At 32.9% G+C, this 985,184-nt stretch overlaps 15 protein-coding genes and 3 long non-coding RNA genes across 31 annotated transcripts; 12 read left to right on the forward strand and 6 right to left on the reverse strand.

Moving 5' to 3' along the window:
• Positions 1–57,881: 57,881 nt before the first annotated feature.
• Positions 57,882–61,229, forward strand: LOC126879879 (WW domain-binding protein 4). Its single transcript, XM_050643207.1, has 2 exons — positions 57,882–58,532; positions 60,817–61,229. Exons 1-2 carry the CDS (start codon positions 58,008–58,010, stop codon positions 61,168–61,170), a joined length of 879 nt encoding a protein of 292 aa, XP_050499164.1. The 5' UTR covers positions 57,882–58,007; the 3' UTR covers positions 61,171–61,229.
• Positions 61,230–66,595: 5,366 nt separating this feature from the next.
• LOC126879880 (sorting nexin-27) lies at positions 66,596–174,548 on the reverse strand. Of its 4 annotated transcripts, none has more exons than XM_050643208.1 (8): positions 174,273–174,548; positions 108,434–108,536; positions 103,461–103,677; positions 102,090–102,283; positions 101,487–101,637; positions 98,694–98,854; positions 94,967–95,335; positions 66,596–91,185 (listed from the first exon to the last, which is right to left on the reverse strand). In XM_050643208.1, the coding sequence occupies exons 1-8, from the start codon at positions 174,527–174,529 to the stop codon at positions 91,117–91,119; spliced, it is 1,521 nt and encodes a 506-aa protein (XP_050499165.1). In that variant the 5' UTR covers positions 174,530–174,548; the 3' UTR covers positions 66,596–91,116. The 4 variants fall into 4 exon arrangements, with proteins under 4 accessions (XP_050499165.1, XP_050499166.1, XP_050499168.1 ...); XM_050643209.1 differs by lacking the exon at positions 174,273–174,548 and adding an exon at positions 117,902–118,120; XM_050643211.1 differs by lacking the exon at positions 174,273–174,548 and adding an exon at positions 117,392–117,865.
• A 6,058-nt stretch (positions 174,549–180,606) lies between these two features.
• On the reverse strand, positions 180,607–181,631 carry LOC126879881 (DNA repair protein complementing XP-A cells homolog). Its single transcript, XM_050643212.1, has one exon. The coding sequence runs from the start codon at positions 181,528–181,530 to the stop codon at positions 180,736–180,738; it is 795 nt and encodes a 264-aa protein (XP_050499169.1). The 5' UTR covers positions 181,531–181,631; the 3' UTR covers positions 180,607–180,735.
• A 9,008-nt stretch (positions 181,632–190,639) lies between these two features.
• Positions 190,640–217,735, forward strand: LOC126879882 (zinc finger protein 83-like). Of its 3 annotated transcripts, none has more exons than XM_050643213.1 (3): positions 190,640–190,902; positions 191,641–192,307; positions 213,419–217,735. In XM_050643213.1, the coding sequence occupies exons 2-3, from the start codon at positions 191,653–191,655 to the stop codon at positions 215,332–215,334; spliced, it is 2,571 nt and encodes an 856-aa protein (XP_050499170.1). In that variant the 5' UTR covers positions 190,640–190,902; positions 191,641–191,652; the 3' UTR covers positions 215,335–217,735. The 3 variants fall into 3 exon arrangements, with proteins under 3 accessions (XP_050499170.1, XP_050499171.1, XP_050499172.1); XM_050643214.1 differs by lacking the exon at positions 213,419–217,735 and adding an exon at positions 194,694–195,110 and having other exon boundaries at positions 190,653–190,902; XM_050643215.1 differs by lacking the exon at positions 213,419–217,735 and adding an exon at positions 201,041–201,470 and having other exon boundaries at positions 190,657–190,902.
• LOC126879883 (uncharacterized) lies at positions 195,040–198,085 on the forward strand. Its single transcript, XM_050643216.1, has 2 exons — positions 195,040–197,017; positions 197,103–198,085. The coding sequence occupies exons 1-2, from the start codon at positions 195,040–195,042 to the stop codon at positions 197,318–197,320; spliced, it is 2,196 nt and encodes a 731-aa protein (XP_050499173.1). The 3' UTR covers positions 197,321–198,085.
• Positions 217,736–226,004: 8,269 nt separating the features above from the next.
• On the forward strand, positions 226,005–248,699 carry LOC126880983 (zinc finger protein 665-like). Its single transcript, XM_050645065.1, has 3 exons — positions 226,005–226,060; positions 226,127–226,590; positions 246,943–248,699. Exons 1-3 carry the CDS (start codon positions 226,005–226,007, stop codon positions 248,697–248,699), a joined length of 2,277 nt encoding a protein of 758 aa, XP_050501022.1.
• Positions 248,700–267,890: 19,191 nt separating this feature from the next.
• LOC126880984 (zinc finger protein 208-like) lies at positions 267,891–292,891 on the forward strand. The gene is made up of 6 exons (XM_050645066.1): positions 267,891–267,915; positions 268,008–269,471; positions 274,668–276,131; positions 285,734–287,197; positions 290,967–291,284; positions 291,996–292,891. Exons 1-6 carry the CDS (start codon positions 267,891–267,893, stop codon positions 292,889–292,891), a joined length of 5,631 nt encoding a protein of 1,876 aa, XP_050501023.1.
• Positions 292,892–302,493: 9,602 nt separating this feature from the next.
• On the forward strand, positions 302,494–324,066 carry LOC126879884 (zinc finger protein 260-like). The gene is made up of 5 exons (XM_050643217.1): positions 302,494–303,177; positions 312,398–312,733; positions 315,421–315,588; positions 317,858–318,314; positions 323,548–324,066. The coding sequence occupies exons 1-5, from the start codon at positions 302,601–302,603 to the stop codon at positions 323,987–323,989; spliced, it is 1,980 nt and encodes a 659-aa protein (XP_050499174.1). The 5' UTR covers positions 302,494–302,600; the 3' UTR covers positions 323,990–324,066.
• Positions 324,067–327,431: 3,365 nt separating this feature from the next.
• On the forward strand, positions 327,432–349,837 carry LOC126880635 (33 kDa inner dynein arm light chain, axonemal). Its single transcript, XM_050644655.1, has 5 exons — positions 327,432–327,654; positions 333,893–334,090; positions 341,591–341,771; positions 342,226–342,443; positions 349,753–349,837. Exons 1-5 carry the CDS (start codon positions 327,556–327,558, stop codon positions 349,786–349,788), a joined length of 732 nt encoding a protein of 243 aa, XP_050500612.1. The 5' UTR covers positions 327,432–327,555; the 3' UTR covers positions 349,789–349,837.
• On the reverse strand, positions 349,811–856,674 carry LOC126880627 (protein lap4-like). Of its 7 annotated transcripts, none has more exons than XM_050644639.1 (23): positions 856,336–856,674; positions 847,572–847,689; positions 736,982–737,271; positions 729,679–730,387; positions 715,261–715,367; positions 646,221–646,397; positions 643,604–643,705; positions 618,450–618,629; positions 554,937–555,036; positions 498,215–499,098; positions 473,446–473,997; positions 420,607–420,717; positions 415,713–415,892; positions 409,534–409,735; positions 408,712–408,902; positions 406,160–406,288; positions 398,491–398,631; positions 375,633–377,255; positions 373,617–373,719; positions 370,682–370,841; positions 367,596–367,899; positions 358,503–358,688; positions 349,811–351,133 (listed from the first exon to the last, which is right to left on the reverse strand). In XM_050644639.1, exons 1-23 carry the CDS (start codon positions 856,495–856,497, stop codon positions 350,897–350,899), a joined length of 6,948 nt encoding a protein of 2,315 aa, XP_050500596.1. In that variant the 5' UTR covers positions 856,498–856,674; the 3' UTR covers positions 349,811–350,896. The 7 variants fall into 7 exon arrangements, 6 of the variants coding, with proteins under 6 accessions (XP_050500596.1, XP_050500599.1, XP_050500595.1 ...); XM_050644642.1 differs by having other exon boundaries at positions 473,746–473,997; positions 715,261–715,448; XM_050644638.1 differs by having other exon boundaries at positions 715,261–715,448.
• On the forward strand, positions 643,337–653,001 carry LOC126880637 (uncharacterized). The gene is made up of 2 exons (XR_007696660.1): positions 643,337–643,497; positions 652,857–653,001. It is a non-coding gene; the product is annotated as an uncharacterized LOC126880637 (long non-coding RNA).
• LOC126880639 (uncharacterized) lies at positions 783,046–783,551 on the reverse strand. Its single transcript, XR_007696662.1, has 2 exons — positions 783,173–783,551; positions 783,046–783,109 (listed from the first exon to the last, which is right to left on the reverse strand). It is a non-coding gene; the product is annotated as an uncharacterized LOC126880639 (long non-coding RNA).
• On the forward strand, positions 783,587–784,813 carry LOC126880638 (uncharacterized). Its single transcript, XR_007696661.1, has 2 exons — positions 783,587–784,686; positions 784,750–784,813. It is a non-coding gene; the product is annotated as an uncharacterized LOC126880638 (long non-coding RNA).
• Positions 856,675–860,323: 3,649 nt separating the features above from the next.
• Positions 860,324–892,446, forward strand: LOC126880630 (leucine-rich repeat protein soc-2 homolog). Its single transcript, XM_050644650.1, has 4 exons — positions 860,324–861,481; positions 865,014–865,186; positions 870,742–870,977; positions 874,818–892,446. The coding sequence occupies exons 1-4, from the start codon at positions 860,646–860,648 to the stop codon at positions 875,277–875,279; spliced, it is 1,707 nt and encodes a 568-aa protein (XP_050500607.1). The 5' UTR covers positions 860,324–860,645; the 3' UTR covers positions 875,280–892,446.
• A 6,385-nt stretch (positions 892,447–898,831) lies between these two features.
• Positions 898,832–908,479, reverse strand: LOC126880634 (uncharacterized). Of its 2 annotated transcripts, XM_050644654.1 has the most exons (3): positions 908,426–908,479; positions 906,227–906,394; positions 898,832–899,520 (listed from the first exon to the last, which is right to left on the reverse strand). In XM_050644654.1, exons 2-3 carry the CDS (start codon positions 906,362–906,364, stop codon positions 898,906–898,908), a joined length of 753 nt encoding a protein of 250 aa, XP_050500611.1. In that variant the 5' UTR covers positions 906,365–906,394; positions 908,426–908,479; the 3' UTR covers positions 898,832–898,905. The 2 variants fall into 2 exon arrangements, with proteins under 2 accessions (XP_050500611.1, XP_050500610.1); XM_050644653.1 differs by lacking the exon at positions 908,426–908,479 and having other exon boundaries at positions 906,227–906,436.
• Positions 908,480–908,564: 85 nt separating this feature from the next.
• On the forward strand, positions 908,565–932,124 carry LOC126880632 (histone-lysine N-methyltransferase PRDM9-like). Its single transcript, XM_050644652.1, has 3 exons — positions 908,565–909,540; positions 911,780–912,109; positions 931,799–932,124. The coding sequence occupies exons 1-3, from the start codon at positions 908,991–908,993 to the stop codon at positions 931,972–931,974; spliced, it is 1,056 nt and encodes a 351-aa protein (XP_050500609.1). The 5' UTR covers positions 908,565–908,990; the 3' UTR covers positions 931,975–932,124.
• Positions 922,190–937,723, reverse strand: LOC126880631 (myelin expression factor 2-like). Its single transcript, XM_050644651.1, has 6 exons — positions 937,597–937,723; positions 932,970–933,584; positions 930,398–930,800; positions 925,051–925,263; positions 924,801–924,982; positions 922,190–922,646 (listed from the first exon to the last, which is right to left on the reverse strand). Exons 2-6 carry the CDS (start codon positions 933,573–933,575, stop codon positions 922,452–922,454), a joined length of 1,599 nt encoding a protein of 532 aa, XP_050500608.1. The 5' UTR covers positions 933,576–933,584; positions 937,597–937,723; the 3' UTR covers positions 922,190–922,451.
• Positions 937,724–940,658: 2,935 nt separating this feature from the next.
• Positions 940,659–958,113, forward strand: LOC126880636 (ras-related C3 botulinum toxin substrate 1). Of its 2 annotated transcripts, XR_007696659.1 has the most exons (5): positions 940,659–940,815; positions 940,887–941,017; positions 949,329–949,561; positions 949,823–957,286; positions 957,768–958,113. XR_007696659.1 is itself a non-coding variant. In XM_050644656.1 (4 exons), exons 2-4 carry the CDS (start codon positions 940,902–940,904, stop codon positions 950,059–950,061), a joined length of 588 nt encoding a protein of 195 aa, XP_050500613.1. In that variant the 5' UTR covers positions 940,659–940,815; positions 940,887–940,901; the 3' UTR covers positions 950,062–958,113. The 2 variants fall into 2 exon arrangements, 1 of the variants encoding a protein (XP_050500613.1); XM_050644656.1 differs by having other exon boundaries at positions 949,823–958,113.
• Positions 958,114–985,184: the final 27,071 nt, after the last annotated feature.

Here is a 985,184-nt window from a genome sequence, read left to right on the forward strand (position 1 = left end):
GTACTACAGGGAGGGTGGAGCCGCAAGGTGTGGCTACCGTGTTACCCTCATCTGGAGAAAGAGTCGTTTTAATCAAAAATCTTTGTTAACAGGTATTTTTAAAGCAGGTGCTAGTTCCTTTCTTGGTGCTTATGTTGTGGTTGGAGTGGTATTTTAAGTATCAATTGGCATGAGTTGGCTTTCTCTAAACTTTGGTTGTATATCCTATGTGTTCATCTGTAATTAGCACATCCAGAAAAATATTTGAATTATTGTTTTCCTGTTCCATGGTGAATTGATGGATTCTTTTTTATTGTTGATGTTCACCAAATAAAAATTCAATATCTATATGTCATCGTCAGTTAATTATTCGCTTGTTAATCAAATACCCGAATATTTTTTGTTTGCAGAAAAACGCAATTTTTTTCGAAATGTCATTAAAAAACATTGTTTTATCTGCAACGCGTAACAGTAATTTGTATAATGGCGCTAATCTAATATAGTTTTGTAATTAGCGGGATATATGCAAATGCACAAATCAAAAAGTTTCGTAATCATTGTCCATGCAATTTTAATTGGTAGCAGCCTATTAAAAAGTTAGCTCAATATGCACATGCATCCGTGCGTACACACTTGCATTACAACCAGTATTGTATAACTCCCACATGTAGTTATTCGCTGTTTCTGTTTGCGTGTGCGAATTGGCAGTTTATTTTCGGGACATTTTGTTACTATTTATTTTCATGCAAAAAAAAGTTAATCACCGAACAGCACAATATTTCTTTGCTGTAGAGAATTCCATCACTCTCTAATAGTCCTTGGGCCTACCACAGAAAAATTATTACCTCTTTCGTAAGACTATTTTTATTCGGTTATTCATGTCGAGTCGAGCAACTTTTCTCTTTCGGAAAATTTTCGGGAGGGAGCGTTTCGTAAATATAGAAGTTTCTAAACGGTGCGTTCTGATGAAGAGAAGGTATGGTAATTAATCTGCTTCTTTGGCCCTTAAAACTATATTTAACTTTGTAACGGTACGAGAGCCACTGTCGCTTCACCCTGTATACTCAATCCGTTAAAATCATGTTTGTGTTTCAGTGTATTACCTAATTCGTTTCTCACAGTGTTGGATTGATCTTGTGTTCTCATGGATATTCATATCTCTTTTATCTGAGGGACCTCGATATGTTTTGTACCGCCAAAAGAATCGGACTCGTAAATCTTTTACTAATGTATTTTTGGCGACTGTGGAACTGGAAAATGTTTATCTTATAGAGATAAGTAGCTCTGAGTTGTTTATGTAAAATAACAAGCTCGCACGTGCAATATTGCAAACGTTGCGAAAAGCTTGGGAAAGTATTAAGCTGAGATATGGTTATCAGGATTTCATTTGGTTTTAATCCTATTTGCTAGAGAAAGAGTTACTGCCTTTGAAGGCGTGGTTGAAATTTGCTTAAATCTTTTCTATTGGTTTTGAAATGAAGAGTGAAAATTGACTAATTTTTTGATTTGTAAAACCGGACATGGTTGAGTAGGATAGAAGGATGGGGAGATGGAGTGAGTTTTGGGGTTGTGAGAGAGTTTAGGAGAGATTTGAGATCAGTTTTGGTAGTCTAGACTAAGAAGCTGGTGCCTTTCCGTCAGCAGGCTCTTTGCCTAGCTGACGGAGAAAATTGTTGCTAATAGTTCAATGGAGATAGTTGTTTGTATTTAGTTCAGTTGAGTTTTTGTTCCGGAGCCAAAGTAGGCTTAAGTGGCTGCTGTGGTCGTAGAGTATAATTTCTCGACCGTATTTTGTGTTTCTAGTGATGGATTAAACTGATCCATTGGTTTTATTTTGTCGAAAAGTTCTTCAATTAAGTTTAATCAATAACAATAATAATAATAGTATTCAAGTATAGTATACAATAAACGAACAATGGAATTTCATCTCTAATATAATTAATAGCTGTACTTTATCTGTCAAAATGAGTGTCGTTATGTGCCGTGACAACAAATGTGACGTAACATCAGGACACTGTTTAACACCTTAACTGCCGCATGGATGGACTATAGATCACCCACGGAGAAAGAACACAACAAGGTACTTGCGCTATTTTTAATTTTTGAACTCTTACGTTTCCTCGCCAATTGGTAAAATGATTATAGACTTTTTTTAATAACAACTTTACTAAATTTTTAATTGAATTATGTTTAATTATTAGATTTTCTTTACCAATCTCTATCCTTCTTATAAAGTAATCACGCATGAAAGTAGCTTACGGTAAGTACAGATATTTCAAGTAAGCGGCATTCTTAGGTTAATATTTTTTTATAAGTAAGCATATATTATATTTTCTTTTTTAACTATGGCGCCCCCCGAGCATTTGAATTTCTATTTTATTGAACATCTATTAAGAATCCACACCCCTAGGTCTCTGAAGACTTAAAGCTACCGAGGTACATCAAAAAGTTAAGTAGCACCTAGTATATTTTGATATTTTGTTTAATTTGGCATTTAACGTGTTAGTGTTAATAATAATGGTGTTATACTGATAGCTTCTCTTCGTGGGACTTTTATACAAATGGCGCCCTGGTGCCCATCCACTAGTGTTAAAACTTCAGTTACATTATATTTCACATTTAAATTACATTATTCATAATCGGTGACTAAACCATAACAGCTTGTTTACAATATACCAATAATGTTACGCCATACTCGCGTCCAATAACAAAACACGAATCCCCGTATCTTTGTACTTATTCTGTATTTATACCCATCAAACTATAACAACAACACGTATGGTTCAATGTCGTGTTTACTTATTGCCTTGACTTACTTGGTTAGGTTAATATGAGTTAAAACAATAATAAAGTTATTCAAAATTAGGCGTGGAATATATTTTATATTAATTACACAGAGTGTCATAATATCAATATAAACTAGAGTACCCTTAAAAATTTGTCGGACAATATTACCAGTAAATTGTAAATATTTATATCAAACAATCCTGCAAAAAAATTTTATGACTCCATAGTGCGCCCCTATTAGAGGGGGGCGCACGCCCTAACGTTCGATAATCGGACAACAACGTTCGATAGCCAACGTTCGATAATCGACCAGGGTCCTGAAAGAAGAAGAAGACTCGTGTGTTTACAGAGAACATTATAACCAGTATTGTGTTATCCCACATGTAGTTATTCGTTACTGCTGTTTCTGTTTGCGTGTGCGAATTGGCAGTTTATTTTCGGAACATTTTGTTACTACATATTTATTTTCATCCAAAAAAAGTTAATCACCGAACAACGCCATATCTCTTTGCTGTCGAAAATTTCATCACTTTGTACTTTCCTGTATACAGTTGGTACAGTATAAATCCGATCCTTGGTTTAAAATTTTTTTCAGACGTATTCCTGTTTAATACCTGCACGTGTAAATAATAGTTATGTGTAGAATAACTTGATTTTATATAACTTGATTTTTCTGCCGTGATTCCATCTTCTTCTTGAGATTTTTCAATTTTTAATTTCTTTATTGCGGTTTCTATTTCGTACTTTAAGATTTGTAGTTCTTTTTGTCACACATTTCTCCTTGATTAACGTCTTTATGGTCACTATGGAACATCATTCACAATATTTTTTACATGTCGCTGCTATGCCCTCTAAATTGATGATGATCATTAAAGTTATCTTTAATGATCTGCGTTTGTAGCTTAAACATTTTATGTCTCATTTCATTTTCTTTCAGTTGAAGGATATTATGTTGTGTTAAATTTTTTACATACTTGGTAAGCTAAATCGTCAAGAAAATATACTCTGAGAAATATCCTATAAAAATTGAAAGATAATTAATGAAACGTAAATGTTTTTAAAATATTAAAATTAATTAAGTATACATAATGTAATTAAAGGTTCTTGTTTCTGCGCGATAACCCTATGTATCTAAAACAGTATAATTCTATTTTATTTTAGCTAATTTTCGAAGTTATCTACACTTCTAATCTTAATAAGTATCGTTTGCACTAAAAATTTGGGAGCGATTTTAAACAACACAGCACCATCTGGACTAATTCAAAGCAGATGATCACGTACATGTCCAGGATCGAACTGGACTATTTTTAGGGCAAATATTTGAAATGTTTTGAAAGGAGGGTAACAGCGACTTCAAAATAAGGAATTTAATATTTAATATTTTATAAAAATAAAAATACATGTCCTGGAGCAAAAAAAAACTAAATACGATATTTTAGTATAAGTTAATTAGCACTTAATTTTTGCTTATTTTAGCATAAATTGTAGTATTATGTTTAGTGTATGTTTCTCTGGTTCGTATTCATAAAATTTGCTGACCAATTCATAATTCGGTGAAGGCATTCAAAACGCCAAAAACAAAATCTCACAATTGTAGATAAGTCAACAGTCAATTTAATTACTCCAAAAGAGATTGAATGAAGAATGTACAATGGAAGATATAGATTCATAAATATGTGCCAGATCTACTTCAATATGAAACTTGCCCTAGATGTGATACGATCTGCTCTTTTGTATAACTATGACACATGAGTGTTAAAAAATGAAAACATTACAAAGAATGCGCCAAAATCTCCACACAAAATTTTGTGCATTCGCCAAATTTTTTAATAGATTAACCTTATTTTAAAAATCTGGCGAATACGCTGGGTATCAAATGTTTGAAGATTATAATATAATATATATTATATACTCGATCGTAAAAAAGGATGTGGGTGAAAAATAGGTCGATTTCAGGATATAATTCAGGAATTTTTGAAACCTATCAGGTGTTGTAAAGGACGATGCCAGGAATAACTTCTACTAAAAAGTAACCAAAAATATTGTGCGCTTTTTTTACTGCGATTTTCATTTGTTAAATTTGCAATTTTTAATGATTTTTAATTTTGCAGCTTGGGATATTGATTTTAGAGAAAAACTTTTTAACAGAAAGTTGTAATAAATTAAAAAACCTACAATTTGAGGTATGGTAAGTTTAATTTTATTTATTGGTTATTGCAAAACAGCCTGCGAAAAGTCCAAAATGGCCGTTTTTTACAATTGCTTTATTTATTGTACAAATAATTTTTTTTATTTTTTAAAGCTTTAAAATGAAGATCTATTAATTCTAAACATAAAAAAAATGGTAAAGCCAGATTAACGAATTTGTTGCTTAGATATTATAAATTGTTTATCTCAAGAGGTCAAAAATGTCGAAGGCTATAACTTTTTGAAAAAAAAATCGTAGAGAATTAATGAAACATCCAATCTCCTTCTATAGAGTTATATTTTCATATTCTGATGTAAATAAATGCGTAAAACATTTTTAAACTTCTAATTTTTGGGTTTGAAAATAAGGGGGCAAATATCGTTATAAACATTTAGAGCTGAAGCGGCCCTGTACATCCTATGAGTTTTTAACTTCAGATTATTGTTGCTGAAGATGAAACAAAGATTTATAAAAAAATAAAAAATTTCTACGACCAACTGAAGCCGAGATAATTTTTGAGTTTGAAAATAAGGGGGCAAATTTCGTTATAAACATTTAGAGCTGAAGCGGCTCTGTACATCCTATGAGTTTCTAACTTACAGATTACTGTTGCTGAAGACGAAACGAAGATTTATAAAAAAAAATAAAAAATTTCTACAACCAACTGAAGCCGAGATAATTGTTTTTTTTTTTTTCTTAAATCGTAGTGCCATTATTTATAACAATTAAAAAATTATTTTACAGTCATTGACTAAAGAAAGACTTATATTATCTTAAAATAAAAATTATTATAAAATATAATTACATTTAATTATTAAAAATTATTTTTAAAATCGTGCTTTTGCGAGCTTCCGAATTTTGCAAATCACCCGGCTCGCTTTAAATCCGCGCGCTCGGAAAATTTTTACGTAACTAGTATTAAATTTTGTCAGAAAACAATTTAATAATATTACCATTATAATATACAGTCTATTTACCACTGTATTTGTTTTTCTTGATAAACTTTTATATGTGAAATTTCATTTCTGAAGAAATAATATCACAAAAATGATACATATATAATGAAATATATAACTATATTTTTAATTTTTTCGTTGTTATATAAATATAATAATAATGTTACTTCTTACTATAATATACAATATAAAAATGTTTCTTCTTGTAGTGACTAGTCGTTTTGGATTTCACATATAAAAGTTTATCAAGAAAAACAAATACAGTGGTAAATAGACTGTATATTATAATAATATTATTAAATATATATTAAATTGTTTTCTGTCAAAATTTAATAAAAGTTACGTAAAAATTTTCCTAGCGCGCGAATTTGAAGCGAGTCGGGCGATTTGCAAAATTCGGCCGTTTGCAAAAACACCGATTTTAAAAATAATTTTTAATAATTAAATGTAATTATATTTTATAATAGTTTTTATTTTAAGATAGTATAAGTCTTTCTTTAGTCAATGACTGTAAAATAACTTCTTAATTGTTATAAATAAAGGCACTCCGATTTAAGAAAAAAAACAATTATCTCGGCTTCATTTGGTTGTAGAAATTTTTTATCTTTTTATAAATCTTCGTTTCGTCAGCAATAATAATCTGTAAGTTAGAAACTCGTAGGATGTACAGGGCCGCTTCAGCTCTAAATGTTTATAACGAAATCTGTCCCCTTATTTTCAAACCCAAAAATTATCTCGGCTTCAGTTGGTCGTAGAAATTTTTTATTTTTTATAAATCTTTATTTTCATCTTTAGCAACAATAATCTGTAAGTTAAAAACTCATAGGATGTACAGGGCCGCTTCAACTCTAAATGTTTATAACGAAATTTGCCCCCTTATTTTCAAACCCAAAAATTAGAGGTTTAAAAATATTTTACGCATTTATTTACATCAGAATATGAAAATATAACTCTTTAGAAGGAGATTGGATGTTTCACCAACTCTCTAAGATTTTTTTTTCAAAAAGTTATAGCCTTCAACATTTGACCTCTTGGGATAAACAATTTATAATATCTAAGCAACAAATTCGTTAATCTGGCTTTACAATTTTTTATGTTTGGAATTGAAAGATCTTCATTTTAAAGCTTTAAAAAATAAAAAAAAAATTATTTGTACAATAAATAATGCAATTGTAAAAAACGGCCATTTTGGAACTTTCGCAGGCTGTTTTGCAATAACCAATTAACGAAATTAAATTTACCATACCTCAAATTGTAGGTTTTGTAATTTACTCCAACTTTCTATTCAAAAGTTTTTCTCTAAAATCAATATCCTAAGCTGCAAAATTAAAAATCATTAAAAATTGCAAATTTAGCAAATGAAAATCGCAATAAAAAAAGCGCACAATATTTTTGGTTACATTTTAGTAGAAGGTATTCCTGGCATCGTCCTTTACAACACCTGATAGGTTTCAAAATTACCTGAATTATATCTCGTTTTTTCATCCAGAGCCTGGGGTACTAGGAATTCTTTCAGATAGGAATTCTTTAAAAAGTTATATTATATACCCGATGTGCACTTCTTGCTTTTTAGGAGTAAAAACTACCCTTATGATAAAAAATCAACAAAACAACAATAAATTCTTTATCAACTCAAATCTTGTTTGATTAAATTAATTGGAACAATAATACATTATAAGTTCGAAACGGCAGCAAGAGTTCAAATTTTGAGAGTTTGCTGATTCTAGCAGAAATGGGAGCCTGTAACAGCCTGGGCCCAAAAAACGCCGAAGACTAGATCCTTCTGGGCCTAGTCTGAGGTCTAAGTTTGAAAAGCTCATAAATGGACCCTGTTCCTATCTCCCATAATCATAACCATAATAACGTTGAGTTCTTGAGTTACCGTGATGAATAGTCTTACCTTGCTTCAAAAGAAGCTACATACAAAAGTAGAAAAACGAGTTGAGATAGATAAAGAAGGAAACAAAAAGGTGTGAAAATTTGGAAAGCTAGTATTTTTTTAATGAATAGTACTTTACACTCTCTCTTAAATAATCGTCAACATCATGGCATCAATCTGCACTAACATTTTTGTTTTGCAATTGGCTGTGTGATTTGGCTTCTTCTATTATATATTACATTTCCAATATTTCTCCATTCGTTCCTGTTTTTGCTTGTATTTATCTATTCTCTATTTTCCATCTTCTTAAGCCCAATATCAGCCTTAGTATTGTTACTTGTGCTTGTCTTAATTTTAATATCTATGTAATTTGAGCGATCGATCAATAACTTTTACGAACAATAACAGCTAATTTTATTAATTTTTTTTAATTCTACTGATAGATTTATAATGTATTGTTATATTTCTATTTGATATGAAAATTAAATTTTGATAATTATAAACAGAATTCAATTTAATATAAAATATTTTCAATTTTCTCAACCACGGGCATATAAATTTAGAACAACCTGTATACAACAAATTGTTATATTTAATTTTAAGAAGTGATTAGGAAAAGCATACGAAACTCGGGACAATGCGCTTAGAATAAACAAAGTGAATGGCGCGTACCATTATCGTTGTTCGCGGAAGGTTCGATCATTAACCTATGCTAAATAAGACTCATTTGAAATAGATAATAGTTCATTATCGTTTTCGCGGAAGGTTCGATCATTAGCCTATGCTAAATAAGACTCAGTTGAAGTAGATAATAGGTCATTAAATTTTGTAAATAGTAGAAAGTAATTTTAGAATGGGAATTAACTATTTTTTTTGGAAATCCATTAAGCATATTTAGAAAGATTAAAAATTGGTTTTGAGGAATACTGCGAATGAGAGTTGGTGGTGGAAGGTTGATTTGTGAATCTGGAAGGGATATTTAGAAAGTAGGGGAATGAATGACAAATAGAGATCAGAATGTTTTGAGCTGTCGAGAAGTGAAGTCGAGTAGTAGACGGTAGTGTACGGAGAGTGAGAAAGCCGGTGTAGTTCCGTGAGTGTGGAGATCTATCGTGGAACGAGAGGTAGGCCAGGTTGAGAGTAAAGAACCTCCTTGAGCCAAGAGTGTCCCGGTAGCTGATTGCAGTTTCGAAAAAGGTAGAAACACGGCATCACGACAGAAGCAGGAACGGGAGCTATACGAGCTAGTTTTCAAAGGAGAACATTACTGGAAGCCAGGACGAGGTTTTGATCGCAGCCAAGGATAGCAGGAAACGGGTCTTGTGTGAAGACATTCTCAGTTCACCAGAAAAAGGTCAGTCTCATTTGTTTGGACATGAATGTATGGGTTTTTCGTATTAAATACCACATTTAAAATTTAAGAACATAATCAATAATATCAGAAAAGCTTCATCAAACTTAAATAGAATTGTTGCTAATAAATCCTAATAGTTAAATGTTAATAAAAACTTTCAATTGGAAACCAAAAGGAAATAAGATTCCCATGTGTAAATGTTATGTTTAAGAATAATAAGATATAGCAAATATTAAGCAGTGATTTCCATTTAAATAAAATAAACAATATTTTGATTATAATTGTAATCCATATGTGTGTATTATTTTACTCTTTTCTTTCCTATCCCGATTAGGAACCATTGAGAAATACTTAGAAGCCACGTAAGTAAGTAATTAATTTTATAAAAAGCCCTGAGATTGAAAACATATTGATATGTGATCTGGTAAATTAATGAGATTATTATAAATGCATTGATTAAATTAAATGACATATAAGAATATTATCTCATATCAATAATCAAGATCACTTCAACTGTCGTCCAACGTGGAAAGCATTGTAAAGTATTTCTAGTGGCAAATTTGAAGGATAGAAAGAGTAAAGCCGGTATTTGAAAATTTATATGCCTGTGGTAAAAAGTGAGATACTTACATTTGATAACATAAAATTTTAGATCTCTTTAGGTACAAATTTTACATAACTGATTTAATATTTTATTTTTACGATATTTACATTTGATATATTTATTGACAATTTATAATATTTAGGTGAGAAAAAGTCGTCTTGGTAACATACTAGTAAAATTTCATATTTGGCGGGGACAGTACTTCTTGAAAACAAATGTCTGTGACAAGAAGCCAAAGCAAAGACAACAAAAAACAAAAAGAACATTCAAATCAAGAGAATAATTCAGACCAAGAAGATATTTTAGACACGACAATCATGGCATCAGAACAGCAAGAATTATCAGGAATAGATAAATTATTACAAATGATGCAACTCCATTCACAAAGAATGGAGCAGAAAATGGATGAAATACAACAAAAACTGGATGACAATCAAAAAGAAATCAAAAGCAAAATAAAGGAAATAACGAATTGCCAGAAAAAGGAAATAGAAAATTTGGAAAATAAGTTGAAAAATGCTATTCAAGTAGACAGAGAAGAAGTGGAAAAAAGAATCACAGAAATAGAAAAACAAGTCACTGAAAACCCGACGCAACAAAATGTAGGAGAAAGAAGAGAAATGGTTATACATAGCACAGATGAAGTGAAGATAAGGTTTGGCGGGGATGTAAGAAGATTACACCCAGTGCCGTTCATAAATAGCCTAAAAGAAGAAGTTAACTTAACAAATTTAATTTACAAAATACCTAGGGTAAATTTAGTGGGCTCAAACAAACGGACATTGGCAACTATAAATGAAGGCATACGAGTAATGGTACGACTGGGTAAGGAGATGTATGCACTACAATGTGTAATAATGCCAAACATGTCACATGACATGATAGTAGGAGTTGACGAATTGGCAGAAAAACATGTAGTGATAGAGTTTAAAAATAATACGATGAATCTAACAGAAGAAAAAGAAGAAGAACAGGACAAGGAACAGGAGAAACAAAATACGGACGAATCAGGTAAAGAACAAACAGTGGAAATGAATTTGGCAACGAAGCAAGGACAAAGAAGAAAAGGGAGAAAAAGTCAGAAAAAGACAAAAGAAAATGAAACCTGTGGCTCATCAAAAGAAGAGTTGAGCCCAGAAGAAGAAAAATTGAGAGTATCAAAAGCAAAAGAAAACGGGGATTCCTCAAAAGAAGAGATGAGCTCAGGAGAAGAAGAAATAAAGCTAACAAATGAAAGCGAAAAAGATATGATCGAAACAGTGGCATTTGAAGAGGAGGCATATGAAAACGAGGATGCAGAATGCACGGTAAAAGTATGTGAAAAATCTGAGGAAAAAGACAGAAGATTGAAATGGGAAAAAGGGAAAGACAACATAATAGCCGACACTCTAACACAGGATGAGGACACTGAAAATAAGGAAACAATTACTCTACAGATGGGACTAATTAGAGTAATACAAGAAGAAGGGGTATAAGACGTAAATTAAAGTAAGGAAATATACAGGGAGTTGGTTTTGCCTCGAGAAAATTTATTTAAAAATGCAGATAAATTTTATCGAATGCAAGGCGGGGATTTGTTATATTTCTATTTGATATGAAAATTAAATTTTGATAATTATAAACAGAATTCAATTTAATATAAAATATTTTCAATTTTCTCAACCACGGGCATATAAATTTAAAACAACCTGTATACAACAAATTGTTATATTTAATTTTAAGAAGTGATTAGGAAAAGCATACGAAACTCGGGACAATGCGCTTAGAATAAACAAAGTGAATGGCGCGTACCATTATCGTTGTTCGCGGAAGGTTCGATCATTAGCCTATGCTAAATAAGACTCATTTGAAATAGATAATAGTTCATTATCGTTTTCGCGGAAGGTGCGATCATTAGCCTATGCTAAATAAGACTCAGCTGAAGTAGATAATAGGTCATTAAATTTTGTAAATAGTAGAAAGTAATTTTAGAATGGGAATTAACTATTTTTTTTGGAAATCCATTAAGCATATTTAGAAAGATTAAAAATTGGTTTTGAGGAATACTGCGAATGAGAGTTGGTGGTGGAAGGTTGATTTGTGAATCTGGAAGGGATATTTAGAAAGTAGGGGAATGAATGACAAATAGAGATCAGAATGTTTTGAGCTGTCGAGAAGTGAAGTCGAGTAGTAGACGGTAGTGTACGGAGAGTGAGAAAGCCGGTGTAGTTCCGTGAGTGTGGAGATCTATCGTGGAACGAGAGGTAGGCCAGGTTGAGAGTAAAGAACCTCCTTGAGCCAAGAGTGTCCCGGTAGCTGATTGCAGTTTCGAAAAAGGTAGAAACACGGCATCACGACAGAAGCAGGAACGGGAGCTATACGAGCTAGTTTTCAAAGGAGAACATTACTGGAAGCCAGGACGAGGTTTTGATCGCAGCCAAGGATAGCAGGAAACGGGTCTTGTGTGAAGACATTCTCAGTTCACCAGAAAAAGGTCAGTCTCATTTGTTTGGACATGAATGTATGGGTTTTTCGTATTAAATACCACATTTAAAATTTAAGAACATAATCAATAATATCAGAAAAGCTTCATCAAACTTAAATAGAATTGTTGCTAATAAATCCTAATAGTTAAATGTTAATAAAAACTTTCAATTGGAAACCAAAAGGAAATAAGATTCCCATGTGTAAATGTTATGTTTAAGAATAATAAGATATAGCAAATATTAAGCAGTGATTGCCATTTAAATAAAATAAACAATATTTTGATTATAATTGTAATCCATATGTGTGTATTATTTTACTCTTTTCTTTCCTATCCCGATTAGGAACCATTGAGAAATACTTAGAAGCCACGTAAGTAAGTAATTAATTTTATAAAAAGCCCTGAGGTTGAAAACATATTGATATGTGATCTGGTAAATTAATGAGATTATTATAAATGCATTGATTAAATTAAATGACATATAAGAATATTATCTCATATCAATAATAAAGAACACATCAGTATATATGTGAAAACTTATTGAAACATAACATTGTGTACATGCATTTATAAATAAATATTTGAATCAATAGTTATCTGGTTCCCCCATTTCGTTTTCGGTGTTCCCTGTGGTCTGTATGATACTTGTATCTGTTTCCTGATTTTCTTAAGAACTGCTTCTGGTTTGCTCCTTTCTATATGGGTCATCCATCCGAATCTCTGTGCCTTTATAGATCTGACGATGTCTTCTCCTTTCAAAAGTTCTCTTACTTCGTAGTTCATCAGTTTTCTTAATTCATCATTAGCTAAGTTTAGTGGACCTGCTATTCTCTGAATGATTTTTCTCTCTAGAATCCTTAATCTTTCCTCATATTTATCTCTCAAGCACATTACTTCAGAACCATATGTGATTACTGGTCTAATTGCTGCTTTGTTAATTCTCAGTTTAGTATTCTGAATAAGCTTCTTGTCCATGAGGAAATTGTTGTATTTTCAGTAGGTTCTGTTTCCTACCAGGATTATTTCATTGATTACTATGCTTCTATCGTTAGTTCCATTAACTGGAACCCCAAGAGATTTAAAGTGTTCTACCTGTTTAAACTCATAGTCGCCAATATTTAACAATTTTAACCTTGTCGCATTTAATGTATTTTTTCTTGAGCATAGTAGGTATTTTATTTTATTTTGATTTATTAACAAACTCCTCTTGAATGCTCCCTTACACAAATTAGCAAATTCTTCCTTTAAACTGTTTATAGGTTTCTGCCAATCAATGCTATGTCGTCAGCGTACGCCACAAGTTGCTACGTCGATGTTATAATAATGGTACTTTTTTTCGGTACCTCTTGTTGTTCCCTCTATAGTGACATTTTAAATACGCAGGCTATCTAAAAAGTACGTTACGTTTTAGAGAAGAAAACAAATAAGTACAAAAAAAATTATATTATGTATACTTGAAAGAGATACTCAAATGCTAGTTTTCTACATTATCTTCCAACAAATTCAGGTACTTATCATAGCGGTGAACTAGCTTTGAAATATCATTTTCATAGAATTCTTCCACCTGAGACTTCACCCAGGTGTTTAACGCCGTCTCGAAGCTCCACCGCATCCTTATCAAAGCGCTATGTTGCAAGCCAGGTCTTCATTGCCTAAACAGGTGGTAGTACCTAGGTGCAAGATTCGGTGCAAGATACGGCGGATGAAGAAACACCTCCCACTTGAATGGAAGGGATAAGTTGATCAGTCACAATACTTGTCCGTCCACTTTGTTCTTCATCGTGGAGATTGGTTCGGTCATTTTTTAATTTAATGCACCATTGTTTGTTGTTTTTAGCCAACAAGAACCGTATTACCAATCGCACCTCACAACTGGCGGGTTTGTCGATCGCTGCACATATTTCAAATAGCTTATTTAAAATAAGAGAAGAGACAGTAGAGAGATTTTAGACCCTCTACTTTTTTATGTACGTTAAACGTAAAACGTTATACTTGTCATGCGCATTGAGAAATAAATAAGGGATAACGTGTTTACTTAAAATAGTTTTTGAAACCTTTCAGAAACTTCGCAAACAGATTAACGTTAATTGACATTTGGCATACGTGACCTATAAAACGGCAATTGTGAGCTATAACTTATTTTATTGAATTATATGCCATAATGGAAGAAAATGTATTAAGACGTTCATCAAAGACAATTTACCACTTTAGGAACACAAAACATCCATCCTAAGTTTAACAAGACAATTCAGTCAAGTGTAATATTTCTCAAGAAATGGTGTAATTTAGAATTATTCTACCAGTGTTGCCAAGCAGATTATATTCAATTATATAATATGTTTATTACCTGATAGATTTTAAGAAAAACAAATTTTGATTACAATTGTATACATCGTTACTATATTTTTTATTCTAGTTGACTTTGGTTCAGCTCATATGACTTTTTTTCGTTTTTTATGATTTAGATATATGACATTTGGCAGTCTTACAAATACGTAATCCCTTAATAACGTGAACCTTATTTCTACCTAAATAAGGGGATACCTTATCCTTTAATAAAGTAATACGTTATTTTTCAGTTATTGCGCATGAGCAGAATAACGTATAACGTTTAACGTTGCTGAAATAGGGGGCTTAAAAACTCTCTAGTAACCAGTAACTTCGCTCTAGCACGGCTGGACAGCTACTGGACGGAGGAACGCCACGATTCTAAGATAACCACGCTAGCCTCGTCTCAAGCGGCTACATATTAAAAAGTAGCGAAATTTGTGGATAGCTCTGGTAGTATTGCCCTTAAATATAAAACCATGTTCTTCTTCTTGTGCCACTCCTATCGGAGATTGGAGATCATCAAAGCTATCCTGACCTTGTTTACAGCTGAACAAAAAAGTTCATTAGTGGTGCAGCCAAACCACTGTCTCAAATTCCGCAACCATGACATTTTTCTACAGCCTGGATTCCGTTTTCCTTCTATTTTTCCTTGCAATATATTCTGAAGTAATGCGTAGTTATGTCCTCTCATTAGGTGACCCAGATATTCGAGTTTTCTTCGTTTTATCGTTAACACAATTTCTGGGTATTTTCCTATCCTTCAAAATAGGTACTTCAAGGTTTATGACTCTTTCAACCCAACTTATCTTCAGCATTCGACGGTAGCACCACATCTCGAAACTTTCAATATTTTTTATGTTGTTCTGTTTGAGAGTCCAGGCCTCTACACCGTATAATAGCGTGTAAAATACGTAGTCTCTTAGCATTCTTAATCGTAGAGGGATGCTTATATCGCTGTTGTAGAAGAATTTTCTCATCTTTATGAAGGTGGCCCTGGCAATTTCGATACGTCTTTTTATTTCATTGTTTTGGTCTCCAGTTTCGTTTATTAAAGTTCCCAAGTATTTGTAACTTGATACTTTTTCAATTTGAATGCCCTTTATACTAATATGTGCTGGTTGGGTCATGTTTTTACTGAAGACCATATACTTGGTTTTTTTTGATATTGATGTTTATGCCATAATGGTTGCAAGCAATATTTATGTTTGTAAATAATCGTTGTAATTCTTCTACTGTTCTTGCAACTAGTACAGTGTCGTCTGCGTATCGAATATTATTTACAACCTCTCCATTGATTACGATTTTTTCATTTGCTTGCAAAAGAGCTGTCTAGCAGATGCTTTCACTATATACATTAAATAGCAGTGGTGACAAAATGCATCCCTGTCGTACTGCTCTATGTATTTCTACTGCTTGTGATGTCTCATTTTCTATTTTGATGTTAGCTTTCTGATTCCAATATAAATTGAGAATTATTCGCAGATCTTTATTATCTATGTCTATTCTTTCAAGAATGTCTCTTAGTTTGTCGTATCGTTTATCGTGGCGTGTCAAATGCTTTTTCAAAATCGATAGAACATGCATGTACTTCTTGATTAACGTCTAGGCATCTTTGTGTAAGAACATTCAAACCGAAGAGAGCTTCTCGAGTACCTAGTCCTTTTCTGAACCCCATGTGTGTATTACTAATATCTGACTCCAACTTTTGATAAACTCGGTTGTGGATGATTTTTAGAAATATCTTTAGTAGATGGCTCATTAAAGATATTGTTCGATGTTTTCAACATTCTTTTGCATTGGATTTCTTTGGCAGTGTAACGAATTTAGGCAGCAGCCACTCTTGAGGTATAAAACCCTGAAAATATCCTATTTGTTTTTTATCCATCGGTTTGTAAAATAAAACCTATCTCTACTGGGGCAGTTCAACACTGTGTTAGAAGTGTACTACGTAGATATCTCCAAAATAGGCGATTCGATTTTACAATCTTTTGGCTGCTGCGATGCAGTCGAAGTTTAATTTTAATTTTAACGGTGTTTTGTGTCCTTAAGGAGTTCTTTGTAGTTAAATTTACATAATTACTTATTAAATGAGTCTTCGAGTGTCCTTTGAACAGACGAAATCGTGCTTTATCTTTCTGATATGTTCAGCTTAGTCGCAGAAGTGTCCTTGAGGCCTCGCTCAAGATGTCTTTTGTCATGTCTATTTCTTTGATACTGAGTTTCGCAAAATACATACGGAGAATTTGAACTTTATTTCAATTAAAATTTATTATGTAAAACGGACAAAAAAATAAAAGAAAGGGTTTAAAGCTTTAAGTAATTAATAAAAGAATCCAAAAGGAAAGAATTTTCCTGTAGCTGGCTGTATACCATTGATCACAAAAATTTTTATTGAAAATCTTTTATAAAAGGTATACCGGGTGGTGAATTGGAAAGCGGGCCATAGGAAACTCAATGTAAAATTCTAAACTGTTGAATTCTTCCTTCCCTAATTATTTTACATCAAAAGTCATAAGAAACTATTTGTAGAGAATTGAAATCTGTATTGAAAACAACTGTTAATATTGTTCTACGAACAATAATTATTCAAAATTTTGTAAAAATATAATACATTTTTCAGAGTAATACGCCAAAGTTAGGCCACACGCAATACCATAATGTGTATAAGGTTGCATTTGTTGACAATAAATTTATTATATTAACAATTTGAACTGTCAATTTTTTTATTTATTTTATCACTTACTGTTTAAAACACAATAAAGTTGATAAGATACCTTTAGTTAAGAAGTATTAATAATAAAGATATCTTCTTCAGTCAATAATGTGCTCACTGTCAGTTAAATAGTAACGTGTGGCCTAACATGCCCACACATACCTACTGCGGTAAATACATTATACTTTTTCAAAATTTTGGAATGTGTTTAAATCGTAGAACAATTGTAACTTCTGTTTCTAATACAGATTTCAATCCTCTACAAATAACTTCTCATGACTTTTGATGTAACATAATTAGGGAAGCAGAAATTCAACAGTTTAGAATTTTACATTGAGTATCCTATGGCCCGTTTTCCGATTCACCACCCTGTATAACTTCAATAAATCCCTTGAAGGGTTTACATCAAATTACAGAACGTTTTCGATGTGAAAATATGGTTATCAGTGCTAGCACAGGTTGATCACATGCTGAGCCAAAAAAAACTTGGGTATAAACCCTTCAAATGTTATGAAAATACGTTAAATTTACATTATTAATTATAATTCTAAACTTCCAATTCCAAAATGAACAAACCGGCATATTTATGTTTCGTGGACCTTAAGAAAGCTTTTGACAGGGTCACATTTAAGGACGCTATCCATTTGTTATACCCTAGAGAAGTACCTCTAGGAATAATTAAAATGATCGAAAACATCTACCAGAAAAACACAATAAAAGTAAAAGTGGACGATGAATTAACTGACCCAATTGAAGCCGGAAATGGGATAAGACAGGGAGGGGGATTCCTTGAGTCCTTTATTGTTCAACCTGATCATGGACGAAATAGTAAAATAAAGTAAGAACTAAAAAAGGATACCAAATGGGAGAAAAACAACTTAAAATAATCTGCTATGCGGAAGATGCAATACTAATCTCTCAAAGTGAAGATGATTAACAACTTATGCTGCACCAGTTTAACATAATTGCCAGACAATTTAACTTATTAATTTCCTCACAAAAGACAAAATGCATGGTTATAACAGCAGATCCTATAAGATGTAAATTGGAGCTGGAAGGTCAGATAATAGAACAAGTGATGGAGTTTAAATACCTAGGCATCACACTATCTAGCTACGGAAGGCCCGAAACAGAAGTGGAAGATCAAGTGAATAGAGCAAACAGAGCCGCAGGTTGCCTGAATGACACAATATGGAGAAATATAAATATCGGAAAAGAAATGAAAGGCAGAATTTAAAAAACTGTCATCAGACCAATAATGACATATGCGGCAGAAACACGACCCGACACAGAGAGGACAAAAAGATTGCTGGAAACAGCGGAGATGAAAGCCCTTCGAAAAATCGATGGTAAGACTCTATGGGACAGAGCGAGAAATACAGATATACGACGGAGATGCAAGGTGGATAACATTAATAACTGGGTAAGAAACAGAAGAATAGAATGGAATGACCACATAAGCCGAATGACAACAAACAGTATAGTCAGGACAACGAGAGACGGTTCCCCAATAGGAAGACGATCAGTGGGAAGGCCACGAAAACGATGGAACGACAACTTACTATAGGCACATTGAAAAAACAGACAGTGTCATGTCTATACAAAAAAAGAAGAAGAAGAAGAAGAATTATAATTCCAAACGAATTATGAAATTGTCATAGATATGACCCTTAAGCATTGCATTACTACCCACATATCACGTGGGTTACTGATCAGATGGATATGTCTTTACATTACGGATGATTGGTCAGTTGATGAAAGGTCAGTTGGTCGCCCAAGAAAGAGATGTAAGGACGCAGTAGCCAGTGATCTACGCAAAATGGGAGTACAGCAATGGGAAATAGCTGCTCAGGACCGACAACAATGGAGGGAAATAGTAAACGCGGCCAAGACTCACATAGAGTTGTAGAGCCAAATGATGATGATGATGATTACGGATGATTGAAGAGTTCGCAACCCACGTGGTGTGTGGGGAGTCATACGATGCCTAACGGCCATATCTCTGAGAATTTCATACATCGTTTGAAATTATAATTAATAATGTAAATTTAACATATTTTCATAACATTTAAGGCGTTTAAATCCAAGTATTTTTAATGGATCAGCATGTGATTAATCTGTACTAACAATGGTAATGATATTTTTATATTGAAAACGTTCTGTGATTTGATGTAGCCCTTGAAGGGTTTTTAATAAAATTGTATACAAAAATACGAGATCCTTTGTCTTCTTCTTCTTCTTCTTCTTCCTTCTTGTATGTAGGCTTTAAAGCCTGTTTCTTCTTCAATATTAGCCTCCTAAATTATTTAAATTATCGCAATATCTTTTTTTGGTCTGCCAATACTTTTTCGTCCATTTGCTGACTTATCTCGTGCTATTCGTACTATCCTATCCTCTGCGATTCTACTAATGTGTTCGTTCCACTTCTATTTCCGTTCTGTCACCCATCCATTTATAATAATGTATTCTACATGGCATGATCTTCTTATGTTTTCGCTTCTCTCCCGATCCAACAGAATTTTCCTTGATATTCGTTGAAGTATTTTCATCTGTTGTTTCTAGTAGTCGTCTCGTTTTAGATGTGTCAGGTCTTGTCCCCGTCGTGTATGTCAATATATATCTAATTGCTGCTTTATAGATTCTTGCTTTTGTGTCTTGTCTTAGGTGTTTGTTGTTCCAGATTGTGTCATTAAGAGATCCCGCCGCTTTACTTGCTTTTAAGCTTTGTTGTCGTACTTCCCCTTCAACATCTCCGTAACTGGGTATATCTATTCCCAGATATCTACACCTTGCTTCCTGCTTTATTATTTTCCCATCAATTTAAAATTTAGATAGTTTAGTATTTAGATGTTGTCATACATTTGGTTTTTTCTACTGATGTTGTCATATTGTATTTATTGGCTGTTGTATTGAAGATGTGTGTTAATCTTTGGAGATCGTCTTCTGTCTCGGCGATTAATGCGGGGTCATCTGCATAACATAATATTTGGATTTCTTTGTTCTCCATTCTGTAACCATGACATTTACTTACTGCTTCTATTTTCTTATTTACTGCTTCTTATTTCGTCCATTATTATATTAAAGAGCAGTGGGCTTAACTAGTCACCTTAACGAGATCCTTTTATAAATGGTATATTAGTCCAAGTAATGAAGCTTAAAATAGGACAAAACCTCGCAATTTTTACAGAATGGATCGATTTGCTTGAAAATGTGAGAATAAGTAGTGAATAGTCCAAGCATCAAAATCTATATGATGCCAAAAGGCGCTTTTACCATGGGGGTGGTTGCCACCCCATGTCGGGGGTGAAAATTTTTTATTATATTTTGACCGCAAAAGTTGGTAAAAACATTCATTCTAAGCAAAAAATGTTCTATACATTTTTTTGATAAAATTAATAGTTTTCTATTTATTCGCTATCGAAAGTGTTAGTTTTATATTAAAAAAATTAATGTTTTTAATCAGTTTTCTGCAAATAACTCAAAAAGTTTTTGTTTTATCAAAACAACTTTGCTTAAAAAAATGTACCTTTTGAAAAATCAACAAAACCGTGTTTTTAAATTTTCTTTAAGACCAATAGTAATCGAGCTATACTTTAATATATGTTAGGTCTTCTTCGGCAAATGCTAAATATTGTAGTTTCAAAGTCAAAAGACGGGAAAACTATGCATTTTTCGAGGATCACTTGTTTAAAGTAATTTGAAGTATTTAAAAATATCTATCTTCAGAAATAAAAAAAAAGTCTTTAGCTCAAAAATTAGGTGGCTTATAATGAAAAGAATGTCAGACCCTATATTTTCAGCAAAAAAGTGATCGAACGCAAACCCCTAATCACCACCCTCATTAAAATTAGTCATTGGCCTTATTTCTTCTTCTTTACTTATGTATTATTAATAGGTTCTAGAAGTTTAACTGGTTTAGAATGATTAGTTTTTAAAAAAATGGAGTCAAAAGCAAATATCGAATTTTTGAAGTTTGGTAAAAAATTCCTTTTTCTTCAGAATAGAAAGATTATCATCAGAGATACAAAAAAATATTTAAATATAAAATTGTAGCTTATTTAATTCACAAGAACTTGGTTTGCAAAAATTTTCTCTACGGTAAAAATTGAGTGAGCTATTGACAATTAAAACTTGTAATAACATGCAAAAATCACCTTTATCAACCCTTTCAAAGTCACCGCTTCTTGCGACTGAGGATTTTAAAAGGAATTTTAAAGTATTAACAGTCTTATAGATCTTGTAAAAACCTACCAAATTATTTTTGAACAAACTTTCTAAGATAAAAATTAAAAAGGTTACGGTTAAAAAATCAATATATTTTTTTCAAAAAAAAAAGAAATCCAATTGGAAGCATAATAATGTAAGTTAGCTTTGCTTTTAGTCATTGGCCCTAATAATTCTTCTTTATTTATGTATTGTTAATAGATTTTAAAAGTTTGACTGGCTTAGAATAATTAGTTTTTAAAAAACTAGAGTTAAAAGCGAATAACGACTTTATGTAGTTTGGTAAAAAATGCCATTTTCTGCAAAATAGAAAGATTAGCATCAGATATACGAAAAAAAGTTTTAATATGAAATTGTAGGTTATTTAATTCCCAAGAACTTGGTTTGAAAAAATTTTTTCTGTGGCAAAAATTGAGTGAATGGTAAATGAGTATATATCGAAAAACATTGATTTTTTGTATATAAAACTAACACTTTCGATAGCGAATAAATCGAAAAGTATTAATTTTATCAAAAAAATGTATAAAACATTTTTTGCTTAGAATGAATGTTTTTATCAACTTTTGCAGTCAAAATATAATAAAAAATTTCCACCCTTAAGATGGGGTGGCAACCGACCCCCATGGTAAAAGCGCATTTCGGCATCATATAGATTTTGATCCTTGAACTATCCACTACTTATTCTCAAATTTTCAAGCAAATCGATCCATTCTGTAAAAATTGCGAGGCGAAATGCTTCGGTTCCTGGACTATATTTAAAATTACCTAAATAAGGGTTACATTAAATCATTCACAATGGATCAATAATAATAATGGAATAAATAATTTTACAAATGATCTCGTATTTTTGTGATTCATGGTATACAGCCTGCTACAGGAATTTTAATTTCCTCGTGGATTTTTGAAAACTGTGCACCTTTTATAAAGGATTATTACTGAAATCTGTTTATATTATATTATAGATATTATATTATACTATACCTGATTCGTAAACTTAGTAATTGTAATAAAGGCCAACATACTTGTGCAGATATTTCTCCCCATTTATTCTTTCGTATTATACTGGCTTTTTGCCTTATATAAACTTCAATTTTTACACTAACTTTATATTCTATTTTTATCGATCCAATTACAGGTTTCGGCTTCCAAGCCAGTAACACTGGATCGAATAACATATCGCAGCTTGACAAGACTCTCCCGCACCGTTCCATTTAAATCCAGCAAGCTGGCTGTAGCCTGGATTCAATTTTCTCTCTGTTATGTCCATTGTCGTCAGCGTGAATGTTGTACTAAAACCTAACACATCCTGTGTTATATTAAATTTCCGAATGGTCAGTTATTGCAACTAGTCTCTCGTGCAACACAGAATTGGAACGAGCGCCATCTGGCGGTGTAACGATTGCGGTTGAAATGTCATCTGCTGCAGAAGGGACGCGAGCGATTGTGACGTTACCGACTAAGCGAACTGTGAAGCGACTGTGGTTTTCGGAACAATTGATGATGTTAGTTTAGACTTTGGCCAGACGAAAAATTAAAAGGTCAGCTCGTGAAAAGTTACTTGTTTAAATAGTCGGATAATCTAAAAATCGTATTATATACCATCGACGGACAAAATAATAGAGATTTATTAAAAATAAGATAAAAGAGGCTTTTATTACAAGATAATTAAATAAAGTATTAAATATGCTACATGTCTAGAAAAAGGTGGTTAATTTTAACGTTTTAAACGAATCTTTTATTTTGACAAATAATATTAAATATATTTTTGTAAACCATAAAAATAACCTAAAAGATTCTCCATAAGAAAATTAATTGCCTGTAGCTGGCCGTAATCACAGAAAATTAGTAAAACCCTTATACAGTGCATTCATAAATGTGGAAACGATCTATTATCTCATGACTTAATTATTTTCAGAGTTAAAGCTCTGACAGGTCAATTTTTATTTTTAAATTTTGATTTTTTGCCGTATATCCCATAATAGTGACGTCATCGATTTGAGCGTGATGACGTCATCGATGATTTTTTTAAATGGGAATAGGGGTCGTGCGGTAGCTCATTGAAAGGTGATTTAATTCTCTATTCAGTAATATAAACACTAATATCATTACTTATATAGGGTGGCCAAAAAATAATTTTTGAATTAAATTAATTGACGCAAAAACAAGAATGTATGTAATTTATAATTTATTTAATTCAAAATACATTTTACTGGTGCCAGAAAATAAAAAAAAATATTTCATAAATAAACATTACTTTTCGCTTAAATTAAATGTCAAATAGCCACACACCTGCCTCTTAGCAGTTTGAACATTTAGTTTAAGCGAAAAGCAATGTTTATTTGTGAAATAAACATTTTTTTTTCTGTAAAGTAAATGATGGTTTTGATTCAGAGGGATGCACAATCGCCGGACAGCTGTTTTCACCGTTTCAGGCTTTTTCAACAGCGCTAGCGTGCACTCCTTTGAATCAAAAAACAGCTCAACCATCAATTTAAGGGGAATTTGAAAGATCATTCAAATTCTTTCAAATTTTTTTTCTTTTCTAATAGCAGTTAAATGTATTTTGAGTTAAATAAATTGCATATATTTTTCTTTTGGTTGCAATTCAGTCAATACAAAAATTATTTTTTGACCACCCTGTATAAATAATGACGTTAATGTTAATATTACTGAATAGAGAATTAAATAACCTTTGAAATGAGCTACAGCACGACCTCTATTCCCATTTAAAAAAATCATCGATGACGTCATCGCGCCCAAATCAATGACGTTACTATTATGGGATATACGTCAAAAAATCATAATTTAAAAATAAAAATCTACCTGTCAGAGATTTCACTCTGAAGTTAATTAACTCATGAGATAATATACCGTTTCCACACTTTATTAATGCACTGTATATTGGGATATATTACAAAATATGAATCAAAAACAAATAGTGGTTTTAAATAGAGTTTTAAGCATCAACATACATATTTATAAATAAAAAATTCTTATAAAGAAACTAACCTAAAACTATACCTGTTTGAACTCCTTTGTTGTGCTATGTGTTTTTTACTAATATTGTCACCAACATGATTATATCCAATTCATAAATAGCTTACAAACAGTATTGCATTTTACCATGAGCAAGACCAAATGCAATACTTAGAAATGTGCTGGCAAATGTACTTGTATGCACGTCAAAAGTGAAGAAAGAAAGAGAGGCTGTGTTTATTTTAATCTTATATTTTTTGAAGTTATACTTCTTTACGGGCGTAATGACGGTGAAATTTTATATGGTAAAACCTAGCGACCGGGCGCATGCGCATTATAACTTTGTTCTGATTGGATGTTCAAATGACATGACAAAAATTATCCAATATGGCAGCTGTGGCACAGCTGTGGGACTGTGGTTTGGTTATAATGTATGGTTGTTGCGTTTTAAAATTTGTAGGAAGAGAAACAACAAACAAAAAGTTAGTTAATGGTTATACTGCCTTTTTAAATAGTTTTCATATTATATTTTTGGACTTATTTACATAGAAGAGATGATTGTTGCATGCCAATGTGAAAGCTCATCAAACTGTGACTAGTATCTATGAGTGCCGCAGATCTCGCTTATTCAAAGCTAAAGAATCTTTCACTGGTAAGTGTTTTATAAATAGTTGATCAAATTTTGTTATGATATTTGAACATAGCCACTTTGCACGACGCAAGTGATTGCGAAATTTATTAGTCGTTATACGATCTCCGATACCTACCTTGAACCTACCAAAATACATAAGTAGTATGTAATACTTTTATTTACATAATTTGATTACCATCAAAATTTCTATCAATATTCACCTAATATATTGTTTTCTTACTCTATGTTTTGTTGTATTTTTTCAATTCTAAATCATTTCAATTCAAAATCAAAATAATTTGATTTACACAAGTTAAAAATGTCAAAAGGTTAATCTGTTTAGTTAGACGATCTTCGCACATAATGACAAGCTGTCTCTGTGGCGAATTTTTAATGCGAGTGAATCCCAATACAACGCAAATACCAGCCGCGTGGTAAGTTGGTTCGAATCCCAATAGAAACTTTTATTTTTTTTTATTTTTTTTTATACATTTTATGATTGTAAGTATATTTATTATATAATTTTATTTTCAGAAAATACGTATTTAGTTAAAAAAATTTCCGACAATTAATGTTCAGAAATCATTTGTGGCATTTTTAATGTGTTTGTGTGTGTTTTATTTTTTTATTATTTTAATTTTTGGCACTGTTTTAATAAAAATGTTTGAGAAGTAGTAAGTATAAATTAATTTAATATTTAAATAAAATATAAATAAAAAGTATATTAATTTCGTTTATAATCATATAATCATATAATAGAAGTATAACTTCTTACGTGCGTACAAAGTACACACACATTCTTTTTTTGTTTGTGTTGTTTACTGCCCTTGGTTTGGAACCTATAGCCACGTAATTACTATCACCAGCCCCAAGGAGTAACGTGTAGTGAATGTGCTGAGTAAAGATCTTGATACTTAGTAATGTCGACTTCATTGTCTTTACAACGAGACACTTATTGAATCCGAACGTCTACGGTCCCTCAGGCGAGTACTGATTCCACAAGGATGGAAATTATTTTCATTTTTTAGATTTTTTAATCAAGAAAAATTTCCCAACCCAGTCGGGATTTGAACTCACGACCTTTACATCCAAAGGTAGGCTAAATAACAGAATTTTGTGTATAAAACGAAGTTTATTTCTGAATGTAACTCAATAAAATAAGTTAAATTATTTCTCAAATTTATTTTATATAACTAAAGATAATTATACAGGGTGTCCCGAAAAGACTGGTCATAAATTATACCACACATTCTGGGATCAAAAATAGTTCGATTGAACCTAACTTACCTTAGTACAAATGTGCTCATAAAAAAAGTTACAGCCCTTTGAATTTACAAAATGAAAATCGATTTTTTTCAATATATCGAACACTATTAGAGATTTTTTATTGAATTTGGACATGTATCATTCTTATGGCCGGAACATCTCAAAACAAAATTATAGTGAAGTTTGTCCACCCCATAAAAATTTTATGGGGGTTTTGTTCCCTTAAACCCCCCCATACTTTTGTATACGTTCCAATTAATTCAATATTGTGGTACCATTAGTTAAACACAACGTTTTTAAAAAAAAATTGCCTCTTAGTATTTTTCGATAAGCCAGTTTTTATCGAGATTCGGCTTCTTTTTTAATATATTTACATAAAAATTTTATGGGGGTTTTGTTCATTTAAACCCCCCAAATGTTTGTGTACGTTCCAATTAAACTATTATTGTGGTACCATTAGTTAAACACAGTGGTTTTAAAACTTTTTTGCCTCTTAGTCTTTTTTTGACAAGTCACCTTTTATCGAGATGTGGCTTATTTTTCAAAATATACCTAAAAATGTAAATTAGAAATAAATTTTCAGATTATTAACAGGTCTCTATAATCGTACTTAACCATATACAAATATGTGGTGGATTAAACAAACATTCAAAATATGTCGATGAACACTGGTTTATCGAAAAAGTACTAAGAGGCAAAAAAGTTTTAAAAACATTGTGTTTAACTAATAGCTCCACAATAATAATTTAATTGGAACGTACACAAAAGTTTGGGGGGTTTAAAGGAACAAAACCCCCATAAAATTTTTAAGATGTTGCTGCCATAAGAATGCCACATTTCCATTCTTAATAAAAAATCTGTAAGAGTTTTCGATATAGGAAAAAAATCGATTTTCATTTTGTAACTTCAAAGGGCTGTAACTTCTTTTGTGTGCACTATTGTATATATGTAAGTGAGGTTCAATCAACATATTTTTGACCCCAGAATCTGTGGTATAATTTATGACCAATCTTTTCGGGACACCCTGTATATTATTTACAATTTCGATAATAACTTATTTACTAACCAACGTCCTTGTGTATGACTTGTACAGAAATTAGTTCTACATAAATATGATTATGTGATTTAGTCCGTGCTGTACTCTCATGTAATATTCGCATTGTAGGTCACCTTGATTCAATATGGCGCACCATCAAGAGAAATCCGTCACAGTATATATCAAAGGATATAAAGGATCTATCCTGATTTATGTTCGTTTAATGTCCTCGAATTCTAGACAGATATCAACTGACGTTTGTATGTATACCGCAAGTAATCATATTTGGTAGATCACTGAAGTATATTCCCTGTTATGTCGCCAGAAATTAATCATTGTGTATACGAGGGTCATTTACAATGAATTCACATTTAGTTGAGGGTTATAAGATTGATTATATTATCGGTATTGACCGACATAGTTATAGTACATATACGGAGTGCAATTAGAATGAAAACATGTATTGTTTCGGAAAAATTCAAACAAGCTTATATTTTCTAAAATGTATTTTGTTAGTTTATATACTTGTTAAAGTAAAAAGTTCTACTCGCAGATTTGGCCTATAACCAGTTGTCCTAGGTGAGCGACGGGAAACAACGCGACGCGACGCGATGCGATGCGATACGTGTGGCTTACGTATAGTCGGTTCGCTAAACTCAGACCCAACTGGCTAGATATTTTAGTCGATAATTTTTTTGTTTTTTGCCAATTTTGCAAAAATTGGCAAAATTACTAACTATTTAGTGATTATTAACTATTTAGTAATTATTTTTTGTCAATTTTATCAAAATTGGGAAAATTACCCACTAAAATATCTAGAAAGTTGCGTCTGAGTTTAGCGAACAGACTATGGCGTCGCTTTCTATCGCTCAATCTAGGACAAACGTGATGATGTCAATTCATTCCTATTCTTAAGTACGGGGAAGTATACGGCAGTGTTACTAGAAAATTCATATTAAATACTTAGCTTTAAAAAATTCCATAAACGAAGAAGAAAGACAACAAATATCATATATTTAGAGCGAAATAAATTTGGAGAGTTTCATCATTTATATTCGAAATTAATAAATAATCCAAGTTGGTTTAAAATGTGTTGTGGCTTATTACCATGCACTTTCGATTATATTATTGCAGCTAATAAACCCAGTATTCAACTGTCAATAAGTAATTTTCAAAGACCAATTTCTATTGAGGCGACGCTATTACTGGCTTTAAGGTATGTTAATGAAAAACACTGGTAAATACTGTATAGTTACTGGTACTATATTAGTTTTTATTTATTTAATAAACTATTGACTAGCATAACTTGAATTGAAAAAGCAACTTGCACTTGACACTGCAAGCTTGACACTGCGTCGTGTCTCGTCGCGAACAAAACAAGTTCGCACTTCGTCGCGTCTTGTCGTAGACTGATTAACCCGAAAACGTAAACCGCACACAAAATACAACAATTACGTGATATTTTCGCGTTGCGACGCGTTGTTTCGCATTGTCGCGTTTGTCGTTCACCTAGGACAACGGGTAATTGTTTATTAATTGTTTAAACAATAACAATTGTTTTGTATAAATAATTTTAAAAATATCGTTAAATTCATCATTTAACTTTGATCAAATATGTTTCTATTTTGTTTTTGATTATGCTGAATCCGAATGTGGCATTGCAATTTCAAAATTCTTATACAGAAGCTCTTATACAGTATGTCTGCGTAGCTAGTAACCACTATGGAGAACTTTTTATTATCAATTTTACGAAAAAAATTTATTCTTCATAAAATGCTCTGCATACTCAAAAATCTAAAACTCAAGCATCAGATATCAAATTTTATCAATTTTATACGAGTTAAGTCAAAAATATGAAATTCGTTAAAGAGTAAAGTACCTTTATATTCCAGAATATCAAAAAATGATATTAAGAAAAATTGTTTGAAATTAAAAACTATGTTTTAATATACAATACCATTATTCTAATTGAAAAAAAAAATTCAATTGTTTCTCAAATTACGGATACCCATCATGATTTTATTACAATTATGAGAACTATTTTATTATCACTTTTACGAAAAAAAGTTACTCTTCATAAAATGCTATCCCTGGTCTAAAATCTAAGATACAACGATAAGATATCAAAATTTTTTAATTTTATACGAGATATGTAAAAAATATGAATTTTTCTTAAGAGTTAAGTGCCTTTAATATTCACAATATTTTAATTAGAAGAATGTAATTGAACACTTAAACAAAATTTTTAATTCCAAACAACTTTTCTTAATAACAATTTTCGATATTGTGAAATGTAAAGGTACTTTACTCTTGAGTAAAATGCATATTTTTAACATATCTCGTATAAAACTAATTAAATTTGATATTTGCTGACTGCATCTTAGGTTATATTAGATGCAGAGTATTTTATAAACAATAACTTTTTTTCGTAAAACTGATAATAAAAAAGTTATCAATAGGTTCCAAGTTACGCAGACATACTGTATAAGAGCTAAAAAAACTTTTTTGCTGAACAATTATTGTTGAAGCTTATTATTAAATGTATTTTGGGTAAGTTTTACAAAAAAAATGATCATTTTGTATAAACATTTTTTAAGCTAGTAATTTTCGGGTTTTGTATTACATTTTTGTTATCTTTCTTAATTTTCTCAAAAAGAAATGGTGTATTTCATTTCTAAAATAAAATAATTTAGTGCATTTTAAATACTACATCCTAAGCTTTAAAAAAGCACTTATAAAACTGTAATAGATCTGTTCAGACTTGAGTAATACCGTCTTAAATTGGTGGTAATTCTATAAAACTACGAAGATTTCAAAAATTACATTTTTTGAGACGTCATATCATTTGAATTAAATTTTTGAGATTTTTTTTTTAATGAAACATCATTTAGTAAGATGCTTGAAAGGTAAGTTGTGCAAAATTGAGAGTTTTATAAGAAAAATTGTATTAGTTACACATTTTTAAATCATTTTTAAACAAAATTCATGTAATGCTCACTTTCCGCCCACACCGTACTTACGCCCATACATTTTATTTCTTTTTATTGTAATCGTAGGATAGCTTAATTATTCTTCTTTCATGTTCAATTTGTAAAATTTTATTTGATCCATTAGTTAAAGAATTACATTAAAATAACTCAACCGTGCACTTGCCGTACGCTAGTTTACAGTGCGCCAATGTTTGTGAGATGCGTGACTTTAGCGTTATAAATAAAAAATTATAGAAGATACAGATATAATTTTAGAAAATTCTTTATATAAGGTTTATTTTGTAAAATTTTCTGAATTTTTCAATGGTCAAGTCAGTTTTTTTCTAAAGTTGATATTTTCGGAGTTATTTAAAAAAACATCTAATTTCGTAGTTCATTTGTTTAATAAAAAATGAAGCCCCCACTTCTCGAGTAGAACTTTTTGATATTTTATTTATTAAACATTTCTTAATGAAATTACAAAAGGTTCTGTCTTGTTTGATTTTTTCCGAAGTGAAAATCTATATACACTCCCCTAATATATTGTATATTAATTTTACATCACAAAACTTTCATCTTTAAATTTTAAATCTTTAGTACCCTTCTAAAGAGCTACACTGAGAAAAAAACAACTATTGATTAAATTGTGTGTGACTATTAGAGACTATGACTATCACCAAAAATTTTGATATCAGGAAAACTTTATTTATTTTTGTTCTGAAGCTATTTTCTTGTGGCATTTTTGTAATTGATTATTTTTAGTAAAATTGTAGGCTTATTTACCATTAAAAATAATTTATTACTTGATTTATTAGTTTCTATTGTGATATTTTTCAAAGTAATTTTAAAAGCAATATCGTAAAATTGTATATCGTTGGTATTCCAGACAATTCCAATACCAATTACTTGAAAAATTCTTCCGAAATTGCCTGCCCAACACGAACATATTTCTGTTTTCCCTCTCGGAATTAGCTCTGATAAGTTGATAGCTCAGAAACGCTGATAATTCCGTTCATATCCCACAAAACCAACAATTTTCTCGCCCCTTCTTAACAAAAGTTATGGAACTCGTGAATTCCACCCACAAACTGATTGTATCAATTTACTGCATCGCAATTTCACGGTTGAATCCTAAACATTATGCCGATTTTGGCTCCTCACTAACAGGGAAACACCCTTCCTGTACCACACGGGCGTAGAATGAAAGCTTAAATTAGCTCTATAATCCCGTTTTCTCTATATGCACATGAGTATTTGAACTGAGAGGTAAACTACAATATAATTAAGCCAAGGTCTACAAAGATGCTCTGATGAGAATAGGGAATGTAAAATTGGTGAGTAGTTAGAGGATACCTCAAGAAACAAAAGTGGTATGACGCCAACTTTCGTTTATTGAATTTTAGGGATGAAATCCACCCTTTTTTTTTTAATTTTTGTTATATATTTGAAAGTGCAGTCACTGAAGGTTTCTAGCTCCGATTTTGTTGAACCTCCATAGATTTTCATGAAAATTGGTGAGTAGTTAGAGTATACCTCAAGAAACAAAAAGGGCATGTTGCCAACTTGCGCTTTTTTCATTTTAGGGGTTAAATCTACCCTTGTTTTAAATTATTTTTTATATTTCTGAAAATGCAGTCACTGAAGATTTCTACCTCCGATTTAGTTGAACCTCCATCGACTTCCATGAAAATTGGTGACTGGTTAGTAGATACTTCAAGAAACAAAAGTGATATGATGCCAACTTGCCCTTTTTGCATTTTAGGGGTGAAATCCACCCTTTTTTTAATGGTAAAAATGGAGATTTTCGCGTTCTGGCGAAAGTAATGTCGTTTAGTTGAATAAAATAAATATTTTTTAACCTTTATATGCATGATTTATAATTTTTGTTAATTTTTCAGCCCTTTTAGCAACCACCCCTGTAATCAAAAATCATGAGAAAATATTTTTCATTGAATATTTTCGCCGGCAAACGAATAAAATTTCACGTAATATATTGTTGCCATTAATGTTTGGCAAAAAACCACAATAACTCACAAATAAAAGCAGTAGGTATGTGGAATACTTGGAATAGATAGTGTGAATATTGCTATGAAATTAACAAAAAAAAACGTTATCTTTGAAACTACTTGGCATAACATTGCAAAACCTTATATTTTAAGAAAGCAAATATCTAGAAAAATCCAAAAATGTGAAAATATACAGGGTGTTCCATTAAAAAAAATAAATTTGTTTCAACCTTTCAATACAGGTGGCCCTGTATATTTGGAAATATTTTTAAATTCTAATCATATCTATGCCCCAATTTCATCTAAATAAATTTTTTTCGTGTCTCTTACTACAAACGAGTAACTGGACTTCTCCGCGCCCTTTATACACACAAAATCTTTGCTACAAAAATTTTTCCAAAAAAAAGTTATTGGTTCTTTTATAATAACTCTGTTAACTTTTATGATATCAGGTTTATCTGACAATTATTTTAAAGATAATTGCAAGGGCTATAACATCGTATTAAACTTAATATTCTAAATGGATTATTTTTTAAAATACAAAGGATTAGAAGGCCCCGGTAACATGGTACTCACAATCAAATTTAGGCTTTAAACGTTTCTATCGCTGTTATTTTTTATCATACAAAAATTAAAAGATAACTAAAAGCTTTAGCTAACAGAAAACTAAAATTTATTTTGCTATAATTTTTTACGTATAATAATATCGAGTATTTTTAGAGTTATTATCAAAAGAAAATGAAATTTACGAAAATTTTAAAAATTCTGATTTTTTTTTCAAAAATATGAATTCTAAACCAGTCAAAATTTTTCAGGCCATTACACGTGTTAAAATAAAGAAAGTTTTATAGGGATTACCATAAATTTAGTTTTTGTTGAAATGACGTATGTTTTATTTTTCATTTTTTTCTAAAAAATTCGAAAGGGTCCTGTTATTTTCATCATAACTTCCTTAATTTTAATGCTATCGACTTTTTCTATATATTTTTTGATAGCCATGTCTAAGTACTTTAAAAAATATTTAGTAGCTATATTTAATAAAGTGCATCGTTTTGCTGTTGTTTAAGCTTGAATACTTAGATTTGAGTACTCGCCAAAAAAAAAATATACATTCAATTACCTATAACTCCCTTTGTGTATGTACTAAAAAGTTTTTATAATAAGGTGTTTATTTGATTTTTTATTAGATTCAATTTTGGTAATAACCACTTTTCTGCAAAAACTTACCATTTTTGAGTTATCAACGAAAAATTATGTTAAAACAAGCTTTTTTTCATGAAAAATCAAAATCTTTGATCTTCAATAACTCAAAAACTATTGATTTATTTGAATAACTTTATATAACAAATTTTACTTAAAATTGGACCCTCTATCGATTTCTGGTGGTATTTTTAATAAAATAATTTCCACCTTTAGCGGAGTTTAAATACGCTAGAGAAATAATTATGCCTCTAAAAAAGTCGATTACAAAATTCTTTTTCTATTCTCATACTATAATAATATATCAATTATGATTTCACTACCTGTATCATATTAAACTTCATTATGATACAGATTTTCATTACGATGCAGATTTTTAACCAATAGAATCGCGATATGGCATTCGCGATGGAGATGGCACACGCGCAGTGACCAATGGCGAGTCAAATACATACGCTTTGACAGTTGTTCTCAATATGTAAACAAACTGACAAACTACTTAATTTATGTGCGTTACAAAATTAATACATTTGAATATATTTTTTGTTGTGAATGATCATAAAAGAGATCGTGTATACAACTTGCATTTAATTATCATTATGAAGCTCGTACTCTATATGAAACTCGCCGCTAGGCGGCTCGTTTCGTATCCCTCATACTCGCTTCAAAATGCCCATTATTAAAATTAAATGCTCGTTGCATAATATACTACACTCTGGGCCAAAATTAACGGGCCACCTTAAAAATAGGTCATTTTTGATGTCTTATTTCTCCTAAACCTGTTGTCTGATTTAAGTGATTTTTTAATATGTTATAGCCTTATTCCTTGACAATATCGTTATAATAATATTGTTGCTAAACAGGTAGATTTTTATTGTATACCGGGTGTACGAATCAAACTGTGTTTTTTTCTTAAAGTTTGCATCACCCTGTGGAATATTCTAGCATTTGTAGAATAGTGAAATTAAAACCTAACTATAGCCTCATGCTTTCCCAACATTTTGTTTTTTGATTGATTCGCTTATGTTGGATAATAAAAAAGTTAGGTGCTTTAACAACTAGACATGTTTTTTATCAATACAGGGTGTTTTTAAAAAATTTTGGAAAATTTTAAGGGGTAATTCAGCATGAAAAAATAATGACAGTTTACTTTATAAACTTATGTCCGCAAATGCTGCGTTTCCGAGATAGGGGGTGTTGAAATTTTTTTGACAAACTGACGATTTATTTATTACTTTAAAACCGGTCGAGGTATGCAAATGCAATTTAGTGGGTTTTTTGACGTAGTTGTTGCATATTTTTTGACATACAATTAAGAATTTAATTTTCACCATTGGTGCCCATACGGGTAATATGATCTCTCATATTACCCGTATGGGCGCCAATGGTGAATATTAAATGCTTAATTGTATGCCAAAAAAATGTGCAATAACTACATCTTAAAACCCACCAAATTTCATGTGCATGTCTCAACCGGTTTTAAAGTAATAATTAACTCACCTACAAAATTAACCGCCCACCTTGTATTTCTTTCAATTTGCAGAAATTGATAACCTTGGACCACATTTTATGAAGGATACGGTGAAAACTACCTCCGCGGAAGAGAAATAATAATTTTTTTGAAAAAAGTCGTTTGTTACAGCAAAAATCCAATGAAAAAAATCTTCGAAGAAAATTCAAATTAACAATATTTTGGAAATAAAAGTCTAATTGAAAAAAATTGGGTATCAATAATGAGTGTTGCCGCCTCTAGCCCTTAGAACTTCTTGGAGCCGGTTTGGCAATCCATTCATGATATCCTGGATATCAGATTGGGGGATATTTTGCCACTCCTCTACCGCAGCTGTCTTCAGATCTTCAAGGGATGCAGGGGCTGGTACTCTCGCTCTTACCCGTCTTTTGAGGTTGTCCCAGATATGCTCAATTGGGTTAAGATCGGGACTGTGTGCTGGCCATGGTAGAACTTGAATCCCGACTTCATTAAGGTACTCACGGGTAGATCTTGCTGTATGGCAACGTGCATTGTCATGCATTAGTCTGAAGTTATCACCAATGAATGGTGCAAAAGGCATGACATGGTCTTGGAGAACTTCTTGCACGTATACTTGGGCATTCACACTGCCTCTACCGAACACAACAAGATCAGTACGCGCTTCGTAAGAAATACCTCCCCAAATCATTATTGACCCTCCTCGGTAAGCCACTGTTTCGGTTATAGTGCATGGAGCAAACCTTTCATTTTGACGCCTATAAACACGTTGGCGTCCATCTGGACCTTTTAGGGCTATTCTGCTCTCATCTGAGAACAGTATATTCTTCCATTCCGCCATAGTCCAATTAGCATATTCTCGCGCAAAATGAAGTCTAGTCCTACGGTGTTGTGGGAGCAGTTGTGGTGCGTGAGCTGGACGGAAAGCCCTCAAGTTTATTTCTGACAGTCTTCTTCTAATCGTTTGTCTACTCACACTGACGTTTCTCACCTCAAAAAGAGACCTACGAGCTTCAGGAGCGGTGCAAAAGCGATTTCTCAATACTGTGGTGGCAATGAAGCGGTCATCTCGAACTGAAGTGCATCGTTGTCGGCCTTGACCTGGCCTGCGGTTGTACGATCCTGTCTCCCGAAATCGTCTGATGGCATTTTGTACCGTAGTTCTGGATAAATCAAGCGTACGGGCGATATGACGTTGACTGTAACCAGCATCAACTAAAGCCACTGCCCTAGCAGCATCTGTTGGAGCGAGTGGCATTTTTAAAATCACAAACAAATTTTAATAAGCACTAAAATTTTAACTTAAACAATATTCGCTCACAATGTTATGAAATTACAGGGATTGTTCAAGAATTGTTGTTAACACGGAAACAGATTTGCAACAATGTCGTAAAACGACTATATGTCAAAAATCTTTCAATGACACAAATTTAGGAAACAAACTGTCACATACAATGTAAACAAAACAATAATAAAGGTGACGGGGTTAATTTTGCTGGTGAGTTAAATCGTCTGTATTAATGAAAACCATGGCTAGTTGTTAAACTACCTAACTTTTTTATTATCCAACATAAGTAAATGAATCAAAAAACAGAATGCTGAGAAAACATGGAGCTATAGTTAGGTTTTAATTTCAATATTTTATAAATGCTAGAATATTCCACAGGGTGATGCAAACTTTAAGAAAAAAACACTGTTTGATTGGTACACCCGGTATACAATAAAAATTTACCTGTTTAGCAACAATATTATTATAGCGATATTGTCAAGGAATTAGGCTATAATATATTTAAAAAATCACTTAAATCGGACAACAGGTTTAAGAGATATAAGACATCAAAAATGACCCATTTTTAAGGTGGCCCGTTAATTTTGGCCCAGAGTGTATTATGACAGAAATTTAAATAACAAAATAGTTTATAATTTTATATTGGGTCCTATAAATAATGAAAATGTTTTTATTAAAAAGTTCTTTTTTATAAAAGTGTAATTATTATTGACCTTGTGCTTTACTCGCAAAAATCTACAGGATGAGCAACTCTACAAATTCAATTGAAATTAAACGACCGCATGAATTTATTTTTATTAATTTTATTATGTTAGAAAAATATTCCTAGACTTTTCCGATGAAATATTTTAAGAGATTTTAAATTTTAAGTATTATAAGAAATATTTTAAGAGGAAATGAAGACAAATATCTCGTTTTTTATTTTGTAGTTAATTTCGTTGATATAAATTTATGTAAATTAATCATATTTTTGTAAATTTTGCTTACATTAATTAACATGATGTATCACAACATTTTTTAAACATGTATATCACAGCTTAATCGTAGGATACGCCACTGTTAATTTAATAAAAACATTCTTGGGGTGTTGCGGGAATTAAGTATTTATGTAATCAAACGTTGGGGCTCCCGGGCTATTAGTATTCCTGAAGAATTTCAATTTCCTTCTTCCGAGCAGGTCACTGCAGTTGAGCTGCTATTGGTTTTGATGAAAATTCCTTAAATATTTCTTGTGATATTGCCGGCGATATGTATCTTGTGGGATCAAGCAACATTTTGTGGCATTTCGATTCAAAGTATCGCAATAAGTAAATACCAGAATATGCATTCGTCTACATTGTTCAGAATAATGGACATTATTATAATATGTATTTTATTATTATAATATGTATGTTATTTGTATTCTATTGGATTTTTGTGTATTGTATATATCAAATATGTACAGGATGATTCATTAAGAATGTCCAATCTCTGAATTGTAGATTCTAGACCTCAAAATATTAAGATTAAACCCAAATCACTTAAATAAAATGTGCATCCTTATTAAGTTACAGGCTGTTTTATTTAAAAATTTAATAACTATTTTTACCCAGTACTTTAAAACTATTTGACTTATTTATCCTTGTGATACTTTGCTACCGTACCCACTACTAAACTGTGATAAACAAACGTTTCTGGTTAATACCAGAGGCGTGCGACAGGGGACAGAGAATGGTTTACCATTCCCAAATTCTTCGCCACTGGCGGAATTGCTATTTTAGCACAATTTTTCGATTTTCCAATACTTTCTATGTAAATAATATACTCTTCATTCGTAACAATAAAGTCATTAGTTTTAGAGATATTTGAAGTTGAAAATGAAACGGCACAGCTCTTTTGATTAATGTATTGCGCTCTTTCATTTTTAACTTCAAATATCTCGAAAACTAATGATTCTATCGTTACGACTGAAGAGTATATTATTTACATAGAAAGTATTGAAGAATCTAAAAATTATGTTAAAATATCAATTCCGTCAGTGGCCTAGAATTTAAGAAGGGTCAACCATTTACTTTCCCCTGTAAGTACGCCTCTGGTAGTAGCCAGAAACGTTTATTTAACATAAATTAGTAGGATGTACAGTACCTGCACTTGTTGGCAAATATTATAAGGATGTTTCAAATACTTTTAAAGTACTAGGTACAAATAATTTTTAAATCAAACAACCATATTACATAAATATTAATTAAGTATTTTTATCCAGTACTTTAAAAGTATTTGACATATCCTTATAATACTTGGCAGAGAGTGTAGGTATGGTACACTCTGCTAAAATATGTTAAATAAACCTTTCTGGATACTACCGGAGGTGTACGACAGGGGAAAGTGAATGTTTTACCCTCCCCACATTCTACGCGACTGACGGAATTACTATTTTAGTAATACAGATTGTACAGTAATACAGCAGACTGACAGATTTTTGAAATAACACTCTTTTGCATGTACTTAACTTACCTTACCTTAATCTGACAATTTCGAGTATTTTTAAAGATAGATTTTTTCGGGCCCCCCTTAACGAACTTTCCTGTGTTAAGAGCCAATATATGGTAGAGGTACATCTGCAGGGTATACCAGGATTCTCCCCATATGATAATCTGACGCGCTTGAGTAACTGCAAAAATCCCTGCTTGGGCTCCCCTACCATTAATTATAAAGTGATATTTACTGTCTAATTTGTTGAAAAATGATTTGAAAGAAATTACAAATATCAATTTTAATTTTAATTCCTCTGGCTTTAGGGTAAATTCTTATTATCGAAAGATCTAATAAAATCTATCAAAGAAACTTTCTTTATTTTCCCTTCGGCTCAGATATTTACTTTTAACCGCATTAAAATGGTGCAGATGCCTTTAATGAATTCTTCTAACCGAAAAAAGACAAATGTTATTTTTCCGTTGTTCTTTCCGGTTCTTTTCATTTAGCATTCTGGATTAATTAAAACTGAAAATGATTAATTCCGAATGTAAATGGAACCTCGAAGGCATTTTAAAAAGTCCTTATTAATATCCTTGTTTTAGTACTTGCGTGGGAACACGTCTGAAAGGGCTAAAAGAAAATTGCCGAAGGGCATCTTTTTGTATTCTGTCGTTACCAAAGGTAATGGGCAGTAAGTGTAGCCGGTGTCATTTTATATAAGGGGTACGCGGAAGAAATGTATGTATTAAATATATACGGAGTGTTTCAGTTAAAAAAACTTATCTAGCGAGCAACAACAGGTGTAGAAGAACTGATAAATGTCGTGTGGAAGTAGGATCGAACCAAGGCTCGATGCTTAGTCCTTATTTATTCTCATTAGTTTTGGATATATTTGGATAATATTGGACACGCTTTACCAAAGAATTGGAACACTATTTGTATGGAGCGGAAAGACAATTTTGAAAAATATTAAAAAGTAGGAAAAGCCCATTAACGAATTTAGAAGTTTAAATAAAATATAAGCAGAAAAATGGACCGCCTTTATACAAAAAACTGTATGAGAAAGATATTGTAACACCTGAAGAATAGGAATAAACTGTTTATTTTGTAATTTTGTTTAAATTTAATTTCAAATTTCTTAAAAATATTTTCAATATTTCGAATTAATTGCTATCCGTTGTAGTTAATCGTAGACAGTACCACTTTCTGTCAACTTGTTCCGCTTCTGCTAAGAATTTAGTTGTGTTTTATCAATTCCTGGTGTCTTTAAGTATGCTAAATTTAGATTTGTTTCTTTGCTCTAATGAGTTTTGTTTTTTCTTGTAGAAAAAACACCAATCAGGTTAGAGGGTGAGCCCTATATTCGTTAAGGCCGTTAAGTAGCCTAATCCAGTCTCTGGATATATTTTGAGGATTACCTGCTACCGGTATTAGAATTATATTCTGGATGGAGTGACGAGTGCCTCCATATTATTTCTGGTTTCTTGCCGTATTGAAGATATTTTGTATGGTTTCTTCCCGTATGGAGGACATTTGGTAGGAGTTTGGTTTGGGATATGGATTTTATGGCTTCTACCTGGCTTCGAGCCCGATTTTTTTATGTGTGGTTGTGTCCACGTGTCATGGAGCATCGCAGATATATCCGAGTTAAGTACAACATAGTGTGTTAATTATTTTTCGAGCCTGTTGGGATATAATCTGAGTTTTAATTACAAGTTTTTTTAATATATGCTATTCTGTGTGCGTTAACATATATGGTAACTTTTTATTGAGGTCATTTTTATCGAGTGCCCAGGCAAAAAATTATCATATAATTTTTTGTCTGGTTGTTATAAGCAATTCAAAGGTTCAATATAGATTTGTACCAATCAACCTTGTAATTACCTTGTTAATATATTGAAAGATTAATTATTTAACACTTTTTATACATTTCGTTTTCCATTCAGGAATTTATATACTTATAGTCAAAAGGATATTTTTATTTCTCAATAAATATAGTGTTAATTTTCTAAGAAGGTATTTGTTTTTTTTTATCTGGCCCCTGGACGTATTTGTTCAATAGGGATCCAGGAACCATAAATATTCTTTTTGAGTTTTGGTTTAGAGTAGAGATTTAGTCAATTTTAAGTACCTTGATGGTATTCTCGGGGTACAATTTTTTTTAATAATTGAATACCTGGCGTCCTTGAAGAATATTTATTGGTGAATGGATTCTTTTGAACCTCTTAAGGAAGAAGCAATTTCCCTAAGAGTATACTCCCCTTGGAGATGTAAGAGTACTCAGTAAACTTTAAGTTTTATAGCCGGAGCTTTTAAATTGTCCAGTTTTGAGTAGTAAATTTCTTCTTTCGTAACAGAAATTTTTTATTCCGTAAGAAAACAGGAAATGAAGATAAATCGAACATAGACACAGAACTAGAAATCACAAAAGAAGAAATAAGGAATAACATACGCAAATTAAAAACAACAGAAAAGCCCCAGGACCCGATGGGATACCAAATGAATTCCTAAAACACGAAGTAAAAAACGTTAATCTAAAACATAGAGATTCTCTTTCAAGAAATAATATGTAGCCAACGTGTACCAGACCAGTGGAAGGCGAGTATAACAATGCCAATAAACAAGAGAGGAAACAGCAAAGAACCTACCAACTACCGTACCATCACCTTGCTGAGCACAACTCTGAAACTTTTATCAAAAATAGTTGCCAATAAAATTAATGAATAAACAATTAGTGAGGAACAAGGTTTTCGGAAAAATAGGTCCACAATAGACGCCATATTCATAGCCAGACAAATTGCTGAGAAAGCACTGGAATATAATAAACCTGCATTTATGTCTTTATAGATCTGACTAAAGCCTTCGATTGTGTAAGATTAGAAAATGTCCTAAGATTGCTAAAGGATAAAAATCAGAGCCCAACAAGATGATAAGGATAATTAAAGGCATTAATACGAAGAACAAAACCAAAATGAAAGTCAAGAATTAACTATCACCGTAAGTAGAAATCAACTCGGAAATCCGACAAGGTTATAGCTTGAGCCCATTACTTTTTAATTTAATAATGGACAAAATCATAGAAAACATTAAAAGTACAGGAAAAATATAAATGATGACAGAAAAACAATTAAAAATCCTTTGTTATGCTGACGACGCAATCTTAATCTCCGATAACGAGGACAACCTACAGCGAATGGCACAGACTTTCTGGAGTGACGAATAGGCTAATGCTGGTTATTATGCAAAACAAATTCAAAGCGGACTGTATGGATATTATAACAAAAAAATTCTTACCTTATTTAACTGGTAGGTGTTGATGTCTTCAGTTATTACTAAGGTGAGAAAGGAAGGATAGAGGGTTAATTTATTTTTTAGTATAACTGAAACCGACGTTATGGCAACACTTATTAACTACTAACAACCTTTAAACTACGTATACGAAACGACGACTTAACAACGAATGTGTTCTTACTATGAATATGAGACTACAACTATTTACTACCAATATCTAAAGGTAATTAACGAAAAACCGAAAAATTTAGTACAGGATCTGGACAAATAAATAGACCATGTACTTCGAATAACATAAATATAATGAGGCTAAAACACTTTCAATACAGTGGCGAAGAACTAGGTACAGCATGAAAATATCAACAGCTAAGACCAAATCCCTGGTAGTGTCAAGAAGTAGAATTAACAACGAAGAGTAGAATTATCAACAAACTAATTGAACAAGTCTCGAGATTCTAATATCTGGAAGTCGAAATATGTAGTTATGGAAATGTTAAAGAGAGCGTCCGAAAGCAAGCAAATAAATAAAAATAAAGTCAGGTTGTCTGAGGGATGTCATCTGGAGAAATAAAGGTATGAGGCTGGAACGGAAAGTACGCATATACAAATCATGTGTAAGACCGATCATGACATAGGCGATAGAAACAAGATGTGACACAGCAGAAAGCAAGAGGATACTGAGAACATCAGAAATGAAAACGTTGAGGTCAATAACTGGGAAAACACTGAGAGAGAGAATACCGAACGACAGAATAAGAGATCTATGTAACATACAAGACAGTACGGTGGGGAAGACAGAGACGAGAGTGGAATCATCATGTGACAAGAATGGACAGAGAGAGAATATCCGGACAAGAGACCAAGAGAAAGGCCCTTTAAAAGGTGGCGAGACAGGTGTCAGTCAACATCACAGCTACGAATACAAGTTCAAAATCAGTTAAGAACAGGTCAAGAGGCCTAATATACGAAGAAGAAGAAGTTTTGGATAAGATAACAACATACTCTGGACGTGAACTCTCTACTGACTTGGATGTTTCAAAACGTAGAGACTGACATGCGGTATGTCATACCGTTGTCTATTCTCATTTGGTTTAAATATGAATTTGTCTTATATCGCTGTACCTGCTTTTTACATCAATTACGGAATGATTCTTCACATTTCTGTAGACTAAAATACTGCTCCAAATAAAATAAACTTTATTTTTTCAAGAAAATTATGAGCGCATGCATAATATTTAAAAAATGGTGGAGGTTCTTACAAAATCCTTTAGAACTGAATTAAAAAAACTAGCATTGGTAATTAAAAAATAGTAAAATAATCTTGAAAGCACTTAAAAGTAGAAAAACTGGATGAACTTGCTGCCATACTAATAGCGAAAGAATACTGAATGGGTAGCTTTTAACTCTAGAAACGTAAAAACTGATATGCGGTACGTGATACCGCAATAAAACTACGTCAACATAGATCAAAAACTAAACCATACTAATAAAACTGCAGAAGTTAGGAGCAGATATTATTAGACACCACCCTGATTTTTACATCAATTGCGGAATGATTGTTCACATTGCTGTAGAATAAAATACTGCTCCAAATAAAATAGACGTTATCTTCTTCTTCTTCTTCTTCTTCAGCCTGTGTTCGTCCACTGCTGGACATAGGCCTCTTCCATTTGCTTCCATCGATTTCTACTCTTGGCAATTCTCATCCACTGTTTGCCCGCGACTTGTTTAATATCATCTGCCCACCTCTTCTGCGGTCTGCCTACTCCTCGCCTGTTCTCTCTTGGTCTCCAGTTTGTTAGTCTCTGTGTCCATTTTTCGGGATTATCTCGGGCAACATGTCCGACCCATTGCCACTTGAGCCTTGCTATACGTTCTGCGACATCAGTAATCTTTGTTCTTTCACGAATGTCGATATTTCGACTTTTGTCTCTCAAACTAATCCCTAGCATGGCCCTCTCCATCGCTCTTTGAGTTGTACTGAGCTGCTCTAAGGTTTTCTTTGTAAAGGCCATGGTCTCCAGTCCATATGTAGTTACAGGCAAGATACATTTGTCATAAACTCTACGTTTTAAACACATTGGTATATCTCTATTCTTCAAGATAAAGCTTAACTTGCCGAAAGCTACCCAAGACAATTGTATGCGTCTTTTTATTTCGGCTATTTGGTTTTCTTTGCCGATTTTGATGGTATGTCCAAGATATATATAGTGGTCTACATTTTCAAGACTGACGTTGTCAATAACAAGATTAGTTTGTACATTACTCATTATTTTTGTTTTCTGAAGATTCATTTTGAGACCTATTTTATTTGACTGCTGGTTTAGTTCCTTCATCATTTGCTCCAGTTCCTTGATATCTGTACTGAATAATACTATGTCGTCCGCAAACCTCAAATGACTCAAACGTACACCATCAATGTTTAGACCTTTTTCCTCCCAGTCGAGCTGTTTGAATACATTTTCCAATGCTAAGGTAAAAAGTTTTGGTGAAATAGTATCACCTTGTCTAATACCTTTACCAAGGCGTATTTTTTCGGTTTTTTGGTCTTCATTGATTTTGATGTGGAATGTGGCCTGTTCATAAATGTTTTTAATGAGTGTAGTGTACCGTGAGTCTATTCGAGTATCCCTGAGGGCTGACAAAAAGGACCAGGTTGCAATACTATCCAAAGCCTTGTGAAAGTCAATAAATGCCATATGTAAGGGTACATTATATTCTGTAGTTTTTTCTACCAGTGTTCTAATGGTTTGTAAGTGATCGTTAGTACCAAACCCTTTTCGAAATCCCGCCTGTTCAACCGGTTGATATAAATCAAGTTTTTGTGTTATGCGGTTGGTTATTATTCTTGTTAGCAATTTGTATAAATGTGACAACAAACTTATAGGCCTGTAGTTTTCAATATTAGTAGTGTCTCCTTTCTTGTGTAAAAGTATTATTTCGGCGTTTTCCCACAGATTGGGTATTCTTTTCTCTATTAGACACCTATTCAGCAAGACTTCCACAACCTCTACAACGGTGTTGCCACCCATTTTTAACATTTCAGACGTTATATGATCCTCGCCAGGAGCTTTTTTATTCTTCATTTGCTGTAAGGCATGTCTAATTTCCGAAGAAGTTATTTTAGGGAGAGTTTCCGAGCCGACGTTTAGAATTGTTCTATGGTCTGTTCCGGGGTTCTGTATAGTGGATGTATAAAGATTCTTGTAGAACGTTTGTATTTCCTTGATTATTTGAGTTTTTCCGTCACCGTATTCCCCTGTTGGTTTTTGATTTTAGTTATCTTCGATTTTCCTTTAGTTAAATTTGATTTCAATACTCTCATGTTTCTATTGTCTTCGATGGTTTGCAATATTTGTTTTGTTTTATAAGCCCCCAAGTCTGACCTTATGCTCTTTTTAACTTTATTGTTGATAGCCTTATATTCTGGTAATTCTTTAGATGTTCTTCTTCTTTCTTCCATTAAATCCAGTGTTGTTTGTTTAAGTTTCGTTTTTCTCGGATTTTTATTTTTACCACAGATCTTTTTTGTAGTTGATGTTATGTCATTCGTTAATTTTTCTGTTATTTCATTTATATCTTTCGTGTTGAATACTGGTAAAGGTCATAGTTTCTTTTTTAGTTCACTTTGATATTCCTCTAGACGTTATCTACTCTATCTCATATTATGCATACGTTTTTAGTTTGTGAAAACCGTCATTACATGTAGCAGTGCGTGAAGGATTTAAAGTGTGCGTGAAGGAACAATGTATTTTAAATGGGGTTTACTTTTTCGCACACTTTCATAACGAGCGATCCACAATTATTGGGATCAAGCTAGCCGTGCAAAAAATTACTTACCTAAGTATGTCTTGTTTTAATCTGAATTTATATCATTGGTTTATCAATTAATTTTGATTAATATTATAAAACATAAAAATTCAGACAGAACCTTTAACACAGAACTTTATTCAAAAATAAAAAGAATTAACAAAACAATAATAAATAAAATAATACAATATGCTGTATATTTATGTCCACCACCAACATCTCTACATAACCTAACTTTTTTGTTAAGTTGACGTACACTGCAAATGTGAGGTAAACTGGAAAGTATATCTGAATTAAGAATCGACATGCACTGTATAGCTATCTCTGTCGTTATAATCAAATATCCTTAACTCGCGTTGTCATGGTGATGACATTTGAGCAATAAATTACAACAAAAGTTTTGACAGATTTGTGGTTTGAAAGAAGTTAGAATTTTTAAATGTCAAAGTTCCATAAATTGTAGAATAGGAATGAATTCCAGTGACGAAGAGTTACAGTTTTTTTATTTGTTTATCGTAAATAAAATATTGTATGAAACTGTGCGTGAAGTACTTTTGCGAACTTACGCGATGTATAGCACTCGCGTTGCTGTCGCTCGTGCTCTAAATATCGTATGTATAAGTTTTTAGTTTGTGAAAACTGTCATTATAGATATAGTCAATGTGGTGAGACCGCTCCCGTCTGAAAAAAATTTCTGATTCGGTTTCTTTGTGGATTCCTATTCAAAAATGTCCCCTTTAAACAAATCTGAAGGGTGCCTGGCGGAATTTTTGGGCAGAAATTGTTTAAACAATTTTTTTAAACAAATATAAAAGATCATATTTTTTTGCTCTGGAACATATATTTTTAGATTTTTTGAGTCAATCTAAACAAGAAACGTATCTTGTAATTTTTCTCAGAAATTGATAGTTTTGGAGTTATAGACGATTTAATATCTGAAAAATGCGAAAATGCGCATTTTCGAGGCTTAAAAACTCATATTTAAATTAATATTTTTGACGTTGTCAGATACTCAGATTGAAGACCGAACATTCAGCTTCAAGATTCTGAAGAGTGATCATGTCTAACTTTAATTTATACCGTTGTTTTTTAATAGCGAAATATGCGTGTTTATGCGATTTTTTGCCGGTGCGGCGCGCTCCATTTCAAAAATCTCATATTTTCCTCCGAAAAATATTTTTTCTAGGTTCTTTGTGATATTCTAAATAAAATAACTTTCTTGCCATTTTTCTCAAAAGTTAATAGTCTTTAAGTTATAAGCGATTTAAAATCCGAAAAATGACAAAAAACGCATTTTCGGATTTTAAATCGCTTATAACTTTAAAACTATTAACTTTTGAGAAAATGTCAAGAACCTTATTTTATTTAGAATGTCCCAAAGAATCTAGAAAAAATATTTTTCGGAGGAAAATATGAGATTTTTGAAACGGAGCGCGCTGCACCGGAAAAAAAATCGGATAAACAAGCATATTTAACAATTAAAAAACAACGGCGGTATAAATTAAAGTTAGACGCGATCACTCCTCAGAATCTTGAAGCTGAATATTTATTCTTAAATTTAAGTTTCTGGCAACCTCAAAAATACTAATTTGAATATGAGTTTTTAAGCCTCGAAAATGCGTATTTTCGCATTTTTCAGATTTTAAATCGTCTATAACTCGAAAACTATCAATTTCTGAGAAAATTTACAAGATACCTTTCTTGTTCAGAATGACCCGCAAAACCCAAAAATATATGTTCCGAAGCAAGAAAACATGATCTTTTGTATTTGTTTAAAAAAATTGTTTAAACAATTTCTGCCCAAAAATTCCGCCCGGCACCCTTCAGATTTGTTTAAAGGGGACATTTTTGAATAGGAATCCACAAAAAAACCGAATCAGAAATTTTTCCAGACGGGAGCGGTCTCACCACATGGACTAATATCAGTGCGTGAAGGATTTAAAGTGTGCGTGAAGTATCATTTTAAATGGGATTTACTTTTTCGCACTGTTTGTAACTTTCGCGTTGTCATGGTGACAATCCTTAACTTTCGCGTTGTCATGGTGATGACAATATGAGCAATGAATTACAACAAAAGTTTTGACAGTTTTTTGGTTTGAAAGTAGTTAGAATTTTTAAATGTCAAAGTTCTATAAATTGTAGAATAGAAATGAATTTTAGTGACGAAGAGTTACAGCTTTTTTATTTTTTTATCGTAAATAAAATATTGTATGAAACTTACGCGATTTATTCGCTCCGTTGTTCGCTCGTAAATAACTATTATTTTTCAAAAAAATTATGAACGCATGCATAATATCTAAAAAATGGTGGAGGCTCTTACAAAATCCTTTAGAACTGAATTACAAAAAAACTAGCATTGGTAACTAAAAAATAGTAAAATAATCTTGAAAGCACTTAAAAGTAGAAAAACTGGATGAATTTGCTGCCATACTAATAGCGAAAGAATACTGAATGGACTGCTTTTAACTATAGAAACGTAAACACTAATATGAGGTACATGATACCGCAATAAAACTTTACGTCAACGTAGGTCAAAGACTAAACCATACTAAAACTGTAGAAGTTGGGAGTAGGTATAAATACACACCACTTGAAGGTACACCTATGGTTTTCTAGGAATCTTTTACAAAACAAGTTTTACAACAAAATATATTTTCGGCGGGGTATGGCATACCGCATATCAGTGATTAAAGAGTTAACTAGAAAAACCTCTAGGTATCTAACATTGTTTGGTTAATTTTTCCTTCAAGTACGCCGCCAATGTTTTGGTAGATTCCTATGGAAGAACACATAAAAACGCACAGTATAGTGCGTATCTCGAAACAATTACATCGTTTCTCCAATTCCTAAAAATACTTTCAGAAAGACCCAAATCAAGTTCCGTGTGCCTACCGACATAAAATATGAACAAAGAGCATTTTGAGCATTAAAGAGATTTTGTTTCGGGAATACAACGTAGATGAGGGTCGTAGCAAGCTGTGCTGGTTAAATATGAAACGATACCCTTTATTAAATAAACCAATGCGAAGGGTTGAGATTTCAAACTTTTTATTGGGGGGATTTTGTCTCTTCAATAAATAAAGTGGTTTGATGTGCCTTTTAACAATGGCTTTCATGTAGTTGTTTGTATCTTTATCTAAGCCATTTAGATACACGTACGAAATTGTATGACATACCAATACTTTATTATATGTATACATACTATTGTGTTTTCAATTTATCAATCAAAGGCAAAATGAAAATTAAATTAAAATTTTTTTAAATAACGAGGGCACATAAATTTAATACACCCTGTATATTGATCTGTAAATATTTATTAGAATTTAGTTTGGATGTAAGTGGATTTCTTTTTTAATGAACTTTCCGATGAACCATTAAAGACTTTTGTGAATAATTAAAGTGAATAGGACGATGTATTTAGATTTAAAATGGAAAAAGATTGTTTATTACGGGAACTATAGAATCCACAGGTAGAGGTAATTATCATTTTCTAGAAAAATGGTTTAAAAGAAAGTTTGGAATTTTAATATCTTTGTTTCAACCCGAGTAAATATTGTAGGGTTCCCCGAAAGTAAGTAGGATGGTCGGAATAATTTTGAAAATGACTGTTTGTTTGTCGAATGGAAAAGAGAAATGTTTCTGATTCTTGGCAAGTTGGAAGGGGAAAAGTGGTTTGAATGTTGAGTGAGTTTGAAAAAGAAGTTATTATGTTATTGGCATCGCTGAGGAGTAGTTTGACGTTTTCGTGGATAGATAGTTAGCAAGTACCAGTGGCTGTTTGATAGTGGAGAATAGTGTTGAAAAGTGGAACGAGAGACAGATCAAATTGAGACGAAATACCTCTTTGATTTTGTATTATTGTGAGAAGGAGAGCAGAGAATTTTTGGAGTTTTGTTTGAATCGAGTACGTGTCAAAAGAGGCCCGGCTTGTTGGAGAATTGGTGCTGGTATGCTGATAGTTTTGAAGCTGGAGAACGGAGAGGGCTTTGATGAGTAGCCTTTAACATAATCAACGAGGGAGAGCTGTTTTGGGTCACGAGAAGACATCAGAGTGAGTGAAGCAAAAGGTCAGTCAACTTATGTGAAAGATATTTTTATGTTCGGAAACTAAAATTTTGAGTAAAAAGCGTAGGAATTAAAATTCTAATATTTCAGAAAGTAAATAGGGAGTATAGCTAATCTTGCGAATACATAATTTGGTTTTGTTTATTTTGTTGTACCAAAGTCATCGGGAACAAACCGATAAATTGTTTTTTTTTACTAGAATAAATTTAAATGGTAGAAATTTCATTCGGACATCTGTGTCCACAGGTTTTAGATTTGATAGATCTTTAGAGTATCGATTTTGATAAATAAAAGACAATTCTGTATGTTTATTTTATATTTTGCTTTATTTCTTTTCCCTATTTTATCCCGATTAGGATCAACTAATAGATACTGAACCCACGAGAGAAGATAAGTATAACTTAAGATAATTTAGACATTTTCTTGATATTATAAAAAGGCACCCTGAGATTTTTTATTCATTTTTTTATGTATGATTTGCGACAATTAAATAATTAATCAAATAAATAATAATTAATATAAAATTAATAAGAAGCAGATCATAACAATACATATTTATACATGTCCCTGTAAGTTGTATCCATATGGAAAACTTTTTTATTATTAATTTTACGAAAAAAAGTTATTTTTATAAAAAGTTCTGCATGGTTCAAAACCTAAGATTCAACCATCAGATATCAAATTTTATTAATGTTATACGAGGTATGTCAAAAAGTTTGAATTTTACTCAAGAGTAAAGTAGCTTTATTTTTCACAATATTGAAAATTGTTATTATAAAAAGTTGTTTGGAATTAAAAACTATATTCTAATATGCAATTACATCTTACATCCTTCTAATTGAAAAAAAAAATTGAAAAATTATGGATAACAAACATTATTTTCAGTTATTTCAATACTGATAACTCTTTTATTATTAATTTTACGAAAAAAAAAGTGATACTTAATAAAAAGTTTTGGATGGTCTAAAACCTAAAATACAACCATCTTATATCAAATTTGTTCAATTTTATATGAGGTATGTCAAAAAAGATAAATTTAGATCAAAAGTAAAGTACCTTTATAGTTCAGAATATTTCAATTAGAAGGATGTAATATGCTAATAAAATCTTTCTGAATTTTTTGTTTACCATGATCCAATAATAAGTTCGGATGTCCACCGCAAAATCCATTTTTTTTTCGAGGTGTCTTTAAAAATTTGCCACCGTTGGCTTATTTTTTAATATTTTTTCTAGATTTTTTTGAGTATTCTTTGAATTATACTGAATACGCTTATTTAATTTAAAAATAAAATAACTTTATCATACTTTCAAAAAAATCACAAAAATGTGCTTGAAATGTTGATTTCAACCCCTACGACCCCCCACCCCCCCTTAAGGATAGCTATGACACGATTTTGATAGGCAACCCATGCTGGTCGTGTTTGTCTATGTATGAAATTTAATAAAAAAAATGTTTCATCGGCAAGCAGATGGGTACATTTTGACCTCCTATTCGGATCCTAGACTATTAGTCTAAGAGCTAGTGAACCCTCCGACTAACGGTCGTCCTGTAAGGCTAAAAATTTTTCTAGTGATAATTCATAGCACACCAAGGCTAAAAACCATGACCTGGCAGGCCTCAGCGGTGCACGTGTATCTACCAGGTGAATCGAAAAGTGCAAATTTAGGGGGTAAAATAAACTTTCTCCTGTAAGGTTTAAATTTAAGTATGTGTTTGAGTAAGTCATTTAGAAGAAATGTGTACAATGACAGGCGATTGTGAAGAGCATAAGACCTTGCCAGGCGAGGGGAAAGATTAGGGGTTTTTCCTAAAAATATTCTTTTTGCATCGAACAAATTTTTTTTAAGTTGAGTTTGCATAAATTCATTATCTCGAGAATTGGCAAATTTCAAGAGAAATCCTCATACGGGTCGATTTTTATTTTTGAATTAAGACTTTTTGGCATATATATAATACTAGTGACGTCATCCATATGGGCGTGATGACGTAATCGATGATTTTTTTAAATAAGAGTAGGGGTTGTGTGATAGCTCATTTGAAAGGTTATTTAATTCTCTATTCAGTAATATAAACATTAACATAATTATTTATACAGGGTGTACAAAAAAAATTTTTCTTCTATTTGTCAAATTTAATCAAACTTAATTTAATAAAAAAAAATTTTTTGTACACCCTGTATAACTAATTATGTCAATGTTTATATTAGTGATTAGAAAATTCAATATCCTTTCAAATGAGCTATCACACAACCCCTACTCTCATTTAAAAAAATCATCGATTACGTCATCACGCTCAGATGGATGACGTCACTAGTATTATATATATGCCAAAAAGTCCTAATTTAAAAATAAAAATCGACCTGTCTGAGGATTTCTCTTGAAATTTGCCCATTCTCGAGATAATGAATTTATGCAAACTTAAATGTTCTCACTTATACTACAGTGTCGCACCTGCTTGATTAGCAATTAAAAAAACAAAGGGGTTTTCGACATTTTATTGCAAAAAACTCTTCGGGATTTCATCAATCAAAGAATATCTACGTATCTTGGCAACATTGAAATTTTTAGATAAATGTCCGATTTAGGGTTAAAAATGGCCGATTTCGCAATTTTCTAAATTTTCAATCGCTTATATAACAAAAACTATTAACTTAAGAGAAAAATCACTAAAGACGTTTTCTGTTTGGAATGTTTCAAAAAACCTAAAAAAGAATTGTTCGATGCAAAAAGAATAATTTTAAGAAAAACCCCTAATCTTTTCCCTCGCCTGGCAAGGTCTTATGCTCTTCAGAATCGCCTGTCATTGTACACATTTCTTCTGAATGACTTACTCAAACACATACTTAAATTTAAACCTTACAGGAGAAAGTTTATTTTACCCCCTAAATTTGCACTTTTCGATTCACCTGGTAGATACACGTGCACCACTGAGGCCTGCCAGGTCATGGATTTTAGCCTTGGTGTGCTATGAATTATCACTAGAAAAATTTCTAGCCTTACAGGACGACCGTTAGTCGGAGGGTTCACTAGCTCTTAGACTATATATCGTTAATTTCCAACACGGAATTATGTAATTGAACATGAATTTCTGATAAGTAACATAGTAACATCCAAGTCGTTACGGTAGTTTTTAAAATTTAATCAATTTTTAACGGCACGACCAGTGCCTTTGAGAGATATGCAGACGCTTATACCGTAACTAAAAGTGGCCTTAAGCATAGCTAATACTCTTGTAGACATATCCGGACTAGCAGAGAAATAGAAAGCACCGTCCTAAAATTATTCGCATTATATTTGTTTAATACACCTAATAACTACCAATATCCAGATAAATTAATACGGCAGGATCAAAGGCCATTACCATCTGCATTTAAATTGGCCCTCTGGCCATCCTTTATCTGCTGGATACGAAGTCATATTAACCCCGTATTTAGTTGAGGTAACTAACTACAGTTACAGCCCGAGAAGTAAATTGGACATTATGTATGACAGGTCGAGCGAAGTCAGTTTGTCTTGGATTATAGCAGGATGATAGTTAGCCAATGGATTCTCCGATATGCTGACTTGACCCCTTCTCGAGTGGTCGATATGATATTAGAACATGTTTGTAAATAGACCAGTCAGTTATAGTTTATAACGCAAAATTAATTTTTCTAGTAAAATAATTTGAATTGACACATTTTAAAAAAAAGTAAGTTTTCAATCTAATAGCACATAAAATAACATTAAAAATATTACTCTACATCCACCAGATTAAATACAATGGGAACCTTCTCTGCATAATTTGCAAAATTTGCAAGCCATAGGGTATGGTAAAATTCCCTCATCTTCCTTAGTCTCAGCATCCGTTATGGCTTGCAAATTTTAGAAGCCTCGGAGGTGTAACCAGAGAAGGTTCCCATTGTTTTTAATCTGGTGGGATGTAGAGTAATATTTTTAATGTTATTTTATGTGCTATTAGATTGAAAACTTAGTCTTTTGCTAGCAGTTGCCGCTAGGGCATCCCTGCCATTTCGTTCGTTGCAATCCGTAACTGCACGCAGGGGTTTGTCCTGGTTGGGTGAGAGAGAGCAGCATATGTGCCTCCTGATGAGAGACTAATAAGTTTCGAAACCGGTAGAGGTACTTGCTGCACTCTCTGATTGAACTAGAATATGATGCGGCTGTAGTTTCGTGTTGCAGCGAAATTGAAAACGGTTATATTTTAATTATACAGGATAGATTATAATACATAGTGAGTTTTATGTATGGAAACACTCAATTATCTCGGAAAGGGTTTGCACGTTTTTTATAGGTTTTGATGGGTACCTAAGAGTTTTCTAATGCGGCCGATATTATAGTGCTAATTACATTGTTATCAGAGTTTCCGTCTTTCTGGAAATCTAATGAACTTTCTTATTTTAAATAAAATACCCTGTATATTTTTTGCTTTTTGAAGTCCTCAAGAAATACTGATTATTTTTCATGTGATATTCCCTATACCTACCTAAATGCCATAATTTAGGAGTTATTGCTACATTTATTTAAAAAAAATTAAACAAATTATAAAAATCAATTTTGTCGGCCCTGGTAAACATTATTTTAGGTTGTTTGGATCGTTGTGAACAAAAAAGATCTTTTGTAATTTTTCTCCAAGATTATTCACATCCGAGTTATAAACAATTTAAAACTGAAAAAATCAAATATTGACGATTTTCAAGGTTCAAAAACACAAATTAAAAAATATTATTTTTGAAACTGCAAAGTACCCAAATTCAAGTTCAAGCCTTATTACCGATAAGGAATTTTAGCTTGTTTCATTTTAAAACATTGTTTTTTACTTGTTAATGCAGCTCGATTGCCCGTCCTCTCATATGCACTTCGTTAACATTTATTAAAAAGCAATGTTTTAGAATAAAAGTAGCCAAAAAATCTTATGGCATGCTATTAGAGGAATAGTTGAGCTTGAATTTAGGTGCTTCATAATTTCAAAAATTATATTTTTGAAGTTATACTTCTTTAGGCGCAATTGAGGGTGAAATTTTATTAATCTGCGCGCATGCGCACACAGACAGTATGGAGTTCGTTACTAAATGTTTTAATTTATGTATGTATCAGTCCAGAAAAGGTGTGGAAATAATATATATTATTTCCAATGTGTGTGTTTTTAAATATATTTTTCTACAAACGTGTTAAAAATGCAATTTATAGCCCTCCATAGGAGTGTTAAAAATGCTACTTTAAAGCACCAGTGCTTTAAAATTTTTAAGGCACTGCAGTTAAAAGTGAATTGTCAAATAATTGTGAAACGTCAAAATATTTATATTTCATTTATTAACATTAATATTAATAATACAACTTGCGCAATTTGGAAAAGGTGGTTTAAAAGGATTTTTAAAATTTAATTTGAACTGTATTATTGCATTTTTAACACGTTTGTAGAAAAAAAAAACTATTAAAAGTTGTTAGAATATACAAAAATAAAAGTAGATTCTGATGTTATTCTATAGTTGTTATGATTTGCGTATTGACAGTATAGGCAGTTTTGATGTAACGTCAAGAAAAATATAAAAATAGAATGTCAGTCAAGTTCAAGTAAAAGCTTTTGTAGGTATTGTCCTGTAATTGAGAATGAATAAATTATAATTGTTGATATATAAGACGTTTGTAGAAAAAATATTGTATGATATACGCGTTAAAAAGTACATTTTTTACATCTTTCACATACGTGCCTTCAAATTGTACTTTTAATATTTATATCATAAATAACTATTATAATTTTTGTGTATTTGAACTTGTCTACCTCGGGAATAAGATAATAAGTAATATTTAAAGTATGTATTTTATAATCAACTTCACTTCACGTCTGTTTGTCACTATGTCTGAGAAGTCTTGTAGCCCGAATAAAGAAAAGGGTATAGCTCAGTGGTAGAGCGTTGGACTGGAGATCAAGAGGTCCCCGGTTCGAATCCTTGTGTTTTCTAATCTTTTTTTAATTTTTGGTATTGTTTTAATAAAACTTTTTGGAAAGTAGTAAGTAAAAATTAATTTAATATTTAAATAAAATACAAATAAACTGTCCGAAAGTATATTTATTTCAATGAAATCATATTTAGAAGTCTAACTTCTTACGTGCGTACAAAGTAGATACACACACATTCTTTTTTACTTGTGTTTTTAAACCTTGAAAATCGTCATTATTCTATTTTTTCAGTTTTAAATTGTTTATTATTCGAGAACGATTAACTTTAGAGAAAATTACAGAACATCTTTTTTGTTCCCAACGATCCAAAGAACGTAAAGTAATGTCTACCCGAGCAGAAAAAATTGATTTTTATAATTTGTTGAATTTTTCTTTTTTTAATAAATGTAGCAATAACTCCGAAAGTATGGCATTTAGGTATAGGGAATATCCAATGAAAAATAATCAGTATTTCTTAAGGACTTTAAAACGCAAAAAATATACAAGGTATTCCATTTGAAATAAGAAAGTTCGTTAGATTTACAGAAAAACAGAAGATCTGACAACAATGTAATTAGCTTTATTGAGTATACAATATAATGAACCAAAAATGGTACCGACCTAAAGACACATTAAAAAATTTGCCAACACAAAACACATGGATAAAACCATGATACTATAAATAACTTTATTTATAGTATCATGGATAAAACTATTGATTACGTGAGATCAGCATACCAAACTACCTACCTACCAAACATAAATATTTGCTCGTTAATAGAGAACGAAAACAAAAAGAAGCGTTTTTAACGTTTTAATTTTTAAAATAAAAAAAGAATGTGTGTGTACTTTGTACGCACGTAAGAAGTTATACTTCTATTATATGATTTAAACGAAATTAATATACTTTTTATTTATATTTTGTTTAAATATTAAACTAATTTATACTTACTACTTCTCAAACATTTTTATTAGAACAGTGCCAAAAATTAAAATAATAAAAGAATAAAACACACACAAACACATTAAACAGCCACAAATGATGTCTGAACATTAATATTGTCGAAAAATTTTTTAACTAAATACGTATTTTCTGAAAATACAATTATATAATAAATATACTTACAATCATAAAATGTATTAAAAAAAAACAAAAAAGAAAGTTTCTATTGGGACTCGAACCAGCGCTGATAAGAGCGGTTGGTATTGGAATTCATTCGCCTTCTCCGCTTAGCCACGGACACTATGTGTCATTATTTACGAAGATCGACTAACTAAACGGATTAAACTTGTGATATTTTGATATTTTGAAAATTGATCAAATTATTTTAATTTTGAATTGAAATGATTTAGAATTGAAAAAATACAACAAAACATAGAGTAAAAAAACAATATATTAGGTGAATATTGATAGAAATTTTGATGGTAATCAAATTATATAAATAAAAGTATTACATACTATGTATTTTGGCAGATCAAATAGGTAGGTTTATACCCATGATACATTAACAATTATTACGTACCTGTTGCTTTTAAAAACTATTTAAAAGTCACTACAATATTATAAACTTTTTTGTTTCTGTCCTCACAACAATAAAACTAATATATTATACATTTGTTTACCTTTACCTTTACCTCCAAACCACAGCTGCCATATCGGATAATTTTTGACATGTCATTTGAGCATCCAATCAGAACAAAGTTATAATGCGCATGCGCCGGGCTGATAGGTTTTAACATATAAAAAAATCACCCTCTATCGCCGGTAAAGAAGTATAACTTCAAAAAGATTGCTACATTTACAAAATAAAATTTTGTCAAAATGTGTTTAGTTTAAATAGAAAAATAGTATTTTAAAATGGCGCATGGCGTTTCAAAATTTCCCCATTTATATAATTTGCTCAAATATTATTATGACCAGACCTGTACATTATACTGTAAAAAGAAGAGGGAATTTGTGACTAACTTAACGCTGAAGAATGATAGCTGTCATTGTCACTGTCATCAAGGTCAACATTGCTCAAAAATAAATATTTTTATTTTTATTGATGTAATTAAAAATATTGTGTAAAAAGTTCTTTAATTCCAAGTTCTTATTTTTATAAAATGGCAGATTATTGGAAATCAAACGAAAGAAAATACTGCCAGTTTTGTAAATGCTGGTTCGCAGATAATAAACCTAGCAGGGACTTCCATGAAAAGGGTAGGAGACACCAAGAAAACGTGAAGAAAGGTTTAAAACAAATTACAAAAGCTAGTGCAAAGGCTCATAAAGAAGCTGAAAATGTGGACTGCGCAATTAAAAAAATGGAGCAAGCTGCTATGGCAGCTTATCGGAGAGATGTCGAAAGCAATTCCAGTGCTGATCTAACATCTATGGCAATCAGCAAAAAGTTAAAAGATGATAACCTGCAACTAAGTAATACTCAGAATAAAGTTTGGTATGAAGCTAAGTCAGAAGATGGTAACTGCTATTACTGGAACACGTTGACTAATGAATCTGTTTGGGAGCCACCTAAAGAAGGTTATTTAAGCATACAAGAACAAGAAGAACAAAAGTATGGAGAAACCTCAAAACAGTTGAAGCTTGTGGAGAAGCAAAAGAAAATTGATGGATTAAAATTAATGCAGGTACACCTTCATACATTCATACACTATACATGTAATACCTTCTTCTTCTTTTTGTGTGCATATAACTATTTGTTTTTTTGATGTGCCTCCAGTAAGTTGTTATATCATTTTTGTGGTCAACATCTTCCTATTGTATGTATGTATCCTTTCCATTCTATTCTTCTGTTTCTTAACCAGTTAGTTCTAAATGTTCTCCACCTTGCATTTCAGTTATATATCTGTACTTTTAGCTCTGTCCCATAGCGTCTTACTCTCTAGTGTCTCTTTTTGTCCTCTCTGTGTCAGGTCATGTTTATGCTGCCTATATTATTGGTTGATGACTGTTTTGTAAAGCCTGCTTTTCATTTATTTCCTCATAATGTTTCATTCAGGTAAACTACGGCTTGCCACAACCAAAGTTCATCACACCAACCACAAATCTTTTCAGCGCAGCAGTGTGCAAAGTACAGATTGACATGATGGTAGACAACATCTGAAACGGATAGGCACTACATGAGGAAGAACCTAGGACTCTGTTTACTCTATTCACTTAATCTTCCACTTCTATTTTGAGCTTTCTGTAGCTATAGTTTATTTTTTAACCAGGAGGAGTAAACTAAAAAGACAGATTCACACCCAAGAATGTCACTAGAATAATAACCAAATTCATCTTCTTTTTTGGTTGATCTAGTCGGCCCTCAACGGTAATCCATAAATATTATATTAAATTGATATGTCGCTAAAGAGTTCCAAAAACAACTGCTTTTTATATAAAAGCAGACTAACAATCTAAAAATTAAAGGAATAACACAGAAAACACAAAAATCGTCGATATAACTTAATTAACCTAAGAAATGTCACTAGTGTCAAAATTTGATAAATGTCATTAGTGTCAAAATTTTATAACACTGGAGTAAACTTGCCTGCAGTTGGACCAATTACAAACAAGCAATACAGTGCGGTAAATTTGAATCACTCCTCTTGGTTAAAAAACAAACCATAGATATTGTGATGCCTACACTAAATTTACAATCAAGATGCAGTAGAAATAAACAAACCAAGACACATTAAATGCTACTAGGAGCACTCCCAAGTCATAATTTACAATGTATATACATTGTAAATATCAAATCATGATCAAAATCATGATTTTTAAAGTTTATGCATTGTAAATTATGATTCGGGAGTGTTCCTAGTAGCATTTAAAGGTTTGTTTATTTCTACTGCATGTTTATTGTAAATTTAGTATAGATATTTAAACTTAGTAATTTATATCTTATTAGATTTGCTGTTATAACCATTCATTTAATCTTTTTTGGGAAAATTATCACCTTGGCTGCATTTAGAGATATTTATTAACTTATGTTGAGTGAGTGAAACATCAAAATGTTTCTGTATGAATTTTAGTCTGCAACTACAACTCTTGTTCTCTCTGCAATATTCATAAAGAAACTACTAGAAGTGTTTTGATGTATGTATTTAGTAAAATAACGAACTGGAGATATTATCATAAGGAAATATATAACTATTTTAATGCAAAATAATTTTGGCTTATTTCTATGATATTTTAAAAGAGGACTAGGACTTAGGGTAAAGTTCCTTATCTTCTTCTTCGTCTAGCCATTCACATCCACATCTGAACATAAGCCTCTTCAAGTCTTCCTTTCCATTGTTTTTTATTGTGCGCTACTTGTAGCCAATTTTTCCCTGCAGTCCGTTTCAGATCATCTGTCCATATCATAGGAGGTCTGCCTCTGGGTCTTTTGTGTTGGCATGGTCTCTAGGTTAGAATTGTTCTGCGCCATTTGTTTAGGTCACTCCTAGCCACATGTCCAGCGTATTCCCATTTAAATTTTAATGATTTTTGTACCACATCAGTGGCTTTGGTTTTCTGTCTTATCGATGTGTTTGTTTTTCTGTCCTAAGTAATATGCCTAGCATTGCTCTTTCCATCGCATGTTGAGTGACTCCATATTCTTTTTTGTGATTGTCCGTGTTTGTGCCCAATACGTTAATATCGGAATAATGCATGCATCAAAAACTTTAGATCTAAGATGTAGCTGAATTTGTTGATTTCAGAAATTTCCTAATAATTAACTTGAAATACAAAAGTTTGGAGTTATTTGCCTATGGAACCCAGGTATTGATAGAATATAAGTATTTGCCACAGACTCTGATTAAATTTATTCAAAGTATTCAATTGCAGATTTCTGTAATCCTGTGGTTTTCCATATTGACAACAGATTTTCTAACAGACAAACTTTCTCAGTACCTTATTAATCCATTCACTTTTTATTTTTTTCAGGTACGAAAGGAGGAGGAAGAAGAAGAAAGAGCCAGGTTAGAAAGAGAAAAACTGAAAGAAAGAAGAGTAGCAGACAGTCCCCCACCAGTCTATGGACCTATTCTAGAACCCGTAAAGACTGATGCTTATGGCCTGTGGCAACAAGTGAAGAAAACAGAGCATGTAGATCTGCAGTTACCTCCACAACCAGAGTACATTGAGTGTCCAGTGACCTATGAGCCTGAAGAAGTTAAAAAAGAGTTTAAAGAAAAGACCATAGAGAGTCTAAATGAAGGTGGTTCTGCATTTTTTAAGAAAAGGAAAATTTTTTCTGGGGGTAAAAGGAATGTTAGGCAAAGGTTGGATGATGATTAGTAAAGGACTTCAATTCAGATGTAAAATATTATGTAATTTAAATAAATAATTGTTTTAAATATTGTACTTTCTTATTAGTGGGAATTGAAAAGAACCAAAATTACTATCTACAGAACATTGATTAGACCCGTAGTAACCTATGGTTGTGAAACCTGGGTAATGACGTAAAAAGATGGAGCCATTCATTCTCGAAGGATATTCTCGAAGTATATAGCCCGGTGGTAGAGAATCAGGAGAAACAACGAGGTTAATAAATTGAACCAAGGGTATAGTCCAAGAGGCAGCGCTGAAAAATCTCTTTGAATTTACTAAAGCTAGATTTTTCACGGTTGATTACTGTGATTGTGTAGAGAAACATACTGCGGTTGATCAAGCGAAACGTAGAACAGGGGTTACTGAGAGGGTATCAAAGTTGCTTTCCTACGAAGGTAATTATTTCCATTTACTAAGGCTGAAAATCAGTACACACATTCTAAATTAAATATAAATATAAGTTATTATAGTCGGTCAGCTGTATGACGGGACAGAGCCGGTCAGTCGGCCCCAGTGAATGTACAGGGTTATTCACTATATTTTGACCCCCTTGTAAACTGCTTTATTTACAGAATTAGAAAAAAATGTATATTACAAAAGTTATTCGATTTTTAATTTATGATTTTTTGACATATATATCGTACTAGTGACGTCATCGATTTGGACGTGATGACATAATCGACTATTTTTTTAAATAGGAATAGGGTCGAGTGCTAGCTCATTTGAAGGTTATTCAATTCCCTATTCAGTAATATAAACATTAACATGATTAATTATACAGGGTGTCCAAAAAAAATTGTTTTAATTAAATTAATTGTTTAATTAATAATTAAAAAAAAATTTTGGACACCCTGTATCTTAATGTTTATAGTACTGTATTCGCTGTGAGTTTCGACGGTAGCGCTCTCTCGCGGTTTGAAACTTATACTTTTCTGATAAAATTTATGTATGTGAAATATACAAAACGAGAAAAATAGATACTTATCTAGAAAGACACAAATTATGAACTGAAATATTATTGTAACCTGATTACTAAATGAATACACAGAATTAATAGTAAAATTAATTATGTTTTTTTATTTTATTCATTATAATTTTAATATTTAATATATAAGTTCGTGCGACTGGATGACTGCTTACGCAAGAGACCATTGAGAAAAAGAATACGTTTAAATGAATTATTTAACATTTTAAATGTTACCTCGGTTTATTTTTGTGTGCTTACTGATTTGCTTATTAAAATTTGTAATTTGTATGAATTGTAATTTGTTTGAATTCTATCATAATGGATATTAAACATTATACTGGATTCAAGTCTTATTTCCCATGATATCCAATTTCAATCAGCAACACCAAACAAGGAAAGGATTTAGTAGATGCAGGACATGTACGCAATGTTTCCGAATATAATAAATGCATCCAGTACTGTTATATTCAGTATTTTTACATGAATCAATACAACAGCTGCAATATCTTGTTTTCTTTTTTGAAAAATCCATATTATCCGCCATTTCAGTTTATGAAGTTTATCAAATGCACAAAACAAAACTGCCACTAACACAGCGTTGCCACATTTTATTTAGAAAATCTACTGTAAGTTTAGCTTACTAAAATCTACTTATCAAAAACTAAAATATACTATAAAACTTTATTAATATATTTGTATATAATTTAGGACTTTTTATAATAAAAATAACAGCTGACTAACTAGAAATTTTTTTTATTTAGCTAATGCCTCGACAACTAATGGGCATTGGCATGGTGATGGTACAGTGGATTTTACCAATTAGGTAGCTAGTGTAAAGTCGACTTTGCACTACATGATTTATCATGTGATTTGTCATATGATTTTTCCCATGACGAGTCGCATGACAATGCTTATAACAAAACAATGCAAAATCATATGACAAATCACACAGTGTAAACATGTAAATTTCACTCCATGACCAAATCATATGATAAATCATGTAATGTAAAGTCGACTTTATGTGTAGTGTGTGTGTTGAGTAAGTATCTTGTTACTTTGCAAAGTCGATGTCATTGTCTTTGCAGAGACGCTAATTGTATCCGAACGTCTGCGGTCCCCCCGGTGGGTACCGATCCCACAAGGATAGAAACTATTTTCATTTATTAATTTATAATAAACGAAAAATTCTCTACCCTGCTGAGATTCGAACTCGCGAGCAGTCGGTCCTTTCGGTCCAAAGGTAGGCGCTCTTACCACTGAGCCACAGAGGGAGTTTAACTAGAAATTAATATGACTGTTTGTAAACAAAAACAAAACTTTTTTATATTTTAACTGGGGAACAAAATGACCAACTATTATTAATTTTTATCAGTTTTATATTTAATATTTGTATATAATATTTTGTCATCCGCTGATTTTAACATCTGCATGTCTGGATCATATTTTTCAAACAATTATTTCGCATTTTATATTAGAAACACGCAAACACAATATTTGTTGTTTTGCAAAGTTACATATATTATAATTAGGCCCGGTCTTTTCACCTCCGAATAAATATTTATTAGGAACTTTATCCGGCAGATTACATGTAAATATGTCAAATAAACCTCCGAATAACTTTTATCCGGAGGTGAAAAGACCGGGCCTTAGATATTTTAGTTTTCCATCGTTAGCTTCTAACAGGCTCACCGAATGCCAGAACTCTTCAATAACACCTGAAATAGGTACTGATTGCACTGCTATACTTGAAATCTGCAAGTTTGTTACACCAGAATCCAGTTTCATTTCTGTTTAATATTCATCATCTATGTCCTGGGGCTAGATTCCGTGCACTGTAGATATCTACATTTCGCTTTCTATCGATGTCAATTGTCGTGAAAATATTTGAATTTTTAGCTTTAATTGAATTATTTTCTAGTTTTGCTAGTTGATGCTGAAGTGGCACTTAGTAAAACAAGAAAATATTTGAATTAAAACTAAAAATTCAAATATATTGACATTGATAGAAAGCGGTCGGCGGTGTTAGCGATTGTACACAGAATCCCACCCCTGAATCTTATTTTCGGTAATGACATTGGGAAATTGTAACAAAATGTCTAAAAATTAATTTAGAAATGGGGTAAATACTATTAAAAAGCAAATTTTATTTTTGTCATAAGAAAATGTTGAAATATACCAAAAATCTATTAAAAAATATTGCCTACTAGAATTTTTTAAAAAATATCAAAAATTTACCAAAAAAGTAGAAACCTACTAAATGTGGCAACGCTGCACTAACAGCGCTGGCGATAACCGTCAAATCTCATCTCCTCTACCCATGGCGCGCCATTTAAATTTATCAGATAAATGCACAAAACTGCCACTAACAGCGCTGGCGAAAGCTGTCAAATCCCCTCTACCCATCGGCTCATGGCCAATAGAGAATTTAATAACCTTTCAAATGAGCTAGCACACGACCCCTATTCTCATTTAAAAAATAGTCGATTACATCATCACGCCCAGATGGATGACGTCACTAGTACGATATATATGTCAAAAAATCGAACAACTTTTGTATTTTACATTTTTTTCTAATTCTGTAAATAAAGCAGTTTACAAGGTGGTCAAAATATAGTGAATAACCCTGTACATTCACTGGGGCCGACCGACCGGCTCTGTCCCGTCATACAGCTGACCGACTATAATAACTTTTATTTATATTTAATTTAGAATGTGTGTACTGATTTTCATCCTTAGTAAATGGATTTAATTACTTTCGTAGGAAAGCAACTTTGATACCCTCTCAGTAGCCCCTGTTCTACGTTTCGCTTGACCGACCGCAGTATGTTTCTCTACACACTCACAGTAATTAACTGTGAAAAATCTAGCTTTAGTAAATTCAAAGAGATTTTTCAGCGCTGCCTCTCCGTCTAGTATGATATTGTAAGATTTGAAAAGTCAAAGACAGCTGGGACATGTTGAGAGACAAGAGGATACAAAAACAACAAAGCAAATATTACAATGGAAACCGGTAGGAATGCCCAGAACAAGATGGTTGTGTACAGGAATTATATTAGCATCCCAAAAGCAATTCATATCGATTTAATTTTTAAAGGTCTAAAATCAAACATTACTATTTGTTGTAAAATAACTAGGTGACACAGATTTTCCAATATAATGCACTAGTTTCAAGAACGCTTTTGTCAGTTATTTTGATATGAATATTTCATGGTCGAATCGTGTCAGCAATCATAATAAAAACAATTGCGAGTTTATTTATAGATACGGAGAAAGTATTACAGATCATTCATTCGTTAATCGATCTTTAGTCATTCAATATTGAGACATCAAGTTAGTGAGAAGATAGAAGTTGCACACTAACTCGTTACTGATATATTTATCATCATCAGTAGCTCAACAACCCTTTTTGGAAAATGCTTGTTCTAGGATTTTCCTCCATTCTGTTCTGTTCCTTGCTTTGTTCTTCCAGTGGGTAATCTCAAGTGTTTTCAGATCTTGTTCCATGTATCTAAGTTTGGGTCTTCCCTTTGACCTCCCTACTGGTGCTTGTTTCATTATATGTTTTGGTGTTTCGGTCTCCAACATCCGTTCAACATGGCCCATCCAGCGCACACGTCCGATTTTTATGGATGTTATGAACGTCGGGTTCGTTGTATGCTGTGTATAGTTCAAAATTATATCTTCTGCGCCATACGTCACTTTCTTTCACCCCCTTACTGATATATTTAGCTGTGATTAAATAAATATAGTATGAGTAAATAGTGTCTTCAAGTTAATCAACCCCAGTCCAGGGTAGTTCACTCTTTTTTTATTATTATATGGCGATCCTGCCAGGATGACGTGGAAAATAACTTAAGAACTATGAATATAAGAGAAGAGCACAAGACAGATCTAAATGGAAGCATAGCTAGACAGGCAAAGCCCATCCAGGGTTATGATGCCAAAAAAATTCTTTATTAGTAGCTTGTTTTTCACAGAATGATTGGCTTTAGTAATAAATATTTTGTTACAATCATTATGCTTGTCAAAGAATTATGCTTCACAAGATGTTTTAACAATAGCATCTTTGTATTATAATTTATCATTTCTCTTTAGATTGTCCTCTATTTCTTTCAAAAATTCTTTATATTAAGTGATTTTTATTTTACACAGAACATACTGCTCTAAATTTACTTTGGAAAAATTAAAAAATTGTGTTGAATCTTCAAGAAAATATACATGCATGTATGCGTCTTGTAGTTTATCCTAAAGGACATCTTCAGATTGAAACATTATTGTTTATTTTTAGCAAAGATTTGTTATAATTTTGATGTCTTGATCATCACAATGATTACTAGTATTTCCAAAGTGTCCGATTATTGCATTTACATCAAATATTGCCTCTTGAATGTAAGTTATATGAAAAGAAGAAATAAAACACATAAGTATTTTCGTAACATATTTATTTTTTAATTTCGTGCATAACAGCCAAATATTAATATTTTTTTATTATTTCTCGAATAATACTTAAATTTTTCAAAATATTAACACAAATATATACCTATTCATTTGTCAGCAACACCGATAATATGATATTAAGAAGAAAAATCAGTTCAAATGGGACGTAAGTATATGGTACAACTAGGAAACATGTAAAAACAATAACCATGCTTACTGACTTAAAAATACCAAAATCTAAAAAAATGTTTGTATTTTACATATATATCGAGCTCAAAATTCAAGTAGTGGATCATTCTCATAATTTTATAATTGTATCAGCTTATGGTACAATAACCACTCAAGTCTTAAATCATTTTATTTGCAAGGTTATGTATTTTGTGTATCAATAACAATGAACTGTCAACACCGATGGAATGGCCCCATCCCATTCAAACAGTGAAGCGAGATTGCGGCCAACATACAAGTGAGAGGTCCTAGAGAGAGACAGAGCTTGTCAGGGAAAATTTGACTTCTTCATTGGTTGGATATTATCATAATGACCAGAGTTGCCAGATGTGATTTTATAAATCCCCCACTTAGAAACTGAAATTCCCTCAAATTGAAGCTCAAACCTCTTATATTTAAATTTTTGCCGCATTTTAATAAATTAGTAGTCAAATGTAGAGAACAGTAAACCAAAATTATACTACTTATCAACAGAAGGCCCTGGAAATAATTCATAGGTCCTATCGTCTTCGATTATATGAGGGTATAATTATACAGTTCTACGTATATACGCAAATTTAATTTACCATGACCCCTTAAAATATCTCATAATTGTCCCTCCCCAACCATTTCTGCTTAGAAAAACTCCTCTAGACGCTTTCAAATTACTCCAAAATTATGGAAAAATACCCCAAGCTGGCAACGCTGACTACCACTATAAATTTTTTGTTTACGAAAGATGGCCATTATCTTCCCTCCTTCCCTGACTAGCGCTATCTCATCCTGGCGTCATTAAATTCACTTCTTGCCCATTCCATCAGTGTTGACAGTTCATTGATCAATAATCAGAATATTTGGATTCGAAACAAAAAGATATTGATTCCTTAGTTTTGTATGGTCTGTACGCGATAAGTGCAGCCAAAACTACAACAGATACAGAAAACCTGATGACAGATTCGGATTCAGCATTAAAAGTTTTGAGGGAAAAATTATAAAACTGGACAATTTTGGTTTCAGTTATGGGAAAACTAGGAAACACGCATTAGTCTTTGGAAATATAGGGCTCAAATAAACTAATATGTTCCCTACTTACTAACAGCAACTGGTTATGTGCGGACATGTAAGTAAAAAATGTGTTATTTGTCGCGCCTCTAACTAGAATATGAATAGGCCTTAACCTTAAATGAACTAAGACAATCTTAAAACCTATCCGCTGGGAGCGTTAACTATAGGTTTGTTCCACTCGATACAAAAACCTTCTTGAATCGTTACGCGCATGCGCAATAACTAATAATTCAAGAACGGCTTTGTATCGAGTTGGAACAAACCTTATGATTATAGGTCACGTGGTACACTGGGACGTCGTGGGGGACAATCTTATGTGTATGCTTTATGTGTGATTTACAAAAATAAGAGATTATTTAAAATTTTACTATTAATTGTGTGCTAATGTATCTATACATTATTAGAAATTTGCTATAAACACTGTACATGGTTGAAAGTGTCTGATAGAATACATAAATATAGAAAAATACAACGGGATTTTAACACGTTGAACGCCACGCGAATCATATACAATTTACGCTTATTTTACTTACAGCGCCGCGCGAATCACACTTGCTTCGCAGTGACTGTTATTGGCTCCGTGCGTCTCCCCTCTATTTACAGAAAATTACAGTCACGTGACACGCTGTCAGTTTTGTAAGGACGTTTTAGTATTGACTTTTATGGGACTGTTTTGTTAAATTTGAATATTTTATTTTCTAGTGATAATAAACGAATACAAATTGTTAGAATTCATTAGTTATTCTTTTATAATGTCATTTATAGTTCAACAAAAATATTTTTTGTCGTTAATAAAGATTTATTGACATAATTTGCGATAGTGAGGATATATAGGACATACCGTATCCGTACTTTTTGGGGTCAATTCGGATTTATCAGAGCTAAAAAGTGTATGTAATATGTACAAAACTTATAAAAACGTAAATAATATTATTATATCATGTGTACATTGCCACATCCTTTGTATATATAGAAAAAGTTAACCTCACTTCATCCTTATAACAGCGTTAATTAATTTTATTCTTTGATCTAATTTTTCTTGGGAACGAGGAAAATAAGGTGTTTCACATCACTAGTTTTTCATGTATTTTTACAGTGAACAACACAACAAATAACGTGATATGGCATTTTTTAATGTCCCATTTAAACATACAATAAAGCGTCCTTACAAAGATTCAAGCAACCACCACCATGAGCAGGTCGGTCGATTTTGCTTTGACACTTTGTTAACGCTCGGAGCGATTACTGTATGAACCACGGCGTATGGAACTCTTTAATATTGTATACATTACGGCGTCCTACGTGTCAAGGCTGACAGCCGAAGTGTGACGTCACTACTGTCGTATTGTTATCATCTTTTTGTAAACAAAGGTTGAAAAGTCAGTGTTTGTTCAATATCAAGCCTTTTTAATTCCTATAAACTGGAAATTTTGTTTCTTCTGTTGCTTTTCTGCTTAACTGTAGTGTTTTTAAGACAATGCCACCATAATTCGATCTTAAATTTCTATAAAATATAGTTTTTTAGTGATATTCTCAACCAAAGGTTAGGAACGTTTGTGAACCATTGTATATTGTATAATAAAATTGGTAATGTGCTTTCCCTCGTTCTGTAAACAGTATAGGAAAGAGGGATATGTAGATTCTTTGTGTTTCCAAAGGATCTGGTTGAAAAGAAGAGGTGGATTTCATTACTAAGGTAAGAGAATATAGTGAAGAAAAATAACTGAATATACCGCCCGTGGGGGGACGCTTACAAATTATGCCACCATGAGAAGTAGTTTCGACATGTCATATCCCCTCCATTTCAACTCTCTCATCGGATAGGGAAAATCTTAGATTTCAAAGAAACAAACCTTAAATAAAAACCTGAATTCTACCAATGGTTTTGGTAAATCAATAAAATAGAACACGCACACCACCTAAAAATCTTCCAAATGTTGGAATTCTTTACATATGCTACTTTCTGCACATAAAATAACTGTTCTCTTGTTGAGTATTCCTTTCCACTTCGTGATGTTTGCATCTTACTTTTATAATTAAAATATTGTACTTCTTTAATAAACTCAATTCGATACACTAGTTCCAAAGAGTAACAATTCTGAATTTTAGTGATTTGTAGGTAACCCAGCTAGCAAGATAACGTTACATTAACGTTAAATTTAGGTTTTTTTGTATTGTTACGTAACATCTATCACAAAATGACGTTACTGATACGAAATTTTAATACGTATATTATACGTATGAATTTATTCGTTTCTGAAACGTGGCTCTTTGGTAGGTTTTAATGCGTATGAATTTATTCGTCTCTAACACGTGGCTTTTTGGTAGGTATAGACACGTATAAGATCTCGTTTGAGATTGCAGTCTAGTCCTTATATGAAAGTGTGCAGTTTACGAATGAAGATTACTTCAAGGGTATGTTTATGTATTGTAATATAAAGTAGCTAATAATAATTTTGTCTCTTTCTCTCATATAAAAGTCAAATATATAATAAATGTTTATTTCAAATATTTAATAAATGTGTCAGCATCATGTATGTGGTTTTATTTACACAATAATTTAAAGTCCTATTTATAAATATCATTTATACCAAAAATTCTCCTAAAAACTGACGTTTTTGTGACGTTAAAAAGGTTACGTAGAAATAACGTAAAATTGTTACGTAACATCGCTGTGACTTTTATACGTATATTTTAGGTAAAATTTGATGTAACTTTTGTCATAACTTCTCCCAAAATGTTGACGTTTGTTTGACGTTATATATACGAACACTGTTAGCTGGGAAGGTAAGTATTGGAATAACCTTTAAATAACCAATATTTACGAGTTCCAAAGGATAACAGCTCTATAATAACGTTCTGTGAAGATGTCACACATATATCTTGTCATAAAACAGTAATTATTTTAGTTCCAAAGTGTAACAATTCGAGTTGTTACCCTGTTTTTGGAATTGGTGTATCGTTATGTCAAAAAAATATCATTTTTAGATGTTTCCAGTGTTCCCTCTTAAAATACTATTGTTTCTAGGTGATAAATTGGACTAAATATTATGTCACTTTTCCTACTATTATGATAACTATTTAAAAATATGAGCTGTAATGAGTCTACTACAAAAAATGCAATCAGAATATAGAGTAGTTGATTAGTGTTTGGAATATCGACGCAAACACAAAAAAACTACTTTGAAGTTAAGTAGGTGGTAACAAGCAATTATGTCATAAGAATAGTATACAGTGCGTTTACTTTTTAATTACATATATGTACCTAGATTGAAGGAAGCGCTAAAATTGGCAACATTGCTTATTATTTCACTATTCGCGGTGTGCAAGTACTTGGAAGGGATACGCGAAACGATCGTGCGCGAATAGCGGAGAAATATTGCAACTTTCTTAAATAATTCATGTCAATTGAAATTGTCAAATTGACGTACATTTCATAACTACTGTCATTGAAGGACAAAAATTATATATTGCTCCACAATATTGATATAATATGCAATTATTATATAAAGGTAAATTTAATTAGTTTTATTTTGCTGCATTTTAATAACTAATTTTATTTACTACATACAATTGTTTACGTTTTAATAACGTAACCTAAATCTTATTTTTTCTTCTTATTATTTTTTTTTGGACTATGGCCTTGACAATTATCCAGTGACCAGGACCATATGATTGGCCAATATAATTAAGAGTGCGAATAAAAGTGCAGAGCGTAGAAACCAGGTGTTGCTTTTCCGAACTTGCACGGTCCCAATAGTATCGATGCGTAATCGTCCGTCGGCATATTCAAACAAATACTTTTCACAGATTCGAACAAATAAATTAGTTCTGAAATTACTAATTTACAAGGAGTAGGTAACGTATACGATTGTTAAATTACCGGCAAGTGGTTAAATAAAGCGGCTTCTTAAATTCCTTAAACATTTATTACCAAACATTTAAAATTGTATTTTAACTGTTAAAGATGTTCAAAATTTATCTACTTATTAAAATATATCTTATTAAAATCAGTTTATCAATTTTTCTCTTTTCTCGATTATTGTTGACTATACAACTGTTGCAATTTAAGTGGCGTTCCATATCAAATTAATGTTGGCTGTGTTCACCCAAATTCTAGAAAAACTCGGTCTCATAATGGCGCATTATTTTTCTTTTCTAGTTATATACAGTGAGCACGTAAAGGTTGGCATAAATTCATTTTCTCGAGAATGGACGATTTTGGAAAAAACTCCCGAAACAGGTCAATTTTTATTTTTAAATTGCGACTTTTTGACATATGTGTCATATAAGTGACGTCACCCAACTGGCCGTGATGACGTCATCTATAACTTTTTTAAATGAGAATAGGGATCGTGTGATAGCTCATTTGAAAGGTAATTCAATTCTTTATTCAGTAATATAAACATTAACATAATTATTTATACAGGGTGTCAAAAAAAATTTTTTTAATTCAATTTATTGACATAAAAAGAAGAATGTGTGTAATTTATTAACTCAAAATACATTTTACTGCTATCAGAAAACAGGAAATAATGTTTATTTAACAAATAAATATCGTTTTTTGCTTAAATTCAATAATAAAGCCGCCACTCACATTCCTCTTGACAGTTTGAACATTTAATTTAAGGAAGAAGCAATGATTATTTTTCAAATGAACATTTTTTTCTGTTTTCTAAGAACAGTAAAATGTATTTTGGGCTACATAAATTACATGCATTCTTCTTTTTATGTCAATAAATTTAATTTAAAAAAAAATTTTTAGACACCCTGTATAAATAGTTATGTGTATGTATGTAAATGTTTGTATTACTGAATAGAGAATTAAATTACCTTTCAAATGAGCTATCACACGACTCCTATTCCCATTTAAAAAAATTATCGATGACGTCATCACGCCCAGATGGATGACGTCACTAGTATGATATATTTGCCAAAAAGTCGTAATTTAAAAATAAAAATTGACCTGTTTCGGGATTTTTTTCCCAAATCGTCCATTCTCGAGAAAATGAATTTATTCCAACCTTTACGTGCTCACTGTATATATATTTAATAAGGTATGTAGAACAGGCAGTGCTGTGAAAATTTACAGCAATCGTGTATCAGATCTTTGTCCTTCGCACTTATTATTTGTACGAAAGAACTAATTGATAATTTCAATTTGTGTCGCCTTAAATCCTCTTTACACGTATGAGCAGGAGACTACGCATTTCAAGGAAATTCCGATAACTTGTACAATCTGGCAACCATGTGCATATCCGCTTAGTTAATCTTCAAGACGTTTTTTACAATTTTGTTAATAGCTACAGCACAATTCCACATAGCATCGCTATCGATATAGGAAAAGAAGGGTGTAACTCTATGTCCCAAAACGTCATAGTAGAAATAGTTGTATAAAGCGCCATAACATAATTACTGATTATACATAAATTCATTATCAGCATAGTTTTTGTTTCTGCGGTTTTAACGTCAGTTTTAAATTGTTTGTGCAGTGTTGTCACTGTGAGCCTTATTCGACATACTGATGCTTGTTACCACTTCCCTTAACTAATGAAATATTGATTATTTATTAACAGATACTAATGCAAAATAAAACGAACACTACAAAAAGTACTTAACATTTTTCATCATGCATTTATTTTTCGTTTTGATCTAGAGAGTTTGAAGATTCTGGCATAAATGGATTTCACTGCTATTGTTACCAATAGAATAAAATAAAATTAGGTATATTCGTAATAACAGGAACAACAGAATAATTTCTCAAGTTAATATATTGACAAGTTAAAAAATCTATAGCCGTAGGAACAAGACTTACATTGAACTACAACTTTACTAATAAAACATATTTTCCAGTTATTTACTTCTTGAACATGAATGGAGATTCTATAGTGGTTGAGTTATTAGCAGAAAACAATTAACTAATTGAGAAAAAAATATATGTAAATTGAGCAAACTGTATGTGTAACAGTTATTTAAAATCTCTTATCCCTTCTCAGAATATCCCGTATTCGTTTTAATTGATAACGATTATAAATTAATTCATTGGCATCAAAAATCCAAAATTAATTGCTTAATCTTGGTATTTTTTATTTTTCTTTTAAGTTTTTCTTAATCCTGTCACTACCTGTTACGTATTCATTTATTTAGTTTTCCATTGTCTTGCCAGGTTACTTATTTCCTTTTTTGCTGCCCATTTCGGATCATTTTTGTGCCCTTTCTTTCTAGCACTTTATGTTAGTGTTTATTATAGATTCCTCTTAAATTTCATGCCTTTAAGTTTTTTATTGAGATCCTAAATCTAAGTAAAACGCAAGTTAAGTGTATTGTTTAAAATATTTCTTTTGAATTTTTCTGTTCCACTTACTTTATTCTCTTGCTAGTTTACTGATTTTTTTATGTATTTTCCTTTTTTGCAGCATATTTTAAATGTATCAATGTTTTTATCCCTCTTTATGTCATTATTTCTATTGTATACATTCTTTTGATCATTTTTCAAATGCATCTATTTTATTTTTAATATGGTTTTAGGAAAATTTACTATTTCTGTTGAGAATAAGCCACAATTTTACTTTAAAATTTTATTTAACGTTTCGATTTCTTCCATTTCGGAAATCGTTCTCAAAATACAAAGAAGATTTTAGGACGTTTCCTCAACAGAATTTTTAATTTTCACATTTCCTTAATGTTAATTCAACAAGAAATTCCGATCCAAATGCCTCCTGCATGGTTAAAATGTTTTCTCTTTCTTTTTTTTTCGTAATAATAAATCATGCTTTCTTACTGAATCAGTCTCAAGTGTTGGCAACCCTGCTTAGGTACTGGATTTTTTTGAGTTCGTCCGACGAGAGCCAAAACATTTCTTTTGTTTTGAGCAATGGCATTGAGCATGAACTCTAGAATTGGCCTAAGGAGCTTTCGACCAAGTTTATCACTCCCTTTTCAATTAACAGACATCAAGCGCTGTATTAAACAGCAGGCCTCTGTAGACCCTTCCTTGATTATCTGATTAGCATAAGGGAGGTCATCATTACAATTAAGTACATTGAGTTAAGTACATGGAATTGCAAGTCCATTTCATTATTTTTTACTGTTTCAAGTCGGAATTATTAATTTCATCAAACGTTATTCTTTTGCATTGTTTACGTACTGTATTTGGCATACCAAATTTGTTCTAGTCATCCTGTATATTGTTCGTCTATACTTTGATGTTCCACATGTAACTTACTTGAGTTAAATTCTGTAAGTTACTGGTCACTCCTTTTCCTAATTTCATATTCACTCTTGTAACGATATGATACCACGGCAAGCGATGAGCTGGTCTACCGAGACGACCGTAGGAGTGTCCGTGTTGGCGAATTCCTTCTTCATAACACCGCTGGGGGAAACTGAAGGAGAAATGGCATCGAGAGCATATTTAAGACGAGCCAGGAGAACGAGAAAATCAGTTGTTACTAACGTGTTGAATTAGCAGTAGCTCGATTGGCAGAGATGCACCGTATTTGAGGTGGAACTGTTCCTAGGCGGACACCACCTAGTGACGTGGCGTCCACCGTAACCGTTACCGCAGTAGGAGGTAGTAGCGAGGAACGAGTGACTGCGTGTCGCTGTTCAACCGTGCCGCATTAAAGTGAAATGCGGTGTTTCCGTGTCGGGATATATGGCTATGTTGATTTAACGTAGTGAGATTGTTATTGTATATATTGTATTTTTTATCGTATCATTTTAATATTACTATTATGTTGGGATGGCAATAAGAAGTATAATATTGCTTTTCATTTGCAGAAGATAGAAATATATTTTGATTTATTCAGTTTAAACTGTATATAATTATCTTAAATATATTTACTTTATTTTTTAACCTGTGTTTTACCGAGTCTGTCGTCTTGAAAGAGCTATCCGTTACACTCTTACTTTGTTTTGTCTTTGTAAGATGTTTCAAATCAATTACATTTTGGTGCCTCCTACAGATACTGTTTTATTTTTGTGCTGCTTCTTCTTAGGCAATTTTTGTTGCAATATTATTGTTTAGCATTTCGAGTTTTGGTTTTGACCTTACCTTTCGATTTGCCCTGTCGATTGTGGCTAGTTTGTTCATATTTACCTTAGTTAGGGTCGAGGTTTGACAACCATATGTTACGATAGGAAGGGTACACTGGTTGAGCATTTTATTCCTTAAGTACTGAACTATTTTGCGGTCCTTAAGTATCCATCTGAGTTTTCCAAATCCTGCCCGTGCTGGTCTTGCTCTTCTAGTGATTTCCGCACTTTGGTTGTCTTTGTCAAGTTTCAGAATTTGTTATATTATAGTTAGATTTGTTATACGTTTGTTATATTATATAAGTTATATTCATGTCATTTTTACGCCGACGTATTATATCTAAATTATTATTATTATTATTTTTGTTACTTTTCTTCTATTTAGTGCTTGTGAAAGCATAAATATTTTTAGGGTTTAATATGAGGCCCTCCAATATGAGTGTCTCGAGTATCGACATTTTTTGTAAAGTAACTAAAAATTTTGGTTACTGGTTTATTGAAAATATTTTTTATTTATTACGCTTTACAACGTAATATTTAAAATTTCATTTTTAGGGTTTAATATGAGGCCCTCTAATATGAGTGTCTCGAGTATCGACATTTTTTGTAAAGTAACTAAAAATTTTGATTACTGGTTTATTGAAAATATTTTTTATTTATTACGCTTTACAACGTAATATTTAACATTTCATTTTAACATTTCTTGTATACATTTGCAAGGTTTGTTCCTACGACATCTGTAACACAATTCATAAAAATTATATATTATTCACTAATCTTTTACACATCACTAAGAAACATTTTAAGCTATCTTACCGTATGTTCTTCTTTATGGTATATTTAATTTGTTAATTTTTTTTAAGAAGTGTCGGTCGACTGCGCAAGAGATGGGGTGATAATATTCCATACAGACAACCCGCCAATCAACAAGCAAGATGGCTTATATAAGGGAAGAAGTTTTTCTTGAGTGCCAAAGGTTTTGGGAAAGTAATTCCCTATGTTTCGAACAACCTTTTTAAAAATCGTCTTTTCGTGCACTGCTACATTCAATATAATATGTATAGCATTTTCTTTCGCCACAATTAGGCCTGGACCACGCGTACCAAAAAAAAAGTTGATTAATAGCAAGCTAAAAATTTGTTAATAGCTTAACGGTGCCTAGTCGGACAAACTTTGATGTACGGGAACTAACACTGGAACAGGGGAAGTTTTAAATGTGAACAGGTTAAAAATTTGGAACGTTAAACTACGAAAACGTCCCATGTATTTTGTCGGACAGAACTTAAAATTGATTTATTACCATTTCATTAAACCCTCATGCAAAAATCAGACTGCTATTTATCACCAACATAATTCCTGTCAATCGACATGTTACACGTGACGGACTTGTTAAAATGACAAGTTGGTGATAAATACCAGTCTGATTTTTGCATGAGAGTTTAATGAAAGGGTAACAAATCAATAGGAAGTTTTGTCCGACAAAATACATGGAACGTTTTCGTAGCGTGACGTTCCAAATTTTTAACCTGTTCCACAATTAAATCTTTCCCTGTTCCAGTGTTCCCATTTAATCAAAGTTTGTCCGACTAGACCACATTAAGCTATTAACAAATTTTCAGCTTGCTATTAATTAACTTTTTTTGGTACGCGGGATCCAGGCCTAAAAAGACACTGTATAAGAGTCACTATCTAAAATCGTCACAACGGTAGTCATTAACACCGTCAAAATTACAATTTATTAAAAAGCAACCAAAAAATTTAATCAATACCGCTATTCATCGCTGCTCATTTGTTTCGAACACTTGACATATGACGTATACATATAATATATCTACGTCATACGTTTTTGGTATATCCCAATTATATAATATATTATATACCAATGACATATGACGTAGATATCTCAAGTGTTCGAAACAAATGAGCAGCTATGAATAGCCCTATCGAGAAAACATACTTAAGATAGCTCAAGATGATTTTTTTTTATAATATTTAACACAATCAAAAATATTTTAATTACAAAAATGGTATAAAGTCCACTCGAGGTTAGGCCTAATCGACTAATTTTGAGATTCAATCTTGATAGAGATATTTGGATGATATATGCAGAGTCAAAATCTTATACTTATATCTGGTAATCGGATGAATTTAAGAACAGTAACATTACATTTTCATAATTTCGTTATTCCCTGTATTCTCTACTATAACGTGCAAAAAGGATCTAACGTGCAAAAAGGTCACATTAACTTTAGTTTAAACCAAACCCATCTTTTAGTGCGTCATTAATTTTTAACGTCGTATAGGATTTTAAGAATGTCGCAAAACATCGCATGACATTTTACTGAGCCAGAATATTTATAATTATATTTAACTATAATGCAAGCCAATAAAAAGAGAAAGAAGAAGATATTATTTATATTTATATAAATATTTACATACATATATGCCTGAATATTAATTTAAAATATTTTAATGAAAAAATAAGTAAATATAAAATAAAATTGTCAATATAAAATGTCGAAATATACTAACTCCGAATGACAATAATTGTAGTTTTACCACTTAACATAGTATGCCCCTACCCGTCAACGAATACATAGTTTTCTGCGTTCTATGTATAATAATGACGGACGTACGTTTTTTTCTGTCACTTGCAACTTAATGCGTTAGAGAGAATTCGATAACTATGACGCACTGAAGGGTTTGGTATGAACTATACCACTGCTTTGGTCGGCTGTATACAAATATCGTCCCTACCATTTCCAACTATCGAATGTGAAAAGTGGTACTTTTCAGGAGAGCAAAATAACTCTTTTTTAGAGACTCCTAAATCAGCGCATTGACAAATGGGAAAATTTTTATATTTTTTGTATGTAATGTTTAATCCTTGTTAGATTGATAACAAATTTAAACTGCTTATCATTTTTTTCTTTCCAAAAAATCACATTCGTTACTTTGCTTTTTGTATTAATCAAAAATTTGTTTCGATCCGGTGATTCAAAGTAGCGAATGTATAATAGCGAATAACTGTATATGTAATCAAATAATGAAAATCCGTTAAAGTGAAATCATAAACTGCCTCACAAGAATTTCTTGGAAGCGATACTGAAATAAAATTCGCACTAATTGTAAACACGTGCATTTATTCTTCTCAGCAGTTTAGCATTTTCGACAGTTTACAGATTATAATTTAATAACTGTTGAATAAATTACAACACAAACTAACGAATGTGACACATTCGACATTTAGCGTTGTACAAATATACCTTTAGTTATATTTATACAAAACAAAATATCGAATATAACCATTTTCGTCAGTTTGCAGTCAACCAAATGAAAAAATGATCATATTCGATGGTTTAAACAGCATATTACCCGCGCTCCTAATGAAGCTGCAATAACGAGAATTTGCCACAAGATGTATCGTATCACATATAATGCGAGGGCAAGGTATGAAATCTGAAAAACCCGATTTTTCACATTCGGTGGTTGGAAATGGTAGGGACGATATAAACGAAAATATATATGTGGTAATATAGTCAAATAAATTGTAATAAGATTTTGGCTCCTTCAATAAAAACAAATGGCAGTGAATTGGGGAGTTACAAAAGAGTGCGACGTCCAAATGAAATTTAGACGAAATTTTAGTTTTTGATTACATTCAATGTATATTTTTCTAAAGTCGATTGAAATTGGTTAAAATATAATTAATTCTATGTCTTATATACAATCTACACATTTTCTTTTCTAGTATAAATAAATTCCTTCACTATAACAGTTAAAAGTTTTTAACTTTGGGATTTTTTCAAATGGTTTAAAATATTACTATTTTTAAGTAAACTACTATTACTTATTTAATATTTAACTAATATTTGAAACAACTAAATATCAATAGAACAACAAATGTTATTTTGATTTCTTTTGAACAGTAAAGTAGGAAGTTGCAAAGGAAGTAGATTTGGTCCAATTAGCCATTATTAAACACATTAATAAGCCGTTTAAAAACTCACTTTTAGTACCTAATAACAGTAACAATTTATACACGAAAAAACTTAATGAACAATAATACAGTAGAGCGTCGATAATCCGAACGTTCGCTAATCCGAACGCAAAAAAAAAATTATAAAATTAAAAATATAATCGCGGACCGAATTTTTGGATTTAATATGACAATATGGGCAAAATATGACCGCGGATTTTTGTTTTGTTTATGCAGGAAATACATACAATATATTTGTTTATTATGCAGGTGTTTTATTCCTTGTAACTAAAACGTATGTATGTACTATGTTTATGAGTTTTGTATGTATTTTAAACATAATATGTTCGATAATCCGAACTACCCCTGTACCAATTAGTTCGGATTATCGACGCTCTACTGTAATTAAAAATATATTTACAAGATTTGACTGAAAAGACAATATGCAATTCAGCAAATTTGTCGTTCTTCTCAAACTATTTTCACATTTTCGTCACTTAAAGACTTGAATGTGAATCCTTGTTGAAAATCTGCAATATATACACTGCATCGTCGCTTGACCTTACAAAACAGTGTCAGACTAGTCTTCTTCTTCTTCAGCTTTTCAGAGGTCGCTGTTTATTATTCTTCTTCTCCACTCATTTCTGTCGATCGTCTTCTTCACCTAAACATTTCTCCCCTAAGTCCTCCTACACACGATCCTTCAATTTTCTCGTCCGTTTTCTTCTACCTCTGTTTCTCACAACTGCTACCCTAACAACACAAAACATTCCAGGAATGTACTATCAAAGTTCTATTAACGTTTGAATGTCCTGGACATTCAAGGAACATTCGGTGAACATCTGATTAAATTATTGGTGGAATGTTACCACAAGACATTTTGTGAACATACCACCAATGTCCTATATTTTAAGAGAGCCTATTTACTATTCAATTTGCGTTCATTTTCAAATTTGCGCGTGTGTATCTATGTATTAGGCAATCCAAACCACGTGACTTCTGGTTCGGTTTGGATTTGGCATACAAAAAGTTACAGAGGTCGAGGTTATGTTTGTAATATCTATTTTTCATTGTTTATCGTCGTATTTTGTCTATTTTTGATTCATTTGGATTTCGTTTGCTGTATTTTGTGAACTTTATAAATTTTACCACAACGCAAAATGATTATTTAAGGAAATTATTATTGGAAGCTCCAGATGTTGGAGAAATGTAAAGGAAACAATTTTTATTTACTGTTCATTTTTCCCTGATATTTATCAATATTGATGAATTTTGCAAGCAATAACATTATTTCTTTTATTGTTTTAGATATTTATTGAAGCTGAAAATAATTGGGGATTTAGATCCATATACAATTCAGTCAGAACTGGATTTTACAGTAAAGTGCATTCCACCAAATTACAATTATAGATTTTTATACATATCTGGTGGAGTTTCACAGTTACTACTCTAAGCAGCAGATGAAAGCATACAAAAGCTTTCAGGCACATAAATATTTTACAGCTAGATTTGTTTTTAAAGTTGAAAGTCAGAAGCAATAACTTCATAAGTACCTACAAGAATATTGAGGAAATCCAGCTCCTCGATACTACTGGGCAAACTAGAAGATTGAAGAGGACAAAGCCTTTTGAACTAGTTTGAGTGATAGGTGATAGTGAAAAGCAGAACATAGTGCTTGTGTGTATGTTAGAATAGTGCACGATCTTGTTAGATTAGATAAGAGACGCTATGGGGTAAGCTCTTCACTTTAAGGAGCAGTAGTAATATAGGTTGAATTAAAATTGCTCATTGGTCAGTTATGACCAGCTTGTAATTGTAATGTACAATTCAATACAATGAATCATCATCGTAGTGATGATTATGGAAAACAAATATATGACAAGATTTTGTGCAATAAAAATGTTTATATTTATCAAAGATGTATTATTTGGTATGGCCACATATACTTCTGGTATATCGTCGGTAATGTGACAATACCTCCTATCTGCTTTTTCATGAATTTTGTAGGAGACGAAAAACCATTTTTAGGGTCATCTCCTGTTTTCACATGTAAATTTTGACATGTTTTGTAGTAAATAGATAGTTGAATTTACTACAAAACCTGTCAAAAAACATCATATGAAAATAGGAGGTGACTGTAAAAAAGTTTTTAGTCTCTCTTACAAAACTCATGAAAAAACAAATCGGGGGTATTATGTCACATCAGCGACTATATCCAGGGAATGTATAAAAAATATACTGTGAATGTCCAAAGAACATTTGTAGACATTCATGGAATGTTCCAACAAGACATTCAAGGAATGTTTAAAATGCTGACAGAGGACTTTCCTGGGACATTTAGGAAACATTCTTGTGCTTTTGAGGACATCCAGGAATGTTTTCAATATCCTGTGTGTACATTCTAGGAACATACATGGAATGTTTGGTGTTATTAGGGTAACAGATATATCCTTCGCCGTGTTAACGTGAAATTCTGGTGGTTATAAAGCGATTCATCGTTTTCAAAGTTTTAATTTAAACAGAGCGAAACATTTTAGTTAGCACACTGGCAAACTCGCTTTGTTGTAAATAAGTCTGACGAGTACTAGTGGTACTACTACTACTACTACACGTACAAGGAAATTAAACGGAGTTAGTCGTATGGTGAAAGGTTTCTTTTCTTTTAACTCATGCATAGGTCTTTCATACTCCACTACTAATTTGGTCGATCTTGTCGGGAATCTTCCTCGTAATCTTAGAACTTTGAATATGTGTGTCTATCTAGACAATCTAAAACGTTGCAACAGATGAAAAATTAAGAGGGAGATATATGTTCAGCAGTGGACAAGCGAATATTGAATGATGATCTCTTCTAAAAACAAAAACAGTTTCTTACAATGAAATATGTTTATTCAACAAACAAGTTCATATTGATATTAGTCTCTGTTCACGTATTATCATGTCTTAAGGCTACGCCCCCTGACCAACGAAGGCATGGTAAGTTCCTATTGGTCAACAATATTGTTTTTAAGACAAAATTAATCCACTGTTTGGCTGGTACAGTTCAATCTCTTCAAATGTGAATTCAATAATGTGAATTAGTCTAAAATGGTATTTTGTTAATTATACGTTTTGTGGTATATGGTTCTCCTGTTGTAAAAAATAGACTTGGCAACGTAGCGCTAATCAACTTCTATCATAACATGTGGTTATGTAGCAACCTATGCTAATCATAATTATGTAAAGTAATGTTTAATATAAAACCTATGGTAGAGTAACTAGTGATGTTTTATTTACATTTCTAGTACATTCCAAATACCTAAAACCGTTGTTTTAGTAATATTAAAGCAATATTAATTGTAAAAAGATCAATCAAGTATAAGTTATTTGATGGAAAACGAGTTTAAATATTTTATATAAAATTGATATGTCTTCGTGGTGCTTATGGGAAATTACTTTTTGCGTGTGATGTCTTCCAGCTATACACTATGGCATTCTTACATTATTCAACAAAGAAAAAATCCCAAAGTCAGTTAAACGTTTCAAATCTCTAATAATAAGGATTTTTATACAAAAAAAAAAATACATCTGTTCAAAAAACATATTAATAGAAGAATGTATCATTTCCCTTCAAAAAATTTCAGAAAATCTGAAAAAATAACTCCTTATTACTATAAAGGAAAGAAATTACTAAATTAGTGAAAGCTAGTTTCTCTACCTAAAAATTAATAAATTAATATTGTTATAAAAATTATAAATATTTTTCTCCCTGTTCTATTTCAAATGATCCAGTCTTTGTTCAAAATTCCTTTCACTATTTACTACTATTCTTTTTCTCATGAGCATCTTTCAGTGCGTCACAGTTTTTCGATTTCTTTATAACGCATTAAATTGTATGTAACAGAAAAAAAGGCACGTCGGTGATTACAGACATTTATAACATTTATTTTAGTTGTCGATAGATGGCGCTATATTCGAAAAAAAAATATTTACGAGTTATATAATATATCTACGAATATAATCTGTACAATTTATAATTTTAATAGAAGAATGTATCATTTCCCTTCAAAAAATTTCAGAAAATCTGAAAAAATAACTCCTTATTACTATAAAGGAAAGAAATTACTAAATTAGTGAAAGCTAGTTTCTCTACCTAAAAATTAATAAATTAATATTGTTATAAAAATTATAAATATTTTTCTCCCTGTTCTATTTCAAATGATCCAGTCTTTGTTCAAAATTCCTTTCACTATTTACTACTATTCTTTTTCTCAAAAATACTACTATTCTTATCTCTTACAGATCAAAGAAAATACCATTTTATAAATGCAATAAACACAATTTATTTGTTTTTATGCCAAATTGCAAATAAAATGTGACAACTGTCAGATTTAACTAAAATGTCATGTTAGAATAAATGTTATAAATGTGTATTATCACGGACGTACCTTTTTTTCTATCATTTGTGACGCACTGAAAAATGCTCATGAAAAGGACCATAAGACATCATCAGCATACATTAAATATCAAGAAATGGTTACTGTTTCTTTATCCAACAGAAATAATAGGCTAACGTCACTTAATTGACATTAAATAAAGTATACCTTGGTACTTCTTTTTTAAGTGTCGTCTCCCAATCTGAGGTTGGATATCATCATCACTATCTTTACTCTATCTACTGCTGCTCTGACGAGTTCTATAGAACTGCATTTTAACCAGTCCCTTAAATTATTCAACCATGACAATCTCCTTCCTATACGCCTTCTTCCTGTGACACGATTATGCCACCTTACTGTTTTCAGCTCCCGGACTAACAGGCGCCGAAAGTGTTTACCAAGAACCTTTTTTTTTATACAATGCACCTGTGGTTGATTGATTTATGAGGGACCCTAATTTAAAGAAAGATCTCGATCGAGTTTGTTTACAAACCTTTTTCTAATAATTGTTCTTTTGTTATTGTACTAGAAAAATCGATTTTACGTGCTTTAAGTTATTATGTAAATACTCGATTATTCTGGATCATTCTTTTGTATTCGAGATGATTAAGCATTGTATAAATAAGAGGGATTTTGAAATTAGCAGTTAGTTGTGAATTTGAATACGTCGGTGTACTTTGGTATGTATCGGGCGCGGTATATTTTTGAATTTGTAATTATGTAGATAAAGTATTAGATTTAGTGTAATAAATAAATTAGATATCGTAGTTTGTAAAATAAAAGATATAAATTCAATGTTTTTCATTTGTTTAGAAGTAAGTTAATAAAAAATAAATAAAGTCAACTAAAATTAAACTTTATGCATAAAAACATAAATATGTAATAGTAAAATCAACCGCGTAATGTCAGTTTTGTAACATTCCTCTTATATTTCTCGATATTATCAGTCTGAGCATTTCATATCGCTGTCCCCTCATTAAGTGTCCTAGATATTGTAACTTGCTTATTTTTATTGTGTTTATTATTTCGTATTCTTTGTCTATTTCGTGCAATACTTCCCTGTTCGTTTTGGTCTGTATCCATGCTATTCTAAGCAACCTTCTATAACACCACATTTCAAATATCATATATCTGGATATATATTTAGGTAAACTAGTTAATATTGAAATTTTAATTTTTATTGCATTCTAACAAAACAGTTTAATACATTTCACATATTTATAGTGTCAGATGTTTAAATTTTTTATATAAAAATCCCATATAATATAAATAACAGATCTAATAGCAGAAAATACTACATTTGAAAAATGTATTTATTGGTTAAATATTGAATATGAGATGAGTTAAACCAAATTGTGAAATATTTGACGAAAAAACCCTGTTTTTAGGAACTATTATAACGTAAAACAAATCTATCACGCAATTTAAAAATTCCCTGTGAGCATAAAAGTATTTTTTACAAAACTAAGCAATAATAAGTTTTTATACCAGAAGAAATATGTAGTTGTAGAAATTCTTATTTTTCCTCATGTTATAGTGAGTGATGAATTTCGTCATTGACTAGATTTTTGAGATTTGTCCAATAAACGTCAAATTTTAACGTATTATGTGATTTTTTTAAATAATTACCAAAAATGGCAAACTTTGTAACGTTATCAACGTCAGATGTTTATTAATTTATATTTAAATAATGATTTTATTCCAATTTCTATGGAATTTATTAATTTCTTAACTTTCTGTTTTGTTTTACAACTGTTTCTTCAAAAAATAGTTGGCGTCCTTCTCTTTTTCATCAGCTAAATATTCTATTCTTATCTTACCCGTATTCCAAGACAACTAAATAATTACAACCCTTGAATTCCCTTCTGTCCATCATGTCACTCATTTATTTCTTCTATAATCTCTTCAGGTGAGTACTGTTATTGTTACTAACTAACCCTAACCAATATTCTTCATTGTATTTCTATATTCCCTATTTTTGGACTTTACTTCTTATATATAACCTTTTCCAGCCCACGTGTCGTTTTTAACTTTGTTAAAACTTTATGCAGTTAGGATCTTTAATTAAATTTAACTAATTGTTTTAATAATAATTCTATTCACTTGATCCTTACCAATTTGCTATTTTATTTTAATATTTTTTTCTAATAGTTGTAATTTTGGAAAATATGGCAAGGGTGCTTTAAAAACGTTTGATGTCTCTGTTGTAAAAACAACAGTTAAATTAATTCGCATTTTTGTAAATCTCTCTTGTAAATCTGTTGGGACAATCTGTATTGTGTTTGAAAGATTTAATTCTCTTTGAAATAACGGACATATGGTTGCTGCTTTGGCGTCTTCGCTGGTCGCAAGGGTATAAACATGTGTGGATGCCATGGATACGCTCTTGTTAAGTGACATTCTTACCCGTAAACAAAATATTGCAGTTTTATAATAAAAACTGGGTAGTCTCTCGTCAGCCTCTCTACGGCGAGGTGTTAAGTGTGTGCTCCTCTTTTCGTCGTGAAAATACGTTACGCTCTCGCAATAATTACCCCTCTCGCTAATTGTCAACACGGAAATTTGTATAATAGACTCTTTCTCTCTCTTTCGCTACTAACACAATTTATCGTTAAGCTGCTTATTTGTCAAACTCGTTGTTGTTAGTAAATGTTTTTGTCGCTTATCACTTTTATTTCTCGTGTGCACAACCCTTCATATCGTGTTAATTAGTAACTATAAAACCCGACCAAATAAATTCTCAGAACCATTCGCCCTAAAAGTTCACTAGTTTGTTAATATCGAAGGACTCTATTGCTTTGGGACATATGCATGTGGTCCTAAAATATTCACCTATGTCCAATTAGGCAAAACGTAATAATTAAACCCTTTTCGCCACTGTTGGGGTGAGATTCAATAAAAACTCAGAACAGTCTCTCTAATATAGAATTTATTGTCCTAGTATTTCTTTTTAGATCACTATCAAGAAAATAGATATAATAGTGCACATGTAAGAACAAGAAATGTCAAAAATCTATTGGGAAACTGTGTTCAATAAGGTCTACAAACAAATACATGTCTTGCAATGATATAACAGCAGTCCTTTACAATCTAGGTTTACGGGAAGATAATGATGGTGAGATGATTTTGTAGAAAATATTGATGCGCCAGTAAATAGAAATGTTAATGATGTGCAACGAGGTTTAAACTTTAAGAGACATTTTATTTCACAATATTTTGCATGAGAATGAGAATTCATTGTGGAATACTTGTATTATGTTTGATATTTTCTTTTGTGTATAATTTCTCAAAATGTTATCATGATCGAGGTTTGGATTTTGGCTTGTTAAAGAATACTTTTCCATTCAAATATACATAGTTCAAAGTTCCTCCATTTTTGAAGTTATACTTCTTTAGGCACGAGGGTGAATTTTTACATTCACTGGCGCATGCGCACACCGACAGTATGGTATTAGTCGCTACATCTTTTAAGTTATGTAGCGCAAATAAGGTGTGCGTGAAAAGAATATATTATTAGTGTTTTTAGTAAATATTATTGTGTTTCAATTTATCAATCAAAGATAGAATAAATTTTTTTATTTTTTTAATATAAAGCGGGCACATAAATTTGATACACCCTGTATATTGATTTGTAAATATTTATTAGAAGTTAGCTTTCACGCAAGGTGGTTTCTCCTTAATGAGTTTTTCCATGAAATATTAAAAACATTTTGTAAATAAAAAGTGAAACGAACATTTATTTAGGATTATAATTTTAAAAAGATTGTTTACGGGAAAGGAAAACCACAGGTAGATGTAATTATTAGTTTTTAGAAAAATAGAGGCAAAGAGAATTAGAATTTTAAATATGTTTGTTTAATGACAGGTAATTTCCGAAAAGTCATAAGTTTTGAGTAGAAGTATTGTTTGATAGAATGAATGGATTTTTCGGATAAAACAGAGGAAGGTGAAGAGAGAAATGTTTCTGATTGGCTTGGCAATTTGGAAAGGGGAAAGTTTTGTTGGAATGTTGAGACAGTTTGGAAAAGAAAAGATTATTGTGTTACCGGCATTCGAGAAGAGCAGTCAAAAGTTTTCGTGGGTAGTTCAGAAGCAAGTACTAGTGGTTGTTTTTTGATAGTGAGAGTAGCTGAAAGTGGAACGAGAGACAAATCAAATCGAGAAGAAATATCTCTTTGATTCTGTAAAGTCCAAGAGAGTAAGTTACAAGAATTATCGTTATTAAAATTATTTGTGACACCAAGTAAAAAAGATACTTGTGTCTGAGGTGATTATTGTTGAGAGAAAGAGAGGAGAGAGTTTTGGAGTTTATTGAACGAGTACTGGCAAAAAGAGGCCTGGCTTGTGTTTTGGAGAAATAGTTGCTGGTATCCTGCTGGATTGTTTGCTGAGAACGGAGAGGGCTTTGATTGGTAGCCTAACATAATCAACAAGGAGGAGCTGTTTGGGTCAAGAGAAGACATCATTGTGTGTGAATCAAAAAGGTCAGTCAATAACCTATGTGATAGATTTTCTTTATAATCAGAAGTTAAAATTTTACGTAAAAGCATATGCATTTAAGATTCCAACATTTCAAAAATTTAATAGGAAGTATAAGTAATTTGCGAATACCAAATTTGTTTGTTTAGCTTGTTTTTTATTAATCGTATCAAGAACAAAGCGATAAATATTTGTTTGAATTAGATTAATTTATATGGTAAAAGTTTCTTTTGGACAGTTATGCCCACAGAATTTAATTGATAAATTTACAGAACATTGCTTTTGATAATAAAGGTAATTGTATGTTTTTATGTATGATTTTTCTATTTATTTCCTTTTCCTATTTTATCCCGATAAGGATCAACTAAGAGATACTGAAACCACGAGAGAAGATAAGTATAACATAAGATAATTTAGACATTTTTTTATATTATAAAAAGGCACCCTGAGATTCTTTCTTAATTTTTATGTATGATTTGCGTTAATTAAATAATTGATCAAGTAAATAATAATCTATATAAAAGTAATAGAAAGCAGATCATAACAATATATTTATTATAATTTTTATGTCTGTGGATTTGTCTTCCTCCTTATAAGTATTATTGAAAATGTTTATTTTCAATTAATGTATCTGTCACCGTGACTGTAATTATGTCCGAGAAATGATCGACTGAATACAAAAGCGGTGGTAGCTGATCGGTAGAGCATTCGCCTAGGGATCGAGAGGTCCCCTGTTCGAATCCTGACAAAGTTATATCCTTTTTTTTAATTTTTGGTATTCTTTTCGTTCTTTCTAAAATTAGTTTAATATTTAAATACAATACAAAAAAACTGTTTAAAGTAGATAGGTATATTGATTTCGTTGAACTCATAATACGAAGTTAGATTATATTATAATAGAAGTATAACTTCTTACGTGCGTACAAAGTACACACACATTCTTTTTTTTTTATTTTTAAAATTGCATTGTGTTATCCTATTTGTTCCTTGTATTGGAGAGAATAGACATAAAAGTTTTCGTTCTTCGTTGTTACCAGTGTCAAAATTACATTGAAGTTGCCAGTAAGTTCACCTTAGTTACCTTAAACCTATATAATGTTTCGATTTCTTTATTTGCAACCACCTATAATTTAAGTAATTAGTTGCTCCTATGAATTTTACGCATTTATCTCTATCTATCTCTAAGCGAGGTTCCTACAGCCTCTGCCGCTTCTCGCATTTCGACCGCTATCGTTTTCTGTCCATCCATTCGTCTTCTTTGATGGCTCTATCTCTCATTATGTGCCGTGCATTTTCTTCCCAGGCAACTGAAGGACTTCCCCTTCTTCTTCTTTGTTATGGTATGTAATTTAAAGCTTTTTTGGCCATCTATCTTCATTCATTCGTTTCACGTGACCTTAGTTGCCTCGTTTCAATTCTATCTACACTGATTGTCGCGCAGATTAGTCGCTTTCCGATAAGATACGAAATTAATGAAATCAGACCTAGTTACAGCTTTTTAACCTTACCAAAATGAAACGAAAAGACAACGAGAAAATCAAACCATTCAAATTTAACTATAATAAATATTTATAAATAAATTCAAGTAAGTTCAAGTCTAGTTTGGACCATTGGTCCTTCGGAGCCGGATCAATGTTACGAATTAAGCATTGGACTACTTATTGATTTACTACATATAAAGGTTGGGTTGTGTCGTTGTGTTTTCGTTTCATTTTGGTAAGGTTAAAAAGCGGCTTAATTAAGTTCGTAACAATGTCTAATGGTATTATTTTTCTATCAAATTTTATGAGTAATTAATATCATATCATTTCCATACAATTCATATTTCTTCTGGTAAGTAAACTTTACTTACGTTGAGTGTGAGCATTCTAACAAAATAGAATAAAAAATTCCATAAACTTTCCAAAAGCGTTCGATCGAGTCCAGTAAATCTCATATAAATAATTTGTCGTGTCACAAAGAACACCAAAAAAAATATGCAAAAACTGTAAAAAGGTATATAAAAATCAAAAACCACGCTATTTACCTAATAAATACACCATATTGTACATACATAGTATTGCGACAGAGAAGAGTTTCTCGTAAATATATTGCAACTGCACCGACGATATATATGTACACAAAACAGCGCTTTTAAAGCTAGAGAACATTTAAAAAAATAAACAAGAATATTATAATAATAATAATACAAATCACAATAATAGTTTTTCAAGGAAGTACAACTCCTAAAAAAATTCTTTAGACTCTATTTTCTTACTTATAAAATAATTGATGATGTTTTAGTCTACCAGTTAAAGGAGAAATTTTTTATGTGATTATGGCGGGCATCAATCGCCCGTGTCCAACCATTTGCTTTCCTCCATGATCCTTTCGAAACAGTCCATCAAGTACAGATACTAAAAAAATGAAATAGACATATAAAATCTTCATTTAATTTTAACATTTATTTATTGAACTAATAAAAGGGAAGAATCCTAGTGTTTGGCGGCATAAGATACTTCAAATAAACTTACGTAGTGAAGTGACAATTAAAATGGTACACATTTAATATTTAAAAAAAAATTAACTTTTGAAAACAATTTCATCACAACGTTTTCGATCTTATCAGATCATCATCATTGAAAACATAGTTGGATATTAAAACTAACTACTTGTATATCTGTCACTAACTTTGTTACGACATGTAATGATACAAGGCCTCTGTTAAATCCATACTGTGTACTATTTTTTTTTATAGGTAAATTACAAATTTGATTCTAAAAACCATTCTAGTCTGGCTTTAATTAATATTTCGAACATTGTACTTAAACAAGACATTAAATCAATCGGCCGATATGATTGGGAGTATAACAGACCCATACACAATCTCTTCATAGACTTTCGACAGGCATGTGATAGCGTAGAAAGAAGCCAAGTATGGAATGCCATGGCGCAGTTCTCAATACCAAAGAAACTCATTCGGATGACTAAAGTATGTATGGAGGGTGGAATATCAAAAGTACGTGTAAATAATAAACTTTCTGACAGCTTTGAAATCAAGAGTGGACTCAAACAGGGCCATGCGTTATCTCCACTACTTTTTAACCTTGTATTAGAGAAAGCCATGAGGTCGGCCGAAATAAGGACAGAACTGCTATCGGTTCAAGGTCCCAAGTTATTACTAGCTTACTCAGATGACATTGATCTCATTGGAGACTCCATCCTATCCACAAAAGCCATTTTCAACAAGGTGGAAGGAGCAACAAGCGAAGTAGGGCTGAGGATTAATAAAGAAAAGACGAAATATATAAGAATAAATACAACGACACGAACAGACAGGATAGGACAAAATGTGACAGGTGGCAGGTGAGTTGCCTGCCACCTCTTATAACAGAATGACCTAATTACCTTTTGACCCACTTACAACGTGTGGGAGTCATATGTTGCCATAGGGCTATATCCTTAGGAATTTTATCCATCCTTTGGATTTTACGATGTTATCTTTTATATAAGACTTTTATCTGTTTTTTGAAAGGCTTTGACCTTTGTATTTTTTGGTTGGCTCACCATGTTCTTGTAACACAGATGATGCTCTTGTTACAGAGCGAAAACGTTTTGTTCATATGTTTGTAGCCATTTAGGGCTTTTTAAACTAATATACCTTTTATCAAGAAGAAAATTTTTTTATTAAATTTCACTTGTAATTAATGGTATACAGCCAACTACAGGAAGTTTTTCCTTGTGGATCTTCAGTAATAATAATTGACTTATGCTCCTTCTCAAATATGCCCGGAACATTAATAAAAAAATTAATATATTTAAAAATTTCGAAAAACGTCGATTTTTTTCTGCTTTCTTTGCTTATAATTTTAAAACGATTCGTTTTGGAACAAAGTCGTAGAGAAATAAAATAAAGATAATTGAATTTTGTATGATATACGACTGGTCAAAAATGTCTTAACGTATTACCTTTTCTGCAATATAGCAATAAATACAAAATAAGGGGGCAAAATACGCCTGCTGTTATTCAATGTTTTTGACGATATTCTTCTTTAGCGGCGAATCGATTGAGGGTAAAATTGTACATGAACCACGCGCCTGCGCACACTGACAGTATGTAGTTCATTGCTAATCTTTCAAGATAGGTATGTATGTATCTGTAACCGTGCAAATAAGTCATTAAAAGAATATATGAGTGGCTTTAGGAAATGTATTATTTATTATAATTCTTGTGTTTTTGGATTTGTGTTTCCCTGTAGTAAAATAATAAAATATGTAGGCATAACATTTTTACAGTTTGTCGCCGTGTTGTGTAATTATATCCGAAACTTACGTGTCAATTCAAGTGGCTCGATGGCGTAGTTGGCAGAGCGGTGGGACAGAGAACGGAAGCACACGGAAGGTCGCGGGTTCTAATCCTGGACGATTCATACTTTTTTTTATTTTTCGTTATTTTAATAAAAAAAATTTGAAAGTGATAGATAAGAAAGTTAGTTTAATTTTTAAATAAAATACAAATAACCTGTTAAGTATATTTACTTCGTTTAAATTACCTATATAATAGAGGAATATCTTCTTACGTGCGTACAAAGTACACACACATTCTTTTTTAACCACTTTGGTGGCACTTAGAATCTTAGTAATTCGCTTAGGAAATTCTTTGTAACATACTTAAACCGTGTACCGAATTTGCAATCTAAATGTTTTTAAAAAAGTTAAAATTTTTTAAAATCTTTCTGAACAAAAAGTAGACCATTTAGAAGTTGTCTAATTTTTTTACATATATAGAGGTGCTCTACCTATCTAATACACTTTACAAAATTAAAATCGGATTATTTAAGGGGCCTCAGCAATGTTTTAAACTTATAAACAATTTTTTGGCTTATAAACAAATAGCTTTGTTTAATAATAAAAAAATTAATTTTAAGCAATGCAAATAATTAAAACCGGTATAATTTGACTTAAACTTTCAAATGCTTCAGCAGAATTGCTATTTTATTTTTTAATCAAAAGTTACTCGCGTTCAAAAATTACAATTTTTCGAATTTTTGAAAGTTTCACTGCGTTTATCTCGAAAACTATGCATCCTACGAAAAAGCTTAAAAGAACATTTTTTGCTTAGAATTGCCCAAGAAATACAAAAAAATGTTTTATTTTGCGAAAAATCGATATTATGTAATGCCTCAAGTTCTTTGTTTATAACAATCTTATCGACATCCGGATCAACTGTTACCCAAAAAAATCGTGTTCTACGGGTCAAAAAATACATAAAAATCTTGGGTAAGTCCATCTAAATAAAGGAGCCCGTAGCACCCCCTCCTGGCCACAGGACTAATTTGTTTATAAGCCAAAAAATTGTTTATAACTTTAAAACATTGCTGAGGCTGCTTAAACAATCCGATTTCAATTCTGTAAAGTGCATTAGATAGGTGGAGTGCTTCTTTATATGTAAAAAAATTGACAAATCTTTGTATGTTCTAGTATTTGTTGTGCAAGATTTTAAAATATTTTAATTTTTAAAAAAAAAGTTTAGATTGCTAAATCATTATTCAAAATCTAGTCAATTTTAATGAAATTTGATGTACGGTTTTATCACATTACAAAAATTTTCTAAGCGAATTAGGAAGGTTCCAAGTGTAACATAAATGATGGAAAATCATTGAATAAGGACAGGCTTGTTTTGCCCCCTTATTTTATATTTATTGCTATTTTGCAGAAAGGGTGATAAATTAAGACATGTTTAACCAATCGCATCAGATAGAAAATTTAATTATCTTTGTTTTATTCCTATACGACTTTGTTCCAAAATTAATCGTTTTAAAGTTATAAGCAAAAAAAGTAGAAAAAAAAACAAAATTTTTTGAAATTTTTAAATATTTAATTTTTTTTATTAATGTTCCGGGCATATTTGAGAAGGAGCATAAATCAATTATTATTAACGAAGTTATCACCTAACTTTATCCGCAAAAATCTGAATGCCACCTCTCACATTAACCTAAAAACAGATCCTTACTGGTCTATAACTGCATCTGAGCAAGTAACAATGGTTTGAAGTGGGGAAATTTGACAAATGACAAAAAAAATCCTCTTTTTTTAAAATCCTATTCGTGTATGCCTACTTTTAGGGAATCTAAAGAGTTCAATATATTCTCATCTAATCAAGCATCATTTAAATTGCATAATAAAAGAAGTACTTACGTATGGCGTGAATATTTTTAACCACTTCGGCGTTTTGTCGGGCCTATTATACTTTAGACAGAAAGCCATTCCTTCTTCATCGATCTCCCATTGTCGCAGGGAATCCCACTGCAACAATATCACTTGACTTTCCAGCGTCCCGTCCTCTCGACACGCGTGCAATTTGATTCCCATGGTACCGATCGACAGTACCACGTGGCCGTCTTTTCTAGAGTCGCATGCGCAATGCGGGAACACTACCTCGCCGTACCCGGGAAGTTCTCTGGCGAGTTTGAGATATTCGGCGGCACGAGTTTTGTCCTGAAGGGCTTTGAGCTGGTAGAGGCGTTCGCCGGCGTGGATGCAGCCTCTATTTACTTCATCTACTGCCTAAAAAGTATAACAAATTATTTTAGTTAAATATATTTCAAGGAGTCTCAAATCTTGGATGTAAGAGCACTAACATTAGCAGAAATAGGAAGCTATCATAAATTGTTATTGTCAGAGAAATGTAGAATCAGAGGATGAGTTTGATATTCATCAACAGGAGTTTCGTACTTGAAGATCGTGTACAGATTCCATGTTCGTCACAAAGCAAATTACTGAGAAATAACTAGAGTATAATAAACCAGCATTTCTATGTCTGATTGATTTGAAAAAAGCATTTGACAGAGTGGGATTCAAAGATGTAATCCATCTTCTGTATAATAGAGAAGTTCCCCTCGATATCATTAAAACTATTTGAAAACATCTAGGAAACAACAAAATGGAAGTCAGAATAGATGGACTATTTACAGAACCTATATATATAGGCAGGGGGACTCATTGAACACATTCCCTTCAATTGAATCGGGGATGAAATCATCAAAAGCGTCAACCAAGGAAGAGGATACTTACAGAATTCGAATCAAAAAAGTAAAAATACTCTGTTAGGCACACGACGCAATATTGACAGCCCAAGATGAAGCTAGTCTGCAAACGTTAATCCACAGATTTACCATAAGAGCAAAAGAATTCAATATGACAATCTCATCTCAGAACACTAAAAAAATAGTAATCAGCAAAGAACCAATTAAATGTAGAATCAAAACGACTGACAGGATGCCTTAGTAACACTATACCGGGTGGTGAATCGTCAAACGGGCCATAGGAAACTCAATGGAAAATTCCAAACTGTTGAATTCCTGCTTCCCTTATTATTTTACATCAAAAGACATGAGAAACTATTTATAGAGAATTGAAATATCTCACAATAAAACACTGAAAAACGTTTGTTTTCTATACTTCCACAAAATTTATTACAACTATGTTATTACTACAGCTGTTTCGGCAAAGTGCCTTTGTCAAGTGATATATTTTACAATGTGTTTGCCTTTTTAAGTCTTTAACTGAAGAGGTTGAGGAGTGGGGAGCTGTTTGTCTCGAGTTGGTCATTCAGAATTATATCTGTATTTTTCAATTTATTAATTTCCATTTATTCTAAAAGTGATAGCTTAAGGCCTTTATTTTGAATATGTAGAATTTGAAACTCTTCATTGAAAGAATGATTATGATCTAGAAGGTAAAGTGCGTATGTAGAAGTGTCTGTTTTTCTATTGTTGAAAGCCCTTTTGTGTTCTGCTATCCGTTTGTCAAAAGTTCTGCCAGTTTGACCGATGTAAGTTTTCGGACAGTCACCACAAGTTAGTTTGTACACACCACTCTGTAGTTGCTTTCTCTTTCGGCTTTTATTGTTTTTAATATGTTTGCTTAAGTTGTTGTTAGTTCTGAAAGCTGGTGTTATTCCTTTCTTTTTTATGTATCTGGCTATTTTTGTTGTTATTTTGCCAGTATAATATGCCAATAGTAGTGTTACCTTTGTCTGCTTTTGTAAATAGTATGTTATAATCGCCAGATACATAAAAAAGAAAGGAATAACACCAGCTTTCAGAACTAACAACAACTTAAGCAAACATATTAAAAACAATAAAAGCCGAAAGAGAAAGCAACTACAGAGTGGTGTGTACAAACTAACTTGTGGTGACTGTCCGAAAACTTACATCGGTCAAACTGGCAGAACTTTTGACAAACGGATAGCAGAACACAAAAGGGCTTTCAACAATAGAAAAACAGACACTTCTACATACGCACTTTACCTTCTAGATCATAATCATTCTTTCAATGAAGAGTTTCAAATTCTACATATTCAAAATAAAGGCCTTAAGCTATCACTTTTAGAATCAATGGAAATTAATAAATTGAAAAATACAGATATAATTCTGAATGACCAACTCGAGACAAACAGCTCCCCACTCCTCAACCTCTTCAGTTAAAGACTTAAAAAGGCAAACACATTGTAAAATATATCACTTGACAAAGGCAATTTGCCGAAACAGCTGTAGTAATAACATAGTTGTAATAAATTTTGTGGAAGTATAGAAAACAAACGTTTTTCAGTGTTTTATTGTGAGATAAAATGAACTTCCATCAAGTAACGGTCGAATCCATCAATTATTCAAGAATTGAAATATCTATTAAAAATACATGTTACCTTTGTTCCACGAATTAACCACATTCCAAAATTTTACAAAAATGTAATACATTTGCCAGAGTATTATTAATCAAATCGTGAGTGATTTGACCTCTAAAAATCATCCGAACAAGCTGAATTTTACTAAGAACATCAATTTTGGGAGAGCAAAAAGATGCAAAAAAAGTTTGCCACTCCAGGGCTTCCCCCTAAAACCTCCTATAAGAATCGTAAAAAATGGCAAAAATCACGCAATTTTTATTTATTTGACAGCTGTAAAGAAACTGACTTCATTGGCGACAAAATGCAAAAATTGAATATAAAAGCTGCCCTTTTCACCTTTAAAACGCATTTTGATTTTTGTCGATAGGACACTTTCATAAAAAGATATCGAATGTTTACCGTCGCGTCGGCGTCGAGTTGATACACATTTTATTTAAAAAATTGATTTCGAGTGCGTAAATGTGTATTATCTCGACGGTAAAAATTATTGGAGTGTCCGATCGACAAAAATCAAAATGCGTTTTAAAGGTGCAGCTAAAAGGGCAGCTTTCATATTAAATTTTTTGCATTTGGTCGCAAATCAAGTCAGTTTTTATACAGCTGTCAAATAAATAAAAATTGCGTGAATTTGCCATTTTTACGATTCTTATGGGAGGTTTTAGAGGGAAGCCCTGGAGTAGGAGTGGCAAACTTTTTTTGCATCTTTTTGGGCACCCAAAATTGATGTTCTCAGTAAAATTCAGTTTCTTCGTATGATTTTGAGAGGTCAAATCACTCACGATTTGATTAATAATACTCTGGCAAATATATTACATTTTTGTAAAATTTTGGAATGTGGTTAATTCGTGGAACAAATGTAACATGTATTTTTAATAGATATTTCAATTCTCTATAAATAGTTTCTCATGACTTTTCATGTAAAATGATTAGGGAAGCAGGAATTCAACAATTTAGAACTTACCATTGATTTTCCTACGGCCCGTTTGACGATTCACCACCCTGTATGGAGAAACCGACATATTAACACTGAGATGTAGTCAGGAATTTATAAAGCCAGTGTAAGGCCAATAATGACATACGCAGGAACTGGATGCAAGCCGCACAAGACAGAGACAGATGAAAAGAGCTGAGGGAGACCTATGTCCAGCAGTGGACGCGTACGGGTTCATGATGATGATCACCGACCTCGCAATTTTTCATTTAATACTGATTGATAAATAAAGATAATTTAGTTACCTGCCAGAATATGTAGGAAATAGCCTGTGCATCGCTCATTAACGTATATTCCTTATCGACGGAAAACAACCATCTTCTAATGCTTAAACACGTACTTGTGGCGGTACTATAATTCTGTATATATAAATTATGGGGGTATTCATTCGGTTGCAACTTTCTCTCTAATAAAAACAAAAACAAAGTCAATAAAAATAACGCCCAAATAAACATGGATCAAATAAGTAGCTCATTCTAAAATATTGCGTCACCACAGAAATGTTACAGAATGAAGGAACGGCCTTTATCAATACACTTCTTCTTCTTCCTCAGATTTTCCCTAAGGGGGCGCTGTTTCTTATTCCTGTTCGCCACACACTTCTGTGCATCTTCTGTTGGGCCATATGACGCGTCGGACACGCTAAATATGTCAAATTTATGAAAATAATAAATTTATTACCACATGGATAATTTTAACGGTATCTACCATAAAACCTTTTTATAATAATGTGGTAACCTTGTCGGACAAATTTCACGGGGCATATGCGCAGTCGGATGAGCCGAAGATGTCAATTTCCTGGAATTTTTTTATTTATTACCACAGATGTTATTGTTATTTTGTACTGTTTTTTTACATGTGTAATGCATATTGGATCACTTGTCGGACAAAAATAATGGGGCGTTTTGGTACAATTTAAAAAAAAGTAATTTTTATACATTCATATTATATTACGTATTTTTCGGCTCATATTACCCGTATGCGCGCCAATGGTGAAAATTTTGGGTACAGCTCAACGCCATGCCCTTTTAAATGTTGTACTTAGAGTGTGTACCAATTTTCAGCTAAATCGAGTCAAAAATAACCGAGAAAAACTGTTTTAAAATTTTTTTTGATAATACCTCCTCGTCCATAGCCTAAAAGAATTTAAGTTTTCTGTTCTTTGCCCCAACATTTTTGTCATACAATTCCATTTTTTGTTTAAGAATATAATTACTTGTAACCTACTACTTTTGTCGGAAAAATGGTTGTGAAGATAAGGGATGCACGAACCAAGCATAGTTTAAAAGTATAGTTTACTAATAAAAATTAAAGTTTTTCTCCGATTGTCGATTTGCCCCAATATTTTTGTCCGACACTTAGATTTTTTTATTTAGAATATACTTAATTACTTATAACCTCCTACTTTCGTCGGAATTTTTTTTTAATTCGAGAAAAAAACTACAGAACGATGTTTGTCATTGTTCAAGGAGCATGTACACACATTTCCAGATCACAATTTTTCCAAAATTTTCCCTGATGTCGGAAAAATTTTTTGGAAAATTTTGGGTACAGCTCTACATCATGCTCTTTTAAATGTCGTACTTAGTGTGTGTACCAATTTTCAGCTAATTCGATTTAAAAATAACCAAGAAAAACTGTATTAAATTTTTTTTGACAATACCTCCCCGTCGATAGCCTAAAAAAATTAAGTTTTCTGTTCGTTTGCCCCAACATTTTTGTCAGACAATTACTTTTTTTGTTTAAGAATATAATAACTTGTAACCTACTACTTTTGTCGGAAAAATGGTTGTGAAGATAAGGGATGCACGAACCCTGCATAGTTTAAAAGTATAGTTTACTAATAAAAATTAAAGTTTTTCTCCGATTGTCGATTTGCCCCAATATTTTTGTCCGACACTTAGATTTTTTTATTTAGAATATAATTACTTATAACCTCCTATTTTTGTCGGAAAAATGGTTGTAAATAAAAAAAATTCAGGAAATTGACATCTTGGCGCATCCGACTGCGCATATGCCCCGTGAAAATTGTCCGACAAGGTTACCACATTATTGTAAAAAGGTTTTATGGTAGATTCAGTTAAAATTTTCCATGTGGTAATAAATTTATTTTTTTCATAAATTTGACATATTTAGCGTGTCCGACGCGTCATATGACCCAATATTTTTGTCCGACAAAATTGTTTTCGCAGTTTATATGATAAAAACCATTGATTAAAATAAAATGACCAATGTGGTTATAAATTTTTTTCTTGCATAAAAATTGACAACTTCGTCACCGCTTGACAGATAAACGCCTCACTACCATAATGCGCCAAGCTCCAAATTTGTCCGACTCCACCCAAATAACAAGTACAAACGTTTCAACGGTGTGGTCATAAATAATAATTTTATATGTGGGCCCAAGACCTATAATGCTGTATAACCTTTTCATCCCCTAGAGTGTTTCCAACTCTTCCTACAGCTTTGCAGACGATCTTTCCTTAGCAGTAGCTGCAGCCCTCTTTAATTTCCTCTTTGCTACCTTATATGTATCCTTATCTTCAAAGATAAACAACCCAAGGGTGATGCGGAGTGATTTTGTAGATCAGAGGTTCTCAATCTGTGGTACATGTACCACTGGTGGTACTTTTCATTATTTGAGTTGGTACACAAAACGCAAAAACAGCTAAAATCAGCACCACTATTATAGTTAATTAGATCACTTAGCTAGATAGGTATTTCAGTTAGGTGGTACCAAAAATAATAAAAATTATTTCGTGGTACATGACTCAAAAAGATTGAGTACCGCTGTTGTAGATTAATACGCAAGGAGGATAGGCACAGCAAATTGATAAAAGTTGGCAACTGATAGGAACTACTCATAATAACGTCAAGGTTCCACTAGAGTTGTAGTACCACTGATTCCGCAGTGAAAATCGAAACTATAAAATAAACCTATTTTAAACTAAAATTTTGGTTAATTTCCAGTACAAATACTCCATTGTATTAAGATGTCTATTGTAAAATAACATAATCTCTATAATTTAGTTACTTACCAAAGTTATATTCGACTATTTCAAATAAATAAAAATAACATGAAACTTTTTTGCTCATTCCAATTTTTCTAATTACTGCATCATATACTTCATCGGCATTTGAAGTCTTTTTTAGGGATACTGTTACGACTTCCCTATCGGGTAATAATACCTACAAAAATAACAAGTTCAATTTTCAATTTCAAAAAAATTATACAGTAATATCCGTACAAAAATAATACAAATACAGTAAGATTCTCGGTGGTACTAGATGAAGCAATAAAGAAAGCTAAGAGAAGAATGAGAAAACTAACATTAGGATACTGGTAAATGAAACAGACTCTAACTAACAGAGCTACTATTTGCAGACAACATGGTATTAATAGCAGAAAACAGAGAAGACCTACAGAACAATCTTGAAATCCTAGAAGAAGAACTATCAAACATAAATATGAAAATACATACATACAGAGAAAACAAAAACAATGACAATTTCAAATAAGAGGAAGACACACACAATAGAAGAAGAAGAAGGAGTAATAATTGAATCAAATGGTAAACAAGACATGGAAATAAACGAAGGAAATAAATAAATATATATGTCATCTGGAAGGATATACATACTTTAAGATCGACTGGACTCGTACTGTTTTCATCATCTTGGTCAGTTAGGAACTCTTGCATGATATCAGACTCAGCTATAACTCTTACGGCACAAACTCTCTCCAAATACTGCTCTAAGCCACGACGACGAGCATCTAGTTGTTGCTCGCTCATGGTGAAGGGCCATTTTCCTGGTAGTTTGGGAAACGTAAAACCTGTAAGTGGAAAAATAACATAATTCATATAATTATTTTTTATTCTGCAAGCTTTAGCTTGTTACAATTGGTCTTGTTCTTCTTCAGCTATTCTCGACCTTTTCGATATAGTGTAGCATTTTATTTTTCTTGAATTTTGATTAGACCTGTACTCAGCCGCATTATTTCTTGAGTTTTTATATCATTGAGTTGTGACGGAACCGAAAAGCTTTTATTGATTTAACGGGTTTACCAAAATATTTTTGATGTATGTATGTAGTAGTATGTATATATTTTTAGAGTATTGAATAAATACATTTTTTTAAGTCTACTATATTTTACAGCATATGGGTGTAAACATGTCAGCTTTAACAGTGTTGCTTATTTAATCTTCTGATAAGTTTTTTAAGATTTATAGTCATTTACAAGTCTCAGGACAAGACTGATTCGCGCTCTATGATTTTGCAGTTCATAGAATTCAGTATTTCATGTTTTCTTTGTGTGAAACTGTTATCTAATTGATAGCTATCTGTTATCCACCTATTATTTTTCTCTGCTAGTCATATACTTACCCCATCATAATAAAACTTCCGGCTCTGAGCAAGGATGCCTTAGTATCTTTCTTGAATACGATCGGATAATTACCACCTAAAGGTACCACGTAAGGATAATTATCGTATTGATCTTCTCTTTTTAGCCCTTACGACTTTTCTGACATTCGGTTATACTTAAATGGCACCCCACGTTGGGCGCCACTTAAAGGCTTTTAAATGCCTCATTGCTCAGAGTCAGGAGCTCTATTAGGGGGGTGAGAATATGATTAATAGAAAAATACTAGATAAATGACAGATAGGTAACAATTAGATAACAGTACAAATACCTTTGCCACATCGATTGTAAATATAATCACAGGTTCTGAGATGTTTACTGTTTGTTTTATGATGTATGTTATATATTTTTTGTCACAGACGATACCATGGGCGCCCATACCCATGGGCAGGGGGGGCTAGTTTTTGAGTACCTTAAACTATATATGGTTATCCAAAGTATACCAAATATAATGTGCAACATCTTCATGTTTGCCCCACCCTAAAAATTTTTATATGGGCGCCTGTGGACGATACGACTAGGTACTATAGATACATTCTACAAATGAAGAAAAAATACTAGGAAATAGGAACAAAAATTTTATATTTACCTAAAAATTCCTTTTTGAGATCATTATGCAATTTTGCAAACTCTCTGTATCGCCTAGAACAAAGATGACGCCCCGCCATGTATATATTAAACGAGACGTATCGTTCTCCGCTTCGTTCATTATGGTGATAATCGGGAATACTTATTGGTAAAGATCTTTTTTCGCTATAATCATAATATACTTGGTTATCGTCTGTAGGTTCCAAACGTTCAGCCTCCTAAAAACCAGAAAAAACAATTTATTTTTAAATTTGCTGCGATCTACATCGTTTTTTAATAAATACCATGGTTATAGTTCAGCTCAACACGCCTTAAAGGCTTAGACTGCCAGCATTGTTATTACCCTTAGCTATTCTTTTTATGACTTCTTGGTTCTCTTCATTTCTGTATGTTAGTTTTACGTATAAGTAATGGAATTGCCCATCATCGTCATCATTCTCTTTGCCTTACCCTATGCGGGGTCGGCTTTCCTAATTGCATTTCTCCATACAATTCTATCTTAGGTCATATCAATATTAATCCCCTTTGCCAACATGTCCTGCCTAATCATCTTCCCCCACGTCTTCTTTGGTCTTCCTCTTCTACTCCTTCCAGGAATCTGCACTTCAGCAATTCTTCGTATTGGGTGATTAGCGTCTCAACGTTGAACATGACCAAACCATCTCAACCTATGCTCTTTCATTTTGGCATCAATTGGTGCCACACCTAGACTGCCCCTAATACACTTATTTTTAATTTTATCCTTTTTTGTCACTCCACTCATCCATCTAAGCATTCTCATTTCCGCCACATGCGTTCGTTGTTCCTCTTTCCTTTTCACTGCCCAACATTCAATTGCGTACATCATAGCCGGTCTTATGGCTGTTTTATAGAATTTTCCCTTTAACTTCATTGGAATTTTGCTGTCACATAGCACACCACTCGCTTCCTTCCACTTCATCCATCCAGCCCTAATTCTACTGCATGCATCTCCATCTATTTCTCCATTACTCTGTAATACCGATCCCAGGTACTTAAAACTATTGCTTTTTACAATCAGTTCACCATCCAAAGATACCATTTTATTTGTAGTAACTCCATCTTTAAATAAACATTGCAAATACTCTGTCTTTGTCCTACTAAGTTTTAAACCTTTTTCCTCCAGAGCTTGTCTCCACTCTTCCAGTTTTTGTTCTAAGTCTCTTTCACTATTTCCTACTAACACGACATCATCAGCATATATTAGGCACCATGGAATGTTACCCTGTACTTTCGCTGTTATCTGGTCCAAAACTAATGAGAATACATACGGACTAAGCACCGAGCCTTGGTGCAATCCTACTTTCACATGAAATTTATCAGTCTCTCCCACATCTGTCCTAACACTAGTCGTTACTCCCTCATATATATCCCTCAGAATCTTTACATATTCACCAGGGACTCCTTTCTTATTAAGTGCCCACCACAGAATCTCTCGAGGAACTCTTATCATATGCTTTCTCAAGATAAATGAATGCCATGTATTCCAAGTAATGGAATTGCCCAATAGTTTGAAAATTATAATCCTTAATTGGGTAAATATAAGTAGTAAGTTCGTGTAACCTTCTGGCTAAGGTCTAAGTTGTTTTTGTTAGCATCTAGATGGAATCACAGAGAACCCTACGATCTGACAGGGCGACTGTGAGCGATCCAGAACCTTCCATGGATGAGCCACAGTGACACTCCCATCTTACAACGATGTGCAAAGGAGGAAGGTCCAGTAGAACCTCCATAGCTGCTTTTGATGTGCCCCTCAGTCCCTATGATTCGAAGCAAACAAGTCTTTGCACCTTACTCAGTTTGAAGAAGGCACTTTTTTGCTTCTAGAATCATCATTTTTGATCACCATACCACTGATTCATATGTACTTGTTGGTTTTACCGCCATATTATGAATCCTGCATTACATGACTGGTTTTAAACCTCATAGTTATACTTCCATAGGTGCGTCTGGTTACCATTAACGTAGTCACCGCTCTCTTGATTTATTTGCTGATTCCATGTGAGCCTCGAATCTAATATTAGCGCAAGGTAATTTAATTCACTCATCAGATTCAGGTTGGCACCATTCGGGCTTAGAAGACCTAATCCTCTAAACTCTAAAGGATTTTGGACTTCTGGTGGATGTTACATTTTAAATTCATTCTGTAACCACAGTCACAGTTGGCTAAGATAACCAGGTCAGCCGCGTAGCCTGGGGTATGATGTATGTCGTTGCTAAGTCTAACTATCAGCGCATCCATGACCGTTTCCACAAGAAAGAAGATAAAACTCCCCCTGTTGACAACCTCTGGCTACCTGTACTGACACTTTATGCCCAGTAACGTTGTGTATATCACACTGCTCCTCAGAATGTAGTCTGTGGCTTATTTCATCCATTCCTTTTAGATGAATCGTCCTTGTGATTACCTGGTAGGAGGAAGTCACAAGGGAGGTGTTGTCGAATGCTCCCCTATATCTAAAAATACATCTAGCGTCATTTCTTGGTTTTTCAGAACGTACTCCACCGTTTGTAGGAGATGGTTCAATGCCGTTTCTGTAAAAAATCCTGCTATACGCATCTTGTCCCCGATGTTTCGGATGTCTAACTAATGCATTCTTCCTAATGTGCTCAGGGACTTTTTCCTAATCGGTTCTGCCAGATTTGAGTAAAAAACCTGACCTTATGAGCCTCCATGCTTTTGGTATGTACTCCAGTCTTAAGATAGCCCGTAGTATCATACATATTTTTTTGTACAGCATACTGGATACAGAAGTTCGGAGCCTTAAGAGCAAAGAGACTGGATATAATAGAAGTTTAGACGTTCTCTTTGCAATATATAAAACGTTGGGGTAAACGTTGTTAAATTTTCATTGAGTAAATACATACTCACGAGGCGCGAAAAACTTGAATTGGAATAGCTCTACGGATTTTGTCTTGACACTAACATTAAACACTGAATGAAGACCAACGAACTGTCAATACTGATGGAATGGCCCCGTCCCATTCAAACAGTGAAGCGAGATTGGCGCCAAGATACAAGAGAGAGGTCCTAGAGAGACAGAGAATTTGTCAGGTAAAATTTGCTATAACTACCACCAGAGTTGCCAGATGTGACTTTATAAAATCCCCACTTAGAAACTGAAATTCCCGCAAATCACCCAAATTTAAATTTTTGTCGCATTTTAATAAATTAGTACTCAAATGTAGAAAACAGTCATCATCCAGCCTCAAAAGTCCACTGCTGAACATAGGCCTCCTCCCCTCGTTTCCAACCCCATCTATCCTGCGCCGCCCTCATCCAGTTTTTATTTACCTTTCTTAAGTCGTCAGTCCATCTTGTAGGCGGTCGACCGACGCTTCTCTTGTCTTCTCTTGGCCTCCATTCCAATAACCTCTTCGTCCATCGCCCATCTGTCATTCTGGCTACGTGTCCTGCCCATCTCCACTTCAACCTGGCTATCCTCTCGATGACGTCAGTCACCTTTGTTCTTCTCCTGATTTCTTCGTTTCTGATTTTGTCTCGCAGAGTTATTCCTAACATTGACCGCTCCATTCTTCTCTGCGTGACTCTTAGTTTGGTAGCCGAGGCTTTAGTTAAGGTAAGTGTTTCTGATCCGTACGTCAAGACTGGGAGGACGCACTGATCGAATACCTTTCTCTTTAGACATGTGGGTAACTCACTTTTAAAAGTTTCTCTCAGTTTTCCAAATGCTGCCCACCCAAGACCGATTCTTCTCTTCAGCTCATGAGTCTGGTTATCCCTGCCAATCGTAATTTCATGTCCCAGGTATTTATATCTATCTACGAGTTCTATTTCCTTCCCACCAATACTGATGTTCTGGTTGGGTACCAAATTTGTCATTATTTTTGTTTTTGAGATGTTTGTATTTAAACCAACATTTTCTGTAGCTACAACGAGTTCTTGTACCATCTCTCTTGCCATACCTAGATCCTCAGCTACTATGACTATATCATCGGCGAAACGTAAGTTGTTTAGGTATTCTCCATCTATTTTTATTCCCTTTGTCATCCAATCCAAACTCTTGAAAGCATGTTCTAAGACCGTATTAAAAAGTTTAGGTGACATTGGGTCTCCTTGTCTAACCCCCCGTTCTATTTTTATGCGATTACTGTTAGTATGTAAGTTGACAGTGGTTGTTGCCTGTAAGTATATTTTGTGTAATAATTTTGTATACCTATAATCTAGCCTGCATTCTTTAAGCGCCTGTAATATTTTGCTAAGTTCAACTGTATCAAAGGCTTTATGAAAATCGATAAAAACTAGAACTAGGGGTTTATTGTATTCCACTACTTTCTCTATCAGGATTTTTATACTTTGTAGATGGTCATTTGTTCCGTAATTTTTTCGGAATCCTGCCTGTTCTCTTGGTTGATAAGTCTCTAACTTTCTTTCCATTCTCTTAACTATTATTCGCGTAAATAACTTATATAGTAGAAAACAGTAAACCAAAATTATACTACTTATCAACAGAGGGCCCTGAAAGTAATTCATAGGTCCTATCTTCTTCGATTATATGAGAGTATAATATACAGTTCTATGTGTACATTCGCAAATGTAATTTCCCATGACCCCTTAAAATTTTCCATAATTTTTCCCCCAAAAAATCTTTCAACCATTTCTGCTTGGAGAAGTTCCCCTATACGCTTTCAAATTACCCCAAAATTGTGGGGAAATACCCCAATCTGGCAACCCTGACGTACCTGACTAGCACTATCAATTTGTTTGTTTAGGAAAGATGGCGATTATCTTCCCTCCTTTACCTGATTATCTTCTATCTCATCCTGGCCCCATTAAACTCACTTCATGGCGATTCCATCAGTATTGACAGTTCATTACTGAATACTCACCAATCTGAGACAAGAAACAATATATGACGAGACTATCCATCGTTTTGATTACACTTTCTATTTTAAGAATAGTCTTATTAGGATTTTGGACAATATTGTTCTTACCTGTTGCGTGACGGATATGACAGTTAAGGTTAATACATCTCCTCCTGATTTTATAAGATCAACGACTTGTTTATGGGTTGCACCTTCCACATTAACACCATTGCTGCAATAAAATAAAATAAATAAATAATCAAATCAATTTTGACTGAAATAATGAAGGAATGATTAAATAATCCATTCTACATGGCATGTAAAGTACTTAAATAATGTAATGGTTTATGAAAATAAAAAAGACCAAATATATGAAAACAAAAAAAAAGAAATATATGTATAAACAAACATACATTTGGGAGATGTACCGATAGAAAGAGTTGATATATACAAATACCTGGTAAACAGGATTTCAGAAAATAATGATCACAGAAACAAGGGCCAGGATAGAAATAGCAAGAAATGCGTTTATAAAAATTAAAACAATTCTCTGCAACAAAGACCTTAGATTAGAACTGAGAGTAAGAGCTTTGAGATGCTATGTGATGCTATAAGAACACATAAATAAGCTAGTCATTTGAAACGTGGTGTTACAGAAGGATGTTTAGAATAGCATGGACACAGAAGAAAACGAACACGGAAGTATTGCGAGAAATAAGCAAAGAATATGAAATAATAAATACAATAAAAATAAGAAAGTTCAATATCAAAGGTGCCATGGTTGAAAATTTTAAAGGACTGGTTTAAATGCAGTTGAATAGAATTCTTCAGAGCAGCGGTATGTAAAGGTAGTGATGATATCGTCACTGATTTACAAAAAGGTGCCAAGTGACATTTTATTCAAAAGAGGGGTTATGTGCAAAAATGATAGGTACGAAGGTTCTACCTATTTTGTAAAAAGGGGTGAAGTGTATTACTTATTGTTATTGAGATAAGTTGAGTTGAGTCTCATAATTTTCTGGTGCCAAGTAACATTTTTTTTAAACTGGTTGTGTAAAAAATGAGCTAAGTTCCACTTAGTAAAAATATAAAAATGTTACTTGGCCCCTTTTTGCAAATCAGCGACGATATAAAACCTACGATTGGGAGACGGTACATAAATAAGAAAAGATTTTAATAACAAAATGATCAACATAAATGATAAATTTCAATTGTGTTCAAAAAACCAATGTCAGCATACATAGCAAATATAAACATTTCGCTATAACAATAAAAACATACAAAAAAATATTTAAAACCTTGGACCGCTAAAATAAACAAAGTCAAAGGATTGATATGATAACGTATGGAAAATAGTAGTATTAAAAGTCAAATGAGCAATCTGTAAAAGCCATATTATAAAGAAATTAGGCTTTGTTTTGTTGATGATATTGGTATTCAAAACCAATCATCATTTAGGAACATAAAAGTAATTCACTTAGAAAATCCATTTAGACGACAAACTGAAGTGAGTTTTTTCATTCGCTAATGGATAACATTGTTCTGAAACGATAAATCTCTAAAGTAAACGAAAAAAAATCGATTACAAAAAGGGAGTTAACACTACAGAATGGAACTAATAAAAAGGAACGATTCAGTCCAGCTCTAACAATACCCTCTCAACTCATTATTTGGGCACTTCTTTGGGAACTCCAAAAGTGCCGAGGTTTGAGTTTGCGAGTACAACATTTTTAACATCTAACAACAAAAGCAAACAACAGAAATATACAGAAGCATTGTTTAGGCAATACGTAAAGTATCCTTAACAATAGTAACCTATACTTATTGTACGGTTATAGAGTATATTCCCATAGGTAAGCTGGTTAAGAGTAGATAACGATTTTTCATATGTAATTTAAAGTATTATCTGCATAAATGGCACAAAGAATATTTGCTACGAGAGGTATATGGTTCAAAATGCATACAGTATCACGACTAATAAGTTATGTTCACATACATGTAGAGTACTTACAGTTTTATTCCTTGATGACGTGTCACATCAGAGCTCTGATTGAATTCCATAATCCATTTGGTTCATTTGTAAGGCACTCACTAATACGCTAAATAAATCATCGTCGATAATACTGAGCAGATTGAATTATCTGAGCGGTATAAAACGATAGCAAAAAAAGCCGGTAAAATGCGGCCTTTTTACGAATAGCGGGAGCGTCGATAGATTAGAGATGATTCTCGTTAGGAAGCTTTTGACGATCTGCCCCGGCGAGGGGTTCAAATGCGAGTCTCAACAATAACCTGGAGTTTCCAGAAAGGTTACATAAATACTACTTGAATTTTAAGTAATCAGTAGTACAGGGGCGTAACTAATTATTTTAGTGAGCCGTGTATAATATATTTATTGTACATATTGCCGGGGGCGACAGGCGAGAGAGATGGCCTATATCACCTCGAAGAGAGGGGATTGGCAAAGATGTGCACAACGATAAGAAATGTTTGAAGAAATTAGAGTTTATATACACAAGGGGTAACAACGATAAAATGGAGGAAACGATAAGTTTTCCCCCTAGGGATAGATTTTAATCTTCCAGGGGAATCACAGCGATTTTCGTAATACCACGAAGAAAATCACCGTGAGTAGTGTGAATCTTGACAGTACGAACTAGACCATCCTTACCAGGCAATACATCTATTACCCTGGCAGTTGGCCATAAGAGTGGAGGAGTACCATCCTCCTTCAACAGAACCAAATCCCCGATCTTGACAGGGTCAGTAGGGTCGGTCCATTTATTTCTTTGCTGCAGGAGGCAAAGATAGTCTTTTTTCCACAATTTCCAAAATTGCTGTTGAATTTTACTAATACGCTGAAAAAGATTCAACCTATTTTCAGGTATCTCTGAAACACTTGGTTCAGGGGGCGCGGTTAAACTTCTTTGAACTAGGAAGTGAGCTGGAGATAGGAAAGCGAAGTCATTGGCGTCAGACGACATCCTAGTGATGGGTCTCGAATTTAGAATAGCCTCGATTTGGCATAATACTGTGTTAAACACTTCAAAGGTGAAGTGGGAATTTCCTATAATTCGATAGAGGTGATACTTCACACTCTTTATTCCTACCTCATGGAGGCCGAATTGATGGGGGTTGCGGGGAACACCCATCTTGAAAGTTATGGAGTTTTGAGTACAGAATTCCTTAATCTGTTCCGAATTATTTTGATTTAAGAAAAAATCATAGAATTCGCGCATTTCATTTTTTGCCCCATGGAAATTTGTGGCATTGTCGCTCCAAATAATACTGGGCGTGGATCTTCTGGCAATAAACCTTTTCAGAGTAAGAATATAGGCTTCTGCGCTTAATCCTGTGACGAGTTCGATATGAACACATTTAGTGCTCATGCAAATGAAATAGGCTACGTATGCTTTGTAAAGCGGTGCCTTCCTCAAATGTGAGGACTTAATTAAGAAGAACCCCCCATAGTCCACTGAGACGACTTGGAAGGGTCTAGTGGGGAGTACACGATCGGGATGCATATCTGCCATCTGTTGAACAGAATTGGGTGTCATGAATCGGAAACAGTTTACACACTTACGAATTAAGCGTTTAATCTGTCTTAATCCGTCAATTGGCCAGTACTTCATTTTGACATACGAAAGTACTGTTTGCGCGCCTGAATGTAATAACTTATGATGAGCTTGAGTCAAGATTAGTTCTACAACTCGACATTTAGAAGGAAGTAGAATGGGGTGTTTTTGATTATACGATATGGGGGCGTGTCGGAGACGTCCTCCCACACGAATCAGCCCATCATTATGTTGTAGGAAGGGGTTGAGTTTACGAATGGCTTTATTGGTCACGAGTTTAGCATTTTTCAATTCAAGAATCTCTTTTTTAAAGTAGATACTTTGGATATACCTGATGATCGCGTGATCAGCGATCTCCATTTCGGGTGGCGTCAATATATCCGTATCTCGTGGAGAGTTATTTATTTTCTTTTTAATATTACTGATGAATCTAAAAAGATAAGCGACGATTCTTTGAATTTTACGAAAAGAAGAAGATTTAGCGAATAGATTTTCAAAGGTGTCGTTGAGTTCGTGATTTGTTGCTATGTTTGAGACAACTAACTTCCTTAATTCAGGAAGATCATCCTGAAAATGAGGAATTTGATGAAGAGAAAAATCGATGGGATTGTCTCTAATAAAGCTAGGTCCGCATAACCAGTCTTCGGTGGTCTGGGGATTATCAAAGACATTTATCCCTCTGGAAGCGGGGTCAGCGATGTTTTCGTGACTTCTGACGAAATGGAAATCACAAGGAAAAGTTTCCAACAAGGAATTGACCTTTTGAATTCTGTTTTGTACAAAAATGTTCCAAATGTGTTTTTTAGAAAGTATCCAAGACAAGGCAATTGTAGAGTCAGCAAAGAGATGAGATGAAGATATACTCAAATTTTTCTTGAAGATGTGAAAAAGTCTATGAGCCAGAGTGACTCCCAACACTATTCCACAAAGTTCCAATTTGGGGATGGTGAGTTTATTTTTTAGCGGAGAAATTTTGTTTTTAGAAGCGATAAGCCGCGACGATACAGAAAAGTCTGAGTATGTCGCTTTGAGATACACACAAGTGCTGTATATTTTTTCCGATGCGTCGGTGAAAATAATTAATTGAACATCAACAACTTTCTTTTGTAAAAGTAAGCATCGAGGTACCTTGACCTCTTCTATAGTTTTGAATGTCGATAAGAGGTTTTGCCAATTTTTCATAATGATGGGTGAGTCAATGGGTTGATCCCAGTCCAATTTCTGGGACCATATTTCCTGTATCAAGAGCTTAGCGTTCACAAGGACAGGGGATAACCATCCTAGCGGGTCATACAAAGTAGCAATGTAGGAGAGAATAGTACGTTTAGTAACAACATTAGCCAATTTGAAGATAGGAGTTTTAAACGAAAAGTGGTCGCGTTCTGAATCCCAGAATATGCCTAAGACTTTATCAGATCCCGTGAAGTTAAGACTGACTTCAGAGACGGGATTTAAATTGTGTTGAGACAGAAATTCTGAAGAACTGCAGTTCCACTTGTGGAGGAGGAAACCATGGGTTTCTAGCAAAGAAGTTAATTGTTCGAAAAGACAACTTAATTCATGAAGACTGTCAGCACCGCTGATCAGGTCATCCATATAGATAGATTCTTGCAGAACACTAGTAGCAAGTTCGTGGGTATGTTTGTTGTTGTCAGCGATGTGCTTGATAACTCTTTGAGCGATAAATGGGCTACTTGGGAGCCCGAAGGGTAATCTTTGAAATTGATAGCACCGTAAAGGCTGCTGAATATTGTCCCTAAAGAGAAAATTTAACAGAAATGTTTCAGTGGGACAAATGGCGATTTGTAGGAACATAGCCTTGATGTCGCCTACTAGTGCGAATTTAAACTGACGAAACTTAGCGAGAATGTCAAAAAGTTCATGTTGGACGACATAACCTTTGTCTATGACGTCACTGAGGGAGATTCCCGTAGACGATTTATTGTTTGGATCGAAAACTATACGAGTGGAAGTAGTAGAGTTGGATTTGAAAACGGGAAAGTGAGGGAGAAAGTAATTAGGTTTACCTGAGTCATTTAGCATTTTTAACGGCACTTGAATTATTTGTCCGTTATTGAGATATTCCGATATAATGTCCTGATATTTTTCCAATAAATCAGGGTTGAGTTGAAAACGTTTCTCGAGACTGAGAAAACGTCTTTTTGCCGAGAGAAACGAATTTCCCATGTCTATATCTTCGATAGGGAGTTTGAGATTGAGTGTGGACTCATATCGTCCATTGGGGAGAACATTAACATGTTTTACAAAATTAATTTCAGCGGGGTGATCATTAATGAGATCGGTGTTCTGAGGAGCGGCTTCTTCCAGCTCCCAGAATTTTTGTAAATGATCGGATAGTTCCTCGTTGGACACTACCGGCTCATTTACGGCGGAAGGAGTGTTATGAGAACAACAAGTAACGAGAGAGTTTGAATAAAATTCCAAAGCCTTTTTAGTATTTTTCGACTTAAGAGCAAAGTCTGGAACTGACCCTGATATCGTGTACCCGAGTAGAGTGCGTTGAAGAACGGGAAGACCTTTTCCCAAACGAATTATTTCAGGTTGAATGATATCGTTATACAGGTCTGCACCGAGCAGGATACCAATTGGGGATGTTACATGGAACATCGGATCACCTAATGGTATCTCTGAGGGTATGTTTAGTTTGCTCGCCGAAATAGAAATTTGAGGAAGCGGATTTGTTATCTTTGGGAGTACAGAGCACGAGATGTCAAAAGGAACGTCGTTAGCGACAGCGAAAATTGTTGTATCTACAATAGATTGAGACGAGGATGAGGTGGAGTTAATTCCATTGATCCGTAATTTTCCATCTCTAGTGGTGAGTGACAGTTCCTTTACGAGGTCAGCACTAATAAATGAAACCTGTGAGGCCGAGTCTAAAAGTGCCTTTGCGAAGACCCTCTTGCCGCTAGGAGCGACAAGATAGACCTGGAGTGTGCTTAATAACACCAAATGATTATCAAGCGAGGCTGCAGATAGAGCCATTGAATGTGGAGTCGAATTTTGAAGATTAACTTCCGTTTCAGGAGCTCTAACATGTGAGGGCCCCTGTTGTGAATTACCCTGTGTATGGGAGTTATTTGAGATAGCGGTTTTATTATGATTATTTGAGTTGTGTTGGCCAACAGCCGCGGAAGGGTTACTATGACCCGTTTTGTCGAAATGGAGCAACGTGTGATGACGAGATTTACAAACTATGCAAGAGAATTTGGATTTACACTGATCGAGCATGTGAGACCCAAGACAATTAATACAAAATTTATTTTGTTTGACAAAACTAAAACGTTCTTTAGAATTCAACTGCTTGAACTGAGGACAAGAGTAGATCGAGTGAGAGTCGTTGCAATAGGAACATTTCTTAGGACCTAAGCGAGGCGAAAGGTTACTGGTAGAAGTGTCTGAGGCTAGGTGTAAAGAGTGTCTGGAAGTAGTAGTCGATTTTGGTTTTGATTGAGATTGAATATTCTCAAGATGAACAACGCGTGTCTCGATTTCCCCTAGAAAATGGACAAAATCAGGGGTAGCTTGGCTACCACCGGATTGGAACTCAAGAGCCCTAATGGTAGGTGCGTCGAGTTTCTGAGTAGCGATATGTATGAGAAGTAAATGCAAGAGATCTGAAGGGGGCCTATTCAAGTTCAATAGGGCCTTGAAATTATTTGACATGACCGTATGAAAATTTCTTAATTGTGAGTGATTTGCGTTTCCAGAAATAGGAGGCGCATCAAGAATTTGAGAGATGAGAGTTTTGATAAGCGATTTAGAGTTGGCGTACCTTTGTGTCAGGTTATCCCGGGCTATTTTGTAATTGTCACCTGTGAGTGGGATATGCTCGAGAAGCGTCAAAGGCTCGGAAGTTAGAAAACTTTTGAGGTAAATGAGTTTTTCCAGATCACTTAATGTAGTATCAGATCCTATTATTGTATCAAAGGTCTCAATGAATGAATTGTATTCAGTAACTAAGCCACTAAATGGTTTTAACTGAATACGAGGGAGGTTTACTGTTCGTTGCCTAGCCATAGACTGTGAGGTTAGAGAAGAATTAGGGTCAAATTGGAGGGAGGGGGTAGCAGTCACATTAGAACTTTCAATGACCTCTAACCTTTCTTCCAATAGAGAAATTGTATCCAAATATTTATCAAAAACCACAGAGGAATCAGTAGAGGGGGTAGGTTCCTCGGGGATCGTCTCCAGCACATTTTGAGCATCGCGGAAAAGTCCGTAAGAATGTTTGAGTTGTGAAATTATTTCACGAATTTTATATTTGTTTAGAGAATTAAGAGTTGTGGGAACCGAATCAGCCAACTTGGTTATATCAAGTTTTGCGGTGAGCCTCTGTCGGTTATATTTTGATCGGTCAGCCATGTTGCGAGAATGTGAGATTAGATAGATTATTTGCAAATGTCTAAACCTATAAATCGATGCGAAAATGAGAGAATATGTACAATATATTATATATTACACGTTTAATAGTGTGAGATTGGCTTAATAGTATCACCCTGTATGAGCGCAGATTAGTATATGAAATGCAAAACTATAAAATTTCAAAATATATGCAATTTTCCAAAATGGGTATTTTTCAGCAAGTGTGAGACACCCTTAACAAGTATTTAAATTAATTAAATTGAAGGAAAAAACAATTATTTATTTTCTATAGTTTTCTAGAAGTGTAAAATGAGCTTAAGCGAAGCTAAATGTAGCAAAAACTTACAATTTATGCAAGAAAACAAAATTATTTTTAATAATTTTTGTAACCTGTGAACCAGGCTTAATCGGATTCAAAATTATAAATTTAATTTAAATCAAAAGGTTGAACAAACAATGTTAAAATTATAACACCCGTACTATCAGCCAAGAAATGAGTACACTTTTTGTATACTATAAACAGAAAAATATATTTACGAAAATAAAATAATGTAATATATGCAAATATTTTTTCATACAAACAAAACGACTCCTTTATTTGAACAAAGCAAGTAGTTTCTGAAATTGCACGTGTAGACCGGGCTTAACAACCTACCAGCTATTGTAGAGACGTGCTGGGTTAAATACTGAGAATTTGAGTGCAGAAAGAGAGGAATATTTTATTTTTGTGCCGGGGCGGCGTGGCTTGGAAATTTCCAAATGCAACAGAAAGACACTATAAATGAAAAACCGTTATTCTCAGAATAGAGATTATCAAAATATGCAAATACGAAGGACCTTGAGGATTTAATTAATAAATAATTAATATGATACGGCTCGATGGAACAGAAATGTTTAGGCAATACGTAAAGTATCCTTAACAATAGTAACCTATACTTATTGTACGGTTATAGAGTATATTCCCATAGGTAAGCTGGTTAAGAGTAGATAACGATTTTTCATATGTAATTTAAAGTATTATCTGCATAAATGGCACAAAGAATATTTGCTACGAGAGGTATATGGTTCAAAATGCATACAGTATCACGACTAATAAGTTATGTTCACATACATGTAGAGTACTTACAGTTTTATTCCTTGATGACGTGTCACATCAGAGCTCTGATTGAATTCCATAATCCATTTGGTTCATTTGTAAGGCACTCACTAATACGCTAAATAAATCATCGTCGATAATACTGAGCAGATTGAATTATCTGAGCGGTATAAAACGATAGCAAAAAAAGCCGGTAAAATGCGGCCTTTTTACGAATAGCGGGAGCGTCGATAGATTAGAGATGATTCTCGTTAGGAAGCTTTTGACGATCTGCCCCGGCGAGGGGTTCAAATGCGAGTCTCAACAATAACCTGGAGTTTCCAGAAAGGTTACATAAATACTACTTGAATTTTAAGTAATCAGTAGTACAGGGGCGTAACTAATTATTTTAGTGAGCCGTGTATAATATATTTATTGTACAAGCATGTTATTTTATTGTACTTTCGTGATACTGGTATAAATATCTAACATGTTGTTTCGCTAAAAGATGTTGCAACTATGAAACATATAAAACTATAGCGTTATTGGAATTATTCTCACCAAAAGAAATTTTCAGGTTTGGAATGTGGCGAATTAATCAACTGAGAGTGACCCAACATATTCGCGTCAATGTCTAAACGAAAATGCATACAACAACTGTTCTAAAATACTCGTTTGCGTCGTTCGATAATTTGTCACTGTGCCAATTCTTAAAATTGCGTGCTTCTTCAAACTTGGTGACTTTCAAGAGAATAATTACATTCTCGTGTTAGAGATACTGTCGTAGTAGAATAAAAATGCCCTTAGATTGTGATTTATATAGACGCAGCCGCCAAAATTTAGTAAGAAAAACATGTTATTAATGTAACTCGTGATAATTCCCTAATTTTTGTTATTCGCTGGGTTGAACCGATGACCTTAACTAATTTTAATGATATACAGGGAGGATAACACTTGGCAACCCAAATACCATTTATATTTAGATATTCCAAAAAGTTGTGAAACAACAGGTATTTTGATACTTTTTTAAGGTGACTTCTCCATTACTGAAGACTGTCTACAGCTATAGTCTATAGCTCTCTATCTTGAGCTGTTCTTAGTATCGAATGTTTATCCATGCCTATCCAGTCTTTTACATTCTTCAGCCAGGAGCATTTTCCTCTTCCTGGACCTTTTTCCTTTCACTTTCCCTTCCATTATGAGTCGTAGAAAGTTGTATTTTTCTCCTCTGTAAATATCTCCAAATAACTCGTTTTTCTACTATTATATTCTAGTATTACGACGGTACTACTCAATTAGTACCAAGACAAATAATTATTGTAGAATTTTTGGGCAATGAAGTTCCCCAAAACATAATAATTAACTTATGTAACTTCGTAGTTGATCCTTACGTGCATCCAGTGGTGCAATGCTACAAATGTCTTATGTACGGACACAGCTCGAGATTATGTAAATCCAAGGAGAGTAAATGTAAAAAATGTACAGACACTTCTCATACAGAAGAAAATTGTAGTGAAAATAATCTATGCATATATTGTAAAACTAACGAGCACACCTCGTTGTCAAGAAAGTGTCCAATATACGAGAAACAGAGAAAAATCAAGACAATAATGGCAACAGAAAATATAAATTTCAAAGAAGCAGAGCAACTACATAACAACCCGAACTACGCAAAAATAACTACAACTACTATTAATAGATTTGCTATTTTAAATAACATTACTAATTTTCCAAGCTTACCTAACCCAATTAACAATACCTCTAATTTCACATTAAATAAACCGGCAAAAAGATTTAGTAACACAACAAATACAGCTAATAAACGTAAAGCAACTTCTCCTCCAATTCTACCCCATTCCTCTGCTTCAACTAGCAAAAGACCCACCCCTAAATCTAATCCGATAATCCCTAATCCTTACAGGGACGAATTTATTGATTATAAAGAGAAACTTATATTACTTGTGACATCTCATATAAACCAACTCATAGATACTACTAATCAATCTCAACCCATATGCAATTTAGAAAATGAATTAAGAAAACTTATTTCTAATAATCTAGAAGATACAGGTACTAACACAGAAACGAATAATATAGGGACTAGTCTTAATGACAGCAGTCACTAACTTCCAAATGGATAAACACAATCAACCTAGTCAATCATTATTAAATATTTTACAATGGAATTGTAGATCTTTAGTTAGCAATAGGGATAATCTTGTAAATTATATTAATAATTTTCATGTAGATATTATTATTTTATCCGAAACTTGGTTGAAAAGCCAAATGGATTTTAAATTAAAAGGATATAATTTTGTTTCAAAATGTCGTGACAGCGGATATGGTGGTGTAGGTATTTTCATATTAAAGAGCATTGATTATCAAATAATAAATATTAACTATAATTTTAATAGTGCAATAGAAGTGTGTGCAGTCTTACTTAATAAAATTAATATATCTTTTGTGTCTATATATAGACCACCTGACATCAGAGTAGATAAAACAGATTGGATACATTTATTCAAACAATTTGATTTTAATAAAACAGTTTTTTGTGGTGATTTTAATGCCCACCATTGCATGTGGGGTCCGATCCCGGATGACCGTAATGGTAGAACTTTAGTTGAAAGTATGGCTTTTCTCGAACTAGTCTTTCAAAATGACGGAACACCTACTAGAATGGGTCCAAGTGGGAATCAGTCTGCCGTTGATTTGACTATCACATCAGCTACATTAACAAACCATATAAACTGGTCAGTTCACTCTGACACACTGGGATCCGATCATTTTCCTATTAAAATAGAACTTAAAATTAATCCTTCTTCTTTTCTTATTAATCCATCAACCAAATGGAATGAATCCCGCGCTGACTGGAACCTGTTCCATACATATTTAGAGAATCAACTTTCTACCTTTTCAACAACCGATGATCTTTCAAACGATGAGCAGACAGCTCAACTTTTTCAAACTATTTCCATTGTCGCCTCTAAATCTATGCCCATAAAGAAACCCTTTACTCCTTCAACCCCAAGGCCCTATTGGTGGGATGAGGAATGTACACATATAATAAAAAAACGATCAGAAGCTTTAAAAGCATACTGAATGCAAAGTAACTATAATAATTACATAATTTATAAAAACATTGCAGCCCAAACCAGACGGTTATTTAAAATGAAAAAAAAATGCAGCTGGATTCATTTTTTAAATAGCTTGAACAAAAGTACTCCTCTCTCAAAAATTTGGAGAACTGTAAGATCATTTTCCAACAATAATCAATACAACAAGAAACCACAACTTTCTGAAGATCTCATTAATAAGTTACTAGATCAACTTGCACCTTCATCTGCCCCAGGTAATATTGATGATAATAACATAGACATTTTTCGTTTTAATACTAACATAGATCACATGTCAAAACCTTTTACTTTTTCAGAACTAGAGTTTGCTCTTAAAAAAAGCAGAAATACAGCACCTGGTTTAGACGGTTTTACCTATAAAATATTGGACAAATTGCCATTAAATGCTAAACACATTATCTTACAAATCTTTAATAATTGGTGGTTGAAACAAGAATATTGCGACACTTTAAAAAATATAGTCATATGTCCTATACTTAAATTCAACAAAAATCCAGAACTTCCATCATCTTATAGGCCCATCTCCTTATTATCATGTGTAACAAAATCTTTTGAAAGACTAATAAAATTGAGAGTAGAACATCTTTTAGAAAGTAAAGCAGTTTTTCCCTATTCACAGTATGGATTTCGTAGAGGTCGAGGCACAATTGATGCTCTCATACATTTAGTTTCGGATATTCAACTTTGCTTCTCAAAAAACGAATTTATGATATTTTATGTTTGTTTATAGATTTAAAGGGTGCGTATGACGTGGTTGATTTGGATATATTATATTCAAAATTGGTGGCATGTGGTATCGATAAAAGATTATCTGTAAATATATTAAATTTGTATGTTAACAGAAAAATATATTTACGTGACCATAATAATGTATTACACGGTCCAAGAATATTATATAACGGTCTTCCACAAGGCTCAATTCTAAGCCCTTTATTATTTAATGTTTACACTGCAGATCTGTATGACCTGATAGATGACAAATGTAAAATAATACAGTATGCCGATGATATATGTTTATATACCAGCCATAAATCCTACGATGATTGTATGTTTAATCTAAAACGTAACTTTAGGAATATAGATAGGTGGGTTAAAAACATGGGATTTAGCATATCACAAGATAAGTATTCGATTGTATGTTTTACAAGACGTAGACAAAAAATCAGAGGCAAATGCAATATAGGTGATTATGCTTTTCCATTAGCAGAAGAGTATAAGTATCTGGGCATGATCCTAGATAAAAAACTCTTGTGGTCTAGCCATACAAAATATGTGAAACAAAAGTCAGAGCGTGGAATTAACCTTCTGCGTTTCGTTTCCAAAAAAAGTTGGGGTGCAGACCAATATATTTCCTTAATGTTTTATAGATCCTACATACGATCCATTCTAGATTATGGCTGTATTCTTTATGGTTCTACTTGCAAAACAAATCTTTTAACACTAGACAGAATACAATATAAATCTATAAAAATCTGTCTAGGAGCTATGATGTCCTCACCAAGTCATGCAGTTCTAGCAGAAGCTCAAGAACCACCTTTATACATACGTAGGCAAATATTAGCAAACAAATGTCTAATAAAATACAGAACGTTTAATACAACTATGGTTCACAAAAGTACTTTCGACAGAAAATTTAACAAATTCTTACTGGAGGATAAAAAATTCGCCTCCTCTTACAGAATCTTTTATCGATATGAATCTTTACCAACCTTATATTTCACAGCTACCAAAATTTCCTTTTTTCGAACATGACTTTGAAGTTCTGATAGACAAACCAACCATTATAATGCCATCTTATTCAGACTTGCCAACTTTAACAAATCTTATATTTAAATCCATACTAAACAAATTAGTGAAACATTTAACAGTAATTTATACAGATGGATCAAAAACAGATGAAAGTACTGGTTTCGCATTTTTTGTTTCGAACAACAATTATGAAAAATACCGAATTCCGGATTGCTGTTCTATTTTTACAGCCGAGGCTGCTGCCATACAGAAAGCACTAACTTGGTGTGCTTCTAATCATTGCGAGAACGTTGTAGTAGTCTCAGACTCTCAGGCAGTACTACAAGCTATTTGTAGCCATCCATTAGATAATTTCCAAAACTCCATTATTCTTGATATCAAAAAAACATTACATAATCTAAAATCCACTAAAAAAACAGTTACTTTACTGTGGGTTAAAGGACATAGTGGAGTGGTTGGAAACGAAATAGTGGATGGAATGGCAAAAAATACATCCGAGATACCAGAAATCACAAACATTTTCAACTTCAAAGACCTATTTTCTGTTATTAGAAGTGTTGGCAGGGAAAGATGGAGGTCCAAATACGAAGATGTTTAGCAGACATCAAGAAATCATTACTTTTCTATTCACCCATTATTACCCAAATGTATACCTCATTTTAACTACAATTATAACAAAGTACATTCCTCATTAATAACCCGGCTAAAACTTAACCATGGCCTTTTTCCAGAGCATCTACATAGGATTGAAATCTATGAAACTCCCTTCTGTTCGTGCAACCATGAGTCCATCGGGGATCTGAACCATGTATTCTTTGATTGTCGTAATCATAGGGATCAGACTCGAAATTTATATTTAGGTTTAATTAACCTTAACATTAGCCTTCCAGTTAGCATCAGCAATCTTTTATCTTATTCTGACAAATCTATATTTAATATCTTAATCAAGTTTATAAATGATTCTAAGATAATTTTTTTTTTTTTTTATTTTTAATTAATGGCTTTGACGGAGCCAATTAGCCAGACTATTTGTGTTTTTTGTATGGTATTACAATAACAATTTTAAGTTAATATCTAAGCCTACTTATTATCTAAATTTACAGAGTGTTATACTATATTAATGGATACATTTTTCAATTTTGTGTGATATTTTTACAATTTTATAATTTTATTATCTAAGCCTATTTAAAATTTAAATTTACAGGACGTTACATATTCGTAAAGACATTGTAACGTCTGCTTATTTTTTGGAAAAAGAATTTCGTTTAAATTGACAGGTAAAGGACAATTTAGATCAATTAACTTTTCATACATTACTTTAATATTTTGTCTGTACAGTCCACACTCCAATATGAGGTGCTGTAGATCTCCCATTCCACCACAGGCGCAATATGGGTTATCACTGATACCTATGCTGTGTTTGTATGCTGGAGTTAGTGCGTGATTTGACCTCATTCTGTTTATTGTTTTTATAAATAGCCTATTTGATTCTTGTTTAAACCATCTCTCATTGGGAATTAGTGGCTGGCAATTTCTAAAATTTATTCCCGTTGTACTTTGGTTATATACACGTTGCCAATTTTGTTTGCAATGGTTTTTACTGATATTATCTATATCGGTTACTGGTAGAAGTATGTTGCTTATGTTTTGTTTGGTTAAAGCTGCAGATTTAGCTAATTTGTCGACTTCTTCATTTCCTAATATTCCAGAATGTCCTTTCACCCAACAAATAATAATTGAACTGCCCGAGGAAGTAAAATCATAATATAGACTCTTAATTCTATCTCAATGTGGTTTAGATTTTTTGTCGATTGGATAGAAGTGAGTTTGTCCACAATACTTCTACAATCGGTGAAAATGATATAATTGTCCATACCAACAGAGGCTATATATTTTAACGCAAGTAATAAAGCTGATAATTCGGCAGTATATATTGAAGCTTCATTAGGCAATCGGCATGATTCTTTGTATTCAGAATTCCAGTGATATATTGCACATCTGGTTTTATTTTGAATTTTGGAGCCGTCAGTAAAAATATATTGAAACATAGGCCACCTGTCTTTAATTATTTTGTTGATAATATTACCTGGAAGGTTTGAATCCATGTAGTTTGTTTGTATTACCTTGGAAAAGAGAGTTTCAGGAGGTTTAGTGTAAATTAAATGTATTTTATTTTTGTACATTTGGTTTTCATTCATTGTCAACTTCCTGTAGCTTTCAACGTATATGGGGGTTTTTTTAGTACACCAATATTTATGGCTTAAATCTAATATATTCAAGTTACGAATAGTCCTTAAGTAGCTGACGTTTTTTGAGATAGCTCTAGCTACAAACTTAGCTAAAAGATAAAAATTTAAACGTATCTATAACAAAATTCTGTGGCAAAAAGACTCTTTGTCTAATGCCATATCTCTTTCTCTCCACACACACACACACACACACACACACACACACACACACACACACACACACTCGTTTTTCTGTTTTTTACAGTAATTAGGAGTTCTCTCTCAGTTCCCATTTTTCTCAGCACCTGGTTATTGGTCACGTGCTCTGTCCACGAGATCTTCAACATCATTCGAAAAACCCACATCTCAAAGGCTTCTATACGCCTCATACTTGTAATTGCGAGGGTCCATGTTTCCACTCTGTATAGCAATATGGAATAAATGAATGTTTTTACAAATTGGTATCGGATATCCAACGATACAGTAAAGTTTATTAGGAATTTTTTCATTCTTTGAAAAGCACACCTACCCCCCTCTGTGGCTCAGTGGTAAGAGCGCCTACCTTTGGATCGAAAGGTCCGAATGGTCGTGAGTTCGAATCTCACCAGGGTCAGAAATTTTTCGTCTATTATAAATTAATAAATGAAGATAGTTTCTGTCCTTGTGGGATCGGTACTCACCGGAGGGACCGCAGACGTTCGGATACAATTAGCGTCTCTTTGCAAAGACAATGACGTCGACTTTGCAAAGTAACAAGACACTTACTCAACACACACACTACACATTACTCCCCTGAGTTAGTGATAAGTTATAGTATAAACAAGCTGAAAATGCGAGCATTATCATAACGAAAACTTTGTTTATTTACGTATTTTAATTCGTAATATGGAAAATTGCTATTATAAAAAGTAGTTTAGAATTAATAATTATGTTTTAATGTGCAATTATATCATTCTAATTTAAATGTTATGAACTATAAAGGTAGTTTACTCTTGATCTAAATTTATATTTTTATATACCTCGTATAAAATTAATAAAACTTTATATAATATGTTGGTTGCATCATAAATCTTAGAACATGAATAGCTTTTTATGAAGAATAACTTTTCTTCGTCAAATTAAAAATAAAAGAGTTATAAATGAAAATGTTGGTATCCATAATTTGAGAAAAATCTTCAAATATTTTTTTCCATTAGAATTGCACATATCAGATCATAATTTTTTATACCAAACAATTTTATTTCATATACTGTCGGTTCGCTAAACTCAGACACAACTGGCAAGTGATTTTAGTCAATAATTTTGCCAATTTGGCAAAAAAAATAATTACTAATTAGTAATTAATTACTAAATAATTAGTAATTTTGCCAATCTTGGCAAAATTCGCAAAAAAACAAAAAAGTTACCTACTAAAATCACTAGCACTAGCCAGTTGTGTCGAGTTTAGCGAACCGCCTATACAAGGTGTCCAGAAACTCTACCGACAAAGAAGACAGGAGATTCCTCAGATAATTTTAAGAGAATTTAACCACATTCACCTAGTCCGAAAATGCTTCCTAAGGGAGCTAGAGCTCTTTGAAGGTGGCGTCTTGTAATTAGTTTTTCTTAAATACCTCCAGACCGCTTTTAGTTAGAAAAAACGAAAATTGGTACACATATTTATCTTCCAGAGATAACTCGATTCCATCTATGGTGACTTTGGGTGGTGGTTTTGGGTGAGGCAACGGTTATTTTATCGCATAACTTTTTTGTCTTTAACTTTTAAGCCCTTTTGATACTGGATTATTAAATTGTGAGGTATTCTAGTGCTAAAAGGTACTCTTGCTTTAAGTCGGTAGGCCACACCGTTTTCTAGAAAAATCGATTTGAAAATTTTTCGTTTCCTGAATTTGAAAAAAATTTTGAAAATTAAAAAAAACGGTGTATTTTACCAACTTCAAGCAAGAGTAACTTTTAATACTAGAATACCTCATAATTTAATAATCTAGTGTCAAAAATCCTTAAAAATTAAAGACAAAAAAGGTATGCGATAAAATAACCGTCGATCTACCCAAAACGGACGCATATGACCGGTACTAGAAATTCACAATTAATAAAATCGATTCATCTCTGGAATATAAATAAATGTACCAATTTTGGTTTTTCTAAATAGTTTTTTTTTATTGAAATTTTTTTTGATATTCAAACAACGAAAAATTTTCAAATCGATTTTTCTAGAAAACGGTGTATCCTATCGACTTAAAGTAAGAGTACCTTTTAGTACTATAATATCTTTCATTTTAATAATCCAGACTCAAAAGTGCTTAAAAATTGAAAACAAAAAAGTTATGCGATAATATAACTGATGCCCTACCCAAACGGACGCCTATGACCGGTACTAGAAATTTGAAATTAATGAAATCGATTTATCCCTGGAAGATAAATATGTGTACCAATTTTCGTTCTTCTAAATCTAAATAGAAGCGTTCTGGAGATATTTAAGAAAAACTAATTCCCAGACGCCATCTTCAAATAGCTCTAGCTCCTTTAGGAAGCATTTTCGGACTAGATGAATTGGGTTAAATTGTCTTAAAATTATCTGACTAACCTCCTGTCTTCGTTTGTCGGTAGAGTTTCTGAACACCTTGTATTTGAATTTCATAACAAATGGAACAGTCCATTTATCATAAAGGGTAGGCCGTATACTCGTAAATATATACCTACTTAATAAATTATTGCTTTTAAAATATACTCAAATTGTATTTTTGAACATCTTATTTATTTTATATAATAATTAAATTCACTATCAAATGTCATTCATGTTTTATTAATACTTAATTTAAAATTTAGTTTGACATTCACGAAGTGTCAAACTCAAATGTAAATAAACTATGCTTTGCTGAACAAATTGAGATTAAATAAATTGATTTTTTTATAGTCACACAAAAATACGACAGCGCTTGTTCAATTCTGGAAGAGAAATGTCAAACATTTGTAAAACTACTAGATAATTATTACTAGTCTACTCGTAACTTATTGAGTTTGATGTTTAGCTTTTTGAAAAGTAGCCTACTTCCTAATCAACCATTTGAGCTGACGTTTAGTGCGTCGGTAGGAAATAACCGGATTCTGACGTTATTACATAGATTGTATGAGCTAATTTGATGCGCTAATCCAAGATCCCACAAATAACTTAGTAGAACAACGATTATAAAAACAAATTAAAACTTTTAATTAAAAACATAAGAAATAATAACTGACAAAATAGAAATTGCAAATGAATTAAATACGCATTACAGTACATTAGGACAAAAGTATGGACAAAAAATACCCATTTGTAATAATACATCGTAATGATACATATCAGACATCTTATCATGTAGGTACCTACCTCAGCCACAAAGTGTAAATAAAAATAATATACCAAACAACACAGCAAAATATCTTCGTGCGACTCAATTCTTATTGTGTGAAAAGGACAAGTGCGTCAAAACTACCGCACGAGAAACCCCTCGCACGTTCAAAATTCTTATAATGTGAAACATCCCTTAGGTTATAATCAACATCGACAATAGAAAAGGCGTTCGAATGTTAACAATGGACCGTGATAGTCGTGACGTCAAAACGTCAAAAAAAGTTTTCCAAACACGTTGTGTCTAGGTACACGCTAAAATGTACGCAAATAAAAAAGTTAAACTTCATCAAGCTAGTGACTATTTAGCGTGGGCAGTGACTGTATATTTTGAAACACGCTATTTTGTTTTGTTTGGTGTTTGTTTGATAGAAAAATATTTGTTATGACGTTTAATTATACCTAACGTATTTATTTGCGTACACGTTAGCGTACACCTACACACAACATGTTTGGAAAAAATTTGACGTTTTGACGTCACACTATCACGGTCCATTATGATAAAAAATATATAAAAAGTTATTATGCTTTATGGTATACAACACCAACAGAACACCCTAAAATCTTACGAAAAATGTGTAGGAAAAGCATAAAATTGATGGATAATAAAAAAATATAATAACAATAATAAAAAGTACTGATTTACTGTATTTAATTAAACGACGCAGAACTACGAAGAGAATCTTGAAATAAGTAATAGTAGATGATTCGATATTAGGGTCGATCTGCACCGATCTATTAATGGATATTTAAAATTTATTGGATATATAATTTAGTATGTTAAAAATTATAAAAACAGGGGTGCCCGATCTAATTTTGTTCTGACTATGTATAATTAATTAATAATTAAAAATGACTTTTTATAAATTAAAAAACATTTCGATCCGGGCAGATATATTTTGTATCGTTCACAGTTTTTTAGGATCATTCTAAACAAAAAAGGGGCTTTTGTAATTTTTCTCTTAAGTTGATCGTTTTTTAATTATAAACAATTTAAGCCTGACAAAAGACAGAAAGCTGACGATTTTCAATGGTCAAAAACACAAGTAAAAGATATTATTTTTGTAATCATCAAGTTCTAAATTCACGTTCAAACCTTTTCTATCAGGTTCCGATAAGAATTTTTGCCATGTTTTATTCTAAAATATATTTTTTTATTTGTTAATGAGGAAGGTTGCCTATGGGAAGACGGGCGATCGGGCTAATATTCTAAAAACAATGTTTTAAAATGAAAAGGTCCAAAATACTTATCAAGAACTGATAGAATAAGGTTTGAACTTGAATTTAGGTACTTCGCTATTCCAATAATGATATTTTTTACTTACGATTTGGAGCCTTGAAAATCATCATCTTACTTTCTTTTTCAGTTTTAAATTGTTTATAACTCGAAAATGATCAACTTAAGGTGATACAGTAGCGATCAACAGGTAGCAAAAACGCGTTCCAAGATTGCGGCTGTAATTTTGAATATTTTTTCGAGATATTTGGCACACGTATTCGTAATATAATACAGAGCCCAATTTGAAAAATATATTAATATGTGGAAATTACTCTGTAATTAAATACAATATTAAAAAAACAAGCCTGTACCGCCATTAAGAAAAACAAAAAAATACACTTTCTTCAAATAAACTTTTTTATCCGATGCCTAGATTTTGTGTCATTTTGGAACTAATAAAATTTTTTATTTCATTAGTAGTTCCAAAATGACACAAAATCTAGGCATTGGATAAAAAAGTTTATTTGAAGAAAATGTATTTTTTTGTTCTTCTTAATGGCGGTACAGGCTCGTTTTTTTAATATTGTATTTAATTACAGAGTAATTTCCACATATTAATATATTTTTCAAATTGGGCTCTGTACCGCCATTCTTTATTATATTACGAATACGTGTGCCAAATATCTCGAAAAAATATTCAAAATTACAGCCGCAATCTTGGAACGCGTTTTCGCTACCTGTTGATCGCTACTGTTTCCTCTTAAGAGAACAATTACAAATGACATATTTGTTTAGAATGATCCAAAAATCTAAAATAATATCTGCCCGGCCGATTTTTTTTATTTATAAAAAAGTCATTTTTTGATTATTATAGTCAGAACAAAAAATCCCTAGTTTTTTTATAATTATTGTTAATATACTAGATTACATATCCAATAATTTTTATCCATTAAACACATCGGTGCAGATCGACCTTATATCGTATCTTGACTATTGTATTCCTAAAACGGCATTCACCTTGTATATCTATATATTTATTATTTAATATATTTCAATTGTCTCAGTCCGATAAGCTTTTATTTAACTGTTTTTCTATGGGCATGATAGTTCATATACGTATATTATGTATCATGTGTAAATATTAACAAAAAGATACGAGCAAACAATAATATTATTGTTCATCATCCTAATTAAACAAAGATATACAAAACTTATTTGAAATCGTTGAAAAGTTGTTTATGTTTGTGCTTATACGAGAATGTCCGATATAGACCCCAGTGCAAATAGCAAAAAAACAATAAAAAATTAATAGCAGGATGAGACCAATTCCAAATGAAAGTGCACATATTAGATAACATGTGGAACCTTTTTCACCAAATCTGGATGAGGGGAGCATGGATTGGGGGAGCGCTTTTAGAGGTGAAAACGGGTAATTACGATTTGCGGCAAAACGGCACATCCTATCGAAAAAAGTTAAATCGCAAAGTTGTAGGCTATAAGAAGATCTACAACTTTTGTAAAAAAGCATTTTTTTCATAACCTCAAAATATCCGAGAAAATTGGAAAAGTCGATGTTTTTGATTTTATTTTTTTTCTCACTGAAAAAAATTTTTTTTTTACCAAATATGGTGGAAACTTACCTCTTTATGTCCCAAATACGCTGTAATTTTTTTGTATAAAAATATTTTTTAAAACTCTTGTTTTTTATGTTTAAGGGAAAATGTATGCATTTTTTCAATTGAAAAATCTCCCGAAATTTTTTTAACTTTTTTAAAGAAGTTGGCATTTTTTTTGTTTATTGAAACCTCTATTTTCTGATGGTGTAAAAAAATCTATACGTTACTGTGGAAAATTTTGTCACAAAAGGCAAAAATCGGAAATTTATTTTCAAGCCCTCACCATTTTCAGATTCTCAGACGTAATGTAAGTTGCATAGCGAGTAGGTGCAGCCCAGCCAGAACCTTCGTTGGTAAGTCGTTGGTTCCTGCTCGCTATGCAACTTATATTACGTCTGAGAATCTGAAAATGGTGAGACGTTGAAAATAAATTTCCGATTTTTGCCTTTTGTGACAAAATTTTCCACAGTAACGTATATATTTTTTACACCATCAGAAAATAGAGGATTCAATAAACAAAAAAAATGCCAACTTCTTTAAAAAAGCTAAAAAAATTTCGGGAGATTTTTCAATTGAAAAAATGTTCACATTTTCCCTTAAACATAAAAAACAAGAGTTTTAAAAAATATTTTTATACAGAAAAATTACAGCGTGTTTGGGACAGAAAGAGGTAAGTTTCCACCATATTTGGTAAAAAAAAATTTTTTTTCAGTGAGAAAAAAAAATAAAATCAAAAACATCGAATTTTCCGATTTTCTCGGATATTTTGAGGTTATGTGAAAAATGTTTATTTACAAAAGTTGTAGATCTTTTTATTGCCTACAACTTTGCGATTTAACTTTTTTCGATAGGATGTGCCGTTTTGCCGCAAATCGTAATTAACCGTTTTCACCCCTAAAAACGCTCCCCCAACCCATGTTCCCCTCATCCAGATTTAGTGAAAAATGTTCCACATGTTATCTAATATGTGTACTTTCATTTGGAATTGGTCTCATCCTGCAATTAATTTTTTATTTTTTTGGTCCATTTTAGAGCTATCTGCACTGGTCTAATAACCAAGTAGCCTTACAAAAAACGCAAGTATTTTAACAAAAAACAAGTATCTATTTTTCCAGATTGTCAAAAAATTGATATTCTGGCTGTATTTAATTTAAAATACAGTACTTATCGACTTGCAATTTTTTGCATTGTGTTCGGGATGACGTCGGGAAAAAGTCTACAATAGAAAAATTGATGGAAATGCATGATTGTATTTTAAAGTACATAAAATGCATCCAAAGTGCATGAAATCTTTGGGACCGTATATAATTTCATGAAAACATGTCAAAATCAGTATATTAAGAGCCAGATTTTAATTACTCGGATGTTTTTGAGGTCGCTGAACACGAATACGACAACAGAACCGACCCTAGGAGCACGTGGTGTACAGGATTACTGCTAAGGGACGTCATCTTCTGAAGTTTCGGGGGTTTCGGCACTAAATTAATGTAAACAGATTACTCGGGGATTTTTGGAGTTGCTGAACACGAATAGATCATTCGACATTCTTTAATAAAAACGTTTGACACAAATTACTTGGATTATTTTATTCATAGGAGATTCTGACCAATAGAAAGCTACACAAATAAAAATTACAGCGATTATTTTTTAAACTAAAAAGGGGTAGTTCCCTCGGTTGGCTGTATACCTTATAGTTAAACAAACTGGAACATGAAGTAAAAACCACTTCTATGTAAAAGGTATATTTACTAAAAAATTTTAAAAGTGACTACTTAGTAGTCATCGTTGACCTAAGATGGTTGATTGGGTCATCGGGTAGAGTTTCACCATGTTCCTAGAGGTTTAATCCCTGAACATCGGCGTTTAGCCTTTTTAATTTTATTTTAACAATGTAGATTTATTTATAATCACAACCATTGTTTGGTTCTGGGGCTATTTTGCAAGTATCCAAATTCACTGATGATGGACCGATAGGTTTGAAAACGTTCTGATGAACACATTTTATTGAATTCATTGGGATTTTTAAAATTTTTAAGTATGCCTTTTACATAGAAGTGGTTTTTACTTCATGTTCCAGTTTGTTCGATTTATTTTTTGATGATTTTAACTTCCAATCGTATAGTAAGATATTTGATCACGTGTTTAATTCTGTCCAATCAGATTAAAATTATACTGAGAATTATCTACTGTAGAAAATTACCGATAGAATTTTTTTAAGTAGATTGTTTCTGTTTAATGGCAACCAGTTTCCTAGTTTTGACAACTGTCACATTTAAGAAAATATCCATAATATACGTATTAAGAAATAATCTTACGAATATCACACAACAGTAAGAATTAATAAGAAAATAATGCTTCATTTTTACTCAAATTAGTTGTCATTGGGCAATAGCCACTCGAGCTCTGCGGGCTCTCGTGTCTATTGCCAGACAACAAATTTTCGAAAAACTGTCGCATTATTTTCAATTTATTCTCACTGTCTTGTGATATTATACCCGATAATTTTTGATAATATCCCGTCGTCAAGCATTACGTCAGATGCCCTTCGTTACTACGCAAAAATGAACATTCAGTGACATTAATGACAATTAATGTTTTACAACTTGTCACACAGAACACCAAGAAACAGGTTTAGCAAATATTCAGGTGAAGATATCAATAAAATATTAGTTAAAATTATTTAAAAAAGACAGTTTTATTCATAAAATAATCTCAGCGAATTACACTCGATCTCTAAAATTATTATCGACTTGTTGTCCTCGTGACACTTTTGGCAATTTCTATAAATTAATCTTAGATCTTTAATCTTAGATAATTTTAGAGCTCTCGTGCAATTACTACTGATTATTTTATTCATAGGAGATTCTGACCAATAGAAAGCTACAGAAATCTAACTTAAATTGATAATTTTTGATAATTTCCCGTCGTCAAGTATATTACGTTAGATGCCCTTTGTTGCTACGAAAAAATACATTCAGTGACATTAATGATAATTAATGTTTTAAAAATTATAAAAGTGATGACTTTTAACCGTAAAATATTTATAACAACTGTGTGTTTAATTGTACTAATTTGTACTTACATAAATAAATTACAATAAAATTATGGTTTTGAACAGTTTTATTCATGAAATAATCCCAACAAATTGCAGTCGATCTCTAAAATTAATATACAATTTTTACCCTCGTGACACTTTGACATAATTTCACTCGCCTTTGGCTCGTGAAATTAATTAAAACTGTCAAAGTGTCACTCGGAAAAAATTCAATAATTTTAGAGCTCTTGTGCAATTACTACTGATAATTTTTTATTATTTCATTCATAGGAGGTTCTGACCAATAGAAAGCTACAGAAATCAAAATTAAACTGATAATTTTTGATAATTTCCCGTCGTCAAGTATATAACGTCAGATGCCCTTCGTTGCTACGAAAAAATACATTCAGTAACATTAATGACAATTCATGTTTTAAAATTTTTAAAAGTGATGACTTTCAACCGTCAAATATTTATTACAACTGTGTGTTTAATTGTACTAATTTGTACTTACATAAATAAATTACAATAAAATTTTGGTTTTGGAACAGTTTTATTCATGAAATAATCGCAACAAATTGCACTCGATCTCTAAAATTAATATACAATTTTTACCCTCGTGACACTGACATAATTTCACTCCCCTTCGGGTCGTGAAATTAAAACTGTCAAAGTGTCACTCGGGAAAATTCAATAATTTTAGAGCTCTTGTGCAATTACTACTGATAATTTCCCGTCGTCAAGTATATTACGTCAGATGCCCTTCGTTGCGATGAAAAAATACATTCAGTGACATTAATGACAATTAATGTTTTAAAAATTATAAAAGTGATGACTTTCAACCGTCAAATATTTATAACAAATGTGTGTTTAATTGTACTAATTTGCACTTACATAAATAAATTACAATAAAATTTTGGTTTTGAACAGTTTTATTCATGAAATAATCGCAACAAATTGCACTCAATCTCTAAAATTAATATAGAATTTTGGAGCTCTTGTGCAATTACTACTGATATTTTTTAAGGATTAGAGATCTAAAGTCTACAAAAACGATAACCCATAATACTCTGGTCGGCACATCCCTCCCTTTCCAGTGGTTGTGGGCGACTAAAATCCGAGCTAAAAATTTCTAATTGATAACAGGTGTGGTGATCTTATTGTCTTCAATCAACGAATTACTTCAAAACCTTTTAGAAATATCAAATATTTCAATACACAGAGTGTCGAAAATATCTTGACCTCTGTTAGAATCATGTGTAAGACCTATAATGACATACGGGATTTAATCGAAAGCCCTCATAGCAGAAACAAAAAGGATCCTTAGCACTTCAATAATGAGAACCTTGAGCTTGAGATCAAGAGCTGAGAAAACACTAATAGGCAGGACACCAAATAACGAAACAACAGATCTCTAACATCCAGGATACTTTACGACGGAAAAGACAAAGCAGAAGACAAAGGCACCAGACTACCTGAAACACTTTTTAAAAGGCAATATTATAGCTGGCAGCCTCCACAAATACGACTAAAGCCTTAAAATTTGACGAGAAAGAAGAAGAAAAATAAACAATAAAAGGACAAAACGCAGAATGAATTTATGTATTTTTTTCGACACAATTTGCAAAATGTTCGTTATTTAAAAGATAATTCACTTGGACAATGACCGACCCATGTAAAGAGAGAATATTTCAGTGACACTTTATTAAACCAAATTAAAAATCAGAGGCAATAAACGTCCAATAAAAATGAATTAACTAATTATAAAACAGAATGATAAACTTGAGGGTCAGTCGTATAAACATAATACAGTGGACTCTCTCTATAACGAATACGGATATTACGAGGTTTCGCTTATAACGAGATACACTAGATGTCCCATGAAATTCCTATTGATCTATAACACCCTTATAACTAGGCATATTTGGTTATAACGAGGAAAAATGAAATCGAAGAATATGTTTCTTTACCTGTTTTTTAGCGCATTAATGGTTATAAATAAATACGCCAACTGCCTGTCATGCCCAACATATGTGTTATTATTGAGGCCAGTGCTGTAATAAACTTCGCCGCCTGTAATAAACATATTTCTATTTATCTATCGACCGACATTGAATATTGTAGGAAGTTTACAATTGTTCAGGTCGACCATCGACACCTAATAAACTACATAAGAGGCATCAAAACATTTCATATAACGAGGTAATTAGTCCGCCACTGGTAGGCCCACGGCTTGATTGACCATTCTCATCCATCCGTTCTTTACCATTGTTTTCATCCTCCAATTTGTGATGTTGAGTCTTTTTAGATCATCTTATACATCCATTTTCTACCTTGTTCTGGATCGACCTCTTCTCTGACGTTCTCCAATTGTACTTGACAGTAGCATTTCGATAGTCTACCCTATGGCATCCTCCGTATGTATTTTAGCCATCCTAGTCATTGGCATCTTATTACGACTAGTATGCTGAGCTACCCATATCTGATCTTCTGCTCTCTGATCTTCATTTGTTCTTCGGATCCAAACGCTGTTCCTCATTTTTTCCAAATATTTTCGTTGGTACTTTTCGTTCCCATATCTGTACTATTGTTGCTTTTTATTTAATGTTCACGTCTCTGATGCATCTGTTACTATTGGGGCCGTGCAAGTTCGGAAAAGCGACACCTGGGCCTAGATTCCGTGCACTGTAGATATCTACATGTCGCTTTCTATCGATATTTGAATATCAAATATTTGAATTTTTAGCTTTAATTGAATTATTTTCTAGTTTTGCTAGGTTATACTCTAATTGATAAACTAGAGCAAAACTAGAAAATAATTTAATTAAAGCTAAAAATTCATATATTTTGATATTCAAATATCGATAGAAAGCGACATGTAGATATCTACAGTGCACGGAATCTAGGCCCTGGTTTCATAGCTCGGCACCATTTTTTGCACTTTTAATTATATTGGCCAATCATATTGGTCCTGGTTACTGGAATGGACATTGTCAAGGCCATAGCCCAAAAAAATTGTAAGAAGAAAAGTAATATTAAGGTTATGATATTAAAGGGTAAAGAATTGTATGTAGTAAATAAAATTAATTATTAAAATGCACTACTACAAGCAAAATACAATTAGTTAAATTTATTTTTATATAATAATTATTGCATATCATATTAATGTTGTGGAGCAACATATAATTTTTCTTCTTCATTGACAGTAGATATGAAATATACGTCAATTTGACAATTTCAATTGACAATGGATTATTTAAGAAAGTTGCAAGATTTCTCCGCTATTCGCGAACGATTGTTTCTCGTATTCCCTCCAAGTACTTGCACACGGCGAATAGGCATAATAACCGTTCCGTATATTCTTAATTTGGCATCTCTTGATATGGATTTATGTCTCTACTAAATTTAAAATCAAGATGCAGTAGAAATAAACAAACAAAATCAACACAAATTATAATTTACAATGTATATACATTGTATATATCTGATGATACAATGATCTTCTAAAAAAATTGCGTGATATATTTCAAATGATACCCAGGGCCGCCGAGAGGAATGAGCGGGCCCCGGCAAGAAGTGGAGAACGGGTCCCCGACAAAAAATGAAGAGCGAAAAAATTTTTATAGAACTAAAATTATCAATAGAAAAAATATGTAATAAGAAACATTTTAACTATAAATTTTATTAAATTTTGATATTTATAATAGTGAAAATAGTTATAATACAGGTGCTTTTCGAGTTTTCTGATTGGAAAAGATGTCTATAACTTTCGAAAAATCGCATGATTTTACCAAATCATTCTCAATGCACAAAGTTGATATAGACCAGTAAGGATCTGCGAAAAAACGTCTATTTTGGATGTGAGAGGTGGCATTCGGATTTTTGCAGATAAAGTTAGGTGACACATTCAGTAATAATAATTGACTTATGCTCATTCTCAAATATGCCCGGAACATTAATAAAAAAATTAAAATATTTAAAAATTTCGAAAAACATCGACTTTTTTTTTGCTTTCTTTGCTTATAACTTTAAAACGATTCGTTTTGGAACAAAGTCGTAGAGAAATAAAATAAAAATAATTGAATTTTGTATGATATACGACTGGTAAAAAATGTCTTAAGGCTTAAGGTATTACCTTTTCTGCAATATAGCAATAAATACAAAATAAGGGGGCAAAATAAGTCTGTTGTTATTCAATATTTTTTAACCACTTTGGTGGCACTTAGAACCTTAGTAATTCGCTTAAGAAATTTTTTGTAACATACTTAAATCGTGTACCAAATTTCATTAAAATCGACCTAATAAATTTGCAATCTAAATGTTTTTAAAAGTTCAAATTTTTTAAAATCTTTCTGAACAAAAAGTAGACCATTTAGAAGTTGGCTAATTTTTTTACATATAAAGAGGTGCTCTACCTATCTAATACACTTTACAGAATTAAAATCGGATTATTTAAGGGGCCCCAGCAATGTTTTAAATTTATAAACAATTTTTTGGCTTATAAACAAATAGCTTTGTTTAATAATAAAAAAATTAATTTTTAGCAATGCAAATAATTAAAACCGGTATAATTTGACTTAAACTTTCAAATGCTGTCAGCAGAATTGCTATTTTATTTTTTAATCAAACGTTATTCGCGTTCAAGAATTGCAATTTCTTGATTTTTTTGAAAGTTCCACCGCGTTTATCTCGAAAACTATGCATCCTACGAAAAAACTTGTAAGAACATTTTTTGCTTCCCAAGAAATCGATTTTATGTAATTCCTCAAGTTCTTTGTTTATAACAATCTTATCGACATCCGGATCAACTGTTACCCAAAAAATTCGTGTTCTACAGGTCAAAATACATAAAAAGAATGTGTGTGTACTTTGTACGCACGTAAGAAGTTATACTTCTACTACATATTATGTGATTTTTAAGACTATACCAAAAATTCAAAAAAAATAAAAGAATAAAACGCACACAAACACATTGAAAAATGCCACAAAGAAAAAATTATTTCTGGACGATAATAATTGTTGGCAAAAATTTTAAATACGCATTTGCTGAAAAAAAAAATTATATAACAAATATACTTACAATCATAATATGCATAAAAAAATAAAAAAATAAAACTTGCATCGGGAATTGAACCCTTGAATTTCGTGCCGCTTTGACTCGTAATCGAAGCGTAGACTCACTCGTCCAATCGCACATTATTTATCATGTGGAAAAATACGGTAACTGAACGTTTTACTGTTTGACAATTGTTTTGAAAATTATGTAGTTTAAATTTTGTGGAAGAAAATATAAAAATATAACAAAACAGTAAGAAAACAATATATTAGATGAAGATTGGTAGAACTTTTGTTGGTAATCAAATTAAGTATGTAAATCAAAGCATTACATACCTACTAGATAAATAAATCTACGCCAAAAAATCATAATTTAAAAATAAAAATCGAACCTAATTTGGGATTTCTCTCTAAAATCCGCATTCTTGAGAAAATAAATGTATGTATTTCAACCTAATCCAAATGTATAATTACAATATGATTATAATAAAAACTAGGTACTTACCAAATTAGAATGAGTTTTCCTTGTCCAAAATAGTCCAAAAGTCCAAAAATATAGGTATATGAAAACTATTTAAAAAGGCAGTATAACTATTAACTAACTTTTGTTTGTTGTTTCTTTTCACACAAATTTTAAAACGCAACAACCATAAATAATCTAACTACAGCTGTGCCACAGCCACCATATTGAATAATTTTTGACATGTCATTTGAACATCCAATCAGAACAAAGTTATAATGCGCATGCGCCCGGTCGCTAGGTTTTCCCATATAAAAATTTACCCTCTATCGCCGGTAAAGAAGTATAACTTCAAAAAAACTTGGGTAAGTCCATCTAACTAAAGGAGCCCGTAGCACCCCCTCCTGGCCACAGCACTAATTTGTTTATAAGCCAAAAAATTGTTTATAACTTTAAAACATTTCTGAGGCTGCTTAAATAATCCGATTTCAATTGTGTAAAGTGCATTAGATAGGTGGAGTACTTCTTCATATGTAAAAAAATTGACAAATCTTTGTATATTCTAGTTTTTATTGTGCAAGATTTTAAAAAATTGTTATTTTTTTAAGAAAGTTTAGATTGCAAAATTATTATGCAAAATCTAGTAAGTAAATTTTAATGAAATTTGGTGTACGGTTTTAGCACATTACAAAAATTTTCTAAGCGAATTAGGAAAGTTCCAAGTGTAACCTAAGTGATGGAAAATCATTGAATAAGGACAGGCTTGTTTTGCCCCCTTATTTTATATTTACTGCTATTTTGAAGCAGGGGTGATAAATTAAGACATTTTTAACCAATCGCATCTGATAGAAAATTTAATTATCTTTGTTTTATTCCTTTAAGACTTTGAAAATGAATAGTTTTTAAGTTATAAGCAAAAAAAGTAGAAAAAAAAACGAAATTTTTTGAATTTTTTAAATATTTTATTTTTTTATTAATGTTCCGGGCATATTTGAGAAGGAGCTTAAATATTTTATTTTTTTATTAATGTTCCGGGCATATTTGAGAAAGAGCATAAATCAATTATTATTAACGAAGTTATCACCTAACTTAATCCGCAAAAATCTGAATGCCACCTCTCACATCCACCTAAAAACAGATCCTTACTGGTCTAATAGGCGAGTTAACCAATCCTGTTTCATTGTAGATATCACAGCATTCTTTATTAGTCCAGAAAGCCACTGCGCATCCGCTAGGAAAAATATTCTAATTCGGATTTTTTGCACAATCTTACTCAAAAAGGACCCCTTTTAACAAATTTGCATGTTGCCAGGACCAAAAGTTGGTCAAAAATTTTTAAACGTTTTTTTTTTTGTTTTTTTCCTAAAATTATTTTTTTTGCATGCAAAAAAGTTATTTTAGGTTTTTTGGATCATTCCAAACAGAAAAGGTATTTAGTGACTTTTCTCTAAAGTTGATAGGTTTTGACATATAAGCGATTAAAAATTGAAAAATTGCGAAATCGGCCATTTTTAACCCTCAAAAACTATGTGAAAAACTTAAAATTTGAATGTTGCCAAGGTAGGTAGATATTCTTTAAACATCGATTGATGAAATCCCGAAGAGTTTTTTGCAATACAATGTCAAAAACCCCTTTGTTTTTTAATTGCCAATCAAGCGTGCGCGACACTATTTTCCGTATTAAATATAAATGAATAAATTCGTTATTTCGTAAACCGGTGACTTTAAGGAAAAATCCCAAAACAGGTCGGTTTTTATTTTTAAGTTATGATATTGTGGCATATATAGTATACTAGTGACGTCATCCATCTCGGCGTGATGACGTAATCGATGATTTTTTTAAATGAGAATATGGGTCGTGTGCTGGCTCATTTGAAAGGTTCTTCAATTCTCTATTCAGTAATATAAACATGTACATAATTATTTATACAGGGTGTCCAAAATTTTTTTATTAAATTAAATCATTTGGCAAATTAACAAAAAAATTAAATTATTGGACACCCTGTATAAATAATTATGTAAATGTTTACATTACTGAATAGAGAATTGAAGAACCTTTCAAATGAGCTAGCACACGACCCCTATTCTCATTTAAAAAAATCATCGATTACGTTATCACGCCCAGATGGATGACGTCACTAGTATACCATATATGTCACAATATCATAACTTAAAAATAAAAATCGACCTGTTTTGGGATTTTCCCTTAAAGTCGCCGGTTTACGAAATAACGAATTTATTCCTTTCATTTGCACCATACTGCATACACATGCAACGGTGGAAAATAGTGTCGCGCACGCTTGATTAACAATTAAGAAACAAAGGAGTTTTGAATATTGTATTGCAAAAAACTCTTCGGGATTTTATCAATCGATGTTTAAACAATATCTACCTACCTTGGTAACATCAAAATTTTCAGTTTTTCACATAGTTTTGGAGGGTTAAAAATGGCCGATTTCGCAATTTTTCAATTTTTAATCGCTTATATGTCAAAAACTATCAACTTTAGAGAAAAGTCACTAAATAACTTTTCTGTTTGGAATGATCCAAAAAACCGAAAAAAATTTTGTTCCATGCAAAAAAAATAATTTTAGGAAAAAAACAAAAAAAAACGTTTAAAAAATTTTTGACCAACTTTTGGTCCTGGCAACATGCAAATTTGTTAAAAGGGGTCCTTTTTGAGTAAGATTGTGCAAAAAATCCGAATTAGAATATTTTTCCTAGCGGATGCGCAGTGGCTTTCTGGACTATATGCGGGAAAGAAAACTAAAGGATTTTTTCGCTTCTGCGACTGTCACCAGCAATGTGCAAAATATTCTTAACGCAATAACGACGTTAGGAAATAATGAATCTAATTTGAGATGTTTAATTTTATTAAGTAAATCTATTGGAGAAATTGCAGGGAAAGATTCAAGGAAGGCGCAGCATAGGTAGAGGAAAAATGTCCTGGCAGAGAAATCTCAGAGAATGGTTTGGATCCAGCTCAACTGAACTTTTTTGGGCTGTAGTATCAAAAGTTAGAATAGCATGATGATTGCCAACCTTCGTCGCGGAGATGGCACGTAAAGAAGAAGATTGGAGAAAGTTGAGATTTACAATTATTATTATCCTTGTATATCGCTCTCAAATGAAAAATTTCATCTATCAATTCTTCACTGATGTCTTCTTTATAAAACTCGCGCAATATATCAATTTTTTCTTAATATTCTCGTCATCGTCATCTCGGAATATCCACAAAATGTTAAATAGCGAATGAATTTCATTTTCCGCTTTAAATATTCTGGTTAAATTGCCTATTATTTGACAAAATTAAATAGTTCACAGCGAAATATTGCGTCGGGCTCAAAATTATCAGTCGCATCACTACTGGGCCCAGGCAATCATCAAAAAATCTCACTGGCTTCTTGCGCCGTTTTTCTTTATTTTATGTAAATTCTGGATTTACTCCATAATTGCTGGTAACTAATTTAGATTCTTCAACAATGGAAGAGACCTGATCCCTTTAGATTCTGACCCTTTATATTCTTCAATCAATTTCTGATTTTTTGTAAATCGTCTAGAAGCCCTGATACATTTTTAATCTCCATATCCATAGTTATCTGACTGCACTGCAGCATTTGACTTCTGTGATTTATTGCTGTTAAATTTTTACAGCAAATCAACTAAAGGTCATGTTAAATATAGCCAAGGATTAATTAAACGTATTATAGACATTAGGTGAAGAGCAAAAAAAACGGGAAAAATTACGTCTTTGTCTGGTCGACGCCGGGCCCCTTACATCTCCGGACCCCGGTAAAATGTACTGGCTGTACCGCTCTCTCGGCGGCCCTGATGATACCATACTCCATGCAACCTTTAGAGGTTTTGAACTATTTGTGCCAAAATGACCTAATTTCTTTATACCCAAATGTAGTTGTAAACTAAGAATTTGACAGTCCCTGTCTCCGTAGCTACTGGGCAAAGACGTTTTTCAAAATTAAAAACTATTTCCGAAGCTCCACAAGACCAACGAAACTAAAAAATTTAGCACTTATTTCAATTTGTTCTTACTAGTTGTCAAGAGTTCTTACTAGTTGCTACACCTATCTATCATAAGGTTGCATGGAGTATGGTATCATCAGGGCCGCCGAGAGAGCGGTACAGCCGGTACATTTTACCGGGGCCCGGCGATGTAAGGGGCCCGGCGTCGACCAGACCAAAGACGTAATTTTTCCCGTTTTTTTTGCTCTTCACCTAATGTCTATAATACGTTTAATTAATCCTTGGCTATATTTAACATGACCTTTAGTTGATTTGCTGTAAAAATTGGAGTCCGGTTCTGGCATTGTTTAGAACAGTAGCATCGAAGTTACACTCGTAATAAATTGGCTATTTTTAGCGAAAACAAAGTCATTTAATTAAAGTGATTAACACCAGTGTTTAAGTGAACAAACAGGCTTCTGATTACCTAAGTAAGTTCTGAAAATTAATCGACTATTTAATTAATTTCCGTATATTGTCCATTTTTACGATAAGGATATACCATTTATTTACATCTATATTTTATTTAATTCGAGAACAAAAACAAGTCCTGATAAGAACTGTCGCTGACAGGGCAAACGCCAAAATACAGAGGCGGCTCCAGAATTATTCGAAATAAAGAAAAGTGAGAAAGAAGCAAGGTAAGCTAGCTCTCGTACGGGTTGGGGCTGGATTGAGCAGGTCTTTAACACGAACTGTACGGGAGACGCGGAACTTGTGGAAACTCTCACTAAGAAGAAATGGAGGAATTTATAAAGGAACTGCGGGAAAAACTAGATAGAATGGAAGATAGAGGAATGAGAATAGAAGAAAAATTAGATGGGATCCAAAGTGAGCTGGAACAACTAAAAAATACGAATCAGGAACTTAAAAATGAAAATGAACTTCTCAAACAAGAGCTGCATCAACATAAAAATAGAATAGAACAAATAGAAAGGGATATGAAGAGAAAAAACCTGATAATACACGGCATTGAAGAAACAAGCGATGAGGACACACAAATACTGGTAAACAAAGTACAAGACATCATCAACAAAATGGAAATACCTTGCAAAGCCAACCAAGAGGTCACAGAAATTAGAAGAATAGGAGACAAAACTAGAAATCCTGAAAGACCAGTCCTGGTAGAGCTAAGAAGTGGGAATACAAGAACGGAAATTCTTAAAGCTTCATGGAAATTAAAAGGCTCGAAATGGTTTGTTAACGAAGACTATCCAAAAACCGTAATCGAACAACGCAAAACACTTATAAAACACATGAAAGAGGCAAGGATGAAAGGGTACAACGCAAAGATAAAATATAATAAGTTAATAATTAACGGAGACGAGTACGATATAGACCAGGTCAAAAGATGGAACAGCGATTCCGAAGATTTGAGAGATGATAATATGACAGAAACTACAAAGAATAAAACTGGAACGAGAACAGTGAGTGAAAGATCACCAAACGGAGACACAGAACTAGATCCAAGAGAAAAAATAAAGAAAGTAAACGAAAATCAAACATTAAAAAACTAGAATTGGAACGGAAACACATTATGACGACAATGGCACGAAAAATGGACAAGGCAATGATACAAAAGGATATGAGAACAAGCAAGATTAGCAAAAAGAAAGAAAGAAAGGGTAATACAAAAAAGAAAAAAAGAGAGGGAGGTGTTATAAGAATAGCGTCATGGAATATAAGAACATTACTTAGAGCAGGAAAACTGGAAGAAATTACATCAGTGCTGATACAGTATAAGGTGGAAATAGCAGCACTGCAGGAAATTAGATGGAAAGGGAAAGGACAAATAGATCAACAGAATAGTACCTTCATATACTCAGGGGAAGAAAAGCAAGGACAACATGGGGTAGGATTCATAGTAATTGGAAATATGAGAGACAAAATAATGGAAGTCAGACTAATAAACAAAAGAATAGCTTACCTAAGGATTGAAGCTAAACAGGCAAACATATCCCTACTAAATGTTTATGCACCGACAGAAAATGCGAAAGAGGAGGAAAAAGATCATTTCTACGACACTATGGAAGAAGAGCTAGAAAAAATACCAAAAGAAGATGTGATATTAATATTGGGCGATTTTAATGCACAAATAGGAAAGGAGGATTATATACAGCAAATAGCAGGCAAACATACAATACATGAGAAAACGAATGACAACGGGCACAGAATATGCAATATGGCGACAGGAAATAATATGTCTATCAGCAGTACAATGTTCAAGCATCAAAGAAAACACAAAGTCACATGGGTTTCTCCAGACCAAAAAACAGAGTCACAAATAGACCACATATTAATATCGAAAAGAAGACAATCAAGTATAATGGATGTGAGAAGCTACAGAGGTGCATGCGGAGACTCAGACCATTTCCTGGTGGTAGCAAAGCTGAGACAAAAGATGAAAGTAATGAGAAGGCAGAAAGAGAGGAACAAGAGGTGGAATATCGAAAAATTGAAGGAAGCAAAAGAGATACAAAAGTATGAACATGAAATAGGTAAAAGAATTGCCGCACTGAATAAGGAAAGAGATGATGTCGAAGAAATATGGGGTGATATTAAAAAAGCAATTAACCACACGGCTGAGACTACATTAGGGACGAAGCAAATTACAAGAAAGAAGGACTGGTTCAATACAGAATGTAAAGAAGCAGTTGAAGAAAAAGTAAAAGCACGAAATCAGTGGATGCGGACTCACAAAAATGAACATAGAGACATGTACGAGCAAAAAAGAAAGGCAAGCAACAAAGTAATAAGAGAACAAAAGAGAAAATTCATGGATAGTCAGTTGGAGGAAATTGAGGCGGAAAGTAAGACTCAGAACACCAAGAAATTCTACACAAAAATCAGAGAACAGAACAGAGGTTTCAAACCAAAAGTAAATGGAGTTAAAAATAAACAAGGGCAAATAGTAACACAAGATCAACCATATATGAAAGTCTGGATGGAACACTTCAAGGAGTTACTGGCAGAAAATGAAACAGAAGAGATTACAGAAATGGAGGAAGAGTGGGAAAATAATGGAATGAAGGAGCCAACACTCGAAGAAGTAATTGAAATAATTAAAAATAACAAAAACGGAAGAGCACCCGGAAAAGATAACATAAACAGCGAACTCATAAAACTAGGAGGGAAACCGTTGCATAGGGAAATACACAAACTGATAGTAAACATCTGGAAAGAAGAAAAAATGCCAAAAGAATGGCAAACAGGCCAAATAATAACGATACATAAAAAGGGAAACCAACAAGAATGTCAAAATTACAGGGGAATAACATTACTGAGTACAGTATATAAGGTATTGTCAACCATAATACAAAGAAGATTACAAGAAGCAGCAGAGAATAAGATTGGTCAATATCAGTGTGGATTCAGGAAAGGAAAATCCACAATAGATGCGATATACATACTAAAACAAATAATGGAGAAGGCGAACGAAGCTAACATAAACTTAGAAATACTTTTCGTAGATTTTAAACAAGCTTTTGATTCCATCAAACGAAACCAACTATTGGAAATATTAAAAATGCTACAGGTACCGCTTAAATTAAGAAAACTTATAAAAATGACGATGAGCCATACCAGAGCGAGTGTAAAAACGCAAATAGGGGAAACAGAAGAGTTTGAAACAAACAAAGGAGTGAGGCAGGGTGATGGTTTATCCACAACACTATTCAACATTGCAATAGAATATATTACCAGAAAAATGAACAAAGGTACACTCAGAAATAGAGGAGGTCAAATTGTAGCATATGCCGATGACGTTGTGATAATGGCAAAGAGAAGAGATATATTAACGCAAATGGTAGAGGAACTCATTCAAGAAGGAAAAACAGTGGGTCTGAGTATTAACGAAAACAAAACAAAAATTTTAAGATTAGGGAAAAATCCTACTAATAGAGGGGTTAAAGTGGGAAGATACAAATTTGAAGAAGTAAGTAAATATAAGTACCTGGGAGTCATGCTGTCAAGTGATGGAACAAGAGAAAACGAAATAAAAGAGAAAACATTGGCAATAAATAGAGCATTCCAAGCCAACAAAAAAATGATAAAAAGCAAAATATTAACAAAAACTACTAAATTAAGGCTCTATGAAACGTTAATTAGACCGACATTAATGTATGGAGCAGAAGTGATGACAATGACCAAGACAGACGAAGAAAATTTGAGAAGAACTGAGAGAAAAATAATTCGGGCAATATTAGGACCAATAAAAACAGCAGAGGGTGAATACAGGAGTCGAAGAAATAACGAAATAAATGAGGAATTGAAGGGACAAGATATAGTCAGGAGAATAAAGAGACAAAGATTGAGATGGCTTGGGCATGTATGGAGAGCAGGAGAAGAAGCGATAATAAACATAGTGACAAAGTGGTCTCCGGCCGGAAGGAGACGAAGAGGAAGACCGAGGTCCAAATGGCTGGAAGAGGTGAAGCGAGATCTAGAGGGCATGGGTATTAGAAATGCAGAGGAAAAAGCAAGAGACAGAAGGAGCTGGAACCGGATATGTAATGCAGTTTAAGAAAGAGAAGAACGGAGGACTGATCCACCTCGAAAACATGGATCTAGAGAGCCTGTAAAGGCGGCGCTACCCCCACGGGGGTGTTTTAGCCACTATATATATATTATACACATTAGGTGAAGAGCAAAAAAAACGGGAAAAATTACGTCTTTGGTCTGGTCGACGCCGGGCCCCTTACATCGCCGGGCCCCGGTAAAATGTACCGGCTGTACCGCTCTCTCGGCGGCCCTGATGATACCATACTCCATGCAACCTTTAGAGGTTTTGAACTATTTGTGCCAAAATGACCTAATTTCTTTATACCCAAATGTAGTTGTAAACTAAGAATTTGACAGTCCCTGTCTCCGTAGCTACTGGGCAAAGACGTTTTTCAAAATTAAAAACTATTTCCGAAGCTCCACAAGACCAACGAAACTAAAAAATTTAGCACTTATTTCAATTTGTTCTTACTAGTTGTCAAGAGTTCTTACTAGTTGCTACACCTATCTATCCCTACTAGACTACACCAATCTGATTGACGAGTTTGTCAAAATTAAAGTCAGAAGAGTAAAATTATATTTTTTGTAAATGTTACCTACTTAAGAGCATAGGCGCAAAATTTGCTTGCAATGCTTTTTAAATACATACATTTTTTTTCGAATCCTGAAAAAACTAATAAATATCTTTGAAAAATTTACAAAACATTACATTATTACATTACATTATTACCGAGGGCCGAATGTCCCTTAGAATAAACGAAAAGTTTCTTTTGAATAAGATATTTGAAATTAAAAATTACACTCAATTTTCTCTTTTTTTCTTAACCCGGTAACCTATTCAAATAAACATTGTATAGCTTTTCAGGAACTTCGAAAAAAAAATGAACGCATTTAAAAAGAATTGCAAACAAATTCATATATCAAACATATTTCATCTCATTTAAAGTATGTTTTGTTTTTAAAATAAAAGTTTTCATTCATTTTGTGTAGTTAGTTTCTTGTAATAAAAATAAAAGTCAAGTTTCAATAATATTTAAGGGGCGGCATTTCGAAGACTTGCATCATATTGAAAATATTTACCACACGGCTCTGTCCCAAATCATGATGTGCAAAGTTTATATATTGTAAATTATGATTCGGAGTGCTCCTAGTAGCATTTAACGTGTCTTGGTTTGTTTATTTCTACTGCATCTTGATTGTAAATTTAGTATAGTAACCTATTTAATGCATAAACACACTTGTTCGCTTTCATTACATAGTCTATTTTGGAATTATTCTATATTTGGTTGTCGTGTTATAATAATAATTGTTCCTATTAGCATTTGCAAAATGTTTTTTATTTAAAAGGTAATTCGCTTGGACAATGACCGACCCATGTAAATAGAAAATATTTCAGTGACCTGTTATTAAACCATATTAAAAAAACAAAGGCAATAAACCTTCCAATAAAAATGAATTAACAACTAATTATAAACCAGAATTTAAACTTGGGTCAGTGCTCTAAACGTACCTCAAATAAAAAATTATTTTTAGCAACTTATGATGTATTCACTGCTATATTTAATTAAAATATAAAACAGCTAATACAACAGCGTATTTCAAGGTGTTCAAGTCAATACCTCTACCTCACATACAATGTTAGTATTCAAGTTTTGTAGCTTTGCGATTTTAAAAAATCGTTGATGGAAGGAAATGCATACTTGACGCAGGTGAATGTTCTAGGTAATAGAATAGGTAATAGAATTGTTAGAATCGAAGAGTGGCTATTAGACCAAGACACGGAACAGTAAGTTCGAGTGTGTTAGTGTTTGGCAGCCATTAATAGCAGACTACCGCGCGTTTTGAGAAGAAAATGGAAAAAAGTGAATAAGCATTATTTTTGCGAAAAAAAAAACATCACTCAAACCAAGACTTAAGCTTGATAAATATTATGGGAACTCTGCACCATCTATTTCGATGGTAAAGAACATCCTAAACAATTTACTCCAGGCTGTGGGTGAAAAATAGGTCGATTTCAGGATATAATTCAGGAATTTTTGAAACCTATCAGGTGTTGTAAAGGACGATGCCAGGAATAACTTCTACTAAAATGTGACCAAAAATATTGTGAGCTTTTTTTTATTGCGATTTTCATTTATTAAATTTGCAATTTTTAAAGATTTTTAATTTTGCAGCTTAGGATATTGATTCTAGAGAAAAACTTTTTAATAGAAAGTTGTAGTAAATTATAAAACCTACAATTTGAGCTACAGTAAGTTTAATTTCGTTAATTGGTTATTGCAAAACAGCCTGCGAAAGGTCCAAAGTGGCCGTTTTTTACAATTGCGTTATTTATTGTACAAATAATTTTTTTTATTTTTTAAAGCTTTAAAATGAAGATCTTTCAATTCCAAACATAAAAAAATTGTAAGGCCGGATTAACGAATTTGTTGCTTAAATATTATAAATTGTTTATCCCAAGAGGACAAATGTCGAAGGCTATAACTTTTTGAAAAAAAAGAATGTGTGTGTACTTTGTACGCACGTAAGAAGTTATACTTCTATTATATGATTATATGATTATAAACGAAATTAATATACTTTTTATTTATATTTTATTTAAATATTAAATTAATTTATACTTACTACTTCTCAAACATTTTTATTAAAACAGTGCCAAAAATTAAAATAATAAAAAAATAAAACACACACAAACACACTAAAAATGCCACAAATGATTTCTGAACATTAATTGTCGGAAAAATTTTTAACTAAATACGTATTTTCTGAAAATAAAATTATATAATAAATATACTTAGGTCAATCATACAATCCTACAATCATAAAATGTATAAAAAAAAAATAAAAAAATAAAAGTTTCTATTGGGATTCGAACCAACTTACCACGCGGCTGGTATTTGCGTTGTATTGGGATTCTCTCGCATTAAAACTGCGCCACAGAGACAGCTTGTCATTATGTGCGAAGATCGTCTAACTAAACAGATTAACCTTTTGACATTTTTAACTTATGTAAATTAAATTATTTTGATTTTGAATTGAAATGATTTAGAATTGAAAAAATACAACAAAACATAGAGTAAGAAGACAATATATTATGTAAATATAAATATAAATTATGTAAATAAAAGTATTACATACTACTTATGTATTTTGGTAGGTTCAAGGTAGGTATCGGAGCCCGTATAACGACTAATAAATTTCGCAATCACTTGCGTCGTGCAAAGTGGCTATGTTCAAATATCATAACAAAATTTGATCAACTATTTATAAAACACTTACCAGTGAAAGATTCTTTAGCTTTGAATAAGCGAGATCTGCGGCACTCATACTAGGCACAGTTTGATGAGCTTTCACATTGGCATGAAACAATCATCTCTTCTATGTAAATAAGTCCAAAAATATAATATGAAAACTATTTAAAAAGGCAGTATAACCATTAACTAACTTTTTGTTTGTTGTTTCTCTTCCTACAAATTTTAAAACGCAACAAGCATACATTATAACCAAACGCAGTCCCACAGCTGCCATATTGGATAATTTTTGTCATGTCATTTGAACATCCAATCAGAACAAAGTTATAATGCGCATGCGCCCGGTCGCTAGGTTTTCCCATATAAAATTTCACCGTCATTACGCCCGTAAAGAAGTATAACTTCAAAAATCGTAAAGAGTTGGTGAAACATCCAATCTCCTTCTAAAGAGTTATATTTTTATATTCTGATATAAATAAATGCGTAAAACATTTTTAAATCTCTAATTTTTTTGTTTGAAAATAAGGGGGCATATTTCGTTATAAACATTTAGAGCTGAAGCGGCCCTGTACATCCTGAGTTTCTAACTTACAGATTATTGTTGCTGAAGACGAAACGAAGATTTATAAAAAAATAAAAATTTTCTACAACCAACTGAAGCCGAGATAATTGTTTCTTTTTTCTTAAATCGTAGTGCCTTTATTTATAAAAATTAAGAAATTATTTTACAGTCATTGATTAAAGGAAGACTTATATTATCTTAAAATAAAAATTATTATAAAATATAGTTACATTTAATTATTAAAAATTATTTTAAAGTCGGTGCTTTTGCGAGAGGCCAAATTTAGAAATCATGCTCATTGCTGAAATGCTTCAAATCCGCGCGCTGGGAAAATTTTTACTTAACTTGTATTAAATTTTGACCGAAAACAATTTAATAATATTACCATTATAATATACAACCTATTTACCACTGTATTTGTTTTTCTTGATAAACTTTTATATGTGAAATCTTATTTCTGAAGAAATAATATTACAAAAATGATACATATATATGAAATATATAACTATATTTTTAATTTTTTCATTGTTATATAAATATAATAATAATAATAATAATCTTTTAGTGACTATCCGTTTTGGATGTTGGCGACCATCATGGCAATCTGTACTTGCACACTAAATCGGTACTGCTGCTCTAAAAAGATTTGTAGTTGTTGTGTTGAACGACGTACGTAAATTTTCTAGCAAGGTAATCCTTCGCCTTCCTGGTTCTGTTTCCAAATGGGGTTTGCCAAATTGCCATGATGGTCGCCAACATCCAAAACGGATAGTCACTACAAGAAGAGAAAGTTTTATATTGTATAATAAGAAGTAACATTATTATTATTATATTTATATATCAATGAAAAAATTAAAAATATAGTTATATATTTCATCTATATGTATCATTTTTATAATATTATTTCTTCAGACATGAGACTTCACATATAAAAGTTTATCAAGAAAAACAAATACAGTGGTAAATAGACTGTACATTATAATGGTAATATTATTAAATTGTTTTCGGTCAAAATTTAATATAAGTTACGTAAAAATTTTCCGAGCGCGCGAATTTGAAGCGAGCCGGGCGATTTGCAAAATTCGGCCGCTCGCAAAAGCACCGATTTTAAAAATAATTTTTAATAATTAAATGTAACTATATTTTATATTAGTTTTTATTTTAAGATAATATAAGTCTTTCTTTAGTCAATGACTGTAAAATAATTTCTTAATTGTTATAAATAAAGGCACTACGATTTAAGAAAAAAGAAACAATTATCTCAGCTTCATTTGGTTGTAATTTTTTTTTTATTTTTTTATAAATCTTCGTTTCGTCTTCAGCAACAATAATCTGTAAGTTAGGAACTCATAGGATGTACAGGGCCGCTTCAGCTCTAAATGTTTATAACGAAACTTGCCCCCTTATTTTCAAACCCAAAAATTAGAGGTTTAAAAATGTTTTACGCGTTTATTTACATCAGAATATGAAAACATAACTCTTTAGAAGGAGATTGGATGTTTCACCAACTCTCTACGATTTTTTTTTTTCAAAAAGTTATAGCCTTCGACATTTGACCTCTTGGGATAAACAATTTATAATATCTAAGCAACAAATTCGTTAATCCGGCCTTGCAATTTTTTTATGTTTGGAATTGAAAGATCTTCATTTTAAAGCTTTAAAAATAAAAAAAGTTATTTGTACAATAAATAACGCAATTGTAAAAAACGGCCATTTTGGAATTTTCGCAGGCTGTTTTGCAATAACCAATAAACGAAATTAAACTTACCATAGCTCAAATTGTAGGTTTTTTAATTTGCTACAACTTTTTATTAAAATTTTTTTCTCTAAAATCAATATCCTAAGCTGAAAAATTAAAAAATCTTTAAAAATTGCAAATTTAACAAATGAAAATCGCAATAAAAAAAAAGCTCACAATATTTTTAGTCACATTTTAGTAGAAATTATTCCTGGCATCGTCCTTTACAACACCTGGTTTCAAAAATTCCTGAATTATATCACGTTTTTTCACCCACAGCCTGGGGTAATTGAAACAACTCAGGGTATGATTTTAGCCGATCGGAGATTGAAAGTGAGAGATTGTGACGCCATCGGCATCTTACATGACTCTGTCACAGTATAAATAGGGACAGTAGAACCACTCTCCGAAAAATTGGAAGTAAAATCTGTGGTCGCGCATGGCGACCGCGCAATGTTGGCAGTCGCTTTTGCCCCACTCTCGCATTGCAAGTCGCATAGAAACGTACGGATTTTAACATAGTCTAAGAGCTAGTGAACCTTCCGACTAACGGTCCTCCTGTAAGGCTAGAAATTTTTCTAGTAATAATTCATAGCACACCAAGGCTAAAAACCATGACCTGGCAGGCATCAGCGGTGCACGTGTATCTACCAGGTGAATCGAAAAGTGCAAATTTAGGGGGTAAAATAAACTTTCTCCTGTAAGGTTTAAATTTAAGTATGTGTTTGAGTAAGCTATTTAGAAGAAATGTGTACAATGACAGGCGATTCTGAAGAGCATAAGACCTTGCCAGGCGAGGGGAAAGATTAGGGGTTTTTCCTAAAATTATTCTTTTTGCATCGAACAAATTTTTTTTAGGTTTCTTGAATCATTCCAAACAGAAAAGGTCTTTAGTGATTTTTCTCTTAAGTTAATAGTTTTTGTTATATAAGCGATTGAAAATTTTGAAAATTGCGAAATCGGCCATTTTTAACCCTAAATCGGCATTTATCTAAAAATTGTAAAGTTGCCAAGGTAGGTAGATATTTTTTAAACATTGATTGATGAAATCCCAAAGAGTTTCTTGCAATACAATATCGGAAACGCCTTTGTTGTTTAATTGCTTATCAAGCAGGCGCGACATTGTAGTATAAGTGATGACGTTTGAGTTGGCATAAATTCATTATCTCGAGAATGGGCAAATTTTAAGAGAAATCCTCAGACAGGTCGATTTTTATTTTTAAATTAGGACTTTTTGGCATATATAATACTAGTGACGTCATCCATCTGTGCGTGATGACGTAATCGATGATTTTTTTAAATGAGAGTAGGGGTTGTGTGATAGCTCATTTGAAAGGTTATTATTTAATTCTCTATTCACTAATATAAACATTAACATAATTTTTTATACAGGGTGTACAAAAAATTTTTTTTATTAAATTAACTTTGATTAAATTTGACAAATAGAAGAAAACATTTTTTTGTACACCCTGTATAAATAATTATGTTAACGTTTATATTACTGAATAGAGAATTAAATAACCTTTCAAATGAGCTATCACACAACCCCTACTATTATTTAAAAAAATCATCGATTACGTCATCACGCCCAGATGGATGACGTCACTAGTATTATATTTATGCCAAAAAGTCCTAATTCAAAAATAAAAATCGACTTGTTTGAGGATTTCTCTTGAAATTTGCCCATTCTCGAGATAATCAATTTATGCAAACTCAAACGTCCTCACTTATACTACAGTGTCGCGCCCGCTTGATTAGCAATTAAAAAAACAAAGGGGTTTTCGATATTTTATTGCAAAAAACTCTTCGGGATTTCATCAATCAATGTTTAAAGAATATCTATGTACCTTGGCAACATTGAAATTTTTAGATAAATGTCCGATTTAGGGTTAAAAATGGCCGATTTCGCATATTTCAAAATTTTCAATCGCTTATATAACAAAAACTATTAACTTAAGAGAAAAATCACTAAAGACCTTCTCTGTTTGGAATGATTCAAAAAACCTAAAAAAAATTGTTCGATGCAAAAAGAATAATTTTAGGAAAAACCCCTAATCTTTCCCCTCGCCTGGCAAGGTCTTATGCTCTTCAGAATCGCCTGTCATTGTACACATTTCTTCTAAACGACTTACACAAAGACATACTTAAATTTCAACCTTACAGGAGAAAGTTTATTTTACCTCCTAAATTTGCACTTTTCGATTCACCTGGTAGATACACGAGCACGGCCGATGCCTGCCAGGTCATGGTTTTTAGCCTTAGGGCCGGTTGTTCGAACGCTAATCAACAATGATCATTATTAAATATTTAATTACTGTCACCAAAACTGTCAATGTCAACTTTGTTTGGGTCGCTGAAAACATAATTAATTACAATTATGAGATTTATTATTAATTATGTTAATAATTATTGTTATATTAATTGATTATAGTCTCAGAATTGTAATTAATTATGTTTTAACAATTGACATTGACAGTAATTAATTATTTGATAATGATCATTGTTGATTAGCGTTCGAACAACCGGCCCTTAGTGTGCTATAAATTATCACTAGAAAAATTTCTAGCCTTACAGAACGACCTTTAGTCGGAGGGTTCACTAGCTCTTAGACTAAGAGGGAAAACCCGCATGCACCACTGGTGAATTACCAATTGCGTACTGCCGGTATTACTTCTTGAGATCAAAGCACCGACAGAGGAGTGATTTTACTGTGGAATCTCTATATACTGTGACTCTGTGGTTTCAATTTTGAATGATCACTTGGGTATAGGTAAACTTTCTGCCAGGTGAGTGCCGCGTTTGCTCACAATCGACCACAAACGCAGCCGTGTGTCAATTTCGCAGGAATGTTGTGTGAATATGGATGCGTTGTGTGCCGCTTCGTAACCATCCAAACCGGAGACCACCGGAGACCAAACATCAGTCAAAACAGTGAGTTTCTCGGGTTGAATCGGCGCCAAGGAATGCAAAGGTGGGTTTGTCAGCCAATAAAGTCATGGTGATCGTAAGAAAAAAGTTCTTGTCCACCAAGACATGGCAAGGGTGCACAAATGTGCAGTTTCCATAGCAAAAATCTACGAATTAACTACGAATTGCTCCCTCGTCCGCCCATTCTCCAGATTTTGCTCCGAGTGACTATTTCTTGTTCTCAAACTTGAAAAAATAGCTCGATGGAAAGAGATTTGACTCCAACGATAAAATCATCTCGTAAACAATTACTGGACGATAGACATTTATTAATATGATAAAAAGTGCCCGTTTTTCACGTCAAATTATATTGCGGTTACTTATCTGTTAGATAAACGCAATGTCAAAGAAATCAAATGGTTTAAATAATCTGTTAATTGTACAATCTGTGGCGGCATGAATAATAGCCATTTTTGGAAAGAAATAAAACTATTAAATTTAAAAATTTTAATTTTTTAATTAAGGTAATACAGCTTAAATTAATATATAATCACGGCTATTATCTGAGGTTTCCGTTTGCTATGACAGCATCTGGCAGTACATCTTAGATATTAGGTCGCTTATATTTTTATATTGTCTCGGAAATTCGGTTATGTTGAATATAATATGTCCCAGACAAAAAGTGCAGAATTTCGACAATTATGCAGAATATTAGAGACCCCATCAGGGCTAAGTTTAAATTATGCCATTTTTAGTTTATAAAGGGTGGGCCAAAGAAAACAATCCGCCTCGATATTTGGCAGTATTTATTAGATTTTAAGGAAATGAAGAAACAGGTCGATTTTTGTTCTAAGGGGGACACATGTTTACGATACATACATTTGTCATTTGTTAACCCCCTCCCTTCCGCTTCCCCAACTTCTTATTTTTAAATAGGGGATATACTATGTGCGGCACATTATTAGAAAGATTACTCTTCATTTAGATGGAGTATTGAACAAAGAAATAATACTTCTCCAGGTATAGACAATGTCTCATATTCGCTGTTGTACAACTTACCGATTGAACATAAAATTTCACTACTAAACATTTTCAACAATATTTGGACAGATACCAATACCAAATAGTTGGAAAGAATACCTGATAATTCCTATTAAAAACCCTGGAAAACCAGACCGTGATCCAAGTTCTTACCGACCTATCTCCTTGTCTTCATGTCTTTTAAAAACATTCGAAAGAATAACTAAAAATAGATTTGAACATTGGTTTGAACACGATGGTATACTTCCAAGATCCCAATATGGTTTTCGCAAGTCTAGGTCCACTCAAGATGCAACTGCAGCTCTAGTTACGTCAATTCAGCTTAACTTTACGAGAAATAAGTCTACAGCAGCTGCGTTCCTTGACATTTCCGCTGCTTTTGATAATGTTAATTTAGACATTCTTTACAAAAAAATGTTGTATATTGGAGTCCCTAGTTCATTTGGTCTCTTTTTAAAATCTTTATATTCCAACAGATTAACTTATTTAAAAATTAATCATGATGAATTTTCATATCCTCGACTAACTAATATTGGATTGCCACAGGGGAGTATTTTAAGCCTGATTTTACACATCTTGTACAACATAGATCTTGAAGTTAGTATACCTAACCATACAAAAATTCTTCAATATGCTGATGATGTTGTTTTATATACAGAAGGAAAATTGTTAAGTAGATGTGAGGATAATTTAAAAGTCGCATTAGTAATCTAAATCAGTGCTATGAAGAAGTAGGATTATCAATTTCTGACACAAAAACTGAAGTGTGTTACTTTACAAAAAAGCATAGAGTTCCACAAGGCAATCTTAATGTTGGAAAATTTAATTTTCCTATTAAAAGTTGTGTTAAGTATCTTGGTACCTATCTAGACAGGAAATTGTCATGGAAAGATCACATTCATCATATCGTTAAAAAATCAGAAAACTCAATAAATATTTTAAGAGCATTCTGTAAAACAAATTGGGGAGCAGACCCAAATATCGCTTTGATGTTTTACCGTAACATGATCAGGCCCATTTTCGACTATAGCTGTCATTTATTTGGATCAGCGACCAATACACTTTTAAATAAACTTGAAATTCAAAGAAATAAATGCTTGAGATTATGCCTAGGTTATTTAAAATCCACTTCAGTTCAAATAATGGAAAATGAAGCAGTGGAACCTCCATTGCATTTACGCCGCTAATTTCTCAGTGATAAATTTACAACTCGAATTCTGTCCAAAAAATGTAAATATCTTCAAGATCTACATGAGCTATCAGTTTTAGACCTACTCATAGGTACTGGAGAACAAAAAAATCTATATCTTTGGTAGAAAGTTATCTAAGTATGGTAAAGTACAGTGAAGTTATCTATAAAAGCCAAATTCCGTCTTACTACAATGAAATGACAAAAACATTATTTTCTAACAAGGTTAAAACATGTTATTTAAACCTACCTATTTAGCGTACCTATTGAATGCTCAATATACACAGCAGAAATGATAGCAGTAATGTTTGCTGTTCAGTATGTACTACTGAATCCAACTAGTAATTATGTTATATTTACTCACAGTAAAAGCGTGGTGGACAGATTGAGAAACATTCAATCAGTCAAACATATAAACCACATTGAATTGAATATTCTTAAAACTCTGTTTGAAACTATACAATTGGGAGTAAATGTAACAATTGCTTGGATTAAGGGCCATTCGGGAATAAAAGGCGATGAAATAGTTGACAATTTTGCTAAATCAGCTTATATGATCGGAGAAAAAATAAACAAAAATTTAATTCCAGCTTCAAATATCGATACTTTTAGCAGACAAAAACTTAAATATAATTGGCAATTGTATTACAGAGAATATAATACTGGCTCAAAGTTTGCTCATTGTAACCCTAGGATATTCTCAAGAAGATGGTTTTACACAGCATATAATAGACATTTTATAAAGACCATTAATCGGCTGAGAGCCAATCATGCTCTTACGCCATCTTACATGCATAGAATCGGCTTGTCAGATACTCCTAATTGTACTTGTGGCAAAATCGGAGATCTAACACATGTCATATTAGAATGTCATTTACAAATAAATAATATAAACGAATTTATAAGGAATTAAAAGATTTAAAATGTTTGTTCCCAATAAACCTTAATACTTTAATATTTACAAATGATATGGAAATTCTGCATCTCATTTATAAACATGTTAAATTATGTAAATACAAGTTGTAAATGTAATATGTACCTACTAACTAGGCATAATTTGTTATGTGGTTTGAAAAAAAAAGAAAAAAAAAATAATATATAAAAAACACATTAATGACAAAACATATAGTCCTGTCGCCAGGGGGGGTACAACGGCCTCGTTAATTCAGATGGACTTACCCAAGTTTTTTTGTGTATTTTGACCCGTAGAACACGAATTTTTTGGGTAACAGTTGATCCGGATGTCGATAAGATTGTTATAGACCAAGAACTTGAGGAATCAAATAACAGCGATTTTTGGCAAAACAAAACAATATTTTGTATTTTTTGGGTCATTTTAAGCAAAAAATATTTCTACAAGTTTTTTAGTAGGATGCACAGTTTTCGGGATAAACGCGGTTGAACTTTCAAAAAATCGAAAAACTGCAATTTTTAAACCCGAATAACTTTTGATTAAAAAGTAAAACAGCAATTCTGCTTAGCGCCTTTGAAAGTTCAAGTCAAATTATGTCGGTTTTGATTATTTGCATTGCTAAAAATTTATTGTGTTATTGTTAAACAAAGCTACAAACAACTAGTGCGTGAGTGATGTTTCTATGATTTCTCATTTAAAATCGAACGAGTAGGTAGAATAGGTACTAGTGCAATCAAGACTATTTCTACGTTACATGCGTTAAAACGCATGTAAAAGCACGGGAAACCCTACGTGTTTATAGCTTTGTTAAACAATAAAAAAAATAAATTTTTACCAATGCAAATAATCAAAACCGATATAATTTGACTTAAACTTTCAAATGCGGTAAGCAGACTTGCTATTTTATTTTTTAATCAAAAGTTATTCGGGTTCAAAAATTGCAATTTTTCGATTTTTTTAAAGTTCAACCGCGTTTATCTCGAAAACTGTGCATCCTACGAAAAAACTTGTAGAAATATTTTTTACTTAAAATGGCCCAAAAAATACAAAATATTGTTTTGTTTTGCCAAAAATCGCTGTTATTTGATTCCTCAAGTTCTTGGTCTATAACAATCTTATCGACATCTGGATCAACTGTTACCCAAAAAATTCGTGTTCTACGGGTCAAAATACATAAAAAAAACTTGAGTAAGTCCATCTGAATTAACGAGGCCGTTGTACCCCCCCTGGCGACAGGACTAATAAATATGACAGGAAAAATTCCATGTTTATACTAGGCAATGGGTATGGGACCTATGGGTATGTTTATACTAGACAATGACAATCGTCTTCGTGAACACAAACTCAAGTTTAAAAAGGAAACTTTTTTGACAACAACTAGACAATTTTTTCTCTGTAATCGAGTGTTCTCGATATGGAATAGTTGCTCCATAGTTGAACATTTAATTTGTACTAAACACTTGCTACTACCTATGTTTTGTATATTTATTTAGTTAGTTAGTTTGCTTAATATGTAACTATTGTAATGTAACCATTTAATTGCACACGATATAACATTGTAGTCAAATGGGCTTATTTGTTTTGCGACCCCTGCTTAAATTTATTATAAAATAAATAAATAAATGTTACGTTACTTTTTTAATAGGTGTTGTACTTCAAATGAATTGACGGTTTTTTGCAAAGACGGTGCAAATATCGAAAAAAAAAATTGTGAACGATCGTTATGGCTGAATATACCATGTAATGCCTTTCTAATGATGTGTTGCACATGGTATATTCCCTATTTAAAAATAAGGGGTTGTTGAAGTGAAACTGAGGTGGTTGACAAATGACAGATGTATGTAGAAATATACTTTATTGTCACTGAAAATTATACAATTTTATGGACAAAGCTTAACATAGATTCACGAAAAAGATATACATAACAATAACAAATACAATTTTATAAAATTAGATAAATCGTCAATAAAAAAAACATAAACAAGTTAAAAAAGTGAAGTAAAAAAACAAAAACCAATATATTGCAAAATTACTATAAATTGCAAAATTGAACATACAACATAATATAATAAAACACAAACAAAGGAACTAATAAGTTTAAGCTGCTGTATGTGACACCCAAATATATATAAATACACTTTAGTTACTTGTACATTACTGTGATTTCTTAGTTAGTCATTAAGAAACTCTTCTACTGAATAATATGGTCTTTTAGATAAATGAGCTTTTGTCATTTTACGGAACTTGAGAAAGGATGTTGCAGATTTGAGTTGTAAAGGGAGATGGTTGTATAGTTTTTTTTGCGGAATATAATATAGATTTCTTTACTAACTCAGAAGACGGTATCGGTAAATACACATCAAAAGTTGAATTTCTGGTGGAGTAGTCATGATGAGGCCTTGCTGGAAAGACATGCATGTGTTTACGAATTAAGCAAACAGTTTCTAAAATATACAAAGATGGAAGAGTTAAAATTTCGTGATCTTTAAAGTAACTTCTGCAATGGGTTGTTCTTCTGAGGCCAAACAGATATCTTATTGCTCTTTTTTGTAATTTGAAAATAACATCAAATTGGGCAGCTGTACTAGACCCCCAAAAAGGAAGACCATATCGAAGATGAGACTCGAATAAAGAAAAATATGTTATTTTAGAAGATGCTAAATTGAGTTCCTTCGAAACAGATCTTATGGCATAGCAGGCCGAGGCGAGTTTCTTACTTAACAAATCGATATGAAGGGACCATTTGAGGTTGCTGTCTAAAAGAATACCAAGAAATTTTACAGAATCAACGGTAGAGATCTGGCTGCTATTCACAAGCAGGGGTTGAAGAGCACCTTTATATGATAATGCTACCGTTTTATCCACGTTAAAGGAGAGTAAATTAGAGTCAGACCAGGTTTTTATCGTAAGAAGATCAGAAGTTATAGTTGCATGAAGAGTTGCAATAGTTGAGTTGCTCCAAGTGATACTGGTATCATCAGCAAAAAGAAAAATTGACAAACAATTGAGAACAAAAATTGACCTGTTTTGTCATTTCCTTAAAATCTAATAAATACTGCCAAATACCGAGGTGAACTGCTTTCTTTGGCCCACCCCGTATAATGCTTTCACTTATTATATAAATTACCCCGCACAAACCTTATGGAAATTAGTTCCGAGTGGATTTCGTTCATACTTTGGGAAAATACTCTTTGAAGCATCCTGATAAAAAGTTCTCATGGGCACAACTCAATCGTATGAAGGATTTTCAAGATATAGAGTGAGGCACACACTCGGAAAATTATAAGTTTTGCTGGGTATTCCAATTCCCTGAGTTACTGGTTATCTGGCAATATGTAGAAGTTTGGATCAAGGAAAAGTACTAGTAGTCTAGGATTTTTTCCTGGCTATCCAATGGAGACCTTTACTTTGACCTTGACCTTCAACGGACGTCATCTTCTAGAGTTTCGAGGGTTTTCGGCATTAAATTGATATAAACAGATTATTTATTGGTTTTTGGGATCGCTAAACACGAATATGCCATCAGAACTGACCTCCGGAGGACGTGGTGGCCAGGGCCACTGCAAAGGACGTCATCTTCTAGAGTTTCGATTGTTTTCGGCATTTAATTGATGCAGATGAATTACTGGAGGGTTTCTTGAGGTCGCTAAACACGAATATGCCACCAGAACCGACTTCCGGAGCAGCTGGTCTCCAAGGTCAATGAAAGTCGCTCCTAGAGTTTCAAGGGTTTTTGGTACTACATTAATGCAAACGGATTAGTTATAGGTTTTTAGGGTTGCTGAACACGAATACGTGATCAGCACAGATACAGGAGCACCTGATGCCTAAGACAGGTTATCTTCTGGAGTTAAAAACCGAAGAGTAATCCATTTGATTCCTCCGAAACTCCAGAAGATGACCTCTCTTAGGCACCAGGTGCTCCTTTGTCTGTGCTGATCACGTACAGTGGCGTGCTGGCCATATAAATGAAACGGTGCAATCACCGAGAGGCTGCGACCTCTCGAGGCGGGCCAAATAAGTTTTTTTTTCACAAAAATTTCTAAATCTGATGTAACAACAATTTTTTTAAAATTCCGAATCGAATGATGTTTACAAAATATTTCACAAAAATTTAAATCTTTTTTGATTGTAAAATTCAGTTTAAGTAAATGAATAAGACTCTATGTACATAAATAATTGCTACAGATAAATAAGCATTTATTAACCCCCTCAGTGACACAAGTATCTTGTGAAAGAAGCTTTTCAACGTTGAAATACATAAAAAATAGTTTAAGAAGTACTTTAACACAAAATCACTTAGAAAGATTTGTGCTAATGGCTATAGAAAAAGACACTTTGTATGAGCTTAAAAATAATGAAACGATCGCAGAATTTGCCCAAAAATCTTCTTTAAGGGCGTAGGCGCAAAATTTCGCGACAATGCGTTTTAAATACATTTTTTTAGAATCCTGAGAAAACTAATAAGTATTGTTGACAAATTAAACGCAGATTGAAAGATTGCATTATTACAGAGGGCCGAAAGTCCCTGCACACTTCTATAATGTTTATTTTAATAAGTTTACAAGGGTAAAAAAGAGAAAATTTAGTGTGATTTTTAATTTTTAATATCTCATTCAAAAGAAACTTTTTGGTTATTCTAAGGGACCTTAGGCCCTCGGTAATGCAATCTTTCATTCTTCGTTTAAACTTTTCAAAAATAGGTATGAATACTTATTAGTTTCCTCAGGATTCGAAAAAAAATAAATGCTTTTAAAACACATTGGCGCGAAAGTTTGCGCCTACGCCCTTAATGCGGAAATTATTGAATGAGAGTTAATTATTTTATGAAATAATTGCAAAATAATGTTTAGATTAATGCGTTGTATTAACATTTAAATATTGTTAAATTAAAGTATTTGTACTGTACTTGTATTTGTACTCTCTCGTATAATTATTATTATTGATTTACTAAAATTCAACTTCATACATAATTATTGAAAAATTCTCAAAATTTTATTTTATTTTCATCTTTTAATCACATTAAATTTATATATATTTATTCAGGAAATTATGGTTTCTGCCTTACTGCAAACAACATTGGCATATATGTAAGAATATTTATTATTTGTAAGATTGCTTATTCTTAAATAATAAAACAGCAAATTTTAAACAATTTCATTGAATTTGAAGTTTAATGTTTGACTTAAAAATAGGTAATTTATATTTTTGTATTTTTGTTTTATAAATAACGATTAAAATATCCTGAAAATAGAAGGTAAAATGAGGATGGGAGGCCGCTTTTCTATAAAATCACCGGGCCGCTTGAAAAGTTCCAGCACGCCACTGATCACGTACAGTAGGAAAAATGAAAGAATACCCATGAACGAACATATAAAACACGCTGTATTTTCCTGTCGCCGTGTCACACAAAAAATTGGCCAGCGCAAGTACATGTAATAATTATTGTTACATGTACTTTCACTGGACAATTTTCTTTGTGACACGGTGACAGGAAAATACAGCGTGTTTTATATGTTCGTTCATGGGTATTCTTTCATTTTTCCGACTGTATTCGTGTTCAGTAACCTCAAAAACCTATAACTAATCCGTTTGCATTAATCTAGTACCAAAGACCCTCGAAACTCCAGGAGCGCCTTTCATTGACCTTGGAGACAAGGTGCTCCGGGAGTCGGTTCTGGTTGCATATTCGTGTTTAGCGACTTCAAAAAACCCTCCAGTAATTCATTTGCATCAATTAAATGCCGAAAACCATCGAAACTCTAGAAGATGACGTCTCTTGCAGTGGCCCTGGTCAGCACGTCCTCCGGAGATCAATTCTGATGGCATATTCGTGTTTAGCGATCCCAAAAACCCATGAGTAATCTGTTTATATCAATTGAATGCCGAAAACCCTCGAAACTCTAGAAGATGACGTCCGTGGAAGGTCAAGGTCGTCAAAGTAAAGGTCGCCATTGGATAGCCAGGAAAAAATCCTAGACTACTAGTACTTTTCCTTGATCCAAACTTCTACATGTTGCCAGATAACCAGTAACTCAGGAAATTGGAATACCCAGTAAATCTTATAATTTTCCGAGTTTGTGCCTCTATATCTTGAAAATCCTTCATACGATTGAGTTGTGCCCATGAGAACGTTTTATCAGGATGCTTCAAAGATTATTTTCTCAAAGTATGAACGAAATCCACTGGGACCTAATTTCCATAAGGTTCGTGCGGGGTACTTTGTCTTATATTATTGTTTATCTCTTTAACCTATTTTTCTGTATACAATACAATGAACTATAACTATCTAACATAGTTTTGTAAAAAAAACTTTACCTTGAAATTCCTACTCGATTTTGATAACTGATCTCGTGTCCATAACAACAACAAACAAATTAATGATGGTTTGATAAATAAATGAAATGTAATCCAAATTGATCCAATTGAAATTTACAAAAGTATTTATGGCTATGTTAAAGGGCTGCTTAAACGTGAATTTTTTAAATTGTTCGGCAGTCAAAATTCAACGGTTTATAGGGCGAGAAGACAATGCCAAGAGTATTCCGTAAACTAATTTACTGAAAACGTGAAGACCTAATGTTGTGGCACAACAGAACAGAATTAATATATTGGTAGAGCCAGATCCAGACAAAATTGGTTTCCTTTGGAGAGATAAATACAATTCGGTGTATCCAGAGTGTCCAGAAATCGAATACTTACTTACTTAGTCCTAAGCCTTTCTACCGTTAGGTGTAAGGCTAACAGAAATGGAATAAAACACCGAAAAAGAAGACAGTCTCCCTCAGGCACAGCTCGAAAAAAATTCCTTCATGTTGTCGAGCTTCAAGACGAAAATTTTTTATGAGACTGTATGATCATCAGTATAATAGATGATGAGAAATAGTCAAGGGCAAAAAATAAAAAGTTTGTAGGTAATCAATTGTCGTGAGAGATCATCTAAAAATATCAAAAGGAGTAAGGGAGCTAGGTTGGACTAGCGAGTTGGACAAAACCGGGTAGGTTGATAAAACCGTGTACCCCTTAATTCTTCTAACTGTCTGCTGCTATCTATTAGACAATGTTAAAATTAGTGTCCCTTTACCACCAACAGTCGTGTGTATTCATTTCTACCTTATTTGATTTCTTTTCAATAGCTCACTCAATTTTTGCTGTAGAAAAAATTTTTGCAAACCAAGTTCTTAGGAATTAAGTAAGCTACAATTTCATTTTTAAACAATTTTTCGTATCTCTGATGCTAATCTTTCTATTCTGAAGAAAAGAGCATTTTTTACCAAACTCCAAAAATTCGTTATTCGCTTTTAACTCCATTTTTTTTAAACTAATCATTATAAGCCGGTCAAACTTCTAGAACCTATTAATAACACATAAATAAAGAAGACCAAATAAGATCAATGACTAATATTAATTAAGGTGGTGATTAGGGGGTTGCTTCCGATCACTTTTTCACTGAAAAAAATAGAGACTGACATTCTTTTCATTATAAGTCACTTAATTTTTGAGCTCTACTTTTTTTTATTTTTGGAGAAAGATATTTGTAAATACTTTAAATTAGTTTGAACAAGTTATCCTCGAAAAATGCATAGTTTTCCCGTCTTTTGACTTTGAAACTACAATTTTTAGCATTTGACGAAGAAGAGCTAACATAAAATAAAGTATAGCTCGATTACTATTGGTCTTAAAGAAAATAAAAAAAGGTTGTTTATTTTTTGAAAAGGTACCTTTTTGTTAAGCAAAGTTGTTTTGATAAAACGAAAACTTTTTGAGTTATTAGCAAAAAACTGATTAAAAACATTGATTTTTTCGATTTAAAACTAAGGTACCTTTTTGTTAAGCAAAGTTGTTTTGATAAAACGAAAACTTTTTGAGTTATTAGCAAAAAACTGATTAAAAACATTGATTTTTTCGATTTAAAACTAACACTTTCGATAGCGATTAAGTCGGAAATCATTAATTTTATCAAAAAAATGTATAGAACGTTTTTTGCTTAGAATGAATGTTTTTATCAACTTTTGTTGTCAAAATATAATAAAAAATTTCCACCCCCGAAGTGGGGTGGCAACCACCCCAGGGTAAAAGCGTTTTTCGGCATCATATAGATTTTGATCCTTGGACTATCTACTACTTATTCTCAAATTTTCAAGCAAATCGATCCATTCTGTAAAAATTGCGAGGTTTTGTCCTATTTTAAGCTTCATTACTTGGACTAATCGTGCTTTGGGGAACGTGTAAAGCCTTTGGTCCCTATTACTCCCTGTTACGTAAGTAGTCAATAATACTAAAACCTGAGACAAAACCGGTTATATTATTGGAATAGTACAACCGGTTATAACAACAGAAGCCTGCCCAAAAAAAAAGGAAAAATGACACTGTGTTGTACATCATATCCTGTATAATAATTATTTCCTGAAATTTTGCAAAGTTGTAAATTATCGCAATAGATCTATAGTTTTGTTTGGAAGCTGTCTATTGTAGCATTTTATTACATATTTACTATTTTGAATGGCAATAAACCACAAGGTCGGATGAAAATGCGTTTATTTTCATTTATAAGAATTAATTTTTGTTTTCTTTTTCTGCAATGAAACTTGAGTCAATTGGGGAGTTTAGCGTGTCATAGAGTGCGTCAATTGACGCACGAGAATTGTTGCTGCGTGGTCGTTCCGTAGTATTATTAATTTAATATTAATAACGTTTAAAAACATGATAATTTATATTCTAGAATATTACAGGCAGCTGTGAGGCAGCTCCCATAGGAAAAATGTTTCTAATTTGGTTTCTTTGCGGTTTCCTGTCCATAAATGTCCATTTAAACAAATCTGAAGGGTGCCTGGCGAAATTTTTGGGCAGAAATTGTTTAAATAATTTTAAAAAATTCCAAAATTCACCTTTCTCTCCCCCAAAAAAACATTTTTTTAGGTTTTCTGGGCCATTATAAACGATTTAAAATCTGAAAATGCGAAAATGTGCATTTTTAAGGCTTGAAAACTCATAATATAATATAAATTATTATTTTTGAGGTTGCCAAATGCCTAAATTGAAGTTTATAACACTCAATTCCAAGATTCTGAAAAGTAATCGGGGCTTGTTTAATGTTTTGTTGACTGTTAATTATTACGCTCATCGCATAAATAAAAAACGCACCATATATAGTTAAGCGCACCGCGGCAGCTTAAAAATCGAGTGAAAGCGCATAATTAACAATTAAAAAACAAGGGTCTAAATTGAAATAAGTTCCGATTACTCTTCCGAATCTTGAAAAATGTTTAAACTTCAATTTAAGCACTTGGCAACCTCAAAAATAATAATTTATATATAAGTTTTCAAACCTCCATAATGGGTATCTGTGTATCTTTATGTTTTTATACAGTTTGCAGGTGCACCAAAAGTAGTTGGATGGTATTTCGCGAAATATTCAACCATTCAAATGTTGAATTTTGTTCTTATTATATTTTGTATGTTTTTAGTATGAAGTGAACTTTTTACATGTAACTTTTATTATTGATTTTACACTATAGGTACTTAATTTATGTTTTGAAACCTAACTGATATTGTATTGTAATTTAACTGTTAATGGGGTTATCCCGTGTTTTAAATAAATAAATAAATAAATAAATTTAGCAATTTTCTGGGGATTCTATTCTCATGCATGCGGACCACGTGCCCTGTCCACTGTAATCTCTGCAGTTTAGTGTATTGTGCTAGAGTTGGTCCGCTATATTGCTCATATATTTCTCTATTATACCTAATTCGCCAGTTGTTATTTTCACTTATTGGGCCCAGTATCCTACGTAATATTTTTCTTTCAAACACATCTAATGCATTGGCAGATTTCTGTGTCACCACCCATGTTTCACAGCCATAACTTACTATGGGCCTGATTATTGTTTTATAGAAACGGAGTTTTGTTTTCCGGTGTGCATCTCGCGATTTGAATATGTGGCCCATCGCGAAATAGGCTTTATTTGCCAGCACAAGTCTTCTATTTATTTCCAGTTCTTCTTCATTGCTTGTGACCAGATCCATTCCTAGGTACGTGAATCTATTAACATGTTCTATATGTTAACATGTTAACATTTATCATGATATCCTAGTTAAATTATAGAATCAGTCTAAATATCATCAGTCCATCTTTTCAGCGGCTAGACTATAATCTCTGAAACTACTGAACCGATTCCAAAAGATGTTTGTTGAGTTATACTCTAATTTTTTTATGATTAATAACTTATAATTACTTTGATTATTTTGAGTATTTATTTTTAATTTGTTGTTACAGATTACTACTGCATATGGCATATACCTTAGTTCTTGTATTGAACATTGAGTTCTTGTTTTTTTTTTTGGAGAAAAATTTCTCCATTGTGTTTGAAATTTTTCTGATGGGGGGTAACATATAAATGTCACATGTTTGTTATTTTTCTTTAAATAATTATTTCCCAGTCAGCACACAAGTCAAATATTTGGGACTAACCCTTGACAAAAGATTAACATGGAAGCCGCACATTCAAGTCAAGAAAACCCAGATGAACATCAAAATAAACTGCTCCTGTATAAAACTATGATAAAACTAATTTGGACCTATGGTGTTCAACTCTGGGGCTACTCAAAGCCATCAAATATCAAGATAATAATAGTCCATTCAAAAATATTGAGGATGATATTCAACGCACCCTGGTATGTTTTCTTCTTCTTCTTCTTCTTTTATATAGGCAGTATTGCCTGTTTTTCTTCAATTGTGCCTTTCATTCTGCCCCTAAGTTGTCATTTCATCTTTTCCTTGGGTGTCCTCTACTTCTTCTGCCTAACAGTGACTTGTCCTTGCCTATTCTTACTATCCTTGATTCAGACATCCTGCTTATGTGTTCATTCCACTCTTCTTTTCTGTTCTTTATCCAGGTATTTATATTGTCTACCCCTCATATGCGTCTGATTTCCTCACTTCTTACCCTATCCTGTAGTCGTCGTCCTTTTCCAGCAATCCTTCTTAAGAGCATACAGTAGCATGTCATCAATATAACTTCGGGAGATAGTATCATACCTCTTTTCGTAAGGTCTGTGAAACTTTGGCAACAGTGAAAATATTTGACATTACCTATCTAAGATCAATATTTTGACAATTATACTCATAGGCGGACTAAATGGAAGTAATAGAAAACAATTTTATTATTAGTAAATATTTATAAAAATAAAACAAAATGGGTGAAAATTTTATGTTAACATAGGTATTTGCACGAAATAATAATAATAATCATTTCGTTGTGAAGCGAAACAAGAGCCGTTTTATTTTATTTAGTTCATAGAGCGCCAAAATCACTCTACTAGTTTTAACCCTTTTTTTTTAAATAGAACTTTAAATGAACTTATCCCAGTTTGATAATATTTTTAGAATAAAAAATCCTAAAACTTTTTATACTTGCATTAGAATTCGAAATATTTTTACGTAAAATATACTTACCTACCTACATATAACTAAAACTCACAATTAACAATAATCTCTTTTTTTCCAATAGGCCAACAACTTAGTTCTATTACACAGAAATATAATAAATTAACTATAAATAAACACTACTTTCCTATGATACGACAATAACGAATTCTTAAAGTAATATACTACTGCACTAAACAGATATCGATAAAGATTCACAAAATTAAATTCCAACAGAGGGCGCTCAAAATTTCAAAGATGGACGACAACTCTAGGAAAACAATTCATTTTGTCATTTGAATTCACAGTTCTAAAACGTTAAATTAAAATCATTTACAGGAGTGTTTCGCCAAAGTAAACACTAAGTTTTGCAACTAAGACATCTTATAAGTTAAAGACGACTCAAAATTATGTTTAATCTGTATGTACTCATTAAAATTTGATGCTAACTACTGATTTGTTTTTGCCTTTTTTTCATAAAAAAATCTGCCCCCCCCCCTGATAATCACACAGCGTTCTAAAAATTATTAATCTATATTAGGATTTCTAATTTTGCTTTTAATTTAATTAATAGGTGCACTACAGTTTATTTTACACCAACAGATAACAATTTTTCATTAAATAAAAACTGGAAACTAAGTAGGTGAATTTATTTTATAATAATTGTGTTCTGGAGATTACGAAGTGGTCGGGATATTTTACAGAACAAATGTACATTCTATGTACAGAATATATACAGTAGAACCCCGGTTATCCGTGCTCCTCGGGACCAGAGGTGGCACAGATAATTGAAAAGCACGGATAATCCGAACATGTATTTCTTATGTATAATACATATGTGCGTATACACATACATATGTACCTACCATAAAAATATAACAGAAAAAATAAATCTTTCATTATGAGTTTCTATTTCGTCATTTAGAGTTTCCGTCAAGTGATTTACGATGACGCTATTTTGATAAAACCTCAAAAATGCAACTTGAGTAATAGAAAATCATAGCACGGATAATCCGCAGCACGGATTATCCACACCCGGATAATCGGGGTTCTACTGTACTACATTTTATTTAATTTTGCAGTCGCTTGAACATTAAAAAATACTATGTTTAATACAAACATTAAATTAACAAAATGTGTGATTTGGCATTGGTTAATTTAGGTCATTAAGTAGAATATAATAGGAATGAATACTGAGGAACACTGCAATAGTTTTTTTAAGTCGAAATTATTGTTAATTACAACATAAACTGACCGCAAATATGTACACAAATTAATGGCAAAGTCAATGTTTTCCTTGAGTTGATGCTTTTCAAATTCGCCACCAGGCATCGCCCACTTTGCAGTTCCTCGCCAATAACAGAACAGATAAGAGAAAATCTGACGCAGGTTTGTCAAAATGACAGTGACAATAGGTCCAAAATGACACAAAATCTAGGCATAAGATAAAAAAGTTTATTTGAAGAAAGTGTATTTTTTGTTCTTCTTAATGGCGGTACAGGCTCGTTTTTTAATATTGCATTTAATTACAGAGTACATAATTTCCACATACTTTTGGGCATTTGTTTCCAATCTTAGGTTTTATATGGTTCTTGATAAATAAAATAAAAATAAAATATAAATGTTGATATACAGTATGTCCCTGTAAGTTGTATCCATATGGAAAACTTTTTTATTATTCATTTTACGAAAAAAAGTTATTCTTCATAAAAAGCTCTGCATGGTCCAAAACCTAAGTTTCAACCATCAGACATAAAATTTTATGAATATTATACGAGGTATGTCAAAAAGTTTGAATTTCACTCAAGAGTAAAGTAGCTTTATTTTTCACAATATTGAAAATTGCTATTATGAAAAGTTGTTTGGAATTAAAAACTATATTCTAATATGCAATTACCTCCTTCTAATTGAAATTTTTTTTTTGAAAAATTATGGATAACAACATTATTTTCAGTTATATCAATTCTGATAACTCTTTTATTATTAATTTTACGAAAAAAAAGTGATTCTAATAAAAAGTTCTGCATCTGAAACCTAAAATACAACCATCTTATGTCAAATTTTATCAATTTTATACAAGGTATGTAAAAAAATATGAATTTGGCTCAAGAGTAAAATACCTTTATTTTTCACAATATCGAAAATTGTTATTATAAAAAGTTATTAAGAATTAAAAACCATGTTTCAGTATGTCATTACATCCTTCTAACTGAAATATTTTGAACTATAAAGGTACTTTACTTTTGATCTAAATTTATCTTTTTTGACATACCTCGTACAAAATTTACATAAGATGGTTGTATTTTAGGTTTAAGAGTATTTTAGATCATGCAGAACTTTTTATTAAGAATCACTTTTTTCGTAAAATTAATAATAAAAGAGTTATTAGAATTAAAATTAGTGAAAATAATGTTAGTTATTATCCATAATTTTTCAAAAATAAAAATTTTCAATTAGAAGGGTGTAATTGCATATTAGAATATAGTTTTTAATTCCAAACAACTTTTCATAATAGTAATTTTCAATATTGTGAAAAATAAAGCTACTTTAACTCTTGAGTGAAATTCAAACTTTTTGATATACCTCGTATAATATTCATAAAATTTGATATCTGATGGTTGAATCTTAGGTTTTGGACCATGCAGAGCTTTTTATGAAGAATAACTTTTTTTCGTAAAATTAATAATAAAAAAGTTTTCCATATGGATACAACTTACAGGGACATACTGTATATTTAATCTCCTAAACATTTTTTGGATGCATGTCTTTACAAGATTTTTCTTGTTTATGCAGATTGTAAATCAATAGGTAATGTGCCTACCTTTGAAGTTGAGATATACAGGGTGATGGTAAATGGGTAAGTGTTGTTTTTACCCACATGAAATTTTTGTAACAACTCTAGTGGCGCCTGTGTGCGCTGCACACATTACACACGTGGATGGGGCCCTGCACTTGAGAAGACTAGAGCTAGTCAAAGTCGACACAATTGGCTCCAAGGTTAGTTGGAATTTTATTGTTATAACAACAAATATTATTTGTTTATAAAAGAACATTTAAATATTGTTAAATATTTATGGATTAAGTATATAGATAAACACAAACGAATCATAAAAATATTAAGTATGTGACCAAATAACAATTAAAATTATCATAGTTGTTGTTTATTTTTAAACTAATTGTAATTTTTTAATCACACTATGATTAGGGGATGACATTATTTGGGGGGTGGCATTGTGAAGACTTGCATGTTACTGTTAGCATATATTGGGACTTTGAGAATGGGTTTTAAAAAAATATTGAAAAATGATTATATTTTAACATAAAGGTAAATTTAGATTTGTGTTTGTAGCAATTTGTAGACACTTCCATAAATTTGCATAACAAACTGATCTGTCATACGTCAACAAATAAACCATTAAAAATCAATAGGGTCACAGGACATTAGCAAAATACAATAAAAAAATAGAAAACAAATTTGTATGTCTAAAAGTACTCACACTTCTAAAATTCGGTCTCCTTTCCTTATTCCAGCCTGTTCCGCAGCACCCCTATCTAGCACTGCACTAACATGTTGAAGGGGGGCGTACAGTTCCCCATTGATACTTCTCAACTGTCCACCTTCACTAACTTGGCCCCTCACGTTAAAACCGAAACCTGTCTCAGTTTTATTAATTGTTACGACACGAGGGCCGTTTGAGCCTTTCATATTTTCGATACGATTCCTGTTGTTAACAGCCGCATCCAAATCAGCCATACTTTTTTTGACGTTTAGAATCAGGCGTACCAAACGCCATAGTTTATATTTATAAAAACACTGGATGGTGTAGAGATGGGTTGTCCTGCTATCTTAATTTATTCACGGAACTGTTCGCTATTTTTTAAGCTCGTACATATTTATTTTTGATTACAGTATTATTTATTCTATAACTGGATAAGTAGTGATTATTAAGTAAAAGATATTGCTATTATCAAACAAAATCGGATTACTACGATGTTAAATCTTTCCTTTACTGTCGTACGAAGTTGAGTCGTGGACTCTCACAGACGCCAAATGCAAGCAAATTGAAGGTTTCGAAATGTGAGTTTATTGTCGAATTCTGAAGATATCTTATACTGACCACGTTAGTAATCATGGTGTTTATTAAGAATACAAAAAGAAAAATATGTTAACTACAATAAAAACAGCCAAAATCGGTCACATTATGAGGAACTGAGAGAGATATCTGAAAAATCTACGTATTACCTGCGTGGTTCAACACAACAACCACAAATATTTTCAGAGCAGCAATGTGCAAAGTACAGGTTGCCATGATGGTCACCAACATCTTAAACGGATAGAGACTATAAGAAGAAGTATTATCAATGATATAGCAGATAAATTTGGTTACAGGATTTATAAAAAGCAATTGAAATATTTTTTTTGTAAGGCATTTATTAACAATCAGAATTACATATTCTATGAGTTAATTTGATAACAAGTACAATAATAACTTATATCAACTATGATATTGTACACTAATATGGCGTTATGAGGTACATCACCCAGCGGTTTCACCTCAGTTTCAGCGAAGATCTATGGGCCATAATATTCGCAATCTTCTGTTGTTTAGTGGCTGCAGTAGTGGTAATATTAATTGGTTGGGGTGGTCTTCCAATTTCTCGTGGTGTCTGTTGGGTCTTTCTTGAATTACTGTGCTGACTTACGGGATGTTTAGGTCTCTATGAAGGGTTTGTTTGGTTTAGGTCTCTATGGAAATGTACCACGGGGCATTTGCGATGGTGCGTAGAATTTTTGATTGAGTTCTTTGGATAATTTTTGAATTTGATTTACTGGCACAACTCCATTTATAAATGAGCAGTTTGTTCTCAATTGAGAGTCGAGATTTTCGACCTATAGGCCAATTAATTTCTTTTACTCTCAACTCAATTTGTTTCTTCTTCTTTAAAATGTGTTGTTTCCAGTTTAATTTAGAATCAAGATGAAGCCCCAGGTATTTGACGATATTCTGTTGAGGTATGTTGACTTGATTAAAGCTAATATTTGGGCATTGGCCTTTCCTTAGTGTGAAAGTTACATGTGTTGACTTAGTTTCATTAGCTTTTATCTTCCATTTCTTTAACCACTGTCCAATTTGGTCTAGGTGTTCTTGAAGTTTTAATACTGCAGCTGTTGGATCCTCTTCAGTTGCAAATATTGCTGTGTCATCAGCGAAAGTTCCAATGGTGGTTTGTGGAGAGGTTGGTAAATCGGATGTGTACAGTATATGAAGAAATGGACCCAGTATATTACCTTGTGGGACTCCTGATTGAATTTTGTTACGGTTTGATAGTTCATCCTCCAATTTAGTTTCAAATTCTCTGTGATTTAGATATGATTTTAATAAGTCAAAGCATGTTATTTATAGTATATCATGAGTCAAAGTATTTGTTGGGTTGAGATTTTTTGATTTTATAAAGTAATCCTGGATGCCATACCTTTTCAAATGCTTGGCTGATGTCCAGAAAGGCTGCTGTGCAATTGAAATATATCATAAACTTTAGTAGGTATATAATTTTAATTTGTCGAGAATGTTTAGAAATTGTAAATATTTGTGTTGTCGGTTCTGACCCTCGTCTAAAAAGTTTGTCCATGTCTGGTCTAACAATAACGTGAAATTCACCTAAAAATACTGGCCAAACCTAGCATTTGATCCTTTTTTGCGTAATTTTAGATTTAAGAAGAATATTATTTCATTTTTAGAAACGTTGTGTGAGCTGTTTCAAATTATGTATTTGATCTGTTTACTTGGATCTAGCTGGTCTGTAAAGGCCGCGTCTCACCATCAAATAATTTGATCAAACAGTTTGAGCAAACTTGACGTACTTGAGGAAGTACGTCAAAGTGACGTCACCATTGCAGTTTTTTTGAAATTATAAAAATCTGTGCTCTCACTATCAGTCTAGTTTGATCAAATTTTTTGTATTGAGTTGTCTAACTTGTTTGTACTTTATTTAAAATTAAAATTTTTCATTGTTATCCACAATGAACACTCAGGATGTGACGTCACTAACTGTCACTTTCAGTTTGCTCAAACCAGTTTGATCAAATTATTTGATGGTGGGACGCGGTCTTAATGTGGCATACCAGATATTTAAACTTTTTTTTTATTTAATTTAAAAGTATTTTGCAATCTGTTGAGTGTCAACAATAAACAAAAGTAATGACATTCACTAAGGACAAGAAAGATTTTTCCCACTGGTAAAATCAAAGAACAATTTTTATAAAGTTGTGTAGAAAATAATTACATTTTATAACTACTAACTAATTAGTTTTTACTCTAAATGGTAAGTCCAGTGGTTTGAACCTCTTTAACCTTCACTGTTCTTGGGAATTGTCTAGGAGGTTAAGTGCAAACTGGTTTTCATGATCCTCCAACTTGTCAATGTATGCAGCGCTACGTTTTGTGATGACTTCTTGTACTATATCCATTTTAAGGTATCGATGAATAATTCTGTTGTTGATGTACCAAGGTGCATTAGTGATGATTCTGAGGGTTTTTGATTGGAAGCGTTGGATGATTTCGATGTTGGAGTGACTGGCTGTTCCCCATAGTTCCAACCCATATATGTCCAGATTGACATAAGTATTGCCTTATAGAGCAGCAATGTATTATCCAGAAATAGTCTTGATGAACGTCCCATTAACCAATACCATATTTCTGAATTGGAGACCTAGTTGCTTTCTCTTGGTCCAGATATGTTTCCTCCATGTGAGACTTCTGTCCAAATTAATACCAAGATATATTTACCTCGTTGGCTGATGGTAATTGGTGATTGTTTAAAGTTACAGGAGAACAAGTTCCTCTTCGTGTTGTAAATGTAACATGAATAGATTTTCCTTTATTGACTTTAATTTTTTATTCCAAAAACCAATCTTGTACTCTGTCTAGATACGCTTGAAGGAGATGCGAGGCATAAATAGGGTCAGTGTGTGAGGCTAGGATTGCAGTAACCTGAGATAGATATTTAAACTGAGTAACTATTTGTAGAAAAGCATTGCGATAAGGTTGACGACTAAATAGACATTTTGTCTTTAAAGCGTGTTCATTTTAGAGCTAGCAAAAGCATTTTCGCAATCGATTAAAGTAACAATAATATCTTTACGTTTAGGTAAAATCATGGATAATATAGGAAGTTGAAAGGTAACACAGGCCCTGTTAACTTTCTTTTATACTCTAAACTCAAGAAATAGCAGACTATACGCCAGGGCCGTAACTACGATGTTGGGGCCCCTGGGGAAAACGTGATCTGGGGGCCCGATACCCCCGGTAGGAAGGGTAAACCCTCACTCCCCAGAGGAAGGGTAAACCCTCAATCTTTCATCTGGAATCATCTGGAAAACGTTTTACGAAGTTGATTGCTTTGTTTTGAAGGCCTTGTTCGTTGGCATTTAAAATAAATAAAATCAGGTTGAACAATTCTGTACGTATCTTAAGGCCGCGTCTCACCATCAAATAATTTGATCAAACAGTTTGAGCAAACTCCGGAAGTACGTCAAAGTGACGTCACAATTGCAGTTTTTTTGAAATTCTAAAAATCTGTGCTCTCACTATTAGTCTAGTTTGATCAAATTTTTTGAATTGAGTTGTCTAACTTGTTTGTACTTTATTTAAAATTAAAATGTTTCATTATTATCCACAATGAACACTCAGGATGTGACGTCACTAACTGTCACTTTCAGTTTGCCCCAACCAGTTTGATCAAATTATTTGATGGTGGGACGCGGCCTTTACACTGCTTTCATTCCTTGAAAGCGAGTGTCTAGCTGATGGAATCATATTGTCTCGATCATTGAGTAAAACACGGTTACTCTAAAGTATGACTTGGGATCTTGAAGTCTTTTATCTTCGCACAGTTCATCGAAATATTTTTTCATCTTCTGCATTCTCTTTGGAGCGAACCCTAATAGTATTCCCAACGTTGACACATATTTGAAGCCACTTCAAAGAAGGTTTCAAATTGTCCTCTCATTTCAGATAGTTTTAAGAGGCTCTCTTTAACTACACTGTAAGCTGTTAAAAGATCCAAAGATTTTGATTGCAGTGTTTTCGAGACTATGTTGAGGATTTTAAGGATTTTATTTTGCACAACTATAGTTAGTAACAAAACAAATTTGAATGGTTCTATTTTCTATTTTTCAGTTGTGCTGCTTATAGTCTCTTTCATTTCTTTTGTTACTTGTCAGAACTAGACTTGAAAGGCACTTCAAAACATCGCAATGTTTGTATTTCAATGTATTGACTGCATCAAATCTTCAGCCCAGCGTGTTGAATTGAGAGGTTTTAGAGTCACTTTCGAGAAACATCTTTCAGGTTGGTATGAGGACTTCAGTGCCTCCCAACGAAAGGTTTGAAGAAAGATAAGAAAGAAAGATATGAAGGTTTATTTAGAAAAAATGCAGTAAGAGGTAAACCAGATTGCTGAGAAGATACAGGAAATTGAAAAAGTGGAAGAAAATTCTAGAATGCGTTGAAGCTCGATATGGAAAAAGTGGAAGAAAAATTGAAAAAGATAGGATAATGTCAAAAAGGAGGAGACTGTTAGAAAGTAATTGTATACAGCTCTAATGAGAGCAGAATTCAATTTGGCAGAGATTTAATTTAGAAAACGATAGCCGATACCTTTCATTAAAATCTTAAAAAACAAATTCCAATATATGCTGAACTTCAAAGACTGCAAAGAAATTATAAGAAGTCATCTAAAATACGGAGCTGCTTTGTGGTTTGAAAGCAAAGAAAATAAGGTGACTTTATGAAGAGATTTTGAGACAAAATTTTTTATAATGGTGTAGGTGAAACAGGTTAAAATCGATCTTTGAAGTTGTTAAAATTAATATGCCGTGTACCTATTTATTACAATCAGACAACTCGAAGTAGAGCTTGACTGAAAGTACTTAAAAAGATTATTTGTGTTGGCTTCATTATTAAAGACATTACTCGGTGTTTTTTGTCAATTAGGATGCTGTATCTTTACGGTGTCACGATTTTCTTTGGGAAGTGGAACAATCTTCGTGACCAGCGAAAAAATAACAAATCCTAAAGTAACACCCATCTCTAAGAGATCAAACAGATTAGGAAACAAAAAGCCCCAAAAAGTTACTAGAATATAAAGAATTTTAAAAATTTGGAAATGGATATTCTGGTCTAGTTCAAGCAGTCCAAAGTAAAAATAAAATTAACTTAGATAATGGACAAGAGTAACATTTATTTTTTAGTCTGTCAAGACTTTGATTATAACATTCTTTCATTATGTCTGCAAACACTTCACATCTGTGGAAATCAAGATCTGACAACTGCTAATTACATTAATTATGATTACAAAAGATCATAAAAAATGTTTAAAATGCTTTGTTCTTCAACGCCCTGTGTATCTTAAAAACGGATGGCGTTACGAAAATTTTTTACTAAGCAAACCCCAATTATTTTTCAGTTTTTTTTTCCTATCCTAGAGACAGTTTTACCATTTTGTGAAAAACCTTGTATAACTTTGGCAAAGATACTGTATTGTAAATGTAGTAAGAACTCCCAATTATGGCATTTACTTTAAGGAGCATTATATAAAAAATAATCAGTAGGTATCTCTTAAGGACTTCAAAACACAAAATATACAGGGTGTTCCATTTGAAAAATGAAAGTTCATTAGATTTCCAGAAAAACGGAAGATCCGACAACAATGTAGATACCACCACAATATCGACCACATCGTAAAGCCCTTACACACCAAAATATATAAAAATCATGCAAGCCGTTTACAAGATAATTGAGGCACTCCATATTTAAAATTCACTCGGTATATTTTGTAAATGTATTTATTAAAATAAAATAGATATACAATAAATAATTATGATTCAAAATAACGTATACATATAAATTAAGTGCTATTAGTGTAAAAAGTATAATTCGCTAAAAAACATTAAACTAACTACATTTTTTCAAATGTTTCTTCATATGGACAAGTCAAACATTTTCTGTGATAAGTATCTTCTTCCTCATCGATAAGTGTTTCTTCACCAAATTCGTGGGTATGAGAAGCAGATTTCGTCCTATCATACAAGCTACTTCGCATACCTTTCCTTAATTCTTTGAGTTGCTTTTCATATTTCTTACTTTTCGCTAGAACTCTCTTTTCTTCCCGCAGTTCTCTTTCCTTTTCTAGATTTTCTTCTGATCCCCAAATTTCCAGAGCCCGTTTTTCAATTTGTATCAGTAAATATAGTTTCATATCTCCCCATGAAGAATTGTGTGGATTCTTTTGCTGTATAAACTTCAATTGAGGTTCCCTTTTGTCTAGATCACAATCTTTGAGCAAATATGAAGTTTTGGCTTCTGTTTTTGTAATTAATTTGTGCGTTTCTGGGTCTTTACATGCATCACAACATTTATAATCAAATTTATCGAATAACCAAGATGAAGCAAAAGTTTTATTGCACACTCCACATTCAGGACGGTCCAACTCTAAAATAGGTGCTTCTTCTTGGGCTAAAAGTAACTCCAGCTCATCAGGTTCATCGTTTTCCTCCAACAGAAAACCACCTCCAGTATCTTTATACTTGGTTGTACCTATCTTTAAGGTGGTTGTGGTGTCTTCTGAACAAACTTCACCTTTGTTGTAAGGGTGAGAAACTAATTTACTCCTCTTAAGTATTATAGCTTTTTGTCGATTTCTTTCTATCGTTTTCTTTACTATATTTGCCATTTCTCCAGAATCTTCAGACATTTTTTGGTATTGAGATTGACAAATTCAAATTACATACATTAAATTTGTACAACAAAAAGTCAAAGTGTCAAAGGCGCGAAGATAACCTAATTTTTAATTTCAATTTTTATTTGAAGGTTGATGTCATGTTGATGTTGCCACCAGTAATGCCAACTGCCAACATTGGTTTGAAAATTCTTTGATTTAATTTAAAGGGTTCTTCGAAGTATGGTTTAATTTTTAATCTACTCGGTGAAGTACAAATATCACAGAATTTGTTTAATAAGACCAATTAATAAGACTTAAACAAAACCACAAAATAAAATATGGACGAATTGTCGCAACATGAAAGATGGAGATGGAAGATTAAAACGTTTTGGATCTGTTATTTTTCCAATGTTCTGTGATTGTGATTACAAGTTGTTGACGTACGTAAATGTACAGCGTTACAGGTAAAGGTAAAGCGGTACCACCAAATAGGTCTTTTCGTGGTGCACATCCTGAATGTACCATAGATTAATAATATAGTATTACCGGATAGATAGGCAACTCACTGTAAAAATTTGGTTCCTTTCGCCACTTGCGACCGTAGTGTTAACTAATCACCATTTGGCGGGAAATTTAAATGGACAAGCATTAATTTCATCCGTTCAGCGCCTCTTGCGGGCCCTTTCGTTACTAATTAAAATATCTTCTTATAATCTCACCTATATTATTAAAATAAAATACCAGAACTTACTAAGCTTGTTAAAGTATTTTATTTAAATAATATCTAAGTAATACTCATAAATTATTCGGAATTCCCAAGTTACAAAAATATGTTATTTTTGCTGTAAAATTTAGTAAGGAAAAGGGATATAAAAAAAGTTATGACAATGTTTTTCTAAATATAGGTACGTGTATTTATTTGTTGTTTCAGATAAAACAGTTATAAACTAATTACTATTTACCTATCTATGCATTTTTCTAACTTTTCTATGATTTGTACACAACGGTACACAACAATAATAAACCATGTTCAGTTTTTTTATTAACACAACACAAAAGTTCTTTCGTTTCGTAACTAAAACAAAACTACACTTTATCAACGAAGGATAAGGAACCAACTTAAATTGAAATTACTAAGAACAAATCGTTAAAGGTAATACAATAAAAAATAAAAACTGTAAACTAATGGAAAAATTTTTCCACTAACTGTCATTACTTTTGACAGAATTGACATTGCCGAGTTAAGCCTCGTTTGATTATTTTATTTATGACATTCAGATATGGCGTTAACATAAATGATTGGTTAAAGTCTTCGTGAGCGAGATAGGCTGTCATTTCTCTTTATTAGCTGACGGTAGTGAAAGTGATGGGGGAAATTCCCCAGTTTGTTCATATAAGATTCCGGGGCATGGAATGTACTCTGAACTTAACCCGGATACAAATATATGCGCAAGCGTGTCTCCGAATAATTTGTTTCTGCACGAACAGTTTCCGGATGTTTTTTGGGTTGCCTATGCCAATTGCCTAATTCTTTATCTTTATCTACGACATAGCATCGACAATCGACACCTCCGAGACAGGAAAAGTAATTTTACATATTAAAAAAAATTGCATTTTTTTGAACATTTAAAAGTCCTACAATCTCTTCCAAATCTTCGTCATTTGAACTGAGGTTCATTATCTAAAAAGGTTCTAAAAATAAGAAACTGAAATACATAATATAATTTAAAACGCTGTGTCTAGGTACACGCTAACGTGTACGCAAATAAAAAAAGTTAGGTACACGCTTAAACGTCATCAAGTCAGTGATGTCATTATTTAGCGTGTACTATGACTGGGTTTTTTTGGTACACGCTAATTTGAGCCGCGTGTATGCTGTGGTATTAAGTATCTGGTATCGCGAGTGTCAGAGTGTGGTTAGAATTTGTCTAATCGCGTTATGTTTACATTTTAATATTGATTTGTAAAGAGTTTCCTTATTTTTTACTTGTTTAATGTTTTTTTTTTAAATTAACTATGGAGTGTGGAAAATTTAGTTTTTTTAATGAGTTTAAAAAACATTCTAAAACAGTATGAAAAAGATAAGATTAAGGTAATTAAATAAGGATTATTAAGATAAGATTAAGGGTAGCAGAAGTAATAAGATAAAATATACGGGGCGATTGATTAGTGTGATAAAGCTCAGTAGATCCGCTATAGTAATAGATAGCAATTAGAGTTAGTAACAAAAATGTTAGCAAACTTTGAGCTTCATATTACAAAATTAATAAAATTAGTTAGAATGTTACATAATATTCGCTCCGAGCGTTAACAAAGTGTCAAAGCAAAATCGACCGACCTGCTCATGGTGGCGGTTTTTTGAAATTTTATAAGGACGCTTTGTGTATGTTTAAATGAGACATTTAAAAAAATGTCGTGTCACGCTAGTGATATTATGTATTAATATAAACAGAAAATAAAAACGCACTATAAATTCTTCACTTTCCAATATTGATTATCAGTTTGATTTTGTATGCATAACCTCACTATCGCAGTTTATGTCAATAAATATTTATTAACGAAAAAGAAAATATTTTGTTGCACTATAAATTACAGTATAAATTAATAACTAATGAATTCTAACAATTGTATTCGGTTATTATCACTACAAAATAAAATATTCAAGTTTAACAAAATAATCCCATAAGACTCAATGTTAAAACGTCCTTACAAAATCTGACAGCGTATCACGTGACTGTACGTAGAGGGGAGACGCACGGAGCCAATAGTGGCAGACCAAACTTATGTTTTTTAAATGGGACACCCTATATTTCATTTTATGTTCGAAATCTTGTTAACTTCCATATCACAAAAATATAAAGGCTTATTATGTTATACAGGGTATTTACAAAGTTATAACCAATTTTCTATGAAAATCATAACAAGTTCAACTCCCTGTATAAATAAAAATAAACACCACAGCAAAAATAAACACCGATATAAACTGGTATAATTAACTTACGTATAAAAATTATTTTAGCAGTATTGTGTATATATCATGTTAACTAATATTTATTTTGCTAACCTGAATATATACTTTTATATACATACATTACAATTAAGTTTGAAACATCTGAATAGTTTTGTTTCCCTTCCCCTTCCCTTAATAAAAATATTTTTTATCAAACAAACAACAAACACTAAACATATCAAAATAGCGTGTACCAAAATATAAAGTCACTGCGCACGCTAAATAATGACGTCACTGGCTTAATGAAGTTTAATTCGCGTGTACCTAACTTTTTTATTTGCGTACACGTTAGCGTGTACCTAGACACAGCGAATTTAAAAACCTTACCTTTTACAAAATTTTTATGATAACACAACAATTTAAAATCTGTTAGGTTAGAAATAAAATCTCGAATCTCTAAGCAAAATAAATAAATTCGTCATATCAACCTCTGCACATGTGCGGACAATAAATCCTCTCTTTAATTCCAGAACCTGTTGAACGCATTCCGAATACGTTCAGGACAAGTTGTTGCGCTCCGCGAACAGAGAACTTTTTTTTCAGAGGAGGATTTTTCAACACCGCGAACAGCCAAAATTCTAATGCGCAAGCCTTCTTCCTCTGAACACGTTCAGGATGTGCACCACGAAAACACCTATTGACATATTAAGCCTAGACTCGGCATACTCACCAAAAAAGCGTAAAGCGGAAACAGCATGTAAACAGTCGATCGGTGGTCGATCTATCTCTTTTAACCAAGCGACTTTTGACATGTGCCTGACAAAGATGGCTAGACCACTCAATCCTATGTCGGCGTTACACCTCGATGCATTGAGTATTGAGTGGCACTGAGTGAAGTATATTCTCTTTACATGTCTCTGGCCATAGCCACCTTTACTTAACATAACGTAAAGTAAAGGTGGCTATGCTCTGGCTGGGTACAACCGGCGGTACTGAGCCGGTTCTTAGACATTACTACGGTTGCCTAAATCGACTAACCAATGAACATTAAGGGTGAGATTACGTCACGAGAGTTTACTGCCATTTGAATCGTAATATGATTTTTTGCGAATCCTGAGAAAACCAAGTATTTTAGAAAAATTTAAACGCAGGATGCAAGATTACATTATTACCGAGGGCGGAAAGCCCCTTAGAATAAACAAGCAGATTCTATTGAATGAAATATTTGAAATTAAATATCACACTTCTCTTTTATTTTCAGCCCTGTAACTTATTAAAATAAACATTATAGAAGTTTTCAGAGACTTTCAGTCCTCGGTAATAATGTAGTCTTTCATTCTGAGTTTAAATTTTTCAAAAATATTTATTAGTTTTCTCAGGATTCGAAAAAAATGAATACAATTAAAACGCATTGAGAATTTTGACATGCGTCAAAATTTTGCATTAACTCAATGTAAAATTCTGAACTGTTGAATTCCAGCTTACCTAATAATTATTTTACATCAAAAGACATTAGAAACTATTTGTAGAGGATTGAAATCTGTATTGGAAATAACTGTTAAAATTGGTCTACGTAATTAAACATATTCCAAAATTTTGTAAAAATGTAATAGGTACATTTTAGTTTTCAGCCTAAACTTAGGCCACACACAATGCAATAATGTTCACATTTTTTAACTGTAAATATTTTTATTTTATCATTTATTGTTTAAAAACAATACAGTTGATAAGATACCCTCAGTTGTGGAGAAAGGATTAATAATAAAGATTTTTTTATTCACTCAATGGTGTGAGCACTGTCAGTTAAATAGTAACGTGTGGCCTTACTTTTACACGCATACCTATTGGCTGTGAGTTTCGACGGTAGCGCTATCTCGCGGTTTGAAACTTATACTTTTCTGATAAAATTTATGTATGTGAAATATACAAAACGAGAAAAATAGATACTTATCTAGAAAGACACAAATTATGAACTGAAATATTATTGTAACCTGATTACTAAACGAATACACAGAATTAATAGTAAAATTAATTATGTTTTTTTATTTTATTGATTATAATTTTAATATTTAATATATAAGTTCGTGAGACTGGATGACTGCTTACGCAAGAGACCATTGAGAAAAAGAATAAGTTTATATGAATTATTTAACATTTTAAAGGTTACCTCTGTTTATTTTTGTGTGCTTACTGCTTTGATTATTAAAATTTGCAATTTGTATGAATTGTAATTTGTTTGAATTCTATCAAAATGGATATTAAACGTTATACTGGATTCAGTCTTATTTCCCATGATATCCAATTTCAATCAGCAACACCAAAAAATGAAAGGATTTAGTTGATACAGGACATGTACGCAATGTTTCCGAATATAATAACTGCATCCAGTACTGTTATATTCAATATTTTTACATGAATCAATACAACAGCTGCAATATCTTGTTTTCTTTTTTGAAAAATCCATATTACCCGCCATTTCAGTTTGTGAAGTTTATCAAATGCACAAAACAAAACTGCCAACTGCCACTAACACAGCGTTGCCACATTTTATTTAGAAAATCTACTGTAAGTTTAGCTTACTAAAATCTACTTATCAAAAACTAAAATATACTATAAAACTTTATTAATATATTTGTATATAATTTATGACTTTTTATAATAAAAATAACAGCTGACCAACTAGAAATTTTTTTTATTTAGCTAATGCCTCGACAACTAATGGGCATTGGCATGGTGATGGTACAGTGGATTTTACCAATTAGGTAGCTAGTGTTAAGTCGACTTTACATTACATGATTTATCATGTGATTTGTCATATGATTTGGTCATGGAGTAAAATTTACATGTTTACACTGTGTGATTTGTCATATGATTTTGCCATAAGCATTGTGTTTTATCATAAGCATTGTCATGCGGCTCGTCATGGGCAAAATCATATGATAAATCACGTGATAAATCATGTAGTGTAAAGTAGACTTTATGTGTAGTGTGTGTGTTGAGTAAGTGTCTTGTTACTTTGGAAAGTCGATGTCATTGTCTTTGCAGAGACGCTAATTGTATCCGAACGTTTGCGGTCCCTCCGGTGGGTACCGATCCCCCAAGGATAGAAACTATTTTCATTTATTAATTTATAATAAACGAAAAATTCTCTACCCTGGTGAAATTCAAACTCACGACCATTCGGACCTTTCGATCCAAAAGTAGGCGCTCTTACTACTGCGCCACAGAGGGAGTTTAACTAGAAATTAATATGACTGTTTGTAAACAAAAACCAAACTTTTTTATATTTTAACTGGGGAACAAAATGACCAACTATAATTAATTTTTATCAGTTTCATATTTAATATTTATATATAATATTTTGTCATCCACTGATTTTAACATCTGCATATCTGGATCACATTCTTCAAACAATTATTTCGCATTTTACATTAGAAACACGCAAACACAACATTTGTTGTTTTGCAAAGTTACATATATTATAATTAGGCCCGGTCTTTTCACCTCCGAATAAATATTTATTAGGAAGTTTATCCGGCAGATTACATGTAAATCTGTCAAATAACCTCCGAATAACTTTTATTCGGAGGTGAAAAGACCGGGCCTTAGATATTTTAGTTTTCCATCGTTAGCTTCTAACAGGCTCACCGACCACCGAATACCAGAACTCTTCAATAACACCTGAAATAGGTACTGATTGCACTGCTACTTGAAATCTGCAAGTTTGTTACACCAGAATCCAGTTTCATTTCTGTTTAATATTCATCATCTACGTCCTGGGGCTAGATTCCGTGCACTGTAGATATCTACACTTCGCTTTCTATCGATGTCAATTGTCGTGAAAATATTTGAATTTTTAGTTTTAATTGAATTATTTTCTAGTTTTGCTAGTTGATGCTGAAGTGACACTTGTAAAACAAGAAAATATTTGAATTAAAACTAAAAATTCAAATATATTGACATTGATAGAAAGCGGTCGGCGGTGTAGGTTTGTTCCAACATGAACTTTTGGACGGCCCAAAAACCGTCACGAAACTGCTTGCACCGTTTGTTGTGCGCATGTTCGTAATTGTATCGCCCAGTTATCGTCCCATGACGGTAATCATATATTTGTCATTTTTGTTGGTGACAGCTTGTGTGCTTTTAGTCGATCAAAGGCTCAAAAAATTTAAAGAATTAAATCCTAGTGCTCAAGTCAGTCCAACCAGCACATTATGCATTTGCCCGATTACTGAAATGATCATCACGAAACCGTCACCGAAAGATCACAATTCTTGTTGGAACAGTGGGAAGGACGATCCGATGACGATCATATTTTTGTTGGAACGGATTTTCTTTACTGCGCAGGATCGTTACCGTTTCCTGACGGTTCTCGGTCGTGGAACAAACCTGGTGTTAGCGATTGTACACAGAATCCCACCCCTGAATCTTATTTTCGGTAATGACATTGGGAAATTGTAACAAAATGTCTAAAAATTAATTTAGAAATGGGGTAAATACTATTAAAAAGCAAATTTTATTTTAGTCATAAGAAAATGTTGAAATATACCAAAAATCTACTAAAAAATATTGCCTACTAGAATTTTTTAAAAAATATCAAAAATCTACCAAAAAAGCAGAAATCTACTAAATGTGGCAACGTTGCACTAACAGCTGTGGCGAAAACCGTCAAATCCCCTCTCCTCTACCCATGGCGCGCCATTTAAATTTATCAGATAAATGCACAAAACTGCCACTAACAGCGCTGGAGAAAGCTGTCAAATCCCCTCTACCCATCGGCTCATGGCCAATTGTGGCAAATTTATCATATTTTTCAAAATTTTGGAAAACATTTAAATCGTAGAACAATTTTAACTTTTGATTTTAATACAGATTTTAATTCTCTACAAGTATTCTCTCATGACTTTTGATGTAAAATAATTAGGGAAGCAGGAATTCAACAATTCAGAATTTTACATTGAGTTTCCTATGGCCCTTTTTACGATTCACCACCCGGTATAAGATAAAATGTGTACTATTTGTCTAATAATAATAACACAAATAATACACATATATAAATATACAAAATAACACACATTCAATGATCGAAAATCATTTAAAAATATGGGAATGTAAACTCTTGTGACGTAAAGTCAAAAATATGTCTCCCCACCACCGTCGGACAAGACAACCGTAATAAAGTCTAATAACCGTGGGTATGACCATAGATATAACAGAATAGATTAGGCCAGTTCGAAAAATAGCGTAACGCGGAACAGTTCTGGTCGGTGGTCTATCTATCTCTCTCTACCGGCGCTTAGCTTTCTCTCTCTAGCATATGATGGCCGCCGCCTGTGTGTCACTGTCGTTCCGTTATTCCCACCTCTTGGTAGATACGCTCACACTCGCACGACAGACAAAGATAGCTAGACCACCGTACTTGATATCGGCGTTACACCCCGATGCATTGAGTGGCATATGACTAGCCTGATCTATTTTCTTTACATATCTCTGGGTATGACACACTGTCATTGACAGTATGAAGTATGACAGATGACTAGATGACAGCGATTTCGCGGTTTGCGGTTTGCCAGGGATGCCAGGTCTGGGGATTTTTCTCCAGAACTGGGGAAAATTGATAAACTTTAGGGACTGGGGAAAAACTTTTTTAAAATGACTAATATCTGGGGAAATCAAACTGGCTAAAATATGTTATTAAATTTAGTAAAAAATAGTTATTTTAGAAAGTCCAGTAATTATGTGAATATTAAATGTTTTACAACGACAAGATCGTGGTGACTGATTCCACATAGGTCACACTCAATACAGTTTGGTGAATTGTGACTACTGCGAACAATGATATTGTCTGGGGTTCCCTGACTCTGTCATGCTCTCGCTCTGTCATCTATTATGAACACCTGTGTAGGTCCGGGGTTCCCGACTTACATCTGTGAATTCCCTATGGGGTGCCTACATGGCAGGCAACACGGGTTGCATACATGTAGGAGAAGAATTGTTAAAAACTGAACTAACTAGGTTTATCCAACTCGATTCAAAACCGTTCATGAACGGTTACGAGTATGCGCAGTAACGGAAAATGTGTAACTGCGCAGAAATTTTCGTTATTGCGCATGTGCGTAACAAACCTTTAAATCTGGGGAATTCTGTTGAAAATCTGGCAACTTTTAAAACACAATTTGGGGAAATAAATTTTTTGGGCCTGGCAAGTGGCAACGCTGGGTTTGCGGTTTGGTTTTTTGTTTTTTGTTGGAGGTTGCGGTTGGAGTTGCATTATGTTGCATTTTTATATTTTTATTAGCTATTTACAACTGTAGTTGTATCAAATTTAATACTACACCGTCTGCATTTAGACAAAACATATTAATTCTACATACTACAAAGTTATGGATACCTTGAGATACAGGTTTTGGTTTTATGCATTTTAAAACAGCATATACAACAGTTGCTGGTCATAGGTAAGAAAACTAAACTGTTCAAATTTTAGACTAATCTGACGATCTTTACTAATACTTAGTTACTCTTCAAATCCTGATACACATCATGATTAAAAGCAATGGATTATTATAAAAGTCTAAAATGCTCCCCCATATGTAAGGATTTCTACAGTTTTCACTGTATTCCTACACTCACTTGTTCTCTGCAGTTTTTTTCCTGTTTTCCAGTTCCCTTCCTGCAGATTTCTTCTTTCCATTGCTTCGTCCACTCCATCTCTGAAAGATCTTTGGGGTGTGCCTCTCTTCCTTCTTCCTATGGGGCTCCACTCTGTTATCTTGTTTATCCAACATTTTTGGTCTGCTCTTCTGACTTTCTGACATGTCTGTACCAGGTTAATATCTTCTGTTCTATGTAATCTATTCTATCTGAGTTCATTCCCTTCCTTTTCTTAATCTGTATGCTATTTATTCTATCTTTTCTTGTTACTCTGCAGTTTCTCCTTAGGAATTCCATCTCTGTTGCTCTTATTTTGTTTTTGGTTTTCTTATTTATAATCCAATTTATTGTCATGGTGTTGATATTCTTCTTTTTGTTTTTATACTGATATTCTTATCTTATCCCACAGCATCGGGTTCAATGTAAAGCTCCCACAGCTCTATGTAAAATCTAAGACACCTATTGTGTATAACTGTTTAAAAAACTAGTAAACAGTATAATTACTAACTAAATTTTTATTAAATTCACATATTTTTTTCTAGAAATCATGTAAAATGGCAGAAGAAGAAAACCAGATCCAAATAAACTCTTTTTCCATCTTTGATGACGATTCAGATGACTCAAACGAATGCAATTCCCCTCAAGAATCAACAAATAATGATGTTAATGTTTTATTAAAAAACCACTTTAATTTCGAGGACTGTTTAGAATCTCCACTAAAAGATATAGAACCAGTTTCCACCAATGTTTCTCAAAATAAAATTCCAAAAGAAAATACTAACAATACTTGTAAAACTACTAATTCAGTAAGTAAAACCAGTGACCTTCAAAGCAAACATGTCAGTGATAACGATCAAGATAAAGCGAAGAAGACTGAAAACACAAATGTTACTAAGAATGATGAAAATGTAGTAAGTAAGAACCAAAATACAAATGTTACTAACAATGAACGAACTGGTGTGAGTGGCACTAAAATCATAAATATTACAAATATTACAAACATTGACCAAAATGCTGAGAACCAAAGCATTGATTTGCCAAGGTCACGTGATAAGGAAATTGTTGAAAGAAGTGTATATCCTGAGGACGTTCCAGTTGAAGAAATCAGTACACTTAATGGTTTACAAAACGAGGAAGACGTCGAAGAAGAAAGAAGTGTTGCAACTTCATCAGAAGTACAGATGGGCACAGATAATGGAGACAAGAAAAGTAAGTATAGAGATTAGCAATTGCTTATGTGTAATATCTAGACCTCGGAGGTAAACTACACTACATCATTTCGAGCAACTGTGTTTAGCATGTGTTTGCAACAAAGTTTAGAGCACCTAAAATGTTATAAAAATATGATATAGACACCCCCATCGAACAAGGTTGTAACTCATTTTTAGAGATTTTACAGAAGAGGCAAAAAACGAAAAATTAAATTTTTAAAAAGTTGTAGAGAAATGGTTAGACCCTTTTACACTGATGCGATATGATCTTTATAACATAATAAGGGATTACTGTGAGATGTATGTTTTGTAATTTTATTAACTATCTATTGAAAATCTTGAGTTTGATTAGGATACAACCTTAAGAATAAAGATTATTCTTCGTAGAAAAAGGTTGTAACTTGCCTAACAGCCATTTTACACTCTCTGTGTTAATTAGAGAGAGAGAGAGAGAGAGAGAGAGAGAGAGAGAGACATACTTTATTGATACAATGTACCAAAAGGCCATCGACCGAAGTCTTTCAGCCAATTTACACTATTAATATACATTAATACAGTATATGTTTTTTGTTAATATTAATACAATACAATAATTAAAAAAAAATATCCGTATGTGGCGGCAATCACAATATCACTGACAATTAGTTACAATATACAGATGCTGATTTAAATACGAGTTGTTTATTGTCTTGATGTGTAGCAGATTTCTTCAAAAAGAGTTCTTCCTGGACATCTACGGGCACCATCCTCTGGTATGTTCACAATGTGGGGCTCAATCAAATTTTTGTTATTGTCATTAATAAAGAGATATTTAAACAGCATATTGAGTCTCTCATTAATAGGTTCAATTCCAGTTTTCTCGTACAGCATTCTGTTGGATGGATTATGAAGTGGACTATCAGGATGACGCATTCTAGTAATTTGTCGAAGGCTAGTTGTTTCAGCCACTTTTATATTATTTTTTGCAGCACCTTTAGAATTATAGAAAATTGCAGAACCATACTCCAGCATGGGCCTGCAAATCATTTTATAAATATTGGCTGCCGTTTCAATCGTAATTCCCTCATTCTTGTATGTCAAACTTCTGAAGTGTTTTGCTCTAGTTATAATTTTCCTTTTTATAACTGCTGTGTGGTGGTTGAACTTCAATTTGTTATCTATTTCTATTCCCAAATACTTAACAGTGTGGGAGGGTTTAATAATATTGTCGCATATGTTTATAGTTGGTGAGTGATCTTGGATTCTATGGTTAAATATTATTAGTTTTGTTTTAGAAGGATTTATTGTTAATCTCCATTTATTCATCCAAGATATTGTGTCATCCATCTGCCTCTGCAATAAGTCCATTGTCTTTATTAAATTTTTTTCATATGATATCACTGCAGTGTCATCAGCAAATTGTAGCAAATTAGTATTGGTTAGTCTATTGTCACATATGTGTTAATTATTTTTCCTGTTTTACAATTAAAAGGTATGTTTTGAGTCATCGGCAATATAGATAGGAGAAAATTAGTTTTTATGAGTTATATTTAAACAAAATATCAACTCATAGTTTTCACAACTTTAATTGGAAATTATAAATTTTACAATACAAATAATATTCTATCACTATGAAGAAAACATGATATAAAATATCTCAATTTTTTCACATTTTTATTGAATATCTGTAAATATTTATATTTTAGGCATTTTCCTTTATTACTTTATACTTTTACCATTATATCTACTTCAAAATTAACATGTGTGTCCTTAAAAAGATTGAAATTTAAAATTTGCTTCTGATTTATTTCAATTACGGATTAAGGCATGCCTGATGCTTTGGCACATCGTATCATGGTTATCCATTGGTCTGAAGCATAACAACTTAATGTTTTTTCCGTTTTTATATAATGGCATGCATTGAACCACCCTCGTTTTGTGAATGTGCTATTTTAAAAAGTACATGTGTAATGTTAATATTAAACTTTTTCACTACATTTATTTATTTATTTATTTATTAACGGGGTACCACCCAATTTAATATATACACAAAATATTATAATTATCTAGTGATACAATAAATATAAAGATATACAGCCATTCCAGAAATAATGAGCCTAAATGCAAAATAATAAAGTTTTATAATAAAATGAAATTTCATTAGAAAAGGCATTAAAACATTCTAATAAAAATAAATCAAAACGTAAAATTAAAAATTTGTCTATTTATTTAGGTTTTTTGTGCACCCAAAGTTTGACAAGCTGATACTGTGCTCAAAGTCTCAAATGTAATCAAGTTGGCCCACCTGATTTCTTCTTTATTTTTTCTTAAATGTCATATGTTTTGTTTTGTTTATCAACATAACCTCAAAAACCAGCACTATCAACCTAAATTATGATGTTCAGTGATTTCAGAACTTAACAGAAAAATAAACTTTAAGAGTGATTTCGGTGTCCCATACGGAACCAAAAAGTTGGAAAAGTTAGCTTCCCGAGAGAACAAAATAAGACTAAAACGTCAAAACCTTCAAAAGTTAGGTAAGTGGAATTATCAATACACTCATATAGTTGATGTTTTTTCAAACTCGGTATTTTTATATGAAACAGTAGTTCCGTACGGGACAGTTCCGTACGGGAAATTTGTATTATGGATGCAAAAGTCACACTCTATGCCTGTTTAAATGTTTTATAGCCAAATTTTACAAGAGCCTTATAGACCTACATCATTTTAAGCTAGACCTAAACCACTTACATGTATTTATCTTTTCAGAAAATGGACAATAAAGAAAAAAAGAAAAGATATTTTGAGAAGCTACGATTGGATCCCCAGCGACTTGCTGCACATCAGGAAAAGGAGAGGCAACGTGTGAAAGCCGTAAGAGCAAAGGAGAGAGATCTTTTTAAAGATAGGCCAGATATCTTAGAAAGTAAAAGAAAATATGAAACATTAAGGAAACAAAAACAACGAGAGCGGAAAAGGCTAGCTAAATTAGGAGAAGAGTCAAATTTTCCCAGTGTAGCTTCAGAACTTGGCTCATATAAAAGGCCTCAGAGCTTAGGAAAGGCTGTAAATAGGGTTAAAAAAGTTTTACCAGATAGTCCTTCCAAGAAACAAGCTGTTGTACGGAAACTGATTTTGGAATACCCAAATTTGATATTGACCAAACCTCCTCGTAAGTGTACAACCAAACTCTCTGATGAGGTAAAGAAAACTGTCAAAGATTTTTTTATCAGGGATGATATAAGTTATCAGGCTCCAGGAAAAAGGGATACAAAATCAATTAAGGACCCTGTAACTAACAAAAGAGCTAATGTGCAAAAAAGGTTTCTTGTCATGTCAGTCAAAGAAGCCTATCAACAATTCATCCAAGAAACAGGCTTGCAACAAGTGACAAAGACCACATTTTATGATCTGCGACCAAAACATGTCCTTTTAGTAAGTGATACACCACACACGGTATGTGTGTGTAAATACCACGGAAATTTTAACTATCTTTTAGAATCCTTGCATAGTAATAAAGTATTAAACCAGGATCTTGTACCAAATGGCAAAGAACTATTAAGAAAACTTGTTTGCAGCTTAAACGAAGAAAACTGTATGTTAGGAACTTGTTCCCAATGCAAAAGTTTGGTTGAACATGAACTTGCACATGTGTTAACTGTCAGTGATTATGATGAAGGGAAAAGAATTGTCTGGAAACAATGGGTTGACATTGAAAAAAGGCCAAAACAAGTTGAGCACAGCGGTACTGTAAAAGATGTAATTTGTGAAATAAAAAAACAATTGCCTACATTTAGAGTTCATTGCTATATCAAAAATGTGCAATCAGAAGAATTTGAAGCAAGGAGACTTGAAAATAATCCAAAGTCAGGAACTCTGCAGATTGATTTTGCAGAAAACTTTTCCTTGATTTCACAGGATGAGATACAGTCCGCACATTGGTCTCATCAACAGGTAACTTTATTTACAGCTTGTGTTTGGACTGGTAGTGCAACTTCCTCATACACCATTGTGAGTGATGATTTATCACATCAAAAACTCAGCATTAAAGTTTTTCTGTATAGAATAATTGAAGATATTCTCAAGAGGTTCCCTAATCTGGAAAAACTGTCAATATTCTCTGATGGTCCCTCATCTCAATTCAAAAACAAATATACAGCTGGACTCTTGTGCTCAATGCAAAAACATTTCAAAATTGACTTTGACTGGTTGTTTTTCGCCACTTCCCATGGAAAAGGCTCTGTTGATGCGATAGGGGGCGCCATAAAGCACCGAGTATGGATCAAAATCAAATCAAGACAAAGAACAATTTCAAATCCCTTTGAGTTTTATGAATGTGCTAAAGAAGAAATAAAAGGGACACATATTATCTTTCTGCCTGAAGAAGATGTACAAAATCATGCCCAGGAAATGGAAAAAAAATGGGCAGACATAAAGTCTATTCCTGACATTCGGCAATGCCACTACTTTATGCCTTATGACTCTACGAGCATACTTGTTGCACGGACTGCAAAATCGTTAATGACTAAACACATTATTTCCAAAGAAGCGGAAGAAGACCTCTCAAGGCAATTAGATTTAAAACAGAGGCGCCTACGCTATGAGGATGTCTATTCCTCGTCTGATTCTGATGATGACAAAATGTGTACACCTACTGCACTACCAGTTGGTGAAGAGACAGTTGTAGGATCATGGGTTGGAGTGATATATGACAGCCAATGGTATCCAGGTAATTATTTATTTTATTATATATATAATAGTGTTGAATATTTTGAACCTACTGGTAACTTAGCAATTTTTGTATTTTTTTGCAGGGATTGTTGAAAATAAATCGGAGAAAGACATAACTGTCTCATTCATGGCCAGAGTGGGCCAAAGATTCTTTTGGCCATCAAAGCCTGATATCCAAACACTGCATCATGTCAATATAATGTGCAGGATCAAGGAACCGCCACACCCAGTATCAAATCGTCATTTTGAAATCAATGGAGTATCCCTATACGATGAGATTTTCAAAAAACTGAATGTTTAGTTTGCCTAGCCTACTCTTCATTATGTTTAGTAGCATTATTAAGTAGCATTAAAATTTGAAGTAGTTAGAATTACTTCATTGATAAATTTTCATTAATATTTTAGTGTAACTTATATTAATTATTCATTAATATTTAAGTTAATTGAAGGAAAACCTATTATAATAAGTTAAATAAATATATTTCACATTCATCACAGTCTATGTTTTATTTCTTAACAAATAAATGAAGGGGATGTTAGGAATATTTCACATAGGTCCCGTACGGAACCAGTAGGTGTCCCATACGGAACTGTTTATTTTAATTTATACCATTTTATTTTCAAACAGAGTATTGAACAAATAAGCATAACTACAAAAATTGAAGTCTTAGGAATCAAAGTGTATAATTACAGTAGGAAATGTTTAAAAACATCACAGAATTTTTAAGTTGATGCTTAAGTTGCACAGATAGGAGCTAAATGTTGTCCCGTACAGAACCGTGGATTGAACCAGTTTTACACTGAAACTAGTCAAGTTAAGTCTTTGAAATTAATTGAGCAAAGTAATCTGTTTGTTTTTCACCTAAGTCTATTTAATTTATAGCTTTCAATTGAATTGTTAAAAAATCTCAGCAAGTTTTGTTCAACAATGCATAGTCTAAATGTCCCGTACGGAACCTGGAATGGCTGTATAGTAAATATGTATGACAAAAATTGGCGATGTAGCTATATAGAAAAAACAAATATTAAAATAATACAAAGTAAATAACAAATATAAATCACATAAGATTACAAATTTTTTTTTTAAACACTGTCTACAAACATTTTCCGAAGCGCACAGCAACAAATCCAGGTCTATTCTATTTCCATTTAGAATGATTCTACTCAGCGGAGAATGCCTACCAAAGTTGCAGCGATGAAATTTAATTGCAAAATTTTGGGATGTTCTAGTAACTCTAGAGGGAACATTAAAGTCAATTAGAGACAGTAAATCATTGCAATTAATTTTTGAATTCAGTATTTTATGAAGAAACAAAACATCAGCATACATCCGTCTGGAAGATAGCCCAGGAAGGTTTAATTTATTTCTAATTTCTGAGTATGAATGGTCACTTAAAGGTTTGTGTAATTTAAAACTCAAGTACCTAATGAATTTATTTTGGACTTTTTCAAGCTTGGCTATATGGACTTCATAAGTGGGTGACCAAACAACTGAGCAATACTCAAGAACAGATCTAACTAGGGAAATGTAAATCAGTCTGATGGAACTAATGTTATGCAAACATCTAGAAGTTCTAATAATGAAGCCTAACATTTTAAATGCCTGGTTATTCACATAATCAAAATGAGCGCAAAAATTTAGTTTGGAATCTAATTGAACACCTAGATCTCTTACAGTTGATACAGCCTTCAGTGGTTCTTCAGCTAATTTGTAATTATAAAAGAGGTTGTTAATTCTTCTACAGAAACTAATAAAGTGACATTTTCCAACATTAATGCTCATTTGGTTCCAATTGCACCATGCCATAATTTTGTTAATATCATCTTGAAGTTTTTCACAATCTAAGACGGATTCGATAATTCTATAGATTTTTAAATCATCAGCAAATAGCAGAAATTTAGAGTTAATATGAGATTTAATGTCATTAACAAATATATTAAAAAGGAAAGGCCCTAAGTGGCTTCCTTGTGGAACACCAGATGTTACGGAAATTTCACTAGATTGAAAGTGTTTAATTTTAACAACTTGTATTCTGCTAGTTAGGTAACTACATAACCAGTTATACAGATTGCCCGTAAATCCAATAGCTTTAAGCTTGTTACACAACAATTTATGATTCACAGTGTCAAAAGCTTTGGAGAAATCTGTATAAATAGCATCCACCTGTAGTCTCCTTTCCAAAGCATCAGATATGTATTGCGTGAAAAGTAAAAGATTTGTAGAAGTTGATCTACCTGAAAGAAAACCATGTTGCTCTTCAATTAGTACATTGCATAAAGGTGTTTTAATAGAGGGAACTCTAGAGGGAACATTAAAGTCAATTAGAGACAGTAAATCATTGCAATTAATTTTTGAATTCAGTATTTTATGAAGAAACAAAACATCAGCATACATCCGTCTGGAAGATAGCCTAGGAAGGTTTAATTTATTTCTAATTTCTGAGTATGAATGGTCACTTAAAGGTTTGTGTAATTTAAAACTCAAGTACCTAATGAATTTATTTTGGACTTTTTCAAGCTTGGCTATATGGACTTCATAAGTGGGTGACCAAACAACTGAGCAATACTCAAGAACAGATCTAACTAGGGAAATGTAAATCAGTCTGATGGAACTAATGTTATGCAAACATCTAGAAGTTCTAATAATGAAGCCTAACATTTTAAATGCCTGGTTATTCACATAATCAAAATGAGCGCAAAAATTTAGTTTGGAATCTAATTGAACACCTAGATCTCTTACAGTTGATACAGCCTTCAGTGGTTCTTCAGCTAATTTGTAATTATAAAAGAGGTTGTTAATTCTTCTACAGAAACTAATAAAGTGACATTTTCCAACATTAATGCTCATTTGGTTCCAATTGCACCATGCCATAATTTTGTTAATATCATCTTGAAGTTTTTCACAATCTAAGACGGATTCGATAATTCTATAGATTTTTAAATCATCAGCAAATAGCAGAAATTTAGAGTTAATATGAGATTTAATGTCATTAACAAATATATTAAAAAGGAAAGGCCCTAAGTGGCTTCCTTGTGGAACACCAGATGTTACGGAAATTTCACTAGATTGAAAGTGTTTAATTTTAACAACTTGTATTCTGCTAGTTAGGTAACTACATAACCAGTTATACAGATTGCCCGTAAATCCAATAGCTTTAAGCTTGTTACACAACAATTTATGATTCACAGTGTCAAAAGCTTTGGAGAAATCTGTATAAATAGCATCCACCTGTAGTCTCCTTTCCAAAGCATCAGATATGTATTGCGTGAAAAGTAAAAGATTTGTAGAAGTTGATCTACCTGAAAGAAAACCATGTTGCTCTTCAATTAGTACATTGCATAAAGGTGTTTTAATAGAGTCGCATATTATACTCTCTAGAATTTTAGGAATAGAAGAAAGAATGCTTATTGGTCTGTAGTTAGCTATATTACTCCTGTCACCTGATTTATGAATAGGAACAATAAAACTAGATTTCCACAAACTTGGACAAATACCTGAATCAAGTGAATGAGAAAACAGAAAATATAAGGGACGGGTTAAAGTACATCTACAATTTTTTAATAGTATGGGTGGAATTCCATCAGGTCCAGAGCCTTTAAAAATGTCTAAATTGGCTAATTTTTCAAATATGATTTCAATAGATACATTACAAGAATTCAGACTCACTGTTTTTTCATATTCTAAGGTGGGCTGTATTAAATCATCATTTACTCTGTAAATATTTTGAAAGCATTGCGCAAAATTATTAACAATATCCGCACCATTATTAAGCACTGTGTTTCCAAGAAACATAGTGTTTGGTAGACCATTATTTTTGCGTCTGCTGTTAACAAACTTCCAAAAGTGCTTTACGTTTGAACTAATTCTAGATTCAGTTTGACTTATATAAATATCATGACATGACCTGCTTAATTCTTTGCATGTGGTTCTCAAGGAAGAGAAAAGTAGATAATCGTCCCAAGAATTTGTTTGTTTATATATCTTACGAGCAATTTTTTTCCTAAATATTAATGATTTTAGGTCATTAGTCATCCAACGAGGAAATTTGGGATTTTTTAATCTTACACGTGGTATTGAACAATGGATGCCAAACTGCAATATGGAGTAGAACAGTTCCGTGGCCTCGTTAATATCACTGCAAATACCTAAAACATTCTCCCAGGAGATACTAGCAAGATACATATTAAGAGCAACATAGTCTCCTCTCCTAAAATTGAAGGCAAAACTATCATATTGAAGCTCAGGCATATTATCTTTAATAGCTAAAGAAATAGATAACGCAGGATGATAACGATCACAAGGCAATAAATAATCATTAGCAATTTCAACTGTTACATTTTCATTATCATTAGCAAAAACCAGGTCAAGTAAAACTCCGTTGCAATTTGTGATGTGATTAAGCTGAAATAGGTTATAAAATGCAAAAGTATCAACTAAAGTATCAGTAGCAGTGTTACTATTATTACTAAAGACACCTCTTTTATCATGGTACCATTCGCTATTTGGCAGATTGTAGTCTCCTGTTAGAATGAACTTGTGTTCAGGAAAATTGTTACAGACAGATTCTATACTGATACAATGATTCTCATAGGACAGCGGTTCTCAAACTTTTTGAGTCATGTACCACCTACAGTTCTTTTAATTATTTTTGGTACCACATATACAGGGTGTAATACAGGTCATAAATTAGATCAAATATTCTGGAACCAAGAATAGTTCGATTGAACCTAACTTACCCTAGTACAAATATGCACACAAAAAAAGTTACAGCCCTCTGAAGTTACAAAATGAAAATTGATTTTTTTCGATATATCGAAAACTATTGGAGATTTTTTAATGAAAATGGACATGTGGCATTACTATGACAGGAAATTATACTGAAATTTGCACCCATAAAAATTTTATGGCGGTTTTGTTCCCTTAAACCCCCCCAAACTTTTATGTACGTTCCAATTAAATTATTATTGTGGTAACGTTAGTTAAACACAATGCTTTTGAAACTTTTTTGCCTCTTAGTATTTTTTCGATAAACCAGTTTTAATGGAGATGCGGCTTCTTTTTTAATGTGTTTACATAACAATTTTATGGAGGTTTTGTGCCTTTAAACCCCCCAAATGTTTATGTACGTTCCAATTAAACTATTATTGCAGTACCATTAGTTGAACACAGTGTTTTTAAAACTTTATTGCCTCTTAGTATTTTTCCGATAAGGTACCTTTTATCGAGATGTGGCTTCTTTTTTATTATGGTTAAAAATATACCTCAATCTGAAATTTATAAATAAATTTTCATATTATTATCGGGTCTCTATATAATAATCATACTTAACAGTATACAAATATGTGGTGGATTTGACAAATATTCATCAACTAATGATGCCACAATGATAATTTAATTGGAACGCACACAAAAGTTGAAGGGGGGGGGGGTTAATGGAACAAAACCCCCATAAAATTTTTATGGGGTGCACAAATTTCATTATAATTTTTTTTAAGATTTTCACATGTCCGTTTTCAATAAGAAAACTCAAAGGGCTGTAACTTCTTTTAGGTGCACATTTGTACTAAGGTAAGTTAGGTTAAATTGAACTATTTTTGGTCCCAGAATATGTGATTTAATTTATGACCTGTATTTTTGTTACACATTGTATTTTTATAGTGTATTATGAAGACTTACTAAGTACTACTATTTTAATTTTTTTTGTGTTTTGTGTACCACCGCAAGTAATGAAATGTACCACCAGTGGTACATGTACCACAGATTGAGAATCGCTGTCATAGGATATTAAGGCTGAATTAGGAGGAAGACAAACTGTACCAAATATATAACATTCATTCAGAGTGCAAACTTCAACAAACAGTTCCTCCAAGTGAACATGTGGTAACAGAATAGACCTCGATGAGTAACATTTTTTAACTGCAATAAGGACACCCCCTCCAATTACTTTATCACTAGTTAATGGAGAGCGGTCCTTTCGATATATATATTAAAATCTAAAAGTCCCAATTCGTCATTACTGATACCATCACACAACCACGACTCAGTAAATATAAGCACATCATAGTCAGTTGTAGCAGCACTTTCTTCAAGAGCAGTAAGCTTGGTTCTAATTCCTCTAACATTCTGATAATACACTGTTAGTTCACCAGACACAATGTGGGAGGTACTCCTGGAATTCAGTTTTTTTTCTGAATTACTATTTTTGGAACGCCACGAATGTACCTAATGGTAAGATTTTCTTCACCTTTTGAAACCCTATCTGCCAAATTAGTACGAAGTTCACTTAGGTACTTTCTCTGTAGATAGGTAGAATCGGAACTAATCTTAATATTGGATGCAGCAAGTTTATTTTTATTTTTTAAAATTGACAGTGCTACATTCTTATTTTCCAGGACTACTTTAAGCGGACGTGACATATTATTCTTGACATTACCAAGTCTAATGACTTTTTTAACTTGAATGTTGGGGTTAATCACGCTTAAAGTGTGTTTAACTTTATTCATATCTTCTTCAATTCTTGCTGGTGCTGTGCTAGAGTTGGTTTCATGAAGGTTATAAATAATAATATTATTCTCACGAAATTTACGTTCTTCAACTTCCTGGATGATGGTATCAAGATCTGTGGCTTTATTATCTCTAGGCAGCTCTAGTGAGCTAAGTTTATCAATAAGTTGTTCCACCTTTTGTTCAAGAGAACTTATTTGTTTCTTCATCATAGGAATCATTTTAATTCCATCCTCACAGGATTCGCAAAAAAGTTTAAGGACTCTTCTACCCTTCAACTCCAACACCCTGATTTCTGATGCAGTCAGATTGGCACATTGATGATGAATATTTTGACTGCAACCATCACAAACCCAATATTCACCACCACTGACATCCAACAAACATTTTGTGCATGACATATTTAAAAGTTTAGATCAAGCACTGGCCTATCTTCAAAATATATTATTTGTAGAAGTACTGATAACTTTTTATGAAGAGTACTTAAGTTTTTGTTGAACTCAATTAGGAGAATATGTGCTTCTAATTGCAAATAAATGCAATTTCTGGAACATTCACTAATAAAAATGAAAGATAACTTACAGATTAATAGGGTCTGAACTTTTACGTATTTTTTGATACAAAACGACACATTAAACACTAATAAATATCACTTAAATTGTACATCATTAACAGAGCAGAAAAATATGTGCTTTCGCCAGTAAGTATCACATTGGAATGTGAACATACAGTATGTAGCAAAAACTATTCTATATTTATTTTGTCCACCAACTATCAAAAAGTAAAAAACGTCCGTAAATCATGTTTTTATTTTTATTTCGATAAATTGACTTATGATGAGATGCACTGTATGTTTGATTACTTTATCAATTAAACATATGTGCAACAAAGTCGTAACTCATTTAAAAACCTTGTTAATCATTAAGTATAAAAAAAAGGAAATATTTAACATAGGGAGTATCTAGTGTTACTACCTTTTTCACGTTAAAATGGTACACGTATGTTAAAATACAACTTTTTTCAATGGAGTATTAGCCAAACTATTTAGAATTGAACTATGTTGTTTATATTGACGTGTGCACAATTTTTTGCTGAATTTACCTGTGTTGAAATCTGAAAATAGATTATCTTGAGTTACAACCTTGTTCGATGGGGGTGTCGATATATCCTATTATTATTGTTTGAAAGAAAGTATGACCATATTTTAATAATAATATATATACTTATATAACCAATTTGTATAATCCAACTAATAAAATAATTGGATTAATGGAACTTATTCAAAACAACACCATGTCGACATAATGTAGTTTACCTCCGAGGTCCAGATATATAAATGTATTACCCCAGAAAACGAACCCAAAAAAGCACTTGAATTTTTTTTTATAATTGACCTTTTTTGACAAATGCGACTCACCTGAAAAAATTGCACTGTAAATTAAAAAAATATTTTCGGTTCTATGAGTAGTACAAACTTCAATTTTTTTTAAATATGTGTTTTTTCTTAAGCTCTCAGAGGGTGTAGTTTGTTTTTTTGTATTGGATGCAAATGGGATAAACAAATAGAATTTTAGACATAAAAGGCAAATATCGAAAACTATTTTTAAATTCATATATTTGATCATTCAACCATATCTTGTCAAAAATATATCAAAAATAGAATTGTTTAGAAATTTACTCGACCGATCAGGTCCAACTTTTGGAAATAAGTAACAACATCAAAACTGGTATTGGGAAATATATCGTAAATATTTTTATTCTTTATTCTTAATTATAAGCAATTAAAAAAATGCTTACTTTCGGGTTTAATTTGCAATAACTTTTTTGTTTATGTATATATTATATTTTTAAGGCTATGGGTACATAATTCGCAAATATTTTACGTGTATCCCTACTTTTTCTGTCTTTACACAGCAAATTACGTGTAGTAAAATTCACACTGGTATGGATATGTAAACATTACTAGAATGTCATTCTACTTGAAAATGTCATCATTAATTTAAAGAGATGGGTTTTGAATGTTCTTGGATAACTGTTATTTTTATAATTGCAAATTATTAATTCAGTTAATAAATGTGATAATTTTTTCACTAACTATGCATTCAGTGATTGTAATAATTTATTTGTACAACAAAGACTAATACTCAATCGAGAAAAGAGGAAAAGTGTTAAAGTGATTTTTTAATAATATATTGTTATGGAACGCTTACAATTTTGAACATCTTTAACAACAAAATACTTGGATCACAGAATATATTATCCTGATGTATTCTCTGCTTGGATCTTCCACAAATAATACACAATAAATATCTTTTTGTTAAGTTCACGTCTTAAATCAATTATTTATCAAATACACTATATATCAATAATATTTAATCAATAACTCAACATATTCCCGATACAATGTCAAATATTTAAAATTGTCAGTGTCTGACTGACAATATATGCTGACAATATTATATTCGGCTGAGTGCGTTGTAAGACAAAGATAGATTTGGAAAATATTACCACGGCATTGTGTTTATTTTTTTCGAATCCTGAAAAAACCAATAAATATTTTTAAAAAGTTTAAACGCAGAATGAAAGACTAAATTATTACCGAGGGCCGAAAGTCCCTTAGAATAAATAAAAAGTTTATTTTGAATGATATATTTGAAATTAAAAATCACACTAAATTTTCTCTTAGTTTTTCACCCCTGTAACTTATTAAAATAAACATAGAAGTTCTCAGAGACTTTCGGCCCTCGCTAATAACGTGATCTTTCATTCTGCGTTTACATTTTTCAAAAATACTTATTAGTTTTCTCAAGATTCGAAAAAAATGAATCCCCATTTGAATAGCATTGCAGCCGAAAATACGTACCGATCCTCTTAATAGAGATAATATTTTTAATTTAGAAAATCTCATTTTAAAGAGCAAATCTTTTCAATATGTATATAATCTTTTCGATCCCACAATACATAGTTTTTTCACAATATCAAAATTAATGAAAAAAGTCAGTGTAAATTTTGATACCCATAAGATGGTACATCTTTTCTATCCACTTCACTCAGATGTTCTATTTTTACATACTTCGTTTCCTGGGGTATATGTTCGCAAATGCTTTGTTTTCCAAGATATGGGGTGTTAAAGTTTTTCTTACAAATTGATGATGCACAAACTGGTTGATATACGCAAATCAAAGTACCCCGCACAAACCTTATGGAAATTAGGTCCCAGTGGATTTCTTTCATTCTTTGGGAAAATACTCTTTGAAGCATCCTGATAATAAGTTCTCATGGGCACAACTCAATCGTATGAAGGATTTTCAAGATATAGAGGCACAAACTCGGAAAATTATAAGATTTACTGGGTATTCCAATTCCCTGAGTTACTGGTTATCTAGCAATATGTAGAAGTTTGGATCAAGGAAAAGTACTAGTAGTCTAGGATTTTTGTCTGGCTATCCAATGGCGACCTTTACTTTGACCTTGACCTTCAACGGACGTCATCTTCTAGAGGTTCGAGGGTTTTCGGCATTAAATTGATATAAACAGATTACTCATGGGTTTTTGGGATCGCTAAACACGAATATGCCATCAGAATTGACCTCCGGAGGACGTGGTGGCCAGGGCCACTGCAAGGGACATCATCTTCTAGAGTTTCGATGGTTTTCGGCATTTAATTGATGCAGATGAATTACTGGAGGGTTTCTTGAGGTCGCTAAACACGAATATGCCACCAGAACCGACTCCTGGAGCACCTGGTTTCCAAGGTCAATGAAAGGGGTTCCTGGAGTTTCGAGGGTCTTTGGTACTACATTAATGCAAACGGATTAGTTATAGGTTTTTGGGGTTGCTGAACACGAATACGTGATACAAGAGCACCTGGTGCCTAAGACAGGTTATCTTCTGGAGTTTCAGAGGAATCAAATGGATTACTCTTAGATTTTTAACTCCAGAAGATAACCTGTCTTAGGCACCTGGTGCTCTTGTGTCTGTGCTGATCACATATTCGTGTTCAGCAGCCCCAAAAACCTATAACTAATCCGTTTGCATTAATGTAGTACCAAAGACCCTCGAAACTCCAGGAGCGCCTTTCATTGACCTTGGAAACCAGGTGCTCCGGGAGTCGGTTCTGGTGGCATATTCGTGTTTAGCGACCTCAAAAACTCTCCAGTAATTCATTTGCATCAATTAAATGCCAAAAACATCGAAGCTCTAGAAGATGACGTCCCTTGCAGTGGCCCTGGCCACTATGTCCTCCGGAGGTCAATTCTGATGGCATATTCGTGTTTAGCGATCCCAAAGAGACCATGAGTAATCTGTTTATATCACTTTAATGCCGAAAACCCTCGAAACTCTAGAAGATGACGTCCGTTGAAGGTCAAGGTCAAAGTAAAGGTCGCCATTAGATAGCCAGGAAAAAATCCTAGACTACTAGTACTTTTCCTTGATCCAAACCTCTACATGTTGCCAGATAACCAGTAACTCAGGGAATTGGAATACCCAGTACCTAAATCTTATAATTTTCTGAGTTTGTGCCTCTATATCTTGAAAATCCTTCATACGATTGAGTTGTGCCCATGAGAACTTTTTATCAGGATGCTTCAATGAGTATTTTCCCCAAGTATGAACGAAATCCACTGGGACCTAATTTCCATAAGGTTTGTGCAGGGTACTTTGGTGGGTTTTAAAAGATTGCGCATTTTTAACATACTCTTCATTCATCATAATCTCATTTTTTTAAACAAAAAGAATGATATGTACATTACTAAGATACTTCATCCTTCTGCTTATATTTGAACGAAGGATCCTGAGAGGCATATTCGGTGGTATCTGTGAAAATGGTATTTGGAGGAGGAGGTACAACTACGAGGTATACCACAGATATAAACATATATTTGGTGGTAAAGACATAGTATCTCTTATAAGAATAGGAAGACTAAGATGGGCAGGACATCTAGCAAGATCACAGCATAACAACCCTCCTAGCTCTTCCATTTCCTGGCTAAATTAACTGTATCACCCTCTGCCTCACAGATTACTCATCAATCGTCGTTTGTCTTTTAATTTTAGAATGTAGGTCCTAAACAATCCTTTTTTATTTAACTTGTTCACTGCCGTCTCGGTCACTATGACCAAGAAATGTTTTTTCATTTTCATGCCAGAGACACATTTCCACGAATTTCTTAATATGGGTGACCTAAATTTCTTTCTTTCATAAGACTTTATTATCCGTGAAAATCTACTTCTGAGCAGCTTGAACCAAAGAATGAAAATTTTTTGCCATCTGCAATATACCACTTGACCTGAACGTAAAAAACTATACAAAACAGTCTGGCAGCGAACGAGTTAAAAGTATTTTGCAATCTATTGAGTATCAACAATAAACAAAAATAGTGACATCAGCTAAAGCCAAGAAAGATTTTACCAATTATTGGTAAAATCAAGTGCCTACAATCATTATAAAGTTATATAGGAAATATATGCAGGGTGAGGCTGATAACTGGCCTGTTAGAAATATCTCGAGAACTAAAGGCAACAGAATCATGAAAATTGCAATACAGGGGTTTTGAAGGATGATCTATTAAATGAAAATATTTTCATCACCGGAAGTTGCTTATCGTTTTTTTAAATGGGACACCCTGTATATTTTTAATTTTTGAATTCTCTTCGATGTCTTCTTTCTTAAAATATGAGGAGTTGTAATGTTATACAGGGTATTTTAAAAGATAATTACGTTTTTTTATTAATTTCGTAGCAATATTCACACCCTGTAGAATTGTAACAGTTTGACAACTAAAACTCTACTTACGTTCAAATGATTTTTAATATAGTCTACTATTGTTAAGAATCATTAGTATAGCTAAATTTTTAATTTTAGTATACAGGGTTGGTCGAAATTCGGAATGAGTATTTTCTAAGTTTTCTTAAATGGAACACCCTGTATTTTAGTATTGTAATGAAATGATATTTTATGGTACTTTTTTATTTCTTAAGCATTCCCTATACCTAACTGCTTTAATTTGTGCTTAATTGTTAGTCGCACCAACAATCTTAACTACGTAGGTATTTTGATAGCTAAACCATTATTGGTAATTTTAAGGATCAGTCTGGATTAACATGTATTTGTTTCTGAAAAATTATTTGTAATTGAATATTTTCACGGCCAACCTAATAAAATTTTACATATTTTTTGTTGAAATTAATGTTTAGTTTTAATCACCAATAACTCACAAATTAAAGCAGTTAGGTATAGGGAATACTTATAAAATAAAAAAGTACTATGAAATATGATTTCATTACAATACTAAAATACAGGGTGTTCTATTTAAGAAAACTCAGAAAATATTCATTCCGAGTTTCGACCAACCCTGTATACTAAAACTTCAAAATAAGCTATACTAATAATTCTTAACAATAATAGACTATATTAAAAATCACTTGAACGTAAGCAGAGATTTTAATGTCAAACTGTTACAATTCTACAGGGTGTGAATGTGGCTACGAAATTAATAAAAAAACGTAAATATCTTTTAAAATACCCTGTATAGTATTAAAAAATCTCATATTTTAAGAAAGAAGATATTAAGGAGAATCCAAAAATGTAAAAATATACAGGGTGTAACATTTTAATAAACCAAGTTATAAGCAACTTCCGGTATAACCGGAAGTTGCAAAGAGATGAAAATATTTTCATTTAATAGATTATCCCTCAAAACCCTTTTATTCCAATTTTCATGATTCTGTTACCTTTAGTTCTCGAGATATTTCTAATAGGCCAGTTATCTGCCTCACCCTATATACATGTTATGCTGGCCACTCACTTACGGATAACGAAGAGGATATGGCATGCAGGCCAAGACTGAAGGCCGTTATCGAAAACCGACACACACTAGAATCAGTTCGTTATCTGACGACCTTTTTCTTCAGGTAAAGATCTGTAGGGAATCGTAACTCTTGCCACACACAGTGCAATTATCGACGAGAAAGCATGTCCCTCTCACGAAAAAAAGCGTGTGCGTTTGTGCTAGAAAGCCGGAAGAAAAAGAAAAGAGCGTACTGGGTTAAAGATTGGCTCATGAAAAGAAACAGGTTATCTTTATCTCACATGGCATTTATGGCAGAATTAAAACTTTCCTGTACGGAAGATTATAAAAGATATTTAAAAATGGATGAAACATGTTTTAAAAAGCTATTAAAACTAGTGACACCTTTAATAAAGAAACAAAACACTCGAATGAGAAGTGCCATTAGTGCGGAAGAGAGACTAACTGCAACATTAAGGTTTTTACCTTTCTCTCTTAAATTCCGATTCGCGTAACATTTATCTTTAACCTTCCATAGGCAAGGATGTGATTGATAAATATCAATAAATTGACGTAAAAATTCAGAATTCTTTGCGTTCTTGTTTGCCATTTTCTCTTTAAAAATCCGATTTGCCGATCGATGCCAGTTAAGTTAACGATCTGCAGTCCAGATGTCACACACTTGCAGTTTTGTGAAGCGATCGCGCCAAGGTCTGAATGACAACTGCGTGTGGGTGGTAGTTTTGACCTTCGGTTAAGGGCTTGTCAGGCGCCAGGCCTCTTCGTTATCCGTAAGTGAGTGGCCAGCATTATAACTACTAACTAGTGTGGTAGGCTAGTATTAAGAGGAAACAGTAGCGATCAACAGGTAGCGAAAACGCGTTCCAAGATTGCGGCTGTAATTTTGAATATTTTTTTGAGATATTTGGCACACGTATTCGTAATATAATAAAGAATGGCGGTACAGAGCCCAATTTGAAAAATATATTATTATGTGGAAATTTCTCTGTAATTAAATACAATATTAAAAAAACGAGCCTGTACCGCCATTAAGAAGAACAAAAAAATACACTTTCTTCAAATAAACTTTTTTAACCGATGTCTAGATTTTGTGTCATTTTGGAACTACTAAAATTTTTTATTTCATTAGTAGTTCCAAAATAAAATGACACAAAATCTAGGCATAGGATAAAAAAGTTTATTTGAAGAAAGTGTATTTTTTTATCTTCTTAATGGCAGTTCAGGCTCGTTTTTTTAATATTGTTTTTAATTACAGAGTAATTTCCACATATTAATATATTTTTCAAACTGGGCTCTGTACCGCCATTCTTTATTATATTACGAATACGTGTGCTAAATATCTCGAAAAAGTATTCAAAATTACAGCCGCAATCTTGGAACGCGTTTTGGCTACCTGTTGATCGCTACTGTATCACCTTAAACCATAAATAAATAGATAAGAAAAATACCAATTGTGAATAATTGAAGAGTTGTAGGTATGTCAGCGGTTAACAATACCACATTATTAATTGATATACCCCTGTAAGATGATTTTCAATCTTTATGAGTCTTAATTGGTTATTTTACTACCCAAAATATTTTCAAAATATAATAGTATGGTATAACTAGACCCAAACCCAGACATCCAAAGTGAAAGTTATCCTCCAACACCAAATTATTCTATATGGTCCACATAATGTTCAGAAAAAAGTCACACCATTTTGAAGCGTCGGGTTTGGGGGGGAGAGGGGAGAGAAATCGGTAAATTCGTAGTTTTTTACGTGTTCGTCAATATTTCTAAAACTATGCAGTTTAGCATGAACAACCTTCTATACAAAAATATTCTACATAAAATTTGAAATAAAAAAGTCCCTATGCATAATCCTTCTAAAATGAACGGTTTCAAAGTTGCGGAGATAGTATATTATACTTGGTCCAAAAAAAGGCCCAACCCAGACATCCAAAGTAAAAGTTTTCCTCCAACACAAAATTGTTCTATATGGTCCACATATTGTTCAGTAAAAAGTTACACCAATTTGAGCTCCGGTTTGGGGGGGGAGATGGGGGGAGAAGTCGGTAAATTAGTAGTTGTTTTACGTTTTTCGTCAATATTTCTATAACTAGATTTAGATCTGCTTTAGCGTAAATTATGTTCTTTACTCAAATTTTCTACATATAATTTAAAACAAAAAAGGTCCAATATATAATTGTTATAAAATCAACGGTTCCAGAGTTACGGAGGGTGAAAAGTGTAGGTTTTCAATACTTTTTATATTTTTTTGGGCAATTTATAATATCATTACTGATGAAAGAAATTTTTTTGTAAATAAAATTTACTATTTCAGTGGCCGATGGTATGTTAGTGATAAGCCCTTGAAGAAACGTTAACCTCACCAACCAAAATCATCATCAATTGTCCAAATAATATAAAAAGAATCGAAAACCTTCATTTTTCACCCTTCGTAACTCTGGAACCGTTGATTTTATAACAGTTATGTATAGAACATTGTTTACGCTAAAACATAGTTTTAGAACTATTGACGAATAACGTAAAAAAACTACTAATTTATTGACTTCTCTTCCATCTCCCCCCCCCCCCCTCCCAAACCGGACGCTCAAAATGATGTAACTTTTTACTGAACAATATGTGGACCATATAGAACAATTTGGTGTTGGAGGAAAACTTTTACTTTGGATGTCTGGGTTAGGCGTTTTTTTGGACCAATGACACTATACTACCTCCGTAACTTTGGAACCGTTCATTTTAGAAGGATTATGTATAGGACCTTTTTTATTTCAAATTTAATGTAGAACATTTTTGTATAAAAGGTGGTGGTTCATGCTAAACCGCATAGTTTTAGAAATATTGACGAAAAACCTAAAAACAACGAATTTACCGACTTCTCCCCCCTCTCCCCCCAAACCCGACACTCAAAATGGTGTGACTTTTTTCTGAACATTATGTGGACCATATAGAACAATTTGGTGTTGGAGGATAACTTTCACTTTGGATGTCTGGGTTATGCCATTATTTGGATCAATTTTATCATATTATAATACTACTACCTACTTTCTATGTCACTTTTAGTGTATTATTTTTTAGCATTGAAACGCATTACTGTAAGAAGAAAATATCTCAAAAACTTTCGTGGCAAAGGAAAATTACACAGTTGTAATTTTTGTGGAGCATCGTTCGTCAAAGAAGATGAATGGACTAAACACTTGAAAACACACCAAACGACAGTTTCAACTAAATTATTTCTCTCGACTAAATTAAAGAATCTTGTTGATCGCAGACTATTAGAGAAACATGGCAACTGCGATTCTTTTCATAAACTGTTGTACGTAAATTTGTCTGACGCCATTTTTACAACTAAACCTTTTGCGACAGTAAGGTCGTATGTTAAGAAAACTAAAAACGGTAAACTCTTTTTATGTTCAATCTGCCATAAACCGTTTAAAGCTTTGAAGAGCGTAAAGAGACACTTTACAGTTCATTCTTTAGAAAAGATTTTCCGTTGTCCCATCTGTTCCCAACGTTTTTCTCGCAATGATACGTTAAAAATTCATTTGAAGGTGCATTTTGCGGAAAATCAATACAAGTGTAGTATTTGCCCAAAAGTTTTTATACGTGTGGACTATCTTAAGACTCATGTGAAGACACATGACAAATCAAAAGGGGTTCTTTGTAAAATATGTAAGAAGTCGTATTCACCTAATAGTCTGAGGCTTCACATGAAAGTACATACTGAAGAAAAGCAATTTAAATGTGACTTGTGCGATAAAACTTTTAGATATAAAAATCATCTTAAAACACACGCAGTTGTTCATTCTAAGGAGAAAAATTTCGAATGTAATATATGCTCTACACGATTTACTTTAAAGCCATCTTTACGCAAACATCTAATTCTACATACTGGTGAAAAGAAAGTTAAGTGTCCAGTCTGTAGTAGAGCATTTTTTAATAAAGGTGATATGAAAAATCATTTGGGAACCCACGAGAAGAATTTTACCTGTCACTTATGCTCCAAACGTTTTAGTCTTAAAATACATTTGGTTCGGCATTTGGTTGTGCATAATGGTGAGAGAAATTATAAATGCGATATTTGTGACAAAACATTTTTTCATAAAGAGACCTTAGTGAAGCACGCTTCTCTTCCTCATAAAACTTATAAGTGTTTGGTATGCTCCAAGGACTACTCGAATAACAAACAATTAAAAGAGCACGTTAACAGTATACACGGAGGAAAACAATTTAAATGTGACATTTGTCCTGCTGCATTTGCCTCTAACCAAACATTGGGTTATCATTTAGCGTGGCATAAGGGAGAAAAGCATCAGTGTAATATTTGTATGAAATACTTCAAATTTGAAAAGGGGTTGAAATCACATTTGACACTACATACAGACCAAAAACCTTTTAAATGCTCTTATTGTTCAAAATCATATGGTTGTGCTTCAAGTTTAAACAACCATGAAAAAATTCACACAGTTAAAAAAGTTTACTGTAAAGTTTGTAACAAAGGCTTTCCACACACTTATAAATTAAACAGGCACCACGAAGAAGTTCACGAGAAGAGAAAAGATTATCAATGTACGATTTGCTCAAAAGCCTTTCCTCAGAAAAAGAATGTTCAATATCATATGTTAACGCATACTGGGGAGAGACCTCACCAATGTGATATATGTTTACATACGTTTCAGCTCAAAGGTAATTTGAGAATACATATTTCTAGTGTACACGAAAAGAAGAAATATAAATGTGACAAATGTTCAAAAGAGCTAAGTTGTCGTTCAACTCTAATTAAGCATATGCTATTGCATTCTGAGAATAAACCTCACAAGTGCAGTTTGTGTCCAAAATCTTTTATTCAGAAAATACTTCTGACCTACCATATTATGTCAGAGCATACAGGAGAAAAAAACTTCAAATGTTCAACTTGTACTAAATCATTTATCTCCGTGTATAAGTTAAGAAGACACATGAATACACATACGAAAGAAAACAAGAAGAAATAGATGAATAGGAGGTTGATACTTAAGTATGTAGTTCTAATTAACTAATTTTTAGTTTACTTCAGAAATACTTCATATCTAAATACTGCTTGAAATCACATTTGACAATACATAACAAGTGGGATGAAAAGTTCGTATACTGACACTTAGATGGCACTACTGGTATTAAATGCATATGATTTTTATTCAGCTCTAACCTTTGAAAGATTCATGTATAAAGACAGCTGTCGAACTATTAGTTTATGAGATATAGTATTATGAGTGAAGCAACTTGTGGATAGTTTTAAAAAATGGATAAAAAGGATTTCGTGTCTTAAGAAAGCATTGTTTTTGGCGAAAAAAAAATACTGTTGAAGCCAAATCTTGGCTTATAGTCGAGGAAATGAAGCTGAAAAAATGGCAAAACCTCGCAATTTTTTACTTATCCTAAAATAATAATTTTAATTCAATATCCTATACTTCATATTCAATATTATGCTTAAGGGCGTTGATTATTTTTACGGGTGTGAACTACCCCTTATTGTCAAAAATTATATAAAAACATTGTAAACTTTAATAGTGGTAAAATTTGGTTTTGATTGGTTAAATAATGATTGTTTTATACTTTAGGATATAATATCATAATATTTCAACCCTTAAAAACCATCCTTAATAACATTACAGTTTTTATAATTAGTATTTTAATAGATCTATACAGAAAAAAAGCAGAATTAAAGAATTACAAAAACATTTATTTACACAAAAATAAGAATTTACAAATACAAATACAAATACTTTTTTAGTTATCTTCCAGTATACGAACCGGTTCTGTGGTATTATACATACATTAAAAATTATCCATAAGCGGACTATCCGAATTTTTCGAAAAAAAAAATCGTTTTATAAACATAGCTCTTTCATTTTTGGCGATAAGAAGATTTTTCAAAAATGACTGTAGGATTTTTGAAGAGTTATAAGACTGTGTAAACTAAACTCCGTAAGATCCCTCAGTTTTTAATTAGGGTGGGTTTAAAGGGCTCGAATAAGGGGGTGTTTGCTCGTAAATAGAGGTTTTAAATAGCTATATCTCGCTAACTGTTCACTGCAATGAAAATCTATGCACAAGGAAATTTTAGTTATTAAAAAAGCTACAATTTAGTATTCCATCATTTTTTTCGTATCTCCAGTATTTTCGAAAATATTTTGAAGTAAAAGGTGAAAAATGGTAAATTCCAAAAAATTAAGTTTTCTTTAAACTCCAATTTTTCTAAAATTAGGCCTTTTAAATAAGTCAAACTTTTTGGATGTATTGATAATACAAATATAAAAGTAATTACAGAAAGGTGAAGACAAATTTTTAATTAGGAGGGTAGTTAGGGGGTTGTTTTCATTGATTTTTTCATAGAGAAAAGCAGGTACCGACCTTTTTTTGATCGCTTAATTTTCAGGCTAGAAACTTTTTGTTATTATTTTTTGAAAGGCCTAACTATATACATACTTGAAAAAGGATTATTGAAGTTTTCCTCGAAAGATGCAAAGTTTTTCCGTTATTTTACTTTGAATATTTCAAATTATGCATTTGACGAAAAAAGCTAACATTTAACATGCCGTATCTCGGTTTGTATTGGTCTTAAAAATATTACAGAAAAAGAATTTGGTTTGTGTTACTAAAAGATACAATTCTGATATCTACGTTTTTTTGATTAAATGCATATTTTTCGAGATATTCTCAAAAAAACCCTCTAAAAAAGTCGATTTTTCATCGAAAAACTGTTACTTTCAAGCGCGAATAACTCGAAAAATATTAGTTTTACGAAGAAAATGTAAAAAACATTTTTTCTTAGAATTACTTTTTACATCGATTTACATGGTTAAAATGTAAAAATTCCCGCCCCCGAGATGGGGTGGAAACCACCCCCAAGGTTTTAGCGTACAGCGGCATGATACAGAAAATGATCCTTGGACTATTCCCTACCTTCTGTGAAAATTTCAAGTAAATCGATGCTGGACGAAAAAATTGCGAGCCAAAATGCTTCATTTCCTCGACTATTAATAAACATTTGGACAATACACCAGGAAAATCAACCGTTGAGAAATGGTTTGCGAGGTGCGAGGCGAAATGAGCACCGAGGACGATGCACGCACTGGGCGCCCTAAAGAGACTGTTACCGACCAAAACATACAAAAGTCCACAAAATAATTTTGGATGACCGTAAAGTGAAGTTGTTCGAGATAGCTGAGCCTCTAAAACCGAATTATTGCATCGATATAGTACCGGGTGATCAGTTAAGGGTAGCGAGCGGCCATATCTCATAAGATATTGGTCGTATAGAATTGAGAAAAAAAAAAATCATGATAAAAGTCGCCAAGAGAAATTGCTGGAAATTATTTTCGAGTTTATCAAACGTCCGCTAGAGGGCGTAACAACCAACACAAAGTAGAAAAATGGGATTTTTATAGAATTTTGTCCAATGAAAGTTTATCGATGATATCATTTTCATATTAACAGACCATTTCCCTACATTTTTTGTCTAAAACGTTTTGTTCTATCTATCAAAATAAAGCGGTGGGGGAAGTTCAATTGTTTTTTTAAACAAACCAAGATTTCTTCCGTTTCTTTTGACCGATTTTAGAAAACTTAGGCTCATATGAAAGAGCATAATTTGCACTACAAAACTCTTATTTGGTTTTTAATTTTTGACGTTTTCTGTCGCCGCTAGATGGCGTTAACTGAAATGGTAGCAAATTTTTGAGTTTTTTTCAAAAAAAACAAATGTAATGATATATTAATTTTTATATATTTTAAAAGAGGATAAATTTCTCTATAATTTAATGAAAATAATTTATTATCTACCTTTTTTTGAACCGTTGATATTGACCAAAATATAATTTTATTACATTAAAAAATGGCACGCCACTGTTTTTTATCAAAATAAAAATCAGTTTTGTAATCTCTTATTAGTTGCTAACAAAAAGAACCTCTTGACTTTTTTTCGTTAGACAAATGGTTTTGGATTGAAAAAATAAAATAGGTTTACATACTGATAATTATAAGGTTCAAAATTATTTTTAAATATTACATCTCACAATAATAAAATCATTACCTATTATTTTTATCATTAATAATTATTTAATTAGCGAGACAATGCATTAGTTCATAATTTATTAATAATAATTATTATTATTTCATAAATTAAATTAAAAATCAAACTTAACTAACATCGCATTTAAGCGAAGCAGGCCATGATCTACGAAACTGAAAATAAAATGAAAGAAAACACCAAATTGTCAATCACGCTGATATTTATTTTGACAGTTCCTGCCATTGACATCTAATTTAATGTTATGTAAAAAGTATTTTTACAACAAATCATGCCTTTTACGAATGAAGAAGCCTTTGATATGTTGAGAATTTATTTTCAATGTTTTGAAAATGCGGCGATTGCTTCTAGGCAGTATGCACTGCGTTATCCCCTCCGTAGACGGCATTCGAGAATGGTTTTTCGTCGTTTAGCCTTACGTTTAAGGCAACATGGCCAAGTGCAACCAACTCCAACTTTGAGAAGAAATCGTAGAGTAAGAAGAGAAGATAACATTATAAATGTGTTGGCTTATATTCATGCAGACCCCCATTTAAGCATAAGAGAGATCTCCAGATATTTAGGAATATCCTATGGCTCAGTGCAAAAAATATTAATGGATTTTAAAATGCATCCGTATCACGTCGTGATTCATCAATCCTTAAAAGAGACTGACTTTGAACGTAGGCTCGATTACAGCTACTGGCTTAGAGACTTCATTAGGGAAAACCGTCTTATTTTGTCACAAATATTATGGACAGATGAAGCATCGTTTAGCAGTAATGGCAAGGTAAATCTGCATAACATGCATTACTGGTCGGACACTAATCCACACTGGTTACGTGAAGATTATCAGCAGGGTCGATGGAGCGTTAACGTCTGGTGCGGTGTTATTAATGGTACTATTATCGGTCCGCACATATTTAATGGCAATCTAACCGGTGACATGTATTTGAACTTTTTATTGAACGATTTACCAGGACTCTTAGAAAACGTGCCTTTAGAAGTAAGAAGAAACATGTGGTTTCAACAAGACGGATGCCCGGCACATTATTCTCGAAATGTGCAAGATTTTATGAACAGGCATTTTCCTAACCGTTGGATTGGTAGAGGCAGCCTATTTTTCTGGCCACCACGGTCCCCTGATTTAACCTGCCTTGATTTTTATCTATGGGGCCGAATAAAGGATTTAGTGTATAAAACTCGACCAACTACTCGAGAAGACATGATAGTCCGAATTCAAAACGCGATAAATATTATACCAAGAGCGGAAATTGAGGCAGCTGTCAACTCCACCCAGAAGAGATTGGACCAGTGCATTCAAAATAACGGACAACATTTTGAACATTTACGACAAAATTATTAATTTAGTTTTAACGTTTATTTTTAAAGTTCTGTGTTCTAGTTTTTAGTGTTACTGCTCTTGCTGTTGTTGGACAGTTTTATTAAGATTTTTTTCCAAATATGTAAATTAGTATGTTTCGAGATATGGGCGCCCCATGTAAACATATCTTATTTTTTCAATCCAAAACCGTTTGTCTAACGAAAAAAAGTCAAGAGGTTCTTTTTGTTAGCAACTCATAAGAGATTATGAAACTGATTTTTATTTTGATAAAAAACAGTGGCGTGACATTTTTTAATGTAATAAAATTATATTTTGGTCAATATCAACGGTTCAAAAAAAGGTAGATAATAAATTATTTTCATTAAATTATAGAGAAATTTATCCTCTTTTAAAATATATAAAAATTAATATATCATTACATTTGTTTTTTTTGAAAAAAGCTCAAAAATTTGCTACCATTATACCAAATAAGCGTTTTGTAGTGCAAATTATGCTCTTTTATATGAGCCTAAGTTTGCTAAAATCGGTCAAAAGAAACGGAAGAAATCTTGGTTTGTTTAAAAAAACAATTGAACTTCTCCCACCGCTTTATTTTGATAGATAGAACAAAACGTTTTAGACAAAAAATGTAGGGAAATGGTCTGTTAATATGAAAATGATATCATCGATAAACTTTCATTAGACAAAATTCTATGAAAATCGCATTTTTCTACTATGTGTTGGTTGTTACGCCCTCTAGCGGACGTTTGACAAACTCGAAAATAATTTCCAGCAATTTCTCTTGGCGACTTTTATCATGATTTTTTTTTCTCAATTCTATACGACCAATATCTTATGAGATATGGCCGCTCGCTACCCTTAACTGATCACCCGGTACAATGGATCAAACATGGCTCCATCATTCCACACCGGATTCCAATCGACAGTCTGCCGAGTGGACTGCACGTGATGAACTGACTCCAAAGCGTGGAAAGACACAATAGTCGGCTGACAAGATTATGGCATCAGTATTTTAAGATGTGAATGGTATAATATTCATCGACTATCTTGAAAAGGAAAAAACCATTAACAGCGACTATTACCTTGCGTTATTAGAGCATTTGAAGGACAAAATCGCGAAAAACCAGCCCCATTTGAAGAAAAAGAAAGTGCTATTTCATCAATACAACGCACCGTGTCACGAATCACTGAAAACAAATGCAAAATTTCATGAATTTGGCTTCTAATTGCTTCCGTAGCCACCGTATTCACCAGATATGGCTCTCAGCGACTTCCACCTGTTCGCTGACTGAAAAAAAAAATAGCACCAATAAAGAGGTAATCGCCGAAACTGAGGCTTATTTTCAGGCTTAAGACAAATTGTATTATAAAAGTGGTATTGAAAAGTTGTATGACTGTTATAATCATCCTCGAAGGTAACTACATATACTGAATAATAAAATCAAATTTGATCAAAAAATATTTCTTTCTAGGTTAGCCTACGAACTTTTCAGCTCACCGATTACAGACCAAAAATCTTTTAAATGCTCTTATTGTTCAAAAAGTTTAAACTACCGTGAAAAATTCATACGAGTGAAAAAGTTTATTGTAAAGTTTGTAACAAAGGCTTCCCATACACTTCTTAATTAAACAAACACCACAGAGAAGTTCATGAGAAGAGAAAAGATTATAAATGTACGATTTGCTCAAAAGCCTTTTCTCAGTAAAAGAATCTTCAATATCATATATTAACACATACTGGAGAACGACCTCACAAATGTGATATGTTTACATACGTTTCCGGTCAAAAGTACTTTGGTATTGCATATTGCTAGTGTACACGAAAAGAAGAAATTTAAATGTGATAAATGTCCAAAAGACCTAGGTTCTTACAGAGCTCTAACTAGCCATATGCTCTTGCATTCTGAGAATAAACCTCACAAGTGCAGTTTGTGTCCAAAATCGTATGCTCAGAAAACACTTCACCCATCATATTATGTCAACACATACATGAGAAAAAAACTTCAATTATACTAAATCATTTATCACCGTGTATTGGGACCATGCAAGTTCGGCAAAGCGACACCTGGTTTCTACGCTCAGCAACATTTTTCCCACTTTTAATAATTGTATTGGCCAATTTTATTAGTCCTGGTTCCTGGATAATTGTCAAGGCCATCATCCAAAAAAATGATCAGAAGAAAAAATAAGATTCAGGTTATGTTTTTAAAACGTAAACAATTGTATGTAGTAAATAAAATTAGTTATTAAAATGCAGTACTGCAAGCAAAATACAATTATTAATTAAATTTACCTTTATACAGGGTGCGCCAAACCTCTGGTTTTCTTTGATTACGGCTAAACTATGAGATATACAAAAAAATGTTTATAACAAAACTAATGTGTACCAAAGAAGTCTATATTCTAAAATTATTTTTGATTATACAGGGTGAGTCAGAACGACGGTATGAACTAAAGTTTTATTTTTTTAAATGGAACACCCTGTATATTAAATCATTTTTGAATATATTATTTAAAAATATGAAAAATTTGTATAAGGTCTTATAGGCCTGAAGTTAATAATTTTCGAAATATTTACATTTTTATTGAAAAAAATGGTAATATTTATAGGGTTGTGGATTATGTTTCCAAGGAAATAAAAATTTAAGTGATAGGTCAAAATTTTTAAAATATAGTGTTATTTTTAAATAATTTAATATTTTTTACTTTTAGCCATAAAATATACAGTGTGATCACTATTTGCAAATACAAAATTTTCTAACTTTTTTTAAATGGGACACCCTGTATATTAGTTTTGCATTTTGTAGTAAATATTACAACCTTTCTTTTGGTATAAGGTTGTATGTACCTAGCATATTTCGTTTTGTAGATATTTTAAAAAAACTATAGATTTTACGTTTTTGCGGATTTTTTAATTAAAAATTTTTTTGCAAAAAAAAAATAATTTTAATCTGGTTTTAGAAACATACACTAAAATATAAAATATGAAAATAAAAACGTAATTAAAGATTAAAATAAATCGTATGCTAGTACAATTCAATTGAATTTAATAACTTTAAATTATTTTACAAAAAAATATTTTATCATATTAATGAATGCATAAATTAGTTACTAAATTAAATAAACAACCAAATTTTAAATCAACCGTAGTAATTTTTGTACTACAGCAACTTTTCTGTACCAAATTAATTGTTAGTTAAATTGTATTAAGTTAAACTTTTAATTTACCTTTTAAATTTACTTACATACATCTTGAGAATATAAAAATTATTATAAAGTATGCTTTGAAACAAATGTCAGCCAAATTATTTATTAATATAAATAGTATTTACTGGTGTCACAAAAGCTGGTAATACTTTTGTAGTTGAAATTTCTGTAACAATTTTTTATATTTTAAATTTTAATTTTTTAACCGAAAAATTTTTGGATATGACATTTGTTTTGGGCGAAACCATTAGAAATTATTACCAGCTTTTGTGACACGAGTAGGTACATATATACTATTTACTTCTTAATATACTTCCATAACGTTCATTTGTTTCAAAGCATACTTTATACGTTCTCAAGATGTAGGTAAATTAAAAAGTTATTAACTGATCTTACTCGTAAATACAATATAACTAACAATTAATTTGGTACAGGAAAGTTGCAGCGGTAGAAGAATTACTACGGTTGATTTAAAATTTGGTTGTTTATTTAATTTAGTAACTAATTTATGCATTCATTAATATGGTAAAATATTTTTTGTAAAATAATTTAAAGTTATTAAATTCAATTGAATTGTACTAGCATACGATTTATTTTAATCTTTAATTACGTTTTTATTTTCATATTTTATATTTTAGTGTATGTTTCTAAAACCAGATTATAATTATTTTTTTTGCAAAAAAATTTTTAAATAAAAAATCCGCAAAAACGTAAAATCTATAGTTTTTTTTAAATATCTACAAAACGAAACATGCTAGGTACATACAACCTTATACCAAAAGAAAGGTTGTAATATTTACTACAAAACGCAAAACCAATATACAGGGTGTCCCATTTAAAAAAAATGAGAAAATTTTGTATTTGCAAATAGTGATCACACTGTATATTTTATGGCTAAAAGTAAAAAATATTAAATTATTTAAAAATAACACTATATTTTAAAAACTTTGACCTATCACCTAAATTTTTATTTCCTTGGAAACATAATCCACAACCCTATAAATATAACCATTTTTCTCAATAAAAATGTAAATATTTCGAAAATTATTAACTTCAGGCCTATAAGACCTTATACAAATTTTTCATATTTTTAAATAATATATTCAAAAATGATTTAATATACAGGGTGTTCCATTTAAAATATAAAACTTTGGTTCATACCGTCGTTCTGACTCACCCTGTATAATTGAAAATAATTCTAAATTATAGACCTCTTTGATACACATTAGTTTTGTTATAAACATTTTTTATCTGATATAAAAACTATATCTGATAGTTTAGCCGTAATCAAAGAAAACCAGAGGTTTGGCGCACCCTGTATAATAATTGCATATCATATCAATATTGTGGAGCAACATATAATTTTTCTTCTTCAATGACAGTAGGTATGAAATATACGTCAATTTCACAATTTCAATTGACAATATGAATTATTTAAGAAAGTTGCAATATTTCTTCGCTATTCGCGCACGATCGTTTCTCGTATCCCCTCCAAGTACTTGCACACCTTGAATAAGTTAAGAAGACATATTAATACACATACGAAAGAAAAAAGAAGAAATAGATGAATAGGAGGTTAATAGTTGAGTAGTTCTAATTAACTAATTCTAAGTTTTAAAAACCAGAGACAATTGCTGCTCACCATCATTTGACTTTAACTGTAAATATTATTGAAAATTATTTTTGATACTTTATTATAATTATTACTTAATACTTTGACTGACAGTGCGTCAAATGTATAAGCAAGTGTTGTGAAACTATATGTATTTTGTAAACGTCTATAGACTTTGTGTCACATTACATCAATGGAAATTAGACGTATATAGACGTTCTGTCCGTCAACGTATTAAGCCGCCATGCCGCCTATTTGTTTTCTTAGTCTGTGCGGACGATTCCATTTGGCTTTTTATTGCATACAGGGCCGGCCCGTCCATATAGGCGAACTAGGCGGCCGCCTAGGGCGCAAAATCCGCCTAGGGCGCAAAATTAGGGACGTAGTACTTTCTCATGTAGTAGTTGTGTAACTCGCAGAGACAGAAAAATCACTGGGTAATGAAAGGTGAAGGATATTTTATTTTAGTTGTCTTATAAAATAAGAAAACGCAAAACTATAACTTAACGTTAACATTAATTACTCGTTTTGGCAACCTCGCTGAGCGTAAGCCTACTTAGTGGCGCAGTGGTCGCGGCAACCCCACACTCTTCACTTCAGTCAAGCCAGCAGTCATAGCGTGAACAGAATAAGAGTACTAGTCTGTCATTAGGGCGCTGCGTGTTATGCATTTTCACTTTTCAGTTTAGTGTAGTAGTGCAGTGTTGTTGACTTTGTTTGTGCATTGATTGACAGTAGTAGTAGTTGTTAATTTACGATAACAAAACTGCAAAAGGAAGTTTGAATTAACAAGTAAGTAGCTTATACTCTTCATATTTATAATTTTTTTCAGTCATCATATCATATAGGCCATTGTCATATTGTTGTTGTATATAGGCCTAAATCAAATCAAAATTGAGATTGTTTAATTATCATAACTTAAAGAAAACCCCTTGTGAACACTTGCCTCTGTTTCGCCTACGATGCCGATGTGATTGATTAGGAACTGGCTGCTGAGTGCTGGTCATGCTGGCTGCTGTTCTGGGATTTGGGCGAACTGAGTGGTTGTTTAATTTATTTAATATTACACAATATGAATGTTGAATGAATTATTAGTTTTGAAATCCACCTGGACATTTCTAATTTTGCTTCCAAATATTTATCAAAACAAATTATTTTTTGTTGAAAACAGTATAACTTGACTTTTTAAGCAAGAATGACCATTGGATTTTTTTGTAAAATTTTTTAACTTCTAATTTCTATCAAATTGATTTCAAAATTAGGCCTACTTTAAATGTATTTATAAATAATATTAAAATAATAGGCTATTAATGTAATTTTATTTAAGAGAAGTCCTTGCTTCTTGGGGGTGTAATCCTAATTTCATATCTTGAGTAAAGACATTCAAAATTTTTTCATTTTTTCAAAATGAAGTTAGCTTAATCCAATCATTGTTTTCTTTCCAGATATGATGTCAGGAAAACACTCGGGCTCTTGGTTTAAGAAAAGAAGACAGGAAAGAGAGGAGTCAGCAAAAAAAGCTAAAGGGTCTTTTGAAAAATATTTAATTAAACCAAATGACACAACTCTTAGGGAGGAAAGTTATAATGAATCACCTTCCACCTCTGGAAAAACCAACCAGCTCCTACCTCAAGAATATGCTACAGAGAAAACAGATACTGAATCACCTTCTACTTCTGGGGGAATCATCCAGATCCAACCTCAAGAATGTCCTAGGAGGATAACAGCTATTGAACCGCCATCTACTTCTGCAGAAAACAACGAACGTCAACTGCAAGAATTTCAAAATAATTTCGTTGAAATGGACGTTGACGTTACAGATAATGCAGTGGAATTACTGCCGGAAAATTCAATCTCACCCAAAGTTACGCTTGATTATGCTGATCCAGCGTCTTGGGACACTCTAAATATTAATCGCCAAACTTTACGAACCATTTTAGTAGAGCATGGACCTGACCAAGTAAAAGGAAAATTTCCGAAGGGTGTGAATAACAGAAAATTTTCTGACTTTCATTATAGAAGGAGGCTTCCAAATGGTGAATATGTGTACCGAGACTATCTTCAATACTCAAAATCTACCGACAAAGTTTTCTGTTTTTGTTGTAAGGTGTTTGGCGGCATAAATGTCTCTTCTTCATTAGGCAAAAGTGGTTGTAATGACTGGCACAATATGTCGGCCCTCCTTGAAACGCACGAAACATCAAATGATCACCTTCAAAACTTTGAAAAATGGAAAACACTGAAAAAAGCACTTAAAAAAAATTTAACTGTTGACAATGTTTATGAACAAAAAATAAAACAAGAGGAAATTTACTGGCAGAAAATTCTAGAACGGCTGTTTGCTCTCGTCAAAACTCTTGGGTCCCAAAACTTGTCATTTCGCGGCACGACAGAAAAATTAGATGTTAATGACAACGGAAATTTTTTAAAATTTATTGAATATTTGGCCATGTTTGACCCAATAATGAATGAGCATCTAAGAAAAATCAAAAGTGATGTCAACAGGCACACTCATTACTTAGGGAAAAATATACAAAATGAGATGATTCAAACTTTAGCTAATGCAATAAATGCAGATATATTGTCCTCAGTACATACGGCTAAATATTTTTCTATTATTTTAGACTGCACACCAGATGTTAGTCACGTAGAGCAAATGACAATTATTATTCGATTTGTTGAACTACCAAAGTCATCTCTGGCATCCTCAACAGAAGTATCTAGTTATCATCAAGTACTTGTAAAAGAACACTTTTTGGGATTTGTGCCTCTCACTGAAAGTACCAGTGGTGAGTATATGACGGAAGTAGTTTTAGAAAAGTTAAAAGAGATTTCTTTGCCTGTAGAGAATATTCGTGGGCAAGGTTATGACAACGGAAGCAACATGAGAGGAAAAGAAAGTGGAGTTCAAAAGAGAATTTTAGATGTCAACCCACGTGCATTTTATGTTCCATGCTGCTCACACACTTTGAACCTTGTTGTGAACGATGCAGCTTCGTGCTGTGTAGAGGTTACTACTTTTTTCGATGTGGTTCAACGAACATATGTGTTTTTTTCGGCATCAACTCGACGATGGGATGTTTTGCGCCGTCATGTTCCAGCTTTGACATTAAAACCCTTAAGTGATACAAGATGGTCCAGTCGAATTGATGCACTAACGCCTCTGCGGTACCACTTGTCTCATGTGTGTGATGCTTTGGAGGAGATTTCTGAGGACACTTCTCTAAAAGGATCAAGTGGCAGTATTGCGAAGGTAGAAGCACTTGGATTACTTAAACACCTCTCAGACTTCAAGTTTATTGTTGCCCTTGTTACATGGCACAATATTTTATTTCAGGTAAACCTAACCAGTAAGATACTACAAGAAAAGGATTTGAGTCTCCAGAAAGCAGTTAGTCACCTGAAAAAAACCGAAGAGTTTTTGGTTACAGCCAGAAGTGATGTACAGTTTCAGAGAGTTCTGGTTGATGCTAAGGAAGTAGCAGAAGAAGTTGGAATAGAACCAATTTTTGAGAGGGAGAAGGTCCGAATAAGAAAAAAGAAGAAAATGTTTGATTATGAATCAACAGATGAATCAGCAAATGTTGCCAGTGACCCGTCAGAAAGTTTCAAGATTCAATTTTATTTTGCTCTTTTAGACACGGCTGCTAATGCGGTAAAAGAAAGATTTTCCCAGTTAAATACAGTATCTGGTGTCTTTGGATTTTTATACAACATTACTGATCTTAAAAACAAGACTACATCTGAGGTTAAGTCGATGTGCAACAACTTAGAAAAATCATTAGGAATTCAAAAAGATGGACGTTTAATTGAATCTGATATTGATGCTGTAGGACTGTGTTCTGAATTGAAAGCAATTTCTCATCATCTCATCGACTCTATATCAAGCCCTGAAGAAGTCCTAAACTACATTTACCAACACAACCTTGAGAATGGATTTCCTAACATATGTGTAGCACTTCGTATTTTGCTTACGATGCCACTTTCTGTAGCTAGTGCAGAACGGAGTTTTTCCAAACTTAAATTAATTAAAACCTATCTCCGCAGTACAATGTGCCAGGAGAGACTTGTAGGTCTGGCGACAATATCTATTGAAAGTGAGAGAGCAAGACAAGTAGACTTAAAAGTTCTCATTCAAGAATTTGCTAAGCAGAAAGCAAGAAAAGTGCCCTTAGGACTTTAGTTTTTAGCCAAGAAATACTGTTAATTTCTAATCTGTATTTAAAAGTGACTTTCAGTCCGAAGTTAATAGAACAGTAATCCAATAGCAAACAATATTGCAATATGTTAGTCAGTGTATTGTTTAAGACAGTGTTATAAAAGATTTGTAGACTAACTTTGAGTCTCCGTTTTTTATGATGAAAATTATATGTACAGAATTCAACTTTGACCCATTAAACCCATATGCCTTTGGTTAAAGTACGTCTTATGTAATTACATTTGCTTTTTATGAAATTAAAGTTTGTGTTATGTAAAATAGCAGTTATTTTATTTATATATCCCAGTCATTAATCAAAGGTTTATTAAATTAAATTAAATTATTAACATAACACAGAGTTGAAATACCGTGTCCCGGTAAAGTGCTAGTTGAACTTTTTCAACTGTAATGAGGGCGCAAAATTTGTTTTCGCCTAGGGCGCCGCAAACCCTAGGGCCGGCCCTGATTGCATAATGAGCTTTTTACTTTATTATATTTTTAACACATTATTTTAATTGAAAACACTTAATTTATATTCTTTATTTTTAATTTTTTACACAATAAAACATATTATAGTATTACATTTTGCACAATTTATTTTAAAAGTAATGACAGTTTGTTCTATAAACGTATGCCTTGAATTTTTAATGTAATGACAGTTTGTTCTATAAACGTATATGTACGTTGAATTTGTATTTCAAATTGCCAATTTATTGATTGCTCTAAGACCGGTTGAGCTAGGAAACTGAAATTTGGTGTGTTTTAAGAGGTTGTTATTGTGCATTTTGAAGTTATACTTCTTTAGGCGCGATTGAGTGTGAATTTTTATTATTCTGCGCGCATGCTCACACAGACTGTGTGGAGTTCGTTGCTAAATGATTTAAGTTATGTACCTATGTATCAGTCCAAAAATTGTGTGTTAAGAATATATTAGTGTTTTCAGTAAATATATTTATTATAATTTTTGTGTCTTTGGATTTGTCTTCCTCGGGAGTAAGATAATACGTATTATTAAAACATTATTTTATATGTATACTACTTCTCTTCATCTAGTTGTTACCGTGATTTGTCATAATGTCCGAGAAACCGTCAAAACAATGTCTTCATGGGTCATTGGTAGAGCGTTCGACTAGGGATCGAGAGTCCCCGAGTTCATATGCGGACAATTATTGCTGTATTTTTTTATTTTTTTAATTTTTGGATTTTTGAAAAGTGATAAGTATTAAAATAAGTTTAATATTTAAACTCTTTTTTTGACGAATTTTTTTAAAGAAAAAAATAGTATGCCACTGAGATATTTCGAATTAAAAGTTATTTTTAAATTCCACGTCTAATTTTTGATAAAAAACCTTTCTTGTCTTTTTTTCATATGGTGCACCGTTTTTATGCAGAAAAATAATAAAATATCTTTACGCGTATTTTTAATTTTTTAATACATTACCAAGAACCATCCAATATTATAATACTAAACTAGAACAATAACAGAAAATATTACTAATAAGATTTTAACTAGGTGCAGAGCTACAACAAATGTTAAAAATGGCCTCCTTTAGAGGTGACAGAATAAATTTTATATTCATCATTGGCGAGCGTACGGGTAATGGTCTGAATTTTTTTTAAGAAAAAAATAGTACACCACTGAGATATGTCAAATTAAAAATCATTTTTGAATTGTTTGTTCAATTTACGACAACAAAATCCTTCTTGACTTTTTTTATATGCGGCGCCGTTTTTATGCAAAATAATAAAACATCTTAACGTTTACAAAGTATTTGGACCAAGTTTCTATGCATATAAATGGAAACTACCTCGAATACTTTGTAAGCGTTAAGATGTTTTATTTTTTTGTTTAAAAACTGCGCCTCGTATGAAAAAAAGGCAGGAATGATTTTTTGTCGTAAATTGAACGAGAAATTCAAAAATGATTTTTAGTTTGACGTATCTCAGTGGCGTACTATTTGTTTCTTAAAAAAATTCAGACCAACCAATTCGCGCGCCAATGATGAATATAAAATTCTTCTGTTAGCTGTAAAGGAGATCATTTTGAACATTTCTTGTAGCTCTGCACCTAGAGATCCTATTAGTAATATTTTCTGATATTGTTCTAGTTTAGTATTATTGTATTGGATAGTTCTCGTTAATGTATTGTAGCGGAAGAGAAATCTTGGCCGATCCCCGTATAACAGTAAACACCTCGAGAATGACGTAATCGGATGTGCTAGGCCTCGCCGGAGAATTCTGGAAGGTACGTCACGTAGGCGGAACAAGCCGATAGCTCGAGATGGGAGTCGATTGTTCCAGAATAACAACTGGGTATAAATACGGGCATATTTTGTGAATAAGTTTAGTCTTAAGCTAAAGTTTGTAAAGTAAACTTGTATAAATAAATAATAAAGTCGTATATAAATTACGAACCGCTAGTTTTATTGTAATTAGAAGTAATTACACTAATCACGCTACAGTTGGTGTCGGTGTTCGGTTAACTTAGTGCGATATAAATAAGTGAATTACAGAGAGACTTTAAAAGACTTTTGAACTTTATTCGTCGGGAATAACCGGAGTGCGTTAATTGTTCGGTATTCGGAAAGACTTTAAAATACTTTTGGACTTTATTCGTCGGGAATAGTTAAAGTGCGTTGATTGTTCGGTATTCGGAAAGACTGTTAAAAGACATTTTGGAAAGTACGTGTGTGCCGACCAAAGATGTTGCTACAAGAACTTACAGTAAAACAGCTCCGTGAACAGCTCGAGGAACGGGATCTGGACAGCAGTGGGCTCAAGATAGTCCTACAAGCACGACTCGAGGATGTCCTCACGAAGAACGGAGAAGACCCAAAGACGTTCCACTTCCAGTCAGCAGAACAAGTAATCTTATCGAAATTAAAAACTGTTTCTGAAACGATCGATGAAACTTCTAGAAGAAGCGACGAGAAACTTGAAGAAGTTAGTAGAAGAAGCGACGAGAAACTTGAAGAAGTTAGTAGACAGAACAACGAGAAATTTGAAAGTGTTTCTCAAAAGATCGATGAAACTTCTAGAAGAAGCGACGAGAAACTTGAAGAAGTTAGTAGACAGAACAACGAGAAATTTGAAAGTGTTTCTCAAAAGATCGATGAAACTTCTAGAAAAAGCGACGAGAAATTTGAAAGTGTTTCTCAAGTAATTAAAGACGTTTGTAGACAGAATGACGAGAAATTTGAAGAAGTTTCTAGAACATTCGATAAGATGCAGAAAAGTGTAGAGACCGTAGAAGAAAAGATCAAACAACTAGAGAGCATGATAACCGATACAAAAGTACAACCATCAGTTAATGCAGCAGCGTTAGATCCGGTAGTGAAAGATGAACTACCGAGAGACGAAACGTCGCATAATATGAGATTCAAATTACCACCATTCGATGGAAAGTCCTCTTGGTCCATATATCTTAGACAATTTGAAGCTATTGCGACCGCCAATCATTGGACCGAACAGGAAAAGGCTGTTTCCTTGACTGCTGCTTTGCGAGGTGATGCTGCAGATATATTAAGATCAATTCCTAAGGGTCAAGAAAATTGTTACCAGACCTTGTTCACTCGTCTAGAAAAACGCTATGGAGATGCCCATCTACAACAAGTATACAAAGCACAACTGCGAAGTAGAAGTCAACGAGCAAGTGAGAATCTGCAAGAATTTGAAGCAGATGTGGCTCGTGTGGTGCGGTTGGCTTATCCAGAGGTGCCAGACAGCGTTTTAGAAGAAATTGCAGTAGATACCTTCGTCAATGGGCTGAAAGATAATGAACTACAGAAAGCTTTACGACTAGCAAGACCGAAAGTTTTAGATGAAGCACTTGCTATTGCCTTGGAACACGAAGCAGCTAGCCAAGCTTCACGAAACAATCGAGTAATAACCGTGGAAAAAGGCGATAAGAGAAAAGATGAACGTTTGGTGGAAATGGTACGGAGGGTGATTCGTGACACGATGCCGAAGAGACGCATGAAGAGGGCTGGAAGAGTTGGTTCAAATACAGATGCTTCCTCGATACGGCCATGCAGTGAAAGTTGTAATCACCGGCTTAAAGTAGATGAACAGCTTTGCCCTGTGAGACGAACTACCGTCGTTAATGAGCAATGGCAGCCACAACAGTTACAAGAAGCCCAAGAAGACGATCCATGTATAAAAAGAGTATTGGATTGGATGCGTCGAGGTGAGAGACCTAGTTGGCAAAACATTAGTGCATGTAGTCCGGAAGTCAAGGCCTACTGGAGCCAATGGAATTGCTTGATACTAAAAGATGATCTTCTGTACAGAACCTTTGAGAACGATGATGGTACAGAATCTAAGCTTCAATTGATTGTACCTAAAAGTAAAGTGTCAGAAGTATTGCGTCAGTTGCATGACGGTACATCAGGTGGACACTTTGGTATTACGAAGACTCTGCAAAAGGTTCGAGAACGGTTCTATTGGGTGAACTGTAAAGATGATGTAAGAAGATGGTGCCAGAAATGTGAACTGTGTGCATCCGGTAATGGTCCAGTTGGTAAAAAGAGAGCACCCATGAGACAGTACAATGTTGGCAGTCCTATGGAAAGAGTAGCAATCGACATTGCAGGTCCATTTCCAGAAACTGATGCTGGAAATAAATACATCCTGGTAGCCATGGATTATTTTACGAAATGGACCGAGGCCTATGCATTACCGAATCAAGAAGCTGCTACCGTTGCAGAGGTACTTGTTAAAGAATTCTTCAGCCGATTTGGTGTTCCCTTGGAGATCCACTCCGATCAAGGGCGAAACTTTGAGTCAGCTCTTTTCCAAAACGTTTGTAAATTGATTGGTGCCAATAAGACCAGAACCACACCCCTGCATCCTCAATCAGATGGAATGGTCGAGAGGATGAATCAAACGATGGGTAAACACTTGTCCAAAGTTGTATCTGAACATCAGCGAGATTGGGACCAACACATTCATTTATTCCTGATGGCCTACCGCTCGGCCGTGAATGAAACTACAGGTCAAACACCAACCTGCCTGATGTTGGGTCGTGAAGTTCGTTTGCCCTGCGACCTAGAGTTTGGCTGCAGACCTTCCGAGGAATATGTTGCAGGCGAAGAATACGTAGACCGCCTGAAGTTACGAATGAACAACATTCATGAACTTGCCCGACAACACATCCAGATAGCCAGTGACAGAATGAAAGATCAATATGATTCTCGCTGCAAGAATGAAAGCTTCGAAGTAGGTGATCTTGTCTGGCTTTATAATCCACAACGTCGTCGAGGCCTGTGTCCTAAACTGCAAAGACAATGGGAAGGTCCGTATGAAGTTAAGAAGAAAATAAATGACGTAATATACAGAATTAAGAAGTTACCAAACGGTAAACCAAAAGTTATTCACATAAATCGTCTTGCACCATATGCTGGCTCAAATGAAACAGAGGAAGCCCGAGTCCTCCAACAGGAGATGAAAGATGCACCACAGCCAAGTTTTAAGGAATTTATGTCAAATTACGCAGAAAGAAAGAGTGCTAGATTCGGCGTGACCACAGAAGTTCAGCAAGATCTGTTTGGTGTTCCAGAAAACGTCTCTCTAGCCCACTGTGTTGCACAAGACCTCGAGATGACTAAAGGAATCTCGTCCGTATTCAATAGAAAGTTCGGCCGCCTGGACGAGTTAAGGAATCAACAACCTAAAATTGGAAGAGTATTGCGATTGGAAGATGGTCCTCGATCTTTGCTGTATATAGTGACCAGGAAGTCTTATACGGACACGCCAAGCTACGAGAACATATGGCGTGCTCTAACTAATTTGAAGAAAATGGTCTGTAATTATGACATCAAAGATTTGGCTTTACCAAAAATAGGCCATGCAGTAGAAAATCTGGATTGGAAGATTGTGAGAAGCATGCTTGAAGTGGTCTTCAGAGGAACTGGTGTACAAATCACTGTGTGTTGCATGAACCCGAAGATGCCGTACCCTTCAAAGACAGTAGACTGTTATTTCTTTTTGAAGGGTGTATGCAGAGCTGGAGAGTCGTGTAGATTCCGCCATCCTGGGCCTTCATTTAGAGTTGCTGATCGAGACGCTCAGATCTTAAGAGGGGAGCAGTGTAGCGGAAGAGAAATCTTGGCCGATCCCCGTATAACAGTAAACACCTCGAGAATGACGTAATCGGATGTGCTAGGCCTCGCCGGAGAATTCTGGAAGGTACGTCACGTAGGCGGAACAAGCCGATAGCTCGAGATGGGAGTCGATTGTTCCAGAATAACAACTGGGTATAAATACGGGCATATTTTGTGAATAAGTTTAGTGTATAAGATAAATTCGTCTGTAACTTATATAAATAAAGTCGTATATAAATTACGAACCGCTAGTTTTATTGTAATTAGAAGTAATTACACTAATCACGCTACAGTATTAAGAGGATCGGTACGTATTTTCGGCTGCAATGCTATTCAAATGGGGATTCATTTTTTTCGAATCCTGAGAAAACTAATAAGTATTTTTGAAAAATTTAAACGCAGAATGAAAGATTACGTTATTAGCGAGGGCCGAAAGTCCCTGAGAACTTCTATAATGTTTATTTTAATAAGTTACAGGGGTGAAAAACTAAGAGAAAATTTAGTGTGATTTTTAATTTCAAATATATCATTCAAAATAAACTTTTTATTTATTCTAAGGGACTTTCGGCCCTCGGTAATAATTTAGTCTTTCATTCTGCGTTTAAATTTTTCAAAAAGATTTATTGGTTTTTTCAGGATTCGAAAAAAATGAACACAATGCCGTGGTAATATTTTCCAAATCTTTTGTCTTACAACGCACTCAGCGGAAATAATATTGTCAGCATATATTGTCAGTCAGACACTGACAATCAGTGACAATTTTAAATATTTGACATTGCATCGGGAATATGTAGAGGTATTGATGAAATATTATTGATATATATATATAGTGTATTTGATAAATAATTGATTTAAGACGTGAACTTAATAAAAAGTTATTTATTGTGTATTATTTGTGGAAGATTCAAGCAGAGAATACATCAGGATAATATATTCTGTGATCCAAGTATTTTGTTGTTAAAGTTGTTCAAAATTGTAAGCGTTCCATAACAATATATTATTAAAAAATCACTTTAACACTTTTCCTCTTTTCTCGATTGAGTATTAGTCTTTGTTGTACAAATAAATAATTATTACAATCACTGAATACATAGTTAGTGAAAAAATTATCACATTTATTAACTGAATTAATAATTTGCAATTATAAAAATAACATTTATCCAAGAACATTCAAAACCCATCTCTTTAAATTAATGATGACATTTTCAAGTAGAATGACATTCTAGTAATGTTTACATATCCATACCAGTGTGAATTTTACTAAACGTAATTTGCCGTGTAAAGACAGAAAAAGTAGGAATACACGTAAAATATTTGCGAATTATGTACCCATAGCCTTAAGAAATGAAAAATACGCGTCAAGATGTTTTATTTTTCTGCATAAAAACGGTACACCATATGAAAAAAAGACAAGAAAGTTTTTTATCAAAAATTAAACGTGGAATTTAGAAATAATTTTTAATTTGAGATATCTCAGTAGCGTACTATTTTTTTCTTTAAAAAAATTCAGACTATTACCAGTATGCGCGCCAATGATGAATAGAAAATTCTTAATTGTATGTCAAAAAATGCACAATAAGTATCTTCTAAAACTCACAAATTTCATTTTCATAGCTCAACTGGTCTTGGAGCAATAAATAAATTGGCAGGTTGAAATAAAAATTTCAACACCTCGTATCTCGGAAACGAATCATTTGCGGACATATGTTTATAGAGCAAACCGTCAATATTTTTTCGTGTAGAATTAGCGCTCAAAGTTTGTCATACTTATTTACTAACACCCTGTATATACCAGTACGCCTCTGATGTCGTATACATTAAAGTCAAGCGTCCACAGACCCGCATCGTACGCAACGGATTTTAGTTTGACAATCGATAATGCGATCCGTACGATGCGGATCAGTGGACGCGGTTACATAAGTTTCTGTACAAGGCAAACTAAAATCCGTTGCGTACGATGCGGGTCTGTGGACGCTTGCCTTAATTCAAAATTAAAACAAATAACACAAACTGGGCAAAGGACAAACCGATTAAAAATGTTGGGCGAGGCTACATTCTTCAAAGATTTGAGATACATTAATCATTAAAGAATGTAGGTCAAAGAATGAAGATTAATGTACCTCAAATCTTTGAAGAATATAGCTTCCCCCAAAATATTTTAATCTGTTTGTCGTTTGTCCAGTATGTGTTATTTAATTTGATTTTAATTAATGTCCACTACATTCTTGGATACCTTCCCCATCTTTCAACGAAATACCCCTGATGATACTCTAAGAGCGAAAGTACTTGGGCAAGATTTGGGACTGGCTATTAGTTTGAATTTTCTCTCGATTTTAATCGTTTTTAGGGGCCAAACGAAAGACAAAAACAACTTTGATATGTATTTTAAGAGTAAACAGTAGCGCGTCATCAATATTTTTGTTTTTCGAAAGTTTGCGAACTTTCAACAATGAGGCAACAGTGTGTCAGCAATACGATAGTGACAGTGACATCATACTATCAAAAACAAATAATTATTATACTCATAAGCGAGCTAAATGTTGCCAAGTCAGTCACGTTCGATTCCTTGTTTTAAAAAATCGATTTTTAGTAGTTCCAATGTGACACAAAATCTAGGCATGGGATAAAAAAAGTTTATTTGAAGAAAGTGTATTTTTTTGTTCTTCTTATGGGCGGTACAGGCTCATTTTTGCAATATTTTATTTAGTTATAGAGTAATCTCCAGATACTAACATATTTCTCAAATTATTGGTCTCTGAACTGCAATTCTTTATTATATTACGAATATGTGTACCAAATATTTCGACAAAATATTCAAAATTACAGCCGCAATCCTGGACCGCGTTTACCGCGCGCTACTGTTGCCTATTAAATTATGTTATGTGATTTATGGTACTCTTTTCGAATTTAAAATGTTATGCAAGTTCCCTGTCTATGATATAGAATATAGATTATTCTCAGCTATATCCTAGAAAATTCATCTAAAAATTTGAACATGGTTTGTTTATGTACAAATTTCTAATTTGCACAATATTTAAAAACAGTGGTGGATATACGGGAAGGGGAAATTCCCCCCCCCCCCCCCAGAAGATCCAAATTTAAAGAAAACAAGCTAAAAATGCGAGCATTATCATAACGAAAACTTTGTTTATTTACGTATTTTAATTCATAATATGGAAAATTGCTATTATGAAAAGTTGTTAAGAATTAAAAATTAGTTTTAATGTGCAATTATATCATTATAATTTAAATGTTGTGAACTATAACTATAAAGGTACTTTACACTTGATCGAAATTCATATTTTTTATATACCTCGTATAAAATTAATAAAATTTGACATATGATGGTTGCATCATAAATCTTAGACCATGAAGAGTTTTTAAAAGAGTTATAGATGAAAATGTTGTTGGTATCCATAATTTGAGAAAAATCTTCAAATATTCTTTTCCATTAGAAGGATGTAATTGCACATATCAGACCATAATTTTTTATTCCAAACAACATTTCATATAGTCGGTTCGCTAAACTCAGACACAACTGGCAAGTGATTTTAGTCAGTAATTTTGCCAATGTGGCAAAAAAATTAATTACTAAATAGTTAATATTTACTAAATAATTAGTAATTTTGCCAAAATTGGCAAAAAAAACAAAACAATTTCCTACTAACATCACTAGCCAGTTGTGAGTTTGGCGAACCGACTATAATAATTTTCATTTCATAACAAATGGAACAGTCCATTTATCATTAGGTGCTCCCAATAAAGGCGAGGCCGTATACTCGTATAAACCTTTTTAAAGTTGTTAATAAATTATTGCTTTTAAAATATCGCTGGTACCTATGATTAATGTGATTCCTAATACATTTCCAGTGAACATAATAACTCTTTGATAAGTGTTGGCGATACAATTCTTTTTTATATGCGTGTCCGCGAAGATTATAACATAACTCCCAAAATATTTATAACGAAAAGATTTAGTTCATAATAGATGTCGACGAAAACAAATTATTTCCCTTTCTGTTTCTGTGTCTGCCGACGAAAACAATTATTCCTGAGAAATTTTAGTAATTATAATTTTCGTGAACCCAAAAACAAAATGATGTTTTTTGCTGATACTCCTCAAAAAATTAATTTTTTCGCTAACACTTTACTAGGGATTATAATTTTCACAATCATATAATCAACAAGTTGAAAATGCGAGCATTATCATAACGAAAACTTTGTTTATTTACGTATTTAAATTCATAATATGAAAAATTACTATTAAGAAAAGTTGTTTAGAATTAAAAATTATGTTCCAATTTGCAATTATATCATTATAATTTAAATGTTGTGAACTATAAAGATACTTTACTCAAAATTCATATTTTTTATATACCTCGTATAAAATTAATAAAATTTTATATGTGATGGTTGCATCATAAATCTTAGACCATGAAGAGCTTGTTATGAAGAATAACTTCGTCAAATTAAAAATGCAAGAGTTATAAATGAAAATGATGATTTAAAATAAACCTTATTTTCGTTTTCAGCACCATCAAAACCTTAGGTTAGACGCAAATTAGCCATTCACCACACCGTGGTCAGTATCTTGAGAAATAAGCGTTATTTTAAGAGTGCTACTCGTCTATAAAGTCACATAACTTTTTTCTTATTGCATACTTTGACTTGAAATTTTCCACAAAACTTCTTCATGAATTATATTTTATTCCTGTGTTGGTGAAAATTATAAACTAAAAAGTTTGTCACTCAACTTTTTTAAGGAAACATGAAACTAACTCAATCTGACGACAAAATGTTTAAAAATTAACAACTTCCCTTTTAATTTGTTTGAATAAAGCACATTGTTATTTAAATGCTTCAAAGATGACACAGTAAAATTTTCAAAAGGAAATATTTACAGCGACCAAAGATACAGCGAGGTAAAGTCGAAAAATCATTAAAATTGATTTTTCGCATTTTTGCATAAAATTTTATTTTTCAACATGTACCACCAAAATAAACTTCACATTCAGATTCAGCGGTATCGAAAATATAAAAAATCAACAAAATTGGTCATTCATCTTAAAGTTGATTTTCGTGGTCGGTATAACGTAATTTTAGGAGTTGCTACCGCTCGCCTAAAAATGGAACAGTCTATCATTAAAGGGGAGGCCGTATACTCGTACAAACATTTGTTATTAATACATTATTGCTGATTATTCGGCTAAATGGTATACGAGAACCCGAGGGTAGAAGGAGACCTTCCTCGTCTGGATCCATCGTTGAACTGAACAAAACAAATACTCACAATCTTGTTTGTTTATTTATGTTAAATAATGGGGTCCCATCCTAGGCCAAAAAAGGTTTTATTGTTTGTTGTTGAAAACAAAACGATAAGATATCAGTTAAATGGGGGTTGCAAGCTAACATGTTTAGATATATTCGATGTCATCATCTCCTTCACTCAGTTGTCAGGTTAGGAATCTTACTATTTGTGTGTTTTTTGTTTTGAAAATTGTATCAAACTGTTTTACGCCTGTAGGATACCAGATGTACTGGTTGATTTTTTATGTGTTTCTTTCTGTGATATAGCTGTTTTTGTCTGGTTCTTCTTAATTCCATTTATGGAGTTTATTGGTATTTTTTTAAAAGGGTTGAAATTTTATAAAATATTTAAAACTATGGACATTACAAACGCTGATTTTGACGGACAAACTTTTTTAAACAAATATTAGCCGGCAAGTTTTTAATAATTTGAACAAACTTACGTTTTTTTCTCTCACTCATTACATTAAGCGCCATAACAGACGGGCGACTGTGGCCGGCCACTCTGTGGATCCACAAAAGTAGTTTACCGTGGGTTCTTATGTGGCCGGCCCACAAAATTGGTCAAAACGTGATCGAAACTAAATTTGTTTAAACTGTAAAAGTTATCTCGCTGAAAACTTAAAACATTTGAGGTATTATACCATATAACGAGTATATATATAATAGGGGTCGTTTTTTTAGTTTTCATCCCTTCATTAGGGGGTATTTTACTTTAAAAAATATCGTTATACAGGGTGTTTCATTAAGAATGTCCAATCTTTGAGTTGTAGATTCTAGACCTCAAAATATTAGGTTTTACCCCAAATCACTTAAATAAAATGTGGCTCCTTACACAGTTACAGGGTGTTTTATTTAAAAATTTAAAAACTATTTTTGCTCAGTGGTTTAAAACTTTTCGACGTATCCTTTTCATACTTGGCAAAAAGTGTAGGTACTGTATACCGTATAAAATTATGTTAAACAAACGTTTCTGGCTATTACCAGAGGCGTATGACAGGGGACAGTGAATGGTTGACCCTTCCCAAATTCTACGCCACTGGCGGAAATGCCATTTTAGCGCAATTTTTCGATTCTCCAATACTCTCTATGTAAATAACATACACTTCATTCGCAACGATAAAGTCATTAGTTTTCGAGATATTTGAAGTTAAACATGTAACGGTACAGATATTTGATTAATGTATTGTGCCGCTTAATTTTAAACTTCAAATATCTCTAAAATCAATGATTTTATCGTTAGGACTGAAGAGTATATTTTTCATTCATAATGAGAAAATCATTAGTATTCAAGATATTTGAAAATAAAAATTAAGCAGCACAATACATTAATCAAAATATCTGTGCTGTTACTTGTTTAAGTTCAAATATCTTTAAAACTAATATTTATCGTTAGGAGTATGTTATTTACATAGAGAGTATATTCTCTATTGAGGAACAACACTACTTCATCAAAACTAAAATCTATTTTCGTAACCCCAACAAATAACATGTGTTTGACATACTTCTAAACAATACGTACGAGTGCAATTATTAATTCAGACAAATGCGCGCGGCGCTCGATGCAAACTTATACGCATGTACTCAGTTGCGCACCTTTGCGCAGTTTGTCTTATATATTTTTTTATTCCTTACATTGTAGTCTTTCATATAGTGAAGGATTTAATTTGGCACAAGATGGCACAATAAACGTAATACGCTGTCAAACATTAATTTTATCAAAAATTGGATAGGTTTTTAGACTGCCGATTATATCAAAATCACCTTTCAGTGAAGCTAACTATGCTATTTTAATATTTAAAGTATGTCTTTTATCTTAAATAATTACTTTTATATTAGCTATCCACATAAATGAAGTAATAATGAAAGTAAAAGGCAGCCTCTGAGGATTTAAATTTGATGTATAAAATTATATTGAATTTTGTACTTTTGATCATTAATACATCTGGCCCTAACAAACATAAAAAATCAATTTTTGCTGAGAAGTTGCATCATGAGTAGTACAAACAAACCCCTTAATTTCGGCATTCTCAGATTAATTTTTTTTTTGTACTTACGATCACGTTTCCTTCAATTTTGAACACTGTGCGGCCACAGTCGCTCGTCTGTGATGCCAACGTCCACTCCACATAAGAACCCACGGTCAATTATCGGATACTACTTTTGTGGATCTACAGCCTAACTACTAAACTACGTTTACTACTAATCGCCTCACCCTTCTAAACTATCCACTTCGCAGCGTAGTCGCCAGGGCTAGAAAATCGGCTGTTTCAGCCACTCTGTGGATCCACAGAGTGGTCCGTATGTTTTTGCCCTTACGATTTTTTTTTCTAGGGTTCTATACTAAATTGCGCATCATAGAAAACGGGCACCCTAAAAAATGGGTACCCTAAAAAATGGGTAATTTTTGAGGTTGCGCATCTCCTAAACCTGTTGTCCGATTTAAGTGATTTTTTGAATATGTTATAGCCTTGTTCTTTGTCAATATCTAAACAGTAAATTTTCATTGTATACCGGGTGTACGAATCAAACTGTTTTTTTTTTAAGTTATACTTCTTTACGCGCGATGAGGGTGAATTTTTATATGTTAAAACCAGGCGCATACGCGCATTATAACTTTGTTCTGATTGGATGTTCAAATGACATGTCAAAAATTATCCAATATGGCAGCTGTAGGACGGCTGTGGTTTGGAGGAAAAGGTAAAGGTAAACAAATGTATAATATATTAGTTTTATTGTTGTGAGGACAGAAACAAAACAGTTTATAATATTGTAGTGACTTTTAAATAGTTTTTAAAAGCAACAGGTACGTAATAATTGTTAATGTATCATGGGTATAGTATAAACCTACCTGTTTTGATCTGCCAAAATACATAGTATGTAATAATGTAATACTTTTATTTATATAATTTGATTACCATCAATATTCACCTAATATATTGTTTTCTTACTATATGTTTTGTTGTATTTTTTTTCAATTCTAAAGTCCACTTTACATCAACAATAATTGAATAAGAAATTGACAACAAGTTATTCAAGGTCAAATTTGGCTTATACAAAACACAATTCTACATCCAATTTTGCCGTGAATAAAAAGAAAATAAAGAAATTTGACAAAATAAAACATATCCAATTGTTCTATTTCATCAAATTCCTTCATTTTCTTTTACAAACCATACATTTTGTACTCGTCAAATTTGGCCTTGAATAACTTTGTCAATTTCTTGTTCAATTTATTGTTGATGTAAAGTGCACTTAAATCATTTCAATTCAAAATTAAAATAATTTGATCAATTTTCAAAATATCACAAGTTTAATGACGTTCTACACCTTCGGCAAAGAATTAAGGATTTGCATGAAATTTTAGTATGTTATAGTTTACTTCAAAAAACTAAGACTTGATTTTTTAAAAAATGTTTTACGGTGCCGTTTAATTACTATTAAGGGTCAAAGTTAAGTTTTAACATGGGCTCTTATGGGAATTCTTAAAAAGTTAATAACTTTTGACCCAAATTTACGATTTTTAATTATTTGTGCTTAAATTAAAGGTATTTTTGTAAGGAATAACATATTAAAAAATGAGGATTGTTTACCGTACCATTATTAAATAAAAGTGAAATTACTGTTTCGAAATTTAACAAAGTTGGTAGTAGTGAGATCAGCTGCACTCATAATAATTATATCCGAAACGTACGTGTCAATCACATGACCTCGGTGGTCTAGTTGTTGAGCGTTCGGTCGGAGTTCGAAACGTCCCGGGTTCCAATCCTCTACGATTCATTTTTATTTAGTTGTTTTAATAAAAATTTTTTGAAAGTGGTAGATAAGAAAGTTAGTTTAATATTTAAATAGAATACAATTACTTCGTTAAAATTATATAATAGAAGTATAACTTCTTACGTGCGTACAAAGTACACACACATTCTTTTTTTCTCAAAGTTCGCAACACCCTGTGGAATATCCTAGCATTTATAAAATACTGAAATTAAAACTCGACTATAGCCTCAGGTTTTCTCAACATTTTGTTTTTTGATTCATTCGCTTATGTTGGATAATACAAAAGTTATGTACTTTAACAATTAGCCATGTTCTTTTTCAGTACAGGGTGTTTCTAAACAAGTGCGACAAACTTTAAGGGGTAATTCTGCATTAAAAAATAATGAGTTTGCTTTATAATCGTATGTCCGCAAATGCTTCGTTTGCGAGATACGGGATGTTGAATTTTTTACGACGTAGTTATTGCACATTTTTTGACATACAATTAAGAATTTCGTATTCACCATTGGCGTGCATATGGGTAATATGATCGGTCATATTACCCATATGCACGCCAATAGTAAATATAAAATTCTTGATTGCAAGTCAAAAAATTCGCAATAACTATTTCTTAAAACCTACCAAATTTCATTTGCATATCTCAACCGGTTTTAGGGCAATAAAGTAAATCGTCAGTTTGTAAAAAAAAATTAAAAGCACTCGTGGGAGTGCCGACAGAAGTGAAAACTTCTTATAGTATATAAATTACGAGCTCAATGCTTTTACCCCATCCTAAAAGAAGTGCTATACCTATATCATATACGATATACGCGATGCGTATGCCCTATGCTATTTATGTATACGTACACATAATGTATATATGTACAAAATTTATTTCAGCGAAGTGATGACAGTCGCAAATTCAATACTTTTTCCCCATCCAAGAAGTGCACAACGTCCCTAAAGAAATTTTCAATTCAAAAATTTATTTCGTCGAAGCGATAACGGTCGCTAATTTACTACTTTTTCCCCATTCAAAAAGTGCACAACGTCCCTCAAGAAGTTTTCACTTCAAATATTTATTTCGTCGAAGCGATGATGGTCGCTAATTTAATACTTTTTTACATCTAAAAAGTGCACAACGTCCCTAAATAAGTGTCACTTCAAATATTTATTACGTCGAAGCGATTACGGCCCTAATTCAATACTTTTCCTCCATACAAAAAATCTCTCCAAATACAAAAAAATTTCCTCCATCCAATTTCACTTAAAAAATTTATTTCGTCGAAGCGATGACGGTCGCTAATTTAATAATTTTTCCTTGTCCAAAATGTGCACAACGTCCCTCAAGAAGTTTCCACTTCAAAAATTGATTTCATCGAAGCGATGACGGTCGCTAATTTAATGCATTTTTCCATCGAAAAAGTGTACAACGTCCGTAAAGAAGTTTCACTTCAAATATTTATTTCGTCGAAGCGGTGACGGTCCATAATTCCATACTTTTTCTCCATCTAAAAAGTGCACAACGTCTCTCAAGAAGTTTTCACTTCACGAATTTATTTCATCGAAGCGATGACGGTCGATAATTTAATACTTTTTTTCCATCTAAAAAGAGCACAACGTCCCTAAAGAAGTTTTTACTTCAAATGTTTATTTCGTCGAAGCGATGACGGTCGCTTATTTATTACTTTCTCCCCATCCAAATTTAATAATTTTTCCCCATCCAAAAAGTGCACAACGTCCCTAAAGAAGTTTTCACTTCAAAAATTTATTTCGCCGAAGCGATGACGGTCGCTAATTCAATACTTTTTCCCCATCTAAAAAGTGCACAACGTCCCCAAAAGAAGTTTTCACTTTAAAAATTTATTTTGCCGAAGCGTTGACGGTCGCGATGACGTTCGCTAATTCAATACTTTTTCCCTATCTAAAAAGTGCACAACGTCCCTAAAGAAATTTTCACTTCAAAAATTTATTTCGTCGAAACGATAACGGTCGCTAATTGAATACATTTTTCCCATCCAAAAAGTGTATAACGACCCTCAAGAAGTTTTCACTTCAAAAATGTATTTCTTCGAAGCGATGATGGTCGCAATGACGGTCGCCAATTTAATACTTTTTTCCATCCAAAAAGTGCACAACGTCCCTAAAGAAGTTTTCACTTCAATACATATACGTACAAAATTTATTTCTCCGAAGAGATGACGGTCGCAAAATAAATCCTTTTTCCCTATCGAAAAATAGGTTTTACATTTATTTTAAATTTAAATACTTCTATACAATTTATGTATAGATACACATAATATAGATACGTACAAAATTTATTTCGTCGAAGAGATGACGGTCGCGAAATAAATCTTTTTTCCCCATCCTAAAAATAGGTTTTACATTTATTTTAAATTTAAATACTTCTATACGATTTATATATACATACAAATATTATATAGCATAAGCGATGACGGTCGCGAATTCAATGCTTTTTCCCCTATCCAAAAATCGCACAACGTCCCTAAAGAAGTTTTCACTTCAAAAAATTTAACATCGCGTATCTCGTAAACGAAGCATTTGTGGACATACGTTTATAAAGCAAATTGCTCCTTAAAGTTTGTCGCACTTATTTACAAACAACCTATACTGATAAAGAACATAACTAGTTGTTAATGTACATAACTTTTGTATTATCCAACATAAGAGAATGAGTCAAAAAACAGAATGTTCAGAAAACCTGAGACTATAGTCGGGATTTCATTTCAGTATTTAGAATATTCCACAGGGTGTTGCGAACTTTGAGAAAAAAAACACAGTTTGATTCGTACACCCGGTATACAATGAAAATTTACTTGTTCAGCAAAAATATTATTACAAGGATATTGACAAAGAATAACATATACAAAAAATCACTTAAATCGGACAACAGGTTAAGGAGATACGCGACATCAAAAATGACCTATTTTTTAGGGTGCCCGTTTTCTATGACGCGTAGTGTATATTATCCCTGTTAAAAGACTAAACGTATATATCATTTTTAGGATTGAAAAACGTTACCGGAAGAAGGAAAAATCTCAAAAACTTTGATGGCAAAGGAAAATTACATAGTTGTAGTTTTTGTGGAGCGTCCTTCCTCAAAGAAGATGACTGGAGTAAACACTTCAAAACACACCAAACGAAAGTTTTAAATAAATTATTTCTCTCTACTAAGTTAAATAATCTTGTTGATCATAAACTATTAGAGAAACACGGTAACTGTGATTCTTTTCGCAAACTGCTGTACGTAAATTTATCTGATGCTGTTTTTACAACTAAATCTTTTGCGGCTCTAAAGAATTATGTCAAAAAAACTAAAAGCGGTAAACTCTTTTTATGTCCAATCTGTCATAAACCTTTTGAAACCTTGGAGAGGGTAAAGAAACACTTTGCAGTTCATTGTTTAGAAGAAAAACAATACGAGTGTAGTGTGTGTCTAAAAGTTTTTACAACAGTGAAATATCTTAATGCTCATATCAAGACACATGACAGTTCACAAAAGGTTCATTGTAAAATATGTAAGAAGATGTTTGCTACACCCATCAGTCTGAGGCGTCACATGAACTTACATACTAAAGAAAAGTTTACATGTGACTTGTGCGATCGAACTTTTAGGGATATTTCTAGTTTTAAGAATCACGCGGTTGTTCATTCCAAGGAGAAAAATTTCGGATGTAATGTATGCTTTAAACGATTTACTTTAAAGCGGGGCTTACTTAAGCATCTAAAGCTACATACTGACGAAAAGAAGAATTTTACCTGTCACTTGTGCTCCAAACGTTTTAGTTTTAAAGCATATCTGGTTCGGCATTTGCTTGGACATAGAGGCGAGAACAGTTATAAATGCGATATATGCGACAAAAGATTTTTTCATAAAAAGTCTTTAGTGGAACACACTGCACGTCCTCATAAGACTTATAACTGTTTGATATGCTCCAAGGAGTTCTCGAATAATAAAGAATTGAAAGAGCATGTTAACAGTATACACGGAGGAAAACAATATAAATGTGACATTTGTTCTGCAGCATTTGACTCGAACGCAAAATTGGGTTATCATTTAGCGTGGCATAAGGGAGAAAACACACATCAATGTAATATCTGCATGAAATCCTTCCAATTTAGACGCATGTTGAAATCACATTTGACAACCCATACAGGCCAAGAACCTTTTAAATGTTCATATTGTTCAAAAGGTTTTACTCTTGCTCAAAGTTTAAAAATGCATGAGAGAATTCACACTGGTGAGAAAGCCTATTGTAAGGTTTGTAACAAAGGCTTCACACAACCGTCCCACTTGTACCAGCACCACAGAGAAGTTCACGAGAGGAGAAAAGATTATAAATGTTCGATTTGCTCTAAAGCCTTTCCTCAGAGAAAGAATCTTGACTACCATATATTAACACATACAGGCGAACGACCCCACAAATGTGATATATGTTTACAAACATTTCAATTTAAAAGCACTTTGAGAGTACATATTTCTAGTATTCATGAAAAGAAGAAGTTTAAATGTGATATATGTTCAGTAGAGCTAAGTTATCGTACAAGTCTACTTAAGCATATGTTGTTACATTCTGGAAAACCTCACAAGTGCAGCTTGTGTCCAAAATCTTATACTAGGAAAATACGTCTGACCGAGCATATGTCAAAACATACAGAAGAAAAAAACTTCAAATGTTCTACTTGTTCTAAATCATTTATCAACGAGTCCCAGATGAGGAAACATATGAATGTACATAAGAAAGAAAAAAAGAAGAAATAGGTGCGTAGAATAAAGCCAGAAACTATTCCTCCTCGCCGTCATTTGACCATTGTAACGGGTAGTTCTTTTTTGGACAACAGACTCAGTAAAACACAGGTTCAATTAAAATAAATTAAAGGTGGGATGAAAAGTTCGTAGGCTGACACATTGATGGCACTACTGGGATTAAATTCATATGATTTTTATTCAGCCCTAACCCTCAAAAGATGCGTGTATAAATTTGACAGCTGTCGAACTATTAGTTTATGAGATATAGCATTTGGAGTGAAAAAACTTTTGTTAGTCTTAAAAAAATGGATAAAAAGGAATTTCGTGTCTTAATAAAGCATTGCTTGTTGACAAAAAAAAAAGAATGTGTGTGTACTTTGTACGCACGTAAGAAGTTATACTTCTATTATATGATTTTAACGAAATTAATATACTTGAAACAGTTTATTTATATTTTATTTAAATATTAAACTAATTTTAATACGTACTACTTTTCTAATAATAAAACACTGAAAACGTTTGTTTTCTATACTTCCACAGAATTTATTATAACTAAGTGACTACAGCTGTTTCGGCAGAGTGCCTTTCTCAAGTGATATAGTTTACAATGTGTTTGCCTTTTTAAGTCTTCAACTGAAGAGTTTGAGGAGTGGGGAGCTGTTTGTCTCGAGTTGGTCATTCAGAATTATATCTGTATTTTTCAGTTTATTAATTTCCATAGATTCTAAAAAAGATAGCTTAAGGCCTTTATTTTGAATATGCAGAATTTGAAACTCTTCATTGAAAGAATGATTATGATCTAGAAGGTGAAGTGCGTATGTAGAAGTGTCTGTTTTTCTATTGTTGAATGCCCTTTTGTGTTCTGCTATCCGTTTGTCAAAAGTTCTGCCAGTTTGACCGATGTACGTTTTCGGACAGTCACCACACGTTAGTTTGTACACACCACTCTGTAGTTGCTTTCTCTTTCGGCTTTTATTGTTCTTAATATATTTGCTTAAGTTGTTGTTAGTTCTGAAAGCTGGTGTTATTCCTTTCTTTGTTATGTATCTGGCTATTTTTGTTGTTATCTTGCCAGTATATGTTTGAGAGCAGAAGGTACTGGGTTCTTTCTGTGGTGGTGGATACACTAATTTCAGGGCTTTCTTATGGAGTTTTTGGTTTAAAATTTTGTTAACTGTTTGTTCGTTATAGCCGATGTTTACTGCTATTTGTTTAATGATGTTTAGTTCTATCTCGAAGTTATTTTTTGTCATGGGAATTTCTGTCAGTCTATGTATCATGCTATGGTAGGCTGCTAATTTGTGTTGTGTAGGATGGGATGATGAATTGTGTATAGTTGTGTCAGTATGGGTAGGTTTATGATATACGGAGAACTCATGTTTGTTGTGTAGTCTGGAAATCGTTACATCTAGAAAGTTTATGGAGTTATTCTGTTCTGTTTCTATTGTAAACTCAATATTATTATGAAGTGAATTAATATATGATAGAAATTGGTCAAGTTGTCTGTTAGTTCCTGTAAAGCATACTAGTATATCATCCACGTATCTCCACCAATATAAGAACTGTTTAAATACGGGATGTTTAGAAATTGTTGTTTCAAGTTGGTTCATAAATATATCTGATAGCAATGGGCTTAGAGGATTACCCATAATAAGTCCTGCACTGTTGTTTGTGTATATTTGATTATTGAATTCAAAATAGTCTTGATTTATGCAAATTTCAAGAAGGTGTAAAATTTCAGATGCAATGATCGGATTTGTACTATTATGGTCTAAAAGATTCTTAACTAAAACAAAAGTTTCTGTAGGAGGAACACTAAGAAAAAGATTTTTTACGTCAAATGAAATTAGTCTGGAGTTGTTGGGCAATTGAAAATGTCGTATTTTATTAACTAGTTCTAGTGTATTTTTTACGGTGAATTTAGGTGAAAATTTAGTGTATTCTGTAATAATATCTGACAGTTTTTTTGAAAGTTTATATGACGGAGCTATATAAAAAGAAACTACAGGTCTTACTGGGTGGTCAGGTTTGTGTAGTTTAATAAAAGAGTATAATTTAGGAGGTCGTGGGTTCATAATGTTGAGGTATTTCTGTTCTGTTGGATTTAGTATTGATTTTGAATTTTCAATGGCTAGTTTAATTTGTTTTCGGTATTTTTCTGTGGGGTCTTTGTTTAGCTTTGTACTGTTTTGGTTAGTTAAAAATTCTATTGTTTTGTTATTATAGTCTCGTTTGTCGATAGCAATAGTAGTGTTACCTTTGTCTGCTTTTGTAAATATGTCATGTTTTATTGATTTGTTTTTAATTGAAACGGCTATTTGGTTTTCTTTGAAACAGCAATTATTGGCTTCACTACATACATCGGTAATAGATTTTGCAATGATGCTTTTTTCTATGTTTTTGGCAGTTTTGTTTAACGCTAATTCACATTCTACACCTAAATATTCTAAATTTTTTTGATTATTATATTGAGGCAAGTTGTGTTTGAATCCTTTCTCTAAAAGTTCTATTTCACTATTATTGAATTTAGTATCTGTTAGGTTTATAAATCTATTGAAAAAACTATGATTAGTGTATCCACCACCACATAAAGAACCCAGTACCTTCTGCTCTCTCACATATACTGGCAAGATAACAACAAAAATAGCCAGATACATAACAAAGAAAGGAATAACACCAGCTTTCAGAACTAACAACAACTTAAGCAAATATATTAAGAACAATAAAAGCCGAAAGAGAAAGCAACTACAGAGTGGTGTGTACAAACTAACGTGTGGTGACTGCCCGAAAACGTACATCGGTCAAACTGGCAGAACTTTTGACAAACGGATAGCAGAACACAAAAGGGCATTCAACAATAGAAAAACAGACACTTCTACATACGCACTTCACCTTCTAGATCATAATCATTCTTTCAATGAAGAGTTTCAAATTCTGCATATTCAAAATAAAGGCCTTAAGCTATCTTTTTTAGAATCTATGGAAATTAATAAACTGAAAAATACAGATATAATTCTGAATGACCAACTCGAGACAAACAGCTCCCCACTCCTCAACCTCTTCAGTTGAAGACTTAAAAAGGCAAACACATTGTAAACTATATCACTTGAGAAAGGCACTCTGCCGAAACAGCTGTAGTCACTTAGTTATAATAAATTCTGTGGAAGTATAGAAAACAAACGTTTTCAGTGTTTTATTATTAGATAAAATGAACTTCCATCAAGTAACGGTCGAATCCATAAGTTATTTACTACTTTTCAAAAAATTTTATTTAAACAGTACCAGAAATTAAAAAAATAAAAGAATAAAACACACACAAACACATTGAAAAATGCCACAAATGATTTCTGAACAATAATTGTCGGAAAATGTTTTAACTAAATACGTATTTTCTGAAAAAGATTATATAATAAATATACTTAATCATAAAGTGTATAAAAAAAAAAACCAAAAAAATTAAACTTTCTATTGGGGTTCGAACCGCTTATTTTTTCGCAGAACGATCACATCAATCACTTATTTTGTATTTGCTGTCTTTTTCTATAACAAACGTTTGTTATTTATACAAAAGGCGGCAAATACAAAATAAGTGATTGATGTGATCGTTCATGGGTATTCTTTAATTTTTCCGACTGTATGTAATTTTTGGACTCTATGTAATATTGGAAGAAATCACGATCCTCAGTAATGGAAAAACGACAGGAGAGAGAGAGAGATATGTAATTTTTATTAGGATACTGAAACATTTACAATTATTACGTACCTGTCGCTTTTAAAAACTAAAATGTCACTACAATTATAAACTTGCTTTTTTCTCTGCCATCACAACAATAAAAACTAATATACACAACATTTGTTGATCCATAATCTCGCAACAATTATTGACAGATGATTTTAACATCCAATACGATCCCGTATAACGTTTGAGCGTCTAAATATACTGTCATATATAACGATAATTGACTAATATCCTGTCGGTGTGCGCATGCGCCAGGGAATGTAAAAATTCACCCTCGTGTGTAAAGAAGTATAACTTCAAAAATACTGTAGAAGCCAAAACTTGGCTTGATAAACATTATTCGGACTCTGCACCAGGAGAATCAACCGTTGAGAAATGGTTTGCTAAGTTTAAGCTAGGCGAAATAAGCACCGAGGATAATGCATGCAGTGGACGCCCCAAAGAGACTGCTACCGACGAAAACATCAAGAAAGTCCAAAAATAATTTTGAATAACCGTAAAGTGATGTTATTCGAGATAGCTGAGACTCTAAAGATATCAAAGGAATGTGTTGGATATACAGTGGTCACCTAAGCGCCTTATAGTTTTTGAGGTTTAACACAATTTTTTTTTGTATATTTTCGCTAATTCATTTTAAGTTTGTGCTTGTAATTAGCATTATCGGTATACTTACTAATGTTTTTTTTTTAATTACTAGCTCACAATTCTACAGAAAAGGTTAAAATAATCTGATTGAAGGAATTTCCAATAACTTGATAAAATTATGAAGTGATTATTAAGTCGTTAAAGTACTATTAAATTGAATCTTCATGACAAATTTGCCACATATTTTGACTATATAAACACTGTAGTTACCCTAACACATTGATTCGCTCTTTGATTTTTGATAAAAAGGTCAAAATGTCATCCCAGACCAAACAAACTAAATTATCAAACGAAAAGCGTTTTGAAATTATTTTTCACCATAAAAACGACAAATCTAGTCGCGAAGTAGCATCCGCAGTAAACTGTAATCAATCTACAGTAATTAGAATCATTAAGAAGTATGCTGAACAAGGAAAAATCGACGACAGACCGCGTATTTGGTAAGGTGATGCAGGACTTTTTAACACCATTGTATTGTGCATGAATATTTGGGTATACAAAACCTCTGTGCAAAGTGGGTGCCGCGAGAGCTCACAATCGATCAAAAACAACAACGAATTGAGGATTTTGAGAAGTGTTTGAAGCTCTTCAATCGTAATAAAACCGAATTTTTGCATCGATATATTACAATGGATGACTAATGGCTCCATCATTCTACACCGGGGTCCAAGGGATAATGGATTTTGAGACGCGCATGGTATAATATTCATCGACTATCTTAAAAAGGGAAACATCATTACGACACCTGATATGAAAAACATTGTATCTCCACTTACAAGGTTTTTCAACTATGGCTTAAATAGCATCTATAAACGATAACCTTCAATTTGGTCTAAGAACTTTTATCCTATCTTATGTAATTATAAAGTTATTTAACAAAATAACCTCATTGTAAGTGCAAATTTTTTATCACTGGGTGGAAAAAACGTTGTAACCAATGTTACAATATTAAATTTTTTTATTATTGATGAAAATTTTTTACAAAAACATTGTAACATGGGATACAATGTTTTTCTCGAAACATTTATTGAGTAAGTTTTTATAACTGCATTGTAAGTTGTGATACAAGAAAGCAATGTAGTGGAATATTACGATGAACAACATTGTAAGTCAATGTAGTCAGGAAGTAAATTCTATATTATTAACTGCTGAGCATAGTAAGCATGCCTCAAATCGTAAAAACTCACGTAAAAATACTAGTTTAGAATTTCAAACAAAAATAATAACACTTATATCAATCACTGCTGAACTAACTTCTACTGATGAAACTCAGGAAAATCAATGGTCACAGTGGATTGCACGCTCAAGATACATCGACAGTGGAAACTTCTACATGCACCGAATATACAAGTTCACCATTAGATACGTTTGCTAAGAAAAAACAATACCCCAAGAAGAAAAATCTTGGAAGGAAGAGCAAAGGGATCCTAGTGTTTGGAAAATGAATGTCTTGAAGAAACTGAGGAACTCTGGCCGAGAATATACTGGAAAAACTGTAAAATGATCAAAAATTAGAGAACTGGGACCTGGATGTAACGATAAATGTATCAGAAAATGTAAATCGAAATTATCTGAAAATGATAGACTCAATTTATTTAATAATTTTTGGGCAATGGCTGATCATGACCAACAAAGCGAATATTTATGTAGATATGTTTTCAGACAAGAGAGGAAAGTTGCAAAGCTAAAAGAGTCCAGAAGACACTGGACATACGAATATAATTTGCAGTTGGCAAAACATCGACTTCAAGTTTGTAAGAAAACATTTTTGGACACTTTTAACATAACAGATATGTGGTTAACTACACTATTCAAAAAATTGATAGTCATGAAGGCGGAGGGCGTATAAGTATAAGTATTAAAAATTCGATTCGTGCTCATATAAACTCTGTTACTCTGTCTTTAACTTTTTCCAAATTGTATTCACTATTATAATGAATGGATGTTAGAGAATCACCCATGCGATAAACCAGCCACCAAAAGTCAGTACAAAAACATATTCAATGCTGAGTTTAATATCGGTTTTTTTGCACCGAAAAAAGATATGTGTGTTACTTGCAATCCACATAACACTAAAGCAATGAAAGACCAAATAGAAAAAGAATACTTTACATATTGTAAATAAATGTGTTGCACGTGAAACCAAAAATCGCGATAAAGAGGTTTCTAAGAAAACAGAAACGGTTGTAACTGCCTGCTTTGATTTGCAAAAAATATTAACTACGCTCCAATCAGAGGTATCATTGTTTTATTATAAAAGGAAGTTTAAAGTGTACAACTTTACTATCTTTGATCTTGGATCTGCGGAAGGTTATTTTTATGCATGGGATGAAACCACAAGTAAAAAGGGGCCTACTGAAATAAGTAGTGCGCTATTTGATTTTATTAAGGGAAAAGTTGCTGGTGGAGCATTAGAGTTTAGAATTTATTCAGATTCTTGTGGAGGACAAAATCGAAATCGAATAATATTTTTAATGTATATTTATGCAGCTAAGATCATGAATATTAATATTACACACACGTTTTTTGAGGTGGGCCACTCTCAATCTGAGGGTGATTCAATGCACGCCCTTATTGTACGAAGAAAAAAGAACCAAGTTGTTTATGTATTCTCCTTTTCATGAACATTTTTCAGTGCGTCACAAATTATAGAAAAAAAGGTAAGTCCGTGATAATACACATTTATGACATTTATTCTAACGTGACATTTTAGTTAAATCTGACAGTTGTCAAATTTTATTTTCAATTTGGAATAAAACCAAATCAATTGTGTCTATTGCATTTATAAAATGGTATTTTCTTTCATTTGTATAGTCTTATAAATTGTACAGATTATATTGATAATATTATTATTTTATTTAATAAATAATTCTTTTTTGATTATGGCGCCATCTAGCGACAACTAGAATAATCACCGAACTAGAATAATTACCGAAGTATTCCCAGACGTGCCTTTTTTTCTGTCACATACAATTTAATGCGTTAGAGAGAAATCGAAAAACTGTGACGCACTGAAAGATGATCATGAGAAAAAGAATACCACGACAGTGGTATACACTGATAAGGTGTGCTAAAGTCACAGGAAAACCATACGATTTGAAAGAACTAAGTCAAAATGACATCTTGGTCTTTAAATCAATGTTAAAGAAAATACTGAATTGGGATTTAGATATAGATAAACGCCAAGTTTTCTGGTCGAAAATACAATACGTAAAAATATATAAAGAACAACCACATATTATTAGTTTTCAGTAGGATCTTATTTCTGATCAATTATCGTTTATAAACTTAGAACACAAACCGACATCGAGCAAAAGGGCTACCAAATCCAGGAATAAAAATATACACGATTTATGGGAAGTACAAATTCCTTTAGCATATAATGGGTTACTTCCCATAACCACTTCAAAATATAAAGATCGTGTTGATTTGTGCTCTGGTAAACCTATACCAGAGCAATATTGCAGTTTTTATTTAAATCTTCCCCACTCTCAACAAACAGAATATTCGGATGATGACTCTGAATAAAAGTTTGCTAGGGGTTAATTTTGTTTATTTTTTAATAGAATATAAACTGTTTTATAATTTGTAAATGTTCATTTTGTAATAAATAAATCTAAAAATATTATTTTATTTACCTACTTCTTGTTAGTATGTATGACGTAAATTCTTAAATACTACTTGCTGAGCAAAAAAATCACGTTTCACGTAAAACCAATAAAATAAATTAATTATAATCTCTTTATTTGGATATTTACTGATTAGTTACAATTTATATGCACCTAACCAAAGAAACATACTGTGTTGAAATATCATTGTATGAACCACTTACAATGATCTTCACCTAAAATTCTGAAAAAATTTGCTATTGTAACTCGACCTAAATCAGGACCAGTAATGTTGACATCAATGTAATATGTAAAAGTGAAAAGCTGAGAAAAAGTTATAAAATATGGATTAAGAACATTACAAGAAATATAAAAGCTGACACAGTAAAAAAATAAAATGTTTTGGAAATTTCTTTAAATCGCTCTCCTGTAAACTAAGCAAAAGTGAGTTACAATGTTTTTCATATCAGGTGTCGATTAGCAGTGACCATTACTTTGCCTTATTGGAGCATTTAAAGGACGAAATCGCTAAAAAATTGCCCCATTTGAAGAAAAATAAAGTGCTATTTCATTGAGACAATGCACCGTGTCACAAATCAATGAAAGCGATGGCAAAATTTCATGAATTAGGTTTCGAATTGCTTCCGCAGCCACCGTATTCACCAGATATGGCTCTCAGAGACTACCACCTGTTCGCTGACCTCAAGAGAATGCTCGCTGAAAGACATTTAACACCAATGAAGAGGTACTCGCCGAAACTGACGCTTACTTTGAGGCTAAAGACCAATTGTATTATAAAAATGGTATTGAAAAGTTGTATGATCGCTATAATCGTTGTATCGTCCTTGAAGGTAACTTTATTGAAAAAAAGAATGTGTGTGTACTTTGTACGCACGTAAGAAGTTATACTTCTATTATATGATTTAAACGAAATTAATATATTTTTTATTTATATTTTATTTAAATATTAAACTAATTAATCAAGTATATTCAAATGGGAAATAAGCCACAATTTTACCTAAAAATGATTTTATTAACGTTTCTTTGCCCAAGTCGGGTGTCGTTGTCAAAATACAAAATAATACTAAATAAATAAAAATGTTGTTGCTTAGTAAAAAATTCTTCTAATAATTTATTTAATCTGACTCATTTATATCGGCAATTCAGACACGTATTATACATTTTAAAGTAGACCACTTTAAAATGATATTGCCAATATTGATGAGTTGCGTTCCTGGGACGACTTTACTAAAAGATAGTTCATTCGATTACATGAAATCAATCCCAACTCAAGAATATCCGCCACAAAAAATCATAGCATGTGATCTGTCTTTAAAAAGACAACCAAATGCAACGGTGGCACTGAAATTCTCGCGTTAGAGATTCCATAGTAAATCACGAGGGAAAACCAGGAAAAACCTCGTGATACTATCCCGACATCGTAAGTATTTGGGTTTATATTTAGTTTACTCTCAAAACTAATACCATAACAATCTTATATGATGACTCCATAACAATCCTACCAGCGGATAAAGGAAATGCAACTGTAATAATGGATAAAGTACAATGTGAGGACAAAATTACAGATCTAATTACAAATGGACCTTATACCAAATTAACGAAGGATCCAACGAAGACACTGGAAAACAAAATCTATAGAACTTTATTCACATTTAAAAATGACCTAACGTACTATCAAAGAAAATTAATGACACCTCATTACAGTAAGACACCACATTTTTATGGAGTACCGAAAATTCACAAAGTAAATATTCCACTTAGACCTATTTGTAGTACCATCAATTCTCCTTGTAGTGAACTATCAAAATTTTTATTAAATATTATAAAACCATTTGCAAATAATAATGACACATTTATAAAAAATACACAACATTTTTTAAACAAATTATCAAATATTGAATTTAATCCAAATAATATTTTAGTAAGTTTTGACATAAACAGTTTATTTACAAATGTGCCATTAGATAAAACTTTAAACATAATCAAAACGAAATTAGAAAATGATAATACATTAGCAACTAGGACAAGACTAAATGTATCAGCTATAATGGAGTTATTGACATTATGTACTAATAATACCTATTTTCAACTAAATAATGAATTCTATAAACAAAATTTTGGTCTCGCAATGGGCTCTTCTTTATCTCCATTATTGGCTAATATATTTATGGAGGATTTCGAAACTAATATCATCTCTAAACAAAATTTAAAACCCACAGTATGGTGGAGATATGTAGATGATGTGTTTTCTATATGGCCTCATAGATCGGAATTGTTGGATACGTTCCTGAATATTATAAACGATCAAGAAGAGACAATAAAGTTTACAATGGAAAAGGAATACAATTACACCCTACCTTTCCTCGATGTTTTGGTCTCAAAGAAGGATACTGGATATGAGACTCAAGTGTATAGAAAACCAACACACACCAACAGATATCTCAATTACAAATCAAATCATAACATCAACGTTAAAAAGGGAATCATTAAATCCTTATATGATAGAGCCAAAATTACTTGTTCTAACGAAAATTCATTTTTAGAAGAAAAACAATTGTTGACATCTGTTTTATTAAAAAATGATTATCCCATATCGTTTATAAATAAGGAATTGTCAAGATTGGATCGAATGGAACAGAACAACTTAGAACGGGATCCTACAACATTCACAAGAAATAATACGAGGAAAATGTCAATACCATATGTAAAAGGACTATCCGAGAAACTTAAAACAATAGGAAATAAATTCAACACATCAACATCATTCAAAACAACAAACACATTGAGATCTATTCTATCTAAAACTAAACCTAACAGTGAACAAGAAAGAACAAAGAATTGTATTTATAAAATACCTTGTGAATGCGAACAATTTTATATAGGTGAAACGTCAAGACCATTAGACGTTAGAGTAAATGAACATCAGTCTTATATAAAAAATAGAGAATTTGATAGATCTCAAATATGTCAACACGCATGGGATAATGAACATAGAGTTCAGTGGAGAGATTCAAGTATAGTCCTAAAAGAAGCAGATAGTAAAAAGAGGAAAATCAAAGAAGCGGCTCTAATTATGCTAAATGAAACCAATTGTGTCGCAAATTCCTCGGTAGAATGCAGTAGGATGTGGTTACCCATATTAAAGGAGGAAGTCAATAGAAAGAAAATACCACAATTAGTAAATCAGTAACATATCGAGTTAGTACATATTTAAAATTTAAAATATCAAGTCAGAATTTGGTATTAGTTTTGAGAGTAAACTAAATATAAACCCAAATACTTACGATGTCGGGATAGTATCACGAGGTTTTTCCTGGTTTTCCCTCGTGATTTACTATGGAATCTCTAACGCGAGAGTTTCAGTGCCACCGTTGCATTTGGTTGTCTTTTTAAAGACAGATCACATGCTATGATTTTTTGTGGCGGATATTCTTGAGTTGGGATTGATTTCATGTAATCGAATGAACTATCTTTTAGTAAAGTCGTCCCAGGAACGCAACTCATCAATATTGGCAATATCATTTTAAAGTGGTCTACTTTAAAATGTATAATACGTGTCTGAATTGCCGATATAAATGAGTCAGATTAAATAAATTATTAGAAGAATTTTTTACTAAGCAACAACATTTTTATTTATTTAGTATTATTTTGTATTTTGACAACGACACCCGACTTGGGCAAAGAAACGTTAATAAAATCATTTTTAGGTAAAATTGTGGCTTATTTCCCATTTGAATATACTTGATTATAAAAATGCCACAAGAAAATAGCTTCAGAACAACATTAAACTAATTTATACTTACTACTTCTCAAACATTTTTATTAAAACAGTGCCAAAAGTTAAAATAATAAAAGAACACACACAAAAACATTAAAAATGCCACAAATGATTTCTGAACATTAATTGTCGGAAATTTTTTTAACTAAATACGTATTTTCTGAAAATAAAATTATATAATAAATATACTAAAGGCTGTATGACACTATGCATTTTCTTGTATCATTTCTAATATCGTTTCTGATATGTCAAAAAAATGCATAGTGTCATACACAGATACAAGAAACGATATCAGAAACGATACAAGAATTTGTGTCAGGCACAGATTCTTGTACAAGAACTGCGCCAATTTCTGCGCAAAGAGCAAAAACGTAAAACCTGCTGGTAAAATATCTAAATGTCATAATGGCGGCTGAAAATGAGATGATATGATTTATGTCTTGATGAATTTATTTGTGTTTTTGTAGGTATCATTTATAAATCTTTTATTGATACTTAATATACCGTTTGGTATGGACTACTGTTATACTAATAACCATATATTTAGCTCCTAGTAAAGTTCAAACTATGTATAACTTTGGGTTCCATGTTGCATAATTTTTTAATAGAGGAAAATACAATAGTTCCTAATTTGGATCAAACTGAAGATAATTCTAATGCAAATATTTTAGCACAAATATCAAAACAAAATAAAAAACACAAATAATCAACAGTCAACGTAAAAATTCTGGTTAACATTAAAATGTTAAATTTATGTTTTTAAAAGTTTATAAATTTTATAAAATCCTTAAAATCAGCTGTAGACGCAGTACTACCATACCAATCAATGTAACGTGACACAGGGTGACAAACAAAATTTCGTCCAATCACGTGCCGAATTTCATACAATTTTCGATACAAGAACTTGCATAGTGTCATACAGGGCACAAATGTAGGTACAAGAAAATGTATATCAGAAACGATATCAGAAATGATATTAGAAATGATACAAGAAAATGCATAGTGTCATACAGCCTTTACAATCATAAAATGTATAAAAAAATTAAAAAATAAAAGTTTCTATTGGGGTTCGAACCAGCTTATCAGCGTGGTTGGTATTGTGGTTCATTCGCCACGGAGACAATGTGTCGTTATGTGCGAAGATCGACTAACTAAACGGATTAAACTTTTGACATTTTTTAATTAAATCAAATTATTTTGATCTTGAATTGAAATGATTTAGAATTGAAAAAATACAACAAAACATAGAGTAAGAAAACAATATATTAGGTGAATATTGATAGAAATTTTGATGGTAATCAAATTATGTAAATAAAAGTATTACATACTATGTATTTTGGTAGGTTCAAATAGGTAGGTACTGTTGGAGAACTGTATTCTCCACCCAAACTAAATTCTATTTCACCAACAACAAATTTCCGCGCCGCCTCTGTAAAAACCGTAAATAATTCCATTACGCAGTGCCTGAAAGAAATCTTCCAAGAATGTTACAGCCAAACCACACGGACCACGCTGCAGCGCTACTCTGTGGATCCACAGAGTGGCTGACGATGATTTACCGTGGGCTCTTATGTAGAGTGGCCGGCGCACCCCACACGAGCGTTTGTAGCCGGCCACAGTCGCTCGCATAAGAACCCACGGTAAACTACTTTTGTGGATCCACAGCGTAGCGCTGCAGCGTGGTCCGTGTGGTTTGAGCGTTACTCTCCGCCTTCTTTTACCCAAGCACCCCAACGGAAATATTCGTTAGCGGGATGCAAGAGCGGGGTGCAACAGGCAGTCAACTATCAACACTTCTTAAGAACGCACGCAAAAACCTTTTTCATTACGCTTGTTCGAAGAGTATTCTTAACGCGGCAATTAGCATAAAGTCGGTACATAAAGTGTAAAAATATGTGTGGTGGCGTCTTTCACGGATAGTTGTAACTCAATTGTTCACATGTAAAATTCTATTTCTTGCCCTTTTCAACTTCATTACAGTCACAGCAAAATAGAAAGTGTTTTATTTACATAACCAATTCAACAGGCCAGAATTACAGCATCTTACGGTTCATTAAAAGTTCTCCACTTAGCTATCGAAGGCTTAGCGACACATTGAACTTACTGCAAGTGCAAAACGCTGGAAAGAGACATTGGAACTACTCCAAACTCTCCATGGAGGAATGTTGAACACCGGCGTCCCTCCAGGTACCTATGAAATTTTTTATTAGATACTGATATTTTAATATTTAATGACAATTATTACGTACCTGTTGCTTTTAAAAACTATTTAAAAGTCACTACAATTATAAACTTTTTTGTTTCTGTCCTCACAACAAAAAAACTAATATATTATACAACATTTGTTTACCTTCATATTGAACAATTATTTATTATTGACAGATCATTTCAACACCCAATCAGAGCCCGTATAACGACTAATACCATACTGTCGGTGTGCGCATGCGCGCATATTAATAATAAATTCACCCTCAATCTCAATCGCGCCTAAAGAAGTATAACTTCAATAATAAAATAACATTTTATCAAAAAAAAATTCGTTCTATGTATACAGGGTGTCCCCGAAAATAGTGCATTCCTTAAAGGTATAGGTAGAAGGCACCATGTAGAGCAAAAAGTCTTATAACATTTTTGCGCATGCGCACACAGGCAGTATGGAGTTAGTTACTAAATGTTTTAATTTATGTATGTATCAGTCCAGAAAAGGCGTGGAAAGAATATATTAGTGTTTTTAAATATTATTTTTCTACAAACGTGTTAAAAATACAATTTATAGCACTCCATAGGAGCGTTAAAAATGCTACTTTAAAGCACCAGTGCTTTAAAAATTTTAAGGCACTTCAGTTAAAAGTGAATTGTCAAATTGTGAAACGTCAATATATTTATATTTCATTTATTAACATTAATATTAATAATACAACTTGCGCAATTTGAAAAAGGTGGTTTAAAAGGTTTTTTAAAATTTAATTTAAACTGTATTATTGCATTTTTAACACGTTTGTAGAAAAAAACAATTAAAATTTGTTAGAATATACAAAAATAAAAGTAGATGTTATTCTGATTTACGTATTGATAATATAGGCAGTTTTTATGTAATGTCAAGAAAAATATAAAAATGGAATGTCAGTCAAGTTCAAGTAAAAGTTTTTGTAGGTATTGTCCTGTAATTGAGAATGAATAAATTATAATTGTTGATATATAAGACGTTTGTAGAAAAAATATTGTATGATATAGGTACGCGTTAAAAAGTATATTTTTAAGGCACTTATGTGAATTGCAGAATGAGCGAAGCGAATCTTTCACACGAAACTTTCACATACGTACCTTAAAATTGTACTTTTAACATTTATATCATAAATAGGTAACTATTATTATAATTTTTGTGTATTTGGACTTGTCTACCTCGGGAATAAGATAATAAGTAATAATATTTAAAGTATTTTATAATTCACTTCGTCTGTTTGTCACTATGTCTGAGAAATCTTGTAGCCCGCATAAACAAAAGGGTATAGCTCAGTGGTAGAGCGTTGGACTGGAGATCAAGAGGACCCCGGTTCGAATCCTGGTGTTTTCTAATCTTTTTTTTAATTTTTGGTATTGTTTTAATAAAAATTTTTGGAAAGTAGTAAGTAAAAATTAATTTAATCTTTAAATAAAATGCAAATAAACTGTCCGAAAGTATATTTATTTCATTGAAATCATATTTACAAGTATAACTTCTTACGTGCGTACAAAGTACACACACATTCTTTTTTTTTTCTAAATTCAACCGTTTTGCCAAAAAACTAAACTACATTTTGGTATGCAAATTGAAATCTGACAACTGTGTATACAAAAATCTAAAAATAGACAATCACAATTCAAAAATAGTTGGGGCATGGGCCTTTAGTATTTACATTAAACCCTGTCTTCCTCCTCAACATACAAACAAATTCTTGTTTTGTTTGATTTTCAAACATGGGGTGGTATAATTATTTTAAAGGTGTACCTGTCTGACCTACATTTTTCTGGTGTCAATAATCATGTCACAAACAGTTCTTGTACAGATATAAAAGTTCACTTATACGGAGAACAATGTAATTTTTTTTTGGAAACTGTTAACTTTAGAAAAAAATGTTGTAGGACTTTTTTATTCTACATTGTGTATTATATCCATAACTTAAAGGAACGCACTATTTTCGGGGACACCCTGTATACGATCTTTCAGCCCACCTATTAGATATATTCTTGTTATTGCTTGTATTATCGTATTAGAAAAAAATTAACCTTATTTGATGTAAAAAACATAACGTCATAACATGCATCTACGTCAGGAACGAGATTTTTTCAAAAATGAATAGGTAACTATTAATTTAATTAAAATTATTTATGGCCACTTTTTGACTGGCAACCTGCTATCAATGTATTCTCCTATTCTTATATTTATATAAAAGTGTGGTTTTGATTAACTAACATATTTATGAACGTAGTGATTCTGCAGTGGGATCTTAGACTATTATTATTGTTATTACCGTTAATTGTAATTTAATCTCAAACATTCTTTTAAGGGGTTACATAGGTTTTGTGGGTAAAAAAAGTGACTTTTTAAAAAAATTATATCTCGAAAACCAAAAATTATTTTTATTTATAATTGGAACATGTAAAAGTATAGTACTTAAGGTACTCTCAAAAAAATTTTCAGCCAAAAATATTTATTTTTGTAGATTTGACTGTAATTTTTCGACATCAGCCCTTTTTTTGCGGTGGGCAGCATAACTAAGTCCAGTCTCATCTGAAATCAAAAAATCAAAAAGTTTCTTGTAGTTTATATCTCTGGCTAGTGAATGAACGAATTAATTTAATTAAAATTATTTATGGCCGCGTTTTGACTGGCAACCTGTTATCAATGTATTCTCCTATTCCTATATTTATATAAAAATGTGGTTTTGAATAACTAACATATTTATGAACGTAGTGATTCTGCAGTGAGATCTTAGACTATTATTATTCTTATTACCGTTAATTGTAATTTAATCTCACACCTTTTTCTTTTAAGGGGTTACATAGGTTTTGCGCGTAAAAAAAGTGACTTTAAAAAAATTATATCTCGAAAACCAAAAAATTATTTTTATTTATAATTGGAACATGTAAAAGTATACTACTTAAGGTACTCTCAAAAAAATTTTCAGCCAAAAATATTCATTTTTGTATATTTGACTGTAATTTTTCGACAACAGCCCTTTTTTGCGGTGGGCAGCATAACTAAGTCCAGTCTCATCTGAAATCAAAAAGTTTCTTGTAATTTATATCTCTGACTAGTGAATGAACGAAGGAATTAAAAAAAATGAAATTTGAAGATTTTACATAAGTTTAAACACATTTTCGACCCCAATTTTTCTCATTTTTTCAAAAATGACCATTTTTAAAGTAGTTTTTGAGAGTACCTTAAGTACTATACTTTTACAGGTTCCAATTATCAATAAAAATAATTTTTAGTTTTAGAGCTATAAATTTTTGAAAAAGTCACTTTTTTTACCCGCAAGACCTATGTAACCCCTTAATAGGACTATGTCCTTTCGTCTGTTACAGTCTGCTGCGATCCGAAGTTCCAGCTCTCGTACCATCATTTTTTGGGTCTTCCTATGGGTAGCTTGGTGTTGGGCTTCAGTGTCTTCGCTCATATCGCCATACGTTCAGGGTCCATCCGATCTGCGTAGTCTCTCCCACTTGCGTCGGCGTGCTCTTGTCCATCTCACTACGTCTCGAACGCCTAGCTTTCTCAATGTGTCTTCGTTTCGTATTATATCTCTGAGTGTAATCATTATTTGTATTGTGTATCATCGGTTGTTCTCATTTGTTTAGTCTTTGTTGTCTCGGCCCTTGTCTCAGCTGCGTATGTCAGTATATCCCTCAGGAAACCAGATATTCTCGCTACTTTCGTTGCCTGCTGTTTTGTTTCTGACCACAGATGCCTGTCGCTAGATATTTCCACGCCCAAGTATCTACAATCCATTACCTGTTAGTTTATATGGTCGTCCACCACTAATTTACATCTAATGTCGTCCACCACTAATTTACATCTAATTGGGTTCTTGGATATTACCATCGATTGGGTTTTCTCTGTTGATAGTCTCGTTTTTTCTCACATAAGTATGTACAATATTACATTTAATCATACTACACAAACAAACAGTTTCAGTATCTTCAGAATATATGAACATATACATAGTATAATTTACTTACCGGAATAGTCATATTCAGAAAATTATTAATTAAACTAACTCATTTGCCGAAACTAAACGAAAAACATTTTTGAAGTTATTCTTCTTTAGGCGCGATTGAGAGTAAAATTTCATAATACTGCGCGCATGCGCACACAGACAGTATGTACTTAGTTGCATTGAATTGTTCAGAATTAAAAAACGGCTCCGAACTCTTGGGAGGAAACAGATAAGAGGTAGAGCATTGGACTAGAGATAAAGAGGTCGTGGGTTCAAATCCCGGACGATTCACGTTTTTTTTTAATTTTTGGTAGTTTATTAAAAAATTTTTGAAAGTGGTAGGTAAGAAAGTTTAATATTTAAATAAAATGCAAATATAAACAGTTAAGTATATTTATTTCGTTGAAATTATATAATAGAAGTATAACTTCTTACGTGCGTACAGAGTACACACACATTCTTTTTTTTTTTTATTTACAATAGTACACTCACACACTCGTCAAAAATTGGCACCCTTAGTCAAGTGCTAAGAATATACTGACGTTTTTAATTCCAATCTCAGCCGCGACTCGGATCTGAGTCATGAGCACAAAGAGCTAAACGCTACCGACCCGGATCCGAGTCATGAGCAGTGAACATGTTAAAAACTCATTCGCACTGTTTTACGACTACCTGCTTACTTTTCTGTCTACATGATGAGCGTGCTAATAACCGGCAAAATAACGCAAAAGATGGAAAACGTAATACATTGCTAAACAAAAAGAGATGAAAATAGTGGAGGTGGAAATTATCGTTATAAACATATAAATTAACATTACATTACATAGTTTCCCACCTTTAGACGTCTATGACAGGAGTATTTTATAAAATTCTACACTGTCACAATGACAATTGTCATACTCCTCTGATACGTCTAAAGGTGGGAAACTATGTAATGTAATGTTAATTTGTACGTTTATAACGATAATTTCCACCTCCACTAGTTTCATCTAATTTATTTTCGCAATGTATTGTTTTCCATCTTTTGCGTTATTTTTCCGGTTATTAGCACGCTCATCACTGTATATAGAAGTAGTGTCCCTTAATAATTACTGTGTTAAATATGTAATTTTTAATTTAATTTCTCAAAAATTTTTATTAAACATATGGGTCGAACTAACCAAGCTTTACATTGACCATTTCAAATGACATTTTTCATTCAAGTCATTCAGAATGGTGACTAGATTATTACTATCCCGTATATTTATATGATTCTATCGCGTATCTCAATTTTTTGTCGATGGCTCTATATTATCCCCGTTAGAAGACTAAACGTATGTTATTTTTTAGGATTGAAAAACATTCCTGAAAGAAGAAAATCTCTCAAAAACTTTGAGGGCAAAGGAAAATTACACAGTTGTAATTTTTGTGGAGCGTCCTTCCTCCAAGGAGATGAATGGAGTAAACACTTGAAAACACACCAAACGACAGTTTTAACCAAATTATTTCTCTCTACTAAATTAAAGAATCTTGTTGATCGCAGACTATTAGAGAAAGATGAGAACTGCGATTCTTTTCGTAAACTGCTGTACGTAAATTTATCTGACGCCGTTTTTACAACTAAATCTTTTGCAACAGTAAAGGCTTATGCCAAGAAAACTAAAAACGGTAAAAGTATGAATGATGTTAAAGCTCATGTCAATTCAAAAAGGGTTAGTTGTAAAATATGTAAGAAGACGTACTCTTCACGTAAGGGTCTGAATGCACACATGGAAGTACATGCCAAAGAAAAGAAATTTAAATGTGACCTGTGCGATCGAACTTTTACGTATGAAAGTTATCTTAAAAAACACGCAGTTCTTCATTCTAAGGAGAAAAAGTTCGAATGTAATATATGCTTTAAACGATTTAGTTTAAAGGAATATTTACGCACTCATCTAATTCTACATACAGGCGAAAAGAAAGTTAAATGTCCCGTCTGTAGTAAAGCATTTGCTTATAAAAATAATGTGAAAAGGCATTTGAAAACCCACGAGAAGAATTTTACCTGTCACTTGTGCTCTAAACGTTTTAGTGAAAAAAGACATCTGGTTCGGCATCTGGTTGTGCATAGTGTTTCTCGCCCTGATAATACTAAGTGTATGATATGCTCCAAGGAGTTCTCGAATAACGAACAATTAAAAGAGCACTTTGACAGTTTACACGGAGCAAAACAATTTAAATGTGACATTTGTCCTGCTGCATTTGCAACAAAGACAAACTTGGGTTATCATTTAGCGTGGCATAAGGGAGAAAAAACACATCAATGTAATATCTGCAAGAAAGCCTTTCAATTTAGACACATGTTGAAATCACATTTATTAATACATAAAGGCCAAGAACCTTTTAAATGTTCATATTGTTCAAAAGCCTTTACTCATTCTGGAAGTTTAAAACTGCATGAAAAAATTCACACGGGCGAGAAAGTCTATTGTAAAGTTTGTAACAAAGGCTTCACACAACCTTCCAACTTATACGAGCACCACAGAATAGTTCACGAGAAGAGAAAAGATTATCAATGTACGATTTGTTCAAAAGCCTTTCCTCAGAAAAAGAATCTTCAATACCATATATTAACGCATACTGGGGAGAGACCCCACAAATGTGACATATGTTCACGTTCGTTTGTGACCAAAAGTTCTTTGGTAGGGCATATTTCTAGTATACATGAGAAGAGGAAACATAAATGTGACAAATGTTCAAAAGAGCTAAGTTCTCGTTCAAGTCTAATTCGGCATATGTACTCGCATTTTAAGAATAGACCTCACAAGTGCAGTTCGTGTCCAAAATCTTTTACTACGAAACAATTACTGACCTACCATAGTATGGCAACGCATACAGGAGAAAAAAACTTCAAATGTTCAACTTGTTCTAAATCGTTTATCGACGTGTCTTATTTCAGAAAACATTTGAAAATACATACGAAAGAAAAATACAAAAAATAGATGAATAGAAAGTTCATTCTTAGATAGTTGTCATTAATTAACTAATTAACCCCTTAACGTGCACACTCGACATAATTCGAGCGGCATTTTACCTTATGTCACTATAATTTTTCACGCTCGAATGCGATCGAGAATTGAAAATAATAAAGTGAAAGCAAGAAAAAAACAATTGTTTTATTCATATTTGTCATTTACATGGGATTGTAGGCTATAAAACTTACTTATTTAAGAAAAAATATACCCCTTTTTCTACTTAGGTATCACTTACAACTTATCTCTTCGTTGTGAGCCGCTTTCAGACAAATTTGTGTGTTCATATTCTGATTCGCTTATTTTTCAATATATAAATCATGCTCCTGTGCAGTAAACAAAATATGCTCCAATAAAAAAATTATCGTTCAACCATAGTTATATATTAGCATAGAGAGAGTGTCATTCAGAGCGAAGTGACGACACCATCTTTTTTATTTGGATTAATGCCGTTTCACTCTTACGCATAGTAAAGCTGCGACAGTTGTCCTCCACTTCCGTGCCTATACTCACACTAATTGTCATCTTAGTTTCTCGATACAATGTGTTAGAAAGAGATGCCGCAAACCAGTCCATGAGATCTTGTCGTCAGGAAGCGCGGAAGGTAGGCTCACTCTATGTTAGTATATACCTCTATGCGTTCAACGCATCGTCCTTCCCATTATTCCAACACAAATTGTGATTGTCCAGTGAATCACTTTTTACGTTAAAAATAAATTGATTTTTTTTTGGCCGGTCTTTTTCCAAAAAATTGTGCAGTAAGGGGTTAAAAAACATTGTCACCTGCCAACTCATTAAGTTGGTAGGCGAACGCAGACAATACGTACATGTGACCTCTTTTCGAGTAGGGACTATATGTTCCCTCTAAACTATATGTTAATTGTAAAATTCCCTCATCTTCCTATAGTCTTGGCACCCGTATGGCTTATAATTTTTAAACGCCTCGGAGGTTGTTACCAGAGAAGGTTTCCACTGTTTTTAATCTGATGGGTTGTAGAATGATATTTTAATGTCGTTTTATGTATTATTAGATTGAAAACTTAGTCTGTTTCTTAGCAGATATCGCTACGGCATCCCAGCCATTTCGTTCGTTGCAATCCAAGACTGCACGCGCCGGAGTATCCTGGTTCAATCAGAGAGAAGAGCATGTGTCTACTGACGAGGGGCAAGAAATTCACGAAACCGGTATAGACTCTTGCTGCACTCTCTGACTGAACTAGAATATAATGCTGCTGCGTGTTCGGGTTGCAACGAAATTGAAAATGTGTATACATTTTTAATGTTTAATTTAGTTACTCTATTTGGAGTACGTAGGAAATCTTCTCGTTGGAGCTTTACCACGCTGAGCAGATGGGACGTGAATTACAAATTGTAAAATTCCCTCATCTTCCTATAGTCTTGGCACCCGTATGGCTTATAATTTTTAAAAGCCTCGGAGGTTGTTACCAGAGCAGGTGCCCACTGTTTTTAATCTGATGGGATGTACAATGATATTTTAATGTCGTTTTATGTATTATTTTATGGAAGACTTAGTCTGTCCACATTCTATATTGTTTATCCTTGTTTAACTTATTGTGATTTCTATGGAAAAGCGGCTTACTTTTGCTATACTAGTTTCTGTGAGTTAAAAAGAGACCTAGTATAAAAAGTAAGTCGTGAATAATTTTATGCATGGGAAAAGTTAGAGTGGAAGTACTATACTCGCTTTATTTTTATTTTGCGCTTGATTCGTTACATTATGTTAAAGTCATACAATAAAATGTTAGAAATAACGCTTGTTTTGTTATTCTAACAATTTTTTTATATTTTGAACATGTAATACCGTTTTTTATATGTGCGGCATTAAGTGCCACAGTGTGTCCACTCATGTAACTTTACGAGACGTGGCTACCGGAGGGTTAAGTTAAATCCAACCACTGTTTGGTTCTGTAGCTATTTAGCACGTACAAAGTTAACTGAAGATGGACTGATAAGTCCGAAAACGTTTGTTCTGAACCTACTTTGGATTTTTAAATTTTAATTCCTAATTAAAGTTATACCAGTTAAAGCTTTTCAACTACATAAGGTATACAGCCAGTTCGCGGGAACCATCCCGTTTTAATAAATAATACGTTACAGGTAAACAGAGTTAACAAAAACCGTCAAGGTCACTTGCAGCGCATAAACGAATGTCTGCTATCTCTTCTCACGGTTGCAGACAAAGTGGTTTTACTGTAACTAATTCTTAATTTTAAATACCAGAGACAATTACTTTTCACTATATTAACTTCATTTAAGCATATAATTTGGACCACATATACTACACATATAAAGGTTCAAATTTAGATACGAGGCCATCTCAGTTTTTGTTCCTTTTACAAAAATGGCGGGCATTCAAAATGGCGACTATACGTATGTGACTAATAGCACGATAACTTTTGAACGAAACGTCAGATTTCAACCAAATTTGGTGTATAAGTTCTTTTTTTGACGAATAAAATCGAGGTCTTGAACCGGAAGAATCGGTTTACCAGAATTTGTGTTTTTACTGTTTTTATGTAATAATATGTTGTTTCTTTTTCAATTCTTTCACCCTGTATATATAAATTTTTCAAAAAGGTAACAACGCCATTGAAAAGAGTGTAAATATATTTTTTAGGAAATATTTTGAACTTTTCAGTTGTGTTAGTTACCATTTAATAAATGCATAACGTATGTTCACATGTACCTATGGGCGACAGATTCATTTTGAATGCCCGCCATTTTTGTAAAAGACTAAATCTGAGATGGCCTCATATCTAAATTTGAATCTTTGTATGTGTAGTATGTGTGGTCCAAATGATATGCTTTTACCATTAAATACACAATAATTCTTATATTATTATTTGCACGAATTTGCCGCACATAGGTACCTACATGTGAAGATACGTTATGCATTTTTTAAATAGTAATTAATATAACTAAAGAGTTCAAAATATTTCCTAAAAAATATTTTTACGCTCTTTTTCACGCCGGTATCAGCTTTTTGAAAAATTAATATATACAGGGTGAAAGAATTGAAAAAGAAACAACATATTTTTACATAAAAAAACAGTAAAAACACAAATTCTTCCGGTTCAAGACTTCGATATTATTCATCAAAAAAAGAACCTATATACCAAATTTGGTTGAAATCTGACATCTCGTTCAAAAGTTATCGTGCTATTAGTCACATATGTATAAGCGCCATTTTGAATGCCCGCCATTTTTGTAAACAAAAACTGAGATGGCCTCATATCTAAATTTGAACCTCTATATGTGTAGTATACGTGGTCCAAATTATATGCTTCTACCATTAAATGCACAATAATTCTTATAATATTTGCACGAATCTGCCGCATGTAGGTACAGGGTTATTCACTATTATTTGACCCCCCTGTAAACTGCTTTATTTACAGAATAAGAAAAAAATGTAAAATACAAAAGTTATTCTATTTTTAAAATATGATTTTTTACATATATAACATACTAGTGACGTCATCCATCTGGGCTTGATGACGTAATCGACTATTTTTTTAAATGAGAATAGGGCTTGTGTGCTAGCTCATTTGAAAGGTAATTCAATTTTCTATTCAGTAATATAAGCATTAAGATAATTATTTATACAGGGTGTCCAAAAAAAATTTTTTTGAATTAAATTTATTGAAACAAAAGGAAGAATGTATGTAATTTATTTAATTTAAAATACGTTTTACTGCTGTTAGAAAACAGAAATAAAAGTTTGTTGCACAAATAAACATTGATTTTTGCTTCAATTAAATGTTCAAACTGACAAGAGGCAGATGGGTGGCACCTTGAACATTGAATTTAAGTGAAAAGTAAGACATAAATGATCAATAATCATTTATGTCTAATTTCTAACAGCAGTGGAATGTATTTTGAATTAAATAAATTACATACATTCTTCTTTTTGTGTCAATTAATTTAATTAAAAAAAGGTTTTTTGGACATCCTGTCTAATTAATCATGTTAATGTTTATATTACTGAATAGGGAATTGAATAACCTTTCAAATGAGCTAGTACTCGACCCCTATTCCCATTTAAAAAAATAATCCATTACGTCATCACGCCCAAATGGATGACGTCACTAGTATGATATTTATGTCAAAAATCATAATTAAAAAATCGCATAACTTTTGTATTTTACATTTTTTTCTAATTCTGTAAATAAAGCAGTTTACAGGGTGGTCAAAATATAGTGAATAACGCTGTACATGTGAAGATACGTTTTGCGCTTAATAAATAGTAATTAACATAACTAAAAAGTTAAAAATATATCTTAAAAAATATTTTTACGCTCTTGTTAATGGCCGTATTAACTATTTCAAAACTTAATACATACAGGGTGAAATAATTGAAAGAAAAACAACATATTTTTACATAAAAACCAGGAAAAACACAACTTCTGGTAAACCGATTCTTCCGGTTCAAGACCTCGATCTTATACATAAAAAAAGAACCTATATATCAAATTTGGTTGAAATCTGAAGTCTCGTTCAAAAGTTATTGTGCTATTAGTCACATATGTATAGTCGCCCTTTTGAATCCCCGCCATTTTTGTAAAAGGCAAAATCTGAGATGGTCTCCCATCTAAATTTGAACCTTTATATATGTAGTATATGTGGTCCAAATTATATGCTTCTATATAATATTTGCACGAATCTGCTGCACTAGGGTGTGCAATGCTGATATACATGGGCTTTGTAAGGTTGTGAGGGTTGTAAGGTTTGTGAGGTTATCCCTAAACCTGGACAATACATTGCGTAAAGCATTGCATATTAAAAATATGAGTCGAACTAACTAAACTTTACATTGACAGTGTCAAACGACATTCTTCACGACATTCATCAAGGTGACTAAATAGATTATTACCATGCCGTATATTTATATGATTCTTTCGCCTATCTCAATTACGATTTTTGTCGATGACTCTATATTATCCCCGTTAGAAGACTAAACGTATGTATTATTTTTTAGGATTGAAAAACATACCTGAAAGAAGAAAATATCACAAAAACTTTCATGGCCAAGGAAAATTACACAGTTGTAATTTTTGTGGAGCGTCCTTCCTCCAAGAAGATGAATGGAGTAAACACTTAAAAACACACCAAACGACAGTTTTAACTAAATTATCTCTCTCTACTAAATTAAAGAATCTTGTTGATCACGGACTATTAGAGAAACACGGTAACTGCGAGTCTTTTCGTAAACTGTTGTACGTAAATTTATCTGACGCCATTTTTACAACTAAATCTTTTGCAACAGTAAAGGCTTATACCAAGAAAACTAAACGTGGTAAAAGTGTGAATTATCTTAAAGCTCATGTCAATTCAAAAAGAGTTAGTTGTAAAATATGTAAGAAGATGTACTCTTCACCCAAAGCTCTGAATACACACATGGAAGTACATGCTAAAGAAAAGAAATTTAAATGTGACTTGTGCGATCGAACTTTTACATATAAATGTAATCTTAACAGCCACGCAGTTCTTCATTCCAAGGAGAAAAATTTTGAATGTAATATATGCCTTAAACGATTTAGTTTAAAGCGATATTTAAGCATCCATCTAATTCTACATACAGGCGAAAAGAAAGTTAAATGCCCCGTCTGTAGTAAAGCATTTGCTTATAAAATTAATATGAAAAGTCATTTGAAAACCCACGAGAAGAATTTTACTTGCCACTTGTGCTCTAAACGTTTTAGTGTTAAAAAATATCTGGTTCGGCATTTGGTTGTGCATAGTGTTTCTCGTCCTGATAATACTAAGTGTATGATATGCTCCAAGGAATTCTCGAATAACGAACAATTAAAAGAGCACTTTGACAGTTTACACGGAGCAAAACAATTTAAATGTGACATTTGTCCTGCTGCATTTGCAACAAAGACAAACTTGGGTTATCATTTAGCGTTTCATAAGGGAGAAAAAACACATAAATGTAATATCTGCATGAAAGCCTTTCAATTTAGACGCATGTTGAAATCACATTTAGCAACACACACAGGCCAAGAACCTTTTAAATGTTCATATTGTTCAAAAGGCTTTATTCTTGCTCAAAGTTTAAAAATGCATGAGAGAATTCACACGGGTGAGAAGGTCTACTGTAAAGTTTGTAACAAAGGCTTCACACAACCTTCCCACTTATATGACCACCACAGAGTAGTTCACGAGAAGAGAAAAGATTATCAATGTACGATTTGCTCAAAAGCCTTTCCTCAGAAAAAGAGTCTTCAATACCATATATTAACGCATACTGGGGAGAGACCCCACAAATGTGACATATGTTCACGTTCGTTTGTGACCAAAAGTGCTTTGGTAGGGCATATTTCTAATATACATGAGAAGAAGAAACATAAATGTGACAAATGTTCAAAAGAGCTAAGTTCTCGTTCAAGTCTAGTTAAGCATATGTTCTTGCATTCTGATATTAGACCTCACAAGTGCAGTTCGTGTCCAAAATCTTTTACTACGAAACAATCACTGACCTACCATAATATGGCAACGCATACAGGAGAAAAAAACTTCAAATGTTCAACTTGTTCTAAATCATTTACCGACGTGTCTAATTTAAGGAAACATTTGAAAATACATACGAAAGAAAAATACAAAAAATAGATGAATAGAAAGTTCATTCTTAGATAGTTGTAATTAATTAACTAATTAACCCCTTAACGTGCACACTCGAGATAATTCAAGCGGCGTTTTACTTTGTTATTATAATTTTTCACGCTCGAATGCGATCGAGAATTAAAAATATTAAAGTAAAAGCAAGAAAAAAATAATTGTTTTATTTATATTTGTCATTTACATTTTTTTTTTATGTTTATTAGGCAATCTGTTATAACCAGGGGCGTGCGGTGAAATTTGAAACAGGGGAAGCAATTTATAAAAAAAATTGTAAAAACACCTATTTATAATGTAATTCAGTTCTTCTACCATTTTTCGAAAACTTGTCTATAACTTCCTTGTACAAACATGGATATTGTGACATTTCTTTAATCAGATTATATTCAATTGGAAAAGAAAACAAGTAAAATCCTTTATAAAACGGATACATGCTACTAGGTATACTCCCTAGGGAGTAAAAGTACCTTGTCTCCCTAGGGACGAAAAGTAGGTACGCCTTTCCTCCCTACAATCAGGTCAGGAAATGTATAGTTTCGGTAGAGGTAGGTGGAAAAAATATTAGTAACTCACTGGCAATATTTTTTATGTCAATACTCAATATCCTCAGTCTCATATAAAGCTGTTAGGTCTGAACTTAATGAAATCAAGTCAAAATATTGTCCATAAAGACGCATCAAAGATTTTGTTTGTTTTTCAGGAAAATGTGTTTTTTTAATGTATTAAAATTGCACAGCTAAAGAAAGTCTCGGTCATCAAAATTCTTAAAACCTATTTTCCATTCGTTGACATATTTGATCGAAAATCTGGTAAATTGTATAGTTGGCGGTAGCACGATTCGACATCTCCAACATTATCAGTGCGTACCTATTCGTTTCCTTTTAGGCTTAACTTAACTTCTTGCCATCATATTATTCGAGCATTTTTCAAAGTCATCTCTCTATTTTTGTTAATAATATCTTTAAATACGCTAATTTTTTTACACAGAAACCAATCTCGTTTATCTTGCATTGCAATACATTAAATAAATTATCGGAGAATGGAAATATTTCTGAAAAAAGCTAAGTTATAAAGTAAAATTCAAATAATCTTTTAAACTATCCAAAAATCCTCTCAAGCTATTTATGGTTTCTGTATCCCACATTTTCACCATTTTCCAAAACACACATATTTTATAATATATTTATATAAATAATATTTATATTTAGTATTTATAATATAAATAATTCTATGTACTTATTTATATAAATAATTCAATAAAATCCATCTTCATACTTTCAAAAAATCAGTCAACGAAGCCCGTCATTGTCAAATGCTGGTAAATCCCATTTAAATTCACCAAAAACATCTTCGTATGCAATTGACAAAACTGCTTATAAGCTAAAGATATGCCCCAAATTTGAACTCGCCGCTCACCATCTAACCCCGATGATTTTTACATAGGCTTGAGTCGCTGGAGAGAAGCAACTTAAAAATCAGATTATTATGCCGATATAACTCCGAATACCACCGTAGAAATACGATCATGGTCCGAGTACGGAAGGATGCAGCATACAGCGCTGCTTATACTAGTATGGGTACCTATTTCATTGCTTAGTTATTTACTGTATGACAAAAATAGAGTAAAATACGTTTGTCTTTTCTTATTAGGTAGGTACTTGCTGCTTGTACTACATAATTAAATATTCTCGTACGCAACTTAAAATCCTGCTTATTATGTGTTTGTTCAATTTTTTTAAAATTATCTCAGTTACTCAGATGGTACGGCATTACTACGGAAACCAAGGGAAGCAATGCTTCCCTTGCTTCCATGGACTGCACGCCCCTGGTTAAAACATATAACAATAGGCACATTTTATCTGAGAAATAATGACATGAAGAGAAATTGTGACCAGCGCCACATATCTATAGAGATAATATTAAATTACTGTATTACATAAATATATTAACTTAGCTACTGTAACAATGTTAATGTCTGTGCGGTAAATCTAATGGTGTCTGTCTCTTTAACCGTTTTGTTTCCTGACTGTTGTCTAACAAATTAATTGCAAGCACATTCGCTTGGCTTTCAAGACGTACGATGTATTTTGCACTTAACTCCACTATCACTTCACTGACGGTTTTCGTTTCCAGATCATTGTAAATATCCCTGTTAGTAACAAACCACGGAGCATCGATTATTGAACGTAACACCTTGGACTGGAATCTCTCAATTATGGATACATTCGACTTGGATGCTGTTCCCCAGAGCTGCAGACCATATGCCCATACTGATTTGAATATTGTGTTGTAGACTAGCAGTTTATTTCTTGTCGTGGGCTTAGACTTACGCCCTAGAAGCCAATAATGCTTACTAAATTTTATGCCCAGTTGTTTCCGTTTGTTCCATATATGGGTTCTCCAGGTTAATCCCCTGTCCAAGTGCATGGACAGATATGTTACAGAGGTAACTGAGGGAATTACCTTATTATTTATTGTTACTGTAGGTGATTCACCGTGACATTTTGTAAAAACAATATGGTTTGATTTTTGTTCATTCAATTTAATTCTCCAATTTTGTGCCCAAGTATTTATTTGATTTAATACTCTCTGGAGTTTTGCAGCAGCTTCGACGGGATTTTTGTGTACTGCTAGGATTGCAGTATCGTCTGCAAAGGTGGTGGTCGTTGTATCACGATTTGTGGGTAAGTCGGCTGTGTAAATCAGATACAGTTGTGGTCCCAGAACGCTTCCTTGCGGTACCCCTGATCTGATGGGATATAGTTTTGTATAGGCTGACTCAAACTTCACTCGAAAGTATCTTTCTGATAAATACGACTTAAGGAGTGTATATAGTTCCTCTGGTAAGTTCTTTTTCAGTTTATACAAGAGTCCTTGATGCCAAACTTTATCAAAAGCCTGGCTAACATCGAGGAATGCTGCTGAACAGTAATTTTTTTCTTCAAAGGTTTTATTTATAACGTTGACCACTCTGTGAACTTGTTTGACGGTACCATGCTCTTTCCTAAAGCCAAATTGGTGGTCGGGTATCATATTTCTGTCTGTTAGTATTTGTAGAAGTCTTTTTTCTATTATTTTTTCCATGATCTTAGACATTACTGGCATTAAACTAATTGGTCGATATGTAGTGAGCTCATTTGGAGGTTTTCGTGATTTTTGTATAAGGATAATTTCCGCAATTTTCCATTGGATTGGGAAGTGTTTTAGCCTTAGTACCGCATTACACAATTAAGTTAGCATTTTAATTGCTTTGGTAGGTAGATTTTTAATTACCTCACCTGTGATTAAGTCATAGCCAGGTGCTTTCTTTTTTATTAGATTATTGTTGATTATGTTTTGAACTTCTTTGGGTGAAGCGTGTAGTGTGTTTTCTCCTGTCGGGGTTTGGTTCTGTAGGAAATTGTAGATTTCTTGATCGTTATTTGTTGCAGCAGCTGGTATAGGTTTGAAAACTTCTTCTAGGTATTCGCCGAAAGTTTCTGCCTTTTCATTGTTTGTTCTGGCCCATGTTCCGTTAGATTTTCTAATTGGTGGGATATGACGATGTTGCTGTTTTAATTTTTTTGTAGCCTTCCATAGCGCATAATCGCTGGCATCTGACGGCGTTAAATTTTCTAGGTATTCTTGAACGCTGTTATTTTTCAGTTGTTTTAGTAGTTCCTTCAATTGTCGTGCTGCTCTATTGAGCCTTAACTTGTCATCTGGATGTCTAGTTTGCTTCCAAGTTCTACTCAGATACCTTTTTTCAATTATTTTTTCTCTGACATTTATTGGACAATTAATTTTTTGTTTTGTTTTTGTTGGTGGAGGTGTTGATTTCCATGCAGCTTCCTGAATCATTGTTGTGTAATTTTGGATTTCTTTTTCTAGTTCTTCTGGTGACTTAAGTGATACGTTTAGTTCAATATTTGCTTCAACCCTTTCTCTGAAAGCTTGCCAGTTGGTTTTGTAATTGTGCAACTTGGGCAGAGGCTCTTTTTCTTTAATTCCTGAATGTACAGTTGCTACTACAGGAGTATGATCAGACTCTATATCGAAATTTGATTCGATACTTAGATATCCCCTTGAGAACTCTTTTGTAACAAAGAAATCTAAACAGTCGGGAACTTTCTGCGGGTCGGATGGCCAGTATGTAGGCTGATACGTAGACAAATGGTCCAAGTGTTGTTCTGATATGATTTGATGTAGTACCCTGCCTCTTCCAGGAGCGCACAGTGTTGAACCCCAACTAGTATGTTTGGCGTTATAGTCTCCACCTGCCAGGAAACGGTTACCAAGTTGGTTAAAGAGATTACTTAAAGAATTTTTGTTAGCTCTATAATTTGGTGGGCAGTATACAGCAGCTATCGAGATTGGTCCGATCCAATCTTCTATTTCAATGGAGACTGCTTGCAGATCTGGTTGTTCAATCTTTTGTAAAATATGGTGTTTTATACCCTTTCTAATGATTATAGCTGCTCCAGCACTGGCTCTTCTTGCTGCGTCTGGATGGGCAGCATTGTACATTAAATAGTTGGATATTCTAAAACTATTTTCTGATGTTAAGTGAGATTCAGATATTAGAATTATATCTAGGTTGTGAAATTTTAAAAATGCCTCAATTTCATTCTTCCGATTTATGACCCCATTGGCGTTCGTCATTTACATGGGATTGTAAGCTATAAAACTTACTTATTTAAGAAAAAATATACCCCTTTTTCTACTTAGGTATCACTTACGACTTATCTCTTCGTTGTGAGCCGCTTTCAGACAAATTTGTGTCTTCATATTCTGATTCGCTTATTTTTCAATATATAAATCATGCTCCATCCATCCATCCAATGGCACTACAGCCCAAATCGAGCCTTGGCCTCCTTCAACAAGCTTCTCCAATCATTTCGATTTACCGCTGTTCTTTTCCATGAACGCGTTCCCAGGAAGTTCCTGGCATCCTCATCGACTTCGTCTTCCCATCTCTTTTTAGGTCTTCTGCTCAGTTTACTGCTCCTGCGCAGTAAACAAAATACGCTCCAATAAAAAAATTATCGTTCAACGCATCGTCCTTCCCATTATTCCAACAAAAATTGTGATTGTCCAGTGAATCACTTTTTACGTTAAAAATAAATTTATTTTTTTGTGGCCGGTCTTTTTCCAAAAAATGATGCAGTAAGGGGTTAAAAAACATTGTCACCTGCCAACTCGTTAAGTTGGTAGGCTAACGCAGACGATACATACATGTGACCTCTTTTCGAGTATGGACTATATGTTCCCTCTAAACTATATGTTAATTGTAAAATTCCCTCATCTTCCTATAGTCTTGGCACCCGTATGGCTTATAATTTTTAAACGCCTCGGAGGTTGTTACCAGAAAAGTTTCCACTGTTTTTAATCTGATGGGTTGTAGAATGATATTTTAATGTCGTTTTATGTATTATTAGATTGAAAACTTAGTCTGTTTCTTAGCAGATGTCGCTACGGCATCCCAGCCATTTCGTTCGTTGCAATCCAAGACTGCACGCGTCGGAATATCTTGGTTCAATCAGAGAGAAGAGCATATGTTTCTACTGACGAGGGGCAAAAAATTCACGAAACCGGTATAGACGCTTGCTGCACTCTCTGACTGAACTATAATATAATGCTGCTGCGTGTTAGGGTTGCAACGAAATTGAAAATAAAGTAAGTTATCAATCGAAGTAGCACATAAAACGACAATAAATGTCGTTCCCATGCCACAAGATTGACAACATGTGGAATAGTTTCTTTGGTTACAACCTTCCGAGATTTTCAAAATTTATAAATCAAACAGAATTTTAAATAATTCACAACGCATCTGCTCAGCGTGCTAAAAGCTCCAACAAGAAAGATTCCTTATTGCTCCTACAAGAGTAAATGAATTCAAAATGTAATAAACATTTTCAATGTCTTTGCGACACGAAAATGCAGAGCTGCATAATACTCTGGTTAAATCGGAGAGTGCAGGAAGAGTCTATACCGGTTTCGGAGATCTTTTCCTCCTCATCAGTAGTCCCATATCCTCTTCTCTCCGATTTTTCCACGTATGATACTTGGAGCCTTTCCGAATTGCAAAGAAAGAAATGTCACGGATGAACTAGAGCCATCTACCGAAAAACAAAGTAAGTTATCAATCGAAATAGCACAGAAAACGACAATAAATGTCGTTCCCATACCACCAGATTAACAACAGGTGGAATACTTTCTTTGGTTACACCTCCTGAGATTTTCAAAATTTATAAGTCACAAATTGTAAAATTCCCTCATCTTCCTATAGTGTTGCCACCCGTATGGCTTATAATTTTTAAAAGCCTTGGAGGTTGTTACCAGAGAAGATTCCCACTGTTTTTAATCTGATGGGATGTAGAATGATATTTTACGTTTTATGTATTATTGGATGAAAACTTAGTCTCTCCATATTCTATATTGTATATCCTTGTTTAACTTATTGTGATTTCTATGGAAAAGAGGCTTACTTTTGCTATACTAGTTTCTGTGAGTTAAAAAGAGACCTAGTATAAAAAGTAAATCGTGAATAATTTCATGCATGGGAAAAGTTAGAGTGGAAGTACTATACTCGCTTTTTTTTAATTTGGCGCCTGATTCGTTACATTATGTTAAAGTCATACAATAAAATGTTAAAAATAACGCTTGTTTTGTTATTCTAACAAATTTTTGATATTTTTAACATGTAATATCGTTTTTATATGTGCGGCATTAAGTGCCACAGTGTGTCCACTTATATAACTTTATGAGACATGGCTACCGAAGGGTTAGGTTAAATCCAACCACTGTTTGGTACTGGAGCTATTTAGCACGTGCAAATTTAATTGAAGATGGACTGATAAGTCCGAAAGCGTTCGTTTGCACTTTGGATTTTCAACGAAAACTTTTCGTTTATAAATTCGCAAAATCTGTGTGTTATTGCTTTGCCGCTCCTGCAATACTTAGACCAGATTTATCGATGGATCCTTATGTAGTTTTGTCTTCTAAATCCAAATCTGAAAACGGCATTTCGATATCTCTAACCGTCTTCAAGATAATCGACCTCGAAAGTCTAAAATGTGACGTCACAATCCTTTTATTTTCTGCTGACACACTAAACGTCAGCTGAAATCGTTGCTAGTAAGTAGGCTAGTTTTTTAATCTGAATTTGTTAAGCAAAGCATAGGTTATTTACATTATTTGAGTTTGACGCTTCGTGAATGTCAAACTAAATTTTAAATAAAGTATTAATAAAATATCAATGACATTTGATAGTGAATTTAATTATTATATAAAATAAATAAGATGTTCAAAAATACAATTTGAGTATATTTTGAAAGCAATAATTTATTAACAATTTTAAAAAGGTTTATACGGGTATACGGCCTCCCCTTTAATGGTAGTAATGATAAATGGACTGTTTGTTATGATATGAAAATTGTTATTAAAGTCGGTTCGCTAAACTCAGACACAACTGGCTAGTGATTTTAGTAGGTAATTTTTTTGTTTTTTGCCAATTTTTACAAAATTGGCAAGATTACTAATTATTTAGTAATTATTAACTATTTAGTAATTTATTATTTTTGCCAAATTGGTAAAATTATTGACTAAAATCACTAGCCAGTTGTGTCTGAGTTTAGCGAACCGACTATATGAAATGTTGTTTGGAATAAAAAATTATGGTCTGATATGTGCAATTACATCCTTCTAATGAAAAAGACTATTTGAAGATTTTTCTCAAATTATGGATACCAACAACTCATTTTCATTTATAACTCTTTTATTTTTAATTTGACGAAGAAAAGTTGTTCTTCATAAAAAGCTCTTCATGGTCTAAGATTTATGATGCAACCATCATATATCAAATTTTATTAATTTTATACGAGGTTATAAAAAATATGAATTTCGATCAAGATTAAAGTACCTTTATAGTTCACAACATTTAAATCAGAATGATATAATTGCACATTAAAACGTAATTTTTAATTCTAAACAACTTTTCATAATAGCAAGTTTCCATATTATGAATTAAAATACGTATATAAACAAATTTTTCGTTATGATAATGCTCGCATTTTCAGCTTGTTAAATTTTAATTCCTAATTACAGTTTTTTACAAGTTTTTTAACTACATAATATATGGTATACAGCCAGTTTGGGGGAACCATCCCGTTTTAATAAATAATAAATTACAGGTAAAAAGAGTACTGCGAGTACTGCAAAGCTGAAAAAGTAGCAGAGACAGGGAAGAAGGTCGGACTTAACACGGAATTAGAAACGGTAGAGAAATTTAACTACTTGGGCAGTATTTTGAACAACAAAGAAGAGATAGAGGAGGACGTAAAACGGAGAATAGGAATAGCTCAAAACGCATTCAATATGCTAAAGAAAATGTGGTATTCACGTCAGATGACAAGTAAAACCAAGATAAGATTATTCAGCAGCAACGTGAAGACTGTGTTACTATACGGAGCAGAAACTTAAAAAGTGTCAAGAAAATGTATCGGACAGATGCTGGTGTTCATAAATAAATGCCTAAGGAAGATTCTTAACATTTACTGGCCAAACCGCATATTAAACCAAGAGTTAGGGACAAGAACTAACCAGGAACCTATATCTACGACAATATGCAAAAGGAAATGGAGTTGGATGGGGCACACACTAAGGAGACCTGACACAGACATAGCGACGCAAGCCCTACAATACACACCACATGGCAAGAGAAGACCAGGTAGACCCGTAGAAACGTGGAAAAGAAGTGTTGACAAAGAAATTAATGCTATTGGAAAAACGTGGTCAGAAATAAAGATTAGTGCAATGAATAGGACAGAATGGAGGCAGACAATTGACACCCTATGCTCCGCATGGAATGAAGATCAGTAAGTAAGTAAGTAAACAGAGTTAACAAAAACCACCAAGGTCACGTGCAGCGCAAAAACGAATGTCTGCTATCTCTTCTCCTCACGGTTGCAGACAAAGTGGTTGTACTGTAACTAATTCTTAGTTTTAAAACCCAGAGACAATTATTGTTCACTATCTTAACTTCACCTGCGAATATTACTGAAAGTTATTTAATAATGTGAAATGTTTGGAACAGAAACACATTTGGAATCTAAATTAACGTTTATTTTTATAAACGCTGTTATACTTGTACCTTAATATACGATAGGTGTGCAACACTGATATACATGAGTTTCATAAGCGAGGATATCCCTAAACCTGGACAATACATTGCATAATAAAATATTCATATTAAAGCACTGCATATTAAAAATATGGGGCGAACTAACCAAACTTTACATTGATAAACGACATTTTTCACGATATTCATCATGGTGACTAGATTATTACTATGCCGTATATTTATATGATTCTATCTTAATTACGATTTTTGTCGATGACTATGTTATCCCCGTTGGAAGACTAAACGTATGTATTATTTTTTAGGATTGAAAAACATACCTGAAAGAAGAAAATATCTCAAAAACTTTGAGGGCAAAGGAAAATTACACAGTTGTAATTTTTGTGGAGCGTCCTTCCTCAAAGAAGATGAATGGAGTAAACACTTGAAAACACACCAAACGAAAGTTTCAACTCAATTATCTCTCTCTACTAAGTTAAAGAATCTTGTTGATCACAGACTGTTAGAGAAACATAGCAACTGCGATTATTTTCGTAAACTGTTGTATGTAAATTTATCTGACGCCATTTTTACACCGAAATCATTTGCAACAGTAAAGGCTTATGCCAAGAAAACTAAAAATGGTAAAAGTGTGAATTATCTTAAAGCTCATGTCAATTCAAAAAGGGTTAGTTGTAAAATATGTAAAAAGAAGTACTCTTCACCTAAGGGTCTGAAGGTACACATGGAAGTACATGCTAAAGAAAAGAAATTTAAATGTGACTTGTGCGATCGAACTTTTACATATAAAAGTAATCTTACAAAACACGCAGTTCTTCATTCCAAAGAGAAAAATTTCGAATGCAACATATGCTTTAAACGATTTAGTTTAAAGGGATATTTACGCACTCATCTAATTCTACATACAGGTGAAAAGAAAGTTAAATGTCCTGTCTGTAGTAAAGCATTTGTTTATAAAAATAATATGAAAAGTCATTTGAAAACCCACGAGAAGAATTTTACCTGTCAAGTGTGCTCTAAACGTTTTAGTGAAAAAAGACATCTGGTTCGGCATCTGGTTGTGCATAGTGTTTCTCGCCCTGATAATACTAAGTGTATGATATGCTCCAAGGAGTTCTCGAATAACGAACAATTGAAAGAGCACTTTGACAGTTTACACGGAGCAAAACAATTTAAATGTGACATTTGTCCTGCTGCATTTGCAACAAAGACAAACTTGGGTTATCATTTAGCGTGGCATAAGGGAGAAAAAACACATCAATGTAATATCTGCATGAAAGCCTTTCAATTTAGACACATGTTGAAATCACATTTGACAACACACACAGGCCAAGAACCTTTTAAGTGTTCATATTGTTCGAAAGGCTTTATTTTTGCTCAAAGTTTAAAAATGCATGTGAGAATTCACACGAGTGAAAAAGTCTACTGTAAAGTTTGTAACAAAGGCTTCACACAGATTTCCCAATTAAACAGGCACCGCAGAGAAGTTCACGAGAAGAGAAAAGATTATCAATGTTCGATTTGCTCAAAAGCCTTTCCTCAGAAAAAGACTCTTCAATGCCATATATTAACGCATACTGGGGAGAGACCCCACAAATGTGACATATGTTTAAGTACGTTTGTGACCAAAAGTGCTTTGGTAGGGCATATTTCTAATATACATGAGAAAAAGAAACATAAATGTGACAAATGTTCAAAAGAGCTAAGTTCTCGTTCGAATCTAGTTCAGCATATGTTCTTGCATTCTGAGAATAGACCTCACAAGTGCAGTTCGTGTCCAAAATCTTTTACTACGAAACAATCACTGGCCTACCATATGGCAACGCATACAGGAGAAAAAAACTTCAAATGTTCTACTTGTTCTAAATCATTTATCGACTGGTCTAATTTCAGAAGACATTTGAAAATGCATACGAAAGAAAAATACAAAAAATAGATGAATAGAAAGTTCAATAGTAGATAGTTTTAATTCATTAACTAATTAAAAAACATTGTCACCTGCCAACTCGTTAAGTTGGCAGGCGAATGCAGACAATACGTACATGTGACCTCTTTTCGAGTAGGTACTATATATTCCCTCTAAAACTCTAAACTATATGTTATATAAATGTAAAATTCCCTCATCTTCCTATAGTCTTGGCACCCGTATGGCTTATAATTTTTAAACGCCTCGGAGGTTGTTACCAGAGCAGGTGCCCACTGTTTTTAATCTGATGGGATGTACAATGATATTTTAAGGTCGTTTTTTGTATTATTAGATTGAACAAGCTGAAAATGCGAGCATTATCATAACGAAAACTTTGTTTATTTACTTATTTTAATTCATAATATGGAAAATTTGCTATTATGAAAAGTTATTAAGAATTAAAAATTATGTTTTAATGTGCAATTATATCATTCTAATTTAAATGTTGTGAATTATAAAGGTACTTTACTCTTGATCGAAATTAATATTTTTTATATAAAGTCCGTTCGCTAAACTCAGACTCAACTGGCTAGTGATTTAAGCTAGTAATTTTGCCAATTTGATAAAATTGCCAAAAAAATTATTACTAAATAGTTAATAATTACTAAATATTTAGTAATTTTGCAAATTTTGTCAAAATTGGCAAAAAACAAAAAAGTTACGTACTAAAATCTTTAGCCATTTGCGTCTGAGTTTAGCGAACCGACTATACCACGTATAAAATTAATAAGATTTGATATATGATGGTTGCATCATAAATCTTAGACCATGAAGAGCTCTTTTATGAAGAATTACTTTTCTTCGTCAAATTAAAAATAAAAGAGTTATAAATAAAAATGTTATTGGTATCCATAATTTGAGAAAAATCTTCAAATATTTTTTTCCATTAGAAGGATTTAATTGCACATATAAGACCATAATTTTTTATTCCAAACAACATTTCATATATTCGGTTCGCTAAACACAACTAGCTAGTGATTTTAGTCAGTAATTTTGCCAATTCGACAAAAAAATAATTACTAAATAGTTAATAATTACTAAATAATTAGTAATTTTGCCAATTTCGGCAAAATTGGCAAAAAACAAAAAAATGACCTACTAAAATCACTAGCCAGTTGTGTCTGAGTTTAGCGAACCGACTATAATAACAATTTTCACTTCATAACAAATGGAACAGTCCATTTATCATTAGGTAGTCCCATTAAAGGGGGGGCCGTATACTCGTATAAACCTTTGTAAAGTTATTAGTAAATTATTGCTTTCAAAATATACTCAAATTGTATTTTTGAACATCTTATTTATTTTATATAATAATTAAATTCACTATCAAATGTCGTTGATATTTTATTAATACTTAATTTAAAATTTAGTTTGACATTCACGGAATGTCAAAAACTGGCAACGTTGCCCTAGAAATTAGAATAACACATGTAACAAGATCCAACTTACACAACTTGAAAAACGCAATTATTTATTTTCTGTTATAAGAGTTGTACCAGTTTTTTATGACGCGAAGTGAACCATTTTATATTTAGTTTATTTAATATTTAGGAAATAGGATATAATTTAGTTTAGTTTAGATTTTATTTAGTTAATTTATTTTTATTTATTTGATACAAGTTGATTTGTGAATGAATTAGTATCCCCTTGTGATATTATACAGAACTAAAATGTGCCTTCAAAAAGATAGTACAAAACCAATATTTATGATATGGATTATTCTCTCAGTAGAAAATTCATCTGAAGATTTGAGCATGGTGTGTTTATTTACAAATTTCTAATTTTCCCGATATTTAAAAACTCATTCGCGCTGTTTTGCTACTACCTGTTTACTAGTCTATCTACATATATGAAAGTAATATTCCTTAATAAGTACCTACTGTGTTAAATAAATTTTTATTTGATTTCCCAAAACGTATTTATTAAAAATATGGGTCGAACTAACCCACGGTTCTCAGACATTTACTACGGTTGCCTATTTCGACTAACCAATGAACATTAAGACCGCCGTTACGTCACGAGAGTACAGTAATTTGAATCGTAATATGATTAATCGGTATTTTTATCTCTTTGATGTATGGACAATAGTAAAGATAGTTGTGAAATAAAGATGTTTAGTGGATTATAATACCTAATTATGGAAAACTGGTTATATTTGGGTGGTTTAGTACTTAAAATTAATCAGGACCGGTTGTTCATGTCTATCCAACGGTTAATGCAAGATTTACGGAAATCTAGGACTTCACATCTCCATTTTACACTGAAAATTTGTCGCTTATACTGAATTTCCACCAATAGGGCTTTTCATCGATTGTCATTTGTTTCGAGCTTCTGTCATGTGTCACATAATATTAATATATCTACGTCATACGTCTTTGGTTTGTATCATTGGTACATATATGCCAATAACGTATGACGTAGATATAATAGAGAGATTTTGCACCTCTTAAAATAACCGTTGATTTTGGCTCCGCTATGGTTAACTTTATTAAGCATAACGATTACGGCAACGTTAAAAAAGCAGAGTTTTTGCAGCCTGTCAAGTAGGTTTTTCGTGTCATCGTTATCGTTATTTAAACATAACCTCACTTCACAACGTTATTGTAATTTTAAGCATATACTTGAACAGTTTTTGATATTTTAATTTATAGGTCATCAAAATTAGAATCTATGTAAATGTAATTTTACTGATTTTTTTACATTCTGGCAACAAAGCAATTTAACCATTACTATAACGATAACGATAAGCACTACTTTAAACCTCCGTAAAATACGGAATCCCTTATGTTTATCCCTTAATAACGATAACGGATCATATATTCGCTACTGCGCAGACGTAGTATAACGATAACCATAACGCAATTGCAAAATAAGAGGTGCAAAATCTCTCTAATAATATTGTGACACATGACAGAAGCTCGAAACAAATGACTGTGAATGAAAAGCCCTATACTGGATTAACTATTTAATACATCCTTGGAGGTCAGCTAGGATTATGGGAATTAGAATTACTTGTATAATTTATTGTAAGAATTTAAATAACAGGTAATAAATTTGGCCACACTATAGCCTATACCTGGCATTCTAAAATTTCATTAACATTATTATTACGTTAATACATAATGAAATTTTAACGTTTTTTTTTTATTAAAAAATAGGCTTTTCTAATAGGCTATTGTGACGTTAATCAAGTCACCAAACCACAGTCGGGGTAGGCAACCGTAGTAAATGTCTAAGAACCGTGGATCGAACTAACCAAACTTTACATTGACAATAGGGCTTTTCATTCACAGTCATTTGTTTCGAGCTTCTGTCATATGTCGTATGATCTGTGTATACATATTAATATTATACACAGATTATACAACATATGACAGAAGCTCGAAACAAATGACAATCGATGAAAAGCCCTACCTATGCCAAACATTTTTCACGTCATTCATAATGGTGACTAGTTTATTACCAACCGTATATTTATATGATCCCACCGCCTATCTCACTTACGATTGTTTTCAACGGTTCTATATTATATTATTCCTGTTAGAAGACTAAACGTATATATTATTTTTTAGGATTGAAAAACATTACTGAAAGAAGAGAATGTCCCAAGAACTTTAGTGGCAAAGGAAAATTACACAATTGTAATTTTTGTGGAGCATCGTTCGTTCGAGAAGATGAATGGAATAAACACTTGAAAACACACCAAACGAAAGTTTTAAATAAATCATCTTTCTCTACTAAATTAAAGAATCTTGTTGATCACAGACTATTAGAGAAACACGGTGACTGCGATTCTTTTCGTAAACTGCTGTACGTAAATTTATCTGACGCCATTTTTGCAACTAAACCTTTTGCGACAGTAAAGGCTTATGTCAGGAATACAAAAAGCGGTAAATTCTTTTTATGTTCAATTTGTCACAAACCTTTTAAAGCTTTGTACAAGGTAAAAAGACACTTTACAGTTCATTCTCTAGAAAAGATATTCAGATGTCCCATCTGTTCCCAACGTTTTACTCGCAAATATAGCTGGAAAAATCATTTGAAACTACATTTTTCGGAAAATAATTACAAGTGTAGTATTTGCCCAAAAGTTTTTATAACTCTGAGTTATCTTAAGGCTCATTTAAAAACGCATGTCAATTCAACATTTATTTGTAAACTGTGCAATAAGACGTACGGTTCATTTAGTACTTTTAAGGTTCACATGAGTGCACATGTCAAAGAAAAGAAATTTAAATGTGACTTGTGCGATCGAGCTTTTAGATATAAACAAATGCTTAAGATACACGCACTAGTTCATTCTAAGGAAAAAAATTTCGAATGCAAAATATGCTCTACACGATTTACTTTAAAGCAATCTTTGCGCACACATCTAATTCTACATACTGGAGAAAAGAAAGTTAAATGCCCAGTCTGTAGTAGAACATTTTTTCATAAAAATGCTATGTTAAGTCATTTGGGAACCCACGAGAAGAATTTTAACTGTCACTTGTGCTCCAAACGTTTTAGTCTTAAAATACATCTGGTTCGTCATTTGGTTGTGCATAAAGGTGAGAGAAATTATAAATGCGATATTTGTGACAAAACATTTTTTCATAAAGAGACTTTAGTGAGGCACACTTCACGTCCTCATAACACTTATAAGTGTTTGATATGCTTCGAGGAGTTTTCGAATAATACACAATTGAAAGAGCACGTTAACAGTATACACGGAGGAAAACAATATAAATGTGACATTTGTCCTGCTGTATTTGAATCTAACGCAAAATTGGGTTATCATGTAGCATGGCATAAGGGAGAAAAAACGCATCAATGTAATATCTGCCTGAAATCCTTCCAATTTGGATACCTCCTGAAATCGCATTTAAGAATACATACAGGCGAAGAACCTTTTAAATGCTCATATTGTTCAAAAGCCTTTACTAGTGTTGGAAGTTTAAAATCGCATGAAAAAATTCACACAGGTGAAAAAGTCTACTGTAAAGTTTGTAACAGAGGCTTCACACAAACTTCCGTATTAAACAAGCACCACAGAGAAGTTCACGAGAAGAGAAAAGATTATCAATGTACGATTTGTTCAAAAGCCTTTCCTCAGAAAAAGAATCTTCAATACCATATATTAACGCATACTGGGGAGAGACCCCACAAATGTGACATATGTTCACGTACGTTTGTGACCAAAAGTGCTATGATGTCACATATTTCCAATGTACATGAGAAGAAGAAACATAAATGTGACAAATGTTCAAAAGAGTTGAGTTCTCATACAGGTCTAGTTAGGCATATGCTCATGCATTCTGAAAATAAACCTCACAAATGCAGTTTGTGTCCGAAATCGTATGCTCAGAAAGTACTTCTGACCCAGCATATGTTAGCACATACAGGAGAAAAAAACTTCAAATGTTCTACATGTTCTAAATCATTTATCACCGTGTATAAGTTAAGAAGACATATGAATACACATACGAAAACAAACAAAGAAACAGTAGGGGAATAGGAGATTCATTCTTAAGCAAAATTATCTTCCCTATCTTATTAAATCTTGCACGTCATCTGTTCGTATGTGTTCGTTTCTTACTTATTTGAGATGTCCTCACTTTATAGTTTGAGTTATTCTAAAATCCTAATAGTTACCTAAAATGTTGTTCTGAAGCTATTTCCTTGTGGCATTTTTATAATCAACTATAGTGGAGTCACTGAAGGTTTTCACCTCCGATTTCGTTGAACCTCCATCGATTTTCATGAAAATTGGTGAGTAATTAGAGGATACCTCAAGGAACAAAGGTGACATGATGCCAACTTGCGCTTTTACCCTGGGGGTGGATGCCATCCCTTCTCGTAGGTGAAAATTATTTTATTAAAATAATACCATAAGTCGATAGAGGTACAAATTATAAGCAAAATGTATTATATCAAGTTATTAATATAAATCAACACTTTTTGAGTTATTAAAGACCAAAGATTTTATTTTTTAGTAAAGAAATGCATACAGCCCTTTGAAGTTACAAAATTAAAATCGATTTTTTTTCATATATCGAAAACTCTCAGAGATTTTTTATTGAAAATAGACATGTGGCATTTTTATGGCAGCAACATCTTAAAAAAAAATTAAAGTGAAATTTGTGCACCCCATAAAAATTTTATGTGGGTTTTGTTCCCTTAAACCCCCCCAAAACTTTTGTATACGTTCCAATTAAATTATTATTGTGGCACCACTAGTTAAACACAATGTTTTTAAAACTTTTTTGCCTCTTAAAACTTTTTCGATAAGCCAGTGTTTATCGAGATATTTTGAATATTTGTCGAATCCGCCACAGATTTGTATATGGTTAAGTACGATTATAGAGACCTGTTAATAATCTGAAAATTTATTTATAATTTACATTTTTAGGTATATTTTGAAAAAGAAGCTACGTCTCGATAAAAGGTGACTTATGAAAAAAAGACTAAGAGGCAAAAGTTTTAAAAACACTGTGTTTAACTAATGGTACCATAATAATAGTTTAATTGGAACGTACACAAACGTTTGGGGGGTTTAAAGGAACAAAACCCCCATACAATTTTTACGTAATTATATTGAAAAAGAAGCCGCATCTCGATAAAAAATGGCTTATCGAAAAAATACTAGGAGGCAAAAAAGTTTTAAAAACGTTGTGTTTAACTAATGGTACCACAATAATGAATTAATTGGAACGTACACAAAAGTTTGGGGGGGTTTAAGGGAACAAAATCCCCATAAATTTTTGATGGGGCGGACAAATTTCACTATAATTTTGTTTTAAGATGTTCCTTCCATAAGAATGATACATATCCATTTTCAATAAAAAACCTCTAATAGTTTTCGATATATTGAAAAAAATTGATTTTCATTTTGTAACTTCAAAGAGCTGAACTTTTTTTGTGAGCACATTTGTACTAAGGTAAGTTAGGTTCAATCGAACTATTTTTGACCCCAGAATATGTGGTATAATTTATGACCAATCTTTTCGGGTATATTCAATTAACTATAACTCACTTTTACTTAACACAAAAAGTTTTGATTCATTTTAATAACTTTATATAACAAATTGTTCTTAGAATTTGTTCCTCTATCGAATTATGGGGTTATTTTCAATAAAATAATTTTCACCCCCGAGAAGGGGTGGCATCCACCCCCAGAGTAAAAGCGCAAGTTGGCACCATGTCACCTTTATTCCTTGAGATATCCTCTAACCAGTCAACAATTTTCATGCAAATCTATGGAGGTTCAACGAAATCGGAGGTAATAGCTCATATCCACCTTCAGTGACTGCACTACTATTTTCAATGGGAAATAAGCAACAATTTTACAAAAAAAAATGATTTTATTAACTTTTCGACGCCCAAGTCGGGAGTCGTTGTCAAAATACAAAATAATGTCGTTGTCGAAACGTTAATAAAATCATTTTTTTGGTAAAATTGTGGCTTATTTCCCATTGAAAATAGTTACCTAAAACTTGTCCAAAGCTCCAAAATTAAAATCTCTAAAGGCTACATTCTGAGTGTTTATTTTCCTCTTCTTCTTACGCTGCCTATCCGTTTCGGATGTTGGCGGTCAGCTTTGCTATCCTAAGTTTGTTTGCTGCTATTCAGAATAGTTCGGTTGTCGATGTATTGAACCACTTTCTCAGGTTTTGAAGCCAAGGAAATTCTTCTCCCTGGTACTCTCTTCCCAAATACCTTGCCCCGAAGATTGAGTTGCAGCAAACCATATCTCTGTTCATTATTAGCTTATTATTTTTTTTATGTTTACAGGTTTCTTTTTCTCTTTTAATATCGCTATTACATCACGCAACCATACCCTGTCAAATTCCTTAGGTAAAACCATGAATCAGATATATGCCGATGTGTTCAATCGATTGTTCTTTGATTTGTTTTATTGTAAACAGTGCGTCTGTTGCAGCTCTACCTTTTCAACAGATGCACTGAAAACGCATAATATAGCTGTTACCATTTAAAGAAAATTTTAAAAATTAAATTCTACACTACCTGCGTTCATCTTTTTACTATAATTCAAACATAAAATTGGTTTTGGATTTCTATTTCTATTTTAGACAAATATTTTATTAAATATACTTAATTATATTCTATTTTTAATTTATTATGTAAGCTAAAATATATACATATTGCCAGATGAATATGAAAAATGCATAAGTCCAAAATATTCAATTTTAGACATTTGATGACATCTGTTAGCATTATCCAAAAGCTACGGCTTTCTTGTCTTCTAATTTAGATTTTGCTAAAATTGTGCAAAATAAATCTGCATAAGTCCGTTAATTTTGACAACCATATGAAGTCCCACAAGTCCACTCTTGATAGTGGCCAATTCGGTCAAACATATCGGTGCATTTCTTATGTTTATACAATAAATAGTCTTTTCATTGTAAACGGGTGAGTACCTACAGCATAGAAGTTAAAATGACAACAATATTGTTTGATAATTAATTGATTACTAAAAACGTGAACTTAAATTGTTTAGGGACTTGTGCAATTTTCAAATTATATTTAGTTGTATACAAGTGGAGTTCTGCACAGTTAGTTTTTTTGTCTCTCCTGTAAAATCAGGTATTTTGGACTTGCGCATTTTTCACATTAAGCCGCATTTAACGAAGTGGCATCAGGTAGAATATGTTTTACCCGAGGAAAGCCCGAAATTTGAACTATTTAAATTATATTTCGGACTTGCTATCGGATATTACCGATACCTCGCGGGTACTTCGCACTTTACCCGGGTAATCCTATGTTTACTTGTTAATCTAACTTTACCCCTAACATACACTATGCGTTCTTTCTTTTTTTGTGGTGGTATTTATATTTAAGCCATATATTGTTTTTATTGTCGCTAGTACATCACCAGTTTGTTTTTTTTTATTATCGCTAGTACGTCACGCAACCAAACACTGTCGAATGCCTTGGGTAAAACCACAAAGCAGATGCTGCTAGAATCGACTCTTTCGATTCGATTAGGGTAAAACCACAAAGCGTGTATAGTCGATTCTTCTTTGATTTGTTTTATTGCAAACAGTGTGTCTATTGTAGATCTGCCTTTAAAGTTGAACTACAACAGATACATTGAAAACACATAAAGTTGTTACGATTTAAAGAAAAATCGTGTTTGGTTGTTTAATTAATCAATAGACTTTTTAATAGGGCTTTTCAACGCTTCCCATTTGTTTCTAGCTTCTGTCATATGTCCTATTTTAATATTATACACGGATTATACGAAGTATGGTATGACAGAAGGTCGAAACAAATGAGAAGCGTTGAAAAGCCATATTTGCGGCAGCTGATAACTCCTTATAGGGCTATTTATCGCTTCTCGTTTGTTTCGGACACTTGTCATATGTCGTGTAATGTATAATATTAATGCAGTATTGTAAATATTTTATATTAATTTTTAAGACTCCTGTGTCCTGTATATATTTTTTCTTTAATTATTATTACAAAACACGAAACCAGTGTCCGTCGACGCTCTTAGGGACAGATGTGTGGGCGTATCTAATCGACGGGTAGTTTAGTGAGAAGATTGTGTTTATTTTCAATCGTCCTTAAGACATAAAGATAAACAAGTAGCCGGCTTGACTAATTTTTATAGTTTTCGTTTATTGGAAAAGGTCGGTACATACTTTGAACCAATTTTAATGGGTTGGTTCTCAGGGGAAAACGGAAAAGGGAGATTAGCAGTAAGAGAATTTTATTTAGCGTGGGGGTTGTATAGGCAGTCGATTTTAACGTCAGGACATGGAGGACGTGTGTGTTATTTGGGATAATCGAAAAAGACGCTTAAAGAGACGTTTTAAGTCGGGTATTAAGACAAGCCGGTTATAATATTCATTAGACGCAATTATTTCAAAACACATCTCTTTTTGTAAGAACACGTAAAATTTTGGTCGCAATTACACAAACACTTTTACATTTCGTCAATTTAATAGTATCTATAATTTAGTTATCTATTTTATTAATTAAAACTGTTAAACATCACACGGACTTTTATTATTAGTATATCTACGTCCTACGTTATTAATATATACTCCATCTAATTTACTTACCGTTGCACGTAATCCGCGTCATAGCCCGAGACGTCACATGATACCAACACGAAATATTTAGGTGCTAGGTGTGTTCTTTTTTAGAATTACTTTGCCGAGTACACTGGCGTTACAGCCACTAAGCATATTTTATTATATACGCGTAGAAATAATATTAAAGATTTCTATTAATGTTAACTTAAAGATATACACAATAATATGTTTCATTTAATTTGTATAAATGGATTATAAAACATTTTTATGAAGCACATTTGTTCGGAATACACTGTAACTATAATCGAACGAAGGTGATATTTTGGCATAAACTGGTAACATTTATTTGACAGTTGCGGTGATGACACTTCATATTTGTTTATATTCTGTACTATAAGTATTTGTTTCATTATATTTACCTTTTTTATTATGTACTTTAACGTAAAATTATAACTTAATTCTTGTTTTCTATTTCTAAAGTTTTTATTTATTTACATTGAATATTAATTTGTTTTGCTGTATAATCCACTTCCGCAAAAATTGTTTGATGTATTTGATTTAAAATGAATTCAAGATTTTTTTGTAATTGGGCAACAATGTCAACTTAGATCCCTAACGTAAATAATGACGTGCAACGGTAAGTAAATTAGACGGACTGTACATTTATCAATTATACATACCAAAGAGGCCAAAGACATATGACGTAGATATATTAATATTATACGACATATAAGAAGGGCCCGAAACAAATGAGAAACGATAAATAGCCATCTTGTGCGTTGTTTGCCTTAGTATACAATAATTATTTTAATAAAAATTAAATTAGGTACTAGGTGTACTACTTGTATATCTTTTTACTATAATTAAAACAAAAAATTGGTTTTGGATATTTTATTTTAGACAATTATTTTATTAAATACATATATGTATACATAATATATACTATTTTTAATTTATTGTATAATTATTATGTAATTTTACAAATTAATATATTGTTAACAAAACAGTGCCCAAATTTTTATTTAAAATACCTTACTGATACCTTTATTTACCCATATATACTAAGGATTTCCACAGTTTTCACTATATTCCTTCACTCAACCGTTCTCTCGAGTTCTTTCTGTTTTGTCAGTCCCCTTCCTGCAGATTTCTTCTTTCCGTTGAATCGTCCACTTCGTGTCTGATAGATCTTCGGGTCTGCCTCTCTTATCCTTCTTCTTGTCGGGCTCCACTCTTATTCTATTTATCAAAGAATTTTGGTCTGCTCTTCTGACGTGTCCGTACCAGGTTAATCTCTGCTGTTCTATGTAGTTTTTATCGTTTATCCTCATTTTTTCTTAATCTCTATGTTATTTATTCTGTTTTCTTGTTACTCTGCAGCTTCTCCTTAGGAATTCCATCTTTGTTGCTCTTATTTTGTTTTTGGTTTCCTTATTTATTGTCCAATTTCCACACCCATATGTGAGGATACTTCTTGTCATAATGTTATAATATATTCTTCTTTTTGTATTTATACTGATGTTCTCAGCCCACAGTACCGGGTTCAATCTTCGTATGCAGTTTCTTGCTTGTCCTAGTCTATTTTTTATATCTTCAGTTGTTCTTTTGTTTGATATTATGAAACCCAAAAATACTTGTACTTACCTGTTTCTGTGATTTTTTTACCTTCGTCTATTTCCAGCTGTTTTATTTCTGTATTTCATCACATTTTTTGTAAATTCCTGTTTTTTATTACTTTATCTACCCACATGGTAGTACCTCACGTAGATATGGCGTCCCAAATTTGTAGCCCGACAAATTAAACAAACATAAAATTATACTGATAATATTGTTAGGTGTTAGGTCATAGGCTTGATAAACTTTGTGCTACATAACTTTTCGTAATACCCCGGTAAGCTACAGTCTCAGAGAATTTAGGGAGTGAGTTTTTGAAATAATATTTATTATGAAAAAAAAACTATTAATTATTGGGCGCCATCAACAAATAAAAATATACTTCCATATATGCCTATACAAAAATTACAAAAAAAACTACTTGCAATAGCATTCCATTGAATAGAAATCGGTACTTACCATTGCGGTCTGCGGTAGTCTGTATGTTTTATGACAATAAGGATCAGAGATAGATTGTGCAAAATAAAAAGACATAGGTTTAAAACATATTCAGTGTTTATTTATAAAAAAAAATGGTTAAAATGCAAAACTGAATTGGCAAGAAGTGAATAAACATATTAAGTCCTTCACGTTTTCAAAAGTTCGAAGAAAAAAGAATTAAACAGTTTGTTACATATACCTGATGATCTGCGGTTGTACTCTTGGCTGGAGCTTTGTGTAGCTCGCCTGGAACTCTAGTAGAGCGACACTTCACTAACACTTTACAGTTTCGGATCGAAAGTACTATTTCACAAATTGTTTTTATACCAAAGGTAAAATTCCATAGTCTTGTTTTATTTTTAAAAAAGTTACTGCTTAGTTTGATTATCAATGAAGCATTTCATCAATTTAATGATTAAAAAAAATTTTTGTTTAAACATTTGATCTTTAGTTAAAAGGTCGGGAAACACGTCCCGCGAAGATTGAATTAAGTTATTCTTGAAAAAGGCATACTCTACGCCACTACTAGATACACTGTTCCATTTATTTTACCGGAACAACGACACAAAAATATAACGGTATGGTATTTACGACAAATACATAGTCTGCTACTTTCACTACAGAATCTACTTAAGATTCCATCTGAGCCTAACTTTGGCACAGACAAAAAAACTGGACTTCACTGCATGTCTGATCAAACTTAACTGTCTGCCAGACCAAACTTAACTGTCTTTCTTCAGAACTTTGACTTTCTGTCCCAAGCTCTGTTCCCTCTCCTTTCAGTCACGTAATTCTCTTTTTTGACCAATAAAAAAAATATCTAAGCCTCCTACACTTATTTATTAACCAATAGGAAAAATCAAAACACATTCTAAATCCAACCTCTTTGTTAGGGAATTATACTCTTTGACCAATAGAGTCATCTAGCCACGTCAGCGATCCTTACTTAGCTCTAACATTTTGAAGAGAGGTATTGCTGAGTCCTCAATTAACACACGCGCTTTCTGACATTGATATGAGCACGTATTTGTATCTAAGTACCAGGAATACTGGAGCCAAAACGATCATTAGCTACATTGTAACTATTTTTTTTACATCACAAACGGAACACAGGGAATCGAATATATGACCGTAAAATACAATAACGTCTTTCTGTAACAAGACAGATAAACTTCAAATTCTCACGTTTAAATAAATTCCTTACATTCGCTTGGTATATGAAGCTATATTTTTATGTCTACAGGGTGAGGCAAAAATATGTTACGATAAATTTACAATTTTTGGTTTCTGCATAAGGCAAAATAATTGCGTTCTTTTGAACCGTTTCAATTTTAGTCAACAAAGGAGTGAACAAATCTGTGACAAGTTTTAGTCAGATATCTGAAAGTACCATGAATCTATAACTAAGGGGATTTCATGGGACTTTAAATATCATTCAGATTTACGAACCAACAGAAGATAAGAGCGAAGGAAGCATCTGTCTAATATCAGACAGTAACTTTTATCGAAACAACCACATTGAGAGTCCTAGACGGGAGATGGTTCTAGATAACTGGATAAGATACCAAAAGAATGTTCAGAACATCGAACAATATCACTACTGAGCCATCTGCTAAGTTTCATTATAAGGCAGTTGATGGAGAAATACAGGAGTAAAGAAACAAACGCTCATGTATTCATTGATCTTGAGAAACATGTGACGGAGTCCCTCGAGAGATTCTGTGATGGGCACTGAATAAGAAAGGAGTCCCCCGTGAATATGTAAAGATTGTGAGAGATATGTATGAGGAAGTAACAATTACTATTATAACGGGTGTGGGAGAAACTGATAAGTTTCGTGTGAAAGTAGGATTGCACCAATAAGGCTCGGTGCTTAGTCCTTATTTTTTTATTCTCATTAGTTTTAGATCAGATAACAGTGAAACTACAGCGTAACATTCCCTGATGCTTAATGTATGCTGATGATAATATGGTGTTGGTGGGAACTAGTGAAGGTAATTTAGAACAAAAACTGGAACAGTGGAGACAAAGATCTTGAGGAGAAAGGTTTAAAACTTAGTAGGACAAAGACAGAGTTTTGGAATGCTCGTTTAAAATGGAGTTACTACAGTGATGATATCTTTGGATGGTGAAATGATTGCGAAAAGTGAAAGATCGCGGTTACAGAGTAATGGGGAAATAGATGGAGATGCATTCAATAGAATTAGGATTTGATGGAAGGAAGCGAGTTGTGTGATAAAAAAATTTCAATGAAGTTGAAGTGAAAATTCTATAAAACAGCCCTAAGACCTGCTATGATGTACGGAACTGAATTTTGGATAGTTAAAAAGAAAGAGGAACAACGAATGCATGTGGCAGAAATAAGAATGCTTAGATAGATGAGTGGAGTAACAAAAAAGGATAAAATTAGGAATGAGTATATTAGGGGAGGTCTAGGGGTGACACCTATAGATGCCAAAATGTTGGAGCATAGGTTAAGATGGTTTGGTCATGTTTAACGCCGTGCTACGTTAATTGCATAATAGGTACAAAGAATTGCTGGACTGTGAGTTCCTGGAAAAAGTAGGAGAGGAAGACCAAAGAAGACCTGGGGGAGACGCTTAGGCAGGACATGCCGATAAAGAAGATTGATGTTAATATGGCCCAAGATAGAGACTTTTGGAGAAATGCAATTAGGGAAGCTGACCACGCACTTAGGGATAATGCGATAATGGCAAAGAATGATGAATTATTTATTTGACGAAGATAGAAAAAAGACCTATACGTTTTATCATAATCGCTATTTATGTAGCTTTGTAGGCCTTGAATTGGAAGGGTTTTTTTTCTAAAAATTGGATATTTTTCAAATTTTTTCTACTTATAATCGAGCTATGAGACACATAATCGATTCGTTTGAACATTTCGATTAATCATTGTCATAAGTTGTCATTGTGAATTGTCAACAGTCAACTTTACACAACTGTCAACAGTGTCAACGAAGTCATAGATGAACGAAGTTAAGATACACATAGTATTTCTTGATGAAATCAAGTTATTATTTTGTAAATATGAGACAATTTTAGCCTAATAATGCATGAGAATATATGTTTACAGTGTAACAAGCTCCCCTCGGGTCCATCTAATAGACTGGTACGGGATTCTTGTGGTCATGAGAAATGTAGGTTCTGCCTCTTGGAGGACGAAAACCATTGCAAACAATGTTTAGACGGAACCAGCTCGATAAGAAGCCAGTCTCTAAATCAAACCGAAAGCCTAAATTGTGGTACGAACGGAGATGTATATAGTGAAGTGGTTCTAAATCATACGGGCGTCATTCAGATGAATGGCAATGTCTCTAGTGCTTCGGCTGTAAACGGCGAACTTAAAACTATACCCAAGACTTCAAATAAAGTTAAAAGTGCTCAAAACAAGACTCCGGGAACTAGTTTCAGTGATAGTACATTTAATTCTCTTAAAGTTGAGAATAAGAATATTCTGGCAAATAAGATTAAGAAGCCAGATAAAACTCCAAAAAGAAGTTATAACTCACTTATTATTCCCAAACATATTTCGATTATTTCGGATCCTTTATCATATCATTGTACTTTGTGTAACAAACGTTTTACTACTAAAACTAATATTAAGTACCATACTTATTGTAATGGAGGTAAATTATTGTTTTTATTATTTTTTTAATTCATTTATTATTTAAGTTTCCTGACTTTCTTCTTATCGTTCTTTTTGTGTAGACATGGCTCTGTCTGTTCTTTTTCAATGTACCTCCAATATTATGTTCTTCATATTTAAGGAATTGTCTCTTGTAGTCCTTATCAGGGTTGGCAAAAACCAAGGTTTTTTCAAAAAAAACAAAAAACCCAGGTTTTTTGTTTTAAGGGGGGAAATAGGTTTAGGAGTCCAATTTTTCATGTTTTTTTGAAGTTATACTTCTTTACCGGCGATAGAGGGTGATTTTTTTATATGTTAAAACCTATCAGCCCGGCGCATGCGCATTATAACTTTGTTCTGATTGGATGTTCAAATGGCATGTCAAAAATTATCCCATATGGCAGCTGTGGTTTGGAGGTAAAGGTAAAGGTAAACAAATGTATAATATATTAGTTTTATTGTTGTGAGGACAGAAACAAAAAAGTTTATAATATTGTAGTGACTTTTAAATAGTTTTTAAAAGCAACAGGTACGTAATAATTGTTAATGTATCATGGGTATAAACCTACCTATTTGAACTGCCAAAATACATAGTATGTAATACTTTTATTTATATAATTTGATTACCATCAAAATTTCTATCAATATTCACCTAATATATTGTTTTTTTACTCTATGTTTTGTTGTATTTTTTCAATTCTAAATCATTTCAATTCAAAATTAAAATAATTTGATCAATTTTCAAAATATCACAAGTTTAATCCGTTTAGTTAGTCGATCTTTGTAAATAATGACACATAGTGTCCGTGGCTAAGCGGAGAAGGCGAATGAATTCCAATACCAACCGCTCTTATCAGCGCTGGTTCGAGTCCCAATAGAAACTTTCTTTTTTGTTTTTTTTTTAATACATTTTATGATTGTAAGTATATTTATTATATAATTGTATTTTCAGAAAATACGTATTTAGTTAAAAAATTTTTCGACAATTAATGTTCAGACATCATTTGTGGCTTGTTTAATGTGTTTGTGTGTGTTTTATTCTTTTATTATTTTAATTTTTGGCACTGTTCTAATAAAAGTGTTTGAGAAGTAGTAAGTATAAATTAGTTTAATATTTAAACAAAATATAAATAAAAAGTATATTAATTTCGTTTAAATCATATAATAGAACAGCGTTTCCCAACCGGTGGGTCGTGACCCACTAGTGGGTCGCGGGCGGATTCCAGGTGGGTCGCGGCGTGGCTCTTACAGTAGCTGAATATCGTACATAATATATATCATCATGGGTGGGGGATGGGTCGCGATTATGAAAAAAACATCGGAAGGTGGGTCGCCAAAAATAAAAGGTTGGGAACCACTGTAATAGAAGTATAACTTCTTACGTGCGTACAAAGTACACACACATTCTTTTTTTGAGAATTTTTTTAGGTCGAAATAAAATTTTAATTTTTTTTGCAACTTTGGGATCATTTTATACATATTCTAAAGTATATGTCCAAATTTTTTTGAGTTATTATATTTAAAAATAGAGCAGTTGTAGGCCGCAACCCATGGACGTGCGCCGCATGAACATGTCGCTTGCGTGACATGTAGAGGTTGTAATTTCCACCTAAAATTAAAAATCCAAAAATTTTTACGTTTATTATTTTTTTTTTATTTATTTATTTATTTTACGAGAAAACCCCATTATACATTATCATATACACCCTTAAATAGAGACTAGGTTACATCACGTCATATTGCAATCTAAAAATTTATGCTCCTTAACTGACTTTTAAAATAATATAAACTAATACCAAAGACCTCTAGATGATACTGATTTATAATTCTTGCATATCTATCTAAAGGAGAGTAGTAACCATAGTTTGTTCAATAGATCTGTACAATATATTGTACAATTTACTAATTTGTACAGAAATATTAATCCAGCACAAATCCTGCGATCTACCAGGGATTGTAACTTAAGTTGCTTTTCAATTACCCGTGTTGAGCTGGCCCCCCCCACTTGCAAAAATTAAAAAACAAATAGCCCTGATTTATGAGCTATTTATGAGCTCTCATATTCCGCAAACTAAAAATTTTGAGCTCGTTCCACTGAGCAGGAATTTAATACCCTAGTGGGGGGGGCTGAGTCAGCCCCCCCCACTACTTAAAAATAGGAATATTGAATCGGTTTTTGCGGCAGAATTACGAGCTATTTATGAGCTCTTGAAATTATATAGTTTTGATTTTTGAGCTCATCCCCTTCACCCCCAAACAACCCTTTAATTGATTTAACTTAAGAGAAAGATGCTGAGAAAACTTAAAATATATCGTATTGCGGATATAATTCATATAGCTTATATACTCTAAGAATAAACTATTAAATCAACAGCATTTCGATTATTGAGCTACAACCCCTTCGCAAGAAAACCACCCTATCTTCCCGGCTTAAGAGAAAGTTGTACTTAAAATTCATTAAACTAATTATTTGGCGACTACATATCATTTAATAATTTATAAGCTTCCAAATTACGCGCATTTAGATCAGTAGATTGCAATTTATTTTGTATAGTGCAGTCACTGAAGGTAAAAATCAACGATTATCTTCAATTTCGGTGAACCTTCATCGATTTTCACGAAAATTGGTCAGTAGTTAGAGGATACGTCAAGAAACAAAGGTGACATGGTACCACCTTGCGCCTTTACCCTGAGGGTGGATACCGCCCCTTCTCGGGGGTGAAAATTATTTTATAAAAAATAAATGCACAAATCAATAAAAGAACAAATTAAAAGCAAAATTTATTATATAAAGTTAATAAAATAAGTCAATACTTTTTAAGTTATTAAAGATCAAAGATTTTAATTATTTGTGAAAAAAATGCATGTTTTGAAAAGGTTTTTTGTAAATCACTGAAAAACTTTAAGTTTTTACAAAAAAGGTAATAGTAGTTTAATTCGTATAGCTTATATTCTAAGAATAAACTCTTAAATCACGCGTCTTTCGATTATAGAGCTACAACCCCTTCGCAAGAAAACTACCCCATATTCCCGGCTTAAGAGAGAGTTGTTCTTAAAATAATTTAAATTAATTATTTGGCGACTACATATCGTTTAATAATTTATGAGCTTGCAAAATATACGCATCTCAATTATTGAATTGCCATTTTCTTTCTATAGTGCAGTCACTGAAGGTAAAAATCAACTAGTACCTTCAATTTCGGTAAATCTCCATTTATTTTCACGAATTGACAATAACAACTTGGGGTTTTAGCCTGGGGTATATGTCACCCCTTCTCGGGAGTGAAAATTACTTTATTAAAAATAACCCCACAAATCGAGAGAGGGACAAAATGTAAGCAAAATTTGTTATATAATGTGATTAAAATAAATTTTTGAGTTATTAAAGATCAAAATTTTAATTTTTGGAAAGAAAATGCATGCTTTAGAGCGATTTTTCATAAATGACTCAAAAACTGTAAGTTTTTACAAAAAAGTTTTCATCACTAAAATTGAAGCTAATAAAAAATATAATAAATTGCTTACTTGAAAAACCCTTTAATGTTAATTTAAAGTAAGTTATTGGTAATTAAATGTATATTTTTTCCGCGACTGTTAAAATCTAAGGGTTCAAGCTTAAATAACGGGAAAGAGATGCATTTTATAACACTTAGGTACTAAATACTTGTCAAAGTACTTAGAAATACCTATGAAAAATAAGATGCAGAAAAAGTTGATAGTATCAAAATCCGCTCACCAATTTTCGTGAAAATGAATGGAGATTTACCGAAATCGAAGGTACTAGTTGATTTTTACCTTCAGTGACTGCACTATAGAAAGAAAATGGCAATTCAATAATTGAGATGCGTATATTTTGCAAGCTCATAAATTATTAAACGATATGTAGTCGCCAAATAATTAATTTAAATTATTTTAAGAACAACTCTCTCTTAAGCCGGGAATATGGGGTCGTTTTCTTGCGAAGGGGTTGTAGCTCTATAATCGAAAGACGCGTGATTTAAGTGTTTATTCTTAGAATATAAGCTATACGAATTAAACTACTATTAACTTTTTTGTAAACTTAAAGTTTTTCAGTGATTTACAAAAAACCTTTTCAAAACATGCATTTTTTTCACAAATAATTAAAATCTTTGATCTTTAATAACTTAAAAAGTATTGACTTATTTTATTAACTTTATATAATAAATTTTGCTTTTAATTTGTTCTTTTATTGATTTGTGCATTTATTTTTTATAAAATAATTTTCACCCCCGAGAAAGGGCGGTATCCACCCTCAGGGTAAAGGCGCAAGGTGGTACCATGTCACCTTTGTTTCTTGACGTATCCTCTAACCACTGACCAATTTTCGTGAAAATCGATGAAGGTTCACCGAAATTGAAGGTAATCGTTGATTTTTACCTTCAGTGACTGCACTATACAAAATAAATTGCAATTTACTGATCTAAATGCGCGTAATTTGGAAGCTTATAAATTATTAAATGATATGTAGTCGCCAAATAATTAGTTTAACGCATTTTAAATACAACTTTCTCTTAAGCCGGGAAGATAGGGTGGTTTTCTGGCGAAGGGGTTGTAGCTCAATAATCGAAATGCTCTTGATTTAATAGTTTATTTTTAGTATATATAAGCTATAGGAATTATATTCGCAATACGATATATTTTAAGTTTTCTCAGCATCTTTCTCTTAAGTTAAATCAATTAAAGGGTTGTTTGGGGGTGAAGGGGATGAGCTCAAAAATCGAAACTATATAATTTCAAGAGCTCATAAATAGCTCGTAATTCTGCCGCAAAAACCGATTCAATATTCCTATTTTTAAGTAGTGGGGGGGGCTGACTCAGCCCCCCCCCCCCCACTAGGGTATTAAATTCCTGCTCAGTGGAACGAGCTCAAAATTTTTAGTTTGCGGAATATGAGAGCTCATAAATCAGGGCTATTTGTTTTTTAATTTTTGCAAGTGGAGGGGGCCAGCTCAACACGGGTTTTTCAATTTCACTATACTCATGATCTACTATAATCAACTTAAGTTTATAAGAGCACACCCGCAAGAATTTATGCTGAATGCTTTCAATTGTTGCAATGTGCACTGCATGATATGGAGACCATATCACCGAAGCATACTCTAATCTAGACCTAACTAATGAACAATAAAGAATTTTGACAAGTTTCTCTTCGATATGAACGTCAAATCAGCTAAAAAAATTAAAAATTCGAAAAATTACGCAAGTTTGAAAAAAAAACATCAATTTTTACCGTTTTTTTTTTTCAGTTATTTGCCCTTAAAAATGCACTTAAAACCCATTTTTTATTCCGATTGGAGGTTCATATCGAAGACAATTTAATAACCAACAATAATCACTTTGGTTTTTTAAAATTGGTTCATTATTTTTTGAGCTAGACGTCAGTCACTCAAGCCGAAAAAAGTCGTTTTGAGAAAAACGCGTTTGAAAAAGATCTCATAGATTGCGCTGTACGCGAGCGCGCTCCTTATAATTCTCATAACTTGGGAAGGACTTCGAATTTTGCTTTGAAATTTTCAGAACACATTCTTGAATAGTAATACTATCGATTCATGCTAGTTCCAAAAATTTGAAATTTTGAAACCTCTAAACCTATTTCGCCCCTTAAACCAGGTTTATTTGATACAAAATATAATAAGTCTAAATACTTTAAAAATAAATAAATTATTTTATAAAATAATAGTAATTAACAATGAAAAAAATGATTAAGACAACTTTTATTTTTATTTACACACAAAAAATTAATATAACAAAAAAAGCATCTTCAAACGTAATAATATTCAAAATAACTAAGTTCGAAAGTAAAAAAAAATAGAATTTATTTATCTTAATTTTCTTCATTTTCGGCAGCTGTATTAAAAACTATAAGTAAAAGCACCAGTTCGGAGAGTCAATAAAAAAACCAGGTTTCTTTTTAGAAACCAGTTGGTTTAAACCAAGGTTTTATGCATGTTGGTTTAAACCTGCCAACCCTGAGTCCTTATTACTCTATTTGTTGTCATTTGGCTTATTTGATTATTCCATTCTACTCTTCTGTTCTTACCCAATTATTAATGTTCTCCACGTTTACCTGTTCCGTTCTCTGTCTTACCATCGATTTTTCAAACGGTTTTCATATCTGCTGTTTCTAGTATTCTTTTTGTCCTCACTGGGTTAGGTCATGTTTCTGCCACATATGAGCCACCTAGAGGACAAGTGGTATAACTTAAAAACGTTTTTTGATGAAATGGTGTTCTTCTAATTACAAAGGGACAAGGAACTTCAATCATTGCCATTCGGCATCCCATGTCAATTTCAACAAAATGTTGTCAAGAATCCAGAACTGACTTAATAAGTATTACTGAGAGTTTTTAGTTCGTTAACATGCAAAAATCTTTATTTATCAACAGTTAAGTTATATGCAGTTATACCACTTTTCCTCTGAGCTGCTCATATTATGTAATTATTGGTCTGATGACTGGCTTGTAAATTCTGCCTGTCGTTTCTTTTCTGATGTTTTTATTTTTCCATAATATGGTTTCATTTTGGCAACCGGCGGCTCTGTTTGTTCTATTCACTTGATCTTCCACTTCTGTTGCGAACTTTCTATAGCTAGAGAGATGCATATCTAGATATTTAAACCTGAGGTTTACTTACTTACTCTATGGCGTTACAACCCTTCGTGGGTTTTAGTTAAGCTGAGAACACAGTGGTGTGTTGCAACTTTCAAGCGGCCCAATGATTTTATGGAAAAGCGGCCTCCCATTATCATTTTACCTTCTATTATCAGAATTTTTTGTTCGTTATTTATCAAAAAAAAATAATTTATTTTTAAATCAAACATAAAATTTTGAATTTTTAAATTGACTATGTTCTTTTATTTAAGAATAAGCAATCTTACAAATAATAATAATAGATATCACATGAATTTCCTGAACAAATATATGAATTTAATGTAATTAAAAAAAATTTTTAGAATTTTTCAATTATCTAAAGTTGAATTTTAGTAAATCAATTATTCGCGATGTGCAAGTACTTGGATACGAGAAACGACCGTGCGAGAATAGCAGAGAAATATTGTAACTTTCTTAAATAATTCATTGTCAATTGAAATTGTCAAATTGACGTATATTTCATATCTACTGTCAATGAAGATGAAAAATTATATATTGCTCCACAATATTGATATGATATGCAATTATTATTAAAGGTAAATGTAATTAATTGTATTTTGCTTGCATTACTGCATTTTAATAACTAATTTTATTTACTACAAACAATTGTTTACGTATTAATAACATAACCTGAATCTTATTTTTTCTTCTTATTATTTTTTTTTGACTATGGCCTTGACAATTATCCAGCAACCAGGACCATATGATTGGCCAATATAATTAAAAGTGCGAATAAAAGTGCAGAGCGAAGAAACCAGGTGTCGCTTTTCTGAACTTGCACGGTCCCAATACAAGAGAGTACAAATTCAAGTACAGTGTAAATACTTTAATTTAACAGTATTTAAATATTAATACAACGCAATAATCTAAACATTCTTTTGCAATTATTTTATAAAATAATTAACTCTCGATCAATAATTTTCGCATTAAAGCAAATTCTTGAGCCAATTAATCGATTATTTCATCATTTTTAAGCTCATACAAAGCTTCTTTTTCTATAATAGCCATTAGCATAAACGTTTCCAAGTGATCTTGTGTTAAAGTACTTCTTAACCGATTTTTTATGTATCTCAACATTGAAAAGCTTCTCTCACAAGATACTTGTGTCACTGAAAGAGTTAATAAATGCTTATATACTATATTTAAATTTGGATAAGCACACTGATATAAGTTGTACTTATGCAAAACAGTGTAACAGCAAACTATACAATCTTTACAATTTTTAGTACCACATGGAGTAAAGTTTTCGCGGTATCACCAACATTATCATTTGTTACTTGCACAATCCTATTTTTTAATACGATTTATCATCAAAATCGACAAAAAGTCATAGCATGTGATCTGTCTTTAAAAAGACATGCTATGAATTTTTTTGTGATGGATATTCTTGAGTTAAAGTTGATTTCATGTAATCGAATGAACTATCTTTCAATAAAGTCGTCCCAGGAACAAAACCCATAAATATTGGCAATATCATTTTAAAGTCTTCTACTTTAAAATGTTTATTTATTTATTTATTAACGTGATAAACCCATTACATACAAAATACAATAAGGCAGAGCTTTCGTCGTTATAATGAAAATATAAAATATAGATACACATAAAACTACAACTAAGTATAAAACACAAACATAAAAAATAAAAAGAATATAAAATGTTTTTAAATGATGAAAACAACTGAATCAATTTAACAGTTAAATCTATTTAATTTTCTTTAATTCAACATTCAAGACGCCCGAGTTCTTGTTTAATAGAGGAAACTGAAGAACCAAACAGATCTATTAGATGACTAAACTTGTTTCCATACAAGGAAACAAGTAAAATGTATAATATATGTCTGAATTTCCGATAGAAATGAGTCAGATTAAATTAAATTATTAGAACAATTTTTTACTAAGCAACAACATTTTTGTTTAATTTGTTAATATTTTGTATTTTGACTACGACGTCCGATTTGGACATCGAAACGTTAATAAAATCATTGTTTTTGTTAAATTGTGGCTTATTTCCCATTTAGAATAGTTAATTACAAAAATGCCACAAATAAACGGCTTTAAACCAACATCATTCGATTAGAAATTAAAAAAAAAAGTTACATCTAAAATTTTTTGTAAAAAAGAACTTATTTATTTGGCTGGCCTCAAGAGGCAGCGGCCTCTCGGTGATTGCACTGATTCATTTATATGGCCAGCACACCACTGTGACAACATGCCTCCATTCCTCTCTGTCTTGCACAATCTCCATCCAATTCTCGACGCCCATAGCTTTAAGGTCTCCTGCTATTGCCACCGGAGTCAAGGTGGTCCATATGGTCTTCCAGTTGGGACTTCTTCCCATACCATTCGCCATGCCTTACTATTCTTTCGTCAGAATGTCTTCTGAAGTGTCCTGGCCATTGGGGTTTTCTGAACTTTATTTCTTTTATTACGTTAGTGTCTGGATAAAATTTCTTCGATCTTTTGTTAGTTCTATGGATTCATATGATGTAGCACACAATTAATTATCAGCCAATGTATTTTTTTATGTCTAAATCTTAATGTTTTGTTGCAGCTACTAAACCATATAAATGTGATGTATGCGGAAAGGAATTCGTTTTAAGAGCTCAATTAGATGTCCATTCTTACAAACACAAGTCTGCCAAGCCATACTCCTGTACAATATGCAAAAAATCTTTCAGCGTTAGAAGTAAACTCACAAGACATTCAGCAGTGCATTCGCAAATTAAAAGCCATATCTGCTCTATATGTGGAAATGCATACAGGAGTAAGGAGTCTCTTAAAATTCATGCCATCATACATAAAGGCGATAGGCCTTACGAATGTCAAACTTGCAACGCCAAGTTTAATAATCAGTCAAATCTGAATAAACACGCTGTGGTGCATACAAGTAAGTCAACTGCATAGAATTTGTACTGTGTGAAACAAAATTTTAAAACTATGTTGCTCGTCCTGAAGAAAAGTGACACAACTCAAAAAATGCATTACGATACCTAAACTCCACAACCTCTCAACTGAAAATCTTCAATTGTACTTTATCGACAAAAAACTATTTATAGCAGTAACTTGACGAAGAAAATGTATCTCGTATTTGTTTTATTAAGGTCCTAACTTAATGCAGAATGCATTAAAGAAAGGTTGCAAGAGTTCGGATACATAAAAAAGACCAAAATATGAAAAACGAACAAAAACAGTTGAGAGGTTCTGGAGTTTAGTTATCAGTTTAATTCTAATTATTATCTTAAATTGACTCCAAAAATCCTATACTTTTACAGGAAAAGTGTCAAGTAGGTGATAACTTTCAACTTCTTAAGATAACAGTAGTAGTGTCATTATTCATTTGGCTGTAAAATGAATATTTTTATTCTGGAACAATGACACTTTTTATGTTATGATCTTCAGTGGCGGCTCATGGCTTTAGGGACAGGGTCGGCAAGGTTTTGTCTCCTCAGATAGGTATGCCATCTAATTAAAAGGCTTCAATTTCATAGAAGATTTTTGGTTTTTGTTTTTTTTATTTTTTTTTATTTTTTTTTTGTTTTTTTTTTTGTAAACCTGTTTATAAATTAACTCTAGTCTATGTTGTTTCGAAGTAGCAAAATGGGTTATAACGTCATTGTAAAATTTATTATTGTTTTGGAGAGGTTTTAAAAGTTTTTTTCTATTGACATTTGAGACAAGTTTGACATTCTCTCTTGTTTCATGGTGTTTCAACAATACGTTTTGACTTTTTTGGGACAAGAGAAATCCCGTTCATTTGAGGCAGAATTTGCCCACATTTGAGCACAATAATTTATTAAATTCGGGAACAGTTTGTTGTACCTAATGAATTGCAGTATATAAAATTAAACATATTTTGTAACTTATCCCACCTTCCGAAAATATTTAGATCAGCATATAAAACTGTTAATCCATTTTCTTATTTTATTTGAATAAAGAATGATGGATAATTTTTAATAAACTTGTCTAATAGATATTTTGAAAATTCCTTGTAAATAATAATTGAGTTATCCTTCCGCTCAAAAAGGTCCGGAACATTGTTTAAATAATCAAAATGTCAAAAAATTAAGAAAAACTTCGATTTTTTTCTTCGTTTTTTGATTTTAACTTTCAAAGTATTCACTTCTGAGAAAAGTTACACTGACATAAAAGTTGGGTAACTAAATTTCCTACAATATAGGATTGGTTAAAAATTTTAAAAAGTGCCATCCTTGTTGCAATACAGCAATAATTGCGAAAAAAACATAATCTAGGTTTTGCAAAAAACATTAATTTTTTCAAAATGTTGAAGTACTGACAATAAAGCAGATAGCAAGTTGAATTTTTTTACATATAGAAGAAAGGTACAGTATTCTTCTATACGTAAAAATAAATTCAACTTGCTGTCTGCTTTATTTTCAGTTCTGCAACATTTTGAAAAAATTAATTTTTTTGCGAAAGCTGGATTGCAGAATTTATCTTGCAAAATTTATTGAACCGATCTTAATGAAATTCACAGTATTTTTTTATTATATGATATAGTTTTTCTGGGTAAAATTATGAAGGTCTTAAGTGTAGCATAAACGGTTGAAAAACGTAAAATGCGAATACTTGTTTTTTATGATTTTTTCGCATTTATTGCTATTTTACAACAAGGGTGACAATTTTTAAAATTATTAGCTAATCCTTTATTGTAGAAAATTTAATTACGCAACTTTTCTCGAAAATTAATACTTTTAAAGTTATAATCAAAAAATGAAAAAAAAAATCGAATTTTTCCTTTATTTTTTGACATTTTGATTATTTAAACAATGTTTCCGACCTTTTTGAGTGGGAGGATAACTCAAATATTATTATATGAGTTATTTTCAAGCAATTTCTGCAAACAAATATGAGTCACCTCTCAACGTCCAAATTAAATCTCAACGTCCAAGTACGTGTTTTGTTGCCGTTTTCAGATCACCGCTGTGCTCGGCAGATTGTTTTTCTGCCGTACTTGTCATTCAAATAAATACGGGGAATGTATAATTGGTTGCCTATCGGCTAATATTCCATAGCGTCTTATTACAAGCAAATGGTCAACTGGGTACGGCTAGCCGAAGCGGGCCCTGAATTCACACAATCGCAGTCGGGTGTATGGTTGGCTAGGATCCTTAATTTGAAAAGTCTCTTACGCACAGCGCACAGGGATCACTTAACGTAAATAAATACTTAACAAATAAACACTTAACGTATCAGATCGTTCGAATTATTTTAAAAACAATGAATAAAATTTAGTCTGTATTATCTCACAGATATTTTTTTTATTTCACAGAAACGAATATCATCAACTCTGATTAACTTATATATTTAAAAAAATCTATAATGTCGCCACTGATGATCTGACGTTTGATGGGAATGCCTTGTTATTTATCGTGAAAACCTTTGTGATACTTTTCTTCCAGATGAGTGATGTTCAATTTAGATTCCTCCATTGGATTGAACATTTTTTTAACATAGTTAAAAAAAAAGGGAGAGTTGATAGTGGAGAGTCTATAATGTCTGCCTTGTTCGAATGTTGAAGAGCAACTATTTCATACTAATAGAAATAATTTTTAGAGGAAAAAACTCATATGTGCGATCTTTGTGGAAAAAGATTTAAATTCAAGTGGGCCCTATCAGTTCATAAAAAAACACACACCCAAAGCAGACCCTTTGAATGTGACGTTTGTTTTAAGAAGTTCAATTTCAAAAAAGATCTTCAAAGACATAACCTTATACATCAGGGTAAGTATACACTATCACTATACATACTATTAATTTACCAAATATGCTAATTTACGATTACACGAGTTAGACATCTAACTTTATTACGTATTAAAATAACTAGCTAGTTATTAACTATTCAAAATGTCTGCAAATTGTCTTCATAAAAGAAAATATTCTCTAAACGTCACAAAATGAGTTTGAAATTGACAGTTTTCTTTTATAAATACGTTTGTAGATACTTTGGATGAGATTAGATTCAACTCATACCTTACCTCATTTTGTGTAAATAAAACGACCCCTTCCTAAGATATGAGCATTAACAGTGAGCCTTTGTATGATTCTTTACTGTTTACATAATCATATCATCATCAGCCGTTTTTGAGTCCATTGCTGAACATAGGCCATAGACCACTTTGTAGGAGGACATCCTCGATTACGATAAGTATTATGTCTAGGTCTCCATTATAAAAATTTCTTTGTCCATCTTCCATCTTTGAATCTGGCAACATAATCATTATTTGTTCGTTAATGTAAAAAGCTGATATCTTTCAAAATATGGGCCTAGATTGAAATTAGCAGACAAATACATTGCTTTGGCCAGAGACTAACGAGTCTTGCCTGAGTTAAGAAGAAGAAGAAGACGTTGCGTTTGATGTTTTCAAACAAAGAATAGACAAATCCTCAGTTAACGGTAGGCAGTTGGCACATTATCAAGAATTCAAGAAATAAATCATTTCAGAAGTACTAGAATCGTACCTAGAAGTACGAGAGAATAATGTATTATCAAAAACGGGCCTAGAAAAGTTGGTCGAGAACACTTCGCCGACGGAAAATTAGTCGACAACATTTGGTCGACAAACAGTTGGTCGAATGCACAATTCATCGAATGTACAATTCGTCGACGAACATTTGTTCGAATGGATTTTTCGTCGACAAACTGTTATTTATCTTTAGGATAAAGGGATTAATGGTGAGAAACGACGGATTATTGGTTTTTATTTTGTTAACTGGAATATTATATTATACATATCTGAATTTATTTTTTTTTTGGAGTTTTGTTAATTTTCTAAATCTGAATTATTTTTAAATTTAATAAAAAAATTGGCTGCGGTAGGAGAGTAGACAGCAAATATAAATCAGAGCATTTCCGGACAAGTCAAATTTGAAATAATCATTCATTTGTCACCATTATTCCCTTTGGGTTTTTGTCGACGAAAAATCCATTCGATCAAATGTTTGTCGACGAATTGTGCATTCGACCAACTGTTTGTCGACCAAATGTTGTCGACGAAGTGTTCTCGACCAACTTTCCGACACCGTATACATGAAACCCTACAGCGTATTTCAAACATGCGATGCAGTATACAAGGATACACCCATACAAACTAAATGAGAATTTTCTGACAACGTTGCCGCTCGTCACGCAGCGGCCGTGAAAGGTAGTATTAGTCAGGTACTTGTAGAGGATTATGGCTGTTAACGGCTGTGGTTGTGGAATACTAAAGGAGGATTTATTTACAATTGACAGAATGGCAAACTCGCTTGCAATATACAATCATACTGATTCTAACGTTTGAAACGGAGTTTACATACTGGAAAATGCTGAAAATTCCAGGAAAAAATAAAACATTTCATCGATAAACATGAAACTACACGAATAAACGACTTCAGGTTAGGTTTAGTTGTCCTTTCAGCCCAGCTTTTTTAACATAGTCTACTATTAGATCATCAGATTTCTATCTTCAACCACGATTCTATGCCTTATGCCTTTGAGAATATTGAAAGATGAAATCAAGGAAAGTGAAATATGTGTAAACTGTTGGGTCTTCTAGGGAAATGTGAATGAAATGTGAAGAATGAAACTTTTTTTAAACAAACTGGAATGTTAGACTTGAAAATGTTGTTCAATCAACCAAATGTGAAACCTGTCATTCTTTGTATTTCAGTTGTCTGATTATCTCGACGTATGCGAATCTCATGCTCTAGATATTTTGTAAGCTATTACTTGGTCGATCATATGGCTTTCAATTTAAATTTTATCGATGACTACAAGGTTGGTCATAAAATTTTACTTAGAGGGGTTTATTTTAAGACCAATTGTTGTGACACTTCATAGACGTTTACAGCATTTTTGTAGCTTTATCAACTGTATCTGATATTAAAATGATGTCATCCGTATATCTTAGGTGGCTCAGTTTAATGTTAGAAGACGTAAATATAGAAATTGTAAATTTCTAATCGTACAAAGGCTCCTTGATAATTGTCAATATTTGTTTAAATCGTTCAGAGGGCAAGCAATACAAATGCAGCGTGTGTTCGACGACGTTCCGTCGCCAAGACAACCTCCGGCGGCACATGAAGAACACTCACCCAGGTAAGAAGGCCCACGTCATTAAGAACATTATAACGACACGTTGCAACACCGAGAAAACAGCCACGGTAACAACTAAAACAACAACAATCGATAGTAATCGTAATATTAGTCGTAGTAAAAAAGATAGTCAAGTTCCTGTCGATAATCCGAACGCTATAAATGTCATAACGACTGCTTCCGTTGCTTGTTCCTCTGTAACAAAAAACAAGGAAGAAACGGAAGCGGTCCAGCCTCTACCTTCTGCTGCTAAATCTGATTCCAGGGCGGGACCCACTGGCGGTGCGACAGCGACCACGACCAGCGTCATCAACGGCCCGATCAAGCTCGCATTTAAAACGCCAGCTTTTAAGAGCTACTACAATATTAACAGGTAATTTTTTTTCTTATTATTAGGTTTGTTCCAACACGCAACATTCGTATGGGAATGCGCACCTTTGACAGGGTGGACAACTACACATACCTTCTAATAATTTATTTAATCTGACTCATTTATATTGGCAATTCAGACGTATATTATACATTTTAAAGTAGAAGACTTTAAAATGATATCGCCAATATTTATGAGTTGCGTTCCTGGGACGACTTTACTAAAAGATAGTTCATTCGATTACATGAAATCAATCCCAACTCAAGAATATCCGTCACAAAGAAATCATAGCATGTGATCTGTCTTTAAAAAGACAACCAAATGCAACGATGACAGTAAAATTCTCGCTTTAGAGATTCCATAGTAAATCACGAGGGAAAACCAGGAAAAAACCTCGTGATACTATCCCGACATCGTAAGTATTTGGTCTTACATTTATATAATTTACTTTCAAAAAACTAATAAAAAATTCCGGCTTTAATATGTTTAAATTATAAATAATATTAATAATACATAGATGTACAATAAGTAATACTAAAATATAAAATTTTTACTAACTTGATATGTTATTGACTTACTAATCGTGGTATTTTCTTTCTATTGACTTCCTCTTTCAGTATGGGTAACCACATCCTACTGCATTCTACCGAGGAATTTGCGACACAATTGGTTTCATTTAGCATAATTAGAGCCGCTTCTTTGATTTTTCTCTTTTTACTATCTGATTCTTTCAGGATTATACTTGTATCTCTCCACTGAACTCTACATGTTGACATATTTGAGATCTATCAAATTCTCTATTTTTAATATAAGACTGATGTTCACTTATTCTAACGTTTAATGGTCTTGATGTTTCACCTAAATAAAATTGTTCGCATTCACAAGGTAATTTTATAAATGCAATTCTTTGTTCTTTCTTGTTCATTGTTAGGTTTAGTTTTAGATAGAATAGATCTCAATGTGTTTGTTGTTTTGAATGTTGTTGAAATGTTGAATTTATTTTCTATTGTTTTAAGTTTCTCGGATAGTCCTTTTACATATGCTATTGATATGTTCCTCGTATTATTTCTTGTGAATGTTGTAGGATCCCGTTCCAAGTTGTTCTGTTCCATTCGATCCAATCTTGACAATTCCTTATTTATAAACGATAAAAGATAATCATTTTTTAATAAAACAGATTATTATACATTTTAAAGTCTTTACTTTAAAATGTATAATATCCGTCTGAATTGCCAATATAAATGAGTCAGATTAAATAAATTATTAGAAGAATTTTTGTACTTAGCAACAACATTTTTGTTTATTTTAGTAGTATTTTACACATACCTTGGTATCAACATAAACAGTCAATGGGACCACTCAAGTGAAATAAAACAACGCATAGGAAAAGCGAGATCAGCCTTCATAATGATGAAGTCTCTTTTCAGAAGTCACGATTTACCACTCGGTTCCAAAACCTCTGTAATCAGATGCTATTTATTTTCTACGTTAAAATAGGGAGTAGAGGCCTGGACACTTTCCGAAGCTTCTTTAAGAAAACTCAAAGCATTCGAGATTGAGTGTTATATTCTTTTTCTCATGATCATCTTCAGTGCGTCACAGTTTTTCGATTTCTTTCTAACGCATTAAATTGTATGTGACAGAAAAAAAGGCACGTCGGTGATTATATTTCGTCGGTGACATTTTTATAACATTTATTCTAGTTGTCGATAGATGGCGCCATAATAAAAAAATATTTTTTTTAATTAGATAATAATATTACAAATATAATCTGTATAATTTATAAGACTATACAAATCAAAGAAAATACCATTTTATAAATGCAAGAAACACATTTGATTTGTTTTTATTCCAAATTGAAAATAAAATGTGACAACTGTCAGATTTAACTAAAATGTCATGTTAGAATAAATGTCATAAATGTGTATTATCACGGACTTACCCTTTTTCCTATCATTTGTTACGCACTGAAAAATGATCATGAAAAGGACAATAGACGCATTTTAAGAATTACGTGGATGGATTATTAAGACTTTGACTCCTATGTGTATCATACATAATACACAACAGGTACTATCCCTGAGCCTATGTGTATGAATTTGACACACAAGAGTAGAACTTATTCAAGCGACAAAAAGTGGCCAGGCTGTGATAACTTATGAGGTTAAATGGGCCCAGGAATTAAAGTGTTTACACTATCAAAGAGCGCAAAGTAGAGTATCTTAACCATGTTATGAGGAATGAACAGAGATATGGCTTGTTACAACTCATTCTTCAGAGCAAGGTATTTGGAAAGAGAGAATCCGGGAGAAGAAGAACATCTTGGTTTCAAAACCTGAGAAAGTGGTTTAATACGTTGACAACCGGACTATTCAGAATAGCAGCAAGAAAAGTTAGGATAGCCAAGCTGATCGCTAACATCGGGAACGGATAAGCACCGTAAGAAGATTATTCGTATCGTCCGAAGACAATAATTGGAAAACCTAGAAAATAAAAGCCTAGTGCGCATTAGGGATGGCGGTTGTTAACAAAACACCAGTTTTCGGTTGTACATACCTTTCTTATTTACTTAGCTGGCCAAAATGATGTAACCGGTCAAAAAAACGGGTGATCGGTTTTTTTTAATCAATAGCCAATAGCCAATAGGTTAAAATTTTACATTTACATTGCACTTTAGTTTGTGATACTCCATTCGAATCGATATCAGTATTATCGATATCGATACTATCGAAAGAATATATCGATACCAAGATAGCCGATATATAAATGGCGCCGGCGTGTATTGGTTACTGCGTAGTGGGATGGAGAAGGAGGAACTGGAAGTTGGAACTAGCCCATTGGGATCGAAAATATAAATCTGTCATCAGCTGAAAATTTCTACTTAGCGCGCGCAAGTGCGAAAAATATTCCCACTTTTTCTCTGAATTCATTATTTTTTGCAGAAGTAACTTATCCGGTTTTTCACCGGTTATTGCTTTAAAAAGCAAAAACCAATTATAACTGGGACAAAAAAGGAACAGGAAAAACCGATTTTGCCAAAAAAAAACGGTTTGGGGTTCTAACCGGTAGGTTTTTCCCATTCATCCCATCCGATGAAACCGTCACTGTATCATCACGATTTTTGTTAGAACTATAATGTTTATTTTAATTTATTTAAAGTCTTATAACACAGATATTAAAACACTACGAATTTAAAACGATTATTTATTTAACGGTACAAATAAATGTATTAGATAATTGATGGATTCGACCGTTACTTGATGGAAGTTCATTTTATCTCACAATAAAACACTGAAAACTTTTGTTTTCTATTCTTCCACAAAATTTATTATTTACAACTATGTGACTACAGCTGTTTCGGCAGAGTGCCTTTCTCAAGTGATATAATTTACAATGTGTTTGCCTTTTTAAGTCTCTAACTGAAGAGGTTGAGGAGTGGGGAGCTGTTTGTCTCGAGTTGGTCATTCAGAATTATATCTGTATTTTTCAGTTTATTAATTTCCATAGATTCTAAAAATAAAGGCCTTAAGCTATCTTTTTTAGAATCTATGGAAATTAATAAACTGAAAAATACAGATATAATTCTGAATGACCAACTCGAGACAAACAGCTCCCCACTCCTCAACCTCTTCAGTTAGAGACTTAAAAAGGCAAACACATTGTAAATTATATCACTTGAGAAAGGCACTCTGCCGAAACAGCTGTAGTCACATAGTTGTAAATAATAAATTTTGTGGAAGAATAGAAAACAAAAGTTTTCAGTGTTTTATTGTGAGATAAAATGTATTAGACTAACTCCTTAAATTCTAATAGACGCGAATGTTCGACCAGAGGCGTAGCAAGGGGCTAGTAACAGAACACTCGAAAGGACGATGCCATGATCCATAACTTTTTGTTGAATTGTGTTTTGTGTACTGCGCATGAGCTTGACCGTTACGTGACGGTGTTTCGTTGTGTTGGAACAAACATATTATTATTATGTTACATTACGTTAAAATTTACTTATACGTGTACATATGATGATAAGTTTTTAGACTGTTGTATTAATATTCATTCACAAGATGTGGGGAGTGGATAAAGTGGACATGGAATTTTTGATACCTTGTAGCAGTAGTACATTTTCTCAGATTGTGTAAAATAGACGAAGAGTTCAGAAGAGTTTAACATACCAACTCAATTGATTACGATTATGGAATAAATACAGAGGACAAAGAAAAATCAGAATGCAAAATGAATTAACAGATACAGTCTCTATTAAGAGAGGACTACGCTAAGGAAACGAAAAAATCATAAGAGAATTAACAGACTTTCTTCCAATTCTTGCAATAAGGACTCCCATCGGTATAGTTTTTTTCCAGCTATTTACGTTCTCTAGTGTTTCTTGTAGAATTTCTTAGAACTGATCTACTGTTTCTCCTTTACTGTCATCTCAAGGGTGGGGGGAGGGGGTGCCTATTATGACTACTACATACAGTCGGAAAAATGCAAGAATAACCATGAACGAAAATATAAAACACGCTGTATTTTCCTGTCACCGTGTCACAAAGAAAATTGCCCAGCGCAAGTACATGTAATAATAATTATTACATGTACTTGCTCTGGCCAATTTTTTGTATGACACGGTGACAGGAAAATACAGCGTGTTTTATATGTTCGTTCATGGGTATTCTTTCATTTTTCCTACTGTATCTTCCTTGATTGCTACAGACACTCTTCTTTTTGCTCTTTGGTCTTTATTGACTCCGCTGTAGTAATGAACGTATTTTTCTATTATTTCGTTTCCTCCACCCTTCTTCTTAACTTCAGTAATTATCGCTATGTCCATCTTCCGTTGTTTTAGTTCCGGAAAAGTTTCTTTGTATTTATTGTTTATACTCTGCACAAACCGCTTTATAACAGTTCTACATGTATAAAAAGAGAGAAGAATTATTCAGCACTCTGAAAACAAGAAAGATTGACTATTTTGGACACGCTATTAGAGGACCCAAGTATGTAGTGCTGGAAACATAAAAGGCAAATTGGGCCAAGGCAGGAGAAGAACATCCTGGCTTAAGAATCTGCGAGATTGGTTTGGAGTTACAACAACTGAATTGAAATTGAAAAAAATTAGAATCGCCATATTGATTTTCAACCTCCAACAAGGATGTGGAATCTAAAAAGAACAAATTGTTAAAATTTATTATATTTACTTTTACTATTTATTTATAATATTCGTATACGTTACATCCTTTTTCAGAGATTTCGACCATATTCAACCCGTTCAACTCAAGAGCAACTACAACATGGCCGAGTCCGTAGAAATCTGCCAAAAGATCATGTCGACCGATTCTTCAATCTCCTCCAGGAACATCATCCATAAAGTCGGATCGAAACCTCAAGAAATCAGCCACAGCTTGGATCCGAATACGGGCCCCATCCATTACGAAACTTCTTTCCAAAACAAGCAGCACGCAATGATTAAGAATATTAAGTTTAAGGTTCCTATAGAGTATACCAATCAGTTTAAGAAAAATAATAAAAGTGAGGAAGCGCCTAAGGACGATACTAAACTTACTTTTACTGAGCTTAAACCTGTAGCTATGACTAGCGTTATTGTAAGCAGTACTACTAATTTAAGTGACTCGGATAATTTATATTGGAGAAGAAGGACTTCGCAAAATTTAAGTTTAAAAAAATAAAGACTGGTGGTTTAGAAGACTGTTAATTAATTTTTAATTTTTTTATATTCTTGGTTTCATAAATATTTCCATTTTTACTACAGTTGTTTTTTTAATCTGTTTAAAAATAATTTATATTAAGCAATTATTATTTCATTAATTATTGTGTTGTATTACTATTACTATTCTTAGCCTTAAGGATTATTTCACCTAGACGGCAACCCTGTAAGCTCTGCTTCAAATATCCGGCTTCGAAGGACCAAAAGATAATTGTATAAATTGTTGATTGGATTGTGTTAGGTCGCTGGTTTAATCGTCGATAATCGTAGCGGTAAATAATTGATCGATATGTGGAACAAATAAAATAATAGTCGTTCACCCTTGTTTATTCTTTCACATCTGGTGACACACTCGTCTTAAAAATGATCTCAACCCCGATATTTGGAGCAGAGCTTACAGGGTTGCCGTCAAGGCGAATTAATATTTAAGGCTAAGAATCGAAATAGTAATAGAACATTAGACTAAGTTTTCAATCTAATAGCACATAAAACAACACCAAAAAATGCTGTTCCACAGCCTACCAGACTGAAAACAATGGGAACCTTCTCTGGTAACACCTCCGTGGCTTCTACAATTTGCAAGCTATAACGGATGCTGAGACTAAGGAAGATGAGGGAATTTTATAATTTATAATTCACGTCCCATCTGCTCAGCGCGGTAAAGTTCCAACGAGAATGGTTCCCTTCGTACTCCAATTAGAGTAAACAGGTAAATCAAAAATGAATACCCATTTTCAATTTCGTTGCAACACGAAACTACAGCCGCATCATTATTCCAGTTCAATCAGAGAGTGCAGCAAGCACATCTACCGGTTTCGAAACTTATTAGTCTCTCATCAGGAGGCACATATGCTGTTCTCTCTGACCCAACTAGGACAAACCCCGGCGTGCAGTCACGGATTGAACGAACGAAATGGCAGGGATGCCCTAGCGGCAACTGCTAGCAAAAAAGTAAGTTTTCAATCTAATAGCACATAAAACAACACCAAAAAATCCTGTTCCACATCCTACCAGACTGAAAACAATGGGAACCTTCTTTGAAAACACCTCCGAGGCTTCTAGAATTTGCAAGCTATAACGGATGCTTAGACTAAAGGAGATGAGGGAATTTTACAATTTATAATTCACGTTCCATGCTCAGCGCGGGGTTTGTCCTGGTTGAGTCAGAGAGAGCAGCATATGTGCCTCCTGATGAGAGACTAATAAGTTTCGAAACCGGTAGAGGTGCTTGCTGCACTCTCTGATTGAACTGGAATAATGATGCGGCTGTAGTTTCGTGTTGCAACGAAATTGCAAGTGGTTATTAATTTTTGATTTAATAGAACATTATTAATGAAATAATAATTGCTTAATATAATTTTTTTTTTAATAGTATCCAATTACCTCGGCACAGGCATTATACCTGGAAGTATCACAGAAATGAATAGAATACATGCTTTATAAGAAAAATAACCGTAAACCCAAAAAATTTATCAATTGTTTAATGAGTCTAAACAAATTCTAAGGTACGCGGAGATGTAAATTTGATGGGAAGAACCGCAAGAGATATCACAGAACTTTATGTGGAACTTGAAGAAAATGCGAAAGAAATAGGGCTAGCCGTCGACGTAGATAAGAGTAAAGCTCTTATAAAAGCAAGGAAACAACGAAACTTGCAGAATCTGACAATAGACGAGGCTAACATTGCAGTAGCAAAACAGCTCACACACAGTCAGAAGAATGAAAGAATACCCATGAACGATCACATCAATCACTTATTTTGTATTTGCTATCTTTTTCTATAACAAACGTTTGTTATTTATAGAAAGAGACAGCAAATACAAAATAAGTGATTGATGTGATCGTTCATGGGTATCCGCTCCGAGCTTCGCTGGTATCGCCACCTACCTACAGGATTACTAGTATAACTTTTACCGGAAATTTTCTGGAAAGAAAAAGTGTTGCCTATACTCTGTGAGTTTCGCTGGTATTGCTGCTATGGCCATCTAACGGTTGACTAGTGTTTCTATTTCGGCCGGAATTTTAAAGAGGACAGTAGAAAAGCAAATAATAGTTGTTTCAAACTTATTATTTAATTCTTATCGTTTAATATTTACAACGTAAAGAAGTAATTGGATTGTAATCGATAATTAATAGCAGTAAGTACAGAATTTATTATTCATAGATTTTGCTTATCGTTTTGACGTTTATATGTTGACAACTAATATTAGAAAAAATTTATTCTACAAAAAAGTATAATAATTTAATATAATTATAGTATAATACTTCTTAAATAGTAACTTATGAATGACAGTTAACGGCATCCTACGTTTGCTGAGATTGGTCGTTATCTTCACGCATTCAAATTTTCTTTCAGGATTGGATTGTAAAATTAAAACCGTCAAAATTCGAGAGTGTGCTAACTGATCCTTTACCTCAAATTTTTCTACCGTTTTAAAATTAAAATTGTGTTTACTTACTTTTTTCTAATTGCATCAATCCATTTTTGTCGTTAAATCACCTTATGCTTAGCGACAGGAAAGTTGTAGAATACACAGTTACTATTGTAACCAGTATTTCGACACTCTTTAATACAACAACTTTCGTGAGACATTTAAAAGCTATAATATGCAACTCTTAATGCAGAACGTCAAAAAGCAAATTTCCAGTAAAGGTTTACAAACTTGTCACTACTGGCGCTCGCGAATTTTTCATTATCCCCTCTACCTACGAGCTCACAGCGTATAGGGCTTTTCATTCAGTCATTTGTTTCGAGCTTCTGTCATCTGTCACATTATATTAATTTATCTACGTCATACGTTATTGGCATATTCCAATGATACAAACCAAAGACGTATAACGTAGATATATTAATATTATGTGACACATGACAGAAGCTCGAAACAAATGACAATCGATGAAAAGCCCTATTCTTTCATTTTTCCGACTGTACCTGGGTGTACAGATAACTGAGGACGGTAGCGAGGAGAAGGAAATACGGAAACGGATAAGGACCCAAAATTTGGATCCAAAAATATCCATATGGAAGTAAAGTTTAAATATATAAAACCATCATACAACCAATAGCAACATATATGGCGTAGAAATATGGATCATGACAGAAAACAATAAATCTTATTAATCCTTCCGAAAGAAAGATATTAAGGAGGATATTTGGACCGATTTGATACAAATGGTATATTATGGAGAATAAGGTTGAACCACGAGTTATACCAATATTTTGGGCTGTATCGCCATAGGAGAGAGGAAATGATTAAACGTATTAAGTTTAAGGTTTCTATAGATAGAGTGTATTTATGTACAGGCAAAGCCCAATTACAGATGTCCACGGTATATATAGCTGCCAACAACTTCAATTTCGTCTATGTCTTGATCTAAAAATCTGAAAAAGAAGTTTATTGTTTCATAGTTACAGACTATCGATAAAACTTTTCCTTGGTAACCATTGCCATACATGACAATGCCAGTGTCATAAAATACCAACAGCGATATTTAATTTCTAACATACAATATTGCTTTATATAAGCGATGGCCACTGAAAGAATAATTCCCTCACCAAATACTTTGGTCAAATATGATAACCCCGTGTTAGTGTCTAAACATGAAGCTAAGCCAGGACCGTCTGGAGTAAGTTTTTGTGTTTATATTTATATGTTTTGTTCATAATAATATTTTTTAGCTTTTATTTTATACAAACTAGTCCGTTTTTAAACTTATATCTTCTATTTTTTGTCGTCATCTCTCGGGCGTAGCTAATTATATTTTATTTTGTTAATTTAAGTTTTATTTTGCAATTTGTTATTTTGGGTTATTTCCTTCTGTCTCAGTTCCATTATAATTTTTCAGTTTTGAACGGTTTGCTCTATTTTTATCTTGCAGTTTTTTAATTCCTCATTTCATGTATTTATTTATCTGTATTTTCTGTCTTATTTTCTTATCAATTTTCATTTTAACTGTTTCCATTATAAGTTCTTGTTTTATTTATTTGGATTTGTCTTGAATTCCGGAATGAAGCTATGTCATGAGGAGCTTTATATTAAACTTTTGTGGTTTCTGTTTTTTCTTAAAGATTAGTTTAGTTAAACTATCGATACCTTACTCACATTATCAATATCCTTCTGCTATCCTTCTCAAGAATTTCTCTTCAATCGTTCCTATCTATCACCTTCCTCAGCCAAACAGGTATTCCCACATGTCTCATACATTCAAGGAACCTTGTTTTAGGTCTTCCCCTTCTTCTCTGACTAATGAGTCTATCAAGGAGCGTTTTTCTAGCTGGGTCAGTTTCTTCCATCAACATGGAAAATAATTTGGCTAGAAGGAAATGGAATGTAACAACGGTACTGGCGAAACATCACCAACAGGCTAAGGAATCAAAGTGTAAACGAAAAAGGTCAGAAAGATCTATCCTCCTACTGGACCAGAATAGAAGAAAATATTGAAGCAATAGCAAAAGATGACATAGGGACAGATTTGTGCACGTAAAAATAATTGGTTTGACGATTAATACAAGATGTAGCAAGAGAAAAAAATGAAGCCTACAGGAAAATGCTTACCTTACGGACTAGAATAAATATAGAGAATTGCCAGACAAAGAGAAGAACACAAAAGAGGATACACAAAAGAAAGAAACGAAACCACTTGAATAAGAAACATTCAGAACATTTTATAAGAAAGCTGTCATCAACAGAAAATAATTCAAGGCAACTATAACTATTACAGAAGTCATCTTCTTCTTTAAGTTACATCTTCTATCGAAGGTTGGAAATCATCATGGCAATGCGCACCCTGTTGACTGCCGCTTTAAATAGCTCTGCACTACAGCATCCGAACCATTCCCTTAAGTTCTTAAGCCAGAATGTTCTTCGTCTTCCCACATTTCGCTTTCCTCGGATTTTGCCTTGCATAATAAAGTTGTAATAATAAGTATTTTTGCCCTCTCATTATATGTCCCAAGTACTCAAGTTTTCGTCTTTTGATAGTTAATATTATGTTCGGTTTATTTCCTATCCTTCTAGTTACTTCCACGTTTGAATTCTTTGAATCCATGATATTCGTAGGATTCTTCTGTAACACCAAAATTCAAAGGTGGCCAACCTATTCAGATGGACTTGTTTTAATGTCCACGCTTCCAAGCCATAAAGAAGAGTAGAGAACACGTAACACCGAAGCATCTTTAGGCGTAGTTATAACCTTATATCCCGACAACAAAGAAACTTTAAGTTTAATGAATGATGCACGTGCTATTAGGTCTGGATCCCGCGTATGAAAAAAAGGTTGATTAATAGCAAGCTAAAAATTTGTTAATAGCTTAAGGGTGTCTAGTCGGATAAACTTTGATATATGCCCAGATAGCACAAGTACGTTTTATGGACATACATCTGTGTACACTGGAACGTCCAATGGACGTCCCGCTAAGGTACAATGGACATCCGATGGACGTCCAACGAATGTCCAGAGTTCATAAAATTGGACGTCCATAGAACGTCCGCTACAAACGTACATTGTACGTTGTATTGGAGCTTTCAGTGTACACCTTATGTACATTCAATGTACGTCTTATGGACATTTGTAGGGCACTTTTCAGAAAGCAATCTAGTATCCATAATTTTGTGAATACATAGCAAAAAGCTTTTATAGGAAATAGTTCCTTATAATACTAAACTTATAGATACTTAAAAATATTACACAAAAGACCTTTTTTATTTCTCTTTACTATAACTTCATTATAATAGGAACTTCATTAATGCACGACTGCACTTGCACGATAAACAGAAAACACAAATATATCACAGGATGTATTTTCATAAAGACGAGATTCAGATAATGACGCCCTAGGAAGCATGCACATTAAAAAGAGGTTTAATCTCTGTTCTGTTTCTGTTCCAAACTATTTTTAGAGTCAGTACCGCTGTTGTATATTACAAGCGCGTTTGCCATTCTGTGAATTATCATAAATAAACCATCCTTCAGTATTCCACAACAATTAACAGCGATAATCCCCTAAAAGTACCTGCCTAATACTACACCTTTCACGACCGATAGCGCGAAGAGCGACAACGTTGTCAAGAAGATTCTCATTTAGTTTGTATTGGGACTTAATATAATAGTCGCGTTTTGTGTAAACTATCCATGGACCACAAATGGATGTCCAATGTACGTTGAAATCAAACGTCCAATGGACGTCCCGTAATGTACGTACATAGTACGTCCAGTTTTGGTCCATGGACGTTTGGACTTTAAATGTACATTATATGGACGTACATCGGACGTTGTGTGCTATATGGGTGGGAACACTGGAACAGGGGCAGTTTTAATTGTGGAACAGGTTAAAAATTTGGAACGGTCAGACCACGAAAACGGCACATTTATTTTGTCCGACAGAATAGACTTAAACTCTCCGAACAGAGATTAAACTTTCATGCAAAAATCAGACTGCTATTTATCACCTGTCATTTGACATATTCTACATGTTCTACTCATTAAAACGCCCATTTGGTGATAAATAGCAGTCTGATTTTTGCATAAGAGTTTAATCTCTGTTCGGAGAGTTTAAGTCTGTTCTGTCGGACAAAATACATGTGCCGTTTTCGTGGTCTGACCGTTCCAAATTTTTAACCTGTTCCACAATTAAAACTGCCCCTCTTCCAGTGTTCCCATATATCAAAGTTTGTCCGACTAGACACCCTTAATCTATTAACAAATTTTCAGCTTGCTATTATTCAACTTTTTTTTCATACGCGGGATCCAGACCTATATTTCAATACGTGTCTTAATTTCTTTGGTTTGGTCTACATTTTTGATGTTATCCATGTTCCTAAATATTTGTAGTTATCCACGCTCTCAATTACAGTATCTTCAGTCATGATCATGCATTTAGTTTTCTTTAAATGCATCTTCAGTCCGTACTCATGACAGCGTTCATTAAGGCGTTGCATTACGTTCTGTAAATCATTGTTGTTATCCCTTATTATTACTGTATCGTCTGCAAAACGTAAGTTGTTCAAGACTTCTCCATTGATAGATATACCTTCGATTGAATCTGAGAACGTTTCTTGAAATACCGCTTCACTGTAGACATTGAAGAGTAGTGGGAACAGCACGCAACCCTGACGGACTCCTCTCTGTATTTTGGTGTCCTGGTTGTCAACTCTTACCTTGGCAGTTTGATTCCAATATATATATTAGATATAATTTTCATATCACGACTCGATATTTTTGCTTTTTAATATATCTACAAGCTTTTTAATGTTGAAGTTTATCAAATGCCTTTTCAAAGTCTACAAAACATACATATCCTGATTCATGTCCATGCATAATGCAGAAGTCATAATGACGACCTATTAATAATGAAGGATATATTGAATCGATGGGTGGAATATTTTGATTGGGTACTTAATATAGAGGAAGAAGAAAAAAACCTGGAAGACGAAGAGGAAACTGAAAAAAGGAAGAGGAAACTCCAACGATTCTTGAAGTTAAGGATACAGTTAAAAAACTAGCCAGAAACAAATCACCCGAAACAAATAACCTCCCAGCGGAACTATATAACGAAGGTAGCCACGATACCATCATGACACTATACAGCAGCCCATAAAAGAAATATGGATGCAGAAATCCCCCAGCGATTGCAATACGTTGCACTATACAGAAACAAGTAGATATCTTTGAATGCTCTAACCACAGATAAATTACGCACCTAAATGGAGCGTAATTGTCATTTTAATATCAGTCAAGATATCCGGCTCGAAGGACCAAATGGACAATTCGATGTAAGTCTCAGGATCGAATTGTTTTGTAATGCTCCTTTGTCCGTTTCTTCTCGATCGACGATGGTAAATAAATGTTTGAGTGTGGAGTAAAATATGGTTTTATTGACAGCTACTGAGTATTACACTGTAGATGTTGTTCAGGTAACTTTTTATAATAGACTGCGACCCAAAATTGTTCCTTTGGCTAATTTATAATCTAGTCAAAATATACAATTCAATCAATAATCTTTTTGTAATCTTTCGAAAGCTTACAACTACAGTTTATTGAGAAAACTATTGCAACATGTACTAGGAAGTGCAATTGGAAATACCACGATTTGGCAATTTATTTACCGTTGACGTTTTGACTTAAAGAAGACCTTGGTGTGTTTGTTGACAGCGTATTTAAGCAGTTCTATTCGAGCTGCTTTACCGCTTTTCATTTTTGTGATTGTCGATTCTACTTCTTCCGAAAGGACTTCTGGTACATCTACTTGGTTACTGGTTGTTTCTTCAAGTGTTTCAGGGACTTTGTATAGACCATTTTAGAATTTAGTCGTGGGTTGTATTATTTCATTCCTGTCTGTAATCCTGGTGTTTTCATTTGTTAGAGCAACAATTTGCTTCATTCCAATGATTATTGTTCTTCTGTTTTTTTATAGTTGTCCTGTTTTTGCAAACAGTAACGAATTTTGTAATCTTTCGAAAGCTTACAACTACAGTTTATTGAGGAAACTATTGCAACATGTACTAGGAAGTGCAATTGGAAATACCACGATTTGGCAATTTATTTAGGTTGCAAAAGGTTCACTGGACTCTAATAATTAAAATATTACTCGATATATTTTCCCAATGTTTCAATTATACACGGTGAAACTATAACAGTTTAAGAAGTTAAGAATAATGTGAGATTACAAATTAAGGGATTAATTTGAGATTGAACACAAGGCATAGAATATTCTTCACTATAATGCCCAAGCATATAGCCCTCTTCATTTTCTTTGAGTGGTCTCGCCTTTCAGGCAATTCTTGAGAATTGATGGTATTCTGCCAGTGTATGTATTCGTCGCCGAAGTCATTACTGACAATACGCATTGACCTTTTGTATAATTTTGACATTTTTTGGTTTGTTGGTATATTGATTTTAAAAGCATGCCCTAACCTTCTATATGCGGCCCATTTTAGATTAATTATTCTTTGTAATTCCTGTAGTTGCTCGTCTATTTTTTGAAGTTATACTTCTTTAGGGACGAGGGTGAATTTTTACATTCCCTGGCGCATGCGCACACCGCCAGTATGGTATTAGTCACTACATCTTTATGTAGCACAAATAAGGTGTGCGTGAAAAGAATATATTATTAGTGTTTTTAGTAAATATATTTATTATAATGTTTGTGTCTTTGGATTTGTATTCCTCGGGAATAAGATATTTTATAATAATAGTAAGTATATTTAAAGTATTTTTGTATACTTCACTTGGTCTATTAAATTTGTCAGTATGTATGAGAAATCTTGTAACCTGTCAAAGCAAAGAGAATATAGCTCAGTGGTAGAGCGTGTGACCGGAGATCGAGAGGTCCCCGGTTCGAATCCATGTGTTTTCTATTTTTTTATTTTTGGTATTGTTTTAATAAAAATTTTTGGAAAGTAGTAAGTAAAAATTAGTTTAATCTTTAAATAAAATACAAATAACCTGTTGAAAGTATATTTATTTCGTTGAAATCATATAATAGAAGTCTAACTTCTTATGTACGTACAAAGTACACACACACACACATTCTTTTTTCATAATTCTATGTCCTAAACACTTTTCTTCTTCTCCTTAACGTGCCTTGTCTAGTCCATTGACGTTGGCGATTAACTCTTTCTGTCTTGATCTACTCTGAACAGTTGTTCTACTATCCCGGGGAGTCAATTCTCGAGAATGATCGTTCCCTGAGCGTACACGCTCACGAACGAATGAAATTGAACATATAGTTCTCGCAATGTTAATTCTCGAGGATATTTTTAACTACTCGCTCCGATGAACGTATTCGCTCCGGTCCGTTCTCTATAGCATTCTCTAAATCCGTTTCTTTAGGAGGTGTATATATGTATACTTTTCTTTTATGTAGGAAGATGTAGGTAGAAGAGCGACTTTAACGGCAGATGTAAAAAGAGAAACTGAAGAAATTCTAAATACAATCCTGCCACCAAAAGAATGGGAAGAAGAAGGTCAAATGTGGAGACAAGCAGTCTCGACAACTCCAGCCACAAGATTGGATGTAGTGAATTTACAAGAGCAACTAGATATGAGACTACAACAAAGACAGGTAAAATCTAGTTAACTGCTCTTTATTTTTTAATCAATAATAATTAGGATACATATTTTGTCCTTCCTTTGTAATGACTGCGAGAACTGAACTTATTTGCCAAACTACTTATTGTTGATCTCAATTTTATCAAGGTGTTACAAATAAATTTACGTGCATAGAAATCGGCCCACCTAAAAATTTGGTCATTTTTGAAGTCTCGTATTTCCTAAACCTGTTGGCTGATTTAAGTGATTTTTTTAATATGTTATAGCTTTATTCTTCAACAATATTGCTGTAATAAATGGTTCCTAAACAGGTAAGTGTTATTTTATACCGGGTGTAACAATGATAGTGTGTTTTTTCCTCAAAGTTCGGAACACCCTGTGGAATATTCTAGCGTATATAAAATATTGAAAGTAAACCTCAACTGTAGCTTTAGGCTTTCGAAACATTTTGCGTTTTGATTCATTCACTTGTGTTGGATAATAAAAAAGTTATAGTGCGGCAGATTCGTGCAAATATTATAAGAATTGCACATTTAATGATACAAGCATATAATTTGGTCCACATATACTGCACATATAAAGGTTCAAATTTAGATATGAGGCCATCTCAGATTTTGCATTTTACAAAAATGGCGGTCATTCAAAATGGGCAACTATACATATGTGACTAATAGCACGATATCTTTTGAATGAAAAGTCCGATTTCAACCAAATTTGGTACATAGGTTCTTTTTGTGATTTAGAAGATCGTTGTGAACTGGATGAATCGGTTTACCAGAAGTTGTGTTTTTCCTGGTTTTTTATGTAAAACTATTTTATATTATGTAAATAATATATTTTCAATTTTTTCACCCTGTATATATTATTTTTTCAAAATTGTAATACCACCATTGAAAAGAGCGTAAGAATATGTTTTAGAAAATATTTTGAACTTTTTAGTTATGTTAATTACCATTTAATAAATGCATAACGTATCTGCACATGTACCCATGTGTGGCAGATGCGTGCAAATATTATAAGAATTATTGTGAATTTAATAGTAGAAGCATATAATTTGGACCAAATTTACTACGCATACAAAAGTTCAAATTTAGATATGAGGCCATCTCAGATTTTGCCTTTTACAAAAATGGCGATCATTCAAAATGGTGGCTATACACATGTGACTAATAGCACGATAACTTTTGAACGAAAAGTTTGATTTTAGCCAAATTTGGCATCCAGGTTTTTTTTATGGCTAAGATCGAGGCGGAAGAATCGGTTTACCATAAGTTGTGTTTTTACTGTTTTTTATGTAAAAATATGTTGTTTTTTTTTCTCAATTTTTTCACCCTTTATATATTAATTTTTCAAAAAGGTAATACCGCCGTTGAAAAGAGTGTAAAAATATTTTTTAGGAAAGATTTTGAACTTTTTAATTATGTTAATTACCATTTAATAAATGCATAACGTATCTTCACATGTACCTTTTACCTATGTACGGCAGATTCATTTTGAATACCCGCCATTTTTGTAAAAAAAAAACAATATCTGAGATGGCCTCATATCTAAATTTGAATATTTGTGTGTGTAGTGTGTGTGGTCCAAATAATATGATTTTACCATTAAATGCACAATAATTCTTATATTATTTGCACGAATCTGCCGAACATGGGTGAATAGGTACATGTGAAAATACGTTATGCATTTATTAATTGGTAATTAACATAACTAAAGAGTTCAAAATATTTCCTAAAAAATATTTTTACGCCCTTTTCAACGCCGGTATTAACTTTTTAAAAAATTAATATACAGGGTGAAATAATTGGTAAAAAAACAACATGTTTTTACATAAAAATCAGTAAAAAACAACTTCTGGTAAATCAATTCTTCCGGTTCAAGACCTTGGTCTTACACATCAAAAAAGAACATATATACCAAATTTGGTTGAAATCGGACATTTCGTTCAAAAGTTATCGTGCTATTAGTCACATATGTATAGTTGCCATTTTAAATGCCCGCCATTTTTGTAAAAGGTAAAATCTAAGATGGCCTTATATCTAAATTTGAACCTTGATGTGTGTAGTATATGTGGTCCAAATTATATGCTTCTACCATTAAATGCACAATAATTCTTATAATATTTGCACGAATCTGCCACACATAGGTACATGTGAAGATACGTTATGCATTTATTAAATGATAATTAACATAACTAAAAAGTTTAAAATATTTTCTACAAAATATTTTTACGCTCTTTTCAATTGCGGTATTACCTTTTTGAAAAATTAATATATACAGAGGGAAAAAATTGAAAAAAAACATATTTTTACATAAACAACCAGTAAAAACACAACTTCTGGTAAACCGATTCCTCTAGTTCACCACACCCATCTTATAAATCAAAAAGAGAACCTATATACCAAATTTGGTTGAAATCGGACTTTTCGTTCAAAAATTATGGTAGTATTAAACACATATATCTAGCCGCCATTTTGAATGCCCGCCGTTTTTATAAAAGGCAAAATCTGAAATGGCCTCATATCTAAATTTAAACCTTTATATGTGTAGTATATGTGGTCCAAATTATATGCTTGTATCATTAAATGTGCAATTGTTTCACATATCGGCCGCACTATTAGGGATTTTAACAACTAGCAACGTTCTTCATCAATACAGGGTGTTTCTAAATAAGTGCGACCAACTTTAAGGGGTAATTCTGCATGAAAAAATAATGACCGTTAGGTTTATAATCATATGTTCACAAATGCTTCGTTTCAGAAATAAGGGATGTTGAATTTGTTCGTACAATCTGACGATTTATTTATTGCTCTAAAACCGCATGAGATATACAAATGAAATTTGGTAAGTTTTAAGAGGTCATTATTGCGCATTTTTTGGCATACAGTTAAGAATTTTATATTCACCATTGGCGTGCATACGGGTAATATGACCCGTATGCACGCCAATGGTGAATATAAAATTCTTAATTGTATGTCAAATATGCGCAATAATGACCTCTTAAAGCCCACCAAATTTCATTTGCAAATATCAACCGGTTTTAGAGCAGTAAATAAATTGTCAGTAGAGATTGCAATTGCTGGATCCAGCATCCAGCTGGATCCAGCGCTTTTTTTACATGCTTACGTGCTTTACGCGCTGCTTACAGCAGCGCGGATCCGTAAATATGTCAAATTCGAAATAAGTTACTTAATGTCTCCATTAGCCTCTTTATTCAAAGCCGTCAGTCGGCAACTTGCCATTCTATGACGCTAGCAGTAGCTCAGTATGCTGAAAAGCTTCTACAGCCTAAAAGTTTGCATCGATAAAGCGTTGATAGACATTGATTCTGAGATAAATTCTCTTCTGGCGAATGGTCAATGAGTTGATCGCCACTTTCTAACTGGTGAAACTGGCTATAAAAGCTCTTTGCAGATGAGAGTGGACTTTGATAACGGCCGACACAACCATGAAATTTGCCTTAGACAAACTAAATAGCCAGGACTCTAGCCTTAGTGCCGATATATCTGAAGCACTACGCAACAGAATCGCGGAACGGTGCCTTTCTGAAATTACAGGTACATTAGTGGACTTACAAAATCCAAAAAAGTATGGCGAAGGACTAAACAATCCTGGTTATTTCCTCATGCCGAAAAATAATACAATGCGACAAGATATGAAAAATTTGTTGAGTCGTATCAATAAACAAGTGATTGTGGAACTAGTGGAAAAGGACATAATGGAAGAAAATGGGCCAACTAATCCGGATGTCGTGAATTTTACTGGAACAAGAATATTGAATTGAAACGAGAAAGAGAAAACTTTTATAACCAAAAAAAACTGATTCTCAAAAAGATTACGAAAAGATTTTGGAAAAGGAAATGGCCATTTATGAAACCGAAGGAGTGAAAGGCGATCATTTGTCCATGGTCTATGACTATTTAATGATCTTAAAACCGACCAGTCTAGAGGCCGAAAGGGCTTTCTCCGCAACCAACTATATGTGCAGTTTTGTGCGCAGTAGGTTAGGCCTATGTTTTTTAAGGTCTCACTTCTAAAAAAACTAAATAATTCATGTTTCTGTTGTTTAGAAATTTAGAATTCAGGCAAAAAAACATTGAAATCGTGTTTTTATTTTGATTCCACATTTTGCTGGATCCGCGCTGGATTCAGGCCAATCTTGCAAAAATCCAGCTGGATTGAAAAGGCTGCTGGATTGCAATCCCTAATTTTCAGTTTGTAAATAAAAATCAACATCCAGTATCTCGAAAACGAAGCATTTACGGACATATGTTTATAAATGGTCATAATGGTTTATAAACGGTCATTATTTTTCATGCAGAATTTCCGCTTAAAGTTTGTCGCACTTATTTAGAAACACCCTGTATTGATGAAGAACGTTGCTAGTTGTTAAAATACCTAACTTTTTATTATCCAACATAAGCGAATGAATCAAAAAGCAAAATGTTAAGAAAGCCTAAACCTACAGTTTAGTTTTAATTTCAATATTTTATATACGCTAGAATATTTCACAGGGTGTTCCGAACTTAGAGGAAAAAACACACTATTATTGTTACACCCGGTATAAAATAAAACTTACCTGTTTAGCAATAATATTATTACAGCGATATTGTTGAAGTATAAGGCTATAAAATATTAAACAAGCTGAAAATGCGATGTCATAATGTCATAACGAAAACTTTGTATATTTAAGTATTTTAATTCATAATATGGAAAATTTCTATTATGAAAAGTAGTTTAGAATTAATAATTATGTTTTAATGTACAATTATATCATTCTAATTTAAATGTTATGAACTATAAAGGTTATGAACGATCAACTACTCTTGATCGAAATTCATATTTTTTATATACCTCGTATAAAATTAATAAAATTTTATACAAGGTGTCCCAAAAGTAGTGAAACGGTCGAATATTTCGCGAACTAAACATCGGATCGAAAAACTGAAAAATACGTTTTCAATCATTTTCAAAAATCTATCCAATGACACCAAACACCAACCTCCACTACATCCCCTGGAGGTGGGGTGGGGGGTAACTTTAAAATCTCAAATGGAAACCCCTAGATTTTCTTGCAGATTTGGATTCGTTACGTAAAAGTAAGCAACTTTTATTCAAGACATTTTTTCGAACTGTGGATAGATGGCGCTATAATTGGGAAAAACCATTTATCCTGATACCATGGGTAAATTATAGAAACGGTCTAATATCTCGAGAAATACACTTCCAAATGAGAAACCAAACAAATCTTTTTAATACTTTTCGAAAACCTATCGAATAACACTAAACATGACCCTCCAACCCACCCCCGAAGGTGGGGTGGGGGGTAACTTTAAAATATTAAATAGCAACCCCCACTTTTTATTACAGATTCGGATTTGTCATGAAAAACTAAGCAACATTTATTCGAAACATTTTTTAGAATTGTTGATAGATGGCGCTTTAATTGGAAAAATACGATTTATTAGCGCCATCTATCGGCATTTTTAAAAAATGTTTCGAACAAATGTTGCTTAATTTTTCATGACGAATTCGAATCTGCAATAAAAAGTGGGGATTGCTATTTAAGATTTTAAAGTTACCCCCCACCCCACCTCCAGGGAGTAAGTTGGAGGGTCATGTTTAGTGTTTATCGATAGGTTTTCGAAAAATATTAAAAACCTGTTTTTTGGTTTCTTATTTGGAAGTGTATTTCTCGAGATATTAGACCGTTTCTATAATTTACCTATGGTATCAGGATAAATCGTTTTTCCTAATTATAGCGCCATCTATCCACAGTTCGAAAAAATGTCTTGGATAAAAGTTACTTACTTTTACGTAACGAATCCAAATCTTCAAGAAAAACTAGGGGTTTCCATTTAAGATTTTAAAGTTACCCCCACCCCACCTCCAGGGGGTGTAGTGGGAGTTGGTGTTTGGTGTCATTGGATAGATTTTTGAAAATGATTGAACACGTATTTTTCAGTTTTTCCATCCGATGTTTAGTTCGCGAAATATTCGACCGTTCCCCTACTTTTGGGACACCCTTTATGATGGTTGCATCATAAATCTTAGAACATGAAGAGCTTTTTATGAAGAATAACTTTTATTTGCCAAATTAAAAATAAAAGAGTTATAAATGAAAATGTTCTTGGTATCCATAATCTGAGAAAAATCTTCAAATATTTTTTTCCATTAGAAGGATGTACACAGACACAATACTGGCTAGTGATTTTAGTCACTAATTTTGCTAATTCGACAAAAAAATAATTTCTAAATAGTTAATAATTATTACTAAATAATTAGTAATTTTGCCAATTTCGGCAAAATTCTCAAAAAACAAAAAAATTACCTTCTACAATCACTAGCCAGTTGTGTCGAGTTTAGCGAACGACTAGGTATACATATTTTAATTTTATAGCAAATGGAACAGTCCATTTATCATAAAGGGGAGGCCGTATTTATACTGGTATAAACCTTTTTAAAACTGTTAATAAATTATTGCTTTTAAAGTATTTATACTCAAATTGTATTTTTGAACATCTTATTTATTTTATATAATAATTAAATTCACTATCAAATGTCACCGATATTTTATTAATACTTAATTTAAAATTTAGTTTGACATTCACGAAGTGTCAAACTCAAATGTAAATAACCTATGCTTGGCAAATCGAGATTTTAAAAAAAGTAGCCTACTTCCTAATCAACCATTTGAGCTGACGTTTAGTACGTCGGTAGGAAATAACCGGATTGTGACGTCACATTTTAGACTTTGAGGTCGATTATCTCGAAGACGGTTAGATATATCGAAATGCCGTTTTCAGATTTGGATTCAGAAGGTAAAACTACATAAGAATCCATCGATACACCTGCTCTAAGTATTGCAGGAGCGGCAACGCAATAACACACAGACTTTTGCAAATTTATAAACGAAAAGTTTTCGTTGAAAAATCGCTTAAATCGGACAACAGGTTTAGGAAATACGAGACTTCAAAAAAAAACAAATTTTTAGGTGGGCCGATTTCTATGCACGTAAGTTTATGTTATGTATGATCATTATTGCTATAATTATTAACATTATTTGTTAAATAGTGCAAAAAATTGTCCTTTGCAATTATCTCAGCAAGTTATTGATGTATTTGATCTTGTGAACATTCAAATTAACCGTCTCTACATGGCCCACTAGTTTCTTAATCTAAAAATTTCTCCTAAAATAATCAGAAAATTCTATAGTAAAAGACGACATTTTCGGTTTTTATTTATAAAAAAAATTTACATAAAAATCTTTTACACGCATTTTTCATTAACTATGTCCCCCTTAGGACTTCAATCTATCAGAAACCTGTAATCTTTTTTCCGTGTGTTTCTTTTTTTAGTCTGAGCTATAAATGTATCACCTATCAGAAATTTCTCGACATTTGGAACTACTGCGTAGATCAGCGGTGAACGCTGTTTTGATTCTTCCTACCTGACGTTTGCAGTTACAATTTTATATTAAGCAAATTTTTAAAAATATTTATATTTTATTTAGGCTAGAGAAACGGGTATTTGTCCCGTGAGAAGGGAATTATATACTCAATGTTTTGACGAAATTATCAGACAAGTAACGATCAATTGCGCAGAACGAGGATTATTGTTATTAAGAGTTAGAGATGAAATGCGCATGACCATAGAAGCTTATCAAGCTTTATATTGTAGCAGTGTAGCATTTGGTAAGTTGTTCATAAATAAATTTTACTACTTTTATTTTAACTTCTGTTCTTTGAGTAAGAGAGCAAAAGATGATGTTTTGCAGGGTAAACTGCAGATGTACTGTCGGAATTAAAGGTTATTCCTAACATCATCCAATAGCTTCCAGTAAGCTTGGATTTGCAGTTCACCTAATTCGCCATCAAAGTCACCTGGCTTATCGTTGCTTCATTATAGAGGTCGCTACTAGCGAAGTCAGGCATGTTATGTTACTATAACAGCCATATAGATAAACAGCATTTCAATTCGAGCTACCACACAAGTTTTCCTGATGAGACGTGAAACATAAAAACACTTGTAGAAGAATGATGCGAGCTCGAAATAAGAAGAAATGCAATCGTCTACTTTCATATATAACACTTTCGTTCTATCACGTTTTAATCGATGAGTGTTATCTATATTATAAATTTTTTTTAGGTATGAGAAAGGCACTACAAGCGGAGCAAGGCAAGTCAGATCTATTCGAAGATGTCGAAACTTTAAAAAAGGAAAAACAAGATTTAGAGAATCAAATTACAGAACTGAAACAACGTGCCGAACAGGCTGATAGAAGAGCAGCTGAGACTAGGTTAGCTGAAGAAAGGAAACATACGGAAGAAATAGCCTTTTTAAAGAAGACTAATCAACAACTTAAGGTAAAATGTTTAACTTTATCTTTTGTCTTCAAACTCAGAGCTTCACTTGCATGAGTTAAATCATTTAAAAGGCATTGAAGATCTTCTATTTTTTCTGCTACTATCGTTGTGTCATCGGCATACCTGATGTTAATAACTATGCCGTTTACTTTAATATCCTTATTCTGCCAATACTTCTGCGAAGGCTTTTTCTACGTAAAGTTAAACAACCTTGGAAAAAGTATACGACCTTGCTTTACTCCTTTTTAATTGAGAAATCTTCCGTTTCGTTGAAATGTTGAAGACCGACATTGTTGCTGTCTGTTTCCAATACATATTTGCTATAATAAGGAACTTGCACATTTTTTTTGTTACATAATAATGTTCAGTTTTGTTTAAAAATGAGATTTCCAAAATTTCACGCTTCAAAAACTCGTAATAACTTAGAAATACATATTTAAAGTCTTCTGCGGTATAAAATAGTTCATACGACCCGTGACGTCACATAGTTGTACATTAGCTGTTATTATGGTTATATTTCGCTGTGTCTATGTACACTCTAACGTGTACGAAAAATAAAAAAGTTAGGTACACGCGAATTAAACTTGATCAAGCCAGTGACTTCATTATTTAACGTGCGCAGTGACTGTATATTTTGGTACATGCTATTTTGATATGTTTAGTGTTTGTTTGATAGAAAAATACTTGTTAAGGGAAGGGAAGCAGAACTATTTAGATGTTTTAAACTTAATTGTAATAAATCAATGTATATATAAAAGTATATATTTAGGTTAGCAAAATAAATATATGTATTTAGTTGATATGACATGTACCAAATTTTGCTAAAATAATTTTTATACGTAAGTTAATTATTATAATCAACTATTCTAAATGGGAAATAAGCCACAATTTAACTAAAAAAATGATTTTATTAACGTTTCGACGTCCAAATCGGATGTCATTGTCAAAATACAAAAATTAGTCAGATTAGATAAATTATTAGAAAAATTTTTTACTAAGCAACACCATTTTTGTTTAATTTAATAATATTTTGTATTTTGACAACGACGTCCGATTTAGACGTCGAAACGTTAATAAAATCATTTTTTGGTTAAATTGTGGCTTAGTTCCCATTTAGAATAGTTGATTACAAAAACGCCACAAGGATAATAGCTTCAGAACAAGTTAATTATTATTGTGAAAGCTTTAGGTCTTCTTTTTATTTTAATCTTTTACGGTAATACATACTATTTCATTTATAACTAAAAAAAATATATATTAATTTATAGTCTCTTATCTTTTTCGTACTGTTTTAAAATGTTCTTAAACTCATTAAAAGAACTAAATAATTGTCCACACTCCGTAGTTAATTTAAAAACAAACACTAAACAAATAGAAAATAAGAAATCACTGACACTCTAACTTTTTTATTTGCGTACACGGTAACGTATACCTAGACACAACCTTATATTTAGGTATATTCTTCTTCTCCTTCTTTAGTTTATTGGCCTCCACCTACTTGGGTATTTGGCAAGCTCATCGTCGTGGAATAAGTCAAAAATATTTATATTCTAATGACATTTATCGTATGTCATTGTAATAATATATACCAGTTTGTTAAGATTGTAGTTTTATACTGTTTTTGAAGGAAAGGAACGAAGGTTTACTATTGAAAATAAAACCATTTTGTAAAAGAAAAATTTTCTATGAATAGTTCAAACGATCAAAAACACTTGTAAAGTCACATAAATGTATTTTCTACTGACGTTTATAACGTCTAATTTAAAATTCTGTTTACTTTATTGGAAAAATGTAAATGTAAAACCAAGTGACGTCACGAAGCGTTTTGGACCACCTGTTTTAATTTGAATTTTTAATCGTCTTTAGGGGCCAAACGAAAGACAAACAAAACTTTTTCATCTTTGATACATGCTTTAAATTATGTTGTGTTGTGATTTATAACCTTTTTTTCGAATTTAAAAATTTATGCAAGTTCCCTATTCTATCCTCTATCTATTCTATATCCTCGGCAATCATAATTCTTGTAGATATTTTATCATTATTTCATGTTTTACATTATCGAATGCTTTCTCATAATCGATGAAACAGATAAAAACATCCTTTCTTTACTAAACTTTCTTACTTACTAAGCATTGCCTCAAGTTCATTTTTGAAATCCAACTGACTCCCGTCACTGAAACTCATAAATAATCTTATGTGTAGTATTGTTCTCATGAAAAGTTTTAAAAAGTGATTGATTATGCTTATTAGTCGGTGGTCCTTGCAGAATTTGCACGTGGTTTTTTGGGTAGGGTGATAAATGAAGAACGAAGCCAACTTTTTGGAATCTGGCCCTCTCGTAGATGTCTTCCAGTTTTGATGACTTTTGTGTTCTGTGATCGCTGAACAAATTAGCTCTGTATATTTTCCAAGTATTAAGTATATCGCGAGAGTCCAATATTAGTTCATCTTGGCCATTATGTGTAGTGTATACTTGTCTGTGTTGAAGATGGACTTTAAAAGATCGAGCAGACAATCTTGGAGCCTACTTAGAAAGCTAGGGGGAAGTGCCCCGCTCGTTCGAAAACCCCACTTTTTGTCCCCCGACCAAATAGCTAGCAGAATAGTGACCCTATCTAGGGCTCCACGTGACAAAGAACATACAAAATATATAAAAAAGGAACTCAACAACTTACGTCAAACAGCCGGACATAACCCAAGGTTCTCCCACGAATTCACCAACGAAGAAATAACATCAGCCCTCCGAGACATGAAAACTGGCAAGGCGCCTGGTTTTGATGGGATACATCCTGAGTTCCTACTACAATGCGGTCAAAGGACAAGAAAATGGTTGGCTGCGTTCTATTCACTGATCCTTAGAACTGGAAACATACCAAAAGCTTTTAAAAAGAGCAAAATAATTGCTGTATTAAAACCCAATAAACCCCACGATAAAGTTGAAAGCTATCGTCCTATAGCACTTCTCAGTTGCTGCTATAAACTGCTGGAACGACTTATCCTAAACCGAATAGGCCCACAAATTCTTGAAAATATCCCACTCGAACAAGCAGGTTTCATACCTAATCGAAGCTGCGCAGATCAGGTTCTAAGTCTAACTACGCATATAGAAGCAGGCTTCCAAAAGCAACAAAAGACGGCTGTAGTCTTTGTGGATTTGACAGCTGCCTACGACACAGTTTGGAAGGAGGGACTCCTCTATAAACTAACCAAACTAATCTCATGCCAAAGAATATTGCAACTAATAAACAACATGCTCTCTGATCGATACTTCCAGGTAATCCACGGTAATGACATAAGCAAACAGAGGAAATTAAATAATGGACTACCCCAAGGATCAGTCCTTGCTCCGATGCTTTTCAACTTATATATATCGGACCTACCTGACACTGATGGAAGAAAGTTTGGCTACGCTGACGACCTAGCAATAGCAGTACAACACAAACAGTTTGAAATTACTCAAAACGTGCTGACAAACGACCTCAACAAACTATATGAATACTTCACAAAATGGCGCCTGATACCCAACTTAAATAAAACTGAGGTAAGCTGTTTTCACCTCGATAACAAACAGGCAAACCAAAAATTAGAGGTCAAAATGAGAAATGTAGCACTACCCTACCAACCTTACCCAAAATATCTGGGGGTTACCTTGGACAGGACTCTCTCGTTTAAAAAACATCTACAAATAACTGCACAAAAAATAAGTAGTAGAAATAACCTTATCCAGAATCTTTGTGGTACCAACTGGGGCGCATCTGCGGACACACTACGAACATCTGTGCTAAGTTTGGTCTACTCTGTGGCAGAGTACTGTGCACCGGTCTGGCTAAATAGTCGTCATGTGAAGATAGTTGATACGCAGCTTAATATAGCAATGAGAATGATTAGTGGCTGCATCAAGACTACTCCACTATATTGGCTTCCCATCCTTAGCCATATACCTCCGCCTATCCTACGAAGACAAAAGGCCTTGATAACGGAGTATTCGAAAGTAAATAGCAACTTGCAACTACCAATCCATGAAGACATCCCGAGTTTAGCAGCAAACCGACTCCCATCCAGAAAACCACCCATAAGAACAGCCCAACAGCTAACGGCAGATGCTTTCAATGTTACCTCCAGATGGCGCACGCTGTGGACTGAGGAAGCCTCACCTGAAGTATCCAACCTTATTGACCCAGTCCAAAAGCCTGATGGCTTCGACCAGCCACGAAACATATGGAAGAGCCTAAACCGAATTAGAACGGGACATGCAGTATGCGCACACAACCTACATAAATGGGGAAAACAGCCTACCTCCAGCTGCGACTGTGGTGCTCCAGATCAAACCATCCAACACATAGTGGAGACATGTGAATTGAGGGCGTACCGAGGAGACCCAAAAGACTTTTTCAAAACTACGCCTGCAGGCCTTGAATGGATAGCTCAACTCGACTTAAAGATATAACCTTATCTGTTTGTATTATCTTATATTTTATCTGTATTTTGTCTATGTTCGTTTTTATATAAGCTTATGTTTGTATTTTTGAATTATGTACATTTTTTTTACAATTATTATTGTATTTATTCCATGTATTGAGCCATACGCTAAATAAATAAATGTGTTGAAGATACCAGCAATTTCCTTAATTTTCTTGTGGAGATTGAAGCTGTCGCCGAGTTTATATAGGTTGTCAGCCTCGGTGCAAGATGTAGTCATCCACATCTTCTGCGCCGCTATAATTTCTTTACGATAAACTAAATTATTGACAAAATTTTTAAATATATCGATAATTTATTAAATGGGGGTGGGAAATTTTTATTAAATTTTAACCATGTAAATCGATGTAAAAACTAATTCTAAGAAAAAAATGTTTTTTACACTTTCTCCGTGAAACTAATATTTTTCGAGTTGTTCGCGCTTGAAAGTAACAGTTTTTCGTCTAAAAAATCGACTTTTTTATAGGATTTTTTGAGAATAGCTCGAAAAATATGCATTTAATCGAAAAAACTGCCGATATCAAAATTGTACCTAATACAAACTAAATTCTATTTCTATAATATCTTTTGAGACCAACACAAACCGAGATACGGCATGTTAAAAGTTAGCTTTTCTCGTCAAATGCATAATTTGAAATATTCAAAGCCAAATAACGGGAAAACTTTACATTTCTCGAAGAAAACTTAAATTATCTTTTTTCAAGCATATAATTAAAACTTTCAAAAAATTATAACAAAAATTTCTAGCATAAAAATAGAGCGACTTATGATAAAAAAAGGTCGGTACCTGCTTTTCTCAACGAAAAAATCAGTGAAAATAACCCCCTAACTACCCTCCTAATTAAAATCTGGTCTTCACCTTTCTGTAATTCCTTGCATATTTGTATTGTCAATACACTCAAGAAGTTTGACCTATTTAAAATGCCTAATTTTAGAAAAATTGGAGTTTAAAAGATAAATTGATTTTTTGCAATTTCGGATTTTTCACCTTTTACTTCAAAATGTCTCCGATAAAAACTGGAGATGCGAAAAAAATGATAAAATACTAAATTGTAGATTTTTTAATAACTAAACTTACATTGTGCATAGATTTTCATTACAGGAAATAGTTAGCGAGATATAGCTATTTAAAACCTCTATTTACAAGCAAACACCCCCTTATTCGAGCCTTTTAAACCCATTTTAATTAAAAAGTAAGGGATCTAACGGAATTTAATTTAAACAGTCTTATACAGTAGAACCCCGCAAATCCGAACCCCGCAAATCCGAACCCCGCAAATCCGAACTTTCGACAAATCCGAACCAACGGAAAGTGAAAAAAATTCTAAAAATTCAAAATAAAAATTTAAAAACATGTTTATTATATGTACAGAGAACCAGAAAATTTAACAATGTAAAATTAATAGGAATTTGGACATGTGAAATTTATTAAAAATAAATACACATAGTACATACTTATAAAAACACAATCAATAAAGGAATGTGCATAATACGCATTTCCCATGGTATACTATGAACGAAAACATTGAAAAAGATAAGAAACATGAGAAACATAGTGTAATCAATATCCAGATTACAAATTAAATGAATCATTTACATGACCGAATTCCCATGTACCGTGACGAAACAAAACTACTGGCGTTAGTGATTTAATATTTCAGTGATCTAAATATTTTTCAGCTTTAGAATATTGGAGGCATAAACGTGCCGATAAAGTTTCATAAAGGGATCGGTGGCAGACCATATCTTTTAAAAATCATCTTCCTTAGTTTCTTAGGCTAACTTTCGGATAATCCGAACTTTTCGGAATCCGAACAGGCTGTCCCCCCAATTAGTTCGGATTTGCGGGGTTCTATTGTAGTTCTTAAAAAATCCTACAAAATCGTTTTTTGAAAAAACTTTTTATCACCAAAATTGAAGTAGCTATGTTTATAAAACGAATTTTTTTTTCGAAAAATTCGAATAGTCCGCTTATTTTCCGCATTTTCAAAATATATATAATACCACAGGACCGGTTCGTATACTGGAAGATGACTAAAAAACTATTTCTATGTGTATTTGTACATATTTGTAAATTCGTATTTTTGTTTAAATAAATGTTTTTGTAATTCTTTAATTCTACTTTTTTCTGCATAGATCTATCATTATCTGCTTATAAAAATTGTAATGTTATTAAGGGTGGTTTTTAAGGGTTAAAATATTATGATATTTTATCCTAAAGCATAAACCAATCATTATTTAACCAATCAAAATCAAATTTTACCCATATTAAAGGTTACAACGTTTTTATATAATGTTTGACAATAAGGGGTAGTTTACACCCCTAAGAATAATCAACGCCCTTGAACATGATATAGAATATGAAGTAAAGGGTGAGATGCTCCTAATCCCAAATTTATATATAAATCTATACAAACCGAAATTATTCTTTTAAGGATAAGTAAATTTTTTATATATAGCTCCAACAAGGGTGGTTTTAAGGGTTGAAATATTATGATAGTATATCTTAAAGCATAAAACAATTATTATGTAACTAATTAGAAGCAAATGTTGACAATATTAAAGTTTAAAATGTTATTTTATAATTTTTTACAATTAGGGGTAGTTTTCACCCTTAAAAAACCAAAAGCGTACAACGGCTCAATATAGAAAATGAACCAGAGGGTGAAATGAGCCTAATCCCAAATTTTTGTACAAATCAATGCTGGACGAAAAAATTTCGAGGTTTTGCCATTTTTTCAGCTTCATTTCATCGACTATTAATGTATCTCGATAGAACGTTGCCATCCCTATTAGTGATAAATTGTATCTATTTTTTTTTTTGTTTCAGACTCAACTAGAAGGTATCTTGGCACCCAAGAAGTAGAAACGAAATAAAAACTCCAGAGAAAATATATAGTCATTTATTAAAAACGTGGAATTGTTTTTTCCAAAGCACTTTCGTATTATATTAGTTACATGTATATAATATATTGTCCCATTCGCTATATCAACATCTGCGCAGCCGTCCTCCACATACAAGAAACATAATATAGTTAGTAATGAATAAACAATAAAATAGAAGATGGCGGCTACACAGTCTCCATTATACAATATAAAAAAAGCCTTGGAAAGTTGTTTATACATACATCGATAAATTCATCGTAATAAAAATATTTAAGATCTATAAATATTTTGTACAATAAAAATAATTTAGAAATATATTTTAAATATAATTTTAACATTTAAAAATCCCTTCCACCCTGGTGAAACAATTCATGAGAAAATACAGACTGACGAGTTCACAACACGGCAATTTTTAAAATATACAAAATGAGTTTTAATTATGGAACGGCTCAATTATCTCGGAAACGGCTTGCACGATTTTTGTGTGTAAGGGTCTTATAATGCGGCCAATATTATATTGATTATTTACATTGTCGTCAGATCTTCCGTTTTTCTGGAAATTAACGAAATTTCTTATTTCGAATAGATCACCCTGTATATTTTTTGCCTTTTGAAGTAATTAAGAAATACCAATTATATTTTCATATCATCTTATTCATCTAAATGTATTAACTTCGGCAAAGATAATTTAAATGTAGTAATAACTCCGTAATTATGACATTTAGGTATAGGGAGCATTGGATGAAAAATAATGAGTATTTCTTAATGACTTCAAAAGGCACAATATATATAGGGTATACCATTTAAAATAAGAAAGTTCCTTAGATTTCCAGAAAATCGGAAGATCTTACAACAATGTAAATACCACTATAATGTCGGTCGCATTACAAGCCGTTTACAAACAAAAATCTATAAAAATCGTACAAGATGATTCCAAGATAATTGATGCGTTCCATACATCAAACTCACTCCGTAGGAATAGAAAGTAAGTAGTGCATTTTTCAAAATTTCCAATGTTGCCAATTCTCAACTTACAGATAAAAAAATTCTACTTTTTACAAGAGATTAAAAATGTTCGCTTTTATTCACTAGTGTTTTCCCTTTTTGGATCTTTTCCGTCTTCGTCTTTTGTTCGTGGCTCCATCGGCGGATTCGAGGGTTTTCTCCTGATCCGTCGTAGGAGTGGGAGGTTCAGATACTTCGGATACTGATTCTTCCTCTTCGATATCGTTTTCGTCCTGGTCTAGTTTAAGGGACTGCGGCTTCAGAACGTCGTCGTATTTCGTTAATTCTAGTGATATGATTTTTTCTTGGATTTGTTCCACCTAAATGAAGTAAATAAAGATGAGTTAATGTGCCTATATTGAAAAGACAGTCTGCTAGAATTCTTGGAAAAATTTACTATGCAATTACAATGAATATATTATTTTATACCCCAAGTATGTAAAGTAGACTGGTTCAAAATAAATCGATTTTTTTTTCTTTAGCTCAATGATTTTTTCAACATGACTGTCCTTTTGGCTTTGCCAGTGCCATTAACTTAGGAAAAAAAAATATTTTTTCACTTTTTTGTGCTGAAAAAATAAAATCCTTAAAGTATCAGCCCTGAAACAATTTTTTAGAGGTCGCTCAAAATTTTATGCAAAAATTTTTCGATTTTTTTTTAACTAAAATAAATAAAAAACTTTTTTTTTTCTCTTTGAATAACATCAAACTACATGAAAAAATTGTCTAGGAACACCTATATTTCGAAAAAACCCAAATTCTAGACTTACAAATAATGTTCTTCAAATTATTACATGTTTCATTTTCCACTTTTACTTGTTTTGTTTTTGAAAAAAAGGGATAGTTGCCTTAAAAAAACAATAAGCATAAAATATATTAGCATGAAGTAAATTTTGATGTGGGGGGTAAGTTGAGCTTATGTATTTCCAATATTTTATTAATATAATTCAAGGAAATCGGAGGTTATACCTCATTTTTACCTTGGTAGACTAGACAGACTATTGAGCGTTATTTTTCCTTTATTTAGCTTTTTTTTATTTTTCAATTTGATGATGTACTTCTGATAAGTAGCCCGATCAAAGAACAATCTGACCCCAAAAAAAATAAAGAAAGGATGAAAATTTGGGAATAGGTAGTTGAAATTGTCTATTATTATATCAGAAAAAGTTTACAATTCTACATCCCCTCCATTTTTCAAAAATAGAGGGGAATATTGAAGGTGAAAAATAACATTCAAAATAAGTCAGGAATTGGATAAAATGACTAATTCTAAGCAACTTTTGTTCTATAGAATTTTTTCCTACGTCAATACTTTTCGAGTTATTTGCAAGTGAATATGTTCATTTTTAACAGAAAAAAAAACATGTTTTTGGACGGTTTTTCGGATATAACTCAAAAAGTAAGTATTTCAGCGAAAAAATATTAGCAAAAATACAGCTTATAAAAAACTGAAAAATATGGTGTATGCTTGAGGTCTGTAGACCCAGTAGAAGCAGAGTTGTAGCTAATGAAAAGTAGGTTCTTCTTCATAATTCCAAATCGAATATTTCAATGTGAAATAACCCAAAAACGGAGCACTTTTCGGGGTAATTCATTTCAACTTTTTTGGATTAGTGTTTTAAAAAAAGGATTATTTTTGTTTTTTAAAAAAACTTGTAACATTAAAAGTAAGTGGTAATATTGTTGGTCCCTTTTATTTTTTGGTAAAAAATCGCGAAAATCACCCCTTAATTAGCATCACAAATAAATTTTATCATTACCACTTCACAAGTTACTTTGCTTATGTATTATTTATATGATTTCTAAGTTTCATCGGTTCAAAGTGCTTATTTTTTAAAAAGCTGTAGTTAAAATGGTTTGAACGAGTAACTAATCACGAGTTTAGGCACATTTTAAACACCCATAGCATAATCAATTTTAGCATAACAAGAAAACAAAAAAAGGAAAAATATTCAGAAAAGCAAAACGTACATTTTATTACTCTTTAAGATTTTTGGTATTACTAATAATTTTTAAGTTAATTCCATGAACAATTCCATTTTTTTTTCAAAACTGAGCACTTTGAACCAATGAAACTTATAGATAATATAAACAATACATAAGTAAAATAATTTGTGAAGCGGTTACGATTAATTTTATTTGGGAAGCTAATTAGGGGGTGATTTTCGCGATTTTTGTACCAAAAAATAAAAGAGACCAACAATATTTTGAGCGTAACTCACTTATTTTTAATGTTACAAATTTTTTTAAAAAACAAAAATAAACCTTTGTTTAAACACTTTAAAAAAGTTGTAATTCATTTTCCCCGAAAAGTGCTGTTTTTTGGTTATTTCGCATTGAAATATTCGATTTGGAATTAGACGAAGAATAACCTACTTTTCATTAGCTACAACTCTGCTTATACTGGGTCTGCAGACCTCACGCGTACACCATTTTTTCCAATTGTTTATAAGCTATATTTTTACTAATAATATTTTTTTCGCTAGAGTACTTACTTTTTGAGTTATCTGCGAAAAACCGTCCATAAACATGTTTTTTTTTGTTAAAAATGAACATATTCACTCGCAAATAACTCAAAAAGTATTGACTTAGTGAAAAAACTCTATACGCTCTGAGCTTCGCTGGTGGCGCTCCTGGCGGATTACTAATTCAACTTTCACTGGTAATTTTTAAATTTATTATTTAATTGTAATCGATTTTTTTAAGATTTTGCTAATCATTTTGACGTTCTATTGATAAAATATGAATTTCTTACTTCGGATACTTTCACAATTATCGTGTAGATGGCGCTAAGAATAATTTATAATTACATATTACGGAACATTAAAAAAACTTAAATTCAGTATTTAAATCGTAAGTATATTTAAGGTAAAAATATATACCACAGCTTTGACCAACTAATATTTTTTATAATTAATGTTTTTACTTTTAATTTTAAATTAATCACTTTGACATTTATGTCAAATTTCCGGTAAACGTTTACAGACTTGCCACTACTGGCGCTCACGAATTTGTAAATATCCCCTCTACGTACGAGCTCACAGCGTATAGAACAAAAGTTGCTTAGAATTAGTCATTTTATGTCAAAAATGTTTATTTAAAAATGTCAAAAATGATTTATTACAAATGTCACTTACAAATGTTTAAATTGTGAAAATTATGGTAAAAATGGATAAAACACCTTCAAAAAGTAATTATAATTCTTACAGAAAACGAAGTTCGTCAGAAGAATCCCATCGGAAATTTTTTGCAATCCTTTCAATCCAAAAATTGAAGTTAGATGATCGAAAAAGACTATATTTGATTCCTTTTTTTTGTTAACCTATAAGATAAATTAATGTTATTTAATATACTTAATCAAAATTTAACCCTCACGCACAAGTTGTAGCCTATTTGACTAACAGCTTCAGTGAGAAACTGGGTTTATTTATTATGTATTAGTTGCTACAAATAAACTCTATTATTATTATTATTATTATTATCCAATTCCGGTCTTATTTTGAACGTATATTTTTTCACTCACGAGAATAGCTATTTGTATAACAAGGGAGGAAAGTGCTACTTTTCCTCCCGAGAATGAAGTTTACTGCCCGACGCGTAGCGGAGGGCAGTAATCATTCAAGGGAGGAAAAGGCACTTTACTCCCATGTTATACATATGGTTTTTCCACCTTCCTCAAATTAATAACAAGTCATTTTTCATTTCTACTTAATTTATTTATGTAACTAACCAACAAAATTTATTAAAACTAAAACTAGCAAGTAGGTACAATATAACTGTCAACTGTCAAATATAAGTAAAATTATTAATGTAAACATTGTTAAATCAAAATAACAATTTACTGTTTTTTACCATTTTGCAAAATACTGGGTGTTTTATAAATAAACGTTAAAATGTATAGATACTTACGTAATAGAAAATAGATATTGTACAGGGCGTCAATAAGTTATATTTCATAAATGACGTCACTTTTACTTTTCCTCCCTAGGGAGGAAAAATATTTTCCTCCCTAGGGAGGAAAAGTATAACTTTGCTCCCTACAATCAGGTCCGGAAAAGTATACTTTCGGTAGAGGTAGGTGGAAAAATATTTTTCACCCCGTATTTCCCATTTGTAAACTTTTTCTTATATAATCATAGACAATTTCAACTACCTATTTTCAAATTTTCATCCTTCCTTTATTTTTTTGGAGGTTTTCGTAAAATTTTGTGTTCCCTGATCGGGCTAAAGAAAGTATCGTTGGAATATAAGCATAATATCAATGCCATTTTCAATGAACAAAAATACATATGGAATCTAATGTTCGTACTATAGCAGCGAAGAAATTCTTGTTCATTTTTCCAAAAATTCTATGTTACTAAGCGCAAAAACAGACGAACCACTCTGCAGCGCTACTCTGTGGCGCCACAAAGTGGCTTAGACAGGCGATTTTGTAGAGCCAATAAGTCACTTTGTGGAGCCACAGAGTAGCGCTGCAGAATGGTTCGTTTGTTTCTGCGCTAAATGTCTTATTACATATATACATAATTAAATATTATACTTTATTAAATCATATGTACAGCTTTAATTGCTTTAATGTATATAAAAAATTAACTTTAACTATTAAAAAAAAGAACACCAAAAGCTGTTCTCCAAAACAAAAGCTTTAATGAAAACCTAGATCACATTTATTATTTAAAAGTCAAATAATAAAAATACCTTTTCATGAAATGAAAGGTTAAACAGAGCAAGACAATAAAACTTACTAATACCTTAACCAACACTAAGGAATAAATAGATACTTTGGTTTTGACATGAGATAACTCAGTAAAATTGTAAATAAAAATTTTGGCGATCTTAAAACCAAAATTTGGTTTTATCTCAGAATTATATTGGTACCAAACGACAAGAATTGAAATATAGTGCGACAGGGTTGCGTCTTATCGCCACTATTATTTAACCTGTGTTCGGACTATATATGACACAAGATTATGACGATTTAAACTATATGTCCCGAAAATTAATTGAATACTGCATCTTGGTTGTAAATTTAGTACAGGTATCAATATTTCGCACGATGGAACATTAGCCAAAGCCATAAGAGAAAGAAATACGTCAAGTAGAAAAGTCACTACAATGTTAAACAGCATTTCATGGGACCAATCCGTCGGCAAAGAAAACAAAAAGAGGATATATGAGACTATAGTGAAAGGTATCACTCCATGCTGCTGTGAGGTATGGCCCCTCAAAGAAAGAACACTGGCAACACTGAGAGCAACGGAAATGGATTTTTGGAGAAGAGCAGAAGGAAGATCTAGAAGAGAAAGGATTACCAAAGAACGAATTAAGGAAATAATGAGAATTAAACGAACAATCACGGATGACTCATCGACAAAAAACTTATCTGGTTCGGACATATACAAAGAATGAATGGACAACGAATACCAAAGAAAATACTAAAATGCCAACCAGAAGAAAAGGGAAAACGAGGTAGACCGAGATAAAGTCGGAGCGATGCAATAGACAAAGAGCTGGGAGAAAGAAAGATAGAAGAGGACATTAAGAATTGTTCATTTGAAATATCAGCTTTACATTTAGAAGAGGAACAATTGCTCCATAGAACCAACTATACTGTAAAATAAAAACTGCATTGGTCACATATGAATAACACAGCTGTTAGGGAAGTCAATGAGGGTGTTTGGCTCCGAATTCCATCCTACTACATAGATTTACTTGATATTTTCATAGTAAGTAGGGAATAGCTCAAGAGACAAAATCTACCCTATGCCGATGTGCACTTTTATGTAAGGGGTGGTTCCCATTCCTTCTCGGGGGTGAAAATGTTTTGGTTAAAATAGCCACGGAAGAGGCTAGAGAATCTAATTTTAAGCAAAAACTGTTCTATGATTATTTTTTGAAAACTCAATACTTTTTGAGTTATTAGCGGTTGAAAATTGGCCATTTTCATTGAAAAATGACACCTTTTCGGACGGATTTTTGCTAATAGCTTAAAAACTATGCATCTAACAAAAAAACTATATAAAATGTTGTAGTTTATAAAAAAAACAAAGAGATTCGTTCCTTCATAAATCTTCTAGTTAAAACACAAAGAGGGATATGGTAGGTAAGAAGAGTTTGTTTTTTGCTACATGCTCAAATCGGTTTATTCAACTTGAAATAACAGAGAAACTGTCGATTTTAGGTGTATAATGATCCTAATAACATTTGTAGTGCTTGAAAAGACCTTTAAAATAAGCAATACTAAATGTCGATTACATTCAAACTAAGCGAGATATTCTGCAAAGATATACTGCAAAAAAGTTGATGACTAATGTATTTTAAGAAGAAATGAGAAGTATATTTAACCTCTCATCCATCAGAATTTAAATACATCGTTTTCCTTCTACAATACTTTTTATTATAATGTTATTTATATGTTCAAAAAGTTGGACTGGATTAAAATTAATGGTTTTTGAAAGAAATAAGATCAAATTATAGAGCGCATTTAAATTTTCTTAAAAATCTTCATTTTCCTCCCTGTAACTCGAAAAAGATGAGATACGAAAAAAAGATACCACAAAAAATGTAGGGCTTTTTCATATAAAAATTTCCTTTTTATTTTTCATTACTGTATCTCTTATCATTTTCAAGTTACATGGAGAAAAAGGAAGATTTTTAAGAAAATTTAAAAATGCGCTCTATAATTTGAACTTTTTTTTCAAAAACCATTCATTTTAAACCCGTCCAAGTTTTTGAACATAGAAATAACACTATAATAAAAGGTATTGTGGAAGGAAAACGATACATTAACATTTTGGTGGATTTAATATAGATTCATTTTAAAAGTCTTTTCATGTACTACAAAAGGTATTTGTAGAATTATACACCTAAAATCGACCGTTTCTCTGTTATTTCAAGTTGAATACACCAATTTGAGAATGTACCAAAAACAAACTATTTTCACCTACCATATCTCTTTTTGTATTATAACTAGAAGATTTATGAACGCAAGTGTCTCTTTGTTTTTTTATAACCTACAAAAATGTTTAATATAGTTTTTTTTAGTTAGATGCATGTTAGATGCGTAGTTTTTAAGGTATTCGCAAAAAACCGTTCGAAAAGGTATTATGTTTCAATAAAAATGACCAATTTTCAACCACGAATATCTCAAAAAGTATTGAGTTTTCAAAAAATAATTATAGAACAGTTTTTGCTTAAAATTAGGTTCTCTAGCGAATTCCGTGGTAATTTTAACCAAAAAATTTTCCTCATCTAAAAAGGGGTGGGAATCACCCCCAAGATAAAAGCACACATCGGCATAGGGTAGACTTTGAATTAGCAGATAATTAGAGGCTAGGCCCAAATTTTCATTAAAATCCATGCAGTAGGATAGAATTTGGAGGTAATATCCTATTCTTGCTCCCATTGACTGGCGTATGTGTTAATGATGATGCTTTAGCGATCCAATTGATATTAGGTGGTTCTATAGTTTCGAAACCTGCCAAATACATATTCTGGTACTATCCAATCATAATATCTATTAACAACCTGCAAAATCAAACGCAATGTCTCTATTTATTCCCAAAAATATACCATCAACACTACAAACTACTAAAAAGAGAAAATAAACGTGTGTTAAAACTAACCAGAATGGTGCACAAAAGAGAGTCATGCTGATTTCATAAGCCATCAATTTTTGCTTTCTTATACCTCTCTCTCAATCAGCTTCTCTACGTACTCCACAGTTCTCACTCGTTTCTCGCCGTTTTCGTCGATGTATTCCTCCGTCTTTCTCGTAATCGTTTCTCCCAACACCTTCTCGCTCTCTCTAACGGTCGTGTTGCCGGGTTTCGTCCTCACGGCCAGCTTGGGGAAATCGGCACTCGAGGGACGTAACTGAACATGCATTTAGGTATAGGTTAGTGTTTATTTTATTAGTAACACACCTGGACTAGTCCAGTTATTTACGTTTTCAATACTACTAGTTAAAAGAGTATTAGTAAGCGGTGTTGCCAATGTTATACTATTGTCAGGGAATATAGTTTAATATTAAAAAAAATCATGTTTTAAGGTTAGTAATGATAACAAATGTATTGGAACCGTGCAAGTTCGGCAAAGCGACCCCTATTTCTACGCTCTGTACTTTTATTCGCACTTTTAATTATATTGGCCAATTATATTAGTCCTGGTTACTGGATAATTGTCAATGCCATAGTCCAAAAAAATAATAAGAAGAAAAAATAAGATTCAGGTTGTTATGAAAACATCAACAATTGTATGTAGTAAATAAAATTAGTTATTAAAATGCAGTACTGCAAGCAAAATACAATTACTTAAATTTACCTTTATATAATAATTGCATATCGTATCGATATTGTGGAGCAATATATAATTTTTCTGCTTCAATGACAGAAGGTATAACATATACGTCAATTTGACAATATGAATTATTTAAGACAGTAGCAATATTTCTCCGCGACTCGCGTACGGTCGTTTCTCGTTTCCCTTCCAAGTACTTGCACACCGCGAATAAACTGCTGGACAAAATTGTCCTCCTCCCTTGTATCTTTTGAACGTTTATACTTATAATAGTGAAATTTGGAGGGAGGAAATATACGGATTTAGACTTCTCAACTAGTGATAATAGGTGACGTAATAGTCATATATGACGTTATAGAGCCACATGTGACAGATAATTTTAAATGGGACCTTATAGCAAGTGATATCAAGTTAAGAGGTTTTGGAAATACGTATTCAACTATACTAATTTTGTTTGGGATGGGTTTAAGTTGATTTTGATGAATAAATTAAATAAATAAACTTGTAGTTTGGCATTTAATTACTAAATATTTAAGAACCAGTTCTTATATTCTTTTTCCTCTTTATAAGCAATTGTGCTTGTTCATTAGCGGATTGATACCTCTTATATTAGAGGAAAGTAACCAAATATGGAATAGTGCCCTAATATGGAATTCCTTGATTTCTCCGAAAATATAAGTTGGAAGCGCACTACAAGACCATCCGCTATTTCAGTCGCTCTCTTTATTATCGTATTCACACCTCTGTGTCAGATGCGCGAACGATACGTGTCTGACAGGCGCGTTTTGTTTTATCGTCTCGCAGAAAATTTCAAAGGTAAATATATTCAACGAGTATTATTGGTTATTATGCATGAATACAGACTTGTTATGCTATTGCGTATATCAATAGTACCTTTATTTTGATATTTTATGACCTTCTGTAATTAAAACATTACGACTTGAAAACATGTTGATACTAGTTTGAACTAATGTACAAATCCAAATATGGACAGTCGTTGGTGCCTAATTATGGAATAGCGGATTCAGTGTAAGTGGGCTCATTATGATTGTGCTGGTCCAGAGTTTGATACATGGATCTGTGATTTTTGCAAGTGCATTAAGTATTCTTTTATTTTTCACAACGTTTTTATTTAAATTTATTTGATCTCATATATGTTATGTTTGTTTTTGTTATTGATATATGTTGAATTATGCTTGTATTCCATATATGGGTACCTATTCCATATTTGGATACTAAAATGTTATTTTGTTTTTTTGCTTATTTTTTTTTGTTAATTAAGATATTTCATAGAATTCTTTTAATTACGATATGTAAATGTTTGACTGATTTGTCATAACATTAAACTGTTTTCATTTCTATATAGTTATTTTTTTATGTCCCCAAAACAAAATGGTATTCCATAATTGGTGCCTTTCCTCTAAGTTTTTATATTAAGTGTTAAAAATTTACTCCATCTCTTTCTTGACAGTGCTAAACTCTTGTTGTATTCGTTCAAATGTATCTGGGAAAATTACCGTACATTCTTCAACAATTTGTTGTTTCAAAGTGTCAATACTGTCGGGTGCTGTAGCGTAAACCTTAGATTTCAAGTTTTTTTTTTGTTACAAACGCCATCTGTTTATTTCAAACCATAAACACTAAGCATTTTTGTTGAACAGAATTTTTACATTAAGTGGCTAGTAACAGTGGCTATAACTCTATTGGTTGAGTATTTTTCTAACTTGATATACATTGGTATGACTTATATCTATTTACACTACTTAATCTAAACTTATTCTAAACTTTTACTTGTTGTCTATTGTCTAAAGGGCAAATCCAGTGGACTACGAATTTTTAGTCTGTTATTTTGTACACTGTTATCAAGGAGACCGATTACAAGATTGTTGGAGTGCACTTCAAGACGCTTTAGATATTTATCACTACACTGCGCGATCACTTGTTTCACTGTAGGGATTTTTAAATCACTGTAAATGACCTGGTTTGAGATAAACCAAGGGGCAGTCGCTATAGTTCTTAAAGTCTTTGACTGGAATCGTTCTAGGATCGCTATGTTGCTGTCAGATGCTGTATCCCAGAGTTGTACGCCGTATGTCCAAATAGGCTTTATGATGGAACTGTAGACCAGGAGTTTATTTTTTAATGATAGTGGTGAGTTACTTCCAACTAGCCAGTAGTGTTTTTTAAGTACAATTCCTAGTTGTTTACGTTTATTCTAGATATGTGTTTTCCAAGTTAGCCTTCTGTCTAGATGCAATCCCAAGTACTTGGCACTATCTTTTTTTGGTATTAGGTGGTTGTTGTAATATATTGATGGTGTGTCACCTTGGCATTTTGTGAAAGTTACATTGGCTGATTTTTCGTCGTTTATTTTAATTCTCCATCTACAAGACCACTTATGTGTTTTGTTTACTCTTGTTTGTGATGTGCGAGTCGCAATTTCGGGATTTTTGTCTTTCACCATAATTTCAGTGTCATCTGCAAAAGTAGCTGTTAGGTGATGGTCATGGGTTGGAAAGTCAGCTGTAAACAAAGTATAAAGTATGGGACCAAGTATACTTCCTTGGGGCACAACAGCTTTTATAGGATGAATGTCTGTTAGAAAGTCATCATATCTTATTTGAAAGTGCCTTTCTTCAAGATAAGATTTGAGCAGGATGTAGAGTGGATGAGATAGGTTTTTCTTTAGTTTATAAAGCAATCCGGGGTGCCAAACCTTGTCGAAAGCTTGACTTATATCCAAGAATACAGCATTGCAGTAGCTCTTTTCCTGAAATGTAGTTTGTATCATATCAACGACTCTGTGCCCCAGAATTTCAAGTACCCCCACAGAAAAAAGCTAATGGTGTGAGGTCCGGCGACCGAGCTGCCCATTCTATCGAACCTTGCCATCTATATCTACGTCTCATGTAGGTAACCTCTTACTTCACCATAATACTGTGCAGGAGCACCATTCTGAAAAGTTATCTCTAAGATGCCGAATTCATCTGGATTGTCTTCCAGAATTTCAAGAATTAACGGCTGAATTGCATTTTGTAACATTTCCAGACACACTTCACCGGTTATGTCAGCATTGAGAAAAACAGGCTCAACTATGTGGTTTCCCAAAATACCTGCCCAAACATTTAGTTTTTCTGTCAGATTTGTGTCACTCCAATACCTCACATTGTGTGTGTTAACAGTTCCATTGGGGGAAAAAGAACTTTCGTCACTAAAACAATTTGTTCTAATGTAATCTGACTGTTGGTTAATTTGATTGGACATATTTTCACAGAATTCTAGTCTTCGGTCGGGGCATCATCTGAAAGTTGGTTCACTAATTGGTGGTACAAATCACTAGGGTTCCGATAATTATGCATTTATAGTACTAAAATCTTTCTAAAAGACTTATTCTTATTTAGCTCAGCGGTGTGCTATTGCTTGAGATGTAAAATTCCATAAATAAGGGATCTATCTTAAGAGTTAATACCATAACCACCATTACTACCACAAAAGTTTTATGGAATGATCCTTTGTTTATATAATTTCACACAATGAACAATAGCACCCGGTTGAGCTTAGCTGAATATTAATGACACCTAGTGATCCTAATGGAACTTAGTAATTATAATAGTCTCCCATTTTATACTGCTAACGCAGCTTTGGGATTATAGCAGGGTAGTCTGATACCTCTAGGGCCTACGGTATACAAAGAAGGTAACAGGCCCAGTGCTACGCTTAAACCGCCTATTATTACCCCTAGTTTTACCCAAGGTAATCATTTTTATTCAAGCTGAGTCGATCTGAGGCCTATGACATTTAAAAATGTCTAGATGTTCTCGCCGGCGCTGGGTTTCGAACCTCGACCTACCTGCGTGGAAGTCAGACAAGCTACCGCCTGAGCTATCCGGGCCCTAACTTAGTAATTATCATCGGGGTAAATCTTTTTACGAAAATGGAAGATTACTTGTATGGAATTGTTTAAAAGGATGTATAGTGTGTTCGTTAATGTTTGGTTATAAAATTTTTTTGTGAAGTTTATGTGTTTATGTTTATGTCGATTATTTGTGAAATCTACTTTGTGACAAATAAGTTGATATTTGAACATTTTTTTTGTGAAGTTTGTGAGTTTATGACGATTATTTGTGAAATCTACTTTGATATTTGAACATTTGGCAACACCGATTAGTATTTATAGAAAAAATATAATATGTTAAGAACAATACATGACAATTATATATAAATAAAACCTGCGCATGCAACATTTTCTACTTCCAAAAAACAATAGCAGACAGACGATAATAATGATTCTGCCATGCATTGTTAGAGGCTCTTACTATACTCTAAAATATGAGCTTAAACAATGAATTAAAACAAATATAAAGTTAAGAATAGTTCATTATATCGGAATGTATTTTATTTATTATATAATTCTGACTAAAGAATACATTAGAAATGAATGGTATATTATATTAGAGTATTATAGGCCGTAATCCATAATTACTTTTTCCTGAAGGTTCATTGCTAGATACTTTTTTTTTTCGTGACCAGACATCTCGTAACGCGACAATTCGTAACCGGACAAGTGGTAACGGACATCTCATAACGGCGACAGTTCGTAACAGCGACACTTCGTAACGGCAACAGTTCTTAACTATACAAATTCGTAACGGACAATTCGTAACATCAAAATTGAATTATTATGTTTATTTTTGTTAACGTGGAAACTCACTGCTGTTACAGTTATAATTGAAATGATGTTTATCAATATAATGAATTAGTACCGGGATAAACATGTTTAACACATTTTATATTTCGTGATTCAGAATATATTAAAAGTCTTTATAGCCCAATAAATGACCGTTTTGGAGTGTAATTTCCAGGGGCAACTCCGAATTGCATGAAAATTTTGATTAGGTTCTACTTACCCTCCACTTCAAAGTTGAATTTGTGCCGTTGGTTGCTTTTACTTAAGGGGTGACATTTACCCCTTCTCGGGGGGTGAAAAACGCGTGTTTAAAATAAGACCGGAAATGGATAAATTGACTTATTTTAAGCACTTTTTGTTCTATAAAGTTTTTTACGTAAGTCAATACTTTTCGAGTTATTCGCGATTTAAAATGTTGATTTTTCGACTTTGGGTTTTTCCCAAATAACTCAGAAAGTAAATATTTTATCGAAAAAAATATGTTTGGCAAAAGTGTAGCCTATAAAAAAAACGAAAAAAATGGTGAACCAGTAAAGTCTACAAATTGAGTAGAAGCAAAGTTGTAGCTCATGAAAAATACGTTCTTATTCGTCTAATTCCAAATCGAATAATTCAACGCGAAATCACCGAAGAAAAAAGAGTTTTTCGGGAAAACCTTATTAACATTTTTAAAGTATCGAAAAAAAGCTTATTATTTGTTTTTTACAAAAGTTAAAAGCATCAAAAGTAAACGAGTTACACTGAAAAAAAAGTTGGCCCCTTTTTTTTGGTAAAAAAAAGTAAAAACCTCCCTCTATTTAGCATCCTAAATGAAATTAATTGTTTGGCTTTACCATCTATTTTAACTGTAGGTGTATTGTTTATAGAATAGAATAGAATAGAAATATGCTTTATTGTCATGAAAAATTGTACAATTTTATCGACAAAGCTTATAAAAAATCAAGAAAACAAAACAATAACAATTCAATTTACTAAAATTACATAAATCGTCAATATAATTAATCGTCAATATATGATCTCTAAGTTTGATTGTTTTGAAGTGCTTATTTTTGAAAACATTTGGTTTTAAAGTAAAAAAAAAATTTCTAAAAATTTTTGAAAAATTTCATTTTTTCAAAATAACTTAAAAAGTATTAGTGATAAGAAAAATCTTAAAGAGTAAAAAAATGTAGGTTTTGCTATTATAAATATGCTAGTTTATTTTCTTTCTCCATAAGACAAAAATTATTTAAGATATGGCTGTTCCAAATTTGCATACACTTGTGATAAGTGACCCATTCAAGTTTTCTCAATTATAACCCTTTCAAAAATAAACACTTTAAACCGGTGAGACTGACAGATCATATAAAAAATAGATAGGTAAGTAAATTGTTTGTAAAGCGGTAGCGATTAATTTCATTTGGGGAGTTAAACACGGGGAGATTTTCATGTTTTTTTACAAAAAAAAAAAAGAGGACCAACTTTATTTTGAGCGTAACTCGCTTATTTTTAATGCTAAAACTTTTATTAACAATTAAAACAAAGCTTTTTATAAACACTTTAAAAAAGTTTAAATGGGTTTTTCCCGAAAAGTGCTTAATTTTTCGGTGATTTCACCTTGAAATATTCGATTTGGAATTAGACGAATAAGAACGTATTTTTCATGAGCTACAACTTTGTTTTTATTTGATTGATAGACTTTACTGATACACAATTTTTTTGGGTTTTTTTATAAGCTAAACTTTTGCTAAGGATATTTTTTTCGATAAAATATTTACTTTTTGAGTTATTTGCGAAAAACCGTCTGAAAACGTGTTTTTTTTTGTCGAAAAATCAACATTTTCAATGGCAAATAACTCGAAAAGTATTGACTTACGTAAAAAACTCTATAGAACAAAAGTTGATTAAAATCAGTCAATTTATCCATTTCCGGTCTTATCTTGAACGTATGTTTTTTCACCCCTAAGAAGGGGTGACTGTCACCCCCCAAGTAAAAGCAACCAACGGCACAATTTCAACTTTGAAGTAAAGGGTAAGTAGAACCTAAATCTAAATTTTCATGCAATTCGGAGTTGCCCCTGAAAATTACACGGTATCACCGAATTTCCCGTTAATTTATTGGGCTATTAAACACAAACAAATATTTAAATATATACAAACTTTTAACAATATTTTTAAAAGTTTATCCCTCTTATTGTTCCTTAAATTGGCATATACCTAGACAAAGGAATATTGAAGTAATTGGTGAAATCTTTAAACCGACAACCGTCTTTAGACATTCCCAACTTTCTAAGTAAACATTTTGTAAAGAAAATATTATAATTTTAAAAATGTTTATCCCGATACTGATTCGTTAAATTGATAAACATAATTTCATTTATAACTGTAATAACAGGTAGTTTCCACGTTAACAAAAATAAACTGAATAATTCAATTTGGACGTTACGAATTTGTATAGTTACGAACTGTCGCTTTACGAAATGTCATGGAAATTTTTTTTTTGCGTATTGAGATCCAGTCCATGGATCTCCAGTTCAGTCCATCTCTAATTATGTCTGAAATACGCGACATTATTGTTTGTAAACCATCCAAGCTATCTGCAAAAACTGCTGCGGCGTCGGCATATCTAATATTGTTTAGACGCACTCCGTTGACTTTCTGCTGTAGTTCTCCCAGGCCACTGCTTGCTCCAAGATATGTTCAGAGTACATGTTAAATAACACCGGGGACAGAATGCTTCCTTGTCTCACTACTTTCTATCGAGATTGCCTTTGTCAACTGGTCATCCACTTTAATGTTGGCAGTTTGGTTGTAATATGAATTTTATATGATGAAGTCTATCATCTAAGCCCGCTTCTTTCAAGATGGTTATGAGCTTGTCATGTTTGACTCTATCAAATGTCTTTTTGTAGTAGATAAAACAAATATATACGTTATAGTAGACATCTCTGCACCTCTGCATAAGTACTTGTACAGCGAATAGAGCCTCTCGGGTATCTAAGGCATCGGGGAATCCAAATTGTGTAATTTTAAAACGTTTTAGGTGAGGGGCTCATTAGTTACTTATTAGTTATTTGATAGTTACAAATGTCTACAGAATAATAGTTAGTTATTCTTCTAGTGCTTACCCACTTGGATTATTTGCGATCATATTAGTGTCATTAATGATATCAACTGCTGATGTGAACATTTTAGTAGACGAGATTCCAATCTATTGCCTTTTTTTTTGACAAGTCACTGTGTTTTTAGTTGAATTGCACCTATTCTTCCTTTGATTTTATTCTGCAGTATTCATTGTGAGAGCTGATATTTTCCATTCCGCATCACGTGTTCAAGGTCCACTGCTTCTACCTACAGATGTGACTGATGTCAAGACTTCTGGTTCTTGGTCAATGCATTGCCCAGAATTGTTTCATTGGTGCTATGGTAGTATCTCAAGTACAGTGATAGCATATTTTCAAAGTTTTCAGATGTTTACAGGAGTCATCAGTAGAGTCTTTGTTCCTAACAGCAGATTGAAACTCATGTTACAAAATATACTTCTCATGCGATTGAATGCACTTCCAGCTATTTCTCTTCAAATATTGACTTTCTGAGAAGGTTCATATCTCTCGTTTAAAATACTTTTCAAATACATTACTTTTTCTTTTGTTTTAGTCTAATATCTCTCGTTTAACATACTTTCCAAATATGTACATTACTTGTTCTTGTGTTTTAGTTTAATATTCTTGGCATAAAACGAATTATAATACTTTTGATAATGCTTTTTATAAAAACTACAGTATAAAAGTTAGTTACTTCCACCACTTTTCACTTACCTCATTTGTTTGTGGAAGCCCGTCTGTATCACTAATTTCTGTCGTTATAGGCATGGGTACTTCCCCGGATCTAACAATATCCGTCATACTCTTGATGACCATCTGCGCTTGCATGGCATCGTGTTCGAGGGACTTGAGTCTGGCAGCTCTCCAGGCAGCTCTCTTTTCGGCTCGGAGGGCGCGTTCTTCGGCTGGTGAGAGGGGAGGATCGTCTTCGTCGGTCAAAAGTCCTTCTTCTCGAAGTTGATCTCTCAGACGTCGTTCTGCCTTTGCTGTACGTACTATACCGATAGTACTCGAAGGCCTAAAAATTAACATAAACAAAAAAGTATTAAAATACACCGTAAACACATATTTTATTATGTATAAACATTTTCAATTTCTTTGCAACACGAAAATGCAGCAGCTGCTGCATAATACTCTGGTTAAATCGGAGAGTGCAGGAAGAGTCTATACCGGTTTCGGAGGTTTTTTCCTCCTCATCAGTAGTCCCATATCCTCTTCTCTCCTATTTCCCCAGGCATCATACTTTGGGCCTTTCCGAATTGCAAAGAACGAAATGTCACGGATGTACTGGAGCCATCTACCGAAAAACAAAGTAAGTCATCAATCGAAGTAGCACAGAAAACGACAATAAATATCGTTCCCATACCACCAGATTGACAACAGGTGGAATACTGTTTTTGGTTACAACCTCCCGAGAATTTCAAAAATTATAAATCATACGTGGTAAAAATTCCAACAAGAAAGATGCCTTAGTACTCAACAAAAGAGTAAATGAATTAAAATGTATAAACATTTTTAATTTCTTTGAAACACTAAAATGCAGCAGCTGCATAATAGTCCAGGGCGCATCTGTTTTGAGATGGACGTTGAGAGGTGATTCATATTCTTTTGCAGAAAATTCTTGGAATTAACTCCTATAATAATAATTGGGTTATCCTCCCACTCAAAAATATCCGGAACAATGTTTAAATAGGTAATCAAAATGTCAAAAAATGAAGGAAAAATTCGATTATTTTCTTCGTTTTTTGATTATAACTTTCAAAGTATTCACTTTCGAGAAAAGCTGTACCGATATAAAAGTTGCGTAATTAAATTTCCTACAATATAGGATTGGTTACAAATTTTAAAAATTGTCACCCTTGTTGCAAAATAGCAATAATTGCGAAAAAAACATAAAAAAACAAGTATTTGCATTTTACGTTTTTGAACCATTTATGCTACACTTAGGACCTTCATATTTTACCCAGAAAAACTATATAATATAGTAAAACAATAGTGTAAATTACATTAATATCGCTGCAACAGATTTTGCAAAATAAATTTTGCAATCCAGCATTCGCAAAAAAAATCATTTTTTCAAAATGTTGCAGGACTGAAAATAAAGCAGATAGCAAGTTGAAATTTTAGCAGTTTTTTACGTATAGAAGAATACCGTACCTTTCATTTGCAATTTTTAAAATTAAAATCCATTAACTACCACGGCGTCAGGAATTTTTTTAAATAAACATTAAATTTTGGTGCTATGCGCAGGACAGCGGTGTTTGATTCACACAAGTTGATTTCCACCAAAATTTCTTCCAATCTTTATCTAATATATTATTTTCTTACACTATATTTTATTGTATTTTAATAATTTAATTCCACAAAAATCAAACTAATTTGATTCAGTTTCATATGTTTAAAAATAATAAACTTTTATTCTCTAACTTAAAATACATAAAGAAAGAAAGTTTTTGCCAAAAAAGTGTTATTTCAAAGGATAGAGTATGTGTTTTTATTTTGCAATAAACAATTTATTTATTTATATCGAAATGTACTAAAAATTAAAATGTATCAATCAGGGTATTGCCCAAAGGTCATTGGAATGCCCAATCAGAGCAAACGTATCCGCTGTCCTGCGCGTAGCACCAAAAAGAAATAATGTGTATTTAAAAAAATTGCTGACGCCGTAGTGGTTAACCGATTTTAATTTTGCAAATTGCAAATGAAAGGTACGGTATTCTTCTATATGTAAAAAAAAATTAAATTTGCTGTCTGCTTTATATTCAGTCCTACAAGATTTTGAAAAAGTTAATTTTTTTTTTCGAAAGCTGGATTGCAAAATTTATTTTGCAAAATCTATTTAACCGATCTTAATGAAATTCACAGTATTGTTTTCTTATATCATAAAGTTTTTCTTGGTAAAATATGAAGGTCCTAAGTTTAGCATAAATGGTTGAAAAACGTAAAATGCGAATACTTGTTTTTTATCGTTTTTTCGCAATTATTGCTATTTTGCAACAAGGGTGACAATTTTTAAAATTTTTAACGAATTCTATATTGTAGGATATTTAATTGCGCAACTTTTATGTCAGTACAACTTTTCTCAGAAATGAATACTTTCAAAGTTATAATCAAAAAACGAAGAAAAAAATCGAATTTTTCCTTTATTTTTTGACATTTTGATTATTTAAACAATGTTCCGGACCTTTCTGAGTGGGAGGATAACTCAAATATTATTCTTGAGTTATTTTCAAGCAATTTCTGCAAAAGATATGAGTCACCTCTCAACGTCCAAATGTGCTAATATTTTTACAGATGCGCCCTGGTCTAATAATACTCTGGTTAAATCGGAGAGTGTAGGAAGAGTCTATACCGGTTTCGGAGGTTTTTCCTCCTCATCAGTAGTACCATATCTTCTTCTCTCCGATTTCCCCAGGCATCATTTATAATTTTTGAAAATCTCGGGAGGTTGTAACCAAAGAAAGTATTCCACCTGCTGTCAACATGGTGGTATGGGAACGATATTTATTATCGTTTTCTGTGCTGCTTCGATTGATGACTTACTTTACATATTTTATGGCATGTATTATTATTTTCACTATTCCATATAAAAATTGAGTCCGAAAATGCTGGCTGACTACATACTGCCAGACACTTAAAAGAGATGTGCCAGAAGTAAAATCCAAATTTAATTTCTAACCAATGATAAGCTGCGACGACACGACACACCTACCAATGGGTGTGGTCTCGAGCTTATCTTGAGAATGAATGTAGTATAGTTTAGTAGCTCAGCAAAAAATTTACATAAGAGGACATACCTTGAACGTTGTGATTCAGCTGATTCTCCATCAGAATGATCCAATTCGTGTAAAGAATGTAAGGAATTAATATCGGAAGCTGAAAGTGTTGCAATTTTTCTCTCTTCTTCTGCTTTTAACTTCTCTAATTCGTCCGCACTAAGATAGCTAAAGACTTTTTCTGAAAACCAAGCAAGAAATGATTACTCTCAAATACATTGAATATAGTTTGTATATGCTTTGTATTTATAGTTTGTTAACATAATATGACAAGTTTTTGAGAAAAGGTTGTTAATGTAACTTTTATTACGAAATTTTTGTAATTTTATTCATACATAGCCTAAGAAAACTAAATTATACAATCTTCCTAGAATTTTTAAAATAATCTTTTTTGAGAACAACTTCCTGAGTGGAAATCGAAACTTCAAACATTAGTTAATCAATCCAGATAAACATAATACTTAAAGTGAAGTAGAGGTCGCACAATAGACAACACATTAAGACTACAGATCTTCCTGAGGGTTGTAAGTTTGAAATTCAAGACATTATAATATGTAGGTATATATAAAATGCATGAAAAGAAAGATGTTTATGTAGACACGGTGTTAAAAAAATTAAAAGACCGACATACATTCGAAAATTCCAGGGTAAGTCTTTGGAGCGTTTTCAAACAGGTTTACGTTCAAAATGGAAAACAACAGGAAAGCCTTGTGTGAAAGAACTAGTGTCATTCACACAAGAAACGCATTTTAAGAAACTATAATTAATGATTAAAAAAACACTCTTCCTTTGTTTAGTTAGGAGAAACGTGGATTTTTCTAAAGTTGGAATAAAACGGATTTGGCAGGACGAGAGTATAAAATCCATAAAACACACCGATACTGAGGAAAAGAGACATATTACTGCATGCGGGTGGAAAACATTGTTTTATTGATGAAGTGGATCATGTGTTTTCGTTAAAATCAAAATCGGTTGATAATCACCTACTTAACAAGCTCACTTTTACGTTTATACTTTCTTTCAGTTTTGAAAATAAACGATACCATCGTTTATATAGGTACATAGTTGGTCAGCCCAATAGGAAAATTTGTTTGATTCAAATTGAGACAGTCACCAGATGTCCCCACAATTTCTGTCAGGGTCGCAACGTCAAAATGCATAGACACCAAGTTGGATACGATCCTATTCATAACATCCCAACTCGCATACATATTAAGAAAAATAAATATACATATATGGAAGAATATATTTAGAAATTGAATTAATGATGTCATGCTACTATACATTATATACAGGGTGTCCAGAAACTCTACCGACAAACGAAGACAGGAGATTCCTCAGATAATTTTAAGACAATTTAACCAAATTCATCTAGTCCGAAAATGTTTCCTAAGGGAGCTAGAGCTCTTTGAAGATGGCGTCTTGTAATTAGTTTTTCTTAAATACCTCCAGAACGTTTCTAGTTAGAAAAACGAAAATTAGTACACATATTTATCTTCTACAGATAAATCGATTTCATCCATTGTGAATTTATAGTACCAGTCACAGGCGTCCTTTTTGGGTGAGGCAACGGTTATTTTATCTCGTAACTTTTTTGTCTTTAAGTTTTAAGCATTTTTGATACTGGATTATTAAATTGTGAGGTATTCTAGTACTAAAAGGTACTCTTGTTTTAAGTCGGTAGGACACACCGTTTTCTAGAAAAATCAATTTGAAAATTTTTCGTTTCCTGAATTTGAAAAAAAAAATTAAAAAAAAAACGGTGTATTTTACCAACTTAACGCAAGAGTACCTTTTAGTACTAGAATACCTCATAATTTAATAATCTAGTGTTAAAAATTCTTAAAAATTAAAGACAAAAAAGTTATGCGATAAAATAACCGTTGACCTACCCAAAACGCACACATATGACCGGTACTAGAAATTCGTCATTAATGAAATCGATTCATCTCTGGAATATAAATAAACGTACCAGTTTTCGTTTTTCTAAATAGAAGCGCTCTAGAGATATTTAAAAAAAACTAATTCCAAGACGCCATCTTTAAAGATCTCTAGCTCCCTTAAAACTCAATATATCCATATATTTGAATTTTTTTTTGATGTTTAAAAAACCAAAAAATTTAAAATCGATTTTTCTAGAAAACGGTGTAACCTATCGACTTAAAGTAAGAGTACCTTTTGGTACTACAATACCTTAGTTTTTAACAATCCAGACTCAAGAATGCTTACAAATTAAAAACAAAAAAGTTATGCGATAATATGACTGTAGTCCTACCCAAAACAGACGCCTATGACCGGTACTAGAAATTTGCAATGGATGAAATCAATTTAACTCTAGAAGGTAATTATGTATACCAAATTTCGTTTTTCTAAATAGAAGCGTTCTGGAGATATTTAAGAAAAACTAATTACCAGAATTAATAAAATAGATGAATTGGGTTAAATTGACTTAAAATTATTTGAGGAATCTCCTGTCTTCGTTTGTCGGTAGAGTTTCTGGACACCCTGTATATAATGTATAGTAGCATGACATCATTAATTCAATTTCTAAATATATTCTTCCATATATATTTATTTTTTTTAATCTGTATGCGAGTTGGGGTGTTATGAATAGGATCGTATCCAACTTGGTGTCTATGCATTTTGACGTTGCGACCCTGACAGAAATTGTGGGGACATCTGGTGACTGTCTCAATTTGAATCAAACAAATTTTCCTATTGGGCTGAGCAACTATCCCTACGATACTAAGAAAAGATTTAATTATATCACAACTACGAATTACGAAGAAAAATTTGATAAAAGTAAATTTTACCAAAGTAGTAAAACGATGTTGCATTGTTTTTCTCAAAACTTATGCTGTACAAGCACAAGTTGAAAAAAGTAATTATAAAAAATACTGTATATGTAGTACTTGCTTAAAACTTAAAATGTGTTGAAAAATAGTAAATACTTTACCTGGTTTAGAAGGTTTTTGGCTCTCTTCCATCGCCGATTCGAAAAATTTCTTTCTATCGCTCACCGACTGCTTGGGAGCATTGTGTTGGGGAGATTGTGGAGGCTTTAAAAATTTAAGCAATCAAACAAAATGCCAAAAAAATGCTCAAATGTATATTAATAAAGTTGAGAAATGTGTTTGATACTTCCAAAAACCAAATTATTTTATTATATTAATAAAAGAAAGTTTAAAACTTCGATCTAACACTAATACAGTACTCTGTCTAGTACCGTCTTTTCAACACTTCTAAAGACTAGAAAAAGTTATTTTAGAAATAAATTTTACACATTGAATAAAATTATTTCAGATTCTATCCATGAATGACATATAAAAGAGCATAAAATACTGATAAAGAGTCCAACATCTTCGCAAAAACAGGTATGATCTAAAAATATTGAAAATATAGGCCATGACTTTCGTTTCTCGTCTTCTTATTCTATTGAGGATGTTCCCTATTAACATAACGATTATTGGCCAGATTAATCACCTTTTCTTAAAGAATAAGTTGATGGAGGAGATCACAACACTTCCTCTCTAGTTTCTATAGGGCAACTTGTTTTGAGACTGATCCTGAAAATCGATCAGAATTACCCAAATGTACCATGAGCATTAAAGAAAATGAACGACACTTTGGTAATCACCTCTTCTATGAGGCCTCATTCTCTGAAGTAGGTACTACAAAAATTTTGTTTAACTCAGACTTTGATGACTAACCCTTTCATGACTATATACTCATATAACCTGCCAGAGTTGAGGCCATACAAGTGGTTTCACTAGTAAAAATCAGTGACTGTTAAGAACCCCTTTAAGTTCTAGAAGGAAGAGGCCTATGAATGCGACATACCTTTGATTATGAGCCCTGCAACTGTTCCTATGAGATTGGGCCAGCTACTGATGATATATCTTTACTCTGTCAAGAATACCAAGAAAAACTTAAGACATCAAGTTTTTATAATGTCACAGAAGTCAGTACCTAGGATTGAATTGTAGATGAACGAATAGTGAGTACATTTAAACAAAAGATTCTTGGTTTATCATCATATTCATTAGCATCTTGACAGATGTGTTGTTGTTCATCATCGAGCTTCAACAGCTTGCACAGTTTGATTAATGATCTTTCTCCATTGGTGGTCAACTGTTTTATTTGGCGCCTCAATATACTGTTTATTGAGAAGCATTTTTGTAATATCTATCCATCACTGGGGAGATCTACTTCATTGGCGCTGACTTTGAAACCTTCCTTGGACTAACAACCGCTTCATTTTGTGTTCGCTTTGATAGATGTGACCAAGGAACATTAAAATTCTAGAATAAACTGTACTAGAAAGATGTTGATTGGGTTTAATTTCTTCTAGAACCGAGATATTCGTGCCTCAAACCGTCCATGGATTTCGAAGTAGTCTTCTCCATGTCCACTTTTCAAAAGCGTCTTTGCGTCGTCTATCTGATGTTTTGACCGTCCAAGTCTTGCGATTCTGAAGTTTCTTGGTTATCTAACGTAAAGAATGGTTTCACTTATTCATGATACTCATCAGTACATATTCTGGAACCTTGTACTAACTTGTACAGGTTTGTAGATGGATACCATATGTTTGTTCAGGTTCAGTAGATTGGTACCATATGTTTATGGAGTTACTTGCACACTAAGTCTTGATGTATGTTTAATCTGATGATCTTCCTCCAGTAACCACCAGAGGGAAACGATACATGGTCACCTAACATAATATCTGTCACATTTTCACATGAGACGTCAGGAACAAACAATTCTATAAGATGATCTCCTATAACAACGAACGTTTATTTATTCTATTTAAACTTAGACCCAATATTTCTATATTCTTTGATAAAAAATAACTTGTAGCTTAAAGCCAAAAGCAATATCTACAACGTTTTGGAAGCATCAAATCACATGCTTCTATTAGTAATTCTTAATCTAATACTACAACTACTATTACAAGTTAAAAAGAAGAAATTACCTTTGCCACAGTACCATACTTCCCTAAATTTCCGCTAACGAATCCCAAATCCTTTTTATCAGAAAATACAAAAGAAACAGGTCTAGCGGACTGGTTGCTTTTTTTGACAGAACCAACAGGGTCTAATAAATCATTTTCACTGCGAGCAGGGTTCAATTTAGAAATCTTGGCAGGTACTGGGGGTGGAATTTTCTTGGCTTGAATTTGGGGAGGTGAAGCTAGTTTAGCGATGGGTACTGGTGGGGGAGGGACTTGAGGTCGAGCAATTCGTCTGGTTGGAGTGGTAGGTGAACGAGGTTCAGATGTTTGGGAAATTTGTTTTGTTATTTTGAATGGTGTAGGTGCTATGATTTGGGAATATTGCACTTGTTGCTTTTCGTTTGAGGGTGTATCGATTATCAAGCTAGTGACAAGTTTTCTTGCTGGAAGTGAAGACGTCCTTTCTTCCGTTTCTACCCAACTTCTTACAAATTTCCTATTGATCGATTCTGATTCGTTGTTTGGTTTTAATTGATCATCTTTTGGTTTCCTTAACATTCCTTGGTCTGAAGGGATGATAGATACTTCGATGTTGTCTGAGTCATCAGTTAGATATGATACATGTTTTTTAGAAGAAATAATCCGATCTGTTTCGGTCAAACTAGTTACAAACATTCTGTTAGTTTGTTCTATTGTTCGATCTATATTAGTAGCTGCCTGCAAAGCATCGTGTATATTTGTACAAAGTTGACTGATTTGTTTATCAGTATTTTCTATTGTTGGAGAAGACAAATCAACTGTTCTACTGACTTGTGTTTGCACTACTGTTGGAGCGGTAACACAAACCTCTACATCTCCTGGAACAGTGGTATGAGCTACGATGTCGTCTCTTAAGCTGGCTACAATTTTCTTCAGCGCTCCTATAGGTGGTTCTGTATACTCTGTAACTTCTTCTTCTTCTGTAATAGTTACATGATGTTTATTAGTTGGATTTATGGTTGTAGTTGTTGAGACTTGAACTGAAGTTTCCAGAACTTTTTCGGTTGTGGATACAATGTCGTCGTCTTCTGTAGGTAGTGGAGATTTTGGCAGGGGAGGAGGGGAAGTGGATGGTAAAGGAGGAGGTGAATCGGATTTTATGGAATAATCGTCGAAGTCCATAGGAGGGGGCGGTGGAACTTTGATAATTTGAGAATCTTCAAGCATATATGTAAGACTAGAATCAGGAGAAGGAACGATTGGTATATCAGTAAAATTAGGAACGTAATCATATCTAAATGCTTGTGGTTGTAGCTGAGGTATAGTGTTGTAGACGTTAATATGGAACTGATTCTCATTAGGTGGAACGTTGAACGAAAACGTGTTGGAATTAAAGTCACTAGTAACTACCGGTTGAGGTATCGAGTATGTTACATTGGTAGGTACATGTTGATTGTTAAAGTACATATTAGATACATTATTGTTAGGTTCACATTCAGAATAGATGGAAGGAGGTGGGATCACGTTTTGTAAAGAATCGTTATCAGTATCTTTAGTGACGGAAGCATGCTGTTCATTGTCAATAGAGTGACTTTTGCTTTCTGTTTCCACATCCACTTTAGGCTGTGTCGTTTTCGGTAGCGTAGAGACATGCATTAGCTCGTCCTGTCAGAAATCCAGATTATTTAGAAGAGCAGTATATGTTTAAGGACCTCCACCTAAGCGGTTTAGCGACAGACAAGGACAGTCGAGGTGACAGTGGCGTTCAATCATTAAAGACTAAGACTAGTTATATCAAAAATTATAAAAAAACTGAATTTTTGCTTATACTTTTCTCATGCCATTTAAAAGAACGATAGGCGGCCATTTTTGCAATGAATAAAATCTGCAATTTTTTCATAATGCTTCTAACTTTGATGTTATTTTAATTTTATTAAAAAATTGTCAAAAAAAACGACATAAAGAGTGTTTTATGACACCTCTACGACATGTAGCGTTTTATTTTTTTTTGTATTTAAAATTTTGGCAAAAACAACCCTTAGGAATAATATTACTATTCAAACATTAATTACTCTGGCGATCTGTATTAAATAGACACCAGCCACCCATTTGAGTTAATTTCTTAGTTTGTTGTCGAAATGATCGCTGATGTCAATGTACAAGTTTTTTGAGTAGTGAAAAAACCCGCACTCTGTGGTAAGTTTAATTTTTTAAATTCTTTTAAACATGCTATTAGAAGTATTTTTCCTTTCTAAAAGGTTTTTTTGCACGGCTAATCGTTGAACCAGCATTCATCTCATTAATTTCCCTATTAGCGTTTTTACTGCACTATCCGGAAGCTGTCTCATTATCGCATTCTGCATGCTGTCGGCCAAATTGTAAAATTTGGTCCAACTAGCAGAGATCGAATTTCCGAAATCAGAAAGAGGTCCTATACCTGCTTCGTTTGAGATATTGAATCTTGGATTTTACTCTTCTTCTTGGTGGTGTTGTACCTTCAGTGGAGGCTAGCGACTACACTGGCAAATCGTTTTCTGTCCAATGCGGCTCTAAAGAAAGATGTTGAAGCAAGGCCGGTCCAATCTGAAGAACAACCAACCAACCAAGAAGTTTCTGAGCAAGATAAATATATTTTTTATTATTTTGATATCTGAAGAAAATATGAGTCCCCTTCTTTATAATGATAGCTTTAATTCATGTAATTCAGTTCATACACTGCTTTATAATAATCACATCTAAAATGACATAACCCCTTTTTGTCCAGAACGACATAAGAACAATAGGTCAAAAATTCAGTTTTTGTATAATCTCATGTCACTAATGCAATTCTTTAATAATTGAGCTGTGAAAACGTACACAATATATACCAACACCTGATTTTTATACCAAAAATATATTTTCCAATAATCACATGGAGTTAAATTGTAATATTAGACATAGACAATATTTCGCCATATTTAACATCAAATATAAAATTCTGGTTTTGTTTTACAACTAGTGGCTGGACTTGTTTATGAAAAAATTAAAATATTTGCACTGGATGTAACAAAGTCATTTAAAATCGTCTGTAATTAAAATATAATGTTTGTTTTATTCTTATATGTCCGGTGCAAATATGAATACAAAAAAGGCTATTGCAGAAGTTAATTAATCTTGATCTGACATTGATAAATATGTTTATATACATAAATAACATATATGAAGCACAACACACAATTATATTATGTTATAATAATTATTATAATAATATACTAGTTGTTCAGGTATTCTTCTGATAAACAATTATACATATCCCGAGGTACTTTTGCACCTGCGGTAGATTTTACTGAAGAAAATGCACTTGTATGTCGAATTCCACAGAAAATATCCATTTTTTGACGCGAAGAACCTCGATTTTGAAATTTAAGGGTACACTCGTGAAAATCCTGCACATTCTTGGCACCTCTGTCATTTTATTGAACATCTTTAACAACTTAAATCGTTGTTTAAATGCAGTGCATTGTTTATTGGAATTTAGTATAGAAGCCTATTCAAATAAAAATGAAGCACTTTTTGTATACTTTTAAATAATGATTTGTTTTCCTCTTCATATTCATGCTACGGGTTGAGTTTTAAGTATGGAACAACTCAATTATCTCGGGAACGGTTTGCACGATTTTTATAAATTTTAGTCTGTAAGGGTCTTGTGATGCAGCCGATATTATTGAGATATGTACATTGTTGTCAGATCTTCCGTTTTTATAAAATTCAAAGAATTTCGAATAGATTATTCTGTATATTTTTACCTTTTGAAGCCCGTAAGAAATAATGATTATTTTACATGTAATGTTTCCTGTACCTAAATGCTATAGGTAATTTCTGAGTTAACACATTTAGATGAATCAACTCGTTTAATTTGAATAATCCCGTCATTAATTTTGGCCCATTCTGCAAACGTGAGAGAGATATAGCAATATGAAACTGATTTTAGAATATATCCAATAAGGTAGATACAAATGGAACTTCTGAGAAATCTTAAAATTATTGCTATATTACTTGGCTTGCTGGCTGGGTATGAAAAGTTTGTGAATGGTACAACCGAGATCGCAAAAGCCGTTAGAAAAGAAAGCCTAAGTGGAAATCCCCTGAACCTGGGAAAAAATGTTGAAAATACGTCTTTGGTTGATCCTAAAAAGTATAGGTACATGTAATCACTTCATATCAAGGTAGGATTGATGAAAAACTTTTTCAAAGCTACAGACAAGAACTGACAAGGTTTTTTGTATTTTCCTAGACTAAGTGATGCAAAAAACAAAAAAGGAATCTTTGTAGGTGCATAAATACGATATTTGATAAAAGATAACAATGTAGAACGGTTAAACTGTATACTGATTGAAAAAAAGGGATAAAACGTAGTGTGAAATGTAAAAGTGGCTACGTGAAAAAAAGTGGAAAAAAAGAACATTGGTTAAAAATTAGATTTAACCAGATATTTAAATGGCATTAATTATTTTATCATTTGGTTCTCAATCTTAATTTAGCACCTTATTGCTTCTTCTGATACTAGTACTAGTTTTTTTTGTATTTTGTAGTGATATGACCTTATTGGTGAACGAATGTAAATTCTTTCTAGATCGTTTTCATTATTCGCTATCAGAACTGTTCCATCACTTCATAAGATAAAGTTTTATATTTTTAGAATGTTTACCATACTTTGTCTATTTCTATGGTTTGCATGATTTTAGATAATATTATACTACTGGAATAGGTCTACTAATTATTCATTGATAATATTTATAAGAAATATTGTCATTAAATGAAAGCTGCAAATATTTAAGTGATGTAGCTCAGGGCCGTAACTACCATTGGGGCAACCGGGGCCAAGAGGGGCCCCGCAGTGGCCCTCGTTTGGTTGACCGTGTATAGATTTTAACGAGGAAAATAAAAATATGTATTTTAAAAGCCGATCCCAACGAAATAGTTTCAAATGACACAATTTTAAAAAGACCTTACAGATGCACCCTAGACCTCAACATAAAGTTGATGGGGCTAAGTTGGGGCCCCCATTACCACAACATAAAAATTTAAATTATTACCTAGGAAATTATTTATTTTGGCGTAATAAAACCTAAAATGCCATTGGAAGAGGAGGCCTTGGCTAAGCTGGGGCCCCCGAGACCTTTCGTAAAGATATAAATTGTTACTGAGAAAATTAGTCATTTTGGCGAAATAAAAACTAAAATGCAACCGGAATATGGGGCCCCCGTCCCAGCTATATTGTCTTAACCAATTTACCCCAGGCCACATATTGGTGCGTGAAAGTAACCACATTGTAGCCCAACAATGTACTTGCATAAAACAGATAAAACAGATGGTACTTGCAAAATTATTTAACTTAAAATAAGGTGATTTCAAAATTTTTTGTGTTGGTCAACTAAAATAGCAATATGTAGGTACAAAAAACTTCAGTCATGAAATGCATTAAAATGAGTTTTCAAGGGGTTAAATATCAAGCATTTTTCCGGACTCTCCCCCCATTCCGCTGGGGGATAAACCCCAGACACCACGGTAGGGGCCCCCAGATCACGTTTGCCCCGGGGCCCCCAACATCGTAGTTACGGCCCTGATGTAGCTATATATAAAACCAATCACATAATAGGTTATTTGATGTATTTTCTACTATTATATGAAAATATTTCTATCATGCTCTTTGTCACCAGAAGAATACCTGCACACTTTTTAGTGTTTACAAATTAAAAAGGCACATTTTGTGTTTACAAAAAATTGATGTTATACAGTACAACAATTTTTAAAAGACAAAAATTCTACCTACAGTTTTGATGATTCTTTTTTAACATTTAGAACATTTTGAGAGTGCTTTTTAAATACCCTATTAATTTGAGATACTCATGTAAATATACACATAAACATCAGTCATAACAATATGTATATATTTTCAATAAACAATGAAGAATTTTTATGTAATTGGACAGTCATTAAACAGTTAAGATATGTATGTTAAGTAGATCTTACATTTATATTTATAAATATGCAACAATGGCACCGTCATCGCATGCTCGCGGCTGGACTTCTCTCTGTATGTCCGCACTCCCACAAATAACCTACCACTACTATTGATGCGTGCTGGAGATTCGGTCGAACCAAGTATTGATCGATAAGTTTCGTTCCTTGCCTGAGTCGAATATTGATTGACAGTTTCCTTCCCACCTCTCGTCTAGGCTGAGTATTGATCGACCGTACCCACGGTTTTTGGGTATTGAATGAAGATCGTTATTTTTCTTACCATGTAAGCGTCACTTGTTTTCCTTTCACCCGCATCTCAACACCTCGATTTTATTTACAAGGATTCGTCTTTATTTTTATATAAAAATTAAAGTAGTGTATATAAAAATAGAACAAGTGTTTCTGTTTATAGACTTTTTTAATAACTGTGTTGATTCATAAAAATTCCCCAAAGAATTATCATGTCATGAAATGTTTGAGATTTTGTTAATTTTATTCTACACATAGGAAAAATTAGTTAATTTTAGCTTAATAAACAACAATATAAATTAATTTTAAGCCTAAAACTACGTAAATACTTTTTCATAATAAATTAAAATATATTTTATATAAGTAATTCTTAATTTTTGGATCAAATATAACAAACAAGGATTTTAAATATTTATAATTAAGTACTTTTTTATCATAAATTGACAGCAATTCAATTTGTATGATAATTTTGATTTGCTTATTGGTGTTATGCAGTCATAATCACATGTATACATCGTTAACTTCTATTACCCTTATTCTTCTTCTGAAGAAGCTGATGTTTCAGCGAAACATGTCAAACTGACTAATATAATCAGTGGAAGTAAAAAAATAGTGTTTTTATGGAATATTATTAATTACGAAGTAACTGTCAGCTCCACACATTGAAGAAGTTTGATCAGAAGCCTGATTAAAAGCCTTATCAAAAGGCAACAAAGAATGTAAGCAATTCAAAAAACTGCAGCGTCACTACAAATTTTCTAGCTCATAGTTGCGTCATCAAACGTGATCTCACAATTAAAAAAGTAATTTTTTAATGAACTACTTGCCTTTTATTAACAGAACTGTCTTAGCCATAGTTGAATATTTGTAAATAAAATAAAGAACTTCTATTTACAAAAATATAAATTACTAATAAAACAAGGAACTTCGTAGAAGAACCGGAGTGAAAGATATTATCGAACGTATTATAAGGCAAAAATGAGATAGGCGGGACATGTTGCAAGAATGAACGACGATAGGCGGACAAAAAAAAATTGCTTGGTGGAGACACGGGCAGACAAGCGAAGCCGAGGAAGACCTTCAATGAGATGGACCGATGCAAAAGAGCTGGCACAGAACAGATATACAGAGTGAGCCTGTAATTTGGAATAAATTCAATAGCTCAAATACTAATTCTTCTTTTGAAAAATGCTCAGACCTGTTAATTATTATTTCAAATGGAAATTTTTTTCATACAATAATAATGTATACAAGGTGTCCCAATTTAGAGATATGACGTCATCGTTGATTTTCTTAAATGGCAAAACTGTCAATATGATAGCTATTTTGATAGGGTGTGTAAAGTTATACATAACTGCAAAATATCAAATTTTTATTCCTTACCATTTACAAGATAATAACAAATAACAAAGTTATGTCTCTAATTTGGAATAAATTCAATAGTTCAAATACTAATTGTTTTTTTGAAAAATGCTCAAATGTGTCGATTAGTATTTCAAATTAACATTTTTTACATACAATAATAATGTATGCAGGCTAGGCTGTCCCAGACATATGGCGTCACCGTTGATTTTCTTTAATGGCAACACTGTCATTTTGATAGTAATTTTGATAGGGTGTGTAAAGTTATACATAACTGCAAAATATCAAATTTTTATTCCTTACCATTTACAAGATAATAACAAATAACAAAGTTATATCTGTAATTTGGAATGAATTCAATAGTTCAAATACTAATTGTTTTTTTGAAAAATGCTCAAATGTGTCGATTAGTATTTCAAATTAACATTTTTTACATACAATAATAATGTATGCAGGCCCCAATTTAGACATATAGCGTCACCGTTGATTTTCTTTAATGGCAACACTGTCATTTTGATAGCTATTTTGATAGGGTGTGTAAAGTTATACATAACTGATTTGTATTCCCTACCTACCATTTACAAGATAATAAAAAATAACATTAAATCTCGAAATTTGGACACCCTGTATACATTATTTACGTATGTAAAAAATTTCGATTTGAAATACTAATAGAAAGGTCTAAGCATTTTTCATAAATAAAAACAATTAGCTTCAGAACAACATTAAAAAACAATTAGTATTTGAACTAGTAAGTTTATTCCAAATCACAGACATAACTTTATTTTTTATTATCTTGTAAATGGTAGGAAATAAAAATTTGATATTTTGCAGTTATGTATAACTTTACACCCTGTATACATTATTATTGTATGTAAAAAAATTAGATTTGAAATACTAATCGACAGGTCTGAGTATTTTTCAAAAACACAATTGGTATTTGAACTATTGAATTTATTCCAAATTACAGACTCACCCTGTATAGTGTATATGGAAATATCTAGGGGAGGCCTATGTTCAACAACGAACAAATCAGGGCTGATTGATGATGATGATGCTGAATAAAAGAATTAGAAAAATGTACTCAAATTAAGCTACTAAAAAACAGGAAACCATGAGAACTAGAAAATAATAGTAAATACCGTTTAAAAATCTGTCTGGACAATTGTTATTATTAAAAAAAATCCTTGTTTCTTATAGTAAATATTCCTACCTAGTGGCAGTAACCATAAAACTTTTTAATTGATGCACAAAAATTGGTAAACTTTTGATATCAGTTATTAACTAAATTACTAAATATTTGAGAAGAATTTGTATATAACAATATCGTATAAATATTAGATAAAAACTAGTTCACGATGTTCCAGTAGTATACTGTATATAGTACCACATCAACACGGCTTTGTTGCCAACAAATCAAGTAATACCAATCTATTCCTTTTTACTAACGATGCATTAGAAACTATTGAACGTAAATCTCAACTTGATGTAATATACACGGATTTCAAAAAAGCTTTTGATAAAGTGGATCATGATATTATGTTAAAAAAACTAAGCAGATATGGACTATCAATAAACTTTCTTACATTAATAAAAAATTACTTAGAAAATAGAGGCATAGTAGTTAAACACAATGGGAATACATCTGGAAAATATGAAATGAATTCGGGGTTCCGCAAGGATCCAACCTAGGGCCACTACTGTTTCTACTCTTTATAAATGATTTACCTAAGGTATTTAAATATTCTATGTATCAAATGTTTGCAGATGATCTGAAATTGTACAGGCGGGTTGAAACAGTTAGAGATTGTGTCATGTTACAGAAAGACATAAACAAGGTGTATGAATGGAGTTGTCAAAATAAATTGCATTTTAATATAAATAAATGTTCTGTATTGTCAATAACGCGTTTAAAAAATCCGTGCTTATTCGATTACCTAATGAATGAACAAAGTCTACAGCGGGACTCAGAAAAAACAGATTTAGGGATAACGTACGATAGTACGTAGTTAGCAGAAAATATTATTGGAGAGTATCAGACGGGCTTCCGACGGGGAAGATCGACACTGGATCAAATATTCACAGTAAAACAGATCTTGAGCAAAGCATGGGAACACGATATTGATGTTCACAACGTGTTTGTAGACTTCAAACAGGCATACGACTCAGTCAAAAGGAACAAACTATACTATATATTGGCTGAATTGGCAATACCACACAAGTTAATAAGACTCATTAAAGCCACAATGGATGAAACTCAGGCATGTGTACGAATACAAAACCACCGGACAGACTTTTTTAACATTTCGCAGGGACTAAAACAGGGAGATGGGCTGGCCCCAACATTGTTTAACCTGGCACTGGAGTATGCGGTTAGGCAAATGCAAACTGGACGAGGAAATCTACTGATCAACCGAACGGTTCAACTGGCCGCTTATGCTGATGATATTAATATTATGAGTAGAACATCAACAGGAGCACAGGAAACATATGCAGAGTTAAAAACACAAACAAAAATGCTAGGTCTGGAAATTAACACAGAAAAAACAAAAATAATGACTCAGACGAGAAGAAATATAGTCCCAGAAAACATTATACATGAAGATGACATTGAAACGGTTGAAAAGTTTACATACCTGGGAGTAGAAATATATGCCGACGGATCAGAAGATGGAGAAATAAGGAAGAGAATAACGCAGGCAAACAGAGCTTATTTTGCCCTCTCCCATATATTTCGGTCAAAAAGTGTCCACCGAAATACAAAGATGAGAATCTATAAAACCTTAATTCGACCAATAACATGCTATGGCAGTGAAGTCTGGGTGCTGAAAGAAACATCCAAAAACAAACTCGACACATTCGAAAGGAAAGTACTTAGGAGAATACTAGGACCTGTGAGGGAAAACGGAATCTTCAGAAGTCGATACAACAACGAGCTTTATCAACTTTATAAGGAAACGCCCCTGTCAGACTTCATTAGATTACAAAGATTGCAATGGGCCGGACATGTGATAAGAATGGGAGAGGATAGGCTACCAAAACGAGCACTGAATGCTAGAATGCAAGGAAAGAGACCGGTTGGGAAGCCACGAAAGCGCTGGGAAGACACAGTAAACAGCGACGCACAAGCCCTTTTAGGAGTCCGTGTATGGAGAAGAGCAGCCACAGACAGGCAAGGGTGGAGGCAAAAAATAAAGGAGGCCAAGGCTCAATTTGGGTTGTAGTGCCGTAGAAGAAGAAGAAGAAGTACGATAGTATGTTATCATTTAGTAACCACATTAAAAATATCGCAAAATCTTCAAATAGAACATTGGGTTATATAATAAGACAGTCAAATAACTTTACTAACATAAATACGCTCAAAATATTATATTATTCTCTAGTAAGGAGCAAATTAGAATTTGGGTTACAAGTGTGGTACACAGAGTATCAAACTAATTTAGAGCGGTTAGAAAAAATACAAAATAAATTTTTGAGGTCCCTTTATTTAAGAAAATTCCGTAGGTATCCTGATTATCATACTGAACATCCAGCCTAAGAAAAGAATTTAAAATTTTATCGCTAGAGAATAGGAGGCAAATCTCTGTATTGACTTTTTTATACAAGATCATTAATAACAAAATTAATTCTACCGAATTGCTTGAATTGGTTAAATTTAACGTACCAGCCAGAAGAATGCGCTCTAGCCCTATGTTTCACATACCTCAAGTTTTTTCGACCAATAGATCACCTCTTGTAACCATGTTCCGGTTGGCAAACCACTTTAATGAATTATTTAATTTAAATTGGGCTGATTCTCCTGCTAAGTTTCGATTGAAAATAGTAACTGGAATTATTAATTTGTCCATCTAATAAATTTACAGCTTCATAATAGCTATATATTTGTTATTTTTTTTATTGATGTTTACTTTTCTTTAATTAATTACTGATGAATGTATACTCTGTACTTTGAAACTATGTATATAAGTAATATTTATTCATGTAAAAAAACTAATAGTTTGTTTGAATAATAAATAAATAACTAAATAAAATAAATACTCTGGACTAGGAGGAGTAATTCAAATTTACCTCGCCGTAATTCTTGTTTGTAATTGGTCCAACCTCAGGCTAGTTTACTCCACTGTTATGAATTGTTGACAGTAACTACATTTAGGAAATTTTGACACTACTGGCATTTCATAGGTTAATTAATATATAACGGTGATTATTTGTGTTTTCTACGTTATTCCTTTAATTTTTAAATTTTTAGTCTGCTTTTATATAAAAAAAGAATGTGTGTGTACTATGTACGCACGTAAGAAGATATTCTTCTATTATATAATAGGTAATTTAAACGAAGTAAATATACTTAAAAGGTTATTTGTATTTTATTTAAAAATCAAACTAACTTTCTTATCTACCACTTTCAAAAAAATTTTATTAAAAGAACCAAAAATAAAAAAAAATATGAATCGCCCGGGAATTGAACCCGCAACCCTCCAATCTCAGTGCTAACGCATTTCTAACTACTCCATGGAGGCACTAGAAATAGACATGTAAGTTTCGGATATAATTACACAACACGGCGACATATAGTGTAAAAATGTTATGCTTAATGTTGTTCTGAAGCTATTTTCTTGTGGCATTTTTACAATTTTAACTATTTAGAATGGGAAATAAGCCACAATATTATTAAAAAATGATTTTTATTAACGTTTCGACGTCCAAATCGGGTGCCGTTGTCAAAATACAAAATACTATTAATATAAACAAAAATGTTGTTGCTTAGTAAAAAAATTCTTCTAATAATTTATTTATGCCGATATAAATGAGTCAAATTAAATAAATTATTAGAAGAATTTTTTTACTAAGCAACAACATTTTTGTTTATATTAATAGTATTTTGTATCTTGACAACGGCACCCGATTTGGGCGTCGAAACGTTAATAAAAATCATTTTTTAATAATATTGTGGCTTATTTCCCATTCTAAATAGTTAAAAATGTTATGCTTACATAATATTTTATTAATCCAAAAACACAAAAATTATAATAAATAATACATTTCCTACAACCACTAATATATTCTTTTAATGACTTATTTGCACGGTTACAGATACATACATACCTATCTTGAAAGATTAGCAATGAATCAACTACATACTGTCAGAACTACATACTGTCAGTGTGCGCAGGCGCGCGGTAAATGTACAATTTTACCCTCAATCGATTCGCCGCTAAAGAAGAATATCTTCAAAAAAAACAGTTGTTTTTAGAACTCTTTATCGACTATTAGTATAATATAATATTTATGTATTACCATCGAAGGCCGATATGATCAACAAAAAAAAAAAGATGTATTTGGTGATTTTTTTTGGGCGTGAATCTGTGTTTTTAGTTTACTCCTCCTGGTTTAAAAACAAGGCATAGTAACAGAATATTGTTACGACAATTCTATAAGATTGCTCCTACATAGAAAAAGACCCTTGACGTGAAAGAAGAAATATTAAGTTAGAAAATATTCGAGATGTCATCGAAATATCTAGAAAACCGGGTCATATTACCCGTATGCACGCCAATGGTGAATATAAAATTCTTAATTGTATGTCAAAAAATGCGCAATAACTAAACTCTTAAAATTTCATTTTCATATACCGGAAAATTTCATTTGCGTATCTCAAAAGGTTTTAGAGCAATAAATAAATCTTGTTCTGAAGCTATTTTCTTGTGGCATTTTTGCAATTAACGAGTTTTGATGGGAAATAAGCCACAATTTTACTACAAAAATGATTTTATTAACGTTTCGACGCCCAAATCGGGTGACGTTGTCAAAATACAAAAAAAAAATGTTTTATATTAACATTAATATTTTTTGTATTTTGACAACAAAATCATTTTTTTAGTAAAATTGTGGCTTATTTCTCCCATTAAAACTAGTTAATTAATAAATAAATCGTCAGTTTGTAACAAAAAATTCAACATCCCGTATCTCGGAAACTAAGCATTTGCGGACATATGTTTACAAAACAAACGGTCATTATTTTTTCCTGCTAAATTACCCTTTATAGTTTGTAGCACTTATTTAGAAACACCCAGTATTGATGAAGAACATGGCTAGTTGTTAAAGTAGGTATCTAATTTTTTTTATTATCCAACATAACCGAATGAATCAAAAAACAGAATGTTAAGAAAACCTGAGGCTACAGTTGGGTTTTAATTTCAGTATTTTATAAATGCCAGAATTTTCCACAGGGTGTGGTGAACTTTGGGAAAAAACACAGTTTGATTGGTATACCCGGTATACAATGACAATTTACCTGTTTAGCAACAATATTATTACAGCGATATTGTTAAAGAATAAAGCTACAACATATTAAAAAAATCACTTAAATCAGACAACAGGTTTAGTAAATTCGAGACATCAAAAATGACCCATTTTGTAGGTGGCCCGTTTTTTCTGACGCGCAGTGTATATAACGACTAGTAATTTTTGCTTGTTATATTAAATTCTTCTCAAATATGCAACTACTATCTACAAAAATAACTTAATTCCATCTTATAGAATGGGTTAATTTATTGAAAAAAATATAATGTACTTAAGAATTATGAGCACCACTTTTTTATTACAATATTTTTCTTCGTTCACGAACACCCACACAAACTTAAAAGCTAAATAAAATCAAAATAAAACTTCACTCATTATCGGTAAACGTTATGGTTTTCTTTGCCGATTAATCTGCAAAAAGAAATTATAATTTTTCGTTTTTTTTTCCTTTTTAGTTTTTTTGTACACCAATTCATGCCAGACATGCTATAGGGAACCGATTGTGAAACGTAACCTCAAAGTCTAAATAAGAATTAAACTAAATGATTTTAAAAATCCACAAGAATATGAAATTCCTGTAGTTGGCTGTATATTCTAAATCACAAAAATATTTATTAAAGAATTCCTTTATAAAAGGTATATTTATTACAAAGAGCCCAGTCGGAACCATAGATACTTATATATTATCATAGACAGAGTGTCATTCAGAGCGAAGTGACGACAACATCTTTTTTATTTGGTTTAGTGCTGTTTCACTCTTACGCATAGTGAAGCTGCTACAGTTGTCCTCCCCTTCCGTGCCTATACTCACACTGAATGTCATTTTAGTTTCTCTATACAATGTGCTAGAAAGATACCGCAAACCAGTGCATGAGATCTTGTCGTCAGGAAGCGCGGAAGGTAGGCTCACTCTATGTTAATATATACCTCTATGGTCGGAACACAAGTTGGTACTAACCCATAATATTTGGAACTAACCATTGACAAAATATTAACATAGAAGTCGCACATTCAAGCCCAGAAAACTCAGATAAACATCAAAATACGACAAATAAGCTAGCTTATGGGTCTAAAATCAAAACTCACTATTGAAAAAAACTGTTCCTGTATAAATCTATGATAAAACCAAGTTGGACCTATGGTGTCCAACTCCGGGACTGCTTAAAGCCATCAAATATCAAGATAATACAGAGAGCCCAATCAAAAATATTGAGAATGATATTCAACGCGCCCTGGTATGTAAACAATAAAATCCTACACGAGGACTCAGTTACATCTTTGATAGAGGAATAAATTTGAAGAATCACAAATAACTACCTTTATGGACTGACAAGTCATCCAAATGATGAAGCAAGACTGCTAAACGCTCCTCCCGGATTTGCAAGACGACTGAAGAAACTATAGCCTTAATGCCTTAAGCCTTATAGACTTAATAAATATGGGCCCTGATTTTAATTCAAATTTCGACTCAAAACAAGTCGCAATCAATATGGCGACGTTGAAATGCGACTGTGCGAGCCTTGTGAATTTTAGTTGAACTAACTAAATTATGTCATTGAATTGCGACTTATCTAAATTAATTGCGACTCCAAGAAAGTGGTTGAAATTATAATTTCGAGTCGAAATTATTGTGACACGGACATGAGTGAATGGTCGAAAGCGAGGTTAGGTTTAGTTTAGGAGATGTGTTTTGTTTGTTTCTTGCAAGGAAAACTAAAGCAAAAGGTATTAATATAGCTGAGTTTTATGGAAATTTGCTGGTTTTGGAGGAAATATATAGAATAGTATTAAATTACAAATATAATAATTATTGAGAATGTCCACAACGTGAATTATCAACTCAATGAAAGATGTAAGGTAATAATCTGGGAAAATTAGTATAAAACACGGAAAATTATGTACCAGCTATTTTATTACTGGACATACTGGAATCAAATCTTAAGATTTCATATATTAGTAATATAGCTATGCAAAGTCCGCAGAAAGTGTGCTATGTATTTGGTTTATAAACAAATTAGCGCTCCGAAATCTTTTTTCAATTATTGTTCTGTAACTCAGAAGATTTTAATGTTAAACCAAAAACACTCACATAAAAATTCACTGTAATTTAATTCTTCACATAGATATTTTTTCCGATTTCCTTCGGCGGAAATTTTCCTCGGAAAATTTGGGTTTTCCAAACAAAATCTTTAATTTTCAACTAAAATTTTAGGGAAGTAAGTATTTATCAATAATTAAATAACTTGATGACACAAATCTTTTTTGTTATGAGTGTCTTGAAGATATGAAAATTTGTATGTACCAAGAGGACCGGAATAAGAAGGTATTGGTTCAAAGATTGAAATCCTGTTGTTTATAACTCTGTCACAAATGCCGGTCAAATTTGACCGGGTATACCTGGATGGAACCACCCCTCGCAATTAAATTTTTTTTCTTGGAAAAGGACACAGAAGCCTGACCTTTTCAACAGCATAAACTTAATTTAATTTAATCTAATATTTTCTGAGGGGTTCTATTTGTTTATAAGACAAAAAGTTGTTTCTTTATAACATTCCCGAGACCGATCAAATAGTCCAATTTCAATACTGTAAAGTACGTTGAATAGGTATAGTGCTTTTTTATACAAAAATCATAGTTATTCTGGATATCATAATCTTTCTGGTTATTATTTCGACCGAAATTTTTTAATTAACATTTTAATTATTGCTAAACTATTGGTTAGATTGTCGCCGGCCTCCTGGTATAATATAATCTACTATAAAAAATCTTTCATGTCACCAATTTATTTAATTATTGATAAATAAATTACTTCCCTAAAATTTTAATTGAAAATTGCAGTTTTTTTGGGAGAACTCGGATTTTCCGAGGAAAATTTTTGTTGAATGAAATCGGAAAAAATAACTTTGTACAGAACTAAATTACGGTGAATTTTTATTTGAGTATTTTTGGTTCAATGGAAAAATCTTACACAATTTTTTTAGAAATTTTTTGGGAGTTACAGAGCACTCATTGAAAAAAAAAAGGAGATTTAGGAGTGCTAATTTGTTTATAAATAAAATAACACACTTTCTGCGGACTTGTCATCATACCCCATATTACTAATACTAATATATTAATTGAGACAATCTTAAGATTTGATTTTAACAATAAAATAGCTGGTAAATATCTTTTCCCAAAAATGACATTTTTTCGATAATTTGCTCAGACTATCAACAAACGTTGCGGTGGTTGCATAGCTAATGAATCCAATAAACAGGAGGACCAACCCAAATTCTGAGCAGTGTCAAAATGATAACATTAATATCCTCAGTTGGAACTAATATCGAAATGAATAAGAATCGTTATAAATTGCGACCTCGAAATGAATTAGAATCAGGCCAATGATCTAATGTAAAAATATAATAGAAGGGCATAGGGCAGCTTCCCCCTCGTGCATTTAACACTCAAACTATTTACTTATAGCTTCGATGAAGCAGATTGTAAATTAAAATACGTATTATAAAAAAAATTAAAAACAACCTTTTCGGGATACATCACAGAACGTTTTTAGAATGACGAATTCCATCTTCAGTGCTGCTTACAAGGTATACATGGTTAAAGTCACTACAGTTGCTATCTAGAGTCAAGTTTCAAGTATTTACTGAAATATTTGGAATCGCAACAATTGGAGTTTTTTAGTATATTAGAGGTTATGTCCCATTGCAGTCCCGTATACATATACATGCCAGCTATAAGGGGCCAATAATACAAGCTATTCAGTTGGTTTAATATTTTAATATGGTAGTTGTTTCTATACAATGTTACAATATATTTTAACAATTATTGTCAATAGTCAAGCCATTAGTTGAGTTTAAATCGGGGAAAAAAAGCAATATATTTGATGCTATGTGACAAACAACAAAACTCACCTGTACAATAAAAAAAAATAATAAAAAAGCATGCAAAAATGTAAAATGTGAAAACCCTTAATGTATCACATAGATTACAAGATATTCGTCATTTTAATAACGTTTACCAATGCACAATGTCTACTAAAGATGAAGATATTATTGATCTTTCTAGCTTTCTTTTTTTCTTGACCTTAAATATATACAGAAAGTTGAATTTCAAAAATATATTTTCTTAGAGATTATTTAACAATGCTGTGAGTAAACGATCACCAAGAATTTATTTTAAAATTAAACTTAAAATTTATTACTTCAAGACAAAACTAATGGCTGTCAGCAAAACGGAGTTATAACCAATGAACATTACAGCTTATGGAATAAAGTTAGAAAGAGTCCACAATATTACCTATTTGGCGCCAACGTTAACGATAACTGGGATGTAAATAAAGAAATAAGAATCCGCATTGAAAAAGCCAGAGTCGCCTTCTATAAACTAAAGAAAATACTTATTAATATACACTTGGGTGCAAAAAAATAGATCCACTGAAAATTTGGTCATTTTTGATGTCTCGAATTTCCTAAACCTGTTGTCCGATTTAAGTGATTTTTTTACCATGTTATAGCCTTATTCATTATCAATATCGCTGTAATATTGTCGCTAGACAGGTAAACTGTCATTGTATACCGGGTGTACGAATCAAACTGTGTTTTTTTCTCAAAGTTCGCATCACCCTGTGGACTATTCTAGCATTTATAAAATACTGAAATTAAATCCCAACTATAGCCTCAGGTTTTCTTAACATTCTGTTTTTAGATTCATTCGCTTATGTTGGATAATAAAAAAGTTAGGTACTTTAACAACTGGCAATGTTCGTCATCAGTACAGGGTGTTTCGAAATAAGTGCGGCAAACTTTAAGGGGTAATTTTACACATGAAAAGAAAGACAGTTTGCTTTATAATCATATGTCCGCAAACGCTTCGTTTGCGAGATACGGGATGCTCAATTTTTTTTACAAACTGACGATTAAGTTATTGCTTTAAAACCAGTTGAGATATGCAAATCAATTTTGTTGAGTTTTAGGACGTAGTTATTGCATATTTTTTGACATACAATTAAGAATTTAATATTCACCATTAGCGCGCAAACGGGTATTATGACCGATCATATTACCCGTATGCACGTCAATGGTGAATATACAATTCTTAATTGTATGTCAAAAAATGTGCAATAACTACGTCTTAAAACCGACCTTTGATTTGCATATCTTAACTGGTTTTAAAGCAATAAATAAATTCGTCAGTTTGTAAACAAAAATTGAACATCCCGTATCTCGGAAACGAAGCGTTTGCGGACGTATGATTATAAAGCAAACTGTCATTCTTTTCATGTGTAAAATTACCCCTTAAAGTTTGCCGCACTTATTCAGAATCACCCTGTATTGATGACGGACATGGCCAGTTGTTAAATTACCTAACTTTTTTATTATCCAACATAAGCGAATGAATCAAAAATCAGAATGTTAAGAAAACCTGAGGCTATAGTTGGGTTTTAATTTCAGTATTTTATAAATGCTAGGATAGTCCACAGGGTGTTGCGAACTTTGAGAAAAAAACACAGTTTGATTCGTACAGCCGGTATACAATGACAGTTTACCTGTCTAGCAACAATATTATTACAGCGATATTGTTAATCAATAAGGCTATACCATGGTCAAAATCACTTAAATCGGACAACAGGTTTAGGAAATTCGAGACATCAAAAATGACCAAATTTTCAGTGAATCGATTTCTCCAGAAATAAAACTTCGAATTGTTTTAAGCAGATGTCGCTACGGCATTTATGTCGAGTTATATTGTTGTGGATGAGAAGGCAGCAGTGGATGAGAATTGCCAAGAGTAGAAATCGATGATCTCTCGATGGGAGAAACCCATGATAACATATGCATCCTTGGTATGGTGGACAAAGATGCAGCAAAGAACCGCTATAAACAAGATAAGCAGGATACAAAGACTTGCATGCTTGGGAATAATGGGAGCAATAAAAACAACACCGACGGCGGCACTGGAAACCCTGTTAGACCTACCCCCTCTTGATATATTTATCAAAGGGGAAGCGAGGATGGGAGCATACAGGCTGCAAGGAAAACCAAGGGATAAATACGAGAACCTTGGGCATAATCAGATTTGGAACTATGGTGGGGTAAGTATATCTGATACATACACTGACCACATGGTACCAAAATACACATTTAATAGGAACTTCGGAATAGAAATCAATGACCGAAGGGAATGGAACAGCATCAGTAGCAAAATCAGAGGAACGATCTGGTATACAGACGGATCAAAAACCGATGAAGGCACTGGAGCCGGTATTTTTAGTGAAACAGAGAATGTAAGACTCAGTTTCTCACTAGGAACATACACAACTGTGTTTCAAGCGGAAATGTACGCAATTCTGCAGTGTGTCGCAATGAACAACTTGAGGGCATATGAAAATAGACGGATCAATATACTCACAGACAGCCAAGCATCACTGAAGGCACTAATGAGCCCGAAAGTGACGTCAAGGCTGGTATGGGAATGCCGGCAAGAACTGGAAGAACTGGCCGAAAGAAATAGTGTAACTCTATTCTGGGTGCCAGGACACACCGGGATAGACGGTAATGAGAAAGCAGATGAGCTGGCAAGGAACGGTTCATCAACTTTATATTTTGGCCCAGAACCTGCTCTAGGAGTACCTAAAACAATAATTAGGGGACAAGTCAGGGAATGGGTCAAAAACAAACACAAAGAATACTGGGGGAACGTACCTGGTCAGTGACACGGGAGGCCCTTAATAAGGGAACCCTCAAAACGGAGAGCTGAGGAACTAATAAAATTACATAGGAGTCAGCTCCGCATAATTACAGGTCTTCTCACGGGTCACTGTGCCCTAAAAGGACACCTGAATAGAATTGGGCTGTACGAAGGGAACCTTAACTGCAGACTGTGCAATAGGGGAACTGAAACAGCACATCATGTACTGTACGAGTGTGAGGCTTTGGATCACAAAAGGCAGGCTATTTATGGACAACCAAAATTAAGTCCAGCAGAATATGCCACCCAACCCATGCTAGGGATGTACAATTTGGTACGTGGAACCAAGCTTGTGGATTGGGTGACATAAAAGGTAGGATGGTTGGCACAATAAGCCCATGAGGCTGCAGTGCCATCGGAGACATATGTCAGACGACCTCCAAAAAAAAAAAGCAGATGTCGCTACGGCATTTATGTCGAGTTATATTGTTGTGGATGAGAAGGCAGCAGTGGATGAGAATTGCCAAGAGCAGAAATCGATGGAAGCAAATTGAGGAGGCCTATGTCCAGCAGTGGACGAACACAGGCTTAAGAAGAAGATATTGCTGTGAATGCAAAAAGAAAAAGAGCTGTTAACCAAAATAAAAACAGCCAAAATCGAATAACTCGGTCACATCATTGAGGAACAGTGAAAGATATGGACTGCTGCAACTAATCTTATAGGGAAAAGTAGAAGGAAATCGAGGACCAGGAAGGCGAAGGATTTCCTAATTGAAAAATCTACGTACGCGGTTCAACACAACCACTACAAATATTTTCAGAGCAGCAGTGTGCAAAGTACAGATTGTCATGATGGTCGCCAACATCCGAAGCGGATAGGCACTACAAGAAGAAGATTTTGTTGTGATTGGGTATTAGGAGGCTTGATTTGTTTCAGTTCGTTCAGAGATAGTCATATATACACCCTTTGAAGATCTCTAATGAGAGTAAAACTAGTAAGGGCGTTTATGACGCTCTCTGGACGAACTGAAATATAGGATGTCTCTTTATGTCGTTTTACATCAAATTCTTAACTCTCATTAGCCGTATTTGCAAATGTACATATCACGGAATACAAAATATACCTCAGTTCTTGCCAACACGTCGTAGCCCAAACAGAAGCATATCAAAATTCACAGGAAAAAACACACCTTAAAAAACCATACGCTACTTTACAAAACTATCCATATTATCATTGGGGGAGAAGAACAGATCGCATAATGTGGATATCCAAGATTTCTGATAGGAGCCCAATAGGAAAGAGAAGAAGAAGTAGACCCCGAAGATCATGGAGGGATGAAGTAGACGAGACCTTAGAGACAGAGAATGGCAGAACAGAAACGACTGGAGACGTTGGTTGAAAGAAGGAAGGCGGCGACAGCTGTAAAAATCATTATATAGATAGATAGATCATTGGGGTGCTATTAGACCTGGATCCCGCGTACCAAAAAAAGTTGATTGATAGCAAGCTGAAAATTTGTTAATAGCTTAACGGTGTCTAGTCGGACAAACTTTGAAGTATGGAAACACTGAAACAGGGGAAGTTTTAATTATTGTGGAACAGGTTAAAAATTTGGAACGTCAGACTACGAAAACGTTCCATGTATTTTGTCGGAAAGAACTTCCAATTGATTTGTTACCATTTCATTAAACTCATGAAAAAAACAGACTGGTGTTTATCACCAACTGGGCATTTTAATGAGTGGAACATGAAGAATATGTCAAATGACAGGAATCATGTTGGTTAGTAATAGCAGTCTGATTTTTGCATGAGAGTTTAATGAAAGGGTAACAAATCAATTGGATATTCTGTCCGACAAAATACATGGGACGTTTTCGTAATCTGACGTTCCAAATTTTTAAACTGTTCCACAACTAAAACTTCCCCTGTCCCAGTGTTCTCGAACATCAAAGTTTGTCCGACTAGACACCCTTAAGCTATTAACAAATTTTCAGCTTGCTATTAATCAACTTTTTTTTGGTACGCGGGATCCAGGTCTATATATCAAATTGAGGATGTACGTAGTTGCAGTGAAGAACAATTACACATTAGTTCTAGAGATTGTTTATTTCTCTGTCTTTATACAATATGTTAAACTGTTGTTAGTTGTTGGGTTTAGTATTAAGGCTCTATTTACAAGCACATATTCTTATCTTAATAATCCATGTGATACTATTGTTGATATGTACAAAAACACAAAAGCACAAAAACGCCTAACATTCCCTAGGTAAACAATCAAACCCCATATAAGGTACTTACAGTGGTAGGTTGAGGTGCTAGCGTATGTTTGCTCATAACTATCGTAGTAGTTTTTAGTTCCGAATTTGGAGACTTTGGAGGAACTGAATTTTCCATCGGACCGTGTGCTAGAGTCTCTACTGCTCTTACCACGTCTAAAACCTGAAAAACAAAAAAATTGTCACATTTCCTTTTGTCACTTGTCAAGTGCAAATAAGACTTGAATAAATAGGGAAATATTATCTTGCAACCGTATTGATTGAAGAATATCTTAAACGTAGAAATAGAATAAACGCACTGAAAGCGAATGAGAACAGAGCTGAAAAATGAAGAAAAGCAGAATATTTCGCTGGTGACTGTGAAGAGTAGAACTAAAAAAAAAACGCGAAAAGTATAATTTTCAATAAGTGGGCCGAAGAATATTATTTGTATTAACAATTTAATAATATCAGCGAAAAGAATTATCCTTTGACGAAGGTCAGTGAAATTAATAATTTTTATTTGTGTGTTAATGAAAAGTGAAATATTTTTTAACTAATTGAAGCACGTAATATATTTCGCCATCTTTAACATGTCTCAGATATTGCAGCTTTCTGGTTTTGATGGTTCAAGGAAATTCAACGTAAGCACATAAAGCACATATCGCACCCTCAGTGCAAGACTGCAGTAAGTCAAAATAAGTAAGTTTCGAGATAAAGACGATTTTGTTTATTTTCGTGCTAATATCGGTGAAATAAGACACAAGTTTTAAGAAAAATTAACATTTAATTATAATTTTGCATGCTTTTCAGCCTATATTACATTAACTAAAAATAGAAATTTAAATAAAATAATATTAAGACAAACAAAATTAGGAATTTCAAAGTTACAACACTTTTGCACGGAAAAAATTGTTAATCACTACACATTTAGTATTAGAATTTCAAAGTTACAACAGTTTTGCACGGAGAAAATTGTAAAAAGTGTAGACACATTTACTTTTACAGTAAAACCTGTGTTACCGGCCACCTGCCAACATAGGCCACCTGTACTAACGGCCAGTTTAAAAGTTCCCCAAACCAATTATGTATATCTAGATTACAAAAACTGGCAATACCGGCCACCTTTATATATCGGCCAATAGTTCTTTCATTTTTAGTGGCCGTTGCTGACAGGTTTTACCGTAGTTGTTGTCCTCTTCTCGTACATCATTCTTGTGCCAAAATATTTTTATAAAAACTATGGTGGGCTTCTGGTATCATACCCAAATGGCATAAGTATACCAAATCTTTCTTTTTGGCCATTTAAATTTTTGGCTGTTCTTTGGAAGATTTCTGAGAATATATATTTTTGACGTCTCAGTATTGTCAATACACAAGTTTTAAGATAACTGTTTTTCCTTTCATGATAAAAAATACTTTTTGGTCGTAAATAATTAGTCTTAATTTATGTGGTTTTAATCCAATCTAACAAATAAATGGTCAAACGACATCGCACACATCTTATGGAAAATAAATATAATATCACACAAAGGACATACAATTTACATGAATAGATTGGTCTCGAAAATCTTTGTTTATTGTCTCAGCCGTTAATGGATTACGTAGACGCGCTGTATATTAAAATTAAACACCACAGAGATAGATATTAAAATAACAAATATCTTACTTTTTTCATTGCTTGTTATCCAATCCGTTGCAATGTTCCGTGCAAAACTGTTGTAACTCTGTTACATTAGAGTTAAAACAGTTTTGCACGGAACTTATGTTCAAAAACGCAAAATAGTTAAACTGTTATTGTTGTAATATTTAGTCCATTAAGTATTTGAAAGTTACTAAAGTTTTACAGGGGATAGATATGCATGTTTACAATCGAATTCCATGATTACTTCATTTTCATAAAATTATGAGTTACTGCAGTCTTTCACTGAGGGTGCGATATGTGTTTTATTAATTATAGTAAAGCATTCGACTGTGTAAGATATGACACAATGTAAGATACCTGGGGAAAATGGGTGTTCCAAAACACCTAGTGGCATTACTAGTATACCTCTGCGTAGAAAACTCAGCAAAAGTGAGGGCACATAGAGAACTGTCGTAGACGTTCAGGATTAGCAAGGGTGTAGGGCAGGGTTGCGTGATAAGCCCTATGCTGTTTAACATATATGGAAAAGCTATTATGCGCGAAGCAATCTCAAATTGGAAAGGGGGCATATCCATTGCCAGCGGAAGAATCAACAACTTAAGGTACGCAGATGATACAATACAACGATTGTCGAAATCGATAACATCGAAGTGGTAAATCAATTTGTGTATGTGAGCACCTTCATAACCAATTCCGGAGGGTGCACCAAAGAAGTAAAAAGGTCAGCCATGGCCACAGGAACAATGACAAAGCTCACCAAGGTATGGAAAACAACAACATCACCATAGATAGAAAGATAAGGCTTGTAAAAACAATGGTTGTCTCCATTTTTCTATATGGATCTAATGCTGGTCTTTGAAGGAGGTTGATAAATGCACTATAATAGACATGTTTAAAATGTTTTGCTGGCGAAGAATGTTGCAAATATCCTGGACCGCAGAAGAACCAACGAGTTTATTCCCGTACAGCGTCCTACGTTAAGAATAGAACATTGCGGAGATAGCCCCATGTATTTCTTATGAAAGATAGAAGCGCGCCGATGCCATGCCGTACTCGATAGAATGAATCGTATATCGGCAGTCGAGTAGCCACCCATGCCAGAGAGGTTTGGCAACACTGATCTTCATAAGCGCAATGTTCTATTCTTAACGTGGAACGCTGTATAGACAGCTGCACGTCACAAGTAGGCTTCCAAACATTGTGACTGAAAAAATCATCGTCTACTGGTCATGTGGTGCGAAAAGATGGTCTGGAGAAGATGACATTATAGGGGATGGTGCAAAGAGTGAGAGCCCGGGGAAGATCACAATATAACAAGGTATGTGGACTACATTACAAAAGAGGTTGGAGCTCCATGAAACATTGGCTTCAGAGTTGCAGATGATCGAGAAATATGGACACAGTTTGAGAGAAATCATTGAAAATTGAAGGTGGCACGATGCTCAAATTGGACGACCAACTAAGAAGAAGAATGCATTCTTCTTATGATTTCACTGTTTGTTAAATGATCAATCCATGATATTTTCAGGATTCTCCTGTATACCCAAAATTTAAATGCTTCCAGTTAGTACATTCTTTCACGGTTTTTGCTCTATATTTTAAAGAACCGCTTGGATTGACATGAAATTTGGCTTACGTATAGCTTACATGTGAAAGAAAAAAAGTGATATTGTGCCGATGTGTGCTTTTGCCCTGGGGGTGATTTTCACCCCCATTTGGGGGTGAAAAAATATATGTCCAAAATAACTCCGGAAATGGATAAACTGACTAATTTTAAGTAACTTTTGTTCTATAGAGCTTTTTCGCTAAGTCAACACTTTTTGAGTTATTTGCGAGTGAACATGTTCATTTTTCAACAAAATAACTACATTTTTAGACGGTTTTTCGCAAATAACTCAAAAAGTAAGTATTTTCTCGAAAAAAAGTTCTTAGCAAAAATATAGCCTATAAAAAAGTAAAAAAAAATAGTGTACGCGTTAGGTCTCTGGATCTCGTAGAACCAGAGTTATAGCCAATGAAAAATGGATTCAGATTCACCAAATTTCAAATAGAATATTTAGAAGTGAAATATCCAAAAAATTAAGCACTCTTTGGGGAAAATCCATTATAACTTTTTTAAAGTGATTAAAAAATGCTTTATTTTTGTTTTTATAAAAAGTTTCTAGCATTAAATGTAAGCAAGTTACTCTCAAAATAAAGTTGGTCACTTTTGTTTTGGCAAAAAAATCGGGAAGACCACCCCCTAATTAGCAACTTAAATGAAATTAATCGTTACCGCTCCACAAATTATTTGATTTATGTTGTGTTTATATGATCTGTAAGTTTCATTGATTCAAAGGGCTTATTTTTGAAAAAATTTGGTTTTAAAGTAACATTTTAAAAAAACTTTATTTTGAAAAATATGCTTTTATTTCAAAATAACTTAAAAATTGTTAGAGATACCTAAAATCTCGAAAAACAAAAAAAGTCAGGATTGCTTTTCTGAATATCATGTATTTTTTTGTTTTTCTGTTAGACAAAAATTGATTAAGATTTGGTGTTTCTAAATTTGCATACATTCGTGATCAGTGACTCGTTCAACCCCTTGTAACTACAGCCCTTTCAAAAATAAGGACTTTGAACAAATGAAACTTACAGATCATATAAACAATACATACACGAGTCAATAAACTTGTGAAGTCGTAACGATTAAGTTCATTTGAGATACTAATTAGGGGGCGATTTTCCCGATTTTTTTACCAAAAAAAAAGGGACTAACTTTATTTTGAGCGTAATTTGTTTACTTTTGATGCTAAAAATTTTTTTTATAAAACAAAAATGAAGCTTTTTTTAAACACTTTAAATAAGTTGTCATGAGTTTTCCCCGAAATATGCTTCATTTTTGGTTATTTCACGTTAAAGTATTCCATTTGGAATTTGACGAATATGAACCTATTTTTAATTAGCTATAACTCTGCTTCTACTAGGTATAGAGACGTAATGTATACACCATTTTTTTAAATTTTTTACAGGCTATATTTTTGCTAAGAATGTTTTTTCGACAAAATACTTATTATTTGAGTTATTTGCGAAAAACCGTCTAAAAGCGTGGTTATTTTGTTGAAAAAATGAACATATTCACTGGCAAATAACTCGAAAAGTATTGACTTAGTGAAAAAACTCTATAGAACAAAAGTTACTTAAAATTAGTCAGTTTATCCATTTCCGGACTTACTTTGGACGAATAATTTTTCACCCCTAACAGGGAGTGAAAACCACCTCCGGGACAAAAGCACATATCGGCACAATATCACTTTTTTTCTTTGACTTGTTAGCGATGTGTTTGCCAAATTTCATGTCAATCCAAGCGGTTCTTTAAAATTTAGAGGTTTTGCAATATTTTACCGTTAAAGAATGTACTAAGTTTCTGAATTGTCGCAGTGTTCAGGGTCTATGTCCCCATTCTATATAGTACATAGTGTCTCCATTCCATATAGCTTTTGGTCGGTTTTAAAATAACACTGGCTACTCTGCTGTTTTTGTTTTATATTTCCACAATGCATTTAATAGGAAATCTACCTACTTAATAGGTTTACTTCTCTATCTTGAAAACTCATTCGGGGACATTGGCTAATATATTAGCATATTATTGTGATCTGAACCGAGTATTCCCGCGTTATGAATCTGAGAACAAATCAGGAGTTCGCGTAGACAATGGCCTATTATCTACATACTCTATCGGAATCACAGTGAAGTACTTACACGCTCTCCAGAGGGGTATCAGAGATAAGTAAATAAACTCTTTAAATAGGAAACAACCACGATATACTTTGACACACATTTTGAAATGTGAAAAATATAAATTAGTGAAACATGTGAAGACTTATACACGAAGTTTCTCGAAAGTGGTGACCGAGAAATAGCCGATGAGCTTTTACACAACATCGATACAGCTAGACGCCAAAAATGGATAAAGACTGTCGAAAACCTTGACTTCAAAAAATCAAGCCGGCAGGCATGGTCCTTGTTGCGGAAAATTGGAGGAGCTAACCAGCTGGAATCCAGAGAGTCTAAAATGTCTCCTAACAAGGTTGCCTCCCATATAGTATCTCTATCCAGAGCTCCACGAGATCGAACACATACTACCAACGTGAAAAGAGACTTAAGGGCATTAAAACAAATGAACAGAACGAACTCCGAATATTCAGCAAGAATACTTATTTCTGAAATCACACATGCGCTGAAAGAAATGAAATCAGGTAAAGCACCTGGGTTTGATGGTATCCATCCAGAGTTCTTGATACACAGTGGTGCATACACGAAACAGTGGCTTGCAATGTTCTTTAATGATATACTTCAGTCAGGTAACATTCCTTTCTCACTTAAGCGAACAAAGATAATTGCAATTCCGAAACCGGGCAAATCAAACGATAAGCCAGAAAACTACCGCCCCATAGCTCTACTCAGCATGGTATATAAACTATTAGAAAAGCTTCTCCTCAACAGAATTAGTCACAGGATACTAGAAAATGTTCCCATTGAACAAGCTGGCTTCCGCCCTCATCGAAGCTGTACGGACCAAGTGCTGTCATTAACAACTTTTATAGAAGCTAGTTTTCAAAAGAAACAAAAGACAGCAACAGTATTTATAGATCTAACAGCAGCATATGATACTGTTTGGAGACAGGGATTAATATATAAACTGGCCCGCATTATCCCCTGCAGAAAGATAATTAACCTCATTGACAACATGCTGACCAACAGAGCCTTCCAGGTTATAATGGGAAAGGAGACGAGTAGACAGATGAAACTTAACAATGGTCTTCCACAGGGTTCTGTCCTTGCCCCTTTACTTTTCAGCCTCTATATTGCTGACATGCCTGAAACCGAATCTCGGAAGTTTGGATATGCTGACGACTGGACCCTTGCAACAAGCCACCAATCTTTAGAAACTACAGAAATCACTCTCACGAATGACTTATCCATCCTCAGCGAATACCTTAAGAAATGGAGACTACAGCCAAGTACTACAAAAACTGAAGTATCAGCTTTTCATCTAAACAACAAGTTGGCAAACAGAGAATTGCGAGTGTATTTTAATAACAAGCTGTTAAAACACAATAAATACCCGAAATACCTTGGGGTTACTCTAGACAGAACGCTCACATTCAGAGAACACCTGACGAAAACAGCAGCAAAATTGAAAACACGCAACAATATAATACAGAAACTCTGCGGCACTACATGGGGGTCCACAGCATCAACATTAAGATCCTCTGCTCTTGGCCTGATATATCCGGTGGCAGAATACTGTGCTCCAGTGTGGCTAAATAGCAGGCATACCCACCTGGTCGACACCCAACTAAACCGTACTATGCGTATGATAACAGGCACAATTAAGCCCACCCCTACAATGTGGCTACCTACCCTTAGTAATATAGCACCACCCAACCTACGCCGCGAACATGCATTGGTTAAAGAATATAACAAAATAATGGACAGTCGCCAGCTTCTAGTCCACAACGACATCCCCGATATTCTTGGAAACCGTCTCCGATCCAGGTTACCCCCTCTACAATCTGCTCAAGCGCTGCAGCAATCCAACTTTGACTTAAATACCCGATGGAGAGAAGATTGGGAAAGTAGGACAGATCCGCATTACCATAGTCTACCGGACATCATAGGGAAACCTGGCGAATTTGAACGTCCCCGTAAGATTTGGGCAGCCCTAAATCGAATTCGAACAAACTGTGGAAGATGCGCCGACTCCCTCCACAGATGGGGTAAACTCCCCTCGCCTTCTTGTGACTGCGGCGCTGCAAGACAGACGATCAGTCACATTGTTCAGGACTGCCCACGCAGAGCATACACAGGCGACCCTATAGACTTTGTAATGGCAACCGAAGGGTCAATCGAATATATAAAAAAATTGGACATCTGTTTGTGATGCATTGTATAATGCATAAATCTAACTATATTCTGTGATATACTTAAGCCATACGCTAAATAAATAAAATATAAATTAGTGGTTAAGAAAAACGAAATCTGAATATGCCATCAGATTATTTGTAATATAATTAGAACATACCTTATCCGCAGGAGAAGGTGGTTTTGCTTCTACTAAAGAAAATTCCTCTTCTTCTTGATGGATCGGCTGTAATCGCTTCTCAACTTCATCCTTTTCCAACTGAAGCAATTCAGATTTTACTTTCAAGTCCTAAAACCATAAAAAATTGAGATTAAATTAAAAACGTTGCAAGTCTAAGTTTTCAACCTAATAAAATATAAAATAATATTAAACTAAAAACTTGATTGGGACCATTTTCCGATTAAACCTCCGCGGCTTCTAAAAATGCAAGCCAATCAGAGCTGGAGCAAAAGAAGATGAGGGAATTCTATAATTTGCATTTCACACCCGATCTGTCCAGTGTGGAAAAATTCCAACGAAAATAGAACCCTACATACCCAGATAGGAGTACTATTAATAAAAATAAAAATGAATGACCATTTTCATCTCGCTGCAACACGAAGCCAAAGCCGTCTTATATTTCAGTTCGTTTAGAGAGCGCAACACGCACCCTGACCGAACGGTTTCAAAACTCATTAGTTTTGAGAATGCATACGTTGCTATCTCTAAAAAAAAACTGAAATAATGCTAAAACTGCTTCATTTTTTCTCAAATTTGTTGTCATTGGGCAATAGCCACTCGAGCCCTGCGAGCTCTCGTGTCTATTGCCAGACAACAAATTTTCGAAAAACTGTCGCATTATTGTCAATTTATTCTTACTCTCTTGTGATATTATTCGCGGTGTGCAAGTACTTGGAGGGATACGAGAAACGATCGTGCGCAAATATCGGAGAAATTTTGAAACTTTCTGAAATAATTCATATTGTCAATTGAAATTGTCAAATTGACGTATATTTCATACCTACTGTCATTGAAGAAGAAAAATTATATGTTGCTCAACAATATTGATATGATATGCAAATATTATATAAAATTAAATTTAATAGACGTCATGGAGTGTGACGTCACGGCCAACTGCGACTATATTCAGTGTTATGATCACTTTCCAAACAAGTTGAAAAGATAGGGTTTACCAAGGGTTTACCTAATCTCGAGACTTTTTAATTAGTAGGTATTAAGTTAAAATTTTGCTTCCTGTGCTATTTTCATGTTTAATTATAGTGTTTTTTAATTTCACTATCTTAATTCGGTCTCCTAAACCTTATTTCACCCATACATACATTTTATTGCTATTTATATAAAACATAATGCTTTATTATTTACACAACCTTGCAAAATTGTTGTAGTAACTATAACAATACTTACATATTGCAAAAAACGTAAATATTCTTTGTGAAAACTGAAAAAACAATAAAAAGAATGTGTGTGTACTATGTACGCACGTAAGAAGATATTCTTCTATTATATAATAGGTAATTTAAACGAAGTAAATATACTTAAAAGGTTATTTGTATTTTATTTAAAAATCAAACTAACTTTCTTATCTTCTCACTTTCAAAAAATTTTTATTAAAACAACCAATAATAAAAAAAAATATGAATCCCCCGGGAATTGAACCCGCAACCTTCCAATCTCAGTGCTAACGCATTTCTAACTACTCCATCGAGGCACTAGAAATAAACATGTAAGTTTCGGATATAAATACAGAACACGGCGACATATAGTGTAAAAATGTTATGCTTACATAATATTTTATTAATCCAAAAACACAAGAATTATAATAAATAATACATTTCCTAAAACCAGTGGTTTTAGGAAATGTATTATTTACCACTAATATATTCTTTTAATGACTTATTTGCACGGTTACAGATACATACATACCTATCTTGAAATATTAGCAATGAACTACATACTGTCAGAACTACTGTCAGTGTGCGCAGGCGCGCGGTAAATGTACAATTTTACCCTCAATCGATTCGCCGCTAAAGAAGAATATCTTCAAAAATACAAATATGCCACACTAAACAACGTTTGTTTGGAAAGGTTTGGAAAAATCTGACATATATGTCAATAAAAATTGACACTTCTACGTCATCACTCCGGCCGTCTATTACATAATTGTATTTTGCTTGCAGTACTGCATGAATAATTAATTTTATTTACTACATACAATTGTTTACCTTTTAATAACATAACATCAGTTTAATTTTTCTTCTTATAACTTTTTTGAGCTGTGGCCTTGACAATTATCCAGCAACCAGGACTAAGGCAATTGGCAAATACAATTAAAAGTGCGAAAAAAGTTGCTGAGCTAAGAAACCAGGTGGCGCTTTTCCGAACTTGCACGGTCTCAATACCCAAAAACTTTGACTTTTATCTAGCAGATGTCGTTAAATAACCCAGACCATTTCGTTAGCTGCAATACGATGCTAGACGTCTGGATTATTTCAGTTTGGTTTAGAGATAGCAACGTATGCATTCTCTGATAAAAAACTAACGAGTTTTGAAACCGTTCGGTCGGGGTGCGTGTTGCGCTCTCTAAACGATGAAATATACGACGAGTTTGGCTTCGTGTTGCAACGAGATGAAAATAGTCATTCATTTTTATTTATTATTTATAAAAACGTTGTTATTTAAAAAAATATAGAAATAATATTCTTTTTGCTCACCTGTAGGTCGTCTTCTGGTACGTCTAAAGAGCTAACGCTCTGCGAACGACTGCTAACGGACCCTCCTCTTGTCAATCTGCCCTCATGGACTGCTCTGTCTATATCACCTTTATCATATCCTTTGCAAACTACCATGTGAATCATGTTTCCGCAAGCTCTTAAAGCATTAACAGCTTCCTGATGAGTTGCACCTTCAAAAAAAAGAACACTGTAAATTTGAAAACGGATACATTCTATTGTTGGTTAATGGATACATAGGAAGATGTATATCTTTTCAACGATTATAAAATTTCGAAAATATTGTAACTATAGCGCCCACGCGACGCTCCGTACACAAGCATTCCCACTACCTACCACTTCCATTCGATGCGCGATGGAGATGTTAAACCACGACGTTAGCCACAACGTAAAGTCGAGTTCTACCAAAGTGTTGATGTAGTACCAACTCCATTGAACGAAATGTATTGACAAGGTTAAACACCTGTGCTAAAGTATTAATTTAGTAGGGGCTCCCAAACTGGGCTCTTAAAGTGTTGATTTAAGCCCAAACCGTCCTGCTGCGGCGGCCAAGTATTGATTGGTCGTCCCGTTCCGTACCAGATCGAGTATTGACCAAACAAGAATCCAGTAAAAATACACATCGTATTTTCGTTTCAATTACTTTTTCTTATGTATTGTACGAATAATTTTACTCTGTTGCCTATTTATTAAGGATACATTTTTATTTAAATTAAACTTGTGTTTTACTGAGTCTGGTATCTAATAGAGATAACCGTTACAATATCTAGTTACCTAGTGCGTGTAATATGAAGATATACGTACCTAATAATGATTTTCCATTAACTTCTAATAATCTCATGCCAGCTTTGAGTCTTCCATCTCGCCTTGCTGCCCCCACAGAGTTGATTTTCGATACGAAAATACCTTCGTCCGATCTGTCCAGAGGATTACCTCGCTGACCCTGAAGACCGCCCTTTATGTGCATGCCAAGTTTTTCGTTATCTGTTTTTTCAATAAACAATTCCTAAAAAAACAAAAGAATTATTCAGTTTTGAGAAAATAAATTTGTGTATATTTTAATTAATTTGACATCAAAGATTGAGAGAAAAAATATTATTGGCACCACAGACTGTTCTACTCTTGTGACTGATTATAAGAATTTCTTTAAACCAACCTAGATACTACCAGATAGAAACATCAAAAACCAAATCGATCATATCTTATTTGACATAAGACGTTTTACAATCTAAGCCACATATTTTTATAAACTCAAAGACCACAAAAACTAAATGTATGGTCGGCTTTATTTAGATCAGACATTTTCCGGACGATAGATTGGTAGATTAAGTAGTATTTAATACCTCCTCGTTCACCCGATTTGAATCCTACAGATTGGGGATAACTGAAAAGTAGAATTTATAAAACTAAACTAGCAAGTGCTGTAGAGCTAAAGCAAAGAATTAACGATAAATCCATACTAATTTCTAGTTTGACCCAATTTGAATGAGTAACGCTCCTTTCACACACTAAGAATTTGAAACGTGCGAGGGTTAGAAAGCACGATGGCATTCCAATAGTTGCTAGAACAATCCAATGGTACCTTTCTCATTACACGGCGCGCGGCGGTTGGAACGTTCGCTGTAATATGAAAGTTGTCATGGGAATTACACGAGCGGGACACCCTCAAAAAAGCACTTAGTTTTCGAGATACTGACCACGGAGGGGTGAATGGCTAATTTTATTCATACTTTATATTTTCGAGGGTGCTGAAAACGAAAATGAAGTTTATTTTGAATTTTATGTGGGGGAACATTGTCAAAATCGCAATTTTAACCTAAAAATAAAAAAAATGAAATCACGTTTTTTTGCGTTTACCTCGCTACACCTCTGTTCCATTTCAATATTTTTTTCTGAAATTTTTACAGTATATAGCTCTAACATTTCTGAAGACAACGGTACCTGTTTCAAGCTTTTATTCTTATCCTGATAAAGGTTATGGATTTTTCAAACGAAAAGGTGCGGATTTGTGCATTGCAAAGTTTAATCGCAAAAGTTGTGTGACGAAGTTTAAAATTTAGCTTCTTAATTGCGTTTATGTTAAAGTAGAGAGTACAAAGAAGTTTTCTAGTAAGTTTTAGATCAAAATGTTTTATAGAAAAAAAAAATAGTGCAACTTTTAATGTCGACATTAGAAATCCTCAATATAACGCTTATTTTTCGAGATACTGACCATGGGTGAAGAATGGCTAATTTTGGTATTAGATTATGTTTTTGACCGTGACAAAAACGAAAATGAAATTTGTTTTAAATTTTAGGTGGGGGAATATTGTCAAAATTGCAATTGTACCCTAAAAATAAAAAAAAATGAAATCACGTTTTTTTGCGTTTAGCTCGCTACAACTCTGGTCCGTTTTAATATTTTTTTCTAAAGTTTGTACACTATTATATCGCTCACATTTTTGAAGACAATGGTTTCTGCTTTAAGCTTCTAGTCTTATTCTAGTAAAAGTTATGAATCTTTTAAAGTACAAGGTGCACATTCGTGAATTGCAAAGTTTAATCGTGAAATTTGACTGACAAAATTTGTAATATAGATTTTAAATCAAATTCAAAAGTAAAACATGAGTAGAAGTTTTCTGGAAAGTTCTCGATCAAAATGTTTTATAGAAAACAAATGGTGTAACGTTTAACATCTATGTTATAAATCCCCAAAATAACGCTAACTTTTCGAGATACTGATCATTGGTGGTGAATGGCTAATTTTGGTCTTACTTTATGTTTTTGATGGTGCTGAAAACGAAAATCAAGTTTATTTTGAACTTTAAGTGGAGGAACATTGTCAAAATCGCAATTTTGCCCTAAAAATAAAAAAAAGTTAAACTACGTTTTTCTTAAAATTAAAAGTGGCACCATATTTTTTCTGTAACATATCTAGACCTAAAACTCCCCATAAAACTTCTTTAAACTCTATGGTTTAACATAAACGAAATCAAATAGATAAATTTTAAATTTTGTCACTTAATTTTTGCGATTTAACTCTGCAATTCACGAATCTGCACCTTTTATTTTTAAAAATTCATATCTTTTATAAAAAAATACTGAAAGACTACAGTTACTTTCATAGTCTTCAGAAAGGTGAGAAATATATGCTGTAGAAATTTTGGAAAAAAATATTAAAATGGAATAGAGTTGTAGTGAGTTAAACGTAAAAATTCGTGACTTCACTTTTTTTTTCATTTTTAGGTTAAAGTTGCGATTTTGACAATGTTTCCTCACATAAAATTCAAAATAAGCCACTTTTCCATTGTCAGCACCATCCAAAACATAAAATAAGACCAAAATTAGCCATTCACCTCCCATGGTCAGTATCTCGAAAAATAAGTGTTATTTTGGGAATGTATAACGTCTATATTAAAAGTTGCGCCATTTTTTTTCTATTAAACATTTGTAACTAAAACTTTCCAGAAAACTTCTTTATACTCTATGTTTTAACATAGACGTGATTAATAAGATAAATTTTAAATTTTGCCTCTCAACTTTTGCGATTAAACTTTGCAATTCACGAATCTGCACCTTGTACATTAAAAAATTCATAACTTTTACTAGAATAAGACAAAAAAAAGTTAAAACAGATACCGTTGTCTTCAAAAAAGTGAGCAACGTATAATGTACAAACCTTAGAAAAAAATATTAAAATCGACCAGAATTGTAGTGAGTTAAACGCAAAAAAACGTGATTTCACTTTTTTTTATTTTTATGGTAAAACTGCGATTTTGACAATATTCCCCCACCTAAAATTTGAAATAAATTTCATTTTCGTTTTCAGCACCGTCAGAAACATAATCTAAGACCAAAATTTGCCATTCACCACCCATGGTCAGTATCTCGAAAAATAACCGTTATATTGGGGATTTCTAACGTCGATAATAAAAGTTGCACTATTTTTTTCTATAAAACATTTTGATCTAAAACTTTCCAAAAAACTTCTTTGTACTCTATACTTTAACATACACGTGATTAAAAAGCTAAATTTCAAACTTCGTCGCTCAACTTTTGCGATTGAACTTTGCAATTCAGAAATCTGCACCTTTCACTTTAAAAAATTCATAACTTTTACTAGAATAAGACTGAAAGCTTGAAGTAAGTACCATTCTCTTAAGAGATATGAGAAATATATACTGTAAAAATTTCAGAAAAAATATTAAAAGGGAACAGAGTTGTAGCGAGGTAAACGCAAAAAAACGTGATTTCATTTTATTTTATTTGTAGGTTAAAATTGCGATTTTGACAATGTTTACCCACATAAAATTCAAAATAAACCTCATTTTCGTTTTCAGCACCTTCAAAAATATAAAGTACGAATAAAATTAGCCATTCACCTCTCCGTGGTCAGTAGGGGGTCACCTTGTCATCTTAGGGGTATCTCCCGCTCGCCTAAATGTTTGATACACCATTGGAATGTCATCGTGCGTTCTAGCGATCGCATAGTGTGTGAAAAGAGCGATACGGTGTCAGAAAGAAGGAGCTAAGGGTTACAAAATAATTATTGAAAGTTTTTATTTTAAAAATCTTACATTAAGCAAAAAATTTTACTCTAAAATTTTTTTGCTTTTTACTGTAAATTTTTAAAGTATGGTATTGTAGAAACATTTTCGAGTTACGTGAATATATTAATCGGTTCAGTTACTAATAGCTGCGAAAAATAATACACAGCACAGCAATATTTCCACAATTTATCTTAATCATCCTAACGAGATGGGACACGCGAACAAACAATTCACCGTACATAATTTCGATTTGAATAAAGAAAGCAACAACCCACTTCTTTGGCTATTAGTAACAGAAAAAGCAATTTTCATCATTACGATATCACAAACATAAAGTTTGCGACGTTTCCTAGATCGTAAACATCAGTTTATGGTCCATTGTGCCCTATTATTCTCCAAAACACCACGATCTTTGTCCGTTGTTAATTAATTTTAATGTTTACCGTTCACCGCAAGTGGTATAAAGGGTAATATAAGGTAAAGCAAGATTGCTGTTTTAATTACAGTGGGAAAAGCTCTGCAAAGAAGTAATGTCGTTCGAAGAGATATGTTCCAAACTTGGTTTAGTTGTACATATACGAGGTAACTTTAATCGTCTGTACTCAGGACAAACCCCTGTGTCCAACAAGTACTGTAACGAACAAGAGGTGATAAAACCAATTTTAAAATACCAGGAAATTAAACAAAATCAGATTTATGTAATAATTTTTGGGAGAAATCGGCAAATTACATATACATGATAAAAATAGTTATATTTGGTGGTATCATAAAGAACTTATTTCTTAAAGTTTATCCTTTTTAGGCATGCACGTCAAATTTTAGCTCGACGCAACCATTAGTGTATTTTTGACAACTGTATAAATTTGACATATTCGTAAAAATGACGCATATGGAGAAAAAGAGTTTGCTTTTGTCATTAACTATTACTATTTGAGAAATAAAACGGCGTAAGAAACAAAAGAAAAGCAGGACTAAGCTGGAACTAACGCTTGTTCAGACTACACTGAAAAATTATGGTTCTGTAAATTTCGCAGTGGCCGTATATCCACATTCAATGAACCATGTACTGGACGGCTCTCAGATGCAGTTAGACCGTAAAATGAACAGTTTTGAATATGAAAAAATTATTCTGTCGATGAGTGCCGCATTTACTGGCAATTGACCAAAAACATGATCATGTGACCACTTCTCAGCAGTGTTTGGATCTTATGAAATGCAACTGGTAAGTATTGAAGAAACTTGAATCCACTACTACACACTAAAGAACAGAATAAACGCAAGGCAGTAGACTGAAGCCGACAAAAGAGCTCCAAATCAGCCAAGAGTGCCTCAGTGAGACGGAATGGTTATGGCAACTGTATTTTGGAATTGCAAAAGATTAACTTTATTTGACTATCTTGAAAAATGTAAAACTATCAACAGCCAATATTATTGTGCATTATCGGACACATTGAAGCAGCAACTAAATGAGAAACTTCTCCATATGCAGAAGAAAAAATTGTTGTTTTTCCAAGACAATGTACTGGTTTACAAGAGCGTTATGACAATGACAAAAATTAATGACTTGGACTTCGAATAGTTTTCTTATCAGGCTTATTCCTACCACCCAAACTCACTTTGTCCGCATAGGGAAAATTATCGTTATACTTTCTGGCTCCCAAGCATGGAGCCTGATTTTCTTGGATTTCTGGCAGTTATAATTTCTGGCGCCCAACGTGGGGCCTGATCTTGTTTTGGTCGTTATAATGTATCATTATGTGTACTACATTGCATATTTTTGTCCTCCCATCTCTGTAGGATCCAAATACTGAAGTTTCCTAATTTTAATAGTTTTTCAATTCACATATTTTTTGATCGTTGTAACATCTACATTCCTCTATCCGTCCATTACGACTGTGCATTTTCCTACAGCACTACTTTTCAAAGTAGTTTAGTTTTTTGAATTCTCCTTATTTCCCTATCATGTAACAGTGTGAAGAAGACAGCACCGTTGCATTATGTATGTTAAGGTTGCTAAGATTACGGTTATAGTCATATTAATAAGCTAATAATTAGAATCAATTATTGATACAATAATAATTGTAAAAAAATATGAAAATTATCAAAAATAACCACAAAAAAATCTATATACCAAAAATAGTAACAGCAATTCACAAAATTAAAATACATTCAAACAGGCAGAAATAAACAATGTCTACGTTAATTATTGAAGTTATTTTACTAACTTACCCTTGGGCTAACGTATGAGATCATAAGTTGCTTGTAAAAAATAATATAACATATTAATTTTTAACAGACCCAACAAATTGAAAATAATAACTTATAACAAATAGGATGCTATTTTTTAGATAAAAATAACGCCTGTAAAGACTGGAACTACAGATTTTTTATATTTCATTGAAATTTCGGATTATATCCCATTTTTATTAAAATCAATACTAAAGTTTTATTTACCTGATATCCTTCGGGCAATGGATCGTGCCTAATTGTAAGCGAAATTTGATCTCCAGGTCTTAGAAGCTCCATAACAGCTTCTTGATGGGTAGCATGAGTGACGTCTGTGCCATTGACTTTTAAAATTCTGTCACCAACTTTGAGTTTACCACTTTTAGCAGCTATACCACCAGGAACCAACTACAATAAAAAATAATTCTTAGTAAGTTATTTCCTTGAGTCATTTTATTTTTGTAATTAATATAACTGGAATTGGAACTACTTTCTAGTAGTTGGATTGGACTTCTAATATTCTTCTTCAAGTTCCATCTTCTATCTAAGGTTGGAAATCATCATGGCTATGAGGATCCTGTTACTAAATCGCCGCTCTAATTAGTTGTGCACTACTGCATTCAAACCGTTCCCAAGTTTTGAAGCCAGGATATTCTTTGTCTGCCCACATTTCGCTTTCCTTGAATTTTGCCTTATATAAGTTGTAATAATGAGTATTTTTGCCCTCTCATCAAAAAATGTCCTAGCTGAAGACAACCTGGGTAAAAAAGAGAAAAATAGAAAGGAATGGATATCAGATGAAACTTGGAATCTGATCGAGGAAAGAAAACAACTAAAAAAAGACATATTGCAAGCAAGAACTGTAGAAGGAAGAGTGAACCGACAACAAGAATATGGAACACTAAATAAAGCAGTTAAAAGGAATGCAAGAAGAGACAACAGAAAGTGGGCTGAAGAACTGGCAAAAGAAGCAGCTGCACAACCCAACAGGACTAGAGAGCTATACCAAATTACTAGACGATTAACAAAAAATGGGCCCAACTGTTCGAACATTGTAAGATCCAAGACAGGTGAATTACTTACTACAACGAATGACCAAGTAGAGAGATGGAAAAGAGCACTTTCAGGAGATACTAGGCACGCCTAGGGATAACGCAGATGAAATTGTCGAAAACCCGCAGAATATAGACTTCCATATATCTTGCGAGTCCCCTTCCAAAACGGAGATAATAACAGCAATCAAATCTCTGAGAAATAACAGGTCCCGGGAATCGATAACATTGCTGCCGAATTACTTAAAACTGATCTGCATCTAACCGCTGAACTTTTGCTCCCCATAATCCTAGAGGTGTGGGAAACAAACCGCATCCCAGCGGGCTGGAAAAAAGGTAACATTATTAAGCTTCCAAAGAAGGGCAAACTCACACTGTGCAAAAATTGAAGAGGAATAACCTTGCTTACCGTCATAAATAAAATTTTCACGACCATCATACATAAAAGATTAACGAACAAGGTTGAATTTCGAGCCAATCAAGCAGGTTTTAGACCAGAATCCTCCTGCATAGACCACATTAATACTGTAAGGGCCGGCTGTTCCCACGCTAATCAACAATGATCACTATCAAATATTTAATTACTGTCACCAACTGTCAATGTCAACTTTGTTTGGGTTGCTGAAAACATAATTATGGATTACAATTATGAAATTAGTTAATCAATTATGTTAATAATTGTTATGTTAATTGATTAACTAATCTCATAATTATAATCAATTATGTTTTCAGCAACACAACCAAAGTTGACATTGACAGTTTTGACAGTAATTAAATATTTGATAGTGATCATTGTTGATTAGCGTTCGAACAACCGGCCCTGAGGGTAATAATGGAACAATCAGTTGAATGGAACACGGCCAAAAGCTGTGGTAATGCAGCGCTCAGTTGCTAAAGTTAATTCTCTTCTTCTTCTTCTTAAAGTGCCCTCTCCTCAGTGGAAGTTGGCTACTACAATTGCAAACTCTTCTCTGTCTTCAGCTGTTCTCATTAGCTGTTCAAAATTTAGCCCTGTCCATTGTCGGATGTTTCTGAGCCACGATAGTCTTTTCCTTCCCAGTCCTCTCTTTCTCTCGGTCCTTCCTTTCACTATAAGTTCAGCATATTGGTACTCATTATTTCTCAGTATGTGGCCTAGATATGATGTTTTTCTAACTTTCACTTCATTGAAAAGTTGTCTTTCCTTGCCTATTCTATGCAGCACTTCTTCGTTTGAGGTATGCGACGTCCATGAAATTTTGAGGATTCTCCGGTAGATCCACATTTCAAAGGCCTCCAATTTATTTACGGTTGATGTTTTAAGGTTCATGTCTCAACTGCATAGAGAAGAGTCGACCAGACGTAGCATTTTGATAAACGTAGTCGGATTTCGAGTTTTATTCGAGGATCACAAAGTATTTTTTTGATTTTTTCGAAAGATTTTCTGGCCTGTTCTATTCTCGATCTTATTTCTTGATCAGGATTTAGGCTGCTATCGATCCAACATCCCAGGTACTTAAATCTATTGACTTGTTCTAGAATGTACCCATTTATTGTGCAAGGTTGAGGTACGTTTTGATTTTTCGGATTGACATCACTTTGGTTTTTTAATGTTTATACTACTACTATCGGTTTACAGCGTTCTCCGACGCCTTCCGACTCCTAACCGCCATTCTTCTCTGTTTAACCATAGACCTGAAGAGATTTCTCTTTCCTCTAGTTCTTTTTCAATTCCCTCCCTCCAGCTTCTTCTCGGCCTTCCTCTTTTTCTTCTCCCTTGTGGTGTCCATGCCAAAATCTGTTTAGGGATCCTGTCATCTGGCATTCTCTGTACATGGCCGTACCATACCAGTTGTTTTGTTTTTATGTCATCAATTATTGTATGTGTTACTCCCATCATTTCTCGTATTCTCTCGTTCGATATCCGATCTCTTCTTGATTTGCCTGCTGCTCTTCTCCAAAAGTCCATTTCTGTTACTAGTAACATTTTCTGCGCTCTTTGTTTCAGTGGCCAAACTTCACTGCCATATGTGATTATACTTTTAAGTATGCTATTGTATATGAGCTGTTTGTTCGCTTTAGATATTGTCTGGTCCCACAGAATGCCGTTCATCATGGATATGGCTTTTCTACCCTGTATGTTTCTGTCTTTTATAGCAGCATCGAGTGTTCCATCTGGAGTTATCTTCATGCCCAGGTACTTGTATTCATCGCAGTGTTTCATTTCTACCCCATCGTCTAATGTAATGGACTGCTTTGTTCCTCCAATACACATGGTTTCAGTTTTCTTAATGTTGACTTCGAGACCCCATTTGTTATATTCTTCTATTAGCTTCCGCGTCATGTAACTTAAGTCGTCATGATCTTGAGCAATCAAAATTTGGTCATCATAGTAAACATAAAGTGTATAGTGTTGTGTCGTCATTGAGAGGGATTCCCATGCCATTAGATTTTATTTTCCACAGCTTGAGTGCTTGTTCCAGATAAATTTTAAAAAGGATAGGCCAAATACAACAGCCCTGCTTCAATCCTTTCGTGACCTTAAATCCCTCAGACATCCTTGATTCAGTTTTAATTTTTGCAGTCGTTCCATTATACAGACTTTGGACTGCTTTGATAAGACCATGTTTAATGTTGGTTTGATGTAGGGTTGACCATAGTTTGCTGGGGGGCACACTGTCATATGCTTTTTGTAAGTCTACGTATACCAGGTGAACTTCTTTATTGACGGCTGTTTTTTTCTCAATAACTTGCGTAATAGAGTACAGGTGGTCTACTGTGGACCGCCCAGCTCCAAAGCCAGCTTGCTCCTCTGCTTCGTAATATCTATAATCATTTTCTATTTTGTTCTTAATAAGTTTCCCATACATCCTACTTATTGTGCTGTTTACCGCAATTCCTCTGTAATTTTCACATTGATCCTTGCTGCCCTTTTTGTGGATTGTTGACATGATAGATAATTTCCATTCTTTTGGTAATTCGGCACCATTTAAGCAATCTTGGAAGAGTTTTCTTAGCTGTTCTTGGAGTTTGTCTGTGCCGGCTTTCACTAATTCTGCAGGGATGTCACTAGGACCAGGGGATTTTCCATTTTTCAGGGATTTGGTTATTTCTTCCATCTCTGATTTACTTATTTGTAATGGTGATGAATTTATATGTATACCTATCGTGTTTTCTTCTATGTTAACAAATTCTGGTCTTTGTTCTGTTAGTAATTTTTTGAAATATTCTTCCCATTTTTCCGTTGTTATTGGTTATATAACGTCTTTTTTCTTATTAGTTCTCATATTTTTAATTAATCTTCAACTATCTGTGCTTCTTCTACCTCCTAAGTAAGTGTTGATTTTTTGGCAGCTCTTTTCCCATGATTCGTTCTTTTTTGAGTTATCTTCTTTTTTACTTTGGCTTGGGCTTCTTTGTAAATTATTTTATCGTTGTCTGTTTTTGTTGATAGGAACGTTTGGTATTTCCGACGTTTATCTGTAATTTCCTTTTCTACTTCTTCATCCCACGAGTACGGTTTTATTCCTTTATGGTTTTCGTCACATTTCCCCAGTGCTTCTTCTGCTGCCAAATGACTGGACTTTTTGATGTGTTCGTAGTGTTCTTCGGTATTTTCAAAACTACCACTTTCTAATTTTTCGTCTAAACGTTTTTTATACAATAGCTTTACACTCTCATGGTTTAGACTGTATAGATTGAATCCAAAGGACTCTAAAGGAGTTCCTACCCGCTACCATGTTTTTTTAATGTTTATTTTCATACCAAATTGCTCACAGGTCGAGTTGGTCTTGTCTATGAGTCATTGTAGACCCAAGTCGGAATACGCAATCAACACCGTTTCATCGGCTTATATGATGCTGTTGATATTTACGCCATTTACCTTGACTCTATCCTTGGAAACATCCAGTGCCTCTTTAAATAGAAATTCGGAGTAAATATTTAACAGCAGGGGCGACAGAACACATCCTTGTCTAACTCCCCTCCTAATTTCTACTTCTGCGAATGTGGATGATAAAATTAATTGAATCAATGTAACTACAAGAAAAGAAGATGCGATAAGATTAGAAGAAAAATAAAACTTGACTTACATGTGAGATGAAAATTCCCGGTTCCTTGGATCCGAATGGAATACTGGAATGATCTGTACCTCCTATAATACTGAAACCTAAGGATCCTCCTAATTTACTTAACGTAACGTCCTGAAAATACAAAAAGGAAAATAATCAAATATGAGTCGAAAAATAAATTTGCCTATAACCTAATATTACAACCAATTATTAAAAATATTGATATCTTATTTGTTTATAATGATTTAACTATAATCATAGGGTCCTTTATTTTATATACCACGTTACACTTTATATTCTTCATTTTGCTTGTCCTACCAATTTTTAGATACGCAATACAATTCTTTATATCTTCCACCCATGATTTTGGCGTTTCACTCCTACTTTTTCCATAAATTCGACTGCCACAACGGTTTGTATTTGTGTAATTGAAACGTTAAACGTGCATTCATCATCATAATCATCATGTTGCTACAGCTCGTAAAGTGCCTCACCTTCTCAAGCTTTCCAATCAACCTTTCAAGCTTGCTTGGATTTTTCAGTGGAAACACCGATCTTCTCAGCATCCTGTGTTACCTCGTCTATCCACCTCAGCTCTGGTCTACCCGTCTTCTCATTCCCAACGGTTGCGATGTTAAACTCTTTTTTGTCGATTCCGGAGCCCAGGCTGCAGGTTCTGTCCACTGCAGACGGTTTCGCATGATTATCGTGGTAATATCTTTTCCACCAAACTTATGCTTGTAGATGTTGTGCAGTTCGAAGTTATATCTATGTCTCCATATTTCGTTCTCACAGACAGCTTTCAAAAATCAACAGAGATTCACCTGTTTTGATTCGAGTCCATGCCTCCGATCCATATGTGAGAATGGGGACAACAGTGTTCTCTACAGTTCTTGGAGATAGACGTTTGTTAAATAAGTACTTTGATAGACCAAGATAACACTTGTTTGCAATTATTAATATGACTGGTGTGTAATTATTGGGGTTAACCAATATGTATCTAGATATATAAACTCTTTGACCACTTCGAAGTTTTGGTCATTGATTCACATTGCTCTTGTGTTTGTGGTAGTTTCCATGAATATGGTTTTATTTTGATTTATATGTAAACGCATTCGTCCTTATGCTGCTACTAGCTCAATTAAGATTTCCGTGGCTCTTGCCCCGGTTCTTGTTTTCTTCTTCTTTAAGTACCGTGCCAAAATTTTAGGCGTGGGTAGCTTCTATGACAATTTGCCGATATTGTTCTCGATCTTGCGCGGCATGTAATAATTCATATGCTGATAAGCCAGTCCATTGATGAAGGTTTCGGAGCCATGAATATTTCTTCCGACCAATTTCCTCTTTTTCCGTCGATATTTCCATTGGGTATTAACTGCAGCATCCTGTATCTGCTACCTCTCATTATATGCCCCAGACATTCAAGTTGTCTTTTTTATCATCTCCATTAAGTCACCTTCGCCTTGATCTACTCTTAAGACTTTTTGTTTGAAATTTGTTGAACCCATGATATTCTGAGCATTCTACGATATGACCACACCTCGAAGGCTTCTAATTTGTTCATCATGTTAACCTTCATGATCCAGGTTTCACATCCATGTAGTAATACAGGATACACATAACATTTTAGGGACTTGATTCTTAGTTATAAGTTCAGCTGCAAATTGCTCAGAATAGATGGTTCTTGTTATAATGTTATAATGTTTAATTCATCTTTTTCTAGATTTTCCTTATTTCTGAGTATTTTATTGATTTATTGTATCCGCCGAACAAGAATTAATATATAAAAAATATAAGCAATAATATGACTTGTTACCTAAAGTATATACTCAAGAACTATACGTAGCTTAGTTTACTGAATACGGTGCCAAAAGATTAAAGTCCTAAAACTAACTATATTCTAAGTAGAACCAAATTTCAGAGTTCAGCTGGTGGCAATGATTCATCGTGTAAGTTCTTGTAATACTAATATAATATTGTATATAATACTCGTTATTTAAAAAATTACAAAAATTGCTACCTTAATAATCAATATTTTTATGAACATTTGTCTGAAGGTCTGTGAACCTTGTATGTTTATATTGACCGGGCTACACAGTAGTGACAGTGAACGTGGTGATTTTCAAATCACACCGTGATCTGTCACCGTGATTTTGGAATAACGGTGACCGTGAACACCGTTCTTTTATGTAGAGTAACAGGTAGTCACAGTAATCATAGACTAAACAACATACTGCTATTGAAAATGTTCAACTAACGCAACTAGAAGATTTGACTTATAATAATAAATTTACAATACTAATAAAAGTAATCCATTTAAAGCATTATAAAATTTTCTTGACAACGCTTCCTCTTTAAATAAAATTAAAATAACTCTAGAATTTTACTTTTTATAAACTTTAGATGTTTCTATATAAGAAAAAAATATTTAATACTTTTAGTGACATTATTTTAAATTTATTATGTCAAAAAGAAAAATATCAGTAGATAATAATATTAATATTAGTCACCGATCTCCAAATTATATTCACAGAGAATATTATAATATTTATTATAAAACACGTTTTATGAGACGGTGACAGTGAACTTGTTATCTGATACATCTGGTAACTGATCACTGTTATCGAAGTTAACAAGGAACGGTAGTTATCGGTGATTTATAAATCACGGTGACTGAATCACTGGTAGTTAAATCACGTTCCATTACTACTACATAGTGATATTCATGTATCGTTACTATGAATTATTAAGTAACATAACGTCCACAGTGTTTGCCTTCCCCATTCTGCATTTGATAGTGGAGAATGTTAAATCATTGTTTTTATAATTTTACGTATGTTGAAAGATTTTTTCCTTAGTTAACCTAATATTGTAACTACAGGACGAACCAAAAATGCAGAATTTTAAGGTAGCCAATTTTAATAGCCATCAAATAAATTTAATGTCTAGTATTACAAGAACTGTATTAAGATATAGTGAAGCAAAAGGTCGAAAGAAGGGAAAGGTGGATAGTAGTAAGGAGTCGTGTGTGGTTTTTTTGCTGTTTTACCTTACTTGCGGCTGGCTGGTAGCGGTGGATCAACTTGCCAAAAATTTGTTAAACACCAATTTGTTAAAACACAATGTCATATTAAATTCCAATTTTAGTGAAATAAGTGTCCTCTATATTAATTCCATTAAAATATTTAGTTAAACGATTAAATTAAATTTTAAATTAAAGACAATTTAAACGTATTAAAAAAAAGTTCACAAAAACAATAATACCTTCGATATAAAGTAACTACAGGCATATATACCCCGGGCTGTGGGTGAAAAAACGTGATATAATTCAGGAATTTTTGAAACCTATCAGATGTTGTAAAGGACGATGCCAGGAATAACTTCTACTAAAATGTAACCAAAAATATTGTGCGCTTTTTTTTAATTGCGATTTTCATTTGTTAAATTTGCAATTTTTATTGATTTTTAATTTTGTAGCTTAGGATATTGATTTTAGAGAAAAACTTTTTAATAGAAAGTTGTAGTATATTAAAAAACCTACAATTTGAGCTATGGTAAGTTTCATTTTGTTAATTGGTTATTGCAAAACAGCCTGCGAAAGGTCCAAAATGGCCGTTTTTTACAATTGCATTATTTATTGTACAAATAATTTTTTTTTATTTTTTATAGCTTTAAAATGAAGATCTTTCAATTACAAACATAAAAAATAATTGTAAGGCCAGATTAACGAATTTGTTGCTTAGATATTATCAATTGTTTATCCCAAGAGGTCAAATGTCGAAGGCTATAACTTTTTGAAAAAAATCGTAGAAAGTTGGTGAAACATCCAATCTCCTTCTAAAGAGTTATATTTTCATATTCTGATGTAAATAAATGCGTAAAACTTTTTTAAACCTCTAATTTTTGGATTTGAAAATAAGGGGGCAAGTTTCGTTATAAACATTTCGAGCTGAAGCGGCCCTGTACATCCTATGAGTTTTTAACTTACAGATTATTGTTGCTGAAGATGAAACAAAGATTTATAAAAAAATAAAAAATTTCTACGATCAACTGAAGCCGAGATAATTTTTGGGTTTGAAAATAAGGGGGCAAATTTCGTTATAAACATTTAGAGCTGAAGCGGCGCTGTACATCCTATGAGTTTCTAACTTACAGATTATGGTAGGGGAGCAAAGTATGCTAAATGTGCAGTCACTCGAGCGTTATGGGGACCTATTGGGTTGTGAAGAGTAGGTCCTAAAACCAAAAAAAGTTAAGTAAAATTTTCCATTTTAGTGGGCGCTTGCCATTTTTTAATTTAATTTTCCATTTCCAATAATCGTTTTTTCCGATTATAACGCCATCTATCCATAATTCGAAAAAATGTTTCGAATAAAAGTTACTTATTTTTACGTAAGGAATCCAAATCCGCAATAAAAAATGGGGGCTTCTATTTAAGATTTTAAAGTAACCCCCCACCCCACCTCCTTGGGGAGTCGTGTTTGGTGCCATTCGATAGATTTTTTAAAAGTATCGAATAAGTGTATTTTACTGTTTTTCGATCTGATGTTCATTTCGCGAAATATCGCGGGATTCGTATTTAAAATATTAAATTTACCCCCCACCCCTCTCCGTGGGAAGTCGTGTTTGGTATCATTCGATAGATTTTTAAAATATATTGAGCACATATTTTTTAGTTTTTCAATCTGTCATTTATTTCGCGACATATTCGCTTATTTCTTGTGAAACTTTGGGACTCACCCATTTCCTTACCCCCTGCTCAAATCGTCAGATTTTTGAAATATACACTCCTTTGCATGTACTTAACTTACCTTATCTTAATCTGACAATTTCGAGTATTTTTAAGGATAGATTTTTTTTTCGGGCCCCCCTTAACGAACTCCCCTGTGTTAAGAGCCAATATATGGTAGAGGTTCATCTGCAGGGTACCAGGTTTCTCCCATATGCTAATCTGACGCGCTCGAGTAACTGCAAAAATCCCCGCTTGGGCTCCCCTACCATTATTGTTGCTGAAGACAAAACGAAGATTTATAAAAAAATTAAAATGTTTTACAACAAAATGTCACAACCAACTGAAGCCGAGATAATTGTTTTTTTTTTCTTAAGTCGTAGTGCCTTTATTTATAACAATTAAGAAATTATTTTACAGTCATTGACTAAAGAAAGACTTATATTATCTAAAAATAAAAATTATTATAAAATATAGTTACATTTAATTATTAAAAATTATTTTTTAAATCGGTGCTTTTGCAAGCGGCCGAATTTTGCAAATCGCCCGGCTCGCTTCAAATCCGCGCGCTCGGAAAATTTTTACGTAACTTGTATTAAATTTTGACAGAAAACAATTTAATAATATTACCATTATAATATACAGTCTATTTACCACTGTATTTGTTTTTCTTGATAAACTTTTATATGTGAAATCCAAAAAGAATAGTCACTACAAGAAGAAAAAGTTTTATATTGTATATTATAGTAAGAAGTAACATTATTATTATATTTATATAACAATGAAAAAATTAAAAATATAGTTATATATTTCATATACATGTATCATTTTTGTAATAATATTTCTTCAGAAATGAAACTTCACATATAAAAGTTTATCAAGAAAAACAAATACAAAGTAAATAGACTGTATATTATAATGGTAATATTATTAAATTGTTTTCTGTCAAAATTTAATACAAGTTACGTAAAAATTTTCCGACCGCGCGGATTTGAAGCAAGCCGGGCGATTTGCAAAATCCGGCCGCTCGCAAAAGCACCGATTTTAAAAATAATTTTTAATATTTAAATGTAATTATATTTTATAATAATTTTTATTTTAAGATAATATAAGTCATTCTTTAGTCAATGACTGTAAAATAATTTCTTAATTGTTATAAATAAAGGCACTGCGACTTAAGAAAAAAAAACAATTATCTCGGCTTCAGTTGGTCGTAGAAATTTTTAATTTTTTTATAAATCTTTGTTTCATCTTCAGCAACAATAATCTGTAAGTTAAAAACTCATAGGATGTACAGGGCCGCTTCAGCTCTAAATGTTTATAACGAAATTTGCCCCCTTATTTTCAAACCCAAAAATTAGAGGTTTAAAAATGTTTTACGCATTTATTTACATCAGAATATGAAAGTATAAATCTTTAGAAGGAAACTAGATGTTTCACCAACTCTATAAGATTTTTTTTCAAAAAGTTATAGCCTTCGACATTTGACCTCTTGGGATAAACAATTGATAATATCTAATCAAAAAATTCGTTAATCTGGATTTACAATTTTTTTTACGTTTGGAATTGAAAGATCTTCATTTTAAAGCTTTAAAAAATAAAAAAATTATTTGTACAATAAATAATGCAATTGTAAAAAACGGCCATTTTGGACTTTTCGCAGGCTGTTTTGCAATAACCAATTAACAAAATTAAACATACCATAGCTCAAATTGTAGGTTTTTTAATTTACTACAACTTTCTATTAAAAAGTTTTTTTCTAAAATCAATATCCTAAGCTACAAAATTAAAAATCAATAAAAATTGCAAATTTAACAAATGAAAATCGCAATTAAAAAAAAAGCGCACAATATTTTTGGTTACATTTTAGTAGAAGTTATTCCTGGCATCGTCCTTTACAACACCTGATAGGTTTCAAAAATTCCTGAATTATATCCTGAAATCGACCTATTTTTCACCCACAGCCTGGGGTAATATGCATATAGGCAAAAGTGAGGGAGTCAAACAGACTTTATCTCTAAGATTATTCCAAATATGTATATGAAGGATGGTTGGCTCACTACAAGAATGATTTAGAATACGCCATAGAAAGCCAAAGGAAGAATATAAAAAAAAACGAATGACAATGCATTTGAACAAAACAAAATATCTGTGTATAGGTGAGACAAACAGTGGATTTGTTTATAGGAGATGACGGGAATGAAAAAAAAAATGAGAAGATGTAAACTAGAGATATCTCAGAGCAATAATAAATGAAGTAGAACTGATATACAATAAATGCAGGTAAGAAGATCTTCAAGGAGAATATCAGTAATTCAAATTAAACAGTATAATATGGTGGCACAAAAATATAAAGAAAGAAAACAGATTACGACAAAAAATTGACACTATGTAAATGTGACAAATCCTGCACGATATCCAAATGAGTCATATTGAGAAACTAACTCATACAATAGAATAGAAACATGCTTTACTGTCACTGAAAATTTTCACAATTTTATGGACAAGGCTTACATACCGTAAAAAAAAAATAATATAAAGAAAGTCATCATAGCAGCGAGAACCTCCAAAGAAAAAAATATCGAGCAAGAAAATAAAAAAAATTGGTGGGATCATATATGTACAGGGTGTCCCGAAAAGATTGGTCATAAATTATACCACAGATTCTGGGGTCAAAAATAGGTTGATTGAACCTCACTTACCTATATACAATAGTGCACACAAAAAAAGTTACAGCCCTTTGAAGTTACAAACTGAAAATCGATTTTTTTTTCATATATCGAAAACTCCTAGAGATTTTTTATTGAAAATGGACATATGGCACCCTTATAGTAGCAACATCTTAAAAAAAATTAAAGTGAAATTTGTGCACCCCATAAAAATTTTATGGGGGTTTTGTTCCCTTAAACCCCCCCAAACTTTTGTGTGCGTTCCAATTAAATTATTATTGTTGCACTATTAGATAAACACAATGTTTTTAAAACTTTTCTGCCTCCTAGTACTTTTTCTATAAACCAGTGTTTATCGAGATATTTTGAATATTTGTCGAATCCACCACATATCTGTATATGGTTAAGTACGATTATAGAGAGCTGTTAATAATCTGAAAATTTATTTATAATGTACATTTTTGGGTATATTTTGAAAAAGAAGCCACATCTCGATAAAAGGTGACTTATCAAAAAAAGACTAAGACGCAAAAAAAGTTTTAAAAACACTGGGTTTAACTAATGGTACCACAATAATAGTTTAATTGGAACGTACACAAACATTTGGGGGTTTAAAGGAACAAAACCCCCATAAAATTTGTATGTAAATATATTAAAAAAGAAGCCGCATCTCGATAAAAACTCGCTTATAGAAAAAATACTAAGAGGCAAAAAAGTTTTAAAAACGTTGTGTTTAACTAATGGTACCACAATAATGAATTAATTGGAACGTACACAAAAGTTTGGGGGGGCTTAAGGGAACAAAACCCTCATAAAAATAATTTTGTTTTAATATGTTCATGCGACAAGAATGCCTTATGTCCATTTTCAATAAAAAATCTCTAATAGTTTTCGATATATTGAAAAAAATCGATTTTCATTTTGTAACTTCAAAGGGCTGTAACTTTTTTTATGAGCACATTTGTATTAAGGTAAGTTAGGTTCAATCGAACTATTTTTGACCCCAGAATGTGTGGTATAATTTATGACCAATCTTTTCGGGACACCCTGTATAACGGGCTCATCATAATTGAGGCATTAACTTAGGCGGAGTTACTTTTTCGTATTTTTTCTTCTCTCCTCGTATTTCTTTTGATCATTAATGTACCGTATTCAATATAAATAAGACATTATTTCTAGTTTTGGAATTTAATATTAAAAATAAGATAAAAACTGTCTAGAATACTTTATCTGAGTGAATAGTTTATTTGTTTAAAATAGGGCACGTCAAATTAACTATAGATGTAAAAATAAAAATTACATTTTTATTCAGTTGCAATGCGAAGGCAAAACAATCTTATTTTTCACTTAGAACAGGGAGCGTAGTCCAGCACTCTGCATCGACGATTTTCGACTCTTATTGGAGTCATCATCGGAGAGGCGTAGGCCTGCTGCTCTCTGCTCGAAGCAGCGTTGCCAGGCCCAAAAAATTTATTTCCCCAAATAGTGTTTTAAAAGTCGCCAGATTTTCAACAGAATTCCCCAGATTTATCAGGTTTGTTCCAACTCGATACAAAACCGTTCTTGAATCGTTACGCGCAGGCGCAATAAAGAAAATTTATGCGCAGTTACACATTTCTCGTTACTGCGCATACTCGTAACCGTTCAAGAACTGTTTTTTTTTTAGGGAACCCCAGGGAATATCATTGTTCACGGTAGTCACAATTCAACAAACTGTATTGAGTGTGGCGTATTATGTGGAATCAGTCACCACGATCTTGTCGTTGTAAAACATTTAAAATTCACATAATTACTGGACTTTCTAAAATAACTATTTTTTACTAAATTTAATAACATATTTTAGCCAGTTTGATTTCCCCAGATATTAGTCATTTTAAAAAAGTTTTTCCCCAGTCCCAAAGTTTATCAATTTTCCCCAGTTCTGGGGAACACTCCCCAGACCTGGCATCCCTGGCTCGAAGTGACCAAACCATGAAAGTTTATCCCCACATTGCAACTGACGTGTATGGAGTAGGTGACTAGCGTCATCTGGCAACTGAAAAGTAAGGTAAAGTTTTCATCCTAATAGCAACATTAATAATATTGAAAAATATTAAAAATATTACCAAAAGATTTTTAAATGAAAACTTTTTGGTCCACTTCCCTGGTAACACCTCCATGGCTTCTAAAATTTGCAAGCCAGATGGATGCTGAAGTGAAGAAGACAAGAGGGAATTCAAAAACTTACAATTCACGACGCCGCCTGTTCAGCTGGTAAATTCCAACAGAAAATGGACCTAGTTACTGAAAGGAGTAAATAGTCCAGGGCGCATCTGTTTTGAGATGGACGTTGAGAGGTGACTCAAATTTTTTTGCAGAAATTGCTTTAAAATAAATCAAAAAATAATATTTGAGTTATCCTCCCTCTCAAAAAGGTCCGGAACATTGTTTAAATAATCAAAATGTCAAAATATTTTTTCTTAGTTTTTTTATTATAATTTTAAAAGTATTCATTTCCGAGAAAAGTTGTACTGACATAAAAGTTGCGTAATTAAATTTCCTACAATATAGAATTGGTTAAAAATTTAAAAAATAGTCACCCTTGTTGCAAAATAGCAATAATTTCGAAAAAAACCTTATAAAAACAAGTATTCGCATTTTACGTTTTTCAACCATTTATGCTACACTTAGGACCTTCGTATTTCACCCAGAAAAACTTTATGATACAGTAAAACAATACTGTGAATTTCATTAAGATCGTTTTAATAGATTTTGCAAAAAACATTTTCCAATTCAGCTTTCGCAAAAATAATTCATTTTTTTCAAAATGTTACAGGACTGAAAATAAAGCAGATAGCAAGTTGAAATTTTTTTTGCTTATAGAAGTGTACTGTACCTTTCATTTGCAATTTGCAAAATTAAAATCGATTAATTACCACGGCGTCAGGAAATTTTTTAAATAAACATTAATTTTTGGTGCTACGCGCAGTACAGCGGTGTTTGATGCACACAAGTTCATTTCCACCAAAATTTCTTCCAATCTTTATCTAATATATTATTTTCTTACTCTACATTTTGTTGTATTTTAATATTTTAATTCCACAAAAATCCATCTAATTTTATTATTGTTTCTGAAATATTGTTTAAACAATTGCATATGTTTAAAAATAATAAACTTTTATTCTCTAAGTTAAAATATATGAACAAAGAAAGTGTTTGCTAATAAAAGTGTTATTTCAAAGGACAGAGTATGTGTTTTTATTTTGCAATAAACAAATTTATTTATTTATATCAAAATGTAATAAAAATTAAAATGTATCAATCATTATCAAAGGTCATTGGAATGCCCAATCAGAGCAAACTATCCGCTGTCCTGCGCGTAGCACCAATAATTAGTTTATTTAAAAAAATTCCTGACGCCGTGGTGTTAATCGATTTTAATTTTGCAAAATTGCAAATGAAAGGTACAGTACACTTCTATACGCAAAAAAAATTCAACTTGCTATCTGCTTTATTTTCAGTCCTGTAACATTTTGAAAAAATGAATTTTTTTTGGGAAAGCTGGATTGCAAAATTTATTTTGCAAAATCTATTGAACCGATCTTAATGAAATTTACAGTATTGTTTTACTGTATCATGTAGTTTTTCTGGGTGAAACATGAAGGTCCTAAGTGTAGCATAAATGGTTGAAAAACGTAAAATGCGAATACTTGTTTTTATAAGGTTTTTTTCGAAATTATTGCTATTTTGCAACAAGGGTGACTATTTTTTAAATTTTTAACCAATACTATATTGTAGAAAATTTAATTACGCAACTTTTATGTCAGTACAACTTTTCTTGGAAATGAATACTTTTAAAGTTATAATCAAAAAACGAAGAAAAAAATCGAATTTTTCCTTAATTTTTGACATTTTGATTATTTAAACAATGTTCCGGACCTTTTTTAGAGGGAGGATAACTCAAATATTATTATTTGATTTATTTTCAAGCAATTTATGCAAAAAAATTTGAGTCACCTCTCAACGTCCAAATGTACTAATATTTTTACAGATGCGCCGTGGTCTAAAAGACCAATATAAAAATAAAATAAAAATTCCATTTTTATTCAGTTGCAATGCGAAGGCAAAACAATCTTATTTTTCACTTAGAACAGGGAGTGCAGTCCAGCACTCTGAGTCGACGATTTTCGACTCTTATTGGAGTCATCATCGGAGAGGCGTAGGCCTGCTGCTCTCTGCTCGAACCAAACCATGAAAGTTTACCCCCGCATTGCAACTGACGTGTATGAAGTAAGTGACTAGCGTCATCTGGCAACTGAAAGGTAAAGTTTTCAATCCTAATAGCAACATTAATAATATTCAAAAATATTAAAAATATTACTAAAAGATTTTTAAATGAAAACTTTTTGGTCCATTTCCCTGATAACACCTCCATGGCTTCTCAAATTTGCAAGCCAGATTCTTCGCTTCAGCATCCATCTGGCTTGCAAATTTTAGAAGCCATGGAGGTGTTACCAGGGAAATGGAGCAAAAAGTTTTCATGTAAAAATCTTTTAGTAATATTTTTAATATTTTTCAATATTATTAATGTTGCTATTAGGATGAAAACTTTACCTTACCTAACTTTAGATGTATTAATAAGATAGAGAATAGAACAGGTCAGAAACTCTTAAAAAAAATAAAAAAACTGTTAAGTGGCTCTCAAATACAACTCGAAATTCGACCACTTTTGGACCCTTAAAAATCATCCGTAAATAAATTGAAGGCCTTTGAAATGAGGATCTACCTGCGAATACTTAAGACTTGATGGAATCGTATACCTTAAAACGAAGAAGTGCTGCATAGAATAGGCAAGGAAAGAGACCTTTTCAGCACAGTGTTAGAAAAACATCATATTTAATACTGAGCCACATACTGAGACAATAAGTACCAATATGCTCAGCTCAACTAATAACGAAAGCAAAGATCGGAGGGAAAGAGAGGACTAGATAGAGGATAGAGCTAAATTTTGAACAGGTAATAAGAACAGCTGAAGACGGAGAAGAGTTTGCAATTTTAGTAGCTAACCTCCATTGAGCAGAGGGTAACAATCTAACATTAGTTTAATCTGACAATATGCTTTTTTCGTAGTATTCTAGACAGTTTTAATATTCAATGTTTTGTATGTTAGGTTTCAAAAACATTTAACTTTATTTCAATTACACATTCAATTTTAAAAAAACAATGAGAAAAACATACACAGTAAAATATAAATAGCATTCAATAACAAAACTGTTTGTTTGCAAAACTTTTATAATGAAGTAAGATTTCCAAAGTATTTTTGTATGCATTTTGTATAAAGTTGTATGACTACTTCAGTTTTATTTATGCTTTGAATAACAGAAAAATAATCAAATTATTATTGAATTTGTGTTATAGTAATACCTGTAAATATAGCTCAAACTTTAATGTTTTTTAATGTAGTATCAATATTGAACAAAAAAAAAACAGCAACGAAAAATTGAAAAATTACTTGCACCAAAGTTATGTAAAGTCAGAAAAATGAAAGAATACCCATGAACGATCACATCAATCACATATTATTCAGATTATTAATAATCTATCTCTCTCGTTTTTTATTTATGAAAAAAAAAACAGCAAATACAAAATATGTGATTGATGTGATCGTTCATGGGTATTCTTTCATTCTTCCGACTGTACGTAGAATAGCATATTTGTTTAGGGGTTTCTTGATCTGTAATTATTTATTTCTGACGTTTCGTCCATAACAACTACTGTGCAACAAACAACGATCGTAACCTTCTTTCGCTTAGGCCGGCTTCCGACAAGGAAGCTAATAGAATAGTAGTCTAGTAAAATAAAATTACACTACATGTAAATCAAAATGTAAATTCGTACAGGTTGAAACAAATTTTATATCAAAGTTTAGGTGGGTACAAAAGGTATTTTCAAGAAAGTATCCAAATCATACAAGGGGATCATTGTTTAAATAATTAAAAAGGGGTCATTTTTGCATAAAAATTACTTTTTTAACGGCTGAGGTTATTTAATTAATAATGAAGGTCTATAGGATTGTTTTCTACAAAGTTGAAGGATAAATCTTTCACATAAGACTTACTAAATTAAATTTGACCCCTATTTATTTAAATAATTATACATAAAACTTTAAAAACAAATTTGCAAAAAATTATTTTTAGCGTTTTAAATAAGCACTATAAAATATCTTATTTTACAGGAAAAATTGCGCTATGTTATCAGTATTAATTAAAAAAAAATTGGTCCAAAAATATTTAATATTTTTTGAGATATTGAATTTGTTTATTAAGTGTTACTCTATTTTCAATTGCAAAAACGCGGTTGTTGCCAAAATATTCACCTGTATTAAATCTTATTATTTTTATTTTTATGTATGTTTTCGATAAATGTATTAATAAATTCAAATTTCAATTAAACTTCCCCCTAAAATGGCATTTGAAAATTATTCAAATTTGTTTATAATTTGTTTTGTTAATAACGTCGCGGAGATTACATATTTTGAAATGCCGTTTCGATAATTGCGTTTCTGGGAATTTTTCACTAATTAACAAATTTTTTGTCTTTTTTCCTCTTCTTTTTTTTCTTGGAGTTATATTACTACGGGCCCTTTTAGGGTTAAGTTTCATTAAGAATGTCGAATCTCTAAGTTGTAGATTCTAGATCTAAAAATATTAAGATTTAACTAAAATCACTTAAATAAAATGTGACTACTTACTGAGTTACAGGGTGTTTTATTTAAAAATTGAAAAATTATTTTTACCAAGTACTTTCAAACTATTTGACGTATCTTTATTATACTTGGCAGAAAGTGTGGGTACTATACAGTCTAATAAACTGCGATAAATAAAAGTTTCTAGCTACTACCAGAGGCGTACGACAGGGAATAGTTAATGGTTGACCTTTCCCAAATTCTACGCCACTGAGGGAATTACTATTTTAGCGAAATTTTTCGATTCTTCAATACTTTCTATGTAAATAGTATACCCTTTACTGGTAACGATTAAGTCATTAGTTTTCGAGATATTGGACGTTAAAAATGAAACGGCATATTTATTTTGATTCATTATCTCTCAAACTGATGACTTTATCGATACCAATAAAGTTATTTACATATAAAGTATTGGAGAATCGAAAAATTTCGCTAAAATAGTAATTCACTCAGTGGCGTAGAATTTGGGAAGGGTCAATCATTCACTATCCCCTGTCGTACGTCTCTGGCACTAGCTATAAACGTTTATTAATCACAATTTAGTAGGGTGTATAATAGCCACACTTTCTGCCATGTATGATAAGGATACGTCAAATAGTTTTAAAGTACTTGGTAACAATAATTTTTAAATTTTTAAATAAAACACCCTATAACTCAGTAAGTAGCCACATTTTATTCATAAGATTTTAGTTAAATCTTAATATTTTTAGGTATAGAATCTACAACTCAGAGATTCGACATTCTTAATAAAATTCAACCCTAAAAGGGCCCGTAGTAATATAACTCCAAGAAAAAAAGGAAGAAGAAAAAACGACAAAAAAATTTTGTTAATTAGTAAAAAATTCCCAGGAACCCAATTATCGAAACGGCATTTCAAAATACTTAGTCCCCGCGACGTTATTAAAAAAACAAATTATAAACAAATTTGAATAATTTTCAAATGCCATTTTATAGGAGAGTTTAATTGAAATTTGAATTTATCAATACATTTATCAAAAACATACATAAAAATAAAAATAATGAGATCTTAACCAGGTGAATATTTCTTTGACAACAACCGCGTTTTTGCAATTGAAAATATAGTAACATTTAATAAACAAATTTAATATCTCAAAAAATATTAAATATTTTTCGACCAATTTTTTTTGCTTAATACTGGTAATATAGCGCAACTTAGTCTGTAAAATAAAATATTTTATAGTGCTTATTTAAAACGCTAAAAATATTTTTTTGCAAATTTGTTTTTAAAGTTTTATATACAATTATTTAAATAAATAGGGGGTCAAATTTAAATTAGTAAGTCTTATGTGGAAGATTTACCCTTCAACTTTGCAGAAAAAAATCCCATAGACCTTCATTAATAAGTGAATTACCTCAGCAGTTAAAAAAGTATTTTTTTTTTTGCAAAAATGGCCCCTTTTTAATTATTTACACAATGTTCCCCTTGTATGATTTGGATACTTTCTTGAAAATATCTTTTGTACCCACCTAAACTTTGATATAAAATTTGTTTTAACCTGTACGAATTTACATTTTGACTTTTTTTATTTTATTAGGCTATAGAGCCAGGGCTACACTTCAACTGTCTATTATTACCCTTGCTTTTTACCCAAGGTACTCATTTTATTCAGGTTGAGTCGACCTGGAGCCTTAGATGTTTTCCCGGCGCTGGGATTCGATCCCCGGCCTCTTGCGTGGAAGTCAGACATCCTACCGCCTGAGCTATCCGGGCCCCTCTTTAACGTAATTAACGATACATACACATAAATAAAAACAGGTCGTCATACAACTTCATACCAATAATCTAATGTTTCAAAACACCAAGATTTTTCTATATTAGGGTAAGGAAAGGTATACTGGTGATAAAAATGAAAAATACTAATAATATAGGAATTTGACAACTAAGCAAGAAATAAGTTTTGCTTTATTATGTTACTTATTATTTGAAGTAAATGTTAAGAGTTGATTTAACAAAAAATTAATAATAATGATAAAAAATGTCAAATTGAGATATAAACTTATATTAGGTAAGTTGGTGACACGGTAAGGTATATTGGTGATAGTGGTTAGAAAATCTGGTGAAACAATCGCAATTTAAGGAATTTAGCTTACCTTGGCTAAATCACGAATTCAATGCAGCTTTTTTATTGATAATTAATTTATTGAATGGGTTTATAAAGTTTTATAAAGAAAACAGCAATTATTCCAATAAATATGTAACCGTCTCTCACATTCAATAAGAAATGGCTCCACTGTCGACTGTCGCACAACGCAACGGTCTCTTTACTAAAAGCGGGTGCGCGCATTGCGAAATCATAATATATGTTTATCCTGCTTACACTTGTAACAACTTCCTAGCGCTGTGTCATGAATGTGCTTGCATAGTTAACTGTGTAGTAATCTGATTAAAAATTATCACCAAATTACTTGTATCACCAATATACCTTTGCTTACCCTATAAAAGAACATTTAAATGCAATTTTGGAGTACTCCAAAAATATGTCATCCGTTGACGGTCGATCTCGATTTCAAAAAAATGCCGCCTTTAGCCCGAAAAAATTAAAAATATACTCTTAGAAATAATATCGCACCTCCGCTCAAAGAGTGTAATAGTCAAAAAAGCAAAGTATCGAGAAAACGACGTTTGAAATTTGTGCTAGAACTTTTTCGGGTTTAATTCAAAAGCTATTAAAATTAGACCAATAACTATTTTAGTGAGTTACAAAGATTTTTTAAGCTCTACAAAATAGCGTATTATTTCTGCTAAAAATATAAAAAAATATTTGTTTTTTGAGTTGTGACACTATACAGATAAAATAACAAAAAAATTACTAACGATAAATACTTGAGCCATAGACGTAACACTTTTTAAGATAGGAATTTGTCTTCTTCTTAACGTGCCCTATCAAGTCCCCTTGACGTTGGCGATTAACATGGCGAAACTGTCTCTGTCTCGAGTATTCTAAATAGGTGTTCTGCTTTCTTTATTCCTGTCCACTCCCGGATATTCTTCAACCAAGAGGCCTGCTTTCTACCAATTCCTCTGCGTCCTTCGATTTTACCCATCATAATAAGTTGACGAATATTATACCGGTCTCCCCTTACTACGTGTCCAAAATAGGCCATCTTTCTATATTTGATATTATCAAGCAGCTCGCGGGTAGCATTTGCTCTCTTAAGGACTGCCACATTTGTCAGCATAGCCGTCCATGGTATTTTCAGTATACGTCTGTGCAGCCACATTTCAAAGGCCTCCAAACGGTTAATGGTGGATATTTTTAATGTCCATGCTTCGACACCATACAAGAGGACTGACCAAATGTAGCATTTAATCATGCGCTTTCGAAGTTGAAGTTGCAAGGTATCATTACAGAAGAATGACCTCATTTTTAAAATTGTCGTGCGGGCTATCTCGATTCTACATTTTCTCTCTTTATCTGAATCTAGTTGTTCAGTAATATGTCAACCAAGATATTTAAAACTAGGTACTCTTTGAATTATATGACCATCAACATATAACCGTGAATCTTGATGGGCCAAACGGCTAAATACCATGTATTTTGTTTTTGAACAGTTTATATTTAGGCCAAACTCTCTTCCCACTGTGTCAATGGCATTTAAAAGGTGTTGTAATCCATTTATATCATCACTTAAAATAACTGTATCGTCTGCATATCTGATTGTATTTATCAGAATTCCATTAACTTTCACACCCCATTCCAAATTATGCAGCGCTTCCTTAAATATTCTATCTGAATATAAATTGAATAACAGTGGGGACAGTATACAACCCTGTCTGACACCTCTTTAGGAATTTGTAGTTTTATTAAATTGTTGGTGCAATAAAACCGTTTTTAATTTTTTTTTGAGTTGTCACTGTTTAAGCGGATGTGCGATATTAGAAAGAAAGTAACGTAAGCGTATCCTAAGCACGCTAGGCAAATGTACAAGTGTGTATACTGTAATTATTGAATTAAGACAGTCCGAAGAGGAATTGTTTTTATAATATCTTTCATCTATTTAAAGTGATATTTTTGTCCACAAATACATTTTTGATATTTTTTTATTTTTCTTCAACATATTGAAATGAATTATTACATGTTAATAACAAACCATGTCACAGTAAAAATTTCGATTTCCACGAGATGATACGCCTTTTCTATTGACGTATTTTTTCGATTTTTCAAGTGCTTTTTCGGCTTCTTTTTCTGGGGTATGGTATAGACCAATGTTATCAAGACAGTATATGAGTCGTGTTTATTTTCAATGCCTATATTTATTTGTCGTCTTCAAGTCCAGATACGGTAATTAAATTTTTCCACTTTATAAACATAAAATAAATTTCTGCTTGAAATAATGTGTAATAACAATGATTAATGTGATTTACTTTTGTCCGAAATAATGGTGGCCCATTTCAGTTCTGTGCACATCTTCATTGCTTTGTCCTTGAATGCTTTTGTATCGAAATATTCCAAGTTATTGAGGTGTGACATTGTCGCCTTCTGTGATGTTTACGCCCATAAAAGTCGTGATATACATCGTTTTTTGTATAGAAATGACATAACAGCAACAATTTATACATAATTAATCATATTTTTGCAAATAGGTTGTCTATTATTTGCAACCAACCATGAGATATTTCCTACATAAAATATCTGTCAGTTGTTCTTTTCATTTACATTTCGCGCAATTTTATTTTGGCGCAAAACAAATCAAAGCAAAAATAACTTAAAAAAACAATCGCTTTTTTGTTTTCTAGATATGGATCTAGGTATGGCGACAAGTAACGTACAATAAAAAACAATGGAAAGGGAGACTTGAAGAGGCTTATGCTCAGATGTGGACGTGAATGGCCGACGAAGAAGAAGAAGACTGAGAGGAAGACCTGCTATGAGATGAAAAACGTACATAGAAAATGCTATACAGGGTGTTTCATTAATAATTGTCCATATAGTAACTGGAGAAACCTTAGCACAAAATACGAAGATTTAACCTAAAACACTTAAATAAAATGTTGTTCCTTACTGAGTTACAGGGTGTTTTATCTAAAAATTTAAAAACTATTTTTGCTTAGCATTTTAAAATTATTCCACGTATCCTTTTTATACTTGGCAGAAAGTGCAACTACTAGACATCCTACTAAATTATATTAAACAAACGTTTCCAGCTACTACCAGAGGCGTACGACAGGGGATGGTGAATAGTTGACCCTTCTCAAATTCTACACCACTGAAGGAATTAGTATTCTAGTGCCATTTTTAGATTCTCCAATACTTTCTACGTAAATAACATACTCTTCATTGGTAACGATAAAGTCATTAATTTTAGAAATATTTGAAGTTAAATATGAAACGAAACAGTATTTTTTTTATTAATTTATGATATGATTCATATGATTAAAATTTAAAAATTATTTGTACCCACTACTTTCAAACTATTTGGCGTATCCTTATCATTCTTGGCAGAAAGTGTAGGTACTGTACACCCTACTAAATTAAGACAAATAAACGTTTCTAGCTGCTACCAGAGGCGTACGACAAGCGATAGTGGCTGGTTGACTCTTCCCAAATTCTACGCCACTGAAGAAATTGCTATTTTAGTGTAATTTTTTGATTTTGCAATATTTTTTATGTAAATAATATACTCTTCATTCATAACGATAAAATGATTAGTTTTAGAGATATTTGAAATTAAAAATAAAGCGACACAATACATTAATCAAAATAACCGTGTCGTTTCATTTTTAACTTCAAAGATCTCGAAAACTAATGACTTTATCGTTACGAATGAAGAGTATATTATTTTCATAGAAAATATTGGAGAATCCAAAAATTTAACTAAAATAGCAATTTCGGGGGTGGCGTAGGATTTGGAAAGGGTCAACCGTTCACTTTCTCCCGTCGTACGCCTCTGGTAATAGCCACAAACGTTTGTTTAACATAATTTAGTAGTTTGTGTAGTACCTATACTTTCTGCCAAGTATGAAAAGGATACGTCGAATAGTTTTAAAATGCTGAGCAACAATAGTTTTTAAATATTAAGATAAAACACCCTGTAACTCAGTAAGGAACAACATTTTATTTAAGTGTTTTAGGTTAAATCTTCGTATTTTGTGCCAGTTTCTCCAGTTACTATATGGACAATTATTAATGAAACACCCTGTATATGTAGAGACCTCAGAGAAAATGACTGGGAGAATAGAATGCTGTGGAAAATTGAATAAAAACGGATTTCGCGCGCGTTTACATTCGCAGGTGGCTTCAAGCGTTGTTTGTGAGAGAACGGTTCACTTTACAGAAAAAGTACTAATAAACCTTTTTGTTCAAAATTATCTAGGCTACATTTTTTGTTTGAACCATTTTTTTCTATGACGTATTTGATGTTTTTCGTTCCCTCCCCCCTACGAGGGCGGTTTTACCGGGGAAGGAGTGGAAAATTTTCTTGCATCCTTTTTGGGGTTACTTTTTGCATTTCCATCCATGAGGACTGGACTAAACAGGGTGGTTCATGTGATCAGCAATTGTGTTTTCAAAATCTCCAAAATTCAAAGAATATTCGAGTAATAGTTCCATATTTAATTCTATATGATTTGTTTTCGGTAAAATAAGTACAAAGTGTAGTGTCATTATTACTAACACCTAGAAATTACTGTTTATTATAACCTCATTAATTTACCACTTATTAAAAGAGAACCAGTGAATCATTTTTGAATGTACATAAAAGTCCAGAATGAGAACTAGAACACGTTGGATATAAAGGAATGTGCCATTGTTTGCATAGATAGATAATTCTCATGACAGTTACAAAAAATTATTTGTTTGTTGAATGGAGTAGGTATCTAAAAGTTGAGAAATTGAAAGTTGACATATTAAAATCTGGGACTGACGGCAATGACCTTACTGCCACTTGACTTATCTGTGCAACAAACTTAAGTAAAAACAGATTATAACAAAAAAATTTGTGTTCAAATTTTACACAATTGAAGAAAATATAAGCGATTAAATTAATATCTCCTCATTCGATTTTTTATGGTCTAATCTCTATTTTAACCCTAGAACAGCACAGTTCGTTCATCTAACGTAGACTGCACAGTGGGGTCTCGAAAACCCTAATTGTCTTTTTTAGTAATAAATGTTATTTATTATTTATTTTTCCTGCGGTATGTTTTAAAAAACAATAAACAACAATATCTTATTTTCAAAATATGTTTATTTCAAAAGAAACATTTCTCATTAGATCTGATAAACGTGAAAAAACATAATCTAGTGCTTTTATTACACTTTTTTTTAAATATGGAGATATGAAAAAAAAAATTATACAAAATTCCAGTGAAATAAAACTTGTCTCTGAAAAACCCTTTAAACTAAACTAAAACATAAATGTTGTTACAAGATAACTATTTCTTAAGCTTAGCCAGGCACTTCAACTTTGATTCTGACACACATAAAATAATTGAGCTCAATGTTTTAAACAGTACGATGTTCTAAACAATTTTTCCCAGTATACTGGCGATATTTCTTGGCGAGGTATTGGGTTCTGTTTGTTCTTCTTCATTTTAGTCGTCACTTTGTTCGTTATCAGTGTCAGACTGATGTTCAGGAACATAATTATCGTCTTCATTTGATGAGTCTCCAAAATCATCTTCGATGGTCTCAGGTTCATCTTCATTCGCCCACAGGTTTTCAGCATCCCACTCTAATTCTTTTGTTGCCAGTGGACGCTAATATTTTCTCTTAGAATCGGCTCTTAGTCGGCTCTTAACTGAATTTACTTGCAAGGGATCGCCAAAAGACGCAGACATGTGCAAGTTACATTGAACGATTCATGTGCCTGGGTTTTTCAGACCCCAGTGTGCTGTTCCAGGATTAAGGAAGAGAAACAGTAACAGTAAACAGTTAAGAAATCGAATATATTTATTATTTCTCTTCTTCTTTGCAAATTTGAAGCAAAGGCAACTGATTGTCGAGATATTCTTTTCGTAGCACTTTAATTGCTACCAATAATAATCATCTTGAAATACTTCACACCCAAGAGAGCAGCATCAATACAAACGAAAATCAGAGTCAATGGACTACAAATATGGAATCTACGGAATATTTACACAGAATTATAATTTGAGAAAAGATTGCTGAGAAAACTCAAAAATAACATAATTAACGCAGCAACAGAATCACTTGGAGAGAGGAAAGTAATGAATACTAACATTTAAAAAAGAAAACCCCATGGGTTAGGAAGAAAGTGAAGATAAAATGTAACGAAAAGAAGAAAGCTTTTTTACAATACAGAACACAACAAACACAACAGGCGTACAAACACTATAAACGAAACGGATAGTTTAGTCAGACAAATTGAGAGAGCACACTGATAGAGTGACAGAGCTTCTGAAAACAGATGGAACACGACTTTCACGGAACACAAAAAGAAATATGGAGAATGATAAGAGGACAAAAGAAAAGAGATGAACGAACTAAGAAAAACTAAACACATTCAGAAGGAAACATGGACAAACTTTAGCATATCCCTATATGCTAAAGGTGACTACAATGAACCACCAACATCAAAAGTGACGACAAACGAAAAAATAAATATTGGACATCTGACCAAACAACTATTAAAACTAATTCAAAAAATAATAGAACAAAACAGAATACCACAAGAATGGAGAGTCATAAATCAAGAGAGACATAAATCTAGAAATAATGCAAATATCTGCCAAAACTTCTTCTTTTTGTATAGACATGACTCTGTTTTTTTAATGTGCCTCTAGTAAGTTGTCGTTCCATCGTTTCCGTGGTCTTCCCACTGATCGTCTTCCTATTGGGGAACCGTCTCTCGTTGTCCTGACTATCCTATTTGTTGTCATTCGGCTTATGTGGTCATTCCATTCTACTCTTCTGTTTCTTCCCAGTTATTGATTTTATACACCTTGCATCTCCGTCGTATATCTGTACTTCTAGCTCTGTCCCATAGAGTCTTACCATCGATTTTTCGAAGGGTTTTCATCTCCTCTGTTTCGAGCAATCTTTTTCTCCTCTCTGTGTCGGGTCGAGTTTATGCCGCATATGTCATTATTGGTCTGATGACTGTTTTGTAAATTCTGCCTTTCAATTCTTTTCCGATATTTTTATTTCTCCATATTGTGTCATTCAGGCAACCTGCGGCTCTGTTTGCTCTATTCACTTGATCTTCCACTTCTGTTTCGAGCCTTCCGTAGCTAGATAGTGTGATGCCTAGGTATTTAAACTCCATCACTGGTTCTACTATCTGACCTTCCAGCTTCAATTTACATCTTATTGGATCTGCTGTTCTAACCATGCATTTTGTCTTTTGTGAGGAAATTAACATGTTAAATTTTCTGGCGATTATGTTGAATTGGTGCAGCATACGTTGTAAATCGTCTTCACTTTGAGAGATTAGTATTTCATCGTCCGCATAGCAGATTATTTGAAGTTGTTTTTCTCCCATTTGGTATCCTTTGTTAGTTCTTACTTTTTTTTATTATTTCGTCCATGATCAGGTTGAACAATAAAGGACTCAAGGAATCCCCCTCCCTGTCTTATCCCATTGCCGGCTTCAATTGGGTCAGTTAATTCATCGTCCACTTTTATTTTATTGTGTTGTTCTGGTAGATGTTTTCGATCGTTTTAATTATTCCTAGAGGTACCTCTCTCGAGTATAACAAATGGATAACGTCCTTTAATGTTACCCTGTCAAATGCTTTCTTAAGGTCCACGAAACATAAATATATCTACCAAAACAACACAATAAAAGTAAAAGTAGAAGATGAACTAACTGACCCAACTAAAGCTGGCAATGGGATATGACACGGAGATTCCCTGAGTCCTCTATTGTTCACCTTGGTCATAGATGAAATAATAAAAAAAATAAGAATTTCAAAAGGATACCAAATGGAAGATCAACAATTTAAAATAATCTGCTATGCAGACGACACAATATTAATCTCTCGAAGTGAAGATGATATACAACGTATGCTGCACCAATTTGATAAATATAACCTCCAGAAAATTTAACATGTTAATTTCCTCGGAAATCTGCCAAGATGTAAATTAAAGCTGGGAGTCAGATAATAGAACAATACAGTCGGAAAAATGAAAGAATACCCATGAACGAACATATAAAACACGCTGTATTTTCCTGTCACCGGGTCACAAAGAAAATTGCCCAACGCAAGTACATGTAATAATAATTATTACATGTACTTGCGTTGGCCAATTTCTTGTGTGACACGGTGACAGAAAAATACAGCGTGCTTTATATGTTCGTTCATGGGTATTCTTTCATTTTTTCTACTGTAGATGGAGTTTAAATATCTAGACATCACACTACTTAGCTACGGAAAGCTAGAAAAAGAAGTGGAAGATCAAGTGAATAGAGCAAACAGGCTAGCAGATTGCCTGAATGAAACAATATGGAGAAATGCCGGGAAAGTAATAAAAGACAGAATTTACAAAACAGTCATAAGACTAATAATGACATACGAGGCAGAAACATGACCTGACACAGAGAGGACAAAAAGGATGCTAGAAACAGAAGAGATGAAATCTCTGACACTATGACAACTTACTGTAGGATCATTGAAAACCAGTCGTGTCTACAAAAAAAGAAGAAGAAGATGAAGATAGTTACAGATATTAGTCCGCAGATCCAACACAAGTACATATAACACGCAATGGGGACAAAATAGCTAGAGATTACACTGCCCAGCGATGGAGATGTAAAAGGAGAAGCAAGATCAAGTTAAGAAAATCAATGGATTAACAGCAGGGTGGTCCTAAATCGCTTTATATAGCGACACATTAACATTGAAATGGAGGTGAATATAGATCAGAGGAAAATGTGATGTACAGGAAATAAACGAGTGGACAACAAATAAACAAAAGAAATAAAGTAAAGTGATGACCACATTTGTCAGAATAGTAAGGAACAAATGACCAAATTGTAGAAGTATCGGCCAACAGCGAACTCAATGGGATGAAACCTTCCATGGAGACATCAATGTGCCAATTAACAAGCATAATTTTTATAGAGAAAAAGAAGAATAAATTAATAATAAAAATAACTGACGATATTTGCAATATTGGCTGCTGCTAGGACATCAAACCAAAAGTATGATAAATAAAACCATCATCAACCACTTTTATCATTACTTGGTTCTTCCAATTATGCAACAATGGGATATACCGCACATCAAATATTTGTTTAGGTAACTTAACCTATATGTACTCACGAGCATAATCGAAATTCGCCGACGCTTCAACTTCTTCTTCCTGAAATATCCGTACTCCTGCTTTTTCCTGAACAATTTCAGATGCACTTCACCAGTCGTTTCACTCTTTTTGAAAAAATTCCAAATATGATACATTTTTTTGCCTTTGCCGATCGTACGCGGATATTTTGGTGTGACTGTAAGGTAGGTTTCACTCGCACGAAATCATATGACAAGGACACAACAATTATAAATTTAAAAACAATTGATAAGAAATTTATTTAACGCTCGCTAAAATAAAGTAAACTAAAGTACTACGCGTTTTGAAAATGTATCAACGCACACAGGTAGGTGTGGGACTATGCAATTGCCATTAATTCCGCAAATATAAGATAATTGTGTGATACACTAATTAAAAAATTAAGATACAGGGAAATACTAGAAGCATCTGATTGAAAATGCGAATTGTACCAAGAAAATCAGTAATTTTTGTATAAATTAAGTCTAGTCAACAACCCACAGAAAAAATACCACTTAAACGCATCAATACACAACATTTAAATAAAACTTCTAAAACTACCAGTTAAAGGTGGCTAATTTAATGTTTACACGTTTACATGATAGTAATAAAATATTATTAAATTGTATTTTGGAAAATTTGTTCCTGTTTATAAAGAAACAAAAAGAAATGTCTGTGTATTATTGATATTAAATGTAACTGATTAGTAGTGAGTATGTTCACCTCTACTTTGGTTTTCTGCATAAGATCATTAACCTATACTAAATTTACAATCAAGATGCAGTAGAAATAAACAAACCAAGACACGTTAAATGCTACTAGGTGCACTACCGAATCATAAGTTACAATGTAGACCAGGGCGCATCTGTAAAAATATTAGTACATTTGGACGTTAAGAGGTGACTCAATTTTTTTTGCAGAAATTGCAGAAATAAATCGAATAATAATATTTGAGTTATCCTCCCTCTCAAAAAGGTCCGGAACATTGTTTAAATAATCAAAATGTCAAAAAATTAAGGAAAAATTCGATTTTTTTTTCGTTTTTTGATTATAACTTTAAAAGTATTCATTTCCGAGAAAAGTTGTACTGACCTAAAAGTTGCATAATTAAATTTCCTATAACATAGAATTGGTTAAAAATTTAAAAAATAGTCACCCTTGTTGCAAAATAGCAATAATTGCGAAAAAAAAACATACAAAAACAAGTATTCGCATTTTACGTTTTTCAACCATTTATGCTAGACTTAGGACCTTCATAGTTCACCCAGAAAAACTTTATGATACAGTAAAACAATACTGTAAATTTCATTAAGATCGGTTTAATAGATTTTGCAAAATAAATTTTACAATCCAGCTTTCGCAAAAAAAATTCATTTTTTCAAAATGTTGTGTTTCAAAACATAAAGCCGATAGCAAGTTGAAATTTTTTTGCGTATAGAAGTGTACTGTACCTTTCATTTGCAATTTTGCAAAATTAAAATAGATTAACACCACGGCGTCAGGAATTTTTTTAAATAAACATTAATTATTGGTGCTACGCGCAGGACAGCGGATAGTTTGTGTGATTGGACATTCCAATGACCTTTGATAATGATTGATACATTTTAATTTTTATTACATTTCGATATAAATAAATAAATTTGTTTATTGCAAAATAAAAACACATACTCTATCCTTTGAAATAACACTGTTATTAACAAAAACTTTCTTTGTTCAAATATTTTAATTTAGACAATAGAAGTTTATTATTTTTAAACATATGCAATTGTTTAAACAATATTTCACAAACTAATAAAATTAGTTTGATTTTTGTGGAATTAAAATATTAAAATACAACAAAATATAGAGTAAGAAAATAATATATTAGATAAAGATTGGAAGAAATTTTGGTGGAAATCAACTTGTGTGAATCGAACACCGCTGTCCTGCGCGTAACACCAAAAATTAATGTTTATTTAAAAAATTTCCTGACGCCGTGGTAATTAATCGATTTTAATTTTGAGAATTGCAAATGAAAGGTACAGTACACTTCTATAAGCAAAAAAAATTTCAACTTGCTATCTGCTTTATTTTCAGTCCTGTAATATTTTGAAAAAATGGATATTTTTTGCGAAAGCTGGATTGCAAAATTTATTTTGCAAAATCTATTGAACCGACTTAACGAAATTTACAGTATCGTTTTACTGTATCATAAAGTTTTTCTGGGTGAAATATGAAGGTCCTAAGTGCGGCATAAATGGTTGAAAAACGTAAAATGCGAATACTTGTTTTTGTATGGTTTTTTCGCAATTATTGCTATTTTGCAACTAAGGTGACTATTTTTTAAAATTTTAACCAATTCTATATTGTAGTAAATTTAATTACGCAACTTTTATGTTAGTACAACTTTTCTCGGAAATGAATACTTTTAAAGTTATAATAAAAAAACGAAGAAAAAAATCGAATTTTTCCTTCATTTTTTGACATTTTGATTATTTAAACAATGTTCCGGACCTTTTTGAGAGGGAGGATAACTCAAATATTATTGTTTGATTTATTTTCAAGCAATTTCTGCAAAAAAAAATTTGAGTCACCTCTCAACGTCCATCTCAAAACAGATGCGCCCTGGACTAATGTATATACATTGTAAATTCCAAATCATGGTTTCCAAAGTTTATACATTGTAAATTAAGTATGATTCGGGAGTGCTCCTAGTAGCATTTAACGTGTCTTGCTTTGTTTATTTCTACTGCATCTTGATTGTAAATTTAGTACATATAGTATACAATCATTCGGATCTTCATTCGAAATTTTAATAAAAACACCGTTTATTTTAAGATAAAAGGATTGTCGCAAATTAAACCTTTGTTAGCGAGATAAGGAATATGATAAAGCAGGTAAAAAAATATTTTGAAGAGAAATGCAAAGAAAGACCTTAAAAAAGATATGATCTATTTAATTTACACAAGAAATTTAAAGAAATGGCAGGACTAAGAAAACAAAATCTCTCTGGTGCACTTCTGGATAGACACAGGATTACTATAACACAGAAGATTCCTCATTTCATGAAGAAATAGGTCCAGGGATTACAAAACCAAAAATATTACACGGATTAAAATCAATGACCTAACATGCTTTATTGTAGATTAATATTGTCACGGTCCCAGGCCGGCCCTGTCAATTCCGGAAGCTTCTGGCGGCGAACTGTCTGAGACCCTTTCTGTGGGCGAGAGAAACTTGTTTATAATCGGCGTATGTAGAAGGCCATCGATAAAACTTTTTTTAATGCTCTGTAAATAATATTTACCTTTCGATGTTTCTGGAAATCAGTAGACTTCAGAAGAATCATATTATCATGCCCGCACCGTTACGGCACGTAGCGTAGTCTCCGAAAAACCTGATTTTAAAAAGAGTTGTCTGATATTATACGCTTCGGACAGTATGAATTGTTCATATTTAAAAACATTAAAATAAATATTTTTCGGAAACGAAACACTACGTGCTGGAACGGATAATATGATTCTTGCTTTAAGCAAGAATCATATTATCATGCCCGCACCGTTCCGGCACGTAGCGTTTCGTTTACTGTCCGGAGCGTATAGTATCAGACAACTCTTTGTAAAATCAGGTTTTTTTGGAGACTACGCTACGTGCCTGGACTGTGTGGGCATGATAATATGATTCTTGCTTAATTGTACACAACTATATAAATAGACATTTTTGGAATCAGAGTTTAGTTATGAATTTGAAATCGTCGGTGTACTTTGATTTGTAACGGGCGCGGAATATTTTTGAATTTGTAATTAGATAAATTAGTAGATTTGGTGTAATAAATAAATTAGATATCGTAGTTTGTAAAATAAAGGATATAAATTCAGTGTTTTTCATTTATTTAGAAGTTATTAAAAATAAATAAAGTCAACTAAAATTAAACATTAGTGCCTAAAAGATCATAGAAAAGTCAGTTCTGTAACAATATTCTACAATCAGATAATATCGATAGAAAGAAAGAACCTGAGAGTTAATTCAACCCACAAACCTGTAAACCTGTGAACTCCAAGGAAGGTTTAAAAGGTGAGAAAATATGATTAAATTGTATGGATAATAGTAAAAACAACGACCGCGCAAAAGATGGAGCGACAACCTTCCACAAAGATATCAATCCACCAATGAACAAGCAGAATTGCTTATAAAGAGGAAAAATAAGTAGAATTTCTCTTATAGTCAGGTAAGTAATTCAATAATGGATCAAAATAGATCAATAGATTAAAATTTCAGAAAAATCCAACTGTTGATAAAAATGTAAAAAATTAATAATCGGTATATCAGACCTCCACGATGTTTTCTGCACTCAAAAATGTATCTAGGCATACTCGATACTTATGAGGTATTTCCTTGTGAGATATTTACCTCCCACTTTGAAGTACATAAACTATGAGGTGGAGGATGAAGTGAATGGAATAATCTTTTCCTCATAATGTTTCAGATGTGGTCAATGGGTACAAGATCGGGCGATTAAGAGTACCAAGGCAAAAAATTGGCTTGATTGTCTTCAAAATGGGCTAACAGAAATCTTGCTGTGTGCAATCGCGCATTATCTTGTTGGAAAAGAGCTAAGGGACACAGGAAAAAAATCCAAAAATATATACTCCACAAAGACGCCTAAAAACAAAATTAAAAAATGTACTAATAGTCCAAGTAATGAAGCATAAAATAGGACAAAACCTCGCAATTTCTACAGAATGGATCTATTTGCTTGAAAATTTGAGAATAAGTAGTAGATAGTCCAAGGATCAAAATCTATATGATGCCGAAAGGCGCATTTACCATGGGGGTGGGTGCCGCCCCATCTCGGGGTGGAAATTTTTTATTATATTTTGACCGCAAAAATTGGTAAAAACATTCATTCTCAGCAAAAAACGTTCTATATATTTTTTTGATAAAATTAATAGTTTTCGATTTATTCGCTATCGAAAATGTTAGTTTTATACCGAAAAAATCATGTTTTTAATAAGTTTTCTGCTAATAACTCCAAAAGTTTTCGTTTTATCAAAACAACTTTATTTAACAAAAATGTACCTTTAGAAAAAATAAACAAGACCGTCTTTTAAATTTTCTAAAGACCGAGAGTAATCGAGCTATACTTTATTATATGCTAGCTCTTCTTCGTCGAATGCTAAATGTTGTAGTTTCAAAGTCAAAAGACGGGAAAACCATGCATTTTTCGAGGATAACTTGTTTAAGCTAATTTAAAGTATTTAAAAATATCTATCTCCAGAAATAAAAAAGTCTTTAGCTCAAAAATTAAGTGGCTTATAATGAAAAGAATGTCAGTCCCAATTTTTTTCAGCGACAAGTGTTCACAAGCAACCCCCTAATAACCACTCTAATTAAAATTAATCACTGACCTTATTTGGTCTTCTTTATTTATGTATTATTAATAGGTTCTGGAAGTTTAACCGGCTTAGAATGATTAGTTTTTAAAAAATGGAGATAAAAGCGAATAACGAATTTTTGTGGTTTGGAAAAAATGACCTTTTCTTCAGAATAGAAAGATTAGCATCAGAGATACGAAAAATATTTAAATACATAGTTGTAGCTTAGTTAATTCCCAAGAAACTGATTTGCAAAAAAATTTTCTACGATCAAAATTGAGTGAGGTATTGACAATTAAAATTTGTAATAACATGCAAAAACCACCTTTACCAACCCTTTCAATGTAACCTCTTTTTGTGACAGGATTTTAAAAGGATTTAATATTAACAGCCTTATAGATCTTGTAAAAATCTACCAAATTATTTTTACTGAACTTCCTAAGATAAAAAATAAAAAGTCACAGTTAAAAAATCAATATATTTTTTTGAAAAAAAAAAAGGAGAAATCCAGTTGGAATCATAATAATGCAAGTGGCGGTGTTTTTAGTCATTTGCCTTATTTACTCTTCTTTATTTATGTATTATTAATAGATTCTAGAAGCTTGACTGGCTTAGAATGATTAGTTTTCAAAAAAATGGAGTTCAAAGCGAATAATGAATTTTTGTATTTTGTGAAAAATGTCATTCTCTTCAGAATAGAAAGATTAGCATCAGAGATATGAAAAAATGTTTAAACATGAAATTGTAGGCTATTTAATTCTCAAGAACGTCGTGTGAAAACATTTTTTTTCTACGGCAAAAATTGAGTGAATCGTAAATGAGTATACCATCGAAAAACATTGATTTTTTAGATATAAAACTAACACTTTCGATAGCGAATAAATCGAAAACTATTAATTTTATCAAAAAAATGTATAACGTTTTTTGCTTAGAATGAATGTTTTCACCAACTTTTGCGGTCAAAATATAATAAAAAATTTCCACCCCCGAGATGGGGCGGCAACCACCCCCATGGTAAAAGCGCCTTTCGGCATCAAATAGATTTTGATCCATGAACTATCCACTACTTATTCTCAAATTTTCAAGTAAATCTATCGATTCTGTAAAAATTGCGAGGTGAAAAGCTTCGGTTCCTGGACTATAAGCCAACCTTATAGTTTTAAAAGAGTGGTGTATCACCCTATACCTTGTATGAGTATTTTGTTCAGACTAATTACTATATTTGTTTTACAGGATGGAGATAAAAATTAATGAACCTAGTCACCAAATTTGTTTTTGGTCATTTACATGTGTAGAAGTTCCCAAAACCTCAAATAAATCAAAATATAATATAATAATTTATTAAATTAAGGATTGTAATAATTATCAAGGTCTGACAATATTTTTCAGACTTTATAAAATATTCGTGTTTATCATGGACACTTTTATTATTACATTGTTCTAAGTGAAGCTAAATTTATGTACTACACAAAACAACATAATATTGTTTGTTTACATTATGATGGATCTGCCTTGCTATTTACTTTTGAGTTAATGTTTTGTTGTTCCTTTACCTTGTTTGTGATTTGTTTTCTATATTATTTCCCATGTTTCCCAAACGATATTCATAGCGTAACACGCCTTTCTGTTCCCAATTGCTGCTTCTCTCCATTTTGGAACTCTTCTTCCCTAAGATTTTTTTCCAACATCGTCTTGGCGATTCCCTTCATCCATGTTGCCGCCGGTCTTCTTTGTTTTCGCGTCTTTCTAATATTTTTTGGGAATTCTGCTTTCTTCCATTCGTCTGACAGTCTGACGTATCCGTACGATACAAGATGCTGTTTTTCTAATAGGCCTGGATCTTGCGTACCAGAAAAAAGTTTATTAATAGCAAGCTGAAATTTGTTAATAGCTTAACGGTGTCTAGTCGGACAAACTTTGATGTATGGGAAAACTGGAACAGGGGAAGTTTTAATTCTGGAACGTGATTTTAATTGTGGAACTTGTCATCCTGACAAGTTTATGATTGTGAAAATTAGCAGGTTGTTTTTAAGTTTATTCAATAGCAAACTTATATCATATATTTAAAAATGTTTGTCCGACAAATATGTTGAACATTTTAATAAGTCCGACACGTAGAACATGTCAAATGACAGGTGACAGGAATTATGTAGGTGATAAATAAAAGTTTGATTTTTGCATGAAAGTTTAATGAAAGTGTAACAAATTAATTGGAAGTTCTGGAAGAGACCAGACATGGTATATTGGACATATAACATGGTGGTAAAACCCACAATTACATTTGCATCAGTGGTATGGCGGCCAAAAGTGCAACAAAAAAGTGCCATCATCAAATTAAGCAAGGTGCAAAAAGACTTGCTTGTCTCGGGATCACGGGGGCTATGAGGGGCACACCTACGGCAGTTATGGAGGCACTACTGGATATCCCTCCTTTACATATAACAATAAGAGGTAAGGCGAGAATGGGATATTATAGACTGCGAGAAAACCTGAGCAACGTACCAGTTAAATCAGGACATAGTAGAATAACGAATGAAACTAATGATGCCGAATGGATGATGATTTCTGATCATATGACATCAAGATACAAGCCTGAAGTACCTTTTCAAGTAGACATTTGCCCACGAGACGAATGGGACAGAGGACTCTCGACCCAGACTGCAGGGTTACACCTGGTATACGGACGGGTCTAAAACTGCAACGGTTCGGGCGCAGGAATATTCTGTAGTGGTGGAAATTTCAACATTTCTATTCCACTGGGAGAATATACCTCCGTATTTTAGGCAGAGATTTTTGCAATCTTGCAGTGTGCAAGAGAAAACAAGCTGAGGGCATTCGAACTGCAGCGGATTAACATATGCACAGATAGCCAAGCAGCCATTGGGGCTCTTATAAACCCTAAGGTGAACTCTAGGCTGGTGTGGTAATATCGACAAGAACTTGACAGACTGGCACAACATAACAGTGTTATACGGGTATGGGTTCCAGGTCATCGGGGCATATACGGCAATGAAAAAGCTGATGCACTTGCCAAGAGAGCATCAGCTACAAAATACCTGGGTCCAGAGCCGGCCGTGGGAGTGCCAAAAAGCACCGTCCGCGAACGAAAAATAGCCTGGATCCGAAGCCAACACAACTCACACTGGGAGAGTGTACCCGGTCAAACACATGGCAAGATGTACATCGGACGGACATGTGCTAGTAGGGCTGAGTTACTTCTGAAAACAAGCAGGAATCAGCTCAGAGTCATAACAGGTTTCCTCACTGGACATGCGGCAGTTAAGGGTCACCTGCATACAATGGGGCTATTTCATGGAGACTTGAGCTGCAGACTCTGTAACAGAGAACCTGAAACAGTCAACCATATTTTTCATGACTGTGAGGCATTGGATCGGAGGCGGCAAACACTTTTCGGAGACATCGAAGTGACTCCAAATATATATGGCACCCACCCACTAGACCTGTACAAGCTGGTATAGGGTTCCAGAATTCTGGAATGGGTTTCATAAACGAATGGAAGATGTACAATAAGCCAAGTGGCTGCAGTACAACCCGTTCACAACAGACGGCTTCCAAGGAAAAAAAATTGGAAGTTCTGTCCGACAAAATACATGGGACGTTTTCGTAGTCTGACGTCCGAAACCTGTAACCTGTTCCAAAAATAAAACTTCCCCTGTTCCAGTGTTCCCGTACATCGAAGCTTGTCCGACTAGACACCGTTAAGCTATTAACAAATTTTCAGCTTGCTATTAATAAACTTTTTTTTGGTACGCGGGATCCAGGCCTATAAGCTTCCATGACGTGTTGTTTAAAAATATAAAAACATTTAACCTGTTAAATTTTTCATTTAATACTAATAAAATGTATTTACCTTTACCTTGGAACACATTTTCTATTACACCGTATAATACAACGTTAAGAAATTTATTTCACTGTAGCTGTGAAGCTATAAAATAATAAATATCATAGCAGGATATCTAAATGTAACGTTTATTAAATCATCTATACATTGACCTATCCCACAGAAGGTCAGTGAGTCTTTTTACGTGAAAGTAACACAATAAGGTATCCTGCAAATGAACTCCTAGCTCTAGTTCTGTCTGTCTTAAGACACCGAATGACTATTAGGCCAGTCGTTCAAGGATCGGTAATAAAAAAAGTCGAATATTGTTCTCAGAAAAAGATGATACAAGACCGGAGACATCCCAATTAAAGTAGTAATTGGCTCTTATAGTTAGGCAGATAACTGAAGTGGAAATAAAAGACACCCGAGTATACAGGAGTAGCTCAAATTTCCCTAAAAACAAAAAAACAATCAAATATCAACTAAAAACTGCGAAAAAACTGATAGGGAAACAAAGTTTAAAGGTGCGTACTGACCTGAGCATTTTTCTTCGAACTAACCGAAGAAGTAAAGCGCGATGTACCAAATTGCCCTAGTTAGTACGTGTTCACGAGCAAAATTCTGCCGAACCAAACGAGCCGATCATTTTGTTCAGCATTCGTTCAATTAAGATCAAAAGCGAGCATTTGTTCGTTGATGCTCAGTGGGTACGGGCGTGCTCCAGATTCTCTACCATCATGATCGAATGAACACTGAAAGAGAATGAACAGAACATGGGAATGCAACGAATAGAACGAACATTTCGAATAACCTGAGCATCTACTTGTTTGTGAGCTCTTGGCTCGTTCGATTCGTTTGGTTCCTTCGGAAGAAAATCCTCTAGTCAGTACGCACCTTAATATAAATTGTCTTTACGATGGCGGCACACGAAAACTATATCAGAACAAACTAGACCAGTGACTTAATCGTGCATATGTAAACTACGACACAAATTTGATACATGTCCACAAATGAGAATCCCTAAAGGGAGCTGCAATGAAGCCTTGGAAAAAGAAGAGCGAACCTAGCGACGAACAAATAAGAGCATATTATGGAGTGATGAACTCAAACAATAGAAACAAAAAAGAAAACATTTTTAGAAGAATGGTGAAGTGGAATCCTGACACGCTGGAAGCAAGTCTCTGAAGGCTTGGCAATTCATACGAAATGTAAGGAGAGAGGACGTAAATACAACAAACAATCAACATCAATATATTTAAAAAGCTACTATTCAAAAGAACTACACCAGACCTGAACATCTCCAACAAACACATAGATACCAAATGTAAACGATATCAAATCTATAGACCAGAAATTAACATCAGAGACGACCTAACGGCCAAATTTATAAAATTAATGAAAAATAAAAGAGCCTGTGGACCAAAAGCATTTTTTTTTTTTAGAAAACGAAAAAGCAACCAGATTTTGCACTGCCGAATTTTTGAAAAATACAATATCAACTTTTGTTAATATGCTGACAGAACTTGTTAATAGATACTTAAATGGAGATAATATACCTGAAGGCTGGAAAGAAAGATGGATTATAGCGATCCATAAAAAGCGGATAAGGCAGACTGCAAGAACTACCGTTGCATCTCAGTTACCAGCACTCTCAGTGAATTATACGGAGAAGTTATGAAAACCCAATAACCGAAAACAAATACGAACCACTTAAGCTGGAACAACAAGCAGGATTTCGAGGTGGACGATCTTGTATCAACCATAATATCTACACTTTAACTCAACTAAATGAAAAAATAATGGATAAATATAGAAGCACAAAAGTGATAGCAAAATAGAGAAAAATCCTTGTGCAATAGCACACCATTACAACACAACAGGCCACACATTGAATTTATCTGATATCAAGATCTTATATATTATTATAGAAAAGGTTATTTCTTGAAATGTACAGTCACGGTCACTGAAGAGTTTACACCTTCATTTTTATATTGTAATATTGAAAAATTGCATTGTCGTACGGATTTACTGAATGCCAAATTGATTGTCAAAAATTTCGCGCGTATTTAAAATAAAATAAAAACTAGGTATTTGAATAACGCACAAAACCAAGAATAATTGCCAAACTCAATAATTTTAACTCTCTTTTATTCAAAAACCCCTGTCTATAATTTCTATTTTGTTACGTTTTGTTAAATAAATTTATTTTATTTTACCCCAGGCTGTGGGTGAAAAAACGTAATATAATTCAGGAATTTTTGAAACCTATCAGGTGTTGTAAAGGACGATGCCAGGAATAACTTCCACTAAAATGTAACCAAAAATATTGTGCGCTTTTTTTATTGCGATTTTCATTTGTTAAATTTGCAATTTTTAATGATTTTTAATTTTGCAGCTTAGGATATTCGTTTTAGAGAAAAACTTTTTGATAGAAAGTTGTAGTAAATTAAAAAACCTACAATTTGAGGTACCGTAAGTTTAATTTGGTTAATTGGTTATTGCAAAACAGCCCGCGAAAGGTCCAAAATGGCCGTTTTTTACAATTGCATAATTTATTGTACAAATAATTTTGTTTTATTTTTTAAAGCTTTAAAATCAACCTTTCGATTCCAAACATTGCTTGGATATTATAAATTGTTTCTCCCAAGAGATCAAATGTCGAAGGCTATAACTTTTTGAAAAAAAATCGTAGAGAGTTGGTGAAACATCCAATCTCCTTCTAAAGAGTTATATTTTCATATTCTGATGTAAATAAATGCGTAAAACATTTTTAAACTTCTAATTTTTGGGTTTGAAAATAAGGGGGCAAATTTCGTTATAAACATTTAGAGCTGAAGCGGCCCTGTACATCCTATGAGTTTTTAACTTACAGATTATTGTTGCTGAAGATGAAACGAAGATTTATAAAAATATAAAAAATTTCTACGACCAACTGAAGCCGAGATAATTTTTGGGTTTGAAAATAAGGGGGCAAATTTCGTTATAAACATTTAGAGCTGAAGCGGCCCTGTATGTCCTATGAGTTTCTAACTTACAGATTATTGTTGCTGAAGACGAAACTAAGATTCATAAAAAAACTAAAATTTTCTACAACCGACTGAAGCCGAGATAATTGTTTTTTTTCTTTCTTAAATCGTAGTGCCTTTATTTATAACAATTAAGAAATTATTTTACAGTCATTGACTAAAGAAAGACTTTAAAATAAAAATTATTATAAAATATAATTACAGTTAATTATTAAAAATTATTTTTTAAATCGGTGCTTTTGCAAGCGGCCGAATTTTGCAAATCGCCCGGCTTGCTTCAAATCCGCGCGCTCGAAAAATTTTTACGTAACTTGTATTAAATTTTGACAGAAAACAATTTAATAATATTACCATTATAATATACAGTCTATTTACCACTGTATTTGTTTTTCTTGATAACCTTTTATATGTGAAATCCAAAAAGAATAGTCACTACAAGAAGAGAAAGTTTTATATTGTATATTGTAAGAAGTAACATTATTATTATTATATTTATATAACAATGAAAATATTAAAAATATAGTTATATATTTCATATATATATATATATGTATCATTTTTGTAATATTATTTCTTCAGAAATGAAATTCCACATATAAAAGTTTATCAAGAAAAACAAATACAGTGGTAAATAGACTGTTTATTATAATAGTAATATTATTAAATTGTTTTCTGTCAAAATTTAATACAAGTTACGTAAAAATTTTCCGACCGCGCGGATTTGAAGCGAACCGGGCGATTTGCAAAATTCGGCCGCTCGCAAAAGCACCGATTTTAAAAATAATTTTTAATAATTATATTATCTCGGCTTCAGTTGGTTGTAGAAAATTTTTATTTTTTTATAAATCTTCGTTTTGTCTTCAGCAACAATAATCTGTAAGTTAAAAACTCATAGGATGTACAGGGCCGCTTCAGCTCTAGATGTTTATAACGAAATTTGCCCCCTTTATTTTCAAACCCAAAGATTATCTCGGCTTCAGTTGGTCGTAGAAATTTTTTATTTTTTTTATAAATCTTCGTTTTATCTTCAGCAACAATAATCTGTAAGTTAAAAACTCATAGGATGTACAGGGCCGCTTCAGCTCTAAATGTTTATAACGAAATTTGCCCCCTTATTTTCAAACCCAAAAATTAGAGCTTTAAAAATGTTTTACGCATTTATTTACATCAGAATATGAAAATATAACTCTTTAGAAGGAGATTAGATGTTTCACCAACTCTCTATGATTTTTTTTTCAAAAAGTTATAGCCTTCGACATTTGACCTCTTGGGATAAACAATTTATAATATCTAAGCAACAAATTCGTTAATCTGGCTTTACAATTTTTTTTATGTTTGGAATTGAAAGATCTTCATTTTAAAGCTTACCTCAAGTACCGTACCTCAAATTGTAGGTTTTTTAATTTACTACAACTTTATATTAAAAAGTCTTTCTCTAAAATCAATATCCTAAGCTGCAAAATTAAAAATCATTAAAAATTGCAAATTTAACAAATGAAAATCGCAATAAAAAAAAGCGCACAATATTTTTGGTTACATTTTAGTAGAAGTTATTCCTGGCATCGTCTTTTACAACACCTGATAGGTTTCAAAAATTCCTGAATTATATCCTGAAATCGACCTATTTTTCACCCACAGCCTGGGGTATTTGGATTTTTTAGTTTTCAACAACCTATTCTGGGTCCTCCACTGGTAACGTCACTTTGACGTAAAAGGTGAGTTTAAATGAGTTTAAACGAGGTAATAATTAAAAAAATTGGCAAATTTTAAAGAGGGGTCTAGGAAAGTTGGTCGAGAACACTTCGCCGACGGAAAATTAGTCGACAACATTTTTGGTCGACAAACAGTTGGTCGAATGCACAATTCATCGAATGTACAATTCGTCGACGAACATTTGATCGAACGGATTTTTCGTCGACAAACTGTTATTTATCTTTAGGATAAAGGGATTAATGGTGACAAATGACGGATTATTGGTTTATATTTTGTTAACTGGAATATTGTATTACACAAATCTGATTTTATTTTTTTTGGGCTTTTGTTAATTTTCTTTTCTAAATCTTAATTATTTTTAAATTTAATGAAAAAATTGGCTGCGGTGGGAGAGTAGACAGCAAATATAAACCGATATTTTAATTAGTGATGTACCATTCTTCTTTTTGGTGTCGGCGCACTTGCGAACGGAGCATTTCCGGACCAATCAAATTTGGGGGCACTTGCTGACAAGACGAAATATGTGAGATGCTGAGGTAAATAAAATGTTAGGGAATCGAGGCATTTCCGTACAATGTTTTGGACTGCAATAATCAGTAAATATCAATAAAAAAGTAAAGAAATCGTGAGAATAAACTTCCCTTTACTTTATCCAAGGCTTAGGACTGGCAATCTATAAAATAATTTTTTTGATATGGTACAAAGAAACTAACTTTATATACAGGGTGTCCCGAAAAGATTGGTCATAAATTATACCACAGATTCTGGGGTCAAAAATAGGTTGATTAAACCTCACTTACCTATATACAATAGTGCACACAAAAAAAGTTACATCCCTTTAAAGTTACAAAATGAAAACCGATTTTTTTTAATATATCGAAAACTTCTAGAGGTTTTTTATTGAAAATGGACATGAGGAATCTTTATGGTAGCAGCATCTTAAAAAAAAATTATAGTGAAATTTGTGTACCCCATAAAAATTTTATGGGGGTTTTGTTCCCTTAAACCCCCCCAAACTTTTATGTACGTTCCATTTAAATTATTATTGTGGCACCATTAGTTAAACACAATATTTTTAAAACTTTTTTGCCTCTTAGTACTTTTTTCATAAGGCAGTGTTTATCGAGATATTTTGAATATTTGTCGAATCCACCACCTATTTGTATATGGTTAAGTATGATCTGAAAATTTATTTATAACTTAAATTTTTTGGTATATTTTGAAAAAGAAGCCACATCTCGATAAAAGTTAACTTATCAAAAAAAGACTAAGAGACAAAAAAGTTTTAAAAACACTGTGTTTAACTAATGGTACCACAATAATAGTTTAATTGGAACGTACACAAACATTTGGGGGGTTTAAAGGAACAAAACCCCCATAAATTTTTTATGTAAATATAGTAAAAAAGTAGCCGCATCTCGATAAAAACTGGCTTATCGAAAAAATACTAGGAGGCAAAAAAGTTTTAAAAACGTTGTGTTCAACTAATTGTACCACAATAATGAATTAATTGGAACATACACAAAAGTTTGGGGGGGTTCAAGGGAACAAAATCCCCATAAATTTTTTATGGGGTGGAAAAATTTCACTATAATTTGGTTTTAAGGTGAGCCTGTCATAAGAATGATACATGCCCGTTTTCAATAAAAAATCTTTGAGAGTTTTCGACATATTGAAAAAAATCGATTTTCATTTTGTAACTTCAAAGGGCTGTAACTTTTTTTATGAGCACATTTGTACTAAGGTAAGTTAAGTTCAACCGAACTATTTTTGACCCCAGAATGTGTGGTATGATTTATGACCATTCTTTTCGGGACACCCTGTATATTGGCGTATTTCCGCCATGTATTATTCCCTTTGTGTCTTTGTCGACAAAAAATCCATTCGACCAAATGTTCGTCGACGAATTGTGCATTCGACCAACTCTTTGTCGCCCAAATGTTGTCGACCAATTGTCCGTCGACGAAGTGTTCTCGACCAACTTTCCGACACCGATTAAAGAGTGTAAACTATTCGATGGTCATAACTGTACATCAACAAAAATGAAAAGTAAATTATTATAAGACATATACCAGCAATTTAAGCAACATGTATTGCAATATTGTAAAATTCTGAAAAAAAAATTTCTGGTTCTATAATAGAACTCGTTGGCCCTAACAACATATGTGAAAAACATTTTTCCGAAAAGGAGAAAAACATCATATTTGGGCACATACTTAGAAATCATAAGTACGAGTTGTTACAGCTGATTATAAAGGGTAAAATCGAAGGAAAAAAGGTCCTGGTGGACGACAAATATACTGGCTGAACCTGGTTGAAAAATAGCGACTGGACCGGGTTAAAGACACAGACGATTTTAAGAAAAGCGGAAGATAGAGACGAATGTTCCATGGTTATAGCCAACCTTCATTAATGGAAGAAGAAGAAGAAGTGTCGTCTAGGACGCTCATAAAACGACATGTGTTCTAGGCTAATTTGTTTCATATACAGCATTTCGTAAGTTATATTATTGTGAATGTAATCAACATCATCATTAACCCTTTTGAGTCCACTGCTGAAAATATACCTCCCTTAAATATTTCCATTGCATTCGATCTTGAGCAAGTGAATAGAGAGTTATTGCCACCGGCAAATAAAGGATCCTTTATTACAGGATACTTTAATAAAGGACAAATACAGGACGGGTCTAAAAGAGTGGTATTGCAAACGCAGTTAAAGAATCTTTTATTTTGACAAATGACATGAAATATTTTTGTAAATATAAAAATAACCTATAAAATTCCATTTGTCGATATAAATTAAAATAAGATAATTGAAGAGTAAAACGTTAAATTTAATTATTTTGTCATTTAAAGATGTTTAGAGAACAACATAATATATCCCATAATACTCATCGTTCAATAATATGGAAGTGCAATAAATTGGAAATACTATTTTAGGAGTTTTTAAATACTTTTGCATTATGGGTATGTGTAATTTGGAATTTCTGGAGAATATATTATAAGGGAATAGTGGATATCCATTCCTCAACTACAACTACCGAATGACACCATTCCAGAATTTTCAGACAGAAGTTGTGTTTTTATAATCCATCACAAATCCCTTCAAGAATTGTTATTGAAAGAACATTTGGTATTGTGAAGAGATTTCCCATTTTACCATATGTAATGAGATGCAAGTTACCTTTTATTCAAAGAATAATATCAGCTTGTTCAGTTTTACATATTGCAGTAGTACATAATAGAGAAAACGTTGAAATACTGGCAAATGAGTGTGCTGTTGATATTGATATAGAAACTGTGGCAGTACATTTTCAACCAGGAGCTAATCTAATGCGACTAAATTGTGTGTGTGTTTGTTTAAAATTATTGTTCGACATTTAAAGCTAGCGCTTAAACTAATTTTATTTTTATTGGACTGCAGTTTGTTAATTAATTTATAAATAAATATAAATATTATATTGGTGACTGATTTTAAGTATTTTATGATCATTAGCAGGTTTTAAATAATAAATTTATAAATATATACATACATGCTATTGGCGTTTGATCTTTTATCCATTATGGCCCTCTCTTTCTTTCTTTTCACCTCTGGATAACTAGTTATCAGGAAGTTTATCTGACAGATTAGATACTAATAGATATCTGACAGAGAAAAACTTCCCGTTAACTAGTTATCCGGAGCTGAAAAGACAGATACTAAGGATACTGTTATATAAACTTCCTAATAATTAGTTATCTGAAAATGAAAAGACCTCTAATCTGTCAGATAAACTTCCCGATATACAAAAAGATAATAGAAGAATTAAGCTTTATGCTGGTTTTTATTAATTTTTTTGGCAATGTTTAAATAAACAAATACTGATGGCATGAAATGGATCACGAACAAGGAGGAATGAAGAAGGAATTGGAGATTGTGTTTACCATTAAACGCATAAAACTGCAGTATCTGGGACACATATGATAAATCAGCACCGTTACTCCCTGCTGCAGTACATATTGCAAGGTACAGTCAAAGGTAAGCGTAAGGTAAGACCTGGTAGAGGAAGAATATCAATGGAACTGTTTCGAATCGCAGCTAGCAAGGTTACGATTGCTATATGATTTCCAACATTCGAAACGGATAAGAACCAAAAGAAGAAGATGGCATGAAAATGAAAGTGTATTAATACTTTTGATTAAAAACTTTATAGATTCTAATCTATAAAAGATTAAATTTTCAAAAATAAATACTTGAACCTTTGTTTTATTTTGTTAACCTGTTGTTATATATCTGTTGAATAGAACTCTATTTTGAATCTAGAATTTTAACAAATCCTAACTTTCATTAAAATTTATTGATCTTATATCTTCAATCTCTTATATCTTCAATAAATATTTATTTGTATAGAAAAATGTAAAATATATTGAGTTTAATAAATGAGTTACTGATATTTTAAGTTTGATCATTGTAATTAGTAACAATTTAAAATTATTTACGTAATATTCCTTTTTACAACTTCTTGTAATAACTCAAGCTTCAATAAAATGTTCTTTTCTATATTCGTTTGGGTCAAAACATCAATAATCTATATCTCAGAATATTACTTAGAGTTGTTTTTAATAAATAAAACCCAACATACAACTTTAATGATGAAAGTTTAATCAAAAATAAATCCCACAATACATAAATTATCAATCCAAAGAAGCGACAGGATAAATTCAAAATACAAGTGAAGTTAGACCTTTCTTCACATTTTTGACACGTTATGTCAAAATAAAGGAACTTTTATTAAAATAAAGGTGTCCTCTAATTTTCATTAAATACAGGCGGCCTGTATTTTATTAAAAGACAAAAATAAAAGACGCAATACTGCGCATGCTTATATGTCAAAATAAAGGATCTTTTATTACAGGTCGACTTAAAAGACGTTGGCAATAACTCTCTAATGTAAAATGTAATCTGTATATAAAATTGTTAGTTAATTTTGTAGCATGTTCTTGAAGAAGTATCAACATTGACCGGCCTAAATTGTCTAGAGTAAATGGATTACTTGGGAAAACCTTGAAGATATAATTAAATATAAGATTGTGTTTGATTACCGTACACCATAATTAAAGTGTGAAGGTATGTAGTATTAATCTAGGAAAGTGCTTATGAGAAGATTTTTCTACCTATTCTCGGATTTTTATATCTTCTTATATTACGTTTCTCGGTTATTATTACTCATTACAGCACATAATAGAAAAATATAACGATACAAAACAATGGGCAATTTGTAGTTGGCGAATTTTTTCAACGTTTGGATTCTTAACGGTTTAAAAAAATTGTTAAAAAAAATGAGTCGTTAAATCTCTGTCAAGAACTCGTATAATATGTTCAAGGAAACTAATAATAATTAGAGAGAAATGAGAAGTCCCAGATGTAAAGGAAGAATCTGAAACCTCTCGTGGAACCAATTTCTGGGTACATCTTTAATCTCTGCTTTTTACAATTTATAAGGCAAGGAGACGACGAATAAAGGAGACGGAAGGGAGTATAAATATGAAGTCACATTCCGTCTATTCGTCTTGGAAAAATTCCAACGAAAGTTAATTCAGTGTACTCAAAATATGAGTAAAATGAAAAATTAAAAAGAGCTTATGTTTCATTTCAGTTCAGGGGTGATCCACCATCCCCATACGTCAGTTTCGGCCTCTTCAGACCTCTTCAGTGGGGCTACATGAACACCTCTGAATCTAAACGAAACTAAGTTGCCTATTTAAGTAGAATTATGAATATAATTATTTGCTTGGCTCCCAAACGAAACCTCCACCTCCTGTTACGAAGTGACAGCTGTCAAATTTGTATGGTTATATTATTTAAGGAGATAGTGGCGGATGACGTCACATTTAACTACCTGCTTTAGGGATAAGAATCGTCCGGAAATGCTAGTCTTTGAAATTTTCGTTTTGGCCAGCTTAATCAGACACTTCGGTACTTAAACAAGTGAGGAGGTGTTAAACTTTAAAAGTGTTATTCTTCTTTCTCGAAACTCCTTATGCCCGTCAGGGCAGGGGTGTCATTTGGCCGTCCAGGGGGGCATTTGCCCCCCCCCCCCCTGGCCCTGAAAATGACTGAAATTTACAGAAAATACATCAATATTCATCATAACATCATATATAATGTATTGTATATATAGTGCTTGCCCCCCCAAACAAAATTTCAAATGACGCTCCTGCGTCAGGGGCGTCGGAGTTAAAATTTGTTGAGTTATAAAACAATTGTTATACACATGTTTAACACGCATATTCATAAGATTTTCTAGATATAAAAATATGTAGCAGTAAATCATTAATAGCGGAATTTACGCGTGGTATTCTTTAATGGTGATTAAACAATGCAAAATGCAACTCATACATGAAATAGCTGCATAAATATTCATTTTGTTTGTGAATTGATTTATAGAAAAACCTTGGTGTTTGTTTAAAAATCACTGTGCTAATATTTTCGGGTTTTTTTTCTTTGTAACATAATTCCGATCAGTACATACAAAATCATACAAAATAAAATTAATACAATCCAAAATGCCAAATATTCAAAAGTTAGATATACTTACCTTACGAAGATTCAGTAACGAAATGCATTTTTTAACAAAACTATATAATCTGAATTATTTATGTACTCTTCAAAATCATCTATAATCTGTATGAAAATGCATCGATAACAAATGAATAAATACATTCCAGTTTTTTAAAGACTTGGATCCACTTATGGATGTCATACTATGCCTTTTGAAAAACATTTACAGGTTTCAGGCTAAAGCTGGGAATGGGATCCAACGAAACGTGGCGTGGCACGCCAAGAGAAATAGAAGATATGTAATAGAAGAAGATAAAAACTAAAAACGGGATTCATCGCAACGTGAAATAGCGTTATTTTTCTCAAAATTTGTGATTTACGATCCTTGGGCTAGGACCGAACTCTTTATATTTATGGCAGGCCTGGATCAGCGCGAAGTCTACCGTCGTTTTGTTGGTAAATGAACACTGTTAAAAAGAAGTCAGAAGCTGATACATACTAGGTACGTAATCTCCGCCCCTTTTGGAGTGCCATGCCACACTCCAACGGATCCCGGCTTAAAAAGGAATTTATCTGCTTAGTCATCGAGCCATGATTCAACAGGTTTTTTACACGTTTCTACTTACAGCAAAATTTTGCAGATTATACAATAATTATTGCTCATTCAAAACTTGTAATAGACAAGCCACTAATGGCCGGTTTCACCAACGACAAATTATATAATAGGAAAACGATAGGAAGTAAATTCCACACTTGAACAACATTTAAAACGACATATACTTACATCGAGATCTATTTTATCTAAAACCAAACCTAATGATTAAAAAGTAAAAACAAAGGTTGTATTTTATGGATCTACCTCGTGAATGCAAAAACTTTTTCCACCTACCTCTACCGAAAGTATACTTTTCCGGACCTGATTGTAGGGAGCAAAGTTGTACTTTTCCTCCCTAGGGAGGAAAATATTTTTCCTCCCTAGGGAGGAAAAGTAAAAGTGACGTCATGGTATTTCATTCATGAAATGTAACTTATTGACGCCCTGTACAATATCTATTTTCTATTACGTAAGTTTCTATACATTTTAACGTTTATTTATAAAACACTCTGTATTTTGCAGAATGGTAAAAAACAGTAAATTGTTATTTTGATTTAACAATGTTTACATTATTAATTTGACTTATATTTGACAGTTGACAGTTATATTGTACGTACTTGTTAGTTTTAGTTCTAATAAATTTTGTTGGTTAGTTATATAAATAAATTAAGTAAAAATGAAAAAATGACTTGTTATTTGAGGAAGGTGGAAAAACCATATGTATAACATGGGAGTAAAGTGCCTTTTCCTCCCTTGAATGATTACTGCCCTCCGCTACGCGTCGGGCAGTAAACTTCATTCTCGGGAGGAAAAGTAGCACTTTCCTCCCTTGTTATACAAATAGCTATTATTTAGGTGAAACTTCGCGATTATTAAATGTTACAATAAGTGAACATCAATACTCTAACAAAAACCGAGAATTTCATAGATTTCAGATATCTAATAGAAAATGATTTGTATAATTTTGCAAAATTTGTATTTTGAAAACGATTTCGAAACTTGAAGCAAAATAGTAAAAGAGTTGATGTTGAGGTAACCGGTTTCGGGGTTTAGAAATATATACCCCATCATCAGGCCTAGTAGTGGAAACTTGAAAGGCTATATCTATACCAGTGATTTACAACACAAACAATACAATTGTTGTCAGTATAAAACCGGTATTTTCCAATACTTTATCAACTATCGAGTACCGGTCCAATCTATCAACAAAAATATTTAAAAAAATTACCAAATCGATGGCTTAGTGTGAAAACCTCGTATCTCATTTCACAGAAAATTTTACAGGTCAGACTTACTGAATTTCTGCATACTCTATCTTAAAAACAAGCATTTAACTTAACGTATTTTGATTGTGAACACATCTACACATATTTTAGGTTAGAGTATGCAGAAATTCAGTTTAAAGTTAATCCTGTAAAATTTTCTGTAAAATGAGATACGAGATTTTCACACTAAACCATCGAAATTTCTTTATAAAGATATGTTTTATTAAAATTCCTTAAATGGCTACGTCACAAAACGTTTTCCAAATAACAATTCCATCATCAGTTAAAGGGTTTTTACCCACATAGCTTGGTGACTCAAGCATGTCTTTTACCTGTAAAAAGCACAGACGATGGAACTGTTGTCACGAGAACGTTCTGTGATGTAGCCCTTTAAGGGGTTTTAATAAAAATATACCTTTTATAAAGGATTTTTGAAATTTTTTGTGATTAATGGTGTACAGCCAGCTACAGCAAGTAGCTGGCTAATTTCCTTGTGGATTTTAAAAAAGATTTATTAAAAAAAATGCATTTCTATACAGAGCTCCTCCACATCTCTTCTCGGATCATCCGGAAACCACTCAACATCTACGAGATACATTCCCATTCTAAACCAAAAAGCATCCCTTTACTATTCTCTAACCTTAATATTTACGTTATAATTCATGAATCTTACATTATAAATTGACAATATTATTGAGTGCTTTTAGATTCGAATAGCCATATGGTTCCAATATACCCAAATCATGCTACAAACGGTGCAGTAGGTGCATGTCAGATAAACAATAGCTTCATGCATAGAAAACCATACGATGCCATTAAAAACAATTTTTTGGTAAGTTGTTTAATATTAAAAATTTCAAGCTATCTCTAAAATATCTTTTGGTAGGAATGAAACAGAGTGAAGACGCGTTATCTAGAACAAGTTATGACGTATTTAGAAAAATAAAAACTATTTGATTACTGATAAATACTAAGATAAGAAAAAAAAAACTAAATCAAAATATAATACACTTTGTATATCTGATAGATGGATGAGAATCTTGGACAGTAAGGCAATCAGACAGGAGAAAGATAGACACCTCTGAAAGGTTCTGTTGGAGAAGAATGTTGCCAATTCCATGGACCGACCGGAGAACAAATAATTCTATTCTAAAAGAACTAAAGATTTGTAAGAGACTTTCCGTAAAAATCCAACTGCCACAATTGAAATATTTTGGACATGTCATGAGGTCAGACATAGACAATATAGAGAGATTCATCATTCAAAGGAAGGTAGAAATCTGAACGCTATGAGGAAGGTCTCCAACGAGATGGATTGACCAGATCATAAGAAGTTGCAAAAGATCTATGCATGATGTAATAGAAATGACCAGAGACCAGAGATCTATGGAGACGGACCATACACGACTACCATTACACTCCCTCCAAGAGGTCAAGAATGAAGAGAGATATTTTCTGAAAAAGAAGTAAAAATACAAGCAAAAATTCTACAACGATGTGTACGAAAGAAATCATATTAGAAGGAGAATCGACAAGATACAAATCGTGACAGGTAACAGAATTAGAGAAAGAGAGACAGATATAAATGTTTACAACAATATGTATATTCTAAAGAGGTCTCCTTGATTTTACCTGTGGTACGCTAATGCAGGCACTGACATTTTCGAGAATAAACGATAAAGAAAACCAAGAAACAATGGCTCTTGGAACCTGTCCGCACCGTCAGTGATAAGAAAGTGCTAACCTATTTGGGAGTTTTTCTAAGTTGGTCGCTTACGTGGACAATCAGCAGAGAAAAATCCTGTCAAGTTAGTGGTGAAACAACGTGGTTCGAAGGCTTGGTGCAGCGGAAAAGGATCGCTTAGTCACCGTAGACTATAAATTGTCTAGCTTCGTGTGGGATACGAATGGACCTGGAATAAAAAAAGCAAACAAGGAACGCACCCTAAATCTGGAAACTATGATACTGCTGCTACAGACTGTGAATATAAAGGAACAACTATGAACTACAGTCCCTGCTCAATTTATTAGACTCACCCTAGAAATATCAGTTTCTTTCATTTGAAACACCTTAAAAGTATGCTCAAAGTCGTACGAAACTGCTGAATAGGTTAAATAATAATTACTTAATAATTGTTCTACATAATTAAGTTAAAAATGGTGAAAGTTTTAGATTGAATTGTGAAAACTTGATAGATGACAATAGAATGGGCTAAAAGGGCGCAATGACTCGACTTTTTTCAACTTTAGTTTTTTAGTTAAATTAGTGATTGGTGTTCAATTTTCGTAAAATTTGCATTGGTGAGTGTTAATATTTTTCTATGTGAACGTTAGTTTTCAATTTTTTTAAGACATTATTATTTAAGACATATTTATTTTAAGACATTAATAGAAATATGTTAATTTCTAAAAGATGAATATCTTTGATTGAAATTTTTTCATATGGGTGATTGTAAAAATCTTTTTGTTGAGCAAATCTGTTGCTGCTCTTTTAGAAAATATTGCATGTTTTCAAAAAGAAATAGCAAAGACGTGCAGTGTATTTTAATCTTTAGTTCGACGGTGGAGTCAAAAACCTAAAGGGAAACATGATGTTACATCGATTTGGAGGGGTTGGTATGGCAGAAATATTTCAGTCACTCCTAGAGGGCAACGATTTTTAATAAATTTGGCTGTATAACACAGAAGAGTCACCCATAACGATATACGGAATGAATTGGAAGAATCAGAGTGTTCAGTATCGAAGTCCAATGTACGCTGAAATTTGTACAGTATGGGATTCAAATGTCATAGGCCAGTTCAGGAAATATCTAAACAACCAACTATCACCATAAATGCTCAAAAAAGCTTAGTTTGGGCCAATTTGCATTAATATTTTAGTCATATAATATTTATGCAAATTGGCCGAAACTAAGCGTTTCTTTAGCATTTGTGGTGATGGTTTTGGTTCCTTAACTGGCCTATGACATTTGAATCCCATACTGTACAAATTTCAGCGTACAGTGGACTCCGATACTGAACACTATGCTTCTTCCAATTTATTCCTTATATCGCTATGAATGACTCTTCTGTGTTTTACAGCCAAATTCATTACAAATCGTTTCCTCTGGGAGTGACTGAAATCTTTCTGCCAATACCAACCCCTCCAAATCGATGTAACATGATGTTTCCCTTTAGGTTTTTGACTCAACCTTCGAACTGAATATTAAGATACTCCGCACTTTTTTGCTATTTCTTTTTGACAACATGTGATATTTTCTAAAAGTATATTCAAATGGGAAATAAGCCACAATTTTACCTAAAAATGATTTTATTAACCTTTCGACGCCCAAGTCGGTTGTCGTTGTCAAAATACAAAATAATGAGTAAAATTGTTAATAAAATAATATAAATAATAATAATATTTAATAAAATAATATAAAATTGTCAAAATACATTATTTTGTATTTTGACAACGACACCCGACTTGGGCGTCGAAACGTTAATAAAATCATTTTTAGGTAAAATTGTGGCTTATTTCCCATTTGAATATACTTGATTATAAAAATGCCACAAGAAAATAGCTTCAGAACAACATTTTCTAAAAGAGTAGTAACAGAAGAGATTTGCTCAACAAAAAGATTGTTACAATCACCATATGAAAAAATTCCAATCGAAGATATTCATCTTTTAGAAATTAACACATTTATATTAATATCTTAAAATAAATTAAAAAAATTAAAAACTAACGTTCACACAAAACAACATTAGAACAATATTAACACTCACCACTGCAAATTTTACGAAAATTGAACACCAATCACTAATTTAACTAAAAAACTAAATTTGAAAAAAGTCGACTCATTGCACCCTTTAAGCCCATTCTATTGCCATTAATTAAGTTTTCACAATTCCATAAAAAAATTACCATTTTTAGCTTAATTATGTAGCATGATTATTAAGTAATTTTTATTTAACCCATTTAGCAGTTCTGTAACACTTTGAAGATACTTGAAGGTGCTTGAAATTAAAAAAAACTGATATTTCTCGGGTGAGTCTAATAAATTGAGCAGGGACTGTATAGTCAGGAAAACCACGATGAAGTAATTGAGTACAGTAAGCATTCGACTGCGTCAGATGGGACAAAATATGGAAATACCTGGAGAAAATGGGTGCTTCGGAACACCTAGTGGCATTGCTAGTCAACCTTTACGTAGAAACTCAGAAAATCGGCAAAAGTGAGGATACTTGAAGAACTGTCGGTGACGTTCACAGTTGGCAAGGGTGTAAAGCAGGCTGAGTGATAAGCTCCATACTGTTTAACATGGTCCAAAAATGGACGGAGCTGTTAGAACGAATAGAACGAGTGAGTTTGGAAACAGGACTGTCCATAAATAAATCAAAAACAAACATTATGATCATAGATAGAAGAAATTACAACCAGCCAGAGATTATCAGAATCAATGACATAGACGTGGTAAATCAATTTGTGTATCTGGACACCCTCTTATCATATATAATTCCGGAGCATGGACCAAAGAAGTAAAAAGGTCACGCATGGCCAGGGGAGCAATGACAGACCTCACCAAAATATGTAAAAGCCACAACATCACCGTAGATACAAAAATAATGCTTGTATAAACAACGGTCTTCTCCAGTTTTCTATATGAATCTGCATGCTGGCCTTCGAAGGAAGTTGATAAACGCATTATAAGCGTTTGAAATGTTTTGCTGGCGAACAATGTTGTGAATACCCTGGACCGCAATAAGAATAGACAGCAGCACGTTACAAGTAGGATTCGAAACAATGTGACCAAAAAAATCATCAATTACTTTGGTCATGTGGTGCGTAGAGAGGGTTTGGCGAAATCGACATTGCAGAGGATGATGCAAGGAGCGAGAGTCCCTGTAAGATAATCAACAAGGTATGTGGATAACATTACAAAATAGGTAAGTGCTCCACTAAACCTTTGCTTCAGAGTTGCAAGGGAAACAGAAACATGGAGACAGTTTAAGACAATCATTGAAAATTCAAGCATCTTATCACTGCACTTATATCTATTTTCTTTTAATAAAACATCAAAAAATTGTTTTAAACGGCAAGTACCCCCTACATGAGCAACTAAAAAAAAGTAAGAGATATTAAAAACAGCCTCTATCTGCAAAGGCCGCCTACCTCTATAATCAGTGGCTCTACCAACTTATTGTCCGTTATCCTAGTGACCACAGTTTCGGTAAAGGTACTCTTGGTAATGGTCTCGGTGACTCGCCCCGGCCCCTTCGGCGAGGGGGGCAGCTCGATAGGCGGTTCCGGTCGTTTTATCGTGACCGTCGTGACGGAATTCGCGTGACTATCATACCCGGTAGGAGTAGTCGCGGTGGGGGTGGGGGAGGTTTTGGCGGGAGGGGGCTGTTTAAGGAAATGGGGCGGTATCATCGCCTGGAACTCTTCGCTTGTGATGGGCCTCGCAAATACCTGGGTGTCATCCTCGAGGGAGGAATTCGAAGAGGTTTTCTTGTGGTTGGTTTGTGGCTTGGCGCTGGAAGCGGTTTGAGCTGTAGGATTGATTGGTGCCGTGGACGAATCGCTGGAAGTAGAGTTGATACGACGCGGCGCTGGCTTGGGTACTTCTCTCGTCGAGCTGTGGTCTATTCCGTTTGTTTTGGGCGTTTCTTGTAACACCTGGGTGGGCGTTGGAGGCTTTACTGGCTCTGGAGATTCAGAAGTCTGCAACAAAAGAGAAAATATTAATTAACTTTATTGTCAGATTTTTTTGAAAAAAAAAAAATAGAAAATTGGTAGATGTGGTTATTTAATTGCACATATTCTCATTGTTTCGAATTGCGCTATATCCCTATAACCCTTCACTCAGGGTAAAAGAGGGTAGCAGTTTTTTCTTTCAACGACCAACTGTTGCCTCTCACCTAAGCACTACGTGCATTCGAGCAAAGATGAAATACATCCACATGTTAAATATGTTGACAATGCAATTGAAGGGTTTTTATATCTTCTACAGTAGCTAGTTCCAAATACATGTACACTGGACGTTCACACTGAAGATGGTCAGTTTAGACCGAAAACGTTTTGTATTTTTTGTGATTTTCCATTATCTTTTGAATACATTTTAAAGAATTTTTAATAAATTCATACACCTACATACAACAGAAGTATTTACTTCATACTACATTGAGGTATAACCTTCTACACCTCATAATACAGGAAGAAGAGGCTATCCAGGCTGAAGAAGAGCATCCTGGCTCCGAAATCTGCGAGAGTGGACCACTGCTGATCTGTTTAGAGCTGCCGTAAACAAAGTTATTATTGCCAACATGATCGCCAACGTTCAATAATCGAACAGGGTACTGAAAGAAGAAGATCGTTTGTCGAAATTTGCCATGACTATTTTACATAAATGTAGCTGAATTTCGTTGTTGCAGCTGTAACGATTAGTTATTTACATCGTTACTAAAATATTTATTCCAATAGGAACTAGGTATGCAACCAACTTTACAGACAATTGTATTGAAAGTTGCAGTTGATCGACGACAAAATTGGTAACTTTTGGGGAATTCGGAACCTTTAAGTTGGTTTGTGTGTCGATACGGCTTCCGGCTGACGTGATTGTCATTTCAGAAGGGGCTATTCGTCACTTCAATCTCGGCTGTTGTTGAAAGCACAACCATCACACCAGTGGCCATTACAAAGAATATAAAATTTTAGTTGAAATGTTTGAATAGAATATAAGTTTACGTGGGAAGAAGTTGTTTTGTTCTTGGTTGTTAAGTGTTTTGAAAAGAAGAGGTTTTTTTTGTTTTTCAACACCTTTTTGAAGAGTAATGGGTATGTATTAAAAAAATGATGTTTTTCCTTAAATAAAAAATAACCCTTTTATTCATTTCAAATATCTTACATATATTATCTTTAAATGAATTGTTATTTGTTATTCTTCAATCATCAGATTTGCAATACTTCAATACCATCGCACTTATTTTTTCTACAGAGAAAAGAATTCTTTCTAACTATATACTTCCAGTTCAAAATCAGTTTGGAATCATTGACCATTCTCATTCTCTCCTTTATATAACTCCATAAAGTAATCTTGATTACCAGATTCATATTTACTTGTTCAAATACTTCCTTATAGTCGTTTAAAAAGGCTCTTTCCAGTCAAGGATAATCAAGGTCAATGATACTTCAAACATGTACATCAAACTCAATTTTTTACTTAGATTTTTTCTCTGTCAAGTTCTGATAAGGTGATACACCTTTTTGCAGAGGCCCTGTTTCTTTTGTGGTCAAGGCAATCAGCTGATCAAGTTTTTGTTTTTAGCCACTGGTGGAGACCAAGATTAAGTCATTTTTTTTTGGATATGGAATAGACAATCATTTTGTGTTCTTTTGGCATTGGATGGATTTTAGTTTTTTGTTTTGTGGAGATAGATAGTTTTCCCGGTGCTAGGAAGTACCTCCTTGTCGCACCTCATCGTCGTACCTTCTGGTTGGTGAGAAGTACTCCCCCTAAGGTAGGAAAAACCGGAAGATACCTTACTTGGCTCTCCCGCACCAACTTCACCGGAGTTTGGAGAAGCCACAGGCCTACTTTTTTGTAGAAACGACAGGTTTTTATTATTAAAATTTACATCTTCAATTCTTTTACACAACATATTTCAACTTTAACATTTTTTAATAACATAAATAATCTTAATAATCATATAAGTTTATTTTTCTAAAATAACGTTATCATAATCAATATTTTTCTTTCCAACAAATTTTATATGTCATTTTCATTATTGTATTTTTTTTATTTAAAATAGTCCGGAGATCATAACCTATCTGGTAAGATACTGTGCACACTATCTCGGTTATTATCACAATCTATCAGTATTGTCCGGTTTGTCATTCCGATCAGATGTGGGATTGTCAACCAATAGTGTAATTCTCCTTAATAATAAGTTTTTGTACATACATATTTAGATCAATTAACTGTCTTGGTATAATAAATTCAATACATTTCCTTTTTATACTGTAATATCTGTGTAATAGTCAGGAGCGTACTAGCCTAGTACGTCCGGTGGTTCGCTAGTTTGTATAAAATTGTATATAGGGGTTATAGGTTTTTTATTTCATTAAATTTGTTGGTTGTACATACTTATATGTTTTATTATCCTACCATTTTAATAGTATTAGTTAGGTACAGCAATATAGGTCACGTGGAGAAGAATATATTCAATTCTTCCCTGGCGCCCTTATACATTCTCAGTAATATCTTCTCGGTTAGTAGTTCCTTTTCATTTCTTTCCTTATTTTAATTTAGTTTCTAACACTCCAGTACTTCATTAGGTACCGTCTTATTTCGGGCGTGCAAATACGGCCTGATCCTCCCCTGCGCCCTACTGTTTAGTCTCTTGAAAATCCAGCTAATCTAGTTTCAGAACACTTCCATAACTAAGTAACTTTAAAGCTATATCTATTCTGGTTTACAGCGTTTCATACGTTACACAGCCTTGAATTTCCCTCTTAAACCACACAGGTGGTTGTAGGTTTGTTGGCATACACCTTTGACTTCAAATAACTCAATTTAAAAAAGTCCGACGGTGTTAAATCAGGCCGATCTAAGAGGCCAATTCAGATCACCGAAGCGAGAGAGTATACGACGACCAGGAAATGTCTCATTCAGAAATTGAATTGTTTCACGGACTGTATGACATATGGAACCGTCTTGTTGAAACTATATGTCGGTCCACATCTATATCATCCAATTACACCTCTTGACCAGCCTCATTTTCAAAGGAGTATGGTCCCATGATAAATCAATATTCCGACCATATTTTGTTCGAAATTTTTAAACTGTTGCCGCCAAACTTTCATTATTTTTAAAATATTTTTGAATAATTAAAATGCGTTGTTCTTTCGTGTAACGCTCTATTTTTACTTTACTTTTACCTGAACTGTCAGCTGTCAATCTGTTTGCTGTTCCATAGCCACCTTTACTTAACAAGCCATGAAGTTGAAACTTGGCAACATCTATTGGTAGACCGATTAATTCTGACAGTTCTCATTTGTTTTTAAATAATTTTCACTGTATTTACAGAGAAACTGAAATATTTTACAATATTTCGTGCTCCAAATTATAAAGATCATTAAAAGGTATGTTATTAAGATGATTTTAGTTCAATATAATGGTAGGGGAGCCCAAGCGGGGATTTTTGCAGTTACTCGAGCGCGTCAGATTATCATATGGGGAGAAACGTGGTACCCTGCAGATGTACCTCTGCCATATATTGGCTCTTAACACAGGGGAGTTCGTTTAGGGGGGCCCGAAAAAAAAAATCTATCCTTAAAAATACTCGAAATTGTCAGATTAAGATAAGGTAAGTTAAGTACATGCAAAATAGTGTATATTTAAAAAATCTGACGATTTGAGCGGGGCGTAAGGGAGTTGGTGAGTCACAAAGTTTCACAAGAAAAAGGCGAATATTTCGCGAAATGAACGTCAGATCGAAAAACTAAAAACTACACGTTCAATATTTTTCAAAAATCTATCGATAGATACTAAACACGACCCTCACAGAGAGGGGTGGGGGGTAAATTTTAAATTTTAAATACAAATCCCGCGATATTTAGCAAAATAAACATCAGATCGAAAAACTGCAAAATACACTTATTTAATATTTTTGAAAAATATATTAAATGGTACCAAACGCAACCCCCCATGGAGGTGGGGTGGGGGGTTACTTTAAAATCTTAAATGGGAGCCCCCATTTTTTATTGCAGATTTGAATTTTCTGCATAAAAATAAGCAACTTTTATTCGAAACATTTTTTCGAATTATGGATAGATGGCGCTATATTCGGAAAAAACGATTAATGGAAATGGAAAATTTAATTAAAAAATGGCAAGCGCCCGCTAAAATGGAAAATTTTACTTAACTTTTTTTGGTATTAGGGCGTAATAATCACAACCCAATAGGTCCCCAAAGCGCTCGAGTGACTGCACATTTAGCATACTTTGCTCCCCTACCATAATATATTTTTATATAAACTTACGTGCATATAGAAATCCGTCCACTTAAAAATTTTGTCATTTTTAATGTCTTATATTTCCTAAACCTGTTGGCAGATTTAAGTGATTTTTTTAAATATGTTATAGCCTAATTCTTTAACAATACCGCTGTAATAATATTGTTGCTAACCAGTTAAATTTTTATGCTGTACCGGACATTTATAAAATACTGAAATTAAAACCCAACTCTAGACTCCGGTTTTCTTAACATTCTGTTTTTTTGATTAATTCGCTTATATTTAACAACTAGATTTGTTCTTTATCAATTCAGGGTGTTTCTAAATAAGTGCGACCAACTTTAAGGGGAAAGGAACAAAATGCAAAATTTTGACGCCTGTATTTTAAATGTAATAATTTTTTTCGAATTCTGAGAAAACTAATAAGTATTTTTGAAAAATTTAAACGCAGAATAAAAGATTACTTTATTACCGAGAGTCAAAAGTCCCTTAGAACGAATAAAAAGTTTTTTTAATGACATATTTGAAACTAAAAATCACACTAAATTTTCTTAGTTTTTCACCCCTGTAACTTATTAAAATAAACATAGAAGTTTTCAGGGACTTTGGGCCCTTGGTCCTAACGTAATATTTCACTCTGCGTTTAAATTTTTGAAAAATACTTATTAGTTTTCTTAGGATTCGAAAAAAATGAATCCCGTTTATATTCTTGTTGTTGGTTTTTTTTTTTGTATAATAAACGTTACTTACAAGGAATTACTTTTAATATTATTTTGTACAAACTTCCAATTAATAATATTTTCTTGTTCGACTCAAAAAATACTACAAATTTACCAGAATTTGTACTTTAAAATCGTAGTTTCGAAAGCGGTAGTCCGAAAGTCAGACTACGGACGTCATCAATTGCGACGTTGCCTTTTTCTCTTCATGGCTTGTAAAGTAAAGGTGGCTATGGCTGTTCCCAATACTTTTGTGAAGGCCATTTATGAAGCACAAATGGCGGTAAATTCAAATCTTACGCGAATTTTGGGACATTCATTACATTCTACGCTTAAGGGGAAAGGCGCAAAATGTCGCCTGTCAAAATTTTTAATGTGTTTTAATGTAGTAATTTTTTTCGAATCCTAAGAAAACTAATAAATATTTTGGAAAAATTTAAACGCATAATGAAAGATTACATTATTACTGAGGGCCGAATGTCCCTGAAAACTTTTATAATGTTTATTTTAATAAGTTACAGAGGTGAAAATAAAAGAGAAAATTCAGTGTGATTTTTAATTGCAATTATTTCATTAAAAAGAAACCTTTTATTTATTCTAAGGGACTTTCGGCCCTCGGTAATAACGTAATCTTTCATTCTGCTTTTAAATTTTTCTAAAATACTTATCAGTTTTCTCAGGATTCTAAAAAAATAAATACATTTAAAACACATTAAAAATTTTGACCAGCGACTTTTTGCGCCTTTCCCCTTAATAACAATAATAGTTATAATGAAATCGCACATGAAAAACTTGAGAAAGATTTTACAAGATGAATGAAATCTAGCTGCAAATAAGATTATTTTCAAAGAGATCGACAGATTTTTAGATTTCATTGAAGAATCGTGTTTAGATTTATTTTTATCAGTGTCAGGGCAATATATCGATGAAAAGAGACTAATTTCAGCAGGAACCTGAATAAGTTGTACTCAGCATCCAATAACACGATATTTGATGAGAATCAGGAAAAGCAAATATGCCAGATAAGTGGTAGTATAATATATCTACAGGATCAAATCGATTTCTGGATATATGACATTGAAAATGCCCTCTTCGTGAAATGAACTACAAAGCATCGAGCCGTTAAATTTTAACAAAAGAAAAATAAAAATAAACAATGTCAAAAAAACAACAAATCTGAAGTGTGCTGTTCCTTACAATAATAATGCCCAAAAAAACTTTCCGTTGACTTTGAAAAAAGACTACCGACTCATAACTTAACTCCAAAATATCTTGCAGTAACTGTTGACAGAATTTCCAGTGAAAGAACACCTACAAAGTACGATAGCAAAAGTAAAAACGCGAAATATTATCATCCAAAAGCTATGTGGCACCACATGTGGCACCATATGCTTCCCAATATAGATGGCTCAATAAAAAACACGTGAAGATTGTTGGCACCCAATTAAACCAGACAATGCAAATGATCTCCGGTACAATTAGACCAACACCGAACTATTGGCTTTCAATTCTGAGTCACATCCCACCGCCGAAACTACGAGGATGTCATTCTCTTCTCAGAGAATATACGAGTAGCAAAAACTAAGCTGTTCTCTACTCATTCGACTGCCAATCCACCATGACAACCTTGATATCGAAATGAATAGACTGCGCTCCAGATATCGAGATATCCTCCATTGTTAAAGGCCACCTCCTTACATCAGAAACATTTCACCACACGCTAAACAGAATTCGCGAACTCAGTCGACTATAGGTGCTAGTGTAGTTGCATGAAAATGGCCGATATAATTGGGATAACGTATTTTGATGTATGTAATTAATATTGTTATTGATGTAACTAATTAAAAAAAAATAAATCACTTGTTAAATAACACACCCGACAAGCATTGATAGTCCGTTCTTTAACGGTAAAATATTGCAAAACCTCTAAATTTTAAAGAACCGCTTGAATTGACATGAAATTTGGCATACACATAGCTAACAAGTCAAAGAAAAAAAGTGATATTGTGCCGATATGTGCTTTTGCCCAGGGGGTGGTTGCAAAAAATATTCGTCCAAAGAAAGTCAAGAAATGGATAAACTGGCTAATTTTAATTTAAGTAACTTTTGTTCTATAGAGATTTTTCACTAAGTCAATACTTTTCGAGTTATTTGGCAGTGAATATGTTCATTTTTTCAACAAAATAACCACGCTTTTAGACGGGTTTTCGCAAATAACTCAAATAGTAAGAATTTTGTCGAAAAAACATTATTAACAAAAATATAGCCTGTAAAAATTTTAAAAAAATGTTGTATATATCACGTCTCTATACCTAGTAGAAGCAGAGTTATAGCTAATGAAAAATAGGTTCATATTCGTCAAATTCCAAATGGAATACTTTAACGTGAAATAACCAAAAATGAAGCACATTTCGGGGAAAACTCATTACAACTTATTTAAAGTGTTTAAAAAAAGCTTCATTTTTGTTTTATAAAAAAATTTCTAGCATCAAAATTAAACAAGTTACGCTCAAAATAATGTTAGTCCCTTTTGGTTTTGGTAGAAAAATCGAGAAAATCACTCCCTAATTAGTATCTTAAATGAACTTAATCGTTACGACTTCACAAGTTTCTTGACTCGTGTATATATTGTTTATATGATCTGTAAGTCTCATCGGTTGAAAGTCCTTATTATTGAAAGGGCTGTAGTTAAAAAGGGTTGAACGAGTCACTGATCACGAATGTATGCAAATTTAGAAACACCAAATCTTAATCAATTTTTGTCTAACAGAAAAACAAAAAAATACATGATATTCAGAAAAGCAAATCTGACTTTTCTTGCTTTTAGAGATTTTTGGTATCTCTAACAATTTTTAAGTTATTTTTAAATTTCCAAATTTAAATTTTTAAAAATTTTACTTTGAAACCAAATTTATTCAAAAATAAGCACTTTGAATCGATGAAATTTACCGATCATATAAACACAACATAAGTAAACTAATTTGTGGAGCGACAACGATTAATTTCATTTAAGTTGCTAATTAGGGGTGGTCTTCCCGATTTTTTTTTGCAAAAACAAAAGGGACCAACTTTATTTTGAGCGTAACTTGCTTAAATTTAATGTTAGAAACTTTTTGTAAAAACAGAAATAAAGCTTTTTTTAAACACTTCAAAATAGTTATAATGGGTTTTCCCCAAAAAGTGCTTAGTTTTTTGGATATTTCACGTCGAAATATACTATTTGAAATTTGGTGAATATGAATCTATTTTTCATTGGCTATAACTCTGGTTCTACGAGATCCACAGACCTAACGCGTACACCAATTTTTTCACTTTTTTATAGGCTACATTTTTGCTAAGAACGTCTTTTTCGACAAAATACTAACTTTTTGAGTTATTTGCAAAAAACCGTCTAAAAATGTGGTTATTTTGTTGAAAAATGAACATATTCACTAGCAAATAACTCGAAAAGTGTCGACTTGGCGAAAAAGCTCTATAGAACAAAAGTTACTTAAAATTAGTCAGTTTACCCATTTCCGGACTTATTTTAGACATATATTTTTTCACCCCCAAGAGGGGGAGAAAGTCACCCCCAGGGAAAAAACACACATCGGCACAATATCACTTTTTTTCTTTGACATGTAAGCTATACGTATGCCAAATTCCATGTCAATCCAAGCGGTTCTTTAAAATTTAGAGCAAAAACCGTGAAAGAATGGACTATGAATCGACGTTGATATAAAGGTTAACGGATGGTTTGTTTAAATTTTCATCCCAATTCCTCTAGTTCCAAATAAGCGGCAGCACCCTCGCTTGAGTTCGCGAATAAGAACAAGCAGCGTTCGTCATTCTTTAAGCAAACACCAATTGCAACAAAAATACGTAAAATTTCATTAGGTAGGCGTGAAAATATCCAATCAAAAGTAATTTTTCGAAAAAAAAATACATAATAATCGAGCTTGATCCTTAATTTATTAATATTGGATGAGATATCCAAATACATTCGTAGTTAAGGTTGTTGGTGCTTAAAATATGAATCAAACATACAAAATTCTGCCTAGTTGGCTATGACACAAAATTTGCTTAAACATTTGGCATTATACTATTTATATAGTTCCAGTTGATTTGATACCATTACTAATATTAATTTTTCTAATGAGGAACGGATTAAAATGGCTTTGTGCTAAGAGAGTATAACAAAAATGAGCTACTTACAATAAAAATTTATCATCAGCAATTCCCTTATAGACGACAACCAAAAAGAGAAACTTTTGAAAGTATACTAAAACGGTTTCAACAGACTAGATACTTAGATTGTAAGAACGATTGTACTAATATGCAGATCCTCAGTGACACTAAGGATTACATTTTTCTGTTTGCTGATTTCTGATTGCTGTTTTCTTCTGTTACAATAGTTTTTATTCGAGCATATTTATCATAATCTAAGTGATCAGTCCGTTGAAACCGTTCTAGTATATTTTTAAACGTTTCTCTTCTTAGTTGTCGTCTATCAGGAAATTTCTGATGAAAAATTCTTATTGCTAGTAGCACACTTTTGTTATATTCCACTAGCACCAAAATCTTATTAATCAGTTTCTCATAAGAAAAATACATATTAGTAATGATAACAAAGCAACTGGATCTATCAAAATAGTATAATGTCAAATTTTTAAGGAAATTTGGTATCATAGCCGACTAGGTAGAATATTGTATGTTTTTATTAATATTTTGCGCACCAACAATCTTAACTACGAATTTATTTGGATATTTCATCCAATAATAATAAATTAAGGATCAGACTAGATTATGATGTATTTTCTTTCCAAAAATTATTTTTGATTAAATATTTTCACAGCCACCTAATAAAATTTCAGGTAATTTTTCTTACAATTAATGTTTGGCTTAAAGAATCACGAATAACTTACAAATTAAAGCACTTAGGTATACGGAATGCTTAAGAAATAAAGAAGTACCATAAAATATCATTTCACGACAATACTTAAATACAGGGTGTTCCATTTAAGAAAACTCAAAAAATACTCATTCCGAGTTTCGACCCACCCTGTATTCTAAAATTAAACATTTCGCTATACTGTTAATGTTTAACAATAGTCTATATTAAAAATCGTTTGAACATAAAATAAATATTTGATGTCAAATCACTAAAATTAACTTTTAAACTACCTCGTATAATATTACAAAACCATATATTTTAAGAAAGGAAACATCGAGGAGAATCCAAAAATGTAAAAATATACAGGGTGTTCCATTAAAAAAACATAAGTTTGTGTCACCCTGTCAATACGGACGACCCTGTATATTTCAAAATATTTTTAAATTATGGTACTATGTGTGCCCCAACTTTTACCTAAATAACTTTTTTTCGTATCTCTTACGACAAACGAGTAATTGGACTGTGTCACACTAATGCCCCACCCTGTATACCTTACAGGTTTCTTCGACAACGGCAATTTGCCATGAATATTGTCGGACAGAACTTCCAATTGGTTCTTTAACCCTTTCATTAAACTCTCATGCAAAAATCAGACTGCTATTTATCATCAACATAATAATTCCTGTCACTTAACATGTTCTACCTGTCGGACTGCTATTTTTCACAATCATAAACTTGTTCGGATGACACGTTTATCATGTTCCACAAGTAAAACTTCCCCTGATCCAGTGTTCCCATACATCAAAGTTTGTCCGACTCGACACCGTTAAGCCATTGAAAAATTTTCAGCTTGCTATTAATAATGTTTTATTTGTTACGCGGGATCCAGGACTATTAAATTTAATGTCCTCATGATTTTTAAGAATTATAAAAACACTATCCCATCTTCGTTTACTCAAATTTATAATTGTAAAAACTGCATAAAAACAAAGATCTTTTAATTACTTAACCTTATGGTTATTAAAAAAATTGTTTACAACTGTAATTATAATTACTTACGTTTCTTCCCTAAATATTTTGTTAATTTACGTTCTCGAAATAGCTACTTACTTTAAAAGTAGGACAAAAAAGGTAAACAAAGAAGCACGACGTCTTAATAACTTCCGAGATTACTTGCCCCGAGCTTTTTCATTTAGTACCAGAAAATTAATTTGATATTACATTAAAAAGTAAATCCTTCCTACCTAAGAGAGACAAACAAAATTAAGTATCTTTTACGGATATAACTTTACGCTTGAATCTTCACAGATTCATCATCACCAGATAGCAGAGAACATCAAAAGACCTGCGATCCAGGAAGTGCGATTAAAGGCTAATTTATGTTAGAACGGGCCGTGTACAACAGGTTAAAGAATCGTGTGATATGAAAGATATTGAGTAGTTTATAGTACAACGGGACGGGGCGACAACGGGAACGGGCGCCTTCTACAAGCCTGGCTCGCCTCTTGTCATGACTTATGGAATGGAGACCATGACACTTACTAACCAATCTCTCAATCCTCTAAGAACAACTCAAAGAGCTATTAAGAGACTTATGAAAAATATAAGCTTAAGAGATCATATTTATGAGAAACGAAGATCTAAGAAGAACCAAAGTAAAAGATGATATCCAAGCTATCACAAAATCTAAATAGAAATGGACAGGACATGTGGCAAGAGAAAGCGAAGTGGGCCAAGAGAATAATACAATGGCGATTAAACGAATGGCTAAAAACTACTAAACAATGGCGAATAACGAGGCATAAGAAGATCGCAAAAAAGGGATCAACTACATTAAAGAAACAGCAGGAAGAAACTGGCATCAGAGAACTCAAGGCAGAACAATATGGAAAAGACAAGGGGAGACCTATGTCCAGGACTGGACCAGAGTAGGCTGCTAAAAGAGAAGAAGTTACATTCCACGATGAATGACGAACATTCAATTGAGTGTGTGAGGAAGTACCTAATTATTTACTATATCCATGCTATGGTAAACTGCCCATCGCCTTTTGATTCTTTCATCTTCAACCAAAGCTACAGCTATCGCTAGTCAATTCTATATTTTGTAAAATTCATTTTTTAAACGCACCTAATACAGTCGCAAAACCCCGTGCGGAGCCCTGTTGTTCCACGGCCGTGTCATACACGTCCCGTCCTAACATAAAAGCTGATTTACCGGGGATATAATTTATACTTCCGGTATCCCCGGAACCGTAATCCTATGTGGAAAATTCGAACAGATGCCAGGTAAAACACATACACACATACAAAACGTACATTCGGTCTCTGATTGAATATACGGTTTACTCCATCCAGCTGCAAATGTTAGAGAGGAGTATTCTGCGTAAAGTCCATTACGAACATATTTCCCCTCCAACCTTACACGAGAGGCTCACCTCTCCAGGAGTTATACCCTAGAAACCATCCGTAGACAAAATGTCCTAAAATTCAATGCTCATCTTTCGGCAATATATACGTCAGACATCTTATAAAGAAACGTCCTTTAATTTGACCCTGTCAAATGTTTTCTTAAGGCCCACGAAACATAAATATGCCGGTTTGTTGTATTCCAACGATTTCTCTTGAACTTGCCTCATTATAAATATAGCGTCAGTGCATGACCTTCCCGACCTAAAACCTTGTTGTTCTGCTGCTAATGGTATAATTTTATTCAATTTGTTTGTTATCACGTTGGTTGTTAATTTTAATGTTGTGTTTAATAAGTTAATTCCTCTGTAATTCTCCAATGCTTGATCTCCATTCTTGTGGTATTCTGTTTTGTTCTATTATTTTGAAAAGGTTAGCAACCTAATAATCGGAAAAACGAATACTGCTCAAAGAAGCAATTTAAAGCCTCGGAAAAGAATATACCTAAAGGGGACAATCACCATACACCAACCCTTAGAAAACACGCAACTCCAAGCAACGCGAGGACAATTGGACAGCATGAGTTTTCGTTGTGTTTTAATTTTCTAGCACAAAAGGCGCCAGACAATCTTGAATCTCCTGGCAATTCAAATATCACAGAAAATCTTTCCAGAAATGACACTTGTAAATGGACCTTATCAGGACCACTTGACCAAAGAACTCGAACCAAGCATACGAGTTTGCCATTTTAACATAGAAGGCATAAGCAGGGCAAAATGTCAAATCCTGCACAGACTTTTAAAAGACAACGAAGTTGACCTAGTAGCACTTCAGGAAACGCACACAGAAAACGAAGGTCAACTAAGCTCAAGAGGAAAAATCCACCGGCTATGATCTTTTGGGCGCTACCTACGATAGAGCTTACGGAGTGGCAACATATGTCCGTTCAAACATAGAAAATGCAGCATTAATCGCCACTTCTACCGAGAACAACATCCACGAGGTAACTGTGAAAATAGGCAATGTCATAATAGCTAACATATACAAACCTCCTGCTATTACCTGGCCTGTCCAAGTTCTTAATCCCTATGAACACCCAGCCATATACGTAGGGGATTTCAACAGCCACCATGAGATGTGGAAATACTCAGACACTGACAGAAATGGCACGTCCCTTGTGGAATGGGCAGAGGAACATGGTGCCCACCTTCTATTCGACGCCAAAGATAGAGGCACTTTCAGATCTGCGGCCTGGAGGAGAGAATATAACCCTGATCTCTGTTTTGTTACAGGAGATTGCAGACGAACTACTCCACAGCATTGATGCTGCCAGGCGTGAAGAATGGACCCAGACAGTAGAAAACCTAGACTTTCAGAAGTCAAGTCGACAAGCTTGGTCCTTACTACGGAAACTCGGAAGTAGCAACCCACCCGCTCGCCAAACCAACCTAGTAACTCCAGACCAAATAGCTACGCACATAGTGTCAACCTCTAGGGCACCTCAAAATCGTTTACATACAATTAAAGTAAAAAAAGACCTCAAAACCATAAAATCTAGTCTTGCACACTCAACAGAATATTCCAACCCATTTACGCATGAAGAAATATCGCAAGCCCTAAATGAAATGAAAACAGGAAAAGCGCCGGGTTTCGACGCCATTCACGCTTTCCTCAAACATAGCGGCAGATTCACTAGGCAATGGCTCGCAAAATTCTTTTCTGACATCCTTCAAACGGGCAACGTCCCCCACCAACTCAAAAATGCAAAAATCGTCGCCATTTTAAAACCAGGGAAAAGTAATAATTCACCGAAAAACTACCGCCCCATCGCACTCTTAAGTATGGTGTACAAATTGTTCGAAAGACTGTTGTATAATAGAATCAGCAAAACCATATTCCAACATTTACCAGTGGAACAGGCAGGATTTCGGCCAAACCGCAGCTGCACAGACCAGGTACTCGCCCTGACCAATTATGTGGAATCAAACTTTCAAAAGTAATTAAAAACAACCGCTGTCTTCATCGATCTATCTGCTGCTTACGACACTGTGTGGCGACAAGGGGCAATATATAAATTAATGCGAATAATCCCATGCAGAAAGACCACTGAGGTTATTAACGCCATGCTATCCAACAGATGTTTTAAAGTTATATTGGGAGACAAGACTAGTACCCAAAGAAAACTGAATAATGGACTTCCACAAGGATCCGTGCTGGCTCCCATGCTTTTCAGCCTCTACATAGCAGACATGCCAGAAACCACATCAAAAAAGTTTGGATACGCAGACGACTGGACGCTTGCCGCAAGTCATAAAGAATTCGAGGTCACTGAACGCATTCTAACAAACGATTTAAATGCCCTAGGGAATTATTTCCGCAAATGGAGATTGCAACCCAATCCAACTAAGACAGAAGTGTCCTGCTTCCATTTGAACAACAAGATGGCCAACTATCAACCTCAAATCCATTTTGAGGACAGACTCCTTAACTATAATAAACACCCAAAATACTTAAGTGTTACACTTGACAGAACGCTAAACTTTAAAGAGCATCTTACTAAGACTGCTGCAAAACTCCGAACTCGTAACAACATCCTGCAAAAGCTCTGCGGCACTACATGGGGCTCCTCAGCACCCACACTTAGATCGACAGCATTAGGACTGGTATACCCCGTAGCGGAATACTGTGCACCAGTATGGATAAACAGTCCACATACTCACCGTGTTGATGTCCAACTCAACCAAGCCATGCGAACTATATCGGGCACAATCAAGGCCACGCCCACTTACTGGTTACCAGCTTTGAGTCATATAGCTCCACCACCCATCCGCCGGGAACATGCCCTTGTCAGAGAATTTACAAAAATCAATACTGATCCTGAGCTCCGCTCCCATGTCGGAACTTCCGCCAGAGACATAAATAGGCTCCGTTCAAGACACCCGCCTCTAAAAACAGCAAAAAGGCTAGTAGATCAAAACTTTAATGTAACTGAACGGTGGAGAGAACAATGGGAGAATAACGCTGCACCAGCTAACTGGAACATGCCATGTATTACAAGCAAACCTGAGGGCTTCAACCAACCGAGACGAATTTGGACCACACTCAATAGAATAAGGACGAACTGTGGCAGATGTTCCGACTCACTTTTCAGATGGGGAAAAATACAATCACCAAATTGCGACTGCGGCGCCGAAAGGCAAACAGTAAAACACATGGTAGAGGAATGCCCGATTAGATCCTATAACGGCAACCCTTCGGATTTCCTGGTTGCTACAAAAGAGTCAATCGAATATTATAATCTAGATGTTTGTTTGTAGAATATTTTTGTATTTACTGTTGTTTTTAATTTATATATATGTATATATGAACCTGTGATGTAGCCATACGCTAAATAAAATAAATTTTCTAACAGTACTTCCAGTGTGGTCTAGTTATTTGAGAATTAGTTTAAATTATAGTATAAAAGTTAACTTTCATTAATACAAATCAGAGTCCGACCAAATAAAAAAAATCAAGCCGTTAATCGATAAAGTAAAACGCAACAGTACCGAGTTCCTTTAACTTCCACTTGTTACTCTACCTCTACTTTTCCAACTTCTCATGCTTTATTGGTCGAGCAATTAAAGTTGAGTTCAGATGCAACCACAATCGCCAATTAAAAGAACATCCTTTTTCAAACTGGAGTGGAAAGAAAAAAGAAGCGCCGGTGCTATAAGCACTTCTCCGTAATGCAGGATTGGATTCCGATAGGCCAGTATTGAAGTATTATTTGATCTTACCCTCTACTTCATTATTGGAGCCCAGAGTTGCTTTTACTTGGGAGGTAAAAAAACACCTTTTCTCATGGGGCGAAAAAACATAAGTTCAAAATAAGTGCGGAAATCACTAAGTCAATACTTTTCGGTTTTTAGACGGATTTTCGCAAATAACTCAAAAGTATTTTATCGAAAAAATATGCCTAGGAAAAATGTAGCTTATGAAAAAACGAAATAAAAATGGTGTATGTATGAATTATGTAGACCCAGTAGAAGCACAGTTGTAGCTCATGAAAAGTAGGTTCTTATTCGTCAAATTCCAAATCGAATATTTCAACGTGAAATAAAAAACCACTTTTCAAGGAAAACACATCAAAACTTGTATAATGTTTAAATATTTTATTTTTAAGTTTATTTTATTTTTTTATATTTCATTGTATTTGCTTTATTTTTATTTTTTAATTTTCTAGCTTTATTTTGTGAAAATCACCCCCTAATTAGCATTCCAAATGAAATTAATGGTTACCGCTGTACAATTTACTTTACTCATGTATTATTTATAATCTATATGTTTGACCGGTTCAAAGAGCATTTTTGAAAAAATTTGGTTTTAAAGAATTTTTTTTTAATTTTGAAAAAAAAATGCCTTTTTCAAAATAGCTTGCAAAGTATTACAAAAATCTCTAACAGTAAAAATGTAGGTTCTGCTTTTCTGAATATTCTGGATTTTATTGTTTTCTTGTAAGGCAACAATTGGTTAAGATAATATGGCTGTCTAAAGTTTGCATTCACTCGTGATTAGTTACTCGTTCAAACCCTTTCAACTACAACCCCTTCAAAAATACGCACTTTGAACCGGTGAAACTTACAGATCATATAAACAATACATAAGTAAAGTAAATTGTAAAGCGGGTAACGATTAATTTCATTTGGGATGCTAATTAGAGGGTGATTTTCACGATTCTTTTTACCAAAAATAGGACCAATTTTATTTGGAGCGTAACTGATCTTAGTTTTGATGCTAGAATCTTTTATAAAAATCAAAAATTAACCTTTTTTTAAACACTTTAAAAAACATTTGATGAGTGTTCCCCGAAAAGTGCTTCATTTTTGGTTATTTTACGTCGAAATATTCGATTTGTAGTTCAATGAATAAGAACATACTTTTCGTGAGCTACAACTCCGCTTCTACTGGGTCTACTGGCTTCATACGTACACCATTATTTTCATTTTTTAAGCTACATTTTTGCTAAGAATATTTTTTTGATAAAATACTTACTTTTTGAGTTTTTGCGAAAACCCGTTTATAAACGTGGGTTTTTGTCGAAAAATGAACATTTTCACTCTCAAATAACTCAAAAAGTAGTGACACAGTGAAAAACTCTGTAGAATAAAAGTTGCTTAGAATTACTATTTTTATCCATTTCTGAACTTATTTTGAACGTATGTTTTCACTCCCGAGAAGGGGTTGCTTTCACCCCCAAGTAAAAACAATCCTGGACTCAAGTGAAATAATGAAATAGAGGGTAAGAGGAGTCTAAATCCAATTCGGTGGTGACACTGAAAATTACACGGTATCGCCGTATTTACTGTTCCTTTACTGGCCTATAAGCACTTCTACGTAATGCCAGGTGCAGGAGTGGATTCTGAGTTGCGGAGATGAATCTCTGGATAAGTGTTGTTAATTAAAACTTCCTTTATACTTGTTGATTAGTGTTACCACATAGCCGTCGTTTCAAAGTCAAAGTACTACTTATATAATTTAAACCTGTTGATGCAATTGATCTATTTTAACCCCTGGGAAATAATGTGATGTAATAAAGTCATGTGATATAGTAATAGCTCAAAGCGCAACGGAGCAGTGACTTCTTCAAATACCAAAAAAAAAAGACATTAAGAGGAAACAGTAGCGATCAACAGGTAGCAAAAACGCGTTCCAAAATTGCGGCTGTAATTTTGAATATTTTTTCGAGATATTTGGCACACGTATTCGTAATGTAATAAAGAATGGCGGTACAGAGCCCAATTTGAAAAATATATTAATATGTGAAAATTACTCTGTAATTAAATACAACAACATTTTTGTTTATTTAGTATTATTTTGTATTTTGACAACGACACCCGACTTGGGCGTCGAAACGTTAATAAAATCATTTTTAGGTAAAATTGTGGCTTATTTCCCATTTGAATATACTTGATTATAAAAATGCCACAAGAAAATAGCTTCAGAACAACATTAAATACAATATTAAAAAAACGAGCCTGTGCCGCCATTAAGAAGAACAAAAAAATACACTTTCTTCAAATAAACTTTTTTATTCGATGCCTAGATTTTGTGTCATTTTGGAACTACTAAAATTTTTTATTTCATTAGTAGTTCCAAAATGACACAAAATCTAGGCATCGGATAAAAAAGTTTATTTGAAGAAAGTGTATTTTTTTTCTTCTTAATGGCGGTACAGGCTCGTTTTTTTAATATTGTATTTAATTACGGAGTAATTTCCACATATTAATATATTTTTCAAATTGGGCTCTGTACCGCCATTCTTTATTACATTACGAATACGTGTGCCAAATATCTCGAAAAAATATTCAAAATTACAGCCGCAATCTTGGAACGCGTTTTCGCTACCTGTTGATCGCTACTGTTTCCTCTTAATAGAAACGTTAAAATACGAGATGTGCACATGCACAATTTTTAACCATTTTGTGCAAATTTGTATAGAATTTTCTTTTTCTTAAAATAGATTTTATGATTGTTCTGGTTCGATCTTAAAACTATAGTCGTATCCGTGATGCTGACTATCAGTTATCTCAGCATCCTTTAAAGGGTCTTCCTGGTTATCTGGTTGATTTTGGTTTCAAATCACTTGCTGTTCTTGCTACTCTCTTTTTATCCATTCATTTAACATGTTGGCTCTGTCTTCCACCTTGTACAATATTCTCAATTGTACTTAAAGCGTTTTGTCTCTTGTTTCGTTATTTTATATTCTGTCTTGTAGTATATTACCAGCTATTGACCTCAAGGCTGAAATCCTTCGGATATACTGGCATGTATCCTGACGCACGATCAGGTCAAAATTTTAAGGGGAGTGAGACAGGGATACATAATTTCACCGCTGATATTCAATCTGTACTCAGAGCACATTTTTGAAGTGGCTCTAAAAGATATTGATGAAGGCATCTCAATAATTGGAGTCAAGGTCAGTAACCTGCGGTATGCGGATGATACAATAGTGTTTTCCAATACCATAGAAGGGCTGCAAAACTTAATGAACAAAATAACGGAAACAAGTGGAACATATGGACTGGATATAAACACCAGCAATGAAGCTAATGATTTTCAGCAAGAAAAACATAACTGGAGCAAATTTGTGTGTGAACCAAATGAGAATTGAACGTGTCTCACAATACTTGGAAACTATAATCAATGGGTCGTGGGACAATACGCAAGAGATTAGATCTCGCATCGGAAAGGCAAAAAGTGCATTCTTGACTATGAGCTCTGTTTTCAACTGCCATGACCTCACCCTAGAAACAAAAATACGGCTCCTTAAATGTTACGTGTACTCAGTGCTTCTACGTGGACATTGAAGGCGGAAACTATATCGAAACTCTAACCTGAGAGCATGGTATAGAAAGACCTCAAAACAACTATTCCGTATAGCAACCAACAAAATCGCTAACGTTCGGAACGGACAGGCACCCTAAGAAGAAGAATCATGACGTACATAGGCATCTTTAAGCTGTATTTGTTTGTTTCCTTACACTCTCTTTTGTACTTTTCTTCTTTTATTTTCTGGTTTTCAAAAGTGCGCTAATTCCGATTTTGTTAATCTTCACCTTTTCCGTAATTCTTGCAGATTTTATGTCCACGATTTAATGTTTCAGTATGCTAGTCTCAACTCAGATGGGTATTCTTTCTCATAGCCTTTTTTCCTTCTCAAATTATCTAGAATAATACCTTATAATATTCTTACATCTTGTTATGGTTTCTGTCGAATACACAGAGATCCCTTTTCCGCCCTTCTGATTATTGTGATAATAACAGTTATGCCGCACCAGTTACTTATGTCTCTAAACCATGAATTTTGCTTGCGAGCAGGTCCTCTGCCACCTCTATTTTGCTCAAAAAGTGACAGTGAAAGGTTTTATATATCTCATTTGTCAGAATATGGCCCAACTATACCATCTAGTTGGTAGCTTCTCGTGGAGCCAACGAAATTGTCTCATGTCTTCTTCAACTTGTTAAACGCGGTCTGACTCTTAAAGGTACGTATCCATACGTGGGTGCTCTGTGCTTGGTGTAGCAGCTCCACTTAGTGGATATGTTGGTGCTCGGCACTCACCCTCTTCGATTCAACCGGTTTGCTGTTTATATGTAGGGGAGCGCATGCCGTATCCATTTGAGCAGCTACTCCGAGCACGGAACACCCACGTATGGATACGTACCTTAAGAAGCACTTGGTAATATGGTGTGATAACTACGGGGACAGAACAAAAATAGGATTTTACTATCTACATTTATGTTTTTGGTAGTTAACGGCGTTTTTCACACTATTGAATAGTTGTAACCGGTCACAGCTTTGATATAAAACGCAAGATTGTAACTAAAGCTTATGTGTCTTCAGACCTACACGCAATAGTTAAGTACGCAAGATATTCTCAGCCTATTAATACTGTTGACATGACAAGTTGTGGATTTTGGGACCTAAAACGAGCAGAAAATGAGTACATTAACATTACAAAGCTAACTCAGCAAAGCTGTATCTATAATAATCGAAGCAGCGAATCCCGCACTTGTTAAGATAAAATCTGATCCCTGATCTTCAAGAACCGGGACAGATTAACGTCTTAAAGAAAGGGAAAACTTTTGCTGAATTTAGACAAGTTGATAAAGTCAAACTGACACCAGAGAGTAGGGTGTCAGAAAATAAAAAGATGTCCCTTCGAAGCATGATTCCATATCTACAGTCCCCAGTATACCAACTTTTCTACAAACAGTTGCTTCAGATAGGAAAACCAACGATTTCAATTCTAAACTTCTAGTTCCCGAAGTTTGGGCTACATATTGTTTGTATTTGATGAAACTCCCGCTCTGAAATCTTGCTGTCTGTATGGACTACACCCTATATTTTAAAATACACCAAAAACACAGACATTTAAACTATAAATGATAAAGTATTAGGTAAAAGATAAGATAGCTCCGACAAATATTGACAGACTTGTGAAATATCGGCTAAATACCATCCTGCGGATAAGTAAACGGTTACACTCATTAGTAATGCTTTATTAAAGAGATCAATTCAGAGCTCCAAGCACCGATTTATAATCTGATGCAAACGTTAGATTTACATCTTCCTTTTTCTACAACAGGAAAACTGGCAGTAATGATGAATGTTATAAAAGATATGGAGAAATTGAGTGATTTGCTAACGCAGGAAATTGGCGTGCAATCAGAAATAACTAACGGTTTATTACTGTCCGTAATTTCGAAAATTAAGAGCAGTTAAGGTGTTATATACAGAGTGAACCAGAAGTCTGGATGAAATGCAGCGTGACACACAATGAGATCAACAGTGACAAATTTGACGTACTTACTGGAGTCAGACAGGGATGCGTGCTTTCGCCGTTTCTATTTAACATAGCCGTACACTATGTTCTCTCCAAACTAGACTCCGACACAAAAGGGGTACAATAGACGTTAACCACACACCTATGCGATCTAGAATACGCCGACGATATCTGCCTATTAGGACAATGGTTCCAAGATGTGGCTGACCAATTGAAAACACTTCCACTGAAGTCAATAAAATAAGTTTGAAAATTACTACTAGTAAAACTAAAACCAAGCATGCTGTTTAGGGTGGCAGTGAATAAAATTAAGATAGCTATGATGGTAAGCAACGTTCTGAAAGGATATGGTACATGAAGAAGAAGAAATACATGAGAACAAATGCAAGAAACAACACGCTATTAACTTTCAATAACATGTAGATTGAAAATGTGGAAAATTTTACGTATCTTGGAAGTGTCATAACAGAAAGCGGAGGAACTAAAGCCGATATTCGTATGAGGATACGAAAGGCACAACAAGCATTCAGCATGCCCTGTTTGGAGGTTTGGCGAGTATTCTACAAGGACAAGGATCCCAATATTCCAGTTAAATGGCATGTCTGTTCTACTCTACGGATGTGAAACCTGGAAAGTGACAAAACCTTTACAGACATACAAACAAACTACAGGTCTTTGTTAATAAATGTCTACGACGAATTATTCGTATTTTCTGGCACAACATTATCAGAAACGAAGATCTATTACACTTGACCAAACAAAAGAGGGTAGAAAATGAAATTAAGTCCAGAAAGTGGGATTGGATAAGTAACACACTCACCGGTTGATCACCGGATTGGTAGATTAGGTAATATGGAATGGTCACCTCGTTCACCCGATTTGAATCTCAAAGATTATTTTTGTTGGGGATACTTGAAAAGTAGAATTTATAAAACTAAACCAGAAAGTGTTGCAGAGCTAGGCAAATAATTATCAACGAATCCATATAAATTTTTAAAGAAACATGTAGAAATGTAATAGAAGCATTCTACCATCGTATAGATAGGATATTGTCAAATTAACAACGGAACATATTTTGAACACGTGATTAGGTAGACATTAATTTAGCAACGTAGTAAACTTTTAATTACTATGTTCAAATTTAGTTGTAGGTACATGGTTTGAATCAAAAAAATTATTGAGACTATTAGGCGATTTTAGGCTTGTTGTTTTATCTTTTTTTTTTTAATATTCTTGATTACACAAAATCGAATGTATTGTATACCTACGTTAAACTGATAGTCCTGTCGCCAGGGGGGGTACAACGGCCTCCTTAATTCAGATGGACTTACCCAAGTTTTTTTATGTATTTTGACCCGTCGAACACGAATTTTTTGGGTAACAGTTGATCCGGATGTCGATAAGATTGTTATAAACAAAGAACTTGAGGAATCACATAACAGCGATTTTTTTGCAAAACAAAACATTTTTTTGTATATTTTGGGTCATTCTAAGCAAAAAATGTTTTTACAAGGTTTTCCGTAGGATGCATAGTTTTCGAGAGAAACGCGGTTGAACTTTCAAAAAATCGAAAAATTGCAATTTTTGAGCCTGAATAACTTTTGATTAAAAAATAAAATAGCAATTCTGCTTACTGCATTTGAAAGTTCAAGTCAAATTCTATCGGTTTTGATTATTTTGATTGCTAAAAATTAAGTTTTTATTTGTTAAACAAAGCCATAAACACATAGTGTTTCCCGTGCCCAATGCATGCGTTTTAATGTACGTAATCTACGTAGAAATTGTCTGTATGCGCGCCTACTCGTTGGATTTCAACTGAGAAATGCATTGAAAACATTCATTCACTATGTGTTTATAGCTTTGTTTAACAATAAAAAAATTATTTTTTAGCAATGAAAGTAATCAAAACCGATAGAATTTGACTTGAACTTTCAAATGCGGTAAGCAGAATTGCTATTTTATTTTTCAATCAAAAGTTATTCGGGTTCAAAAATTGCAGTTTTTCGATTTTTTGAAAGTTCAACCGCGTTTATGTCGAAAACTATGCATCCTACGAAAAAACTTGTAAAAACATTTTTTGCTTAGAATGATCCAAAAAATACAAAAAAATGTTTTGTTTTGCGAAAAATCGCTGTTATGTGATTCCTCAAGTTCTTTGTTTATAACAATTTTATCGACATTCGGATCGACTGTTACCCAAAAAATTCGTGTTCTACGGGTCAAAATACATAAAAAAACTTGGGTAAGTCCATCTGAATTAAGGAGGATGTTGTACCCCCACTGGCGACAGGACTATGATATTGAAGGGGAAATTTCAATAAATTACAATATACAGGGTATTGTATCTACTTAAAAAACGAAAATGACTAATGATATCAGAAAAATGCTAAATCTAGCTACAGTGAAAGCATCAAATTTCAAATACATATCCATGATATTGCAGAATAAGCGTATATGTGTAATTAAAAAATAATAATTAATCTTTTACAAAATTTTAGGTCAACCCTATAGTAAAATTGTTAAAAAAAACTTAGTTTTGTAAGAGTATTAAAATTTTATAATGTGTCTTTAAGACACCCGTAGAAAAAAAACACTCACCTTTTTATCAAGTTCCATCGATCTTCGATACCCCGCGTAACCAGGTCGGTTAGCCATGTAACTATTAGCAGCATACAGTCCCGTATACGGCTTGGGCAATCCAAACAACCTCGGACTTTGCTGAGGTCCCGGACTAGCCTCGTCGCCGTTTTTCTCCAGAGGCACTTCCCTCTCAACCACCAGTCTCACGAATCTTTCCAATCCCGTAAGCATGCTTACGGTTTGATCGTGGGAGGCCCCCGTTAAGTCGACGCCGTTTATTGATATTACTTTATCGCCTACAGAGAGCTTCGCGTCTCTATCGGCGACTCCTCCGTCGGTAATGCGTGATATGTAGATGGCGTCATTGTCAGCCTTAAAGGGTTGGGAGCCTTTGCCTCCTGCTATACTAAAACCGAGACCTTTTGAGTCTCTAATTAATGTTGTATGGACTAATACTTTTTGTAAGGGCACCTCTTCTTCCAATTGAGGAGGCAATGGAGGGGGTATTGCGCTTTTGTTCAACGTATTCGTAAGAGAAGGTGTTGGACTGTGCTTAGTTGCTACCATCGTGTTCGGAGGCTTAACCAACCTGGTAACTTCTCGGGTTACTTCTAGAATCAACACAGGACCTGATGCTTTCAAGACTTCTACTGCATCGTAGTGACTGACGTCAACGACGTTGACTCTATTGACGGTTATGACTTTATCTCCTACTCTTAATCCTGCTAGATCGGCCGGACCACCTTCGGTTACTCTGGAAATGAAGATGCCTTCGTCATCGCCCTTGAAAGGAGTTGAGCCGTGCCCGCCTGCTATCGATAGCCCTAATCCAGTTTGGGAGCGTTCAATGTGGATTTCATATTTTTCTTCTCTGAGTTCTACTGCTGCATCTGAATCACCAGCTGTAACAAAAGAAATACGTTATGAATGCTCGAAATTAAATCAGAAAATACAAATATATTTTTTATATTGCCATAACTAGAAGAATCCGGTGACTGATTTTCTGTCAGAAAACCAAAGTCACCGATGTGGTACAAAAATCATTAAAATTGAAATGGGAATACGCTGGACATGTAGCTAGGAGCGATCTAAACAAATGGCACAGAACAATTCTAACCTGGAGACCATACCAACACAAAAGACCCACAGGCAGACCTCCTATAAGATGGACAGATGATCTGAAACGATCTGCTGTGATAAATTGGCTACAAGTAGCGTACAACAAAAAACAATGGAAAGGAAGACTTGAAGAGGCTTATGTTCAGATGTGGACGTGAATGGCTAGACGAAAAAGAAGAAGAAGAATCCGAATGACTTGGGCAGCAGTAGGAACACTCAGTGATGTGTTATAAAGCAAAAAGGTGCCAATAAATCTAAAGAAAAGGGTATTCAACAGATTTTTAGTACAATTTGTGACGTTTTGGTTTGTTTACTTTTGTGGCTGTCAGTTTGTTGAATTTTTGCTGTTATTTTGTCGAATTTTTGCATTTTGAAGTTTTTTATAGTATACAAACAGTTGTTTTCACAACTAATTTTATATTGGAGTTAGAATTTTAATGATAAGTTTATGTTATTTTACGATAAATTTTGACAACGTACAAATAACCTCATTGTTGACACATTTAAGGAATGCTTGTGTTTAATGTTCCGCCAAAGTGAATAAAATAACAAAAAGAAAATATGTTATCGAATTTTTTTATAAATTGTTTATTTATTTATTAATCAATGATAATAAAAGAATTTATTAAGCTACTTCAAATGTAGCTGTAATTATGCACCAAAATTATAAAGCAAAACTTAAATTTGACATTATATTTATTTGATAACGTCAAATTTTATACTATAACCCGTGATCGGAATAATACCCACTTTCTGTCACTTACTGTTGCGTTTAGTAAATATTCGACTTATTTCGTATGCTTTAAATGATGACGCACGGGTAAAGACTCGGGGACTCAACTGTATTATTGGTGTTAATTATTGGTGTAATGAAAATTACATTTTTAGTTAATTAAAATGTTTGAGTTTCTAAGAAATCATTCTCAAAAAAGATTATTCTAAAAATTCTGGGAAGATTATACATGAGCACATACAATCTTCCCAAAATTGTTAAAATAATCTTTTTTTAGGATTTCCGGAGTGGAAATCTAAACGGTCAACATTGGATAATTAAAAATCTAATTTTCATCACACCAATAATTTCGGCTTAATGTCATATAAACGTAATACTTAAAAAAATTAAATTAATGACTTCTCCACAAAGATGAACATTAATCTTATTCCAGGTACAGTGTGTTTTATTTATGTCCTAACTTTTCCTAAGATTTTAACCAGTTTCAAATGCCTAGGTAAAAAAACGTCAATTTAGTAATAAAATGATTTTGGAAATTTAATAAAATTGTTCCATTTTTTCAGAATTACTCTAAAGCTAACAGAGATATGGAAAATATGCACGAACACGAAAATATAGTATAGTATGTTTTTTTGTGAAATTGTTCCATTTTTTTTATTTTTATACGATAAAAGATGTTGACGTTTCAAGTTAATATTATAAGTGTGAGAAGTTCCTTTTCTTAAACCCTTTCTTTAAATCGCATGCATTACAAACAAAGGCTTCAAAAAAGTTTAACTTCTCACATCCTGTAATCCTTCTTTAGAATTCTGAGGTTTTACAATATTTTACCGTGAAAGAATGGACTATTAGAGCCCATTCACATGACAGGCGCTTAACGCGCGTTTTGATAACGCGCGATTACAACTACATACATTTTACTTGCGACCGTTCACATGCTGACGCGTATTTTAATGACCTAAAACGCGCGTTAACCGCCTGTCATGTGAACGGGCTCTTAATGGTGAATATCCGTAACGTTAAAAAAACTGTTAATGTTTCTGTAATGTTAAAAAAACAATTTTGTCACATTGAGTTGCTCCTTAATTGACTTTTTAATGGGTCAAAACATTAAAAACTTCCATGGTAGAACGATAAGGACGATGTAATAAGGTGATAATTACGAAATAAATTCTATATATAGAAGTTGTTTCAAAAATAAAGTAAACTACGCATTGTTTATAAACTCTTATAGCAATTTGTATAATTATTCAATAACAAATATTTAACTCACGTTGTCCATCGCCATAAATAAGATGATTTCACTAATATATTAATGTCAATAATACTGTAAATATGTTCAAAACTCATTTGACACAAAAATTTAATGATCCAATCAAACTGGGGGGCACCTCAATAACTAAGTACCTATAGTCTATTCTCTAAACTCACAACTGGCTAGTGATTTTAGTAGGTAATTTTTTTGTTTTTGGCCAATTTTGCCAAAATTGTCAAAATTACTAACTATTTAGTGATTATTAACTATTTAGTAATTATTTTTTGCCAACTTTACCAATCAGGCAAAATTGGCTAAAAACAAAAAAATTACCTATTAAAATCACTAGCCAGTTGTGTCTGAGTTTAGCCAACCGACTATACCACTAATTTAGATCTATCTAGATAAGCTATTGAATGTTCTTTATTTAGAAATGAACTACAACGTTAAAGGTGTTTTTTGTTTCATATGGTAAATGGGTCCACAAATATGAAAAAACTGCGGAGTGCTACTACTATTTTTTTTTACAAAAGCATATTCAAAAAACGAAGCAAAAAATAGGAAAGAAAGCGATTTTGTGTTTTTTTGCGCCATAACTTTCTTCCACGGGGGCATTGCTTCACAGAAAACAAACGTCTATCCTTTTTTTCAAAATGACGTTTGGTAGAAGTCTTTGGTATTTATAGTATCCGAGATACGATTTTTCAAAGTTCACCACTCACACCATTTTTGGGTAAATGTTTCCTATTTTTTCGCAAACATTGTTGTACGAGTATAATTTTTCTCTACGCAAATGGTACCTATGGTAATTTGGTATGTACCATGCAATGGTGCCTACATCTAATAGAAAGAAAAATCAATTACATACTATTAAAATCGTATACTGTAGAATGTGTAGAACGTTCTGGGGCAAACTTTAAGAGGACCGGTACGTATTTTCGGCTGCAATGCTATTCAAATGGGGATTCGTTTTTTTCGAATCCTGAGAAAACTAATAGGTATTTTTGAAAAATGTAAACGCAGAATTAAAGATTACGTTATTAGCGAGTGCCGAAAATCCCTGATAACTTCTATAATGTTTATTTTAATAAGTTACAGGGGTGAAAAACTAAGAGAAAATTTAGTGTGATTTTTAATTTCAAATATCTCATTCAAAATAAACTTTTTATTTATTCTAAGGGACTTTCGGCCCTCGGTAATAATTTAGTCTTTCATTCAGCGTTTAAATTTTTCAAAAATAGTTATTGGTTTTTTCAGGATTTGAAAAAAATGAACACAATGTCGGTGGTAATATTTTCCAAATCTATCTTTGTCTTATAACGCACTTAGTCGAATAGAATATTGTCAGCATATTGTCAGTTAGACAGTGACAATCAGTGACAATTTTAAATATTTGACATGGCATCTGGAATCTGGAATATTTTGAGTTGTTGATTAAAAAATAATATTGATATAGAGTGTATTTGATAAATAATTGATTTAAGACGTGAACTTAATAAAAAGGTATTTATTGTGTATTATTTGTGGAAGATCCAAGCAGAGAATACATCAGGATAATATATTCTGTGATCCAAGTATTTTTTTGTTAAAGATGTTCAAAATTGTAAGCGTTCCATAGTAACAATATATTATTAAAAAATCACTTTCACACTTTTCCTCTTTTCTCGATTGAGTATTAGTTTTTGTTGTACATATATATTATTACAATCACTGAATACATAGTTAGTAAAAAAATTATCATATTTATTAACTGAGTTAATAATTTGCAAGTAATACAAACAACAGTTATCCAAGAACATTCAAAATCCATCTCTTTAAGTTAATGATGACATTTTCAAGTAAAATGACATTCTAGTAATGTTTACATATCCATACCAGTGTGAATTTTACTACACGCAATTTGCCGTGTAAAGACAGAAAAAGTAGGGATAGCCGTAAAATATTTGCGAATTATGTACCCATGGCCTTAAGCAAGATATGTTTCTTCAAAGTTTTCTGCTTTGACCGATTATGGCTAACTTTTACGGCTATTTTTAAAATTATGAATTCTAAAAGATTGTGAATGTAAAAAATAGGGTAACCAATATATGGTTCATCAAAGTGTAATGTTGATTTAGTAAGTTTAGTTTTCAAATTATTATTATTACCCTATATTTATTTTCCGCTGAAAAATAGCGCTCTCTAGAGAACTTCAATTACATATTACTAAGATAATAGGGATTTCGACCACTTATAGATTATTTTTATTAGAACTTTATGGTTCAAGCATTTACTACTCTCCAAATACATCTACAAAATTAATATAAATTAAATAATTAATTTTTTTAACATGCGTTTAATTGAACAACGTTAACACATTAAAAAGCCACAAAAAAATAATTTGCGAAGGATACAAAATATTATTGCTAATTGTTTTAACCTACATATTAAATTATATTATTCTTAATAAATTTAAAGTTAAAGATATGCATATAAGTATATAATTTACGTTTAAAAGATGTCGTTAAGATTCTTTTGTTTTTTAAAATTCATAAAAATATTTCTACCGTATAATTAAATAATAAATTAATAAATTTAGGATTGCAGGATATGATTTTTTTACAGGCACCATTTTCTAATTTCTTTTTATGTATTTAAATTGTTGGGACGTGACCTTCAGAGTTCACTTCTTGAATATGTCATTATGCGGGTATGACTCATCAGAATGGTATGAGATTGTTTTTTTATAGGTACTGGTTTTTTAAATCGACATCACAATAATAAGCAGACTCCAAACTACATTGGACATTGTACATGCATGTCTCTCCTTATTTGTTAACTTGATGGTTTAATAATATGGATGAATATTCTGAATGTGTTTGAGCTTAGCAAAGTTGCGGTCAAGATGCAGTTATTGAAGATATTTTCATATTTATTTTGTAAAAGTAGAAGACAAAATTATAAAAACAAAAAATAAGTACCTAGGATTAACTAATTATTTTAAAGTATCATTATCATCATCATCAGCCTCTCTCAATCCACTGCTGGACATAGGCCTCCCCTGTTTGTCTCCAAAGTGTTCTATATTGTGCTTTTTGTATCCAGTTTTTTGTTGTCTTTCGTAAGTCGTCTTGCCATCGTATTGGTGGTCTTCCTCTGCTACGTTTATCGGCTCTTGGTCTCCACTCAACTAGTTTGCGAGTCCATCTTCCGTCCTTCATTCTGGCAACGTGTCCAGCCCATTTCCATTTTAAAGTACATATGTAGGTATGATATTCTGAATATGTTGGAACATGAAAGGAAGCCCTAATACAATTTGCAGAAAAATGGCCAGTAGTATAGTATTAGAGAGACTGCTATTGAAATACTTGGGAAAACGTCAGGAAAAAAGTTTGAGGATAAAGAGACTTGGTGTGGTCAAACGAAGTACAAGGAAAAATAAAAGAGAAGGGAAAATTATATAAAAAGTGGCAAGAAACCAGATCCGACACAGATCTTCAAAACTATTTGGTGGCGAAAAAGGAAGCGAAAGTAGCAGTAGCAAAAGCCAAAGCAGAAGCGTATTCAAACCTATACGATCACCTTGATACCAGGGAAGGCGAAACGAAGATATATAAAATAGCCAAACAGAGAGCAAAGGAAGCAAAAGATTTTAATCAGATTAGATGTATCCGAGATGAAAATAATAAAATACTAGTTCACAACAAGGATGTCCACAAGAGATGGAGAAAGTATTTTGACAGCTTATTAAATGAAGAATTTGACAGACAACAAGGTGGCTAGCAGGTTTGTTTAATAGAATTATGTAAGTCGGACAAATGCCAGACGAATGGAGAAGCAGTATACTAGTACATACCTGTCTACAAAAATAAGGGAGATATACAACAATGTACAAACTACAGGGCTATAAAACTGCTTAGCCACACTATCAAAATATGGAAAAGAGTAATTGATAGACGGATACGTGAAGAGACCGAAATATCCGAGAATCAATTTGGCTTTATGCAGGGTAGATCAACAACAGATGCAATTTTCATTATAAGGCAGTTTATGGAAAAATACAGGAGTAAAGAAATAAACGCTCATATGGTATTCATTGATCTTGAGAAAGCATATGATAGAGTTCCTCGAGAGATTCTGTGGTGGGCACTCAATAAGAAAGGAGTCCCTGGTGAATATGTAAACATTGTGAGGGATATGTATGAGGGAGTAACGACTAGTGTTAGGACATGTGTGGGAGAGAATGATAAATTTCATGTGAAAGTAGGATTGCTCCAAGGCTCGGTGCTTAGTCCGTATTTATTCTCATTAGTTTTGGACCAGATAACAGCTAAACTACAGGGTAACATTCCATGGTGCTTAATGTATGCTGATGATGTCGTGTAGGACAAAGACAGAGTATTTGCAATGTTCATTTAAAGATGGAGTTACTACAAATAAAATGGTATCTTTGGATGGTGAACTTATTGTAAAAAGCAATAGTTTTAAGTACCTGGGATCGGTATTACAGAGTAATGGAGAAATAGATGGAGATGCATGCAGTAGAATTAGGGCTGGATGGATGAACTGGAAGGAAGCGAGTGGTGTGCTGTGTGACAGAAAAATTCCAATAAAGTTGAAGGGAAAATTCTATAAAACAGCCATAAGACCGGCTATGATGTACGGAACTGAATGTGGGGCAGTGAAAAAGAAAGAGGAACAACGAATGCATGTGGCGGAAATGAGAATGCTTAGATGGATAAGTGGAGTGACAAAAAAGGATAAAACTAAAAATGAGTATATTAGGGGAAGCCTAGGTGTGGCACCAATTGATGCCAAAATGAGAGAGCATAGGTTGAGATGGTTTGGTCACGTTCAACGTCGAGACGCTAATCACCCAATACGAAGAATTGCTGAAGTGCAGATTCCTGGAAGGAGTAGGAGAGGAAGACCAAAGAAGACTTGGGGGGAGACGATTAGGCAGGACATGTTGGTAAAGGGGATTAATATTGATATGACCCAAGATAGAATTGTATGGAAAAATGCAATTAGGAAGCCGACCCCGCATAGGGATAAGACAAAGAGAATGATGATGAGGTATGATATTCTGTACAGGATCAATATATTTTTTATTTGTACCCCATTTTGCCTATTTAAAGTAGGTACGTCTCAGCGTGTTTAAATTCAACTTTCAAAAACGCGCGTGTGTCAAAATGGCAACAGTTTTAAAACCATGGCAACATCAACAGTTTTAAATTTTAATCTGACCTGACAAGAGTACATACCTTGTACCGTCAAATAAATAAAATATGAATAAAATATTACTAAAAACTGTTTCAAAAGCTTTATTCAAATATTTGAAAATCTTATATCTTTTAAATGAATATGAAAATTGTTTATATAGCCCACACAGTCGACGGCTTGTACTGTTTTGACATTTTTTGAAGGTAAACAAGAACAAATCGTTCATCTGTATCTGTTCCCTATTGCTCTTCCATCCATTTAATGAACTTATATTTTTTTATAAGCATTTTCCGATTTTTGCGGTATTAACCTCGATTCTGCTTTACTATTTAGTAATCAATGTTAGAACTTTTTTCCCTAGAAATGGGTCAAATTGTTGACCCTGGTATTCAAAACGATAATGCTTTCAAAGAAGTTTTAAAGAAATAAAGAAGAAATAAAACAAAATTTTCTCATTTTGCCATTTTCTCATCAATTTGTGTTTCAATGTCATTACTTGGTCGTTCTTTGCAATGATCATCTGGAAATGCTGCAAAGTTCCTATCTACAGTAACTAAATCTGAATAATAGGATGGTCGTTCCAGCATTTCATAGAACAAATATATGAATTTTCCCTCTGGCCAAACCCACTTCTGGATAGGTGAATTGTCTTGAAGGACAACGGTAACTTCTTCTTTAAGTAGAGCATTTTTTTAATCAATGTTAAGAGTCTAATTTCAATAGAAGTTGAGGGCAATTCCATAGTGTGCGGTGTGTCTTCGAAGATCTCGACAGTATCCATGACTTCAGCATATCTTGTAATTGCGAAATGCCTTCCTTATCTTTCTGAATGGCCAATTAAAATAATCTTTAGGATTCAAATCCGGTCAACCAGGAGGCCATTCAGTATTACCTAATCTGCCAATCCATCGCCCGGGAAGTGTCTGATCTAAATAACGCCGAACATTTACAATAAAATGACCGGGAGCTCCATCTTGCTGAAACCATAATATCTCATTAAAATTGGTTATAAACTTGTTTTTCAGGGTAAATATGATTTTTTAATCTTTAAGTAGCATTTCATAATTATCGATTGTTGAATTTCCTTCTATAAAAAACGGAACAATTAGCTGAGTACCCATCACACCCAACCATACATTTAGTTTTGTGGTCTTTGAGTACGGTTTTTCACGTATCCAGTGTGGATATTTACCTTACTCCAATATCTTAAATTTTAGCCATTTAGATTCCCAGATTTTAGGTCGGAAAAACATATCTAGTGGACGAAGTTCTCGCCCGTTACAATTCTATTCATCATAACTTCACTAAAGTGTAATCTACGGTCGTAGTCAAGTTCATTTAATTCTTTAAGGTGATACAGTAGAAATCAACAGGTAGCAAAAACGCGTTCCAAGATTGCGGCTGTAATTTTGAATATTCTTTCGAGATATTTGGCACACGTATTCGCAATATAATAAATAATGGCGGTACAGAGCCCAATTTGAAAAATATATTAATATGTGGAAATTAGTCTGTAATTAAATACAATATTAAAAAAGCGAGCCTGTACCGCCATTAAGAAGTAATTAAGTATTTTCGATGGGAAATAAGCTACAATTTTACCAAAAAAATGAATTTATTAACGTTTCGACGCCCAAGTCGGGTGTCGTTGTCAAAATACAAAATAATTAAAACGTTAATAAATTCATTTTGTTGGTAAAATTGTGGCTTATTTCCCATCGAAAATACTTAATTATAAAAATGCCACAAGGAAATAGCTTCAGAACGCCATTAAGAAGAACAAAAAAAATAAAATTTCTTCAAATAAACTTTTTTATTCGATGCCTAGATTTTGTGTCATTTTGGAACTACTAAAATAGTTTATTTCATTAGTAGTTCCAAAATGACACAAAATCTAGGCATCGGATAAAAAAGTTTATTTGAAGAAAGTGTATTTTTTTGTTCTTCTTAATGGCGGTACAGGCTCGTTTTATTAATATTGTATTTATTTACAGAGTAATTTCCACATATTAATATATTTTTCAAATTGGGCTCTGTACCGCCATTCTTTATTATATTACGAATACGTGTGCCAAATATCTCGAAAAAATATTCAAAATTACAGCCGCAATCTTGGAACGCGTTTTCGCTACCTGTTGATCGCTACTGTTTCCTCTTAACAAATAGATTTTGTAGATTTTAAATGAATTCTTATGTAATACAATACACAATAAACGCAACACTGAAGAATGAACAACATCATGTATTTGTGGAGCTTGCGTGAGTGAGGATGTATGTGGACCTTAAACGAAACTCTGCATTAAATCTAAAGTTTTATTGTAATTTATAACAGATTTTAGTCTACCTGTTCGAATGCCATATTTAACTCATCCAGTTTCCTCAGTCCTCAAAGCACTTTACAATTTTTTGTACCCTCGCCTTCTGGATATTAGAATGGTTTGGGAAAGTATCGTTGAACAAGTTGGCTACATCATCATCGAAATAATTCGCTCTTTTTTATTAAAAACTACTTTATTGTAGAACTTTTAAAAACACATAAAACAAGTGTCAGATTTAGTTATTATTACAATTATTTATTTTACCAAAATTTTCAATAAATGTCAAACTTTTGTTAGTGTTATGAATCATTACGAACATCAAATTTTTGAAATATCCATAGTGCACAATAGACGTATCCCGGTTTTTGTAAATTTCTGTATAAAATTAATAATGGAACGTATTAATCCGTTTTTGAAACAAATAAACAAAAAGTAGAATACCTATATTTACATATATGTTCCGAGGCAGCATGTAATCCTATTATTCCCATTATAAACAAAACATCCCCATTTGTCCACTTTTCAATTTCTCCAGGAAATTTGAAATTCCGAATTAAATCCCCTTTGTGTTTCCTGTTCGCTTCCATTTCAATCTCTTTGTATGGCAAATTCAATTGTCCAATATTGACTGCTGCACGATTTTATTTAAATAGAAATAAACCAATGAGAAATACTATTAGTCCAGTCGTAAAAGAATGAAAATAAATCTGATTGGATTAGTAGACACAACTATATCCGTGCAGTGATAAAGAAGAAAGAACAGGAGGAAAAAAACAGCTGTACCAACGACAAAGGTAAGAGGGAAACATATTGTAAGTAGAAGGTAGAGAGAATAAGTCTTGATAAGAGGCGAATTAGTGAGTTAGATTGTGTGAAGCAGACTGTGGGAAAGGAGCTCCTTAAAAAAATTCGTACAAACAAAAACCTAAATTTTAGGGGAAAAGGGAAGGACCTCCTTGCTGATAGTCTGTAGATGAATTAAGGTAAAGTGCCTCGGAAGCAATGTCGACCTTATAGCGGTCATTCCGCTTTCGGAGCGCTGGATGACAGAGGAGGGTCTGGTTTAGCAGTTAGGCATTCGGCGTAGCCTCGGCAACGAGAGGGCGTTTTAATCCTCCTCGGGAACTATCACTGGGACTACAAAGAATTAACCTTTAACTACCCGCGCATCAAGTTATAACATAACATAACTACACGCGTGGCGTACTTTATACGCCACAAGGAAATACACTTAAAACAGCGGATTTGTTTTTTTTTTTTTTGAAAATAGTTATTTTCCTAACAAGTGCAGAAAGGCATTCTTTTCCGCACGCGACTGCAGTTTGTCGAACGACGCGAAGCGTGAGTTCGGCAAGCAGTCGAGTGCGGAAAAGAGACTTTCTGCAAGAGTTAGGAACAATATTTTTTCTAAGAGTCTTTAAAAAATTACCAAATCTTAATCAATTAATTTAATTAATAAGAAAATACATACACAAATTAATTCTTTGACAAGGTTGTCAAAACCAAACTTTCAATATAATTAGTTAGCATGACGACGATCTTGGTTTCCATGACGATGATCCAAAACGACTGTTATTGTCTACCGATTTGACTTTCGAATATTATGTCAAAATAATTTTATTTCATCGAATTGTCACGTTAATTTCATTAAAACAGGAACACAATAAGATATATTTGAAATAAATTAGTAAATAATATCTAAATATTAGTTTATTGCATATATTATAATTACTTTAAGGCCATATTAACATATCTAAATTAACACGCGTGCGGAAAAGTAAAAACCGCGTGCGGAAAAGTAACACGCGTGCGGAAAAGTGAAACCTTCTAAACTAAATTGCGTGCGCGAAAGTAGACATTTTTGCACGCTCGTAGAAAAATACACTTTCAAGTTGTTTGTTATAAACCTTTTTCGGCATCAGCGAATACTTAGTTCCTTCTCAGTAAGCCAATTGGGATTTATAACTGCAGTCTGATTCCATGATAAATAAAATTACTAATATTTTTTTTTAAAATGTTATTTTTTAAATGAGAAAAAGTATTCTTTATAAAAAAGAAAAATATATTTTGTGCCATAATGACTAAAAAACAATTGAAAGATGTACTTACATATATTACTACTTATATTACTATAATCGTGGCGTTATTGTCCACCACCGGAAACAACAAATAATAAACTGTAAATTACGATCTTCCCAGAATGCCGATTATAACGAAACTAAAACCAATTGTAAAGCACATTCCAGTGATAGGTTAGATAGATAAACAAGGTCAAAAATTAAATTTTTAAATATATTTACAGTAGAATTCTTATATCTGGCGTACAAAATACGCCAGCGCATGTAGTTAAAGGTTAATCCACCTAGTGTAAACATGTGATAGAATTTTGCATCTTATTCTGGTAGCCTAGATCTTAGGGTTGCTATATTCCGACATCTCTATAAGTATGATCTGTGTTGATGTAACTTTGGGTAGACAATAGTGCCCATAGACCATCAAAAGACTTTAACTAGTAAGTAATGTAGTTATAGTATTTAGTTTCTTTTTATTGCATGTTTGTTTTGCTTTATTTGCATTTCCCTCTCTTCAATAAAACGTTAGTATCTTTGGATACTATTCTCCCTCCCTCCCCTCTCTCTCTCCGTCTCTCTCTCTTTCTCTCTCTCTCTCTTTCTCTCTTTCTCTCCCTCTCTCTATCTCTCTCTTTATCTCTCTCTCTATCGCTCTCTTTCATTTTAGGACACTCTTTCTGTTTGTCCTATTGTGTAAATATTAATTTTATTTATTTTTAGTAATTTTAGAGGTTTAGCGGCATTTTGGTCTCTGTCGACTGGACTATCTGTTTTCAGCTGCCATCAAAAAAACCAAATCGTAAAGAGATACATAGTATAGATAGAGTATAGAGAGTTTATTTCCAGTGTTAATTAAGAGTTTGTTAGATATTTAATTATTTTTGTTTTGTTTGTAATAGAATAAATTATTGTTGAATACAATTTGTATTTTGTTTAAACAGAGTAAAGTTTTTAATTAAAATAGGTCGGATCAAATTCAAATAAGAAACCAAGGGAATTGTTTTCTTAAGGGAAGAATTTAAATATTGTTTGCGAAATGGTTTCCTCTGAGAGGCTAGAATGAGTTCCCCTGGGGTATATACATTATTTTGCGCATAATTTACATTATAATAATTAAGTTTTCAATAATAATATAAATCCTATTATAATTTTATGAAGTCTGTTAGGGAATTTATTTTAAGGAAGGAATTGCTGGGACCTTTGCTACGCAAAATATTATAAAGTTTTTTTGAAGTTATACTTCTTTACCGGCGATATGAGGGTGAATTTTTGTATGGTAAAACCTATGATCCCGGCGCATGCGCATTATAACTTTGTTCTGATTGGATGTTCAAATGGCATGTCAAAAATTATTCAATATGGCGGCTGTGGCACAGCTGTACGTAGTTTGATTATTTATGGTTGTTGCGTTTTGAAATTTGTGGGAAAAGAAACAAAGTGAGTTAATAGTTATACTGCCTTTTTAAATAGTTTTCATATACCTATATTTTTGGACTTTTGGACTATTTTGGACAAGGAAAACTCATTCTAATTTGGTAAGTAGTTTTTATTATAATCATATTGTAATTATACATTTGGATTAGGTTGGAATACATACATTTATTTTCTCAAGAATGGGGATTTTAGAGAGAAATCCCAAATTAGGTCCGATTTTTATTTTTAAATTATGATTTTTTGGCGTAGATTTATTTATCTAGTAGGTATGTAATGCTTTGATTTACATACTTAATTTGATTACCAACAAAAGTTCTACCAATCTTCATCTAATATATTGTTTTCTTACTGTTTTGTTATATTTTAATATTTTCTTCCACAAAATTTAAACTACATAATTTAATTATATTCAAAACAACTGTCAAACAGTAAAACGTTCAGTTACCCTATTTTTCCACATGACAAATAATGTGGAATTGGACGAGTGAGTCTAGGCTTCGATTACGAATCAAAGCGCCCCGAAATTCACGGGTTCGATTCCCGATGCAAGTTTTTAGTTTTTTTATTTTTTATGCATTTTATGATTGTAAGTATATTTGTTATATAATTTTTTTTTCAGAAAATGCGTATTTAAAATTTTTGCCAACAATTATTATCGTTCAGAAATAATTTTTTCTTTGTGGCATTTTTCAATGTGTTTGTGTGCGTTTTATTCTTTTATTTTTTTAAATTTTTGGTATTGTCTTAAAAATCACATAATATGTAGTAGAAGTATAACTTCTTACGTGCGTACAAAGTACACACACATTCTTTTCTTTTTGTAGATTTGGATAGCTACATAAAACTACTTCTTCTTCAGATTCAAATCCACTAATGGATGTTAGCGATCATATTTTCCATTAACTCTCTGTTTCTTGCAATATGTATCACATATTTTATGTCGTTAATCCCTGTCCATTGCCTTATGTTTCGGAGCCAGGACATTTTCTTGCGTCCTATTCCTCTCTTGACTTCAACTTAAAACTGCAAGTTGGTGAATTTAGAGTAAAGGTAGAATTTTAGAGTAATCATTGCATGTGGTTTTAAAGACAAATCAGATGCTATGATTTTTCTGACAGCATTCTAAAGTTAAAAGTTGATTTTATGTAACCGAGTGAACTATCTTCCAATGAAGTCGTCCCAGGAACGCAACTCTAAAATATTGACAATATCAGTTTAAAGTCATCTGCTTAATATATGCCTGAATTGTCAATATGAATGAGTTAAATGCATTAAAAAGATTTTTTAATCAAGTAGAAAAACAAAATTTAATTTTAATTTAATTAAATAAACTTATTTTAAAGTAAAATTGAGGCTTATTCACAATAAAAATAATAAATTATTTATTGAAGGCTATATACGTTTTTCTATAAATATAACAAAAACTAAAGATGCTTAACTACAAGAAATCCAAGAACGTTTCATCGAAAGTATTTTTTATCAAAACCAAATACTCTTGCTCCAATAACATTGAGTAGGTATCAATTTTATCTCGGTGTTGCTTGCAATGCTTTCATTGCAACCTACATAAAGAAAAAAAATGCCATGTGAAATTCATATACTGATAGAAACGATATCGAATAGATTATATTTCCAATAGACAAGTAAAGTATAGGTTGTTACTAATATAGAATTACACATAATATCTTCATCACTAATTACAAATGCATTCTTCTGAAATAAGATTTCCTTTAAAAAACGAAACGAAAGTTTATAAGAAAGGCTATAGCGGGATAAGATGGTAAACTCTGCACCCGGATGGATTCTTATTTAGGATAAGGCACTCGAAAGTACATATTATGTATTTAAAAACTCCCCTAGCAAAAGCTCCCTAGGTGTATGAGCGCATATCGCAAAAATGTGTTTTTTGCGAACAATCCTTTGTTTTAAAACGTTTAAATAAAATCTGAAAAAATCATGAACATACAACCCTCCACAAACACTTTGTGTGGGGATGCCGAACATTTTTTTAAATTTTGTAATTTTATAAAATTTCATTATTATTAATAAAAATTGAAAAAAGGTCTAATATGATACTAATTATAATTATTTTATTAATTTAATCCATAATAATATTTAAATGGTAATCGCCACTAGAATGGAAGGGGGGACAAAAATCGTTGTTTGTCACATTTAATGAGATTATGTGCTTACAATATGAAAAAAAATTAGCCAACATGACCCAGCTATTAGAAAAAACGAAAAAAAAAATAGGTGAAATATCGGTTTTCCTTCGCATGCAGTTGAGGTTATGTGCTAAAAACATGGGGAAAATATAAAAAAAGAGGGGTTGTCATTTTTGAGCATGTTTTGGCCTGAAAATGCAAACCTGATCCGGTATTAGAAACACCAAAAAAATTCATTAAAAATCGTTATTTACTGACATGCAGCTGAGTTTATGTGCTAAAAACATGGGTGAAACATAAAAAAAATAGGTTTTATGAATGTTGAGGATTTTCCACAGATAAAATGGTATATTTAATTCTGCTACTCAAAAGGACGGAAATGAATATCCCAAAAATAATTATTTAAAAGTTTGCCAAAAATTACCTACCTGAAATATTATGAGAAATTCAAATATTTTTCCTGAACTTTGATCCAAAAAATCGGAAATAAAAATCAGAGTGGTGATGAAAATACACGTTCATGAATTGTTTCAGATTTTTTAAAGCAAAGGATTGCTCATGAATTTTTTTTTTTTTTTTGAAAAAATACCTTTTTTGTGATAGGGGACCCGCGGAAACACCTAAGGAGTTAAAAATTTGGCTAAGGGGTTTTTTAAATACAGAGAGTCTGTAAAGTGGAATAAATTCAATATCTCAAATACTAATTGTTTTTTTGGAAAATGCTCAGACCCGTCGATTAGTATTTCAAATTGTCCTTTTTGACATTCAATAAAAATGTATACAGGGTGTCCCAATTTAGAGATATGACGTCATCGTCGATTTTCTTAAATGGCAACACTGTCATTTTGATAGCTAATTTGATAGGGTTTGTAAAGTTATACATAACTGCAAAATATCAAATTTTTATTCTCTACCATTTACAAGATAATAGAAAATAACAAAGTTATATCTGTAATTTGGAATATATTCAATAATTAAAATACTAACTGTTTTTTTGAAAAATACTCAGACCCGTCGATTAGTATATCAAATTGTCATTTTTGACATATAATAATAATGTATACAGGGTGTCCCAATTTAGAGATATGACGTCATCGTTGATTTTCTTAAATGGCAACACTATCATTTTGATAGCTATTTTGATAGCGTGTGTAAAGTTATACACATCTGAAAAATTTCAAAATTTTATTCCCTACCATTTACAAGATAATAAAAAATAACAAAGTTATGAAGAACAAGAAGTAATCAAATAATAATTGAATTTATTTATTTCAATTAAGCAAATGCTCATAACGTTGCCCATTGACAATTTGACAATAATTGAGGGCAACAATATGAGTTTTTGCTTAATTTATTGAAATAATTAAATTCAATTATTAGTTGATTACTTCTTTTTCATAACTTTGTTATTTTTTATTATCATCTAAAAATCTAAATGGTAGAGAATACAAATTTGAAATTTTGCAGTTGTGTATAACTTTACACACCCTATCAAAATATCTATCAAAATGACAGTGTTGCCATTTAAGAAAATCAACGATGACGTCATATCTCTAAATTGGGACACCCTGTATACATTATTATTATATGTCAAAAAGGACAATTTGATATACTAATCGACGGGTCTGAGCATTTTTCAAAAAAACAGTTAGTATTTTAATTATTGAATATATTCCAAATTACAGATATAACTTTGTTATTTTCTATTATCTTGTAAATGGTAGAGAATAAAAATTTGATATTTTGCAGTTATGTATAACTTTACAAACCCTATCAAATTAGCTATCAAAATGACAGTGTTGCCATTTAATAAAATCGACGATGACGTCATATCTCTAAATTGGGACACCCTGTATACATTATTATTGAATGTCAAAAAGGACAATTTGAAATACTAATCGACGGGTCTGAGCATTTTCCAAAAAAACAATTAGTATTTGAGATATTGAATTTATTCCACTTTACAGACTCTCTCTGTATGTACTTTCGAGTGCCCTATCAAAAATAAAAATCCAATGGAGTGCAGATTTTACCATCTTATCCAGCTCTATTATAGATTTCAATGTAACCTGGAGCTTTACATGATTAAAAAAACTGATTATGACTTTATGTTATTTTGTTTATCTTAATATACTATAACTTTGATTAAGATAAGACTTTTTACTTTACCTTATTTTTATGATTTGTTAGGATTAAATGTTGTATCTATCAAAAATTTAATTTCAAATACACTGAAAGAATATTGCATCGCACACATCTTATGGAAAATATAATGTCACTCAAATTCAATGAAATTTATACGATTAGATTCGTTTTAATATAACGATCAATTCTTATCCTTGCGCCAACTCTTAATTATGTTTAATTACGGCGCAAATTGCAATTAAAGTTTATCGAAATCACATTTTTGGAGTCCATAAAATGTTAGTTTACAATCATTATTGCTCTGAGTGCTATTCATAACAGCTTAAATCCCGCTGGGCCTAAGCGGATTAGTGAAACTAATCCGCTGATTTATGGAGTACCGAAAATCTGGGTATTTTAAAATATTTTTTCTCTCTCTAACTTATGTACCTACCCATTTGATTTCAGATTTATTTATATCAATTTCTGCTCTTATTTTTGAAAATAGAGAGTTGGCGCAATGATAAGATTTGATCGTTAATTTAAAGCGAATCTATTGGTATAAATTTTATTGAATTTGAGTGACATTATATTTTCCATAAGATGTGTGCGATGTCCTTTGTACTCAAAAAATATATTGCTATGTTGTAACAAGATTTTTAATAAGTCATTACAGTTGATTTGAGTTGATGGCAATTAATCAAATCTAAAACATCGAATATCTCAAAATAGGGATTTTGTCAGTTACGACTTCTATTCTTAACAGGGCAGTATGGCCTTTGTAGCTTTTTGGAAATTGTACCTAATGGTACATTGTATGCGGTGGGTTTAGAGTTTAGATACATAAATTCCAGACCATTGCGTATAAACGTCGAATATAATGCACTAGTAAAAAACACCAATCACAAATGCATATAATAATAATAGTCTCCCGTTTTATACCGCTTTCGTGGCTTTGGGATTATAGTAGGGTGGTCTGCTATATCTAGGGCCTACGGTATACAAAGAAGCTAACAAGGCCAGTGCTACGCTTCAACCGCCTATTATTACCCCTGGTTTTACCCAAGGTACTCATTTTATTCAGGCTGAGTCGACCTGGGGCCTATAGACATTTTTAAAAATGTTTAGTTGTTCTTGATGGCGCTAGGATTTGAACCCCGGCCTACCAGCACTCGAGTCAAGCACACTACCGCCTGAGCTAAGCCGGCCCTATTCACAAATGCATATACTCCTTGTAAAAGCAAAAGGCTATTTCATTTTATTCAAATATTTATCGAGCATTTGTTTATTCTAAATGATTCTTTCTAAACGGCAATTAAGACACCTCTTTATGTATAATCAAGAATGTAAATTCTAATAACTGCCTCCGGTAGCGAAAATACCTTCTTGCTGTTATCCTTCTGTTCGTCGATGTACCGTTTTTGCATGCGGTAATTTATTAAAGACATTGGAACTGTGTTTCTGAAAGTTACAGAGTTCATCTAAAGGAATTTAATAATGACTTGTTTCTCAAAGAAAAACTAGTCTCGTATGTATTTAGCGTACGCCTACAATCCACCTTTTTTGACTAAGTGACTAATTATATAGGACCAAAAAAATGTCGGTTGGATAATGCATGTAATTGATAATTATGGATCGCTAATAAGGAGGTGAAAATAATTAGATGTCAGATTTTAATTTATGATTTGCGATTGAGAATTGCATATAGAAAGAAGAATAGGTCGGTTTATTTAGCTATTAAGTTATTACAAATCATCAGTATTCACTTTTTCAACTTCTCTGATTACATTACTTTTTGATACTGTAACGGTTCAAAAATCTGTGTTTTTTTAATTCCATGTAATTTAGAAAGCAATAACTTCTATGTGACACTGTAAATCAAACATTTTTTTATGATTTTCGGAAGCCATTTTACATTTTAAAAGAGCCTACACACGTCCCATCCAAACCACCCGGCAAGACGTTAGTAGCCAAGTGCCAAGTGCTATTTTTGATTTTTTTTTTAATTGCAGCCTAGGTGCAATTTTTTTATTCCGCATACTTGTCCAGGAACCGAAGCTTTTCAACTCGCAATTTTTACAGAATGGATCGATTTGCTTGAAAATCTGAGAATAAGTAGAAGATAGTCCAAGGATCAAAATCTGTATGATGCCGAAAGGCGCTTTTAGCATGGGGGTGGTTGCCACCCCATCTCGGGGGTGGAAATTTGTTATTATATTTTGACCACAAAAGTTGATAAACACATTCATTCTAAGCAAAAAATGTTCTATAAATTTTTTTGATAGAATTAATAGTTTTCGATTTATTCGAAAAAATCAATGTTTTTCGACATACTCGTTTACGATTCACTCAATTTTTGTAGTAAATAATTTGTTTTCAAACCAAGTACTTGGGAATTAAATAACCTACAATTTCGTATTGAAACATTTTTTCGTATCTCTGATGCTAATCTTTCTCTTTCTATTCTGAAGAAAATAGCATTTTTTACCAAACTACAAAAATTAGTTATTTGCTTTTGACTCCAGTTTTTTTAAAAACTAATCATTCTAAGCCAGTCAAACTTCTAGAATCTATTAATAATACATAAATAAATAAGAATGAATAAGGCCAATGACTAGAAACACCGCTAACTTGCATTATTCTGCTAACAATTGGATGTCTCCTTTTTTTTTTCAAAAAAATATATTGATTTTTTAACCGTAACTTTTTTATTTTTTATCTTAGAAAGTTTGGTGAAAAAGAATTTTGTAGGTTTTTACTAGAGCTATAAGCCTATTAATATTAAATCTTTTTAAAATTCTCAGTCGCAAAAAGAGGTGACTTTGAAAGGGTTGGTAAAGGTGGTTTTTGCATGTTATTACCAGATTTAATTGTCAATAGCTCACTTAATTTTTGCCGTAGAAAAAATTTATACAAACCAGTTTCTTGGGAATTAAATAAGCCACAGTTTCATATTGAAACATTTTTTCGTATCTCTGATGCCAATCTTTCTATTCTGAAGGAAAGGCCATTTTTTTCCAAACTACAAAAATTCGTTACTCGCTTTTAACTCCATTTTTTTTAAACTAATTATTCTAAGCCAGTCAAACTTCTAAAACCTATTAATAATACATAAGTAAAGAAGACCAAATAAGGTCGACTAATTTTAATTAGGGTGATGATTAGGGGGCTGCTTCCGATAACTTTTTCGCTGAAAAAAATAGGGACTGACATTCTTTTCATTATAAGTCACTTAATTTTTGAGCTAGTGACTGTTTTTATTTTTGGAGATAGATATTTGTAAATACTTTAATAGTTATTTTTCTATTCTCATACTATATATACATATAATGAACTTCGAAATATCCGATAATCAATTTGGCTTTATGCAGGGCAGATCAACAACAGATGCAATTTTCATTGTAAGGCAACTGATGGAAAAATATAGAAACAAAGAGACCAACGCTCATATGGTATTCATTGATCTTGAGAAAGCATATGATAGAGTTCCTCGAGAGATTATGTGGTGGGCACTCAATAAGAAAGGAGTCCCTGGCGAATATGTAAAGATTGTGAGAGATATGTATGAGGGAGTAACGACTAGTGTTAGAACAGGTGTGGGAGAGACTGATAAATTTCATTTGAAAGTAGGATTGCACCAAGGCTCGGTGCTTAGTCCTTATTTATTCTCATTAATTTTGGACCAGATAACAGCGAAACTACAGGGTAGTATTCCATGGTGCCTAATGTATGCTGATGATGTAGTGTTGATAGGAAATAGTGAAAGAGACTTAGAACAAAAACTGGAACAGTGGAGACAAGCCCTGGAGGAAAAAGGTTTAAAACTTAGTATGACAAAAACAGAGTATTTGGAATGTTCATTTAAAGATGGAGTTACTACAAATAAAATGGTATCTTTGGATGGTGAAATGATTGTGAAAAGCAATAGTTTTAAGTACCTGGGATCGGTATTACAGAGTAATGGAGAAATAGATGCAGATGCATGCAGTAGAATTAGGGCTGGATGGATGAAGTGGAAAGAAGCGAGTGGTGTGTTGTGTGACAGAAAAATTCCAATGAAGCTGAAGGGAAAATTCTATAAAACAGCCATAAGACCGGCTATGATGCACGGAACTGAATGTTGGGCAGTGAAAAAGAAAGAGGAACAACGAATGCATGTGGCGGAAATGAGAATGCTTAGATGGATGAGTGGAGTGACAAAGAAGGATAAAATTAGAAATGAGTATATTAGGGGAAGTCTAGGTGTGGCACCAATTGATGCCAAAATGAGAGAGCATAGGTTAAGATGGTTTGGTCATGTTCAACGTCGAGACGTTAATCACCCAATACGAAGAATAGCTGAAGTGCAGAATCCTGGTAGGAGTAGGAGAGGAAGACCAAAGAAGACCTGGGCGGAGACGATAAGGCAGGACATGTTGGTAAAGGGGATTAACATTGATATGACCCAAGATAGAATTGTGTGGAGAAATGCAATTAGGGAAGCCGACCCCGCATAGGGATAAGGCAAAGAGAATGATGATGATATACATATAATGAACTTCATTATGATACAGATTTTCATTAAGATACAGATTTTTAACCAATAGAATCGCGATATGGCATTCGCGATAAAGGTGGTACACGCGCAGTGACCAGTGGCGAGTCAAATACATACGCTTCGACAGTTCTCAATATGTAAACAAACCGTCAAACTGACAAACTATTGAATTTATTTGTGTTACAAAATTAATAAATTTGAATATATTTTTTGTTGTGAATGATCATAGAAAAAATAGTGTATACAACTTGCATTTAATTATCATTATGAAGCTCGTACTCTATACGAAACTCGCCGCATACGACTCGTTTCGTAACCCTCATACTCGCTTCATAATGACCATCATTAAATGCTCGTTGTTTAATATACTATTATATATGTGTCGTTTTCATACATGTATCACTTCCAATGTTTATTACAGTTCTTTCCAGAAAATATTCGCTTTACTTGCTAGCACAAGAAGTGCTACCGTGACATTTCGAATTGCATTTTATTTTTGATTTTACACATTTCCAAGATTTGCTCGAACAGTTCTTCTTGGATCCACATCTGATGAAACCTTGTTTGGACCCGGATGACATCATTGTTTCTATATGGACATTGATCTGTTCATCAGGTACATCGATGCTATTAATAAATTTATTACGTGGGGGGGGACATGTCTCGAACTGCATGTCTGAACCGTGAGAAATAGATTTCGGCGTTTGCGCAAACTAGAAATACCCACAACCCGACGTGGGTAAAATAGATTACCCACGTCGGGTTATGGGTAATATGTTTTTGCTCAATCTCCGGTGAACGTGTTTATTTCGGCAATTGAGTACTTTCGTTTACCCACAACGCGTTCTGGGTATTTTGCTTCGGCCAATGTACGAATAAAATGCTCACTCCGCGACGTGGGCAATTCACGTTGTCCACATCGCGAAGTGAGCAAAAATTTCGGACATTGTTCGAATTCAGAGTTTGAGCGTAACATTTATATACCCACTATACAGTGCCGGATCTAGGAACCGCAAAACCCCGCGGCGCGGGGGGGCCCCGGCCTGGTCCCCCATGATTTTTCTATGATTCTGAAAAATCGATTTTATTTCTCATGTATTGAATATTTTATACTAATAGTAGACTCCCGATAGTCCCAGTACTCCGAAACTCACAGTACTTCAGAAAATCACATTCATGCTTGTAAAGCTTTCCATCGATGGAAATGTAGCAAACAAATAAATAAGTTGGTAGATTCAGAACAACAATCTTAAGATCTGTTTTGGGCACAGGTCTTAGAAAGACTTTTTGATATTACCCTTACGTTGGCTAAAAATTCACTAGCTTTTAGAGGTTCTCAAGAGCATAACGGTAACTATGAGGGAAACTTTTTATCTTTAGTACAACTGTTGGCCAAGTATGACACTGTTATGGCACAGGTTGTAAGCATGCCGAAGGGTCACACTAGATACTTAAGTCATGACATACAAAATCAAATCATTAACTGTATGTCTTCAAAATTGAAAGGAAAGCTCCTTGAAAACATCAACAAAGCAAGGTTTTTTTCACTTATTGTTGATACAACACAAGATCTTGGCAAGAAAGACCAGTTGAGCTTTGTGATTCGTTATACGAATTTCTTTGAAGAGTTGAGGCAAGACGAAGATGGTAATTTTGAAGAATATAAGAAATTAAGTATTGAGGAATCATTTCTTGGTTTCTTCCATGTAAAAGACGCAACTGCACTTGGACTTTCCACCCAAGTTGTTGACTGTTTACAAAACCTGGGCTTGGATATACACAAGTGCAGAGGACAAGGCTACGATGGTGCGTCGGTTATGAAAGGACCATACACAGGTGTGCAAAAAAGACTTCAAGAAATTGAAAAACTTGCTGTTTATGTACACTGCAATGCGCACAATTTAAATCTTGCCATCAATAATGCTGTTAAGGAAGTGAGAGCAGTGGACAGTTATTTCACAACTCTGCAATCTCTTTATGTTTTCTTCGGCCTCAGCATTAAGAGGTGGGACATTTTGTCGTCATTAACGGGTGAATCTGAAGTGACATTGAAGAAGTTGAATCCAACTAGGTGGGCATCAAGACATGATTCGATTTTAGCAGTTAAGGTAAGGTATTTGGACATTATGAAAGCTCTTACGAAGATTATACTTGAGAGTAACAAGCAAGAAGAAGTTTCTGAAGCTAAAGCACTTGCAAAATCCCTTGATAACTTTCAGTTTGTAATGCTGACAGTAGTGTTGTCCAAGATTTTTACACAGCTAAACATCACGTCTAAGTTTCTTCAAGGCAAGGAAACAGACTTAGAAAAAGCTGCCAGAGTACTTGAAAGAAGTCAAACTGAGCTCAAGAAAATGAGGGAAGATTACGAGGCCTACAAAGATGAAGCCACACTTATAGCACGTAAATGGAACGTACAACCAATGTTTTCTCAAAGCAGGCAGCGCAAAGTAAAACGACACTTTGATGAACTAGCAGAAGATTTCAGGTTTTCAAGTGGTGAAGAGGCCTTCAGAGAGCAAGTGTTTTACGCTGTTTTGGACATAGTCAATCGTCAAATTGAGGACCGCTTTTCTTCTGTTCGAGATGTTGTCCAGCTGTTTTCTGTTTTATTTCCAACAGTTCTGGTCAAGCTAACTGAAAAAGAAATCTTTGAAAAAGCTGGAGAATTGCAAAGAGTGTACGAAAAAGACATAGGACCATCGCTACCTCTTGAACTTATATCCCTTCAAAGTGGATTTAAATGTGAGCTATCAAAACTGAAAACGGTTTATGACTTAGCTTCACTTTTAATGATTGAGTTTGACACATTAGCTACAAGTTTTCCAGAAGTACAGACTGCTCTAATGTTATTTCTGACTTTGCCGGTAACAGTGGCATCTGCAGAAAGGTCGTTCTCAGTGCTAAAAAGAATTAAATGTTATCTCCGAACATCAATGGGACAAGACAGACTTAGCGATCTTGGAGTGTTGGCGATAAACCAAAGAGAAGCCTCACAACTAGACAAGCGTACGTTAGTGCAATGCTTTGCAGAAATGAAATTTAGAAGGAAAGTTTTTGCAGTGTAGTATTTTTAATTTTATCATAACCAATTATTCTAGATATTGGCTTATTTAACTTAAAATAATTTCCAAACAAACTACTAAATCAAGCAGTTTCATGTATCATCAAAATTTAAATTTGCCCCCCTCTCCTTCATACCAGGGACCCCTGTGGTAAGTCCGTATAGGGGGCCCCAAAGGACTTCTTGCAGGGGGCCCCAGAATTTGTAGATCCGGCCCTGCCACTATATACCCACTACCATGCTTTTTTTCTTCTCTATATTACAGCTTTGCCTGACGTCTGTGCTACGTTGTCTATCCCATCATGATTTTCCTTTCCTGTGATATCTTGGACTATTTTCATCTCACACGTTTCCATCAGTCTTTTTGTCCTTGTGGTGTCAGGTCGTGTTTCCGCAGAGTAAGTCAGAATGGGCCTAACTACTGTCCGTAGATATGTGTTGCACCAGATAGTGTGTTTAAGACATCCTGCTATTCTGTTGGCTAGTTGGCTTTGTTTATTTGTTGGACAACTTCCGCTTCTGTATTTCTATAACTGTGCATTAGCACTCCCAGGTAGATGATACTTTCTTGCTGGATTATTTTGCTGTCCACTTCTGCTTGCACCTTATTGAATCTATAAAAGGGAACATTGAGAAATATAGAATATATGAAACTACTAAATATTCCAGATTGATCCATTCGTGTTGTCGAGCAATTGTTGCTCAAAAAATTGCCCGTATAAGCACACCATTATATAATATTAATTAATATTATTTTCAGGTTGATATTTCCCATCTAACGTGACTTTTTGTTACTCTACAGATACTCAAGAGAATAATTAAATACCGTAATCTAACGATGTGTTAAAAACAATGTATTCCAGTAAAGCCAACGTGATTTTCCGCTAATAAAACGTTAATCACCTTTCCTTATTTGTTCCTATTAACGCTTAGACATTTAAATTAATAGTTATACAAACCGCGTCATTGAAAATATAAAAAATAAACGTTAAAATCAACATTGAACGCGCAAGTTGAAACAGTGTGTCAATGCCAGCTAAAACGTTATGATCAGAATTACCGTTTAATATTCCAGTCTTGTAAAATTTATTTCAAGTAAGACAGAGAGAGTTATCTTGCCTCAGGTGTTTTAAATGACATCATCTACACCTTCGTTTCGAAATAATGTAATAGAATTCTTGCCGACAACACCGAAAGATTGTTTATTAGATAATTTCGATAAATTGTCAAAATACGCGTGCGATAAAATCGTGTTTTTGATTTTTTCAACTGCTCCAATACATCCGATGACATCTTGCATAAAATTAAAGAGTAGGTCATATACGAAAAATATTTCGAGGACGATATCTGATGGACGTATTTATAATAATGAAGTTAAACCATACTGAATATAAATTTATACATATTAACAAACATCTTTACCTAAATTAGTAACCTTAACAGTTGCTGTAACCTCTCGATTGTCATTGTCATAAAATTTACATATTTATTAACAAGTGTTATATATGTACTAAGTAGAAGAATAAGGAAATGGAAGTCTTTAATGCAATCAAAATAAGAAAATTGGAATATCTCGGACATATTACACGTGGAGAGAGATACAACTTGCTCCAACTGGCTATGCAGGGAAAGATTCAAGGAAAAAGAAGCATAGGGAGACACAGAATATCGTGGCTGCGTAACCTGAGAGAAGATTATAGTAAGTAGTTAGTTACTCCATGAATTCTTAAGGGTCGTTTTCACGCTACGTCTTATTGTACGTTTTGTGTGTCATACAAAACGTACGACAAAACGTACGTTTTGTCCAGTGTATAATGTGGCGTGAAAATAGCAAAACGTACGTCTTGTCGAATCGAATCTATTATGGTTCTCTTCTTCTTTTGGTGCCTATTCGTTTCAAATATTGGCGATCACTCTGACTATAATAATTATTCTATTAACTGATGCTTTAAATAGATTAGTTGTTGTTGTGGAGAACCATTTCCTCAGGTTCTTTAATCATGATGTTCTTCTCCCAATTCTCTAACTTCTCTAACATGGTTCTCTAACTTCATTAAAATATTTAAGGCAAGCAGACAATAAAGAAACAACAGGAAAATATACAAAGAATGTTAAAATATGGTGATATGATGGTGAACCTGGTGATAGTGGATACAGAGATAAAGGTGAGACGGAAAGGAAAGCGAGTAGGACATTAGAAAGTAAAGTGGTGGCAGTTATAGGATCTGGATTTAGCAAAAATCTTCAATAGTAGAGTGCTGGAAGAGTTTGAGAAAAAAGATAGGGAGATGATTGGTGTGACCAACACAACAGCAAAGTTGTGGTACGAGTGCGAGAGGAAGTGCTAGGAAAAACATCTGACAGAGGTCCTACTAAGGAACAAAAAAACATGGAGGTTGAACAAAGAAACATAAGGACAAAGAAACTTGGTGGTTGAACGATAAAATGCAAAAGAAGGTTAAAGAGAAGAAAGAGGTTAAAAAGAGATATAAGAGGTCTAAAAGAGAGGAAGATAAGCATATATACAAGGTATCAAAGAAGCTAGCAAAGCGCTCTGTAGCTACTGCTAAGGAAAGACCGTATGCAAAGCTGTATGCAAAGTTAGACCTACTAAGGACAAAGAAACTTGGTGGTTGAACGATAAAGTGCAAAAGCAGGTTAAAGAGAAGAAAGAGGTTAAAAAGATATATAAGGGGTCTAAAAGAGAGGAAGATAAACATACATACAAGGTATCAAAGAAGGAAGCAAAGCGCTATGTAGCTACTGCTAAGGAAAGATCGTATGCAAAGCTGTACGCAGAGTTAAAAACAACCCGAAGGGATGAAAAGGTTATACAGCATTACGAAAGCAAGGAAAAAAGTCATCAATTAAATTAAGAGTCCAGAAGAGGGCAAAGGGCTTTGTAGATACTGTTAAGGAAAGATCGTATGCAAAGCTGTATGCAGAGTTAGAAACAACCCGAAGAGATGAAAAGGTTATACAGCATTACGAAAGCAAGGGAAAAAGTCATCAAGTAAATTAAGAGTCCAGAAGAGGGCTCCCGCTACCATATGTGCAAAGTGTGAAATGCACACGGGCGCCATTCTTTAGGGGCGTCAAAGTCCAGGGTCAAACACTAAAAAATAATTTGCAAAAAAATAAAAATTAATTTTAAAACAAAAGTTGAGAAATCAAATGGGATTAGGTATAATAAATATACACGAAAAATATTTAAATTAAGTGACAGCGATCTTTTAAAACGTTGTTTTGTTCTTGAGGAATGACTGACAGATCAGGATAAGAAAGATAGGTATAGACTCCAATGATTTGTTTAATGAAATTAAAAAGTTATTTTTATTACCTGATGATACTGACCCCCTTAAGTATTACAATATATATTTGAAAACAATTTAATCTTGTGTAATACTGAGTAATAAAACAAAATTGTGCAAGTTCCCTATTGTTCACATTCGTGTACCATTTGTTGGAATAATTAGGTATATTCTATACTTTTTATATATAGGGTGTCCCAAAAGTAGCGGAACGGTCGAATATTTCGCGAACTAAACATCGGATCGAAAAACTGAAAAATACGTGTTCAATCAATTTCAAAAATCTATCCAATGACACCAAACACCAATCCCCACTACACCCCCTGGAGGTGGGGTGGGGGGTAACTTTAAAATCACAAATGGAAATCCCCAGTTTTTCTTGCAAATTTAGATTCGTTACGTAAAAGTAGGTAACTTTTATTCAAGACGTTTTTTCGAACTGTGGATAGATGGCGCTATAATTGGGAAAAACGACTTATCCTCATACCATATGTAAATTATAGAAACGGTCTAATATCTCACGAAATACACTTCCAAATGAGAAACCAAAAAACAGATTTTTAATCTTTTTCGAAAACCTATCGAATAACACCAAACATGACCCTCCAACCCACCCCCTGGAGGTGGGGTGGGGGGTAACTTTAAAATCTTAAATAGCAACCCCCACTTTTTATTGCAGATTCGGATTCGTCATAAAAATTGAAGCAATATTTATTCGAAACATTTTTTTAAATTTGTGATAGATGGCGCTAATAAATCGTATTTTTCCAATTAAAGCGCCATCTATTAACAATTCTAAAAAATGTTTCGAATAAAAGTTGCTTAATTTTTCATGATAGATCCGAATCTGTAATAAAAAGGGGGAGTTGCTATTTAAGATTTTAAAGTTACCCCCCACCCCACCTACAGGGGGTGGGTTGGAGGGTCACGTTTGGTGTTATTCGAAAGGTTCTCGAAAAAGATTAAAAATCTGTGTTTTAGTTTCTCATTTGTAAGTGTATTTCGTGAGATACTAGACCGTTTCTATAATTTACCAATGGAATCAGGATAAATCGTTTTTCCCAATTATAGCGCCATCTATCCACAGTTCGAAAAAATGTCTTGAATAAAAGTTGTTTACTTTTACGTAACGAATTAAAATCTGCAAGAAAAACTGGGGGGCTTCTATTTAAGATTTTAAAGTTACCCCCCACCCCACCTTCAGGGGGTGTAGTGGGGGTTGGTGTTTGGTGTCATTGGATAGATTTTTGAAAATGATTGAACACGTATATTTCAGTTTTTCGATCCGATGTTTAGTTCGCGAAATATTCGACCGTTCCACTACTTTTGGGACACCTTGTATATATATTCTTATTCAATAGACGCCAAACTATTCTTACTAATATTTCCATTTTTTAACGACTTCCAAAAGGTGCATACATCTCTTAGTTTCATCATAACATGTACTTTGTACTTAGTTTTAAATGTATAGCACGATAAAATCAATAAAAGTGGATTTATAAATTCCACAGTACCTTACGCGAACTATTTCTTCGACATTTAGTGCACATTTGCTATCCATAAATAACGCTCGGTTATCTCGTCATCCTTTTTAGGACTACAGGATAATAATGAAGTGATAATTTATACCGATGAATCAAAGAGCCGGGACAGCACATGTTTAGCCTTTTATGTAATATCTACTTGTCAGATCGAGCCAGATTACATTCTGCACTACAGCTCTATACCTCTGAAACACCTGCAATTCGAAAAAATGGTTGTGAAGAGAGCCTACGAGGATTGATTGATAACTATGAGGCCTAATACAGAAATGCGCGAATCTACAATTTAGTCTCTTATGAACAATATGTACTCAAAGTTAGTTAGTGTTTTGTGCGTTTTTATAAACACTGAAAAAACTTAGTTGTGAGCAGTGAATAAACTTTTTTAATTTCAAAAGATTAACAGCAACATAAATTAGAGCTCAGCTAGATTGAACACTACTGTGCGATATCGTACTCTGGCCCTTTATTACGCTTTTAACTCACTTCACTTCGTTATTAGTCCATTAAAATGTTACATTTTTTAGGCCGTACCTTGCATTTCTTAGAGGAGTCAATTTTATTTCTTTAATGTGTAGGGGGGATCAGTAGAAGCTTAAGTTCAAGTTTTTGGGGTCGCCATCTTGGAAACGGGGTGCAAAGGGGTTTCGCGCTATATCTCGTAAACTACCAACTTTACGGAAAATCTATTCAAACATAAAATGTAGCAAATTAATTTTTCCACAATTTTGTTTCTATTACTTTTTATCGTCAAGTGACCAACAAAAAAGATATAACCAAAAATATGTAAATTTTTTTTAACAAGTTTACTTTTGGGTGTTATAACTTATTTTCAGTTCATTTTAAAATAAAATATCATTATGGCAATTTTGTAGAGGGTTTTTCAGCGAACAATTTCCACTATAAATTTGTTTAATTCTATTTATTTATATAGGTTTTACAGCGGTCCAAAAGTTAGGCTTACTTTTCTATCTATATACAGGGTGATTGATTAGTGTGAGGAAGCTCAGTAGATATGTTATAGTAAAAATTACAAAAAAAAGTTACTGACAAAAATTGTAGGCAGCTTTAAACGCCACATTTTAAAATTAGTTACAATCTTAAAGGGTGTTCCATAAGATGGTGGCAGACCAAACTTATGTTTTTTTAAATGGAACACCCTGAATTTTATTTTAAATTTGAAATCTGCTTTACTTCCACATCCAACAATGTAAAGTGTTATTATGTTATACCGGGTACTTAAAAAGTTATAGCCAATATTACCTGAAAATCGTATCAAATTTAACTCCCTGTATAATTAAAAAGGAGTACAGGAACATTGATCTATTGCAACCATAGTTTTTTAATAATTGTTAAAAATTATAAAAAATATTCATTTTCATAATATTCGTTAAATCAAATACAGGGTAAGTCAAAATGCAAGTACATTATTTTCTTGGTAATTTTAAATATAACACCCTGTATTTTATATCACTATCGAAAAGTACTAATATCGTACTTCAAATTTTATGAAGTACTCCCTATAATTATAGTGTTCAGTTTTATAGATATTTTTATTTTTCCATCAAAGTATTAATTTGGTAGATATTTTAACGTTTAGCAATAATTATTGTGAGTTGGCCATGATTGATTTGTCAGAAACTGACAGTTTGACATTATTGTTTATTAATTCAGTAACGAAATAACGACACAGAAAAGAAAACAATTTATTTTAAATAAAATTTATAAAAAATAACCGACGCAAAATTAAAAAAAAATAACACAAAAAAATAAAAAACAACAGTAATTGTAACTTATCTTACTTAAGTAAGGTGTTCAAAATGACCTCCCAAAACATCTATGCATACTTGAAAGCGGTCATTGAAAGAGTTGCTTACATTACTAAGCATTTGTAAAGCATTTGTTTTGAAATACAATTCGGATTCTATTTTTCATATCATCTCTTGTTGTTGCAGGTATTTTATATACTTCGTTCTTAACGTAACCCCAAAAAAATGAGTCCATTTTATTGAACTCTGGTGACCTTGGGGGCCACCTTACTGGTGCATCCCTTCCGATCCATCTTTCACCAAACTGATCATTAAGTTCACCACGTACTAATTCGTTGTGGTGCGCAGGAGCGCCGTCATGTAGAAACCACATTTGTTCACGTATATTAAGTGGAACCTCTTCTAATAATATCGGTAACTGATTTACGATAAAATCTAAATAAATCTCACAATTTAAATTATCTTCAAAAAAATATGGTCCTACTACATGGTTACCGACGATACCTCCCCACACATGTAGAGACCATCTTGTTTGACTATGTGTTACTATGTGGTATGGATTACTTGTTGAATAGTAGTGAAAGTTATGCCTATTAACAGAACCGTTTCGATGGAATGTAGCTTCATCACCAAATAGGACATAATCAAAAAATCTCTCTGCTCATTAATTTTTTCTAAAGCCCATTCACAAAATACTATTCGTTTCTGAAAATCATCATTATTTAATTCTTGGTGCTTTTGAATATGATAAGGGTGCATCTTGTTTTTAGATAGAATGTTTTGAACAGAGTAGTAACTAAGTTCTTGTTCATTGGAAATACTCCTTATACTTGTGTGTGGGTTTTCTGTAACTGCCATCAACACACTCATTTCGTTTCCTCTGTCACACTAGTTTTTGTTCGTTCATGTTTTTCATAATCCACTGAACCAGTGCGGTTAAATCGATCTTTCAATTTTTCAAATGTATCTTGTCTAGGTTGCCGCCTATCTGGAAGCCGTTCTTGATAAATTCTAGCTGATAGTAATGAATTTTTATTGCATTCCCCCAAAATCCAGATCATATCTACCATTTCATCAGTAGTAAAATTCATTATTGCTAATTTAAATTGAATTAATTACTGAATTACTAAATAATGATTGTTGCTAATTTACGGTGTACCGCAATACTGAATTAATAAACAATAATGTCAAACTGTCAGTTTCTGACAAATCAATCATGGCCAACTCACAATAATTATGGGTTAACGTTAAAATATCTACCAAATTAATACTTTGATGGAAAAATAAAAATATCTAGAAAACTGATAACTTTAGGTATAGGGAGTACTTCATAAAATTTGAAGTACGATATTAGTACTTTTCGATAGTGATATAAAATACAGGGTGTTATATTTAAAATTACCAAGAAAATAATGTACTTGCATTCTGACTTACCCTGTATTTGATTTAACGAATATTATGAAAACGAATAAGTTTTATAATTTTTAACAATTATTAAAAAACTATGGTTGCAATAGATCAATGTTCCTATGCTCTTTTTTAATTATACAGGGAGTTAAACTTGATACCATTTTCAGGTAATATTGGTTATAACTTTTTAAATACCCAGTATAACATAATAAAACTTTACATTGTTGTGATGTGGAAGTGAAGCAGATTTGAAATTTAAAATAAAGTACAGGGTGTTCCATTTAAAAAAACATAAGTTTGGTCTGCCACCATCTTATGGAACACCCTGTAAGATTGTAGCTAATTTTAAAATGTGGAGTTTAAAGCTGCCTACAATTTTTGTCAATAACTTTTTTTTGTAATTTTTACTATAACAGATATACTGAGCTTCCTCACACTAATCAATCACCCTGTATATTTTTTAATCATACAATTTATTATGATTTTAACATTCCTATGCTATTATTAATCTGTTTTTGACCTTTCTTCCCACTATAAAACTTATAACTCTAAGCATATATAGAAAAGGCCCAAGAAGTTGTTTGAGGACAAATTCGCCGCTTCAGAAGAAGAATGACACAACCGCAAAATGCAAAATTCTTAAGCAGAGCAAAAAAAAAACGATTTTTAATATCAAAATCATAAAGTATGATAAAAATTAGCCATTCACCACACCGTGGTCAGGATCTCGAGATAGAAGCGTTTTTTTGGGGTGTGCCGCTTGTATATGAAGTAACATAACTTTTTTCCTATTATATATTTTGACTTAAAATTTTCCAAAAAACTTCTTCATGAGCTATATTTTATTGTTGTGTTGGTTAAAATTATAAACTAAAAAGCTTGTCACTCAACTTCTTTAAGTAAACATGAAACTAACGAAATATGATGACAAAATGTTAATAAATTAACAACTCTTTTTTTAATGTGTTTAAACATTTTGGACAAATTTCATTGTTATCTACATACTTCAAAGATGATACAGTAAAATTTTTAAAAGGAAATATTTACAGCGACCAAAGATACAGCGAGGTAAATTTGAAAAATCATCAAAATTGATTTTTGGCATTTTTGTATAAAATTTATTTTTTTAACATGTTCCACCAACTCTAGATAAAAATGAAATTCATATTCGGATTCAGCGACCTCGAAAACATAAAAATAGGCCAAAATTTATAATTCACCTTAAACTTGATTTTCGTGGTTGGCATATTGGTTAATGCCGCTCGTCTAATATATAGATAGAAAAACAATATTTTTCTACGAGAATTCGAGAATCTGGTCTTGGTGAAGTTTGGAGCGCTGTAAAACCTAGATAATAAATAAAATTAAACAAGTTTATAGTGAAAATTGTTCATTGAAAAGTCCTCTACAAAATCGCTATGATGTTATTTTATTGTGAAATGAACGTAAAAAAAGTTATAACCTCCAAAAGGAAATTTCTTACAAAATTTTCTCTTATTTTTGTTTATAACTTTTTTGTTGGTCACTTTACGATAAAAAGTAATAGATATAAAATTGTAGAAAATTTAATTTGCTTCATTTTATGTGAAATTAAATTTTCTGTAGGGTAGCTAGTTTACGAGATACAGCGCGAAAGCCCTTTGCACCTCTTTTTCCAAAATGGCGGCCGGGGGACAAGGGCCTCAACCCCAAAAACTTGAGCTTAAGCTTCTACTGAACCCCCCTACACATTAAAAAAATAAAATTGACTCCTCTAAGAAATGCACACTAAATGTAACATTTCAATGGACTATATAGTTATTTGTTTTAAATTATATTTTGTTAATAAATGTTCTCTCTAAACACCGATTATTTTTTATTCTCATCTTAAGTATAACATTATAAAACCAAACACATTCTGAACCGCGTCCTTTGTCCTCTAATAATATTTTTTTCACAGTACCATGGTCCAATCCAGTTGAAAAATAAATATCTGGGTACAATAATTAATGAAAACAATGAGTACACAGAAGAGATTAAAGCAAGAATAGGACAGGCAAGAAATGCTTTCAACAAACTGAAAAAGTATTAAAAAAAAAAAAAAAAAAAAAAAAAAAAGACTAAGTTTTTCAACCTAATAAAAATATTTGTAAATTAAATATTTTTAAAAGATTTTTAATTGAAAAATTTTATTGGCCCATTTCCTGGTGACAACCTCCAAGGCTTCTACAATATGCAAGCACATGGATGCTGCAGTGAAGACTAAGGGGAAGGAATTCTACACTATGCAATTCACAACCCCCGTCTGCAGCGTGGTAAAGTTCCAGCGGAAAATGGACCTAGTTACTCTATAGGAGTAATACTAATAAAAATAAAAATGTATACCATTTTTATTCATTCAGTTGCGGTGCGAAACCAAAACTGTCTTAATTTTTACTCAGATCAGAGAGTGCAGCCAGCACTCTTATCGACGATTTCACCTCTTTTTAGAGGTTCATCAGAGACTGCATAGGCTGCTTTTCTCTGGCCCAGGTAAAAATCTTCCGACATATCCATCTCCCACCGCAACTGACGAGATGGTAGTAGGTGCCTAGCGGCATCTGCTAAATAAAAGACTAAGTTTTTCAACCTAATAAAAATATTTGTAAATTAAATATTTTTAAAAGATTTTTAATTGAAAAACTTTATTGGCCCATTTCCTGGTGACAACCTCCAAGGCTTCTACAATATGCAAGCACATGGATGCTGCAGTGAAGACTAAGGGGAAGGAATTCTACACTATGCAATTCACGCTGCAGACGGGGTCACGCTATGTGTTCTCCGTATTATTTTATGGGTTGGAGGCTTGGACATTAAAGAGAGATGTTTCGAACAGATTAGAAGTCTTCAGGTTATGGGTCTATAGAAGGATATTAAGAATAAGTTGGGTGGATAGAGTCCTGAATGTCGAGGTGTTCAGAAGAATGGGAAAAGATAAAGAGGTTTTGAATATCATAGTTAGAAAACTGTAATATCTGGGGTATATAATGAGGGGCCAGTGTTATAACTGGTTGCAATTAAAAATACAAGGAAGAATACAGGGTAGAAGAAGTCGCCGAAGAAGACGCATCTTCTGGTTAAACAACTTGAGAGCTTGGTTTAACTGCACAGCGGTATAGAAAGTGCGAATTGCGATGATGGTTGCCAACCTTCTTAGAAGACATGGCACCTGAAGAAGAAAAATGGTTCTAAAATATTTGCGCCCCCCCCTAGAGAAAAGGAAGTAATTAACGCTTTTCTCAACAATAAGTGGAAATTAAAGTAAGTTTCCACCAACTACTCAATCCCCTTTTTGTTTTCAATGTTTAAAAAGCCTTAACCCGCCGTTACACGCGTTTTCTATTGTGACGTGGTTGCACGCGTATGAGCGTCGCCCTCACCTATACCAATTTGACTTATTTCGAGGAAGAATGAATGTCAACCTGTATAAATATAAAATGGGTTGTACTCACATATCATGGAAAGTCTCGTAAACCAATTTTTTTATTAATTTAACAAAACAAAAGTAAAAATAATATGATAATAGACAACAGAGATAAGTACACAAATGAAAGGTTTTAAAAATATTGCACACATCTAAAGATAATAAATACATCTACTCAGGTTCTTCCTCCTCTATTTCCCAACAGGAATTACACTAGTAATTACATTACATTGAGTTTTTGTGTGTTCCTTACAAATTACAAATTGATCTTCTACAATTTAGCTTGTAGCATTTTGTCTGAGTTTCTCTGTTCTTCTTCTTAGGACAGTATGCACATTTATTAGATACTTGGTTCATTTCTGCAGGCTCTGCTTCATCTCGAATTCCCAAATCGTCCCTTATTTGCATTCGAAACAATACAGAGATAATTCTTATGTTCGCGGCAATTCAATATTAGTATTTTCATAATATTAATATTTTCATAACCTTCGCTGTTTTCTTCATTTTCAATTCAGCAAGCCACTGAAGTAATTGACATTCTTTACGAGAATCCATTTTACTAAAAAAGCAAATTAAAATTAATAATTGTTCTGAAGCTATTTCGTTGTGGCATTTATGTAAGTAACTATTAATATTTTGTATTTTGATAACGACGTCCGAGGTGGATTTCGAAATGTCAATAAAATCAATTTCTCAAGTTAAATTTTGGCTTATTTCCCAATTAGAATAGGTAAAATTAAAAATGGGTTCTTAACCAGTGGCGCACCTAGAATTCTCCTCTGGGGGGTTGGCTTGGGCACCGAAAGTTTTTTCTATTATTTGTGAAAGACAAGTTACATTTTCCTACTTTCTTTTATATATATTTCTATATGCTCTGGGAGGGATTTTAACCCCCAAACTCCCCTCGGTACGCCACTGTTTCTAACCTAACCTAAACAATAATATCTTAATTAAACTTACCCAAATATTAAACAAAAACCTAAAAGTTTCTTTGAAATAACAGAAACGTGATTTCACCGTGATTGCACGCGCAGTGAGGAATTCTCTCACTTGAAGAGGAATGGTCACTTCTTTCAAGTATCACAGCAAACTGACCGTCTGAAATATTCTATAATTTTGTCATACCCTCTCATGGACGATGCTAAAGGCATTCCTGGGTGCTCAAGGTTATCGTATTAGTTAAGACAATTTCATTGGTTATAAACAAATATGGTGAGGTATTCCCTCATAGCGCGTGTAATGGCGGGTTAAGGGGCTATCTTAGTGTAAAATTTAGAAATTCATATACTTTTTTGGGAATTTTTAAAATAAAAAGTACTGTACCAATTATTTTGATTATTTCATTCATAGGAGATTCTGACCAATAGAAAGCTACAGAAATCTAAATTAAATCGATAATTTTTGATAATTTCCCGTCGTCAAGTATATTACGTCAGATGCCCTTCGTTGCTACGAAAAAATACATTCAGTGACATTAATGACAATTAATGTTTTAAAAATTATAAAAGTGATGACTTTCAACCGTCAAATTAATATTTATAACAACTGTTTGTTTAATTGTACTAATTTGTACTTACATAAATAAATTACAATAAAATTTTGGTTTTGAACAGTTTTATTCATGAAATAATCGCAACAAATTGCACTCGATCTCTAAAATTAATATAGAATTTTAGAGCTCTTGTGCAATTACTACTGAAAATTTGCGTCAGCATTTACTATAAAAATAAGTACATGTAAAACAATTTTCATAAAAAAATATTGAAAATTAAACGATTTATGCGCCATCTACTGGCACCGTGAAAATAAAAACAGCTCCACTGCTGCAGTGATTGGGACTAATAGAGACCCTGAAACAAAAAATTTCAAAGTTATTATTGAAATATAAGTTATTTTCTATACCATCAACTAGGGGTTTTTGATCGGATAAAAAATGTCAATTTGGCGGTTTTTGAAACTGAAAATGTTTTAGCTAATTTTAAAAAAAAATTTCAACACTTCGTTATATTTCCAACTTTTAATATTTTTCAAAAATCCTAGTTGATGGTATAGGAAATAACTTATATTTCAATAATCACTTTGAAATTTTATGTTTCAGTATCTCTATTAGTCCAAACAAGGGCGGATCCAGGGAGGGGGCCATGGGGCCATGGCCCCCTCCGAGAATTAAAAAAAATATAAATTTAAATATTTGCAGTTCAAATGTTTTTTGTTTCAAACACATATATGTACATAACAGAGGATAAATATGTCTTCTTGACTAGAATTGAACAAACTCAGAAACTGTAGCTTCAAGAATGACATAGGATGTTTGGTAAATCAAAATGTTGATAATTTTACAGAGTGCCGATTGTTAGAACGATCTTGACAGCCATTAAAATCGTGTAAATTTCCACATTCTGTACACATACAGAATTAAAAAGAAATGAAGCGTTACTTGAGTCACCAGCGCTTAGAACAAAGGAGTTGGTTGGTACTTTGCGCATATTCAAAAGATATTGTTTTGTAAGTATTGCGTTTTATTTTTTTAATGGAAAATATGGTCACAATAAAGGGATGACAGCCCAAAAGCTTGTCACTAAATCTTTATCATCTTTCGTCAAACTCATGGGCAATGACGGAGGCATACAAACTCATGAAAAAACATCCTACCACAAGAAATTAGTTCAGGTTGGGCTGGATTTTTTACAAAGTTATCGCAACCCGCAAAAGTCAGTCATTAACCAGATAGACTCTCAGAGATGTTAAGAGATACAAGAAAATTGAGAAAGACTATGACCAAAAGTAGAGTCTATAGGGTTCTTAGGTCGACAAAATATTCCTCTAAGAGGTCATCGTGATAATGGCCTTCTGCTTCTGGACGAAGATGCTGGACCTAGCAATGAGGGGAATTATTAAGGTTTAAAGTCGCATCAGGAGATAAGACTCTTAAACAACACCTATCCACAGCATCTTCCTGAGCAACATACATTAGTAGCACCATTCAAAATAAATTGATAACATGTTGGGGAGAAATAATTGAACAAATTATGAATCTGGTTCAGAGTGCAAATTATTACTCTGTCATATTTGACGAAACGACCGACGACGTATAGCTTCCTCTAAATTTGAGATACATACACAATAACAACATTCGTGAAGACTTGGTCAGGTTCATTGACGGTTATGAGAACATAAAAATAATTAGTGAAAATCAAGAACTGCACTTGTATCCGAAGAAATGTGTAGGAGTCCGTACTGACTTTAATAATACTTTAATAACGTTAAGTTTTGAATGTCTTTATGGCCCTCAAAAGTGTGTGAAAAGTGCCTTAAAACTCGCCATTGTAACTCTAATTTTTAAAAATTACCCCCAGACCCCCTTGTACTCCTACCCAAAAAACGTTCATGGCCCCTCCCGAAAATCGGTCCTGGATCCGCCCTTGAGTCCAAATCACTGCAGCAGTGAGGCCATGTTTTTATTTTCACAGTGCCAGTAGATGGCGCATAAATCGTTTAATTTTCAATATCTTTTTATGAAAATTGTTTTACATGTAAATAATAAATTATGCTCATGCAAATTTTCAAAACAATTGATATAGTACTTTTTATTTTAGAAATTTTCAAAAAAAGTATATGAATTTCGTATTTTTACACTAGGATATCCCCTTAATACCAATAAAAGCCAATAGTGGACAAACAAGTGTAAATATTATAGATAAATATACAGGTATAAACAGGGTAGTAACTGATAGTAATTATTATAATCAAATCAAAGAGAACCAGGTTCATTTAGTTCATTTTTTGGTCTAAATCACGCAATCATTACAGTAAATATCTATTTCGATATTTAAACATTTGAAATTTCACAATATCTGTATCTTTGTATAGCTGGTATAATTCAAAGCACCCATATTCGAAGCCATATTATCATCATCTCTCATTCCAACTCTTCGTGAGTCTTGGCCGCGTTTACTATTGTCTTCCATTGGTACCCATCCTGTGCTACTATTTCCCGTGGTCTCACTTCCATCTTCTCCAGGTTTTCTATGACTGCATCTTTCTACCTTTTCCTAGGCCGTCCTGCCGATCTTCTACAGTCTGGAATTTCCCAAAACACATTACTAATCAGTATGTCGTCATCACACCGTACCACGTGGCCTGTCCATCTTGGTCTATTGGCTTTTATGTATCTCACGATGTATTCGAAGCCATAGCCCATTTTCATTTATGGCCCCAAAATCTTTCTAGGTATTTTCCTCTCAGTACAAATTTACTACGTACTTTAATTTCTATGTTATTATCATAATTAATGTCTAGACATCTATATAATTATTTATGCATTAGAACTTTTGTAATACATTTATTTTCTATTATTCTAGTTGTGAATAATTGTGTGAACCTATACATCTCATGTTCTTCAAGTTCAAGTTAACTTCAGAATTACAACTGATTGTTCAATCGTTCAGTAATTCTTTGTTGCTCTTTCATGTTATCTGCTAATGATGGGGTAGTGTCGGCCTATCAAGTAATTCCATTTATCAAAATAATTTTCTCCGATTATCTACTCTGAATAGGTAATAAATAACAGGAAACTAAATACGATTTCTCACACATCTCTATAAACTCTATAAACAGTGCAATTAGAACAAAAATAGGCATTGTTTCGGAAAAATTCAAACAAGCTTATATTTTTCTAAAACTTTTTTGCTAGTTTATATACATGTTAAAGTAAAAAGTTCTACTCGCAGATTTGGCCGCTAATTGTTTATTAATAATTGTTTAAACAATAACAATTGTTTTGTATAAATAATTTTAAAAATATCGTTAAATTCATCATTTTACTTTGATCAAATATGTTTCTATTTTGTTTTTGATTACGCTGAATCCGAATCTGACATTGCAATTTGAAAATTCTTATACAGAGGTTCTTATACAGTATGTCTGCGCAGCTAGGAACCACAATGGAAAACTTTTTTTCCACCTACCTCTACCGAAAGTATACTTTTCCGGACCTGATTGTAGGGAGCAAAGTTGTACTTTTCCTCCCTAGGGAGGAAAATATTTTTCCTCCCTAGGGAGGAAAAGTAAAAGTGACGTCATGGTATTTCATTCATGAAATATAACTTATTGACGCCCTGTACAATATCTATTTTCTATTACGAAGTATCTATACATTTTAACGTTTATTTATAAAACATCCTGTATTTTGCAGAATGGTAAAAAACAGTAAATTGTTATTTTGATTTAACAATGTTTACATTAATAATTTGACTTATATTTGACAGTTGACAGTTATATTGTACCTACTTGTTAGTTTTAGTTCTAATAAATTTTGTTTGTTAGTTACATAAATAAATTAAGTAAAAATGAAAAATGACTTGTTATTTGAGGAAGGTGGAAAAACCATATGTATAACATGGGAGTAAAGTGCCTTTTCCTCCCTTGAATGATTACTGCCCTCCGCTACGCGTCGGGCAGTAAACTTCATTCTCGGGAGGAAAAGTAACACTTTCCTCCCTTGTTATACAAATAGCTATTATTATCAATTTTACGAAAAAAAAGGTATTCTTCATAAAATGCTCTGGATAGTCAAAAATATAAAACTCAACCATCAGATATCAAATTTTATCAATTTTATACGAGTTATGTCAAAAATATGAATTTCGTTAAAGAATAAAGTACCTTTGTATTCCAAAATATCAAAAAATGCTATTATGAAAAGTTGTTTAAAATACTATAATAAAAAACTATGTTTAAATATACAATTACATTATTCTAATCGAAAAAAAATTTTTTCAATTTTTTCTCAAATTACGGATACTCATCATCATTTTATTATAATAATTATGATAACTATTTTATTATCACTTTAACGAAAAAAGTTATTATTCATAAAATGCTCTCCCTGGTCTAAAATCTGAGATACAACCATCAGATATCAAACTTTTTTAATTTTATACGAGGTATGTAAAAAATATGAATTTTTCTTAAGAGTTAAGTGCCTTTATTATTCACAATATTTTAATCAGAGGGATGTAATTGAACACTAAGACAAATTTTTTAATTCCAAACAACTTTGCTTAATAACAATTTTCGATATTGTGAAATGTAAAGGTACTTTACTCTGGAGTGAAATTCATATTTTTTGACATACCTCGTATAACATTAATTAAATGTAATATTTGATGATTGCATCTTAGATTATATACGATGCAGAGTATCTTATTAAGAATAACTTTTTTTTCGTAAAACTGATAATAAAAAAGTTATCAATAGGTTCCAAGTTACGCAGACATACTGTATGAAAAAAAAATTTTTTTGCTGAACATTTATTATTGTTGAAGCTTATTATTAAATGTATTTTAGGTAAGTTTTACAGAAAAAAGTTTTGATCACTTTGTATAAACATTTTTTAGCTGGTAATTTTCGGTTTTTGTATTACATTTTGTTATCTTTCTTAATTTTTTTAAAAATAGATAGTTTATTTCATTTCTAAAGTAAAATAATTTAGTGCATTTTAAAGACTACATCCTAAGCTTTAAAAAAGCACTTATAAAACTGTAATAGATCTGTTCAAACTTGAGTAATACCGTCTTAAAGTGGTGGTAATTCTATAAAACTACGAAGATATCAAAAATTATATTTTTTGAGACGTCATATCATGTGAATTAAATTTTTGAGATTTTTTTTTTTTGAATGAAACATCTAAATTAACACGCGTGCGGAAAAGTAAAAACCGCGTGCGGAAAAGTAACACGCGTGCGGAAAAGTAAAACGCGTGCGGAAAAGTGAAACTTTCTAAACTAAAATGCGTGCGCGAAAGTAGACATTTTTGCACGCTCGTAGAAAAAATTTTTTTTCATGTTTATTAATTGTTTAAATAAAAAAAAACGATTTTAATGGAAAACGCTTAAATTCTCTTGTTTTTGACAATGTAAAAACTTGAAACTTTTACGGATTGTATAGCTAATGATATGAACAATACATAATTTCACTTTTTACGTTAATTTTTTACGTTATGCTTCATTAATAAACAATAAAGACTAAAATTAAAAATATAAAAAAAATCAACTAAAAAGCAAAAAATAAAATAATTAAAAAAATCTAACACATTCGTTAAGAAAAGCGTGGGGCGAAAACCGTTTATTCGATGAACACGCGCCACGCTTTTCTTTCACGGATGTGTTAGATTTTTTCAATTTTTTTTTTTGCTTTTTGGTTGATTTTTTTATAATATTTTTAATTTTAGTCACTCGTAACTAAAGAAAAGAGTTTTTTAAAATTTTTTTTTCATATTTTTTTATTTACTACATACCTTCATATTTTTCACCTTAGCAAGTCCGCATTTTCTAATTTTGGAGGCGTAAAGTCGTATTTTTTCATCCGGTAGGTATAAAAAAAATGCACGTTTTCGCATTTCAACAGTTGAAAATTAACTCTATACTAAATTTACAATCAAGATGCAGTAGAAATAAACAAAGCAAGACACGATAAATGCTACTAGGAGCACTCCCAAATCATAATTTACAATGTATAAACTTTGTAAATCATGATTTGGGATTTACAATGTATATACATTGTAAATTATGCTTCGGGAGTGCTCCTAGTAGCATTTAACGTGTCTTGGTTTGTTTATTTCTACTGCATCTTGATTGTAAATTTAGTATAGACGTGATGTTACCTATGACACAGTTTTTTACTATTAAAAATTAGACATCTATTATTTCCTGAGCACATACCAGGATAGCAAAGATCTCGGTCTTAAAGACTGTTTTTCTTCTACTTTTATTGCGTTGTTATGGTATATATTTGAGATCGTTTTGATTATTCTTGGAGGAGTCTTTCTTATATTTATAATCTGAGTTGTTATTCTACTTCTGATAGGTTTTTTATTGTTGAGTTTGATTGATTTCATATACGAGCAATATTTTTATATGACCAATTTTTTGCAGTTCTTCGTCGAAACATCGAATTTTAATGTCAGGAGTAAATAACTTGCTCAAATGTCATACCATTGCCAAAAGAGCAGATCAGCACTACAATTAAATAACTGTAAAGCAGCAAGTAATTTTAAATCATATATGGAATTTTGTTTTTAGGTAATGGTGATGGGCTGGTGAATACCCTACGAAGTAAACACAACGTACAGTTTAAAATTAAATCACGAATTAAGATTCAGATTTGGATCATTAACCTACTGTCTATTTATATTAACAATTAATGAAGCCAATAAAATAATTAATATAAAAAACAAAGCATACGTTGAATAAACTAAAGTAAGGTCAGTGAGCGTGGGGAAATATTTCATAGACGATTTAATGATGACCGAAAAAATGGTGTGAAAACTTATGTAGAAATAACTACTTAAAGAAAAAAATTGAAAAATCACTGAGTAGTTCAAATACATCAATTATTGTAGATGTACTGTAACACTTTTGTTTTGAGAATAGCTTAATAAAGCTTTTATTCTGTAGTAAATGGTGTAATTCTGATGGAAGATTAAAGGGTGTAGAAAGTTTATGTGAACGAAATAAATACACAATGCCAAACGTTTTTATGACTTGCTAAATGTGGTTTAGAAAGCAGGATGATACAAAAGTTATTAAAAAGCTTTATGATTCAAAGGACTTTATCATTTGACGGTAATTTTGAGATATGCGTATAAAAGATATGAGCTTACAAAGGCTACCAAAAATAAAATGTGGCATATATTTTTAGAATTAATGATAATACTCATACTTAGATGATATAATAAGGAAATGTAGCCTCAAGGAGCTAAAAAAGCTTATATATGTGGGTATAGATAAACATACAAAGGATGTCCATTTTAGAATTTTTGCAGATGACATTGAAATTATTACGTCAACGGAAAAGGAGTTTAAGGAAAGAGGAAAATATAATAGAAATTTATGGTATAAATAACTTGTGGCGCGAGGGTTAAAAATAAATAAAGAGAAAGACTAAGGTGATCACAACAAAAAAGAAGGACATAAACTTGAATACAAAGATAAGTAATGATGATCCAAAACCTAAATCTAGAACAAGATTAGACTCAAATAATCTCGTTATCTTGCCAATAAAGGGCTAGCCAACAAATTTAACAATTATTGAATAACAAATAGGATTTAGTGCTGCAGATAATGACTTAATTTCTGTTTCTGGATTCAAAGCTACGGCTCCTCTTTTGCTAAAACATATTTCCAATGAAGATGTAAGGGATATGATTGATTCTGGGAATTACAACAACATAGAGGTCTTAAACTGCCCTTGTCATACAAAATCCGAGGAAAGAACTGCTAAGTTAGAAACTGAAGCATCAGCTGCTGTTTGTGGACCAGAATCAAGGGATGGCTTTATTCATTCAAGGTTGCAGTCTAGAAATATGCCGTTTTTTAACACAAAATCAGACTACCAATCTTAAAATGTATTATATTGTATCATAAAACAATTATTTAGATTTAAAGAACTGATAAAAAAATAAATTTTTAAAATTTTATTTTTTTTATGTTATTCCCAAAAATTTAAATTTAATATGGAACCTGACGATAGGGTCCAATACAAAAAAGATTTCTTACAGTTTTATTATACATCAAAACACAACTTTTTCGCACTAGCCCCATAAAAAATAATGTGTTCGAATTTTTCGTTCCACCCTAATGAGTAGTCTACGTTTTTCAAAATATACCTGAGACAATTATTATTAAAAATATAGAAAAGGAAATGTGAAGGAATGGGAAACAAACCATCAACGAATATATAGTATCATAATTATTGGAAGTAAGTATAGCAATGAAGTATGTAGTAAATAAAGAACAAAAAGAAAACTATAACACAGAGATATTTGACAAATATCTGCAAAAAAATCCAGGAGAGTACGAGATAACAAACAAGCTCATTAGAGAAGTAATGAAGGTAGAGCACACAATCATTGACGAATACGTAAAATTCATTGTATAATTTTAAAATAATTATGTTGTTTCTGTAACAAATATACAATTAATGAATTTTATTACATGTTTCACAATAACTCGTCATATTTTTCAAGTAATTGCGTTGGAAAACCCATTATTCTATCATATTGAAAATGTTAATCCATTTTTGATTAAAACTTTAGAACTGAGAAGAAATAGAACGTATTCAACTGTTTTAGAGTTAAAACCGAATTAATACAGTCGCAGTCACAAGTCACAATTAGTTAAAAGATGACGAATGTTTTTCAATGATAAGTACCTAATGTACCTACCTGTACAATACAAACACTTTTCGACATTTAACACTCATTAACAATAGCCAATAACATTAATTAGTCTTTATCTACTCAAATTGAAACCGCCTTTTGTGACTCACGTGTTTTCCATGTTTATTGTGCTCGAATAAAACAAAACTTACACACATGTTTACCTTGAACAGTTAAAACTCACGTAATGCTACCGAAAAATATACACAAAAGCAGCTGATCTCTACAAAACTTAAATAAAAAACACTCTCTAACCTGCATATTTGAGAATCGTATTGTTTTTGATGATGATAGATGCTTTTTTGTTGCTATTCTTAATTAAGATTGGGTGTGGGATCTTACACAAAGAAAATGTATAATCTTTTTCATTCTACAAAGGTGCAACCCTTTCTACCAGGAGATTTTCCTGCTCATTTAGAATTCGCTAGAGCTAGATGGTTACAAAATTATAAAATTCAAAATGAAAATTTGTTCAGATACATTTTTTTTGTGACGGATTTTCATTCGCTAAAAATGGAATTTTTAATGTACATAATGCGCATTATTATTCTTACGTGTTGGTGACAATACCCACGTTGTTCAAGAATTGAAGCATCAGCATAGGTTTAACATAAACGTCTGGATGGGAATAGTTGACAATTATCTACTTGGACCTGTGAAATTGCCTTCTCGTTTAAATGGTGCTGATTACTTACATTTCCTGCAAAATATTTTACCTGATTTGTTAGATGAGATGCATCTAAGTATTAGGCAAATCCATTAGGTTTCTACATGATGGTGGTGCAGCCTACTTTCGGGAATGTACGAGACTTTCTTGATAGTAAGTACGAAGTAGTTGATAATAACTACGAAAGACCATCATAGATGAGATGAACGGACGACCTTAATGGAACGGCAGGAAAGGAGTGGATGCAGATCGCCCAGAATAGAGACCATAATGGAGATTAACAGGAATGCCCATGCCCAGGAATGGGCGTTTAAGGCTGATTAGATAGATAGAACTACGAAGACAATTGGATTGGAAGAGGCGGTCAAGTTGTTTAGCCACCACAGACGCCAGATTTTATCCCTTGCGATTATTGTGTTTGGGGAGACATAAAAGCATTTGTTTATTGGTTTATTCCGTTCCGATACAAAATGGTAAACAGCTCATCGTAAGGATACAAGATGCTTGTATTCTTATACATATACACACATGTTTACCTTGAATATTTAAATCTCACGTCACGCTACCGAAAAATATACACAAACGCAGCTGATTTTTACTAAAACTAAATAAAAAAAAGCACTCTCTAACCTGAATATTTGAGAATCGTATTGTTGTTGTTGTTGACAGATGCTTTTTTGTTGTTGTTCTTGATGATCGGGTGTGGGGGAGGTTTTAGTTCTTGGGAACGGGCGAGGGATATCACTGCCGAGTTTTTCGATTTCGGTAAGGTGTCAGCTTTGATTATGAACTTATTTCCGCGCGTTTTTACGCGAATTTTAGGCAACGTGCTCATGTTGCTCGTTTGGCGCAGGTAACACTACCTTATCGATTTCCAGCAAACAATGACGCATCGTTATCGTTCAAGATAAGCGCGAGAATTTATCAATAGCCGACATAATCTTTACTCCTAAAACGGAAAAAAAAAATTCGGAAACAACCGAGTTCGCGACGTAAAAACCAGATAATCCACGACTGCGTTATTCCACCAGATCCGTCGTTATGTTACTGAGTAAGTTTTGTACGCTAAACGTAAGCGCAAACATCTCTCCGGTTAAACCACTCGAGTGCACCGCGTAGTGTTGCCAAGTCGCGCAGAATTTCTGTGATTACTAGAATTCTCTCGTTTTATAAACGAATTGAACGCGACTAAAAGTGGTTTAACCAAGGTTTTTTAATGTATTCATGCACTTATACAGTGCGCTGGAATAAGTGTTACCCCCCCCCTTAATAACTTATTTATTTCTAGCACATAAGCAAAACGCTGGGACAGGTCGATTTTTAAAATAATCAAAGTATATTATAACATCAATGTTTCGAACTTTACGCGATCCCTCTTCAGGTGCCAGGCAAAACTTTGATTTTTTTTAAATGGGAAAGTACATCATGTGATAGCTCATTTAAAAGCGCTTGAAATACTGATTACAAAAATGTATAATACTTTAATCCTTTTTAAGAGCGTAGTCGCAAAATTTCGATCGAACTGTTTATAAACGCATTAATAAGTATTTTTGAAATATTTAAACGCAGAATAAAAGATTACATTATTACCGAGGGCTGAAAGTCCCTTAGAATAAACAAAAATGTCTTTTGAATGATATATTTGAAATTAAAAATCCTACTAAATTTTCGTTTTTTTTTCACCCCTGTGACTTATTAAAATAATCATTATAGAAGATCTAAGGGACTTTTGACCCTCGATAATATTGTAATATTTCATTCTGCGTTTAAATTTTTGAAAAATACTTACTAGTTTTCTCAGGATTCAAGAAAAAATGAATACATTTCAAAATAATTCGACCGAAATTTTGCGTCTACGGTCTCAAAAAGGATTAAAGTATTATACATACATTTTTGTAATCAGTATTTCAAAAGCTTTTAAATGAGGTGTCACATGATGTACTTTCCCATTTAAAAAAAATCAAAGTTATCACTGTCACCTGAAGAGGGACAGCGTAAAGTTCGAAACATTGATCCTATAATATACTACGATTATTTTAAAAATCGACCTGTCCGAGCGTTTTGCTTATGTGCTAAAAATAAATAAGTTAGTAAGGGGGGTAATACTTATTCCAGCGCACTGTATTTATGTTTTGCAATTATTTCGTTGCAAATAAAAACTATACGGCTGCGGCTGAGTAAATATAAATAAGCACATCAAACACTAATATACTACAGACGCTCTAATCAAATATTTTTCAAATGATAAAAGTGATAAGATTCAATATCGTGTTAGGGATTATGCTAATACTAACCAGCAGATACCTATAGAATCGAAAATAGGTCACTCTTCAAACTATACTCATACTTCCACAAAAATGTTGATTTTATTAAGGGCGTAGGCGCAAAATTTGGCGCCAATATGTTTTAACTGCGTTCATTTTTTTTTTCGAATTCTGAGAAAACTAATAAGTATTTTTGAAAAATTTAAACGCAGAATGAAAGATTACATTATTAGCGAGGGCCGAAACTTCCTTACCATAACCAAAAAGTTTGTTTTGAATGAGATATTTGAAATTAAAAATCACACTAATTTTTTTCTTTTTTTATATCTGTAACTTATTAAAATAAACATTATAGAAGTTTTTTTTCCTTGGAGTTGTATGACTACGGGCCCTTCAAGGCTCATTCGCCGATTCACCAATTTTGCTCATTTATTTTACAATATATTTTTCTATACCTATCTTCTTAACATTTTCTATCCTACTTATTCTACATACTTTATAAGGAATGACCACTGGTCAGTGGGAATACCACATCAGGCAAAAACACAGGTTTATTTATATATTATAATAGATTTTAATTTCGGTCTTTACGTTAGTTACTTTATAATTTGATTTTTATATTTTTAATATGTTCTATAAATAATTGCATTAATTCTGTATTATTAATTTGTGATAATATATTATTGGGTGTGTTATATTTTTACAACTTAATTTACTTATAAACATATTCAGCCCTTTTTATATACTATGTTTTAAATCACATTAAATATAAAGATTGCTTTTTTATAAATAGTATTAAATTTCATGTTCCAAAAACACATTTAAGAATTAATAACAAACGACTGTTCTCAACTAATAAGACTGATTGTTCACCCATAAATAAGATGTTAGAAGAATGTAACCATATGATAATTAACTGTGATATAGACTTTTTTAATTCTTCTGTGAAACAAATAAAAGTTGCTTCTGAAACAAATTTCTAGTATACAAAAGTTGTCGTAAAATTTTATTTAGATGTATTTATTTGTATTTAGATGTATTTATTTGTATTTAGATGTAATTATTTGTCTAGACGTATTTGTAGTGTGTTTTTTTACATGTTCTATTCTGTTTAGGTTTAGTACTTAATATAGGAATGAGTTTTTAGCAGTAGTAAGCACTCTTTTAATGTAATAACAATTATTTTGTGTATTAAAGGAGGTTAAATAAATAAATAAATAAATAAATAAATAAATATTTATATTTATTTGCATTAGAGGGCAATTTAAAATCATATGTTCAGCATCACCTATTTCTCCACATTGACAATATGGATTGTCTCTTAAATTAATTTTATGTAGATATGTTGGAATCAATGCATGGTTAAATCTTAAACGGCATATTTGTCTCACTGCGTATTTTGGAAGAGTTGTCATTGCAAACCATGGTCTTGATGGTATTGTACATTGAATTTCTTTATAGTACATACCTTTTTTAATTTCCTCAAATTCTTTGCTCCAGATTATTTTATATATATTAGTGCTAATATTTTTAATTTCTTCAGGTGTACATTAATTTGTAGTCAATAATATGTCCCTTCTTTTAGAGCCTGCTTCGCTAAGGAATCTACGAGTTCATTACCCATAATTCCGCTGTGTCCTTTGACCCACAATAACCGTATTATAGAAGTTGTTAGGAACTTTGAGCCCTCGGTAACAATGCAATATTTCATTCTGCGTTTAAATTTTTCAAAAATACTTATTAGTTAGATACTTATTTACATAAAACATATTGGCGCGAAATTTTGCGACTACAAAAGTGAACAAATTAACGGACTCCGCAATTTTTTTATTATTTAAAAATTTTCTTTGGTATTTACACTGTTGGCAAAGGTTTACTTAAACTTATCTTCTGTGGTTATACTGAACGCAAAAAAAACGTTATTCTTATGTTAAGTTTGAGACACCTTGCAGAGAGGACAAGGTACAAGGGTGGGTATATTTTTCAAGTATGTTGTAGTCTCATGTTTTGTGAACATTTTGTTTTTTAATTTCTCTAATATCTTTAAAAATGAAGTAATTAGACGGTTTTATGCTTTAACATGTATTTTAAATGAAGCACTACTAAATTAACAATAAAAAACCACAGTTAACAAAACTTAAAAAAAAAGAAGCAAACTAACCTTAATTAATATCGTGTGTTTCCCCTCTACTTCTAATAACTGCTTCACAATAACCATAGTTTCAATATCCTGCAGGGAAACAGGAAGGGGCTGACGAAGTGTTAATTGTCTACCGACAATATCACATATGTGTTCAATAGGATTCATGTCTGGCCTGTGAGAGGGTCAATTGAATTCCTGAATATTTCACTCATTTAAATATTCAGTAACGACACGCGATACGCGAGACCTTACATTATCAAGTATTAATGTTGTTCTGAAGCTATTTCCTTGTGGCATTTTTATGATTAACTATTTAGTGGGAAATAAGCCACAATTAAATTGAAAAAATAATTTTATTAACGTTTCGAAGCCCAAATCGGGTTTCAATACAAAATACTATTAAAATAAACAAAAATGTTGTTGCTAAGTAAAAAAAATTCTTCTAATAATTTATTTAATCTGACTCATTTATATTGGCAATTCAGACGTATATTATACATTTTAAAGTAGAAGACTTTAAAATGATATCGCTAATATTTATGAGTTGCGTTCCTGGGACGACTTTACTAAAAGATAGTTCATTCGATTACATGAAATCAATCCCAACTCAAGAATATCCGTCACAAAAAAAATCATAGCATGTGATCTGTCTTTAAAAAGACAAACAAATGCAACGATGACAGTAAATTCTCGCGTTAGAGATTCCATAGTAAATCACGAGGGAAAACCAGGAAAAAACCTCGTGATACTATCCCGACATCGTAAGTATTTGGTCTTACATTTAATTTATTTCAAAAAAAAACTAATACCAAATTCTGACTTTAATATGTTTAAATTTTAAATAATATTAATAATACATAGATCTACAATAAGTAATACTAAAATATAAAATTTGTACTAACTCGATATGTTATTGACTTACTAATCGTGGTATTTTCTTTCTATTGACTTCCTCTTTCAGTATGGGTAACCACATCCTACTGCATTCTACCGAGGAATTTGCAAAACAAACACATTGAGATCTATTCTATCTAAAACTAAACCTAACAATGAACAAGAAAGAACAAAGAATTGCATTTATAAAATACCTTGTGAATGCGAACAATTTTATTTAGGTGAAACATCAAGACCATTAAACGTTAGAATAAGTGAACATCAGTCTTATATTAAAAATAGAGAATTTGATAGATCTCAAATATGTCAACACGCATGGGATAATGAACATAGAGTTCAGTGGAGAGATTCAAGTATAGTCCTGAAAGAATCAGATAGTAAAAAGAGAAAAATCAAAGAAGCGGCTCTAATTGCGCTAAATGAAACCAATTGTGTCTCAAATTCCTCGGTAGAATGCAGTAGGATGTGGTTACCCATACTGAAAGAGGAAGTCAATAGAAAGAAAATACCACGATTAGGAAAGAGGAAGTCAATAGAAAGAAAATACCACGATTAGTAAGTCAATAACATATCGAGTTAGTACAAATTTTATATTTTAGTATTACTTATTGTAGATCTATGTATTATTAATATTATTTATAATTTAAACATATTAAAGTCAGAATTTGGTATTAGTTTTTTTTGAAAGTAAATTAAATGTAAAACCAAATACTTACGATGTCGGGATAGTATCACGAGGTTTTTTCCTGGTTTTCCCTCGTGATTTACTATGGAATCTCTAACGCGAGAATTTACTGTCATCGTTGCATTTGTCTGTCTTTTTAAAGACAGATCACATGCTATGATTATTTTTGTGACGGATATTCTTGAGTTGGGATTGATTTCATGTAATCGAATGAACTATCTTTTAGTAAAGTCGTCCCAGGAACGCAACTCATAAATATTGGCGATATCATTTTAAAGTCTTCTACTTTAAAATGTATAATATACGTCTGAATTGCCAATATAAATGAGTAAGATTAAATAAATTATTAGAATTTTTTTTTACTTAGCAACAACATTTTTGTTTATTTTAATAGTATTTTGTATTTTGACAACGAAACCCGATTTGGGCTTCGAAACGTTAATAAAATTATTTTTTCAATTTAATTGTGGCTTATTTCCCACTAAATAGTTAATCAAGTATTAAGATGAAATTATTTCTTATATAAGGTGCGAAAGGAACAATGTGTGTAAAGAAACAAAATTTTTGTAATGTACCTTTCGCTATTTAACAAGCCTACACGTAAAGACACGACATCGTTCTTGCTGTCATAGCAATTCCACTCCAAAACATCACAGAGCCTCCATTAAACAATATCGTCGTTCTTATGTTGCACTGTACATACTGCTCACCTGGTCTACGAACAGCGCTTAAGCGCGTCGATCAGAACTACTGGTATTAAAAGTTAAGGGGAAACACGAAATGTTAGTTTACATTATGTTTCATCCAATTAAAGTCTTGGTAACTCATATTCTTTTATTGTTAATTTATTATTGTTTCTGTTAAAACACATGAAGAATAAAACCATCCATTTTCTTTGTTTTTAAAGATATCAGGGAAAATAAAAAAAGAAAATGTTCATAAAACATGTGACTATACAGAGAGGATCTAAATTATGGAATAAATTCATTTTCTCTAAAATGGACGACTTTGGAGAAAAATCCTGAAACAGGTCGATTTTTATTTTTAAATTACAATTGTTTGGCATATATGTCATACTAGTGACGTCATCCATCTGAGCGTGATGACGTAATCAATGAATTTTTTAAATGGGAATAGGGGTCGTGTGGCACCTCATTTGAAAGGGTGTTCAAGTCTCTATTCAGTAATATAAACGATAATATCATTATTTATACAGGGTGGCCAAAAAATAATTTTTGAATTAAATTAATTGACGCAAAAAGAAGAATGTATGTAATTTATTTAACACAAAATACATTGTACGGTTGTCAGTAAATAGAAAAAAATATTTCTTTTCTCTTAAATTAAATCACAAACAGCCTCCCACCTACCTCTTTGCGGTTTGAACATTTAATTTAAGCGAAAAGCAATGTTTATTTGCCAAATAAACATTTTTTTTTTTCTATTTTCTGACGGCGATAGAATGTATTTTGAGTTAAATAAATTGCATACATTCTTCTTTTTTCGTCAATGAATTTAATTCAAAAATTATTATTTTGGCCACCCTGTATAAATAATGATATTAATGTTTATATTACTGTATAGAGAATTGAACACCGTTTCAAATGAAGTGCCACATGACCCCTATTTTCTTTTAAAAAAATCATCGATTACGTCACCACGCTCAGATGGATGACGTCACTAGTATGAAATATATGCCAAAAAATTGTAAAAAGTCGTCCATTTTAGAGAAAATGAAGTTATTCCATAATTTAGATCCTCTCTGTATATGATTTCAATGTATCCACTCACAACTGAAGTTTATTTCGTATAGATAAAATTATTGAAACTCTCTTCGAATAATAATCTGGAGAGAGATGGTGAATTTTGTTTTCAGTAGCAGAAAATAAACTAACTACATATATAAGAGCATTAAACACTAATACGCCAATCCTTTCCAATACTCAAAATTGTACCTCTGGAATTTATGGTGATTTAACTCATATTTTAATGGAGCTTCGAGCTTCGATGAACAAATAAATAATATTGCAATGTCTGACGAAGATTTGAGGAATTTAAATATTTCTTTCCTTGTTCACATAAATGAAACGATTTTTTCATGAAACAGAAATTCTAAAATATTTTTTTAAGATCGAATTTTTTTAAGATAAAAAACTTGGCAACATCTTTTAATCTAATAAAATTCGTATCTTCTAAAAAACGCTATAAAATGCACCAAACTCTATGATAAAAACCGGTAATGTGGCCCAACCTATACCAATATGACTTTCCGTTAACCGCTCAACAGTCGATACCAAACAAGACGACTTGGCAACGTCGCAACCGCGAGCACACCAAATACCATCGCCGAAAACAAAAGAAGGAGCACTTACCTTGACTTGAAGAACAACTACGATCGCCTCCGGAGACTGAGCCTGGAGGGGTCGAAACGCCACTCGTCCTGTCACTTTCGTCTTCTTTCCTTTTAAGGGCCTGGAAATGACAAACGGAAGTTTTTATTAACAACAAAAAATAATGACTATTTCTAGTCTAGACAATATTTCATTATTAGTATGAAGATCCAAAGAGATTAGGACACAAAAAGTTTGTATGATTTAATTTTTAACTTTACAATAAATACAGCGCGCAGCGGAACAAAATAGCTAATTGAAATGATTATTGAATCGATATCTAGGGTTCGTTGACTTACAGAAGGCCTATGATACAGTACCCTTGAAATAGTCCATGTGGTGAGACCGCTCCCGTCTGGAAAAATTTCTGATTCGGTCTCTTTGTTAAGTCTTATTCAAAAATGTCCCCTTTTAACAAATCTGAAGAGTGCCGGGCGGAATTTTTGGGCAGAAATTGTTTAAACAAATACAAAAGATCACCTTTTTTTGCTCCGAAACATGTATTTTTAAGTTTTGTAGGTCATTCTAAACAAGTAAGGTATCTTGTAAACTTACTCAAAAATTTATAGTTTTCGAGTTATAGGCGATTTAACATCTGAAAAATGCGAAAATACGCATTTTCGAGGCCTAAAAACTTATATTTAAATTAGTATTTTTGAGGTTGCCAGATACTTAAATTGAAGTTTGAACATTCAGCTTCAAGATTATGAAGAGTGGTTGCGTCTAACCTTAATTTTAACCGTTGTTTTTTAATTGTTAAATATGCATGTCCATCCGATTTTTTTGCCGGTGCGGCGCGCTCTATTTCAAAAATCTCCAATTTTCCTCCGAAAAATATTTTTTCTAAATTCTTTGGAACATTCTAAATAAAATAAGTTTCTTGGCATTTTTCTCAAAAAATAACAGTTTTAAAGTTATAAACGATTTAAAATCCAAAAATGCATTTTTCGGATTTTAAATCGTTAATACTTTTAAAACTATTAGGTTACTTGTTTTATTTTAAATGTCAAGAAACTTATTTTATTTAGAATATCTCAAAGAATCTAAAAAAAATATTTTTCGGGGAAAATAGGAGATTTTTGAAATAGAACTCGCCGCACCGGCAAAAAAATCGGATAAACACGCATATTTAACAATTAAAAAACTTTAATGAAGTATCTGGCAACCTCAAAAACACTAATTTAAATATGAGTTTTTAAGCCTCGAAAATGCGTATTTTCGCATTTTTTAGATTTTAAATCGCCTATAACTCGAAAACTATCAATTTTTAAGAAAAATTACAAGACACCTTTCTAGTTTAAAATGACCGAAAAAACCTAAAAATATAATGTTTCAGAGCAAAAAACGTGATCTTTTATATTTGTTTAAAAAATTGTTTTAACAATTTCTGCCCAAAAATTCCGCCCGGCACCATTCAGATTTGTTTAAAGGGAACATTTTTGAATAGGAATCCACAAAGAAACCGACTCAGAAATTTTTTCAGACGGAAGCGGTCTCACCACATGGACTAAAAAAACTGTTTGAAATATTGACGAAGGAAGGCCTAAGTAATGCATACATCAACGCTATATCGAATATGTACATAAATGCAAAAAGTGATGTTAAAATTGGAATAAAAATTTCAGACGCATTTCCTGTCACAAAAAGCTTGAGACAAGGATGTTCTTTATCCCCAACGCTATTCAAGCTCTATATTCAGGAGGCATTAAACAACTGAAGGAGAAAATTCACAGGGATGGGAATAGATTTTGGGACCAAGTAGAGAACAAATCTTTTCTTCGCAGATGATTAAGTAATTATGTCATACGATGAGGAGGACATGGATTATATGATTCGAAAGTTAGCCGGAGAATACGAAAATTGGAGACTCACCATCAACATTAACAAAACGAAATATCTTAGAATAATGGATGAAAAAAGATTCACAACTCTCGATTAAAGATACAAAAAAATGCGAAGAATTTAAATACATAGGGACAGGGACAATGATAACGAAGAAAGGAACATCGAAACTGGACATCAGCAGAAGATACAACAGACACGAAATGTTATACAAACAATAACTTCATTACTTTGATCTCCTAAAATTAGTTTACGAACAAAAATGGCAATCTACAAGTTGGTTGTAGAACCAATTTTGACGTACAGATCTGAATGTTGGCAACTAACAATAAAAGAGACAAAAACTGGAAGTGGTAGAAATGCACTATCTATGAACAGTGTGTAGGATATCCAGAATCACTTCCCAAGTGAAGAGATAAGAAGAAGAATACAAAAGATTTACATTACCGTAGATACAATAGAATCCAAACAACTTCTATGGTACGGGCATGTATTGCGAATGGAAGACGAACGATGACCAAAACAGATTTTAAGAATAGAATAGAAGGAGAGGAAGACCAACATTAGAAAGGAAATTAGGAATCAGAGGAACAAGAGAGGTAGAGCCATAAATGAGGAGGAATGGACCGACCGGAAAAGGTGGAGATCTAAATGCGGGATGCGGCAGATGCTGTTGATATTTTTTCTATCTTTTTTTATTCTTTGGATCTACAAATTTTTAACAAAATATTGCAAATATACTCATAGCATAATACATTTACACAATAATGCAATACATACAAAGCCAATAGAGTACACAACTAACATTGATTAAAAATTCGTCTTATGGTTCTGAAAATGTTTTCTTGTTGCATGCTTTATAAATTTCTAAAATATTCAGTATATAAATTTCTAAAATATTCTCTTGTTATAATTATTAATTCTTGTTGTCAAAAATACGTAATGTCTAAATTAGGTCCCCACAGAGAGAAAGGCAAAAAATTTTCTTTATAATATAAGAAATTTGATGTTGGTTTTATGTTGGAAATTAAGTTTATGTTGGTTGTACTTTTATTCGCAGATTTTTAAATTATACAGTGCGCTGGAATAAGTGTTACCCCCCACCCCCTACTAACTTATTTATTTTTAGCACATAAGCAAAACGCTCGGACAGGTCGATTTTTAAAATAATCATAGTATATTATAGCATCAATGTTTCGAACTTTACGCGGTCCCTCTTCAAGTGACAGTGATAACTTCTATTTTTTTAAATGGGAAAGTACATCATGTGACACCTCATTTAAAAGCTTTTGAAAGACTGATTACAAAAATGTATAATACTTTAATCCTTTTTGAGACCGTAGGCTCAAAATTTCGGTCGAATTATTTTGAAATGAATTCATTTTTTTCGAATCCTGAGGAAACTAATAAGTATTTTTGAAAAATTTAAACGAGAATGAAATATTACAGTATTATCGAGGGTCAAAAGTCCCTGAGAACTTCTTTAATGATTATTTGAATAAGTCACAGAGGTGAAAAAAAAGAAAATTTAGTCGGATTTTTAATTTCAAATAAGTACATCATTCAAAAGAAATTTTTGTTTATTCTAAGGGACTTTCAGCCCTCGGTAATAATGTAATCTTTTATTCTGCCATTAAATTTTTCAAAAATACTTATTAGTTTTCTCAGGATTAGAAAAAAATGAATGCGTTTAAAAACAATTCGATCGAAAATTTGCGCTTACGCTCTTAAAAAAGATTAAAGTATTATACATTTTTATAATCAGTATATCAAACGCTTTTAAATGAGCTATCACATGATCTACTTTCCTATTTAAAAAAATCAAAGTTTTGCCTGTCACCTGAAGAGAAATAATTAAGTTAATAAGGGGGGGGGAGCGGGGGAGTAACACTTATTCCAGCGCACTGTATGTATGTTACAAGGTTTTTATTCGGATGCATTATGTTAATTTTACTATCGAGCAGTGGAAAAATGTTTTTTTTTTCACACACGAGACCAGAATTCAGTTATGGAAGCCAGATTGACAAAACTTCCTATAAAAATAAGTTGGGATACGGTATGCCAGTTATACCCTTATACTGAGCGTTAGTTTTGGTGGTGGTGGCATAATGCTATGGAGCGAAATTGTTTCGGAAGGACATACCGAATTTGTGGAGGTGATTGGGATTTCATGTGGAAGATCATGTTTTACCATTTGGCATTTTGGTATATTGGCCAACATATAGCCCGGATTTAAATACCATCGAGCATTTGTGAGACACTTTTAAATTTTGCCTTCGGAACAGATATCCTGTTCCTATGACACTGAAGAGCTAAGGATTGCAGCACAGAAAAAATGGAATGCAATTCTTCAAGCCTATATCAGAGATATAATTCAGAGCATTCCAGTCGGTTACAAGCAGTTCCCTGGAGGGAATACTCGCTATTAATTTTATTGTTTATTTAACAAAACATTAAAATATGACGTCACAAGTAATACTTAGTGTCAACCTATTTTTTGTTTCCATTCCAAAAATTTTAATGATTCATTTTTTTTAATTAGTCACTAAGAACATGTTAAATAAGATTTTCTTTCCAGAAAAAAGTTCTGGTAACATTAAACATATCATGTTATACATATTTACCATAATTCCAAAATATTCTACACTCACCGGCACAAAATTCCGCCACCCAAAATTTTTGATTAAGTTTGACAATTTATAACTTTATTATTTGTGCTCCGATTTTCAAGATTCTTGCACCAGTTTGTAGGTACGTGTATTGATATCGTTTGGTATTATTCCGGTAACAAAAAAATTGCTTGCATGTCATTATACAGGGGTGAATGGAAACGTTGTATTTTTTCCTAATTTTAAAAAATTCTGTGGAAAAATGGAATTGCTGAATTTGTTTCATAGTTCTGTCATATTACCCCGTGAGGCATCACTCAAATTTTTTTTTCAATTATTCGAGTATCTCTTTTCTTGTAAGAGCTGTACCATTTTTTGTAAATAAAAACACTGATTGACTCATAAAATAGAGAATAGATTGATAAGATTAGAATAGCCCGCATGCAGCCGAGATCTCAATCCTATTGAGCATTTATGAGATGAATTAAAAAAGCTATTCGCCGTCATCCTAGGCATCCAGAAAATTTGGTACAGTTATGTCTCTATAGAGAAATATCGGGCTATTCCCCAGGCAATGATAACACATCTTTATTCGATGCTAAACAGATTTCGAGTAGTCGTTGCTGCAATAAGTGGACATACTCGCTATTGAATTGTTTTGTTTTGTTGTTAATTTTGTTTTGTTTTGTTTAATTAAATAAACCTTCAAAGCAGTGTTTTCATTTACAGCTCTTACAAGAAAAGATATATTCGGATAATTCAAAAAACAAAACCTTAGTAATACCTCCAGGATAATACGAAAGGAGTATGAAACAAAATCAACCCTCCAATTTTTCCACAGAATAATAACAAACGACACCAATACATTTACCTACAAATTGATGCAAGAATCTTGAAAATCGGAGTACAAATAATAAAGTTATAGATTGTCAAACTTAATCAAAAATTTAGGGTGGTGGAATTTTGTGCCGGTGTGTATATTCTGGTCCATGGGTGTTTAAATAATTATTAAACTATGTACTTAGTAAGTTTTGGTGGAAAGACAAAGAGTTTGCATTGCAAATCATCGCAAGAACTGTAACAAATGCTCTTTAAAGTGTTTTTGCTTAGAGTGCCATTTAGATTTTTTTACTTGAGTTGTAGTACTACATCCACCGTTACGTGGTACCAGCTAAACGACTAGTTGATATTTATTTCAACATGAACGAACACTTTCACTTTCTAAACTGTTGTGTTTATGGCGAACGTAAAGTTAATGCGTTAGGTAATGCTTTAAAGGGAAAGGTTAACATTCTTTCAATGGCATATAAATCACAGGTTGCTAGCGGATTTTTAAACTATAAATTTGATCTAGATCACATTTTCAGATGTTTCTATCATTAACGCAAAATTTAATACATACTAATTATTAAACATTTTAAATCTTATTCGTTATCAAACAACGAATTATATATAGTCCGTCCGCTATAACTTTTCCCATGCGGTACGATTCATTTTCAATCAAATTAAGTCAAAACATAAATTCAAACGAACGTCGATGTGTATATACATTTTGTATACGTTTCACTTTCTGTACGATTCATTTTCAATCAAATTAAGTCAAAACATAAATTCAAACGAACGTCGATGTGTATATACATTTTGTATACGTTTCACTTTCTGTTTTGACTTAATTTGATTGAAAATGAATCGTACCGCATGGGCAAAGTTATAGCGGACGGACTATACCTATCTATATCTATAAGCGAGGTTCCTACAGTTTTTAGCGCTCTTTCGCATTTCGATCGCCATCATTTTCTGTCCATCCATTCGTCTTCTTTGATGGCTCTATCTCTCATTATGGCCGTACATTTTCTTCCCAGGCAACTGAAGGCCTTCCCCTTCTTCTTTTTTGTTGTTGTATGTAATTTAAAGCTTTCTTTGGCCATCTATCTTCATTCATTCGTTTCATGTGACCATACCACACTAGTTGTCTCGTTTCAATTCTATCTACACTGGAATAAACAGTATTTGTCCTCTTTCTAATATCTTCATTCCTGATGTGATCTTTTTTGGATATACCACACGCTCTCCTTAAATAATCCAATTCTACTACTCCTATTTTTTTCTATATTTTTTCGTGATCTGCCAAACTTCTGCTCCATGTCATAATAGGCTCTACCAAGGTTCGATAGATTGTCAATTTCGTTGTTCTAACATCTTTAGCCCATATAATAGTAGAGAGCTTAGAATGTTTACCGCTTTTTTGTATGCTGCGTTCTGTTTTCGACGTCTTTTTTGGTAGTGCCTTCTTTAGATATTATAGATCCGAGGTATTTATATGTTTTTGTGGTTCTAATTTTTAACTCTGGATCTTCTATTTTAAGATACTCTGTCTTTGACATATTCATATTGAGACCCCATTTTTCATATTCTTTCATGCAGTCCATGTCTACCTCATCATTCGCTATGGCTATCTGATCATCTGCGAAAAACACAGTTGTTAGACATTTAACACCGTCTATGTCTACTCCCATTCCGGATATTTGTTTCCTCCAGTGCTCTAGCGATGATTGAAGATATACTTTAAATAAGTTCGGAGATGAGACATCATCCTTGTTTAAGCCTCTTTGTTATTGGAAATCATTCAGATATAAAGTTTCCTTCTTTAACATTTCTTGCATTTTTGTATATATTTGAAATAGCATCCACATACTCTCTACTGAGACCCACTTTTGTTAATGCTTGAAACAGTTTTTTTTTCAAACAGTTTGAAAGGAACCGTATCGTATGCCTTCTTTAAATCTACAGAATATGTGGGTAGATACGATTCCTTGCCTTCCGTTTTTTGATTACCTGCTGAAGGAAGAATATATTATCAGTGCACGATCTTCCTGCACGAATTATATATACAGGATATTATTCTACGGAAGATTTACAGCGTATACAGTATATGTACACCCCTATTTGACTTTTTTAAGAATTTGAATAATCCGATCTTGTCATATTTCAGACTGTTATGTGAGCTGTTTTTTTTATAATACTGGCTCTTGGTAATTCTTATAGCTTTACCATATAGCTAATCTAATTTGTTTGAGCAGATTTACCACTTTGTCATTGTTTACATTATCAAATGCCTTCTTATAATCTATAAAATATGCGAAGATATTCTTCTGCTGATCAAGATTTTTTGGACCAATATTTATATTGTGAATAAAGCATCTCTTGGACGGACCCATACCATTTTTCAAACCAAATGGGCTTTCACATATGTTTTCATATATTATTTACTGCCATACCGTAGTTTGTATATGCGACTTTTGGTGAGATATTCATCATGGTGAAATGTACTATGAATCCATGACCTACCTCGAACAGAACAATAATTAGTTTACGTTAATTTACAATTAGCTTTTTTTAATGTTTTCATCCGTAACCCTAATATTTTATGGAAGAAAGTTGATAAGCGTTTAAATCCATTGAAAAAAATATAAAAGAACGTATTATAATACGATGCCGTGTGAAAAACCGTATAATTCAACAATGATTGCGATTAATCAACAAAAGAAAACACAATTTACCAGCATTAAAATACTCACCTATCATTCATCCATTAACTTTCCGATAGGAAAAAAATGAATCCTCGTTCACGCCGATAAGCTTAAAAAGCTCGATAACGGTTCAGATAATTGAAGTTTAAAACAATTTTTTCGCGGCAATTTCTTAGTAACGCGGTAAACAGTACAGTCCCATTAGACAGCAATTTCTTGGTTATTAATAGGGTTTCTGATAGAAAATGTACAGTTTGCTTGGAGCCTTGTTTCTACAGTTACAACGAGTAGTACGGTGTATGAAGGTAAAAATCAATTATTCGACACCCCCATCGAACAAGGTTGTAACACAAGTTAGTTACATCTTTTTTCAGATTTCAACACAGGCGAATTCAGCAAAAAATTGCGCACACATCAATATAAACGACATAGTTCAATTCTCAAAATAGTTTGGCTAATACTCCATTGAAAAAAATTGTCTTACGTGTGCCATTTTAGCGTGAAAAAGGCAGTAAAACTGGATACTTCCTTTGTTAAATATTTACTTTCTTTATACTTGACGATTAACAAGGTTTTTAAATGAGTTACAACTTTGTTGCTCGTATGTTTCATTTATAAAGTATTCAAACATATGGTGCATATCATAAGTCAATTTATCGAAATAAAAGTAAAAAAGGATTTACGGACTTTTTTTTCCTTTTTGATAGTTGCGGTGGACAAAATACGTACAGAATAGTATTTGCTACGTACTTCCATGTAGTGAAAAAGTTTAATATTAACATTACACATGTATTTTTTGAAATACCACATTCACAAAAAGAGTATGATTCAATGCATGTATTTTTTGTCAAACATTACACATGTATTTTTTGAAATAGCACATTCACAAAAAGAGTGTGATTCAATGCATGCTCTTATAGAAAAACGGAAAAACATTAAGTCGTATATGCTCCATACCAATGAATAACCATGATACGATATGCCAAAGCACCAGGCAAGCCTAAATTAGGAACTGAAATAAATCAAAAGCAAATTCTAAATTTTAACCTATTTAAGGATACACATGTTAATTTTGAAGTAGATATTAATAGTAAAAGAGTAAAGTAATAAAGTAAAATGGTTTAAAATTAAATATTTACAGATACGCAATAAAAATGCGAAAAATTTGAGATATTTTATACCATGTTTTTTTCATAGTGATAGAATATTATCATTATTGTAAAATTTATAATTTCCAATTAAAATTGTGTAAACTGTGTTTAAATATACCATAAAAACTAATTTTCTCCTAGCTATATTGCAAATAACTCAAAACATACAACCTTTTAATAGTTAAACGGGAAAAATAATTAACATGGAGAGTGTAAAATGGTTGTTAGGTGAGTTACAACCTTTTTCTACGAATACTCATGTTTAATCTCAAGGTTGTATCTTAATCAAGCTCAATATTTTCAATAGCTAATAAAATTACAAAGCATACATCTCACAGTAATCCCTTATTATGATATAATTATCACATCACATTAGTGTAAAAGAGTCTAATCATTTCGCTACAAATTTTTAAAAATGCATGTTTTAGTTTTTTGCCTCTCCTGTAAAATCGCTAAAAATGAGTTACAACCTTGTTCTATGGGGGTGTCGTATTATCTCCGATTTTGGTGAACCTCAATCGATTTTCATGAAAATTGGTGAGTGGTTAGAGAGAGGATACCTCAAGAAACAAAAGTGATATGCTGCCAATGCCCTTTTACCCTTGAGGTGGATACCACCCCTTCTCGGGGGGTGAAAATTTTGTTAATAAAAATAACCCCATAAATCCATAGAGGGATAAATTCTAACAAAACGTGTTAGATTAAATTATTAAAATAAATCAATACTTTTTGAGTTTGTGGTACTTTGTGGTACTTCTTCGAGTTTTTTGTACTTTGTTTCTTTTTGAGTTCTTGAAGATCAAAAATTTTAATTTTTCATGAAGAAAAAAATGCATGTTTAAAAAAAATTGTCATTACCAAAATTGAAGATAATAAAAAATCGAATAAATTCCTTACTTGAAAAACCTTTTAATAATAATTCAAGGTGAGTTATAGGTAATTGAATGTATTTTTTTTTCAGCGATTAGTCAAATACAGGTATTCAAGATTAAATAAATATCGGGAAAACGATGCATTTTATAACATATACATACTTACAAAACACTTGTCAAAGTACTCAAAAATATCTATCAAATGAGCTCCAGAAGAAGTTGATAGCATCAAAATTTATGCTCCAAAAAATTTTCAAAATTTATGCTCCAAAATTTTTTTCAAAAATATGTTATCATTTGTTAAATTAACCCGGTTGCATGGTTCAAAATTGAGGCTTTAAACGTTTCTATTTCGGATATTTTTTATCCTCCATTAATAATAAATAAAGTAAAATATTTGTTAAAAAAATTTGGCTCTGTATATTTTTTTACATATATCAATTTTTTTTAATTAGTATCAAAAGAAAATGAGATTTACGAAAATTTGAAAAATTCTGATTTTTTGAATCATACTGTTTTTTTAAAAATATGCATTCTAAACCGGTCAAAATTTTTGAGGTAATTATTTATGCTAAAATAAAGAAACTATTCTAAGGATTACTATAAATTTTAATTTTTGTGGAAGTGGCGTAGGTATATTTTATTTTTCACTTTTTTCTCAAAAATTCTCTTACTTTCATCATAACTTGCTTAATTTTGATGTTATCAACTTCTTCTGGAGCTCATTTGCTAGGTCTTCCTGAGTACTTTGACAAGTGTTTAGTAAGTATATTTTATAAAATGCACCATTTTCCCGTTATTCAAGCTTGAATACTTATGATTTGAGTAGGTACTCGCTGAAAAAAAAAATATATGTACCTACATTCAATTAAATATAACTCTTTGACTTAATATTAAAAGGTTTTTGTAAGGCATTTATTCGATTTTTTAGCTTCAATTTTGGTGCTAATAACTTTTTTGTAAAAACTTATAGTTTTTGAGATATTTATAAAAAACCGATTTAAAACATGCATTTTTTTTCACGAAAAATTAAAATCATTGGTCCTTAAGAACTCAAAAAGTATTGATTTATTTCAATATGTTGATATAATAAATTTTCTTAGAATTTCTCCCTCTTTCGATTTCTGGGGTTTTTTAATAAAATAATTTCAATCCCAGAGAAGAGGTGTCAACCACCCCCAGGGTAACAGTTCTAGTTTCGTTTCTTGACTAACTACTCTTTTCTTCTTCTCTAACTACTCACCAATTTGCATGAAAATCGATGAAGGCTCACCGAAATCGGAGATAACAGTTGATTTTTACCTTCATACACTGCACTATAGGGTTTTTGATATAAACTGTACAGTTTGTTTGTTTGGAGCCTTGTTTCTACAGTTAGAACGAGAGCTATAAAACGGCGTCCGATTGAGAGTGACATGTTGCGAATGCGAGAGAAAGATAATTCTGTAGATGTTTGTATTCTTAACATTATGTTTTTTATTACATACCGTTATAATAAAGTAATCATTGAAAAGAAACGAGAGTTGACATTAACATTATAATAACAGAAAGTCACTCGTACTCACAGTTTATGTTTATGGTCTTTATGGCATTCTGAAAGATATTTAACGACTGTTTAGTTTTTGATTATTGCCATTTTTAAAGAAGATGACGCATAAATAGCTTTTCATCAATATTGATTTATCATACTTTTATCACAGGAATCAGCCTACAAATTCCACGAAAGATCTTTCAAGAAGAGCCTATATTATATTGCCAATACTTATAACTAAAATCATTACCGCAAGTACAGAGTGGCTACAGCAAAGAAAGTGTGCTAGTGCATCACAAGATAAAGAAATGAATGAGACTATACCCTACAAATGATGAATTGCAAAGTTAATTTAAACAGTTTGCTTTAGAGTTGACTAACTTGCTCTCTTGGTGGCAAATGTTTGATAAAACTGACAGTAAAAATTAGTGTTTTACAAAACATTAACATGGCAAATTTCTCTCTGTTCTGGGCTTGATGAATTTAGTCATTTCCAGTTGTGTGGGTCCAATCTCTGATGTTTCGTAGCCAACTTTTTTCTTTCTTCCTATGGGGTCCGCACAAATAATCCCGGACAAAAAATCCCCACAAATTATTCCCTGACAAAAAATCCCCGGACAAAAAATCCCGGACAAATAATCCCCACAAATTTTTTTGGACAAAATATCAACACAAAAAATCCCCAAGAAACATTTGCTGCCGAATAGTTCTGTAAAAGTTTTCCCGAAATTTTACCAAATTTAGAATTCCAATTCCATGCTGAAAACTTCAAATTTTACATGACAAAGGAGTGTGAGTTTTTTCAAAAATCGTGGAAGATGTGGGGAATGAGCTAAGGCCGCGTTCTCTTGACAGGCGCTTAACGCGCGTTTTAATAACGCGCGATTACAACTACATACATTTTACTTAAGACCGTTCACATGCTAACGCGCGTTTTAGGTCATTAAAACGCGTTTTAATGACGTAAACGTTTTAGGTCATAAAGTTTTCAGAATAGAATTGGAATTCCAAATTTGGTAAAATTTCGGGAAAACTTTTAGAGAACTATTCGGCAGCAAATATTTCTCCGGGATTTTTTGTGGGGATATTTTGTCCAAAAAAAATTGTGGAGATTATATATGTCCGGGATTTTTTGTCCTAGGATTATTTGTCCGGGGATAATTTGTGGGGATTTTTTGTACGGGATTATTTGTCCGGGGATTTTTTGTCCGGGGATAATTAGTGGGGATTTTTTGTTCGGGATTATTTGTCCGGGGATTATTTGTCCTAGCTTCTCTTCCTATACCGCTTTTACCTTCAATCTTGTCTCCAAATAGTACTAATATCTGCGACGAAGGTTGGCAATCATCATTGCTATTCTAACTTTTGACACTACAGCCCGAAAGAGTTCAGTTGAGCTGCATCCAAACCATTCTGAGATTTCTCAGCCAGGACATTTTTCTCAAATAGTACCTGGTCAAAGTAGCTGCTCAAACTCCCTATGGCACATTATCCGTCCTAGCTATGACGTCTTTCTAATTTGATGGTATTGACCAGGATGACATGTGTTCATTCTGTTCAGTACTTCTGCATTCGTAGTTCTGCTGTTCCAGCTTATTCTTAACATTCGGAGGTACATCCACATTTCGAATGAATTCAATTTGTTGACGTCATACTATTTTAATGTCCAGTCCTATAGTAATAGAGACCACATAATATAACATTTTAGTGTTCTCATTCTTATTGCGACTGAATTTCACAATTTTGCCGGGTTTAAGGCTTCATGAGACGTATTTTAAGTCAATTCATTATCTAAAGAAGTGCTTCACCACAAATGACATCACTGAAATTCTAGATTTCTTATTTTAGTTCGTTTGCAGGATTTCCATATCCTTCAAAAATTTTTGATAATACATACTTAAAATAGGCCACATAGAGTCAAATGACATTAGTGACAAATAACTACCTTATATAGACAAGAAAGAGAAATATAATATCTTAATAATAGAAATTAACGAAGTAAAACTAAAATGTCTAATGTACTCTACAAGAAAACGTTAGACGAGAGAAATCAAGACAGAAAATTACAATTTTGAAAGAGTTGAACAACTTAAATACTTGAGGTAATTATGAATAGCAATTATCAATAGCATATACTGTATGTAAGCTAATGAAGGCCAAGAACTTACCAGAATACAAATCCGGAAATACAAAACTGAACATACAGAGTTACAATCAGACCATAGGTTACATACGTAGCTGAGACAATGTACCTCACAAATAAAGATAAATAAAAATTAAGAATCAAAGTTTTAAAGTTTTCAACCTAATAGATAGAAATATTTAAAAATATTAAAAAATATTCAAAATATTTCTAAAAGATATTTAATTGAAAACTTATTGGACCATTTTCCTGGTAACACCTCCATGGCTTCTAAAAATTGCAAGCCAGATGGATGCTGAAGCGAAGAAGACAAGAGGGAATTCTAAAACTTACAATAGGGATGTTCACAAAAAATTAAAAAGTCATTTCAAACATGTAAAACGATTAAGAAACACCCTAGGAATAATTGTCCAAAATTTCAACAAAATTGAAAAAGTCTTTCTATAAAAAATCTTTATTAGAAATCTAGCATTATTTTAAATTTCAAAAACGCTTCTCTATTGGCCTGACGTCACTAGTTGCATACCCCAAGCGCGCCATTCTCATAGTGTTACTGTTTACCTGTTTGACGTTTCAGGTCATTTTATTTTGTTCTCTTCTTGTTTTATCAGAGTTAAAGTGGAGTTTTATAGTGAATATGTTTAGTTTAAAGTGGATAGACTGTTTGTAAGGACATATTTTGGGTTTTACAAAAATAAACAAATAAAATGTAAGAAGGTTTTCAGAATGCCGATTCGTATAAACTACCGACTGTAGTGTAGATGTAACAATGGTGTATGATTTATTGGCATCTTGTAAAAAAATTAATCTACCACAGCTTTACTGAGTGTATATTCCATATAATTTTCCATGTCTTCTTTAAGCTAAAAAAATAAATGCTTAATACTCCACAAAAAAAAAATAGAGAAAGTTGTATGCATGCATTGAACGCATGCATATTGTATACATACATTGGCTGGTTATTACTTTACCTTGGTTAGGTGTATTAAAAATATTTTCATTCTTCTTCATGTGCCTTGTCCGTTGTGGACGTTGGCTATCATCATGGCAATTTTAATTTCATTTGAGGCGTTTCTGAATAACTCGATCGATTTTTGTCCAAATCATTGGCGTAAGTTTTTAAGTCATGAGTGTCTTTTCTTCCGGGTCCGCGTTTGCTCTCTATTTTACCTTGCGTTATCAGTTGGAGTATATGATATTTATCATGCCTCATGATATGACCGAAATATTTAAGATTTCGTTTCTTAATTGTAAAAGAGATTTCTTTTTGTTTTCCCATTCGACGCAATACCTGTACGTTGGTGTGGGTCGCCCAGGATATTTTGAAGATACGTGGGTACACCAACATCTCGAATGCCTCTAGCTTTTTCATTAATGTTTCCATTATTGTCCAGGCCTCTGCGCCATATAGCAAGACCGGAAATAATAACATTTTAGCAGCCGCATTTTTAGTGGGAGAGATATTATGTCGCAATGGGTAAAAATATTTCTCATGCATGTTGTTAAATGTTGCTGTCTTTTTCAACTCTAGATCTTATTTCGGTTGTTTCGTATTTCGAGTTGACAACTGTTCCAAGGTAAAAAATATTTTTGAACTTGGGTATTATACATTTTCATTTCAACCAATCTTTTCACTAAATTATTAATGATTTTAATATAATATAAAGTCATACCTACATCCACATGTAGTTATTTCAAGGTTTACTTTTACTGTATGTATTATTAGAATCCCGTTTTTAGGAATATCCCAGTTTAAGGAATACAAATTTGAGGTCCCGAAACTTTTTCATTTACTCTTTAAGGGGGTAGGTGCAAAATCTTGGTCCAATGCTATTTAAATTCATTCATTTTTTTCGAATCATGAGAAAACTAATAATAAGTATTTTTGAAAAATGTAAATGCAGAAAGAACAATTACATTATTACCAAGGGCCGAAAGTCTCTGGAAAACTTCTATAATGTTTATTTTATTAAGTTAGTTCTTTAAGTTAGTTATTTTAAGTTCTAGCTGCAACAAACCATTTCTTTTTCTGTTTTAAATTAGCTGGAACGGTAATAAAAATCTTGTCAGAACTGTTTTTTGATGTATTTACACACCCAGGAACAAAACACCACTTATTTGGCTTTATTTTTAATAATTAAATACGTAAAAAACTGCGCACATTTAAATACACTGAGTAAATAAGTATACAAAACTAGTCGTCGATCAAAGACGTTACGACTGCTGACGTCACAGACCGTAGCCTCGCTGCAGGGTACCGTTTTTTTAGCCTCCAAGAAAATCAACATTATGAACTCATTTATCTTAAAAAATATACATTTTTAAACAGTTTTATGATTGTTACGTTTTTATATACCTTGTAATCTATTGAATTTAACTATATTTAAAAATTAGTGAACATCCCTATTCACGACCCCGCCTGTTCAGCTGGTAAATTCCAACGGAAAATGGACCTAGTTACTCAAAGGAGTAAAACCAATATAAAATGAAATAAAATGTATACGAAAATGGACCTAGTTACTCAAAGGAGTAAAACCAATATAAAATGAAATAAAATGTATACCATTTTTATTCAGTTGCAATGCGAAGGCAAAACTGTCTTATTTTTCACTTAGAGCAGAGAGCGCAAGCCAGCACTCTAAATCAACGATTTTCGACTATTTGGAGTCATCATCAGAGAGGCGTAGGCCTGCTGCTCTCTGCCCCAAGTGACCAATCTCCGAGAGCTTATCCCCGCATTGCAACTGACGTCCATGGAGTAGGTGTCTAACGACATCTGGTAACTGCAAGTCAAAGTTTTAAATTCTCAGAAGAGTTATGGGCCCGAAAGGAATAGAAAACGGAGAAATAAGTAGAATCAACCATGACATAATGAAGGGAGAAGATATAGTTAGATTTATTAAAGCGCAGACACTGAGATGACTGAGACACAGAGAGAAGGAAAAACGACCAACTTATTAAGAAGGTCAAAAGATGATAGCCAAAACTGAAACACCAAGAGGAAGACCTAGGCCTATAGAGAGATGGGAGGACCAGGTCATGGGCAATATCAAAATCCTGAAAGTGACAAACTGGAGGGACCTATGCACAGATCGATTGCAATGACTGGAAAAAAATGTAAGGAAAGTCAAGTCATACAACAAACTTTGACAATGCATAAGAAGAATGCCGATGGAGTGATTCACCGAAATAAGCGAATCAAGGAACTCTACGTAAGAGCGGCAAACATTCCATCAGGAATGATGATGATGTTACTTTTGTGATGATTCTTGTAAAAATATTAACGCTTATTAAATAGCTCAAAAGAAGTTTTTTTTGCAATTATCTAGTCAAATAAAATTGATGGATTTGAACTTATAAAAATTCAAATTAACCGTCTTCATAACACAATAGTTTCTTAATAAAAAAATTGTTCCTAATATAATCAAAAAAGCTACAGAAAAGCTACATTTTAGAACTTTGGTCTTTGTGTAAAAAATAATTACACTTTTATAAAAAGGAACTTTTTATAATAAAACGTTTTCATTATTTATAGGACCCAATATAAAATTATAAACTATTTTGTTGTTTCAATTTCCGTCATAAAAGAATTTTGTAATCGACTATCTCTACCACCGAGCCACCATCAATTTGTAATTATTGATTTGTTGACGTACTTGAAAATGGAATCTAAATGTCATTGCATTAGTCACGTTTTTAAAATAGTTTGAAATTAAAAAAATCGATTTATCCATAATGAAAAACTTGTAACGAACGTGTAAACCGAATGGAACCAGATAGATTAGCGAACATCTGTAAAAACAACAAGCCGTATAGCAGAAGACCCGTTGGAAGGCCGCCGAAAAGGTGGAAAGACAATGTATAGTCAACAACAACTGAAACAGAATAAGAGGCAGACAAACAGGAGTAATCCTAGTCGCACGAAGAAGAAGATTTATCCATATAATAGCAGTTAAATATTGCATTGTTAGCAAGTTCTGAGCTATTCTAAAATTTCAGGTGCCTAGGTAGCATAGAACTCTGTTTAAAATGGATAACAAAATTTGCGGAGATAGTGACAAAGACGAAGCCAAGTATATAAAAAACGTTTAAAAAATAGTGCCGATCTGATAATACCTCAATAACTGTGATTTTCATTAACTATTCGCCCCTATGACTTAAAACAATCGGATACCAGTAATATTTCTTTTAATATATTTCTTCTTCTAACCTGGGGTATTAGTAGTTCTTTAACTATAACCATTTCTTGAAACTAATTATATTGTTTGTTTTCGTTGTATGTCTATTTATCTTCACATATACAACAAATATTTTCTATTGATGTGATCCATGTCACATTCTACATTGTTATTAAAGATGTGTATGCAAAATTTCTCCACCAAATTAATTTAAACATTATAATATTTACAATTCCCATGTCTTCATTCCGCACATATAACGAACACAATTAACATTTTCTCATGCAATAATAATTTCACCGTTATTCTTTTTACTCATCATAAAATCAACAAGATATACCTACTTTTTTTCTGATTAACAATGAACTTGACATTGTCCAGTTCACGTTTTTTGTTAATAACAGTACAAAGTACCTACATTTTATTGTTGACTGGGTCAGGAAAGGATTTCGAGATTCAAATATCTCACCCGACAAAAAGCACTTTAGCTCACGAACATAGAAAATTGCTAGGCACGAAGGCTTGTTTTTAACCATTACTTTTAGTTCGGGTGTAATCCAAGTGTGTAATTAAGGCCCGATTTCAGATTTAGTATTTAAGTGTGCGGTTTGATCTCTAAACATGCACAACACTTTTTTAAACGTTTTCATTAATTGGTATCTGGTATTTGCTTGTACAGGGTGTCAATCTAAATATTATGTTTCTTCATATACCATCGTATCAACCAAACACCATTAGTTCAGAGAAATAAGGAAAAAAATATTCTGTTGGTGACACAACCCCCTCCAGGCCGAAACCAAATTTTTTGAGTAGGATGGACATCTACAATAATAACATATATGTTTTCTGCAGCCGATTTTGATGATATACATAGTTATAAACAAATGAAGATCAAAAAACGGTAAATTTTCGCTTTTTTCGTCTATTGCCAAAAAGTTTCATTTTAAACAAATTTGAGAGTAAGAAATTCATAAATCGTATAAAAAACTTCAATATGGCGTTCGCTGAATATGTCTTCCTTATTGGTGGCTTAGAAAATTACAAAATAAATCATAAATTTTGAGTTTTTATAAATATTCATAACTTATGTAAAAATTAACTTAGAACCTTCTTATTACACGGAATGCTGAGACTTCTGGTGCTTAAATCATACCCTAAATTTTAAAGCAATTGGTCAAATAGGTTAAAAGTTATTTAATTTGTTTATTCCAAATTAACTTTTTTTGCAACACTATAAGTCAGAAAATGATGAAGTTACAGTAATATTTTGGATAGTTTATGAAAGAAGAAGATTTAACTATTGATTTAATTAAAAAAAAATGACTAAAAAATAATTCTAAATATTGCAAAATTATTTTGCAAGAACATGTGAATTAAAAAAAGGGGGGCTAACTTCGTCCCTAATTGTCGTAGGACAACTGTTTTTCTTTCTAAATGTGTATAAAAATTCAGTCTTTCTAAATATAAAAAAATTAATTTTCTACGGGTAACGGTTAAAAAGTTATTCCGATTGTTTATAAGTATGCAAAAAATCGACATGTTTTCGCTAAATAATTTTACACTGTTTAAAATTACGTTTTGTCAATTTGTTTTAATTAGGTTAATAGTATAAATGTTCTTCTTTCATAAACTGTCCGAAGTGTTACTGTAACCTCATAATGTTCTGACTTATAGCTTATAGTGTTGCAAAACAAATGATAAACAAATTAAATAACTTTTAAACTATTTGACCAATTGCTTTGACATTTAAAATGTAATTTAAGCACAAGAAGTCTCATCATTCCGTGTAATAAGAAGGTTCTAACTTAATTTTTACATAAGTCATGAATATTTATAAAATCTCAAAATTTATGACCTATTTTGCAATTTTCTAAGCAACAAATAAGGATAGACATATTCAGCATTCAGCTAACGCCATATTGAAGCTTTTTATATGATTAATGAGTTTCTTATTCTCAAATTTGTTTAGAATGCTTTACTTTTTAGTAGTAGACGAAAAAAGAGAAAATTTACCGTTTTTTATCTTCATTTGTTTATAACTATGGATATCATCAAAATCGGCTACAGGAAACATATAGGTTATTAATATACAGTGCTAGTCAAAAGTCCGTACCCCCCCTCGTATCTTTTGAACGGTTATACCTATAATAGTGAAATTTGGAGGGAGAAAATAAACGGACGTAAGCTTCTTAACTAGTTATGACAGGTGACGTCATAGTGACAGATGACGTTACAGAGCCACTGTGACCGATAATTTTAAATGGGACCTTATGGCAAGTGATACCTCGTATGAAAGGTATTTAAAATACCTATTCAGTCATACTAATTTTGTTTGAGTTTAAGCAAATTTTGATGAATAAATGAAATAAATATAAAATTGTAGTTCCGCATTTAATTAATAAAAATTCAAAATTCCGCCTATGATTACTTGTCAAACAGGTTGACGTTGACGTAAAAACTACTAGAGAATTAAAAAACGTCAACTTTTTTGACAAAAAATCCATAAGCGGACATTTGAATTTTTATTAATTAAATTCGAAACTACAATATTATATTTATTTAATTTATTCACCAAAATCAAAATCAACTTAAACCCAAAAAAATTAGTATGACTGAATAGGTATTTTAAATACCTTTCAAACGAGGTATCACTTGCTATAAGGTCACATTTAAAATTATCGGTCACAGTGGCTCTGTAACGTCATCTGTCACTATTACGTCACCTGTCATAACTAGTTAAGAAGCTTACGTCCATTTATTTCCTCACTCCAAATTTCACTATTATAGGTATAACCGTTCAAAAGATACGAGGGGGGGTACGGACTTTTGACTAGCACTGTAGATGTCCATACTACTCAAAAAAAATTTGGATTCGGCCTGGAGGGGGATGTGTCACGAGAAAAATCTTATTTCTCTGGACTACGTGGTAATTCGTATTATTTATGCAGAGGTTCTATATAAAAATAGTCTTCTTAATCCTGGAATATTCTTCATCGCTAAGATAGTCATCTCTTGTATTTCCTAGATTTGTTAACTCTATGCTGACATCAATAATGATAAGCTCCATGCAAATATGTTGTTAAAACATCACTGGAATAAATTATCATGAGCTGTATCTTGATGGTACGGTATTAATTAATGCATTATATTAAGGTATAATTACTCCGATGTCAATCTAGAGGGTCCAGTTCGCTGAGGCGCAGTCGATCGACAAGTTTAGTGGATTTGCGATGGACGGTTCGAGCCTCAGCCAGGTCATGAAATTAATAAAAGACCAACGTCGGTAGTATAAAATTTAATAGAATCTACGACTTGGTCTTGAATAACTGGCGTCTGATCGGCCTATGGAGGAGCGGTATGGCAAGGGATAAGGGCTTGCGGCTTGGTGATACTCCTCCGTAGATCCCTACCGAAGGGCGTTGACGCCTAATAACGGTGTATATAATTACTCCGATCACGGACTGTGCCTTCGCCTCAAGTATTGAATTAGCGGATGACCCTAAAGTTAAAGGAAGAAACTCTTCGTCAATCAAGACAGAAACTTAACCTCTAAAGGAACTTAACCACTAAACCAAACGCTTATTATTGAGGAACTTAACCTCTAAACTAAACGCTTATCCGGAGTTCAGAAAAAGATCCTGAAACAAGATAAAATAACTACTGTGACTGAGGGAAATCCAAAGAAGTCCAGAGAGGCATAAACTGGTAAAACCCGAGTCAACTTTGAGTTGCTCAAGAGCCTAGGGACTCTAACGAGCAGACCAGGTAGCGACCAGGTAGCGACCAGATAGCGACGTAGCAAAAGTATTCAAGAATTCGAGGAACCCTCAAGGAGGGTTAAAAGGGAGTTTAAGAGACTAATAGGACCCCTTTCCCTTCCGTAGACCAAAAGAGTCGGTAAAACACCAAGGAGCACTAATGAGCAGATTAAGTCATACAGCAACGACACAAAAGTATTTAAGATGACTGTAGTACAAAGACGCCATTGTGATCGTCAAATAGATCAGAATTGATCTTCAACTAACTGGAATAAGCAATGCAGAAAGCTCCTAGATAAAGTTAGAAATCACTACAGTTAAATAAAAAAAACAACGTGCAACTCAGAGGCTCTGTACATGAACTGCGCCAACGAGTATACAAAAAAAATAGTTGATCCCAATGATATGCCCAAGAGCCATAACGAGTAGTGAACTGTGGATGTGGTGAGAGTTATGGAGGTCTTATGGGAGAGAGTGGATTTGACTGTAATTGACTCCAAAAATATTACACGCCCCATGGACCTCACCTGCGCCCCTTAGAAAGGACTGGGGAAACAAGAATCGGGAACTAAAATTTAGACTTTAGGAGGAAGACTGATCTGATGTCATTATTGGTCTTCCACTGACTTTATAAATTCTTGAGTTCATTTTAGTGTTATGTCCATTTAGCCATATTTATAGTTTGGGCAGATTATCGGAGAATAGGCCATTTTTGGGAAAAGTTATTTACCAGCAATTTTATTGCTTATGAATCGAATCTTATGATTGTATAATATATTAATAATCTAGGTATGCAAAGTCTGCAGATAGTGCTACTTTTTTATAAACAAAATGACGCCCGAAAATCGTGTTTTTTTCAATTTTTGCTCTATAACTCCAAAGATATTAACTTTACACCAAAAACACCCAAACAACATTTCACCGTAATTAAATTATGCATAAAGACGTGTTTTTCCCGATTTACTTTGACGAAAATTTTCCCCGGAAAATCCGGGGTTTTCCAACAAAATCTTTAATTTTCAATTAAAATTTTAGATAAGTAATTGTTTATTAATAATTAACTTACTTACTTACTTAAGCCGTCCTCTTGTACCTTACGGTGTCGAGGTAAGTGGAGAAATGAGACGTCTCCATGCCTTTCGGTCGGTAACTAGTCTTTCTGCTTCTCTCCACCCAATATTCCTTTTTTCGCAAGCCTTTCCAATATTTGCATTCCACGTTCTTGCTGGCCTGCCTCTTCGTCGTTTGTTGTCAGATGCCGCTTTCCATACCCTCTTTACAGTTCTACCTTCACTCATTCTCGCCATATGTCCGAACCACGATAACTGTTTTGTTTCAAGTCTGTCTAAGGTCCTTCCAACACCGCGCCTTTCACGTATGTCTTCATTTCACGATCACGTCTGGTCACCCCGGATACCGCACGTAAATATCGCATTTCGCATGCTTGAATTTTACTACAGATGTTGTCGTTCACTGTCCACGTTTCACTACCGTAGAGTAGCACCGGCTCGTATACGGTTTGAAATACTTTCATTTTTGAAATTTTATTAATAATTAAATAGCTTGGTAATATACAAGCTCTTTTCGTATAGATTATAATTCCAAAAGCCGATGGAAATTGAATGAACAGTTTAGAAACAATTGAATTGTTAATTAAAAATTTACGGTCGCTATAATAACCAAAATAATTATGATGCATAAGTGTAACTATGATTTTTGTATAAAAAGACACTGTACCTATCTAATGTATTTTACAGAATTTAAATTGGACTACTTAAGCGGCCTCAGGAATATTTTAAAATTATTATCAATTTTTTGGCTTATAAACAAATAGAATATCTTGGGAAAATATGAAATTAAATTAAATTATGAAAAAAAGCGTTGGGACGCTTCTTTTAAAAGAAAAAACGTTTAATTGTGATGAGTGGTTCCTGAGATACAACCGGTCAAAGTTGACCGGCATTTACGGCAAATATATAAACAATAGGATCATAATTTTCAAACCATCACCTTTTTATTTTTGTCCTCTTTCTCCACACCAATTTGCATATCTTTAAAATACTCATAACATATATTATTATAATAAAAACTATCGATATTACGAGTGAAAATTGGCAAAAATAGCAAAATTCCAATCAAAAATTAGGTTGGAAAAAATGTAATCTAAAAGTTCAAAATCGCTATAAGGTACGTTAAAAAAATGCATTTTCTCGGCTTCCCATGGAGAAATTTTCTTCATTTTTTTTGTTCCCAAGTAACTCGAGTAGAGCCATCTAACTAACGCACTATTAAATGTCAAAGTTGCTTTTGTTTTGTTATAATAAATTAATTAGTTTATTATAACAAAAATTTTTAATTTATTTAAATAAAGATTGTTTAAATAATTATATACCTTTCAAATTAATCTATTATAACAAAACAAAAGCAAGTTTGACATTTAATAATGCGTTAGTTAGATGGCTCTACTCGAGTTACTTGGGAACAAAAAATAATGAACAAAATTGCTCCATGGGAAGCCGAGAAAATGCATTTTTTTTAACGTATACCGATTTTGAACTTTGAGATTACATTTTCTCCAACCTAATTTTTGATTGGAATTTTGCTATTTTTGGCAATTTTATATCTTTCCCGTAAATGCCAATCAACTTTGACCGGTTGTATCTCAGGAACCACTCATCACAATTAAATATTTTTTCTTTTAAAAGAAGCGTCCCGCCCTTTTTTCCAATATCGTTTTTATAATTTTATTGAATTTAATATTTCCCGAGATATAACAAAAAATTGTTTATAATTTTAAAATATTCCTGAAGTCGCTTAAATAGTCCAGTTTCAATTCTATAAAGTACCTACATTAGATAGATACAGTGTATTTTTATACAAAAATCATGTATCATAATTATTGTGGTTATTATAACGACCGTAAATTTTTAATTAACAATTCAATTGTTGCTAAACTGTTCATTCAATTTTCATCGGCTACTGGAATTATAATCTATACGAAAAGAGCTTTAACTATTACCAAGTTATTTAATTATTGATAAACAATTACTTATCTAAAATTTTAGATGAAAATTAAAGATTTTGTTAGAAAAACCCGCATTTTCCGGGGAAAATTTTCGTCGAATATCGAAATTGCGAAAAACACGTCTTTATGAAGAATTTAATTACGGTGAATTTTTATTTGGGTGTTTTTGGTGTAAAGTTAATATCTTTGGAGTTATAGAGCAAAAATTGAAGAAAACACTATTTTCGGGCGCCATTTTGTTTATAAAAAGAGTAGCACACTGTCTGCTGACTTTGCATACCTATATTATTAATATATACAATCATAAGATTCGATTCCAGCAATAAAATTGCTGGTAAATAACTTTTCCTTGTATTTTGCTAATTATAGTAATATAGTAGGCATCCTGTCAGTCTCTTTGCTTTTTGTACTCGATCTCTCACTTTTCTCTCCAGATTTCCATAGCTGGACAGTGTATTTCCAAGGTATATTATTTACAATACTTGTTCAATATTGAATCGATCGATATATGTCATCATTTCTAGTTTACATCTCGTTGGTTCTTTGGCTGTTGGCTGATTACTATAGTTTTGGTTTTCTGAGTTGGGAAGTCAACTAAAATTCTTTTACTCTTATGTTATACCTGTGAACTAGTCTTTATAGGCTAGGCAATCTCCATTTTGGGTTATCAATATTGCGTCGTCTGTGTAACAGTCTTTTTACTTCTTTGTTTCCCATTCTGTATCCTTTTCCTTTCTTGACTTTTTTGACGGCTTCATGCATAATTAAATTGAAGAGCGTAGGGCTTCATGAGTATGTTGCCTATGTCTATAAGTTCTATAAATTGTCTATTGTTGGGTTATTACTATACTGATTTATTTATTTGTGAACTATTACGCGAATTGACTTTTAATTATTATTAAATAAATAAAAGACTTACTTGAAATTGTTTAATTTATTACACTTACAATTTAACACTTAACTTTACAACAATATATCTAATTCATTTTACACTTACATACTAACTTATTTAATTCATTTGCAAATATTTATTTATCTACTTTAAAAATACATTTCAAACCCGTTCACAAAAACGTAACAATATAATATCGCGTCGAAATTAGTAACTGACTGGCCTGCGGACGAATTTCGGTTCTTTATATATACTTCGGCAGCGCTCGCCTCGAACGCCCTGGTAAGGTCTGGCCTTTTCTCGTAACGCCGAGAAGCTTCGGAAATAAATAGGCCGGGTTGTGAGCAGCATCATAAATAATGTCACACTATCTATTCTGACTTTCATTTTGTTGTTTTGGTGGATGCTTTCAATAGTTTTCATTATATCTAAGGAAACTTCTCTATTATGTAAAAGATGGATTACATCTTTTAGTCTCTCTTTCTCATACGCTTTTTTCAAGTCAATCAGACACAGAAATGCTGATATAGTATACTTTAATAAATAATAAAATGAATATATGAAATCAATCAATATTATAAATAAAATTCTTTATCAAGGATTTCAACATTACGACTGAGAACCACTTGAGGATGAAATTATTTAGAGGGAAGAAATGTTGTCTCACCTATTGACTGCTGATCAACAGTCAGCGATTTACTGAGATAACCTGATTTACAATTATCCTTCAAGTACCGTACTGGTAAAACAATTTACCACTCGTACCTTCTTAGAAGTAATTTGACCTAATATTCAATTTACATTTCACAATAGAAAGGTAGCCTCGAAACATCATTTACTTTAAACGAATTCAATTGTAACGCAAGTTCTGCTTCACCAACTTCAAATTTCACGAAAAAAAACCGCCACCCGGCTCGGGCTCGTTTACCAGCTAACTATCTCCGTTCATCTTTGCTCCAAATTAAAATTATGACAACAATCTAGTGCATTGGCAGGGACGCCAAAGAAGTCAATAACGCCAATTTCGTCTAATTCGATCTAGAAGATTGATATGCCACGCCATGCTGCTTGGATTCTTTGGTATTATTGTTTCCTGATGCTATAGATCAGGGACGTCCTTCAGGTTCTTCATAAAACAGCATTTATATTGTAGATATTTCAGGGTTTCTTAAAGCAGCTTTACATCAAGGCTATGCAAGTCTCATGCTATGCAAGTCCGTCTTGCATGGCATATCTCTTGCATAGCCTGCCCTTTTTACATTTCTGTGTAATTTTTCATACCACTTTCATTGTTGCCAACAAGAGAAATATACCAAAACATTAACTTTAGATATTTCACTGGGAAATTTCACTCCAACATTAAATATATTCAAGTATAAATCTCAAATTATTATTACTTCCAATAAATAACATTTCAATTTACACAAAAAAAGAATGTGTGTACTTTGTACGCACGTAAGAAGTTATATTTCTATTATATGATTTCAATGAAATCAATACACTTTAAACAGTTTCTCTACTACTTTCCAAAAAATTTTATTAAAACAATACCAAAAATTAAAAAAATAAAAGAATAAAACACACACAAACACATTGAAAAATGCTACAAATGATTTCTGAACAATAATTGTTGCCAAAAATTTTAGTTAAATACGAAAAAAATTATATAATAATATACTTACAATCATAAAATCTATAAAAAAAATAAAAAAATGATATAACTTGCATTGGGCTTGAACCTACTTGCCGTGTATCCCGCCGTACGAGAGTCGAAGCGATTTCAAACTGCACCACCTTCGCGTATACGTCATGTGGGAATATACACAAACTGAGCAACTTTTTGACATTTTGTTTATATGAATTTTTATTAGTTTGATTTTTGTCGAATTAAAATACAACAATATATAGAGTAAGAAAACGATACATTAGATGAAAATTTGTAGAAAGTTTGTTCGTAATCAGATTATGTAAATTAAAGCATTGCCTACTAGGGGTATAGCATAGCAAGTACTAGGTAAGTACATTATTTTTTTTACATTTTCCAAATAGGTATGAAGATAATTTTTTATTGGAATACAACTGAAACATTTAGAATTACGTACCTGTGGCTTTTCAAAACTATTTAAAAAGTCACTATAATTATAAATTTGATTTTATTTCTGTCCTCACAACAATAAAAACTAATATATTATACAAAATTTTTGTTTACCGATAACCTCCATATTGAACAATTATTGACAGATCACTTCAACACCCAATCAGAGCCCGTATAAAGACTAATACCAAACTGTCAGTGTGCGCATGCGCGCAGATCAATATAAATTCACCCTCAATCTCAATCGCGCCTAAAGAAGTATAACTTCAATAAGGTTAAGTTTTATTCTAAACTGTAAATTTTGTTATATGGGCAACATGAAAATTGACAACTTGAATCAAAATAGCACGAAAAATAGAACATGTTTTAATTTTTCGTCTAGCACAGGAATTGCATGGAAATAGCGCGTGGGCATGCGCAGTTGCATGATCTGCCTTGTATGGCTCTTGCCTAGCATGAAAATGGCATAATGTAAAACTGCCTTTATAGGCGGCGTTCATACTCGAGCGATAGCCGATAAGCGACGTGTTATCGCCACGATATATTACTAGGTAGGTTCGAAGAGAACGGACAATAAATCGCCGCGACCATGCGATGATGATGGAATCGTTCGAATCGAAAGACGTTCTTCTTCTTGTTCATCTTTTTGTGTAGACATGACTCTGTCTGTTTTTCAATGTGCCTCCAATAAGTTTTCATTCCATCATTTTCGTGGTCTTCCCACTGATCGTCTTCCTATTGGGGAACCGTCTCTCGCTGTCCTTACTACTCTATTTGTTGTCATTCGGTTTATGCGGTCGTTCCACTCTACTCTTCTGTTTTTCACGCAGTTTATTAATGTTGTCCACCTTGCATCTCTGTCGTATATCTGCACTTCTCGCTCTATCCCATAGTGTCTTACCATCGATTTTTCGAAGTGTTTTTATCTCTGCTGTTTCTAACATTCTTTTTGTCCTTTCTGTATCAGGTCGTGTTTCTACCGCGTATGTCATTATTGGTCTGACTGTTTTGTAAATTCTGCCTTTCATTTCTTTTCCGATATTTCTATTTCTCCATATTGTGTCATTCAGGCAGCCTGGCCCTACTGAGATTCATTTCGTTGTTAGGAAAAGTATTAATCTCGTGTTTGTTTTTTTTTTCAATAATTCACTGATTTTTTTTTACTCTATACGCTATACGTAATACTCACATCACCCAGTCCAGTGTATTCAGTGATTGTCAACAAATTATTTCAAAAAAAGTTATACACACAAAAGTGCTCAAAAACAGTTCCCTTATTGCGAAGATATACAGGGTGTAACGAAAATACAGGTCATAAATTAAATCACATATTCTGAGACCAAAAATAGTTCGACTGAACCTAATTTACCTTAGTACAAATATGCACATAAAAAAAGTTACAGCCCTTTGAAGTTACAAAATGAAAATCGATTTTTTCGAATATATCGAAAACTATTAGAGATTTTTTATTGAAAATGGACGTGTGGCATTCTTATGGCAGGAACATCTTAAAAAAGAATTATAGTGAAATTTGTGCACCCCATAAAAATTTTATGGGGGTTTTGTTCTCTTAAACCCCCCCCCCCAAACTTTTGTGTACGTTCCAATTAAATTATTATTGTGGTACCATTACTTAAATTCAATATTTCTAAAACTTTTTTGCCTCCTAGTATTTTTTCGATAAGGCAGTTTTTATCGAGTTGCAGCTTCTTTTTTAATATGTTTACATAAACATTTTATGGGGGTTTTCTTCCTTTAAACCCCCCAAATGTTTGTGTATGTTCCAATTAAACTTTTACTGCGGTACCATTAGTTAAACACAGTGTTTTTAAAACTTTTTTGCCTCTTTGTATTTTTTCGAGAAGGCACTTTTTATCGAGATGTGACTTCTTTTTTAATATGGTTCAAAATATACCTAAAAATGTAAATCATAAAAAAATTTTCATATGATTACAAAGTCTCCATAATCGTACTTAACCATATTTATATGTACAAATATGTGGTGGATTTGACAACTATTCAAAATATCTCGATAAAAACTGACTTTTCGAAAAAGTACTAAGAGGCAAAAATTTTTTAAAATAATGTGTTTAACTAATGGTACTACAATAATAATTAAATTGGAACGTACACAAAAGTTTGGGGGGGTTTAAAGGAACAAAACCCCCATAAAATTTTTATGGGGTGTCCAAATTTCATTTTAATTTTTCTTAACATACTACTACTATAAGAATGCCACATGTATATTTTCAATAAAAGGTCTTTAATAGTTTTCGATATATTGGAAAAAATCGATTTTCATTTTGTAACTTCAAAGGGCTGTAATTTTTTTATGTGCACATTTGTACTAAGGTAAGTTAGGTTCAATCGAACTATTTTTGGTCCCAGAATATGTGATTAAATTTATGACCTGTATTTTTGTTACACCCTGTATATGTGTAGGAACAATATCTATAGACCAGGTAATAGTCTATAAACACCTAGGTCACGAGATTCGCATAGAAAAAGATAACCAAACCGTTGAGTTTCGCCGTCGTATAGGATTGACTTGGGCAACCACGTTTTCAAATCATCTGACATACCAATGTGTCTTAAAAGATAAACTTTTAATCGGTGTGTTTTGCCAGTGTTGACTCACGAAACAAAAACGTTGACCAAGACAAGGAGAACGGTGCAAAAGATTCGTGTGGCTCAAAGGGCGATTGAACGTACTATGTTGAGCATTTCACTGCGAGAAAAGATCCCAAACAGCCACCGACTGGCTGATGCTGTAGGTAGAGAGAATAGCATCACTGTATGGAGGAACAGCATCACTGTATGTATATGTGGAACTGGGCAGGTCGCGTGGCTTGAATGACAGATAACAGATGGACAAAGCAGATACTGGAATGAAGACCAAAGAGATGATGCCCACCGAAGCAGAAGTCGTCCACCAACATTTTGGATTGACGATCTAAAACGTTGCCATAGAAACTGGATGCAAGAGGCACAAGATGGAAACAAATGGAAAATTAAGACGGAGATCTACATCCAACAATGGACAACCGAAGATTGACTGATTATGTTTCTTAGCCAGGAATGTTGTTTTTACTTTCCCCAATGATATGACCACCGCAGAAAATGTGTCTTTCCTTAACGTTGTTGGAAAGTTCTTGTTCTCTGCCTACAGTTCTAAAAAATTCATTCATTCGTGAAATGTTCAGTCCATGACCGTGATTCTGATAACCTATTTCTGTTTTCCGTAATATGTTTGCAAACCTTCTGTGTATTTTGTAGAAGACTTTCTCAAAGTCAACCAGACATATGAATACATCACAGTTAACATCTCGACACCGTTCTATGAGTGTTTGTATAGTAAATAATGCCTCTCTAATGCTAAATCCTTTTTTAACTCCCAGTTGGTTTTCTCTTATGCTATCGTCAATTTTTGTATAGCCACATTCATGCGACATCACTCGCAATAAAACTTTTAAAACATGGTTCATCAAATTTCTTCTTCTACGGCACTACAGCCCAAATTGAGCCTTGGCCTCCTTTATTTTTTACCTCCACCCTTGTTTAGCTGTGGCTGCTCTTCTACATACACGGACTCCTAAAAGGGCTTGTGCGTCGCTGTTTACTGTGTCTTCCCAGCGCTTTCTTCGCTTTCCAACCGATCTTTTTCACTGCATTCTAGCATTCAGTGCTCCTTTTGGTAGCCTATCCTCTCCCATTCTTATCACATATCCGACCCATTGCAATCTTTGTATTCTAATGAAGTCTGACAGGGGTGTTTTCTTATAAAGTTGATAAAGCTCGTTGTTGTATCGACTTCTGAAGATTCCGTTTTCCCTCACAGGTCCTAGTATTCTCCTCAGTATTTTCCTTTCGAATGTGTCGATTTTGTTTTTGGATGTTTCTGTCAGGATCCAGGCTTCTTGCCATAGCATGTTATTGGCCGAATTAAGGTTTTATAGATTCTCATCTTTGTATTTCGGTGGACACTTTTAGACCGAAATATATGGGAGAGGGCAAAGTAGGCTCCGTTTGCCTGCGTTATTCTCTTCCGTATTTCTCCATCTTCTGATCCGTCGGCATATATTTCTACTCCCAGGTATGTAAACTTTCCAACCGTTTCAATGTCATCTTCATGTATATTGTTTTGTGAGACTATATTTCTTCTCGTCTGAGTCATTATTTTTGTTTTTTCTGTGTTAATTTCAAGACCTAGCATTTTTGTTTGTGTTTTTAACTCTGCGTATGTTTCCTGTGCTCCTGTTGATGTTCTACTCATAATATTAATATCATCGGCATAAGCGGCCAGTTGAACCGTTCGATTGGTCAGTAGGTTTCCTCGTCCAGTTTGTATTTGCCTAACCGCATACTTCAGTGCCAGGTTAAACAATGTTGGGGCCAGCCCATCTCCCTGCTTTAGTCCCTGCGAAATTTTGAAAAAGTCTGTCCGGTGGTTTTGTATTCGTACACATGCCTGAGTTTCATCCATTGTGACTTTAATTAGTCTTATGGTTCATCAAACTGATCGTCCTATATTTTATCACATTTCATTGCGTTGGGTTTTTTGGGTAGCAGGATGAACTCAGATATTCGCCATTCCTTAGGAATTTTCCCGGTATAGTAAATATCGTTGAATAATTCTATTGCAGGTCCATTTCATCATCCGTTGGGGGTCTAGTACAGCTGCCCAATTTGATGTTATTTTCAAATTACAAAAAAGATATCTGTTTGGCCTCAGAAGAACAACCCATTGCAGAAGTTACTTTAAAGATCACGAAAATTTAACCCTTCCATCTTTGTATATTTTAGAAACTGTTTGCTTAATTCGTAAACACATGCATGTCTTTCCAGCAAGGCCTCATCATGACTACTCCACCAGAAATTCAACTTTTGATGTCTATTTACCGATCCCGTCTTCTGAGTTAGTAAAGAAATCTATACTATATTCCGCAAAAAAACTATACAACCATCTCCCTTTACAACTCAAATCTGCAACATCCTTTCTCAAGTTCCGTAAAATGACAAAAGCTCATTTATCTAAAAGACCATATTATTCAGTAGAAGAGTTTCTTAATGACTAACTAAGAAATCACAGTAATGTACAAGTAACTAAAGTGTATTTATCTATATTTGGGTATCACATACAGCAGCTTAAACTTATTATTTCCTTTGTTTGTGTTTTATTATATGTTGTATGTTCAATTTTGCAATTTATAGTAATTTTGCAATATATTGGTTTTGTTTTTTACTTCACTTTTTTAACTTGTTTATATTTTTTTTATTGACGATTTATCTAATTTCATAAAATTGTATTTGTTATTGTTATGTATATCTTTTTTGTGACTCTATGTTAAGCTTTGTCCATAAAATTGTATAATTTTCAGTGACAATAAAGCATATTTCTATTCTATTCTATTCTACATATTGGTTTTATTGTTTCCATTCTCTCGTTGTTTTCAAATAGCTCTTTTATAATAATACATTCTTCCCATTTATTTATTTTCTCCGCAGTTTCAATTATTAATTTGTTGTTTTTGTCCATTATGTTTCCAATACCTCTTTTTTGTATTGTTTCTTTAAGTTTTCTATGTTCGAATCAAATAATACAATAAAAAATCGGTAACGCCACTGGTTGAAGTAGTGATCATAAAGATCTCATTACAGGTTGATATCGGTCCGAATGTCTCATTAAGCCTTTTTCCTCCTCTCCACTTTTGAATGGCCTTTTTTTTTCAATGGAGATCGGAGTTAGATATAACTGTTCATTATGATTTCTATGATTTATTATCTTTTAATGAGAAGATTGTCGTCCGGTGGTACAATGGACCAACTACCTAATACCTACATATTTCCATCTAAACGATGCCGATGCTATTACTGCACCCATCTATAGGAGATTTTATTGAAGATACAACAAAGCGGAGGTATGCACGTAATTTACTTTTAATTGGATAGGTTTTACAAATTATAGACAAACCAACAACAAGATTGAAGATTACACCAAGAAATATCATTTGTTGCAGAATCGTAAAAGTAAACAATCTAGTTTCAAGAAAAATCATCAGAATACAACAAACCGGCTTATTTGTTTCGTGGACCTTAAGAAGGCGTTTGACACGGTAAAATTCAAGGACGGTATCTATTTATTGTCCGCCTTGTTGCCAATTTGATCTGGGAGGAAGCTCTCACAGGAAGAAGGCCTTTAGGACGCCCACGAATGCGATGGAGAGACAATAATATATGGTCAGATTTAAGAGCAATGATGCTACCCATTGACACAACTATCATGGACGACCGTTCGAGATGGAAGCAAGTTGTGCAGTCAGCCAAGACCCACCCTGGGTTGTAGTGCTACCAGAAGAAGAAAAAGATCCATTTATTATACACAAGAGAGCAATGTAGCGCTAGAAATAATTAAAACTATCGAAAATATCTACCAGAACAACACAATAAAAGTAAAAGTAGAAGAAGAACAAACTGACCCAATCGAAGCTGGCAGTGGGATACAGGGGGATTACCTGAGTCCTTTATTGTTCAATCTGATCATGGATAAAATTAATATAAAACACATAAAAACATATAAAAAAGTAAGAAACTAAAAAAGGATACCAAATGGGAGAAAAACAACTTAAAATAGTCTGCTATGTAGACCAAGCAATATTAATCTCTCAAAGTGAAGATAATTTACAACGTATGTATGCTGCCATTATGTGGTTCTAACTAATCTGTCATTATGTGGTTCTATCATATGGCCAGACAGGCGACAATTTATTAGATCTGGCTAATAAATCGAATAAAATATAGTTAGTAGTCTTTCGTCTTTCAGACATACTGAGTGATGTTCTATCGGATGATAAAGTCATAATAAAGGATTTTAATGGACATGTATGCCAATTAAATAGATGAGAGCAGCCAGGGACAGAGACACTTGAAGGCAGATGCTGGGGGAGGCCAAGGACCTACTTGGGCTGTAGCGCCATAGAAGAGAAAGACAAAAAAGGGAGAATTTTTTCTTCGTTTTTTGAATATATTTTTACCAAAAAACATATTTTCGTCTTTAGAAAGTAACATTTCGATAATACATTTAATTTTGAACAACTTTTCTGTAGACTTATTGTTGTAGAATAGTTTTTTGGAAAAATTCAGAAAATAAATGTATATCTTGGACCACAAGATCATAGATTTTCTTCACCCTGTATATGACCAAAAATTGTATTGAGTCTAATTTAGTTAATAAATAGTGCTTTTTCGGGGAAGGTGAAATCGTTAATGTGGTTTTCGTTAATGGGTTTTTTGAAAGGATTTACAGACAATGGTTCGAAAATATTGGAAAGTGCATGTTATTTCGTTTGTGAACATCAACAGGATTTTTGTAAATAATTCGTAGAAGGTTTAAAACGATAAACAAATTTTATTGAGTTTAGAATGTAAGGCCTTTTGTTTAGTTTTTTGAAAAAACGATAGTAATTTGATGTCTCTTAGAATTTTAACAAAATGGAAAGTTGGATACAAATTAAGTTGGTTTTTCTTAGGAAAGGAAAGTCGGATGTTTTGGGTAGAGAGTTTGTTTTTAATTGGTAGAGAAAGATCGATGGAAGGGATGAGAATGTGGAGTCGGAATTTCAGAGAGAAAAGATAGACACTGTGTGATGAATATCGAGAGAGGGCAGTCCAGTTTTTGTTGAAAAGTGAGAACTCAGTGTAAAGTGGTGAAATCGGCCTTTGCGAGCAGAATCAAGTTGAAACGAAATTGTTGACCGGTTGAGAAGTAAAATTTTCCTGTGTCCGAGGGAGATTCCTTTGTTTTGTCTAGAACGAGTAGCTGATTGGTATCTATTTGCACAAGATATCGAGCAAGGAGAAAACTGAGTGGAGAATTCGAGCGAGTCCTGGTTTTGTTTGCTTTGAAGCAGTTGGACGAGAGAGACCTTTTCGCAACGTCAAAAAAAGAGTACGTGTGGGAGAATCAAGGACAACGCAATCTAGGAAAAGAAGGAGTGAAGAAACAAAAAGGTTATCAAATCATTTGTCGAAACGGAGAGAGCTTGTTTATATCCACACCATATATGCTCATTTTTTTGTATTGAACAGTTCTATAACTCAGTTAGTCATTCCAACTTTAAGTAATCAATTCAAAAGGAGAAAAGTAGATTTTATTAAATTTAGTATGAATAAACAATAATTTATTTAAATAATTTTTTTGTTAAAACAAGGAGACATCAGAATTAAAGCTTGATTTATTAAGTAAGAAATTGTTGCAACCAATTTAGATTTTAGTATTTTTTTCCAAATCTTATTTATACGGCATATTGGATGAATAAATAATAGATTACATTTATATGATATTGAATGTGTTTAATTTCTCTGTTTTATCCTGGAAGGAGTAAGCAACTAGAGATACTAGAAGCCACAAATCAAAGGTATTGCATGGAATACAAAATTAGCCCTGAGAATAAAGTTTATTAGAAAATTTAATTTGAATTTGGTTTTGTTTTTACATAGGCAACAATTGAATTAATTCAGTAATTAATTAAATTAAGAGATAAAGTAGAGCCTTAACAGTATATGTACAAAAAGTACACATAACTCACTGATTTTTCAAAAACCCACCCCTTTAAATGGTAGCAGTCCGCGGTTTTTTCATATCTGAAGGTCCATTGACCATAGGAAACAATAAAACATCTTTAATATTGTAGCTCCTTTCTAAAGGATATAATCAACGGCAACGGTCAATTAAATAATTCTATCCAAAGGGTATTAAAGAAGCTAAAAAAAAAATCAATCATAGCAAACATCTTCCGTGCTGTGCTAGAGTTAAAAAAATAATTTCCGTTCTATCTGTGAGTACCTTCCTACTACAACCATAATCAAATTATCGGTACCATCATCGTCAGATCTAAAAATAGATACGTTACGAAAGAGAAGAAACAGAACGCGTCCATGTATGTTGACGTTTTTTATTCACTATTCTTGTTGCTTGAACTCGGAGTACTGTTGTAAAATGCAAATACCTGTATCGGTGGTTTTTATACACTAACACCAGGAAGCTGAAGATCTCGAGCTAAAAACGATGATCATCTCATCAATTCTGGTTGCGTAAGTCGACTTAAAAATATTGTATAATAATAAGCGTATGCAGAACGAACGTGATGATCCAATAAAAGTGTTTTGAAATGAGTGAGAATGTTGAGGTCAATGGTATGATTAAAAAGTGATATTTTGAAAAATGTGCATTCTACTTTGATATTAGCATAGGCGCCCATACACACGGGCAGGGGGGGGCGTGGCCCCCCTAGCTTTTCGGGAAAGAACAAAAATTAAATTTATATTGCATAAACGTATTTTTGTCAAAAAATTATTGGATAATTTTGAGAGATAAATTGGAAACAACATATTTATTAATAAAAAAATTCACATATTGGGTAATTAATAGTTTAACAGAAAATCTGTGTGTCTGTGACAGCGGTCTATATTATGGAATGTGCATAATACACATTTCGCAGTCACGGTATGCTATTAACGAAAACATTGAAAGAGATTAGAAACGTGGGAACATATATACTGTAATCGACACCCAAAATTAGAAATTAAATGAATCATTTATAATACTGCAAAGCAAATCATATCAGCAAGAAATCCGATCTCTGGCCGATAATCACTAATGAACCATTTGTCTTTGAGGGGAACTGGCACTATAAAGATAAAGTGTAAAATCTGTGAAGTGATTATATTTGTTTTCTATATTAAGTTTTGTAATAGAACCATCTTCATAAGCAGAAATAAATTCATATTGAAAAATAATTTTTAAAATTGATTGAACACAAATTTTAGTTTGCAAAAGTATTTTTTTAGTAAGTAGATTATTTTAAAGTGTACATTATGATGAACAGAATAATCTTATTTAAATAAAAAACAGATGATCTTTCATGACGAATGAGTGTTATATACAGGGTGTCCCAAAAGTAGCGGAAAGGTCGAATAATTCACGAAATGAACATCGGATCGAAAAACTGAAAAATATGTGTTAAATGTTTCTCAAAAATCTATGCGATGACACTAAACAAGTCCACCACTTCAACCCCTGGGTGTGGAGCGGAGGGTAACTTTAAAATCTTAAATGAAACCCCTAATTTTTTGTTGCAGATTTGGATTTTCCTTGTAAAAATAAGCAAATTTTAGTCGAGCCATTTTGCGAATTGTGGATAGAGAGCGCTATAATCGGAAAAAACGATATATCGTGATACCATAGCAAAATTATAGAAACGGTCTAATATCTCGAGAAATATACTTCCAAATGAAAAACTAAAAAACACGTGTTTAATATTTTTCAAACATCTATAGAATGACACCAAACAGGATTTTTCATTCCACACTCTGGAGGTGGGGGGTGAGAGTTAACTTTAAAATCTTAAATAGGAACCCCCGTTTTTTATTGCAGATTGAGTTGACTCCTCAAAAAATAAGTAACATTTAGTCGAAACTTTTTTTAGAATTGTTGATGGATGGCGCTATAATCGGAAAATGCGATTTCTTTGCGCCATCTATAAACGATTTTAAAAATGTTTGGAATATATGTGACTTATTTTTCATAAGGATTCTAAATCTGCAAAAAAAGGGGCTCCTTTTGAAGATTTTAAAGTAAAAACTTGGTTCGACACATACTCATGGTTAGTCTACTCGCTAAAGTTGAAGGCAGGGCTTTGCAAGCATTGTATTCTTTTCAAACGGGTTTTAAAGAGAGGCGCAACTTTTGTGGTACCCATGACATTTCCATTTAAAAACGATCTAGTATTTAAATATATGAATAATTTCTCACAACAGGGTTCAAACTAGGTTTTTTAGGTGGTTTAAACTACAGTAGACTCCCTATATAACGAGAACTGAAATGGTGGACTAATTATCTCGTTATAAGCGGATCTCGTTATATCAAACAACAATAATATTGGAATGTTTTGATGCCTCTTATGTAGTTTATTAGGTGTTGATCGTCAACCTGAACAGTAAACAATGAGACTTCGCCGTCATAAATTGTAAATTTCCTATAATATTCAATATCGGTCGATAAACAGGCAGAAGTTTATTACAGGTGGCCGAGGCATGGCCATTCCTATGTACAGCCGGTTCCTAAAAAAACTGATACGACTCTTAGTAAGATTTGATCATGTTGAGCAGTGTATTTGATTGACCTGACATTATATTTATTATGACAGACAAATAATAAAATAAACAAACAACAAACAACTGATTCATGAAAAAACTAATAAGTATTTTAGAAAAATTTAAACGCAGGATGAAAGATTACGTTATTACCGGGGGCGGAAAGCCCCTTAGAATAAACAAGCAGTTTCTATTGAATGAAATATTTGAAATTAAATATCACACTTTTTTTATTTTCAGCCCTGTAACTTATTAAAATAAATATTATAGAAGTTTTCAGGGACTTTCAGCCCTCGGTAATAATGTAGTCTTTCATTCTGAGTTTAAATTTTTCAAAAATATTTATTAGTTTTCTCAGGATTCGAAAAAAAAATGAATACAATTAAAATACATTGAGAATTTTGACATGCGTCACAATTTTGCATTAACTCAATTGTAAAATTCTAAACTGTTGAATTCCAACTTCCCTAATTATTTGGCATCAAAAGACATTAGAAACTACATTGAAATCTGTATTGAAAACAACTGTTAAAATTGGTCTACGTAATTAAACATATTCCAAAATTTTGTAAAAATGTAATAAATTTCAGTTTTCAGCCCAAACTTAGGCCACACACAATGCAATAATGTTCACATTTTTGAACTGTAAATATTTTTATTTTATCATCTATTGTTTAAAAACAATACAGTTGATAAGATACCCTCAGTTGCGGAGAAAGTATTAATAATAAAGATTAATAATAAAGTCTAATAACCGTGGAACAGAATAAGCTATCTGACAAATTTTAAGATTTGGCAGTGACATTGACAGTATGTAAATATTAAGTATTTATCCTTCAAAATACACTGCTCAATTTTCTACAAAATACGCGTCAAGAGTCGTATCAGTTTTTTTTGGAACCAGGTGTACAAGCAGTTGGGGTATTTATTTATTTATGACCATTACAACGCTAAAACAAGTAAAGACACGTATTCTTCGATTTCAATTTTCCTCGTTGTAACCAAATATGCCTCGTTATAGAGCGTTATAGGTCAATAGGAATATCATGGGACACCTAATGTACCTCGTTATAAGCGAAACCTCGTTATATCCGTGTTCGTTATAGAGAGAGTCTACTGTATATATTGTCATCCGAAATATACAAAATGTAATGTGCAACATCTTCACGTTTGGCCCCCCCCTAAAAATTTTTATATGGGCGCCCTTGGATATTAGAAAATATAAATTGGTACATCAGAGATGAATTAGCCCAATACAGAGCAGATCATCCACAATAATTGCTATTTTTATTAAAATATGTTTAATTTAGAAATTCAGGAGCAAAAAAGGTTGTGAAAGTGCTTCCTTGTGGCATGTCTCAGTTAAATTATGTTTATTAAGATGCCTATAGTTGAAATAGACATCTCATCTACAAGACTATTTCATCTACAATAAGGGGAGTTAGTCAACCAATGGGTTTACTGCTCTTACGGCACGGCGCCGTAAATTATCGCCCGTGTGGCCTTTCGCTAAGAAAGAAATAGAAACGATAGATAACGGTACAGACAGACGTTGAAGTAAGATGGACTGCTCTAAAAACCAAAAATAACAAAGATAAAAGAAGAAGACATCGCGTTCATGAAAAACGAAAGAAAATAAGAATGGATCAGTGATTCAGCGACCAAAAATACACCAGAGAAGACCTTAATACTATCCATTTACTCGTATTTACAGGGCTTCTAATAACTCCTGAAAAACACCTAATTTAACTATAATTTGTTAATAACAATTAAACGCACCACATTTGGGCTTCCAGACCACTTCCATTGGATTCAGCGACCCAAAAAACCTATAATACCACCATCAAATCGCGGCGAGCTAAAAGTGCCCACGGGACCCCCTATGTTGCGACTAGACTAAAAGGAGACAGCGTAATAAGAAGAAGATATTTGAAAATTATGTGTGGTGTTTTTACCGTCAGAATTATATCAAATTCTGATTATTTTGCGTGTTTCTGTATTATTTCGAACTAAACATGGTACACAACGGGGACAGAGTCTGACTACCTGTACTGAAAAAATACAGGTAGTCATGACACTACTACTCACTAACATTGTGTATATCACATGGCTCTTCAGGATACAGTCTATCTGCAACTATTTTGGTATATAATATTCCTTTCAACCAAATCGCCCTTGTAATGGCTTCATGGGAGGTGTTGTCGAATGCTCCTTCTACGCATTTTGGTTTTCCAAAACGTGTTAAATCCTAGGTAAGAGATGATGCACTGCCACTTCATATGGCCCTTAACACATGCCTTTAAACAATACTTTATTTGGACAGTGCTTATTTATTTCTTCTTCCGTGATTTTTCCCATCCGATGCTAAACCACTTCGTTACGAACTGTATCCACCCAACTTATTCGTAGGTTTCTCCGATACACCCAGATTTCAAAGGCTTCCAGTTTCTTGAGAAATGTATCCTTTAAAGTCCAACCTTCAACTACTTACAAAAGAGTTTCTCTATCTTAAAGAATGCAGCTGTGGCCTTATTTATGCGTATTCTAATTTTGCTCATGTTTCAGTTCTCATTTAGATTACAACCAAGGCAGGTGGTACTATTAGTTCTCTCCAGTTGTTCACCATAAGCTTTTGCCACTTCCGGTTGTACTGGCGTCTTACTGACAACCATCACCTTGGTCTTTAGCTTGAGTCCATATTCATCACACGTTGTGGTAATCCTATTAATCATATGTTGAAGTTCTTCGTAATTGCTTGCAATTAACATCGTGTCATCCACGTAGCTCAAATTATTAATATTGACGGTATTCATTTTGATACCACATTGAACATTATCCCTAGAACTTACTACTCTGCGTATTTGAAGTTTTTCAGAAGTGTCCCGGCCAATCCTGATGTTCGCACATTGATGCTAGTAAAGATTTTTAATAATGCGTAGGTCGTTATCATCAATACCCACTTGCTGAAGAATTGCAATAATTTCTGTATGTTTTACTCCATCAAAGGCCTTCTCAAAGTTAATGAAACACATATAAACCGGATGTCCGACATATCTGCATCTCTGTACCATAACCTGAATACTAAATAGCGTTTCTAAGGTTCCAAGGTGATTGCGGAGTCCAAACTGTGTATCACCAAGTTGTTCTTCTATTTTTTGGTACATCCAATATCCAATATACATTGTTAAGTATATCGGACATTAAAATCTTGTAGAACTATCCGATCGAAATTTATCTCAACATTTATTTGCAATTCGTTACTCTCTTTTTTGGATTCGATTTAATATTGCTTATACATCCATAAATATCGTTTAACATTTTTGTTTTTTTAATACAAAGACTAGTCCAACCTTTTTTACACCTTTTCCACCGATTTTCTATAAGACTTTCTCCTACGTTTTCTCTTCTGCTGATAATTTTGATTTATAGTTGCTGATAAACATTTCAGGCGATCGGGTCAAGGGGTTTCTTCGTGAAATTTAAACTTGTCGAAGCATAACTGTTGTAACAATTGAAAACTGTCTGAGAAATTGATATATTCAGACCGTGATCTTGAACTTTAGATTATTTTTCTCCGATTTAGATCCACGAAAGAGATATTTTTGAATAGAGAGGTAAATATTTTTTAAAGGCTATTTTTAGAAGTAATACATCACGACGTTTAGAGATATATCTAGAAAGGACGAGATATTAAGGAATTCAGAGAAGAAATTAATATACAGGGTTTTTAATGAAGCTAAACGCAACGGTTGAGTACCCGGTGATTCATGACAGATTTGTAAAATGTTCGTATTGCAGCTGAAAAAAAATGTTAGTACTGTTTCAAATTATTATTATAAGAATTTTGTCGTGCGAATAATTTCTCGTGCCGTAGTTTTGTCGCACTTGTCCTTTTCACACAATAAGAATTGAGTCGCACGAAGATATTTTGCTGTGCTGTTTGGTATATTATTTTTATTTACACTTTGTGGCTGAGGTATGTACGTGCTACGATGTCGGGTATGTATCATTACGATGTATCATTACAAATGGGTATTTTTTGTCCATACTTTTGTCCTAATGTACTGTAATGCGTATTTAATTAATTTGCAATTTCTATTTTGTCAGTTATTATTTCTTATGTTTTTAATTAAAAGCCTTAATATGTTTTTATAATCGTTGTTCTAGTAAGATATTTGTGGGATCTTGGATTAGCTCATCTAATAAGCTCATAACAATCTATGTAATAAACTATTCTAAATGGGAAATAAGCCACAATTGAACTAAAAAAAATATTTTATTAACGTTTCGACGCCCAAATCGGATGTCGAAACTCCAGTTTTCAACGAGTTGTTTACCCTATAAATCTAAATATAATTTCATAGAATAAAAGGTATATTTTATACGAAATTATAGCGTTGTGTTCACTTTATCGGCGAAGAAAGAGAAATAAGAGGAACCGAATTCATTGGGTCCATCCTATTAACACAAAAAGACACGATTTATACTTATATTTTTATATTCACACCCTCTATACTCAACAGTAATTGCAACTATGTAAAATAAAGTTTATTATAATATACTTAGCAGTTTTAATTACTGTTGTTATCAGTAACATATAATTAATCTTGCTGTACTTATAAAATGTGTTTTTTTCTTTATCACCTAATTCGTCAAATTAATTAATTCAACTTAATTCGTGCACTATTAAGTGCACGGCATACACCATTCCAAGCATTTCTCGTCAAGTTTCTACTCGTATCTTTATATATTTCTATTGTTGTGCCCTAATGAACAGGTCTCGCTTCAATTAATGTTATTAATATTTCACTATCAATCTGAGACATCATAATATAAAATAATATGCATCTACTTTAAACAGCCTTCTTCTTCTTCTTAAAGTTCCCTCTCCTATCGGAGGTTGGATATCATAATGGCTATGGTCACTTTGTTGGCTGCTGCTCTGAATAGTTGTAATGAACTACAGTTAAACCATTCTCTAAAGTTCCTCAGCCAGGAGATGCGTCTTCTTCCTATGCCTCTTCTTCCTTGGATCCTTCCTTGCATAATAATTCTCAGCAACTCATATTTTTCTCCTCTGGTAATGTGACCCAAATATTCCAGTTTTCTAGTTTTTATACTTTTCATAATTTCTAACTCCTTATTTAAACGTCGTAGCACTTCAACATTGGTAATCCTTTGAACCCACTGAATTTTCAATATTCTTCTGTAACACCACATTTCGAACGCTTCTATTCTTCTTATGTGTTGTCTCTTCAATGTCCAAGCTTCCATTCCATAAACAGCCACAAAGTGTAAATGAAAATAATGTACCAAACAACCAAAAAAACTACCTTCATGCGACTGAACGACAGTATCATATGAAAGGATGCATTAAGTTCCCTATGCTACTGGGTACGTAAAGACGGCACGGCTGTCGTCTGTTGTTGACATAAACACGACGGCTTTACCGAACGTTCCAACCACCGTCTAGTGAGAAAGACTCCATATGATTACATGCGCTACCATTGGAATGTCGTCGTGCGTTTTAACCCTCGCACGATTAAATTCTTATAATGTGAAACAAGCGTTATCTTCATTTACACGACACGTTTTACAAGACGAATCACGGAATGGAGTTTCAGAAACTATAAAAGAAGCCGAGGACGACCACCGACTAGATGCACCGACGACATAAAAATAGTGGGAAACTGGCTACAAGCGGCCCTGTGTAGAGAACACTGGAAAGAACTGAGGGGGGCCTATGTCCAGCAGTGGACGCGCTTGGCTGATTGATGATGCTGTTTATGAGAAGACGTTCTAAATTCATCATTTTAAGAACATCTTCATTCGAAGTGTGCAACATCTTGTCTTGTCGATTCGTCGATAGCATCACAATTCGAATGCTTCTAATTTGATTAGCATTATGGTTTTTAACGTCCATTTTCACAACCATGGAATAGACACATAGATGACACATAATATAGATAGATGACACATAATATTTCAGGACCTTCTTGAGAATATGCATCGACGGGTTTATGTTACATAACATAAAACTGGTTTCCGTGTCATAAAAACCTTAAGTGATATTTCCATTCTGGTTATTACCTCTTCATCAGAGTCACAATTTACATTTAACCAGCTGCCAAGGTATTTGAAATGGTTTACACGTTCTATCTCTTCTCCATTAAGAGAAAGCATACCTTGATCTACCTGTATTAATCTTTCCAACTGTCATCCACTTTGTCTTTGAAAGGTTCATTTTAAGGCCTCTCTGATAACGTACTTCACTGACTAGCTGGAGAACTTGTAAATTTTCTTCAAGAATGGCTGTATCATCACCGTATCTGATATTGTTGATTACTTCTCCGCCTAGCGTTACTCCCTCTTGTTTGTCATCTAAAGCCTCCCTAAATATATCTTCAGAGTACAGATTAAAAAGATTGGGTGACAAAACACGACCCTGTCATTCTCCACGTTTGATGGGTAGTTATTCAGTATGATGTGGTACTATGTCTGGTGGCTGAGCTATTGCGCCCTAAGTGCGGGATGTACAATAAAATACCATTCTCACTATAAATATATTTGAACTTCACAGTGTTCGTTTATACAATTAAACAACAGTCTATATGTAAACAATAACTAAGGTATTATTGCTTTATCGTGACTAATCGATTGATCTGAATGTCCCGTCACTTCTCTGGTTCGTTTATATATACAAAACTAAATAATAACATAGATAAGTTCAATAGCGGTCAATGCCGATCATTTATGTACATTACTATAAACTATATTATATTTTATTTCGTAGAAGTTGTGTTCAATGCTAAGGGTTAACGTACCATGTTACAAGTATGACTATCTCTATGACCTCTGGATAGAGGCTACTTAACCTCTATCTATAGGCTACTTAGCTTAGCAAATATAAGTATTTTAGCAGTCTTATGTGCTGCCCTCAGGAAAAGTGTATTGTTATAATATAACATTGTTATATACTCGGTCGAATTCCTTCTCTAAGTCGATGAAAAAAATGTAAACGTCCTTGCGGAACTCACAACGTTTTTTTAAGAGAACACGCATACAAAATAGTGCCTCTCTAGTTCCTAGATTATTTCTAAATCCAAATTGCTTATTACCCATTCTACTTTCACACAGAAGGAATACTCAGTTTTGCATAATTCGTAAAAGTATCTTAAGTGATTCATCAAACTGATTATTCTAAAATTGCTGCATTTGGTGGACCTGCTTTTCTTTGGCAATTTTATAAACAGTAATTCCAACCAATCATATGTAACATTCTCTGTGGCTCATTGGTAGGAGCGCCTACCTTTGGATTTGGATCGAAAGGTCCGAATGGTCGTGAGATCGAATCTCACAAGGATCAGGAATTTTTCGTTACTATAAATTAATAAATGAAGATGTTTCTGTCCTTGTGGGATCGGTACTCACCGGAGGGACCGCAGATGTTCGGATACAATTAGCGTCTCTTTGCAAAGACAATGACATCGACTTTGCAAAGTAACAAGACACTTACTCAACACACACACACACACACACACACACACACACACACACACACACACACACACACACACACACACACACTACACATGACACTAAGTACCTCATGTTGTGACTGGCTGAATGACATAAAGTTCATGCCATTAAAGAAAACCAATCATATGGTATTTTTCCTTTGTTGTAAATTTTGTTAAACAAAGTAGGTAATGTTTTTCTAATGAACTTTTTAGGCCAGCTGTAAACAATCAGGATAGCCTTGATGAATTCCAATCTCCGATAGGAATGGCACAAGAAGAAGAAGAATGTTTTTTTCGTCCAAAACTTTAACTAGCTACGCAGGGATTTGAACTGGTTTAGGTGCTCTGTTATTTTTGGCTTGCTGTATTGCTTTTCATACTTCTGATTTTAGTATACTGGGACCTCTGTCTAACGTCTAACTGATTGTCACAGGTAGTATGTGTATGTGTAGCATTTTCTCGAGAAGCATCGTCAAAAAGAGCCCTGATATATCTCCCCCATTCTTTGCACTGTTGTTCGTAATCATAAATTTTTCTAATTAACTATTTAGATGGGAAATAAGCCACAATTAAATTGAAAAAATAATTTTATTAACGTTTCGACGTCCAAATCGGGTGTCGTCAAAATACAAAATACTACTAGATTAAACAAAAATGTTGTTGCTTAGTAAAAAATTCTTCTAATAATTTATTTAATATGACTCATTTATATCAGCAATTCAGACATATATTATACATTTTAAAGTTGAAGACTTTAAAATGATATTGCCAATATTTATGAGTTGCGTTCCAATATTATTTTTTCAATTTAATTGTGGCTTATTTCCCATCTAAATAGTTAATTATAAAAATGTCACAAGGAAATAGTTTCAGAACAACACAAATTTTTCTGTCTGCATTTTTAACTACGCAAGCATTTTTCTCTTTTCTAATTCCGGAGGTAGATTTAAGTTTCTTGTGGAGGTTGAAACTTTCGTCTTTTTGGGAGGTCTTCTATTTCCTTACATGAATTCTCGAGCCAGGATTTTTGGCTGGTTTAATTTTTCTTTTTATGAGTTTGTTGATTTCACGGTATGTATTTGGTAATACTTCTATTTTTGTGTTTCCGTCGAACTTATTGAAAGGTATTATGTATTGTTTTTGCATACTTTTTGTTGTTTTTGTTTATAATATGTTTAATACTTACACTCATTATATGTATTTCAATTTGAAATGATATTTCATTTGAAGTTTTGTCTAATTTATTTATTTTTGTTATTACTCATTCGCTACTTTCTCTTGTTTTATAAATTTTTAAACTTTATGTAAATATCCCTTCTCGTTTATGTTTAAATAATCACACAATACCTTATTTAAAAAGTTTATGTTGTCCAAATATTGTATGTGAAAACGAATGCTGTCGTCCTATTGTTTGCTGATGACGCCTACACTTCAAGATTCTCTTATAATGAGTTTAAATCATTCCAATTTTAATCCAATATACCGTTAAGGCATATCCTCTTTAGATCTCGGTCTCATTATAGCTTTCTGGTTCAATTTTTAATTTTTGGCGTCTAGTAATGATGACTGGTTCTTATTTTTAACACGATGATGATATCCATTTTTGTATTAGATAGGTATTTCCTGTAATTATAAGAAAGGAAATTGCCTATATTAAGTGCAGTTTGATATTGGCTAAAATAGACGCTCTTAAACATAACAGTTACTTTATTACAGACACGAATGGAAACTAACATAACTGGGTGTCACCCATCCTAAGATGGTCTTAGAGAGTATGCTGCATTCAATATTCTCTCTTACATATCTTTGTTAATTGTCTGGGTAATTGGTGTCCATCTAATTAAGTAAAAAAATCTTTAAACACCACCCTCAATCAACTTGATAAACATAATATTTAACTAAATTAACGTCACAAGAAAACAATATCATAACCTTTCTTTTTTTAGTCCTGAATTTCTGAATGAATCATATTTTAATAAAAATAGCAACTGTGGTTGGTCTGCGCTGTATTGGGCATATTACACCTGGATCCCGTTACCAAAAAAAAGTTTATTAATAACAAGCTGAAAATTTGTTAATAGCTAAACGGTGTCTAGTCGGACAAAGTTTGATGTATGGGAACACTGGAACAGGGGAAGTTTTAATTGTGGAACAGGTTAAAAATTTGGAACGTCAGATTACGAAAACGTTCCATGTATTTTGTCGGACAGAACTTTCAATTGATTTGTTACTATTTTATTAAACTCTCATGCAAAAATCACACTGGTGTTTATCACCAACTGGGCATTTTAATGAGTAGAACACGAAGAACATGTCAAATGACAGGAATCATACTGGTTAGTAACAGCAGTCTGATTTTTGCATGCGAGTTTAATGAAAGGATAAATAACAAACCAATTGGATATTCTGTCCGACAAAATACATGGGACGTTTTCGTAATCTGACGTTCCAAATTTTTAAACTGTTCCACAATTAAAATTTCCCCTGTTCCAGTATTCTCGTACATCAAAGTTTGTCCGATTAGATACCGTTAAGATATTAACAAATTTTCAGCTTGCTTTAATCAACTTTTTTTAGGTACGTGGGATCCAGGCCTATATCTGATGTAGTAATTTATTATTGTCGAATATTACAGTAGAATGCACATTTTAAAAAATATCGACAAAAACGGTCTTTGTTTTTTCATTGTCAAAATTCGTCAGTTTAATTTTTAATTATCAAAATTGTATTGAAACACAATAAAAATATAATCGACTAATAAATTTTATTCGACGAATAACTATTCACTGATTTATTTGTTGTTGGTGAAACTAGCCCTTGCACAGATGTACCTATTTTAATTAATATGTAATTGAAATTGAGATATACATAGTATGTATTTGTACTATTGTACTTAATGGAATGAAAAATGTTTTCTCAGTTAATATAAAACTCCTGTTTAACTAAGAAGTTAAAATAAACACTACAATTTACAATAGTGCCGATATGCAAAAAAGGGGAGGTCCCCAAATGCATATCACATTGATGGTTTTGCATACGACCTACAAATTATACAAACTCATTCAATTGCTGTAATTTCATTCCATGTACTTTGAACTATTAGTACACGCATATCAATCCCCATTCTGTGTTGTATTATATTTTAAAACCTATGACTGATAGATAACGTTTAAGGGGCTATCTTAGTGTAAAAGTACGAAATTCATATACTTTTTTGGGAATTTCTTAAATAAAAAGTACTGTAAAAATTGTTTTGAAAATTAGCATGAGCATTTTTATTATAAAAAGAAGTACATGTAAAACAATTTTCATAAAAAAATATTGAAAATTAAACGATTTGTGCGCCATCTACTAGCACCGTCAAAATAAAAGCATAGCTCCACTGCTACAGCGATTGGGACTAATAGAGATGCTGAAACAAAAAATTTCAAAAGTTATTATTGAAATATAAGTTATTTTCTATACCATCAACTAGGGGTTTTTTGATCGGATAAAAAATGTCAATTTGGCGGTTTTTGAAACTGAAAATGTTTTTTTCTACGAGCGTGCAAAAATGTCTACTTTCGCGCACGCATTTTAGTTTAGAAAGTTTTACTTTTCCGCACGCGTGTTACTTTTCCGCACGCGTTTTACTTTTCCGCACGCGTTTTACTTTTCCACACGCGTGTTAATTTAGATATGTTAATATGGCCTTAAAGTAGTTATAATACATGCAATAAACTAATATTTAGATATTATTTACTAATTTATTTCAAATATATCTTATTGTGTTATTGTTTTAATGAAATTAACGCGAGAATTCGATGAAATAAAATAATTTTGACATAATATTCGAAAGTCAAATCAGTAGACAATAACAGTGGTTTTGAATCGTCGTCATGGAAACCAATATCGTCGTCATGCTAACCAATTATGCTGAAACTTTGGTTTTGACAACCTTGTCAAAGAATTAATTTGTGTATGTATTTTCACTAGTAATACCACTAGAGGTCAAATTATTTCCGGAAATTTTTTTGAGATCATGAATATTTTGAAAATTTCCCGAGTCGCAGACGAGGGAAATTTTCTAAAAATATTCATGATCAAAAAAAAATTTCCGGATATTAATTTGACTTCTCGTGGTATTCGGTAAGAAAATTCCACACCAAATTTGCATTTGAAAATCCAAAGTTGCATGAACAGATTAATAGCGCGCCATAGCTTTGTCAGCAATTATTTAGGCTTTCAAATTCGTAATTTCTACTCATTGTAGTTGCATGGGAATACCATTTCAAGATAGAAAATAGTATATTCTTCAATTTTACATAAGTTTTGAGTAACTACAAGTGATAGAAAATGAATCAAAACTAAATTATGTAAACAAATAAAAACCAGTCTGTCAAAAATGTTCTGTTATTGTAAACGTCAAAAAATTTCCACTATAATTCGCTGTTGGGTACCCCACGAGCAAAAAATTTCCGATAAAATACCTCCGTTGCCATGGTGATCTGTCAAAATAACGTATTTTGATTGGTTCAAAATTACAGGTGTGGAATTTTCATAATAATTAAATTAATTGATTTAGGGCCGGTTGTTCGAACGCTAATCAAAACTGATCATTATCAAATATTTAATTACAATTATATTTGATTAAGCGTACTTCTGACAGATGTCGCATTTTGAGGTTATGTTGACTGATTTATTTTATTATTTTGGTTTTAATTTAAAATAAAACATAATTAAACTCTTTCTGATGTTAATTTCTTGTTTTTACTTACAAATCAATAATAATAATAAGCAATTTTTAATAATTTAAGAGCTGCGGCTATATTTTAATTACTGTTTTACCTACAATCAATAACTGAGTAGTGTTTTACATGTATTTTTCATGTCGCGATTTGATTTCCATCAAGAAAATTGATTACAATAAATGATTGATTAGAATCAACTTCTTGATTAGCGTTCGAACAACCGGCCCTTAGAGTTGGTCATTTTTTAAAGACTCGTAGAAAAAATATTGTTCCTAACGCTTGCAGAAAGTCTATTTTCCGCACTCGACTGCTTGCCGAACTACCGCTTCGCGTCGTTCGGCAAACTACAGTCGCGTGCGGAAAAGTATGACTTTCTGCACTTGTTAGGAAAATAACTACAGCTAATTTAAAAAAAAATCAACACTTCGTCATTATCCCAAATTTTAATATTTTTCAAAAATCCTAATGGATGGTATAAGAAATAACTTATATTTCAATAAACACTGTGAAATTTTATGTTTCAGGAACTCTATTATTCCCAATTACTGCAGCAGTGGAGCCATGTTTTTATTTACACGGTGCCAGTAGATGGCGCATAAATCGATTAATTTTCAATATTTGTTTATGAAAATTGTTTTACATGAATTCTTTTTATAATAAATGCTCATGCAAATTTTAAAAACAATTATTGGTACAGTACTTTTTATTTTAGAAATACCAAAAAAAAGTATATGAATTTCGTACTTTTACACTAGGATAGCCCCTTAAGGCAGTTATTTTATTTACATTGACAAACATGTCTTTACACTACAGTGGCGTACCTAATTGTTCCATTTCAATTGATAATTTTTCTTCATTTTTTTAGTACCTACTTGGGTAGATTATCGCGAGTTCAACAGAAATAGGCTTTACCAAAGTCAACAATGTTTCACATTTACGGTTTCTGGTGTCAAACCGAAATAAATATTGCGAATGTGAATTAAAAATGAATTATAAAGCAAAATAGTTAAATTAATGAGCAAGTATGTCTCTTGTATAAGAGCAGAAGATAAAGATTCGGTTTAACTCGATAACAGCGAAAGTATAGGTAGTCCTTATTTGCCAAAATATAAATAAAAATCATCCTATCAGATTAAATATCTAATTCTAAAAGTATGTAATAGATTGATTTATGCTTGAGATTTTTTTTGGTGGATAATACAGAAGTCGCATTCACCAAATATACGAATACCTGCTCTTTTACAATAAATACTTTTTCTAGAAAGATATAATTAATAAAGGTTTGTAAGTCCACAACATAATGTTGACAAAAACAACTAAACTCCTTGGCAGCATGCTCACCGACAAGCCATTTAAGTCACAATGGAATGGGCAATTTTAAAAGTGTCCAAAGGAAGCTAAACAGTGGACTACCACGAGGACCTGTTTTGCACCAGAGCTAAATTCTTCTGCTACCTGAGTTGGGCTGATTCATTGGACCTCAAGGTAAAGAGTGGACTGTAACTTTTTAGAGGGTTGGAACAGCCATGGTGAGAAGACCTATTATCACTATTCTGTGTAGGTATCAACATCAACCCGTTTGGGTTGATGAAAAATACTGGCTAAATATTATGCCGTGTAATGCCGTAAAGAAAAAAATCTCACAGCATCAGCCAAGATCTCCTTTCGTTTGTAAAGAGAGTTGCTATGGATGGGACAAAAACCGTGTTCACTCAGCAGCTGGCGACAACGTAATGACCAACCACAGGCATTTGGGATGGTTAAATTTTCCTCTTACAGAAAGTGTAAAGGTAGAATTCCGCACCAAGCGACCGAGACAGGAGACCGCGACAGGCGACAGATAGGCGAGGTCTCCCCACGACTGCTCTCAATGCAATTATATCAGGGTAGTTCTGCAGCCTTCGACCGAGACCAACTATAGCCTATCGCGACCTATCTGTCGCCTGTCGCGGTCTCCTGTCTCGGTCGCTTGGTGCGGAATTCTACCTTAAGAATAATTCTGGGATATACATAATTATGTTATCACGATTAATATATTTTTTATTCTTTGTAACTGTAACTATGCTGTGTTCATTATTTTAAAAATTTAATATTGTATTTGTTTGTTTTAATAATATCCATTATAAAATCTATAATCCATTGTTTTAATAATTAATTATTAAATGTATAATAGTAAGTACATTTATCCCATACAGCTAATTTAGTGAATTTTACAAATATTGTCATAGTTTAATAAAAAACTTACTTGATTATTTACTAAATATAGGTACATGCAGTATTTATAGATTTACGTTGCAAGCAAAATCAATTACACCACTACAAAAGCCACACAAAGCAAATATAGAAATAAATAAAATGAAACATTTCGATGAAATACCAATAAAAAGCAATATATATTTAATTAAATATGCAACATGTTAACATTTAAACGTTACATACTTTTATTACATATTTGATTTGTAGGATTAAAACGTTCATAAATTTGATTTTATTTGAAATTATTTTATTAGTACTTTGAATAATATTAGTTTTGATTTTAGTAAATTATTTTCTGTAATTAACTTTCCGGGACTCATTACATGCGATGGAATTAAATTTAATACCCAGAATTGGAATATGCTGGTATTAGTTGCATATTATGCAGGTTAAAATCATTACGTAGAACTGTATAAATGTATTCAGCAGGTGAATAAAGAGGTTTACTGGGTCATTTAAGTTGGCAAAAAAATAGAAGCCAGCTACTTGATTGACTTTTACTGAATAAGTTTCGCTTTCTATTTTTTAAAGCTTTCTCAGTTCACTACAAAAAATAATGGTGTAATTTTGTAAGTAAACGACAACAATGGTGGAATTCATACTTACAAACAATTTGTAGGTTTTTTTATGTTATAAAAACTGTATGGTTACTAAACATTAAAAACACACGACTCAACAAAAAACTACAATCGTAACTGTTCATTACTTCATTGTCTGTGGTTAAATGACACTGCGTATTAAATACGTAGATCACCCAGAGACATATTAAGTCGTCTGAGAAAGCCAAATGGAGTTTAGTGATGACGGTGTAGAAAAGATTAACGCAAACCTAATAGACGCAAAAGGCAAAACACACAAAATTACTACCGCAGGAAGATATTCCAAGATTTATTAGGATTTATTAGACCTTCACCGCAAAGAAGTGAAGGAAGAGAAGGTTATGTTAGAAATAAACTTATTTAATTTTCCACATAAACATATTTCCACTTTTGTTTAGGTACTCACTTGGTGCTATTCACTATAATTCGTACAACATGACTAGAGCTTATTTGATCAAAGTATTTTGAGTATTAATATTACATTTACGTAGCATGTCCCTCAAAAAAGATATAGCTTCTGAAAACAGTGTTCCCCTAATTTTGGGGAACATTCTATTAATTTCTATTTGTGTATCATAAAATATGAGAGAACAGGAGATCATATGTTCCCCTAATTTTGGGAACATTCTATTAATTTCTATTTGTGTATCATAAAATATGAGAAAACAGGAGATCATAGGCGTAACTAGGGGATGGTTTTGGGGATTATAACCCCCCTTTTGGATGTAAGCTCTATACACTTAACACCATTATACCCCAGGCTGAGGGTGAAAAAACGTGATATAATTCAGGAATTTTTGAAACCTATCAGGTGTTGTAAAGGACGATGCCAGGAATAACTTCTACTAAAATGTAACCAAAAATATTGTGCGCTTTTTTTTATATTGCGATTTTCATTTGTTAAATTTGCAATTTTTAAAGATTTTTAATTTTGCAGCTTAGGATATTGATATATTTTAGAGAAAAACTTTTTAATAGAAAGTTGTAGTAAATTAAAAAACCTACAATTTGAGCTATGGTAAGTTTAATTTCGTTTATTGGTTATTGCAAAAGAGCCTGCGAAAGGTCCAAAATGGCCGTTTTTTACAATTGCATTATTTATTGTACAAATCATTTTTTTATATTTTTTAAAGCTTTAAAATGAAGATCTTTCAATTTCAAACATAAAAAAAGTTGTAAAACAAGATTAACGAATTTGTTGCTTAGATATTATAAATTGTTTATCCCAAGAGGTCAAATGTCGAAGGCTATAACTTTTTGAAAAAAAAATCTCCTTCTAAAGAGTTATATTTTCATATTCTGATGTAAATAAATGCATAAAACATTTTTAAACCTCTAATTTTTGGGTTTGAAAATAAGGGGGCAAATTTCGTTATAAACATTTAGAGCTGAAGCGGCCCTGTACATCCTATGAGTTTTTAACTTACAGATTATTGTTGCTGAAGACGAAACGCAGATTTATAAGAAAATAAAAAAATTCTACGACCAACTGAAGCCGAGATAATTTTTGAGTTTAAAAATAAGGGGGCAAATTTCGTTATAAACATTTAGAGATGAAGCGGCCCTGTACATCCTATGAGTTTCTAACTTACAGATTAAAGTTGCTGAAGACGAAACGAAGATTTATAAACAAATAAAAAATTGTCTACAACCAACTGAAGCCGAGATAATTGTTTTTTTTTAAATCGTAGTGCCTTTATTTATAACAATTAAGAAATTATTTTACAGTCATTGACTAAAGAAGGACTTATGTTATCTTAAAATAAAAATTATTATAAAATATAATTACATTTAATTATTAAAAATTATTTTTAAAATCGGTGCTTTTGCAAGCGGCCGAATTTTGCAAATCGCCCGGCTCGCTTCAAATCCGCGCGCTCCGGAAATTTTTACGTAATAAATTTTGACAGAAAACAATTTAATAATATCACCATTATAATATACAGTCTGTTTAATACTGTATTTGTTTTTCTTGATAAACTTTTTTATGTGAAATCTCATTTCTGAAGAAATAATATTACAAAAATGATACATATTTATATATGAAATATATAACTATATTTTTAATTTTCTCATTGGTATATAAATATAATAATAATAATGTTACTTCTTATTATACAATATAACACTTTTTCTTCTTGTAGTGACTATCCGTTTTGGATGTTGGCGAAGTTGACTACAAGAAGAAAAAGTTTTATACTGTATAATAAGAAGTAACATTATTATTATTATATTTATATAACAATGAAAAAATTAAAAATATAGTTATATATTTCATATTATATTATTATATGTATCATTTTTGTAATATTATTTCTGCAGAAATGAGATTTCACATATAAAAGTTTATCAAGAAAAGCAAATACAGTGGTAAACAGACTGTATATTATAATGGTAATATAGTGTAGGAAACAGAGGTTGAACCTTGCAAAATGGACACAAGTCCGGTTTTATTTTTTTTCTGGCATATCAAGGGGTGCTTATTATAAGACTAACTTTTTCTGAAAAAATTTCGCCCCGGAACCCCCCTTTTCACCCCTTTAAAGGGGGTAATTTATGGTTTTTGCAGAACGTAGCCCTTCCTGTACCTTTTACAAAAAATTTCTTTTATAGAAATATGAAGAGGACTATATTTTCTACGATTTATTTTCGACAGCATCTCTCGATCATCCACCGTTTAGTAAGGGTGGCGCCCCAAAGTTGACAAGTTTTTAAAAAAGATGTTTTTAAAAAAAATATATTTTTCCCTAACTGTAACGGAAATTAAAAAGAAATTCTGCGGAGATTATTCACAAATAGATGATTGATTTTTTGGTATAGGTTTCACTTAAGGGTAATTGCCCTTTTTTTAATTACAGGGTGTTACATTTTAAAAAACCCCTTTTTATACCATCTGAACCGTTTATGCTAGAGTAAAAAGACTTTCAGCGATTACCCATGTACTGGTGTTATTTACAAATTTGTATAATGCCCCCCATTTTTTCCCCGGAACCACCCAAAAAAAAAGAAGAATTAATAAATAAAGTGATTTTCTTGGAATCCTTCACACACAATGCCCTTCATTAATATGCTTCATATATCATTTTGTGCAAGTTATTATTACCCATGCATGAACACTAAAAGAGATTTCCTAGTGCAACCCCTGTAGCCAAAAACAATAAATAAAATGGGGGGTTGAAATTTTTTTTTGTTTTTTGTTTTTTGATCCTTATGGGCATATGCTTCATCAATAGTGCTTTTCAAAAATATATATGGTTATTGCAACATCCCTGCGCAAACCACCCCTATCCTTGAAAATATACTGCAGAAACTACCCCTATACCTTATCCACCATGTTTTTACGATTTTCTCATTACCTATTCATTTTTTTTAAACAAAACTTATACAAGGTTAAATACCACTATTTACTCTAAAAATTAGGTCCTATTCATTTTTTTCGTTTAAGCAACCGTTACGGCACAGTGGCGCCGTAAACCTCATATATGCTTTGACGGGCTCCAGTTCTTGTTTATTTTTTCGTCATCTGTTTGTTTTATTGATAAAGTACTTATGTAAAATAAAACAACACAGTGCAACCTACAAATCATGACCTATGCACATTTTACATTCTTTGCTCCCCAAAGCTACAGTGGTGGCCCAAAATAAATTTTTTCATATTTTCGCCACCTACACGCATTTTATTGCGTTAATGCTATCTTATAGCACAATATTCACCCCTAAGTGGTCGCTAAGCAGTGGCGGATCCAGGGAGGGGTGATGGGGGCGATCACCCCCCACCCCTCTCAAACCAAGTGATATTATATTTGTAGATTATAAAAATATTCATTTATTTTTATAGAAATACTTATATTATATTAATATTATTTTTATAAGAATGACTTTTTATGCTTTAGCGACAGTGGCGGATCCAGCATAGTTAAGAGGGGGGTGCCAATTGGTTAAATTTCTATAAAAATAAATGAATATTTTTATAATCTTTGAATATAATATCACTTGGTTTGAGAGGGGGGAGGTGATCACCCCCATCACCCATCCCTGGATCCGCCACTGCGTAGCGACCACCTAAGGGTAAATATTGTGCTGTTTAGGTAGCATTAATGCAATACAATGCATGTAGGTGGCGAAAATATGCAAAAATTTATTTTGGGCCACCACTGTGGCTTGGGGAGCAAAGAATGTAAAATGTGCATAAGTCATAATTTGTAGATTACACTGTGTTGTTTTATTTTGCATAAGTACTTTATCAATAAAACGAACAGATGACGAAAAAAAAACAAAAACTGGAGCCCGCCAAAGCATATATGAGGTTTACGGCGCCACTGTGCCGTAACGGTTGCTTATACGAAAAAATGAATAGGACATAATATTTAGAGTAAATAGTGGTCTTTAACCTTGTATAAGTTTTGTTTAAAAAGAATACATAGGTAATGAGAAAATCGTAAAAACATGCTCGCCAAGGGATAGGGGTAGTTTCTGCAGTATATTTTCAAGGATAGGGGTGGTTTTCGCAGAGATGTTGCAATAACCATATATATTTTTGAAAAGCACTATTGATGAAGCATATGCCCATATAGATCAAAAAGCAAAAAACAAAAAAAATTTTCAACCCCCCATTTTATTTATTTATTTTTTGCTTCAGGGGTTGCACTAGGAAATTGCTTTTGGTGTCCATGCATGGGTAATAATAACGTCCACAAAATGAAGTATGAAGCATATTAATAAAGGGCATTGTGTGTGAAGGATTCCAAGAAAATCAATTTATTTATTAATTCTTCTTTTTTTTTGGGGTGGTTCCGGGGAAAAAATGGGGGTGCATTATACAAATTTGTAAATAGCACCAGTACATGGGTAATCGGTGAAAGTCTTTTTACTCTAGCATAAACGGTTCAGATGGTATAAAAAGAGGTTTTTTAAAATGTAACACCCTGTAATTAAAAAAAAGGCAATTACCCTTAAGTAAAACCTATACCAAAAAATCAGTCAATTATTTGTGAATAATTGCCGCAGGATTTCTTCTTAATTTCCGTTACAGTTAGGGAAAAATATATATTTTTTAAAAACTTTTTTTTTTTAAAAATTAATTCTTCTTTTTTTTTGGGGTGGTTCCGGGGAAAAAATGGGGGTGCATTATACAAATTTGTAAATAGCACCAGTACATGGGTAATCGGTGAAAGTCTTTTTACTCTAGCATAAACGGTTCAGATGGTATAAAAAGAGGTTTTTTAAAATGTAACACCCTGTAATTAAAAAAAAGGCAATTACCCTTAAGTAAAACCTATACCAAAAAATCAGTCAATTATTTGTGAATAATTGCCGCAGGATTTCTTCTTAATTTCCGTTACAGTTAGGGAAAAATATATATTTTTTAAAAACATCTTTTTTAAAAACTTGTCAACTTTAGGGCGCCACCCCCGCTAAACGGTGGATGATAGAGAGATAGTGTTGGAAATAAATCGTAGAAAATATAGTCCTCTTCATATTTCTGTAAAAGAAATTTTTTGTAAAAATTACAGGAAGGGCTACGTTCCGCAAAAACCACAAATTACCCCCTTTAAAGGGGTGAAAAGGGAGGTTCCGGGGCGAAATTTTTTCAGAAAAAGTTAGTCTTATAATAAGCACCCCTTGATATACCAGAAAAAAAAATAAAACCGGACTTGTGTCCATTTTGCAAGGTTCAACCTTTGTTTCCTACACTAATATTATTAAATTGTTTTCTGTCAAAATTTAATACAAGTTACGTAAAAATTTTCCGAGCGCGCGGATTTGAAGCTAGTCGGGCGATTTGCAAATTCGGCCGTTCGCAAAAGCACCGATTTTAAAAATAATTTTTAATAGTTAAATGTAATTATATTTTATAATAATTGTTATTTAACATAATATAAGTCTTTCTTTAGTCAATGACTGTAAAATAATTTCTTAATTGTTATAAATAAATGCAGTAAGATTTAAGAAAAAAAAAACAATTATCTCGGCCTCAGTTGGTTGTAGAAAATTTTTATTTTTTTTTTATAAATCTTCGTTTCGTCTTCAGCAACTTTAATCTGTAAGTTAGAAACTCATAGGATGTACAGGGCCGCTTCAGCTCTAAATGTTTATAACGAAATTTGCCCCCTTATTTTCAAACCCAAAAATTATCTCGGCTTCAGTTGGTCGTAGATTTTTTTATTTTTTTATAAATCTTCAGCCGCTTCAGCTCTAAATGTTTATAACGAAATTTGCCCCCTTATTTTCAAACCCAAAAATTAGACGTTTAAAAATGATTTACGCATTTATTTACACCAGAATATGAAAATATAACTCTTTAGAAGGAGATTGGATGTTTCACCAACTCTCTACGATTTTTTTTTTCAAAAAGTTATAGCCTTCGACATTTGACCTCTTGGGATAAACAATTTATAATATCTAAGCAACAAATTCGTTAATCTGGCTTTACAACTATTTTTATGTTTGGAATTGAAAGATCTTCATTGTAAAGCTTTAAAAAATATAAAAAAATGATTTGTACAATAAATAATGCAATTGTAAAAAACGGCCATTTTGGACCTTTCTCAGGCTGTTTTGCAATAACCAATAAACGAAAATAAACTTACCATAGCTCAAATTGTAGGTTTTTTAATTTACTACAACTTTCTATTAAAAAGTTTTTCTCTAAAATCAATATCCTAAGCTGCAAACTTAAAAATCTTTAAAAATTGCAAATTTAACAAATGAAAATCGCAATTAAAAAAAAGTTCACGATATTTTTGGTCACATTTTAATAGAAGTTATTCCTGGCATCGTCCTTTACAACACCTGATAGGTTTCAAAAATTCCTGAATTATATCCTGAAATCGACCTATTTTTCACCCACAGCCTGGGGTATTATTATTATTCCATACCCCCCAGAGACCTTAAGTAGATGTACCCCCCCCCCTTAGGATCATCCTGGTTACACCTCTGCAGGAGATAACTAAAGAACTTCAGGAGCACTACATAAGACAAACAAAGGTAAGGGTCAAATTAGGCTAGATAATTTCTTAATGGTATACAATGTTTTTCCAAATAACAAAACAGTAACTAAGAAGGCGAGGCTTTGCTAACATCAAATTTATACACCAAATACAAGAACGTAGATATATCTCTGAATAAATAGTTAATGTCAAAATTAAAATAGATGCCAACCATATCGTACCACTTTAGGCACCTGAGAACAACCGAAATGTCAATTCAAGAGAAAGCTTCTACGAACCCCTACAAAGTACAATAAGCGACACCCCAGCATAGGCGTAACCAGGGGGGGGTTTTGGGGGTTGTAACCCCCCCCATTGGGATGTACTTTGAGCTCTATACGCTTAACACCATAGCCCTCAGAGACCTTCCAGTAGTTGTAACCCCCCCTTTCAGGTAGTTGTAACCCCCCCTTTCAGGTAGTTGTAACCCCCCCTTTCAGGTAGTTGTAACCCCCCCCTTAGGATCATCCTGGTTACGCCTATGCACCCCAGAAAGTGAATAAATGGCAATTATAGGTGATTAAAAACGTTTATGTTAGTTATGAAATAGTACCAATGATAAAAACTTAACAACAAGATTCATGAAAGTTTTTTGCGAATAAAGATCCATACAATATTACATATAGACTGTAGGATTTCCGACGAAGTTTAGCCACGATTTTTTTTGCCTTTGAGAGTACTGAAAGATGAAATCAGGGAGAGTAAAATATTTGAAAATTGTGAGGTTTCCAATTTTTTTAGGCAAAATTAATTTTCTTTTGAACCAGATGAGTAAGTTTCCAATAAAAATGGCTTTGAAATTTCCAGTGTTTAAAAGATTAATAAGTTTTATATCCTACCACAAAAAGAAACATACAACCAAAGACATTCGAGATTAATAGAACTGAAATCAAAGCCAACATCAGCTAATGATGGCGAAAAAATGACGACGACGAAGATTAACAATCAAGAAATAAGTTTAACATGATATCATGTTAAGCAGAAAGCTACGATATAAGTCAGTGGATGGGAGGGAATGAGATAAGCTGCCAACACAAAACACAGTCGTGTGGACCAACGTGATCTCCGACATCCGCAAAGGATAGGCGTCAACACAAAAAGATCAATATAGTATAGACCTATTCTTTCTATCTAAAAGTTTGCGCTCCGACTACACCATGACATGTTTCGTCTTCTTTACCTCATCAGTAGGTCGATTGCAAATTTGAAGAAAGAAAGGAAGGCCTCTTACCCTTATTTTCCATGAAGCAGATATGAGTACGTAGGTACTATCTACCTTGAAAGGCAGAAAATACCGCTAGAAATAGCAAAATTTCACCCTCTGTAAAACGAATTACAGTTAATTTGGTTCTAGAATATTAGAGGAATCTGAGGTTAACAGAAAATTCACAGTACATTTCTATACAGCTATGCAAAACTGTTTTTTAAAGGCAACCATTGCTCCAATTGCTAAAATTTACTGAAAGTTGAAAGACATGTAGAACATCTTCCCGGGAAATATTATATCTAGACGTGTATTCTCAATAACACATTCTTTATAAACATAGAATACTGTAGAAAAAATAGACCTTCTAAATTATAAATACACTTTACGAATAAGGTGGTATTTCATCAAAATATTTCTTTTACAATTCTTTAGTAAAGTTTATTTGGATGAGAGCCTACGGATCTTTGTCAGTTAAATGAAAGTGAGTTAAATGAAAATCAATAATTTTCCTGTAAGTATACGCAGGGTGTTTCAAAAGAGGTAACACTGTCTCTAGGATAGGTCAAAAACTGAAAAATATTTGGCTTGGTAAAAAACTTTTGTAACGCCATCTGTTTTCAAGGGCGTTGAAGAAAAAAAAATACACATTATTTACGATTTTGCCGAAACTACTGGCAACATTGTAATAAAATTCGGTAATCTGAATTAAAAAAAATAGTACGCCACTGAGATATTTCGAATTAACAATCATTTTTTCATTCCTCGTTCAATTTGTGACAAAAATCTATCTTCCCTTTTTTCATACGACACCGACGTGCCGTTTTCATGAAAAAAAATATCTTAACGCTTCCAAAGTATTCAAATCAAGTTAAAACTTATTTAGAATACATTGTTTGTAAGGGTTAATATTTTATTTTTTGTATAACAGTGCTTAGCGTCGTATGAAAAAAGGGAAGATATATTTTTTCACAAATTGAACGAGGAGTTCAAACATGATTTTTAATTTAAAATATCTCAGTGGAGTACTATTTTTTTTTACTAAGACACCGTATGCGCGCCAATGATAATATAAAATTCTTAATTGTATGTCAAAAATTCACAATAAATATCTCTTAAAACCCATTAAATTCCATTACGATGTTGCCAATTCGTCAAAATCGTAAAAAATGTGTAAATTGTTTTTCTTTAACGCCCTGCATCTTGAAAGCGGATGCCGTGCGTTAAAAAAGTTTTTTTACTAAGAAAATCCTAATTATTTTTCAGTTTTTTACCTATTCTAGAGACGGTGTTACCTTTTTTTGAAGCATCCTGTAAATAGAAAAATTCACTTTTCTCATATTTAATATTATATTGCTAATTAATTTCAATCATCCATAGTAAACTTCTAAAGAATTATTTGGAAGAGTTAGATAGAGACCTGTGCAATAATCGAAGCCACCTTGTCTTTGTCGATGGTCACCGACGTGATTCGTTTGTTCTTGAGATGGTGGGGGGTGTCGCGCCTGTGCAGTCGACTCGGTTTCGACGACGAGTCTCGTTCGTCCGACGACGAAGACACGCCCCCGACGAATCCGACTCGGCGAAGAGTCACGTGGTCCTGTGGAAGCATACCACCCTCAGAATATTGTACCAGTTAGAAAAAAACAAGCGTAGCGGTTAGTAAGAAAAAACATGTGTGTATCTCTAACGTATATATGGTTCGTACAGTATAAATACCATAGCACGCCGTCCGCGTCATAGCAAGTGACGTCACACGATACCAACACAAAATATTTAAGTGATAGGTCTCTTCCTTAATTTGCTTATTCTATAATTCATTTCTGTAATAATTATGTGATATATTTTATTTAAAATGAATTCAGGAATTTTTTGTTATATTTGGCAACAATGTCAAAGCAGATCTGTGGCGTAGATAATAACGTGCAGCGGTATTTATACTGTATCAACCATATTATATGATATTACATTGGAAATACGTTAATAATTAATATCTTTGCTGTAAGTAGGAATTATTTTAAAAAGAGATATAGTATTTTGATATAAACGAAATGCATCTTATTGATATCAATTTTTTATAAAATATTGTTTCTCATTGCTAAAATTAATTATTAATACTTTTACTCCACAATTTACTAACTATACAGTATTGGAAATCTTTTTCGGAACATAGACACTTTCAACGCAATAATAGATTCTTGATTTGCAATTAACCAGTGTAAATTTCAATATAACGTCGCGATGTTTTAAAATTAATTCATTTGTTCGACTGTAATCCCTTTACCGCTGGCTATCGCACAAACGATGCAATCCGATGAGGCACCTCAGTTCAGTGCAGTCGAACAAATCAATTAAATATGAAACATCGCGATGTTGTCTTGAAATTTACGCAAATCAAGAATTTAATTGATTGCATTGAAATTTCCTATGTTTCGAAAAAAGATTTCCAATTTCCAATACTGGATATCAGAACAAAACATTTCATATATCTCTTTTTAAAATATTTCCGTATTAGCCCCATTTTTAAATATCCCATTAAATAGTTTTAAGATTTTTTGTAACCTCCATTAATGCACTACCCTTCATGTAGTAGAATATTCTGTAATATCGAATGAGTTCGGTCAATTACTGTACAAACACATACAGTCAAGTACAAAACAAATTTAAATCAAAAGAGAAAGGAAAATATAAAATTATGCCAAAATATGCAGCCTATCCTGTGCATAAAACAAAATATACTGTGGTATTTTACGACTATCATAATACTCAAATGCAAACATAATAGCCGTGTTCGTATAGCCGAGGCAATATTCGACCTTATTGAACGTCCAATTTTGTAATGCGCAGGCGTTCTCCCTCTGGGCATACTCGGAGCATGCAGCGCGAACACGGCTAATAATAATATGTCAAAACGGCAAACAGGTGTATGTTTTCAAAAAACTTTTGATAGTGTGTAAAAAATATATTTTATATCAGCTAAGTACTTTCAACACATAACGTGCCATCATCAGAGCTTCCTAAAAGGACATATCAAGATAAAAATTTTTTCATATAAAAAATGAGTGAAAAACTTACGTCCTCTTAAAATACCTTCATAGAAGAGCAATTGCTTAACAACACAACAAAAAACATGAATACTGGGCAAAAGCCACAGATATAGGGTAATAACCCTTTACAGTGAATAGAATCACATCTAAATTCTTTTATTAAATTATAAAGACAACATGGCTGAGTCAGACCATTTTGAGCCCACGTGAACAGCAGATCAGCTGAGAAAGACTGTCATTTATTAAAATGGTAAAGATAGTCTTAAAGATAGTCAAAATAAATGACAGTCTTTCTCAGCTGATCTGCTGTTCACGTGGGCTCAAAATGGTCTGACTCAGCCATGTTGTCTTTATAATTTAATAAAAGAATTTAGATGTGATTCAGAATCACTGATTCTATTCACTGTAAAGGGTTATTACCCTATATCTGTGGCTTTTGCCCAGTATTCATGTTTTTTGTTGTGTTGTTAAGCAATTGCTCTTCTATGAAGGTATTTTAAGACGACGTAAGTTTTTCACTCATTTTTTATATGAAAAAAATTTTATCTTGATATGTCCTTTTAGGAAGCTCTGATGATGGCACGTTATGTGTTGAAAGTACTTAGCTGATATAAAATATATTTTTTACACACTATCAAAAGTTTTTTGAAAACATACACCTGTTTGCCGTTTTGACCTATTCAGAAGTGTGTACAAGTCTTGCAGTCTTTTCCAATTTCCAATTTAATAATAATATATCTTTATTGCATCCATATACCGGGTAGTGAATCGTCAAAAGGGATATAGGGAAATTCGAAATGGACTGAATGGGTTAAAAACAGATGTAGAAACTGTTCTATTCCAAAATTTTGCGAGTTTTGTTGTAAAAATTAGGCCACACGTAGTGCAGACTGTGTATAACGGGTTGCGTTCGGTCAAAATGCTTAAAAATTTTGAAAAAAGCATCCGTTCGTATAAATTTCAATGTCATCAAGAATTAAGAACTCTGGGGCTGTGCCAATTCAAGTAATATTCAGATTATCCAGAGATTCCAGAATAAAGTATTACGGAACATCGTTGATGCTCCTTGGTATATCCGAAATGTCGACCTCCACAAGGATCTTGAGATGGAAGATGTAGACAAAGTTATCAAGAAGATGGCAGGTAGTCACGAACAACGACTCCATAGTCATGTAAACATCGAGGCCATCCAGCTCCTCGATAATACTGGGCTAGAAAGAAGACTCAAACGAAGAAAACCATTTGAGTTAGTGTAAAGTGTTAGTGTAAAAGCAGAGCATAGTGTTGTATTGTGTGTTAGTTTTAGTTTTAAAATTTCATACTTGTTAAAAAAAATAAGAGGTCACCATAGGGTTAAGATCTTAGATTATGTATCATTTAGTAATATAAGTTAAAGAAGAACTGATAATTGGTCAACTGATGACCAGATTTCAGTAGTCTAAACACAACTTGTGTTTAATAAAAAAAAATCAAGAATTAAGACGATATGCTGAGAGATGAACGAAATTTTATTATGAAATATTAGAGGAGGCAAGCAGACAATTAAAAAAAAAACATTGTGGAACTTAGTTTAATTTAAAAAACAATAATTATAGAATTTGGTGGACATGAAAACCTGAGACTATTATTAAAAGCAATACCCAAACTGTCGAAAAATAAATGTCTACTAAGAAATATTTAGATACAATATTATTAGATCATTTTAATATGAGCAAAATTTAAATTTTTTAAAAGCAAAGTTTTTGGACTTGGACGGTAGGTTAAGGGGGAAGGAGCAAAATTTCGGCTGCAATGCTTTTTAAATGTATTTATTTTTTTCGAATCCTGACAAAACTAATAAATATTTTTGAAAAATTTAAACGCAGAATGAAAGATTAGTTATTACCGAGGGTCGAAAGTCCCTAAAAACTTTTATAATGTTTATTTTAATACGTTACAGAGGTGGAAACAAAAAAAGAATGTGTGTGTGTGTACTTTGTACGCACGTAAGAAGCTATACTTCTATTATATGATTTCTTAAAAATAAATATACTTTAAACAGTTAGTTTTAATTTTTTTTAAACACCAAACGAATTTTGTGCTTTTTGCTTTCAAAAAAATAAAAAAAAAAGTATAGGATTGCACTGGATTCGAACTCAAGACTATCTCTGGCCGAATGCTATACCAAATACGCTACGAGGACTGTGTCTGTATCGGTTCGGACGTACCTAATGACAATTCACGGTAACAAACAGACAAGGTGAAGGGGATTAGGCTTTGGAACTAGAAATGAAGCTGGAGATGACATGCTAGAATTAGCAACAGCATTGGATATGGCGATTGTTAACACATTCTTTAAAAAGAGAGAAACTCAACTTATTACCTACAAAAGTGGACAACATCAATCCCAAATAGACTACTTCATGATAAGGAAAGAAGACATACGTGAATGCAAGGACTGCAAGGTAATAGTTAGTGAGACAGTAAGCCAACAACATAAGCTGCTTGTTCTGGACATCGAAGTAAAAAGCGAAACTAAACAAAAATATCGGAGAGGACCACAAAAAATCAAGTGGTGGATGCTAAAAGATGAGAAGGAAGGTCTATTCAGGGAAAGAATAGTAGAAAAAATATGATGGAACATGAAAGGAAGCCCTAACACAATTTGGAGAAAAATGGCCAATATTATTAGAGAGACGGCTATTGAAATACTTGGGAAAACGTCAGGAAAGAAGTTTGAAGATAAAGAGACTTGGTGTGGTCAAATGAAGTACAAGGAAACATAAAAGAGAAGAGAAAATTATATAAAAAGTGGCAAGAAACCAGATCGGACATAGATCTTCAAAACTATATGGTCGCCAAAAAGAAAGCGAAAGTAGCAGTAGCAAAAGCTAAAGCAGAAGCGTATTCAAACCTATACGATCAACTTGATACCAGGGAAGGCGAAACGAAGATATATAAAATAGCCAAACAGAGAGCAAAGAAAGCAAAAGATTTTAATCAGATTAGATGTATCCGAGATGAAAATAATAAAATACTAGTTCACGAAAGGGATGTCAAAAAGAGATGGAGAAAGTACTTTGACAGCTTATTAAATGAAGAATTTGACAGACAGCCTGTAGAGTCAACGGAGACAGTAGCAGCAATGGTCACCAAAATAACAAACGAGGAAGTGGCTCAAGCGCTTCAAAAAATAAAGAAAGAAAATCGGTAAGACAAGATGATATTCCTGGGGAAGTATGGAGAGCATTGGGAGAGACAGGAACAAGGTGGCTAGCAGGTCTATTTAATAGAATTATGGAAGTTGGACAAATGCCAGACGAATGGAGAAGCAGTATACTGGTACCTGTTTACAAAAACAAGGGAGATATACAACAATGTACAAACTACAGGGCTATAAAACTGCTTAGCCACACCATGAAAATATGGGAAAGAGTAATTGATAGACGGATACGTGAAGAAACCGAAATATCCGAGAATCAATTTGGCTTTATGCAGGGTAGATCAACAACAGATGCAATTTTCATTATAAGGCAGTTGATGGAAAAATACAGGAGTAAAGAAACAAACGCTCATATGGTATTCATTGATCTTGAGAAAGCATATGATAGAGTTCCTCGAGAGATTCTGTGGTGGGCACTCAATAAGAAAGGAGTCCCTGGTGAATATGTAAAGATTGTGAGGGATATGTATGAGGGAGTAACGACTAGTGTTAGGACAGGTGTGGGAGAGACTGATAAATTTCATGTGAAAGTAGGATTGCATCAAGGTTCTGTGCTTAGTCCGTATTTATTCTCATTAGTTTTGGACCAGATAACAGCGAAAATACAGGGTAACATTCCATGGTGCTTAATGTATGCTGATGATGTCGTGTTAGTAGGAAATAGTGAAAGAGACTTAGAACAAAAACTGGAACAGTGGAGACAAGCTCTGGAGGAAAAAGGTTTAAAACTTAGTAGGACAAAAACAGAGTATTTGGAATGTTCATTTAAAGATGGAGCTACTACAAATAAAATGGTATCTTTGGATGGTGAAATGATTGTAAAAAGCAATAGTTTTAAGTACCTAGGATCGGTATTACAGAGTAATGGAGAAATAGATGGAGATGCATGCAGTAGAATTAGGGCTGGATGGATGAAGTGGAAAGAAGCGAGTGGTGTGTTGTGTGACAGAAAAATTCCAATGAAGCTGAAGGGAAAATTCTATAAAACAGCCATAAGACCAGCTATGATGTACGGAACTGAATGTTGGGCAGTGAAAAAGAAAGAGGAACAGCGAATGCATGTGGCGGAAATGAGAATGCTTAGATGGATGAGTGGAGTGACAAAGAAGGATAAAATTAGAAATGAGTATATTAGGGGAAGTCTAGGTGTGGCACCAATTGATGCCAAAATGAGAGAGCATAGGTTAAGATGGTTTGGTCATGTTCAACGTCGAGACGTTAACCACCCAATACGAAGAATAGCTGAAGTGCAGATTCCTGGAAGGAGTAGGAGAGGAAGACCAAAGAAGAGCTGGGGGGAGACGATAAGGCAGGACATGTTGGTAAAGGGGATTAACATTGATATGGCCCAAGATAGAATTGTGTGGAGAAATGCAATTAGGGAAGCCGACCCCGCATAGGGATAAGGCAAAGAGAATGATGAAACAGACAAGGTGAAGTATAATAAATATACAATAAAATGTTTTAATAATACTCATCTTACTCCTGAGGAAGACAAATCCAAAGACACAAAAATTATAATAAATATATTTACTAAAAACATTCTACTATACTAGAAACAAATATACTATACTAAAAACAATATATAAAGAACGCCTTAAAAAAGATGAAAAATCGAAAAGCTCCTGGGAAAGATGGAATAGCTAATGAACTTTTAAAGTACGGAGGAGATAGACTTCACAAAGAACTGAATATCCTTATAAGTAAAATAATAAATACAGGAAGAATTCCAGAAGAATGGAGAACCACTCAAATGATAGCGTTATTTAAGAAAGGTGATAGGGCAGACCCCAGTAACTATAGAGGGATAAATTTACTGAGCACTATACTGAAACTCACAACAAAAATACTTATGGAGAAAATAATGGCGTGCATAAATATATCGGATGAACAACAAGGATTTAGAAGTGGAAGATCATGTAACGATGCAGTTTTTGTGATAAGGCAAATAGCGGAGAAATAGAATATAACAAACCAGCCTTTTTCTGTTTCATAGACCTAGAGAAAGCGTTTGATAGAATCCAATTAAAAGATGTGATACACCTTCTATATGAGAAAAATTTACCACTGGATATCATAAAACTGATAGAAAACATATATGTAAGAAATAAAATAGAGATGAAAATCAATGGAATAATAACAGAACCCATAGAAACAAACACAGGAATCCGGCAAGGAGATTCACTAAGCCCTCTACTGTTTAACATAATATTTAATGCAATAATAAAACAAGTGAAGAAAAAAAGAGGGTACAAAATGGGCAATGGAGAGATAAAAATACTCTGTTACGCTGATGACACCGTGTTAGTAGCAGAGTGCGAAGACGACCTACAAAGATTATTGCACGAGTTCAACATTAACGCAAAAGAAATGAATATGAAAATATCAGTCCAAAAAACAAAAAGCTTAGTAATTGCCAAAGAACCAATAAGATGCAAATTGGAGTTAGACAATCAAATTATACAACAAGTAATGACTTTCAAATATCTGGGAATTAATCTATCAGCCGACAACAATATCGAAGAAGAGGTAAAAGACCAAATAATTAAAGCCAGTAGAACGGCCAGATGCCTAAACGACACAATTTGGAAAAACAAACACCTAAGATTGGAAACAAAGGCCCGAATATATAAGTCAGTTATTAGGCCAGTTATGACTTACACGGCCGAAACAAGACCAGATACAAGCAAAACACGAAGACATCTGGAAACCAACGAAATGAAGATCTTAAGAAGGATTGCTGGAAAAGGACTACAGGATAGGGTAAGAAGTGAGGAAATCAGACGCATATGTGGAGTAGACAATATAAATACCTGGGTAAAGAACAGAAAAGAAGAGTGGAATGAGCACATAAGCAGGATGTCTGAATCAAGGATAGTAAGAATAGCCAGGGACAAGTCACCGTTAGGCAGGAGAAGTATAGGACGCCCAAGGAAAAGATGGAATGACAACTTAGGGGCAGAATGAAAGGCACCGTTGAAGAAAAACAGGCAGTACTGCCTATATAAAAGAAGAAGAAGAAGAAGAAGAAGACTAAAAACATTAATATGTATATTCTTTTCACACCTTTTCTTGCACTGATATATTTATACATAACTAGAAAGATTTAGCAACTAAACGCCATACTGTCTGTGTGCGCATGCGCGCAGTATTATGAAAGTTTACTCTCAATCGCGCCTAAAGAAGTATAACTTCAAAAAGAGAAAATTTAGTGTGAATTTTAATTTGAAAATAAATCATTCAAAAAAATTTTTTTTCATTCTAAGGGATTTTCGGCCCTCGGTAATAATGTAATATTTCATTCTGCGTTTAAATTTTTCAAAAATATTTATTAATTTTCTCAGGATCCGAAAGAAATGAATGCATTTAAAAAACAATGGAGCCGAAATTTTGCGTGTATGCCCTTGAGGAATTCCTTAACGTCCTTAAGTTTTAAGAATTATTGTGTGATTGGACCTAACTGTAACATTAAATGGCTTCCGAGATCGGGAGGCCTAGCTCAAAACGATTATTTTATCTGGAGGAGTCTAAAATCCTAAATTTATTCTGTCCAAAACTTTATAGGTCTGGATCCCGCGTATGAAAAAAAAGTTGATTAATAGCAAGCTGAAAATGTGTTAATAGCTTAAGGGTGTCTAGTCGGATAAACTTTGATATATGGGAACACTGTAACAGGGGCAGTTTTAATTGTGGAACAGGTTAAAAATTTGGAACGGTCAGAACACGAAAATGGCACATTTATTTTGTCCGACAGAACAGACATAAACTCTCCGAACAGAGATTAAACTCTCATGCAAAAATCAGACTGCTATTTATCACCTGTCATAATTCCTGTCATTTGACATATACTACATGTTCCACTCATTAAAACGCCAATTTGGTCATAAATAGCAGTCTGATTTTTGCATGAGAGTTTAATCTCTGTTCGGAGAGTTTAAGTCTGTTCTGTCAGACAAAATACATGTGCCGTTTTCGTGGTCTGACCGTTCCAAATTTTTAACCTGTTCCACAGTTAAAACTTCCCCTGTTCCAGTGTTCCCATATATTAATGTTTGTCCGACTAGACACCCTTAAGCTAATAACAAATTTTCAGCTTGCTATTAATCAACTTTTTTTTCATACGCGGGATCCAGACCTATTACAGATATGTATTGGAGCATTAAAAATCCGAATTAATGAAAAGTGAGTTTAATATAATATTAGTTAACCTCACTCTATACAACGAATAAACTTTATTTCTTGTGTGTAAGATCAGCAAGGAACAACATCTCACCCGATATTACTACGTTATACCAATACCGAAGTGTACAAGAGTTTAGAACCTCATAAGCTATGTCACTTATTTCGATTATGCATAGAGTAAGTAATAGCTGCATTATTATTTTAATTCTAACAATGGGTGCAGTGTTTAATGGCTTATAAACTCTCCCTATTGCAATATTGCGATTCATATAGTATTATGAGTTCAAGAACTGTAAAGATTGTCGCCGCTAAAGATGTATCGATGTTGGCCTCAGTTTCTCTAATGTCTTTACTATTTCGAATGTTTCACGGTTTCACTAATTCAAAGTTAAATTATCCGTTCATCTACCTCATTATCGTCAAAAATTTCGATCTGGTACATCATACTATACATATTTCTAATAGGTGACGACAATCTTTTCATTCATTTACTCTTAAACAATATTTGTCCGAACATTTAAAACGAATCAAAAACGTCTAAGAAACATAATGTTCTTTTTTAGTTTATTTGGATTTTAAAAGTGACAGATAATGGGTACATCCGTGTAAATACGCAAAATTTGCAATTTTTTTAAAATTATTCTTACGTTCTATGTGATGCAAAAATAAGACAGCTGAATATTAAAAATACTACGATTTTATAATAATCTAAAAATTATTAAGTTTTGAAGGAATTTCTCCCTTTTATTTACTTTGAAATAGCACAAATCAAGGTTTTGTATAGGTTATATAATCTAGGTACATATATAGGTTATACATATATAAGTAACCGAGTCCTTATTAAGTAAGGGCATTAAAAAATTGGGCGAAGCACCTGTAAACTCCCAAAAAACTATGTTTTTTTTCACGGTTTTTAAGGGTTTTTTCATTTTTTTGGATGGTAAATCATATTTTTTTAGATAGATATAACCTAAAAAAATCTATCTTTCCATTTTTTACGTTTTGTATTTAAAAAAAATACGACTAGCATAATGTTAGCCCCCCAACTCACACCCCCATAAAACGTCATTTTTTCGAGATGGCTGTTGGTCTATTATTCTTTATTTTGTGTATTTGATCAAAAATATATTTCTGATTTTTTCCGGATTCTTCCGTAAGGTGCGTCACTTTAAAAAATAAAAAAACAACTGATTGTTTAGGAGTTTTGGTGAATATCTTCATATTATAGACTTCAAAATATATCAAATCAAAGTTTTTTTATAGTTTTTTATATGTATATTATTTTAAGTAACTAAGTCGTTTAGTAACATTCACAAATTAGGCAAAACACCTTTAAACAACCAAAACATCATATTTTTTCAAGGGTTTTTGCGGAGTAATGATGTTTCTTGAGATCGATATAACCTGAACATTTTTTTTAATTCTTACGTTTTATGTGTTTAAAAAATAAGACCGAGTGCTATTTTATATTTAATAATAATATTTTATTTAATATTTTAGTACTAAAGGACTCATTTACTTCACGTTAAATATAACCTACAGAAAAAGCCTTGATTTGATCTATTTGCGATCTATCAAATAAAAAAATTACACCTGAAGCCATCTCCAAAAAAAAGTTACAAGCGTTTTTCGAAAAAAAAATTACATTTTTAGGTTATGTACACTCAATCTACGGGTCCATAGAAAATACACAAGTTTTGGAAAAACCGTGTAAATTTTTTGAAATTTTTAAATTGATTACAACCTACCGAAAAAAAAATAGCTAAAAATGAAAAAATGACGTTTTGGTAGTATGGGGTGGGGTAGTATGGTTGTAAATTTACAAACCGCGTTCCTTAGATATTTTTGATGTGTTGTATAGTAGTATAATTGCATTATTCACACTGTTAGATCCAACTAAAATAACCACTAAATAATAACCAATCAGTAATCACCTCCATTAATAAATCACGACCTACAAAATTATGGTATTCCAAAGTTGAATGCAACACTTTTAAACGAAATATGTAAATCATGCAATAAACGCTGCAGAAAACGGACTATTTCCGAGTGGGTGAGAGTGAGAAAAACGCAAATATACGACCAGAGATGGGCGGTTTAACAAATGTCACGAAATCGAGGTGAACGCAAGTATATAAATCCTGACAGGTGGGAGGCTTCATAGAAATGGCATCTTGAATCTGAAACACTTGTATCAGCTCTTTAAAGTTATGCGAGTACTTTATACAAGGTGAATGTTCGAATAAATGCAATCAAACAATATTTTTAGTTTAATAATAAATATTTTAATATAATAATTTTCAGTAGTAATTGCACAAGAGCTCTGAAATTCTATATTAATTTCAGAGGTCGAGTGCAATTTGTTGCGATTATTTCATGAATAAAACTGTTCAAAACCAAAATTTTATTGTAACTTATTTATGTAAGTACCATTAAACGCACAGTTTTTATAAATATTTGACGATTGAAAGCCATCACTTTTATAATTTTTAAAACATTAATTGTCATTAATGTCACTGAATGTATTTTTTCATAGCAACGAAGGGCATCTGACGTAATATGCTTAACCACGGGAGATTATCAAAAATTATCACCTTAATTTGCATCTCTGTAGCTTTCTATTGGTCAGAATATCCTATGAATGAAATAATCAATATAATAATATAATAATAATTTTCCCCGGAAAATGCGGGTTTTTCCATCAAAATCTTTAATTTTCAATTAAAATTTTAGATAAGTAATTGTTTATCAATAATTAAATAACTTGGTTACGCAAAAGCTCTTTTCGTATAAATTGTAATTCCAGAAGCCGATGGAAATTGAATGAACAGTTTAGCAACAATTGAATTGTTAATTAAAAATTTACGGTCGCTATAATAACCACAATAATTATGATACATAAGAATAACTATGATTTTTGTATAAAAAGACACTGTACCTATCTAATGTGCTTTACAGAATTGAAATTGGACTATTTAAGCGGCCTCAAGAATATTTTAAAATTATAAACAATTTTTTGCCTTATAACCAAATAAAATATCTGGGGAAATATTAAACTAAATTAAATAATGAAAACGGTATTCAAAAAAACGCGGCAGGACGCTTCTTCTAAAAGAAAAAAACGTTTAATTGTGATGAGTGGTTCCTGAGATACAACCGGTCAAAGTTGACCGGCATTTACGGCAAAGATATAAGTAAATAATAGGATCATAATTTTCTAACCATCACCTTTTTATTTTTGTCCTCTTTCTTTGCACCAATTTTCATATCTTTAAAATATTCATAACATATATTATTATAATAAAAACTATCGATATTAGGAGTGAAAATTGCCAAAAATAGCAAAATTCCAATCAAAAATTAGGTTGTAGAAAATGTAATCTCAAAGTTCAAAATCGGTATACGTTAAAAAATGCATTTTCTCAGCTTCCCATGGAACAATTTTCTTCATTCTTTTTTGAAGTTATACTCCTTTACGCGCGATATGAGGGTGAATTTTTATATGTTAAAACCTATGATCCGGGCGCGTGCGCATTATAACTTTGTTCTGATTGGATGTTCAAATGACATGTCAAAAATTATCCAATATGGCAGCTGTAGCACAGCTGTGGTGTGGACGGTTGACGGTTTGGTTATGTAATGTATGGTTGTTGCGTGTTAAAATTTGTGGGAAGAGAAACAACAAAGGTTAGTTAATAGTTATACTGCCTTTTTGAAGTTATACTTGTTTAGGCGCGATTTCATTGAGGGTGAAATTTTAGTAATCTGCGCACACAGGCAGTATGGAGTTCGTTACTAAATGTTTTAATTTATGTATTTATCAGTCCAGAAAAGGTGTGGAAAGAATATATTAGTGTTTTTAAATATATTTTTCTACAAACGTCTTAAAAATGCAATTTATAGCACTCCATAGGAGCGTTAAAAATGCTACTTTAAAGCACCGGTGCTTTAAAAATTTTAAGGCACTGCAGTTAAAAGTGAATTGTCAAATTGTGAAACGTCAAAATATTTATATTTCATTTAGTAACATCAATAGATATTAATAATACCTATTTACGAATGTTTCTTCTAAAATTTAGAAATATATTAATTTTATAATACATTTAAGTATGTAGTAATTTTCTTTACAATTTTTACTTACCAATTTGTTTTGTTTATACCTAATATCGCCGTTGTCTAGCAAGTGTCTGCGTAGATTAGCGGTATGTGTATTTAGCTACGGACCCGTTAGTACTTGGCTCGATTCCCACATAAGGAATTTTTTTTTGTTTATTATTAATGGTTATTGACATCTTAGACTATTATTATATGGACTTATAAATGATTAAAAATACTTAAAAATAATTAAAATAATTAATCGGGATGTTGCCCAACTATTTACCGGGTTGCAAATTTATAATAATTGCCTATTTCAAAATGCACTTTCGAAATGAATATTTCTTATGCACAAATGCAATTTCAGATTTCTTATTCATTACAATAGTTCACAAAATTTCCTGACATTCTCACGAATCCAACGCACCAAACTGCATTAAAATCCGTCTTACTGCGCCAAAAATCGAGAGTAAGGCCTTTTTTGTGCTTCAATGCCTCGACTAATTCGGCCAGAGATCCAGAGGTCGTGAGTTCGAATCCAGTGCAATCCTATACTTTTTTTTATTTTTTTGAAAGCGGTAAGCACAAAATTAGTTTGGTGTTTTAAAAAAAATTAAAATAAACTGTTTAAAGTATATTTATTTTTAAGAAATCATATAATAGAAGTAGAACTTCTTACGTGCGTACAAAGTACACACACATTCTTTTTGTTCCCAAGTAACTCGAGTAGAGCCATCTAACTAATGCATTATTAAATGTAAAAGTTGCTTTTGTTTTGTTATAATAAATTAATTTATTTATAATACCAAAAATTTTTAATAAAGATTGTTTAAATAATTATAGAGCTTTCAAATGAGAATATTTGTGTTTTTAACGTTAAGAGGTAGACTTGTAGTAAGTTTATCTAAAAAAAGTCTACAACTGGAAAAATATGTAGTTTTCTTTTCTTATAAATAAATTAATCTATTATTAAAAGGTATTAAAAGGAAAAGTAGGTAGGTATTAAAAATATACTGGTCTGATACAATAACAAACGCAGAACTATGGAGAAGGACAAAATAAGAAAAAATAACAGTCACGATTAAAAGAATTACATGGAAGTGGACTGAACATACAAGGATACAAGGAAAGACCAAAATAAGATAACCAGAAAAGCACTCGACTACCAACAGACGGCGGAAGAAGAGGAGGAATACCGGATAATAGAGGTAATAATGGATCATGAAAGAATTAGCCTGAGATGAAGAGAGATCAAATAGAGAACAAGAAATAGAGAGGGATGGAAAAGACTTGTAGAGGAAATTTCGAAGGAATGAAACAGAGGAGGACGCGCTGATCCAGCCAATCAGCCATCTTTCACTTTTGGCTAAAAAACGTAAGAGCGCCCAATACTCCATAAAGAGGGAAGACAGTAGATGAGAGAGTGAGAAAATGAGAGAGAGGGAGAAAGAGAGAAAGAGATATAGAGAAATGGAGAGATTTTAAGATAAAATCTAAATTCTTTTGAACCAGAGAAAGGAGTTTAATTTCTAAATGGCTGCTTTCCCTGTATCATTCGAAGAAATCCAACACAACCGTAAACCACAATGAATATCTGGAAGCGTGGATTTTTAAACTTATATAGCAGCACCAGACATTCAAGTCTCGATCTAAAAGTTATTTATTTAATCAAATTAATGTTTACATTGATATTAAATTGATCATTAAAAAGGCTTAATGTAATTTTGCGTGTGGCAGACTTTTGAACGCCTACTAAAATCAATTTAAACTCGAAATGTACATATTAATCTAAAGAAACCATCTGCTGCGTGCCATTTCTCCGAAATAAAGTATAATAAACGACAAATACTCTGACAGGTATCATTGTTCATCATTTATACCGGACGGTACATTCCTCGAATTGTCTGTGTCAATGTTCTGACGAATAATAAAAAAGTATATCATGTTCATTAAAAAAGGTATTTACTGTTACTGCAGTGGCTCTGCAACTTTTTGTATATATATGTAGTACATACATGTTAACAATCATGTCTTATAATTTTATATTGGTGAAGTACTATTTCAATTATGTCAATTATTCGGTTTAAACTTTCATCCTTATTCATCATAATCATTAATCATAATCAACTATGCTGCAGCCCCTAAAATTAAAATCTTTTCCATTCAGTCATCGATTGACAAAATGTTGCCAAGTTTACGCACTGATTTTCCTAGTACCATTATCTACAAATCTACACCATCCATCTGTTTAAATTTTCGCATAGGTACCACTATTAGTATACTACCCTCGGACTGTGATATTAAGAGGTTTGTTATATTGTGGATCTCCTACCCATCTTTTCAGTATTCTTGTTTGTATGAGAGATATCGCGTATCCACTTGTAGTAACTTATAGTAAATAGCAATGCTGGACATTAAAATTAAAAGATACTGAACCAAAATATCGGACAATACCACACAAAAATTAAGTGGTGGATAGAATATGGTGGTTAAAAGATGAATAAGAAGATATCAGTGCCAAAATATGTAGTAAGGGTTCTCTCTTTTCCGGTTTTCCCTATTGTTACTCCCAAGTAGCTAAAGGTGGATACAGTTTCTTTATGGTGCTGTGTTTGTTATTAGATATTTCTGAGTTGTTGTGTCATCCTTCCCTATCGTCATGTATTTTGTTTTGTGCTGGTTTATCTCTAGTCCTATTCTCGTCGCTTTCTTATGTTCCTGTTCCAAATGCTTCTATAAGTGTCATCTTCGCCTTCGCTATGATGACTAGATCATCTGCATATGCTACTAGTTGAAATTGATCTGTAATAATGTTTTTGTTTGCAAAGTTTGTCCTCCTCATGATTACATTTAATATCAGATTAAATAATGTCGGAGAGATAGAATCACCTTGTTTCACTCCTTTGTTTACATTAATCTCCTAGAAGTTGTTCCGTTGAAACTGATCTTTGCTCTGGTGTTCTTTAGACTCACTGTTAGCTTGTCTTAATTTTTCTGAGATTCAAACATTATCTAGCTGCTTCATCATTTTCGTTCGATTGATTGTATCAACAGCGCTTTTGAACTCCATGAATACTAGGTGCATTTCTCTGTTGTATTCACTCGATTTTTGAATTAATTATTTACTCCACTGTATGTATGGAATTAATGGCCGACCTCCCCAGTCTGATCCCGTTCTGGTATTCTCCTAATATTCGTTCAGCGCATGATTTAAGTCTTATGTATAGTATGTTTGCTAGAATGTTATGTGTGTTGTGTAATAAAGTTATTGCTCTGTAATTCTCGCACTCCTCCCGATCTCCTTTTTTATATATAGGTACTATAATACCTGCGTTCCAATCGGGTGGTAGTATGTTTTGTTCATATTTGTTGTATTAGCTGGTTTATTTCTTTATGTAATTCTCTTCCTCCGTATTTTATTCCACGGTTATTTCATCTTCTCCTGCTGCTTTTCCGTTTTCTAGATTTTTAATATTTGTTTTTGTACGTCTTCTTTTGTGAAAATTTCTACTTCGTCGTTATGACTATGTTTCCATCATGGAACCATGAGACCATGTTTCAATCACCCTTACCTGTTGGGTATCGCTCCAAACCCTCCTTGGCTGTAGCGCACCCAGGGGGGTTAAACCCCCTGTCCCCCAGAGCATATAAAATATATATAGTAGGAAAATGTAACTTGTCTTTCACGAACGATACAAAAAAAATTTCGACGCCCAAGCCAACCCACCCAACCCCCCCATAGAATTGTCCCGTTTTTTCAAGTTTATGATTTGGTCACCCTACCCTAATGTAGTAGAATAAGTTGCTGGAACATGAAAGAAAGTCATAATACATTTAGAGATACTGCTATTGAAATATTTGGAAAAACTTCAGAAAAGAAATTTGAGAACCAAGAGACGTAATGGTGTTCACAGTGACAAACAGTGACAAGAAAATAGATAGTACAGAGATCTTCAAAACTATTAATGGTCGCCAAAAAGGAAGCTTAATCGAACAATAGCAAAAACTAAGGCAGAACTGAATGTTGATGAATAACAAAATTAAGAATTAGTATAATAGGAAAAGTGTAGGGGTGGCACCAATTGATGCCCGAATGAGAGGGTATATGTTAAGATGGTCCGATCGTGTTCAACGTCGAGACCTTAATCATCTAATACGAAAAATTACTGATTTGCAAGTTCCTGAGAGGAGTAGGAGAAGAAGACCAAAGCAAACCTGGAAGAGATGGCAAGCTGGACTTGTCGCTAAAGGAGTTTGTCGCTAGAGTTTAGCTGCAGACCTTCCGAAGATTATGTCGCAAGCGTAGAATATTTCGACCGGCTGAAGTTAAAAATGAACAACATTGATGATCTTGCCCGGCAATAGCCAGTAACATAATGAAAGATTAATATGATTCTCTATGCAAGAATGGAAGATTTGAAGTGGGTGACATTGTCTGGCTTTACAATCCACAACGTCGTCGATGCTTGTCTCCTAAACTGCAAAGAAAATGGGAAGGTTGAAAGATGGAAGAGTAACGCGATTAGAAGATAATTCTCGATCTTTGCCATATGGTCACCAGGAAGTTTTACATAGACAAGGCCAGCTTGAAGAGAACATATGGCATACTCTAACTAATTTGAAAAAAATCGTGTGTAATCATGACATCAAAAATTTGGCTTTATCAAAGATAGGCCATGCACTAGAAAATCTGGATCGCAACATTGTGAGAAGCATACTTGAAGTAATTTGCTATATGTTGCATTAACCCGAAGAAGTCGTGTCTTTCAAAGACAGTAGTGCCAGTGGCGGAGCGTCCTTAGGGGCCAGAGGAGCCGTAGGGACCAAAAAATATGTAATATATGTAAAAATGTTTAGTTACGATTCTATTGTACAATATTTTATATAAATATGCATTAAATAATTTATTTGCTCATGCATATAGTTTTTTCTCATGATACAAAAATAATATATTGCACCATCACGTAGAAGTCTTCTCTATTAATTGTCACCATGTACTGCATTGGCCGCATAGAACCGTCCGATGGGCCCGATTACGCTGGCCCTTGCTATAAACAGTACTATTTCTTTGACTAGTCGTTGCAGTACCGTAGACACCGGCTGTATTGCATTGCATGTTCTTCGCTGTCGTCAATAATCCTAGGCAGGCCGTATAATGATGTTAGGGCCCCGTTTTGTGTGGCCCTTATGTGTAGTTAATACGCTGTTTCGGTGTAATAACGTTAATTTAAAATGAACAAAGTAGACTATTTATTACAAAGTCCTTTTTATACGTTAGGGATAGAGGAAAATAATAAAATTAAACGATTAGGTGTAATAAATAAATAAAAGATTAAGTAACAAACAAACTAAGTCATTCGTTCTTCTTTTGCCATTTAATTCGTCCAATTTTGAACCTAGGCTTCCCCCAGTTTCCTCCATTCGTTTCTGTTTCCAGTGCGTTCCTCCTATCTTTTTAATGTCATCTCCCCATCTCATCTAGGGTCGTCGCCTTGCTCTCTTTCCTGTCCATGGTCTCCATTGCTGTATCGTGGTATTCCACTTATTGTCCGTTTGTCTGGCGTTATGACCTGCAAAGCTCCATTTTAGCCTCGCTATATGTTGTCCTGCGTCTTTTTTGTTTTATTTCTTACCCAGTCGTTTTGCTTTTTGTCTGTATTTTACTCCTAATATTGCTCTCTCCATAGCTCTTTGTGTTTTCATTATTTTACTTGATCAATGTTTGCTTTGGTCAAGGTCCATGTTTGGCATGCCTATGTAAGAATTGGGAGTATGCACTGGTCAAACACTCTTGTTTTGAAGTATTGTTGTAATTCGAACAACAACTAAGTCATTAATATGGAGAATAACTTTTATAGCTATCCATAAAGTCAGGTGGCTTAACCTCATAAAGTAATAAGAGGATATCCCATTACTTAGGGCATCCAAAGTAACGTTCAGTACAAAGCCTCCCCATTTGTTATGTCCTTCGATGGGGAGAGGTGGTGGTATAGCTTGAGGGTCAGATAGGTACCACTTCATTACGGAGTGTGACCGATTTGATCTTTGGACATGTGGGTCCCACTGTTCCACTGGAACACATATCTCTCGAGGCTGGGGTTGTACGAGTATGTGTGTGTGCGTGTTATTGGGTCAGCTCACTACAGCACCTGCATATATTTTTTTGAGCCATGTTTTTCATTCTTCCTTTTTCTTATTGTAATTTCGTCAAATTTATATGCGGCCCAGGCCCCACCAACTGAAATTGTCACGAGCCGCCACTGTAGACTGCTATTTCTTCTTGAGAGGTTTATGCAGAGCTGAAGAGCCCTGTATATTCTACCATCCTGGGCCTTCATATATAGTTGGTGATTGGAACGTTCAGATCTAAGAGGGGAGCAGTGTAACGAAAAAGCTAATTTCGACGTATCCCTTATATCGGTTGCAATTCAGCAGACTGATGATACATATACGAGATTCTTGTATATATAGCTATAACGAGATTACAAAAAAAATCAATTCACGGTTGTAGTTTCTAGCTCTTACCTATCCAAAAATAATGATCTACACATAAATCATGATTCAAATTGGAGACTAATAAAATTATACTAGACATATTTTTATCGGTCTAATCATGTTCAATTAACCTCTACAAATTATATGATTAAATTTTTTGTCGGCACCATCGATCAGCTGTCAAAGAGAGGAAATTACAAGATATATATATCCACTAAAAGAATCTCCACGGTATTGCAGAGTTTCGTAATTTTGATTAATCGTCGGACGTCCGGTACAAGGCTTGCATAAAATTGTTATTTACGAATAAGAAATTGTAGGTGACACGATTTAAAAACCGACCGCAAGCCGACGATTCTTCTTTCACTTTAGAGAGCGAGGTGAGTAAAATATATTACTAACCACTGACGTTTATTAAACTCCCACGCAGATGAATCGCGTTTTCGTGCTAGTTTAAATTATATGCAAATATCTTTTTCTCTCTTTTCTATTGTCCTATAATACGTCATTCGGTGAAGAAATTTTTGTTTATATGCGATTACGAATCAGCTAAAAATAATTTTGATTTTGGTAGAACCAGCCTACCACGAGTAACGGTACCAGTGATATTTGGAATATAGAGGTGGCTGGATCATAGAGAATTCGTTCCAAAACAACTGTAAAATATTTTTCTAATATAATTTCAATTATATTGGAATGGACATCGACAAAATCGAGTGAAAATACGAAACACCGTAAAAGCAAACATCGAGAATTGCCTACCAATACCCTTACTATTACATCTGCATAAATTACTAGCCAAAATCATAACCAATCGCCTAACAAATAAGCTCGACTTCTACCAACCTATCGAGTACACTGGATTCAGAAAACATTTTAGTACCATAGACCACTTGCACAACGTAAGAACACTAATAGAAAAATGTACCGAGTATAATGTTCCAATTAATATGGCGTTTGTGGATTTTCAAAAACCATTTGACTCCATAGAATTGTGGTTTGTGCTTGAATCTCTAGAAAACGCACTTAGAAGTTCAAGATACACTAATGTGATTAAAAATATATGAAAATATCACCATGCAAAAAAAGCTTGACGAAAACACAAAAACGAATCCCATCAAACTACAATGGGGAGTGAGACAAGGGGACCCCATTTCTCCCAAACTATTCACCTTGCGCTAGAAAACAGTTTTAAGAAATTTGAATGGAAGAAGGGTATACATGAGGCCATGAGAGCCAGAGTGGGCTAACTGATTTGAACATTACTTTAAATAATCAAACAAAAAGATCAGAAGCTATCAATGTCCGATTGTTTTAGTAATTGTATGTTGACCAATAATGATTCTTGGTCAACTAGTCCTGTCGCCAGAGGGGGTACACCGGCCTCCTTAATTCAGATGGACTTACCCAAGTTTTTTTATGTATTTTGACCCGTAGAACACGAATTTTTTGGGTAACAGTTGATCCGGATACTATGGAATCTCTAAAGCGAGAATTTTACTGTCATCGTTGCATTTGGTTGTCTTTTTAAAGACAGATCACATGCTATGATTTTTTTGTGACGGATATTCTTGAGTTGGGATTAATTTCATGTAATCGAATGAACTATCTTTTAGTAAAGTCGTCCCAGGAACGCAACTCATAAATATTGGCAATATCATTTTAAAGTCTTCTACTTTAAAATGTATAATATACAAATGGGTCAGATTAAATAAATTATTAGAAGAATTTTTTTACTTAGCAACAACAATTTTGTTTATTTTAGTAGTATTTTGTATTTTGACAACGAAACCCGATTTGGGCTTTGAAACGTTAATAAAATTATTTTTTAAATTTAATTGTGGCTTATTTCCCATCTAAATACTTAATCATAAAAATGCCACAAGGAAATAACTTCAGAACAACATTGCGTCAATAATTTCAAAATACCACTATGAACAGAGAGGGAGAGTAGTATTTTGAAATTATTGACGTAAGTTAAACCTTTTGAATTCCAATATCAAATATTCATTAGAGACCTTTTTATTGTAGCATAGCTCTGAAGATGGCTTTATAAGCCGAAAGCGCTCAGCTATTATTTATATATTTTACACACTTCAAAAGTACGCTTCTCCCTGTCTTTCAGTAGTCGTAAGTGTGTACAAAAACTATTTCAGTCTTTACATTTTACTTTTTTTTTTGTTGAATTCAAAATTAAAATAATATAGGCAGTACCTAATTAAAAAAATCCTCTAATCGAAGAACAAAACTGTAAAATATCTACAACGCTTTTCCAAAAGAAAAGATATTAGACGTGTCAGTGAACGAAAATAATATAATTAACTAATTGAATGGATCCTGAATGAGTCCACTATATTATGTTTCTATCTAAGACCTAATATATTGACTTGAGAACAGTTCTTTTTTAAAATGCACTCCCACCTCTAACTTATTAATTTAAGATGTTTGCGCGACGATGCGACGTTACGGTATAATATAGTAACTGTTACAAATTTGAAATATAGCCAACACAATCGAAATCATATTTTATGTAGGATTAGTAGAAATGTCATTACTATTAGTAAAAAAACCAACAAATTCCACAAAATTAGTAATGTTAGTTCCCCGAAAATGTTTCATTAGTTTAAGCATGCATGTCATTTATATGAAAATGAGATAAAGGATAAATTCGTGAATTCCCGGTAAAAAATTGCAAAATAATTACCTCAAAACCAGATATATATTTTATCTTATCAATCGATATACCGCAAGATTTTTCATCGAGGAATTATACTCATTTTAGATTAATTTAGAATTTTATTTAAAACAAAATGTCAAGAAAAATTATGTTGCGAGTGTTTTAAGGTTATTGATGCCATTTATTGAAGCAATGTATTCGCCACCGGATATCTTTTAAAAAAAAAGTAACTATAACATCTCTAAAGAAAGCTACAGGTGATTTTTTTTATAACCAAGGAAATTAAAAATCGAAAAATTACTGGGCGCTACTTTTCAACTGGAATATCAGGGGGAAATCAATAGAAAAGGCGTACCATCTCGTAACTATCAAAATTTTACTGCGTTATGGTTTCTTATTAACATTTAGGCAAAAAACCGATTTTTTTCTTTTATTGCAATATTGACAAAAACCTACGCATTGTAGAGAAAATCGTTCAACAGACGACTTTCTTGAAATAGATCGGGCAGTATCGTCGCCCCCGCTAGCGCAATTATTCCGATTCGATTTTTTTGCACAAACTTACTCAAAAAGAGGTCCTTATAACACATCCACAGGGTGCCGTGGTCGAAAAATTGTTTAAACAATTTTTTTTAAACAAATTCACAAAAATATTTTTTTACTTCTAACAAATTGCTTTTACATACATAATTTGAGACATTCTGAGCAAAAAAGGTCTCTTGTGATTTTTCTCTAAAATTGATTGTTGTCGAGTTATACGCGATTTAAAATTTGAAAAATGCGAAATGGGCAAAATATAACTCCGCAACAATCAATTTTACCGAAAAATTACAAGAGACCTTTTTTGCTCACAATGACCCAACTTACCTAAAAAAATATTGTTCGAAATGAAAAAATTATTTTTGTGAATTTGTTTAAAAAAAATTGTTTAAACAATTTTTCGACCACGGCACTCTCGGCACCCTGTGGATATGTTATACGGACCTCTTTTTGAGTAAGTTTGTGCACAAAAATCGAATCGGAATAATTTCGCTAGCGGGGGCGACCTAAACTTGCTCTTTAAAATGAGATTTTAAAACTCAATTAAAATGTGTTTTAGATACATTTGTTGTTTATTTTAATAATAAATAATATAATTATAAACAATTAAAAAAAACTGCTTACTTTCGGGATTCATTTGAAATAACATTTTAGAAAATCTAATTTTAAAGAGCAAGTATTTTCAAGAAAGTCGTCTGTTAGACGTTTTCATTACAATCCGTAATGTTTTCACAATATTGAAAAGTATGGAAAAAGTCGCTTTTTTTGCTTAATGTTAATAAACAACCATGACACAGTAAAAATTTAGATAACCACGAGCTAGTATGCTATTTCTATTGCCTTCCCACTTCCCACAGATATTCCAGTTCAAAAATAGTGCTAAGTAATTTTTAGATTTCTCAAGTGCCTTTTTGGCTTCGTTTTTTGGAGTATAAAGCAAAATGTCTATTCCAGAGAAATAAGATTTTTCCCGTGACACATCCCCCTCCAGGCCGAAACCAAATTTTTTGAGTAGTATGGACATCTATATTAATAACCTATATGTTTCCTGCAGCCGATTTTGATGATATACATAGTTATAAACAAATGAAGATCAAAAAACGGTAAATTTTCGCTTTTTTCCTCTATTACTAAAAAGTGAAGCATTCTAAACAAATTTGAGAATAAGAAACTCATAAACCATACAAAAAACTTCAATATGGCGTTCGCTAAATACGTCTATCCTTATTTGTTGCTTAGAAAATTGTAAAATTAGTCATAAATTTTGAGATTTTATAAATGTTCATAACTTATGTAAAAATTAAGTTAGAACCCTCTTATTACACGGAATGCTGAGACTTCATGTGCTTAAATTATATTTTAAATTTCAAAGCAATTGGTCAAATAGTTTAAATTTATTTAATTTGTTTATTCCAAATTCATTTTTTTGCAACACTGTAAGTCAGAAAATTATGAGGTTACAGTAATTCTTTGGACAGTTTATGAAAGACTGAATTTTTATACACATTTAGAAAGAAAAACAATTCTAGGACAATTAGGGATGAAGTTAGCCCCCCCCCCCTTTTTTAATTCACATGTTCTTGCAAAATAATTTTGCAATATTTAGAATTATTTTTTCGTCATTTTTTTTTAATTAAATTAATAGTGTAAATCTTCTTTCATAAACTATCCAAAGTATTACTGTAACTTCATCATTTTCTGACTTATAGTGTTGCAAAAAAATTAATTTGGGAAAAACAAATTAAATAACTTTTTAATTTTTACATAAGTTATGAATATTTATAAAAACTCAAAATTTATGATTTATTTTGCAATTTTCTAAGCAACCAATAAGGATAGACATATTGAGCGAACGCCATATTGAAGTTTTTTATACGGTTTATGAGTTTCTCACTTTCAAATTTGTTTAAAACTTGTACTTTTTGGTTATAGACGAAATAGCGAAAATTTACCGTTTTTTGATCTTCATTTGTTTATAACTATTTATATCATCAAAATCGGCTGCAGGAAACATATAGGTTATTAATATAGATATCCATACTACTCAAAAAATTTGGTTTCGGCCTGGAGGGGGATGTGTCACCAACAGGATATTTTTTTTCCTTATTTCTCTGAACTATAAGCTACAAGCGTTTCAAGGTTCCTAGATGCCATTTCTTGAAGCAATGTATTCACTGGATATTATTTTTGTTAAAAAAAGTAACTATAACATCTCTAAAGAAAGCTAAAGGTGAGTTGTTAAAATTTATCATTATTTTAATACCACTAATTTTCAGATTAAATATACATTAAAAACTTCCTTAATTATTCAATTATATTTTGATTTGTGCACTCACCTCATCCGTGTCTTCATCATGTTCATCATGGCTATGCTCACTTTCCTCCACTTGTCCATTACCTACTGCAGAGTCGGTCCGAGTTGGAGGAGGTTCAATTATCTATACAAAATAATAAAATTATTAATTATCTTAAGCAACCATTCGGTGTAAAGCTGGGATCCAACGGAATGTGGAGTGGCACGTGAAGAGAAATACAAAATATGTAATAGAAAAAGATAAAAACTAAAGACAAGAGTAACGCAACGTGAAATAGCGTTGAAATAGAGGGTCAACGGGTGCATGGACCCCCCTATCGTATTTTGTCTATAAGTATTTTTTATTATTTATTTTTTTTCTGTTAACTCTAAACTGTAAGTCTTCAGTACAACACTAAATTACACGAAAACCGCTTCCAAAGAATTGAAAGAATCCATAAAATCTAATAAAACACCCTTCTCTAAAAAATAATCTACAGGCGCATTTGTTTGGGTACCGGTGGAACCATAAACAACGGAAATATTTTTCTCAATTCAAAGAATAACAAAAATGATATTTTAAAACGCAAATACATTACACTGGGTATAAACCTTATCTCATGAAAAGTCACGTTTCAAATTTGCGATACCATGCGTACCATGGCGATACCATAATCCATGCGTACCTACCCATTGATGGTAGAAAAGTTAATCTTCATGGTAAAGAACGACCAGTGAGATTAATAGTCGTGAATTGTCTATCAATCCTTTTGATACCGTAGGTATCTGGGATTATATAGTGTATTTTATCCTTAGAGTAAGTGTGAGTCGTATGGCTAAATCTGGAAAATATAATATTTGAGTTTGGGATAAGTCTGGCCCCCCTATTATGAATTTCTAGATCCGCGCCTGGTTATGTATGTATAAGCGGGGGTCCTACAGCTTCTGCCGCTTCCCGCATTTCGATCGCCATCTTTTTCTATCTCTCCAGGTGTCTTCGTCAATGGCTCTGTCTTTCGTGGTTTCCATAACACCCTGTATCCATGACTTGACTGGTCTTCCTCGTTTCCTTCTATTACTTGGATTATATTCCAGAGCTCTTTTTGGCCATCTGTTGTAGTCCATCCGCTGCACGTGTCCATACCATATTAACTGTCTAGTTTCTATTCTTTCCCAAGTTTTATGTACTGTGACCGTCCCAGGCCGGCCCTGTCAATTCCGGACGCTTCTGGCGGCGAACTGTCTGAGACCCTTTCTGTGGGCGAGACAGAAGCAACTTGTTTACAATCAGCGTATCTAGAAGGCCATCGATAGATCTTTTTTTATTGTTCTGTAAATAATACTTACCTTCCGATTTTTCTGGAATTCAGTAGACTAATTTTACATAACTATATAAATAGACATTTTTGGAATTAGAGTTCAGTTGTCATTTTTAATACGTCGGGGTACTTTGATATGTATCGAGCGCGGTATTTTTGAATTTGTAATTATGTAGATAAATTATTAGATTTGGTGTAATAAATAAATTAGATATCGTAGTTGTAAAATAAAGGATATAAATTCAGTGTTTTGCATTTGTTTAGAAGTAAGTTATTAAAAATAAATAAAGTCAACTAAAACTAAATATTAGTGCCTAAAAGACCATAGAAAAGAAAAGTCAGTTTTGTAACAGTACTCTATCTGTGTTACTTGTAGTGTTAGGTATTACGTTCTGCTCTTGATATACGACAAGCTCTTCTCGGGTAGTCCATTTCAACCGTGTCAACTTTTTTCTTTCCTTTTGCTGTCATTTGCCAACATTCTGCTCCATATGTAAGAATGGGCTCTACAATAATTACTTTGTAGATTCTCATTTTAGTTTTCAAAATAACTCTGTTGGACCAAAGTGTCAAATTCAGAATTTGAACACTCTTCCTGCCTTGTTGCACTCTATAATCGATATCTTGTTCCGTTGTTCCTTTACTGCAGATGATACTTCCAAAATATTTGTATTCGTAGCACCTTTTTATTTGTCTAATTTCCAAATCCGGGTCTTCGTCTTCACTGCCTATTCGTATATATTCTGTTTTTGAATATTCATACTCATCCCCCATTTTTCGTATCCATATTTGAGCTTTCTAAGCATATAATCTGCATCTTTTTCACAGCTTGCAATTAGTACTTGATCCTCTGCAAAATAGCGTTATTTACCTCAAAATTTGTGATTTACGATCCTTGGACTATGACCGAACACTCTATTTTTGACAGGCCTGGATCGGCGCGAAGTCTCCCATCGTTTGTCGGTAAATAAACACGGTTCGAAGGAAGTCATAGGCTGATACAGACTATGAGGGGCTAATACGGTCAATGACGTGGTAATTTTATTATCGAGTGGTCTAACGACGTTGTGTTGGAATTTTTATCATTATATGAATTAACCAACTTACTAAAATTACTACCGCCAACACTGGTGTGGTATATACCCTCGATACTCGAAGGGACATCCTCCATTGGAATGGTCCGACCGAATTTATCAAAAAGAAATTTTTTTTATTAATTTCACAGTAACGTGGGACACCAACCGCACTCTCTTTTGCATATTTTCTATTTATCTTTGCCGACGTAAACTGGTGAAGAGTGCCACGCCATACTCCATCGGATCCCAGCTTAATATTACATACCTGTGGCGATTCAGGAACCTGCTTTACATGTAGATTGAGGGCCTCGGGCGTGTTTGCACTGTTGTCGTTGGAATGTTGTTCGCTTTCCTCTAGTGAATTTTGACCTTTTCCGAAAAGTTTATGGGCCTTAGCCTTTAACTCTTTCGGATGAGGAGTGTTGTGCCTGACAAATGGAGTCTGGAAAAGACAAGACAATCAAAATTTAAATATATATTTTAGGCTCATAAATGTAAAGAAAGATGAAATATTATATGAACAAATAAGTAAAGTCCTTTTCATGAGCATTTTTCAGAGCGTCACAAATGATAGAAAAAAAGGTAAGTCCGTGATAATACATATTTATAACATTTATTCAAACATGACATTTTAGTTAAATCTGACAGTTGTCACATCAATCAATTGTGTTTATTGCATTTATAAAATGGTATTTTCTTTGATTTGTATAGTCTTATAAATTGTACAGGATATATTCGTAGATATATTATATTATAATTCGTAAATAATTTTTTTTTCGATTATAGCGCCATCTATCGACAACTAGAATAAATGTTATAAATGTCTCTAATCACAGACGTGCCTTTTTTTCTGTCACATACAATTTAATGCGTTAGAAATAAATCGAAAAACTGTGACGCGCAGAAAAATGCTCATGAGAAAAAGAATACGAACAAATTGTGAAGCAGTCTCGGAAATACCTTAATAGGATTCTACCGGCTATTGGCGACTATTCTATTTAATTATTAAGACCAGCTGTATGTTTTTCTTCAAAATCTTAGAAAAAAATTTGAATATCAAAAATACTAGCATACTAAAATAAAAATCGTCAAGGAAAAACAAGACACTTTTGCACTGTCGGTTCCACAAAGTATAAATCTTGACTCATCATCATCAATAAAAAGAATATTAGCCCAGTCGTTATGATCCCAATCGACATGTCCTCATGCAAAACTTAAACGTTCCATACGATGTGCCCTCGTTAACAGTGGAGGAGTAGCAGGCATTCTGGCTCTGATTTCAAATTCCCTTAATCTGTTTCTAACCTAATTGGCACTTTACGAACCGAACATTACAGGCCACGGGCTGCTGTGGAAACATCATTTCGCAGTTGTCTAGCTGTAACATGATGTGTATGCAAAATCTGCAGATGTAAGTAACGTTCATATGTGGGGTTCGTGCACCTGGAAAGTCCTGGAACCGGTCTTCTTGTGTTTCCTCCACTTTCTCTATACCTTCTTAAAGCTCTCGAAATGCTAGATTGGTGGATTCTTATAACTTCAGCAAAATATTGCTGCGATCGTCCATCTCCAATTGAACCTACAGTTTGGACTGCCGAGAATATTCTCGAGAACGAGAATATTCTCTTGAGAGTTGCTGCGTCCTTAATCGTGCTAAACGATACATAAAAAAAATTCAAAACGGAAAATGTGAATACGGCTTTTCTAAGTAAACGTGAATCAATGAGTAATTTAACTATGGAAATAATGCTAGACAATTATTTGTTTAAGAATTTTACAAGAATGTCAAAAAGTGATTTTGAACTATTAATAAATATGATAGGGCCAAGAATAGAGAAGAAAGATCAAACATGAGAAACGCAATACCAAGCTCAACAAGATTAGCAATTGTTATTTATATATTAACAGTTTTAGTTTAATGTATTTATTCAGGGTGCACTACTCTTCCATCTGTCTCATAGTTCCAGAAGTATACCAAGTTCCACAACTCTGGATCTACTGCATTAATAAACATTATTGTGATTTCATTTGACCACGTATTCATCTTTTCTTTGTATGTTTTGACAAAACCAAATTAAATTTCAACAGAGTACAGGAAATAAAGAGGAAATACAGAGCAACATGCAGAATTTTCCACAGCAGTTCGATTTTATCGGAAACGCATCAGGCACTGCAATAGTGTTCAAATATTAGTAAGATTTTGGACACATGGCTCAGCCCAACGGCGATATTTTCATTAGATGGCTGTAATGTTGCCAGAAACATACCAAATATATGTTTTCGGCAAAATATTGCTTCAAAACTAGCCCGTCTAAATGCCCCTTTAGATGTAGACCAATCCATGACTGAGCTGACGACTCGTGAAAAATAAAATCCCACAACTTCTCATCAGTACATTGAAATGCAGAATGTAGATGACCAGGATGAGCTAATGATAGAAATATATTCTGAACCTGAGACCTCATGTTTTTCTGATTAAATCACCACAGCCATTACTTGCATTATTTGTTTACTCTGGGCTAATTAGCAAAATACAAGGAAAAGTTATTTACTAGCAATTTTATTGCTGGAATCGAATCTTATTATTGTATGTATTAATAATATAGGTATGCAAAGTCCGCAGATAGTGTGCTACTTTTTTTATAAACAAAATGGCGCCCGAAAATCGTGTTTTTTTCAATTTTTGCTCTATAACTCCAAAGATTTTAACTTTACACCAAAAACACCCAAATAAAAATTCACCGCAATTAAATTCTGCATAGAGACGTGTTTTTCCCGATTCATTTCGACGAAAATTTTTCCCGGAAAAAGCGGGTTTTTCCAACAAAATCTTTAATTTTCAACTAAAATTTTAGATAAGTAATTGTTAATCAATAATTAAATAACTTGGTAATGTAAAAGCCCGTTTCGTATAGATTATAATTCCAGAAGCCGATGGAAATTGAATGAACAGTTTAGCAACAATTGAATTGTTAATTAAAAATTTACGCTCGCTATAATAACGACAATAATTATGGTGCATAAAAATAGCTATGATTTTTTCATAAAAATACACTATACCTATCTAATGTACTTTACAGAATTAAAATTGGAATATTTAAGCGGCCTCAGGAACATTTTAAAATTATAAACAATTTTTTGACTTATAAACAAAAAGAATATCTCGGGAAATGTTAAGCTAAATTAAATTATGAAAACGGCATTCTAAAATCAGCGGCAGGTCGCTTCTTTTAAAAGAAAAAACGTTTAATTATTACGAGTGGTTCCTGAGATACAACCGGTCAAAGTTGACCGGAATTTACGGCAAAGATATAAACAATAGAATCATAATTTTCAAACCATCACCTTTTTATTTTTGTCCTCTTTCTCCACACCAATTTTCATATCTTTAAAATACTTATAACATATATTATTATAATAAAAACTATCGATAATACGTGTGAAAATTGCCAAAAATAGCAAAATTCCAATCAAAAATTAGGTTGGAGAAAATGTAACCCTCAAAGTTCAAAATCGGTATACGTTAAAAAAATGCATTTTCTCGGCTTCCCAAGGAGCAATTTCCTTCATTCTTTTTTTGTTCCCAAGGAACTCGAGTAGAGCCATCTAACTAATGCATTATTAAATGTAAAAGTGGCTTTTGTTTTCTTACATTAAATTAATTTATTTATAAGAACAGAAAACTACATATTTTTTCCAGTTGTAGGCTTTTTTTTAGATAAACTTACTACAAGTGTACCTTTTAAAGTTAAAAATATAAATATTCTCATTTGAAAGCTGTATAATTATTTAAACAATTTTTATGTAAACAAATTAAAATTTTGTGTTATAATAAATAAATTAATTTATTATAACAAAACAAAAGCAAGCTTGACATTTAATAATGCGTTAGTTCGATGGCTCTACTCGAGTTACTTGGGAACAAAAAAAGAATGAAGGAAATTGCTCCATGGGAAGCCGAGAAAATGCATTTTTTTAACGTATACAGATTTTGAACTTCGAGTGTTACATTTTCTCCAACCTAATTTTTGATTGGAATTTTGCTATTTTTGGCAATTTTCACACGTATTATCGATAGTTTTTATTATAATAATATATGTTCTGAGTAGTTTAAGGATATGAAAATTGGTGTGGAGAAAGAGAACAAAAATAAAAAGGTGATGGTTTGAAAATTATGATCCTATTGTTTATATCTTTGTCGTAAATTCCGGTCAACTTTGACCGGCTGTATCTCAGGAACTACTCATCATAATTAAACGTTTTTTCTTTTAAAAGAAGCGTCCTGCCGCTGTTTTTCGAATATCCTTTTTACAATTTAATTTAGTTTAATATTTCCCGAGATAATCTATTTGTTTATAAGCCAAAAAATTGTTTATAATTTTAAAATATTCCTGAGGCCGCTTAAATATGCCAATTTTAATGTAAAGTACATTAGATAGGTACAGTGGATTTTTATGAAAAAATCATAGTTATTCTTATGCACCATAATTATTGTCGTTATTATAGCGACCGTAAATTTTTAATTAACAATTCAATTGTTGCTAAACTGTTCATTCAATTTCCATCGGCTTCTGGAATTATAATCTATACGAAACGGGCTTTTACATTACCAAGTTATTTAATTATTGATTAACAATTACTTATCTAAAATTTTAGTTGAAAATTAAAGATTTTGTTGGAAAAACCTGCTTTTTCCGGGGAAAGTTTTCGTCGAAATGAATCGGGAAAAACACGTCTCTATGCAGAATTTAATTGCGGTGAATTTTTATTTGGGTGTTTTTGGTGTAAAGTTAAAATCTTTGGAGTTATAGAGCAAAAATTGAAAAAAACACGATTTTTGGGCGCCATTTTGTTTATAAAAAAAGTAGCACACTATCTGCGGACTTTGCATAACTATATTATTAATATATACCATCATAAGATTCGATTCTAGCAATAAAATTGCTGGTAAATAACTTTTCCCAAAAATGGCCTATTCTCCGATAATCAGCCCAAACTAGTTGTTAAGAAGAAACTTTCATTTTTTTATCAATTAAATTTTGTACTTCTCTGTTGTTTTTGTATTTTGTTTATATACAGAGAGAGTCTGTAAAGTGGAATAAATTCAATATCTCAAATACTAATTGTTTTTTTGGAAAATGCTCAGACCCGTCGATTAGTATTTCAAATTGTCCTTTTTGATATTCAATAAAAATGTATACAGGGTGTCCCAATTTAGAGATATGACGTCATCGTCGATTTTCTTAAATGGCAACACTGTCATTTTGATAGCTAATTTGATAGGGTTTGTAAAGTTATACATAACTGCAAAATATCAAATTTTTATTCTCTACCATTTACAAGATAATAGAAAATAACAAAGTTATATCTGTAATTTGGAATATATTCAATAATTAAAATACTAACTGTTTTTTTGAAAAATGCTCAGACCCGTCGATTAGTATATCAAATTGTCATTTTTGACATATAATAATAATGTATACAGGGTGTCCCAATTTAGAGATATGACGTCATCGTTGATTTTCTTAAATGGCAACACTATCATTTTGATAGCGTGTGTAAAGTTATACACATCTGAAAAATTTCAAAATTTTATTCCCTACCATTTACAAGATAATAAAAAATAACAAAGTTATGAAGAACAAGAAGTAATCAAATAATAATTGAATTTATTTATTTCAATTAAGCAAATGCTCATAACGTTGCCCATTGACAATTTGACAATAATTGAGGGCAACATTATGAGTTTTTGCTTAATTTATTGAAATAATTAAATTCAATTATTAGTTGATTACTTCTTTTTCATAACTTTGTTATTTTTTATTATCATCTAAATGGTAGAGAATACAAATTTGAAATTTTGCAGTTGTGTATAACTTTACACACCCTATCAAAATAGCTATCAAAATGACAGTGTTGCCATTTAAGAAAATCAACGATGACGTCATATCTCTAAATTGGGACACCCTGTATACATTATTATTATATGTCAAAAAGGACAATTTGATATACTAATCGACGGGTCTGAGCATTTTTCAAAAAAACAGTTAGTATTTTAATTATTGAATATATTCCAAATTACAGATATAACTTTGTTATTTTCTATTATCTTGTAAATGGTAGAGAATAAAAATTTGATATTTTGCAGTTATGTATAACTTTACAAACCCTATCAAATTAGCTATCAAAATGACAGTGTTGCCATTTAAGAAAATCGACGATGACGTCATATCTCTAAATTGGGACACCCTGTATACATTATTATTGAATGTCAAAAAGGACAATTTGAAATACTAATCGACGGGTCTGAGCATTTTCCAAAAAAACAATTAGTATTTGAGATATTGAATTTATTCCACTTTACAGACTCTCTCTGTATAAAGAACACTGTTGTTTAGTCTCATAGTTTTGTGTATAATTTCATGATTTTTAATACCATATTTCATCTTCAACAATATCCCTAAGTGCGTCATAGGGTTCATTCTCAGAAAATTCTCCATATCAAGAATATTCTCTGATTTTTTATTCTCGAGAATTTTCCAACACTAATTGCTCAAAGTAGGGATCCATCTCACTGGGGTTGATTTTATTGTTCCAGTGATTATTCTCATGGTTTGATTAAGTTGGACATCGATTTTGTTTGTATGTGTATGTTTGTATCAGACTAGGTGAAAGAGGAGTAGAGGTAATAGTAATCCAAAGACTGCAAAAATCCATTACTTATCGCATTCACCAGCACCAATACCATACAGATTTTACACCATAAAACTCAAAGTAAACTGCATAACGTGACAAAAATATCGATATCAACAAGAGATATAATTAAACGTTTGCCCCTACCTTGTATAGACTGAAACCAACTTTAGTTCATTTAAAAGCACTAATAGAGTATTAATTTCAGGTGAAGACAAAGAAAGAAGCAGCAGGAAAATTATAAATGTCTATTCATAAAATTGATCCATTACGACTTTTTAAGAAGCTACCAGAGTTGCGTTTAATTCAAAACTATAATTATGCTAATAAAAATTACACATCGCTATTAGTAATTATACTTCTTATTTATGATAGCAATTATGTCATAATACCTAGTAATTAGTGATAATTGCCTTCAAATTAAATCAAGTAATATGTTTTTTTGACTAAAATAAATGAAGATCTTGTCTTTATTTCTTTATTTAGTAAATTTCATCAGAAGTGGTTTAAATCGAAATACAGTCAATATAGGTACAGTATAGTACAATAATAAAAACAATAAATATAATAAAAAAATACTTATAGTAAAGAATAAAAACAAATCTGAAGTGTCATCACCGCAACTGTCAAATAAATGTTACCAATTTATGCCAAAATGTCACCTTTGTTCGATGGCAGTTAGAGTGTAATCCGAACAAGTGTGCTTTATAAAAACGCTTTATATTATAAAAGGATAAAGGCAGTTTTTGTTTGTATTTGATTCAGAGTTGGACCACCATCTCCATATAGCTATTTCAGCATTTATACATCCTCAGTGGAGCTATGCAGTCACAACTCTGAAACAAATATCAACAATCCTGCCTATTTAAGGGAAAACATCGCGATGCAATGTTTCCACCTTTTGAGACGCAAAACAGCGACATCTCTCGTAATACGAAAAGCCCTAGATACACAGTTTGCTACTTTTATACAATTAGAATAATTGAAATAAAAATAATAAACAATATTTAAATCCAAGACTTTTGGTTAAGAAACTGCTTTCTGGCTGCATCCTGTATCTCCGGCTTTTACAATATGTAAGCACAAGAGACGACGAATATAGAAGAAAGCAAATAAAGGACACTTTGGCCACGTACTTGCCTTCTTTTCGTCTAGGAAAAGGAGTTTTAGGTACTCAAATCTGAGTAAAGATGAAAAAGATAAATTCTATTTATACGAATTAAATTAAACAAGTTAGGGTAGAGTATGTTTCTTTAAATGTACATTAATAGAAATTTTCCAATATTATTTAAAAACATGTCTAATGGCTTGAATTACAGTGTACTCAGCTAAACGATTCTAAAAAGGAACACACTTACGACTTAAATATATCGTGTTGGTATCGTGTGACGTCACGTGCTATGACGCGGTGACAATGCCTTAAATATAAATGCTCCTTGGCTAAGGTATAGAATCCCTAAAAGAAGAGTCCCTGGTCTCCCAGGTTATTATGTAAAAATCAGCGTATTTGTCTACAGCGTCCCCAACAATCCCCGAGTGACAAAATCGAGCACTTAATATACCTCTTTAGCATGTTTATGCACTTTTGGATTCATTTTATACATTTTAAAATGCAACTATGCATTTCCACCCTTTTTTCTATCGTAGGCTTTTTCTTGACATCAGTGGCGGCTCGTGGCCTTGGAGACAGGGTCGGCTAGGTTTTTTTGTCTCCTCATATAGGTTTCTCCTCAAACTAAAAGGCTTAATTCATCATAGGAGATTTTGTTGTTTTTTGCTTTTTTTTTTATTTGATGTACTTGACATTCTCTCTTGTTTCATGGTGTTTCGACAATACGTGTTGATTCTTTTGAGACAAGGTAAATCCCGTTTTTTTTTAGGCAGAAATTGGTGGTAATAAGAAAATTGATAAACAGTTTGTTGTAATGAATTGCAGTACTTACTACATAGAATTATACATACATATTGTGCAACTTATCCCACTTTCTGAAAATATTTGGACCAGCATAATTTTTAAGTACCTAACTTGTAATAATAAATATCTTGGAAATTCTTTGGCGAACGTAACTTTTAAATTTTAAATCGTCAAAGAGGTCAAAAATTTGCAAATCTTCAAAATTCGAAAAACGAGTATCTATTTGCATATAATAGTAGGTATCCAAAATTTCAAGATATACTTACTCGTTTTTCGAGATATGTATCATGTCGTTGTCTTTTTTGGGGTGGTTCGGAAATATCAAGCGAATCCAAAACGTCACTGCGTATATATTGGAAACTACTATCATTACGAAAATCTCTGAGATTTTGCACCAGCTTTCGTATTCTATTTTTAGAATAAATAATGTCAGTTGACTGATTTTGAACAACAAGGAATATCTTGGGCAAACTCTGTCTTAAAAATATTTAAAAAAATATTGAAAGAGTCATTAGTATTTAATAAAGTTCTCAAACCGATTGCTTCACGGATCGAGGTATCGCCACTTTCAAAATCATCGCCTTCGATAATAAAATCAAAAACTTCCAAAAGCTGTTCACGAAAATCTGCTACAGATACTAAAACTATAAGAGATAATCTGCTTAGATAAAACTAACCGAGATTTAAAATTTCATCGCGTCTGACAAACTGTTCGCTTTTTTTTTTCGAAACAAATTTGTTCTAAAGCAGTAATCCGTTTAGGTGAGCTAAACTGGCAAGAAAAGTCGATATTCTTTATTTTTTTACACGTATCATGTAAAACTACGTAAACTATCATGTTTTAACTTTTGCCTGGAGACTATTCAATTCACCACTCATCACAGCAACGCCGTCATAAGATTGCCCCAGTTTGCCCTACCAATTTATTTTTGGTATAAAAAAATTTGAATCTGTTCTTTAAAACACCAAAAATATATTCTGCCTTATGCTTTTACTCACATCTCTAAAACCTAAAAACCTCTCATAAATATCGCGTATCGAACAAAATAATTGATAATAATTGTGAATGACATGATAATCAGAAGTTTCATCTACTTTCAGTGAAAAGCAAATGGTTTTCTAAATCTCAGATTCAACAACGTTATTCAAAATTTAACTATTTGATTATAATATGTATTATGTAGTTCATTCTGTATTACGAATACACTTCGAATCAGAAAGTAAATAGGTATTTCTAAAACAATTTTATTAATTCTCTATCATTACTTTGATTTTTAACAAATGCTTCGATCCATCATGTCCACTAAATGATAATTCCTGACAACTTAAAAAAATTACAATATCAATTAAACGACGTAAAACGGCGTGATTATTTTTGACAATTTCTACCGATGCATGCTTCCAAATGAAACACCGACCGGCAGATCGAAATGTGCCGTACTTGGCGCGTAACCTGCCATGCCGTATCTTCTATTGCCCACGGAGAAAAGTAATGTTCGCTTGCTCATCGACTTGTTACGTCGTCGTTGAGTTTTACGTGTAAATTGTCAAGCTACGGATGTTAGGGACGGCTAGCCGAAAAGTCAGATAAATGGCTCGGATCATTGGTTTTTTGAGAAGTCTGTTATGCGCAGGGATCACTTAACGCTCGGATTGATCAAATTATTTTAAAAACCATGAATAAAATTTAGTCTGTATTATCTGATAGATTTTTTTTATTTCAGAGATACAAATATTTAAAAAATCTATATCTATAAATGTGTGGGTCGGCACTGCCGACCCTGCCGACCCTGACCGGCCGCCACTGCTTGACATAATCCTGAATATAATGCAAAAAGTTGTTGCAAGTTTCTAGGTGGGTGATGTCTTTAAACATGGATTTATTTTGTGCTAAATGCCCTGTTCTATTTGCAGTATCCATGAGTAGAGAGTAATTAAAAACATTAGTTTATATTGAAAAAATAGAGAAATTAGAGAAAAATAAAGAAATTGCAAATCATACAAAAAGTGTGATAAAATCTAACAACTAAACGCAGTCAAAATGTATTACAAAGTGACAGCTGTCACATTTGTATGCATAGGTGGTTTAAAGAGGGGATAATGACAGATGTCGTCACATATAATAACTACCTGCTTTAGGGACAAGAATCGGCTTGATATGCTAGTTTTTGAAATTTTCGAAATTTGCAAAATAAAAACTATTGAAAAGACATAGAGCACAAAAAGTGATACACAATAACTGATTGTAGTGTATTTGTATTTTAAGAATGACTTCCGACCTGCAGATCGGTACGTCAGCCAAATGAATTTAGTTGGTCAAAATGAAATTTTTCTAGGCCGTTAATACAAACATTTTTTAACTTAGTCCAAGTAATGAAGCTTGAAATAGGACAAAACCTCGCAATTTTTACAGAATGGATCGATTTGCTTGAAAATTTGAGAATAAGTAGTGGACAGTGCAAGGATCAAAATCTATATCATGCCGAAAGGCGCTTTTACCATGGGGGTGGTTGCCACCCCATCTCGGGGGTTGAAATTTTTTATTATATTTTAATCACAAAATTTGATAAAAACGTTCATTCTAAGCAAAAAACGTTCTATACATTTTTTTGATAAAATTGATAGTTTTCGATTTATTCGCTATCGAAAGTGTTAGTTTTATATCGAAAAAATCAATGGTTTTAATCAGTTTTCTGCTAATAACTCCAAAACTTTTCGTTTTATCAAAACAACTTCACTTAACAAAAATGTACCGATTGAAAAAATAAACAAAACCGTTTTTTTAAATTTTCGTTAAGACCAATAGTAATGGAGCTATACTTAATTATATGTTGGCTCTTCTTCGTCAAATGCTAAATATTGTAGTTTCAAAGTCAAAAAACGCGAAAACTATTCATTTTTCGAGGACAACTTGTTCAAACTAATTTAAAGTACTTAAAAATATCTATCTCCAGAAATAAAAAAAGTCTCTAGCTCAAAAATCAAGGGACTTATAATGTAAAGAATGTCAGTCCCTGTTTTTTTTCAGCGAAAAAGTGATCGCAAGCAACCCCTAATCACCACCCTAATTAAAATTAGGCATTCACCTTATTTGTTCTATTTTATTTATGTATTATTAATAGGTTCTAAAGTTTGAACGGCTTAGAATGATTAGTTTTAAAAAAAAAATGGAGTTAAAAGTGAATATCGAATTTTTGTAGTTTGGAAAAAATGGCCTTTTCTTCAGAATAGCAAGATTAGCATCAAAGATACAAAAAAATTTTTACATGTGAAATTGTAGCTTATTTAATTCCCAAGAACCCGGTTTGCAAAATTTTTTTCTACGGAAAAAGTTGAGTGAGCTGTTGACAATTAAACTTGTAATAACATGCAAAAACCACCTTTACCAACCCTTTCAAAGTCACCTCTTTTTGCGACTAAGGATTTTAAAAAGATTTAGTATTAAAAGGCTTATAGACCTTGTAAAAACCTACAAAATTATTTTTTACCAAACTTTCTAAGATAAAAAATAAAAAAGTTACGGTTAAAAAATCAATATATTTTTTGAAAAAAAAAGGAGAAATTAAATTTGAAGCATAATAATGTAAGTTAGCGGTGTTTGTAATCATGGGCCTTATTCATTGTTATTTATTTATGTATTATTAATAGATTCTAGAACGAATGGCTTAACATGATTAGTTTTTAAAAAAGTAGACTTAAAGAGAATAACGAATTTTTGTAGTTTGGTAAAAAATGCCATTTTCTTAGGAATTGAAAGATCAGCACCAGAGATACGAAAAAATGTTTCAATATAAAGTTGTAGGTTATTTAATTCCCAAGAACTTCGTTTGAAAAAAATTTTTCTACGGCAAAAATTGAGCGAATCATAAATGAGTATATCGAAAAACATTGATTTTTTCTATACAAAACTAACACTTTCGATAGCGAATAAATCGAAAACTAATAATTTTATCAAAAAAATGTATAGAACATTTTTTGGTTACAATGAATGTTTTTATCAACTTTTGCGGTCAAAATATAATAAAAAATTTCCACCCCCGAGATGGGGTGGCAACCACCCCCATGGTAAAAGCGCCTTTCGGAATCATATAGATTTTGATCCTTGGACTATCGACTACTTATTCTCAAATTTTCAAGCAAATCGATCCATTCTGTAAAAATTGCGAGGTGAAAAGCTTCGGTTCCTGGCCTAACTGTGGTGTGATATTTTCATTAGATTGAGTTATATCCAGATCAGATAATAATAGACAAACATTACAAACATTGTACATGTACACGTTGAATTCAATCTCGTGTAAAAGTTCAAAAATACAAATTTCAGAAATTTCATTCATGTGTTTCCAGTGTAAACAGTAGTTCGCAAATAAATATGATTTCCATATCAAAATGGCCGATAATCAATTTGACCAGATATTGCGCCTGGAAGCCAAATTGTTGTTATGCAGCGTCAGTTCCGCAATAGCGGTATTAGGGGAATGCATATAGATTTTCACTTCGGAAAAAATCAAACAAGATAGAAATTTTTGTAATTTCATTAAGAAATGTTTATGTTGTTCTGAAGCTATTTTCTTGTGGCATTTTTACAATTTTAACTATTTAGAATGGGAAATAAGCCAATAAATAAGTCAATAGTCGAGTTAGTACATATTTTATATTTTAGTATTACTTATATACCCATGTATTATTGATATTATTTATAATTTAAACAAAATTATAGTAAAGTCAGAATTTGGTATTAATTTTGAGAGTAAATTAAATGTAAGACCAAATACTTACGATGTCGGGATAGTATCACGAGGTTTTTCCTGGTTTTCCCTCGTGATTTACTATGAGATCTCTAACGCGAGAATTTTAATGTCACCGTTGCATGTGGTTGTCTTTTTAAAGACAGATCACATGCTATGATTTTTTGTGACGGATATTCTTGAGTTGGGGTTGATTTCATGTAATCGAATGAACTATCTTTCAGTAAAGTCGTCCCAGGAACGCAACTCATAAATATTGGCAATATCATTTTAAAGTCTTCTACTTTAAAATGTATCATATGTATCTGAATTGCCGATATAAATGAGTCAAATTAAATAAATTATTAGAAGAATTTTTTTACTAAGCAACAACATTTTTGTTTATATTAATAGTATTTTGTATTTTGACAACGGCACCCGATTTGGGCGTCGAAACGTTAATAAAAATCATTTTTTAATAATATTGTGGCTTATTTCCCATTCTAAATAGTTAAGAAATGTTTAATAAACAACATATCAAAAAGTTCTACTCGAGAAGTGAGTGCTTCATTTTTTATTAAACAAAAAATGAACTGCGAAATTAGATGTTTTTTAAATAACTCCGAAAATATAAATTTTAGAAATAAACTGACTTGACCGTTGAAAAATTCAGAAAATTTCACAAAAAAAACCTTATATAAAGAATTTTCTAAAAGTAAATCTGTATCTTCAGAAAAATAAAAGCAGGCAGATATTCAGTCCGGTACGGAAGAAAAATGACGTAACTGCAAATTTTGTCAATTCCTGTTTATTGCGCAATTAACTTCTAAAATTCTATGTAAACATGATACAAAAAGACCGAACTGTAAAAATGTGCTGTGCCACTATAGGGTAGTTGCGTCGCGCGTCGTTACTGAAATACGCGTTATGTTAGACCTTGTTTCAGATACATAATGACGCAGCTGTAGATAGGGTTGAAAATGGGGCGATTAAATTAAGATAATGAAATTCGAACCAATATCGATGAAAATAAAAGCCATCGTTGTCAAAAAACAAACGCTATACCGATGCTCCTGGACGATCACTCTTCATTTAATCCCTATTTTAAATATTTGAAAATCGTTTTTTTGCTCTTTCGAAGAATTTTGCATTTTGCGGTTGCGTCATTCTTCTTCTGGACCGGCGAATTTGTCCTCAAACAACTTCTTGGGCATTTTCTATATATGCTTATACCCCAGGCTGTGGGTGAAAAAACGTGATATAATTCAGGAATTTTTGAAACCTATCAGGTGTTGTAAAGGACGATCCCAGGAATAACTTCTACTAAAATGTGACCAAAAATATTATGAGCTTTTTTTTTAATTGCGATTTTCATTTTTTAAATTTGCAATTTTTAAAGATTTTTAATTTTGCAGCTTAGGATATTGATTTTAGAGAAAAACTTTTTGATAGGAAGTTGTAGTAAATTAAAAAACCTACAATTTGAGCTATGGTAAGTTTAAGTTAGTTTATTGGTTATTACAAAACAGCATGCGAAAGGTCCAAAATGGCCGCTTTTTACAATTGCGTTATTTATTGTACAAATAATTTTTTCTTATTTTTTAAAGCTTTAAAATGAAGATCTTTCGATTCCAAACACAAAAAAAATTGCAAAGCCCGATTAACGAATTTGTTGCTTAGATATTATAAATTGTTTATCCCAAGAGGTCAAATGTCGAAGGCTATAACTTTTTGAAGAAAAATCGTAGAGAGTTGTTGTAACATCCAATATCCTTCTAAAGAGTTATGTTTTCTATTCTGATGTAAATCTGATGAAAACAATTTAATAATATTACCATTATAATATACAGTGTATTTACCACTGTATTTGTTTTTCTTGATAGACTTTTATATGTGAAATCTCATTTCTGAAGAAATAATATTACAAAAATGATACATATAACTATACATATTTTTAATTTTTGCATTGTTATATAAATATAATAATAATAATGTTTCTTCTTATTATACAATATAAAACTTTTTCTTCTTGTAGTGACTATCCGTTTTGAATGTTGGCGACCATCATGGCAATCTGGCAAACCCCATTTGGAAACTGAGAACCAGGAAGGCGAAGGATTACCTTGCTAGAAAATTTACGTACGTCGTTCAACACAACAACTACAAATCTTTTTAGAGCAGCAGTACCGATTTAGTGTGCAAATACAGATTGCCATGATGGTCGCCAACATCCAAAACGGATAGTCACTACAAGAAGAAAAAGTTTTATATTGTATAATAAGAAGTAACATTATTATTATTATATTTATATAACAATGAAAAAATTAAAAATATATATATTTCATAAATATGTATCATTTTTGTAATATTATTTCTTCAGAAATGAGATTTCACATATAAACGTTTATCAAGAAAAACAAATACAGTGGTAAATAGACTGTATATTATAATGGTAATATTATTAAATTGTTTTCGGTCAAAATTTAATACAAGTTACGTAAAAATTTTCCGAGCGCGCGGATTTGAAGCGAGCCGGGCGATTTGCAAAATTCGGACGCTCGCAAAAGCACCGATTTTAAAAATAATTTTTAATAATTAAATGTAACTATATTTTACAATTGTTTTTAATTTAAGATAATATAAGTCTTTCTTTAGTCAATGACTGTAAAATAATTTCTTAATTGTTGTAAATAAAGGCACTACGATTTAAGAAAAAAGAAACAATTATCTCGGCTTCAGTTGGTTGTAGAAAATTTTTATTTTTTTATAAATCTTCGTTTCGTCTTCAGCAACAATAATCTGTAAGTTAGAAACTCATAGGATGTACAGGGCCGCTTCAGCTCTAAATGTTTATAACGAAAATTGCCCCCTTATTTTCAAGCCCAACATTTAGCTCGGCTTCAGTTGGTCGTAGAAATTTTTCATTTTTTTATAAATCTTCGTTTCGTTTTTAGCAACAATAATCTGTAAGTTAAAAACTCATAGGATGTACAGGGCCGCTTCAGCTCTAAATGTTTATAACGAAATTTGCCCCCTTATTTTCAAACCCAAAAATTAGAAGTTTAAAAATGTTTTACGCATCTATTTACATCAGAATATGAAAACATAACTCTTTAGAAGGAGATTGGATGTTTCACCAACTCTCTACGATTTTTTTTCAAAAAGTTATAGCCTTCGACATTTGACCTTTTGGGTTAAACAATTTATAATATCTAAGCAACAAATTCGTTAATCCGGCCTTACAATTTTTTTTTATTTGGAACTGAAAGATCTTCATTTTAAAGCTTTAAAAAATAAAAAAAAATTATTTGTACAATAAATAACGCAATTGTTAAAATCGGCAATTTTGGACCTTTCGCAGGCTGTGTTGCAATAACCAATAAACGAAATTAAACTTACCATAGCTCAAATTGTAGGTTTTTTAATTTACTACAACTTTCTATTAAAAAGTTTTTCCCTAGAATCAATATCCTAAGCTGCAAAATTAAAAATCTTTAAAAATTGCAAATTTAACAAATGAAAATCGCAATAACAAAAAAAGCTCACAATATTTTTGGTCAAATTTTAGTAGAAGTTATTCCTGGCATCGTCCTTTACAACACCTGATAGGTTTCAAAAATTCCTGAATTATATCCTGAAATCGACCTATTTTTCACCCACAGCCTGGAGTATTAGGGTTCTAAGTTTTATAGTGTGGAGATAGAAACACCTTTATAGTGGAAATTGTTCGCTGAAAAACCCTCTACAAAATTGCTATAATGTTATTTTATTCTAAAATGAACTGAAAAAAAGTTACACCCTCCAAAAGGAAACTTGTTAAAAAAATTTTACTTATTTTTGTTTATATCTTTTTTGTTGGTCACTTGACGATAAAAAGTAATAGAAACAAAATTGTAGAAAATTTAATTTGCTACATTTTATGTTTTATTAGATTTTCCGTAGGGTTTGTAGTTTACGAGATATAGCACGAAACCCCTTTGCACCCCTTTTCCAAGATGGCGGCCGGGGGACAAGGGTGGCTACCCCAAAAACATGAACTTAAGCTTCTACTAATCCCCCCTACAGATTAAAAAAAATAAAATTGACTCTTCTAACAAATGCAAGGTATGGCCTAAAAAATGTAACATTTCAATGGACTAAAAAGCATTTTCAAACTGTAAAATTATTTTTATTGTAGCATAGCTCCGAAGATGGCTTTGTAAGCCGAAAGCGCTCAATTAGGAAATTAAATACCTAATTTTACACACCAGAAAAATTCTTTTCTTTCCCCATTCATTCATTTGTTATAAGTGTGTACAAAAACATATGTTTTTTTAATTTATTTTGCCTTCTTAAATCGTCGGTCGACGTATACCTATGTAGTGTTTTAATTTAGTGTCTAAAAATTTTGGAATTTTTCTCTAATTTAGAATATTGTTTGAGGGAACGTCTCCAGCGAGCAGAAAATTAAATTAACAACTAAAATGTTTTGTCGAAAAAAACTTCCCTTTGTTATATTAATTTACCTTAATTTCCTTGTCAGATTGTACGGGATTTCTTTGAACATACTGCTGGATAAATATACAGAGAATCTGAGAGAATGAATAACCCTAATCTACCTTCCGTTAAATTACTAATGTTATCTCAAGATTTTAATTAGATTAACCTTACTTAACCAACGCTCAAGTGTTTTGAGAAGCTTAATAAGGTTTACTGTGACTGGCATTATTAAAAAAGACATCAAAAAGTTGTAAAGAAACGATTTTTCCTCTAATTATTAAACTTCAAAATACTAATATTTGTCTCAATTTTTTATTCAATCGAAAAATGAGAAATATTTTTTTCACGGATGAAAGAGAGTGAGAATAAATTGAAAATAATGCGACAGTTTTTCGAAAATTTGTTGTCTGGCAATAAACACGAGAGCCCGCAGGGCTCGAGTGGCTATTGCCCAATGACAACAAATTTGAGTAAAAATGAAGCATTATTTTCTTATTTATTCTTACTGTCGTGTGATATTCGTAAGATTATTTTTTAATACGTATATTATGAATATTTTCCTAAATGTGACAGTTGTCAAAACTATTAAACTGGTTGTCATTAAACATGCCAAAATCTACTTAAAAAAATTATATCGGTAATTTTCTACAGTAGATAATTCTCAGTATAATTTTTTTCTACAACCACTATTCAAAGTGCACTTTTCTGCACGGTTTTATGTTAGCACACTTGATATTTTCTCACAGTATAAGATATTTGACATTAGTGTGCAGAAAAGTGACGTTTCTGTGCCGCAAAGTTCTTTTCTGCACAGTTGACTACCTCATTCTGATTAACGTTATATTCTGTTTACATCCGTGGACTACCGCATTCTGAGTAACGTTATATTCTGTTTACATCCGTGGTTAAACTTTAGACAAATATACAACCTATAAGACAATTATTATATTTAACTATAGCATAGAAACTAAATTATGGATGTTACAACTGTTTTATTTTACAATTTTATTCTTATTAAACATTTTATAATTATCAAATAACCAATAAGGATTTAGCAACCTGTGCAAGAGACGTCGAATGAAGTAGGTTTTGTGTAAATCCGTGACTGCATAAATATAATGTCAATAATGTGTAATAATTGTTTAAATTTAAACAAATTAAGGCAGTGCATTAATTTTTTAACTGATTTCTGTGCAATTTATTTAGGTATAAGGAATTTAAATTGATTAGTAGGTATTCATTAAATACAGTTTAAAATTTATCACATAGGTACCTATTATAATTAATCGTCGTTTGGAAATTGTGATTATTATTTTTAGGAAAAACTGTGCTTGTAGAAAAAGTATAGTGTGAAACACGTGCAGAAAGGTAATTTCTCACTCATTTGAATTGCGGCACTCGCTTGCGCTCGTACCGCAACTTTTCAAACTCGTGAGAAATTAGTACCTTTCTGCACTTGTTGCACAATATACTATAATCTGATTGGACAGAATTAAACACGTGATCAAATATCTTACTATACGATTGGAAGTTAAAATCATTAAAAAATAATCAGTGAAATTATTTTCGACCTCAAGGTTTTTTGTATTTTACTTGGTGTACTCCTCTTCCAGTTTTCTAAGCCTAATATAGTCTACAATACTCTCGTCTTCAGCTAGAATGGCTTGTTCGCCAGTGAAGGGTATTGTGTACAATGCCTCGTCTTCGATTGGGATGCCCAATGCCCATATTGCAGCACTTTCTTCTCCACAGTGAGAACGCCTTATACAGGGTGTCTAGAAACTCTACCGACAAACGAAGACAGGACGTTCCTCAGATAATTTAAGACAATTTAACCCAATTCATCTAGTCCGAAAATGTTTCCTAAGGGAGCTAGAGCTCTTTGAAGATGGCGTCTTGTAATTAGTTTTTCTTAAATAACTCCAAAACGCTTTTATTTAGAAAAATGAAAATTAGTACGCAAATTTTTCTTCCAGAGATAAATCGATTACATTTATTGTGAACTTCTAGTAGCCGTCATAGACGTCCGTTTTGGGTAGGGCAACGGTTATTTTATCGCATAACTTTTATGTCTTTAACTTTTAAACATTGTTGACACTGGATTATTAAATTATGAGGTATGCATGATAGTACTAAGAGGTACTCTAGCTGTAAGTCGGTAGAACACACCGTTTTCTAGAAAAATCGATTAAAATTTTTTTTTATCAAAAAAAATTTAAAAAAACATTTAGAAAAACGAAAACTCGTACGTTTATTTATATTCCAGAGATGAATCGATTTCATTAATTGCGAATTTCTAGTACCGGTCATATGCGTCCGTTTTGGGCAGGTTAAGGGTTATTTTATCGCATAACTTTTTGTCTTTAATTTTTAAGAATTGTTGACTTAAGATTATTAAATTACGAGGTATTCTAGTACTAAAAGTTATAGTACTCTTGTACTCTTGGTATAAGTTGGTAAAATACACCGTTCTTTTTTTAAATTTTTTTCAATTTTTTTTCAAATTCAAAAAATGAAAAATTTTTAAATTGATTTTTCTAGAAAACGGTGTGTCCTACCGATTTAAATCAAGAGTACCTTTTAATACTAGAATATCTTACAATATAATAATCTAGTATCAAAAATGCTTAAAAGTTAAAGACAAAAAAGTTATGCCATAAAATAACCGTTGCCCTACCCAAAACGGACGTTTATGACCGGTACAAGAAATTCACAATGGATGAAATTGATTTATCTCTGGAAGATAAATATCCCTAACTTTTGACGAGCAGTTTATTTTAAGAGTATAAGTGCTATGCAGCAGCCTTGCTTTAGACTTTAGACCCTTACTAATAGGAATTTGTCTAGTTGATTTGTTTTTCTTTTTAAATTCTATTTTTTATTACTTTTCCATAGAGTCATGAGAGTAAATTTATGACACTTCCCCCTGTAGTTCCTTTTTGTAGATACATATTGTTAATACGAACTTTTATCCATTTGGGTAGTAAGTCATGTCCTTTATAGAATAAGATGAAAAGATATGACTTCCTGTACTGTTATTTCATCGTCTTCATCGTATTCCACTTTATATGTTGTAATGGTGTTCGTGTATCATGGTCTTGAGGTCTTGTTTCAGTAAGAAGAAGTTACTGTTCGATCTAAGATCTTTCTTCTATTAATTCTATTCTACTCGTTTCTCTTCTGTTTGTTCTCAGGTTTTTTTTGCCGTTTTTCATGCTTCTCTTGATCTTGTTGACCTTATATATTTATAATGTTCCGTTGGTGTATGTTGACGGAAACAATTATTTGAAATAATCAAAATAAGTGTGACAAACGAACAGTAAAATATTTATTTATTTTGGTAACTCTCTCGGAAGAGGGTCTGCTTAGATCTCGGAAGAGGGTCGATTGTTAGCGAGCCGAGGGTTTGCCACATATGGTCTGATGATATGGTATGTAATTAATTTATGGGGAATTTATTTTGTTAAACTAAACACACCAAAAACCATATGGTTAGGGATGCATTTCGTTTCGTAAAACCGTGTCTTTCTTAGCATCTGGTTTGTATATTAACTGTGGCTTTTATATGGCCCATATTATTTCGTTTTGAGAAAAATTATTAAAATTAAAATTAGCAAAAATAGTAATTAAAGCGTATCGCTATATATTTATTGAGATTTTCGCATGTCCTTTCTCAGTAAATATTATTTTGGTTTAGTTACTAAATTTTTTACACAAGTCATCAGAACTTAAGAGACTTCTACTAGTTGAAGTGCAAAAAATAATATTGTAACTTAATTGAAAAAATAAACAAAAAAGTAATCCAATAATAAACTTTCGATTGTAAATATTTGCGTGTATTAAAAATGTGGATTTTGTAAATAATATTGATGGAATTCCACAGATAGCCGTTCTTTTTTTGCTCAACAAATTTTAACGATGTATTCTTTGTATTGTTATCTTTTGCTCCTTCGCCTATCTTACTTTGTTTTTCTCTCATCTAATTAGGGCCCAACGTAAATCCAAGGTTAATCTAATCCAAATGTTGTTAGTCCCAGTTAGTTGCAAACGTAATATCAAAATCCCCCAAGCTTAGCTTGTTTTATTATGTTTTAATGCTATCGCAGAAATTCTCTTTTCTGAAAGACACGTGGCATTTCCATAACAGTCAATTCAATTACTGCCAATAGCTCATAACCTACTACTGTTTAATGAGTAAAAACAAGTAACATACGGTAATGTGTGTCTGAAACAGCGCATTTATCATGCATGTTTATATTTTTCAGCGTTAACTAGGTACGTGTGACTAATATTTAAACAAACAACATGACATTCCTTTACTCGAGATAAGGCAGTTACACAGTAAAAAATTATAAATAATGGACAAAAATAGTATCTTACGAAATTTGGGAGTTTATTTCATGCTACTATACGAGTGTTTTACAATAGAAGAATGTGAATTCTTACCAGATTTGGTGTTACTATATGGACCAAGAGCTCTAGCAACGTCGAAAAAATCATTTTAAGACGGCTGATTCTTTCATATATTGTTCCCTATGCTTCCTTGAACACCGTACCGGCCATCTGGCTACTGATACAGGTTGCGTTCATTACTGCGCAGCACACTTATCGAATTTAAAATTATTGTAAAACGAAACATTTTTTTGTCATTACTTTATAAACATTATTAGAAATATGAACTGTAATTGCCAGATATTGCTGTGGTTTAAAAAGTAATGACAAAAAAATTTTGCGTCCTAAAATAATTTAAATTCAATATACAGGGTGATTGATGAGTGTGATAAAACTCAGTAGATCCGCTATAGTAATAGATAGCAATAAAAGTTAATAATAAAAATTGTGGTCAACTTTCAGCTTCACATTACGCAATTAGTTATGTTGTTACAGGGTGTTCGATAACATAGTGGCAGATAAAACTTAAGTTTTTTTAAATTGAACACCCTATATTTTATTTTATATTCGAAATCCTCGTAACTTCCCCATCACAAAAATATAAAGGTTTGTTATGTTATATAGGGCTTTTACAAAGTTATAACCAATTTTTTATGAAATTCGTAACAAGTTCAGCTCCCTGTATAAATAAAAAAGCACAACTGCGATGGTTTATTGATGCCATATTTTTTGGTTGATTGTGAAAATTTTTAAGAATTGTTGACATTGCTAATTTTCCTTATATCGAATACAAGGTGAGTCAAAACGCAAGTACATGCTTTTCTCAGAAATTTTAAATGGAACACCCTGTATTTTATATTACTATCGAAAAATATCATTACCGTACTTTAATTTTTGTATAATATTCCCTATGCCTAAATTTGTCAGTTTTCGAAATATTTTCATTTTTCAGAGCAAGTTATTAATTAGGGTGTTCTATTTAAAATTACTGTGAAAATAATGTACTTGCGTTTTGACTCACCATGTCTTCGATATAAAAATAATAAGCAATATCAACCATTTTTATAAATTTTAACAATCAACAAAAAAATATGGCACCAATAAACCATTGCTGTTGTGCTCATTTTTATTTATATAGGGCAACAATTAGAGCTACAAAGAAGCCCTGGGCGAAAGAAAGATAAACAAAAGCAAGTCTCTCCCAAAGCGAATAACTCTGTGGTATGTACCGGGTGTCCCAATAAGAATGGCTCTCGGCCATATCTCAGGAACCGTTTATAGTACAGCTTTGGGAAAAAAATTTTTATAACAAAAGCTACCTCGAGAAAAGCCTGGAAATTATTTTCATATTTGTAAGTCCACCGCTAGAGGGCGTAATTGAATGTCAAAAATTTAAAAATCAAAATTTTACAAAATTTACATAATTAAAGGGCACTGAAAATCCAATCATCGTATTCTTCGCAAAATTCTGCGAATATTTGATTTCACAAGTGTAACTCTACCTTTGCAAATAAGAGGTGGGGGTGAGTGGGAACCTTGTTATGAAAAATGGCTGTAAGTCCGGTTCTGCTAAATCGATTTTTGCAAACTTGGTCTCGTTGAAAACAGATCTTTTTCGTTAATATAAGAGTTATAATTACGAAACAGCCTAGTAAGTAATATGCCAGCTAGGGGGCGCTATTTTATGTTTTTCAGAAATCTAGTTTTCTTTGGAAAATATTAAATACAAGTATGCCCTTTTAACCCTGTATTACAAAATTAGACCAAATTATCAACAGAATATCGAAAACCGCATGTCGATACCTTTTTTCTATCTCGAGATGTCTTAAGAAACGTGTTAATTTTTAAACATAACTGATGATGTCTCCTGTAAACGAAGTTACGGAAATCAAAGTGGAAACTAGTAGTGTGCTGTGGAAAAAAATTAAAGCGTGACACTTGCGGAATGCCGACAGAAGTGAATACTTATTATAGATTCGATTATATTCGTTTGATTCAATTAGATTCCATTCGAATAGATTTAATTTTATTTAATATATATTATATCTATAATTTAGTATAAATATATAATATATACCTAATTTAATACATAATATTATATACTAGTGATTTTACCCGTTAAAATTAGGATTAATAAGATATAAAGATACATAAAGCTTTAAATTATTATTTTTCTTAATACTGTAACCGATATTTTTTAATTTAAAAATTTAATTACTGATGAAGTATAGTAAATACTTCGTGTACATTTTAATCGTAAATAATGCATGGAAGAGTTCATTTATTTTTAGATACTGTCATTAAAGGGGAGGCATTTTACACATTATACAAAAGTGACTTTTTTAAATTTGTTGATTACATTATTCCTTTCAACCTACTTATCTTCAAATTGCATTTTTAAAAATCCTATGCATTTTATATAATAATAATTAAATTCACTATCAAATTTGAAGTAAAATTTCTTTTGAAAGTTTGTTAATTCTAAAATTAATGGGTAAAATCACTAGTACAGTTGTTTGTCAAACGTAGCAAAAAGTTTAAAAATTTCGGCGATTGTAAGATTCTCAAACTCTTTCCTACGTTTGACAAACCATATATATTATGTATTAAATTGGGTACATTTTAAATATATTAAATTATGAGCATAATTAGAATAAATAAAATTAAATCCAATTAAATGGAATCGAACCAAATATAATTGAATCTATGAGAAATATTCACTTCTGTCGGCACTCCGCAAGTGTCCCGCTCTAATTTGTTTCCATAGCACACTACCTGTTTTCACTTTGATTTCCTTAACTTCGTTTACCGGTGACATTATCAGTTTGTTTACAATTTATACGTTTCTTAAGATATCTCGAGATATAAAAAAGGTATCGACATGTGGTTTTCAATATTCTGTTGATATTTTGGTCTAATTTTGTAATACAGGGTGAAAAGTGCATACTTGTATTTAATATTTTCCAAAGAAAACTAGATTTCTGAAAAACATAAAATAGCGCCCCCTAGCTGGCATATTACTTACTAGGCTGTTTCGTAATTATAACTTTTACATTAAAGAAAAAGATCTGCTTTCAACGAGACCAATTTTGCAAAAATCGATTAAGCAGAACCGGACTTACAGCCATTTTTCATAACAAGGTTCCCACTCACCCCCACCTCTTATTTGCAAAGGTAGAGTTACATTTGTGAAATAAAATATTCGCATAATTTGGCGAAGAATACGATGATCTGATTTTCAGTGCCCTTTCGTTATGTAAATTTTGTAAAATTTTGATTTTTAAATTTTTGATATTCAATTACGCCCTCTATCGGTGGACTTACAAATATGAAAATAATTTCCAGGCTTTTATCGAGGCAACTTTTGTTATAAAATTTTTTTTCCCAAAGCTGTACTATAAACGGTTCCTGAGATATGGCCGAGAGCCATTCTTATTGGGACACCCGGTACAAAGATGAAGGAAAAATGCAAGGAAAGTAAAAAAAACCTTACCTGAAGTACATGTAAAACAACACACGACAAGTGTACGAAGGAAAAAAGAAAATGTATTGAAGCTGAATAAGTACTAAGTCAAAAATTGTATTGCGAAAAATTAAGACAAATGTATAAAACAATCGTGATTCTTGATAAGTGCTTTTACCGACATGTTGAAAGATATTGATGGCAAAGAAAGATTGTTGAAAGTTGAAAGTATAAAGAAGGAACTAACAGTAACAGCTATATAAGAAATCAGATATTTCGATGCCTCAGAAGCCAATCGGTGAAGTCAATAAATGTTTAAAATGGGATAAGATGTTTGTGAAAGTAGTTGCAGAAAAATAAGGAGTCATTAAAAATAAATAAACCGTCTTTATTTATTACAATATAAGTATTATATTCATAAATACAAAATACAAACAAGGAAATTATAATATTATTATACATATAAACTGCTCGTCAAAAGTTAGGGATATAGAAAATTATGATCATTTTCACAGTAGCCCAGTAAATGAACGGGAAATACGGCAATACCGTGTAATTTTCAGGGGCAACTCCGAACTGCATGAAAATTTGGATTTAGGTTCTACTTACCCTCCACTTCAAAGTTGAAATTGTGCCGTTGGTTGCTTTTACTTGGGGGGTGACAGTCACCCCTTCTCGGGGGTGAAAAAACATACGTTCAAGATAAGACCGGAAGTGGATAAATTGACTGATTTTAAAGCAACTCTCGTTTTATTAAGTTTTTTATGTAAGTCAATACTTTCGAGTTATTTGCGATTGAACATGTTTATCTTTCAACAAAAAAACTACGTTTTCAGACGGGTTTTCGCAAATAAATCAAAAAGTAAATATTTTATCGAAAAAAATATCTTTAGCAAATGTATAGCTTATAAAAAACCGAAAAAAAATATATAACTCCTCCTCAATATCAATATCGATATCAAACTCCTCCGAAAAAACTTCTTTGAATACTTCCCATTTTGTTATTTTTTTTTTAATTTAGCTTAGTGCCTCGGCAACTAATAGCCCTTGCCATTTTTTTTAAATTTTGTAAAATATATTTATATTATTTTGATTTTTTTCAACCTATTCTAGGTACACCACTGGTAACGTCACTTTGAGGTAAAAGGTGGGTTTAAACGAGGTAAAATTTAAAAAAAATCGGCTCCTAGATACGTAAGCCTGTAAACTATTCAATGATCGTAACTGTACATATTGTGATTTCCTTCGCTTGGGCTATTTTGCCGGTTTTTAGCGCACTGATCACTGTATAGTGTATACTGATAAGATAATTAATACACTGACATACTGTTTTTGAAAAATTTTCATAAAATTCGATATGGCCCCAAAAATTGTACCGGGTGGTGAATTGGAAAGCGGGCCATAGGAAACTCAATGTAAAATTCTAAACTGTTGAATTCCTGCTTCCCTAATTATTTTACATCAAAAGTCATAAGAAACTATTTGTAGAGAATTGAAATCTGTATTGAAAACAACTGTTAATATTGTTCTACGAACAATAATTATTCAAAATTTTGTAAAAATATAATACATTTTTCAGAGTAATACGCCAAAGTTAGGCCACACGCAATACCATAATGTGTATAAGGTTGCATTTGTTGACAATAAATTTATTATATTAACAATTTGAACTGTCAATTTTTTTATTTATTTTATCAATTACTGTTTAAAACACAATAAAGTTGATAAGATACCTTTAGTTAAGGAGAAGTATTAATAATAAAGATATCTTCTTCAGTCAATAATGTGCTCACTGTCAGTTAAATAATAACGTGTGGCCTAACATGCCCACACATACCTACTGCGGTAAATACATTATACTTTTTCAAAATTTTGGAATGTGTTTAAATCGTAGAACAATTGTAACTTCTGTTTCTAATACAGATTTCAATCCTCTACAAATAACTTCTCATGACTTTTGATGTAACATAATTAGGGAAGCAGAAATTCAACAGTTTAGAATTTTACATTGAGTATCCTATGGCCCGTTTTCCGATTCACCACCCTGTATACACTTTTGAATGCATTTTATGCAATGTAAATGCAAATTCGCATTTTCACTCATTTTTCTATTGTAGACTTTTTCCTGGCGTCATCCTGAACACAATGCAAAAAGTCTCTAGGTGCTGTATTTAAAAATCGAGTTATTTTTTCCTAAATGCCCTGGTCTAGTAAAATATGTACATACATAGTACGTTCTTTAACGTTAAAATATTGCAAAACCTCTAAATTTTAAAGAACCGCTTGAATTGACTTGAAATTTGGCATACACATAGCTAACAAGTCAAAGAAAAAAAGTGATATTATACCGATATGTGCTTTCGCCCCGGGGGTGCTTTTCACCCCCTCTTGGGGGTGAAAAAGTATTCGTCCAAAGTAAGTCCGGAAATTGATAAACTGACTAATTTTAAGTAACTTTTGTTCTATAGAATTTTTTCACTAAGTCAATACTTTTCGAGTTATTTTCCAGTGAATATGTTCATTTTTTCAACAAAATAACCACGCTTTTAGACGGTTTTTTGCAAATAACTCAAATAGTAAGTATTTTGTCGAAAAAACATTCATAGCAAAAATATAGCCTGTAAAAATTTTAAAAAATGGTGTACATATCACGTTTCTATACCTAGTAGAAGCAGAGTTATAGCTAATTAAAAATAGGTTCATATTCGTCAAATTCCAAATGGAAAACTTTAACGTGAAATAACCAAAAATGAAGCACATTTCGGGGAAAACTCATTAGAACTTAGTTAAAGTGTTTAAAAAAAGCTGCATTTTTGTTTTATAAAAAAAATTTCTAGCATCAAAAGTAAACAAGCTACGCTCAAAATAAAGTTAGTCCCTTTTTTTTGGTAAAAAAATCGGGAAAATCGCCCCCTAATTAGTATCTCAAATGAACTTAATCGTTACGACTTCACAAGTTTCTTGACTCGTGTATATATTGTTTATATGATCTGTAAGTTTCATCGGTTTAAAGTCCTTATTTTTGAAAGGGCTGTAGTTAAAAGGGGTTGAACGAGTCACTGATTACGAATGTATGCAAATTTAGAAACACCAAATCTTAATCAATTTTTGTCTAACAGAAAAACAAAAAAATACATGATATTCAGAAAAGCAATGCTGACTTTTTTTGTTTTTTGAGATTTTTGGTATCTCGTAACATTTTTTAAGTTATTTTGAACAAAAACATATTTTTCAAAATTAAAATTTTTAAAAATTTTACATTAAAATCAAATTTTTTCCAAAATAAGCCCTTTGAATCGATGAAACTTACAGATCATATAAACACAACATAAGTAAAATAATTTGTGGAGCGGTAACGATTAATTTCATTTAAGTTGCTAATTAGGGGGTGGTCTTCCCGATTTTTTTTGCCAAAACAAAAGGGACCAACTTGATTTTAAGCGTAACTTGCTTAAATTTAATGCTAGAAACTTTTTATAAAAACAGAAATAAAGCTTTTTTTAAACACTTTAAAAAAGTTATAATGGGATTTCCCCAAAAAGTACTTAATTTTTTGGATATTTCACTTCGAAGTATTCTATTTGAAATTTGGTGAATATGAATCTATTTTTCATTGGCTATAACTCTGGTTTTACGAGGTCCAGAGACCTAACGCGTCCACCATTTTTTTTTTACTTTTTTACAGGCTATATTTTTGCATAAAACGTTTTTTTCGACAAAATACTTACTTTTTGAGTTATTTGCGAAAAACCGTCTAAAAATGAAGTTATTTTGTTCAAAAATGAACATATTCACTCGCAAATAACTCGAAAAGTGTTGACTTGACGAAAAAGCTCTATAGAACAAAAGTTACTTAAAATTAGTCAGTTTATCCATTTCCGGACTTATATTTTTTCACCCCACATAGGGGGTGAAAGTCACCCCCAGGGCAAAAGCACACATCGGCACAATATCACTTTTTTTCTTTGACATGTAAGCTATACGCATGCCAAATTTCATGTTAATCCAAGCGGTTTTTTTAAAATTTATAGCAAAAACCGTGAAAAAATGGACTAATACTCTTGAATGCATTTTATGCAATGTAAATGCAATTATGCATTTCCACCCATTTTTCTATTATAGACTTTTTCCTGACGTCATCCTGATCACAATGCAAAAAGTTAAAAGTCTCTAGGTGCTGTATTTAAAAATCGATTAATTTTTTCCTAAATTCCCTTGTTTAGTAAAACCGACTCGGCAGCCATCAATTTTGTGACCTAATGTATCTAGAAAAACAGAAAACAGCATCGACCTTGGCCGGTTTTTACATAAAAAAATGCACCGACGTGTCGGGCTTTGTGCTTCTCGTCTGGATTCTTACAACATCCGGTATATGAATGAAACGGTACGACAAAAATATCTCTTGGCACACAAAACAGTTTTTTTCTTGATTTCAAAGAGTTATTGGTGATTTGTTAGGCGTCTTTAAATATAGATGCAAGTTTTTCGGAAAAAGCGAAATACATTAACAACCATAGAATAATAATTCGTATTCTTCCATATTTTTTATTCAGTATTTATACTTTTTTGTTCGAAGGCCTTCACTTAATTTTTAATTTTTTCCAAGATTTTTAATTACCACTTTAGACCAGGGCGCATCTGTAAAAATATTAGTACATTTGGACGTTGAGAGGTGACTCAAATTTTTTTGCAGAAATGGCTTGAAAATAACTCAAATAATAATATTTAAAAGGTCCGGAACATTGTTTAAATAATCAAAATGTCAAAAATGAACGAAAAATTCGATTTTTTCTTCGTTTTTTGATTATAACTTTAAAAGTATTAGCTTTTTTTATTAGCTGGCCATTTTCGAGAAAAGTTGTACTGACATAAAAGTTGCGTAATTAAATTTTCTACAATATAGAATTGGTTAATAATTTAAAAAATAGTCACCCTTGTTGCAAAATAGCAATAATTGCGAAAAAACCATACAAAAACAAGTATTTGCATTTTACATTTTTCAACCATTTATGCTACACTTAGGACCTTCATATTTCACCCACAAAAACTATATGATACAGTAAAACAATACTGTAAATGTCATTAAGATCGGTTTAATAAATTCGGATAAATAAATAAATCGGATAAATAAATCTGGAATAAGCTGGTGTCTGATCGGCCTATGGAGGAGCGGTACGGCAAGGGATAAGGGCTTGCGGCTTGGTGACACTCCTCCATAGATCCCTACCGGAAGGGCGTTGACGCCTAAAAACGGTGTATATATATAATAAATTGTGCAAAATAAATTTTGCAATCCAGCTTTCGCAAAGAAAATTCATTTTTTCAAAATGTTACAGGACTGAAAATAAAGCAAGTTGAATTTTTTTTTACTTATAGAAGTGTACTGTACCTTTAATTTGCAATTTGCAAAACTAAAATCGATTAACTACCACGGCGTCAGGATTTTTTTTAAATAAACATTAATTATTTGTGCTACGTGCAGGACAGCGGATAGTTTGCTCTGATTGGGCATTCCAATGGCCTTTGATAATGATTGATACATTTTAATTTTTATTACATTTTGATATAAATAAATAAATTTGTTTATTGCAAAATAAAAACACATACTCTATCCTTTGAAATACTTTTTTTAGCAAAAACTTTCTTTGTCATATATTTTAACTTAGAGAATAAAAGTTTATTATTTTTAAACATATTACGCAATTGTTTAAACAATATTTCACAAACAATAATAAAATTAGTTTGATTTTTGTGGAATTAAAATATTAAAATATAACAAAGTATAGAGTAAGAAAATAATATATTAGATAAAGATTGGAAGAAATTTTGGTGGAAATCAACTTGTGTGAATCGAACAACGCTGTCCTGTGCGTAGCAAAAAAAATTAATGTTTATTTAAAAAATTTCTTAACGCCGTGGTAATTAATCGATTTTAATTTTGAAAATTGCAAATGAAATGTACAGTACGCTTCTATAAGAAAAAAAGAATTCAACTTGTTATCAGCTTTATTTTCAGTCCTGCAACATTTAAAAAAAATGATCTTTTTTTGCGAAAGCTGGATTGCAAAATTTATTTTGCAAAATCTATTAAATCGATCTTAATGAAATTTACAGTGTTGTTTTACTATATCATAAAGTTTTTCTGGGTAAAATATGAAGGTCCTAAGTGTAGCATAAATGGTTGAAAAACGTAAAATGCGAATACTTGTTTTTGTATGGTTTTTTTCGCAATTATTGCTATTTTGCAACAAGGGTGACTATTTTTTAAATTTTTAACCAATTCTTTATTGTAGGAAATTTAATTACCCAACTTTTATGTCAGTCCAACTTTTCTCAGAAATGAATAGTTTTAAAGTTATAATCAAAAAACCAATAAAAAAATCGAATTTTTCCTTCATATTTTGACATTTTGATTATTTAAACAATGTTCCGGACCATTTTGAGTGGGAGGATAACTCAAATATTATTATTTGAGTTATTTTCAAGCAATTTCTGCAAAAAAATTTGAGTCACCTCTCAACGTCCATCTCAAAACAGATGCGCCCTGGACTACTTCACTTATTTCTTATTTTATTTCTTTATTATGGCAGTTGATTTAAAACTTTCAGTGTTTCATCTACTGTCTACCTACAGTAATTTAATATTTCTTTAGTTTTTAAGTACTTTCTTCTTTATTTAATTATTGATTTGAGATTTTACTTTTTTTGTCTATTGTCTAAGGTTATTCGGATCTACTAAGCTACCCCAAATCGTGCAAATCTTTGCTTTGGTTTTCGGAATGCCGTGTCGGGTACTAGGAAGGTTCTCTTTAGCATACAAGTGCTATTTCATCGATGTAGAGACGTCAATAGCGATATTTATGCATGCTTCATTGATTAACATAAAGCGTTCGATACAGTAAAACGCAACAAACTGATAGAGATATTAACAAATATTGGAATAAACACCTGTGATCTAAGAATTATTATTAGTAATCTTTACTGGGAATCAAACATCTAATCGTCTATCAGTACAGAGGCAGGAGAATTCGATGATATCAAAAGCAACATGTGGTTCAACAAGGATGTACATATTATTACGTCTGCTGTTCAAAATATACTCTGAAGAAATCTTTCAAGAAGAAGTAGAGGATATTGAAGCCGCAATTCGAATTAACAAAGAATGTATCAATTACCACAAGAAAATTAAAACTTTCGAAACGAGACCGATGTTTTATCATCGAGTATTGAAGATATAAAGGGTAAAGGTACAAGGGAACAAATCCTGAACCTGAGACAACTCATTGAAAAGTCTAGAGAATTTCAAGTACCTATGATTATATGCTTCGTTGACTACTAAAAGGCATTTATTTGATTGTGTAAGCTGGATAAATCTGTGGTCAATTTTAATAGAAATGGGCGCACCAATGCACCTGGTGACACTTATTAAAAATCTGTACCAGTACAATATAGCGACAGTACGACTAGATCATAAGTTCTCAAACCAATTCAAGACCGAGAGAGGTGTTAGACAAGGATGCGTGTTGTCACCTGACTTATTTAACATTTTATGGTGAACATGTCATGAAGACGGTTTTAGAAGGATGGGCCGGTGGAGTAACAGTAGCTGGTAGGAAAATCTCCAATTTAAGATTTGCTGATGACACTACACTTATAGCAGCAAATGAGCAAGAAATGTTTGAACTCCTGCGAAGTGTTGAGTACGAAAGCAATAAAGTTGGTCTAAAAATCAATAAAGCTACGACAAAAATAATGGTGGTCGACAGATTCGACACTATTCAATTGACTAACATGTTACAAGAATATCAGATAGTAAACACCTTTGTCTATCTCGGGTCTAGTATAACTAACGATGGTAACTGTGAAGCAGAAGTTCGGAGACGTATTGGTATGGCAAAAAATGCGATGAGTCGCCTAACTAAAGTTTGGAAAGACAGATCTATCTTTCAAAATATCAAGATGAGACTGGTGAATGCCCTTGTATTCTCAATATTTCTATACGGAGCAGAGACTTGGACTCTTCGCGCATGCGAGCGCCAAAAAATTGATGCCTTTGAGATGTGGTGCTGGAGAAGAATGCTGCGCATACCTTGGACAGTTTGGAGAGATTACTTGTTTCTGGAAACGTTCCGGGGAGAAGATCAAGAGGACGATCACCAACTAGATGGTCTGACCAAATAAAGCATTCAGCTGGAAACTCATTCTGCGAAGCTCTTAGAGCAGCTGAAGATAGAGACTAATGGAGAAACATTGTTAAGAATATTGGAAGAAATCACGATCCTCAGTAATGGGGAAACGACAAGAGAGAGAGAGATTGAAGATATCGTATACTGACCGATAGAAATACAAGAAGAAAACGAGTTGTTAACCACAATAAAAACAGCCAAAATCGAATAGCTCGGTCACATCATGACGTACAGCGAAATATATGGACTACTCAGTGCCGGTTTATCCACTGGGCGCTTGGGGCGGGCGCCCAGGGGCCCGGGGCCCGAAGGGGCCCGTTCCTTTTAATTATAAAAAAATAAAGACGCTAAATAATATACATATCCTCCGAAAAAAATCTCATACGCAGATACGCCAATACACTGCAAAAGCCTATGTTCTATTGTTACATCTCTTCACGCCTATACACAGTGGCGTAGCCTAGCCCCACAGGGGCGCCCCGTGTCAGTATTTGTGGCGGGGTCCTTTTCCAAAAACTACAGAAAGTTGTCAGATTTAGCTATATCTCGAATTGTATCCAAAATAATCGCATAAACGGAGTTATTTTAGTTTCTAATAATTTCATTTTGCATTGTGGGGCTTAAATAATAATAGATATATCTCACTTTTCGGCTTTAAAATAAGTTCTTTTAAAATAGGAACAAAATAAGTTCTTTTAAAATAGTTAAAAGAAAGACAAAAATGGATATACATACATCTAATTTATAGATAAAGAATAGATTATTCTCGAAAATGCCAATACCCAAACAATAGGTACACACTCTTTCAAACGTTCAAAAGTAAAGCGATTACAAAAATTGCAATTTGGCATTATACAGTGGCCTCTAAGGCTAGCACTCCGCTTGCGATTTGTAGTCGCGGCGACAAAAAATCGCTGTCGCAGAAAATTTAGAGTCTAGAAAATTAGTCGCTGTTTTCAGAATCGCGAATTGAATGCTACAAGGGTGTGAAATCAGCTTTTAGATGTTTTTTTTACTCTAGATAAAGAAGAAATCAAGACGTCAATTAATACTTTATGCGAGAAACATAAAAACGATGTTGATGAAACCAAAGAGAACTTGCATAATGAAATTACCCATTTTGTAACGTTGTGCAAAAATTTGAATAAACATATAATTTATGAAAAATTTGATGCCATCCTGGATGTAAAGGCAACTTTTCCCAATATCTTAACTTTACTGCAAATTTATTTGACGCTTTCAGGTGAGTGGTCTTTTTCGGCTTTAAAAAGAATAAAAACATATTTAGGGTCAAATTTGGGTAAAAAAAAACCTAGACGCATTATCACTATTGTATATAGAGAATGAAGAACTGGAGAACTTGAATTCTGATATTATATGGGACTTTGCGAATGCCGAGTCAAGAAAAAATGTGATCTAATTTTTGTCTTTATATATTTTTTAGAATATGTTTTTTTGTTTGTCATGTGTTGTTTTGTGGAACTTTCTGCTTTTTATTTATGTTTTTAAGAGTATTTTTTGGATTATTTTTTACGTTTGCTATTCTTCTTGCTTGTTAAAAAAAATTACTTTATGGATTTTACAATAAACCTTTATAGTTAATGCATGTGTTTTCTTGTTAAAAAACTGACAATGAATAGCAATGAAGGGGGCGCCTAAACCTCCAGCGCCCAGGGCCCGAAGTTAGGTTAAACCGGCACTAGGACTACTGCAACTAATCTTGCAAGGAAAAGTAGAAGGAAAGCGAGGACCAGGAAGGTGAAGGATTTCCTGGCTGAAAAATCTACGTACGTAGTTCAACACAACAACCACAAGTCTTTTCAGAGCTGCAGTGTGCAAAATACAGAGTGCCATGATGGTCGCCAACATCCGAAACGGATAGGCACTACAAGAAGAAAGATAAACGTATTTAGTGTATTGTCACTAATAGTGTATTGTCATTTAGTGTATTGTCACTAATTGGTGTCTTTTTGATATTTCGTTTTGAAAAATCAGAATTACTCTATTTCTGTACATAGGTGTCCTAAGTGCTAGATCAATATACTAACTCTACTTTTATCTTTATGTATAAACCGATCAGAACAATATGTTAAAGATGATTTGGTTACTAACACCATATATCTATATATGGAGCTTCTTTCATTACATAAAACCAATGTAGGTGCGGCAATCGAAACTGTTTCGTTTTGGTATTTAACAGCAGCACTTTCTTTTTCTGTCGATATTGTACAAACATTGTGTAACGGTCATTAATGTGATAGTTGAAACCATGAATGAAGCACTCAACAAGAGTACAAGACCAATGCCAATATAGGTGTGTTCTTGATCTAATAGTGAAAATAACCGAAACGAATTTTCATCATTTGATTATAATTACTTTTGATCCCTCATGCGTTACGTTGTGTTGGATGTGACATGCGATGAGTTATAAAGTCTAGACGAAGATAGTCATAATGCCAACATGGTTGCCGAATTTTCGCGAGGAGCAGGTTTTACCTAGAAATTACACAACAATAATTATTGTGTTTGTTTATTAAATTGATAACACTAAAAACGACTTCTTAGAACTAAATTGACATCATTGTCGCACTTGTCTTGTTCCTAGTACGCGATTTTGTTTATTTTTTTATCTTTCTTATTGGCTTTTTTTCTGTAAGTGACAGCAAAGTTTATTTAATATTGTACTTTCTTTTCATTTATTGATTATATCCAGACCTGATATTGGGGATGGTGGTTTTTGATAAAACATCGGTTTTCGGTTAAACCGGTTTTTTTCTACTTACTGCTTGACTTGGCGGTTACAACCGTTCAAAAAAACCGGTTATTCCAAAAGCCGGTGTTCGGTTTTTTTAACAAATAGTTAATTTAATACCCATTCGGTTACAATTTTATATTTACATTGCATTTTAGTTTGCGATACTCCATTCTAATCGATCGGTATCAATATTATCGTTATCGATATTATTGAAAGAATATATCGATACCAAGATAATAAATGGATATAAATATAAACTGTCTAGGATGGCCTGTAGTAGGGCCTATCTAAATTCATTGCTCAAAATGTGTCCGAAATATTGTAGCTTTCGATATTTGATGGTGGTCTCAGTTAATCTTCATTCTTTTGAGGACCTCCTCATTTACGACTCGTTAGTCTACAAGATCGTAAGTATTCCCTGATACAGTAACATCTCAAATGCTTTCAATGTTCTGCATACATCTTTGTTCAAAATCCACGATTAAATACCAAAAATAGACAGAAAAGACTAGTAGCATCACCATATTTTTACTTTTATACCAAAAGCGAGGTTGTGGCTCTTAAAGGAGGCTCATCCGATTGAATGTAGATCTAGCTTTTCCAATAAGCGCTCTTGAGATATCCTGGTTGTTGGTCCATTCTTCATTCGTTATGGCGTCGTGGTAGCTGTAGATACTGTCCTTCTGTTATTTTTTTATTGCTAATTATCATGAGGGTTGGCACACTGATGAAAAGACAGTCGATTATATTCTACTCAAATCCGTGTTTATCGTCCAGCTAAACATAGGTTTGAAGAATAATAATTTATGTACTAGCTGTCTAGCTAATATATGTTTTTATATAACAATAAAACACTGAAAACGTTTGTTTTCTATACTTCCACAAAATTTATTACAACTATGTGACTACAGCGGTTTCGGCAGAGTGCCTTTCTTAAGTGATTTAGATTACTATGGGTTTGCCTTTTTAAAAGTCTTTAATTAAAGATGTTGAGGAGTGGGAAGCTGTTTGTCTCGAGTTGGTCATTCAGAATTATATCTGTATTTTCAATTTATTAACTTCCATAGATTCTAATAAAGATAGCTTAAGGCCTTTATTTTGAATATGCAGAATTTGAAACTGTTCATTAAAAGAATGATTATGATCTAGAATCTAGAAGGTGAAGTGCGTATGTAGAAGTGTCCGTTTTTTTATTGTTGAAAGCCCGCGTTTGTGTTCTGCTATTCGTTTGTCAAAGGTTCTGCCAGTTTAACCGATGAAAGTTTTCGGACAGTCACCACAAGTTAGTTTGTAAACACCACTTTGTAGTTGTTTTCTCGTTCGGCTCTTATTGTTCTTAATATATTTGCTTAAGTTGTTGTTAGATCTGAAAGCGGGTGTTATTTCTTTCTTTTTTATGTATCTGGCTATTGTTGTTGTTATCTTGCCAGTATATGTGATAGAGCAGAAGGTACTGGGTTCTTTCTGTGGTGGTGGATAGACTAATTTCAGGGCTTTCTTATGGAGTTTTTGGTAAAAAATTTTGTTAATTGTTTGTTCGTTACAGCCATTGTTTACTGGTATTTGTTTAATGATGTTCAGTTCTATCTCGGAGTTATTTTTTGACATGGGAACTTGGAACAATTCCATCTGTTGTTGATCTGCCCTGCTTAAAGCCAAATTGATTATCGGATATTTCGGTTTCTTCACGTATCCGTCTATCAATTACTCTCTCCCATATTTTCATGGTGTGGCTAAGTAGTTTTATAGCCCTGTAGTTTGTGCATTGTTATATGTCTCCCTTGTTTTTGTAGACAAGTACTAATATACTGCTTCTCCATTCGTCTGGCATTTGTCCAACTTCCATAATTTTGTTAAATAGACCTGCTAGCCAACTTATTCCTGTCTCTCCCAATGCTCTCCATACTTCCCCAGGAATATCATCTGGTCCTACTGCTTTTCCTTTCTTTATTTTTTGAAGCGCTTGAGCCACTTCCTCGTTTGTTATTCTGGTAACCATTGCTGTTACTGTCTCCGTTAACTCGACAGGCTGTCTGTCAAATTTTTCATTTAATAAACTGTCAAAATACTTTCTCCATCTCTTTTTGACATCTTTTTCGTGAATTAGTATTTTATTATTTTCATCTCGGATACATCTAATCTGATTAAAATCTCTTGCTTTCTTTGCTCTCTGTTTGGCTATTTTATATATCTTTGCTTCGCCTTCCCGGTATCAAGTTGATCGTATAGGTTTGAATACGCTTCTGCTTTAGCTTTTGCTACTGCTACTTTCGCTTCCTTTTTGGCACCCATATAGTTATGAAATCTATATCCGATCTGGTTTCTTGCCACTTTTTATATAATTTTTTTCGCTTTTTACTTCGATGTCCAGAAAAAGCAGCTTATGTTGTTGGCTTACTGTCTCACTAACTATTACCTTGCAGTCCTTGCATTCACGTATGTCTTCTTTCCTTATCATGAAGTAGTCTATTTGGGAGTGATGTTGTCCACTTTTGTAGGTAATAAGTTGAGTTTCTATCTTTTTAAAGAATGTGTTAACAATCGCTATATCCAATGCTGTTGCTAATTCTAGCATGTCATCTCCAGCTTCATTTCTAGTTCCAAAGCCTAATCCCCCATGTATTGTTTCATATCCTGTCTTGGCTTGGCCCTCAGCTATTCCTCGGTAATTTTTATAATTGTTTTTATGACCCTTTTTATGTATAGTACTCAGATATGGTGTTTTCCATTCCATAGGGATTTCGATTGTGCATACGCATTCTCGAAATAGTTGTAAGATATTCGTATAATTTGTTCGTTCCGTACTAAACAATTCTCCTAGTATATCCCCTGGACCAGGTGCTTTGTTCCTCTCCTGCTGTTTACTACATTTTTAATTTCTTCTGTTGTTAATCTTATTGACGAGCCGACTATTCGATCAATTCTATCTTGGTTTTGGTTTCCAATACCTGATATGAAAAATCTGTAATTTCTGTTGCGATATTTTTTATCTAATGATTTCTGCAAAGAACAGCCTCCTTTTGGTATATGAACATATACCAAACATAATATGAACATATCTTACATATTTAAAGTTATTTAACGGAATTACATCATTGTAAGTGTTTATTTTAAATTTTGTTGAAAAAAACACTAACAGTTAAAACATTTCTTTTATCAGTTGTTATTATAAAATTGTATAAAAACATTGTAATCTGGTATACAATATTTTCTCAAAATATTTATGATCGGTTTTCATAAATCCATTAGAACTAACCTTATGATTATAAGATTGGTCTTTGGGCGTTTTAATATTTCACTTCCTTTGTGTGGCTTAATACTAGAGATAGTCTGATAAGTAATTTCCTTTGAAATGAAAAACATGTTTTCCAAACAATTTTTTTTTATTTTATTCGATATACTTGTAGTCTCCTTTAAGCTCAATATAATGATTTCAGCGATTTTTCAACTTGTTTATGCCGTCCGAATAACACGATTCTGAAAGCTCTGCAAAATAGGTGGTTTTTCAGTTAATTATCTCTTCGTTCGAGCTGATTTTTTTACGAGCCATCTCTTCAGAATTGGGAATACTTACTCCTGCCCTATCCACCGTATTCTCCAGATTTGGCCCCGTGCGACTTCCTTTTGTTTCCAAACTTAAAAAAGTCACTCGCCGGGCACAAATTTAAGTTGAAGGAGGTCATCGTCGTCACGGAAGCCTACTTGCAGACCTTGAGAAGACGTATTTTTCAGACGAGTTAACCTTCCGATGACCAACCTTTTTTTGTTACACGGATGACCAAGTGGGGAAAAATGACCCCAGGTCAAAAATGTCAAAAATGGCAACAAAAAAATAAAGTTTTTTTTTTTTTATTTTTAATTTTTTTTTGGCATGGACTTTATGTCATTCAGCCAGTCACAACATGAGTATTAGTGTCATGTGTAGTGTGTATATTGAGTAAGTGTCTTGTTACTTTGCAAAGTCGACGTCAATAGCGTAAAACTACTTGTAATTACACATAATAGACGCTATTTTACTAAACATCAACTTCAGAATATATTTTTTATTCGTAAAATATAAGGAATTTTTTTTATTTCAAAATATGAGGATACCTAGAATGATATTAAAGTCAAATAAAAAAATAATGAGTTAAAAATTAAAAATACTTTTGAATTTATTAAAGAAAAACATACGCTGGGGTCACAATTTCCCCCGCTTGGTCATCCGAAGGTTAAAGAAGCTGAAGCGTCGCTGAGTCAAGTGTATCAAATTAAAAGGAGTATATATGTATTTAGAAATAAATCGACACTTCCAAAATTTTCATTTTCATTATGGCCACTAATTCCTTAAGATGAGCACGACCGAGTATAAGCTGAAGACAGCTTCAGTTTCACGTTTCACGTACCATGCGACACTCAAGTTTTATTAGCCTTTTCTCAAGAAAAAATAAAAAAGTGAGGTCATACAGCCAAATATGAAAAGAAACTACTGAAAACAGATTAGGAAACCCGCGATGAAGCTCAGCAAAAGCCGAAAAAGGTCCAGCAAGTGAGCTTGAGTGACGCAGTGAGAAAAAAGGTTTTAATATCTGCTCAATCAAGGTCTTAAGCGAAAAAGCAAACGAGATAAAACTATCTCTTTGCCTACAATCTATCTCTAGCCACATATTGAATAAAAAAGCTATATTTAACATATTGGGCTATCAATAATTCTAATGTGAGATAGACGTTTTGGTTGTTATAGGCATATTCAATTAATATTTTTTAATCCATATACAGGGTGTCCAGAAACTCTACCGACAAACGAAGACAGGAGATTCTTCAGATAATTTTAAAATAATTTAACCTAATTCACTTAGTCCGAAAATGCTTCCTAAGGGAGCTAGAGCTCTTTGAAGATGGCGTCCTGTAATTAGTTTTTCTTAAACACCTCCAGAACGCTTCTATTTAGAAAAACAAAAATTGGTACGCGCTACGCGCATTTATCTTCAAGATATAAATCTAATCCATCCATTGCAAATTTCTAGTACCGATCATAGGCGTCCGTTTTGGGTAGGGCAACGGTTATTTTATCGCATAACTTTTTTATCTTTAACTTTTATGTATTTCTGACACTGGATTATTAAATTGTGAAGTATTTTAGTACTAAACGGTACTCTTGTTTTAAATCGGTAGGACACACTATTTTCTAGAAAAATCGATTTGAAATTTTTTCGCTTTTTGAATTAAAAAAAATTCAAAAAAAAACTGTTTAGAAAGACGAAAACTGGTACATTTATTTATATTAGAGAGATAAATCGATTTCATTAATTGCGAATTTCTAGTATTGGTCATAGACGTCCGTTTTGGGTAGGTCAACAGTTATTTTATAGCAAAACTTTTTTGTCTTGAATTTTTGAGCATTTTTGACACTAGATTATTAAATTATGAGGTATTCGAGTAATAAAAGCTACTCTTACTTTATGTTGGTAAAATACTTCGTTTTTTGTTGAAAAGTTCTTTCAATTTTTTTCAAATTCCAAAAACGAAAACCTTTCAAATCGATGTTTCTAGAAAACGATGTGTCCTACCGACTTAAAGCAAGAGTACCTTTTAGTACTAGAATCCCACACAATTTAATAATCCGGTGTCAAAAATGCATATAAGTTAAGGACAAAAAAGTTATGCAATAAAATACCCGTTGCTCTACCCAAAACGGACGCCTATGACCGGTACTAGAAATTTGCAATGGATGAAATCGATTCATCTCTGAAAAGTAAATACGCATACCAATTTTCGTTTTTCTAAATAGAAGCGCTCTGGAGGTATTTAACAAAAACTAATTTCATGACGCCATCTTCAAAGAGCTCTAGCTCCCTTAAGAAGCATTTTCGGACTAAGTGAATTGGGTTAAATTGTCTTAAAATTATCTGAGGAATCTCCTGTCTTCGTTTGTCGGTAGAGTTTCTGGACACCCTGTATATCCCTACGATATCAAACAGCACTGTACAGTCTGGAAAACATAAAAATAAACATATTTATTGACATTCTATGGAACTTATAATAAAAATTCTTGGCCATGAAAAAAGTACAATTTGTCACTACAACAATTTATAGTTTACTTACCACTTACAAAAAAAATAATTTCTTGCGGTAAAGTATTCCAGACTTCACATACATACAAGATTTGAAGTAAATAAATGTTATCTGCTATTCAAATTTGAATATCTATCACATCAAGTCAAATACTTACGGTATATTTTGTATGTACAATCAAACTGTTTAAATATAAAACTTCTTACTGTTGGAAATGTAAACCATAGAGAGCCACCACCAAATTACTTGCAACTGACAACAAAAAGTTAAAAGAAGGTATTGGAACCGTTTTAGAAAACGATCATCACTGAGTGGATTTTTTTTTCTAAAACGGTTGTAACGGAAAAAATTAAACATCCATGCATTACGTAACAGAATTTATTACAAAAATGCATACAAAACAAAAACATGTATCATTCAGTTATCTTCAAAATGTTTACATCTACTTTGGAAGTTAAGGTACGGTCTTCTTAAGTGTAACTTTTAAATTGGTTATAACTTATTTTTCTTATTAAAGTCTTCCCTATTAAAGTCTATCATTGTTTTGATTACCATTTGATTTGAGCCAATGACCATTTTCCAGCATAATTTTCTGAGCCTGCACCGGTTTGCACCAAAATTTACCACCCTTCCTCGGGGGTAAAAATATTTTATTAAAAATAACACCGGGAATTAATACATATCCAATTTTGGGCAATTATACATACAAGTCACTATTTTTAGAGTTATTCGCAATTGAAAAAGTTAATTTTTTTAACAAAAAAACAGTTTTTTAAACGTTTTTTCCGGATTATGGCACGTTTACACGTATCCAGTAACTGGCGCCAGTCGCACTGACACCACAGCGCTGGCATGGTAGTGGCATCATGTAAACACTTTTTGCGCCAGTCCAGCGCTGTCTGGCAGCGCTGTCTCGAATAGAAAGCTGGTTTATTTTTCATGCCACTGGCACAGTATAAAGTAAAGGCGTGTTTATACGTATCCAGTAACTGGCGCCAGTCGCACTGACAAGACAGCGCTGGCATGTTAGTGGCATCATGTAAACACTTTTTTGCGCCAGTCCAGCGCTGTCTCGAATAGAAGGGTGGTATATTTTTCATGCCACTGGCATTCCAGTGAGACTGGCGCCAGTTACTGGATACGTGTAAACGTTACTTAACGTTTACACGTATCCAGTAACTGGCGCAAGTCTCACTGGAATGCGAGTGCTTGTCTAAGACAGCGCTGGATAGGTTCGTTTACACGTATCCAGTAACTGGCGCCAATCTCACTGGCACTCTTATTAAAAATCCTAATACGGCCACTGAAACCACAGGACAGCGCCAGCGACTGGAACGCTGTGTTTACACGTGTCTACAACCACTGGCACGGGGTTAGAGGGGACGCGGACGAGTGCCACTGGCACGAAAAATAGACCAGCCTTCTATTCGAGACAGCGCTGGCAGACAGCGCTGGACTGGAACAAAAAAGCGTTTACATGATGCCAGCACTGTCGTTCCAGTGCGACTGGCGCCAGTTACTGGATACATGTAAACGCGCCTTTAAGAGGGACAGTAGAACTACTCTCCGAAAAATTGGAAGTAAAATCTTTCAACGCGCATGGCGACCGCGCAAGGTTCCCAGTCGCTAGACCACCACTCTTGCATTGCTAGTCGCGTAGAAACGTACGGATTTTAACAGGGAAAACCCGCATCCATCACTGGTGAATTACCAATTGCGTACTGCCGGTATTACTTTTTGAGATCAAAGTGCCTTTTACTGACCCTCTTTATACTGTGCCAGTGAGATTGGTGCCAGTTACTGGATACGTCTAAACGTGCCATTACTCAAAAAGTATGTACATGTACTCACAAAAAATCATTGTTATAAAAATGTAGTTTACAAAAAAATAAAAAGGGTGGGTTTACTTCTCAGATGTGGTGTCTGTAATCCCAATACAAGCGGAAAATAGCTTATTGAAATTGGTTCTTCTTCGTCAAATGCCAAAATCGAAAGTTTCAACATGAAACGTGAACATATTCATGTCACTTGACATGACAATTTTCGTGAAAAATTTATAGAACATTTTTTGTAGTGCTTGAACAAATCTTTGTTTTTATTTTTTATAAAAGTCTCTAGGACCAACCATACTGGCGTAATGGCAAAAATAAGCTTGATTCGTATTTTTTTTCAGCAACAAAATCGTGAATATCACTCCCTAATTACCACAATAATTAAAAATAATTATAATCCACTTTATTAATTGTATGCTAGTACGCTCTAGCTGGCTTCTTTAAAATGCTTTAATTTTGAAAAAAAAAGATGAGTTTGAAATAAGAGGACAATTTTTGTATTTTTACAAAAAATCCTTTTTTTTTTAATAAATCGAAAACTATGAGAGTTACGCAAAATTGTGTAAAGTACAAAATTGTAGATTTCGCTTTTCTAAAAATTTCGGATTTTTTTTATATTCTTTGTAGGATAAAAAGTAAGGAAGATTTGGCCAATTAAAGTTTGCATATGGTAGTAAACGCAATTTGTTCGAGCCCTTTCAGCTTGATTCAAAAATAAGGGCGAAAAAATATTGAGCTAATTTGATCTAGCCCTTGAAAAACACCTACAAAATGTTTTTTTTTATTAAAATCTAGATAGCATAAAAACTAAGCAGGTTATGAAGAAAAAAAAGCAATTACCGTTTAATTATTTTACAGAACTCTCTTAGGATTGTTGCGAGAGACTTATAAAAAAATAAAAATAAAAATTTTTTCAAGCACTACAAAAAACTCCAATGAGTTTTCCAACGAAAGATGCATTGGTTTCTTCATATTTCACGTTGAAGTTTTCAATTTTGGCGGCGTTTGTCAAAGAAGTGCCAACTTTCAGTAATCTTTTCCTCCCCTTGTATTGGGGTATAGACACCACAAACCCATCATTATTTTTGTTTTTTTTTTATTATAAGTTACATTTTTTATAATATCTAATGATGTTTTTTATAAAATGCATACATTTTTTAGTAATGCTATTAATTAATTAGAAAAAGTGACTTTTTTGTTAAAAATAGGTGCGAGTAAGTCGAAAAATATTGACTTCCAGAAAAACATGTACCTATAGGACAAAAGTTACTTAAAATTGGTAAATATATTTCTTTTTCCGGTGGTATTTTTAATCAAAAATTGTTTACCCCCGAGAAGGGATGGCATCTCTCTAGGGTAAAAGCACCGTACGAGACCCTTTTAATATGTAGTACCTATTTACATGATTTAAGATAATTCGGTTGGTTTAGAGAAATTTATTGGGTTGGTATAAAGTGTAGTTCAGAGAAAAAGGAAAAAAATATCCTGTTGGTGACTCAACCCCCTCCAGGCCGAAACTAAATTTTTTGAGTAGTATGGACATCTATAATAATAACCTATATGTTTCCTGCAGCCGATTTTGATGATATACATAGTTATAAACAAATGAAGATAAAAAACGGTAAATTTTCGCTTTTCTCGTCTATTACCAAAAAGTTAAGCATTTTAGACAAATTTGAGAGTAACAAACTCATAAATCGTATAAAAAACTTCAATATGGCATTCGCTGAATATGTCTATCCTTATTAGTTGCTTAGAAAATTACAAAATAAATTATAAATTTTGAGTTTTTATACATATTCATAACTTATGTAAAAATTAACTTAGAACCTTCTTATTACACGGAATGCTGAGACCACTGGTAATTAAATCACACCCTAAATTTCAAAGCAATCGGTCAAATATTTTAAAAGTTATTTATTTTGTTTATCCCAAATTAATTTTTTTGCAACACTATAAGTCAAAAATGATGAAGTTACAGTAATACTTTGGATAGTTTATGAAAGAAGAAGATTTACACTATTAATTTAATTAAAAAAAAAAATGACAAAAAATTCTAAATATTGCAAAATTATTTTGCAAGAACATGTGAAATAAAAACGGGGGGGGGCTAACTTCGTCCCTAATTATCCTATGACAATTGTTTTTCTTTCTAAATGCGTATAAAAATTCAGTCTTTCTAAATGTGAAAAAATAATTTTTCTACGGGTAACGGTTAAAAAGTTATTCTAATTGTTTTTAAGTAAGCAAAAAATCGACATGTCTTTGCAAAATAATTTTACACTGTTTAAAATTACTTTTTGTCAGTTTTTTTTTTAAATTAAGTTACTATTATAAATAATCTTCTTTCATAAACTGTCCGAAGTACAGTAACTGTAACCTCATAATTTTCTGACTTAGTGTTTTGGGATAAAAAAATTAAATAACTTTTAAATTATTTGACAAATTGCTTTGAAATTTAAAATATAATTTAAGCACAAGAAGTCTCAGCATTCCGTGTAATAAGAAGGTTCAACTTAATTTTCACATAAGTTATGAACATTTATAAAATCTCAAAATTTATGATTTATTTTGCAATTTTCTAAGCAACAAATGAGGATAGACATATTCAGCGAAGGTCATATTGAAGTTTTTTATATGATTTATGAGTTTCTTATTCTTAAATTTGTTTAGAATGCTTCACTTTTAAGTAATAGACGAAAAAAGCGAAAATTTACCGTTTTTTGATCTTCATTATTTGTTTATAACTATGATGTATATCATCAAAATCAGCTGCAGGAAACATATAGGTTATTAATATACAGTGCTAGTCAAAAGTCCGTACCCCCCCTCGTATCTTTTGAACGGTTATACCTATAACGATAAAATTTATGAGCATCAAGTTAGCTAAACACCTATCACAAATCGATTCGAAAGTAGGTGGATAATTTGCCGCTAATTAGTCGTTAATTAGTTGTGAAAATACCGATTTTGTCGTTTCTTTTTTTTTTTATTTTTTTAGGTGCTTTGCTAACTTGATATAAAGTTAGCAAAGCACACCTCCGAAAAATGACTTTAGAGCGTTCGTAGGAGAATCGGAATAGGATTAGTTTTTGCCGCTAATTAGTCGCTAATTAGTTGTGAAAAAATTAATTTTCTAAATTAATTTTTTTTTTGTTTTTTTGGGTGCTTTGCTAACTTGATATAAAGTTGGCAAAGCACGCTTCCATAAAATGATTTTAGGGATTTCGTAAAAGAATGAAAATAGAATGAGAATTTGCCGCTAATTAGTCGCTAATTAGTTGTAAAGAAATTAATTTTCTAAATTAATTTTTTTTTGTTTTTTCGGGTTCTTTGCTACCTTGATATAAAGTTGGCAAGCACACCTCCGAAAAATCATTTTAGGGTTTTCGTAGAAGAATAGGAATAGAAAAAAAATTTGCCGCTAATTAGTCGTGAATTAGTTGTGAGAATACCGATTTTGTCGTTTATTTTTTATTTTTTATTTTTAGGTGCTTTGCTAACTTGATATAAGGTTAGCAAAGCACACCTGCAAAAAATGACTTTCGAGCGTTCGTAGAAGAATGGGAATAGAATGAGAATTTGCCGCTAATTAGTCGCTAATTAGTTCTGAAAAAAATAATTTTTTTAATTAATTTTTTTTTTGTTTTTTTGGGTGTTTTGCTAACTTGATATAAAGTTGGCAAAGCACGCCTCAATCAAATGATTTAAGGGTTTTCGTAAAAAAATGAGAATAGAATGAGAATTTGCCGCTAATTAGTCGCTAATTAGTTGTGAAAAAATGAATTTTCTAAATGAATTTTTTTTTCGTTTTTTTGGATGCTTTGCTAACTTGATATAAAGTTGGCAAAGCACGCCCCCATAAAATGATTTTATGGGTTTCGTAAAAGAATGAAAATATAATATGAATTTGCCGCTAATTAGTCGCTACTTAGTTGTGAAGAAATGAATTTTCTAAATTAATTTTTTTTTTGTTTGTTTGGGTGCTTCGCTAACTTGATATAAAGTTGGCGAAGCACGCCTCCCTAAAATGATTTTAGTGTTTTCGTAAAAGAATGAAAATATAATCAGAATTTGCCGCTAATTAGTTGTGAAGGTATTTCATCCATAAATTCTGTTTTTTTTTTGGTTTTTACGGTGCTTCGCTTACTCAACATTAAGTAGGCAAAGCACGCATCTTTAAAATGATTTAAGTTTTTTCGTAAAAGCATGGAAATAGGATGAGAATTTGTCGCTTATTAGTCGCTAATTAGTTGTGGACGAATTTTTTTAGCAATTTTTTTGATATTATTTTTGTTGTTTCAGGTGCTCCGCTAACTCGATGTAAAGTTAGTAAAGTACACGTTCAAAAAATGACTTCAGAGCGTTCGTAGGAGAATGGGAATAGGATTAGTTTTTGCCGCTAATTAGTCGCTAATTAGTTGTGAAAAAATTAATTTTCTAAATTAATTTTTGTTTTGTTTTTTCGGGTGCTTTGCTAACTTGATATAAAGTTGGCAAAGCACGCTTCCATAAAATGATTTTAGGTATTTTGTAAAAGAATAAAAATAGAATGAGAATTTGCCGCTAATTAGTCGCTAATTAGTTGTGAAGGAATGAATTTTCTAAATGAATTTTTTTTTTTTGGGTGTTTTGCTAACTTGATATAAAGTTGGCAAAGCACGCCTCAATAAAATGATTTAAGGGTTTTCGTAAAAAAATGAGAATAGAATGAGATTTTGCCGCTAATTAGTTGCGAAGGAACTTCATTCAGAACATTTTTTGTTTTGTTTTTTACGGTGCTTCGCTTACTCGATATAAAGTTGGTAAAGCACGCCCTGATACAATCTTTTCAGGGTTTTCGTAAAAGAATATGAATAGAATAAGAATTTGTCGCTAATTAGTCGTGCAATAGTTGTGAGAATACCAATTTTGTCGTTGTTTTTTTGTTTTTTACGGTTCTTTGCTGCCTTCATATAAAGTTTGCCCGACCGCCCGCCTTTTTACCACTCATATATAAAAGTTATTCTACAGTAGTAATTTTTAAAAATGAATAGATTTTGACTTCGATGGTCATCGACCACCAAATTCTTATTATGTGTAATTTCCAATCTAATCTCAAAGTCCCAAGGAAAAACAAAGAGTAAAATAACAAAATAGTTATAAATGAAATTTAGTGGAACGTATTTCATTATAAACAATTTACCATTTTTGACAATAAAAAGTTAAAAACTTTTATTTTCTCTGATATTGTGTTGTATTTTTAAAAAAAACACGAAATGGTTCAAAAAAAATTTTAGTTGACTGATGTTTAGTATAAGAAAATAGTTGTTTACAACAAAATAAAGTTGTAGACATTGTCTCTACTCAATATAGTAGTCATACGAGTCCTTGGAAGAACACGAATGGATGATTCTCTGAACTATTTTACGTGTAGGATTATATCTGACTATCCCGAACGGAAATTCTGGATTATTCTTTTGTACGTATCTCTGAAAATGCATGGTCAACGACACAGTGAGCCCGCTGCTCCCTGAGGACCAAGCCGGAAAAGCTAACCATTGGTTGCACCTAAGAAGAATGCATTCTTCTTAGTCGCATCGTTTCCTTGAGACAGTTTGCTTCGTCAAAGGCCTAGCTGTGAGTCTGATTTCACAGAGTTCGACAATTTATTTCTTTCCGTGTTTTCAAAGTGTCCTGCAAAATGAATCCTTTTATATTATTACGTGTGACATTACAAATCAATCACGATTAAAAAGTACATTTTCCATGGTGCAAACGATTTTTTAATCATAATGGGATCATTTTACGATAACCCTAAAATGATTTTTCGGAGGTGTGCTTGCCAACTTTGTATCAAGTTAACAAAGCACCCAAAAAAACAAAAACAAAATTAATTTAGAAAATCAATTTGTTCACAACTAATTGGCGACTAATTAGCGGCAAATTCTGATCCTATTTTCATGCTACATACTACAAAAAAACCTAAATCATTTTATGGATGCGTGCTTTGCGAACTTTATATCAAGTCAGCAAAGAACCGTCAAAAACAAAAAAACGACAAAATTGGTGTGTTCACAACTAATGCACGACTAATTAGCAAAGAATTCTTATTCCATTGCTATTCTTCTCCGGAAACCCTAGAATGATTGTATGGAGTCGTGCTTTGCCAACTTTATATCGAGTAAGCGGAGCACCGTGAAAAACAAAAAAAAAAATTTTTGTGAATAAAATTCCTTTACAAATAATTAGCGACTAATTAGCGGCAAATTCTCATTTTATTCTCATTCCGTTACGAAAACTCTGAAATCATTTTATAGCGGCGTGCTTCGCCAACTTTATATCGAGTTAGCAAAGCACCCAAAAAAACAAAAAAAGAATTAATTTAGAAAATTCATTTCTTCACAACTAATTAGCGACTAATTAGCGGCAAATTCTCATTCTATTTTCATTCTTTTACGAAATCCCTAAAATCATTTTATGGAAGCGTGCTTTGCCAACTTTATATCAAGTTAGCAAAGCACCCAAAAAAACAAAAAAACAAAATTAATTTAGAAAATTAATTTTTTCACAACTAATTAGCGACTAATTAGCGGCAAAAACTAATCCTATTCCGATTCTCCTACGAACGCTCTAAAGTCATTTTTCGGAGGTGTGCTTTGCTAACCTTATATCAAGTTAGCAAAGCACCTAAAAAAATAAAAAATAAAAATAAACGACAAAATCGGTATTCTCACAACTAATTCACGACTAATTAGCGGCAAATTTTTTTTCTATTCCTATTCTTCTACGAAAACCCTAAAATGATTTTTCGGAGGTGTGCTTGCCAACTTTATATCAAGTTAGCAAAGCACCCGAAAAAACAAAAAAAAATTAATTTAGAAAAATAATTTCTTCACAACTAAGTAGCGACTAATTAGCGGCAAATTCTGATCCTATTTCCATGCTTTTTCATAAAAACCCAAATCATTTTATGGATGCATGCTTTGCATGTCATTCGCATTTATGAAGTCAGCAAAGAACCGTCAAAAACGAAAAAACGACAAAATTGGTGTGTTCACAACTAATGCACGACTAATTAGCAAAGAATTCTTATTCCATTGCTATTCTTCTCCGGAAACCCTAGAATGATTGTATGGAGTCGTGCTTTGCCAACTTTATATCGAGTAAGCGGAGCACCGTGAAAAACAAAAAAAAAAATTTTTTGTGAATAAAATTCCTTTACAAATAATTAGCGACTAATTAGCGGCAAATTCTCATTTTATTCTCATTCCCTTACGAAAACTCTGAAATCATTTTATAGCGGCGTGCTTCGCCAACTTTATATCGAGTTAGCAAAGCACCCAAAAAAACAAAAAAAAAATTATTTCTTCACAACTAATTAGCGACTAATTAGCGGCAAATTCTCATTCTATTTTCATTCTTTTACGAAATCCCTAAAATCATTTTATGGAAGCGTGCTTTGCCAACTTTATATCAAGTTAGCAAAGCACCCAAAAAAACAAAAAAAAAATTAATTTAGAAAATTAATTTTTTCACAACTAATTAGCGACTAATTAGCGGCAAAAACTAATCCTATTCCGATTCTCCTACGAACGCTCTAAAGTCATTTTTCGGAGGTGTGCTTTGCTAACTTTATATCAAGTTAGCAAATCACCTAAAAAAATAAAAAAAAAAAGAAACGACAAAATCGGTATTTTCACAACTAATTAACGACTAATTAGCGGCAAATTATCCACCTACTTTCGAATCGATTTGTGATAGGTGTTTAGCTAACTTGATGCTTATATAAAATTTGGAGGGAGGAAATAAACGGACGTAAGCTTCTTAACTAGTCATGACAGGTGACGTAATAGTGACAGATGACGTTACAGAGCCACTGTGACCGATAATTTTAAATGGGACCTTATGGCAAGTGATATCTCGTTTAAAAGGTATTTAAAATACCTATTCAGCGATACTATTTTTTTTGGGTTTTAGTTGATTTTGATGAATAAATTAAATAAATATAATATTGTAGTCTCGCATTTATTTAATAAAAATTCAAATGTCCGCCTATGGTCTTTTTGTCAAAAAAGTTGACGTTTTTCAATTCTCTGGTAGTTTTTACGTCAACGTCAACCTTTTTGACAAGTAATCATATGCGGAATTTTGAATTTTTATTAATTAAATACGAAACTACAATTTTATATTTATTTCATTTATTCATCAAAACTAGCTTAAACTCAAACAAAATTAGTATGACTGAATAGGTATTTTCAATACCTTTTAAACGAGGTATCACTTGCCATATGGTCCCATTTAAAATGTTCTGTAATAGTGGCGCTGTAAAGTCATCTGTCATAATTACGTCACCTGTCATGACTAGTTAAGAAGCTTACGTCCGTTTATTTTCTCTCTTAAAATTTCACTATTATAGATATAACCGTTCAAAAGATACGAGGGGGGGTACGGACTTTTGACTAGCACTGTATATGTCCATACTACTCAAAAAATTTGGTTTCGGCCTGGAGGGGATGTGTCACGAGAAAAATCTTATTTCTCTGGACTAAGTGGTATTTTGTCCAAAATGTATACGAATTTTAATATCCCAGGTATCTTTGAAAAGAGAATAAGAACAGATTATAGAATGGACTATAGAACCGACAAGCTGCAGGTAAAGATGGGATAGCTATCTAAAACCAACTGATTTCTGACTCTTGCTTCTTGCCGAGTCAACTGACTTCTGAGCAATGAGAACTCATTAGCATGACTAAAGCTACGTCTCTGCAGAGTTTCAGCCAATTTAACTGAAACCATTTTTACATAAATGCTAGGATCCTTTGTAAAAAAATGTACCTTTTGTAATAATCGAGTAAGAAATGGTCATAGTCATTTTACACAACATCGGTAGTCTTTTCGAATCGTAGATATATTCTGATCGTACTGTTACATGAGAAGACCGTACTTTAGCAAAAAAACAGAAATTTAATATTTAATACTACTTATACTATTTAAAATTAGGTACAACAAAAGGCATTTTTTGCTCATCACCTTTACCTACTCATACATACTGGAACACTGGTACATATCTCTAAATGGTCTAGCGCTATACATTAAATACATAAAAATAAGTTTATACAGGATGCTGGAGAAATGGGTTTTAATGATATTTAGAACAACTGATTTGTGAATAATAGGCTGGTGGCTTTTGTCAAAAAAGGTCGATTTCATACCCACAAGCTCAAACTTGTTTCAGTCGATAGATTATAATTAATATAATGCTATGTTTAAATGTTTACCGACAATTTTTCGATGTCAACCTATTTATTTATAACAATTTTTAAACAAAATATAAAAAATTGTGGACAAGAAATTAGTGGATCCACTAAAGTTGATCAACTAAAATCGAACCGTGAAAATGCGCCTTAAATAAATTGATTTTGAAGCGAAAAAACTATTTTTTGTAATTTGTTTAAAAATTGTTATAAATAAGAGATTGGCATAGAAAATGTTTCGTAAACTTTTAAACATAACATATTGGGTTTAAAACCCATGGGCAAAAACAAATTTCAACTTGTGGGTATGACATCGACCTTTTTCGGCAAAAGCCACCTATTGCTGCTGCCGTTGGAACAATATTGCAAAAGTTTTGGCATTATTTTACTAGCAATGGTATGTATAGAGGGATATTGACAACACTAATATAATTAACATTGCATACCCGAAAAATTGATTAATGTAAAGTGAAAAATACCAAGGCACAAAATCATCTTTGTCTTTTCAAATTCGAAAAGGTGAAAACAGAACATTGCTACAAAAATCGTCAACAAGTGACACACCTCTATGTAACGTTTCACTACACTGCATATATGTAATTAATGTATGTAGGGAATGGATTCACCATAACTTAAACACCATATTAGTGGGTAGGATTTATAATTAATAATTTCATTAAATATCTATCTAGTTACCTAGAATTATAAATGTTTCATTTAATGGGTGAGAAGTATATAAGAGATAGTTGTATAAAATGTGGGATATTTTTGCTTTATTTGCGAAAAAATGGGATGATTATTAATATTTTTTTATAAAACGGATGTCAGTATCCTTATAACTATGTACCTCGTCTTAACTGAGTAGGTGGCAAAAAATCTATAGCGAGGTTATCAAACCATGGAAAAAAGGAAAATTTATAGGGAAATAATAATGCACACAGGGTACTTGACATACGAAAACAACTGAAAAAAATTAAACTAATCAAAGACAGAACCTATACCTCCGTAATTAATAATATACATAATTGTCAAATGTATAGCAATTAATGATAACTCATAGGAAATCGCGACTACGATGCTAGATTATGCTAAACCAGCATTTTCCTGGATGGATCGGTAGATGCGGAAACGAACGCCAAGATAGCCAAACATTACTCCTATGGATTTCTCAATTTGACGCATGCTTAAGAACAGAGTTTTAATTCGAAGATTCAAAAGGTCAAAATGCTTGCTCACATTATAACAATTATTGTAAATACATAATTATTTTTTGCAATTTTCTAGCTGACTTATGTTTACCACTGTATAGTCACATCTTTGTTTTAATTTTCAGTTTGTAACTTTGTGCCTTGGACATATTTTCTATTCATGATGAATTCATTGCTACTTCTACGTCTCTAATAATAGGCATGCTTGAATGTTTATAGGAAAATGTTTTAAAGAAATAATACCATATGATCAGAAATGTGAAATGTAAAAACTTCAATTCAACGTTTTTTTCCCGGAATTTGTTGATTTTAACAACTTCCGTGGCTTGCGCTGTTATATCAAGTTCTTGTTTCTAATTTATTATTAGGTATTATTTCTTTAAGAAAATATAAAACTAAGGAAACAATAGAAAAAGTGTGGACGGATGTGACGTACTCAGTCCAAATTAGTTAAGCGTGGACATTGTGCAACATAATTTAAAATTTATACAGCAAAATCAATCGATGCAATTGTGGAAAAGTAGAAAAGACCGAAGAATAAGTCAAGATTTAAAAGAATACGGAGACACAAGACAAAAGAGGAAGTGGCATGTGTGAATAAATGACCTAATCAACTAATTACATTAATAAATTACAAAAGATTAATTTAAATTTATAAGTTGGAAAAATTGTGAGTAACGCGTGAAATAATAAATTTAATAGATAAAAGTGCGCTGAAAAAGAAAAACTCTTCTCTTTTTTTTTGCAGGATAGGCGTGATACGAAAGCAACTATTAAAGTGTGACAATAAATAAATTACGTGATAAAATAAGGTAAGAAACAAAGTGATAATAAAATAAACCAGAATTTGATTCAAATAAACAAGCAGATTATATTCAAATTTTGATTAGGCGTGCTAAAGAAGGTTTTCTGATTGATCAGAAAATTACTGAACAAACAAAGCCATGGCTTAAAAGTGTGATTTGGACTTTTCTTCGTCAGGAACAACAGTTAAGATGTGCTACGCAGATGTAAAAATTAAAAAAGGCCCTGCTATGAAACTGCTGATGAAAACCTTAAAAAGTGTTATATATTCTCCAATTTGCTTTATGGAATGGAAACTTGGACACTAAAAATAGAACCTATAAAGAAGTTGGAAGCATTTAAAATGTTGGTTTCCAGGCGTTCCTGAATAGAATGCAACGGGTTATAAATTCCAAAATATTGAGACGGCTAGAAAAGGGTTGTGAGGTAATTATTAAAGTGAGAGAGTTAAACATTTAGTCCATATTACCAGAGGAGAAGTATGAAATACCCATACTTATCATGCCAGGAAAAATCAAGGTTAAAAGAACCTATTACTGCACCCTCCTTCCAGATAAGTTTTGGCCTACCTCTTAGTCTACGTGCAGCTCAATAAATAGCAGCTATTAATAGGATACAGATGACATGATGACAACTCCGAGAGGAGGAAACATCATAAGAAGAGGAGTTAGATAAGGAGGTGAAAATATCAGAAGGTAGTACACATTAACTATTTTAAAGGAACAATGTTTAATGAGAAAGACGTATTCAAATTGGGTGCTGTTTGTTAGGTGTATTAAAACAACAAAGCATAAAAGACTCGGAGCAAAAAATAATAAGCAAGAGTGTTTACACCAATGACAATAGATGAAATATACTTAGATCAACAAGTGAAAACTACAGCGACTGATTTAAATCTAATTGTTTTTTTTTTTTCATAAAAAAGATATTGATAAAAATATACGATATTGATATTTAAGAACAACTTTTGTCTAAAAAATGTTTATTTGTTAGACCAGGACTAGGGGACTCATCGAGTGCAGTAAAACTATATACACCTATCGGAATTTTAATACGCATTGTATTTTGTTCTGTTTTGAATGCTTAACTTCATTTTTAAGTCTGCAATAATCGGAAAACTATTGTAAATATCACTCTATACTTTTTATGAACGGTATATTAATCTCTAATGAAGAATTAGTATAACAACTAGAGCAATGCTACCAAAACCTATAAACAACGAGAGATATTAACATGCAACTATGTAACAAAATTCAGACAATTGATAGGCGAGTTCGGTTAGTACGGTTTTCGTAAACGATCAAAGCTCCTCTTTTCGATATAATCAAATAAAATTACAATACATGTATAGTTGCAAACAAATTATTGCAGAAACTTTATCTTAAGCTTATTACAAAATCATTTGTATTTGAGTGATCTCGTTAAGTGTCCGGCACAGGTAGAAAGTAATAAATGTTAATCTATTGTACGTTTAATTATTATACCTCCTATTCATTATGTATATCTCTCAAAACTTAACGACACTGCTCAAATACAAATGACTTTGTAGTCAGCTTAAGATAAGATTTTGTGCAATAATTTATTGGCAACTATAAATCAAAATTACATTTTGATTTGATTTTATTTTGTTAGGCTAATAACGATATCGAAAAATAGATCCGTGATCATTTTGGAAAACCTATCATGCAATTTGAGCAATCAAAAATAAGTAAGTGATAAAATGCTTTCGTCATAAATAATAAAATAGCTTACATTTCCAACAAGAAGCTTGATTTATACTTAAGTTAGTTTTATCTCTAGAAGCTACATACATTTTGGCTTATATGTAGATATATTCGACTAGTTTTCTTCTTTTATGAAATACAAAAATGGAAGCTTCTCACGAACGATTCTTTTATAATCATATTTATGTTACTTTGGCATACGTCTACTACATAGTATGGTCAAAAACGCAAAAAAAGAATATTTTTCACCTTAAATCATTTGTTGTAGAAGAACTATTAAAATCCTATGGGACCATTTATAAATTTGATACAAAACCAGTGGGACTTAGGCACCAGGTGCCTCAGCGACAATCGCCGACTTGATATTCGTGGTCAGCGACCCCAAAAACCTCCGTGTACATAATTTGCACTGATATTGTGTTGAATTTTCACAAAACTACGAGACGATATCCACCATGGACACCAAGTGCCTTGGAGACCATCGCCGATAAAATATTCGTGTTCAGCGATTCCAAAAACCTCCAAGTAACGAGTTTGCACTGATTTTGTATCGAATTTCCAGAAAACATCAAAAGCCCCGAGTAATCAGTTTGCACTGATTTTGTATCGAACTTCCATAAAACTACAGACGAGGTGTCTGTAACTTCCATGAAACTTGCTGTTCAGCGAATGCAAAAACCCCCCGAGTGGTAATTGTACAATAGAGGCATGGACATACAGGGTTATTCACTATATTTTGACCCCCCTGTAAACTACTTTATTTACAGAATTAGAAAAAAATGTAAAATACAAAAGTTATTCGATTTTTAAATGATGATTTTTTGACATATATATCGTACTAGTGACGTCATCCCTTTGGGTGTGATGACGTCATCGACTATTTTTTTAAATGATAATAGGGGTCGTGTGCTAGCTCATTTAAAAGGTTATCCAATTCCCTATTCAGTAATATTCGCGGTGTACAAGTACTTGGAAAGGATACGTGAAACGATCGTGCGCGAATAGCGGAGAAATATTGCAACTTTCTTAAATAATTCATATTGTCAATTGAAATTGTCAAATTGACGTACATTTCATATCTCCTGTCATTGAAGAAGAAAAATTATATGTTGCTCCACAATATTGATGTGATATGCAATTATTATATAAAGGTAAATTTAATTATTTGTATTTTGCTTGCAGTACTGCATTTTAATAACTAATTTTATTTACTACATACAATTGTTTACGTTTTAATAACATAACCTGAATCTGATTTTTTTTCTTATTATTTTTTGGGCTATGGCCTTGACAATTATCCAGTAACTAGGACTAATATAATTGGCCAATATAATTAAAAGTGCGAATAAAGTTGCAGAGCGTAGAAATAGGTGTCGCTTTGCCGAACTTATATGATTATTTATAAAGGACGTCCAAAAATTTTTTTTAATTAAATTAATTGACACAAAAAGAAGTATGTAGGTAATTTATTTAATTCAAAATACATTCTACTGCTGTCAGAAAACAAAAATAAATGTTTATTAAACAAATAAACATTACTTTTCACTTAAATTCAATGTTCAAGCTGCCACTCATCTGCCTCTTGGCAGTTTGAACATTGAATTTAAGCAAAAAGCAATGTTTATTTGTGCAATAAACTTTTATTTCTGTTTTCTAACAGTAGTGGAAAATATTTTGAATTAAATAAATTACATACATTCTTCTTTTTGTGTCAATTAATTTAATTAAAAAAAATGTTTGGACACCCTGTCTAAATAATTATCTTAATGTTTATATTACTGAATAGAGAATTGAAAACCTTTCAAATGAGCTAGCACACGACCCCTATTCTCATTTAAAAAATATTCGATTACGTCATCACGCCCAGATGGATGACGTCACTAGTATGATATGTCAAAAAATCATAATTTAAAAATCGAATGATATTTGTATTTTATTTGTATTTTTTTTATAATTCTGTAAATAAAGCAGTTTACAGGGGGGTCAAAATATAGTGAATAACCCTGTACACATATGAAATTTATCATTTCAAACAGATGAAATAGAGAATGTGGAAAAATCCCCTTACGAACAATTCACACATCCACCATTTCGGGTTGGGAAAAATTTTTCGAATAGAATCAAAGATCCAAACACCAGTTCTTAGAAATGTGTTTCGCCCTCTTCAACCTCTCTGGGCTTATCAATAAAGATGAGAGGTTGAATATCTTTAGACACATTCCAATCAAAAAACAACATTCGAGACCTAGACATAGAAGGTGCGTAAATCTACGGCAAGTCCGACAATGACAGTCTCAAGTTTTAATTCCCTAATTACTTAAAGTAAGTAAAATCTATGTTTAAAAACATGAGATGTAGATCCTTGAAACACACTCAGTGATCAAAAGATCCAAGGTTAATGGTTTGACGACCACTCGTACGAAATCAAACAGATGAAATAGAGAATGTGGAAAAATCCCCTTACGAACAATTCACACATCCACCATTTCGGGTTGGGAAAAATTTTTCGAATAGAATCAAAGATCCAAACACCAGTTCTTAGAAATGTGTTTCGCCCTCTTCAACCTCTCTGGGCTTATCAATAAAGATGAAAGATTAAACCATTAACCTTGGATCTTTTGATCACTGAGTGTGTTTCAAGGATCTACATCTCATGTTTTTAAACATAGATTTTACTTACTTTAAGTAATTAGGGAATTAAAACTTGAGACTGTCATTGTCGGACTTGCCGTAGATTTACGCACCTTCTATGTCTAGGTCTCGAATGTTGTTTTTTGATTGGAATGTGTCTAAAGATATTCAACCTCTCATCTTTATTGATAAGCCCAGAGAGGTTGAAGAGGGCGAAACACATTTCTAAGAACTGGTGTTTGGATCTTTGATTCTATTCGAAAAATTTTTCCCAACCCGAAATGGTGGATGTGTGAATTGTTCGTAAGGGGATTTTTCCACATTCTCTATTTCATCTGTTTGATTTCGTACGAGTGGTCGTCAAACCATTAACCTTGGATCTTTTGATCACTGAGTGTGTTTCAAGGATCTACATCTCATGTTTTTATCATTTCAGTTGTGTATGTTTTAGGTTTCTGGTTTAAATGGATATTTACAGGAGGATTATGATAATGCAGACAATATTTTAAGTCTTACCTAAAGTCCTGTTTGGCCACTGTTTATCCGCGTCTTAACCAAACACATATGCCTGTTTCACACGCGGTTTAACTGTTTCGTGAACGAGTTTTAATTGTTTTAACGGATTAACAGTTATTTTACGTCGGATTATTGTCTTACACTATTACAGAAAGAGGAAAAGCATTTGCTCATCGATAATGGAATCCAGAGAAAGGTTCGAGTTAATTGCTTCCAGAGAAAGGTACAATTGAGATGGATATGTTGCCCACGAAACATGTGTTGTCTATGGCTAACACAAGACAGAGAGTTTCGTAGTGAGACTAAACCCACAGAGAAATGTTCCCGTATTTTGTCTTCAATCGAAGAAGGCAGTGAAGAGAACTGTCGCCAGCGATGGTCGACACAAGATAGAGAAAGAGACTTCTTGCTGTATTTGTCTGTAGAACGTCTGTAGTTAGGTAGGGAGTGGGGTGAAGTTCGTAGTAGGATATTAGTAAGGGTTGGAGTAAGGAATAGTTTAAAATTGAGGATGAAAATTATTGAAATCACACAGCGAAAAATATAACATTATTTTTAAACTCATTTTACATAACATTGAGCTCATATAAAGTTTTTCAGTATTCGCTACAACGTACTGCTACTATGTAGAAGACGATGCCAAAGATTTGTCGCAACTATGGAAGGCACATTTTTTGGAATAACCCCGTATTTTCCGACATTTACAGGGTCTCGCTAACAGTTAAGGAACTATAAACTCGATTTGATAATAAAAGATTCGTTTATGATCATCATAAAAAGGGACAATGTTTTATTTCGCTAATAAATTATTAATATTGAAGAGATCATTTCTCTTTGAAAAATGGTTGTACTCAAAAATACTACTAACATTTTAAAAATACTATAAAAGGCAGTCTTTATTTAAGGCGGCTGTAGCACCGTGCTTTTTTATAAAAAAATAAATTCAAATGATGTCATTCTTTGGAATCTACTAAAAAATATTGTACGTCAAGCTAAGTGGAGAAATATTTTTGTTCGTTAAGTATTTGAAGTACATATCATGCTTATTTAATTTTTTTGTATTTTTAGTCTTAGCATTTGAAAAATCGTATTTTGACAAAAACTACTTCGACTACAAACTTTAGTACTGTAAGAGGTTTTCCAAAAGTATCAAAAGTTTAGAAATTCTTTAATTACATCAACTTGAGAGATAATCCTTTCTTGTCCTCATTGAATAAATAATTGGCAAATAATATTTCTATGGAATACAAAGAGAAATATAAAGAATTATCAGAGAACAAAGACAAGAGATGCGAAACACATTCAGAAGGAAACATGAACAGACTAGTTTCGATCCCTAGTTGCTAAACGTGACGATGATGAACAACCAACAGCAGAAGTGACAACAAACGAAGAAATAAACATTGAGGAGGGAGAGATAAAGGAAACATTAAGGAAACTAAAAATAAAAAATCATCGGTAGAGGACAGAATACGGAAAGAAATCGTAAACTACAGAGGACGAGATCTTCTTCTTCTTTTAATAGGACTATGTCCTGTTTCTTCTGTTACAGCCTCTGCTGTGATCCGGAGCTCCAACTCTCGTACCATAGTTTTTTGGGGTCTTCCTATGGGTCGCTTGGTGTTGGGCTTCTGTGTCTTCGCCCTTTTCACCATACTTTCAGGGTCCATCCGATCTACGTGGTCTCTCCACATGCGTCGTCGTGCTCTTGTCCATCTCACTACGTCTTCAACGCCTAGCTCTCTCAACGAGAGGACTAGATGTGAGGATAATTTACAACGTATGCTTCACCAATTTACTATCACCGCCAGAAAATTTAACATGTTAATTTCCCCAAAAAAGACAAAATTCATGGTTATAAATTGGGGATGGAGGGACAGATAATAGAACAAATGATGAAGTCTAGCTACGGGAAGCTCGAAACAGAAGTGGAAGATCAATGGATACAGTAAACAGCCGCAGGAACACGAAGACAGAGAGAACAAAAAGAATTCTAGAAACAGCACAGATGAAAACCCTTAAAAAATTGATGGTAAGACACTAGAGATGGTTCTATAATAAAGACACGATCAGTGGAAAGAACACGACAACGACGGAACGACAACTTACTGGAGGCACATTGAAAAACAGTCATGTCTACATAAAAAGAAAAAGCAAAAGAATAAGCAGAAGAAGAAAAAGAGTTAAAAAACAACATGACGTAATGCACTATTGCGTTATTCTGTTAACCACAGAAACCTGCTGCAGAAAGTCTACCCCATTTTTAAGCACTGCCAAGCCAATTCGTCAAAATATTGGAATCACTGCTGCAAAGTAGACGATTCTATGTCAGTCTTGAGGGGAAAAATATCATTGGTGAAGCCAAACTTGGCTCAGGGTAGCGTACTAGCACCAATACTTTTCAACCTATACACCAATGAACAACCAACGCCAGCTTTTACTAAAAATGTCTTATACGTAGATGACCGATAGATAGCTAAGACCAAATCCAAACAAAACTCAGGTCTGCGCTTTCCACCTTCAGTTGCGACTGGCACTGGCCAAAACAAAACTCTACATCACCTGAAATAACACCTTGCTAGGACACTCCAGAGATACAACTTGCTCCAACTCATTATGCAGGGAAAGATTCAAGGAAAAATAAGCATAGGGAGACGCAGAATATCGTGGCTGCGCAACCTGAGAGAATGGTACGGATGTACATCAAACGAACTTTTCAGAGCAGCCGTTTTCAAGGTCCGAATAGCTATGATGATTGCCGACCTCCGTCGCGGAGATGGCACTTGAAGAAGAAGGACACTCCGAAAAGACCAATATATCTCGCAGTCACACTAGACCCCCGATTAATATACAGGTTCCACTGTGAAAAAACTTAGTAGAAATAGTAAAAGGGGCGCCAAAACCACAGTACTAAGATCAACAGCGCAGGCGCTATGCTACTCAACGGCGCAATACGCATGCCCGGTATGGAAGAGATCGGCGCACGCCAAGAACGTAAATGTCAGTTTGAAGGACTCTTGCAGACTCATTACCAGGTGTATGAGACCCCAACCCCTCTGAATAAACTGTATAAAGGTTCAGGCCTCTCGGATCCTGACTCAGAGCGAACCACGAATTCACCGAAAGATCCAAACAAACCTACAATCTGCCACGAACCGTGTCCTACCAGACTAAAATCAAGAAAGAGTTTCCTTAGCGCTCCTATTGATGAACCTCCCCCTGTTATCCACTATCATAAACTCCACAAAGCAGGAGTTTGAACCGGTGTAGCACCGACCAATACACGTCAAACCTTAATAAATGGAGTCTACTGAACGGGAATGACGACAAGTATGACTGCGGAGCAACACAGAATATGGAACATCTACTAGCCTGTCCAAACAGCTCGCATAGACTCACCCTCGATAATTTAATTGATAGGCAACCGACTAGCAAGAGATAAGCGAGATCAGCATTCATAATAATAAAGTCTCTTTTCAGAAGTCACTATTTACCACTTGGTTCCAAAATCTCTATCATCAGATGCTATGTATTTTCTACGTAACTACTACGTAATACTATGTATTTTCTAATTTTATACGGAACAGAGGCCTGGATATTTTCCGAAGCTTCTTTAAGGAAACTAGAGACATTCGAGATGTGGTGTTACATACGCATCTTAAGAATTTCGTGGGTGGATTGTGTGATTAATGTTGAGGTCCTACGTAGAAAGGACAAGCCATTCGAGATAATTAACACCATCAAAGAGCGTAAACGTTGGCCATGTTATGAGGGAGGAATGAACAGAGATATGGTTTCTTGCAACTCATTCTTCAGGGCAAGGTATTTGGAAAGAGAGGACCATGGAGACGAAGAATATCTTAGCTTCAAAACCCGACAAAGTGGTTCAATACATCGACAACCCGACTATTCCGAATAGCAGCAAGCAAAGTTAGGATAGCCATGCTGATCGCCAACATCCGGAACAGATAGGCACCATAAGAAGAAGAAGAACCGACTAGTATTGGGCTCAGCCCAATACTGGGCTCAGAAACTATAGTTTTCCAGACACGAAAAAGTAAAAGTAAGTATTAAATTAATTTCTAAACAATGTTCGGAAAACCTGGAAGCATCGGCTGCTGTATATTAATATTAATTAAAAAATCTTGGTTTGCTAATTTGCTAGTAGTAGAAACAGTAGTTGTAGAAATGTTTATATCTTTTTATTTCGCATCTACACAACCCTGGAAAAACAACTTGTACTTAAAAAAATCATTTCTACTAATATATTGGAGAAATCTTTAAATATTTGGAGGAAAATACTGATTTATCTAAAAAAAAAAAAGAATATAAAACATTTCCGAGACTGTCGTCCACTATCACTGGGTGCTTAAAACTAAATGGTTAACCTTCACTATCACAGAAAGTTACAGAATTGTATAAAAAACGTTCTTCTTTTTATACAAAACCAATTCGATATATTTATGTCATCACAATAAAAATATATATGCGAAAAAATAACCATATAAGTATCGTCGGCGATATTTCACACTGATATTGGTCGGAGTTGGACAATTTTAGGTTATGTAAGAGGTTCAGAACCGAACTGGCCCATTTTTATACAAAAGTATACAAATTTGACGATATAATTTAACAATTATACACTTGCTTGTTTCAATTGCTGCTTCAGTTTGATATCCTTTAAGAGGACTTTTACTTCCTAAATTTTCAAAAAAGGAGGTTTTTGTTTTTTACGTAAAAATATTCTTTAATATCATATAAATACTAGCCTAAAATTTTATTTAGACATTCGAAATAGAAATGAAGTTAAGCTGCATTTATAACGGTACCTTGTCCAGCTAAAACTCGTATGTGTACAACACGGCGCCCGACACCTCACCTGGGCACCTGCAACCTGCTTTCCAAAACTTATAAGGGTAGCACGTGTGTTATATTATTGAAATTTATCGCAAATTATTGTTTTGAAAATCTGAAAAAATACCTGAATCTGTTGGTCATTTAAAGGCAGTCGAAGTATTTAAATTTGGAAAATTGCTCTAAAAAATAAATTTGGTGGCAAACATGTGGTAGAAATAGCCTCCTTGATAGCAGCCTGTGCCGTTAATGGAGGAGCTAAAATCAATCTCACCGTAATGCACCTTATGGCAATAAAAATTAGAGAAATAGTAACGAGTTGGTCGAAAAATATCGACGAAGCTGATATGGCTCAAGCCAATAGAAGGAGCAGCTAGATATTAAAAAAGGTGAAATTATTAAGAAGAAAAAACCTTTGACCAATCATTTATAGCTTTTAATGGACAATGAGGGCACAATGATAGACAAAGACGGAGTATTTGGAATGTTCGCTTAAAGATGGAGTTACTACAAATAAAATGATATCTTTGGATGGTCAAATGATTGTAAAAAGTGGGAGTTTTAAATATCTAGGATCGGTATTACAGAGTAATGGGGAAATAGAGATGCACGCAATATAATTAGGGTTGGATGGATGAAATGGAAGGAAGAGAGTGGTGTGTTATGTGACAGAAAAATTCCAATGAAACTGAAGGAAAAATTCTATAAAACAGCCATAAGACCGGCTATGATATACGAAACTAAATGCTGGGCAGTTAAAAAGAAAGAGGAACAGCGAACGCATGTGACGGAAATGAGAATGCTTAGATGGATGTGTGGATTGACAAAAAAGGATAAAATTAAGAATGGGTAAATTAGTGGAAGTCTAAGGTGGCACCAATTGATGCCAAAATGAGAGAGCCTAGGTCAAAATAGTTTGATCATGTTCAAAATCGAGACGTTAATCACCCAATACGAAGAATTGCTGAAGGTAAACTAGACTTTAACGTTAACGTTAATGGCAAGAAGCTAAATCACCTCAGATTCGCTGACGACATTGTGATTATAGCGAGCTCATTCGAGGAACTGCAAATTATGATAGAGGAACTCGCAGGCAGCTCCCAATACGTCGGTCTAAAAATGAACATGAAGAAAACAAAAATAATGACAAACACAGATGACCCCAGACGCATAACTATAAATGGCAGTGAGATAGAAAAAGTCCAGGAATATATCTACCTAGGCCAAATCCTGAAACTTGACAAAGAAAACCAAAGTGCGGAAATTAATAGGAGAGCAAGACTAGCATGGGCAGGATTTGGAAAACTTGGTTGGATACTTAAGAACCGCAAAATACCTCAATATTTGAGGACCAAAGTGTTCAACCAGTGCATCCTTCCTATCATGACATATGGGTGTCAAACCTGGACCCTAACCAAGGCAAATATGAATAAACTAGCTACAACAGAAAGAGCTATGGAAAGAGCAATGTTAGGTATACGACTGTCAGATAAAAAGAGGAGCGACTGGGTAAGATCAAAAACAAAAGTCGAGGACATAACAACAAAAGTTGCCAAACTTAAATGGAGCTTTGCAGGCCACACTGTTAGACAAAAAGACCAACGTTGGAATGCCACGATACAACATTGGAGACCTTACCAAAGTAAACGACCGAGAGGAAGACCACAGATGAGATGGGTTGATGATATTAAAAGAGTAGCCGGAACGAATTGGAAATATGTTGCTCAGGATAGAGACCGATGGAAGGAGTTGGGAGAGGCCTATGTCCAAACGTGGACGATAGAAGGCTAAGAAGAAGAAGAAACTAGACATAACAAATATAAGAGATATAACAATTAAGCCCAGGAAGGCATTTGAGTATTAGTAACAAATATTAGAAAATATATGGACCAAAAAATATGTTATCAAACTTGAAATCATTCAAGAGATCAAGCGTTAAAAAAGTTGCGAGAATAATCTGGAGTTGAACTGATAATGGGTAGAATCAGATAAATTTTAGTAATCAAGAAGAGAAAAACACATAGTTTGAGCGTGAATTGAAACAGGGTGATATTTTGTTTGTCATAAAAAGTCATCATAACTTTATAACAGTTTAAATGTAATTTGTTAAAACAGCACCTTACTTGGACGTCGAAATATATGTTATGGACGTATATTTCTTATAAAGGCACTTTCATACTACACAACCTACTATAACTTCTTAAATAACCTAATGTCCTCTTACGGTGTAATTCCTTGGAAATTCAGATTGTTGTTTGAGATCATCACAGAATGTTTAAATATCATTGCGTAGCATTAAATAGACAGACTTTTTCTTTACGTACTAAATACCAACACAACCAATTAATAAATAAAGATGGCATGATTATAGTACGCTCACATGTCAGTATTACTATACTACATTCAAAACACACCCACCGGTGGGTGTTCTTTTAATGCTAATACTTTAGATCACCCCCGTATACAAGTACTTGTTTTTCGTTCCTTCTATCTCTCAATCTCAAGGCGACGATAGCTTGGTGGTACCAAGGGGAAGGTCGAATCTCGAACCATGCATTCATCATTTATTCTTATAACTACAAGAGCAACGCAAAGATGCTATTTTAAATTTATCTATGCTATAGGTATAATACATTTGTTTTTCTTGTTTACAATACAGTTTAGTTTAAGTGATTTTGTTTTATGTTATTATTACGTGAAATTCAAATAATATTTAACTACAATCAATACATTGTGGTCCTTCGAGCCGGATACGATACAGCGACCTATGTATCACAATGTAGGGATTGTAGTTAAATATTATTTGGATTTCACGTAACAATAACACAAAATAAAATTACTTAACCCTTTCATTACTGACGAGATATGCCTAACGCGACTTAAGTGCTAACTCGATTTTTCGCTGCATTTACATTGTAGTGTTTTGGTCGAGCCTTGGAATTGCTTCATCCATAATATGAATCTAAACTGACGTTATAAAACACTTTTATCTACGTACTCAATAGAAAGACAACTCGTTTCAGTCAAAGAAAAAACAAATACTAACCTCTAGACGAATGTTCTGCATATCTGCATATGACACTTGAAGCCGTCATGCGCACCTGACAGTAGTAACGGTATGACGTCTTTAGGCGTCATCACCATTCAAAGGGTTAAACTATACTGTATTGTTGAAGAAAAACAATGAAATATACTTATAACAAAGATAAATTTAAAATAGCATCTTTGTGTTGCACTTGTAGTTATGAGAATGAATGATGAATGGTTCGAGGTTCGACCTTTCCCTTGGTACCACCAAGCTGTCGTTGCCTTGAGGTTTAGGTGTAGAGAGAACGAAAAAACCCTTCACGTGTATAGAGGGGTGCTCGAAAGTCTTAACGAGTGGCTGTGTCGTAATTTCTAACCAATGACAACCTGCAACGTCATGACACACACACACACCAATGGGTGTGACCTCATGCTTATCTTGGTTTTGTCTGTAGTATAGAGGAATAATCAAGAGAAATAACTATTAATAACACGGGTAAAAATGAAAATAGTATAAATAACTTTGGTACTATCTATTGGTACATTCTGCTTACTTCAAACACCAACCGATTCCAAGGTCTACACTCTGGCTTCCAAACTAATATCGCCAATGACCGTTTGTCAATCGTTCGCATACTCAGACCTAGAATTATAAATCTGATCCAACTCCCTCAGAGTATTCAGCATGTAGTAGCTGTTACTGCGGCTCAGATTGCCCGGCCGAGCCGTACAGCACCACCTTACCACGCTATCCTTACACCTAGTTATTACCCCCACCATATACCGCAACGTAGTATGTAAGGTACTGCTCACCTCTCGATTGTCCTTCTCTTGCGGATCGGTGAATTTGACGGAGTGTGTTCGGCTGGCTTCGTGTTCCCGCCAGTCGTCGTCGTCTTCGTCCTCGGTCGCAGCGCCATCTGTACGGGACAAGGTACTACCATTAGAAAGACCTGGCGTTAGCTCATGATCGTGATGGTGGTAAAAGCGGCCGTCGGAAGCTAGGCGGGTGCACATAGTGGGAAGAGACAGAAAAACAAGGTGCTTTACATTTACGAACACACACACAATGCAAAATAATAAAAAATATACACAATAAAACAAAATGTTAATTGAAGCCTTTCCATACCTATTAGATACAAGTAAATATTTGTTGTACTGTGTAGTAGTTTTGTTACATTTCATTTATTGTGCGATCTTGAATTTGTTACAGATATATCGCTCTGTTGGATATCTGTTAGAAAATACTATCCAAATTGCTAAGAGAGAGAGAGAGAGAGAGAGAGAGAGAGAGAGAGAGACTAAACAAATTAGAAGATTTTAGAACAGAAATCCTGACCACTTGCTATCAGCATAAGATAATCCTACGTAAATCCTAGGAAAAAAAATCTATGGAACACTGAACTCTTTGGGGATACCGATGAAACTGGTAAAGAGTTAATTAAGGTAAGATTGTCACACGAAATCATGTAGTATAAAGAAGCTTCTTATTTGATAAGTTAGAAATCAAAAGTGGTCTCACACAAGTCGACCTTTTATCTACGACTCTGTTTAATCTAGGACTGGAAATCATTCTCAGAAAAAGATCTCGCATCAATATCTTAATAAATCCTAATCTTAAAGATAAAGAATCCCTTAAATAAATCCTACAGAGCAAAAAGAAGATGGTCCATTCAAAGTGAACGATTTTACTTCTGGAAATTATTATATACAAGAAAAAGGACATGAAGAAATAAAAATGAGAGTCAGAATGGAAAGGAGAAATAAAAAATGGGACGTCTAAGATCACTGATGAAATCCAAATATGTATCCAGAAAAAAAAACATGGTGACATATGGTAGTAAAGTAATGACAATGAAAATAGCAGATGTGAATAAATTGAAAAGGCGAAAAAAAAACATGCTCAAAGGTATGTATGGTGCTAAAGAGAGGGTAGAAGGTGGACAGGGTGTCACATATCCTGCTGCTTGGTGATAATTGGTGGTAACAGAGCCTGCTGGAAATAAAACTGAGAGGCAGGTCACACTAAATCATGTAAATGGTTGAGGAGATGATATTATCGTTGTCAGATCGGTGGAAATCAATCCACACGTATGTAAAGAAGAAGACAGAGGAAGAAGTATGACCCGACTTGGGGTATGGTATGGTGTCCAGAAGAAAAGTGAGTGTGCACGGGAGAATCAAAAGACGATGAACAAGAAGAGAGAAGGATAAAGTATATTCTAGTAAAGAAACGTATGAGACGCAAAAAATAATTAGGAGGCCAATGGACGTGTTTTTAAAAATATTATTTTCGGGGGAGGGGTTGTAAAGATATTATTTATATGAAAAGGTGTACTTTATCAATACACAAATATTTTTGGGGGGAGGGGGTTGTAAAGATATTATTTATATGAAAAGGTGTACTTTATCAATACACAAATATTTTTTAAAGTTGAGTGCCTTTTCTTATACCTGTGTTAAATTTACTTGTCTCTAATAATTTTGTCTTTCAATAAACAATCACAACACAACATCAATTTCATAACACTAAGCATATCTACATTACAAAATAAAATGTTTTGCTGCTCATAATATTTTTCATCAAATATTGTTAATTCATAAAACCATTAATTTAATCAATAAATAAACAGCAAAATTTAGGTCTATACGAATACAAAATACATAAATTAATATTACAGGCTGCCTTGATTGCTTGTCACAATATTAAATAATTATTTATACCCCAGGCTGTGGGTGAAAAAACGTGATATAATTCAGGAATTTTTGAAACCTATCAGGTGTTGTAAAGGACGATGCCAGGAATAACTTCTACTAAAATGTAACCAAAAATATTGTGCGCTTTTTTTTTAGTTGCGATTTTCATTTGTTAAATTTGCAATTTTTATTGATTTTTAATTTTGTAGCTTAGGATATTGATTTTAGAGAAAAACTTTTAAATAGAAAGTTGTAGTAAATTAAAAAACCTACAATTTGAGCTATGGTAAGTTTAATTTCGTTAATTGGTTATTGCAAAACAGCCTGAGAAAAGTCCAAAATGGCCGTTTTTTACAATTGCATTATTTATTGTACAAATAATTTTTTTTATTTTTTAAAGCTTTAAAACGAAGATCTTTCAATTCCAAACATAAAAAAAATTGTAAAGCCAGATTAACGAATTTGTTGCTTAGATATTATAAATTGTTTATCCCAAGAGGTAAAATGTCGAAGGCTATACCTTTTTGAAAAAAAATCGTAGAAAGTTAGTGAAACATCCAATCTCCTTCGAAAGAGTTATGTTTTCATATTCTGATATAAATAAATGCATAAAACATTTTTAAACCTCTAATTTTTGGATTTGAAAATAAGGGGGCAAATTTCGTTATAAACATTTAGAGCTGAAGCGGCCCTGTACATCCTATGAGTTTTTAACTTACATATTATTGTTGCTGAAGATGAAATGAAGCTTTATAAAAAAATAAAAAATTTCTACGACCAACTGAAGCCGAGATAATTTTTGGGTTTGCAAATAAGGGGGCAAATTTCGTTATAAACATTTAGAGCTGAAGCGGCCCTGTATATCCTATGAGTTTCTAACTTACAGATTATTGTTGCTAAAGACGAAACGAAGATTTATAAAAAAATTTAAATTTTCTACAACCAACTTAAGCCGAGATCATTGTTTTTTTTTTCTTAAATCATTGTGCCTTTATTTATAACAATTAAGAAATTATTTTACAGTCATTGACTAAAGAAAGACTTTATTATCTTAAAATAAAAATTATTATAAAATATAATTATATTTAATTATTAAAAATTATTTTTTAAATCGGTGCTTTTGCATGCGGCCGAATTTTGCAAATCGCCCGGCTCGCTTCAAATCCGCGCGCTCGGAAAATTTTTACGTAACTTGTATTAAATGACAGAAAACAATTTAATAATATTACCATTATAATATACAGTCTATTTACCACTGTATTTGTTTTTCTTTATAAACTTTTATATGTGAAATCCAAATAGAATAGTCACTACAAGAAGAAAAAGTTTTATGTATATTATAGTAAGAAGTAACATTATTATTATTATATTTATATAACAATGAAAAAATTAAAAATATAGTTATATATTTCATATATATGTATCATTTTTGTAATATTATTTCTTCAGAAATGAAATTTCACATATAAAAGTTTATCAAGAAAAACAAATACAGTGGTAAATAGATTGTATATTATAACGGTAATATTATTAAATTGTTTTCTGTCAAAATTTAATACAAGTTACGTGAAAATTTTCCGACCGCGCGGATTTGAAGCGAGCCGGGCGATTTGCAAAATTCGGCCGCTCGCAAAAGCACCGATTTTAAAAATAATTTTTAATAATTAAATGTAATTATATTTTATAATAATTTTTATTTTAAGATAATATAAGTCTTTCTTTAGTCAATGACTGTAAAATAATTTCTTAATTGTTATAAATAAAGGCACTACGACTTAAAAAAAAACAATTATCTCGGCTTCAGTTGGTTGTAGAAAATTTTTATTTTTTTATAAATCTTTGTTTCATCTTTAGCAACAATAATCTGTAAGTTAAAAACTCATAGGATGTACAGGGCCGCTTCAGCTCTAAATGTTTATAACGAAATTTGCCCCCTTATTTTCAAACCCAAAAATTAGAGATTTAAAAATGTTTTACGCATTTATTTACATCAGAATATGAAAATATAAATCTTTCGAAGGAGATTGGATGTTTCACTAACTTTCTACGATTTTTTTTTAAAAGTTATAGCCTTCGACATTTGACCTCTTGTGATAAACAATTTATAATATCTAAGCAACAAATTCGTTAATCTGGCTTTACAATTTTTTTTATGTTTGGAATTGAAAGATCTTCATTTTAAAGCTTTAAAAAATAAAAAAAATTATTTGTACAATAAATAAAGCAATTGTAAAAAACGGCCATTTTGGACCTTTCGCAGGCTGTTTTGCAATAACCAATTAACGAAATTAAACTTACCAGAGCTCAAATTGTAGGTTTTTTAATTTACTACAACTTTCTATTAAAAAGTTTTTCTCTAAAATCAATATCCTAAGCTACAAAATTAAAAATCAATAAAAATTGCAAATTTAACAAATGAAAATCGCAATTAAAAAAAAAGCGCACAATATTTTTGGTTACATTTTAGTAGAAGTTATTCCTGGCTTCGTCCTTTACAACACCTGATAGGTTTCAAAAATTCCTGAATTATATCCTGAAATTGACCTATTTTTCACCCACAGCCTGGGGTATTATAAGAAAAATTTGACCCCCTACCATGACACCTGACTTACCGATAGTGCAGGCCAGCTTAGCACTAGGTTGCACACTAAGAGCATGTTGGGTGCATTTCTCGATATAGCAGAAGCATTCGATAATACCTCTTCGAAACAATTATTACAATGGCAATTGGGCTGAAAGGAAAAGTCAAAATAAGTTGCAGGTGGATAGACTGTATGCTGAAGAGCCGTGTGATACATGCAACGTTACTGGTGGACATCAGTACAGGTAACCTGTTGAGTAAACTACTTTGGAGTAATGTTAAACTCGAAGCTTACTTGGAATCAGCAGATGGAACGAATGATGAAGGTAGAGATAACTCCTTTAATGGTAGCCAAAGGCAATCATACAAAAATATGGGGTCGATAACAAGACATGTTATATTGCATTTATAATATTGACGGTAATAGCAACAATAACATAATGTATCAGTGGAATCTCTATATCAACCAAACCCCTGTAGAAAGAGTGAGGCACTACAAATACCTCGGCACCATAATAAATGAAGAATGGACCAACAGCCAAGAGATAAGAGCGCGCATCGGAAAAGCTAGCAAGAATGGGGAAGAACCGAGAAGTACTAACCACCATCAAATCTCGAAAGTTGGAATACTTTGGACACATTATGCGAAATAAATCCAGATATGCCCTCCTATACAAGACATCATGCAAGGAAAAATATTTGGAAAGCGAGGTCCAGGAAGAAGAAGAACATTCTGGTTCAAAAACCTCAGAACCTGGTTCAACACAACATCTGTGCAGCGTTTCTGCGTTGCTGCAGATAAAGTGAAGATTGCCATGATGATCGCCAACATTCGTCATGGATAGGCACATCAAGAAGAAGAATCAGTGGAATGGTGGCCACAGGTATAACACAAAAATGCCTCCACCAAATTGAACAAGGCATAATAACTTACTTGCTTTGGAACTACGAAATTACAGGTTCTGTCAGAAGCATATCAGCAGCAGTTATGCACCCATTACTGTTCGTCTTCCTGTGTAAATCGTTATAAGGAGGGTGGCGGGAATTGAATAGTACAGACTGAGAACTACCTGAGTCACCTCATTTATAAAATGAGTGATAACAAATAGACGATGATTTCTGATCCATATGGTACCCCGATACATGCCTAAAATACCTACCTTTCCAGGTTGACATCAACCCGCAAGAGGTATGGGACGGCGGAAAACCACAACTCAGGCTAAAGAGTTACGTATGGTGCAAGATGTCTAACACTACAGAAGGACTAGGTGAAGAAATCTACAGTAGTGGTATAAATATAAAATCTAGTCTATTTGGAAAGTCTAGGTGACACGGAACACAAGGAGAAATGCCTAGCAGGATCACGCTTTCTAACTGGACATTTGTCAGTTTAGGTACATTCACAATAAGACCGTTTCAGGAAGAGAGACTCAGATCTAAAATAGTACCATCCTGTGATGATATGACTGAAAGTACCAAGTCTCCAAAAATACTTAGTACCCATTCACTAGACACTAAAAGAGTTGGTGCAGGATTGCAGAAATCTGGAATGGATAACATTAATACACTGCAGTACCAGCGGTCTGACAACATTATTGTTTTAACGTTACAATTGGATTCATCATCATCATTGGCTCCACAACCTCTGGTAAATCTTGGAATGTTCTAGAATTACCTAACTTCCATTCCTTTCTATTCTTCGCCTTGTGTTTTCTAAAAGAGCTGGTGCAGGATTGCAGAAATCTGGAATGGATAACATTAATACACTGCAGTACCAGCGGTCTCACAACATTATTGTTTTAACGTTACAATTGGATTCATCATCATCATTGGCTCCACAACCTCTGGTAAATCTTGGAATGTTCTAGAATTACCTAACTTCCATTCCTTTCTATTCTTCGCCTTGGTTTTCTAAAAGAGCTGGTGCAAGATTGCAGAAAAATCTGGAATGGATAACATTAATACACTGCAGTACCAGCGGTCTCACATTATTGTTTTAACGTTACAATTGGATTCATTATCATCATTGGCTCTACAACCTCTGGTAAATCTTGGAATGTTCTAGAATTACCTAACTTCCATTCCTTCCTATCTTTCGCCTTGGTTTTCCAATGTAGTATTCTTAAACTCGTATGTTGTCTTCCATCTGGTACTTAAATCGTGTTCTGGGTCTGCCGCTTGTTCTCACTCCTAGTCTTTGGTTATAAATGTGATTTGACGGCTCCATCTCGTTCATTCTCTCTAAGTGGCCTGGCCACTGCAGCCTGTTTATTTTAATGGACCCACCAATACTAGGTTCACTATGAAGGCGGTAAAGCTCAAAATTATAGCGTCTACGACATAATCCGTTTTCCTGTTTTCCTGCACTGCTTTATAAATATGTTTAGTAAATATTAATTTTGTAACAAGCAACAAAGTACCTTGCATCGTGCTAAAAATTTCGTTCCATTTCACGAACAATAAAAAGTTGCAACATATTTAAAGCTTCAATTAACAATTATTATATTCAAAAGCGGGTGACACACAAAGCAAAGCAAGTGTTTCAAATTATTTATAAAAAATACATATTTGTTTTAATACACAGGATGAATCTAACAGTTGAATTATTTTGCACAATCAATTAGTCCGGGAGGTAGCGCCAAATTTTACCGGAGCATTTTGGCATGGCTGTTTTTTATATAGTTAGTTGTTCCAAAGCCTATTAACAAATGATGTGTCAGCTGGCCCAAAAACGCGGCATAAAATGAAACGTTTTGTGAAACGTGAAAATTCACGCTTTTATTATTTATACGACACAATACACAAAAGTATTATAAAAACAATTATTTTTCATTAAAAATGTATAAACATTCTCAATTTTAAAAAAAATTATTTTCAATTTTCAATTATCTTTCAAATCAAAATGAAAGTTTTAAAAACAAAAAGGATTTTCCATCCCGGGAATCGAACCCGAGCCTCCTGGGTGAAAGCCAGGTATCTTAGCCAGTAGACCATATGGATGGAGATAAATATTTGACATATAACTTCTAGGGTTTTTTCCATCTACTGAGTCGCGACAGACATATTCGTTAACAAACAAGTACTAACCCCCAAAATAACTACCTCCTAGTAAAAATTTGACACTACCTCCCAGACTAAATTACATCATACTCAATTGATTACAAAAATGTAGTGAAACATTTTAAATTTTTTATATTTTTGTGTAATAAAAGAGATATAAACTGATAAAACGTAATACTGCAAGCATTTATTTACTACAAACATGACAAAATATTTATTTATAATGCATTTATGATGTCATTAAGTTTGCTCGTCCGATGTTTCATCACTAATGCATTTTGCTTTAAAGTTTTCTTTCCTTTTACCTATATCTGCCCTAAGGGTAGAACAGAGAGTGGCACTTTAATATTTAATGTCATCACCGGTAAAATTTAACTACTAAATTAGAGCAACTTTCTAGGTGCATCGTAATGTAAAAACTAATTTAGAGTTTCTGAAAGGTTACCGGAGATGTAAAAAGTATAGCCAACAAGTATGAAAACAAGATAAACAATAAAGAATATTTAAAAGAAAACTAACATGAGTGAACTATTAAAGGCAACGGCCAAACAAGGCACGAGAAAAGATCATAGGTATTTTCTATGTTGCTAAATCAAATTTTATGTTTGTCATTCTTCTTGTTCTTTTTAACGTACCTCCAGATATTGTACTATTTGAGTATTGCAATGTTAGAATTATTAGGGTTATGATATTCTCTAAACAGCCCCTTGAAGAAATCGTTTTTAAGATATGTTTGCCTCTGGACTGATACAGAATTGCAGTGATTTGGTTGCTAAGTCCATATTTTTTGGACGGTCCTTCTTATATACTATTTGAGGAAGACGCGTGGAGGATGAGGGTACCTGAACTCATCACCTAAGCAAACCTAGTACCTAGTACAGGTATCATACAATATTGTAAAACCAGTGAAAACTAATATTTCCTGTACTTAGTCAGCAGGCAGTTTGATGATGACAGTTAACAAGGTTCAAGTAGGAATGCAACTTTTAACTATGTTTATTCTGAGGAATATGTGGCCTACGAGATGACGGGTTTGAGAACCTTCTAAAGCGTTTGAGAATCTTCCAAAACAGTGTTAATACCCAGAATCCCCAAACTGTATCTCTTACTTGTTCATTACTAGAGTATTGTTCAGTGATTTGGAGTCCAAGTTATGAGAATCACAAATATCGAATTGAATCGATTCAAAATAAATTCGTCAGATAACTGCGGTATAGATTAGGTACTAGAGGGATGCAATTGAATTCCAGTCAGGTCATGCAGATGTTTCATTTGCACCGTCTAGAGTCTACTAGAGGATCGCAGGCGATACTTTGACCTTAATTTCGTATTTAAGGTGTTAAATGGTATTATTGTTGCACCTAGTATAGATTTTTATGTTCCAGCTAGGAATTTGAGAAGATGTCCCTTGCTATCCGCTAGATCGTGCAATACACGTCATGCAGAAAATATGCCTTTAAATAGAATTGTTTCTAGTGTAAATGAGTTTCCAAATATAGACTATGGGAGTCACACTAAATGCTTTTAAAAGGACTACATATTTCACGTGAATTATTTTAATTTGATTTTAATTTTTTTTTGATGTCGTTAGTTTAATTGTAAGTAATGTAAGTTAACTTGTGTTCAATGTTTAATTTTGACTTTTAATTGTAATTGTAAAATGGAGTTTTCCGTCAATAAATATTAATTTAATTATCGGAGTTATACAGATGGTAAAAAGGTATTGGTACCAGTTGCACCAAATTTATAGTATAACTCTTTGATGATTTTTGCTCTAATAAAAAATTGAAGAAAAATCTTCTGTGTAAAAGGTATATTTATTTTAAAAAACCCCAATAAAGGGCTACAATTACAAAACAGAACGTTTTCGCTCTAAAGAGAGCATCATCAGTGTTCTTTACCTAAAATAGGCAAATACCTTTAGACAAAGAACACTGATGATGCTCTCTTTAGAGCGAAAACGTTCTATTTTTGTAATTGTAGCCCTTTATTGGGGTTTTTAAAATAAATATACCTTTTATACAGAAGATTTTTCTTCAATTTTTTGTAATTAATGGTATACAGCCAGCTACCGGAAACCTTTCCTTGTGGATTTTCTCTAATACCGTTAGGCGATCCTACGCATGTGTTCAAGTTTATGATGGCCTCTTTGGATATTATTATTTGAGTTTTTATAAGATTTAAGTAAGAGTAGTAGTAGAAAGACCTGTGCTTGCATGCTTGTGGTGCTGATCCTACTAGAATGTTACGGCCATAATTGTAAACTCTGGCTTAGTCAAACTGATCTGAGGAGTAGCAAATTATAAACTAGCTAGTCTGGAGTATGGTATTAGTGAGATGCTATAAAATATAATATGCATAGAAAATGTAGATGACTAAGTTCAACCCTGTTATAGGATTGTGGGCAGGAAGTATTCTTTTTAATTTTCTCTACTTTGCATTTCTATACTCAGTAGTTTTATATGTATTCAAATTAACTGAAGTATTCCAGCTTTCAACATACGGATATAAAGAATCCATTTTATGTCAACATGATTTTCATAACAGCTAAAGTCTATTAGACTTGGAATATTAATGGTCGTCTTGCTGATATAATGAGCAATTTTGATCATTAGTCAATAATTTACAGTACAATAAAGTATGAGCAATATACTTTATTATATTCTATGTACATAAATATAATATATGTACATAAAATTTTAAATTTTAAAAATTAAATTTGTACAAATACAAACATAAAATTTTATATATGGTATGTACATAAAGTTCCTACTGGTTTCTTGCTAATTAGACGGATACCTACCTGTCTTAAGAATTTAAATACTTAGGTATTCTAACAAAATGTATATAAAATTATAATTATTTTTTGAATTTTTGTAATTAAATTGTTATTAATTAACATGATTTTTTTAACTTTACATTGAATTCAACGTGAAACACTTTATCATAAGTATCGTACTTTTACAAAATATAAAAATGAATCATTGTAAACATCAAAACGTTATCGTACACAAAATTTATCAACTGTTGATTTACCCTGCATAGTTAATTTAAAAAAAATACACGACATAGAAATATCAGTTTTTCCTACGAGCTTTCGAAAATGTCGGTAGAAAAAAATAATTTCTCCGTTAATCTTTGTTCAAACTTAATAACCATTCTCATATTTTTCTAAAGAATAAGGCCCTATATAAGATAAAAATTTGTACAGAATTTCAACACTGTCTCTCAAACCGTTTAGGAATTATGAATTAATTTTCTCTTGATACGGCTTCTTTGGCGATTATTCTTCAAAAATGTTCCCTTTACACAAACCTGAAGGGTGCCGCGAAATTTTTGGACAGAAATTGTTTAAACAAATTCAAAACAATCCCCTATTTTGCTCCGGAAAATATTTTTTAGATTTTCTGGGATATTTTAAACAAAAATTGACAATTTATTTTATACAATGTATAATGCGCACTTAAAAGTAAAAATATCACTGAATTCGTTCCAAACAAATCCTCTCTTATATACCAGTAAGCCTCTCTTCTTGAACCTTCCAAAACAAATCCGTTCCAAACAAATTCTCTCTTATACAGTGAGCACGTAAAGGTTGGAATAAATTCATTTTCTCAAGAATGGATAATTTTGGAAAAAAATCCCGAAACAGGTCAATTTGTATTTTTAAATTACGGTTTCTTGGCATATATATCATACTAGTGACGTCACCCATCTGGGCGTGATGACGTCATCGATGATTTTTTTTAAATAAGAATAGGGGTCGTGTTGCAGCTCATTTGAAAGGTAATTCAATTCTCTATTCAGTAATATAAACATTAGTATAATTATTTATACAGGGCGTCCAAAAAATTTTTTTGGATTAAATTTATTGACATAAAAAAGAAGAATGTATGTAATTTATTTAGTTCAAAATACATTTTACTGCTCTCAGAAAACTGAAAAAAATGTTTATTTGAAAAATAATCATTGCTTTTCGCTTAAATTAAATGTTCAAACGGTCACGAGGCTGGTGGGTGGCGGCTTTAATATTGAATTTAAGCAAAAAACAATATTTATTTGCCAACCAAACATTTTTTTTTTGTTTTCTGATAGCAGTAAAATGTATTTTGAATTAAATAAATTACAAACATTCTTCTTTTTATGTAAATACATTTAATTAAAAAATATATTTTTGGACACCCTGTATAAATAATTATGTTAATGTTTATATTACTGAATAGAGAACTGAATTAATTTTCAAATGAGCTATCAAACGACCCCTATTATTATTTAAAAAAAATCATCGATGACGCCATCACGCCCAGACGGGTGACGTCACTAGTATGATATATATGCCAGTAAGTCGTAATTTTAAAATAAAAATTAACCTGTTTTGGGATTTTTTTCCAAAATCGTCCATTTTCGAGAAAATGAATGTATTCCAACCTTTACGTGCTCACTGTATACCTTGTAAACACAACTTTGCGCAAAAAATTCTACTTAGTTTGTCGCACACTTTTTTCTTTACGTCGCAGACTTTATTTTCTTCTTCTTTTAGTGAAAATTGTGTATACTCGAATCATATCTACACATTATAATCACTTCTCTTCAAAGGGAAATTGTAATTTAACTTGGAAAGGCATATATTTCTCTTGAGATTTAGTTCGCGTGTATCGGTATGCAAAATATGTTTATCCTGTTCTGAGGTTTTGAGTTAGTAACATTTTCGGAGTATTCGTTCCCATTAGAATTTCCTTTGAGCGAAAATATTTTAAATGCAACTAGAATACTGGAGTTCATAGGTCGAAGTTCAGATATCATAAATGGCATATATTACATCAAAAGCAAGAATAATAGTACAACGTTGGTATTAAATTTTGTAAAATCCAGGACATATCGACTGCCGATTCAAGTGTCTTTTGAATAAACTGGTTTACTTTGTCTATTGTAGATATTCCATAATAGTTTTCTGGGCCATAAGACTATTTTCAATAATCTGTCTGTTATTCGCTCTTGGTGCATTTATTTCGTTTTGTTTTTTTTTTTTATTTGTTCCCTTTCGAAAGATAACCGTTCAATACCGCATATTCTTCTTGTATCTTTATTTGCTGCAATTCTATAAATTTTATTTTAAAATCTGCGTAATATTCGTCTTATGACAGGAAGAAGACAAAAATTCTATCAAATCTGCAAAGGCGTATCCGGGTGCTGAAGTAGCTTCTCATCGCAATCCACTTTTGCTGAATTTAGGTTAAATTCAGCAGACACTGTGCGCAGTCCACAAAGTGTAAATCTTGACTCATCAGTAAAAATAATATTAGCCCAGTCGTTAACATCCCAATCGACATGTTCTGTTGCAAACCTTAGGGTAAGAACAGAACAAGTGGGTCGAGGTGGAGGTGTAGGTCGCGGTGGATGGTACTAGTTAAGTCGCAGTCGATGTTGACAGCACATAGCAAGGAGGTCACCTGCGCTGTCAGTCGAACTAGAACCACTATCAAGTGAATTAGTTTAATGAAATTTGAATGACAAAAAGACTGTGCTTTTGCGATGTTGTGTCAGTCAAGTGATGGTGGTGATGAAATGTCAGCTGTATATAATCAGATCCTCCTTCATATTTCAAAAATTTACTGAATTTAATTACTTTAGATATTCAAAAATTAACTGAATACAAAAAAGGGATTATATAAAAAGTATCAACTCAGATTGCGCAGGTAATGACAACTTGGCTTCGAACGGACCAATCACAGGGAAGCATCCTTGTAGGCCGCGCAGTAGACATCCATGTAAAACAAACTCATTTTATTTTCAAAAGCATCGATGTAAACCTCCTGGATGGCATCGCGCTAAACCTCCACCGCGACTTACCTGCTCTGTTCTCTTCCATTCACTACAATGTGTTTGTTTTACATGGATATGGACATCGACCGCGACCTCCACCTCCACCTCCACCGAGACCCACTTGTTCTGTTCTTGCCCTTAAACGTGCCATACGGTGTGCCTGTCGTTAACAGTGGAGCAGTAGCAGGCCTTTTGGCTCTAATTCCAAATTTCCTTAATCTGTTTCTAACCGAATTGGCACTTATTCGAGCATTACAAGCTGTGGCAAGCTCATTTCGCAGTTGTCTAGCTGTAAAATGATATGTATGTAAAGTCTGCAGATGTAAATAACGTTCACCTGCGAGGCTCGTGCACATGGGAACTGGTATTCTTGTGTATCCTCCTCTTTCTCTATACCTTTTTAAACCACTTGAAACGCTGGGTTGGTGGATTTCCATAATATCAGCAAGATATTACTGCGATCGTCCATCTCCAATTAATCCTACAATTTGGGCTACTTGTTCTGAGGTTATATTACTCATTTTTTGTAAGAACGCACCTCCTCATTGAAAAACCGAGCAGACATAATGCACAGATCAAATTCTCGGACACAAATGTCCAAAATAAATATTGTCTTTTAACAACGTTTTGTTAACTGTTTGTTCTTTCGGCAAAAACACGCTTCAACTTGTAAATGTAATGGGGTTGTAGAGGCCTAAAGGAGACGATAGACGAGTATTATAACATTCTGCTAAAAATTAAAAATTATTTGTAAACTTTTTTTCTGTTTCAGAAATTATGCGATACTTTTTGGGATTAGTGTATGATTGAGTCAGTAAAATAAAAAAAAAATGTTAGTGTGACCTATGCGTTTTTTATTAATTAAGAATTAAGGATATCTTTACATAAAAAGAAGTGTTTTTCAAACAATTTATGGTCCCTCGAGCCGGATACACACTAGTAAAGTGAAACAATTATTCAATTCTCAAATTTACTGAAATTCAGTGTCAATGAAACTCATTTCGCGTAGATTTTTTACCCACATCGTCAAAAGCTCGTAGATTAAAGAAAAAACTCTTAAAAGATCTTACCTATCGTAGGTTGGTATTCTTGTTGTGGCAACAGGAAACACGTCAGTACGGTCTTACCCGTATCCGGGTCAGTGTCAGTTTGGAAGGTGAGTAGAGATTGTGCCTGGTTTTCGCTCAGCCAAACAGCCTTCAAGCTCAACTGAAGAAGCGTATAGGGTAGATAAGGCAGTCTGTTTCCAGAAACGTCCAACACGTGGAGTCTTCGGCAGTTGCCGAGAGTGTCCGGCAACATAGTAAGTCTGTTATCTCTCAAACTCAACACGCCTAGCTCGCAGAGATTGCCTATGTCTTCGGGTACCAAAGTAAGACTATTCCTATCGACGTTCAAGTTCGTCAGTTTGATTAATTTTCCAACTTCTACGGGTAATTCGCTTAAAAAGTTCTCTGTGAGGATCAGTTCTTGTAGATTGTGGCAATAGCCTACGTTAGAATTTAAAGATGTTAGTCTATTTTGGTCTACCTTCAAGATGGTAAGTTTTTCTAACTTTCCTATGCCGTCGGGCAGAGTTTCTAATACATTTTGGGATAAATGTAAGTCAGTTAGGCTTTCCAAGCCCGCAATATCTTCTGGAAGATACTCTAGGCGATTTTCGGATAGATCTAGGCATGTTAGGTTGCTCAGTTGGCCTATTTCTGGAGGGAGACTTTGTAATTGATTGTGGTCTAACCATAGTTCTTGAAGTGCTGGCAGTTTTCCTATGTGTGATGGCTAAAAACAAAAAAAGTGTATTTTCAAATGTCTCAGTGGTTATAAAAGTTTAGATTATGAAAATATCATTATATAACAGATAGTGATGTTAAGCAGTCTAAGAACTAAATTACAGCAAATAATATTGAGTTGGAGCCAATAATTATAAGACCAGAGGTGAAAGAGGTATTAAAAAAAAAATAAAAAAAGTGTAAAGCCCCTGTTATAGATCAGGTTACAGCACGAAGACACGACCTACAGGTTCTGCCCAAGCAAATGGCAAATATTTAAGGGGCCGGGTGTATGGACTACTTCAATAAATATGCGACAATTACTACACCATTGCTCTTATACTACAAGCTAGTAAAATCATGCTGCAGATTATCTTAGACCATTTCCAGCCATACTTCTTCCATGAAATACTAGAACAGGCAGGATTTATGCCAGGAAGGGGCACCAAAGAACATATTCTGAACCTAAGATCATTGAAAAATCAAGGAAATTCAATGTAAGCACATATGTGTCTTATTGATTACAGTAAAGCATTCGAGTGTCGAGACAAAATGTGGAAATACCTGGAAAAAATTAATGCTAAAAAACAACTGTTAGTGGTATTGCTAATAAACCTCTAAGTAGAAAACTCAGCAAAAGTGAACACACATGGAGAACTATCGGAGACGGTCAAGATTGGCAAGGGTGTAAGATAGGTCGCGTGGTAAGCCCCATTCTGTTTAACATATATGGAGAAGCCATTATACGTGATGCAAACTTAAGGTACGCAGATAATACAACGTTTTTCGCCGAGTCCTTAGAAGAACTGATGGAGCTTTTAAAACGAATATAACGAGTGAGTTTGGAAGCAAGGCTGGCCATAAATAAATCAAAAACAAACAAAGATCATGATCATAGATAGAAGAAATAACAACCAGCGAGACATTGAATGACATAGAAATGGTGAATACATTTGTATCTGGACATCCTCATAAACAATGCCGGAAGTGCACCAAGACATAAAAAGCTCAGCCATGACATGGCCAAGGAAACAATGACAAAGCTCACCAAAGTATCGAAAAGCTACATCACCATGGATACAAAGATAACGCTTCTAAAAACAATGGCCTTCTCCATTTTTCTATATGGATCTGAATCCTTGTCTTTGAAGGAAGTTGATAAACGGACTATAGACGCGATTGAAATGTTTTGCTGGCGAAGAATGTTGCGAATACTTTGGACCTCAGAAAGAACCAACGAGTTTTTCATAAACAGCTGCATGTTAAAAGTATGGCTTCGAAATATTGTGACTTAAAAAATCACCGCTTACTCTGGTCATGTGGTGAGTAGAGATGGTCTGGAGATGCTGACATTGCAGGGGATGGTGCAAGGAACGAGAGACCGGAGAAGATTACCAACAAGGTATGTGGACCACATTACAAAAGAGGTCGGAGCTCCACTTAAACTTTGCTTCAAAGTTGTAGATCAGCGTTTCCCAAACTTATTTTTCCGTGGCCCGGTGATTTTTGCGTTTATCCTCCGTGACCCACTAATTTGTTTTGCATACCCTGGTGTGTGTGTACAAGAAAACATATTTAAATATTTATTACAGTTATATTTTAATAAAGAATCATTAGCTCAAACAATGTGTGTTTTGTAGTTTATTGGCACTGGTTTTTCACAACCAACTGGCCAGTTTAGCTCAAACAAAAATATAATAAAAAAAAAATAAAAATCAAATACTTTATTAATGAGAAATATCGTTTTTGGTTAAAAACTTCATTTTTGGAGGAAAAAATGATAATTTTATTCTCAGCTCTGCTCCGGTTCGACTTCCCAACGATTCCTATACTTATTTTTGAGGAAAGCCAGTGTTGAAAACCTTTCTTCTTCTTCTACGGCACTACAGCCCAAATTGAGCCTTAGCCTGCTCTTCTCCACACACGGACTCCTAAACGGGCTTGTCCGTCGCTGTTTACTGTGTCTTCCCAGCGCTTTCTTGGCTTTCCAACCGGCCTCTTTCCCTGCATTCTAGCATTTAGTGCTCTTTTTGGTAGCCTATCCTCTCCCATTCTCATCACATGTCCGGCCCATTGCAATCTTTGCATTCTAATGAAGTCTGACAGGGGTGCTTCCTTATATATATATATATATATATATATATATATATATATATATATATATATATATATATATATATATATATATATATATATATATATATATATATTTTATAATATATATATATATATTTATTTTTATTTTATTATTATTTTATTATATATATATATATTTTATAATATATATTATAATATATATATTTATATATATATTATATATATATATCTAAAGTAATTAGGGAATTAAAACTTGAGACTGTCATTTTCAGGTTGGGCGTAGATTTACGCTCCTGTTATGTCTATGTCTCGGATGTTGTTTTTTGATGGAATGTGTCTAAAGATATTCAACCTCTCATCTTTACCGATGAGCCCACGGAGGTTGAAGAGGGCGAAACACATTTCTAAGAACTGGTGTTTGGATCTTTGATTCTATTCGAAAAATTTTTCCCAGCCAGAAATAGTGGATGTGTGAGTTATTCGTAAGGGGATTTTTCCACATTCTCTATTTCATTTGTTTGATTTCGTACGAGTGGTCGTTAAACCAGTACCTGTGGATCTTTTGATCACTGAGTGTGTTTCAAGGATCTACATCTTTTGTTTTTTCATAAACATTATCTTACTTACTCTAAAGTAATTAGGGAATTAAAACTTGAGACTGTCATTTTCAGGTTGGGCGTAGATTTACGCTCCTGTTATGTCTATGTCTCGGATGTTGTTTTTTGATGGAATGTGTCTAAAGATATTCAACCTCTCATCTTTACCGATGAGCCCACGGAGGTTGAAGAGGGCGAAACACATTTCTAAGAACTGGTGTTTGGATCTTTGATTCTATTCGAAAAATTTTTCCCAGCCAGAAATAGTGGATGTGTGAGTTATTCGTAAGGGGATTTTTCCACATTCTCTATTTCATTTGTTTGATTTCGTACGAGTGGTCGTTAAACCAGTACCTGTGGATCTTTTGATCACTGAGTGTGTTTCAAGGATCTACATCTTTTGTTTTTTCATAAACATTATCTTACTTACTCTAAAGTAATTAGGGAATTAAAACTTGAGACTGTCATTTTCAGGTTGGGCGTAGATTTACGCTCCTGTTATGTCTATGTCTCGGATGTTGTTTTTTGATGGAATGTGTCTAAAGATATTCAACCTCTCATCTTTACCGATGAGCCCACGGAGGTTGAAGAGGGCGAAACACATTTCTAAGAACTGGTGTTTGGATCTTTGATTCTATTCGAAAAATTTTTCCCAGCCAGAAATAGTGGATGTGTGAGTTATTCGTAAGGGGATTTTTCCACATTCTCTATTTCATTTGTTTATATATATATATATATATATATATATATATATATATATATATATATATATATATATATATATATATATATATATATATGAAACTTAAAGCTAAAATCAATATCAACAAAAGAATTAATATTAAAATTAAACTCACCAGGCTTCCGGGTTGAACCGCGTCGTTGGTTTCTAGGCCGAGCTTTCGACGTCCTCTCTGACGTCATCTTCAGGGCTTCCGGGGTCTCAGTCTCCTGAGGCTCCAGACACTACACTCACTACTCACTACTTCACTACTCACTGCAATACTGTTGTTGCTGACGCTGGGGCGGTCATTTATACCGTGGACTGATGTGACTGACGTGGCTGTCGATGACGTGGCGGAGTGGGAATTAGCGCGAAGACTATTTGGAGTGGCGCGAAGATTTTTGACGGCTGGAATTGTATTTGTAGATGGAGCGGACGATGTTTTCTTTAGGAGGGGTCTCCAAGTCGAAGGTAAACGGATGCCGTCATCTCTTTTATTGAGACAACTTGGCCGTTTTTCGATTTCTATGGCTTCTCGGATAATCCTTTGTTTATAGAAGCGGATGGGGGCTATGGTTCTGGAGTTTTCAAAGTCAATTTTGTGACCTGTATGAAGATGGTGTTGGCCTAGGGCTGAAACTGAATCGGAATTGCGAACAGATATGGAATGTTCATAAATCCTATTTTGGATTCTACGATTGGTTTGTCCTATGTAAGATCGGGGGCAGTCTGCACAAGGAATTTCATAAACTCCGTGTTGTTCATTTGGAGTTTATGAAATTCCTTGTGCAGACTGCCCCCGATCTTACATAGGACAAACCAATCGTAGAATCCAAAATAGGATTTATGAACATTCCATATCTGTTCGCAATTCCGATTCAGTTTCAGCCCTAGGCCAACACCATCTTCATACAGGTCACAAAATTGACTTTGAAAACTCCAGAACCATAGCCCCCATCCGCTTCTATAAACAAAGGATTATCCGAGAAGCCATAGAAATCGAAAAACGGCCAAGTTGTCTCAATAAAAGAGATGACGGCATCCGTTTACCTTCGACTTGGAGACCCCTCCTAAAGAAAACATCGTCCGCTCCATCTACAAATACAATTCCAGCCGTCAAAAATCTTCGCGCCACTCCAAATAGTCTTCGCGCTAATTCCCACTCCGCCACGTCATCGACAGCCACGTCAGTCACATCAGTCCACGGTATAAATGACCGCCCCAGCGTCAGCAACAACAGTATTGCAGTGAGTAGTGAAGTAGTGAGTAGTGAGTGTAGTGTCTGGAGCCTCAGGAGACTGAGACGCCGGAAGCCCTGAAGATGACGTCAGAGAGGACGTCGAAAGCTCGGCCTAGAAACCAACGACGCGGTTCAACCCGGAAGCCTGGTGAGTTTAATTTTAATATTAATTCTTTTGTTGATATTGATTTTAGCTTTAAGTTTCATTGTATTAACCGCGGAAACCTTTCCGAACATATATATATATATATATATATATATATATATATATATATATATATATATATATATATATATATATATATATATATATATATATATATATATATATATATATATATATATATATATATATATATATATAAGTAGTGGGGTTCCTACGGTCTCCTCCGCATCCCACATTTCGCCCGCCATCGTTTTCGTCAATAGCTCTATCTGCCATAGACTGTTCTATGCCTTTCTTCCATGTTTCTGTAGGCCTTCCTCTTCTTCTTCTATTTATGGGTGTGTAATTTAATGCTCTTTTTGGCCATCTTTCCTCTGACATCCTCATAACATGGCCATACCATAGCAATTTCTTTGTTTCTATATGGCCAACCGTGGAATATAAACTATTTGTCCGTCGTCTTATTTCCTCATTTGGTACATGTTCTAATCTAGATACTCTGCATGCTCTACGTAAGTAATCCATTCCTTCCATCCTTCCTTATAAAGATGATAAAGTTCGTTGTTGTATCGACTTCTGAAGATTCCGTTTTCCCTCACAGGTCCTAGTATTCTCCTCAGTACTTTCCTTTCGAATGTGTCGAGTTTGTTTTTGGATGTTTCTTTCAGGACACAGGCTTCCCTGCCATAGCATGTTATTGGTCGAATTATAGTTTTATAGATTCTCATCTTTGTATTTCGGTGAACACTTTTAGACCGTAATATATGGGAGAGGGCAAAATAAGCTCTGTGTGCCAGCGTTATTCTCTTCTGTATTTCTCCATCTTCTGACCCGTCGGCATATATTTCTACTCCCAGGTATGTAAACTTTCCAACCGTTTCAATGTCATCTTCGTTGAAAACCCTGCCTAACACTTATAGGTCGTAACAAAAGAAATTAGAAACTATCGCTTTTTCTGCTAAAACTTGCTACTCCTGGTGGCAAGATAGCCAAAAATCTATCAGTGGTATTTTGTCAAGTATGTCTTTGAGTGCCCTGTCACACGATAGTTCAGTTATACTGACTCAATATCTATATCCGGAAGTCTTGTCTCGGATTCTACTCCCTATCCATGCTTTGTTGCTGTGGATAGGGGGAAAATATTCCTTCAGATTTGCCCCAGTCCTAGCAGGTGTTCCTTGAAATCTCATCCGGCAATGATTCACATTATACTCTTTTTGTAGTTCTTTTAGCTTTGTAATTTCCTGCTTCCGCGCGACGTGTCCACAAATTAAGTTTTTGTTGCAGCTTCCACCTTCTCTGGTACTACATTGCTACCTTGTAATGGCATATTTAAATTGTTCAAGAAATCAAAAATATACCAAACAGAGGCTACCTTGATTAACCAATTGACATCATGAAAACTGTCTTTAAATTTAAATATTGCATCCCTAGCCGTTGGTGGATGTTGTAAGAATATTGAAAGTTCTTCCTTCGATTCAATTAAAGTTTTTTTAAAGCATTCCATTTGGATAGCCAACGCACTTCGCAGTGTAAAATTAGATGTTCATGTGAAACGGCGAGGCGAGGCGACCCGGCGTTTTGCTTTCATGGCCCGGTACCGGGTCGCGACCTACCATTTGGGAAACGCTGTTGCAGATGATAGAAAAAGATGGAGACAGTTTAAGACAAATAATTGAAAATTCAAGGTGGCATGATGTCCGCATCAGACGACCGACTAGGAAAGATACTCTTATAAATGCACTTATTTGTATTAACGTGTTACTGATAAGAGTACTCACCAATTCTTCAATTTCATTATCGCCTAAATCAAGTCTTTCGAGGTTGGTCAACTTCGACAGAGAAGCGGGCAATTCCTTGAGCAGATTTTCTCTAAGTTCGAGCGACGTGAGGGACTTAAGTTGGCCGAAATCCTGAGGCAGCGACGTGAGCGACATATCGTTGAGGCCCAACACGCTGAGTGACTTGAGGTGGATGAAGGCCGGCGGAAGACGAGGTATGGGATTGGAACTGAAGTCTGCGACTCGGAGGGAACGCAGCTGGCCGATGCTTTCGGGGATGTCAGGGATATCTGAAACAAAAAAAAAATGGTTGACAAAATTTTGTTTGGTATTTCCTGATCTAGTGCAGTCACTGAAGGTTTTCACCTCCGATTTCGTTGAACCTCCATCGATTTTCATGAAAATTGTTGAGTAATTAGAGGATACCTCAAGGAACAAAGGTGACATGATGCCAACTTGCGCTTTTACCCTGGGGGTGGATGCCACCCCTTCTCGGGGGTGAAAATTATTTTATTAAAAATAATGCCATAAGTCGATACAGGGACAAATTATAAGCAAAATTTGTTATATAAAGTTATTAAAATAAATCAACACTTTTTGAGTTATTAAAGACCAAAGATTTTATTTTTTCGTAAAAAAACGCATGTTTTAAATCGGTTTTTCACGTATAATTCAAAAACTATAAGCTTTTACAAAAAAGTTATTATTACTGAAATTTAATATAATAAAAAATTGAATACATTCCTCACATAAAGAACTAATCTAATGTTAGCACAAAGTGAGTTATTGGCAATTGAATGTGTATTTTTTTCGACGAGTACTCAAATTTAAGTATTCAAGCTTAAATAACGGGAAAACGATGCAATGTATAGAATATTCCTGCTAAACATTACAAGAATCTACAGGTCGAGCAAGTCTTGTAAATTTCACGATTGCGAGCCACGTTTCACGCAACCGTATTTGCGTACTTGTGTTTCGAGTTGCGTGGTCGTGCGGAGTTATATTTACCAATTCGCGCAATCGTACTTGAGACGCTGTGTCAGGTGAGGTGTTTGAAAATTTGTGTAACTTGATTGCTTGATTCTGTGGTGTGAAGGTGGTTAAACTTTTGTTTTATTTTTTTTGTTTTGTTTGTTTTTGTTGTTGCGAATATATCGCAGAAAGTTTTTAGATGAAGTAATTGTATGATGAAGATATCACAGAAAATACAAGAGGGCAGCATACTTTGCAAAACAATTGTTACAATTTGAAATCAACAATTTGTTAAGTTGTTGTCTTGCAGGTAAAAAAAGTGACTTTTTAAAAAAAATATATCTTGGAAACTAAAAATTATTTTTATTTATAACTGAAACATGTAAAAGTATAGTACTCTCAAAAAAATTTCAGCCAAAAATATTCATTTTTGTAGAGTTGACTGCAATTTTTCGACAACAGCCTTTTTTGGAGTGAGCAGCATAACAAGTCCAGTCTCATCTGAAATCAAAGTTTCTTGTAGTTTATACCTCTGGCTAGTGAATGAACAAAGGATTTTTTTATTAGATGAGGTCATTTTTGTTTTATAAAAAAAACTACTTTAAAAATGAGAAAAATTGGGGTCAAAAATGTGTTTAAACTTATGTAAAATCTTCAAATTTCATTTTTTTTAATTCCTTCGTTCATATTCTAGCCAGAGGTATAAACTACAAGAAACTTTTTGATTTCAGATGAGACTAGTTATGCTGCCAACGCAAAAAAACTTAAACTCTACAAAAATGAATATTTTTGGCTGAAACTTTTTTTGAGACTACCTTAAGTACTATACTTTTACATGTTCCAATTATAAATAAAAATAATTTTTAGTTTTCGAGATATAATTTTTTTAAAAAGTCACTTTTTTTACCCACAAGACCTATGTAACCCCTTAAAAAAATGTTTGAAAGAATATGTTTGATGGCCAAGATGCATACATATATTTAGAAGGAAAGTTCCTGATTTCTGTAGTATAATACATAATACCGAAGAGGAAGTAGCCCTAAGCGCCGGACTCCACTTGCGATTTGTAGTTGTGAAGATTGAACACATTCTTTCAAATAGAAGTCAATCCATGATTATTTAGTCACAAATGGATTGACTTGTATTTGAAACAATGTGTTCAATCTTCCTGATTACAAATCGCAAGTGGAGTGCGGCGGTAATAACACCAAAATATTCCATATAGGTCCATAGAAGGTACACAGACATTGAAAAATTCCTGGAATATCCCCGAAAACATGTTCCCTGAACATCCCAGGAAAATCCTGTGTCAGCATTTTAAACATTACCTGAATGCCTTATTGGAACATTCCATGAATGTCCACGAATGTTCTCTGGACATTCAAAATATATTTTGTAGACATTCCCTGGATATACCAGAAATACAGTGATGAGCGCTCTAATAACCGGCAAGATAGCACAAAAGATGTATTAAGTAGTGAGATAAAAAGACATGAAACTAGTTGAGCTGGGAAATTTAGCGATATTAACTTATACATTTAGATTGTATTTATTGTGTACCACCTTCAGACGTATCAGACGAGTTTGGAAACTACCACTGTCACAGTGACAGTTTTAGTTGACATACTCCTCCGATATGTGTAAAGGTGGGATCAATATAACGTAAATTTAAAGGTTAATTTCGCTAAATTTCCCAGCTCGACTAGTTTCATTTCTTTTTATCTCACAACTAAATATGTTGCCCATATTTTGCCGGTTATTAGGGCACTTATCACTGTACATCCTTGCTGATGTGACAATACCTCCTATCTGTTTTTTCATGAGTTTTGTATGAGAGATGGAAAAACATGTTTTAAGGTCACCTCCTGTGTTCATATGTAAGTTTTGACTTGTTTTGTAGTTCATAGATAGTTTAATTTACTACAAAACAAGTCAAAAAATATCATATGAAAACAGGAGGTGACCCTAAGACAAGTTTTTAGTCTCTCTTACAAAACTCATGAAAAAACAGATAGGATGTATTATTACATCACTGACGATATGTGGCCATACCAAATAATACATCCTTGATAAATATAAACATTTTTATTGAACAAAATCTTTTCATACATTTTTTTAATGCAATTTACTGATATTCCTAAATATTTCAAAAAAATGTGTCACATTTGCTTTGTAAACCTTTCTTTTGCCTTTCGTAGCCACATATTCCGTTTCCTTCCTGGTTTTTTGTAGACCACTTCTCTCAGCTGATTCTAAAAAAATGAAATAAATGGTAATTTTTCTATCCTTTACAATTAACAATCAGAAGAAATATTATTTACAAATAATGATATGCATAATAATAATAGGTTTGTTCTAGCATCAGTTTGAAACCATCAGCGAATAGTGGACCAGCGCGAGTAGAGGGGATCGCACTGGTGACTGTATTATGTTCTTTTACTGACCAACTGTTTGCTGATGGTTTTTGACTAGTTTGACTGTTTGCTAGAACAAACCTAATAATAATAAATATTTTGTATTTTGACAATGACATCTGATGTGGAAGTCAAAACATTAATAAAATTATTTTTTCAAGTTAACTTTCACATGCGCGTCTTAAAATTGTACTTTTAATACTTATATCATAAATAACTATTAAAACTATCTTAAGAGGAAACAGTATCGATCAACAGGTAGCGAAAATGTGTTCCAAGATTGCGGCTGTAATTTTGAATATTTTTCAAGATATTTGGCACACATATTCGTAATATAATAAAGAATGGCGGTACAGAGCCCAATTTGAAAAATATATTATTATGTGGAAATTACTCTGTAATTAAATACAATATAAAAAAAACGAGCTTGTACCGCCATTAAGAAGAACAAAAAAATACACTTTCTTCAAATACAACTTTTTTATCCGATTTTGTGTTATTTTGGAACTACTAAAATTTTTTATTTCATTAGTAGTTCCAAAATTACACAAAATCTAGGCATCGGATAAAAAAGTTTATTTGAAGAAAGTGTATTTTTTGTTCTTCTTAATGGCGGTACAGGCTCGTTTTTTAAATATTGTATAATTACAGAGTAATTTCCACATATTAATATATTTTTCAAATTGGGCTTTGTACCGCCATTCTTTATTATTTTACGAATACGTGTGCCAAATGCCTCGAAAAAATATTCAAAATTACAGTGACAATCTTGGAACACGTTTTGGCTACCTGTTTATCGCTACTGTATTACCTTAAAACATTGTAATTTGCTAAACCAGTATATTTTACTCTACTACTACTCTACTAGCTACCTCATTTTCCACTGTTTCTAAAGACTTGTTTACATGGGTAGAGTTTTGAGGAGAGTAGAGTAGCGGTAGTACTCTACCAAAAATGGCTTGATACCATTCACATGAGGAGAGTACAAGTATAGTACTGATGCTAGTATAGTGAAACCGATTTTTGTATTTTTAAACACTCTTGATTATAAGTGCACCTTAAATTCTTAATTTTTTGCTTAAGCTCGTTTACTCCAAAGCCCCCTTTGCCATTCTTTCGACGATTTCATCCTCCGCAGCTTGCTGCAAACTTTTATTTCTGTAGTATACACTACCTAAATTCCATAAACACTGGTATTCGCCGTATTATAGCTCTACAAGTTTTAAAGTTTCATCTTCGGTGAACTTCATTTTCACTATTTACACAAAACACAATTCCAGCCAGAATGACAGCGCCCCCATGTACTCTCCTACCTACTCTATTCTGCCATAATTGAGCGTGTTCCATGGGTAGAGTGTGCAGCCGAGTAGACATTTTGGCAGTAGTGGTGGTCATAGTGTAGTTACTTTGCCATAGGTTGCTAGTCACTCTACTTTAACTCCAACTATACACTCTACCAGCTATTCTATTGTGCTGAGCATTTTTACAGGTAGAGTTACTCTACTCTATCAAGTACTTGCATCATTACTCTACCTGTGTAAACAAGTCTTAAATCTACTTAATCTTAATCTACTCTTAATGAAAAATGTCTAAAATCATTTACCCACCTAGTATTATTGTAGAATTTAAGACAGACCAGTGCCTTATAAATAATTTCAATATGAATATTTTTTCCTTTAATTCTCCTTTGATACCACTCCATTTTAGATTTTGGGGAACTTATTTCATTGTGTTTATAGCCCATATTTATTGAAGGAACCCAATCTGGAGATTGTTATTATCGATTAAGTCGGCTGGTTTTCCTATAAGATTAAAATGTTAACATCTTCAAAAATCGTTACTGTTGTAATTGTAACTTACCAGATATAAAATGATTACAGCAGACAGGACAGGAAAATTTTCATTTCGCTAGTAAAACCTGTACATTGTATTGCATTTAACCATTGTTGTCTCTCAGATGCCTTATTTAGTTCAGTTTAAAAGTGAACTTTATCTTGACTTTATCACAATTACTTTGCATTTCACACTTCGAAACACAACACCAATGAAGCATATTATCTTTCTAAATTAATACTTCCAGAGAAAATGTTAAATTAATCTTTGTACAACACAACATTACAGAGAAATACAACTAAAATTATCTAAAACTCATTAAGAACAGATAGAATAAGATTTATCTTTTACACCCAGTAGCCACAGCATGTTGGAACGGATTTAAATTTGGTAAATATAACTCCGCACGACCACGCAACTCGAAACACAAGTACGCAAACACGGTTGCGTGAAGCGTGGCTCGCAATCGTGAAATTTACGAGACTTGCTCGACCTGTAGATTCTTGTCTAAACATTTGCCAAAGTACTTCGGAATACCTATCAAATGAGCTTCAGAACAAAGTAATAGCGTCAAAATTAAGCAAGTTATAATGACAATAAAAGAACCGTTTCGAATTTTTTAGGAAAAAGTGAAAAATAAAACATGCGCCATTTCCACAAAAATTAAAATTTACAGTAATCCTTACAAAAACTTCTTTATATTAGCATAAGTAATGTTTTCAATAATTTTGACCGGTTTAGAACGCATATTTTTGAAAAAAAAATATAATTGAACAAAATCATAATTTTTAAAATTACTGTAATTCTCATATTCTTTTGATAATAAGTCCAAAAATACTCAATATACGTAAAATATTATATATAACCAAATTTTAGTTTTTTCTGTGCCAAATATTTTACTATTTCTATAGGGTAAAAATTAACCGAGATAGAAACGTTTAAATTTTAAATTTTGCTGTGGGAGCCGTGCAACCGGGGTCATTTAACCTTTTATTTTTAAAAAACTTAGGGGCTTAAAATATTAGGTTTAACGTGCTTAAATAGCACTTGGAATTAACTTTGAAGCAGTTTTTAGATGAACCTGATATCGTAAACACGAACGTTGTTATTAAAAAAAAACAATAACATTTTTTGGAAATATTTTAAAAGATAAATTTTTAAAAAAATTTTGGAGCATAAATTTTAACGCTATGAACATGTTCGGGGGCTCATTTAATAGATATTTTTAAGTACTTTGACAAATGTTTAATAAGTTTATGTTACAAAATGCATTAATTTCCCGTTATTTCAGCTTGAATACTTAGAGTTTTTTACTCGCCGAAAAAAATATACATTCAATTACTTATATATGTAACTCAGTTTTAGTTAACATTAAAAATTAAAAGGTTTTTGTAGTAAGGGCTTTATTTCGATTTTTATTAGCTTCAATTTTGATAATAATAACTTTTTTGTAAAAACTTACACTTTTTGAGTTATTGATGAAAAATTGGTTAAAAACATGCATTTTTCTCAAGAAAAATTAAAATTTTTGATCTTTAATAACTCAAAAAGTTCTGATTTATTTTAATAACTTTATATAACAAATTTTGCTTGAAATTTGTCCCCCTATTGAATTATGGGGTTATTTTTAATAAAATAATTTTCTTTCCCGAGAAGGGGTGGCATCCACCCCCAGGGTAAAACGCAAGTTGGCACCATGTCACCTTTGTTCCTTGAGATATCCTCTAACCACTCACTAATTTTCTTGCAAATCGATGGAGGTTCAACGAAATCGGAGGTAATAGCTCATATTCACCTTCAGTGACTCCACTAATCCGGAATTTTTAAATAGCGTTCGGGAATCCTTATTGCTTTATTTTATATTGAATATTATTCTAATATTTAATTTATTTCGAATAGAATACGTTTTGAGATAATGTAATAATTATATTTGCTTTTCTCTGATATTCTTTAAAATGATGCAGAATAACCTTGTCTGTTTTCTAATTTAATATAAAAGCTCTATATGAATTTTAATTGTTCCACGCACAAAACGTTTTACGCATGATATCCAAATGGTCATGCTCGAATGAGTACCTTTCGCACAGAAGGAACTACTTCGCTTCAAGCCTTGGAGGATCGTGAATTTCATGGAAGGGATCCATTAAAAAGGAGCAGTGACGAATTGAGTAGTCACCCTTGGGTCGGCATAGTTTACCAAATCCTAAATAACACCAATTTTAAAGGTAAGCGATTTGAGTATATCTTGTGGAACCCTATTATTTTAAAGTCAACCTTTTTAACAAGTTAGTTTTCATATTTCCTACAGTTTTCATACAAATAGTAACTTTTTTAATTCCTGGGTTTGTCGGTCTGTTATAAATAAAACACTTTATTTTTCATACACGTTTCCCCTATTTGCCGTTTTCAATAAACACTTTAATAATAATTATACAGGGTGTTCCCGAAAATAGTGCGTTCCTTAAAGGTATAGGTAGAAGGTACCATGTAGAGAAAAAAAGTCTTATAACATTTTTTTCTAAATTCAACCGTTTGGCCAAAAAACCAAAATACATTTTCGTGTGCAAATTGAAATCGGACAACTATGTATACAAAAATCTAAACATAGACAATTGTGCCAACCATCCTACCTTTTATGTCACCCAATCCACAAGCTTGGTTCCACGTACCAAATTGTACATCCCTAGCATGGGTTGGGTGGCATATTCTGCTGGACTTAATTTTGGTTGTCCATAAATAGCCTGCCTTTTGTGATCCAAAGCCTCACACTCGTACAGTACATGATGTGCTGTTTCAGTTCCCCTATTGCACAGTCTGCAGTTAAGGTTCCCTTCGTACAGCCCAATTCTATTCAGGTGTCCTTTTAGGGCACAGTGACCCGTGAGAAGACCTGTAATTATGCGGAGCTGACTCCTATGTAATTTTATTAGTTCCTCAGCTCTCCGTTTTGAGGGTTCCCTTATTAAGGGCCTCCCGTGTCGCTGACCAGGTACGTTCCCCCAGTATTCTTTGTGTTTGTTTTTGACCCATTCCCTGACTTGTCCCCTAATTATTGTTTTAGGTACTCCTAGAGCAGGTTCTGGGCCAAAATATAAAGTTGATGAACCGTTCCTTGCCAGCTCATCTGCTTTCTCATTACCGTCTCTCCCGGTGTGTCCTGGCACCCAGAATAGAGTTACACTATTTCTTTCGGCCAGTTCTTCCAGTTCTTGCCGGCATTCCCATACCAGCCTTGACGTCACTTTCGGGCTCATTAGTGCCTTCAGTGATGCTTGGCTGTCTGTGAGTATATTGATCCGTCTATTTTCATAGGCCCTCAAGTTGTTCATTGCGACACACTGCAGAATTGCGTACATTTCCGCTTGAAACACAGTTGTGTATGTTCCTAGTGAGAAACTGAGTCCTACATTCTCTGTTTCACTAAAAATACCGGCTCCAGTGCCTTCATCGGTTTTTGATCCGTCTGTATACCAGATCGATCCTCTGATTTTGCTACTGATGCTGTTCCATTCCCTTCGGTCATTGATTTCTATTCCGAAGTTCCTATTAAATGTGTATTTTGGTACCATGTGGTCAGTGTATGTATCAGATATACTTACCCCACCATAGTTCCAAATCTGATTATGGCCAAGGTTCTCGTATTTATCCCACAATAAGCCCATGAGGCTGCAGTGCCATCGGAGACATATGTCAGACGACCTCCAAAAAAAAAAAAAAAAAAAAAAAAAAAAAAAAAAAAAAAAAAAAAAAAAAAAAAAAACATAGACAATCACAATTCAAAAATAGTTGCAGCAGAATTAGCCTATAGTATTTACATTAAACCCTGTCTTCATCCTAAACAAACAAATTCTTGTTTTGTTATTTTCAAAAAATGGGGTGGCATAATTATTTCGCAGGTGTAACTGTCTGACATACATTTTTATGGTGTCAATAACCTAGATCACTAACAGTTCTTGTACAATGATGACAAATTTTTAAATTTTATGAAAATAAAAGTTCGCTTATATGGCGAACAATGTAATTTTTTTTTGGAAACGGTTAACTTTAGAGAAAAATGTTATATGCCTTTTTTGCTCTACATTGTGTATTATATACGTACCTTAAAGGAACGCACTATTTTCGGGGACACCCTGTATAAACATTACACTTATTATAGTTTTATATAAACATACATTTTATATTTACGTCTGTACTTGTTGTTTGTCTTTTGATGGACTGCGACAGTGATATTTGACCCTCAGGGCCGGTTCAGGGCCATATTTAAAGTATCTGCCAATGGTGCGTTTACAATATAAAATAAATTTATCAAATTATACAGCGTGTCTACTTAAGTTGGAAACATATGGGAAACTTTTTTGTTATTCATTTTACGAAAAAAAGTTATTCTTTATAAAAAGTTCTGCATGTTCTAAAACCTAAGATTCAATCATCAGATATCAAATTTTGTCAATATTATACGAGGTATGTCAAAAAATATGAACTAAGTTCAAGAGTAAAGTACCTTTATTTCTCTCAATATCGAAAATTCTTATTATGAAAAGTTGTTTGGAAATCAAAACTAAGATCAAATATGCAATTACATGCTTCTAATTAGAAAAAAATATTTTCCAAATTTTTCTCAAATTTATTGATACTAACTTCGTTTTTATTGTTTACACATACGATAACTCTTTTATTATTACTTTTACGAAAAAAAGGTATTCCTTATAAAAAGCTCTGTATGTCCTAAGACCGAAGATGCAACCATCAAATATCACATTTTATTAATGTTATACGAGGTATGTCAAAAAATATGAATTTCACTCAAGAGTAAAGTACCTTTATTTTTAACAATATTGAAAAAGGTTATTAAAAAAGTTGTTAAGAATTAAAAACTATGTTTCAATATGCAATTACATCCTTCTAATTGAAATATTGTGAAATATACTGGTACTATAATCTTGAGCGAATTTCATATTTTATGACACACCTCGTATACAATTAATAAAAGTTGATATATCATGGTTGTGTCTTAGGTTTTAGACCATTCAAAGCTATTTATGAAGAATAACTCTTTTTCGTAAAATGAATAATAAACGAGTTATCATATTTGTAATAATTAAAAACGATGTTGCGTATCCATAAATTTGAGAAAACATTTTTTTTTTTCAATTAGAAGCATGTAATTGCATATTTGATCTTAGTTTTTAGTTCCAAACAACTTTTTATTATAAGAATTTTCGATATTGAGAGAAATAAAGGTACTTTACCCTTGACCGAAATTCATATTTTTTGACATACCTCGTATAATATTAAGAAAATTTAATATCTGATGATTGAATCTTAGGTTTTGGGGCATGCAGAACTTTTTATAAAGAATAACTTTTTTTCGTAAAATTAATAATAAAAAAGTTTCCCATATGTTTCCAACTTAAGTAGACACGCTGTATATTGGGGAGATCCAAGTCATCCATCACTAGATTTCAATAATAATGTCATTTTGTTAACATTTAAAGGGTTTTTACCCTTGTATTTTTGGTAGCTCAGCATGTGATTTGCCTGAAACAGCACTGATGATGATCTACTTATATCGAAAACGTTCTGTGACAGATGTGGCTTTGAGGGTTTTTTTTTAATAAACAAACCTTTTATAAAGGATTTTTTCATTATTTTTTTTTAATACTTATTTAAGACTTACTTAATACATACTTAAATAAATAATTACACTTTTATAAAAAAGAACTTTTTATAATAAAACGTTCTCATTATTTATAGGACCCAATATAAAATTATAAAAATGTTTTGTTGTTTCAATTTCAATGTCATAAAATAATTTTGTAATCGACTTTAAACTCATATAAATCAAAGAAAATCTTTAACACACAACTTTAACGGAAATATTGGAAATTATTTATTCATCAAAGAATATTTCATAAAATTTTATGTATATGCTGTGCTTGGTTTTCAAAGTTAATTTGGAATTCCAGATCCACTACGAGGTGATATGGGAACATTCATAAACTACGTCGTAAAAATTTTGGAGTTTTTAATACCCTCCCCCCTTTCCGTCGTAAAGCGTCGTTTGCAGTTGACCTCTCCCCCTCATACCGACGTCGCAATTGCAACTCATGACCCCCACCTTTTAGTGATATTTTTTTAAATCCCATGTTATTCCTAGATTTTTAAAAGTTAGCTCTAAAAGTTTATTTACGAATGTATCCAAATCGGTATTACTATAGCTCATTAATATCCGCGTACTCTGTCAATTGACTGTTGACTGTACAACTAATAATTATTAGCCTTATAGGGACAAAAGACAACGCTTTTATCGGAGTTCCTATGCTTTCTTAACTGCATCATATATATCTTGATTCTTATTTTGTTTTGATTTCAATGCCATTTCTTTTATTAAGTATAAATAGATACAATGTACTAACTAAATAGAATAGAATATTTTATTTCTATTCATTCTTTTAGAATTTTTTCACACAGTGTTCAGTAAATAAGTGAACAGTTTAATATTTATTGCTTCCAGACGTTGTTCTGAAAAGAAGCGTTTGTTTAAAGACATATGACAATGTTGCATTATTTGTTATTCTGTATAAAACTGCAATATTAAGGCTGTGAGTGATAAAAACGAAATGAAAAGTATGCAATGAAAGTAATATACAAATTATTTTTCATTCTAAAATAGGGTATATTTTTTATATTCGTGAAGTTCAAACAACGTCGGATGTGCACTTATGGCCCCCTCCCAACTGTCGTATACGCCATACCGTCGTAATAAGCAAAGTCCCCCCTCCCCCTTTTCAACGACGTAGTTTATGGATGCTCCCTATATGGCATTTTGAGTAAACAAACAAGCAATTTGATTCACCCCAGTCTGTGAAACTTGCTCACTCCTAAAAATGATGTCCGGGTGCAACAATTCATTGGAGCGAGGTGTATTAATTCGTGTCATACAGGAATCACTCCACCACGCTCCAATGCTCCAGACCATCCCTTTCCCCCCTATAGCCCCTATAGATGGATTACTAAAGGAGTTGGAGATATTCGTCGGCGCAAAAGTAATGTTACGAGCTAACATTAATGCCGAAAAAGGACTAGTTAATGGAGCTATGGGTAACATTGTTGAGATTGTGTGGCCTCTATATCGCCGAGATCAAATGTATACGATATATCCACAAACAACATATCTAATCATCAAATGTCAAAAATGCTTAAAAATTAAGACAAACAAGTTATGCAATAAAATAACCGTTGACCTACCCAAAACGGATGCATATGACTGGTACCTACTAGAATGTCGCAATTGAGAAAATCGATTTATCTTTGGAAGATAAATAAGCGTACAAGTTTTCGTTTTTCTAAATAGAAGCGCTCTAGAGATATTTAAGAAAAACGAATTCCAAGACGCCATCTTTAAAGAGCTCTAGCTCCCTTAAAACTCAATATATCCATATAATAGCAGTTAAATATTGCATTGTTAACTAGTTATGAGCTATTCTAGGTAGCCTAGAAGTATGTTTAAAATTGATTACAAAATTTGCCGGACATAGTGACAAAGACCAAACCAAGTATATAAAAACGTTTTAAGAAAAACTAATTACTATACCCGTTTTTTCATAAACAACTATATTTTATGTGCTCTTTCTAAACTGTATCTTTACTGTGGTTACATTGATATCAACAGAAATCGATTAAGTTGCAATCAATGTTTACGGTATCTTTCCAACAAGTTAATTGAATTTGGTCTATTAGTGATTCTAATACAAACTTCATATAATGGAAAGTTTGTTGAGTAAAACATTAAATCTAGTTTGCCAAATGTTTACATACGTGAACTGTACGCGAATGGAGGACATAAACTTAATCGAAAATTTCCTTATTTGTTATAAAGTTCTAGTTGCAAAGTTATATCATTTTATAGGGAAATTAATACATAATTTAATTTAAGTGCGGTTCATTCCATATGATATGTAAGGCTAGACACCGAAAAGAAGAGGATGACACGAAAAAGAAGATGATACGTAAAAGACGTTTTTGATAAACTGCAGCGGGATTACGAACACTCGATGCGAGATCGCAAAACGAACCGTAGGCAAACTCGATGCGAATACGCATCGAAGCCAAAAAGTGATTATGAACTGGGTTCGAGTAGACTGTCAGAAAATCATCGGCAATTTTCGTATTTTTGAACCTATGGGATAATATTTCGAACAAATGGAATGATGTGCACGTTATATGCCAAGGAATTTCTCTCATTAACCTCAATAATTATTACAATAGAATATAAAATAAAGTTTTTATTACATATTTAATTGTTATAAACGTTTATTTTATATTCTAAGGATGGTACAGTGATAACGTGTACCTAGATATAAAAATATATGATTTTGGAACTTGAATAGAATTTGAGATTAATTATGATTTTTTACCGTTATTAAAGATTAAATGGCCAGGGAAAGATGGGATACGTTATATAAAAATATTACTAAAGGTCGTAATGGTCACTGCTAACTACTTATTCACTTCATCGAATTCTGTCTCAGAGCTTTCCTTCACATATTTTTAAAGTAGGAATAAGTATTAGAGAACTTCTGTCCGTGTAATGAGTGTAATAACACCTCACTGGGAGATTTAAACAATATATTTTTTTAATGTTCAAAACATGAGAATTATTATCAAAACCGTATAATCTAAATATCGTTTGATTAACGATTTACATTATTTTTAAATTGAAAAAATCAAAGTATGAAGTAAGTAGGTTATGTCATTATGTATTCACTTTTCTTAATTTTTATACTTGGACCGGCAAGAGAGAAAGCGTTATAGGAGATCAGCGATCTATCAGAGAGAGATAGATAGTTCGAGCTGGCAACTCGACAGGGTCGTAGGTATCGAGCAGTGCCTTCGAGTTGACTCGCATCGACAACGTAGGGAAAGAGGTTTTGTAATCACTCCCTACGGTAAACATGGCGGATACGATGCGTATCGAGTGTACGTAATCCGGGCCCTGAAATCACAAAAGATATTATAAAACGTGAGAGAAGATGACAATCTGTCAATAATATACCGCTACTATCATAATGAAGAAAAGAAGAAGACACGTAAAAAAGAAGACCATATACAAATTCGCCACTGTCGTATATTGTTGAATGAAAGAGGATGACAAGAAAAAGAAGACGATACGTAAAAAACAATAAGTTATAAAAAACGATAATTTTTCTGTATCGGGTCTTGTTTCTGATGCATATTATGTCATTAATCTTATACTGGCTTTCTGAATTCTTAACTTCACGTCAGTGTTAATATATGTCGGTTTCGCGTCGTTTATGTTATTAAAGCGTTCTGGTAATAGTCATTTGGTTTTTGTATTTGATATCTCACTTATTTGCCCAGGTCTCTGTAGCTGGAGAGTGTAATTCCAATTTATTTTATTTTCATTACTTGTTCAATACTGATGCCATCCATTTCTATTTTACATCTGATTGGTTCTTTACTGATTACTATTGTTTTAGTTTATGAAATTGCCATACCTATTGAATTTTTTTGCTCTTATGTTAAAACTGTGGACTAATCTTTGCAGACTATATTCATCTTGAGCTATCAGTATTGCGTCGTCTGCTTAACAGAGTATTTTTACTTCTTTGTTTCCTCCATCCTGTATCGTCTTCCGTTGTTGATCCATGATCAAATTGAAGAGGATAGGGCTCAATGAGTCCTGTCTTCTGCTGTCTATGTATTGTTAAATAATTTTTACGGGGAAAATTTAGAGCATTAATTTTATGTCAAAGACCACGAGATCGTAAATTTTCATCGCCCTGTATATAGCCAAAATTTGTAAATAATATGATTTAGCCGTATGCAGTGTTTCGTGGAAAGAGGAAATGTTTAGTGGTAAAGATTCTACGAACGGATTTATACAAATTAAACAATGAACTAAAATACGGTCGGATTAGAAAGTTAATGTAATCGCGGTTGGAGTAGACCATAGAATGTATCTGTTTAATTTTAGAATATGTATACGGTTTTTATAAAATGTAAGAAAATACGTAATTTTAATCCTGGAGATTTGACAAGACAGAAAATTTGTATACAACACTATTTGTTCTTAAGAAATGAAAGTAGGGATGTAATGTGTAGAGAGAATGTTTGTGATTGGCGAAGAGATTGATGGATGGAGAATAGAGTGGTTGAGTCTCAGATTGATGAGGGAAAAATATTTACTATGTAATTAAGATCGAAAGGGAGCAGTCCAGTTTGAAAAATAGTAATTTTGTGTAAAATGGTGAATTTGGTGGCCGTGTAAGCAGATTCCTGTTGAGACGAAATCGTGATCGAGTCGAGAAGTACAATCTCCTCGTGTCCGAATAGATTCCAGTTTCTGTCTGGAGCGAGTAGCCGGTTTGTATCAATTTTGCACAAGATATCGAGCTGAGAGAAAAAATCTTGGAGTTATAAAGATTGATATTGTTTGTATCGAGTCGGAGACTAAATAGAGGAGAGATTTCGAGCGAGTGCTGTTTTTTGTTTGTGAAACAGTTTGGAAGAGAAAGACCGTAGCAGCATCCGAGGAGCACGTGTGGGAGAACCGAGGACAACACAATCCATGAGAAGAAGTAAAGAAGATAAAAAAGGTTAGTCAGATTATTTGTGAAAAAGAGAGAGTTGTTGTATATTACATACCATATTTGTTTTTTGTCAGTTTAATAGTTTTTACAGAATAATTTATTCAATCATAAATTCATGGAAGAGATAAATAATCTATTTAAAAGGTAAATTAAATATTGTTTTTTTTATAACAACAAGAACAGTCTACAGAATCATTTAAATGAAAATTTGTTAAAAGAAAAAGGAGATAGTAGAATTAGATATATTTTAATAGATAAGAAATTTTGACAACAGAATAAAGTTTTGGCATACATTTTGAATCTTATATTTATGGTACAGTATATAAATATTTATAAAATGTACACATGATTTTGAGTATATTCATTTTCCCTGTTTTGTCCTGGATAAAGTAAGCAACGAGAATTACTAGAAGCCACAAACTAAAGGTGATACATTTAAATCAATTAGCCCTGAGAATACTTTTTATTGGAAAGTTTTATTAAATTTTGGTATTGTTTCCATGAGTAGCAATTAAATTAATTAATTAATTAATTGAATTAATAAATGCTGATCAATCTCATGACAGAGAAAAAATACAGAGCATAACAGTATATAGGTTTTGTAAGTTGTCCATCTATTCCGACTTCCATTTTGTTGTTTTGGTAGATTTTTGCAACAGCTGTTATGATATCTACAGGAACTTATTGCATCTTTGATTCTTACTATGAGAAATTTTTTCTTTAAGGTCCGGTTTCACCAACAACAAACAAATAAATAAACAGTTATTCGTCGAATAAAATTTATTAGTATTAGACGATTATATTTTTATTTTGTTTCAATATAAATTTTGATAATTTAAAGTAAAACTGACGAATTTACTTTCTTATAGACATTTAGTGACATTAACTTGCCAGTTTATTCGAAGAGTAAATATTTATTTATTTATTTGATAAATAAATAAAATAAATCTTATTTGACGTTAGTAAAATGGAGAAATGACAGTTTATTGCTGGAATAACTTTATTCATAGAATAAACTACAATTTGTCGTTGGTGAAACCGGTCACAATCATAAGTCAATCGGACATAGAAATGCTGGTCTATTATACTCTAATGACTTCTCTAGTGATTCTTTCTTTACGATGAATATTGCAATATAAAATATTATTTTATATAAGTTAGTGTTGTGGTTCTATGAATTACGGTTATGTATGTAATAACATTCCAGATTTCTAATTTTCAGGTCCAAACGGAAACGGAGAATTAATCATTCTCGTTTATTTGGTTTAGTAATTATTATTTCTTTTCAAAACAATCCATTTCATTTTAAATTCAGTATAAACAAACAGTGCACATTCTGTATACATTACGCGAATACCTTTATGTGTGTATTTTCCAAATTCCAAATATGTAATTACAACTAAATTCCAATAGGATAAACAAAAAGAAGGTTGTTATTATAGAAGATTTCTAAACATTTGCATGTAACGAGCATGTGTATTGGCATTGTGAACAGAGGTTTCATTGTGGAATATATCAAAATAAAACATATTCGTTAAACATTCTGAAGTAAATATTTATATTTTGATATGAATAGTGAATCCAATTAATCCATTTATGTCCACAGCTATTTTTGTCAAAATATAACCATGATTTTCTCAAAACCGCAAAAATGCATTGAAAAGATATTTAAAATTTTTGAAAAAGTAGCTTTTAATGCGTTGAAATGTGACATCAACAGCTGCTGGCAAAACTTTACGAAACTACAACGAATTTTCGCTAGCGAATGGCCAGCCAAATCTCCGGATTGGACACTCTTAGATTATCATTTTTATGGGGTTATTTATAAAGCAAAATGTGTGTTAATAGTATACAGTGTGTCAATTTGAAGAGATACCACCCTCTATAATTTGGTTTCTAAAGAAAATCTAAAAATATGCAAAAACACGTCAATTACAACCCTCTAGCGGGGGCGGACACAACCCCCAAAATCTTTAGTGGAAAAGGGGATTTTAGGAGTAGGGGATTTTACCCCTTTGGGTTAACTTTACAATTTTAAGTGGAAATCCCCATTTTTTATTGCAGATTTGGATTCCTCATGAAAGAATAAGTAACATTTGTTCGAAACATTTTTTAGAATTGTTGTTAGATGGCGCTAAGAAATCGTTACAAATTTTACTTATTTTTCTACGAGGAATCCAAATCTGCAATAAAATCTGGGGGTTTCCATTTAAGATTTTAAATTTACCCCCCACCCCACCTCCAGGGGGTAGAGTGGGGTGGGAGTCGTGTTTGGTGCCATTCGATCGGATGTTCATTTCATGAAATATTCTACCGTTCGGCTACTTTTGTGACACTCTGTATAAATAATACATTTATATAAAATATTTGTTTTATATTTCTTGCATTGTAATTTCTTTAGAGCTGATTATACTTTTATAGTTTAAAATAAAATAAAAAAGAAACTATTCTATAAAAAGATTTTAATGAATTCGCATAATTGGAAGTTTTCAATTCAAAGAGAACGGTTATATATTTCATACTTAGAGGAATTCATTTGAAGTCTTTTTTGAATAGTCTAGACTCGGATGACTTAAATCCTACTCGACTTCCATCTCATAGAATCACTGTTCTAATTTTGTATGCCTAATGGAACTAGGCCAGTTGTTGAAGGTTGATTTCCTTAATATTTGAGACAGATTAAAGAAACTTAAAATACTGGGTAGGTACCTACAATATGGCTGGAAATAAAAAATAAAGTCCAGAGTAATAAGGATTTTCTCGCGACACTCAAAGATCCAGGTAGCTGACTACTTTTTTAGTTATTGCAGACCTATAGGAAGAGAACCTACCTGTTTCCTGCCTAGAGTTCACGTCCGTTTATTAATTATTAACAATTTAGTGCAAAAAATCGCGATTTTTTCGTTTTTTTGCACTCCATTCAAAAGCTAAATAGTTGACATAAAATTACAAAATTCAGTTTTTTAGAACATTGAAAAACCTTCAAAATGCCGATTTTTTTAAAGTTAAAAAGTTAATTTGTTGCTACGCAAACTGCAAAATAAGTGAAAATCGTTATTTGTTAATAACTTTTACTAAAACTACCTTAGAACTTTAGTGTTTCACCCAAAGTTGGGTATTGGCGTACTTAACAAACCTATCGATATCGTAATATCGATAGTTTTTATTATAATAATTTATGTTATGAGTACTTTAAAGATATGAAAATTGGTGTGGAGAAAGAGGACAAAAATAAAAAGGTGATGGTTCGAAAATTATGATCCTATTATTTATATCATTGCCGTAAATGCCGGCCAACTAGTCCTGTCGCCAGGGGGGGTACAACGGCCTCCTTTATTCAGATGGACTTACCCAAGTTTTTTTCATGTATTTTGACCCGTAGAACACGAATTTTTTGGGTAACAGTTGATCCGGATGTCGATAAGATTGTTATAGACAAAGAACATGAGGAATTACATAACAGCGATTTCTCGCAAAACAAAACATTTTTTTGTATTTTTTGGGTCATTCTAAGCAAAAAATGTTCTGGAAAGTTTTTTCGTAGAATGCATAGTTTTCGAGATAAGCGTGGTTGAACTTCCAAAAAATCGAAAAATTGCAATTTTTGAACCGGAATAACTTTTGATTAAAAAATAAAATAGCAATTCTGCTTACCGCATTTGAAAGTTCAAGTCAAATTATATCGGTTTTGATTATTTGCATTGCTAAAAATTAATTTGTTTATTCTTAAACAAAGCTATAAACAGTAATAAACACCTAGTGCGTGAGTGATGTTTTCAATGATTTCTCATTTAAAATCGAACAAGTAGGTAGAGTAGGTACAAGTGCAAGCGAGGCAATATCTACGTAGGATGTATTAAAACGCATGTATTAGGTACGGGAAACACTATGTGTTTACAGCTTTGTTTACCAATAAAAAAATAAATTTTTAGCAATGCAAATAATCAAAACCGATATAATTTGACTTGAACTTTTAAATACTGTAAGCAGAATTGCTATTTTATTTTTAAATCAAAAGTTATTCGGGTTCAAAAATTGCAACTTCTCGATTTTTTTAAATTTTAACGGCGGTTATCTCGAAAACTATGCATCCTACGAAAAAACTTGTAGGAACATTTTTTGCTTAGAATGACCCAAAAAATACAAAAAAATGTTTTGTTTTGCGAGAAATCGCTGTTATGTAATTCCTCAAGTTCTTTGTCTATAACAATCTTATCGACATCCGGATCAACTGTTACCCAAAAAATTCGTATTCTACGGGTCAAAATACATGAAAAAAACTTGGGTAAGTCCATCTGAATAAAGAAGGCCGTTGTACCCCCCCTGGCGACAGGACTAAACTTTGACCGGTTGTATCTCAGGAACCACTCATCACAATTAAACGTTTTTTCTTTTAAAAGAAGTGTCCTGTCGCTTTTTTTCCAATACCGTTTTCATGATTTAATTTAATTTAATCTTTTCCGAGATATTCTATTTGTTTATAAGCCAAAAAATTGTTTATAATTTTAAAATATTCCCGAGGCCGCTTATATAGTCCAATTTCAATTCTGTAAAATGCATTAGATAGGTACAGTGTCTGTGTCTTTTTATACAAAAATCATAGTTATCCTTATGTATCATAATTATTGTGGTTATTATAGCTACCGTAAATTTTTAATTAACAATTCAATTGTTGCTAAACTGTTCATTAAATTTCCATCGGCTTCTGGAATTATAATCTATACGAAAAGAGATTTTATATTACCAATGTATTTAATTATTGATAAACAATTACTTATCTAAAATTTTAGTTGAAAATTAAAGATTTTGTTGGAAAACCCGCATTTTCCGGGGAAAATTTCCGTCGAAGTAAATCGGGAAAACACGGCTCTATGCAGAATTTAATTACGGTTAATTTTTATTTGGGTGTTTTTGGTGTAAAGTTAAAATCTTTGGAGTTATAGAACAAAAATTGAAAAAACACGATTTTTGGGCGCCATTTTATTTATAAATAAAAAAGTAGCACACTATCTGCGGACTTTGCATACCTATGGGCCATTCCATTTCAAATCACTCAATTTTGGAGCAAAAAAAAATTTTGGACCTCCGATTTGTCTGAAAATTGGTATACAGCTTCTACGGGACGTAAAAATAAGATATTTAAGGTCAAAAAATTTTCTTCTTCTTTTTTCTCAAAATGTTATTTTATGCGATTTTACAGTGATTTGGTGTTTATTTATACAAATTTGCATTTTCTCTCGTAAAGTGTCAATGGAAAACATAATATTTTAATAGAAGGGACTCAAAAATGTCATTATATGGCATTATAACAAGTTACTTTGATTCAAAACAAGCTTTTGATCAAATTTTATAGTGTAGAAAACGTTAAAATACCGTTTTTTACATTTTTCCCCATTCCCAAAATACATCATAATCGATTTGGCTGAAAATTTGCCCACAGATAGACAAAACATAGGACTTTAAGTGGTGAGAAGGATTTGAATTATATTACAATACCAAAAAAGTTACATGCAATATTATAGTCAAAAATATAGGCGTCTACTGTAAGTACAATTAACTCGAAAATATCGACCTCACGACAAAAATTGTTAAAAAGAAATTGTAATAATTGTAAATACGATTTATTTGGAACAATTTCAGTTCCTACCATTTTTGTCGAAAATTTAAAAATGGCGGAGATATTGAGCAAAACAGGTTCTCCTTTAAAATCAAGATGGCTGCTAACGTAACGGAGGAATTCATTCGTGATTTTAAATTTAGGCTACTATTGACTCCCCTAAAGATCAGAAAAATAAAATTTTGGGCAGCTCGGCATTCAAGGTCAAATGCTATCCCGACTGGACTAATATATACTTTTGAGTCTGATATTACTGCATGTAACTTTTTTGGTATTGTAATATAATTCAAATCCTTCTAACCACTTATGCCCGGTTGCACCAACAGATCTTAAGCTTAAGTCGAGCATATCATAAGAATTAATATAATATAATTATAATATATTACAATAAGAATACCATAATATAATAATAGATATAATTGATAATAAGGTAAGAATCTAAAATTATGGTGCAACGTAAGTAATACTCAAGGAGGCCCTATCTATAAGTAGAACTTAGCTAAGCTGGAGCTTAAGATCTGTTGGTGCAACCAGGCATAAAAGTCCTATCTTTTGGCTATCTGTGGGCAAATTTTCAGCCAAATCGATGATAGTGTATTTTGGGAATGGAGGAAAATGCAAAAAACGGTATTTTAACGTTTTTTACACTATAAAATTTGATCAAAAACTTGTTTTGATTCAAAATAACTTGTTATAATGCCATATAATGACATTTATGAGTCCTTTCTATTAAAATATTATGTTTTTCATCGATACTTTACGACATAAAATGCAAATTTGTTTAAATAAACACCAAATCACTGTAAAATCGCATAAAATAACATTTTGAGAAAAAAAGAAGAAGATTTTTTGACCTTAAATATCTTATTTTTACGTCCCGCAGAAGCTATATACCAATTTTCAGGCAAATCGGAGATCCAAAATTTTTTGCCTGAGTGATTTGACATGGAATGTACCCTATATGATTAATATATACAATCATAAGATTCGATTCCAGCAATAAAATTGCTGGTAAATAACTTTTCCCAAAAATGGCCTATTCTCCGATTATAATCTGCCAGACTAGTAGTATATAAAATATTCAGTAATTGGAAAAACTAATGGTGTGCATTTTCGTTGACAGCATTTTATTCAACGTTTCTAATGGACCGGCGTATTCTAATTCTATCTCCAACGTAGTGGCACTGACAGTGTTCATTGAGTCGTCGAATTTTCATTTCGAGCGATTCAACTGCAAGAGTTTCGGTCTGATGCTTTTCTGTTGACACTGTTATTAGCTCCTTTTTTCTTCTTTATCTTTTTTTTTTCAATTTTTGTATAGCAACCTTATGAAATGAAATTCCCAGCGAGAATCATGGCATGGGGATCATCAATGAGGTGATTTGGGATTAATCAAAACTGTAAAGGAATACGTTTCTCTTAGAAGTAAAAGAACATGTAACCGTGAAATAATTACCTCGGATATAAAGGTACTGGTAGGTAATTTCACAACTTGGGGAATTTGCATTATATAGAATGCAAGCGTAGAGTATGGAAACATATACCTGTGACACCTCGTGTGATATAGTATCAAAATGTTGGATATGTATATGTATATTAGATGAACCAGCGATTTAAAATTTTATATTTTAACTCCCTCTTTTCCTACTTCCAGGGGGTAGGGTGGGGGTCGTGATTGGTGCCATTCGATAGGTTTTTGAAAAATATTAAAGCCCGGTGTCATAATCAACTTAAAGTGAACATTAACTCAAGTTCACTTTAAGATTGACATTTACCCATATTAATTGCATTGATAAAGGTACCAACTTAAAATTTAAAGTCCACTTTAACTGATTATGAAACCGAGCGTAAACACGTATTTTTTGGTTTTTCATTTGGAAGTGTATTTCTCGAGTTATTAGACCGTTTCTACAATTTAGCTTTGGTATCGCGATAAATCGTTTTTCCGATTATAGCGCCATCTATCCAGAATTCGAAAAAATCGCTCGAATAAAAGTTGCTTACTTTTACGTAAGAAATCCAAATCTGCAATAAAAACTTGATTTTTGAAAGTTTAGGTTTTTTATTGTCGTGCTGCGTTCAGACTATGAGTAAGTTGATCTGCAGTTCCACGAAAATTCTAGTATAATATATTAGTATTAGAAAAAGTAATCCTTTATATTTATAAAAGGCTGATCGTTTATTCAAGGTCAGTTGCTCGCTGAAAAAAACCGACGTTCATTAGAGACTTAAGGTTACTTTGTTCGTTCAAAAAAAATGTTTATGTTTCCAGTCGAGACGAAACTGTTGTATTTTTAATAGTGAAAACAAAATACAGAAACAAAGCATCTATGGAATGAGGCACTGGTTCTCTGGACTAGCAATCTCGTGTTCCAAAAATCTGCTGGTAAAATTCTTGTTTCAGTTTAGTTGACATTACGAGAAAAAACTACGAAGGCAATTAACTGTTCACTGAGGTGACTACTTGTAAACATAGAGGATTTTTGCATGCAGACTTGACACCAAATGCATAAATGTGGTAATAACTAGAACGTTTAGATATGAGGAAAATCCAGAACTTTCCGCTGGGCTCATGACTTTACAATTTCATTTTTACTAATTTTCGGAACAATATGATTCAAATAAAGTTTCCGACAATTCTATTTTGGCTCTTCCTACAATTGATCCACAGCATTTTCTCTAAAAGCAATAACCTGTCATCATAACAAAATATTTTTCTTTGCTTAACATCTGTTACTAGCAAGATCATACACTCCCAATCTAATACGCCGTCAAACAGAGATATGTCACAAAACAATAACCTAGAATGTGACTAAACGTTATTACTTCCACCAAAGACGACTCAACATGTTTAATCACATAAATTCGTATTTTTATCAGTTCGTTTTAAGCCAAAAACTATTGGCATGAGTTTAGTTCTTGACCTACATCAGGTGGCAACCACTGAAATGATACGAACGTTAGTAGAATCGTAAACGTTAGAATTACTGTCCTATAAAATTTTATAGTTGTCTACTAGACACAAGGTATCGTCGATTTACGGCAATATAATCTATTTAATTTGTTCCAGAAATATTCGTGTCGGTTTCTTTATTATGCGTTTATTGCTTTAGTTTAATTTAATTACCCTTGCGGGGTACCTACAGGTACAATTCTAATATACAGGATTGAAACTACAAGAAATGAACATTATTTGTTGACTTACTTCTGTACAATACGTATATAAATAGACGAATCCTCGTAAGTAAAACGAGGTTGATGACAGTGGACGGAAAATAAAAAATGTTAGCGGCGTTTGGATGGGTAGGACGAAGGAAGATCTTTAGTAAATAGAAAGATCGTGGAGCGGCCAATCAATACTCGACCCAGGCTCAAGTGGTCGATCAATACTAGATCACAGGGATGGGAAAGGACGGTGGACTCTGATCAGCACTCAGGCATCGGAGTACTCGCCAGATCAATACTCTAGATCGTGGATGGACCTTAGTGCTCGTCGTTCTTCACGGAATTTTATACTTTCGGCCGATGGTCCACTTCCAGCTCGCGTCGGTGGTAGTGGTCGGTTGTTGGAGGGAGTGCGGGCGCAAACAGAGCTCGCTATTGACAGTATTTGCAAGACAACCTGAACATTTCTTTAAAACAATATAATGACGTACAAAAATATCAATTTGTTTCGCAATACCATAAACACAGAATTGTTTTTGATGCATTTTTAAATTGTATTATCATTAAATTCCTTTTTCTAGTCCTTTTTGGCGACCATACAGTTTTGTAGATATAGATTTGTACAGAAATACAAACCAACGAATGTACATATACATACTCATATAAGCGTTTATATTCGTTCATACAAACCTTAGCATCATACACTCACCGGCACAACATTCCGCCACCTAAAATTATTGATTACGTTTGACAATTTATAACTTTATTATTTGTGCTCCGATTTTCAAGATTCTTACACCAGTTTGTAGGTATACATGTACTGCTATCGTTTGGTATTATTCCGGTAATAAAAATTTTTTGCTTGCATGGCATTATACAGGGGTGAATGGAAGCGTTGTATTTTCTCTTAACTTTAAAAAATTCTGTGGAAAAATGGAATAGCTGATTTTGTTTCATAGTCCTGTCATATTATCGTGGAGTCATCACTAAAATTTTGTTTTTTGAATTACCCGAATATCTCTTTTCTTGTAAGAGCTGTACCATTTTTGTAATTAAAAACACTGATTGACTCATAAAATAGAGGTTGGATTGATAAGATTATAATGGCCCGCATGCAGCCCAGATCTCAATCCTATTGAGCATTTATGGGATGAACTAAAAACTTCGTCGTCATCCTAGGCATCCAGAAAATTTGTTACAGTTATGGCCGTGGTAGAGGAATATCGGGCTATTCCCCAGGCAAGGATAACACATCTTTATTCGATGCCAAACAGATTGCGAGCAGTCGTTGCTGCAAGAGGTGGACACACCCGCTATTGAATTGTTTTGTTTTGTTGTTAATTTTGTTTTGTTTAATTTTTAATTAAATAAACCTTCAAATCAGTGTTTTTATTTACAGCTCTTACACTTACAAGCAAAGAGATATTCGGATAACTCAGAAAATTAGGAGAAAATACAACGCTTCCATTCACCCCCGTATCTAAACAAAAAAATTTTTGTTACCGGAATAATAGCAAACGACATAAATACATGTGCCTACAAACTGATGCAAGAATCTTGAAAATCGGAGTACAAATAATAAAGTTATAGATTGTCAAACTTAATCAAAAATTTTGGGTGGCGGAATTTTGTACCGGTGAGTGTATAAAGAAAAACGTAGATATAAAAATCAGTAATCGACAGAACCTAATATGTACTATTGTGGATCAATCTATCAATCAAAGATATAATAAAAAATTTATTTTTTTATATAACACGGGCACATAAATTTGATCCACCCTGTATATTGATTTGTAAATATTTATTAGAAGTTAGCTAGCATGTAAGTGGGTTTCTCCTTTAATAATGAGCTTTTCGATGAAGAATTAAAGACTTTTGTGAATAATTAAAGTGAAAGGAAGATTTATTTAGGATTATAATGTAAAAAGATTGTTATTACGGGAAAGGTGGAATCTACAGGTAAAGGTAATTATTAGTTTCTAGAAAAATAGTTTAAAAGAAAGTTTGGAATTTTAATCTCTTTTTGTTTAACCCCTAGTAAATGTTGTAGAATTCCCCGAAAGTAATTATGATGGTAGGAATATTTTTGAAAGAATGACTGTTTGTTTTCGAATGAAAAGAGAGGAAGGTGGAGAGATAAATGTTTCTGATTGGCTAGGAAATTTAGAATGGGGAAAGAGAAGCTTGAAAGTTGAGACAGAAAAAGAAAAAATTATTATGTTATTGGCATCGCTGAAGAGCAGTCAACGTTTTCGTGGATAGTTAGATAGCAAGTACCAGTGGGTGTTTGATAGTGGAGAATAGAGCTGAAAAGTGGAACGAGAGACAGATCAAATTGAGACGAAATACCTCTTTGATTCTGTATTATTGTGAGGAGACGAGAGAATTTTTGGAGTCTGTTTGAATCGAGTACTGGTTAAAAAAAAGGCCTGGCTCGTTGGAGAATTGGTGCTGGTGTGCTGCTAGATTGAAACTTGAGAACGGAGAGGGCTTTGATGGGTAGCCTAACATAGTCAACAAGGGAGAGCTGTTTTGGGTCAAGAGAAGACGTCAGAGTGAGTGAAGCAAAAGGTCAGTCAATTTATGTGAAAGATATTTTTATGTTCGGAAACGAAAATTTTGAGTAAAAGCATATGATTTAAGACTCCAATATTTCAAAAAGTAAACAGGAAGTATGGATAATTTTGCGAATACCTAAATTTGTTTGTTTAGCTTGTTTTATCAAAGTCATCGGGAACAAACCGATAAATTGTTTTTTTTTAACTAGAATAAATTTAAGTGGTAAAAATTTCATTCGGACAGCTGTGTCCACAGGTTTTAAATTTGATCGATTTTTAGAGTATTGATTTTGATAATAAAAGACAATTCTGTATGCTTATTTTATATTTCTATTTAATTCCCTTTCCTAATATTTTTTCCCGATTAGAACCAACTAAGAGATACTGAAACCACGAGAGAAGATAAGTATAACATACTACAATTTAGATATTTTTTGTTTGTATTATAAAAAGGCACCCTGAGATTTTTTCTTAATTTTTTTGTATGATTTGCGACAATTGGATAATTGATTAAATAATTAATTGGAGTAATCAAATAAAGATTAATTGATATTAAAGTAATAAAAAGTAGATCATAACAGTACAATAAGAAGAATTGAAAATACATAAAATGAAATTGGAATACTAAGAAAAATAATAGAAACAACATTGATGGACAAAACACGTTCTGATCAATGAGATCAGAAACATGTACAGACAACAATCTGAAAAAGATTTATGTTGTCTGTACATATTTTTTAAAATGAAAAGTGTTCAAGATAAAGAGGAAGAATGAACCAGACAGATAAATAGACTAATAAAAAGAGCATAATCTGCACAATGCATAAACAAAATAATGTTTCAGAAACGACTTGTATGGATTTTAGTAAAGTTGGTGTCCTGCTTCTAATTTTCTTCGATCTTTTTAATTTTAGAATTCTTTAAAAGGTACATTTAAATATTACCTAAAAAATGATATTTCTAGAGGAAACATAACAAATAAGTCTGATGAAACATAACAAATGAGTAAACAAGCCAAATTATAAAAGGTATACCTATAACGGTTCGATATCAGAAAATCTACAACTTTCCAGTGAACTTAGTATTTACAATTACATTTTTATCTTTGATACAATTTTATGTTTTAATCCCATTTTTACATTTTTATCCTACCTCCCCTTTTAAGTAGAGCATCTTTTGTATTATAGGTCTAGGTAAAAATAGTGCGTGCTTCTTAACATTGAGTCAACCGTGATTATCTAAAAAGGATGTTTCCAGTCATAAACGAGTGAAATATTTAGAATATCTTTCTATGACTAATCTTTTACGTTTGGAATTTTAATCTTTATTGACAAGGTGGAAATGATGTACGTGTATAATAATTGCCTTTAATATACACTGTTTGTCAAAAGTATCGCTTTTTTAGATCGTGGAAAAATTATTCTACAAACATATTAAAAACACTATTGCAAATTAAACAAAACAATAACTAAACATGTAAAAAATCTACAACATAATCATAAAATACTAATAAAGCAGGAAGTAAGTAATAATATTGTTATTTTTTCTTCTCCTTTATAGATTGATTATTCATTTTTACCGAAAATTCAATTGGGGAATGAAAAGGGTGCCCTCCTACACTCTTCACATTCAAGTGTCTTATCAGAGTGACATCCGCAGATTAGGAGTACCAGGATTTCGATCATCTTTTGATGGTCGAAACACGCAGTCATATTCTTTTCGATAATCAATAAAATGGACATATACATATAAATTCATATCTGTGCGTCGTTGTTAGTGCAGTTAACGCAAAAAGAGCTTCTAGTGTTCCCAATCTGTTTCGAAATCCGATCGACAAGTACAGTCACCTCAGTGAACAGTTAATTGCCTTCATAGTTTTTTCTCGTAATGTCAAATAAGCTGAAACAAGAATTTTACCAGCAGATTCTTGGAACACGAGATTGCTAGTCCTTAGAGAACCAGTGCTTCATTCCATATTTGCTTTTGTTGGAAATCTTGGGCCCTAATAAGGAAACTTGGAGATAGTAAACCTTTCAACCAGACCAGAGATAAATATATCACGGAGTTCCACAGTTACTGTTACATCCCGCATCTCAACCTCCATCCCCTCCTACCTTACCAATCGTTTTCTTCTAGGTTAGGTTTCTTCCATTGCATCATCTATTCTTTTGTCCATGTTATATTCTCATATATGTTGTATGTTATCGACAATGACCTTTCAAATACACCCAAGCCACAGTATAAAGAGGGACAGTAAAACCTCTTCCATGTCGGCACTTTGATCTCAAGAAGTAATACCGGACGTACGCAATTTGGTAATTCACCAGTGGTGGAGGCGGGTTTTCCCTGTTAAAAGCCGTACGTTTCTATGCGACTAGCAATGCGAGAGTGGGAAAAAAGCGACTGGGAACATTGCGCGGTCGCCATGCGCGACTAAAGATTTTACTTCCAATTTTTCGGAGAGTGGTTCTACTGTCCCTCTTTATACTATGCCCAAGCCCAATGAGTAGATAATACGAGTTTTTCAGAAAGCACCGTTTTGATATTGTAGCACTTCGGCGCTGCGGTCGTTGTCCCGGGAATGCGCACTATTTACTTTTTTAAAATGTCTTCACTAATTGACTATGACTGCATGATATGCGCATGTATTCGTTTTGTTACGGTTAAAGACGTAAAAGCAGTTGAAAATGGCCTTCAGATTCGAAGTGTAGGTATGAACAAAACATGAAGTTAACGAAAAAATGTCCGAAAAAGACGCTTCACGGATTTTGTTTGCTGATTTTTTCCCTTGCGATGATACAATGAAATCTTAAGCATATTGCAAAAAAATGCACAGTGCAAGTTAAATAAAACTCGTGGCATGCTAAGTAAAGGAATCGTTTTGTTGCATCACCATGATCGTCCCCATGCGGCAAAACAAAGTTTTGAGGAAAAAAACTGTAATCAAACACATGTTGCACTGCACTGATAAGTAGCAATTATGTGGAAAAGTAGATAAAAATGTGGTGTTTCATGTAGGTATGTAAAACTAAAATTATACAATAAGTTTATTTTTATAAGTGTTTACTTAACAACCACATCCTGTATATTCATCAGAGAAAAATCATTTTTTAGATAATTGTGCCCTTTAATACTTTCCCGATAAACCTTCCAACTTAAATTTATGAAACTAACAACGTTTCATTCATTCGAAATTGAAAATATAATTACATATAAGTTTAACAAACTGATTATCAAAATTGGAGCATCCATATCAGTTTGAGATCCACTTGATAATCCCTATTTAAATAATGATAACTTAATAAAACAAAACGATATTATGGATTAATTGAAATGAAAGCCGCAGAACAGAGGCAGAGTTTATTGATTTTTTTTAAATTGAATATCGGATGCCGTTCTTTTCCCATTCGCATGATAACTAACAAATTGATGAGCATTTGGATTGCGGAATGAAATGGAGTTTGTTTTTGACAATACAATAGAGTTTAACAAAGTTTTATTTGAAATGCTGTTTTAGTATTTGTTTGGTTACAACGTTTGTGACACAATGTATTAATTGGATTGGAAATTAAATCAACTAAGAAGATAAACATTCGACAAAAGCGCAAAGCTACGTTACTCCAGCATCCATTGCTAAGCGCTTGTCCATATGAGGGCGGTTTGCCAGCGGTTAACGCCGCGGTTAGCCGACGTTTGTATCATACACATGAGAGCAGTTGACTGGCGGTCCCATTCCTCCCCTAATAACTTACAACCGCCGCGGTTTTACGACGGAGCGGTTGCATGTGTACGATTCCATTTGTTCATTGGCAACTTTAACCGCGGCGGTTAAGTTTTTCAGGTAAACCGCGACTTCGACGTTGGCAAACCTTCCTCATGTGGACAAGCTGTAAGAAAACCCAGAAAGAGGGTATTTATTTTAAATGAGACCATAAGAGTTCAACAGAATAGAAAGTAATAAAGAGGTAGTTGCATGACAAGGATGTAGTTGTTTCTTAGACGAGTCAATGTTCTTCTAAGTAAAAGGACATCGCACACATCTTATGGAAAATATAATGTCACTCAAATTCAATAAAATTTATACGAATAGATGCGTTTTAAATTAACGGTAAAATCTTATCATTGCGCCAACTCTATATTTTCAATAATAAGAGCAGAAATTGATATAAATAAATCTGAAACCAAATGGGTACGTACATAAGTTAGAGAGAGAAAAAATATTTTAAAATACCCAAATTGTCGGTACTCCATAAATCAGCGGATTAGTTTCACTAATCCGCTTAGACCCAGCGGGGTTTAAGCTCTTGTGAATAGCACCCAGAGCAATAGTAATTGTAACTGACACTTTTACTGACTCAAAAAATGTGATTTCGATAAACTTTAAATGCAATTTGCGCCGTAATTAATCATAATTAAGAGTTGGCGCAATGATAAGATTTGACCGTTAATTTAAAACGAATCTATTCGTATAAATTTTATTGAATTTGAGTGACATTATATTTTCCATAAGATATGTGCGATGTCCTTTGTCTACGTTAAAAATTATTGAATCTGTTCTTTTTGGCGTGTTTATTTGGTATTTAATGCTGTAAAGACACGTATCCACTAGGCCGGCGCTCCCTGCAACTGCTTCAATCGATACGGCATGCGCTCCTCGACATATAAACCGCCACCGATTGGAGTGCTGAGGCGGAGCGCGCACTGTTGCACGATCCGGGAGCGCCAACCTATCAAATTATTATTATTATTATTATTATTATTACACAATAATATCGAGCCAAAGCAGAGCTTATATGGCTCAAAGTACAAAAATAATTGTAGGTTTTAAACTAAATAATATAACATAAAACAAATTCTTACAAAATAAAAATTAAATTAAAGTAAATATTCAAAAGAATTGGTTTTCATAAAAGTTGTTACAACAATAGCAAATTAAAAAAGATACAAAAACTAGAAAGTAAGTATACCTAAAAATTACAAATTTTTTTTCCCATAAAAAAAAACATAAAATATATCCTTATATTTTACAACAACTATTTTAACAAAAATTGCTAACATTACACATACAATGTCCAGTTAGTTCTCATCAAACCTGTTTTTGAAACTATTTAAGCTAATAGCCCCTACGATGTCATCACTTAAACTGTTCCATTCCATCAAAAACTCGATTTACCAAAAAGTTTTGCCTTACAGTAGTTTTAAAAGGTTCCTTTTTTAATTTATAGTGATGACCTCGTAGTCTAGCATCTTCTCTGATATTAAAAAAATTCGATGTTCCCCAAAATTCTCCCCTAAGAATTCTGTAAGTAGATATTAAATCACCTCTCTCTCTTTTATGAGTCAATGGAGACAACTTAAGCTTTCTTAAGCGAGTTTCATAGCTTAATCTTGCATAATTAAAAGGTAGCTTAGTAGCTCTTCGTTGTACTCCTTCTAATAAATTAATATCTCTTTGTAAATGAGGTGACCAAACAGATACCGCAAATTCCAGGTGAGGTCTGACATAACTTTTATAGAGTTTCAAAAACAAGTCTGGAGACATTCTAGGAAAAGCTTTTGATATGAGGTATAAAGCAGAGTTAGCTTTACCGACTACTTTTGCTGTTTGAGTAGACCAACTTAACGTTTGGTTGACCGTAACGCCCAAATCATTAACTTCCTGTACCGATTTCAGAGGAACTCCATCCAAAAAATATGTTATATGTGGATTATTATATCCACATTGAACAACACAACACTTACGCGAATTTAATGGAATAGCCCATTTCATGCTCCATTCTGATAGCTGATTAAGGTCACTCTGAAGAGTATTAACAATATCGGGACAGTAATATAACTTTAAATCGTCGGCATATGAAACTGATTTTGACTGTCATCCGCACGTTAAATCAGATACGTACAACAAAAACAGAATAGGCCCTAATATTGATCCCTGAGGGACACCACTGGCTACCGCACGTGGAACACTGCAGTCATTTTCCACTTTGACCGAAAAAGTTCTTTCAGAGAGGAAGTTTTCTAACCACAATAGCAACTCACCACGCACGCCGTAATGTTCTAGCTTCAGCATTAATTTTTGTATGGGTACCTTATCAAATGCACGGGAAAAATCTATATAAATAATGTCAATCGGTTCATATCGGTCCAAAGATAAAGTCCATTCATTAAGAGAGTGAAGAAGGTTGCTAGTTACAGAACGGTTCGGCAGAAATCCGTGTTGAGAGACTGGAATAACATTATGCTCTAACCAAAACGATAATAATTTATTAGCTATTAATTTTTCCATTATTTTACCTGATGTTGGTGGAACTGTTACTGGGCGATAATTAGACGAAAGGAGTTTATTTCCACTTTTATATATCGGTGTTACTATACCAGATTTCCATGAAGCTGGTATTGAATTTGTTTGCAAAGATTTGGCCAATAAAGCTGCCATTAAGGCCGCTAAACTATCTGCACAATTATGATATAACAATGGTGAAATATTTTCCGATCCAGGAGACGCAGTAGTCTTTAAAGAACATAATACTTCTCTAACCAATTCAGTAGAGATGTCAATTGTTGATAAACTCTCCATTATTCTATCAGTAGTGGGCAAACCTGAAAACGCAGCATCCGTGTCAACTGTAAAAGCAGTGGAAAAAGTCTCAGCAAAAAACTCACAAACCTCTTCTTTTAAACATATTTCGCCATTAGATTTTTCTAATAAAGGAATACCAGTTTTTGTACAGAATTTTGATCTAACGTATTTGTAAAAAGATTTGGGACCTCTGGAGCTAACTCTGTTTTCATAATTACTTCTCGATAATCTCAACTCCTTTGTCGATCTATTGGAAAATTGTCTATCTGTAAGTATGTTTTCTTCCGATGGATTTTTTCTTACCCTTTTCCATAAAATGTTTTTTTCTTTAGTCATTGCGATCAGTCGGTTATCGATCCAAGGGCTTCTGGGATTAGTCCTAATAGTGTACTTTGAAGAACATTTATCAATACCTTTATATATAATTTCTTTATATTTATTCCAAGAATCATTACATGAACAATTATCTAAATCCGGCCAAATTACTTCTCTAAAATAGTGATTTAATTTAACATAATCTATTTTACTAAACTCTTTAACTATTTTTTCATTAATTGCTCCAGTAATGTCCAATTGAGCTTGTGTCTGAATAACTACATGGTCCGAAATACCTACTGGTGAAAGATAATGAATTTCACTGATAAGTTCTTCCTCATTAGTGATTATCAAATCTAAAATCGAAGGTGTATTACCTTGACGATATCTAGTAGGTTCTTTTACCAATTGGTTTAGATTGGTTTGAAAAAATAAATTGTAAAATGGAACACTCGGATTATCTCCAATAAGCGGAGTTTGAACTGGCCATTTTAAATCCTTAAAATTGAAATCTCTACAAATGATTAAATTTTCTTTTTCTCTACTACATTTTTCAATAAATTCACACATTGATTTGGTAAGAGTAAAAGAAATGTTTGGTTTATAGATAACAAGGAGGTGCAAAACAACTTTATTAGGAAATATAATTTTAAACATAAGAGATTCTATACCTTCCAGATTATGACTTACAGTACTTATCTTAGATTTTTTAAAGAAGGTCTCCTGAAAGTAGACACATACTCCGCCACCTACACGATCAATGCGATCTTTACGATAAATTGAATAGCCAATAAGTTTTACAAAAGAATTAGGTATTCTGGGACTTAACCAGGATTCTGTTACAGCAAAAATATGAATATCGGGATTAGAAGATGAAAATGACAAAACATCAGCGAACTTAGCATGTAAAGAAGCAATATTAGTATAAAAAATATTTATTGTTGTCAACTTTATTCGTTTTTTGCGGTGGGTTGTTGGTTAGTACTAACAATGGTTGGAATCTTATTTATATACCTTATCGTTAGATCCTTATCTAGTATTTTTCGTTTTTCCAGTTCCTCTCGCACTTTATGTAAATAGTTAATCTGATATTTAGTTAAATCATCCTTTAAAACAACTCTAGAAAATTGGGTACCTAGCAACCTCCTCTTATTTCGTAACATAAACAAAGGACTATCATTATCTAAAAATTTAACTTTTACTGGCCTAGGCTTATTATTGCTAACTTTTCCAATTCTAAAAACGGACGCAAATGAAGGATTTCGCGGTTTTATTGTATCTATAATCGTGGAAACTGTGGATACATCCTCCGCCTCCTTATCATCACCTTCTGGTTCTGGTAGATTATACAAAATTAGGTTAAACGATTTCTGATGACGAGCAATTGATTCCTGAACACATTCCTCGAACTCCATTGGGCTAGTTCTCGAAGACTGTTCCAAAACCTCAAGACGCTCCTCAATCGATGCAAATCTGTCTGACAACTTAGAAATTAGATCAGTCAATTTATTGAACTTATCTTCGAATGTACAGCAACCGTAACAGACGATTCTTAGTGACTTTGATTTTGCCCTAGTTATTCTTATAACCTCCTCCTGTGCAATATCTAGACATTGAATATGAATCGGTAAATTGCACGACATACAATTAAGCGTATTCTTATTGTCAACAATCGACAACTTACAATTTGGACATTTGTTCATCTTTATTGTGGAGCGTCTCTCCTCCGTCTCTCCTCCACCTCTCCTCCATCTCTCCTATGGCGCTACAGCCCAAGTCGGACCCTGGTCTTCCCCAGCGTTCGCCTCCAAGTATCTCTGTCCCTGGCTGCTCTCCTCAAGTCATCCACCCTCAGTATCTCTTTAGCATCGGTTCTCGTTCTCACTTCGTCTGTCGACCTCTTCCTTTGTCTTCCTACTGGCCTACGTCCCACCATAGTTCCGTTAAGCGTTCTACTAGGGCTCCTGTCATTATCGTCAGATGTAACACTGTTAGATTCAAATTTGGGACATCTTATTTATTAAAGCACCCTAAAATATGTCTGTGTAGATATTGGCATTGGATCCGACTCGGTCCGACCGTCACATGTAACACCGTTGCCGTATCCTCTATTTTTTCATACTATTACGTTACAATTTTTTGTGATATTATATTTGTGTGTGAAATGTATCATTTTTGTGTATTTTAGGTATGTTCTAATATATTATGTATATATGTATAGGTTTTTATTTGATTATTTTAAATCATTGTGACGTTTAACTTGCTAGAAACCTTGTAATATTGTGTAATGTGTTAAAAGTAAGTAGTTTTGAAACACCAATTAAGTAAAATTTATTATGTTGTTGTTTTCATCAAATTTGGAAAAATGTGAGAAATGTCCACGTCCGTCTGTCCGTCCGTCTTGTCTGTCTGTTTGCAAACTCAACTCCTCCGTCATTATACCAGGTAGAATGACAAATGAGGTGTCAAATGAAAGCTTATCCAAGGATGGTACTAAAGGTGAGAAATTTAACCTAGGCTGTCTGTCCGTCTGTCTGTCCAACTGCGTATATGATTCCTTCGTCACTATACCAGGTAGAACAACAAATGAGGTGTCAAATGAAAGCTTATAATCCAAGGATGGTACTAAAGGTGAGAAGTTTGACATAGGCTGTCTGTCCTGCTGTCCGTCCGACCGCGAATATAACTCCTCCGTCACTATAACAGGTAGAATGACAAATGAGGTGTCAAATGAAAGCTTATAATCCAAAGATGGTACTAAAGGTGAGAAATTTCTCACCTTTAGTACGATCCTTGTATTATAAGCTTTCATTTGACACCTCATTTGTCATTCTACCTGTTATAGTGACGGAGGAGTTATATTCGCGGTCAGACAGACGGACAGACAACCTAGATCTAATTTTCCACCTTTAGTACCATCCTTGTATTATAAGCTTTAATTTGACACCTCATTTGTCATTATACCTAGTATAATGACGGAGAAGTAAATGTTATTATTCTGTTATTATTGTAGGTACATTTAACATTGATTGAAATTATGAAAGAAATATATAGAAAACAGCATGGCAACACTGTACATAAAAATTCAGCCACATTCAGCTGTGCCGGCTGTGCGTTACATAGGGTGCTTTAATATCCAAGATGTCCCAAATTTGAGTAATACCTGAATCTCCAACCATGTCTCAAATAAACTGCTATATGTCTTGACGGTAGTCCAGACTATGATGCTCAATGCTTAATGATTAGAGCGCATTGAGGATTCGGGACCCAGAGGAACATCCTCAGTCCTCAAGAGTGACAGACAGACAGAAAATATTATGATGATAATAGGAAAGCATTAACATGTAACTGTTGATTCTCTATATTTTTAGGTTAGTATAACATGATAGCACATTGTAATTCGGTAAATATGTAATAATAAAATTCTATACATTTTTAAACAATCACCTTGTGTTTTGCTATATATAATCAAATATTCTCCCCAAAAATACCATTTCTTTATAAATCTTGTCACTACAGTTTAGAAAAACCCTTGTCACGTTTACCAGAAAAAGAAGAGACTATTCGAATACGATCGAACAAAAATAATTCTGACATTGCTAAATTTAAACTGAAATCTTAAAATCTTTCATTCATAAATATCAAGTCCATAAATATCGTTCGTACATCTTTCCATTTAATGAATATTTCCAAAATTTATTTCACTGGCTTTCCGTCAACGATAGAAAATTAGCTTACCGCTTGGCAGGAATTCTGGATCGGACTGAGGTATATATTTATTGAACATTAATTTAACAATAAATGTAAAAAATCTTTATGATAATTATTTCCTCCAGCGACATCTTTAACTAGAGCTTTACACCGTCTTGGCATACTTAGATGAATTTATTAATTTGGTTTTGAGATAATAAGTTCTAATCACGTGTAATAAGATCTTGAAGACCTTGGTGAGAAGGAATATTATGCAGATGAGAAGTAATTTGATTCTGGAGCAAACCCCATATTATAATATGTACCGTAGAATTAAGGTGTGGCCACTGTACAGGCCATAGTCAATTTCCTCATTCAACCTTTAATTAACCGCTCCCTATCTTTATATTTAAATAAAACAAAGTGCGTGTGAGACATCATAGAAATTTCTTATTTGTTTATAAAGTCTCTCCGAAACATTTTGTTCAAATGTCCGCCGTGGCTTCTCTGGGTGACGTGTTACCGAAATGTCCAATTTCATACACAGTCTATAACAGTGACATCCCCCACCCCATAAGCAAGTCTGAGTCTATCCTGCTATATGCTGACGATACTGCACTCCTCTCCGCAGGTATCGTTCAAGGGACGCTGAAACACCCATTTATATTTGAGGGAGCTCAAAATCAATTGATCAATGTCGTGAGGTGGTTCAATAAATGCAGAGTTACACTCAACACCACTAAAACCCGATTTACTTATTTAAACATCCCCGTAGCATTCGATACGAGGACGCAAGGAACCAGACAGTTCTTTTTGGAGAAAGGCAATTAATTCAGACCCTCGGTGTCCTATTTGGGAGTTCATTTTAGCCGAACTCTCAACTGGAAAATCAACATTAAGAGACAATTTGGATATACTTCATCTAAAACCCTCCTGCATAAATACCTACAAAACATTTATTAGGCCAGTTATCGAATACAACACGTGTCACTAAAGAAACGCCAAAGAAACGCAATTTTCAACTAAAAATGGAATGAAACTGGAAATGGAAAAATCCTGAGGAGATGTATCGGGAAACGTGCATACTATTCGTCAGTAACAGGCCACCCTCTTGCTAATCTCTCCACTATAGAGGACAGAATCTGACCTTTCACCAAAATATATATGTCCTACGCTCGATATACACCTCCAAAATCAGAGCTAAAAAGGCCCAATTTATATTTTTTTAATATTTTAAACCGCTCGTCCAAGGTGGGACAAAATAGATTGTAAGTCTTAAATTTATTTCTACAACCCTCTTGAAATGGACTCGCATGTGCAACTCATTCATCATTTTAATTGTAAAGGTTTGTTTAATTATAGTTTAGGGGAGTGCAATTAGAACGAAAAGATACAATGTTTCGGAAAAAATCAAACAAGGTTATATTTTTCTAAAACTTTTTTTGTTAGTTTATAAATATGTTAAAGTAAAAAGTTCTACTCACAAATTTCGCCGCTAATTGTTTATTGATTGTTTAAACAATAACAATTATTTTTTATAAATAATGTTAAGAATACGCGTGAATTCAACATTTTATTTTGATAAAAAATGTTTTTATTTTAGTTTTGATTATGCTGAACCCGAATCTGACATTATAATTTGCAAATTCAAAATGGCGGATTCAAAATGGCGGATTTTTTCCTAAAAATCCTTAAAATGTAGTTGTAAAATCCATTTTTTTTATAAAACGTGTTTGTTTACATATACATATGTGGATATTTTTGAGAGGTTGCTGAACCTGAATCAAATTTTGATAATTTAAATTATAAAATGGCAGATCCAAAATGGCGAATAACTTAAAAAATAGTTGTAAAATCATAATTTCTTTACAAAATGTATTTATTTCTACATATATTTATTTTTGAGAGCTTTGATGAACCTGAATTAAATGTTAACATTATAAACTATAAAATGGCGGATCCAAAATGCGGATTTTCTAAAAAGAACATAAAAAAGAACATTTTTCTAAAACATTTATTGTCTTTATTTTTAACAGGTTGTTGAATCTGAATTAAAGATTAAAAATTTAAATTTCAAAATGGTGGATCCAAAATGGCGGATATTTAAATAAAAAACAAGTAGAATGCCATCAAACAAATATGGAATTTCATTCTCAAAAAAAAGATATACAAATAATTTTCACAATAATATTAAAAATTAAAATGTATTAGAAAGAATATTAAAAAAAAACAAATTTACGATTAGAAGGATATAATTACATATTGGATCATAGTTTTTAATTCCAAACAATTTTTTCTTATAAAAATTTTCGATATTGTGAAATATAAAGGTACTTTACTCTTGAGTGAAATTCATATTTTTTGACATACCTCGTACAAAATGAACAAAATTTGATATTTTATGGTTGCATCCTATGTCATATACGATGAAGAGTATTTTATAATGAATAACTTTTTTTCGTAAAACTGATATTAAAAAAGTTATCAATAGGTTCCAAGTTACGCAGACATACTGTATAAGACCTAAAAAAAAATTTTTTTTGTTGAACATTTATTATTGTTAAAGCTTATTATTAAATGTATTTTAGGTAAATTTTACAGAAAAAAGTTTTGATCACTCTGTATATACACTTTTTCAGCTGGTAATTTTCGGTTTTTGTATTACATTTTTGTTATCTTTCTTAGTTTTCTCAAAAAGAAATTATTTGTTTCATTTTTAAACTAAAATAATTCAGTGTTTTTTAAAGATTACATCCCAAGCTTTCAAAAAATAGCAAAAAAATTGTATTATATTTATTCAGACTTGAGTAATACCGTCTTAAATTGATGGGAATTCTGTAAAACTGCGAAGTCTTCAAAAATTACATTTTTTGAGACATCGTATTATTTGAATTAAATATTTGAGACTTTTTTTGAATAAATCGTCATTAAGAACGATACTTGAAAGGTAAGTTGTGCAAATTTGAGAGTTTTATAAGTAAAATTGTATTAGTTACACATTTTTAAATCATTTATAAACAAAATTCATGTAAGGCTCATTTTCCGCCCACACCGTACTTATGTCCATACATTTTATTTCTTTTTATTAAAACCATCAGATAGTTTATTTCATCTTCTTTCATGTCCAATTTGTAAAATTTCTTTTGATCCATTAGTTAAAGAATTACATTAAAAAAACTCAACCGTGCACTTCTTCCAACGCTAGTTTACAGTGCGCCAATGTGTGTGAGAAGGGTGACTTTAGTGTTATAAATAAAAAATTACAGAAGCTAGAGATTTAATTTTAGAAAAATTTTTGTATAAGGTTTTTTTTGTAAAATTTTCTGAATTTTTCAATGGTCGAGTCAGTTTTTTTCTAAAAATTATATTTTCGGAGTTATTTAAAAAAACATCTAACTTCGCTGTTCATTTGTTTAATAAAAAATGAAGCACCCACTTCTCGAGTAGAACTTTTTGATATGTTGTTTATTAAACATTTCTTAATGAAATTACAAAAAGTTTTATCTTGTTTGATTTTTTCCGAAGTGAAAATCTAAATGCACTCCCCTAGTTAGCGGAATTAAAATTCCGCAAATTGGCATTTTTTCAAGATTTTTTTTTCTCAGAACCTTTATTAAAAATGAACATAAAACTTTTTACATATTAATATCTAACTATTAAAGAATACAAAAAATATATCTCTTTTCATTTATGCACGTACACTAATATTGTACAGGGCGTCAAAGTCGAGGCCTCGAAAAAAAGTAGTTCCGATGGCGGACAGTTAATCTCAGGATTGGGATCTCTGAAACAATAAAATTGTACGGCATTTGAAAAAGGAAGGTTTCTTACGTGACAATTTGCCACCGTTAGTAAAAAATTCCGCAAAAAAAGATTTTACGGAAATTTGAAAAATTTTTGTGAAAAAATCGTCTGTTTTTCTTCAGTTCTTCATGGTTAAAAAATATTTATTTTTTATTTTTTTGGTTATATTGTGGTAAATTGTCACGTAAGAAACCTTCCTTTTTCAAATGCAGTACGATTTTTTTGTTTCAGATACCCCATTCCTGAGATTAACTGTCCGCCACCATTTTTCGAGGCCTTGAATTTTGCGTCCTCTACAATATTAATGTAAGTGCATAAATGAAAAATGATATATTTTTTGTACTCTCTAATAGGTCTGGATCCCGCGTATGAAAAAAAAGTTGATTAATAGCAAGCTGAAAATTTGTTAATAGCTTAAGGGTGTCTAGTCGGATAAACTTTGATATATGGGAACACTGGAACAGGGGCAGTTTTAATTGTGGAACAGGCTAAAAATTTGGAACGGTTACACCACGAAAACGGCACATTTATTTTGTCCGACAGAACAGACTTAAACTCTCCGAACAGAGATTAAACTCTCATGCAAAAATCAGACTGCTATTTATCACCTGTCATAATTCCTGTCATTTGACATATTTTACATGTTCCACTCATTAAAACGCCCATTTGGTGATAAATAGCAGTTTGATTTTTGCATGAGAGTTTAATCTCTGTTCGAAGAGTTTAAGTCTGTTCTGTCGGACAAAATAAATGTGCCGTTTTCGTGGTGTGACCGTTCCAAATTTTTAACCTGTTCCACAATTAAAACTGCCCCTGTTCCAGTGTTCCCATATATCAAAGTTTATCCGACTAGACACCCTTAAGCTATTAACAAATTTTCAGCTTGCTATTAATCAACTTTTTTTTTTCATACGCGGGATCCATACCTATAAGAGCTAGATTTTAATATGTAAAATGTTTTATGTTCATTTTTGATAAAGGTTCTGAGACAAAAATTCTTGAAAAAAATGATTATTTTTGGTCTTCTAAAGTGTACTAGTACCTTGAGTCATCTAAGATCTGCCGATGACATAGTACTCATAAGCAACAATACTAAAGCCTCGGTTTCCTCGAAAGCGGCACCGACAAACTGCGACCATAACACTGCGATGAATGACGTCATAAAAAACTGTACCATGCAAAATAATAGCGGTGGTTTCCAAGGATGCGTTGAAAGTAGGGATTGCAATACAGCAGCATTTTCAATCCAGCGCGGATCCAGCAAAATGTGGAATCAAAATAAAAACACGATTTCAATGTTTTTTTGTCTGTATTCTAAATTTCTAAACAACAGAAACATGAATTATTTAGTTTTTTTGGAAGTGAGACCTTAAAAAACATAGGCCTAACCTACTGCGCACAGAACTGCACATATAGCTGGTTGCGGAGAAAGCCCTTTCGGTCTCTATACTGGTCGGTTTTAAGATCATTAAATAGTCATAGACCATGGACAAATAATCGCCTTTCACTCCTTCGGTCTCATAAATAGCCATTTCCTTTTCCAAAATCTTTTCGTAATCTTTTTGAGAATCAGTTTTTTTTGGTTATAAAAGTTTTCTCTTTCTCGTTTCAATTCAATGTTAAGTTCTTGTTCCAGTAAAATTCACGGGCTCCGGATTAGTTGGCCCACCTTCTTCCATTATGTCCTCTTGTACTGGTTCCACAATCATTTGTTTATTTATATGACTCAACAAATTTTTCATCTCTTGTCGCATTGCATTCTTTTTCGGCATGAGGAAATAACCAGGATTGTTTAGTCCTTCGCCAGACTTTTTTGGATTTTGTTTAAGTCCACTGATGTACCTGTAATTTCAGAGAGGCACCGTTCCGCAATTCTGTTGCGTAGTTCTTCAGATATATCGGCACTAAGGGTAGAGTCCTGGCTATTTAGTTTGTCTAAGGCAAATTTCATGGTTGTGTCGGCCGTTATCAAAGTCAACTCTCATCTGCAAAGAGCTTTTACAGCCAGTTTCACCGGTTAAAAAGTGGCGATCAACTCATTGATTATTGATCATTCGCCAGCAGAGAATTTATCTCAAAATCAATGTCTATCAACGCTTTATCGATGCAAACTTTTAGGCTGTAGAGTAGAAGCTTCTCAGCATACTGAGCTACTGCTAGCGTCATAGAATGGCAAGTTGCCGACTCACGGCTTTGAATAAAGAGGCTAATGAAGGCATTAAGTAACTTATTTCGAATTTGACATGTTTGCGGATCCGCGCTGCTGGATCCAGCACGGTTTTCTGGATGCAGCATGTAAAAAAAAGCGCTGGATCCAGCTGGATTGCTGGATGCTGGATCCAGCAATTGCAATCTCTAGTTGGAAGCCACCGCTTGCTGAGTTTGCACATTCCATTGCCGCAGTGAAGAACCTCTTGAATTTTTCACCGTAATCTGACGTAATTTACCGTAAACCCAGGCTTTAGGAACTGAAAATCTGAGAAAATCAGTGTAAAAATGAATTTAAATAAAACATTTCTATGGTTTGATACATCATTTATAAAACGCTTCAATAGTGTTGAATCCGAATGACTAGGACAACAGTATGAAGACTGAAGATTGTGTTAAAAAACAAAATAAATCTAAAGAAAATGGTATTCAACAGTTGTATTCTACCAGTTACGACCTATGAAATGAGGACCATACCACTAACAGAGGTGTCAGCCAATAGAGTGAGAACTGGGTAGGACACGTGGTACGGCAAAACAACGAAATGTGGACCAGAAACATTGTACATTTAGGCTATTGATTATGTACTATAGAAAGGAACTACAACGTTAACGGGGTTTTATTATTTTATATAGTCAATGAATCTTCTATATATGAAAAACCGCGGAGTGCTACCATTTAAAGGGGTGCGTTTTTGAGTAATGGGTGAATTAGTCCCTGGGCACACGTTACATTAGGCTTAGGGTGAGTTCTATGCACTTTTGTTACAAACACGTCTACATAAAAATTGTTCCTGGTTAAATTTCCTATCTAAATATAACTTTTTAAAGTCAAAGATACTTTTTTTTACAAAAATATATTCAAAAGAAAATGCACAAAGAAACCCAAAAGAAAGGAATTTTGTTTATTGTCCCATAACTTTTGTCCACGGGGATATAGGTATAGACATTGCTTCACAGAAAAAAAACTTACATATTTTGTCTTTAAAATAATGTTTGATAGCGGTCATTACGATTTACAGTTTTCGAAATATGATTTTTCAAAGTTCGCCACTCACAGCAATTTTGGGCAATTTTCCTTGTTATTTCGCAAATATTGTTCTGTAACTTTTTTCTACGTAACTTTAGGCATATGTAATGGTACATGTAAGAGGAATAGAAATCAATTACCTTTAAAATATTCTACTGTATAATGTTGTACGACTTCATTTAAAGAGGTTATCTTTTTCAAGACTTTATACTTTTAACGAGTTTTTATATTTTTTACGATTATTTTTTAAATTTTCCATTATAACTTTTTTTTCTACATTTAGGTATATATTATATAATAAAAAATATAGCTTATTCTGTTTACTTTAAAATGGTGTATTATAAAAAATTCTAGGATTATTTTTGAATAAGATATGCTTTTTCAAAATGTAAAAGTACTTGCAACGATTTTTGATTTTAGGATTATTTTTTAAATTCCCCATTATAACTTTTTTATGGGATTGTGTGTTATGATTGAAGCTTATTTTTATAGATAATACCTTGGATCCACTTGACTCGGCCGGGCAAACTTCAAAATATGGATTAATTCCAATATTTACTGTCAAAGCTCCTGCTTTCAAGCTTTGCTTGAAAAAATAGCATGTAAATGTACCAAAGGATGTACAAAAAACTGCGGTTGTAGGAAGATAGGAATTAGTTGTTCAATATTCTGCAAAGGGTGCATGTGCATGGGTACTAATTGTGGGAACTCTAAGATAACTGAGGTGTCAGAGGAAGTTATTGAAGCTAATAAAATAACGAAGAGATGGACTTAGATTTTGAAAATTTTTTAAATGTCAACGTTTAAATAATTTTAACTAAAGTGATGTTTTCTAAGACTAATGTTTATGTAATTTTTGTAAAAGAAATAATATTAAATAATACAGGTAAAAAAATATCAAAGAATCACTCGGTTTCCATTATATATTTAAATATAGATGATACACCATTTTAAAGAACAGAAAGTAAGCCCTCTTTATTGAGCAATATATAGTATATTCATGTACAAGAAAAAAAATTTATAATGACAAATTCCAAAAATAATCGTAAAAAATGTAAAAATAATATTTTTTTGTATTAGGTATTATATAATATATAATATATACTATATATAATATATTATATAATAAGATTAATATATTATATAGTATATATATATATATATATATATATATATATATATATATATATATATATATTTAAAGGTATTCAGCTAGTGAATTCAGAGGTTGAATCGGTCAATTTAGTTGGCAATTAAATAAAGAAGTCAACTACTTCATTGATATATTGAAAACGTTTCGCTTTACAATTTCGAAAGCTTCATCAGTTCACTACAAATAAAGGATGAAGTCTATAAGTATAAATAACCTTAACAAAAGTGATATAATACTTACAAAGCAATTTGTAGTATGTTTAAGATGTTAAAACAAAAATTCTACAGATACTACTCATTCTATAACAACAACTTAACGATACACTGCGGAAAAATACACCATGTATTAATGTTCATTGGCTAGTTATTTAATTCGGTGATTTGAATCTCACTGAAGCCTTCATTTGTAGTTGATCACCGTTAGACGAATTAGCGGCAAATGAGATGTTATTTTTCCCTATGCCAAATCCACCCACTAGCCGACGACACGCATGTTTGTAAGATTTATGGCTCAAGCCCTTGAGTAAGAGGTAGAATATTGACTTAACTTATACAGGGGTGTTAGAGAAATTTTTTGTTCGAAGGGTAGAATAACGTGGCAGAATTATTTGAAGCTTTAAATCTCGGAATATGGGTCAATCTTCACAGTCTTCGTCTTGCAACCCTTTCTTAGACACAGCCTCCGACTTCATTTTTCCAAGATTTTCTCGGTCGTCCTCTTCTTCTTGTTTGTCTTGGGCTTCATTCTGCAACCTTGCCATCCATGTGTTTTCTGCTCCGCAGACGTGACCGTATCATTCAGTCTTCTCTCGTCCTTATAATGCAGGGCATATTTTTCCATTGCATCTCTCCTCATCTCCTCACTTGTTACTTGGTCTTTCTTGTGAGACCACAACAATTTCCCAGTTTTCCATTTCGATTGGGAAATGCGCTTTTGGATTGATTTGTTTATGACCGAAATTTCGGAGGCATATGCCATGATGCTTCGTACAATTATTAAGTACATCACATTTTTCTTTGTTCTTTCCCTTGATGTTCTTATTCCAGATCATTATAGAGTTGTCTGATGCAAGATCTGTTGTCCCAATATATTTTTCATTTTTATTTCTGCCCCTGCAGTTCCGTTTTTCGACATTACAAAACCCAAATTTAAAATTCCGTTCCTTTTATTCCTACTTATCTATTGCCAAATCATTGACGTCTTCTTCCGATATTGCTAAGTAGTCCGTTTTTTCATATCTATTTCCAGGCCCGCCGGTATTTTTTTTTTATAACCCACATAACCCATATTCTGAGATGCAAAGATTCAAATAATTCTGCCATAATAAATCCCATCTTACATAACAAACAAATCAACACAACCCATATTCCGAGATTTAAAGCTTCAAATAATTCTGCCACGTTATTCTACCCTTCGAACAAAAAATTTCTCTAACACCCCTGTATAAGTTAAGTCAATATTCTACCTCTTACTCAAGGGCTTGAGCCATAAATCTTACAAACATGCGTGTCGTCGGCTAGTGGGTGGATTTGGCATAGGGAAAAATAACATCTCATTTGCCGCTAATTCGTCTAACGGTGATCAACTACAAATGAAGGCTTCAGTGAGATTCAAATCACCGAATTAAATAACTAGCCAATGAACATTAATACATGGTGTATTTTTCCGCAGTGTATCGTTAAGTTGTTGTTATAGAATGAGTAGTATCTGTAGAATTTTTGTTTTAACATCTTAAACATACTACAAATTGCTTTGTAAGTATTATATCACTTTTGTTAAGGTTATTTATACTTATAGACTTCATCCTTTATTTGTAGTGAACTGATGAAGCTTTCGAAATTGTAAAGCGAAACGTTTTCAATATATCAATGAAGTAGTTGACTTCTTTATTTAATTGCCAACTAAATTGACCGATTCAACCTCTGAATTCACTAGCTGAATACCTTTAAATTTAAATTAACGGTCGCATACCTTGCAATATATATATATATATATATATATATATATATATATATATATATATATATATATATATATATATATACTATATATAATATATTATATAATAATATTATTTTATTTTTATATTATATTATAAAAAATCGTTAAAAGTATAAAACCTTGAAAAACCATAATCTCTTTAAAAAAAGTCGTACAACGATATACAGTAGACCATTTTAAAGGTAATTGATTTCTATTCCTATTACGTGTACCATTGCATATACCTAAAGTTACGTAGAAAATAGTTACAGAACAATATTTGCGAAATAACAAGGAAAATTGCCCAAAATTGCTGTGAGTGGCGAACTTTGAAAAATCATATTTCGAAAACTATAAATCCTAATTACCTCTACTGAACAGCATTTTAAAGAAGAAATATGTAGATTTTTTTTCTGTAAAGCAATGTCTATACCTATATCCTCGTGGACAAAAGTTAGGGGACAAAAAACAAAATTTCTTTCTTTTGGGTTTCTTTGTGCTTTTTCTTTTGAATATATTTTTGTAAAAAAAAGTATCATTGACTTTATAAAGTGATATTTAGATAGGAAATTTAACCAGGAACAATTTTTATGTAGATATGTTTGTACTAAAAGTGCATAGAACTCACCCTAATGTAACCTGTGCCCAGGGACTAATTCACCCATTTCTCAAAAACGCACCCCTTTAAATGGTAGCACTCCGCGGTTTTTTCATATATAGATGTCCATTGACCATATGAAATAATAAAACCCCGTTAACGTTGTAGTTCCTTTTAGCTATCTTATTTTGAATATAATCAATAGCCTAAGAGACCACGCGAGCACAGTCGTAGTAAAGGAAGACCACAAAAACGATGGCTAGACGACACCAAAGCAAAAATGGGGAGAAACTGATACCAAACAGTGCAAAACAGAGAAGAATGGAGAACTCATGGGGAGGCCTTTTTCCAGGAGCAGATGCAAACAGGCTGAAGAAGAAGAAGTAGAATTAATGATCTCAGAACGGCTTTTGCTAATGTAAACATTAATCAACATACGCGAAATATTTATTTACACTAGTAAAATTAATTTCAACCTATTCCAGGATTTTTTTAATGCTTCATCATTCAAAAGGTACGGTCCTGGCTAAAGCCCGTTAAGATCATAAACTATTTCGATTTATTGGAAAAGAAAAGTCTTATTTTTAATTCTAACTGAAGTTTTGACGTTAATGGATCTGTTCTTAAGCCGGAAAGCAAAATAAATATGTTTTATTGGAACATCAAAAGAAGTCGGAAAATATATGACGCGACAAACAAAATCGAGAAAATTTTTATAACAATTTATAAACGGTAGAAATTTTTGTAATCTACTAATAGTAGATTGAATTTTGTTGTTTTTTATGTGGTTGATTACGAATACGTTGAATTTCATGGTTGAAGAACCTGAGAGAGTGGTTTGGATGCAGCTCGAAACAACTATTTAGAGCTACTGCCTCAAAAATTAAAATAGCTATGATGATTGCCAACCTCCGTAGCGGAGATGGCACCTGAAGAAGAAGAAGAATGTGGTTGATAGACAGTTACCAGCATTTATCTTTTTCTTGGTAAATATTAAAAAGAACTCCCATGGAACGTTGGAACGGCAGGACGAGTGGAATAGAAAAATGTAACAGAAAAAGATAAAAGGTAAAGACGGGATTCAACGCAACGTGAAATAGCAAATTTTTTTTCAAAATTGGTCCAAAAAGGAAATTTATAAGCTGGGAGTAAAGCTGTGAGGTAGGAAAACAAGCATGCGGATTTGTATGAAATCGTATACAGTCGGAAAAATGAAAGATTACCCATGAACGATCACATCAATCACTTATTTTGTATTTGCTGTCTTTTTCTATAACAAACGTTTGTTATTTATAGAAAAAGCCAGCAAATACAAAATAAGTGATTGATGTGATCGTTCATGGGTAATCTTTCATTTTTCCGACTGTAGCTCCTTTAAAATGGATATACAAAGGTCAGTTAAGTCAAGCGTCCACAGACCCGCATCGTACGCAACGGATTTTAGTTTGACAATCGATAATGCGATCCGTACGATGCGGATCAGTGGACGCGGTTACATAAGTTTCTGTACAAGGCAAACTAAAATCCGTTGCGTACGATGCGTCCGATGCGTACGATGCGGGTCTGTGGACGCTTGCCTTTAATCTGACTAGAGGACGAAAGATGAGACAGAGTACAAGTAAGGGAAAAAGATAAAGACCACTGTTATCTTCCATTGTATCATACATTCAATTCTATTCATATAAAATATATAAGCGAAACGATTTATATTTTAAAGGCAGTCTGAGATACCAACTTTTATCGTTCAGCAATAAACAATTAAATTATTGTGTAGAGCAAATAATTGTGTTAGTGTAGTTAATTGAAATAAGTGTAAATAAATTAAAATAAAAACTAAATAAAGTAATGTAGTAATGAAACAAAGACTTACTCACAATCATTTAATTATACTTTGACGACCGGTTTCGATCTCTACATTATTCAGATCATCTTCAGGTCGGCGTTACAAGTAGTTAAATGATGCCGTTACAAGGGATGCGTTGCCACTTAGTTGTTAACATGTTAATACGTCCATGTTAACAACTAAGTGGCAACGCATCCCTTGTAACGGCATCATTTAACTACTTGTAACGCCGACCTGAAGATGATCTGAATAATGTAGAGATCGAAACCGGTCGTCAAAGTATAATTAAATGATTGTGAGTAAGTCTTTGTTTCATTACTACATTTAATATGGACTCACATATGCAACCCATTCAATATTTAATTAAAGTAAGTTTTAAATTTATTAATAAATTAAAAAATAAAAACATTACAATATAATTCAAAATACATGTTACCTGTTCACATCGAAAATCATCCATCTCACTTAAACATCACCATTTTCCAAATTTAGCTGGGAATTTTCACAAAATATACAGACATAAAAAAGCACTCGTCTTCTCTAGAAAATGATATGGAAAATAAACCGCACGGCACACGCAACCCCCTTTTTTAAAAGGTTTTCATATAGTAATAAAATGAGTGGCAAACACCGACAAAAAACAGATGAGCTTTTTCCGGTGTTCCGGAATCATCGGAAATAAGATCTGTAGGAAATGCGATGGCTCTTCAAAACACGTCACTCAGGACCGGACTTCGATATTTCGAGTCCGAGAATAATTATTTAAAATTTTTCAAACGTGGTAAGATTGCTCTTATTGCATTTCAATGAATTTGAAGGATCATCACACACCATGAAGTCATCCATAATAGAATTTACCGAAAATGCGAAGAACAAATTGCGCCCAATCAGTTTGGATTTGTGAACGCCGTTGGTACAAGGGAGGCTTTATTTAGTGTGCAGGTGTTGTTTCAGAAATGTAGAGATGTCAGTTGTGATGTTTTTGCATGCCTGATTGACTACAAAAAGGCTTTTGATAGAGTCCGACATGAACAAATGATGGAAGTGCTGAAGAGGACAGGGATTGACGGAAGAGACCTGAAAATAATAGCTAACCTGTATTGGAATCAATCAGCAGTGCTCCGAATAGATGGAGAATATACAGATCAGATCAAAATCTTAAGGGGAGTGAGACAGGGATGCTTAATTTCACCGCTGATATTCAATCTGTACTCAGAGCACATTTTTGAAGAGGCTCTAAAAGATATTGATGAAGGCATCTCAATAAATGGAGTCAAGCTCAGTAACCTGCGATATGCAGATGATACAATAGTGTTTTCCAATACCATAGAAGGGCTGCAAAACTTAATGAATAAAATAACTGAGACCAGTAGAACATATGGACTAGATATAAACACCAGCAAAACCAAGCTAATGATCATCAGCAAGCAAAACATAACTGGCGTAAATCTGTATGTGAACCAAATGAGAATTGAACGTGTCTCACAATACAACTATTTGGGCACTATAATCAATGAGTCGTGGGACAATACTCAAGAGATTAAATGTCGCATCGGAAAGGCAAAAAGTGTATTCTTGACTATGAGCTCTGTGTTCAAGAGCCATGACATCACTCTAAAAACAAAGATAAGGCTCCTTAAATGTTACGTGTACTCAGTGCTTTTATACGGAGTAGAAACGTGGACCTTGAAGGCGGAAACTCTATCGAAACTTCAAGCTTTTGAGCTATGGCTGTACAGAAGGATCCTGAAAATACCATGGACAGACAAAGTCACCAATGAAGAAGTACTACGGAGGATGAACACAACCGCAGATTTAGTCAACATCGTGAAGGGCCGTAAGCTGCAGTACTTAGGGCATATAATGAGAAATCAAGGCAGATACCAGCTACTCCAGTGCATTTTACAAGGTAAAATTGAAGGAAAAAGGACCCCAGGACGAAGAAGAATATCCTGGCTTGCTAACCTGAGAGCATGGTATAGAAAGACCTCAACTCAACTATTCCGTATAGCAACTAACAAAGTCATCATAGCCAGAATGATCGCCAACGTTCGGAACGGACAGGCACGCTAAGAAGAAGATCACACACCAACTAGAGCAGTGGTCCCCAACCTTTTATGTCTGGCGACCCACCTTCTGATGTTCGCAATATTCGCGACCCATCCCTCATCCATGATGATAGAAAAAATAAGGAACGCGATCACTGTACCCTACTCAGCTACTGTAAGAGCCACTAGTGGGTCGCGACTCGCGACCCACCGTTTGGAAAACGCTGAACTAGAGTAATCTTTAACCCTTAACCATTGACACACCGCTCCGAAGATATATTTTGTTGTAAAACGTGTTTTATGAAAGATTTCTAGAACACCATCTGTGTAGGTACCTTCAGGTGGTGTATACAGGGTGTTTGGTAAAGAATGGGCCATAGCTAAACCTGATTCCTGAGGTTAAAATAGGTCGATTTAAGCTAACTTACCTTAGTACAAAAATTGATAATAACCGAAATACATGGTGTCAAAGTTAAACATTTATTTTATTTATTTTTGAATATTTCCTGACAGGCATGGGACAACAAAACGAACTTTGGTAAGTGGTGCTGGTACTGTACAACCTACTAAATTATGTTAAACAAACGTTTCTGGCTACTACCAGAGGCGTACGACGGGAGAACATGAATGGTTAAACCTTCCCAAATTCTACGCCACTGGCGGAACTGCTATTTTAGTGCAATTTTTTGATTCTCCAATCCTTTCTATGTAAATAACATACTCTTCATTCGTGACGATAAAGCCATTAGTTTACGAGATATTTGAAGCTAAAAACGAAGGAGCATAATACACAAATCAAAATAAGTGTGCCTTTTCATTTTTAACTTCAAATATCTCGAAAACTAATGAACTTATCGTTACGAATGAAGAGTATATTATTTGCATACAAAGTATTGGAGAATCTAAAAATTATGCTAAAATAGCAGTTTCATCAGTGGCGTAGAATTTGGGAAGGGTAAACCATTCACTTTTCCCTGTCGCACGCCTCTGGTAGTAGCCAGAAACGATTATTTAACATAATTTAGTAGGGTGTACAATGCCTACACTTTCTGCCAAGTATGACACGGATATGTCATAATATGATATTATGAAATAATATTATTATTTTAAAGTATTCATTTTTTTAAATAATTTATTCTTTATTTAAAACTTTAAGAACTATGTGTGCCCGGTACTATAAAACTATTTGACATATCCTTATGATACTTGTCAGAAAGTGTAGGTGCTGTACACCCTACTAAATTATGTTAAATAATCGTTTCTGGTTAATACCAGAGGCGTACGACAGGGAAAGTGAATGGTTGACTCTTCCCAAATTCTACGCCACTGATGAAATTGCTATTTTAGCATAATTTTTAGATTCTCCAATACTTTCTATGAAAATAATATACTCTTCATTCGTAACGATAGTCATTAGTTTTCGGGTTTTGAAGTTAAAAATAAAAAGGCACACATTTTGATTAATGTATTATGCTCCTTAGTTTTTAGCTTCAAATATCTCGAAAACTAATAGCTTTATCGTTACGAATGGAGAGTATGTTATTTACATAGAAAGTTTTGGAGAATAAAAAAATTACAATAAAATAGAAATTCCGCCAGTGGCGTAGAATTTAGGAAGGGTCAACCATTCACGTTCCCCTGTCGTACGCCTCTGGTAGTAGACAGAAACGTTTGTTTAACGAAAGAGGTTCAGCACCACTTACCAAATTTCGTGTTGTTGTCCCATGCCTGTCAGAAAATATTCAAAAATAAATAAAATAAAAGTTTAATTTTGACACCCTGTATTTTGGTTATTATCAACTTTTGTACAAAGGTAAGTTAGCTTAAATCGACCTATCGACCTCAGGAATCTAAGGTTAAGCTATGGCCCATTCTTTACCAAGCACCATGTATTTGTATATACCTGCTCCCAACTGCTGCAGTTTTAACGTGGTTTAGTCTTTGAGCTACGTTGACGTAATGTTTTCTTGCGGTATCACGTACCGCATGTTAGTGTGTACGTTTCTATAATAGTTAAAAGCAGTCCAATTTATTCTTTCGCTATTAGTATGGCAGCAAGTGCATCCAGTTGTTCTACTTTCAAGTACTTTTAACATTATTTTACTATATTTTAGTTGCCAATACTCATTTTTTATAAAGGATTTTGTAAAAACCTCCACCATTTCTTTAATATTAAACATGCGTGCATAATTTTCTTGAATAAAATAAAGTTTATTTTATATGGAGCAGTATTTTTTGATTGTTTGCATTTGTTGTTAATGCGATTTTTAGTTATTGTTAATGCATCTGATCTATAAAGTTTATGTATTAATAATGTATTTTACATCGACGTATTCATTAGGCCTAATTATTAAAAAAAAATCCTATGTGAAGCCGTAACGTCAAATAAATTCATTTTATTTTATAATGTCGTTTATTTCCATCAAAATATTTGATGAAAATACTCGGAATAATAAAAAAAAAGTAGATGTTCATACTATACAGGGTGTTTCATTAATAATTGTCCATATAGTAACTGTAGAAACCTTAGCACAAAATACGAGGATTTAACCTAAAACACTTAAATAAAATGTGGTTCCTTACTGAGTTACAGGGTGTTTTATCTAAAAATTTAAAAACTATTTTTGCTCAGCATTTTAGAACTATTCGACGTATCCTTTTTATACTTAACAGAAAGTGTGACTACTAGACACCCTACTAAATTATGATAAACAAACGTTTCTAGCTACTACCAGAGGCGTACGACATGGGATGGTGAATTGTTGACCCTTCTAAAATTCTACGCCACTGGAGGAATTACTATTTTAGTGCCATTTTTAAAATTCCCAATACTTTCTACGTAAATAATATACTCTTCATTGATAACGATAAAGTCATTAGTTTTCGAGATATTTGAAGTTAAAATAAAACGGCACAGTTATTTTGATCAATTTATGATATGATTCATATGATAAAAATTTAAAAATTATTTGTACCAAGTACTTTAAAACTATTTGGCGTATCCTTATCATACTTGGCAGAAAGTGTAGGTACTGTACACCCTACTAAATTAAGATAAATAAACGTTTCTAACTACCACTAGAGGCGTACGACAGGGGATAGTGGCTGGTTAACCCTTCCCAAATTCTACGCCACTGACGAAATTGCTATTTTAGTGTTATTTTTTGATTTTGCATTACTTTTTATGTAGAGAATACACTCTTCATTCGTAACGATAAAATTATTAGTTTTCGAGATATTTGAAATTAAAAATGAAGCGACACAATACACTGATCAAAATAACCGTGCCGTTTCATTTTTAACTTCAAATATCTTGAAAACTAATGACTTTATCGTTACGAATGAAGAGTATATTATTTTCATAGAAAGTGTTGGAGAATCCAAAAATTGAACTAAAATTGCAATTTCACCAGTGGCGTAGAATTTGGAAAGGGTCAACCATTCACTTTACCCCGTTGTACGCCTCTGGTAATAGCCAGAAACGCTTTTTTAACATAATTTAGTAGTTTGTATAGTGCCTATACTTCCTGCCAAGTATGAAAAGGATAAGTTGAATAGTTTTAAAATTATGAGCAAAAATAATTTTTAAATTTTTAGATAAAACACCCTGTAACTCAGTAAGAAACCACATTTTATTAAGTGTTTTAGGGTAAATCTTCATATTTTGTGCTACGGTTTCTCCAGTTACTATATGGACAATTATTAATAAAACACCCTGTATACACGGCCTTAAATCGTGAAAAAATGTGGTTTGTTAATTTTAGTTATATTATTATATCGTCACTGTTTTATTGTGTGGATTTTATCACGTATTGCACTCCATATTTTAACTAAACATTTATTTATGTAATTTGTGCAGTATACTCTGTATCATTGGTATGTAATAGAACGTGATATTAAAGAAAAGTAAGCAAATTTTGTAATGTCATAACACTCTTATCCCCGCTCTTTTATAAGATGATCTCAATTTACTATTTTTGGGGGAATAAGGCACAACTTTATTTTAAAATTTAGTTTATTTGACGTTTCGATTTCCGCTTCGAAAATTGTTATCAAAATAATATTTTCTTTACCGGCCATTCTTACATTTGTTAGCTTTCTGTTTTGTTTCACCATTGTTTTTTTAAAAATAGAGGGCGCTCAAGTTTTCAGTCAGCTAAATATTCTACTTAAGCTTCATTCTTCAATTTTAATTTTGATTTATTTCAGCTCTATTCCCACTTACTCTTTGTATTTTTTGAAATGGGCTTTTGACAATCTTTGGTGGCCGTCATTCTTTGAAAGACTTCGAAGAATGAGATGTCCAAAGAATCTGTACGGAAGTCTCAGAAACTACTGTCAAGACCGATATGCAAGCCTAAGCTGTCCAACAGGAAAAAAGACAAAACATATCACAAAAGGATGTCCACAAGGATCAGTTTGTGGACCTATGTTCTGGGATGTAATGCTAGAGGAACTGTTGGAACAATTGACTATAGATCCTGAAGTGCTTGGAAGCATAGCATATGCAGATGATTTGTTGTTGATCATAGATGCAAACTCAAGAAGAGAATTAGAAAATAAATCAAATGAAGTATTAATAAGAGTAAATGATTGGATGAATAAAGTAAAATTAACAATATCAGATTCAAAAACAACATATAGTTTAATAAAAGGAAATTTAGAAAGAGATCCAATTATAAAAATTAGAGGGAAAACAATAAAAAGAAAAATGGAAACAAGATATTTAGGTATTATAATAGACGAACAAAAATTATTTACAAAACACATGAATTGTGTCTGTGAAAAGGCAACAAAGATCATGCATAGCATTGCTAGTCTAGCACAGAAGGAATATAGAATTTCGTTCCGACAGATGAGAATATACCTAAGTACAATACTTGCATCAATTGTAGGGTACGGTTCAAGTGTATGGGCACATAGATTAATAAATAAAAAAAACGCAGAAAAATTAAATAGAGCTCCGAGAGGATTTCTTGTAAGAATGACGGGAGCATTTGGAACAACTGCAACACAGGCACTCACAGTTTTAACTGGAGTAATGCCAATGCATTTAGAAACACAAAAAAGAGCATGTAATTATTGGCTAAAAAAAGAAAAATATGAAAAAATAATACAAATAATAGGATTAGATATAAGAAATAAAAGAGAATTAAAAGAAATAATAAATAGAAAAAGACAAAATGAATGGGAAAATTCAACAAAATCTAGACGTTTATACAATTTTATACCAATATTAGAAAACATTCCAAATTATTTTAATCCAAAACAAGGTTTAATACACTTTTTAACAGGACATGGACCGTACCCAACATATTTGGAAAGATTTAACTTAAAAGATGATGCATATTGTGAATGTGGAGAACTAGGTACACCAGAACATATAGTGTTACATTGTGAAAATACTATAGAAAATGAAGAACACAGAGAAATGAGAAGAAGATTAGAAAGAATTGAAATAAGAGATATATTACAAAATGAAGAATATTTTGAAATATTAAACAATCTCACACAAATAATATCTAAAAAACAACAAGAAATCTATAATAATAGAAGAAGACAACCAATAATCCAACCCTGATGAAGTTGAGTAAGATAAAGTTAAAATAAATAAAATAAAATATAAATTCAAAAATAGATATTTACAATTATAATAATAATTCAATATAAAATAAATAAATAAAAATAATAATTCAATACATAATTCATAAAAATAAAAAAAAAAACTACCAACTCTCTTCTGAAAATAGAGGGACTGTCTTTATAACTTAGAAGGGAGTTGATAGTACCAAAAATATTTTAAATTGTTTATTTAAATTTGTTTGTTATACGTAATTAAGAGATTATGGCAAATTGTTATTGTAAAAATAGATTTAATAGTTGAGTAAAAAATGTAAAAATATAAAAAAAAAGAATGTGTGTGTACTTTGTACGCACGTAAGAAGTTATACTTCTATTATATGATTATATGATTATAAACGAAATTAATATACTTTTTATTTATATTTTATTTAAATATTAAATTAATTTATACTTAATACTTCTCAAACATTTTTATTAAAACAGTGCCAAAAATTAAAATAATAAAAAAATAAAACACACACAAACACATTAAAAATGCCACAAATGATTTCTGAACATTAATTGTCGGAAAAATTTTTAACTAAATACGTATTTTCTGAAAATAAAATTATATAATAAATATACTTACAATCATAAAATGTATAAAAAAAAATAAAAAAATAAAAGTTTCTATTGGGATTCGAACCAACTTACCACGCGGCTGGTATTTGCGTTGTATTGGGATTCACCCGCATTAAAACTGCACCACAGAGGCAGCTTGTCATTATGTGCGAAGATCGTCTAACTAAACAGATTAACCTTTTGACATTTTTAACTTATGTAAATCAAATTATTTTGATTTTGAATTGAAATGATTTAGAATTGAAAAAATACAACAAAACATAGGGTAAGAAGACAATATATTAGGTGAATATTGATATAAATTTTGATGGTAATCAAATTATGTAAAAAAAAGTATTACATACTACTTATGTATTTTGGTAGGTTCAAGGTAGGTATCGGAGCCCGTATAACGACTAATACATTTCGCAATCACTTGCGTCGTGCAAAGTGGCTATGTTCAAATATCATAACAAAATTTGATCAACTATTTATAAAACACTTACCAGTGAAAGATTCTTTAGCTTTGAATAAGCGAGATCTGCGGCACTCATACTAGGCACAGTTTGATGAGCTTTCACATTGGCATGCAACAATCATCTCTTCTATGTAAATAAGTCCAAAAATATAATATGAAAACTATTTAAAAAGGCAGTATAACCATTAACTAACTTTTTGTTTGTTGTTTCTCTTCCTACAAATTTTAAAACGCAACAAGCATACATTATAACCAAACACAGTCCCACAGCTGTGCCACAGCTGCCATATTGGATAATTTTTGTCATGTCATTTGAACATCCAATCAGAACAAAGTTATAATGCGCATGCGCCCGGTCGCTAGGTTTTCCCATATAAAATTTCACCGTCATTACGCCCGTAAAGAAGTATAACTTCAAAAAAAATATCTGTAATCCCATCAGGAAAAAACGACCTGGATTAGTCACTAGAGGCCAGGTCATATGTATAAATAATAAATAAAAAATAAATAAATAAATAAAAATAAATAAACTCTTTGTATACGCATGTATCCATACTCCGTATTTACCCAAAGTCGATTTTCTTCTCCACGTGCCATATAAGAATTATCCGACGTTGGCGAATATTTTTCAACCAAGAAACTTGTTTTCTTCCTACACCTCTACGGCCCTCTATTTTGCCTTTAAGGATGAGTTCCGGTATTCTACATCGATTTGCCCTCAGTATATGTCCCAGATAAGACATTTTCCGGTGTTTAACTAACAGTCCTTAGCAGTTATCTGTATTTGTTGACTCTCTTTAGTACTTCTTCATTAGTTTTTCTTGCTGTCCAAGGTATCTTCAGCGTCCGTCTATGAATCCTCATTTCCAATGCTTCTATTCTGTTCATGGTGGATACTTTTAGTGTTTATACTTCAACAACCATTTTTGTCTACTGAGGTGATTATTGTAAAGAAATAAGTTCATTTTCATAAAAGTAGTTTTAGTCGTTGCTATTCGGCGTTTTATTTCTATCTGGATCTAGTTGGTCCGTTATGACAGTTCCCAAATATTGTCATCTTGGAAACTTTTTCAACTTGTACTCCATTTAATTGAAGCTCTTCATCTGGATGTGGGTTATACGACTAAAGACTTAAAATTTGATTTTGTATGAGTTTTACAGGAAGATTACTTGATTTTTATTGCTTATTGTTGGGAACAAAACAGTGGCGGCTGGTCAGGGTCGGCAGTGCCGATCCACACATTTATGGACACATTATAGATTTTTTTAAATATATAAGTTAATCAGAGTTGATGATATTCGTTTCTGTGAAATAAAAAAAATATCTGTGAGATAATACAGACTAAATTTTATTCACTGTTTTTAAAAGAATTCGAACGATCTGATACGTTAAGTGATCCCTGTGCGTTGTGCGTAAAAGACTTTTCAAATTAAGGATCCTAGCCAGCCATACACCCGACTGCGATTGTGTGAATTCATGGCCCGCTTCGGCTAGCCGTACCCAGTTGACCATTTGCTTGTAATAAGACGCTATGGTGGAATATTAGCCGATAGGCAACCAATTATACATTCCCCGTATTTATTTGAATGACAAGTACGGCAGAAAAACAATCTGCCGAGCACAGCGGTGATCTGCAAACGGCAACAAAACACGTACTTGGACGTTGAGAGGTGACTCATATAATAAATAACTCATATAATAATATTTGAGTTATCCTCCCACTCAAAAAGGTCCGAAACATTGTTTAAATAATCAAAATGTCAAAAAATAAAGGAAAAATTCGATTTTTTTCTTCATTTTTTTATTATAACTTTAAAAGTATTCATTTTCGAGAAAAGTTGCACTGACATAAAAGTTGCGTAATTAAATTTTCTACAATAAAGGATTAGCTAAAAATTTTAAAAATTGTCACCCTTGTTGCAAAATAGCAAAAAATGCGAAAAAATCATAAAAAATAAGTATTCGCATTTTACGTTTTTCAACCGTTTATGCTACACTTAAGACCTTCATAATTTTACCCAGAAAAACTATATTATATAATAAAAAAAATACTGTGAATTTCATTAAGATCGGTTCAATAGATTTTGCAAGATAAATTTTGCAATCCAGCTTTCGCAAAAAAATTAATTTTTTCAAAATGTCGCAGAACTGAAAATGAAGCAGACAACAAGTTGAATTTATTTTTACGTATAGAAGAATACTGTACCTTTCTTCTATATGTAAAAAAATTCAACTTGCTATCTGCTTTATTGTCAGTACTGCAACATTTTGAAAAAATTAATTTTTTTTGCAAAAGCTAGATTGCAAAATTTATTTTGCAAAATGTTTTGAATCGATCTTAATGAAATTTACAGTATTGTTTTATTATATCATAAAGGTTTTCTGGTTAAAATATGAAGGTCGTAAGTGTTAGCATAAATGGTTGAAAAACGTAAAATGCGAATACTTATTTTTTATGTTTTTTTGAAAAATGAAATGAAAACAAATTGAAGCCTTTTAATTAGATGGCATACCTATCTGAGGAGACAAAACCTTGCCGACCCTGTCCCTAAAGCCACGAGCCGCCACTGGAACAAAATGCAACCTTGTCTGACTTCTCGTTGTATGGAGATTTAGTCGGTGTAGTTATCTTCAATTTTTACGATAGCAGTTTGACTTCAGTACTTTTTAATGACACGAATATCTTTGTCATATATTCCTATATTTTAGCATCTACATTAATTTTGCATACTGTATTTTATCGAATTCCTTTTCGAAGTCCACGAAGTATGCAAATATGTACATCTTTTCTTTGATCAAAATTGAAACAAAATTGTTTTAAGCATCAGATTTAAAAATATCTCGTAATTTAATTTCTTAATATTTCTAGGAGATGCTACAGGTAATGCGGAAAACATCCTCATATTCCGAAATACGATTATCACGATTTTCTGATTACCCAGTCCTGACCGTCTCTCAGTCTCACACTCTCGGCATTCCACTTGTAATTCGTGAAAGAGCTTCCGGAATTGAGGATCGCGGTGGGTTCAATACAAATCGAAAGGCCAACCCATTCTATAGCTATAGCACAGATGATTGAGCGCTTTGTCAGAGCAATAATCAGCACGCGTATATATTATTTCAGACGAACAATGCACTACACGCTGATATTTTATTGTGATATACACCGGACTCAAATAGTTGTTGAAAGAGTATAAATTGTAAGGATGTGGAGGAATGTAGGTTGTGTAAGGGAAATATATTGAAGACGTGGGATGAAATGGAGTCACGTCAATAATGAAATTCCCGGAAAATAACTATATTATATCACAACTAGTTATTTATGTACCAAGTCAGTAAAGTTACTCTTTATCGAAGGAGTCTGAAATTATGAGCAGAGCGAGCGTAAGCGAGTGAGGCGAATAACAGACGAGTTCGATATGTTGACGAGACGACACAGTTTCTATGTTGTCTTGGTACCTAAGTGTCGGTCTTCCTCTTGCTCGTTGTCCTATCGACCCTCTTCGGTCAAAAACTTTTCTGTCAATGGCATCTTCCTCTCGCCTGATTACATGACCTATCCATCTAACGCAAGGGTTCCCAAACTGGGAGGCGCGCCCCCCCTGGGGGGCGTAAGGACATGTCAGGGGGGCGTGAGACAAGTTGAACATAGAATAAATTTAGGTATTCTTTTTGAAATTCAAAATTAACCGCTTGTTAAACTGTGTCTGTTAAAGGCAGTTGATATTACTCTTGGAACGCAGAGTAAGCAAAAGTTATCTCAAATATCTCTTTCTGACAACACTGTGACAATATTACCGAAGACATACAACACCAGATAGTTGATGCAGTAAAATAATCGCCATTTTTTGCTATTTAGCTACCCTCCCACATCATTGGCTAGACCAGAGTACAGACATATCACAATATTCTGTGTTATTTAATTGTCTATGTTCGGTACATATATTGAAAACGAAAAAATAAAAGACGAACTACTCTTTTCTACAGAGTTGGAGACCATGACAAACGCTATACTATTGATGTTATGAAAGCAGTGTCAACATTTTTTGACAAATAAAAACTCTCTTGGCAAAAACTGATCGGTGTATGTACAGATGGCGCGCCTTCAATGCTCGGTTCTCGCTCAGACTTTTTGCAATTAGTAATAAAGAAAAATGCTGATGTGATTGGAATACATTGTGTCATACATCGACAAGCTTTGGCAGCAAAACCCTTTCAAATGAACTCATTGCTGTCTTAAAGTTGTGTATTAAAGTAGTGAAGTACATAAAAAAAACAGTGCGTTGAATACTCCACTGTTTAAATCTTTGTGAAGATTTAGAAAGGGATCACAAAACACTTATATTTCATACAGAAGTACGATGGCTCTCAAAAGGAAACATGCTGGCAAGATTATTTGACCTTCGAGATGAAGTAATCACCTTCTTGGAACATCAGAACAAAACGAACTAAACGTGGTCTTTAAAAAACATTGTACCCAAGTAATATTGGCTTATTTGTCAGACATCTTTGGCCCGTTGAACAGCCTAAAACTGCAGGGTGGAGACTCAAATATAGTTACTCATCGTGATGCGATCAAGATGTATATTGAGAAATTGCAACTTTGGAGGCGTAAAATATCAGCAAACCCCTGAAATTATCCAAATTTCTCTCAGTAGAGCCAATCTCAAAAGAAACACGCTTCAAGGACATTTATGAAGAATCAAGTTTGAAAATCCAAGTATCAAACCATTTGGAGAGCCTAATTGAAGAGTTCCAGAAATACTTCCCAAAGACTTGTGACGATAGTATTTACAGAATGTCAACTGAGCCATTCCATATCAACATAGACTCCCTGCCTGAATCGCTTTAAGAAGATGCTTTGCAAATAAATCCATATGATTGTTTGCATGATTCATCTGCCAAATACAACTTTGCTATAATGGACAAATCTTCATTTTGATTAAAATGAACTTTTCAAGGTCTATCTCAGTGTATCACGGGAAGTTCTTCATTTATATTTGCCTTTTTCAAGTAACTATTTGCGCGATTTTCGTGACAATTAAAACAAAGTATCAGAAGAAACTTGATGTTGGAAGTGACTTGTGCTGTGCACTTACTAAAACTCAGCCACGAATAGGAATATAAAATAAAATGCAAGCACATCCATCTCACTAACTAACCTAATCTATTTTTCTTTTATTACTAATTTTTAATTTTATGGAAACTGATATTGTTGTATTTTATGGCAGAATAAATAAATGTTTTGTTTTCAAGGTAATACTTATTTGTTTTTGTTTTGTTTCTATTTAGGCCCATACAATTTATTGTAAAGGGGGGGGGGCGCGAGAAGCTTTCATTTCACCAAAAGGGGGCTTGGTACAAAAAAGTTTGGGAACCCCTGATCTAAGGCGTGCCACCTTAATGAATTTTACAACGTCAGGTTCTCCAAAATTTCTATACAACTCAAAGTAACGCCTGCGCCACAAACCTTGTTCTTTTATGCCACCATATATTCATCTTAGAATTTTTCGCTCAAAACGTTTGAGCAGTTCTTGGTCATTCTGAGTAAGTGACCAAGTTTCTGAGCCATATGTTAGCACTGGTCTAGTAGCACTGGTCTAGAAATGATTGTAAAAAGCAATAGTTTTAAGTACCTAGGATCGGTATTACAGAGTAATGGAGAAATAGATGGAGATGCATGCAGTAGAATTAGGGCTGGATGGATGAAGTGGAAAGAAGCGAGTGGTGTGTTGTGTGACAGAAAAATTCCAATGAAGCTGAAGGGAAAATTCTATAAAACACCCATAAGACCAGCTATGATGTACGGAACTGAATGTTGGGCAGTGAAAAAGAAAGAGGAACAGCGAATGCATGTGGCGGAAATGAGAATGCTTAGATGGATGAGTGGAGTGACAATGAAGGATAAAATTAGAAATGAGTATATTAGGGGAAGTCTAGGTGTGGCACCAATTGATGCCAAAATGAGAGAGCATAGGTTAAGATGGTTTGGTCATGTTCAACGTCGAGACGTTAACCACCCAATACGAAGAATAGCTGAAGGGCAGATTCCTGGAAGGAGTAGGAGAGGAAGACCAAAGAAGACCTGGGGGGAGACGATAAGGCAGGACATGCTGGTAAAGGGGATTAACATTGATATGGCCCAAGATAGAATTGTGTGGAGAAATGCAATTAGGGAAGCCGACCCCGCATAGGGATAAGGCAAAGAGAATGATGATGATGATGTTAGCACTGGTCTTATTAGTGTTTTGTAGACAGTCAATTTAATTTTTCTAGGTATTTTTGAGGCCATCTGTTTTCTTAAGCCACAGTAGCACTTATTGGCGAGCACTATTCTTCTTTTAATTTCTTCACTGACATTGTTATCTTTAGTTAGCAGCGAGCCTAAGTATATGAAGGTGTCGACACCTTCCAGTTCTAGGTCAGCAATTATTATGCTTGTCGGGTTGCTTGACCTAGTGCAACACATATATTTAGTCTTTTGAACATTTATATTTAGCCCCATTCTCTGTGCAGACGCTCTTAACGACCGAAATGCTTCAGTCAGAGATTCTTTAGATCTACCTATGATGTCTATGTCATCTGCGTATCCGACAATTTGTACTGATTTGTTAAAGATAGTACTATTCGTATTAATTTGGGACTCTCGAATTATTTTTTCTAATGCCAGGTTAAGTAAGAGACACGATAGTCCATCACCCAGTCTTAGTCCATTTTTGCAATGGAAGGGTCTTGAGAAATCGTTCTGGTTAAAAAAAAGTCATTAATAGGGAGAAAAGCTCTTCTAGCTACCCCTAAAGTCAGGTGGCTTAACCACATGAAGTAATACAGAGGATGTCCCATTACCCAGGGCATCCAAAGTAACGTTAAGTTCAACGCCTCCCCATTCGGTATGTCCTTAGATGGGGAGGGGTGGTGGTATAGCTTGGGGGTCAGATAGGTACCACTCCATTATGGGGTGTGACCGGTTTGATCTTCGGACATGTCGGGTCCCACTTTTCCATTGGAACACACATGTCCCCCGGGGCTGGGGTTGAAACGAGCATGTGTGTGTCTGAGATGCATTGTTGGAATATTTTCCTAAGCGTCGTCCTTTGGTATTTTAGTATTTACCTTGGTTAACAGATTACGTGATTCGTTGTCGACACTCATTTCACTCATTTCAAATATTTTTAAGTTTTTTACGTCTTATTAATTCAACTGTTTTTATTTGATACATCACTTTTTTGAACGATTGTTTCATTTGTATTTATTAAATCTTTAAGCGGAGCCTTTAATCAGTGAAATCAAATTAATAATCGCTAATAGCTTTATTAATCGTTGACCTTTTCTGATTAATTTATTGATGTCAATAAGTCAAGTGATAGACTAGAAATATATTAATTTATTAATTGTTGTGATATCGCTTCTTTGATCATTGAAGGGTGTATGTGTTACACTTTTTCTTATTTTCACGTTTTAAAAGAAACGAGTGACAACTCTTTAAAAAAGAACAGTTTCGTAAGACATTGTTTTTGATGAAAAAAAAAATTGACGTAGTTGATTTAAAATACTCTATTTTTTAAAATCTTATCTTTAAAATCTTATAGGCTATAAAAAAGTTGTCATTAATTCACTGTCAAGAAATGGAATATTGATATGTACACATTATTATCCAGATTTAAGCTATGCGTATGCTATTCTCACTCACTCCAAGCAAAAAATTCATCCTGTTCTGGGGTACTCTTTCCGCGTTATCGAGCTCCTGGCATTCTGCCACGTTTGTCCATTTTTGTGTTATAATACACCGTTTGTACGGGAAATAGTGAAAGAGACTTAGAACAAAAACTGGAACAGTGGAGACAAGCTCTGGAGGAAAAAGGTTTAAAACTTAGTAGCACAAAAACAGAGGATTTGGAATGTTCATTTAAGGATGGAGTTACTACAAATAAAATGGTATCTTTGGATGGTGAAATCATTGTGAAAAGCAATAGTTTTAAGTACCTAGGATCGGTATTACAGAGTAGTGGAGAAATAGATGGAGATGCATGTAGTAGAATTGGGGCTGGATGGATGAAGTGGAAAGAAGCGAGTGGTGTGTTGTGTGACAGAAAAATTCCAATGAAGCTGAAAGGAAAATTATTCTATAAAACAGCCATAAGACGGGCTAAGATGTACGGAACTGAATGTTGGGCAGTGAAAAAGAAAGAGGAACAACGAATGAATGTGGCGGAAATGAGAATGCTTAGGTGGATGAGTGGAGTGACAAAGAAGGATAAAATTAGAAATGAGTATATTAGGGGAAGTCTAGGTGTGGCACCAATTGATGCCAAAATGAGAGAGCATAGGTTAAGATGGTTAGGTCATGTTCAACGTCGAGACGTTAATTACCCAATACGAAGAATAGCTGAAGTGCAGATTCCTGGAAGGAGTAGGAGAGGAAGACCAAAGAAGACCTGGGGGGAGACGATAAGGCAGGACACGTTGGTAAAGGGGATTAACATTGATATGACATAAGATAGAATTGTGTGGAGAAATGCAATTAGGGAAGCCGACCCCGCATAGGGATAAGGCAAAGAGAATGATGACACCGTTTGTACTGCAGCCTTTCATTGCAGCCTTATCCATGAAGTGGCGCACGTAGGGGGGTTTGGGGGTTAACCCCCAGATAAATAAAAAATATATAAAGAATAATAGGAAATTGTAACTAGTCTTTAACAAAAAATACAACCCGTCCTCTCAGAGCAAAAATTCTAGGTGCGCCACGGTACCCATTCCAGAATTTTGGAACCTTGTACCAACTTGTACAGTTTGCGGAGTCACTTGTTAGTCTCCAAAAGGCGCTTACCACCTGCAACCTAGTGCTTTGCTCTCATTCAAAACATGTTTGACTGTTGCACGTTCTGAGCCACAGAGTTTATATTTGCTGATTCTTGTCTGTTTGGCGCTGTACTTCAGTCCTATCAGAACATGTCCATCTAATATACATTTTGCCGGGTATATTCTCAGAGCAGTACCTCTTTTTACTGTACCTCTGTGGATGTTCTCTAGAAGGCTCTTCGGAATAGCACTAGTTTAAAGGAATTCTAAGTATCGTCTGGACTCAAGATCTCTAATGCCCAGTTGCACCAACAGACTGTAAATCAACTGATTTGCTAACCGTCAATTCGACGATTTAAATCAATGATCAATTGTTATTTTTCAAACGGGTTGCACCATTCAAAAAAACTGTTGGTTTACAAACCGACGATATATAAGTGGCAACATCGTACTTCATTCGATTATTTCATTCGAATCAGAGTGTCGTCTGTCAAAAAAGATTGTCGAAAGAAAGTTTTGTTTGTAGTTTGTAAGGTTATGTCAATTGAATTGTTGAACTACATTGTTTTCTTGCAATTTTGTTTGTATTATACTTATCATACTTACGATGGAAAATAAAGGAAGCCACTTCTCTAGTTTAGAGAAAGATATAATTTTAGATTTAGCAATTAAATATAAATTTATAATAGAAAATAAACAAACAGATGGTGTGACAAATAAACAAAAAGCCATTGCATGGGAAAATATTAGCTTGTTATATGTATATGGGAAAATATACCTTGTTTTAAATTCATCTTCATTATACATGATTATACTTATTATACTATACAATTCATTGCGATCTCTTACAGATCTTATATTTGATAGCATATGCATTATATCTTCCAAATAATCATAAGATGAATTTGACAACTTGATGATAAATCCAGTTTTATAAATTATAATCTATGATGATACTATATTAGATAATAGAGAGATATCGAAACCCTATTTAACATTGATCCTTTAATAAAAGTTCCTTGTTCTTCTTACTCTCTTTCTTGGCTTGCATACTTGTGCATCTGTCAGTACATTTGATTGTATTGCAGCTCGTCTTGCTCTAATGAATGCTGCAACACTGAAATGAAAACCTAAAAATGTTGACTTGATTTACCATTTGTTAATGTTTAAATGAATAATCACTGCCTCTAGTTGTTCATGGGTAAGATGTTGCAATATATTTTGAACATTGGAATTCTTTGGTACTCCTAATTTTGTAAGTTCGATTCTCAAATTAAACTGCTTGGATACTCTTATTGGACACTTTAGAAGAATATGATCTAGATACTCAATTTTTCCGCGTTCACAGTAAGATGATTATAAAAGTTCCTTTATTTTGACGTAACATGTCAAAAATGTGAAGAAAGCTCTAACTTCACTTGTATGTATTTTGAATTTATCCTGTTGTCGCTTCTTTGGATTAATAATTTATATATTATTGTGGGATTGATATTTGATTAAACTTTCATAATTAAAGTTGTATGTTGGGTTTTATTTATTAAAAAGAACTCGTAAAGTAATATTCTCAGATATAGATTATTGATGTTTTGACTTTTGACCCAAACGAATATAAAAAAGAACATTTTATTGAAGCTAGAGTTATTACAAAAAGTTGTAAAAAGGAATATTATGTAAATAATTTTAAAGTGTTACTACTTACAGTGATCAGACATAGAATATCATTAACTCATTTATTAAACTCAATATATTTTACATCTTTGTATAGAAATAAATATTTTTTATTATAGATATAAAGAGGTAATTTCAATAAATTTTAATAAAGGGTAGGATTCGTTAAAATTCTAGATTCAAAATAGAATATATAACAACAGGTTAACAAAATAAAACAAAGGCTCAAGTATTTATATTTGAAAATTTAATCTTTTTATAGATTAGAATCTATAAAGTTTTTAGTCAAAAGTATTAGGTAATACACTTTCATTTTCATGCCATCTTCTTTTGATTCCTATCTGTTTCGAATGTCGGAAATCATATTAGCAATCGTAACCTTGCTAGCTGCGATTCGAAACAGTTCCATTGATCTTCTCCCTCTACTGGGTCTTCGCTTAGCTTTGACTGTACCTTGCAATATGTACTGCATCAGGGAGTAACGGTGTTGATTTCTCATATGTGTCCCAGATACTGCAGTTTTATGCGTTTAATGGTAAACACAATCTCCAATTCCTTCTTCATTCCTCCTTGTTCGTGATCCATTTCATGCCATCAGTATTTGTTTATTTAAACATTGCCAAAAAAATTAATAAAAACCAGCATAAAGCTTAATTCTTCTATTATCTTTTTGTATATCGGGAAGTTTATCTGACAGATTAGAGGTCTTTTCATTTTCAGATAACTAATTATTAGGAAGTTTATATAACAGTATCCTTAGTATCTGTCTATTCAGCTCCGGATAACTAGTTAACGGGAAGTTTTTCTCTGTCAGATATCTATTAGTATCTAATCTGTCAGATAAACTTCCTGATAACTAGTTATCCAGAGGTGAAAAGAGAGGGTCATAATGGATCGTAATGAACATATTTTAAACTATAAAAGATCGAACACCAATAGCATGTATAATATTTATAAATTTATTATTAAAAACCTGCTAATGAACATAAAGTACTTAAACTCACGTCACCAATATAATATTTATATTAATTTATTAACAAACTGCAGTCCAATAAAAATAAAATTAATTTAAGCTAGCTTTAAATGTCAAACAATATTTTTAAACAAACACACACAATTTAGTTGCATTAGATTAGCTTCTGGTTGAAAATGTACTGCCACAGCTTCTAATATATCAATATCAACAGCACACTCATTTGCCACTATTTCAAGGTTTTCTCTATTATCTACTGCAATATTGTGTAAAACTGAACAAGCTGATATTATTCTTTGAAGAAAAGGTAACTTGCAACTCATTACATATGTTAAAATGGGAAATCTCTTCAAAATACCAAATGTTCTTTCAATAACAACTCTTGAAGGGATTTGTGATTGATTGTAAAACACAACTTCTGTCTGAATATTCTGCAATGGTGTCATGTGTCATTGGGTAGTTGTAGTTGAGGACTGGGATATCCACTATTCCCTAATAATATTATATTCTCCAGAAATTCCCCATTTTATATACCCATAATGCAAAAGTATTTAAAAACTAAAATAGTATTTTCAATTGCACTTTATTATTATTGAACGATGAGTATTATGGGATATATGATGTTCTCTAAACATCTTTAAATGACAAAATAATTAAATTTAACGTTTTACGTGGTTTTACTCTTTTTAATTATCTTATTTTAATTTTTATCAACAACTGGAATTTTATAGGTTATTGGAATAAACGTCAACGTCAAACGTCAGGTAAAAAACAGTCGATTTTTTAAATAACCGCAGAAAATCGGGTGGTTAATTTTGACAGATCAAAAACTGTCGGTTTTAATCGAATAATGGTCGGTGCAACGCATTTTAAAATAAACGGGCAATCCAAATCAAAAAATCAACCGTTTATTTGTTGGTGCAACTGGCTATAAGTATCTCAAGATCTCTATACTTAGTGATTTTTTTATGGCATAGACTTGGGTGTCATTTAGCCAGTAGTGATTTGTTGGCGATCCAAATGTCAATTGCAGCTTTGGAAACCGCTGCGCGAAAGATTTCTGCAGATGAGCAGTCAAATCATCATCTCAGGTCTTTTAGCCATGGATTCTTCTGGCGTCTTCCTACTGATCTTTTGCCCTGTACTTCACCTTCAAATATGATTCGGAGTAATTCATATCTTTCACCCCTCAACATATGAGGTAGTGATAGTGTTCAAATATCGGGACAGTGATCCGATGCCTGAAATTAAACTACATTTATGTCAGAATTCAATATTTCGATAAACGTTTATTTTTTCAACTTCTTCAGGAATTTACAAGTTACAATTAAATACAAACATAACATACATAATATGCTTCACTATTAAGATCTGATCTTGTAAAAAATGTTTCATATTCATGAATAAGACTGATGATAAAAATCAGAACGGAGTACTAAGAAACAACGGAAGCCAGATATACTGATACAAAATTTACAAGAGCAGTTTAGTTATACACAACTTCAATCAAGCATTTCCCGTTGCTGTATCAAGATTCCAATAGCTTTAATAATACACAGGACACAGGATACCTACCTTCATATGAATATCATTAATACAATCATAAACGCCTTTCAATATTAAAAATTGACTTAATAAATCATAAACGTAGAAGCAACGGATGGTTACAATTATTTATGAAATCCGAAAACACAGTTTGTACTACGCGAATGTACAGGATGTTGATTTAGATCTCTAAGCAGAGAGTGGTGCAAACGGCAAATTATTTATAACGAGACAAACAATTTTGCAACAGTCAACGAACGATAACCATTACATGCCTAGAGATATAGAGGTATATCAGCTAAACTAAGTAAGTCCGAGTCCCAAGCTATTACTACACAGTGGCGCAGAAAGGATACTTCAAACGGTATCATTTGTATTAGCAATGATACTAATATACAGTACTATATTTTTCATTGTTATTACAGTAATAAAATTTATCGCTTCAGGGGGCTTCTATATAATAATGTTTATGTCGTTTTGAATATTACAATTTATTGTTAACCTCTACCTCACCTGATTTTGTTTCCTTAAGGCGTCTTCTTGCATATTCTGATTTATATCACGCAGTTTAATGCTTATTGTGACTGTTCTCAACATAGTACGAGAACCAAACTTCTAATGGTTGATTATGAATATTATGAAAGACTCGTATCCGCTCTGAGCTCGTAGGTAGAGGGGATAATTAAAAATTCGCGAGCGCCAGTAGTGACAGGTCAGTAAACTTTAACTGGAAATTTGACGTTCTGCATTAAGAGTTGCATATAATTTTTACTAAATGTCTCATTTAAAAGGCCGAAAGTTCCTTAGAATAAACAAAAAGTTTCTTTTGAAAGAGACCCCTGTAACTGATTAAAATAAACATAAATTTTCAGGGACTTTTGACCCTCGATAATACCTAATCTAGTCTTTCATTCTGCGTTTAAATTTTTCAAATATACTTATTGGTTCTCTCAGGATTCGAAAAAAAGGAATGCATTTAAAAATAGTTGGTGCGAAATTTTGCGTTTACGCTTTTAATTAATTATTTAAGTGCAATAAATGCATATTTTAATATTTAAGAAGTATTATACTACAATTATATTAAATTATTATACTTTTTTGCAGAATAAATTTTTTTCTAATATTATCTGTCAACATAAACTTCAAACTGATAAGCAAAATCCTAAAAATAATCATAATGAATAATAAATAATTATGTACTTACTGATTGATATTAACTATCGATTAAAATCCAATCACTTCTTTACGTTGTAAATATTACACGATAAGAATTAAATAAAAGTTTGAATTATTATTATTATTTACTTTTCTCCTTTCCTCTTTTAATTTCCGGCCGAAACAGTAAGTCATCCGCTAGATGGCGATACCAGCCAAACTAACAGAGGATAGGCAACACTTTTCTCTTTTCAGCGAAATTTCCAACGAAAGTTGTACTAGTACTCCGCTAAGTAGGTGGCGATACCAGCGAAGCTAAGGGCGTATAAGGTAATTGTCGAAGCAGGTGCAATTCGATGTTAAAGTAACAGTAGATTGTAGTAGATTTTCACAGTGTCTGGATAGGCTATTCAGAGTAAGGCCACGCGAAAATCGGGTGAAAGTCAACAGAGCGTGACAGTTGCTATTTTTATATTATTCTAGCACACTTAATTTTTCAAACACTTTTAGCGAGTGATGGATTGTCCCACTGATGAATTGATAGAGAATGTCTTTTGAGAGTGCTAAATAATAACGTGAAAATGTCTGTGTGTAGGAAAAAACAGCCATTATGTTTTGTCGATATGTTACACATGGTGTAACAATGCTTTTAAGAAGCCGTGAGATTTAAAGTGGCCTAACCCACATCCCACAATTTTGTCAAAACGCTTTTATTGCATTAAATTTATCTCTTATTTAAGTGTTTTCAGATCAGAGTGGCTCAAGCATTGGTTGCGTGCGCCACTCTGCATCTGGAAAAGCTTAAATGAGGGATAATTTTGATGCAATGGGGGCGTTTTCGATTCGAGATGTGGACCTAGCGAAGAATAATAAAATTTTTATTTATTTATCGTATGGCAATTACAACAAAATTACAAACACTATAGTAATATGGGTATATGACAAACTTTAAATAGTTAAAAACAAACATCAAGTGTATTAATACATATAATCAATTGACTCTGAAGTTGCAAACAAGAAGTCTTCAGGGCTACCATTGTAGGATCTTGAGGGACACAAATATGTGTTGCTACAAACTATAATGCAGGGAAAATACAGGGAAAACGAAGTATTGGAAGACGCATCTCCTGGCTCAACAATCTGAAAAAGTGGTATAATTGCAGTTTCGTCGACTTGTTCACAGCTGCAATCTCAAAAGTGAAAATAGCTGTGATGATTACCAACATCCTTAGATGAGACGGTACCTAAAGAAGAAGGGGGCGTTTTGGTAAAAATGTGGGTTAGGCAGCTTTGTATCTCATAGGGCATAGGGCCATAATCTTCTCTTGTGGTTTAAGTGTACAAAGAGGAATAAATATCTCCATTTTATTCTCTGCAAGCCATCTGTTCTACATCTGTCGTAATTCAGGCAATGAATTGGCTTATTGTAGCAGTTCCATTAATTGCGTAGTTAAATTGCGCAGGAGTAGGTATACATTTTGATTTCTATCTCTGTATCACTACCCGCATATATCCTGCATATTCTACTATGTATTACTCTAGCTTACCATTACTAAAAAACATCATTTCGTTGAACTAAACAATTTTGAAACCAAGTTTATATACTATTGTGTTTTCAATTTTATCAATCAAAGGCAAAATAAAAATTAAATTAATTTTTTTTAAATAACGCAGGCACATAAATTTGATATACCCTGTATATTGATCTGTAAATATTTATTAGAATTTAGTTTGGATGTAAGTGGATTTCTTTTTTTATGAGCTTTCCGATGAACCATTAAAGACTTTTGTGAATAATTAAAGTGAAAAGAACGATGTATTTAGGTTTAAAATGGAAAAAGATTGTTTATTACGGGAACTATAGAATCCACAGGTAGAAGTAATTATCATTTTCTAGAAAAATGGTTTAAAAGAAAATTTGGAATTTTAATCTTTGTTTCACCCCGAGTAAATGTTGTAGAGTTCCCCGAAAGTAATTAGGATGGTCGGAATAATTTTGAAAGAATGACTGTTTGTTTATCGAATGGAAAAGAGAAATGTTTCTGATTCTTGGCAATTTGGAAGGGGAAAAGTGGTTGGAATGTTTGAGTGAGTTTGAAAAAGAAGTCAGTATGTTATTGGCATCGCTGAGGAGCAGTTCGACGTTTTCGTGGATAGATAGTTGGCAAGTACCAGTGGCTGTTTGATAGTGGAGAATAGTGCTGAAAAGTGGAACGAGAGACAGATCAAATTGAGACGAAATACCTCTTTGATTCTGTATTATTGTGAGAAGGAGAGCAGAGAATTTTTGGAGTTTTGTTTGAATCGAGTACTGGTCAAAAGAGGCCTGGCTTGTTGGAGAATTGGTGCTGGTATGTTGATAGTTTTGAAGCTGGAGAGCGGAGAGGGCTTTGATGAGTAGCCTTTAACATAGTCAACGAGGGAGAGCTGTTTTGGGTCACGAGAAGACATCAGAGTGAGTGAAGCAAAAGGTCAGTCAATTTATGTGAAAGATATTTTTATGTTCGGAAACTAAAAGTTTGAGTAAAAAGCATATGAATTAAAATTCCAATATTTCAAAAAGTAAATAGGAAATATAGGTAATCTTGCGAATACATAAATTTGTTTTGTTTAGTTTGTTTTACCAAAGTCATCGGGAACAAACCGATAAATTGTTTTGTTTTTAACTGGAATAAATTTAAGTGGTAAAAATTTCATTCGGACATCTGTGTCCACAGGTTTTAGATTTGATAGATTTTTAGAGTATCGATTTTGATAAATAAAAGACAATTCTGTATGTTTATTTTATATTTTGCTTTATTTCTTTTCCCTATTTTATCCCGATTAGGATCAACTAAGAGATACTGAACCCACGAGAGAAGATAAGTATAACGTAAGATAATTTAGACATTTTCTTGATATTATAAAAAGGCACCCTGAGATTTTTTATTCATTTTTTATGTATGATTTGCGACAATTAAATAATTAATCAAATAAATAATAATTAATATAAAATTAATAAGAAGCAGATCATAACAATACATACTAGTAATGAACAGATTTCGTCATAAAAAATATATTCTTAAAATACATATTTCAGGTGTTTTTTTCTTTGCATTGAATACTGCAGTAAAAGTTCTCAGAAAAACTTAGTAGTAGTATATGCAGAATTTGGCATATTGTGGATTGTTTAATAATTAAAAAATATCAATATTGAGTTTATTTTTCGTTTCTATCAACAAAAACGAAAAGTGTTACAATAATATATCATTTAATAACACAAAGGTTGTTGACACAAAAGTTTATCGCTTCAAACATATTTCTATAAATTAAAACTAATAACAAATTAGCTATGTTTAAATTTATAATTACCAAAAAAATCTAATTAAAAGAAATACTTCCTAACCACGGCTTAGAAACAAGAATGTTCTGTGCATGATTCTGTGCAATGAATCTGTGCCGGTGGGGGATGGCGTCTATGCGCAGTATTATAGTCGGTGTATGAGAGACAAAGTATTCTAAATAATGAAATAACACATTTTATATATTTGTTTTTTCATTATTTCGAATACTTTCTCTCTCATACACCGACTATAATACTGAGCATAGACGCCATCCCCCACCGGTACCTTTAGAATCTGTGCACTGTACTATAATTTTATAGTTTTTTAAAGGTCTTAAATATTTTGAAAACAAATTTTTGTAATTAGAGTTATGAACGAATTATGTGGTTTTGGGTGCTTCAGGTGTGGTCCAAGAGCTGTGAGACATTTTTGAGTAGGTATTTTAGGCAACCTGAAAATTTTTCAGGTGACTCTTCCATGATAGCCTAATACAAAAATGCCGGTCTGGCTGGAGGGCAGCGGTTATTTTCCCCAAAAATCCCCCCCCAAAGTTAAACAAAAGGGTAAAAATTGTTATTACAAAAAATATCATTGACGTGACTTTAAATTAAATTTAAATATTCAAATATAAAGAAAATAAACAGGCCAGGCGATTTGAGGGCGATTTTAACTCTGCAAGATACTTGCATGGGCGCCCCAGGATTATTTTCAGGGGATGCATCTGAACCTCAGAAGATTTCATCTGAATCTGTACATACTATTAACGAGTATAAAATACACAACTATACATGCATAACTATGTACATTCCTTCCGGACAGGGAGGTGCAATTGTTATTTTGACAGGGTATTTTTTGATATTAAAAATAAACATTCTAAAAAAGACAGTTTTTTTTTGGTGAAATTTTCCAACTGCCAGGTGATCAAACAAATTACGCTTGCCTATAAATGAAAAGCGCTATAGGTAAGCAGCAGTGTGAGAAAGAGCGTATACCGATAGCTGTTTGCGTCCTCTGTTGTAGCTGAGCGAGTCCGTTCGCTCCAGAAAAATCACGTGACCTAGCGATATCCATGTTGTTGTTCCTCGAAACGTTAGAGTATTTATTATAATATATTATAGTTTTTTAAGTACCTTTTTTAAGAACTTTTTCTTAATTAAAGAAAAATAATACGTACTATACAATAGATTTTGCAAATATGATAGAAAAAGACAAATTTATTATTATAAATATGTAGGTATAAAAGTATAAAACTATAAACTAAATTAATTCTGTGTCCGAATCTTGTACTTCTTCTTCAAACCCCTCAGCTGAGCTTAAATATTCATTCTCTTCTTCCTCGTCAGACTCCCCTCGAGACTCAGATTCCTCTTCTACGTGATCTGTAAATAGTTGTAATATGTATTTAGAATTAATTAAAAATTAATAAGTGATTAACTAGTTGAGTTGCTACGTATTCTCCGTCCTTTTATACGGAGTCGAAGCCTGGACAATCATGGGCGCATCTGAAGAAAGACTTGTCGTTGTTGAGATGTGGAGTTATCGAATAATGTTAAATATGTCATGGACACACGTAACAAACACGGAAACATTAATAAAGATGAAAAATGCAAAAGAAATACTCAACACTATGAAGGAAAGAAACATGAGCTACTTTGGTCATACCTACAATAATAAATAAAAAACGTGATGTGATTGGTTATATAAGGAAAAGTATTAAGCAATGGTAATTTTTCATTAATTCTAAATACATATTACAACTATTTACAGATCAGGTAGAAGAATCTGAGTCTCGAGGGAAGTCTGACGAAGGACAAGAGAATGAATATTTATTTTAGCTCATTTTTCTTTCCTTCATAGTGTTGAGTATTTCTTTTGCATTTTTCATCTTTCATCTTTTCATCTTTCTTAACGTTTCGAGGCACAACAACATGGATATCGCCAGGTCACGTGATTTTCTCGAGCGAACGGACTCGCTCAACTACAACAGAGGACGCAAATAGCTATCGGTATACGCTCTTTCTCACACTGCTGCTTACTTATAGCGGTTTTCATTTATATGCACGCGTAATTTGTTTGATCACATGGCAATTGGAAAATTTTCCCAAAAAAACCTGTCTTTTGTAGAATATTTATTTTTAAAATTAAAAAATACCCTGTCAAAATAACAATTGCACCTCCCTGTCCGTAAAAAATGTACAACGCTATGCATGTATAGTTGTATATTTTATACTCGTTAATAGTATGTACAAATTCAGATGAAATCTTCTGAAGTTCAGATGCACCCCCTGAAAATAATCCTGGGGCGCCCATGCAAGTATCTTGCAGAGTTAAAATCGCCCTCAAATTGCCTGGCCTGTTTATTTTCTGTATATTTGAATATTTAAATTTACTTTCAAGTCATATCAATGATATTTTTTGTTATAACAATTTTTACCCTTTTTTAACTTTGGGGGGATTTTTGGGGAAAATAACCGCTACCCTCCAGCCAGACCGGCATTTTTGTATTGGGCTATCATAGAAGAGTCACCTGAAAAATTTTCAGGTTGCCTAAAATACCTACTCAAAAATGTCTCACAGCTCTTATACTAGTGATGCTCCACCTATTTACTATTTAAAGTGTCTATTTTACATGATTGCTGACTTTATTACATGATTTACATTAGGTTGCATTATTATTAAGCCAAAAACCATTAAACGGATCCTAATGATTAGCATACCTTTCAGTCGTACGATAAGTTTTTCTAAATAGGCAGAATTAATAGAAGGCTGTATGTTATGCTTGATGGGTCGAAAAAATTTAAAGGAAAAACTCCATGGTTTGCGCTTTTTTTTCCCAATTATTGGTATTATTCAAACAGAAAACATCAAATGTTCAATTTGCATCTAGTCAAATATGTAAAATTGAAAAACAAAATTGACTTCTATATATGTTTTTTGAGGAACAATATCTCTCGAGTTTTAGCCGAAAATAAGGGCGCGAAAAGTAAAGATTTTCGATTTTTTTTCAGATTGTATTAAATAAAAAATTAAGCACAAGGTTTGCGACTGGCGCATATCGTGATTATTGACACAAGGCATGGCCGCCCATGCCCATGGGCAGGGGGGCCGTGCCCCCCTAGATTTTCGGGTGCTTTATACTGTAAATGGTTATTCAGAGTATACAAAATGTAATGTGCAACATCCTCACGTCTGGCCCCCCCCTAAAAATTTTTATATGGGCGCCCGTGATACAAGGTACCTACATCCTGAAGTGATTCCAGCAAAAAAAAAGACTTTTATGGAAAATATTCATTATGGTCTGCTTTGCAACAGATTTCGCCTGGGCTATAGTAGCCCAGTAAATGACCGTTTTGGAGTGTAATTTTCAGGGTCAACTCCGAATTGCATAAAAATTTGGTTTTAGGTTGTACTAACCCTACCGTTCAAAATTGGACGTATGCCGTTGGTCGCTTTTACTTGGGGGGTGAAAGTCACCCCTTCCCGGGAGTTTAAAACATAAGTTCAAGATAAGTCCGGAAGTGGATAAATTGACTAATCCTAAGTAACTTTTGTTCTATAAAGTTTTTTAATTAAGTTATTACTTTTCGAGTTATTTGCAAGTGAAAATGTGTATTTTTCAATAAAACAAAACACGTTTTCAGGCGATTTTTCACAAATAACTCAAAAGGTAAGTATTTTATCGAAAAAATATTCATAGCAAAAATGTAACTCATAAAAAAACGAAAAAAATGGTGTATTAATGAAGTCTATACACCCAGTAAAAGCAAAGTTGCAGCTCATGAAAAATACTGTCTTATTCGTCAAATTCCAAATCGAATTTTTAAACGCGAAATAATCAAAAAATAAAGGGAAAGTAATGTTTTTAAACCTTTCGAATTTCAAATCAGAATCAACAAAATATTCATATTTTTTTCATTATTGTCTGTTTTCTATCGATAATTCACTGTCTGGAAGATGTACGCACGCTACTGTGTTTTGTTAAAAATGAAAAATGAAATAAAACGCCGCCGCACCGCATCGCTTCTTGCTTTTTACCTCTAGCGCGATGTTTTCATTGTCAGCCAACTTCCTCTCGTTCCTCTCGTTTTTCTTCTTCTTATTAATAGAACATGTCGGTTATTTTTGAACACTATTTAAGTACGGATGCCTAACTGTTTATTGATAAAGCATGCCGTCAAATACTAGGCTAGCTATTTATAAAATAATTAGCGTAGTGTACATTGAACTCCTTTTTTGAAAAAGGAAGTGTTCACTTGACGCTATAGAAACGTGATTTTTCTATTATATGGGAGGGAAATGAAATAACTCGATTAACAGACTCGCAGCTGGGGTAAAATTTGTGTTTTTTTCTCTGGCGCTAAATTAAAAATCGATATACGATTACATTACAGGATAAACTTCTTTCGTTCCATGAAAAAAATATATAATCCAATAGGAGCTTGTCCGGGCTGGCAAAAATAATTATTCTCCAACAACCCTAATGCGGACATATTGATGGTATAGATATAGATGACAGGTGTAGTAACTTTGTATTTATAAATGAGTTATATCACAGCCTCCTACAGTTACTGTAGGAGGCTGTGGTTATATACACAGAGAAAACTTGAACATCTCGGGCATTATGACCATGAGAGTTAGCAAATACAGGATTCTGCAGTTAATACTCAATGGAAAGGTCGACGTCGACGGATACTGGATACTCAATGGAAAGGTCGAATAATGATTATTGGTCAACATACAATTACTAAAACAATCGGACACTGATAGCTTCTGATCATATTCTTTGATTATGTAAAGTAATGTTCTTATCAATTAGGCCACTCTGGCTCTCATGGCCTCAATTATTAATAAATTAAGTCCTGTTTAATTTAACCTGTTATTAGTTTTATCGTTGATTGAAATAATATTGAAATATTAATATTGAAATATTAATACCCGTATTAATATTTCAATCAACGGTTTTATAAACTACGTATCTTGGGCTATAATTTTACGAAGAAAGATGAAAGAATTAATAGAAAAATTTCAATGGCATGTCATTGTCAGTTTCTGGAAAACGTTCGGGTAAAAATCGTTTAACATTACACCCGCCATCTGTTTTAATACATACACATACTTGAGTTTTCCCCATCTCTCTTCTTTTCTTAGAACTCCTTACTCGGTGTGGCTTCTGGTTTACCGGTCTTGATAAATTTAATATATCCTTCCGGCTTCTTTAATTACTTGTACACAAGCCTGTATTATATTCCCGAAGAATGGAGAAAACCTTCTAGTAACACCTAGACGTAGTGTGGAGTACATTGTGATGCAGGTATTACAAACATTTTTCATATTGTTTTCGAAAAAAAAAGAAGGGCAGCAGCAAGCAGTTTTCAAATTGTCAAATATCTGGTCAAAATAATGGATCTTTCACGTATTTGAAACATGTTATTTCACTTCTGCTTTGAAACAACTGCTGTGTATATGTTGTATATTATCGGTGATATCACTGCTCCCTGAGGCACTCGTCTCCGGAGACCCTGTATCCGACAATCTGAATTTACAGTGTATCGGTGTACCCATCTTTATTAAAATAGGCCAAAGATTCAAATAGAATAGTAAATTGCATAAGGTGCCACAAGGAAATAGCTTCAGAACAATATTAATATTTATCCAGCTTACACAATCGAATGCCTTCTGGTATTAAACAAAGCATATTATTATAGGTGTGGTCGAAGCGAAGATCGGTGGAATATGCGCATTTTATCAATGAAATTCGATATTTTTAAGACATTCCAGAAGCTGCTTGTACAGATAAAATGTTTTAACAACCCATTAATCATTCAGAATTAGTCGACGGATATTAGTACAGTTAAAATAATTAAGACGATAACTGGACGATAATGATTTAATGAGTGAAATTTAAAGTTTTTTCTACTTTAATGACAAAAAAATCAAGCTCATTAGCAGAATCAAATTTTTGCACATCATATTTGAAGCATTATTTTATTTGGTTGAAAAATCTCATTTTTGTCGGCAAAAAAAATATATTAATTTGTCTGGACTAAATTACAGTTCTGTTTATCTTAAGAGGGATATGTTACTATCAACATTCACAGTGTTGCCAAACTGAATTTTGTTATTAATTATTTATATGGGAAATAAGCCACAATTAAAATGAAAAAAATAATTTTATTAACGTTTCGACGCCCAAATCGGGTGCCGTTGTCAAAATACAAAATATTACTAAAATAAACTAAAGTGTTGTTGCTAAGGAAAAAAATTCTTCTAATAATTTATTTAATCTCACTCATTTATATTGGCAATTCAGACATATATTATACATTTTAAAGTAGAAGACTTTAAAATGATATTGCCAATATTTATGAGTTGCGTTCCTGGGACGACTTACTGAAAGATAGTTCATTCGATTACATGAAATTAACCCCAACTCAAGAATATCCGTCATAAAAAATTATAGCATGTGATATGTCTTTAAAAAGACAACCAAATGCAACGACAGTAAAATTCTCGCGTTAGAGACTTCATAGTAAATCACAAGGGAAAACCAGGAAAAACCTGTGATACTATCCCGACATCGTAAGTATTTGGTCTTACATTAATTTACTCTCAAAAAATAATACCAAATTCTGACTTGTAACATGTTTAAATTATAAATAATATTAATAATACTAGATATATAAGTAATACTAAAATATAAAATATGTACTAGCTCGATATTATTGACTTACTAATCTTGGTATTTTCTTTCTATTGACTTCCTCTTTCAGTATGGGTAACCACATCCTACTGCATTCTACCGAGGAATTTGCGACACAATTGGTTTCATTTGTATAATTAGAGCCATAATTATCCCATGCGTGTTGACATATTTGAGATCTCTCAAATTCTCTATGTTTAATATAAGATTGATGTTCATTTATTCTAACGTCTAATGGTCTTGATGTCTCACCTAAATAAAATTGTTCGCATTCACAAGGTATTTTATAAATGCAATTCTTTGTTCTTTCTTGATCATTGTTAGGTTTAGTTTTAGATAGAATAGATCTCAATGTGTTTGTTGTTTTGAATGTTGTTGAAATGTTGAATTTATTTCCTATTGTTTTAAGTTTCTCGGATAGTTTTGAATTTTGAATTTTGTTATTTTGAGTGTAAACTTTCACACCGATCTCTGAGGGTACCATACTTGAAATACTCTCGACTTTTCAGTGAGTTGTCTAAGGTTCAGGATTTGCTCACGTGTACCTTTTCTCTTTACAAACTCCACTTGTTCCTGCGGTATTCGATAATGTAGGTAAGTTTTTAATCTGTTTTTAATGATATGCAACAAGTGGAATATAAATGAGGTACACCAGTCAAATGGTCATTTTCCCGAATTCCAAACAGTGACACGAAACATTTTGGGTATGTTCATAAAATCATATCTTGCGTTTTGTTTGGCTTCTGTTAGGTCTCTCCTCCGGGTAATTTGTAGGTTTTTGTTCTTTTGATAGTACTATGAGTATAGTCAGTTTATCAGATCTTTTTTCCATTTGTTTGTGTTGTTATGTTCTCTGATCACCAAATACATCTTTCAAATATTATTCCCATGTTTCTTTTTGTTTTTTCAAATCTAATTATATTTTATAAATAATAGTTTCGCTGTAAAACGAAAACTAGAGACGACTTATATTTCTCTGATGAAAGCTAACGAGCTTGAAACCGGTAAGGTTGTTGATGACGTTCTCTGAATGAATTAAAATATAAGACGTCTCTAGTTTTCGTCTTACAGCGAAACTATTATTTATTTCTATTAGTTTACTTCTAATAGAGTACGTGGGACTAGGTTTTCGTGTAGACTACTTTAACACTTTAACTACATACTTTAACACTTAGTTCCAATGTGTGTGATTCTTCTAACTTATATAAGTAAACATAATATATGGTTCTGCTCTATTACATAATATACAGGCAAGATATCAACAAAAATAGCCAAATAAATAAAAAAGAAAGGAATAACACCAGCTTTCAGACACCAAAAGCTGTAGGAAATCCTAAGAAGCAAAAACATCGACAGTCGCGACATTAACATCATATCCAGGGTGTACTGGGGACAAACAGCAAAAATCAAGGTTGATAATGAGTTAAACGAAGAAATTGAAATTCGTCGAGGTGTGCGTCAGGCTTGTGTGCTTTCTCCACTACTATTCAATATTCAATATATATAGCGAAACAATATGTCAGGAAGCGCTCCTAGAGCAAAACATTGGCATGAACATTCTTCTTCTTCTACGGCACTACAGCCCAAATTGAGCCTTGGCCTCCTTTATTTTTTGCCTCCACCCTTGCCTATCTGTGGCTGCTCTTCTCCATACACGGACTCCTAAAAGGGCTTGTGCGTCGCTGTTTACTGTGTCTTCCCAGCGCTTTCGTGGCTTCCCAACCGGTCTCTTTCCTTGCATTCTAGCATTCAGTGCTCGTTTTGGTAGCCTATCCTCTCCCATTCTTATCACATGTCAGGCCCATTGCAATCTTTGTAATCTAATGAAGTCTGACAGGGGCGTTTCCTTATAAAGTTGGTAAAGCTCGTTGTTGTATCGACTTCTGAAGATTCCATTTTACCTCACAGGTCCTAGTATTCTCCTAAGTACTTTCCTTTCGAATGTGTCGAGTTTGTTTTTGGATGTTTCGGCATGAACATTACCGGAGAGTTAATTAACAATATATGATACGCTGATGACACGCTAATAGTAACAGATAACCTAGCAAATTTACAGTATGTATTTGATGGAAAACATAAACACTCATACCAATAAGTATGGTCTAAAACTGAACATCAAAAAGACTAAATTCATGATTGTAACGAAGAAGCTATACACCAATGTGAATTTAACCATAAATAATCAGCCAGTTGAAAGAGTTACGTTCTACAAATATTTAGGGGTTTGCTTCACTGATACTAATGACCAGACAAGAGAAATCAAGAGGCGAATAGAGATAGCGAGACAATCGTTTGTCAAAATGAAAAAGTTCCTATGCAGCCGGGACATAAATATAAACTAAAAAACAAGAATGTTAAGGTGCTATGTTTTCTCCGTTCTGCTGTACGGCATGTAAGCTTGGACACTGAAAAAGATAAACATCAAAAACATTGAGGCATTCGAGATGTGGTGTTACAGGAGAATGTGGAAAATACCATGGACAGAAAGAGTAACAAATCAAGATGTTTTGCTGAAGATGGGGAAGGAATGCGAAGTCATAAAAACCATACAAACGAAAAAACTGGAATATCTAGGCTACATAATGAGAGGAGAAAAGTACTCTCTGCTAAGACTCATAATCCAAGGAAATATCTCGAGAAAGAGAAATGTGGGACGTAGGAGGATTTTCTGGTTGCGAAATTTAAGGGAGTGGTATGGGTGCAGTTCAATACAGTTGTTCAGAGCTGCAGCCAACAAAGTTAAGATTGCTGTGATGGTAGCCAACCTCCGATAGGAGACGGTACTGCAAGAAGAAGAAGAGCCAAAAGAAAAAGCTATACAGAGTGGCGTATACAAATTGACATGTGGTGACTGTCCAAAAATTTACATCGATAAAACTGACAGAACCTTTAACAAACGTATAGCGGAACACAAAAGAGCTTTTGATAACAGAAAAACAGATTCTACATACAGTGCCGGCGCTAGAGTATAAGGTGCCCGCCTGCAAACCTAGAACAGGCGCCCCCCCCCCCCCACACAGAGATACTCGTACAACCCGAGCCTCGGGAACATTATGTGTGTTCAATCAAATGGAACAGTGAGGCCCACATGCCCAAAGATCAAACCGGTTACACTGTGTAACCTGACCCCGTACCTATCTGACCCCCAAGCTGTACCACCACCCCCCACCCCTCCCCATCGCAGTACATAACGAATAAGGAGGCTTTGTACTGAACGTTACCTTAGATGCCCTGAGTAATAGAACATCCTCTGTATTACTTTGTGTGGTTGAACCACCTGATTTTAGGGGTAGCTAGAACAGCTTTTCTCCCTATTGATGACTTGATTTTGGACTTGTGTCCTAAAAATATGTGTTCCGGGCAGCGACTTAAGTCGGTGTCCCGCTATCCGTAAATTTCCCCGGTAAATAAAGTTCGGTTACAGTTTTATTGGACCCATCATCTGACAAAACAACTTCACTTTAACTTTTTTAAGAAATTGGCTAAGAGAACTAAGATTGTTTTTTTGTGTAATTTTTTCTTTTTCGGCTTTTTCTTTTTCGATTTGTGCCCCAGATAATTTTTTTGAATCCATTTTTATTTAACTAAATAAAAATAATAACTTAATTGTATATTAATAATAGTACTGAGTTGATTCTTTAACTGCAGAGTACAACTTACAAACTATTCTATATCTATTATAATCACATGAAATAATACTAAATCTAAAGAGCTCTAAACTAAATTGTTCAGCAAAATGTTTATTTTAAATATTATGTTTTTATGGGATTAATACTTAACTTGATACCTATTAATAGTTGCCCTTCTTTTATACATAGCACTTATTACGCTTTCCTACATAGCCAGGCTACCCAGATGGAATATCAAATACGACTGATTTGGGTGGATAGACGCCTGGCGAACCACCGGATGGTTAGATGGTAGTGGGAAGCCACTGCGGCTACCGTCGTTTTGTTACTCGTGGTATAAGTAGCTGGATAGTCGCCAGGCAGGTATCTACCACAAAATGAGGGGATACGGGTACAGCGGGGCGATGACGAGGCTAATCTCGTCGTACTTGGGCGGCCGGAGTTTCAGGGTTCGGATAGGACAAGTCCTGTCCGAACTCGGGAACCCGGAGGCTGAAGTACCCCAGGGAGCGGTCCTGTCACCCCTGCTGTACACGATATACACCGCTGACGTACCTAGAACACCAGGTACCCTTATGAGCCTATACGCCGACGACACAGTGATAGCGGCCAAACACAGAACTGTAGATATAGCAGTGACCAACCTGCAAACAGCACTACAAGAAATAGAGGAATGGAGTATAAAATGGAAGATAGCCATCAACTCGGAAAAGACACAAGCGGTTCTATACAAGAAAGGAAGACAACAACCAGAGGAACAGCTGACGGTACAGAACACCCCCATCGAGTGGAAAAACGAAGCTAAATACCTAGGAGTCATCATGGACAAAGGATTAACCTTCCAAAAACACGTAGAAGCCACAGTCCATAAGGCCAATATAGCGAAAGCAACACTAAGAGGACTTACAGGCAGAAAAAGCAAACTAAGACTAAAAACAAGGTTAAGATTGATAAACAGCATTATACTACCGGTATTAACATACGCATCTCTCGCATGGGGACAAACATGTAACACCCACAAAAAGAAGATTCAAGCGGTCCACAACAGCAGCTTGAGAGAAGCCGCCAGAATCCCAAGATACGTAGCAGAAAGATTCCTGTTCAGAGAACTCCAACAGGTGAGAGTCACCGAAATCATGACAGACAAGGCAAGGGTCAAATTCGCGGAACTGGAGCACCACCCAAGTCACATACTGCGAGAGATGTTAAGGTATGATGAGTTCCACCGATGGAAGCACAGAAGACCGAAACAGCAAATAGTGGAATAAAGTGAAGAAAAGTGAAAAGTGATAGTAGTCAGTTCGTAGCTCAAAAACAAGTGCCGAAGATAGCGTTACACACGAAGATCCAACACCACGATCACCTTCAAGTAAGACAATTACAGAAAATTATAGAAGGGCGCAAGCCCCCAAAAAAATATATATAAAAAATAAAAAGGCGTAAGCCCCCAAAAAAATATATAAAACAAAAAAAATCACATAAAAACTCGAGCAACAAGTCATTGGGCAGAGCCCAATAGGGCTCAGCACGATGACTTGGGGCCCAAGCAAGCAATTTTTAGTACCGCGGTTAAGTAAGTAAGACGATAAAGGTATAGAGCGCATCACGCTGAGCCTAAGATTTTTGCATTCGATTAGGGTACCACATGGAATCTTATTACCCAGGATTCCATTGTGAAGAGCATTTGGCTACGATAGTTGTGCCCTCATCGCGCTTCAGCGTGCTATGGGGGGGAAAGGGATGGCCTGGGGCATTGGAGCGAGGAGGGGTGATCCCTGTTTACACTCGGGTCAAAACACTTCGCCCCAATGAATTGTTACACCCGAATGTACTCTTTCGAGAGGGTGGACATTCTCACAGGTCGGGTTGAATCAAATTGCTTGCTTGCTTGGCAGGTATCTACCATCCGTCCATCCACCATCCTACCAAACTTCCTGCAGTGCGGGGTGCAGCATCGGATTTAGAGAAATGCAGACACATAGTAAACTAAATCACTTGAGAAAGTCACTCTGCCGAAACAGCTGCAGTAACATTAACTTATAATAAATTTTGTGTAAGTATTGACAACAAGTTTTTCAGTGTTTTATTGTTAGATAAATATAATTTTGTTGTTTTGATAATAAATTGAAGTTATTTGATTTTCGCTGGATGAAAAATAAAGAGAAAGCATCATTGGAAAATGCGAGTTTACACACCAGTGCTCCATCTTAAATAATAAGTTTAACGAATTTTACTTTATTGGTATTTTGAGGTCGTATTTAAAATTCGATCGGCCGGTGGGTGGGCGTATTGATGATTTTTTGGAGGTAAAACCGATCAAACAACCTTCTCTCATGTGTGAGTGTTTTTATTACCGAAATAATGATGTTATTTTTCTCGGGATTCATATTTTTGAACTACTTGAAAAGTTCGGCCACGATCAATGACGGCTTGTCTGGATATATTCAAGATTTATACATTATACTGAGCGTTTCTATTAGTCTGCTTTATTGTATTTGAAAAATGAAATTGACAATAATTGAAATTTCCAATAGTAAATAGTTATTTATGATATAAGTGTTAAAAGTACACGTTTAAGGCACGCATGTGAAAGTTTGCAGAAAGAGCGAAGCGAGTTCTACAATTCACATGAGTGCCTTAAAAATGTACTTTTTAACACGCATATCATACAATATTTTTTCTACAAACGTAATTACAGGAAAATATCTACAAAAACTTTTACTTAAACTTGACTGACATTCCATTTTTATATTTTTTTGACATTACATCAAAATTGCCTATACGGTCAATACGAACTGCAGTGCCATAAAAATTTTAAAGCACTAGTGCCTTAAAGTAGCATTTTTAACGCTTGTATGGAGTGCTAAAAACATTTTTAACACGGTTGTAGAAAAAATATATTAATACACGATGATATACAGTATGGTGCAAATGTTTGGAATAAATTCGTTATTTCGTAAGCCAACGACTTTAAGGAAACATCCTGAAACAGATCGATTTTTATTTTTAAATTATGATTTTTTGAGATATTTATCATACTAGTGACGTAATCGATGATTTTTTTAAATGACAATAGAGGTCGTGTGATAGCTTATGTGAAAGGTTATTCAATTCTCTATTCAGTAATATAAACATTAACATAATTATATATACAGCGTGTTCAAGAAAAAAATTTTGAATCAAATTAATTGACACAAAAAGAAGAACGTATGTAATTTATTTAATTTAAAATATATTCTAGTAGGTACTGTCAGAAAACAGAAAAAAATGTTTTTTGCTAAATAAACATTGTTTTTCGCTTAATTTCAATGTTCGAGCTGTCACCCATCTGCCCCTTGACGGTTTGAACATTTAATTTAAGCGAAAAACAATGTTTATTTGTGAAATAAACATTTTTTTCTGTTTTCTGAAAGCATTAGAATGTATTTTGAATTAAATAAATTACACACATTCTTCTTTTGTGTCAATTAATTTAAAAATTGAATTTTTAATTAAAGATAATTGAATAACCTTTCAAATGAGCTAGCACACGACCCTGATTCTCATTTAAAAAATCATTAATTACGATATCACGCCCAGATGGATGACGTCACTAGTATGATATGTATATCAAAAAATCATAATTTAAAAATAGAATTCGGCCTGTCTCAGGATTTATCATGAAAGCCGCTGGTTTACGAAATAACGAATTTATTCCAAACACTTACACCATACTTTTTACTGATATGTTCGTAAAATTTCCATACAATTGGAAATCAATGCAAAACAATATAGCCGTGGAAAAACATCACTAGATCTAAAGAAACAGATGTAAATTGAAAGTGTATAACCAAATAATATATCACGAAATGAAAGTATATCTTATATCTTCTCAGTACAAAGTACAATCTAAGAGCAGTACAGAGGCTTCTAGGGCAGTTTACCACTGAGCGACATACACGGACAGCTTGAGACTACTCGAGAGGTAGTCATATATACACCCTCTAATGAGACTGAAACACAAACCGTTTTCGGTCAAAACTGACCATCCTCAGTGGGAAACGTTAAGTGTACAGTAGTTGGAATTAACTACGTTGAAAGGTCTGAAAACCTTTTAGTTGCATTGTTAAAGTATTTAACATCAAAAATAATGCGACATCAAGTCGATGGATTTAGAATTAGATATTACATGTGGATGTAATTAATCCTTGCTCGAAAGACACGTGATGCTTTGTTGAGAGGTAACGGCCAACCTAATAACTTTGTTTATGACAGCTCGAAGAAGATTAGCGGATATCTCTTAATACCACACTCGGAAATCGGAGCCAGGATGTTCTTCTTCAGCCTGGGCCTCTTCTTCCTGCGATCTCACCCTGTATTATGAGGTGTAAAAAGTTATGTAGAAGAATGGACCATAGGAAGTCTGAACAGGTTTAAGTATATTAGAAGACAGGATAGAAGAAATGAGGAATTAAAAAGCTCCACCATGACTCCCTCAACATTTTACAGTGAAGTAAATGCAGTATTTTACTATTTTATACGAACTATTCAACTTCCGGTTTTGAAAATATTCATGTTTGAGTTTTGATATGATTTTGGCATAGAAGATTAGCGACATAACACTAGAAACAGAATAGCTAAAAGGGGCAACTACGAACTCCACCACGCTACCTAGATTTTAATTGGTTCAGTTTGATAATAGGATTAAAAGCGACTACGAACTGCCCCACGCTAACTAGGTACTTAGATAATATTTTTGTGAACATATATGCCTAGTTTTTATTTTACTTTATTGCATTAAAAAGGAACCCAATTCCCAAAGCATGAGCTAAAATTTTAAACGATTAAATAATGAAACTACATATAACAATATAATCGAATAAAGTATATTTATAAATCTACATTAACTTATATACAATAACAAAAACTACAGTTAAACAATAACAATGCTTAATTCTAATGTCTGATTAGTGATTAAAATAAGTAAGAGTGAACACTATATTTTAGATTTTAAAAGTTAGCTGCATAATAATTGCAAACTGACTTAATGAAGTCTAATTTAGTAATGTTTTGATTAACGTAATATTCATTTAACCTATTTTCAATAAAATCAACTTTTCTTTTTGCCGTTTTATCAAGTTTTTTTTTCGAATCTATGTGCAGTTCTAATTTTCACATATACTTCTGCTTGAAAATTTAACAAAATGTCTGTAAATTTAAATATGTCAGGATATGATTTATAAAAACATTCGTTAAATTTCGAGTGAAATGATTCACATGCGTTTGTAGTAAATATAAAGGCGGAGATACATATGCGCTCTGCTCGGTGTGCGAGCCGCTCGCGCGCAGCGTATTCGTCAGATTAGTACGTGTTTTCAAGTGACGCACAAACGGCACGCACACGGCGCACCACGATCTAAATTCTGTCGGTTTTTCAACAAACGCTTTGATGGTTCGCAATACGTATTTGGACGGGTTTGCGAGTGGTTTGTTGGTTTTGGCGCGCATGAGTTGAATATTTGTTAGTAATGGAATGGTCGGAACTGTCGGAAGGAAATTGATGTTTACCGTGGAAAATCATTATTGTGGGATCCTCAATAAAGAACCATTTAATTTAAAGAAACAACTTAAATCCGATCTGAACGGAAATAGAAGCTGAAATAAAAAAATGTACATGCGGACCTTTTTAAAAGATGTTAGTTCATTGTTGTACTAAAAATAACATGTATTAAAAATAAGATTTATTATTTTATTTGGGCATAAGCCACAATTCGAGTTTGAAATCAAGTTTACTTGACCTTTCGACTTTCACATCGGAAATAGTTATCAATATCAAAAAAACATTCATAAGCAGATATATATTATGTCACCGGAAAGCGAAATAGGTAACGCACGACTTGGAGAACCTATAGTTTTCTAACTTCGTGTCTGGTGAAGCAACGCAGTTGAAACAAGCGGATATATTATAATTGTGTCACCGGAAAGCGAAAAAGGTAAGGCACAACTTGGAAGACCCAATAGTTTTCTAACTTCGCTTCTGGTGAAGCAACGGAGTTGGAACAAGCAGATATATTATAATTGGGTCACCGGAAAACGAAAGAGGTAACGCACAACTTGGAAGACCCAATAGTTTTCTAACTTCGCTTCTGGTGAAGCAACGGAGTTGGAACAAGCAGATATATTATAATTGGGTCACCGGAAAGTCAAAAAGGTAACGCACAACTTGGAAGACCCAGTAGTTTTCTAATTTCGCTTCTGGTGAAGCTACTGAGTTGGAACAAACAGATATATTATAATTGGGTCACCGGAAAGCCAAAAAGGTAACGCACAACTTGGAAGACCCAATAGTTTTCTAACTTCGCTTCTGGTGAAGCAACGGAGTTGGAACAAGCAGATATATTATAATTATGTCACCGGAAAACGAAAAAGGTAACGTACAACTTGGAAGAGCCTATAGTTTCCTAACTTCGCTTCTGGTGAAGCAACGGAGTTGGAACAAGCATATATATTATAATTTGGTCACCGGAAAGCCAAAAAGGTAACGCACAACTTGGAAGACCCAATAGTTTTCTAACTTCGCTTCTGGTGAAGCAACGTAGTTGGAACAAGCATATATATTATAATTGGGTCACCGGAAAACGAAAAAGGTAAGCACAACTTGGAAGAGCCTATAGTTTCCTAACTTCGCTTCTGGTGAAGCAACGGAGTTGGAACAAGTAGATATGTTATAATTGTGTCGTCGGAAAGCGAAAAAGGTAACGCACATCTTGGAAGAGCCTATAGTTTTCTAACTTCGCTTCTGGTGAAGCAACTGAGTTGGAACAAGCAGATATATTATAATTGGGTCACCGGAAAGCGAAAAAGTTAACGCAGGGCTTGGAAGAACCTATAGTTCTCTAATTTCGTTTCTAGTGAAGCTACGCAGTTGAAACAAGCAGATACATTACAATTGTGTCACCGGAAAACGAAAAAGGTATCGCATGACTTGGAAGTACCTATAGTTCTCTAATTTTGTTTCTGGTTGTAGGAACAAGCAGATATATTATGGTAGGGGAGCAAAGTATGCTAAATGTGCAGTCACTCGAGCGCTTTGGGGACCTATTGGGTTGTGATTATTAGGTCCTAAAACCAAAAAATTTAAGTAAAATTTTCCATTTTAGTGGGGACTTCCCATTTTTTAATTTAATTTTCCATTTTCAACAATCTTTTTTCCGATTATAGCGCCATCTATCCATAATTCAAAAAAATGTTTCGAATAAAAGTTGTTTATTTTTATACCAACAATCCAAATCTGCAATAAGAAACGGGGTCTACCATTTAAGATTTTAAAGTACCTCACCTCACCTCCGTGGGGGGGTCGTGCTTGGAACCATTCGATAGATTTTTCAAAAACATTGATAAAGTTGCAGTTTTTCGATATGATGTTTATTTTGCGAAAGATCGCGGGATTTGTATTTAAAATTTTAAATTTACCCCCCACCCCTCTCCGTGGGGGGTCAAGTTTGGTATTTTTCGATAGATTTTTGAAAAATATTGAACACGTAGTTTTTAGTTTTTCAATCTGACGTTCATTTCGCGAAATATTCGCTTTTTTTGTGAAACTTTTTGACTCACCCATTTCCGTACGCCCCGCTCAAATCGTCATATTTTTGAAATATAGACTCTTTTGCATGTACTTAACTTACCTTATCTTAATCTGACAATTTCGAATATTTTAAGGATAGATTTTTTTTCGGGCCCCCCTGAACGAACTCCCCTGCGTTAAGAGCCAATATATATGGTGGAGGTACATCTGCAGGGTACCACTTTTCTCCTCATATGATAATCTGACGCGCTCGAGTAACTGCAAAAATCCCCGCTTGGGCTCCCCTACCATTATATTTGTGTTGCCAGGAAGCGAAAAAGGTAGTTCCCGAAATGTTCCGAAACTGTGGCTTATTCCACATAAAATAGTAAATTGCATAAGATGACACAAGAAAATAGTTTCAGAACAATACCAAAATAAGATGTAGTAGAAGTACAGGACAGAGACATGATTATCTACAATTACTAAACGTTCGTAAGTTTCCTCTGGATCGTCAAAATGAAAAATTTTAACGAACAATAACCGCGCCACGAACGCGCGGCGCACACACGGCGCGGATATGTATTTCCGCCTTAAGAGATGATGAATTTGAAGCCCACATGTAAGGTGGAAATGTTGAATCTTCCGTTAAATAATTTCACATATATCTTCTACAGCTTTCCTCTTTGTAGAATTACTAAAAATTTGCCAGTCAAGGTGGATGTCTGGAGCATGATTATGCTCCACCGATGCTTTTTCAAGAATAACGTAATTTTCATCACCTTCCTTTGTGTACACTTTTTGTTGACACCCTTTTTTGATAACTTTTCCATATCTAACTTTTCCATCTTTGGAGACATGGGCCTTTGAATATTTATATTCATTAATTATTAGTAAAAGTTCTTCCCTTTGACTAAACATAGTCGTTGGATTCGCCATTTAAAAGTTAAACACTAACGGACAAAACCGGACACTATACCGTAATACTTGCAACTGAAGTGAATACCTGAAAATATTTATATTCTTACTTTCAACTATAATCAAATTTGTAATTTCCGGTCATTAAGACTTAATCCAATTGATTATGCAGGGAAAGATTCAAGGAAAGAGAAACATAGGGCGACGCAGAATATCGTGGCTGCGCAACCTGAGAGAGTGGTACGGATGTACATCAAATGAACTTTTCAGAGCAGCCATCTCTAAAATACGAATAGCTATGATGATTGCCGACCTCCGCCGCGGAGATGGCACTTAAAGAAGAAGAAGAAGACTTAATCCCCAACTTTCTCGGCGATGGGGCAGCAGGTACTTGGGATTAATGGGCCCAGGTAGTTCGTGGGGCAGTTAGATAACGCCGGCTAAAAGAGACCAGTCTATATGAGAAACTAAGCAGAACATAGGTAACCAGGGGGGGGTTTGGGGGTTATAACCCCCCCCCCATTGGGATGTACTTTGAGCTCTATACGCTTAACACCATAGCCCTCAGAGACCTTCCAGTAGTTGTAACCCCCCCTTTCAAGTAGTTGTAACCCCCCCTTAGGATCATCCTGGTTACGCCTATGAAGCAGAATGTGTATTACATTATAAGATGTCACTTAAGCAAATATAGATAAATACCACTAATATTTTTCTTTTATATTCCTTAAAGGATATTCAATATTCCTTAATTACAGGATAATAATAATATACCCCCATTCTGATATGTTTTTCCGTCCGCCGATGATCTGCTTTGCTTGTGTCAGTCAGTCAGAACTGTGTTAGCTCTATCAATTTTTAGTTACCAAGGTCATATTCGTTCCATTACTGCAACATTCATGGGCTTTTTACTAACTTTATTTTTACCTAATGTGACGTACGTACGCGTTGAATGGTCTTTTTTTTGTGTAATTCGAGCGTATAGACATGCATGCATTCGTTCACTGGTGAAATACGATATTTTCGCACGTGATATTGGAAAAGAAAATACCAGATAATGGGCGTTAATAATTGTTTCGTATCTTGATTAGTTGATAACGATAACGTTTAAGTAGTTGGGTGTGTCAGATATTAAAATGTTAATGTAACTGCAATATCAACGATAGTAAACAATGTTACTGAAACTACATAAAAGAATAAATCAAAAAATTAATCTAAAATTGATATAGGTATACCTACAGAGAAAGAGGGATCGTGAATAAACAATGCAAATTCGATAGAATTTACATTAAAAATAATAAAAAAAATATTTCTATAAACTCCATGGTTTATAAAGGGTGTTTTTTATAGCTATAGAAATGTAAGTTATCAACACTTTTTTAACTGGCAGCCATTTTGACAGCTGTCAAATAATTTATGTTAAGTTCGATTTGGAATTTCAGTATGAGACTGACGCCTGAACAATGCTTCCAAATTGTGCGAATTTATTTTGAAAATCATGGTTCTGTTCGAAAAATATGTATCGCGCACTACGTCCATTTTATGGTCGCCATAATCGTCCATCAGAGCAATTAATTCGATTAACCATGGAACGTTTTCGTACCACTTTTACTCTAAATGATAATACGCATTCCTGTTACTGCTGTAGAGTGCAGCATAGAGGAAGACCCGAATCAGTAAATCCGCCCACCTTCACAGCAGTTGAATATGTGTCCATCCATTATAGAAGATTTTGCAGAAAGATCTTGGTTTGCGTGCTTACAAAATCCAACACGTGTCAGAAATGAAACTACAAGATCACCTAGTCAGGCGTAGATTCCGTGAATGGACCTAAAACGAGATTGCCGTGGATCCCAATTTTCCTAAGCGAATTTTGTTTAGTGATGAAGCTCACTTTTGGTTGAATGGCTACGTCAACTAACAAAAGTGACGTATTAATAATATATCCTCATGAGAAACCATTGCAGCCAGAAAAACTAACTGTTTGGTGTGCTTTATGGGCTAGTGGGATCATTGGTCCGTACTTCTTCAAAAACGAAGCTGGCCAAAACGTTACAGGAAACGTTTGGTAACTGCATAGTTTCACGTTTAGGTCTCGTGAACGCCACGTGAAGCCAATGTAACAAAAAAGAAGAACTTCTGTTGGAGTGAAAGTAAAGAGGACGATAAACTCCAACAGAAGGAAAAATGCAGATAACTAGTGGAACAAGAATGAAGAGAGAGTGAGGTGGCTTCTACGTTGAGAAGCCGAAGTAGGAAAATACTACTTTTTGCAGTAGTACTTGTATGGGGGGATAATGATAAGATGATGAAGTTTAGGAAAGGGGAATTAAAAGGGATAGAAGTAGAAGTATGAAGAGACAGAGGCAAACTGAATAGAGTTGGCTAGCAAGAGATGCAAGAGAACAACTTGATACTCAAGGATGGATACGGCTCGTTTACATGCCTGTCGAAGAACAGTAGCTCAAAGTAGATAATGATGACTAGAAAAGGTATATACTAGTGATGTAACGAATATTCGCATGTTTTTGCATATTCGCATTCGCATCCGCATTCGGGAAATTTGTGCGAATGTTTTGCGAATATGAAAACCAGAAAAAAAATAATTTTGAGATAATATTAGGTTAATAAAATAAAAATCTATTCACTTCTCATCTTTTTTATTAAGAAAAGGTAACTTAACCTCAAACATGCAGCTACTCTCAATTGGAAATATGCAGGAGACAACAGCAGACAAAGAGACGGAAGATGGAATGAAGCGATAACTGACTGGTTATCCTTGGAGACCTTGGGACAACAAAAGAGGAAGGGGCAGACCACAGACGAGATGGTCGAATGTCCGAAAAAGATACGCAGGGACCAGATCGACAGCATTAGCACTGAACCGAGAAGAGTGGAAAAATAAGCGACAATACGTTCCAACGTTCAACTTTGGACAAGTGAAGGGCAATAGATAGATAGAACTTAACCTTGTATAATCACATTATCAGCCTTCACTTTTTTTTATTAAATAGTATTATGTAATAAAGCTTCAGATTGATTTACACTAAATATCAATTAACTTTTCATTATAAATTTAGGAAAAATTACAAAAATAGAAACAAATTAAAAAAAACTGAATATTCGCATTCGCATTCTCATTCGCGAATGTCGGTAACAGATATTCGCATCACTAGTATATACTAAGATAAGAATAAGTTCTGAAAATAAATAAAGGAGAATTAAAGAAGAACAAATTAAATTATGTTAAATGTTAACTTAAAATGTTATGTTATGTTAAAATGTTAAATTATGTAAATACAAGTTGTAAACGTAATATAATAGGCATAATTTGTTAATGTGGTTTGAAAAAATTAAAAAAAAATGATATATAAAAAAACACATAATAAAATAATAACAAAAAAATAATAAATAAAAAAAAAAGAAAAAAAAAATAGAAACAAAAATAAAAAAGAAAAAAAAAGAAGTGTTTCGCACAAATTAAAATATATATTAAAAAAACAGTAAAATAATTTAAAAAAAAAACAAAATAAAAAAAAAGCTACACAATGTACCAATGTATCTATAAAAATAATATTGTAGAATGTACTTATGTTTATAAGAAATTTATGACTATGAATCTGCAATCAATCACAAACAAGTCTGGCTAATTGGCTCTGCCAAAGCCATTTAAAAAAAAAACAAATTAAATAACACTAACAAATCATGGGCGCCAAGAAAATGATCTTCGATCATTCTCCCAGGTATCTTACACTGCTGTCAAATATTAAATATATTAAGTAAATGTAAATATAAAGGAATAAGAAGAAATGATATGCAAAATAAATAAACATTTATTAAAGACAACTACTAGATTTTTGACAATCTCTGAGTTAACAAATTGAATTATGTGACTCTAAAATGACAAAGTTAATGCTTTTACAGGATATACAATATAACAACAGTACTGTTATATGTATGTACAAAACTATATACCTCTTATTTATACATAGGGTACAACTCACATGAGACTACCAAATGGTTATAGTACGCTTGCTACTTACAACTAAATGAATTAAGCAAAGTTAAATATACCAATGAATGTGAAATAAATTGAAGTTACTATAAATACCTAAACAACGACCTAGATTAACCGAACAAATGGAATAAAGTGAATAAACAATAAAATATTTGGGAAACGAGCAAGTAATATTACACAATAAATATCAAACCAATAATAAAGTATAAAACCTAATTTTCTATTTTTAACTATTTATAATGGGAAATAAGCCACAATATTATTAAAAAATGATTTTTATTAACGTTTCGACGCCCAAATCGGGTGCCGTTGTCAAAATACAAAATACTACTAACATAAACAAAAATGTTGCTTAGTAAAAAAATTCTTCTAATAATTTATTTAATTTGACTCATTTATATCGGCAATTCAGATACATATGATACATTTTAAAGTAGAAGACTTTAAAATGATATTGCCAATATTTATGAGTTGCGTTCCTGGGACGACTTTACTGAAAGATAGTTCATTCGATTACATGAAATCAACCCTAACTCAAGAATATCCGCCACAAAAAAAAATAGATAGTAAAAAGAGAAAAATCAAAGAAGCGGCTCTAATTATGCTAAACGAAACCAATTGTGTCGCAAATTCCTCGGTGGAATGCAGTAGGATGTGGATACCCATACTGAAAGAGGAAGTCAATAGAAAGAAAATACCACAATTAGTAAGTCAATAGTCGAGTTAGTACATATTTTATATTTTAGTATTACTTATATATCCATGTATTATTGATATTATTTATAATTTAAACAAAATTATAGTAAAGTCAGAATTTGGTATTAATTTTGAGAGTAAATTAAATGTAAGACCAAATACTTACGATGTCGGGATAGTATCACGAGGTTTTTCCTGGTTTTCCCTTGTGATTTACTATGAGATCTCTAGCGCGAGAATTTTAATGTCACCGTTGCATGTGGTTGTCTTTTTAAAGACAGATCACATGCTATGATTTTTTTTTGTGACGGATATTCTTGAGTTAGGGTTGATTTCATGTAATCGAATGAACTATCTTTCAGTAAAGTCGTCCCAGGAACGCAACTCATAAATATTGGCAATATCCTTTTAAAGTCTTCTACTTTAAAATGTATCATATGTATCTTAATTGCCGATATAAATGAGTCAAATTAAATAAATTATTAGAAAAATTTTTTTACTAAGCAACAACATTTTTGTTTATGTTAGTAGTATTTTGTATTTTGACAACGGCACCCGATTTGGGCGTCGAAACGTTAATAAAAATCATTTTTTAATAATATTGTGGCTTATTTCCCATTATAAATAGTTAAAATTGTAAAAATGCCACAAGAAAATAGCTTCAGAACAACACTAATTTTCTAGGCTTATTCCTGTGCGAATACTACTGTAAGAAATGCAACCTGTGCAAGAAATGCAATCCGTTATGGCTTGCAAATTGTAGAAGCCTCGGAGGTGTTACCAGAGAAGGTTCCCATTGTTTTCAATCTGGTAGGATGTAGAGTAACGTTTTTTGGTGTTGTTTTATGTGCTATTAGATTGAAAACTTAGTCTTTTGAAACGATTCAAATAAGTGGGGTTGTATTGAGTGCAGCGTCTTGGAATCTTTCCCGTGAGAAGAGCGGCTCGAAGGTTACTGATCTGCCGAAGGAATTGGAAGACCGAGAACTTAATTCTGTTGGAAAAAATGCTGATTTAGTTCGTCTGAAGAATGCCCTGCAAATAGAGGGTCATGATCCAGAAATTTATGGGTTGGAGGACAAGCTTGTCGCTTTGATTTCGTCAATTTCGAAAGTTTCTGGTGATATTTCCAAAGTTTCTTTATGGTGATAGGACTGATAGGTATCACATCTTTAGAAAACAAAGTTTCTAGTGAAAGCACATCTTTAAAATCGCTGACGTGTGAATATATCCTCGCATACTCATGTGTTTTATTTCAATGACTTTTAGCTATGTTTGATGCAAGCGAGGACTTACTTCATGATATAGATACATTATCAATATTGTAATGAAGTTGCAAAGTTTTAATCACTCGCCGTATACTACATTACTTAAAGAAGAGTCGACCTCGTGTTTGTTTTAAATTAGGTCGCATCGTAATTAGCCATTAGTGTAGTTTAGCGAATACTCACACTCAAACTAGAAGAAGAGAGAGTGGAAGTGCATTAACTTACTCCGGAACATGCACATCGCGAAATAGTGTGATCGCGTATCGTGAGAACTGAAACGATTCAATTAAATGGGGTTGTATTGAGTGCAGCGTCTTAGAATCTTTCCTGTGAGAAGAGCGGCTTGAATAAATCGTTTTAATTTCTGTTTGTAGAAGGAACGGATGCGTGTTTACGATTCGTTGTAAATTGGTACATTTTATAAAATCAAATTGACTAATGCTTGACGATGTTTAAAAAATTACATCCAAATTCTGAAATTTTATCTATACTTTATACGCTTTTTTCGAAAAAAAAAACTTCACTCAACGTCCGAGTCTGTCTATAAAAAATAGACGTTTTGTAAAAGCCACAACTATGTTACCCACCGAAAAATAAAAAGAAAAACAAATAAGTAAATGAAATTTTTAGGGGGAAGGGGAGGGGTAGCGAGCTAAAATTGCGCTGTTTTTAAACACAAAAGACGTAAAAAATGAAAAAATTGATTTCGTTTCTATCGATCTCAAAAAATATGAATAACCCTGTAATAAATTGCAAAACCTCTGAAAAAATATGTTTTTTGGTGATTAAACGGTGCTTTGCCCAATTTTGGATGCCTTAATAACACTATATAGGGTGAGGCAGATAAAGGGCCTATTAAAAATATCTCGAGAACTAAAGGTAACTGAATTATGAAAATTGGAATAATGAGGTTTTGAAGACTGATCTATTTAATGAAAATATTTTCATCTACTTGGTACTTCCGGTTATACCGGAAGTTGCTTATAACTTCGTTTTTTTAAATGGGACACCCTGTAAATTTTGACATTTTTGGATTCTCCTCGATTTCTTCTTTCTTAAAATATAATGTTTTGTAACATTATACAGGGTAGGTTAAAAGATAATTACGTTTGCTTATTAATTTCGTAGCAAAATTCACACCCTGTAGGATTGTAGTAGTTTGACATAATAAACTCTATTTACGTTCAAATGATTTTTAATACAGTCTACTATTGTTAACAATTATTAGTATAGCTAAATTTTTAATTTTAGTATACAGGGTGGATCTAAACTCGGAATGAGTATTTTCTGAGTTTTCTTAAATGGAACACCCTATATTTTAGTATTGTAATGAAATGATATTTCATGGTACTTTTTTATTTCTTAAGCATTCCCTATACCTAACTGCTTTAATTTGTGCTTAATTGTTAATCGCACCAACAATCTTAACTTCGATGGTATTTTGACAGTTCAACCATTATTGGCAATTTTAAGTATCAGTCTAGATTAATATGTATTTATTTCCAAAAAATTATTTGTGATTGAATATTTTCATGGCCAACCTAATACAATTTCACATATTTTGTGTTGCAATTAATGTTTTGCTTGAATTACCAATAACTCACAAATTAAAGCAGTTAGGTATAGGGAGTGCTTAAGTAATTAAAATGTACCATAAAAGAACATTTCATTACAATACTAAAATACAGGGCGTTCCATTTAAGAAAACTCAGAAAATACTCATTCCGAGTTTCGACCAACCCTGTATACTAAAACGAAAAATTTAACCATACCAATAATTCCTAACAATAGTAGACTATATTAAAAATCATTTGAACATAAATAGAGTTTATTATGTCAAACTACTACAAGCCTACAGGGTGTGAATATTGCTATGAAATTAATAAGAAAACGTAATTATCTTTTAATCTACCCTGTATAATATTACAAAACCTTATATTTGAAGAAAGAAAAAATCGAGGAGAATCCAAAAATGTAAAAATATACAGGGTGTCCCATTTAAAAAAACGAAGTTACAATCAACTTCCGGTATAACCGGAAGTAGCAAAGACACCAAAATATTTTCATTAAATAGTTCACACCTCAAAACCCCTGTATAACAATTTTCATGATTTTCTTATCTTTAGTTCTCGAGATATTTCTAATAGGCCCTTTATCTGCCTCACCCTGTATAGTGATGAACGCGCTAATAACCGGCAAAATAACGCAAAAGATGGAAAACATAATACATTGCGAAATAAAAAGAGATGAAACTGATGTGTCTTAAGCGCTGGTTTCCTCGAAAGCGGTGCCGGAAACCAGCGCCGACAACCTCCGATCGGAACACTGCGATGAATGACATCATAAAAAACTGTACCATGCAAAATAATAGCGTTGGTTTCCAAGGATGCGTTGGAAGCCACCGCTTGCTGAGCTTGCACATTCCATTGCCACAGTGAAGAACCTTGAATTTTTCACCGTAATCTGACGTAATTCATCGCAGTGTTACGATCGCTGTTTGTCGGTGCCGCTTTCGAGGAAACCCAGGCTTTAGCGTCTGCATTAGAAAGTTTTAAACATTGCTTCCTGTAGATCTAAAACTATTTTAATCTGAAGTTAGATATAGACATCCATCTTTGTGGCGCCACACCTATTTTCCGTATTTTTATCGTAGCCATAATTTTTTATCATTGCTTTGACGCGGTTTTAATTTGGGTTTAAGTATCCGTTTGTAACAATAATAATTCCATATTTATCAACATTAGTACATAATAACTAATTAGAAATTAATATTCGAGGTTAACAGCTATTTCGAGAATATTCTTATCGGTTATTGTCGCTAGGTTTTGTGAAGAGTTTGCATTTAGCCACACGAATAAACAGAAAACTTTCTCAGTAGCATAAAATATTATGTTATAAAATAGTTAATGTAGGTTTGTTTAATATTCGAGGACATCAGAATACAGTACGGCCAGGCAAGTAGCCAGGGGGGGCCTTGAGGGGCTTCAGCTCCCCCTCCGAAATTTTCAGAGAAAGGACAAAAAGGCTACATTTAAGTTTACATATGGGGCAGATCCGACATCAACCCATCAAATTAGCCCCCCCCCCCCCCCCAAAACCAAATCCTGGCTACGTGCCTGAGTACAGTAAGGTTTCTGAGGGAAAGGACATAAATAAGTAACATCAAGTTGGCTTGATCTTATTTTTGGCTTGACTCCTATTTTTCTATAACCATCCTTTCGGATGTTCGCGACCATCATGGCAATTTGTACTTTGCACACTGCTGCTTTGAAAAGATTTGTGGTTTTTGTGTTGAACCATGTACGTAGATTTTTCAGCCAAGAAATCCTTCGCCTTCCAGTCTTTCCTTTTCCTTCTATGTATCCTGTTCCTCATGATGTGGCCAAGTATTTGATTTTGGCGGTTTTTATTGTGGTTATAGTTGTTTTCTTTTTGTATTCTTAATAAAACACCTTGATTAGTAACGTGGTCGGTATAAGATATCTTCAGGATTCGACTATAAAGCCTGATTTTGAAAGCCTCAATTTTCTTGCAGGTGGCTTCTGTGAGAGTCCACGACTCAACTCCGTACAACAGTGCGGGAAAGATATAACATCGTAGTAACCTGATTTTATGAGTAGTGATAAATCATGACATTTAAATAGCTTATCCATTTTTTTTAAATTCAGATCTTGCTTTCTCTATCCTACATTTGATTTCTAGGGAATGGTCTCAATTTTCATTGAAGTTATATCAAGGTAGGTGAATGTTTATACTCTCTATTTGTTGACCGTTCACACTGATTCGTCCAAATTGCTTTTCCTTCTTAGAGATTAAGATATCCACCTACTACATTTAGGTGTAGGGAGTATAAACATAAAAAATGTTCAGAATTGAATAAAACAATTGAAGCGTCCCATACATTAGCTTCATAGCTTCACACTATATACAGGGTGATTGATTAGTAGGGTAAAGCTCAATAGCTCCGCTATAGTAATAGATAGCAATAAAAGATAATAACAAAAATGTTAGCTACCGTTGAGCTTCACATTACAAAATTAGTTAGAATATTACAGGGTGTTCGATAACACAGTGACAGACCTAACTTATGTTTTTTTAAATGGAATACCCTATATTTTATTTTATATTCGAAATCCTGTTAACTTCTCCATCACAAAAATATAAAGGTTTGTAATGTTATACAGGGTATTTACAAAGTTATAACCAATTTTGTATGAAAATCGTAACAAGTTCAACTCCCTGTATAAATAAAAATAAGCACAACAGCAATGGTTTATTAATGCCATATTTTTTTAATTATTGTCAAAATTTTTAAGAATTATTGATATTGCTAATTTTCTTTATATCAAATACTGGGTGAGTCAAAACGCAAGTACATTATTTTCTCAGTAATGTTAAATGGAACACCCTGTATTTTATATCATTATTGAAAAGTAACATTAACGTACTTTAATTTTTATATAACATTTCCTATGCCCAAATTGATAGTTTTCGAGATATTTTCATTTTTCAGAGCAAATTATTTTAGGTGTTTAAATTTATCTAAATTTTAAGTAAGCCATGACTGAATTGACAATTGAAGATTACCGATTATCAATCCGGTAATCAATGTAACACTGTAGCAAATAAAGAAATAAAAATAATTTATTAGTAATACATTTTACAAACAAAAACACAACCACTACATGCAACATTTTTGAAACAATTAAAAACTATCTTTTTATGTAAATGCAACAAATAAACAAAGAAAATTAGTAATAAATTTTACAAAAAAACACACAAACACAAAATACAATATTTTGTGAAGACAATTAAACACTACTTTTGTATGTAAATGTAACAATGTAACGATAAAGAACGAAACATAATTTATCAGTAATACATTTTGCAAAAAAACATGTTTGAAAAAATTAGAAGCTACTTTTAATAAAATATTTTTAATAGTTAATTACATAAGGCGTTCAAAATTATCTCTTAACACATTTATGTGCGCCTAAAAACGATCATTGAATGAGCTACTTACTCTACGGAGCATTTGTAAATTAACACATCGAAATACACTTTGTATTCTATTTTTCATCTCATCCCTTGTTGTTGGAGGTATTTTAGAAACTTCATTATTAACGTAACCCCAAAAAAATCAGTCCAATTTATTAAATTCTGGTGATTTGGGTGGCCACGCTACTGGTCCATTGAAAAATGAAAATATCTCGAAAAGTAATAAATTTAGACATAGGGAATGTTATCTAAAAATTAAAGTACGGTAATGGTACTTTTCAATAGTGATATAAAATACAGGGTGTTCCATTTAAAATTACATACTGGGAAAATAATGTACTTGCGTTTTGACGCACCCTGTATTTGATATAAAGAAAATTAGCAATATCGACCATTCTTGAAAATTTTGACAATACGTTAAAAAATATGGCATTAATAAACCATTGTTGTTTTGCTTATTTTTATTTATACAGGGAGTTGAACTTGTTACGATTTTCATATAAAATTGGTTATAACTTTGTAAATACCCTGTATAACGTTACAAACCTTTATATTTTTATGATGGAGAAGTTAACAGGATTTCGAATATAAAATAAAATATAGGGTGTTCCATTTAAAAAAACATAAGTTAGGTCTGCCACTGTGTTATCGAACACCCTGTAACATTCTAACTAATTTTGTAATGTGAAGCTCAAAGGTGGCTAAAATTTTTGTTATTAACTTTTATTGCTATCTATTACTACAGCGGAGCTATTGAGCTTTACCCTACTAATCAATCACCCTGTATAGTATTTTTGGGGTCATTTTATATAAACTTGCCCAAGGGTGTATATTATATTTCTTTCAAACGTGGCTAGCAGAACTCTCTTTTTAAAAACATTTCAGTACTCGCCAACTACAACAATAACAATAAACATTCTATTACAAATGACCCAAAACCGGAATAATAAACGCTAAGTTAAAAGCAAAGGATCGCATGGGCGAGATGCACTGGAAAAAGAAAAATAAAGATTTGACAAGTCAGAGAGAGAGACGCCAGAAAAGATTCTAAAGACCGAGATTCTATTGTGCTGGTAATGATATCATTATGAGGGCATTGTGCCCGAGATATCTAGATTTAGATTATAGTTGTGTGAATTGCAAATGTAGGCCGTATTAAAATGACTGAACTGCTTCATACACTATTTCTTTTTTTGATGAAAAAACAAAATCATCTCCACATTTTTATCTCCACTTTTTTAAATTTTACAGGAGAGGTAAAAACTTTTATCTTTAAGACTAGTAGGAAATTAACTGTTTTTGTGTATTTTGTTGGTTTTAATATTTACTATAAAGCTGATGAATGTTTTAAAAACGTTTCTTTTTTTTAATTTTAAAAGACCTAGAAACCGTATTTTTTTAAACAGAAATGACCCGTTTTTACAATGAACAGGCACTAAAAGAAAAAAAAAATGGGCATTATAATGTAAATATTGTTTATTACACACATTAAAATGCTAAATACAAGCTGATGAATATTTTAAAATTGTTTTAAAATTTTAAATGACGTAGAAACCACAATTTTTTTTGAAAATAGATGACCCGTTTTCAAAATGAACAGATCATGTTGTAGAATGGGTATCTCTAGGAGATAACCCCTTTTCGAACTGAACTGGTTTGTGGGGTATGCTGTGCTCAGGCGCGGATACAGGGAGGGTCAACGGGTCCATGGACCCCCCTATTGTATTTAGTCTATAAGTATTTTTTTATTATTTATTATTTTTCCTGTTAACGCTAAACTTTGAGCCATCAGTACAACACTAAATTACACGACAACCGTTTTCAAAGAATTGAAGGAAGCCATAAAATCTAATAAAACACCCTTCTCTCAAAAATAATCTGCAGGCGCATTTGTTTGGGTACCGGTGGAACCATAAACAACGGAAATATTTTTCTCAATTCAAAGAATAACAAAAATGATATTTTATAATGCAAATGCATGTTGGTGGTAAATAGCAGTCTGATTTTTGTATGAGAGTTTAATGAAAAGGTAACAAATCAATTATTGGATATTCTGTCCGACAAAATGCATGGGACGTTTTCGTAGTCTGACGTTCGAAACCTGTGACCTGTTCCACAATTAAAACTTTCCCTGTTCCAGTGTTCCCGTACATCAAAGTTTGTCCGACTAGACACAGTTAAGCTATTAACAAATTTTCAGATTGCTATTAATAAACTTTTTTTTTGGTACGTGAGATCCAGGCATATGTACATGTATAAAGTACCTACTCTCCAATCTATCAAAGATTATCTTACATCCCCACACCTCTACAGTCAGAATCTTCGTGATTGAATGGACAATAGTGTAGAGAGACTGTTGAAAGAGTTAGTAACTAGTAAGTAATATTGTAGCTCTAGAATTTTGTTTATTTTTATTTTATTTCTCTTTATTTTCTAGTTTGTTTTGCTCAATTTGTATCTTCTCTCTACAATAAATTGTCAGTACCTTTGGATAGATTTTTGAACTGCTAGTGTTTAAAAGACATTCCTAAATTACATGTAAGAGTTCTCATATTTTGTATCCAGCAACCCATGTTTTATTTTCTCTCTCATTTTAGGACATTCTTCATGTTTGTCTTATAGTAATAGTAGATATCAATTTTATCTACACTTGGAGATCGTTTGTATTTTTTGACAGGCATTTTTGATACTAACTACAACATGTTAATGATGCAGTTTGGACATGCTTGTTATCCGGCATATTTATACAAAATAAAAATAATTGATAACAATTTTTGTGATATTTGCAATGAAACGGCAGACTTAGATCATATATTTTTTAATTGTAAGAAGTACACACATCACACATCAGTCGGATATTCTTACAAAAAATTTAAGAAGTTTAAACGTTTACGGTCTTTCCTTTTGATTTCCTACATGCCTGCCTTACCGTGTGGGGTGGGTATGTAGAGGTAATCAATAATTAATAAAAAATGATAAGAAAAACCCTTGGATGAGAAAAGTGTAACCCTTGTCCTTATCCCAAAATGTTTATTAAGATTAATATATCTATTCTTAACAAAAAGGTCGGTCAGACTTAGATAACCTTAACTTAGATTACTATTTAGATAAGATATAATATTATGTTTATTTATGTTTTGTTTATATTATGTATAATTGTTTTGTTTGTATTATGTTTATATTATGTACTACTTACTTTGTTTTTGGCCGCATGGTCTTATCCTAAAGCCAATAAAAAAAATAATAATAAATTTCTAACTTCCTTTCTCCTTATAGGTACCCCACTGAGACAATGATTCATCCTTTATCACACAATTATGATAATATAAAGGTAACTAAAAATAGTTCGGGAAAGATATTTTGCGACCAATGAACACTATAAACATTTGCGTTGTTTTTGGTAGGCGATAAAATAATTGGTCAATGATTCCAAAGAAACGGTTTATCATACATGAATTATGTAAGAGGAATTATTGTTGATATTTACTTTCAAAAGGCGTACATTGAATCGCATCGCCATTATTGCATTATTTATATGGAATGTGTTTGTCATCCATGATTTCTCAGTAATAAAAATGATACGGTAATGGTAATACCTACAATAAGCAGTTTGCTGTTACGCTTTAAATTAACTTTGTTGAATTTATTATTAATAATAAATAATAATGTTTTATTTTTGATATTATTTTTAAATTTTAGTAAAAGTAAAACTTACATTTTTGTTAATAACAATAGTCCATTGAATGCAATTTTATTTTGGGGGATACGATAAACTTAAATTCAAGTTTGAGGGATCGCTACCCTTATCGCTCGCCCTGCCATCTTGGAAAAAGGGGTTTTCGCGCTATATCTTGTAAACTAGCAACTCTACAGAAACTTTTATCAGGGATTATTTGCAGCAAATTAAAATATGTACATCCTCAAAATATGTTCGGTTTTAATTAGTATTTCTAGTGTAGGTTTGGTACTTTTGCTTATCACTGTATCATTTTTTGATCAATATCTCGCCCAATTATTAAAAATCTTACGTAACCAATAACAGATCGATCTAATGCAATTATAGTTATTACAAAAGTTCAAAATAACTGGTGCGACACTTATTCTTGGCAATTAATTAAAAGCTAAATACAAACACATTCAAGTTGTCAATATAGTTGCATAGTTGAATGGGATAATAATAACTTCAAACAGGTTTTTTGCAGGCAGGTACTGGTGAAACGAGAAACAAGTTGTTTATATATAGAAGCAGATAAATTTTTGTTGATATTGCGGACTTACCATTTCTGGAGACGTCCAATTCCACGAGATGTTCGAAATTTTGAATATCTGGCGGCAAGTTGTTGATTTCATTATCGCTTAGACCGAGTTTGCGGAGTCTATGAAGTCTAAAGAAGTTCTGAAACAAACAAAAATTACGGGTAATACATATTATAATGCTGTTGCTTAATGACAAAAAATAATTAAATTTAATTAATTAATTATTTAAAAGGTAGTGAAAAGAAGATTGGATATCAAAATTGTTTATTGAAGTTATACTTCTTAAGGCGCGATTGAGAGTAAAATTTCATAATACTGCGCGCATGCGCACCAATGAACTGTCAATACGGATGGAATGGCCATGTCCCATTCAAATAGTGAAGCAAGATTGACACCAACATACAAGAGAGAGGTCCTAGAGAGAGACAGACAAGGTGTTGGAGAATTTGACAGGCCGTGTAATTTGAGTTGCCTATATAAATGGACCCGATTGAATCAGTATTTACAGTTCGTTGAATATTTTAACTTATATTTTAACTTGGCTAAGGCCTAATGCTGATTGGCAGTACATATTTCAAAATTTAACCACTTTTTTGTATTTAGGGGATAAATAGAGTACACAGTGCCATACTTGGTGTTTAGATACTTTTCAGAATTGTTATTTGTATTTATCAAAACAAATACCTACTTTCCTAAAGTATTTGGGAGTTAAATAATTTTAAAACTATTTAAATACTAAATTAGTGACTGTTTTATACAAAGTGAAGAAGTCCTTGATTATGTTTTTATGTTACTTTTATATTTAGACTTTTATATTTCCCCGATTTAAGTTGATATAGGCAACTCAAATTACACGGCCTGTCAATGTTTCCACCACCTTGTCTGTCTCTCTCTAGGACCTCTCTCTTGTATCGTGGCTGCATTAGTTGTCTTTGTGCCTATTCCATCCGTATTGACAGTTCATTGATGCGCACACAGACAGTATGGCGTTTAGTTGTTACATCTTTATAGTTATGTATAAATATATCAGTGCAAGAAAAGGTGTGAAAATAATATATTAGTGTTTTTAGTAAATATATTTATTATAATTTTTGTGTCTTTGGATTTGTCTTCCTCAGGAGTAAGATGAGTATTATTAAAACATTTTATTGTATATTTATTATACTTCACCTTGTCTGTTTGTTACCGTGAATTGTCATTAGGTACGTCCGAACCGATACAGACACAGTCCTCGTAGCGTATTTGGTATAGCATTCGGCTAGAGATCGAGAAGTCTTGAGTTCGAATCCGGAGCAATCCTATACTTTTTTTTTTTATTTTTTTTTTGAAAGCGGTAAGCACAAAATTAGTTTGGTGTTTAAAAAAAATTAAAACAAACGGTTTAAAGTATATTTATTTTTAAGAAATCATATAATAGAAGTATAACTTCTTACGTGCGTACAAAGTACACACACATTCTTTTTTGTTTGTTAAGATTAAGAGCCGAAAATTGATAGACGGCAGATGCCGAGGACTAAAAAGGTATAACCTGTTAAATTGATGGTATGTACTCGTAAAATACCGCCTGTTCGAGTCCCGTTTTTTTAGAATGGAACTTAAAATTGGAACATGCTGAAAAAATTGTCATAATATCACCAAGAAGCTTTATTTTGTTTTAAATTGCGGCGGCTCGATAAAATAATAAGAACTGTGCTATTTTCGCCTCCCGGAAAAATTGTAAAATTCCGGAAAAATCAATTAGTTTTTTTTCAAAATTTTTCCATAAAATGGGTAAAATTATGGGTAATATGTCATAATGCTATTGCTTAATGACAAAATAATTACCTAAATTAAATTCATAAATAAATAAATTAAAAGGTAGTGAAAAAAATATTGGATATAGAAAATGTATATTAACAGTAAATGGTGGAAATGAGAGAGGTCATTAAATTGCTAATCCATTGATGTTCTCCGTATTTCCATTAACTGTCGCAATCCTTTTTGACTTGGAAATCTTTACGCTATGAAAACAAATTTATAATCTCGACCCCTAATTCACTTCTTATTTTCACCATTATGTGGATCAACATTGCTGGAATTAGAAGCTTAAGTTCAGTTCGCTATTGCATTTTTATGTTCCCCAAACTACTAAGTTCTTTGTGGTACCAGATCGCACTAAAAGGTTTTATTTTACACTTGGATATTTGAATTACACCTTACTTCGACTCGACAAAAATAATCAGAGTCTTTGTAATGACTTTCTAGTGTTAAACAGGGACCCTAAAAACTTAAAGGGCACCTTGGACAAATAATATGAAATAGATATTACAGCCATTCAGGAGAGCACACAAAAAGAAAATTTCTGCTAGAAATAGAGAACTATGAATTTTTCAACAGGAGATAATGAATGCTTATTTGATGTTGGATTTCTTATTAGTAAAAAAATTTGTCAATATAGTGATACTATTTGAACAAGCCACAAACAGGTTAGGTAAAATAAGAATAAGAGAAACATATAGAAAAACAAACAATAAATGTGCAACAGAATTGACAGAAAGTAAGGATGAAGATATGAAAAATAACATTATTATAAGAAATTTCAATGCAAACATTGGAAGGGAAGATGTATACAAGCAAATAACAGATGGAAAGAGTAACTGAACATAAGTAAGAGGTAAGAGTAACACAGAGACCATGTTGTAAATAGCAGAAGAGTAGTAGAATATGCTTTTGAACATACTTAATACCTGAATCATGAGACTTATTTTGACCAAGACCACAAAGAAATTCAAGAAGATACCTGGATATCAGCAAGTTGCCAGTCAATTAATCAAAAATAAACTATATGCTAAGCTAATAAGCTAAATTTATGAAAACTATAAGACAGTCAACTTATTGGTTAAAGTTAAAATGGATCAAGTAAAACCTAAGTACAAACAATAAAACTAACTGTAAAAAAGTAATAAGATATAATAGAGTCCTACTTATTACAGAATGAGAATACTTATTAAGAAAAAAAATTGAGAGCAAGTTGAACAGAAACTTTTAAGGCAGATAGCAGGTGATATAGAAAGCATATTATGGGAAGAACAAAAAAAATACAAGGAGCAGACAACTTAGTATTACCAAGAAGAAATAGACAAAAATAAAAACAGAATAAGTAAAATAAGGATAAACGCTAAAGAAAATATAGAAGCATAAGCTGAAAATAAAAAAGACAGGAAGTGAAGATATGCAAGTTTTTTTTGTTTTGTTTTCTGGCCTTGATTTAGAACAAATTTGTAAGTTAAGTAAAAAGAAAAAAGTTGGTCTTGAAGCAGAAATTGGAGCTGTATTGAAGAATACAGCTAAATATTTAGATTGTAAGAGCCATTTACTTTCACTGTTTATCATAAAATAAAAACCCTCAGTATGGATGATGCCCAAAAGGTGAAAGCAGTTGGTTTAAATATAATAAATCAGCTGAATCAAGAGCTTTATGTAGACATAAACATAGTTTGCCAGAAGCAGTTATGAAATTTATAATGCCAGTTCTTAGGGACCTATCCTAAGGACCAGGATAGAATTAGCAAGAAATGTGTTTGTAAAAATGAAAACAATTATCTACAACAGAACTGTCTAGAACCAAGCAGTCTAACTGTGTATACTTTTACATACATCTGATCTGGACGGAACTGACTTCACATACTGTTTAAAATTTCTGACGTGAAATTGGTGGTTAATAAATAATAAACATTTTGTTTGGTGACATATTTTAATGTAAAACGCATTGTAAAACAGGTAACATTATGTATTAAACAAGTATTAAGTCAATAATTTAATGCATTCCTCTTGGTAAATCAAGAAAGTATTCCGGAAACCAAGAGTCGGCCATTGTTATATCAAGTTATCAGCTACTTTTTATTAGCTACTTTGGACGCCAGCATTTTGCTCATAGGTTCTATCCTGGGTATTTTTATATCAATGCCTAGAACTTCGAGTAAGAGCTCTGAGAGGTTAGGTGTTTTCCATACTACAATATGGACATGAAACCTGGACATTAAAGCAAGAACATATAAATAAGCTACAGTCATTTGAACTGTTGTGTTAGAGAAGGATGTATTGCTAGAAAGGGGCAAAGAATTTGAAATAATAAACACAATAAAAATAAGAAAGTTACAATATCTGGGAAAGGTAAAGAGTAATATGGGTAATGAAACACTAAGACATATCGTCCCTACCATTTCGGTGAATGTGAAACTATCGAATGTGAAAAAACAGGTTTTTCACATTCGATACCTTGTCCTCGCATTATATGTAATACATCTTGTGGCAAATTCTCGTTATTGTAGCTTGATTAGGAGCGCTGGAAATATGATGTTTAAACCATCAAATATGAACATTTTTTTCATTTGGTTGACTGCAAACTGACGAAAATGGTTATATTTGATATTTTGTTTTGTACAAAATATAACTAAAGGTATATTTGTACAACGCTAAATGTCGAATGTGTCACATTCGTTAGTTTGTGTTGTAATTTATTCAACAGTTATTCAATTATAATCTGTAAACTGTCGAAAATGCTAAACTGCTGAGAAGAATAAAATGCATGTGTTTACAATTAGTGCGAATTTTGTTTCAGTATCGCTTTCAAGAAATTCTTGTGAGGCAGTTTATGATTTCATTCTAACGGATTTTCATTATTTGATTATACAGGTATTCGCTATTATACATTCACTACTTTGAATCATCGGACCTAAACAAATATTTGATTAATACAAAAAACAAAGTAACGAATGTAATTTTTTGAAAAGAAAAAAATGATAAGCAGTTCAAATTTGTTATCAATCTAACAAGGAATAAACATTAGGTACATACAAAAAATATAAAGATTTTCCCATTTGTCAATGCACTGATTTAGGAGTCTCTAAAAAAGAGTTATTTTGCTCTCCTGAAAAGAGGCTGTTCAAGTATTACGTAACGCAGGTTGGAGGAAGGTCAAAAATCTTCAAAAATTTCGTTACGCAATAGTTAAACGCCCATTAGAGTGCGTTACGTGGGGGGTGAAAAATCTTCAAAAATCAGGTTACGTAATACTTGAATGCTCAAAGTACCACTTTTCACATTCGAATATATTGCATATATTCGGGACGATATATTGCATGGAAAGATAATAGGTGGAAGGCGTATTATAAGGAGAGAGTCAAGATAGAAAAATTTAAGGGACAGGTTTAAATACAATAACATAGAACTCTTCAGAGCAGCGGTAGATAGAGTAAAGATAGTGATGATGATATCCAACCTCTGATTGCGAGACAGCACTTAAAGAAGAAGAAATAAAAAACCTATTGACAAAGTGCACAATTTCTTAATTGTTTAATAATATAATTTGGAATCGCTGGGCAAAAAAGAAATGATGAAATTAAAAGATAAAGATGGAAATATCATCACCATATTTCTATACTTACAGAATTATACAATATGTATTCAACAAAACCATGATAAGCAACTAACAGAAAAGTTAGAAAATTCAGGAAAAAGATTAGGCAACCAAGGATCACATAATTGATACCTGGTACAACAACACATGAAATAAGGAATGCATCGAAGAAAAAAGAAAAGAAGTAACGCTAAGAAGAAGAAAATATCGTTTCATTTTTTAATAACTTAAGGAATAAACTTTCCCACACCTTGATTTATGTTTGATAGCATGTCCCTATCAAGTGTCAAAGATAAACAAATGAAATTGTTAAAATCAAATTGAAGTGTTACAATTTTTTCCAATATTTATATTTTGAATGGAACAACCAGTGCTAGTGATAACGGGCCTGTAGGGGATGCACTGCAGGCTGGCGCCCCTATTAAGAGGGCACCAAAATACAAATTAAAAAAAAACCAAAGGGCGCCTATATTAGTTTTGTGGGCAGGCTAGCGCTGGGAATGGCAACAACAAACTAATATGAATAATATAAAAATTTGGGACAACATAAAGTTTAGGGCAATGGCCATGCAACAGCATGAATTTTGTGAACAGTGTTGCCATATCTGTTTATAATTTAGACATATGAATTTAGACCTTGTTTAAAATGTTTTTTTTTTATAATTTAGATGTTTTTTAGTTAGATAATTTAGTTAGAGTTTACAGTCTACAGTTTAAGTTAGTTTCTTTTTATTACTATTTAGTATTTTAGATATTTTATTAGTTACAGTTTAGAAATCTTCACATTGTTTAGTATTTCTATTAACTAAAATAAAAAACTTAACTTAAAAATAAAAAAAATAAAATTGGTCTACATGTACCTTCAAGAACCACCCGTTCTGTGACCACCTTCCACGAGGTCATTAACCGCACAAATTATGGTTCAAGTTCCTATCTCTCTAAAACTATTAAATTAGCAAACACATTATCTCCGCAAATTGATTTCTTTGTGAACGACTTTACTGCGTTTTCCACACAATTACATTTATACTTAACTTAATGTTCTAATTTCTAGACTGATTTGTCAACTACTGTTACTGTTATTGTCTTTGTTCTAGGATAAGTTGTATTTGTCAATTTCAAAATGTTCTAGCTCTCAATTGTTAAATGAGAGCAAGTAATTTTATTCTTTATTATTGTTTGTTATGTATTTACCAATTTTGTACCTACTAGATCTTATTTTTCTAATTTGTGTGACATTTTAATTTATTTGTATCATGTACTAATGGACTTCGGTCCGTAAATAAATAATAAATAAATAAATAAACTATTGCCACTATTGATTTTTATATAATTTTAATGCTTTTAATATATTTTCTGATTTATATCTAACATTTGTTTTCGATTTTTAAATTATATATTGTGTTCTATTCAATTTTGAATATTAGATGTTACAGTAAGAAATATTTTACAACATGGCAACACTGTCAGTGTTTTTAGATTACCTCAAATGTCAACTACAAATTGGTTATCGATGGCTTAGTGTGAAAACCTCGTATCTCATTAAATTACAATTTTACAGGAGAGGCAAAAAACTGATTTTCTGCATAATATAACCTAAAAACCAAAATTACCGCTACATATTTTTAATTCGAGCACATCGAGACAAATATCTGATATTGGCATAGAGCTAAAAGTGTTAAATGTTGCTATTAAATTGGAAATACAAATATTAACTATGAAAAACACGTAAATATCCTTGCAGTATATAGAGCCTTTGCCCAAGTAACTATGATAACCTCGTATATCTTGATATACGTGTTTTTCATCTTAAATGAGGTTGTGTTTATTATTATTTACGAGGTTTTCATTTTTCATAGCTTATTGCACACCTCCAAATACTAGGTTGATACAGTACAAATCTTTTGATTTAAGATTCATAAAATGTTTCTGTACGCAGGACTACCTTTTACTGTTCAAAAAACATTTCTACAAGTCGAATCTCTCAAACAAATACTCCAAATTAAGTACCAAAGTCTTGGTTATAAATATATGTGGTATTCACACTAAATCAAGAGAGCAATTGATATACGTGGTTTCTTTTTTCGGCTGTAGAAAATAGTCTAGTGTATTTGGATTTTTTCTAACAGTTGTAAATCGTGAGACACAAGGTTTTCAAACTAAAACCACCAAAATGTCATTTTCGAAAAAAAAATGAGATATGAGGTTTTCACACTAAGCCATCGTTATGTTTGGTTGCCCTAAACTTGATGTTGTCCAAAATTTGTACACACTAGGAATATTAAAACACTACAGCTAAATTCAGATAGTCATGAGATTCAGTGTGTACAAAGAATACCCCCAATACAAACTAAATGAGAATCTTATTGACAACATTACCGTTCTTCACGGCATCAGCTGTGAAAGGTAGTATTAGGCAGGTACTTGTAGAGGATTATCACTATTAACTGCTGTGGAATACTGAAGGAGGAGTTATTTATGATAATTCACAGAATGACAAACCCTCTTGCAATATACAGTCGAACCCGCTTATTGGAATAGCAGTAGTGCCAAGAAAAAGTATTCTCCTATAACAGGGATATTCTAATAACAGATCATATAAGCCTAGTAAAAACGTTTTGGGGCCTCAAATTTTTATTCCTTAAACCGGGATATTCCTTTAACCAGTATTCTAATAAGCGGGTTCGACTGTACAACCTTACTGATTCCAACGTTCTAACAGAGTGTAGATGACTTACAAACCGTTGGGCCAAAGGCCCTAAATTTGGTAAGATTATATTAAGATGGTAAGATTATTGCCTTATGACATCAACCTCAAATATCAACTTAATATTACCAAAAATAGGCTTATAGACTTTTTACTGTTTTTAAATTTTCTGTTCATACATTTAAAAAGTTTAGTTACTTTAAAACAGACTTATGCAGACCATTAACCAAAGTCAACTGATGCAGTAAAAATAAATTTATGAGCAATAATATTCATCATAGAATATCCAGACCAGTTGTTGTGCAGTCATAGGTTATCAACAAGGTATGAGGAGTGGGATGCAAATTAACATCACATAATTGCTTAAGCTAATAAATATTCATATGATGTTTAGAGCAAATTCTATTTTCAATAAAACTATTTTAACTCTTTTGACATTACCCTACCTCTACCACTATAACAGGTAATAAATCATAAATTAAAATTGTAAAATAACAATAAAACAAGCATAAAAAGTAAACATTTTATGTATTATACGATTGCTCGAAATAGTTCACGAAGAAATACACATGAATGTATCAGGAAAAATAAAGAAACATTGAAAAATGTATCCCCTCTTCCTGCTAGCAGTAAAATTCCTTTTAAAAACTATAAATTTAATAATAATCGGGTTCACTCACCTTCGGAAGAACTTGTATCCTATTGGAGTCTAAAAGTAGCTCTTCTAGGCTCCTAGAATACCTTAATATCTCCTCGGGAACATTTATTAAAGAACAATGTCTCTTATCAACAGTTTCCACTTGCCTGTTACAGCCTTTAAAAATGGGTATGCACCGAAACATGTCTACCACTAATCAACGCACATAATTTTACAACTAACACTCACTTAGAAAATCACTTTAGATTTGAGTTGTGTACATTTTTTTGATAAAACACGGGTTTTCCTTTTCCCTACGATTACCGAAACGTCGCTCTACACATCTCACAACACGACAATCAGACGAGCATGAAGCACCACTCCCGCACTGATAAATGAAAAAACCCTAACTTAAAGCTAGGGATGGGAGATGTATAAAGAGCTGTGATTTTATCGCTGATATAACTGTTACATAAACCAACATCAATAAAATTTTCGTGGCTCATTATAACTATTTTTTTTAATAGTTTGTTGATTTCAAAGATTTCATTAAAAATCGAATACATATTTTAAATGTTTACAAGAAAAAGGAACCTCAGGAACACGAGAAGAATATGTTACCCTCAGACAATAAGTCAAGCAAAGAATAAGTCTCGAGAAGAACGAATGCTGGGAGAGAATGTACAGAGACATAGACATCACGATAGGATATAACCAGTGATGTGGGAGAGAGGATGATATAACTCTCTACCATATCACTGGATATAACAGATCAACGGAAACATGGAAACAAATAAAAAAATTCAGAAGTAATAAACGAAGTAAAAATAAATCGCAAAAAAACAAACAAAACAATCTGTTAACATACAGTATAGTGCAAATGTCTGGAATAAATTCGTTATTTCGCAAGCCAGCGACTCTAAGGAAAAGTCCTGAAACCAGTAGAATTAAATTTTTAAATTATGATTTTTTGACATATATATCATAGTGACGTCATCCATCTGGACGTGATGACGTAATCGATGATTTTTAAAATGAGAATAGGGGTCGTGTGCTAGCTTATTTGAAAGGTTATTCAATTCTCTGTTCGGTAATATAAACATTAATATAATTATTTATACAGGGTGGCCAAGAAAAAATTTTTTGATTTAAATTAATTGATACAAAAAGAAGAATGTTTGTAATTTATTTAATTTAAAATACATTAAATATAAAAATGTTTCAGAATAATAAAAATTCACTCTCTATCGCGCCTAAAGAAGTATAACTTCAAAAATGTGTTCTTTATTCTTTAATAACAATTATCTATTTCTCGTAATGAAGCAAGTACATATTACATGAAAATTAAAATTCATATATGTATCTCTATGATCCAATTTATAAACTAAAAATTATAAAATATCACAAAATAAAACTATTAAAAATATTAGGAATCGCCGACCTCTATCAATGATAAATGCTGAAAATATCTTTGCAGCTGTACCAACTTAAAATTCTTGTTTGAATTTACTCCCAATTTCTATATTTGTATTTTTGGGTAAACCCATATGAATGTGTAACACAAATATACTACGAACTTTTTATTTAAAAAATTACTGTTAATATTATATTTACCTAATATAATATTTACAATACATATAAAATTGGTGAACTTGTTTTAGGTTGACATACGCCAAATGATAAGTGTCAGAAATATGCTGAAATGTCACTTTAAAAAAAATATGAAATGTCATTGGAAAATACCTTTTGAGATACGAAGATCTTGGGTTAGGCAACCAAACATACATATGCTGTGTTATAGTTTATAGTTGAAGCTGTTTGGAGAATAAAATATGTACTTTAAATTTATTCCTTTCTAAGTAATAAAAAACGAGACTTAAATTGTCTAAGAAAAACACTGGGTGTTAAAGATAACAATAATAAAGAAGAGATAATATTATAAAATAACAAAGATAGTTGAAGACTGTCTTCTACAAAACCTTGTACAGCTCGCAAAGTCAGCCTAATGAACCAACAAATTGCACTTAAACTTATAGTATTCAGTTTTAAAGGTTCAATCAAATTAAATTTAAAATCAATCTATTTCAGAAGTATGTATGTAGGTACATAGTATGTATGTACAGCCGGTTCCTAAAAAAACTGATACGACTCTTAGTAAGATTTCATCATGTTGAGCAGTGTATTTGATTGATCTGACATTATATTTATTATGACAGACAAATAATAAAATAAACAAACAACAAACAACTGATTCATGAAAAAACTAATAAGTATTTTAGAAAAATTTTAACGCAGGATGAAAGATTACATTATTACCGAGGGCGAAAAGCCCCTTAGAATAAACAAGCAGTTTCTATTGAATGAAATATTTGAAATTAAATATCACACTTTTTTTTTAATTTCATCCCTGTAACTTATTAAAATAAATATTATAGAAGTTTTCAGGGACTTTCAGCCCTCGGTAATAATGTAGTCTTTCATTCTGAGTTTAAAATTTTCAAAAATATTTATTAACTTTCTCAGGATTCGAAAAAAAAAAATGAATACAATTAAAATACATTGAGAATTTTGACATGCGACACAATTTTGCATTATAACTCAATGTAAAATTCTAAACTGTTGAATTCCAGCTTCCCTAATTATTTGACATCAAAAGACATTAGAAACTATTTGTAGATGATTCAAATCTGTATTGAAAACAACTGTTAAAATTGGTCTACGTGATTAAACATTCCAAAATTTTGTAAAAATGTAATACATTTCAGTTTTCAGCCCAAACTTAGGCCACACACAATGCAATAATGTTCACATTTTTGAACTGTCAATATTTTTATTTTATCATCTATTGTTTAAAAACAATACAGTTGATAAGATACCCTCAGTTGCGGAGAAAGTATTAATAATAAAGATTAATAATAAAGTCTAATAACCGTGGAACAGAATAAGCTATCTGACAAATTTTAAGATTTGGCAGTGACATTGACAGTATGTAAACATTAGGTATTTATCCTTCAAAATACACTGCTCAATTTTCTACAAAATACGCGTCAAGAGTCGTATCAGTTTTTTTTTGAACCAGGTGTACATATTCCAAAATAGATTAAATTGCATTTTTACTTATTGAAAATAAGTGATATAAACTACTTTACTAACTGATTTTTAAAAACAGTAGCTAAGATATTAGGCACATCGTATTCTTTTTATTTCCTCTTTACAAATTTTAAATTCTTGGAAAATGAGTCAGACAATTAAAGGTCTATTTAAACATTTACTCAAATTATGTATATGACAAGAATGTAAAATTGTAGACAAATGATCCCAGTTCCCATGCTCCCAACCCCGTGGAACGTGTAATAAAAAATCTCAAACTCCAAAGATTCTAATTGGACATAATTATTATTTCTTAGTCTCAATAATGAGAAACAACGTCATTGTCCATATATCGAAAAAATATCATTTAAAGTCTAAAATGCGCTTTAGAATCTTTTACATATAGAAAATAGTTTTTACATATCAATTTACAAAAGTGCTCTCTATCAATATTCTGAGACTTTTTTAATTTATTTGTCGCAGGTCTTGGAATTTTATTGCTAACTTCGTGTTAAGTGGTGTTAAGTGCCATGCCATGAGCCTTTCAAACTAGAGATGTCACTAACGAAGAAAATTATACGAGCAGTTTCAGTGGTAAATATATAAATCGCAAAACTAGAATTATTAAAGACAATTCAGGAACAACATCAAATATGATATGTTCATTTCAAAAGAAATTCAGTTGACCAGTTTTCCAAAAATTATATAAATCATTTCTTCGTCCATGGCCGTCTTTATTTGATCCGCACGTCGTATTAGAATTGGCAACAGTGTTGAGCTGTCAAATAGAGGGCCGTTTATAGTGGGGCTCATGCAGTGATCACATCACTGGGCTCATGTGGGGCTTTAACGGGAAGAATACAATTTTAAAGAATTATATTTGATAAATGATTTATGTGCAGAAAATATATTAGACTTTGCAAATAAAAGAGAAAATTTTTCTGTTAAGAAATCAAGCTGTTATTCTGTGGTTTATCGTTCCTTTAATACCAACTCTAGCTTTTTGTGACTAACTTCATATATGTGAAAACCTTCCATAATCCATGTAAAGTGTTTATATGGGCGGAGGCACAATCGTCCTTCGAAATACTGTTGCACCTGTATCACAAAAAATACATCCTCGGTCAAGTGTATCAAATCAAAACTGACATAAAACAGTATCGCTCCATTCAGACAAAGTGCAGTGCTACGCTATGACCTTACACACCTTCAAATACGACTTACAGCACTTGTAAACAAAACATAATGGCTAACTTTTAGTCCATGCAGAAAATGTCACAAGCCAGTGGGGATCTCTTGCTTTCATCTGAAGACATGCCTGAAGCTGAATCCTCTGGAACCTTGGAACATGTCAGTAAGAAAAAGTTCTCTTCTGGGTCTCTTGCGGGGGACGTTACAAGACCAAAGGTGGTGACAGTCAAACATCCAGAGTCCAATAAACTCAAACCTACAGCCAAAAAGAACAAGCAGCCGATTCAGGCAGATTTAGATGTATCTAAGGAGTTTATAAGATGCAGGGAAGAAGGTTTGAAGCGGTTAGATTTAAGTAAATCCAACATAACCTTGTTACCCCCTACTGTTCGAGATCTACATCATTTGTCTGAGCTCTACTTGTATGGTAATAAGATTGTGTGTTTGCCAAATGAGATAGGCTGCTTGACCAGCCTCCAGACGTTAGCTTTAAGTGAAAATTCTTTGACTTCTTTACCCGACTCCCTTGAAAATCTAAGATCGTTGAAAGTTTTAGATTTGAGACACAATAAACTTAATGATATACCAGATGTCGTATATAAGCTGACCTCCCTAACAACCTTGTTCTTACGGTTTAATAGAATTAGATATGTAGGAGATGAAATTAGAAATTTAACTTCGTTGACGATGTTAAGTCTGCGGGAAAACAAGATCAGAGAATTGCCGCCAGGTATTGGGTGCTTGATTCATTTGCTGACATTTGATGTTTCCCACAATCATTTGGAGCATTTGCCAGTGGAGATTGGACAATGTGTGGATTTATCTACTTTAGATTTGCAACATAACGAACTTTTAGATATACCTGATACTATTGGGCAACTCCAGCAACTGACAAGACTAGGTTTAAGGTAAGAAGACTAGAAACAATGTAATTTTAATCCATTAACGCCCAAATTTTTTTTTAATTTCAAAAAATATGTTTTCAATCGTTTGAAATTAAGGTACCTTAATATGGCAAACTCAATATGGTATACGGACGGCTCCAAAACCGATATAGGTACAGGGGCTGGAATATATGGCTTAAAACCAAGGACGGAAGTCCGGGTATGTCTAGGGACATATGCGACCGTATTTCAAGCCGAAGTAGCTGCTATACAAAGGTGCGCTATGGAACTAATCAGTCGAAATCTAGATAACGACTCCATCGTTATATAATCAGTTCAGTACAGGTCGATTCATGGCTGATATGGAACTGTTTGAGTGTCCTCTCTCAGGTGGGAAGTCGAAACAGATTGACACTTGCCTGGGTGCCGGGACATAAGGGTTATCGTGGCAACGAGAAGGCCGATGAATTGGCCCGAGAAGGCGCATCTACGCCACTGGTTGGTCCGGAACCGTCTTTGGAATTGCAAATACGATAAAAAGAGCAGCTATACAAAAATGGGCGCAACAGAGGTCTCTTGAATGGTGGAACAACTCCCCAGGACAGAGGCAGGCCAAACAGTTCATCAAAGGACATTCGGCTAAATTTACAACAGACTTACTTTCGCGCAGTCGAAGCACTGTCAGAATGATAGTGGGTCTGCTGACTGGACACTGTAGACTCAATAGACACTTGAGTCTCATAAGCCTGACAGAAGAGGACACCTGTCGGTTCTGTCTGGAAGAAGAGGAAACCGCTCTACACGTTCTGTGTCATTGCGAAGGTCTCGCACGAATGCGGTTTCTAGAACTCGGTGAGGAAAAACCGGAAGCACCAGGCTACATGAAAAGGCCACTATCAAGGCTGTTAAGTCTCATTAAGAGGACTAAGCTAGATGAAGTGCTTTAAAAGAAAGGGGAAACACAATAGATCTACTAAGGTCGCAGTGTATCAGGCTCTATTGGCCGCCCCATTTTCTACATTCTACATTCAAGGTACCTTCAGGAGTACCACAAGGGTCACATCTGGGACCCCTTCTATTCAATATCTATGTTAATGATATTGCCGCCTGTTTCCACTTTGCTTTTTTCCTAATGTTTGCTGACGATTTAAAATTATATTTGAATATCGAGAATGATGGTGACTATCTAAAATTACAATCTGATTTGGATCGGTTGGGCTATTGGTGTGATAGCAATGGAATGGAACTTAATGTTAAAAAGTGTCACTTAATGGTTTTTGGTCGAAATAGAACTACTACAAATCATATCTATACTATTAAGGATTGTCCTTTAGACTCTGTATCTCAGATAAAAGACCTAGGTGTTGTGCTCGATTGCAGCTTATCCTACATCCCCTATATCTCATCTATTGTCTCAAAATCACTTCAACTTTTAGCGTTTATTAAACGTTGTGCTAAAGACTTTCTTAATATCCCATCCATAAAAATATAGATAGATAGATATCTTTATTTCAAAATATTTAACCTAATATACAAATTTAACTTAAATACATTTTTTACATATAAAACGAAAGAAAATCAATCAATACAATGATTCACAATAAAAAAATTAAATAATAAAAAAATAAATGTAATAATAAATTAAAAAATAATAAATTAATAACAATTATAATCAAAATTAATAACGAATTATAATCAAATTAACAAGTTCACCAACCAATAAAAGTCAATAAAATAAACAAAAATATTGTGCACGTTCTCCGCCAATTCAAATACATACTACTTTAAATTTTTAAGGAAAACCTTTAATTTATCTTTAAAACTTTTAACTGTCCTACAGTCTTTTAATTCATTAGGCAATTCATTAAATTCTCTGAAACCTCTAAATATTAATGAATTCATTGAGCTGCTATAATTCATTTTAGAAAAATATATGTTATTTTTATTTCGAGTATCGTGTATGTGTATATTAGGAAAATTAATAAATTGCTGAAAATAATCGGGAGCTATATTGTTTTTAATTTTATAAACCAAAATCAATGCAAAATATTGAAACCTTTGATATACCGAAAACCAGTTCAATGTATTCAGCATTAACTTTATTGGTGTCAATCGACCCATTCTTAATATCATACGAATACCACGATTTTGTAATTTTTGAAGTTGCCCCATTTTATTTAGGTTGAACAAATATAAGACTGATGCACAATAATCAAAATGAGGTTGTTAAAGATAAATTTTTTGCTATTCTTGTAAAAAAGTATAATTTCTTGCTGATTTTTTTGTGTATATACCTAAACAAAATGATCTTCCAATGAAAGAGTGTTATCAAGTTAAAATCCTAAGTATTTAATAGTTGTTGTTATTTCAATCTTTTCACCATTTATGGATAAATTAATGTTATTTATATTGATTTTGTTATACTTATATCTACTGGTTACAATTAGAGCTTTTGTCTTTGATACATTTAATTTTAACTTGTTTAATGTTAAATAATTATAAACAGCCTCCAGAATTGAATTCATTTTTGCCACTGCATTTTCCAAACAAAATATTGTATTGTTCACGTGTGAGACCTCACCTAGATTACTGTTCATGTGTTTGGTCTCCACACTATAACACCCATATTCAAGCTATTGAGAGAGTTCAACACTGGTTCTTAAGATTTAAACAAAACCAGAGGGTTGATGAAATTAACTATTCAAATGGACGGCGTTATGCATAACTCGACCAAGCGCCATTTCTTTAATATCGAGATAACAGCAGATTCTGGTGACACATAGCTAAAACTATCTTGGAAAAAATCCCTGTTATTGTCACATTAACGGTTACTAAGAAAAACAAAATTAAAGCAAGCGACATTAATCCACTTACCATTAAGCGACCATTAAGCAACCAAGAAACGAAAAACTTTGAAGCCATTTATCTCAAAATTATATTTTGGCGCTTGGTCGAGTTATGCATAACGCCATCCAAATATGGAAAAGTCTCTCAACATAACTTCTCTCCAAACCTGATGCATTCATAAGGATCTCACAATGTTTTATAGTATACTACACTCCAATAATTTTGGTCCTCAACTCTTGGAGAAAATTAGCCTCCATGTTCCTAGTAGACAAATGAGGCTAAATCAACCCTTTTACGTTAGACCCCATCGCACAAACTACGGACACAACTCCTTCATGTCTAAAACACCAAGGTTTACTAATCAATATTCCCAATGTTTAGAGCATGGAATAAACAGATTTGAGGAGGAAATAAGAAAAAAAATTTCACTAGTTAACAGTTTAATAGCAAGTGTCAAAAATGTATTCCTGAAATCACCTGTATGAATACAATATTATAAGAGATATGCTTCCTGCTGTTCCACTGCCACCGCAACCCATTTTAAGACGATGAGGAACATGGTTGGAAGCAGTTAATTTCTATGCTGATCATTTTGTAGATTTAGCCTGATTCTCCATTTTTGTGTCCATTTATCGTTACAAATCCATAAATGGACATCGATTTATAGAAAAAATATTTGTAAATCCTTTAACAACATTTTCTTTTGTAGATACAACAGGTTAACCCAAATCCCTCCATCGTTGAGCAATTGTAAACATATGGATGAATTTAATGTTGAAGGAAATGCAATTTCTCAATTACCAGAAGGACTGTTATCGAGCTTAAGTGAACTTACTAATATCACTCTTTCCAGAAATAATTTTTCTGCTTATCCATCAGGAGGTAAGTGCTAAATTTCAATACTTTATTGAAAATTAGACATTTGGGTGTACTTTGTTTCTGAACCACGGTATCTATGACCTACCTACTAAAACATATATTTATTAGGAATCTGTATCTGTATGCAGCAGAAAAAATGTTTCAAACAAGAAATGTAGCTTGCGTAATTTTAAACAAAAATGATTATTAGCAGTTTTTGTGTAGAATGAACGGTTCTCTCAGAAACAGCACTTTGTATGCAATTTGTAGAGTGCAGCGTTTGTATGCAATTTTTGCATTTTGCCGCAAATAAAGACAGTTTCTATAAAGCTGTTAAAGAAATTAATCACGATTTTTGCTATTTTTTACTATTCTCATAAGATCAATAAAATTTATCACTTCTATTAACCCATCGCTGTAGAATTTCCATTGTTAAAGCCTTTATCTTTAAAACAATCTCGATTTTTAATTTTTTTGCAACATATATGAGACATTTAAAATATATGCCTAAAAACGCTTAGTTTAAGATCTCACATTATGGGAAATACTTCCACGAAGACGGTGTAGTTTCAAAAAACTAACTTACTTGTGCAATCAAAATGAAGGAATTTTAAACCTTTTACATCATATTTGTAATGTGAAAGTTTAAATATTGTTTTTTTAGGCATACGTATTTCAAATGCCTCATATTTGTTGTCAAAAATCAAAATCGAAATTTCATGTTATAGGTTTTGAAGACTTGGCTCTTACAATGGAAATTCCACAGTGACTGGTCAATGGAAGTGATAAATTTTATTTATTTAACAACTTTATAGAAACTGACTTCATTTGCTGCAAAATACAAAAATTGCATACGAAAGCTGCACAGTTATTTTTTTTTTAATTTTTGTTGGTAGGACGTTCTGATAAAAAGATATCAAATTTTTACCGACAAGTTGATACAAAATTTTATTAAAAAAAATTACTGGGATTCGTAATCACTAGAGAGCGGAATATATGCAAAGTGCATATAGATGCATATATTGCATATTTTCAGACAACAAACACAACATTGCATATTTAAGCTAAACACGATTTATTTTGCATATTTTAAAAATAAATTATATAAAAGTTTAAAATTTTCCTCTCTTAATTGGAATTTTATAACTTCGATATGAACGAGCTCATTATTTATCTATCTATCGCTCATTATTATCTATCTGGACTTTCCCATTACTACCTGAATTTAACAATTATGGGTGTTCCCAGAAAAATATTATTTTATTAGCGTAGCAAGTCGTAGGTACCTACCTGCTTTTAAGGGTCTAATATTTATTTTGTCAGTTTCCGGCCAACATTTGTTTAAAGTAAACGTTGTATCGTATTTAGTGTTTTTCAAGTGATTGGTATATATTAAACTTAAATATGTCTACCACTCAAAAAAGTGCTTGGATAACGTGTTTTCCCGAGTTAAAGCTAAGTGGAGACAAAGTATTTTGCAAGGCCTGTTCCAAAATCGTAAGTTACATTCATTTTCACATTTCATTTTTTAAATGAGGAACTGACAAACAAAAGCATCATGTCTTGTTAACACTTTTTCTGCTCATTGTCAAAAAATTCCCGGAAATACAGGGATTACAATTAGAAATAAATTAAAAAATGTTTTAGAAAAAAATGAGGGCTTCGATTGTTTGAGGAAAGTTGTACGTATTTTTGAAGGCAACTTTTCTGAAGATCTTACGACTTGGCAAATTAGTTTACTGCCTAAATTAAAATATTGTCATATAACATCAGTAGATGTAGAACGAACTTTTTCTGTGTCCAAACACGTTTTTAGTGATAGAAGGCAAAAGTTGCTAGTTGAAAATTTTGAAAAATATTTGATTATAAATTCATACTATAATTTAGCTTCTTAATTTAATTATAATATCAGTTTTTGTGTGTCATTTCATTTGTTTTTATGTGAAAAATAAATATGTATTAAACATAAATGTAGGTTGAATTTTTTAAACATAGTTTATATTTAATATATTGTTTTATTTTTGAGTATTTTTAATATGCATTTGCATATTTAGACAAATTTAGAAAAAATACCTGCATATTTGTAGTAAAAGTAATGCATATATATGCGCATATTTTGGTAATGTTGTGTTGCATATATTCCGCTCTCTAGTAATCACCAGTCACTTCAAGCATTGTTTCTGAGAGAACAGTTGATTCTACACAAAGACATTTTTGTTCAAAATTATTTCAGTTACATTTCTTCTTTGAAACATTCTTTTCTGCGATGTACAGATTCTTGGTAAATCAATGTTTTTCGTTTTCTCTGCTACGAGGGGGGTTTTAGGGTGAAGCCTGGGGTTAAGAGTGGCAAACTTGATTGTATTTTATTTGGGGTTCCAAAATTTACATTCTCAGCAAACATCAGCTTGTTGGTATGATTTTTAGAGGTTCTGTGGCATTTTCGTATCTGACGACTGAATCAAATCCATAACATTTTTTTAAATAAATTTCAAGTCTTTAAAATCATATCAATTCTTTTTCTCAACAATACTTTACAAATAATATGTAATTAAATTGATCATAAGCCCTACTTGGTGACTTGCAACCAACTAAGTTGGACATTAAATGGCATTGTTGAAAGTCATCTTCAAAGTCCTAGTTGACATCGCTTCTGAATCATTGTTCATCTGATTATAATATCAAGTATTTTTGATAACTTACTCCATATTGAAGTTAAATAATATATTTTAATTTTTAAAAATATATGTAAACAAAATAACCTTGCTTATATTGATAGGAAACAGTGATAAAGTATTTTGATAGCCACAGGAAGTCCAATTATTAATTATTATCGCTTAAAGAAAACGCGTCAGGTGATGAACATCTATCGCATTTAATATTTGGGGCAGAGATAAGATATCACGACCGGAGTTGCCCCTTGTTCCTTTTTTGTTATGTTATTTTATGTTATTATTTACAATCACAGAAGTATCACTAATTTCTCAAACCATCTCTTTTTATTCTTTTTTCACTGACAATTTTGTTTGAATTATTGCATTCGCGGTAATTTCCCTTAGCCTGTTAGTGTTTGATTCAGAGTTGTGACTACATAGCTCCATTGATAAGGCCTGAGAGGCAGAAATAGCTATCTATAGATGGTGGTCCAACTCTGAATCAAATAAAAACGAAAACTGCCTTTTCTCTTGTTTTCTTTTATTTGACAGGATGCAAATTTTAAATACAAGATAGGAGATGTGGATTTATCTAGGGTTTAGGTATTGTCCTTTTCATGATCATTTTTCAGTGCGTCACAAATAATAGGAAAAAGGGTAAGTCCGTGATAATACACATTTATGACATTTATTCTAACATGACATTTTAGTTAAATCTGACAGTTGACACATTTTATTTTCAGTTTAGAATAAAAATAAATCAAATGTGTTTCTTGCATTTATAAAATGGTATTTTCTTTGATTTGTATAGTCTTATAAATTATACAGATTATATTTGTAATATTATTATCTAATTAAAAAAAATTATTTTTTTTAATTATGGCGCCATCTATCGACAACTAGAATAATCACAGAACTAGAAGTAATCACCGACGTGCCTTTTTTTCTGTCACATACAATTTAATGCGTTAGAAAGAAATCGAAAAACTGTGACGCACTGAAAGATGATCATGAGAAAAAGAATAATTAAGGATTTAGGTGTGTTACTGGATAGTAAGCTAAGTTTCGTGGACCATTATGATGCCATTATTGCGTGTGCTAATCGGACATTAGGGTTAGTCATCAGAATGTCATATGATTTTAATAATTTGTTTGTAATTGTGAGATTGTTTTTGAGTTATGTTCGTTCATTACTAGAGTATTGTTCAGTGATTTGGAGTCCAAGTTATGAGAATCACAAATATCGAATTGAATCGATTCAAAATAAATTCGTTAGATATCTGCGGTATAGATTAGGTACTAGAGGAATGCAATTGAATTCCAGTCAGGTCATGCAGATGTTTCATTTGCACCGTCTAGAGGATCGCAGGCGATACTTTGACCTTAATTTCGTATTTAAGGTGTTAAATGGTATTATTCTTGCACCTAGCATTCTGGGTCGAATAGATTTTTATGTTCCAGCTAGGAATTTGAGAAGATGTCCCTTGCTATCCGCTAGATCGTGCAATACACGTCATGCAGAAAATATGCCTTTAAATAGAATTGTTTCTAGTGTAAATGAGTTTCCAAATATAGACTTTATGGGAGTCACACTAAATGCTTTTAAAAGGACTATTTCACGTGAATTATTTTAATTTGATTTTAATTTTTTGATGTCGTTAGTTTAATTGTAAGTAATGTAAGTTAACTTGTGTTCAATGTTTAATTTTGACTTTTAATTTTAATTGTAAAATGGAGTTTTCCGTCAATAAATATTAATATTAATTTAATTTAATTTTAATACTGTCAGGCACACTCCACAGTCGATCCTGGGCACAATTGTGCAGAGGTGTAATCAGGATGACCCTACGGGGGAGGTTACAACTACTTGGTAGTCTCTGGGGGGTATGAAATAGTAATGGTGTTAAGCGTATAGACCTCAAAATACATTCAAATGTGGGGGGTTATAACCCCCAAATCCCCCTTGGTTACGCCTATGCAATTGTGTTTTACCTAGAGTTCGGAGAGCAAGAAGTTACAGCATAAATCTGATTGTATGATGTGTAAACAAGTTTGTGTATGTGTGTGTTTATGTATAAGAGTGTGCGTGCATGTGTGTATTTATAAATCATGTTTAATCAACAAATCTAAAGTAATGGCATAGCAGTAGACCCTATGCAATGTTAGATTACAGATAGGTTATATCTTATTCACACCCATTTTATATATGCATACGATGTTCACTATCAGCCATTGAGGTGCGCCATATCAAGGTTGAGAACATCTTCATACATACAGGGTACCTACGGCACTAGTGCGAGGCATTTATCGTAAGAGATATGAAAAAAATGTTAAGGTAAAAGTTGGGGCATAGATAGGACTGTACTTCTTAAATATTTTTAAAAAATAATTTCAAATATACAGGGCCACCCGCATTGACAGGGTGTAACAAACTTATCTTTTGGCAATGGAGCACCACCCTGTATAATTTTACATTTTTGAACTCTTCTCAATGTTCTTGAAAACCCTATAAAAAATGGCATAGATAGGGCTGTACTTTTTAAATATTTTTAAAAAATATTTTCAAATATACAGGGCCACCCGCATTGACAGGGTGTAACAAACTTATCTTTTGGCAATGGAGCACCACCCTGTATGATTTTACATTTTTGAACTCTTCTCGATGTTCTTGAAAACCCTAAAAAAAATTTTACTTTGTCCTTTTATAAAAAAAAATGTATTTTTTTTTTCTATCTAGTCTCTAATCCAATAGTATTTATTTACTTGAAAATCGTAATACAATCAGATTACACAAGTTAAGTTCACTTGATGATAAGTTAGATGAATCTTTTAATTAGAAAAAATGTATGTTTACTTAATTTAGAAATTGAATATTTTTTAGCTTAATTTATTTATTACGTTCACATATCTTTAAATCATCTCTAGGACCCTCGCAGTTCGTCAACGTGGATTCTGTCAATTTGGAACACAACCAAATTGACAAAATTCCTTATGGAATCTTTTCGAGAGCCAAACATTTGACAAAATTGAATATGAAAGAAAATCAACTCACTTCCTTGCCACTTGACGTTGGAACATGGACAAATATGGTGGAATTGAATCTAGGAACAAATCAGTTAACCAAATTGCCAGATGATATACAGTGTCTGCAGAGTTTAGAGGTAACGTATTATATATTTTATACAGTAAACGCTACGCTTGTAAATACACGAGTACCTAGTTGCTAGGCTTGGACTAATCCGGTCCATTCTCACCTGTGACTTTCATGTATGTCATGTCATGTGACTGTCATGAAACTATTCAAAATATTTGTTCTTCCGTACAAAAAATACAGTAATTAATAGTATTGTTACTCTACTTTAAAAATACTTTATTCGAACACCAGAAATATTACAATACTTGATAACTTTTACAACTTTTTGGACGTAGAAAAATGTCTTAGCTGCGAAACCTTCGTGAATGATTCAGAATGACATCAGTCTAATTATTCCGTTCAGCAGTTTCGAAAGTGCAAATAGCCATGATGATCAGGAACCGGTGAATGCGGAAGAAGAAGAAGCACTAAATATGTTGGGTTCAAGACATGTTCTCAATTTTTTTCACTCTACATTTGTATGTCTCACAGTGGGATGTTTTTTCTTGCGTTTTATCCATACTACCAAGAGGTAAAGTAGTATTGTCCTTTTCATAGGCATTTTTCAGTGCGTCACAAATGATAGAAAAAAAGGTAAGCCCGTGATAACACACATTTATTCTAACATGACATTTTAGTTAAATCTGACAGTTGTCACATTTTATTTGCAATTTGGCATAAAAACAAATCAATTGCGTTTATTGCATTTATAAAATGGTATTTTCTTTGATTTGTATAGTCTTATAAATTGTACAGATTATATTCGTAGATATATTATACACTCTGGACCAAAATTAACCGGCCACCATAAAAATGGGTAATTTTTGATGTCTTATATCTCCTAAACCTGTTGTCCGATTTAAGTGATTTTTTTAGTATGTTATAGCCTTATTCCTTGCCAATATGGTTATAATAATATTGTTGCTAAACAGATAAATTTTCATTATATACCGGGTGTACGAATCAAACTTTTTTTTTCTTAAAGTTTACATCACCCTGTGGAACATTCTAGCATTTGAAGAATACTCAAATTAAAACATAACTATAGCCTCATGCTTTCTCAACATTTTGTTGTTTGATTGATTCGCTTATGTTGGATAATAAAAAAGTTAGGTGCTTTAACAACTAGACATGCTTTTTATCAATAGAGCGTGTTTTTAAAAAAATTTCGCAAAGTTTAAGGAGTAATTGTGCATGAAAAATAATGACAGTTTGCTTTATAAACTTATGTCCGCAAATGCTTCGTTTCCGAGATAGGGGGTGTTGAAATTTTTCTGACAAACTGACGATTTATTTATTGCTTTAAAACCGGTTGAGACATGCAAATGCAATTTGGTGGGTTTTACGACGTAGTTATTGCATTTTTTTGACATACAAATACGAATATAATATTCACCATTGGCGCGCATACGGGTAATATGAGCCATCATATTACTCGTATGCGCACCAATGGTGAATATTAAATGCTTAATTGCATGCCAAAAAATGTGTTATCACTACGTATTAAAACCCACCAAATTTTATGTGCATGTCTCAACCAGTTTGAAAGTAATAAATAAATCGTCAGTTTGTCAGAAAAATTTCAACACCCCATATCTCGGAAACGACGCATTTGCGGTCATGTGTTTATAAAGAAAACTGTCATTATTTTTTCATGCAGAATTACCCCTTAAACTTTGCCAAATTTTTTTAAAAGGACCCTGTATTAATAAAAAACATGTCTAGTTGTTAAAGCACCTAACTTATTATTATCCAACATAAGCGAATCAATCAAACAACAAAATGTTGAGAAAGCATGAGGCTATAGTTAGGTTTTAAATTCAGTATTCTACAAATGCTAGAATTTTCCACAGGCTGATGCAAACTTTAAGAAAAAAACACAGTTTGATTCGTACACCCGGTATACAATGAAAACTTACCTGTTTAGCAACAATATTATTATAGCGATATTGTCAAGGAATAAGGCTATAACATATTAAAAAAATCACTTTTTTTTGTACCTAGGATCGGTATTACAGAGTAATGGAGAAATAGATGAAGATGCATGCAGTAGAATTAGGGCTGGATGGATGAAGTGGAAAGAAGCGAGTGGTGTGTTGTGTGACAGAAAAATTCCAATGAAGCTGAAGGGAAAATTCTATAAAACAGCCATAAGACCGGCTATGATGTACGGAACTGAATGTTGGGCAGTGAAAAAGAAAGAGGAACAACGAATGCATGTGGCGGAAATGAGAATGCTTAGATGGATGAGTGGAGTGACAAAGAAGGATAAAATTAGAAATGAGTATATTAGGGGAAGTCTAGGTGTGGCACCAATTGATGCCAAAATGAGAGAGCATATGTTAAGATGGTTTGGTCATGTTCAACGTCGAGACGTTAATCACCCAATACGAAGAATAGCTGAAGTGCAGATTCCTGGAAGGAGTAGGAGAGGAAGACCAAAGAAGACCTGGGGGAGGCGATAAGGCAGGATATGTTGGTAAAGGGGATTAACATTGATATGACCCAAGATAGAATTGTGTGGAGAAATGCAATTAGGGAAGCCGACCCCGCATAGGGATAAGGCAAAGAGAATGATGATGTTGTTCTGAAGCTATTTTCTTGTGGCATTTTTATAATCAAGTACAGTGGAACCTCGATAACTCGGATTAATCGGGACCACGACCGATCCGGGTTATCGAAAATCCGAGATAGCCGGAGAATATGGTAAAAATTAATAACATACGGTATACTTACAGATAAACTCCGTTAGAATTGAAATAACATGAAATATTTTTATAAATATGCACAGTACATATTACCTACTCATTACAATTCTAAAAAAAAACCAAACCCAAACAATACAAGACACACAATACTAAAGACCATTGTTTATAAAAGAATTTTTTAAATAGTCTTTCCTAAACAATGCTGACAGTTTGAAATAAAAAGGAATAGATACTGCAGACAGCTGGCTGTTGTTTCTGCGGCGTGTACTATAAGTAATTTTTAATCTCGTGTTCAAATTACACACATAAGTACACGACACAGAGAGTCTAGACACATTATCTCTCAAATATTATATTACATACACTTTTATTGTTGAAAGGATTGTCTGATAATTAACTATTTTGATTGGAAATAAGCCACAATTAAATTGAAAAATACAAAATATTGAAAATCAAAATGTTTATCTGATGAAAATCGGTCCGGGTTAGCCGGACTTCCGGGTTATCGGGGGCCGACTTATCGGGGTTCCACTGTATATTCAAATGGGAAATAAGCCACAATTTTACCTAAAAATGATTTTATTAACGTTTCGACGCCCAAGTCGGGTGTCGTTGTCAAAATACAAAATAATATTAAATAAACAAAAATGTTGTTGCTTAGTAAAAAATTCTTCTAATAATTTATTTAATCTGACTCATTTATATCATTTTTATATAAAATCATTTTTAGGTAAAATTGTGGCTTATTTCCCATTTGAATATACTTGAGAATGGTGATGATATTAAAAAAATCACTTAAATCGGACAACAGGTTTAGGAGATATAAGATATCAAAAATGACCCATTTTTAAGGTGGCCGGTTAATTTTGGTCCAGAGTGTATATAATTCGTAAATATTTTTTTTTTCGATTATAGTGCCATCTATCGACAACTAGAATAAATGTTATAAATGTCTGTAAACACGGACGTGCCTTTTTTCTGTCACATACAATTTAATGCGTTAGAAAGAAATCGAAAAACTGTGACGCACTGAAAGATGCCTATGAGAAAAAGATTACTGTGGGAACAAGGATTGTAGCCTTAATTTTATTTTTTTTAAAGAAGTTTTTTTTTATTTCTGAAAATTTGTGATGTATTATTTATTTAACCAATATTTTCAGGTGTTAGTCCTTTCCAACAACCTCCTACGTAGAATCCCTCCCAGCATCGGCAACTTGCGCAAACTCCGTGTCCTAGACTTAGAAGAAAACCGCCTGGAGCAGCTACCCCAGGAAGTAGGCTACTTAAAGGAGCTCCAAAGGCTCATCATCCAGTCCAACCAACTGACTTCTCTACCCAGAGCAATCGGTCATCTCACCAACCTTGTCTTTCTCAGTGCAGGCGAGAACAATCTGGCGTATCTTCCAGAAGAAATCGGAACCCTCGAAAATCTAGAATCGCTATATATCAACGACAACCCGACTCTACATAATCTTCCATTCGAGCTGGCTCTTTGCTCTAATTTAGGAATTATGAGTATAGAGAATTGTCCTTTGTCACAGATACCGGCGGAGATAGTAGGTGGAGGGCCTTCTTTGGTGATACAGTATTTGAAAATGCAAGGACCTTACAGAGCTATGTGATGATGCAATTAGTGTTGCTTTAATTTTCTTCTTTGTCGAGAAGACTCTTTGTGATTTTAAGACGACTGTTAACGAAAAAGGACTAGGCGAGACTGTTTAGTTATTGAATTTTGCAGCTAATTTAGCGAAAACCAGGTTTGATTTCAATTACGAATTTTTTCAGGGCCATCAGATGTCACCAACCATTCTTGTTTCATCCAACCATCTATATTCCGTTTTTGACCTGCTATTCTTAAGTCCTCCTTTAGCTTCACACATTCAATAGCCCTTCTCCAATCCTCCAATTTCTCCATTTCATTGTTCTTATCTTCTAACACGATACTAGACGGAGAGACAGCGCTGAAAAATCTCTTTGAATTTACTAAAGCTAGATTTTTCACAGTTGATTACTGTGATTGTGTAGAGAAACATACTGCGGTCGGTCAAGCGAAACGTAGAACAGGGGTAACTGAGAGGGTATCAAAGTTGCTTTCCTACGAAGGTAATTAAATCCATTTACTTAGGCTCAAAATCAGTACACACATTCTAAATTGAATATAAATAAAAGTTATTATAGTCGGTCAGCTGTATGATGGGACAGAGCCGGTCGGTCGACCCCAGTCAATGTAACAGGGTTATTCACTATATTTTGACCCCCTTGTAAACTACTTTATTTACAGAATTAGAAAAAAATGTAAAATACAAAAGTTATTCAATTTTTTAATTATGATTTTTTGACATATATATCGTACTAGTGACGTCATCGATCTGGGTGTGATGACGTAATCGACTATTTTTTTAAATGAGAATAGGGGTCGTGTGCTAGCTCATTTGAAAGGTTATTCAATTCTCTATACAGTACTGTAATCCTTAAGATCATTATTTATACAGGGTGTCCAAAGAAATTTTTTTAATTAACAATTAATTTAATTCAAAAAATTTTTTTTGACACCCTGTATAGTTAATCATGTTAATGTTTATATTACTGTTTTAAATTAAAATCCTGATTACATAAATCATGTAATCAGGAATATTTTAACTGTTTCTAAATTAGTTGCTTTAATTCTCTTAGATATTTTTAGACATTTATCTAATAGAAATATTTCTGATTTTCTCGCCTAGTCCTGTAAGTCTATTCGATTTTTTTATCTTTGTATTTGCAATGAGTTTTATATTTAGTAGTTTTTTGAAGAAAGAAGATTACTGGTGCTGTAAAAATACTCATTTGAAAAGTGAAGTTATTGTTTCCAAAAATGAACGTTCGATGCCAAATCTGTTTTTAGATTTTATGTTGTTTTTATGTATGTAGATAATTTTTAAATATACGTATTCTATATATCTTATATGTGCAAAATATGTTTTTATTTTTTAATTTAAGGCTGGATTACCAGTAGTCTTCTTTGAATAAACAGTATTGTTGTTAAAAGAATAGACCAGTCTTGCCAAGAATCTACAAATTTTTATGTTTTTAACATGTCTACCCTTTGAAACCGAGCGCTTTCACACTAACTACACTTCTCCAAGAAATTAACACACTACCTTAAAAGTTGGTCAATTTTAATATCTCGAATTTCCGTTCGGAGTTGTCAAAACACCTGTTGTCCGATTTAAGTGATTTTTTTAATATATTATAGCCTTATTCTTTAACAATATCGCTGTAATATTATTGTTGATAGACAGGTAAATTGTCATTGTATACCGGGTGTACCAATCAAACTGTGATTTTTTCTCAAAGTTTGCGTGACCCTGTGGAATATTCTAGCATTTATAAAATACAGTCGAACCCGCTTATTGGAATAGCCTTCGTGCCAAGCGAAAATATTCCTCTAACCGGGATATTCTAATACCCGATCATTGATGGCTGGTAGAAATAAGTGTACCTACTGAATAGAGCTACATAATAATAGTATATACTATGTATGTACCTACATTTACATTATATTTATATGGTTTTAGGTCCTTTTATGACAATGATACAGCAGTGTAACTTATTTTATTAAAAAACCAAATTACATTTTCTGTGCATAAATCCATTAATAAGCATGAAATGTGTGCAATATGGACACATGTATATATTATCTTATTTAAAATGTATACGCCAAAATTACTTCTCATTTTTTTTAAATCTTTAAGTTATACAAATTAGAAAAAATTACATTGAATTGGCCCTCCAGAAACCTTCTTATAATATTACAAACGGTTAGGACTTGCCAAATTGGATGAAATATCCACAAAATCGAAAAAATCTTCATCTTTTGCCTCATCTTTCGCTTTAATATTGAGTTGGGTGGTTTCATTGTTTTGTTCTAAATCTTCAGTATCTTCGAAAACCGATAAATTATCGTCAAAAGAAACAACTCTTAAATATATTCGTCCTTTATTTTGTCGAATTCTGTGTTTTGATGAATTGGCCGGCAAAAAACGGATTGTTAAAATATTCAAACTCCTGTCGGGTTTATGGACAGGGCGGTTATCAATAAAAGAGAACATTTCTATTCTTGTCTGCCATTGTATTGTCGAAGTCAATAAACCATTAACCAATAAAAGTTAAATTGCAACGAGGTGGGTCGCAATAGAAATTTTTACAAGTTTTGTGAGACAAGTAAAAGTAGGTATTTTATGGCCTGTTGTATTTCGTAAAAGGGTCCAACTGGTGCGTAATAAAGTATTTATTATCTGAAAAATATAATAAACCAGACATAATTTTAATTTTTTTGGAAAATATGAATAAAAAGTTGTTCGTCCACTTGAATAATATTCGATTAAGCGATATTAATTCATTAAAACGTATTCCTATAAGCGGATAAATTTATTAAGGAGTAAATAGAAACGTTTCGGGACCTCAAATTTCTATTCCTTAAACCGGGATATTCCTATAACCGGTACTCTAATAAGCGGGTTCGACTGTACTGAAATTAAAACCCAACTATAGCCTCATGTTTTCTTAACATTCTGTTTTTGATTCATTCGCTTATGTTGGATAATAAAAAAGTTAGGTACTTTAACAACTAGCCTTGTTTTTCATCAATACAGGGTGTTTTTAAATACGTATAGCAAACTTTAAGGGGTAATTCTGCATGAAAAAATAATGACAGTTTGCTTTATAAACGTATGTCCGCATATGCTTCGTTTCCGAGATAGAGGGTGTTAAATTTTTTTTACAAACTCGCGATTTATTTATTGCTCTAAAACCTGTTGAGATATGCAAAGGAAATTTGGTGGTTTTTAAGAGGTAGTTATTTTGCATTTTTTGACATACAATTAATGGACCAAGAGCTCAACGTCGGAAAAAAATTATTTTAAAACAACTGGTTCTTTAATATATTATTCCCTATGCTTCCTCGAACACCGTACCGGTCATCTGGCTGCTGATACAGGTTGCGTTCATTACTGCGCAGCACATTTGTACAGGTAAACATATCGAATTTAAAATTATTGTAAGACGAAAACTTATTTTGTCATTACTTTTTAAACATTATTAGAAATATGAACTATAATTGCCAGACATTTTTGTGGTTTAAAAAGTATGTAATGACAAAAAAATGTTTCGTCCTAAAATAATTTAAATTTAATGTACATGGTGATTGATGAGTGTGATAAAGCTCAGTAGATCCGCTATAGTAATAGATAGCAATAAAAGTTGATAACAAAAATTGTAGCCAACTTTCAGCTTTACATTACGAAAATTAGTTAGAATGTTACAGGGTGTTCGATAATATAGTGGCAAACCAAACTTGTGTTTTTTTTTTAATGGAACACCCTATATTTTATATTATATTCAAAATTCTCTTAACTTTACCATCACAAAAATATAAAGGTTTGTTATGTTATATAGGGTTTTTACAAAGTTATTACCAATTTTGTATGAAAAACGTAACAAGTTCAGCTCCCTGTATAAATAAAAATAAGCACAACAGTAATGGTTTACTGGTGCTATTTGTTGATTGTCAAAATTTATAAAAATGGTTGATATTGCTAATTTTCCTTATATCGAATACAGGGTGAGTATTTACTTTTCTCAAAAATTTTAAATCGAACATTTATATATATATATTTTATATCACCATCGAAAAGTATCATTACCGTACTTTAATTTTTGTATAATATTCCCTATGCCTAAATTTGTTAGTTTTCGAGATATTTTCATTTTTCAGAGCAAATTATTAATTAAGGTGTTCTATTTAAAATTACTGAGAAAATAATGTACTTGCGTTTTGACTCATCCTGTGTTCGATATAAAGAAAATTAGCAATATCAACCATTTTTATAAATATTGACAATCTACAAAAAATATGGCACCAATAAACCATTGCTGTTGTGCTTATTTTTATTTATACAGGGAGCTGAACTTATTACGATTTTTGTAGAACATTGGTTATAACTTTGTAAATACCCTGTATAACATAACGAACCTTTATATTTTTGTGGTGAAGTTAACAGGATTTCGAATATAAAATAAAATATAGGGCGTTCCATTTAAAAAAAAACATAAGTTTGGTCTGCCACTATGATATCGAACACCCTGTGACATTTTAACTAATTTTGTAATGTGAAGCTCAAAGTTGGCTACAAGTTTTGTTATTAACTTTTATTGCTATCTATTACTATAGCGGATCTACTAAGCTTCTATCACACTAATCAATCACCCTGATTTTGTATTTACCTGTACAGGTGTGCTGCGCAGTAATGAACGCAACCTGTATCAGCAGCCAGATGGCCGGTATGGTGTTCGAGGAAGCATAGGGAACAATATATGAAAGAATCAGCTGTCTTAAAATAGTTTCTCGAAAACGTTGCTAGCTCTTAGACCATAAGAATTTTATGTTCACCACTGGCGCACATATTACCGACCAGGTGGAAGATGACTTAAGTGTACGAAATTGGAAAACTAAGGCGAAGGTTAGGAAGGAATGGAAGCTATTTCTAGAATAGGTCAAGACGCACCAGGGACTGTAGAGCCAATGCTGATGATGATGACTATTTGTTTGACTTTAGTTTTTGCAATATCCAGTTATTTTTGAACAAGAGTTTTATAATAAGCAAAGAAGATTAAGTTATTATGTCGTATTCTCCTCAGTTTTTGATAAAATATTTCCTCTTTTCGTATGGCTGTGCAATAAATCGAACAAACCTTGGCAAGACCGATCTATCTAATATTTTGTAATTTCTCTCAAAAACTTCTAGAATGTTTATTAATATTGCTATTCAACAGACATATAGCGATCAAGACAGACAAAAAAATTAGATTTAGTAACGAACTGACAAAGTTTGGCATGAAAAAATTAAAGCTATGTGTCTGCCCTAATTTTTCAAGTTGAAGATTCTCATATTCTTTTGTGAGGAACTAACGCGCACAAACATTTTTCTTCCTCCAAATATTATTTGAAAAATGTCGTCGTTTCAGTAAACACGTTTTCTTTTCTTCTAATGCATTTTTTGAGGAAAAATTTTAAGAATATTTAACATTAAATTAACAGTAGGTACTCGGAATAAATTGTTTCCTAATATACATCGTCGCTGATTTGCAAAAAGGTGCCAAGTGACATTTTATTCAAAATAGGGCTTATGTGCGAAAATGATAGGTACGAAGGTTCTACCTATTCTGTAAAAAGGGGTCAAGTGTATTACTTATTGTTGTTGAGATAGTCTCATAATTTTTTGGTGCCAAGTAACATTTTTTTAAACTGGTTGTGTAAAAAGGAGCTAAGTTCCACTTAGTAAAAATATAAAAATGTTACTTGGCCTCTTTTTGCAAATCAGCGACGATATGGTGACCCTTGTGAACGGTGAAGTCATCAATAATTTGCAATATGCGGACGACACAGTACTACTACCTTCTACTCAAGAAGATCTGCTAACATTACCTACTTGATAGTGTCGTTGAGCGCTGTAAAGAAGCAGGTCTGGATCTGAACATACGGAAAACCAAAATACTCTTAATAAGTAAACAACAATATACATATATTATAACCGTCTATATATGTAAATAGTACCAAACTTGAGCAAGGTAATCAAATTTGTTAACTTGGATATCATTTAAATTGTAATGCAGAGAGTCGCGGAGAAATTAGATCCAGAATGGAGCAGACCAGAGGCGCTTTTAGAAGGATGTCCTAGGTATTATATAACAGAGACCTAAAATTGGCATTGCGGATCCGCCTACTTCGCTGATAGGTATTCTCGGTCTTACTTTATGGTGTCGAGTCCTGGACTGTGAATAAAATCGATATAAATCGCCTTGAGGCTTTCGAAATGTGCTATAGAAGAATTTTAAAAGTTTCTTGGGTGGAGAAGATTCGAAACTCCTCGATACTAGAGATGTTGTAAAAGTATCTAGGCGTTACAAAGTACTCGTTACTTACTTATACTGAAAGTAACGGATCCTATACAGAGAAGCAAATCGTTACTTTGATTACTTCGTACCAATCGTATCAGAGCGAGTAACGACTATTGTATCTACTTCGATTACTCTGATTACTTCGTACCAATCGTATCCGAGCGAGTAACGGCTATTGTATCTATTTTGATTACTCTGATTACTTCGTATACGAGTAACGACTATTGTATCTACAACCAGTACACTTGATTACTTTCTACCAATCGTATCCCAGCGAGTAACGGACGGGATCGGTATTTTACCGAGTGTTATCGAATACCGTTATCGGTATGAAGCGTTTAAGGCTGTGAGGGTGAGGAGAAGATAGAAGATGAAACAGAGGGAGGTATAATGGTATACGTAAAATATGTAATGTAAGTCATTAACAAAGATCGAATGCAAGAACCCTATATTTTTATCTAGATCTACGCCATTTGCCGATGTAGATTAGATAGTAGATCTTGATATATCGGAATACCTATACAAAATACCTACCTACCGAGAAATACGATTCTAGATATGATTGCCGGTACTCAAACACAAAAGTAATCATAGTAATCAAAGTAACGAATACTGTAAATGATTACTTTATTCAAAAGTAACGATTTGTAACGAATACTCGAAAGTAACTATAATCAACATCACTACTCAATACTAGAACGTCCCAGCAAGACTAATGATATTATAAAAAGCATCAAGAAGAGAAAGCTGGAGTATTTCGAACATGCAATGAGAGGTCCCAAATAAAGGTTGCTACAAAATATTATGCAAGGGAAAATATCAGGCAAACGCAGTCCAGAACGAAGGACTTCATCGTTAAAGAACTTGCAAGATTGGTATGGTATTGATACAAGATAACCAAGATAGTAACCAACATTTTAAAAGGACATGGTAGATGGACAAGAAGAATCAACAAGGTGGTGGACAAGAAGAATCAACTTTAGTGACAAGGAAGTTCGTTATATCTGTTATAACATATGCGGTACCAAACAGAGATTTATAAAAATAGAAGGTAAGCGTCACATTTTAAATTAGTTACATAACACTTTACCGTTTTAATAAAACACCCTCTATTTGATTTTAAATGTAAAATCCGCTTTAATTTCTCTTTACAACAATGGGTGCGTTCGGACGACCACAGCGGCTGGACAGCTGAGTAAGCGATAGCTGTCAGACGACACCGCTGGAAGTCAGCTGCTGAGAGATTTATTAAGCTTTCCCTATTAGCGCTGGATACAACCACTAAGCTGCTTTGTGCTGACAGTCAGCCGGGGTTTGTCCTGGTTGGGTCAGAGAGAGCAGCATATGTGCCTCCTGATGAGAGACTAATAAGTTTCGAAATCGGTAGAGGTGCTTGCTGAACTCTCTGATTGAACTAGAATACAATGCAGCTGTAGTTTCGTGTTGCAACAAAATTGAAAATGGTTATTCATTTTTTCAATCCAAAGTTGTTTTGTGTTTATAGTATTTAAAAAGTTATAACCAAATTTGATATGAGGCTAAAGAAAATCATATTCTGGGTGGTTTTTTATCATCGATCAACTTATAATAAACTTTGCAGTGACACTGCACGTTGACTCGTACATATACCTACCTTGGAATAGTCGTCAACTCGAAATGGGATCAAACAACCGAAATACGATCTAGAATTGAATTGAAAAGGCCAGAGCAACATTTAACAACATGAGAAATATATTCACCCATTCCGACATATCTCTCCCACTAAAAATACGGCTGCTAAAATGCTATGTATTTCCAGTCTTGCTGTATGGCGCAGAGGCATGGACACTAACGGAAACATTAATGAGGAAGCTGGAGGCATTCGAAATGTGGGTGTATCGACGTATCCTCAAAATATCCTGGACGACTCGCACCACCAACGTAGAGGTATTGCGCCGAATGGGAAAACAAAAAGAAATTTCTTTCACAATTAAGAAACGGAAACTTGAATACCTCAGTCATATTATGAGACATGATAAATATCATATACTCCAACTGATAATACAGGGTAAAATAGAAAGCAAGCGGGGACGCGGAAGAAGAAGACACTCATTTCTTCAAAACTTACGCCAATGGTTTGGACTAACGTCGATCGAGTTATTCAGAAACGCCGCAAACAAAATTAAAATTGCTATGATGATAGCCAACGTCCGCAACGTACAAGACACATGAAGAAGAAGAAGTGACACTGAAAGGACGTGACTTTTTAGTCTTCCAACGTGCCCTTCGTCAAAGTGTCAAATTCTCTTAAATTCATCGTGTAACCTATGGAAAAGTAGCCAACATGCAAAATCCGTTCTACAAACATATCTGAGTACATGAACGGAGTCACCATAATATGCTGTTTATTTATTTCAAACAACCATACGAGTCCATCTCACGAAACGGACTAAACGACGCAATGAGATCACTAGGAATACCAGAAAAACTGATACGATTAGTTAAAATGACGCTAATAGAGTCAATGAAGTCATGATAGAAGGAAGTAGTTCAGCTTAACGTCAATAGAGGACTAAAACGGGGATACAGGACCTGTCAACAGACTTATTCAACCTAGTTGTGGAAAAGATAATTAGAGGAGCCAAGCTCCAGACAAGGGGCACGATTTTGCAAAAAAGACAACAGTGCGTAGCTATCGCAGATGACTTGGTGTTTCTGACAGTTCAAGAATGAAACTTCGAATAATGTTCACAAAAGAAAAAGAAGCCAGAAAATATGACCAGAATATATCAAGAAAATGCCAAGTGTATGGAAATGAGAGGGGAAAAGGACCAATTAGAGAGAGGGAGTAGAAATTTGAGTAGGTACCTTGGAGTAGCAAGTTGCCAATAGAGGAGGCGAAGAGAGAGAGATAGTTAAATGATTGTTGAAAGGTGTGAAAGCAGTAGGATCATTAAACACATCATTGAAGGCAAAACAAAACGTGTCCAGGGCAGCCAAGATTCGAATTTATGATATAATAGTAGGACCAACGGTGTGTTTGCATGTGAAACTTGGAATATGAATCAGGAAAAAAGTTGGAGACTTGGGAAAGAAAAATCTCCATTTCTGGAGAGAAGAAATGAAGGACCTGAATAAGTGGTAGAATGTGGCCATGACTTTCGAAACCAAGGGCCTCTAATGCCTGTACTGCTATTATGGATATAAACATGGTCACATTGTTCAATGTTGCCAATCGCACTGCGATTCGTTGGGAACTGAGTCCTCCGATCAGTAACAAAGAATTTTAATAACGAAAATAGAATATCTTCCATACTAGACGAAATACTGCGGAAAAACTTGTGTTGCGGAAAGTAGTATGAAAGCAACATAGTATGAAATACCAGAGTTGAAATCTGTTATAGAACTTTGACAATTAAATTACCAAGTCTAGCACCTACTGCGCAACTGTTTTAAAACTACAGTCCGAAACCGATTGCACCCGCAATTATTTTGTTATCTCGGTAGCGTAAAACGGGGATTCGCCCACGATGCGATACGCCTGAAACTGGTTTCCAACTAGTGTTCAACCGTTATTTTAAAACAGTTGCATCGTCGGAGCTGGATCTAACAGTTACAAAATGACTATCAATTTTTAGTTTTAATGTGCCATATTTTATTAATACGCACTGTGTTTACTGAAATCGACCGAAAAGTTAAAAAAACATTGTTTCTAGTCTAGAACTCCCATATCATATGAATGAATCTTAAATTATTTTTAGACGAATAAAAAACAAAATGACTTCCACGTTTGTGAAGATGTAAAGGCAAAAAACACGACAAAAGAGAATTATTAGTCCATACAATGAGTGTCATAACTATACAGGATGTTGAAAATGATAAATCTATTATTATCTTTCGGATCTTTTTTCCTGACACTGCTATTGAATACATTTTGTCAGGATTTCTTCTGAACATTTTTTCATATCATTTGCGAAGCTATTTTGTTGTCTATTATTTTTTTAATATACAGGCTTGGTATAATAAACCCCAAAGAAAAAAATCTAACTGATTAAGGTCCGGAGAGCGAGCAGGCCACTCTGTGAATTCTCTAGGTTCAATTACGATTTGGACAATTTGCATTGAAAAAATTTCGAACCCGTCGATAATAGTGGGGAATCGCTCCACCTTGTGGGAACCAACAATTTTGTTGTAACTAGCCATTCTGTTGAAGTGCAGGAATAATTTGGTTATTTAGTAGATCTAAATACTTGTCACCAGTCAAGTGTCCATCTTGGGCAATTAAAAGGACAAAAAGAAGAATCTTGTGAACTTTTTTGGGTGTAAATCAAGCTTTTAAAAATTTCTTTGCAGTTTTTAAATAAAACTTGAATTATATACAGATCTAATCTCTAATCATTTTTTCGACTTACATAATTCGAAAGTTTAGGTACACAGAGTGCAGTAACTAAATTTTTTAATATTATTTCAACTATTCGATTCATTATTAGCGAGATTTAGGAATCACTGTTGATTAGATATGTAGATCTGTTGATCTATAATTTGATATTTCTAATGCATCATATTTCTTCTAAATACAACACATTTTCAACAACCTGTATATTAGTTTAAGATAACCAAATCATTTTTCATCGCGAGTTTCGATACAGAAATTCAGGTAAGCTAGTGATATTAAGAAATTAATCTATATGTATATCATCATATAAATCATTGTATGTTATACATAAAAAATTTCTGGAAATACGTGTCGTTTCTAAAATAAAAATTATTTTTGTGGTAAAGGATTTTTGGAAAGCTACACTTTTTTATTTAAACAAAAAGTAAATATTTTGGAATAATGTTTGAAGTTATAGTATGCTAAAAAAGTACGAACAAATAATTATTGATCTACTTATCGTGTAATCGAGTTTCCTTCTATTTTGTCCAACACAAGTTACATATTATTTTAGTAATGTTTTCTATTTTTTAATATTACAGTGTCATTTTTATAATGGAGCTCTAGTTGTTCATTGCTGGATACAAGCTAAGATACAGTCATTACAAATATTTTCAAGTGGGCCCCATCCATTTATTAACTTTTATTTTTTGTTTTTTTTTTTTAGTTATCTCTCATGGTGTTCTTAGGCCATTTTTTGGCCTAAGGTCTCTGGTCTTCGCCTTTTTTGGCTCCTGGTTTTTTTGGAAGTGCAACAAACTCAGACTTTAGCCATTCTGTTGGTATTTCTCCAGAGTTGTATATGTTGTTGAATATCTTTGTGATTATTGCTATTGATTCGTTGTCCATCAGTTTGAGTAGTTCTGCTTTTATATTATCGGGACCTGGTACTTTGCCATCCTTTACTTTATAATATTATTTGAATATTTGTTAAACCAGAGGGCTCCAGTACATTATATGAATGAGATTCTTCATTTATCATTTCTGTTAACATCTGCTATGACAAAAGTGTTCATTATATTTTCTTAGAAACCAATGAAGAAAATAAGGACAATATTTGCAATGTTTTTTCATATAACCTTTTTCGGTTGAATATTTTGTTAAGTATGCATTCATTAAATATTGTATTTTAGATTATTCAGATCATACTGACACGTTTTTTGTAGTTGCAGCTTTCCAAATATTGAAAAATTGTTAAAATAATGTGGCCAAAATATCATAAAATGATAAATTTTCTTTAAATGTTTATCTAAATTCCAAAAGCGATTTATAAATATTTAAAAAAGTTGTTATTAAAATTCGCTGTGCAATAGTTGTTTTTATTTTCCAGTCATTGTTTGTGTTTTTAAAAGTTTTTAAATTTTGGAAATGTAGATAAATTTTATTGTCTTCAGGATTTGGTGGAATTAATTTAGTACAGTCTATCAATAGTCCAGTCGTCAGAGGCAAAAATCGCGCAACATTTATTTATTTAACAGCTTTATAGAAACTGACTTCATTTGCAGCAAAATTCAAAAAATATGTACGAAATATATACCTTTAATATTAGACCAGGACGGATGTGTTTTGAGGTGGATGTGAGAGGTGGCATTCGGATTTTTGCAGATAAAGTTAGATGACACCTTCAGTAATAATAATTGACTTATGCTCCTTCTCAAGTATGCCCGGAACATTAATAAAAAAATTTAAATATTTAAAAATTTCGAAAAATATCGATTTTTTTCTACTTTCATTGCATATAACTTTAAAACGATTCATTTTGGAACAAAGTCGTAGGGAAAGAAAATAAAGATAATTGAATTTTGTATAATATACGACTGGTTTAAAATGTCTTGAATTATTTCCCTTTCTGCAAAATAGCAATAAATAGAAAATAAGGGGACAAAAAAGACTGTTTTTATTCAATGTTTTTCAACCACTTTGGTTGCATTTAGAACCTTCATAATTGACAGAAAATTCTTACAGCATACTTAAACCGTCCACCAAATTTCATTAAAATCGACCTAATAGATTTTGCATAATAATTTTGCAATCTAAATTTTTTTTAAAAAGTTCAAATTTTTTAAAAACATTCTGAACAAAAAGTAGACCATTTAGAAGTTTGCTAATTTTTTTTTACATATAAAGAGGTTCTCTACCTATCTAATACACTTTACAGAATTAAAATCGGATTAATTATGCGGCCTCAGCACTGTTTTAAAGTTATAAACAATATTTTGGCTTATAAACAAATACAGTGAGGACGTTTGAGTTGGAATAAATTCATTTTCTTGAGAATGGGAGACTGGAGATAAATCCCGAAACAGATCGATTTTTATTTTTAAATTATAATTTTTTGGCATAAATATCATACTAGTGACGTCATCCATCTGGGTGTGATGACGTAATCTAAATATTGGAACTAATTTAATTCAAAAAAATATTTTTAATTCAAACCCTGTATAAATAGGTATGTTAATGTTTATATTAATGAATACAAAATTGAATAGCCTTTCGATTGAGCTATCACACGGCACCTATTCTCATTTAAAAAAATCATCGATTACGTCATCACGCCCAGATGGATGACGTCACTAGTATATATACCAAAAAATTAGAATTTAAAAATAAAAATCGACCTGTTTCGGGATTTATCTCCAGAGACGCCTATTCTCGAGAAAATGAATTTATACCAACTTAAACGTTCTCACTGTATTTGTTTATAAGCCAAAAAATTGTTTATAACTTTAAAACAGTGCTGAGGCCGCTTAAATAATCTGATTTTAATTCTGTAAAGTGTATTAGATAGGTAGAGAACTTCTTTATATGTAAAAAAATTAGCAAACTTCTAAATGGTCTACTTTTTCTTCAGAAAGTGTTTAAAAAATTTGAACTTTTTTAAAAAAAATTATGATTGCAAAATTATTCTGCAAAATCTATCAGGTCGATTTTAATGAAATTTGGTGAACGATTTAGGTATGTTGTAAGAATTTTCTAAGCGAATTAGGAAAGTTCTAAGTGCAACCAAAGTGGTTGAAAAACATTGAATAAAAACAGGCTTATTTTGCCCCCTTATTTTGTATTTATTGCTATTTTGCAGAAAGGATAATAATTTAAGACATTTTTAACCAGTCGTTTATCATACAAAATTCAATTATCTTTATTTTATTTCCCTACGACTTTGTTCCAAAATGAATCGTTTTAAAGTTATAAGCAAAGAAAGTAGAAAAAATCGATGTTTTTCGAAATTTTTAAATACTTTAATTTTTTTATTAATGTTCCGGGCATATTTGAGAAGGAGCATAAGTGAATTATTATTGTTGAAGTTGTTACCTAACTTTATCTGCAAAAATCCAATGCCACCTCGCACATCCAAAAATAGACCTTTTTTCACAGATCCGCCCTGGTCTATATGTATTTTAAAGGTTTTTTAAAGGTAAATATTTTTATCGATATAACACTCTGATCATAAGATATATAAGAATTTTTACCCTCGGGTTGATACAAATTTTATTTAAAAAATTGATTTCGCGCGCATAACTGACATTCAAAATTGCCAGTCGTTTCAAGCGTTGTTTCTGAGAGAACGTTTCGTTCTGCTTTTTTGGGGTCCCATAATTGACATTCTCAGCAAAATTCAGTAAGTTCGTCTCGTTATTAGAGATGAAATATCTGACGACTGGACCTAAAATTAAGTAAACAAACAAGAGTTCGACCAAGGAACAAGAACAAAATGAACAAAAAAATTAAAAACAACAACAATTTAGAAAAAAACAGCTGCAGACCAAAGGTGAGGTGCATAAATAAAGGAAAGAAAAAGGAATATATTGTTAAAATTTGTCAAATAACCAAATAAATGTAAAGATTTTATAAAATTACCGATATAAGAACTCCAAAGCAAGGCAAGGCAAGGCTAAATATAATAAGTGAATCTAAACTAGGCCATCAAGAAAGAGGAAGATGGCCTTCTGAAATTTGAAAGAAAAATAATGATAACGATACTGGGCCACAATGTAACAAGAGGAAGAAGAACAAAAACACATTCCGAAATTGAAGAAAAATTAATGGGAGAAAATATAGTAAGATACATGAAATATCTTCGCTTAGAATTAATAGGACATGTACAGAGAAGCCCACATTCAGATATGTTGAGAAGGATAACTTTTTGGAAACTATGGCCAAAGTGTAAAGGAAGGCCTAGAAGAAGATGGCTGGCTGATGTAGACGATATAAGAGCAATGAATATTAAAAACTGAAAAATTCAATACAAGGACAGCAAGAAATAGAAAAGAGTCACGACAACAGCAAAGACACACAGCAAGCTATAAATGACATAGAGGAGTAGTCCACCTCACCCAAGAATAGGATTTTGAACACTATGGCGTTAGCTTTAATCCCTAGAGATTGTAATGCTTAATAAATTGAGGAGGTATCAATCAAAATCAATCATGAGTTAGCAGCTGTTTCATAATAAAAATGGTGGATCCTATTCTGTGATGTTTTCGGTTTCGCTTAAAAAAATATGTCCTGTTTAAAATGAATACACAATATTAGGGTCCCAAATCAAACGAGATCATGTCCATAGCTAGTTTCAATCATAAAACCACATGTTCATTTAGCTAATAGCATTGCCCGGATTTGGTCACGTGATCAAAATATTAGTAAAAACCATAGAAAAGTAAACATATTATAGAATGATATTCTATTCCATCTTACTGGAGAGCAACCAAAATCAAACATGTCCCATAAGACTTCAAACAAAAAAGATTATGTCCACGAATCCGGCACGAAATCTAATCAAATAAGAACATGTCCTTTTTTTAAAACGTATTTACAGGTTTATTTACACCTTCAGATTTAAAATATTTACTATAATAAGTTAATTTCACTAAATAAAATGATATATGCTAATTTTACCGATTTTCAGTGTAAGGTTATTTACTAAAACGTTTTTTGCGATTTCCCTAAAACTTTTAAGGTGGACAAGATTGGTTTTGATTGACACCTCCTCAATTAATGTAAACTAGGTCATAAAGTTACCAAAAATTGAGATAAACCAAAGTATTCCTGACCGTAAACAAAATTTTGTATCAGATAATTTGAGTAACATGAATTATTGCCATACAATTTAACCAATGACGTCTTAAAAATTTAATTCTTTACTATACTTTATTTCACGTTAAGAACGGAACATTGGGCTTATGTAGATCAGTGTTGCCAAATCTCTCAGGCACGTTTTACTACTAAACTGTCGATACCTGTACGATTCAGTCTAATTAGACGGCTTGGCATCGGCGCGCTTCTATCGTCCATAAGAAATACGTAGCCCTATCTCCACACCGTTCCGTTCTTAACGTGAAACGGTCTATCAAAATATTTTATTGTACAAGGTGATTCAGTGAAACGGTACGATTTGACAACGTTGCTGACGATAAAATAGAGGAGACGCGGGCTTGCGACGTAAACGTTGTGAATCTAGAGAGTGGGAAGTTTAGTTATCATGGAGACGTGGTCGGGTGAACAACGCGGATTTGCTGTGAAAGCTTATTACAAAAATGGTGAACGTTTTGTGCGTATACGAGTGTTTCGTTTACACTACCATTTGCCGCCCCGCGCTGCATTTCCGTCTAACATGGCTAGGTTAGGAACTTTGAAAGTAGTGGTTCAACATCACAAAAAAGAGGTGGCAGTGTCAGAACTGCTCGCACACCACAGAATATTGAACCGGTGCGGAATTCATTACACGCGAGTCCTCGAAGATCCCTGCGACGGCTCGCGTGTAATGGATGTCGCAGCGCTTCAATATTATGTGGTGTGCGAGCAGTTCTGACACTGCCACCTCTTTTTTGTGATGTTGAACCACTACTTTCAAAGTTATTACAAAAAAGGCTTAATAGCCATGTTAGACGGAACTGCAGTGCAGGGCGGAAAATGGCAGTGTAAACGAAACGCTCGTTATACACGCACAAATCTTTCACCATTTTTGAAATAAGCTTTCACAGCAAATGCGCGTTGTTCACAAGACCACGTCTCCATGATAACATGATGATAACTAAACTTCCCACTTTCTAGATTCACAACGTTTACGTCGCAAGCCCGCGGCTCCTGTATTTTATCGTCAGCAGCGTTGCCATATCGTACCGTTTCACTGAATCACCTTGTATTTGCTTATTTCTCAATATTTTTAAATTGTCCATCCGTCTACCTTTGAAAATTATTCATATATTTTTCAAGATGAAAACAACTATTATTTGTGTTAGAAATATTGTTAAATGTAAGAAAATAAGAACTATTTTAAAAGGTGATCTCTCGTCGTTTGTTGTATAAAAAAGTTTATTTTAAAATAATTGTCTGTGACAATTCCAAGAACAAGAAGCTGTTTATTGAAGTTAAGTCATTGTTGCATGAGATACATACCTGTTAGTTTGCTAAAAATGCTAATAAAATATTTTACGTGACTTTTTTTTTTTTGATACCTGGATGATCCGTAATATATTTAAATCTACAGTGTATAGCTCATTTTGAAAAGTTTTTAAGTACATTATCAAATGCTTATGAGAAAATGGAATTTATCACTTACCATTGCTCAATCTGCGATCCCTGGTCCATATAAAAGTAAACTATTACTTGTAAAACAGGCGGCTTTCCTTTGACGCGGGTTTCTCGGCCATAGAGATCTTTTTTCATCTTTTAGCTGCGCATATTTATAAGATACTCTACCTATGATGCAGCCCCAGAACTTTCATCGTCTTTAAGAGTGTCATAGAGCCTTCATTGAAGATAGCTGTTGAAATTTGAGTACCTAACGCAAACACATCCTTTCCTAAAAACGTGTGCTTAGGGACGATTGTAAAGGTTGTTTAATTATAAGACTCATCATTATTCGTATTTTTTTCCTAAGCAACGCTTTAAAAGATGTGTCAACTTCTCGAACACAAGTTCGACTATCTCCTGCACCAAGAGCCTGTTTAGGTTTGAATGTCTCCTTTTTCGCTGCATAACACCACAAGGCGATTGTAAGATTTTCAAACTTGTTCCTAGGTTTGACAAACTCTGTTCCTGGTAGTACATTCTCATTTGAGATCCTGCATCCTCTGGTGTTCTTCATCTAACAACTTTCTAAAGTACTCATACCATCTTTGCTTTATTCCAAGATCAGTTTTTAACACTCTTAATTTGCCGCACATGAGTCAAGTTCTTTGATGACTTTTGTCCCTGGATTTAGCAATGGTAATTATTTTATGGTACTTATCTTATACAGAAGACTGTAAAGATAACGATAAGAAGATGTACTGTATGGTACGTCTTATACAGAAGAAAACGTTGGGGATTACCAATGCGGATTTAGACCGGGCCGCTCTACTATTGACCAGATATTCACAATAAAACAGATAATGGAAAAATGCTGGGAGTTTGATCGTAAGCTTCATCAGATGTTCATAGATTTTAAACAAGCATTTGATAGAGTATGCAGGGCTAGACTGTGGACAGCGATGCAGGAACTTGGCTTTCCAAAAAAACTAGTCAGGTTGATACGGATGTGTATGGAACGGTTACGATGTAAGGTGAGAGTTAGATAACAATACTTGGAGACATTTGAGATAAACAATGGACTAAAACAGGGAGATGCACTTTCACCACAACTCTTCAACTTAGCTATGGAACACATAATCAGAAATGCAAGAATCGAAAATCCGACTGCAATATTTCATCGAGAAGGACCAAACTTACTACTGGCATTTGCAGACGATATAGATTTAATAGGAAACACCCGCTTAAGGATGAAGGAACCTTTCGTGAGGTTCGAGAAGAAGGCAGAGAAGATTCAAATCAACGAAAATAAGACGAAATATGTGTGTATGAGCCGCAATAACCAAAGCAAAGACAGAATCGGTCAGAACATCACCATCGATGACTAACTTTGAGCGCGTTAGAGAATTTAAGTATCTTGGAACAACATAATAACTGAAGACAATAACAGATCACAAGAAATAAACAATAGACTACAGGCCGGCAACAGATGTCTTTTTGCCCTCCAAAACCTTATAAAATCGAAACAACTAACAAGATGTACGATTGCCGCCCTTTTGGGCTCTCTGATTCATTTGTTGCGGAGAATCAGTTCGCTGTTGTCTTTTATAATTATAGCAGCGTGTGTGACTTGGCCCTGTCTACAATTTTTCTCCATTCTTTCCGGTCCTTACAGCGCTCCTTCCAATTGTAGATTCTCAGCTTCTTTATGTCTCCTAAGACTTGATCTCTCCGTCTTGTTTTGGGTCTTCCCTCTGGTCTCTTTGTTGTTGGTCTCCAGCCAGTTATTCGCTTTATCGTAGAGTCTGGGTTAGTTCTTTCTGTGTGTCCCAGCCACCTGAGCCTTTGCGCCTTCACGAACTTGATTATGTCTTCACCCTGGATGACTTCTTTAATTTCTTCATTGGTTAATCTTCTAAATTCGCCTACACTTATCCTCACCGGTCCCATTATTCGTCGAATTATCTTTCTCTCTAAGATTTCTAACCTAATTTCATCTTTTTGTGTTAGGCACATCGTCTCTGCACCATAGGTGATCACTGGCCTGATTGTAGTCTTGTAATGTTTGTATTCTCTCTTGAGCACTTGAGGTATTTCGTTTTGTTTTGGTTTATTACTAGCCATCTCTTCTTTGCTTCTTTATCTAGTATTAATATTATGTTCTGCATGGTTTTTAAATCTCTAGTAACCAGTGCAATATCGTCTGCATACGCTATCAGTTGGGCTGAGGATTCGATAATAGTTCCCCTAATTTTGGCTGCTCTTATTGCCCCCTCTATGGCAATGTTAAATAATGTTGTTGACAGGGAGTCTCCCTGTCTGACACCTACCTATATTTGTACTTCATCTGACGGGCCTTCCCTTGTTAAGATTCGTGCCTTGGATTCCTTCATCGTCATTTTCGTGAGACTTACTAGTTTTTCTTGAATGCCTAGTTGATTCATATCATTAATTAGCTCCTCCCTAATTACACTGTCAAAGGCTTGCTTGTAGTCAATAAACAGTATATGTAGATCTATTCCGTGCTCGTAACTTTTTTCGACGATTTGCGTTACAATGTGTATTGCGTCTATTGTTGACTTACCTTCTCTGAATCCATGTTGGTATTCACCTATTTTTGTTCTCGTTTCTTTTTCTATTCTTTGTCTGATCAAATTAGTTAATATTTTGCGTGATTCCCCTGTAGTTAGTGCATTTCGTCTTGTCGCCTTTTTTAGGGATTGGTGTTATCAGACCGCAATTCCAGTCGTTCGGAATGCGTTCTTCTTCCCATATTCGTTCTATCAGCTTGTGGATTCTGTGGGCTAGTTCCTCTCCCCATTTGTTGAAGAACTCATTTATAATGTCGTCTGGTCATGCTGCTTTCCTTGTCTTTAATCTGTTTATGGTCGCCAATACTTCGCTGTATGAGGGAGGCTCTGATTGTTCTTCATTCCTATTTTCACATACGAAGATACAAGTGTATAAAACAATCATACGACCCATTGTGATGTATGGAAGCGAAACGTGTACGATAACAGAGGCAAACGAAGAGAGACTACTTGTTTGGGAAAGAAAACTCCTAAGGAAGATCTTTGAGCCTGTGCTGGATGAAGCATCAGGGCAATATAGGATAAGAACAAAGAGTTCGAAGAACTTTTCCCAGACGCCAACATCATAAAAGAAATAAAGTCCAGAAGACTCCAATGGGCAGGACACCTCAAAAGACATTCTGACCAAAGAAGAGTAAGACTGGTGTGGGAGGAAGTCCCAACTGGAAGGAGACCACGCGGACGCCCTCGACTCCGGTGGCGAGATAATATAGCAGGAGACCTGAACACGTGAACACTTTGGACGTGGAGAAGTGGATGGAGGTTGCTCAAGACAGAAAACAGTGTAGGCATGTTGTCGAGTCGGCTAAAACCCACGAGGGATTGTAACGCCACGGAGTAAGTAAGTAAGTACACTCGAACCCGCTTATTAGAATAGCCTTCGTGCCAAGCAAAAATATTCTTATAAGCGGGATATTCTAATAACCGATCATTGGTGGCTAGATGAAATAAGTGTACCGAATATACGTTATAATAGTACATACTATGTCAATATGTATATGCATATGGTTTTAGGTCTTTTTATGTCAATAAAAATTTATAATCTATTTACAAAAATAATTACGAAACGATTAGACAATAAATTGGAATTGGGTTTTAGAAAAGACTTCCGAACAAACGATCAACTATTGGTAATACATAATCTTATAGAAAAATGCTGTTTCTAAAAACAGCCAAGTGAGTGGCAATGTACCTATAGAAATTTGTAGACAAATGAAATTATTTTATGACCTTGTCGGCATACGATTGAATTTTCTGTGGAAAAGGAGCGTTTACTCATAACACAGTAATAAAGTGTTTATTAGGTATCTGACAAACCGTAATAATATACAAAACAGCAGGCTTTCGAAGCTCTTACTGACAAACCATTATATCAGGCAAATTTAAAATTTTTAGGGAATTGTACATTAAAAATTTATTTGTTGACCTGAAAAAATTATTCTAAAAGCGGTATTAGGTTACTAAACCATATTCCAATAAACGGATAGTCAGTAGTATGGTCAGTTAAGCACTGGTTAGATTCAAACAACTTAATTCTTTCTGAAAAAAAAATCGGAAGTGTGTATTTTTACTAAAAAAAGGGACACAACTCAAGTACAGTTACAACTGGGACCATATCTTCTTCCAATCAAAAATTGTGTTAAATACCTTGGACTCTATTTAGACAGAAAATTACTGTGGAAAGATACCATCCACCATGCAATAAAAAAAAAACGAGAACGCTATGAATATTTTGAGAGCATTCTGCCATACCAAATGGGGAGCAGATCCAAATACCGCTTTACTGTTCTATAAAACAATGGTTAGAAGTATATTAGACTATGGCAGTCACCTATATGGAACAGCAGCACATACTCACCGAAACAAAATAGAAACCCAGAAAAACACAAGTTTGAGAATATGTCTTGGTTATCTTAAATCTACCCCAATAAATATTATAGAAGTCGAATCTGTAGAACCTCCACTATATTTCAGAAGGCAGCTAATTTGTCATAAATGTATGGCTAAAGCCATATCCAAAGAAGCCAGCTATCTTCGTAACATTCACGACCTCACTGTCCTAGTACTCATCCATCCATATTGGCACTCAAAAGCTACTCCACTCCTAGTAAACAGCTATACCACAATGGCACAAATCTCTAACTCCCTGTCAATCAATAAAACTATACCTATCTACACCGAACCTCCCTATGTTTTCTTTTCAAAACATATAAAAACATACTACCTGGACCCAAAAGAAAACTTTCTAGAAACCATTAATGGAAGATGGCCTGAACACCAATACATATATATACTGACGGATCCAAGTTGAATGGAAAAGTAGGCTGTGCTTTTTATGACGCAAACTCTTCCCAATATTACAAGTTCAAGCTACCAGATGAGTGTTCCATATATACCGCTGAAACGATTGCCATAGCAAAAGCATTTAGATACGTCCAGTCCAGAAACACATAGAATTATGTTATATTCACTAACAGTAAAAGTGCAGTTGACCGAATAACAAACCTGAAATCATCGAAAAACCTTACTACATAGAGGCAGAAATGTTAAAACTGCACTTTGAAGCAACAAAACAAAGGAAAACAATAACTGTAGTGTGGATTAAAGGACACTCAGGAATAAAAGGTAATGATGTAGTCGATACACTAGCCAAATCAGCCACTGACACAGGATACGATCTAACCACCAATATTGTTCCATCTGCAGATCTTACCTCCAAGTTTACTTCACATTTAAAACAATTGTGGCAGCAAGAATATAATTCATCAGTCACAGGGCTTAACTATGTCGGCCACCAAAATAACATACCATCGAAAAGCTAGTTTCATGGATTAACAAAACGAAACTTCATTGTTACAATAAACAGAATAAGATCTAATCATGCTATGACTCCTTTGTACAAATATAAAATAGGACTGGATGAAAACCCATATTGTCTATGCGGAGAAGTTGGTGATATGAACCATGTAATCCTAGAATGTTCAAGAAATAAGAAGAGCATTGAATCATTTTTCGAAGATATGGTAAATCTCAAATTCTGTTTGCCAACCAGTCTAAATTGTATAATTTTTAGTAATAATATTAACTTATATCAATGTTTGTATAATCATTTAATTCGTTGCAAAATGAAATTGTAAAAAACTAACACCATTGTAAGCAATTCTGCGATACCAAATATTATTGTGTGTTCACGAAAAAAATTAAAAATAATATAAAAAAAGTAAAATAATGATAAACTAATAAAAAAAAACAAAAAAAATGAAAAAAAGGAATTAAAACTAAACAAAAGACTACATAAATAAAGCATTAAAAAAACAAAAAATATAATTAAAAAAAATAAAAAATATACATATAAAAAAAATGCACTAAACAGAAACACACACATTTTACTAACATAATAACATTTGTCCTAGGGCGTGAGAATTTGAACAATCGATTTATTTATATTGGATAAAAAAAATTGCTCCTTTTATATTTCATAAATAAAAAATAAGTCTGGCTAATTGGTTTATGCCAAAGCCAATTATAAATTAAAAAAAAATAAACGGATAGATTTATTAAAGGGTAAATGGAAACGTTTCGGGACCTCGAATCCATAAACCGGGATATTCCTATAACCGCTACTCTAATAAGCGGGTTCGACTGTACTTATCTTATTCTTCCAAAATCGATTACCATTCCAGAGGTTGTCTACACTTAGGTTATAAAATTCTAAACCATATAGTAATAATATATGTATATTTTATATAAAAGTACAAAAAAAGGTAAATAGAAAACATGTTTATAAATAATTGTTTAAATTTTTTGTTCCACATTATCATACTGTGTAGCAAATATATCTGATAATTGTTGAAACAAACTAGTGATAACATGAACTTGTAATGTAGAAAACATATCTTGCAATTCTTTTATTTTGTTCCCATTTTGGCTTAAATTTTTACATTGTTGGGCTAAATTATTGATCCCATCAAAATCTCTTCCAGAATTAACAATTTTTTCACATGCAGACGTAAGTTTTGTTAACGAGTCTATAAAACTATTATACTGCAACTCTGTTTCAATGGGATGTATATTTTTTAAAACTAAGGTACTAGACTTTTTTTGTAAATTGGCGTGAATTATTTCTATATTGTTCTGTATTTGGTAATTTTCGTAAATTTGTCCTAACTTTATTATATTTTCTTCTAACTGTTTTATCATTTTGACTATTTCTTCTTTCAATAATAAATGTTCTGTATCATCTTGTATCTTCATTAATTGTTCTTTTCTTTTACTAACATTATCCTCCTGAAATAATATTTGGCCATTCAAAACATTTTTCTGTTCTTTAATTTGTTTTGTAATAATTTCGTACTTAAGTAAGGATTGCAAATAATCATTGTACAGCAGATCACATTCTGCTTCTACCACCTAAAATAAATCATTGTTTGAGTATACATGATTTGACAAAGGTAGGACAATAGGGAACTTGCATAAAATTTTACATTCGAAAAAAATACTATAAATTGAATTCCAAAACATATATCAAAGAAAAAAAGTTTTTTGTCTTTAGTTTGGCCCCTAAAGACGATTAAAATCGAGATAAAATTCAAATTATAGCAGTCAGCCCAAAACGTGCCATCATTGGTCGTGACGTCATATCATTATAGTATTTGATGTCCTCGACATTAATTCATTAGGTTTGGCATTTTGTTATGACACTCAGTTTTGTAAATATTTTGCTATTTCTGACTAATTTGAGTGTTTTTGTTAAAACATATACGCCAGTCAATGGGAGCAAGAATAGGATATTACCTCCGAATTCTATCCTACTGCATTGATTTTAATGAAATTTTGGGCCTAGCCTCTACTTATCTCCTAATTCAAAGTCTACCCTATGCCGATGTGTGCTTTTATCTTGGGGGTGGTTCGCACCCGTTCTTAGGGATGGAAAATTTTTGAAGTTATACTTCTTTACGCGCGATATGAGGGTGAATTTTTATATGTTAAAACCTACGATCCGGGCGCATGCGCATTATAACTTTGTTCCGATTGGATGTTCAAATGACATGTCAAAAATTATCCAATATGGCAGCTGTAGCCCAGCTGTGGTTTGAACGGTTGACGGTTTGGTTATGTATGGTTGTTGCGTTTTAAAATTTGTGGGAAGAGAAACAACAAAAGTTAGTTAATAGTTATACTGCCTTTTTAAATAGTTTTCATATTATATTTTTGAAGTTATACTTCAAAATGTTTTAATTTATGTATGTATCAGTCCAGAAAAGGTGTGGAAAAAATATATTAGTGTTTTTAAATATATTTTTCTACAAACGTGTTAAAAATGCAATTTTTAGGACTCTATAGGAGCGTTAAAAATGCTACTTTAAGGCACTAGTGCTTTAAAATTTTTAAGGCACTGCAGTTAAAAGTGAATTGTCAAATTGTGAAACGTCAAAATATTTATATTTCATTTATTTACATTAATATTAATAATACAACTTGCGCAATCTGAAAAAGGTGGTTTAAAAGGTTTTTATTATAATTTTGTGTCTTTGGATTTGTCTTCCTTGGGCGTAAAATAATAAAACATCTATTTTTATATTTCACTTGTCACCGTGATGTATAATTATGTATATCTGAAAGGTAACTAGCATGCGGCTTGATGGCCTTGTTGGTAGAGCATTGGACCAGAGATCAAAAAATGGCGAGATTGCGGGTTCAAATCCCGGACGATTCATACTTTTTTCTTTTTTTTTTTAATATTTGGCATTGTTAAGTTTTGGTTCATTTTTGGTAATTATTGTTAATTTTTTGTATTGTAACTGTTAAGTAGGTATATTTATTTCGTTGAAATTATATTATAATAGAAGTATAACTTCTTACGTGCGTACAAAGTACACACACATTCTTTTTTTTTTTTTTATTAAAATTACCACGGAATTCGAAAGAGAACCTAATTCTAAGCAAAAACTGTTCTATAATTTTTTTTGAAAACAATACTTTTTGAGATATTCGTGGTTGAAAATTTACCATTTTCATTGAAACATAATACCTTTTCAAACGGTTTTTTGCGAATATGTACCTTAAAAACTATGCATCTAACTAAAAAAACTATATTAATCATTTTTGTAAGTTATAAAAAAAACAAAGAGACACTTGCCTCCATAACTCTTCTAGTTATACCACAAAAAGAGACATGGTAGATGAAAATAGTTCTTTTTGGTACATTCTTAAATTGGTGTATTCAACTTGAAATAACAGAGAAACGGTCGATTTTAGGTATATAATGCTATTAATACCTTTTGTAGTGCTTGAAAAGGCCTTTAAAATGAGCTATATTAAAGGTCCATTACATTAAAACTAAGCGAGATATGCTGCAAACAAAATTTATAACTAATGTATGTTAAGAAAAAATAAGAAGTAATTTTAACCCCCATCCACCAAAATGTAAATTGCATCGTTTTCCTTCCACAATACCTTTTATTATAGTTTTATTTCTATGTTCAAAAAGTTGGACGGGTTTAAAATGAATGGTTTTTGAAAAAAAAAAAAGATCAAATTTTAGAGAGCATTTTTAAATTTTCTTAAAAATCTTCCTTTTTCTCCATGTAACTTGAAAATGATAAGAGATACAGTAATGAAAAATAAAAATGAAATTTTTATCCGAAAGAGCTCTACATTTTTGTTTGGTATCGTTTTTTCGTATCTCTTATCGTTTTCGAGTTACATGGAGGAAAAGGAAGATTTTTAAGAAAATTTAAAAATGCGCTCTGTAATTTGATCTTATTTTTTTCAAAAACCATTCATTTTAATCCAGTCCAACTTTTTGAACATAGAAATAACACTATAATAAAAAGTATTGCAAAAGAAAAACGATGTATTTAAATTCTGATGGACGAGGGGTTAAATTAATATACTTCTCATTTCTTCTTAAAATACATTAGTCATCAACTTTTTTGCAGAATATCTCGCTTAGTTTGAATGTAATCGACATTTAGTATTCCTCGTTTTAAAGGTCTTTTCAAGCACTACAAAACTTATTAGTATCATTATACACCTAAAATCGACAGTTTCTCTGTTATTTCAAGTTAAATACACCGATTTGAGCATGCAGCAAACAAATAAACTCTTCTTACCTACCATATCCCTCTTTGTATTTTAACTAGAAGATTTATGAAGGAACGAATCACTTTGTTTTTTTATAACCTACAGGAATATTTTATATAGTTTTTTTGTTAGATGCATAGTTTTTAAGGTATTCGCAAAAATCTGTCAGAAAAGGTGTCATTTTTCAATGAAAATGGCCAATTTTCAATCACGAATAACTCAAAAAGTATTGAGTTTTCAAAAAATAATTATAGAACAGTTTTTGCTTAAAATTAGGTTCTCTAGCCTCTTACGTAGCTTTTTTAACCAAAACATTTTTCACCCCCGAGAAGGGGTGGGAACCACCCCCAAAATAAAAGCGCACATCGGCATAGGGTAGACTTTGTTTCTTGAGCTATTCCGCACTTACTGTGAAAATATCAAGTAAATCGATGTAGTAGGATGGAATTCGGAGCCAAATACCCTCATTGACTGCCCTAATATATTATTACAATGACATACGTTATAAAATATAATGATATGACGTCACAAGTGTTCGCGCGCTTTTTGGGTCATTTGAAATGGTTTAAATACACAGAAGTTTTTAAATTTGTACTTCTAAGTTATTTTGAGTTTTTGTGGAGTGAAATTTATAAATGTCATCTTTAAACAAAACTGAACATTATGTAATAAAAATAATGTGCAAGTTCCCTATTATTATCAAGATACACTATTCCAATAATTGAAATCAATATTAAGAAAAATATTGTAACGAAATGCATGCCAATGAACCCTAAGTTGGACCCTTCGTAAACAACAACAAGTTACTTAGGGAAAGAACATTCGATATGGCTCGCCTACCTGAAACCCGTCCTTAATATAACTGGCAGAATAAATATAAGAGAAGGTTCTTCTAACCTCTCGTAAACAATTGTTATAACCAATCGTAAATAATAAATACAAGTAACTTTGTAAAGTCGCTAGATAAATATCGTCAGATAAATTCGAGTTACATGCGTGGTATTTGAAATGCAAAATAACTTTTAATTGGCTGAATAAATTATATCTTTTTAGTATAAGTTTAGTGTGACTCGGTAGAAGCTTTTTTTAATATCAATGAAAACCTTTTTTATAAACTAGATATGTCTCTATATGTGTATATGTGTATATCTCTCTATGTGGTATCTTTACTATTATAAATGTATAAAATTTGGCAAATTTTTACCCCCAAACATGACTGTGTAGTTCAGCCTATGGAGAGAGAGACTATAAAAGAGAATGTATAGAACAAAGTTACTTCGCTTAAAAATTGAAGAAGGATATGACTTAAAAGAGTTTTGGAAGTCATTCACTACTCTCGACTTTATTTACGAAATTCCATATGTGTGGGAGTCTGTAAAGTCTTCAACAATTGTGAAGTCGTGGAGAAAACTTTACCAAACACCTAAACCTGTATCGAGCTAGCAGTTGGAGAAACTGAAAAGATATCCTAAGAAAATGCTGAGGAGAAAATGAGGAAGGTGATGAATAGAGGAGCTTGTACCTGGTGTACTTGTGGTGGAGGAGCTTGTACCTTGTAACCTAAGTTCTAGAATACCTAGAGGACCAGGATGATGCGCTACTCACTGAAAAACTGATGCTACATAAAATGCAATGTAGAATAAAGAAACACTTTTCCACTTCAAAGAAGCAGAAACAAGTGACAGAATGCTTCCAAAAAGTGTAAAAATTTAAGTACTTACACTCATTGAAAATTATTATAAATTAAAGCTGTAGATTAGATGAAACTACATTTTTATCTATTGCGTTTATGTATTTGACTTCCAGTCATAGGTCTGGATCCCGCATATGAAAAAAAAGTTGATTAATAGCAAGCTGAAAATTTGTTAATAGCTTAAGGGTATCTAGTCGGACAAACTTTGATATATGGGAACACTGGAACAGGGGAATTTTTAATTGTGGAACAGGTTAAAAATTTGGAATGGTCAGACCACGAAAACGGCACATGTATTTTTTCTTTTTTAACGACAGAACAGACTTAAACTCTCCGAACAGAGATTAAACTCTCATGCAAAAATGAGACTGCTATTTATCACCAAATGGGCGTTTTAATGAGTGGAACATGTAGAATATATCAAATGACACGAATTATGACAGGTGATAAATACCAGTCTGATTTTTGCATGAGAGTTTAATCTCTGTTCGGAGAGTTTAAGTCTGTTCTGTCAGACAAAATAAATGTGCCGTTTTCGTGGTCTGACCGTTCCAAATTTTTAACCTGTTCCACAATTAAAACTGCCCCTGTTCCAGTGTTCCCATATATCAAAGTTTATCTGACTAGACACCCTTAAGCTATTAACAAAGTTTCAGCCTGTATTAATCAACTTTTTTTTAATACGCGGGATCTAGACCTATCATGGCTTATTCGTGACAACTGTGCCACTCAACCCCACGAATAAACGGTACGTAATTGACTGGTATTTTTAAAACAAATTTATGATGATTAAAATATCCACTTCAATCGTTGGGCAGTGTACATCAAAATGTTTTCATATTTCTGATTTATTAGAGACAGCTACAAAATAATATGCCAAAAAATAGACCAGTACACATGGCATTCGTCAATTTAAAAAAGGCATATGACACGGTTCCCAGAAAACAACTATGGCACATGCATGATGAAGGAAATCGGAATAACTAGGCTAATAGAAGCCATAAAAAACCATTACAACAACAACAGGGTAAGAGTTAAAACCGGCAATAAATACTCCAACGAATTTAAGACTACAAAAGGCTTATTGCAGGGATGCTCTACATCTCCGACACTATTAAGATATTCCTGGAACAAATATTAAAACCATGGAAAATTAAATGTGAAGGGGTGGGAATACCAATCCGGGACAACTTCTTGAATATACAAAAACCTAGAAAAGACTGAATACTTTCACAATAGAACAACAACCAGTTAGAAACTTTTAAATGGAACAGGGAAATTATCAGCACTGAAAAATTCAAATACTTTGGATTCATACTCTCAAAGAATGGAACCACTGAGCAAGAGATAACTAGCAGATTAGCACAGACAATAACATGTATTAAACAAATAAACAGGGTACTGTGGGATAGAAAGATTACCAGAAATACAAAGAAGAGAATATATAACACCTTGGTACGTAGTGTAATGTCCTATGGAGCAGAGAATTGGGTAATAAACAAACGAAACAGGTCCAAAATTACAGCAACTGAAATGGAGTTCATGAGAAGAAGCTGCAGAATGACAAGTATATATCGCATTAGAAACGAGGAGATAAAATGAAGAATGGCAGTAGAACAAGAAATACTCAGCCACATTGAAGAAAAATGTTTAATTTGGTAGGGACATGTGAAAAGAGCAGATCATACAAGGTGAATATCAAAGATTTTGGATTGGAGCCCAATAGGAAAGAAAAGAAGGGGTAGACCCTGAAGATCATCGAGGGATGAATTGGACGAAGCCATGGAAAGAAGAGCCCTTAGAGATGGAGAATGGCAGAACAGAAAGGACTGGAGACGTTGACTGGAAGGAGGAAGGCAGTATATTAGGTTATTTGTTAAGATATTCAGAGGAAAAATAAAAATCAGGTTACAGATCAAAACAAAGTCATGTTTTAAAAGTATTTTTTAAAATTGTTACTCTATTCAATACAGAATAATTAGTTCTTAAGAGGTTTTTTTTCTTTTCTTTTGACTCTAATGACCTGTTTGCAATAGCAATTAATAGTAGGTATAGATAGACACTTTTTAATTAGTATTAAGTAAATTAGAATAATATGTATTTTAATAATTTGTATTAGCTTTAATAGTTTTTTTTATTAGTATTAATTATTATTATCAACATGTATCCGGCTAAATAGTAAATGCTAAGCCACAAATAAAAAAAATACAGGATAATTATTATTATTCCTTCAATTTGGAAGGCATTCCAGAATTAATGCTTTGCTAATAAACTCTGATAGTTCAGAATACGAAAACTTTGGATAAATTAAATACAAAAACAACTTATTTTTTTTACCTGAGATTTTACTCCACTAGTAGAGGCAGGATAAGAAGGTCCTTCAGGACACATTGTGGTAGACAATACAGTTTCATTATTTTTATGAGCACTGATTTTTCTAATGGGAGGCGTAAGAAACCGTTTCCTTTCGCTCATTTTAAATATTTTTTTAGTTTAGAACTGCAACTGAAAAAACTGACAATTCAAATTCAACGGCCATAACCTTAAATTTTGACGTTTACAAACAGAATATTTTGTGTTGCCTATCGTGAAGTATTATTCCCGAATATTTCCGATGACGCATATACGTACAAGCTTTTAAATTAAAAGGACTCATACATTCGCGCTTAATTCCAATTCCATAAAATGTAATCTTTGTAAAAATTCCAATGGTTAAACATGATAAAAATAAGAAAACATGAAAATATTTAAACCAAAGATTTATTTATTTATTTTACGGGCAAGCCCACAATGCCCAATTCTGTAAGAATAAAGAAATTACATTTTTCGATAGAATAGAAAAAATATTGCATAAATTTCCCCACCCATGACACGTTTATAAGATTTCGATGATCTCGGAAACTAATGTTTTGTGATCGTTTAATTCTTCTTTTCGGAAGTATGGCCTTTTTTAGTTCGTAATAATTTAACAGTAAGTTGAGTAACTGAGTAACAGAGTAACCTGTCCCATAGCCACCTTTACTTAACAAGCCATGAAGAGAAAAAGGCAACATCGCAATTGATGACGTGCGTAGTCCGACTTTCGGACTACCGCTTTTGAAAACACAATTTTAAAGTAGAAATTCTGGTAAAATTTATAGTATTTTTTGAGTCGAACAAGAAAATATTATTAATTAGAAGTTTGTACAAAATAAAATTAAAAGTACTTCCTTGTAAGTAACGTTTATTATACAAAAAAAAAACCAATAACAAGAATATACATGGGATTAATTTTTTTCGAATCCTAAGAAAACTAATGAGTATTTTTCAAAAATTTAAACGCAGAATGAAAGATTATGTTAGGACCGAGGGCCTAAAGTCCCTGAAAACTTCTATGTTTATTTTAATAATTTACAGGGGCGAAAAATTAAGAAAATTTAGTGTCATTTTTAGTTTCAAATATGTCATTCAAAAACAACTTTTCATTCATTCTAAGGGACCTTCGGCCCTCGGTAATAAAGTAATCTTTCATTCAGCGTTTAAATTTTTCAAAAATACTTATTAGTTTTCTCAGAATTCGAAAAAAAATGATTGCATTTAAAATACACTGAAAATTTTGACAGGCGTCAAAATTTTGCATTTTGTTCCTTTCCCTTTAAAGTTTTTCGCACTTATTTAGAAACACCCTGAATTGATAAAGAACAAAAATCTAGTTGTTAAAGTAGCTAACTTTTTTTATTATCCAACATAAACGAAATAATAAAAAAAAACAGAATGTTATTAAGAAAACCAGAGTCTATAGTTGGGTTTTAATATATTATTATTATTATACAAAAAAAAACAATAACAAGAATATGTGTAAAATACTTTACTTTAAGTAAATAATATCTTATTTTAAATTATATACAAATATCGCTAGAAATAACTATAACAACAATTTCTCACATGGTTTGATGTGAAGTGTTGGGGTTTAGAATTAACTGCTTAGCAACAATATTATTACAGCGTATTGTTAAAGAATCAGGCATATTAAAAAAATCACTTGAATCGGCCAACAGGTTTAGTAAGTATAAGACATCAAAAATGACAAAAATTTTAAGTGGACGCATTTCTATATGCACGTAAGTTTATATAAAAATATATTATACTATAAAATATAGTATATAAAAATATATTATATTGAACTAAAATCATCTTAATACATACCTTTTAATAGTCTTTATAATTTGGAGCACGAAATATTGTAAAATGTTTGAGTTTTTCTGTAAATACAGTGAATATTATTTAAAAACATTTAAAAATAAATGAGAACTGTCAGAATTAACCGGTCTACGCTTAGATGTTGCCAAGTTTCAACTTCATGGCTTGTAAAGTAAAGGTGGCTATGCCTGTCCACAAAGTCGGTTAGATAGAGAAGATGGAGTTATAAATTTTATATCATTTTTATATTTTTAAATTAAATAAAAAGTAATCAATATTTTTAAAGGCGATTTTAAGGTAATATTTTAAATTTAATTAGTACAGATCTTGTATTTAGTTGTGTTTTTAGGTACCTACCTACATTCCTACATGGAAAGATGAGCGAATCTCTATCAAAACAGTATTTTTTAGCCGCGCTTAATTTGGGATACAACTGGGATACAAAAACGAATACGAATTTGAAAATGGAACCGATTGTTTTAATTTTATAGAAAGAGAATTTGGATTAAACCCATTTCAAGAAAATTCTGTAGAGATTAATGAAGGTTATACAGCCACTTCCAATAACAAACAAAACTTTTTTGATTACCAAAATCAAAGCAATTGTTATTTTACAAGTGCTAAGGATGATGGTGTATCCCAAAAAATATACCATAATTTTGAATTTGTATGTTATGACCAATATGTTGAAAACACTGAGATTTCTAAGGGTTATATAGTTGATACATCTAAGGAAAACTGGTCTGATTATCCAAATCAAATTTATCTAATCGAACTTGAATATAATTATACCCCTGAAGATAAAGAGAATGTCTCAGAAAGTGTTTGTAAGGAAAACATATTAGATTATTCAATTAAAATTGAGAATAATTATAACCCTCAAGTTAAAGATAATATCTCAGAAAGCGAGTGTAAGGAAAACATGTCGGATTATCCAATCAAAATTGAATATAATTATATTCCTCAAGATAAAGACAATACCTCTGAAAGTGTGTGTAGGGAAACCAAGTTAGAGTATCCAATCAAAATTGAAAATAATAATTATATCATTAATCATAAAGATAATATCTCAGAAAGTTTGTGCAAGGAAGACATGTCTGATTGTCCACTTAAAATAAAAAATAATTATAACACTGAAGACAAAGAGAATATCCCAGAACATGTGTCATCACTTCAGTATCCCAAATCCTGGACAGATAACTTTACAGATTATAAAAAAAATGATGCAAATAACAATGAAATCATTTTTAAGAGTTCTAAGAAGGAGCAAATTCAAATGAAGAAGAATGATAGGCAAATTCAAATTAAGAAGAATGAAAAGCAAATTCAAATAAAGAAGACTGATGAAGAGCAAATTCAAATAACGAAGACTGATGAAGAACAAATTCAAATGAAGGAGAATGATGGACAAATTCAAATGAAGCACGATGAGTACAAAAGACTGAAATTGATCTGTGATATATGTAAAAAAGGTAGGTATTGGTTACATATCCAAACAATGTCAATGTATTTTATAGTCCATTATTTAATTTGATCTTTATGCTATTATTACTAATTATTCTAGTTATTTAGTTCTAAGATTTCTTGTTTACTGATCTTCACAACTCGCTTCTATCTCGAATGGTCATCCATGGTAGTTGGGTCAGTGGGTAACCCTATTGTTCTTAAATCTGACCATATTCTTATCTCTCCATCACATTTGTGGACATCCTAAGGACCTTCTTCCCAGATTAACCCTCTCATGCATAATTTCAAGAAAAAATTTTTGAAGTTATACTTCTTTAGGAGCGATTGAGAGTAAAATTTCATAATTCTGTACGCATGCGCACACAGACAGTATGTACTTAGTTGCAATGAATTGTTCAGAATTAAAAAACGGCTCCGAACTCTGGAGAGGAAACAGATAGAGGTAGAGCATTGGACTAGAGATCCAGAGGTCGCGGGTTCAAATCCCGGACAATTCACTTTTTTTTTTAATTTTTGGTAGTTTTAATAAAAAAATTTTGAAAGTGGTAGGTAAGAAAGTTAGTTTAATATTTAAATAAAATGCAAATATAAACAGTTAAGTATATTTATTTCGTTGAAATTATATAATAGAAGTATAACTTCTTACGTGCGTACAATGTACACACACATTCTTTTTTTTTTCTTAAAAAAATAATTTTATTGCGAAATATTAAAAATTAACATTAGAAAATAGTATAGTAAGTGTAAAAACATGAAATTTTTTTCTTAAAACCTAAAAAATAGTCCGTCCACTCTAGTGATCACTATGCACTTGTGGAAGCGTCAGTTACTGGTATGAAAATATTCAAAGCACGATGGACACAGCGGCTCGTTGCACCTTTTGCAGATGTATAAACTCATATTTAAAACCAAAATTTAAATTATTGTTTTGGCTAGCATATAAATTGGTCTGAAAGACGATATCATCCATTATGTCTGCGGTGAACAGTGATAAAAAAATAATCGATGGGATTGTTTCCTTGAACATGAATATTTTCTGTTCCTCTAAACTGTAGCAAAGTTGCTGGCCCATACATGCTGTCATTATTGCTCAATTTCCAGTCTTTTTCTCAGCCTTTTTTGGTTTTTTCTCTTGATTTTTATGCTTTGATGAAAATGCCAAAATACGCTGAGCTAATGGAATGTCATCTTCACACATATCATCGTCACTGTTTTCTGGCTGTATTTCTTCACTTTCAACAATTTGGTCTCCAGCCGTTACATATTCGAGCGAATACGTCTCTTCGATGTTGTATGTAATCAGATTCCAAATCTGAACCTTCTAGTAAATCATAAATAATGTCATCATTGTCAATACCTATAAATTCTTCATTTTCTGGTAAACATAAAAGTGTTTATTCATCCCTATTGTCGTTTTTCATCAGCAAAAAGTACTTTCTGAAATAGAATAAAATTTCTCATTGAAGAAGTATAGAAGTAATATTATGTCAATAAATAAAATCTATTTTTTTTCCACTAAAATAATATAGGTAAGTACATAAAAAAATATGTGAACAAGAAACTACCCCTCTGAAAATTATACTCATAAAACATACCACAAGAGTGGAATTGTAAGTTACATATTGTATGATGTCCACTCTAGTGGACATGACTTCAAGTTGATTTCATGCATTTTGCACAAGTTTCATAGAATTAAAATATATTTTTTGGATTTAAAAAAATCTGTCCACTGGAGTGGACTCAATGCATGAGAGGGTTAATTTGACATGATGGTTATTCTTGTAGTGCCTATCCATTTCGGATGTTGGGAACCTGTACTTTGCACATTGCTGCTCTGAAAATATTTGTGGTTGTTGTGTTGAACAACGTACGTAGATTTTTCAGCCAGGAAATCCTTCGCCTTCCTAGTCCTCATTTTCCTTCTGCTTTTTCGTGTATAGTTGCAGCAGTCAGTACAGGAAAGATATAACATCGTAGTAACCTAATCTTTATGGGGATTGATCAATCATTATATTTGAATGGTCTAACAATAAAACACCAAAAACTTTTGTTTTCAATATTTCCACAAAATTTATTATAAATGAATGTCGCTACAGCTGTTTCGGCAGAGTGCCTTTCTCATTTTACTAGGTGTCTGCATTTTAAAGATTCCAACTGAATAGGTTGAGGAGTGGGGAGCTGTTTGCCTCAAGTTTGTCATTCAGAATTATATCTGTATTATTAATTCATATAATTAATTTTTAGATTTCTTATCCCATGAAGACATCGTGGACCACTTAAATTCTCATCTGGAGCTACACATTTGTCCATTTTGTGGAAAACCATTCACTCAAAAAGAAGACTTAAGAGAACATTGTACCTTACATCTACCAAGCAAACCATCTAGTAATCACGAATATCTAAAAGATGCAAAACAGCACAAGCAATATAAAAAAGAGGTGAAAAATACAAATTTCAGACAACACTATTTAACTCATGACACTGGGCATTGTTCTATGAAATCTAGCAGTATTTCTAATGTCACAAGGCATTTAGAAACAGTGCATCCTGATTCAAAGATTGAAGTCGCCACAGGTACACAGTGTCCCATTTGTTTGGTTACATACATTTAAAACAGTCTCACAATATATGGATATGGACGAAGCAAACAGTCATGTTCATATTAACAAGATGATCTCAAGTACCTACATAATATATTTCTAGTCAAAAGTATATACACTCACGGACAAAATTTTGCATATTTTGAAATTATCATGTGAAGTGAAATTTTTTGTGCTGCAATCCTTAGCCATCCGTGTGTCACAGGTTTAGGATTAATTTTCCGAATGCGATGTTTTTAAATGCCATATAAATTCTAGAGATCGGATTTAACTCCGATATAGGCTATATGGTGGCCATACATCATCACCACCAAGGCTTTTCATTTCAGGTGGAATGTTTGCCACTCTTCCCAGTTCCCTCCAGTTTCTCACTTCCAGAATTTTGATATCCCTCATGAACTGGTCCTCCCATCTCTCTCTGGGTCTTCCCCTTGATCTTTCAGTTTCTGGCTTCCATCTAGTGATCTTCTTAATCAGTAGGTCTTTTTTTCTTCTCTCTATGTGTCCCAGCCATCTCATTCTCTGCGCTTTAAGGGGTTACATAGGTCTTGCGGTTAAAAAAAAGTGACTTTTTTTATTTATAATTGGAACATGTAAAAGTATAGTACTTAAGGTACTCTCAAAACAATTTTCAGCCAAAAATATTCATTTTGGTAGAGTTGACTGCAATTTTTCGACAACAGCCCTTTTTTTGCGGTGGGCAGCATAAGTTCAGTCTCATCTGAAATCAAAAAGTGTCTTGTAGTTTATACCTATGGCTAGTGAATAACGAAGGAATAAAAAAAATTAAATTTGAAGATTTTACATAAGTTTAAACACATTTTCGACCCCAATTTTTCTCATTTTTGTCAAAAATGACCATTTTTAAAGTAGTTTTTGAAGTTATACTTCTTTAGGCGCGATTGAGAGTAAAATTTCATAATACTGCGCGCATGCGCACATAGACAGTATGGCGTTTAGTTGCTGAATCTTTCAAGTTATGTTAGTCCAGGAACCGAAGCTTTTCACCCCGCAATTTTTACAGAATGGATCGATTTGCTTGAAAATTTGAGAATAAGTAGTGGATGGTCCAAGGATCAAAATCTATATGATGCCGAAAGGCGCTTTTATTATGGGGGTGGTTGCCACCCCATCTCGGGGGTGGAAATTTTTTATTATATTTTGACAGCAAAAGTTGATAAAAACATTCATTCTAAGCAAAAAATGTTGTATACATTTTTCTGATAAAACTAATAGTTTTCGATTTATTCGCTATCAGAAAGTGTTAGTTTTATATGGAAAAAATCAATGTTCTTCTATAGTATACTCATTTACTATTCACTCAATTTTTGTCGTAGAAAAAAATTTTTCACACCAAGTTCTTAAGAATTAAATAACCTACAATTTCATATTTAAACAGTTTTTCTTATCTTTGATGCTAATCTTTCTATTCTGAAGAAAATGGCATTTTTTACAAAACTACAAAAATTCTTTCGCTTTTAACTTCAGTTTTTTAAAAACTAATCATTCTAAGCCAGTCAAACTTCTAGAATCTATTAATAATATACAAATAAAGAAGAATGAATAAGGCCAATAACTAAAAACACCGCTAACTTACATTATTATGCTTACAATTGGATTTCTCCTTTTTTATCTCAAAAAAAATATTGATTTTTTAACCGTAACTTTTTTATTTTGTATCCTACAAAGTTTGGTATAAAAGAATTTTGTAGGTTGTTACAAGATCTACAAACCTATTAATATTAAATTTTATTAAAATCTTTTGTCACAAAAAGAGGTGACTGAAAGGGTTGGTAAAGGTGGTTTTTGCATGCTATTACAAGTTTTAATTGTCAATAGCTCACTTAATTTTTGTCATAGAAAAATTTTTTTCATACCAAATTCTTGGAAATTAAATTAGCTATAATTTAATATTAAAACATTTTTTCACATCTCTGATGCTAATCTTTTTATTCAGAAGAGAAGGCCATTTTTCCAAACTACAAAAATTCGTTAATCGCTGTTAACTTCATATTTTTAAAAACGAATCATTCTAAGTCGGTCAAACTTCTCGAACGTATTAATAATACATAAATAAATAAGACCAAATAAGGTCAATGCCTAGTTTTAATTAGGGTGGTGATTACGGGGTTGCTTCCGACCACTTTTGCGCTGAAAAAAATAGGGACTGACATTCTTTCCATTATAAGTCACTTAATTTTTGAGCTAGAGACTTCTTTTTTATTTCTAGAGATAGATATTTTTAAATTCTTTAAATTAGTTTTAAAATGTTATTCTCGAAAAATGCATATTTTTCCCGTCTTTTGACTTTGAAACTACAATATTTAGCATTTGACAAAGGAGAGCTAACATATAATAAAGTATATCTTGATTAATGTTGGTCTTAAAGAAAATTAAAAAACACGGTTTTATTTATTTTTTCAAATAGTACATTTTTGTTTAGTAAGGTTGTTTTGATAAAACGAAAACTTATGGAGTTATTAGCAGAAAACTGATTAAAAACATTGATTTTTCGATATAATACTAACACTTTCTATAGCGAATAAATCGAAAACTATTAATTTTATAAAAAAAATACATACAACATTTTTTGCGTAGAATGAACGTTTTTACCAACTTTTGTGGTCAAAATATAATAAAAAATTTCCACCCCCAAAAGGGGGTGGCAACCACCCCCATGGTAAAAGCGCCTTTCGGCATCATATAGATTTTGATCCTTGGACTATCCACTACTTATTCTCAAATTTTCAAGCAAATCAATCCATTCTGTAAAAATTGCGAGGTTTTGCCCTATTTCAAGCTCCATTACTTGGACTATGTATAAATATATCAATGCAAGAAAAAGTGTGAAAAGAATATATTAGTGTTTTAGTATGTAAATATATTTATTATAATTTTTGTGTCTTTGGATTTGTCTTCCTCAGGAGTAAGATGAGTATTATTAAAACATTTTATTGTATATTTATTATACTTCACCTTGTCTGTTTGTTACCGTTAATTGTCATTAGATACGTCCGAACCGATACAGACACAGTCCTCGTAACCGTCGTAGCGTATTTGGTATAGCATTCGACCAGAGAACGAGAGGTCTTGAGTTCGAGTCCGGAGCAATCCTATACTTTTTTTTTATTTTTCTGAAAGCGGTAAGCACAAAATTATTTTGGTGTTTAAAAAAATTAAAACAAACTGTTTAAAGTATATTTATTTTTAAGAAATAAATCATATAATAGAAGTATAACTTCTTACGTGCGGTGCGTACAAAGTACACACACATTCTTTTTTTTTATAAAACAAAAACAACTTCATCTAATAAAAATTCCTTCGTTCATTCACTAGCCAGAGGTATAAACTACAAGAAACTTTTTGATTTCAGATGAGACTGGACTTAGTTATGCTGCCCACCGCAAAACAGGGCTGTTGTCGAAAAATTGCAGTCAACTCTACAAAAATGAATATTTTTGGCTGAAAATTTTTTTGAGAGTACTATACTTTTACATGTTCCAATTACCCGTGTTGAGCTGCCCCCCCCCCCACTTGCAAAAATTAAAAAACAAATAGCCCTGATTTATGAGCTATTTATGAGCTCTCATATTCCGCAAACTAAAAATTTTGAGCTCGTTCCACTGAGCAGGAATTTAATACCCTAGTGGGGGGGGCTGAGTCAGCCCCCCCCACTACTTAAAAATAGGAATATTGAATCGGTTTTTGCGGCAGAATTACGAGCTATTTATGAGCTCTTGAAATTATATAGTTTCGATTTTTGAGCTCATCCCCTTCATTCCCAAACAACCCTTTAATTGATTTAACTTAAGAGAAAGATGCTGAGAAAACTTAATATATCGTATTGCGAATATAATTCCTATAGCTTATATACTCTAAGAATAAACTATTAAATCAAGAGCATTTCGATTATTGAGCTACAACCCCTTCGCCAGAAAACCACCCTATCTTCCCGGCTTAAGAGAAAGTTGTATTTAAAATGCGTTAAACTAATTATTTGGCGACTACATATCATTTAATAATTTATAAGCTTCCAAATTACGCGCATTTAGATCAGTAAATTGCAATTTATTTTGTATAGTGCAATCACTGAAGGTAAAAATCAACGATTACCTTCAATTTCGGTGAACCTTCATCGATTTTCACGAAAATTGGTCAGTGGTTAGAGGATACGTCAAGAAACAAAGGTGACATGGTACCACCTTGCGCCTTTACCCTGAGGGTGGATACCGCCCCTTCTCGGGGGTGAAAATTATTTTATAAAAAATAAATGCACAAATCAATAAAAGAACAAATTAAAAGCAAAATTTATTATATAAAGTTAATAAAATAAGTCAATACTTTTTAAGTTATTAAAGATCAAAGATTTTAATTATTTGTGAAAAAAATGCATGTTTTGAAAAGGTTTTTTGTAAATCACTGAAAAACTTTAAGTTTTTACAAAAAAGTTAATAGTAGTTTAATTCGTATAGCTTATATTCTAAGAATAAACTCTTAAATCACGCGTCTTTCGATTATAGAGCTACAAGCCCTTCGCAAGAAAACGACCCCATATTCCCGGCTTAAGAGTTGTTCTTAAAATAATTTAAATTAATTATTTGGCGACTACATATCGTTTAATAATTTATGAGCTTGCAAAATATACGCATCTCAATTATTGAATTGCCATTTTCTTTCTATAGTGCAGTCACTGAAGGTAAAAATCAACTAGTACCTTCGATTTCGGTAAATCTCCATTCATTTTCACGAAAATTGGTGAGCGGATTTTGATACTATCAACTTTGTCTGCATCTTATTTTTCATAGGTATTTCTAAGTACTTTGACAAGTATTTAGTACCTAAGTGTTATAAAATGCATCTCTTTCCCGTTATTTAAGCTTGAACCCTTAGATTTTAACAGTCGCGGAAAAAAATATACATTTAATTACCAATAACTTACTTTAAATTAACATTAAAGGGTTTTTCAAGTAAGCAATTTATTATATTTTTTATTAGCTTCAATTTTAGTGATGAAAACTTTTTTGTAAAAACTTACAGTTTTTGAGTCATTTATGAAAAATCGCTCTAAAGCATGCATTTTCTTTCCAAAAATTAAAATATTTGATCTTTAATAACTCAAAAAGTATTGATTTATTTTAATCACATTATATAACAAATTTTGCTTACAATTTGTCCCTCTCTCGATTTGTGGGGTTATTTTTAATAAAGTAATTTTCACTTCCCGAGAAGGGGTGACATATACCCCAGGCTAAAACCCCAAGTTGTTATTGTCAATTCGTGAAAATAAATGGAGATTTACCGAAATCGAAGGTACTAGTTGATTTTTACCTTCAGTGACTGCACTATAGAAAGAAAATGGCAATTCAATAATTGAGATGCGTATATTTTGCAAGCTCATAAATTAGTAAACGATATGTAGTCGCCAAATAATTAATTTAAATTATTTTAAGAACAACTCTCTCTTAAGCCGGGAATATGGGGTCGTTTTCTTGCGAAGGGGTTGTAGCTCTATAATCGAAAGACGCGTGATTTAAGAGTTTATTCTTAGAATATAAGCTATACGAATTAAACTACTATTAACTTTTTTGTAAAAACTTAAAGTTTTTCAGTGATTTACAAAAAACCTTTTCAAAACATGCATTTTTTTCACAAATAATTAAAATCTTTGATCTTTAATAACTTAAAAAGTATTGACTTATTTTATTAACTTTATATAATAAATTTTGCTTTTAATTTGTTCTTTGATTGATTTGTGCATTTATTTTTTATAAAATAATTTTCACCCCCGAGAAGGGGCGGTATCCACCCTCAGGGTAAAGGCGCAAGGTGGTACCATGTCACCTTTGTTTCTTGACGTATCCTCTAACTACTGACCAATTTTCGTGAAAATCGATGAAGGTTCACCGAAATTGAAGGTAATCGTTGATTTTTACCTTCAGTGACTGCACTATACAAAATAAATTGCAATCTACTGATCTAAATGCGCGTAATTTGGAAGCTTATAAATTATTAAATGATATGTAGTCGCCAAATAATTAGTTTAATGCATTTTAAGTACAACTTTCTCTTAAGCCGGGAAGATAGGGTGGTTTTCTTGCGAAGGGGTTGTAGCTCAATAATCGAAATGCTCTTGATTTAATAGTTTATTCTTAGAGTATATAAGCTATATGAATTATATCCGCAATACGATATATTTTAAGTTTTCTCAGCATCTTTCTCTTAAGTTAAATCAATTAAAGGGTTGTTTGGGGGTGAAGGGGATGAGCTCAAAAATCGAAACTATATAATTTCAAGAGCTCATAAATAGCTCGTAATTCTGCCGCAAAAACCGATTCAATATTCCTATTTTTAAGTAGTGGGGGGGGCTGACTCAGCCCCCCCCCATTAGGGTATTAAATTCCTGCTCAGTGGAACGAGCTCAAAATTTTTAGTTTACGGAATATGAGAGCTCATAAATAGCTCATAAATCAGGGCTATTTGTTTTTTAATTTTTGCAAGTGGGGGGGGGCCAGCTCAACACGGGTGTTCCAATTATAATTAAAAATAATTTTTAGATTTCGAGATATTTTTTTAAAAAGTCACTTGTTTTACCCGCAAGACCTATGTAACCCCTTAATAAATCTAACTATGTATATCTTCTGAGCTTCACCGATGAGGCATAAGGATGCTGAAATAGCTATATGGAGATGGTGGTCCAACTCTGAATCAAATCTTGCTTCCATATGGTGAACGGTATGCCAGTATTGGTGGTAGCAGTGCTACAGTGTGGTATTTCTTGGAAAGGAAATACCATACTTGTGGAGGTGATTGGGTGAATAACAGCTGACACATATATTAAAAACATTTTAAAAGATCATGTCTTGCTATTTGGGTTATATATAACGCTGGGGGGTTAAGGATTGCAGCACAAAAAATTTCACTTCTCATGATAATTTCAAAATATGCAATAGTTTTGTCCGTGAGTATATACAGTATGTTCCTGTATATAAGTTGTATCCATATGGAAAACTTTTTTATTATTAATTTTACGAAAAAAAGTTATTCTTTATAAAAAGCTCTGCATGGTCCAAAACCTAAGATTTAATCATCAAATATCAAATTTTTGTAATTATATTATACAAGGTATGTCAAAAAGATTGAATTTCACTCAAGAGTAAAGTAGCTTTATTTTTCGTAATATTGGAAATTGCTATTATGAAAAGTTGTTTGGAATTAAAAATTATATTCTAATATGCAATTATGTACATCCTGCCAATTGAAAAATTTTTTTTTCAGAAATTATGGATAACTATCATTATTTTTTCAATTCTGATAACTCTTTTATTATTAATTTTACGAAAAAAAGTGATTCTTAATAAAAAGTTCTGGATAGTCTAAAACTTAAAATACAACCATCTTATATCAAATTTTATACGAGGTATGTCAAAAAAGATAAATTTAGATCAAGAGTAAAGCACCTTTATAGTTCAGAATATTTCAATTAGAAGGATGTAATTACATACTGAAACATAGTTTTTAATTCTAAATAACTTTTCATAATAACAATTTTCAATATTGTGAAAAATAAACGTATTTTACTCTAGAGCGAAATTCATATTTTTTGACATACCTCGTATAAAATTGATAAAATTTGACAAAAGACGGTTGTATTTTAGATTTTAGACCATGCAGAACTTTTTATTAAGAATCACTTTTTTCGTAAAATTTAATTAGAAGGATGTAATTGCATACTAGAATACAGTTTTTAATTCCAAACAACTTTTCATAATAGCAATTTTCAATATTGTGAAAAATAAAGCTACTTTACTCTTGAGTGAAATTCAAACTTTTTGACATACCTCGTATAATATTCAAAAAATTTGATATTTGATGGTTAAATCTTAGGTTTTGGACCATGCAGAGCTTTTTATAAAGAATAACTTTTTTTCGTAAAATTAATAATAAAAAAGTTTTCCATATAGATACAACTTACAGGGACATACTGTATATGAAGAATGATTTAAATTGAAGACATACTCGTTTGTTTTAAATATTAACTATAATATTAATACATTGGTGCATTTCAGTGTTCAATGTGTTACCTCTGTAAGAGTTATACAAAAACTGGTTACATTACGTAGTCATTTACAGCAGCATGTTAGTGTCAATCTCAAAGACAGTTGATCTCCAATTCACTGTTCCGAAAACTATTAAAAAAAAACGAAAATAATTAAAAATTAGCAATTAAGTTAGATAGCTCATCAAAGAGTAAAAAACTACCATTTCTGCAATATGTCTCTGTGATGAAATGTATTTTATTTTTGAATATATGTATTCGACTTTTATTTCAAATTTAAATTTTTATTACAATTTATATTTCTCTGTCTTGTCACTAGAAGACCTACTAGCTCTGGATCCCGCGTATGAAAAAAAAGTTGATTGATAGCAAGCTGAAAATTTGTTAATAGTTTAAGGGTGTCTAGTCGGACAAACTTTGATATATGGGAACACTGGAACAGGGGCAGTTTTAATTGTGGAACAGGTTAAAAATTTGGAACGGTCAGACCACGAAAACGGCACTTGTATTTTGTCCGACAGAACAGACTTAAACTCTCCGAACAGAGATTAAACTCTCATGCAAAAATCAGAGTGCTATTTATCACCAAATGGGCGTTTTAATGAGTGTAGAATATGTCAAATGACAGGAGATAAATAGCAGTCTGATTTTTGCATGAGAGTTTAATCTCTGTTTGGAGAGTTTAAGTCTGTTCTGTCGGACAAAATAAATGTGCCGTTTTCGTGGTCTGACTGTTCCAAATTTTTAACCTGTATCACAATTAAAACTGGCCCTGTTCCAGTGTTCCCATATATCAAAGTTTATCTAACTAGACACCCTTAAGCTATTAACAAATTTTCAGCTTGCTATTAATCAACTTTTTTTTCATATGCGGGATCCAGACCTATACTAGTCCTTATGAATTAGTCAACAATATGGATTCAATATAGACAGTTTATGATTATCAGGAAGAAAAAGATAACAGAAGGTCAACTCAACATCAACCAAACCCCTGTAGAAAGAGTGAGGCACTACAACTACCTCGGCACCATAATAAATGAAGAATGGACCAACAACCAAGAGATAAGAACGCGCATCGGAAAAGCTAGATTCACCTTCAACCGTATGGGAGCCTTTTTCAAGAGTCACAACCTTTATCTTGGTATAAAAGTAAGAATGCTGCGATGCTACGTCTTCTCTGTCCTTTTTTATGATGTTGAATCATGGACCTTGAACGAAGATACCTGTGCCGAAAATTGGAAGCATTTGAGATGTGACTATATCGGAGAATTCTTAAAATCCCGTGGACTAATCGGGTCACATATGAGGAGTTCCTTAGAAGAATGGGGGAGAACCGAGAGGTACTAACCACCATCAAATCTCGAAAGTTGGAATACTTTGGACACATTATGCGAAATGAATCCAGATATGCCATCCTGCAAGAAAAATATTTGGAAAGCGAGGTCCAGGAAGAAGAATATCCTGGTTAAAGAACCTCAGAACCTGGTTCAACACAACATCTGTGCAGCTTTTCCGCGTTGTTGAAGATAAAATAAAGATTGCCATGATGACACATGCAAGGTTTCCTTGTAGCTGCACAGTTTAACAGTCCTTTTCCTTTAATTCTTCTACGTGCAGTGCAAATACTGCCTGGAACACTGTCTCTTCACTATCTTTTTGAGCTGTGGCAAAAGGAGATTCTCTCAATCAACATTCTATTCTGTCGATCTGTGGAGATTTGCCCTCTTGAACAGCCCAACCGTGCTATAGAGTGAAAATTATCCCATCTTTGTTTGATTTTCTTTTCTGTTTGATATTTTTTGACTTTTGACATTTATCAAATCCGTACGACACTGCAATTTTACAGTACATATTACAATATAAAAATTAAGGTGTAAACTATTCAGTGATCGTAACTGTACATCAAATGAACTTTTACTTCTTTCCTTACCAGCTTTGTTCTTTCGTCAAAATGTCTTTTGAGGTGTACAATTTTATAGGTAAATAAAATCAATGAAATCACGACAAGTGTTTATTATGACTCCATAAAAAATTTAACATAAAATGGAATTTGGAAAATTTCCAATGTTACAACCTTAAAACATAAATACCTAAACAGACTTGCAATCAATAGTGTACCGACACTACATAATATTACTGAATATAAATACAAATACTTTTATTTTTCAAACACCTCTTGAGATGTTTGATACACACAGATTATAATGATTATCTAACTAAAAATCTGGTCTTAAAGGCTAAACATTTAATGCTAATCAGTTTAGAAAAACAATCTCGCGTCAATCATTCTGCCGTCGATACGGGCTTTATCCAAGTTTTTGATGGCCCTTTCTGCCTGCCAATCAGAGCCGTAAGTTACAAGAACGCTTCCATGCATCTTTTCTTCGAATCCATGGACATCTCCGAATTCTGTGAATTTCTCGTGTAATAGCTTGTAACTTGCAGAAGTAGGGAGCTGGAAATAAAATATTTTTGTTAATTTCAAATATACATAAATGTGGAGAAATCTTCCTTCATAGAAGGTATTTTCAGATTATATTATGATCTTACAATTGAGCTCATCAGAATCAAAACCTGCTAACTCCTAAATTTTACGTTTTCCCTTTTTTACACATTTTCAAAGTTCAAGTACATATATACTGATCTACAGGCATAAGGTTTCGGCTCAAAACCTTCTAAATCCGATTTAAAATACCAGTCGAATGTTGACGTGGTATGTCCATTTCTTTTATGAACAATAAAATACTTCTGTTTCTTGTATATTCTGTGTTTTCCTATCAAAACGGTTCAATACCCACTTTTAGGGCAGGTACTTTCTGCCCCGATTAAACCCGGTTAGCTAATCGGGACAGAAGGTACTGGCCCTAAGAATAACAGACTTGATAAATGCAATTATAATTATAATTGCATTTATTACAACGCAAGAGACCCTAAGAGGTCCCGATTAAACCCCGGTTACCTAACTGGGGACAGAAAGTACCGGCCCTTAGTGGGTTATTTTATTATTTTTAAAAGCAGTTGAATATGAGGAATTTGGATAATATTATGTGGACTTAGAAGCAAATTTTGCTAAATCCAAACTAAAATTAGAAATTCCTAAAGATGTAAGGGAGTGAACCATTTTATGACATTTATTGACGCCCCTTTGATTGAGAAATGCCAGACACTTTTTGGAAAATTTATTTTTTAATGTTTTTTAGTCTTCTGAAAAAGTTCAAAGCATGGATCTAGTAGGTGTTGATTCTTTAGGCTTCAATTGTACAGTAATATTTGAAACTGGACACTCAGGTAGCAAATTAAGGAGAGGGACTTCAGTTTAACGCGTTGGTGCAAAGAGTAAACATCCATTTAAACTGCATTGTGAATGACATTAGTGGTTTTGCGACATTGCCATATAAAATCGTCGAATAGTTGTTTTTTTCGAATACATTAAATTTTTCTAATAGGGGGGGGGGTAATGGAGCTAAGTATGCTAAATTCGAAGTCACTTGAGCGTTATGGGGACCTATTGGATTGTGAGTATTAGGTCCTAAAACCAAAAAAGTTAAGTAAAATTTTCCATTTTAGTGGTGACTTTCCATTTTTAATTTAATTTTCCATTTCCAACAATCGTTTTTTCCGATTATAGCGCCATCTATACATAATTCGAAAGGAATTCAAATCTACAATAAAAATTTGGGGGTCCCATTTAAGATTTTAAAGTAACCCCCCACCCAACCTCGGGGGGTCGTGTTTGGTACCATTCGATAAATTTTTCAAAAACATTTTGAAAGTGTATTTTGCAGTTTTTCGATCTGATGTTCATTTTGCGAAATATCGCGGGGTTTGTATTTAAAATTTTAAATTCACCCCCCACCCCTCTCCGTGGGGGTCATGTTTAGTACCATTCGATAGATTTTTGAAAAATATTGAAGACATATTTTTTAGTTTTTGGATCTGACATTCATTTCGCGAAATATTCGCTTTTTTTGTGAAACTTTTTGACTCGCTTATTTCCTTATTGTCAGATTTTTGAAATATACACTCTTTTGCATGTACTTAACTTATCTTAATCTGACAATTTCGAGTATTTTTAAGGATAGATTTTTTTTCGGGCCCCCTTAACGAACTTCCCTGCATTAAGAGCCAATATATGGCAGAGGTACATCTGCAGGGTACCAGGTTTATATAGGAGAAATATGCAATAAACAAATAATTAAACCTTGCGAATTTGAACAGTAACTCTTTTGGATATATTCTGAATATGGGTAAATTTCTATGTTTTGCTACCTTTGTAGGTAGCTCCTTTAGGGACAGGGTCTATTGATTATGTAAGAGCATCGATTTAGTGAGTCATCCTGCTTACAGTCCTGATTTGGCACCGTGTGATTTCTTTACCTTCCTTAGAAACAATTACAGACGAATACTTTGAAAAACAATAAAGCTGATTTTCCCTCTATTATTTGTGCAATACCGCACAAGATTTTTTGGTGAATATGCTGACAGGACCTATTTGTACCTGTGTGTCCCACCACAAATTCCTGCTGGTTTAATTTATGGTAGTTTACCATTACGAACTTTTAAAAAATACAACTAGTAAACATGCATGTGAGAATAATTATTAACTTACATTTGAGATCAACACTTTTCTTGAAAAGCTTTTGCCTCCGCCATCTTGTCTTGTTCCGTTAAAGCTCATTCTGTCATTTCCTCCATAATTATTATTTCCGCTCTGGAAGTTCCTGCCTCCTCCATTGCTTGAATTGTTGTTTGAACTCCAGTTGTTTGAATTCTGATTACCATAATTATCTCCTGTGGACAAAATATTATTTTTGTACCTTTATTGTTCCTTTACTCTAAATCTAAAGTCAATAACTTACCTGAAGAACCTCTGTTGAAGTTGCCTAGGTTTCCGGAAGTTGAGTTTTGGTTGTTCAAACCGGAGAGTTGCTGGGTCGCTGAATTTTGGGCTGAAAGGGGATTCTGAACCAGCGACGAAAGTTCAGTAGCCCCCAATCCGTTTCCCAACAAAGTGCTGGCTAGCCCGGAAAAATTTTGGTTCAAACCTGCTAAGTTACCAACATTGCCAAGGCCTGAAAATGGTTTTTGTTTTAATCAAGTGCTCATAGGAAAAGCTTAACACTAGAATGTGATTAAGTTAATTTTTCTTAAGAGAGTACGCGCAAAATTTCATGCAAATGCTTTTTAAGTACATACTTTTGAAAAATTTAAATGCAGAATGAAAAATTACATTATTACCGAGAGCCGAAAGTCCCTTAAAACTTTATAATATTTATTTTAATAAGTTACAGGGGTGAAAAAAAAAACGAAAATTTAGTGATTTTTAATTTTACATATCTTATTCAAAAGAAACTTTTTGTTTATTCTAAAGGTAGACTTCCGCACCAAGCGACAGAGACAGGAGACCGCGACAGGCGACAGATAGGTCGCGATTAGACGATAGTTGGTCGCTGGTCTCTGTCGCGGGCTGCAGAACTACCCTGATATAATTGCATTGAGAGCAGTCGTGGGGAGACCTCGCCTATCTGTCGCCTGTCGCGGTCTCCTGTCTCGGTCGCTTGGTGCGGAAGTCTACCTTAAGGGACTTTCGGCCCTTCATAATAATGTAAAATTTAATTACATTGTAATGTAAACAACTCAATTTACATCCCACGTGTTTGGAAGGTCCATACCTTACCTAAGGGCATTATCCTGTTTAATATGTATCTATCCTAAGGAGTTTTATTTAAGTATGCACCTTTAATGCAACTATAATATTTAAAGGGTTTTTACCCTAATATTTCTTTGGTGGCTCAGCTGGCATCCAACCTGTTTTGACACTGATGATGATTTTTTTATAAAATCGAAAAAGTTCTGTGATGTAGCCCTTAAAGGGATTTTTAATATAAAATTTTTATAAATTTTACAAAGGATTTTTTCCAATTTTTGTGATTGATGGTATACAGCCAACTACACGCAAATTTTAACTTTAATTCTGAATTTAAATTTTTTAACAATATTTATTAGTTTTCTCAGGATTCGAAAAAAAAAATAAATGCATTTAAAAAGCATTGGTGGGAAATTTTACGCCTACGCTCATAAGGGTAAAACATTTTTAAAAACTCATCAACTTCTTTTCATCAAACTAGTGTTAAGCTGTTTACAATAAAACAAAATAACTGCCAATAATAGTTTTTTGTGCCACAAAAACAAAACTTCAGTTTTTTTTACATAATAATTGTGGGTGTAGTCTAAAAACTAAAGTGAATATTAAAAGTATTAAAAGTTCACTTGTATAATTTGCTTATACATCGTGCATATACAACAGTGATCAAAATTTAGGACTAACTAGTGAATACATATTTTTACACAAATTGTGGAAAGTGCCAAAGTAAAGAATTTCCAAAGATATAGTACATTCTTTCACGGTTTTTGCTCTAAATTTTAAAGAACCGCTTGGATTGACATGAAATTTGGCATAAGCATAGCTTACATTTCAAAGAAAAAAAGTGATATTGTGCCGATGTGTGCTTTTGCCCTGGGGGTGACTTTCACCCCCTCTTGGGGGTGAAAAAATATATGTCCAAAATAAGTAACTTTTGTTCTAAAGAGCTTTTTCGCCAAGTCAACACTTTTCGAGTTATTTGTGAGTGAATATGTTCATTTTTCAACAAAATAACTACATTTTTAGACGGTTTTTCGCAAATAACTCAAAAAGTAAGTATTTTGTCGAATAAAAAACATAGCCTGTAAAAAAGTAAAAAAAAAATGGTGTACGCGTTAGGTCTCTGGACCTCGTAGAACCATAGTTATAGCCAATGAAAAATAGATTCATATTCACCAAATTTCAAATAGAATATTTCAAAGTGAAATATCCAAAAAATTAAGCACTTTTTGGGGAAAATCCATTATAACTTTTTTAAAAAAGTGTTTACAAAAAGGCTTTGTTTCTGTTTTTATAAAAAGTTTCTAGCAATTAATTTAAGCAAGTTATGCTCAAAATAAAGTTGGTCCCTTTTGTTTTGGCAAAAAATCGGGAATACCACCCCCTAATTAGCAACTTAAATGAAATTAATCGCTACCGCACCACAAATTATTTTACTTATGTTGTGTTTAAATGATCTGTAAGTTTCATCGATTCAAAGTGCTTATTTTTGAAAAAATTTGTTTTAAAGTAAAATTTTTAATTTTGAAAAATAAACTTTTTTTTCAAAATAACTTAAAAATTGTTTCCAAAAATCTCGAAAAACAAAAAATTTCAGCATTGCTTTTCTGAATATCATGTATTTTTTTGGTTTTCTGTTAGACAAAAATTGATTAAGATTTGGTGTTTCTAAATTTGCATACATTCGTGATCAGGGACTCGTTCTTCCCCATTTAACTACAGCCCTTTCAATAATAAGGACTTTGAACCGATGAAACTTACAGATCATATAAACAATACATACACGAGTCAAGAAACTTGTGAAGTCGTAACGATTAAGATCATTTGAGATACTAATTAGGGGGTGATTCTCCCCATTTTTTTACCAAAAAGAAGGGACTAACTTTATTTTAAGCGTAACTTGTTTACTTTTGATGCTAGAAATTTTTTTTATAAAACAAAAATGAAGATTTTTTTAAACGCTTTAAATAAGTTGTAATAAGTTTTCCCCGAAATGTGCTTTTTTAGTTATTTCAAAAAAACGTTTTTGGTTATTTCACGTTAAAGTATTCTACTTGGAATTTGACGAATATGAACCTATTTTTAAATAGCTATAGGCTCCGAGCTTCGCTGGTGGCGCTCCTGGCGGATTACTAATTCAACTTTCACCGGTAATTTTTAAATTTATTATTTAATTGTTATCGCTTAATATTTACAACGCAAAAAATTAATTAAATTGTACTCGATTTTTTAAAGATTTTGCTAATCATTTTGACGTTCTATTGATAAAATATGAATTTCTTACTTCGGATACTTTCACAATTATCGTGTAGATGGCGCTAAGATTACCGTTTATTTCAATAAACGATATTACGGAACATTAAAAAAACTTAAATTCAGTATTTAAAACGTAAGTATATTTAAGGTAAAAATATATACCACAGCTTTGACCAACTAATATTTTTTATAATTAATGTTTTTTACTTTTAATTTTAAATTAATCACTTTGACATTTATGTCAAAATCCGGTAAACGTTTACAGACTTGCCACTGCTGGCGCTCGCGAATTTGTAAATATCCCCTCTACGTACGAGCTCACAGCGTATAACTCTGCTTCTACTAGGTATAGAGACGTGATATATCCATTTTTTTAATTTTTTACAGGCTATATTTTTGCTAAGAATGTTTTTTCGACAAAATAGTTATTTTTAGATATAATATTTGAGTTATTTGCGAAAAACCGTCTAAAAGCGTGGTTATTTTGTTGAAAAAATGAACATATTCACTGGCATATAACTCGAAAAGTATTGGCTTAGTGAAAAAACTCTGTAGAACAAAAGTTACTTAAAATTAGTCAGTTTATTCATTTCCGGACTTACTTTGGACGAATATTTTTTCACCTCCAAGAGGGGGTGAAAACCACCCCTGGGGCAAAAGCACATATCAGCACAATATCACTTTTTTCTTCGACTTGTTAGCTACGTGTATGTCAAATTTCATGTTAATCCAAGCGGTTCTTTAAAATTTAGAGGTTTTGCAATATTTTACTGTTAAAGAACATACAGTAGAACCTCGATTATCCGTCAGGGCACCGGACCAAGGTTATGACGGATAATCGAAAAGACGGTTAACAGAACATTAAAAAAATTAAACATTCATAGTACAACTCTCAAATTTCATTTGTATGGTTTGTTTGACAATATAAGAGGGATTTATGTTCGTACAATCGAATCAATTTAAAATACTCTCAAATCTTTGTTTGTTTTACTGTTGCTTTACATTTTGCGACGGCTGAATTTCTTAATCGGCATAAGATGATACAATCTACTTTATTGGCTTCTTTTTGTTGAGAATACCACTCGATGAATTATTGCATATGCGATGCAGCTTCTCTAGAATATTTACGCAAATCTTTGACAGTTACAATAGGTTCATCAACATAACTACAGTCAAATTCCAAGTCTGTGTAAGCTTCTGAATCTGTTTGGTCCGCCTTTGTTGCCATTTCAACGATTTCTTTATCTGTCAGTAATGGATAGCCGTTTGTGTCCTCATCACAAATCAAATTAACTTTTTTTTTATTTTTTTACATTAAAATTTTTGCTTATGTAGTCAATACAACTTCTGTATGTACTCTGACGGTTAACAGAGGTGACGGTTAATGGAGAGACGGATAATCGAGGTTCCACTGTACTAATATAATTGTTTTTAATATTAACAGTGACCTGTTGTACTCTTAGAACTAGCAATATTTTTCTACATTCTATAAACTATTATTGACAAATATTTCATTTTTATAATACAACAAAAATATACTAAAAACTGATTATTCAATATTCACTATAAGAGATACTTCCCCACTAAAATGTTTTGCAAACGGTCTGAACAAGTCCATAATATATTCTATCCATAAAGATGTGACGGAAAAACTAGTCTGGATAAGTGTATGATAGTGTAACAACATAATCTATGTGACAGGAACATTGGAGAAGCAAACTACAGGGGATTAATGTCTTAATGAATAATTTCAAATATATCTATCGAATAGCGAAAATCACTATAAAAAAATATAGGAACACACAAATAGTTACACACAACAGTAGATAAAATTATCAAACATAACATTTCAAGAAGAGTTTAGAAAATATAAGGCATTCACAATTCATACCAATATAAAGGACATTCACGTCTATTATAAATTGAACCAGATCCATTGTATTTAGATAATATGAGTTTTTAGTGAAATACCTGTTTCCCGTTTAGAGGACTTATGGAATTTGATTATTTGTTTTCACCATTTACAGCTAAGAGTGTCAATAATTTTGATACACTGAACTCCGTTATATGCTGCATCCTTTTACTTAATCAAGAGAAAGCAAGAACATGACACTCTTAGTTCTACAAAAAAGTAAACAAAAGCAAAACCAAAAAATAAATTTTAATTTTCACTGAATAAATACAAACTTAAGAATACTCAACAGCAACCACTGTACAGTGAAAATTAAAAATATGAATATTTTCCTATGACACCTGCTAAATTTGTAGAGACAAATCCAATAAAAACACAAAATCAAAAAACATACCTGAGAGAGCATTGGCCAACTGTAAAGAACTATTAGGTACAGCCCCCAAAAGCCCAGAACCAGTTGTCCCACCTTGTGAGCCGCTACCCAACGAAGGTAAATTGTGAGCCACGTTTTTCAACGCTTCCCCATTAGGTCCCAGACCCATGCCCACAGATCTTAATCCTTCTGGTAATTTGGAGTTATCGTTGACTCTATCCATACGTACGGCCAATGTTCTATCATTCAAAACTTGGCCTTGCAACATAGAGATAGCCTGAACTGCTTCTACAGGGTGATCATACTCAACAACGGCGAAACCTCGAACTTTGCCATCCTTATCTAGAGGCATGTCAACATTGATGACTCTACCTGCTAGTTTAAAGACATCTTTTATTTTTTTCTTATCAATGTTGTAATCCAACTAAAAATAAGGGTCACAATATCTACATTAAAGCTGTATGTTGGGAAATGCTATAAATTTAGGCAAAAATCTTGAAAGGAACTCAAATGATCAAAGGCAGAATGTAGAACAATTTTCAGAATTTAGAATGCTATTACTTGTTACTAAAATTATTAACTATTCAACAGAACCACAATGGCCACGTCTGCAAACAACAAAAAACATAATATAATAGCAAATAATATTATTATCAACAGCGAAATAAAAAAAGATAAATACTCGTAGTTCACCATTTTCTTCATTATAATCTAAATGATGAGATTACCATTATGTTCAATATATTTAATACAAAGGACAAAGTAAAAAGAAGATTTTGATTTCATTGTATTAACCCAGAAATACAATGTGTTGTCTTATGAGCTATTCTAATTGTCCAACCACTAATCTGTATAAAAATTCAACCATGTCTGCTCCATATTTCTCAAAGCATCAGTAATGTAACTGAAAAATGCCAAAGAGATATATTAAAAGAATTTTCCGACAAAAAAAACCTCCAAATTATTTTGTCTTATCATTAAAATGTTATTAAATTAGTTCTACACTGATAACCATTGATACATTGAAAATAATATAATGACTGGACTTCATTGTTGATATTTCCTTTCTAAGATGCCTTATACAAAATATCCTAGTTCATACAAAATACTCATAAAAACCAATACATCTGACCCTTTTTTTACTGAAGTAATGTCTACAAATCATAAAATCAAACACCTATGTACCAAAACAATAATTGTAAATGTTGCACAATACTTATACTCTCCTAGTATTGTAAACTACTATAATGTTCGAATTAACTAGGACAAATGAAAAAGAAAACAGTTCTTGACGAAAAGACTGAAAATTGTATATAGCAGAAATAACCTACCAACACGTCTTGGCATTGACTCCACTAGTTTAATGAACATGTTCTTGACTTTATCATGATGGAACCACACTTATTAATTTTTCTTTTGTAGGGCAACTCATCTTAGCTACACATTGCCAGAAATTCTCAATGGGATTTAGGTCTGGTGAATTACCAAGCTATTCACTTTATTTTCCTGTATTAAAGTATGGCATGCTTGGTTTTTTCACAATTATCTGTGTTATAAACTGTTCTGTCTTAGTTTACCTTGCCTTCCATCCACAATAGATATAATGTATATTCAAGCTTCAGTCTATGGCCAGAAGTTGGGGTAGTTTATTTAGCAGAAGGGAAAACATACACAAAATGTTGAAAGGACAACTTAACTACCACTCAACATGTTCAATATAAAATATAATAAAAACATATCTGACTGAATGAAGTCTTTACTATTGTTTTTATTATTTTTCCCAATTATAAGTTTGGAGCAATTTTGTTTTTTGTACCTTCAGCTTCGAATTATCCATATTTCACTTCATTTCAATTCAACCTAGATACCTAAGTGATGAAAACAACCAGATAAAACATGTCTGCATCTACCTAAGTGATTGAATGAATGTACAAGAATAAAATCAATTTAATAACAGTACACATCTAGAATGATGTAAGAAATTATAGAAATTTTCTTTTTTCTTGTCAAAGACGCATTGGTTTTTACCTATTGTATGAACTTGCAATCACTACAACCATGATCAAAATTAAAAACCCATATCTGACCATTTTGGGAAATTAAAAATCTATCATATATTTGTCACCTTTATTTTATAACAGAAAGCTAGAATTGATCCCAAGACGATTGGTAAATACATGAAGAAGAACAATTACATGAAGAATACCAGGTTCGGTAAAAAAATAATGGCAATAATTGAATTAAAAACAACAGTGGAAAATTTCAAATAGAAAATAAGTCAATGTCAGAAATTGTTTCCTAAATTTTGTGCCTAATATTTTACCAATAAAATTAAGCTTGCTTCTAAAAGGATAACTAAATTTGACAGATTTAATATTTCAACCAAAATGTGCCACATGTGGTTATTTTATAGCCTTTCATTTTACCATCCAAATTTTGCATAAGAAAATTTCGACACAGAAATTGTAGAACAAGTCAGTAACTTCATGTTCTAATTACACGATTTTCCATCAAATGGGCCCTCCTGAATGGTAAAATATCATGTTACAGTGATTGGTGCAGGAATTCTATAAAAAACACGTAAGATACTTACATTGGCCACAAACACCTTATTATTAAGAGGGGGATCGATTTTCAAAGATTCAAGAAACTGTGGACTCAATCCATAAGTGTTGCCCCACTTATCATTACCAAGATTCAAAGTATTGCCCAAATCAATATTCATGCTGTTCATGTTATCATTGAAACGATTGTACTCTCTTCTTTTACCACCTCCCTGGTTACTAACAATAGCCCCAAATTTATCTCTTGTAATGCCTTGATCATCTTTTACCACCAATTTACGGCCCTTAACCTCATAACGCTGCATAAGCTCGAGACATTTACCAACAAGATCAGAATCATTAAATTCGACAATGCCACTACCCCTCGGCTTATCGTTATCATCAACAAAAAGCTCCACGAAAGTTACATCACCGATTTTGCTACGGAACAGATCTTTGATATCCTGCCAGCGGTATTCATATGGGATGTTGGATACGTACACTCTGTTTTGGGAGGGCCTCATGCTTCTAGGTTCACGGGGACCCCTATCATTGCTCCTCTCTCTGCTGTTATCGCCTTTGTTATTCCGGTTATCTCGGTTATTCCGGGGACGATCTCGATCGCGACCTCTACGGTCTTTTGGAGACTCACTCATTTTCTGAAACTAACAATAACAATCAATTTATTTATAAAAACTTCGACCATCTAGTTTACTTTAATTTTTTAGTTAACAGCAAAATACAGTCTTGCTTGAAATAAATATATTTGACAATGAAATTGCTAAACCTTCTAAACCGCTAAACTTTGGCTTTATATAACTCTTATTTTGATAATTTCTTCTTCAAACCTCAAACAACACTTGGAGGAATAAGCTTAAGAAACAAGGAAGTTCATAGTCGAATTAGAATGGAAGATATTATCGAATGTATTACAAGGTAAAAATGGAGATGGGTGGGACATGATGCAAGAATGAAAGATGACAGATATACAAGAGTATTGTTGAAGCAGAGACCACGGACAGACAAGCAAAGCTGAGGAAGACCCCAATGCAATGGAACGACGACCTCAAAATAATTGTGACCAACTGGATAGAAGAGGCACCAGAACAGAAGATTGAAATATCTGAAGGAGGCCTATGTTCAACAATGGACAAATCAGAGCTGATTGATAATGTTCCTATTTACCATACATGTATGGAGCTTTCCTTTATCAGATAGAACTTACAAAGACAAGACAAGAAGCAAGAAGTTATATTTATACCTGCAAAGGTTTACATCTTTAATAAATTAAAGAAAGTGAAATAAGCCTTTTAAAAATTGATTTTTCTGAAAATAATTCCGACATTATTTAATTCAGCAATTTCTTGGAATAATTGAATGAATTAATACGTTATCAGCCAAAATATTAAAAAAATGGGTCCCTACAGATAACGAGTCTTCCGTTTCGGACGAGCCTACAGTGTTGCCATATTTTTTTTTATAATTTAGACCTTGTTTAAAATATTATAAAGTTAGGCTTTTACGCAAATATATTTTGAAAATTTTTTGTTAGGAAAAGCTATAATTATTAAATTTATACAAAGCAGGATTTATAGAATACTTATATTCTAAATTATTTTTGTTAATTCACCCCTTACATTATCAGATATACTTGGCAATGGGGACTGAAATTTGAAAACAGAAATGGTCAGATTTCTATCTATTAACATCTGTTTTTGATTTTTAAATTATATATTGTGTTCTTGTTTCTATCAGTTATTGTTTCTATCAACTATTGATTTTTATATAATTTTAATGCTTTTAATGTAGATATTAATTTAATATAGAAAATGATATTATAGATGTTTCTATTTATTTTCTGATTTCTATCTAATTGTTTTTGATTTTTAAATTGTGTTCTTTATCCGATGTGAATTTTAGATGTTACAGTAAGAGCCCGCGCAGACTGCAGACTTTTTAATCGCCGATAGTTTAGTCGGCTTTTTAATCAGTATAGAGAGGTATGCATCAGTGAATCGGTGTAATGTGCGCATCTGCATACCTCTCTGTACTGATTAAGAAGCCGACTAAACTATCGGCTGATTAAAAAGTACACTCTGCGCGGGCTCTAAGAAATATTCTATAATATGGCAACACTGTCAATATTTTTAGCTTACGGCTTACATCAAAATGTCAACTACAATTTGGTTATGTGTGGTTGTCCTAAACCATAGATATATAATAATCTAGATTGCGCCCTGCCATCTTAAAATGGATGACGGTTGAGACAGAGAAAAATGAGCCTATTAGGTCGGTGGTCTCTTTCTAATTCAAGGGGAGTATCGACGACGTCACTATCCTACTCTATTGAGTATTATTTAAATGTCTTGACAGTTCGAGCGGGTGGCGACGGGAACTGGTCTTTGGACGCGTATAATCGGGGTTCGAATCCCGTACCAATCTTTACTTCTTTTATTTTTAATTTAATCAATATTGCGTTTATTAGATATTATTACATCTCTAAAGTAAATCTATGCAAAGAAATATGTTAATAGTAAAGTAAATATATGCAAAAAGTTAATGGTAGAATAGTATAAAGTAATATATTTGTACAAATTACAAATAATTAATATCAACATAATGTACTATGAATTTATTAATTGAATCAGTCATTTCAAAAACAACACGAGTCACATATTCCTAATTTTACAGAAGAACAAAGAAAACTAACTATATAGTTGAAGGATGGATGAAATGGATGACATCAAAATTCAGAGTTATATTGTAGTTTTGTTCCTAATGTTTTTACTGAACTGGTGTCGTTTTTGCACACAACGTTTATCTTAAAGAAGTCTATTCCTCTCAAAAAGTTAGTTTCTGAAAATTGTGGACTTTGTGTTTTTGAAATGACTGATTCAATTATAAGTAATTAGACATTATTTTTATTTATGAAACTATTGTTACAATTTTTTGAAAAGGTAGAAGCAAAACAAACATTATTCACATCATTCGAATAAGGCCGAATTTATATTAATAACGAACAAATTTTATTTTACTATGCAGTTCACAAATTATGTATTCCAATATTAACTTACTATACATACATTTATTACCTGCTAGCTTTACTTAGGTCCATTTTTCAGATGTAAAAATATCTAATAAACGCAATATTGATTAAATTAAAAATAAAAAAGGTAAAGTTGGTATGGGATTCGAACCACGATTATCCACGTCGTGAACCAAAGACCATTTCTCGTCACCACCCGCTCGAACTGTCAATACATAATACTCGATAAAGTGGGATAGTCACGTCGTCGATATTCCCCTTAAATTAAAAAGAGACTACCGACCAAATAGGCTCATTTATCTCTGTCACAACCGTCACCCATTTTAAGATGACAGGGCACAATCTAGAGCAGAGGTTCTCAATCTTTTTGAGTCATGTACCACAAAATACTTTTTAATATTTTTGGTACCACCTAACTGAAATAACTATCTATCTAGATAGGTAATCTAATTAACTGTAATAGTGGTGATTTTGACAGTTTTGCGTTTTGTGTACCACCGCAAATAATGATATGTACCACCAGTGGTACATGTACCATAGATTGAGAACCGCTGATCTAGAGTATTATATATCTATGTCCTAAACTGTGAGTTGTCCTCCGTTTGTGTGCTATAGGGCTTTTCATTTACAGTCATTTGTTTTGAGCTTCTGTCATGTGTCACGTAATATTAATATATCTACGTCATATGTTATTGGTATATAACAGTGTATATAATAATGATACAAACCAAAGACGTATGGCGTAGATATATTAATATTATGTGACACATGACAGAAGCTCGAAACAAATGACAATCGATGAAAAGCCCTATCGAGACAACTACGGTGTGTCACGCAGCTGTTATCGAAAGCAACATGAGACACACCATTTGTGTCTCAAGGCAGCCAACGTGTTAAATAGATAATTTATTTGAACAACTCATTCCATTCCATAAGTAAAAACTTAATAAACATAGGAAAATTAAGTCCTGGATCTTGAGCCGGCAAGTTGATTGATTTTTGACAGGTGTACTCTTTTGATATATTGATTGAAACACCTTATGTCTGGTATTAGGCGAAAATATCGTTTGTTTTTGGCGGAAGTCCAATGAACTACGTCAATTAACTAGATAAATAAGCAAATATTTTAACATTCCACATTCCCAACGCTTTTAACAATTGGATAATTGATAATTATTATCGGTAATGATGATGCTATATTATGACGCTTGCTAATCGATACCTTGGCTGGGAATTTATATTCGCTCAAAACCGTTATAATCCTGCATGTTTATGATAACATATTTTTACCAATTATAATTATATTGTCATAAACCAATTAAAAAAACCAATAAGCAAATATTATATCCTCAATACTTCTAATAATATGAGTAGAGATTACTACCAAGATATAAAAACATATTGAAATAAACATAGCATACAATAAAATAACATTACACAACAATAAGATATTAAAATTATTTTGATTTTATTGTTTAGACGATTATGGCGACATACCGACATCTTGGTTGCCGCTAAGCAAACTTTTTACCGAAATATAATTTGATATAATACCCCAGCAAACACCCAAATCATAAGAAACTCATCAGAAAAACTTAGTCCACAGTTTAAAAGCAAAATAAATCAATTACCTTTACTATCTACTTCTTTAAATGGTTTTTCACGATTTCACAAATTACTACACCTATTTTCCGCCGATGGAAAGAGGATGGGAAGGGGAAGGGAGAAGGGGCAAGACAACGGGACAAGACGAGAAGAGACGAGCGAAGCGTCAAAATATTGATCGACGGTTTCAAAATCGAAAATGTTTCGATTTCTAAAGTAGTTAGATGTTTCCTTGTTAGTTTTTTTGGGTCAAATCGGTCAAATAAATTTAATTCCAAATTTAAATTGTGGCTTATTCCCAACTAAAATAGTAAATTGCATAAGATGCCACAAGAAAATAGCTTCTGAACAATATTAGTTTTTTTATTACAGGTGTGAGGTGTGCCTATGGAAATTGATTACCGAAAATTTTATCTTGATATGCTTTGATTCTGCTTAGACAAAAATTTAATTTGAATCGCTCTGTATGTTATTTTTATTATAATCAGGATGATTTTTAATTTTAATTTAATTAAATAACTATCAGATTCTGTAAGGCGGGTGGCGTCGATTTTATATCGAATATATCGATTTCTGAGTTCACCAATCGCTTCAAATCAACGATCAACGCCACCAATATTAGTCCAGTACATGAACGTGTAATATGACGATCATAGATAAATAATATAGTATTACCAGATAGATAGGCAACTCACTGTAAAAATTTGGTTCCTTACGCCATTTGCGAGCGATGTGTTAACTAATCACCATTTGGCGGGAAATTCAAATGGACAAGCATTAATTTTATCCGTTTAGCGCCTCTTGCGGGCAATTTCGTTACTAATTAAAATATCTTTATATTTTACAAGAAATAATCTCACCTATATTATTAAAATAAAATACCAAAACTTACTAAGCTTGTTAAAGTATTTTATTTAAATAATATCTAAGTAATACTCATAAATTATTCGGAATTCTCAAGTTGCAAAATATGTTATTTTTGCTGTCAAATTTAGTAAGGAAAAGGGATATAAAAAAGTTAGACAATTTTTTTCTAAATATATGTACGTGTATTTATTCGTTGTTTCAGATAAAACAGTTATAAACTAATTACTATTTACCATTTACCTATGCATTTTCTAACTTTTTTATGATTTGTACACAACAATAATAAATCATGTTTATTTTTTTTATTAACACAACACCAAAGTTCTTTCGCAACTAAAACAAAACTACACACTACACTTTATAAACGAAGGATAAGGAACCAACTGAAATTGAAATTACTAAGAATAAATCGTTACAGATAATACAATAAAAACTGTAAACTAATAGAAAATTATTTGTACTTGCACTAACTCTAGCTGTCATTACTTTTGAAGAATTGACAATCGAGTTAAGCCTCGTTTGATTATTTTATTTGTGACATTCAGGTATGGTGTTTTAACATAAATGATTGGTTAAAGTCTTCGTGAGCGAGAAAGGCTGTCGTTTCTCTTTATTTAGCTGAGCGGTGTGGAAGTGGTGGGGGAAATTCCCCAATTTTTCCATATGAGATTCCGGGGCATGATGACGATATAGTGTAATTTTCAGTGTCAATACCGAATTGCATGAAAAGGACATCGCACACATCTAAAGGCCCCGTCTCACCATCAAATAATTGACAGTTATTTGATCAAACTTGACAGTCAAACTTGACTAGTGACACAAATTATACATACTAACTGTCACTTTGTGTCACTAACTGTCAAGTTTGATCAAATAACTGTCAATTATTTGATGGTGAGACGGGGCCTTTACGGAAAATATAATGTCACTCAAATGAAATAAAATTTACATGAATAGATTCGTCCCGAAATTTCAATCATTTGATACCATTGCGCCAACTCTGAATTGTGCTTAATTAGGGCGGTAATTGTAATTAAAGTTTATCAAAATTGCATTTTGAAGTCCATAAAACTGGCATTCATAAATAATAAATAACATTAGTCTAGCGGCTATTGAAAATAGTCTATTCACCATTAGCTTAAGCCGATTAGAGGTGGTACAGCTGACCAAATTGTACCTACTTTATCAATAATAATAGGATAAGATAAGAGTAAGCCTCTGCCTTAATCCCTAAGAAAGATTTATGGAGTAAGCGAATTACAAAATCTTTTTTCTCTCTTTTGACACATGTACATTCCCATTTGATTTTAGATTTATTTTTATGAATTTATGCTCTTATTATTATTCAAAATACAGAGTTGGCGCATAAGGAATAATCGTAAATTTGCGACGAATCTATTCATGTAAATTTTATTTCATTTGAGTGACCTTATATTTTCCATAAGTGTGCGGTGTCCTTTGGATTACTATTAGGTTCCAGTTACCCTCCACTTCAAAGTTGAACTTTTGTCGCTGGTTGCTTTTACTAGGGGGTGAATCTCCCCCTTCTCGGGGTGAATAAACATACGTTTAGAACAAGTCCGAAAATGGATAAATTGATTAATTCTATTTTAATTGATCAAGTCAATACTTTTCGAGTTATTTGCGAGTGAAAATGTTTATTTTTTAACAAAAAAACATGTTTCAAACGCTTTTTCGCAAATAATGTAAAAATAGGTATTTTATCGAAAAAAATATTATTAGCAAAAATGTAGCTGGAAAAGCAAAGTTGTAGCTCATGAAAAATACGCGGTTCTTATTCGTCAAATTCCAAATCGAATATTTCAACGTGAAATAACTAAAAAATGAAGCAATTTCGGGGAAAACCCGTTAAAAACTTTTTAAGTGCTTAAAAAAAGCTTTATTTTTATTTTTTATAAAAGTTTCTAGCATCAAAACTAAGCGAGTTACGCTCAAAATAAAGTTGCTTTTTCTGGTAAAAAAATCGTGAAAATCTCCCTCTATTTAGCACCCCAAATGAATTATGAGCTATACATTTTATTGATTTAGTATTTTATTTTCCCTCTTATTCCTCCTTGAATTCCAATGTGAAAATAATGATGAATAATGAATATTAATGATTCATTGGGATTCGATGTTTCGTTCAGATGAAATAACAGGTAAAAATAACAGTTATTACACAACTGTTCCAAAAAATAATTTGACTTTGACAGCAACAACTCTCTAAATAAAAGTGCAATGGCAGAAAAGTGATAAGTATTTTTGTTGTGGAGAAATAAACCTATTTTATAAGAAAAACCATTTATGTAAAAAAAAGTAAAGCAACTATTTTATAAAGTTCACACTTGTATTTTTTCACATACAGAACAATTTATAAGGTAAGATTATCAGCATCATTATATATTAATAGGTTATGTTAAGAATTGCTCATTGTCATTTTTCATTTTAGGAAAATACAATAAATATGTCATCAGGCCGGCCCATTAAATGTGTAGTAGTCGGAGATGGAACCGTTGGAAAAACCTGCATGCTCATATCTTATACAACAGACAGTTTTCCAGGAGAATATGTACCCACTGTGTGAGTAACACCTCCACTTTTTACACATTATGCTTGTATTAGGTAATCTGGGGTTGGGTTAGGGCCCAACAACAAATGCTCGCTTCTAACGCGAGATTTAACAATTGGGATTAGTAAAAGATCTTACATGGCTCTTATTTTGTCAAAAAAGTACTAAATTCTTAAAACTATACATATTAACAGTCTATGGTTTGTTTTTAAACCAAGAAGAGTAAACTAAAAAAAAGACAGATTCACACCCAAGAAAGTTACTAGAAAAATCAACAAATACATCTTCTTTTTTGGTTGATCATATCAGCCTTCTACTGTAATCCATAGGTATTATATTATTGGGACCATGCAAGTTCAGAAAAGCGACACCTGGTTTCTTCGCTCTGCACTTTTATTCGCACTTTTAATTATATTGGCCAATCATATGGTCCTGGTTGCTGGATAATTGTCAAGGCCATAGTCCAAAAAAATAATAAGAAGAAAAAATAAGATTCAGGTTATGTTATTAAAACGTAAACAATTGTATGTAGTAAATAAAATTAGTTAGTAAAATGCAGTAATGCAAGCAAAATACAATTAATTACATTTACCTTTATATAATAATTGCATATCATATCAATATTGTGGAGCAATATATAATTTTTCTTCTTCATTGGCAGTAGATATGAAATATATGTCAATTTGACAATTTCAATTGACAATGAAATATTTAAGAAAGTTACAATATTTCTTCGCTATTCTAGCACGATCGTTTCTCGTATCACCTCCAAGTACTTGCACACCACGAATACTATAGTTTATTTTTAACCAGGAGGAGTAAACTAAAAAGACGGATTCACACCCAAGAAAGTCACTAGAATAATAACCAAATACATCTTCTTTTTTGGTTGGTCTAGTTGGCCCTCAACAGTAATCCACAATATTATATTAAATTAATACTTCGCTAAAGAGTTCCAAAAACAACTGCTTTTTATATAAAAGTAGACTAACAATCTAAAAATTAAAGGAATAACACAGAAAACACAAAAATCGCTGATATAACTTAATTAACCTATGAAATGTCACTAGTGTCAAAATTTGATAAATGTCATTAGTGTCAAAATTTTTTAACAGTGGAGTAAACTTGCCTGCGGTTGGACCAATTACAAACAAGCAATACAGCGCGGTAAATTTAAATCATTCCTCTTAGTTAAAAAACAAACCATAATATGTTGCTAAAGAGTTCTAAAAACAACTGTTTTTTATATAAAAGTAGACTTAAAGTCTAAAAATTAAAAGAATAACGCAGAAAACACAAAAGATCACTGATATAACTTAATTAACCTATGAAATGAAATATGACATATGAATCAATATGAAACTATGTTAAACATTTTTTATGAAATTATCTTTATTGCAGTGGATATATTTGTTCCTTTAAAGACATTTTCGGGTAGAAAATTCCCAGTATGGTTCTCAGTTGAACTAAAAAATTGTGTTATTCAAAAGAAAAAATTACACAAAAGGTATAAACAAACACAGTCAGCTGATGACTATTGGGAGTTTTCTAGGTTGAGACAACTATGCAAAAATCTGACGCAGGAATGGTATGCTCAATATGTGCACTGTACTGAAACAGCTATTAGCTTTAACATAAAAAAATTTTGGTCATTTGTTAACAATAAAAGGAAAAGCAGTTCTTTTCCAAATACACTTAAATATTTGGATAAGACTAGTTGTTCTGGGGAGGAAATATCGAACATGTTTGCTGATTATTTTTCTACAGTGTACTCACATGATAATGTTAATATTCCCACTCATGAAAAATCCACATCCAATAACCATATTCCACACCTTGATATTAAAATATTAGATATATTTAGTAAACTCTCTTCTTTGGATGTTAACAAAGGGCCTAGACCAGATGGGCTACCTACCTTATTCTTAAAAAAATGCTCCTTTATTCTTTCAAGACCTCTGTACCACATTTTCAAGCTCTCCCTCCAAACTGGAATCTTCCCCGACTACTGGAAAGACAGCTTTCTAAAGCCCATCTTTAAATCCGGTGACAAAACCAGTGTAACAAACTATCGTCCCATCAGTATAATCAGTGCAATCCCCAAGGTATTTGAAAGGCTGGTATGTGACATTCTAACCCCTCTATTTGAATCTCTACTAGTCCAACAACAGTTTGGGTTTAGACCACGAAAATCTACAGAATTGAATCTTCTTAGTCAGGTGGACTTCTTGCTGGACACCTTGGAGAGGGGGTATCAAGTGGATATGATAAACACTGACTTCTCCAAGGCATTCGACAGGGTGCCACACAATATTGTGTAGCATAAGTTAAAACTGATGTGGATTGATGAGCCTTTATTGTCATGGTTCCAAAGCTACTTATCTGATCGTAGAATGATTGTTAAAATTGGCACTTTTCTTTCTAAAATTATACAAGTTCCATCAGGAGTGCCTCAAGGCTCTCACCTTGGGCCACTCTTGTTTAATATTTTCATAAACGACATAAATGAATGCTTCGCAATCAGTTTATTTTTGCTCTTTGCTGATGATCTAAAATTAAGCTGTGTGATTAAATCCCCAGAGGATTTTAAAAAACTACAGTACGATTTAAATAACTTGCTAGAGTGGTGTAAAAGAAATGGCATGGAACTTAATCCAACTAAATGTAAAACTATGACTTTTTCCCGTTCCAGAAATACTTTTGCAATTGTTTTTGACTACAATATTGATCACTATACTCTCGAAAGAACTTCCCTTTTTAAAGACTTGGGTCACCCTTGATACAAACTTACAGCTTTCTCATCATCTGGAGAATGTTGTTAATAAGGCTTTCCAGATGCTTGGTTTTATTAGAAGATGCACCCAGGACTTCACAAATATTACAGCTTTAAAAACCCTCTACTGTGCCTTGGTCCGTCCCCATCTTGAGTATGCCTCCTGTGTATGGTCTCCTTTTTATGGAGTGCATACTAATGCTCTTCAGTTAGTTGAACATAAATTTTTAAATCAAATTGCCTATAGACTCAATATCTTGGACAACTACAATGATGCAGATATTCTTAATATCCTGGATATGGCACCGGTCACTGCTCGTCATAAGAGAAGGGATCTCATCACTTTCCACAACATCCTACATGGAAAAACTGGAACTCCAGAGCTTCTTCAAAAAATTAATATTCATGTCCCACTAAGAACAACCAGGGCTACAGTTAGTTTCCATTACCCAATCCACTGTACTAACTATGGTCTTAACAACTTCCTCACTAGAACTGCCAGACTAGCAAACCAGCACGTTAACATTGACCTTTTTCAAACTTATAGCAAGTTCCTGAGTCAGGTTTTAGTAAACATTAACTAAAAAGTGACTTGTCTGCTTATGTTCGCCGACCACACTAATTAATGTCCTTAGGTATGATTATTTGTGTAATTTGTATTGGTAACATATTTTATTTATATTGATAATATGTATTTTTTGTTCTCTATATTGTATGTAATTTATATTTTAATCTATTGTTTTTTTTCTGTAAATGGTTGTAACCATATATAAATAAAAAAAAAATGCTAGAAGTGTCAAAATTTCATAAATTATAAATTATAAATTTCATAACAGTGGAGTAAACTTGCCTGAGGTTGACCTATTACAAACAAGCAGTGTTGTTTTTGTAACAATATAGGTTCGGGTATGCAATGTTCCGGTGGGTCTGGGGAGTGTTCATAAGGGGGTCCGTTCCCGGGAAATTTTTTTAAATTTAGCCTCAATAAGGTCATTTTAAAGCTATTTGGGAGCAAGAAAAAAATTCAGGAATTTATCTATAATTTTGTTGTTTTTTCTTATTTTTTCCCAAGAGGTACCGGCACGTACCAGTCACAAAAACAGCACTGCAAACAAGCATTATGGCGCAGTAAATTTGAATTACTCCTCCTGGTTTAAAAACACACCATAGTAATAGTTTAAAATAATATAAATTTGCATGTCTAACGCAGTTGATGGAAAAATACAGGAATAAAGAAACAAACACTCATATGCATCGTGAGAAAGCATGTGATAGAGTCCCTCGAGAGATTCTGTGGTGGGCACTCAATAAGAAAGAAGTCTCAGGTTAATATGTAAAGATTCTGACAGAAATGTACTAGGGACTAACAATTAGTGTTAGGACAGGTGTAGGAGAGACTGATAAATTTCAGGTGAAAGTAGGTTTGCACCAAGGCTTGGTGCTTCTCTCTCTCTCTCTCTCTCTCTCTCTCTCTCTCTCTCTCTCTCATTTATCAGTCTCTCCCACACCTGTCCTAACACTAGTCGTTACTCCCTCATACATATCCCTCACAATCTTTACATATTGACCAGGGACTCCTTTCTTATTGAGTGCCCACCACAGAATCTCTTGATGACCTCTATTATATGCTTTCTCAAGATCAATGAATACCATATGAGCGTTTGTTTCTTTACTCCTGTATTTTTCCATCAACTGTCTTATAATGAAAATTGCATCTGTTGTTGATCTGCCCTGCATAAAGCCAAATTGATTCTCGGATATTTCGGTCTCTTCATGTATCCATCTATCAATAATTATTCTTTCCCATATTTTCATGGTGTGGCTAAGCAGTTTTATAGCCCTGTAGTTTGTACATTGTTGTATATCTCCCTTGTTTTTATAAACAGGTACCAGTATACTGCTTCTCCATTCGTCTGGCATTTGTCCAACTTCTATAATTCTATTAAATAGACCTGCTAGCCCTTGTTCCTGTCTCTCCCAATGCTCTCCATACTTCCCCAGGAATATGATCTGGTCCTACCGCTTTTCCTTTCTTTATATTTTGAAGCGCTTGAGCCACTTCCTCGTTTGTTATTTTGCTGACCATAGCTGCTACTGTCTCCGTTGACTTTACATTCTGTCTGTCAAATTCTTCATTTAATAAGCTGTCAAAGTACTTTCTCCATCTCTTTTTGACATCCCTTTCGTGAACTAGTATTTTATTATTTTCATCTCGGATACATCTAATCTGATTAAAATCTTTTGCTTTCTTTGCTCTCTGTTTGGCTATTTTATATATCTTCGTTTCACCTTCCCTGGCATCAAGTTGATTGTATAGGTTTGAATACGCTTCTGCTTTGGCTTTTGCTACTGCTACTTTCGCTTCCTTTTTCGCCACCATATAGCTTTGAAGATCTGTGTCGGATCTGGTTTCTTGCCACTTTTTATATAATTTTCTCTTCTCTTTTATTTTTCCTTGTACTTCGTTTGACCACCACCAAGTCTGTTTATCCTCAAACTTTTTTCCTGACGTTTTCCCAAGTATTTCAATAGCAGTCTCTCTAATACTACTGGCCATTTTTCTCCAAATTGTATTAGGGCTTCCTTTCAGGTTCCAACATATTTTTTCTACTATTCTTCTCCTGAATAGACCTTCTTTTTCATCTTTTAGCAGCCACCACTTCGATGTCCAGAACAAGCAGCTTGTGTTTTTGGCTTACTGTCTCACTATTACCTTGCAGTCCTTGCATTCACGTATGTCTTCTTTCCTTATCATGAAGTAGTCTATTTGGGATTGATGTTGTCCACTTTTGTAGGTAATAAGTTGAGTTTCTCTCTTTTTAAAGAATGTGTTAACAATCGCCATATCCAATGCTGTTACTAATTCAAGCATGTCATCTCCAGCTTCATTTCTAGTTCCAAAGCCTAATCCCCCATGTATTGCTTCATATCCTGCTTTGGCTTGGCCCACATGTGCATTGAAATCACCTCCTAGTATAACTTTCTCCTCTGACGGAATATCACTCAGGACGTCTCCTAATTGGTCATAGAAGGAGACGAATCTCTTCTTTCATTCTCACCCAGACCTATTTGAGGAGCATACACACACACATTATTCAATACCTCTTTATCAATTTCAAATTTCACTATCAGCAATTATACCAACTCCATTTCTAGTGTTACTACCCCCTGCATACCACAATTTGTAACCTTCACCTAGTTCTTTCGTCCTTTGACCTTTCCACCTAGTTTCTTGAATTCAAGCAATTTGAACTCTCCTTCGTTTGAGCACATCCACTAACTCCAGACTCTTACCTGTAAGACTACCAAGATTATACGACCCTATCCTGATTTTTCTAACCTGCAATGGTAGTTCCACTGAGATAATCCTCACCTGGAGATCCGAACGAAGGCTCATTTTACTTCCGGAGATGCCATCATTTCAGTATAAGTTTTTATATCTTTGGAGAAGGTCTTTTCATTTTTATGGATTTTGTTTGGATATTTGATGCCTGAATGCCTTTTCTATCAGCACCATACCCTGCCCTGCACGTTTAGCCAATACACCACCAATGCAACCAAAGTGCAGTATTACCCCACACCCGCCTGCATTTTTCTGTATAGGCCAGGATCCCTACTGTAAGGACTGCCCTATAAGCCAATGTATTGTTGCCCGTATCCCGCCACTAGGAGGCACATACTTTATTCGGGATATGGATTTTTAAATTAAATAAACCTTTTATAAATAATTTTAACAAATTTTTGAAGTTATACTTCGTTTGGCGCGATTAATAGTGAATTTTTATTATCCTGGGCGCATACGCACACAGACATTATGTTGTTAGTTGCTAATTCTATCAAATTATGTATGTATCAGCGCAAATAGGGTTTGAAAAGAATATAATAGTGTTTTTAGTAAATATATTTATTATAATTTTTGTGTGTTTGGATTTTTCTTCCTCGGGAGTAAGATAATATAGTCCTGTCGCCAGGGGGGGTACAACGGCCTCCTTAATTCAGATGGACTTACCCAAGTTTTTTTTATATATTTTGACCCGTAGAATACGAATTTTTTGGGTAACAGTTGATCCGGATGTCGATAAGATTGTTATAGACAAAGAACTTGAGGAATTACATAACAGTGATTTCTCGCAAAACAAAACATATTTTTGTATTTTTTGGGTCATTTTAAGCAAAAAATATTCCTACAAGTTTTTTCGTAGAATGCATAGTTTTCGAGATAATCGCGGTTGAACTTTCAAAAAATCGAAAAATTGCAATTTTTGAACCCGAATAACTTTTGATTAAAAAATAAAGTAGCAATTCTGCTTACCGCATTTGAAAGTTTAAGTCAAATTATATCGGTTTTGATTATTTGCATTGCTAAAAATTAATTTTTTTATTGTTAAACTAATCTATAAACACATAGGTTTCCCGTGCCTAATACATGCGTTTTACCGCATGCTACGTAGAAATTGCCTCGCTTGCACTTGTAGCTACTCTACCTACTCGTTCGATTTTAAATGAGAAATCATAGAAAACATCACTCACATACTAGGTGTTTACTACAGTTTACAGCTTTGTTTAACAATAAAATAATAAATTTTTAGCAATGCAAATAATCAAAACCGATATAATTTGACTTAAACTTTCAAATGCGGTAAGCAGAATTGCTACTTTATTTTTTAATCAAAAGTTATTCGGGTTTAAAATTTACAATTTTTCGATTTTTTGAAAGTTTAACCGCGGTTATCTCGAAAACTATGCATTCTACGAAAAAACTTGTAGGAATATTTTTTGCTTAAAATGACCCAAAAAATACAAAAAGATGTTTTGTTTTGCGAGAAATCGCTGTTACGTAATTCCTCAAGTTCTTTGTCTATAACAATCTTATCGACATCCGGATCAACTGTTACCCAAAAAATTCGTATTCTGCGGGTCAAAATATATAAAAAAAACTTGGGTAAGTCCATCTGAATTAAGGAGGCCGTTGTACCCCCCCTGGCGACAGGACTAATAAGTATTAAACATTTTTATACTTCACTTGATCTATTTGTCACCGTGGTTTGTAATTATGTTCGAGAAGTCGTGTAAACACAGATCTGATGGCGTATTGTAGATCATTCGATCGATATATCGAGAGGTCCTGGGTTCAAATCCGGACCCGCACGATTCTTATTCCTTTTTTTTTAATTTTTGGTATTGTTTTAATCAAAATTGTTGAAAATGGTGGTATCAAAATTAGTTTAATAATCAAATAAAATACAAATAAACTGTTTTAAGTATATTTATTTCGTGGAAATCATATAATAGAAGTATAACTTCTTACGTTTGTACAAAGTACACACACATTCTTTTTTTGTTGTGTAATGGTATACAGCCGAATGCAGTAAATTATTTTTCTTTTCTTCAATTTTTAAAATTATTGTTAATATGAAAAAAAAAAATGTTATGTAAAATTATGTTATTTAGATTCAAGGATCAGAATAAATAATTATAAATAATTATTTATTCTGATCCTTGCGTAATAAAAAATGAAATTATACTTACAACAAAAAATGTTTTTACAGGTTTGACAATTATTCCGCCCCAATGGTAGTAGATGGAATTTCAGTTAGCTTAGGACTTTGGGACACAGCGGGACAAGAAGACTATGATAGATTACGCCCTTTATCTTATCCCCAAACAGATGTCTTTTTGATATGTTTTAGTGTAGCCTCTCCTTCATCATTTGAAAATGTTACCTCTAAGTGGTACCCAGAAATTAAACATCACTGTCCAGATGCACCTATGATATTAGTTGGTAAGTTTATTTTTATAATACTAAATATCTGAATATGTATTTATAAAAAAGTGGAGAGTTAATGTCTATACCTATTAAAAGGAAATAAAAGTTCATAACAACTTGAGTACTTTGTAATGCTGGTTGATTTAAAATTTTATAACGTTTTTCTACTAAAAATAATCGACATTACTAAAAAACTATAGGCTCTAAATTCGCCATATTTTGCTCATTTCGTTCTTTATTTAGTTTACTTATTAAAACTGAATTTGTCAATTTAAGGTACGAAAATAGATTTAAGAGACGATAGGGAAACCCTAAACTCCCTTGCAGATCAGGGTCTGAGTCCCATAAAACGAGAACAAGGTCAAAAGTTGGCGAATAAAGTCAGAGCTGTCAAATATATGGAATGTTCAGCTTTAACTCAAAGGGGTCTCAAACAAGTCTTCGATGAAGCTGTAAGAGCAGTGCTACGACCTGAACCACAAAAAAGGCGCCAACGCAAATGTTTGGTTATGTAACCTTTGACTTTTATTCAATATTTTGTTCTAATGTTGCAAAACTAATTTTTTTGGTTATTTTAATACTCAGGCAACATCTGTTTTAAACACAAATTAAGTTTTTAGAAGGTTTAATGATTCAGTTTCTAAAGAAACCAATTACAAGTGATCAAAAGAATCTCATTTTTTAGTTACGTCTTCATTTTTATAACATTAAATGATACAGTTCTTCCTGCTACCTACTCCTTCGTGGAGATAATGATATATTAATATATTGTGTACTTTCCGTATTCTCTACAGAGATTAACTTTCAATAATGCCGAATTTTAAGACTTAACAGGGTAAATTCATAATAAACAAATTCATTGTCCTTCTGTTTTTCGTCTACAGAAAAAGTGTTGAATATAGTTTTTATTTCGTTTTAAATTTAGCAGTCTCAATAAACTATTAATTTTATGTAGATGTTGCTTGGAATCTTTAAACAATTTTTGACTTTCTACACAAAGATAATATTTGCCAAATAAAGTTGCCAAATTCTTGGAGTATAATGTAACTGAGAAGTCTTTTACTTGATGGAAATCCATTATATAAAGTAAGTGAATTTAAATCGTATTTCTGATTTGAATTGTCGTTAGTCCTCAGTAGACATTATTACACGAAAAAAAAAATGCAAAGCAAAAATATTTATTAAAGGGCTCCCAATATCTAATACAATTTGCCTGTGTTTTATATTATTTTATAATATCAACCAGTGGCATTGCGCGCTAGCTTTCTTTCACTTTATTTCTGATATATCGCGTTTTCAACTTGATATAAAAAATATGCACCTAGGTACATTATGAACGAAATTTTGTTTAAAAAATGAATTACTATTAATTATCATTTTATTATCAATGTATTCTCTTATTCTTAAATTTATATAAAAATGTGGTTTTATTTAACTAATATTGAACGTAGTGATGCTGTAGTGGGATCTCATACTATGAGAGTGATCTTAATTTTCATTGAAGGTTCTGTATATCAAGTAATGAAACGATAGCTCAGTTAGCGTACAAAACGAAAAATGTAATATTTTCTTTGTGTAGCATTGTCAAATTGTAACTATAATTTTTGTTCAATTTAAAAATCTCCTATATTTTCATGTAGTAAATCATTGCTGCAATTAACAGCCCTGTTGCTTTCAAGAATCAACTCAACTTATGACAACTTTTACAAATTACAAATATTTTTAAGTAATTTTTATATCTACAGTAATCGATTTCTATGTTTAAATCATAGTTTCCTACAACGAAACCCAATAGACACTAGATGGTTATAAAAGTATACTACCAGATTTTTAAATAATAACAGTCCAAATACCATTAAATAAGTGTAGAAGTGAAAGAGAGTTTTTGGTAAAGATTGAAAATAGGTGGTCGAGGTTCCTGCTGTCGAATGTATTGATGTTTTGACCTCTTTCAGCTTTAATGCAATGGCAACAAGAAAGGCTTTATTGAAAACCGACACATCATGTCACATGTAGGATCTGCGTGAGACTAATGGATATTGATGTGTACTGTTTTATAATTAAACCCATGTACAGTCCCTGGCCATGTTATTATGACCACCTATGAATTTTTATAAAAATCATACATTCCACTAAGTACATGTTGTTTAAAAATTGTTTTTAAATTTAATTTTGTTATGTAATGTTAATGTTAAACATTAACTATAATATATTTAACCTTTAACTACCCGCGCATCAAGTTATAACATAACTACACGCGTGGCGTACTTTGTACGCCACAAGAAAATACACTTAAAAACAGCGGATTTCTTTAATTTTTTTTTGAAAAAATACACTTAGTTGTTTGTTATAAACCTTATTCGGCATCAGTGAATACTTGGAGTTCCTTTTCAGTAAGCCAATTGGGATTTATAACTGGAATCATGGAATAACTGGATTCCATGATAAATAAAATTACTAATAAAAATTTTTTTTAAATGTGATTTTTTACAGGAGAAAAAGTATTGTTTACAAAGAAAAATATATTTTTTGCCGTAATGACTAAAAAACAATTAAAATATGTACTTATATTACGACTTATAGTAATATAATCCTGGGGTATATTGTCCACCACCGGAAACAACAAATAATAAAATGTAAATTACGATCTTTCCAGAACGCCGATTATAACGAAACTAAAACCAAATTGTAAAGCACATGCCAGTGATAGGTTAGAAAAATAAGCAAGGTCAAAAATTAAATTTTTAAATATATTTCCAGTAGAATTCTTATATCTGGCGTACAAAGTACGCCAGCGCGTGTAGTTAAAGGTTAATAATAAACAGAAACAAAATATTTGAAAATATTACAGATTTATATATATTTTTTTAATATTTTGTTGAATTCCTGACCTTAATCACTAGAAAATATTTGCGAGTTTTTAAAACAAGAAATTTCTAGTGAATAGGTCAAACACAAAATTGTTTTGATTCAAGAACTAATATATCATTTTAACCACAATGATAAATTGAAGCAAAGTTTATTTAACTGCATTTAAAGTATGCCAAGACGGGTACTAGCGATAATCAAAGTTAAAGGGGGTTCAACAAAATATTAAAAAAATATAAATATGGTATATTTTTAAATGTTTTATTGCTATATATTATATATTTAATAATAAACAGCAATAAAACATTTGAAAATATCACATATTTATGTTTTTTTAATATTTTTTTGAACTCCCTTTAACTTTGATTACTGCTAGTATCCGTCTTGGCATACTTTGAATGCAGTTCCAATGATATATTAGTTCTTCAATCAAAACAAGTTTTTTGGTGACCTTTTCACTGGAAATTTCTCGTTTTAAAAGCTCCCAAATATTTTCTATGGGGTTAAGGCCAGGAATTCAACAAAATATTAAAAAAAATATAAATATGTAATATTTTCAAATATTTTATTGCTGTTTATTATTAAATATATTGTAGTTAATGTATAACATTAACATTACATAACAAAATTAAATTTAAAAATAATTTTTAAACAAAATGTACTTAGTGGAATAGTTGATTTTTATAAAAATTCATAGGTGGTCATAATAGTATGGCCAGGGACTGTATATTATTTCCTTAAAATAAAAATACAGCGTACTTTTCTCTTGAAAGCTTTCTATGAAGCTGACGGCACATTCTTTTTTTTTAGATCAACCGAGACTCATTAGTCCCTAGCACTTGGTTGTAAGGTTTGGGTACTATTCTCAGCACATTTATCGCTTCTTGTTCTTAGTCTGTTCAGCGTTTTTTGCGGGGCAGATCAAATTCTGACGGCTTCTGATTGATACAGGCCACTTGGTGTATTTCCTGTGGGTCGCTTTTTCATTATATTCTCCAGGCGTTGCTGAGGCTGGTAGCCTTTAACAATGGAAGATATCTGGAGCGTAGTCTGTTCATTTCGACATCAAGATTATCATGGTGGATGGGTAGTTGATGGTTAGTCTGGATTTTTCTAGATTCTCTACAGGAGAATGACTTCTTGTAGTTTCGGTGGTGGGATGTGACTCAGAATGTGAAGCTAATATGTAGTTCGGTGTTGGTCTAATTGTACCTGAGATAATTCGCATTGGCTGCTTTAATTGGGTGTCAACAATCTTAGTCTGATTGCTATTGAGCCATATGGGGAATGCATATTCAGCTGCCGAGTATATCAGTCCGAGACAGCAGGATTTGAGTACAGAGGTTGAGGAACCCCATGTGGTGCCACATAGCTTTTGGATGTTGATTTTGGTTTTTGATAGGAGTTCTTTAAAACCTAAAGTTCTGTCAAGAGTTACTCTAAGATATTTTGGTTCTGAGTTATGAGTCTCTAGTCTGTTTTCAAAGTGAACTGAAATTTTTTTATATAGGAGTATCTACGATATAGGCGTATTTTATTTGTTTATCGAATATTTTAATATGGCACACTGTGTCAAAAACGATTTTTGTTGAAATTAAATTTTCTTTTGAATCTTATTGACTGCCCTATAAACTTGCTCAAATGTACCATGTTGTAACGAAACCGATTTATATGTGTGCTTTCTGTTATTAATAACTTTAACTTATGGACAAATATTTGCTCGGATGCCTTAGAAATATAATTAAATCCTTAGAAAACGACACAAGTCTATTAAAACTTTCGTTCTGTTACATTAGGAAGGAGCATAAGTCCAGGATTTGTGCCATTTTCAAACAGATTTCAATTTTTATTTGCCTTTTATGTTGACTTGTGGTATATGAAGATATTTTACTATATTTTCGCAGAAAACATAAACGCTTCAAGAATAAAAATGGTACCAAAAACTGATATTTGAAAAAAGTGGGACTTTGTGCTTTTCGAAATGACGGGTTCAATTGGCTTATTGGACGATAAATGCTTGGGATACTTTTATAACTGCTCTGGGTCTATACAAAAAACGTAGTTTCACGTATTGGTTGTGAAACAAAAAAAAATGAACAAAAAATCAAGTTATATTTTCTAAAATACTCAAAAACGAATCTCTCCGTGATACTGTTTGGCTTTCTTTTATTTATCAGTATTGTTTGCAAGGTAGCTATTTCACTTTTTTATATGAAAAAAATAGAAACTAGTAAATAATAAAGAATGTACTGAATTTACACCAATGAAGATAAAATGTTATGTGTACGATTTTATTTATTGATTTAATGTTTTTTTATTTTAATATTTTATTATATTTTATATTAGCTGTAATAATTTAAACTACTATAAGTGCATTTTGTGAGTCGTAAGGCTGATTTTTAAATACAGTATGAAAATGTTATGAATTTTATTAAAGCATTTCAAAGATCATGAATATTTTAAGAATAGTAGTTTAAATTTACGATATACATTTAGTTGCACAAAGAATTTTTTAAATCAACATAGAATGATTCAGTTTACTGCAATTTGATTGTATGTTTATACGTTGTCCAATCTTGATATCAAAAATTATAATGAATGTTTGATATCAATAATATTTTCCCTGTTTTTTCACATTGTATTGTTACTTTCTTTAGTATCCTCGGTATATGTTGGTCCAGTTTTACAAATTCTACTTTTCAAGTATTCCCAATAAAAAGAATCTTTAGAATTGAAATCGGATAAACCAGGATCCCATTCATTACGATTCCATCATCCGGGAAATGTCTGATCTAAATAACGCCGAACATTTGCACCAAAATGAGTTGGTGCTGTGTCTTGCTGAAACCACATCTTATTAAAATTGGCTTCAAACTTGATTTTCAGGGCAGGTACAATTTCATTTCTAAGTAGTATTTTATAATTATCGTTTGTTAAATTTCCTTCCATAAAAAACGGCTTAATTAACTGAGTACCTACTATACCCGGTCATACATTTAGTTTTCTGATCTTTGAGCATGGTTTTCACGTATCCATTGTGGATTTACATCACTACAATACCTTAAATTTTGGCAATTTACATTCCCACTTCTTTTGCCCTTTAATTCATCCAATTTTGAACATAGGCTTCCCCCAGTTTCCTCCATTCGCTTCTGTTTAGTGCTTTCTGTTTCCAGTGCGTTCCTCCTATCTTTTTAATGTCGTCTCCCCATCTCATCTGGGGTCGTCCTCTTGTTCTCTTTCCTGTCCGTGGTCTCCATTGTTGTATCGTGGTATTCCACCTATTGTCCATTTGTCTGGCGTTATGACCTGTGAAGCTCCATCTTAGCCTGGCTATATGTTGTCCTGCGTCTTTGACTTTCTTACCCAGTTTTGTTTCTTACCCAGTTGTTTTGCTTTTTGTTGTCGGTTAATTTTACTCCTAACATTGCTCTCTCCATGGCTCTTTGTGTCTTTATTATTTTATCCATGTATGTTTTGGTCAATGTCCATGTTATGTTTGGCATGCGTATGTGAGAATTGGGTGTATGCACTGGTCAAACACTCTTGTTTGTAAGTATTTCCACACATTGTAAATATTGCTTTGAAGGAAAAACCTAACTTGTTAAAGAAGTTCTCGTCAGTTACAACTCTATTCATCATTACCTCACTAAACTGTAATCTACGGTAGTAGTCATCTTCACTTAATTCTTGCAACAACTGGGTTTTGTAGTGTTTAAATTAATTCTTGTATAATGCAAGACAGAATAATGACCTACATCAGGTATGTGTGCAGCTCTGCGTGAGGATGTAATGCAAAACTATGCATTAAATCTAAAGTTGTATTGTAATTTATACAGTTATTGGTCTACTTGTTCAAATGTCATCTTTTACTCGTCCAGTTTCCCCAAGAGAGCTTTACAATTTTTTATAACGTCGCCTTATGGATAGGAGGAATGGTTTGGAAAAGTATAGTTGAACAAGGTGGCTACTTCACTATATCTTTTTCTGTCGCCATAGCTCCTAGTCATTAAAACAGTAACTCGCTATGTTTCATAAAAAAAACATCTTTAGTGTAGAGCTTTTAAAAACACATCAACTTTAGTTATTAATATCATTTATGACGAACAATAAAAGAGCAGAAAACATCTATGGCATACGTGTAAACTAACTGAACGAATAAAGCAAAATGCTAAAATGGACGTCCCATATTTTTTGTGCAATTTTATGTAAGTTTGTTAAGTTACTCTAACCAAGAAACTACTCGTTTCATCACAAAACGAAAAATTATATATTCATGTTTAGTTTATAAGCCATAACGATTTTTAGTATTTTCATTATATCGCACCCTCAGTGCAAGACTGCAGTAACTCAAAATTTTATGAAAATGAAGTAATCATGGAATTCGATTGTAAACATGCATATCTATCCCCTGTAAAACTTTAGTAACTTTCAAATGCTTAATGGGCTAAATATTACAACAACAACAGTTTAACTATTTTGCGTTTTTGAACATAAGTTCCGTGCAAAACTGTTGTAACTCTAATGTAACAGAGTTATAACAGTTTTGCACGGAACATTGCAACGGATTCGATAACAAGCAATGAAAAAAGTAAGATATTTGTTATTTTAATATCTATATCTGTGGTGTTTAATTTTAATATACAGAGCGTCTACGTAATCCATTAACGGGTGAGACAATAAACAAAGATTTTCGAGACCAATCTATTCATGTAAATTTTATGTCCTTTGTGTAATACAGTAAAACCTGTCAATAACGGTCACTAAAAATGACAGAACTATTGGCCGATATAAAAAAGTGGCCGCTAATACCAGGTTTTGTAGTCCAAAAATTTTGGTTTGGGGAACTTTGAAGCTGGCCGGCTAGTTCAGGTGGCCGTTAACACAGGTTTTACTGTATTATATTTATTTTCCATAAGATTTTAAAAGGAAAAACAGTTATCTTAAAACTTGTGTATTGACAATACTGAGGGGTCAAAAATATCTATTCTCAGAAAACTTGCCAAAGAACAGCCAAAAATTCAAATGGCAAAAAAAAGATTTGGTATACTTATGCCATTCGGGTATGATACCAGAAGCCCACCATAGTTTTTATAAAAATATTTTGGCACAAGATGATGTACGAGAAGAGGACAACAACTACGGTAAAACCTGTCAGCAACGGCCACTAAAAATGAAAGAACTATTGGCCGATATAGAAATGTGGCCGGTAATGCCAATTTTTGTAGTCTAGATATACAGTAAAACCTGTCAATAACGGTCACTAAAAATGACAGGACTATTGGCCGATATAAAAAAGGAGGCCGCTAATACCAGGTTTTGTAGTCCAAAAATTTTGGTTTGGTTTTGACAGGTGGCCGTTAACACAGGTTTTACTGTACATAATTGGTTTGGGTAATTTATAAACTGGCCGTTAGTACAGGTGACCGTTGTTGGCAGGTGGCCGGTAACACAGGTTTTACTGTAAAAGTAAATGTGTCTACGCTTTTTACAATTTTCTCCGTGCAAAACTGTTGTAACTTTGAAATTCTAATACTAAATGTGTAGTGATTAACAATTTTTTCCATGCAAAAGTGTTGTAACTTTGAAATTCCTAATTTTTTTGCGTTAATATTATTTTATTTAAATTTCTATTTTTGGTTAATGTAATATAGGCTGAAAAGCATGCAAAATCATAATTAAATGTTAATTTTTCTTAACATTTGTGTCTTATTTCACCGATATTAGCACGAAAATAAACAAAATCGTCTTTATCTCGAAACTTACTTATTTTGACTTACTGCAGTCTTGCACTGAGGGTGCGAATTTTAAGTTGTGTTTTAGCTTTCCTTTACCCAATATAATGAAATAATAATGGGTAACTTCCAATCTTTTACGAGGGTTGTCTTTTTAGTTTTGCATATAGCCACAAAGACAAAAAATATATAGACAAAGTATTTTATTGCTAGATGATAAAAAGATGAAGTTTTCGATCCTAATAGCATTATTAATAATATTTAGAAAATATTAAAATATTACTAAAAGATTTTTAAATTGAAAACTTATTGGTCCATTTCCTTGGTAACACCTCCAAGGTTTCTAAAATTTGCACGCCAGATGGATGCTGAAGCGAAGAAGACAAGAGGGAGTTCAAAAACTTACAATTCACGACCCCGTCTGTTCAGCTGGTAAATTCCAACAGAAAATGGACCTAGTTACTCAAAGAAGTAACGACCAATATAAAAATAAAATAAAAAAAGAATGTGTGTGTACTTTGTACGCACGTAAGAAGTTATACTTCTATTATATGATTTAAACGAAATTAATATACTTTTTATTTATATTTTGTTTAAATATTAAAATAATAAAAGAATAAAACACACACAAACACATTAAACAAGCCACAAATGATGTCTGAACATTAATTGTCGAAAATTTTTTTAACTAAATACGTATTTTCTGAAAATACAATTATATAATAAATATACTTACAATCATAAAATGTATTAAAAAAAACAAAAAAGAAAGTTTCTATTGGGACTCGAACCAGCGCTGATAAGAGCGGTTGGTATTGGAATTCATTCGCCTTCTCCGCTTAGCCACGAACACTATGTGTCATTATTTACGAAGATCGACTAACTAAACGGATTAAACTTGTGATATTTTGATATTTTGAAAATTGATCAAATTATTTTAATTTTGAATTGAAATGATTTAGAATTGAAAAAATACAACAAAACATAGAGTAAAAAACAATATATTAGGTGAATATTGATAGAAATTTTGATGGTAATCAAATTATATAAATAAAAGTATTACATACTATGTATTTTGGCAGATCAAATAGGTAGGTTTATACCCATGATACATTAACAATTATTACGTACCTGTTGCTTTTAAAAACTATTTAAAAGTCACTACAATATTATAAACTTTTCTGTTTCGGTCCTCACAACAATAAAACTAATATATAGTATTTTTACTACAAAAACGTTATTACGTAGGTCAAAATTTTTGACGTAAGAGAACTGTCAAAACATTAGAATGTGACTTTTCATTATTGCTGTGTTTATAATAAACATAGCAATAATGAAAAGTCACATTCTAATGTTTTGACAGTTCTCTTACGTCAAAAATTTTGACCTACGTAATAACGTTTTTGTAGTAAAATACTATATTATACATTTGTTTACCTTTACCTTTACCTCCAAACCACAGCTGCCATATCGGATAATTTTTGACATGTCATGTCATTTGAACATCCAATCAGAACAAAGTTATAATGCGCATGCGCCTGGCTGATAGGTTCTAACATAAAAAAATCACCCTCTATCGCCGGTAAAGAAGTATAACTTCAAAAATTTTATTTTTAATTCAGTTGCAATGCGAAGGCAAAACAATCTTACTTTTCAGTTAGAATACGAGAGGACTGGACTGCGCTCCATATTCTAATTGAAAAGTAAGATTGTTTTGCCTTCGCATTGCAACTGAATTAAAAATAAAATTTTATTTTTATATTTTATTGCTTTTCAAAATATGTCCCACCAAAATCGATACATTTTTGCATGCATTTAAACCAACTGGTAAAACAGGTATTCCAGTATTCAGTTGACACCTGCAAATTCGCTGTTTTAAAGGCATCGATGACTTCTTCTGGCGACTAGAATCGCTGCCCATGCATTGAATTATTGATCTTTGGGAACGTGAAGAAGTCGATGTTTTGAAGCCACAAAAACTCTAGTCTTTTGGGCGGTGTGAGCACTTGCATTGTCCTGATGTAAGATGATTCGCCGTTGTGTGTTTCTTTGTCGCAGTTTCGCGATATCTTCTGGTAAACAAACGGTTGTATATCAATCGGAAGTAACCGTTCTTCGATCTTCTAAAGCAATTGTTGCACATGACCAGACTTCGATACAAAATTTGCAACCATTTTCTTTGACGCACTTCGAGAACGGATCACTTTTGTTGGTTTTTCTCATCGTGAAACACCCACACAGCGGATTGGCGTTTATTTTCCGGTTCGTAGGAGCAAATTCAAGATTCATTGCCACTAACAATACTATAAACGTTTTTTGAGCTTCCTTTGTTGAACCGTTCCAATGTTTTTCGGCACCAATTGACGGGAACCGCTTTTTGCTCTTTTATGAGCAAATGAGGGATCCAACGGGAAACCAATTTCGTAACACCCATTTCTTCATGTAGGATCTTTTGGATCGAGGTCTTTGAAATGCCCAAAGATGCATCTATATCCCACGGCGGTCACCCTTAATTAGCTGACGAACCGCATCAATGTTTTGCTGTGTGACTGCTGTTTTGGGTGGACCTGGCCTGGATTCGTCGCTGAGACTGGAGCGACCACGTTAAAATTCGCAATATCAGCGGGAAATAGTTGGCTGGTGTGATGCTTCATTCCCAAACACAGAGTCCATTTCAGCGAGATATTGCTGTTGGGATAATCCTCTCCGAAAATTGTATAAAATGATTGCTTGAAAATGTTCTCGGCTAAGATCCATTTTTTGACCGACTTGCTAATGTCAAAAATTCACTCTATCTACACGACTTGTTGTATAGCAATTGTTCAATTTTCACATGTAAAAATATTATATTTTTTACTGTGTTAAATCTGTAATAAATCCCATAATTTAAATAAATCTCAAGCCAACCCTGTCCTGCCAGTACTACCTAATTCATCCCCTCCTAATTTTTACCCTTACCCCTACAGACAGACAATTATACTTGGATTCGCGATAGAAGAAATCTTCCTATTTTCTCTACGATCTTTCGATGGATCAACTCGGGTATCGCTCATCTCTTGACGGTACATCTCATCAATCTCTTTACCTAGCGGCCACCCAAGATAGTCAATAACCGTTAAAACCGATACGAACAATCGAAAGTCGTGCACGAACAGTTAATTCGCGAGTGACGCCATACACGATTTCGCAGCAGTCAAAACGCGAGGCACGTGGAACGGGAACAGTCAATGCGTGTGTGACCGGCTTTAGTGCTTGGGACAAGGTTTCACCGTTTGGTAAGACTTCTTATCTACATATGAATATTGTCTGTATAAAACCTTATATATTCCCACTTGAACCTAGCAATCCTCATACATACAGTCCAACCCTGAGATTGTATTCACAATCTCACATATGTACAAGCTTTATCGTACAGCAATGAAACTGTGGTCATTATGTCAACAAAAGATTGAGGTTACATTTGTGTCGGAAGGTTTTATTGGTAGTGCCCTCTAAGCGGCCATATGCAAAACTAAAAAACAAACCTCGTAGTACTGCCATGAGCACTTACAAAAACTTTTATAACTGTTACAGTAACTTTACAAACTCAGTGTACGATTATGTGATTTTTATATAGCTTTTGTTCTAACCTCCCTTCACAAACTATTAGAAACCATATAAGCTCTTTTTAATGTCAATTATACCATAATAAGTGAAATTAACTCAGATTCTTTCTTTTGTTTTACAAGACTTTTTTGTGCCATCTTTTAATATTGAAAAAAGTATATATAGTAGAAAATATTATTGTTAGAATGTGTATCTTATAGTTTGCTTTTTGATACTTACAAATTTGTTAGGTACTAGCGAAACGAATTTTTTACTTACACTGAAATGACAATTTTACAGTGTTTTGAATTTTTAAGCACCAGTGGTTACAGGATAATCTGGCTATAATGGAATTGAACTATTTCACATTAACTATATTAAGTAAAATTTCAGTAAATGTAGGCATATGCCTGTTTTGATGTGAAACATCTATTGGAATGTCTTAGATCTAAGATCGAGTCAAACCTCTTTCTTCAAGTTTTGGGAATAAGAAATATTCACTCGGGGCTAAATCTGGAGAATGTGATGGATGAGAGAGCAATTCGTAGCCTAATTCATAGGGTTTTGCTATAGATTTGCATTCATGTGTGCACCCTTGCATTGTCCTGGTGAAAAAAAAACTTTTTTCTTAGCCAAATGAGGTCGTTTTTTCAATATCTAATTGAAGCGACCCAATAAGTTGATATAATATTCGCCATTATTTTTCCCTTTTGAAGGTAATCAATGTGGATTATACCGCGTGCATTCCAAAAAACAGTTGCCCTGTCTTTATTGACTGACAAACCCACCTTTGTCTTCTGGAAAGGTGGGTTTAAAAAAAAATAAAAGGAAAAGACTTACTCACAATTCTTATAACCTGGACAACCTGAAAGGTTTCTTAACCACTTAAGGTCTTTACTATCAAATATTATGTTTATATCTGTGATATATCTCGAAGTTGTACCTACTCCCCCAAACACCAGTTTCACACATGTCGCTGAACATTCATCTCAGGATCCTTATTCAAATATAAGCAGGTTTTCATCTGCCTTGGAGATGGTCCATGTCTCCGATCTATATGTCAACACTGGTTGTATATGGTTATTTTTGTTTTGGGCTTAAGTTTCTGCTTTTCATATGTCTGCTCAGTCTAAAATAGCATTTGTTTACTAGGATTATCCTTCGCTTGATTTCTTCCGTCATGACGTTCTCCTTGGTGATCAGGGAGCCTAAGTATGTGAATTTGTCCACCTTGCAGATCCATATTTTTTGAGGCGTTTGAGAAGGTGGTATACATTTCTTCTAGCTTGCGTGTTGTGCGGGTAACTAGATTCACATCATCTGCATATGCCAAAATTTGGGATGATTTATTAAAAATATTTCCTCTGTTGTCTATTCGGGCATCTCTGGCCGCCTTTTCCAGGGCTATGTTGAAAAGAAGACACACCAGCGCATCTCCCTGTCGCAGCCCAACATGCATTTCAAACGCCTGTGATTGTTCGTATTTCGACTTTGTTGTATTTCGACTTTGCAAAGAACTTTACGCATTGTAGACTTAACCAATCTTATCAGTAATACTAAGACTATAATAAGGCAAATTTTATGTGGTATGTTATATGGTATAGGTGAGTTATAGGTATACATACTTACAAAACTTGATACAAAACTATGATAACTTTTTACCATGAATAGTTGCTGTTAAGAGTCTAAGAAAGGCAGATCATTCGTGTTAATACTTACTGGTGTTAAAAATTCATATTTTATATTGTAAAAATTGGAGGATACCAGTATAAAGTGTGTAATTTTATAACTAAATATATTTTTAAGGTTTTTTTTTTATGTTAAACTAACTCAATATTTTTCAATAATATATACGTTATTTTATAAGACCAAAGTTTATATTTATATATAACTTAATTTCTAGTCACATTTTTTCAGTAAATGATATTCAGCACAATACTTTCCAAGTCTGGTGATGTACTGTTCAACTTTTTATGTAAATCACTACTTATATAAAATAAAAATTATGTAATTTGCCTTGGTTGATTTTTATATACATACTCACCCATGTTTTTACCCTTTACTTCCGCTATTATTTATATTAAAATTGGACGGTAATTAGAAAGTCTTAACATCAGGAAAGACTACGTTGCATATCAGTTTCTAGACAAAGAGATAAAAAAAGCTGTCAGAGAAGCTAAAAACAAATCTGGAAGAACAGTGTGAAGAAATCGAGATATTGGAACGTAAACACGATTCCTTCAACCTCCACAAAGAGATCAAAGAAGCAGCAGGCATCTATAAATCAAAAAGGCCGGGACACTTAACAGACGCTCAAGGGAATCCAATAGTTGATATTGAAGAAACAAAAACAACATGGATGAACTATGTGACAATAACATTTGAAGACGATAGGAATGTTACCATCACACAAAATAAAAATGACGATACCGGACCACCTACTCTCGAATCGGAAGTAGAAGCTGCTATAAACAACATTAAGGAGGGAAAAGCCGCAGGACCAGACGAGTTCTACTCAGAATTTTTGAAAATTATGGATAAAGACGAAGTAAAAAGACTTACCTTGATCTTCAACAATATATACCAAAGTGGAAAAATACCCCAACAGTGGCTAAGATCAACTTTTATAACAATCCCTAAAAAACCCAATGCCAAAAAATGTGAAGATTATCGAATAATAAGCCTTATGAGCCATATCTTGGAAACTTTTTAAAAAATTATACATAAAAGAATATATAAAAAGTGTGAAGAACACATGACAAACACACAATTCGGCTTCAGGGATGCATTGGGTACTCGAGAGGCACTTTTTGCAATACAAGTTCTCTTTCAAAGATGTAGAGACGCTGATTACCAGAAAGCGTTCGATAGAATAAAACATGACGAACTGATGAAAATATTAAATTCAATTGGTCTAGACAGCAGAGATCGCCGTATAATAAACAATATCTATTACGAACAAACTGCAGCTGTTTGAGTAGATCAGTTAACAGACGAGATAAAGAGGTGTGCGACAGGGATGTATATTGTTCAATACATATTCAGAGCACATTATGAACCTAGCGCTAACGGACATAGACGAGGGAATACTTATAAACGGAGAATGATTGAACAACATAAGATACGCTGATGATACTGTCATTTTTGCAGATAGTCTTGAAGGTATGCAGACACTTGTCTCCAGGGCGGCAGAAGTAAGTAGCAGGTTTGGGCTTGATTTTAATATAAAAAAAAAAACAAATACATGGTTATAAGCAAAAATAGGATACTACCTGGTCAATTACTAGTTAACCAACAACCTATAACACAAATCACCAACTTTTGTTATTTGGGTGCAAACTTAAATGAACAGTGGGACCAATCGATGGAAATTAAGATAAGGATCGATAAGGCAAGATCAGCTTTCGTCAAAATGAAAAAAATCTTTAACAGCCACGATATAAAATTGGAAATAAAAGTTCGTTTACTAAAATGCTACGTATTCTCCGTTCTTCTATATGGCGTGGAGTCATGGACCTTAACTGAAGCATCACTGAAGAGACTCGGAGCATTTGAGATGTGGTGCTATAGACGCATGTTGAGGATTTCCTGGATAGACAGAGTTGCCAACGAAGAAGTTCTACATAGAATGGGTAAAGAGCGCGAACTAGTCGTAACCATAAAACGTCGCAAACTGGAATACCTGGGCCATATAATGCGCAATGAACAACGATATGACCTACTTCGGACCATACTTCAAGGTAAAGTGCATGGGAAAAGAGGTCCAGGACGAAGAAGAATATCCTGGCTGCATAACCTGCGAAAATGGTTTAACTTAACCACTACCTCTGCTCGAATTAACTTAACCACTACCTCTTTTGATCTCTGCTCGAATTATTGGATTTAAAGTGGTTTAAACTTATCCAAAATTTTCGTTCTTTTTGTGTATTGTTCTTCAAATGTATCTACGTTCATTGAAGAGATTAATTTTCTTGTTTTTGTTTGTAAGTCCAATCAATATTTGATAATATTATTTCATCTATTGTGTATACTCCTTATAAAAAGCTACTAATTAAGCCAAAAAAAGTGCCAACTGATAAGAACTTAATTGAGGTGATAGGTTTATTAGTCCAGGAATATTAGAACTGATATACTCACATTATATTAGCCCAGTGAAATTGGCATTATGGCTGCAAATAAGTGTTCAAAGTGCAATGAAGATATCAGTGATAAATCAGTGGCTTGTGACAGCTGTCATATTATTCTTCATCCGACCGAAGGATGTACTGGCTTAAGTGCTTCTGAACTTCGAGCTGTTGTAATCCAGAAGAGAACGTTGTTCTACTTTTGTTCTGATTGCCGACTGTCATTCAAAAGTGTGCCCAAAATTCTAAGAGAAGTTGAAAACCTGAAGTGCGAAGTCACCTTACTCAAAGCTGAAATCCAGATGCTAAAAGATAACAAGAGTAACTTTCCAATAACCGATGACATCATAAATGAGCTACACGAACGCCAAAAAAGGTCAAATAATTTACTTATCTTCAATCTCCCAGAACCATCAACTTCAACTGAGGATATTAATCAAATAAAAACACTTTTATCTGGAGCGAGTGAAGGTGCGATAAGTGTCAACAGTAAACATATCTTTCGTTTTGGGAAGAAGAATAAAAACGGTCATAGACCAATTAAAGTCGTTCTTTCCTCGGCTCGCGAAGTGCATCAAATCTTAAGAAACAAAGTTAAATTAGGCCAGGCAAATAAAATATTTTTCCTATCTGATCAAACTCCCTGTCAGAAAAAGCAACTCGATTCAGTGAAAAACGAACTTAGAGTGCGTCAACAGGCTGGTGAGCAAAATTTAACTATTAAATACTTCAACAATACACCGAAAATCTGTAAAAAAAACTAAAACCGGGCAGCCCTATACTTTATTACCAAAATGTTAGAGGACTAAGAACTAAACTGTCTGACCTCAGCTTGAATGTCAGCAACTGTTCCTATGATATCATTATCTTAACTGAAACCTGGCTCACACCTGAAATTACGGATGCTGAACTTGGACTTCTCAACTACAACATCTACAGAACTGACCGCTCTAAGGACTCCAGTGTCTTCAGTAGAGGTGGGGGAGTGTTGATTGCCATTAAGAACTCAATTCCTTCTTATCAAATTCAGTCTGATCCTTCGATTGAACAGTTGTTTGTTCTCTTTAATAACAAATCTATAATCGGTACAGTATATTTTCCACCTAAATCTATAGCTACTTTATACCAATCGTACTTTGAACAGCTTATCACTATAAGCGAGCAATATGATAGAGCAAACCTTTTTCTATTGGGTGATTTTAATCTTCCATCTGCAGTTTGGGATGTCGATGATTATTGTTCCGTTGCTTCTCCTCAGCCTACAGCTACACAATCTGAAGCTGATTCTATTGAAACTATATCCAATATCTGTGCTTTTTTCAATCTCTTCCAGACCAACGAAATAACCAACGATAGAGGAGTTACGCTTGATCTCATTTTATCTCCATTGGGTATTGATGTATTGAAGGCTATCGACACTTTAATTCCAGTGGACACACATCATCCTCCGCTTGAATGCAGTTTGCCACTCAAAATCACAAATGATCATTTATCTGGTGAAGAGTATTATTATGACTTTGTTCATGCTGACTATGCAGCAATTCGTTCATCCCTTCAAGCAATTAATTGGGATGGTGCACTTCAAGGAAAAGTACTCTCTGACATGGTTTCTGTATTTTACGACATTTTTTATTCCATCATTGATTGTGTTAAGGCAATACGTAAAGTATCCTTAACAATAGTAACCTATACTTATTGTACGGTTATAGAGTATATTCCCATAGGTAAGCTGGTTAAGAGTAGATAACGATTTTTCATATGTAATTTAAAGTATTATCTGCATAAATGGCACAAAGAATATTTGCTACGAGAGGTATATGGTTCAAAATGCATACAGTATCACGACTAATAAGTTATGTTCACATACATGTAGAGTACTTACAGTTTTATTCCTTGATGACGTGTCACATCAGAGCTCTGATTGAATTCCATAATCCATTTGGTTCATTTGTAAGGCACTCACTAATACGCTAAATAAATCATCGTCGATAATACTGAGCAGATTGAATTATCTGAGCGGTATAAAACGATAGCAAAAAAAAGCCGGTAAAATGCGGCCTTTTTACGAATAGCGGGAGCGTCGATAGATTAGAGATGATTCTCGTTAGGAAGCTTTTGACGATCTGCCCCGGCGAGGGGTTCAAATGCGAGTCTCAACAATAACCTGGAGTTTCCAGAAAGGTTACATAAATACTACTTGAATTTTAAGTAATCAGTAGTACAGGGGCGTAACTAATTATTTTAGTGAGCCGTGTATAATATATTTATTGTACATATTGCCGGGGGCGACAGGCGAGAGAGATGGCCTATATCACCTCGAAGAGAGGGGATTGGCAAAGATGTGCACAACGATAAGAAATGTTTGAAGAAATTAGAGTTTATATACACAAGGGGTAACAACGATAAAATGGAGGAAAACGATAAGTTTTCCCCCTAGGGATAGATTTTAATCTTCCAGGGGAATCACAGCGATTTTCGTAATACCACGAAGAAAATCACCGTGAGTAGTGTGAATCTTGACAGTACGAACTAGACCATCCTTACCAGGCAATACATCTATTACCCTGGCAGTTGGCCATAAGAGTGGAGGAGTACCATCCTCCTTCAACAGAACCAAATCCCCGATCTTGACAGGGTCAGTAGGGTCGGTCCATTTATTTCTTTGCTGCAGGAGGCAAAGATAGTCTTTTTTCCACAATTTCCAAAATTGCTGTTGAATTTTACTAATACGCTGAAAAAGATTCAACCTATTTTCAGGTATCTCTGAAACACTTGGTTCAGGGGGCGCGGTTAAACTTCTTTGAACTAAGAAGTGAGCTGGAGATAGGAAAGCGAAGTCATTGGCGTCAGACGACATCCTAGTGATGGGTCTCGAATTTAGAATAGCCTCGATTTGGCATAATACTGTGTTAAACACTTCAAAGGTGAAGTGGGAATTTCCTATAATTCGATAGAGGTGATACTTCACACTCTTTATTCCTACCTCATGGAGGCCGAATTGATGGGGGTTGCGGGGAACACCCATCTTGAAAGTTATGGAGTTTTGAGTACAGAATTCCTTAATCTGTTCCGAATTATTTTGATTTAAGAAAAAATCATAGAATTCGCGCATTTCATTTTTTGCCCCATGGAAATTTGTGGCATTGTCGCTCCAAATAATACTGGGCGTGGATCTTCTGGCAATAAACCTTTTCAGAGTAAGAATATAGGCTTCTGCGCTTAATCCTGTGACGAGTTCGATATGAACACATTTAGTGCTCATGCAAATGAAATAGGCTACGTATGCTTTGTAAAGCGGTGCCTTCCTCAAATGTGAGGACTTAATTAAGAAGAACCCCCCATAGTCCACTGAGACGACTTGGAAGGGTCTAGTGGGGAGTACACGATCGGGATGCATATCTGCCATCTGTTGAACAGAATTGGGTGTCATGAATCGGAAACAGTTTACACACTTACGAATTAAGCGTTTAATCTGTCTTAATCCGTCAATTGGCCAGTACTTCATTTTGACATACGAAAGTACTGTTTGCGCGCCTGAATGTAATAACTTATGATGAGCTTGAGTCAAGATTAGTTCTACAACTCGACATTTAGAAGGAAGTAGAATGGGGTGTTTTTGATTATACGATATGGGGGCGTGTCGGAGACGTCCTCCCACACGAATCAGCCCATCATTATGTTGTAGGAAGGGGTTGAGTTTACGAATGGCTTTATTGGTCACGAGTTTAGCATTTTTCAATTCAAGAATCTCTTTTTTAAAGTAGATACTTTGGATATACCTGATGATCGCGTGATCAGCGATCTCCATTTCGGGTGGCGTCAATATATCCGTATCTCGTGGAGAGTTATTTATTTTCTTTTTAATATTACTGATGAATCTAAAAAGATAAGCGACAATTCTTTGAATTTTACGAAAAGAAGAAGATTTAGCGAATAGATTTTCAAAGGTGTCGTTGAGTTCGTGATTTGTTGCTATGTTTGAGACAACTAACTTCCTTAATTCAGGAAGATCATCCTGAAAATGAGGAATTTGATGAAGAGAAAAATCGATGGGATTGTCTCTAATAAAGCTAGGTCCGCATAACCAGTCTTCGGTGGTCTGGGGATTATCAAAGACATTTATCCCTCTGGAAGCGGGGTCAGCGATGTTTTCGTGACTTCTGACGAAATGGAAATCACAAGGAAAAGTTTCCAACAAGGAATTGACCTTTTGAATTCTGTTTTGTACAAAAATGTTCCAAATGTGTTTTTTAGAAAGTATCCAAGACAAGGCAATTGTAGAGTCAGCAAAGAGATGAGATGAAGATATACTCAAATTTTTCTTGAAGATGTGAAAAAGTCTATGAGCCAGAGTGACTCCCAACACTATTCCACAAAGTTCCAATTTGGGGATGGTGAGTTTATTTTTTAGCGGAGAAATTTTGTTTTTAGAAGCGATAAGCCGCGACGATACAGAAAAGTCTGAGTATGTCGCTTTGAGATACACACAAGTGCTGTATATTTTTTCCGATGCGTCGGTGAAAATAATTAATTGAACATCAACAACTTTCTTTTGTAAAAGTAAGCATCGAGGTACCTTGACCTCTTCTATAGTTTTGAATGTCGATAAGAGGTTTTGCCAATTTTTCATAATGATGGGTGAGTCAATGGGTTGATCCCAGTCCAATTTCTGGGACCATATTTCCTGTATCAAGAGCTTAGCGTTCACAAGGACAGGGGATAACCATCCTAGCGGGTCATACAAAGTAGCAATGTAGGAGAGAATAGTACGTTTAGTAACAACATTAGCCAATTTGAAGATAGGAGTTTTAAACGAAAAGTGGTCGCGTTCTGAATCCCAGAATATGCCTAAGACTTTATCAGATCCCGTGAAGTTAAGACTGACTTCAGAGACGGGATTTAAATTGTGTTGAGACAGAAATTCTGAAGAACTGCAGTTCCACTTGTGGAGGAGGAAACCATGGGTTTCTAGCAAAGAAGTTAATTGTTCGAAAAGACAACTTAATTCATGAAGACTGTCAGCACCGCTGATCAGGTCATCCATATAGATAGATTCTTGCAGAACACTAGTAGCAAGTTCGTGGGTATGTTTGTTGTTGTCAGCGATGTGCTTGATAACTCTTTGAGCGATAAATGGGCTACTTGGGAGCCCGAAGGGTAATCTTTGAAATTGATAGCACCGTAAAGGCTGCTGAATATTGTCCCTAAAGAGAAAATTTAACAGAAATGTTTCAGTGGGACAAATGGCGATTTGTAGGAACATAGCCTTGATGTCGCCTACTAGTGCGAATTTAAACTGACGAAACTTAGCGAGAATGTCAAAAAGTTCATGTTGGACGACATAACCTTTGTCTATGACGTCACTGAGGGAGATTCCCGTAGACGATTTATTGTTTGGATCGAAAACTATACGAGTGGAAGTAGTAGAGTTGGATTTGAAAACGGGAAAGTGAGGGAGAAAGTAATTAGGTTTACCTGAGTCATTTAGCATTTTTAACGGCACTTGAATTATTTGTCCGTTATTGAGATATTCCGATATAATGTCCTGATATTTTTCCAATAAATCAGGGTTGAGTTGAAAACGTTTCTCGAGACTGAGAAAACGTCTTTTTGCCGAGAGAAACGAATTTCCCATGTCTATATCTTCGATAGGGAGTTTGAGATTGAGTGTGGACTCATATCGTCCATTGGGGAGAACATTAACATGTTTTACAAAATTAATTTCAGCGGGGTGATCATTAATGAGATCGGTGTTCTGAGGAGCGGCTTCTTCCAGCTCCCAGAATTTTTGTAAATGATCGGATAGTTCCTCGTTGGACACTACCGGCTCATTTACGGCGGAAGGAGTGTTATGAGAACAACAAGTAACGAGAGAGTTTGAATAAAATTCCAAAGCCTTTTTAGTATTTTTCGACTTAAGAGCAAAGTCTGGAACTGACCCTGATATCGTGTACCCGAGTAGAGTGCGTTGAAGAACGGGAAGACCTTTTCCCAAACGAATTATTTCAGGTTGAATGATATCGTTATACAGGTCTGCACCGAGCAGGATACCAATTGGGGATGTTACATGGAACATCGGATCACCTAATGGTATCTCTGAGGGTATGTTTAGTTTGCTCGCCGAAATAGAAATTTGAGGAAGCGGATTTGTTATCTTTGGGAGTACAGAGCACGAGATGTCAAAAGGAACGTCGTTAGCGACAGCGAAAATTGTTGTATCTACAATAGATTGAGACGAGGATGAGGTGGAGTTAATTCCATTGATCCGTAATTTTCCATCTCTAGTGGTGAGTGACAGTTCCTTTACGAGGTCAGCACTAATAAATGAAACCTGTGAGGCCGAGTCTAAGAGTGCCTTTGCGAAGACCCTCTTGCCGCTAGGAGCGACAAGATAGACCTGGAGTGTGCTTAATAACACCAAATGATTATCAAGCGAGGCTGCAGATAGAGCCATTGAATGTGGAGTCGAATTTTGAAGATTAACTTCCGTTTCAGGAGCTCTAACATGTGAGGGCCCCTGTTGTGAATTACCCTGTGTATGGGAGTTATTTGAGATAGCGGTTTTATTATGATTATTTGAGTTGTGTTGGCCAACAGCCGCGGAAGGGTTACTATGACCCGTTTTGTCGAAATGGAGCAACGTGTGATGACGAGATTTACAAACTATGCAAGAGAATTTGGATTTACACTGATCGAGCATGTGAGACCCAAGACAATTAATACAAAATTTATTTTGTTTGACAAAACTAAAACGTTCTTTAGAATTCAACTGCTTGAACTGAGGACAAGAGTAGATCGAGTGAGAGTCGTTGCAATAGGAACATTTCTTAGGACCTAAGCGAGGCGAAAGGTTACTGGTAGAAGTGTCTGAGGCTAGGTGTAAAGAGTGTCTGGAAGTAGTAGTCGATTTTGGTTTTGATTGAGATTGAATATTCTCAAGATGAACAACGCGTGTCTCGATTTCCCCTAGAAAATGGACAAAATCAGGGGTAGCTTGGCTACCACCGGATTGGAACTCAAGAGCCCTAATGGTAGGTGCGTCGAGTTTCTGAGTAGCGATATGTATGAGAAGTAAATGCAAGAGATCTGAAGGGGGCCTATTCAAGTTCAATAGGGCCTTGAAATTATTTGACATGACCGTATGAAAATTTCTTAATTGTGAGTGATTTGCGTTTCCAGAAATAGGAGGCGCATCAAGAATTTGAGAGATGAGAGTTTTGATAAGCGATTTAGAGTTGGCGTACCTTTGTGTCAGGTTATCCCGGGCTATTTTGTAATTGTCACCTGTGAGTGGGATATGCTCGAGAAGCGTCAAAGGCTCGGAAGTTAGAAAACTTTTGAGGTAAATGAGTTTTTCCAGATCACTTAATGTAGTATCAGATCCTATTATTGTATCAAAGGTCTCAATGAATGAATTGTATTCAGTAACTAAGCCACTAAATGGTTTTAACTGAATACGAGGGAGGTTTACTGTTCGTTGCCTAGCCATAGACTGTGAGGTTAGAGAAGAATTAGGGTCAAATTGGAGGGAGGGGGTAGCAGTCACATTAGAACTTTCAATGACCTCTAACCTTTCTTCCAATAGAGAAATTGTATCCAAATATTTATCAAAAACCACAGAGGAATCAGTAGAGGGGGTAGGTTCCTCGGGGATCGTCTCCAGCACATTTTGAGCATCGCGGAAAAGTCCGTAAGAATGTTTGAGTTGTGAAATTATTTCACGAATTTTATATTTGTTTAGAGAATTAAGAGTTGTGGGAACCGAATCAGCCAACTTGGTTATATCAAGTTTTGCGGTGAGCCTCTGTCGGTTATATTTTGATCGGTCAGCCATGTTGCGAGAATGTGAGATTAGATAGATTATTTGCAAATGTCTAAACCTATAAATCGATGCGAAAATGAGAGAATATGTACAATATATTATATATTACACGTTTAATAGTGTGAGATTGGCTTAATAGTATCACCCTGTATGAGCGCAGATTAGTATATGAAATGCAAAACTATAAAATTTCAAAATATATGCAATTTTCCAAAATGGGTATTTTTCAGCAAGTGTGAGACACCCTTAACAAGTATTTAAATTAATTAAATTGAAGGAAAAAACAATTATTTATTTTCTATAGTTTTCTAGAAGTGTAAAATGAGCTTAAGCGAAGCTAAATGTAGCAAAAACTTACAATTTATGCAAGAAAACAAAATTATTTTTAATAATTTTTGTAACCTGTGAACCAGGCTTAATCGGATTCAAAATTATAAATTTAATTTAAATCAAAAGGTTGAACAAACAATGTTAAAATTATAACACCCGTACTATCAGCCAAGAAATGAGTACACTTTTTGTATACTATAAACAGAAAAATATATTTACGAAAATAAAATAATGTAATATATGCAAATATTTTTTCATACAAACAAAACGACTCCTTTATTTGAACAAAGCAAGTAGTTTCTGAAATTGCACGTGTAGACCGGGCTTAACAACCTACCAGCTATTGTAGAGACGTGCTGGGTTAAATACTGAGAATTTGAGTGCAGAAAGAGAGGAATATTTTATTTTTGTGCCGGGGCGGCGTGGCTTGGAAATTTCCAAATGCAACAGAAAGACACTATAAATGAAAAACCGTTATTCTCAGAATAGAGATTATCAAAATATGCAAATACGAAGGACCTTGAGGATTTAATTAATAAATAATTAATATGATACGGCTCGATGGAACAGAAATGTTAAGGCAATACGTAAAGTATCCTTAACAATAGTAACCTATACTTATTGTACGGTTATAGAGTATATTCCCATAGGTAAGCTGGTTAAGAGTAGATAACGATTTTTCATATGTAATTTAAAGTATTATCTGCATAAATGGCACAAAGAATATTTGCTACGAGAGGTATATGGTTCAAAATGCATACAGTATCACGACTAATAAGTTATGTTCACATACATGTAGAGTACTTACAGTTTTATTCCTTGATGACGTGTCACATCAGAGCTCTGATTGAATTCCATAATCCATTTGGTTCATTTGTAAGGCACTCACTAATACGCTAAATAAATCATCGTCGATAATACTGAGCAGATTGAATTATCTGAGCGGTATAAAACGATAGCAAAAAAAAGCCGGTAAAATGCGGCCTTTTTACGAATAGCGGGAGCGTCGATAGATTAGAGATGATTCTCGTTAGGAAGCTTTTGACGATCTGCCCCGGCGAGGGGTTCAAATGCGAGTCTCAACAATAACCTGGAGTTTCCAGAAAGGTTACATAAATACTACTTGAATTTTAAGTAATCAGTAGTACAGGGGCGTAACTAATTATTTTAGTGAGCCGTGTATAATATATTTATTGTACAGATTGTTTTGTTCCGCTAAAAAAAATCTGTGATAAGAAATATCCATGCTGGTACTCCTCTGAGCTGAAGAAGTTGCTTCACGAGAAGAAATCAGTGCACAAGATATATAAGAGCACAAGGTGTCCAGAAAGTTATGCAGCATTTAGTAACTTAAGAACTAGATGTAAATTTTTATCAAGACAGTGTTATGCTGATTACATTCAACGTACCGAACATTCTATTGTTAATAACGTTAAATCCTTTTGGAAATTTGTAAGTAGTAAAAGGGAAAATAACGCTATACCTAATACAATGACTCTTGGAGATCGTACTGCCTTCAATGGAACTGATATTGCTAATCTTTTTGCTAACCAATTCTCTTCCGTCTATACTAACCAATCCTTACATCCGTATGTAACCCAGATTTCACCTTTGGTTAATGTGTCTAATTATCACATTGAAATTTCAAAAATCTACGAAAAACTGTCTGAACTCAATACCAACAAAGGTCCTGGTCCTGATGGGATTCCCCCCACTTTCCTTAAAACATTCAGCTTCATTCTATCGCGCCCACTTTTTTATATATTTAATAAGTCTTTATCAACAGGGGAATTTCCAGACTACTGGAAAAACTCTTATGTCACTCCAATATATAAATCAGGTCGAAAATCGGATATAGGTAACTATCGTCCCATTTGTATTCTTAATGCTATTCCTAAAGTTTTTGAGAGCATTATTTCCGATTATTTAAGTTATGACTTCTCGCCAATTATAGGGGCCCAACAATTTGGATTTACATCCAAAAAATCAGCAGAATTGGGTCTCATAACATATGTTGATTTTTTGACAGATGCTCTTGAGAGGGGTTTACAAGTTGACTCTGTGTATACTGACTTTTCCAAAGCTTTCGACAAAGTTAATCATGAGCTCTTGATTCATAAACTTTATTTATACGGAGTTGATGGCCTTATATTGAAGTGGCTCAAGAGCTATCTTACGCAAAGATCGCAAATTGTCAGGGTTAATCATCACTATTCTCATACCATCTCTGTTAACTCAGGTGTACCACAGGGATCACACTTGGGACCTCTGTTGTTTAATATATTTATCAATGATCTAATACCCTGTTTCCAAGTAAGTGAAACTTTGTTATTCGCTGATGATTTAAAATGTTTTAAAATAATCACATCTGAGGCTGATTCACTTAGTCTACAAGGTGATATTGATCGCCTATCTAACTGGTGTATGCAAAATGGTATGTGTTTGAATGCATCCAAATGCCATATTCTTCGTTTCCACCGAACTCATCATCCAATCATCTTCGAATATAGTATAAATAATCTGACCTTACATTCTGCCTCTGAAACTAGGGATCTAGGTGTGATCCTTGACTCCGCCCTTAGCTATAAATCACACATTTACAGTACAATACAGAAGTCTATGAAGATGCTTGGCTTTATAAAAAGAACCACTAGAGACTTTACAAACATCTCAGCTATTAAATATCTTTATTTCTCCCTGGTTAGATCTCATTTCGATTACTGTTCCACAATTTGGTCCCCCTATTACTTTACTCATAAACTGAAGATTGAGGCTGTCCAACACAATTTTCTGAGATATACTGCCAGTAAGTTGCATGTATACTATGACTATTCTGTATTAGAGCGCATACTGAACTTACCTCCTCTTGAGGTACGCAGAAAACAAAGAGACTTAATTATTTTATTTAAAATTATCAACGGGCTGTGTAACTGCCCCGAACTTCTCTCCAAAATATCTCTATTTGTCCCCAGTCGTTCGACTAGGCAGGTGCAAACCTTTTATGTCTCTTTTCATAGATTCAATTATTCTTACAACACATTTATTCCTAGAACTCTTCGATTAGCTAACTCATTAAATAACCTCGAAATTTTTAATATATCAGTTTCCCGCTTTAAAAACCTAATTTCTTCCCTAACTTTTTAACTTTTTAATATTTTCGGCCAGAGCTTTTGTATTGTGATTAGTGTTACATGACCTGTATGTATTAGATAACTTAAAACCGTTATACCTTACAACATTTCCGAATTGATTTAGGTGATATCTTTTGTTTGTAATTGTACTCACCTAATGTTATCTTATTCTTTTTTTTTTCTTTTTTGTAACTGTATTACTCATACGAGTTATTTTTTCTCAAACCACTTGGTTATATGTTATATTACGATAGTTTATGTTATATAATTGGTTAACATTAATGTTATATAATTGTATAATTATGTTATATAATTTAGAACACTGTAAAATTTATACCGGAATAGGGCTTGCCCGTGAATAAATAAATAAATAAACTACCGGACTTTTCAGGGCAGCAGTCAACAAAGTCAGAATAGCCATGTTAGTGTCCAACATCCGTAACGGATAGGCACCATAAGAAGAAGAACATCAGGATCAGTAGTATCAATAGCAAAGTGAAACAAAAATGGATTGAAAATTTGTACAAAATTGGTGCATTCACTTGAATAGGAAGGAATCTTGTTAAGAAACACAGCGGTGACCCTAGGATAGTTAGGTGAATATGTCACTCCGTTACCAATGACTAGTGTAATAGAGATCTAATATGCAGCATAAAACAATGCTCCAGATGGAGGCGACACCAGATTTTACGTGATGGTGGCGATATGACATCTCTCGTGAATACTTCAAAATTTTACTTACTTTTTATTTATGTAAATCCAAACTTTGATACATGAAAGTCCATAGGAGGAAAATAAAATAAAAGAGCTTTGCAAAAATTAATATAAAGCGCCTCAAACTGATTCTTTAAAGACCACACTTTACATAAAAAATACTCATTCTAACATCAGAAATAAAAGACTCATTAAAAATATGGAAACTGGAGCAGAACTTGAATTCAATAATAGCAACAACTACTCTATCATTTACGTGCAACATGTGAACACTCAACCTATATTTGGAAAAGTCCTGGAGATAGGTCTAGAAACCAAATCGATTACATCTTTAACTAATACTCACTGTAAATCATCAGCCCAAAAGATTAGACCCTCTCCAGGGCGATATGTGGATCAGGCCATATTCTTCTTGTGGACAAAATAAAGCTTAAACTTAATGGACACGATAACGTACAGAGACAAATAAATTAACATAAAGACCTCCAAGAAGTAAAAAACTCTGCCCTCTATTTTTAACGGTATATCTCAATAAATAAAAATAAAATGGTAAGCTATCAAACATTGTATAGGGACACCACTGAATCCTGTAAAGGCAAATAATTCTATAAAGTTACAACACCTTTAAAATAATTGAGAAAAGAAAATATTTTTGTCAAAGTGGTGTGTCCACAGAAGTGAAAAAACTAATTTGAGAAACCTCGACAAAGAAATAAACAGATATGCAAGGCTGACAAATAACAATATTACAGCAATATATGCAAGGAAATTGAGAGTCACAGAATGGACTTTTAAATTACTTTGCTTTTTAGCAATTGCTTTAACTGCTCTGGACCTCGATTTTTGACCCTTCGCTTCGTTATCGAACGTATTCGTTTCATATCTGTTTAGTGTACGAAGCGAATACGTTCGATAACGAAGCAAAGGGTCAAAAATCAAGGTCCTGTGCTCTCCCAGCTCCGCCTCCAAGTATCTCTGTCCCTGGCAACTCTCCTCCAGTTATCCGTCCTCAATATCTCTTTGTATTGATTCTCACTTCGTATATCCTATCCACGTCTTCCTCCTGCGACGTCCACGTTTTACTAGGTGTTGTTCTGAAGCTATTTCCTTGTGGCATTTTTATAATTAACTACATATTTATATGGGAAATAAGCCACAATTAAATAGAAAAATAATTTTATTAACGTTTCGACGCCCAAATCGGGTGTCGTCAAAATACAAAATACTACTGGGTGTTCTATCATTATCCATTCTTATAAGGTGACCTGTCCAGCGCAATCTTTGTATTTTTACATAATTTGCTATAGAGGGTTCTTTGTATTGATATAAGTCGTGATTGAACGTTGAACCTTATTCTCCACATACCATTGTAGTAGATGGGTCCCAATTTCTTTCAAAATTGATAAGGTTTATTGTCTTTTTTGTCATGATCCATATTTCTACGCCAGGGCCGTAAGTACGATGTTGGGGGCCCCGGGGAAAACGTAATCTGGGGCCCCCTACCGGGGGGTTGGGGTTTACCCCCAGCGGAAGGGGAGATCCGGAAAAATGTTTGATATTTAACCTCTTGAGAACGCATTTTAATGCATTCCATGACTGAAGTTTCTTGTACCTACATATTACTATTTTAGTTGACCAAGACAAAAAAATTTTAAAATCACCTTATTTTAGTTAAATAATTTTGCAAGTATGTACCATCAAATCAATATAACATCTTTTCAAGAAGAAAGACAAGAAAACGCTTTAAAGAAATTAAAAGAAAAACAACAAAATGAACAGATGGTAAAACAAAATGAGATAATATAATGAAACAGTAAGAAGAAAATTTCTTGAAACTTCAAAACTGAATGGAAAATATGAAGATATGAAGGCCTATTTAGAGAAAATGCCGGAAGAGGTAAACCAGATTGCTGAGGAGATATAGAGAATTGAATAGGTGGAAGAAAAAAAATCGAGAATGCATTAAAATTCGATAAGGAAAAATTGAAGGAGATAGGAAAATGTCAAAAAGGAGGAGACCATCGGGAAGTTATTTTTATACAGCTCCAATGAGAGCAGAATCCAATTTGGCGGGGATATTAGAAAACAACATCCGGTACCTTCAGCAGTGACACTCTCGAAGGCGATAAGCGCCTTCGAGAATGTTACTGCTGTTAGATTTATTATACTGTGGTACTAGTGGGACTGATCCTAATGTGCTCATTCCATCTTACCCTTTCCTTTCTTTTCAATATGTTAACCATGTGGTTCCTTTATGTCGATGAACCTAGCAGAGCAAGGTTAGCAGAATGGAATCAGACCAAGTGCATAATTAGGTGCTAATTAGGTGCTAATTTAGTACCCCAATCGCGAATTTAGTGCTCCTTTTTTTAAAAAATTATGACGTGTTCTGCCAGGTACATATGAACTCAGCAGAGCACAACCATAAAAAACATCAAATCGAAAAGTGACCAAGCTTATAATTAAGTACTAATTAGGTGCTAATTTAGTACCCCAATCGCGAATTTAGTGCTCCTTTATTTTTTAAGTTATGACATGTTCTGCCAGGTACATATGAACTCAGCAGAGCACAACCATAAAAAACATCAAATCGAAAAGTGACCAAGCTTATAATTAAGTACTAATTAGGTGCTAATTTAGTACCCCAATCGCGAATTTAGTGCTCCTTTTTTTAAATTATGACGTGTTCTGCCAGGTACATATGAACTCAGCAGAGCACAACCATAAAAAACATCAAATCGAAAAGTGACCAAGCTTATAATTAAGTACTAATTAGGTGCTAATTTAGTACTCCAATCGCGAATTTAGTGCTCCTTTTTTTTTAAATTATGACGTGTTCTGCCAGGTACATATGAACTCAGCAGAGCACAACCATAAAAAACATCAAATCGAAAAGTGACCAAGCTTATAATTAAGTACTAATTAGGTGCTAATTTAGTACCACAATCGCGAATTTAGTGCTCTTTTATTTTTTAAGTTATGACATGTTCTGCCAGGTACATATGAACTCAGCAGAGCACAACCATAAAAAACATCAAATCGAAAAGTGACCAAGCTTATAATTAAGCACTAATTAGGTGCTAATTTAGTACCACAATCGCGAATTTAGTGCTCCTTTATTTTTTAAGTTCTGACATGTTCTGCCAGGTACATATGAACTCAGCAGAGCACAACCATAAAAAACATCAAATCGAAAAGTGACCAAGCTTATAATTAAGTACTAATTAGGTGCTAATTTAGTACCACAATCGCGAATTTAGTGCTCCTTTTTTTAAATTATGACGTGTTCTGCCAGGTACATATGAACTCAGCAGAGCACAACCATAAAAAACATCTAATCGAAAAGTGACCAAGCTTATAATTAAGCACTAATTAGGTGCTAATTTAGTACCACAATCGCGAATTTAGTGCTCCTTTATTTTTTAAGTTCTGACATGTTCTGCCAGGTACATATGAACTCAGCAGAGCACAACCATAAAAAACATCAAATCGAAAAGTGACCAAGCTTATAATTAAGCACTAATTAGGTGCTAATTTAGTACCCCAAACGTGAATTTAGAGCTCCTTTTATTTCTTGCTTTTATACCGTCATATGTACAGTTTTGTAGTACGGTTATCGAGATTCACTACATTATGTCTACTCCACCTAATTAGCACTCAAATGTGAGATAGGCCAGCAACTGTATTGATGATTTTTTCAACGGCTTGACTTTGTACTGACCTCGCATAAACTTGAATGCAGTACGCGCCAAAATTTGGAAAAAACTGAGCACGAAATTCGCTATTAGGGCACTTAATTAGCACCTAATTAGCACCTAAATTTAAGATAGGTATGTTTGGACTTTTTTGATTTTTTGAGGTAGTACTCTAATGACTTCATATGTACCCGGCAGAACATGGCTTAAAGGAAAGAAAAAATGGAGCATTTAATTCGCGATTGGGGTACTAAATTAGCACCTAATTTGTACTTAATTATAAGCTTGGTCATTTTTCGATTTGACGTTTATTAAAGTTGTACTCTGCTGAGTACATATTATGTACCTGGCAGAACGCGTCATAATTTAAAAAAAGAGAAGCACTAAATTCGCGATTGGGGTACTAAATTAGCACCTAATTAGTACTTAATTATAAGCTTGGTCACTTTTCGATTTGATGTTTTTTATGGTTGTGCTCTGCTGAGCTCATATGTACCTGGCAGAACACGTCATAATTAAAAAAAAGGAGCACTAAATTCACGTTTGGGGTACTAAATTAGCACCTAATTAGTACTTAATTATAAGCTTGGTCACTTTTCGATTTGATGTTTTTTATGGTTGTGCTCTGCTGAGTTCATATGTACCTGGCAGAACACGTCATAATTTAAAAAAAGGAGCACTAAATTCGCGATTGGGGTACTAAATTAGCACCTAATTAGTACTTAATTATAAGCTTGGTCACTTTTCGATTTGATGTTTTTTATGGTTGTGCTCTGCTGAGTTCATATGTACCTGGCAGAACATGTCATAACTTAAAAAATAAAGGAGCACTAAATTCGCGATTGGGGTACTAAATTAGCACCTAATTAGTACTTAATTATAAGCTTGGTCACTTTTCGATTTGATGTTTTTTATGGTTGTGCTCTGCTGAGTTCATATGTACCTGGCAGAACACTTCATAATTTAAAAAAAAAAGGAGCACTAAATTCGCGATTGGGGTACTTAATTAGCACCTAATTAGCACCTAATTATGCACTTGGTCTGATTCCATTCTGCCAACCTTGCTCTGCTAGGTTCATGGACATGGTTCCTTTAACGTACCAAGATTTGGTCTGGGTAAATTGGTTAAGACAAAGTAGCTGAAACCAGGGGCCCCGATTCCGGTTGCATTTTAGTTTTTATTTCGCCAAAATAACTAATTTCCTCAGTAACAATTTATATCTTTACGAAAGGTCTCGGAGGCCCCTAGCCTAGCCCGCCCCCCCCTCTTCCAATGGCATTTTAGGTTTTATTACGCCGAAATAAATAACTTCCTAAGTAGGTAGTAATTTAAATTTATTTTCTTCATTAAAATCTATGAACGGCCAACCAAAAGGGGCCCCTGCGGGGCCCTCCTTGGCCGGGCCACTGCCCCGTTTGCCCCAATGGTAGTTGAATCGTTTATTTCAGAAAGGGGTCAAGTCACAAGTATCTACTTCTGAGAAAATCAAGTTTACACACTGTTTACATTCAACAAACAATCATTTTATATAAAATAAAAATTCTACATAACAACTTGGAGTATTTGTCAAAAAGTGTTGTATTTTTTAAAAATGTATCTTGTTAATTTGTTTAAGAAAAAAAAATAATTTTTTGCACTCATTTTGTCAAGATTTGTCACTTGACCCCTTTCTGAAATAAACGATTCAGTTACGACCCTGTTCTACGCCATATGGTGGTATGATAGTTTTATATATTTTGAACTTTACTTCCCTATGGATGTTTTTGGATCCAAATACCTGCGACAGAGAGAAGTATGCTTTGTTAGCCAGCATTATCCATTTCCGTATTTCCTCCCCATCGTTGCCGTCCTCAGTTATCTGTACGCTCAAGTGTGAGAGCTGTTTTACTACCTCAATATTAGCGTCGTCTATTGTCAAATTCTGTAAGTTTCGTTGTTTCCTTGCTAGTATTAAGGCTTTAGTTTTATCTACGTTGACAGCTAGCTCTATTTCTTTCACATTTTTCTCAGCCCATCTCCCTGTTTTAGCCCTTTAGTTATCTGGAGAGGATCTGTCAATTGATTTTAAACTCGTACTTGCCCTTGTGTATGAGTCATGGTAACTTCAACTAATTGTTATGTATCGAATAAGGCACAGAGTTACAACTGAAACATTGCCATGCTTTGGCTGGACATTTTGATGAATCATGGCTTCTACCACATCTAAAGCATGACTTACGTTGGACATAACTTCTACCAACTTCATGACCACTATCTTTCTTAATTGTAGCTTCCTTCTTTGTGAACATGACTTTATCTAACTTTTCTCCGATTGCTGCTACATTCTCTGGTTCCATTTTTCTTACTTGACCTTCTGTAAGTTCTATTGACACTGCTATCTCATACACTTTTTCTAAATGAAATATCGTCTTCTGCCAGGAGTTTGCGTTTTATGGTGACTGACCGTACACCACAGACAAGTATGTCTCTGAGACATTCTTTCAAAAATTGACCAAATTTACAATATTGGGAAACACTTTTTAGTTTTGCCACAAAACTTTTAATATCCTCTGTAGGTTCTTGACTTGTGTTGTAAAATTTATACCTTTCAGCGATAACTAACCGCTTTGGACTATAATATTCAGAGAGAAATTTTTTTAACTCTTCAAATGTTTTTGAACTTGGTAGATCCGTAGCTAATAAGTCTTTTAAGACACTGTAAACTTCTCCTCCAATTAAAGTAATCAATAAAGGAACTTCCTTGACTTTTCCACTCCATTACATAAAAACAAATGCTCGAGTCTCTCCAGATAAGACGTGATATCACTTTTAGCATGATCGAATTGCTCGATGGCCCCAATGCCCCCAATTAACGACATTTTTGGACTTTTGCAAGGATTCTTTCTGTGACTCGTCGCCAATTATGTTATGTATCAAATAAGGCACATAGTCACAAACGTAACTATTTATTTAATTATAAAACAGCTACAAACAATTACATTTTAGCAATAGCCGTGTGACCTCGCAAGCTACCTCGTGGCATGACATAACCTCACTGACACCCCGTAGTGTCTACTATTCCGATGCCGGGTTCATATACAACACTAATCTTACCAATTTCTTTGGTATACCAAATTCTTGCATAATATTAAGTATATGTTATCTCTATTTATGTTATCATAGGCTTATCCAAAATCTACAAAAAAATTGTAGATATCTTATGTGGTACTCCCAGGCTTTAGCTAATATTTGTTTTACATTGAATAGGTGGTCAATAGTAGATCGTCCTGGTATTCTCCCAGGATTTGTGAAGTGACTTAATCGCCGGTTTATGATCCACGTAAACACCCTAAATGGCTTCTCGAACGGATAAGTAAAACACAAAATAATTAATTTTAATTTTTTATTTAATATATAACAAAATTCATATAGCTAATATAGTTGTAAATACTCAGCACTCATTAAATCACACTTTTTTAATGTAAATACTATCTTACACAGAAACGTCGTTCGTTTTTTCTTGCAGAAAAATACAGCTATATACGAAAGTGTCAAAAACGAACCACATTTCCGTCAACCGATAACATACAAACATTTATTTATCTAAATTTAAACTAATGTTTTTTTCCAAATATAATGTCGATTCTAAAGAAT

The sequence above is a fragment of the Diabrotica virgifera genome, chromosome 2, assembly GCF_917563875.1.
Source record: "Diabrotica virgifera virgifera chromosome 2, PGI_DIABVI_V3a".
Lineage (NCBI taxonomy): Eukaryota > Metazoa > Arthropoda > Insecta > Coleoptera > Chrysomelidae > Diabrotica > Diabrotica virgifera.

Excerpts from the sequence above, each read along its gene's own strand:
- LOC126879879 (XM_050643207.1), top strand. The coding sequence starts at position 58,008 with ATGGCAGATTATTGGAAATCAAACGAAAGAAAATACTGCCAGTTTTGT. Across the intron at positions 58,533-60,816 it reads ATGGATTAAAATTAATGCAG|GTACGAAAGGAGGAGGAAGA; the intron begins GTACACCTTCAT and ends TATTTTTTTCAG.
- LOC126879880 (XM_050643208.1), bottom strand. The coding sequence starts at position 174,529 with ATGGCTGATTTGGATGCGGCTGTTAACAACAGGAATCGTATCGAAAAT. Across the intron at positions 103,678-108,433 it reads TCATATCCGTCACGCAACAG|GAGGCTGAACGTTTGGAACC; the intron begins GTAAGAACAATA and ends TCTGGTTTTTAG. Across the intron at positions 101,638-102,089 it reads CGAGTCCAGTCGATCTTAAA|GTATTATTACCCGATAGGGA; the intron begins GTATGTATATCC and ends TTATTTTTGTAG.
- LOC126879881 (XM_050643212.1), bottom strand. The coding sequence starts at position 181,530 with ATGTCTGAAGATTCTGGAGAAATGGCAAATATAGTAAAGAAAACGATA.
- LOC126879882 (XM_050643213.1), top strand. The coding sequence starts at position 191,653 with ATGGCAGAAGAAGAAAACCAGATCCAAATAAACTCTTTTTCCATCTTT. Across the intron at positions 192,308-213,418 it reads AGATAATGGAGACAAGAAAA|CATTGAAACGCATTACTGTA; the intron begins GTAAGTATAGAG and ends ATTATTTTTTAG.
- LOC126879883 (XM_050643216.1), top strand. The coding sequence starts at position 195,040 with ATGTATTTATCTTTTCAGAAAATGGACAATAAAGAAAAAAAGAAAAGA. Across the intron at positions 197,018-197,102 it reads TGACAGCCAATGGTATCCAG|GGATTGTTGAAAATAAATCG; the intron begins GTAATTATTTAT and ends ATTTTTTTGCAG.
- LOC126880983 (XM_050645065.1), top strand. The coding sequence starts at position 226,005 with ATGTCAGGAAAACACTCGGGCTCTTGGTTTAAGAAAAGAAGACAGGAA. Across the intron at positions 226,061-226,126 it reads AGAAGACAGGAAAGAGAGGA|GGAGGAAAGTTATAATGAAT; the intron begins GTCAGCAAAAAA and ends CACAACTCTTAG. Across the intron at positions 226,591-246,942 it reads TAGAAGGAGGCTTCCAAATG|GATTGAAAAACGTTACCGGA; the intron begins GTGAATATGTGT and ends TATCATTTTTAG.
- LOC126880984 (XM_050645066.1), top strand. The coding sequence starts at position 267,891 with ATGGTGACTAGATTATTACTATCCC. Across the intron at positions 267,916-268,007 it reads GACTAGATTATTACTATCCC|GATTGAAAAACATTCCTGAA; the intron begins GTATATTTATAT and ends GTTATTTTTTAG. Across the intron at positions 291,285-291,995 it reads TGTCAGGAATACAAAAAGCG|AGACTTTAGTGAGGCACACT; the intron begins GTAAATTCTTTT and ends TTTTTCATAAAG.
- LOC126879884 (XM_050643217.1), top strand. The coding sequence starts at position 302,601 with ATGCATGAGAATATATGTTTACAGTGTAACAAGCTCCCCTCGGGTCCA. Across the intron at positions 303,178-312,397 it reads CCATACTTATTGTAATGGAG|CTACTAAACCATATAAATGT; the intron begins GTAAATTATTGT and ends GTTTTGTTGCAG. Across the intron at positions 318,315-323,547 it reads AGCTACTACAATATTAACAG|AGATTTCGACCATATTCAAC; the intron begins GTAATTTTTTTT and ends ATCCTTTTTCAG.
- LOC126880635 (XM_050644655.1), top strand. The coding sequence starts at position 327,556 with ATGGCCACTGAAAGAATAATTCCCTCACCAAATACTTTGGTCAAATAT. Across the intron at positions 327,655-333,892 it reads CTAAGCCAGGACCGTCTGGA|GAAGATGTAGGTAGAAGAGC; the intron begins GTAAGTTTTTGT and ends TCTTTTATGTAG. Across the intron at positions 342,444-349,752 it reads AGACTAATCAACAACTTAAG|ACTCAACTAGAAGGTATCTT; the intron begins GTAAAATGTTTA and ends TTTTTGTTTCAG.
- LOC126880627 (XM_050644638.1), bottom strand. The coding sequence starts at position 856,497 with ATGTTTCGGTGCATACCCATTTTTAAAGGCTGTAACAGGCAAGTGGAA. Across the intron at positions 715,449-729,678 it reads AGAATACCAACCTACGATAG|CTTCCGACGGCCGCTTTTAC; the intron begins GTAAGATCTTTT and ends GCACCCGCCTAG. Across the intron at positions 646,398-715,260 it reads AAGAGAAGGACAATCGAGAG|ACTCCATTTGTCAGGCACAA; the intron begins GTGAGCAGTACC and ends TGTCTTTTCCAG.
- LOC126880630 (XM_050644650.1), top strand. The coding sequence starts at position 860,646 with ATGCAGAAAATGTCACAAGCCAGTGGGGATCTCTTGCTTTCATCTGAA. Across the intron at positions 861,482-865,013 it reads CTGACAAGACTAGGTTTAAG|ATACAACAGGTTAACCCAAA; the intron begins GTAAGAAGACTA and ends TTTCTTTTGTAG. Across the intron at positions 865,187-870,741 it reads TTCTGCTTATCCATCAGGAG|GACCCTCGCAGTTCGTCAAC; the intron begins GTAAGTGCTAAA and ends AATCATCTCTAG.
- LOC126880634 (XM_050644654.1), bottom strand. The coding sequence starts at position 906,364 with ATGAGCGAAAGGAAACGGTTTCTTACGCCTCCCATTAGAAAAATCAGT. Across the intron at positions 899,521-906,226 it reads CTAGTGGAGTAAAATCTCAG|GTGGTAGAAGCAGAATGTGA; the intron begins GTAAAAAAAATA and ends GATTTATTTTAG.
- LOC126880632 (XM_050644652.1), top strand. The coding sequence starts at position 908,991 with ATGTCGGATTATCCAATCAAAATTGAATATAATTATATTCCTCAAGAT. Across the intron at positions 909,541-911,779 it reads CTGTGATATATGTAAAAAAG|ATTTCTTATCCCATGAAGAC; the intron begins GTAGGTATTGGT and ends ATTAATTTTTAG. Across the intron at positions 912,110-931,798 it reads AAAGATTGAAGTCGCCACAG|GGCAACTCATCTTAGCTACA; the intron begins GTACACAGTGTC and ends TTTCTTTTGTAG.
- LOC126880631 (XM_050644651.1), bottom strand. The coding sequence starts at position 933,575 with ATGAGTGAGTCTCCAAAAGACCGTAGAGGTCGCGATCGAGATCGTCCC. Across the intron at positions 930,801-932,969 it reads ATAAGGTGTTTGTGGCCAAT|TTGGATTACAACATTGATAA; the intron begins GTAAGTATCTTA and ends CCTTATTTTTAG. Across the intron at positions 924,983-925,050 it reads CTTCAACAGAGGTTCTTCAG|GAGATAATTATGGTAATCAG; the intron begins GTAAGTTATTGA and ends TTTTGTCCACAG.
- LOC126880636 (XM_050644656.1), top strand. The coding sequence starts at position 940,902 with ATGTCATCAGGCCGGCCCATTAAATGTGTAGTAGTCGGAGATGGAACC. Across the intron at positions 941,018-949,328 it reads GGAGAATATGTACCCACTGT|GTTTGACAATTATTCCGCCC; the intron begins GTGAGTAACACC and ends ATGTTTTTACAG. Across the intron at positions 949,562-949,822 it reads TGCACCTATGATATTAGTTG|GTACGAAAATAGATTTAAGA; the intron begins GTAAGTTTATTT and ends TGTCAATTTAAG.